Source organism: Phalacrocorax aristotelis, chromosome 1 (genome assembly GCF_949628215.1).
Source record: "Phalacrocorax aristotelis chromosome 1, bGulAri2.1, whole genome shotgun sequence".
NCBI classification, from domain to species: domain Eukaryota; kingdom Metazoa; phylum Chordata; class Aves; order Suliformes; family Phalacrocoracidae; genus Phalacrocorax; species Phalacrocorax aristotelis.
Genome location: NC_134276.1, coordinates 53205568 through 54359000, shown reverse-complemented (window position 1 = coordinate 54359000; position 1153433 = coordinate 53205568). Strand labels below are relative to the sequence as shown.

Below are 1153433 nucleotides of genomic sequence, written 5' to 3'. Positions count from 1 at the left end.
GCCACCTAGACTTAATTCAAATGGATTATAGTCACAACTGTTTAGTACATTGCACCAGCCATATTCTCATATCATCTCTTGTGTCTAGATCATAATGCACAGTAACAAGTAGCACCACATTTCGGAGAGAGACATGGTTTTGGAATAAAAATTCTCCCTGAAATCTGGGGTGTTACTTACAATGACTTTAAGATAGTTCCTTTCCTTTCAATCCTTTTATGTTCTTTTCTTAGGTTCCATCTAGCTAAATACCAAGAGCACAGATGGGGATGGAGAGTATAGATGGTTTGGAGCCCGTATCATTTAATCCTGAGTAGTCTTAAACATTGTGTTAAAATATATTGGTCAACAGTGTCAGATTGTCAACAGAATCTGAGCCATAAAGTGTTGCGGCTAGACAGAAACAATTCAATTACCATGATGATTAGACTTGCTCAATACTGACCTCCTCAATTTTGTCCCAAGAACTGATGTTTTTGTGGAGTGTTTATCAGATCACATCTGGTTCAAGGAATATTTACTATTAATCTGTGGAAACCTGGCTGGTCTAGTGGTGACGCTTCCTTCACTCAGTACAGATGCAATCAAGATATCACTGAAATTGTTCTTCAGTTTATTTTTCTGCATAAACAGCTACTATAGTTGTCATACCTGTGTTGTGTGAATGACAGAGGACATGACATAAAACAATATATCTTTTGTAATGCGGTATATTGTATCAGCAAAAGAGAAAGCTCCTGTGGGTGATGAACACAAATCTAATTCTTTCAAAAGAAAGGGAAAGATTAAGTGCTTTCCTTGGAGTAAGAGTCCAGGATTTAGAGTATACAGTAAGTAGCATGAAAGAGGCCCAGACTGGATACTTTCACCACATAAAGAGTTCTGAGTCCCTGTTTACTTAATATTCTAGCCAGCTAGAAGAGAACAGGGTAATTGGCAAGAACAGGTTGTCACTTTTATTTTGCCTTTTTTACTTCCAGTAAATACTAATTGGACTCTCATATCAATTAATAAAAGTTAATAATTTTGGAAAAGGAGGTACCTGGCTAGACATTTTATTTCATTTTTTCAAGTATTTTATGTATATAAAAAAATATTTTCAACAACAGGGAAAATGGGTCTACTTTAGCCCTCTTTATTGATTTAAAGTGGTTTAAAACATTCTAATGGAAGTTGTTCTCCCTAGTCTCCCTAGTAAATCTTGTTCTTTGGTTTCTATAGTTCCCAGTTCTTCCCATGGACTGTTTTTAGATCTAACTGTCCAGTATGAATTCAATGTATATTCAGTGTATATTCAATTAATACTGCGTGACTTCAGCAGACAGACCAGACAACATAGGCACATTTGGGAGTTCAGGAGCTGTGCATTTGATACTAGGCCTCTGCATATGAAATGTTGCAGCTGGACTGAAACAAATCCAGTCTATTCCATCTGTGTCAGAAAAAAACAAGCATAAAATTAATATTCAGTCTCTACGTGTTTGTCTGAGGTTTCAAAAAATCAGTGTATTACCTTCCCAGAAGACCAGATTGCCTGTATTAAAGCGCCTAAAAAATGTTTTCTTAATTTATCACTCACTAGTAGTAGTAGTAGTAGTAGTAGTAGTAGTAGTGTATTCATAGTATTTGCATTTAGATTTCGACCAGTGGTCTAGCTCCACCTGCTGAAATGTTTTACCTGACTGACATCTCGCCACTCAGCTTTGGACAGTTTTCCTTAACACTTTGGGGCAGCTTTTATTCTTGATTCAAGGCATAGTATTTTGGTGTCATACATATAATGTTTGTGGCCACTGACTGGATTAAAATCCTTTTTGTTCTTCATGCTTTACAAGGAGCCTGCATATCAAACAAGAGCTGTGATGAAAATTCTCAGTATATTGCTTTAGCTTCTGTGTGTTAACTCCATTATTTTCATCCATTTGTCTTATAGCCTTTAAAGAATATTTTAATTCACAAGATAGAAATAATAAATATAAAAGCAGTAATACAAAGAATACTTCTCTATGACAATATTTATTTTACTTTGAAGTGGAAGAGAGCCTAGAAATAGCTTTTCTCATTTTCCTATAAACCAGCTATACAGCAAGAAAATCAAGGACAAGTCAGTCTCTTTATACTATATTAATGACTCAGTGTTTCAATATCAAGTATGATAATTCATATACAGAAAGCTAATGTATAAAATATACTAGTCACTGACTGAAATAAGAAAAAAGTTCAACAATACAGAAGCCAAAAGGTAGTTTAGCACAGGTAAAAAAAAAAAGACGTCATCATTATTGTTTGACAGCACACAAGGACATCGTTTATATCAAAATGCTATGAAGGAATTATTTAAAAAATTTCCTCAGGTGAAGATAGCATCTGTGGAAGTGTTTCTTTCTGCTCTAGATATTTAAAATTGCAGGCAGTACTTAAAGATATTTCTGTATGTTTTGTTGAAATTGTGTAATAAATCTTGACTTACTTAGCTTCATCCAAAGCAGGTCATTTGAACAATGTGGCTAAGTAAGCATAATGTCCTAAGTGTTTTGTTGACTTTGTAAGCCTTGGACTCAATGTCAGAATATCTAAAGCAACCAGTACAGTCATAGCATTTTAGCTACAGCAATACTTCAAATAAGAAATAATTTAGTGGTGTTTGTTTTCATGGAAACTAATTACTTGTTTTTAGCTGGGACATTTATAAAAGCATCTCTATTTGATTTAAAATATAGATTTAGATGCCAGTTATTTTTCAGACTGTGCATTGATTGGTATTTCCAACAGCTCTGCTTGAAAAGACCTGTGCAGACTTTTGTCACCAGTATTTCAAAAACCTTTGTTTGAATTATATATCTGGATTTCATGCTGACTCTTAACAGAAAATATAGACAGACAGCAGTGATTTTGCATGCTACACTACTCCAATGACAAGAAAGTACAACAAAACACTTACAGAACTTTCCTTTCTTTTAAATCTTTGGGCAAAGAATTACTCCTTTTCTATGCAAATTCATACTCAAGCTCTAAGTGTACCATTGTCATGGTTTTGTCTGGGATAGAGTTAATTTTCTTCACTCTAGCTGGTATAGTGCTGTGCTTTGGACTCAGTATGAGAATAATGTTGATAACACATTGATGTTTTGGTTGTTGCTAAGTAGGTGCCAAGTGTTGCTAAGTAGTGCTTACACTAGTCAGGGACTTTGCCAGCTTCCCATGCTCTGCCAGGTGCACAAGAATACAAGAGGGGAGAGGGCACAGCCAAGGCAGCTGACAAAACTGACAAAAGGGATATTCCATATAATATGATGTCATGCCAAGTATATGAACTGGGAGGAGTTGGTCATGAGAAGTAGCTATTGCGGCTTGGGGACTGGCAGCATTGGTTGGTGGGTGGTGAACGGTTGCATCACTTGTTGTTTGGTTGGTTGTTTATTCCCCACTCCCTGGGATTCTTCTCTCTCTTTTGTTGTTTTCTTTTTCATTATATTATTTTTGTTATTATTGTTCTTGTTGTTATTATTATTAATATTACTACTACTACTACTATCACTATCATAATTACCAGTACTCTTAATCTTACTGTTTTAATTATTAACTGTTCTTATCTCAATCCACGAGTTTGCTTACTTTTGCTCTTCCAGTTCTCTCCCCCATCCCACTGAGATGGGGGGAGTGAGCATGCAGCTGTGTGGTATTTAGTTGCTGACTGGGGCTAAACCACAACAGTCATTTTTGGTGATCACCGTGAGGCAAAAAGTTTTTGAGATAATAACAGTTGCTTCTCATAGCATTGATCCATCTGTTCTCAATATTAGTTTATAGAATCATAGAATCATTAAAGTTGGAAAAGAACTCTGAGATCATCAAGTCTAACCGTCAACCCAACAATACCATGTATCTTAAACCATGACCTCAAGTGCCATGTCTACACGTCCTTTAAATACCTCCAGGGATGGTGACTCCACCACCTCTCTGGGCAGCCTCTTCCAGTGCTTAATAACCCTTTCAGTGAAGAAATTTTTTCTAATATCCAATCTAAACCTCCCCTGGCACAGCTCGAGGCCATTTCCTCTCATCCTAACACTAGTAACTAAGGAGAAGAGACCAACACCCACCTTGCTACAACCTCCTTTCAGGTAGTTGTAGAGAGCAATAAGGTCTCCCCTCAGCCTCCTCTTCTCCACACTAAACAACCCCAGCTCCCTCAGCTGCACCTCATAAGACCTGCTCTCCAGACCTGTCACCAGCTTCATTGCCCTTCTCTGGACACGCTCCAGCACCTCGATGTCCCCCTTGTAGTGAGGGGCCCAAAACTGAACACAGTACTTGAGCTGTGTCCTCATGAATGCTGAATAGAGGGGCCCGATCTACACCATGCTCTTGTTTTTGCAGCACATGCTAAAGATTGGTGTTGGGTTTTGTAGTTTGCTGTGCTCTGCAGTGATTAACAATGTTCTGCCTAGAAGATTTGTTATTAAAAAACTGGTCTTGATCTTCATTTTGTATTTGGGTTTTGCACTGAAGCCATTACTGTAGTTCAGGTATCACCTCATGGAGACAATTAGCAATTATATCTCTTCCTCTGAGAGGTATTTTATAGAGGAAATACAGAACGGCACCCCTTCACTACCTTATTCTATGATGTCTCCTCCTTCATTACAGTAACTTTTCAGTATCTTGAACATCCTTGGGTAGATAAGATATATTTATTGGTATTTCTTAGGCATAATATTTCATTTTTGTCTAAGGGTAACAAGAAATTTAAGAATATCATCCAGAGATCTGCCCCAAGGCTCGATAGCTATGCGTGGCAGGGTATGTGGGATAGTATGGGCAAATGCCTAAGACGGTGGGTACCCCCAGTGCTGTAGGACTTCATCCCTGAACAAGTGCAGAATCCTGAAAAATTAGTAAAATATTTGGAGTAAGTATGCTGTCAGCCAGGCAATCCCAGAGAGATGCAAATCACTGCAATGTGCTGGGGCCTGGCTTATGCCTGTCGAGCCCTATTTAATATTATTCAGTGCCCCCAAGGGGAAGAGAAGGCCTCTGGGTCTAAAAAGACAAAGTAGCTGCGGCTACTCCAACCCCTTCGACAAGCACTGAGGCCACTCAAACCCCCATAACAGGCACTGCAGATGAACTAGAGTGCCAACCCATGCCAGTATCAGTCACTTCTATATACAAGAAGAAATCTGGGAGGCAAAAGTCAACTCATTTAGAAAGAGATGATGGAAGAGGAGGATCATCACAAGGAGAGGAAGAGGAAGAACTCATAAATGAATTGGAAACCACCTGAACCCTGTCCTTGAATAAGCTGCAAGATATGTCACCCAGGTGAGCACATTCTCACCTAGCTACTCCAATGCCGGGATAACGGGGCCAGTAGCCTGGAATTAGAGATCAAGGAAGCCAAACAAATGGGTTCCCTTTCGGGGGAAGGGGGCATTGACAAAGTGATTGGAAAAGGGGAACAAGCCCTCACCCTCTGGAGGCAATTCCTATCAGGAGTATCTCTCTCCTATCGGAAAGGTATCTCTTCAAGGAAGATGTTATATAAAGCTCAGAAAAATGGACCACCATAGAGAAAGGTATCAATTACCTGAGGAAATTAGCTGTGCTTGAGGTTATTTATGGTGACCTGGATAATGAACAGTCACCCAAACATCCAGATGAAGCCCCATGTACATGACAACCACCATCCCTGCAGGTGTTCAAAAAATGTGTAGACATGGCAATTCAGGGCATGGTTTAGGAGGCACAGTAATGTTGGGTTGACAGTTGGACTTGATGATCCTATAGGTCTTTTCCAACCTAAATGTTTCTATGAGTCTATGATTCCATCACCCTAGTGGCAGAAGTTTGTACAGAGTACTCCATTGTCACATGTACGCTTATTGGCAGTACTAGCCTGGAAAGATTAATAGGCACCAACGGTGGGGGATGTAGCTAACAAACTCTGGGATTATGAAGCAAATGTCTCTTCCTCCCTGTGTGGATCTGATGGCCTGGCACATTCAACCCACAGGAGTATAAGGCTTTAGTGGACACTGGTGCACTGTGCACCCTCATACCATCAAAATATATAGAGGCTGGAATGACAGGGGGATCCCAAGAGCTAACTGTACTGGAGGCTGAAGCGAGTATAACCAGGAATGAGTGGAAAAGTACCCCTTTGCGACTGGCCCAGAGGCTCTGTGCATCCTTGGCATAGACTACCTCAGGAGAGGATACATCAAGGACCCAAAAGGGTACAGGTGGGCTTTTGGTGTAGCTGCCTTGGAGATGGAGGAAACTGAACAGCTGTCAACCTTGCCTGGCTTCTCGAAGGACCCTTCTGTTGGGGGGTTGCTGAAGGTCAAAGAACAACAGGTACCGATTGCCACCACAACAGTGCATCGGTGGCAATATCGCACCAACCGAGACTCCCTGATTCCCATCCATGAGCTAATTCATTGACTGGAGAGCCAAGGAGCAATTAGTAAGACTCGCTCAGCATTTAACAGTCCCATATGGCCAGTGCGGAAGTCTAATGGAGAGTGGAGGCTAACAGTAGACTATCGTGGCCTGAACGAAGTCACTCCACCGTTGAGTGCTGCTGTGCCAGACATGCTAGAACTTCAATACAAACTGGAGTCAAAGGCAGCCGAGTGGTATGCCACAATTGATATTGCTAATGCATTCTTCTCAATCCCTCTGGCAGCAGAGTGCAGGCCACAGTTTGCTTTCACTTGGAGGGGCATCCAGTGCACCTGGAATCGACTGCCCCAGGGGTGGAAACACAGCCCTACCATTTGCCATGGACTGATTCAGACTGCACTGTAACAGGGTGGAGCTCTGGAGTACTTCAATACATTGATGACATCATTGTGTGGGGCAGCACAGCAGAAGAAGTTTTTGAGAAATAGAAGAAAATAGTCCAAACCCTTCTGAACGCTGGTTTTGTCATAAAACAAAGTGAAGTTACAGGACCCGCAGAAGAGATCCAGTTCTTAGGAATCAAATGGCAAGATGGACATTGTCAGATTCCAATGGATGTGGTCAACAAAATAGCAGCCATGTCTCCACCAACTAGCAAAAAGGAAACACAAGCTTTCTTGGGCGTTGTGGGTTTTTGGAGAATGCATATTCCAAATTACAGTCTGATCGTAAGCCCTCTCTATCAAGTGACCCAGAAGAAGAATGATTTCAAATGGGGCCCTGAGCAATGACAAGCCTTTGAACAGATTAAACAGGAGACAGTTCATGCAGTAGCTCTTGGGCCAGTCTGGGCAGGACAAGATGTAAAAAATGTGCTCCACACTGCAGCCGGGGAGAATGGCCCTACCTGGAGCCTCTGGCAGAAAGCACCAGGGGAGACCCGAGGTCGATCCCTAGGGTTTTGGAGTCGGGGATACAGAGGGTCCGAAGCCCGCTATACTCCAACTGAAAAAGAGATATTGGCAGCATATGCAGGGGTTTGAGCTGCTTCAGAAGTGGTTGGTACTGAGGCACAGTTGCTCCTGGCACCCCGACTGCCAGTGCTGGGCTGGATGTTCAAAGGAAACGTCCCCTCTACACACCATGTAACTGATGCTACGTGGAGTAAATGGGGTTTCCTGCTCAAGCCCCCTGGGTGATCAGTGCAACCCAGTTGCCCAGGAATCCTGGAAGTGATTATGGACTGGCCAGAATGCAAAGGTTTTGGATTATCACCAACAGAGGAGGTGGCACTTGCTGAAGAAGACCCACCCTATAACAAAGTGTCAGAAGATGAAAAGCAGTATGCCCTGTTCACTGATGGGTCCTGTCACCTTGTGGGAAAGCACCGGAGATGGAAGGCTGCTGTATGGAGTCCTACACGACCAGTAGCAGAAACTGCTGAAGGAGAAGGTGAACACAGCCAGTTTGCAGAGGTAAAGGCCATCCAGCTGGCCTTAGACATTGCTGAACGGGAAAAGTGGCCAGTGCTCTATCTCTATACTGACTCCTGGATGGTGGCAAATGCCCTGTGGGGCTGGTTACAGCAATGGAAGCAGAGCAACCAGCAGTATAGAGGCAAACCCATCTGGGCTGCTGCATCATGACAAGATATTGCTGCCTGAGTAGAGAACCCAGTTGTAAAGGTACGTCATGTGGATGCTTACATACTCAGGAGCTGGGCCACTGAAGAACATCGAAACAACCAGCAGGTAGATCAGGCTGCCAAGATTGAAGTGGCTGAGGTGGATCTGGACTGGCAGCATAAGGGTGAACTATTTCTAGCTCAGTGGGCCTATGACACCTCAGGCCATCAAGGGAGAGATGCAACATACAGGTGAGCTTGTGATCGAGGGATGGACTTGACCACAGACACTATTGCACAGGATATCCACGAATGTGATACAGCTGAGCCCCTCAGACAAGATGGTGGCACCTCTGTGGAAACATGTTTAAGAAAGGGTGATAAACACTGAGACAAAGGAACAAGAAGGCTAAGAGCAATAAGGGTTGATGCTTGGCAGAGCTGTTAACACCCCTGGAGGGACTGTAGGACCAACACTGGAGCACAAATAATGAGTAAGAAGGAAGGATTAGGAGAAGGAAAGAGTAAGAAACAAGGAGTGGTAGATATAAACTGCTATGCCCTGATCCTAACCTCCTCTGACACCTGTTGCCTCACAAAAGGGACTGACAGTAACCCGAGGTGATAACAAGGTGAGTGGAGACCAAGAAGGTGGGCGGTGAGGTATCTGGAGTGAAGCTGTGCCTGAGAAAGTGGGAGAAAAGGTGTTTTCCCTAGGCTTTTAAAAGTTTGTCTTGTCTGTTTGACAGTACCCCAATCAGTATTTAATTATTTTAAATTCAGTTACATTCCACAACTTGAGTCTGTTTTATTGTGACAGTAATTTGTCAGTGATTTCCCTGTCTTTATTTTGCCTCCTGAGTCACTTTTGACTCACTCTTTTATATTGTCCCCTATGCTTCTCTGGGGAGAGGCGAGTGAGCGAGCAGCTGAGGGGGGTGTTTGGCTGTTGGCAGGGGTCAACTGCCCACACTCCTGTAAATTGAAAAATTCAGTAGGCTAGCCAGAGGTGCTCAGATTAGCTCAAAACTAAAGGTCATAGAACTTACTTCTACACCAGTCAATGTTTAACCATTTCCTATAATGAATGCTATACTTTTTCTCATATTATTTCTCCCTGTCCTCATTTCATCTCTGTTTTAATTCAAAGTGAAACTGTTTTCCCAAATGAAAAACATTCCAATAATATAAATCCCTATACTCATTGATTTTCTTGAGGGAGCTGAAAGCAGCAGGGTCAAAAAACATCCTCTCCATCTACAAAGAGAAAAAAAGAACGAACCCTGAAACCTGGGCAATTACATTAGGAAAAAGGTACCTTGCACTGGGAGATACTATTGAAATGAACGTCTAATTCAAAGCAAGTATTCAGAACTGTAAATCAGCAACACACATACATCCAAAACCAAAGGTCTAAAACCTGAAGAAAAGGAAGTCTTAGGATAAAGTTTTTTCCTCATAATTTTCTACTGCCTTTCTGATTTTGAGGAGTCTGTGCACCAGGAGACATCAGGTATTTAATCTGAGGCTGTGTTTTTCAGAGGAAGAAAAATGGTAGCAATTACATTAGAACTCCATGTCCTTTTGTGAATACAGCATTTGAGGGTTTAACAATATTTGATATGAAGTCTATGCCAAAGTCAGAAGTTAAAACCCAGTTTTCCAAGACTCCATCTGGAGAATTAGTCACAGGCCTTTGTCACACATTATTTTATTGTTCTCTCTGTGTGTATCATTGTAACTTCACATTTTATAGAATCCTGCTGATTATTGAAGAACACAGTGTGAAAAGTGAAAAGGCATTGGTGTGCCCCTATCATTCCTACTCATGAGACATATAAAAAGGTGAAATCCTAATACCAGTGAGGTAATACTAAGATTTTGCCATTGAATTCAGAGAGATTATGATTTCAACCATGATATAATGATATTTTAATGCATAGCCTTGTTTGTCTATTTTGTTTCATCTAAACTGAATGCTGGTGTGACCTGGAAGTTGGATGCTCTTTATGGATAGAAAATAAAAAATACTTTCCACAAAACACTGAAAAAATGTGTCTCATTCATTCTTTTTCCATCAGGAAGGAACATAGTATATTTAATCTGGGAATAATCTAGGTAGCCATATATAGTAGATTTTCATTTGTAATTGGAGAAGGGAGAATACAGGAAGACGTTATTAAATCTTCTAAACTTCATTTTAGAGGATTATCTCCTGCAGTCTGTGTCTTTTTCATAAGAATTGCTCCCCAGTCCAGCCCCTTCAAGTCCTAAGGGTTCTTTAATTTATTTTTTTTAATTTATAAAGGTTAAAGTCTGTAATCAGAGAGCAAAAACAATATTATATGAAAGGTGACCATTTAAATAATCTCAACAGCAGGCCATTAACATTAAATACATCAAGTAACTAGTCACATGCTAGATATTATTTTCCCAAATGAGTTCTTGAAGGACTGCAAATATATTTCAAATTTAAAGAACTACTCCCTGCCCTCAAGTATTAACCTTTCTAACACCAATCCAATCTCCTATATTTTAAGACACCATTTACATTTGTAGACCACATGCAAAAAAAGAAAAGAGCTAAATTAATTGAGTAAGTATTCTTTCAACTTCTTTTTGTTCAGCTGTTGTCTGTGGTAACTTAAGATGATACCAAGATCTGAATCATTGGGTCCACAGTACCTAGGAATAAAGAAAAAGTCCTTTTCACATAAGTTATAATTATTTATTTTTACTAAAGCAAGTTAAACACCATCTGCATGCTATTGCCTGCTACTTAGTGAGAGAATGGTCTGATGATTAATATACTGAAGTTGGTAATGGGCAATTTTTCTTAAAGGTCTGACTTCAAGTCAAGAATATAATTCAAGTAATTTTTTTTCAGTTAAGTTAGAGATCAAAAAACCAGAAGTGTTCATTTTTCTGTACAGAACTGTTTCTTTTTGTCTGGTTTTGACTAGAAATTCACCTTTAAAAATGGAAAAAAATCCATTGAAACTTGTATGATCACAAGGTAAGATTCTGCTTTCATAGATATTGTGGTTTAGTCCCAGCACCTCAGCCCCACACAGCCACTCACTCACTCCCCCACCAGCTGGATGAGGGAGAGAATCAGAAAGGTAAAAGTGAGAAAACCTGTGGGTTGAGATAAGAAAATATTAATAATTAAACTATAAAAATAATTATAACAACAAAAATAATAACATAATGAAAAGGAAAATAACAAGGGAGAGGAGGAGAGAGGTGTGAAACCCGGGGGTTGTGGGAAGGGGAAATAAGCAACCAAAACAAACAACAAGTGAAGCCATCGCTCACCACCTGCTGACTGATGCCACTAGTACCTGAGCCACAACTGCTCCTCTCCCCAGCCAGCTCCCGCAGTTAAAATACTGGTCATGATGTCATATGATATGGAATATCCCTTTGGCCAGGGATATTTGGCCAAGATCAGCTGTCTTGGCTGTGGCCCCTCCCCTCCCATCCTCCTGCCCACATGGCAGAGCATGGGAAGCTGGAAAGGTCCCTCACTACTATAAGGGTTGCTTAACGACACTGAGCCACTACTTAACAACAACTAAAGCATCAATGTGCCATTGGCACTTTACCAGCTGCAGTGAAGCGAATTAACTCTATCCCAGCCAAAACGAGCACAAACATCAATCAGGAAGTCTGCTTCACATCACTGACTAAAGAGACAGGTTTCCCAAGTCTTCATCTTGTATGTCAAAGAAAGTTCCATGTATTCCATGTGTTGAGGAAGTTTCTCAATGTCAAATAATTTTTATTTCCTTTTATGAATTTATACCTAAGAATCTATATGTAAGAGTCAATTTACATGTGGTGTCATTTAAAAACAGAAGCCTATTAGCTATATTTTGCTGTAAACAACATAAGGAATGGTATCAGTGTCATGAGGAATAGTAGCAACTTTGAGAATATTCCTTGAAATGTTCCTACAGATTTGTATCAAAAATATATATGCCAAAGATGGTTCACCTGTTATCCCTAATTATTCCTTAAATATTCAAATGCCTGTTTCCTTAGTGAATGTTATTCATCTATTACTTCCAGTAAATGTTATATCTCAGGCTTAAATACTTGTGAACACTCTTGAAGCAGGTTATTATTTAAAAGATGTATACCTTCTCTTAATGTTCTTATTTATAAGGTCAACTGAGTGAAGCAGGTATGGAGACAATATGCATATAAATAATATTCTTCTGTAAGGGCCCTGTGAACATTCCTCCTCATCATGGAAGTTTGGCTCCCTGGGACACCAAAAGGAAAGGGGGCAGCCTTCAGCTTCACTATCTCTGTGCTGGCCTCAAGCCCCAGCAGCCAAATCCCCAGGAAGTAAGAATACAATCAGGGCCCTGACAGCAACCACCCATCTCAACAAGGGTTGTACTCACATCTTACACAGATCTAGTGTTGGAGGCACTTGATATGAAACACCCTGGTTGAGCAGGAGTACACATGTTGTCTTCTGGTTCCCAAGCCAACTCAGAACTCACCATAGGATATTTCAGGGGCTGTGGAGCTCTTTAGTTTGGGACCACCACAAAGGAGTTCCCAGTCACCGTGGCACCAACTCGGGTGTCACCAGGCAGGCTGGGGGTTAGCTCTCAGTGACACTAGCACTGAGTTGGCTCTGAGACCAGACAACCAAATCTCCAGGACCAGAGATGCTTTCAGAGTCCTCATACTTTTCCCTGTGTTAAGCTTGAAAGATTTGGGGTTATTTTTGTATTCTGTGTCATCTGAAGATCTTAGATCAGAAATACATAATTAAGCTTAAAGCTGATGAGAGACCTACTTTTAGAGAGTAGGAAAATGGGACTCTCAGTCTGGAAGTGTGTGGTGGTGCAGCCCCCCGGGCCACTCTGGGATCCCAGCACAAGTCCTATTGTGTTGTTGTCTTAGTCATAATGACTTGGGTACCAGGCAATCTCTGTCCACACCTGGGCCATCTGCTCCCTGGCTTGTGCACCAGAATTGTGGCCAGAATGTAAAATATTGACCAAAGCCAATCATCTTGATCCTATAACGAGCAATCCAAAAGGGAGACCTTTTGAGCTCTCCGGGACTGCAGCAGGCTGTGTGACCCTGTATCTCCCCCTGGGCTGGGATGCCTCTCAGGGTAAATTTCATGAGGGTTGAAAGATTGTCTGCTGATGATTTCATAAGGACTCAAAGCCCTAATTTTGCGAAGTTTGCCAGCCATGCGTTGATGAATGTCAGCACATAAAAGTGAGTAATTTGTGAAACTCACGGAAAGGGAAATTTTATTCACAGGTTAACCTTGGTGTGTGTATGAGTGTGTGCAATTTTAATATATATTATCCCTATTCAATAAACAGTTGACCAAGTCTGAGGCTAAGATCAGACCTAGCTGCACCTAGACTTCTCTCTGCAAGAAGTTTAGAAAGCAAGGGGGTCTAGTCTGAACCTTGTGACTCAACGGGACCATCGTCCTTATCCCCTGCATCCACGATCCCTCTGATCATTCTAACAGTAGTATACCTCAATTTTTCTTTGTGCACTGCTTCTGTAATAGAGTGAACCTTACCATTCTTGAATCTTTAACTAAGTCGCTATGTTGACTGTAAAAAAATTCCATTAAATTGCTGTTTTAAATTGGCTAATGCTGTTAAGAATTATACAACCTAATACTGTAATCTATCCCCAAAATATTAATAATCTCCAGTTGATAATTAAAGCTGTGTACCAAACCATATTCCTGACAATTTGGTATAGTGGGCAGGATACACAAGGTTGTATTTGTGACAATTTGGTGTAGTCGGCCACATCCACAAGCCTGCATTTGCGACAACGGGTTAACAAGACTGGGCAGTGGTGCCTCCACAATTTACCGGCATGTACGCTTGCATGCTAAAGCCGTGGTATGTACCTTCACCTTCATGCAGGTAGCTTAACTGTAACTGGTGGGTGAGGATAAAGATAGGTGGGTAAGGTGATGACAATGATTCTTGGCATGTGGTGTTTGAAATTTTACTTCAGGAAGTATGAATTTATGTGAAAAGAAGATGAAACTGAAGGAGCTAGATGCACAGCTCCTCCTCTTTGTGGCTAGTTGTTTCTTTGGTTCCCCTCCACCCCCCTACCAAGTACTCCCTGTAGTCAAGGTACATAGACAACCATTATTTATGATGTATATAGCTGCTGCTAACAGTATACAGTCATCTCAGCAAAGACAGATATCTTACTGTGTAATAGCAAAGTTTAGCACTACATGAAATAAATTATCCTGAAAGCCTAGATGCACAATAAAACCCAGCTATGCAAGCATGTTAGGTAAGATTTTCTGTATCCCCATAACTGTAGCACAACACTTATTTAAGATTGTGATCTAAGATGTTTACAAACAAAGAAACAGGAAAGGTTGTAAAATTTATGTTTAGCAGTATCTAAGGCCTTAAAATATTTTCCAGTAATTAAAATAGAATACGGTACTTTAGATATCTATATATGTACTACTTAATTGTATTTCTTTCATTGGTAGACAAAGTTCTACCAGAGAAAACAATTCCTTATGACAGGGCATACTGGGATATTGTTGGTGTCACATAGAAAAATCTGCATATGAATTAGAACTCAGGTTTTCCTTAGTGCTTCTTCCAAATGCGTAATCACTGCATCAGAACTGCTAGATTATCGCACCCAAAGAAAGGGTTTTCAATATCCAAGACAGACCTACTAGGACTTAATTTGGTGTCAATCCATGTCATAAAAATGAGTATGCCTTTCCCTTTCCTCCTACCTGTTCCATTCCTTTCTTCTTGGTTATCATCTCTGTTCTTTGTAGTCTTGCTCATTACAACATAATTTTGAAGTATTCAGGAAACAACAGGTCAGGCATACAAATTTTAAAAGTGGTTTTAAAAGCTTTCTAAGTATTTTAAAAAATTTTACTGATTTGATATTTTGGCATCTGGAAATGCAAATGGTTGAATTTTGTGTTCTTTTTTAAATTCCAGAAAGTTATATTGAAAATCCATGAAATATTGGATACAGTGGATCTTTGGTTTTTCTTCTTCTGACTAGAAGTATAACTTCTGGGGTGTTTTTGGGGGGTGAGGGCTTGGTTTTTAAGTTGTTTCCCCATTTAAAGCTATTAAGGGGAATACATTTCCCCTTAATAAATAAACAGAATACTGAAATTCAAATTGTGCTGTATTTGGATTTTTTTCATGTAGTTCTTAATAAGGAATATACTATACTATAAACTGACAAAAATAATAGGGAAAGTATTTTTTTGTTTTATCTGGTTTTTTTTTCAGAACAGAGTTGATACGCTTTAATGTTTTATTCACATTAAAATCCATCTTTCAACAGTACATTCTGGCCTTACATTGAAAAGTATTTAAAAAAATGAAAAATATTGGCCAAAAGTAGGCTCTTGTTTATCCATTACATATTATGTTTTAAAATTATTAAATTCACATTCATGTTTAGCTTGTAAAACAGGTATTGATAAGTCTGATAAGAACAATATATTTCTGTTGTGGTTTAGCCTGAGTCAGCAACTAAGCACTATACAGCTGCTCTCTCACTCCCCACACCCCAGTGGGATGGGGGAGAGAATCAGGTGAGCAAAAGTAAGAAAACTCATGTGTGGAGATAAAGAGCAGTTTAAGAATTAAAATAAAACAGCAATAATAATAATAATAATAAAATTAAAAGGAAAATAATGAGAGGGAGAGAGGGAGGGAGAGGAAAAACCAAACAATCAACAAGCAATTCAACTACTCACCAGCCACCAAACCACAATTGCTTCTTCCCCCAACCAACTCCCCAACTCTCCCCAGTTAATATATGAGGCATGACATCATATGATATGGAATATTGCCCCCAGCCAGTCCAGATAAACAACCACAACTACAACCCCACTGACAGAGCACAGGAAGCCAGAAAAGTCCTTGACCAGTAAAAGCAGCACCTAGCAGTACTTAGCACCTAATCAGCAATAACTTAGCAACAACCAAATATCAGTGTGCCATCAACACCATTCCCACACTAAATCTAAAATGTACCACACCAGCTACAGTGAAGTAAACTGACTCTATCCCAGCCAAAACCATAACAATGTCTCACAGTATTGTAAGAACAGCAATGTATTCATATGTGTTAATTATAGACAGTTGAGATCTTTATCAGAGGAGAGGCCATCAAGGAGGACATGGTAGTAGACATCTTGTACAGACCACTTGATGAAGTGAAGAGCTAAGATGAGGATGTCTTTAGACAATTAGATAGAGTCTTATGATAACAGGCCTGTTGTACTCAAAACATTAGAAACACTAAGTAGGATTTGATTATGAGAACCAGCTGTATGAGCCGCAGTTTGAAAGCAGGTATCTCTTGCTATGATGTCCGGTTTCAGTTTTTGGTAACACCAAAGGCCTTGAAAATATGAGCACAGCCAGAAAACAGAGGACATGACAGCCATAAAAAACTCTGTGATGGTCCATTGCTCGTATCTGCATAAACGTGACCTAAGGGGATTTTGTTTATAAAAGGCAAGCAGCAGCAGCTAAGGAAGACAAGAACATTTTCAAGCAACAGAATAAGTCTCCTGCCCTGTCCTAGGAAAGTGACCCCCACCCTGAAAACATTCTGCAGTAAGTAGTCCAGGGTGGAGAGCAAGCACTAGGGACTGTTGAGAGATGGAAATATCATATGTATGTGTTTATGCACTCATACACACATGCACATTTTCAGCTGGGATTCTTTTCTTTGCTTGAATCTTCGACAAGGTCTGCTCTCAAGCAAGTCTGTTTGCTGTGTCTAGTGACAGCTTGGGAGAGGGAAGTATCAGGTTTTCTGGAAAAGGACCAAGGTAGGAATCATTTATGCAAAGTGAGTATATAAGGGTTCACATCATGGAAAAGGCTGTATCCAAGGATGTAGAGGAGGTGACCAAAGCCACTGTGAGTCTGCTGCCTTCAACTGTCCTGGAAAGGTTGTGGTAGCAGACAGAAGACAGGTGTCTGATGCATGGAAAAAAAAGCAATGCCTTTTCTGTCTTCAAGCAAGAAAAAATAGAGTCTTGGAAACTACAGACTGTTGCATTCAAAATTTTGTCATACGCAAAAAGAAAAAATACTAAACACATGTGGAAAAAGAATTAATTGTTAGACTACCTGAAAACTTTACAATATAATTGAAGTACAACACATCTATAGTATAGTTGTAACAATAAGAACATTTCTAGTCAACAATGCCTCATGAATAGGACAGTTAAAATTGTTATATGACCTCCCTCCCTCCAAAAGGTATTTGCTGCCCCTCTCTGACATTAGGAGGATTTCTTTGGGTTCTGTGACTGGCTGCTCCTGCATCCCCCAGCAGTAGGGGAGGGCTGTGCTGAGCTAGCTGTCAGTGCCATGGCAGGACTCATCAAGGAGCAGCCTGATCTTCACAGCCAGGGCCGCTCTTCCTCAGTCCTGGCTAAAGTTGGTGACACTTCTCTGTGCCTTCCTCCACCCCCACCTGCTGGCTGCCTTCTGTGGGCACCATGGGGGAGGTGGAAGGTGCCCCCCATCCCATGACACAAAGGGCTGTTGTTGCCCCCACCCTGGGTCTGTCAGGCAGTGCTCCCAAGCCAGAGGCAGCTCCCGTCGGGCAGTGACAGTCACGGAAGCGCACGGTGGAGGAACCATTTCCAGGTGGCTCCAACCAGCTCCATGTAGTTTTTATAAAGTTTTTATTTTTCACATTATAAAAAGGAACAGAAATGTTCAAGTGGTCTTTCTTTGGAAGGAAATTGTATTGGGTGAAAAATGGGTAGACAGGATAAAGGCAGATGATAATTAAAGGTATCATTTCCAGTTCCTACCAGAAAGGCCATCAGCAGGTCTTGATGCTCTGGGCTTATTTAATGACTTACAGGGCCAAATTTGGCCCTGAAAAATGCTAGCTGCAAAATGTTTTTAGAGAAATGTTTTTCCCCCTTCCATTTTATACCAAGTACATAAGTAATTTTATGAGCTAACAGTTTCTTATATCTAAGCATCTGTTGGCTGGCTTTTTGTTTGTTTTAGGTTAAGAGAAGTATAGTAACATTTCCATATACTGATACTGTCTTTACTCATGATTGTTTTAACAGTGTCATGTAAGCTGCAGTGCTCAGCAGGAGTAATTGGATTACAGAGCCAAAAGTATTCAAAAAACTTATTCATGCTCAATAGCTTGTGTCTTCTCCAGCAGCTACTACTGTGACACTCCTGAGAAGGTAGCTCTCTCAGAGAGCCCTGACTCACTCTTAGTTCTGCCTGGAATGAGAAAAGAAGTGATCTGGAGATTAAAAATTGGGAAATAAACACAGATAAAATAAACTTTGTTTTCCCAGGGAAGAGATTTAAATAAACAAAACCCACTGTCTTTAACACAGTCCACAATCAGTGCTTGCTGGAAAATGCATATGCTTTGAATAAACATAATGTATAAGGCCTATTAGGGCTTAATTCTAGGCAGGGAAAATAATTTTCTCAGAGAACAGTGTATTTTAATTAGTCCTTTTAGGATATACTTTTCTGACATAGAGATGAGGCTTTACTAAAGAACAAAGTAACAGTCTTAAGCATAAGCATTACCTTTTGACGTTTCTTCAGTCAGTAAAGGTAATGAAAGCCACAGATAGTTAGCAATTGATGTAAGATCCTGAACAGCTACCAGAACTCCACTTTAGATTTCAATTATTAGCAATAACGATAATTAAATAAAATCCTCTAGTTAACTGAATATAAAAAACCTAATTTGAATAGTTGATGAGGGGTTTTTTATATATATTTTTTTTCCCATGAGTGAGCTTCACACAAAATTAGGTTTTCTTTGGAGGTGGGAGAGTCAATATACAAATTGTGTGGTTAAAAAAAAATTGATGAGAAGAAGCAGAGGCAAATACTTCTTTTATTAGGCATAGTAATGGAATGCTTTAAGCTAGAAGGGGCAAAAATGGTGCTGGAACAGATGTTCTCATTCAGAAAAAGAGTTATTGAATCTTGGAGAAATTAAAATGCTTAAAAATAACCTATTTGGTTATTCTATATACTGAATAATATCTATTTAGTGAACTCTTTCCCTTCAACCCTTCCTTCTGCCTTCCATTCCAAATACCTACAACACAAATTTTAATTTTAATGAATAAAACATAGCTTTCAGTAAGGCCTGAATCACAGTATCAACCTAAAATTTAACACTAGTGTTGCTGAGAATCAAGCAACCTTTACCAAACCATAGACAACTTGAGGAGAGGCCTAATGCTTTAGGCACTATATCAGAAGGGGAAATTCTAAAGATAAGCAGAAAAAATAGAAGCAGTAGTGGTTTAAAAAAGAAAGAGTGACAGCATTATTCCAGGTGTCAGTCTGTGTGTCTTCTATCATCTCCACTGAATATGTTTACAGAAAGTAGGTGCTCCTCCAGATGAACAGAAGAATATTAGATAGGAAGTGCCTTGATGATTGAAATAAAAAACAGAGACATAAACAACACGTATAATAGAAGTATACTGAGTATTCATACACATTCAAGAATAGGCTGAGTCATAACCACAAAACAAAGCGTCAGCTCTTATCTCACTGGAGATTCCCACTATTAAGATAACTGTCATCTTTTGGGGATATATATTGACAGCAGAGATAAAACTTGTGGAGCTGTAGAATATAATGCTGATGAATCAGTAAATTTAACAGTTCCTTTTACATACTTTTTGAAGGCCAATATTGCACAGTGCCCTAAAATGAATGTGTTAGATATGCTGCTTGACGAATAAAAACCAGTCAGAAATACTCATCCATAAGGAAAGTGAGAAAAGCCACAGATCATGGTTATAGCTTAGAGACACTGGGAATTGTACTCATTGTATCGCTAAGTATTAAATATTTGAATAAATGAGAAATTATATCTTAAATATATCATACATTTTTACTTGACTGTCCATAAGCTGCTGTTAGTTTGTTTTTCCCTCTCAGAGAATGATTTGGCCCCTGGACATGGCTGTCTAAAACACTTTCAATATTTTTACACTTGTATTCTGAGCCTTCTTCAGGGAAATACCATGCTTGTGTAATAGTGTCCAGACTCAGAATGTGTCTTTATCTAAGGTTTATCATCAATTACAGTGACTGGAACTTGAGCAAACTTGATGGTTTCATTCTGTATAAACAGCAGAGAAGATTAATCTAATGCACTAAACTAGTTTCAAAGGATTTTTTGTTCAATATTGTGTTGCTCCTGTAAAATATCCTGACTAGTGCAGGATAGAGAAGGCACAAAAGTTCAAATATTAAGCAGTATGAAATGTATTTCATTTTATATTTATTTGAAAGTATCACAGACAATGTTTGTGTATAAGGCAATGTATTTTGTAACTTACAGGGATCTAGATAAACAAACAGCTCAACAGTTGGAATTATAACAGTCAGAATATTCTAATTTAAGCTAAAAATGACTGCCTCTGAGAGGTATACTTGTCTGACAATAGCAAAATAATGAATTTATTGTTTTTACATTTATAGTTCCATAGGTTCTTTAAAAGCCTTTTTTTGTTATTAATATAATGCTGTAGTTAGTTCATTATATGCTGCTTTCATTTGCTTAAGTTACAGAGTATATGTAAAGAGATAATTACTGCCATTCTGTATAAATCAAAATCCCCAAAATGGAAAGAATAAGTTGAAGAAATAAGGAATGTTTTTATAAATTTCATATGGGCAATACCATATAGTGTCCATAGCAAACATCATGTTCATAGCTATGTTCAAAATAATGCAAAATTATACAAGTATACATATGCAATAATATACATATTAAATTGTTGGAAAATGAGAAAAGAAAAAACAACACACAATTACTGTTAGGAAAGTTTGAAATGGCATAGCATTTGCAGAGAGAGAAAACTTGACAAAGGTAGGTGCATTTAATGGATAATGTAATAAATTACTCAAACAGGTAGCTTACGCTTATGACTGTTCCCTTGATGGAAACAAAGAAAAACAGTCACCTTTCATAAAAAGGCAGGTGTATTTTGATCCTGAGTGACCCTGAATGGAATTTAGCAATCTTGATTAGGATGAAGCTGGACATGATTTCTTAGGCCACCTCTACATAGCAGAATAAAGGTATGATTCAGAGTGAGACCAGTTTTTCTGACTTCTAGGTTTTTCAATATCAACAACAATTAAGACATTAATATTTATGGATATAATGGGAGAAAGCAAATTCTTCAGGATTCAGGATTTTTCTTCAGATTTTTATTGTATGACAGTGGCAATAACCACATCTTAGGGCACGACTGGGCCTATGTGCTATCCTTAAGTACGCAGACAATAGCAGGTTCATACTTCTTTGCATTTCTCCAGTGATCCAATTGTTTCTGGATCAATCATCCATGTGATGGGTCACAACCTTCTTGAATTGGACCCTACATATTCCTATTCTCTCTGACAGGACAATAGCCAGTCAATAAACATTACATTATCTAGACACCACCTGTTTTGTATAATAACATGCAACACATTTGTACATGTTTCTTATATTTAAGGTTCTATGGGTTATTCATACATTTAAAAGTAGGTATGCTTTTTATTTATTGCTACTTCACGGACTTTTCATTGACAAAGAAACAAGGTAGTTGGATCTTGTGTGTTCTGTAATTTATTTCCATAGGTATATTCTATACCATAACATGGAGGGTAAAAAATTTTGTTATTTCACATGAGAATTAAAAAGCAAGGTATGCAGGAGCCTGTGCATTCCTAGTTTGTTTCTTTCTAATAGTGAGAAGTCCAAGCATAGATTAAAGATAGACATCATGGGCCTTAAAAATTAACTAGATATGCCAGTCCAGTAAACATTTATAAAATCTGCTGACAAGACAAATGATGGTATAAATAAAATAAAAAAAAGATAAATTGTTTACTGGGGAGATGGAATTAATCTAATTGCACTTGCTTTCACTTTTCCTCAACTTGCTCTTCAAAATTTTAACACTAGTAAGTGGCTTAAGTAAATGGTAAATGCTTATAACTATATCGTGACATTATTATACTTGATTATTTCATATACCCCCACACAAGAAAGAATGAATAGAGATTCTAACATCTGAACATGGTTTGGTTAGAGAGGACAAGTTTTTTTTGTGTGTGAACTCATATGTGATACAGTGAACACTAAGTGTATTGGGTTAACGTGGCAAGGTTTTGGCAGCAGCAGGGGCTACAGAGGTAGCTTCTGTGAGAAGAGGCCAGAAACTGCCCCCATGTCCAACAGAGTCAGTTCCAGCTGGCTCCAAGATGGACCCACTGCTGACCAAAACTGAACCAACCAGTGATGCTTGTGGGACCTCTGTTATAACATAGTTAAGAAAGCATAAAAACTGCTGTGAAACAGCAGCTGGAAGAGAGGAGTGAGAATATGTGGGAGAAACAACTCTGCAGACAGCAAGGCCAGTGAAGAAGGAGGAGGAGGAGCTGCTCCAGGCACTGGAGCAGAGCTTCTCCTGCAGCCCCCGGAGAAGACAATGGCAGAGCAGGTTGTCCCACTGCAGCCCATAGAGGAGCACAGTAGTGCAGAGAAATAGGGAATGAAGTTGAGCCCAGGAAGAAGGGAGAGGTGGGGGGAAGGTGTTTTAAGACCTGTTCTTATTTCTTATTATCCTACTCTGATTTGATTGACAATAAATTAATTTCCCCAAGTTGAGTCTGGTTTTTCCCATTACAATAACTGTCCTTATCTTGACCCACAAGCCTTTTATCATACTTTCTTTTCCCTGTCCAGTTGAGGAAGGGGAGTGATAGAGTGGCTTGGTGGGTACATGGCATCCAACCAAGGTTAACCTACCACACTGGGTTATCTATTTAGCTTTCTCAGTAGCAAAAAATGGATATGAGGCTGCATTCTTTCAAGGAAAATTCCAGTTTAATTAACAAAAATCAATACATTAGTGCCATATACAAGCCTTTTGTACTGCTATGTTCTTTAGTCTGGGTTTTAAATGTGAAATAAGTAGAACAGAATTCCAAGTGCATTCTTTTGGAGCTTGAGAAATATTATATGCTATTGCTGAATCATGGAGATTTTATGGGATTTTACTCCAGAATCATTTTATTTGTTACAACAATAAAAATCTAATACTCACTCTAGCTATGTAAAGGTTATTCACATTTGAAAATAAAATAATTCTTCCATGTTTATCAGAGCTTTGGGAAAAAACTCAGCTTTTGTTTTAATCAGTATATTTTTGTTTAATATCTATTAATTTACTAAAGATTATTCATTCTAAATATTTATAGCAAATTTAAATTAAATTGACTTAGTATTTGACGTGAAATATGTAGATAATATCTGCATAAGACATGGAGAGAGATCCTCCAGAAGTATTTTGTTGATGGTCTTAAGGGTTAAATACTAGTATGCTAAGTGTTGCAACTGAGGCCTCAGAATAACAAATGGAAATTCTCTTCTCAGATGATTTGCATTAAAGAATTCAACCCCACAGCTAGCATGCTAATCTAAAGGGCTCCACACTAGCAAACCGAACAAGGGCTCTAGTCAGGCATAAGCAGATGCTTTTCCATAGCATCTTATTCTTCTGGGTAGCTAGCACTTTTCTAGGCAGGTCTTGGGAACAGTTGAAGAGCTAGGATCAATACTAACTCCGACAGACAGCATGAATAAGGTCATCCTACTTTTGAGGGGATAAGTTCAATCACAGAGCTATAAACTGTGGCCAAGCACCTGTCTTTAGGGACAGAGAAAGAGACTGACTAGGTTTTATTTACAGCATCGTTTTAGTCAAGATGATTCAATTTCCAGCACATGCTTTACTACTGACTCTACATAATGCTTAGCAATTAACTTGAAACCAGATTCCTGGGATAACCAGGCAGTCAAAGGAGTCTAGACCTGTTCAACTGATAGGCTGGATTTGACCAATTTAGGCAACATAAAAATTCTCTAGACTCCATTGACTATTTTGATTATATTTTCTTAGAATATAAAGAATCCTTACTATATAAGTGTTTACCTGCTCCTATTTACCTGAATTTATGAATCTGATTCAGCATGAGAATCCTACCCAAAGGCTGGTCTGTAGCTGAAGAGCAAAGGCAACTTTAAGAGCACATTTCAGTCTGTAGTATTGAGATTAGTGTTTAAGATTATTTGTCCCACTACATTTAACCCTACCTAATTTCCACTTCGATGTCCAGGTGGTCCTTCCCTCTCAATGAAGAACCTTTTCCTAATATCCAACCTGAACTTCTCTTGATACAGTTTCATTCAATTTCCTCATGTCCTACTGCTGATATCCAGAGAAAGATCTATACCTTCCCTTCTGTTGCCCCCCTTGAGGAAGCTGTAGACTGCAGTGAGGTCACTCTTCAGTCTTCTCCAAGATGAACAAGCCAAATGCCCTCAGCCGTTCCTCTTAAATCTTGCCATTGAGACCTTTCACCATCTTGGTCACCCTCCTCTGGACACACTAACAGTCTGGTGTCCTTATATCGAGGCACACAAAACTGCACACAGTACTTGGGGTGGGGTAAATTTGAACAAGAGAGTAGTACTGCATCATCTAATAATGTGTGAAAATAATTGTAGGTACATGTTTTGGTTAGAATATTAAAAAATAATTTAAAGAAAAGCAATTTAAAAATTAATGATCACCTACCACAAATATCACCATCTCTTTTGTTCAGATATACTCAAAGCTGATTTAGTCCACTTGTTTGAAGAAATAGATAGTTGATAATTTCATCTCTAGGGTGTAAGTTATTATTATTATAACTATTATAATTATTATAACTATTATTATTAATTATAGGAATTGATACACAGAAGAAAGCTAGTTTGCCTTTTAAATTGTTCAGAAGGAAAAAATCCACAAGATAAACTCAGCCAAAATGCAGTTACCTAGTTCTCAAAGTTACATATTTAAAAAAATAAGATTAAGTTTTTAAATAAATTTTGAAAAGTTGGCTGCAGGGACCAATCAATGTTTTATTCAAATATTTTGGAGTTCTGGAGTGAAGTATATGGAAAGCTATTTCTGTCCTAAATTATGTATCCAATTATTCACTTACTAATGTGTGGTTTTGCATTTTTTTAAAAAACTTTTTTTAATGGAAACTCTAATTTGTGACATAAGAGTATGATCTGAACAACAAAATAAAGACAATTTCCAGTCTCTTAAATTTTAACTGGACTTGACAGCAATATAATAATGTTGCTTTGAGGTCTGTGATAACCAATATATTTGCAAAGGTAGGAAATAATAGTTATCTCTATAAAGTTTAAATGTTTTAGCTGGAAGGAAAAAAACCTATAATAATAAAAAATTGCTTGAGGAAAATGAGAAAAAAGAGAACAGAAGGACTGCTTGAGAGACTTCTCAATTATTTCTTAATTTCAAGGCACGAAATATGAGGAGACTTCAGAAACAAAAAAGTCCAACAACTTTGTGAAAGACTTCCAGGTAATTCAATTAAAGAAAGTATTAAACTGCTGTTTGGCCACTCTATCTTCATACTTTAAAGTTATGACAAGTAGCAGCTTTATATTATATTGCAATGGCTTATTAAAGAGTTCTAAGTCATAGAGATTTTGCTACATGAAGAAGCTTTAGGAGTCAGTTTATCTAAACCAGAAAACACAATTATATTAAAATATTTAAATTTAAAATTAAACATTTAAGTATAAAAGAAAATACAACTCCTGCACATGCTGTCCTGTTTCTTTGTGCAAACATCTTAAACAATTACTTTTTGAATATTGACTGACTTCTATTTCCTGACTTCTGCCATGAAACCCTGTAATGGTCAAGGAAGAAAGTTATTAGCTGTGTCTTTATCAAGACAGTGCGTTGTCTTTTAAATGTAAGGCATCGAAGACATTGTCTCAGTTTAAAAAGTTAAAACAGTAAGTCATAATAGCTATATGAGTGAACTCATACATCCAGGAATAACTGCTTCTGGTTGCCAAGTGCTAATTCTTTCTATGTTAACATTTGTCCTCCTACTAATGACTGTTTTTTCTTTCAATATGTTTGTGTTATTATAGGTTGGATGGTTCTCAGGACACGTCTGCGTCGTATTTATTTTCAGAGTTATTTATATGCCAATCAATGCACTGTACACCATTTTACTATTTAATTATAAATAACAACAATACTATTTCAGCAAACTGGTTTGTTAGCTCCAAAAAACATATAGCTTTATTACTTGTGAAAGGTGAGGAACTGAAAGCTTTAGATACTGAGGTCAATGACTGCCTTCACTGAGAAAGGTCTAATAAGATTGAAGACTGTGGTGTAAAACCTCTGCACTGCACTGCCAGTGTGTCACAGCACTGACTGCAAGTCAAATCAGATCATCCATTTTCTATGAGTATTTAAACTTTGGCCTCTCTGTTCTGAGAACTAACAAAAGTGTTAATTAACATCAGCAGTCGTGGAAGCCTTGGTCAACTAGAAACTTGATTGAAATATCCTGCATAAGTTCTGTGGCCTATGAGTAAACCATGATGACACATGCTCACTGACTTGAACCAGATCCAAATGAGCTCTACGCTGGGAAAAGGATGTTCCAAAAATCTTAGAAGCAGCATTTTCACATTTTTTTTCTTCTCTAGTAACTTATATTCAGTCATAATTCTGACTGTTACTTTTATGCAGATAAAATATCAATAAAAGGTAACACAAATAATTGATTTTCTTAACCATTTACCCATCATTATCTGATAATTTAAAGTTACATACCAATAATAAAAGGCATATTCTAACTTATTAGCATGTGGAAAAAATAAACCTGTGTGCATCTCAATAAGTAAGACACTGATGACTTCCAGAACTGGAAGAGACTTTAACATGGAACATGACATGTTCAATAATAATTTTTCAGGAATGAATTTGGAGTCTGAAAGTTTGGCTTTCAGGAATAAGAGGAGATGAGAGCCAAACACTTTGTTTTAGGGAAGCCAATCCCTATAATATCTATAATTAAAGGAACCATAAATTAACACCTAGAAAAATTCTGAACTATTCTCATGTCCATTAAAATATCTTGCACTCACCTGTAAACTGAAGTGGAAGGAATAAATCAAATCTGTAGCCCTGAGTTAGAAAACCCTTTAAAAGATTTAGATGTTTGAACCAATGCCCAACTATTAAATTACAGAAAAACAGAGTAGAACTCACAGGTAAAAATAATAAATGTTGGCATTACCACTAAAAATGGCCTAAATTATCATGCTTAACTTTTCCCAGAGCTATCAGTTACAACTGTAACCTCATCTAAGTAGGTATCAGTGGAGAAATAGCAAATTAATCCTGCCTATTCTGATTCTTGAAAGTCAAGCGAGGTGACTTTAAGTAATGCCAGTAAAGGTTCAAATTAATCTATTATTGCACTGAAACACACTATCAGTGCTCATGCAATCAGTTACAGCTGATATGTAGCTTCTTTTTATAGTCTCTTATATGTTTGCTACCATCTCTCTGTAATACAAAGTATATCCTTACACGTCAAATATTGCTGTATGTTTTGTATATTAATCATCATTGCATGAAATATTTCTAAACTGAGAATCAAATCTGTACAGGGATATCCTACCTTTATTAGATTTTCTTTTCATCTTCTACAATGTGTGGTACATCAGTGAGATATTTAATTCAGAAATAACATGTTCTAGCATGAAGTAGTAAATCAAAATAAATCAAATAACTTTGGACAGGTTTTTATGTTGTTTGATGTCAAAATTTCAATAAGCATTCCTAGATGTGAGTTATAAAAAGAAACCCACAAAAACCACAACTCTTAGTTACCTTGGTCATTTTAACCAGCTAAACTAATCTTACTGTTATCTTCATTTGCTTTATCCTATGTTTATTTTAGACAAAGTTCCTGATGTCTCCAGTGGTGCAATGTTATAGTCTATTTAAAATGACACTAAATAAATTTTTTTAGGAACCTGGAATTCTCACATTAGAACTCATTGAGAGGATCATATAATTATGTCAACATAATGTCTGGGAGATCAAGCCATACTAATATATGAGCTTAAAATACATCAGAGTACAGAAGAATGTTCCCTCAATATTAATAAATTTATGAAACACTAATAAAAGTGGACAGTGTTAAGGGAAGATGGCTCCTGTGAACCTAAAGGCTCAAGAGATTTCTTCTCTTCCACTTATTTGCTGCTGTTCCTGTTTGCAGGTCCAGCCAGTAGCAGGGCAGGTCACATATGCCAGAGACCTAGCTACATGCACTCACAATGCACACAGAGCACTTGCATAGCTTATGTGTGAGCAATACCTACAGTCCCATTCCATTAATTCCCTCCAGCTAATCAGGATGGAAATTCATGAGTGGACATACACATATTCTCCTTTGGTTTGCAGTCACTTCCACATCTGTGGATCCCTCAAAACCTGGACTAGACTATAATAATCTATGCCTAGACCCTAGACCCTGTTTGTCCAGGCTCCAGCTTCAACCTTGAGTCTTTCCAGACTCTGGCTTCCTCCTACTCACCAGCTGGTCTAGATTGAGGTTTACTAGCAAATCACATATAGACAGAGAATGGAGAGCAAGGTCACACAGTACGTAGTTAGGAACACAGTTTAGTAACAAAACAGGACAGATTGCACTGGTCAGGCACAACGCTTGGCCATACAAGCATACTCATCTGCAGCATGTTTACATGTGACTGGCCCCTTTTACCCTCCCTCTTCTCCATTTTCACACACTCATTCCTCCCATATTCACCTTGATCCCTCCCTTTGGGTCTTCTCTTGAACATTCCATAATAAGTTTTGTACACTCCCACAATCAAATAAATTTCCCATAGTACATTTTACACAATCACACAAGTACCCACAAGTGTTCCTTCATAAGTTTGCTTTCTCCTACGAGAGCTGTGATCACTTTGTTTCGCACCCCTTCTTACCAGCTACAAAATTCTGGCTGAATGTCTCCAAGGCTGCAGTTGAGAGGTGCCTTCGATGCCCCTTCAGTCAGTGAGCTGAGAGCTCTGGACTTTGAGAGTATTAAAAAAATTCTTTCTGACTTGTTTCATTTATTAGGTGACCTGTTTGACAACCTCCGTCAGCTGATCAGTCACCTACTTACCTGCGAATACAGGTGAATTCGTTCTTCCAAGTTAGCAGACAACTTGCCTACCTAAGCTGTTTTGGAAAAGTGGAGTCTTTTTGTAACATTAGCCTTTCATTCACATCTATTGGAATTTCACACCACATAAAGGAATTGTCACAGAGGTACCTAAATGTAATCAGAAAGTAGCTTGCTATGTAGCCCTTCAGGAACACTGAGCTCTTCCTTTATATGACATATTCAGGTTCTTGTTTAAAAACACTGCTTTAAAAAGAACTTGAAGGGTAAGATTCACTTTGAAAAGGTAGATGACTATAGCTAGGTATCTAAATAAGCACATCTACAAGTATAATTACAATTAAATCTGTTCAGTCCATTCAGTAAACGGAATCCATGGAGTTCTTAGGCTCCCCATAGACACCTAGCATTTGTCAGACAAATAGCTTTCTAGACCCCATTGACTGTGCTCACCTGGGATAGCCTCACTTGCCTAAACAGAGGCATTTAGTATTCCTTCAAGAAAACTCTAAGGCACCCCACCTGGCTTCCGGGTACTGAGACAGAGAGGTTGAGATCCCTGATATGTCCTAAGGCATGTCAAATTGCCCTGTACGGAAAGCTTAGATATCCTGTGTCAGTTCAGACACCACTGGGTGTCTAACTATGGCAACTGCATTGAATCTCTCAGGGACTAAATTAAGCAGTCTGAACTGCATACCATAGTGTGGCATTATTGCTCGTCATTTATTAGGAATGAAGTACAAGATAATACCATTTAGATTTTAATTTCTGTTGCCCAAAGCACTGACATCACAGAAACCATTGCTATGACTGGGGATGAATTATGAAAACAAAGGCTGGGGGGGAAGCCCACAAACAACGAAATTTTGTAAAAGTAATACAGTCTAAAAAAAACCCCTAGTAATAAAAAAAGAGAAATTAGAAATTAGCTTTCTATTGATGTAAACAATATAAAATTGACATATATTTGCCAAATGTCTGTTCATTGTGTACGTATATACCCACTTTTTATGAGTGTGTATGAGAAATGCAGAAAACTGGTATTAGAGAAGAACATTTTTTATTTAAAAGGATTAAAGTGTCTGCTTATGTATAAAGAAATAAATAGTGGTGAAACAGTAAAAAGTATACTTTCATGTTCAACATTAAGTAAAGTAATGTTGCTCTTCCAGAACTTTTTCTAAAATAAATTGAACTTTTTGTACACTCAAATGACAGTTATGAAATGGAAGACCAGCTATTTTATTGTTTTAACTGGCAATGGTTTCTGACAGTCTTCCTAGCTACTATTTGCTACAACATCTGAGGTGAGCACTTCATGATCTGTTTATGAGTCAGTATTCTAAGAAAAAAAAACAACCATCAGGAAAGAAATACCACCCATGAGCAAAAACTAAAATAAAATATTAGGGTGAAAATACAAATTTTGTACTGGAGTTTGTATTCAACAACAACTTATTTCTGTGATTTTCCTCTTTGCTGCTGGTCTGCGCATCATTTGCATCATGGTCATAATGACTGCTTTTAACTTCATTTGTCTTTCACAGTCTGCAGTGTAGCTGCCTATATCTGGACTTGTCATTTAGATGGCACTTAACTCAGTGGCAAAAAAATGGTACTCGTCAAGAATGATTCACCAGACCTGTTTTAGTTGTTTATGCAAATATGAAATCAAAGTCATTCTAGGAGTTCCTGTTTCTGCCCTTTAACCATGAAGGCAGTTCAGCCAGTGAGTTGAAACGGTGACATCTACTTTCTAGACTTCTCAAGTCAGAGGGAATGAACTTCTTTATCAGGAAGAATTTAGCTCTGTACTGCTCTGGGGTGGGAATTTATGTCTGTTCTCTGCTGGGGAAAAAGACTCCTCTGATTTGTATTGGGGAATGGCCACGAATGAACATGTTGCACTCCGTTCCAGAGGACAGGTCTGCATCTGAGTCTGTGACAGTGGGAAGGAAAGAGAAAAGAGCATGGCTTGGGAAAAGGAAGGGCTCAGGGAAGGGACTCAGCTCCAAGCAGAGAAGATGGAAAAGATCCATTCTTCTGCTTCTAAAATTATTTACACATAAGTATAATCTGGTTGCTGAGATAATTATTTATATTTTTTATATTTTATTTTTTCAGAGATGATCAATGTCTGTGAGGATGTAGTGAGAGCCCTTTTGCAGAGTATTAAGAACATTATTATTCTTGCATAAATTGGATATAAATCCAACCTTGATCTATGCTTTCTTTTCCTTCTGCAACAGCTCTTTATCTTCTTCCTCTCATTTAATGGAAATTTTGGCGCTTCTGTATCTGCATAAATGTTTTTTTCTATGTATTTTTTTCTTCAGTTGATCAGCGTTTTGAGTTGTTTCCTACCTTTCTGTAAATATATGTGCATACACACATGCACAGAGGTGCACATGAGCATAAAAAACCACATGTGCTTTCTGCTAATTAAATATAGTAACACCCACATAATTCTGACCAAGTCTTTTGGAAAGTACTTATTTCTACTTTTTTCTGTCTACTTGGAGTGACTACAGTGATGTCATACATTTACATTTATCTGGTTGTTTTATTGACCATAAATATGTACAGAATGATAATTTTCTATTTTTGTGCTTGTTAGATTTGCAGTAATTATGTCTAATAATGGCAATCTAATTTTTTTTTCCCTAACAATCTACATTTTTAATGTTTGGGGTTCTTTACCCTTGGCTCTCAAATACATAACAACAAGAAAATTTCACTGAAACTCATCACCCATCATATTATATTTCCAAGTTTTGTACTTACTAGAAGTTTTCATGTCTACTTTTTGAAATTACTTAATTTTCATCCATATTATATGCAATTGCTTCTGGAAAGTGATAATTCAATAAGTCAGCATATCTGGTCAATTCATTTCCATTTTCACATATATCTAGTTGCTCAAATACATCTTATATACATTTTCAATAAAATGGAATTTAATGACATGCCATTGAGTTTTCAGATTTCATCATCATAATAAAATAATATCTTTAAATAATCAGAGTTTTAAATATGAAACAATATTGGTAGGAACAAAAACCAATCTTACAAAAATTATGATTTAACCTTAAAAAAAGCACCTAAAATCGTTCAGAGGAAGAAACTGCCCTCAAGTTGTTTCTTGCTTTCAGGGTTATCCATTACAGTCTACTGAAGGTGGCCTTCTATGATGGGATTACCTCTTTGGTGGATAAGGGAAGAGCAACTGACATCATCTACCTGGTCTTGTGCAAAGCATTTGACACTGTCCCGCATCACATCATTGTCTCTAAACTTGAGACACATGGATTTGACAAATGGACTACTAGGTGGGTAAGGAATTGGCTAGATGGTTGCACTCAAAGATCTGTGGTCAACAGCTCGATGTCCAAGTGGAGACCAGTGACAAATGGCATTTTTCAGGAGTTGGTATTGGGACCAATGCTGTATAACATCTTCATCAGTGACATGGACAGTGGGATTGAGTGCACCCTCAGCAAGTTTGCTAATGACACAAAGCTGTGTGGTGTGATCAACACGCTGGAGGGAAAGGATGCCATCCAGAAGGAACTCAACAGGCTTGACAGTTAGGCCCATGTGAACCTGATGAAGTTCCACAAGGCCAAGTGCAAGGTCCTGCACGTGGGTCAGGGCAATTCTAAGCACAAATACAGGCTGGGAGGAGGGTGAATTGGGACCAGTCCTGAGGAGAAGTACTTGGGGGTATTTGTTGATGAGAAGCTCAACGTGACCTGGGAATGAGTTCTTGCAGCCCAGAAAGCCAACCGATTTCTGAGTTGCATCGAAAGAAGTGTGACCAGTAGGTTGAGGGAGGTGATTCTCCCCCTCTACTCTGCTCTGGGGAGAACCCACCTGGAGTCCTGTGTCCAGCTCTGAAGCCCTCAACACAGGGAAGACATGGACCTGTTGGAGTGAGTCCGGAGGAGGGCAATGAGGATGAACAGAGGGCTGGAGCACCTGTCCTATGAAGAGAGACTGAGAGATTTGGGGTTGTTCAGCCTGGAGAAGAGAAGGCTCCGGTAAGACCTTATTTCAGCCTTCCAGTACCTGAAGGGGGCCTATGAGAAAGCTGGAGAGGGACTTTTTACAAGGGCATATAGTGACAGGACAAGGAGCAATGGCTTTAAACTGAAAGAGGGTAGATTTAGATTCGAAATAAGGAATAAAGTCTTCACCACAAGGGTGGTGAGGCACTAGAACAGGTTGCCCAGAGAGGTGTGGATGCCCCATTCCTGGCCAAGGAATCAAGGCCAAGATGGATGTGGCTTTGAACAACCAGTTCTGGTGAAAAATATCCCTGCTCATTTCAGGAGGAGTTGGAACTAGATAACCTTTAAAGGTCCCTTCCAACTGAAACCATTCTATAATTCTATGAAAAAAATGCTCTGGCTTCCTTGTAGTGTTCTGGTAAATATAAAGGCAATTTTGCTAAAGGGTTAAACCAGATATTTGGTGTTGCATTAAGCAGAATATTTTTGAAATGCAATCATTACTGGCACCAGCAGTGTTCTTTATGTGCTTTAATTAGAAAAAGCCTTTCTTGTCCTGCAAGAACAATGGAAAATAGCCAAAAGAGCAAGCTGAACAGTCTTACACGCTTTTTTTAATGAAGAACTTGAAAAAAACTGAGACCCAAATAGATTCAAATTTTCAAACCAGGCTGGTCTTTATTTTCTATCAGACATCTCACTAACTTTGACAATGTAATACACTGCTACATAGTGAAAAACATGTTCTATACTGCAGATGTCTCTGTAGGTGTATGTGAGGAGCATCCATCACATTATCTTTGAATACTGAACAGCATTTAAATTAACCAGCTAACACTTTTTGATTTTTTTTAAATCAATTACAACATTGGATGGTTATAAACTGTTAAATTAATTTAACATCTAGAATCATTACTCACAGCACCTACCTGACGAAGTAAGTATCTTCAACTATTCTTTCTGCAGATGGGTATATCTGGGCTATAAAACTACAGTGAGAAGGGCCCTCAGCTCAGCTCACGTTAACTCACCTTGGAATATTTAAATTCAGAGGGACTGCAAGCTGTAAAACCTCCTCTGTTGCTGCAGCAATTGAAGGAACAGAGGTTCTCTCAGGTGACTAGAACTCATATCGCCCAAAACCTTAAAGCTCAAGGCAAGTACTTGAACATGCCACATATTGAGTAGAATTTATTAACAAAATATAATGTTGGGTTTTTTCCAGTAACTAGTAAAATATGCATACATATTCACATTATACCAACCCTGAAGAAAATCACCACCTCTAGTCATTCAGTAGAGGTTACAATATAGAAAAATTTTCAACAGTATTTCTTTTTTCTCTTTTCAGAAGCCTGCTCCAGTGTGGGCTATCCATGGGCTGCAGCTTCCTTTAGGACATACCCACCTGATCTAGCATGGGGTTCTCCATGGGCTGAAGTGTGGATATCTGCTCCACCATGGCCCTCCATGGGCTTCAGGGGACAGCCTGCCTCACCATGGTCTTCTCCAAGGGGTGCAGAGGAATCTCTGCTCTGACATCTGGAGCACCTCCTCCCCCTCCTTCTTCTCTCACTGTGGTCTCTGCCAGGCTGTCTCTTTCACATCTTTCTTATCCATCTCTCTCACAGACACTGCACAGCATTTTTTTACCCTTTCTTAAATATGTTATCACAGAGTTTCCACCAGCATTGCTGACGGGCCTAGCTTTGGCCAGCGACGGGTCTGTTTTGGAGCTGGCTGAAATTGGCTCTGTCAGACATGGGGGCAAGTCCTGCTGTCTTCTCACAGAATCCACACTTAGAGACTCTGTCCACTACCAAAACCTTGCCATGTAAACCCAACACAATGTTATACAGTGTTTAATTTATAGTCAATATTTTATGGTCTAGAAATAAAATATACCTGCATTTTTCAGTATTCTAGTCCATGGTTCCAAATAATTTCTATATAAAATTTTAATTTCTTATTATGTGAGTGTGTGTTATAGATTATAATGATAATATTGCAAACCTAATCTCACTGTCTTTCCCAGATGCCTTATATAATTGGTCTACTGAAAGTGTGACGGATTAGATTTCTGCAGAAGTAGATAAAATTACTTCCTGGTCATATAAGCTACTGTCTACTACTATCCCTTGAATCTCCATCAGAAACTGGAACTATTCTAAAATTATTTTGCTTGCTTCAGGTTAGATTGACATCAAATGCATACAGTCTCTGTACGCCAAATGCTTCTGTACACATAACAAAACAAAAGAAAACCACCGAAAAACAGTTTCCATTATTTACCTCAGGGTCCTACAACAGAGGGAAATCATCCAAATGGTGTTACTGATGTAAAATATCAGATGTTGGAAATAAAAATTAAGCAATAAGGTATACGAAAGTTTCTCATATGCATATTGCTAATAAGAAAAGTGACTAAGGCAGAAGTGTTTTAATTACACATTGCATTTCTTTTCTAGAAGTACTAAGACTAAATCATGTGAATGGCTAAATCTCCTATAATTTGACAACTTCCTGGATCCCTTGGTAGCAAGCTTAAGTTCTTGGCTTAGGTGGTTTGGGCACACTCTGTGCTATAAAATCATGGTTTGCTTTCATTCTGTTTGTTAAACTGTTGAAAATCTACTTGAATTCTGAAGTTGTCTTGACAATTACAGTGTAAGAGCCGAGAATATTAGCTTCCGTTGAAAAAAGACTCTTATTTAAGGGAATGAATTGCTGCTAGAACATTTAAAGTACATTTTTCTTCATATTTAGAATGGAAAGGAAAAATACATTCTCTACACCTTTTATTTTCAGCACATTGTAGCCAAACAGAGCAGCAAAAAGAAATTAAGCTGCTTGACCGATTTCAGTGGATGCCTCATAGGGTGTTTGGTTGGAAAGAGAGCTACTTTTAGAAAGAAAATGTTGATGTAAGAGTCTTTCAGGATCAGGATCCTAATTTTACAAAAGCATTGCAGTCCTGAAACAAAAGTGTAAACTCATTCAGGCAACAGAGTTTCAAACACCTCTCTCCATGATATATCCTTTGCTATATTTTAGTCTCAGAACCTTAATTAAGGTAGCATGTAGTGTGTTGGTTCTTATAAATCACAATTTAACACACATAACTCTTCTGCTGTATAGGCATCTACATACTGCTACAGTGAATTCCTCTCCCAGAGCTGTTTCTTCATAATTGCAAAGGCTATAACTTTATAAAAGCTTATTACATATAGGAAAAGCTTTCCAAATATGTTTTTACAAAATTTTGCATAGTAAGCTAGATTCACTGCCTTGTTAGCATAGTTGCACAATTTACTCTGATTTTGAGCTAAAGTAATTTTTATTGTTTACAGTTTTGCTACACATATATCTAAATATTATATGAAATGTCTTATCAGATCTCCTGTTGGTTCTTTAATATATGTCTTTGGGAAAATAAAATGAGAAATGGAGAAGTGGAAAATTAATTTAAAAGAATTTAAATAAAAATCATGATACAGTGCCAAATAAGAGTTGTTCATTTAAACTGAAGAAGGCTCTGGTAGTACATGAATTGTAAATTAAAAAGACTGTTAGCCAACGAGAAAATAAATCTTTGATTAGAGGGGAGGTGGCCACCTCAAGGTTTTCAGGGTGCTATGTTTAAACTGACTTGATGTATATTCCAGTTTGTGATCCTAGTACAAAAAGTAGGAATATATGAAGGCAATTTTCTGTGTTACAGAGTTAAGACACAATCTTGACATGAAGGAATAATCAAATCCACAAAGAACTGGATAACCTGAAGTAACAAGGAACTCTGAAACCTAAGGGATCTAAGAGGAGTTTGTACTTACACAACTGAGTGAAAAGAATTGAGGGCTCCAGACAAATGACTTGAGCTAGGAAAGATTGTAAAGAACAAAATAATGTTAAATGATTACTATACTAATATAAACCATCAAAATGCAAAGCTGAAAATTATAAATGACATTTTAGAAAATATTATCTACTTCCAGTTGAATAAGGGACATACTCAAATCACTGTATGAAATACTGCAGAGGCTCCATATGGAATATTTTATGCCAGTGTTAAGAGACATTAAGTTCAAACTGACGGAAGAAGAAAAGACTCCTTTGGCCAAGCAAGGAAATACAAAACCCATCACATAATAGAAAATTGAACATAAACTTTTTAACTCAGCAGAATAAATATCAAGAGTGAAGTGGGGTGGTTTTTTTTGTTTTGTTTTCTATAGAAAGCTGAAAAGGTAAATATTAAGAGAAATTCCATAAGACTTTTTTTTATAAAGAACTCTGACCTTAAGACAGACTTTAATTTGATTATGAAAGGCTAGTGCAGCTACAACATACTTTTGTGTGAATGCAGTTTATGACTTTAACAGGTTAGATGACTCTTTCCAAGTATCTTTTCCTTGTTAACACAACAGACCTCTAGATGACCCTTTTTCTTCCCCCATCTTCTTATCTTCTTCCAGTTTATATGCAAGCATCTCACTAAGGCTACTCCAAACTGTCTTATTTAATTCTTAGTGTTTATACTCTGGAAATAGTTGAGGTTGTTCTTAAATATATCATTCTGCCTAATTAATTGTTTAAAACAGCCTTTCCTCATTACCTTTTCAGCCTTAAAATCCAAAAGCAGTGACTGGAAAGTGTTCAAAAACTGTTTCTTTCCATTTATCCTGCAAGGATTCACAACCTTCTTAAAATATTCACTGTTGCTAACTATATGATGTCCCAGCTTCAAAAGGATGGATAGGCACCATCTATGCATTCAAGTACTCCTTCAGACAGTGCACTTTGTTCTTCAGATCCTCCCTCCTCCACTTCCTCCTGCCCCTTTATTCCCTGAGCACCTGCATGAGAACTATGAGAACTTAGGTCTTGGTTAGGTTTTTGAATGAAAATCTCTATTGGCATCTGTACTGAATTGAACTCAATTCCACTTGACTGTGATATCTGCCTTTTATCCATTAGACCGTATCCCTTCGAGCAATTAAGCCCAGAGATGCCAAGTTAATGACTGAAAAATCCTACAGCCTTAAATCACTGCCAACGTATTCAACTCAAACATTGATGAATAACTAGTTCTCTCCGAAACAAAATCTGGGCCACTTGTAGTAGTGTTTCTATGTGGTAAGGTAGTATAAGATAGTCCACACTTGATTTGGCTCCTCCAGAATCATGTCAAGATACCTTATGATTCTGAACAACCTTAGATAGCCTCATGTCATATCCATCACATGCAACACATATTCTTGGCTTCATCCTATGAAATATCATAATGGTGTACTGCAGTACCTGTAGCTGTATTTCAGAAAGGCAGCCATCAGCTTTTGAACAGTTTAGCCCTGAGCAATGGGGACATGAGGCATACATCTTTGTGAACCAGAAAGTAATACTGGAGATTCAGCCTAGATGACTAAGTGCTGGCTGGCTCAAACTTCCTTTTATTGTATATAGTTCTATTTCTATGTCAAAAGGCCTCACAGAGCAATTCACATAATCTCCAAGTCTTTGCAAAGGCCATGTATCTTCTGATTCTAAATGTCTCCAGAGGCTTCTGGGCTGAGATCTCTGACTCATGTATGTGCAAATCTGTCCAGGGGAGATACTGATATAGTAGCTTCAATACCACAAAACAGGGTACATCCCATATCTCATGAAAATAGGAAGAGGTAGATGGGAATGAAAGAAAATACTGTGTTATGGAATAAATCTCATGGATGGTTCTTTTCTTCTGCATAGCTCCAAAGAAATGTCTAGATTTTTATTGATACTTCAGATTTGTGGCAGAACTTTGCAACTTTTCTGTGGATGATAGAGGAAAATGGAAATTTCCAGAAAAACAAATGACTGATGGAGGAATTAATCTTGCCTAATTCTGTCTTTTGCCTATTCTAAATCTTCTACATTACTTCTATAATCAAAATAAATAAATATGTACTCGAAGATAAATACTCCATTCAGTCTAAAAAAAGTGCTTAAGACAGGATAAAATAACTGGAAGAGGCAATTAATTTCCATTAAATATAGAGAGATTTTTGATTGCTATCTTGGACTATATGACTGATTTCTGAAATAAAACATCTGAAATGATGTAAAATGAATCCCATCAAAAGTCACTTCTCATTTATATCCCTTAGTAGTTTAGGGAGAGAGATTTACCTTCAAATGTTCACAGAATCACAGAACCACAGGTTGGAAGGGACCTCAAGGATCATCTAGTCCAACCTTTCTAGGAAGAGCACTGTCTGGACAAGAAGGCCCAGCACCCTGTCCGGCTGCATCTTAAAACTCTCCAATGTGGCCGAGTCAACCACTTCCCTGCGGAGATTATTCCAATAGTTGACTGTTCTCACTGTGAAAAATGTTCCCTCTCATGTCCAATCAGAATCTCCCCAAGAGCAACCTGTGCGTTGATTGATTCTATCCAAGACAGTCATCTAAGATGAGGAAAATCAATTGCCTCCTGGAGATTTACGTCTTTTGAGTAAATATGTACTTATACAACTTGTTTACATTAGGAGCATAACTTGTTTGCATGCTTAAGGACAAGAGGATCTAATCTGCCTTGCTTTCAGCCCACAAATGTAGGTGAGCAGAATCACCCTACATGTTTCAGCAAAAGAAAAAACAAAAATGTTTACAGCACAAACTATACATGGACTGAGAAAAGTGACTTTCCATATTATTATTGCAGCTTTTTTCCAGATTTTATTGTTCAGGTATTTCCCTTTCATAATTAAATTATTTATTTAATTACTGCTCTTAATTCAGATATTTTGGTTCTAGTTACACGAGCAAAAATGTGTAGACAAGGATTCCAAGGAAATATTGCCTAAGCAAACACAACAGTATTTATGTATTTTCTTAGAAATGTGCAACAACCGTATCCCTTTTGAACAGGAAAAATAGACTGTGACTGAAGACATTGAAATGAGTAACAGTGAAATTCATATATACATTTAAGATTCTACTCAATGTTATGAATTTCTTTCAAATAGTCAAGAGGAAATGCAACTCTCTAAAACTTCTTGTAAAGAAGGCTGCTGCAGCATACTAAAAAATCCCTTATATACCAGCAATACTTAAAATTCACAGCTTAAATTGACCTTACAAATGTAGTACCTTCTTTAAATATTAATTGATTACATATAAAGGCAAATATAGGCTTTCATTATATTTGTATTTTCACACAGAAATGAATTCTCTACTGCTCTGTATTTTGTGTGATAATTTACTGCTCGGCAGTTAAAACAAAACAAGTTTCCAAAGGAACATTCTGCTTTTTCCAACATCCATGGCAGTATATGAAACTTACACTTCATGAACTAAGCTAATTTTTCTCTTGCTATAATTTGATGTGTATATATTGACCTCAGTAGAACTGAAGAGAACTACACATCAGCATTTCCAATAAATTTGATCTGTGTTGCACCATGGAAACAGGTGTATTACATACAAGGTGGGATAGAAAGATGTCTTATGCTTCAGACTTTTCATAGCTGGTGCTGACATTTTGTACAGGTACCATTTGGACCCAATTCTGCAGTTCTTCTGCTATAACAAATGTATGTTGGTCCAACGGCTTCGTAGGTATTTCAATGTTAGCAGTATTAAAAAAACACAACAACCTATCATGTTCTTTTATAATGTAAAATGTGGCCAAAATCATTGAGGCTAAACTTGAGATTTTTTTTTAATTTACCTTTTAACAGAAAGTATCTAAGACTGAAGAATGTGAGTGTGATTAATCTTGCTAAAGCTTTGTCAAACTAGAATTCACAAAAACAGTGTTTATAAATTCATGAATGACTGAAATAGTCTGTCTTGTCAGAGCTACTATCAGGTACAGGTTTAGAATTCAAAATGATTTGTCCATTGTGAATGTCTGTAGAACATTATCAGCTCACTATATGAAGGCATTTATTTCTAAGGGATGAGCATAGCCATTGAAATAGCTCCTTTATGGTTCATTTATATCAAAATATGCCCATTTCTTATCTCAATGGGTTATGATAAGTAAAGGACATGTTCTACCTACATCCCTTCCCATGAATCTTCTCATATTTCTTGCAGTTACCATTAGAAATTTCAAAAGATCATTAATATAAAGACTTAAAATTTTTGTCTCCTAAGAAATGGTTTTGTAAAAAATATCTTTAATAGCACAGTCAGATTACAGTAACAGATCTTGGAGAAGTATATTTCTGTTATATATAAATTATAATTAGATCTACCTATTGCCACCAAATTTGCAGTCTTTACCTTGATAACATTTATCTAGTAGTATTAATATTGGTCTTGATGCTCTATAAGCATGTTTCAGAGTTAAACAGTATGTTTAGAAGCCATTCTGCTTCTTCAGCTAGGATTTACTGGTTCATTATCCATGATGATCTCAATTACAGTAACAGCACAAAAGAAAGATGATAGAAAGAGGGATCTGGAAGCTAAAACATAAATCACAGAGGGTTTTCTATAAATCAATACCCATTTACACTCTGTATGACAAGTGAATAATGGTATAGCTTATGTAGTGCAAAGGAAATGTACTTAAAGTATGTTTTTAATAAACAGATAGCTTTTTTTTTCATTAACATTATCTTCCTAATTTTCTTGTGTTTCTCAAAGAAGTAGTGTGGTGAAAAAAAGCATGGCTAACAATTGAAATGCAATGTGTCATGTCAACACAACTACAATACTTCAGTACTCAATATGCAATGAGCTATCAGCTTTAGGCATCAGTCTGTTATCTTTTGACTCAATATACAGAAGAAAGATTCAAATAAGTTTAGAGATTTGTCATTCACTATACTGTATGTCCAGTATGCTATTCATAGAGACAAAGGAGTACAGTGCAGAAAAAAAATGAATGAATGAAAAATGAAAAGACAGAAATGAATATTTGCAAACTAAGACTGCATCAAACTTGGGACTATTTATAGAGGAGTAAGTCTTCTGTGTTTGGCAGACACCAACCTGAACTTCGATTGAGAAACATGTTGTCGTGGTGTAGCCTCAGTCAGCAGCCAAGCACCACACAGCCACTCGTTCACTCCCCCTGCAGTGGGACGGGGGAGAGAATCGGAAGAGTAAAAGTGAGGCAACTCATGGTTTGAGATAAAGACAGTTTAATAGGTAAAGCAAAAGCTGCACGTGGAAGCAAAGCAAAACAAGGAATTCATTCACTGCTTCCCATGGGCAGGCAGGTGCTCAGCCATCTCCAGGAAAGCAGGGCTCCATCACGTGTAACGGTTACTTGGGAAGACAAACGCCATCACTCCAAACGTCCCCCCCTTCCTTCTTCTTCCCCCAGCTTTATATACTGAGCATGACGTCATATGGTATGGAATATCCCTTTGGTCAGTTTGGGTCAGCTGTTGTGGCTGTGTCCCCTCCCAGTTTCTTGTGCACCCGGCAGAGCATGGGGAGCTGAAAAAAGTCCTTGACCAGTGTAAGCACTACTTAGCAACAACTAAAACGTCTCCACATTATCACCGCTGTTTCCAGCAAAAATCCAAAACGTAGCCACATACTAGCTACTATGAAGAAATTCAACTCCATCCCAGCTGAAACCAGGACACATATACAACATAAAAAGAACACTAAAAGAACTTCCAAATTAAAATAATATTTTCAGGCATAAAAATTTATAAAACAGTATTTCAAATAAATCAAATGTGAAAAGAAGGAAAAAGGTTTCTTTTTAATTCTGTAACATAATCAAAATTAAGAAACCAAGAAATCATTAAATAATCACGTGCTTTAAGCCTAACTTTTAACTATGAGTGAAAATAGAGCAGTTCCATGTTACCTCTACCAAATAAATTTGTCAAGCAATAAGAAGGAGTCATTGTTCTGGTCTAGTTACCAGCATCAGCTATGGATCATAAGCTGAGAAAACACAGCAAGGCTCAGAGAGCTCTGGTGCGGATCACGGCTGTTGTCCCCTACCTTCCCTGTGTGAACAAACAATAGCCCTTTGTGTCACAGGGCAGGACAGGGACACCCTGAGACCCCAGAGGGCACTGGCCCTCAGTGCAACACCCACCGCCCTGAGGCTGAGGGAGACCATTTCCACGGGGTGAGGAACTGCAGGGACACAAGCAGGGATGCATACACCAGAGAAGAGGGGTTGGTGTTAGTCACCTTTCTTGTGTAACAAATTTATTATTTTCTGAACTAATTTGAACTGTGTTAGTATTATTGTAACTAGATTAATGATAATTATTGTATTTTGTTTAAATTGCTGAAATTTTTAAATAACTTAACAGTAAATGTTTAACACCATATCTATATTATGTTCCCTTATGCCCATAACAAGATTTTAAATGAAAGACTTCTGTACATTTTCTTTGGGGGAGTGGGGGAATTAAAATATATAACGGGTAATTATTACACACGAGTGAAGGAAAGTCGCTACACATTACCTACAACAGGAGAACTTTTCCCACTGTAAACACTGGAACTAATGAATAAAGGGTTAGAGTTGACAATCTGGGCTATGCAGATACCTTGATAAGAATAAAGGTTGGTTTAAGAAGGGGAACAAAGTTGTTGACTTCACAGTACACAGACTTTTGCTCTGGGAGCATTACCAGCATCAACGCCTAGTTTCCCAAATTCACAGCTGGCGTAGCTTGAATAAAAATAAGTTATTGACAAAGCTTGGGTAGAGACAACTGTCTATTCCTAAAGCACTGATATGTCCCATTTATAAGATCAGATCAAACTATGAGTTGAATTATTAAAAAATTTTTAGATAATTCTCTCTCTGTGTGTGCATGTAACATTCAGGTAGTTATGCTATGGGTAACGTGCGCTGCCCCACTGGGACCACAAATGAGTTATTATAGAATAGATATTACAATCTGTAGTATTCTGGCTACCGCAGTAATGGCCTGAATTAATAAAAATTTAGCAAGTGTGTATTTTGATTGCATTTGAAAGTGTATGGTAGAGAAAAGATATGAAAATATTATGTTCTTAATCTCAAAAAGCAAGAAAAAGGAAAGCTTGCTATTGTACTGTAAAAGGTAAGAGGGGAAGGAATATGTACAGTCAAAACAATATAGCTTAATTTAATATCATATCACGCTATTATTTTTTCTTTAATAGGAAATTAATTTATAAATGAAAATTTCAGCTCCTAGTTGTCAACAAGCACATGGCATTGCAACAACAGTCTTACTTGAATAAGGATTTAATTGCAAGTGCTGTGATATAGATGCAAGCCTAATTCATTCATCTTAGGCATCTCTTAGACATCTACGGCATCTCAAGTGTCACTAGGTGTGTATGTTTATGGAACTGAATGTCACCCAATGTGCCTGTGTTTTCACAAGAGCTGGAAAAAAAACCCTGATAAAAAATATTTTGTCCTTAACCTTTGTAGTAGATGAGTATTCTCTGAAGAGCCTATCCAATTCTAACCAATGCAACAATTAATTGCTAATTAGCATTAGACTATTTGAGTGTGAAACTTAAGCAGCTAAAGAAGTTGCTAGTGCTGGGTGGTGGCAGAAACACAAGGTAAAATTCCAATACGGATTATAGACATCTAAATTCAAATATTTCTAGAGTAGAATCATATAATCTTGGAACGGCTGAGGTTGGAAAAGACCTCTGGAGGTGAAATGGTCCAATCTACCTACACAAGCAGGACCACCTAAAGCAGGTTGTCCAGGGTTATGTCCACACATAACTGGGGGGACCCAAAAGTGTCAGGTGACTATGGGATGAGTGTGTGAGTGCTGTGTGTTTGCAGTGAGCACCCAGCTGGACCAGCCTGCGAATCGGGGACCTGTGAGGCTCATAAGAAGGGAGGGGATCTGGGCAGAGGTGCCAGGCAGCAGAGGAGCTGTGCTGTGCTGGGGCTGTCCAGACCTGTGTCTGATGTGAGTCCTATATGTGGGTGCTGTTGAAAGCTGTGCCTTCTCTGTGGCAGACTGTGTGACCATCTGTGTCAGTGTCCTCTGTCTGTGTGAGTGTATGTGTATGTGCCTGGGATACATCTGCAGCTTTGCTACTGGTTGAACCTGCAGACAGGAAAGCAGCAGCAGCATGCTTCAACCTGGGCCCCTGGGCACTGGGCTGGGCTGCAGTGGCTGGGCAGGAGGATTTCCCAGGCTCAGAGCTGTTGAAGGCAGTGGCCATTTATAACATCCTTTAATGAAAACCATTTTTTTTGCCTGCACATATGTGCACAGTGCCACTTGATATTTCTTGATATTCCAGCTGGCTCTACTGAAGGACTTGTATTCTGAAGATCCCTTTATCTCCATATAGAGGCTTCAAATGACCTCAGAAATCTTAGGGTACCCAAATGTCTACATAAGTCTAACAGATAAAACAGAAACTATGGGAAAGCAATATATCTTCTGGACTGGCAGCTGGAAATGAGCTGAGATGCCCTAGGAATCTGAAAAGGTATCTAGTGTCTACTAGTGCATGCCACAACTCTGTGGGTCCCCTGGGCGTCTCTCCACTTCATTCTTCTTACAGACCTTTGGAGTCATTTGCACAGCCCTGAAGTGTCTCTCCCTGTGATGTGAGTCTTTCTGTGAGTGACCCCAGACACTGCAAAGGTCAAGCTCGAACAGAAAAGAGCCAGTTCCTGACTGGCCTCTTCAGAGTCATTCAGCACATAACAACTGGCTGTCACCACCTCTGGTGCTCACAGTCTGCCTCTCTGGCAGGTTTTCATGAGTTTGCAGTTTTTTGAGTGATTGACAGGTGATTTAAACCCAAGGTAGTCTTCTGTTCTTGTAACTAAGGATCTACCATATTCTGTCGGGTTAACTAATGTCTATATGCTAACACTGTTGGCAGCCAGGCCCAAATCATACTGACTGAAACAGCCCTAAATGTCTAGCAGAAACTTAGATACCCAGTTCCCATGAATTTACATGCATTTAGTTACCTGAGTTTAGGTGCCTGTCATCAGGAGTTGAATTCAGCATCCATATAGAGCATTTGCCATGTGGGGAATAAGACCTTTAAAGTCAGAGGCCTGTCAGTACAGGTAACTCCTGCGCTCAGTTACAGGATGGGCCCCAGATCTAAGTTACGTAACAGAAGGGAACAAACCCACACATCAGCTCACGGAGGAGGGATACTTCCACACACAGTACCGGTCAGCCACATGACACACGGAGACTGCAGTTGAGGGTGGCACAAGTCATATGGCTCTGCATGGGACCAGTACAGAAGAAGCATAAAGGAAGCAATATGATCACTTCCTATAAGGTGGCAGTCAGTACAAAAGGAAGGGATGTCTTCAGTGATGAGTTATTGCTAAAATAATCCCAAGAGTTGTTATTCTTAGAAGAATTTTAGTCTAATTAACTTGTTTCTTGAATCCTGGTTTTCCTTCTATATGTTTGAGATGTGTTTTCTAATGTGCTGTCATATAGAACTATTCCAGTGTATAAATTGCATATGATTTAAAATCTCTGTTTGACACAATACTAAGTACTGTGTAACCTCTGTGCTTGCCCTTTGAACAGGGGCAAAATCTACCTCATATGTTTAAAGAATTATTAAATGCTGATGACACAATGGGAATTAATTTCACATCAGGGATCTTGGTGAAGACATTAATATCAGATGAAGAAGGACTTTTATATTGTGAAAATGACCCTTGACACTGCAGTATTATCCACACTGGTTTATTATCAGAAACAAACCAAGCTGTCTCTGGCAACAGAGCAATCAGTTATTATTTCTTTCTTATTCTGTACTGAACTATGTTCTGCAATTTATTCTTTGGTTTTCTTTTTGGTGTTTTTATTTAGTTGTTGTGTTTCAAGAGAGAATTATATTCTCCAAGCTGATGTAGGATGTGCTCTGCTTCATTCAAAGATGGATAAACTATCAAGTCAGTAGGCTTTACTTATAACTATCCATATATACTTATATATTTAAAACGTGCCCATGTGTGAGACATCTTACATAATATATCATCATAAAATAAGAATACTACATAAGACCAAAACTGCTTAGCTCTTTAATTAAATCTTAAAGCCAGATGCTTCTTTACAATTGATTTTGTGGTAGAGGAAGAGAGTTTTTTTTTTCCTTAGAGGTATACATTTGTTCTTATGCTTTTCTGTATAGACATAACTTACTTCAAATCTACCTCTGAGATAAATTTTATCACTTATTTTCCTCATTCATTCAATAGTATCTTTGTACTAGCTTCAGAAGTACTAAAATCTGTAAAAAGTAGTTTTCTGTATATTTATTTATACAAGTTAACTTAGTATGCTTGTTTTGCAGAAATTGAAATTGTAGAAGATATTCAATACAGAGCAGGAAACAATGGCAAATAAATGATATATTGGCCTACAGTTATAACTCAGAGATTAAGCTTAATCTCATGTCCATTCAGAAACAGAGAAATTAGGTATGTTTTATATGGCCTTCACACTGCACAACTGCATGTTTTCTGAATGTGGGTGTATTTTAGATTACCCAAACGCACATGCTGCTTCAGAAAGTCATATACAACTCCTAAATTTAGATTTTTCCATGTCCTGTAGGATAATTCTTCTATAATTGCATTTTATCACAGTAGGTTTATAGAAGATAAAGGATATAGCTTGAAGTCGATGTTTGGTCTTCAAAGACCAAATAGTTCAATACTCCGTGAAAGAAAAATGGCTCAGTCTTCATAGGCTGGTTAAGAATTCATCAAACCACAGGACAAATTCTATGCATTCCTACATAACATTAAAACAAATGGAAATAGTTGTTCACAAATATTCATTGGCCTTCAGTCTGAACTGAATAAAGCAGAGGATTTCAGCTCTTCATATATAACAATGAAAATAAGTTAAGAACACAACAGTGATTCCTCAATATAATGTGAATTTATGAATCTCTGGTAATATCTCTATTTACACGAGGTGAATACATGGGCCAAATGTTTATTTAGTCTTAAACTTTTTCCAGTGTTTAAAAAAAATCTTATTTTTACAGACCAAATCACATTTACTTCTCATTGACTTAAATGAAAGCTGCATGTATACCGTAGTTATATCATCAGGCATATGTAATTAACCTGCGGTTTGTGGATAACATTAATTTTATTAAGCTTAATGAGGGAACCTGAAAATTGTTCTTGCTGTCAATGAAAAAACCGACACACTTAAAACTTTACATTTTAGTTTCAGCATTAGAAGTGTGGAAAATCAGAGCAAAACAAGCATAGACAAAAGAATCTAATGCAGATCTAGTTCAAAGCAAGGCTTAGTTTATGTTCTTTTTTTTTCATCCTTTAAAACTTGAAGAGTATTATAGGATAGCTCTGGTTTTGGCCAAGTTTAAACTAATGTCTACTGATTGAAGAGCAGCCTGTCTAAAGACCTACAGCAAAGCAAACTTTCATAGCTGCTCCCGGCATTTCTGTGTGTATGTCAAATAGTTTAAATAAGAAATGGAATACATTACAGATTGCTTATGAAGAGTGATAACATCAACCAACTACTAAACACTCTTGTAAACACCAAACTTGTAAACACCAAATATGATTGCCAAAATCATTCAGCAGTTAAAATTTTTTACTAGTGCTTATAAAAGTCTGAATTTCTTCATTTCCTCAGGGAGCAAAATTTGAAGTGGTATAACATCCTAATTCTAAGTGGACCAAGGTATATTTGTGGATAATATATATAACAAAAAAGCAAAAATTGCAATGCACACACTTTTTAATCCATAATTTTAACATTGTTTTGGAAATAGTAACAACTATAAAGGAATAAAACATGGATGATATTCACTAAGTAAATAAAATCTATATACTTCTGCTAGTTGACCAAGAGGTATTAATTTCAGGTTTAGAAAACAACAATAAAGATTCAGGAGGATAGCTGGCTTTTTGCAATTAAATATAATATGCTTACTTTTAGATACTTAGATTAATATTAACAAATTCTGCTCTATACCAAAGGAATACTTAGGAAGCCACAACCTTAGAGATTTTGGTAGGAGTGTTTAGAATGTTTTATAATCTTTATAATGTTGGGGTTTTTTACAGAGTCTTCTATGCCTTTTTCTAGCACTTTTTTCTTCTTTCCTAACTAGAAATCTAGAAGTGCTGAAGCAAGATTCAGATTTAAATGTTTTAATTCATTCAGAATCATACAGAGATTTGTCTCCCTAAAAGATAAAACATTTCTATTTTCTCATGCTTTATTTAGGTAATATTTATTAATAACAGTATATATAACAGTGGTTCCTAAGTCTACAGTATTATGAAGTATTTATCTTAATTTAAATGAAAGAACCAAAAAAATTTAGATACAATGTTGAAAAAAAGGTCACTATAATTTAAAGCTAAGGAATGCCTTAAATAAAAATCTGATTCTGATTACTAATTTATTTGTTCAATTTGAACTGCCTAAGTATCCAAAGGTCAAGTCAAAGTTGTCAACCTCTTGTGTTGTTTGCTGTACAAACATACTCTAATGAATTATTCCTATCTCAAAAAGCATTTTAATGTTAAGTATTGACAAATAAATGTGAATATATCCCTGTTTCAAAAATATAAAAGTAAAGGCTGACAGTAAATATCACTTTTAGATATTAACTTGAGAAACTGATGGTATTATCAAGAACACACTGCACAGCACCTCCCTTATTAACCAAACACTCTAGGATCTATTGAGAAATCTCTTATAGCAAGGCTCATTAACTGAAATATGTGACAATAAATGTCTCTGTCATATTACCGTCATGCTGTTCTATATTACATAAAAGATTACTTCCAAATAATATCTGTGTTACAGACATACATTTAGTTTGCAATATCCATTATGAACTTTTGTTATATGCTGGAAAGTTCTCCAGAGCGCTGAAATATTATGAAAAAAAATACAATATTTCTTTTTTTCTGGCAGAAATAATTTTTTAGTTGCAAAATGTTCAGGAGCAAAATAGTCTGATCTGAAACATAAACTAAGATGTGTACCTAGAGATGAAAATACCCAGAGGTGAAAATAAACACCAGTAGGTCACTTAAAATGCAAGAACCAAAACATTACTTCAACTATGTGTTGTGTGGAGGAATATGCTTCTTGCTGCAACTAATTTGTGGGGTAAAACATCTTAGTTCACGTGGTTTAAACAAAATCAAAACTGAAATTATGAATGTAGACAACTTTCATAAGTGTAACTCTTTAGCCCTGCATATACAGTATCACCATGTCAAGGAACAGACCACATACTTTGTACTGAGTTTGCAAGGCTTCAGGACTGCGGCTTGTCATGCCTGATCTGTGTTAACTTTTCTTGACTGACCTGCTGATTTGTTTTATTTGGTTAAACTGCTACATATTTTTTTTTCCTGGTGACATGTCTCTAACTAATTTTTATTCCATATCATTGTATGGTAAAGCTGTAGTTTTGTACAGTGAGGAGAAACTGTAGTGAGAAAGTAATTTGTGCCAGAGCTTAGCTTAGAAGGAATGTCTCAAGACACAGACAAAAAGGGTGCCTGGAGGCTGGAGAGAGCAAATCAAAAGAGAAGACCCCACACTCCACAAATAACATTGGATGAACAGAAGTGCCAGGTCACCTATAGAGACTATAAAAACCTGTAAAAATAAACAGGTGGGGTCCCTCTCTGGAAGGACCCAGCTTGAGCTCTAACTCTTGTCACATGCTAAACACAGTACAAGAAGGAACATTGATTCTTTCATCAAATTATATAAAATTATATAATAAGGAAAAAAAATTAGAGATTTATCATGGGTGTTTTTGTCTCTGTGTATACATACATAATGTACCTCTGATTCTGTGATATGTGTCTTTTGGGTTAAACTTAATATTAACAAATTAAGAGAGAAACAATAATGCCCAGCAGTGTGATTAACAATTTAATATGCAATACTAGCACAGTACAGCTGTAAAACTTATATGCGGTGAGCTAATGGATGAAATAGCAGAATCTGTTGATTCAGAAGTCCTAAAACTATTCAGGCATTTATGTATAAGGCTTGCCACAGCCTTCTATGGAATTATTTTCAGAAAAACATAAAGCCCAGTAAAGGAAAATGTTGAATTATGAGAAAGTGAATGAGAAATGCATAAAAATAAAACATAAATATATTCTAACTAACTCTACAGGTACTGGTTCCACTTAAAATAAATTAAAGCAAGTCAGTTTCTTTTTTTTTTCTTTTTTTTTATATGCAAGTGTGCTGCTTTTGGCTGAGAAGGGGTTAATTCTCCTCACTGTGGGAGTTGGCTACCTTTCCAGCTTCCCGCGCTCTGCCGCGTAGCGTGGCGGGGGGGGCTGGGAGGGGCGGGGCCATGGTGGGGGCGGCTGACCCCGACTGGCCAATGGCAGGTTCATTCCATACCACGTGACACCATGACCAGTATATTGAGGGGGGCAGTTGGGGCTCGGGAGCGGCGCGGCGTCGGGTCGGCGGGCAGCGAGCGGCTGCGGCACATGCGGTTTATTTCGGCGGTTCGTTCCCCCCCCCCCGTCCCTTTCCCTCCCCCCTCCCCCGGGGCTTTGCGCCTCTCGTTGTTCTCCTTTACATTGCATTTCTGTTGTTGTTTCTTTTAATTTTCATTATTAAACTGTTCTTATCCCAACCCACGAGCGTTACCCTTCTGATTCTCTTCCCCATCTACCAGTGGGGGAGTGAGCGAGCAGCTATGTGGGGCTGAGCTGCCGGCTAAACCACGACAGCAAGACAGAACTATTTTTTTTTAAATAATAATAAATGTTTCTGTTGTTTTTAACAGAAGGAGTACTGGAACCTACTTGGCTAGATGACCTCACTGCAAATTTTCAAATGAATGTTTTAAATCATGGATATTAAAAATAATTAGTAATAAATAATACTTTTTTATCACTGAACTGACTCTGGACTATCACGGTTTGCCATGACACATACTGCATTCTACCTTCAGTGTTGCCTCTTTCCAGTGGAAACAAAGCCCCTTTTTTTAATTAGCTGTGTGTAAAATCCTTGTGAATGGCTATTGAATGTTAAGGGAATCTAGTCAGATACCATTTAAATGTGTGTTTGAATTCACATCTACTCAAGAAACCACTTCACAAGGGTGCATGCTCTACTCAGCATTATGGCATACAGCTACACGGCACAGTGCTGCATTGTTGGCTCACAGCTTCTTTAAAAATATTGTGAGTTTGCCTGTTCCAGGTTCTTAAATACAGAGCAAGAACACATGTTCAGACCTTGCTAATGGTTATCAATATACAGGTGACAGGATTAACTGAAAGTGGTGGTGCGTCCTTCTCACAATTCCATGAGCACTGTTCCTTTTCTCTACACATCTCTCTCACTCCTGTCCCTATCTAAAGAAGGTTTCCCACTTACTGGAAAATTGGATGCTCCTGCTGTCAGGCTGCTACATCTCAGCTCACTTTTATGAGGATTTCCATCCCATTTACACGTTATGCATATTCTGAGAGTGCTTAGTTGATGGTGTCCAACCATTTCACTCTGTTTTCTCAAACACTCAGATCATCTGATGAAATGTGGACAACTATATTTCAGTAGTCACAGCTAGTGAAATACAGTCTACTAGATAGCAGTTCTTCTCATTCCAAATTAGACATAACTCTAACCGTCGGGTGAATAATTCCCTGAATACATTTCTCTCCATTTGACTGCAAAGACAACATAGAGGAACCTAGTGTTGACCCTGCCTTAAGAAGAAGATGGAAGTAGATAATATCCTGAGGTTCATTCTAATTCAAATAATGGTGATTTCAAAAAATTAGATAAACCCAATCTTAAAAAACTTAGATTTGGTTTCCTGAGCAGACTTATGAATAAGGCAGAACAACTGGCTGCTGTCTTGAGAAAATTAGGAACCTCGGACTTCTGAAAGAAAAAAAGATTGTTTGGTTACTATCTGGGCTGTACCAGGCCCAGCTCTGGTATGGCCCAGCCACATAATGGTGGCTGAGAGAGAGCAGTGAGGAAGTCTGCATAAAGATGAGGAAGTCACAGGTACAGTTGGTGGTGAGACTGGTGAGATGGGATCATTAGTACATCAAGGATTCACGAGGGGAACTACCAGAAGGAAAGGTGCAAAACCCTAAAAGAACAAAACCAGGGAGGCCAGGCCGGTGACTTGATCCTGTCCAGAACTGGTTGGGGATTCCTGGTGTCAGGTTGGCCCTGGCCATCAGCATCCGTAGCACTGACAGTGCTGGGGCAGACAAATAGGGATGTTTTTCAAAGTACATATTCATTTCTTACTAAAGGTAAATTACTGATAACAACAATTAACTAGGATGATGAATAAAGCAAAATAAAGTTATCCTTTAAAAGATTATTGAAACCATTTTCTTTAGAGTTCTCTCTCTTTACTGCTTTAAGATTAAGTCATTTTGTAGCCCCAGTACTAGAAAATCTTACATTACAATGTCAGAGCTGTTCTACTGGTTTTGCCTAAATAAGAAGAGTTTAATTTAAAATAAATATATTCCCTTTCTTGGGTTCTTTTCTACAATTCAACCTCAGGTATATAAATGCCTTCAAAAATTAACTTCTTATACTAAATGTTGTATGATTTATTCACGTGTAAATATAACGTTCATTTATTTATGAATATGTTGTTGGTCTAGAAAGGTTTTTTTTTTCTTTGTATTTTTTTTTTCTTGTGCTAATGGCATAAATCACACTGCAAAATATGCAGCTCTTTTCCAAATATCCATCTATTTAGTGGGTCGTGTTGTTTTTAAGGACATTTATTAAGAATGAAACCAGAGTGTATTTTTGAGTGAACAGCTACTTTTAGATACAATTTTAAAAATAACAACAAACTGAAGTAAGTTTGGTTTTCATCTTTTCAGGGAGAATTTTTTAAAGAACCAAAACATAAAAACTGGTCTTGAAACAATGGTATTGAGCATCATGCAGTTACAAATAAATAATAATGACTGCTTTCTCAGCCACATCTGCTTAAATAAATCTTTATATTTATTCTATGTAGCATATCTGAGATAGGAAAAAAATGAATAAAATTATTTTGTGATTGCTACTGCTCCTAAGTGTTTTTAAATTATCTTTTTTTTACTTAAGATTATCACCTGATTTTTCAAAAAACTGATTATCCTTTCTTCTGTATAAATCTGTTCTCTTTTCCATAATCTTTTCTCAGTTGCTAGCTCTGCTAGGCAAAAGGCAGAGATTTATACAATTAGTGTATCTATCTTCTGCTCCAGCACTTCTGCTCCAAGTTTAGACAACCATACAAGGCCATCTGAAGACATGGATTATTCATTCTTTCTTTATGTGATAACTTCCTTTAAACTCAGATTTAGACACCTTAATGCATACTATACCTTTACCAGTGACTAAGAGTCTTACCCTACTTATTTAACCAGTAAAACATATAAATACTCCTATTGGAAGGCTTGCATTTCACATCTATTTTTGTGGACGTTCTATTTTGTATTATTGCAGTTGCTGTAGATTATTTGTTCTTTCACTAAAAATTATGCTGCAAGTTGTTTCAAGTTGTTTACACAAAATTTTACTGTGCTTTGAATTTAAAAAAATGAAAAACTGTTAATAACAATCACTTTTTTTTCTTTTTAGCAAAGCAAGAAATTGAACTGATTTGTCAGAGTGGAATGAAAGAAAGCAGTTATTCCTCACTGAAAGTTGTTTTTTGGAAAATGTTTAATGAATTGCATTGTAGTCAAGTGAAACTATCTTTAGGTTGATAAAAATGTGTTACTTTAATGTAAATTTTTAGGTTTTGTTGGTTTGTTTTTTTGTTTGTTTTCTTTAGGGAAAATCTCTGTAATCCATAAATGTGATCCATTTCCTTGTTCTATGTTTCAAGTTTTGGACTTGATAGCTTCTGAAAGCATTTTTAAATTAATTTTGCATACATGCATACACATACACACAAAGCCTGCATAGAACATGCTCACATCAGACTATGCTTACATCAGGCCTCTGGTCCAGGTACAACTGGTACTATGGTGTCTAGGTAAATGGAAGCTCACTCCAGCTGATCAAAGCATGGTCTTATGCTGGACCTTTACATGGCTGAGTTCCTCCTCCAACTCAGCCTTCAGCATGGTGCTGGACATTCATGGATGTATTTTCCATGAAGAGGCTATTGCTTTCACTACTTATCAGTTTTTGACTTAGGTATTCAGCATAAATAGACAATGGCCTTGTTGTCCATCTCACCCCAGACCAATGTCGCTTATTTTCTCGATGCCTAAAGTCAATTAACAGTCAATAGTCTACAGCGTATTATCACCTTTTGACTTTCCTGCCCCAATGTGTTAGAAAAAAAAAAAGTAAGAGTTTCTCTCTCATTTGTTTCTTTTCCAGGCATACCTAAATTATTAGACTGCAACAAATGAAGTCCAGAGCTTTTGGAAACCCTCCTCCTTAAAAATTTATAGGGTTTTGTTTGTTTGTCAGCACATACCAGGATCATTTAATGAGTTAGAGCTGGCCAGATGCAGTAAAAATCTCATTTGTTTAAGCATGCTTTTATGTAAGCTTCATCGTATGACAATTTTTTAATATAAACAAACACCAAAAAATGTTGTATGGTATTTATGACCTATTTAAAGTACCTTTACATAACAGAAGCTGTGTTCAATTTATTAATATTATCTAGTATAGTTTAATGTAATTTTTTAGTTTTGTTAAATAATAAATATCTACAAGTCTGTAGCTAACATTTGGCAAAGAATGAAATTTACTTCACCTGAATAGATTATGAAGTACATAACTTACTTGAGTTCCAGTGAACTCCCAGTGTACAGTGTTTTAGCTGGAATAAGCAGCCACAAGGAATATTTATTTGTACCCAAGGGTAAAAATTACAGTGCTCCTTTTTTATTTTTATATGATTAGGAAGCTCTGTTTTCCATTTAATCTTCAAAGCAGACTCATAAATAAGGTCATGGTTTGGGTTTCATTTCAAAACATCCTTCTTAATTAAAAAAAAAAGGTTTAAAATATTTGTTTTCAATTCAGGAGTAATTTCATGCAGTACTTTTCATTCCATTGTATTAGTTTTCAACTTTTTTGTCACTTATTTTTGTATCCAATATTCCCACATTAATTGATTTTCATCAGATCCTGCCTTACTTTGCCTTTTTTTTTATTTTTTTTCTTTCCCATGTCTTTTAGTGTTGCAAATAAATCAAAGCACAAATGCACTCCTGAAGTCAAGCAAGATACAGTTAATCTCTTGTTGCATGTTTACAATCTAATGTCCTAATATTTACCCTGTGTCTAATTTCTTTTGCCTGTTAATTTTAGCAATATTAAAAAAAAACATTTTGACATACAAGAAATTAATGAATATTAAGATTTAGGTTAGTTAATATATGTTAACACTGCAGAATGCATATATTGTTATCAGGATCCATTGTTTAATACCATTATTTATTTGAAGTTTTGATATAACTTTCATATAGATTGATTGTTTCTCTATTTTCTGTTGTGTAATTTCATACTCTTCCTCAAAATACTGTAGTAATTTGACTTCAAGGTAATTTCTGTTATAATCTCACACTTTATTTTATTTTATTATTATTTTTTTTCCTGGTTGATATATATCATGATTCTTTCAGTTACTAAGTACCCTCCATTTTGGGTTGGAATATTAAAACTTGAAAGAGCTATATGCATGCCAGTATAGAAGCTACAGTAGAAGTTTATTTATTTATTTATTATTAGTACAGCTGCCCCTGAAGGTATAGGTCCAATTAAAAAAATCCATGCCCAAACCTACTTGTTACCTATTTTTATATTCTATTGAACTGAAAATAGTATAAGCAAACTATAATCCTGGAAGCTTAAATTTTGTAATTCCTAGAACTTAATACACATTTTCCTTCAGTTAGACAAGTCCTTTAAAGCTGAACTGTGTGAGTCTATTTCCATTACTTATCTGACAGGGTATATTTAATTTTAATAACAGCAAACTCTCCTGCCATAAATGAAGAGTAACACTGAAATTGCATACAGCTTTTACTGGTAAAGCCTGCCTTAAATCAATTCTATCTTTTTCATTATGATGCATTGTTATTACTATCACTTTTAGCCTCGTTCTTCCCATTCTTCCTGTTCTTCTTATCCTTCCTTGAAAAAAGATATTCAGTCAGTTTTGGGCCAGCCTCAGCTATTCACAAATTCACCTTCTGGTTTTCTTCCACATAAGAATTAAGTGTTTTGGGACACATTTAATAATGGGCAAAACAGAAAAAGAGACACTGATGTCTATGCCAGTTTCACATATTACTCAGTCATTAGAGCACTCTTAAGTCTTACTTAAATGCTTTGTTGAACTGAATGAATTTTATGGCACATTCCCTACCTTCTGACATGAGTCACATTCAGTCTTTCCACTTGATGCTGTTCCACCTGGCATTCAGTGACCTGAATGCAGAACAGTATTACACCATGGAGATGAGGTCACTAAGACAATAACTTATTTTAAATCTCTTCATACTTGATTCAGAACAAAGACCTGTAATCAGTTCATGTAATCTTAAAGAGAAAACTGACACCAAACTCTGAAAAAATTTCATACTGTATGTCTAAATCAACAAAATTCAGAATGCAAAATGTTATTTCATGAAGAATAAAGCATAGATAGAACATATATAGAAAAGTTCATTTTTTTATCTCTACTGTAGTAAGGCTTATCCTTATTAAAGTGTTTGACACTGTCTTCCATAACATTTCTCATAGGCAACCTGGCAAAACACAGGTTAGATAAGCGCATGGTGAGATGGATTGAAAAATGGCTGAATGGCCTCAGCCCACAGGGTTGTGACTAGTGGCAGAGTCTACCTGGAGGCAAATCATCAATTTTGTACTCTGTGGTCAGTGTTAGGACTAGTGCTGCTTCAGACCTGCATTAATGACCTGCATGCTGGGACAGAGTGCATGCTCAGCAAGTTTTTGCAGATGACATAAAACTGGGAAGAGGGGCTGATACACTAGAGGTTGTGCTGCCATCAGGTGGACCACAATAGTCCGGAGAGTTGGGCTGAGAAGAATCTCCTGAAGTTCAACAAGAGGAAATGCAAAATTCTGTGCCCTGGGAGAAGTGACCTCAGGCACTGGTACATGCTGGGGGATGACTGGGGTCTGACTGGCTGGAAAGCAGTATTGCTGAGGAAAAGCTGTGATTTTATTGGACAGAAACCTGACCATGGGTCAGCAGTGCACCCTTGTGGCAAAAAAGGCCAACAGAATCCAGAGCTGCATTAGAAAAAGCATTGCCAGCATGTTAAGGGAGTTGATCCTTCCCCTCTACTCAGTACTGGTGAAGCCCCAGCTAGAGTGCTGTGCCCAGTTCTGGGTGCCTCAGTAGAAGAAAGATATAGATTTACTGGAAAATCCAGAATAAAGTCACAAAGATGGTTAAGGGATTGAAGAACTATAGAAAACACCACCCAGCCTGGACACAGACAGGACTGGCAGATTGAGAGCTCTTTCTAAATTCCACGGGTGATGGTGCCTTGCCATTCTTTGTGCAGTGATTTGTCTGGTTATTTCCAATAACAAACAATACTGTGGCATGCTAACTAGTTACGCGCCCCCTCAGGGGTTGATGTCCAAATTCTTCAAGGGACAAGTGGCATTCAGCAACATGAGGTAGAGCAACAACAGGTCTGTGATGCTCTTTACTGTGACAGTAACTAGTTACTGGAACAGGTTGCCCAGCGGAATCTCCATCCTTGGTGAAATTCAACAGCCATCTGGACATGGTCCTGGGCAGCTAAGAGGGAGGGGTTGAACCAAATGACCTGAAAGGTCCCTTCCAACCTCAACCATTCTGTGATTCTGTGGTTTTTCATATAAGGTAAGACTGAGAGAGCTGGGATTGTTCAGCCTGGAGAAGAGAATCCTCGGGGGGGGGAGTTTACCAATGTGTAAAAATGGCTGATGGAAAGGAACGGAGATGAAGAAGCCAGACTATACTCAGTAGTGCTCACTGATAGGACAAGAGGTAATGGGCACAACCTGATACACAAGAAATTCCATTTAAACATACAGAACCACTTTTATCATGGAATGGTCAAACCCAGGAACAGGTTGCCCAGAAAAGTTGTGGAGTCTCCATCACTTGAGGTGGTAACAGAATAACTTAGGTTATCAAGTCCAAACCCCTTGCTCCAAGCACGGTCAGCTAGAGCACATTGTCCTGGTCTGTGCCCAGTTGCATTTTGAATATCTCCCAGTTACCATGACCGTTCCAAGATAATTAAAAGTGGCTTCACAGTAACATCAGCCAGCTCCTTCAGCACTTATGAGTGCAGTCCATCAGACCCCATGAACTTATGTGTGTGAAGTTTGCTGAAGTGCTCCCTCACCTAGGTTTTGTCCACTGAGGATAAGTTTTCCTTGTTCCAGACTTTTCCCCTGATATTCGGGGGTCTTGGATTCCTGAAGGCTGTTTTTAATGGTAAAGACTGATGCAAAAAAGGAATTGAATACATCAGCTTTCTCTATATAATTTTTCACCAAGTCCTCTGCCCCTTTCAGCATCAGGCCCACATTTTCCCTAGTATTCTTTCTGCTCTTTATGTACTTGTGGAATCCTTTGTGGTTGCCTTTCATGTCCTTTGCCAGATTCAGCTGCAGGTCACCTTTGGCCTTCCTTAATCCTATCCCAGCATGATCAGTCAGTAACTTTAAACTCCTCCTGGCTCACCTGCCCTTGGCTCCAGCTATTGTACGCTTCCTTTTTATGTCTGAGTTCAGTTAGGAATTCCTGCCACCTTTGCTTGACATCCTACTTGTCGGCATGGACCTTTCTTGTGCTTGGAGCAGATGATCCTTGAATACCATCTTTGAACACCAAGTGTCCTGGGCCACTCTTTCTCTCCAGGGATGAATCCCATGGAATATGATCCCAAGCAGGTCTCTGAAGGTCTTGAAGTATGCTTTCTTGAAATCCCAGAATGCATTCCTGCTTTTTGCCCCATTGCCTTCTCTTAGTATCCCAAGCTCCACCATATCTTGGTCACTGCAGCCAAGGCTGCCTCCAACTTTTACATCCATGAACAGTTCTTCCTTGTTCATAAATGCCATACCCAGCAAAACACCTTTCCTTAAATACCTGTATTTGGTAATGCAGGTTGAGTTGTTTTGGTTTTTGTGGTGGTTTTTTTTGTTGGTTTTGGTTTTTTGTTTGGGTTCTTTTTTTTGTTTTATATTCTTATCAAAGACTTGTGGCGACTGGATATGGCTTACTTGTTTGTTTTATAGACTCACCCTTGAAATATAAAGAAACAAGGAGCAAAATCCATATATGAATATACTTATTTCTTCATAAGAAAACAAACTAAAAACAGACTCAAGTGAGAAATCAAGCAAGTCAGAGCCACAGGCAATGTACTGAAATGTGAGGTCTACTTTTATTATGGTAGCCAAACATATGCGTTTAATTCCTTGGTGGGTAGTAGAACACAGTGGGCTGTTAAACCTCCCCATTTTGCTATTGGTGTAGTAACTGTTTTTCCCACAGTGATTCAGTTCTGCTGTGGTATAACATAGTTATGAAATCCATTTATGTTTTCACTGAGACCTTCATGGATTTCCATTACTTTTGGTTTCTGAAAAACAGAAAAAAATAGGGAATATCAGAAATACCACTATGTGATGAAAAAAAAATTATAAAGAATACTTGAGCTATCAGTTGCTGGATTCAATGGACATATGGTAATCTGTTCTAGCAGTTCATTTATTTTTTATGCCTTCAAGGTTTTATTTAACATTTTCCTTAGCATGTCTACAACAACAAAAACAGTTCAACCAGATCAGAGGTCAATCTGTTTCATTGCCCTGTCTTTAACAGTAAGCAGTGATAAACACTATGCGAACAGAACAAACATGGATATGTAGTGTCTTAAAATACTCTTCAAATCACCACACCTTTGGAGGTCAGGAAATTCCTGACTCATGTGTCCACATTTAATAGTATAATATGACCTTGCAATTTTCTAAAGAAGTTATCTATTTGTTGTTTATATAACCCTTTAACAAGTATTCATATTCAAGGTTTTCATATTAAAAATTAAAAAGATTAATATTCAAAAGCTTTGTTGTTTGATTTTGTTCTTAATTCCAACGATGAGTATTCAGTTATTTAAAAACAAAAACAAAACAAAAAAAACCAAGCCAAAACTAAAGAAGTCTGCAAATGTCCTAAGTATTTGGGGTTTCTTCCATTTCTGAGAGAGATAAAGTGTACTTCAAATGTCTTGACAGATATTCATTACCCTCCCCTTAAATACAGCAGCAATAGATATTTAAAGTAAGGAACACTCAAAAATTCTTATTCTTAGAAGGTTTTCTAAATGTTTAATTTCCAAATCCCTGAAATTCCTCACATTATTTCTTGCCCTATCCATTTTCACATAAAAATAAATAATCAGAGTATAAAGAAAAGTGTTAAGAATTTCTTTAATCATCCCTTTAAAACACTGCTTTCAATAATTTCCTACACCTCATCACTTCTGAATTTGTGATGTATACATTTATATACAATCTTCTCTTCTAAAATGTATTTTAAAACTGAAACTAAATTTTAAGCTCAAAGTTTAAGTCTTCTTTCTTATCTATGACATTCTTTTGACTATACATGATAGTGAGATTTGACTTTTGTGCAACAGGATCACACTGGCTACTCCAGTCAGTTTATCACCCATCATATTCCTTGAGCATTTCCTCCAATCAATTATTTCCCATTTTCAAATTATCTCTTTGATTTTTCTTGCTTAAACACAGTACTTTGCCCTTGTCTTGACTGAATTTCAACTTATTGATGAATTTCTCCGTATTATCAAGATGATTTAAATTCTCAGAAATTTCAACTATTTCCAGATGAGTCACCAATAGATTTTTTATGTGCCCTTTTTATTGTATTATCTAGATAATTAATTAAATTATTTAACTGAACTGTTAGGTGTACTAGACTCCATCTGAAATGTTATGATAGTTTTCTTGTGAGGCACTGTTAACCACTCTTCAAACTACAGGGTTTTAGTAAGCTATGCAGTCATCTTACTGCTGTGCCACTTTCTAAGTTTACTTATGAGGATGGCATGGAAAACAAACCTAACTAAACAAAAAACCGACTAGGTATGTTGCCTTTCTCTTTTTCCTCTTATCCACTAAACCAGAAATTTTGTTGAAGAAAGAATTTTAAAATGTTTGGCTTGATTTGTTCTTGACAAATCTATCAGTATGAGTATTACTATAACACTAAAAAAGACCAATCTTGTATCAGGATCCTCCAGTGAAAACAGCCATGCAAGCAGAAAACAGATGGATGATCACTGCCTCATGACATTTACGTGTTAAACATAGTACAAGAGATAACAGATGCCCTCAGACAGACAAGGGATTACTCAGAAAAAATAAGGCAACATTGGTCAGTGAGAGAAGGAAAGATCTGTGCACAAGAGCAATCTAAACACCATGGCACTTTTTTTTTTTCTGATTATAGATATATCTTCATTTTATAATAAATATTCTTGCATTTATTCCAAAAATCTGCATACATTTTTTAGTCTTTTTTTCTTTCTTTAAACATACTCCCAGATCTTTGCAGTCCAAAATGCTCCTGCTAAAATAATTTATCTGTTGTTCTGCCCACCTCCCTGCCCATACTGTTTGAAACATTTCAGCAGTTTCCCATTATGTTCCAAGTCAAATTCATATCAGTTACTTGGTTAGATTACTCCACATTTCTCAACACCTTGTCTTTTCATCCCACAATTCTATTCAAAAGATGGCAGCCTTTATTGCACTTCTATGTTTCTATAACAAGTGTCACTTGACAGGATCTAGATTTCTAAATAGATCTTGAAAAAAGCCAAGAAATTAAGTACTTGCCTTCAGAAGAATGATCTAAACTGCCTCAATTTTTCGTGTATTTAGTGGAAAAGGATTGCAGCTCCTCTGTGCCTCCAGAGGATATTATTTAGACTTCTGTTTCCTGTCTGTGTGGGAATTTATATTTTCCTGAATTCCAGCTCACATAGATGGGAAGAATTTTGGATCACTGAAATTATTTTCTGGTGGTCTAATATAAATATTTTTTGTTGTTTAACGCAGGTAAGCAGCTAAGCCTTACACAGCAACTTGCTCACTCCCCTTCCTGTGGGATGGGGGAGAGAATAGGAAGGGTAAAAGCGAGAAAACTTGTGGCTTAAGATGGTTTAATAGGTAAAGCAAAAGCTGCATGAGCAAGCCAAGCAAAATAAGGAATTAATTCCCTGCTTCCTGTCGGCAGGCAGGTGTTCACCCATCTCCAGGAAAGCAGGGCTCCATCACATATAACAGTTGCTTGGGAAGACAAATGCCATCATTCCAAATGTCCTCCCTTCCTTCTTTTTCCCCTAGATGTTATTGCTGAGCATGACATCGTATGGTATGGGACATCCCTTTGGTCAGGTGGGGTCAGCTGTCCCAGCTGTGTCCCCTCCCAGCTTCTTGTGCATTCCCAGCTGAGGGGGTGGTGTGAGAAGTAGAAACGGACTTGACCCTGTGTAAGCACTGCTCAGCAATAACTAATACATGGGTGTGTTATCAACACCATTTTGGTCACACATCCAAAGCATAGCTCCATAATAACTACTATGAAGAAAATTAACTGTATCCCAGCCAAAGCCAGTACACTACTATCTCATCTCTTAAACTTCAAACCATGTGCAGAAGCTAAACTTGAGTTCTTTCATGTCTCTTTGTTCTGAATTTTCCATATAATTCTTGTATTCCCAAAGGGTAAACTGTACTTTAAAACCTTATGGATTATATATTCTCTGCCAGTATAACAGGTTCAAAGCTATGTCTCCACATCCCTGAGCAAGACATCTAATCTCTTGACTCACATAACATTGGAATCTACCTTTATATGGATTTGAATGCATCAGGAATATCTTACATGTAAGTCTAACCTAAACTTATTTTTCAACTTCTCTAGGGACTTTTTGCTATCTGTCATAATTAGTATACCTGTACAGTGTACACATCTAGTCCTACAAGCCCTTTGGAGGGGGAACTGGAGGCTTTGAAACTGTGGTTTATCTTCCTGCTCAGAAAAATATCAAGTAGCCAAGGAAGGAAAACACTTGAAGTGCCAATGCAGGTAAACTGCACTGAAAGTTCATTCTGAGAAAGACTTTTAGCATTTTGTAAATTTTACTCCCGTATCTTGCTTCAGCATAGAGATTTCTATGTTAGTTATTTATTCTGTCAGAACGAATATACTTCTTTTTTTTCTTTTCTTTTTAAGTTTGAACCTCTACATGAATTGTGGTTTTGTTGGTTTTGTTTTTGGTTTTTTTTGGTTTTTTTTCACCTTTGCTTTTAGGTGTCTTTCTTAATGAGAATAATTATTTCCCCATTTTGGACCATATGTACAGTTTCATAGAGAAGCCCATTTTCTATGTTTTGCACAGATGATGTCAAACCTTCCTAAAAGAAAGAAAACCAAAGAAAAATGCATGAATTATAATGAATTGTAAATCATTAAAATATTTTGCTAAGCTATGTCTATAATGCTAAATAAGAGATGTTCTAGGACCAAAATCTGACCCTGAGGTTGATAGCCCTGGTTGGCTTGCCCCCATTCCATTAAGAAGTACCTCTAAAGCAGATTTGTTCTGGGATTTAGTTAGAGATTTCCTGAAGACAACCAAGGACTGAGATAACAATGAAGAACTGTGGATAAGAGGGTGGCTGAGTTCCTGAACTCACCCATTGGATGTCTGTTACTAAGCAGAATGGAAATATTATTTTATGCAGTAAAAATATAAATAATTATACTATTAACCTGGGAAAAAAGTGTTTACTAATGCAGTGAAATTGTTTTTTTTTTTTTCATTTTCAAGTAAACACACCATAAGAAACTGGATACCTATGTATATTTCTCAGAAAGGAATGAAAAATATTATCTGGCAATGCAAAATGTTCCTCCTTTCTTATCAAACTGGTAAAATATATATTATGTTTATTTACTTGTAAGTATTCAGGAAAGGTGAGGACAATGTATAAATGTGTGTCTATACCACCTTGCCTGCCCACAGTGTGTCCAGTAGTGGAATATTTGTGTATAACTTAATGCCAATTTTATATTTTTGTTGGGCTTTGGTAGTTTATGAAGAGAGACAAGAGATGATAGACATGAAAAGGAAGCAAACAACAAAAAAAATCCCTTTATTTCTTTGCTTTTACAAACTCTCAGTTTACTAAGTAAAAACATGATCCAAAATTTTATTAAATTAACAACTGTCTTAAAGCTGTGCATCAGACACTTTGAAATTCTAACATTACAAAATATTCATATGAGACTTCTTTTTGCAGTTAGTTCCATATATGGGATTAAATATCAGAGGGAGATGGTGTTTCACATCACTATGATTTAGGTGTAAATGGAAGGTTACATGCTTTCATTTGCTTTCAAATAGCAGGATCCTTAGTTTCTGTATTTCAGGTTTTAGTAAGCCAAAGTCCAACCTTCTGCTCAAAGCAGTTCAGCTTTGAGATCTGACTAGGTTGCTCAGGACTTTATTCAGTTGGGTCTTTGAAATGTTCAAGGTTCATTTATATTTTCTAGTCAAGTAGGTAATTTATGGGTAATTTTTGAAAATTCTTGTCATGTACAATGATTGCTGTGACTATATTTCATTTTCTACCCCTATGCATGGCTCTGGCCTCCTTTTCAGTACAATCTTTTCACCAGGTTATCAACACTGCAAGGAAATTGAGCTGGTATTTATAGCGATATGGACATAAGATTCCTAAATCTTATTAAAACATACCAAAAAAATTGCAGGAAATATAATTTCTTCTCTGGACTTCAAAGCCCATCAAATTGACCTCTATGTATTTCTAATCCTACTGTGTGATAAATGCCATTGAACCTGTGGCTGTATTGTGGCTGTAGGGAATCTCATAAAATAACTGTTATGATGGACTGACACATCCAGAATGTATTAAGCTTGCCTAGGAAAAAAGGTACCAGACACATCTCGTATTCATTTAAATGGTTTGGAATCCACAATATTAAAGAAGGTGGGTGGATTTTTTTTTTCCCATTTAACTTAACTGATATTTAATAGAGGTACTAGGCTGTAGGGTCCCCAATTCAGCAAGAATCTTAAGCATGCCTATTCTCATTTTTAAGTGTGAAAGCATATCTATGTTAGGTACTTTTGTGGCCCCTAGGATTGCAGTATCTGAAAATGTCCCAATATAAAGCAGACCGATCTTTTCCTGTAGCATGTTTCATATGCAAATACTATTTTCTGCTTCAGGTCAGTTCAAGTATCCTTAAGTTTGGCAGGGGACTGTTAAAATATACACTATGATTAAAGATAAGTTTACACGGGAAAACAGTGCAGTGTGGTAGAGTATACGCCTTTTAAAGGGTTTTATCTTAGACTAGCTTGATAGAAATAAAAGAATGATTTGAGCCCGTTCAGTTTAGTCCTAGTTTATTTTCAACTGAAAGAAATGCAGTTTTCAGGCTCCAAGATCAGCCTGAAGTGCAAATCATAGTAGCACAGTAAATGAGAAAATGTGAGATATTTGCTTCAGAAAAAATGTTCTAATCCAAATTAAAAGAAACTGATTTAAAACTCTAAATATATTTATAAATCTTCCCCATTGGAGGAAGGAAATAGATTTCCTTAATATTCTCTCTCCTTGAACAAGATGCTGAGATGACCAATAGAACGCAATAGATGAACCCATCCAGAATCTAGTCCTCATCTTAGTTTAGACATTGTGGTGATGGTGTTAGAGTTCATCCTTTTGGTAACTTTGCAATAGATCTATTTAGAAGCATAGTAATTATTTCTTTTCAGACTACTTTTTCTGGAAGTGGGAGTTGCAATTTCACAGTCCTTTTTAGATTAGAACCTGTTTCACAAGAGGATCTTCCCTCTAGGTTCGCTCTCCATTGTTCACCTTTAAATTTTAATATTCTGTATGTAAGACTACATGTTTCCTAGGAACTCGAGAAGAACAATTGTGGAAATTCTGATGAGAATCTAAATATTGTGCTTATCTAGGAAAACAAACAATCTGAAATTTAGTCCCCTTTTATTTAACTGTTTTATGATTTGGTATATTACATATATAGAACTTGTTTAGCACAACTTGCTTAGAATTAGTAGCTAAATTTGCTGAAGCCTTAGGCTGCAGACTGTGAACTTTCACCTAGATATGTTGAACTTTTCCCTGGTTAAGTAAAAGAAGGCCCCAGAGCCAGTTCAAACTGGAAGATAAGGAGGCTACAATTGTCAGCAGGGTCTGCAGCTTTAGAGATAAGAAAAAAAATGGCCCACCTAGAGACAATGAAAGGACTCAGTAAAGAACAGGAAGACCCCAGACCCTAATATTACTACTGATCTGAACTGTTGCATGAGGCTGGGGAACTTAGATTGTAAGGGTAAAATTGACCAGGGGTTTCTTTGTTCAGTGTCCCTTTTAGGAGGCACCCAGCTTGAGCTTTAATGCTATTAATAAATAAAAAGTACTTTTATAGAGGAGTCTATCTTTCAGCATATTGATTTAGCGGAAACCTAGAGCCAAACCTAGTTATGGTGGCTGGCATGTGCAATTTCCATAACATAATGTTGGTCTAATGTAAGGAAAAAAAAAAACAAACTCCACTGACAGAACTGGAGCATCTCACCCCCTCCCTTCTTCTTCCCCATTCCAGCTGAGTTTGTTATCCTCCTAGTTTCTTCCTTCTTCTTTTCCTAATTATTTTTTCCTCTAGCTATGCACATGCATCCCTCACCCAAAACAGAGCAAGAAAGTATGAATTATTCTAAAATGCTTGGCTTCTGAACATGTGTAGATAACTAAAATGGAACCATGTAGACAGACTAGACAGACAGGTTAATCAGGAAAGCATCTTGTAAGATTTAGTCATATTGTTTGGAGATTCTGGTGTGCAGTGAGTTTGCTGGAATAGGGTGTTTAAAAAGAGTGTTAATAGAATAGAACAGAATTTCATAGAATCATTAAGGTTGGAAAAGACCTCTAGGATTGTCAAGTCCAACTGCCAACCCAACAATACCATGTCTCTTAAACCATGGCCTGAAGTGCCATGTCTACACGTCCTTTAAATACCTCCAGGGGATGGTAACTCCCACCTCTCTGGGCAGCCAGTTCCAATACCTGACCACTCTTTCAGTAAAGAAATTTTTCCTAATACCCAATCTAAACCTCAACCAATGCAGCGTGAAACCATTTCCTCTCTTTCTATCACTGGTGACCTGGGAGAAGAGACCAAAACCCACCTCGCTCACTACAACCTCCTTTCAGGTAGTTGTAGAGAGCGATAAGGTCTCCCCTCAGCCTCCTCTTCTCCACACTAAACAACCCCAGCTCCCTCAACCTCTCCTCAGAAGATCTGCTCTCCAGACCCTTCATCACCTTAATTGCCCTTCTCTGGACACACTCCAGCACCTCAATGTCCTTCTTGCAGTGAGGGGCCCAAAACTGAACACAGTATTCAAGGTGCGGCCTCACCAGTGTCAAGTACAGGGGCACGATCACCTCCCTGCTGCTGCTGGACACACTATTCCTGATACAAGCCAGGATGGTGTTGGCCTTCTTGGCCACCTGGGCACACTGCTGGCTCATGTTCAGCCAGCTGCCAACCAACACGCCGAGGTCCTTCTCCACCACTCTTCCTCAAGCCTGTAGCATTGCATGGGGTTGTTGTGACCCAAGTGCAGGACCCAGCACTCGGCCTTGTTAAACCTCATACAATAGGCCTTGACCCGTTTATCCAACCTATCCAGGTCCCTCTGCAGAGCCTTCCTACCCTCCAGCTGGTCAACACTCCTGCCCAATTTGGTGTCATCTGCAAACTTACTGAGGGTGCACTCAATCACCTCATCCAGATCATTGATAAAGATATTGAACAGGACCGGCCCCAACACTGAGCCCTGGGAAACCCCGCTCGTGACCAGCCACCAACTGGATTTATCTCTGTTCACCACAACTCTCTGGGCTCAGCCAGCCAGACAGTTTTTTATCCTGTGAAGGGTACACTTGTCCAAGACATGGGCCTCCAGCTTGTCTAGGAAGATTCTGTGGGAGACAGTGTCAAAGATTTTGCTGAAGTCCAGGTAGATAACATCCACAGCCTTTCCCTCATCTACTAGGGGGGGTCACTCTCATAGAAGGCGACCAGGTTGGTCAGGGAGGACCTGCCTTTCATGAAGCCATGCTGGCTGGGCCTGATCCCCTGGCTGTCCTGCACATGCCTGGTGAGCTCACTTAAGATGAAGCACTCCATAACCTTCCCTGGTACTGAGATCAGGCCGACAGGCCTGTAGTTCCCTGGATCCTCCTTCCAGCCTTCTTGTAGATGGGCATCACATCAGCAAGCCTCCAGTTATGTTGGACCTCCCCTGCTAACCGGGACTGCTGAGCAATGATGGACAGTGGCTAGGCGAGCTCCTCCGCCAGCTCCCTCAGTACTCTTAGGCGGATAACATAACATACTAAAAATCTGTGTTTTTCTAAAACTAAATACGGGACCTGAAATCAAAGCATTTCAAAATTATGACCATCCTAGGAATTTTATGAAATATCAGGACTCAGAACTTTATCAATTACAGGAACTCCATATTTCTGAATGCTTACTCTAATAAGCTCTGTATCCTGAGACAATGAAAAGTCTGTGGTGCTGAACATTTTATGCATAGAAATCTCATTCTTGTCAGTAAGGACCACAGGATCAAATTCCTGAAAAAAAATACTAAAATAAAAAAATAATTTTCTAGTAATGAATGTATGAATGTCTAAGTAATAAGATTTTGTGTTGTAAAGTTTGTGCAAGTATTTTTCGTACATTTACATAGTCCATCTGTTCTGAATGGGACAACTCATTTGAATGAAAGTTACTGTAGTTGCAGCCTGTAATTTATAGACTTTATAGATTCTTTGAGTTTAATGTGAAAAGGACAATCCAAACATATGGTTGAGTCTCCTATATACCACTGAGTTTTACTAACTTATGAACCTGACTACATGCAAAGTTTGCAAAAAAAACTCATTAATAATTCTTTCAGATGCATTTTAGGGAATGCTGATGAAGTTCAAATGTTCTCTAAATATTTGACAAAGTAAGGAACATTTTGAATAACTAGCTTGGAGTAGCAGACCCTATAATTACCGGGGAGGTCCTCAGCAGTGTTACTGATATTCAGGTGAATTTTCTTTCCCCATGTTATACAACAGTAATTTTTATATTTCTTTAATATCACTAATCATGTTTTGGTGATATATTGATTTTTTTATTTGTTATCTCTGAAATGATTAGCAGAAAAATTATGAGAACCTCATCAATTAGGTTTGCAAAATCCCGCAATGCATGTTGATTGCAGTTACTTCGTAAAAAATTTTCTAATAAAGTTTCAACCATCTATGAACTTTAGATTACAATAGTTCTCAGAAAGTTATTGACTTCTTGTATCCTAATATAAAAAATGTTATCCCACCATCTGAATAACAGGAACATATATTGCAATCCACATTCTGGGGTACATCAAATACAGTTTAACCAGCCAGTCAAAAGAGGTGATTATCCCAACGTATTCAACATTGATGTGGCCTCACCTTGAATATTGTGTGCCGTTCTGGGCCCCAAAATATAAGAAGGTTGTTAAGGTACTCAAATGTGTCCAGAGGAGTCCAACAAAACTGGTGAAAGGGCTCAAAGGCATGTCCTATGAGGAGCAGCTGAGGACTTTGGGCTTGACTAGTTCAGAGAAGACGAGGCTGAGGGGTGACCTCATCGCTCTCTGCAGCTTCCTGAGGAGGGGACGTGGAGAGGGAGGTGCTGATCTCTTCTCCCTGGGATCCAGTGACCAGACATGTGGGAATGGTTCAAAGCTGCACTAGGGGAGGTTTAGACTGGACATTAGGAAGCTTTTTTTTACCAAGAGGGTGGTCAAACACTGTAACAGGCTTCCTAGAGAGGTGGTTGATGCCCAAAGCCTGTTAGTGTTTAAGAGGCATTTGGACAATGGCCTTAATAACATGCTTTAACTTTTGGTCAGCCCCAAATTCGTCAGACAGTTGGACTAGGTGATTGTTGTAGGACCCATTCCAGCTGAAATAGTTAAGTTCTATTCTATTCTATTCTATTCTATTCTATTCTATTCTATTCTATTCTATTCTATTCCATTCTACTTTTGTCCTTTTTAGATTTCACCTTATTGATTTCAGACCATTTCTCTATATTACTAAGATAATTTTGAACTCAAAGACTACACTCCAGGTTGCTTACACTCCCTACTGCCTCGTGTCTTTTGGAATTTTTAAAGAGTACTCTCTAATTCCATCCAAACTACATCTGAAAATACTGAACAGAACAAGTTCCAGCATAGATCCCAGTGAATCTCTACTAGAAATGCAGTCTGATAGCGTAACTACACTTCAAGTAAAGTTGTTCAGTTGATTATACACCCACCTACTAGTTATTTAATCTACTTCAACAGGAGTTTTTATGTAAATGTCATTTGGAAGTAAAGTTCCACTACAGTCAAAGTGAATCAGTTTTATTATTTCTTTTATGATCTCTGCCAGGTTTTCTATGAAAGGACTAAATTAAATTAGTTTGACACAGTCAATTCTTGACAAATCCCTACTTGATGACTCCTGACAACTCTATTTTTATACTCTGTATATTTTTATTAAGATTAGATATTTAACTGAATATTCACAGGCTTTTTCTTATTTTCTGTTGTACTGAAGCTAAAGTAACTTGTTATTAATTAATTCCAGAGTTGTCTTTCTTTCTCACTTTTACATATATGTCCAATGCTCCTCCTTCTAAACCTGTAACATCAGCAACAGCTGAACAATCATCATTAGTGGTTCAAAGATTATTTTAGTTAGCTCTTTACATACTGGAATTTCACTAAGCCATCTTACAATCTTATTTATGTGGTTATTCTCTAAATTCTTCCTGCCTTATTCAGGTCTATGCTACTATCCTACCGTTCAGTCACAACTCAACTATTACATTCTAGAGATCAGAACACAATAGCCAATTCAATGATCTTTCCTGTATCACCTATACTTTTCTATACTTCCCTCTTAATTAAGGTACCTGTAGTACCTTAATTAAGGTACCTGTAGTACCTTAATTACTTACATTTTTCTCTTGATCTTATGTTTCTACAAGTTGTACCCAAGTTACAGCTCATCTTTGAACCTCTAAACCTTATTTCTGCGTGCTTGATTGCTATTTTAAGTTTATTTATTTCCTATAATCTTATTTATATTTTTCTATGACTAATTTTTTTTGTTCAGGATATTAAAAGGGTTTGTGATATATAAATGTTTCTTACCACACTTCCTAACTTTATTTAACACTGAGAAAATCTACTGTGTTCTCTTTTGAGTAATTCTTAGCTCTCCTTTTAATTGGGTGTAAGCCAAGGGGCAAGTTATTGATGTATAAGTTTGCAAAAAAACCAACAGTTACTAAATAGCCACTGTGCATCTCCATGGCCATGGTTGTCCTTGATAAATATGAATCAAAGCAACAAAGTGTTCAGAGAACAAAAGAATAGGAGGCTTACCATAAGGGATGATGATAACAAATAATTCAAAAACCTCAAAGGAGCTGCCATGTCACAAAATCAAATTTTTATTTATTTCATAGTATGTTTTTTATATATCTATATCCTCAGAATGATTTGTCAGGTGACCTTTTTTAATTATTGCAGAGAGATTTTCAAGTTATTCAGCTATTTTCTATTCCACTTTTAAAACCCAGCACCAAAGATACTTCATATATATAGCTTTTTTATTTATGTTCTCTGGCATACACTTCTACAGATATCCCAATTTACTGATACTTCTACAAAGCAGAGCTACAAGGCAAAGCATGTTCTAAAAGGTGTACCATTTTGTGCAGGGGAAGCTTTATTGGGTTTGAGCTAGTTCTATGTCAGCAAATGGTTAGGGGGATATGCTATCATGTTTTCTATTTTTCTGAGGGACATAGATGTATTATGATTTAGGTTATTCATCACATCTTTATCTTTTTTTTTTTTTTTAATTGGGAGATTTTTATCATCTCTTTGCAACATAGCATTCAACTCTCAAAGGCTGGGATGTGGAACACTCTTAAAAATGCTCCATTTTAGTCTAAAATTAGCAGTCAACTGAATAGGTCTCCAGACTCCACTGACTGTGGTGATTAGAACACCATTGACTGTGAAAAGGAACTTCAGCATCTTGCTCATGCCTGAAGTGTAAAAACTTGCATTTGGATGCTCTTTTTTTCAGATCTGGAGCTGAATCGGTGTCTTCTTTGTTGGTGCCTTAGAAAGTATACATATTTTTAATGATATGATTATAATAGTATTTTCTGGGACTCTAAAGCCATGAGTTAATAAGATAATGAAGTTGGCATGGCAGAGTTTCCATCTCCTACTTAATTGAATGAAGCATAATTGTCTAGTGCTGTTTGGTTTTGAAACTCACTACAGAATAGATTCCTCTAATGCCCAGTCTTTTACTTGTGTGAGCAATTTCTAGATAAAGTAGTTAGACATCTATCTTTGACCTCTTTATTTCTTTCCCTTCCTCACCTAATAAATGTGTCTTATCCTTTCTAGGTAATAAAATATTATTTCCACAAACTTGGTAGAATGCCTAGATTTTCTGCAGGTCCCACATGTTTGCTTGTGTGTTTGTATTTATGTACAAATAATAAAATGCCATTTAATAACAAATTTAATTCTCTAACAATTCTCCTCTGTTTCTAATTAGTCTTTAAGGCTATAAAAATGCTGAAGTTTTGTTCTCTTCTTTCTTTTTTCAGCATAAATACAAGACTTAATACAGTGGTAATGAATTTAGTGTTTTATCTTTCCAGTGTCTGTTTTTCAGTCCTTATCTGTAACAGGAAAGTGTAATGCATCCTATTTACTAACTTACACTCTTTGTAGCTCTGACAGGGAAGTCTAGAACAGAGAATTGTTAAACAAAAACCCTTTTCTTTTTCTCCAAAGATCAAGCTGTTACCAGCTCACCAACTATTAGTACATATGTATATGCATACTATACATTGCCTTAAAAGAAAAAGAAAGAAAGAAAGAAAGAAAGAAAGAAAGAAAGAAAGAAAGAAAGAAAGAAAGAAAGAAAGAAAGAAAGAAAGAAAGAAAGAAAGAAAGAAAGAAAGAAAGAAAGAAAGAAAGAAAGAAAGAAAGAAAGAAAGAAAGAAAGAAAGAAAGAAAGAAAGAAAGAAAGAAAGAAAGAAAGAAAGAAAGAAAGAAAGGAAGAAAGAAAGGAAGGAAGGAAGGAAGGAAGGAAGGAAGGAAGGAAGGAAGAAACCACCAAATCTCACAAATCCACCTTTTTCTCCACAAAAAATTCTTTCTGGTCTAGGCTTTAAGTGAGGTTGTTTAGTATTAAAAGTGACTGGTTAAGATGGGAGAAATGTCAGCTCTCTTCTCTTTGTAATCGCTCATTCTTATGTGTATGTAAGGTACAGACTTTGGAAGGCCAAATTTTTTTATTTCATATTTATTCATATTACTCAGGCCTAAGGTGCAAGAGGGGAAGCAGAAGACTTGAGAATGAAAAAAACCATTTTTGTGCATGTCCATCATGACTCACTCAGGCACATTTTTTTTGCATTTTTTCACTTAAGGTTTAGCATAAAACCTCCTAAGAAATTATGAACCTTGTCCTCACACCACCATGACTACACATTGTGCTGTTTGAGCATGTGATTAAGTTAAACAACACTCAGACTTTAGAGACTCCAAGCAGAGATAGGAAAAGAGGGAAAAAGGCAAGGAAACCAAAATCCTTAAAAGTCGTTTGAACCTATATATATTACAATAATGTAGGTTATTTCATACATAGCTTTTTTCCTCCTATTTTTGAAAGCAAAAAGATTAAAAAATTTTTTTTTCCTCAGGTTAAATATTATTTTGAAATGAAGCAAAAATTTTAACTGAGTGGAAAAAAATATTATCATGCGAGTTGTTCTGGCAACAGAAACACAGCACTTAATGTAAATACTAATAAGCCACTTCACACAGAGAAAGCTGTAACAACAAATGGAAAGGGCCTTAGACTTGTTAACAACCAAAAGCTTTCTTTAACTAAATGTTCTTCAGCTATAATAGTTTGATTTGGTTTCAAAAAGAGGAAAATAAGAATTCAGCCTGTTTTTGAAGAATAAACAAAAGATTAAATCCAGAATAATGACACTTTCCAGAAAAGCAAATAAACTGTAAAATAGAAAAATGTAATGTTTGTTTTAAATGTGACCCAAGTTTATCTCAAACTCCGTTGTAAAATCAAATTCCAAAATATAGATGCTTCAGTTTCTATCCATATCAGTCAGTCACATCAATTTCATAGGGATCAAACTTTGAATGTTCTGTTAAGTGAAGGAAACAAAGCAGAAAAATTTCTAATAAATGGATGAAACAAAACCTTTTTGGCATTCATGCCTTATTGTAATAATAAGTGTTGGAAAAGAAATAAATGAATAAGAGCTAGGAAAACAGAGTAGTGAGCAAATTTCATTACTTGTTATAGGTTGTGGGTTTTTTTGTCAAGGTAATCTCTTCTTGTTTAATTTCTTTCTCCTGTAGAGGAAATAACTTGCAATAATATACTACTATAATGAAAAGGTCTTTGAAATTGTTATTGTGGTTTTTATTGTTCTCTTAATGTTACTGAAATTTTGCTCTGTTTCTGAGTAACCAAAATTAAATATTTCTATTATCACATGGGTGTTTTTGAATTATGAACACAGAAAGCTAAACTGAAGGTTTTTGTAGATATTTAGATGTTAATTCTCTTCTGCATTTTGCTAGGAAACATATTTTGGAAAAAAAGATTTGCAAGATACATAGCTGAGTGTTCATACACAAATGAAGTACAAATCTGTTGTAGTTCAATAATACCTTTTAAGAAGAATAGCTACTTGAAGTGTTAGTTTTAAATGTGATTGTACAGGGGTTTTAATTTATTGTCATTTTAAGAATGAAACTGATAACAAATAAGAAAAAGTCCATCATAAAGTACGGAATTAATTTAAGACAAATTTTGATATTGACAATAAAAAATAATCATTACTTATCACACATCAGAGCTATGATACTTTATTTTTACCCCAATATGCCCAAATTAGGAGTGCAGATGCTTTCGTTCTTTTTCTAATTGTTTTCAGATTGATAAACATCTGGTACAGCTGACCTAAGATACCTATGGAAAAGGCCCTCAAGATGTGTGTTGCCCTGCTTCAACTATTGTGGGAGTCTAGCGAGACAGTGGCATTAACCTGGGCATGTCAGTCAGGGGCTGAATGTTGATGGGACAAAACTGGGTTCGAATGGCGACATTTGGGTTTATCTTTTCTGTATCCTATGAGACATGGATCAGACATTACCTCCGCTTCACATGCCAATTTATCATCCAGGATCACAGAAGCATTTCAGCCAGAGCTCAACCTACTGCTCTGTGTCTCTGTCCTGTGCGACTAGAATTAGACCCACAAGAATGGAACCACAAGCCAAATTACTTGACCTAAGTCTGTGATGAGACTTAGGTCAGGTAAGTTGCTGACCTAAGTTGGGAACAGACACTATGGGCAGTGCTTTATAATCAAGTTCATTAATGCTGTAAAGAGGCTAACTATAGACCTTAAACATAACCATCCTGCAGTACTCCTGTAAGCCTGACTGAAGTATGGGCTTCTATAAGAATGTCAGCAGCAGGTAAATTTTGGCTCAGTTACAAAGTATAACACGTACTTGCCTGAAAAAGGCAAATGGTGGAGAGGCTTGAAGAGCTCATTAAACAAAATTTGCCTGTTCTTTTTTTGTATAATATGAGTAGCAAAAAAAGTAGCTTTCAGCTGAAAATGAGATAGGTCTAGAACACTGACAAAAGAATTATCTTCATGCTGCTTAACAAGGATCTTTTTTAGAATGCTCTCTCAATCCAGCAGCATGAGGTGTGACCTTCTTCAGTAAACTCCTAAACAATTAATCGAAAATGACACTCTAGTAATATTAATTATACTTCTTTAAGTTTAAAAATATATATATAAAACTTCAGGTATGTAAAACTCTTCTAGAAATTAAGCATTCTTAATGATGAAAGAGGTTGGAAATAAAACTGTTTCCTCTGATTTAAGCATTAGTCTAAGGTTTTTGCACATTGCTTTTATTCTAGATTTATTCACAGCTGAGTAGCTTAAGTATGCTAATGAAAGATGATGCTGAAACACTTCTGTAAGTTCAGCTAGGTTTGTGGGAAGAGAACAATGCAATTATCATACACAAGCAAAAAGACAAAAACCACATTCTTACAAAATTATGCATAAAATTAAATTATATGTTTTACAATGTTTAAACCAGATTTCTTAGTAATTTAATTAACTATATATCATTATAACTTTGATTTGTTTTTTAAATGATCATTATAATAATCTGAAATTTATCTAATTTTGCCCTGGAGTATGTAAAAACAGTATCTATAAGGAATTCGAGATGTTTTAAGGTCTACTGAAAATAGCAATTTTTAAAAAAAATATATAATTATTTTCATAGTTAATCTGAAGTGCCAGCTTCCTATCTCATCCAGATTAATATGTCTATTAATTTCAGAAGAAGTGAAACTAAACCAAGGAAGGTATAGTCAAAAAAATCACAAAATTAAATATTTTTAAGTAATTAACATAGCATTAACTGTAAATTCCCCAATTTTTGCTGCTTTTGACTGTGCTTATTTTCATTTGTCCCTGTCAAATTAGACCAATTGTCTATTTTAATATTATTATGTGTAGATTTCTCTTAGGCTGTGAACTAATGTGGCCAATATAAAAGCTACTAGGAATCCTTCAGTATGTGAAACATTTTAAGTATAGTTTAGACTCATTAGTTTCTATGGAAACAGTTACTGGTTTATAAAAGGTGAAACACTATGTATTTACAGAAACATACACAGAATAATGTGAACTTAACTGACTCAGAAGGGATACTTCTGTCAGAAAGATGCTGGAACATGTTTTTATATCAGAAAAAATGTACATCACTGTCATGGTACACCAGTTGATAGGCAAAGAAGGCTGAAAGAATAATCACAGGATCACAGAATCACAGAATGGCAGGGGTTGGAAGGGACCTCTGGAGATCATCTTGTCCATCCCTCTGCTTGAGCAGGCACACCTAGACCAGGGGGCACAGGAACATGTCCAGGCGGGTTCTGAATGTCTCCAGGGAAGGAGACTCCACAGCCTCCCTGGGCAGCCTGTGCCACTGCTCTGGCACCCTCACAGCAAAGGAGTTTTTTCTCATATTGAGGTGGAACTTCCTGTGTTCCAGCTTGTGCCCACTGCCCCTTGGCCTGTCATTGGGCGCTATTGAAAAGAGTCTGGCCCCATCGTCCTGACACCCACCCTTTAGATATTTACAAGTATTGTTATGATCCCCCCTCAGCCTTCTCTTCTCTGGGCTGAACAAACCCAGGTCTCTCAGCCTTTCCTCAGAAGGGAGATGCTTCTGTCCCCTGATCATCTTGGTAGCTCTCTGCTGGACTTGCTCAAGCAGTTCCCTGTCCTTCTTGAATCAGGGAGCCCAAAACCAGACACAAATGGAAGATATGGAACAATTGAAGCTCAGAGATTTGTAGTGATGACTGTAAGGCCAACATTTCACAAAAATGAAGAGGCTGTTCATTTCCTTGTTAAACTGCAGAAAGTGGATTCTTATCTTAGTTCATAAAATGTTACACTGACTATGGCAGTCAAGTGCTTAATAGTAATAATTCTGAACAGTCAGAACAGGATTCACAAAAGAGAGATTTCTTGCCCAATGGTGTTATTTTGCTCATTCATTTGCTTATTTACCACGTCTGTCTCCCTTTAGAAATGTTCTGTTTTTGTACAGTTTAATCATTGGATCACTTATTTGGAAAGTGGAGAGCAAAAGGAAACCCCAGAAATTTTTCTGGTTTTCAGGAAAATCCCCTCAGGAGGTAGGAATTTTTGGTCGGAGCCATCAAATTGAGAAGGATTTAGAAGTAAGGAGTTATTCTCCTTGAGTAGATATTTTAAACATTAATTTACTATTCAAAAAGTGTATACTATCTTTCACTCCACTATATGTTAAGGAAAATTTCTATACCTGTGGGGAACTTCCTGCTCAATTGTTTATATGCATTCAATGATGTAAGTGTGATTGGATGTGCATGATGCATTGAGTCTCTCAGGAAATGTAGCTGAGCTGGGTATCTTTCTGCTTAAAGAAATCTGAGATTTACAGTCAAAATTTTTCCAGGTCTCCAGAGATGGTAGTGCTTTTCAACTTATGCTGCAGCAGCACCATATGCAAAGTACATTTCTGCCAAAAAAATTACAGTATTTACACACACAAATGCTCATAGGAGACTAGGGAGTTTTGATCTTCTTGAATTTCTCAGAAGTACTCATTCAAAAACTTATTTCTACTGAAAACTGAAAGACAGTTTATGTACATGAAATTGAATTTGTTCCTATAGTCACAGGTATTCTGAGAAAACCATTCACGCAACACAGAGAATAATCGGTTTATCAAACCTAAAATCTATTAAATGATAATGTAATCACATTTCAGAATTATTTTCTGGTTTATTTCTTTTATTGTAGCCATATAGTTATACTTCTTGTATTCAATAGTTATTATTTTTATTTGTTAAATGCAAATCATTGTCTTACTGTATTTTGGAATATCTTCCCTAACTCCCATTGTTTCTAATTTTTGTTTATAATTTCTTTTTCTTTTTCTGAGTCTTTTTTTTAATCTCAAACTGAACTGAATTATTTATATATTGCTTAAAGTATAATCTCTTTTTTTTGTGTTTGAAGTTGTATCCTTTCTCTATCTCAGTTCAGTTATCTTGATGTAATATGTGTAACTAAATAACAATGCTGGGCCAACATCCAGAAATATACATTGAGAAAAACAAACTATCAGCTCCTCTTGACCATATCCCATTATTTTCTAACTTGTCATGGAAGTTGCTGTGGTATAGACTATAGTTTTCCCCACTGGTTTTATGTTATCTAGTTTTATTTTTAAGTCAGACTACAAAACCTTTAGGCATTCGTTTCTCACGTAGTTTCTTATACCAGTCAAAAAATGGTATAATACTTTCACAGTTCATAGAGGTATTTGAAGACACGATTAATTAAAATTAAATTTTCATAAATGAGACATTAAAATTATATTAAAATACCATTTTGAAAACTAAATATATGGGCTGCCATTAAAGCAGATAAACACTTAGTTATTGATTCCTATTTGTATGAACATGAATCCAATATCTGTGATTCCATTCCAGCTTTAACTTTACAAAAATGCAGGCCAGGGGAAGTTCCTCTTTAACTTTACAAAAATGCAGGCCAGGGGAAGTTCCTCTTTAACTTTACAAAAATGCAGGCCAGGGGAAGTTCCTCTTAACCTGCTACCTCCCTTCTGCTACTGCTAGCATTTGTGCAGCTGCTTCATGAACTAGATCTGCAAGTACATGGCATCTGAGAACTGACATTTTAATTTAATTTTATTTTATTTGTTATTGGGTTAATTTTTAAAACAAATTCCCTAGTTGCAGAAGAAATGCTATAGCCAGAAAAATGAAGGTAAAAGAAGGGAGGACAGAAGAGCAGTTTTCAGTTATGACATGTTAAGGAGAGCAGGGAACAACAGCACTATTCTAAGTACGCATATTAGGGAAAAGTACTTGGTTTTATTAACCTTAAAAACTAGGGAGTAATTATTTTTAATTATTGCATGGATCAATCTCATCTTCATGTTCTAGCAATTAGAACATTCAGAATTAACTGAAGTATAAACCTTATTCCATGCTTTGGCTATGTGAATATTTTTCTGCAAGAATATGATACAACTCTTCAAACTAACCACATGTAGAATTAATATTCTTAGAAACAAATAGAAACAAAGGTCACAGACAACAGATTAAAATAGGCAGAAAAATTGTTCAAAGGCAGCAAGCATAGTTTTAACTTTTTAACTTTTATGTTAAAAATGACAAAAAATTACTAAGAAATTACTAAGATATTTTTCTTCCCTTTACCCTTTTTCCTATTACTCAGATAGGGAATATTCTATTCATACATTCAGAGTTTTTGTTTTGTTTTGTTGTTGTTGTTGTTGTTTTTTCTTTCCCCCAACTCACTTTTTGAGGAAAGTGTAGAGAAACTTGTTCTTTTCATAAGAACAGTGAATTTGGTTTTGTAGTATTGCAGAAATCAAAACTGAAGTAAAGTCAAAATTCCTGAAATGAACAGGTTTATGGCAGCCTCAAGCTTATGAGTCATTAGAAACCCTAATCCTGTGTGTACTCTTCTCTTTCAAATATGAATTCTCCTGGGCAAAAATAAATAGATTGACTCATCCTCACTGTTCAATGTAATTCAATATGAATATATTATTTGTCTAATATATCAAATTCCATCAGCCTTCAGGATCCATCCTCTTTTAAAGATGGCCTGCCTTATTTTTCTAAACCATAATGATGCATTCCTTCTCCTTTTTCTGTCTTTAGCTCATAACACATATTCCCCAGCCATTCCCTCAATATTTCATACTCCCTCTCTGCCTTTACACTTCATACAACATGTTCTTATACATCAGGATGCTTCTCTTTAAAGAAGGAAAAATTTATATCTTTTTCATGGAGGAAAGCTTCAGCCTCTGCAGACTGAAACTGTTTTCATCAATTGCTGATCTCCAAGAGGACTGCATTCCTATCTCTGGCTGCAGACTCAAGACAGAGGCGAAAAAATCTGAATTTTTTTTTTAAAGCACTGGATATTTGCTGAATCTAAGAAAATCTTAAAAGCTGGAATTGTGAATTTTATTCAGAAGCTATGTGACTCATCACATCTACCATCAGCTACACATCTATGCTACAAATATCTGCAGATGATCTAATAAATATATCTTTATTTTCCAATGTATGGCTCTGTGTTTTATATAAATCATATGAATGCATTTATTAATATGTAGAACATATAAAAGCATGTATAACATATATGTAAAGCAAGATGAGTTATTTTTTGTCTAAAGATCCCACAAGTTATTTTAGGGTTGTAGCTCTAATTCGTTAAATTTCTGTTTCTTATTGTTTTCATAAACTTGCAGTTTTACTTTTTTTTCTTGTTATTTAAGTGTCATTCATGTTTAAATTATTCATGAACTTGTTCTGAAAATATTTCTGTGCCTGGCCATTCAAACCAATTTTTTTTTCCTTTGTTGTCTGAAGTCTTGTAGTCGTAGTCAAGTAAATTACCCCTTTATTTCTTCTTCTGGAGAAAATATAAGTACCTGCAAAAGATGTGCATGGGTTCATGATCTGTTGTGTCAGGTGTCTGAGCTGCACGAAACAGGTAAAAAACTGCTCAGTATTAGGGGTGCCAAGACAGAGATAGATAGGTGGTTTCAGAACCATGCTCCTGTAGCAGACACCAGAGAGAATGAGGCACCTTGGACCCTGGTGACCCACAAAAGCAGGACTCTGCTTCAGCCCCACCCTCCAGCATTATAACCAAAACTAGATATGAAGCTGTAACAGCTGTAGACACCCACAAGCAAGGTCTGCAAGGACAAACTGTACCAGCAACACACTGTGGATACCATAAAAAGAAACAACAAGTGCTCATAGTGGGTGACTCTGTTAAGGGGTACTCAAGCACCCATCTGCTGCCTTGACAGGGAGTCATGAGAGGTATGCTGCCTTCTGGGAACTAAGGTCTGAGATGCTACTGAGAGCGTGCCACAACTTGTCAAGAGCACATTGTTACTCTTTCATGTGGGCATGAATGACATCACAAGCCAGAACCTCGGCAGAATCAAGAAAGACAACAAAGCCCTGGGGGGTACAAGTGAAAGGTATTGGTGCCCAAGTTATTTCTTCTTCCATTTTACCAGTTAGAGGAAAGGGTACAGCTAGAAATAAATATATAACACAAATCAGCTTCTGACTTCATAGTTGGTGCCATCATGACTGCCTGACCGACATAGTGGCCTTCTATGATGAAGTGACTACATCAGTGAACAAGGAAATAACTATGGGTGTCATCTATCTGGACTTCTGTAAGGCCTTTGACATGGTCCCCCACAGCATCCTTCTCTCTAAACTGGAGAGATATGGATTTGTTGGGTGGACTGTTCAGTGGATAAGGAACTGGCCAGATAGTCGCATGCAGAAGGTAATGGCCAAAGCTCAACATCCAGATGGAAACCGGTGACGAGTGGTGTCCCTCAGGGGTCCATACTGGGACTGCTACTGTTTAGTATCTTCATCAATGACATCACAGAGAGTGGGATCAAGTGCACCCTGAGCAAGTTTGCTGATGACACCAAGCTGAGCCGTGCAGTTGACACACCGTAAGAATGGAATGTCATCCAGAGACACTTAGGCAAGCTGGAGAGTTGGGCCTGTGAAAACCTCATGAGCCAAGGCCAACTGCAAGGTTGTGCACATGGGTCAGGGCAACTCCCAATATCAATACAGGCTGGGGGATGAAGGGATTGAGAGCAGCCCTACAGAGAGGGACTTGGAGGTACTGGTGAACAAAAGGCTGGACAAGAGCCGAAAATATGCTCTTGCAGCCCAGAAGGCCAACTGTATCCTGGGCTGCATCAAAAGCAGTACGGCCAGCAGGTCAAGGGAGGTGATTCTGCCCCTCTACTCTGCTCTGGTGAGACCCCACCTGGAGTCCTGCTTCCAGCTCTGGAGACCTCAGCACAAGAAGGACATGAAACTGTTGGAGCGGGTCCAGAGGAGGGCCACAAAAATGATCCAAGGGCTGGAACACCTCCTCTATGAAGAAAGGCTGAGAGAGTTGGAGTTGTTGAGTGTGAGGAACAGAAGGCTGCAGGGACACCTTATTGTGGCCTTCCAGTACTTAAAAGGGGACTGTAGGAAAGATGGGGGCAACCTATTTAGCAAGGCCTATTGTGACAGCATGAGGGGTAATGGATTTAAACTAAAGGAGGGTAGATTTAGACTGGATATTAGGAAAAATGTTTTTACTGTGAGGGTGGTGAAACACTGGAACAGGTTGCCCAGAGAGGTTGTGAAGGCCCCATCCCTAGAAACGTTCAAGGTGAGGTTGAATGGAGGTCTGAGCAACCTGATCTAGTTGAAGTTGTCCCTGCTCACTGCAGGGTGGTTGGACTAGATGACCTCTAAAGGTCCCTTCCAACCTAAACCATTTTATGATTCTATGATTCTATGAGGGTTTTGGCTTTTATAACAATGGGACATTCTTTAATGACTATAGCCTGTTAGGGAAAGATGAGATCCAACTGTCTAGAAGTGGCAAGGGAATCTTTGGCAGTGGGCTGGCTGCCTTTGGTGAGGTAGGTTTTAAACTGAAAGGCTTCGGGAGCAGGGTCCAAAGTGGCAATGCTCACTCTATTGCAATCAACTGGGGAATAATCCAGGCTAACCAGAGTGGAGACAAATGTTCCTTAGCTGCCTCCCAAGACGAGAACCAGAAGACCAACAACCTCAAGTGTATGTACACCAATACACGCAACCTGGGGAACAAACAGGAGGAACTGGAGCTCTGCATGCAGTCAGAAATTTATGATTTCATAGGAAGAGCTGGAACATGGTGGGACAACTCACATGACTGGAGGATCATGATGGATGGCTGTAGGCTGTTTAGTAAACACAGGCAGGAAAGGAGGAGGAGTCATGCTCTATGTTAAGGAGAACCTTGAATGTATAGAATTGAACTATGGTGATTGTGGAAGCCCCATTGAATGTGTCTGAGACAAGATCAGAGTGGTCACCTCCAAGGGGGATCTTACAGTAGGCATTTGCTACCAACCTCCACACTAAGACTATAAGGCCAATGAAGCAATATTTGGGTCACTTAAGTAAGCTTTGGGTCAATAGAGCCTGGTTCTTATTGGTGACTTCAACCACTGAGACATTTGTTGGAAGCAGCTCACATGTCATCCACCAAGTTCCTGGAATGCGTAGAGGACTGCTTCCTCATACAGAAGTTAGATGTGCCAACCAGGAAGGAGGCACTGCTGGACTTGCTACTCACAAACCAAAAAAACTTGCTTTATATAACTTGGTTAGTTATAGCCCTGGCTGCAGTGATCACAATATTGTGGAGTTTGGGATCCTGCTGAGCACACTGAAGGTTAGTGCTAACACAATGGTTTTAGAGTTTAGAAGAACAAACTTCAGCTAACGCCGAGCTCAGTCGGAGGGGTTTCCATGGAGGATCAGGAAGCTAGTGAGTGCTGGGATATTTTCAAGAATGCTCTCTTGGAAGCACAAAAACAATTCGTCCCCTTTAAAGGTAAGGGAAGCAGGGAGAGAAAGACACCCCCTTGGCTTCACTGTGAGCTTCTGAGTCTGCTCAAAACCAAACCAGAAGGATACCAGAGATGGAAAAGCAGATGAATACCAATGGAGAACCACAAGGGCATCACCAGGGTGTTCAGAGATGCAGTTAGAAAAGCAAAAGCTCAGCTCAAATTGAAATTGGCCAGAGATATCAAAAACAACTGGGAAGGGTTCTTCAGGTACGTAAGCAACAAGTAGAAACAGAAGAAAAATATTGGTCCGCTCTTAAACAGGAGAGGTTAATTAGTCACCAACAATGTTGAAAAGGCAGACGTTCTCAACAATTTCTTCATCTCTGGCTTTACCAGCACTGTTGGGCCCCAGCCCTTGGAACAAAAATCCAGGTTGATGCAAACACAGACCCACTGCCAGTGAAGGAAGAGTTGATATGTGAACTATTACAAGAGCTTGGCCCCTACAAATCAATGAGCCCTTACAATATACACCCAAAGGTGTCGAGAAGGCTGGCTGATGTTGTTGCGAGGCTGCTTTCCATAATCTTTGAGAAAACGTGGAGATCAGGGGAAGTCCCAGAAGACTGGAAGAAAGCTAACATCACCCTCATTTACAAGAAGGACCTAAAGGAGGATCCAGGAAATTATAGGCCAATCAGATTTATTTCAGTCCCTGGGAAAGTTATGGAATGAATCTTCCTGGGGGCTCTCACAAGTCAAATGAAGCATGTGATTGGGAAAAGCCAGCACAGATCCACTACAGGCAGATTGTTCTTGGCAAACCTCTTTGTCTTCCACAACAAAGTGACCTGCTCAGTTGATGCGGGGAGAGTGGTGGGCATTGTCTACCTGGATTTCCCCAAGTGTTTTGATACAGTTTCCCACAGCCTCCTTCTAGAGAAGTTGATGTGTTATGGCCTAGAAAAGTGGTCTGTGCAGTGGGTGGGAACTGGCTCACAGTGGTAAACAGTTCTTTTTCAAACTGGCAACCTGTCACAAGTGGGGTCCCCCAGGGATTGATATTGGACTCAACACTGTATACTACTTCATAAATGATCTTGATGATGACATCAAGTGTACCTTAAAGAAGTCTGCTGATGATGCCAAACCGAATGGGGAAGTGGATACTTAGGATGGGAACGCCACCCTGCAGGAAGACCTGGATGGGGTGGAGGAGTGGGCTAACAAAAGTCTTATGAAGTTCAACAAGGTCACATGTAAGGCCTTGCACCTGGGACAACATAATCAAGTAGTGCAGCCCAGGATGGGATCTACCCAGCTGGGGAGAAGCTCTGTGGAAAGGGACCTGTATGTTCTGGTGGACAGGAAGCTCAATATGAGCAAACAGTGTGCTGCTGCAGTAAAGAAATCCAACAGGGTGCTGGGTGGCATCAACAAGGGCAACACAAGCAGAGATAAAGAAGTCATTATCCCACTCTACTCAGCGCTGCTCAGGCCATACCTGGAGTACTGTGTACAGTTCTGGTCCCCGCTATACAAAAAGGATGTGGACAGGCTGGAAGGGGTCCAGAGAAGGGCCACAAAGATGATCAAAGGACTGGGAAGCCTGCCATATGAGGATAGGCTGAGAGAATTGAGTTTGTTCAGCCTTGAGAAAAGGAGGCTCAGAGGGGACCTCATCACCATGTACCGGTACTTAAGGGGTAGCTACAAAGAAGATGGAGACTCCCTTTTTACAAGGAGTCACATGGATAAAATAAGGGACAATGGATACAAGTTACTCCTGGGGAGATTCCCATTGGACACAAGTGGAACATTTTTCACAATGAGAACAATCATCCATTGCAATAATCTCCCCAGGGAAGTGGTGGATCCCCAAACATTGGACAATTTTAAGATTTGTCTGGACAGGGTGCTGGGCCATCTTGTCCAGGCTGCGCTTTTGCCAAGAAATGTTGGACCAGATGATCCTTGAGGTCCCTCCCAACCCGGTATTCTATGAAAAATTTAGGAACTATGAGTTGACTTTTCATGATCCTGAGAAAAACACGTCTTTTGTACATACAAGATTAAAAGAGTATTGAAGTTGAGAAATCAAGCACTGAATAATTAGGCATGTTTATATTAAACTTTCCCAGATATTTTAAATTATATATTACTTACTTTTTATGACAGTGCTGCTATGCTACTGCACTCTCATCACAATATTTTAGGTGTTTTGTGTGCACTTCCTTCACAAGAAAATTGACATAGAACTTTAAGAAAAGGAAGTGGTCTTGAGCTCTGAATCACACCTTCACAGTGTCAGCTACCTACTCAGTACTCTGTTTTAAGTGAGAAAGAAAGCATTCCCTCACTAAATATCCTTGTATGTATATCCTCCTTAGACAATCACCCAATATACCCAATACTTCTAGCTTCTATGCTGTAAGGTGACATCAATGTTGCTTTTACTGTTTTGAAAGAAAAGAGTAATCCAGTGATGAGATTAATTTTGGAATAGGACACCTACAGTTAGGTGAATTTGTTTAGTTGAGTCAATTTGACAGGTTTCACATTAAGAACAATGATCGAATCCTCTCTAATCATCTAACGGAGTAACTAATTCAAGGTGCTGGGTTTGCACTGACTGGGTGTTGTGGCTTGACCCTGGCTGGATGCCAGGTGCCCACCAAAGTCGCTCTGTCACTCTCTTTCCTCAGCTGGACAGGGGATAGAACAGATTGTGGTTGATATAAGGATGGGGAGAGATCATTCACCAATTACTGTCGCAGGCAAAACAGAATCAACTTGGGGAAATTAATTTATTACCAACCAAATCAGAGCAAGGTAATAAGAAAATAAAAACTAAAACCTAAAACACCTTCCCCCCCACACCTCCGTTTTTCCCAGGCTCAACTCTGCTCATGAGTTCTCTCCCTCAGCCCCCCCAGCAGTGCAGGGCAACAGTTGCAGTCAGTTCATCACATGTTTTGTCTACTGCTCCTTCCTCCTTGTGGGAAGGACTCCACACACTCTTCCCCTGCTCCAGCATGGGGTCCCTCCCATGAGAGACAGTTCTCCATGAACCTCTCCAAAATAAGTCCGTCCCATGGGCCACAGTTCTTCATTAACTGCTCCACCATTGGTCCCTTCCATGGGGTACAGTCCTTCAGGACCAGACTGCTCCAGCATGGGTTCCCCACAGGGTCACAAGTCCTGTCAACAAGCCTGCTGCAGCATGGGCTTCTCTCTCCATGGGTCTGCATGTCTTGCCAGGAGCCTGCTCCAGTGCGGGGTTCCTACATGGTCACATGCTCCTCCAGGCATCTACCTGCTCTGGTGTGGAGTCCTCCATGGGCTGTAAGTGGATATCTGCTGCACCCTTAACTTCCATGGGCTGCAGGGGAGACTCTGCTCTGATGCATGGAGCACCTCCTCCTCCTCCTTCTTCACTGACCTTGGTCTCTGCAGTTGTTTCTGTCACATGTTCTCACTCCTCTCTCTGGCTTCTTAAACATGTTATCCCAAAGGTACTACCACTGTCGCTGACTGTCTTGGCCTTGGACAGCAGTGGGTTTGTCTTGGAGCTGGCTGGCATTGGCTTTATCAGACATAGGGGAAGCTTCTAGCAGCTTCTCACAGAAGCCACCCCTATAGCTCCTCTGCTACCACAGCCTTGCCACACAAACCCAATACATTGGGTTACTAGGGTTGTCAGTGTTCCCTTGATCCTCTCTGGTCTTTGTGTTTATTCTGATTAGCCTTAGTCATATAACTAACGAAAATACATTCCTCAGAGGAATAAGGACTGTAGACACAAAAAATCTTTGAGTTTAAATACTCTAAATTTATTGTTTACACTCTAAGTTTATTGTTATTTACTACATTACAGGGAGCCCTACTCAGGATTCTGTCAGGATCACAGAATTTTTCTTCATCATTATTTAAAAATAGTTCTTGGTAAACTTTCAACTCTGTCTTTCAGAAAAGCCATGCCTTATGTGCTCACATCAGTGATGGTCCCTCTCCCCTTCCATATATGGTTAAATATATTGCTCCCTACTTTCTTTGTGGAAGGATCCAAATCATAATGAACTCAACCCAATCCCACAGTTATAGATTTTAATAATCACATCCTCGTACATGATTCCTGCTACAAGACTTGCTTGGTAAGGTTTATCACCACAGAACATGCTAATCTTGTTTCTCTGTTCTATCTTGCTGTATAAAATATGTTTCTTGTCTGCTGAGAATTCCAACTTGTGATTGAAGGCATGGCAACCACAGATCATTTAACACAGAGGCATCTCTACAGTGTCTTAGGGTGAGGTATTTCTGTAACATGAAGTAAATTCTTGTGCCACTTCATCATAACATGGCTCCCTATATGGAATATTAGGTTTTGTGACTAAAAGATAATCCAGTTAAACACAGAGACCCAGCTAGGATCAGAAGAACAATGACAGACCATGAACCCTAGGAACTAAATCAGTGACTCCTAAAACCATCAAAGGGAAATGTTTAGACCATTATGCCTGGTGTGAAGCTCACCAAAGGGTCAAGGAAAAAAAGTCTTTCTTTGAAACACCATGCAAAATAAATGGGATTACTCACTAAAGGGCTATAGGATTTATTATGAAACACAGTGAAGAAATTAATTTTGGTACTTGTCAAAGCTTAAAATGGAATGTCTCAGGTAAGGACAAAAGGCAGGGAAAAATATCGATTAAGCTGGAAAAGGGAGGAACAACCATGGGAAAACAGAGGGAAAAGGGTTAAAAAGAATGGGTTGACTGTAAGCAGGGTCTAATCAGTATACCTGTTTGACAGAGCACTATGTTTGATTGACACAATCTGTCCTGTCTTCTCATTAAGTCATATTTCTAAAATTTTTCTGTATGGCTGAGCTCTCTGCTCTGAGTGTGTGTGTGTAGCAGCTAGCAAACTTCAAATTGGGATTATTCAGTGAGTAGGGTATGAACCACAAAAGGGTCCATATGCCCAGGAGGGAACTGAGGAGTGGGGAAACTGGAGGAGACCACAATCTGGAGACCAGCTACAGGATAGACACAAACTTGTATGTGTCACCACTAGCAAACCTGACATGGTCGAAGATAGTGACTGCATAAGGGGCCTATGGTCTGGGAATAAATATTGGACAGACTTAAAGTTTGTCCTAGTGTCTGAGGCATATATGAGTGTGGGTGTGCTTGTGAATCAAGAAAATGAAGGTGATTAATCCTGGTCAATCTAAAAGTAAGCCCAACATTGGCTCCCATTGTTCATGTTTATGTGAATGTTATCTGTATTTACATGGGTGCTGGTAAAGGTGTTGTTCTCTGTGTTATTTGTAGGACTTGCCATGACTGTTGTGCATGCATGCATATACATGTTTGTTAATCAGGAACACATCCTCAGCCTTACCACCAACTGCACCTAGGATTTCAAAAAGATATGCATCCATTGTGTTGTGATGGAGTAACCTGCTGTGCCCTGAAGTCCACCCAATTTGACTCTGTTTCCTACTGCAGTGGGCTGGGAAGGAGAAATCCTCTGAGTGCCGAAGTCCTCCAGACTCAGCTACCATTAATAAAACTTGTTTCTTGCCTGCTCTGAATTCCAACTTGCCATTCAAGGAACCATAAGTGCAGAGACCATTTTACATGGAGGAATCTCCACGGCATCTCAGGGTGAGGTGGTCACATAACATGAAGCAAAATCTGGTATATCTTCTTTATAGACTTGGCTTCATACCCTGTCCTGTTGTGTTACCATCTGCCCAGTACAGTCAAGGGTTACAGATGCCAAGTCTCATTCTAGCCAGAGCTGAAAGTGCTTTTTTAGCCTAAATAAAGATTTTGTTAGTTTTGGGTGGTTTTTTTGTTTTGTTTTGTTTTTGTTTTTGTTTTTTTGTTTTTGTGAAAGATTCTTATTCAATAAAAGAGAAACTGTTACAAGAAAATTTAAGGCAAGAAACTATGAAAATATATTGTGGAAAAGAAAACCTAGGATTGTTGAACTGTTCTTTCTTGTTTCTGAATCTTTTTAGTAAACCACTAGTTATATGTAATGTAGACCAATTTTCTTAAAACATGGCTAACAAGTAAAGAATAGATTTGTGATTAAATATTGAAACAGTTTGATTAATATGAACTGCTTATTTTCCCTCAGATTGTAATTTATGAATAATGTATTTAAAAAAAATCTTAAATGAGAATGGGATCTATTTTTAAGTTAAAAAAATCAAACAAACAACAAAACCACAGCCCAAAACAAAACATTTCTAACACAGGAAAATTGTTTCTTTTTCAGCAAAGCTTTTAGTGTAGCCTAATAATACCACTTTACAGCATATCCCTTTCATTTAGATAAATTCAGTGGCATGTAGCAAAGTAAAAGTATGTTTTAAAAATGTGGGTGCTTATGAGAATACTCTAATGTTGCTAATTTTTATTCAATTTTAGATAGTTTGGAATTTGTCCTGATCAATGATTTACAATGAGTGAGAGTTAAACAATGCTGTATTACTTTCATTTTCTAGGAACAGACCTATGACAGTTATAATGGCTCAGAGGACATAATACAATTTGGTCATCATTCCGAACCTTTAGGTCAGTTAAGATGAACAAGCAAGAGAATTCGTATCCCTGTAGGAAAAGCCATAAAGCCTACCTTATTTGTTTACTTGTTTGTTTGTTTATTTATTTATCTGGATTCCAGATGCATTAGTGAATGTGCTTTTACATATAAAATCTTTTATTTTTTTCATATATTTATGCTGTCAGCCTTCATAAATATCTGTATTTATTGTTTAAATTATGCATGGTATATACTTATTTGAGGATTTCCTTGTGTACAATGCAAGTTTGTTTCTTCACTGAAGTAGAATCTCCAAGCAAATAAAGTCTGCACAAAAGTAAGGATTCCATTTAAAAGCTTTATTACAGAAGGTTTAAAATAGCTCCACTTTCAGTGACTTAAAGTTCATAGAATCACAGAATGGTTGTGGTTGGAAGGAGTCTAAAGATCATCCAGTTCCAACCCCCCTGACATGGGCAGGGACATCTTTTTCTAGATCAGACTGCTCAGAGCCCAGTACAGCCTGACTTTAAACACTTCTAATAATGGGGTGTACACAGCTTCTCTGGGCAACCTGCTACAGTGTCTCGCCATATTCACTGTAAAAAAAATTCTTCCTTATGTCCAATCTAAACCTATCCTTTCTTAGTTTAAATCTATTTCCCCTTGCCTTGTCACTACAGACCCTGGTAAAGTCTCTCTCTGCCTTTCTTATAAGCCCCCTTTAAGTATTGAAAGGCCATAGTAAGGTCTCCCAGGAGCCTTGTTTTCTCTAGGCTTAGAAAGCCCAACTCTCTCAGCCTCTTTCCATAGGAGAGGTGCTCCAGCCTCTGATCATTTCTGTGGCCTCCTCTGTACCCACTCTAACAAGTTCATCTCTTTCTTGTACTGGGGGCTCCAGAGCTGGATGCAGTACTCCAGGTGGAGTCTCAAAGAGCAGAGTGGAGGGGGAGAATACCTCCCTCAACGTGCTGGTCACTCTTCTTTTTGTGCAGTCCAGAATATGATCTGGTTTCTGGGCTGCAAGTGCACATTGCTGGTTCTTGTTCAATTTTTCATCCACAAGTAGTCCCAAGTCCGTCTCTGCAGGGTTACTCTCAATCCATTCATTCCCCAACCTGTTTTGATATTGGCGATTGCCCTGACCTAGGTACAGGACATTGCACTTGGCCTTGTTGAACCTCATGAGATTCACATGGGACCACTCCTCAAGCCTGCCAACGTCCCTCTGGATGGCATCCCCTCTCTTTAGTGAATCAACTGTACCACTCAGCTTGGTGTCATCTGCAGACTTGCTGAATGTGTACTCAATCCCCCTGTCTATGTCACTGATGAAGATATAAATAGTATTGGTCCCAGTACAGACCCTTGAAGGACACCACTCATTCCTAGTTTCCACATGGACTTGGAGCTATTTACTGTAACCCTTTGGATGCAACAATCCAGCCAATTCCTTACCCATCTAACAGTCCATCCACCAAACCCATATCTCTCCAATTTATAGGTAAGAATGTTATGGAGGACTGTATCAAGTTGTTTACAGAAGTCTAGGTAGATGGCATCTCTAGCTCTTCCCTTGTCCACAGATGCAGTCAATCCATCATAGAAGGCCCATAGATTAGTCAGGCACGACTTGCCCTTGGTGAAGCCATGTTGTCTGTCTCTAATCACCTCCTGGTCTTCCCTATGTCTTGACATATCTTCCAAAGGAGCTATTCCATGATTTTACTGGGCATGGAAGTGATGCAGCTAGTTGGTAGTTCCCACAGTCTTCCTTTTTACAAATAACACTGAAGACACTACTTCCTACTTTTCTTTCTTTTATGCAACATATTCACAGGACTATAATTCATGCCCATGAATTGGTTATGAATAATATGTTTAACGGTGAAAGATAAGAGAGAATACAGAGGCATAAAACAGCAGTTCTTTAATTTGTTATGTAATTTTGACAGGGGAAGAAATTCCATGAAGTACTATAGACCCAACCATGACCAATGTATTAATTACATCTTATTAAAGTGGACAGGGTAACAAAATATTAATCACTTTTCAGAGAATCATAGAATCGTTAAGGTTGGAAAAGACCCTTAAGATCATCGAGTCCAATCACTAACCCATCAGTGCCAAGTCCACCGCTAAACCGCATCCTCAAGCACCATGTCTACCCTTATTTTAAATGCCTCCAGGGATGGAGACTCAACCACCTCCCTGGGCAGCTTGTTCCAATGCCTGACAACCCTTTCGGTAAAGAAGTTTTTTCTAATGTCCAACCTAAACTTCCCCTGGTACAGCTTGAAGCCATTTGCTCTCATCCTATTGCTTGTTACTAGAAAGAAGAGTCTGACCCCCACCTTGCTACAACCTCCTTTCAGGTAGTTACAGAGAGAAATAAGGTCTCCCCTCAGCCTCCTCTTCTCCACACTAAACAACCACAGCTCCCTCAGACGCTCCTTATAAGACTTGTTCTCTAGACCCATCACCAGCTTCGTTGCCCTTCTCTGGACACGCTCCAGCACCTCGATGTCCTTCCTGTAGTGAGGGGCTCAAAACTGCACACAGTACTCGAGGTGCGGCCTCACCAGTGCCAAGTATTACAGCACTGTCACCTCCCTGCTCCTGCTGGCCACACTATTCCTGATACAAGCCAGGATACTGTTGGCCTTCTTGGCCACCTGAGCACACTGCTGGCTCATGTTCAGGTGGCTGTCAACCAGCACCCCCAGGTCCTTTTCCTCCAGGCAGCTCTCTAGCCACTCCTCCCCAAGCGTGTAGCGTTGCATGGGGTTGTTGTGACCCAAGTGCAGGACCCGGCACTTAGCCTTGTTGAACCTCATACCATTGACCTCAGCCCAGCGATCCAGCCTGTCCAGGTCCCTCTGTAGGGCCTTCCTGCCCTCCAGCAGATCAACACTTCCACCCAGCTTGGTGTCATCTGCAAATTTACTGTGAGTGCACTCAAGCCTCTCATCCAGATCATCAATGAAGATATTGAAGAGGACCGGCACCAACACTGAGCCCTGGGGAACACCACTCATGACCGGCCGCCAACTGGATTTGACTCCATTCACCACCACTCTCTGCGCTCGGCCATCCAGCCAGTTTTTAACCCAGTGCAGGTGCACCTGTCCAAGCAGTGAGCAGACAGCTTCTCTGGGAGAATGCTGTGGAAGACAGTGTCAAAGGCCTCACTAAAGTCCAAGCAGGCAATGTCCACAGCCTTCCCCTCATCCACTAAGCAGGTCACCTTTTCATAGAAGGAGACCAGGTTAGTGAGGCAGCACCTCCCTTTCATAAACCCACGCTGGCTGAGCCCGATCCCCTGGTTGTCCGCCACGTGCCGTATAATGGCAATCAAGATGATCTGCTCTATGACGTTTCCTGGCACCGAGGTCAGGCTGACAGGCCTGTAGTTCCCCGGATCCTCCTTCCGACCCTTCTTGTAGAGGGGCGTCACATATGCTAGCTTCCAGTCATCTGGGACCTCCCCCGTTGACCAGGACTGCTGATAAATGATGCAGGGTGGCTTGGCAAGCGTCTCTGCCAGCTCCCTCAGTATCCTTGGGTGGATCCCATCCGGTCCCATGGACTTGTGAACATCCAGGTGAAGGAGCAGGTCAGTGACTGCCACCTCTTCAATAACTGGGACTTCATTCTGCATGCTACCTCCATCTCCCAGCACAGGGGCCTGACAGGCCTGAGGATGACCAGTCTGACTATTAAAGACTGAGGCAAAGAAAGCATTAAGTACCTCAGCCTTCTCCTCATCTTTCATGGCAAGCTTACCTTCCGCATCCAACAAAGGAGGGAGATTCTCCCTGGCCCTCCTTTTGTCACCGATGTATTTATAAAAGCATTTTTTGTTATCTTTAACAGTGGTGGCCAGTTTAAATTCCAGCTGGGCCTTTGCCTTCCTAGTCTTTTCCCTGCATAACCTCACAACATCCTTGTAGTCCTCCTGAGTCACCTGCCCCTTCTTCCAAAGGTGGTAAGCTCTCTTTTTTTTCTTAAGTTCCAGCCAAATCTCCCTATTCAGCCAAGCCAGTCTTCTCTCTTGCCTGCTCGACTTACGGTACATTGGGACGGCCTGCTTCTGTGCTTTGAGACTTCCTTCTTTAGTAACATCCAGCCTTCATGGACTCCTTTGCCCTTCAGGACTGCCTCCCAAGGGACCCTTGTTAATGAGACTCCTTAACAATCCAATGTCTGCCCTTCTAAATTTTAGGGTAACGGTTTTGCACACCCTCTTCTTTACTTCTCCAAGACTTGAAAACTCTATCATGTCATGGTCACTGAGCCCAAGAAAGCCTCCGACCACCACATCACCCACCAGGCCTTCTCTGTTCGTAAATAGCAGGTCTAGTGGGGCACCTCCCCTGGTTGGCTCGCTTACCATCTGTGTCAGGAAGATTGATTATCTCCCGCACACTCCTGGAAACTCTGAGACTGCGTTCTCTCTGCTGTGTTTTATTTCCAGCAGATATCTGGTAAGCTGAAGTCTCCCACGAGAACAAGGGCTAGATATTGTGAGACTTCAGCCAACTGCTTGTCTCCTCATCCTGGTTTGGTGGTCTATAACAGACTCCCACCAGGATACCTGCCTTTATTGGCCTTCCCCTTGATTCTTACCCGTAAGAACTCAACCTTATCATTACCGTCGTTGAGTTCTAGACAGTCAAAACACTCTCTAATATACAAGGCTACCCTTCCACCTCTCCTTCCTTGCCTGTCCTTTCTAAACAGCTTGTAGCCATCCATTGCAGTGCTCCAGTTGTGTGAGTCATTCCACCATGTTTCCGTGATGACGACCACATCATAGTTTTCCTGGCGTGCAATGGCTTCCAGCTCTCCTGTTTATTGCCCATGCTGTAAATGCACTTCAGCTGAGCTATTGATCTCTTTTCCAACACAAGCATGCCACCCCTAAGCTCATCCCTAACAAGCCTGGTTTTATCTCCTTCTCCTTTCACATCTAGTTTGAAGCTCTCTCCATGAGGCCTGCCAAGTTTTTCTTTTTTTAGCTAACATTTAACCTTACCTATTATTGAAAAAGAAAACAAAAGTTTGTTAGAAGAAAAATTTTGTTAGAAGAAAAATTGCTTGGTGTGTTTTATAAGGAAAAATATTAATTTTCATTGCCCACCTCAGGTTTTTTGGTGTTTATTTTGAAATGTTAACTCCTATGGGGCATCAACAGATACACAAAACTCCTAAGGGAAGCACTGATGAAAAATATTACCGAGTTAATTTTTTCCATAAATCATCCTGCAACACAGAGGTTAACTCTACATAATTCATCATGGATAAATATTATTTCAGAGGATTGGACGTTACAGGCATGTGAAAAACATGTCATATCTGTTTTCCATTTTCACATCAGAACTCCGGTAGGTGATTGTGTGACTAATAACTGTCCTCTTCTATAACGTGATTTGATAATAATGGCAAATGCCATTTTCTTTCTTAATTTTTTTCTCCATCCTGATTTCTTAAACTCACTGAGGTTAACAGATTGCTCATGAGTTTTTAAATCTTGACCTCATGCCTGTTCAACTGAACAACTATTAGTGAAGGCACAGGTAAATGTGACAACTCTAAATCCTATCAGTTTGACTGATACCTCACATACAAAGAAATTCTAGGTTCTGAACCACATTCTGCATTCTACTACAGTAAAAGAAGGTGGGACCAGTTTCATCATCATTAGTTGCCTAGAAGCCAATCAGCTAACCAGAACTAATTGCTCATTCTGCTTTTACAGCAGTAAGACACAAACACCTCTGCCAGCTCTGAAAGTCATCTTATTCACTTAGCTTAATCAGTTGAATCACCACTGCAGGCATCTGTATCAATTCCTCTGTCAAGATAGGGAACCTAGATGATCAGCTTAGAATAGCCTCTTAAGTGTTAGATGGCTATGGCTAGGTAAAATCAATCCTACCATTAATAAATGTTAGACTTTGCTGTACCATCATGAAAAGGTAAATCTGAGCAAATAATTGATAGCACAGTTTCCACATGCAAAAAAAATCTGGACTTCATTAATTTTGTTACATATTCTTACTTGCTAAGGATGAAACCCTTGGTATGTTGAAATTAATGATAAAGATCCAGATTGTTTCCTGGAACTAGGACTATAGTTCCTAAGTATCTTGAGCAATGGCTTAATTTTCTGTATTGTCTTCAGATTACTTATTCTACATATTTATTTTAAGTTAATACACATATCTTATTATATGTCCAGTTTGATGAGGTCCAATATCATACTCTGTGATTATCCACTGAGGCAAATTGTACTCACCTCCAGGTTCTTCCAGTAACTCATATTTTTAAACTACACTACTGCTATTACCTGACCTATAAACGTGGTTTCCTCCCTTTAGAAACCAAAAGATCAGACAGTGGGATTTTTTTCACCACAGTCTGAAATCAGGAGACAGTTGTTATTTGTGCCCTATCCAAGAAATACTACCAGGTTCAGTGGTAAAGCATGTGCCTTGATACCAGAGAAACCAGAACATTCACATGGGATGATAAAATTACTGCCTATATGATTTTTTCTTTTCATTGTAAGAATTTGCACAACATAATGTACCTCCAAATCAGGCTCCATTTCAACAAGTTCAAGGTGTGAAATGAATGTTTCACACAGCTCTGCTCCTTAGCTCTGGTGTAAGAGACTGGTAAGCACAGTGTTATTCGCAGTGAGAAGAAGCTGCAAAATCAAATTGTTATTTGTATGAAAGCTGTTTCTGTAAAGAAATATCCTCATATAATGGACCCCTCTTTTCAAAAAAGCTTGATTGTTGTAATATTGTAGGACTTCTAGATTTCATTTCTTTTTTTATGCCACCTACAGCAAATTCAGAGACATATTAAAAAAGCAGAGTATAATGGAAGGGTCATTAAGAGCCAGCAAGAAAAACTGGATCACTGAGTGAATCACAAAATCCTTGAGAGATTTTTTGTTGAAGATGGTGACATTCATACTTTAACATAACTTTTGCCATCACCTTCTTGATTGATAGCAATTTACAAGAGGCCAACCTTTACCTGAAAGAGCTGTATATGGAAAATTGTATATGGAAAACGACAATTATGTCTGAGTCACAAAATTAAATGAATCATCTTAGGACTCTTTGGGTGCAAATACAGCTCAATAGCCAACTCTTTTGTAAAGGACAAAAGTGTTTTGAAATAAAGAAGGAAGTATTGGTCATGATAAAAAAGTGTATGTTTACATGACTAAAAGAATAACAAAATAGCAGAGTACCTTTCTGACAATTCTCAGAGCCTTTCATCTTCATAACTGGCTTATGCTTCAAATAAACTAAATAAACTAAATTTATAAACTAAATATAAATAAATATAAATAAACTAAAGTAAGATGTCTGCAATTTCATAATATGCATTTAGATATTTCTGAGGAACACAAAGTAAGAGTGGTTCCATTTTACAAGGCTTTTTTTCACTGATGTTGTCTTTTCCTTGGAAGTAATGTATGCTTTTGCTACCCCACTCCCCCTCCCTGGTGGCACAGCCCTGGCAGGGGCACAGCAGGTCTCTCTCAGGGGGCCAGGGCAGCCTTGGCTGGTTGAAGCTGTTTAGAGCCAGTTGGAAGCAGCTGGTTGGAACATGGTGTCATGCTCACATGTCTGCCACTCGCTTGTGGAGCGCAATCATCTGGCCAGGGGTGACACCATGACAGACCCTAGGGGTGTAGGAGGAAAGCCTTTTGTGTCAAGGGGAATGGGAGAAGTACACTTCCAAAGCCCCAAGGGGAGCCCTGGGAAGATGTGGCCACAGCTTCTGTGGGAACCCTGCTCCTCCTGGTGGGGACCACAGTGCACCAAGTTGTTGTATCCTCCCCTTCCAACAGGCACATTCACCTGGGGAAAGTCTGAAACTGCCAACCTGTGCCCCTGAAGGACATTGGAAGGGTGAACACAACACCAGAGTAAAAGAGAAAGGTGATAGGAAGGGGGCATTGCAGAACAATGTTAAATGTGTTATTAATAAGGCTTTTCTGTATTGATTTGTACATGACTGTTAATGTCCTTGTAACTGCACTAGTAGCAGCTCTTGATTGTATTTTTGATTAGAGTATGAAAACATTAATTAGACTAACAATAAATCCTGGTTCCATAAATATCATGCATTCTCTTTTGCCCATAATATTATTTGAATAAAAAAACCCCCTTGTTTCCCCGTTACTGACTGGCAATGTCTTTGGCATCTGAAGCCAAGGACCCTTTCAGAGCTTTAGAGAGATTATGACATTGTCTAGGCCTTGGACTGGATGGAGGTCAAGTGCCTAGGGCTGGTGCTGGGGCAAGTGTGGCCTTACCTGTAGGAGGTGAGCTGTGGTCCAACTGAGCACAAGGTCACCAGGAGTAGGAGCTCTGGGAGGAGGTGGACAAGCGGCATAGCCCCAAGGAGGGACAACAGGTGACTGATGAGATCTACCCAGAGATGCTGCAGAGGCAAGAGCCTGAACCATACAGTGCAGGGAAGGAAGACAGTGAGAGGCTACACTGTGAAGAAAAGTGAATGGAGACACCCAAGGTGGGTTATGCTGGAAACCTGTGGCTCCTGGAAACAGAGGAAAGGTTCCTTCTTTGTCTCCAGAGCAGCAGTTTCCAAAGGGATATAATGTCCTGGCAACAGGTTAGGCAAGACTAGTCAGAGCCATCATCAGACATACCCAAGCCTCAGTTAAGTGTGGCACACTAAGAGGTGTGCAGATGATGACTCCCACTCGCAGGGGACAGTCTTACCCATTTGACAGCCTGACTTGGTGTCTTGGGAAGTTTATTGTTTGCTGGAGACTTTGATCTGAACTATTGAACTACAAGGTTCTGGAAACAATGGTAAATTATGTAGGGATTCCTGCTGGAAGGGCAATGCAGCAGGGCACAAACAGTCCAGGGGATTTCTGGAGTGCATTGATGGCAATCTCCTGATGCAGGTGATCAAGAAACCAGCAAGGACAGAGGTTCAAACTTACAGGTAAGGAAGAACTGGTTGGGAATGTGAAAACTGGGGGCAACCTTGGCAACAGTCACCAGGAGGAAGATGGTGGAGTTCAGGATCAGCAGGATTATAACCCTGGGTTTAAGAGAGCAGACTTCAGCCTGTTCAAAGACCTGATCAGAATGATGTCCTAGAATATGGAACTTTAGAGAAGGGGGCCCAATAGAGCTTGTTCATTTTCAAGGATCAGCTTTTACAAGTTCACAAATGGTCCATGGCAATGAGCTGGAAATCAAGGAACACTGTCAGGAGGCCTGCAATAATGAACAACATGCTCCTGATAAACCTTGAATGCTCCTGATAAACTTTTGATGCTAAAAGGAAGTGTACAAGAGATGGAAGAAGTATTAGGTGACCCAGGAGAACTACAGAGACACTTTCCAAGCATTTAAGGAAAGGGCTTAGGAAACCCCATCTGGAGTTGAATCTGATGAGGGACATGAAGGGCAACATGGTGGGCTTCTACAAGCATAACAGCAGCAAAAGAAAGCTTAAGGAAAATGTCGCTCCATATTCTGGTTTTGGCTGGGATAGAGTTAATTTTCTTCAGAGTAGCTAGTATGGGGCTATGTTTTGGATTTGTGTTGAATACAGCGTTAATAATAAAGGGAAGTTTTCGATATTGCTGAGCAGTGCTTCCACACAGTCAAGGACTTTTCTGCTTCTCACACTGCCCTACCAATGAGTAGGCTGGGGGTTCACAAGAATTTGAGAGGGGACATGACTGGAACAGCTGACCCCAAATGACCAAAGGGATATTCCATACCATATGACATCAGGCTCAGCAATAAAAGCTGGGGGTAGAAGGAGGAAAGAGGGATGTTCGTAGTTATGACATTTGTCTTTCCAATTAACCATTACGTGTGATGGAGCCCTGCTTTCCTGGGGATGGGTAAACACCTGCCTGCCAACGGGAAGTAGTGAATGAATTCCTTGTTTTGCTTTACTTGTGTATGTGGCTTTTGCTTTACTTCTTAAACTGCCTTTATCTCAACTCATGAGTTTTCTTGTCTTTACCCTTCCAATTCTTTCCCCCATCCCACCAGTGTGAGTGAGTGGCTGTGTGGTGCTTAGTTGCCAGCTGGGGTTGAATCACAACAGTCTACTAGTGAATGGGAAATGGAATTTGAATGCAAAAGATTCGGAGAAGCCTGAGGTACTCAATGCCTTCTTTGCTTCAGTCTTTATTGGTAAGATCTGCTTTCAGGAATCTCAGGCCCTTGAAACAAGTGAAAAAAACATAAAGCAGTATACTTGGCCTTTGTAGGGAAGTATCAGTTTAGGGAACATTTAAATAAGCTGGGCATACACAAGTTCACTGAACCTGACAGGATACATCCATTAGTACTGAAGGAGTTGGCTGACATCACTGCAAGGCCAGTCTTGTTTATCTTTGAAAGGTCATAATGATCAGGGGTGGTTCCTGAAGACTGGAAGAAAGTAAAAATCCCTTCTGTCTTCAAGAAGGTTAAGAAGTAGGACCTGAGGTTCTTCAGGTTGGTCAGCCTCATCTTAAGCCCTGGAAACATGACAGAGCAAATAATCCTGGAAGCTGTTTCCAAACATAAAGGGTAAGACCATGATCAGGAATAGCCAGCATGGATTTATGAATACCTTTGTACTCTAGTACTAGTAGCAGTGGATGCTGCTCTGAACTTTACCATTAACTTTAATAAGGTTTTCGACTTTGTCTTGCATAAAATCCTGAGTCAAACTGAGGAAATATGGTCTAGATAAATGAACAGAGAGGTGGAGAGGAAAATGGCCGAACAGCCAGGTTCAAGAGGTTGTGATTAGTGGTACTGAGATCAGCTGAAAGCTAGTCAATATCAATGTACACCAGGGATCACTATTCGATAGGTTCTAGATTGTCATATATCTTAGAAAATTATTTGTTTGTGTATATATAGTATTATAGTAGATTATTATTATAGTAGATTTCAGGAGTTTAGAATGACTTTCAGTGAATTGCCCATCACCAAATCACAATATCTTCAAATCTTCCATTATTTTAAAGAACATTTAAAATAATATTTTCAAACTGTTTGGAATTTTTTGCTGTACAGAGTTATTAGTCTGTACAGCACATAACGTATGCATATTACATGTGCATATGTTCTTCATATTTCTTGTTTGGCTGCTCTGGAAACAATAATCACTGTTTATTAGATTTGGTTCCTATAATCAAAGAACAAAATAGTATCATACATTTGCGTGTCTCACAAATACACGGCAAGATAAAAATACTAAGAAAATAGAATGAAATTTAATTAAGCGTATATATGTATACACACTGAAATATTGGTTTTATTGTAATTGCTTATGCTGATAGCCTATATGACTTCCTCATTTATAGGAAATGAATAAATTGAAAGAACTTTAATTCTCACCAGAATTCAGTTTTTCACTTAAATAAATATTTGTGGGTTTGTTTTTCTTTTTCATTAAAATTAACTCTGCTTCACATTGTTATAAATACATAAGTATAAATTCACACAGATACTTTGGCATGAATGCAGGAGTAAATCTAAGTCTGCATATCTGATCTAAATTTGTTCAGGATTATGATGTTGGGACAGCCTTCCTTGTACAATATAAATTTCTCAGGGCCAAAGATAAAATATAAAAATAATTCAGGAATTTGACTTGTACAGGAGAAAAAAAATGAACTTTGAATGAAAACATTGATAATATTTGTATATGACTTGTATTTTTGAGGGGAAAGGGTGAATAGGGTAAAAAATACTGTTTGATTAGCTTTTCATATATTTTAATTTTTAATGCAAAAATAGCATGTAATAATATATAGGTCTGTGATTTAGTCATATGTTGAAACAATGAAAGGTGTATCATAAACCCTCAGCCAATTTTTTTTATCTCTCTGTTTCAGAGAAGGAAGTTTTTGTCTTCAAATTGCATAGCTTATTGAGTTTTAAGTCAAGAAAGAATTTCCCATTTCTGTATTGAACTAACTAATTGTTTTTTACTGGTGTGTTTACTTTCATATCCTTCCAAAAAGTCCTCCTATCCTTTATAAGTCTCCTCTTTCATTCACTGTGACCATACAGGAGTTGCACTAAATCAAAATTTTTCTGGGGAAAGCAAGAGAAAGAGACATAGGACAGATAGGCCTTATAAAGGGTCAGCTCTGGTATATTATTCTTTATCTGAATATGTATTAATAGAAGCAGTTTGTCAACTTGCTAGACAAATTACTAGTAAATACTTCATTTATATACTCACACTTTCCACTGAATACTTGATTTCAGTGCTTGTATCAGAGCTATTAAAAATATCTTCTCTAAATATTTTGGAGGAAATATTTTGACTTTTTATCCTCTCAATACCTGATCACAAACTTTAAAGAATGAAAACATAAAAAGAAAGATATGGAGTTTGTAGAGTATGTATCATGTTTTCATGGCAGCTACAGATTTTTAGAGGTATCACAGAAACAAGGAGAAAGAATGGCAATGGATGTGCCATTACTATCCAATAGCCATTTTCCTCACTGGGGATCACTAGCTGAATTGATGGAGCTGCCATAGATGCTAGGCTGCACAATAGCTCAGCTGTTATTCAATGGCTTGCAAGAAAGGCAATGAAAAGTTTCCTAGCTTTGTTAATCAACTCTGATTTGCAGCCAATATTTGCTTCAGAGAGAGGCTGTTCTTCAAGCCACATTCTCTTTTTGTTGTTGTAACTGTTTTTCCTTTATCAGCAGTTGCTGTTGAGCAGGTTTTTTTCTCCCCCTTCTTAAACATATTATCCCAAAGGCACTAGCGCTGTCACTGATGGGCTTGGCCTTGGCCAGCGGTGGGTCCATCTTGAGGCCAGCTGGCACTGGCTTATTCAGGCACAGGGGAAGCTTCTAGCACCTTCTTACAGAAGCCACCCCTGCAGACCCCAGCTACCAAAACCGTGCCACACAAAGCCAATACAACTATAACCTGTCTTTTCTTCCTCGTCAAGGCAGTTTTGATAGGGGGATTAGGCCTTTCTGACATTGTCAACAGCTCTGGTGTAGAGAGACCATCATCCACATCATCTGTTGACTGACCTTCCAAATTCAGAGCCTCATACCTGTTGTATGGAGGCATCTAGGAAGGCAAGGTAGACAGGGAGGCTGTTCACCTGCCACCCTGAGTGTGGACTTGCCTCCATTCACTCCTTTAAGTTACTGCCCTCAGCCTGTCAGGGGGAGGATACAGGATGCCCTTGACCTTGTGTTTTTTTTCTGGTGTTCCTGTTTCAGTTTCAGGGAGGGCAGTTCCATCAGTCTATTTCTCCCTGAGGCTTCTTAACCTGTCTACTTCCTCTCGAAGCTTTGCCACTAAGCTCAGCGGATCACCTGTTTGTTCACACCTCACAGAGATGTTCTCAGTACTGCTACCAGGTACTAGTGAAAGACTCCAGCACATCCTGCAGCCTGAGACTTGAATGGTTGCATGTTTTCGTGGGAGCTCTGTCTGGGTAGCCACATCAGTTCTGGTGAGTGCAGAGGACATAGCTTTCTGCTGGGTGGTTACCGCATCTAAGCTCCTTCTAGGAGGATGCTGACCACCAATTAAACTGACCTTTGCAGCTCGTAGGGCGATGACACCCTTCCTGTGCACCCTTCCATACAAACTGTTGTGCTTTACTCTGTTTGCCCACTCTGTTTGCTATGCTCCTGGTTGCTAGTTCTCTGTAAGCTGTTTTTCATAGGTGTGGGGGTGCTGTGGTCGCTCTGTCAATGCCCAGGCCCAGTCAGCATCTCTCATGGGAGCTGCTGGCTCCTGGTGGGTCTCTCTGCTGCCCTGGCATTTCCCTGCCTCAGAAAATCTCCCTGTGTGCCAAGATCTGCTGCTTTGCTGCAGATTGGGCTGGCTCCGGAACAGCTCACCTTGGCTGTTCTTGAGACTCTGAGTGTTGGTGCGTAACAAGATTTTGGAAAACAATCTAATTTTTTTTAAAAAAGGTAGCAGTTTAATACAGCTATAGTATGTGGAATTTTGTTACTTTATTTTTTAAATTAACTGAAATTTAGATAAATTTTTAAATGTGTTAATTGTTAAACTGTTCATATGAGGAAAAATATAATATATTACAAAATTTATGGACTCTCCATAAGCTTCTAATTTAAAGGCCTTCTGTAGAGAACAAATATTTTAATTTCAGTGCTCACTTGAGAGTTGTTAAAAATGCCCCACTAAATATTTTGAAGGAAATATTTTGACTTTTAGGCAACATTATTCTTAATACCCAATCAAAACCTTGAAAAAAATTTACATTGCAGGAATGAAAATAAGCAGAATGGCTGCAAAGCTATGTAACAGGCAAAACTGAGTGCTTCAGGGTGACCTCATAACTGGATACCCCAGGAAGACAGTTACTTATGTGTCAACTGTGCAGAAGAAACTGTTACTTTAGGGCAGTTGTATTTATAGTTAGGTAGCTTACAGGAGTGCTACATCCCCACTCTTGGTTCTGGTTTTTTGGTTTGGTGTGGGGTGTTTTTTTTGTTTGCTTTTTTTTCATCTTCAGATGAGTTAAAAAAGACTGGAAAGCAGAACTGCATTTACTGTAGTTACTGTATTTACTTTCTCAAAACAGCAAATACGTGTTAACATACACATTTTAATGCCTTTATGACTTATTGGTTGTACACTAAAAATATTCCTCAAAAGCATTAAATAAAACACTTATTTCTGGGGCAGGGGGATAAATAGAGTAATTACAGAAATACTGTTGAAGACTGGCTTAACTCTGCTATCACTGAAATCAGTGGACATACTACTGCACTGATATGTCTTTATTGGCATGATCAGGAAAAAATTTCCTGATCCTTTACCTTTGGGAGGACCATAATTAAAGTCTTGCTATTCCTGCTAATTTCAGAACAGCAACAAACAACATGTAACTGCTGAGTTCCAGGGAAGGAAATACAATTTTTAACATCAGTAGTGTGGGATACATTCTCAGTGTATTTGGAGAGTTGTTTGGCTTTTTTTTTTAACTCTGGGCTTAATATAGCTTGGATGCCCTCTAGACTTTTCCCATCATACAAAGTAATTTTTCAAGCTTTTTCAGTCCCCAGGGCTTGAGCTTTTAACTGTGCACTTTCTTTTATTCTTTTTCTCATGCATATAGTATAACTTTCACAGAAGTAACTGAATCAGTTTAAATCTCTTTTTTCTCTCTGTTGTACACTATGAAGCTCACACTCTAGGGGTATCAGCTAAGGTTCTGTAAGGGACTAGAAACTTGTCTCAACATTGTTGGCAGGAGAGTTTTAGCCACCACGGCAACTAGGACATTTTAACCACCACATCGATTGAGCAGGACAGTTTAACCACTGAAACCTCATCACCACGGCAACCAGGACAGTTTGACCTGACAGGAACACATATGCATCCTGTTGCCTCAGAGCACATAGCCCTAGCCCTCTGCACATGTGCCTGGGCCCAGGGTTAACTGACCACATATGGGGGGGCTCGGACCCTCGAGACCCTCTAGTGACGGTACTGGGCATGTGTCCCCATCGCCAAATGGGAGGCGTGGGTATGCAAAACCGTTCTGAGAACAAGGCTATAAAATGAGACCCACAGGAAGGAAGGGAAGAAAGAAGAAAGACCATTCCCCCACTGGATTCAAAGATACGTCGGACCGGCAGGATGCCACAGGTCCATGGTGGTAGCTATCACAACTCTCTCTCTCTCCCTTTCTCAGTCTTTTCTCTCTTTCTCTCCTTTTCTTTTACATGTTGGCCAAATAAAGTGCCTTGGCACTTGACTCCGTTTTGAGTCTTAATTCTGTTTCCAAGAATGTAAAAGAAACCTAGTCACAATAAACCATTTAAATTAATCAGAAGTTAAGCCCAGCTGACCCAACCACCCAGAGCTACCTGAGGTTGATTGGAAAGCAAGGGGGTTTAACCTTTTCCAAATTGTTCAACCCAACAGTGGATCATGACAAGTTCTTATCGTGTAGAGTTCCTAGAACTTGAGGACTACTACTCTCATCTCTGCTTTTCACTCTTCTCCCTGTAGAGACATCTAGTACTTCCACTGGGGCACTTACATGCTCAGTTACTCTCTCATGGCTGCTCAGAGAGACATACACCATTTCAGAGGAGATGATGGCTGGATGGCAGTAGTTTGTTGGGCCATGGTGCTCTATGCTAAGTTAATTCATAGCAAATGAAAGTGACATGTAAAGTGTATGGCAGGAACTCAACTCACTATATACTTGTAACTTCTTTGACAACTGAACTCAATGACTTGAGAAGCAGAAGGCACATAGGATTTTGGTCAAATTAAGATTCTGGAATTTCTCTGACTACAGAAGTAAGTCTTGAAATGGGCATGAATTTTACCTAAACTCTGTGATATCAGTCCCTAACTTTCTGAAACTCATTACTGAGGTAAGTAGTGAGCTGTGGGCAACAGTATGACTTGCTCTCCATTTTGACCTGAACTTTAACCTCTTGCTTGCCTTGGGCCATGAGAGACATTGCTCTTGTAACATATGATCTGCAGATCACTGGACTGAGAACCTTTTGTATTGTCAGAATGATGTAAAGAGCACTTCATACAAATGAGTAGGGCTGGTGATAGATATTTTTGAGAAATATTGCTTTGACACAATATCTGATATACAGTAAAAACACATGTGAAGTTATCAGTAGTAAAGAAGAATTAATATAATAATATTCCTATAAGTTAATTAAAGAAGCAGAGGAAAATATGGCAGAGGATTTTGTTAACAATACACAAGCATCTGTGATAGTAAGTTATTCTTCCAGATTGACTAATTTTCTTACATTCCTAGTTGCCCTTTCAAAAATGGGGAAATTGTCAGTATTAGAACAAGCTTGGAATAAAAAAAGATCTAGAAATATTTACAAAAAGGTCACATATTACAAACTAAAAGCTGTATATAAATAGGTGCTAGAACTTTTGTTTAAAAATATCACTAATATTTACTTCAATATGCAACCTTTTAATTTTTTATATACTAATCAGGTACTTATGTTCGTGTTTTCCCCAATGGACTCTATAAAACTTAAACGAAATCCTGAAGTTGCTAAGAAAATCTGGTGATCATTTGGTCCACCCCCACGCTCAAAGCAGAGTCAACTAGAGCAAGTTGTTCACATCCATGTGCAGTTGGGTTTTGAATAGCAACAAGGACAGACTCTACAGACTTTCTGGACAATCTGTTCCAGTGTTTGACAAACCCCATGGTGAAAAACAGTTTTTCTTTAGTTGACTAACAAGATTTTTTATACTATTTGTTTTGGGATTTAAAATTCAGTTTCCATTTTACTCCAGTGAGTCTTTCACTTTGGAGAGGGGGAGGATCTTTTTTTTTGTCTTGAATTGTTCGGAAGTAAATTAGAAAAGAGGAAGAAGTTATGCTCTCTCTTCAGGTATCCTACTTCCACCCAAGATACCTATTTTATCTAAGTTTTCTCTGAGATCCAGCTAATATTGAAAAAATATTTACCGTATTTTTAAGTGAAAGGTTTCACTGAATAGGGTTTTTCTGTGTTTGAATGTTTTCTGGAATCAGGGCCTAAAAACAAGAAAATGCCTAGGGACCTTTTTCTTGTCCTTCAGTGAAGTTTTCAATGAGAATTCTAAGTCACAGTATTAAGTCACAAGGAACAAATATCTATTTCTTGAACCAAAGGAAAGGTTTCGGTAAGAGGCAGTTCTAGTGGGTTGCCACATTTTCTAGAGATCAGGCTCTAGAGGGGAGTGCAACACCAAGTCTTTGTTTATGTATTTTACATGTGCTTATATCTACACAATGAAAGGGCCAGTCATAAAAACCCCCAACTACTAAAACCAAAAATCCCACAACAAAAAAACCTCAAAATTTGAAATTAACTCCACACCATTAGACATGCTTCTAAAACACTGATAAAAATAACAACAAATCAGTATCCTCTAGTACTGAGAATATGACCTTATTCCATCAGGCCATGTAGCACTGCACAAGAAATGGAAAGGCTTTTATTCAACTCAGGGTGCCCTTGAATACATGGAGGTTACCCAGGATCTGTTCCCTACTGGTCTGTGGTTGCCATTGGAATAATGAAACTTCTCCAGCTTAGTTGCTGGCTAATGGATCTCTCAACTTTTAGAATGTAACCTTCACAAAACATGTCAAGTTGCTAAGTAGATGTTTTTTCATCTGATACTATCAAATATGCAATAAACGGCTGCAAATTTTTTCGCCTGCCTTGTCAGAATAACATTTAAAATGTTTACATCCTAAACCTGACATCCTTATTCTCAGTAAATAAAACCTTTTTCTTAAAGGAATGTATTTGCTCTTAATTCTCCTGCAGTCTGTTAAACTGGCTTGGATTGGTTTCATCTAACTGTTAGTACTAAAATATTTGAGCTAAGAGCATGGCTGCCTTAAACTCACTACAGATAAAATGGAAAAAGATAAATAATGATAATCTGAATTGTCCTCTAAAGTTGTAATTTATCTGAAATATTCTCTAAACTGCCCATCTGCCAACATAAACTATATTCACAATATATGCTTCTCATTTATGAGGAATAAATCCAGGTCAAAAGAGTTCACTACTTTCTGTGATTATTGTAGCAAAATCTTATAGTGTTGTTTTTTTCTGAGAAAAGAAGAGAAGAGAAGAGAAGAGAGGAGTGCAGCTCAACAAGCTTTTAGTAAGTAGAATTTACCAGTAATGTGAAGGTGAATTTCAACATAAAATGTGGTGATAAAAGCAACATATTTTCAATGTTTTACCCATGGAAGAAAGCCAAAACTAGCTGCTTGAACTTTATACATAAACTTCCAATAGTAAAAATGTTAGGGGAAGAAGACAAGGTGAAATTAAATATATGTTATTCCTGTAGGTTTAATTCTCTAGAAACAGGTATTGTGTTGATTTTTCATGAAGGTGTGACTTACTAGATTACTCTTTTCATAAGTTTTAGCAAATATAGGCTAACAACTTTTTCTATGCTGGTAGGAGGGGGAAAATAGAAAAAAAATTAATAATATTTTAGTTCAAAATACATTGTTAAAGAATATGGTATGGGAGTGTTTTATTGTGCACATGTCTGCAGTAAGAAAAAAAGAATAACGATAAAGGATGGAACATGTTACATGGGCATGCTGCTATGTATTTTCATTTGAAAGCACTTAAGAGTAGTTTTGCAATGAGAGTGTTATAAATATCCATGTTGTCACAAAAGCAGCACTGGGAAGTGGTAATGAGAACACAGCATATACCTCTTTCTGTTCCTTTTCTGGTAGATTAATTCCCTGCAACAATGTATAGCAGCAGTATCTGTTTTTTCCTAAAACCAGAGGACTGCAACTAAATAAGAACCTTGTACAGCTAATTCCTTGTTTCAGGACCTTACCTAAAATACCAGTTTGTTACTATCATTTATATGCTTCAGTGTTTTCTTTTACATTTATACTGGATGGGGTTTTGCCTCATAATTTTGAAATCACATATGTTCTTCATATAAATAATCAGTGGGCACTACTCATTATTTTCTTCATAATAAATATTCTAAGGAACTGTCTAATAGTCTGTTATTTTTAGAACTATTAGGTTTTTCAAAAATTACTGTAGTATGAGATCATAATGTACCTAAAAAATGCTCCCTCTGAGCATTTACAGCAGGTTAAACTTATAGTGAGTTCTATAATTGAATGAGATCATTACACAGAGTTTACACTCAAGAAAATGTCCATGGCTACTACGTGTTCATGATTATTATATTAGCAAATGTCATCAGTACAGCTTTTTATCTGAATTATGGAAAAATACTCCAATATAAATCAGAAATTTTGTGGAACTAATATGACTAGCCTAACTGATGATCTCAGACTTACTTCCTAAGGAAATGACTTGAGTGAGTTCAAATTGAAAGCTAGTTCCATAAGTTAGTTCTAAGTGATGCTTACCTATAAGAAATGGTGTTTTTTACAGAAAAAAAAAATGGTTTTGCACTTCTTGGCAAATTTCCCCCCTAGAAGTAGAGAGAAAATAATATTTATTGGGAATTACTAAAATGTAACATTAGTTGTTACCTGCCATACAGGGAGAAATGTGTTAGTCAATAAAGGCAGGTTGCTTAATAAATGGTTTATCATTTCTCATATTCTACTTTCATAACAGCTTTGCCAATAAGATTGTCCTTCCAAGAATATTGTTTCAAACAGAATGGCTGTTAATGTGGTTCAAATCCCTTTAATGTTATAAGAACTAAATGCAAGGATGATAAAGGGAACTACCCATTGAATATATTGAATTTGAGACTGAAAATTCTCAAGAATACAGTGCATTATAACTATTCTGTCTCATTCTGAATAATTATGGAACATACCATGGTAACAGTTTTCCCCATTCTTTACATGGAAAAGAGATTTCATAAAATTTAGTATCAAAATAATTCAAAACACTGGCTAGACAGAAGACTGGAGAAAAAGAGAAAAAACAAAGTAAACAATTAAAAAAATTTTGTCATCTGGCACCTTATTTAGTGTCTAATATACAACAGATGTGCTCCTGAACCCAGAGACTAATTCAATCAACCAAAATTTTAGCTCTTGCATTGACTGATAAATCAGTAGCTTGACTTGAAAAAAGATAAATTATTCTTAGTGTAAGGTCATAATGAAAGAATATTCTTAGTACCTTCATGTTACACAAATTTAATGTTTAGAGCAGCCAAAGAAGAGTTGGAATATGTAAATCCTAGACCTTTCTTAATCAAAATATTTTGAACATGTGCCTCCCATAGCTGAGGAAAGTTCTCTAAGTACTAGACAAGGTAGTTTAGGCTATCTGTGGATGCAGGCTAACTGTGTTCCCCATTGCTTATACTGGCACACAGCTATTGTGGACTCAGGAAAACATAAGTCCATTCAGCAATGCAAAGGAAAGGTGAAAAAGCTTTACTTTAGAAAGCATTTTTCTGGGAAGTTCTTTCTGTTCCTCTGATTTCGACTGTTTTTTTTTAATCTGCCAGGGGTTTTAGGATTTTCCAGTTTAGGAATGAAGGCCGCTTGTTAACATCAAGCTTCTAATACCTTTTAAAGGGAATGATGCTGTGGCAGAAAAATTATGACATTAAGACTTAAGAAATATGAATTGGTAGTTCTAATGCAAATGGCACTGATCCCTCAAAAAATATCCAGAAAAGAAATCTTCCTGTTAAATTCTGTCGTGGGAAAAAGGGAACACATAATATATATATGTGGAGGTAATATTTATTCTTAGACCAAATAATGTTCTAACAATCTAATAACCCAAATTATCTATTTGTATAGAGAAGCTTCATTAGAAAGGCAGCTAAAATAATTTTTAAAATAAAAACCAAAACCAAGAGGACTTGTTATTTCTCCTTTTTCTTTAGCATTGTGCTCTTCCTTCCAATGTCCCACTGTGCGAACAGATCTAAGGTGAAGCACAAAGTAATCACTGAAACCATAGGTGTGCCCTGCCCCATCCCAGGACCCTGCTCAAGGCTTTGGGGTATCATTTATCCTTCCCCAGCCTGTTGCTGGCTCCTGTGGGGGCCCTGCAAGGGAAGTGGCAGGTACCCCCCACATCCTGACAAAAAGAGCTGTTGTTCCCCTCACCCCAGGTCTGTTGGGTCTTTTCCTTCAGCCAGCCAGAGGCACTCCCCAAGCCAGCAGTATCTACCACTGGGCAGCAACAGTCATAACTGCACAGGAGAGGTACAATCAGCACCAACCATGTCAAACCATCGCAAAAGCACAAGAGCAGGCCATCCCAATGTACCGTAAGTCGAGCAGGCAGGGGAGAAGACTGGCTTGGCTGAATAGGGAGCTTTGGCTGGAACTTAAGAAAAAAAAGAGAGCTTACCACCTTTGGAAGAAGGGGCAGGTGACTCAGGAGGACTACAAGGATGTTGTGAGGTTATGCAGGGAAAAGACTAGGAAGGCAAAGGCCCAGCTGGAATTTAAACTGGCCACCACTGTTAAAGATAACAAAAAATGCTTTTATAAATACATCGGTGACAAAAGGAGGGCCAGGGAGAATCTCCCTCCTTTGTTGGATGCGGAAGGTAAGCTTGCCATGAAAGATGAGGAGAAGGCTGAGGTACTTAATGCTTTCTTTGCCTCAGTCTTTAATAGTCAGACTGGTCATCCTCAGGCCTGTCAGGCCCCTGTGCTGGGAGATGGAGGTAGCATGCAGAATGAAGTCCCAGTTATTGAAGAGGTGGCAGTCACTGACCTGCTCCTTCACCTGGATGTTCACAAGTCCATGGGACCGGATGGGATCCACCCAAGGATACTGAGGGAGCTGGCAGAGACGCTTGCCAAGCCACCCTGCATCATTTATCAGCAGTCCTGGTCAACGGGGGAGGTCCCAGATGACTGGAAGCTAGCATATGTGACGCCCCTCTACAAGAAGGGTCGGAAGGAGGATCCGGGGAACTACAGGCCTGTCAGCCTGACCTCGGTGCCAGGAAACGTCATAGAGCAGATCATCTTGATTGCCATTATACGGCACGTGGCGGACAACCAGGGGATCGGGCTCAGCCAGCGTGGGTTTATGAAAGGGAGGTGCTGCCTCACTAACCTGGTCTCCTTCTATGAAAAGGTGACCTGCTTAGTGGATGAGGGGAAGGCTGTGGACATTGCCTGCTTGGACTTTAGTGAGGCCTTTGACACTGTCTTCCACAGCATTCTCCCAGAGAAGCTGTCTGCTCACTGCTTGGACAGGTGCACCTGCACTGGGTTAAAAACTGGCTGGATGGCCGAGCGCAGAGAGTGGTGGTGAATGGAGTCAAATCCAGTTGGCGGCCGGTCATGAGTGGTGTTCCCCAGGGCTCAGTGTTGGTGCCGGTCCTCTTCAATATCTTCATTGATGATCTGGATGAGAGGCTTGAGTGCACTCACAGTAAATTTGCAGATGACACCAAGCTGGGTGGAAGTGTTGATCTGCTGGAGGGCAGGAAGGCCCTACAGAGGGACCTGGACAGGCTGGATCGCTGGGCTGAGGTCAATGGTATGAGGTTCAACAAGGCTAAGTGCCGGGTCCTGCACTTGGGTCACAACAACCCCATGCAACGCTACACGCTTGGGGAGGAGTGGCTAGAGAGCTGCCTGGAGGAAAAGGACCTGGGGGTGCTGGTTGACAGTCACCTGAACATGAGCCAGCAGTGTGCTCAGGTGGCCAAGAAGGCCAACAGTATCCTGGCTTGTATCAGGAATAGTGTGGCCAGCAGGAGCAGGGAGGTGACAGTGCTGTAATACTTGGCACTGGTGAGGCCGCACCTCGAGTACTGTGTGCAGTTTTGGGCCCCTCACTACAAGAAGGACATCGAGGTGCTGGAGCGTGTCCAGAGAAGGGCAACGAAGCTGGTGATGGGTCTAGAGAACAAATCTTATGAGGAGTGGCTGAGGGAGCTGCGGTTGTTTAGTGTGGAGAAGAGGAGGCTGAGGGGAGACCTTATTTCTCTCTACAACTTCCTAAAAGGAGGTCGTAAGCGAGGTGGGTGTTGGTTTCTTCTCCCAAGTTACTTGTGGTAGAATGAGAAGAAATGGCCTCAAGTTGTGCCAGGGGAGGTTTAGATTGGATATTAGGAAAAACTTCTTTACCGAAAGGGTTGTCAGGCATCGGAACAGGCTGCCCAGGGATGTGGTAGAGTCACCTTCCTGGAGGTATTTAAAAGTCGTGTAGGTGTGGCAGTTCAGTACATGTTTTAGGAGAAATGGTATTGTTGAATTGATGGTTGGACTTGGTGATCTTATAGTTCTTTTCCAACATTAATGATTCTACAATTCTATGATTCTATGAAATCCCTAAGTATCCTTGTCTGACCTCAGAGCTGACCCTGCTCTGAGCAGGAAGTTGGACTGGAGACCTCTCAAGGTCCCTTCAAATCTGTATTTTCTTATAATTATATGATCCTAATTGCCTTTCTCTGAAATATAGTGCTTTTTAATTCTTTCTTCTGGGAAAAAAGTACATTATAAACAAGCAGAACTTAGGATCGCTACACCAAAGCACTTTTAGGCATCTTTCTGGAAATGCCTTTTGCTTTCCATTCACAGGTGAAAGATGATTGTTCTTCCTGCAATAACCCAGAATCCAACCTTATGGGGATCTTCAGCTTTTTGCTGATTTACTTGTTTTCTCTGAATGGACTTAATAAAATAATTTAATATTATGTATAATAATAGTGTTGTATCTTTGAAGTACTTCTTCTTTCATGTAATAAATATATGAGATTTTTTGCCAATATGTTTGTTAAAATTCAGCTTTTAAACTAGATCTGGTCAGTTTACTCTGGTCATCACTCAAGAATTGTTCAACTGAAAATAGCGGTCTAAATTGTAGCCATACAAGGTATCACATAATTACAAGTGTTATGGTTTTAGCTGGGATAGAGTTAATTTTCTTCACTGCAGCTGGCATAGTGCTGTGCTTTGGACTTAGTATGAAAATAATGTTGATAACACACTGATGTTTTTGTTGTTGCTGGGCAGCGCTTGTACTAGTCAAGGACTTTCCAGCTTCCCGTGCTCTGCCGGGTGCACAAGAAGCCGGGAGGGGAGGGGGCACAGCTGAGAGCGCGGATTCAAACTGGCCAAAGGGATATTGCATATCATGTAACGTCATGCCCACTATGTTACCTGGGAGGGGCTGGCCGGGGGAGGGAGGCAGCAATCACAGCTCGGCAACAGGCAGCATCGGTCGGCAGGTGGTGAGTGGTTGTATCATTTGTGTTTCTAGTTTTTTTCATTTTTCCCTTTTCCTTTTTATTATATTATCATTATTGTTATAGTAATATTATTATTATTATAATCATTACTTTAATTATTAAACTGTTCTTATCTCAACCCACAAGTTTGTTGGGGTTTTTTGTTTGTTTGTTTTTTTTTTTCTTTTTCTTTTGCTCTTCCTATTCCCTCCCGCATCCCACAGGAGTGGGGGGATTGAGCGAGCGTCTGTGTGGTGTTTAGTTGCCGACTGGGCCTGAACCATGACAACAAGACATTGAAATAATCAAGAGGAGGTTTTCTGCATTTTCACAGTCACTTTCTTTCCTGCTTCTCCTTGCTTCAGAAGAATAATAAGTAGCTCTTCATTTAGACAAACAGCAAACATTAAGCCCTAATAATCTTCCACACTTTACTGCTTTCTAGTCCACAGACTCATGGGTATATATTAACCAGTAATTTTTGTGTGTCTGGAACAATATAAATAAGGCACCCCCAGCATAACCTATAATTTCTGTGTATGACAAGTTGTTACTCAAGTGAGAGAACTAGTAGAACAAGATGCATCTCACTATTAAGTAGCAGTATAAATGTGGACAGTGGAAAATAAAATTAAACAAACATATTGCATTTCAGTTAAAAACCACAGAGAAATATTTATCTTTATGTTGGATCCTTCTTTTTTCATATATATATTTTGCTGTTTTTAATCTCATTCAGAATGTTGCAAATGCCTAGTCAAAACAAGGAAGATGAGAAATGTTGGGAAAAAAATACAGTGAGTAGGCAATTATTTGAAGACAATTGTTTTTTTTAAAGAACCCATTGTGTTTTCTGCCCTTGAAATTAGAAAACTTCTTTTAGTCTATTTGTAGCTGTAAAAGAAATAACCTTACAATGTGGCATAGAAACATAAAACTATAGACTTATCTGAAATGTTATATTCTGTGCTGGTTTTGGCTGAGAAAGAGTTAATTCTCTTCACTGTAGCACCTGTAGTAGTGAGGGACCTTTCCAGCTCCCCGCGCTCTGCCGCGTGGGCAGGAGGCCGGGAGGGGCGGGGCCACAGCCAGGGCAGCTGACCCCGACTGGCCAATGGGGCGTTCGTTCCGTACCATGTGATGCCATGACCAGTGCATTAACGGGGGCAGTTGGTGCACAGGGGGGTAGTTGTAGCTCAGGGATTGTTGGTGTAGGGTCTGTGGGTAGTGAGCAGCTGTGTCATGTGCTGTTTGTTTTTGTTGTTCATACCCCTTCCCTCTGGCCTGGATTTCGTGCCTCTCATTGTTTTCGTTTTCACTGCATTATTGTTGCTGTTGTTATTATGGTTTTATTTTAAGTATTAAATTGTTCTTACCTCAACCCATGAGCGTTACCCTTCTGATTCTCTCCCCCATCCTGCCAGTGGGGGAGGGGACAAGTGGCTGTGTGGGGCTGAGTTGCTGGCTAAATCACAAGAGTTCTACATTAAAACCTTGCTCCTTAATTATCATGACAGTGATTTAGCTTTTGACTAGTAGACTTACAAGCTTCATTGGGAGTTTGTCTTTTCTTGGAAATTAGAGCTACAGATTCCTCAATTTAAAAGGAGAGTGTAGCGTTAAAGAATTTCTGCAGCTAATTCTCAAATGCAGAATTTCCATGATCTGAAGCGGTTTTAGAGAGTGACCCTTAGGAAATTATCTAATATCTGCTTTCTTTTCACAGGCTCTTGAGGAAATTAGAACCTAAAGACTATAGATGTAACTTACCTGAGTGGTAAACCAGAATATGTGGTTATAAATGTTCATGCTCTTTACTGATTAAGACATTTGAGAAAACAAACCTGAGTACCATATCAGGTAGTATTAGTTTGTAGCTTCCATTACTGAACTGAAGCCCAGGAGACAAATGTGAGGACAAATGGTAATTTTTCATAAATTAATCTCTTCAAATGCAAATAAATAAACATAAGCCATATAAGGTACTACTGATAAAAATGCAAGTAGATGTGAAAAAAGGAAGAAAAGGCATATCTAAGTTTAAGGATTTCATACTGGATTATAACTCTGGTGTCATCAACTCAAGACCCCCAGCTACAGCAGGAAAATATGTCATAAGGTACCTAACAAAAGTTTAGACAAAACTGAACTATAAGGGAGGCAGAAAGAATTAGGTTTCTGCTGGTTTAGAAAAAAGTAAGTTTGTCACAGGACATGAAAAGAGTTATGGAAGGCTGCACAGAAAATGCAATAATAGTGTTTTCTTTAACAAGAGGAATAAGACAACAAATTAATGCCACTCTCATGGTTTCGGCTGGGATAAAGTTAATCTTCTTCATAGTAGCTCGTACGGGGCTATGTTTTGGATTTGTGCTAAAAACAGTGTTGATAATGTAGAGGTGTTTTAGTTGTTGCTAAGTAGTGCTTACAGTAGTCAAGGACTTTTCCAGCTTCCCATGTTTTGCCAGGTGCACAGAAGCCAGGTGAGGAGGGGGTACAGCCAAGACAGCTGATCCAAACTGGCCAGCGGGATATTCCATACCATATGAGCATGGTTAGAGATATCACTAGGAAACTTCCTAGCCTGAAACTGCCTTCAGACTACTACCCATTACTGCTTTTCCACATGTGTGGTGATGAAGTTGCAGTACATAATCCAAAGGTGATTAAAAGACACTTCAGGACCTTGGGATGGTTAGTGAGGGAATCTGGGGCACAGGTTATCTTTTATTCCTTCCTGCCAGTGTGGGCAGTGACGTTGAAAGGAAGAGGCACCCCAACCTATTGACACATGGCTCCATGGCTGGTGTCACCAACACAGTTTTGGGGTTTTTGACAATGGGATGTCCTACACAGCACCCGGATTGCTGGCATCAAATGGGAGCCCCCTTTCTCAAAGGGAAAAGAGGGTCTTTGCTCAGGAGCTTGCAGGGCTCATTGACAGGGCTTTAAACTAGAGGCAAAGGGGGACAGGGGACATATCAGGCTTGCCTGAGACAAGCTGTGGGATGATAAACAATGGTTAGAGGGACGGGCTGCTAGTATGAGCTCTCAACCTATTGCCCAGAGGTGTGCTGGGGACACTGCAGCAGAGTCAAAGTCTTGTGGAGATGAGCTGGGGGCTCCTGAGGTAGTAGGAGCCAACAAGGAAACTTTCGTGAAACACCTCAAGGGAAACAAGGAAACTGGAGGCGTTGTTTGGTGGGTGGTGAGTGGTTACATCACTTGTATTTATTTTTCCCTGGGTTTTGCCCCTCTCTCTTTCTCTCTCATTATTTTCATTTTCATTTTATTATTACTACTACTACTATTGTTATTACTATTACTATTTTCTTTTAATTATTAAACTGTTCTTGTCTCGACCCACAAACTTTCTTAGCTTTGCTCTTCCAATTCTCTCTCCCTTCGCACTGGGGTGGGGGGATTGAGCAAGTGTCTGTGTGGTGCTTAGCTGATGACTGGGGCTAAACCATGAAAGCCACCAATATATTTTTTTTGCTTAGACATTAGGAATAAAACTAAACATAAAATTGAGTCTGGTAAACAGTGCAATAGACTGTAATGGGAAGCTGGTACTGTTTTAATCATTTGAGTTGTTTTTTAAAAATAGCTTAAAATCTCTCATGTGTGTCACTGTTCTTACTATGGTGTCTGGGCTTGGTCTGGGTGAATTTTCATTGTCACTTCTAGCTTTACTTTGTATGATTCTGTTTACAAGTGGACAAAGTTCTACTTTCAAACTAATTACATTTTTTTGATCCTGTGCTTGTTCAGAATCTGACTAGAAATCTAATTTTCAGCACAAATATATTCATCTTTGTCTCTTATTGGTCACTCTCTAAATTTTAACAAACTATGATCTCTTAAAGTCTTCCAGTGAGTCAGAATATCCATTCTAGTGACTATTCTAATAGCCTTCTTCTTTACTTATTGCTGTTTGAGCTGTTTTGAGCACAGGTTAATGGAAATGTGTTCTCACCAATGCTTTGTACAATCACAATGATACATTCCAGTTCCCACAACAGATCTTGAATCTGACTGACACTAGCAACGTGTTTGGCTGATTCATCCTCTTACTACGAAGGGACTCATATACATTACGGTCTCTGTTCAGGGAGCATGCTGTCATATTTGGAATGGATGCAGACACCTTTCTTGTGTTTAAGTTGAAGAAAGAAACAAAAGTTCATAAACATGAATTCAGTTCCCTCTCATGACACAGTAAAATCAGGTCATTCTTTACCTCTTTTTCTTCCTCCTGATGAACTCCCAACACTTACAAGAAGTTTTTATAGTCCCTGATATGGTCTACATTTTGTCTTAAGTATCTGAAAGTTAAGTTGTCTATTTGTGTTTGTTCCTTCTGTAGTCAATAAAGAAAATGTGATAACACTAACTCAACAATAAGCATTTAGTGTGATTGTGATAAACTTATCTCTATGATGAATTTAAAGGAAACCTGAACACCTTATTTATGCAACTTTCAACACCTTTAGATATCTACAGATAAATTATGGAGGAGCCTGCAAAGCCTTCTCTTGGTAATGTGTTTTGTGTAAAAATAACTGATATGATAGAAACTAAGTGTATACAGTGTGTATGAATGGAATACTCAAAACTGCCTATTCTGAAAGGCTTGTGGACAAAAAATTAGTAATTCTATGAGGAAAATAATGACAGTTCAAAATAGCCATCAGCAGAATTAAACAGTAATGAGGGCATTACCTGGAGACTTGTTAAATAAGGATGTCATCTTATTGTGGAAAAGTTTAGACTGATCAGCAGCACCTGTCCAAGGAGGTCTATCCCCTCCAGCAGTATCCCTGGGGCACCTCAAACCCTGCCCAGGTTGAGCAGCACAGCCCACACCCAGCATCAGGCTGGAAGTGTGGAAGTTGTATGCAGGGTCCCCACCTTGGGGTGTGGGGTGTGGGGACATGTCCTGGTGTTCATCCTTGCTGGTGGATGCATTGGCAGGGTGCCAAGAACATCAGGAGGGCACAAAAAGCTGGGGCAGTGTGTCTCCTACAGGAAGATTGTACACCCAGGGGAGCTCCCACAGCTGGGGAGGAGAGTGAGCTTGTAGCTGTGAGTGCATGCATGCGTGTAAGGGGCATTAGAACTTCTGGGGATTAGTTATGGAGAAGCAGTGTCAGGGCCCTGAGAGGCACTAACAGGCCTTATCCACCCTGCCCAGCCTCCCCTTTCTCCCCCCAAACTCTGCCCATTCCCTGCCCCTGGTAGTCCCCTCAGCTTGTCCTGGTCACCATTGGGGGTGCTGGGAGAGGTCCTTCTGTCCTACCTGGGAGTTCTGCTTGGCTCTGAGCCTGTCTTCCCTTACCGAGCAGATCTGCTTTTGCTGCTCCTTGACAGGTAGGTGTAATTTGCAGATATTTACTAACATTTAATAAGTGTCTAGTATGTGTTTTATCTGTTTTATTGGTTATATTGATCCTGAAGGTGTAGTTCACAGATTTCTGTTAATTATGTCACTAGTCACTAATCAATAAACCGCTATGATCCTGATTTGATATAAACCACAAGAGGTGAGCAGTTTTTCCCTGCAACAGTAGGGGAAATAAAATTCAACCTAAGCACATGGGAAAGTCCTTGTATGCAGTAACATCATCTCACATGTTTTTGACATTATCAAGTTTTATTAGCAATGATCTTAGCAGAAAAAACCCCAAACTTACATAAGAGTAATTAATTTGTCAGTACTTCACTGGTAACACTCTTCTAACCTCCTAACTCCTTCCACCTCTGCCCCAGGGTAACCATAATCTCCCATCTTCAGCCAAATGCCATCCCATTTCGTTATTTTATTAGCTAGGTATTAACATATAAAATTACATACTGAAGTAGAAATAGACAAAATATATCATATTTCCTTTTTAAAAACAAATTATTATCCATCAAAGGAAGGTACTGCATTCATCTACCACAATATCTACCAAGGGGTAACCTTCTCCTCTCTCCTATTCCATTTTAATTGCAGCACTTCTGGATTAAAAAAGTGAGCTGGTTTTGGCTGGGATAGAGTTGGTTTTCTTCACTGTAGCTGGTATAGTGCTGATGCCACATAGACATTTTAGTTGTTAAGTAGTGGCTCAGTGTCACTAAGTAGTGCCTATACTATTTAGGGGTTTTTCCAGCTTCCCATGCTCTTCCAGGTGCACAAGAAGCTGGGAAGGGAGGGGCCACAGCCAAGACAGGTGACCCAAACTGGCCAATGGGATATTCCATATCATCCGGCATCATGACCAGTTAATAACCAGGGGGAGTTGGCTGGGTGTGGGAGGGACTGAGACTCAGGGACTGGTGGCATCAGTTGGTGGGTGGTGAGTGGTTACATCACTTGTTTGCTTTGGTTGGGTGTCCATCCCCCAACGCCCTGCCCCAGGTTTGGCCTCTCTCTTTCTGGTTATTTTCCTTTTTATTTTGTTATTATTGTTGTTTTATTTTAATTATTAAACTGTTCTTAACTCAACCCATGAATTTGCTCACTTTTACTCTTCTGATTCTCTCCCCCATCCCGCCAATGGGGAAGTAAGCGAGAGGCTGTGTGGTGCTTAGTTGCCGGCTGGGGCTAAATCACAACAAAAAGCAAAACAAAATGTTCTTCCTGTTTGTCTCAATATCCCATTTTTTTTTAATCTGTACACCGTGATCACAAGCTATAGTTTCATGTACTGATTTTTGGCTATTTTTTTTTTTAGCCAAACTCTAAGGTCATAGAATCAAATTAAAAAATCAATAACATACTTCACATCACCCTTAGAAAAGAAAATAAAAGAGAAATGAAGAAAAGAGGAAATGAAGGGGAAAGGGAAGGGAAGGAAAAGGAAATTCCATGCAATTTATTTGAATTCATGTATGGCTTGCTCTGAGAAATGTTCTCTACAACCAGCATTTCTACTTGTCAAAATTAAGCTGAATATAACTTTCCCTTTTCAGGAGAGAATGAACTTGAAGTTATATTCAGCTATCTACAAGTTAGGTTCTATTTTGAAGTGATCATTCAGTCAATAGAGACAAACACCTTCAGAAAACAATTAATTAAAAATGCTTTAGGAATTCACTTAGAGTCATATGACTTTTTGAAAGTACCTTTTCCTGTTCATTGAATATTAAAGAAGCCTATAAATTGTCTACGTAGTTATTAGAGCGCATATAGGTCAGGGAATAATCTTGAACACTGGAGCCTCTCATCCATACTACTGAAGAGGTTCCTCACTCTGTCTCTTTTTTTTTTGATTTCTTCAATTAATTTTCTCCAATATAATCGGAAAGGATGTAAACTACTTAGTACCTCTTTGCTTCAGGATGAGGAATCCTCTTTTTAAGCAGTGTTGACCTTACCTGTATGATTTATTCAAACTGGATGATAATAACAAGGGGAGTAAAAATAGATTAAAGGAACCCCACTCCCCATGATTACTGGAGAGAATAATTTGATGTTTATTCTATCCTAAATTTTCCTCCCATTCATAGTAGCAATCCTCCTCCAACCTGTGTCAGGAAAAATTAATTATTTCACAATAATGTGATTTTTTTGAAATGGCATTCTTTTCTGCTCTGGTAATCAACTAACATAAGTCAAACAAAACTTTGATTGTTCTATTAACAAAATTTCTATTTATATGTCTTTTATATAACTAGGCAGTTTTTTCAGTTGCCCACACCTAATCATCTTGGACAATTTGAGATTCCCTAGGGATTTAAAACATCCAGGTCAGCCTTGATGATTATGGCAAATAAATGCCTTTTTTTGGGAAGGCAGCTGGAGTATAAGCAGCGTCTTCTAGGGCACCTCAAATGCTATTAAACACCCATATTTAGGAAAATGTATAGCTTCTGAAAAAAAAATAACCTCACGCTCCTTTTATTATCAAGATTCCAAATACAGTTTAGAATTCTATTTCAGAAGGTGATGAATCACTTCTAACATACTTATTTCTCTCCGTTGATCTTAAAAGGAGCTTAAAGACCAGCTCATAGGTATATGGTAGGCCTTTTAGTAAGATGGAACTCATCTAGTATTTGTATTCCTCATCAGCCAGAGTCCAAAGCTGGCACCAGAACACTAAATTAAAAGCAGTAGAAAGTGATCAGATAATTCTAATACTTCCTTTATCAACACCTGCCAGAATAAGATATTAATGGGTAAATGGATACTCTGTGAATTAACATGAGATTAAAATTTACTTAGCAACATGGTAAATGAAATATCTTGAAAAGACAGGGATACATTCAGCTTTCAGTCTGGCCTCAAATTACTGAAGACTTCATTCATATTAGTGAAAACACATTTATATCTTAGACCCTTGAAAGCAGTCTTCTTCTCCCGGTATTTACTTCAGGAGCATCAGCATCAGACTATAAATCCAGAACAAAGGGTTTTCTACATCTGAATATGTTGCCTTTTAACCTGGATAGGCAGCTAAGGCCACAGAGCTTCTTGCTCATTTCCCCACAGTGGGATGGGGGAGAGAATTGGAAGGGTGAAAAATTGTGGGTTGAGATAAAGACAGTTTAATAGGTAAAGCAAAAGTTGCAAGAGCAAGTCAAGCAAAACAAGGAATTCATTCACTGCTTCCCACGGGCAGGCAGGTGTTCAGCCATCTCCAGGAAAACAGGGCTCCATCACGTGTGACAGTTATTACTTGGGAAGACAGACGCCATCACTCCAAACATCCCCCTTCCTCCTTCTTCCTCCCTCTCCCCCCAGCTTTTTATTGCTGAGCATGACATCATATGATATGGAATATCCCTTTGGTCAGTTGGGGTCAGCTCTCCCAGCTGTGTCCCCTCTTAGCTTCTTGTGCACCCCCAGCCTGCTTGCTGGTGGCGCAGTGTGAGGAGCAGGAAGTGCTTTGATCCTGTGTGAGCACTGTTCAGCAACAGGTAAAACATCAGTGTGTTATCAGTCCTTTTTTGGTCACAAATCTGAAACATAGCACCATACAAGTTACCATAAAGAAAATTAACTCTCCACCAGCCAAAACCAGTACAGAAGATTAACAATTTATACAGCTTATACAATATTAGTGTTTACAAAGAAGTATAACATGACCTTCATTACAACTATTAGACGCTACCACAAAGAGTGAAATTCACAGTCACATTTTACTTTTAGCTACTCTACAAACAGTAGGAACTTGACAGAGTTACTGATTAGATGCATGTATGAATCTGAAATTCATAGCAATGAAACAACACCATGGGCTTAAGTAATTGCACAAGTTACCCCTTCTTTCTAAAACGTATCTGGAGGCTCTGGAAGTTCCATCATTAGTACAGTCGTTAGGCTATTAATTTATTCTCTGAATCAGCCTAACTTCTAAGCAGACTAGGTATTCAACCTCAGGTACTGGTGCCCATAAATTAAGATGTCTGAGCTAGGAGAGAGTTATGAAGGAGTTTTAAGTGCAATGATCAGCAAAACTAAGAATATCCCTTCATTATGGACTTGGCTGCTTTATTACTGCTTTATGGCATACCTTTTGAGAAAGACATATTTAAGACTAATTGTGCTTTGGTTTACTGTACCCATTAGAATGCATAAGGGAATTTTATTTTGGATCAAATTAACAGTGAGAGGTTTAGCTTCTTAACCAAAATGCAAACAGAATAAAAAGTACCTGTAATAGTAACTAAGCCTAAAATAAAGTATTTGCAGTCAACACCAAAATTAATAATTTTTTAATAATCATTTGCTAGGAGCAAATTTAATTTCAATTTAAAAAATAAAAGCACTTTGAGTGTGAGTCTGGTTTAGATTTAGTCACTGATACTTTGGTGTTTATAATGAAGATGCTTGATTTAGTTGCCTGATGGTGGCATCTAGTACCTGTGTAATTGTCTAAGGGTCTACCAGATATCTGAATGGGATTGACAGACAAGGCAAATGTTTAGGTTGTTTATGTGATAATCTTATGTTTCTTCAAACAGTAGTTGACACATATACGTTATTTCACTCCAAGTTATCTATATGTAAGCTTGATGTCTAAACCCAGTAACTTAGTTTAATTCTGAGGGAGCTGGCTGATGTAATTTTGAGGCCACTCACCATAATCTTTGAACAATCATGGGAACTAGGAGAGGTGCCTGAGGACTGGAGGAAAGTAAAGGCCCCTCCTACCTTCAGACATTACAAGAATGAGGACCCAGGCAACTACAGTCCAGTCAGCCTTACTTTGTTCCCTAGGAAAGGTGATGGAGTAACTAATCCTGGAAACTATTTCCAGGCACATGAAGGACAGGAAAGTCATCAGGAGTAGTCAGCATGGATCCACCAAGGGGAAGTAACACTTGATAGCTGATAACCATCTACAATAAAATGTTTGGCTTGATAGACAAGTGGAGAGTCTTGGATATTGTCTACCCTGATTCCAGTAAGGCTTTTGACATTATCTCCCATAAGATCCTCATGAAGCTGAAGAAGTGTGAGCTGGATGAACAGCCAGTGGGGTAGACTGAAAACTTGCCCAACAGCCAGACTCAGAGGATGGTGATCAGTGGCACAAAGGCTAGCTGAAGTTCAGTAACTACCAGTGTGCCCCAGGGGCCAATACTGGCTCCAGTCCTGTGCAACATCTCCAGTCATGATCTGGATGAAGGGTCAGAGTCTGCAGATAATACAAAAAGAGGAATGGCTAATAGACTAGAGGGTTGTGCTGCCATCCAGAAGGACCTCAGCAGGCTGGAGAAATGGGCCAACAGGAACCTCATTAAGTTCAACAGGAAGAAGTGAAAAGTTCTACATGTGGGGAAAGCAGCTTTGCAGAAAATGTCGTGAGGATCCTGGTGAACAGCAAATTGAACATGCGCCAGCAATATGGCCTTGTGACAAAGGTGACTAGTGGTGTCCTGGGCTGCATTAGGATGCGCTTTGCAAACAGGTAGGGGGAGGTGGTCTTCCCTCTCTGCTTGGCACGGGTGAGGCCACATCTGGAATCCTGTGTCCAGTTCTGGGCTTCCTAGTACAAGAGAGACATGAAGCTATGCATTAGACTTCAACGAATGGCCACAAAGACAGCTAAGGGACTGGAGCATCTCTCCTATGAGGCAGTGCTGAAAGAGCTGGGACTGCTTAACCTAGAAAAGCGAAGGATCAGGGGGATCTCATCAATGTGTACAAATATCTGCAAGCAGGGTATAAAGAAGATGGAGCCAGAGGGGGATCTTTTCAGTGGTGACTAGTGACAGAACAAGAAGCAGTGAGCACAAACTGAAACTCAGGAGGTTCTGTCTGATCATTAGGAAACACTTCTTTAGTGTGAGGGTGACTGAGCAGTGGAACAGGTTTCCCAAAATGGTTGTCTAGTCTCCATTCTTGGGAGCAGGAAGGTTGGACAGAATGAACCCCAGCATTTCCTTCCAACCTCAACCATCCTGTGATTTTGTGGTTCTGTGAAGTCAGAGGTATCTATTTGGAAATAATCAGATCTTAGGTCTCATGCATACGTACGATGAAGTAAAAATTTTCTATCTGATTTTATGTCCAAAATATACAAGCTGTACTGGGAGATATAATTATGATCTTAAACATATTACTTAACAAAGGAAAGCTAAATGTAGTGATAAAGATAATATACAAACACATTCCTAAGGATAAGCAACTTTAGTATTTGTCAGGAAAGAATGGGAATACTAATATTTACATCATATATAAAACCACATATAAATATTACAGTTTATAAGATTAAATGAAAACACAGCTATATGCGGACTGTTCTTTCATAAAAAATGTATGTGTACAGACAGAAATTCACATATTTAAAAAGTTACAGGTGTGTAGTGCAATACATTAATCGTAGCTTTTTGGCGTATATATACACATATAAACCACAAAGAAATATGAACAGTTTTGTCTATGGCAAATGTACATAAATATATGCAGATCAATAATGTATACACGTATATACTATTAAGAGAAACTACTTTTCCAAATAGTAGGAAAAATAGCCAAGCTGGAGCTACACGACACGTTCCTTTCTTTTTGTAAAAGCCATGTTAACCTGGCAATTAAATTAGAGTAGAATAGTTATGTAATTAACACTGAATTCACTAAATAGTCTAAATGTTAAGCTTTCAACACGATGGGTTTGTCTCACATAGAAATGTATTTTGATTTATTATACCATAGAAGACATTAAAACTTCTGTGAAGGAAGTTTTGTCCAGGAAAAATGCTATTGAAAAGTAAATTTTGGGTCAAAATCGTAAAGCTAAAAGTAGCTAAATAAGTTCAATTTATGCAAGGCTTCCTCCTAATTACACTAACTACAAGATGCAAAATGTGTGGATTATTGTATTACATTTAACAAAACACAGCTTCAGAAGCTGTAGGCCTTCTTCCATTAGTGAGAATACATTAGTATTCTACTCTTTAGTAATTAATTAAAAGGCACATGCTGAACAAATTACTTCGTTCTTAAGGAAAGAAAACTTGGCAGGAACATCTGCTTTTTTAAGTCAGAGGAAAAAGGTGCATCGTTACATTGTCTTATTTAGTCCCAGGAAATAAAGGAGAATATAGGGTTTCTGACCTCAGAAAGTAATTTGTCTTTCAGTAATAGTAATAACATGGACTTTGGGCCATTTGAGCGTATTACAACTGTTCAAGAATTTCTTAGAGTGTGTGCATACTTGGATGTGTAGAAGAGATGGTTTTCCAGGTGACTAGCTATGTTTTCTATTCCTAGAATTCTTTTGCTGTTTCTGTTGGTTAGACTACCCTTTAGCTTGTATTCTTCATTCCTGATAGTATATTTTAAAGTTACTTGTCTCCAATGCCTCCCTTTAAAAGTTTCAAAGGATACATACAGGAAGCATACAGGAAGTTAGCCAGCAATGTCTAGGACATGAGTGGTGATAGCAAGCACATCCGAAGAGAGGATGTGAATCCTACGATGTCTTATCTTGCTCAGAAATGAGTGCTACCATGCTCCCTATAAGATGAATACTGACAATTTTCTTATGATTCTCAATTAACATAATGTGACCTTGTCCACCCCTTCAGTATGTAAAGGGGGGATTATAAGAAAGGCGGAGAGAGACTTTTCACCAGGGCCTGTAGTGACAGGACAAGGGGTAATTGTTTTAAACTGAAAGAAGGTAGATTTAAATTGGAGATAAGGAAGACTTTTTTTGGCAGTGAAGGTGGTGAGACACTGGAACAGGTTGCTCAGAGAAGTTGTGGATGCCCCATCCCTGAAAGTGTTCAAAGTCAGGTTGGACAGGGCTTTGAGCAGCCTGGTCTTGTGAAAGATGTCCCTGCCTATGAGAAGGGGGTCAGACCAGATGATCTTTAAAGGTCAAGAGGGTAACTAATTGATGTTTTTTATTAGAAAAAAATTAAATATAAATGTTTTACAATCGAATAGATGCATATTATAGATGTATATTTTATTTATATATATTATATATAAAAACATATTTTTCATGCAGGCATTTCAGCTTGTCTTATTTTCATTCTTTCTTGAAGTGTGAATTTGGTGGTAGTCTGCTCAATATTTGAATAAAAAAGGAAGCATAAAGTAAAGAAAGGAAAGAATGCCAGTTACCCTACTCTGGTTGAAACCTCTGCATAAATTATACCTATTGTGATTAATTCAATCTTGTAATTCTGCTGAGAAAGCAATTAAAGAAATTCCAGCTCCAAGCAAATTCTTAATTAAGTTCCACATGCACAGTGTTGAAAGACAATGACTTCTTTTCAGGAATATGTGTGAACTTTCTCTTCTGGCACTTTCTTGTTTTGATTTCTTTGTCATTGTAACCAACATAATTGTATCTCTAGATAAACCTAAGGAAGAAAAAACATGCAAGATACAATAAAAAGATGATAAGATGATGCTGATAAAGACAATACTGTCATTGTAGCTGTGGTATTTGACAGCAGACTACTGTTGTTCCATACTGAAATTTTTATTTTTACTTCTATTTTCCACTGTAATAACCAAATTTTAGGGGGCTATATTAATAAACCAAAGCTGCACCTTGTAGCTGCATCTATAAAATGAATAACAGAGATTAAATTTTCATTGTAAGTGGTAAAGCAGGTAAATTGTGATACAAAATTCCTTCACCTGCTTACCTTCTAGGGATTGTAGATGAACAAAGAGATGATTGAATCACTGAAGTTGAGCTTAGCTAAAGAACACTTTGTAAAAATATTAACCATTTTTCATGTCACCATAGCCTATGAGTAATCTCATTAAATATTACATGAAGGAAGGAAGCGTGTCCTGTACTACCTCTTCCAGAAGAAAGGCAGGGTTTTTTTTCAATAATTGCAACCAAATTCATTAATGGAATGCCAAACTCCACTTTTCCATAATTGTCTAAGCTATTTTCTTCTTTTACAAGTGCTTTTAATAGACAAGTCTTTCTTTTCCCTTAATTACTTTTGTTTGCTCTACATAAACAAAATTCTCAGTTTTTATCTGAGAACCCAAACAAACTTCTCTCCTAGTCCTTCATACACTGATAATTCTTTAGGGAGTTGTTTTTAAAAACTTTATAAATTCATAGAGTATCACTTCCATGACCAGGTCAAAAACACTAGAAAAAAAATTAATAATGAGTTGAAATGTTTGACATCTTCTTCCTTCTACTTCAGCTTTCTGTGTTGTTAGAGAAAACAGAACAGGAAATTCTATATACTTTTTGTCCTAAAGAGACATGCATTAGATAGACTTGATGCATTCAATTAGATTACATGCATTAGACTGAGAAATACCACCTCATAGGTGACAATATGAGGTCAGTGCATCTACTTTGAGAACTATTTCTGTGCTTGGATTTTTTAATGTCATATTTCTTCTTCAGGAATTATTTACTTTTGTGGTCATTGAAGCCAAAACTCCTGATGTCTGCTAAACTCCTGATGGTTTAGTTTAAATTTTTATTAATATATGTGGAAAAATTTCACATGTACTGTGAAAAATTATCGTTGAAATGTTTGCCTTTAGAAGTTACAAAAAGCAAAGGGATAAATAAAACACTAGTTTTTCAGTGAATGGTGATTTTGTTCTTAATATCTACTTAATGTTCCAGACCAATAAAGTTTGTTTTCAATAAAATTTTGATTATACATTCCAAAAGCCTCAATCTTAACACTGTGATGCAGTTTATGAGCCTTTGTAATGAAGTAGAAGTCAGACATCAATAAATCCAGAAGTTGTATGAAATATCTTTATTTAGGATATGAGTCATAATAGAATCTCAGCCCTAGCTTCTGGCCTCTTGGAGAGATTTTAACATTCTAGACAGTTGTAGCCAGTATTATGACTCAATAATATGTCCATACCCTGAAGCAATTTGCAGTAAAATCATGAGGGAAATACAAATATATAAATAAAAACAAATTCAACATCTGGAGAATCATCAAAAATAAGCTAATTAAAAATGAAATATTTAAGCATTGCTCTTAAAAGAAATAAAAGGGAACTTCCTTGAGAGCCTGTGGCTGAAAGTAAAAAAAAAACCAGCAAGAAAGTTAAGTTAAAAAGGCCAGTTGCTAACAGATCAAAGCAGAGTTCTTAGTTTTAATAGAAATCTAAAGCATATAAATGAATATGTGCTTTATAAAGATTGGTAAGAAAAACTGTATTGATGGAGGATTACACAGTAAAACTCAAAACATATGAGGAATTCCTAAATAATGAATTTGAATCAAGCTATAGACATATGCTATATTTGCTGAATGAACTTGAAATGCTGAAAAAAAATAAAATTATTTTATTATTATAATATTCATTATTTGATTACTTTGATGATATGTGTGTAACTGATTGGCTACCTTTTTACCATATAATTTTACTACAGCTTTGTTGTTATAGTTTACAAAGTACTCATTGCAATCAAAATTAGTTTATCTCCTTACAGATGTATGAGATTGTTTTAAATAACTTTACTTGAAAAAAAAACCAACAACTGCAGAAATCAGGCTGAGCACTAAATTTAATATGATTCTTTACCTGTGAAATACAACAGTATTTTTTTTCTTCTGCCTCTCTACAACATCCTATTTTTACTGAGTACCTTCTTGTCTTTGTGATCTAATTAAATGCCTTTGAGATGGAGTTTAAAAATGTATTTTTCAAGTTTTCAGTGTGAGGGAAGAAATAGAGGAACATCATTTTGTCTTTCTATATACTACCTGGAGCACTGATAAGTATATTTTCAAATTAATGGATAACTTGTTTATTTTAGTTTGTCATAAGACAATTATAAGGAATGATAAAAAAGTTCTTTTTTTTCTAAGACTGAATAAGGATATTTATAAGAACAAAACAGTAATAGACCTCACCTACATATTTTCTTACCTTGTGTGTTTGTTGATCTCATAAACACTGAGAATTCCCCATGTTCCTACTTCACATTTTTTAAATGTTCTGTTAAAAATGCTCTTCCCTTTCCATTATGCTCCCCTTTCTAAATTAATTTGTATATTATTTTCCAAGAACTATATTTACAAATACATGTTTTATGCTGGCATTCTTTTTTCAAGGACATAAAATCCTTAAACATGTTAGTTATCTTGCAGTCCATAGAAATACATAGAAAAAGAAAGGTATGGTTTCAATAGATGGTGTTATGATAATATACCGAACTTTGAACTTATATCAAACTTACATTTTCTGCCAGGAAAAAGAAAAAAAAAAGATGACATTTTCACTGTCAGGCAATAGTAGAAGCTTTTACATTTAAGAAACTTAAACTTCTTTACAAATGTCTCAGAAAGCTAAATGCATACATCTATATTTTGAAGTTCACATAGCTCCAGGCTGATGTTATGTAACAGTGTTTACTGGCATAAGATAGTCCTCTTAACATGGTTGGCTGCTTTTTTTCATTTCATTTGGTTTCTGTGGAGAAGATGGAGAACCATGTAAACTTCCCATGAATACCTAAAATCTGTTGCTGAAGTTAACTACTAGAGAGACTACATTTTTCTATTTTTTTACATGACAGTTCAGAAGATTGTAGAACAGTATAGTGTCTTTATGAAAAATTTACCATACACTCCAAAATGTAAAAATGTTTAGCTTAACATCTAGATAAATTGAAGAGAGTCATGACAGAAAGGATGTTTCAAAATTCAATATTTTCAGAGACAAAATCCTTATTTTTCAGTCCTTAATTAGGTTTATTTAGGGAAAACTACTCACAAGGCCAAGATTTTGTTTCAAAGAATTTTCTTTTGCCAGGTCTTTTCACATTCAACACAGAGAGCAATAGCACCCCTTAATATCACGACATATTTTAATGAGTGCAGAGACACAATTCAGTAACACAGATGCAGTGTTTCATACAAATATATCTGTCTAGAATCTTTAGGTACATAGGCAAAGTATAGAATCACAGCAACTTAAACCAATCTTTGAAAAAAAAAAAATAGATAGCTCTCCTTTTTTGAGGATATATTTCAGTTTCTGCTAGCTCCACTCCAAGAGAGGAATATCTGAATAATTCAGGGTGTGCAAAAGGAAAATTCCAGTAGAAAATGACACAAAAAAGATTACATACTGGGAAGTTCCTAAGAATTTTTAAGGATATTGTATTCCTATGTCAGGCTGTGGATAGATATAAATCAGCACTACCCTTATGTTTTTGTTCAATTATTCATATGCATATTCAAACATTTGTACTTACACTTATATGTATGTATATTGGACATCTTAAAAAAAAACCCTGAAATCTTGACGTATGCATCAGTACAGGTGATGGTGATGGGAATCCGATCCCATGATGGTTGTGTGCTTGTGCTACATGGCTGTGGCATGATTGTTTATAAGGTTAACACAAAAGAACTACTGCCTGATAATGCTCTCCTGTTCCCTAAATTGTGTGCCAGGTGAGATATTTGAAAATCTCACAGATGTGCTCACCCTGTCTGCCTATGGTATGGGATCACAAAGCAGGGAAGAGGCAGGGATGCTGTTCTGAAAAATGCAGTTCAGTCCCTTAATGGGGTTCTAGAGAGTGAGCCTCATATATAACGTATGAGGATTTTCAGGGATTGTGTCCTTTGTTCTGACATTATCTTCCATCTCAATCAATTGCTACGAACACATTAGTGGAGATTATTCTATTTACTTCTATTCAGCCTCATTTCAAACAGAGTAGGTTAAGTCTGTATTCTGTAATATTGCTTGAGATAGTAGTTTATTTAGAGCTTGAGGGAGAAAAATTGAAAAAAAGCCACATATTTTTTGTTTCATTCCAACATACCTCCTTTATATGACCCCCCAAAAAAATCTATCAAGAAAACGATCCAAAACTAAGGGGGGTTCTGGGCATGAAATCTCATTTTAAAATGCTGTGTTTCTAATGTCTCTGTAGCTCTTTGTTGCTTTGTTCCTCTATTCTGAATGCTTCTTTGTTCCACTTTATTAAAAGGTGAAAAATCACTACAAGAGCTTTGTGACTTAAGAGTTTTGTCTTATCAACAGAGAACAGAAGGAATATTTAGAACCTGCTAGTACCATTTTTTAGAAATTTGCTGTGTCACTCTCAGTAATGGTGTGTATATATATATTTCCTCTATGGTCTTGCAATAAATTTTATGATGCTTTTATTTTTAGTTCTTTTTGAAAATGTGACATAATAAATCAATATGTAATTTGAAGATGAAGAAATCTAATTGGATTTACTCATCTGCATTTTCTAGGTTAAAACCCCATAGATAATGGAGCTTTTTTAAAGGAAATTAAAATCTTGACTCACACTTTTTTGTGCTTCTGAGAGTAAATTTACTTAAGCATCTGCAGTGATACATAGAATATAAAGACGGTTGGTTTTATTTTAGGAACCAATTCTCTCTGCTCTGAGCTATGTCTTCCTGGTATACCTGAAGTTTTAATTATATTGGTAACTAAGAATGCAGACTAACAATTTTCCACACAATAAATTCACATTAAAATTGACTAGCATGATCAAGCAAAGTGTCAAAATCATCTTAATATTAATATGGAATCCTGGCATTTTGGATACCTTACTGAAGAGGAATCCCAAATTTAATAATGAACCAGATTTCCCTGAAGACAGCATTTGATCAATAGGAGCATATTGATAAGTAGATCTGGTATTTTATCTACTGATTTTTCTACAGAAGGGCTAAAGTGCAGTATAATTAATATATTTATTTTGACAGACATTCATTTTTAACAAAAGGTTCCAGGTAACTGAGTATCCAGTTACCTATGGGTTCAAGTGAAGTTATGAAAAGCATACTTCGGAGTTAAAGAGAAAATAACCTTATCAGGTTAACAGAGAATGAGTGAAGTTAAGATGTACACACATGATCCGGAAGGTGTCTAGTCAAAAGAGGAACTTTAACACAGGATGGTTTCAGTGTGTAGGGGAATGGGAAAAAGTTAGAGAAACGAAGCAACACAACAACAACAAACAAAAGGGTTAGGAAGACTAATGTAGAAACTAAACAAATTCAAATACCTAGGATATATTCTCAAGAGCTGAAGAAGATCACTAAAGTGATGTGACCAGAAAAGATCAAAAGTGAAACAAGGAAGGTATCCAAAAGCCAACAGTGCAAGAGGGAGAGGAGAGGAAAGAAAGATATTTTTTTTTTTTTAGGGGGTGTATATTGGGATGGACTGTAAATAACAAAGAAAATATAACCTTAAGACCTCCAGTCTTCAGTGTCTGTGTAACAGATATAGTCCTAAAGGTAACACAAAGATGTTAATCTCCCTTTTGCACAGTTTTCTCCCTATTTTGATGCGCTTCTGCAACTAATATGTCAATCCTAAAGTGTATGCTCCAATTAATAAGTAAGGTTAGCCACAAAATATCTAGGACACTAGGTAGTCACTGGGAAAATAATAATTTGCAGTATCAGGAGCAAAGGCCAGAATTAGTGATTCCCCCCTTTCTCCAAGAGACCTTCAGAACATTCAGGGTTCCTCATTTCTACTTTTGTTCTTCCACCATAACTTTTCATTGTTTTTTCTGCATCATGTCCAGCTGAAGTAAAAGGTCTGGACTGTGTCCCTGTGATAGATGACTTTCACTCAAAAATTCAGGAAATAAAGTACTTTAAATACATTGGATCAAGGTGTGATCCCAGAAGTAACCAATTAAAACATCCTCATCAGCTAACAAGTCTTCCACGTATACCACTGATAAAATTGTTTGCATTTAAATTCAGTATGAGCACTGTGATACAGAGTTTATTCATTCTGGCAAAAAACTCCAAATAGCACTAAATCAAATGTTTATGCAGAATGACACATTTTTTTATGTATTAACTATGTCTGTATTTTATTGTATTCTCAATCTCCTGTATTTAATTTAGGAGAACACTGACATCAAGGTCATATATTCACTTCTAAAAATCAGGCACATATTTAATGTTGTCTTAAGTGCAAACACTTGGAAATTTAGTTTACAAATTTAAACTAAAACCAGAATTAAGCTAATTAAAATGAATTATCCTATACAGGTGTATTTTTTGCTATTACAGTAGAAAAATATCTTCTCTTTTTAAACTTCTGAATATTTCGCTTTTAGCTGATTTTCCTATGAACTAAGAGCTACTAGATATCTTAGATATATTCCTGAAGAAGGAATAAATTTCTGTACTGCTCTGTTGGCAGTGTTACTTCCAAATACACTTTTCATGAGTGTTCACACTTCTAAATGACTTTTCATGAGAGTCATCCTATTGGAATTGGTTGATCTTCTTAACCAGAGTTACAAGAATTGCAAAATTTTGCAGTTAGTTTTTTGTAAAATAATTTAGTCTCTTGAAACATTATGATTTGAGTGAAACAGACTAACTACCAGCTGAAAACCTGGCTTTCTGAGAAGAGCTAACTGGGATTTCAGGTTCTGCTTTCTAGAAGGTATGTAAATTTTACGTTAATCCAATTACACTAGATTAGTAAACAGAAACATCCTTACGAGTCAGATGTTGAGTCCAAAACACGGTATATGGGGATCTATGGAATAATTTCTTGAAAAGCACTCACCTGGTCTGAGCTAAAACAATAGCATAGATTCATCCTCCATCTAGAGCAAATCCAAGATAAAATTCTCAAAATGGTTATAGTTTTTTAATTACTTTTTAAAGATTCATCAGGAATTAAAAGAAAGATGCATATTTATTTAACCAATATAGAGGGATCAGAACTTCAATATTTTTTTCAACAAAGTTTTTGTCAGCCCTATAGGAATAAATAATATTCAGCTTTAGGCACTGGAAAATGTAAACCAACAACAATTAATCCTATTAATAGTTTTATATTGAAGTGAAAAATATCTTTATTCTTCTTTATTTAAAATAGCTTCAGTACACACTTAAATGCTTAAACATTATAGCTATTGCCACAATTTGTAAAGATTTGGGAGGTTTTTTGTTTGTCTGTTTGGGACTTTTATATCTGAATGTTGAACAAACCCCAGGTCCAAGACACAAGCTTTTCATTACAGATTTATTGAGGATTTAAATGAACAACAGATCTTAAAATCAGTTACCAAATATAGTGGCAAGACACAAAGCCAAAATAATACACACATATTCATTAGTCAGCCATGAATCTTTAAAATCTGTTTTAGTTCTGTACCATAAATGTTTTCCTTAGACCCTAGATGGGTTAAAAACTTTCTTGTTGTTTATTAAGCCCTTTGATTTTTGTGTAACAGCCTTTGGGTCAAATGTTATGATCAGTCTTGAAATCACTATAGAAGATTTCTAAAAGAAGTTTTTTTCTTCTTGAAGATTATTATAATATTTGCTGTTGAATAGCGGGAAGCTGGGACAACTTTTAGATTTTAAATTAAAATAATAAAAAAGACACTTTATTTCCCCCCTAAATGAAAACAGGAAACAGGGTTTGAGAAATGGCTGACAGAAATGAGTCATTTTAAGATAAAGAAGCAAATAACAGTGATACGTACACCCACCTGAGGATAACTACACAAAATTATAACTTCTCAAGATCTTTCTGGAAAGTTATTTATGAATAATCCTAAGGGAGTTTGTTACACTTCTTGGTGGTTTGAGGGTTTTGTATTTTGTTTTGTTGGGGTTGGTTTATAAAGTACCAGTGGTGATTTACTCCAGATACAAATTAGCTTTGTCTTCCTTCTTTCATTATGGAAGCATATTACAGCTCTGTTTGCAGAGTGCAACAAAAGAACAGCAAATTAAAGATGGTATTTATAATTTGTGTAACTGTAGAGGAGGGTTTTTAATTTAAATAATATAATGTGTGTACTCATTTTGATTAATTTAATCACTTAACACAATATAATTAAAAATAAGGAAGAACTGCATGTTAGAGGAACAGCAACCTACCAACTTTCAAGGTTATAAATTAAAACTGCATTATTGAAAGGATTCCTGTCACTTTTAATCCAATAGACCTAAATCAAATGGTAAACAGTGGTATTTATCTCATATATATAAAGTATTTCTGTATACTTTCATTCATACTCTTTGCAAACATATTTTCCTTTTCTTTACAGATATGAAATATGAAAATAATAAAATTTATATGATCTTAAAATATCCATCTAAGGTGTGGATAAATGAAATACAGCAATCTAAAATAAATTAAGGATATCTTTACATGTGAGAGCTTGTCTTCATAGGTGATTTCATGAGGAATTCAAACTGGATCCAAACCTTTTTAACACCATCCTAAAAGATTAAATCACTTTCTTACCATAAAATATCATGCTAAATAGAAATACGCATTCAAAACAGTATCTATATTTTTTCTCAATGTTTTCTTTGTGCTGCTTTGCTGCTAAAAACTACTTGTAGCCAATTTGTAATTATGCTGATAAGCAACATTTAAACCTCACAGCAAACATGTAAAAACATAAAACACTAAAATACTCTAAAAATAAGCTTTTTTTCGTGTTCCAAATCACTAACTCATGCAGTGTTAAGATGTAAGGAAAATACATCAGGCATATGGCCTCAATACATTCTTTGAGAACTGGTGGAAGGCTACACTTGGAGAAATCAGGGCAGTGTATTTACACAATCAATTACTGAGTAATTTATTCTAAATTCTTCCCTCTTCTGCTTCTTAAAGCAATCTGGAGAGGGAAACAGACATTATCTGAAGAGAATATGAAACTTGTGTTTGACCAAGAAATAGCTTAATTTACAAAAACCTTTTAAACAGTAATAATAAATCTAATTAGGTCCCAGATTTTAATATTTCACTGGAAAAGAGAGAAAAAACTGGAAACAACTTTTGGAAGAGGCTTTGGGTTACTGAAGAGAACTCTAAAAGTAGGACAATACACTTTCTAAGAACAAATAAGTACTTTTATAAAGAAACACTTCAGTTTATGGTACAGACGAGATTTAATGCAGGAGATTTTTCAACACACTCTTATCTTGACAGAGTAGTGATGCAAAGCTCAGACAGAGGGTTGGATAGAGCACAAAAGGATATAAAAATAAGGCAATAACTGAGGTTATAAACAGAACATTTCAATTAATATTAATACTTCTGAGTTATTATTAATGTTATTGAGCTGTCCATATTAAAGCTGGAATTTAAAAGGATATAAATTAATAATAGATGAATCTTTCTGTTGTGGTTTAACCCCAGCTGGCAACTAAGCACCAGACAGCCATTTTCTCACACCCCCTGGTGGGGTGGGGGAGAGAATCAGAAAAGTAAATGTGAGAAAAATTATGGGTTGAGATAAAGACAGTTTAATAGATAAAGCAAAAGCTGCATGTGGAAGCAAAGCAAAACAAGGAATTCATTCACTATTTCCCATGGGCAGGCAGGTGTTCAGCCATCTCCAAGAAAGCAGGTCTCCATCATGTGTAACAGTTATTACTTAGGAAGACAAACAACATCACTCCAAACATTCCCCCTTCCTCCTCCTTTTCCCCCCAGCTTTATATGCTGAGCATGATTTCATATGGGGTGGGATATCCCTCTGGTCAGTTGGGGTCAGCTGTCCCGGCTGTGTCCCCTCCCAGCTTCTTGTGCAGCCCCAGCCTGCTCGCTGGTGGGGTGGGGTGAGCAGCAGGAAGAGTCCTTGACTGTGTGTAAGCCCTGCTCAGCAGTAACGAAAACATCCCTGTATTATCAACACTGTTCTCAGCACGAATCCAAAGCATAGCCACATATTAGCTACTCTGAAGAACCAGCCAGAACCAGGACACTTGTGTCATATTTAATACAAACAGAAGAGTCTCTGTAAGCCCTGTTTTGTGCTTTTCCTTAAATGAAAGTTCAGTAAAAATGTGTTTGATGTTTTGGTGCCTGGTATGCCTAAATATTGGTGCATGTAACTATCAGAGGTGCCTTGTGCTTTTCTTCATTTCTATTGTAAATATTAATGTATGAACTTACTCTTTTGCAATGTTTTAAAAGGAGTTTTATGACTTTTACATTATTAACAAAATAAGTTTTTTCAACCAAAACAAAATGCACAGTTAAAACCCAAACCCATTTAGGAAGGAATGTAGTAATGAAATTATTCACGTGCTACCAAAATCAACTATACTTGTTACCTATTCATAATGTCTACCAGTGAAATGCCAAAATGAATGAACTAGTTTACACCCATAATACCATTTAGAAAACTGATTAATAGCCTCAGTTTTCTTGTGTTTTTTTTTTTACATTTGTTTGTTTGAGTTTGGGGTTTTGGATGGTTTTTTGTGTTTTGTTTTGGTTTCCCCCCCCCCCCAGTTTCCAGCCTACATATAAATTTAGTTTGCTTTTGTTAGCTGAAATCAGTTGAAATAACTTTCTGCATCTGGATGTTTTTTCTACTGATATATTCACAAAGAAATCCACTCACAGATCTAATTCCATTAAGACAGAAATGTAATCATAGCTGTTCACATACTAAAAGATTAAGCAATATCCATGTCTAAATTCCTAATATTACTGATATTATAGAACAGTTTTCTGAAACTCAATTTTCACAACACAGCATATAATCTACAGAGGTTTTATTTACCATTATTTATCATGATGATGTACCTATATTTTTTCCTTAAATAGTTTCTTTAGTTTGATTACTAATGCTAGTGCCTCTTGGATTTTCTAATATTACTAACTTGATTTTTTTTATATTTTTTTTTTTATTCAGGTGTTAGTCAAAAGACTTTACTGGCATCTCATGCCATTAATTTCTTTCCCCCCCACAAGCATAATTGATTTTCTGTAGTTTGCATCACAATTTACTGTTACTAAGGAAAAATCTAATGTGCAAATATCTTCATTGTTGAAACCTTCATGTAGTTGTCTTCTTTTATTTATAAATTCTGAAATGACCTGTGACTGTACCTATTCTTCTGCATATGTATATCATCGAAATATTTTTCTTTGTAGTAGCTGATTTTGCTGGATATATGAGTCAAAATTAATCTACTGCCAGCATAATTTGGTCATGGTTAATGATATGTACTTGCATTCTGGTTTTAATTAATTGTATTAGCATAATGCCTTTTCTCAGTTCACAGCTGCTTCTTCTTACTAAATAACCTCTTTTACCAGCTATAACATTCCATACATTTTGTCTTCGACTGCAGCAAAATACAAAAAAATATTATCAGTATAACTGAAGTTGATTTAAAAGTGTTTACTAATGTAAATTACACTTTCTTTCATAGTTTAAAGATTGGAGTCAGGTTAGGTTGATTTAAAGTCTTTCTGTTTACTGTATTTGACCGATGCTAGACACTCAGTGACGACCGAGTGTATTTGACTGATGCTAGATGTAATAGACAACTTTTAAAAGTCAGGAAATACATGTCTTCAGGCAGAAAATAACCTGGGAAATGTATTGTCTCCCATGCTGTAAGAAATGCTATGCAAAGTAGAAGGCTTAAATCTCAACCCTAATGAACATCTGGTGAAACTGGCTAGAGAGGTACTGGAAAAAGTCTCTGGAGTACAAAGTGATTCATGGGTATGTATTTTGGCAGAGGTGAATTTTTAATTGGATACTGTCTAGATTTAGATTAAATTATTGCTTTAAAACCCCCCACTTTTTTAATGAACTCTCTGGAAGTTTCATAGTGAATCCTGCTGTAAATAAATAAAAAAAACCCCAAAACCCGAACCAAATCAAACAAAAAAAGACTTTCAAAGAGGCTTTTGTATACAAAGCTGTTTATTATATGTTTTAAATCTCACAACAATCTATGATCTAATGTATAAAAATAGTGGGGCAAGAGGGACAGAAGACCAGCTTGGCTGAATGGGGAACCCCTCATGGATTTCGACAGGAAAAAGAAACTGTATAATCTCTGGAAGCAAGGTCAGGCTTCACAGGAATATTAGAGAGCTATGCTTTGTTTATGCAGGGAGAAGACACAAAAGGCCAAAGCTCAGCTAGAGTTGAAGCTGGCCAGTGTTGTTTCAGGTAACAAGAAGGGCTTTTTAAAGTACGTTAATAGAGAGAGGAGGTCTAAAGAAGAGGTCCAAAGAAAACATTGGACTGATACTTGTTGAAGATGGTTATTTGACTAACAGGAATAAAGAAAAAGCAGATGCATTCAATGTGTTTTCTGCCTCAGCCTTTAATAATACTGATGGACCCTGGGCTGTCCAGTCCCCTAGTGCATGGAAGGAAGGGGGTGGATGTAGTTCTTCTGGATTTTAGTAAGGCTTTCGATACTGCCCCTTGCAGCATCTGTCTGGACAAGTTGTCCAACTGTGGGACAAGCAGGTTTACAGTATGCTGGGTGAAGAACTGGCTGAAGGGCAGGGCTCAAAGGAGTATAGTAATGGAGCTACGTATAGCTGGTGACCGGTCACCAGTGGTGTTCCTCAGGGTTCAATTCCAGGGCCAGTTTTGTTCAATGTATTTATCAACCATCTGGATGCAGGAGTTGAATGCAGCATTAGCAAGTTTGTTGATGATACCAAACTGGGAGGTGCTGTTGACTCTCTTGAGGGACAAAATGCCTTGCAAGAGGGATCTAGATAGATTGGAGCATTGTGCTATGATTAATGGGATGAAATTTAACAAGTCAAGATGCCCAATTCTGCACCTAGGATGGAGTGATGCAGGGAGCAAGTATAATCTGGGAGAGGAGTGGCTGGAGAGAAGCCCTGCAGAAAGGGATCTGGGGGTGCTGCAGGCTCAATATCAGTCAGCAGCGTGTCCTGGCAGCCAAGAGGGCAAAACACATCCTGGGGAGCATGAAACACAGCACAAACAGCTGGTCAAAAGGTGATTATCCCGCTGTATTCAGTGTTGGTGCAGCCTCACATTGAGGTGTACAGTTCTGGGCCCCACAATTTAAGAAGGACGTGAAGGTCCTTGAATGCATCCAGAGAAGGGCACCAAAGATGGTGAAAGGACTGGAAGCAATGTCCACTACAGTGTTAACTGTACAGTTATGGTTAAGCCTTACAATTTGAAATCTGAGTCAGAGGAATGTCCTTAGCACTGTTTAGCTCATTAGTATCAAAATCAATCAGAATTTCACATAGAGAGTGTCTGAGGAGAGTGTCAATAAAATCTATCTTACAAAGAAGCAGAGAGTAATGAAAGAAACAAAATACCCTAAGATGTGCTACATAACCCTTTGAAGAGCTGAAATAGAACCCATTTTTTAAATTTGTGCTTTCTGCTTCTTCTGTGTTATTAAATTTCAGCAGTGTAGAGTTAAAACATTGTTCAGGTGACAGCTTGATAGTTATGATATCTCCATTTTTAACCTTGTTATGAAAGTCATATTCATTTAAGTGAATCAGTCTTTATTTCTTTGTATTTTGCAATGCTGTGTTGACCCCTCTTTGAACTACCAAATAAAACAAGAACTGATTTCAGTTAGGTCTTTCTGTTGTTAGAGCTTTATAGTTATGATATGCCTCTAAAGTAAGTAGTCTACCTATCATCAGAGACAGCATTTCCAAGGACAAAAAAGAAGCTCTCAATGTTTTTTTTTTTTGCAATTGACATTTCTTTTCCCAACAGGTGTTTCATACAGCTCTTTTTTATTCCTGTGTGCAGCAAGCATGGCAGGTAGATCAGCTCCTGGGAGTAGAAGGGAGACAATACATTTTTAGGAGTGTTATGGACAGAAACAGAAGAAGAGCAGAAAAGAGGCTGATGCAGTCGCCAAGAGTAAGAGTAGTTGTTTATATTTGCAAAACTAGGGACAAGAGAGATACAAATAGGACTCAGTAAGGATTTGGCTTTATGCTATTCCAAGATTTTTCACTTTTGTGCCTACAAGTTATGGTGATTAGTGCCTAAGAAAGATCTAGATACACATCAATGTTTTGACAGTATTTCCCACAACATGGGATACTTACTCAACATTTTAACTAAAGATCAGACTTATTTCTACTGTGCAAAATAATCTTGTCAGATGTTGTATTTTATTTGTTTTCTTACTTCCTGTGCCATTCTCCCTTCTCTGCCCCCATATTTTATTTTATGGTATATTATATTTTCATAAAACTCCAAATAATTAGAGTTCAAACAATAATTGCACTAAATATCTTACTTATTAGAAGTGCAATATAAATCTTCTGAAGATGACAGAAATATAGAAGCCATGGAGAAGCAGGCCTCTGTTGCTTACATTAAGAAATTCACATTGCAATATGATAGGGTCTTTTTCAGGAAAGATCTGTATTTTTAGTTAACAGAGCTTTAGAAGTCTAGTACAGTTCCTTTTCTTTCCCACCTGTCGCCCATCTTTTACATGTTCAAGTCAGAAGAGTTAAATGGTGAGGAGAGGACAGAGTTGCAAAAGCAAGGCATGATTTTGAAAAGGAATGTATGATCAGTCATGATAAAAACAGCAGAGTTCAAGTATGGAGCAAAGGCCCTGAGAATTGACATGGAAAGGTCATGCTAGGCCTTGATGTTAGCATATCCTTGGTGCACAATAAAAGTCAAATTGGAGAGGATCTATGTTGGATTGAGAGGAAAGGAACTTGAGGAAATTGCTGTAATCTACGAGTTCAAGGAGTTCACCGATGAAGGGAAGAAGTGATACAAAAAAGAAGGGGGGAATGAAGGGGTGACTTTCAGAAGCCACTGGATATTACAGTGTGCTTATATTGTTAGGAAAAAGGAGAAAGGACATCAGGGCTCGAGAAGTCATGGTATTGAAGTGGGAAGAAATGGAGTCACAGGCAGGAGCAAGGGCTGAAAGATGGAAGGAGGATGTAAGTGGAGAGGTCACTTTGGATCTTGTAGATCTTTACCAGAAACTGCAGAGATAATATAGATAAAAGAGATAACAAATTCTTTTATATGCCATAACAAAAACTGTCCCACCTCCTCGTTTGGGCTTCACGCTAGCAAAGATTAAACATCAGAAAGAATGACATTTTGATTCACGTCCAGTAAATAATCAAAATCTATATAAATGTTATAGCTTGGCAAAAATAAGTGGAATCTTGGGGGGAAAAAAAGAAATTATTTTTAAGGACTTTCCTTCATTTTATACTAGCTTTTAATCGAACAAAGCAAAACTGTCCTTTCTGTAGTATTTCAGTGCCTCCATGTACATTGGGGGAGGCAATTGGAGAAAAAAGGAAAAACAAAGAAGAAAAAGGCCATAAAATCTCCATCCCAACAGAGGAAAATATTTCACAATATTACAAATGTTTTGATCCAGTTTCAGTTGTTTTGACAACTTTAGATGACATTTCTACATTTCTACATTTCTGTATAAGTTCATTTCTCCCAGGTAAATTCTAGTAAATAATATATTCCACTGATTCCTTTCACAAGGTAGTACAAATGGGGAAACCTAATGGTTATAGCCAACCCATATCCTAAATTAAGTATAGCGTAAATATTGATTCTGAAAAGTGTTAACTGTGTGAATAATGCCAAAGAATTCTAGCTAGTCAAGTACCGGTTCTTTTTCATTCAGAATAACACAACTCTTCTCATGCTAAACAGTGTGATCAAACCCTTAGAGTCTGTGAAGTACTTGAAAGCTCACAGAATTTAAAATAGCATATACCCCACAGTGACATAAATGTATATTCTGGGAATTTTGTAAGAAATTAAATTTCTTTTTAGCACAGTGAGTACATTTATAATGATAATGAATTTTATGATACCCAACAGAAAGTATTTCTGAAGTCTTTACTGCTTTCTATTCCCCTCTAGAGTGCAGTTTGTTGTGAACTCCAATATTTTTGTAAATTATTTCACAGAAATAAATACCCCAGTAGATACTAAATTGTTTCATATAAATCTGAAAGCTTTGCATTAAACTGAAAATTGGGAGAAATTAAATTCAAATCGTACAAAATCATGTTAACTCATACTTTATTAGGTGATGGCATAGATATTTGTATCCACAGTGATCAAATGTAGCATTGGAATACTTGCGTTATTTTGTTGCAGCTGTTCTGATATATAATGCTCTCAATTTACACAATAAATAAATAACTACTTTTAGTATTCTCTTGCTTAAGCAGCAATACCACTACTCATATTAACTCCCCATTTACTATGCCTATGGCACAGAATGATAAAATGTTGCATTTTACAATATTGAAGGTGACAAATCACTGCCCTGAAGAAAGCACGGTTTAAATAACATATTTCTTGAAGAATGGTGGTAATACAGAATCATATGCATGCATAAAAATAAGTGCAATAAATAAATTTTTTGGGGGATTGTGAAGTTACATATGCATTTTCTAATTTTTTTAAGTACGTAATTGTTCATGTCAGAATCTTCCTCCACACCTCTTTACATTTCAGCTTGAGGGCAGGAGTAGATGGACTTGAGAGCAGTGCTAGAATCCAAATCTAAGGGTACTAGATCTCCTTTGATTAACTGTATGTCTTAACACTTAAGAAAAGATCAAATCCTTCAAAAAGGGGGAATGTAAATAAATTCATGTCAGATCCTCAGAGAAGTCAGAAGGAATGAAGAAACAAGACAGTTCTACCCCCCATACTTGCTCTGAGTGACACAGAAAATTTTTAAGACCTAATTTTCAAAATACTGGAGCTCATTTCTTCAGCTTTAGACATTCAAAAACAGTTTCAAGCATAAACAAAGTTCAAACTGATGAAACATAAACTTTGAAAATGTGACTGTTAAATCCCCTGTAACTGAGCTTCCTTAGGTGTACTAGGTGTAACATAAACCAAACGTTGTGTTAAGAAATAGTATGCTTGTTTATCTGTTACACAGCTCAAATTAGAAAAATCCCCGTACAAGCATACAGCTTTGGAAACTTTGATGAATGAGGAATATGAAGCAACATATCAGTGCCACAACTGCAGTTTCAAAGGTTCAGGCAACTCATCTGGGAGTCCTGCAAATGCAATAAAAAGATATTTTTGGCAACCTGCTGATTCCTCTTCTAGTGGCTGACTAACAGAGGAATATTAATGAAAGACCCCATGTTTCAGGTGTTTCCTGAAGTACAAGAAACTTCACTTTCAGAAGTTAATCTTTCTTCTGAAACATTCTAAATTTTGCTGGAAGCCAGAAGGAGTGGGACCCAAGAGGTGTTTAAGGGCATAGACTTCCAAAATTCAGATTTCCTACTCCTGGTATCACCATGGCAATTTGAAAAGTAGGCCCCTACCACAAATGCTATGGGGATAAGCAAACTTATGTCAAACTTTTTGCTGCCCCAAACCAAAAATTTTCAAATATTTTCAATTAGTGGATCAATAACATTTTCCAATGAAAATGAAGTTTTTTATATAGCTAATATAAACCTATCAACACTAGGTTTGCTTCTTTATGTCTTTTACGTTCTTTTTAAGTGCTGAGCAAAAACCTCTCTCCCTGATCTGCAGATGATATGTTTAAAACCACCACTCTAAAGATGACAACACAAACCTCTTCAACATTGCCTTGTAGGCCTCATGTTGCCCCATGTTTTTCAGCCCTCCTGATCATGCTATTTATTCTCCTCTGAGACATCTGAGGTTAGACCCCACCTTTCCTGAAACATAAAGCCTAGCTGGGGCGGAATAGAATGCAAATATTCACTGTCATAAATTCAGCTTGCAATAGGATGTTGGTGGGTTTTTCTTTTTTTCTTTTCTTTTCTTCTCTTCTTGAGGTTAGCTATAACCCCACGTTCTTTTTCAAGTTACAACCACATGGCTCCTGTTCCTGTATAAAACTTCGCAGGTGTCAGTAACAGGATGCATCTTCTTTCTCATGCAGGGAAACCATTTGAAATTCCAATGAATAAAAGAAGTGACTCTATAATATTTAGTGAAGATTAAGAAAATCTGCAATGACTCTCTCCTTCAACTACAGATTCTGAAAAAGGAAATATTACCTTTTAATGATTGTAATGTAAGCAATAAACCGTCTGGAGATATAGTCTTGATCTAACCATGTAGTGTCTTGAATATCATAGGGCAGCTGTATTGTGCAAGTGATAGGCTAAAATCCTCCTTTATTCATGTGTCACAAAGGAGGTTTGCAGATTCCCTAGTGTCCAGTTTGAGTATTACTGGCCAGCTGGGCTCTATCATAACATGTCGTTCATAGTCTAATCTGTGTTTTATAGTGGAAAAGGTAGATTGTCTCTATTGCATCATTTCATTAAGTGGAGAAAACATTGAGCAAAAACTAAACTAAATGGAATCACCATGAAGAGTAGAAAGAAGACATATAAAATCAAGTGATAGAAAATCAGGGATAACAAATGAAAGGCTAGAAGCATTGGCTGGCATCCAATTATTTTATTTTGTCTGTGGGAAAAAGAAAAGATTTAGATAATGAGGGGGAAGGGTAAGGGAAAGCAAAAAGGAAAGAAGTGAAAGGGAAAGGTTTTCATTTGGATTATTAAGTGAGGAAAGAATAGTCAAACAGACCGAACAAAAATTGTATAAAGCCTATTAAATTTATATCTTTTTGATGTCTTATTTCTGTTCTAACCCCCTGGCGTTTATGTTGCTCCCTTTCTTTTAGGCAATAATGTAAAAATATTAATTCTTCTGTTTATCTTCAAGAAACCTAAAATTGTTTTTTCTGAAAGTAAATGCATAACACATCATGTTTTGTTATATCAGAGATTATAACTAATTATCATTAGACATACAGAGATGTCTTAAAATTTTCTCTTGAGTCTCTTAATGTGACTCTTCAGTCTTTAGAATGCCTATCTTTGATTCAGAGTATTTTTGTTTCAATGCTAATTCGACTGGTGGTATAGTTGGTTTACAACATTTGTTGTCCCCAGTTGATATTGCCCAGAGTTCTGGTAATTCAGTTGTTCACAGAAGGCATAATGTGAAGCAGATTACTGAAATGGTCTGGAAAAAAACACAACATTTTGAAGACTATGCTCATGATTTCCTTCTTATTGAGGTAAGAAATCTAGGCATTTTATCAAATCCTATTAATTGTGTACCCTTAACGAGTTGGCTTTGATAAGTTTACAAGATAATAAGTACGGTATACCTTCAAAACTTATTAAAAGTTTTAATTGATGTGTAAGTTTACAAATATCTCTTTCACTGGACATATCTTCTCACATGTTCTAAAGCAGCTCTTTGTTTTCATTTTAATGCATATTATGATGGACTTCGGAGAATTCTTTTATTTTTGCTGCATTTCCTTCTCAATTCCAAGAACAACAGATTGTGATATACTGTAAAAATACTACTTTCATGGTTCTAGTTAATTTGATGTTCCAGTTCAGATTCAGAAGCTGATGGGGAGGTAGACTAGATAGAAAAGACAAAAAATTATTTTGTAACATAACTTTCAGCACACACATCATTGTTCCATGTCACTTCTCATTACACCAATAAAAAATAGACTTCTAACAATGTCATCATCTTGGTCTCATCTATCAAGGCTCATTTGTCATACATTAATAACCCATATGCGTGAGAAAACAGAAGGAGCTACTGCCAGCTTTCAAACAGTTCATCTGGTACATTGTATCTCTGTTTCTTTATTATGTTTAAATTACCTTTTTCTTGACTGTCATATTAAACAAAATACACCACAAAATTAATATTCTCCTGTGTGTTGGGTAATGGGCAGAGTTCCTTGGTTTTAAACGTAGCAGGAAGCTATCAGATACTCGTAATGTTTACTGTTGACCTCCATCCAAAACATATGATTTGTAACACCGGTATCATAGAGTTATGCTCTCCCTCTACAAGGATAAGCCACACAGAAACATATAATAATGTAGTGACAGCAATTGAGAAAGTTGTGTGTAAGGATCTCCCTTTTTGTCCAATCAGGTTAAGTAAAAATATAACTTGTCTGTATTGTTTGGGACAGTTCAGGAGGAGAATTAATATTTAGTAGCTATTCCACAGATTCTCATCAGTAATTCATTTACAGGGGGGCAATTTTACAAATACATTGATTCTTTTAATGCTATATTTGGTATTGCTAGTCACTAACATAAAAGTAGGACATCTTTTTGCTTGAGTGTCTGAAAAGCATCCAAATCCATTAGCAGATCTGTCAATTAAAATAAAAAGATTGATGGATATGATTTTGATGAATTTGAAATATAAGTAGGTAACCATAAATTAACAACATGAAATATTACACCTTCAAACATGCAGAATGCTTCATTATTTTTGGACTGTCATTTGAGTTTCTGCAAAAGGTACTATATGATTCTTAGTTTCATTTCCATCTATGCTATCTAATAAATGTCTGTAACATTGTAAATGCAATCTTTGCAGAAAACTAAAATATTTATAAGGAAACAATGGGGGAAATTTTTAAATATTTTCTTCAATTTCATATATAAATGTCATTCCTAAATTTGTAAGACCGATTCTGAAACATTTTCTCTATTTTTCTTTCCCAGGGTTTATTTGGCCTATAGTTCAATGTTCTCTCTGATCTACATTGAGTTACCTAAAGTGATGGATCTTTCAACATCTCCTTACTTGTGATGTTCAACTGTGAGCTATAAGTGTAACTGGAAGGTATAAAAAGGCTGACTGTTGCATTTCACTTTCTGTCTGTTTGTTATGGTGCTGAAACTGTGTTTGTGTTCTATGTCATGATTTAGTACTACGTCAATTTATTTATATGGATTATTTTTAATTTTCTTTGCCTGAATATGTATCTTATTCCCAAGCGAATCAACTGTTTTAAATAAACATATGCTACTTCCTGAAGAAAACAGTTATAAAATATAGTCTGCAGGGATGTCTTTCAGAGTTCCTGCTACTAAGATGAGGTTTAATAACTTTGCAGACCTGTAAGAATTGTAATAGAATATGTTATATTTTCTGTAGAGACAATTTTTTTCCTTTTATGTGGTATACACTAGACCTAATATCCTGATTAGGATGTTTGAAGAAATATTGCTGCTTACAGATAAAAACAGACCCTATACTTTGTTTTGAATCTTTCTTTCAAGTAATAGTTTAACACAGCCTGTTTTGCCTGTTATCACTGTATTAAGTCCTTGCCTGGATAAATAATTATGAAATTAGTTGCTGGTCACAATGACAGATTCATAGATCTGATCACAAATTTGAAGAGGAAACTGAAATTAATATATTACTGAAAGTTCATTCCCAATCCATAGTGTAGAAATAACACTTGGGGATGTAACTATTTTTTTTTAAAAAGGCAATAAACTGGGCAATATGCTTATCTTCGGGGAGAGAAGAATAGGTACTTTGACAATTACTAAAATTACTTGAATTATTAGTAGAATATATTTATTATAAAGCTTCCTACTTTTAAGGGGAAAAAAAAGTAAAATGAAAGAATATTCCTAAAAATACCCCAGTGCCTTAACTTCTTCAAGTTAATCGTTAAGAACGAAGATGAGATTTCGTGTTTCTGCAACAGACACCTTCAAGTGCTATTTTCATAGAGAAATCTACTGAAGTAAATATAACAGAGACCAATCTCAGCTAACCTTGAAGTGTTTTGGGAGTCTTGCACTAAAAGAGCTCATAGCAGAAAGAAAATGTATTTGGCCTGAAGACTTATCTTGATCTATAAATACAATAGTCTTCTTTCTTTCGTTACACTACATAGAGTAATTAAAAGTGAATCACAGTGTCCCACAGGATCCCAAACAGGTTTTTCTGAGTACTTCCCTAGGAATAATTTGAAAATTAAAGGATCTAAGGATTTGTGTCAGGGTGCCCCATGGGTCAGCAAATCCCTGGGGTCTGGACACCAGCAACAGAAAGGGGGAGAGGAGGCCCCAAAGGCCTCATCAGCTCTGGTCCAACCCACTGCCCCAGACAGGGAGCAGGACAGGCTAGAGCTGTGGGGACAAGGGGCAGCCCATCCCAGGCATCATGATCTTCCATGGGTATAGAGATGGGCCAACCCAAGGTTGGGACATCAGCCTGGAGTTGGGGGTCAGGATCAGGCCCTGTGAGAGGAACTGGGGTCAGACACAGCCCCATGGCAGAGCCATGGTGATGGGCCCATAGGTGGGCCTGGTTCAGAGGGGCTCATGGCTGGGCAGGACTCTTCTCAGCCCTTGTGGAAAGCTGGTGACCAGCCCTGCTGTGATGTTGCTGGGGCAGGGGCTGACATGGGGTCCTGGGCCATGGGCAGGGTGACAAGAGCCCCAGGTAGGAGCATTAAGACCTATTAGTGCCCTCAAAGCCCCGACCCTTTGTTTCCTGGCAAGCTCAATCTTTTCCTCTGTTAAAGTCTTTCAGAGACACTGACTAGCTTTATTCCTGTCTCTTCTCTGAATTCAGAACTCATTGGAAATATGCATGCTTTTAACTTAGACCACTGAATTGCTCTCTGAAAATATTCACAGACACGAGACTCTGTTTAGGTGAACCAAAGAATTGAGACTTCCAGCTGAAGCTTTTTCTTTGAGGTGAAGACCTTATTTTTAAACATTTTAACAATTTCAGAAGATTTCTGAAGTAAGAACACAGTTCTGGAAAAGCCACCTAAGCCTGAGTAGATTACATTATAAACTAGATAAAGGCAGTTGGAAAGTGCAACAATTAGGAGGAAATGTAAAGTTAATTTTGAACATCACACATGGTAAGCATGATGAAGCATCTTATTGCATGGAAACGATTGTTTTTTCTCAACACCCACGGACACAGGAACAATAACTGATGGTAGTAATGATGTATAGGGCAAGACAAAATAAAGAAGGTTCTGATTTTACAATACCAAAGAAAAACCACAAGCACTTTGTCTCCCATATGACAAAAAATATGAACTGTTTAATCCCACTTAACCACAATTTTATTTTCTGTAGTTGTCAGGCAAATTAATGCATCCTGTAGTTTTTGTTATTAGCCTTCCAACTTGTGATTCTGTATCACAGTGTGCTCTGAAGGTAATAGCTATTCACTATCACAGAGGGACTTTCCTGGTTTGCCTCCTTGAAGAAAGTATCGTGGAGCAGAATAAAATTGTTCCCCCAAGTGTCTGGCTCTATTGGTGTGGCAGCAGCCCTCAGATCAAGCATTATAACACTTTCTGCTCAACTCTTGGATTGCTTGCTTTTAGTTTCTGCTTTATTCCAGACTCTCACCACTCTCGTGAGCCTTAAGCAAAGAGTGATGCTACTGAAAAGTCTTTTTGCGTTCATCCGCCAACCTCTGACTTTTGCAGCAGCACAGCATCAGAAGTGTAGGTCTTAGAAACAGGGTGATGCATGAGGAATGTAGAATGTGGACTTTGAAGTACAGGCAGGGGCAGTCTGAAGAAGCTGATGAGCTAAAAGGGGAGACAGGGAGATAGTAGTGGGGGCCAAAGCAAGACTTACTCAGAAAAACACAGGAAAAACTGTACTAGGCACAAAGCTACTTTAAAGCTACACAGAAAGAAAAGGAAAAGAACATAACTGTCTCTCAGGATTTCTCACCTGCACTAACCTTTTACTAAATTAGCTCCCTTCTGTTTCCCTCAGCTTTTGTCCTAGTTGCTTCTTCTTTTGCAGATTAGCTGTAAGTTTATTGTGCTCGACTAATGAACTGATATCCGACTATCTGTTAACTTCCTTTAATATACACCTGCAGATGTTACAATGCCTAATTTGATCAAACATATTACATGACCTGAATATATAGCACTGATCAGAAAAAAATATTTTATACCATGAATTTTGAAGATTAGTTCTGCACCTCTTTTAATATACAGCATTAAATAATAAAATAAACAAAAAATTATAATAAAAATGAAAATAGAGAAAAAGAATCCCATATTTTTTCTTTTTTAAAAAAATCATAAGTAGTAAATTTCTTTGTATCTACTTTGCTTTGAAATGTCAACTGACAAAATATCAAAATCTTAATTCTGAGATTTACCTCACTCAATTGTAATTTGAAATGAGGTATCCAGTCTCAAGATAGTCATCAAGCTTTCCTCTCCATTGAGGGAAGAGGAATGGATAGTAAAAATGACCCTCTAGAAAGGGACTATAAAAGTATAAGAACTGAATGACTTTGATTAGTTATCTCATGTTGTAGAAGACGAAATTTGGTACAATGATGCATTCACAGTGTAATGGAATTTTAAGTCCTCTTAAGTCAGAGCAGTTCAGTCAGGGATAGTCTGGTATACTATGTATAAAAACAAAAAAAAAAAAAAGAGAGAGAGAGAATGATTTAGAAGTTATATTTGAATTATATATATGAAGACATATTTAAAGTGCATCTGTAACTATCCAAATATCTTCATGGTGTAGAAATAAAATGTAAAAAATCAGGTTATTATTCCCACCTAATTAAAATGGTTATCTGCTTAATGAATACAGAGAGGGTAATAAAGATGTACAATATGTGCTAGTACCATACCTATTATTATTTATCAAGTGGAGGTGACCAATATACATTTTCTTTATCGTGCCCTCACAACAGTGACTTAATACTTCTTTTGGTTTTATTAATATGTTTCTAGAAGAACATCTCTGAGATCAGTTTGGCATTTGGAATTGTGTGCCATGCTTTCAAGAACACAAAGAACAATATGCTTAAAGTCACATCACGTTTTTTGCTAGTGTTCCATTGTGTAATACAAACCAACACGTTACTATATGGTTTATTTTTTTAAAAAAAATGAAAGTGGGTTTGAAGCTTACTTAAAACATTAATGTTATGCTGAAAATGCCCCAGAAAAACTACAGTAATGATTACATTTTAAAAAAAAAAAAAAAAGCAAACAATATAATGATCTGTTAACTAGAAAAGAAGAATAAAGCAATTAAAAATAATTGTTATTTTTATGTAAAAAATGGAAATGTTGGTTGGAGTCAACAAAGTAAACAAGGGATAGGCTGACCCACAGAACTTTTAGTGGCATGGATATCTCTTCTTTCATTGATCATTTTGTAGTCTGACAAATGTCTGTTCATCATTTTGTAGCTGAACACACTGTGTCAAAACAAGACACAAATTATATTAAAAAGAAAAACTAATCCCTATTATGTCTTCTTTTAGAAGATACTTGGCATAAATGCAGAGCCGTGTGTGCCTTTGGGAGTAGATCTAAATGCCATAAAAGCCGAAGGGCAGTTAGTTGTTCTCAGCACGGGACTTTAAGACAGGCCTTTTCAGAGTTCAGTAAAGCATGGTATTCCCTAGTTTTGTGAATGACACTGAAATTAAGCAAGAATTGAACTAGTTGCAATGCATATTTTTCAGTTCTATATATGATATATTTTTAAAAAATATAATTATATGGCATTTATATTCTATAAATAGATAATATAAATATAAATATATATGTATATAAGCATAAAATCATGTACCTGTATCTAATATATAAATAGATATAAATGGTCTGTATAAACATATGTAAAATCAAACCCAGAGAAAAGTCTCTACAGTCAGTGTTACCTCACATTTTCTTTATAAATGCAGTTGCCTATTTAAGCAATGTACCAAGCAGTTTCCTAAATCCTCTCACTCCTGATATATGGGTTGCCGAATGATCATTGCGTCCCAGCCTGAGAGGAGGAAGGAGAACAACCAAGGTTCTAATGATCCCCTCAGACTAAATTAAGGTGAAACAACACTAAATGATCAATTAAACATTTTATTTCAACCTAGAAGTAACTGGAACTTGAACAAGCAACTAGAAATTGAAAACATGGAAAAGCATTGACAGTGGGTGTTCTTATTAAGGATATTTGTATAAGAAGAAGAAAGGAAAGGAATGGAGAAGGGGGAGAGAGAGAAGAAAGAAGAGGGAGGAGGGGAAGATAGGAAGATATCACCACTCTTGGATCCGTTGCCAATGACAACAGACATGATGACCCTCCGGTGGTGGGCACCCACCAGTCTCTTTGTTGTAGTGTCCTTTATAGTCTAAGCCCCATCTTCAGTTATGCCTCCTGTGAGCTTATATGGTTCTTGTTCCAGAAGTTTTGTGACCTGCTATGCAGGTGCCATTGTGAGGGGTGGTTGTGAGGGGCCTTTCGGCCAGTCATCTGCCCTTTCCTCAAATAAACTCAGTACGACCTCAGCGAGTTGCTATGTGAGGCACAGCAGAACCTGGGACTATGCATCCTCGGACATGCCCCCGTGACACATGTCCATCAGTTTCCTGCTTACAGTTTGCTACATCCCACTTTACAACGTTTGAGACATTAACTCTTTCAGTCCCTTGCAATAACATAATAATAAATAATAATAGTAAGTTTGTATTTTCTCTTTCCACTTGCTAGTGGAAGATATTTCAGGTATGTAACTTACATGACCGTTGTAAGTTTACTGATATTATAGCTGTTTACAGTCTGAGTTGGCTATAAACTGGAGAAAAATGGCTTCTCCTTTTGCTTTTTTTCTTCTTTAGCTTTTGTTTAATTAACAATTTATCCTTAGCAGAGGCTAAAGAGTCCAATTCCCTTACTCTTCAGAAAAGATATAATAGCCGTATGTTAGATTGTTAAGTACTTAGAAAAGTGTTTTAAACCCTGTTGCAGCTGTTGCCCTTTTCAAAGATGTCCAATCTGAGCGTGGGATTTACTCCACTGAACACATTGCCATTATCTTTGAATTTGTTCTAATATTGTCTTGCAGAGTGCCCAAACCAGCAATTTCTTCCTATCTAGTGTTGATATTATGATCAGTTTAATAAGTTTCTCACAATCCATTGAATTTTAGTGTCTTCTATTGGCAGATAGAAATACAATTTGAAAATATGCATTTTTTCCCTGTTTTTATCTGTTTTCAGTTTTGAGGAATGTTTTTTTTCACATAGCCTGTATGTATAAAATTCCAGTTCCAAAGTCAAAGAAAAAAAAATACATTCCTGCCTAAATACAGGAATAAATCTGTAGTTATAAGGTACCATTTTCATATTACCCTGAAGTCCAATGGCTAGAAATATGAATATAAACAGTTTTCTATTAATAAAAACCCTAAAACTAAAAAAAGCAACAGAGAAAAGCCAAACAGTGCCCTCCCCATCAACCTGGGAGTGGGATTTATCTACAGTAATTGCAGTCATATGTAAATTCAGTATGTATTCTAAAGTAAATCCTTCAACAGCCAATGGAGGTACACAACCAGAAATACCTAATACAGACATGCTGCTAACATTTCCTTTTTGCACTGTTTATACAGGTATCTTGTAGTGTGGGGTTGAATTGCCTGAACATCGCTGTCTAGTGTCACTTGACATACATGAAGGTGTTAAAGATTTCTGCATAAGATCACTAGATATAGACAGCAGAGGCTTTTTGCGTTGGCGGCCAAAGGAAAGCAAGGGGCTGCTAGAGGCGAGATACTGTACCCCACCACAGTTAAAATGACACTGCACCAGCTGTGTATATGTCAGTGAATCCCTTGGATGGACTTGGGTGGACTTATGACCTAGTTGCCATTAGTGAAACTTGTTGGGACAAATCCCATGATTGGAGGCTGCAGGCTGTTCTGAAGGGACAGGCAAAGAAGGAGAGTTGGAGGGATTGCCCTCTACATCAGGATGTGTATATATTGTGAAGAGCTGCCTGAAGAACAGGTACATGCCGATTGAAATCTTATGGGTAAGAATCAGAGGCATCTAAGGGAACCTTGTGGTTGGTATCACGTTCAGGCCACCTGATCAAGAGAAGCCTATTGACGAAGCCTTCTTACTCCAGCTCCAGGAGTCATGGTCCTTACAGACTCTCATCCTGTTGGGGGACTTCAACCACCCTGACATATGCTGGAAAAGTAGCACAGTGAGATGTAGACAATTCAGGAGACTCCTGGAAAGCCCCACCAGAGGGGATGTGATACTGGACCTGTTGGTCACCGATGCAAGTGAGCTAACTAGTGACATCAAGAATGGAGGCAGCCTGGGCTGCAGTGATCATGCACTGGTGGAGTTCGCAGTCCTGAGGGATATGGGTCAGGCAAACACCCTGAATTCAGTCAGGACCCTGAATTTTATGAAAGCAAACATTCAGCTCCTCAAGGAGTTAGATAGCATGGCCTGGGAAATTGCCTTCAGGGACAAGGGACCAAAACAGAGCTGACAGACCTGGTTTCTACTGCCCTGAAAACCATCACGAGAAGGAATGTTGTGACCCAGATGGAGCTTCCACACAAACATGCAGCTGTCCAGGTCTCCGACTGCAGGGAGTGCTTGAGCCTTTCACTCACATTGGGGGGCAGCAGAGACAACAGCTGGTTTTGGTGTGAGCAGATGAATAATCTGCTCAGCCTGGCGGCAGAGCTGAAGAAGGAAGTGGAAAGGTTAAGGAGTATCAGGGAGTGTGAGAGGGAGATAGATTGGTGGAGCCACACTCTACCACCCCTGAGGCCAAGGCAGCATATGGAGACTTCACAAGAAGCAGAGAATCTCCTAGCCTCTTGCCACCAAGCAGAAGGAGGGGACATAAGAGACAGGGGGGAATGGAAACAGGTTCCTGCTTGGGGCAGCAGGTGAATTTCCTCCCCACCTCCCCAGTTGCCCTTACAAAACATATTAGGTGTCTGGAAATTCAGGGCCAGGCAAATGAGGATGTAGCAGAAGGTCCAGCCAGGGGGTTGCCTAGGGTGAGTGTCATGGTTTTAGGTCAGGCCATGGAGGGAGAGGTGCAATGTACAGGTGGGCTCGTGATTAAGGGGTGGACTTGACCATGGATGCTATTGCACAGGCTATCCATGAATGTGAAACGTGCGCTGCAATCAAGCAAGCGAAGCTGGTAAAGCCTCTGTGGTATGGGGGACAATGGCTGAAATATAAGTATGGAGAGGCCTGGCAAGTTGACTATATCACACTCCCACAAACCCATCAAGGCAAGCACCATGTGCTTACAATGGTAGAACCAACGACTGGCTGGCTGGAAACATACCCCGTGCCCCACGCCACTGCCCGGAACACTATCCTGGGTCTTGAGAAACAAGTCCTGTGGCGACATGGCACCCCAGAGAGAATTGAGTCAGACAACGGGACTCATTTCCGAAATAACCTCATAGACACCTGGGCCAAAGAGCACGGCATTGAGTGGGTGTATCACATCCCCTATCACGCACCAGCCTCTGGGAAAATTGAAAGATACAATGGACTATTAAAGACCACTAAGAGCAATGGGGGGGTGGAACATTCAAGCACTGGGATACACATTTAGCAAAAGCCACGTGGTTAGTCAACACGAGGGGATCTGCCAACCAAGCTGGCCTTGCCCAGTCAGAAATCCTACATACTGTGGAAGGGTATAGAGTCCCTGTAGTGCACGTAAAATATATGTTGAGGAAAACAGTCTGGGTTCTTCCTGCCTTAGGCAAAGGCAAAACCATTTGTGGGATTGCTTTTGCTCGAGGACCTGGGTGCACTTGGTGGGTGATGCGGGAGGATGGAGGAGTCCAGTGTGTACTTCAAGGGGATTTGATTTGTGATGAAAACAGCCAATGAACTGGATAATATGCTATTAATTGCTATATAATGTTGTATGCCGTCAGTACTATGGTTGCTATATGCCATATCAATGGTATCATGGTGGGAATCTCCCAAATTAATAAAAAAATGAACTTTCATTAAACCAAGCAAAGTGCAGTGGTGATAGAACAAGGGCTAACAGTGCAGCAGTGATGGAACGAGGACTGACTTCAGCATGCAACAAACCAACACCACGCACCCTACCTCGCTGAAAGAATTGTACAGTAGATGGAACCCAAAGTCATGGACTACATTAACTCAGTGGACATTTCACAGACATTTTACAGGGGTGGTCCATAGACTAGGGGAATGATATATGAAATCTGTATATTCTATTAAAGGATGAGAAGGTGGGTAGGGGTTATTGAAATTGTATTGGAAAGTATGGGACCTGAGCATGACATGAATGATATGGAATAAGGGGTGGATACTGTCTTGGTTTTAGCTGGGATAGAGTTAATTTTCTTCACTCTAGCTGGCATGGTGCTGTGCTTTGGACTTAGTATGAAAAAAAAATGTTGAGATAACACACAGATGTTTGGGGCTGTTGCTGGGCAGCGCTTGTACTAGTCAAGGACTTTTCCAGCTTCCCGTGCTCTGCTGGGTGCACAAGAAGCCGGGAGGGGAGGGGGCACCGCTGAGAGAGCGGATTCAAACTGGTCAAAGAGATATTCCATATCATGTAACGTTATCCCAGTATGTTACCTGGGAGGGGCTGGCCGGGGGAGGGAGGCAGCAGTTGCGACTTGCGTACGGGCAGCATTGGTCGGCAGGTGGTGAGCAGTTGTATCATTTGTGTTTCTGTGTTTCTTTCCCTTTTTTCCTTTTCCTTTTTATTATATTTTCATTATTGTTATTATTATAATAACAAATATTGTTATCATTATTATTTTCTTCTAATTATTAAACTTATTATCTCAACCCACAAGTTTTCTCCTTTTTTTTTTTTTCTCTTCCGATTCTCTCCCCCATCCCAGAGTTTAGTTCCTGACTGGGCCTGAACCACTACAGGTAAGTCAGTCAGCCCCACATATTATGACCACCTCTGTTAAGAAGAAAAGGAGGGTAATTTTTGTAGGCAGTTCATTTCTGAAGGAAACAGAGGGCCCAATATGCTGATCAGACTATCCCACAGGGAGGTCTGCTGCCTCCCTGGGACGCAGGTCAGAGATGTTACTAGGAAACTCCCTGGTCTAGTACAGCCATTATTATCTGCTATTGATTATGTAGGTGGGCAGTGATAAGGTTATGGAAAGAAGTCCAAAACTGATCAAAAGGGACTTCAGGGCACTGGGGAGGACTGTTGAAGGATCAGGAGCAAAGGTAGTGTTTTCCTCAATCCCACCAGTGGCAGGGAAGAATACTGAAATGAACAGGAAAACTCACCTGATTAACACGTGGCTCAGAGGCTGGTGTCATTGGTAGGATTTTGGTTTTTTTGATCATGGGGAGGTTCATATTGTGCTAAGCCTGCTGGTGACAGATATAATATCTCCAGGGTATTCAGTCCCCTGAGCTGGAAGACACAGACAGAGAGCAGAATAAACTCACCATAATGCAGGAGGAAGCAGTTTATGACCTGCTGCTCCACCTGGACACTCACAAGTCTATGGGGGCACATGGGATCCACCCAAGAGCACTGAGGAGCTGGCAGAGGAGCTCGCTAAGCCACTGTCCATCATTTATCAGCAGTCCTGGTTAACAGGGGAGGTCCCACATGACTGGAACCTTGCCGATGTGATGCTTATCTACAAGAAGGGTCGGAGGGAGGATCCGGGGAACTACAGGCCTGTCAGCCTGACCTCAGTACTGGGGAAGGTTATGGAGTGCTTCATCTTAAGTGAGCTCACCAGGCATGTGCAGGACAACCAGGGGATAAGGACCAGCCAGCATGACTTCATGAAAGGCAGGTCCTGCCTGACCAACCTGATCTCCTTCTATGACCAGGTGACCCACCTAGTAGATGAGGGAAAGGCTGTGGATGTTATCTACCTGGACTTCAGCAAAATCTTTGACACTGTCTCCCACAGCATCATCCTAGAGAAGATGGTGGCTCATGGCATGAATTGGTGTACTCTTTGCTGGGTAAAATACTGGGTGGACGGCCAAACCCAGAGAGTTGTGGTGAATGGAGTCAAATCCAGTTGGCAGCCAGTCACGAGTGGTGTTCCACAGGGCTCAGTGTTGGGGCTGGTCTTGTTTAATATCTTTATCAATGGTCTGGATGAGGGGATTGAGTGCACCCTCAGTAAGTTTGCAGACGACACCAAGCTGGGAGGGAGTGTTGATCTGCTGGAGGAGAGGAAGGCTCTGCGGAGGGACCTGGAGAGGCTGGATTGATGGGCTGAGGTCAGCTGTATGAGGTTCAACAACAGTGAGTGCCAGGTCCTGCACTTGGGTCACAACAACCCCATGCAACACTACAGGCTCAGGGAAGAGTGGCTGGAGAGCTGCCCAGCGGAGAAGGACATGGGGGTGTTGGTTGACAGCTGCCTGAACATGAGCCAGCAGTGTGCTCAGGTGGCCAAGAAGGCCAACAGCATCCTGGCTTGTATCAGGAATAGTGTGGCCAGCAGGAGTAGGGAAGTGATTGTACCCATGTACTCGGCATGCTGAGGCTGCACCTCAATTACTGTGTGCAGTTTTGGGCCCCTCACTACAAGAAGGACATTGAGTTGTAGGAGCATGTCCAGAGAAGGTCAACAAAGCTGGTGAAGGGTCTAGAGGACAAGTCTTATGATGAGCAGCTGAGGGAGCTGTGGTTGTTTAGTGTGGAGAAGAGGAGGCTGAGGGGAGACTTTTTTGCTCTCTACAGCTACCTGAAAGGAGGTTGTAGTGTCGTGGGTGTTGGTCTCTTCTCCCAAGTTACTAGTGATAAGACAAGCTGCATCAGGGGAGGTTTAGATTGAATATTAGGAAAAATTTCTTCACTGAAAGAGTGATCAAGCATTAGAACAGACTGCCCAGAGGGGTGGTAGAGTCGCCTACCTGGAGGTATTTAAACGCTTATAGACAGCAGTTCAGAACATGGTTTAGGAGACATGGTGGTATTGTGTTGATGGTTGGACTTGGTGATCTTAGAGGTCTTTTCCAACCTTAATGATTCTATGATCTCTAAGGACACTTTCCATAAAACTCAAGAAGTCTTGATACCAGAGTGTAAGGAATTAGGAAAGGAAGGCAAGAGACTGGCATGGACGAGTTGTGACCTGCTGGTCAAAATAAAGTACAAGAAGGAAATGCATAGGCATTGGAATCAGGGACGGGTGTCCTGGAAAGAGTATAGGGACACCCCGTGGTTTGCAGAGGTAGAGTCCAGAAGGCCACGGTGCACCTGGAGCTGACCTTGGCAAGGGATGCAAAGAATAATAAGAAGGGCTTCTACAGGTATGTCAGCCAGAAAAGGAAGGTCAAAGAAAACCTTCCCCCCGATTAACATGACTAGTAAACTGGTAACAACAGACAAGGAGGAGGCTGAGGTACTCAACAATTTCTTTGCTTCAGTCTTCCCACACCTCTTGAGTCAATGGACTGCAAGATGGGGACTGGGTAAGCAAACCCCTTCCCACTGAATGAGAAGATCAGGTTAGTGGTCACCTGAGGAACCTGAACATACATAAGTCTATGGGACCTGATGAGATGCACAAGAGAGTCCTGCAGGAATTGGCTGATGTAGTTGGCAAGCTACTCTCCATGATATTTGAAAAGTCATGGCAGTCAGGCAAAGTCCCTGGTGACTAGAAGAAGGGAAACATTGCACCCATTTTTTTAAAAGAGATTGAAAGGAGAACCCTGGGAACTACTGACCTGTCAGCCTCACCTCTGTGCCTGGGAAGATCATGGAACAGATCCTCCTAGAAGATATGCTAAGGCACATGGAGGATGGGGAGGTGATTTGAGGCAGCCAGCATGGCTTCACCAAAGAGCAAGTCCTGCCTGACCAACCTAGTTGCCTTTTATGATGGAATGACTACACCAGTGGGCAAGGGAGGAACTATGGATGTCATCTATCTGGACTTCTGTAAGCCCTTAGACACGTTCCCCAGAACACCCTCTCACAACTGAAGAGAGAAGGATCGAATGGATTGGCTGTTTGGTGGATGAGGAATTGGCTGGGTGTTTACATCCAGAGGGTAGTTGTCAATAGTTCAGTCTCCAGATGGAGGTCAGTGTCCCTCAGGGGTCCATATTGGGACCAGTAATGTTTAATATCTTCATCAGTGACATACACATTAGGATCAAGTGTACCCTCAGGAAATTTACAGGTGACACCAAGATTAGTGATACAGCTGATATTCCTGAGGATGGGATGCCATTTAGAGGGACCTGGACATGCTCAAGAAGTGAGCCCATGTGAACTTCATGAGGTTCAACAAGTCAAATGCAAGTTTCTGCAGTTCAGTAGGGGAAACCCCTGGTATCAATAGAGGCTGGGGGATGAAGGGATTGAGAGCCGCCCTGCAGAGAAGGACCTGGGGGTATTGGTGGATGAAAGGCTGGACATAAGCCAGCAATGTACGCTTGCAGCCTAGAAGGCCAGCCGTACCCTGGGCTGCAAGAAAAGAAGCATGGCCAGCAGGTTGAGAGAGGTGATTCTGCCCCTCTACTCTGCTCTGGTGAGACCCCACCAGCTCTGGAGTTCTCAGCACAGGAAAGACACAATAAAAATTTTCTTCCTGATATCTAGTCTAAAAGTATCCTCTTTTAGCTTAAAATCATTACCCCTTGTCCTATAACAACAAGCCTTGCTAAAAAGTTTGTCCTTGTCTTTTTTATAAGTCCCCTTTAAGTACTGAAAGGCCACAATAAGGTCTCCCCACAGCCTTCTCTTCTCCAGGCTAAACAAACCCAAGTCTCTCAGCCTTTCCTCATAAGTGAGATGCTCTGGTCCCCTGATCATCTTCATAGCTCTATAGGCTGTATTTACTCAAGCAGTTCCCTGTCCTTCTTAAACTGGGGGGCCCAAAACTGGACACAGTGCTCCAAATGTGGTGTCACTAGGGCAGAGTAGAGGGGGAGGATAACCTCTCTCGACCTGCTGGCCACAATCCTTTTAATGCAGCCCAGGATACCATTGGCCTCCTTAGCCACAAGGGCACAGTGCTGGCTCAGGGTCAGCTTGTTGTCCACCAGCACTCCCAGGTCCTTCTCAAAAGTTGAAGATGTCTCTGTCATTGCAGGGAGTGTTAGACCTCTGAAGGTCCCTTTCAGCCCAAACCATTTCATGATTTTATGACTTAATCACATTATAAGATATCTCCATATAGGTATACATGTGGTTGTGAACCTATGCTCCCACTACATCTGTAGAGATTAGATCTCATCAATACAGCAGGTGGAAACCAAAGAGCTTTTCAGGTTTTCAGGCCTGATATCTACTTTAAGATGAGGTGAATAGCTGTCTAATCAGCATTTACTGGGTTAATTAGGTGCTTGACTCAGTTGCTGAAACAGAAGTGCTGAGTGCCTTTTGACGCACTCTAAGGGGATCTTGCCTGGCTTTCATCTTCCAGTCCAAAAGGGCATAAATCTCTCTCCCACAGGACTGGCTTGTATCTGCTTTAATGGCACTAGTTACCTGTGATGAAGCAAACAGATCCAAGATCTGCATGGACTACAACGTAGTTAAGATAATACTTGACTTTACTGTAGACTCCTAAATGTAGATATATTGCTCTGGAAAGCTGTGCCACCACCACCTTCATAACAGCTAACATAAAGCAATTAAAGGTTAGAATAAAAGATCAACAGTTAAAAATGAAAAATAATAGAAATAATAAAACAAACCCCAAAGCTTAATGTTTCATACCCTTCTATTCACTTAGGGCAAATAAGAAAAACTGATTTTCCCTTGATTTATGTAAACTGTCTTTATATAAGTTAAAAAAGAAAAAAGAGAACAGGGAAATGGACATTATCTATATAAAATGCTGTGTATTAAAGCATAGGATTTATTTCTATGCCTCTACAAATATAAAACTATTCTATTTTTCCATGACTGATTCAGTCAGTTACAGATATGGATCTGAATGAAATGTTCTTTTGCAAATTTTTTAACAGAAGATAATAATTTAAAAAACAATAGGTCTAATAAATAACTCTGTAATTTTCTTAGTATTCCACAATATTCTCCTACATTTGTCATGCCTGTAAATAGAAAAGGCAGGCTAGCAATGATAATTTTAAACTACAGTTTGTTTCCAACTGTGTCTTCACAGTGACTCAGTGGTGAAGAGATCCTCCCTCTCATTTTCTCTGCCATGACAGGCCAGGAGTCCACTGTCAGATAAAATAACCATGTGAGTGATACTGACTGACAGAAAACACTGAGGCAGACTAGGAAAATTATAATTATGTTTCATGTTTAAACACTAGTAGAAAAAAGGGGGGGGGGGGGAGAAATCTAAACACCAAACCACCACATTGGATTTTTAGTCTACAGGGTCATTTCTGTTGCAGAACTGAAAAACTGCAAAACTTTAAGAGCTATAAAATGAAATCTTAAAGTTTATTAATTACTATAGAGAAAACATGATCAGAAAACAATAATTATAATAATAATAATTTAATAATAATAGTAATCCAACACAAATCTTTAGCCTAATTGCCCTGGAATTCTTTATCTTTTTTTACAGGATACTTACAACGCAGAGTCACCACAACTGCCTCTAAAGTACCTCTTCCCAGTCTTTTATTTAATAACCTGAACTGTGTAATCAAAATAATGTTTCTTAAAAGCCACAGTGCTATTTTAAATTATCTTACAACATCATTACCTAAAAAGCAAATAAGTTAGAAAATAATTACCTGTGAAAAAAATGTCTTTGGGTTTGTCTATAGTAATGCCAGCCTATATTTACTTCCTAGAGTACAATAGTCTCAAGATTTGGTCCAAAACAATCTTATTAATACCTTTATAGCATTTTAGAAAATCAAGTGTACTTCTGTTCTGATCTGGCCTTTTGCATAAACAGAAAAAATAAATTAAAAGAACAAAACAAAACTTTAATATATGAAGATTTCAGGTATAAAATACAGCACACTTTGTTAACTGTTATTTTATGTCATTGATAATTATATTTTTAATTTGTTCAAATGAAGGTTCTGTCCACTCATTCTTGAAATTTTGACTAGAATTATGATTTTTAGAAAGATCTTAGACTATGTCACATATCAGAAAAATAGTTGGGTAATAAGGATAATTGGAAGGCTGAATTGACCATTGGTTGTTTCCATCTGTGATAGACCTGATTCACAGATATGCTTCAAAGACCTTGCTGAAGAGGTCAAATGTAAATATAGTGCTTCTTTTGTATTTCTTAATTGGTATACATTTCATTTATAAATTACTACCTTCTTGAATTTACCCAGTGTTTTTCTGCTAAATAAATACTATCAAATGGTGTTTATAGGATTCCTAAAATTTTCACTTGATGACTGTTAAACAAATATCTTGTTAAAATGCATGCCAGACACAATCACCTAAGTAAAAAGATCCCCATAGATAATAGAGCAAAGCATAACGTCTAAGTGGATTGGGTACAACACAAGTATGGTGCAGGCTTGAGAACGATCTATACCATAAAAATCCCATAGTTTAATTAATAATACTAAACGACCATCGTACATAATTTTTTCTATAGAAAATATAAATTTAATTTAGTATTGCTGCTATTTCCTCTGCTTCCATCTTTTTTCAAACATTAAAAGGTATTTCTGAAAATGTATTGGGTTCGTGAAGCAAGATTTTGCTAGTGGGGGAGCTACAGGGGTAGCTGCTGTGAGAAGATGGCAGAAGCTTCCCCCATGTCCAATAGAGCCCTTGCCAGCTGGCTCCAAGGAGGACCCACCACTGACCAGTTCCAAGCCAGTCAGTGATGGTGGTAGCACCTCTGCAACAACATATTTAAGAAGGGAGAACAAAAAAAATCCTGTGAAACTGCAGCCAGAGAGAGGAGTGAGAATATGTGAGAGAAACAACTCTGCAGACACCAAGGTCAGTGAAGAAGGAGGGGGAGGAGCTGCTCCAGGCACCAGAGCAGAGACTCCCCTGCAGCCCCTGGTGAAGACCATGGTGAGGCAGGCTGTTGTGCTGCAACCCATGGAGGTTAACGGTGCAGCAGATATCCACCTGCAGCCTGTGGAGGATCCCACACCAGACCAGGTGGATGTGCCTGAAGGATGCTGTGACCTTGTGGAGAGTCCACACTGGAGCAGGCTCCTGGTTGGATCTGTGGCCCTGTGAGAAGAGCAGCCCATGCTGGAGCAGGTTTGCTGGCAGGACAGATTAAGTTTTTCCTTGCACCCTCTCTAGGTTCTGTACTTACTTTTCCAGGTTCCATTACAGGTAAATGAGAAGTTGCCTACAAAGAAGAGAACTGCCTACAAAGATACTATACATGAAGGGCACTTTTTTGTTTACAGCACACTTTTACTAATAATTTTCTAGACCTTCTGGACTATTTAATAGAACCAGAGTATTAAGCTCTTGTTAGTTATGTTCATGAGAGAGTTCACAGCCAGCCACACAGACTGCCATTACTTCAGCTCTCTTCTTTTAGTTTCAGACTTAAAGATATATAAATCAATAAAACATATTTAAACATATTTAAGAAGTAGTGCAGGACTTTGAAACACTTTTATCTTCTAATGGTAAATTAAAAAGTGCAGTGCATTCCTAAAGTTTCTCCAAGGCACTCTGAAGATGCTTCTTTGCCTTATTTAAGAAAAAAACATGAAAGCAAAGCTAATAATTAATATTTCTTTTATTTCCTAGCAAAGGTCCAGCAGTTCATCCACCAGTAAGAACATTCAGAGTTTTCCCCCCTTAAATAATTTTATACAATTTTATACATTTTATACATTTCTTCTAACATACAGAAATTTTAATCTTATTTTTAAGATGTCACAATATTTTGAGTTGTATTTCCAATACATTTGACAGATGTTCTGTTGTTTTTCTGTTGCCACATTTTTTTCACATGGGAAAACAGAAAATCATTTATGTTATTAAACTATGAACTGCATCATTGTATTCCTTAGCCAGCTGAAACAAACACAGGCTACAATGTGGATATATATAAATGAAGAAAAGCAACAGAAACAACAAGAATGGTGCATAGCTGTATTGTGATTCAGAGATGTGTCATGGGGCTAGGTTCACCGGTTCATTTAGGTTACATTTAAAGCTGACTCAAAACACTGTACCTTTAAATCTTAATAAGACGGAGTTAATCACAGCTTATTATATCATTGGTGCAAAGCAACAGAGAAATAAAAATTAATATCTGTAAATATTTTTTGTATGTGAATAGCTTTCAAAAAAATTAATACATTATTTGTATTGCATCATGTTACTGTGTTAAATAAATACAAAACAAATTTTGAAGGGCATCTAACAGTGAAAAAAGTCAATATATGACTTTTAGATGATATTGGAAACAATGAAATACATACTGGGTTATTTCCCATTTGTCAGTGCACTTTTGTTCTCGTTTCATAGTGTTTTAACTTCTACTATACTGATTAAGTGTGTTTTCGCTTCGTCTCTTGTTGAGGGAAGTTTTACAGGAGAAGCTGCAGGAAATGATCAAACTTTTTGCACAGTCCTTGGGCCAGTTTAACTCATTTGATATGTTTCTAGCACACCTCCAGACTATTAATTAATATTGCCCAAAACCACAAGGAAAATAATTTGGACTCCAACTCTCTTCCAGCTTCTGGAGAAAAGATGTTTTCTTAGGTTTTTCAGAGAACCCCAAACACAGACACAAAATGATTGGTATCTACCAAAGGTTCAGGAGTGAGTCCATTAGGAGCAGGGATTGTCATTCACCTGAGACTAGAATGAAACTCTGCATCTAAGAAGAAAAAAAAAAAACAACTTCCCCCTATGCATAATATTACATTGATCTTTTTTACATCTGAAATAAGTTAAAGTTTAGCTGAAGTCAAATATGAAATAAAAAATCCCAAACACCCCTCCCCTCTTTTCCTTGGCAGAAGAGTTCACTGATGTGCATTCGTCTAGAAGATTGAACAAATGAAAGAATGAAAGAAGGGGGGGGGGGGGGGGCGGGGAAAAGAAAAGGAAAAAATACCCACCATTAATCCAGTTACTAAAAAGCCTAAATTAAAGTGAGACTGACATTTAAAAAATTAATATAATTTCTAATTTCTGTTTGTTGCAAAAATTGCACATACTATTTTTTTATTTTCATAATGATTTTTTTTTCTTTAACATTTGTCAATGCAAAGTATATCAGGTGAGTGGGATGATAATTTATGCTCACACCACTCATGAGGTCTTCTGTTTTGTAAAGGCAATTTATGTTGAGTTTGCAATCTGATTTAAAACTTCACATGAGCCTTTATCCACCCTTAGTCAAGGCAGTTTCACTAAACTAAATAGTTATATAACTTCTTACTATTTAGTAGTGTTGTTTTCTGACAGTATTTGAATACAAAACACATTAGGATGGCACTGTTTAAGAAAATACCATTAAAGGAGCACCAACTTCTATTTCTTATAACTGGTATTGATTGTAGAGATACCACAAACTTCCTGTGCCTGTTATTGCTTTTCATGTATGCTAAATTTACATCCACGCCATACTGCTTACTACACGTTAAGTTTATCCATATGGAAGGTGAATTTTCTACTTTTCACATACTTCTTTGACTCAGTTGATATGCACAGTGATATACTAAGCCCAACAGGTTAGTGTTATGTCCACCATGCGGCAGAAATAAATCTATTTGACTCTTTCAGCTCATTTCATTTAACTCTGTTGATTTTTAGTTTCCTTTATTTTCAGTATGTAATTATCTTTTTTATATTCTAGAATCTGATGCGTTACTTGAATCCTTAATAATGTAGTACTAGTGTCTGTTTTTTAACCTTATCCTGATACTTACTATTACTTGTATTTGTGCCTCATTCTTGTGCTGGCAAAGTATATCCATAATAAACATTCTGGCTCTTTCTAGCCATTGAAGAAATTATGCCCTGTTGTTTTTGTAGGATGCATTAATAACTGTTCTTTAGTGCTTACCAAGTCTCACTAATGAAGTTATATATCTTGTAAAAAGTCATCCTTCTAAAACCTGTTCCTTGAATATCTAGGGTACTGTTCAGCTGTTCAACGAGAGAAAATTGCAATGTACCTCCAAGTCAGTAAGAAAGTTTTAGAGACGAAGTTTTGGAAAACTTCTAAAAATAAGTCTAGGAATGTGAAAACAGAAGTCAGATGGGAAGGTTGGAGGAAAATTTAAGTTTTTATTTTCTGTATGTTTGCCTCCTAGTATTGACTTTTATGTACACACAACTTGACAGTGCCTCCTTACTTCTCCTTCCTCCACAGCACCATGTGGCAGTCTCACATTCCTACCTGCATACTAAGACTTCTGAGAAGAGTCAAATCACCAGTTTCACAACAAAAGTTTAAGATGAGCAATATATTATGTACAGAGACAAAACACTGTTTACCTGTCTGAAGGTACACACCTTATGCCATTTGAGATGCTGTAAGTTATCAAAGGCATCACAATGGAGTTGGGAGATACGTCACAGAAGAGGTAAAAGAACCATGTGCCTCTAAGATGGTAGCTGGAGGTTGGGATGGGACAAACTCAAGCATCTGAGGTATCACCAGAACCATTGTTGAGGCAGTTAAAGAGAACTATGAACTTTTAAGAGATGAGAATTGAAGCACTCCAGAAGGGAAACTGACTGTCTATGTTGCAGGTACCCCTGAGCCTGGCTGTATTCTGCTGATCTTGATGTCACTTCGCTGACCTGACTTCTTCATTTTACCTTGGTCCAAACCTGCTGGTCTTTGTGGTCCTCTCTTGTGATCTTTTGGCCATGTGGTTAATGTCACCAGGCCTGATTTGCTCTTCCTGCTGTGGAATTGCACCCTTACTGTCAAGTCCACTGCCCTGCTTTCTTCCCTGTCACCCTCTGCCCTGAGCTTCCCTTCCTTGCAGAGCAGCCCATGCTCACTACTCCCTTGCACAGTGAATGTAAGAAAAAGCTCTTTGGTAAAGGATTTCCCAACCATTATCAGTATTTTTTCCACATCATCTTCTTAATCACCCATAGAATCAATAGTTTAATGATCACAGTGGAGTGCTGTCCTAGAAAAAGGAAGTCAGGTAGACAAGAAAAGTAAAATAAAGACTTTTACTAAGTAATTTGTTACTCTTTTGTGTCTAAGCTGTGATGAAGAAACGAAGTACCTTTGCATCTGTTTGTATGTACACTCTGATGAGCAAAAATACATTACAGTAAATAGTCTCAGATTTTCTTCCATAGAACATAAGTTTTTATATTTTTGAAATATATAGGAAAACGTTCCTCAGCTTTGCCTCTAACATGTATTCCTTTTCCATTAAAGAAGAGGTGGTGTGTCATGAGACCCCCACATGGAGTACTGCATCCAGCTCTGAGGTCCCAAGTACAAGAAAGTCATGGGCCTGTTAGAATGGGGTCCAGAGGAGGGCCATGAAAATTATCAGAGGTCTGGAACACGTCTCCTATGGAGAAAGGCTGAAAGAGTTGGGGTTGTTCAGTCTGGAGAAGAAAAGGCTCCAGGGAGACCTTGTTGCAGCCTTTCAATACTTAAAGAGGGCTTATAAGAAAGGCTGAGAAAGGCTTTTCAACAAGGCTTGCAATGACAGGACAAGGGGCCATGGTTTTAAACTGAAAGAAGGTAGGTTTAGGTTGAACATAATGAAAACATTTTTTATGAGGAGGGTGGTGAGATGCTGAAACAGGTTGCCCAGAGAAGTTGTGGATGTCTCATCATCAGAAGTGTTCCAGGTCAGGCTGGATGGGGCTTTGAGCAACCTGATGAGGTGAAATATATCCCTGTCCATGGCAGAGGGGTTGGAACTGGGTGATCTTTAAAGGTCCCGTCCAACACAAACCATTTTATGATCCAATGATTCCACGATTCAATTATTCTGTTTACCCTGGATTAACAAAAAAAAAAAACCAAAAAACCCCAAAACCAAAATCCAAGAAGACTGAGTAAGTGAATCCCACCTTTTATGGAAAATCTGTAAACCTTTTTCTAATGATAAATCTAATCTGTGATGCCAAAGATACGTCATGTTTTCCAAGCTGGAAGTATCTCTTTATTTAAAAACATCAATAACAAACAATGTTCTGAAATTGTAAACCTGAGTGTCTTTATCAGAAATACATTTCTCATGACAAAATTTTAACTTCTTTTAAGTCAATGGCAAAAAAAATTCAACAAAAGGGGACATTTTGATGTATTTAAACACTTAAATCATTTAGCACTAGGCTACTATCTACTGAGGCATATTTAAAATTATTTTAATTAATTGCTCATATATCATATACAGTGAGATGTAATATCTTATTTTAATAATTTTAAAATATTTAAATGAATACATTTCAGAAAAATCATGAATTAATTTGGAAGTAGAAGACAGAAATGCATGTGTTGAATAAAACATTTATTTCTACATGCTAATATGTCCTTGCACTACGTTATCACTCAGTAATGCATGCAAATACAGGATACCAAGTTTGAAGATATTAATCAGGGCATTCAGAACTCCATTTTTCTTCATAAGTGAAGTATTCATCATTTGGTTGCTTTCATTGAGTTCACACTCCTCCTCTGCAATTGTAAAAAGTTTAAAGGTCTCAGCTGATTGCTTTTCCTGTGTGGCCCTCCAGCTTGACTAAAGTCAATTATAAAGATAGAATATCATAGAAATCAGAGACTATATTGGCAATATCCACTTATCAGACAGCAAATCATTACACTGTTCTTAAATTCATAAACGTTTTGTCTTTCTACAGATATATCTTCTCATCTAAGGAAAATGAGATCAGGCTTTCACTGTACTCCAGAAGTTTTACAAATCTGCTGTTATACAGATTGCCAACAATCTATAATAAGAAATTTGAAGAGCACTGGATCATCTGTATTTTTTTTACTATATTAACTAGAGGAGGTATACTCAAAAAATTAAAGTAACCCAGGAGGGAATCAATCTTCTTTAGTATGCAAAGAACAATATTTAGTTACTCATATCAACTAGCTATTTCCTGATTAGAAATGACAGCTTGGTTACTGACATTCTCAATTAACCTGTTTGATAGAATATTTCCCTTAGGGAATAAAAAACAATTTAATCTTTCTAGATTAAAATTTTTCTGGGACAGGGAAGTCTACTTACTCTTTCATAATTGAAAGTGAATAAGAAGACACTCAACACTTGCTCTTGATTTGAACTGTTACAGAGGAGGAGTTAGAGGTGATGCCTAATACCAAGAGGAATTTAGTCTTTATTCTTGTGAAGAGAGAAACATCTTATCCCAATAGATGAGAGATACTTCCTCACTAGAACTATTTGACATACTGCTACCAAATCCTCTGCAATAAACAAGAGTTGAAGTATTAACCCTTTTGTTCCACTAGCCAGGTGCTTCTTTCTAAACTGCCTGCAGAACAGTAGCGGCTCACTTAAAAACAGTCCTTGTGAAAAAACCCAACCAACACCTCCCCCCACCCTGCTATGTTTAAAATGGAAAATTCCATTTATAACTTCTGAATATTTTTACCTACTAATTAATTTCAAGATCTATTGTCAATGTGAAAGGGATGGAAAGTTTGAATAAAACAATCTATTTAAAACTGTCATAAAATGCTTACATTTCCACTTTACTTTTTAATCTTTTAACCTGCAATTACATCTCTCTTTCACACCTCTCTTTTTTTTTTTTTTTTTTTTGGGGGGGGCTTTCTTCTCATATGCATGCTTCTTTATCACAAATGGCCATGATTATTTTTACAGGGTGATGCTGCTATCTACTTCACTAATTCTTAGTTCAATCCAATGAGAACAAAAGACTTACAAGGAACATGTACTGTTTCATCCTTGGAATGTGAATTTCTTATAACTGGGAAATAGTGGTTAATTCTCTTTTAACATTTTTTTTTTCTGGCCTTCACCTTACTCAACTTGACCTCAAAGACTTCAGCAACACTATAACTGATTTGCTTTGATATGTCATGATATGAAAATTTTTCCACAGAGTTATTGATCTAAGAAAACATGAAGGACAGTTTCAGTTAGTTTTAAGGTATCTTTAAAGGTCCAAGGTAGCCTCCAGGTATTTTGCCAAAAGCAAGACAGGTGTAAAACACATGTTGAGGACCCTGAGGTCTTCCATATCAACTACAGGACTGAACCAGCATAAGTGAAATATTACCAGAAGAAGTAACAACTATCCTTGTCATATGTCTATGTCATAATCCAGAATGGAGAGCGCTGTGGAATTTTTGAAGCAGCTAGATATGATAAATGAAAGAGTCAGAGACACAAAAATAAGGAGAACAGAAATTGCAATATACTAATACTCAGCTAACTTGGCTGATTGTTTTATTCCCTCTAAACATATCTTTGTAAATATTTTGCCATCAGTTCTTGCTGAAGACGATGTTACTAAAGTAGCTAAATCTTTCAAACACTTGTAGCATTCTTATTGAATGTGGTTACTGAAGGGCTTTAAAACTAGTTAGGTCAAGCTGAAATGTAACTTCCATGAATACTTACAGACTGAAGGGGAAATTCAAAGTGTAACTGCTCAGCAACGGTAATTTGTGACCAAGGAATGATTTGGCATGGAGGGCAGGAATGCTTAACAAGATGATAAGAGAAGATACAACACAGCATTGTCTTGTGGCAGTTATGGAATATGGGTGCTCAGAGACCCCTTTTGGTAAACAGAGCTAGTACTGGGGGATGAACCCAATGCCAGGCTGAGGTGCCTGATGTTGACCTCACATGACTGGTGCTAGTGCAAATGTATATAAGGAATTGGCTTGTGCCTTATCTTTGCAGACTCCTTGTAAAGCCACTTATGGAGGTATGTCATGGTTTAGCCGGCAGCTCAGCCCCACATAGCCGCTCGCTCACTCCCCCACCGGTAGATGGGGGAGAGAATCAGAAGGGTAACGCTCGTGGGTTGGGATAAGAACAGTTTAATAATTAAAATTAAAAGAAACAACAATAGAAATGCAATGTAAAGGAGAACAACGAGAGGCACAAAGCCCCGGGGGAGGGGGGAAGGGAGGGGGAGTGGAACGAACCGCCGAAACAAACCGCACGCGCCGCAGCCGCTCGCCGCCCGCCGACCCGACGCCGCGCCGCCTCCGCGCTGCCACTGCCCCCCCTTCATGTACTGGTCACGGTGTCACGTGGTATGGAATGAACCTGCCATTGGCCAGTCGGGGTCAGCCGCCCCCGCCATGGCCCTGCCCCTCCCAGCCCCCCCCCCCCCCCCCCACGCGGCAGAGCGCGGGAAGCTGGAAAGGTAGCCGACCCCCACAGTGAGGAGAATTAACCCCTTCTCAGCCAAAACCAACACAAGGTAGGACTCTGCCCAATGCATTGTTTGCTAAATCTTTCTATAGTTAAGCATAAATTCACCTCAGGAGGTAAAATAAAAATCCCGCAGTGACACAATTCATATCCTTACATAATGCTGTAGAGTGATAAAGTAGGTCTTGTTAGCCTTAGTACACAATTAAATGCTTATTCTTTTGTGAACTTTAGATAAAAGTTGTGGAAGATTTTCTGTGCTAATTAATTATGTACACAGGATTTTACAGACTTTCTAAAAAAGCTTGAATCACAGTTTAGTGTTGGATGTCTTCAAGAAGTCATGAGGACAGTATATTTCCACTTTTTAGCAATCAGCTCAATATCATAAAAATTGAATTACAGAATTCTTAATTATGAAGACCAAAGCTTGAGAATACAACTATAAGTAAACTGACCACTTTTATACTTCTTTTTTGTAACACCAATCATATTCTATTTCTATTCATTGTAACAGTAAATCAATGAAACTGAGTTGTACTCTATAAGAAGCAAGAAATGTAAAACTAATTTTTTTTTTTTTTTTAAGGATAAGGATAAGATTTATTTCCCATATTTGGATGTTTACAATTTACATCTGAATTTGCCTTATGATCAATACCATGAACCAGGCACTTTAAGGAACATAATTGTCTGACGTAGTGTGGGCAGGCACTTTGGGATGAGATGAATCACAGGCTACAAGTGTTATTTCTCATCATGGTCTACAAAGGGAGTCAACTGCCTAGCTCAGGTACAGACATGACATCTCAGTCTACTTGCCTGCACAGAGTCATCTAGTGCCACACTACTGCAGACATCAGAGGCACCTACAGAGTGTTGTCAGGTATGACACAGTATCGAATGGAGATCTGAACTTTTCTAATATCTCAGAGGGAGATCAAAGGACATAGTGGGCAACAGGATTGAGTCCTATATGCCCATGTATAGTCTACTGAACTGAATAGGAGTCAACTTGTAGATTAAAACAATTAAATATAGGAACTTTAAGAACTGTTAGAGAAACAGATATTTGTGGAAACAAACTAGTTTTTTCTAACTTCTTATCAAATTGATAGAAAATAAAGTTTTAAATTTCAGTCACAACTTCATCAAACACACCACTGACAAGTATGATACTATCGTACATGCAGCTCAGCATTCCATTTTTTAAGGGCTATAAACCACAATACAGGCAATTTACTCATGATTTATTGAATTTTAGTAATCAGAATTCAAGTGAATTGTATTGTTTCTATTGATCAAATTAGTGCAAATTCAAGCTTAGGATATATACGAAATATGTCTAACTCCATTTAATGTTTCTTTTGTACTGATAAATTTGACAATTTGTATTAGATAACTTCTGTCTCCTGAAGTGCTAATTTTTATTATAAATGTCTGAGAGTTCTCTTTAATTGCCTATAAGCAATTTTCAAAAGTGATACTCCTAGTTTTATATTTCAGGACTAATTTCTAATTGAAAACAATGTCTCTAAAAGACACTAAATGTGCAAAAGATGGTACAACTTAAAAAAAATCATAAACCTTTGAAATCTCTTTGTCACTAGAAGAATCAAGAACATAATTTTTATGTGCTGTGACTCACAGAATCACAGAATCCCAGGTTGGAAGGGACGTCAGGGATCATTTAACCCAACCTTTCTGGGAAGAGCAAAGTCTAGACAAGAAGGCCCAGCACCCTGTCCAGACAACTCTTAAAGGTATCCAATGTGGCTGAGTCAACCGCTTCCCTGAGGAGATTATTCTAATGGTTGACTGTCCTCACTGTGAAAAATTTCCCTTTTGTGTCCAATTGGACTCTCCCCAAGAGCAACTTGTATTTTCGTTTTATATAATCATTTGTTATTATTTTCTTCTTTATCCTTCCATCATCCTTCTTCATTAATATTATTGAAAAATACAATGTTTAAATACAAGGGTTGATCTGTTATTTGAAATTATTTCACATTAGTATTGTTAGTATCAATACGAGTAGTAACAGTAATTGTACTGGTAAGACTAGTAGTAGTAATAGTAAAAATAATAGTAATCTATTAGAACATATATAGCTATTATAACTGTAATAGATATTTTAGTCATGTCATCAAGATATGAAAAGAAAGACAAGTCAGATGTTCAAATGTGAGATAATTTCTAGGATAACAAAGGTAGTAAAATACACTAGAGCTACAAGTACCCTGAACAAAAGCTAAAAGATCACTATACCTACAGCATACAGCATAATTATGTACTGTCACTACTACATGAAATAAAATGCCTCATTACCTATAATATCTTTGCATGCAAGTATAAATCAAGGACGAAAATAGGCATAAGGTCAAACTTCTTTCAGGAGGTAAAATAGACATTTAATAAGAACTCAGATAATCAGCAGGTATAATTCAGAAAAGTTGACCTTGTTCACTAATTTACAGCAGCAGTGTATTTCACCTTTTCATTTTTCATTTAAATATCATAGTTTTGTTGCAGTAGCAGTGAAATACTTGAATAGGTGTGCAGGTTCATGTTCTGTAAAAGCAGTATTTAATCATCAGTTATTTTCTAAATAAATGATTCCGTTTACCTTTGTATTAATTGCAGCACAGTCTTACCTTGGTAGTAAGTAATAACAGTTACAATGAAACATTCCCAAATGAAATTCATAGAATTAATTAATAATTGAGGAAAAAGACAAGACATACAGAAATTTTGAACATGGAGTTTAAACACTTGGGTTTGTGGATGAAAATTCTGAAATACTCACGTGTCCCCATCCTCCTCCCAAAACAAAAGCCGGACCAGGAAAACAGAAGTACCTAAAATTTTGTAATTCCTACTGTATTGATGATAATATTAATGTTAGTAACAGCTCATAGAATTCTTATCATCCCCAAGTGTCATCAAGTGGTCTCAGTGATTCCTCAGCTGACTTTCTGTTTTTCATTAACTTTTTTCAGAGCTTTTAACTCTCAGTTCAGACAATCTTGACAAAGTGGTCTTGAGGTTCTTTTTCGGCTCTATTAATTTCTTACTTATACTTCACTGAATCACAGAATCACTATGTTTAACAGTTCTTCAAAATATTTTTGAAGTATTCTAGGCATTGGTGGATAAGAATCTGCATTCCTATGGGTTATATTTTCCTGGTGGTCCCTTATTAATTTTTTTAATTTTTTTTTTTATTTCCATAGCTCCAATCTCAAGAGCAATTGATTATTTAAAACAAAATACCCATTTTGCCCAGAAAAAAGACCACCCTTTTTCCAGTTACAAATGATTTACAAAAACCAATGATCTTGTACCACATACGTGCTCAACCAAATTATTTCCATTGCCAAAATCTAGGAAAGAATATGCAGAAAGTATGAAGAAAAACTTTTTTTTTTTTTTTTACAGTGCAGATGATGACTTCTCTCACCATTCCAGTAACTCTTCTTCCACATCTTTTTCTTTCTATATCAAGTTTAGAATAGTTCAGATAGAATGAGGTTAGGGTCATGTTTTGCCTGAGCTATATGAGTCTAAAACCACTGAGTATTTCTGACATAAAGAAGTTTTGTAGTTGCAGTACTATCAGAGACAAACCAGCTCTGAAGAATCTTTATAGATCTTCCAGTAAATTACTGAAGAAAAGCTGTTTTGAGGGTTTAGGTTTTTTCCACTGTAATAAATGCAGGTGGAGAACTGGGAGGATATGGCTCCAGAAATGTCTAGTTTACACCCTTCTGTCAAAAAATCTACTTTTTCTAAAATGACCTTTATAATCTCTTTCACAAAGGCAATTTTCTCTCAGTCCTGGGTTAGTGTCATCAGTTTTTAAATTGTTTCAGTTGCTAGAAGGGGAAAGAAAGTCATAGCTGAGTAAATTCCCTAAGCTTCTGTGATATTGTCTTTTTGGTGATAAGAACAATCAAATCAAAGAATCAAGGCATGCTCATTAAACATGGAAAAAACAGCAGAAAATGGCTATGTGGCACAAGGAGATGTTTTTGGAAAGAGTGGATGCCTCTCCACCAACTGCTTGTACATCCAAATTACAAGCGCAGTTCAGGGGTGGTTGACTAGATCAAACACTAACAGTAGATTACTTGACAAACCATAAGGAAAAAAGGTAGATTTCCATTTAATGATGATAAATTGATGCTTACATATATAGGATACCAGAGTGATCAGTTCCAATTCTTCATATCCAGTCCTTGAGCAAGGCACCTGCACAAGCACTTGTTTCTGTTACACTTTTATAGATACAGGCTAAAGGTGGCTCTGCTTATGCTATCAATTACAGGAAACTTCTGCACATTGTTGCACCATTCTGTACGTGACTAAGTTACGTATTCCTTATTAAATAACTGGAAAATATTACAACAGAAAGTTCCTAATTTTCAAGATATATAGCTTCGTCCAACAGGAAGTTTCTGTTTTTCTTCAGGATACAACTTTCTGATAATACAATTAATGACACCATTAACACAATTAAACATTCATACTTCTTTGTTATATGGTCATTACTTTTGTTATGCCCTAAAACTAGTTCCTTTCAATGGCTGTGCTCCTTTAGTGATCAATAATTGGCCATCTGTGTTTATAGCCCTAGGACCTCTGCTGTCATCCTGTGTTTTAATTATCAGGGCCCTCCACTGAAACATTCACACTACGTAAATTCTTATTCTAAGGTCATTGTTAGTTCACTCTATTCAGCAACAGATCCTTAGAACATTACGTATGAATATGCATGTAACACTTCCTCAATTATGTGTTATTAATAGCTAATTATTACAAAAATTATTGTCATTATTATACTTGTCTTTTCAGTGTACAGTTTTATATTAGAGAATATCAGATAGAGAAAATAATTCCTCCTTGGTGGTGGGAAAGGTAAAATTGTAAACTTGACAAACGCCACCCTTCTCAAGGTGCATTAGTCATGACACTGACCAAAGAAGCTACCTTAAAACAAAGTTCTGCTAATAAGTAAAACTTATATACTTTATATCCCAACGAACAAAATTATAACAGATTAGAAATACCAGATAAGTACAAGTCCCCAAAATTCCCTGTTGCTGTGTTGGACACATAGGTTTTGAAACATTTGTTACTTCTCCAGGAAATACAGAAAAGGAATACACCTTTGAGGTGTAATATTCTTTGTTCTTTCATTAAAAATAAGGTAAGAAAGGTCACTTTATACTATACACTTTTCTATTAGGATTGTGTGGTGTTCTGGTTTTGGCTGGGATAGAGTTAATTTTCTGCACAGTAGCTAGTATGGGGCTGTGTTTTGGATTTGTGCTGAAAACAGTGGTGATAATGGGGAGATGTTTTAGTTGTTGCCAAGTAGCGCTTACACTGGTCAAGGACTTTTTCAGCTCCCCGTGCTCTGCTGGGTGCACAAGAAGCTGGGAGGGGGCACAGCCATGACAGCTGACCCCAACTGAAAAATGGGATATCCCACACCATATGACGTCATGCTCAGCATATAAACCTGGGGGAAGAAGAAGGAAACAGGGGGACATTTGGAGTGATGGCATTTGTCTTCCCAAGTAACCGTTACTCATGATGGAGCCCTGCTTTCCTGGAGATGGCTGAACACCCGCCTCCCGAGAGGCAGTAGTGAATGAATTCCTTGTTTTGCTTTGCTTGCGTGTGCAGCTTTTGCTGTACTTATTAAACTGTCTCAACCCACAATTTTTCTTACTTTTACTTTTCTGATTCTCTTCCTATCCTACTGGGTGGAGGAGAGAGCATCTGTGTGGTGCTCAGTTGTTGACTGGGGCTAAACCATTACATGTGGCAAGGTTTTGGTAGTGGGGGGGGCTACAGAGCTGGCTTCTGTGAGAAGATGACAGAAGCTTCCCCATGTCTGATAGAGCCACTGCCAGCCGGCTCCAAAACAGACCCACCACTAGCAAAAGCTGAGCCAATCAGCAACAGTGATATCCCAGGAGTTATCCTCTCGGAAAACATATTTAAGAAAGGGAAGAAAAGTGCTGCTCAACATCAACCAGTAGAGAGGGGGGTGAGAATAGGAGAGAAACAACTCTGCAGACACCAAGGTCAGTGAAGAAGGAGGGGGAGGAGCTGCTCCAGGCACCAGAGCAGAGATTCCCCTGCAGCCCCTGGTGAAGACCATGGTGAGGCAGGCTGTCCCTCGGCAGCCCATGGAGGTTAACAGTGCAGCAGATATCCACCTGCAGCCTGTGGAGGACCCCACGCCAGAGCAGGTGAATGCCCTGAATGAGACTGTGACCCTGTGGAGAGTCCATGCTGGCGCAGGATCCTGGCTTGACCTGTGGCCCTGTGAGGGACCTGTGCTGGAGCAGTCTGTTCCTGAAGCACCCCATGGAAAGGACCCATGCTGGAGAAGTTCATGGAGTACTGTCTCCTGTGGGTGGGACCCCACAGTGGAGCAGGAGAAGACGTTAAGGAGGAAGAAGGGACAGAGACAATGTGTGATGAACTGACTGTAACCCCCATTCCCGTGTACTGCTTGGGAAGAGGAGGTAGAGAAAATCATGACTAACATTTAGCCCAGGAAGAAGGGAGGTGTGGAGGGAAGTTGTTTTAAGACTTGGTTTTATTTCTTATATCCTACTCTGATTTGATTGGTAATAAATTAAGCTAATTTCCCCAATGCAAATCTGTTTTGCCCATGAAGGTTGTTGGTGAATGATCTCTCCCCATCCTTATCTTGATCTATGATCCTTTTGTTACATTTTCTCTCCTCCATTCAGATGAAGAGGGAAAGTGATGGAATAGCTTTCGTGGGCACCTGGCACCCAGCCAAGGTCAACCCACCACAACTTGGATGAGTCCTGGGACAATCATCTTCTCCCAACAACATTTAGACTTTCTGACTTTTTTTTTTTATTATTATTATTTATCTACATAGCTTGTAGCTCCCTGCTCTTACAGTCATGGTCTCACATGAGTAAGCATAGGCATTTTCTTAGCATTTTATATCATTCCTAGAACATTTAAAAGGGTAAGTTTAAAGTAGTGTAATTGATTGTTATACATTATCAGCCTGATATAATTTGGCAAACTTCATGCTTATTAGCCAGGTGCTTATATAAAGAAAACTACCGTAAAATTGGCAAAATAGAAAATTCAGAATGACACAAGAAGGATGGCAGAAAATAAGAGGAAAGTATATGAGGAGAAAATAAACTTTTCCCTGTACTTTCCACATTCTAATATTTGTTGACTAATTTTTCCTTCTGACAACTTGTGAAATTTAAGATGAAGTTGACACTGTGGAGTCCAAATGGGCTTGGACATCAAGACATTTTAATCACAGATATGTACATTTTTTTAAGAATTACATGACCTACCTGTCCCACAAGGAAGATGATGGGGTCCAGCAAAAATGTTAGCTGTCATCATTGCTCTCAATTTGCTCTCTGGGAGGTTCTTGGGAGTTTGCAGCTTTCACACTGATTGACAGGTTGCTTAAGCTCAAGGTATGGCTCAGCAGGGTTAAGTAAAGTTTGCATGCTAACACTGTTGTCAGCCAGACCCAACCCACATCAACAGTGACCCATCTGGCTCCTCTTTCTCTGAATGTGAATGCAACGTCAACCTAATCGTACAGCTAAATTACTGGAGAATAATTTACATCATGTTTGAACGGAATGGATCTTATTTAAATATTCTTCAGTTCTCTTGATACTTCTCTACTAACAAATCCTCACATCAGCAGAAAAAGAAGAAATGAAATGTCATAACTAGCATCCTCTGTGAATCCTGCCTGACTGCAGAGCAGTGTGGGTCACTCGTAACTTTTAAGCAACAGTGTGATACTTATACTGCATGGTAATATTCAGAGTTAATGTTTCAGGTTAATCTTACTATTGTATTGGGTCATTTGAATGAAGATATCAGGAGAAACACTGTTCTCACCTTCTGAGAGGTACATATTTCCTCAAATGGCTAACTTCATTCCAATAGATATTTTATATCTGTATCTGTATACAGATATATATGTACACTTAGGTATTCTCTCTCTATACATAGTTATGTATGTAAACTCAACTTCATATAATTGTTATTTTATACATCCCTATATATGTACAAATATACACACACACACATATCCATAGAAACTGAAATCCGGAACTATGAGTTCTCGGTTCCATAAATATTTCTTGCTAGTGGGTTTGATCAGTACTGTGTTTTCTCTGGAACTTGAGTAACAGCTGAGAACTTTTAGTGAGTATGGGCAATAAATAGAATATACTTTGGATTGCACAGGGTATACAGGGGATTAAGCTTCTTGTCTTTCCCATAGTTGATGGGAAGGAGAGACCTAATATGCAGCAACAATTCCACTTAATTCTTTAAATATTCACAAAATGAGATGTAATCTCTTTTTTCAACTAGCCTTTGAATTCCTAGGGATCTGTTGCTCTGCATGCCTAAACATGCTAAATGTATATGTTACCTAAGGTTACGTGGGATCCGTGGGACAAATACTCCCTCAACCAAGGCTTAGAGGGTCTTGATGTGCTAAATATTTTCAGAGCACACAAAAGATATTGCTGTTACTCAGTTCAGCAAAAAACATTGTACTTACAATAAACTTATAAAAATGCTTGCTGTTATCTTGTACAAAATTACTTAGTACTTTATGATCAATGACCACAATGGGAAGGGACAGTCTTTTGTCTGCCTCCACCAATGGAGTTTCAAACATTTACTTTGCACTTTTATGACAGTAACAAGCGAAATATGAAGTGGAGATACAGAGGATGTGATTGGAAGGAAAAACTGCAATTGAAGGCTTTCTGTTATGGAAGAAAAATACAAAATTCTTAATTCCAGAAAGCTAAAAAACAAGAGCTAACTCTAGGCTGGTACTATGGAAGCAGCAGAAATGTTATTGTTGAAATCCTCGATATTGTTTGTATACTTTGTCCCATATCCCCTTACTGCAAAATGCACACAAATTTATTGGGGTGGGGATTGTATTCCAGGCATTTCTTTCCTCTGGTGTCTTTACTTCTGACTTCCAAAGTTTTTCTTTTAAATACCTAATTTCTGTGTATAAAACTCTAGTTTATTCTTGGTTCTTTGTAGGTTTAAAAATTGTACTAAAAGGTAAGGATGAAAATGGTGTCGTCTTATGAACCTAGCCTAATTTTTTCTCATGTATAAGAAAATTCATTGCAAAGTGGGCAACACACCAGGAGAAATATTAAGACAAGAATTTAAGAATTCAGAAAACCACCAATCAGACCACTGACTAGTGAAAATGGGTGCAGTGTAGCTCCATGGAAGTTGTTGGAACTATGTCAGTTCATAGCTTTGGTCCTTCTTCTCTAAACCTTTACTTTAAGCAGCCTCAATTAAGTTATTCATAAAAAAAAACCACAACACAAAAACCAAACCAAAACACCCAATACCCCCCCTCCCAACACATTGCCTTCACAACCATAGAATACTCCAATTCAGTTTTCTGATAGTAGATAATTTGATTATATTAGGGGTACTTGCAATACTGTAGATCTCTCTACATGACAGTCTTAAGGCATAGTAGAGTGGAGCAGAGTAGAATACAGTTTTAATTCGCTTATTTACTTAAACTGAATTTCTAAATCCTGCAATGAGGCTTATCAGGGCAGCTATAGGCTTATTTATTTATTTATCTTAATGTATTGTAAGCTATTTATATGTATACAAATTTACATTGATTGCATGAAGCTACATATAATAGACAGTGTATACTATTATAGTTTAACAGAACTAATTCACTCTAAGTAAAAGAAGATAAAATGAGAGTTACCTAATTTACCCAGCTTTCTGCAAATTTGTAATGAAGTAAACAATATCACATCTGTAAAAAAAAGGCACAGCCAAAACCTAAGACACATGAATGTTTCAGCAAATGTATAGGTGCAGCATAAAATGCCTATCAATACAAAGGAGGAAAGGACAAGATCCTTGTGTATCTGAAAGATACAAAAAGCCCAGCACCCTGGCAATACAAGGGAAAAGCAAAAAACAAAACAAAACAAAACAAAAACAAAACCCATACAAAACCCCAAAACAGAACAGTTGCAGAGCAGTCACTATTTTCAGTTATATACATTATATTTTCAAGACACAAAATCTTTTTCATCATATTTTCTAGCAGCCAACACTGAAAATGAACAGAAGTCCAAAACAGCACTAGTCGGGGGTCGGGGCTTGATGCTTTAATCACTGCATATGTTATGTCTGTTTGCTCCACAAAGCAGTAAAGTAGCAGCAGATAATTTTGTGCCCGGGAAAGGCACTGAACCCACCTCCAGCTGGTGTAAATGCAAACGATTGTTGAAAAGATGCTGGCTTATGCACACCGAGGATCTGGTCTTCAGTATTTTGTGATTCATGTATAGAAAAATGCACAGATATATACTCAAACAAAAGCACATCTCAGTTATACCATTTATTTTTATTCTTCCCATGATTCTGGGTGGAGGTAGGGATAAGGACAAATAAAAATGTGATCTAAAAACATAACACATCATTTATTTGAGAAATCTGGAAATTCTGTGACTTAAAATTGAAACATAAACATATTTGTCACATTCTATATGCTTTGAAGTTAGAATAACTATTTTAGAAAATTATACAGAGTCTTTCAGAAACAGCCAACTCCGTTGTCCAGGAAACTGTCATGCCTGAATAATGTACTTCTGACTGAGTTAGATTTGTAATTTTTGCAATTAATTTTGTGGTTTGTATTCACACATGTCCAAACTGTTCAGAAAAGGTTCAGAGAAACATTTTTGAAATTGCTTTTACTAGGATATTGATATTTAACCATTAGTAAGAAGCTGAATGCGAAAATATAGTGTACATTAGTAGCAACACTTTTCAAAGTCCATTTTACCCCAAGTATTTACATTTTAATCTCTTGATAGGATATATACATTATCGTCCAAATTCTACTTTGTCAAGACAACATGTTGTGTTGAATCTAAAGCAGTTGACTCAGTGCCAGGGAGACACAGAATGAAAGAAAAAACAAAGGAAAGAGGGAAGAGAAAGTGAAAATCAGTGAACACAAACTGAAATAGAAAAAGGAAGGAAGGAAGGAGGGAGGGAAGGGAGGAAGGAAAGGGAAATTAGCAACGTAGTCCAAAGTGAGTAACTTAGTATGTTCTGATGGAAGTAAGGTGCTGTATGAACTCAGAAAATTTTTCAAAAAACAATTATAACCAGTGAGAAAGCTACTTTGAGATTTCTATTTTGTCAACAGATAAAATAAAGTAGGACAATTCTGCGAAAGGCCTGTATGTTCAGTTGGAATATTTCATGACCGAATATACTCTCCCAAAGTGATTCACAGCTAAGCCAATTCATATACAGAAAACAGAAAATCTGATCCTGTCTCCTTTGAAGGCTCCCATCTCTATCTGCTTCTACTGAGAAATGTACATACAATGTATATAACAAAACAGAGACAGTTTTATATTTTAACAAGATCATTGTGTTTTCTTTCAAGAAGTGGTTATATGACCTCTTAGGCATATGTGAGAGAAAATTAAAAGCTGTTTATACATTATTGTTTACATTGCAACTACTCTAAAATGAGGTAGTCTTGTGACATGAGTGGCAATATCTTCTTATCTCACTGCATCAGTAAAGTATCTAAATCAGTGAACAGGGTAGAAAAGTTTTGTTAACACTACCCAGCCTGCATGCCATGTACTATTTAATCTGAACCTCAACAAATCAATAAAATGAGTTAAGTGTAGCTATGTATGGAATGATTCATATAGTGTGTCCTGGTTTTGGCTGGGATAGAGTTAGTTTTCTTTCTAGTAGCTGGCATAGTGCTGTGTTTTGGATTTAGTATGAGAATCGTGTTGATAACACACTGATGTGTTCATTGTTGCTAAGTAGTGCTTACACTAGTCAAGGACTTTTCCAGCCTCCCATACTCTGAAGCTGGGAGGAGAGGGGGCACAGCCAAAACAGCTGAGCCATACTGGCCGAAGGGATATTCCATATCATATGACATCATGTCCAGTACATTAACTGTGGGTAGTTGGCTGGGGGTGGGCACCAGTCATGGCCTGGGGACTGGCAGGGCATCGTTCGGCAGGTGGTGAGCAGTCGCAGCCCTTGTTTTTTTTTTTTCCCTGGGTTTTGTCTGTGTCTCTTTCTCTTGTTTGCCTTTTCATTACAATATAATTATTATTACTATTATTATTACTGTTTTATTTTAATTATAAAACTGTTCTTATCATGTGTTTTCTTACTTTTGCCCTTTTGATTCTCCCATTGGGGTTGGGGGAGTGAGTGAGTGGCTGTATGGTGTTTACTTGCTGACTGGGCTAAATCACAACACAGTGTAGCTCTTTGATTTCCTTGTGTAGATGATATGCATCACAATCTTAATCACAAACTACTAGACAAAGCTTAAGGAAGGTAATACTGGTTTTAGTGACACTTTATTTTTTGTTCGTTTTCCCCTACTTTCAAACTGGTGCACCTAGCATGAATTTTCTTAACCAGGCGATTTACAAAAAGATGAGGTAATTAAATGTATCACACTTACTTTATGATGCCTGAAGATGTCTAAGAAACTATGGCAAATATTTATCTCATTCTGTCAAAAAAAGTGCTCTTAATAAAAGCTAAAAGTATAACCTTGTAGAACACACTTTTATGCTGTCCCTAATTCCCTCTGATGGCACTCAGAAGTCCAGGCTTCAGCCATAGTGCTCAGCAAACATTTATATCTTACTAACATGATACTAGTAGTGAACTCAGGGAAGTTAATATAGGTATAAATAGAGTTTGGTTCCTGCTTCCCTTTTTAGGAAAAGACCAACATTAAAAATTAAACAATTCAACCTCCTTTGCAGTCCCCCTTGCTATATAGAAATATGACCTATTTTAAATGAAGTCAGTTAAGTTACTGTGGTTTAGCCCCAGCCAGCAGCTCAGCCCCACACAGCCACTCGCTCACTCCCCCAGCGGCAGGGTGGGGGAGAGAATCAGAAGGGTAAAAGTGAGAAAATTCATGTGTTGAGATAAGAACAGTTTAATAATTAAAAAAACCCAACAATAATAACAACAACAATGCAATGAAAAGGACACACACACAAAAAAAACCCAGGGCAGGAGGAATAAACAACACATGATGCAACCACCAATCCCTGAGCCATAACCACTCTACCCCACACCAACTCCCCCAGTTAATATACTGGGCATGATGTCATATGATATGGAATATCCCATTGGCTGGTTTGGATCAGCTGTCGTGGCTGTGGCTCCGCCCCTCCCAGCTTCTTGCCCACATGGCAGAGCGCGGGAAGCTGGAAAGGTCCCTCACTACTATAGGTGCTACTTAACAACAACTAGAACATCAGTGTGCTGTCAGCACTTTACCAGCTACCATGAAGAAAATTAACTCTATCCTAGCCAAAACCATCACAGTTATAAAAGCTATGTTAAAAGCTTTGTTTAAAGTAGAATTCATATATCTCCTGCCCATGGAATGGTAATTTTGCAATTCATCCAACTCTATGACAAGGGCTGTTTGTTATTCCGTTCAGCTAAAGGCAAGTACAAACTTAGGTAGGGGAGGAAGAACAGGTCACCTGCCTACGCTTGTTACTTAATTAGCAGTATCCAACATAGCAACACATGCTTCAGGCCACAAGAAATGCACATCTGTCCTACCATGCCAATTATGACTAAATAGGCAGAATAATTTATCTAAAACCTACATTTAATTATTATGGGCTTGTCTCCCTCTTCCCCCAGCTCCCAAGCTTTAGAGGGTTTATATTTGAACTAATTTCATCCAGTATAGTTTTGATCAACAAGCCATCAGTGTCATACAATACAATATCAAAGAAGTCATCACTTTTTTCAGCAGATTGCAAAATATGCCATTTATACTAGGTGCTTGCCATAGTTTCACAAATTGAGTTAGAACTGCCAACTCTGCAAAATGGAGACAGAACACTCATTGCAGGGGGTAACCTGTTTATGCTCAGGCACCATCAGCTGTTTAAAAAAGGCAGATGGATTTACCCTTCTTAGGAAAGAAAGTCTTCACAGAAGAAAAATCTGTTTTGCTATCTCTCTGCTTTGCTTCATGCAAGCAGTTCTTAGAAGGAGCACAGCTGCAAAATAGCACAGTAATCAAGAAGACAAGAAATACCAACACGAAGAGTTCTGTAAAACTCCAGGGATGAGGAAGCACACTTTGTAAAGCTCTGTAAAATGTAAATTAAGTTAAGCCATAGAATATATTGGATCCCGGTTCATATGTACAGAATTTATTTAAAAAACAACCAACCAAACAAACAAAATGTTGGAATGGCCCTGGTCTATTTGGGCATCACGACATGTTTTGGGAATATGAAAGGTTATAAGATTACAGTCTGAAGTGCCAGTAATAATTGAAAAAGTAATTGGAAACAAATATATTTTGGCACCTAATATTAGCATTTTAGCCAGCACTACAAGAATTAAACAAATCCCTAAAGATTAATCAGAGTATATTTCTACTAACCTAATGAATGCTAAAACGCTGCTGCTGCAGCAGCCTGAAAATAGAAGAAAATACTCAGATTTTTTCCAACTCCTCTTGTGGAACATGTTTTTGTATGCAGGAGTTATATGCAGTAGATAATTAATTTACTTTTCCTTTTTGATATGAAAGTACACCTGAAATATGCCTTATGCATCTTCAGAAAAACATTATTTCCACTGATGTCCAGACTACTTTAATTAGCCAGTATCTTATGTTTGTGTTTTTTTTTAAAAAAAAAAAACAACAAAAGACTACAGTTCTCCACTAAGACAAATAATTTTACTACCTACAGGACCCGAAAGTTGCAATTCTAAAGCTGGTATACGCTAGACTGTGAAACAGTTCAATCTACTGAGCTCTCAGCTGAGCAAGTAGTCTTTTTGAAGTTAATTGGTTTATTTAAGCTGCTAAGTACTCAACAGTAGGAATAAAATTGCACAATGTATCTCTGCTATTTCTGGCTCAGTGGTGTCTGTAACCTCTTGGACTGTTTGCATGACTTTGAACACCTTTCTTGAAAGCTGATACTTAAACACACACGCATTGCTTTTTTATCCGTTCTTTTTTCTTCTTTTTTTTCTGAAGCACTGAACTCAGAGGGTACAGCTTGAGATAAGTTCTGCAAAGGACTGTGGGAAATATGTGAGATCAGAGAAAGGTGCTAATACAGCAAGTGTAACTAAGACTGCAGTAAGAGACACTTCTTTAAACCAATCTCTGAACAGTTACTTCAAAGCAAGAACTTTGTCCTGTTGATCTGCTGCTAGTAAAAATAAATAAATAAATGAGGTAAAACTAAACTTGACTCAAGCAGCTACAAAATGAGAAGTAAAGGTCAGAACCTGAGATGGTAGCTACATAAGACATCTTTATTTAATGACAGACCTACCTAAGAAAGCAGGACTATATGGTTTCCTCAGAAAGAAGAGAAGGCTGAACATCCATTGCTTCCTGAGTGGGTGCTCTAACTATGAGAATATCACATTTAAGTGGAAAAATGGGAACCCAGCAGCTAGATTCAAGTGTCTGAACACCATTTTCAAGTGCTATCTGAAATGATCTAAGAGCTGATGAATGTGACCTTGGGTCTGTGAAAGACCTGTGCCCTTTCAGCCTGGCTGTGGGAAGCCAGACCACATACCCTGGGGAAGCACTAGGAACTTATAATTAGGCAACTAAACTGAAAAGGAATACAAAACATGTTTTGGATTACATGTAGAAAATAAATGTCAAGTGCAAACTTTAAAACACAAAGCCAGATTGCTTGCCACAGATGCATAGAACAGGGAGTATTCAAGCATAAAGTGTCCAGCCTGGTATAGTGATGACTGTCTTCATTATCAAGGGTCCTTATTCAGTTGATGGAGAGGAGTCGGGTATCTAACTTTCTCCTTGAAGTCTACATTTGCCTCCTAAGCCCGTCTGCAGTGCTCCTTCAAGACAATGAGGAAGCCAGGAACACTGGGCACAAAAGCCTGTCTGAAACTCATAGCAGTCACCTCTGTTTATGTGGCATTAAAACATAGAGTTAGCTGGAGGAGGTAACAACTGAGAAAGAAGAAAAAAAGTTACAGTATAATCCTTTGTATTTTGCAAATAGCTCAAATTTTCATGGAGGAAGTAGGTCCCAGGTCATTGTCAGCTGAAAGGTTTAATTCTGGTACTCTTATATGGAAATGTGGATGCACTACTCTGAAAAGAGATTTGTGTTAAAATTACAACAAAGCAAACCTAATTGATGTTGTTCTTAGACCTTGCAGGTTTGGGAGAGGTTAAATAAATGGGTATTGTGCCTCATGAAAATTTTTTTTTGTTCTGAAAGTCTTAAATTATGTTTCCTTATTTCTGTGGAAGAAAAGAGATTAAAAAAAGGGTGGGGTGTAAGATTTAAGAATGAGTGAAAAGATTTTTGTATAAAAAAGATTTTTAAGTGGGTGAAGTTACCTGCCTTATTTTCTGAGAACTGTATTTTCTTTGTGTTTTCATAGGAAGGAAAGGAGGTAGACGACTCCTATTCCCATAGTTTTTAAACAGAAAGAAGACGTCTTTCCTCATTACAGGACACCACATTGCATTCCTTGGAATTGGTCTCCTTTTTCTGCCATGCAGGTCTGTCAACATGGTTCTGTCATTGTCTATGAAAGGTCACAGGCTGTGTGTTAAGCTCATAACAGAAATGCTGGGACTTGTCACTTTGTCTGGACTTATCTTAGCCTGACTGGACAATTGTTTTACCTAGAAAAAGCAATTTATCTATTGACCAGGTGACTATTAGCTTGCAAGTGCTCACTCAGCTTTCCTTTGCCACATGACCTTGAGGTAGGAAAGTAAGTGTAAATTTTTTGGTTTTGTGTGTGTGTGTGAAATACACAAAACTTTCTGGTGGGACACTTGCCCAAAACTGATCCTGTTAAAGATGAAGATGCCCATCAGCAGGATTAAACAATAGCAAGGGAATTACAAAGAAGGAGTCATCCTGAAAAGAAATACAGAGGGAAAATGGAACCATGTGACACAGGGAAAGGTGGTGGAAAGACAGCATCAACTGTCCCTGTTGGCAGTGTCCCAGGGCCACCCCAACCCCTGACCAGGCTGAGCAACACAGCCCCACCGTGGGGCACCAGGAGCAGCCAGCAGCCAGTAGTGGGCTGGCAGAGCAGAGGCAGCACGCAGGGGCCCCACTTCAGGGTGCAGGGACACGTCCCAGGGCGCCTTCTCAACAGCAGCTGTGTCAGAGGGATTTTAGGAGCAGCAGAGGGGCCAGACAAAGCTGGGGCATCTGCATCTCCTGCAGGAGGGATGTGTGCCCAGGGGAGCCCCCACAGCCAGGGAATGAGTGATGGTAACTTCCATGGCTGGGGGTGTGCACAAACGATGTGCAGGGTGTGGGCATGTAATGGTATAGCTAAGTGTATGTATAGTTAGAACTTCTTGGCATTAATTGCAGGAAAGCATTTAGAATTGCTCAGGAATTTATTTACAGTTTGTGAATGTCTAGGATTGTGATTTATCTGTTTTATTGTTGGTATTGGTCCTGAATATATCGTTCACTGATTACCGGCTGCATCCTTAATAAATCAATAAACCACTTTGATCCTGAGCTGAGGAGTTTGTTTCTTGAACAATTACCTACTTTGTTTCAGCTCTTGCTTAACTTTCTAAAATTTTGTGGTATAATGCCATGTATTTTGTAACTAATATATAGTTATAACAAGAAATTATTCTGTGTAGAAGGACCTGTCTATGACCCTGGAGTGACATGCAGTATAGGTGAGTACAGGCATGGGACGGCATTGGAGAAAGGGGAAGATACCTGAAATTTTCCAAATGTCATTTGATGGTATATTGTTTGAAATATGCGTTTGCATCATTTTAACTAGATTAATAATAAATCTTTGTTAGACTCTTTAGGACTTAGTTAAACTAAAATAATAAAAATTCTTAGCTTGGCATATACTGTATACTCTTTTTACCTGTGATAGGATTTGAGTATAACAAACTGGTGGGAATACAGTGAATCCATTCGGTAACTTTGGTGCAACAACTTGGTAACAGCTCAAAGGCTAAGCAGCAACTGAAAAGAGAAAAGACTGCAACCATGATTCACAGCTTTCAAGTTAATTGTTTATTTCTCACCACAATTCAGTCTTAACTATCTATATCTTTTTTTTTTTTTACTTAACCATTAGTTTCGTTGCATTTAAAGTCTCTTTTAGCTAGCACTAGTCAAGTACTACTTGATTTTAACCCTTTACAAATATTCTCTATTTATCCTTAGTTCATCCATTGTCTGAAAACAGAAGATGACAACTACAACTTTTTAAGCAAGCCTCAGGTTAGGCAAATCTTCATATTTTATTTTGGTTTAGAAACTGTTGCTACTGTAAATTGCTGTTTAATTAATGTAAGACCAAGAGTTAAAAACGCAGGCCTTTTACAGAAATGAACATATTTTTAAGCCATTCGGATTTAAAAAAAAAAACAACAACCAAAAGCTTTGGCTATTTTAGGGTGCGTCTATATTACTAAAATAAAAGGACTCACCACTGCTTTCTGGCACTAGCAGTCCAGGTCCATACAACGTAACTCTCTTAATTGGTGAAACACTGTGATTGCACCTCCTTGTCAGCAGTAGTTATCAGACGATGCTAACTTTAAAACTGTTGTGGTTTAGCCCCAAATAGCAACAGAAACATGGAGAAAAAATCTCCAGGAACTGCTTGGAGGAATTCTAACTGGCCAAAATGAAACATGTCCAGAAACATCCTCATCATTTAACAATAGAGGTTACTGAGTTCCCATACATAGAAATATTTCCCATTTGTTTTACTAGTACATATGTATGTCTAAAAGCTTTATATGATAAATGTAATCTCCCCGTGGGGGTACTTCAGTTGCTTGTTAATGGAAAGTTAATATGAGAAGCACATTTGCAGGTATGTGCTAGAATTCACAATTAGCCACAGAAGTGGAACAGTAAATTGCATGATAATTATTTATTATTAAAGAAAAAAAAATTTAGACCATCTTCCACCAGATGTTTCTGTGGATCCTATGGGAGTTCAGTGCTTTGATGTATTGAAAAACGATCTTTGATAGGGATTTGAGTGAAAGCTATGATAGTTTGGTGACTAAATACATGTAAATGATATTAAATATTTATCCCTAAACATTTTATGTTAATCATACATTAAAGCTGTACACTACAACACCTCAGCCAGTTTAGAAGGAACTTTCTGGAAGCTTAAATAGAAAACCTTACAGGTTATTACAAACTGGTGTGTAAATTTATAAAACTTCACTGATCTATCTTATAATTCTATATAATATACTACATAGTTCAGTGTATGCATAAGCCATCTGAACCATGCTAAGGAATTGAAATAAAATTGACTACATTTTAAAGACTTGACAGATAATGACAATCCTTTTTAAATTAATGAAGAAGACTCTGAAGGTCTTCCACTGGAAAAAAATCTGATACTTGAGCACTGAAAGATTGGTTTAGAACTTCAATATGAGTACCTAGATTTGAAAAAAGAAAAACCAAACAAACAAAAAAATACAACCAAAAAACCACAGAACACCCTAAACCAAAACAACCCACAAAATTTTCTATTCAGCAGAGAAACTATCTAGAAATGGTACAGTGAGGTCATTTCCTTTTTTCTTCTCTTCTCCCCTTTGAAGAATCGTTAGTTTGCCTACTGTTAATAGGATTATCAACTTCATTTCATGTGCAATATATTTTCTTAGCTCATAAACTAAGCTTAGCCAAACATCACATGAAGTAACAGACTCAGATTTTTTCTTGACTATCAATTTGACAGTATTTCTGGGAGACATAATACTTGGTAAACAGACAATTCATTCTTAAAAGAAGTTAATCTAAATTGAACAAGTCAAACTGCATGTTAGTTTTTTAGCTTTCGTGAGTTTATACTAGAATCTGACAGACTTTTCCATATGTCTGAGACCATTCAGTATTAATTTAAGCCACCTTAGAAGAACATTTCAAAAATATATCAGAATGTACTCTCAACAAATAGCTGTTTATCTCACAAATACTACTAAATGCACGTGTCCCTACTGTTAGCATGATCTGTCTTTGCATTTCTCCCACTTCTAATACACACACCGCAGACACAAAGATAGATGATTGCGAGTACTTGTCACTGGAATAATAAACACAGAATTTCCATGGTTATCTCTGATTACAGTTTAATTTCTTTATATCAGTACCTTTATTTTCAAATGGCTTTTTCTCAGAGCAATTACATGTTTTTAAAAATAACATTAGGAGAACAGCTAATTAAAGTTCGCTGAGTTTGGTGCCAGTGCTAGGTTTAACACTATACAATACTAATTATGTATTACACAGAAATAAAACCTAAATTGTGTAAAAATGTTAGATTTCAGAACAATAATATTTGTACTTATGCAACAAACACTAATTATGTTACTCCAAAATCAACAGCTTCTTTCAAGGCAAGTGTTAAATAGTTTGCTTTCCCTATTTCTACTCCGGTGCCTGTTGAACAGTTAGTGCTGTTGCCAGAAATAGGACAAGATTAGCAGTATAGGGAGCAAAGAAAACCCTGTTTGGGGGTTGGACGCAATACTGTCAGGCACAGACAGGGATGATCAGAAGAGAAAGAAGACTGGCCACCAGCGTACTTCAGTCTCAACTTGTGTCATTGATGAGCTCTCAGACCTGGTCACATCCACCTTGAGGAGGCACCACCAAAGACTGCAGACATCAGCACTAATAATACAACATGAGCTCCATGGCCTTGTACTTACAGCTAACCTAGGAAAAAATTGTTGAAGAGCTGTGTATACAGTGCAATGATGATCACAACAGTGTTTAAATTAACCCTTAGCACAACATGTGTTGTTAATGAATGAATGCATGCAGTAAAGTTTGGCTTCAAAATTTGAAATTAATTCAATTTTTTCAATCTTGTAAACACTGCCATCCCCATAAATTTGATTCCCTAAAGAAGTAGAGATATATTTGTTCCAACAGTTCCCATAATGTCATATACTCTGAACTAAAAAGAAACTAACTACACTGATAAAATAATCATGTCTTATGATTACAAAGGTATCACGTAAGAATCAAAGGAAACGAAGAGGCAAGTGACATGTAGTATAGCAGCTTTTGAGAAGGCTAACCAGAACAATCTAAACACAAGCCATGGTACACCTTTCAGTTTGAGGCTAGTAAGTGGCCTGGAGCAGATCAGTTTCTCCATGAAAATGTAATCACAGAAGCCACTTTCCAAAACATTAAATATGCAGGAGACCAAAGCAAGTGCTAACTCAGGAAGATTTTGGTAGAGCAGATACTACAGTTTCAAAAGAACACTTCATTAAACCCAAATGTGTTGAAGTACTGTTTTGACTGAAGCTATAACCCTGGAAATAAAGCAAACTCAGGAAGTCAGTAGGGAAGCGCTTGTAGCACACCCTTGGTAGGGACAGGAGGAAGATGACAACTATATTTTTTTAAACATTTGTTGGAAAAGGTAAGCCTGGAAAAAATTTAGAAGGAAATTGGTTGTGTTTGCTTACACTGTAATCAGGAAAACATTATTGTTGCTAATAACACAATTAACATTATAGAACAATCAAATACTTGACTCGTAATTGTTTTCTTCTCCTAACAGAAGTACCCTAGCAAGGCCCCAAATATTCGATACGTACTGAGGGTTGAAGTCAGCTATGCACATTAGTTAAACATTACCACAAATGTATACTGAGGTTTTATATATATTGCAGTTTCTGGGTAGGTGATTATGGATAGATGATTAAAAGGAGATTTTATTGGTACTATACTTCATACAGTAAATCCAGTTGTAGCCTTGTACATAACAGGCTTAAGTATAGGGTTACACAGGAGTTAAAATCACAAGAACAATCATATATGGGCATAACAAATAGTTCATGCAGACCAGCATGCTGTTCTCAACAGTCATCCAGAGTTTCTTACAACAAAAAAGTAAGGAAAAAAATAAGTTTCCCTTTGGGATACCCTCCAAGCTTCTAGTCATTAAAACCTTGCTGGACGATTGTGATTAATAGACTAAAGTTATCCGTTCTGAATAGGCATACTTTATTTTTGAACTCACTCATACTTTTACAGTTACTTGCCAGTGCATTTCATAAATTAATCCTGTTATATATAAAATAGTTTAAAACCTACTATTTTATTATTTAATAGGAATGTTTTTCTGTTTTTTTTTTAACATTATGAGAAATAGTAAATAATTATTCCCTATTTGCATTTTCTACCCATCCATTAACTTAGACCACTAGTATATCCTCTGCTAGCTACTGTTTTCCAAGCTGCTGGATCCTCGACTATTTGCTTCTTTGAAAGTCATTTTGTACTTCTGATTGCCCTTGGTTTTCTTTGTATCTATTCTATATTTGTTTCGCTGTGGTAAGAACTTAAAGCAATTTCCAAGGACTGTATGCCTCATAGATCTCTATGGTAACAGCACTATATTTTCTATTTCATTACCTTCCTTTTCTAGGACATCCTCACATTATTTGCCAAGTAGACTAATACTGACTATTTAACAGATGCTTTCGGATAATTATCTACAAAGACTTCAGTATTTATTCACAGTCTGCTAAAAGCAACTATACAGGCAATAACATACAGTGCTTTTCTCTTCTCTGTGCACCTCTCATGAGACTTCAGTGAAGCATGGAATTATGAATGCAGTTCCAGTGGTCAAGAGCATCTTTGAGTGTATCAGGCTTTTTCACAGGCAACATACAATTCTATTTTAAATTCCTGAACTAAGAATGATTTGTGATTTTCCTCTGAAGATAATTGGCCAAATTATATTGTAAGTAGGGATTTCATTAATGAGCAAGGAACTCTGGCTCCTAAACAAGAAGGTAAGTATTAGCTAATTTGGAAGTACTTCTTACAAATTGTCTTACCTAATTTAGTAACTGAAGAATATCTTCATTCAATGAAAAAATATTTTCATTCAATGAAAAAAATATTTCAGAGTTTGAACTCTTTTCATCTCAGAGGAACAATAATTTTGAAAGTCCAAAGTTAAAACAAGTGAGAAAAAATAATTATTTTATACCAGTTTAGGTTTTCAATGTAATACATAGAAATTAACCTTCAGATTTTGAAAGGCTTTAAACAATAGTACTTACAGTAGCTTGGAAGGACAATAAGCCACTATCTGTTTTCTTGTCTGTATGGGTAAACAAAAGTTCAACAAAGAATAGGTTTGACAAATAAAAAAGTTAAGGACAGATGATGAAACAGCTCATAGTCACCTCTGCTGCCTCGCAGGAATTCAAAGCAAATAACAACCTTACACTTATTGCAGTGGAGATGCTATTCATCTCTGAATCTATTTAAATAAAAAAAATTCAGACCTCAGAATCAGATTTTCTTGGAAATGCAAGAATGAACAATAGAAAAAAATTGATTTTTTTTCTTAAATCAAGGCTGAATAGAATGTACAGCAAAGAGCTAGATTAAGAATGAAGTAAAGGCTTAGAAGACTAAATAGTTCTGATCTTTGATCTTGCAGAAGTAAAGATTTTATGGGCTTGGATTTGGTTTTCCTGGTCTGTATTGTGCAGTTCTGCTTTCCTAATCAGCCTTTCTTTGATATTGTTTTATAATGTAGATTCACTGCACTTCCATTCCCCCAAGAAACAGAAGTTCAGATTAAAATTTTACACCAGTTCCTTTGAAAAGAAGCTTCGATATATCATTGACAGCTACATTCTGCAAATTCTGATTGTATACTATTCTGTCATCACTCTCCACACAAAGGTGTCTGATTATATTAATAAGAAGCAGTTTCCATACAACTGCAGAGTAATTTGGATAATCTATTCACACTTAAGAATGATAGAGAGGATGGAAAAGCTATTATCCACTGTATGGGGCACAAGGTCTTCAGTTTGTTTGTATGGATACATTCTTTTTTCTTTTTCTCATTTGTCTTCAACAATAAAGTTAGTCTAAAATGTCATTAAAAATGTGAAATCAGTTTTTCATTTTTGGAGGTGCTTTAATTTAAAAATCTGCTTGCCATGAACTTCTAAATAGCAGAATAAATAACTCTAAAATGAATGAAATAAGTTGTTGATACAGAAAAGTAAGATGATTTTTTTTTGATGTTTCAGACCAGACAATGGAAAGTAAGTGAACTGCATATTGCCTAAGCCACAAGCAGATAAATTCCATTCATCTAAGTGTAGCATTCTTAAGAAATTTCCCCAACTGTAATGAAAAAATATCTTCTGTATTCTTTTACAACACTAGTTCCACAATATACTCTGATGTGCTATGGCAACATTCCAAATTAAAGGATATGCTCTAAATGTATAGTGTGTTGCTGGGTTTTTTTTTAATCTTGCTTTTAGTAGAAGACAACACACGCCTTTATAATTGTACCTTTCCCTAATATGATGTGCCCAAAACTATGGTAACGAGGGTGGTGGGAAGTCTGAGAAAACAGCTAATATGCTCATTCTCTTATTCATATAGCTACCTGAAGATTTTATTTTATTAAATTTCCAGTCTTCATTTTAATGAAAACAAGTAAAAGAATGATGTCTGAATTGTTTGGAGATTAAAGGAAATTTTCATATTATCATATATATTTCAGTTATACAAGAAAAGAGAATGAGAATGCAAAAGACAATTGCCTCCTGAAATTTGATGCCAGTAACAACTAAATGATGACAAAAATACCTTTATTGGAATTATTCTTTCTTCCTTCATTTGAAACCAACAAAAAAAAAAACAACCAACGATCTCTTGAACATAAATTACACTTCCAGTACATAAATTGGTTCACTAGAGGTAAATCATGTGTTTAAAGATAAGGCATATAATTAGTAAGTTTATTGATTTGAGTTCTGAAGCATTTTGACCACTTATTCAGCATAGCCTGTTTGATAACCATTAACATTTCTTTTTTTTTTTAATTTAAAGGAGTATCTGTGGTTGTTAAAAAAAAAAATCCAGCAAAACCAATAGATATTTGTGGCACCCTAACATTTACTCAAATTATTATTTTTGGTTCTACTGTTCTGACTCCAAAAAGTTTAGTAAAATCAGCTTGTCATCTTGACAGTTCTCAGAAAAGCTTACAATAAAATAAAAATTTAAAAGTGCCCTGCTTAAAATAAGACCAGTTGCAATTCAGTGTAGCATTTTGGGGTGCTGGAGTATAGTTACTCTAAATGCATTATGTGAACTTCAATAAAAATTCCTAGAATAAGATGCTTTGTTCAGAAAATTTATGTAACATTTGTTTCTTTTTGAACAGAATGTGTGGGATTTAAGTAATCCATTTAATATACTGAGCATTTCTAGATTCTATCTAACTTTCTTTTAAAAATTAGTAGCTTTTCCAGAATTATTCCCAAACAGTTTCCAGTCCACCCAATGTTAGCAGTGATAAAGATGTTGGACGTTAAGATCTCACTACAAATAAATATTGAAGCTGTCCTTAATCAACATATCACATTCATTACCAGCAATGAGCAAGGCATTAAAAAAATGTATTCTCAGAACAACTGTGTGACAGCCCTTAGGCTGAAAAAGAACAATAGCAGAATATATTTTTTTAATTTTCTGTAAAATCTGGATATAAACTTTAAAAATTCTTAAAACCCTGGAAGTTTTGTTTTTGAAAATACAGAAATTACGTAAAGAGTTTACTTTTATTAATAAAGCTTCATTAATACATATGTAAATAAATTTTTAAGGCATGATAATGGACTCCTGCCTTCATGCATAATAGACGCTTGGTCATTCTAATTCTGCTGGAGATGAGGCAGACCCTTGTTCTGTCACATGCAAAAGATACCCAGGCATGGTCTGGAAGGGAGTCTTGGCATGGTCCAGTGGGTCCATTGGTCTTGATGTGATTACTAATGAAACAAACAGCGCCAGTCCTCTGGTACTTGGACTAAATTGTCTATCGTGATTATTGGCTGGAATTGTTGCTGGTGTGCTTTCATCCCAAACTGACTAGCGCTTTCCCAAACAACTCCCTGACATATTTCAGGAATGAGCACAAGTCAGTAACCATTTCTGGTACACCATTTGTAGAGGATGCATTATGTGGGAGGGCAAGAGAATTTAACACTATTATGTGCTGATTCATACCAGTTAGTGTCAGTACCAGAGAATAGTTCAGGGAATTGTTTCATTTACTAGCATATAGAAAGCCAGGGGGAAAAAAGGTATCCTGCAGATTGTCCCTTAGTTTAGAAACAGCTATGGATTTTAATAATGCTATTCATTTACCTTTTCAATCACAGTTTACTTATTTCTACTATGGTTTTCTCTTTGTAGTAGCAAAACTGTTAATTTTCCTACAAAACACTGCATATGTGGACCATCTGTTTTTTTACTTATGAAAAGTTTTCTCTACCTGGCCACTTTTATTCATGCAGCTGTCTCTGTTTTTAAATCTCGTCTCAAGTTGTACAACTATTTTTTTAAATCTGTAATTAAGATATCATTATAATTAAGATTAGTTAAAATTCACTTAATCACTTCAAAGGTGTCAAGACCTAGAAAGCTAAATTATTTTCATTTATTATATGTCTGTCACTGGGGAAAAGAGCACTGCCAAGCTCAGTTTATGAGGTGGACCAAACAAGGCACAAGCTAGGTGAGGAAAAGCATTTCACTCCCACAGGCAATCATACACAAACACACATGCACAGGTAACGGAGATCTGCCCCAGTCACCACACCAGTGAGTCAGCCAAGCCCATCCTGAGGACATGTGACACTCAATCCTGCCAGTCTCTGAGTCAGGCTCTGGGCAGGACTCAGCACTGCACCTTGAGTCCTCAGCTTCTCTGTGTGTTGGAGGGTGGTGTGACAATATGGACTCTGTGACTGGGTGGGTTTATAAGCAGATGTCAGAGAGGCACCAACCAAATAACTCCATGATGATATCATGGGTTACCTCCTTGATTGCATTGTCCTGTCATCCACTGTTCACTATATTCGGTTACTCAACTCTTCATTAAGCAAGATAGTGACACCTAGGTCTTGTCAAGAAAGCAGAAAAATTTAATAAAAAGAAGCTTTACCCTTTATGGAAAAAGTCCTATCTTAATCTCCCCCAATGAGTCTTCTCTTTTTCTTCCTTCAAATAACATCAGACAACCTGAAAATAGGATGATTAAAATGAAAGTCAGTGTAGAATATCTAGTTAAAAATGAACCTATATTTGAAACACTCTTACCAAAGCTTTTAAAAATGTCATTCATAAAACAGCCAGGCTCTAAACTTCATTGCTTTTCTTTCCATTCCCTAAGCATGAAAGCTTGCTTGGCATTTCTTTTAAAAGCTATGAATCAGAATGTGGCTCAAAAGATAAAAACATCCTTTTCCAGAGGGACTTTAATTCATAGTATTTTGGTAGATTAGATTTTTCTGTATCATTTACATTTTATGTAATTAACAGTTTGATAGTTACATTAAACTAAGTAGCTACTATGTCTGGAAAAACCTTCTGTAAGGCAAGAAAAAACAAAAATATTTCTAGTATCTATTTGGATGTAAAATAAATATAATGAACTCTAGCAGTAAGGGACAGAGAAAGGAAGAGAGGCACAACTGATATGCACCATTGTCCTTTGCATGCTAATAAAACCTGTCAAAATCTTGTTTTGGACAAGAAGTAGAACACTCCTGAAGTTAAGAATTTTTTGTTAATTTAGACAAAGTGTAACAGACACATAATCAAGTTAGTAATAGTAGTCCAGTTACTGTGATACTTGGAAAGGTATGGGGAAGGAGAGAACATACGTTCCTTTAAGGATACGTGGTCAAGGATGGTTTAAATGCAAAAAGGGGATAATGAGAAAAGGAGGAAGCCATAAACAAGAACATGCAGGGCCACAAACCTGACTGACCAAAAATAAGGGAGGCACTAACAAGAACCAAACCTGCTCAGTCACACTAATTAAATTAGAAGTGAAATGGGGGGACGATTATTTCAGTAAGATTAACTGATTAACTGAAGGTTAACCTTGTCAAATGCGATACTATGGAAAAGGGGGAAGCCATAAACAAAAGATACAGACATAAAACTGACAGGCAAACATGATGGAGAGAGACACAAGAAACTAACCTCATCAGTCACAATAATCAATAGGCTATCAAGAAACTACAGGCCAATTGGGACTTTGTAACTAATAAAGAGGGTCCAGGGTATTGGAGGGAGTCAGTGAGGTTGTTCTAACTGATGAGACAATGTGCAGGGCACAGGGGTCTGCAGGAAACAAAGTAGGGGAAAGACAGAAAAGGGTATAAAAGGGGTCAGCCTCATGTACAACTTGAACGGTCAGTACACTCATCTGGCTGCTCCCTCTTCCTTATTGCCACAGTCTGTCCTGTCTTCTGTCTATTCTTAAATCTCTGTGCAATCCTACTCTCTATCCTGTGTGTGTCAGCACTGCAAGGACTCAGTGCCAGCTGCTGGTGTGACCAGTTAGTGGAGTTGGTGCCAACTGCTGGAGTTAGACCAGGAATATAGGTGTCTCCAGCCTGCGGTGCCAGCAAATGGAGCGAGCGGGGGTCTCAGCTTGAAGTAGATAAGGGCACCCCATATTTAGCGGAAGCTGATCAGGGAGGAACGAAGTGGGGAATAGGCAGAAAGGGATATGAAAGGTCATGTAAAACGGGGCTGGTCAGTACAGTTGTCTGGCTGGGGCTTTGAACAGCTTGATCTAGTGAAAGATGTCCCCGCCCATGGCAGGGGTGTTGGAACTCGATGATCTAAAAGGTTCTTTTCAACACAAACGCTTTTATGTATCTGATATTCTGTGATTAACAGATGATACTTTAAGTAATAGAGAACACTAGCATAATTGCCAATATATTAGCAAACAGCATGGAAGAAAATAGAACAACAAAACCTTGAAAATTCACCTAGTCTGTCTTTCTGGTATATCAGCACTATACCATAAGCACTACTGATACTGAGTGTGCTCCTTTTAAAAACAAAACAAAACAAAACAAAACAAAACAAAACAAAACAAAACAAAAAAACCCACCAGGAAAAAAAAAAAACCAACCAGCAAAGGAGACTTTGCAGCCTACCTGTGCAATTCATACTAGTGCTTGACTGTTCTTATCATTAGAAGGTCGTATTTAACATCTAAGTGAAATCTTCCATAGTGGTATATGCCGCTGTACTCTGTCATTCACATAGAGAATACCTTCACTGTTATGTTTTAAGTTTGAAAATTATTATTAAAAAAAAAGAGAAAAGAGGACAGTGTGAGAATAAATGTGACAGTTATCTTTTTTTCTCAGCTAAATTCTAGGGACTGCTTATCATTTTTGATTTGCTCCTCTGAACTCTATCCTGTTGAGTCACTTCATGCTAACAGTATGTCAGACAAGGCAACACACATATTTCCAATCATGGTCTTACAGGTGGTGAATAAAAGATTTATCTGTAGCTGGAAACATTATTAACTGAAAATGAAAGATGTCACCTTTCATACTGCTATACTTGTGTTCATTTGAGCCTACTAGTATTCCCATCAAATAGTCCATTAATGTTTTTTTCAGAGCTAATATTGCAAACAGTTAAGAAACTTAGAAACTTTGTACTTTTATTCACTTTAAGAAAGGAACCCTTTTTCTCTTCCTTCCTATCAAAAAATGGACTTCATGTTTTCCACTTCCCTGCCTATCACCACTTTGGCCTTTGCAGTGGAAGTGCATTTTTAATAATGGTTTTTAAAGCATTGGTTAAGATTTCTTCTACCACTGGAAAATTTGTGTCACCTGAGTTTGTGTGGGTCCCTTCAAAATAGTTGCTGATTAAATTCACAGTAGAGGTGACTTGGTAAGTACATTAAGAGATTACTGTAGATTCATTAAGCCAAGCCACGAGTCCCACATTTATTTTTTGATATATTCTTGATTAAAGCTGAAACTGAAATATTTATTTGTAGTTTACATAAATTAATGCATCTTCTGATGAAATAAGGTGTTAATCATGACGATTTGGGGCCATCAGAAAGCAGTGATTTCTTCTATTTTTCTAATTTTGTCAAAAGTGTCTTGACAAATAAAGTCTCAGAACCCTTGCATATAAGATTTCATTAATCAGGGTAATCTTATCAAACAGTTAAAAGCAAAAGTCAGTTTTTGTAAAATCTTGTGATGTACAATGGGTGTTGACTGGAAGAAAACACAACAAAACAAGAACAAAACATCCACCAATCTAAAAATCCCTAACAAATTCAACAAGGAAAAAAGATGTAGAAGTTGTAAGAAATAGAAATCATACGTGCAAAAAACAACTTTCTATATTTTATCTGTATTTCAGAAACTTTACTATCTATAAAATAATGCCATAATGGTTTCTTTTGTAATGGCTTGTAGATCTATGTTGGCTTGTAGATTGACATTCTGTCAGAATCTAAAAATTTGAGTAATTTCCTAATGAGAATTGTCTCATTGAATGGAATTAATCTGCCACAGATATAACTACTACTTAGAGTAGGCAGATAAAGTAAAGTAGATAAAAGTTAGTTCAGACCCTTGTCTGTCTCCTCTAGTAGCATATATGTTAAGTATGTAGAATGAAAGGGTCAAGGATTTCAGAATCAAAGTTATCAAAATTAGTATTTTTCAAAAAATAAAAGTACTTAGATAAGTAAGAGCTTACAAAAACCACATCCAACCACTATAACCATTTATCATACAGCCATAAGAAATAAGTATTGACAACACAGGTATTTCTAAGTTTTTCAAGATTTTCTACCACTTCTGCAACATAAATCCCGTATCATGTGGTCTATTCAGTATTGGTGAGGCTGCACCTGGAGTACTGGGTCAACTTCTGGGCTCCCCAGTACAAGAGAGATATGGACTTACTGGAACGAGTCCAGCCCAGGGACTGATTAAGCTGATTAAGGAACAGGAGCATCTGTCGTACAAGGAAAGGCTGAGATATCTGGGACTGTTCAGCCTGAAGAAGAGAAGAGACATCTTAGGGGAGGTATTATCAATGTGTATAAACACCTTCTGGGATATAAGAAGACAAGAGAGCCAGACTCTTTACAATGCTGCCCACTGACAAGACCAAAGGCAATATGCAAAAACTGAAACACATGAAATCTATCTGAACACAAGGAAACACTTCTTGACTGTGAGGGTGCTCAAACACTGGAACAAGTTGCCCAGAGAGGTTGTGGAGTCTCCATCTTTGGAGATATTAAAAACCAAGCTGGACATGGTCCTGGACAACAATCTGTAGCTGACCCTATTCAAGCAGCGGATTGGAGTAGATAATCTCAAGAGGTCCTTTCCACCCTGAATGATTCTGTGTGATTCTGTGATCTTTCTACTGGAATTAAATAACAAGGGAGGTTTTGATAAAATAACTAGCATAAATGAAGGCAGAGAGAGATAAGAGACAAGTGATATTAAAATCATACACCACTCCTTAGATTCAGGGAAAATAATCCACAAATAACTTTGTCTTATTCTTTGTATTGGACTGTTTGATACAATGAAAAAACAATATTCTAATCTTTTGACTGTCTGATAATGATAAATTGGTAACAGCTGTTCTAAAAAAAAATCCATTTCTTATAATGTTTACAGGCTACCAGTATTAGAGACACAAAAAAATTCCTACGAGAAGTCTACAGTGTAAAAAGGATCCAGAAATTCTTGGAACAAAGGCGGCTTAAGAATTTCTGACACTGTATAAAAGATGTAGGCAGCCTATACATTCACTTAGGGTGTAATTCCCTCTGTGAAAAGCCATCAGAAACCTATAAAGCATTTAACTCCCACTTACAGTCTATTTGAAGTGTTTAAATCAGACTTCAAGACTGTCTATGCATCACTCTGATGATCTTTGCCAGAACATAGGGCCTGATCAACAGGCTGATTCATATGGATGTACTCCTGTATCCAGCAAAGTGATTTAATGGGGCTCAGCATAGATCCAGAGACATCCATTACAGATGCATCAGCCTGAGAGAATCAGGGACATATTCTTCTTCTGAAAAAGTAAAATTCTCACAGACATCATTACTCCCAAAGTTCTAGACGGACTTCTAATGGAGACTATATTTTCCTGTATTCATTAAAAAGATAACAATAATAATCCATCACTTACTGATCTCAATAGGTACCATAATATATATTTGTGTAATGTGGGAAATATTTCTGATAGTCAAATGGTATTTTTTTTAGAGTTAAAATCCTCACATTTCCCAGCTGTGTTAGGTATCATATCTCATCCTTTGGAACAAAATTATATTAAAAACTCATATATTAATATCACAGAATAATCAGATAGTTACTCTTCCTAAGAATATCTGGGAAACCAAACTGGCAGAAAGCGTTCTTTTTTCTTTTCTTCCCCCTTTCCCCTCCTCCCCTCCCCCCCCCCCCCTCCCCCGCCCCGTTAAGATACAGGTTTCCTGGTTTCCTCCTGTATTTTTGTTTTGTTGCAATTAGTCTTCCTTTCTGTGTGGACTTCCTGTGAAGAAACACCCTGCACCCAAATAAAGTTCAGGGACAGCTGGTGCTGAATGTAAAAAGCAGTGCTAATACTACTTGCAGAGATACATTTCCCCTCCACCACCAGGCCCCCAAAGGTCATTGAAAGAAATGGGTTGGGGTGACTTTCTATACTTGGCAGTAGCCTGGGGATAATGTAGCCTGCTCATTTCTATGTGCAGTGGAGTGTTTAGGAAATTATTCAGCCTTCATGAAAAGGAAAAGCAGTCCCATGAGGAAGTATAAGCTTGTATACATGGTATGCCATCTGACTTCAGAGGTCTGTATTTCTGTCTATCACACATGTGCTATTTAACAGACTTCAGGTTGTGACTGGGAGAGGAGTTATTCTTCTCTTCATCACTGACTTATTGCAGCGTGAAATTCTAAAGCCAAAGTTTTTCAAATTGAATATCTACAGCTAGATTACTAGATCACAGTACAAATGACTCAAAGTTTTAATATCCAGAAAGAGGAAGCACCCAAAGTAATGACCTTCAATTTAAAAGTCACCCAAAGAATCGAAGAAACTTCTTGCCTTTTTCTGTAAACCATACCTATAAAGCACAAGTGAACACTTACCTGTGTCCAGAAAAGGTCTATGTCATTGCAAAATTTTATATTTTTACTCTTGATGGCATTTATTCAATAACTCAAACTAACATTCCTTTCTTTTTCAAGCAAAAATTATGTGCAAATGTAACATACATTTTCTGCATCTCTAAATAAGATGAAACACTTAAGGATCAATATGCAATAAATTAAAGAATCAGTATGTAATATTTTTACATCAATTTAAGGTAAACAGGTGTCCTTTAAAAAAAGAGCAGAAATTCAGCATTGTACATTGTGTGTCTGTCAGTGAGCTTGCTTTTCTCATTTCCCAAATTGTCTTCCTTCTGCAGAACTGTTTTGTGCTAACCTGTTGTGCCAGTTTCCAAGGTAGTACCTCAAAGTACACAACATTTCTTGAGTTTTAAACTATTTTTGTTGGGTTTAGTGAATCATTTTTCTAGGAAGAATTAATTAGGTGTTTTTGTTAAAGCAACTATAAAGCACCAATAAATTTTCTAGTCCTCATTCTTTCAGAAAAAAAGAAAAAAAAGGAACAACCAAAAAACACCTATTCACTTCTCTGTTCAGTTTGTCAGCATCTGGCTCAGCAAAATGGTTCTTCAGACACCAGTGACTGCATTGTGTAGGAGGTCTATTTAGTTGCCTGATAACAGGCATCTAATCTATGTGAGATGACACAGCTGGCTTCAGGTCTGCTCCACAAGGGCAGGGTCATTTATGCCTGGTGACACAATTGCTAGACCTGGTTGAATGTCTCGGGTACACTCAGGTATCTCAAATGGCAGTAGATGCATCTGTTGTGAACTAGTTAGGCAATTGATTTGGATCTTGCTCTCAGGCATGCACGCAAATCTACCTGTGTATAGTCTGGAGCTGCACCTCTAAACTGTAGCTGAATCCTGGATAAAAATTTCTTGCAAAACTAAAATGCCTAAGATCTGAGTTTATTTTTGAAATTTGCATCAATCATATGTAAAACCAGCTTAAATGGTGACAGGTCAGGATTTATCTAGATGTAGCTCAAAGTTGTTAGGAAGAAGTGTGAAAATGACATCTGGGAAAAAGTTAACATGTTTTGTAACATTAATGTTCTCTGGTTCTAAAGAAGTATGAAAATCCAATTTTATTCTTCAGTGGGAATAAGTCAAGTCCTAATTTTGTCCTAGTCCATTAGATTCTGCAGTTCGTTAGAAGTATGTTTGCCTGACATCGGAGTTAATCACTCTAAGCTCCTTTCTTAGTCACTGGAGAGAAATAGATATTTGTTCAAATATAAGCATCTAAAATAGGTCAGCTAAATCAGACCCTCTGAGTGCCTGCTCTGTCCATTGATTATACATAAGTTTAGCATGACTAGTTCAGAGACAGATTCTGCGCTGTGGACATCTATTAAGTGAGATTTATGTTTGTTTGACATTTATTAATCCTTCACTAAGAATCTGAGTTAATCTTTTCCTTTTAGTACCTCAAATGAAATGGAAACCAAATGGTGCTATTATTTATGTCCTTGAGAATTTCAAGTTCAACATGGCAATAAGTGAAAAGTTTTTTTAAAAACTGAAGGGAAATTTTTTGACATATGAATGAAATTCTGCCTCTCAATGTCAGAATGGTGTTAAATGGCATTAGTTTTGGGAGGAATAAAAAAAGTTTGCTTCCAGCAGTCCAGCAATCTATAGAAATGTGTTAAATTCATTTTGATATTATTCTGAAGATCTGTGATAAAAATTTGTTTTTGGTGAAGCCAGTATGAGTTGCAGCTCATAAGCAGCTCCAGTGGCTGCACAATCCTCAGCAGAGTTATCTAGTGCAATGCACAGAGGGGCTTCCTGAACTGGGGAAACCTCCAGGAGAGCTGAGATACCCGTCAGGAGCCCACAGCTTGCATGACAGCAGCTGGCATACTTGGGCGTAACTGGCAGCAACTGGCAGTAACTTGGCTGCAACAGCAGCCAAGCCCCCTCACACCTATAACAAAGCCCTCTAGGGAGTACCAGTGATGAGGAATGCTGCAATCAGGGTGGGGAAACAGGACGTGGTGTGTCTGCAATGCTGGGGCAGGGCAGTTTGTGTGGTAGTTCACACAGAAGGGCGCACAGGAAAAGTGCTGAAGCTCTGCTGGTTCAACCAGGGAGCAATGGTGTCTACCTGGCAGAAGGCTACATCCAGTCTAAACTCTGCACCCACCACGACTGACGCAGCTTCCCAGACAGAGTTCAGATGGGAACATGCTGCCCCCCAGGTGCCAGGCTGCAGGGTGTGCCCTACTCTTATGCTAGTACTGGACAGCAGCAGGGAGCACACCTGTGGGAGGTGCACCCAGGTAGAGGAACTCCTCAGCTTAGTGACAGAGCTCTGGGAGGTGGTGAGTAGATTGAGGAGTATCAGGAATTCTGAGAGAGACATAAACTACTGGAATCACACCCTACCTTCCCTGGGACAGTCCCAACAGGCAGACAGGGCACATGACAGAGGATTCCCTATCTTCTCTCCACCCGGCTGAATGTGGTGACTTAAGGGATAAGCGGGAACAGAGACAAGTTCCTGCCTGGTGCAGCAGGTACATCTCCTCTGTGATTATGCCACCTTCTCAGGTGCCCTTGCATAACAGGTACAAGGCTCTGCAAGTAGAACTGAACAATGACAAGGAAAATGGTTCATCCAGGTTGGAAGTGTCACCAAGATTAAGTCAGCCTACACCCTGCGTCAAAACTGCTTCCATAAAGAAAAAGGATGGGTCACTGTCATAGGAGACTCTCTCTTGAGGGGAACAGAAGGCCCTATATGTAGACCAGACCAAGTTCTCAGGGAAGTCTGCTGCCTCCCTGGGGTCTGGGTTAAAGATGTGACAAGGAAACTTCCTACCCTGGTACAACCCTCAGATTATTATCCATTATTGCTCTTTAAGTAGGCAGCAATGAAGTTGCAATAAGAAATCTGAGGGCAGTCAAGAGAGACTTCAGGGCCTTGGGATGACTGGTTAAGGGATCAGGAGCACAGGTGGTCCTCTACCCTTCCAGATGCAGGAAATGATGAGGGAAGAAACAGGAAGACCCAGTAGATCAATACCTGACTCCGACACTTGTGTCACCAGGAGAATTTTGGGATTTTTGATCATGGGTTGGTCTACACAACACCAGGCCTACTGACAACAGATGAGGTACACCTATCTCAAAGGGGGAAAAGGATCTTTGTGCAGGAGTTAGCAGGGCTCATTGAAAGGGCTTTAAACTAGATTTGAAAGGGGAAAGGAATAAAACCAGGCTTGCTAGAGAAAAGCCTGGGGGTGGCATGCTGAGATTTGAAGGCTGGTGTGCTTTGGTCTGCCATCTCAGTGGAGGTAGGGGTTGGACATCCATGCAGAAGCAAAGACACAAGGGTTATTGATGTATTAGAAACCATGGAAGTGCCTGAGAGGGGTCACATAGGAATTAGGGCTTCTCCCATAAAAAAAAAAAAAGTAGCAGGATCAATAGCCCAACTGAAGTGCATTTACACCAATGCACACAGCATAGGCAACAAACAGGAGGAGTTGTAAGCAATTGTGCAGCAGGGAAAATGTTATATAGTTGCCATCACAGAAACATGGTGAGATGACACACACAACTGGAGTGCTGTAATGGATGGTTCTAAACTTTTCAGAAGGAATAGGCAAGGAAGAAGAGGCAGTAGGGTAGCTCTGTATGTTAGGGTGCTTTTAGGGTGTCTAGAGCTTGACCATGGTGATGAAAGGGTTGAGTGTTTATGGGTAAGAATCAAGGGGAAGGTCAACAAGGCAGATATCATGGTGGGAGTCTGTTACTAGGTAAAGCATTCTATAAACAGCTGACAGAAGTCCCACAATCTCTAGCCCTTGTTCCGATGGGGGAGTTCAACTTACCGGATGTCTGCTGGAAATACAATACAGCAGAGAGGAAGCAGTCTAGGAGGTTCCTGGCATGTGTAGAAGGTAACTTTCGGACACAGCTGGTGAGTGAGCTAACTAGGGAAGGTGCCCCACTGGACCTGCTGTTTGCGAACAGAGAAGGACTTGTGGGTGATGTGATAGCTGGAGGCTGTTTTGGGCACAGCAATCATGAAATGATAGTTTTCAATTTACAGAGGAGTAAAGAGAGGGGTTAGCTGAACTGCTAACATGGACTTCTGAAAGGCAGACTTTGGCTTATTTAGGAGACTAGTTGACAGAGTCCCTCGGGAGGCAGTCCTGAAGGGCAAAGGAGTCCAGGAAGACTGGACATTCTTCAGGAAGGAAATCTTAAAGACACAGGAACAAGCTGTCCCAAAGTGCCAAAAGATGAGCTGGTAGGGTAGAAGACCAGCCTGGCTGAACAGAGACCTTTGATTGGAACTCAGGAAAAAAAAAAAAAAAAAGAGTTTATGACCTTTGGAAGAAGAGGCAGGCAACTCAGGAGGACTACAAGGATGTCATGAGGTCATGCAGAGAGAAAACTGGAAGGGCCAAAGCCCAAACAGGACTTAATCTACCCACTGCAGTAAAAGACAATTAAAAATATTTCTATAAATAGATTAACAACAAAATGAGGGCTAAGGAGAATCTCCATCCTTTACTGGATGCGTTGAGAAACAGAGGAAAAGGTTGAGGCATTTAATGGCTCAGTCTTTAATTGTAAGACGAGTTGCTCTCCAGGTACCCAGCCCCCTGAGATGAAGGATGGGGACAGGGAGCAGAATTAAGCTCCCATAATGCAAGGGGAAATGGTTAGTGACCTGCTACACCACTTAGGCACACACAAGTCTATGGGGCCGGATGGGATCCAACCAAGGGTACTGAAGTTGCTGGTGGAAGTACTCACCAAGTCATTTTCAACTATTTATCAGCTATCCTGGCTAACTGTGGAGGTCCCCGTTGACTGGAAGTTAGCAAATGTGACACCCATCTATAAGAAGGACCACAAAGAATATCTGAGGAACGACAGGCCTGTCAGCTTGACATCAGTGCCAGGGAAGGTTATGGAGCAGATAATCATGAGTGCCATCACATGGCACATACATGACAACCAGGTGATCAGGCCCAGTCAGCATGGCTTCATGAAAGGCAGGTCCTGCTTGACTAACCTGATCTCCTTCTCTGACAAGGTGACCTACTTAGTGGTTGAGGGAAAGGATGTTGTTCCCCTAGACTTTAGTAAAGCCTTTGATACAGTTTCTCACAGCATTCTCCTGGAAAAACTGGCTGCTCATGGCTTGGACAGGCATACTCTTCACTGGATAAAAAACTGGCTAGATGGCCAGGCCCAAAGAGTTGTGGTGAATGAAGCTAAATCCAGTTGGTGACTGGTCACAAGTGGTGTTCTCCAGGACTCAATATTAGCGATGGTTCTGTTTAATATCTTTATCAATGATCTGTTCGAGGGGATTGAGTGCACCCTCAGTAAATTTGCAGATTACACAAAATTGGGCAGGAGTATCAATCTGCTCAAGGGTAGGAAGGCTCTGCAGAGGGACCTGGACAGGCTGGATCAATGGGCTGTGGCCAAATGTATGAGATTCAGCAATGCTAAGTACTGGGTCCTGCACTTGGGTTACAACAACCCCATGCAATGCTACAGGACTGGGGAAGAGTGGCTGGAGAGCTGCCTGGAGGAAAAGGACCTGGGGGTATTAGTCAACAGCCAGCTGAACATGAGCCAGCAGTGTGCCCAGGTGGCCAAGAAGGCCAGTGGCATCCTGGCTTGTATCAGGAACAGTGTGGCCTGCAGGACTAAGGAAGTGATTGTCCCCTCAGCACTGGTAAGACCACATCTCAAATACTCCGTTTTGGGCCCCTTCCTACAAGAAAGACAGTGAATTGCTGGAGTGTGTCCAGAGAAGGGCAATGAAGCTGTGAAGGGTCTGGAGAAAAGTTTTATGAGGAGCAGCTGAGGATGTTGGGGTTGTTTAGCCTGGAGAAGAGGAGGCTGAAGGGAGACCTTATCACACTCTACAACTACCTGGAAGGAGGTTGCAGTGAGGTGGGTGTTGGTCTCTTCTCCCAAGTAAAAACCAACAGAACAAGAGGAAATGGCATCAAGTTGTGCCAGGTGAGGTTTAGATTGGATATTAGGAAAAAATTCTTTACTGAAAGAGGTGTCAGGCGTTGGAACAGGCTGCCCAGAGAGGTGGTGGAGTCACCATCCCTGGAGGTATTTAAAAGACTTCTAGATGTTGCACCTCAGGGAATGGTTTAGGAGGCATGGTGGTGTTGGGTTGATGGTTGGACTTTGTGGTCTTAGAGGTCTCTTCCAGTCTTAATGATTCTATAATTCTATGTGGAAAATGAATTGACCCCTCTGTGACTTTTGAATATAACTTATGATTGAACTTAAGTTACTGTTTTCATTAGAAGAAAATCGACTGGCTAAGAAACTGTCAGTAGTTCTGTATAGCTAAATAGAAAGGATGAACACATGCCTTTCAGTTTATGACATATAACTCATAGGTATCTAGCAGGTCTTTCTGTTCAGATTAGAAAACAACAGCAACACCATCCTGAATTATTTCCTCAAGTATCTTGTCCACAAGCATTGCATATGGTGAAAATGCTCTACCTGGTAAATATATGCTTTCTAATCCTGCCTCAGGTGGCTAATAAACTTATAAACAGAGACCCCATGCACTTCCAGAAAAGAATATCCCAAGGCAATGAGTATTTTTTCTGAGCCTTTTGTTTCCCAAGCATTATTAACTCAGCAGATCCTTATCTGCAGAACTGTCCTTTTCCTGTCTTTTATCCTTACCATTAGATTATGTGATTAAAAGCCAATCACTATAAACACGAAGACCCACTAAGGATTAGAGAAGTAAGGTTACAGGCAGAGGAGCCCCAGTAGCCTGGGTTTCTCAGAGAACAGGGAGGACCCTGATGTGCCTGCTCCCAGGGCCACCAGGAAGAGCAATGAACCATTCTTACTGCTATCAGGCAGCTCACACATGAATCCCAAGAGGATTCAGACAAATAAAATATCCCCTTAAAAGGGGACTGGAAGGATTATTACCTACAGAAGAATAGGATTCAGTGAAAAGGGGATTTAGGGATTGTGTAAAAATTATTATGGGTTGTTTTTAAACAGATTGTGGGAAAGTGAGAAATATTATGGGGCGTTCAGAGGAAGGTAGTGAAGGGGATGCATCAAGGTGGATCAGGGATGAAAAAGCATGGGTAAACAGAGAACAAAGAATAAATACAGTGGGTCATATGTAAATAGGTTGCTGCTCAGTACCCTTGTGTGATCACACCCTGTACCTGATCACAACAGCATGTCTGGTCTTCTTATTAAACTGTATTCCTTCCTTTTTTTTTCCCTGGGTGATGGGACTGTCTATTTTTCATGCATGTGTGTTGTGTTTTAAGATGGTAGCCAGCTAAGCACCACACAGCTGCTCCCCACACTCCCCTCTTGGTGGGATGGGAAGAGAATAAGAAGCTTAAAAGTGAGACAACTTGGGGTTGAGATAAAAAGAGTTTAATAGGTAAAGCAAAAGCTGCATGTGCAAGCCAAGCAAAACAAGGAATTCACTCGCTACTTCCCATAGGCAGGCAGGTGTTCAGCCACGTCCAGGACAACAGGGCTTTATTACACTTGATGGTTACTTGGGAAGACAGATGCCATAACTCCAAACATCCCCCATTCCTCCTTCTTCCCCCTGCTCTTATTGCTGAGCACAATGTCATGAGATATGGGATATCCCTCAAGTCAGCTGGGGTCAGCTGTGTCTCCTCCCAGCCTTTTGCCCACCTCCTGCCTACTGACTGGTGGGGTGGTGTGAGAAGCAGAAAAGAGCTTGATGTTCTGGAAGCATTGCTCAGCAATAACGAAAACTTGTGTGTGTTATCAACACTGCTTTTGTCACAAATCCAAAACACAGCACCATACAAGCTACTATGAAGAAAATTAGATCTATCCTAGCCAAAACCAGTACAATGCCATGAGTGGAAGTCTCAGTGCCTCAACAACTGGTGGAGAGGCCATAGGGCATAAGGGTCCATAGGTCTGGGTGTGAGCAACCGAAGAGATGGGTTGTATGTTTCCCTAGGGAACATCAGCCTTGTGTTTGTGCATGTATGTCATTCACTAGTGAACTTCAAGCCAGCGTAGTTAGCAAGTAGCTGACAAGAAGGACTAGAAGCCAGATAATGGGGAGACCATAGGTCTGGGAACTTGATAATGGAGTGGAGCTGTGAATCTTGGGGCCTGTACATTTCAGTGTTAGCAACTTGAGAGATCTGGGGACATGGGACCAACTACTGGGTAAACTGTCTAGAATTTATATTGTATATAAACATGTGTATGTGGATATGGATATATATTCTGTCAGCAGACTTCAACCTTGATCGGTTGAGAGGAGAAAGCTATCAGCCCATCCATGCTTGTTTGAGTGTTGTGTTTTCTGTCTCTGTTGCTCTGTGTGACAAGTCATGTGTATATGCATTGCGTGTGTGTGTATTCATGCAGGGGTGCCTATTAGTAATTTGTGCTTACTCTTGCCAGTGGCTGGACCTGGGATCATGGAACCACAGCAGCCTTATACTCATTGGGCTACTGGATTCAGCAACCTCTAACACATAATGTTGATGCTGTCAGAAACCTTCTTTATATAAAACCTTCTCCCCCACACTAACTTACTTTCGACTGCAGTGGAAAATGGAGAATATATGTCATGGTTTTATCTGGGATAGAGTTAATTTTCTTCACTCTAGCTGTCATAGTGTTGTGCTTTGGACTTAGTATGAAAATAATGTTCATAATACACAGATGTTTTGGCAGTTCCTGGGCAGTGCTTGTACTAGTCAAGGACTTTCCAGCTTCCCATGCTCTGCGGGTGCACAAGAAGCTGGGAGGGGAGGGGGCACAGCTAAGAGAGTGGATTCAAACTGGCCAAAGGGATATTCCATATCATGTAACATCATGCCCAGTATGTTACCTGGGAGGGGCTGGCTGGGGGAGGGAGGCAGCAATCGTGGCTCAGGGACCAGCAGCGTCAGTCGGCGGGTGGTGAGCGGCTGTATCGTTTGTGTTTTGGTTTTTTTCCCTTTTTCCCCTTTCCTTATATTATCAGTATTGTTATCATAATCATTATTATTTTATTCTAATTATTAAACTATTCTTATCTCAAACCACAAGTTATTTTTTGCTTTTGCTTTCCTGATTTTCTCCCCCATCGCACAGGGTTTGGGGGAGTGAGCGAGCAACTGCGTGGTGTTTAGTCGCCAACTGGGGCTGAACCACGACAATATAATAAACCATATGTCTGATTCCAGGATTTTTATTGTGTGCATCACCAAGATTTCTAAATTAAATCTACAAAAACAGATCATGAGTGGAATGTTATCTAGGTCTTTCGTCCCTAAAGTATAAGACTTGGCTAGAGAATATAATTTTATGTATCGAAGTGGCCCATTTTCTTTCCATCCCAAAATAAGATATTGTGAAAAACGTCACAACAGTTTTATCTCATGTCCATAGAATGTTGTCTCCCTCCAAAAATTCCATGAACAGTGGGGCTGTACTGCAGAGAGCTTACTGCCTCTGGCATGCCCATGCTCCCCATTGGGATCTAGTCAAGTGAACTGGATGAGGATGAATGAATGGGGCACAACGACAATCTACTCCTGGTGGGTCCATTCATAGAGAGCACAGCAGTCAAAACCATTCTTTTCCAGGCATAGCAAGAAAGAATAAATCTGTTAGAAGTTGGAGGAACATTTTCTCTACATCTTCCCTTAGGATAAACACAGTGATGTTTCCATAACAGATAGAAATGGGGAAAGGCATTTCTCATAATGATGCTTTGCTACAGGATCTTATCATATTATTATGGTTACAAAAAGCCGATGATGATTATTCACATCTCTTCAACAGGGAGGCAAACATCTCCAATGAAAAGATATCTATCATCCCCTTCTTTTCTTCTAAATGAATGTTTTAAGTATTTTCAGAAAGACTGAATGAGTTATCAGAATTCATCTACTGGTTTTCACTAAAAAGATAACATCCTTGCCATTCTAGTATTGCTCCTCTGGGGAGAAGACGAAGGCTATGTATATCTGTATACTTGATAGCATGAAAAGGACCTTTGGCATGGTGAGGACTGTTGCTTAGAAGTAAATTACTCTTTAATAACACTAATTAAACAATCAATGACACTAAGGATTCACCTCAAGAGAAAACATTAGCTAGCTCACATTCTGAAAGGGTTCTTCCAAGAGTCAGCCAGTGTTTTCTTCAGAATATTGGGAGAAACTTTCAAAAAAGGTGGAGCTTCTTTGATGTCTGAATCATGCACTGAAAGTTGAATTAGCCAATTCAGTGATGCAGCATAACTCTACTTTCTCTCCTCTGGTAGACATCTCTCCCCAGGGTTGGAATGAGGGGGTGTCTAAGTGAATCATTTCCTCATTCATCTCACATATACCAGACATGTAGTACAAATCCAGAACATTTGTTGTTCAATCCATGTTGTCATTATTCATCATAATCTAAATACGAGAGATTATAATTCAATAAAAAGATTAATTTACATGGAAAATATTAATGTTAATATTATCAAACTTATCTTTCAAGTCCTCTTGAAAGTGTTAAAGGAATATATGGAAGTAAAAGCCATTCCTACAGATCTATGTGAAACGTTTTGACAGTTTCAAGATATTTCCCCTTCTTTCTTCCCTCTATATATCACATTTCCTCTACTTCTTCTCAAGTCTTTGATGATGAAATTGAAAAGTTCTGAAAGTTTTATCTGCCCTAAAGTTTCAAGAAACAGTTCTGTTCCTTCAAATTACAGAAGTGCAGAAGAGAAAAGGGAAGAGGAAGGGGAAGGGGAAGGGGAAGGGGAAGGGGAAGGGGAAGGGGAAGGGGAAGGGGAAGGGGAAGGGGAAGGGGAAGGAGAAGGGGAAGGAGAGGGAAGGGGAGGTGAGGCGAGGTGAGGCAGGGAAAGGTGAGGCGAGGCAAGGCAAGGAAAGGAAAAGAAAAGAAAGGAAAAGAAAGGAAAAGAAAGGACAATATTGAATCTGGATTGCAGGAAAATACTTATCCTTCCCAAGTAACGCATCTCCCTAAATTAATTTAACACCTTGATGGAGCAATTTTATTCCTCCTCCCTCTGCTTCAGCAGAATGTAATCCAATGTCTAGCAATGTTGCTGCATAGCTGCACAATCTTGTTTCAAATTCCTAGGAAAAATTGTTGAGTTGTGTAAAGGATCTGTGTCAAAGTATGTAGACTACATACTTGCAAGGTAGGAAAAGTAAAAATGCAGAGAATGGTAAGATTGTTGAGGTGAAGATAACTGGAAGGTCAAGGACTCAAGATAAAGCCCAGTGACATTGAAAGGGAAAAAAACCAAAAGATTCAAAGGGTTGCAAGTCAGCAACATCCAGGATCAAACTTTTTCAAGGACCTTCTTTCCTTACATGACAGCTGCCTAGCCAGCAGAGTCACCATAGATCTCATTGGGTGGGTGAGCATAACAGTGCTGAACTTTCTAGCTCGTTACTCCCAACTACATATATAGCCAATAAGTAATTTGCTTCTTATTTTTAATTTTAATTTGTGCATAACTTATTCACACAGTTTCTTAGTAGAACTTGCCCAAAAAGGCCCAGGGTGGAAGGCTTACAAGGTTAGTAGAAGTCAAAGAATTTTCAATTTGTATCAAGAGGAAAAGGTTAAAGATGTAACAAACCTATAAGAAATGAGGAGGGATATAAAATCAATGTGTTTCTGAAATGGCTGAGCTAATGAAGTGCTTTAATAAATCAGTATTTAACAAGAAAAGATAAATTAGAAAGGTACACATAATTTCAAAGCAATAAAGACTATGCCAATATACAGTTTGTGAAGAAGCTGTTGAGGGAGTACAATACTCTTAAATAAAGCACGATACCTACCCCCTGGCCTAGATTATCTGAGCTACTTCATCTCAAAGGCTATTGAACCACTACCAATTATTTCTGAAAATCATAGAGAGAGGACGAGAAACCTCTTGGTTTCTCTAAGAAAATCATAGTTAGGGTTTTATTTTCAGTAATTTTTTGTTAATGGTTTGTAATCTCTGTTACTGACTTTTCTCAGTGGGTCAACACCATGGAAAGTAACACAACGTGTGTCAGCAATGAGTGCACTTTGTATTTCAGTGTCCGCCAACTATGGCTGCACCTGTAATATAATGTGTACCAGCTGTGAGTGCACCCATGCACTTGTATACTAACTCAAAGGGTAGAGAGTAGTGTGGGCTAGGAATGGTCAAAAGAAATTGAGATTTCAGGAAATAGCTTGAATATTTCAAAACCATGACCTTTGGCTATTTAGACATAAGCTTCATGAAGTAGAAAGGGCAAAGCAGTCTTTATTGGTTCTTGCTGTACAGAAAATATGGAAGAGCCACGCTTTCACGATAAAAGACAATGATAGCCTAGAGTTCAGACCACTGTGGTAGGATGAGAGAACTTCAGATCCAGGTGCTGGGTGAGGTAAGAAATGTGCTTCAACTGAGGAAAATCTCACCTTGGAGATAATTAGATATTTATAAATAGATATATATTGAGACAGACAACAGTACAGTTAATATATTCATATGAATATATGAATATATGAATATATGAATATATGAATATATGAATGTGAGTATTCATAGCTTAACAACTGTGGCACTCATTTGGCTGTTCTGGTTATTCTAGTATGTCTACCTTTCTACTGTTTCAATCTTTATTAGTCTTTGTGTATGCATCACAGAATTTTAAACTATGAACTCTGCAATAAATTCTGATTTAAGTCAGTGCATGGCATGGATAACCCTATAGAAATTAATTATAATTATACAACGAGTGAGGCTGTTTTCAGCACCACCTCCACCTCAGTTGTCACAGATTCTGAAGAAAGAACTGCATGCAGCTTAAGGCAGGAAACTGTAGAAAGATGGAGAAAAAGAAGATTGCATCATGATTAAAGAAATGGAATAAAGACATTGGAAAATAAATGTCTGTAGCAAAATCAGTTTTAGAAGAGGCTGGTTTTAGAGTTTCTCATATTTTTCAGGACCTAGAGTTAAAAAAGAAGGGAAGAACTAAAGTCATGGCTCCTTACAAAATGAAAAAGAGCAGTAATTGTTAAAAATGTTAAATATTCTTCAAATAAAATGAAAGATGTGTAGACAAGAAGAATCATTTCAATGATCATCTTTGGATTCTTCTCTGTAGTGGTCCTAACCAGAAGACTATTGCACATCAATGAGTTAGAGATCCATATACAGTTAACCTGAGTAGGCACAGGTATGTGCTGCAGTGTTCTTAGCTTCTGGCCAGTGGATGAACTTAGCTGGCTGCAACAGAGCAGCCTGTATCAGACTCCCACTTGACATCTGGCCATTATGCCATTTGCATGTCTCACCTTATCTGTGAAGCATGTGTGAAGCAGCAAGTCTTCATATAATAACCTTTTGCTTGACAGTAGAAATACTGAACAGAGTTGTTTACTTCTAAAAACATCCTATAAAAGCTCTAAAGACTAAAATTCTAATGAGCCTCTCTCTGGATGGGGTCTGTCCGCTATACCCTAGTTGGGGTTCATCCAGTGCTGCACAACTTGGGCTTCCAAGCATCTGAAGAGATGTAAAACTGTCTGTGTTATCTCCTTTTTCCTTTTTGTGCTATCTTCTATATACAGTATTATAATCAATACTTACAAAGTCTAGATGTCTTTCTTACTGAGATCCATAACAAACACTTGCACTAGGGCTTTACTATCCCAATTAACTATAGACCCTTATAAATACCTAGCCAACAGAAAATGATGTTTCAAGAAGAAAACTAAGATTTCAGTTGGGCTGAATTGGTCCAAGGCAATGCTGGTTATAAAAAATTGAATTTTAAGGAATATATGTCATTATAGACATAGAATATCTAGGATTTTTATTGGTGGTGGGATTCCAATATAATCTAAATTTATCTGACAACATGTCTACATGTGAGCTAAGAATGCAGTTCAGTTACAGAGAAACACATGGATAGCATAATTTTGTATGCTCTAAGATATACTTCCAGGCCTCCAGCTGCTATTTTAGATCCCTTAACTTATTTCATCTAAATACAATGATAAAATAAATACAGCTGTATGTAATCAGTAAAGCACAGGACAATCCACATGAGTATTACATATTTGTTACGGTGTTCCCTTTTAATACAGTGAGTTTGCTTAGTGCACTTCAAAAGCCTTTTTTATTTTTTTTTTCCTTTGTAATATTAGGCATCCTGGCAGTCACTGGTCATTGTTTCCAGTAACACACAGAATATACCACATCACTGCATAACGGGAATATCTAGACTTAACTATACCTTAAGATGATGTTTGCAACAGCAGTGAGAAACTAGCATATTTGAAGTCTAAGCAGACTAAATAAATTAAACAAGATCAAATCCCAGTAATCTTTTGCATTTATCACAGATGCTGAATGCTGACTATCTGCACAGCTGTGTCAACCCAGTGTTTGCTACCTGTCTTGTCCTTTTTTAGACCTTCATCTTTATTCCATTTTGTATTAAATATAAATTACTGAGAGAGTAATATTGACCTAACGGAATCAAAGATCTTTCGTTCATGGTTTAATAGAGGAAATCTCACTGGTATATAAACTGGTCCATCTTCTGTTTAAATTCTACCATCAGTTTTGTCTCCTTAGTTTTCAGAAATTTTACAATATTTAAATCCACATTCCTAATGTAAAACTAAATATTATAAATTTGACTGTAGATGAAACTTCTAATACTCTGTAAGTGTCTTTTATGGGCAAAATATTATGAAATTCCTGGTATAAACAGTATTTTGAAAAAAGTTTACATACAAAGAAAAAGAGTATGTTTCAAGTATGAGTAACAGATAGTCTGAAAGAGGTAATAGTCATTTTTCTAAAATGTAATAACAGACTGTACTCAGTATAAAATGAGATTTAAGCTAACTTTCCTGTAATTACTTTTCTCTAATTTGTTAACACAGACTTTAACCTGGTTTGGAGTTCAATGTGATCACAAGCTATGGATTTACTTCCTTCCCTAAGGTAACTTTTTACGATACTGGACACCTCAGAACATTAACCAGAATGTTAAATATCATATACACATTACTAGTATTACACCTGATATCAAAGGTTACATTACTGACATTGATTTAAATTAATTTCATCCTTGAAAGAAGGACGCTGTGATGAATTTTATATTATAAAATATGTGAAGAATATGTTAATCCAGTATTTAATTTAGAAGTTGTTGTACCAGCATTTATTTTAGATAAAAGTAGAATAAATAAGGTACAGAAGCTCTCTCTCAACTCAAAGGGAAAATACATAATTTAAAAATAACTAGGCTTAGTGAGACTAGATTATCTCATCAACTCAAAGTACAGCAAAAGATGAATGTGGTGTGTGTATTTAAATAAGCAAATAAATTATAAGTGTTAACAAAAGTTTCAAGTCAGAAGAATATTCCTTATCCATCCTTAAAAGTTTATATCTTCAAAGGGTTTAAAAATATTGACTAAAGCTTGATATTGTGGATGAATACATAGACTCTTCCACTCCGTAGTTTAAGAAATTATTGAAACACTGAGAATAAAATCCCAACCTCCCAGTCAAGCCTGTTTCAGCAAGTACTGAATTCAATTACGCTATTCTTACGCTTAAAATTAAGTATACATTTAATTGTTGTGATGGATTTCTTAGAAGCAGTAAGATTGTGTGAAGACCTTGTGAAACCTCAACCCCTGCTTCTGAATACAAGAAGTCTGCCTCCACAATGTAATTTACAAGGAAGGAAGGCCAATGGTTTTGGTATGCATTTTGGTATGCCCTAAGGCATTATTACAACATAGTTTCATGGTTCAGCCATCAAATCTTCTATCTAACATAAGCAGAAAAATATGCCAATAACCTGTTCTGGTCTTTCACAGCTAATCACAGAATCCCAGGTTGGAAGGGACCTCAGGGATCATCTAGTCCAACCTTCGTAGGGAGAGCACAGTCTAGACAAGATGGCCCAGCACACTGTCCAGATGAATCCTAAAAGTGTCCAGCGTGGCCAAGTCAACCACTTCCCTGGGGAGATTATTCCAACAGTTGACTGTCCTCACTGTGAAAAATTTCCCTCTTGTGTCCAATCGGAATCTCCCCAAGAACAACTTGTCTCCATTCCCCCTTGTCCTCTCCATGTGACTGGATCCTCCCTTGAGCCTTTCTTGTAGATAGGGATAACATTTGCCTTCGTCCAGTCCTCTGGGACATCCCCCATTCTCCACGACTTCTCGAAAATTATGGAAAGTGGCCTTGTGATGACGTCAGCCAGCTCTCTCAACACCTTCAGGTGGATGGCGTCAGGGCCCATTGATTTGTAGGAGTCAAGCTCCTGTAATAATTCATGTACTAACTCTTTCTTCACTGATGGTGGGTCGGTGTTTGGATCAACTGGCAATTTCGTTCCCAAAGCCTGGGACCCAACAATGTTGGTAAAGACAGAGGTTACGAAAGTGTTGAGGACCTCTGCCTTTTCATCAATGTTGGTGACTGACTCTCCTATTCTGTTTAACAGTAGGCCTATGTTTTCCTTTTTTTGCTTGTGGTTGACATACCTGAAGAAACCTTTCTTGTTATTTTTGACATCTACAGGCAGTTTCAATTTGAGCTGGGCTTTTGCTTTTCTAACTGCATCTCTGCACACTCTGGCAATGCCCTTGTAGCTCACGACAGATAATCCTCCACTTCTCCATCTCTGGTATGCTTCTCTTTTGGATTTGAGTAGACCCATGAGTTCATGGCTGAGCCAAGGAGGTCTCTTGCTCTGCTTACTTCCCTTTCCTTTATAGAGGATAAACTGGTTTTGTGTTTCCAATAGCGAGTTCTTGAAGGGCTCCCAGCACTCACTAGCTCCTTTGCCTTCCATGGAAGCATCCCATGGTATTCCCTCCAACTGGGCTCTGAGCGAGCTGAAGTTTGGTCTTCTAAAATCTAGAGCCCTTGTCTTAGTACTGACCTTCAGCATGCTCAGCAGGATCCTGAACTCCACAGCATTATGATCACTGCAGCCAAGGCTATCTCTAACCGAGATATTACAAAGCAGGCTTTCTCGGTTTGTGAATAGCAAGTCCAGCAGCGCCTCCTTCCTGGTTGGCACATCTAACATTTGTATGAGGAAGCAGTCCTCTACGCATTCCAGGAACTTGGTGGATGACATGCGAGCTGCTGTATTGTTCTTCCAGCGGATGAAGTGTAGCGTCCTGAATTAATGGTTCTGCTAACATATACTTCATATACTCTGGGACTGCCATTTCAGCCAGGGGTACCAGAAATGGTATTTCACTCCATTATCATAATTCGAATAGGTGCTTGCAACTGGAAATCATAAACACAGAGTTCTACAACTGTGGATCTGAAATCTGAAATGGATTTCCCATGTATTCCAGTCAGTGGCCTACCTGAAACATTAATACAGTAATATTATTATAACTTTTTTCATACGTTTGAATAACTAAGTGGTTGAAAGTTTGCTACTTTTCTCCATAACACTTCCACAATGAACTGTTAAAGTCATTAATATTGTGACTCCAGTTTTAGCACTCAGCAAAATTTCCAATTTATCACCATTTTGTTACCATTTAAACACCACTACACTGTTCATAGTGATTCTTTAAATTAAATCCAAGTATTGAAGACCTACTCTTCCCACTGTCATGGTTTCACCCCAGACAGCACTAAGCATCACAGAGCTGCTCACTTGCTCCTCCCCCCATGGGATGGGGAGATAATTGGAAGAGTAAAAGTAAGAAAACTTTTGGGTTGAGATAAAGACAGTTTAATAAGTAAAGCAAAAGCCGCACATGCAAGTGAAGAAAAAGAAGGAATTCATTCACTACTTCCCATTGGCAGGAAGGTATCCAAGCACTTCCAGGCAAAGCAGGGTTTCATCATATGTAACAGCTACTTCGGAAGACAAATGCCATAACTCCAAATGTGCCCCACTTCCTCCTTCTTCCCCCCTTGCTTTTATTGCTTAGTAAGACATCATATGGGTCAACTGACATTGATCATTTGGGGTCAGCTGTCCTGCCTGTGTCCCCTCTGAACTTCTTGGCCAGTCTCAAATTCTTGCTGCCTCACTATGGGGGAACATGAGAAACAGAAAAGGACCTGATGCTCTTCAAGCACTGTTCAGCAATAACTAAAACATTGGTGTATCATCAACACTGTTTTCATCATGTATCCAAAACACAGAACCGTACATGTTACCATGAAGAAAAGTAACTCTATCCCAGCCAGTACCCCTGATGAAGCTCTGTGATTAAAAAAAAAAACGTATTTAATATCCAAGCTAAGTGCCTTGCATTAAGTAGGTGTGTTTCAGTAAAAAGCACATGTAACAAAAGATCGCCTTTTCACTTTACATGTTTTCATCACTGTGTAAAATGGACATCAGGTTTATGACACAAGCTGACAAGTGCTCCACTATGTGTTTATTTCTCCCTTCACATATATTTTCCAGAATATATCTATTATCACCTGTATTTGTTATAGACCTTCAATAATTGATAGCTCTGTGGAGCAAGTGAGGTACGGTTAGAGAATTTGGCCTTTAACTGCTTCCTAGATCTACATACATGGCACTCTTCACAGGACATCTGAGATGGCCATCCTATTAGTCCAAATAAAAATACAAAGGTAGGTAAAGAATATTATTAATATTGTAAAAGATATATTCAGTACTGAGTAATTTCTCCTTTTTTTCTCATTTTTTAATGTGAATCCCAGGCTTAACTAAATCTATTATTATTTCTTCCATGTTTGCGCTACAGTATCTGAATTAAAATATCTATCCTGCTACAAGAAGGGCAGGTTAATAGCTTCTCATGTACTACTAAGATGACAGGTTAACAACTACTTGCATAGTCAACATGAATTCTGCATCAGGCAGTACAGCACAAAGCAGAAGTGGAATGTTTTCTGGATATTAAGCTCAATTTTTCACTGCATCAGCCTCAATTTTCTATGATCCACTGGCAAAATAGGGTCTTCCAGCAGGTAGCATAATGAACAGGTCTAGACCAATTTCACATCAAAACTGACTGTAAACCAAGATTTAAATTCTAAAGTGCAAAGCATGGATCTCCCTCTCCTTCCTTCCTTCCTTCCTCCCTTCCTCCCTTCCTCCCTTCCTTCTTTCCTTCCTCCCTCCCTCCCTCCCTCCCTTCCTTCCTTCCTTCCTTCCTTCCTGCTTTAAACATATGAAGAGTTTTTAGCACTGTGGATTCTTCTTTTTATTCAGTTCACAGACAGTTTTGGTAGTTCGTACCATTTCAAGGTTTGAACATCAAATGAAATAGAAGCAAGGAAAATGTTTTAAATTCATTAGAACAGAACTTGACCTAGCTGTACCAAAAACATGATTTTTCTTTGTTTTAAACTTTTGCTATCACATTGGGACACTATATTAAACTAAAGATACTCCTGCTAAATCTGGACAGATGGTCAATATATACATATATATTGTTAAAGTCTTAGATGGACTTGGTCTTCTGAAACAGTTACTGATAAATGCAAAAAGAAAAAAAAAAAAGCATTTTTTCCTTCCCATACTTTCGCTTATTGTATTATAGCAACATCTTTCAGAATTGTTATGCAAAATAAAATAGGTCAGGTGCTAAATACTTTCTTTTTAAAACTATTGTCAGCTGCACCATTATTTCCAGTATTAAGAAGAGGAACTGCAAATTTACTACAAGTTATTCAGAATATTTTCCATTTTCAGTAGTATATTGTTACAAAATAAGTTATGGAGATAACTGCTTCACATGAGTTATGAAGTGAACCTTTCTTTTCAAATGTCTAACTCCGCTGATGTTGTTTGTCATTAATCATTTTTGCTAAATAATTCACATCTGAAGAGGTTACTAAACCTGTAACACAGTTACGTTCTGATCAATAAAGGAAACTTCTATCACCTTCCCCTGAGTTGCACAGTATCTATTACAGCAGTAAATTAAGACCTCCATGTTTAGATATTAGTTGAAGCAAAGCAACAAATGTGTGGACACTGTAAATTGTGTAGTGCTGTCTTTCAATAATCAAGATTCTTAGACATCAGTCTCAGTATGTAGCATAGCACTTCAATCACAGTTAAAAAACATGAGAAGATGGCAGCAAATTGTTGAAATGTTTTATAGAGGATATGATTCACTGTTAGACTGAAGTGCTCTAGAACCACAGATACAAAATCCTGACACATTCCCTGTTTTTCAACAGAATCAGAAAAAAGTCTAGTGGCTTCAGAGATCATCCATGCTGTAGGAATACTATAAAATTAGTAGAAATTATTGTATAAATAATAATGCTAACAGAATTATCTATATAATACAGAAAGGGGTTTCTTTTTTCTCTCTTTTTTAATTACTGATGTATATGTAGTAAAAATCCCCAAAGTAGTACTGATGGACAAACTCTCACAGGTGGTGAAATCATATAGCTGCAAGGTCATTTAACAACCATCTATGGAAAAAGGCAAACTGTCTAATATTTTAGTATACACAGTGACAGGAAGTTTTTTTCTATTTTCCAGAGGAATTGTGTAGATGAAATGTAATAATTTAGAGTATTAGTTTAACTGTTTAACTTGTCCTTAACGACTTCTGCTTATGAAAACTATGAAGACAATCTCCAGACAATTATAGACAACAAAACAATATTTTAGATATTTTTCTATTAGGTTAATTTAATTATTGTTTTCATTTAAAACAGTTTTCATTTGAAAACACACTTTAGGTAGTGTCTGATCTCATATCTGAATTAGGCTTGTTCATTTAAAGACATTTTGGTTAACAAAGGACACATTTTAGCCAGATATACTCACTTAGTTCAATATTATCTAGCTTTTTTTTTTTTTCCCCTCCAGGATATCATTAGTATATTCATTTTCAGATTATTCTTCAGGGAAATAACATTCAACACCTTTTGCAACAGAGACAAGCTGATTTAAATAGACAAAGGTTCTTAATCTCTCAAGAATAAAGAACAAGCTACAAAAATTTAAGTATTCCCATACTGTTGTGGGGAGAGTGAATTGGCAAAATGTTAACTTGCCTCTCCAACATCCAGCATTTCTTACCCTGCCATCTTCACCCAATGTAAACTCCAATTCAAGACAGCACATGAAAATGCACTTTCATTTTTCTTGTTCAAATTTCTTTCAGTGAAAAAAAACCAAACCAAACCAAAACCAAACCTGTTGTCATCTATATATTTCATAGATGCTTTAGGTAGACTATATATAATACCTAAAAAAGCTTAACGTCTATATAACGAACCAACTCTGCCTATTTGCATTCACTGCCAACACTTTCATTATCCGGTCACTCTCTCCAGTTCTATATTTTTTTTATTTCTTAAATTAAAACATATATTTTATGTGTAACTGTTGTAATTCTCTTTTGCCAGCAGAACTTCCCACCAGAGACCAAGTAGTAAGACAGTTCACAAAATGACAGTATCACTGAAGTTGATATCTACTCCACCCCCCAACTCAAGTAGAATCAGCTACAGAATGGTACCAGGACAAGAAGCAAAGGGAAAGAAAAGGAGCACCACTAGTTCTAGCAAAAAGTCCTGCACCCTCAGCTGACACATGTGCAAGAATGAAAAGAAAAAAAAAGGAAAGAAAAAAAGAAAAACTCTGAGTGGCAGGAGATATTATGACCCAGCTCTTTGCAACCACTCCTACTCCACTCAGTTTTCAAAATTCTGATTTTATTTCTCTATCTTCTCTTCTCCATATCTAGACATGTAGACCAGTTAATTAACTCCTTCAAACCCTTCTTCACTTTAATGTAAAAAACAGAATTCTAGAAAACCTTTCATTTCTTTATTCACGTAAGAAACAAACTTATCACTTTGCCCCTAACTGTTAATCTTAAGCCTACACAGACAGTCTGATTTTTTCTGTGTTAAAAATTGGCTTATTTTGCTTTCTCAGAAGTCTTTCAGTAGTAGTGAACAATTGATAATATTTGGGTTCAAGTCAAAGTTATATTATGACCCCAGATCAAAACAAAATATGCTGTTGGAAACAATTCACTTTAAGAAAAGTATTTAAGCACTCAAAGCAAATTTAACTGGTGTTCATTCTTGCAGATAACAGTCATCTTTCATTTTAGTTATAGGCTTGCACCAAGTAGCTTTTAGGAAAGCTTAAGGACAATATTATGAGTCATTTAGAATCTGGTTCCTTCTTCTCTTTTCCTTTATTTGTGGAATCAGCCAAAGTCTTGTTCACCTGATTTATCTGTCCAACCTATCTCAGTTTTGCAGATGTATTATTAAAAAGATCTACACCTTTTCATTCCTGACTTCTCACTCCTGATAACCCAGCTATAAAAGCTGTCAAAATGAGCTGAAGCTGTGCCAAAATCTTACCGCAGAACCACTTAGGCTAACACAGGCCTATGCTTCTGCATGAGATGATGTATAGAGTTCTTCATTGCTCAGGCAAATACAGCATAAAGTGTTAAAGTCTTATTTTGATGTTAGTTTCTGATACAGTCTTTTCCTGCTGATATACATAGGATTTTTAGGGTATACTCAGGGTATTATCTTACTGAAGTTAAACTTCTCTTGATATGAAAAGCTTTGATTCAAAATCAAGACAATGTGACCTGAAACTAGGATGACTTCACTGTCTTGCCACATATACGTATTCTGATAAAGTCTATAATGCATTTCCCACATGTATGTAGAAGGTAATGGAGTTCAAATCCTAGGCCTGTAATACTCACACTCCAAAATACAGTGGGTCCCCTTAAAAAGTGAGAAAGAAGAACCACCCACCAGGATTCCATCTCCCACCATGACGAACAGTGTCTACCTGGTGAATTGTACATTTCAGGTGATGTAGTGGGTGTATTAATTATGGATGGGTAATCATCAGGTATCAAACCACTTACAGTTTATTGTGTTTTGCTATATTTCTATACAGTATGTGTGTAGTAGCAAAGATCCATAGCATCCTTACCTCTGCCTTCTGTGTTTTTGATGCCGTAAAGCAGTAACTCTTACTGTGACACTGCCTTTTGACTTAGGAGCTTTTTGAGTTACTACTTAAGGAAAAAGAGCGTATCTCTTCTCCAACACTATTCTTATGAATAGACTAATAAAATAGCCAGTAACATAATCATGCTATTTGTTCACCTCTTTTGCTTTTACCCACACAACTCTAAGTTTACTATTACTGTGAAGTAGTTTTACTATAGCAGTTACATGTTGTTGCTACAGGATGTATTTTACCCTTATTCAAGTAGTCACACAAGGATACTTAGCAAATACTTTGAACCTTTGGAGTTACGTTTAAAAAGTATGAGAAAATAAAACACACACAAAAAGTACTATACCAAGAGGGACTCTGTTTATTTTTGTATGATTTCGTCTTCAACTATAACAATTATGCCAGTTCTAAGAATACAGTTAGGAACCTTATACATAGAGGTACAGAATTATGTTTTTAAATATTTATTTTTTGATATCTGCAATAAAAAAATAGAAAAGGATAAAGCTAACTCCCTCTGAAATCTGATCAATATCTGAACAAAACATTATTTCAAATGTTAGCGAAATAACAATTATATTTCTGCTAGTGAGTTATAATTTCAATAACAGCCCCACCACAGATAAATCTGCCCTTGTTCATTCCTATAAAATGAAATCAGATCAAGCACATTTAAAAACTGCCTCAGGTTCAAAAGCGCTTTTTTAATATTATTTTGGGAAAATACAATGCAGCTTCAGAAATATTTTTGTTGTAGTATTCTCAGACAAAAATAGACCCCTGAGCTTAGCTCCAATTTTCCCCTGAAAATACATATGTTTACAATAGGTCAGTGCCTGTTTCTTTATAAAGTTAGTGATAGCAGAGCAACAGTAATTTGGTAAAATGTTCTGATCTCAAGCTACATCTGTCAGTGGCTGAGTCTTCAATTCATTGATTTTTCTTGCAAGTCACAAAATACTTCCTCTTTTCTCAGACAGAGGCTAAAGTAATCACAATGCATCTTCCTTAAAAGAAGGATATGAAGGGCCAGATTCTTAGCTATTGCAGATTGCTAAAGCTCTATTGCTTGCTGTTGAGACCTGTCAAACTGTATTGGCGGAGACTCTTAGCAATAGCTATACTTAATAATCTGCTTCACATAAAGTTTCACATAAAGTTTATCATGAAGCAGTCACCTTTCCTTTATTAGGTTTCATAGAAAGTGTGATATTAAGTCATGGTGGGTTGACCCCAACCAACATTCAAATACCCACACAGCCGTTCACTCAATCCCTTCTCCTATAGGATGAGAAGAAAATGGAAGGCAGGAGGACTCTTGGATAGAGATAAAGACAGTTTAACAGGGAAAGCAAGAGCTATGCACTCCAATAGAGCAAAGAAGGATTTTACTCCCTTCCTCCTGTCACCAGGCAGATGTTTACTCACTTCCTAGAAAGCAAAGCCTCAACGTGCATAACTATTGCTTGGGAAGATAAAAGCCATAACCACAAATGTTTCCCTTTCCTCCTCCTTTTCCTCATATTTTATTTCTGAACATGATGTTGTATGGTATGGGTTATTCCTTTGGCTGGCTGGGGTCAGGTGTCTCAGCTGTACCTCCTCCCAGCCTCTTGCCAATGCTCAACCTACTTACTAGTAGAGGGGGGATGGATGAGGACAGACAGAGTGAGAAGAAGGAAAAGCTTTGATGCTGTGCAAACACTGTACATCCATACCCAACACACTGGTGTATTATCAACAGTGTTTTAGTTGCAAATCCAAAACACAGCACCATAAGGGCTGCTATGAAAACAATTAACTCCCCCCCATCCCCAGCCCAGCATGTAAGCAAAGAAAGATCAAATATATGTTACATCAGTTCCATCAGGTGCTGAAAGCCTTCACAGTCTTCCTATTATGTCGAATCATATAAACGAGTTGCCAGATCTGAGACATTCTCTTTGTAAAAACTGTAAAAATATATGAGTTAAGGCATCTGAGTATATATGCATTCTGTATCACTACTAATCACAGATAAATACATGTATTTATGTAGTCCTTAATATAATCACTTTCTTTTCCCAGCAACTAATATATTTTAAACATTCTTAGTAAGGATATATATAAAAAATTTTCATGTTTGAATTTTACAATCAGATTTTCCTTTGCTTCATGTATTCTTATCTATTATTTAATGTTGGATTTGGCTCCTCTGAACTGATTAGAATGATATGAGGAAATTAAAACTAGTATTTGTCTTATCTAATTTTAGAAATCTAAATGCCCATTTAATACCTTATGATGAAATTCACTGCCCCTAGAATTGCCTATTTCTCTTTTCTCTCCGTTTACTGTAAGGACATATAATTGACTAGCTCAAGATTAGATTTAAACCTTTACAACTTAAAATTTCGGCATTTGAATTCTACCATTTCTCTTTGCAAACCACCTTGCTTTCCTCTTCATATGTCTTAATATGTCATAAATATAAAAATCTGTTAATTCAGATTGCATACTGGTAGATAAATAACTGTTTCTAGATGCCTTAATTATTTAACCTCCTCTAGCACCAATTTAAGATTTAGCATTTCTTCCAAATCTAGGGCCGTTTTTTTTCCAGACAAGTAACTGTAAGAATTAATAGGTACTCTAGGAAACCAACTGTAACTCATTTTTCAAGATCTGTATAGCAATCAGGACATAAAGGAGGATCATGAGAGTCTTGCACTAGATAAGAAGCTTTCCAGGATGCTGTCACATGATTGTTAGAAATCACTCTGGATATATTATTTCATTCATCTGCAAGTATATCCTGCAGTACGGCTGCATTTGCGGCAACAACTTAGATTTTACTGACACAGTTCTCAGCTTCCTTACTATCGCAAGGGAATGTTTTTCCATTGTGCCAAGTGGAGAATTACTTCTGTTACCTAGATATGTTTTTGATTTTTCCAGCAATAGCAAAAAATCACGCAGTTACCAGAACATGGCTTGTTGCTGTAGTCTGGAAAGTAATAAGAGACTTGTGTTCCCTGGTGATGATAAGGATAGGTGATAGTAACCAGGGACAAGTTGTCTGGCTTTGGTTCAGTATCCCAGATAATACATGGTACAAACTGTTGTCTCTTTTCTGTGACCTGTTTCTTAAGCATCATACGTGGAAGTCAGCAGAGGCTGCTGTACAGCTTCTTAAATAGTTGTTACACTAATGATGAAGAAGGGATGTTATGCGCAAGTGAGAGAAGGTAGTCATTTGTGTTGTTGTAGTGGTTCAGTGGGAGGAGGAATGTGGCATCTGATTATCCAAAGGCTTCCCTTCATAATATGCAAATATGAACTTCAAATGTGTGAATTGTCCTTCAGAAAAAACAAGAAAAGTGAGGTTTTCTTTATTTGCTTTGCTGAAATGAGTCCTTAATTACCATGCAATTGATAAAATGATATATCTAAAATATATACAAAAAAGCATTTTCCTGTGAAAATTAACTTAGAAGTAGTACAATGACTCAAATGGGAGAGGGAGGTTCACAGTATGTGGAAAAAGGGACTGGCCACTTGGGAGGAATATAGGAATGTTGTCAGGGTGTGCAGAGATGCAACGAGGAAGCCAAGGCCCACTTGGAATTAAATCTGGCAAGGCATGTCAAAGATAACAAGAAGAGCTTCTTTAAATACATCAACAGTAAAAGGAAGACTGGGGACACAGTGGGCCCACTGATGGACAAGGAAGGGGCCCTGGTAACACAGGATGCAGAGAAGGCGGAGTTACTGAATGCTTCCTTTGCCTCGGTCTTTACTGCTAGGCCTGGCCCTCAGGCACCTCAAGCCCCAGAGAAGAGAGGACAAATCTAGACGAAGGAAGACTTCCCATCGGTTGAGAAGGATTGGGTCAGAGATCACCTATGCAAACTGGATCCTCACAATTCCATGGGCCCCAATGGGATGCACCCGTGAGTGCTGAGGGAGCTGGCAGACGTTCTTGCTGAGCCACTCTCCATCAACTTTGAAAGGTTGTGGAGGACAGGAGAGGTGCCCGAGGACCGTAGGAAAGCAAATGCCACCCCAATCTTCAAAAAGGGCAAGAAGGAGGACCTGGATGGAGCTGAAGGCCAGTCAGCCCCACCTCCATCCAGGGAGAGCAGTGGATGTTGTCTATCTTGACTTCAGTAAGGCATTCAACACTGTCTCCCATAACATCCTCATACACAAGATAAGAAAGTATGGCTTAGATGAGTGGACAGTGAGGTAGATTTATAACTGGCTCAACAACAAAACTCAAAGGGTCATGATTAATGGACCAGGGTCTGGATGGAGGCCTGTCACTAGTGGTGTTCCCCAGGAGTCTGTGCTGGGTCCAGTCCTGTTCAATATATTCAGCAATGACCTGGATGAATGGACAGAGTGTCCCCTCAGCAAGTTTGCTGATGATACCAAGCTGGGAGGAGTGGCTGATACACCAGAAGGCTGTGCTGCCATTCCAGCGAGACCTGGACAGGCTGGAGAGCTGGGCTGAGGGGAACCTGATGAAATTCAGCAAGAGCAAGTGGAAGTTCCTGCACCTGGGGAGGAACAATCCCATGCACCAGTACAGGTTGGGGGCTGAACTACTGGAAGGCAGCTCTGTTGAGAAGGACCTGGGAGTGCTGCTGGACAGCAAGCTGACCATGAGCCAGCAATGTGCCCTTGTGGCCAAGAAGGTCAACGGTATCCTGGAGTGCATAAAAAGGAGTGTGGCCAGCAGGTTGAGGGAGGTTATCCTCCCCCTCCAGTCTTCCCTAGTGAGACTACATTTGGAGTACCTTGTCTAGTTTCGGGTCCCCCAGTTCAAGAAGGACAGGGAACTCCTTGAGCAAGTCCAGAGGAGAGCTATGAAGATGATCAGGGGACTGGAGCATCTCCCTTATGAGGAACGGCTGAGAGACTTGGGTTTGTGCAGCCTGGAGAAGAGAAGACTGAGGGGGGATTTAATCAATACCTATAAATATCTAAAGGGTGGGTGTCAGGATGATGGGACTAGGCTCTTTTCGTCAGTGCCCAATGACAGAACAAGGGGCAATGGGCACAAGTTAGAACACAGGAAGTTCCACCTCAATCCAGCTGAAACCCAGATAAAATCCAGCTAAATCCCAGCTAAAACCATGATAATGAGAAAAAAATCCCTTACTGTGATAGTGACAGCAGTGGAACCGGCTGCCCAGGGAGGTTGTGGAGTCTCCTTCCCTGGAGACATTCAAAACCCACCTGGATGCATTCTTGTGCCTCGTGCTGTAGGTGTCCCTCTTCAAGTAGAGGGGTTGGACAAGATGATCTCCAGTGGTCCCTTCCAACCCCTAATGTTCTGTGATTCTGTGATTCTGACTTAAATATTTTAAAATGGATTTGAAATGTAGGAGCTTAAGTACGATAGTGCAGTGATGTCTTATTGTTACCAAGACTCCTGAGAATCTTGGAAAATACAGCCTTTAATATTGAATTGTAAATCTATGTGTATTAAGAAGCCAGAGCTTATAATTTTATATCCATTTTGTACATGGTTCATCACCATTACCCAGCTTGGCACTACCTAATTTTATCCCCATTAGATTGTAGTTGTGCCACTACTGTCCCATTTAAAGAGTGCTAGTCACTATCATTACAGTGAATCACAGTTACCTAGGAGATAACCCAATAAAACAATCTTCCTGATGCAGCTTCTTCAGTGAAGCAAAGAACACTATAATACTACCCTACGTTTATATGGCACTTTTCATCCCAAAGCACTTCACAAATTATGTACAGAGAACATCACAAAACTGCAACAGCTTCTAAGTATTGAAGGGTATAAGGCAACAAGCATACAGGGTGCTGCCTGAGAGCAACATGGAGGAGGAAACTTAAGTGACACTTTTCCTATTATAAAATTATTTCTGTATTTCTTTCCAGTACATACACACAATAAATAACTCTATTTAGCATCTTTTCTATGGTGTATATGGAGACAAAAAGAGAACAAGAGACACGCTGATGGAAAATAACACAATAAATGAGCTAATCTTGCTTAGTGTTGGACCTGGGGCTTATAGCAGACACAAGTAGTATAAACATATAAGCCCTCAAGCTGAGAGGAATTCCCTCCCACTAAGATGCAGGCATGATGTGACAAAGCAGCCTGTAGTCGTTACAACACATTTCTCAGAAATATAGATACAAATAACTGTTTTTTAACATCCTGATTTCCTTAAATCCCTGCAATCTAAATGGCATAATCCTGCACATTTCACAGATCAGGTTTGCAGAAGTCAGATTCTTAGAGGGGAGACACATGATGAGAACAATGCTAGCTTTGCTATCTAGCCTGCCATCCCCTTTCTCCCGCTCATGATATTAAACAGACATCATACAAAACTCAGCTTCATGAAAGACAAAAAAATAACTTATTTCAATCTGAAGTTACTCAAAGTTTAAGTTTGACTGTAATGATCACAAGTATTAAAAAGTAAAATTTAAATATCTTCAACTTCTTCCTGTGTAAGGAGCACTGGTATACATCTGGGTGTGAAGGCTTTCTTTCTTTTTATTTTGGGGGTGAGGGAAGTGATAAATTTTCTCAATATTCCATGTTGTAAACGTGACCTGATCTTTATTAGTGATATGGAAGTTACTATCACTAACAGTTTTTCAAATCCTAGATTTTCTACAAAGCAATTTTTACTCTTAATAAGATATCAAGAATAACCTTAGATTAATAACAACCTTAGATATACAAATGATAATTCTTAAATTTTATCTTCTGAGTCATTAACTTTACATCTTTCCAAGTTTTTCTTTATATTTACTGGCACTGTTATTTTACTGGTTTTAGAGCACCATTCCCTTCCCAAAACAATACATACCATTTTGAGCAAACTACCCAATCCTTTCAAAAGTGTGCAGACCTGCAAAAGCCTTAGAAAAGTTGTCATTCTAGTTCAGACTAGATCTCATGAAACCCAACATCTAAACAGGAGAGAAGATTTTTGCAGCATGTGACATACCTATGTTCATTCTAATCTGATGCAGGAAAGCACTATCCCCATCTCAGATATTATTAACTGAGATGGGCTGACCATACAGCCTAATTTGCTAGAACCTTCAAACAGGGTACAAAATTCCTAATTCAGTTTTCCACTAATTCTGAACGTGAAACTAAATTCTAACTTTGGACTAACTAAATATCCATAGCACAAGCACAGAGAAAACAGAAAGCTGGAAACACATAGTGTATACATAAATGGAATAATAATTGAGAGAAGGGAGATCAGTATCATTAAAAGCCAGGGAGAGTATACTCATGATTGAAATAATTGAATCATTGATTCAAAGCATAAGTAATCATATTTGTTCTGACTCTAAATACACAAGAACTTATGACTGTTTATGTATGTAGCAGACATTTTCCTTAGATTGGGTATTTTCTGCTTAAATACTTCACCTTCTCAGTTTCCTTCTTAAATCTTCCAAAACAGTACAAAAAGTTATAAATCCAGTCAGATCCTTGACTGCTGTGGCTGGGATGCTGTAAGTAAGTAAATGTGGGACTTTGTGCAATAAAATCATGAGTGATATAATAACACACAATAAACAAGATGTTGGTGATGATGTCAAAAATATAAAAAGCAGACAGAAATCAGTTTCACTTGGATTCATCCATAATTAGAGGTCTAAATATAGTCAACTGGAAGTTACCAATGTTGTAATTTAGGAATAAAAATACAATAAAAAGTATGCACCTGGAATATTATAATATACTGGAAATTACTAAGTTGATTGAGCTAAAATTTTGAGGGTAGTGAAGATGCAACATGGTTTTATTCTAAACCAGGGAAAGACTTTCCTCCAAACTGTCCTGAGAACTTACAAAATAAGTGGAATAAAGATAATTTTATTAGACACTGAAACAAGCATCCTGGTTGCAAAGTTGTGTTTTAAACATAATGTCACTATAACCACTTTTAAGGAAATTTTCAGTTTAAATAAGGGTAATTATAAACTTGGTATGGCAGATAGGTGCTAAGTTTTATTATAAATGTTCTCATAAAGGTACAAGCATGAAATTTACCATACATGCTGGTTTAAGGACACCAGAATGAGAAATGGTTCCTTCCTGAATGTCTGAAGGTTTTCCGTGATGTGTAGTTTATAACCTTTATAAACTTTTGATTTTTTTTTCTAAATACACGCTTGTACACTCTTGTGCATTTTTCATATTCTAAAAGAACTAGCTGAAGACATCTGCTATAGAATAAAATTTAATATTGAAGTTATCTTGATAGTTTGTCCTAAAGCATACAAAACTCACTGAGGTCAACTTCATCATCATTATTCAGCCTAAAGTCTTGCCTTAAGTTTAATATGTTCAATCTAGTTTGGCCAATAGCACATTTCCTAAGATCAGCTGAAAATCATTAGATAAACTGACAGAGAACCTCATACTTAAGAAAGACCAGCTGATGTAGATCACAGACTCTTTACTGGTGCGACTTCTGATACACATTGTCAAGATGATAACAACAGGTGCAGACTCTACAGCATTTGAGAAGTAGGTAGAAATCTAAGGCTAAAACAGCCTGTGCTGTTTGATCTCTTATGTTAATGATTTTGCATTTTGTAAACAGTGTGAGTTCCAAGAAATAGGAGGTACTGCGAAGTATTTTGGCTCCCAGGGTAAGATGTCAATATGGTGCCCTTCCTAATCTCTACAAGCATGAGCCTTCTGACCTGAACCTCAGCAGGACCTGAAGCAAGTCCATCTCTCACGTACTTGTACACATCTGTGTTTTCTCATATTAGGTAGATGCTCAGAAGGGGAGCAGAGTGGATGTTTCTTTTGTACCACCTTGACTATGTCCCTTGAATTGCTACAAAGATAACAGGATCAAGTGTAGCCTAATAAAGTTTGTGGATGACAACAAATTGAGTGGGGAAGTAGACACTCCAGATGGGAGAGCTGCTCTGCAGGGAGATCTGGATAGGCTGCAGGAGTGGGCTAACAAGAACCTTATGAAGTTCAACAAGGAGATGTGTAAGGTCTTGCATCAGGGAAAACATAATCCGTGAGTGTAGTGCAGACTGGGATCCACCTGGCTGGAGAGCAGCTCTGTGGAAAGGGACCTGGGGGTCCTGGTGGACAGGAAGCTCAACATGAGAGAACAGTGTGCTGCTGTGGCCAAGGCGGCCAACAGGATGCTGGGTTGCATCAGGAAGGGCATCGCCAGCAGAGATAAAGAAGTCATTACCCCACTCTACTCAGCGCTTGTCAGGCCACACCTGGAGTACTGTGTGCAGTTCTGGTCCCCGCTCTACAAAAAAGATGTGGACAGGCTGGAAGGGGTGCAGAGAAGGGCCACCAGGATGATCAGAGGACTGGGAAGCCTGCTGTACGAGGAAATGCTGGGAGAACTGGGTTTGTTCAGCCTTGAGGAAAGGAGGCTCAGAGAGGATCTCATCCCCTTGCACCAGTACTTAAGGGGTAGTTACAAAGAAGATGGAGGCTCCCTTTTCACATGGAGTCACATGGAGAGGACAAGGGGGAATGGACACAAGCTGATCTTGGGGAGATTCAGATTGGACACCAGAAGAAAATTTTTCACAGTGAGGACAGTCACCCATTGGAATAATCTCCCCAGGGAAGTGGTTGACTCAGCCATGTTGGACACTTTTAGGATTCATCTGGACGAGGTGCTGGGCCATCTTGTCTAGACTGTGCTCTTCCTAGAAAGGTTGGACTAGATGATCCCTGAGGTCGCTTCCAACCTGGGATGCTGTGAATAGCTGTGAAAGGTATTTCCTCACAATTTTTTGTTTTATCTGTTTTGAGAGGCTACTGTTCACCACCAGCATTTATCAGTATGATAACTTGGAAGCAATGCGTTTCATCCTTCCATTTCAAGAATCTGGTGTGCACAGCCACCTTCTGCAAACTACTGTTTAAACTGTAATTTGAGCATCCTGCAATGTAATAAAAGATTCTTTATTTGAGATATACCCGTGTCATATAACTGTATAAACAAATACACATTTAGATGCTTCAACATAATTAACTAAAAAAAGATTAATCTCCTCTTTAAAAAAGGTTTCTACTGTGACATCTGATACCACAGTATTTGCATATCATTTTAATTCACTGGAAGGTTCAGCATGTAATATATGAAAATCTGGACTGTTAATGATATTTAAAAAATGAAGCAACCTCTCTCCTCTTTCTTTTAAAGATAGTACAAATATACTTATATATTCATTTTTTATAAACCATACGAGATTAATCACTTGTGCATGTGGCACAGGGAGTGCCTGTTTCTCACTGGATGTCAGGGGGAGCAAATACAGTTAATTTAGACAATTTTTAGATGATTATAGGAAGGTGAACTATAAGCCACTCTTCATTTTCACTCTGGGACCCATCTGTCAGCTTCAGCATTTCTAAGAAACAATAATACATCAGTGCTAAATGTATTTGCTTTTATTCCTTTTCCTCCCATCTGAACTTTCTTAGTAGAAATCACATCCATAATTAATCTCTGGTATTTAATAAATTTGTAGCCACAAACACCTTCTGAGAATGCAAAACCTGAATTCTGTGAGGCTCTTCCAAGGCAATATAGTATTTTAATGTATGTACTTAGTCTAATAAAAAGTTTTTGTAAATTTTCAGATTTTTCTGCAGCAGATCTAACCCCAGTCTGAAATTGTCTATTCAGTTTCAGGCCAGAGTGTGATGAGATGAAGATCAATAAGAACAATTTCTGAGAGACTACAGGCATACGGGTCAGAAAGATGGAGAGTGAATCCAGGTACTTAGCAGAAATTTGACAATATCAATGACAACCTACTCCCTGGCAGGAGAAAAAAGATGTGACGTAGCACCTTCAGAGCAGTTTTTGAAGGGGATAAGGAATTAGATGAACAATGAGGAAAGGCACTTGGAGCACAGATGACACATCAGCCAGAGCTTTCAGGTGGATCACCCTAGATTTTTTTCTTCCTAGTGAGCTCTTCAAACCCCAAGCTTAAAATAAATGACAAAGTATGGCACAGGAAAGTTGTATTTTGAATGACAAAACTTGAAATGACCAAGGAAGACAGCACAGAAACAAAACATAGAAAGTTGAAAAAGGGTTCGGAAAAAGGTCTTGGAAAGAGTTCTTGCCCTGCCTATTTTGTTTTTGCAAGCAAGTCTCTAACTTCAGTGTTGTTTTCAGTCAACTCAGTGACTAACTTGGAACTAATTGTGCAATTCTTGTCCATTGCTTCTGACACTACTTTTTGTTTCCTGGTCTTAACAGCATTCTTTTGAGCTGCAGTCTTACAGCTCCTTGCAGGGACTCTTCATTGCTACTGCCATATCCTGCAATCTTTAGATCCTTCTTTTACTCGGGAGGCTCAGTTACCCATGAGGGAAGAAGCAGTCTCCTCTCTTCCAGAAAATTCACAGTGCCTGCTCATTCTCAAAGGAGAATAACATAACACAGAGACTACACATGTAAATCATACAGTGTCTGTCAAATAGGTTCAAGTGAAGCTTTCATGAAATAGAACAAAATCTTTTTTTCCAGATTTAAAAAACAACAACAAAAGAGATGTTCTCTGTTTCATACTATGGATTTTTTTTATTTACACATAATAAATTAAACACTTCTTTGAAAGAGCTACTCTTTGATTGACACACTTCAGAGGCTAATTTGTCTTTCTGTATGTACCGGAGGCTTTTGTTATCAACTGTGTCTTTTTCTCTAGCTTCGTATAAAGCGTTTATACAAATTCTTTAAAATATTGCCAAGATCCCAACCTTAGAAGGTCATTCTCAAGTTACATAATTAGAATACAAATTAGTTTGCAAGTACCTTTCAGCATTTTGACATGGAGCTAAGAAAATAATGCTAGAGGGTGCTCTTTATTTCAGCAGTGTTTCAAGAGCAATAAAATTAGGAACAATTATAAATCAAGCAGTCTAAGTGTTGCCTAAAGCAAAAGGAGCTGGTTGAAAGCTAGTGTCGTGCTAACTACACTTAAAGAAAATGGATTGTTGATCAAATAACACTATTGACAAGGAAGACCAAGCAAACTACCTAAATGTAGAAATGAATCATGTTTATGATAACCTATCTAAAAGTTTTGTACAGTCTTATAGCAAGTTTCAGTACAGTTATGAATTCACATTCTTTTAAGGGAGAAGTTTGTTGAAAAAGCTGTAGTAGTTTGCATGGATGTAATTTTATATTTGCATGTGTGTTCACTGTCTCTATGATTATATTGGCAGAACTGCAGTTCTGCAGTTCTGACACAAATGAATGTGACTCGGTTGTCATCTTAAATTTTCTGCAGATTATCATGTAGGATCATTTGCCAGAAAACCTGCCAAGGCACAGAATGTAATTATTTTAGTGATGAGTTTGTGAATCTCAGACAAGTGAGGGGAGGAACTTTCTATGAGAGTGAAGATATTTTCGGATGACCAGGCTCATCAAGAATCTCATGAGATTAAATACCTTTTAGATAACTGTACATCACCAAAATATCTGTTTTCTGCAAGGAGTTATATGAAAAATAGACATTGAAGGTTCTCCAAAGTTGTTTATCTGTTGGAAAATATTCCAACAAATAGAGGCAATTTCTGATTTTCTTTTTTGTTTTACATTCCAATGCCATAACCATTTAATCTAAAGTGATTTTGTGACCAGAGTATAGAATTATATTAATTGGTATCTCCCATTTCTATCATGTAACAAAAGTACTTGGTATTCATGATAAACTTTCTACAAACCTTCTACATAATCCCTTACTCTTAGCTTCACGGAGTTTCATCACATATCTTGGCTATGATACAGCAGGGCCTGGTTCCCAGGAAATGCACATGGAGAAATGTTAAAATAGTTCTGAGCAGGCTTCATCCTGTTAGCAGTATTGATGCCTGTGCTTGCAGCCAATCATTCCCACTGGTGCTTTCATTCCACCTCTCTTTCCTTTAAAAACACAAACTCTCTCCTACTTTTGACATACCAGAACTGAAGGCAGAGTCATGTCTTTGATAGATAGTGCTACTGTTTAAACGTGGCTAAGAGAACAGCTAACACTGGGGCCCTGAGCCCCCTCCCTTGCTGTTGGGTAAGCAACCTGATACATAACCATCTGGCCTGTAATTCGTGTGAGGAGTTATTGGAAAAAAAGTGTGGAAAAAACCTTTCCAGGAGCTCTCCCTCTATATTTGGACCTTCATCTCAGCAGGGACTCTTGCCCTGTCTTTGCTTTTCTGTGGTCCCGCTGATCTACACCTAAAGCCTCACCCATGGAGTGGCATTCCACCCCTATCTCCATCTCCATGGCCCCGCCAGGCTATCCTGTGTGAGGGGACCCTGGTTCTCCTCACCAGGCCTGATCCTGATCTCCACCCAAAAGCCCACATCTTGGCCCGAGCCTCGGCCCATCCCCATCTGCAGGGAGGTGCCCAATGACGGAGGCTGGGGCTGCCCCAGTGCCCCCTGGCTGCCCTGCTCCTTGCTGCCAGGTCCTGCCCTGGTCGACCCCAGAGGGCCCCTAGCTACCCCAGCACCCTGACTGCTTTGTTGTTCCTTATCAAACACAGTCTGTCCTGTACTGCGTAATAAATCTCTGCAATCAAAAGGTACTTTTCTGAAAAGCACAATGCAGCTGAAATAGTAAAAATAAAAAGAATAGGAAATTGAATTTTCCAGGCAGTTTTAGAAAGGTTTGCATGAGTACAGTGACAAGTCAGGACAACCAATGTGCCCAGATGACTGTGTTTTTACTTAATGAAGGACTCTGAAAACTATTTCAGTTTGTCAGCTGAGACCCACTGATTCATCTGACAGAGTTAAGGAGTATGACTGTAACTGTTCCTAGTCAATTTAGGTTTAGAGCCAAAAAAACCAGGAAAACATCTTATTTTTCTCATTGATGAAATTATAGGTTTGGTTACTATAGAAATCACACAGACAGACTGTACATGCACAATATTTTTGTCAAACAGATGACTGAGTATCACACACTGATTTGATTGATTAACAGCACTGTCCAGTGTAAAAAAAGTATATGTTCAAATAATTTAGATCAGTTAACAGGGATAGATCAATAACTATTTATCTAAAAAGGATCATCACCTGATGAGGATTTTCAGTTGTGTTCTGGCTACCTGCAATGCTGCTAATTAAAAAAATGGACAGAAATATAAATCACTGCTGATAACATACATGTAAAAGGGGTTGATACAGGGAGGAGAAATAGCAAGACCAAATCATTCAAAAAGAGATAACTGGATCATTTTTTGAGCTATGTCCATTCAAAGAAAATGTAATTTAGTATAGGTAAAATCAAAGACATACCTCCAAGAGCAACTTCATGCCTACATAATTGAGACTGTTCTGAAAATCAGTAATGGGATGGAAGGGTCTTTGCTGATTAACACATATTTATGCCAGGGGACACACTGGTGGTTTTTTTCTAGGGTTAAGTGCAAACCAAAAAACTCATCATCATCTCACACTTTCAGTAACCTTCTGCCGTACTCCATGTGAGTCAAATTTTGGCAAGATAGATGGTCCCTCCCCCTCATTACAACTGGAAAATGAGCACTCATCATAGCACTTTGACAGGTTTTCCTGCCTTTTCCCATTCATACTTCTCTTCTTATATTATCTTCCTTTTCACATCTCTCTTTCCTGCAGCTTGAGAAACAGAAGAGTGAGATTATCCACTGCTGCAAGGTAAAGCAAAGCAATATATAGGAAAATGAGAGCAGTGTCTGCAAATACAGAAAAGGGTATTAGTAGGTCCTGTGAGGAGGTGGACTGGTCTGTAGGGAACTATGGGTATCTACATGTAACCGTGAAAGGCTAAAAGTAAATGAACTAGGCAAAGGGAGGCAGACTCTCACTCCCATCCATGATATCTAAAACATTCCTCAGACTTAGGGAAACCTCAGAACAAAATTGTTGGGATGAAAGAAAAAATAAATTTCAGCTATAGAGCTGAGAAATCTTAGGACAGCTCTGGCTAATGTTACCCTTGACTGTAAGATAGGAAACAAGTAAGCAGAAACAGTGCAGAGATTTTACCTCTGTACTATGCTCTAGGCACTCTCAAATTCTGAATGTAATTTTACTATTTTTATGTTGAAAAACTGAGGGGACGTGAGCACAGTAAAATGGTTTGTGCAATAGATGAAACATCTTAAAGCAAGAATTTCCATCTCTTAGCTTCTTAGTAGGTCACAAGGAGAAAAAAAAGATCTCTGATGGAAGGTATCTTTTCTTCCCTTGAAGGAGAGAAAATATCAAGAGTTAAATAACATTTTTTTTTCCTAGTGAGAGATATGTAAAGAAATTAGCGGTTAGAAACTGATGCAACCAATTTCAAGGCTTTATATTTGTTTGAATTAATTTTGAACTAATTTTGACCAATGGCTACTTTCTAAAAGAATCACTGAGAACACCTTTCACCATCTGTGGAAATATATATAGTACCTGACTAGACATGGTCCTGAGCATCCCAGTCCACCTGGCCCTACTTTAAGTAGGTGGGTTGGTCCCCTTTGAGAACACCTTCCAGCCTATGTAGTGTTTTTGAGATTCTGTAATTTTATCAAATGTTATGCTTTATAGTACAAACACCCTCATGATTTTTAAATTAACACCTTAACTTGACTCCTCACAACAAACAGAAACCAAACACTGTTACTTAAAAGAAAAACAGCTTAAGACAGTTCTCAACTATTGCTCCAAGGTGATGAGGGAAGCTTTACGCAAGAAAAGCTGTAATATCAGGAAGGGATTTATTTTCTAACATATGTCTCCATATAAATCTTTCCACATCACAGCTTAATATCTAGGGTCAAATCTTAACAGTGCTAAAGAGTTTTAGACCAAGTTGACCAGATAATAAAACCTTTGGTACAAAGTTATTGTGCAATAAATCATAGATTTGTAATGTTGAATCAAGGAAGCAAGCTACTATCTCTAAATCAATTTTATGTTACTTTTAAATAAATGCCATCTCAACTGGATATTTCATAGATATGTTCAAGACTAGGTTAGTGTTAAACATTTAAATTCTTTTTTTCCCCACTATAATTAACAATTAAATTGTCAATTAAAAATAAAAAGACATGACATCAATGAAAAAAATCTAGGTAATTTTGGGAAAATTATCAATAGGCTTTAACAAACACTTTTTAGTTACATTAATAACTTTTTACAATATAATAATAAGAGATTTACAAAGGTGTCTGTTCTGATGTGTACAGTAATATAAATTTAAATATTGCTTATAAAATCTTCACAAATACAAATCATATATATAGGGTAAAATTTTGAAAAACCATGTAAGCTAGACAATATTAATCAACACATGGAAGTTTCTTTTCCGCATATACTTAGGTACTACATAAGCATTTTCAGATTAGATGATTTTCTGTAAATTTCAAGGGGCAAAATTATATGTGTTGAGATGAAATTTTATCTAGAGAAAAAAGGAAGTTATGCATATTTACTGTCTTTAGTTTTCAGAAGAAAAGGTTTGGATTTCTAATTGGTGGAATTATGTGTTTATTCTTCAATTTATTTTGTATAGAAAGAAGAGTCTGAACTCTTTGATTTAGTCAAACCACCCATTTCAAAACACTCAAAAACTTTTTAAAAAAGAAACCTATTGTCTTTACATGTAGTCCTAGTTCATCCTGGAAATCTGTAACTTCTAATACAATCAGATTAATTTTGTTACTATTGCTTTACGAAAATTATACATAAAGTAAGCTTTGTTAGGTTTCACTGATAAGAATCTTGGATTTGAAGGCTTTATTTCACCAGTTAAATTTGAAATCAAGTGGGTAGAAAAAAGTAAAAAACTAAAAATTCAGGAAAGTTTTTAAGTAAAGGTAAAAATAAATAAGGGTACAGGAAGCAGTAGATTAGAGTTTGCTGTGCAGCTAACAAGTTCTACACAATTTTGATGTACAGGGATTAGGTCATAGGTCAGGGAGCTGATAATCTCTCACTGTTAAAAATATAATTCAATTCCATTAAAAATGTATTTGGTGTAGTTGGGCTTTTAAATCCCTGAAAAGAAGTGAACAAAACAGAAGGATTTTTAAAATTAATAAGAAGACCAGTTAAGTCTTTAAAGGTTAACAGCTACAGTGCATATTCTAGCTGTCTCCAGAATTTCTGGCCCCTTTTTGTATGTCTATGCAAGAATAGGACAAAGCCACATGGTCACACTTTCTGGTGAAAAAAAAGAAACTCTTAAGTTTTTTCTGTGTGGTCTTTCTTTCTCCTAATCCTTCCCAGTTAAGCAAAAGGGGGAGAATAGGAAGTGCTGCATCCTTAATTTGTTGATAAAGTTTGTTCATCAAAAATGTTTTATTTGGATTTGTTTTTGTGTTGACCCAGGTTTATGGAGGGGTTCTCTTTTTTAAATAACTTTGTCTTATAGTCAACTCTAAGTCTTCCAATTCCCACTTTATTTTTTAATTATTGAAACAACAGCATAATATGAAAAAAGACTAACCAAAATAAGCCATGCCAAACAGAAACAATAGCCTATTAGCCACTGCCAAGGACAGTTTTATTTAATTTCCCTTTGACATCTCTTAGCAAATGCATTCATAATTTAAAATATCTACAGCAGTACAAATGCTTAGCCTAAAGTAGCCAAGAGTTGCTGATGGAAAATATGGAATTAGAACTAATGTGGCTGCATGCCCAGAGTGAAGCAAGTCTGTTGCATGGTATTTTGGCTTTGTGTCAAAATACTTGGCTTGTGTGTAAGAAGAAAGGTATAGACATGTGTCAGCTGAATCTCTGTTGTCTGTTGTCTATTTCTGTTGTTGCCAATCACACCCTGAGGCACAGAATTACTGAACTATTCCCTTTTCTGAGCTAACATTTTTCTAAGTGGTCCATCTTTATTTGATCCCTTGTCTTGTCTTACGACAAGTACGTATGCAGTGTACATTCACTACTGCAGTTTATTGAATTGATAGATTATAATCTCTACTTGGTCGAAAGAAAAGTTCTGGAACATTCCTTTCCTCCCCTCCAATAATTAGCATTTCAAAATATTCCAATATTGGTCATTCTATTTACTAGCTACTCCTATTTCTCCCATGGAGAGGTTTAAATTCTCATTTACATTAGTGTGAACTCTTCCCAGCTATTCAGAGCCTTTCAGAGAAGCCAGTGCTATAAAGACAGCCAATATGGCAATATTTTATATTCTTGCATATACAGTGATACCTATGGTCAAGAAATTTAACATGTCCAACCATGAACTACTAATCTAAAGATTTTTAATGAACTACTAGTTCAGAATAATAGCTTGAGTTATGCAAGTAGGATAGAATCATAAAATAATTAAGGTTTGAAGGGACCTTTTGGAGGTTATCTAGACAAATTCTTTGCTCAAAGCAGAGCTACGTCAGAGTTAAAGAAGGTTGCTTATGGTCTTATCCATCTGTCTTGAATGTCTCCAAAGATGGAGAATCTGTAGCCTCTCTGGGAAACATGTTCTAGTGTTTGATAACTCCCATGGTGGGGGAAAGAAAAAAAAAAAACCAAACAGGTTTTCCATGTTCTAACTTGTTTCTTTTGTCTTCTATTCTTCTACTGTATAATTCTGAAAATCTGGATCTATCTTCCCTTCACCCTCTTTTTAATAAGCTATCTACAGTAACAGTCTGCCCCTGAGCCTTCTCTTCTTCAGGCTAAACAGATGCCTTTCCCTCAGCCTCCCCTCATATTTCAGTTGGTCCAGCACCCGAGTGTCTTGGTAGCCCTCCACTGGACTCTCCAGTTTGTCTGTCTTTCCTGTACTGAGAAGCCCATATCTGGACACAGCTCTCCAGGTACAGTCTCACCAGTGCTGGCTAGAGAGGAAGAATCACCTTCCTCCACCTAATGGCAAAACTTTTCCTAATGCATCCTAGGATGCTGTTGGCCTTATTTGCTGCAAGGACACATTGTTGGCTCCCATTCAGTTTGGTTTCTACCATGACCTCAGGTCTCTTTTTTAAATATATATAGCTGCATCTTCAGATTCTTCATCTACCACACATTCAAGGATAACCTCTCAGTACCTCTTTTTCCATGCAACATGGGACACAGGCTTTTGCCTTTGCAGACTTGTTGTGAAATCCTGTTATATCTCCTGTTTATTCTCCCTAATTCTGCAATAGAAATTATTTATCCTTGAACATTTAAAATAAGGATTTCAGACATTGATTCTGATGCTATATAATCTGGTGTTTCTGAAGCCCAGACTTTTCTCTAACACTTGATTCCTTTTATATTTAAATGCCTACTTAACTCAAGTTTGTGAGTAGTTTCTCTGAAGTCAGTTCTGTTGATTAATGTTAAGCATGATCTTAATTGAATTGTTGGACTGTGGCCAGAATGACTGATGTCTCATCAGTTGCAAGCTATTAATGATGCCTTGTAATCAATGCAGATGTAGTGAGAAAACAGGGTGCCTTATTCCACAGTGAAGGAACGTCTGTCTCCTAAATTTAGATATTTATAACTTAGGTTAAAATTTAGGACTAGAAAGTCTAAACTACTAATCTATGCTCTGTGATACAATAGAGAGGGGCTAAAAGCTCTGCAAAATCCATCTCCCCTTTGCAAGGAAGGTGAAGTATTCTTGGGAACTATATCTTTTTCTCATTGTTGCCATTAGAAGGAATGAAGACAACTGGCTCAGAATGCATAATAAACTTCATATAACAGAGGCAATGAGAGATGAGTATCACCCTGATAATCAAACTCATGTTGTAACACTACAGTGCTTGAATTATGGTTATTAAGTATGTAGGATAGCTATATTTTTCTCACTCATATGCCATAGAAAGCAGAATAATACAGAAGACTCTCCTTACTTGTTGACCTGTATAGAGGGGAAGACACAACCACTAAAGAACCTGGACATTTGGGGACCATGCTTCTTAAAGCAACTCTTGGAGGATTTAGGAGGTGAAAAGAATGTGTTGATCTAATTCTTAACAGCAGACAAATTCAAAGTTCAGTGTGCTAATATCCATAAAGTATTCTAATTCAGAGTCTTCGTGGAAATGATAAGGTTTACCCATCAAATTACACTGTAATAGTACTTAATTTTAAGGTCGGCATGTTACAGGCTTTGAGCAAGAGTGTATCACTAAAAAACCAAATAAGCAGAGGCAAATGCAAAAATAAACTAACAAACAAACCCTAGCTCTACTGAACAGAAAAACGTAACCTTGCAGTAGGAAAGTAAAATAATAAAAAATGTAGATAGTCCAAATAAAACCAAGAGGACAGAAAATAAAAATTTTAACGTAAATATTAAGCCATAATGAGGCAAGTCGTAAAGTAAAATGGTTTGGTATAAAATTTTCTTAGACCGCACTAGAATTAAAATCTATACAAAGAGCTGAAAAGATTCATAGTTAAAGAGGGATTAAACAGACTTCACAGAGGAGATGGGATGCATTAGACTAGAAATATTAAATTACTCTTTAACATACGTATTTGCTATTGAGGAAGGTATATAAATCACGTCCTTTAAAGCTGAAATTTCATCTTTAAGAAAGATTAGTCTCAGAAACTTTCTCAAATATGTTAATATGGGTGGTTTTGAAACAAAATTAATAAAATAAACATATTGCCTGGACCAGAGATTGTTCACACAATAGTTCTAAAAGAAATCAGATATAAAATTGCTGAATCTTTAGATGTGGTGTATATCACCCATAGCATTCTTCCACAGGAGAATGGAAGGCAGTAACACAATGTCACTATTTTAAAAAGGCATTGTCTAATCTGGGGAACTGTAGGCCAGAGGAAATGTGACAGAGAATAGAATAAAAAATAAAATACAGGACACAAGAATCAGAATACAGAGTAGTAAAGAACCCCAGACTTTAAACTGATTTCCAGATACAGTGTTTGAAATCATAACAGGGATAGAATTAATGGCTTTGTTTGTAAGTAAAGTCTGTTTGGAGAATAATAACTTTTTCAGAAGTTATTTGTGCCTCGCAGCTTTGAAGAAGCTAGCAAGCAAAGGAAGAAACATGATCCGCTCAATGTCCCTGTATTACTTCATCTAGAAACACTTCCAATTTCCTAGGATCTTATGCACAGTATCACAGAATCACATAATGGCTGAGGTTGGAAGGCATATCTAGAGGCCAATTTGTCCAACTCCCATGCTCAAACAAGGTCAGCTACAGTAGGATTCCCAGGACCATGTTCAGATGGTATGGTCACAATTGCATTTAGTACTGGAGAAAGATCATAGTACCAAGAATCTCTCTGTGCTCTCCTCCCCTGTTGCTGTCTACAGAGGTGAACTTTAGGTGATCACGCTTTCTAAATGCTGTGGTGCAGTTCAAAAATGACCTAGAACACCACTGGAAGAGGATCACAAGATATACTGTAGCCAATATGTAAGTGCAGATACAGCTACAGCATATGTAGATTTCTTAAGAAAAAAAAAAACAAAACTAGTTGTCTTGCTACCAAGATAATTAAATTAACAGTCACAGAATAGGAAAGTCTTTCAAAAAGGAAAAAGTATTTGAAAGTTAAAAATAAGGAGGAACAAACTGATGGTTCTCATAGTGGAGATAAGGTACAGTGAAGTTCTCCGAAACTAGTGTGGAGTTATTAGTATGTTTTTAAAGTATACAGAAAAGGGAATAAGTACTAAGGAAACAAGATTTACTGATACAATTAGAGCAGTGAAAACTAAAATTTTACTAAAGATTTTCAGAAGAACCTCAGAATTTTAAAAGAATGAGTGATAAGTGCAATCAGTAGTTTATATGCAAAGCAGAACTGAAGAGGAGAAGCAACCATAATCATATACATACAGTGATATGTTGTCAATTAATTATCACAGTTCAGGAAAAGGGTCTCGGAGTCACCCTACATAGTCTTCTGAAAACAGGAGAACAGACACCATAAATTCAAGCATGTTTGTACTGGGTCTGGCTGGAATGGAGTTCATTTTCTTCATAGCAGCCTAGATGGAGCTGTGTTTTAGGTTTGTGATTAAAACAGTGTTGACGAAACACCAGTGTTCTGGCTGTGGCTGAAGAGTGCTTGCAGAGCACTGAGGGTTTTTATAATTTTGTTTCTGTTTGAACTTTTTCCCAGTCTGCCAACCCAGCGAATAGACCAGGGTTGCTCAAGAAGTTGGGAAGAAACAAAGCTGGGACAGCTGACCCCAACTGACAGAAAGCATATTGCATATCATATGATGTTGTGCTCAGCAGTCAAAGCTCAGGGAAAGGAGGTGGAAAGGGGTAGTTTGTTGTTATATTGTTTGTCTTGCCAAGCAACCATTACATGTGCTGAGACCCTGCTTCCCAAGAAGTGGCTGGAGATCTACCTGCCAACAGAAAGTAGGGAATAAATTCCTCATTTTGCTTTGTTTGTAGCTTTGCTTCACATGTTAAACTGTCTTTATCTCAATCCATGGGTTTTTTCCTACTTTTGCCCTTTCATTTTTCTCCTCCTTCACACTGAGGGGAAGTGAATGAGTGATTTGGTGGGGTCTTAGATGCCAACTGGGGTCAATCCACCACAGTATTATGAATTATTATAAAGAACAAAAAAAACCAAACCATAGGTTTGCCACTCCTTAGTTCCATGCTGAACTCGCATCTTGAAAATCAAATATACTCTTGTCCTCTCACTCAATTCACAGAATATATTCTAGAACTAAAAGAAGTTACAGAAGGAAAGGTGAGTAACTTAATGTATCGTATGCCTGCCACCTGAGAATGTATTGAATAAGCACCTAGAAGGAATGGTGGATGTGAGGACGTACATTAGAAAGATGATAAAATTATGAATGGTGTATATATGAATAAATAAGGAATAGCAATGCACAGCTTCTCATGGCCTAGAAAGATTGCATTATGTTTAATTTGTCAGGCTGAAAGCAAATCAAAATTGTGGGGTTTTATTTTCTAGCCCAATTGTGATTAAATTTTTTAACACCTCAACAAAAGATGTGAATGCCAAAAACACTTATTGGTTTAAAATGTATAAGATGGTGGTTTTTTAAAAAATTATTATTTATAAATCTATAAATGGCTGTTAAATTCTATGATCTAGATGTCCACTTCATTTAGAAACCACTGTCTTCAGAAGCTAAGATGATGCATCAGATATAGACTGTTTATTACACTATTTGTCTGAATATTTGTTATTAACCACTACTGGGGACAGGACATTAAAGTAGATGTAGTAGACAGATCTTCCACCTGTGTCATCGTATCAGTTGCCAGAAATTTATATACCTCATAAACCTTATGCATTTGCATACAGTAAATGTAGTCAATAGGAAAAGCCAGACACCTCTAGACATTTACTCATCTAGGTTGTAGGCAAATGTCTACAGTTGGATTGTATGAATATTTCTCAATGATTTGCACTGGAAACACTTTCTGTTTCTGCAAAAGAAAAGCGTCCATGAAGTATTCACAAATATTCCATATATTAAGAAGACCAACATATACAATTTTCAAGGTAGATGTGATTCTTCAGAGTTATTTTAGAATTCAAAGATAAACACAACCTTTAGGTTTGTACAAAACTAAAATAATGTTTATAGGATTCTGACTGAAGACCTGTAGCATGTAACTCCACTCCTGTATTTAAAAATGTGATAAAAATGTGTCTTATTAATTTTCAAGCAATCTTGACTCAATGGCCTTTCTTAGAATCACAGAGGCTCAAAGGAAAAAAAAAAAAAAGCCATGTAATTTTCTTCCAGACCTCACACATTTCACTAATAGGTCACATCAAGGTGCTGTACTTTTTCTGCTAGTATCTCACCACATGCTCTATTAGGATGCTGCTGGTTCAGATATTTAAAAGCCTTGCTTTAACACTCTCTGCCAAGATATGCCATGAATGTCAGAGTGCTTTAAATCAAAACTGAAAACTGACTTGTTTTTCCCTTCGCTTTCCATCATTAGCTTGGCACTGCAAGCTGTGTTATTAATTATTGTACATCTCTTGTAAAGCACCTTGAGATGTCTTGCTGAGATAAGGTACTATGTCCTATAAATGGAAGTTGTTGCTGCTGTTCAGTCAGAAATTAGTCTAAAGTACAGTAGAACAAAGTCTTTCAAAAGTTTCACCAAGTATAGAAAGTTTAATTTAATGCTATAAGGCTGATTCTAGAATCTGCAGTTTATAGTTTACAGCTCACAGGAGCATTTACAACGGTGCATTATACTTTCAAAATAATTGTATTTTCATAGTGATTTACATCAGCTTTGCACATCTTTATTCAGGTACAGCCAACCACATAAAGAAAAGCACAGCGGAGATGCAGATTTAAGATTTCTGTTAGTATTCATACGATGAACTTCCTAGACATAGGACTTGCACCATATGTTACCTTGTTAGCATAGCGGGACTATTGAGGAAGGCAGATAGCTCAACCTAAGGGGATAGTTACAAAAGCAGGGTAGTTTTGTGAAGAAGGAAACTTCTTTGACACTGCTGAGCTATTTTAATACTTTTGTTAAGCATCATGGGTCTTCAAAGAGCATGAGATACATTAACAGTTTATTTTAAAATGGGATTAGCTCTAGTTTTTAAATGCTGGGATTACCTTTGGCTTTAGAGCAAGTCTCATCCCTAGCAACACTGTTTGAAAGATGTACTTGGCCTAATTTGAATGCAGTTTAGGCTTTTTTGTTAATAGTTTTCTGCACCAGGAGAGGTTTAAAGGTTACAAAAGAGTTATCAAAATTATGAAATCACAGGAAAAGAAGCAGAGAATGGAAGATCCTTAACATTAGGGTTGACTTCACTGCTGAGGTCAAGGCTTGTTCAAATCTACAGAGGTCTGACATTTCTCCTGTTAGTTCTCCTTCTGACTACGCATGCAATAAGTATCTAGCTCATGCATCATTCTTTTTACCTGTAGATCTCCAAATATTTAATACATGGAAACAGTTGTTTCTCAGACAAGAAAAGTGGTCTTTCACAAGCTCAGAAGATGACCACTGACACAGCTGGACATTGAATTCCTGTCTCCAATGAGTGAATACAGTTCTCCTCCTACTCATTCTAGTTTTATGAACACCCTTTCAGAGATTTTCTAATCAAGGCAGCACAGATAATTATCTGCAGGGGAACTCTAAGGTTAAAATGTAAGTAACTCTAAGCCATGGCCAGGTGTCTATTAAAATCAGCCATTAGTAAAAACGTTTTGTATGTCAGGTACGGAAATTGAAAAACAAAACTGGAGAAACACATCCATCACTATTTTTCTAGTTCTTCTATGTCTCTGAATCCTTGTCCTGTGTTTGGCCTGAAATGAACAGCTATTCGAGTTACCCTGCAGCTCCCTCTCTGCTCATTTCTTCCAGTGAGTCATGGTATGTTAAATGCTGCTGTACTGTGGAGACAGAAGAAGCAGACTTCTTGGTATCCACAGAAAATTTCCAGGGAGCATTGAGACATTCACAGGACAAGCATTACAAAAAGATGGACAATTTTCACAACTGTAGCCTAGATTTTGCTAGACAGCAATGGACAAGCATAAGAAAAAGTGATTACAACATCCTGACTGCTACTGAAAGATTTCCTATTTCATGTCAGATCTAGCCTTAGGACAAGCTTGATGGTTAATGAATGTTTTGTTGTTAAGTATGGGATGACGATACATGAAAAAAGAACTCATTTATGGTGATGGTGTCAGTCATGACTACATTTACCATTCCAAGCCCATGCACAATTAACTGAGTAAAAATGACAAGGCTGGTATCCTGATGAACAGGAAGGAACATTTTGCTTATTTCTTGCTATCTATTTTTCATTCCTCAGCAGTACATGGTCATAAAGTGAAGAATATCACTTCTAATGTCAAGGACACAGAGTTGAACATAATGATACAACAGAACTGAACTGGGCACTGATGAAGTCAGCAGTTTATCCTTACCTCTTGAAATTTCCAGGCTCAAAATAATCTGCACTTTATTTTACCTTTGCATCTTGTATAACGCTTGTAAAAGCATGTGTAAAACACAGGCCAAGAGCTTCACAGCAAAAGAGGTAGAAAGTGTGACATAAGCTAAAACAGTAGAGTGATAGAATTTCAATCTGATTTCAATTAAAGCACTCGTTACATATTTGTTTTCATAGTAGTCAGAACACACTGAATATTTGACTAGCTTTCCCTTCCTTTTCTCGTCACTGCATGTTATACTATTAGAATTATAGAATCCCACTTACCTATGAGGCTGATGTGAAATCTTGTAAAACCTTGTAAGCTTCCAAGCATTGTATTTGCAAAAATAATACTCATGTTGAAGATACTTAAGCAGAATAAATGTGATGACATTTCCCCAAATGAAGCTTTTATGAAAGAACTAATTCACATTTATTTACATTCATTTTCTTAAAACTACTTTCTTTCCTCTATGAAGAAATTGTAAGTGGTAGTTCAAAAGAATCTTGATATCAAAGCTAATGTTTGAACTGACTGGTAAGCCGTGTGCACTTAACAAGCCCTTGTGATATACTTTGCTGTGTAGTTATCTCATAGAATGTTTGATTTCAAAAGCAAATAATGAGCCTGTTTATTTCACAGAGCAACATATTTTGATGTCTATTTTAAAATGAACCTGAAGATTTAAATACTGGTCCAGCTACTAGCATAACTAAGTGTGTTTCTAACAAGACAGTTCAAAATAAATTATGCTATTGACTAGAAAGAAAATACAAATCTTAACATGTCTTTCTTTCTGGCCTTATCCTATTCTCATTCACATATAATTTTTATTTTATCATGAGTGTTTCATTATTGTGCAGACAGAGCTAATACTGAATAAATAAATTTTCTTGCAATTAAATCTCAATTACCTAATGTTTGAAGTGAACCTGGACTTTCTACTGATGGTGAATAAGAATATTCTTTAAATAGGATCATCTTTTGCTTTCATATCTGCAAGTCCTAAGAGGCTTAAAAATGCTACCAAGATTGTACACCTTTTTAATATAAGCATTCAGTCTTTCCCTATTCTTCCTTTTATGTTAACGCAGCAATACAAGACTGAACATGTTTGCATGTACCAATTTTAACTAGTTCAGAAGTCAATTTTTCTATAAAAAGAAAATGTGTGATAAATTCATATTTGCCTCCTTGGAGATGCCATGAAGATACGTTTACATGTTCCACAGGGCTCACCTGGAACACTCCTGCAGTACAATAGTCAATGATCAATATGTCATGTCTTGTGTTATTATTCAGATTTAAGTTCACTGCTCTTCAAAAAGTTAGGTGTCACCACATGTTCATCTGTGAATAATAATGAAAAATTCAGGCTACAATAATTATTCACAGTGAATTGTAACTAGCATAGATCATCAATGATCTGTAGCTGCAAAAATGATGGACTGATGATTTTTAAATCATATGTCAATTACTTCTTATAAGCAGTAGAACTGTAATAAAGGAAAATAAAAATATTTTATTAGAAAGCCAAAAGCTTTGAAAATGTGTTAATTTTACAAGAATTTTTCCAAAATTATCAGAATGTACAATTTTGACACTTTCTCTTAAATTACTTTGAATTCTTGCTGTTGGTTAAACGAATCTGTGATTTGTAAAATAAAAAGCTGCTAAAATACGAAATATGTATGTTGATTTAAAATATTTTTCACTGAGAAATTTACTTAGAAAGTTTTAATTTAAATTTAAAAACAAACCTAACAGATTCTGGAAATTCAAAATCATTTATAGCATTACATTTATTCTCCCTCTGTCTCTAGTTTTTAGGTGTTTCCACTTTTACCAGTTTGTCTAACTTAGTCTCATTGATTTCAACAGCATTTCTAAAGAAGTTTGAAAAGATTAAGTTGTATACTCTGTCAGATCACTGTAATTTAAATAATGGGGTCACATACATAATTTTAGATGAGATGTGATCATTGCAACATTCGTTCTCACCTTAGCTATGTCAAACAAGTGGACTCATACTGTTACCCTTTACCGAATCCCAATAACTAATTATGACTAAATCACATTTGCCAACATCTCTGACAGTAATCAACTGTCCAATTTTTCACTTTTTTCAGCTTCAGAATTCAGAAATCAATTCTCGTCATGCTTTGGAATAATAAAGAGGATATGAAAATTTAGTGTTTTCTCCCAAGAGATTAATAAATGAAGAAGGCATCTATCTCACTGATAAACTAAATAATTCTATACATTCAGTTCCTCATAAGAAGACTTACTCCTTCATGGTTGTCACATCACTTTAAGGGATCTTCTGTGAGTTTTCTTGAATCTTATAGAAAAAACTTCTAGTAACCATCAGTATAAGGTATTCAGGTGCTTATCTAAGGCACACAGACCAAAGCAATAAAATCAACATCCTACATCCATACACTACACGGTTGTACTAGTATCCCATTCAATTATTTGCATACCATGACCCCAACACTTTTTTCTTAACCTTAGCCAGCTAGGATACAGTTCCCTGTATGGTGAGCATGACCTGTGTTCCTGGCTTCTAGACAGAGTTATGTTTGGCAGCTTAAATCATGTTTTGTTTTAGTGAACTCAGCTTAAGCAGTGACCCAGATCATCCTGTATGACTGCCCTGTGTGGTTCATCGTTTCCCACTGTGTCACTCTTGTACACTCTACATATTTTGTCAGCAGTGATTTTAGATTTGCTTCTATGCCACTGATAAAAATATTGCCAGACCTATTATAGTGCACTTCAGAAATCCAATGGAAATGTCCTTACTCAACGCTTAGTTGTCACAGATGACTTCAGGGGATATATAAGCCAGGCATGACTAAGCTTTAAATGGGTCATTTTTACCATAGTACTTTTCTGTACCTATCTTATAAAGCATGGTAATATTTTTATGGTAACACAATCAAAGCTTATGACAATTCTGAAAACAAAGAGATTATGTAGGTAAACAAGTTATTGTAAAAGAGAAACAAAGAAATACTTCAATTTCTCTTCTTGGAGCATTTGACAAGACAGTGACATTCCACCAACTGGAGACTGTCAGGCATAATTCTCAATGCCACCTTTTTACTTCTTTAAGGGAGAGAAGTATTGCATTTTCCCTGAACATGAAATCTATCATTCCATATACATTAGCTGCTACAGTCAAAACCCAAATACAGAAAATATTTTTGGTTGTTTTTTTAATTTTTTGTAAAAATACACTTCATAATTCTATAATCATGTGTGCTTTGATGCTTTGATTAGTTCTTCTATGAGGTTGCATCAAAACTTTGTCTCAATAATTCTGTGAGCCTGATACTGATTTAGGTCATCCCTTTAGGTCATCTTGTTTACCATATATGCAGTATAAACAAATCAAACACGAAGCAAACCAGACATACACAACAGGATTCAGTTGTCTAAATGTAGGGGTTTAGTGTAATTTGAAACACTCTTGCATATCCTTACAGAATCATAGAATCATGGAATGGTTTGTGTTGGAAGAGACCATTAAAGGTCATCTAGTCCAACCCCCCCTGCTATGGGCAGAGACTTCTTCCACTAGGTCAGGTTGCTCAAAGCCCTGTACAACCTTACCTTGATTTCTTCCAGGGATGGGGCATCTACCACCTCTCTGGGCAACCCGTTCCAGTGTTTAACCATCCTCATCATAAAAAATTTCTTCCTTTATCTAGTCTAAATCCACACTCTTTTAGTTTAAAATCATTACCCCTTGTCCTAGCGCAACAGGCCTTGCTAAAATGTTTGTCCCCATCTTTTTTATAAGCCCCCTTTAAGTACTGAAAGGCCACAATAAGGTCTCCTCAGAGCCTTCTCTTCTCCAGGCTGAACAACCCCAGCTATGTCCGCCTTTCCTCATAGGAGAGGTGCTCCATCCCTCCGTTAATTTTTGTCGCTAGTATGGACCCCTGAGGGACACCACTCATCACTGATCTCCATCTGGACACTAAGCTATTTACCACTACCCTCCCTCTAGATGAAACCACCCAGCCAATTCCTCATCCACCAAACAGTCCATCCATCAAATCCATCGCTCTCCAATTTAGAGAGAAGGATATTGTGGGGTCTGTGTCCAAGGCCTTACAGAAGTCCAGATAGATGACATCCATAGCTCTTCCCTCGTCCACTGATGTAGTCATTCCATCATAGAAGGCAACTAGTTTGATCAGGCAAGACTTGCTCTTTGTGAAGTCATTCTGGCTGTCCCGAATCACCTCCCTGTCCTCCATGTGCCTTAGCATAGCTTCTAAGTGGATCTGTTCCATTATTTTCCCAGAGGTGAGGCTGACAGGATGGTAGTTCCCAGGGTAGTTCCCATATATACATATGTATATATGGATGCGTATACTTCCACTCTTCTATTTTAATTTGTTTTAATGTTCAAATATAAGTAAAGTATCACAGCTCTAACTTATCTTCCATACATACAGAAGGAAAGTGTTTATTTCTTCTTGCTGAAAATTTGCATGTTATTTACTCCCTCTACATTTATTGGAACAGCAGTTCTCTGCTAAGAGAATTCTTAGTTTATTATGACGTATTTGAACGTATTATTAGTACTACCATCATCTTCATTGTCATTAGGGTTTGGGTTTTTTTGCTTCATTTATCAATTGTAATTGAAAAATTGCTTAATATAAAGGACCTATGCCCAAACTCATATACATATTTATTTCTTCTAGTTAATAGTCATGTTTTCATTAAATTCAGTGCATACTGAAAAGTCCCATAAAGCCATCTGAACTACTATAATAATTTCCATGTATTTTGAACAACAGTAATTGTTATATTACAGCTTTGTTCTTTCTAAGTGCAGATGCTTTTGCTGTAATTGTAATAAATCTATAAATTACAACAGCTAGAACTGTTGTCTAGGTCAATAACCTAGGGAAAAACATCATCTTCTGAAACAAGTTGAACAAAATAATTAACATTTGCCAGCCTTTACAGCAAATTTCCATTAGCATTGCCTATTCTAAATGCTAATTTAAAAAATACCAAAACTACACTACATTGTTGCAACAAAACAGTTCTTATAAACTTAGTGTTTGCATCTTTCAGCAGTTTCCTCTCCTATCTAGTGAGAGATTGATAAATCTTAATGAAAACATGCTTGGAATCTGAAAGGTAATTTTATATTATTGAGCAAAAAAATAAAATCTTGAGAAACCATATTGTTTCTCATTATTTATTGGTTCTTTTTTTCCTTAGGAAGGACCAATATTTCCCATTACCTATGCTCTACCCTGATATCAGACTGTCCTAACTTGTACCTGAAGAATCATACTATTATCAGTATCAAGGTACTGACCCAAAATCATTACTTGTTGACAAAGTCATTTCAATGTTCAATGGAAAATTAAAATTATTATAAATATAGATGGTATCCAAACGAGAATTCACAGAATCACAGAATGGTAGGGGTTGGAAGGGACCTCGGGAAATCATCTTGTCCAACCCCCCTGCTTGAGCAGGCACACCTAGAGCAGGGGGCACAGGAACGCATCCAGGTGGTTTCTGAATGTCTCCAGGGAAGGAGACTCCACAACCTCCCTGGGCAGCCTGTGCCACTGCTCTGGCACCCTCACAGGAAAGAAGTTTTTTCTCATGTTTAGGTGGAACTTCCTGTGAAAGTCTTATTCCATTAGTTTTGATTCTGCAGAGTAACCAAGAAAAACAAGAGGCAAAAGGATTTTTGTGAGTGTGCTTTCATTAATATATTATCGCTTGTTATTGATTAGTAGATTAGTAGATTATTTTTTGCCTGTCTTCACTGGATGCTTTTGGAAGAAAATTACTGAAACAGGCATTTCACCTGTGATGAGGGTTGGGTTACTTCTGAAAGGGTCTGCAATTCTATTCTCTGTAAAAAAAAAAAATAATCACACACAAAAAAACCCCAACCAGATTACACTGCCAACACCACTCTATAGCTTCTGATCATCTTTTTTCAAACTAGAGTTACCTGAAGACCAGATTAAAAGATATGGCATATTAAGCCCACAAGTTCAGAAAGCAGGGTTGCACGTAGTGACCCTGAAAGTCTGTGTAAAACAGTAAAACATCCTTGAGGGATACAAACTTCCGTGGGCTGAAAATTTGGCAGGTGTAATTCTATGTCTGTGTAGTCTCAAAACATGATATAACCTCCACCCCTCTCTCAACATCAGCCTTCACTCTTCCTCTCAAAAATTTTGCAGACTTTTTTTTTTATTCTGCTTCCCTTTAATACAATAAAATATTTTATTTCTAATGCTTTCCACTTCAGTTATGTTTTGTTAGTTATACACTTAAAAGCCTTACGTGTATTTGCTGAAGTATTCTGAATCCGTATTTAACACTTCATTTTGAATGAATACACTTTCACATAATTCAGCTTCAGTTTTTCTGATACATGACCTCAGCCTCTGCTTTGCCTTCACTGCTCATGACAAAAAAAGTGTAGATTTTTGTAATATAATTATTAAAATGCTATATATATATGTATACAAAACTGTATATATTATTTATGTATATTCTAATTATATATTTTATCATATGTATTTATCTTGTACATCCTAATGAATTTTTCAGTCACTAGGCTGTTATGTGAAGGAAGGGAGGGGAGGGAGGGAGGGAGGGAGGGAGGAAGGGAGGAAGGAAGGAAGGAAGGAGGGAAGGAAGGAAGGAAGGAAGGAAGGAAGGAAGGAAGGAAGGAAGGAAGGAAGGAAGGAAGGAAGGAAGGAAGGAAGGGAGGGAGGGAGGGAGGAAGGGAGGGAGGGAGGAAGGAAGGAAGGAAGGAAGGAAGGAAGGAAGGGAGGGAGGAAGGAAGGAAGGAAGGAAGGGAGGAAGGAAGGAAGGAAGGAAGGGAGGAAGGAAGGAAGGAAGGGAGGGAGGAAGGAAGGGAGGGAGGGAGGAAAGGAGAAGGGAGGACGGGAGGACGGGAGGAAGAAAGGGAGGAAGGAAGGGAGGAAGGAAGGGAGGGAGGATGGAAGGAAGGAAGGAGGGAAGGAAGGAAGGAAGGAAGGAAGGAAGGAAGGAAGGAAGGAAGGAAGGAAGGAAGGAAGGAAGGAAGGGAGGGAGGGAGGGAGGGAGGGAAGGGAAGGGAAGGGAAGGGAAGGGAAGGGAAGGGAAGGGAAGGGAGGGAGGATTGTACTTATAACTTAAACAGCAAAAATAACCTTTCATTAGTTTTGTAGGGAAATTACATCTAACCTCAAAAGGATGATTTGAACAGGACAAATATTAATCATTATTTCACTAACTATTAAAGTATCAGAATTTATTGGAATGGTTAACCTTTACCCCCATTAATTAGTAACAGCTGTATGCAGCAACTACATTTTCTAGTGAAGATAACTGGGGAAAAACAAGTTTAGGATCCTGAACCATGGACCATGGGCTGAAGTTGATATTGACATATGCTAGAGCACTGGATGGAAGACAGGGTTTGGGTTTTTAGATAGGAGGTATAATAAAGAGAACTCTGAAAAGAAAGTAGGTGCTACGTATATAAGTCTGTGCAGGTGACTGCATGTTAGTTCTCTGAACAGCTTATTAGGGTATAGAAAAATTCCACCGTCAATATTACCACACTGTGGTCCTCCAGGTGTTCATCCAAAGATGTTTCTTTCCATAACACTGTATTACATCAAACCTTTCCTGTTTTATTTTCTTGAATGTCCTAATTGATTAACCACACTCAGTTCTGTATTGGATTCCAGGGCCCCAGTAGATCAAGAACTTCTTTTTTATTATTATAAAAGAACTATTAAAAAAGTTTGAAATATCTGTTATTTCTGAATGTATAGTAGCACTGTGGCCTATCAAATATGGTGTTGTCACTGCTTGTAAAGACCACCTATCACTAGACCTTGCCTTTGTGCAAAAACTTGTCTTGACTTCTGCTTGCTTTAGCTCCAAAACAGGTTTTCAAAGTCAGCCAGGTAGTACAGGGGCTGTTGATCAAGCATCAACCTTATTCTCAGTTCTTAACCCTTTTACTTGGAAGTCGTTTGGATTTGTTCTACTGAAATTTGTGATCTAATGCTTATTCATGCCAAACAAGCTATGCAATTTAGGCCAAAAATCCAGCAGACTAGAGTAAGAAAATGATTAGCATAATATAGAATTGCTGACCAATGGGAAAGAGGGAAAACTTGAGAAACAGCAGAAACTAAAAATGACAAAACCAATGACACTGAGCGGGGGCTCAGCAGCCAGCACGTCACTAGGACAACCACCTCCCAGTTACCTATGGCAGAAGAATCAAAAACCTCAGGAACCTATGGCCAAACAGAAAGGTGAGAAAGTACTTCAGGTAAGAGTAGCAGTTTTAAGATGCTATACCCTGATTAGTAATGCTAGAACAGACTTACTAATTTCTCAGCCTTTTATGTTAATTTCAGATACTGGTATATGGGATTCACTTTAGCAGAGCCAGTTTGCCTTAGTGAAGTTGGACTAGTAATAAAATCTTAAGTCCACAAATAAGTTGTGTTGGCTCTTGCTCATAATTAAATCTTACGTGTCACAAAGGGCACACACAAGTTTGGAAGGAAAAAAGTAAAACCACCCTTAAGAGATCTACATTAAGAAGAGCTATGTCTCCACTGAAACAAAAACCCTAAATTTTTATTTTTGGAAAACAGCATACCTTTTTTTTTTCATTCAGTATTCTGAGTATTTTTTTTTTTATGCTATATTGATCTTCGAACTTAGCACAGAATTAGAGAAAACCTCCAGGAAAAACCTCTAAATTTTAAAATAAATGGGAAGTTTCTCTGAATAAAAATTGATGTTTAATTTACTTTTACTCATTTTATTGTTATGGTGCTCACTTAGTAATACACTTTAGTCGCAGAAACAGAAGTAAAAGGGGGGAAAAAGAATGCCTAAAATGATGCATGTATATCTATAATGATTTAAATAGCTCATATTTCTACATTGGAACCTGAAAGAAAAAATATTCATCAGAATTGTACTCCAAACTTTTTAGCGTCTCACATAACAGTGCAAAATGAATATATTTCTATGGAAACTAAAAGTAAATCTAGTAGAAATGACAGCCTGATCTCTTACAGCAGTTATAACTTTTATAATAGCTGTTTTCATTCCTCTTTATGAGCCAAGTGCTCTAGACTAATCACTTTCTAATACGCTCCAGTGTCAACTTATATGGGGTGTGTGTAACATTTTAAAATATATTCTGTCAGTGAAGTATTTTTGTGTATTGCAGTCTAATAAAATAAAAAATTAAGTTCAAACCTTTATAGAAAACATTTCCATAGCAATCCTTTTGAAGAGCTTTAAAGCATCTAAATCACATGGCACAATATAAGTTTATTTTTGCAAAATTTGGTCAGCATTTCTAATTCTCACAAGCACCATATTTGCTCTTAAGATGCATATTTTCAATTCATCGAAATTTCCATTTGTTTTCCTACAAACATTTTAAAAATAGATTTTTTTTTGCATGGCATGTGGTACTACTCAAACTTCTGTAATACAACATTACAGTTATCTTAACTACTTTCTTTCATACTGGGAACGTTCATGTGTTTCCGTTTGGTTTTTTTGTGTTTTTTTTTGTTTGTTTGTTTGTTTTTTTCTTGCTTGTTTTAATTATGGTACTATTTATTTGTCCTCTCTCTCATAATCCAATTTGGTGCTGTGCATTGGTGTTAGCACATTACCTTCTTCTTACCTAGCAATATTCCTTAATCTGTTACATTTTCTAAAACTAATTTTCCTCTGACATGAGAAGAAGAGCAAAGTAATGGACTGGATTAGAAGATGTAAAATTCAGTTTCAGTACTGCCATTCATCTTTTGGGTGATATGAAATAAATTATTTCTCTGTGATGTTCTCTGGGTTTTTTTCCAAACTTTGGTTATCTGGAACACAAATTCTCAGTATAACTGTTTGTTTCTGTTTTCTATTTTGTAAAAAAAAAAACCAAACCAAAACAACAACCCAGAAAAACACAACCACTTTCCATGTGGTAAGGTTGCTCTGTCACCACAGTCATATGAAGTATCTTCTTTTGAATTAATCTCTCATGCTATTACTTCTTTTTTTCACTCTCATGCCACCTGAACCTCTCTTTTCTCTGTTTTCTTTCTTAACCTTTTCACAGTCCACTGTTGGGTTGAACAATTTGTCAGAGGTTAAACCCCCTTGCCTTCCAACCAACCTCAGGTAGCTCTGGGAGGTTGGGGGCACCTGGGTTTAACTTCTGATTGACTCAAATGGTTTGTTGTGACGAGGTTTCTTTTACATTCTTGGAAACAGAATTAAGACTCAAAATGGAGTCAAGCACCAAGTCACTTTATTTGGTCAACAAGTATGTAAGAGAAAAGGAAAGAAAGAGAGAAAAGAGTCAGAAAGGGAGAGGGGGAGAGAGAGAGAGTTGTGATAGCTACCACCACGAATCTGCGGCATCCCGTCAGTCCAATGTATCTTTGAATCTGGTGGGGGAACGTTCTCTTTCTTTCTTTCTTTTCTTTCTTTCTTTCTTTCTTTCTTTCTTTCTTTCTTTCTTTCTTTCTTTCTTTCTTTCTTTCTTTCTTTTCTTTCTTTTCTTTCTTTCTTTCTTTCTTTCTTTCTTTCTTTCTTTCTTTCTTTCTTTCTTTCTTTCTTTCTTTCTTTCTTTCTTTCTTTCTTTCTTTCTTTCTTTCTTTCTTTCTTTCTTTCTTTCTTTCTTTCTTTCTTTCTTTCTTTCTTTCTTTCTTTCTTTCTTTCTTTCTTTCTTTCTTTCTTTCTTTCTTTTCTTTCTTTCTTTCTTTCTTTCTTTCTTTCTTTCTTTCTTTCTTTCTTTCTTTCTTTCTTTCTTTCTTTCTTTCTTTTCTTTCTTTCTTTCTTTCTTTCTTTCTTTCTTTCTTTCTTTCTTTCTTTCTTTCTTTCTTTCTTTCTTTCTTTCTTTCTTTCTTTCTTTCTTTCTTTCCTTCCTTCTTTCCTTCCTTCCTTCCTTCCTTCCTTCCTTCCTTCCTTCCTTCCTTCCTTCCTTTCCTCTGTCCCCCTCCCCTTCAGTCTCCACTGGTTTCACCTTTTATAGCCTTGTTCTCAGAACGGTTTTGCATACCCACGCCTCCCATTCAGCGATGGGGACACATGCCCAGTACCATCACTAGAGGTTCTAGAGGGTCCGAGGCCCTCACATGTGGTCAGTCAACCCTGGGCCCAGGCGCATGCTCAGAGGACTAGGGCTATGTACTCTGAGGCAACAGGTTGCGTATGTGTTCCTGTTGAGTCAAACTGTCCTGTTTGTCATGGTGATGAGGTTTCAGTGGTTAAACTGTCCTGCTCAATCGTCATGGTGGTTAAAATGTCCTAGCTGCCGTGGTGGCTAAAACTCTCCTGCCAACAATGTTGAGACAAGTTTCTTGTCCCTTACAAACCTTCAAACTATTTTATCCATGATGTTATCTTTTCTTGCCTTTATCAGTCCCTATTTCTTTAGTTATTAATTTCTTCTGATTTGCAGCTTTCTGTTGACTGAGTTCTCACTCCAGCACCCATACCCAAATTCCTCTTTCATATTTTCAACAACAGGACTGTAAATCTTTACTGATGCATGTGCATGAAGACAAATGTTAACTAATGAGAAAGTACTAAGTAAGGTTCTATTAGCAAATATGAAACTTTGCCTGCACAAGGCGACAGCACTGTTAGATCTAATGGCATTTTCTGTAGCTTTTATGTACTAAGATCATATAAAAAGATACTGTGTTTTCTTTTATCTCTCTTAAACATTCTCAGTGTGTCTTCCCTGCACTTGAAAGGAGGAGCTCTTTATACATCAGTGTTTTTGTGACTTCACACAAAAGAACAATCTACTGGAATTTATTTGTTCAGATTTCAAGGGAATTTAAAAAAATCAGAGACATCAATAGTGTGTCTAATAATTAATACTGAGTAAACTGGTGTTAAATAATTGAAGGCAAACAAATATACTGGATATGGTCTGCCGCCCACAGCCTTTTAACATCAATCAATTAGATAACTACCTTACTCTCTCTTAATAATATGAATTTGTTAACAAAATCCGTATCACTTTTATTATGTTATTAACAGTAATTGTCCTTAGCAATTTTATGCTCCTAATTCTACTTTTTCTGACTTAAAACAATGTTGGAAACTGAAATCTTGCCTATTGGCACCAGACAAGATAATGATCAGTTATTTTAAAAAAAAAAATTCACTCCTACTTGTTTTTAAGGAAAATTGTTTAAACAGAAAACAGTTAGAGTACTGTTTTTTCTCAGTCTTAAGATGTTGACTATATTTTTGTCCTCTTGGCAGTTTTATGAAAACATGGTGACCATTCAAAATATGCTTGTTTTTCTAGAATCTATGTTTCCTTTCTATTTTCATCAACACAGTTAGGAGTTGATGTGCTTTGTACTAGCAAAAAGCAAGAAAATGAATACATGAATGGTGATTTACATTTGTAGTGAAAGCTGCTGAAATCAAAAGGCCTATAAAAAGGCCTGATTAACTTCCTTGTAGAAGCAAAATAATATTGCTTCAAGTGATTTTGCTTGCCATTTAACGAACGTGACCTTACACAAATTTCAGTGGAAATTAAATAAATTTAAACTGAATTTGCAAGGCAGAAAGGATCAGTTGTGGAAATGTCAGTATCTATACATTAATAATTCTGATTTTATTTCTGATTTGTATCTCTGGACTAAAAGCTCACAGGAAAGACCCTGCTCCACAATTGATTCATAACCAGAGTACAAGACAAAATGAGGTATACCTTATTTGCACTACTGTTCTGTTTGTTTGCCTAAAATTACTATAAATTTTATCTGCAAAGGTAATTCAGTACCTCTACACTTATTCTGGAATTAAAAGAAAAATCTGAAATTCTTCCTCTGAATTTCCTAAGCAATAAACAATAGATCTGTGCTGTACTGAGTTTTGTTCTTTTAGTCACATAAATATTTCATTATTTTCTGTACAGTATCATGGCTTCAACAGCCGTGATCTAAACTTTTGTATAAGTTGCTAATCTAACCTTGTCTAAACGTACTTTGTGTATAGTACAGTGGTAAGAAACTGTCCCAGGTGCCAGAAATACATATCTGAACTTCTGAATGCCAGAAATACAGATCTTAACCCCTTCTAGCTAAGGATAAACCCAGATAATTTATTGGCGGTTAGCCATTATATTATTTCGTAAAAACTTAATGGCCCACAAAACATGATCAGTGATGTAGGTCCAGACAAATAAGAGTGGGATCAGTATCTGAAATTCAAATAAAGAGAGATTTTTCAAGAGTACAAGTGAGGGTCAGGGAAGAAGATGTGTATCTTTTCAACATACCAGTCTTTTTGGACTGTCCCCCTGAGATGCTCAGCCCTTATTATAATGTGCAGAGGTTAAATGCCTCCATTTCATATTGCACCATGAAAGCCTTCTACCTAAAACTAAATATACTCCAGCTACAGGTTCCTGTGTTCTATACTGGATCCAGCTCTAAATGTTCATTCATCTTGTTCTTAGATAAGTCATATTGTAGCCTAAAATTAAGTGCACCTTTACCCAGAGCTCTATCACTACTCTTTATCCTTTAATGCATTAGCAGGATTTTCAAAATACAAAAATTGATTAGCTAACAGTCACAATACATATAATAAGAGAGAAATAGTTTAATACCTAGAACAGAACAATAGTTTATTGCTATATAATGGAATACGATCCATAGAATATGTTTTATTATCACAAAATCAAAAAATGTAATTTAAAATTTAGCTGACTACGTATTATTCATTCTCTTCATTATGACCCATTCTGTTGTAAAATTCTGTAAAAGTAAATTCTGTCTTGATATTGTTTTCTTTACAGACTTCTGTTTAGGCATATTGAGTAAAATAAGCCTTGATCTTTTTGTCACATTTAGTTTGAAAGATTTTTTGTGTGTGTGAACATGTAGAAGACAAATCAGTGAGCAATATCACAGGGTAATTAGCAAAGTAGCCTTCTAACTTATTTATGCTTTCTTCTGTGGTATAGGAGTATAAATTTTTCTCCATTGATTCATTCCCAGAATAATACAAAGTGCCTTGCAGTAATCTTTTTTTAAGCACTATAAATATTCAAGCCCAAAGCTTGCTGAAATCCTATACCAAATGACAGATTCTGTTCATGATCTATGCATAGAGTGTGGGCCAGGACTGTGTTTGAAATACAGAATTAAGACAGGAGTCTCTGAAAGTTTTAATTCAAGAGCAGAGTAAGAAAGGGTTGTATTTCAAAGAGAAGAATCCTTCAGACACAACATCTAGGACATATCCATAATCATATTGTCAGTATTGCCCCATGTTGCTAAAAACACTGTGTAACTTCTATTGCTAACAATCAGTGTTGGTATTTGTTGGTCTGACTCATTTCAATGTTGTTTTTAAAGCCACTTGCACAAAAAAATTTATTATGGAGTGAATCTGCTACTTCGGAAACAATTTTAAAGAGATCGTTATCAAACATTCCCTACATTTTTTGTGCAATGTATCTTCATTAAGATTATGACCTCTTTAATATCATTGCAAAGAAGTTTAATAAAATAAGAAGATAGGTTCCATATTAAACAAAACGATAATGTCATGCAATGAGGGAACACCACACAAATATGCCTAAATATAAGCAAAAGACATTTACAAACCCTAGCATTTCTTTGTTGTCCAAAATAAATGGCACTGGTAACCAAAGTAAATACTCTCCTCTTAATCTGTTTTTCAGGGGTATATGATCAAATGTTCATCTTTCATTGCACTATTTGTCGATTTGGCTCAATACTTTTGAAGTCCTGTCTTCTGTAGTTCTGTACACTGCCTACTGAGTCTTCTCTGTAGTCTTTGCTACACATACACATTATGATTAGGGATATGATACATAGATAGATTTGTAGCCTTGGTCAGGACATATATGTGGAAAAAATCCAAAACCCAAACCTAAATTTTTAGGTGTTATTTCTGCTTTTCCTTTTTCTGTGAAGGGTATCCTCATCTGAATACCTGTACTTAGTGTCCAGGCTTTATCTGGATAAAAGTAATTTTCTTCCTAGTAGCTGATAGTTCTGAGTTTTGGATTTAGTATGAGAATAATGTGGGTAACACACCGATGTTTTAGTTGTTGCTAAGTAGTGCCTACGCTACTCAAGGACTTCTCCAGCTTCCCATGCTCTGCCAGGTGCACAAGAAGCTGGGAGGGAACATGGCTGGGACAGCTGACTCCAACTGAATAAAGGGATATTCCATATCATATGATGTCATGCTCAGCATATAAAGCTGGGAGAAGAAGGATGGGGGGAGGGGGGATGTTTGGAATTATGGCGTTTGTCTTTCTAAGTCAACGTTACATGTGATGGAGCCCTGCTTTCCTGGAGATGGCTGAACACCTGCCTGCCCACGGGAAGGAGTGAATGAATTCCTTGTTTTGCTTTGCTTGCACAGACAGCTTTTCCTTTACCTATTAAACTGTTTTTTCTAAACCCATGAGTTTTCTCACTTTTACTCTTCTGATTCTCTCCCCCATCCTGCAGGAGAGGGAGTGATTAAGTGGCTGTGTGGTGCTTGGTTGTTCACTGGGGTTAAACCACGATAACTTAGAAAAAGTGCTAGCACTCTTGTTGTTTTTCATCATCGGAGACACTGTATTGCTTAGATTTTATCCATGTAATATCTCTCACTGTGGGATCCAGACACAACAGCAAGTATCAAAGACGAGAATCCATCTGCAAAGCTCTCCCAGGTTAACTACTGGAATAAATGCTTTGAGTATTTGACTTAGCTTTCACAATGTGAAAGGCAGAGAGGGTAACATTAGAACCCTCAAGGGTGGGAAGAGGGAACTAAATTAAAAAAATAAAACATAAAATTGAGCACTCATCTAAGTATGTAGTACGGAAAATTCCAGCTGGTGGCTTCTGCAGTGGGCATAAAAATTCATTATTAGAAATAATCTTTCTATCGACAGTGAATTCTCTATACTTCTGGATAATTTATTTCCTGGGTCAATCACTTGGCTTCAGTATGCCTTGCTGTCTTCTCCTAAGGTCAAAATTGGTCTTCCATGTTAAGTTCTGTTATTTTACTATGGTAACTATCTATGAAGATGATTTCTTCATGGCGAGTACGTCTGAACTGATCAGTATGAAATTAATATTACATCCCAATGAAAAGCAAGGAATATATTGTGGAAACACACAAAATGTTTGTCTACCTAATAAGGAAATTATTTCACTTCGTTGTTAAGCTTATTTTGTGATGACATTTGTTCAACAGTTTTAAGCCACATACTTAATTGCTATTATATTGAATAAATCTATGGAAGAAAGTACCACATTTTCTAAAACTAAATTTCATTCACAGATCTGAATGAAAACCTTTCCTCTAAGCAAGAAGCTGTCAGAGCTCCTAATTTACATCTTCTGTTACCATTTGTGAATGATACAATGTTAATTTTTCTGTAAGTACAGGCTTTGATTATATCTGTGGAATTTCCACGGAAACCAAAGCAGAACTGAAACAGCTGGGGGGGGAAAGAATCACCAACCCGAGTATTGTTAGGGTCCATCTAGAACCAACTACGATATAGGATAGTATCTGAGAGATATTAAATAAAAAGATTGTACTACTTCAACAACCAGTGTTGGAGTGACTACTTTTGAGTGGTCTGTCCAGTTCTGATTTAAACACTTCAAAGGAACCCTTCTGGTTATTTAAGGAGAACCATTTCAAGAATACTGAGATACCAAAAATAACTGACAACAGACAAGAAAATCATTACAGGATCAGAAAGTGTGCCTTATTGTGAGCTATTCAAAGTCTGCATACATCTAGTTTATTCTGAGCAAGATTAAATGGCTGATTAAATCACAGACAATAAGTATCTACATGAGTAACAAGAATTTGAAATTAGATGGCTATGCAGTGTAGTAGAAAATAAAGGAATGGTCATGGAAGCTATAACAACTGGAAAACCAAACAGGCTTGCTAAGAGTGACAGTAGCTAGTCATAAAGGAAATCTGCAGTGATTTTAAATCATTTTCTATCATGTAAATTTTAAAATAAAGTTGATTATTTTCCTCAGCTATGTCCTTCTATAGGAGCTACTACATATGCAGTAGGAAACTCCTGCCATTTCAGAAAGTCAGACTGAATAACTAGAAGTTTTTACTCATACAGCTGACAAGATCTCATTTTCCTTCAGCCACTGAAGAAGAAGCAGAAAGTATACATCCTTTCAGAAACACTGTGGTTATAGACAACTACATTTGTTCAGATGATGAATTGTCTAAGGTCTCTTGACTCTCTTGACTACTGGAAAAATAAATTGCCTGGAAAAATATGTCTGGTGCCATTTTATGAGCCTAAGTATTCTCCTGATCTCCATCTGCCACTCCAGAAGAACACAACTCTCCCACAGGTCCTCTGTAATGTCTGTCAGTCTTGTGCTGGTGTCACAGAAACAGTAAAGCATCAAAAATAGCCATAAATATTTAGACGGCTGAATTGGGTCCATTAACTTAAAAAAGATCTTGCAGAATGAGCTCATATGTAGACAAGAATATATAAATACCTACATTAGGACTCTATGGTCTTCATATATTGCTTTTCTTAATCATTATTGTCTTCCGGGTTTTATTTAATCCAACTCTAAAGGCAACCAGAAGTTATTATGTGAAGAAATGTATAAAGGTATAAATCTAAATTCCAAATAAGACTCAATATCATAAACATTCAAGAAATAAGTGAAATTTATGTAAATCACAACATGATACTTTGTCATAACTGGAACCTATAAATCTTTCTTCCCCATTAATGGTTTACTTGCATTAAAGACCTTTTGAATAAAATAATATTTAACTGTTTTTGACAAAGATAAATTATAGATATTTGGGACTTTTTTCCTGCAGAACTGAAGGTGAAAGAAACCCACTCATTTTCAATGTAAAGCATGGATCCTTATGGCTCAGAGTCTATGATTCTGAAAACCAACAATCAGTGTATGGTGATCTGCACATTCAAAGGAAGCTCTACCAATAAGATTTATTGTGTAGGCACAGGTGAATAATTATCAGATTTATTGTGAGTCCAGTCTTCTATGCAATGTTGAATTCATTACACTTACCTACACACTGTGCACAGGATCTCCTAACTGGTAAAGCTGTCAGTGGACCATTTAGGTTATTATTGGATCTTACATTCATCTTTCTTGATTGGAGGAAACTGGAGGAAATGTCGTGGTCTTAAAAGAGATTTTTCTTCACTTCAGTCACCATAAATATTCTAGTCTTATTTTCTTTCATGTTTAGCATCTTTCAATTTATCTTTCAATTTAAATCTCCCAACAAATACTTAGGACATAACACACATCTAAAAAAGCACAAAGCCTAAGTTTTTACAAAAACATAACCTTAAAATAGAGCACTGAACATTATGATTAGATATTGTAAAACCTGCCATTTGGGTTATACCTAAATATGAGTGTTTAATGATTTTGAGGTTCTTTCCTTAGACAAAGTATCTCAAATCGTAGAATAAATCAACATAATGTAAGCCCTTGTTATTAAATTTTTTCAGAAATCACAGACATAAAATATGATCATAAGTATTAAGGTTAAGAGCATGCACAGACAAGAGGAACAGAAAGTGTACAAAGAGTGAATGTACTCACCCCAATAAAGCCTTAAAAAATTATTTCCTACACTCAAAGGAGAAGACCTATCCCATGTATTTGGGTTTAACTTTTAAAGTGTCTCATCACTCTCCTCAAGGCAAACCACATTTTGCCTTCAGGCTTCCTATTTCAGTGCGAAGACATTTGTGTTAGTAGTGTGTTCAGAAAGACAGAATATTACTTTCTAAACAGAAGGGCAGAAGTTATATCTGCCCTAGTCACACTTAAAAGGAACAAACAAAAGCAAGGAAAACCATATTTTTATATAAAATATATTTAATTACTCTGAAAATGCATTTTTTTTTATATTAATTGCTTGTGTGCAATTGGCAGCAGGAAAGGTATAGCACAGAAAAAACCTGTGCTATACCTAAAACTCCTCATTCATGTTCTGGGGACAAGGTAAATTCGTGAAAGCAAAAAAGATGCCATTCTGACTTCTTTCTTCCATCAAAAATGTTCTTTCTCATAGGGGATGTATACTGAAATGCTTCCTATTGGGTAGGTATCTTAACAACCCTTTTGTCATGTTTGGGGGGAGTGGGGGGGGAGGAATAACTGTGAATGCTATCACTTATGCATATACTTACAGTTCTATTAAAATCCTTATTTCATCTAAAATCTGTCATGGCCCAGTTATAAACTTCATTCTTCTGTATAGCTACAGAATTGAACAGTCTTCTGTCACCACATCAATCATCTTAGTCAATTTATGTTTTCTTCATGCCCTTGCTAGTATAAAATGGTAGGATAAGCTTCCAAACAGTAACATTTTAGAGTGTTGTCAAATACTGAGCATCAAAGCAGTGATCCTGCAGGCTTGTCTATTCTCGTCCAGGCATCTGGTATGTATATGAGGAGAGAGATTGCCTGAAGCTATTTTCTGTCACTTGTTAAAATACAGTGAATGGCTGAGAGGTCAGCCAATGAAATATTGCAGAGACAACCTCAAGGCAAATCTTCACTTGTGTGATATTATTTCCACAGAACAGATTAGAATTAAACACCATCTGCTAAGGCAGAGCATGTATACGATGCTATCAAAGCCTATGAACAAAAATAGCTTAACATCATTGTACAGAATCCTATTAATATCTTGCAGGTGGAGTGATACTGGAGGAAATGGGAGTCTCATCTAAAAACAAGAAACAGTATATTACTTGGTTTTTCGGTTGTATGATGCCTTCAGAGCCTTTGCCAACACTGCTCATTCACCAGTCTGCTTTCCTTCTGTATCCAGCTTATAAAATTTCATGAAACTGTCACAGATATTCATGCATAAGGTATTGTTTTGTATTCATACTCGAGATTTTAATTCTTGATGATATATTAACTGAATAAAAAATTCATATTCTTCCAAATAAAAAATAATTTTATTCCTGCATTATTTTCTTGCTGACTTTGGCTTGTTCTTTCTAATAGATTTTAGTTTTTCCCTAGTCTTTTTTTTCTTATTTTCTCCACAGCTGCCAGCTGTAGTATTCCTGGGGTACATAGATGTCAATGGGCATGTGCTGGGTCCAGTCCTGTTTAATATATTCATCAATGACCTGGATGATGGGATAGAGTGTAACCTCAGCAAGTTGGCTGATGATACCAAGCTGGGAGGAGTGGCTGATACACCAGGAGGCTGTGCTGCCATCCAGCGAGACCTGGACAGGCTGGAGAGCTGGGCTGAGGGGAACCACATGAAATTCAACAAGAGCAAGTGCAAGGTCCTGCAAGTTCCTCCCACCTGGGGAGGAACAACCCCACGTACCAGTACAGCCTGGGGCTGAACTACTGGAAAGCAACTCTGTTGAGAAAGACCTGGGAGTGCTGCTGGACAGCAGGCTGACCCTGAGCCAGCACTGTGCCCTTGTGGCCAAGAAGGTCAACGGTATCCTGGGGTGCATAAAAAGGAGTGTGGCCAGCAGGTTGAGGGAGGTTATCCTCCCCCTGTACTCTGCCCTAGTGAGACCACATTTGGAGTACTGTGTCCAGTTTTGGGTCCCCCAGTTTAAGAAGGACAAGGAAGTGCTTGAGCAAGTCCAGCCTATAGAGCTATGAAGATGATCAGGGGACTGGAGCATCTCCCTTATGAGGAAAGGCTGAAGGACCTGGGTTTGTTCAGCCTGGAGAAGAGAAGACTGAGCGGGGATCTTATAAATACCTATAAATATCTAAAGGGTGGGTGTCAGGATGATGGGAGTAGGCTCTTTTCATTAGTGCCCAATGACAGGAGAAGGGGCAATGGGCACAAGCTGGAACACAGGAAGTTCCACCACAGTATAAGAAAAAACTTCTTTCCCGTGAGGGTGCCAGAGCAGTGGCACAGGCTGCCCAGGGAGGCTGTGGCATCTTTTTCCCTGGAGATGTTCAAAACCCACCTGGACATGTTCCTGTGCCTCCTGCTCTAGGTGTCCCTGCTGAAGCGGGGGCAGGGGTTGGACGAGATGATCTCCAGAGGTCCCTTCCAACCTCTACCATTCTGTGAGTCTCTGATTCTGTGTTTCTGTAATGGTGTGAGAATAGCTATTTTGATGTTTTTAAAAGTTTGAGGAACCATCAAGGAAGCCCTGAAGGAGCATGTTGGGTTTTTGCATTTACTAACTTCTGGTTGCTTAATGCCTTTTTTAGTTGTTTCAGATTTAGTCTTCTCCTGATATAAGGTTGAATCTAGCCCTGGTTGTTAAGTAAGTGCTGATGCTTCTTCTGTCTCAACAGTTTTCGAGCTCTGTCACTGCTGACTCTGGTTTTTGCTTTTTTTTTTTTTCTCATCATTACTTTCATTTCAGCCAGAGGGGTGAAAACATTATCTCCACATAGGCTGCCAAAAGTGCCTATTCATCAGCTGAGATGGTGCCAACTAACAAAGCAATGAGGAATCATTTCCCGTCTAGTAAAGAAAGCTTGTTATTCCTTCTTAGCTACATATGTCAGTGGGAATCCTAAGGTCACTTTTGCATCTATGTCCAGCCTTATGAATCACTGTTGCAGCCCCTGGCTCACACAAAGGGGTTTTGCCTGTTTTTTTTTTCACCTTCATGTTCCAGATCTTATGCAAGTCAGTTTAGCCTCTTTCGCATTAAGACTAAGTTCAGTACAGGCTCCTTATCTTAACTCTTACATGCTTGATAATGAAAATATTAGTCAGAATGAGTATGTGAGCAGAAACATTTAGTACAATTGCTGACATCACCCATCTGTAAAGAATCTGTGAGATTCTTTTCACCAACAGACCCTCAGTGTTCCCCTCAAAGCTCAGCTTTCTCTTGCCTATCGCTCCTGAACTATCTGTGTTGTCTGGCTATTTCTCATAGCATTATTTGTCAGATTCTTGCTCTGTTATTTGTAATGTCCAGCTATTTCTAATGTCACATCTAGCTGTTTCTCATGGTCTGTTCTGTTAGCTAAAATTTACATCAAGCTCTAGTCATATGGTTGCATACCATAATAAAGAGCATAGCTTCATATTCTATGATTGACTTTTATTTAGTAACAAACCCAACCAGCTAACCAAACAACAAAAAGCAACCAAACAGCCTAGAAAAAGCAACTGCTTTGAAGTTTAATGTTTATGCTGTTAACCTAAAATATACAGCATATATTACCTTGGAGAATAGGTGAAAAATCACTGCTTAGAACATGGGTACTTCACCTCTATTTCTACCTCCTATATTCAGTCCTATAACATCACATATGTTGAATAAGAGTCCTTTGAGAAATTATCTGTATTGTTTGCTCTCTTTCTGAAAAGATGCCTTTCTTATTATTAACAATAAAGCAGAGAAAATCCTACACTTTCACTCCAGCCCCTGTAGCTAGTGAAAAGAGGAATATTTATCACAAATAAGGAGAAGGGAGAGTTCTGACTTCATTTACTAGATTTGCTTGTTTGGGAGCTAAATCCAAATTAGCAAAGGTTTTACTGCTGCTTTGAAAAATGAGGTCACTAGAGGAATGGAGATAAAAGATTAATGATAAAATACAAATATTATAAAGTACAAGAAATGTAAGATAACAGAGAGAAAATAGACAAAATTGGGGAAAAGCAAGAGAGGTAACAGAGATGGGAATGGAGGAGAGAGAAGGAAATTATGCAGAAAAGAATAGGCAGAGAAGAACAAGATTAAGACATAAGGAATAAGGGAATTATGAAAGAGCAGAGTATCCATTTTGTAATGTCAGTATATGAATTACTCCAGAGACAAAATGAATTGTCAGAAAAATGCCCTGGTTAGAAATCTGGATTGAGACATAAGGAATATCTTCACAGAGTAGAAAGATGTCTAACAAAAAAAGGAGGAAAATTCAGAAGGGAATATAATGCAAAACTGAATAGCCTTGGAATGTAAAAGTTAAATATATACATACATATACATAATATTTAACAATATAAGCAACTAGGAATAAGCAGGAGTGATAGATTTATAGAAACTGAGGAAATTAATGAAAAGTAAAAGTAGAAAAAAGATAAACTTCACTTTAAGTACTTAAAGAAATTCTTTTAAATATTTAGAAGTATATTAAAATTGGCTGTTATGCATCCATATTTTCTTGAAAAATACTAACATTGTTTCAAACTTGTATATTATTTTAAAGTACATTATTTTATTATTTTATTATTATTTCAAACTTGTATATATTTTAAAGTACAGCTAGGCAGAAAACTACAGCAGCAAACTTTTAACTAAACTGGGGAGTCATTTTTAGAGCTGGATAGGAAATCTTTAAACACAAAACAATTTTATATTGGGGAAAAAAATACCATCAAAATAAGATGTTTAAAGCAACACTGTTTTTTTTTTTTCCTGAAATCTGATAAAAATGTTTTTGATGCTTTTTGCTACATCTGCTTTAACTAATAGCAAACATGTTTTTTAAATCCTGTCTTTGACATTTTGTCTGCTTTTATGGCATTGCTTTGAATCATTATTAACTTAATTTTAGATAAACATGCACAAAATTACAAAATTTTGTAGTTATTTTTCTTCACAAGCTAATGCAAAACATATCCAAATTCTGACATTTATGATTGTATAAAAGTTGTTTACCAAACATCTCTACTGGGTATCATCCTTCTTTCTCAAAGTAACTTTTTTCCTAGGATTTTGTAGAAGAACTGAACCTGGAGAGTGGCACAGTATATTGATTAGAGCTATCTTGTTCACATGGCTGTAGCTGGATTTCTTTATGGACAGCTGTTCTGGAAATGCTGACATCCAACAATATTATGTAGACTAACCTGTTTGGTGCAATTCTCCCATCTCAAACTGTTCTGAAGGAATGTATATAACATTAAAAATACTTAGAATAAGCCTCTAGGGTGTAATTAATAGTATCCAACTTTAAGAATTTGAAAGTGATACCTCTACGTTAAGGTATAAATATTGATTTTCTTCCTTCTTAAGGGAAATTCTTCCTAAAGTCAGCTAATCCCATCCTGCGACACTGTGCAAATAGCATAAATCAGATACTTAACTTCTGAAGGCGTCAGTTAGGTTATGTGAAATTCTGTTAGATATTCTCACTGTGTTTTTGCCTAATCCTTCTTCAGTGAGGAATTCAGCTATTTTGTGTTTTTTTTCAAACCACTTGTTTTGAAAAGTCAATTTCCTCTTTCCCCTATAGAAAAGAATGATGTATTAGAGAAATATTTGACTAATGCCAAAAAGCTCTTAAAGTGAAGTTAGCACGAGGCCAAGGTTTGCATCCTTACCTGAATCACAAAAGCCCATCTCCCTGCAGGCTTCCAATATTTTAAAAAAAGTAGGTGGATCAAGATCTGCAGAAATGTTTATTATTCTTCCTCCTAAATTGTGGCTTGCCTTACGATATGTTTTTATTCTTATTATTCAACACATGTAAGTGAAAATAATGTCTTGGAAATACAAAATGCTTCTTATTCTAAAAACACAGAGGATGTCAATTCCATTTGGTGCAAAGTTGCTAAAAGTTTCAAATGCCAGCACTATTCACAGAGCTAAGTATGATTATCCAAGTTCTTCACCACTTCTGTCAAACATGTGCCAGCAGTTCACAGGTGTTTACTAAAAGAGCAGGTGAAAATGAAACTGTGTGTGGTTTCACTATGGCTTTCACTAAAAAGTTCTTGCCAAGTGCACCTGTACATCTGTTAGACTGGTGATGCACGCTGCATAATTTTTTGTCATATGCTTCCTGTGGTTATGTCTAGACAGAGAAAAACTACATTTGTTATTTTAAAGTCTGCCCTTTTATAAATAGAATCCTAAATGTATTTGGCTGGTCAGTCACTTAGGTGGAGGCAGTTTTACAGTTTGACAGCTAAAGGCAAGTTGTCAGCAACAAATACTTTCAGGGAAATCTATTGAAAATGTTACTGTCTTGCCAAACCACTGAGACAAACTCCACGGGAGATATGAAAGGAGCTGGTTTCCTGTTGTCAGCTAAAATTCTTGAACCACAGGGGCTAGAACAATATCAAAACAATAGGATTTTGTTGTAGCTTGGTTGGTCCATATGAGTTCTGCCCGGTATGCTCTGCAGAAGACAGGATAGGTTATATGATATAGTGCACTGCATAAGAGACCCTATTGTAATGCTTAAACTATGAATGATGTGACCTGCCACATCTCAGTGACAACAGACAAATTAATGACAAGCTGACACAGTGTTTGAACTACCTGAAGTGGATAAAGAATATCTTTTCTGGGAAAACTGTTATTGATTGCTACAGAAGCTGATCTACATAGAGAAAGAAAACAAATGCTCATGGTTTTACCTTGAAGGTAGGTGATGTATGAAGTGTTTATTCACTTGTCTGAGTATCATTGGTTGCAAATTGAGCTATCTCGAAAGAGCAGAATCAGAATATATACCCATAGGGGAGTTTATTTTTGTTTGGTTGTTTTTTTTGTTTTTGTTTTTCTTTTTTTTACAGGGGTAGATATGTTTGCAATTCTAGATGTGCTTACATCTAGAATAATAGCAATGAAAGACACTGTTCTCGGATTTTATGGTTCACTGCCATATTTGGAGAAGGAAGTAGGTTTGTGTCATCTTAGTAGCCAAAGTAGAGGCCTGTTGCACTCAGGAAGCAGAACAGACTGCAATCTAATCAAAGCATAAATAATATTTACTTGCCCTGAACCCAGAAACAAGCACACCAAAGTAGCATGTCCAGCATCAGTGAACTGACATTTTCTAGCAGAGTTAAACCTCAGTATTTGAGTAACACATAATGGCAAAGAAGCAAAACAGAATTGTGGTATAATTGCTCAAAAGGAGAACTGGAAAACATGTGAAAGCAGTAAAACCTGTAAGTCAAAAACAAAGAAGTAGGAAAGATGCCTGACAAATTCTGAATCATTCTTAGTCTCCAAAATAACCTGAACTATGTTAGGAGAAGATAAGATCCCACCCTTTCTTTTGGGGAAGGAGGAAGGGACATTAAAAAAAAATTCAGTGATGACAATAATGATGGGGAAGAGAGTTTGGTCACTTCAGTTCTGTTTTTCCTTCTCAGAGAGCTCTTACATCTGGCCAGTTTGCATCTTGTGACTAAGAACATGGCAAGGTCCATAGCCATCAGCAGTAACTACACAGCATCTGCTCCATGGTACTGTGTACTCTCAACTGAGGTAGGCTATGATCATTAAAGAATGACTACTTCAAATAGATAGTGATAACAATTGGTATTGGGTGATGCCTATTGTCAACATTAGTCCAGAAATGTTGTTTTGAAGTTGGAAACTGGACTGAATTATCAGTCGTCTAAACATTCCCATCACAGTGAACTCTAGTTCCCTAACTGGTATATATCCATATTCAGTTACAACATATGTCTTGGTGTCTAACAGATAAACATTAGTATTTGACATGACTGCCCTTGCCTTCTTTTATAGTCAATGCAGAAAAATACGCATCCTTAGGAGGAATTTAGTCTGATCTATCTTAGTTACCTACCTAGCTCAGTTCTACAGATAAATTGTCCTATGGAGTGCATATCTCACTCCACTCAATTTAAAAGGCAGACTACGACAATTATGTCTCCAATTTCTTTAAACTTACCACTCTACCTGCCAATGCAAGCAGCAAATACAGTATGTGAGAGAACAAAATCTTCTGAGTTTCAGCTCACTTCTGACTGCTGTGGGGAAAGATGACCTTCCTCAGAGGTGATAGGTGACATTTAGATTTTTTTTGTATAGTTGTATAGTCAGATAGACCAACTGTTTTCCAGCAACTGGCAGAAAAAGTAGGACAGAATTTTTGCCTGGAGTGAATCTAACTTTCTCTGCCTCCTGGCTTCTGGAAGCTCACTACACCTGGCATGTGCTCTGCAAATGAACAGCCTCCCTGCTGCCAGTCCTTTCGACCTGACAATTGGGCTTGAAAACATATCATCTAGAATGCATTACTACGAGTTATAGGATGAAAGTGGTGAACCGATGACTAAGATGTACTGTTATGGGAGCAGGAAGGCAGCAAAGTAAAAAGAAGCTGGGTACGTAAGAGGACTTTCAGGAAGTTGAGTGAAAGTGCTGTTTGAGGAATTTCAGAAAGAAGCTTTTGGGAGGGTAAACTGAGGGGAGAAAAGTTATGCCAACTATGCAAGAGACTAGCAGAAACTGGGAACGTGAAGAAAAACTGCTGAAAAGACAGATTTTTGATATAGAAAAACTGAAACAAAATAATCTTCCTGAAATATTTATTTTTCTGAAATTTATTTTCTCATGTATTATTATAGTTTCTTTCCTTTGAAATGCAAATGATTTTCCAAATTTGCAGAGTCATACTTGTATTAGCTCTCCTTGAAAAGTTTAACAGTGTTCCAACTTCAGTTACAGTTTATGCTTTCATTACAAATTTTCCAAATGTTCTTTACCCTATATAGCTGACACAATGGATTAAGGAGTACTAGTACCAATAACTGCTTAATGAAATGATCTGGCATGTGTCCAAATGTTTAGTTATTCGAGCTAATGTACTTAAACAAAAGGAAAAAAAGACCCCAACCAACCAAGCAAAAAATCCCCACAAAAACCAACAAACAACAAAACAACAAAACAACAAAACAAGCACCCCCAAAAAACCCTTCCATTTTTCTGTTGCATCTGACACTGTCCATGGCTTGAGTCAAGTGTCCTGTAAGTGGACAGGCATCACATACTTCATATTCTTTCCAGTATATGTTAATATCAAGGTTGTAAAATATTTTAAAAATGAAACATGACATCTTAATGAAAACTAAAAGCTACCGCTTGCAATGCAAAATGTGTTGACAGAAAATACCCTACAATGATACAGTCTCTATTTAGCACTAAAGAGTATATGGAATTTGCTGAGCAATGCATTTTATTTTGGTAGCTATTCATTCGACAAAGAATACTCTACAAAGCCGTTTGTTGAAAAAAGTTATAAAGCTGTGAGTACTCTTTGTCTTCCCACAGATGATAGTATATTTTTCCTTTAAATGTACTGAAGTATTTAATTCAATGTAGCTAAATCAATAAGACTTCAAATACTTCTTTCCAGTCTTAAATATTTTAAGACACAATAGCTGACAAAATCTATTTAGCAAATGTGAATAATTTGATCTAACATAGTTTAGAATAACCTGCTTTCATTTGGCTTTAACAAACAATATCCCAGAGCTCTCATCCTCTTGGTGGGATTGGTTGAATGTAGGCTGGATTAGAGAGGCACAGAGGGGAGGGTGACAGTGTCTGAAACACTGGGGTTCAAATGGCTTCAGAATATATATCCCATTTATTTTTCCACTTCAATGAGGGCAAATACAAGCATTGGCCTTTCAGGGTTTTCAGTCAAAGAGTCCCACCAGGTGTATTTACACTGCCAAGTAATAAAAGGCCAAGAACAACTCAGAGGATGAGATGCCTGTTCATCCAACTCTCTAACCATTAGCTTATTCCCTGACTATGATTTGGACACACAGAAATAAATCACCTCAGGAAAGAGGTGGACAACTGGGACCAAGAGGCGAGCAGGGACTGAGAATAAAAAGGCAAGGCATGGCTAGTCTTCACCAGAGCCTAAGCAGGGTCAAGAGAAGCCAGCCTGTGAAAGCTAGTCTGTGGGTCAGCTAATGAACTCTAATCTCTTAGTCAGCAGTGTAGAAGTAGATCGTCAAATTAAACAGATTTTCTAAGTAAGAAATATCCACAGGAGTATTGATGGTAGGACTGCAACCTTATAGTGCACTGTTCAATACAGGAAAAGAATGTTATTCCAAGAAATAAAAGAAATAAAAATAGAACAGTTTTAATGGGTGACTGTTGACAGCATGACAAATCAATTAAAATTGTGCAGGATGCAATTGTCCTTACACAACTTAAATTAAAAAAAAATATTTTTTCCTAAAAATGGAGGTATAAAAGTAAGTATTTCAAGAAGGATAAAAGGGGAAAGAAATGGAAAATACAATCAAGACCAAAATGAAAATCCAGATTTGTAACAATGGCTTTCTGTATTTTTAGCAAGGAGAAATGAAAAGTGAAATGCTTGTAAACTTAGAAACAAGTCTTTCCTATGGAAGTTATTTATTTCCGGGTAAATTTTTAAATGCTCTGTAACTATTCGGCTTTAAATAGAGTTGGTGTCTAAATTAAGCTATCGGTTTTATGCATGGATAAAATTACAAAAATAATCTCACTTTTTCTTTTCTTTTTCAGCAACAGTGAAATTTTTAATTTCTGCCCAAGCTGAGCAGTGCAACCTCCCTGCTGGTGCACTGGGAGCACCCAGTGGTGGGCTGGGCAGCATGGGCGCAGCATGCAGGGACCCCACCTTAGGGTGCAGAGTCACCCACAGGGCACGTCCCCACTGCCTCCTCACCGGGGAGGTGCATTGGCATGGTGTTGAGAGCAGCAGGGTGGCGCTCAAAACTGGGGCAGCTGCATCTCTCGAAAGAGAGGAACCTCCATAGATGGGGAGGAGGTGATTGTAACCCCCATGACGAGGGGGGTGGCATTTGTCACTGTGTCAATGTGGGGGTGTTGTGGTTTAGCCGGCAAGTCAGCCCCACACAGTTGCTCACTCAGTCCCCCACCAGCAGGATGGGGGAGACAATCAGAAGGGTAACGCTCGTGGGTTGGGATAAGAACAGTTTAATAATTAAAATTAATAAAAAAAAAAACAACAACAAAAATGCAATGCAAATGAGAACAACGAGAGGTGTGAAACCCGGGGGAGGGGGGAAGGAGGGGAGAGGGGAGGGGAATAAACTGCTGAAACAAACCACACGCAACGCAGCCGCTCACCGCCCGCCGACCCGACGCCACACCGCTCCCGAGCTGCAACCGCCCCCCCTTAATGTACTGGTCATGGTGTCACATGGTATGGAATGAACATTGGCCAGTTGGGGTCAGCCGCCCCCGCCGTGGCCCTGCCCCTCCCAGCACCTCACCGATCATGTGGCAGAGCGTGGGAAGCTGGAAAGGTAGCCGACCCCCTACAGTGAGGAGAATTAACCCCTTCTCAGCCAAAACCAGCACAGGGCAGGATGTGTGTGTGTGCACCTGCATGTGTGTATGAGCATGTGGGGGCAGAGGATGAGAGTTTCTCAGAAATAGTTCTAGAAAGTTATTAGAACTTTTGAGTGTTTACTAATATTTTAAAAATATCTTTTATTGTGGTTTATCTGTTGTATTGGTTATATTGATTCTGAATATAGAATTCCTGGTTAATTACATGTCATTAATAAAACAATAAACACCATGATCCTGATTTGACTGAAATCACACAAACAGAATAGTTCTTCCATGAGAAAAATACCATATATATTTTTCTTTACAGTTAACCCCATAGAACATCCATTCTTGTGAGATTTTAAGACAGATGGAATAAAACTCCCCAAAGTTATATAAAAGGTTGATTTCATGATCCTCATGAGTTAAGACAACAGTGATTTGGTAGTATAATATTATGCTTTAAGATTTTTGTCATTTAAGGCTGACATTTCATGAGAACAGCTCCTCATGGTTTTCTTCACTGTCCATTCACACACCAACATTAACCTTTGAATAAGACATTTCATGAGCTTTCACATCTACTGGAGAAGTTAATGTGTCTTTCCTTCCAGTTCTAGGGAGTATACTTCTTCATGTTTGTAGACAGCATCACAAGTTCAACATTGTATCTATATTACAACAATGACGTTGATGATAATTTTCAGTATTACAAAAGCATTTGCATTGTGCATTGCTCTCTGTGTAATATATATCTGTGTCATAGAAATGACACAAACTGTTTCAAAGAAATTATTTTTTCTTCTGAGAGAAGGCAAAATAATTTTGTGGAATCACCCTGTCCTTATCTCAACCCACGAGCTTTCCATTATATTTTCTCTCTCTTGTCCAGTTGAGGAGGACGAGCGATAGAGCAGCTTTTGTGGGCACCTGGTGCCCAGCCAAAGTCAACCCACCACAAATGTATTTAATGTTTATCAGATTTACCACACACTACAATGTAACAGTTACTGGTGTCATTGAGAACAGCTTCTAGCGTATGGATAATAATTTATTCTTCAAACATCAGCTACTATATGTAACATATTCACTAAAATACCAATAAAGCCATGCTTATTAGTTGTACCATAACTTGGAATGCTATTATCTTAAGAGGAATGATCAGAGCCAGAGGTGAATTTAGAACTGAATTTAACTGATTTCTCAGCTTTAACATTGTTTATAGTTAAGAAACAGCTAGTATTTGAACTTTGCTCCTTCCTTTTCGCCTTATACGTTTAAGCAGAATTTAGCATGCATTCATGACCGGAGTCACCGAGCAGTACCTGAACAAAACAATAATTAATAATGATTTGTTTTAAATAATAATTTGAAAAGCATATCAGTTGTCATTGCCCTCAATGCTTCTTAAATAAAAATATTTAATTAATAATAATAAATGCCAACAAATAGAACATGTTCTAATTCTAAATCTGAACTGCAGAGTAAGTGCTTACTTTCCAGATTAGCAAATTATTTAAAAAGTTAATTGATATTAAAGGCTGATGCTGTTAATCTCAGTTGAACTACTTAGACCTAGGCAAGAATTTTTGTTACTTGGAGACACATTTAGGATACATAGATACATAGATGTGCAGATAACTAACATATATATCTATACAGATATGTGAAGATATTGGTCATCTCTAAGGGGAATTATGTGCTCAGACTGTTCTAAAATCACTTTAAATCCTATGCATTTTTAGGATGTAAATTGATGTAAAAATCTGCATCTTTTCATCTTAGACTATAGCATGAAACAGAACACTGTACTAAGAGTCCTGTGTGAGCTCCAGACAGGCTGATTTGTTCACAGAATACAGCATAACATAAAAATGATAGCCTAGGTTCTTAAAATAGAACAGCTGCGTTATCATGATGATAGCACAGCTACTAAGTGTCGCTTTCAACACAGTGGTGCAGTATCATGCTGAAATAGATGCTATAGGTATAGTACTTCATGTTCTGAAATTAGTTCACCCAGCAGTGCTTGATGCAGACACACTTTACTTCAACTAGTCCTATCCTCTTTCCCATTTTTTTCATGTTCTTCATTCTACTATCTCACAGTATTGGTAACACTGCTAATGTTGTACACTGTAGAAATAAAAATAAATAAATGTGTGATGACTTGCAAACACTGTATCAATGATTCATACAGCAGTAACATAATTTCTTTTTTGTGATATTAGAATTGTTTTTCATAGTGATGAGTCATAGAGTCAGAATAGCTATTTGTGATTTGACTCAATAAGTCAGGAATGAAGATTAGGCTAAGGTTGAAGCTTACATATGTTTTTTTTGCCATATGGTGACAAAGAAATGCAGAATAATTTATAGTTAATATAAGGATGAATAAATGTTGAAATTTTTTGCCTTTACCTTGTAGCCCTTTCCTAGATAAAAATTTAATTAAAAATTAAGAAAGCTTTGCCCATATGAGAGCTGTAGCATGAGTCATAATTGCTATAATGGCCCATTAAAATAATGAAAACTTTGGAAGCAGGACTTCTAGCTCATTAATAGCTTTTTTTCTCTCACTATGCTATAGCACAAAATCATGTTCCTGTACTGTCCTTATGTGACTTCAAGTAGAGGTTTTGCATCCAGCCCAATAGGAGAAGGAATATGGTTGCCTTTTAACTCAGTGTCACCACTTCCAACTCATTTTGATATTCAACAATGCACTCTAAAAATATTCATAGATTCATTTATTTTTTAAGTTGTAACTTGTTTCTATAGCCCAGGTCTATACTGGGTCTGGCAAAACTGCTGAAAATAGTAGGTGAGAGTTCTCTGTTACCTCTGACACTACTTATGCTTTGCTGTTTTCTGTTACTATCCTTTCCCTTACAGAAGATCATTTAGAATTTTAAGCCTGCAGTAAGGGTTTTTGTGTGTGATTTTACCTGTACAATGACAAGCCAGTACAGTTATGAAAATATTTCGCACTCTTCTATTAATATTCTACCAGTATTACATCCAAAGATAGTGTCTTGCTGCATCTTTGTTATTATGTTACTGAGACTTGAAGCTGCTCATAAATTAAATCAATATCTTGAAGATTTCATAATTTATAAATGATCAAGCAGATGAACAAACTGCCCCATCATCACAAAAGGACTGTAAAGAGATGAAGCTACCATTCCATATATTATATTATTCTTACATCAAGCAGAGTATATATATAGAAAAAAATATTTTGAAATGTGAAATATGTAGCAAAACTAAAGAGCCACTATTTCTATATGTAGAAACCGAGAAAAAGTAGTTATTAAACCAATGATTTGTTCCTTAAATGTATTTCTACTTCAGTTTGAACAAAAAGAGCTAAACTCTTCAGTTACAGAAATGAACGTAAGGGTAACAGGGCTATGGCAACTTATGCTGGCCAAAGATTTGGCTATAATAACTTTCTTTCAAGTAAGAAGATAGAAGGATTCATTTTTCCAATTAGACAGGCTGTCAAACTAACAATTTTTCAGAGGCAGAATCTAAATAATTACTTCCGTGGTTGGAATGTTCTGTGCCATGTGTCCAACATAGGCATCTTTATTCCAGCTGTTCAAGACCAATGGAAATAACAATTAATAGTAGAAATACCTGCAAATTCTTCAAACACATTTTTGTTTACACAATGTAATAAAGTCTCAGTTAAATCAATAAACTGGTTCCAGAATGTGTCAAGAGTTACACTTATGAAATACATACAACACAAGAAATAACTAAAATTGAGCAAACCAGTTAATTTACATCCCACTGGCAAGCCCCGGAACTATACAAGTTCTACAAGGAAAGTGTCTTATCGAATGCGAACTTTTTCTTAAAAACAAGGGAAAATGGAAGGCTAGTCACACTTTAAAACCTTAAACTATATTTTGACTATTTCAAACTAACACCTACAATAGTTAACGCCAATGTAAAGGTTAAAATTATTTACATTTCGTGTTAGTTATTCTTACATTACTCAGACAAAACATTCCTTTAATTCAATATATTTTGTTGAGGAAGCTTAATGAATAAAAGATAAGGATCCTAGAATTTAAACTTTCAGATCTAATGTAGTTTAGTTGGCAAAAAAAAAGTCTTTTATAACACATTTGTAGGGTTTTTTTCCCTGTGCATGGTATATTTTAATATTAGAGAGTTTCTCACAGAAACAAGAGGAAATATCTTAATACCTAGCTTAATTATATATAATTCGTAAATGTTACTTATTTAATAGTGATTTGTGCATATTCCACTGCATTTCTACATTTAGAATTTCTAACTAGATTTCATACTTCAAGAGTTACATCTGCAGCTGTTATGTAAAGAATGAATCTTTTTTCATTAAAGTAGATTTCTGCTGGATTAACCTTCCACTTTCAAAATGTACCATTTAATCAGTACTGCTATTTTCTTGTAATGGAAAAGAGCAAAGCTTATGACTGTTGGCTTTGTATAAGCATACTGTACAAACAATAAAGTTTTATGCTTACACTGCAGAATTATGTAGCCATGGAGAAAAATACTGTAGTATGGAAGAGGATACAGTTATGAAAGAGTGGTACTAATTTTTCAGTTTATGATATTTGAAATGGAGCAAAGACAAAATATTTCTCATGTATTTCACACATGGATTTTACAGAATATAAACATTAGTTTTGAAAATTATTCCATGGAAAGGATTTCTTCCTTGGAAGAAAAAGTCAGATAAATCCTCAAAAGAAGCTGAAATAAATTAGTGTGCTGATCTATATATGACAAGTATTCGATGCAGTGACTAATGGAAGCCATTTTTTACCATAAGGCTAAATGGCATAGCACACAACATTCTAGAAAGGGGAAGGAAATTGTATTTTTCAGGATATTCTAATTCCAAATATTATGTAGCAAAACTTAGAGTGAATACAAAAGCTTAAAGTAATTACTGTTATTATTGTCAATTTATAATAAAAATACTTTCATGTATTAATAGTCGACATATTCAAAGAATGAAAAATGTAGTCTGTGTTGTTTTAACAAAGTGATGGATTTTGGAATTAGAAATTTGTAGGAAGTGCAATGGGTTTGAGGCTGAGAAACTCTGGGAAACATAGGGAAGAAGCACTACTCTCTGCTGCTGTTGAGCTGAGATGGTGTGAGGATGTTCACAGTTTGCATGGACTGGAAGACGTCTACATTTGCTTTCCATTAAAACTTAGGTTGTGTTGTGCTTTGGAGGGTTGTCTGTATTGTGTAAGAGACAGTTTGCATAAAAATTTCTATCTGTTGTCAGTTAGAAGCTTAAGAAATATCAGTTCACACAGAATAGATTTATTGTTACAGTAAATCTGGAGTAAATGAAGGAAAACAATCACCTCCCCATTTTCTTTGATAAGTGATGGTTTAACTTCAATTAAATAGCAACAGATCGTGTGTTGTGTATTAAATTCATAAAAGATTATGCTAAGCCATGAGACTTACCTATTTGTGCTCAAGCCTTACTTTTATTTTGCTGCTTTTGTTTGTTTGAATTTTACATTTCCTCCCACAAAAACCGGCTATCAAACCTGCAGCTTCATCAGGTGAATATCAAGATAATCACTTGGTAGTGATAAACTGGTAGTTTAAGATTTTTCTGCTGATTTCTGTGCATTATTGATCCTTGATGTGTAGATGGTATTTAAAATATTTGAATTATTCGACATTAATTTTTATTGTGTGTTTAATGTACCTTATTCTTTAACCCTATATGCAATAAAGTTTTATATTATCATAATTTCCCTTCTCAATCTATTTTCAATCCAAATTTTTAGAATAATACATACATATTTTAATGAATTTTAACAAGATATCTTAGGGATTTTTTTTTCTCCTTTCTTTTTTTCTTTCTCTTTTTCTCCAGAGATATGGATCAAGCTATGTGTGAGTCATGTACAAAGGTTATTTATTTTAATGGTAAGATAAAATTAATGTCTTGGTGTTTGTTTGTTTTGAACCACATACTATTACCTATATAATCATATTAGTTCAGAAGTTTGAGGATCTCCGTCCTGCTTTAGAAAAGTCCTCTGGAAAGTTGTTATTCACACAGTTTTTGATCTGTAATTTGGTTGTAATTTGACATCCTCAACTACTTGCTCATTCTGATGTGCACAGCAGACTTAAACATGTTTACCTAGGAGTCAACAAGATACTTCTGGTTACATGGTAATCCATGGCAGCTACAGATTCACAGTGTGCAACTGGGTGATACACTGATGATAACTGGTATCAGTTATCATCAAACAAACTCTCCCATTCTGAATTCAGAGAATATGTCTACTTAATTACAAAACAGTGATTAAATTCTGTGTTCCACAGATTTTCTTTATATATCGACAGTGAAAATCAGGATAAAACTATCACATTTTCACTTAAAAACCCTTAAAAAGGGTTATTCCTTAAAAAATATTTATTGTAATAACAAGTAAAGATCCACAATAGACAAGAGTATAAAGAAAGCTGTTGGAAAAGAGCAAGCCAACCTAGTAAGCAAGGAGAAGTAGAAGAAGGTAACGTGATTATAAGGGACTGCATAGTTATTTTTCTTGTTGGAACTGTATGATTGCATAACAGAGACGAAAGTAGCCTTTGTGGCTTGTCCTGGCTCTTGTACACTCAGTTGTATGGAACCATTTAGAGGCATGAGTTGATTTTTCTGGCTCTGATTACGTAGAGGAGAAGATTTTCAAATGTAGGGTAAGATAGGTGAAATGCAAAAAACACAGGTAGCAAGAAAATATGGAAAGAATACTAAAAAAAGAACAAAGATGCAGTAAGGACTCAGAACTGATTAAAATAAGATACTTTTTCTGGAATCTCAGAGGTACTGTGAAGAATTTCTTGCCACCCATTGGAGGTTTCTGGCTTGAAAATAAAGCTGGAGGAAAGGAAACAATGAGGAAACAGGAGATTAATTTTCAATTCCTTCTACTTTAACTTGGCTCACACACTGGAAGTTACAGCCCACAGGTAAAGCTATTATAAAAAGTCTCAGGTGGGGGTAGCTGTATTTTTTTTTTTTTCAGTTCTGCCTTGGGGCCAGCTTCAAAATAGAGGAAACATACCAGTTTTAACTGTGTTCTTCATTAAACATTTTTAACATATTTCTAATACACTTAGTTTAGGGGAAAATAACTGAAAAATATGATCAGTAAAGTGTAAATAACTGTTAGTGAATGAAATGTAGTAGGTACAGTTCAGTAAAAAATATGTCTAACCATAACACTTTCTCTCTTTTCTTGCAGAATGTAACATGCATTGATAAGATGGCAGGAGGACAGTTGCCACAATCTTCCTTAAATTGTTGGATTTCTGAGAACATGCTTAATATTAGATTGTGTATCACATGTTAAAAACAAGATCTCTGCCCAGATTCATTGAGTCAAGTATCAATGTTAAATTTATTTCAGATGCTGCAAAATGTACATAAAACTTTAGTGATGCAAGCAAAGAAAACATGTACTTGTAACTCTTCATTACTTACAAACTAAGAGCCAGGTAATAAAATGTGAACTAATTCTTATTTTTAGGGTGTATTTTTTCAAGCAGCCATTTTCATACAGTTCACTTCAAAATTCATGAGTCTGAACAAAGAATTGCTTCCCTTGACTTTTAACAAATTCTTCACACAAGCAAGCTTTTTAGAAGTTAAATCTAATTTTGAAATACCAACTGGAAAACAGAGCAAGGACACAAAAATTATATTGCTATGGAAAGAACTTGCAATAAGAAACTTTAGTGAGAAAAAAAAATGCATTTTTTATTTCAGAACCATTCTAAAAATTTAAGCAGTTTTCAAAAATATATATTTAAAAGAATTTAATGACTTCCAAAATTAACTAGTGTAATAAGGTCCGTAGATAGGTTTAGAAGTTTTCAGAAGATTTTTAAAAGTGTAACTTTTTAAATATAGACTGGCTTGAATCAGTACAATTGAGTGAAAAATATGTATAAATATTACTAAACCAGGTATAAGTGACATGATTATTCTTATAATGATGTTAAAATATCTTTATGATCTCAGATACCATGTGATTTGAATACCCCTGCAACTTTAACGTAATTATCCTTAGAAAAATCCTGTCAAGCAGAAAATTATTATTGACTTCAATTCAGAGCTTGGGAACTGAGGTCCAGAAAGCTTAAAGTTATGCCTAGATGTGTATATATGTAGTTGACCAAACTCAGTCACTGAATACTAACATATCAATTATAGGGGCTTATAATATTTGTTTGAGTATGGGCCTTTCTACTGTGTCACAGATGCACTGTTTCTCTGCTGAGAAGCAGTATCTAACACAAGAAGAATACTAGCTTCTTAAATTGTTGTTAAATTGTAACTGTGTGATCTCTCTTCATTTATCCTGGGGCTAATTCCACTGGACAGGCACAAATAATATGTGGAAATTCACCAAAATACAATAAGGGTGATTTGATTTGAACAAGAATTGAACTCATGTTTCATCAACCCCAGATAAAGAGTGTAATCACTGATGTATTGCCTGTTGAATGGATGAACATTGTAATATTTATTGTACCTTTTGTACTGGAGTTTGTAGGATCAGATTCTCAAGTGGCAATAGAGTAATTTCATTCAACTCAATGGAATTAGGCAGACCTTCAAACCAAATAACTCACCTATTATTATTTTCTGTATTTAGCTCTTTATTTGTTATAAAAAAAAAAAATTCACCTTTGATCTCCTGGAGACTTTGCAGTACTTTGGAGAAAGTTTTATATCAACACTTAAACAGTAAAAGATGCTATATTTCAAATTTAGTTTGCAATTTCTTTATATAGTTTTTGATCTCCTAATTGTTCCCCCCCCAGGTTCTGACTATATTTGGAAATTACTAAATTTGTTTTGAAGTTAAATTTCATTTAGAGACAAAAAAACACCAAAGTTTAAAAAACCCTGAGTACCAGTTGTATTTGTAATCAGTCCAAATTAGGTTTTTCAGATTATTTTTGTCAGAAGTAAAATGAACCACACAGATAACAGTAAACTATGTCAGGTGCCCTTATTTGCCAGGCTCTCTAGCTGCCCCTAGGTGGCAGGCACCGTGTCTCTGCAGGGTCTTTCTGAAAAATATGTCCATTCCTGAATCAGATCAGTCATGTCTTCTAATGTGCTACAGCAGTTTCTCCAGCTGGTGCCTTGATCCACATCACGGTGAATATGCTGACTCTATCAATCCCATACCAGTAAGAAATAGAGTAGGAAGTGTCTCTATGCCCATTGTGGAAGCTTTGGCACTGTTCCAAGAAGGTTGCAAGATTCCTAGGGCTGTAGTCAAAGAACAGGAGGTTTATTATTAAGCCATCTCCCAAAACAGAAAACAGCTCTGGATTTTACTTTGTTCACATGACTGCTTATCCATTTTTCACTTACCAAATCAAATATATAAATGGTAGTGAGACCATCACCTTGAAAGGTTGCTTAGGTATATATATTAATATATATATTTTTTTTACATTTGTACAGAAGGATGGTGCACATAATCTTCTTTGGGCCTTCTGCTATATACTGTCACAGTATAGTGATAATACTCATCATTGTTATTTAGAAACTGTTTCTATTTATCTTCCTGATAGTATGTACTATATTATTCTTGTGTCATTCCTTCTCTCCTTTTTATTTCCTTGAGAGAAAGTGTACCGGGTTTTAAACTACTAATACTACTATTGATTTCAAATTGATATGGTTTGCTTAATCCTTTATTGTGAAGCAGTGACATCGGAATTGCATTCAAAAGTGATATCAAATCAATAGTGAAATATTTGATACAGTTACAAAAGCTTTGGAGCTATAGCCGAAGGCACCCTTTTTTATTATAAACCGGTCATTTTATGCCTCTCAACTGATTGTTATATAACCTGTTAGCAAGTAGCTCACCCAGGGGTTATCTAAAGACATTTTACTTAGACCTTAGAGTATGAAGCACTGGAGCTCCACAGAACAGAAATGACAGCATTGCCTTCTTACAGGCATTTTAAAGGATTTCTCTGTTTACTTAAGTCTGTCACAAAAATTTTCCACAATCACTTTTGTAAAAGATCTCTTTAGTTGTCATCAAAGTGTAAAGTTTCAATGGCTTTACTACAATTAATACAAACAACTATAAACATAGAATGAAACAGAACTTGTCTATCTTGGCAAGACTATGTGAAAAGGTGATTTACTATGTCAGCAAACAATGCCGAAAGAACTACTGTAAAAGCAATGTGCAAGAGAGTAAAACTTCTGCAAATAAAGTACAGAATGTAGGCACATACATGGAAAGGCTGTTTTTATCTGAACCAGAATATTTTCAAATCTGCTGTCGTGAGATGGTAAGAAGGAAAATTATATAGTCCTAGTAATAAAAGTAAGGACTGCCTTACTGTGTACTTCATCTCACAGAATATATTAAAACAAACAAACAAACAAACAAAAAAATCACAAACCCCAAAACACCCAAACATACCAAGACAAGACCCTTATTCCTGTGAATGTATTTGTTGGTTACTCAAAAATTTCAACCATGTTAAAAAACTGTGTTTGCTGTTGGGTTAATTAAGTGACCTACTGCTCGAGGGTAGGAAGTCTTTGCAGAGGGATCTAGACAGGCTGGATCGATGGGCTGAGGCCAGCTCTATGGGGTTCAACAAGGCCAAGTGCTGGGTCCTGCACTTGGGTCACAACAACCCCATGCAACGCTACAGGCTTGGGGAAGAGTGGCTGGAGAGCTGCCTGGTGGAAAAAGACCTGGGGGTGGTGGTTGACAGCCACCTGAACATGAGCCAGCAGTGTGCCCAAGTTGGTAATTTCTTCGTTCCATTTTATTATTTTATTTTATTTTATTTTATTTTATTTTATTTTATTTTATTTTATTTTATTTTATTTTATTTTATTTTATTTTATTTACCATGTTGGTAAATACTCTTCTCTATTGTGGATCTTTACTTCTTATTACAAATACTGTGTCCAGTTTTGGGCCCCTCACTACAAGAATGACATCAAGGTGCTGGAGGGTGTCCAGAGAAGGGCAACAAAACTGGTGAAGGGTCTAGAGCACAAGTCTTCTGAGGAGAGGCTGAGGGAACTGGGGTTATTTAGCCTGGAGAAGAGGAGGCTGAGGGGAGACTTCATTGTTCTCTACAACTACCTGAAAGGAGGCTGTAGCGAGGTGGGTGTTGGTCTCTTCTCCCAAGTAACAGGTGATAGGATGAGAGGAAATGACCTCAAGATTTTATTAGGAAAATTTTCTTTACTGAAAGAGTGTTCAGACACTGGAACTGGCTGCCCAGAGATGTGGTGGAGTTGCCATCCCTGGAGGTGTTCAGAAATGCGTAGACATGACACTTCAGGGCCTGAAACAGGAGGCATGATATTGTTGGGTTGGCCGTTTGATTGAATGATCTCTAGAGGTCTTTTTCAACTTGATGATTCATGATTCTATGATTCTACTGATGTACAATTTCACAAAATTTTAAGAAGTTGTTTATGGAATCTAAAATATTTCTTAAAAGAGATTGTGCTTAGAAATATCTCTAAATTTATTGCACATTAAGAATATTTTTTAAATGGGCTATGCCTGAATTAATTCCTTTCTTAGTTTTCATTGTCAACCTATGTTTAAAAATGTCTACCTACACAGAACTTAGTGGAGATATAGATTATGAGGTCTGATGCAACAAATATTTTGAGAGAGTATTTTTTGGTGTTCTTTGTTATAAAATGAGTGTGAAAGGTGGTATATAATGAAGAAAAATTATATTCTTGGCAGCTGACACATTTTACAGATCAAGAAATACAAATTTAGCTCTCTGTCTTTTCTGATTTCTGATATTATCTAAGAATTTAGCAATTACAAAATATAAGCAGAAAGCTATGACAAAGCTGAGATGCTGAGATGCTATTTGTCATTTATAGAATAGGATTAAACAAAGGATGATGTTAGAAGTTTACTTTTTAACAGAAAAAAGTGAAAGCATAAATTTTGTGAGTATGGTAGTTATAAATCACCTAATAATATGTTGATAAATTTTATACAAATGTGCTTAAATAAGCAAAAATGAACTTGTATTACTCACACTGGAATTGAGCCCCAGATTCTAGACTTCTAGAAAGAATTAGGCATTTAAGCAAGTACATACTGAAAATTTATCGTATTTGATGGAGACACAGTCAATACAGCCAATAGGGCTCAATTTGAAAGGCTAAAAATAGACCTGAGTGCCATTTAAGTCTTTGTAAGATATCCAGAGTATTTACATAGGGCTGGAAGATGTGACACAGGATCTACAGAGTACCTTCATCCTTCAAAAGTAGCAGCTAGATGCCTGGAGGATGCTGCAGGGCATCTCAAATAGCACTGCACAACTTTATGGACAACTAAGACAAGATTCACTGAGTATATTATCTTCTCATTGTCTATGAAAGCTTAATCACTTAGCAAACATGTAGACAACTGAAATTAGATGTCTATAATATGAGGCTTAATAGCAAACTTAGTGTTATAAAGCCCTGTTACATTACCCCCAGGAGTTTAGCTCACAGGTAAATCCTCATATTTTGGTGCCTAAATTTGACTTCTCTAATACGGAGTTGAATCCCACTTTTAAATCTGAATGTACCAACTCAGAGACATTTCTAAACATAGAAAATAGGTTAGATTAGTTGTATCACAGAAATCATTACTTCTGTTCATTATCTGTAAGGAAGCCTACATTACAAACTCAGATAGATATAACTAAACAGAAGACATCTACAGTTAGTTCTTATCCTTAAGGTTCATTTTAGCTGACCAGGAACAGATGGCTGGTGGAAACTGAACTGTTCTAGATCTTGCCACTGACTGGTTGCAAACCAGAAGGGTAGAGGTAGTCTTAAATTCCTGTGAGACCCTTCTCAGCGCTCCCTGAATGTTTTGAGGTCTTGGGATATTGCAAGTGGCACTAGATGTCTACATTTATGCAACTGAACTGTTCTTATAATCACAAGACATGGGTAGATCTAAATCAATGCTAAATTACATTATTTCAGGGGTAATATTTTTAGCCATGTTTGTATAGAATTATAGGTATACTTTCTACCTCTCAGTATTCTGAACCAATATAAAGCTTAATGCCAGTTCCCAGGTCTCTGTTTGTGCACCTAAACAGGTTAAGAAAGTCACTGATGCAGCAGTTACTTAGAGCATTACCACCTATATTCTAGAAAAAGGAAACACATACTACATGCTTCTTTGGATTTTGATTCATTTACATCCTGCTGTTCACCTCTGCAGTCGCTTAAATCATTAAAGCATTGGCTGCCCATCCTGCTGTGTAAGGAAGCACAATTAGCAACTAATTTGACATGTCACTGAAAAAGGGATTGTTCTGTCATCTTTCTTTCAAGGTGATACCAGTGTTGTTCCATTTTTCTTGCATTTGGTTTTTTTTTTTCTGTCTTGATACGTATTGTTTATCAGATAATTTGTTCTCTGTGAGCAACATAATTTATTTAGACTGATTTTGAATCTACATAGTTTCATTTTCTACACTAGTGTCCCATTTTTATCAGATAACACACAAAACATATCACTTTCACAGCTGGCAATGGAATCTATGATAAATTTCAGAAGCACCGAATGTGAGATGCATGTAGGATATTTTGCTCCTTGCACATTCAGAAATCATTTTTGTTGAAATCCGTATGTTAAATCTTTATGTAAATAAAGGATACTTTTCACAGAAATAATATAGATTATTTTCCTTTCTAATGTATTTAAACAGCATTTGTTGCACACCAAGGGAGGTTCACTGCCAGGTGCTTGAGGGAATACTTCTAGTCAGCTCAATAATTGATTCTCAGAGGTGTGGGCAAGGAAATCACCATAGAGAGAGTGAACAGCCAGCCAAGCTCACCATGACATTTAAAATTTCAAATAGTAACAAATTATGTTACCAGGCACCCAATGTGCGACTTGATTGTCAACAAGTACAGGATACACTAACATAACATTTACTGGAAATAAGCAAAGATGTGAGATTTGATCCAATTAGAGGTGTCACCAGTGGGGAATTCAGGGGCTTGTGTTGCTTCTCAAGTGTTGATTTCTGTGTTACAGGGTCAGCCTTTTCTCAGTTCCTTGCCTGACAACTCTTCACTAGGTTGTTTTAGAGCTTGTAATATCTTTAAATAACAATGCCTCCCATTGATTATGTAAAGCCCATTTGTGACTTGTGATGTGCTGCAAAAGTTGTTTAGAAATCTCTGTGTAAAATGGAGGAAAGACAGGAGAGGAAGAAGGAGAGGAAAGAGGAGAAACAGAAAGACGAGACAAGAGAAAAGAAGGAAGGACAATTAATGACTAAGACCTAATGATTTCAGTGGGATGATTTCAAAGCCTTCCTCTGCTCAATTCAGACTAGAAACTCAATTTGTATTGAAAGAAGCTATCATAGACCACACCCTGCTGATCATCCAGTGGTTGTGTTCCTCCAGGCATCCTGGGAGAAGACACAGTTCTTCCATTTTCTATAAATAATTTATTATCAATTGAACTAGAAAGAGAAAGATATTATGGGAAGAATGCAGTCCACTTCTTATTTTACTCTGATTTAGGCAAAAATTGTTGCCTTAAGTTTTCTATTATCCATGACTGCGTGATCTTTGATGTATATAGTATTTTTCAGTCTTGCTATGCAAAGCTCTGTAGGCACCTATTCACAGTTTCATAGACATGCTCATAAACATTATTTTTTCAGTCAGTGGATAACTAAGAACAAATTTGATTCAAAGATAGGCCAGAAGAGAAAAAATTCTGCTTTAATTCCTAGAAAAACCAATCCATTAGGTATGCTTAAGCTGTATGTTAAATAAATTATAGTATTACACTTGGTGCATGAAACTATTGGAAACTTATATGTAGTTGCTGAAGAGTTTAAGTACTCCCATATGAAACAGGACTGTTACAGTTCCTCTTCCATACACAGACATTTAAATTCATTACTTCCCTTGTTAAAGGGTATCCTAGCCAAATTACAGAACATATTTGGTGGTATTTAATTTTTCATCCTTCCTGTTGAGGCAGAGAATGCAAGTCAATACTGTCAGAAAGATTCCTACCTTTGTGGCCCACAGAAAGAACAAAATTACTTCTGCATAGAGACAATTATGGGTTGTACATTTTACTTGAGACAGTGTTTATGGGCTGGATGCTTAGTGGGCAGGGGACTTGGTAAGAGGTCATAGAAGAGGCTAATGTACTCATTGCTTTCCTTGCCTAATTCTTTACTGTAGAAAAATATATTGACTACAGAAATTCCAGGTCTCTGAGACTGGTGGGAGAGTCTGGGGCAAGTAAGACTTACTCTCAGGAGAGAAAGTTAGGGAATCTTTGAACAAACTGGATAAACCCAAGGCCATTCACAGATATATCCACAGGTGCTAAGGGAGCTGGCCTCCACACTGCAAGGCCACACTGATAACCTCTGAAAGGTCTTGAAAAGAATGGCACTTTGTGCTGTTTTTCAGTAACTCACTCCAGTCCAGTTACTTGACAACATATTCCTTCTCGACAATCTATAATAAAGTGCAAATAAAAATTCACTATATGATGTCAGATTATTTGGGAAAAACAAAACTTTGCATACCAGTTCCCTGAATAAGTCTGCTGTCCTTATAGCCCAAATTCCTTGCTACTTGCTGCCTTCTCTTCTCTTGGGATCTTCAAACTGTACCATTTCAGGGTCACTGTAGTCACAGCTGCCATTTACTATAATTATAATGAGTCATCTGTTTTTTATTTATCATCTGGAGGACAGCAGCACTTGAAGTTAGTTCATATGGGACCTGTATTCAACTACTCCTATCCCCCTTCTCACCTTCTCTACCTGTCTTTTCTAAAGATCTGATATCCATACATCACAATCCTCCAGTTGTTCATGCTACCCTGTTATATATTTACAATTCTCTGTAATTTCTTGTTGACATCTAGTTCCATGTTTCTTTCCCATACTGTACACATAAGAGCAAAGACACTTCAGATGGATGTCTGCTCCCCTCACTGTTTCAAGGGGACCAGAGACATCTCCCTCACTACCCTTTTCCACCCCCATTCTCCTACTTATCTTCAGACTTTAATCTCCTTTCTCTGATGAACTTTCCTTAAAGCTTTCCTCATTGTGTTAACAAGAGACAACTGTGTTGTCCCAGTCATCAAGTGAGCCCTATTTCTTTTTAACAGCTCTTATTCCTTGAAGTGAGTTCTTGGTTATAGAAGCCAAAGCCCTGACCATGACAACAACTGTACATCTAGGAGTTGACCTGCAGGATGCCTTTGTTTCCTTTCCCTTTAGCAGATTAAGGACATCACCACCTGGGTTTTATCCCTTTCATCTAGTCCTAAGAGTCCCAAACTTCCAGATCCCATTGTCCTGGGAATCTTTGTCCTCCCCTTGCTCAAGTACAGCTTTTGAATGTTCCTCTTTCTGTGTGACACAGAGCTTAGGCTCTGGGCTCTGCCAGATCTCTTCAAAGATCTTTTCATTTTTCCCATATTACTTCCCTAATGCTATGCAATCTGCTCACCTTCTCTCTCAACTCCTTCCTTTTGTGTCTTAGCGGCTTGACCAGAGCCCACCTGCAGGTGAAGCTACCCTACCATCACTCTGAGCTCCCACCTGAAAGAAGAGCTTCAGGTTCACCCTGATGCCCAAGTCTCAATGACTACATCCCCTTTGGAATTCCCTCTTGGGTCAGTGCCTCTGTTATTCTACATGTCGCATGAATTGGACTGGGTCCTTTTGTATCACAGTGCTGAGGTAACTGGTAGTGTCAAGCAGCATATCTGGACCTTTAGTGTTACTGCATTTACACCAACTGTAGTATGGAGTACCTAGCTCTCTTTTTTATGACCTATTTAGAGTACTTTTGGTTTGCTGGCATTCCTGACTATCAGTTTCCAATAAGAAACTGGGCACAAATCTCTCTTCAGAGAGCGTTCCTGCTTGGCAGTCATTGTCTCTTGGTTCCAGCTCCTTGGTAAGTAGACTCTTGTGATTTTCATGTAGAGAAAGGAAAAATAAAAGTTTTTGTGGTTTTTATTTTTGGTGGGGTTTTGTTTGTTTGTTTTTTTACCTCCCAGTTGCAGACATTCCTGTGGAGTACAAGTACAGGGCCCTGGTAATGAGAGGTGATGTATCTATATTAAAAGATATTTCAAAGATTAATATATGCTATGACAATGACAATGTTTTACATAAAAATTTTCTGTGTCTCATTTTTTTGTTGTTGTGTTTGATTGCTTACAGGCATGGTTTGCAACACATTTTCCACTTAAGAACCCAGATTACAATTACATGAAATATATGACACTACTCTGAAAAGGCTAATCCTACTTTCACTATTCTATTCTCTTGATATTCTACTCTAGGCTTATTTCAGTATTTCGGAATCTATGAGATTATGGAACATGATGGTGTAGCGTGTAACCCTACATGGTTAGAAGTTAATTGGTATTTAAAACCTTTAAAGCTTTTAAACCACTAACCTGTTACAAAGGGGACCTCAGAATGGGAGCTTTACAAGTGAGATACAGGAATTTTGGCCTAAGATATATATGTAGCTGAATATGCTGTAGTATGAAGCTCTGATTTTAGTAGATGGATTATTTGCCATGCTTAGGACCAGTGAATCTCTATTATTCTATAAATACTATGGGAAAATAGTACTCAGCAACATCAAAATTTAGTTTGAATTAAGCTTTGATATCAGTAAATATGCAGTGAGTGAAGGGAGTAACAGTTACCCAGCCATCAAGAGAAGCAATGCCTAACAGTCCTTGTCTGACTTTGAGTCAGAATGATTTGTAGTTTCTGTCTCAAATGGAAGATCATTCATGCCTTTGTAACTCCTGTAGCAATGTTGATTTGAATTGCTTGATGTCAGTTTTAAATTCAGCTTTATTCAGTTTATTATTGATTAAACATTTGATTAAACTCATTTGAATGTTTATGTCCCTGACTTTTATGAATCTATTTATTCAGACTGAATGAGCCATTTTCAATCCATGGAAACTAATTTCCAGTCTGTTGATTTGTTTTTATAGAAAGAAATTTTGAGTACCTATGTGCAGCTATGTAAAAATTATGACCCTTTTCTTCATGGTCACAGAATACTATTGAATGCTTACAATTATATATACTATAAGTCATATTGCAGTGCTTTTTGTTACAGCTAGTGGCTAATAATAATCCCACTGGGCAGTAATATTATACTCTAAGTACTGTAGTTATTCTGATTTTCCAGTTCACTGGCTTGATGTTTACTATCTTCTCTGTGAGTATGTATATAGAATATACTCAAAGTCCACAAAAACTGCCATGTATTTTAAACAAATGAGCTCTAAGACAAATGACCTATTTTGGTTGTGGAAAAATTATAATTTTCTATGTCAAATAGAGAAAATGGATTTTTTTTTCAATGCAAGCCACATATTTTGGATTCTTTAAACAGGCTTGCTGACCTTATTAAAAGTCCTATCTATTTTAAAGTATCTTTAAATAGATAAACTTCATTCTTCCAAGACTGCTCTGTGCAATCTATTTTATGAAATCTAATTTAAAAATGTCAAAAAAATGTAAATAAATTCAGAAAAAAGAATTCCGTAACGTGTAAACAGAACAGTGAACCAGGTGTTAGATATTGCACACTTGTAACTACCAATGCATAGCCTCAGCTGGAGGTAGGCTATATATTCCTAGGCTCAAGGGTCTTACAGATAGAAGAATCAAAATAATATATGCATACCTCAAGCTTTGCTGTCACTTTTACAGGCTGATTAGGGAATCTTTCCCAGTTTCTTCAAAACAAAGTAGCATCGCCCAAATTTGTCTAATGTGGCTGCCATCCAGTAACTATGCTCTGATCTGCACAAATGACTCAGGATCAGACTGTAGGTAGAGCCAGATGTGATTTTTCTCTATTGAACCATCTTTAAAATTATTCTGAGTTGTTAAAATTGTATTTTCAATCAGAAAGAAAATATAATCTGAAACAAACTCTGTCTCATGAAACAAAATGTTCTTTGATATACCTCAATTTTAGGATCTTTGAAGCAATTAATTTTGCTAACTTCTTTATAGGTTTTCACATGTGAAGGGATACTTGCTCTTAAGGGATGTTAGGAGTGGCTGCTTCCTCCAGTTGCTCATGCCAGGACTCCCTTTTGCCTGGTCACTGAAACCCAGCCCAGAGACCTGGAATCTCTGCCTAGGCTGAGGGACACAGCTGCCACTTTCCTGCTTGCAGGTTCAACCAGTAGTGAACTCTCCAGGTTCACCAGCATGACACACACTGATGGATCCCCAAATACCAGCACAGTCCTTCTGTCTGCTTGGCACACCTGCCCAGATCCTGGCCCCTTTTACCCATCCCAGCTGAGTGCTCGCTACAAACATGCAGGACTCACGCACTTGTCCCACAGGCATCCCACACACACCCAGTTTGGGGAAAATTCAGACACTTGCCCCCTGGCAGCTGGCACCAGGCACACACACTGTAACCCTCAGTCCCACTCCAGCGGCCAGTGCAAAGCCCCTCAATTACCCTGATCCGACCAGTAGCTGATTTATGGGACACACATAATTCCTGGCCCAGGGGCTGGGGGTTAAAGACCCCCACTTACTCCAGCTGCATACACTGAGACGCCACTGGCTCCAGCAGCTGACACCGTGGGCCGAGGGCACCCACACCCCTGGTCTGACTCCAGCAGCTGACACCAGATGTCACTCACACACTTACTGGTCTCACCAGCAGCTGGTACTAAGTCCTTGCAGCACACACACGCAAATGGTATAGAGAGTGAGATTACACACAGAGATATTTAAGAAAACTTTAATAAGATATAAGAAGACAGGACAGACTGACCCTCAGGTTTGCAAAGTGCCAGTTTCCATGCAGTTTCCTGATAGCCCATCAATTAGTGTGACTACCAGGTTTGTTTCTATTTATTGTTTGCTAATGCTAATTGGTAATGTTTTAGTCTCTGTGTGTTTGTTTTCCTCCCTTTCCTTATTTTCCCAGCCAAAAAAGTAACAATTTTCACACCCCACATACTCTTACCAATTCATGCCACTGACCACATTTGTTCTTATCACAACTTCCTGTCATGGTTTAGCTCCAGTCAGCAACTAAACACCAGTCGCTCACTCAATCCCTCCATCCCAGCGGGATGAGGGAGAGAATCAGAAAGGGCAAAAGTAAGAAAGTTCATGGGTTGAGATAAGAACAGTTTAATAATTAATGTAAAATAGTAATAGATGGTAATAGTAATATAATGAATAGGAAAACAATGAAAGAGAGAGAGAGAGAGTTAAATCTGTGGAAAAAGAAAACCAAACAGGTGATACAACCCATCACCACCCACCAAACGATGCCACTAGTCCCTGAGCTATGATATCTGTCCCGCCCCAGCCTACTCCCCACAGTTAATATACTGAGTAAGATGTCATATGGTATGGGATATCCCTTTGGCCAGTTTGGACCAGCTGTCTTGGCTGTGCTCCCTTCCCTCACAGATTCCCGTGCACCTGGGAGCATGGGAAGCTGGAAAAGCCCTTGACTAGTGTAAGCACTACCTAGCAACAACTAAAACATCGGTGTGTTATCAACATTATTCTCATACTAAGTCCAAAGCACAGCACTATACCAGCTACTAGAAAGAAAATTAACTCTATCCCAGCCAAAACCAGGAGAGTATCCACCCCTATTCTATGCGATTTATGTCACGTCCCTGTCCTACCCTTTTCAATACATTCCAAGTAATAGTCACCACTTTCCCTGTCTTCTAATATATGTGTGTGTGTGTGTATGTATATACACAGATATCACTCCCTTAGTCTATGGACCATCCCTTTAAAATGTCCACTGAATTTGTTTAGTCCATGACTTTGGTTTCCATCTGTCCTAACAGTCTTTCAGGCAGGAGAGATGGGGTGTGGCATTGGATTGTTGCATGCTGAAGTCAGTCCTTGTTCCATCACTGCTGCGCTTTTCTCATCTTAATCAAAACTCATTATTCATTAATCTGGGATATTCCCACCATGACACCATTAATATAGCATATAGCAACCATAGTAATGATGACATGAAATATTATGTAGCAATTACAGTTCATTGGCATTTTTCACCCAAAATCAAATCCCCTTGAGGTACAAGTCGTACTCCTCCATCCTCCTGCATGACTCACCAAGTGCACCCAGGTCCTTGAGCAAAAGCAGTCCCTCAAATGGGTTTGCCTTTGCCTGAGGCAGGAAGAACCCAGGCTGTTTTCCCCAGCATATTTTTTATGTGCACTGCAGGGACTCTATCCCCTTCCACAGCATGTAGGATTTCTGACTGGGCAGGGCCAGCACGATTGGCAGATCCCCTTGTGTTGACTAACCAGGTGGTTTTTGCTAGATGTGTTACTTCGTGTTTAAATGTCCCACCCCCACCATTGCTCTTAGCATAGTCTTTAATAGTCCATTGTGTCATTCCATTTTCCCAGAGGCTGGTGCGTGATAAGTGCCCTGGTTTCAGCTGGGATAGAGTTAAATTTCTTCGTAGTAGCTAGTATGGGGCTAAGTTTTGGATTTTTGCTGGAAACAGTGGTGATAATGTGGAGATGTTTTAGTTGTTGCTAAGTAGCGCTTACACTGGTCAAGAACTTTTTCAGCTCCCCATGCTCTGCCGGGTGCACAAGAAGCTGGGAGGGGACACAGCCAGGACAGCTGACCCAAACTGACCAATGGGATATCCCACACCATATGACGTCATGCTCAGCATATAAACCTGGGGGAAGAAGCAGGAGGGGGTGGACGTTTGGAGTGATGGCATTTGTCTTCCCAAGTAACCGTTACGCGTGATGGAGCCCTGCTTTCCTGGAGATGGCTGAACACCTGCCTGCTGGTGGGAAGTAGTGAATGAATTCCTTGTTTTGCTTTGCTTCCACGTGCAGCTTTTGCTTTACCTGTTAAACTGTCTCTCAACCCATGGGTTGCCTCACTTTTACTCTTCTGATTCTCTCCCCCGTCCCACTGCGGGGGGAGTGAGCGAGCAGCTGCGTGGTGCTTAGTTGCTGACTGGGGCTAAAACATGACAATAGGGGGTGTGATACACCCACTCAATACTGTGCTTTCTGGCCTATGAAGTTGTTTTGGAAATCAGTCCCATTTTCTGACTCAATTCTTCTGGGGTGCCAAGTCTCCATAAAACTTGTTTTTCAAGGGCCAGGATAGTGTTCCAGGCAGTGGCATGGGGACAGGATATGTTTCCAGCCAGCCAGTCATTGTTTCCACCATCATAAGCACGTGGTGTTTGCCTTGGCAGGTTTGTGGGACTGTGATATAGTCAATTTGCCAGGCCTCCCCATATTTATATTTCACCCATCCTCCCCCATACCACAGAGGCTTTACCTGCTTCGCTTGATTGATTGAAGCACATGTTATATTCATGGATAGCCTGTGCAATAGTGTCCATGGTCAAGTCCACCCCTTGATGAGCCACCCATCATGAGCCCACCTGTATGTTGCATCTCTCCCTTGATGGCCTGAGGTGTCATGGGTCCACCGAGCTAGAAATAATTTGCCCTTATGCTGCCAGTCCAGGTTCACCTCAGCCACTTCAACCTTAGAAGCCTGATCTACCTGCTGGTTGTTTATATGTTCTTCAGTGGCCCGACTCTTGGGGACGTGAGCATCCACATGACGTACCTTTACAACGAGGTTCTCTACTCAGGCATCAATACCTTGCCACAGTATGGCAGCCTAGATGGGTTTGCCTCTATGCTGCCAGTTATTCTGCTTCCACTGCTGCAGCCAGCCCCACAGGGCATTTGCCACCACCCAGGAGTCAGTATAGAGATAGAGCACTGGCCACTTTTCCCATTCAGCGATGTCTAAGGCCAGCTGGATGGCCTTACCTCTGCAAACTGGCTCGATTCACCTTCCCCTTCAGCAGTTTTTGCGACTTGTCATATAGGACTCCATACAGCAGCCTTCCATCTCTGATGCTAGACTCATGTCTGGGGACCTGCTCACTGGAAACTGGAGCAGCAGCTTTCCTGGAAGAACTGCCCTGAGTGACTGTTTTTCCTTGCAACTCATGTATCTGTGCCTCCAGGCCCAAGGCATAATTTCCATCACACTGCCTCATGTCCTCTCCATGCTCAGACATGTAAAACCACAGGGTGGGACCTGGTGTGTATCATTTCTCTTGAGCAATGGGATATTTACTCCTAATGGCTGAGATACTGGTGCGTAAGGTGGGGAGCAGGGCATAATCATAGAATCATAGAATCATTATTGTTGGAAAAGACCTCTAACCTCATTCAATCCAACCGTCAACACAACACCACCATGCCTCCTAAAACATGCCCTGAAGTGCCATGTCTATGCATTTTCTGAAGACCTCCAGGGATGGTGACTCCACCACCTCTCTGGGCAGCCAGTTCCAATGCCTGATCATGATTTTAGTACCAAAGTTTTTCCTAGTATCCAATCTAAGCCTCCCCTGATGCAGACTGTGGCTATTTCCTCTCATCCTATGACTTGTTACCTGGGAGAAGAGACCAACACCCACCTCGCTAGAACCTCCTTTCGGGTAGTTGTAGAGAGTGATAAGGTCTCCCTCAGCCTCCTCTTTGCCAGACTAAACTACTCCAGGTCCCTCAGATGCTCCTCATAAGGATAGTGCTCCAGACCCTTAACCAGCTTTGTGGCCTTCTCTGGGCATGTTGCAGGAATTCAATGTCTTCTAGTGAGTGGTCCATTTTTCTGACAATATATAAAATTTTCCTTGAAGATACCTTTCTTTTATGTCAGACAGGAGATGCCTGCAGAGGCTGAGGGCTTGTGTCGCTTTTCCAATGGTTTTTCCAATGCCTCCTTCCCTAGAAAGGGATCCCAATTCTTTGGTTTCCTTCCCCTTTAATTCCAGGCTACTGCCCCTTTATCCCAGCATTAGAGCAGACAGGGGGCAATGTACTCTCCTACATGACAGCCAAAATCTTTTACATATCTCACAGCTCACTCAACAATAGGGATTGGGTGGTTTCTGTCTCATTTATGTGTTCTTCCTCTTCCTCCTCTTCTCTTCATTATGGCCTTGCTCTTCCATCATCTCTTTCTAAATTATCTAACTTTATTATTGAGGAAATATATGGTACAGAATCACAGATTCACAGGTAGGGGTTGGAAGGGACCTCTAGAGATTATCTTGTCCAAACCCCCTGATTGAGCAGGCACACCTAGAGCAAGGGGCAGAGAAACACATCCAGGTGGGTTTTGAATGTCTCCAGGGAGGGAGACTCCACAACCTCACTGGGCAGCCTGTTCCACTGCTCTCTCAATTTCACAATAAAGAAGTTTTTTCTCATATTGTGGTGGAACTCCCTGTGTTCCAACTTGTGCCCATTGCCCCTTGTTAAGTGATTGGGCACTAATGAAAAGAGCCTAGTCCCATCGTCCTGACACCCACCCTTTAGATATTTATAGGTATTTATAAGATCCCCGCTCAGTCTTCTCTTCTCCAGGCTGAACAAACCCAGGTCCTTCAGCCTTTCCTCATAAGGGAGATGCTCCAGTCCCCTGATCATCTTCATAGCTCTATAGGCTGGACTTGCTCAAGCACTTCCTTGTCCTTCTTAAACTGGGGGACCCAAAACTGGACACAGTACTCCAAATGTGGTCTCACTAGGGCAGAGTACAGGGGGAGGATAACCTCCCTCAACCTGCTGGCCACACTCCTTTTTATGCAGCCCAGGATACCATTGGCCTTCTTGGCCACAAGGGCACAGTGCTGGCTCATGGTCAGCCTGCTGTCCAGCAGCACTCCCAGGTCTTTCTCAACAGAGCTGCTTTCCAGTAGTTCAACCCCAGGCTGTACTGGTACAGCCTGTACAGGTTGTTCCTCCCCAGGTGCAGGAATTTGCACTTGCTCTTGTTGAATTTCATGTGGTTCCTCTCAGCCCAGCTCTCCAGCCTGTCCAGGTCTCACTGGATGGCAGCACAGCCTTCTGGTGTATCAGCCACTCCTCCCAGCTTGGTATCATCAGCCAACTTGCTGAGGTTACACTCTATCCCATCATCCAGGTCACTGATGAATATGTTGAACAGGACTGCACCCAGCACACAGCCCCGGGGAACACCACTAGTGACAGGCCTCCATCCAGACCCTGCTCCATTGATCGCAACCCTCTGAGTTCTGTTGTTGAGCCAGTTACAAATCCACCTCACTGCCCACTCATCCAGACCACGCTACCTTAGCTTGCCTGTGAGGATGTTATATGGGACATTGTCAAATGCCTTATTGAAGTCAATAGAGACAACATCCATTGCTCTCTCTTCGTCAACCCAGCCAGTCATTCCATCATAGAAGCCTATCAGGTTGGTCAAGCATGATCTCCCCTTGGTGAATCCATGTTGACTACTTCTGATAACCTTCTTGTCCTCTGCGTGCCTGGAGATGACCTCCAGGATGAACTGCTCCATCACCTTTCTGGGGATGGAGGTGAGGCTGACTGGCCTATGGTTCTCCAGGTCCTCCTTCTTGCCCTTTTTGAAGATTGGAGAGACATTTGCTTTCCTCCAGTCCTTGGGCACCTCTCCTGTCCTCCACAACCTTTCAAAGATGATGGAGAGTGTCTCAGGAAGAACATCCACCAGCTCCCTCAGCACTCGCGGATGCATCCCATCGGGGCCATGGATTTGCGAAGGTCCAATCTGCATAGGTGATCTCTGACCCAATCCTTCTCAACCAATGGTAAGTCTTCCTTTGTCCCAATTTGTCCTCTCTTCTCTGGGGCTTGAGGTGCCTGAGGGCCAGCCTTAGCAGTAAAGACCGAGGCAAAGGAGGCATTCACTAACTCCGCCTTCTCTGTATCCTGTGTTACCAGGGCCCCTTCCTTGTTCAGCAGTGGGCCCACTGTATCCCCAGTCTTCCCTTTACTGCTGATGAGAAGCCCTTCTTGTTATCTTTGACATGCCTTGCCAGATTTAATTCCAAGTGGGCCTTGGCTTCCTCGTTGCACCTCTGCACACCCTGACAACATTCCTATATTCCTCCCAAGTGGCCAGTCCCTTTCTCCACATACTGTGAACCTCCCTGTTCCATTTGAGTTTCTCTAGAAGCTCCTTTGTCATCCATGTGGGTGTCCTGGCTCCTCTGCCTGAGACTCATGCTCCTTATGCTACTCCACAAAGTACTCTCTACACAGTAGAGTAATAATCATTTATCCAGCATAATAAGAAAACAGTAAGTTCTCCAGCATGCAGTTATACGTTTAAGACTATTTCTCACAAAGCAGTCACTCAGTATCTGACCTCAATTACTATGTTCAAGAGGAACAAAAACAGAACAGAAACTATATTCGTAAGCCAAATGGGTAAATGCAATCTGAGTTACACGGGGCTTATATTTTACAGTATAACGCTACCGGTGCCAATATCTACTATTACTTGGATAATCTGTCTCTTCTTCTCCCATGAGACATAATTATATCCTCATCTTTTCTATTAGAAGCATTTTCTTTGCCTTGCATGGCTGTGGATGAACTCTTCCATCAAGCTATCTTAATGATTAACATAATTTTAAGCTAAACTCAGAACAAATTGTTCTTAGCTTGCATGTAATTTCAAGTTTGTTGCTTCTTTTTCAACCCTAAAACCAGATTTGCATGCCAAAATCTTCTCAGTTTTTCTGAATACACATCTGGTCTAATGAAGTAATATACATTTTCCTACAAACATTGTCTCATTTTATATATTGCAGTACTTATATCCCCATCGGGGGCAGGAGGACTGATTTTCTACTATCTTGTATCTTTGAATGCAAATGTATTTCACCACTAATTTTTGATAATATGCTTTAGTCTCATGGTGTTCAATATCTTTAGTTACTGTTATATTGACCTGGATGAGTGAAAATACATTTTAGAATGCCACCAAATGAAAAATTGTGTCAGAAGGTTACAGATACAGTGTATGAATACATGACTACATCAAGTATAAAGTAACTGAAAATCAGCTTTGTTGTATCCTGGTAATTACAGCCAGAGAGTACGAACTAAGAAACCCAGCTTCTTTTCTTTCATATATGTTTTTGACTCACTACATGACTATAAGCCATTTAGACTTTCTTACACTTCTTATATTTAATAATCATGTGGAAAATAAAGGATAATGAAATAAAATAACATTCACGTACATTCCAGTATTCAAGGGACACTTCTAACATGTTTGTAAAACACTTTGAGATACTTCTTCACAAATTTTATTTATACAGGCATATATTTTTTTTTATGTATAGATATATGTGTATACAGATATGAATTGTGTTCAACTGTGAGAAATGTTGTCATAGCTTACCTGCAAGGCCTTACCTTCATTTTAGAACATAAAGTTCTATGCTGAGAGGCATTCATTTTCACCTATTTAAATAAGTCACCTACTATAATGAATTCCCTTTAAATTAGAGTTTCATTGAAGGGTGATGATTACATCTGAATAAAGCAGCAGGGCAAGTTCAGAATGTTCCTATAGAGTGGGAATAAAAGATAGAAGACAGAGAAGCTCTGTGGGGCTTTAACCTTACTGAATTAAAACTCTGCCTGAAAATGGCTTAATTTTGACCTTCAATTTTATTTTGGGTAAAATAAATCATTGTTTTCTGAATCAAGGAATTAAAAAAGAAAAGAGAGAGAAAAGGCAAGTTTGGCATTATACTCAATTCTTAGTAGCATTTAGTACAAAAGTCTTTGTCCAAGGTTTCTATCAACATTTTAAAAGGCATAATTAAATCAACAGCTGTAAGAAGAACATCATATTGTTTGTGAGCAAAGCTCAGTTTATTGAAGATGTTGTTTATTATAAGGAGTCACAAACACATCAGAGAAAAACTATTTTATGTCTTGCTTTCATCATTCCTGTTCTGAGCTTTAATTAGAAATACAAGTACATTAACTAAGTTGATCAAGCATATTTTATGGAGTTAGTTCTCCTTGCAGTAGCTTAAGAACACTTTTTCATAAGTGCTAGCCATTATTGTCTTAGAGAATTTCTGTCCATCAACCCCAGCCAGCAACTAAGCACCACACAGACACTTCTTCACACCCCCTTGGTGGAATGGGGGAGAGAATCAGAAAAGTAAAAGTGAGAAAACTTGTGGGTTGAGATAAAGACAGTTTAATTGGTAAAGCAAAAGCCACACACACAAGCAAAGCAAAAGAAGGAACATATTCACTACATATAGAATGGGATATCTCTTTGGTCAGTTGGGGTCAGCTGTCCCAGCTGTCTCCCCTCCCAAATTCCTGTGCACCCCCAGCCTGCTCACTGGTGGGGAGGTGTGAGAAGCAGAAAAGGCCTTGGCTCTGTGTAGGCACTGCTCTGCAATAGCTAAAACATCCCTGTATTATCAACACTGTTTTCAGCACAAATCTAATACATAGACTCATACTAACTACTATGAAGAAAATTAACTCTATCCCAGCCAAGACCAGCACACCTGGAAACTCTCTTCACAGATACAAAAATTTTAATTAGGTCACTTGCAATTTGCATGAGATTATTAATCACAGAGATGAAAGAATACCTTTCTCTAAAAAAGTTTTACTGTGGAAATCAATCCAATAATTCTTTTCTAATAATGTAGCATACTGTATAGCTATTGGTGAGAAGTGAGAGAATAAGTAATATGTGAATGTGGAAAGTTTTTATGCAGTTTTTATGAGCCTACCTGCTCAGCAGTTAAAGACTGAAGTTATTCTTGACATTATGGGAAATACAGTTTAAAATGCTGGGGTACCTCACTGGAATAACAGGAAATGGGCCTGGAAAAATCTCTCAAGCAATGATTTCAGCCCCCTATTATTATGAACAATAATGATACATGTCTTTATCTTTCCTAGAAAGATACATGTCCTTAACAAGCTCTCTGTTAAATTTATTGGAAGGTTGTTCCAGTACCTTTAGGGGTAGAAAACTTCTTTTCATTTCTGATAAATTCTTGTTGCTCAGAGACAAATGTGGTCCTCATATATATTATTCCAGCAAGTGACTCGGTTTCATCTGAAAAACAGTTCCTTCTATAAGTAAACAAATCTCTTTGAGTCTTTGGCCCACTCATACAAATACACACGTACACAACTGTATTATTTTTTTGTTTATTTTATTTGAAAGAGAGTACTTTTTGGTTTGTCTCCTTAGCTTCAGAAATTGAAAAATTATGTGTCTGAATCTAAGATATCCACACAGTCTCCCTTTGCAGCCAGAAGAAAAATGGGTGCATCTAGAGTGTTATTGATGTGTGTTGGGTTATGGCAAGAAGAATCTTCTGCTGGAGGTATCTATCTTTTCCCTAACTAAAAGCAAGCTTACGAATAACTAAGCTTTAGAGAGCTCACTTTTAGAAACCTCAGAGGAGGTAACCTGAAGTACCACTGGCTTTCATTAAGGACATTACAGAGCTAAGTTCACTGGGACAAAATACAGAATTTAAGAAGTAATTGCATAGATTTGCACATTTGCATCCAAGCTAAAATTTCAGTCATTACTTGGGCCTATGGTTAGCTAACCCTTAACAAACAATTAAAACAGTTGATAAGCAGGTTGGTTTTCTTAATTTTTGAATTATTCATAAGCAGTCTAGAACCCAATGTTACAAATTATACACAGGAGAAAATGAATTAGATTTTTTAATACAAAATATTAAAAATATAAGTTTATATCATTGGTATTTAGATACTAGACTTCTTCTAATGCCTCCTCTGATCTGTTATGCAAGGCGTCATAATTCCTGATTACTAAAGGCATTTTATCTAAATAATACTTTCTTATAATTGTTAAATCTGTTCAAATTCTAATATACTTCTCTAATGAATATTGTATTAGTAATTAGAAAAAAAGAGTTCATATCAGGAGATGATAGAAATAAAATAGATACTGAACACAGAGAAATGATTTATTGTGATTGATTTTGAGCTGCTGGTTTGAATGGTAGATAAAGCAAAGAAACCTTTCAATGCCTTTTAATATTGCTAGTCAGCAAATTTGCCTCTTCTTTCATGTAGCAGCACCTTAGCAGTGTGTATCTTTATAGAACTCTCCACGTAAGAATTATAATGTAGATTTTTACATTCTTTACAATATTTAAAAACTAAGTAGAAAGTAAATCAGGGCTTTATTTGTTTGTTTGTTCGTTTTGTTTTTTTGTTTTGTTGGTGTGGTTTTGGAGTTTTTTTGAAAGTTGATATGTTTTCTGCAGGTTTGCATTTTCTTGGTTTTTTCTTTAATTTTCTGAATGGGTTTGGTAGAGGAAGGTGTAGGCCACAGGATCCTTTTTTTGATGGAGGCTAGCAGACTTAAGCAGACTTAATCAATTTTCTTATAAATTGATTTCAAACTGTCCAAAAATTAGTTTATTGTCATTACTAAATCTAAGATCACCTAAAATAATAAAAATACCTAGTGAAGATGCAGTTCACATATTGCACGTTCTCAGAAGTGCAAATTCTGTGATATTGCAACTAACACTGAATATGATTCATCATCCGGCACTGTGAAGTAAACTGGGGTTTTAATCCCTTTTATGTATCAAATTCACTAAATAAAATGAGAGAACAATAAAGCGAAATTTTCGTTAATTTTTTTTCTTAAAATGTCCTTTAATATAAAAACTTTAGAATACGGTTTGAGAAAAATTAATCTTTAAGGAAAGACGTTAATTATATGCTGTATGATAAAATATACTCTTACTATGAGCTATAGGTATAAACAGATTAATTTATTCCTCTGTTGCATGTAATTTTCCTTTTTATTATCACATCTTATTTCATAATTAAGTTAATATTAGCTTTTTCTTTCTGTATTTTGTTACATCTTACTTTCCTATACCTTTTTGTCATTTTTTCATCCTTTCATATACATCCTTTCACTGAGGTAAATAGAATACTTTTTATAAAGGTAAGAGCAATTTATATTTATGAATATATTTTCAAAGTAGTAATTCTTAATTGAGCTATGTTCTAGCTATATAACAGGAAGACACTTGTTTAAAGTAATCTAAGTTAATTAGGGTCACAGTAATGTAAGTTTAAAAATGCTAGTTATCACTCACATCATTAAGAAATCTGTTATATTCTACTGCAGGTACTATTCACTCTATTTGCTTAGCAGATCTATAGTGTGTTCCTTATAACATAGTTTCATAATTTCAGTGAAGCACAGGTTATTGACACCATGACAGAGATAAGGAGCCATGCTAGTAACATAAATAAGGATGTCCAGTACTTCTGGGTTTAAAATATAAGAATTTCAAAAACTGAGATTTATGTTAAAGAGAATATGGGAGCCCAAGATGATGTTGTAAAGTTTTTGTTCTTTTTTTTTCCCAATTTTAATCTTATCTACAGAGTTATGGTGCTTACAGCAGCCTTCAACACAGGGGCAAGAATGTACAGACAAGATGAGGAGACGATGTACCTGTGAGAAATGTTTGTGCACTGAACTCAAAAGTTTCTGTTGATATCTGTTAATAAAATGAATAAGAAATAAATATTGTGGAACTGAATGTAACTTATGTTTCTTGTTACTGTTTAGGCTGTTAAAATGCAAGTTATACTATAGTCAAAAATTTGCTATCAGTTCCTAAGAAACTTTGTGTTTAAATAAAATCCTTGTTTTCCTTCATCCATAACTATAATGAACAGGTTTGCATGTCAGAGTCAGAGGAAGTATGCTGTTGTACAGAGTACAGGAATGAGATACAGAATGATTCTTCCTGGACCGGCAGAGATATTTATAAAATTCATGTTATGGAAAGATGTTCTAAATATTTTGTGGATACAGGATTTCAGATAATTAAAGGCACAAGAAAGACTATGTTTATAGAAACATATGATGTATTTTAAGTTACACAAATCTTGATTATTTCAAGTTTTTTTGATACCCTGCCCACTGTTTTCCCGCTTCCACATCCTTATGTAGTTGGGACAATTTCAAGAAATCCAGATATGGAAATTCTTAAAAATCTTTTCCAGCACATCACAAGTCACAAATGGGTTTTACACAATCAGTAGGAGACATTTTTATTCAATGGTATTATGGACCCAAAACAATCCATATAAGGGAAGGGAAGGGAAGGCAAGGGAAGGCAAGGCAAGGCAAGGCAAAAAGGAAAGGGAAAAGGGAAAAGGGAAAAGGGAAAAGGGAAAAGGGAAAAGGGAAAAGGGAAAAGGGAAAAGGGAAAGATTCTTCATCCATAAGAAAGGAACAAGATCAAGATTTGATAAACACCACAGTTCCTTACTGAGTGTGCTGGTTTTGGCTGAGAAGGGGTTAATTCTCTTCACTGTAGTGCCTGTAGCAGTGAGGGACCTTTCCAGCTCCCCGCGCTCTGCCGCGTGGGCAGGAGGCCGGGAGGGGCGGGGCCACAGCCAGGGCAGCTGACCCCGACTGGCCAATGGGGCGTTCGTTCCGTACCATGTGACGCCACGGCCAGTGCATTAACCGGGGCAGTTGGCGCGTGGGTGGGCGGTTGCAGCTCAGGGGCTGGCATTGTTGGGTTGGCGGGTGGTGAGCGGCTGTGTCACGTGCGGTTTGTTTTGGTGGTTCGTTCCCCCCCTCCCCCACCAACCCTGGGTTTCGTGCCTCTCATTGTTTTCCTTTCTATTGCATTTTTGTTGTTGTTGTTTTATTTTAATTATTAAACTGTTCTTATCCCAACCCATGAGTGTTACCCTTCTGATTCTCTCCCCCGTCCCACCAGTGGAGGAGTGAACGAGTGGCTGTGTGGGGCTGAGTTGCCAGCTAAACCACAACACTTAGACACATTTCTTTACTAGGAGGGTGGTCAAACACTGGAACAGTCTTCCTAGAGAGGGAGAAAATGCCCCATGCCTGTAAGTGTTTAAGAAGGATTTGGACACTGCCCTTGATAATATGCTTTAATTTTTGGTCAGCACTGAAGTGGTCAGGGAGTTGGACTAGATGATTGTTGTAGATTCCTTCCACATGGAACTATTCTATTCTAACTCAAGACCTTGGATTCCTTGCTGGTGACACTTCAAGTTAGATCAAATCTCACATCTTTGCTTCTTTGCAGTAGATGTTTCATTATTGTGTCCTTTACTTGGTGACCATCAATTCACATGTTGGGTGCCTGGTAACATAATGGGTCACTATTTGTCTCTGCCTCACCTACACTATAGGTATGCCAGTCTCCACTTCAGCCAACAGTTGTGCCCCTGCCTGGCCATGGGCCCCACTGGTCTGATCTCTGACCTGCAGACTGACTTCTGGGCTTCACCTCAGAATCACAGGATCACAGAGGTTGGAAAGGACCTCTTGAGGTCACCAAGCCCAATATCACTGCCCAAACAGGGTCATCTAGAGCAACTTGTGTAGAAATGTTTCTAATTGAGTTCTGATTCTCCACAGATAGAGACTTGACAACCCTTCCAGACAACCTACTCCAGTGTTTGTCCAACCTCAGAGTAAGAAACTGTTTTATTGTGTTTAGATGGAATTTCATGTTAATTTGTGCCAATTGCCTGTTGTCCTTTATCTGGGCACTACTGAGAAGAGTCTGTCTCCCTTTTCATTCCTTCCCATCAGGCTTCTATACACATCAAAAGATCTCCCAGAGCGTTCTATTTTCCAGGCTAAATGATCTCATCTCTCTCAGCCTCTTCTCATATGAAGGATGTTCCAATCCCTTAATAGTTTTGGACCTCATACTTATCTTGTCACCAAGGACCTGCCCTCTAATCAGTGGAGTGTGACTGACCCTGGTTACCTTTACCAGATGAGATTCTGACCCTGACCTGACTGACCTTATGGCTTGACCTCACATCTGTCATCTGACTATGAATTTACCTGATGATCTGGACTCTTGGTTGAACCAGGCTGCTACCCCTGGGCCTGTTTTTCTCCCCCTGCTCAGGTACTATAGGACCAGACCCTGGCTGTCAAGGCCTCTGCTGACATGTTGGTGCACTCGACTCCCCATCCATTAGGGAGCAGCTGGCCCTCTCTGCTTTCTGACACTTTGTACCACTGTTCACAATGGGTTTGTGTTCCTGCTTATTGTAGTGCATTTGCATATTCTCTCTGCCATTCACCTGAGTCTGAGTGTTCAATTATTAAAAAAGAAAAAAAAACCAAACAAACAAAAAAAGAACCAAAAACAACCCCCCAAAAAACAAAAAAAAAATCCACCTCAGAAAACCAGAAACCTGAAAGCAGTAGTCTATGGTCATTAACTAAAGAGTTCTGAGATTCCTGAAGTTGCAGGCACATATTTAGTGCACTCTGGCCAACACCTGCTAAAGCTTATGATGCTCTTGAAAGTGGGACACCTTCAACTAGCATCATGCTGCACAATTATATTTTTTTTATTAGTTTCCCAGACACTGATCTACAATGAAGATATAGTACTGACACATGGTAGCACAAAAAGTAAGGAAGAAGCCTCTTGTGAATAAAACATATTATTTAAGGAAAGAAATTGGTTTCAGGAAAGAAAGATAAATACATGCACAAAGGGATGCATTTCTGAAAACAAAATCACAGAATTTAGTCATTCCTGCTGCTATGACCATACAATCACAATATTTTAAAAAGCCAATTGAATGGCATTTGTAGAGAGAGTCTCAATGACTGAATGGTTCATCTAGCTGAGGATGCAACAGGACGTTTGTTTAAGGGGATTTCCTGTTTTTACTCCAACCTGTCTTCTCAGACCTGCCCATGTTGTGATGTTTCTGCTTCAGTTCTTCTTCTGCCTCTGCCCTGTTTAGCTATGCTCCTTCATTTGTTCCTTTTTTTCACACCCTGTCTCATCTTGTTTTCCTTGCTTTGTTCCCCTGTTAGTTGTTACTCGTCTTTTTTCTTGTCTTTTATACTGAAAATGGCAAGTGAGAACAGGATCAGGCCTTTTGTATTGTTTGTGTTTATGTTAGTGCTGGTTTTGTGTGTGATACCTCTAAAGGCATCGTTCTTCTGTTTGTGTTGATCTATTGGTGGTTGGCCACCTCTCAGTGCGTGTATGTGTGCTCAGCCTTGTCATTAGCTGGACCTACTGCCAGGGGATCACAGCAGCTTTGCTCTAGCATACCAGGAAGGAGAATGGCCCTGGGTCCTAAAGCTCACCATCCTCATCTTCCTTTTAACAAGGAGGACCATCACATAGGGGCCATCACATCAGAAGTACTTCCAGAAGCCTCAAGAACAGGAAATAATTTACTAGAAGGAGACAAGAGAGTCATGAGGAAGAGTCATGTGAGGGCAGGGGAGGGGAGGGCATGGCCCCAGAGGGCTCCAGATTACTCCAAGGTACCTCCAACCAGCCAAGGCAATCCTTGCCTTGTGAGAGAGACCACCCCTGCCCCTGCTGGAACTGTGACACCTCAGGGATCACAGTGCTGTGGGGGAGAACATCTGCAGGTGTCATAGCTTCAGAATGGAAGTAAACTAGTTTAGTTAACCAGAAAGAGACCTCTCTCCTCAATATATTGCTCAGCAGTAGCTGAAGTATCTTGTATATAGATGTACCCAGGGAAACAGCTCTACTACCGATTTGTAGTTCTCCATGCTGGTTCCTGAGGCTGTGATCAAATAACACAAATAAAGTTTTAGATCATTTTCTCTTATGCTAAGGCATGAAGCCCAAACATGGGCTTCATAAAATAATTTTTGCATTTCCCTTCCTGAATCACAGAAAGAGTTTAAGCATAGTAGAACCTATGTTTCTTCCTTGGTTTTATTTTAAAATATAGTAACACAACTCCTTCAGCTGAAAATACATGCAGTGTTCATTGGCTGCCAATATAAAAAATGAAATCAACAACTTCTACTGAATGTTCTAGCTAAGTTATAAACTTTGCACTAAATCTTCATCTCTGACTTTTATCAACATTATAAACATTTTACAATACAAATTTGTATACGTGTATACAGCATGTTATACAGCTGACCCCCAAATAAAACAATGTTCTTTCTCAAGGGAAAAAAAAAAACCTAACACAAAACAAAAAACCCTCAATTAATAAACCAATATCTTCATGTTTTCTGTGATCAGACATTAAATTCTACTAATTTCATGATGGATAGCACTAACAGATTTATTAAAACAAAGTTGTTTCGTGCTTTATATAATACCTATGTCAGCTATCTTTGAACTTTGTAACAATTAAATAAATTTGTTTGCCTCATAATATCCCAGTGATGGATTTTCACATAATATTTTCTCAAAAACTAATTAAAACATGACATTTTAAGAAAAGAGAAAATAGAACTTACCAGGAAGTGATGGACTGGTCACTGGCAGTTCAACCTCAATGATTTCATACAAGAGTGCTTGTTACACTGGCAACATCCTTGTTCTGTCACAGGTAATGTAGCAAGGACAGAAGCACTAGTGGCTTGAACCTTGAACACAGTGTTTCTCAATTCCACCACAACTTTGGCTCAAGATGTAGCAGTAATCTATGGTATTTTGTAATGATTTTCACATATGTTAAATCTCAAAAAATTATGACTAGTATACAAAATTAATTTTTCAAAAGTTTCAATATGTATAAATTAAAACTTTAATAACAAATGAAGAACATCTTGAGTAAATGAAGACAAATTCTCATTTTCCTTTCCAAATCTCAATAACTTTATTGGCTTAAGTAAGTAACTGAGCGCTGTCAGACTTAAAAATTTACACAACCTGTGTTAAATTCATTTCACTTAGGTAATTGTTTAAGTGCATTTTTAAGATCTATCATTTGCAGACTATTTTAAATGGTACACTGTCGTATATTCTGATTTTTTTTCTCTCTTCCTTTCTTGTATTATACTTACCTTCCCTTGGGACTAAATCATGCCTCTATTTTTTTTTTCCCCCAGAACCATCCAAGCTGAATTCAGATTCATAATAGAAATGATTTTTTAAATTAAAAAATAATTAGAAATTACCTGTCTTTGGAGAAAAAAAAAAGTGTGATTCATATAATTTTCATTTTACTGGAATGTATTAAGATAGCAAATGAAGTCCTCAAACCAAGATCTCACATGGACACTCAGCATTTCTTCTAGCTGTCTTTTTTTATTAGGGCTAAGTCTGGCCAATGGTTCTCAGTAGAAAGCAAATAACTACTTTTGTTATACAGAGGTGACACAAAAGCTGATATTTTAATGTGGTTTCACTTTTTCTTTTCATTTTCTAATGTACATTGCATCAAAATCTTTTTAACTATCTATTTATCTTTTTTTATCATCTTATTTTTATATCCCAAGAGTATCATCATTGCAGCACACTGTGAGGAAAAGTATTGTTATGGCAGTGTGAGGTAAATAAAGTGTCGCTAGCTCAGGTATCAGCAAACTGCAAAGGAGATTCTCAGAAAAGTTTTCTGAACATATTCTACTGATTCATCTTAGTTTTCTTGTATTTTCTTACAGATTACTGTATCATTTGAGTGTGAAATCTGCTTTCATTTAAAGGTGGATATATTTTCATTTTAATTTATACAATTATATTTAAGTATGGATTTTTGAAATATCATGGTCAACCTTAACTAAAGGTTTGGTTTTGTACAAGTTTTTACTTTCTTAAACAGGCACACCTTGTGCTTAAAATATCTTTATTAGTTCCGAAGTCGGAAATTGTTTCACTGGAGATTGAGCAAAGTTTTCCGTACTATTTCTTTCTTTACTTTCTCTACATAATATTAGGTCAGGGGGGCATTTAAGTTTTGGATTTTGAAGCCTACTTTCACTTCTTCTTCTTTTTTTTTCTTTTTTAAGAGAGAGAAAGTGCCAAAGTTTGAAAGAAAAATCTTTTCAGGACACAGTTAGAGGAAGTGAAAAAATATTTCTGAGTACGTACAGTGGAATCTGCCAAGATTTTCTGCAGCTTTAGGAAGCATTTTTCTCCTTCAGAGATAACTACACATTCTTTTATCCAGACTGACTAGGCCCAAGGGGCTTTTCTAGGACAAGCTGCACAAGGAATACTGGATATGTCTAAGTGGGGAAAAATCTTTTCCAGTATCTGAAACTGAGGAACAGAAGAAAAACATTATCAAAAGGATATATTGGAACCTTGATTTTAGGGACTGATTTTTGTGGCACCTTAATAAATGAGAACTTAAATATGGAATATTTCTATCTGTGACTCTACTATTTCAGTGAATTTCCATATACAAGATATGTACATACTTTTTTGCTAACTTGGATTTGGCAGGAACTGTTTACAGTTTCCAGTGAAACCCTGTGAATTCTTCCTAGCAAGGAGCTGATGAAGAAGTTACATACTTAAGTTACATATGTTATATAATGTGACTACATTGTCACATACAGTCATGTATATGACCTTTTTTGAGAGAAAGGCAGAAATAGAAAAGAACACTAAATAAATAAGTTTGTGTAACCCTCTGGGCTGGAGATCAGAGGTAAAAGAACTATTTGTTGCCATCTATTGCTTAACTAGACAAAGAATTGGAAAGAACAACCACACCTGTACTAAACATCTCCTCTACCAGGATATGGGCTTTGTTGGTTTTGGAAATTTGCTCAATGATATATGATCACAATTTTTCTGTCACTGAAAAAGAGCATGAACCTTCTCAGGGAATTTAATCATAGCTTAAAACTTCCTGGTACCCCGCAGTAAAAAGAATCTACTACAAAAAAGAGGAGATGGAAAATTCATTCATACCTTGTAGGAGGAGTACATTCTTGGTAGTGTAGCAGTGATACAGTCACACAGAGCAGTACAATCATATACACATTATGATCATACACAGTATTAAACACCTAGAAAAATTACTCAATTAAAATTAATCTGTGACAATGCTGGGGAGAGATGATGGTAGATCCACAACAACAAATAGCTGCAAAATTTGACTTACAAAAAAAATTGTTTCCAACTTTTATGAAGGAATTTTCTTTGCTTTATGCAGATGTGCTCCATATGTATAGACTTTGAAGGATTTTATCTAAGTTTTCTTTTTATTGTTGCCCATATCCCTGCAAATTCTGAACCCAAAATTTCTTTTGACAAAGTCTGATCAGAATGGTTACAAAAGAGAAAAGTTCTTATTTGTGTTTATTAGGTATAACAGATAAGAAAAAGCAAGGTAAATTAATAACACTCATTTTCCATTTTATTCCATCTTGTTCTGGTGTTGCTTTTATTTAAGTTTCTTTTTTTTTTTTTTTAATAATTAAAATTGTGTGTTTTCTTTATTGAGATGTTTAAAACTCATCTTAAAGGTGACCTTTATATGGACCTTTCTGAGCTCTGAATGAAAGTGAAATATATTTGCTTACTTCTAAACATAGGGAAAAGAGTAAATATGTCAATCCTATTAATGTTACTAAGCTTGTTTTGTTAATTGTGATCTAATCTTTAGCATCCTTTTGAGTCTGATCAAATTATATGAGTGAGCACAGAAAAAGGAAAACTGAATACAGTTTAGTTGACCACAGAGAGGTATGTGATGTCATTTGAGATACCCTTACGCATTCCTCCTCACCACTAGGTGCTGCTCTAGAGGGATGTGGGTTTCCCATAGTTTCTGTTTCATATCAGTCAGATGCTGGCATATGTCTTCAGTACTCCAGGGGGTCTCAGATGACTCTACAATTCTGTTTATAGAGAATTGAATTAAGCACATGATGCTTTCTTCATACTGCAATAGGTACCAGACAACACCTTGCCTCCAGTGTTCTTTGGTCTCTTTGAAATACACAGAATACTTGCAAGTCTAAATCATAAGTATACCATTGTTTCATGGTGATTTAGATTAAATATTAAAAATAAATACAACATTAAAAATTAAAATATAGTTAATATAATAAAAGTAAGATCACCTGTAATTTTCATATAAACACTCTGTCAACACAAACCACTTTCTGTAATAGATGATTTACACATGATGTTCATGCTCCTTTTGGCCAGCCATATTGAGGAAAACATACAGGATGGGAATAAATTTCAAAATGGGGAACTTATATCTTTTATTTAAGGGATTTTTAACTATAAAGACTAAATGTATTTCATGTTTTTAAAAAATGAATGCATAGGAATGTAGTATCGTTATATTTTCCAACATAACGGAAGAAAAAATTTATAGAGATATAGATAGAAGTCGTTAGTGGAGGAACATCAGAACTCTAACCTTGAACATTTAAAGCTTAGTTAAGGTCCACACACTTTGATTTACAGTGATAAGGAAACATTATTACTATTTCAGATGTTTCTGGGTAGTCATGATATCTACATGGAGGGATGTATATAAAACAGAACATACAGAAGCTTTTCGTTCCTTTGGACAAGCTGGGAATCAGTTAGACCTTTGACAGCTGAAGCCTTTCTTTATTGACTGAAATAGAAGATAAAATTATGACTATTTGGGACACTCCATTTAGGATGTTAACGAAGATATTTAGGCATAAAAGTTAGGCTGGGCACAGCAGGAGGTGCGTGGGGACGATTCTAGAGCTGCCCAACATTATCCTCTGGAGGGCTACTGTAACAATGAATGAAATACTCAGTAGGAAGGTCCAGTCAGTCACCTAATTCCAAGTCTGTCCATTGTGTCAAGCCAGTCCATTAACTGATATCACCAGACAACTGGCTGGTGAGGTCCCCAAGAATTACTGACTAAAAGCAGTGGGTGTGTACACAGGCACAACCCTGTTATCCACCTCTATCAGAACTGCAATTGAACTTGTATGTTTCTAAAATTGCAAACTCACTTCTGCTATCTCCCTATATTATTGCTTTTATATTGGCAACAAATAACCTAAAGAAACTTTCACTGGATGTCATGCAAAATTGCAAGAAGAACTAAAAGGACGTTAAGAAACAGTGTCCATGGAACTTATCATGCAAGATCAGAATTTTGTCGGCATCAACACTCTTTGATGAATGAATTCATGGAAATTCAGAGTAATTACATTTTTCTCTTTACTTGACAATGAATGATTAGAACTAACTTCTTGTGCTTGTTTGGACTGGGATAAAGTTAATTTTCTTCATAGAAGATAGTATAAGGTTATATTTTGGATTTGTGCTGAAAACAGTGTTGATAACACAGGGATGTTTCAGTTATTGCCAAGCAGTGCTTACACAGAGTCAAAGCGTTTTCTGCTTCTCACACCACCACACCAGCAAGCAGGCTGGGGATGCACAAGAAGCTGGGAGGGGACACAGCCAGGACAGCTGACTCCAACTCACCAAAGGGATATCCCACACTATATGCCATCATGCTCAGCATGTAAAGCTGGGGGATGAAGAGGAAAGGAAGGCACGTTCAGAGTGATGGCGTTTGTCTTCCCAAGTACTCTGTTACGTGTGATGGAGCCCTGCTTTCCTGGAGATGGCTGCCTGCTGATGGGAAGTAGTGGATTAATTTCTTATTTTTCTTTGCTGTGTGTGTGGCTTTTGATTTACCTATTAAACTATCTTTATCTCAACCCACAATTTTTGTTTTACCCTTCTGGTTATCTCTCTCACCCCTCAGGAGAGGGTGTGAGTGAGTGGCTGTGTGGTGCTTAGTTGCTGGTTGGGGTTAAACCACCACACTTCTAAAATGTTCCAAATCAGGTGTATATATGTCTTCAAAAACCAAACAAACTGAGTGGGAAAAAATGTGTTATGATTACCAGTTATCTATGAGAGAAATTTATGTAATGAATATAAAATTTACACTTGAGGACAAAACAAAACATACAGATGAAAAGAAAGTAAGATATATAGATATGGGAGCAAAAGACACACTAACTTTGAAAAAAAGATGAAATAAAGAAACTAGTGAAGGCGGGAAAGGAATAAGTCTAATACTGTGAATAAATCCATTATAACTATGTTAACATGTGGTTCATACCTAACAAACATTTCTATTTTGTTTTGGTTTTGATCCACATTTTTCACCTAAGTGCAACTAAGATGGTTAAATAACACAAAACATGAATAATGAGAGGGAAAAATGCCTGTAGACTCTTGTAACAGTGAGACCTGAATGAAAGGGAAATCAAATCAGCAGCTTCAAAGTGCTTATGGTTTTCTGCTGGGACGTTCTAGGCAGTTCTAGCCACAAACAGAACAAGTTGGATTCTCAGTTACAAGATGGGTAAGACATACTTGAATGTCCAGCTTTTCACCTTTTTCAGTCCTTCCCCTGCAATATGGTGAGTTACATACCATGCTGTTTATAAGGAGCTCTTGTTGGATAACATATTCTAAGATGGAAGCGGGTTTTTTGAAGAATCTATAATTCTCGAAGATCAGCAAGGGAGGTTTTTCATTCTCAGGCTTCCCTCATCTTCCCCTAGAGGATATCTATTGAAAGATGTTTTGGTCCCATTTAGCAAATACATAATAAAACAGTAGAAATATTCAGATAAAATGAATCTGGAAGAAGTGTGAACTAAGGCAAGATTTGAGATGAGCCCTCCAAAGGCTTATCTGACCTTCAAGCTGTGTTTTCAAGTATTAAGCTCATTAAAAGATAAACCAAAACTAACAAAAAGCCGCCTTTACTGTGTGTGACATATTCTAGTTTCTGTAGATGGCCCTAGGCCATCTGACCTAACATTAGCTCTGCTTAACTCAGCAAGTAATCACTATGCTGGCAGGAAGGCAGGGCTGTTGTTTAGGGAGTTCTCAACAAGCTATGGAAATGGGCTGTTGAGAAGTTCAGCAAAGTCAGAAAGAAAGTCTTGCTCCTGGTGTAGGATTATCCCATGCGAACTTTTAATCTGGAAGCTGCTAATTGTCTAGAAAACAGCTTTGCAGAAAAGAACCGGGGGTCAATATGAATAACATGGTGAATGCAAGTCAACAGAGAACCCTTGGGATGATGATGACCAGTCACATATTCAGCATCTGCATTTGTAAGGTCAGAGCTAGCAAGTTGAGGAAAGTGGTTATGCTTCTCTGTTTAATATTTGTGAGATGGCATCTGGAGTGCTGTGCCTATTTTGGGGGTCGTCCATACAAAAAATCATATGGACAAACTAGAGTGAATGCATCGGAAGGACACTAAGATGGTCAGGGACTGGAGTATATCACATAAGAAGAGGCTGGGAGAGTTTGTTTTCTCAGCCTGATGAGGAGAAGGCTAAAAGGAAGTATTAATGGCTCTCTTCAGTTCATGGGAAGGTATTAGTCTGACCATTCTTCTTAGAATAACAAGACAAAGCTGGATCCTTCTTGGAAGTACACAGTGAATGGGAAATAGCAGCAGTTACAATTTGCAGTAAGGAAGGTTCCAGTTAGATGTAAGAAAAATTCTTCAGAGGAAAAGTAATAAAAAATTGCATGGGCTCCTCTGAGATTATTTGGAGTTTCCATCTTTAGAGATCTTTGACATTTCCTAAGAGATGGCTCTAAGCCATTTGCTCTGGTGTCGGCCCCAATTTAAGAATTTAAGCCACATGACCTCTAAAGGTTCCACTCAAGCTAAAGTGTTCTATAAAGATGGGATTCTATGATTACATTTAATCTGGATATCCTTGCATTATATCTAAATAGTGTGATATGATCAACATGTTTTAATCTTTCAGGATGGGACTCCTCTCCTTCCATGGTAGACCTGTACGTTTTAGATGTTTACATCTGAAGAGCTACAGGGATGATTTGTCCTAGCCTAAGTGAACAATGCTATTGAACGGTAGATTTTGCTATTAAGTGCCTATTTATGAAAGCAGATAAATGTATATGTATCAAATAGAACACATTGCTACTGATATTTGAGTCTTCATAAATGCATGTAATTATATAGTGTTTTATTGTTACTAATTTTATCACTAATTATGTAATTAGTGGCTTTATTATTTTCCAAAAGACAGACATTATGATGTTTGCAAAGAAAGGAAAAAAAGAAAATTTACAAAATGAAATGTCTCTACCAATCTGTCTTAGGTGAAAAGGCCTTCATTTTGTGTTCATTTCAACCCTAAGCATTTAATGTATCATCTTAGAATGTTTGCCCAGTATATCTAGTGTGTTAGATACAATTGTGGCAAACCCCTGACGTTGCTGACAGAAAGTACAAGAGGATTTAGAAGTGAGGAAGAGACAAAACATAGAATACTCATAGTTAGTTGTGGAAAAGAAGCAAAAAGATCTGAGATAATTCCTTCAATCTGAGTCACTGAAACCCATCTTTTATGACTGTCATCTTCACATTTTTGTGTTAGATATGATGATAGAGAGGAAATTTGAAAAAAATAGTTTTCCTCTTGTCCCAGAAGGAATTACATGGCTAAGGTGATTCATAGTTTCATAATTTGAAGACCACCATCACCATGGTGACAAGATTTCAGTATAAATGGGTTTACTTCTCTATAGGAGCACAGTTCATCTTGTGTTTAAATACTCAGAAAATTCTTTGAGTTCTCTGTTCAGCAGATACAGGTTTTAATGACAATCACAAGAAGAAAGGAGTATTTTATTTAATAGTTGAATTTCCCTAACTATCTTCAACCCATGTATGCTTTGTCAGCCATACTGAGAAATAAGCAAACCAATGTCACACATGTTGTAATATTACAGTGACAATGTCAAGCTTTGCTTTTTTGACAGGTAGCTTTGTTTTCTATTTCCTGAGTAAGTTACACTTTCATCTCTTGACTGTTTTCCACTAGCTGGCATACCCAGACACACATGCATTGTTTTGATGGTTGCCTTCTCAATAACTTGCAAAAATTTATAGGAGTTTACTTTGTTGTATTCAGAATTTATTTCCACAGGGCTCATTTGTGATTATTTCGCTAAGAATATCTCCTTTCTCATGCATATTTTCAATTTTGACCTTCTTTCCAGACAAGTTTCTTGTGTTGAAATAAGTTTTGTTGAGTTGTGACCATTTTGTGATAGTGAAGTGATTCAGCATATTCAGTCAGAATGTCCAGTTGGGAAACAAAATATACGTGATAATGTGCATTGGAATATCAATAGAAAGGCATTTCTTATTTAAAGGATGTTTGTGTCATACAATTTCTAGACTTTTTTGTTTGTAGTAAAGTTCATTTCAGCTATATGGTGTTTCATTATTTCTCCCTCTTATTCCTTAGAAAATAATTATTTAAGAAAAAAATACCTGTTGGATCTAGTATGAAAAGATAATTTAATGTTTACCTTACCAATTAAGCTCCTAATTTTCTTCCTTTTTTTTTTTTTTGTTTATTTTGGAAACAGAGCAACGAGAGACTGAAATAAGTAAATACAGGCTCAATCCTTCTTGAAGTTGAGACTTACTTCAATTTAATACTAGTCATACAACAGATCTTAGAATAATTTGGTATGGTAGAAAAATAAGCATGTATTACTCTTGGATGGAATGCATATTACAAAAGTACTGTTTTTTCAGTATCCTACCACTGTCGAGCAGTGCCTGTGATGTGTGCTAACCTACCTGCAAAGAGAGCGTTCCTAGTTGTAGAGACACTTAAGAACAATCTTCAGCTGAATAAAGCATTTCCCAATGTAGGGAACCCTGGGACTCTCCAGAACTCTAATTCTTGTTCCAGTGACTGCCCAGTGGTTCCAGGGAGACAGGAAGAAGAACAGTCTTTTTCCAGAGGCTCCATGTGAGATCATCTGAAGGTGTTTGTGGGGAAAAAAAACAAAACAAAACAAAAAACCCAACCACCACCACCAATGAACTGTGAAAAATTCTTCTAGTCAGGCAACACACAGACATAACATTGACTGTATTGAATGTTATGGACATGCTGACAGAAGAACATCCCTTAGCTGTCTTGAAAATGTCAATAAGCATAATAAAGCAGAGGTGATCTGAAGGAATTTAGGAATAGATAAGGATCTGTGAGCCCGTAAGAACTGGATAACAAATCATCTAGCTAGCAGTCTACTGTATACTGAGATAACTTCTAGAAGGAAAAAGAAATTAACTAGGAGGAACAGTAGTAATTTAGAGATAAAAGGCAACTTTCAGCTAAAGTGGAACTGATGGAAGAAAATGAATGCAATTATTCTGTAACACAGAAATAGAAATAGCTCGGAGACAATTTCTTTTAGAGATGCAGAGATGAAGAAACCTTAAAAATGTTACCTCTTCCAAAAGATTCAGAACTGGGATCCCCTTACACTCCTTTTAAGAATATAATATCAATATAAAAAGACTTCCAGGGGAAAAACAAAACAAAACAAACAAACAAAACAACAACAAAAAAAAACACTCCACAACTGTAAAAGGCTCATGTTTAAGACACTTCTATAGAAGTAAATATCAATGAAAGAAGAAATTACGGAAGCTGAACAAATACTAAATATAACTTTTCATTATAATTATTAAAGTTGTGTTCTAGCATGTAAAGCATGATAAATAAATAAATAAAATGTAATAGAACTGCTAGAATATGCTTAATATTCATTCACTGTCAGGAACAATGCAATTTGATGAGAATTCATCAACTGAATATAGAGATTTCTCTTTTTGCTTATCTTTGTTTTATTTTAAACTGTGCCAGTTAAAATGGCTAACATCATCATAATAATAGATATAAAACTTTTCCCCTCTTTCAGCAATTAATCAGAGATTAACTGGAAATAAAACTGAAATATTGAAAGTCACTGAATCTTTCATATCATAAGCTTTTTTTTAATAACTGGGTTTGAGTTACTTTCATGATGTCTGGTAAAATATACATTTTATTATATTAAATTAAGAAAAAATATTTTTAGTTTCTTTAATTTAATTCAGCATGTCATCACTACTCTCTAGAACAATTATATCACAAATATATTTAAATGGATGGTTCATTAAGGAAATTATGATTTTGTATAAACTTTAAATAATCTTCTGATCTTCAAAGTAACCAAGCAAAAATTACATAATCTGCACGAGGTACCAATATGGCAGTATTATCTCAGCATGAGGACCTTGGAATTCTGCCCCCCCCAGCAATGTTATTGACAAAGTGCCTCTACGTTTTAAGAGATGCTTCTGGCAGCCCATTTGAGCACTGTTGAGCTCTTTTGTACTTCATATTTCCCATTACAAAGCAGTCCTCTTCATTATACTGTCTAACCAAAGATACAACCATAAGCTTTTTTTGGTGGTGATAAGAATCAAGACTTAATATTTTCCTATCTCATATCATGATAGGTGAAGCCTGGTCCTCTTAATATGTGTGAATAAGTCACAGTGAGAACAAAATGAATATCAAGAAACATATTTCAAATTATTGTGGCAGCTTCAAATGGGAAAAATATGTTTATCTGAGTGCTGTATTTACAAAGATTTACAGGGCTTTTGTTCTTAACCAATAAATTATTCTTAGAAAAGTGTCACTTTTTGAAGGAAAATAAAGTTTTATTGTAAATGTAATATTATGTTTAAATAATTTACATGGAACATTTTTATGGCAGGTTTTCTTTTTTTAAATATATGTGAGTTAGTTATCTATTTCAGTGTACCGTACTGTAGACCTTCCCCTTGAGTTACAAGGGGAAGGTGCATCCATGTACATCCATGATGTACTGCATGATGTATTCACTATTGAGTATCTCTTGTAACAACAGTATGACAGTATAAGGTTTTCATGGTCTTGGTATTATAAAAAGTTAAATGAGTTCTGATACTACTCAAAGAGCAGATTAACAATAATGGTAGCTTTGCTTTGGTTTAAACTTTAGCTTTAAAGCATATGAAATGTTAAATCAGGGTTACAATCTCTACCTAGCAGACAAATAAGATGACAATACAACTTCTACTGTTGAGCTAAAAGAGTCATGCCATAAAGAGTTCTCATATTAATTTCTAAGGGTGAAGTATTTTATAAAAATGGTAATTAAGGTTTAGCAAAATGTGTTTTGCTCTGCATTTATTTTAAAAAATGTCTGTTCAGCATGGAAAAATAGGAACATGGCAGATGTTGTGGAAAAATCAGCATCTATTGAGGGTTTCAAGTGTTCCTAAAAAAGACTCTTACTGCCTTTCTGAATAAGATCAAAAGAAGAGAATTTTTGTTAAGAAGGGGGAAAAAAAGTCATTCCAGTACAAGAAAATCAAATAGCATATGCATCTATTTTTTAAACAATCAGCTGCTGTTAGTGATGTGCATTTTGCTCTGATAGTAATAGCCTACAGATTTATTGTACTTCGGTTTTACTGTTTTTGACTATAAGAAAAAAAGAAAAATGTAAGGGAAAAAAAAAGTTGTACTAATTTTGACAAAGTATAAGAGATTGACCCTGACAATTAACATTATGTAGGACTAATAGTGAATATGAGGGGGAAAAGCAGACTAAATTTCTAGGCATTAGAGCAGGAAACTTAATCCCTCTGTGTTTACAGAATAAACAAATTTACAGATAACTGCATAAAAATACTTTCCTGAAAGATTCCTATGCCTTAAAGCATGATATTCCACAGTTCCAAGTCTGTTTACACTGATTCAAAAAATCCACTGATTTCAAACAAACCCCTAAAATAGAAGATTATTCAGGAAAAAATCTCAAATATGCAATCAAATTTCAAGTTAAAACTTAAAGGTTGAAAGTTGTTTTTCATCAGCTCAGATGCTGTCAAATGGACAACTACACAGAACAGGGTTTTTAAAATTTTTTTATATATATATACAAATACACAAAAATTTGTATTTGTAGTAAATTCAATAGTATTTACATAAATAATGATAAAACTCTAGTCTTATGGGGGTTAACAATTTATCTCTCAAAAGTCATTGATTTCTGTGAGTTTGGGGAAAAGGGATGGCGTATTCCAGGATCTTTTTGTGAAGTGCTTAATTTTTTTTCTGAACAAGACCTTCATTATTAAGTAAATGAATTATTACTCCTCCACTAGATTAGACATACATATTTGAAAAATGAAAGAACCTCTCAGTAATTTCAATGATAGTATAATTTGGAGCTTTTTGTAATGTCTTATTGCTGTACTAGATAGAGATCCACAAATTTCCATTCTGTACAACACACAATAAGACACAGAAGACCTTATGTCTAAATGGAAAGGAAAGATGATAGAAGACAATAAAAACTGTAAAAATGTGTTAGTACTCATCTGAGATCTCAGGATGATGGGACTTTAACTTCTAACTCAGTAGAATTTTCTTCCCTGCCACATTTCCTTCATGTGTATCTGACAGTCCTGTAATATTTTTCTTTTTTATGATTTACTCAAGAAAAAAAAAAGAAAAAAAAAGAAAGATATCCCATTGTCATGTGGAGTAAATTCACATTATCTAATTTTAGATGACAAACTTGTTGGCATTGGCATTTTTATCTCATCAGGTGGACTCCTTTAACAGTCTGTGGAGAGTAATAAGCACTTCTGCTGTGCAATTCACCTTGTCCTACATTAAATATATAAACCAGAAAAACTCTGGGCAAGGAATTCCTGCTTTTCCCTTGTGTAAGCCTAGAGGCTGACATATAAAAATGAGTTTTAAAGTTCAAGAATACTAGAGAGCCAGGAGGGGAACAGCATTGTGTTGTAAGCCAGTAGGGAAAAAAAAAATGTTCTTCCAAAGAAATAATTCACTGTTTCGTAAGAATCAGTGTAGTTATGTTGAAAAAATACATCCTGACACAGCTGGTAAGTGATCCTACCAGGGGAGGTGCCTCGCTTGACCTGCTGTTCACAAACAGAAGGACTGGTGAGAGATGTGGTGGTTGGAAGCCATCTTCAGCTTAGAGACCATGATATGATTGAGTTCTCAATTCTTGGTGAAGTAAGAAGAGGGTCAGCAAAACCACTACCATGGACTTCTGGAGGGCAGACTCTGGCCTGTTCGGGCCACTGATTGGGAGAGTCCCTTAAGTGGCAGTACCAAAGGGCAGAGGGGTCCAGGAAGGCTGGGCTTTCTTCAATAAAGAAGTCTTGAAGGCACAGGAACAGGCTTTTCCCTATGTGCCGCAGTATAAACCAATGGGGAAGATGACTGGCCTGGCTGAACATGGAGGTTTTGCTGGCATTCAGGGAAAAAAGGAGAGACTACCACTTTTGGAGAAGGGGCAGGAAACACAAGAAGATTACAGAGACCTCGTTAGGTCTTGCAGAAAGAAAAATAAAAGGGAAAAGTCCACCTAGAACTCAACCTGGCCACTGGTGTAAGGGGTAACAAAATATGTTTCTATAAATATATTAACAACAAACAGAGAGCCAAGGAGAATCTCCATCCTTTATTGGACGCAGAGGGGAGCATTGCCACCGAGGATGAGGAGAAGGCTGAAGTACTTAATGTCTTCTTTGCTTCAGTCTTTAACAGTCAGACTAGTTATCTCCAGGGTATTCAGTCCCCTGAGCTGGAAGACACGGACAGAGAGCAGAATAAACTCACCATAATGCAGGAGGAAGCAGTTTATGACTGCCTGAGCCACCTGGAACTCATAAGTCTATGGGGGCACATGGGATCCACCCAAGAGTGCTGAGGGAGCTGGCAGAGGAGCTCGCGAAGCCACTGTCCATATTTATCAGCAGTCCTGCTTAACAGGGGGGGTCCCACATGACTGGAGGATTGCCAGTGTGACGCTTCTTGTAGAAGAAGGGCTGGAAGGAGGATCTGGGGAACTACAGGCCTGTCAGCCTGACCTGGGTACCAGGGAAGGTTATGGAGTACTTCATCTTGAAGTGAGCTCACCAGGCATGTACAGGACAACCAGGGGATCAGGCCCAGCCATCATGGCTTCATGAAAGGCAGGTCCTGCCTGACCAAACCAATCTGCTTCTATAACCAGATGAACTGAGTAGTGGGTGAGGGAAAGGCTGTGGATGTTGCCTACCTGGACTTTACTGAAGTCTTTGACATTGTCTCCCACAGCATCATCCTAGACAAGCTGGAGGGTCATGGCTTAGCCAAGTGTACTCTTTACTGGGTGAAAACCTGGCTGGATGGTCAAAACCAGAGAGTTGTGGTGAATGGAGTCAAATCCAGTTGGTGACCAGTCACGAGTGGTGCTCCCCAGGGCTTAGTGTTGGGGCCAGACTTGTTTAATATCTTTATCAATGATCTGGATGAGGGGCTCAGTGTATTCTCAGTAAGTTTGCAGATGACATTAAGTTGGGCAGGAGTGCTGATCTACTCGAGGGTAGGAAGGCTCTGCAGAGGGGTCTGGACAGGCTGTATGGATGAGCTGAGGTCAACTGTATGAAGTTTAACAAGGCTAAGTGCTGGGTCCTGCACTTGGGTCACAACAACCCCATGCAATGCTACATACTTGGGGAAGAGTTGCTGGAGAGCTGCCTGGTGGAAAAGGACCCGGGGGCGTTGATTGACATCAGGCTGAACATGAGCCAACAGTGTGCTCGGGTGGCCAAGAAGGCCAACAGCATCCTGGTTTGTATCAGGAATCGTGTGGCCAGCAGGAGCAGGGAGGTGACAGTGCCCCTGTACTTGGCACTGGTGAGGCTGCACCTTGAATATTGTGTTCAGTTTTGGGCCCCTCACTACAAGAAAGACACTGAGTTGCTGGAGTGTGTCCAGAGAAAGGCAACAAATCTGGGTCTATAGAACAAGTCTTATGAGGAGCAGCTGAGGATTTTGGGGTTGTTTAGCCTGGAGAAGAGGCAGCTGAGGGCAGACTTCATCACTTCCTACAAACACCTGAAAGGCGGCTGTAGCGAGGTGAGTGTTGGTGTCTTCTCCCATGTTACTAGTAATACGACAAGTTGCATCAGAAGAGGTTTATATTCGATATTAGGAAAAACTTCTTTACTGAAAGATTGGTCAGGCATTGGAACAGGTTGCCCAGGGAGGTTGTGGGTCACCATCCCTGGAGATATTAAAAAAATGTGTAGACATGGCAGTTGAGGACATGGTTGAAGAGTCATGGTGGTGTTGGTTTGGTTGTTGGACTTGATGATCCTAGAGGTCTTTTTCAGCCTTAGTGGTTCTATGATTCTATAAAAAAAGTTGTTTGAAATTCCTGTGTGGACTAGACATGCCTAATTTCTTTTTACAAGGAGAAAAGCTGCAGTTTCAGAGTACAACAGTTTTAAGACTGAAAACAATCTGTTTTAGAAGACTTTGTGCAGGAAACTACATATGTAATTATGAAGACTATGTTTATTTGCTTCAGCTTAAAAACCAGAATACTAAAACCCTAGTGTAACCCCTTGTGTTGGATAGCAAGCAGTTTAACACTATTTAGCTACAGCAGACTGCATGAGACTTTGCTACCGAGCAAGACAGGTGACAGAGATCTATGATTTGGCAAGTGCTGTAGCTGTAGTGAAAAGTTAAGGAAGTGTCCTTGCAAATGACTTATTGAGAATTTAATCTTCATCTGATAGCTATTTTATATTGGAAATTACTTATGTGGTTATCATACATTAATCTTTGTATTTTCTTTCTTACTGTCAATTTATTTTTTTCCCTCAGTAAAGTTTTTTTTTTTTTCTCTTTGTCTGCAAATTGAGAGTTATAAAGTATTGAGTATCAAGACATTATATTTTCCCAGGTTTCTGAGTGGTGTCTTGAGCCAATATTTATTAGTGACCCTTGAAACTCAACCTGTCTTTTGTAGATACCAGTCCTGGCTTGGCAGAAGAATCTCACATCCAGAAAACTAGTTCTAGTGGTAGATTTTTGTATTGTATAAATCTAAAACGAGGTGAAATGAAATCCAGGGAAACAGCTGAGACAGTGATAAGGGCATGCTCCAAGCAGCTGCTCAGCAGTGTGATCACAGATCAGAGCCCTGTGGAGCACTGTGATGTATATTAATAAATAAATGTAGACGTAGTCTCAATGCCCACAAGGTCTTGACAAAAATCTGGTTCAGATAGCAATTAAAGAACATATTTGGCCGTGTATGACAAAATATTGGATTGATAGTATAGCAAATGAGGACAGCGTTCCTTATCAGTTGGTGATAGAATCATAGAATCATATGATGGTTTAGTTTGGAAAAGTGTTTTAAGATCACCAAGTCCAGCCATTAACCTAGCACTGCCAAGTCCACTGCTAAACCATGCCCTCAAGTGCCACATCTACCCTTCTTTTAAATACCTCCAGGGATGATGACTCAACAACTTCCCTAGGCAGCCTTTTCCAATGCTTGACAACCCTTTCAGTTAAGAAATTGGGTCTGGCTGACACTGAGTTAATTTTCCCCATAGCAGCCCTTATAGTGCTGTACTTTGTATTGGTAGCTAGAAAAGCCTTGATAACACACCAGTGTTTTAGCTACTGCTGAGTAGTGCTTGCACAGCATGAAGGCTCTCTCTCCAACATTTCCCCCTCCTCACCAGTATGCTGACGGTGGGCAAGATCCTGGGAGGAGACATAGCCAGGAGAGCTGACCTAAACTGACCAAAGGGATATTCCATAGCATATGACATCTGCTCAGCAATAAAAGCTATGAGAAAGAAGGACAAGGTGGGGGCATTCATTATTTATATTTGTCTTCTGCGGTAACCACTAGGCATACTGAAGCCCTGCTTCCTGGGAAGTGGCTGGACATTGCCTGCTGTAGAGAATAAAGTCTTTGTTTACCTTTTGCTTCCACACATGGCCTTTGCTTTTGCTTTTACTAAACTGACTTTATCTTGACCCATGGGGTTTCTTTTCCATTTAATTTTCTCCCCTCCTGCTCCCATCCTGCTGAGAAGGGGTGTGACAGAGCTGCTTGTTGGTGCCTGGTGTCCAGCCAACATCAACCCACCACACTAATACCCAATCTAAACCTCCCCTGGCACAACCTGAGGCCATTTCCTCTCATTTTATTACTAGTAACTTGGGAGAAGAGACCAACACACTCCACTACAAACCTCCTTTCAGGTAGTTGTAGAGAGCAACAAGGTCTCCCCTCAGCCTCCTCTTCTCCAGGCTAAACAACCCCAGTTTCCTCAGCTGCTCCCCACAGGACTTATTCTCTACATACTTGTGAGGGAATACAACATAAATATGCCTACAAGAAAAATTGAAGGAAAATTCAAAATATTGGTCATAAAACTAAAAAGATCAAACATTTTGTCTTTTTCATCCAAAAAAGTCACAGACTTTCACATAAAGAAATAGTCACAAAAGCCTCTATTTCTCCAAGATTTTCTAATCCCATTTAATATAGTAAAAGAAGTCAACAGCATCTATTTTGATACGTTTGTTGTCAAATGATGATAACACAGGAATCAGATGTTCCGCTAAAAAGTAACTTCAACAGGAGTGAACTGGATATCTTACTCCTTGGGAAGCTATCATAGACTAGTTTCTTACTAGGACACACATTAAGCCAGAAGTCAGAGCTTCTATAAAGCAAATAGGACTCTAAACTGTATATTTAGGAAAACCTTTGGTTTCTTCTGCCCAGAGGTCATGTTTTTAAGGTGTCCTATTCAGTGGTGTGAGACAAACTTTTTATCCTTCAAGAAATTATGTATTGTTAACCATTTCTTTACATTCACAGACATCCCCTCCTTTGTTTTTAAGAAGGGTAGAAACTATGACAGTTAGACACATTTATTCTAGATTTTATTTATTATAATTGGAATATCCCACGAGATGCAGGATATTGATATAAGAATTTAGATTTCTGCGAGAGAGTTTTCTGGATGCTACATGTAACTGACCCTTTTCTGCATTTTTATACAAATTTTTATATTTATGTTCACTCATGCACACACCCACATAGACAGCTAGACAGACAGAAGCATGTGCACACACATTGACATACACATATATACTTACGCGTCACATGTTCTTTTTCACTGAGAGCTGAAAGACCATACCAATCATTACTGTCTGTCTGTAGTTCTATGGCTGTATGGTACCTATGGTACTTTGGTACCTTGACAAGCCATAATGATTGGTATGTCTCTCAGCTCTCAGTAGTGTCAGGACAAGGTCATAAAATACATTTGCAATACTTTGTTAAACAAAAATTATCTTTCTGTACAAGACCAGATCTTCGAACTGTGTATACCTCTAAGTTGAATCCTAGCTTCATGTCAGGAATAGATCAGTCACATACTAGTTCCCTCCCATTTTCTCTTGTTACTTGTTTTCTATAGAGGCAAAATACAGCATGCAAGTTCATTACAAATTAGTGTATTACCCAACCAATCCTGAACATGAGCAGCTGTGTGTGGACCACTCCAAGAAGTGTACCCAAAGTACAGACACATTTAGACACAAGTGAAGTACGCTAAAATATGTGGGGCTTGAAGGGTTGTTCCAGTAAATGAACTGGCATAGGTTTTCAGTACTTAATACAGTAAGCATTTCTTTTTTTGTGTGATTTTTTTTCATAAAATTTGCAGTAAGTTGTCTATTATGAGGATTTTTTCTTTTATATATTTTGTTTTCAGTTCAAAATTCTGAATACATTTGACTGTAGGATTTGAAAACCAAGGCATGTTTTGCTTTGCAAACACAGTTTGCTGAAAAACCATGATTAAAAACACTGAGCTAAAAATATAATAATGAATACAGGATACAGAAAACATGTACAAAACCGTCGAGACTACAGGGCTGAACAACATCTAGTACCTGTGACTTCTAGGGAAAGCTTCTGGCATAGTCTCAAACATTGGTCACTAAAAGTGTTTATGAGACTGACTAATATGACACTACCAAAATGCATTATTCAAGACACCAGAGACTGATGAAATGCTATCACACTGCAGCATCTTGTCATTATTAAAGTCTGTCTTTGGAATCTTGCCTGGTCGTGTATATTTTAACAGATTTCATAAATGCTACTCTATTAAAAAATGTTCACAGAATTTTTTAAGATTATATCATTTTAGGCTATGTTGTTTTGGGTTTTTTTTGTGTTTTTTTTTTCTTCTTTTTTTTCCTAAGCACTAATCAACCTTAAGGATGAACGCAATTTTATAGAAGCAGTCTAAAAATGTTCAGCTTTCACCATCAAATATATTTACATTAAACCTTAAATTACATTTAGCCTCCATTCATGCACTAAGAAAGTTTCTTTTATTTACTGTTACAGGTCTCAATTTTTTTATCATGGTTAACAATAGCTTTGTAACAGCTCAGCGTTTATTTGTCAAAAGTACCATTTGTGTCTGTTCTAAGCTTGAAGCAGAATGATTGAAAACTATTGCTGGAGTCATGTTTAATAATTTGTTTTGTACCTTTTTCTCCCTGATTTATGTTTTATTAAGACATTCTGCATTTTCTCATGGCTGCTCAAGGACCAAATTTTGATTTCCATGTCTACTGACATTTCTGTTGCTCTTGAAATACCTTCACTTCAGTATCCCATCCAATCTTGGACTATACTCCCATGTCCAGTTTCCAGTTTTTATTAATCTGTATCCAACTTTGTTTTGACCTTCTGAATTCCAGGTACATTACCTTATATCTTCTGTTAAGCCCTCAGTACAGCATATGACACTACACTTTCCTGTGTCCTGTTTCCCTTTTTCTGTCTCAATAGCGAAAGTCAAGAAACCTGATAGGACATCTTCCTTCTATGTCCTTTTCACAGTTATGTCCTTGGTCTCCTCTCTATGCTTCCCCAAATTCATCTTAGACATTTTTTCAAACACATTTTTCTTCACTGCAGGTCCTAAAGTCATGCTTCTTGTCTCTGGTGAACCCTAGAGGCTCTGCAATTACAAACTCAGTGCTCAGTAACAACTTAGTTTATAAATATTTATACAAGTTTAAAGCAGATAGCTTAAAATTTGCTGTTTATAAACTTTAAAAACCTATTTCAGTCTTTACACGCATACTAAATCCATTCCTTTTTGACTTTCAAATTCCTAATATAAGCAGTATCAGCTGGAACCTAAAGCAATGTTTCTTGAACTAAAAGGAAGATTTTAGTCTCTTTTTTACCCAATGTTATAGGTTTGAATTTTAATTTTGCACTCTTTTGTACCTCTTTGTCTCATTTCAAATACATTTTAAGGTTTCATTCTTTTTCAGATCATAGAAAGCTGAGTTAGGATAAGAACAAGTCTATCTTTAAAACTATATCATTCTGATACCTAATAACATATAATACTAAAACTCAAAGGAAAACCCAAACCATCACCAAACAAACAAAATCTACAATGGAGAATGTTATAGACAATTTCAACTTCTGTTTCTTCACGAAGAAGTTCAAAGGACAAGGACTTCTAATAAGAAGATTTTGCAGTGCTGCCTGCAGATTGATTTCTGCTGCTGTAAAATAACAGGAAAAATGCACATGAAAATGGTAAAGGTATTCAGGAAACATCTGAAAGTGAAGTGTAGTTATTATTATATAAAATGCCTACACATCACACTGAATCACTGTAATGTAGTTACTTAAATGTGGAAATAATATCAGAGCCAAACATAATTTAAAAAACATATCTGAACAGTTTGCCACTTCTACCTCCAGCTAAAATCTCCCCTTTGTGATAACTATGTTTGCTTATGCACTTACTAAATGGAATAACCTTAAACATATTTTGCAGTCTGCTAAAAGTGCTATGGTCAATGCAATCTACTGTACAGTTTGTGTGCTTCTGTGTAGCTAGAGGCAATATCAAGCTTCTTTAGCATCTACCATTCACAAAAGAACTAAAAAGTTTGAAAAAAATCCTCTATAAAATTTGTAAATTGCTACCTTGAAAAATTTCTTATGTTTGGAAAATCATAAGATTTTTCTTAATTACACTTACATAAAAGTAATAAAATATAGCATTTCATAGAAGAAAAAGTAGAAAAGAAATAAAGGTCAAAATAAAAGTAATGTTCATTTATTGAACAATCTAGGTCAGATTTGCAATATGTCTTCTTTAAGTTTTCAGCCAAGGCTTGGTTAAGGATCTCTATTCTGGAAAATTACAGTCATGCCTGTCAAGAGAGAAAAGTATAGTTTAAAGATTTTCTAAAACCAAAATTGTAATTTTTTAATAAATATTTTTCTCTGAGCTGTTTATCAAGTGTGGGATATTCCACAGATCTTAAAATTTCTCATAATTCAAAACAACTCTTTTTGTTTCCAGTCAGTGATGTAAACGTTTCAAAATGAAAACATTCCATAATAAGGATAATACTAGTAATAATAGTAATAATATTAATAATAATAAATACCACCAGTGAAAACAATGAAGCCACTGGTGCTTTTCACCTATCAGGGACAGGTAGGACCATTAATCTCTAAGCACAATAGGGAGCCTTCCTGAAAACCTAATGATATAGCCTGGCCTTTAGTGATTATCACTTAATAGGATGAGAAATGAATTTCAGATATTAAATTCTTGAAAGGCATAAAATCTATCAAAAAGAAATTGCCTACAATGTTCTCAGCTGCAGTTATATGGCTTGGAATGCATAGTTGTGTATAAGATTTTTTAGGAAACCAGTCTGAGTCACTACAGTTGTAATTTAAAGTGATTTTGGAAGCAGTTGTAGAAAAGGATCTTAGTATTACACAAACGTTTTCAATTAAAGTATTAGACATATGGATATTTAAATAATTTTTCTTTGTGTGAATTCATGATCTGGCAGTGTATGCTTCCTAATGTCAACACAATTCTGCTGATGTCTTTAATAGACACTGTTAGCAGCTGAGAATAAACTGTTGTGTTTGGAATCCAGGTGATAGGGTAAATATCTGTTAAATTTGAAAAAAAAGTATTGGACTGACTATTTGGAAAATTATGAATTCATAAAATCTTTATCGTCCATAGTACTTAACATGTACATTACGAAAAGAACTGGCACACTGATATACACTTTATTTTTGTTCCAAATATGAATTGACTTAGTGAAATTAATAAATGTACTTCACTGAAATTGAATTAATTTGGACATATATACTGGAAATCATTTATCCCTTTAAAAGCACATTTGGAGTTGTCAGTAAGCAATCAAGACAGGCAAGCTGAAGAGTAGACCACAGCAGAATTATGGAGATATGTATCAATAAACAAAAAAAGAAAAGCTTTTCCAGGAACAAGAGTATCTCTGAGTAAGAAGAAGGAAATCAAAGGAAAGACAGTAGTTTCTCCTTTGAAGTTAACCTCTTTTTTTTTAACCCAAATTGCTAGAAGAACTTCCAAAGAATGCAGATGCATTCAGCTATTATAGGATTTCTGATATTTTGTGAAGAGTTCCTATCTACCTAACTTGTATCTTACTTTCCAGTATTCTTTATTGTATTCCTTTGCATAGTGCACTGGTTTGGGCTGGGATAGAGTTAGTTTTCTTCACAGTAGCTTGTATGGAGCTCTGATTTGGATTTATGCTGAACACAGTGTTGATAACACACCCACATTCTAGCCGTTGCTGAGCAGTGCTTACACAAAATCAAGGCTTTGCAGATGACACCAAGCTAAGCGGTACGGCTGACAGAAGGATGGGATGTCATCCAAAGAGACCTAGACAAGCTAGAGAGGTGGGCCTGTGAGAACCTCATGAGGCTCAACAAGGCCAAATGCAAGGTCCTGCATCCAGGTCAGGGTAAACCCGGATATCAATACAGGCTGGGGGATGAAGAGGTTGAAAGCAGCCCTGAGAAGAACTTGGGGGTACTGGACATGAGCCAACAATGTGTGCTTACAGCCCAAAAGGCCAACCGTATCCTGGGCTGCATCAAAAGAAACATGGCCAGAAGGTCGAGGGAGGTGATTCTGCCCCTCTGCTCTGCTCTGCTGAGACCCCACCTACAGTACTGTGTCCAGCTCTGGGGGTCTCAGCACAGGAAAGACATGGACCTGTTGGAGCAGGTCCAGAGGATGGCCACAAAAAAGATCTGCTGGATGGAGCACCTCTCCTCTGAAGCCAGACTGAGAGAGTTGGGGTTGTTCAGCCTGGAGAAAAGAAGTCTGTGGGAAGACCTTATTGCGGCCTACCAGTACTTAAAGGGAGATTGTAGGAAGGATGGGGACAATCTCTTTAGCAAGGCCTGTTGTGACAGGACAAGGGGTGATGGTTTTAAACTAAAGAAGGGTAGATTTAGACTCGATATAAGGAAAAAAAAATATTTACAAATAATGGTGTTGAAACACTGGAACAGGTTGCTCAGAGAGGTTGTGGAGGCCCCATCCCTAGAAACATTCAAGATCAGGTTGGACTGGGCTCTGAGCAACCTGATCTAGTTGAAGATGTCCCTGCTCACTGCAGGGGTGTTGGACTAGATAACCTCTAAAGGTCCCTTCCAACACAAACCCTTCTATGATTCTATGATTTTTTTTCTGCTTTTCACCCCACCCCACCAGCGAGCAGGCTGGGGGTGCGCAAGAAGTTGGGAGGGGACACAGCTGGGACACCTGAGCCCAGCCAGCCAAAGGTATATTACATACCATATGACGTCATGCTCAGCAACTGAAAGCTGTGAGGGAAGAAAGAGGAGATGTTTGGAATTATGGAGCCCTGTTTTGCTGGAGATGGCTGAACACCTGCCTGCCGATGGGAAGGAGTGAATGAATTCCTTGTTTGGTTTGCTTGAGTGTGCAGCTTTTGCTTTTTGTTAAACTGTCTTTATCTCAACCCACAAGCTGTCTTCTACTCTTCTGACGCTCTCCCCCATCCCACTTTGGGGGGAGTGAGCGAGCGGCTGTGTGAGACTTAGCTGCCTGCTGGGGTTAAACCACAATGCATAGAAAAATAAAATAGAAAAGAATGTTAGCTAGTTTTTGAGTTACCAAGTTTTATAAAGTATTTTCAATTTTTAAGTAACATAGCAACAAATATAATAGCATAAAAGAGCAGGTTGAGGAAGCAAAAAGAAGAGGAGGAAGGGGGAAAAAGCAGGAAAAAAGAAATTAGAAAAATTGCTCAATATGTTTGTAGTAGTCTAAAGTAGCTTCTGAATAACTGAGAAAAAAAAAACCCACACAATAAAAAGGGCACACTGAAGGAACACACCTATGAGAAAAAAGGTTCTTAATAGTCTTTAGGACTTGGTTATATCTGTGAGGAGGAAACACATGGGAAAAAACTGTCTCTGCCTGCCCTATCCCAGAAATCTCAGAAGAGCAGTTAATTTTTCTCTCCCCTATCCTTTACTTCCAGAATAGTTATCTGTGGTTTTGTATTGATTCAATTATATTAAGCTGCTTGTATCTGTCCCTTTTTTCTTGTGACTGACTAAGCAAGCAGTTAGCATTCTCAAAATTTTGTCTGTTTTATCCCAAAGAACAAAGAAGAAATTCTTACAATACAGCATATGTCATGAAGCATTACTAAATGTAATCAGATTAATTTAATTGTTTACAGCATATCTTTACAAGTCTGTATAGTAGGTATCATAAAGTGGAACAAGAAAATAATATTAACAAAGGCAAATAATAGCAGATGCTCAAGAATAGTGTGAATTGAAACAGTTATCCAATTAGCATTCCATCATAATGTAAATTATGTGCTTATGAAGGAATATATAAGTTATTTGATTTATGTTTAGGGTAATTTTAAAAAATATTATTCATTTGTATTGTTCATTCTTGAATAAAGTGAATGAAAACTTGACATCTATTTCTATAATAGACAGGTTGCAAATATATGTATTTTTCTCTTGCACATTCTCTAAGTAAGAAATCAGGAGACAGAAAATAGCTAGTATCTGAAAATATACACTGAAGAATTATTAACTTAAATATTTACTTAAAAATACTGAAACTAAAAGCTAAGATGCACCTGCAAATTGTCTCAGAAGACAGCAAACAGCCATAAACCGGTTTGCATCTGATATGCATTAATTTACCCACTCAGTTCATAGGAAAGTTCCACATTATCACTGGTGAGCCATACACACAGAAAGTTTGGGCTTTGAAGAAACACTGAAATTGCACACTGAGGAGAATGCAAGTTGGATGATCTGCATCTGCAACAATTATCGAGAGAAATTTCAGCTATTGAAGTTTTCTGTTTATGTCTTTGAAAATAAAATAGCTATGCGCTGTAAAAGGTAGACTTTACTCCACTTCTGTGTTTCACTTCATTCTGTGGTTGCTGAAAGGCAGGCGTGATTTCTAGAAAGATATTTTAGGATCTATATACACCAAAAATCATATTACTCTTCTATCCAGATTTGTACACTTTCTGTTTATGTAGTTTAAGTACAGTCAGGCTGTATCTACCAAAAATGGTTTAGTTTGGGAGTTCCATTTTACCACCACAGGTGAATGTCAACAGCATTTATTCATACACACTTATCCTACCATCTACCTCCCACTGCACTGTGCCTACTGAGAAACAGAACACTTCTGCAGGTGGATAGAAAGTCTTCTAGGAGCATGTCTGCTGTGAACAATAGATGGATGTAGGATTATACAGAGTGGTAATGCTAGTTCACTTGGGTACATGAACTACACAGGGTAAAATAAATAAAATCAGCATGGTCACCTACTGACACCAGGACGACAATGTGATGACCTCATCTGTCCTGACAGAACAACACTATTAGTAGCCATGGTGACTAATCCAATGTTAGTCCCACTGAGTATAAACACAGACCATTCTAAGAACCACCTCTCCAATGATAATTGACCACACATTTGATAAAAAGATATGTCATAGACTGCCCTTTAGTGAGCTATAAGTCTCTGTTTCTTTTTATGTCTCTAATTTGTAACAAAGACTGTTTTTAAGATAGTGATTTTAAAATAAAGGGTAGTGACCTTTAAATTCTGGGTTCAATAACTGCTAAATTGTCAGTAATTGCTAATTTTGCTGCCACTTAGCAAGAACAACTCTGCAAGAGATTCCATCTCATGTGGTGCTTTTCTTTTGATATGTTGCTTGTGAACTTTTTCTGTGTGAGAATTATTTACTGAAGCTAGGTCAGATACCTGTCTCAAATAAAAACAACCTGTTCTATCAAGCCAATTTCAAATCAGTAACAGTTCCAAAATTTCAACTCTAAATATTTCACACTCAATTTTGATTACAAAAAGAAAACAAATCAGTAATTTAGTAACTCAGTAATAGAGCTGGCTGATAATTGAAAAATAAAATAATGTCTGTTTATTTGAATAAAGACAAAATTTCACTAGATATATTCAAACACTATGGCTGCAATTTTTCTAAGACCAAATGCAGAAAGATTTGTTTCCTGAAATGGTTACAGAATGACAACAATTCCAAATGCTTGCAAAAATTTGCATTCATTCCAAAAGCAGTTGTATGGTCATGGATACTGTTTCTTTGTCTGTGAGAATGCTCTTACTTTCTTGAAGAAAGGAAAAAAGCATGTCTTAGGGACTTGATGACAACCTGTAAATACCAAATAGGTTTCTGTGTTGGGTTTTTGTTGTTGTTGTTGTTGTTGTTGTTTTTTTAAAAAGTAATAACCATGGTAAGTAGTGTAATGAACATTCCATATTCTGACAAATGATTGATAAAATGTTCCTCATGTAATTTTGAAAATGCTTTAAAATCTAGCATGGATAATTAGAAGATCGGTGAAAAGCAAGATTTGTTGAAAATATATTTTCACAGAATCAATTGTTGCAGTTGAAAGGGGCGTCTGGACCTCCAGCTAGTTTAACATCCCTGCACAGAACAGGGCCAACTGATATACGTTACTTATGGCCATTTCCAGTCAGATTTTGTGAGTCTTCAAGGATCGAAACCTTCAGCTTCTTTTAGTAACTTATTCCAGTGTTTGATCACCCTTACAGTAAGTGTTCTCTTATGTTTAAGCAAAATTTTCTGTATTTCGTTATGTGCTAATTGCTCTTGTCTTGTCATGGCATATCACTGATGAGGTCTGTCTTCTCACCTTATCAGGTATTTATTTAATGACACTGATAATATGTCCCCTCCCTAAACCTCTCTTCTCCAAGCTAAACCATTCCAGCTTTGTCACCACCTTGTCATATGGTAGATGCTCCAGTCTCTCAGTCATCTTTGTGGCCCAGTGTTGGATCTGCTCTAATTAGTATCTTTACTGCACTAGCAATCCCAGGTCTGGACACAGACTGCAGATATGGCCTCACCAGTGCTGAGGAGAGGGGAAGTCTCATCTTCCTCAACTTGCTGGTGAAGCTCTTTCTAATGCAGCCCAGGATGCTGTTAATCATATTTGTGGCAAAAAGCATATTACAGGCTCATGGTCAATTTACTATCCACCAGGACTCCCTGATCCTTCTATGCCAAGCTGCTTTCCAGCCAGTAAGCTTGCAGTCTGTCCTGGCGCATGGTGTTATTCCTCCCCAGGGGCAGGTCTTTGCATTTCTCTTTACTGAACTTCATGAGGCACCTGTTGTCCCATTTCCGAAGCCTGTTAAGGCTCCTCTGAATAGCAGAACAACCATCTGTTGTATAAAACCTTCTGCCTAGTTTTGCATCATCTACAGACTTGCTGGGCATGCACTCTGTCCTATCATCTTGGTCCATAATGAAAATGTCAAACATTATTGGTCCCAGTATCAACCACTAGTGACTGGCCTCCACCTGACCTTCATACTGCTGATCCTTTGACCCCATCAGTTCAGCCAGCTGTTAATCCATTTCACTTTCCTTTTATGTAGTCCATTTGCCACCAGTTTGTCTATGAGGATGTTATAGGAGAGTTTCATAAGCCTTTTTGTCAAAAGATTTCCTTTCTCAAGTGCCCACTATCTTCTGTTCTTCTCTGTCTTTAATGCAAATTAGATCTATATTTGTTTTAAACCCTTTTCTTTTGCAAGCCAGCTACATTCCCTGCCACATGGTTTATTCTCCTAAAGCTAAACAGAACAAACTAGAAAATCTATTGTTATTTGATGAGGCTAAGAATGATTAGGACAGTATGTTAGTGCCTGCTATAATATAGTAAATAAAAAACCCTTAAATTTTAAGAAGAAACTTTCACTCATCTGTGAAACACCTAAAAGAGATCAGTGATGTGTTTTGGAAAGTGAATTAAAAATACAATATTTGAATACTTGGTTTTATTTATGAGGGCCAAAACAAATATTTTATGGTTAGGAACAGTTGCTTGGTTTCTGGTTCTATACACACAGCCTTCATTGCAAAAAAAAATGTTCTACACATTTCTGTGTAAAATACTTCTTTTTCTACTTAATGACATACTGCCTGTGAAGTTCTGATATCATTTAGAGATATAGTTAGAACTTTTCTGGAGTGTAACAGGTAGAATAGAATAGAATAGAATAGAATAGAATAGAATAGAATAGAATAGAATAGAATAGAATAGAATAGAACAGAATAGAATAGAATAGAATAGAATAGAATAGAATAGAATAGAATAGAATAGAATAGAATAGAGTAGAGTAGAATAGAAAGGAAATTTCAGTTGGAAGGGACCTACAACGATCATCTAGTCCAACTGCCTGACCAATTCAGTTCTGACCAAAAGTTAAAGTGTGTTATTCAGGGCATTGTCTAAATACCTCTTAAGAACTGATAGGCTTGGGGCATCAACCACCTCTCTAGGAAGCCTGTTCCAGTGTCTGACCAACCTCTTGGTAAAGAAATGTCCTTACTGTCCAGTCTACACCTGCCCTGATGCAGCTTTGTATCATTCCTATGCGTCCTATCACCAGGTACCAGGAAGAAGAGATCAGCACCTCCCTCTCCACCTCCCCTCCTCAGGAAGCTGTAGAGAGCAGTGAGGTCATCCCTCAGCCTCCTTTTCTCAAAGCTAAAATCACCCAAAGTCCTTACCCGCTCCTCATAAGATGTTCATTATAGCATTTTCACCAGCTTTGTTGCCCACCTCTGGACACATTCAAAGGTCATCTAGTCCAACCATCCCACAATGATCAGGAACATCTTCAACTAGATCAGGTTGCTCAGAGCCCTGCCGAATCTGTCCCTTAGTGTTTCCAGGGATGGGGCATCTACCATTTCTCTGGGCAATCTGTTCCAGTGTTTCACCACCCCCATCGTAGAAAAATTCTTCCTTATGTCCAATCTAAAGCACCCTCTTTTACTCCTTTTACATTACTCCTTGTCCTATGACTACACGCCCTACTAAAAAGCCTGTCCCCATCTTTCTTATAAGCCCTCTTTAAGTACTGAAAGGCCACAATAAGGTCTCCCTGGAGCCTTCTCCAGGCTGAACAACCCCAACTCTCTCAGTCTGGCTTCAGAGGAGAGGTGTTCCATCCCATGGATCTTTTTTGTGGCCCTCCTCTGGACCTGCTCCAACAGGTCCATGTCTTTCCTGTGCTGAGACCCCCAGAGCTGGACACAGTACTGTAGGTGGGGTCTCAGCAGAGCAGAGCAGAGGGGCAGAATCACCTCCCTTGACGTGCTGCTCACAATCTTACTGATGCAGCCCAGGGAATGGTTGGCATTCTGGGCCTTGTTGAACTTCATGAGATTTACATGGGCCCACTTCTCGAGCATGTCCAGGTCCCCCTGGATGGCATCTGATCCCTCAGGTGTGTCAACCACACCACTCAGCTTGGTGTCATGTGTAAACTTGCTAAGGGTGTTGTTGATCCCACAGTTGATGTCATTGATGAAGGTGATAGAGAGTACTGGTACTAATACGGATTCCTGAGGGACACCACTTATCACTGATCTCCATCTGGACACTGAGCTATTTACCACTACCCTCTGGATGCAACCACCCAGCCAATTCCTCATCCACCAAACAGTCCATCCATCAAATCCATCTCTTTCCAATTTAGAGAGAAAGATATTGTGGGGGGCTTTGTCAAAGGCCTTACAGAAGTCCAGATAGATGACTTCCATAGCTCTTCCCTTGTCCACTGATGTAGTCACTCCATCATAGAAGGCCACTAGGTTCATCAGGCAGGACTTGCCCTTGATGAAGCCATACTGGCTGTCTCGAATCACCTCCTTGTCCCACATGTGCTCTAGCACAGCTTCTAGGAGGATCTATTCCATTATTTTCCCAGGGACAGAGGTAAGGTTGATGGGTTGGTAGTTCCCAGGGTCCTCCTTTCTACCTTTTTTTAAATACAGGCACAATGTTTCCTTTTTTCCAGTCTCCAGGGACTTCACCTGACTGACATGACTTCTCAAATACCATGGAGAGTGGCTTGGAAACTACATCAGCCAATTCCCTTAGGGCTCTGGGATGCATCTTATCAGGTCCCATAGACTTACATATGTTCAGGTTCCTCAAGTGGTCATGAATGTTATCTTCTCTTACTGTGGGAGCAACTTTGCTCCCCCAGTCCATCTTGCGGTCCATCCACTCAAGAAGTGTGGGAAGAAAGGTTGCCAGTGAAGACTGAAGCAAAGAAGTTGAGTTCCTCAGCCTTCTCCTCGTTCGTTGCTACCAGTTTACCAGTCTTGCTCATTAGTGGGGGTATGCTTTCTTTGACCTGTCTTTTCTGGCTAACATAGGTATAGAGGCCCTTCTTATTATTCTTTCAGTCTATTACCAAGTTCAGATTGAGCCATGCCTTGACCTTCCTGATCCCATCCCTACACAACCAGGCAGCCTCATTGACCAGCAGGTCTTGACTCATCCATGCCAGTCTCTTCCTTTCCTGATTTCTTACACTCGGGGATCAAGAGCTCTTGCACTTTATGGAAGCTATCTTTAAAGCTCTGCCAGCTCTCTTCTGCTCCCTTGTCCCTGAGGGTAGTTTCCCAGGGGGTCCTATTGACTAACTGCTTGAACAGATGGAGCTGAGATTCTTCTAAAGAGGACTCATCCAGGTCACTTGCTAGCTGTGGAAATCAAGACAATATTTATTGACTAGAGAAATGGAGGTATGAGACGTATGTTATGATGGAAGGGTGAATCAGAGGTGAGGAGTACCAGAGATCTAACAAAGGCCTATGACTGTTATCTGGTTGTCCTTATTCTGTTGATTATCTCCCAGAGTTCCCATCAAATACACATTCATAACTATATGGGACAAGATTTGTAACGGTGATATTGGATATTTCTTTACATTTATCTCTCAGGGTTATGGGTGGGATTAATCTGCTCTAACCTGAGTGTCTGGACATTAGATGGCTAAGCCTGAGCAGGTCACCTTAGGATTACCTTATTATTAATATAGAGAAAAAAGCACCTCCCTGAGGTGATCAATCTTATTTTGTAAAAACGTGACATAAATTAGATGAACCATTCCCTGTGACTTGTTTTTGCCTTTGACTGTAAAGACAGTCTAGCATGTTTAATCGGATTTAGCCATCTACATTTTTTACATCTGAGACCGAGTTGAATCCTATGCTTAATCGCTTGATGTGTATATACTCAGGCCTGTGAGTTAGTTGATCTGGTATTCTGCTTCACTGATTTTATGCACCTCCAAATATTCTTATACTGATTTTAATATAAACACTCAGGACAGGATTCTTCTCACCTGAAGCTGTCTGTCTTCTGCTTTCTCTAGAGGAAGATTAATATACGTGAGCTAGTCATCTTAATTCGTATTTTACAACAGACATCTAATTAGTGCAGTTAATAGAGTTTGATATCTATATGAGGTTGTTGTTTATTCCCCAGAAGTATTTACTTCCAAATCATGTAAAGGATCCCCCTCATAACTACCTCAGCTGCAGATGTCTGTCCTTGAGATTTCTAAAATTAGACAGTTGATCTGTTCTCAAAACCAAGAAATTTTCATCATGTGCAACTGTAAGAAAACTGTAAATTAGTCAGAGGAGATACTATTCTCACTTAACTTCAGCCATATAGAAGTTAGGCATCTAGTACAATCCATCCAGCAAAATTTCCTCTGTTGTGATAGAGAGAAAATAGGTATTTCCAAAGTTGGAAACAACTTCACAACTACTTTACACTTTTTATACAATGAGATTTAAGTGAGACAAATCCAAAACAGGTAAAGAGTATTTTACATATGCATATCAGTTGATTTTCTTTTTTTTTTCCTTTTTTTTTTTTCTTCCTCCCCCCAATTAACATGCAAAAACATGCTCTGAAGTTCTATCTTGTGTTCTCTGTTACCTTGGAAAATGCATTTTATCTGCAGTGACTGTTTATCTCTGTAAAATAGGAATATGGTGTTTTTCTCTTTCAGAAGCCAAACATAAAGAGTAGTTGCTATGTTTATGACGCCATAATTAGTGGAGCATGAAAGGTATTTGGCTGATAAAAGATAATTTGGCTGAAGTATATACAAAAAAAAAAAAAAAAAGGTCTTTGCACCTAGCAACAAGCATCTAGCTGATAGTCACAGAGCAGGAATATGATTATCTGGGCTTCCTCCCTAATAAATAGAAAGAGATAGCCCTCTTCAGATGTTGATATATCTAAGACTGGATTGCTTTTTAAAGTATCTTTTTATCACTTTCAACTAAGTACAGAGTGGGTTCCTGATGAATAGATCCCAAATCATGTATTTTGAGTAAGCGGCTGGAATCAAGTAGCATGAAACAAGGTCAGAAAGCAAGGTCTAAGGAATGGAGTTCGTGCTTGCAAATATGTGACTGCAAAATAGCAACTTTAAATAGCAAATATATTTATCATAGAAGTTTATGACAAGGAATGATCAAGATGTGATCTAGCAATGGAATTCTCATGCTAAAAGTCAGCTGCTTTTATTTATGAGAGACATTTCTGAAGACAGTTAATTACATTTTCACCTTTCTAGCATCAGGACTTTCGAGAAAAAATGGCATATATTAGTTTATACATATATGTGTGTGTATACATGTACATATATAATTGTGGATACATGTTCTTTTGTGGTTTTTTTTTTTTTTTTTTTAATATTCAAACAGAAAGAATATAAGCACATCCTGGAGACAAAGCTAGGTGGTGTAATTTAACCTGTCAGTAAGATACAAAATAATGATGGATATTTATTTTCCTCAAGACTGTTTTCCTTCAATCTGTTTTAATTATAGCAATATTAATTGTTGTAATTTTCTTCTTTTTGCCAACTGACTCACACAGCTTTAGTACCATGATAGAAACAGGTGAAAGACCTTATCTTCTGAATCTGCACAATAGTTGTACAAGATCAGCAAAAGGTAAAGATCTTACTCATCAAGTAAGATTCAAATATTCCTCAGCTATAACAAGCATGTGGACTCAGCAAATACACTTCACAGAAAATGTAGAGATTTAAAATGAAAGAGTGAGCATAGATTCTTTTACAAATGCCTTTGAAAGCAATGCAAAATATCACACAGTGTGAATTCAAGCAGTTTAAATAGGTTGGCATGAAATTTAGGTCCTAAAGTAATTATTTAGAAAACACTGGGGTTTTTTTTTTTAATGATTGGCTGAGAATATTTACTGTTGAATAAATGAAAATGTTCATAACAGACCCTTGATTTAGGTTGCACAGTTAAGCTAGAAATTCAGTACCACAGGCACCAGTACATACTTGGTCTGGCATAAACACTATTGCTGGAGCTCTTTCACTTTGTACAAATAATAAAAAAATTGGCTTTAGATGGGCCTGTAATGTAGCCATTCCCCTTTTGCTGTCTGTATTAATATTCTGCCCACCAGACCAAAGAGAAATATCCTCTGGATAGAGTATTGGAGCATTTCTGAAGTAAATTGGATCAGCTGCAAGAGGAGAAAAGAAGTCACTACTCTTTGCACTGTTGTAGCTTATCTAGAATCCCCCAAAGTAGATATAATGGTTTAAATTCCTTTGGAAGAGAAAGGAATTGAGATTTTCCATAATCTGTTGAGTCTTCAAACCACTGACCTAAGGGACTGGAGACAAACACTGCTATCATTTATTCTTCTTCAGTTGCCCCAGATAATTTCTTCCCCCTTTTATTTTTTATTTTTTTCTCCGGACAGATTAGCTGGTAAATATTCCTACATTTGAGCAGACTCACACAAACAGAAAATTTTAATTCAGGAACAAATACATATCATTATATACCTATAAATACTATATAATTTGAAAAAAACCCAAAGAAACAAACAAAAAAATAGTCTTCTGGGAAGGGACTGAATAATCCCCAAGTCTTCAGATTCTAACTCCAGCATACGTCTAACCTTACTATTCATGGCTAAATGTCAACATATGTGGGGTACAGGGACTGTAACTGCACTACGTTAAGTTCTCTGCAGGCCAGTCTTTTTTCTTTTTTTCTTTTTTCTTTTTTTTAAATAATAATATGCTGTTCTTATGCTCAGTTTAATAACCACTGGTCTGTCTGGTAAGTTTTCTAGTGTATCATCTATGTTGTTTTGTATGTAGCTACTTATAGATTAGCATTTGATCTTGTGGAGTGGGCCTTATCAATCTATGTGTGTATTTCTTGTAAGTGCCATAGGCTTTTTGTCAAAATAAGGTTTATTAGAATTTGATAGGGTAGAACTATAATTCATTTCATTCTCTTTAACCATGTGGTCCAAATCAGGAAGTAACTAAACTAAGTAATGTAAATTATCATTCATTTGCTTAGAATATACGAAAAAAATATTATTAGCTCAAAATAGCCATATTCCTTTTATTACTTGGAATAAAAGCATGTTAAAATTAATTTTCACTGTTAAAATAAAAATTAAAAATAGCTCTACATTGTTAAAGCTCTGATATAAAATACTTATTCATAAATTAATAATAACTACTTATGTAATAAAGTAATACAAACTTTTTATCCATCGGTGGGAAATTGCAGCATGATAACAAAATTTAGATTAATATTTCTGACTTTTTCCTCATATTATTTACAGTCAATATAGAAGCAAGATGTGAGACAATATATTTAGAACATTGAAATTCTGAAGATGGTTCAAAGTTTCTTAATGTTGAAAAAAAATTAATTCTGTATTTAGATACAACAATCATGAAGCCCTGCAAATGAGGGTGATACAAATTATTATTTCAGCTCTGTAGACTAAAAAGTCAAATTAGTTTTATTTCCTCAGTGACAATTATCTCACACAAAGAAATCTTTCCACCCAAAGTTACAATTACAGAATTATCACCACAGACATTTTGTTTCATTTTATTTTTCATGGATGTTTATAGTACATGAATAAACTAAACAAGTAAAAAGATTGGAAGAAAAAAAAAAGAGACAATACATGCAGAATGGTTTGTACATTATCCAAACAAAAGCCCAATAGGGATGGTCCAAAGGGTTTGACAAAATAATCCAAGGTAGCTGAATATAGAAAAACCTTGTTGACTTATGAACAACAGCAGCGCATAAAATTCTAAAGATCAATGCTTGTTTTTGCAATGGTTCTTAAAAAATCATGTTTAAATCTAAAAGAGGCTTCCATATTGTCTGTTTAGAGAGCTTGATGAAATAATTGTTATAAACAATTTATGTACTAATGAATATTTAGTTTAATTTTGCATGGGGGAAGGAAAACAATTTATTTCATCACTCCACTAAATTGAACGTATAGAAACTTTATGGCTATGTCCTATGAAACATTTACTTCTTCTGGTTTTAGATGGTCACACGATCAAAGGTGCATTAAGGTTCAGCCTTGGGAGAACAGTTATAAACTGTGGTCTCTACTGTTGCGTAAAAGAGGGCTGATGTTTGCTAGTTCATTATTGACATAATGGGTTTGCAAAAAAAATAAATAAAAAAAATTACTATTCCTGCCTTTCAGGGCAGCATTTCCTGTACCATAATGTGTCCATTTTTATAAATCATATGCCTGCCAAGCATTGTTCACATGAACTGACAATTAAATTTCTTCTCTACTGCCATTGAGCCTTTTTGGACTGTCACTCAGAGACCAATCTCCAAGGAATTAGCGAATTTCCTCTACAGCAATCCCTGTTCTAGGAGCAACTAAATGACAGCTGATACTATCATCTACAGAAAAGGCAGCTGAGAACTGTTTTCACTTTTTTCTCACCCCTTATTGTTCCCCTGTTGGCTTCTTGTATCTACTATACCTGCATAATCATAACAGCAGTGGAAGAGAAAACCTTATCCACCAAAAAGCAGCTTCTGACTAACCTTCTGACTTAGATAATTGCCCTCCCATTCCTTACATTGAAATTGCAACTGACATGCAACTGTCTCTCTCTTCCTAGATAATTTGGTTGGCCACTGAAAAAGTGTAAATTCATGACTCGAGCTCAACAAAAATGCTTTTTCCTCTTCTTCCCTGGTTTCAGAATGTGTTTAAGTGGGTATGGGGTTGACATAGTACTGAGAGGATTATTGTATCAAGTTATCAGGAAGATTTTCTTTATGCAGGCTTTGCACCTTTCTTCTGTACAATGTTCCTAAGTAACATATTAGTGGCAGAAACATTATTTTGTAATGCTTCAAGTCACAGTTGCTTGACCTTTGTTTTTTACATGATGATTTCAGCCTGTCCAACCTTCTTATTAAACTTTGTTCCTCACTATTTTCTGTGTGAGTGCACTCTCTACTCTGAGACCATGGGTGTAAACTGGTAGTGAACTTCAGGCTGTATATGTATATAGAAGCGTGCTGGTTTTGGCTGGGGTAGAGTTAATTTTCTTCACTGTAGCTGGTATAGTGCTGTGTTTTGAATTTGGTATGAGAATAGTGCTAATGGCACATTGATGTTTTAGTTGTTGTTAAGTAGTGGCTCAGTGTCCCTAAGTAGTGCCTATACTAGTCAAAGACTCTTTCAGCTTCCCATGCTCTGCCTGGGGCACAAGAAGCCAAGAGGGAAGGGGACACAGGCAGGACAGCTGACCTCAACTGACTAAAGGGATATTCCATACCATATGACATCATGTTCAGTAACTAAATCTGGGGAGAAGAAGAAGAAAGTGGGGGGACTTTCTGAGCGATGGCGTTTGTCTTCTCAAGTAACTGTTACACTTGATGGGACCCTGCTTTCCTGGAGATGGCTGAACACCTGCCTGCCGATGGGTAGCAGTGAATGAATTCCTTGTTTTGTTTGGCTTGCACGCACTGCTTTTGATTTTCCTTTTCATTTTATTATTATTGTTGTTATTATTATTATTATTGCTATTACTGTTTTGCTTTACCTATTAAACTGTCTTTATCTCAGCCTGTGAGTTTTCTCACTTTTACTCTTCTGATTCTCTCCCTCACCCCATTGTGGGGAGAGTGAGCAAGCAGCTGTGAGGTACTTAGTTGTTGGCTGGGCCTAAATCATGACAAGGAGCCAGCATTTGTAAAGGCTGAGGTTTCAAACTGTGGTCAGCTGCTGGATAGACTCATATTTTCTATGTGTCTGCGTGTATCTTCTGCTGGTAAACTTCAAGCTGGACTGGCCAGAGTGTAGGAAAATCCTAGCAAAGATCCAGGGTCTGAGTTAGTGAATGAGTTGGGGACCTAGGATCAAGGCATGGGTATTAGGTGAACTTAAAGCCTGTGATAATACTCAAGAGATCTGTGAATGTGGGTATGACTGTGTGTTAGGGAATAAGAGTATCTATCTATAAACAAAAACATCAGTCCTCATCGGCTGGAGGGGAGAAACAGGATTCGGTGTTTTCTATGTTCATGTGAGTGCTGCTGTCATTAAAGGCAGTGGCCTGTGCTGGTCACTGTGTCTGTATATGTGTGTGTGTGAGTGTGCATGTGGTTCTGTGCATGCACACATGTGTCTTTCCTATTTACTGGGTGGATCTACCGAAGGAAATGGTAATGGCTACATGTACCAGATTGAGATTTCCTGGGGTGTGAGAGTGCACCAAATCAGGCTCTAGCAGACTGGGAAGGAGGAATCCCCAGTGCCTTGAGGAGCGTCAGATTCAGTTTCCTTAACAGTGAGGAGCATGAGGAAATATAGTTTAAGCACTTCGGCAGTTGTATTCTGTATACGTTTGGCTTGCTGAGCTTTATTATGAAGTACTGCTGCTTATATGACACTGAGAATCAAACAGGAATCTTTACTGAGTGGCTCTGATATGCTGTTTGCATTTCCTGCATTTCTCCTACTGTGTGCTCCAGGCTGCTTCTCCTCTGAAATTCAGTGCCAGTGGTAAGAAACATACTAGAAGTACCAGTGAAATTCAAGCACAAGTCCAGGAGAAAAGAAATACAATCTGACCTGATTATAATGCTTAGATAACCAGCTGCTGAAACACAGACAGATATTGAGTATGAAATATTTTCTTCTCTCTTCAATGTGTGAGAATAATTGGTGCTTCAGAATTAAGACCAAAACAGACTGAATGCTGAATAGACAGTTGCCCTTATCATGCAGTTACATACTTCTAGGCAATTGCAGATGTTGAAGTAAGAATTACATTTTAAATAACTTGTTTAACTCAAGGTTGTAAGAAAGTACTTCTGATCACAGAGAATCTATGGTCCTGAAACCTCTTTTAAAGATAAATGCTTACAGTCTTCCTTCTAAATATGAAAAGGTATATTGTTGCAGTTTTTCTTTTGAAATTTACCCAAGTAGAAAGGAGTTAATGAAATGCCTGTCCCTCTTTTAGTATTGGATCATGAATGATATAATACATCTGAAAATAAATGTTTTAGTGCCTCCCTGGCCAAAATGATCTTCAAACTCATTATAGAATGTCAACAGCTGTTTTGGGAAAGTGTGGTAGAGCTTTTGCTATGTCTCCTATTGCAACTATAATATTATGACTACAGGGACCTATGGACCAGGGTGGAGAGGACAGCAGGTGAGACAGTGTAGTATTTCATCCCCAGGGTAAATGGCACAACTAAGATCCTATCTCCTGTGTGTGTACATGAATATATGAAGCACAAGAAAAAGAAGGAATTAAAAAGCTCTGCCCAATCATAGAATCACAACACAACTACGATGAGAGACACATGATGGGATAGCTTCAGGGATTAAAGTGCTGGCTGGCTGGCTGGCTTCAAACTCTTCAGAAAGCATAACAGAAATAGGAGACAAAGAAAAGGCTTGTACCCTACGTGAAGGAGTAGCTTGAGTGTATATTTATAATCCTAAGGGATGGGTTAGAATTTATGGGTCAGGATCAGAGATAAGTTTGATCAAACTGGGAACCACTTAAGCAGACTAGGGAGGATGGATTGTATCTACAAGAGCTGGCTAACATCTATATGAAGCTGATCTATACCATCTTTGAAAGCTTTGACAATCAGGGAGTTCCCTAATAACTTGGGGAATGCAGATGTCACACCTCTCCTCAAGAAAGAGAATGCATGGAATTAAAAGCAGGACAGGCTAACAGTCCCCGGGGACATAAAGGAAGAAATCATCCTGGAAGGCATATCCAGGCATGAGGAGGAAAAAAAGTGATAGGGAATACCCAAAATTAATTTACCAATGCATATGGCCAGCATGGTTGGCTTCAATGGTGAAATGATTGGGAACAACAGGAGGGGAACCATGTTATTTACTTCGACTCTAACAAGGCTTTCAAAGTGGTCACCCATACTACTCTTTTAGTGTAATTGGTGAGTTATTGGCTAGATGGATAGATTGAAAGGAATGTTGAATATTGGCTGGACCACTGGGCACAAATGTCAGCCGTTCAAAGTCTGACTTGCAGCTATCAATGAATGGCATTTCTTACTGAAACCATTATTGCCATTACTGACAAGGATGATGGGATGGAGCACATACTCAGTTTACAGATGAAATGTTGGAGGAAAGGACTACCATGAAGGGGGGCACCAAAAAGCTGGAGAAACAGGATGAAAGAAACCTCATCTTTTTCAATAAAGGCAAATGCAAAAAAAACCAAGGCATACACAGGCTGGATGCCTCAGCCTTGTCAGAAACGAGCCTTTCAGAAAAAAGACTTTCAACTCCAGAGACAACAAGTTAAATGTAAGTCAACTGTGTGCACTTGTGATGATGAAGAGTAATCATAGACTAGGTTGCATTTGTAAGAGTATATCTGGAAGGCTGAGGGAAGCGATTATTCTCTATTGGCATTTAGCAAACAACATCTGGAGTCTTGTGCCTGGGGAGGACAAGAAAGACTGGAGCTAATTCTGCAGAGAGCCATCAAGGGGCTGGTGCACAAATGGAGACATTAAAAGAGCTGGTTTTATACAGCCTGAAGAAGAAAATTTTTGGGGGAATCTTACTGCTGTCTTCAACTACTGAACAGGAGGTCAGAGAGAAAGCAGAGCTCAACTCTTCCCAGAGATGCAGCGTGAAAAAAAGCAATAGGCAACAGGCACAGCTTGCTGCAAGGAAAACTGATTAAATACGAAGAAAAAAAGCCTTCACAATAAGAGTAGTCAAATACTGAAACATGTTGATGAAACAGAATGCAGAATCCCCAGCCTTTGAGATATTCTAAACTCAACTGCAAAACACCTAATGTAACTTTGAAGTTAACGTTGCTTTAAGCATGAGGTGAAACTGGCTTACACTCAAAGGTCCCTTCCATCCTGAAGTATTCTCTCATTCTCTGTTTATATTAATGCTGACACATCACAGAAAGATGAATTTTAATATTAATCCAAAAAGAGCATAGAAACAGTTATGACTGTGTAGTTTAATGACTGCATATTAAAGAGAGAAACCGACTGCATTGTTTCAAGAACCCTTTGAATAGTCCTTACAACAAGCCAAGTTATGAGTATTCTAAATTAAACTCACTAAAACTTGGATTATATTTAACCTGTGACAATCTTTCTGGTCAAAACTTATGGAAACCTTTTTTTTATTGTTCCATTTGAGATACTCAGATATGATTTTATGATCTAGGGTAAGATAATTTAGTAGCTCATGTCTGATTTTGTCAAATCTTATGCAAAATAACAATAGAAGTTCTCAAAATTCTGAACATTTGGAAGCTACCACTGAAAATGAGTACTCTGAGCCCAAAATGCTCTGTTGTGAACAGAATGGTAGCAGATACATAAATCCACATCTTCCACATTCCACTTGCAAGGACTAAGGACTATGAGAAAACACTTGTTGTTGTTGTTGTTGTTGTTCCCTAGCCAATTTTCTTTCACTTTAAGTTTTAGGTGGCCTAAAACATCCAAAGATGCTTTCTGATATGTAGACTGAGAAACTCTTTCTAAGGTATCTGGAACCTTTACATACTATAACTGTGGAGAAATGGAAGGGTTAAGCTGGCTTTACGTCCTGTAAATAGGCACTTAGATCTTATTGAATTTGAATAGAAATGGTGATTAAGACCTTTTATAGCTTCTCATAGTGGCCTAAATGTACGTATATGTACAAAGGAAACTTGGGTTTTGGTCTACCTGTGTGCTGGACTCTTCTTACTGATAAAGAAGTAGCTAAATAGTTCCTTGTGAGGTGAATTTATTGGTAACTATATCTTTTCCTACAACAAAAAATGGTCATTTAAAAATAGTAATCCTCTGTTGAAAGACATTTTGACAGTCTGTGTGTTTGGTTTCATTACATCTTTAAAATGACTGAAATAACCCTCCCAAATATCCCTTCTAGTTATTCAGGATCATGAATAAACCTTTACACAAATTTACAATCTTTTAAAGGCCTGACTCTCAGCTGGAATAAATTAGAATATGTCCACTGAAATGTGTAAATTGGCACACCTCTGGCATTAGCAGAGTTATATTGATTTAAGCCAACTAAGAAACTGCCCAATATTCCACTAAAAATTCTTCAATATATTTTGTTTAAAATACTGTATTACTTTCAGGATGGATTATAAGAATATAAATGTGTTTCCCTATGGATGTAAAAATGGTTCACATTTCCTGACTCAGTAGATTTTAATAAATCAGCTATTTTCCATAAGGTTTTTTATACATAACTTCAAAATGCTAAGTATGTAATCTTTATATCTATTTACACAATAGACAACAGCCATGATTTAAAAAAAAAAAAACCACAACAATTTTATTTGATTGAAAGTAATTAGAAAAGTAATCTATTTACACTTACTTAGCTCTGTGAATATTGTTTTTCTGTAACCATGATTGGATTGTTGCTTATGCAATTTTAAAACAAATTCTAACTAGATATATTGCTTTTAATGTTTCTAACACTGAAGACACTCCTTGGCTGTCAGTGTCAGAAAGTTTAATCTCTTACACTTTCAGTTATCCTGTACTATACTGGTATTGTTTTTCTTCTCTTTTTTTTCTTTTTAAGGCAGTTTCACGCTTCGTATGTAAAAGTTTAAAAGGTCTTACTTCATGTCCATAAGATATACCAACCTCCTTTGCAATAATGCCATAAAACATACGGAGCAGTATGTAAGTATTTTGGGAGATCTATACTCACAGAAGAAGGGTGCAACGATGTTTACAGCATGGGCCAAATGTATGCACTCTTTCAGGTAGAAACTGTGTCTCTTCTACAAGCAGCAATGCAGAGGGGAAAATCAAGAAACATAATATATAGGAAATTTGATTCCTTGATCAAACTTATTCTTTAACTCACTCTTTACTTACAGAAAAAGCCAGAAAGAAGGAAACATTTCCCTATAACTCTGCTCACCTTGACTGGATTGTGTGAACTGAATGCATGAAGTATTTGTATAAAGTTGTATAATTAACAGTGATCTGAAGGAAGCACTTACTCTAAATGAAAACTCATTCAACTCATATTAAAATACCTCTGAATGTACTCCTAATACTTAAGAAACAGATATCCAGGCACCAAATCACCTTTTCAATTATATATTTGCTCAGTTTTCCCTGCAGATGATCATTAGGAAGACCAGAACTGCACTTTTCATAATTTCAAGCAATATCAGAGAACTCATATCTTGCTAAGAATACATCCAGACTAAAGACAAAAGAAGCCTTCTCAAATTACAATAGCCAAAATTATTAATCATGGCTGACGTGGGTCATAATTCTGATGACAGCATAGAGAAAGCAATTTTATTTCAACGTTTATGTCGTTTCACCTTTCTGCACTATAAGATTAATATCTTTTGAACACAGAGAAATTTTTCTTAGAACATTTTAAAAGCACTTTGGCAAACAAGAATGAAAATTGTACAAAAGCTTATTTTGCCTTATGTAGAATGTATTCTGTGAGGGTCTTCATTTATTGTGAATAACAGATCTGGAAAAACACATATGTTGCTTACTTATAAGGTATTTGGTAGCTGTGAGAAAAGTTTGAGAAACAAGTCCCTACCAAAAAAGAACTAAAATATGAATATCTGTTTACAGACACTTTTGGAAGGGATTGCAAAACTCCAATAGCCCTTTCAACAAGGTAGGACCGGTGTGTAGGACAAATATATCCTGAGGAGTACTGAGCAAAATAAATGCAGAGAAATAATTACCAGAATCTTTCATATTCACATAATTGTTAATATCTATTTTACATCTAATCTAAATGATTTCTCATTTTAATTAATTAATGGCCAGTTAGGACAAATATTTGATAATTTAAGTTTTCAGTTTCATGATTACGTGTATTGGGTCTGGCTGGGATGAAGTTAACTTTCCCCATAGCTGTCTTCATAGTACTGTGCTTTGTGTTTGTAGCCAGGGCAGTGTTGACGACACACCAAAGTTTTGGCTTCTGCTGAGCAGTGCTTGCAGAGCATCAAGGATGTCTATCCGACCCTCCCCCTTCCCAGGCCAATAGGCTGGTGGTGGACAAATTGGTGGGAGGGGACACAGCCGGGATAGCTGACCTCAACTGACCAGAGGGATATTCCATACCGTGTGACATCATGCTCAGCAATAAAAGCTAAAAGAAAGGAGGCGGGGAGCAGGCATTCATTACTGAGGTGTTTGTCTTACAAAGCAACTGCTACACATACTGAAACCCTACTTCCTAGGAAGTGGCTGGACATCACCTGCTGATGGGAAGTACATAATACATCTTTTGCTTTTCTTTGCTTCTTTTTATTATTAAATTACCTTTATCTTGATCCATGAGTATTTTCCTCTTATTTTCTTCCCCTGTCCCACCAAAGAGAGGGAGTGAGAGAGTGGCATGGGAGCCAGCCAAGGTCAACCCACCCCATTAAGGCTTTTAGCTTCCAAATATTTGTGGAGATTAATATTTTCATGTAAATTATTTCATATTTGAGTTTTCTTCTGGAGTTGAAAGGCAAGGTAAAGAAAAAGATTACCTAAATGCCTATCACTCTGTTGCATGTAGAGACAAAATGAGGCAGAAAATGGGGTATTTCAATATAAAGATGACAAAATGGATGCCAAATCTTCTGTTTTCAGTTCTAGAAGGATGATTGAGGTTTTTGTAGACTTGAAATGATATCTCCCTTGCTATAGGGAGTTTCTCTATTCACCTATTAAAATCTGTGGAAAACTTCCAAGTCAAATAAATACCTACAGCGGTAGTTTAATCTTCCTTATTCTGTGTCTAAAATAGTTTTCTGAGCTTGTGTTATTACATGTTGAATGGAAACACTGTCTGAGCTGATGGTTTTCTGCAAAAGATCCTATAATCCACTAAAGTTTCTCCGCAGCACTGCCCCACTGCATGCAAAAGTGAATCCAGCAAAGTAGATCGAAGTTAGCATTCATAGTAACATGTTACTTGACGTTTGTGAGAATTTATTTGAATAAAAAGAAATATTGCAAATGTATATTGATGGACATGTTGCGTTAATGCCTGAAGGTACAGTATCTGTAGGGATTTCCATAAATGTCATACTGCTAGTATTAATGTGGAGATTAAGAACAAATTTAAATTAAAAAAAAAAAAAATAGTACCTTCCAATTCAACATTCATTGTATTGAATAATAAATTAAAAATGACATATTTAAAATGTTCTAAGAACTGCTCTCCACACATCCCAATGAATCAAATCCCAAATAAGCTTCTTATTTTCAATGCACATGACAATGATAAAATATAACGACATGAAGTCAAACAGCAGTAGCTGAAGGTCACAAAGCTAAGATCCACAATGTTTCAAGTTACTTCTGTATTGATCCACCTGTTGTTTCAAAGATTGGAGGCCAGACTCAAATAAGGATTTAGCTACTCAAATGCACAGCTTTTTCAAGGTAAGGATTATACAGTAATGAAAGTAAATAACAATATTTTTAAAAGCCTGTGAAAAGCTAAAGTTAAAGCAGAAATTTTGTATGCAGTTTTGACTCTTTTAGGCATTCACAATATATTATATAAAAAAGCTTTAAAATCCAGAGGTTTGGACCTATGAAGATTTTAAGAGCCAAAGTCCAGCTGTGACCCTGAATACTCCTGCTTATTGAATTTAGACATGGGAGTAACTAATGCCTGTCAGCAGCCTAATATTTGTTTTGCAGTTACTGCAACATCTACTAGTATATCTCATCACGTAGCCAAAACTGCCCACGAAAGGACAGGATTAGCATACTGGAATTTTGTTCCTGTTTAAGACCAACAAGCTTGCAGAAATATATTCTTCTGCCATTTAAAGAATGCATCTACCAAACAAATACAGCAACAAACTCACATCCAGACCTGAACTACGCAGTGTTGCCATGACCACTTTATTTTAAAACACTGCCATAGGACAACAGAATTGTAGCCTCTTTTATTCAATTGACTTTTAGTAAAGCATTCATCTAGACCACGGGTAACCAGGGTTCAGTTCCTGCCATAGCCTGAGGAGATTCCCTTCTCTCTCTGCCAAAAGAGTGCCAGAATAACCAGACTATACATTTATCTAAGTAAAAGTATTCCTCACTCATTCTGAGAAAGCTGATACAGTGTGTAAATATATACAAAAATTAAAAAAAGTAAGAGCTGCCAGGCTGTTTTTTTAACAGAACTGAGGATAACTCTTTAGCCTAATAGTTGCAGTATTTACTTGGGACAAGAAATGCGTGATTTGTACTCCCTGATTCCAGGACTATTTCTCTAATTTATATAGAGGTTTCTTACTGCAAAACACAGAAGCCACAAAGATCTGAGGTTTCTTTGTTGAACTGATGAGAAAACCCTAAATAATTTAAAATATCTAAGTCCAAGATTTAAAGAATTTTCAGACATGCTACTGTCTTCAGAAATACATAGAGTTTATAAGATAGTAGGGATCAGTGTTAAAACTGATACTGGTGGGACTTTTTTTTTTTTTTTGTATTTGTCTTTTATTTATTTGTATTTTATTTATTTATTTATTTGTCTTTTGTATTTTGTATTTTGTTTTGTTCATGTCAGTTTATGCTATTTCAGAGGAACAATGATGATGTCTGGCCATGGAGTAAAGACCGTCCGTTGGGAAAAAGTGGAGAACGTAGGCCCTACCAGCCTGTTTTTATTTACTATGGGAGATTTCAGTTTTGCTCAACCTCAGCAGCACAGAGGGGAAGTGGATATTTCTACCTTCCCATCATATCTGACAGAATGGAAGTTTTTTACTGTAATGGAAGTTCAAGTGCAATTCATGGACAGTCTCTGTTTTGGGTAGGTAGACAGTATCTAAACTGGCATGTTTTTAAGTGCTTAATTCAAACTGCTTTATAGTATAATAAATACTGTAGTCACAAGTAAGCATGCTTGCCTTTTCTGCCAGTGTGTCTGAGCCTTCACTGAAAGACAGAAACACCTGCTTATTTGGGAGTTCAGGTTGCTGAATAATAGACAAACCAAATTCTGGGTCTTGATTGCCATAGCTAAGCTCAAGGTATTGGTTTTCTATGAATATGTTTGTGCATTCCTTTGTTTTGTGTTCATCTCATCAAAGCCCTCCAGCTTTTCATGGTTTTCCTCATAGCTTGTTCATTTTCGTGGCTTTCTGAGCTGCATTATCTGATTCTGAGCTATCTGCAGTTTCTCCACTTCTAGTACTGCAGGCTTGCACAGGGGATGTACAAATACATAACAAAATCTCCCTGTACTCCATCTTCACAGACTTTGCTTCATTGGACAGTTCATTTGGTGACATCTCGTTTTACATACAGGCATGCATGTCAGCTCTTATCCAAGGTATGTGCAAAGGATCCTTTCCCAATAAAAGCTGGGTGGGGGGGCATGCAGGAGTGCAGAGCACCTTGGTTTTAAAGCAGCCAGACAAGGTCGATCCACCACCCTATGATACAGTTGCAACCCAAGAGACTGTTTTTACTTTACACAACCAAAAGGTATCAAAACCCCTCACACATGTTAAAAAGGAGCAATGGCTAATTTTCTCCTGTTATAAAGTAATAATTTAAAAATGGATTATAGTGTAACTCCACAGAGGTGTTACTGTCTGCTCACTGCCTGCTCAGCAAAGGGAGGGAAAGTGCATTCAACCTTTGAACTCTTATGAGACGGGGTGGGGGGACGGGGGGAAGATGAAAAAAAATATATGGGTGGAAGAAACAGCCATCAAACTGAGTAAATGGCTGCCTAGCAGTGTGATCATTTTTTTCACCCTTGTCCTTTGTTTTCCTTCCACATACACCACATACATTTATAAGCCTGACTTGTTATGTCATGTTTGATTTAGACAGTACAGGACAGGGATCCTCTTTGTGCTGCATCTGAGTGGTATATGACATGTTTACACGTGAAAAAGATACATGCCAGTCAGAGAAGAAGAGCTTATCTCAGTAAGCAGAAGCATAAATGAACCACTCTGAAACATCTTTGTAGAAGCTGGGCTTAGGTGCTTCACCAGGCTGAAGGACAGTTGAATTTTGAAGGCAGATATTTGTATGCAGCCCATAAAGAATTGATGATAGCTTATTTGTGCAGTTTTGGCAACACTAATAAAATGCAATTTTCTATCTTGACAAAGTGAAAATAATGAAATCAAATGTTTAAAAGCTTAAATTGTATTTAACTTCTTTCTTTAGCTTTTGCAAATTCCTAAGCATTAAGATTTAAGTGGGCTAGTAATAACATAAAGTAAGATACTACAGAATAAAATAGAACTAGTACCATTTCTAAAGAAATTTTTTTTTTTTTGTGTTGCCATGATTTGCACAGTGAACTCTATCTGGAGAGGGGTAGGGGTGGGGGTGGGAGAGGAAGAAGGGGGAGAGAGAAAGCTAGAAAACTTCTATGTAGAAAAACATATCTAGGGAAAAGGGAAAATGCTTTCTTTCCAAGTATATACAGGTCCCTATACTCCCCACTTAATCTGTGCAAATTTTGAATAATCTGTAAAATATGTAATTTTTACATGTGTTTCACCTACTTTTTTGCCAGCTAAAACTGACATAATTTTTATAACATATGTTTTTAGAAAAAAAAAAAAAAGGAAAATGAAAAGGATTTATAAAGAGCTTTTTTTTTTCTCTTTCAAGGACACCTAAATGGAAGGAAAGAAGTAAATTTTTTTTTACGTTTTGCAGAGACAGGAAAAAAATAGCAAACATTTATATGTTTCCATTATTTTTATTAGCATTTCAAACTAATGCCTGTCAGATAAATGAACTCTTAGCTTTTTTGATTATAAATAAGTAATAAAGAGATTAAGTTTATGGCTGGGTTTTCAAGCAGCATATATCAGTCCTGGTACCAAAAGGATTTAAAAACACCTTAGTGCTTTATAAATCTTCAGGGTAGCATGACTGTTTTGTTCCAGTTTAACTTTATCACTAATGAGTGTATAACTATGTTCTGTTGACATATATCTGGTAATACAATTCTCACAGTTCATGCTGCTGTGCTAATCAAGTTGAGTAGCTGCAAATTAAGACAAAATTACAGTCTTGAAGTAATTTATTTTATATAACAGTAAAGCTATTCTGTTCAGCACTTCGACTTTTTGATGTTTCAAATATTTTCTTTTGTTTTCTTACCCTTTTCGCCACTGAAAGTCTTCATCACCTCACACACTTTTCTTTCCCATTCACCTTTTCCATCTGACCCTGAAAGGCACTAAAACTTTCTTAGAGGAAGAAGAAAAAAGTTTCAGAGAGCTGTAACTTTAGTTTATTTTTATTTTAATATTTTCTTTTTCAAACAAGAGAACCTGAATGCAAAATGAGAGAAGGTGTAAATACAGCCTACATGTTATTGATTCTGCTTCATTTTTAGAAAAACGAGGAGGAAAATAATTAAGGACCTTTGGCAAAATCAAGACTGTAAAAGGGATGAAAGTGCTGAGACATTCATTTTCAATTTAAGAAAGCCTTTTGTCTAGATATTTTCTAGAAATTGCATTTTCTGCTGGTAGAGAAAAGCTTTATGAAGGAAGGTTAGGAGTAAATAGTTTCCCACCATTCAAAGCTTCTGGCGTTCAACTTAGAAAGAATTTTCTCATGAGAGATAGAATATCTGGATTAAAATGAACATGAGTCTTTCACATCCCACAGAAAAACATTTGTATTTTAATTCCTAATCTCTTGAAAGACTATGTGTCCAGAGTTCAGAAAAGCCTACATCAAATCTGTTTAATAAAAGCATGTCTGTAGCCTCACTTTTAAAGATGGGCTAGAAGTACTTACCTTCAGGGAAAACTTGTAAACTCCAAAATCTCGAGGAAGCACCTGGCAGGAGGCGTAGATAAGACACCTACACTCAAGAAGAAAGTGAGATTTGAGTAACTCTAATATTGTCAGAAATTCTGATTGTCTTGTTTTAGCTGCCCAGAGGGTATTTGGGTCTGCGCCTTATGGGTCTGGGTGGGGAGCTGGAGGTCTGGCCACATAAGTGAGCCACGATCCAGGGAGCCTATTCTTTTGACAGCCATCAGTGTGCAGGGTCTGTCTCCACACTCTGTGTCAAGTGATCATTCTAGGCCACAGACAAAAGGATTTAAGGGTGAGGTCTTGGGTTCAGGAGTTTCCCATGGTCCATCACTATGACTGTTATGCAAACTACAAATTCACACTTACAGAGAGAAACTGCCCTTAGTCCATCCTTTAGGTATAATCTATAGTACCCACAGATCTTTCATTAACAAACAGATTTACCTTCGTAATGAGATGTTTGACAGAACCTTGCATGCAGGGATTTTTTAGAACATGATAGTTTCAGAAATCTTATAATTTATCTAACCTTTCTATTTTGGTGGGGAAAAAAAAAGCAGACTATTGTATCCAAGAGGCCTCTATGGGAGTGATGCTGACTGGGTAGCTGGCAGGTGAGTGGGGCAAGTTACAGGGGAGGGGGAGGTTGTTAACAGCAAAACCTTGGCATGGAGGTAATAGGTTATTTCACCGTTCTACCAATACTGTTGATGTTAACAAGAGCAGACCTGTCAACAGTGTAGCTGAACTACTGACATTTGTCATCACTTGTCAGCTTTCACATCCCTTTCCAAACAGGGTTGTATTTCCCTTGGATGTCAGGTTTCTGAGACGAACCCATTTATGATACTTAGAAGGCAAACATGGGTACAGTGAAGTGGATTTCCCTGAGTAATTACATCTGTCAGCAGTGGCAGTATTTATGATCCAGATTCATTAACAAGACACAGAAGCTACCAGGACTCTGCCTGTAACTTCTGAATGAATGACTGCTACTGTCAACCACTGAATGCCCAGAGGAAAGGCGGGGATGGTGGCTTTCAGGGATCCCAGCAAGAGTGGCAGTGTGCTGGTGGGAAATAAGGAAAAAAGTTGGTGTTTCCTTGACAAATACAAGCAGAACTGTTAACCTCAAGGAACACAGCATGACTGCATTCTGAGTGTTTGATTTCCGTACATTTCAAGGACAGAAGAAAAGCAGATATTTATAAGTACAGTCACAGTTTATTCTGTTATCTGGTTTAACTAAGATAACTTCTCAAAGATGTAACGAGCCAAAATTTTTAGGGATTATGAATATCTGTTGTAATAGCATTCAGCACTGTTTATCAAACAGCAGAAAATATTATCCCTTCTATAGTTACTATTTGCCCATCCAAGGCTCTTATGAGAGCAATCTCATAGATATCTACCAATAGATGATACAGATTGAGGTAGATGTAGATGCAAGGATAGAGACATACAGATGAAAAAATGCCAGAAAGTCATACCAAAGAGGGGAGAATGCTTGAGGGGATAAAAAGTCTTTTGCTTCCAGATCCCTTTTGTCAACTAATTAATTAGATAAGGACTACAGGAATGGAAGCTAGTTAGTAAGAATTGTGTCAATTTGTTTGGTTTTGGCTTTTTTTCAATTAAGAATTTCTCAAATGTTTGAGGTACAAGTATGGACACATAGGCATAGATTGCATTGTGGTTTAGCCGGCAGCTCAGCCCCACACAGCTGCTCGCTCACTCCTCCACCGGTGGGTTGGGGGAGACAATAAGAAGGGTAAAGCTAGTGGGTTGGGATAAAAACAGTTTAATAATTAAAGTAAAACAATAACAACAACAATAATGTAATGGAAAGGAGAACAATGAGAGAGGCTCAAAATCCAGGGGCAGGGGGAATGAACAACCAAAACAAACCACACGTGACACAGTCACCAACCCAACACTGCCAGTCCCCAAGTCACAACCACCTCCCACGCGCCAGCTGCCCCCGTTAATGCACTGGCCGTGGCGTCACATGGTACGGAACGAACGCCCCATTGGCCAGTCGGGGTCAGCTGCCCTGGCTGTGGCCCCGCCCCTCCCGGCCTCCTGCCCACGCGGCAGAGCGCGGGGAGCTGGAAAGGTCCCTCACTGCTACAGGCGCTACAGTGAAGAGAATTAACCCCTTCTCAGCCAAAACCAGCACAGTTTGTCTTTTAAAAAATGAGACCCATGGAGAAAGACATTATTCTTCAACACATTTTTCTGAGGGAAGATACTGCATTTCTTCTAGTGTATAATTAAACTGTATAACAAGAAAAATTGTTTCTGGAGGCATTGATAGAGAAACCTAAGGTTATGGCAACAGCAAGAGTTGTTAGCAAGTAAGACTATAAGAGCATATATTGTCCTTAATGTCAGGCTGTAGAGGAATTGTGATTCTACATTTCACACAACAAAAACAACACTGACTGGATCAACATAATAGTAATACATTGTCATTCACCCTCAGTGTCAAGTTCTCAGGTTTGCAGTGAAGGAGTTTCTATCAAAAGCTGTAGTAGTACCAATATAAATTCTTTAGACACTGCTTTCTATAATTTAGTAATGCATGGTCTTGGGTTCAAGCAAAATTTATATTGGATACAGTGGTGTCAGTTGATTCAGAATTGATTACAATGGAAGTCAGAATTTTAGGTTTATGAAGGAAGGGTAAATTTACAAGGTAAAAACCAGTACAAATAAGTGTGTTCTGAGATCAAAGCCATCTTCTAGTTTTTGTTTATCCAAAACAGTATTGCAATAATAATTCTATTAGCCATAAATGTTGGGATTGAAATGGATCATTTAAATTACAATTAAGTATTTTTTACAATATTTTGATTCATAGTTTACTACCAATAATTTCATGAAAGGAAATTTGCTTTAAGAGGAATAGTTTGGTGTGTACAGTGAAAAACAATTAATATGATTTGATTCTTTTTAAACAAAACATAAAAATTTAAATTAAACTTTCTAAATTGCTTTGTCCCTATACATTATTTTCTCTGTCCACATAAATTACTTCTTGCTTAATATAATTGTATTGTAAATGTCTGTTGATTCAGAATACAGCTAGCACAGTGAAAATAGGGCTCCATTTGAGTTAATGAAGATATATTTATTTATAGGTATATTTGCATGTCCTCGGTGTGAGGGCTCAAAAGCAGGCTGAAACACAGCACGCTCTGTGACCTTTGTTTCACCTGTTCACATAGGGACCTTATGATACCCATAACTCAGTCTACAGATTGCACCTAAGAAGAACAAGAACCCTAAAAAACCTTGTCCATCCTCCATCAGTAATATGATACTTCTTCAAGGCATGTGAAACACGTGTTGATGGCTTGAAGCTAAAAAGGCAATTTGTCACCATTCCCTGCTCATCCACAGTGTTTCTAAATCTGTTCTTGGTTTGCTAAAACAAATCATAAATGTTAATTTTCTGTTTCAGATGCTGTAAAATTTTTCTAACACCTGTACTTGGAGTACTGTATCCAGTTCTGGGGTCCACAGTACAAAAAAGACACAGGCATGTTAGTACAAGTCCACAGGAGGGCCACAAAATGATCAGAAAGATGGAGCACCTCTCTGAAGAAAGGCTGAGAGAGTTGGGATTGTTCAGCCTGGAGAAGAGAAGGCAGCAGGGAGCCCTTATTACAGCTTTTCCGTACTTAAAGGGGGCTTATAAGAAAGATGGTGAGAAGCTTTTTATGAAGATCTGTAGTGAAAGGACACAGGGTGTTGGTTTTAAACTGAAAGAGGGATAGTTTAGATTGAATATAAGGAATAAATTCTTTATGAGGGTTCTGAGGCACTGGAACAGGTTGCCCTAAGAAGATGTTGATGCCCCATCATTGGAAGTGTTCAAAGTTAGGTTGGATGGGACTTCGAGCAAGCTGATCTAGTGGGAGATGCCCCTGCTCATGAGTGGGAAGTTGAACTACATGATCTTTAAAGGTCCTTTCCAACCCAATCCACTCTGTGATTCTATGACAAATCTACACACAATAATTTGGAGAGTAAAGACATTACATTTGACACAGTCAGGGCTGAAGCAAACACCCATACTTTAAATGCAGATTGGAAGTAATGAGTTCTAACATTGACTTTAAGTCACTGTGAATCCATGACCACTTAAAAAGAAAATAAATGTATTCTGACTTATACTTGTTGTAATCTATTTGGTTTCTCTTTCTCACAAGTAAGGTTTACATTTTCAAATCTCCTTAGTATTATCTAAAGGTGTTAGCAGACCAGCACACAATTGTGTTTATATACTGTTTGATGAAAACATTGCCTTTATTTAAGTTTGCATTTTATGAGTTTGCTCAAGGAAATCTGATGTAGGTTAGGGAGGCAAACAGATGACACTGTTACAGATATATTTAGGTCAGCTAATGTTTATGAAAAGAGATAATCTGTGGGAGAGATATATAAATATAAATATATGATTTGGTTTAAAAGATAAGACCTAAAAATGCATTTTTTACAACAGTAATATGGAACTATTTGTATTAACATTTTGAAACCATTGTTACTCTTAAACCTTTACTACTGTTAAAGAAAATGAAAATTATAATTAACACTGAGAGCTCTAACAAGCTCATCAAGCTTTCAATTCACAATATGTGCATTTTGTTCAACATGCCTCTATCTGTTGAAAACAATCAAATAAATTAAAAGTTACATTTCCAAATATAACTTGTTTGCTTGTTTGTTTTGTTGTGTGGGTATTCTTTTTACTATATTTTAACACATTTACTAGTTGTTTAAAAGCTCTCTTTGTAGAAGTACCCAAACCAGTTTACTGGTCTATCAATCTTCTCACGCTATCACGTACCTTACTTTTTCTCATTTATTGGTTGGGAGAGAGAACATTGAGACAATTGTTCTAGCCATATTTATACCTTTGTAGTTGACTAGATTTATGTGTTTCCAACTTGAAGATAAGAATGTCTGTCAGAATCTGTTCTAATTTTTTGGAGAAGAAACACCAAACTGAATCTATGTTTGCATTACATGTTTGAGACTCTTGCCCCACCTAATTTTCACCTTAGAAATAAGTCAACAGCAGACTAAAAATATTAAATACACTGAATGTTGGCAGCTCATATCTCGCCTACCTCACATTAAACCACACAGGGGAAATAAATCTCTAGATCAAACAGTATTAACAGTCAGTAGACAGTAAACTTAAGTCCTCACTTCAAATATTCCAAGGCAAAATGAGTCAGTCAGTTAGGGTTTTTTATGGCTTTTGTTTTGTTTTTCTTAAAAACATATGCAAGTTATGACAAAATGGAAGACAGATAAAATCTTGCTTTTAAGTTCAGGCTACAAAACAGAAACAACAACAACAACAACACAGAAGATATGCCAAGTACTAACACAGGTATTATTTTGCTTTTAAAGTTATAAATCCTCATTCATTACCTGGCTTTCCTTTAATCATACAGCTTTTTTTTTTTTTTTTTATTTCGCTTGAATTTTAGCAGTATATTCTGATTTTACATTTCTTCATCTTTTTACCTGAATCAATTTTCTAGTCCTCCATCTTTTTCAGGAGAAAATAACAGCATGATGTACAGTGGAGGAACAGGTCAAATCATAAAGAGCAAGGGATCAAGGAAATGCAAAAGCTATTGGTATCTGAGATCCAACACACAGTGAAATTTTATGTAAGGAGTGAGCTTCTTTTAATTTTTTAGCAGGTATGCAGGCAAACAAATCTGGAATGTTCGGTGTTCATTTATCAGGAAGTCTTTCTCTAAATACACATCAGAACGAAGAGGTCTTTCGTATGTGCAACTAATGTAACCACTTACTGTGATGGTATTTAGTTTCTGTGTGACTGAATGCATGTAGTTACTGGGTAAGAATGTGAGCCTAAATGCATGATGTTTATAATAAACAATGATAAAGTAGAAAATGCTTGCAATTTGACGTCTCTATCCACAGATGCCAGCTTGCTAAAGGCTTCAATACATATACCCAAATAGCATTCCTCTGTACAGTTTTATACAGTTTACAATTCTGTATTGACTGTATTAACATTCATGTGCTAGACTGAATTAAAATGAAAAAGCCAGTAAAACACTTTCTGTGTTAAAGGAAGATATTTGTTGAGTTAGACTAGAAGACCCAACGATACTAAGCAGCAGTGCGCATATCAGTGTGGCTACATACGGTAACTGTTAAAATCTTTCTTCTGTTGGATCATGTCCATAGTTTTTTTCCCCACATACCGATATGAACTGCTAAGTGTGTTGTATGAAAATACAAATAAACAGAAAATGAGAGTAATTTTGCACTGAATGTTGATGTAACTATAGACACTGAAAGTTAAACAAAATAGTATAATGTAAATATGAGCATACAACAAAGTTGTGTTGAAAAGTCATAGAAAAAATATAATCTCAATATACTGTTACAGGTAATTAAACTTAGATACAGACATACAAGTGGTGCAATTGTATTCTTATTTGTTATTATTCATTAGCATGTTTTTTCTTCTGCTGAATTTTAATTTAATACCGTAAGCTTAGTGACCTGTTCATATATTCAGTTACATATGTGGTACAAAAATTACATGTCCACTGTTCATTGATAAAGTAGAATAAACTCTAGCAGTATTCAGAGACAGCACATATTTAATTTTTATAAAAGAAAGAGTTATTTTACCTGTGAAAATGATAAGGTACTTTGAAATGTTCTGATTTATTTGATCAATTTTAGGCTTGCTGACCTACACAAATCTCTGCAAGCAATGTTTAAGTATATTAGATTTTTTGACTCAAGCATTGTTTTGTATGAATACATGCAACAATATGTGACAAATAAGTCACAGTATAGTGCTGAATTCTTATTAAAGAATTATAATTTTTAATGTATTATTTATTTTACTATACAAAATGTAATATCTATTAATCTAATAATTATGATTTTTTTTGAAAACATAATGTATTGTATTCTACAAAACATCATAATATATTTCTATTACTGCATTACACTGATTTGGCCACATTGAAAAATGTATATTCAGAATATATTGTATATTAAATATTTAATATGGATTCTCAATAAAATATGTATATGTGTTTTCTTTTTCCAACATGCAGAAAATCCTTAACAATGTCATTTTATACAAGAAAAGCATGTTATTTCATACAGGCCTAAGCTTCAACTTAAATCCCCAGTTTATCGTCACAGTGAATTAACCTTTTGCCTTGCTATGTTTGATAATAAAGAGTTACTGAATGTTGAAATAGCCTATGGTCATTTTTCTCTTGAATATATTCCCATTACATGTTGTGCTGTCAAAGCAATTTAGGCCACTGTTTCTGAAAATTTTTTAAGTAAATTCCCTTTGCTACACAAGTGTTTGTGTGATGAAAGTGATCATATACTGTGTGTCTCGGTAAGAATGTTTTTTACCTTTATCACAACTTCTTAAAACAACTGACAAACTTCACACGTACACAAATCATCTTCTCTGGAAATTCCTCCTAAGAGAAATTAAAAGAAACATGTTGCATAATCAGAGTATCTTGATCTGTGAAGGATGACTGATACAGATTTCTGTTGTTATATAGATTTATTTCCATGAAAGAGTAACTTTAGTAAGTTAAATGTTATTGACACCAGATTAGTCACGTCAGCAAGAAAATATTGCAGAGGGCTGAGAAAAAAGGGTTGCAGAAGATTTAATTTCTAAAAATTTACTGTACAGACAAATAAGGAATTTCAACTTTTTGAAGATTTTATTGATAACACTGAAAACTTTTTTATTCTGAAATAGTTTGCTTCTGGAAAAAAATACAGTATGTCAGAAAAGATGTAATACATATGTTTCATACTTTTCAATTTCATTTTTGATATGCCACCTGTATTTTCTCTCTAAAAATCCACTGTAGTAATGAGAGTCCTATGATGAACTCTGCTGTTTCAACGTTAAGGGAGAAGTTGATATCAAATTACCAAAGCAAGCATTATATTACTAAGGAATCAGGAAAATGAAGATATAAAGTTCTTAATTTTCACTTCTATGAGACATCACAGCACTATTTTCAAAATTAGTTTTTTAAACAACCTGGTTTATTATGACCTAATATGACAAGTATGTGAAAAACTCCTAAGCATGGGACTTAGTCTTTAATATATAGTATATAGTATATAGTAAGTAGGTGTGCTGGGAAATATGAATAGGTAGTAATATTAATGCATATGGCATAATCAATTTAGCATATTTGCAAGTATGAATTAACTGTGTAGGCACAATAATAGCTTGTTTGTAATAGTGCCTGATTATTAGGGTTTTTCTTCCTATTTTCAGACCTTGTTTCCATTTAGTGATGTTTTTGACAGAACTGAGCTGAAGTTTTGTATAGTCTGCATCACCCTGAATTTTGGGAAACTTTTGGATAATATGATCATCTGATTCTGAGAAAATGGCTAGATATCATATGTTTTTAACTTAAATAAAAAACTGTTTTTTTCAGAAAAAGTGCTGCTTCTTAATGTTGTGCAGTTCTGCCTACATTTTGCCAATTTATAAAATCTGTAAAAACTGTATTTTGCCTGTGCAAAATCACATATATCTAGTAGACTCTCCAACCAATCTATCTTTATCTGTGCATGGTCAGACATACCAGTGCTTCTAATACTGTACATCCTGCTGCACACACAGAACCAATGGGCTCTCTTACAGCAGGTCCAAGCTGCTGAAGTGCATATGCGTTATCATAAGAGAACAAATGACCATTTGTTTTAGCCCATCTATCTATAGGAAGAACTGTATTCTGTTTGTTCTGGGCATGTTTTGTTTTAACCCCATAATTTGTGAGGAACATTTTTCACCAGACTGTTAGAAGTTAGAGTGCATGGTGAATTATGCCCATATGTCAGATAACTGATTTTCCCATTCACATCCAGATGCCAATCCTTTGAGCAGACATATTATAGAATGATTACTGGGGGTGAGATTGTTGAGGTTGAAATTACTGAAGCTAAAGTTATATCCATATTTCATAAAAGTTAAATTGCAGAGTGGAATGTGGTTGGCGTACTGGAAATTGGTTCGGTGATTGTCCCCTAGGCAACACAATCTGCACTCTTAGATGTTAGGAACACTCTCATCCTATCACTTGTTACTTGGGAGAAGAGACCAACACCTGCCTCTCTACAACCTCCTTTCAGGTAGTTGTAGAGAGGGATAAAGTCTCCCCTCAGCTGCCTCTTCTCCAGGCTAAACAACCCCAATTCCCTCAGTCTCTTGTCATGAGACCAGCTCTCCATATCCTTCAACAGCTTTGTTGCCCTTCTCTGGACAAGCTCCAGCAACTTGATGGACTTCCTGTAGGGAGGGGCCCAAAACTGAACACAGTACTCGAGGTATGGCCTCACCAGTGCTGAGTACAGGGGCACCATCACCTCCCTGCTCCTGCTGGCCACACTATTCCTGATACAAACCAGGATGCTGTTGGCCTTCTTGGCCACCCGAGCACACAGCTGGCTCATGTTCAGCCTGATGTCAAACAGCACTCCCAGGTCCTTCTCTGCCAGGCAGCTCTCCAGAAACTCTTCCCCAGACCTGTAGTGTTGCATGGGGTTGTTGTGACCCAAGTGCAGGACCCAGCACTTAGCCTTGTTGAATCTCATACGGTTGGCTCTGGCCCAATGATCCAGCCTGTCCAGGTCCCTCTGTAGGACCTTCCTGCCCTCCAGCAGATCAACACTTCCACCCAGCTTGGTGTCATCTGCAGACGTACTGAGAATACACTGAGCCCCTCATCCAGATCATCAGTGAAAATGTTGAACAGTACCGGCCCCAACACTGAGCCCTGGGGAACATCACTTGTGACTGGTCGCCAACTGGATTTGACTCCATTCACCACAACTCTCTGGGCTCGGCCATCCAGCCAGTTTTTAACCCAGTGCAGAGTGCACTTGTCCAAGCCATGAGCAGCTAGCTTCTCCAGGAGACTGCTGTGGGAGACAGTGTCAAAGGCCTTACTAAAGTCCAAGTAGACAACATCCACAGCCTTTCCCTCACCCACTACTCAGTTCATCTGGTTATAGAAGCAGATTGGTTTGGTCAGGCAGGACCTGCCTTTCATGAAGCCATGATGGCTGGGTCTGATCCCCTGGTTGTCCTGTACATGCCTGGTGAGCTCACTTCAAGATGAAGCACTCCATAACCTTCCCTGGTACCCAGGTCAGGCTGACAGGCCTGTAGTTCCCCAGACCCTCCTTCCAGCCCTTCTTGTAGATGTGCGTCACACTGGCAAGCCTCTAGTCATGTGGGACCCACCCTGTTAAACAGGACTGCTGATAAATATGGATAGTGGCTTAGCGAGCTCCTCTGCTAGCTCCCTCAGTATCCTCGGGTAGATCCTGTCTGGCCCCATAGACTTGTGAGTGTCCAGGTGACTCAGGAGGTCATAAACTGCTTCCTCCTGGATTATGGGGGCTTTGTTCCACAACCTATCCCTGCCTTCCAGGTCTGGGTGCTGAATACCCTGGAGATAACTAGTCTGACTGTTAAAGACTGAGGCAAAGAAGGCATTAACTACCTCAGCCTTCTCCTCATCCTCTGTGGCAATGTTCCCTTCTTTGTCCAATAGAGGATGGAGATTCTCCTTGGCTCTCTGTTTGTTAATATATTTATAGAAACATGTTTTGTTATCCCCTACAGCAGTGGTCTGATTGAGTTCTAGCTGGGCTTTTGCCTTTCTAATTTTCTCTCTGCAAGACCTAGCAAGATCCCTGTACTCTTCTTGTGTTGCCTGCCCCTTCTTGCAAAAGCAGTAAACACTCCTTTTTTCCCTGAGTGCCAGCAAAACCTCCATGTTCAGCCAGGCCAGTCATCTTCCCTGCCAGTTCGTCTTGTGTCATTTGGGAAAAGCCTGTTCCTGTGCCTTCAAGACTTCTTTATTGAAGAAAGCCCAGCCTTCCTGGACCCCTTTGCCCTTCAGGACTTCCTCCCACGGGACTCTCCCAATCAGTGCCCTGAACAGGCCAAAGTCTGCCCTCTGGAAGTCCATGGTAGTGGTTTTGCTGACCCCCTTCTTACTTCACCAAGAATTGAGAACTCAATCATATCATGGTCTCTAAGCCCAAGATGGCCTCCAACCACCACATCTCTCACCAGCCCTGTTTGTGAACAGCAGGTCAAGCGAGGCACGTCCCATGGTAGGCTCACTTACCAGCTGTATCAGGAAGTTATCTTCCACACACTCCAGGAACGTCTGAGACTCTTTCTTCTCTACTGTGTCATATTTCCAGCAAATGCCCAGCAAGTTGAAGTCTCCCATGAGAACAAGGGCTACTGATTGTGAGAATTCTTCCAGCTGCTTGTAGAACACTTCATTTACCTCTTCATCCTGGTTGGGTGGTCTATAACTGACTCCCAGCAGGATATCTGCCTTGTTGGCCTTCCCCCTCATCCTTACCCATAAGCACTTGACCTTATTATCAGAATCACTAAGCTGTATGCCGTTGAAACACTCTATAACATATAGAGCCACCCCACCACCTCTCCTTCCTTGCCTATCCTTTCTGAAGAGCTCATAGCCATCCATTGCAGCACACCAGTCATAAGAGTCATCCCACCATGTCTCTGGGATGGCAGCTAAGTTTTAGCTATCCCTCTGCACAATTGCTTCCAGCTCCTCCAGTTTGTTGCCCATGCTGTGTGCACTGGCATAGATGCACTTGAGCTGGGCTATCAGTTTCACCCCCAACCCTGGCATGCCACACCATGGCTCCTCTCTAGTGGGCCTGGCTATATCCCCTTCCCCTTCCCCCTTCAAACCTTAAACTTCAAAACCCTCTCCATGAGCTCAGCCAGCTCATGTGCAAGAATCCTTTTCCCCCTTTCAGTTAGGTGAACTCCATCTGCCACCAGCAGGCCCAGCCATATAAACCTCCCCATGATCAAAAAAAACAAAAATCACTGATGGCACCAGCCTCTGAGCCACGTGTTAATTAGATGAGTCTTCCTGTTCCTTTCAGTATTCTTCCCTGCCACTAATGAGATTGAGGAAAACACTACCTGTGCTCCTGATCCTTTGACCAGTCGCCCCAGTGCCCTGAAGTCCCTTTTGATTACTTTTGGGCTTCTCTCCACAACCTCATCACTGCCCACCTGCACAACCAATAGTGAGTAGTAATCAGAGGGCAGTACCAGACCAGGGAGTTTCCTAGTAACACGGACTTTCCTAGTAAATCAAAGCAAAGAATTTCTACATGAATCAATAACAAAATTATGTATGACTACAGTCACTCAAGCTCCACCTAAACATAAAATAGTATAAAAATGACCTCAAGAGAGACAGGCATTGGGGAGATATCATCATAGACTACTGGGATCAGTTCACAGGCTGAACCTCTCTTTCCCCCCATAGGGATGCCTATTGCGTAAGACTGAAAAACATGGTTATGCCAAGTGATTCCCGGGGAAATTTAGAAAGCAAGCTTGTTATTTTGTGTTCTGTGTTTTATTGCATTAAATTTGCACGTGCTTTGCAGACAGTGCGTTTATCACCGACAATCTGATAAGAACATATATTTCTGTTGCTTCAAAAACCGAACTGTTAGTGAATCTGGCTGTGAAGTATTATTGGGCAGGACTACACTAACAGTGATTGTACTGTTAGTGAATCCCTCGCCGACTAACAGTGCTGAACAGGGTATCACTCAGAATCTAAGCCCAGCGGCACCCAGCCCTCTGACATCTGTGGACCAGCTGGAATGCAAAGGGGTTTATTTTCTGCAAAATTTCTTCATCTATTAATGCAACACACATCTCATAAACTTTAGTTTCTTCCAAGGAGTTAATTATGGAGCTAATTCTGAAACAAACTCAAGTGTGCTTCTGAGTACAGGTTGTTCTAGTAATCATCTTTATCAATAATATGGTCAAGACAAAAGTTTCCTTTCCAGTGTTCCTCACATTCCTTAAATCTTGTCTCAGAAAACCTTTCACCTCAAACTCTCAAGCACTGTGTAAGGGACTGCAACGGGTACTGTAAATACCAGAACACCACCCTGCTCAACTGCAAAAAAACAAAAAAGAGTTCTTATATCACTTTAGCTACTCTGAGCTGGGAACACATGTCTACACTACACATAATTGTGTCTTCTACCTAAAGAGGCCTTGGGCCATATGTCATTTCTTAGAGTCACAGGATGGTTGAAGTCAGAGTGGATCTCTGGAGATTATCTAGCCCACCCCTTCTGCTCAAGGGAGGCTTAGATAAAGCAAGTTGCTCTGGACCATGCACGGTCAGGTTTTCAGTGTTTCCAAGGCTGGAGATTTCACAGGCTCTAAGGTACCTGTTCCAGTGCTTGACTGCTGCTGAGGATTCACCCCATCTTTCTGCTGAGCACCCACACAGCTGCCTCTGCATTTTAGCCTTTTTTAAATATGCTTTCTCCAAGGCACCACCACCTTGGCTGCTGGGCTCAGCCATGCCCTGCGGTCAGTCCGTTGGAGCCAGCTGGAATCAGCTGTGTCTGGCACAGGGCAGCCCCTGGCTTCTCTTCACAGAGGCCACCCCTGCAGCCCACCCCACTCCCAAAACCTTGAAACCTACACCAGCACAACCACCCGCATAAGAAAAAAGTATTCTCTTATGTGTAAGAATTCCCTGTATATCTACTTTGCCCATTGCCTCTCATCCTGCCTCTGGGCTCCACTTAGAAGGGTTTGGCTTTCTTTTCTTTATTTCCTCACCATCAGATATTTGTACATATTGACAAGATCCCCTCAGCCCTCAAGCCTTCAGTCTTCCAAGCTGAACAGTCCCAGTTCCGCCAGCCTCTCCTCATACGACAGATGCTCCGGTCCCTTCATCACCTTGATGGCCCTTTGCTAGGCTCTTTCTAGTATGTCCACGTCTCTCTTGTACTGGGGAATCCAGAACTGGACCCAGAACTCCAGATGTGACCTCACCAGTGCTAAGCAGAGAGGAAGCGTCACCTCCCATGACCTGCTGCTGACACTTTTCCTAATATAGTGCAGGAGGCTGTGGGTTTTCTTTGCTGCAAGGGTGCACTGCTGCTTCGTGTTCAGTTTGTGGTCCATGAGGATCCCCAAGTCCTTTTCTGCAACGCTGCATATAGCTTGTGGCTATTCAATGATAATTGTTACATACAGAAACTTTAATAATAATATCGTGAAAATTTCTGTGTGTTGTCTTGCTTAGAGATTCCAAAAATCATCACGTATATGAAAAAATCATTGCTAAGGGATGTTATAAATGGCAACTGCTTCCAACAGCTCTTGCTCAGGAACACTCCTGCCCAGTTACTGGAGCCCAGCCCCACTCCCCAGGGACACAGTTCTCTGTCCAGGCGGAGGAATACAGTTGTTGGTTTCCTGTTTGCAATTTCAACCAGCAGCAAGACTGCATGTGTGTCCAAGAGACATATGTGCATGTACGTACACACATACACAGCATGAATACGGCTGTTTACACAGACTGACAGAGGTAAGTTGCTTTCAAAAGCACTCACATACAGAATTCACATCAGACACAAGCCCAGACAGCCATGTCCCCTCCTCCTTTTGGGCTGGAGGAGGCAGGAGGTCACTAATGCAGCACCCAAAACATTCTTCAGATTCACAAGCACACACATGTTCATGGATACCCTGAGCATTGGCATGGCATGTCTGTCTGCCCAGCACCCTGCCTGGATACCAGCTCCTCCTACCCACCCCATGGGTTTCATATATCTGCTTACATCAGGACCCTTTACTGGTATCAAAGCCCAGGTTTGCCTGCAGTTTTCTGATAGCCCATTAATTAATGCGACTTGTGATGTTTGTTTCTTATCTTTGTCTCCGTCATGTTTGTCGGTCAGATTTGTGTCTGTATATTTTATTTATGGCTTCCCTCTTTTCCTTAGTACCCCATTTGATATGATCTTCAATCAGATAATTTTACTGAAATAACCATTCCTACATTCCATGTATTCTTAACAATTAGTCTGACTCACCAGCTTTGGTTCTCGTTACTGCTACTTTACCATTTTTTTGTTAGATTTATGTCTCTGTATATTTTGTTTATGGCTTCCTCTTTTTTTATTATCCCTTTCTGCATTGAAAAGGCCCAGATCATATACCCTTAAGAGAGCAGGTGTCTCTTCCACATACCCTTTCTATTACAGTCAGTCTCCATACTCTATTTTTAATGGCTGCTAGAGTCTGTTAGTGTTCACAGACAGGGTATTTTTCTCAGGGATCCTGTAATTGACATACTTAATTTTGATTGAAGTTTATGCTTTTCTATTTATCTAGGACTATTTATAAATGCTGACAAAGCTCTTTTGATGTAGGTGATAGTATATTACTGCTATTTAAATTATCCAGATTTAAGTATGTAATTCACAGATAAGACAACAAATTTTTTCTATGTAAATATAGGGTCAAAAAGTTATATAGAATTAACTTATATTGACTTTTTCAACATATACTGTGACTTCTGAGCTTGTTCAATTTACTAATCCTACTGAATGCAACTGTCAGGTGTTTCTGCCAAGTCCTATTACAACATCCCACTGATTATCTTCTCAACCAATATTTAAATGTTTATAATCCCTCTTATTTCATTTACCACTGGTCTGCAAGGAAGGCCTAAGACCTTCATTTTTAGTCATTTGTACAGAAGTATATATTTTAACTTACTTCAAGAACCTATTTCTATGTACTATAATTAATCAGATTATTTTTAACACTTTCATTTGAAATAGTGTGCATTATGACTCCATTTCAAAATTACTAAATTGTACAGTCATCTGAACTTCTCAGATTTTCTATAGTTTTTGATTGTAAAACTTTTTCTCTCCTCTTCCTAAAATTAAGTTTCAGTTTCATTACCCATGTTCCATTTTAATTTACGTAAAGCCCATCTCTCAAGTAATGGCTCTTTGTCAATTTTTTTTGATTTAGAGTCCTAACATGTAATCTTCTTCCATGCCTTATTTTTTTAAGGATAAATTCAGACTTTTCTGAGGCTGTTTTTTTTTTTTTTTCCATAATACTACAAGGTTTTTCAGTGGTTCATGCCTTTAGCCTCTTATACAATCATGGCACTGCATTCTAGGTGTTACAAGGTGAATATGAACAACCAAAGCCTTTGATCTTCCTCAATTTGTGGTCAGGAATTCACCTGAAGGTGAATTAGGAAGGTTGATTATGGCAGTATTTTATTAATAAGGGTGAAAGAGAGTATTTTAAAACATGCCAGAGGAAGGTGTTATAGTCAAAGTCTTCTTGTGGGCAAATGGAGCATACCTTATACATCATGGTAAGAGTTTATTCCTAGCCTAAATAAGGTTTTAATAATCTGAATAAATATACAGTAATATCATCATTAGTGTGCTTACCACACTGTTGTCTGCATAGTACTGTCCACTTCCCTATGGCTGAACTCTTTTCCCCAAAAGCACAGTCATCTCCTCTTTGCTGTTTTCTTATGGGAGAGCATTAGTTGGCATAGATCAAAACCTTGTCAGGAAGTGTGCTAGCAAAAAACCACTATGGATGATCATACACCCGAGCTAGTGTCTTGGTTCTGTTTAGCTTACTAGGACAGGTGTAACCATAGTGTCTCTCTTTTGCAGCCTCTACATTTCCCAATATTATATTTTATTTGTTTTCCTTTATCTCTTATCTTTTTCTGACTGCCTTATTTCTGAACCAGTTCACTCTCACGTGGTCACTTTGATTCAAGCTTGCAGATGGTTCATCATTGTCATGGTTTAACCCCGGTAACCATCTAAGCCTCACACAGCTGCTCACTCACTCCCCACCAGGTGGGACAGGGGAGAGAATCAGAATGGTAAAAGTGAGACAACTCATGCGTTGAGATAAAGACAGCTTAATAGGTAAAGCAAAAGCTATGAGAGCAAGAAAACTAACATAAGGAATTCATTCACTGTTTTCCATTGGCAGGCAGGTGTTTAGGCATTTCCAAGAAAGCAAAGCTCCATCATGAGTAACCATTTCATGCGTAACTCCAAATGTCCCCCCTTTCCCTTCCTCCTTCTTCCCCCAGATTTTATTGCGGAGCATGACATCATACAGTATGGGGTATCCCTCTGGTCAGTTGGGGTCCGCTGTCCCAGCTGTGCCCCCTTCCAACTTCTTGTGCAGCACCAGTCTGCTCATTCAAAGGCAGTCTGAGGAGCAGAAAAGGCCTTGATGCTGTGTAAGTACGTCTCAGACAATGACTAAAACATGGGTGTGTTATCAGCACTGGTTTTGTCACAAATCCAAAACATAACACCATACAAGCTACTATGAAGAAAGTTAAGTCTATCCCAGACAAGACCAGCAGAGTTATGAAAAGTGCCAGGGGATTGTGGTAAAAGTACCCCTATTGCCCTAATTTAGGGATGCAGCTTATGGTGCCTTGGTTAGAATTTAGTTCCTGGTGAAAGAGGAGGAGACACACAGGGTCTTCAAGAGAGCAATTAAAAACAACCAAATTAGTTTTTATTCTTAATTCTGCAGAAGTTAGGGAAACAGAGGCATTCAACAGTAATAATTAAAGTATTAGAGCACCTTGTTCTTTCCCTTACCAATGTTTACAGCCTTAAGTACTTTATTAGAATATAAATACAATTTTCATAATTACATTGGTGAAGGGGCAAGAGGGGTGGAACTGGGTGATCCACGTTTTTGCAAGGGAGAACAGATCAGGAAAATAGAGCTAGTGAGAAAAGGAAAACCTTCAACAAATAAAGACAGCAGAAAAACCTGTAATAATTACTTCCCCTGCACTGATGATCTTTCATCTTCCTGCCTCCTTAGAAAAATTAAGATATGACTGATAGTTCTGCTGTTATGAAAGATAATCTAGCTGACTTTTTTCTGACTGCTAGCAGGATAGAGCAGGATTTATTAGGATGTATATCAGAGCACAGAACATGACAAATTGAAAGAACCAGAAAACTGACCATAAGGAAGCTGCTTTAAGAATGCTGCAGGCAAACTATTCTGGCTTTCTGTATGGAAGAATAAAGGAGCTTAATGGGGAGGAAAATCCAGATTCTCTCTCAGCGTTACAGGTTTTTGAACAGAATTTGATCCTAAAAGCTTAACAAGGCAAGATGTTGGGACAAACACAAATAAAAGCTCTAGTATATTTAATCACAACTAGAAATGGAAGAATTCTTTAAGAGAAGAGAAATTCCTTTAAAGAGTATAACCATGGGAGTGGACTAGAGTTATTTACTGATTCAGGAAAAACACAGTAAAATGCATTTGGGAAAATGTGATTTAAAGGTTGAGATATTTCATTTTGTTGGAAACAGACTTAATGCACTCTTAAATATGGGTAAAGAAAGAGAGGAAAAAGGTATGTTTAATAATTAAAAAGGAAAATGATATTTTTTTTTAAATTTCCATTCTCGGTATAACATCTAGTTTCATAGTTTGGAGGGAAAAATATATAGTAGATTGACTGCACCAAAAATATTATATTTTTAATTTTTTAAATATTTATCTTTCATGTTAACAATTTTTTTAAAAAATATTATTTATACAATTTCACCTCCAGTTAGAATACAGTTTCAATACTATTACAGAACAGAGTTTTCTTGTGTAGACCAGCAAAATGAACCATAGAATCATAGAATGTCCTGAGTTGGAAGGGACCCACAAGGATCATCAAGTCCAGCACATGTTGCTGCATAGGACAGCCCCAAAATTCACACCATGTGCTTCCTGAAGAGCGTCAGGCTTGGCACTGAGACCACGTCCCTGGGGAGCCTGTTCCAGTGCTCCACCACCCTCTGGGCAAAGAACCTTCTCCTAATATCCAGCCTAAACCTCCAGTGGCACACCTTCCTGCCATTCCCTTGGGTCCTGTCATTGGTCACCAGAGAGAAGAGATCAGTGCCTGCCCCTCCTCCTCCCCTTGTGAGGAAGCTGCAGACCGTGATGAGGTCTCCCTTCAGTCTCCTCTTCTCTAGGCTGAACAAACCAAGTGACTTTAGCCACTCCTCATACAGTATCTCCTATAAACCCTTCACCAACTTTGTGGCCCTCCTCTGGACACTCTGTAGTAGCTTTGTATCCTTAATGTACTGTGGCACCCAAAACTGCACACAGCACTCGAGGTGAGGCCACACCAGTGCAGAGTAGAGCAGGACAATCACCTCCCTCAATCGGCTGCAATGCAGTGCTTGATGCACCCCAGGACATGGTTACCCTCTTTGCTGTGCCAAGATGGATCCCTGTGGATCCCCACTAGTGACTGGCTGCCAGCATGACGTTAACACCATTTACTATAACTATTTGAGCCCGACCCATCAGCCAATTGCTCACCCACTGCATTACGTGTTTATCCAGCTGTGTGCTGGGCATTTTGTCCAGGAGGGTACTGTGAGATACAGTATTGAAAACTTTACTGAAATCCAAAAAGATCACATCAACTGGCTTTCCTTTGTCAACTAGGTGGGTAACCTTGTCATAGAAGGAAATTAAGTTTGTTAAGCAGGACTTTTCCCCTATGAACCCATACTGGCCAGGACCAATGACTGCATTGTCTCTGAGGTGTTTTTTAATAACTGCCAGAATAATCTTCTCCATAATTTTACCAGAAGTGAGAGTGACTGGCTTGTAGTTACCGGGGTCATCCCTGTTACCCTTCTGGAAGACTGGGACAATATTTGACAGCTTACAGTCAACTGGGACCTCTCCAGATTCCCAAAAGCATTGAAAAATCATTGAGAGCGGTCTCAGTATGACATCAGCCAGCTCTTGCACCCTTGGATGAACCTCATCAGGCCCCATCAATTTATAGGGACCCAGAAGTAGCAGCAAGTCCTGCACTAGTTTGGGGTTGATTGGGAGTTTACCATTCCCACAGTCATGGTTCTTTAGCTCAGGGCTCTGGGGATCCCAGAACCCACCATTGGTGTTGAAGACCAAGGCAAAGAAAGCATTAAACGTCTCTGCCTTATATATGACCCTGTTTGTGAAGTGAGCATGCTCACCAAGCAACAGGCCAATGTTATTTCTGGCCTGCCTTTTGACATTAATGTATTTTAAAAAGCCCTTCTTACTGTCCCTCACAGTACTGGGTAGCCTCAACTCTCATTGAGCTTTGGCCCTATGTATTTCCTCCCTGCAGTGGCGAACAGCATCCCTACAGTCCTCCTATGTTGCCTGACCTTGCTTCCACTGGCCATATACTTTCTTTTTTCTCCTTATTTCTAGAAGATCCCTGCTCAGCCAAGCCAGCCTTCTGCCTCGCCTGCCTGAATTCCTGCACTGTGGGATTGCCTGCTTCTGTGCTTTTAGGAGGTGGTACTTCAAAAGTGACCAGCACTGATGGACCCCGGTGCCTTCAAAAGTTTTTTCCCAGGGTACCTTACTAAGCAGTTCCCTGAGCAACCTGAAGTCTGCTCTCCTCATATCCAGAGTCGAGATCTTGCTGGCAGTTTTCATCCTGTTACCATAGATTTTAAACTTGACTGCTTCATGGTCACTGTAGCCAAGGCAGCCCCTGATCTCCACTTCACCCTCAAGGCCCTCTCTGTTAATAAGCAAAAAATCAAGGAAGGCACCTTTCCTGGTCAGTTCCTTTAACACCTGTACCAAGAAGATGTCATCCAGATGGTTTAGGAATCTTCTGGACCTGTTTGTCCCAGATGTGTGGTATTCCCAGTTGACATCTGGAAATTTGAAATCCCCCATAAGGACAAGGGCAGATGATAGCAAAGTGATATATTTATTATGATACTTGGAAGTTTGCTTCATAACCAAAAGGTTATTTTTCTTCCATCTTCCTCTGCCAGAGATGTAAATTTTTGCCCAACCCCAAAAGCTCCTCCTCCAAACACATAAACATATTCAGAGGAATTAATTTCTAAATGGTGCTCATCGACAGCCTTTACTTCAATTTGCTACGTTCATGGAGTTAGTCCATCTTGGTTCACCTTGTCTTCCATTTCTAACTTAACATTATAGAAACCAAGGCAATGTTTTGGGGGTTTTGGTTATATTTTTTTGTTTTTGCTTTTATTTGAAAGGCTTTTGTAATTGGCCTTTAGCTGCCTTTTCTGCCATTAGTGGCTATAAGCTTTTAAAGAAAACATAGTTTTAGTCCATACATGACAGGAATTCTTACTAACTGCTTTAACATCATAGCCTAAATTTGCCTGGGGTATGTTGAAGCTAATAGAGTTGGAAATCTATGTTTCATAGCTGGAAACTCCAGCTGTCAAGAGCACATTTACATTCCTTCTTACTCCCACATTTATCATTATGGCGTGAGATTGTGTATACAAGGGCATATGTACTAGTTCTTTTTCTGAAATTATTTAATGCTGTTTTCTTTTTTTGTTTTTGGTTGTTTTTTTTTTTTTATAGGTGTTGTATTTTTTCTGTGTAGACATGATTAACGGTTTTGTAAGACCCATCGACTTTAACAGCTGTTTCTTCTTTGCTTCTGGGCAACCTCTATAGGCTAATTTCCCTTGCTCAATCTGAACTACTTCTTTTAAACTGAGCAGAAATCATAGAATCATAGAATCATTAAAGTTGGAAAAGACCCTTAAGATCATCGAGTCCAAGCACTAACCTATCACTGCCAAGTCCACCACTAAACCATATCCTCAAGCACCACATCAACCCTTCTTTTAAATACCTCCAGGGATGGAGACTCAACCACCTCCCTGGGCAGCCTGTTCCAATGCCTGACAACCCTTTCAGTGAAGAAGTTTTTCCTAATATCCAACCTAAACTTCCCCTGGCGCAGCTTGAGGCCATTTCATCTCATCCTATCGCTTGTTACTTGGGAGAAGAGACCAACACCTGCCTCTCTACAACCTCCTTTCAGGTAGTTGTAGAGAGGGATAAAGTCTCCCCTCAGCTGCCTCTTCTCCAGGCTAAACAACCCCAATTCCCTCAGTCTCTTGTCATGAGACCAGCTCTCCATATCCTTCAACAGCTTTGTTGCCCTTCTCTGGACAAGCTCCAGCAACCTGATGGACTTCCTGTAGGGAGGGGCCCAAAACTGAACACAGTACTCGAGGTATGGCCTCACCAGTGCTGAGTACAGGGGCACCATCACCTCCCTGCTCCTGCTGGCCACACTATTCCTGATACAAACCAGGATGCTGTTGGCCTTCTTGGCCACCCGAGCACACAGCTGGCTCATGTTCAGCCTGATGTCAAACAGCACTCCCAGGTCCTTCTCTGCCAGGCAGCTCTCCAGAAACTCTTCCCCAGACCTGTAGTGTTGCATGGGGTTGTTGTGACCCAAGTGCAGGACCCAGCACTTAGCCCTGTTGAATCTCATACGGTTGGCTCTGGCCCAATGATCCAGCCTGTCCAGGTCCCTCTGTAGGACCTTCCTGCCCTCCAGCAGATCAACACTTCCACCCAGCTTGGTGTCATCTGCAGACGTACTGAGAATACACTGAGCCCCTCATCCAGATCATCAGTGAAAATATTGAACAGTACCGGCCCCAACACTGAGCCCTGGGGAACACCACTTGTGACTGGTCGCCAACTGGATTTGACTCCATTCACCACAACTCTCTGGGCTCGGCCATCCAGCCAGGTTTTAACCCAGTGCAGAGTGCACTTGTCCAAGCCATGAGCAGCTAGCTTCTCCAGGAGACTGCTGTGGGAGACAGTGTCAAAGGCCTTACTAAAGTCCAGGTAGACAATATCCACAGCCTTCCCCTCATCCACTAAGCAGGTCACCTTATCATAAAAGGATACCAGGTTAGTGAGGCAGCACCTCCCTTTCATAAACCCATGCTGGCTGGGTCTGATCCCCTGGTTGTCCCACATGTGCTGCGTAACGGCATTCAAGATGATCTGCTCCATGACCTTTCCCGGCACCCAGGTCAGGCTGACAAGCCTGTAGTTCCCCAGATCCTCCTTCCGACCCTTGTTGTAGAGGGTCATCACATTTGCTAGTTTCCAGTCATCTGGGACCTCCCTGATTGATGAAGAGTAGCTTGGCGAGCTCCTCTGCCAGCTCCCTCAGTATCCTTGGGTGGATCCCATCCAGCCCCATGGACTTGTGAACATCCAGGTGAAGGAGCAGGTCAGTGACTGCCACCTCTTCAATAACCGGGACTTCATTCTGCATGCTATCTCCATCTCCCAGCACAGGGGCCTGACAGGCCTGAGGATGACCAGTCTGACTACTAAAGACTGAGGCAAAGAAAGCATTAAGTACCTCAGCCTTTGCCTCATCTTTCTGTTGCAGCAACTAGTGTTTGAATGTTAAATATGACACTGGAAATTGGTCATTCATTCATTCTTTCTATCTCATGGTATCTGATGAATCAGCAGGCCGTATATGACATTATCTTAATACAAATGATACATCCACCCACAGATTGTTTTGCCTGCATATACCTGCAAGAGGCTCTTTTCTCTTCTCTCCTATCCCTGCTAGTTTTATTGGATTTCATATGACACCTACATGACAAAAATTTCATATTTGAAAAGAATTATCTTAGTAGTACATATTTACTGACCTTATTTAACAAATTGAATCCAAAACTGGACACTTGAAAAGTGGTGTATGATTACACTGTCCTTTACGTAACATTTATTTTTTTAGTAGACCAGGAGTCAGAACTCAAAGAAAGGTCTCTGAAGTGATGGTTTTTTTTTCAGTAAGTCTCTGTTGCAGAGACATTAAAACCCTCTTAATCTACAAAGACTCGTCTAGCACATGTATTAATGTGATACCTCTGATATCTATTTTCATAGAATTTATGCAATCAATGTGATAAATGTTTGTTTAACAAAATTATAACAGTTCAGTGAGATATTGACTCATGTGATTTGGGACTATCCACACGTAATGTATTTACATATAAATCTGGGAGAACACAAGAGGTTAATGAAGTAAGTAACTGCAGGAATATCACTAGCCTTTTCAATAATGAAAGAAGAAATCTTTATAATGTCTGTGCAACTGTTCAAAAATAAATTAAGATTTTAAAATTATTTCTGTTGAAGGATTAGCTACTTCTCACACAGTATTTTTTTAAAAAAGTTTGACTTCCCCTAATTATCTGTTTATTGAGGATTATCCTCCTGTAGGTAACTAGCCTCTGTTCCTCTGTTATAAATACAAGCTTTGTCTACACTGCATTTCTAGAATAGATTTAAGACTATTGAACATACTAAACACACTTTGCTGTGGATAAAGTGCACATTCAACAGAAGGCTCTGGCACTGTCAGTGCACATCCTTCAAAACACACAGGACCTTCTTATGCCCAATCATGTTCGGCTTACAAACTTTCCATCAGGCACAGACACCATGGGCTGGCTGCAAATAATCCACAGAAATCTTCAGTCTGTGTGGCTAGAAGACGGGCAGCAGGCAGAGCAAATTTAATTTACAGCTGATCTAGAAACTGCTCTTTCAGACACGGGCACTATGACCACTCCTAGAGTTTCCAAAATTCACATTTTCCAGTTGCTATAACACACAAATGTGCAACTTCCACATCAAATTATGTCATCCCTGAACATTCAGTTTTGCTTCACTCACTCTGAACCTATGTGAATTACATGAAATATGTTTCACAGGTGAATAATATCATTTGAACAGCAAAGTCTCTGTATATTTCAGGATGCACATGTCTGAATTACTTTCCCAACTCTCTGCTTGCCAATTTTTTGAGTCAGATGAACACAAAAAGGGAATTTAAGCAGATGCATGTTCTCTTGCATACTGAGGCCAGTAGCCCAAGAAATATTGTATTACCATTGCTAGTAACAGGCCACAAATTTTGTAGCCACTCCGCAAGGCCTCAGGACAAGGACATGTCAGGTTCTTTATATAAATTTATTGTGGCCTGTCTGGATTTTTGATCCGTTTTATGTAGCTGTAACGGTAACTGTCTTATAACCTAATCTGTTTCAGTCGTAGCTTCATTTTCTACTCTTGTGTGGTGTGAAGCCTATCATCATAATAATTTTGATATGTTATGGTAAATACTGAATAACACAAGCAGATATCCTTAAAGGCTGGACTAGATGATCCCTGAGGTCTCTTCCAACCTGTGATTCTGTGATTCTGTGATCCTGTCTAGAATGAAATACGTGTTGCACTCACTAGAGAGGAGCGTAAGTGTGGCATGCCAATGTTGAGGGTGAAATCGACAGCCCAGGTCAATCACATCTATGCCAATGCATGCAGCATGGGCAACAAACAGGAGGAGCTGGAAGACGTTGTGCAGCGGGATTTATGGATAAAAATTAAGGGACGGCTAAATACGGGCAAAACTGTTGTGTTTGCTACAGGCCACCTGATCAAGAGGAGGAAGTTGATGAAGTCTTCTACAGACAGCTGGAAGTAGCCTAGCACAGTCCTCATGGGGGACTTCAATCATCCTGATATTTGCTGGAAAAGCAACACAGCGAGTCATGCACAATCCAGAAGGTTACTGCAGAGCATCGAGGACAACCTTTTGATGCAGGTAGTGGAGAAGCCAATGAGGTGAGATGTGCTGCTCGACCTTATCCTAATAAACAAGGAAGGGCTGGTTGAAGATGCGAGAGTTGGGGCTAGCCTTGGCTGCAGTGACCATGAGATGGTTGAGTTTAGGATACTGCGAGATAGAAGCAGGGCTATGAGTCGGGTTACAACCCTGGACTTCAAGAGGGCCAACTTTGGCCTCTTCAAACACCTGCTAGGAGTAATTCCATGGGCTAGGGTTCTAGAAGTATAGCAGTTCAGTCCCAGTCAGTAGCTAAACACCACGCAGCCGCTCGCTCACTCCGCCCACCCATGTGAGATGGGGGAGAGAATTGGAAGAGCAAAACCAAAAAAAACCCGACTTGTAGGTTGAGATAAGAACAGTTTAATTATTAAAATAAAATAATAATAATGATAATAATAATAATAATAAAATTAAAAGGAAAAGGGAAAAAGAAAAACAAACAAAACCGCAAACCATACAGCTGCTTACCACCCACCGACCGATGCTGCTCGTCCCAAAGCCGCGATTGCTGCCTCTCTCCCCTGGCCAGCCCCTCCCAGATAACATCCTGGGCATGACGTTACATGATATAGAACATCCCTTTGGTCATTTTGGATCTTCTCTCTTAGCTGTGCCCCCTCCCCTCCCAGCTTCTTGTGCACCCAGCAAAGCATTGGAAGCTAGAGAAGTCGTTGACTAGTACAAACACTACCCAGCAACCACTAAAACATTTGTGTGTTATCAACATTATTTTCATACTAAGTCCAAAGCACAGAAAAATGCCAGCTACAGTGAATAAAATTAACTCTATCCCAGCTAAAACCATGAAAAAAGAGCAGGGGGGTCCAAGACAGCTGGACAATATTCAAAGACCACTTCCTCCGAGCTCAGGATCGGTGCATCCCCAAGAGAAGAAGTGAGGAAGAGGAGCCAGAAGACCCACATGGATGACAAAGGAGCTTCTAGAGAAACTCAAATGGAAGAGGGAGGTTTACAGTATGTGGAAAAAGGGACTGGACACTTGGGAGGAATATAGGAAAGTTGTCAGGATATACAGAGATGCAACAAGGAAGGCCAAGGCCCACTTGGAATTAAATCTGGCAAGGCATGTCAAAGATAACAAGAAGGGCTTCTTTAAATACATCATCAGTAAAAGGAAGACTGGGGATACAGTGGGCCCGCTGCTGAACAAGGAAGGGGCCCTGGTGACGCAGGATGCAGAGAAGGCGGAGTTAGTGACCAAAGACCAAAAGACCAAAGGCCTCCTTTGCCTTGGTCTTTACTGCTAAGGCTGGCCCTCAGGCACCTCAAGCCCCAGAGAAGAGAGGACAAATTGGGACAAAGGAAGACTTCCCATCGATTGAGAAGGATTGGGTCAGAGATCACCTATGCAAATGGGATCCTCACAAATCCATGGCCCCGATGGGATGCATCCGCGAGTGCTGAGGGAGCTGGTGGATGTTGCTGCTGAGTCACTCTCCATCATCTTTGAAAGGTTGTGGAGGACAGGAGAGGTGCCCGAGGACTGGAGGAAAGCAAATCTCACTCTGATCTTCAAAAAGGGTAAGAAGGAGGAACTGGGGAACCATAGGCCAGTCAGCCTCACCTCCATCCCCAGAAAGGTGATGGAGCAGTTCATCCTGGAGGTCATCTCCAGGCATGCAGAGGACAAGAAGGTTATCAGAAGTAGTCAACATGGATTCACCAAGGGGAGATTATGCTTGACCAACCTGAGAGCCTTCTACGATGGTGTGACTGGCTGGGTCGATGAAGGGAGAGCAATGGATGTTGTCTCTATTGACTTCAGTAAGGCATTTGACAATGTCCCATATAACATCCCCACAGGCAAGCTAAGGTAGCGTGGTCTGGATGAGTGGGCAGTGAGGTGGATTTGTAACTGGCTCAACAACAGAACTCAGAGGGTTGCGATCAATGGAGCAGGGTCTGGATGGAGGCCTGTCACTAGTGGTGTTCCCCGGGGCTGTGTGCTGGGTGCAGTCCTGTTCAACATATTCATCAGTGACCTGGATGATGGGATAGAGTGTAACCTCAGCAAGTTTGCTGATGATACCAAGCTGGGAGGAGTGGCTGATACACCAGGAGGCTGTGCTGCCATCCAGTGAGACCTGGACAGGCTCGAGAGCTGGGCTGAGAGGAACCACATGAAATTCAACAAGAGCAAGTGCAAGTTCCTGCACCTGGGGGGGAACAACCTGTACAGGCTATACCAGTACAGGTCGGCGGTTGAACTACTGGAAAGCAGCGCTGTTGAGAAGGACCTGGGAGTGCTGGTGGACAGCAGGCTGACCCTGAGCCAGCACTGTGCCCTTGTGGCCAAGAAGGCCAATGGTATCCTGGGGTGCATAAAAAGGATTGTGGCCAGCAGGTTGAGGGAGGTTATCCTCCCCCTGTACTCTGCCCTAGTGAGACCACATTTGGAGTACTGTGTCCAGTTTTGGGCCCCCACAGTTTAAGAAGGACAGGGTACATCTTGAGCAAGTCCAGCCTATAGAGCTACGAAGATGATCAGGGGACTGGAGCACCTCCCGTATGAGGAAAGGCTGAGAGACTTGGGTTTGTTCAGCCTGGACAAGAAAAGCTGGTGAAGGGTCTGGAGAGCAGGGCTTATAAGGAGTGGCTGAAGGAGCAGGGGTTGCTTAGTCTGGAGAAGAAGAGGCTGACGGGAGACTACAGCTACCTGAAATGAGGTTGTAGTGAGGTGGGTGTTAGTCTCTTCTCCCAAGTCACTAGCAATAGAACAAGAGGAAATGGCTTCAAGTTGTGTCTGGGGATGGTTAGATTGGATATTAGGAAAAATTTATTTACTATAAGAGTGGTCAGGCCTTGGAAGAGGCTGCCCAGAGAGGTGGTGGAGTCGCCATCCCTGAGGTGTTGAAAAAACACGTAGACATGGCACTTCAGGGCCTGATTCAGGAGGCATGGTGGTATTGTGCTGGCTGTTGGACTTGATGATCCTAGAGGTCTTTTCCAACCTTAATGATTCTATGGTTCTATGATATGTGCGTATGTGTGTGTGTAAACATATATACATATTGGTCTGGAAATATATATTGCTGTGATGAGAGTGTTTAGATTACTAAGTTTAGTCCAGTGTAAAAACTCCTGAGAAGCAAACCAGCTCTTCATTCATTAACAACATGTTATTCGCTAATGGTTAATTTTTAATCATTATCACTATTTATCGTTGCATATAAAAAATTGTCAGTTCTTAATACTGATATTCTAAATTAGCTGTGAGTGTCTGTTGCAGCAGAGGAGATGTTGAATAACACCAAAGAAGTGAGCACTGAAGTAGGTGACCTCATTCTTTCCTGGTTTTCCATACCTGGTGTTCTTCTTCTCCTCACTCACACTCCTCTCATCACCTGCTTGTTATGCTGATTAATATTGTTTTCATTCTTGCCAGTCATCTTTCTGGTGTGTTCAGCAGGATGTCCTGCCTTGTGCTTATTTTGTTCCTTTTATCTCAGAAATTTTTGCATGGCTCACTGTTCACATGTCTTTGCATGTCCCCTAAGTGCCATTATACAAGTCCTTGACCTTTGGTGGTCATATTGCTCACATACTTCTGTAAAATGTTTATGTTATGTTTAGCTATGCTGTCACAGAGTTACAGAGTGTGCTGTTAGCTACTCCAACAAGTCTAAATGTTTGTTGCTGTTTGGATTTGAGGCAAACTAATACCAATTATATCCTAATTAATATATTTAAAACTTACAGATGTCACAGTCCTCTGTTTTTCCTGTGTAGGACCTTGGAGTAAGACTGCAGGTCAGAGAAGTACTTTTTATGTGTGAAAATAGCATGATACTAGAGATATCAGCACTATTAATAAATCACCAAAGGTTAGGTAATGCTTATTGAAGAAATACAGCCTTAAGAGCTAAGTGTTTCAGCATTTATAAAAGGCAGGCACCAACTATATGTAAAAAATACCAAAAAAAGTAAATCAAATGCATGTAAAAATTTTAATGAGACCTTTCCTTTAATAGTAATCTTTTCTCTTATGTACTTTATTTCTTTTCCTTGAACAATTTATTTCTGGATTAATAGATTCAGAGAATCATAGAATGTCCTGAGTTGGAAGGGACCCACAAGGATTATTAAGTCTAACTCCTTTCCCTGCACTGGACAGCACCAAAATTCACACCATATCTCTGAGGGCATTGTCCAAATGCTTCTTGAATACTGTCAGGCTTGGCGTCGCGACTGCCTCCCTGGGGAGCCTGTTCCAGTGCTCCACCACCCTCTGGGCAAAGAACCTTCTCCTAATATCCAGCCTAAACCTCCAGTGGCACACCTTCCTGCCATTCCCTTGGGTCCTGTCATTGGTCACCAGAGAGAAGAGATCAGTGCCTGCCCCTCCTCCTCCCCTTGTGAGGAAGCTGCAGACCGTGATGAGGTCTCCCCTCAGTCTCCTCTTCTCTAGGCTGAACAAACCAAGTGACTTTAGCCACTCCTCATATGGTTTCACATTATTATTATTACTATTATTATTATTATTGATAAAATAAATATTATTAAAATGGATTATTATTAATAGCAATTGAACAGTACATTTCTGAATTTGAATATTGAGTATCTTTCTTTGTCCCACACAAAATGCACTATCTGTGGTGCAAAAAATCCTGGTGGTGGCAACCTCAGCTGTAATTTCAATGCAATACTTTGGTGGAGAATGTACGAAATGTAAGTTATGAAAATTCAGATTCAACACCAATAGCATAATACCTTTAAGAACTCTCTTTTTTTATCTTGTCCATTTGTATTATTTTTATCAACACTTTTGTTAACTTTAATGAAAATCTTAGCCAGAAAAAATATTAGATAAAGGAAACAAAATATGACTGCCTCTAGGCAGCCAGTACAGTTTCTGTATATATTCAATATTACATCTCAGTTTAATATCATGGGTTACATTACATGATAGTCATATGACATATAAGAAATACAAAAGTTTGAGAATTTCACAGTCAATCATATTTACATAATGATTTTGTTAACGTAATTCGTGATTTTTCCACACTGAAAAATTTAACACTTGGTTTCCTTAGGCCTTTTCTTTGTATTATTGCCATATAGAGTAGATGTATATAAAGATTCTAAGTAGCCCTTCTTTTATTAATATCTATGTGCTTTAGGAAAGTATGTAGATAGCTATTTAAACGTCAGGAGGATTCATACATTAAAAAATGTCATTTTACAGCTGGTTGACAATGTAATACCGTATCTAAAATATGCAACCAAATGTACTACTGAAAATCAATAACCTTATTTTCTGATTATGTGAATAAGTATTCTACCTGTCATTAAAACTGCAGTAAAGCTGACCCAAATCCATTTCAGACAGTAATGTTTTATTACTTGTAGTTTCCATAGCTCTTAATAGCTCATATAAGTTCAGTCTGTTGTGGTATTGTGTGACAATCCAGCAGAATGAACTTGAAAAAAAAAGGACAAAAAGCATTTAGAGTCGCTCAGTTACCCAAAGTTCTCGAGTTGCATTGGTTTCTAAGCCACATACCTGCTATGGCATTGTGCCTGGAGCAGTAATTGCTGTAAAGATCCCAGACATCTTTTCTGCAATTAAAAGTTGACTGGATCCCCATTCTTCTGTTTTCAGCATCTTGTGACAGAATATTAAATAAAATACAGTGTAGTAGAACGAGTTAAACTAATCTGATGTCAGCAGGTGAAATCCACTGGATTTGTATTAATGCATAGGAATTAGGGAATTTTTCCCCAAAAATATCTTTTCTGTATTGTCGGAGTTATACATTATACTGCTGTCTTCGTCTCAGAGAGCTGCAGTATCCATGCTCAAGAGAGTATATTTACACATTTCTATTCCCATATTTCACTGCAGAACATATTTCAGACTCTTTCCAAAATTGTGCTCATGTGCCAAGTGGGTGCGTTGAGAGGTAGAAGGGTTCGCTACTTAGTAAAGAGTTCATAGGATCGTACGATCATTGAGTAGTTCAGGGATCTTAGGTCTCTAGTCTGACCTCCTGCTCAAAACAGGATCAGCTGTAAAATTAGGTGACGTAGCTCAGGTGTTTTCAAATTGGGTCTTGAAGACCCCTAGGGATTGAGACTGCACAATACCTGTGGTCAACCTGCTCTATTGTTTGATGCATCTTATATTTCCATTGAACTATTTAAATTTTTTTGTCTTTTCTGATCCTTATGTGACACACACACAAAAAATCAATAATGGTTTAATGCTGCTACTGCAGGAATGTACTCATGTTCTGAATTATTCTCTCTATGCAGTTCTACACTGAGTAGGTCCAAACAAAAGAATAATTCATTTGAAAGAGAAGGATAATCCGTCCTTGTAAATATTAATGAATAGCATAGGCTTATTTTTCACACAAAAGGCTGTGAATATTTTCTATTTGCTAGGTTGAGTACCTATCATATATAGAGACCATAATTCTTTATCTTCACTGGTGTATAATGAAACAGAATTAGTATAGTATCTTTCTTGGATATGTTTACTGTATATTTCATTTGCTGCCTTACATATTGTATTCTTGTTTGTGGAAAAACATTTCAGAAGTTGTTTTTACTGTTACTGGAACTAATTACCTACTTAACATGATAAAATTATCAAACTGCCTATGAACTCTTTAATTAAATGAGCAGTAAACAGCTGTTGAATCTCTGTTGTACATTACTGCCATGAGGAACTAAGATGAAGATGCCACATGATTTTATTCACTCAAAATATACTCATATAAGCCCTTTGGTTTATGTTAAGTAAAACAGCAATTTTAAAATATTCTGTTATGAATAGTAGCTGTGTTTTGCTCTGTTGCATTAACATTAACGATAAAACACCCAGCTGCAAAGCTCCATTAATCACCATTTTCATTCTATAGTTTTGACATTTAGGTCTACAGCAGTGCAGAACAGCTTTTAAAAGCTTGCTTGAAGTGCTTCCATAAATTCATAACTTCAGTGTCATATGCGTAGTCCTAGTTGTCTTATTATCACAGAATCACAGAATGTGTATTATCATACACATTTGCTCCTTTTAGTTTAAAAAGCATCCTCTGTGCTACTGAATTTGAAGATCTTTGCCCAACATTCCTGAACTGACTCTGTGACAGGAGTCACAGTTAATGAATTCATATGAACAGTGTTCCTACAGATACAAGAGCATCTTTTATAAATACCATAGCTCTGGGTACAGGCATGAAAAACAGCTAAGTAATCATGTTGAAGATCTATATTGGAATTTCAGATTTCAGCTGCACTGTTAGTTGCTTTCAATCTTAAAGTTAAGGCTGCCATTTCACCAAAATCTTTGCTATGTTGATACCTTAGTTGACAAATCACAGCATTGTTTGCGTTTCAAGGAACCTCTTAAGATCGTCTAGTCCAGTCCTCAAACTTATGCTCTTTCTTTTGGCATGTTTGTATGTATAGCCCTGTGAACTTAGTTTAGGATCATATACTTACTATTCTCCATCAGATAATGATTTGCTTTGTGTTAGGGGATACTAGGAGAGGTGTAGCCACCTCAAGCAGCTCCAGTCCAAGACTCCCTTTTGCCTGTTGGAGTCCAGACCTGTGCCCTAGGGACTCAGGGTGTCTGCTCAGGCTGAATGATGCAGCTGCTGCATTCCCATTTACAGCTTCAATCAGCAGCAAAGCAGAGCAAGTGTCCCAGACACATACACAGAGGACACTGACACAGATGGTCACACAGTCTGCCACAAACAAGGCACTGCCTTCAACAGCACCAACACACAGGGCTCATGTCAGACACAAGCCCAGACAGCCACATCCCCAGCTCCTCTTGGGCTGGCAGAGGCAGAAGGTCACTAATGCAGCACACACTCAACTCTTTCCAGGTTCACCAGCACACACACATTCATGGATCCCCCAAGCACTAGCATGGCCCAGCATGACCCAGTAACCCTGCTTAGGTCCTGGCACCTCTTACCCACCCCGAGGGTCCCTGACTCGTTGTCTGGTCCAGTGTGTTTTCTGTGCAAACACACAACACTCACATACTTGTCCCACAAGCACTCCACACTCATAGGTGACCCCAAATACAGCATGGACCCTCTGCCTGCCTGATACTCCAGGCTGTACCCAGGCCCCCCTACTCACCATTGAGTTCAACTTAAAGCTTGCTAGGGAATACACATTCACATCCCACACACACTTTGTTTGGGGAAGATACAGCCATTTGTCCCTAGTAGCTGACACCAGGCACACGTGCTGTGACCTGTGGTCCTGCTCCAGCTACCAGCGCTGAGCCTCTCACTCACCTCATTCACCCTAGTCCTGCCAGTAGCTAGTTTTAGGACACACTCTGTTCTTGCCCCAGCTGCTGGAAGTTAACAGCCCCCACTCACTCTAGTAGCCAATGCTGAGATCTCACAGGCTCTAGTAGCTGACTCCACTGGCCAGGGGCACCCACATCCCTGTATTGACTCCAGTAGCCAGCACCCAGCACTCTCATGTCAGTCCCCCCAGTAGTTTGCACTGAATCGTTCCAGCACACATACACACAGGGTAGAGAGCGAGATTACACAGATAAGAAAAGGTCTAATTTGCCATCTATACGCCCTCTTTGTTCATTCTTGCTCCCTTTTCCCCATGCGTGGGTTTGTGTAATCGTATAGATTCCCTCACCACTCCCTGTCTGGTGTCAGGGAGTCCCCCTTGTTTACAATATATCATTTGCAAAGTCCAGGTTCATCTTCATGGAAACGAGACCTGTAGTTTCTTGATAGCCCATCAATTAGTGTGACTGGCACAGTTTGTTTCTTTTCATTGTCTCCATAGGTTTGTTTTCGCTTTTTTTTTTTTTTTTTTTTTTGTCAGGTCTATGTCTGTGTATGTTTGGAGTTTTTAGTCTTCCTTTTTTTTATCCTCCCAGTTATGAGGTTTCCGATCAGATAAGGTTGCTGGAATAAACATTCCCACACGCTTTTATCAATTAGCGTGACTAATCAGGTTTTGTTGTCATTACTGCCTCACACTGACTAGGCAATGACCTCACCAACAGGCCACAGCACCGGCAGCAGACAAACAGAACAGAATCGTGGCAGAAATAGGTTCTAGCAAGAGTTCAAGGACTGTCAGACAACACAGGGTAGCAGGCCACATCCAACCATAAGTCCAAATCATCAAGCTAGTTTATGGTGAAAAGACAGATCCAAGGTGAGTCCCTATCAACAGGTCACTGTTAAGATCAGGCCCAGTGATCACCAGGCAGGTGATTACAGTAGCTAAAAGGCAGCCCACAGCTTTAGGTCTGGATCAACAGAATGTATAGACATAGCATGCTAGAGATCAGTACTCTTCCACCATATTTCAGCCAGAGAAGTAAAACACAGGACTGAGCTTAAATAGAGCTCCTGTGGTCATGGGTAGGATGTGTGGATGGGAAGCCCCAGGTGAGGCTAATCAGAGTCATTGTCTTATTAATGCACTCAGAGGCCTCGTAATAAGGATAGTATGGGGGAATGTGCTGTTAAAGTCAGCATCAACATTATCACTGGCTTTGTTATTTTCCATACAGCCAGTCAACACACCATAGAATACAATCAGGTTGTTCAAGCATGATACATCCTTAGTAAATTCATGCTGGCTGACAAAAATCAACTTCTTGTTCTTCATTTGTTTGGAATGGCTTCAAAGAGGACTTTTCTCTAGAATTTTCCCAGTGGCTGAAGTCAGGCTGACTGGTCCATACTTCCCTGAATCCTCCTTTATCTCTCCTTGAAGTGATATTTGACATTTTCTCTCCCCCCCATCCACCCATTACCATGACGTTCCACAGATGATAAAAAGCAACTTCCCAGTGACATGAGCTGGGTATTTTAGCAACTCTGAACATATCATATCTGCTGTCATGGACTTGTGTATGTCCAGTTAGTTTAAACAATCCATAACTTGTTTGTAATGTACCGTGGGAAGTGCTTTACTTCTTCAGACTGTGCCACTGGATATATGAACTGGATACACATACCAGATCTAAAACTTCCCAAAACTTCAGGATTGTCGTGGAGAGATTACATCAACTGAAATTATCTAAAGAAATGGAGATGAATACCCTGAACTATTGAGTTGAAATGTTTACATTGTTAATTTGTGATTAAATTAATCAAGCTTTTGCTGTGAGTATTTATTTCTCATTTATTGTAAAGGAAACCTAGGGTGTCTAGGCTATTCTGTCTCAGATGAATATCCTGGCTGCCCTGTGGATTAGCAATGCATTATGAGAATTTTGGTATTCTTTACTTAGGCCTCTAAAGTATGTGTTAAATGATATATGGCTACCTAAGGCGTTTTATAACTAGTTCCTTATTATAATATAGTCACTATAATGCAAACAGTCTTTTGTGGCTTTCTAATAATGTTCATTTTATGGGGTACTAATGAAAAGCAATAGTCTACTTGGTAGAAGCACTGAGTCAATGGACTTTGAATGTATAGAATACTGCACATCAAATAGTCTGAAAAATGATGCTGTAAGTTTGAATTGGGCAGTTGAAGATAATGCTGCTGGGTCTGTCTTCACTCTTTGTAAAACCAGGTTAATAATACTCTTTCACAGTGATGTAGTCACAGCATACGCTGCCTAAATAACAGAGTATTCCCAGGCTGTTATAATAAGAAGTAAAGGGGAACAATATGAAACACTTTTGAATTTAGAACAGCTCTAGATTAACATAAGGTAAATAAAGCCTACAGCCATACACTGAATATTGGGGAAATAAAAGAACTGCGGAGAAACTTATTTTGGGAACATTGCCCATGTCATAGGTATAATGGGAAAAGTTCATTCAAGTAAAGATGGTATCAGAATTTATATAAAAATGATAATCAAATTAAGGTTTCTGAAGCAGATTTCCGTCACTGATCTTTTCATTGTCTGACTTTGAAATCTTACTAGTGATTTAAAACAGGTGAGTGTACGCTTGTAAAGATTTATAGCTGCCACCAGTAGACAGTTTTATGGTTTCAGCTTGTTCTAGTGTTGTCACTGATGCCATAACCAATAGAATTAAACCATTTATTAAGAGCTTTGCATCTGGAGAGGATTTTAAACACTCTTATTTCCACCTACCTATTTTCCCTTCACTTAATTGCATGCCCTTCTATTAAATATATATGCAAACTGCTCTCTTCATGTTTTCTAAGCAAAGTGATTGACTCTGCATTGATTTGAAATTTGTCTAATGTTTGCTGAAGTTCTACTGGGAATTCAGTCTGTATAAAGAGGACATCTCAAGGAAATCGCATTTAATTTGAAGGAGAAAACTCTGCTAGTATGAGTGCTTGTCACGATGATGATACAAAGCTACATAAAATTCCTGAAGTATTTAACTACCATCATTCCTGATTAGAAACATACACAGATTTTTTAATTTAAGTGTCTTTAGAGTGTGCTTATTTTTGCATACCATTCAGTTACATCAATACAGAATTTGTCTTTTTTTATTTTTCCTAAAACTTTTACTTTATAAAACATGTTTCCTGAGATGCAAGAACAGATTTCTGAAACCTTAGGTCCTTATGGTTGCACAGAACTTTCCTATTACATTACTTTAGACATAGATTTATGTGTACAGTGGCAGGTTTCAGAGGGCCCATTTAGTACAGTACAAAGTTTATAGATTTTGCTTTGATATTTTGTCAAGAAGCAACACAAAATTTTTAGGCCATTTTAGTTTCAAGCTTAAAATACTAATTCAATGAACTTTTCACTCCATTTAATAATTTCTCTGTGTTTCCATACATACATATTTCTTACATGCAGTGTTACCAGTCATTGTGTGTAGAAGAGGCAATGAGAAAAATAATTTTGTTGACTGCTTTGTCATGTAGTGGGAAGCTCATACTTTATGAGCTTTATTAAACTCCAGTAGTGAGGAAAAAAAAAAAGACTGCTTTTGTTTACTGAAGCTGAAATTCCCCCAGCAGTCAGATCCAGAAGTAGGTTTGTGTACCTATTGACAACCAAATATACTCTCAGAATGTGTGATCTAAGTAGATGTTGGTAGCTTCTTTAAAAATTAAAATCCATTGTGAAAAACTAAAAATATTTATCTAAATGCAACTAAAATTGTTGTGCCATTGAGACTGTCTTGATTTAACAGACTAGGAGAAAGACACATATTAAGGTGAGGTAACTTGCCCAAGGTAGTTCAGCAAACAAATAGAAATTCTTGTCTATGAATACCAGTCCACTGTTCTGTGCACTAGGAAACAATATTCCTGATAAATATATATTCATTATTTTTCCTTCAACAATTTGTTACAAATACACAGATTATTTTTAAAATCTTCCTTTATTCTTCTTCCCTCACAATGAAAAAATAAATCTCCTTTACCACTGAAATCCATCTTATTTAATTAGCCTGGTATTCATTAATGGCTTCTCAAATGAGTAAAATTAGTAGCAATAATGGAATAGCTGAATGGCATTAAAAGGGAAATGCCTGCAAAATTAAAAACATATGTAAAAGATACAACGGAGACAGCTGTAATTAAAGACTTGTCATGACTTCCACTACTATAGCAATGCTGAACTAAGAGAATTTACCTCAAAAAGGCTTCATTTGAAGATAGGGAAGAAAAATAAAACAAACAACCTTTGAAATGTATGCTAAAAGGCTCACATTAAATAAGGAATAGATAAATTGTAAGGACAAAAGAAAGAGGGCAGAAAGTGTGAGAATGGAACTCTGTGAGGTATATTAAGAGCAGGGTGAGCTCTCATTTATGTATCAATTTTTTACTAAATGAACAATATGAGGAAAAAAAGAGATAATTTTACATAGGTAAGGGCAATTTTGTTCATAACACATCTGCCTGTCTGACTTTATATCTAAATTCTCACTTTAATTTCTGATTCTTAGTTTGCAAACATGCACAGGAATAGGTTTGCCATCTTTCGATTCACACAACCCATATGCCTCATTATCAGAATAAACACAGAAATGAAGAGGAACATAAAATCATTTGGCCTTTCCTTCTCATGTATTTTGCAACATATTCAGAGTACATTACCAGATTTTTTTTGGAACAGCACACAAATTGTCACTAGCTGATATGTATAAAAGGGTGGATTGAATGACAGTAAAATGATAACTTGGCTGCTTCTTTGAAGCATACTTATGAATAGAAATAGAAAAATATACCCCAGAGAAATGCAATAAGCTTATGAGTTGTATGCTGATACTCCACTGTAAGCAAAATTTATTTGATAGCAAATGGTTTTCTTCAAGTCTTAATCTCAAATACTGAGAGTTCAGTTAGGAGGAATAAGTTATGATCATTTTTAGAAAAAATCTGTGTGTGTTTGTGTATGTGCATGCATGTGTGTTTTCATAGGCATGTTTACATTTCGAAGTATCAAAATGTATGTTTCTCATTCAGTTCTCATGCTGCTTCAGACTACTGAGTATAAATATCTCCAACCTGAGATGGAAGGAATAAAATAAGTGCTTGTATAACTAAGAAACCAACAGAATGCTGATAGCTCCATGGAAGCCCTGATGGTTGATGATTTCATAGTGATTTGGAGAAAGTGTTGCCAGATTTGGGTAAACAGTAGACTCAAACTTATGGAAAATAGAGCATAAACACTGTAACCTGAAATTTTGAAGTATTTCCTTCAAAACAGTTGAAATAAAGAAAGCCTACATTGTTCTTTCAGTAATTGAGTAATTTCATTCTTCTAGGGAAACGGAATAGTTCACTCTTAAATTTTTTCCTTGTTACCATGCCGTGTTATGATACTGAAGCTTTTAATAAATAAACTTGTTGATTTCCAGACTGTAATGAAAAACTGTGTCTAATAGTCTTATTTACATACCTAAGAGACTTCATCATTTTGGAACCACTTTTGTTTATGCTCAGAAACCATTTAATGAGCAGTGTCAAGTTAAAAAAAAAAACCAAACCAAAACCAAACCAAAAAAAACCACCTGAAAAAAGCCCTCATATCAAAACTTCAGCAGTGACTATAACTGGCAACAGCATTGGTAATAGTAGAATTAATCACTTGATTTTCATCCTTAAGGCAGCAGTGAATAATATTAATAGTTTTTATGCAACTTTTCTCATCTGAAGATCTGAAAGTGCTTTATAGTAGAAGGTAAGTTTCACTAACTTATTCAAAAATAAAAAGAAACAAAAATAGAGGCTTTACAGTAAGCTGTAGTGTATCCTTGACCAGAATTCAAGTATGTCAACTCCCTGTTCATGCTCATCTGTCACAGGTGATTAATCTCTTGTTTCAGTCTCCAATACATTAATTAGATTAAATTTCACAGACCCACATTTCCATTGTAAACAGTAGATTCTGTATAGAGTGAGTAGGTATGTAAAAAAATGTGTGATTCAGTTGCCTAAGTTCAGGCATTGAATATTTTTTTTTGAGACACCTCGGCTTGTTTATTTGATGCATTCACGTGGAGCTGGCAGATACAGCAGAGGCCTCAGTCTACCTATGATATTCCAGAGTGGCAGTTAGAGGCCAGATGGAGTAAATTAGGGCATCTAAAATGGCCTTAGGGAACTGTGTTTAAGGAACAGACTCCTGCCACAGCTATCTAGAGTATAATGTAGGGCAACTTAATATCTCACCATGATGATAGCGGGAGCTTAGACATTTGTCTTGCATACATCTGAAGCTCATATCTACCCAAATAATACCTTTGGCCCAGTTCCACTTGAAAAATCAGCATTTATCTAGCTATCTTCTAAGAAAAATGAAATCTTTTAGTCTTTTGCTTTTACATTTTTGCAGAATATTTCCCACTAGTATTTCACTCCATCATCTGCAAAGGCACTTTAAAGTGTATAAATGTCCCAAATAATCTCATTCCCCTGAACTATGTGGTAAAAGTTGTTTGTAATTTATCTAATAACTTTAGTTGCCATAATGCTTTCTTGGTTATGCATAATTCTGAAAAAAAGAAAACCAACAACAAAAAAAACCCAAACCACCAACACCTTATCTTTAAACAAAATATTATTTTACAAAATAATCCAAACTTCTAATGAACATTTTACAATATGTCTAAAAGTAACTCTGAAAAAATATTGCAATTCATCCAGCTTTATAGGTGGGGAATCTAATGGGGAGAGGAGGAAATAATGTGTTAAAACCACACAGGACTTCTCTTCATCAATCAGAGGTTCTGTTCCAAATTTATAAGCAATTTAAGTGAACTGAACAACTAAAGGGAATCAATGTCTACCTTGCTACGTTTTCCTTTTATGAATTATCACCCCTAAGTTGGTTTTAATGCCATTCAGGATGTCACAAAGAATTAATAATGCTGATCAAAACATTTTGCTTTGGTTGTACTTTTTTCTCCATCAACTTTGACCAAGCTGGTTACCCTAAGCTACCTGTGATGGTACTGTATTCCTAACGGAGACATGAACTTTAAGTGTATAGAAGTATTGAAAAACCATAGGCAATTCCAAAATAGTGAAAACTTTCCACTTTGTATCTTTAAGGATCATAGGCCTACAGATTTGTTCTGGTGGGAAAAGGAGGTCTCCTGTCAGCTCTGAGGTGAGACCAGGAAGCTCAGGGCTTTTTTCAGTCCACTATAAAGCACTTTCAGATCTTCAGATGATAAATGTTGTGTAAAAACTATTAATATTATTCTGTGCTGCCCTAGGAATTAGGTAGTTCATTCTACTACTATCAGTGCTTCTGTTGTCTGGGACTTCCTCCAGTATACAACACCTTTGTAAGATGGTAAAAAGCAATTTCACAAGGAATTATGACAGCTCTCTCAGCATTCTTTGATGCATCCCATTGGGTGTCAAGGAATCATACAGGTCTAGTTGTCTCAAGTAACCCCTGACTCAATCCTCATCCATTGCTGGTTGTTCTTCTCTAATCCTTCAGCTAATCACAGAGACCTGGGAAACCTTGGTCAAGACTGAGTCAAAGGCGGCATTTAATACCTCAGCTTTACTGTGTCCACTGTCACTAAATTCACCCACTTCATTCTGCAATGATCCTACCTTTTCTTTGTTCAGCCTTTTAATATTAATATAGTGGTAAAAGTTTTTCTTGTTACCCTTCATATCCCTTACAAGTCTCAACTTCAGCTAAGCTTTGGTTTTCCTAACACCACCCCTAAATTTTTGTGCAATGTCTTCAAGCAGGAGTGATGTAGAGCAGGACTCAAGTCTCTCTAATTTTTAAATTACAATCAGTTACAAAAAATATTGGGAACAACTGGCCTAGACCCTCCACGCTAAGCTGAATATGTAGGACTGAACAAATTGACACCTGTTTCTATGTTACACAGATTATTAGCTTTTAATTAGTGATATTTTAGGTGGGTTTTTTTTCAGTAAACAAAGTGAAGAGACAACTTGTTTCACTTCCCCTTACATTTGTATGTAAAAAGAAAATTATTTTCTCTCTGTTTTGAATAGAAAATGAAGAAACTTTAATGGAAAGCAAAAGCAAATCGATTGCTGATGTCTCCATTATGCTACCATGATTGCATATTTAAGAAAATCACTATTGTCTCAATTTTGCAGAGTTTTGGTCACATCTGCTATATATATGAAGTCCATCAATAAATGACACACATATGTATTGGGTTTATGTGGCAAGGTTTTGGAGACAGAGGGCTGCAGGGTTGACTTCTGCCAGGAGAGGGTGGGGCTGCCTGTGCCAGACACAACTGGTTCCAGCTGGATACAGTGGACCCACCGTAGGGCATGGCTGAGCTTTTGGCCAAGATGGTGGCACCTCAGGGAAAGTATCTTTAAGAAAGGGCATGACTGCCCAGCAGTCTGTGAAGAGTGACAAAAAAATAAGTGTGAGAAACAGCCCTGCAGTCACTAAGATGAGGGGAAGAAGGAGAGGAGGTGCTCCAGGGTGGGGAAGAGGCAGAAGAGTCAGAAATGAATGAATGAAGTTGGGGAGAAGGTGGTTGGGAAACTGGTGGATTAAATTTTGTCCTAGTTTCTCACAATCCAACTCTATTTTTAATTGGACATTAATTAATTTTTTTTTCCGAAGCTGAGTCTCTTTTACCAGTGACAGTAACTGGTAAGTCAACTCCCTGTGTTTATTGCATCAAACCTTTTCATCTTATTTTCTCCCCTACCCTGTTGTGGGGGGCGGAGTGAAAGAGCAGCTGGGTGGGCATCTGGCAGCTGGCCACGGTCAACTCATCACAACATAACAGGTTAGAAAAATACAAGAGAAAAGAATTCTTTAATGTCTTATGATGCTATTGCAATACTAATTCTAGTAAGAATTTTTTTAAAAAGTTAATTTTGTTTAATATTTTGAAATGCTTATTAGAATTTTGATTTTTCATTTTAGGGTGAAGGTGGAAGGAAGAAATTTGAGTAAGAGGGATAAAGCAGATATAATGTTGCCAGATACTTCTACACAGTATTTGTGTACAGGCTTCCAGCTGTGAGGTAAAAGGAAAAATACTAGCCTTATCTGGTTTTGATGGTTTTCTTAAGTCAGAATAAAAAATCTTGTACACACGAAAGAATTTCAGAGCCCATCCTAAAACACTGCCTGTCTTTTCTTGTTTTTACTCCCTGCCCCCCCCCCCTACCCCCCCCCCCCCCCCCCCCCAATTTCAGAGTGATAGCATTTAAATCCTATTATATACTTCTTGCTTTGATTTGCATGAGTTGCTGGGCAGTGGGGGGAAGACAGGATAAGCAAATAAAACCATTACATTCACTTATCTATTGTAACTCATCCCTAGGATACAGGCATTTTTTCCAAGTTTTCCAACTCTTCCAATTTTTTCTTTCCTTTTTTATTTTCCGCTACAGTATTAACATTTAGTTTTCTCTTCACTTTCCTCAGCTTCACTGCACTGAACGTATACCTGTGAGAAAGGGTATGAGGTTCTGTATCGCTGCACATGTTCTTCTCTTGTTTATATTTCATTACTTTTCATATTGATCTGATGAAGTCACAAGGCTATGAGAACTTTTTGCCCTCAGAACCTTTTGACTGGAACTCTGTTGCATCATGAATGAAATACATCCAGTTCTGAATCTAGCTGAGCCACAAGGTAATTGTACATGCATCCCACCCCGAACTCAAACATACAGGTTAAAAAACCCAAAAAATTTCCAAATCAGATAACTGATGTAAAAAACATAGATATGTCTATGACTAACTAGTAGCTAAACAATAGAGTAAAGGAGAGGGATGCACGAAGCCAATCAAAATTAACAAAGCCTACACAGGACAGCTGTGATATTTTAGAAAGAAAACAGAAAATGTCGAAACTGACAATCTGAGGCATATAATGGGGATTTAATAAAAGATTCTGTTAGTGATTGGCATCTGAGTGTGTGCTCAGCATAAGTATAATGTCATTAGCCAGTTTACAAATATATGAGGTACATGATGTCCCACATGTAAAATTAATGAAACAGTCTATAAATGACTAAATAAAAAAAGAACTGTGGCTAACATTTATTGGACTTGTGCGACTGTGTATTTGGGATCAACTTTGGAAAGCTACTGTTAACAGTGGGCCAACATAAATGACCAGTTCAGGAATGATCAAAAGGGGATCAATCTTTTGCATTAAAGTTTGTAGTGGGAAACAGAAATTGTTCTCCTTTCATTTTCTTTGCTGCATTTAGTTTACATGACAAAGTTTTGGTAGCAGCAGAGACTGCAAGGGTGGCTTCTGTGAGAAGATGCCAGAAGCTTCCCCCATGTCTGATAGAGCCAATGCCAGCCAGCTCCAAGATGGACCCGCCACTGCCAAAACCAAGCCCACCAGCGACAGTGGTAGCACCTCTGTGATAACATAGATAACGAAGGGTAAAAACTGCTGCACAACAGCAGCCAAGAGAGAAAAGTGAGACTATGTGAGTGAAACAACCCTGCAGACACTAAGGTCAGTGAAGAAGGAAGGAGAGGAGGTGCTCCATGTGCTGCAGCAGAGGTTCCCCTGCAGCTCGTGGTGAAGACCAAGGTGAGGCAGGCTGTCCCACTGCAGCCCATGGAGGTTAACAGTGGAGCAGATATCTGCCTGCAGCCTGTAAGGACACCCCACCACAGCAGGTGGATGTGCCTGAAGGTGACTGTGATCCTGTGGAAAGCCTGAACAGGAGCAGGCTCCTGGCAGGACCTGTGGACCCACCAGGCATCCACACTAGAGCAGTCTATTCCTGAAGGACTGCACCCCATGGAAAGGACCCACGTTGGAGCAGTTCCTGAAGAACTGCATCCCATGGGAAGGATCCTTGTTGGAGAAGTTAATGGAGGACTGTCTCCAGTGGGAGGGACCTCACGCTGGAGCAGTGAAAGGGCATGAGGAGGAAGAAGCAGCAGAAACAATGTGTGGTGAACTGACCGTAACCCCCGTTATCCCTGCACAGTTCGGGGGGAAGGGGTGGAAATTTTGGGATTAAGTTGAGCCCAGGAAGAAGGGAAGGGTGGGGGGAAGGTGTTTTTATATTTGGTTTTGTTTCTCATTATCCTAGTCTGACTTTAGATTGGCAATGAATCAAATTAATTTCCCTGAGTGAAGTCTGGTTCACCCATAATGGTAATTGCTGAGAGATCTCCCTGTCCTCATCTCAACCCAAAAGCCTTTTGTCATATTTTCTCTCCCTTGTCCAGCTGAGGAGGGGGAGCGATAGAACAGCTTGGTGGGCACCTGGCAACCAGCCAAGGTCAAGCTACCACATTTACTGAGAAATTCCCACCACCACTACCACTGATAGAGCTGGTCTTTTCAAAACACTTTTTAACTGTTAAAGTTAACCAAGCTCAAAAAGACCTCCTATTTGAACCTCTGTAGCTAGTATTATTCATTTTGGCTGAAGAGGATTAGAAAGGACTCACATCTTAAGACTTAGCTTAAAGTTTATTTGTACTGTTTTTATAATCAGATTTTGTGACTTGAAATGAGAAGGCAATGGTACACAATGTCAAATTGCTACTTCTATTCTAAAAGGAGAGAGGGAGGAAGGGAGGGATATGTGCAACTAGAAGCAAGGGAGCATGCCAGAAAGCAGGGTGTGCCGCTCTTCTGTCTGTGAAGAGACAGGAGGGAGGGAACTGATACTTCTTTTTCTCCCAGACATTATCTAATAAATTAAACAACCCAACACCTCCCTCAGCAAAGGAAGTAAGCCTTGTTTTTCATATCTCTACCATATGCATGGCCATTTGGTCAGTCCCAGCCCAGTTACTGCCTAGCTTGTCTTTGCTGGCACAGGAGTTTGTACATACCACTGCCAAAACATCAGAGGTGATTGTTGCTATTGGAGGACTGGTGGTGAAACACCTCCTGCTTCCAGAACTGCACATGGAAAAGTTTATCTGTCCAGAGCCTAACTTACTAATATTCTGAGACCTTTAAATTTTATTTAAAAAAAAATTCATTCTTAAATTCTGTTAGTTTAATTTTTAGGTATCTTTCTAATTATGTCCTGGAATATTGACTGATATCTTAATGAATTTTTATAAATAGTGTAATTAATAGTTTGATTCAATCTTACCCAGAATTAAAAAAAAAAAAAAGAGAAAGGAAAAAAAGAACTGAAAAAAATATTCAAAAATTAAAAAATGAAGTTTGTCTTCTTTTTAACTCCAGAAACTGAAACTTAATTCTATTAACTAATTTATTGCAGCAAAATTAGTTGAATTAATGTATGCATGTTTGTTAGTCATATTTCTCTTGCTTCTTCTGAAGATTAAACTTTATATTTTATTTTATTTTATTTTATTTTATTTTATTTTATTTTATTTTATATCTGAAGCCATCTGATTTTCTGAAAGAAGATTGTAATCTTTTCAGTATACTGCTTTCCTTTTTTACATCTTATGTACAAATCCTGCTAAATAAAGGTGTCGAGGAGTGAGCTGATGCAGTGGATCTCTGATTGTTGTCTAAGTGTCTGAGTCAGTCTGGGATTGGTTATCCATCCCTAAAACTATAGACCTCAAGAGTATAGAGGTAAGCCAGTTCATATAATTTAGTTTTGTCCTCATTTTACATACAAATTCTGAAGAAGGATTGATCATCTAACACCAGGTGCCTCCCAGAAATCCTTCTTTGCTGTGGGCAGACTTTGCTGGTAATAGGTAACTTCTTAACACTTTAAAGAGAGAAATACCACCAGAATCTCTACTGTAACTGTTAAGGGGTGGGGGCAGAGACCCAACTTACTCTAGACAGCTACATCTAAGCTTTCGTACATACTGTTAACATTCAGTGGAGATGGATCAGGGACTCATGTCTGTTCCATTTAAGAAAATTTGCATATGTCCTTTAGTGTAAGGCTAACTGTCCTATAAATACTGTATCTTCATGTTTATTAACAACCTAGGATAACTGGATCTGTGTAGCTAGTTCACCAAACAGATCTCTGCATTGGTTCAGATAAATCCCATCATTTCTTCCGAGATATAAGTTGAAGAACAGATGTTACTGAAATGGCAGAATGGAATAGCAGTCCACTTTGTACACCATAGAGTCATGGAGATGGTCAGGGATGATACGTAAGGAAGTCTTTATTAAACAAATTAGTTGTAAATATATGTATGTATGTATGAGAATGTGGGATTCACCTCTCTTAAGTGTAAACATGGAAACATGTATGTGTTTCATTTTATTTGTTACAGAATAGGTTAACATGAGTTCTAAATGTATCATTATAAGTAATTATGGTAATTAAAACAAACGGTTTGAAATTTGGTAATAATTTATAGTCTCTTTTCACCTCTTCTTTCTTCTTCTCTTTGCCTAAAAACAGTACATCTATGCAGCCAGAAATTAGATCAAAATAAAAAGGTGCTCTTATTCTTGTTCATACATCAGAATCTTAACATATGTGTTTATATTCTCGATAAGAGAGTTATTAGTTTTCCTTATTCCATAGATGAAAAGAGAAAGAATGTTTTAAATTCTGTGGCAGTAATTTGTAACACAAGAGAAGTCATGTCTGTTTTTCAAAGGCGGCTCAGAGGAAATTAATGGACAGGAATAAAACATAGAATAAAATGGCATTATAACACTGAAGTAGCTGCACTAGATTAAAGACTGTGTTATGTTATGGTGTAGTTTGTAAAGTCTTAATTTGTTGTGTTTGGTTTTAGTTTTGGTTTTTTTTTTTTCTTCCTTTGAATCCCTTCTTGACTGGCAAAGGTCAGAAGAGTGCATGGGAGTATTAAGTATGATTCTTCAATAAAAACTATGAATATTTATTTCAGAAAATCTGGTATGCTGTGGAAAATCATAAATGATTTTCTCAAAGTTAAGAAAAAAAACAACCAAGCAAACAGACAGAAAAACCCCAAACCAAAACCCAAAAATCAACATAAAAAACCTACCAAGTAACTTAGCTGTGTTAATTTAATGAAGTGACATAGAAATTATACAAAACTATTGCTGGGACTATATTTTAGATGGAAGTTTAATTACACTTGGATGCATACTGAGATTTGGTACCTCCTGCAGATGACTGTGAAAGTCTCATACAGTTCCAGAAAACATTAGGGTTGAGCTCTCAAAAAAAAATCCAACAAAAAACAAACCACACCACAACACCACCCCTCTCCCCCCCCCCCCCCCCCCAATTCCAGAAGATTGATTCAGCTGCCTAAATAAAGGCATCTAATGCCATTTGAGATGGCTGTCCTCCAGCTGCCAATGCAGAAGGGCAGTAATGTCTCCTAGTTCCTTTGCCACATCTGCCTATACCAGGTGTATGTACTGGATATGACAGCGTGCCTCAAATGACAATATGTGTCTGTGATTAGGCAAGTCACAAATTGCATTTTTATCCATTAAGATTCTCTCCAGTTGTTTAAAGTTAAAAATTAATTTCAGATGAACTCTCAAAAAAATTACTACTTTGACCCAGAAAAGAAAACTATATTGTATCCTATCATATAATATCATATCAAGAAACAGCGTGGGGTTTTTTATGCAAAGCTTTTGGATTTTATATATTTTAACTAAAACCTTCAACCTCTAGAATTTTTATCTAGAAATATAGTGAAAAAATAGGTATTTGAGTACCAGTTTAATTTGAAAATGTAGATGATCACGTATTTTTTTAGAATCAAATTATTTACATTCAAATTAAATTATTTAAGTTCAATGTCAAAATAATTGTCTGTAATAAAGTAATACTTCAACCAGTTAAATAATAAATAATACTGGATATAGAGCCTTTACTAGACCAAAAGGTCTTTGATACATACTATTGTTTCTTTTTTTAATCAAAAGGAGTCACTGTTAATGAAATTAATCTTTATGAATGGGACATCTTTTGTAAGTTTTTGTCCATGTATTTTCATATGTTGAAGACTGAAAATGTGTCTCTATAGATTTAAAAAAAAAAAAAAAAGTGAAATGACCAAAGGATGTTTCTAAACAGTTTGTCTCTCTTCATATTGGGCTGAACGAATTTCAATTACTTTTTTTCATGTATCTAAGTATTAAAAGAGTTGTTTTCTAATGCTCTTTGATTTTTTTGACTTTTCCCAATGGTGGAAGTTTTTCTTTCTTTAAATGTGGCTAGTTTGGTTTTACATCCAATTGCATGATATCTGTAATTTTTTTTTCCTTCTACTCAATAAAGAAACAGAATTCATTGCAGTTGAACTGATGCTAGATCTTCAGAAACATGAATGTTATTATAATTATGTAATTATGCATAATTGTAATTACACACATGCACTTACAATTATACATAATTTTAATTATACATTATGTAATTGTACATAATTGTAATTATGTAACTATGCCAGAGAATCAGAGATTTTTAGAGATGAAAAGGACCTACTGTTTTGGGTTCCCACTCTCTTCTGGTACATGTGCAGGATTGTTGATTATGCTATACCAGTATTTCTTACAACCTCCTGTAATCCATTTTAAAATTACTTAGAGTTCTTAATGTCAGCTCTTTTGCCAGTGTTAAAAAGCTAATAGCTCTAATCTTTGAGTACACTTTCTCATATTCAACCTCTTCCCTATTACCTATTCCTGCCATAACCATTACTATATTGCTCCTAAATATTCAATAAAGGACGTAAAGTCAGCCTGAAATCATTATAAATGTTCACACACAAAATTAGCCATGTTTCTTACTCTACAGCTCCAACAGAGTTTAAGTTTAAAGAATTTATCTCAAGTATTTCGTTTTTTCCTCAGAGTCATATTCTGCTCTTCAAACAAGGTGGAGATTCAGTCAGCAGAAGTAAAAGGAAAAAAAAAAAAAAGTGGCCATTTTTTCAGTCAAGAGTACATTCTTCCCTCTTATCAGTGTATTTCCATTAAATTAATTCAGCTGAACAGATGTAACTGGAGTTACAACACATCCCTCAGCATTCAAAATCCTCAGGTATTTACTGATAGTGATCATTTTTGACCAAGATAGAAAAACCAAAAGCCAGATCTGTTTATCTTGCTCACGTGAATAATATCACTGAAGTCAATGGGACTAGTAGTATGAATAATGCAAATCTCCTGAGTCATGGCTGCAACCACAAACACAAATTGCTTGTGTCCTTCTCCAAGGAGTTTAATCGAGTTTAATATATTTTATATTTGGAAGGATGAGTTTTTTTAAAATTTCTCTTTCCACAGTACATCAGTTTTAGAAATGTTCATATAGTAACAGCATACTTTCCATGGCACAGTGATATGAATTTTCAGTTTCCATTTCTTAATGCCAGGTAAGTCAATACTGTTTTCATCAGGTATCTATACGGTTTATGACCAATCTTTGAGTATTTCTAATGAATTTATTGTGATCACCTTATGCAGTAAGAGAGCATCAACGTGATACAAAATAACTTTCCCGGGCTTGTAATTTCCTTCAAATGTTTTATACGATCACAATCCAACAGATGAATAAATGTGTTATGTTGCTGCAGAACTAAGAAAAAAAAGAAAAAAAAAGAAAAAAAGGAAAAATAAAAAAACTGTTAGGATCTAGATTCAACACAAGTCATATCTGGACTACTAGTAGGTAGAGATAGTTCAAAGTGGAATTAACCAGTTCTTGCCCAAACTGTTCAGGGCTACTTCCTTCTATAGCAGAGTTCTGCCACGTGGCAGTGAGTAGCAAGTATGTTAACAATGAAGAAATGTGTGCACTCACCCTAGGCCTAAATTCATTCAGTGGCCCTTTCTAATTTAGCAGTATAGGTATAGGCAAAAGAACTTTAGGAACTATAAGTATTATTTTTCAATGCTGGAAAGCTACTGGCCCAGCCCCAAAAATGGAATTTGTTGGGATTTAGGTCCTCTAAGCTCCTCACAGTGTAGATGGTGAAGAGCTGGGATTTTAGAATCCAGCTAAATTGTAGTTGGATTAGTAGTTGATTGCTTGAACTTATTTTGCTGCCATTGGATTGATACACCTGAGCTTGTGCATTCTTTGTAAGGACTCTAACAATGTATATATACCAAGTAAATCTTAATTGTTTAAATCCTTGTTATGGCCTTCTAAGTATAATATATGAGTAACTGATTCCTCTTGTATGAATTTAACTTAAAATATAGACGATTTGGTCAGAAATGTGAGGGGTGATGTATGGGGATGTTCAGACTATGGGTGAAAGGCCTATGATTCCTACATTTCAGGAGGTGATGTTAATCCATACAAACTATTTTAAGAACAGGTGGACCCCATGTGCCCAGCTGAAACCCAGATACTGATAAGAATACAAAATTTTAGAATCCAGAAGACAAAAAGGCAAACCCTCATCAAGTGTGTCAATGTGTAGCTTCATATTTTAAAATCCTGAAAGCCTAAGATGAAATATAGAAAAATTTGAAGAATCAGAAACTCAACGGTTTATATTTCCTGATTAAGATCCTATCTAGTAGAGTAAGACCAAACTGATATTGTATTCCTGACTTCATTCTGGCTTGGCTGTGAGAGATGAAAGAGGAGAAGGTGGGGTTACTAGGCAATGTAAGGTTAAGTAGCTACGGGGTATTCAGGAGCCATTTGGGTTTTCAAGAATATAATTTGTCTTTCTGGGAAGGGTATGCCTTAATTAGCTAAGAACAAAATAAACAATTATTGAAGTGACTAGAGCACTGAAAATAGTGCTGCTTTTATTAGAACATCTCTTCTCTCCTAGTATGTAGGAGGCTAGATACACTTTAAACTGAGGAAAGTTTAAAATTCAGTTTTTCTCTTCAGGGAAAATTCTGTGATCTTAATCTATGCTTCTGGGTTTTTTTGTTTTTTTTTTCTGGTTGAATTCAATGCAAAGAGAGCCAGCTAGATATAAATAAAGCCAATCTAGAAAATAGGATTATTCAAATAATTGAGGTTTAGACATTGTTTTCTCAATTATATATAACATTAAACAAGAGGCTGAAATTTAAGCAGCCAACTCAGAAAAAATTGCAAAACTACTATGCATGTCCAGTACTTTTCTAAAATTGTACCTGGGAAATGTGTATGGTTTTTTATTATTTATTTCTAGACCCTCTAAGACATAACCTGGACTAATCCTCAAGATGCCACTTTCAACTCTGAAGTGTTCTACTTCAGACAGCTTCAGGAAAGTAATCTAGGGTATGTGAACTAAGAAAATACTATAGTAGAATATCAGTGTTCAATGGAAAATTATGTCAAAAGGAATTGAAGAAGAAAGTATTATCAGAAGTTACTACCTATTTTGTGTCATCATTATGCTAGTACAAATAATAATACACTTTGTGAGAGTGAAGCACAGGTTCTGACACCTATCAAGTGATCTTAACAACTCTTTTTAATACATGGTGATACAAATGAGTTCAGATTCTGACACTTAAGTTTTTATTTTAGTGGGAAATATTGTCTCTGTTTAAAGCCATGGAAGTCTTACGACATTAATATATCATAGCATGCATAACATTATAAATTATTCTGTCAGTCGGCAACAAACGCAGCAGCGGCCATGGTAAGTCCCGCGGCCGGGCGCTGGATTGGGGCGGACAAGGGGGTTCCCGGAGCCAGGGCAGCCCGAGGAAGCGTGGAGCGGCCCGGCGGCTCTCGCGAGGGAGGCTGAGGCGGCCTGGGCATTGCCACGAGCAACCGCCGGAGATTTAAACGGCCCCAGGGAGCGCGAGCGACCAGGACGGGCAAAAAGGGCGTGGCGCGTCAGCCAGGGCCTGGCGCAGCACTTTGCGCAGGGAGGGCGAGCAGGGAGGGCGCTGCATCCCGCTTGTAGGCCCACAGCCCAGGAAGCTCTCTAGGTCTCTGCCAGGATGGTGAGCACCCGCCACAGAGCAAATACCAGTCTTATCATGGCAAAAGCCCCAGAGAGGCCTGATGTCTCCACCCAGATGGTGCTGGAGGCTTCAGTACAGATGGAGGTTGCAACATGTGCCCCAACCCCTCGCCTGGTGAGAAGGTAAGTACCTGCACAGGGTGTGCACAGATTGATGATCTGCTGCACAGGTGGCTGAGTTGCAGGAGACAGTTAGAAGGCTGAGTAATATTAATATTAGTAGAACTGAGGCAGAGAGAGATAGGTGGCCCCAGAACCACGCTCCTGTAGCAGACAGCGCTGAGAAGGAGGAGGTACCTTGGACCCTGGTGACCCACAAAAGCAGGGCTCTGGCTCCACCCCCACCTCCCAGTATCACCACCAGCAACAAATTTGTAGCTTTTGCCAGTCAGCCTCACCTCCAGCCCCAGAAAGGTGATGGAGCAGTTCATCCTGGAGGTCATCTCCAGGCATGCAGAGGACAAGAAGGTTATCAGAAGTAGTCAACATGGATTCACCAAAGGAAAATCATGCTTGACCAACCTGAGAGCCTTCTACGATGGTGTGACTGGCTGGGTCGATGAAGGGAGAGCAATGGATGTTGTCTCTATTGACTTCAGTAAGGCATTTGACAATGTCCCATATAACATCCCCACAGGCAAGCTAAGGTAGTGTGGGCTGGATGAGTGGGCAGTGAGGTGGATTTGTAACTGGCTCAACAACAGAACTCAGAGGGTCATGATCAATGGAGCAGGGTCTGGATGGAGGCCTGTCACTAGTGGTGTTCCCCAGGGGTCTGTGCTGGGTCCAGTCCTGCTCAACATATTCATCAGTGACCTGGATGATGGGATAGAGTGTAACCTCAGCAAGCTTGCTGATGAAACCAAGCTGGGAGGAGTGGCTGATACACCAGAAGGCTGTGCTGCCATCCAGTGAGACCTGGACAGGCTGGAGAGCTGGGCCGAGGGGAACCACATGAAATTCAACAAAAGCAGGTCATACACCTGGGGAGGAACAACCCCATGCACCAGTACAGGTTGGGGGCTGAACTACTGGAAAGCAACACTGTTGAGAAGGACCTGGGAGTGCTGGTGGACAGCAAGCTGACCATGAGCCAGCAATGTGCCCTTGTGGCCAAGAAGGCCAATGGTATCCTGGGGTGCATTAAAAGGAGTGTTGCCAGTGTCTGGAGTGAAGTTACCCTCCCCCTCTACTCTGCCCTAGAGAGACCAGATTTGGAGTACTATGGCCAGTTTTGGGTCCCCCAGTTTAAGAAAAACAGGGAACTGCTCAAGCAAGTCCAGCAGAGAGCTACGAAGATGATCAGGGGACCGGAGCACCTCCCGTATGAGGAAAGGCTGAGAGACTTGGGTTTGTTCAGCCTGGATTAGAGAAGACTGAGGGGCAATCTTATAAATACCTATAAATATCTAAAGGGTGGGTGTCAGGACGATGGGACTAGGCTCTTTCCAGTGGTGCCCAATGACAGGACAAGGGGCAATGGGCACAAGTTGGAACACAGGAAGTTCCAGCTAAACATGAAAAAAAACTTCTTTCCTTGAGGGTGCCAGAGCAGTGGCACAGGCTGCCCAGGGAGGTTGTGGAGTCTCCTTCCCTGGAGGCATTCAAAACCCACCTGGATGTGTTCCTGTCCCTCCTGCTGTAGGTGTGCCTGCTCAAGCAGTGGTGTTGGACAAGATGATCTCCAGAGGTCCCTTCCAACCCTTACCATTCTGTGACTCTGTAAAATATAGAGTAATAATGATTATTTTAATAATGTCTAATATAGTTTCTGTTTTTCCCAATCTGCATGGTAATTTACATTATTCAAAATAAGGGCAGGTATCGCTTGTATGTGTGCTTTTGCTGTGCACGTAGTCCACAAAAAAATAAGTTTGATCTTTGCCATAGTTCTATATGTTGAAATAAAAATTATCTTATTTTAACTTAAATATTTTTGGGACAGGCTGCCTCTTTTAGCATTTCAAGACAGGAAACTACAGGAAAAGGAATACTTTTGGGCACATACATTATGTTGAAAGTTATGTCTTCTGGTGAGTATGAGAAATGCAAAGTAATTGTGGTAATTCTTTCAAAGCCCTGACATTTGTCAACTACCTCTTATAGTCTGCACATCAGTGCCTACTACTGTCAGGAATTATTACAGGTACTATTGTTAAAAGACCACTAAACTTGAGCATTATTGTTGGCACCTTCCCTGACCTGAAAACTCATTTAAAAGAATCAAGAACATCTCCTGAAGTTAGGAAGTGTCAAAAGTAGGTGTTTGTGGAATGGGACTGTGAAAGCACTATGTTAGTAATGATGATAAAGAACAGGTCAGGAAGTAAAAAGACAAAAGGGAAATGAAACTGTAAAGTTCTTACAAAGCTTAAAATCTTTATCAGAATTAAAACAAACAAATCCCAAAACTTTTCACCTGCTAGTTTTGCAGCTGCACCGAGAATCTTGAGTCAAAAGTGCTAATTACCAGTCTCTTTAATGAGATATTAGGGCATGCATCTATATTTATCCAGTCATAGATCTCTGTTCTATTTGTCAAATATTTCAGTTGTTTATAAGTGAACTGATTTATGTTGGGTGAAGAATACAAATTGAGACACAAAAAACAACAATAATTTACATTTATAGGCAGATTCCTGCACAGATATCTTTCAATTTTGCCTGAAGCACATATAATAGATGCTAACAAATGTTAAATGTAACTAGCATCTAGTCCTGTAATCTAGTCTGCAGAAATGGGGTTTATACTTGTGCAAATAATTGTTAACTTCACCTTGTTGATTTTGTTAATTTCTTTTTTTTCTTTTTTTTTAAAATTTATTTTCTTTTTATTGAACAGTCTGATGATTATGATACTTATTTACATAATTGAACTATGTATAAATTTGCTTTTGTCAGCTTCAGAACAGGTTTTAAAATGTTCTTCATCACTGAAATGAAAATTTTCTTCAGACTTTAAAACAGACTATATCAATCTTATGTCTTGGAGCTGTTTCACAGATTAGCTAGCCAAATACAGCAAACATGTCTAGAAGCTTGTGATTAGGATATAACTTGTGAAAAGAAATTCTTGATTCTGACACTGGTCCTAAACAATTTATATACATTTTGTCAGCTTAAATGGCATTAATACAGGTTTTACTCAAAATAGATGGTTGTATGATGTTTTGTGTGGTCTTCTGGAATGCAAACATTTAGCAGGAAACTATAAAATCCTAGTAGGAAAAGTTTCCAATATTCTGGTACCTCTAACACTACTATCAGATGCTTGTAAAAGGGGGACATCACCACTTTCAGAATTAACTTTGAATTTGTATTTGTCTTCCTAAATGGTTCTTCAATGACCACATTTTTTTTGTATTCAACCCAAAGTATTGCTCAGCTATAATGGACTCCCAGCAATACTGAAGAACAAGATTAACTTATAAATTATCAAGTAAATTAATGAGCAAAATTTTACTGTATTGGACCCTCAGTACAGAAAAGGTATCAATAAACAGGAGCATATTCACTAAAGGCCAGGATGATGAGTCTCCTCTCAAGAAGAAGAAGTATTATGCTGGAACTCATGCTTACAAACCAGGCAGGACTCACTGCGGATGTGAAAGTCGAAGGAAGCCTTGGCTGAGGTGACCATGACATAGTGGAGTTCAGGATCCTGAGAGGAGGAATGAGGGCAAAAAACAAGGTTACAAGCCCAGACATCAGGAGAGTAGACTTTGGCCACTTCAGGGATCTGCTTAAAAGACATGGAAGAGGGGTCCAAGAAAGCTGGTCAATATTTAGGGATCACTGCCTTCAAGCTTATGAATAGTCCACCTCAAAGAGCTGGAAATCAGGCAAAGATGCCAGGAGGCCTGCCTGGATGAACAACAAGTTCCTGGAAAAACTCAATACAAAAAGGAAGTACACAGAAAAGTGGAAGCAGGGGCAGGTAGTCTGGGAGGGAAACAAAGACACTGAACATGCAAAGGAATGGTGAGGAAAGACAAAGCCTGGAGTTGAATCTGGCAAGGGAAACCAAGGGCAACAAGAAGGGCTTCTGTAAGTGCATTGAGTAGATAAAGGAAGACTAGGGAAAATGTGGGCCTGCTGCTGAATGAGGTAAGGGACTTGGTGACACAGGGTATGGAAGAAGGCTAAGGTCCTGAATGGCTTCTTTGCCTCAGTCTTTACTAGTAAGAATGGTCTTCAGGAATCAAAGGCCCAGGAGACTAGGGAAGGGAAGTCTGGAGGAAGGAAGATGTAACCCTGGTGGAAAAGGATCAGATCAGGGAATACTTAAGCAAACTGGTCATACATAAGTCCATGGGCCCTGATGGGGTGCACCCACAAGTGTTGAGGGAGCTGGCTGCTGTCACTGCAAGGGCACTTCTAACATCTCTGAAAAATCATGACTATTGGGAGAAGTGCCAGAGGACTCCCAACACAGCAAATCTCATCCCTGTCCTCAAAAATGGCTTAAGGACAAGAAGGTGATAAGGAGTAGTCAGCATAGTCACCAAAGGAAAGCCATGCTTAACCAATCTGATAAACTTCTATGATGAAATGATTGGCCTGGTAGATGAAAGGAGAGAGCAGTGGATACTGTCCTCCTTGATTTCAGTAAGGCATTCAACAATGTTTCTCATAGGATCATAGAATCATAGAATGGCTTGGATTGGAAGGAATCTTTAAAGATCATCTAGCCCAGCCTCCCCTGAAATGAGCAGGGACATTTTTCACTAGATAAGATTGCTCAAAGCCCCATCCAGCCTGAACTTGAATACTTCCAACAATGGGGCATCAACAATGTCTCTGGGAAACCTGTTCCAGTGTCTCACCACCATGATCATAAAAAATGTCTTTTTTATGTCCAATCTAAATCTACCATCTTTCAGTTAAAACCATTATCCTGTGTCCTATCACTACAAGCCCTTGTAAAAAACCTTGCTCCACCCTTCTTATAGGCCCCCTTTAAGTATTGGAAGGCTGCAATAAGATCTCCCCAGGGCCTTCTCTTCTCCAGGATGAACACCACCAACTCTTTCAGCCTTTCTTCACAGGAGAGGTGTTTCAGCCCTCTGATAATTTTCATGGCCTTCCTCTGGACCCACTCTAACAGGTCCATGTCTTTTGTGCTTGGAGCCCCAGAACTGGATAAAGCGCAGCACTCCAAGTGGGATCTCATGAGAACAGAATAGAGGGGGAGAATCACAGAGGTGAAGGAGGTGATCCGTCACCTCTGTTCAGTGCTAGTGAGGCCACACCTGTAGTACTGTGTCCAGTTTTTAGCTCCCCAGTACAAGAGAGAGATGGAACTACTGGATAGAGTTCAAAGAGCATGAAGCCAGGGCTATTTTCAGTGATGCCCAGTGGCAGGACCACAGGCAATGGGCACAAACCCAAACACAGGAGGTTCCATTTGAAAATCAGGAAGCTCTTTTTTACTGACGGTGACTGAGCATTGGCACAGGTTGCCCAGAGTTGTTGTGAACTTTTCCCCCTTGGAAATACGCAAAAGCTATCTGGACATGGTACTGAGTGTCCTGCTCTAGGTGGTTCTGCTTAAGCAGGGGCATTGGACCAGATGATCTCCTGAAGTGCCTTCCAACCTCAGGTATTCTATGATTCTGTGATTGACAGGGCTGGAGCACTTGCCCTGGAAGAGAAGTTGAGGGACCACCACTTGTTCAGCCTGGAGAAGAGATGGGTTTTGGGTCACCTAAGTATCTATGTGGTGGTAATAAACAAGTCGGAGAGAGGGTCCTTATGTGCATGGCAGGAATGAGCTAATGGTCATAAATTGTGACAGAAAATATTCAAATGGTATATAAGAACAGACTTTTCCACCATGAGGACAGTCAAGAAGTGGAACAAGTTTTCTATAGAGGTTGTGGATTTTCTATTCTTAGAGGTTTCAAAGACTGGAATGAACACAGTACTGGCCGACCTAGTAATATAGCTGGAAGGTTAAAGATTCAAGTTTGAATCCATTCTTTCTAAGACCCCATCTCCTATGGTAGCCTCTTAAGGAAAGAAGTTGTCTCTTTTGAGTTTTGGGGAGCTCCAGTCACACAGAGGAGCTGGCACCCTTTTATTTGAAATATTGTCTGTAATTGTGATGTCTTCCATGAACCTCATGTGTAGTACAACAACCTTTTGTAATGACTTCAGGGTTGGGTATTTCACTAATGAGTACTGCAAAAAGTCTCAAGAAATTTCAGGAAATAAAACCTGAAAAAAGATTCTACATAACCTCTACAAAATTACCTGACATGGGAATTATCTCAGTACCTAAAAGCTTTATGGAAGCCCAATGTCCGAGCAAAAAATTACCTGTGCATTTAAGTTTGTATATAACAAAATACAACTGCTTAACTTCACTGAAATCAATGGTGGATATATTTATTATCTGAATAAATTAGAGACATAGTCAATTAAACAGCTTTACTTTTTGGTCTATTTGACCTATACAATGCCAGTTTTTTTTACCCCAGTGACTAGGACTAGTCATGGCAAGAGGCAAAATGACGTAATGAGGCCAAAATTATTGTTGTAGTTTGTCCTCATTCTGTCAATGAGTAAATCAGAATGTTTTGATATTATTTTCCTTTCATCGTATTAGTAAGATAATTACTTTCAGATAAGGTAATGATATGCACACCTTGAAATAGTACTTTTGTTCTTGTTTTCATGTAACTGATGAATATTGTTTAAACCAGAAATGATGCTCCAGTTTTCAGGTGTGTATGCTTTAACAGTCATTGGATTATCTGCAGACCATGCCTTTCTAAAGCAGGGCCTAAGTATTAAATAACTGAGTAACACAGTGAGTTTTATATATGTATGGCCACACAGAAAGTTGAAATCCTTAAGGAGAAAACACCAAGTAAAAGAAATGTGAAAGAGTGGAGGGAGAGCAGGACAGGATGAAATATTTAACCTGATTTTAAAATGAATGCTTTTTAAAAAATTACAAGGGATGGGGAGGGGGGGTGGGGTGAAATGACTCTGAATAGGGATATAAGAAAGGTTAAAATGTTACTTTAATAATAAACAAAAGGCAATGGCCCATGTCAGTCTGATAGCTTCTGGGTTTTGGCTGCAGATATAAGATGTGCTGACAACACTTCAAAGAGTCTTTTTTCTCATACTGAGAAATAGCTGTGAGGAAAATATAAGAGGACAAGCAAAAGTTTTACTGAAAAAGAAATAAATGGGTACAATAATTTTAAGCATGTTTTACATTTTCTTTTGTTTAAAATGATAAAAATGTGTGCATGTGATGTTGAAGTGATAGTTCCATGGACAATATTAATTGGTGTGCATACCACCTGCTTGTTAAAATATCTTAGGGCTTCAGGTACCGTTGCAGGAACTACTGTTTTCTCATACACAGACTATTGTTTTGTGATGTCTTCAGTTTGTAAGCAATGAACACGGCAAAAAAAAAAAAAAAAAATCAATAAGCTTGAGGGACTGAATTTTTAATCATGTGATTAATATTAAACGTCAATTGCACTAAAATAATTTTTCCATATTCTCCTGAAAATTCATACTTTTTTGACACATACATCTGATCTGCAACCCACCATTACAAATTGAGAGATTAGGAATTATCCTTAACTTTAACTGAATAAGAAATACAATGTGTATCTCTTCTACAACAAAGAGAAATCAGTGCAAAAATTCTGCCAAGATGAGCAGGCATCAGTGTCCCAGGAAATTCACAGATGAGGTTACAGAAACACTTCAAAAAAAGTATGTGATGATCATAACAGTAATGAAGTAGAAAATAATGTTTTGGAATCATATTTGGAAAAGTAGTTTAAAACAGGGCAATTAACATCAGGTTTTGTTTTGACATTTTTCTCTACAGCCACTCTGTTTAGAAAGAATATTGGAACAGATCTTTCTGACTGTTGTATTGGAGATGCTAAGTCCTTGTTCTCTAAAGAATGTTCTGTGAAAATAACAATAGGAATATTAAAACATGTAGGGTTTTTTAGGTTTCAAAAGTGACAGACTAAGTATCAGGTACATTAAAAAAGCATTGTCTTTTTTTTTAACTACAGATTTAATGCAGGTCCTGTTCATTATCCTGATCATTACCTGATCATTCATCTAATGCTGAACCAATAAAACCCTATTAAAATAAAACATTTCTTAAATTCTTTGTAAATGATACTTTTTATTTCTTAAGCATTTCATATGATTTCTTTCTTCCTCAAACTTTCGGTTGAGATATGTGTCAAACTAAGCAATAACTCAGCTCAAAATAATTTTTCTTGACAGGGTGGTCTCTTGCTCTTGCAGAATGTTAAAGCTGACACAAGGAATATGATGTAAAAAAAAAAAGTAGAAGACACTGTTTTCCACCTTTCTTTTTACAGATTTCCTCTACCTCTGACTGGGGGCTTTTCCTTGTCCAAGCTCTTTTTTGTCTAAATTTGTTTAGCAATTAGCTAGAAGAGACATACTGTAGTTGTCTTAAATTTTAGTGAAGGCAAAAGGAAAAGATACAGAAACTGAAGCTGATCAGGACAGAGAGAAACATCCCATCCCTTCCATATCACTTAGGAATTCTAATTATCAGAGCAAACACTGGGCTGTAAGAAGTGTGTGGTTCTTAGGTCTTCAGGGCTTTTAATTTTATCTTGGAATTTTTTTGATTTCTGATTTGGGTATTTTTGTATGTGACTTTTGCTGCCTGTTTCCATTTCAGGGAAGAGAGAAGAAAAAAAAAATACCCCTCTTTTTTTCTTAAATAAAAACATGTGAAAGCCAGCCTTGCTAATTGTCCAGTAATACTTTACTTCAGATTGTTGTTTCTTGTAAGGATTCTCAAGCTTTCTGTCTTTCCTTTTGAAAAGATTCTAATATTTTCTGATGATCCTTCTTTTGATTTCTCAACATAGAGATGAAACATTTTAAATATTTTTTTAATGCTGATATTGCCACAGACAATAATAGAAACATTGTTATGTGTTATCTAAGCACAAATCTTAAATTCAAACAAAAGCCATTTTCCACCTCTTTATCATTATATTTATCATTTGTTGGAAAATATAATTTAGTCATGATCTATCCAGTAATCTCTTTCCAGCTGTATATTAACTTTAGATCCTATGCTATCCTACGCTCTTTTAGGATTATGAGATTACTTGGAACAGATTACATTTCCTAACGTGATGAAATTGGTTTCTTTACATTTATGGCATTCATGCAGAAGGAAGTTTAAGTACATAACTTTAAGAACTTGATTAGTCCCTTTAAATTTAATAGGAGTACTTTCAGATTTACCTTACTGAATGAGAGTCATAGGGTATATAAATGCTGTGTCTATGCTATTTAAAGTAAAGAAGGCAAATGCCACAATGCTGGCATTTTACTGGCCTTACTGTTAAATTTTAGCACAATACCATCATGGGTTAACCTGGGTCAAACACCACTTTCCCAAAAAATGCCTGGGCATAGTCCAGGGCTTGACATGGGCAGGAACCATTAGCATTAAACAGTTTGACAAGAACCACCCTGGTTTGAGGGTCAATAAAGCATAGCTCTGTGACCTGTACTGTGTCATTCACACTCAAGAGGTGGAGAATGTATTTAGTAGTATACATATGGCCACAGTCATATGGAAGAATTAAAAGTTTAATGTTTAATTTTAAATGCCACACTGTGTATCAAAACAATATTGTTTCAAGTTAAAAGCTATATTTATTTTTATTTCAGTAAATCAAACACAGCAGTTATTACTCATAACTTTACAATCAGCTATTTTTTTAAAGGAAAATAAATATAATTTCATTGAAGAAAGAGTATGAATTATATGTCATTAATATTAATTTTCTATTTTAAAATTTTCATTTTGATGCTGCCTATCATTAATGATAGATGCATTGTAATGTTTTTGTAAAAGCTTTATAAGTTTTATGCTACAAGGTGTATCTTGAATTCTGGATATGTTTATGGGGTTCCACCAATAAAGAGGATAAGCGTCTTGCTTTGCAAAGGTTTATTTTGTATCCACAAAAATTTACTTTGGGGCAAATTCTTCCATAAAATGATTTATTCTGACAATGAGTTCTATTTATATAATATAATAGAATTCTTTTAGAAGTCATGTTCAAAAACAAGAGGAAATGAGGGATGTGATATAACATTTCCAGTTAATTACAAGAGGATTTAAGTGCCTTTTTGTGTAAGATAACAATTTCAATTAAAGAAAGCAATTTTGAAAAATGTTTTTTTCTACCTGCTTCCTGAAAAATATTTAGCTCTATATTTGCATTATCTCAGTAGCCTAGATTTAAATATCTTTTTTCCTGCCAAGTTCCTACCTCTTCTGTTAGCTATCTATCACAAAGCTAGCTCAGCTAGACAGGAAAGAGAATCAAGCCCAATGAACTCTCAAACCAATCACCTGAAACTCAGATCTAGTCTGATGACCACGTCTAGGGGGTTCATATATGGTCCTTGACAGAGGAAATGATTAATCAGTAAGGGTTCAAGAAGTAATCACTTCTCTTCTAGTGATTTTTAGGAATTCTGTCAAGCAAAATAAAGTCTGACTGAGCAGAGACTATGGTATGATATATAATTTATCAGACTGTCTGGATTAATAATTTAGGATATATTTGCTAAATATTAAGATAAACCTTGGGAGGGTTTTACAGTGCATGATAAAAACTTGCAAAACATAAATTCTGTATGTGTAATGGATGAAGTCTCTTACCCATAGTGGGGCATCCAATACAGCTTGAAATGCTCTACATTGGCAAAGATATTTCCATCAGGTTTCAGGTATGGCACAGAACCAATGGTAGATCCAAGCCCTTTGGAAGGGAAGATGAAGGCTAAGAGGTAATTCTCAGGATATTTAAGATAATGTGAGTCATCTATGCTTTGGGAAATGAAATAAGACTTAAAAATAGGATTTTATTACAGAGTAAAGCATTGAAAACAGATGTGTAAATGTGAGCTAGGTTTGTTAATCTCCCACCAGTCACTGATATTTAATCAGAATGATCAGTGGAATTACACAGCTCTCCCTAAAATGAAAACATGTATCCAGTCTACTAATGAGCTTTCTAGACTGTTGACTGTACTGAAACTATATGTCTTGGTTATAATAAGAGGTTAAATGACTAGCTTACATTCAGACACCATTGTTGTAGGTATCCTGTATGTATATACTATATTCCTTGTAGATTATAGATTTTTTAATCTGTGACCTGAATCCCACCATTTGTGTCACTTGAACAGAGAAGGGACAATGACAAATCACAAGTTGTAACTTTGCCACATTGTGGAAGGAAGCGGGACACCAGATGTACTTACTGTTGTTAGGTATTATCATTTCTAAGTTCATGCACCTTTCATGGAGGATCTATTTTTGCTTTGTTCTTTTGAGTGGCTAAGCTATAATTGATTTCTTCTCCTTAGAAATTGTCATATATTCTTATAAAAAATACTACACTGAGACAAGAGTATATGATTATTCTTAATTGTTAAACCGTAATCTGTGAAACCGATGTGTGAGTATGCAATTTTGTTAATGGTTGTATATATTAAATATCACTATAGCCATCCTTTTGCCTGTTTAAACTGAAAAAGATAAAACTATTTGGTTTAACAATTCCAACATACCTTCAGTTTGAAAAGACATATATATGGGTTTTCATCTGAAGATGTTAACTCTTTCAATGAAACCTACAGGTTCTCAAGTAGACAATTACTTCTGTACTTAGAAGTATAACTAACCACAAAGAAATCCTTTTAAAATACTGAAAGGAATATTATAAATCAAGTGTTAATTTTGAAGCCTTGTTGGAATAAATAAAACACATATTTTCAAAACATGCATGGTCAATACCAGATTTGCAGTTAATACTTGAAATATGTTTTTTATAGAATCGCTGGAAAAATAATCTGTGGACTAAAACAAGGGAAGGGAACTGGAATTTATTTAATGAGGTATATTAACTTGAAAATGACCAGCTGTCATTATTAAATAAAGAACATGTGATATCATGAGTGCACTAAGAGTTGGTCAATGATTAGGAAATAAAAAAGATTGCAAAAGTGGAAAGATGGTCGCATTATGAAGGATCAGTACAAAGAAAGAGATCAAGTAAGTGATGATAAAGCTAGAAAGAATAAGATTCAAAATTATGTATATTAGTAAAACAGGGTTGACAAGGAAAGGTTTTATACATAGGTAAACATATAAGAAGAGTACAAACACATTAAAGAAGAGGAAAGGAAAAAAAGTATGTGGAAATGTCTTCAATAGTTTGTTACATCTTTTTGCTTCAGTCATCACCAAAAAAAGAAAAGGTTACTTTTTATCATATACTGCATACAAATGATTTTGACAAGGAGATAAGAATATAGGCCAGAGGAAAGAAAGAACAAACAACAAAAGTTTTCTGTTATCTCCAGTACAGCAAAGCATAAGGAAATGGACCCTAAAGCAATGGAACTAGTCAAAAGGACATTTGAAGTAATGCTTGTTACTTCATAGAATTTATAGAAAAAGAATATGCATGCCCTAAGGACTAAAGAAAAGGAGGACCTGAGGAATTAAATATCTGTCAGCCTAATTTTTATCTGGAAAATGACTTGACAATACGTCACTAATGATCAATATTTAAATATGTAGCATTAGAAAAAGCAGAGCTTTGTCAAAAAATATGGAATTAATCCAGCTTCATTTCTTATCAGCCTAACTATTCTAATGCGTAGGGGGAACTATGTATGTGATATAGCTTTTCATTTTTTATATCTGTTACTGTCACACATGCCATCTCGTAACTAAACTCTAAGAAACATAGTTTAAATATAATCACAATATGATAATGCATAAGTGGTTGGGGGGAAAAGTACACATTCTAAGTATGTATCACTGATCCCAGTTGAAGTGGGAAGGCATTTTGGTTAGGTATTGCAAAGGTCTTTCTTCACTGTAGGGACTGATATTTCACATTTCATTTCAGTCTATACTTCCAGCAACCTGTGTATTTCAGGCATTTTTATCACACATACCAAAAGGAAAAGTGGCTTAATTAATGTGATGGAAAAATATAGATAAACCTCTGCTGCCTCTGAAATTTATGAAATTTCACATTCACATCTGGGCAGATTTTCCATGTTGAGCACTTTGTAAACAGTCTTTTTTGCAGGATGTTCCTTCAAATAATATGAAGAAAGATACTTCGCATTTCATTGTAGCTGTCATCTGCTACTTATTAAATAAAACAAATAAATTTCATAGTATTTCTGAGTTAGCAGTGATTTAAAGATCCAAGTTTTAGAAAAAATGTAAAACAGAAAAAAGGTCTTTCCTAATTAAAAAAAAATAGCAATATACATTAAAATATTCAGAAAAGGCAAACAACTGAATGCTGATTCTGAATATCACATTTAAGCAACAATTTTATATGCACATACATTTTTCTTTCACCTTTTCTCTGTGAAAGATTTTAACCAAAAATGCGTTTGAACATTTTAAAGATGAAAACTGCTAGAACAGCTCTGATGCATTCATTTGCTATAACAATAATGCCTGGCATTCAGTCTCAAACACTGCTATATTAGGTAAGACTGGGATATAACTAAACATAGTTTACTTTCAGGAATGCCGTACAAATAATGTCAGACAACCCTTTAAGGACAGTATTGTGCTTGTTTCTTCAGAAGTCTTCTTGGGATTTATCTATCAGCTTGTTTTCCAATAAATCTAAGTAGTATACAGTACACTTTTTCATATGTATTTTTGAAGAAAGGGAAGGGAAGACTAACTATTGCAACAGTGGACTAGAGCCATATTATGCACAAACGTATTTCTGAAATGTAGTCTGCCATCAAGAATCTTTACCTGAATTACCTTAAAATTACAGAATCTATGCTCTAGAAAAGGTTAATTTCAATTAATAAGCTGGAATTAAAGGCAAGGGATTTGTAAAGTATATTATTGCTTTACAAAACACAGCCACTTTGCCTGAAAGTACTATTCAGATTTTAACAACTGGTTCTCAAGGTTAGAGTACCAGATTACATACTCTGCACAGTTTAATGTGGGCTACAGAAGCACACTTAAGACATAGATGTTGGTGTATTTAAGTATTTACAATACAGTTACAATGCATTCAAAAAGATACAGGTATCACAGGTCATTTAAAAAAATGATCCTATTGCAACTGGCAAACATAAACTGACAAATATAAATTCTAGTACTTACAACTTTCTCTGGTGTCTGCTCACTCTTCAAAAGCTTTGTTATTTCAAGTAGACACTACCCCAGTTCCAGGAGGTATATGAGGGTGATGCTTGGTGTTTCCTCCTACCTTTTACTGGGTGGAGTGTAGTGTTGATGGTAGGGGTTCTTCCTCCTCACTCTTTGATTTGCTTGACTCTTTTCTTAAAAACATTTGCTAACACAGTTGACTTACTTCCTCTTTGTTCTCTCATCTATAAACTCCATGTTGCACCCAAGTTTTACTCTACATAGTGTGTATTACAGATGCTTGAGATTTGTTTTCTATTTTAACCCTGAAATGAATTTCACCCAGCTGACAAGGTTGTGTTCCTTTAGTGATCAGTAAATATTCACTACTGATTTGTGCTTATAGCCTGGGACCTCAGCTACTGTCCCATGCTTGCACTTTCAAGGTCATTGCTGTGAGCTTGTGCTTGCTTTTTTGGTAGTCTCTGATACAATCCCTGATTTCTCCAGTAGTCTTTAAGCTGTGTTTTTCTTAGCACAACCCAGTCACTAATATGTACATCTCTAAGGTCACTGAAAAGTCCACTGTACAAAATATATGATTCTTTAGAAGACACACATGAACTTAAATGTACAGACAGCGCTCTGTTAAACACTTGCAACTAATTTTTTACTAATTACTGCAAAACCACTGGGTCACTATAAAAATTTATCAATTTTCATCACAATAGATTTTTCAACACTTCAGATCTTGTTATTATTGTAAAATCTGCTTGTCTAACTTTTTTTCATATGAAAAATAAAATAGCATAAGGTTGGACTAGATGATCTCTGAGGTCCCTTCCAACCTGCGATTCTGTGATTCTGTGATTTGTTTCTCCATTAGTACACAGGAAAAGTTAAATGTCAGGATACTTTTTCTCTTCCTCTTCTGTGTTTTTTCTTTCTCAGGTTCACTACCATTTACCCATACAATTAATCACAAGCTATTTATATTTGCTCTAAAGCTCTAAATGATTGGACCTTGCATAATTTATTTCAGTGTGTATACCTTGCATCACACTGAAATTAAACATGGGGTTTTTGTTGTTTTGGGGCTTTTTTTTTTTTTTTTTTTTTTTTTGACATCTGAAGTTGTACTTGTAAGTATTTTTTGATAGTCCATGTCTTCCAGTGAGCATCAGCACTACTGAAGAAGAAAACACTTTCCTAAGTTTCTTGAGACATGAGCTTTTCTGATATTGAAAATGGGACAATTTGTCCCCATTGTCTTTCCTGAAAGAGTAAAGGTGGAAAAGGGAAGTAGACATATTTTTAGAGTGCTTCACATTACTAAATTAGCTTCTGTTATGGCCAGATTATTCAACCACACTATGGTTCATAGCCAGAAGAAAATTCCAGAAGAGAGAGGAAAAATAAAACCCTAATTTACTTCCATTTCCAGCTGTGACTTGCTTTAAACTTTATCTGTGATTGAAAAAAACCTTCTGATAGACCAGATGTGTTTTTCTTCTTTCCTGTTGAAAAGAATAACAGACAGAACAGCAGTGGGTTGTTTGCTTGAATTTCCTGGAAGAAGTCTCTGTGATTATACTTAAAGGTACACTTTCAGATCTTGGGCTGGAAGGGGAGGACCTAACCGAAAAAGTAAACTGGTTTTAACTTCCTACATTAAATTTCTAATTTTGGCTTTGTAACATGAAAGATTAGCTTCCCACTGGTAACTAGTTCTTTGCATTCTTAATTTAAGTGTTAATCCATCTCTATTGTCAATGAAGGTAAGTAAACACTTTTGAAGGCCTTGTAAGGGTGTTAAAGAGAATCCACTAAATATGTTAAATGCCTCTGCTTGATTTAATGCATGACAGGCAACTGACAGAAAAATAAGAAACCAGAAGGATGATTGAAACAAGTCCTTCACATGTGGCTTCTTTCTACATGGAGTTTAAAACACTAAACTGCTTTTTGAAGGGAAAGAGATCTAGCAAAGGAGATAAAAAATAGATTTATTCGGACACCTAAGATCTCCCTAGGGAAGAAAAAAAAAACCTCTTCATAATCCCATCTACCAGCAGACAGCCCAGGAACAGGAACTACTTTTTTGAAACTGTGTCACTGTGAAGTCAAGAACATATCTGAGTTCAGAAGAAGACACTACTGAAAGAAGCCTAAGTTCTCTAGTGGGTTCAACACGTAACTAAGAATACGTATACCTGAGGTGCCTTCCCTATTCTCAAAATTTTTTCAGTTTATACTTTACATTCTTTGAAGCAAATAGGAATTAAAGCTGTCCTGTCATCTAAATGTTCTAATGACAAAATTCTACAAATTAAGAGCAATAGAATTTAGGCACCTAAATCCCAATTAACAAAATTCAATATTCCTGTACATTCTCCCCCTGATAGTCTACCAGAAATTCTAAACCCTTATATGGATTTTTGCTTGCCCACCTCTGTCTATCTCGTGCATATGTAAGTCAATATACTAGAGTGTGATGATAATTTCAGTTAGCCATCGCTGAAAGACCACAGGCCATGGAATTCAATCCAGCATTCCCGTTATCCAGACTTCCCATCCTAAAGGTGTGATTAGGCATTTGTTTTAAACCCATCTAAATCGGACTAGAACAGGATGCCATGCAGTTACTGGTTCATAGCCTCAGTGAAATCATATTGTATCCTGAAATTGCTATCAATAGATGACTGCAAAATAGTGCCCTCCCATGCAGCTAAAAACCCTCAAGATTCTTTTGTAGATCTTTTACCTATTGAAAATGGTATTAATTAGGTTGTATAAAGGGTGGTACTGAGAAGGAACTCCTTACTAACTTCTAAAGAACACAGAAAAACCGTAGATAGAGAAACAGTAGTTAGAAACTGTCTTCTTCCAGTACAGGAAAGGTTTAGTGGAGGCTTAGGTGATTTGCTGTGCCTCAGGTGATGAGCTCTGGTTGAAGAATACTTCACTGGCAATACTGCCATATGTAAATCAATCTATTTCTGCAGAAGAGTTAACTATATAGGCAAAACCAATGGTTCTTTTTTCTTTATAGTCACTAAAGTGCTATCTCATAAGTAAATCATAATGGAATAAGGGAGGAAAGTTAGTCTTTCTTACAGCAACAATGCTTGAACAACAATAACTTAATGCAGGATGTTTACCTGGAACTGCTTCTACAGGAAAGGCAATGAAGTTTTTGAATAATTGGATGGTTTTTGAATAATTAGATGTATTCTTGGTTAGCCAACAGCATTCTTTGCCTTTTAATTAAGTCCTTTGTCTGATAAATATGCTACCAGGCAGTATGTTTGAGAGTAAACTCTTATGTTAATATTGACACTATTTTGTATGCTTCAGCACATCTCATGAACCACTGTTAAACCTCTGAGTTTCTAGGTTTCCATGAAGACAATATCATGTAAACTTTAGCACATATTTATGACTGGAATAGAAATACTACGATGTAGATGTTCCTGAGGCTTACATTAAATATGTAAATGAATTGTTTCCTTAATTTTGCATGCCTGAAAATTTAAGAAAAGTCAGATTAATTCCAAACCTAAGGGAAGCTAATGACAATGACAAATCAGTAGTTGGCTTTTATGTTACTTCTGTGTTACATCACTTCCTTTTAAATTACTGTAAAATAGAAATATCATCAAACATTAAAGGTATCCTTTGTCACAGGTATCTATCACCTGATTCAACTACATATTAAGCTGATTTGATTTCAAACAACTTATATTTGATTGCCCTCAAGATACAATACAAATTGAAGATCCATGACCAAATAATGTCAATATATTTTGTTTATGAATATTTTTCTTACAGTAATAATAAAACCCTAGACACATACTGTCTCTAAGACATGTTTTATATTGAAAGAACATAATTTCTTATGTTGTCATTCTTATGAAAGAACTTATGATATAAAAAAGACCATTAAAATGTAAGCAATAAAAGTATATATTGTTTTATCTGAATTGCATTAAAAACAAAAAAGATAAAATTATTGTAAACATAAAAATATTGTACATTTTGTAACTTGTTAACCAAGCATTTTAAAAAAAAAAGTACCATGGAATAAAGGATGTGTCGTCGTTCAGCCCCAGTCAGCAACTAAACACCACGGCAGCCGCTTGCTCACTCCCCCCACCCCTGTGGGATGGGAGAGAGAATAGGAAAAGCAAAAGCCAAAAAAAAAACCTGTGGGTTGAGATAAGAACAGTTTAATCATGAAAATAACATAATAATTATAATAATAACAATAATGATAATATAATAAAAAGGACAAGGGAAAAAAAGAAAATAAACCAAAACCACAAACAATACAACCACTCACCACCCACCGACCAATGCTGCTGGTCCCTGAGCTGCAACTGCTGCCTCCCTCCCCCGGCCAGCCCCTCCCAGGTAACATACTGGGATAACGTTACATGATATGGAATATCTCTTTGACCAGTTTGAATCCGCTCTCTCAGCGGTGCCCCCTCCCCTCCCGGCTTCTTGTGCACCCAGCAGAGCACGGGAAGCTGGAAAAGTCCTTGACTAGTAAAAGCGCTGCCCAGCAACAAGTAAAACATCTGTGTGTTATCAACATTGTTTTCATGCTAAGTCCAAAGCCCAGCACTATGCCAGCTGCAGTGAAGAAAATTAACTCTATCCCAGCTAAAACCATGACAGGATGCTTCTTTTGAAATATAAGCTTTATGAGTTTCAAGATCATAAATGCCTATCTCCCTGTAGCCTCTATCTCTTCTTTTCACTCAGTTGAAAAGAATTATAGAGCTAAAACCAAAGTGAATTCACTTCCACCCAGTGTAAACAGGAGTTCTACCATGTAAGCCTGCTTCTCCATCTTCTTTTTTCCTTGTTTTTTTTTTTTCCTTCTTTTTTTTTTCCTGGTCAGTCTGAAAAATGCCTAGAAAAATAAACTGTGGAAATATTACACTGCCTAAGCCAGCAAAAAGTCCTTTCGAACAGATGGCAGTATTGTCTGAACATTTCATTCAACAAAGAATCCTTTGTTGTTATATGTTACATTTAGGAAAGTGCATGAAATTAGTAAGTTGTCATGCTAGAATTAGTACAGCTCTCCAGTTGAAGCCATCAGGTGCTACAACAATAAATTGGCAAATAATTATAAATTCATAGTAAGTTTGTAGTACATTGCCACTAACATTTGACAGAACTTATTTGCATATCTAGTTTTCAAACCTTGAAAGCATACAGTAATGTCTATGAGGAATCATTCTTCTTGAGACAACAGAATTTTTAGGATAAGACAGGTAACAAGGAATTATCTGTGTAATAATATTATCTACAAATTTAATAGATTTTGTCTCTATTAAAATTGTGTGATTCAGCTCCACTTGCAAGGTTTTATACTATAGGGCATTTGCAGCTCTAGACAGGACAACAGCAGTCATAAATCTTGAATGATTCCAGCTTTCGAGGTGTTCCAAAGAGTTTTGTGGCAGAATTAGTCAGTTTCCAGAATAGTGGTGTTATGAGAGCTATGCACAAACCTCTGCTCCCAAAGGACCCAGGTTACTTAAAACCACCACACACAGACATCCAGAAGAGATGGTGCATCATTTTGCAAAATTAATAATAGAGGTTCATCATTTCTGTGAGCATTATTTGTACTAGGCAATCAGTCTATTAGTAGTGTAGTGCTAGAAATACATGACAACTCAAATTTTGTTAACAAATTTTCATCTATTTCCATAGAAACAGTTCTCTGTTCCCCTTTCTGTGCTTATAGCTATGAAAAACAAAACTGAAACAAAATGACTGTTAACTGTAGAGAATAAATGGAATAGTCCAGGCATTGCCAGTTTCTCCATGCAGGGTATGAATTAGTAAGCATGATTTCAAGCAAGATCAGTGTGCTTCTGAAGGTTTAAAAAACAGCAGCATCCTCACCCCCTGTCACCAGTTCCAGCAGAGTCAGGGCAGGTGTCTCAGGGAGCTGGGGCACCCTTGGCTGGCTGGTGCTGGTTCTTCCTTCCTGCTGTCCTGCCCTGTGGGGACCCGCAGAAGGCAGAGAGTGGGGGCAGGGAATGCACACCCAGACCTCCAAGCAGGACCCCCAGGCTAAGGAGAAAGTAAGGACTAATATCAGCATCATGCTTTTCCAAGCAAAGAGGACAAGAAGTCCATCACACCCCTTACACCCCTCCAGGCAGGAGGACCTGTGTTACTGAAATTTACTGCACTACTCTACACCAGGAATTAATACTTCTGTAATTGGACTAATAATTTGGACTATTATACTGTTAAAACATGAATTGGACTGACAGTAGATTCTCTGCTCCACCTATACAGTGTGCTTCATTTTTGCCTGTAGCAAGATTTTCAGTGTAACAAACCAAATGATATCAATGATTTGGGAATAGAAGACTAGGGCACTAGCAAGAGATTATATTTCACTACAGCAGCTGGTTTTCTTCTCCCTAAATATCTCCAGAGTTAATCATCCACAGGCCAGTGAAGTTGAGAATGATTTGTGTTAGGGATGTTAGGACTGTTGCTGGCTTCTCCAGTTGCTCCAGCCCAGGACCCTTCCTGCTCCAGTAGCTGGAGCCCAGTCCCATGCCCCAGAACTGTGTGCAAGCTACAGACATAGCTTCTGTTTTCCCATAGCTGACACCATGGGCCAGGGGTGCCCACCCCCCCAGTCTGACTCCAGTAGCCGACACCAAATTTCACTCACACACACTCAGGTCTCACCAGCAGCTGGCAGTGAGTCACAGAATCACAGAATGGTAGGGGTTGGAAGGGACCTCTGGAGATCATCTTGTCCAACGTCACTGCTTGAGCAAGTACACACATACATCTGATAAGAGAGTAAGATTATGATGTGAAATAGTTAAGAAAATATTTAATAACAAGATATAAGAACTCAGGACAAACTGCAGTGACCAGGCGCAGGGCCCAGCCAGACAAGCATACTGATCATTCCTGCTTTACACACAGCCCCTTTTATGCCCTCTTCTCTGTTCCCCCTACTCCCCCTTCCCCTGCACACTGCCTCTTCAGTTGGCACAGTCCCACCAACCTCCTCCAACATCCCAAACCCTAAGGTCTGCATCCTCAACCGTTGCAAAGTCCCAGTTTGCCTGCAGTTTCTTGGTGGCCTGTCAATTAGTGTGGCTGACCACGTTTATTTCTGATTGTTGTCTTTGTTGATTCTAATCGATCAGGTTTTATGTCTCTGTGTGTTTGTCTCTTGCTCTGTCCTTATCCTCCCAGATGGAAAAATAGCCATTTTCACACCCCACATACTCTTACCAATGTATGCCACTGACCAGACTTGTTCTTATCATGATCTCCTCTATCATTTGCTGGTCCGGTGTGTCTCTGTGTTTTCTGTTTTGTGACTTCTTTGACTGGGTATCCTTAAAGGATCTGATACTCACCTTCCACATATCTTTACAATTTAAAGCTATCTTATATTGAAGCCAAAAAAAAATTAAGAAGAAATTTAGGCTATTTTAGAATAATAATGAAAAATAATGCAAGCACAATGCTTCAGCAATGAATAAAAAAAAGTCTTATTTACATTTGAATTTGCAATAAGTGTGTTTTGATCTTCAAGCCTTACCTAAATGTGTGGTGTAAAAAATTAGGCCTTGGTATTGTCTTGGGTTTGTGGTGTGGGGAGAAAGGGTGAAGTAGGACTGTCCAAATAGAAAGGAGCAGAATGGAACAATTATGAATTCTGACTAGAAGAATTTCCTGGGTAACACTTCTGAAGCTGATTCACGCTCAATGTTCTGCAGCTTCATCATTTTCTATGAGAAAATAAGATTGCAGGAAATAAGACTCAGCCTACCATATGTTCATGTTTGCCAAGATATTTCTTTTTCTTTCTACAAATAAATTTTGTTCAAGTGGAGCTTGAGGACTTCTGACATGTTCAGAATTTGTAGTTTTGACAAGGCCACAGGGCAACCAGAAATGTCAAATTGTTATAGTACACAGAACACTGGCACAATATACATGAAATATATCTAATATATTGGATATAAATCAGATCTGCTGCTGATGCCAACAATCTGTAGAAGTTGAATAAATCTATCATGGCCTGAATATGCCAAACACACTATATACATCCCAACAGAGCAGTATGTACAAAGTGGGGGGCGATGGGGTTTTTTTGATGAATCCAGCACAAATAAAAAAAAGAGTGACACAGAAAACAAACATAGGTAGGTATATGAGACTGATGACTATATTTGCCTTTGTATTCAGTATTTTGTCTGCTTGGTGATATTAGGCTTCTAACAGGTGAGACAGCCTCAGTGCCTGAGACAAGAAAATTGCAAAACATTTAAACTTTTTTCTTTTTCATAAATAAAAGGAAGATAAACATTTATTCTGTTTTGGTTTTTTTTCCCCCTGATGTTATTAATTTTGTTTATGATTACTTATATAGTCATAAACTATAATTTCTAGGAAATTTTCTTTAGAAGAGAAAGCTTTGTTCCTAGAAGATTTGTTTGGAGGAGTCTCAAGAATTTACTGCTTTTAGAAACAAATCTTCAATAGATTATGATGATGTTCTTGTTTAAAACCTAAGGAAACAATAAAGGTTCTACTTGCATGCATACGCTGGGCAGTGTAGTCTATCTCAACCTTCTAAATTTACATAAATGACTATCCAGATGCCCAATAACTGAATAATTTTTTTTATAATCTATTTCAGAAACTGCAAAAATCTTAAGTAGAAAAATGCAAAAAGTAAAGCATGTTTCTAGAACATACTTTGCACTTCCTAGCATCTACTGGCTAGTCTATTTATCATGAACATTAACCTTAAACTGTTTAACAGCAGGTACTAGAAGACTGCTCTCTCTAACTCTACTATTATAAGAAAAGATGGATGTTTCTTGGAAATTATCTGAATCAAAGCAAAGCCAAAATAAACTGGCAGAATAATAAATGTGTTTTAAAAGTCCAGCCTCAGAGAAAAACAGGATATTCCAGAGAAAGACAGCCTGATGTTAATTATTGTCACCAAGTGGTTTCCTCTAATATGACAAGACTTGTACAATTTACTGACAAGAAGACCAAGCTAGGTGGGGTGCACAGCTAAATGCTACATTGACTGTTTCACCTTAAACAAAATAGTTTTAAAATAAAATAAATACTTTATCCTTACTCTGTAAATGTAAAATATTGACATTTTTCTTAATTACAAAGAAAAGCTACAATTACCCACTTTAACAGTGAAAAGGCTATTTTTATTTCTAGACCAATTTGTATCAGGCTAGATATATCGGCTATGCAAAAAAAAAAAAAAAAGAATCTATGTTTGAGTTCAGTTTTGAAAAAGGTATAATGAGAGTTAAAAAAAGATTCACCATTCTTTTTTGGCTAATTAGTAGTAAAATTTGTTGTGTCTGGATAGTTTCTACAAAATTATCAGACAGCTAGTTTGCACATCCGTAACTTTGTCTACAACAGGGATGGAATAGATTCATTTCAATAGAATCAGACATTTTACGGAAAACTGTATTTGATTGCTAAATTGATTGTTTAACAAAGCTTAATTCTCCAACAAAGCTGTTAATTCTTCCTGGGGTGACATTGCTTCTTTCAAATTTCTACTCCTCTCAGACTCAAATGAAAAGTCCCTGTTACCACCCTGCCTGGCTCCTGCCCTCAAGACCTCTTTGTTATTAAACATATCTTTTGTATCTTCAGCTTTCTGTTCAGGAAGGATATAAAGCTTTCATAGCTTGCTTGTATTTAAAGTTATGATTTTCAAATCTAGTAAGAGGATTTTTTCCTAAGCATGATAGTTTGTTTCTCAATGTAGAGCTTTTTACTCTCACAACACTTACTTTTATATTGTAAGAATAAGTGAAAGGCAGTTGGCATGTTACAGAACACTTCCATCAATTTCATCTTGATCTCCATTTAAAAGCACATTCTTCAATAAAAAAAAATAATATGTTCCATAAAGAATACTGCCTAAATATAGATTTGGATGGGAATCTCCACACTTAACATCACTTCTCCAAAATACAGGTATCTAGACATTAAGGCTCTCTATATATACAGGTATAGAGATGCACAAGAGAATTAACATTTCTGAGCCTCCTTGGGAAAGCTCTGTCTTTCTTCATGGGAAGGAGTGCAGAAGACTTGCTTTGTCAAGATGCCCAAGTATGACTAAGTTTCAGATGATTAAAACTAAATAAAGTTTCGGCCCCTCATTTTTGTCAGCTGGAAATATTTTTCATGCTTTAAAGGATAGAATTTTGTCCTTTGCTTTTGTAAATTTAATTTTGTAGATCACACAGTGGCCTACCCACTGATGGATTAAATGAGTAGCTTCAAATTAATGATAGCTTCCAATAATTTTTTATGAAGTATCCATAGTAATTAGAGAAAAATAACGGTAATTCTGTTTTATATTTTACTGAGCTATAACTAATGGATACTATGTCATGGTTTTAGCTGGGATAGAGTTAATTTTCTTCACTCTAGCTGGCACGGTGCTGTGCTTTGAACTTAGCATGAAAACAATGTTGAGATAACACACAGATGTTTGGGGCAGTTGCTGGGCAGCGCTTGTACTAGTCAAGGACTTTTCCAGCTTCCCGTGCTCTGCCGGGTGCACAAGAAGCCGGGAGGGGAGGGGGCACAGCTGAGAGCGCGGATTCAAACTGACCAAAGGGATATTCCAGACCATGTAACGTCATGCCCAGTGTGTTACCTGGGAGGAGATGCTGGGGCAGGGAGGCAGCAATCGCGGCTCGGGGACGGGCAGCGTCGGTCGGCGGGTGGTGAGCGGCTGTATCATTTGTGTTTCTGTGGTTTTTTTCTTTTTTTTCCCTCCCTTTTCCATTTTCTTATAGTAACCTTATTGTCATTATTATCATAACCGTTATTACAATTATTATTTTATTGTAATTATTAAACTGTTCTTACCTCAACCCACAAGTTCTTTTGATCTTCCGATTCTCTTCCACATCCCACAGGGGTGGGGGGGGGAGTGAGCAAGCGGCTGCGTGGTGTTTAGTTGCCAACTGAGGCTGAACCACTACATACTATTAAAAAACAGCTGGAGCCATCTCCTTTTGAAAGCCTATTTAAGGGAAAGAAAATGGAAAAGGCAGTGTGCTATTTTATGGAATTGTTTGAAGAGGGTTACATTTGTTCCCAGGAGCGTCTTAACAGATCCAGGAGATTTAAGATAGGTATTTCCATAATATACTATAAAGCCCTCTTTTTGTCGATTTTGAGCATAGAACTGAATGTATGGAAACCTGTTCAATAGCACGTCAGAAGGTTGTCTTGACTCTGCAGAACCATCTGGATACTTGATGAAGTATTTGGTTTCTCACTAACAGACCATCACTACATACTTTTCCCCCAGAAATTAATATGATAAATACAATTTGTACAATAGGAAAGCACTGGAGATTCACAGAAGGTGTGTGACTGTGGAAAACTAGAAACCTAGGCTGTGAAGTTTGAATGCACCTCTAGCTGCAATGTATGAACAATTGTATTTATGAGGGATTTGGGAGACTTTGGAACTAATTTGGGGTTTATCAGTGTTGCTCTTCAGTTGTCCACATGCCAAGGAAAAGTGTCAGAAAAAAAATTCAGGACTGGAAATGTATCCAAGTATGATAGATATTTTCTTTCCCATCTCACTACACATTCATGATTTTTTTGAAACAGACAGATGACTGTACACATTCATAATATCATAATATAATCATGTCATATGCTTCACCCCCTGAAAGGCTGTTCAAAGAAAATTCTCTCAGTCTGTAGTGGGGTTTTGGATGTTATTCCCTCTCTGAGGCTGAATTTTCTCTTTTCTCCATGTTTTATGCTGTTCAAAGGTCACTTGGACAACATTTATGGTGTGCAGTTTAGCTCTATTTACTTTTCATGCACAAAATAAATTATACAGTCATTTATTTGTGTAACATTATAAAGCATATGTTCAGTTGTCTTGCAGTAAATTAATTATGAGCACTTACTTCTTTATCTTTCCTTTAATCTTTAATGCAATTAGATATCACATTATCACATACCTCTGTACTTTGTTGTGTCTCCAAATAAAATAATATCCAAGGGAGTCTTGGCAAAACATGCTTTTAATCTTTTCTAATTCCTGTTTCCCTGTTCTTGGATATAGCTAGCTAACTGTTGATACTAGGCATGAAAAAAATCTGCAAGCATGTTGCAAAATAGCTTCCATGCTATGTTTTAGTAAAACTGATATCCATTAATCAATTTGTTTCAATGCTAAGGACAGAATCTCAAATGTCTCAAAGACATTTCAGAGGAGGAAGAGATTAGAAGGGGGGTTTTAGCTGGCAGTTAGCAGTGTAGGTAGACTGTGGGTAAAACCAATGTTAAAACCATTGAATGTTTAATTGTCCATATTGAAAAAAAAGAGAAGAAAGAAGAGGAAGAGAAGGAAGAGGTAGAGGTAGGGCAAAGGAAGAAAGGATAGAGAGGAAGGGAGGGAGGCAGAAAAGGAAGGAAGGGAGGACAGGAGGGATCACAAGATCATTACTTGTCTTAATTGTTCAGTTGTTGCTCAGAAAACACTAATTCCATCTCTTTTCATCCCTAACTTTACGGCAGAATATTAGAAAATGTTGCTGTTTTTTGTCAACACAAGACTGAAAAACATCTTTACATTTGCTTGGTGTCTCTGCAAGAAGATTGCAAGTCTTAGCCAAAATTCTTCTAATGCTCTACTTTTTCTCATTTAGTGATTCCCTTTTAGGCCCAAAATCACTCTGTTAATGTGATAGGATGTATTATAAAATGTTCATCTCCACAAACATTAAGAAGCACAGAGGAAAAATGGCGAGCAGGGAAACCCTAGAAACCTAATCAGAGAAACAAGAACCCTGATTCTGCTCCTCTGGAATGGTGCGCCTTGTGGGCCAAGATTGACACCCATCGCCATGAATAAACGGAAGAGGTCCTCCAGATCACCTTACAATCTAAAAAGGGTTATGCCTAGTGGGTATGGGACACATTATGAGATGCAGGGGAAGTGCATATTGGGATTGTACAGAACATATGGGATGTTTAGAGGAAGAATCAAAGGAAGGGAAAAGAAGTCATCGAGGTTGTTTGGGAAGGATCAATCATGGAAAAATTGGTGGATAAAGGGTTACAAGGGTACGGCTGTGTGTAAACTAGCTGCTGGTCAGTACACTTGCCTGACTATGGTCTGCACTTGATGAACAGTTTGTAGTATTGAACTCCACTTCTAACTATTTTCCTGTGCGAGGTATTTTTTTTGTATATTCTGTATAACTCTGTGTGTCTGGAGGTTTATATGCCAGCAGATGGACTAGGATCATGGATCAGAGGGGACCATGTGTCTCTGGTACCAGTAACTGGAGCAAGGGAGGGTATATACATTCATTTGTGATCACTAACAAATACCAAGCCAGACTAGCCAGTAAGTTGGATAACAGCCTTGGGAGTCCTAAGTGCAGGACAGACCAGGTAATGGAGAGATGAGAGAGTCTGCAAGTTGGCTACTGGAAGAACTGTGAGGTCCCAGTCTACTGAAGACCCAGCTAGTAGAGAGACTATTGGGTCAACTTAGAAACTCGTCTGCATGTGTGTGTGCACTCATCAGGCAACTGGAGACAAGAATATCCAGGGGCCTGCTACTGGGTAGGCAGTGATTAGAGGGAGTTACTGGAGGGATCCTGTCTCTGTGTGTGTGCATACGCATGCAAGTTGAACTTTTTCCTAGGAACTGGAGTGTGGCTGCAGGCCTCAGCGACTCACATGCCAAGATGCCAGCTACTGGGGAGACAAAGGATACAGGGACAGACTAGATGTCTAAGCCCAGTTATCAAAAGGATCCACTAATAGACCTTCATCCTGAAGTGCCATAGAGAAGAATGGAACAAAGCTATTGGTGCTGTTTGTGTTTGCAGGAGTGCTGTTTCCTGATACTGTTAATCTGTGTGTCTGGTTGTATTTATAAGTAGATGTGTTTTGTATAGATGTGTTTGTGTGTGCCTACTGAGGATACATGCTTAGCCTCTTTCCTGGTGGGACTTGGGAACAGAAGGGTGAAAAAGCCTTGCCTCTACCCCGCTACCAGATTCAGCAATGCCTGACTAGTCTAGTCTCTGTTTCATCCTAAATGTCTGCTTAATTACATCGTGATTATATTTTTAAAATTCCCATAACTGCTTCATATTCTATGCCTTACAGAAGTGCAAAAGAATTAGAAAAGATTAAAACAAAGTTGTATTTTCAATCACTTAAAAACACAACAAACTTATTTCTGATTTTCTTTATATTGAAAAAAACCCCACACCTTCTTTTATAGATTATCCTTAAGGGCAACTTTGCATAGAATTCTATATAATAATTGTAGAAACAGTACTAAAACAGAAATCTGTACAAAGCTCCAAAGAAGATGAAGAGATTTTGTCTTTTCTAGCAGGATGTATACTTTCAAATATGCTTCACCAAAGCGAAAATAAACTAGGATAGGGGTGTTGAGTGTATAAAGGGTCACAAACTAAAATGAGGACAAGAGTTTAAAAATATGGAAAACAAAAAATAATAAATAATTAACACAGAATAAACAGAAGTACTTGAAATTATTTGCTATGCAAATTTATCTTGCAGATTGCAAACATTTCTTATTAGGTGTGTGTTAAACAGTTCAGTGAAGGCGTTGAGAATTTGAACTGATTCTTAGCTACCTGAACCAAATGCAGAAATTTTTAGATGTCTCTTAAATAGAAAATATTAATAATTTCTTAAGGCTTAATGCAGGCTGGAGAAATGGGCTGACAGGAACCTGATGAAATTTAAAAAGGAGAAATCCAATGTCCTGCATCTGGGGAGGAAAAACTCCATGTACCAATACATGCTGGGGGCCATCCATCCAGAAAACAACTCAGCAGAAAAGGACCTCTGGGTCCTGGTGGACATCAAATTGAACCTAAGCCACCAATATGCTCTTGCTCTGAAGAGGTCTAATGGTAACCTGGACTGTATTAGGAGTATTGCCAGCAGGTTGAGGGAGGTGATCCCTCCCCTCTACTCAGCACAAGTGAGGACACAACCTGGAGTACTGTGTCCAGTTCTGGGATCACCAGTACAAGAAAGACATGGACATACTTGAGAGAGACAGTGAAGGTCCGCAAGGGTGGTGAAGGGTCAGCAGCATCTCCCATATCAGGAAAGGCTGACATATCTGGGACTGTTTAGCCTTGAGAAGAGAAAATTTGTGGACATTTTGTCCAGAGTATTGCTCAACGTACTTGTGCTAGTTTTGGCTGGGACAGAGTTAATTCTCTTCACTGTAGCTGGTAAAGTGCCGATGGCACATGGATGCTTTAGTTGCTGTTAAGTAGCGGCTCAGTGTCGCTAAGTAGCGCCTGTAGCAGTGAGGGACCTTTCCAGCTCCCCGCGCTCTGCCGCGTGGGCAGGAGGCCGGGAGGGGCGGGGCCACAGCCAGGGCAGCTGACCCCGACTGGCCAATGGGGCGTTCGTTCCGTACCATGTGACGCCACGGCCAGTGCATTAACCGGGGCAGTTGGCGCGTGGGAGGTGGTTGCAGCACAGGGGCTGGTGGTGTCAGGTTGGTGGGCGGTGAGCAGCTGCGTCACGTGCAGTTTGTTTTGGTTGTTCATTCCCCCTTCCCCCCACTCCGGGTTTTGCCTCTCTCTCTTTATTTTCCTTTTCAATGCATTATTGTTGTTGGTTTTGTTATTAATGTTTTGTTTTAATGATTAAACTTTTCCTGTCTCAACCCATGAGCTTTCTCACTCTTACCCTTCTGATTCTCTCCCCCATTCCACCGGTGGGGGAGTGAGTGAGTGACTATGTGGGGCTGAGCTGCCGGCTAAACCACAACAGTACTGATACATTCAGATTAGTCTAGGCACAGCAGGAGCTGCCTGAGGCTATCTGCAGGACAGTCCAAAATTCCTGTTGAAAGAGTTCCTACACCAATCAGTCAAAACTGTTATTGTGGAGGTCTGGAGTTCAGTCAATTACCTTGTCTCACATCTGTTCACTGTATCAAACAAGTCCATTAGCTCATCTATGCAGTTTACTGTCTGGGGAGATCCTGAATCACTTAGAGAATTAATGATTTAAGAGTGCTGGAAACAAACACAGGCACAGTCCTGACACCCAACCACACCACTATTATAACCATAGGACAAACCTGAGTTTCAGTACCATAACTTAAATTTCATAGCTGTTGCTTCACTATTGCCCTTGGAGGAATTATTAAGTCAAATTTCCTTCTTTTCTTGCACAGATTGTCAGAGTCTGGTGCAGACTAATTTTATTCTTTTTATTAAAACTTAATTTTGTATCAAAACTTAAAACTTGCAAGAATCAAGGATTCTAATATCCTGTAAAGACTGTGTTGCCAAATAGAATAGCCTGAATACTTTTGATGATTTACAGGGTTTTTTTTTTCTTTTCTTGAAAGAACTTGCAGATCTTTACAGAAATTGTTGGTTGAACATTGCATACTGTCCCCAGTACAACTTTTATTCATGAAAACAATATTGCCTGAATTAGTAAAACTCCACACAAGTAAACACTATTCAGATAAGAAAGGCTATTGTGATCAAAATTATTTTCCACAAGCATATATGTACCTGTGTAAGTTGATATTTTTTTCAATTGTATGCTGTGTTTAAGTGAACAGAGTTATATGAGACTCCCAGGGGATATTAAAGGGGTTAAAATACGCCATCAAGATCCCCACCTTTTATAGCAGCTTGAAAATTTAAGGTTTTTGTGATCTCAAAAGACTTTGTTTCTTCTTGTAATACTGAATCATGCATTGCTATTATTAACATTCCCCAGCTGTAATTACAGTTTGTTACTTTTTCTTTTGAAACACTTAATGTCACACATAATGCCATTTTGAAGAGGAAAAGGCAGCATGTTAGCATGAGCTGAAGGCAAAACAGATTATGTGTGGAATAAATTAGGTGATAGAAAAACGAATAAAACTCCAGTATACAGACATATTCTAGGAACCTGACACTACATCCTATGATCCTATCTTATTTCCATAGTAATAACGTCACTTAAGGTCATGACTGTCTGCAAAAGTAGGACCTATAAATTTAAGCCCAGTTTGGTTTCTGAAAAATGATGCAGATTTTTCTAATGTTACTTTGCTTTCATTGCTCTCCTGACTTCATAAGAAGACTCCTTGAATCATAGAATCATAGAATGGTTTGGGCTGGAAGGGACCTTTAGAGGTCATCTAGTCCAACACCCCTGCAGTGAGCAGGGATGTCTTCAACTAGATCAGGTTGCTCAGAGCCCAGTCCAACCTGATCTTGAATGTTTCCAGGGGTGAGGCCTCCACAACCTCTCTGGGCAACCTGTTCCAGTGTTTCACCACCATCATTGTAAACAATTTTTTCCTTATATCCAGTCTAAGTCTACCCTCCTTTAGTTTAAAACCATTACCCCTTGTCCTGTCACAACAGGCCTTGCTAAAGAGATTGTCCCCATCTTTCCTACAATCCCCCTTTAAGTACTGAAAGGCTGCAAAAAGGTCTCCCCACAGCCTTCTCTTCTCTGAACTGAACAACCCCAACTCTCTCAGCCTGTCTTCAGAGGAGAGGTGCTCCACCCCGTGGATCTTTTTTGTGGCCGTCCTCTGGACCTGCTCCAACAGGTCCATGTATTTCCTGTGCTGAGGGCTCCAGAGCTGGACACAGTACTGCAGGTGGGGTCTCACCAGAGTGGAGCAGAGGGAAAGAATCACCTTCCTTGACCTGCTGGCCACATTTCTTTTGATGTAGCCCAGGATATGGTTGGCCTTCTGGGCTGCAAGTGCACATTGTTGGCTAGTGTCCAGCTTTTCATCCACCAATACCCCCAAATCCTTCTCCACAGGGCTGCTTTCAACCTCTTCATCCCCCAGCCTGTACTGATATCACGGATTGTCCTGACCCAGGTGTAAGACCTTGCACTTTGTGTTGTTAAACCTCATGAGGTTCACATTGACTCACCTCTCCAGCTCGTCTAGGTCTCTGTGAAGCTACAGATCTCTCAACCTGAGGTGTGTGGATCACTGAATTAGTTTCTTTTTGTCTGCTTGCATTCCCAATCTATACATCTTGTGGTTTTTTAATTGCATATCAGCATGATTTAATACCAGGTAGAGGCTCATCCAGAATATTAGATGTCTGAGTGTTTGGAGCAGTATCATGAAAAGCATAAGCTGTAGTTTTGAACTCTTTAGGTTTCCTGTTTTATAAGTATATGTTATGACCAGTCAGGTGCTTTGTATGCAACCTAAGTATGATGTTATTGCAGACAATATTATGGACTTAGCTGTAGTTTGACCATAATGGATTTTTCTGATAGATTTTTATTGAGTGGCTCTTTGCCTAAATGTGGATAATAGCAAAGTTTGGGTTGACGTTCCTCTATCTTTACAGTCTCCTGGATATTTCAGGAATACAGATTGGAGTACAAAGGAAAATAAAAAAGCAAACGAAAACAAACAAACAAAAAAAAACCCCAACCCAATCCACCAACCAAAACCAAACAAAAAGCCAAACAATCCACTAAGGAAGGTTTTAACTAGGCTGAAGCAATTTATAAGGTTGCTAAAGGACAGGCCATCTGGGTTGTTGTCTGTGACTTATACAGGAGACAGGCACTTACCTCCCTATTTGGATCTAGATCTTGTTCAGTATAATAATGATTAATACTGCTTCTAGGTCCAGTTAAATCTGACCCATTATATTTTAGATATTGAAAATGTGCTGAAGTAAGATTAGTCAACCCTATCCATTTCACAAAGGTAACAAATTCAGTTCACCATAACTTTAGGTGTCTTTAATAAAGATACCTGTATGCGAGATACGTGTATTTAAATTCCCTTTACATTTAATGGCGATGCATGTAGTGAATTTAGTTAACAGACCCTAGAAAACTATCCAGTTCACCCATGTGGGTGCTTACATTATGATTAAACAGATTATTTTTGAGGTTGTTGACAGTACTGACTATATCTCAACATTGATATATTGACTGCATTGATCATGAAGCTACCTAGCTCATATATACATGCAAGTTAGTTGTATGAATCTGGAACTAAATGCTGTTGCTAAGTTCACTTTGTTGAATAACGCATTGCCTGTACTGGATTCCATTGTAGTTTTCTCTGTTAAAACTCGTGGCCCTTGGAGCATGGAACAAGGCTCACATTAATTTTGTTAGCTATTCCTAAGCACTTCATCAAGACATCTCACTTGGTGTTCTGTTTGCAAGCTCCTCTGGAGCGACAAAGTTAGCCCCCAAAGCAATTTCAATTTCAAGCATGATGATTGTCTTCTTGAGATCCCCACATATTCACACTGACTTCCTGAAGGTGACTAGAGTCCTAACCAGATTTTTCAGTGTATAGCCTAAATCTAGATAGATTAAAATCAAGGCAGTAACAGTGTAAGTACATTTTTGCCTTCGAATTTACTTGTCTTCTAATTTAGTGTGGTATTCTATGTGTTACTAGGGTTAATAGACTTGCTCTGATATTACTTAAGTAGACAAAACTTTGAGTTGAATGTTTTTAGCACAAGTTTACCATTGTTTTCTGCAATTAATCTTCTGGTGCAACACAAGGTATTTATTTTATTATACTTTACAAAGCAGTTGTAGATAAACTTTAAGCATGTATTAATAGATTGCAATTCTACTTTAGTTTGCTGTAGATAATTGGTTTTGTCTTGGGTGTTAATTTAGGAAAAAAAAAAAAAAGAAGAATGTAAGTTGCAGATTTGGTTTCACAACAAACTTGAAAATATTTTCATGAAGAAAATCACTGAAGCAAACATAACAATTAACTACTCTGATTCCCAGCTAGCGCTCAGACTGGCATCTACTAGAGTAGATGTGAAATTACTTTACACACTGGCAGAGACTCCATGCAAACTACAGCTGTACAGAACATCATGGGCACATCCTCATGTTGAGGAAGACAGGTTTTTTTACCACGAAACACAGAAAAGTAATTTCAGGGCAAAGTAAAAGAGATCTAAATAGCTGAAATATTAAAAACAAAGAATGAAATATTGTCTTCATTAACTCATTGTTAATTTAATAGTTAATTTTCATTAAACTAGGGTTTATAAATTAGCATATGCATGTTAAGTTCAGAAAGCATGCATAGAGTTTCTCACGTCCCTTCCTTACTTTTTTAGTACAAAAAGTTAATTCATAGCAAATTCTGAAAGGCTGATATGAGAACCAGGATTGCACATACATTCTTTCTGTTTGCTTGCTACTATTGCAAGTAAAAAAGTCATTGTATGCTGAAAGAAATGGAGAAATCTAGAATGGAAAAACACTTCTTTCTGCCCAGGACTATTCTCCAAACAAGAGTTATCATGGTTTTTATTAGTAACTATTCCCAATAACGTCAAGAACAGTAACTTAGAACATCTTGTTAAATATCTGTGCTGTTTATAAACCTAACTTAAAATACATAGTAAGTACAACTTATTATTGTGATTATAAATACCATTTTATTCTGCTTTTGTTAAATCTCTAGCTATTCAGATCAATCTGCATTTCTTAATATACTGTAGCTTTAAGAATTCTGTCAATATTTTTTTCTCTGAAATTATGTTCCATGACTGGAAACAAAAAGATTTTTTATCCAAGGCATTTCTACTGTCATGTTTTAAGCCCTCTGTATCATTTTGTCCCACTTTTTCCATCTGTAGCATTAGGATAATAATTCTAATATTTCCTTTTCTATTGACGTAATACAAGAAGAATGACATGGGGGAGAAAAAGGGTTGGACAGCTGAACTAATTAAAGTGCTTCAAATGTTGGCTAAGGGAAGTACCACAAGTACATGCATCACCATCTGCTTGCTTATTGATCCTACTAGTAGCATCATTATTGTGTTTTCAAAATCATTTGTTAACAAAAGTAGTATTTATTTCTATACTTATTTGCACACATATTTTCCCCTACTATGATACCTTTAACAAAACATGTTGTTTGTTATCTCAGATAGTATTTCAGCAAATCTGATGTATTGTTATCTCAGAAGAAAAATATCTAAGTATCTCCCACTCCTCCAGGTTTCATGTTCAATATTACTAAAGGCTATTCTATATTTGAAGTATCTATGGAGCTTTTCCTTGTCTCCCAGTCTGTTATTTTAGTCTACTGTATTTTCCTGGTTGGCCTTTTTTTAACTAGTGCTTGCTTGGTTGGCAGCTTTGCCCTTGAGTAAAGGTTTGATGAGCTAGTGAATGGGCATGATGCCATCCAAACAGATGTGATGATAGAAAATAATCATCCAACAGGCCCTCTGTATGTATCAAATATGTTGGTAAAGGGCAAGTTTCTAATCTGGAAATGTTCAAATAGCTGTTTGCACTATGTAGTATTTGGATGAAGGATCTACCATTGCTGATCTAGTTCTGAATTCTACTTAGACACTTTGCTTTCAGGGAAAATAAGAAAAAGCTTTTTAAGTCCCACAGACAAGTATTTTATACTGCTGAAAACAAAAAACAATTTAATAATAGAGCAAAGGGATTCCCTTTCTTTCTGTATCGGTAAGAAATTTCATGCAGTGTGCCAAATACAATTTCTAAACCTTAGTTTCCAGTAATAGTGAGTTACATAACAGTTTTAAGCATTGACTTTCATCTCATTTAAGTTTAGGCATCAAAAAAATTCGTCTTTTTTATTTACATTAGTTATACAGAACCTTCTTATATTCAAAGGGAAAATAACTGTCTCCAGATAGCCACTCAACCTAACTATAGTACTTGTCTAATATGAAAAAGAAGTCTTTAAATTCTAGAGTATCTTCTAATTTCTGTTCATTGTTGCTATAGCTTTGACAAGGACAAAGGAGGCAAAGCTTAGGGCCACTAGCATTTTCATTTAATAAATAAATACATAAATAAGATTGATGGGAATAACTATATAAGATAAAATATGATTTAATGTGAAATACCAATCAGTTGTAAATAAACTCATTAAAGATATGAGTACTATTTTCAACAAAGAATGCAATTAAATTTTACAGTACAAAGAAAAACAAGATAATTGATCTACTTCCAATATGAAATAGTTTAATTCTGGAGTGGTAACATTCCTCTCAATTTTTATATAAAGTTATTTTCTTATTTTTGTAGGTAAGTAACTCTATTAATCTATATTTATTTATCCATCCCTATATGTAGCCTAACAAGGAGGGGGGCGGGCGGGTCAAAAAGAGACTAAACAAGAGCATGTTGCTCATGGCCATGTCCAGTCTATTTTTTAATAACTTCAGGAACAGAAACTCTATAACCTCTCTAAGCAACCTGTTCCAGTGTATGACCACTTTCATAGTAAAAATAGTGGGCTATTTCATGCTTAAATGGGATTCCTGTACTTTAGTTTGTGCCATTGTCTGTTGTCCTATTTCTAGGCACCACTGAGAAGAATCAGGATACTTCCCCCCATTAAGTATTTAGACATATTGATAAGATCCCCCTAAGCCTTTTCCAGGCCTGAAGAACCACAGCTGTTTCAGCCTCTTACAACAAATGCTTCAATTCCTTCATTATCTCTGTGGCCCTTCTCTAGACTCAGTCCAGTCTATGTCTCCTTTTTACTGAGGAGCCCAGAACTGAGCACAAGACTCTAAATATGGTCTACCCAATGCTAACAGAGATTACCTTTCTTGACCTGCTGGAGATTCTCTTCCTAATGTAACCTGGGTTGCTGTTGGTCTTCCTTGCCACAAAAGAACATTGCTAGCTGGCGTTCAACATGTTTTCCACCAGGACCCCAGCAAAGTTGCTTTCTAGGCAATAAGCTCCAAGCCTGCCCTGGAACATAGGGTTACTCCTCCTCAAGGGCAGGATGATCACGATCCTTCTTGAGGATGCATTCTATCCCATCATCCAGATCATTAGTGGATGTGTTGAACACCATTGGCCCTGTTATTGACCCCTGGGGTACATCTCTAGTTTCTGGACTCCAGTGGGGTTTTCATGTTACTGATCAAAATTATTTCAGACTGGCAGTTTTAAATCCACTTCCCACTCATTTAGCATTGCATCAGTTTGAAAATGAGGACATTATGGGAGGTACTGCTGAAAGCTTTGTTTTCTCAAGCTTTTCTATCTTAGATAGAGATAACTAATATTCTTTGTGTAGGCACTTCAGAGAGGCACCAAGTCATGCTGATTTCCCAGAAAAAGTGTGAGAGCTTTCCTCATAATTCTGTCCTCTCATCATATCCTTATTTGTGTACATATGCTCAAAGTAGTCCCCCTTCAGTCCTGGTTCTGGATATTTTTTATTATTTTTGAGATCTTGTTTGTTCACATCATGCTTCACACTTTGCTTGCCAACATGGTCCACTGCTTCCTCATTTGACTGTGAGTCATCATCTCCCTCCCTTTATGTGCCTTGCTCAAAGCTTTCATCACCAAGTTGACCAGGATGACAAAAATGCTTTTTCCCCCACTTCTAGACACACAGCTGACCTGAATGATAAGGATGGACTTACCATCCAGCCATAGACATATAAATTTAGACTCCCAAATTTACAAATCTACATGTAAGGTTGTTGTTAAATCTCTTAGGAAGTATTTACTTTTGAATAGGCTCTGTAGTGTTCCGGGTTCAGCTGTAACTGAGTATATCCATTATCACCATTAATTATGAGATTTGAGAGATCTGGGTATCATGTAGAACCCTATATTCAGTGAACTCTTTAGGTGTTCCGTAAACACACAGTGCCTTCTGGAGTGTCTTAAATTACGCTTCTTGACCTCCAGTTACAAGCCCAGAAGTGTGTTTGTACATTCTGTGTCAAATCTGCTCTGATTTCTCAGATATCCTAGGGACTTAGTAGATAGTAGGAACCTGCCTTAAGGTAGCTGGTTTGAACCGTTTGAGACCTAAATCCCTGTCTAAATGTTTTCAAAGGCCCTAAGAACTAAAGTAGAGCATAGAAATATTATAATCCTTGTACTGAGAAAGGAATTGGGACAAACAAGGCCTCCTTTATTTTGTTTTACACAGATATTTCTCAGGCAGGCAGAAGCACAGTTCCAAGGCAGACACAGTTCTAAAATTTCTTTCTCAACTAGCTGAGGATCTTGAAGGTACATGCATTCTTTAGCAGGAAAAAATACCATTCTAGGTATAAGATCTTGTCATAGGCATTTGGTTGCAGCAGAGCATGAAAGGAATAGAGAATATAAACCCATAAGACAGTGGGCTTTATAAGTCCCACAGCACAGAGAACAATATTTTTCCATTTTCTAATAGAGGATCTTACAAATCTGTAAAATATTGTCAAGCAGTATCATAACAGAAACACATACATAAATTTTACTTTTGCTTTCTCAGTGAAAATATATTAATATAACTTATTTTTCACTCTATAGTTTAGTGCTTCCCTACCATTTTAACACCTTAAACCTCTTTACAGACCTATTTTGGTATGTGCCGTTGTCATTAGCTAGTAAATCAGTAGGACAGCAGTGATTATTCCTACTATTGATGTAATCTTAAGACGTGCAGACATTTACTGCTCTCAGTTTGCATTTTGCCTGAAAATGTAATAATTTAAAAAAACGTTTACACTGATTCACAAATACTTGTGTCTGGTACAAGGTAAGATAAACTAATGAAAGAAATGAACACTAATGGTGCCATCATTTCATTTCAGGTGGGGAGAAAAAAACAGATAATTGTGGCTAGTTGCATTCTTTGTGTCCCAATAAAGGTTATACAGAATTATATAATTTTCCAATTGATTTTTCACACAAAGTAAATCTTTTTGTAGTGCTTACTCACTGAGTGAATGGTAATGTGTGGATTCTGTTGACATTTGTCAGTAAAAATTTTTTTTCTGCTTTTTCTGCTGCATAAATAAAATATAAATGAACAAAGGTTTAGATGAAAAATTTTAGAACAGAATGTTTTCAATTATTTCTTTGTGAAATGTTCTATTCCATTAAGCTAAAATGCAGAACCTTTTTACTTTTTCTTTTTTCTCACCAACCCCCCCCGTCCCCCCCCAATAAATATGGGTTGGACACACAGACTGGATTTCACTAAAAAGAAAGGAGTGAGCAACCTTACCTGAAAATATCAATACATTTCAATATAATTCTGTCTTAAAACCAAAAGCTCCAATATGAAACGTAAATCAAGTTTGAAACCTTGAATATTGCCGTGAAGCTAAACCATCATTATTAAGCTAGCTACTATAAGCAGCAATGCCTTCATGAAAAACATTTCTTGTAAAACCTATGTACAGTAATATTTATGAAAAGAACCCAGTTAAAAGACAATTGTTGTTCAGTGGGATATAAATATTTTTTCTGTCCATTTGGCCAATGAGTTAGGAATCCAGTGAAATTTTTGTCGAAAAAGAATTGTATCATTTCTGAAAAAATACAAATGGCTTAATCATAATATTTTATTTGTCCTTATTTATTAGCCCTAATTTTATTGCAATTGCTGCTGTTAGTAGGAGAGATGCTGTTGGGTGATTTAGCTGGGTGATGTCTCACTGGCCCATAGACCAGGCATTGGTTATGCCTGAGAAGAGAACAAATGCCGAGGCAGCTGCTTGTGCCGGGAAATATCTGATTGAGGTTTCAATGGCTTGTGGGTGGGGAGATTTTGAGATTAGAGGGATAATGGTGAGAGTATTAATCTCAAGACCTGTTCAGGCAGTTATTCAATGGTTGTTTGAAATTGTGATGGTTGTACCTATGAGCAGGCTTAGGGTGGAGATTAATTTTGCATGAGGGTTCATTAGTAGAGGAATGGTTAAACCATCATTTCCAGGGTATGGGCCCAACAGCTTTGTTAGCTGACTCTACTAGGAAATAATACAAAGGAAGTAAGAAGAGTTTTGATCTCTTTTGTGTAGGTTCAATTCCTACTTTTCTAAAGCTTTTTAAGGAAATGAGAGGGTTGGTATACCTCTATGTTCACTTTATCATAGTGACCCTTTATGTTCAGGCACATTTCCTTAAGTAAGGAGGTAGGCCTGCATAGCAGATTGGCATGCTAATGTGTCAAAGACATAAGGCTAGCGATAGTGGGAGAAAGCTTTTTCGAAGGAGGTGTATGAGTTGGTCATAGCAGAATCGGGGGTAAGAGGCATGGACCCATAGGAAGACTGAGGAAAGGAGTAGGACTTTCATGGTCAAAGCTATTGAGAATATCTCGGGGGGTGGGGAGATGTTGTTGAGTGAGCTTGGGTTCAAGAACAGGATAGCAGTTAGTGTATTTATTAATATGATATTTATGTATTCTGCTAAGAAGAACAGGACAAGGAACACACCACGTATTCTATGTTAAGGCCAGATACTAGCTCTGATTCCCCTTCTGTGAAGTCAAATGGGGCTCGATTTTTTTTCAGCAAGTGTCGAGATGAATCATATTATTGCAAGAGGTCAGGAGAAGAAGGCAAGGTATAGACTTTTAAATTTACATGCTTAACTCACAGTTCTCTTAATCTTTAACTGCTTAAGTACTGATAGTGCTTAATTAATTTCCTGTTTCAAAACTTTTGTCTTCTCGACAGACCTTCCAGAGCCCTTCCGCATTGCACAAAAAGACACACCAAAGACATTCAGTTATTATATTTCTGATTATAGATTTTAGTACCTGACAAGAAGCTAATCCTCTTTCAGCAAGAGATTCCATGGCTGCTTAGACAGGTTTAGTATAGACAGGTATATCTGCTATTCCTCTTGTGTTAAAACATGAAATCTATATACCCTGCATCTCACAGAGAGGTGCTAAAATTGCTTTTTTTTTGCATTTTAATCCTACAGGGTGATTTGTTGCAATAGTAAACCATTCTGGCCAGGTTCACTGCAGGGTGCCTCCTGTGCAGCTCTGATACGATTAAAGTGGTGAAATGAAACATAGCTCTGGTCTGAACTGAATACAGCTATTGGAAAAGGAAAGGCAGAGGGGAAGATATTACAAGTAGTACCAGCCTCTCCTTTCCCTCCTCATTGGCACCTCAGATTCCTTAGCTCTGAGCTTGAGTGAATTCTTGTAATAGATATGGGAGGACTGATGCAGCACTTCACAAATTTTCTTTTCTCTGTGAAGACACCAGGAGCTGCCCTTATGTCCTACAGATCCAGTTCCAAGACAGACCCACTACTGGTCAAAGCAGAACCAATCAGCAGCACTGATGGTGCTTCTGTGATAACATGTTTAAGAAAGGGTAAAACCTGCTGCACAACTGCTCTGTGAGAGGAGTGAGAAAATGAGAGAGAAATAGCACTGCAGATACCAAGGTCAGAGAAGGAGGAAGAGGAGGAGGAGCTCCAGGCACCAGAGAGATTCCCCTGCAGCCCACGGTGAAGACCATGTTCAGCATGTTGTCCCCCTACAGCCCATGGAGGTCCATGTTGGAGCAGATATCCAACTGCAGCCCATGGAGAGTCCTGTGCCAGAGCAGGTGGGTATGCCCTGAAGAAAGCTGCAGCACGTGGAAAGCCCATGCTGGAGTGGGTTTGTGGCATGAACTGTGGCCTGTGGAGAAAAGCCCAAGATGGAGCAGGTTTTCTGCAAAGAACTGTGGCCTGTGGGGACCACCCTGGAGCAGTACTTGAAGAATTGCAGCCCGTAGGAAGGACCCACATTGAAGTAGTCTATGAAGGGCTGTATGACATGGTACAGACCCCACACCGGAGCAGAACGGAGTGAGGAGGAAGGAGCAGCAGAGACAAAGCATTATGAACTGGCTGCAACCCCCATTCCCCATACCCCTCCACCTCTCAAAGGGGGAAGCGGAAGAAGAGTTATGAGTGGAGTTGAACCAGCGAAGAAGAAGGGGTGGGAATAACGTATTTTTGGTTTTGTTTTATTTCTCATTATCCTACTCTGTTATTAATTAGGAATCCATTAAATTAATTTCCCCCAAGTCAGGACTGTTTTGCCTGTTATGGTAATTGGTAAGTGATCTCCCTTTCCTTATTTTGATCCATGAGCTTTTTCATCATATTTTCTCCCCTTGTCCTGCTGAGGAGGGGGAGTGACAGAGCAGCTTGGTGGACACCTGATGACTAGCCAAGGTGAACCCACCACACTTCTAAAAAATGGACATTTCTAAAAAAAAAAAATAATATTTTGTCAGCAGAGATAAAAGGGGAAGTTGTGTTACAATCATGACAGGATGAAGTAGGATGAATGAAGGTGTACATCAGAACTGAAGAGTATGTTCTTAAGGATGGGATTAATATGAATGCTACAACAGTCAGAGTTAATAATACACCAGAGAGGCCCAGAGGGAAAAAAACAAAAACTAACCAAACAAAAAAACCCCACAACTGACTCATTTTAAAGGATTTGGGATTTTTTTAAGTTTTGGTCTATTTAAAAAGTGCTGACATCTCTAGAAGAGGGAAAAGGTGAGAAAAGAAAAGGGAAATGTGAGTCATACCTTCTTCAGTGATGTAAAACATGTTATGCTGACCTGGAATAGCCAGTCTATTTTTACACACACAAAGAATTACCTAGCGATCCTTAGACAGTGTTCAGAGATAGGGGCTGTGCCAGAACTGTAGGGGAGCAACAGCCCTCATGTCTCACAATTAGCAGCTTTTGTCCAGCTCTGGCAACCAGCATAGAGAGGAGACACTCCAACTCTCTGATGATAGACTTAGGATTCATCTGATTCTGCTAAAATACTGCAGCTGTGATACTAACTGTCCAAAGGACAATAGTTAGAAAGAAGAGAGCAAAATAAAAACAACTTATATGGTCTGCTTTTCTTGTGAAGTCTGTGCAAGACCACTACCTCTTCAGGCCTTTTTTGGATAGTGTCCGGAAGAGAGAGGGACTTACAAAGGAAGCTACGCTGAATACGTAACAGTTGTACTGGAGTATTAATCTATTAAATAATAACTTTTTCATTGTAGGAAGCGCAAAACTTCTGTTTCTTTTAGATCTGGAGGAACCGCCTTAGTGTTCTTGAGGGCTAAACTCTTTTGAAACCTGTTGTTTCCTGCTTTACCTTCATGGCATGAGTTCCTGTGTCAAATTTGTTTGAGTTTATTAATTGCAGAAATCATTAAAATTATAATGAGTGTACCTTCAAACAAGCTTGCATTAACCATGAAGTAATAGAATATGTTATATCTAAACAACTTAAAATGTAAAAAGTGAAACAAAATTTTGTTCTTGCAGTTTTGCTGTTGTTGTGATTGAATGGAAAGTTTCTTTGTGTAGGAAATACTGAAAGTTTAAAAGAATTTGCTTCCTTCTCTTTAGGAAACTTGGTTAATTCAGATTTGGGTTGTTCTTACTAATGTTAAATTTCAAAAAATATAGGTAAGATATCAAGAGAAAAAAAGGAAGAGGGGAAAAAAGGCTTCTAGTGCCAGCATATCAGCATATGGGAATTTATAGGTCCTTGTCTCCACATCTCAAAAAATCCTAATGGAGACCTAATGGAGCATGCCCTAACTTGCACACACTAGGAACTGGTGAACACTTGAAGGTGTCCTCACGGTGGATTGTAGACACTACTCATTCATGGATCATGACTTGAAAGCTGAATTGTTCCTGAATCTTATAGTATAAACCTAATTAATTGCTTTCTTATTTATGCCTTTCCTTTTGGTAACTGGAAGGACCTCTTCCTCTTGAATACTTCAGCACACATCTAACTTTTAGGATTGGTTCAGCTCTTTTTAATTCAGTATTTTATCTTGATTTCAAATAATTTCTTCAAGGCTTTAATGAATCTGTCTTGTCAGTCTCTGTAAAGACTTGTTGAACACATCTACGAAGTCAAAAACATTTGTACATCTAAGGTTCCCCCTTTGGCTGTCTCGCTGACTTCTATACTATCTATTTTCCTATTTTGGCTCTTAGTACAAAAGCTTATTCTACTTTAATCACTAAAGTGATCACATTTTATAACACCTTTCTCTTTATTCTCTGTTGGCCTGTAATCATCCATTCAGATTCTCATCTGCTATTATTGCTGTCACTAATTCTCTAAGGACATTTTGGGCAATAAAATTATCTGCTTGGAAATTGCACTCATTCTTAAGTTGTTGGTCATTCTATATTCTCTTACTTGAAATATAACCTAAAGACTATTTGAGTCCTGTGGAGTTACTGTAGTGAGTTATGTAATAGGTGATATTTTCCAGAATCTGTGTTTTCACAAGAACCTGATCTATATTATGCTTCACTCCTATGGAAAATCACTGACCAGTACCTCTATATTCACCTCTCTAGCATCCTTGTAAATGCCAGTAGAATTAATATGTTAATATTCAATACTTTCACTTGTTCTTCTCTTCCTTCTTGTAGATCGGTTTTCTCATTTGCTCATGTCGCTCTTTTCTGGAAATGATGCAAAACATATTCTGGATGTAGTATTTCTTGTATTTCTCATATTTTCTTGCATGATTTGCAAAATCTCATATTTTTTAGACACCTTTATTTCCCCTTCCTGGATTCATATTTATTAAGCTTTTTACTGATATTTTTACTTTTTCTTACAAGAATTCTGAGATTTGCTTTCCTTCATTTACCTGAGGGATGTTTCTCCTGTGAGAAAGTTCTCCGGGCTTATTTCAGCTACTGTGATTGCACACTGTACAGGTTTTCAAAATCTTTTTTCCATCACTTATTCATTTCATATCCTTAGTAATTTGTCAACACTTGTATCTCACTGCCAACATCTTCAATTCAGATCTTCCAGTCATCTGTCTTATCTCATCACACAAGGGTTGTGTCACTTTTTTGCTCCCATATTCTTCTTCTGCTTTACATTCTTTGCTTATTGTTTGCTCCTGTATTCAGTTTCTGGTTTGGATCTATGGTCAATTTATTGTATTCTGCTTTCAGACTTACCTCTTCCATTTTATTCTTGTTCAATGTCTTCTAACTGTTCATCATTTTATGCTTCATCTATTATCTTCTTCTATTCATCTCTAGCTTAGAATAATGTTTCTATGACTACTTTTCTAATATTTCAGTTCTTCAGTTTCTCATGTTCTCTCTCCATATATATTTATTTCTATAAGTAGTTTCATACGAAAAAAATAAGCTTTTTGTTTTGCTTTTTTTTTCACTCAAATGGGACAACTTAATCCAGGTGAAGTGCAATTTTGTCTCTTCACAAAAATATTTATAATTTTCTTCACCTGGGATAAGCCAGGGTAATTTCTCTAAATTATAGTTAACTTCCACTTAGTTTATGAATAGACTCATCAGACTTGGTATCTTTCACAATAACAGTGAAATAGAGATTGCCTAGTGATACCAGAAAGCAGCATTGCAGAAATGGAGATGGGGGTCCTTATGAAGACCAAGTCAAATGTGACTCAGCAGGGCACCCTTGTGGTGGTGAAGGCCAGCTCTGTAGTAGGCTACATTAGTGAGATCACAGGCCCAAGGAAGTAATTATTCTTCACTATTCACTACTTAAAAGATTGCATCTGCAGTAGTGCCTGGTATTGATACAGTCTGGAGCACCCAGATATGAGAAAAAAATTGTCAAACTGAAGAAGTTTAGCAAATGGCCACAAAGATGGCTGGGGACTTGGATGGGGAGATCAAGAACTCTGGCTTTAGCCATCCTGAAGAAGACACCTGGATCCCACCCCCTTCCCACAGAAGGGGCAATTGCTTGTCTTTAGCTACCTAAGGAGTAGTAAAAGAGAAAAAAGTATTGAATTTTTCGCAAACGTGCACAGTGAAAGGGACATAGGCAACAGGCACAAGTTGCAGTAAGAACAATTCCAAATAGGTGTAGAGTCACATATAAAACAAAATTACAGTTGTCGGAAAGTGGAACACACTGCCCAAAGAGGCTGTGGAATCTACACCCCTCGAAAGATGGGCACAGCCCTAAATAATCTAATATAATCTGACACGACTTTGGCCAAGGAATAATACCTCCAGGCATCCCTCCCAACCTAAATTGTTCCATATTTATGCAATGTATGGTTCTGGAATGCAATTATTACTTAATTTTTTTAATGTAGGATCACAGCCTCAACTTTCTCTAATGTCTTTTTAAAGACAGAATAAATAGCACTAATCAGAATATGATCAATACTAAACGCAGACAAGGAAGTTGAGCAAATAACCCCAATCTGCTTTCCTTCAAGTTTTAGGAGACTGTTATATACTCTGTGGCTGTTACACAGCACCACAGGTTTTTTTTTATGTTAAGGAACTATATCAATAACTGATCAGTTGTAGTCTATATGTGAGGATGAATAGATGAAAGAAGTTAATGTTATTGTATTGAAATTTATGAATTCTCAATTTTGGGATGGTGGGTAGAGGTTGGAGAAAATCGGGATGTGACCTATACAGTTTTGGATATAAATCTCTGACAAATCTACACTCATTAAAGAGCCCTCCCAAAAATATAGCCTACAAGCACAGCAGAAAGGCTTTTGAATCTAAATTGTTTTCATAGAACAAGCACACAAACCATGCACAGGTATGACATACTGTAGCCTGGAAAACCATGTATAACCACCATTCTCCATCTTTTTCTGTTCTACATTATACTGAAGGATACTGATAATCTTGAAGTTGCATAATAAATTATTCACAGGTTTATGGCCTTCCTTAGAAAGATATATAATTTCACATTGATGTTTTCATAGCTTTCTCTTAGGAAACATAGGATAAATTTCAGTTTTCCTTGAAGTCAGCAGCAAAACTTTCTATGAATGTCTAAAGAGTTAGGATTTCTCCCACCAATGCTAGTTAACCTTCATAGTCAATAACAGCATATGTTCTCTTGACAGATGGCATTTGTTCTGTGAGATGAAATCATATAAATGTGGACATGTCAGAGTTTGTTTAACTAAAAAAAAAAATCCCCAAGCAAAACCAAAGGTATTCTAGATGATGAGAATTTTCCCTTAATGCTTAGATGGTGCTCCCTCTTCATTAATGTTAGACACCATCACAACATAGCTGTGTATATTAAAAGGTTTTCATCAGGAAAAATGTGAAAGATATAATCAATTATTTTATTTAATAGAAAGTGGATGATATTTCAAAGCCATTAGCTGGAAAGGTTCTTCAAGTTTCTCAGAGTTGCTTAAAATTTCATTTATTCAGATCACGTGGTATACCATTTAGTTAAAAACCCCATACCTGACTGAAACAGAAAAAAAGCCTACACAATAGAGTGTGCTAAAAAAGGCAATATTCACTATTGCCAGGAATTTATAAGATATGCTTAACACTTCATTAAAACATGGGGCTATATAGGAGTCTGTCCAGAACCTGATGAGAAATACTGAATTAATCTTATTTTGTTTCCACTACCAAGTCTAAGAAAATGCCAGGTTCATAACAACTATTGGGTATGAAATGAAACTTGAACCAGGCAAAGCCTTTCCTTGATGCAACCTTTCAGATTATGCTGCAGAGTTAATGCCAGCTCTCTCAGCAGCCATGGATGCAGCCCTTTGGTCTTGTTGCTTTTTATGGGTCAAGATTGCTCAGGTAACACCTGACTTCATCCTCATCCATTGCTAATCATTCTTCTAAGACACAAATTATGCATAAAGGTCTGCAAGGCCTTGTTGATCACTGAGACAAAGAAGATACTGAATACCTCAACCTTATATGTGCCTACTGTCAGTAAATCACCCTCTTCTCTATTCAGCATTAGGTATATTCTTTGTTCTGCTTCAATCAGATATTCCTCCTACATAAATTAGTTTCAGGGGCCACTTCTGTGTTTTGTTAGCCACATCATATCATATTAAAAAACTTCTATATCAACTAAGTATAAAGAAATCAGCATATAAAAATAGTTACATTAATTTTTGCTGTCTTTTTTGACCTCTGATCTTCCAATGATCTATTTGTCCTCCCAGTTAATATTTCATGGCCATAGACAATAGCATTATATATTTGGCCTGGGTTTTGTTTTGTTGTGGTCTGGTTTATATTATTATCATATTTTTCTTCCACTTGTTGTTGCTGTTGTTTTTATTATTGCTGTTGCTGTTGTTATTTCAGTGATACAGTTAGAGTGCTACTAGAGTGAGACATCAAAAAAAGTCAGCAGATAATATCCCAAAGGTCTCAATGTTTTAGCGTGAAATCAGTCTGAAACACATAAATATGTGAAATGGCATTTTCTTAGACTGCCTACGAAACAATATTTATCATTGTGGTGACAATGTTATTTTTTGGCACAAATTAACAAGTGTCTGAGGGCGTTGCCCAAGTGCTGCTTGAATATCATCAGGCTTGGCACCGTGACTGTCTCCCTGGGGAGCCTGTTCCAGTGCTCCACCACCCTCTGGGTTAAGAACCTTTTCCTAACATCCAACCTAAACCTCCCCTGGCACATCTTCCTGCCATTCCCTTGGGTCCTGTCATTGGTCACCAGGGAGAAGAGATCAGCGCCTGCCCCTCCTCCTCCCCTTGTGAGGAAGCTGTAGACAGCGATGAGGTCTCCCCTCAGTCTCCTCTCATCCAGGCTGAACAAACCAGTGACTTTAGCTGCCCTTCTATGGCTGCTCCTCCAAACACTTCACCAACTTCATGTCTCTCCTTCGGACACTCTGTAGTAGCTTTATATCCTTAATCCTGAAAAAAATTTATATCCTTAATCCTGAATCCTTAAAATTGAAAACTTCTGTGCATTAATTATAAAAGGAATAACTGTGGAAGTAAGGTGTAGCACAAAACACTTAAGAATGGAGAACAAAAAGAACAGCCTTTTTGCATTTTACAGCAATTTTACTTGGTTATCTTGATGTCATTACTCCCTAAAGGTCTGTTAGACACTGTTTTTAGTTAATATACGAAAAAAATATTTGTCAAGTTCCTACTGGCCTCTCCTAAAATGTCAGATCTCAGATTTTTTAATGTTTTGTACTTACGGAAGCAGAAAGGTTGATTTTACACATGTGAATTTTCCTGTGGAAATACGGCAATTAATTTACAGCAGACTGAATGACCCATTACAGGAGCCTCTGTGTTAGATTACAAGCATTTCTATGTGTAAACAGGGAGATAACAATAACTTTGCAGTAAGACAGCCAAAGATTTTATTTCCTTTCTCCCCTCTTGTCTTTCTTACATGCAATCCCATTATTTTTCTTATATAAACCTTAGCAGCTAGATGATCATTGATTTTGTCAAGTGTTAAGTCAGCTTATTTAAAGGATGTCACACATGCCTTGTGTTAAGTAGGTTTCAGGCTTCTGACAAATTGTATGCATCCAAAAATAAGTGTCTGATAGACATACGTGGAAGTTTACTTGACAATTGTTATGGATGAGGCTGAAAAGAATTAAGGATTGCCTTGCATATAGGATGTAAGCTCAAATGGCAAAGGGACAAATGTGCTCAACCTACATGCATTTTTGCAAACATTCTGCAAAGAATGCTTAGCTCACTCATTTTGTCAAGGAATTTCCCTTATCATATATATTTTCCCCTCTTTTACAAACATATACTTCTGCTGTGATCAATTGTTTGAGAGCAGAAATACATGGGCTGTGTATGAAAGGCTACAGTTAAATTATGGCTAATAAATTCCACCATAAATGCTCATACTATAGGTGTTAATCTATTGCACTAAATATAGACAATGTAGTCTGGATTTTACAATGTTCCCAAAGAGAATACAACTGTACATAACACATTACAGGTGTTGGAGCTCAGTATTTGCATACAGTTTACCTTTTGTATTGAGTTAAGGGCAGGGTGAGCTGTGTTTTTGCAATGCAGTGTTTGAAACATCTGATGATGTCCGAAACATTTCCTCAGAGGCTGATGTTTTCCATCTCTTTCAACTGACCCAAATGGTGTGACAGATTTAGAGATTTTTCAGTGGCTTTATGAAACATAGGAATTACAGAAGGTTAAAATATTCTTAGGAGTGTATTAAAAACCCCTCAGTTGTTGGGGAATGACAGAGGAGGAGGAAAGCAGAAAAAAGAAGAGGGAAAAAGAAAGAAAATAATTGGCTCCCTGATAAAGTTACATTCAGGATGTGATCATAAAGAAGTAATTCTTTCTCAGTGCGTCATCACCTATAACAGGAATGACTAATGAAGAGTAGATCCCAGGAACAATTTAATTGGCAAGTGAAGCAAATTTGGGGTGTTGCATATATATGATAGGGAAAGGGAAAGGATGTTCATGGAGGAGAGGAAAATGCTTGAAATGATGTTTGTAGATCATAGCATTCCTGCAAGACAAGCTGAAGATAGACAAGAAAAGAGATGAAAAGCAGAGTGTGGTGGAACTATACCAGAAGTTATAAGGCTGATGAGGAAGGTCACCCAAAGCCACCGCAGATTATGCAGTTAAAATTAGTAAGTTAAAAGGAAGTAATGCCTATGAAAAAGGAATTAGGTTACAAAGGCCAGGGGGAAACAGTATTTTAGGTTTTCCCTATTTAATAATTGTAAGCTAAGGATAAATAACCAGAGGTGAGCTATTGACTTCAACAAAAGAGAAAAAATAAACCAAATAAGAACTACCATTCTGTCTTTTCCTCAGAAAGATGATGAGGAATGTACAAGAAATAAACAGATCTCATTCCAGTTGGCAGCTAGGACATTAGCTATATCAGGATATAAGCCATATCAGGACTGCAGGTTAAATCATATAATGTACACCTGTCTTGTTTCACAGTAATAATCAAAACGTCCCTTTCTGATTCTGCGGCTTGTGTAGGAAAAGTGTGAACAAGGAGTGTTAGAATATTTGTGTATCATATAGGGAATGACTTTGGGTAGATTTTTAGTTTTTCTGTGATAGGAATTCGCAGATTTTTCTTCAAGTAACTCTTCTCTGGCTTTCTGAGTGGAGTAAAGGCTTAAGTCTGTAAACACTTATGCAAATGACACTTTAAATTGGACTTTTTCCTATGGGAGTGTGATTAGAATTGCTTGTGAATCTTATCAAATTTATAAGAAAAATCTCCCAGTCCTTGGCATAGAAGCCCAGTCTGGGAACTTCTAATTCTTTTCTGTAAAGAAGCTCCTTGAAGCCTTAGGCAGTCAGCCCTGATTTGTTCTAATTTTCATCCACAATCAGTTCAGATATCTGGTGTTTTCGAAACCAGAAATTTATCAAGACTGCATGAAACTACTCCTCAAAACTCAGGACATTTCAGGCAAGCACAATCACTGTTTTTCTTGTTGTTTGAATTTTTTAAGGGTAAGTTTCCTGGCTGTGATGAATTGGAAAATTTCCTTGGATGCCAATTTGATTATTCTGATTTACAGCAGATTAATATAAACTTATTAAGCCTTCTTGTGTAATGATTAAGATTAAAAAATTATTTTTTGTTTGTTTCTTTTTTAGTACTAGTACACAGTAATGTAAAAGAATTTACAAAACCCACAATTTTTTCCAGTTTTTACATCTCTCAAATTATGGTTCAATCTGTTGATTAACCTCTGGCTTTGTAAGGAGAGAAAATTCTGCTCTATCAAACCTTTTCACATCTGTGTATAAATTTGGTCTCGTATTTCATCTACCTACGCATCTATTTCTCTATGACAGATTCCAAAATTTTTATGGTTGTTTCCAAATAAACTTTCTTTCCCACAGTTCATGATTATGTTCTATCTTTCTTTGACAATAATGAAGACAATCCCTTTGTCATCAATTCAGCACTTATGTAGCTATAGGATTAGTGAAATTTTAACCATATTTGTACATGGCTGAGAAATTGAAATCAATAAAGAGAAATCAAGTCAGATGGCCAATCTGAGCTTCATGGACGGTAAATGCAGAGAGTTTTTGGGAATCAATGAAAGTAATTCCAATAAGATGTCTAATGCCATTGGATGGAGAAAAAAAAAAACACACCAGAAAAACTACCAAAAAACCCCTGAACAGTTCTGTCCTAAATTATATAGAAGAAAAATATATGAAACTATTGCATCCTACCATAGTTCGTTGTGCTTGTTTCTAAAGAGTGGGTGGGCAGACATTACAAATAAACTTCTGTTAAAGCTTGTGAATAATACTGCATCAGTACTGTATAAAAGGATGCATCAGGATCACTAGTTCTCTTATGAACCTGGAATAAGCGTGCATGTCTTCGGTATAGGACCATTCTGCTTAAGCTAATTATGTTGCCAAAGACTGTTACAAGAGAAAAAACAACACCCTGCATACTTGTATATCTTGTCTAGATTCTGCCTAAATAAAGAGTTTATTGTACTCCTTCAGACTAAAATCTAAGTCATTCTTAAATTTTGATTCTAGGATTTTTTTTCTTTTATGGATAGTTGTGAAAAACAGTGATATGCATTTGATTCTTCTTGTTAATATTTAGCCTACATCTGCATATCATTCTCTAATGCTATGCCAAAGCTCATATTCAATGCACAGAATGGCCTATAACAAAGACATAGGAAATGTACTTCTATAAGGAGGCAGGGGAAAAATGACTACTTTAAATTTATGATTTACATGACTAATGTTGAAGAAAGATTCTCAGTGTATGCTGGCTAAAGAACTTTAGATTATTGCTGCAGTATTCCAAGCCAGGAAATCCAGAAAAGGTAAAGGAAAGGAAGTACGTGTACATTATAGTGACAGAAAATATTATGAATTCTGACATTCTCCACAACCATTTCCTTTCTAAAAGTGTCAGAAAAACAAGGAAAGTAGGCGGTCTTGCCAGAAATTATGTGAAGGAAATTCTAAGCTGTGTATTTTGAAGTCTGTGTTCAGTTGCTTAAAATTAATAATGTATGTTGGTGTAATCATATATAGGAACCTTTTTTTAATTTTTCCCCCTAAAAATGTTCACGTTTATTTAAAGTAGGACCATATCACCTCGGTAAGGCTCTTAACCTGTGTGCCTGCTTAAAGAATTCAACTGTCAACCAAACTTAGTTACCTTAATAAATTTGAAGAGCATCTCCTTGCAAATTGACTCTCTCTCCACTTTATTATTTATTGAAATTAACTGCAAAGACAAATCCTTTAACTGAGGAAATCTCTGTATTACATGCAGTTTGGGGGGATTTTTCTAGAGAAATATCCTTACGGGAATTTTCTCATAGTTTTCCCTAGATTTTCCCCATTGACTACCTTTAGAAACTGAGCCAGGTAAACCTTTGCCTTTAACCAGTATGGCTGTTTGCATCTGCTTTAGCAAGTCTGTTTCAACAAGCACAGTATTTTACTGCATTTAATTAATTTAATTTAGGTATGTACAATACTACTTCCAGTAACTACAGTATCCAGAAACAGCTGGAAGGACATTAATTGCTTATCTAAAAATGCAAATAAGGGGAAAGTGAAGCATGAAATTACTTTCTGTACACTATATACTATATTTGTCATTGATATGTTGCTTTAAGTTTGACAATATTATTTATTTAGGTATGTGATAATTAGCCTTGACTCTTGTTTAATGTATTTTAGCAAACTTTACTTGGAGGTAAATCCATGCATATATCACATGTATTAATTAGGATATCTCATTTATTGTGGCTGACAGAAACCACCTTCTTCTACCCACCTCATTTTAGATGATCCAACCCTCTCTTTCTTGTCTTATTTGCTTTCCAATCTGTTTTAGGAAGCCTGAGTTCCCACAGCTCTTTTCTGCTTTAGATTTTGGACAAATGCATACACATCTCAGTGGGGCACAGCATAAGTGGTTTTTTCCCCAATCTTCCATTTTTCCCCCCCATACTTTTTCAGACACAGTAACTATGGATACATTATTACCTCCAGAATAAATTGAGTGATTTATATATCTGCAGACCTCCATATTTGTCAGAATCTCAAAATCCCAAGACCTATAAATTGGATATATAAAAGTCCTAGAATACTTCATCATGGTATTGTGGGCTTAGGCAAATGTCTTGCAAATCATATGTCCAATAAATTAAAAGCTAGTTTTCCTTAAAATGTTCCCTTAAAAAGTGTCTTTATATTTTGAAGTTAATGCATTCATTTTTACTCTAACCAAGATGTTCAGATAACCACCGCATGTTTAGCAATGTACCTGTGAAAATTTCATCGTATGAAACAAAACCCTCAAACAACTAGGAAAAATATTGTTTGCATATTTGTTTATACAATACATCACTCTACACCTTGAACTAAAATGAGGTCTGAGACAGAAATAAGGTTAGTTATACTATACCATCATCTCAGCAACTAGAAGTTTGACCCGCAGGGTGTGAGAAAGATGCTTAAATATAGAAATCCAGAGCCATTTTAAATGCCCTGGTTCTCATTCTTGAATTCTTTCTTCTTCTCTGGGTCTCCTGTAAGTCCTATCCTCCTGTGCCAGAGTTATATGCAAATATATATATGTTTCATATAATGGCTGTAGATACCTATATTTAGGCAACGGAATTGTTTTCCTGTCTTCACAGAACCTCTAACTGCACTTCCAGGGAATTCCAGTGTCTCTGCAAAACAAACAGCCTTTATTTTTCTTTCTTTTAAACCTTTGTCAAAAAGAGAACAAGAAAGGATAAGAAGAGAAAAGTCTTTCAAGTTCATTTGATATCAGGTTTGTTTATGTATGTCTACCTCACATTCTAATAACTAATATTGTGTGTTTTCCTATAAATACAGTAAAGTGTCATAAGCTTAGTTGAATCCTGTGATCTATAGTCAGTTTTGTTCCCTGTGGAATCAGTAGGAATACATTTCTTATTTATTCTCTGTCTTTTCTACTTTGATATCTTTCTATAGTGTATATTCATACATTAAGGGATTTTCAAAATATTGATAAAATGTCAAAGAACTTTAAGATTAATCAATTTATTGTTTTCATTGAAATTAAGGTTGGTCTTGCATCTAGAATGCATTGTGTGTGCTGCTAATATGACTTCTTTGTCACTAAATTTCTTGTGGTGTTTTTAGTATTTTGACAAGATGACTTAATTTGTAAGAAAATGGATATTCAGAAACTTTCATAATGTCTTTCTGAAAAATCTGGATGGAGGGGACAAAAACAACACCTCACAACAGAAGCCATATTCAAGCCTGTTTCTATTTTGCCTAACCTATAACTTCTCAAGGAAAATATTCTTGAAAGGCAACAGAGAAGAAATCAGTGAAATGACTCATAGCAGAGGATATAAGAAAAGGCTTTATACAGGGCTTAAACAAGTTCCAAAAGTTACGGTTGATTCATCGTCTTGATCGTCAAACAGAATTGGTAGCTAGAAATGTGATGAAAGTCATTACTGGGCTTTGATCAATTTAACAGTTCTAAGAGAAAATGTGTAAAGTGTCTGCAGTCAATCAGTAGCAAAATGAAAGGGAGCTGCACAAATGTATATGTGAGGAATCATCAGAGATACTTTTGCATCAGCACAACGTCCATGAGCAGCCAGCAGTACTTAGAGGGCTGAATAGTCCTTGTTGAGGACAAGCAGTTCTGAAAAGTACAGTTCACGTCTGCCTCAGCTCTCTCTTACAATATAGATGAATCTGTTCTGATGTGATGACGATTGGAAAGAATCTTTATGTTATTTTTAAAATGATCATTCCTGATTAATGCCAAATTTGTCTTTACCAAAAATGCTTTATGGAAAGTTGAGTTTTGTTTTGGGTTTCTCTCTTCTGCAAGAAACCTTGCAAAATAATCTTTTCAGCAAACTGATGGAAAATCTGTCTTCATTCAAGAGCTAGTTTTGCTTCAGTGCTCTGTTTCTCTACCAAAACCCGTGTGCAAATGGCTATTGCATGATAGTCTTGAGGCTTCTAATGTCGCAATTGCACATGTACATTATTAGCTGCAGCAATGAAAATTTATGACCTTTTGGTAAGTTAGTTCATATCTTTACAGATTTGAAAAAATAGTAATAAGCTCTTCTTCACTTTTCTTAATGACCTTTTTAACTATTAGATGCCAGACACATTCATTGAGTTATCACAGCAGGAAATTATTCAGAATTTTTATCCTGGACTAGACAGTATCATGGTTTAACCCTAACCAGCAACTAAGCACCACGCAGCCGCTTGCTCATTCCCCTCACTCCAGTGGGATGGGGGAGAGAATTGGAAGGGCAAAAGTAAGAAAACTCGTGGGTTGAGATAGGAACAGCTTAATAATTAAAATAAAATATAATAATAATAATAACAACAATTATGATAATGTAATGAAAAAGAAAACAACGAGAGAGAGGAGCGAAACCCAGGGAAAAAAACAAGTGCTGCAACCACTCACCACCTGCTGACAGAAGCCCACCAGTCCCCAAGTTGCAAATGCTGCCCCTCGCCAGCTAAACCCCCTTCATATTATGAGCATGATGTCATATGGTACAGAATATCCCTTTGGCCAGTTTGGATCAGCTGTCTTGGCTGTGCCCCTTCCCCACCCCGCTTCTCATACAGCTGGCGGAGCATGGGAAGCTGCAAAGTCCTTGACTAGTGTAAGCACTACTTAGCAACATCTAAAACATCAGTGTGTTATCAACATTATTCCCATACTAAATCCAAAACACAGCACTATGCCAGCTACTAGAAAGAAAATTAACCCTATCCCAGCTGAAACCAGGAATGACAGTAATTCAGAAAAGTCAAAAGAGCTCTTTGCAGTCACAGAAGGTATTTTCAAAATGGATGCGGTCATGCCTTTCTTTTCCAGAACCAAGCAGGAAGATGAAATAGAGCACTGTGGGCTTTGGGGGAAATAAGCAAGCCTGATGTTTTATTATCTTGCTTGGTTTTAATACACGTCTATACGAAATCTGAGTCAAATATTTATTCTGAACTGGTTTTTAAATTCTCACTTTATATAGGAATAGCAGATAGTATGTGATAAAGTTCAAGACCTGCTTTTAAGCAGGTTTGATGTTTGAATATTTCATTTATCTTTCAGGACATGGGTAATGTTTTAATACAAAAGTAGTTTCAAGAATAAAAAAGGAAAGAGGAATAAAAAGAAAAATACCTATGTACCTATGTGAATGTATAGAAGAATGTTGATAAACTTTGTATTGGTATATGGCTTTCATTTAGACAATTATTTTACAAAACACCCAAATAAAAGATGGCTTTCTGTTTGTCCCTTTAATTTTGTTGGATAAGGATTTAATTACTTTACACTCTAATTTCCTTTAATTTAGTGTCACATAGTGGATTTTCTGTATGTCAAACATGAATCATGATCCATATTATTGAATTTGGTTACTAGTCATATACTTTTCCCTCTGAAGTATGAGAGGTCCTTATATTCTGAGACTTCTCCAACAAAAATATTTATATATTTTATTTTTAAAATAATAATAGAAATACATTTATTATTTTTATAATATTTGTGTGTGTTTAAAGTTAATTACATTTCATTTTTAATTTACATATCTTAGCCAGGCTGCATAAGAAAACACGTGTCCAGCTGGTCAAGGAAGGTGGCTCTCCCCTTCTAATCCACTCTGGTGAGACCCCATCTGCAGTACTACATCCAGCTCTGTGGTCCTCAGCACAAGAAAGGCACAGGCCTATTGGAGCAGGTCCAGAGGAAGCCACAAAAATGATCCCAGGACTGGAACACCTCTTCTATAAAGAAAGGCTGGGAGAGTTAGGGTTATTCAGCCTGGAGAAGAGAAGGCTCTGGGAACACTTTATTTCAGGTTTTCAATGCTTAAAGGGTTTTTCAATACTGTAAGAAAGACAGAGACATTTACAGGGCCTGTAGTGACAGGACAAGGGACAATGGTTTTAAAGTGAAAGAGGGTAGGTTCAGATTGGATATGATTAAGATATTTTTTACAATGAGGGTGGTGAGACTGTAGAAGGGGTTTCCCAAGAAGGTGTGGATGCTCCATCTTTGTAATTGTTCAAGGTCAGTTTGGATGGGTTTTTGAGCAACCTAACCTAGTGAAAGATATCTCTGCAAGGAGGTTGGACTAAACGATCTCTAAAGGTCCCTTCCAACTGAAATAATTCTATGATTCTATGACCTCTTTTGTTTATATAATATTATGGACATTTTGTCAAGATTGGTAAGGTGAAATCCATCCACCTTAAATGTGAACATCTGTAGGTGAAGTTGTCATGTCAGGTCACTTTATAATCAGGGAAGGAAATAGATACCATTCTGGCTATGATTAATAGATTCAGTTTTGATATTTGTATGAATTCATTCAAATTCCACTTATGATTTTTTTTAAGGTATCTAAATAAGAAAGGAAAAACTAATATGAGAACTACTACTAACAAATACTCAATAAAACCTTACCAACAAAATCAGTTTGGACCAAATATACGGTTTCAAGTAAGCATGATGTCATGGCTAAGTGACGAAGTACAGTTCAAGTAACAGAGGTGTTTTAAACTCTGTTATGGAGTGCCACAGAATCCCAGAATCACACAATGGTTGAGGTTGGAGGGGAGCTCTGGAGGTCATTTTGTCAAATCATCTGCTGAAGCAGGGTCACCTAGGGTCTGTTGCACAGAATCATGTTCAAACAGCTTTAGAGTACCTCCAAGGGTAGTGTTTCTACAACCTTTCTGGGCAATCTGTAGCAGTCCTCAGTCACCCTCATAATACAGAATTTTTTCTGTATGTTCAAATGGAACCAGTGAGAGGTTATGGATTATTACCTTGTAATGATATTAACTTTGAGTATATGCTGAACAGTGATTGCCTATTAAAAACATTAATGCCTTTTAAAGTGTTTCATTGTAATCAGCAAATACATTGTCAATAATTTGTGAAAGATTAAATACCATGTATTCTTAAAAGCTGAAGTGTCACCTTAGGAAAACACTTAATAAAATTTCAGATGTTATCTACAGTTATTACTTTTTAGAAATTGCATGGGGTTTGGTGAAGAAATTGATTAAAATTTAAACACAATATAAAAAAATCATAAAGGTTTACTTTTTAAAGGTTATGCACTGAAAATTCATTGGCTTGAATATTTTGAAAAACTCATACATTCACTGAAAATACTTTTAATATTTTTAATTCTATTACATAATAGTATTTATTTTTCAATAAACTAATATACCTTTTTGCTGGTGGTTTTTATCCTGAGTTAAAATATGTAAGGATGTATTTAAAGCATGATGTATGGCTGAAGTTAAACACATACTTCAGGGATTTGCTGGGCTTTCACCTTAATCCATAAACAGATTTCTGAAAAAGAATATTTAAGGACCAGCTAGTTAGAAGTGTTAATTTCGTTGTGTATTATTGTTGAGTAAACTCTTTTTCATACTATTTTTACTATTATCTTTGTTTAATAAATACCATATATTAATGTTATTAAAATTCAAAGCCCTCTTTTGCAGAATTTTTCCAAAACACAACAGACAAATCTTTTTAGATAAAAGTATGTATTAATCTGTAACAAGCTGAAAAAGTATCCTAATGTCAAATGAGAGTTAATTACTTTTAAGCCTACTAGACTTTTCAAATGACTGTGTATTACATAAAATATAAAAAGGTAACAAGAATGGGGAGAGAAGAGTTGTGAAAGTCTTCAGAATTACCTTTATGATTTGGTAATGTTTTAGTATCAAACCTACTCGAAATTTGAAGAGAACTTTGAAGAGATGAGTCTACTTCAAGGAATTTAAGAAACAATGAGCCTAAGAAGTCCATTCACATGGCATCTTCTTGGCTTGGTACTAAAATTATTGGTGACTTCTTTTTACTTTCAAATGTTCTTATATGTTAACTGTATTCTCTGATTCCCAAATAAAGCAAACAAAATGCAATTTGGTTAGTTTAGATTAATGATGAACTAAAGGAAAAAAATACAGTATCATATTTGCATTACATTACTGTCAGCTGGAAACTCAACATATAATTCAGTACTTCCCATTTTCTTGTTGGGGGCAGGTGAGGGAGGAGTATAAAACCCCAGTGCTCCTGTTTAACTTTAACTTTTGGTCTCAAGTCCTGTTCGGCACCAGCTTAATGATTTCTGTACAAGGTAAATTTTGAGAGAGAAGCAAAAAGAACAGTATTAGGTAGACAGGATGAAATATTACACTGCATCAGTGTTGTCTCAAAAATAAGGAAGAAAATAAAGAAATGTAATTTGCTTAGGCCCAAACTGTTTTAATTTCTCATCTGGGGACTGCAATTACTGATTTACTTCAATTTAGAAGTTGTAATGGAATTCTGTAATGGTTTCAACCTGATAGAGGGCTGCTGCCAACCTACTTGATGGCTGACTACCAGTCAACTGTCAAGAACCCTGTGACTTCCTTTTATGAAGGGCTAAGGTGCAAAAACACCTAGGGCTGTCTCCAGACATTATCGATGAGAGTCATCTGACTAAATGAAGTCTGTAATCTGGACTTCTACTTCTGAGTTAGTCATCCTAGATTTCCTTTGCAGCTAGTGAAAAGAAGCAGGCATTTGTATTGAATAAAACTAATCCAAGAAAACATGCACATGTGCAGAAGGTAGTTCCAGTGTCTACTGGTCTTGTGAACAGAGCACAAACATATTTTTTTTGTTTATAGGGAAAAGAAAAACACCTAAGAGCCCAACACCCTGGGATAATGAAAGAAAATTTGCTTCTTTTGCAGTAACAAAGCTAGAGGTTTACTTAAAATGTCCATGAAGATATGATATTGTAGCAAACGATTTTTCAAGATGTCTGTTTTCCATCATCACCTTTTACCTTTACAGTGATCGATTTCTTTCTTTGCTACACCACTTGCTGGAGGTATAGTTCAGGAAATTTTACTGAGTGTTATGTATAGTTGATAAAAGTCATGGAGGGCATGGGTATGATTACTTTATAGCAGCCTGCATAACAAAACTAATGGAAGATTTAATAAGTTAATTCCCTCTGCCTCTACTGCTTTAGTACCTGTATTTTCTACAGTGTTTATCGAATCCTTAATCATGTTAGGTAGATGAAACAGATTTAGCTAACATTTAGTTTAGAAACAGGAACAGTAAAATAATATGTGCAAAAATGTAAAAGATTTTAAAACATACATAATTTGGGATCACAATGCTTCTTTGAAAAGCATTGATTTTTTCACTTCGAAATACAGTAACTGATGGGATGGAAAGGTGATATGTTAAAGTGAACCAAAATCATGTGTGACACCTTCCACATCAAGCTATTTTTCTTGACTGTAAGTTTGATAAAATAGAAAGCATATACACCAGACTTGAAAAAAGTAATTCTTTCTACTCCTTTATCATCATGCACCCACTTTTCCTTCCTTCTATAAACATTTTTAACCCTCAGACTTTGTACATTTAATGATTTTGGCAGGGGTAGGTTAAATATGTTAGTGTTCTGCCCTGGAAGACAAAGGATCTGTTGGAGGTATTATTGGCAACAGTGATTTTTCTTGACAATTCTAGGGTTTAAAACAAAGGCTGAAAATGTTTATTTTAAATCTAATACACAAAATCCCAAAATCAATCTGTCTTGTTACAATGAAGGCTTCTGAAATTCTGTTTTCTATTTAGGAGGGGTTTTCATTCCTTTTATTTTCATGTATCTGTCTATCTACTACATCACTAGTCACACAGTTTCCTGCTGTGGTTAATAAACCCACAACACCTAAAAAAGCTTGTGTTTCCTTTTAGCTAGTTGGTGGACACATGACTGCTATTTTCTTGATCAAATCCATTGGGATCTGACGACGACCATCTTGCCATTTGATTCCTAAGAACTGGATCTCTTCTGCGGGACCCTCCACCTTATTTTGTTTTATGGCAAAGCCGGTTTTCAGAAGGATTTGGACTATTTTCTCTCCTTTCTCAAAAACTTCTTCCACTGTGTTGCCCCACACGATAACGTCATCAATGTATTGAAGGTGTTTTGGAGCTTCTCCCTGTTACAGTGCAGTCTGAATCAGTCCATGGCAAATGGTAGGACTGTGTTTCCACCCTGGGGCAGTCGATTCCAGGTGCACTGGATGTCCCTCCATGTGAAAGCAAACTGTGGCCTGCACTCTGCTGCCAGAGGGATTGAGAAGAATGCATTAGCAATATCAATTGTGGCATACCACTTGGCTGCCTTTGACTCCAGTTCGTATTGAAGTTCTAACACGTCTGGCACAGCAGTGCTTAGTGGTAGAGTGACTCCATTCAGGCCACGATAGTCTGCTGTAAGCCTCCACTCTCCATTAGCCTTCCGCACTGGCCATATGGGACTATTGAGAGGTGAGCAGATCTTGCAGATCTCTCCTTGGCTCTCCAGTCGACGAATAAGCGCATGGATGGGGATCAGAGAGTCTTGGTTGGTGTGATATTGCTGCCGGTACACTGTTGTGCACCTGTTGTTTCTGTTGGCACCTGTTGTTCTTTGACCCTCAGCAACCCCGCAACAGAAGGGTCCTTTGAGAGACCGGGCAAGGTAGACAGCTTTTTAATTCCATCCGCCTCCAAGGCAGCTACACCAAAAGCCCACTTGTACCCTTTTGGGTCCTTGAAATATCCTCTCCTGAGGCAGTCTATGCCAAGGATGCACGGAGCCTCGGGGCCAGTCACAATGGGGTGCTTCTGCCACTCATTCCTGGTTAGGCTCACTTCGGCCTCCAATACAGTTAGCTCTTGGGATCCCCCTGTCACTCCAGCAATGCTGATGGGTTCTGCCCCTATGTAGTTTGATGGCATTAAGGTGCACTGTGCGCTGGTGTCCACCAAAGCTTTATACTCCTGTGGGTTGGATGTGCCAGGCCATTGGATCCACACAGTCCAGCAAGCCCAGTTATCTGTTTTCTCAACCTGGCTGGAGGCAGGGCCCCTCTAGTCTTGATCATGGCATTAGCAGCTCACTTCCTGTAAATGTGAATCAAGAGTCTCTTTATTAAGCTCAGAAATAAAATCAGCACTTTTACTCCTCAGTCTGGCGACTTGCTCACTGGAAATTAGAGCAGCAGCTTTAATGAAAGAACCACACTGAGTGATTGCTCTTCCCTGCAGCTCGCATTCTTGTGCCTCTAGGTTTGAGGCAGGTTTTCCGTCCCACCTCCTCTGTGGTCGCGCAGTTAGAACCATAGGGTGGCCCATGCTATATATCCTCTCCTTCGAGCAAAAGGATGCTTATTCCTAATGGTTGAGATGCTAGTCCGTAGAGGTGGAGAGTAGGACATATCTTCTTTGATTTGCTGGACCTCATGTTAAAGTTTCTCCACAGCAGGGATGAAGGAAGTGGAGACATGTGCTTTGTAGTCTTGGAGATTAGAAATCACATCTCCCACTGTTAGTACCTCATCGTCTTTCCGGGACACTATTGCTAATGAGCGTACATGGAACTCTTAATCCCAGGGTCGTGTGTTTGAACCCCACGTTTGGTGCCAAAAGTGGCTTGTGGTTTAGCCCCATCTGGCAACTCAGCCCCACACAGCCACTTGCTCACTCCCCCACCAGTGGGATGCAGGAGAGAATCAGAAGGGTAAGACTGAGGAAGCTCATGGGTTGAGATAAGAACAGTTTAATAATTAAATTAAAGCTATAATAATAACTACAATAGTAATGTTATGAAAGTGAAAATTATGAGAGAGGGGTGAAACCCGGGGTAGGGGGAAGGGGAATAAACAACCAAAACAAAGCCACTCACCATCTGCAACCCAACGCCGCCAGTCCCTGAGCCACAACCACCTCCCATGCATGCCAACTGCCCTGGTTAATGTACTGGTCATGGCGTCACATAGTATGGAATGAACATCCCATTTCCTTGGCTGTGGCCCCACCCCTCCCGGCCTCTGGCCCACGTGGCAGAGCTTGGGAACCTGGAAAGGCCCCCCAATACTACAGGTTCTACTTAGGGACACTGAGCCGCTACTTAACAACAACTAAAACATCCATGTGTCTTCGGCACTTTACCAGCCACAGTGAAGAAAATTAACACTATCCCAGCCAAAACCAGCACAGCTGTGTACATAAAATCTTTTAGATATAAACTGCTGAACAGGTCTTGGACTAGGGTTGGATCCAGCTGCCTGTAGACTCCTCTCTGAGGAGTTTAGAAAGCAAGGGGGTCCTTTCTGAACCTTGTGACTCAACTGGAGGATCTCCTTGACGGTTCGTCTGACCCTGTCCTCTGTGCAGTAAATAATCAAGTGAACCTTGCCATCAAATCTTGTTGAACAACTGTTGCATTTACTAACAAATTTTGTTAACTCCTTGTAATATATTAATAAAATATATACTTCTCTCTCTTATGAGTGAAGTGTTCTCTCACTCTCTCTTCTGTGACATATAGTCAATGTCTATCTTGGAAGAAATTGAGAGAATTTCTTGTAAAAAGGAGTTGAATGTGATTTGCTTGAATAAAAAACATGTATGCAAACTGGATAATAATCCAAAAGTGGGTTTACGTAGCTTTTTTTTTTTTGAGCAACACACTGTATTAGTAGCACTCTGTGCCACATGTCTGATGCCTACAAGAAACCAAAGCCTTATCTTAACTGACCTATAAAAATAATTGATTTGAGAAACAAGTGCTGCCTCTGTTTTTACTGAGAATATTTGCAGTTTTCACAGTCAGACCCTAGTTCCTCCTGGTCTAAACAGTTTCCCTTTTATGAATTAACTTTTCTTTCTGAAATGCATTTGTTACAGAAATAAAAAGTGGTGTCATCTCTGAGTAGCTTCTATAATTGCTTGATAATGCATGGATAAAAATATCCATGAAACAGTAGTTTAGTTACCCTTCTTTAAAGGAAGACAGATATTAACACAGTATTTTATTATAAGAATTCATTTTCCTAATGATAAGCATATAGAAATCTTATTCAGATTAGGACAGCATCATTACAGATGAGAGGGACAGCTGTGATGTAAAAATATCCTTTTTATATAACAAGTGTTTAAAATAACAGAAATCTGCACTTCAAAGTCAGGAAGACAAAATAGGGAGTAAAATTAACATCAAATGAAGTCTGTATACTAAAAATACTTTTTATTTAAATATTTTTGTATTGCTATTTCTATGCCTTAAAAAGGCATAAAGATTATCAGGATTTTAACTAATGTTAAAACATGTCTGAAGTGTAGTTTATTCTTTACTAAAATTTTCTAACCCAGAATTTAAGAAACAAGGAGGAAGAATTGATTAAAGCACACAGTGTGTAAGTTCTGTTTAGCTACAGAATATCTTTAAATCCAGAAATTTATATTATTTATAGATTAAGATATTTTTATTCCATTTTTATTAAAATGTTCTATAACTTTATAAATCTTTGATTTGTGTGTAATGCTGTATATATTAAGATATAGTATGTATAGGATGATGTGCTTGTGTGTATTATGACATTTGTTTATGATATACAGATGTACTTATGGGCATAATTTTTTTGTTGTTGAGGGATCATTGCATGAGTAGGAAAACAACCAGACTGCAAACCAAAAACCTTAGAATGAAAGACAGAATTATACACACTAAGTGAGATACCACAAAATTCAAAGTATATTTTATTTGCAGCGCTCTTGGTTAGATGATCAGATGATTTTTGATTGCAATCAAATGCACCCAGCCAGGACTTGGAGTGTACATGATTTTTAACTGATTGGTACATCTTAGCTTAATAGCTTGCAGATTGAACATCCACAGAACACAATGTAAGTGAAGTTGGAATATCAACCTTTTGACTCACACTTAATGTTAATGGCAAAATTTTGGCTTAATGGAAAAACATTTAAATTGCAGGAAAATTAATGAGCTAATATTAGTGTTCAGAACCAAATAGCCTGATTAATGGTTTCTGTAGTTTGTATATCATACCTCCACAATATTCCAAGTAAATATTTGAAAATGTAAATCATGTCTGAGTTATGTGCCAGCTCCACATAAATTCAATGTATTATAGTATACTGCAATTTTTTATGTTCAAATTATCCAACACATTACAGCATTACAGAACTCTGTGTTAAGCATTTGCTGAAATATTTTTGTTCATAATTCCCATTTACAGTGCATTAAATGAAAGTAAAAATTTAGTAGAAATTTAGGCATTTTCTTGTCACGTTTCTGTCTTACAGACAAGTTCTTATTTCAGAGTTATCACTGTCAAACCAAATATTATTACTTAAACAGTTTGTTAGGGGAAATAAAAAAAAAGACATTAGGTCATTCATTTGAATACAGTCCATGTCTGTTGATTGTAAAAGTTATCGTTCTTTGATATCTTTTCCAAACCTCTGTGGAATGAACTCAAAGTCCTTGACAAGTCATAATGGGCATTACAGTAAAACCAGTAGTTCATATTGCCAAAGTTAGTTTCTTTATTGACCGGAAAGATTTGGGCAGCTAGTAAACTTGTTTGTGGGATGAAGCTGTGGAAATTAGTGGTTTGCACCAGTTTACATACAGAACAAATACTTAAATATTTCTGATGTTACATGCCTACAACTGAATCTCTGCATTGACGATTCAAATGGCAAATTTCAATGCTAGTTTGATTTTCCTCCTCCATGTCTGTACAGAAACTCATACAACAGGCTACAATATACATAGTGAATGTCAGTGTTTCCATTAAAATATAAATATCACATGCTGATATGAATTAATGTGCTTTGAGGTTTTTTTGGAGAGGGTGTAGGAGAAGATTTCAAATGACAGAAAGTTTAATAAATAACAACCTCAGTTGTTTCTTAGATGTTCTTGTTTATGATTCAATGCAAATGTTTCAATGAGGTTGAGAATCCAAAGTCAAGATTTGAAGCTGCTTAGTTGCAGTGGTTCAAGATTAATATGTCAAAAGTGTCTTCAGGTTAAAGAGACAAAAAAATCCTGATTGCAGTGGAAACCAGGAAATCTAGTTTGAAATAACACTGGACATACCAGTTTAGGTAAGAAAAATTACCACCTCCAATTCAAAATGGACTTTCTAACTCTTACTGTTATGAGATCCTATACAACATATTTTTTATAAGTATGTAGCTCCTTCTTTTTTTTCAAAAGTTAACAGAAAAGATGTCTCAGTTACTGAAAAAAAATCACAAAAAAATGGATGTTTTCTTTAATTCAATTTTATTTGTAAAGTTCCCTTATCTTATATAAACATTGGCAATTAATTAAAAGTCTAGGACTGTACTGGTTTTGGCTGGGTTAGAGTTAACTGCCTTCACAGCACCTGATAAGAGGCTGTGTTTTGGATTTATGCTGAAAATAGTGTTGATAATACAGAGAAGTTTTCACTGTTGCTGAGCAGTGCTTACACAGGGTCAATACTTTTTCTGCTTCTCACGCCACCCACCAGCGAGCAGGCTGGGGGTGCACAAGAAGCTGGGAGGGGACACAGCTGGGACAGCTGACCCCAACTGACCAAAGGGATATTCCACACCAACTGGAAATGGCTAAGCACCTGCCTGCTGATGGGCAGTAGTGAATGAAACCCTTATTTTGCTTTGCTTGTGTGTGTTTGTTTTATCTATTAAACTGTCTTTATTTCAACCCACGAGGTTTCTCACTTTCACTTTTCTGATTCTCTTCCCCATCCCCACATAAGGGAGTGAGTGGTTGTGTGAGGCTTAGCTACCTTCCAGGGTTAAACCACAACCAGGGGGTAGTAATTTTTTTAAAAAAATATCTTCCTTCCTTATTTGAAGGACAAGCTACTGAAGGCATGGTTAGAAAACCCTAACAAGAGGGAAAACTAATTTCTTAGTTTCAGGCTTCTAAAAAGCTTAAGTAAAGACAACATATGCAAATGTTGACCTTGAAACAGGAAGCATAATGTGGATTATGTGAGCCCCTCATATTGTGACGGCCAAATTAGTGATGTGCAGACATTAGACAGTATTGCACTATTGATGAACATTTTCAACCAGGGATCCTATAAAAACAAGGATCTATAAAGGCTGGAAATTTCATCAGTTTGACTACCACACTTAGTCTTTCTAGGGGTTTTAAAGAATAATGTTAATTATGAATTTAGTAATAAATTTGCAGATTCCTTAGTTTTAAACTCAAGTTTCATAAAGTTTTAGCAGCATGCCTTCAGACTGTAATAGAAATAAAAAATCTGAAACCAAGGATTAAGGGTAGGAATTAACATCTTCTGCCTTATCATGTTGTATCAACACTATATTGTTGGAAATACTGAAAGATTTTCTTAAGCAAGAAAGAAATTAAATAAAATTCAAGAACCTCAGCTTGGGTTTGAAAAGGGTATCCTTTTGCTTTATGTTAGTAAGATTTTCCTAGTGATAGTCAGCCAAAAACCCTCTGTAACAAAGAAGTTTCAACATATTTGTACACACTTAGGCGTACAGACTTTGCCTGAGATATTCCAGCAAATCAGGACTACTATCAAGCTGTCATTCTAGAAGCACATGGGTCTCCCGTAAGTCCTTTGTTGTACCTGCTTCTACTGTATGGGTAGACTTTAAGCTCTAAGTCTTATCAAATGTTACTGGACACCCATGTGTAGATTTGGGTCATATTTCCATTAAACTCACTGGGAGCTTAGATGGCCTATTTCACATGTAAACATCTATAGTCAGATAAATAAACTAAGGTGTCTAAAAGCTGGAGCTGCTTCTCAGATGGAAATCCTGGCTTAATCTAACAGAGATGTAGAGGCACTGGAGAAGTCAGAAATGAACTTTCAAAAACAGATTTTCAATCACACTCTTGATATTTTCTTAGTTTTAGATATTTGCTTCCATTACCTCAAACTGGTAATCTATTGCTCTGAAATTTAGCAAATGATGAAACTGATTCTGGCTAATCTGACACAGAAGGCAGCATATTTTTCACACACATAATTTACCACGAGGGAAGGTATTTAGATTAATCTGAGATTTAGTAGCACAGGAATAAGCAGAGAAAAATTTGATTGACCTTCAAAACAGAAAAATACTCTATGGGACACGGCTATTTGTGGAGAGCACATCTGAACCTGAGGAACCACAGTCTGTCATGCACTAAATAACTTTATGATATTATATGTGTTCTGTTTACATAGACACTGCCTTCATACTAATTAAGATGTCTCTATGAATTAACACCGATAGCATATTTTTTAACAGAAAAAGATCTCTAGAACACACTGAAATCTTATAAGGTGTTACTTTATGCTTTTTCCCCCTCTTCTCTAGCAAGTCTGACACTACTATAATGGACATGTGAAGAAACTAAGTGGGTTGATATGAGTGATGCAGTATGATCAAATATGGAAAGAGTAACCAGTTGTGAGTTTATTATATACTTTATATCTGTACTTTAATAATACTAACTTATTCACTAATTTTCAACACAGAAACAAAGTTTATTTTAGAATTATTGAATTAGTTTGTTAAAAATGGTGAGGAAGTAATTAGCTGATTAGCTTCTCTTGAGAAACATTTAAATCACTTCTAAGTAGATCATGATGTAAGTTTCCTAATAAAAAATATTTAATTATAAACTGTCAGGCAAATGCAGGAGGCCTCTGTGTGTAACACACAGTCTTTGAAGACTCTTTAGACTTTATGGCTTTAGTGTACATAGCATCTGTATTCTGATAGGTAAAGCTTCCACTTATGATTAAAGGTATGCAGCCAAATAACATTTTTGTCCTTCCAATTAATTCAGTTTGGCTTCATACATTTCAGTTGATTCCAGGTGCAATTCATTTTAAAATTGCCTGTAAAAATAAATGTCTATGAAATCAGAAAAAGTTTTTTGGTGGCTGATAAGAAATAAAACAGAATGCAAGTGATAAATTTTTATCTAGAAGAAATAAACAAAAAAAATCCTCAACTACTGGTAAAACCTAGAGCTGGAATCAAATATGCTAGGTTATTTCTGCCACCTGAGACCTTTTTGCACAATGCCTTAAACAAAACCTATCTTAAATGTGGTGAGATCAGGAAGTCAGAGGTGTTAAGCTGAAGCATTTGTTATGGTAGTCATATGAGGATCTTCACAGCAACTTACTCAAAAAGTATAATTTCCCTTTTTTTCACAGATGAGAAACCAGTTCCTTGCTTCTTCCTCCTTTGGGATGTTGGAAGAGAAATGCAGTGGCACTGACTGAGACACAGCAAGGGGCTATTTGCAAGGAATTTGATGGCACATTTACTTTTGGATATGCTCTTATTGAAAATAACCCCACTGAAAAATACTGAAGTACTTAATAGTCAAAAAAACCCTCTTCCATAGGTTTTGCTATCAAATATAACTTGTTGTCCTATGATCTCTCTTAACAGTATTCTTTTTGATTTTTTTATTGGAGGAATTTGGGTACCGATTACATATTTGACAGGTTTAATAAAGGAATGTTAAGCTATATTTGAAACCCAGCAACTAATAAATTATTTTCATTTTGGTTAACAGAGACAAGAGAAAAACCATAACTATTAAAATTACATGGTTATTTTTCCCTTAGTTTAATATCCATACAAATAATAAGAGAAAACCCACGTACTTTAGTAGTTTCTGGTTCAGCTTTGTCATATATTTCCTTTATGTCTCCATCAGCCATGACTCACTTCACTGATAATGTGTGATTCTCCTGTGAATTCCATCTTGCATAAAGTTGCACATATTGACCGTGGGTGTTTAAAGAATACTCATACTCTTTTCAGTTTTCAGCTGTTACCCAGATGGTGTTCCTGAAGTTTTTACATGCCACAGCTTGTTTACTGAGGAGGCACTGAATTTTTCCACTAAAATCTTTTGAAGAAGAGTGATAGATATATTTTCTTAATTTCAGTCCCCTTCAAAAGTGCGTCCTACTTCCTCAGTCTCAATGACCAGCTGTTTTAAAAGTTATTAGACTGTGTAAATGCTATTGAGGACAAAATATTTATCACACATAGTTGTATATCTGATATCATAAGGACTACACTAAATATGCCTAGAGGAGATCAAGATATTAATATAGTGCTATTTATTTAAAGTAAATTTATTTATTGTAGTTCAGTCTGGTTTTGTACCAATTCCATTATTTTCAAAGCTATCACTACACAGTCTACATATATCAGCAAGTGCATCATAATGAAACAGTATGTCTTTACCAGTATTTTTTATTTTATTAATATTACTTGGCTCGCAGAATGTACCTCAGTTTTAACAAACATGTTCTCTCTCTCTATTTTGGGTTTTCTTTTGTTGTTTGCTTGCTTGCTTGTTTAACATTTACTCATTCTCTCCAGGCTTGAAAATGCTTGGAAATACTAAGAATGTCTTTGGATGCATCCACACATCCATAATGCATGAATATGCCATTAAGTCCATCCCTAAGCTGCAGCAAAGGTCTCGAGTACATTGCAGGTCAGTGGTCTTTTCCACACGTACAGTCTCTTCATACATGGTAAATGAAGAGTGCTCAGAATCCCTTGGACTTAGCACATGTGAAAAGATATTCCTTTGGCTCAGGAAAAAAAACCCAAGCAACCCAAAACAAACATAGAAACAAACAAACAAACAAATAAAAAAACCCCAACAAAATCCCCACACACCCTCCCCCCCATAACCCAAAACACCTTTACAAAATCAGATAATTTATTTTCTTTATAACTTTTTTTAATCTTCCCATAAATTTAAATCAGAATTGGAAATGCAAAACTTAAGGGAAACAAATAGAAATAGTCAAACTACTTTTTTCTTTAGGTCTTTGTGAAATGACAGCTGATCACTTTTCAAGGTGTTCTAACAAAGCAAAAAAGATAGTTTCTGTTCCTGGGGAGAGCAAGGAAACAACTTTAAGAACAAACAGATGTAAAGATAAAATAAGCTCATCTGTGGAAAAAAAATAGGCAGCAAGAAACAACAGGACAATTTTTTAAAATAGCTGGAGGCAAAATTTAATGTAGATGTAACTGCATGAAAGTGATTAGAAATCCATAGCATGCAATGAAATAAGAAGAATTTGGTAGTGAGCTACAAGGCCTTTTAAGAAAAAAAAAGAAAGAAAATAAAAATAAGAAATGGCCAGTGTTTTTGTAAAGTGTCTTTAAGATAAAACAGTATAACCTTCCCAATATCACGTTAAGTGTCTTGTCTTGTCCTTGCATGCAAAATGACTACTCCACTGCCAAAATATTTCTGATATAATTGTAAAATTAGAAACAGATTGCTGACATTAGTTCTCCGTGATGGGAATCCTAGCCACAGCAATTGCAAGGAGTTTCTTTTTAAAAGTTAATTGAAAACACAGCTTGGTGCCATTTGCAGTTTAAACACAGAAACTCAGTGCATTAAAATATAGAATTAATATGTTCACAAATTCAAACTCTTCAAATTGTCAAAGAAAGGACAAGTGTAGTATGTCTCTAAATAGATAAATACATAAACAAAAACGATCAACCCCTTGAAGGAACAAAATAAAAATATATTATCATTTTATATTCCATTTAAATTGTTGTAAGTAATCTTTTCACCTGTATGTTAAAACCTGCTTTTATGAAAGATATCAATTCTGTGGTATCCCATGTCTTGGGAGACACCTTTAAATATCTGTCATAAAAAAAGTGTGAATGAGGCCCACAAGATTCCCCAGTTTTATGGTATTCCAATGTCGCTTTTGTGTGGTTGGCTTGTTCTTACCACACCTATTATCAGGAGCTTGTTGGGACAGTTTTATATTATTCCGCAAACTATATAGCTTTCGAGAGACTGGCACTATTGTAGCCCATTTTGCAAAGTCTTACCCACACAGAAAACCAGCCTTAGATATTGAAATGTTAGTTAACACTTGTTTCTTAATTCGGTTAAGCTAACTTGCATAAATTCCAGTGAAATGGGAGTTCTGGTATCTGACCGCTTTCTTGTCAAGAAGGGAACCATAGGGAGCCTACTGTAACTAATAAGTTTTATTTTGGATTTAAGTTTGTTGGTTTTGGTGGTGTGAAATTAGCTATAAATCATTAAGGGCTTTTTTCTGAAAATTAATCGGTTGCCATTTTTTGTAAGTAAGAATCTTTGTCCCCTTGCAAGTGAACTGCTAACAAATAAAATAAAAGAAAAAAATAGATATATCTTGATTCCACCAGCTTTATGATTTGAAAGGTTATTACCAATAATAAAATTCAACAAAATGGACAATGGCGCATCAACATCCTTAAAAACTGAAATGCTTTTAATGCATTAAATTAGACCCACTAATGCATTTAACTCTTTAGCCCAGCTCCACTGAACTGAATGTATTGCTAGCTTACAAAGGAGGTCTCTATGAAAATATGTTATAAAAATAAATTCTTGTACTCTTCCATCCACTAATGTGTCTAAGTCATGTAATTTTCATAGCCTTATTTACAGGTTGAAGTTAAAATTTACATTCAAACATTCAGTATAGTGATATGATTTTTTTTAATGCAGTAGAGGTAGTAGAAAGACAGTGTCTCGCACTGTAATACCATACTTATTTTTTTTGTTTAAAAATACAAAAGGCTATTTATATTCCTTAAGCTTTCCAGAGGGTCAGTTAATGTTCAGTATCATTACGCTCATGAATTCTATTGTCATCTGTTTCACTACTAAATGAGAAATGTTTGAAAAACATAAGAAGAAAAAATAATTAAAAAGAGGAAGCCCTAGTTTTCTAACTAGCGAATTGGGAAGAGAATCACACAACCCTAGAACAGTTTGGGTTGGAAGGGACCTTCTAGTCCAACCCCCCTGCAATGAGCAGGGACATCTTCAACTACATCAGGTTGCTCAGAGCCCCGTCCAACCTGACTGTACTGGTTTCAATGGGGGTAGAGTTAATTTTCTTCATAGTAGCTAGCATGAGGCTATGTTTTTGATCTGTGCTGGAAACAGTGTTTGATAACACAGGGATGCTTTAGTTATAGCAGAGCAGTGCTTACACAGAGTCAAGGACTTTTCTGCTTCTCACTTCCCCACCAGCGAGCAGGCTGGGGGGGCACAGGAAGTTGCAAGGGGACATGCCTGGAACAGCTGACCCCAACTGACCAAAGGGATATTCCAGACCATGTGACGTCATGCTCAGCATATAAAGCTGGGGAAGAAGAAGGAAGAGGGGTGATGTTCAGAGTTATGGCATTTGTCTTCCCAAGTCACTGCTTTGTGTAATGGAGCCCTGCTTTCCTGGGGATGGCTGAACACCTGCCTGCCCATGAGAAGTAGTGAATTAATTCCTTGTTTTGCTTTGCTTGTGCACACAGAATTTGCTTTATGTATTAAACTGTCTTTATCTCAAACCACAAGGTTTCTCAGTTTTACCCTTCTGATTCTTCCTCCAGGGACAGAGTGAGGGAGTGGCTGTGTGGTGCTTAGTTGCCAGTTGGGGTTGATCCACAGCATTGACCTTGTATGTTTCCAGGGATGGTATACCTACCACCTCTCAGGGCAACTTGTTCCAGTGTTTCACCACCCTCATTGTAAACAATTTCTTCCTTATGTCTAATCTGAATCTACCCTTTTTTACTTTAAAACCATTACCCCTTGCCCTGTTGTAACAGGCCCTACTAAAAAGCCTCTTTCCATCTTTCTTATAAGCCCCTTTTAAGAATTGAAAGGCCACAATAAGATTTCCCAAGAGCTTTCTATTCTCCAGGCTGAACAACCCCAACACTTTCAGCCTTTCTTCATAGGAGAGCTATTCCATCCATCTGATAACTTTTGTGGCCCTCCTCTGGACCCACTCCAACAGTTCCACGTCTTACCTGTACTGAGGACTCCAGAGCTAGATGCAGTAGTCCAAGTGGGGTCTCACCAGAGTGGAGTAGAGGGGGAGAATCACTTTCCTTGACCTGCTTGCCACACTTCCTTTGATGCAGTCCAGGATAGGACTGACTTTCTCGGTAGGAAGCACATGTTATTGGGTAGTGTCCAGCTTTTCACCCACCAATACCCCCAAATCCTTATCTGCTGGGATACTCTCAATCCCTTCATCCCCCAGCCTGTATTGATACTGGTGGTTGTCTCAACCCAGGTGCAGGACCTTGACTTGACCTCGTGACGTTCACATAGGCCCGCTTCTCAAGCTTGTCCAGGTCCCTCTGGATGTCATCATGTCCCTTAGGCGTGTCAGCTGCACCACTTAGCTTGGTGTCATCTACATCTACTTGAAGCCACTATGTCAATGATGAAGATATTAAACAATACTGGTCCCAATACGGACCCCTGAGGGACACGACATGATACTGATCTCCATCCAGATATTGAGCCATTGACCACTACCCTCTGGATATGACCATCCAAACTATTCCTTATCCACCCAACAGTCCATCCATCAAATCCACCTCTCTTCAATTTAGAGAGAAGGATGTTGTGGAGGACCATGTCAAAAACCTTACAGAACTCCAGATAGATGATGTCTGTATCTCTTCCCTTGTCCACTGATGTAGTTACTCCATCACAGAGGGCCACTAGTTTGGTCAGGCAGGACTTGCCCTTGGTGAAGCCATACTGGCTGTCTTGAATCACCTCCCTGTCCTCTATGTGCCTTAGCATAGCTTCTAAGAGGATCTGTTCCATGATCTTCCCCTGCACAGAGATGAGGTTGACAGGTCAGTAGTTCCCAGAGTCGTCCTTTCAATCCTTTTTAAAGATGGTCACAATGTTTCCCTTTTTCCAGTCTGCAGGGACTTCATCTGACTGCCATGACTTTTCAAATATCATGGAGAGTGGCTTGACAACTACATCAGCCAATTCCCTTAAGACTCTGGGATGCATCTCATCAGGTCCCATAGACTTATGTATGCTCAGGTTCCTTAGGTAGTCATGAACCTGATCTTCTCTTACAGTGGGAAGGAATTTGCTCCCCCAGTCCCCATCTTGCAGTCCATCCACTCAAGAGGTGTGGGAAGGGATGTTGCCAGTGAAGACTGAGGTAAATATATTGTTGAGTACTTCAGCCTTCTCCTCATCTGTTATTACCAGTTTGCCAGTCTTGCTTATCAATGGGGGTAGGCTTTCTTTGACTTCCTTTTCTGGCTACATACATATAGGAGCCCTTATTATTATTCTTTGTGTCTATTGCCAAATTCCACTCCAGCCATGCCTTGGCCTTCCTGACCCCATCCCTGCACAACTGGGCAGTGTGCCTATACTCTCCCAGGACACCTGTGTGAGAGAAAAAAAAAAAGAAAAAAGAAAGAAACAACTTATTTTCCTGGATAAGAATCTATTCATAGATTCACTTGTCTGAACTGATAAAAAGAATATTGAAGCAAAGGGAAAGATAGCTGGGAAAACATAAAATCAAGTGCCAGATATCGAGAACTGTTGCCAGTAATCTGCGTTTTGTGCAAATGTTAATCTTAATTTGTTTTTATGGTGATTTGCCACCAAAAAAATTATTTATCATTTTGGACAATGTTTCTCCACTGACATTACCAAATGACTTCTGAGTGACAGCTGCGCTAGGAGACAGAAAGACCAAATTTGTTTGTTCAATACAAATTTTTTTGTTCAATGTATAATAGTTACATTCAGCATACCTTCCACTAAGCATGGAATTTGACCTTCCTTTAAAAAAGCTCTTACTGATGTGTCTGTTGTTAATATTATATACAACATCATATAGAGAAATATTAATCTTCCCAGTATTAAAATTAAAATACAGTAATTTGTACAAAGAAAACCTGTAATGTGTGTACATGTGCCCTGAATTAATAAGCATATGTGAAGTAAAGTTTAAGTATAAATCAGTCATGGCAAGGGTTTTATGGTTTTCATTATGTGCCCAGAGTAAGGTAAACAAAATCCTTTGCTGAATCAAGGGCTTCAGTGAACATTCTTTAAATATGATACCAACTGAGCAGAGTAAATTAGTTGAATGCATGGGATATGAGTGGAACTGGAGCATATTTTTGGTCCACCTAATATAAGTCACTCATACAATGCATTGCTCAATCATATTCAAATACATGGAAGTAAAAAGGGTTCCTGTAATTCCTGTGAAGATTTTCAAGATTATTCAAAGACCACTGAACTCATTAAGAATCTCTGTACTGTCTTTAACATGTTTTGGATTTGTTTCCACACTAGCAGCGCATCATTGTCCTTCTTGGATGATGCATGGATGTCAATTTCTTATATGATAATTGGGGTGAGAGAGGAAGGAGAAGTTAATGTTGGTGGGGGTAAATTAAGTAAAGCTTGCTGCTATGACCAGTATTCAAACAAGGAAAATATATAAAAGCACATCGAGTGCAGACCAAGTGAAAAGAGCTTGTATATTTGAATATTTTGATCCTGTTCTTTAAGGGTTCAAAATGGTACATTTTCCAGGCTGTAAGAATTGCAGGTGCTGTCATATGTCGGTATGTATAGCTTGATGAGAGGGTACTTACTCTTCTTAAAGGTAATGGCAAATCTATAACAGGAGAGGATGACTGTGTTTGTTCGTTACTAACTATGGCTGGAAGAAACTCCCAGATACAGCTTTCAGGAGTATTTTTGTTTGGTTGCTTGCTTGCTTGTGTGATCATTTTATTGATAATGTACTTTATTCTTTCATGAGTGATTAGCAATTTAACTTCCCAGGTAATGCAGAAGAAACAACAGAAATCAGTCGATCCTGCACGAGGTAGCAAATAAGAAATTTGGTCTTAGGACCAGTTGACATTAGCATCAAAAGAATAGCATGAGAATTATAGTAGTTTCAATGGAAAGAACACCTGGAAAATATAATGAAGGGAAAAATCCACCCTTCTATTTTGTTTTGGTAACTTCTGTGACTTTGTCACAGAATATGTCTGCCTGCCCACTCCAGTGAAGGACGCTGGATGTGGAATATTCTGCAGATGGATCAACAGCAGAGACTCCCGTTTCCCACGGTAGCCCAGCAATCCTGGCAACTACCAACAGCAGCAAATAATGCTCTCCACCCTCCATGGGCCTTACTGGCCCTCTAGGGTTTAAGTGTTATTCCCAAAGAATTTCTATCTGCTTTCTTCTTTAATATACTCCTACTTTCTCTGGGTAGCTGATCTTATTTCCATGTACATCCAACTCCATATTCTCTTTTTGTAGTTTCTGGTATAAACATAATGCCATGTTAAATTATGATATATTTTGAATTATCCTTACTATCACAGCTTTATAACAGGAAAGTCACTACATATTTAAGACTGTTTAATATAATACATAATTTATTGAGAAAAAAAATCTAGAATACAGATATTTCTTATAACTACCATAGATTATGAGATCACATAAAACGATGTGGGCCAGTAATAGCTTAAATGGAAGAAATTTAAATCTGGTAATTATTAGATTTTTCTTCAGAGAAATTTCAGAGAAAAACAAAAAAGTAAATTATTTTGCAAGGCCTATTAATGCCTAGTGAATAAACAATTTCCTGGTCAAATAATCCTCACAGAATTTAGATGTAAAAAGATCTGGTTTCTTACAACTGAGCCTATTCAGTGACAATATATTTTTTGTACATGTTAGATCTGTCTGAACCCAAATGAAGAAGAACCCACCATGTTATCTCACACAATATCAGGACTGCTGATCCCAGTCATCCTAGGATTGCAGCGTTCGGAGTTGCACTCTTCACAGGGCACCGAAACTGTCCGCTAGAAATCTGGTCTCTTTTATGCTTCTTCACTGGGCATTATACGTACTAAATACCTTACAGGAGGTATTTTAAGATCAATTCTCAGACAGACTTTTTTCTTCTGGCTCATGTAGATATAAACATCCACATGTAGACACCCAAATTTTGACCTTTTAATCTGAATCCCACCCACCTAGTCTTTATTTCCTTCAGATTAAGATAATGTTCAAGTGTGACAGATGGTTCATTACTATTCATTACAGTTCCATATAGTGTTGCAAAAATCCATGGAGATTTTATTTAGACATCCTACAATACTGTTATGGTAGCCCCAGATAACAGATGAGAAGCTGAACAAGCACTCACAATCTTGGTAAAATAAATGCATATAAGCAGAGATCTACATGATAAAATAGAGCATGGATATTTTTTAGAGAATTTCTGTCCATATGGGCAAAACTCGTTGCAATCAGATAATTCTGATATCTGAGGCACTTCAAAGTTTTACTTCATTTAGTAACTTTCCTGTGTAGTCTGTGAGTAGCTGTAATAGGGTGCATGCTTTCAAGAAAGATATATATATAAATAAAACCAGAAAGTCCTCCTGAGAGTTAGCTATATGTGTTCCTCTGAGACCAGTGACACAATATAGACAATAGGAAAGACATAGGGATTAAGCAAAATTCTGAAGACCTCTTTAGATTCTCCATCATATTAATCCCTGGACTGTAGTAGAGGTTACCTAAGAATATATCCTGATCTTCCTTTATTAATTACTTTCCTTTTGTTCCTGCTCTTTCAGGATATTCTACCAATAATCCCTAGCTGTGGCTATTAGCAGTGGGTAGAAATTGCTGTTTGATTTATATAGAGCAGACTTTCCAATCATTATGTGTAGCACTACTTCTCCAATTCAGACCGTATAGTGTGCTGCATCATCATAAGTAATGACTGTAACTGCTTATAGTGGATCTCAAGGATGCAAATCCATCAAGATGTGACTTTTCGAAAAAAGGTGGGAAAGAGGACAAATTTGGTGAATCTTTCCATTGTGGGAGCACAAACAAACAAATATTGAGAAAGCTATGAGCTCTGAAGAGCAATCAGTGATTAGAAAGAGAGCAAAGGAGAATCTCCATCCTCCATTGGATTTAGAGGGGAACATGGCCACAGAGGATAAGGAGAAGGCTGAGGTACTTAATGCCTTCCTTGCCTCAGTTTTTAAGAGTCAGACCAGTTATCCCCAGGGTATTCAGCACCCAGGGCTGGAAGGCAGGGAGGGGTTGCAGAACAAACCCGCATAATCCAGGAGGAAGCAGCTCATGACCTGCTGCTCCACCTGGGCACTCACAAGTCTATGGGGCCAGATGGGATCCACCCGAGTTTACTGAGGGAGCTGGCAGAAGAGGTTTCCAGGCCACTCTCCACCATTTATCAGCAGTTCTGTTTAACAGTGTAGGTGCCACATGACTGGAAGCTTGCCAATGTGACGCCCGTCTACAGGGAGTGGTGGAAGGAGGAGCCAGGGAACTACAGGCCAGTCAGCTTGCCTTAGTACCAGAAAACATTATGGAGTGCTTCATCTTGAGTGAGCTCACCAGGCATGTGCAGGACAACCAGGCGATCAGGCCCAGCCAGCATGGCTTCATGAAAGGCAGGTCCAGCCTGACCAACCTCATCTCCCTCTATGACCACTTGACTCACCTCGTTGATGAGGGAAAGGCTGTGGATGTTGTCTGCCTGGACTTTAGTAAAGCCTTTAAGACTATCATCTCCCACAGCATCCTCCTAGAGAATCTGGGGGCCCATGGCGTAGACAGGTGTACTCTTTACTGGGTAAAAAACTGGCTGGATGGCCAAAACCAGAGGGTTGTGGTGAATGGAGGTAAATCCACTTGGCAGCCGGTCACAAGCATTTTTCCCCAGGGCTCTGTACTGAGGCCAGTCTTCTTTAATATCTTTATCAATGATCTAAATGAGAGGATTGAGTGCAGCCTCAGTAAGTTTGCAGATGACACCAAGCTGGGTGGGAGTGTCGATCTGCTCAAGGTTAGAAAGGTTCTGCAGAGGGCTCTGGACAGGCTGAATCAACGGGACAATGTCGATCTTATGAGGTTTGACAAGGTTAAGTGCCGGGTCCTGCAACTGGGTCACAACAACCCCATGCAATGCTACAGGTCTGGGGAAGAGTTGCTGGAAATCTGCCTGGCAGAGAAGGACCTGGGGGTGCTGGTTGACAGCTGGCTGAACATGAGCCAGCAGTGTGCTCAGGAGGCCAAGAAGGCCAATGGCATCCTGGCTTGTATCAGGAATAGTGTGGCCAGCAGGAGCAGGGCAGTGATTGTGCCCCTGTACTTGGTGCTGGTGAGGTTGTGTCATGAGTAATGGGATCAAGTTTGGGCCCCTCTAGTACAAGAAGGATATTGAGTTGCGGGATCATGTCCAGAGAAGGTCAACAAAGCTGGTGAAGGGTTTGGAGAACAAATCTTATGAGCAGTGGCTGTGGGAACCGGGGTCCTTTAGTCTGGAGAAGAGGAGTCTGAGGGGAAACCTTATCACTCTCTACAACTCCCTGAAAGGAGTTTGTAGTGAAGTGGGTGTTGGTCTCTTCTCCCAAGTCACTAGTGATAGGACAAGAGAAAATGGCCTCAAGTTGTGTCATGGGAGCTTTAGATTGGATATTAGGAAAAATTTCTTTACTGAAAGAGTGATCAGGTATTGGAACTGGCTACTCAGAGAGGTGGTGGAGTCACCATCCCTGGAGGTATTCAAAAAACTATTAGATGTGGCATTTTGGGACATGATTTAGGAGACATGGTGGTGTTGGGTTGATGGTTGGACTTTATAATCTTAGAGGTCTTTTCCAAACCTAATGATTCTATGATTCTATGATTCAATTCCATGATTAAACTGGTGCTAATACGCAAAAAAAAAACCACCACAACAACAACAAAAAATTTAGTCTTTAACACTCATTTTGTCAAAATTGTAGAAATACAAATCCTTTGATTGAGCGATAAAGGACACCTTAATGTCAAAATTAAACACAATAAACCATGTTTAGTAAGCTTCATTTTGATTAGGACATAAAGCATCAGGAAAGCATCACTCTGCACCGCAGGTGCCTCTTCATTAATAACTAATGAAAGGCAAACACAAAAGGACCAGGGATTGATCCACTATGATTCCACACATTCAGAACCGGATGACAACTTTACCAGCAATGATGCCCCTGTCAGTCGTTGGCCTGAGGCATGTGCCTCACATGCACAGATAGCAAAGCACTAAATGACTGAACATCCACTTTGCAAAAGGGGCATGTCCAAAGATGGCCTAGTACATAGCTTCAGCCCTGGTACTACATGTCAGGAAACTATTAAATGCACCAGTGACACGCTTGAGCGCATAACAAATACAAAGTGAGGGAAATTAGAACCAGAAAGATTTCCTGCGTGCTACAGCATGGTATAGGTGAACTCTGTGAGGAACTGGGGAGTGCCAGTTGTGTAGGGTAAGCTGTGGTTTACATATCAGCAAATACCATGGACTGCATATGGAAAAGAATACTGCCATCTAAGGGGTTGGTAGAGAAGGAGGAAATTACCAGGTGTTAGCCAAAACCACTCCCTGTTAGCAATTCTTCTATGACAATTTCCAATTTGTTTTGAAATATGAACTTAAATTACTCTTGCTAATATTTTGCTACTCAGGCTCCATGTTTTCCTTTGGTTTGCTTTGTTTAGTTGGCTGGGTTTTTTCATCCAACTGAATCCTTTTTCCAGCCTTAAAACTACATCTGTTTAATAGGACTTTTCATTTAAACAATTTTGTGTCTGTACTATGGAGATCTATTCACCAGTTCAGCTGGAGAAATGTTAAAATTGTCATCAGAATCTATTTTCTTGAGGAGCCTCCTGGGAGCACTAAGACTGACAATAGACCTCACAAAAACAGCAATATATTATCACTTTATTTATTCCTTCTGTTTCATTCTTGCTAGGAACCATTCATCTGAGCTGTCCCCTGGGCAGAGCATCTTGAAGGACCTCTCATGTCAACTAGAAAGTAAAGAATGTCAAAATAAGACACTTCTACAAGTTTTGTTAATAGCATAATTCCAACATTTTTGTTTTCTGTGTTCTATCCATTTTAATTTTGTATGGCTTTGTTTCCCAAAGTCTCTAATCAATTAGGTTTAAATACATTAATACATACCATCACGTTGGTTTGTACTGGGATTTAGTCAGAGTTTCTATTTGAATTTTTTAATTCAAAACGAAGATAAAACCTGTGATTTTTACGGAGGTATGTTATGTCCTCTGTTGCATACATGGCTGACCTCATGCCATCCATTTATTGTAATCAAGGACACACATTTAGATGGAAATTGAGATCAAATTCCCAGTGATGACACTAAAGCAGTTCAAGATAGAAAACATCATACAGTAACTTCTTTTCAGCACTAAAAAAAGAAATGAATGCTAGTCCCTTCACCTATAATGGTTTCTCATTATAAGAATACATCATTGTTCTTAAGCAGTTAACATTCATCCCAGCATTTTACCTTAACAGAAATTCATTTGCTCTGTTAGTGAAGCACTTAATTTTTCTGTCTGTTTCTAAAATGAAAGACATTTTTATGGTTTCTAGAACAAAACAAGGACATATATGAAGTGTTGCTTTTCTTCCTTTTGCCTGTAGTCTCTGTAAAATGATCCTTTTTGATCATCCAAAAATGTTCTTCAGTCTTCTAAATAACATTGGACATCAGTTTTCTCTGAAAGCTTTTAAAGCTGTTTGTATTCAACACAAGTGTTTCTCACTACACTTCTTTCTCTCCACAAGCTTCATAAATGCAAGGCTGTATTTATTTATTGCTTGAGATTATTTTCCCCAGGACTTTTCAGTATAAACTAAACACATTTAATGAATTTCTGTTTTGCTTTGAGCTTAACTCGTTCACCATTGCATAATTCAGAGCCGTACTTCTGCATTATCAGTAACATGCCATTTGTATGAGACCGTATTTCTCATATATGATACTCATCTCACTAAAGGAGATTAAGCAACTCGTAACTTTGTCAAAAGTAGCCAAGTCCCCCCCCATTTGTTTTTAATATTTTGTTTGACTAAATCATTCATTGTTACTTCTACTATAACTTCTTAAGAAAGGTCTTCATCCTTTTCAATTAATTTGGAGACAACCCTAACTATACAATATTTCTATTTAGAGATTTTTTTACTTCAATTAGTAAATATATAAGTGATATAACCATGAGACATATAAAACTGTTTTAACAACCATGATCAGTTTGCAAACTGTATTGGTAAAATGGTCTCAAAAAGTTTAAACTGGCTTCATATTTAAAACTACCAGCAACTTGAAAATGTTTATCATGTACCTCTGTTTCAAGCCATTTATACAATCCATTAGTTCAAGGGGGCATTTGGCTTTATGAACATAGTTCAGGCTTAACTTTATTAGAAATAAATGTGTTTGAAGTCTTCAGTTAATGCCTTCTGAGATCACTCAATTTCATTTCACTTCTTTCAAAATATTATAAATGTATGCAATGTTTTTACATTACTAGATAGTGTAATTGGTTTTCCTTCATGAGATATTCAATATTTCACAGTTAATTAGTGCTACCACCATACATGCTGTTTCACTTGTTTTATTTTCTAATTTTCACAGGAGGGTACATCATATTTTCATGTAACTAGTCTGAACAGCTTCCAGAGAGGCCCCTGTCTATGTATTGTACTTCTTATAGTCTTTCAAATGCTAATACAATCAAATCCATCCCCACTGGGATGGGGAAGGGGTAAAGGTCAATCAAAAAAGGTTGTTTGGATTAAACAGATGTGCCTTATGAGAATCTATTAAATGTGCAAAAAATATAGCAGAAAAATCAAAACAGTTTATTTTGATCAGGTCACGAACTGTCTTTGAACATACTGAGATGTTTTGTTATGCTATTGTTTAGCCATTTAGTAAAGACTGTGGGTTTTGTTTTTTCATGCAAGATTAAAATTTGGGTTGGGGGAGCAGAATCAATTAATTTATGTCTACTGGAAAGAATTGACCTTGTACCTTGCCTTTTTCAAAATGAAGGGTAATTCTTATTTTTTTTCTGAAATGAAGTTTAAGAATCTCCCTGTAATTATTTGAAGAAATATTTTTTTAAAATTAAAAGTATAAGGATTTTTAGAATGAAAAGTGTATATGTATATGTGTATGTATATGTGTATGTATATGTATATTTAAAAAACTTCACTAGAAATCCTTAGAAGTTTTTTCATTACTTTATTTGGTGGGGGGGATCCACCTCGAAATCCCATTTAATTTAAGAGAGATTCTTTAGGTGTGTCTTTAAATATTAGGTTACTCAGTACAGACCCTTGATTATACATTTATCTTTTTTCACAATTTTCCTTTATGTACTAAAAAAATCACTCTTTTGAGTTGCATATTGTTATTTTATAATAGTTCATATAAGCACAAACTTTAAAATTCTTGATCATAACTTGCATCTTGCACTGAATTTTTTTTTTCTCCCACTCAAGATTTATTTCTTCTTAGTTAGAATTTTGAGAGTTTTTCTAAGGCCTTAAAAATTCTTTCTGTTGTATTTTATTTGAAAAAGGAGGCTGCATCTTGTCAGGTGTTTAAACTGTAGACTCCATGCCTCAAGAAGGAATCTGCAAGCTGTATTGATACAGATCCTTGTACAATTTCTATTAGAAAATTTATTTTTCTACTCACCTATTACGTAAAATACAAAGAATAATTAGAAATTCAGTTTAGAACAAATTTTGTTAATTCTGGTTAAGGTTACTCTTGTAAAAAAATACAGGAAATGTTTAGAAATAAGGAAAGTAGATGGTCTTAGCCATTACCTAGGTTCATAATCTGTTTCATTCTTGCTTGGAAAATTGTGTACATTGCAAGATACATTAGCTTTATGCCGTAAAATATGTAACATAAAATAGTTTGAATTTGTGGAACCTGAACTTTCATTAATATAATGTTTTGCATTTACTTTCCATTTTCTTTCAATGAGTTGATTGATACATGAATCTTCATTAATTTTATCCTTCTCCTAGATCCCCTAAACATGCAAACTGATCCTGCTTGCCAGACAAGCTTATTAAATGCCTCTGGCTTTCTGGAACTGGAAGACATTTGAACAGAAAATGAAAACACTGGCATGTAGCTGGCATTGTTCTTTCTGGTTTAGCTGGCTTTTGTACAACATTCACATTAGCTCTGTGCCCAGAACCTCAAAATGAATAATATTAGAAATGCATGAGGTATGGAGGAAGTTCAATGGAAAAGTGCCAAATGAATATTGGCCTTTCATGTCCTTCTCTGGTGAGCACATGTGCAAGCTGGATTCAGGATAGAAAACAGATAGATGAATGCTAAATATTCTCAATACACAATGAACTATAGTGTCTTTAATTTCTTTAGGGCAGATCCAACATATCCATTCAGCTCAATAATTTTTTTAACATCTTGGTCTGCATAAGATATCATTTACTGTAATAGGCAGTAATTTCCAACAGTGATAAGAAACATAAAGAGTAACTGTCAGACATAAACACAAAACCAGTCAGAAATGAAATCTCCAAGACAGATGTGATTTGTATATGATTTCATTTGCCATATCTCAAACATGGACTGTTATACATTATTATATTCAGAGTTATAAACAAACAAAGGTTTTTATTTGGTTAACATGGTCACACTCATAGTAAGAACTAATCTTTGACCATTGATTTCTGATGGAAAGTTCAGATACTGTGCAAGAGTTTTTGTGCAGCTTGTAGTAGTTAATATGTTTCTTTAAAGGCAGTTGACTCCTACCCTTTCTAAATTAAGGCTTAGAAATTTATACTTTGGCTCATTCAGTCTCTGAAAAGGATGCAGGTATACATCAATATATTGCTTGAAATGCGTACGCTTTCCTTTTCTTCTGGTGATGCATGTTGTCCCCATGCAGCCTGTGAGGACCCCTGTGAAACAGGTAGCCACTGCATCCTGTGGAGAGGAGCACATCAGGGCAGACATCCACACTGCAGCCTGTGGGGGACTCCACACCAGAGCAGGTGGATATGCCATTCCACTGCAGCCCATGGAGGACTCACACTGGAGCAGTCTTTCCCTGAAGGACTGTATCCAATGGCAGGGACCTTATGCCAGAGCAGGGGAATAGTGTGATGGGTAAGGTAGATATGAAGCATTATGAACTGATCACAAACCTCATTCCCCACCCCCACCCTGCACTGCTTGGTGATGAAGAGCTAGAGGAACCGAGAATGAAGGAGTGAAGTTGAGCCTGGGAAGAACGTGGCAGTGAGGAGAAGATGGTTTAGTTTTTGTCTTACTATCCTACTCTCTTCTTAATTGGCAATTTGTTAATTTAATTTTCCCCAAGTCAAGTCTGGTTTTGCCATGACAGCAATTATTGAGAGATGCCCCTGTCTTTATCTCGACTTGTGAGCTTTTCCATTCTTACTTTCTCCTTCTGTTCTGTTGAGCAAGGGGTGTGGAGGAGCAGCTGGGTGGGTGTCTGGCAGCCAGCCAAGGTCAATCCACCACAAATATATTCCTGACACTCAGTAAATTATAGCCCCAATGTCAAATGGATCTTCTGTGCAGTAGTAATAATACTGAAAAATCAGAGTAATAACATGGAACATGTATCAGGAATAGCACTTTACAATTGTATTAACATTTTAACAATATTCAATCTAGGCTTCTTGTTGCTTAGCAGAGAAATAACAATTTTATGTGGGCAAGAAAAATAACTTGAGGTCCTGAGTTTCGTTTAAAATATGTAGAGAAATATGACAGTAAAAATATCATTGATCAAATTCTCAATGACTATGTGTATAAAATTTGTCAGTGATTGTTCATGTCCTAAAGGATATTAACAGTAGTGTATACTTTTCAACAAGCTCTTTAAAATATCTCAGGAAGAGTAAATTAACATAAATTGCACTTTTAAGAGGTTGTAGAAGTAGATGATTTGAATGGATGCAGAACAGAGGATAATTTTACCTTCTATCTTCTTGTACTTTTTTCAGCTTCTTGGCAACTAAGATTAACCAATGTAAAGCTATTGTAAGTAGCTATAAGGAGAATCTCCCTCTTCCCTTCCCGCCCTCTCCCTGTCCTCTCTCTCTCCTTCAGCTTATCATCTAAGTTACACTTCTCTCCTCATGTTTTTTGAATTTGTCTTGATTTATAGATATCTATTTTTGGTCTAATACCACCAACATTTTCCTGAATTTTTAAAGTGACATATATTTAAATGGATTTTTGGCCACATGATTCTCCATCTGTTTCAAAACTCATCTAAAAATACTTTTCTCTTGTCTCCTTCTTAGTGTTTGCCTCCTTTTACACTATGTCATTATAGCTATAAATGAAGTATGTTTTGCATACCCCAAAGAAATCCTAACACAAACTTGCTTTGGGATTTATCTTATCTAACATTATTATTAGATTTTGAATTTCTGCTTTAACTCCACACACACCCCCACTATTATTGTAAAAATTACAGTCACTTTTTCATCTACTTTTGTTTTCAACTGTTCTGTATTGGATTTTGGTTGTTTTAAAAAATTATTTTCAATTCTGCTACAGTTATTCCTAATGTACAGATGAGACAACAGAATTTTTCATATTCAAGAACTTACACAAAATCAAAACTTACCTAGTGCATATACTTTTCTGTTTTATTTAATTTTAAAATGGTTTAGTAACAAAATCTAGCATTGTTTTCTGGGCCTTAATGGGTCAAAAGTCCCTTCGACTGGAGTAAGCATTTTGTCAGATTATTTAGAGTTAGCTGCAGCTTTTAACAGATTGATGTTGGAAGTGCTGAGTCAGGGCCATTCTGCCTTATGGATTTCTGTATTTTTAATATGTATTTAAAGTAGGTTTTGATGCAAGGGTATTCATCGTCAGGTAAGTAGTCAGAAGAAATCTGCAAATGTCTTTAGGACTGTAGAGATGTATTTCCTGAATCCCCAACTGGAGGTTCAACTTTGATGAGCTCTGCAGAGTTTATGAGGTCTGCAGATCCTCCTGGATAGGACAGCTACAATGTTTGCTGGAGGTAGTCATGTGCAGAGAGGAAAGTCAAGACTTCTTATACAGTCATTCAGATAATAGAACATCAGTCCAGCCAGAATAAATGAGGAAATTACAATTCATAAAACAGAGTCTCATTTGCACAGGGATTAGATTCTAAATGAGACTAGGCAACAATGCCCAAAGGCCAGGCTAGAAACTGCATGAGCAAAAACAGGTGTCCATTTGTGTAGACAATCTGCATGAGCAATTACTGTTACTGTAGAATCAAACCTGTAAACCACAATTCATACATTTATTTTTGTCACAGTTGTGAACCCAACTCCAGCACTGAATTGTGCATGCATTTTCATATTCTTTATTGACTGTTTGATATTTTGAAAATCACCCTCCCCGATTTTCTCATCAAGTAGAACAGTTATCATAATTAATCTGATTTTTTATGCTGTCATACTGTTATCCCAGCAATACAGTTTAGCATAATCTTACTGTAATAATAAAAGAAATACTTGAATCACTGTGATGCTTAACAAGCATTCACAAATAATATTTTTTTCAATTGTTTGGTTACTACAGTGCTGTGTTTCCTTACCTGTGAAAAATAGAGCTGCCACAAGAATTTTGTAAATTTGATATTCATTCAAACTCACATTTATATGCAAAAGCATTACACATGGAAATAACCCCCAGATGGAAGACCTGTCACTCCTTCATGTACTTTTCTTGCTGGAAGCAGAAAACCACTTTTTTGGGTAGTTGGAAGAAAGTTATGGCAAGGGAATTACATCATCATATGAAGAATAAAAACATAAATAGAGGTAACCATCAAGGACAACACAGATCTTTCAATTTCAGTCACTGAAGCTACTATATATGTACCTCAAGTATTGTTACAAAAAAAATGGGCTTGGTTTAGTTGCCTTGGCTGAGAGTAAAGTTTACCATCACGTATTTTATTTTATGTCCAATGCCAACTTATGCCCTCTGTGTGTTATGCAGCAGCTGTTTACATGCAAACTGGTTAATTAAGAAATTGCTTTGTTTTACATTGCTCCAGAAGCCTGCTACATTTTTTCATGAAACTCTGGTGTTCATGAATATTTTCATTGTTTATTCAAGGCCATTTTGTTAAAACTGAATTTTCACCTTTCCACAATGATTCCCTATTATGGGTTTTAATGTAGTCAAAAGCAATAGAGGAAAGGGAGGGAAGAGGAAGGCAGGGGAGAGGGGGAGAGAGGGAGGGAGGGAGGAAGAAAGGAAGGGGAAGAAGGGAGGGAGTATTCTGGAAAACATTTGTATGAAAAATTGTTTATCTGAAAACATGAGGTATAAATAGAACTGCATGAACAGTATGTTTAGTAAATGGGGATGATAAAAAGTGTCAGCATCATAAAATGTACAATGCAAGTACATGTAAAGAATTGTGGAGGACAGAAGTTACAAAAAGAAAAAGAAAAAGAAAAAGAAAAACGGAAGGTGTGAATAGCAGAATGGCAAAACACGAAAATAAAAAAATTCATTCAGCTCCCAGATGGCCAGGAAATGCTACAATTTTATACAAGGATAACATAAAACTTTCAAAGCATGTTAGACCATACATTCAGCCTTGATTCAAAATATGGAGCTTAATTTTTCCTGAACAGTAATGATGCTCTGGTAAGTTTGATTTTACATGTTTGGAAAGGGCAGGAGGGCTCTGTTAAGGAGTTGGATGAGCTATTGTTCCAGAGAACATTGCAACATGTAGCTGATAACTGTAAGAACACTACAATGAGTGTGAGAAAATCTTGTTGCCTTAGATATGCCAACATATTATTTGTGAAAATTAGTGTTTTTCTCCCACTAACAACAAAACAGTTTAGTTATTGTTGTGAGACAGAATGATACAGACTGAGAATGAACTGGTGTTAATGTGCTTTTTCCTCATAAACACAGGACTTGATCTTCACTATGATAGAGATCAGCCCCTGCTGTTCATCTTAGTTATACTCTCAACTCCAGGGAAAGTGCACTGAATTTAAGAATTTATATGGCATTTTTAATTCATTTCAGTCAGAAATTGAGTTCTGTGGTAAAAATCACTTTCAGAAAACATGTTTCTGTACTATATAAAGGTACAGTGATTTCTCTAGAGAAAAATCACTCATAATTAACAAGATTAAGGGACTATGGGAGGCACAGTATATTAAAGATACAAAGCTACTAAGAGTGTCCAGAGGAGGACCACAAAGTTGCTGAAGGGTTTAAAGGAGAAACCAAACAAGGAGCAGCTAAAGTCACTTGGTTTGTTCAGCATGGAGGAGGAGACTGAGGGGAGACCTCATCGCAGTCTACAGCTTCCTCACAAGGGGAGGAGGAGGGGCAGGTGCTGATCTCTTCTCTTTGGTGACCAACAATAGGACCCAGGGGAAGGGTAGGAAGATGTGCCAGGGGAGGTTTAGGTTGGATATTAGAAAATTCTTCACCCAGAGGGTGGTGGAGCACTGGAACAGGCTCCCTAGGGAGGCAGTCATGGCACCAAGCCTGACGATATTCAAGAAGCATTTGGACAATGCCCTCAGAGATATGGTGTGAATTTGGGGTTGTCCTGTGCAGGGACAGGAGTTGGACTTGATGATCCTTGTGAGTCCTTTCCAACTCAGGACATTGTATAATTCTATGATTTGAAAATAGTGAATTATTCACAGATACCAGTTAATTGCTTCTAATGTTAATCTGTCAGTTCTACTGAAGAAGTAACACTGTCTCTCATGTACATATATGAAACTTGGTAAATACATTATCTAGCTGCAATTCCTTGATAAGCTATGAGAGAAGGGAAGGGAAACTGAATGAATTTTTTGCTATTCCCTGATAGAGAGTCAAATATGCTTCATTTGTAACTTCCTCAACATTGTTATTAAGCAATTGTAGGTCATGTAATTCTTGCCTTTAGTCTCAGCTGAACATAGAAGAATAATTCTTGGAGAAGACTTCTGGAAATTAAAACATGGATTTTCAGATAGGAAATCTCCAACTTTGTTGATCAAGATAATACATTCTGCAAAAGAAAAGAAATGGATTTTACTTATAAAGAAAGAGAAGAATATCTTCATATAACCACTTATAAACATAATGACAAGAGATTTGGACTAGCGTTATAAAGTAAAATGACAAAAACCTAAAAGTTAGTAGTATTAGTAAAATGAGCAGTTCTGGAAAATAGAACAGGTGATTAAAAATATAGTAGGATATAGATGAGACAAATAGCATAGACTTAGGTGAACATCAATATACAAATGAAGAGACTCCAGGAATTATTTGCAGAAAATCAGTTAGTCCATAATCAGAATTACTACCTAATTTGTATCACAGAGTCTTATTGGACACAAATAGAAAAACTTACTTAGGAGGAAATCAGAGTGAAAAAAATACCTTCTTACACTTCAAATCTAACATGTCTGACTCAAGTTTGAAGAGAATTTTGGGGTAAAAATAAAATGTCAAAAAATGAGGAATAAATCTGCAAAGGGTGGCCAATTTTTGACTCTTCAGACAAAAGGAGAAAGTAAATGAGTCTTTTATCTTAATCAACTATCCAACAAACAGAATTTGCTAATAACAGGATTTTTAAGTACCAAAGTATTCATTGGAAGCCTCCTCATAGACACACAAAGATAATACAGTTTAATTCACTGTCTGTCTGATTTGAACTGTGGTGGGTAGTAATACTATTTAAGAAGAATAAATGAATGTAGCAATACACACAGCTATTCTAGCTTTTCCTTTGTTGTGGTTTAGTTGGCAACTCAGCCCCACACAGCCACTTGCTCACTCCCCACCAGTGGTATGAGGGAGAGAATCAGAAGGGTAACGCTCATGGGTTGAGATAAGAACAGTTTAATAATTAAAATGAAACAACAACAACAAAAATTCAATGGAAAGGAAAACAATGAGAGGCACAAAACATGGGGCTGGGGGGAAGGAGGGGAGAAGGGGGAATGAACCACCATGACCTACCGCACGCAACGCAGCCGCCCAACACCACCAGTCCCCGAGCTGCACCTGCCCCCCCACCCCCTGCAACTGCCCCGGTTAATGCACTGGCCGTGGCGTCACATGGTACGGAACGAACGCCCCATTGGCCAGTCGGGGTCAGCTGCCCTGGCTGTGGCCCCGCCCCTCCCGGCCTCCTGCCCACGCGGCAGAGCGCGGGGAGCTGGAAAGGTCCCTCACTGCTACAGGCGCTACAGTGAAGAGAATTAACCCTTTCTCAGCAAAAATGAGCACACCTTTTAAAAGAGATTTAAGTGAAAACAATCAAATAGATAACAATTTAGAAGGATGTTACTATGAAATTACATAATTAAGTACTGTGAGACAAGAAAGATGTAAAGGAAGAAACAGAATTTAAACAAAATTATTTTTCAGCAAACTTGCAAAACTGCTCAAAATAGTCTGAGAAATATAATCAGAGAATAAAGAACGCTAGGAGAGCTGACCAGTTACTGATAGAGTCTATATTAACTGCTCTGGATAAAATTATACAGATATTAATAAAATACAGAAAATATACAAAGAAAATATTATTAACGGATTATCTGAAAATCAAAATGGAAACATGTAAAAAGTTGGAAAGGAAAGAAAACAGAATATAAGTAAAGCAAAAAGAATAGCCAAAGTGGTAAAATCAGTAAGATTATTGTACATTTTAATTAACAGGAATTTAAAAAGTAGTAAGAAAAGAATCTATCAATCTATAGTATAAATAAAAGAAAACAAGGTAAAGGAACAGTAAGAAAAATTATTAAGCAGAAGCCGACAATGCACAACAGTTAGAGTGGTGCATCATTACCTTCTTTACCTTGTCTTCACTAAATACAGACTAACTGTGATTAGGGCTTTAATAATACTAAACATGAAACAAGGATGCTGCCTAGATTAGGAAAGGAACAGATTTTTTGAAGCATATATGTACATTATAAAGGTATTTTGTTTATCAGATTGACCTGATGAAACTGACCCTTTAGTTTCTAAGAGAAGCTAGTCAAAGTAGTCTCTAAATGATTAGCAATTACCTTCCTTAGCTTTTAGAGAATAAAGGAGATCTTGGAGGACTAGACAAGATAAATAGAAGCTTAGCAGAGAGGGGAAAAAAGAGTACAAAGGGGAACTGTAAAATGTTTATTATTCTCTGCAATGATTCGGAAGTGTACTCTGCAGTCTCTGAATTTTTTTTGAATAAATTACTAAAAGGTCTTTAATAAATCCTTAGTGGATATAATAAATACAAAACTATAGCTAATGTGGTGACCAAGAGAAAGTCATATCCAAAACAATCTAATTGTCTTCTCTGACAAAGAAATTTTTTTAGTGGATGAAGGGAAAGTACAAAAATAATAACTTAATTAAATTTTACATTGCTAGTATGTTGTTTTTCACATCACATTCTAAGGAAATGTAGTATAAATAGAAATATCCACATGCGTATATGAAGAAATGGTTTCAGAAGAAGAGTTATAACTATTCACTGTCAACTGAAAAGGCTGTATAACCTTTCAGAAATTTTCCTGGATTCAGTCAGTATTTACACCAGCAACAAATGGTATTTCCTTGAAGTGAGAAGTGTAGATGACATGAAGCTATGAGAATCACTAAGCTTTAGAAGACAAGATTGGAATTCAAAATTATCTTGATTGCCTGTGGAGATGGCAGGATAACAACAAGACAAAAAATTGTACAGACGTTAAAGTCTCTGCTTACTAAAAGAACATAAAAGTAAAAAGGAACAGAAAGGGAACATGATAGCAGACTCCCAGTGTATCACATATTGTTATAGATGATTAATTGTTCTCCATGCGTTCTCGGAAAACAGTTCGAAAAGTCAGCTGAATTTGAAATAAAGAAAACAGAAACTAGAGATTACTCAATTCTGGCAGTACAGTTGACTGGAAAGGACTGCTGATAGGCAGTGCGGAATTTTTCTGATACTATTTTTAAACATAAGACAGTATCTGGTACTGTCATCCAAGCATTCATGGCCTTGTCACAGTGCAAGGGTTTAACTAAAACATCCTTCCAGACCTACAGTTCTATAACTTTGTGTTCTTATGGGCTGCTTTCTATGGGAATATAAAGTGATGGTTAAGGCATCAAACAAAAAAGTAAAACATCCACAACCATACCCGCCTTTCTGTCCCATGAAAAAAATCATTACTCAAGAAAGATGAACTCCAAAAGACAATTTAATGACATTTGCTGAAAAAGAGAAGATATTGATGAAGAGATCAAACTGGAAATCTTAGAAATGGTTAGTTCCTGCATGTTGTTTGATTACCTTTGAAAAGGATTTTGTTTTTAAATCATATTAAACTGAAAAGTTTCCAAATTAAGAGGGAAAGCAGTAAGCTGGACTAGACTCACCCAAGTGTTTCATAGACTATGTAATACTTTTGGTTCTATTCTTAGAGTTATGCACTGCATATGATAGTATTTACCTATTTTGCTGCTTTATTATTACTATTATTAGTTATTATTATTTTCTCCCTTTAACAGAATATTTTTTACCAAATTGATTAATGTTTTTTTAAGTGAGGCAAATTGTTTAGCTAAGCATCAGAATATTTAGTTTTATTTTTTAAATGTCTACATAGAAAATCAAGATAATGTCTTAAATTTTAATCTAGAATTTACTGATGGCAGTCATCAGGCACTGGCAGAAGGCTTACAGAAATTGCTATAATATCTGCTATTTAAATACTAGCTCAAATTGTGCAGAACTGTAAATAAAACATAAGTAGTTCACAAGAGGCCGTAAGACCCTCTTGTGCTGGTAGAATTGCTGCATCTTCTTATTGCCAGACAACAGAAGTGTTATGTGCTGATCTAGAGGGACATAATTTTCCTACTCCTGGAAATGTTTTGAGATTTACCGAATACTTTTATGTAGTGTTGGCCAGAAAGTTTGGATAAATGCATCACTGGTGGATTTTCTTACTGACCAATATGTTTGTAATGAGGGAACATTCAAAGTTATCAAGGAGAGAAAAAAAAAAAGGAGACCTAATTCCAATGCAGTTAATCCCCATCTTCCTCAGTTTTACCCAGAGTTTACAATACCCATGCTTGTTGTGGAATAACCTACTTATTTTCTAACTAATAATTCAATATTTATACAAAATAGAGGAGCTGAGGCAGAAGAGACTGTAAGTCAGATATTCCAAAATATCCAAGTGTGTGCTTAACAAAGCAAGAGATTTAAATCAGACAGAAAAGGGGCAAAGGACATCTGAACACCCTAATCACATTGCTGTTAGCGGCTCTGGAGCAAGCAGGTGCGCAGTCAGCCCAACCTTCCTTCCAGTATTTCTTTAACTGAAGCTTCATCCACACTGGCATATTCCCGCAACAACCTCAATATTTAGTAACTGGAGATTTTATGGTTTTGACAAAATCAATATATACTTCTATGCTAGTATTTCCTATCATGCCGTGCACAATTCAATATCCACTTACTTTGCAATGCCATAGAAGCTTAATTTCCTCTGTGTTTCACAGTTGCTTTTTTTTTTTTTTCCCAAAGCTGATGCCCCTTCCATTAAGGTTGACTTACCAAGGTTATTTGTATCATCAGTAATTTTCCAACAGGTCAGAATGACCATGCTGAGGTATATTGTTCCTCCCAGGTGGTCAAATGCTGTAGCTTTGCTTTCATCACTGCTTTGAAAAGCAAAGGACTCATTTAGATATTTACTATTGAGGAACAGCAAACATCAGATGCTCCACAAATCCCTCTTCCCATCTATATGCATAGAGATGGCATCCAGAGCCAGAAGCTGAGCTACTGCAGCATTAGTCAACAGAGCTTGGCAGACACTCTGTTCTTACTTCCTTTCAGCTATAAAGACTCTCTGCAAGGTTTGACTATATCTGTCCATACCATGATCCACCATGTCTCCACTGTGGCAATTCTGTTCATATGAAAAATTAGCCTGATCAGCAAAGAGAATTGAATTTAATTATTGGAATTAAATATCCTTCCCTCTTTTCCTGATGTGAAAGTATGTATCTTTGGAAAAACATATATTTCTAATACTTTTATGACTTCACAGAAATTAATGTAAAACTGATTATTATATTCCAGATGAACAATTAACAACACTGAAATTTTCTCTTTCATTTTTTTTCTGGGTTTTGGGTAGAAAGAGATCATTAGAAAAACACGATAGCAAGACAGACATTTAGCCTTCTCTCAGCATGCTAGCTCAACTGCAAGATACATTAAAAAAAATTTATAATCTATTCTACTTCTCTTTCTAAAAGTATACTTATTTCAGTTATTAAAATTGAAAAGAAGCAGTAAATTTACAAGATCGTAAAAACTTCTTGGCCAAAATATCTCTCTTAATTTTACATTCCAAACTTTCATAACATAAGAAATTGGAAAAATTGGGCTGCAGGCTGGGACTTTATATCAAAGTATATTTTTATATATATTTATTATAAGTTGCAACATTATGCAAGCACCCAAAAATATCAATCATTCGTTCAGACAAAACAGCCTGTGATGATAATGCCAGAAACTTTAGGTTTCTAGGGTGGACTACACCTTTTTTTTTTTCTGTCACAAAAGGAATAGAGATATAGTCTCAATTTCTATTGAGAATGAATCTGTGTTGCTACATAAGAGAGGTGCTCCATGAAGCAACCTCTTGCCATGAGACTGTGTGGCCCATACTGCAACAGGTGGGTGTTGCTCAGGGTGAGCTACGTCTGCAGCAGATTGCATGCAGCTTAGAAACCTGTTCTGAATGCTTCCAGGGTCCCATGTGGTGCACTGTAGGCCTTGAACATAAATATTATTACACACTTTCATTTCAGAATACCTGAAATAACATGAAAAATGTATTGCAGCCTTTCAGAGAGGTATTTTTATAGCATAAAAGTGTTGTAGGCGTTGTATACAATAGGTTATTCTAAAAGATCTAGTTTTATCAACACTTGCTTATTTCTTTTTGATTCAGTCTGGAGCTTATCCACCTATGCATAAACTGGAGCATTCCTAATGATGCTTTTAAGCTTTGTATCTAACTGCATGCTGACACTGAATCCTTATTTTGAGACTGAGGTCAGGCATGCAGGAGCTGAATCCTTTCCTGACATAGAAGCACCAGTTTCACAGGAAGAAAGCCCAAGAAGATAATGACATGAGTCATGTAATGATCTGCTCCAGTCCTCAGTCTGCACAATAAGACTATGTCTGTTTCTTACTGTTAAGTAAAGGAAGGCAGGAGCAAATGTCTGGCCCTCAGACCAAGCAGGACTATCTGGCTGACATCAACAGCTGCTTAGTAATACTGCCATCCATTGCAGATTTGTTCTGGAAAGAGGCAACTGGGCTGGTACAAAGCCCAGCCAGGAAAAGAGCTAGCACTGCAGTAATCCAGGGGTAAATAGTTCAATCAGGTTCCTTAATAACATTCTTTTATTAATTAATATAATAAACCTGTTTCTGAAGGAACAGCCCAAGTTAAACAGCAATGTGAGTCATAGATAAGCTCTGACACTGCCATCAATGGGCCATCCGTCTTCTGTAGGACATCCGTATTCTTATACAACAGTTACAGGTATGTAAACTTGACAATAACTATATATTCATATGAATATTCAGTTTTCATCAGTAAATTTATAATGTGGGCTGTAACATCCTGACAGCTTAATCCTTCAATCTTAATCACCGCAGTAGCAATTTATTTGAGTAGTCTCTACTTATTGATACTGAGGGACTCACTCAGTTAATTTATAAACTGGAAAATTCAAAACATGACAGAATTAATTATAATCTTGGATTCTAAAGACAAAAGGATATTGAGAAGAGGTATTTTACTTAAAAATAAGTAACAAACTTCAATGCTGTTTGGTGTTTTATAGAACTGTTTCTATGTAAGAGGCAAAAATATATTTCATGGGAATGCTACACCATCAAAGAGCAAGACAAGGACATGATAAAGCTCTCATTTTCACACTGAGAAGTGAAAGACATTTGTGATCATGAATGACATCTATTACAGAAAGTGTGATTTTGCATTCCAAATTGAACCAGTCTACTATTCCATGCTAATTAACTTAAAATTTCATGGCAGCAAAAAGTGTTTCATTGTATGTTAATTGCAGGACCTAAATTTATGCATGCTGACATAAAATAAAAAAATCCTATTTGGCTTGGCAATGAATATGTATACCATTTAAAAGATTTAGTACTTGGCAAATCTTTGTGTGTGTTTAGTAGAACCAGACAAGTTTGAAAATCTGAAAATGTAAGTATGATAAAATGCCATAAAAATAAGATTCTACATTCTTTGATTCAAAAGAAGAGTGAGCATAACTTACACATATCCATCAGCATAGACATGTGTTTTGTCTCTTAATAGATTCTTTTGGATGACTGCATGCCTACAACTAGGACAGAGCAGGTACTATTTTCATAAATTTGTTGTACAATACAGGAAAATCTGAGGAAGAATTATCTATGAATCTCTTTTGCCATGAAAATTGTCATGAAAATGTCCTCCCTAATGGCTACATAAGGAGAGTACCTTAGAGTCGCAAACATTTAACAAATTAAAAGCAAAGGGTTTTTCTAATCTTTTTCTCTTTCTCCTCCCTCCCACCTTTCATCACTAAATATCTGGGACAAATAACAGAACAAGAAGCTTTCAAAAACAGCCAAATCAAAACCTGAATGTCCATTTCTCAGAAGAGAAACTTTATGGAAAATGAAAGAAGGAAAAAATAGTCATATTATTGCTGATTTTGTGAGAAAAGAAAAGAAAAAAAAAACACCCAAAAAACCCCAAAAAATGAACAAACACCAAGATAATAACTTTTTTTTTTGAGATTTCCTGTGGAAAATATGCTTACTACAATATGTATATCCTTACTACAATAGATGCTGTGTTAGAAGACAATATTAAGAATTTGCTCCTGTTTTTATGAAATTCCTTTTCTTCCAGATCAATCTTCTTGATAACAATAAACATTTTAAATGGATGTTTAGAACTCACTCATTGACATACATGAGTTGTTTAAGGTTTGTTTATTTAAAATAAATCAATACATAAAATTATGTGCATGATTCCTCCTAATTAACTTTGAAGAAACTGTTGTCAAAACATTTCTATCAATGATGTGTTATAGATTAGAGCAGTAGCTAAATCAAGGTACTGGACTTTCTAACACAAAAGAACAATATTGTGCATAATAGCAGGATGCAGTCTGGGAAAACTCCATATTCATCTCATTCACAGATATCTTTGTTCATGTTTAATAATAAATTACAAATTTTAACTTACTTTGATTCTACATGTGAAGGAAGACCAAGGAGGCCAAAGTTTTGAGGTGGATCTGAACAGACACCTTCTAGTCAGTCTAGTTCCCAGTTGCTGTTCCTAGAGAGATACACAAGCCTGGAAAAGCACCTGCAAGATAGTTAAAATACCTGAGGACATTGCAAGTGACTCTAGACATCCAGTTTCCAGCAGCTGAATCAAACCCCAGAAGTAGAGCAGAGGTGCAAAAGCTCCTATCTTGTACCTGCCAGACTCCTTTGGACTTTCAAATATCATAGAGCATCTCAAGTGGAACTAGAGATGGAAATGGAAATGCACTGTATCAAGTGGGCCATTGAATCAAGCTCAAGTTATGTTTTTGAATCTCGAGTTGAATATCACCATTAATGACTGAACTCCTTCAAACAGTTTTTTTACACCTACTACAAAATACAAATCTAAAAAATAGCACTAATCTAAAAAGTCTATTTAATTCAAATAAACAGTGAATTCCATGAGCAAAACCACTTGAAAAGAAAAGTGATGTATAAGGTAGCAGAATCTGAACTTACCAACATGAAAAGATTGGTTTCAGGGGGTGGATAACCAGCTTCCATCAAGTTGGTATATTTATAGGGCTATCATATGACAAGATGTCAAAACATGAGAGGAATTCCTGGAAACGAACAAGATTACAGTGTGAAAGAAGTTTAAGTGGACTTTTAAACAGTATAAAGAGCAAACACAAGACTTTGCCTTTCTTACTGTAAACAAAAATTATTGAAAATAAAGCTGCCTACTGATCTTTGTCTTAATGTGCAACTGAGCATTATACTTAAAGTAAAATACTATTGAAGAGGAAATGCCCAGTAAGACTTCAAATGACCTCCTGTTTACAGAAATAGCTAGTGGGACATGTGGTGGTTGGGGGCTGTCTTGGGCTTAGCGACCACAATATCATAGAGTGCTTCATTCTTGGCAAATTAAGGAGTGGGGTCAGCAAAACCATTACCATGGACTTCCGGAGGACAGACTTTGTCCTGTTCAGGGCACTGGTTGAGAGAATCTCCTGGGAGTAAGTCCTGAACGGCAAAGGAGTCCAAAAAGGCTGGGCATTCTTGAAGAAAGTCATCTTGAAGGCATAGGAGCAGGCTAACTCCATGTGCCACAAGATGAAACGGTAGGGAAGATGACTGGCCAGGCTGCAAAGGCAGCTTTTACCTGCACTCAGAAAAAAAAGGAGAGTTTACCACTTTTGCAAGAAGGGGCAGGCAACACAAGAAGAGTACAAGGATCTCATTAGGTCTTGCAGAGAGAAAATTAGAAAAGCAAAAGCCCACCTAGAACTCAATCAGGCAACTGTTGAAAAGGGATTTAAAAAAATGTTTTTGCAAATAAATTAACAACAAAAAGAGAGCAAAGGAGAATCTCCATCCTCCATTGGACTTAGAGGGGAACATGGCCACAGAGGATGAGGAGAAGGCTGAGGTACTTAATGCCTTCCTTGCCTCAGTCTTTAAGAGTCAGACAGGTTATCCCCAGGGTATTCAGCACCCGGAGCTGTATCAGGAATACCGTGGCCAGCAGGAGCAGGGCAGTGATCATGCCCCTGTACTTGGTACTGGTGAGGCCGCAACTGAAATACTGTGATCAGGTTTAGGCCCCTCTAGTACAAGAAGGATATTGAGTTGCGGGATCATGTCCAGAGAAGGTCAACAAAGCTGGTGAAGGGTTTGGAGAACAAATCTTATGAGCAGTGGCTGTGGGAACCGGGGTCCTTTAGTCTGGAGAAGAGGAGTCTGAGGGGAAACCTTATCGCTCTCTACAACCCCCTGAAAGGAGTTTGTAGTGAAGTTGGTCTCTTCTCCCAAGTCACTAGTGATAGGACAAGAGAAAATGGCCTCAAGTTGTGTCATGGGAGCTTTAGATTGGATATTAGGAAAAATTTCTTTACTGAAAGAGTGGTCAGGCATTGGAACTGGCTACCCAGAAAGAGGTGGTGGAGTCACCATCCCTGGAGGTATTAAAAAAACTATTAGATGTGGCGTTTTGGGACATGATTTAGGAGACATAGTGGTGTTTTGGTGGTTGGACCTGATGATCCTAGAAGTCTTTTCCAGCCTTAATGATTCTATGATTATGTGATTCAAAGTTGAATCATGAGAAGCAGAGCAGCCTTTTAGTAATACAGTTGCACGGTATAAGAGTTGCATTTTCAATTCAGGGTCTACCTGAATGAAATCAGAAATTCTTACATATGGTAGATGATAAGGTGTGCTGCAAGATGCACAAATGTGTCTGACTTCTCAGATCTGGAAAGAAAGAATTCTGATTACAGATGAGACACTTATCTCCTTTGTGCATTTACAGTGGCTCATGCACCTCTATTCACACATCTACTATGACAATCTTTGCCTATATAGAAAAAACATTATTTTCCTCACTCATTCTGGTTCAAATGGCTCTGCTGTGTCAACTTCTTCTCTACCTTCTTTTTCTCTGATGTATAGTATTTTGGAATATGTCACTTTGTGACATTGGATTGATAAAAACTGGCTCCAGTTAGCAACTATTTATTCCCAGATTGCCCAGAGAGGTGGTAGATGTCCCATGCCTGGAAACATTCAAGGTGAGGCTGGACAGGGCTCCAAGCAACCTGACCTAGTTGAATGACCCTGATCATTGTGGGGGGATAGGACTAGATGACCTTTAAAGGCCCTTCCAACCCAAACTGTTCTATGATTCTATGACACTTAAAGGTACATGTTCTTCTCTTTGACTAAAGTCAGAAATTCTTACCCAGTCCTAAAAAGTGTCTCTAAAGAAAGTTAAAGCTTACACATCATTGTGAGAGGTTGCTGTTCCTATTTAAAGATCTAAAGTATTTTATCAAAATTCCATATTCAGAGTAGATCTTTTCACATGTAATTGGATTTTCCAGTTTGCAAAATTTTGTTGAAGATGCAGATTTCAACATTTGCAACAAATTTTCGGATAAGAACAATGCAAGATAAAGCATTCAAGAAACACAGGAAATAGATCTTCTCTGTTCTTCAACAGTCTCAGATTTTTTTTTATGTTATGAAGTTTATTGTCTTTATACTCAACATAACATTATGTGATTATATAAATCCTTTTTTATTTGAGAATGCTTAAGCTTGGTAATGATAATGTAAATTTCACAATTATCTATCTTAGGAAATGTAAATATTAATTCTAAGTTAATTCATAGTATAATTGACAGATATCTCATTAAAATAATCTAAATATTAGGTTATAATAAACAAGTTGTGGTGAACATTCTAACATTGAATGAGTTCTGTACAAAAAGCAACACAATTATTTCATGCTTAATATATATTGGTCACTGCTATAGTAGAAATATATGCTATCAGTCAGGGCTTAAATGAATTTTTGCTTTAAAATATATAAGAAGTTATTATTTCATTTAAAAAAAACCAAGTAATTCTGCTACAGAGAATATATATTAAGCAACTTTTACATTATTATCACTTGAATTATGCTATGAAACTGCAATGAGCCTTTCTGGTCATAATGTGTTAGATATTTCCTTTTCAAATCCTTAAATCACATCCTCAACACCATCGAAAAAATCTGTTTCTTTATCTTCTTTTAGTAATTGAAAAAAAAATTGTTCAGAGGGTAAAAGAGATGAAAAATAGTGTTTCATGACTTCCTATCCTTGTAAAAAATCTCTGTAAGGAAACTGTTGTGAATTTTGTTATTTTTGTTGTTGTTGTTCTAAATCAGTTACAATAATTCCACCACTCTAGAACGTGTATTATTTCCATCAACATGCTGATGTGTTCCCAAGTGCTCATTTATGCACCTTAGTGAGAGTAAACATCTCTAAAAGAACCAGTTCTGACCATGTTTTCATTAACTTTCTGTCCTTAGGATACAGAACTACTTGATTAATTTTTACTAGTACCCACTAGGCAATTTTACAGAGATCCACTGCTTTTTATTCAAGTGTACTATATAATTTCATGAAGATGATTTCAAAAGAATGTAGTGCCCTAGCTGTGCTGAGCTAGTTATTTGTGAAACAAGGATCTGCAGATGCTGGAACCGCAGCTGGGTTTTGATTACGTAGGAGGACACTGAAAAAAAACAAGGTCTAAAGAGAAATACAAGTATGGACACCTTTGGGACTCCAGGAAAAAAAGATAATGCTTGTGATCTGGATAAAGACCAGAAAACACATTTTGTGTAGTTCCCCTCTACCAAACACATGTGAAGGTGGAAGATTGTCTTCTTCAGTCTATGCAATACACCCTACAACAGCATTAAATCCAATGCCTTGTTTAATATATCTAGATTTGTATTCCACATATGCTGGAAGGACTACTTTATGCGCACCTTCAGAAGAGATAAAATGTGCATAGTTGAACTATCGATCCTGGCTCTGAACAGGCAATGCTTCCTCTTGTTTTCCTAAAACACTCCTACATTCTTCCTGCCCTTTAAATCTAAGGCATTGTCACAATTTAATAAGTGTAACTATACAAAGATTTTGGACCAGATATCTATCCAACTTTCTTCGGAAGAACCTTTTAGGTTAATGATTGCTGACACTGAAATTGCTAAATCTATTACCAATCTAAGCCTTTCAGTACAAGAAATGTTGATGAATCAATCTCATCTTGTGAGGAGTGCAGAAGGTGATACTGTTCATGAAATATCCTTCAGACATCCTTGATCAGAGTATTTTTGCTTAGATTTATCTGACTTGCAAAGAATCAATCATGTTCAACACAGCTAAGGTTATTTAGTTGTGGTATTTTTGTTTTTTGTGTGGGTGTGTTTTGGTTTTTTTTAATGGATTTCCAAATTATTTCTGTTCAATGAACTATTTAATATTGATTGTTTACAGCTAAATATCTGCAGGGGTTACCAGTTAAGTTTTCATACCTCATAATATTCAGTTATCTAAGTCACTGATAAACTAACGGTTCTGCTTACCTGTTCTGATACTTTATTTGAACATTTTGTTTTCTTCCCTCTGACTAAGTAATAGTCAGTTTTAATTCTGTTTCTGTTCACAGCACTGAAGTGTGGTCAAAACAAGCTTTTCTGCTCAAAGTAATTTGTAATATGACTTACATACATGCGACTAACTGCCTAGACACTGATTGCAGCAAAAAATGCCACAGAAAAAATCACCTGCAAGGTTGAGTTTAAAAGCATATCTCTACATATTTATTTTTTCCCCTAAAATAAAAATCTTTTTTTTGATTGATACAAGTACTACTTTTTTTTTTGTCATGCTATCAAGTGACTTTTCTTTTCAATAACTAAAATTTTAAAATATTAATAAATATGCAGAGATTCACAGAATCTAGAGAAAGGGGTGAGGAACAGCATACTTCTCAAGATGTCTCATAATAGATCTTTCTTTTCATATCTCATTAACAGTACCTTTGCACCTATAATTAGTAGTCTGAAAACACTGCTTATGCTATTTATAGTATTTAAGATTTAAATATTTTCAATTAGGGCTTAAACATTTTTTTGCTTTCCTGGTAACTGTTCCTCTCACTCGATATCTACATCTTTTCCGTTCATTTAAAGTTAAGGGGTTATCAAGGCTTACTGAGAGTGACAGTGTCATCTAAGAAGAAAGGAAGAGAAAAGATTCCATCAAAGTAGGTACATAAAGAAGTACTTCTGACAAGACCCAGACAGAAACTGACAGCAGCTGGATTATGCAATCAATTTATGTAACTATGTAAAGAGATCTTCAAGAGTAGGTGAAGGTGGGTTTGAATTTTTTGGATTCTATGTTATCTGTAGATACGATATCACTGCTAGGCACAGGCAAAGCTTTTATGCTGCAACATGTAAAACTGAAGATATGTCTGCAAAATACAAACTGATTCGCAGGAAAATGAATTTGTTCTTTGCTATCCAGTACGCATTAAAAAGTAAGAGCAGTCAGTGAATATGCTGGCTGATATTTTCATGGATAACAGATGTGCACTGCATGGACCCTTCAGGTTAAAAATCAATGAGGGGAAAATGCTTTCTCTCCAGGTTTTCTTTTGTTATTGCTGTCCATCCAAAGTGACAATAGTAAACCCATTAAAACAGTGTCCTGGCAGCAGTTTGACATTTTGAAAGATAAAAAACTACCATGTTAGATGTCTAGGAAGGCCCTAGCCTGCAATAATACTAAAAAGGAAAGTAATAAAGTAAGAAGCAAACATATGGCATGCAGTTGCATTTCTTGCTATTGATTCTGAAACTGCTGAAGTGGATCTTCTTTATCAGCAGCTATATAATCAGCAAGTCAAAGCAATGTATCTCTGTCCAAAAATACAGTAAAACTACTGTGTCAATTTAATCAAAAGGTATCAGCTAGAGAAACCTGGAGAATTACATGACATTATTACATACTGATGGGTGTAAGATTGTCGAGTCTGATAACTGACAAGCTGGTAAACTGCAAACTGCTAAGAAATTCCTGGAAACACACTGATCTTGCATTATTAGACCAACAGATTTTCACCCACACTCATACAAGGAAGCAGAGATTTGACTTACTGAAAATGAAGACAAAAATAGCTATTAGTAAATATCTGGTCAATATGTGGTAAATATATGGTCAAATAAGCAATAAGTAATTAAGTAATAGACACAGTGATTGAGGTTTTATCCTGTAAAATGTGAAATGTTCTTAACGTTCACTAATTTTGTATTTGCCGCACTATGGCATACAGTAACAGGAACCTAGGCCCTATTAACAGGCAATTTTAAAACGTATCAGAGATTCTGGGCTCATGGACAAAACTAACACTAAACAATTGATCTGTCTTATGTGTAACCAATATCAGAGGAAAGATGTTAGGTATATTCTTCTATATGTTGTTTCACTGATGAGAACCCTACACTGAAGGATTGTTGCAGGTATCCAGTTACTAGTACACTTTGAGTCAACTGTGGTCCTGGCAGACATAGAACATAACAGCGTCTGGGCTTTAACTTTCATTTCCAAATCTGTCAACATGTCAGGATATTACAGATCAGCTGTACTGTGCTAGCAGCTCATCAGTGTGTCTAAATCCCTGGAAATTACAGTTAAAAAGACTTTTCTGGACACACATGAATGTGATGGAAAAAAGTGTCATCTGTTGCAGCTTCTTAACATGTAGAGGAAACACTTCTATTGCTATACTCTTTAAAAAATAACGATTTGTACACTCTCTCAGAAGTGAGCCAGTTCTACCAACTGCACAACAGGTGGTGTTGCTATGTCTTTGTCTCTTACTTCTTGCTTTTGAAGTGATCACCATCATAATCAATGGCACTTCAGTATATTCACATGAAAAATTTAAGACAATCTGTAAATCTATAAAGCCTTTTTATTATAGATCTTTCATTCTCATAAATTGTACACAAAACCAGATGCATTTTTAGTTGTCCTCTTTCCTTCTCTGAGATCCAAGGTGGTTTGGCTTCCAAGACAAAGAAATATCTTAACAGATCATAACAGAGGCAAATTAGTCCAAAGCAAGACTAAGATTAGGAAAAAAAAATTATTTAACAGCATACTTTATGCCAATATGCCAATTATTCAGTGTTGACAACAATCCAAATCGTAACCCATCAGCATTCCGCTAGGAAAGGTAGCTCCCTGATCAAGAATCATAGAGGAGGAAGACTGATGTCCTCCTGCATATGAAATAATGTTCACGTGGCTGCACTGTGCAGCATATGGCTATACAGTATTCAGATGAGGTCCTAAGGAAGAAAAGTCACCCGCACTTCATTGCCTTTTCATACAGAATCACAGAGAGAAGACTAAGCCATCTATAATACCATAACTAATTATATTTTTAAAATGAGGCATTAGTCCAGTCCCTAAAAAACATCCTAGTGTGAGGGATGCTTTGATATTGCATTATTTTATGCATAGAAGAAATAGAAGTTAGTGTACAGGTCAAGAATGCTTTTGTTTACTCCTTTTTCAAGCAAATTAGTTATAGAAGGCTTTTTTCGTCTGCTGGTACTATTCACATTGGCTTTTGGTCTGACATTTCAGGAGTACTGTTTTAAATGACAATAATTTCTTAGATGTATTGAATACAAAAACATGTTTAAGAAATATTTTTGTGATTTTTAGAACTAATTAGAATTCAGATTTGAAAGATCAAATCTGCAGAAAAAAAAGAGAAACAGATCTTTCATTTCACCTCATTAAAAGTCCATTTTAATCTGTTAGAAAAACAACACAACTCTCAAAGTTGGTTTATTTGAAGGATTCAAGGGAACTGCTTGCTTCGTCTGCTGCATGCAAAATCATATAAAGGACTAGATCATTAGTTGGTGTTAGATATTGCTGAACTTTACAGACTTCAATATATTAATTCATTAATTTGTTTTATGGCTGTAAAATCCATTTGTATATATAATACCTAGACTGACTTTCCATAAAACTTATTGGGATTTTACAGGGGAACTTAATTCATCTTTACAGGCTACACCTGCAGGAGCAGGTAAATCAGATTGGTAGAAGCAGACATAGAGTGAAATATTTTGTCCTGAGAAGTCTACACTAAATACCTTTCATATTTTATTTATGTATGTGTGCATGTATTTATTTATACCAGAAGTAACTTTTTATTATTCCACGGACTCAATGCTCATTTGTGGCTAGACATGCTCCTGGGTATCTTCCAGTTTAAGTACATCCAGAAGAAAACCAGCTCATAAGTACAGTGATGGGTTGGTTTCCATGATGCAAACCAAGCACAGTAAATGGTATGATAAAGAGATTTCCTTCAAAACCACACTCTTGATCCTTACCAAAAATGCTACTGTAGACAGCTGCAGCTGCTTATTATCTTCAACGCAACTCCAACCTGATGTGAAATTTGTCATTAGAGAATAATTGGGTCAATAAGAAGATACTTCTTGACATAAAGAAAAAAAAACAGAGATGAAATGGTGGTGTCCATGCCTGTTTAAATCTCATTGCCCTTGTTTAATACTTGTTTGTGCTTCTTCCATTCCCACAGTCTTTTAAGAGTGGGTGCTCCTGTTGTGTATTACATTTAGAGTTCATCTGAACTTTGATGCTTTGTTGAGATGTGTATTCTGGAGTTAAACAGAGCCTAGTTGCTTTTCTCTTCAAACAACATTTGGAGTGCTTGGATCTGACTTCGGATAAAAATTTCTAGCACTTCAGTAGTTCTTGTATATTCAGATGTTCTCTTTACTGCTTATGCTTACTTCTTGTTTTTTTTTAATTTTTTTTCCTCCCTAGAAGTACTTGTCATAGACCAGTTTAAGTCTAGCTTGCTATAAATTGGTGTCTCTGTATAACAGTCATATGTGCATGTATTTTCTTACACATGTACACAAACACACATAAAACAGTGACCCTATAGACACAACATAATTTGTGCCTAATATATATGTATATAATAATTCAGACTTCGTATATGGCAACATGAAAATATCTGTCACACTCCAATGTAAGAATTATGAAGGAACCTCTATCTTCAGTGCACTCTTTTTTTAATGTCGTGGTGATCTTATGTTCAGAATGATGTCATTACCTTGAAGCTGTAGATGTTGCCATCTTTGTAAGAAAAATCCTATTTAGAATCCCATGTTTGAGACTATGAACTTAGGCAAAAGTCTCAGCTTTACTGTGACATTTCTTTCCAGCTTCAAGCCTGTACATCAACCTAACTGTTACATCTTTTCATAGTCATGAGCTATATGAGTCAACGAAAGTTCTGGGTCAGTACGGTGACGGTATGAGGAGATTTTCATTTATAATGTATTCTAAGTATCAATAATGATAGGCTATAGTTTTACTTATGCCCTTCATAATTGCAAACTTGGACACCGACAACTCTTTTAAAGTCACAAAACTCTCAAAGATATAAGGAGATCCAAGCTGTACAGTGCCTGCCCTTGACAGAAATTCTGTATCTTCTGAGTCACAGCACTATTTGCAAAGAATTTTGCACTGAATATGCTGGCATAATGATTGCAGCAGCAGATTATAAATAGCTGTATTTATACATAGCTCTAAACTAAAAGAGCAGCAGCTTGCTTGAGACATTTATAGTAAGAATATTTTTCCCCTATCTTTAATTTATTCCTTTCTCCATTATGCTTCAGAGAATGCTGGGCTTGAAGCTTTAAAACTTATGACTCCTCAACATGAAAATAGACAGTTCTTAATCACATTTTAGGTGTTGTGGTTTTCAGAGAGAGGAGCGGCAGCTGTATGCTTGTCCTGTTCCTTAGCAACAGAGCAAAAGGAGCTCAGGAGACTCCACTGGTGGGAGCCTGAGCTGCTCACGTGTTGCTCTCAATATCTCTCTCCACCTGTCACAGCCTACGGGATGACCAAAATCAAAACCAGCTTTCCAAGGAAATGTTCTGTATATATGATTTAATACTACTCCATACCAAATGTGTGATCACTGAACGCTAGATTTTCTTGGTTAAACACTCAATTGTCAGGAGGGGGAAGAAAAAAATGTGGCAAACACGTATGTTAAGCTCTCAGCTATGCCAGTTAAATTTTCTTATAAGTTTTGCAGTGTTTCTTTAAAATACTTGCTCTCAGTGAAGATATTGAGCAAAATCTCCCTAGTTTCAAGGACAGAAAATCCTCATTATTTCCATTTTCCATACAGCCCAGTTTGTGGAGCCATAATAAATTCAGCTTTCCTTTGAAAATGCAAATAACTTGTCTAACCTTCATGGTACTTCATAGCCATTTGAAAGGACATCTTAATGTAATGTAATAATTTAAACAGAAGTAAAAAACCTGATAAGCAAGTAAATAAATACCCCAAACAAACCCTTTCCCAAGGTTTTAAGACACTTTAGATTAGACTAATCCCATCTAACTTTGGGGACACAGCTGTAGCATTTTAGGAGGGCATTGTCCTATTCTCCATCTTCAGTAAATGGAAAAGATAATTCTGATTTCCTATTCCATCACCTCCACCCCTGCAGCAGTGTGGCCCCCATGGCAGCAGTGGCCTGCCAGGGGCTGGGGCTAGGTCTTCCTCTTTAAAATGTTAATTGAACTGACTGAGGTTTTGTTCCATATACATGGTGCATGCTCCCTTTTGGTCATAACAGGATTTTAAGTGTGACAGTAGGCTGAGTCATCCTCTCAGATGACCTTTCAATTCTTTTCTCCCATTAGAGGGAAAATTAACACAATTAATTTTTCACATGAGGTTCCACTACTCCTTTCCCAAGTATCTGAGATCAATTTAGGACCTATCTTGTGAATTTTTGAATATGGAAGTGCCAAAACTCTTTTGTTGGTTCCAGGTGCAGGATCAAATGAGACACCCCCACCCCCCAAAAAAAAACCCAAAACCAACAAAACACAAAATTCACCATTGTTGGATAATAGAAAGCAATAAATCTGTCATCTGTCTCCTGCCTCATCCTTTCAAGATGCCAAGATAAGTGGAGAACTATAGCCTGTTTGAATCCTCCTCTTTCTAATCAACAGGTGCTGGAGGTCCTATGTACCATCCCAGCTATCCCTTCTTCTCCACTGTCATTGATGGTCTCAACCAGAGCAGAGATATAGGCAGAGATTGAATTTGGATCAAATGTGTGTGCATGGTATCGGTGAGTGTGTGAAAGAACAAGCTTGGAGAGAAAAAGTCCCATCCCATGGAGGAAAGTGTAAGGAATAGTGGGTCCTAGAAAAAAATGGGCACGGAGAGGATGTCCTATATCACTTACTAAGCTGGAAGATAGTGATCACATGTTATCTGAAAAGACAGTCCAGTTGGTTTTAGAATAACAGAGTCTTGAGCTCTTGTCAAACCACAAACAAAATCATCTTCCCAGCATGATCACCATCATCATACATTACATTCTTCCACCTCCTGATTTACTAAGCCAACAGTCTAAAACTGAATGGTCATGGTCACAATTAAATATTCCTGTCTGTATCTTAGAGGTGAACAATTTCATTTCTTTTTACACAATTCAGAAGGTTGATGCTAGCCTGAAATAATGTATAGACGGCCTACTGTTATTCCTTGCATGTATGCTTACACTGTGAAATTAGAGGCAATATAGATAATTTACTTTTTTTTAATACAAGCAAAATGTTAATGGTGACAACACAAAAAGGAGTGATGAGGTCTGAGGTGAGGACAAAGGATTCTAAGCCCACTCAATGAACGACATATTCTGTGGCTTTTGTCCAGAAAATTCATTTTCATAGCTCTTTTAATCTTTTATTTAAGTCTCATTGTACAAATATTAACAGGTTACTCAAAGCTGTTATGTGTTTTATTTTAGTTCACTATCATTTTAATCATCAAAAATTACATGCTGTTTTTCCTCCTCCCCATCTCCAGTTCTGTTATGCTTTTTGCAACTTGATATATCATTAAGTAAATTTCCTCAGGCCTCTTGCTCTTCATTTCTGCTGACATAAGAGTAAATATATTTTGAGCAAGTCTAAAATTTGTACCAAGAACTTCTTTTCTGTCTTCTAGCACTTAACGTTAAATTCTTACAGAATTTTGGCTAGTTTCAGGCTTTCAATTCCTTCATTTACAAAACTGAAATAATAACTATTCCTTTACTCCACAGAAAAATGTTTGCTTCAAAGCTTCAGTCTTGTAATAATCATTAAAATGAATGAAGGAACACAAAGCAGGTTTATGTTTGCTCACTTTTTACGACAAACAATAAAATAGGGACTAGAATAGAACAGAACAGGATACTTATTGCAAAATCAGAGTTTATGAGTGTTTGGAAATAAGTTCAGGGAACTAAGTCATTTAAACATTAAGATATTCATAAAGGCCTGGAATTATATTACTTAAATGTAAACATAACATTTTTTGCAAAAAAATCATATGCCAAGGCTATTCAGTCTGCTGACCCATGTGTGTCCTGGCTGCAGAATGTGATTTTCAAAGGTGGTCCTCTGTCAGAATAAATCATCACATACTATGTTTTCAAGGAGACATTCTTTAATTCTCCATCATACTTAGGCTTTCAAACTAGGATTTGTTTTACAGATTCATGATGTTGAGTTCCATGTGTTTCTTTATTTCACTCTCATTAGGACATGGAATGCCCTTTTGAAATCTTGAAAATATCTACTTTTATCACAACTGTTGTTACTGAATTGCTGTCTAAAATGAAAGAAATTTTGGCTTCTCTATAAGTGAACAGTTGCATTGGATTTTTTTTCTTTTTACTTTTTATCAGAGATTAATTAAAACAGAAATCATTCTGCAGTATGATAGATCAGATAAAATAACCATAGATAGGTGGCATTAATATAGAACTGAAGAAAGCCTTTTTATAAAGGAATTAACTTTCTATAGAATGCTTTAAGTACAGAGACTAGAAAGCAGAAAATATTTTCCCTACTATTGCCTTACGATAGTCTGATATGTGAGTTATAACCTACCTTAATCTGTAGTAGCAATAAGAAGAGTTAGCAATTCAGGGGGATTTCCTTATGCAGATTGGCTGTCCACCCAGAGGCAAAAGGAAGAAATAAAAGAAATAATGCTTTGCATAGAGTTTTATGACTTTAGTGCTTTCATTAAACTACAATATAAGTAAGCAGGTTTTACCTAAGTACATTAATTCTGCAGTTTTAGTTGTGTATTATTCATTTCTTGTTTTAATCTGTTGCCTAATGATTGTATGAAGCCTTAAAGAGCTGGCACATTTCACCATAAAGGTGTTTGCTTTGAAGTCACATGTAAAATGACTCCTTTGTTTCATTGCCTCCACATGAGACTACTGTGGGATTAATTAATCTGTTTATAAATCATTCTCATACCCTTAGATGAATTGCACAATAAAAATGCCAAGTGGTAGTGTTAAATAGCAGAACTTAACAAAAAAAATATTATATTTTATTCAAACGAGATTAGATTATAATATTTATGTAACTTATTTACTAGGAATAGAATAGGAAAAGTTTATATTGTGGTTTCACGTTAATTTCTCCATAAAATGTACTTTTAAAAGAAATTTATTTTCTATGGCTTCTGCAGAGATTTTAAGGTTTTAGAGTACAAAATTTCACTATGCCACACAGTTTGATGCTGCAGTTAGCAAAACATTCTGCTGATACCAGGTACTACTTCAAAACTAGTAAAATTGTTTCAAGCTTAATCATGTAATGAGCTGAATGTAAAATGTACAGTGTTTAATATGGAAGTAACACTAGCAGCTCCAGACAATTAGTTTTGTTTACAAAAGTGGGGTTTTCTCATGGATTTAATAGAAAAAAATAGCATGCTAATTAGGAGTCTAGAAAAATTCTTGGTTATGAACTTCCAAGCTTATAGGATATTCCTACCTGATTAAAAAAAAGAAAAAAGATAAATTAAAAAAAAAGAGAGAAAAAAGAAATAAGAATAAGTTGTCTGCAATCATTAATTGCTACAATCCTGCATGGCACTGAGCCTCATTAACTGACACTAGTGAGAAATAAGCCTGCTTAGTTCCTCACAGAAATTCTCAAAATTGTGATACAATTTCAAGTAGTTAAACAGAAAAAGCAGTGAAAGTCTGTCTTTTATGACATGAAGCTTGCTCAATGAGAAGTGCAAAGATTTTTGTGGTCATCCCATTTGCTTCCGTATGTTGTCTCTTGAAGATTCTTATGAATCTTTGACAGACTTTCAATTTTCTCAGGTGGGCTTCCCTTCACAAAGTTATTTTGCTTTGCAAATACCATGACTCCACCTCAGTACAATGCCTTATAAGCAGCTTTCCTGAACATCATACCATATTTTGTATAGCTCGTTTATGACCATATCTGCTGATGTCCATCTGGTTGTGTTCTGGACAATGATTTCTTAAACACCTGGACCGTCTCCTTGACTCCATGTCTAAAAGGGGACTCATCATCTGTGTGACTTTTGTAATTTGAATTGCAGGGGCTCTCTGGTGAGTGCAGGGTCAATATCTGACTTCTTGAAAGATATAATTCTGCTAAGATTTTCTAGTTTATAAATAAGATTTCCTTGTCAGATCAGAACGCTTCCCAGCTGTAGAAATATTTTCTCTGCTGCCTGTTATCTACTGCATTTTCTTATTCTTTCCTGATGTCTAAGAGGGAGAAAACCTGCTGCAAAATACTTAATAACATGCTGAAGGACATCCATGTTTTGTATAAACTGACAGAGTTATCTGTTTTATCTGTTCTCTGATATATTAGCCCAATTTACTTGGTGAAATAATTTTAAAAGACAATTTACCTTCAAATTGTCTATTTACTATAATTCACATTAATTAATTTCTACTAAGAGTATTCTTACTAATATTAAGATTGGGTATTTTCCGGAATGTGGACTGTGTCGCTCAATGCTTAGAGAGTAGTAGGAGAAAATATCTTCAGCCTACAGTTGCTTAAGATTAAATGTTTTAGTTCCGCATTCCAAAACACAACCATTTCTAAGTGTCGCTTTTGACAAATGGTCCTACAGATTTCCCACGCCCAAACGCTTAACACACAGAGGCAGCTACTGTGCAACTTCCAAAATGCAATCTTGGAAGAATACTGTGAAATAAAGTCAAAACTGGATTTGAGTGCGAAAATGCCTCCATTTGATAAAGAGATCAAGATGGTACGTGATGTAAAATCTGTACAGAGGCCATGCATCATATCATGCCTCTTCTGACCCATTCTTTCTGAAGTCTTACATTTAAACAATTCTCTGTGAATGAGTAAATCAGCATTCCAGCAGGATTTTAATATTGTGTCCTCTTGGGAATCTCTGTTTTGGAAACTGCCCTGTCTTTTTAAATTTATTGTTCAATTTCCATTCACAATTTGGCTTAGAAAAGATAGAACACATTGCTAATGAAAAATACTGTGTAATTGACATAGGCAACTAAAACTATTCTGTCACAGAAATAAAGAGAAAAAGCTAAAGATTTGCATTAAATATGTTTGTTGTTTCAAATTAAGATTTTGAAAATCATCACAAATCTGAAAAGTTTGTTTTCTTTTCTTCCTTTCCATTCTCTTTCATTTTTTTCTTTTCAATCTTTTTCTTTCCGTTGTTCTTCTTTTATTTGCCTTTTTTTTTTTTAAATCTTTGATAAAAAGAGTTACCAGTGTATAAGGGTTGAGGGGGACCATGAGGCTAAGACATTGATGGGTTATGGTCTGGATGAGCTTATGCTGGGATAGAAACAGCTTCAGGTTGCCTTCCAGAGTAAGAAAAACATTAATAAGTCTTTCTGGGACTGTATCTGATCCCTATCAGCATAGTCCCCATTTTTTTACCACCAAGAGATCGATGAGGTGAAAAATCAGTTTCTACATCCCTCTTCTACTGCGTTCACTGGATTCACTGGAAAGTAAAAAAGACAACAGGAAAAGCTTGAAAAACTGAAGTGTAGTGGAGTGAGTGTTGATACAGTCCATCCAACGTAGCCATAACTGGATATTGTCAATCAGTCAGGATGATTATATTCTGATGTTGGGTGAAAAAGCTTTGAGAAAGGATAAGCTAACATTGAAGAGTTCTGCTTTTGGCTGTTATGTAGAAGCAAATATAGCAAGATAGAACATCAAATGGAAAACTACAAATGGAGAACTACAGTTACCATAAGCACCTGAAATTATACAATTTAACAAAAGCTTCGAATAAGCAATTTATTCCCCAGAGAACTGAAACTGACAGTAGATATCAAACAAATATGTTAAGGACTCTGCTTATTTGCTCCTAGTATAGTAAAAAGAATTAAGAAAAATCCAATTACCCCATACATTTTGTATCTGAAGGACAAAATAGCACGAAGTGACAAGAAACTTACCATAGGCTTTCTTATACTATGAGATTCTATCCTTATACATACATGCGATTTACTGCCTGCTAATGCTGCAACAGCACAGGTTTGACTGAAGAGTTATGAGTTAGAGTTCATGTCAATGTGTTCTAATTTAATTATTTATATGGAATAATAATACAAGTCACATGCAATAAGAAATATAAATGCTGTAAAAGAATATATTTGTTTCTTTTCTGCAGCCTAAAATGCGAGGTTCTTCTTTCAGTAGTTTACCTATTAGTATTTATCTAGTAGGTGTCTTCCTTGCAATACTCCAAAAACCAGTACACTAGGCATATTCAAAGATGATTCTCATGAAACTAGAAAACTGGCATAATGGTGTTTGAACATCCACAATCCCCAAGGAAATAAGGAACTCCTGCATAAAATGTGAGAAGTTGAAAATTTCAGATGCATAATTTTTAAAGGTCTTTTTAAAAAATAGTCTTTATTTTGGACTATCTCTGAGGAGTTGGTTACTTGGAATGTTTTGCTTCATTGTCCTAAACAAGTAAGTAAGGGATACCTGATTTTTTCACCCCACTTAACAGATGTATCTGTACATACCTGAGTGCTTAGACACTAAGACTGTAGAGCAATATGCTGCAAAATGGAGTACTTGTGAAATACCTTATAGTGTGAAATACCTTATAGTGTGAAATACTTCTCAGTGCATGTGTGTGTGTGTAGGTGGTGTCCTGTATACAACATAGACATTTGAGAGACACTTTTAGCATGTCAAATATTCTCTTGACTATGTGTCAGACATAGAAAACGGTTTCCAAAGTAAGACATAACCACTGCCTCCAAGAAAAGTAGAAATACTTACCTGAAGGTCTTTTTTAACATCTGACAGGAACAAATCACATCAGAAAATATCTGAAAAATATCATCACAGCTTTTCTATTCTCACTGTCTACTGAAACTCAAAGACTAAAATGCATTTCTGACTTTTAAGGATAGATTTTGAAGGTTACATTTACAATTAATTGGAACTCTCTACAGTTCAGCTTCAGTAGACATATCTTTGTCAAAGCAAAATCTCAAAGGTTGTGTGCCGCATGCAATAGCATGACAACATGGCAACTCCCTCTAACTCTTATCTGGTACTAACCTAAACAATTGTATTTGTTTCCAACAGTATCAAATAATGATATTCTTTTATTTCCCCTCTTCTTTGTTCATGAGGTAAACAATACAGAAACCTGGTATGATATGGAAATAATTCTGTACAATACAGTGTGTAGAGAAAAGAGACCTTAAAAAAAAAAAAAAAGAAAAATTGTCACAGAAATATTGTCACAGAAGCATCATGACCTTACTTAGTCAAGAGTTGAGTAACTGAGTGTCATGATCCATGGCTGTCAGGTCAGAGTAATCACACCAAAAACCTGCCAAAACACGAGTTATGACATGAGTTTATTACAGGCAGCACCCTGTTACGAAATAGACACTGAAACAAAACGTATGTGTATGTAAGAAAGGGACTGCCTGGTATGATGTAAATCCAGGTAAACCGGTTGGGTCAGCTGGACCTGCCAGCCAGTCACAACAGACCACATGACTGCGAGAGAGGAGTGACCTGTGGGTTGAATGGCACCTGTGGCTGCCTGCAGGGGTACAGGACTTCCACCAGAAGCTGGGGTGGGGCACCTGCCACTTTTTCTCTTGAGTAAAAGTTGTGGCTGTACTACTTGTGTGTCTACATGTGCCTGTGTGTGTGCAGAGCTTTTCCTGATAGCCTGTGTTTTCTTTCTGCCACTTCATAAACTGCCCTCAAGAGTGTCACTTCATCTGGTTTTTCTTCCCCGCTGCAATCAGTGACAACACTATGGGAAAGACCCCACTATTAAAATTTTATGAGCAGAATCACTGGGTCAGTCATAATCCTTTACAAAAAAAGTAGGCGTAGATGTTTGGGAAGTTGCCTAAAGTATTGTGGAAACATTCTTTTGTGTGCAAAAAAATCATCTCTTATAAAAGAAAGAAGGAGAAAATGCTCTGATTTAGAAATATTATCCATGGAAACTTTTAGCAAATATATCTGCTAATTTCAATGTTAGGGCCATTTATTGGAAAACATTTTACACACTATTTCAAAATATTAAGTGACTAATGTTTTGCTTTACCTTTGACACCACCACCCCCTCCCAAGAACCCTTTTTGGGGTTTTGTTTCTTTAAGTCAATAGAGAAGAAAGGGTACTGTCAAGGGAGTGATCCTTCTTATCCTAAGGTAGAGATCTTTATCTGGCCACATTATTCAAACTGAAAAGTGTCTATTGCCATCTGTTGTATACGAGGGGGAATCTTTAGTAGCTTGTTCAGTAGAGGTTTATACCTGTAGACATATAGAGAATGTTCCCTTTGCCTATACACAGATATTTGGCATAATTTCATGGTCCTTGGTATAACCTCTGACTGTCGCTTCAGAGAAGCACTGGTCTTCTCCATGTTCTGTCGCATATCATCTGTATCTGAGTGGATGTCATATCTACAACATCCACTAGACGACTATGTATAGGCACTTGAAATATACCTGTAAGATGCAAAATTCACTCCTAGGATTGGACTTAATTTGTTACTATAGCTGTCTACAGTGTAGCTGTATTCATGTGGACTGAGATGCTAAGAACTCATCATACTCAGTAAAACTCTGCTGAATATAATCTAGAGAGTTATTTAGTTCACAAAAGACTCCATTTGCTGCACTGATTATCTCTCTTGACTAAAATGTGACCTTAGGTGACTTTGATGTCCACTGTTGTGGACACCTGTATTTAGCACCTAAATTTAAGATGACCTGAATCTTAATTTTAAAGCTTGATGACATAAATCCATTCTTCTCACTTAATTTCTCCCAAATTCACTCATTGGGGTATCTCAGGGAGGGGCTGAGTTTACCCATAACTTTCATTGTGTTCTGTTTTTGATGGGAGACATTCCAAGCATAACTGTAGTTCCTGGGAACTTCTGCATAACTGCTGCCCCCTTCCATTTCAGTTTTGTGTTCAGATTCAGATCTTAGAGATACAGAGCTTCCTGAAAGTGTTTACTTTCTTGAACTATAGAAGAAAACAACAACTATATTTGTGATTTAAGCATCATTTTGGTGTCTAAACTTAAGTGGGGAGAATTTGATCTTCAATTTTCAAAACAACATAAGCCTTCTTGAACTGCTGAATGATTACTTGTGTTGTGTTTAGCGAAGGTGTGTTGCATCAGGCAATCATAATGTCATGTAACGTTTTTATTGGAGTTTAAGTGAATTCTACATTTCTTCATCTAATCATCTGATGTCTGTATTTATAACTTGAATCTGAGTGGTACCATTAACCTTTAATTAGTTTATTAATTTAGTTAATCTACTCATCTAATCCAGACAGTATACTGAAAATCATCCTGATTACAGGTGGACAACCAGCATACAACTGTATGGGCCATCTATTCTGCATGGTTCTTCCCCCAGCCCCCACAACTGTAATCTCACAGTGGTACCATGTCTCATTATCTTCAATCACATCTGTTGACACATTCTGAAAATAAAAAATACTTCAACACTGGAGGAAAGGGAGGTTTAGATTATGGATATTACAGCAGGTGCTGGGGAGCCCACTGAGAGAAAACAGTGTCAAACCTATACAACATGAACACACAGCTTGCTGTTGCTTTGAGTACAGGCAATTTTATGGCAAAGTAAGGACACAGGGGAACACATTCAAGAACAAATAAGTAAAAGGGAAATAAAACACAAAGTAACACAGGCAACCCAAAAAATAGGAAAATGGCCAAATGTACGTTTTTACCATCTGGCCAAGAGCAAGGTGCCTGATGCCTTTACACATGGGATATTGGCAAAATGAAGAATGCACATGGTGTTTCATGCAGTAAGTAGAAAATGTTGTTCCATTGTTCAGGGTTTTAACATCACAGTAAAAAGAAAAAGATAAATGATTCTTATTGCTACCTGCAGTCAGTCAGATAGAGGCTGACTGGTTTAGTCGGGAAATTTTCTGAGTTTCTGGAAATGCAAAAATATGTTGGTGCTATTTGTTTTGTTTCTTTATAGACACCAGTCTGATGAAAAATACATTGCAAACATAAAAAACCCTGCACCACTTTTAGTACATGACAACCTAAATTATGTGAACAGTTGTTTGCAATTAAAGGGACAACTCAACTGATTAGGTCAAGTGTTTTATATACATATAAATATAATTTATTTTGTATGCCAGTAGAATTTAAATGTTAAATATACATAAAATATAAAATATGACATAGCTATAATACTGTAGCAAATTATGATCATTTTATGCTTGTCCAAAAGTAATGTTTTAAAGGAAAGTAACAGCAGAAAAAAAAAATTGTTTAGATTGAAGAATTAGGCTTTGATCAACAGAATTGGATGAAAATTTTAAATCTCTGACAGATTTCTTTTGTGCCTTTGGAAAAAACATTCACTTCTAGGGCATCTGTTTTTAAGATCCTTGTCTTGCCAGTGTCCACAAAAACAAGCCCCCTGCCCAGTGCAGAAACACAGACTAGGTGGAATTCAGGTAATTTTAACTTTAAATCTGTACAATTTGGATTACTGCATGTAGCATTTTACAATGAGATGGATAGACTTAATTGACTATATTGATGACATCCCCCTTCACCATGTCTTAATTCAGTTATATGGAATAACAAGTGACACTTGAGAAGTCCAGATATCATACCTGGCCTTGAGCTGATGTTCCAGAAAGATACAGACATTTATAGGCCATGTCTTATATCTGCCAGCTCTGTGAATATGATTTACATAATTAGTAATCTCAAATTCCTCTTTCTGGTTTTAGTAGAACTGGTACAGTACCTACCAAATTGGTACAAAAATTTTGTGGATAGTTGCTGTGATCTGTTAGATCTTGTTTTGCTTAGACACAAATATTTCTGTGTTTGCAGAACTTTATGTGTGAAGCTTATGTATGCTATGTGACTGAGGTTATATGTGGCAGCTGAGTAGAGTTTTTAGAGTGTAAATTTGGATTATTCATGTGCTGAGACCATTACACTTAACTCCTTTGTAGTTCTATAAAAACATTTTGTTTTATAAACCCATATTATACATATATTAGGAAAGGATGCAGGTCATAAAAATGTGAGAAAGTTCTGTTGTAAACATAAAATGTGTGAGGGGATGCTGTAGAATCACAGAATCATTAAGGCTGGAAAAGACCTCTAAGATCATTTGTTAAATTGTCAACCCAACACCACCATGTCTCCTAAACCATGTCCTCAAGTACTACATCTACACGTCCTTTAAACACCTTCAGGGATGGTGACTCCACCACCTCTCTGCACAGCCTGTTCCAATGCCTGGCCACTCTTTCAGTAAATAATTTTTTCCTAATATCCAATCTAAATCTCCCCTGACACAGCTCGAGGCCATTTCCTCTCATCCTATCACTAATTACTTGGGAGAAGAGACCAACACCCACCTTGCTACAACCTCCTTTCAGGTAGTTGTAGAGTTGTATCTGAGCTATCAGGTGAAAGAGGTCAATTGGTTGTGCTGCATCTAGGAAGGTGAATAGGAAATTGGTGGGATACTACCAGCGCTTCTAAAAATGCAAGAGCTCAGGCCTTGAAGCACAGAAAAAAACAGGAATATCAAAAGCAAGGCTTCGAGAGAGGAAGGACAGTCATTCACAGAACCAGGCACCCAGGAAGCTCATACCCCATGGTAACAACATAGCAGCCGTGCTCACAGCTGGAAAACTCAGATCAAAAGCACTCATCAGCTCCTGTTCAGCATGTTGAAACCAGCAGGAAGAAGAAGCAGGGAGTGTTAGGAGTGGGGGCTCCCCTCTGTAAGTGACTGAGGCACCCATCTGCCAGCCTGACCCTGAGTCTCAGGAACTTTGCTAATTGCCTGGAGATGAGGTCCAAGATGTCATGGAGATACTACCTAGACTCATCAAGCTCACAGAATTCTTCCTCTTACTACTTTTCTACATGGGCACAAATGATATGATGAAATGGGACCTGGAAAAAAGTCAAGCAGGACTACAGAGACCTGTGTGCTAAAATAAAAGGTTGAGGTACTCAGGTTATTTTCTGCTTTACCATGCTAGTCAGATGGAAGAGTGTAGAGAGAAACAGATGTATCAGGCAGTTCAATCCTTGGCTGCATGGCTGTTGTCACCAGCCAAGTTTCAGCTGGAATGACCATGGGACACCATATGAAGACTGTGGGCTACTGGGAAGAGATTAATCAAAAAGTGTCAAAAGACATCTTTGCCGAAAGGCTGTCTAAATTAGTAAAGTGGCTTTTAAACTAGGCTTCCCAGGGAATTACGGCCAAAGCAAGGATCCAGGTGAAAATGTAAAACTGCATGATGAATGTGTTGGAGAAATGGGCTGAAAGGAACCCCATGCAGTGCAACAAGGGAAAGTGTAAAATCCTGCACCTGGGGAAGAACAATCCCATGCACCATTATATATCAGGAGTTACCCATCTGGAAAGCAGCTTGGCAGAAAAGAAGCTGGGCGTCCTGGTGGACACCAAGTTGGACATGAGTCAGCAATGTGACCTTGTGGCAAAGAAGGGTAACGGTAGCCTGGACTGCATTATGAGAAGTGTTGCCTATATGTCCAGGGTGGTAATCCTTCCCCTCTACTCAGCATTGGTGAGGCTGCACCTGAAGTACTGTGTCCATTCAGAGCTCCCCAGTACAATTGGTGGGATATCTTATATGACTGGAGGATGGCAGTGGATGGTTACGAGCTATTCAGGAACAACAAAAAAGGTAGAAGAGCAGTAGGGTTTGCGCTCTATAGAAGAGTAGCTAAGAGTTCTTGGAGGCTAGCTATAGAGAAAAGAACAGGTCTGTAGAATGCTTTTGGGTTAAAATTAGAGGTATCACTTTGTGAGATCCTATAGTATGTGTCTACTACAGACCCCCTGATCAGGGAAATTTGGTGGATGTCTCAAAGAAGCCTCAGGTCTGCAGGCCCTAGTTCTCATGGGAGACTTCAGCTGTCCTGATACTTGCTGGGAAATCAATACAACAGTGTACAGGCAAATCTAGCATATTTCTGGAGTGTGTCAGGGAAAACTTCATAACGCTATTACTGGGCATGCCAGCTGTTAGGACTGATGCTCCTCTGGATCTACTGCTTACAGATAAGGAAGTCTTGGCAGAAGTGACCCTGGATGGCAGCCTAGGCTGTAGCAATCATAGATCATAAGATCATAGAATTTAATATCCTAAGGCATGTGAGAAAGACAAATAGCAAAATAAAACCCATGACCTTCAGAAGAGAAGATTTAACTTACTCAGGGAACTGTTGGGAGGGGTCTCATGGGAATCTGTCCTGGAGGGCAAAGAAACATAGGAGTGCTGGAGATAAAGAAAAAGGATCTTCTCAAAGCACAAAAGTGGTCCATCCCCCTAAGCAAGAAACCAGATCAACAAGAAACCAACCTGGTTAAAGAGTGAGCTCAAATACAAGAAATTAAGCATATCAGAGATAGTAAAGGGGACAGACTCCAAAAGCAGAATTCAAAAATATTCTCACGTCCATACTGTTAGGTTATGGAATGAAAGTCTTATCTTGGCAAATACAACGGGACATAGAGGAAAAATGACAGAGGGATGAACTCCAATAACCTGATCAGAGAAAATGAAGAAAACTGCCATGGCTCCTTCCAGGGCTGTCACAGGCTGATCAGTCCCATGGGTCAGGGATGACACCTTCAACATGAGTGGGAGAGGGTCTGTAGATCACTGTACAGACTGAAATGGGTTACGGACTCTAGAGGTACAAGACTCATTATGGGATCATAGAATCGTAGAATCTTTCAAGTTGGAAGGGACCCATAAGGATCATCAAGTCCAACTCCCTGCTCCCTGTAGGATTATCTAAAATTAAACTATATGATTAAGAGCATTGTCCAGACACAGGATGTAGGGGAAGAACATCTTGAGCATGTATAAGTCTTATTTTGTACATTTTGGGTTTTTTTTTGAAGAAACCAAAAGTGGGGAAAGGGGGAGGTAAAGGTGCCTTGGGGATGAACAAACATGGGAAAATAGAGGGACAGGGGAATTAAGGAGCCAGTCACATGTAAACAGACTGCTGGTGGGTATGGTTGTCAGGTCATGCTCTGTACCTGATCCCCGTAATCTGTCCAGCTCCATTTATGAATATTTTCCTGAGCAGAAGGTATGTCTGTTCCATCTGCATAAGTATATATGGGTGTCTATGTTCCAGTAGCTTTAGTGGGGCTCATAGGTCACAGGTCATGTGTGTCTGGGCTGCCAGCAACAGGAGACACCTGTGCATGCTGTGTGTAGGCACTAGCTGACATCAAGATGGACTAGCTGGAGGGTAAGGTAAGTGGCTTGGGAGACAAGTATTGAGCCATGAGTCTGTCCTACATACTGGCGAGAGATCAGAGCTGTTTGAACACTTGACTACTGGGTGAACCAGGGCAGTTCAAGCCAAGTGTTGGAGAGACTGTGAGGTCTTGCTGATCAGCTACTGGTAAGTCATAAATCTGGATCAGCTACCACCCCTTGCATATTTTCCCTCCACTCATTATGAGGTAACTGGGACCAAGGGATAAATACTCTGCACATGTACAGAAAGCTTAAAAAGGAAAATCCAGGAAACTACAGTCAATCTCACTTCAGTGGCTGGAAGAGGTCTTCACAGCAGCTATTACCAAGCACATGAAGGAGTCTGGGAAAACTAAGTAAGGATTTACCAATGCAAAATTTTGCTTTACCAACCTGCTTGCTTTGTATGAGGAAATAACTTGCTAGGCAGATGAAGGGAAGGATAAAGGCTTTGACATGGTCTCCCAACAACATCTTTGTTGTAAGATGGATTGGATAAATGGACCATAAGTTTTATGAAAAACTGTTTAAACAGACAAGTTCAGAGGATGGTGGTTAATGCAAGTAATCTAGAGTGAGTGGAGTTCCTCCAGAGTTGATCCTGGCTTCAAGACCCTTCAGTTTCATTATAAATTATCTGCATGACAGCACTGAATGCACAGTCATCTCATTTGCAAGTAAAACCAACCTGAGGAGAGCGGTAGATAGGGTAGAAAGAAAAAATGGAAGACTGGGTCAACAAAAACTCTATGAGGTTCAGCAAAAGGAGATGCAAAGTCCTGCATCTGGGAGAGACTAATCCCCAGCAGCAGCACATGCTGAGGTAGACCTGATTGGGTGCAGCAATGCTAAAAAGTGTAGCAGTGAAGGAACTCATGTCTTGGGTTGCGTCAGTACTTCAAGTCATGTGACTATTCTACTCTGCTTGGTGCTTGTTGTGCCACACTATGAATACTATGTCCACATTTGTTCTCTCTTGAACACTATGTCAGGTTTTGTTCCTCCTAGCTCATGACAAGCATGGAAAAATATGACAGTGTTCCAAGGAGAGTTACTCAAGTGTATTTAACATAAAAAAATTTGAAGGAACTGGATTTGTTCAATAAAGAAAGGAGAAAGCTCATGGGAGATCTAATCATAGTCTTCCAGGACCTAAACTATAGTTAAGGACAAGATGGAGCTACACTTTTCATAAGGTGCACAGTGACAGGACAAGAGCAACAGACAAGAAGTCGTTTCAGGGGAAATGCCTGAAGTAGCTAAATATGTAGTCACTTATATATAGTCACATATATGTATATTCCTTAAGTGACTGAATCTATATATTTAAAAAAAAAAAACAAAACAAAACAAAACAAAGCAAAACAAACAAACAAACAAAACCCCCCAAAAAACCTGCATAACAAAACTTGACAATAATTAAATGTTGGGATAGAATGCCTGGAGAAGTGGTGAAATCTCCCTTACTGGAAGTATTTAAGACTTGGCTTGATAGAGTCATGGATAACCTCATCAAAGTCACTGTTTTGAACAGAAGGCTAGGTCAGTTGATCTGCAGAGGTCCCTTTCAAACCTGACTTTTGTGTAATTCTGTGATTTCTATGCTTCTGTTGAAGCAACAACTTAAATGATGGGTAGTGAGATAAGCCATCCAACTCTTCCTTCTCACATCTCTAAATCTGGCATTAACAGTCCCCCACAAACATTCTGCATCATGCACTGTCAATCTAACACTGAGATGTTTCCTTTTCCTCCTCATTCTATAAAACATCAACCCCTGAAATTGTTAAATTTTAAGACAAAGTTCTTTTTTACCCTATAAAAGGTCTCAAGTCCTTCCTCTTTGCAGAATTTTATCAAACACATATTACATTTCATATTGTAGATGACCTTCTTTGTGATTATCATTATACATCACCAGCAGGGGTGAAATCTAGGGCATCTACTGTTGAATGTGTGATTATTTTTACTTAAAATGTCTTTACTTAAATTGTAGCAGCATCTTCAAATTATTGTCATTAGAAGCTTGAATCCTCTATAGGCCAGTTTCTAGCTAAAGATGTTTTGTTACGCTCACTGAGCAACACCTCATGCTTGAAATTTACTAAAATATGCATTGCTTATTTTATTTTATTTTTCTCTAAAATAGTTGTTCTGGGCTGGAGTATACAGCGTTAACTACTGATTTTAGGGGTTTTTTTTAAGGTGGGTTTTTTTTTTGGTTTTCTTTTTTTTTGAGGGAGAGGGTTCACATTCCAATAAACACATTTCAGATTTCAGGTAAATTGATTTTATACTATACTTGTGGGCAGCAATATGTTTCATCCTTATCTACAACATTAGTTTCATAGCAATTAATGTAACTCAGAGGGCAAACAGTATAAGAATAGTAAAAACAGATTACAAAGAAGAGCAAAACTAAAGTTATAAATGAAATAAACAGTACTATGAGGTACTATAAAGGTTTTATTATCACTTATGGGTATGATAATATTACTATGGGAACAGCTTTTGCATTTGATGTGGTTCAGCTGTAAAATTGCTGACTGAAAAATGAAAAGAACAACAACAAAAAAGAAATTATGATTATTTTTTCCATAAAAAAGTAAAAATTCATTTCCATTTTATATCATCCAACGGATAATATGAAAAAGAATGTGGATAAACTGAGAAAGAATGATAAATTCTGTCTATGTCATGTGGGATTCATTGTCAAAGAAAGCAAGTCATATGCTTTATGTGGACTTCATTTCAATACTGAAAAGATTATAGATCATCCAACAGGTGTATTTTTAACAAGGATCAATTAACCATTGCACCTAAGCACCACACAGCCGTTTCCTCGCTCCCCTCCCTGGTGGGATGGATGAGAGAATCAGAAGAGTAAAAGTGAGAAAACTCATAGGTTGAGACAAAGACAGTTTAATACATAAAGCAAATTCTGTGTGCACAAGCAAAACAAAACAAGGTATTCATTCACTACTTCCCATGGGCAGGCAGGAGTTCAGCCATCTCTAGGAGAACAGGGCTCCATTACACAAAGCAGTGACTTGGGAAGACAAACACCATAACTCTGAACATCACCCCCCTCCCTTCTTCTTCCCCAGCTTTATATGCTGAGCATGACGTCACACGGTCTGAAATATCCCTTTGGTCAGTTGGGGTCAGCTGTTCCAGGCATGTCCCCTCACAACTTCTTGTGCCCCCCCAGCCTGCTCGCTGGTGGGGAGGTGAGAAGCAGAAAAGTCCTTGACTCTGTGTAAGCACTGCTCTGCTATAACTAAAGCATCCCTGTGTTATCAACACCATTTCCAGTACAGATCCAAAACATAGCCCCATGCTAGCTACTCTGAAGAAAATGAACCCTAACCCAGCCAAAACGAGCACAACCATATAAAAGGAAGTCTGCAGAATCTGCACTTAAAGATAGAAAATATGTGTCTTTCTCTGGAAATAGCTTGCTTTCTCTCAGCTTAAATGAAGGTCAGGCCAAAGTTTTGAATGTTACCTTGCAGCAGCATACATATCAGGATATTATTTGCTTATGTTCTAATAACTAAGATTTTCCCTAACCCAACTCCTGGATGTTTTGTCTATGTAAAGACCCAGTTGTATTTACAATACTGTACATTATATCTGAGAATCCTTGAAGATGGAATGTGAGTTATGTACCACCCAAGCTGTACTTAATGTGCCTCACAGTAACAGCTCTTTCCACTCTTATCCCCCTTTCTCTCTAGTCTGTGCAGTGACAGGAACCAAATATCTCTGCCTACCATGGATGGACTTGTCACTGATTCTGATAAGATTTGGCAGACTGGCTGCAGTAGCTGCTAGAAGAAAAGGCTATCTATTCAACAGTAGATGTCTATTGCATCTGCATGACATCACAGCAGCAGAAACTTGGTGTTTTGATCCAGGTAAGGTGAGTAAGTTTGTTGCTTGAACAGCTTTTCTGAAAGAAAGACAAGGTGGAAAATTCTGACGGCCACCAGAAAGGCAGCACTGCATTGATCTAAATTGGATTGATGAGATTTTGTTTGAGAAACTGTGGATTTGCCTGTGTAAATGTAGATACAAAACTATGAAAAATCTCAGACCCACTTCTTTCACTTCCACTGCCCGAGTTCTGACTTATGTCACCAAATTTCACATTTTCACAGATTTACTTTAGTAGTTATTGTTCTTCATCCCTTCCTTTTATGAACAAAATGAACAGTGGAAGCACATAAATGTATATGTGAAGACAGAACATCAGAATCTCCATACTATTGTAATGAAATTTATGCAATGCTGACATCCAGGTGAATCTTCCTTTTAATTTAACTGAAAAGCTTGATCTAATGTTTACTTCCAGTATGTTGTGATAGACCGCAAAAATGAAGAAGTTGTTCAACAGAGGCAAACTGACAAAACACTTCAGCAAAATAAGAACTTTAATTTCTTAATACTGTCCCCAGAACCTCCCAGCTAGATGGAGAACTCAATTTTTTAAAAATGTACAATACTGTTAGAATCTGTCCATTTTTCCAACTGTCCAACAGTGTCAAGCAATTAAATTGTACTTTATTACTTATAGAATGGTTTCTTAGTAATTCTTAAGCAACTCCCTACTTGAAAATTACTATTTTTGAGGCTGACTACTGCCAGTGCCATCTGCTGTGGCTAGATCAGAGGATGAAATGCGCTAATGTCAGTGTCTCTTTTGTCATTTCTCAAGAGACCAAGATTCTCTCTCACTCAGACTTCACAGCTCAGATCCCTCTAGATTTTATCTGGTATCTGAACCTTTCATGTTGGTAGCATAGTTTTCCACATCACTGGACTGACATACAGCCTCTAATGAACTGACTATGATTCCGAGCTTGGTTAAACAATGGAAAACACCCAAACTTTTAGTAAGTAATTGCTGCTGCAGAGCAACATACTGTACTTAGTGTCAGAAAGAGAGGGACAATTTTCTGACTGATTTGAAAAGCTGAGAGAAAATCTGAAGGCCTGCCACAGCTGCACATTTTCTTCTTTAAATGTTCATGTACAGTTTAACATCTACATGATTCTTCAGTGCCTCAGTGAGTAAATTGTTTAATCCTCTTCCTTTTTAAGAAGAATAACACTTGAAATGTTTGTGAAAGAAAATAATTCCTCATGCAGTTTATGTGAGACTTCTTATCTTAGCAAACTGAATACTTTCTCCAAATATTTTCTTCTTTCGTACAATAAAATTGCTATCTGTATGATTGTCCCTTTGTGGAAAATTGAATTTCACATTTGCTACTGTAGGAATCTCACTGATAAGGTAGTGGCTGTGCTTAAAAACTTTCTGTGCTGTGTTTATGTAATACAGCTGCATTTTCATGGTGTTTACAGAAATTAAGGATTCCAAACCCAAATTAGTAGAAAATCAGCTTTTCCTGTCAAAAATACTGGACTGGGGCATATTTCACAGTCTCCAAAATCTTATCACTCTCTGACCTCACAGAGGATGCTAAGGAGTTTGTCAGGTATAGGCAATTGTGAAGTAGAAATGGAATATTTCCTCAAGGAATATCTAGGAGGAGACGCTATTAGTTGAAACACAGATTTTGACAAGGTTGTATACACCAAAATAGAGAATGTCAATCTTTTGTCGCAAATACCCTTTAAAAATGAATGATATATTTCACAGGATTACAGCTACAGGATTACATTAAATACTATAATCCATGCCAAACCCAAAATAATGTTTTAAATTTAATTTGTTCCCTGAGATTCATTCAGTACCACATCTTTCTTATCTTTTTCTTTCAAGCAATAAATGATGTTTCTGTTTTTCTTTATCAAGTTTTTTTCAGCCCCTTCATAAACCTTGTACAGCAATGCTGTACAGTAGGTATACAACATCTGCTGATATCAGTCCCCATTGGTGTCTTTATAATAACCAAATATTTGCTACAGTGTGTCACTGGTATGTCCCTTATGGTGGCTTTCAAACGGATGTGTCATGGCAGGGTTGCATAAAGACATGGATTTTATATAGACATTATATCACCTGGATGCTACCCTGTATTTGAAGCATCTCCATGGACCCAATTAAGTCAACTTTATGATGTGTAATGGAAAAGTCTAAAGCAGAAATGTTTGATACATAGCTAGTGTGAGTATTGGTATATCTTGACTACAGAAGTAATCCTATTAAATGCAACAGTTTTATCATGTCTGTCAATGTATAGGGCTGATGCTCCTAATAAGAAGCTACTAGAAAAGTATTCCTTATGCTTTGTCATAGTGAAAAAGAAACATCTGTATCTTCTTATCCAGGATACTTGAGACAAATAATAATGAGAGAAGCTGCAGTTTGAATAGAATGGTAATATTCTAATTATAAATAATCATAAAACAAGAAGCTACATAATGAACTTTCACTAGCTCTAATATCACTTGTCACTTTTTTTCTTTACATTTTTTCCCCCAGTGCAAGAATATGCTTTAATTCATATAAAACCACAACACTGTAGGCATTCTGAGAGGAATGAAGTGCATCTCCTTGCCTTTACAAACCATACTTAGACTATGTATTTGAAGTTCTCTAATGAAAGTAGATAATAACATTAATAAAAAAAGAGAGAATTACAGACATTTTCAGTAAATTATTCAGAGACCAAGACTAATAAAAGTGCTCTAAATTTCTCCCTTGAAAAGCTTGTTTTTCTCCATTGAATAGGTAAGAAAGCAAGGAGTGCCCTCTAGAAGGTACCCGGTGCCAGTGCTGCTGACTAGAGTTAGGCATTGTGACTGTGGCCCAAACATTCATTTTAAAAATCACACTCTTCCTCATGGGATAAAGAAGATTCTAATGGAAAACATAATTATACATTCCATAAAAGCATTCTGATTGGAATAGGGCTAAGTACATCATGGTTATACACACCAAGCATTTAAAGCTATTGCAACCTGACAAACCAAAAGAGATGCTGCGGCAACTTCAATGTAAATATATTTAAAAGCAGGGAGGAGGGAAGAGGCAGGGCTGATCTTCTGCAGAACATAAGGAAAGCTAGGAATAAAAATATGTGGAAAAAAAAAAAAAAGACAGTAGGCAATATAGAGAGGAACCTGTTGAAAGAACTGGCTGTGCTACCAAAATATTAACAAACTAAATTTAAAAAAAAAATTATAATAATACTGTCAAATAAAATGTTGGTTTTGTTTTGAAGTAAAGAAAATGACAAATTAGTGTTACATAGATGTGTAGATAGCCCATGTAGATTTAGTCCTGAACCTTCATTCATTTAAAGTATGTGACTGAAAATAAACAATGCAAAAGAGCTGTAGTCTGCTGTTACAAAAAGGAAGTATCTTTTGATGTTGCTTTTCCTGAATGTTTTAGTCTAACGGTTTCTGTAGAAATAATGCATGTGCAAGTCATCTAATCATTTTAGTGTTCATGACAGAAATTTGTCATATAAATAGCATCTTCAGTGAATACTTTCTTTTAAACAAGGTAGCTATTACAATGTAACTATTTAGTACTCCAAAAATGGAATGTGCACATTTCTAGGGTTTCATAGCTGGGACAAACATTTTATGTTTATTGGTTTAGGAAATCCCAAATCAACTGCAGATGCATTTCTCAGTTTTCTCATTTTGAAGTGAACTCTCATGTTAGTCTCAATTGCTGTAGTTAGGAAGCAGCAGTGGAGTCTGAAGAAATGGTGCGAATATTCAGAAGGCAGTTAATGGTTCATGTCAATGGGTTTCACAGTTATCATATTGTTTGATGATCTACTGAATGACTTCCAAGTATAAAACATGAAGGACCAATAATAAATTTTCTAGTTTTTAAGCTACTGGTTTTTGATAAAAAAAATAAGTATGACCTATCAGACAAATAGTTTAATACATGCCAAATATTTTCATCCTTTCATTTGCCCTACCAAAAGAGGAAATAGACAAACAGTTTAGAATTAGTGACATATGCTGTCAATAAGTAGTAGCTTATCATTCAAATCCTTCTCTCTGTTAGGCCAATGCAGCCCTCTTTCTTACTTTGAATGGCAGTAAAATGGTGAAGGTGAAGACATAGAAGGAAAGAAGGTGAATGGTGAAGCGGTGAAGGAATGGAAGGTCTACTCAGTGACATCTACCATGATATAATGTCCTAGCTACTGCAGGGTACTGTTTGGAACTAGTAAATATGGTCACCCCTTCCAGAGATTTTATAAAAATCATATAATGAAATCATAGTTTTGCTGACTTCCTGTAAATCTGTTGATGTTATAGAAAGCCCAGGTAAATAAATTCCAGAGGTAGGATTAATCTGATTAAAAGTAGATATCTTTAATATATATGTATGTCACTCTATGCTCTCTTTGTTGCCAATGGAAAGGTCATGTCTGCAATTTTTCTCAGCATAAAATAGGTATTTGTCTAACAATAAATTGGAAAAGTTGCAAAAAAAATTATTTTCCTGCATTGACTACAGAAGAAGCTTAGATATAAAATCACTGTAGATGTCTAAAGTGGGATGGCATCCCACATAACTACACATATGAATCCAGATCTGATTCTGTATTACTCTATGTATGTGTACATCTTAATTTTGTTATGCCCCAATTGCTGACAAAATTTCATAGTTCAAGCTGCCTACCTGGATTGTATTAGAAATCTCCTTTTAAATTTCCTACTAAAGTCTTCTACATCAGCCATTAATTAAAATTCTTCATGTCTTCCTTTCTTGCTTTTTTCAAACCCAAATATTAAAACTATTTTTTTTTTCAGGAGAAAGGAGAAATTTCAGACAGATTTTGTCTTTCAGTTATGATGATGTGCAGAGTTAAATACGATAATGAATCCAGACTTTTATTATTTTGACCTCAGAACCTAGAAGTTGCTATGGGCACCTGCATTGCTGTAATTAAAAGTTATCTCCACTGACGACAGGGACAGAGAAAGGCATACAGATAAAAGAGACGTGGCACACAATTTTCATTTTGGACTTAGTAGGGTATTGCTTAAAGTCTTTTAAACTTTCTTTGCTACAAAAGAGTTAAAAAAATAAAACATGTAAAAAAACGAAACTCATGGTGGCTTTCTTCTAGAAATAAATCACAAGTTGAATAGACTTCGCTGTCACCATACACACTTAACACTGTTTATTTTCTGGAATGTTTGTTAAAGACAGGAAGTCATTAACCACATTAATATTCAGTGCTGCTTTATCGCAGGGCAGATGTTTATATGCATGCTTCATTGCATTGTGACCAATGTGACAAATACAATTGCCTTTCATGATGTGGAAGTGCTTGCTATGCAGAAATCTAAACACATAGCGTTTCCCAAAATTTGACAAGAACAGTCTGCTTCATGGGTGGTAACATTTGTTAACTTAATTTCCTTACGTTCTATCACTGTTCCATTTTCTACACACAGCTACAACTGTTTCACTAAGTTCAGCCAAGGATCTTACTATTTTCTGTTGAAAATTAACTCACTTAAAAAGTTAATGTCTAGGTCTTAAAATTATTCTTACAACTTTGCTTACCGAAAAGTGAAAAAGTTTTATTAGATCAGGTCATTATTTTTCTTAGTAAGTGTAGAGAAGTAACTACAATTAATCGCACTGTAAAGCAGACTTACAAAACATGTCAGACAAATGCGTATAGACTAAAAGTGTCTTTTTAACACTTTGACTAGAAAGTATTCAAGAACAACTATATATGAAGTAGTTGTGTAGATGTGTGTAGATGTGGATGTATAATTGCCTGCTTTTAAGTCTTATCGTATTGCTAGACATGTGGAAGAAGCAAGCAAGAAAAAAAAAAAAAAGAAATATAAATGGGATATATAGAAACCCTACTCTCCTCCCCTCTTTCTGAGATGGAGAATGAGCTCAAAGACACTAATGAAATTAGTGTTATGCTCTGAAAACATAAAGAAGACATAATTAAAGATTTATATCCTCACAGGCAAGATTTACCTTTACTGTAAAATCTTCAGCCTAAAACAATCAAAATGGAAACTCCCTTGCAAGGCAAGAGTTAGGTACTAATCTGCCAAATCAACACAGTTTGAACTGCACTTCAAGTCAACAGTGCCACTTATTTTCCTGCAGAATCTCAAAACCACAAAGCCATCTCTGCAGAGAACCATATTTCATTTTAGTGCAGCTGACAAGGTGTATCCAGTCAAGATACTCTCTTACAAGTAACATGGGAAATTGATGATGTGAATACAAAAGGAGTAACATGATGATTTGCACATAGAATCATAGAATTGTTTAGGTTGGAAAAGACCTTTATGTTTGTCAAGTCCAACCATTAACCTAGGACTGCCAAGTCCCAATGCTCAGCTAAGTCCACAGGTTCAGCTAAGATATAAAAATACCTACTACATGAACAATGCCTCCATTTCACTTATACATGAGCCTTGGTGCATTTCTGAATTAGAGTGGAGTACAAATATGCATTTTGTAAGGCTGATCAATAAATTTCTTCAGTAAAAAGGCTCTTGAATTTTTGTACAATATTTCCCTCTGGTAAAAATGCAACCACTGAAGATGGTAACCAGAGCAAGGACTTACATCATGAGGTTGAATATTAAGTAAAGAAATGGATTTCAATTCCATAAATGAAATCAAGTTCAAGTATATACAGAGGTATCAGAGATAGGAAATGCTTTTGTGTTTTTTTTTTTTTTATAATGTGAATGATACTAAGGAAATACAGATACTTTAAGAAATGCTCAACCTTCTGAGCTTGTTCTGAGAAAACTGGAAGTTACTAGCTGCTGACCCCTGTAGGAAATCTGATCGTTACTTATAATCAGTTTTCAATTTCTATATTATTGAATCCAAATATGTAATGCCTGTTATGAAAGAAAATTTATAAAAGAGGGTTTGAAAGTTCTTTGTGTATCATCTTCATTTGCAGTGCAAAACAAATCAGTTGATGGGATATATTCTCAAAAGACATTTTGATCTTTTATGTAACATAGCCTCCTGATATTTCACATAAAATGCCTGTAAATGTGATAAACCTGGTAAAAAAAATAAAAATTTTAATGCTGAGCCTGAACCAATGTGGATAGAATTTTTAACTGATATAATGAAAGAAGACAGTCAAATCAATGGTATGAAAAGGTAGCTTCAAAGTCCTAGACATCTCATGTTGAAATGTTTTAAACACAAAATTGGAAGAGGATGGTACAGATCCCTGAGGTAGGACAGGAAATCATTGCAGATACTTTTATGAAAGTGTTGACACTTTTCCAGACCATGTATTTGACAAGCTTGATTTTACAGCAGAGAAGATAATCAACAAATAAATGGGGTTATGGGGTTATAAAAGCAGTTCAGGGAAAGAACAATAAATCTTTGGTCTAGAGGAGGGATGGCAAAGATGAAAAAAGCAGGCAGTTTCATTAGAGATAGATTTCAAAGTTAACATTGACAGTAATATGCAAATGAGCCGCAGCTTAATAATATAAAATGTTGGACTCTCCTACTTAGTCATGTAGAAATCCCTTCCCCAGTATTCTGCATGAGTACTCAATCATTATTTCTTAGAGAACATACTGACAGAAAATAACATGAGAATTCTTCACCACTCACCTCCCCATCAGAATCCACACAATGTGTTTCACCAGTTTATAGATGTCTAGTTATATATTTGTCCACTTTTTCGTACTATGAATGTTGATTTAGATTAAGAATTGTAAAAACAATATGGTCAGTGTTAGGAACTTTCATCCCAAATCACTTGCAATTTGGTGGCCTGAATCCTTTTAAAAATCCAAACTGTAGTATTATGATGTGTATAAAATAACACAGTTTTTTATAGTGGGCAATTCTCATCTGAATCTTTTCACACTTTGTAACTCCACTGCTTTCACTAGAAATATTAATCTAGTGTGATTTGGAGAAAAACATTTCCTGCATCAGAACATTATGTCATATTGAGTAAGTCTACTTGTATCAGTAATAGAGAAAATGCAAAATATCAGAATCACAGATTAAAATTAAAGAAGATTTTAATTCTAAGTGAGTGGCAGTAAAAGATCTGAAAAAAAAAATAAAGGAGTGTAAGGACTTTCGAAAGAGTCAAGTATTGTGTTGCATATTTGGCGCGATACTAAGGGGTGTGTCTGCAACTGGTCATAGATGGATTCCACTATCAGGTGGCAAAGTTTTCATTACACTTCTTTTACTAACCACTATCTCCTGATACCTTTGCAAAAAGCATAAGGTGGTGACTTTGACATAAATGATCCTTACAGTGGTGTCCAACATTGTAATAGGGCATCATCAGTAGGTAGATATTTCTGGTTTTGATAAGTGTTACACTCATGAGGAGTAATTCTGTGTGCAGATGTGCCATCTTTGTTGCTGTTGTGAGGTAACAGAAAGGAGAGGTATAAATTATTAGTTAAGAAACTTGCCTGTTAACAGCTAAACAAGATCCCGGTTGAAAATTGTTAGGAAGAGCATTCATCATTCTCTAACTTTCTCTGGGGACTTGATTTACGTATCATAGCTTATTTGTAGTTCAAGAAATGATCTATTCTGAGGAAACTTTAAGGAAAGACTTTGTAATTCTGAGGAATTTGCTAAATATTGTTTTTTCTTATGATGTGTCAAAATCAGTAATATGGGATTATGCCATATGGTGATGTTGCATTACTTAAAGAATGATTGACATGTCTGAATTCGAAACTCAACCTTTCCTTAAGGTTACTTACATTTTGCTTAAAAACCTGTTTACACAACTGGGTTTCAAACACTGTATTAATATAAAGCTTCTCAAGGAATCTTTAGATGTGGCTTCTGATTTATTCTTTTTGTCTGTAAAGTTGAAAGAACTTTTTCTCATGAGGAGTCCTGGTCTTCAACACAGTAAATGACCTATTGCTGTAATATATGGCATGGGTAAAAATTTATTTAAAATATGAGTTTGGAAATTAGGTCTTAAGCACATATTACTCATGAATAGTTAAAAAGACTAAAAATGTTTAAAATAATAAATCTGTTAGTATAACATATTATCCTGTGTGTTCACAATATTGACATCTACGTCACAGGGCTTCTGCATAAATCAGTGCATGGCTCAGAAATTAAGTCTTACTTGCAGTGACATAAACATAACAAAGCTGGACTTGTGGGAGTTGGCAAGTTGAATTAACTAGCTTTAGTCCTGTTTAGATATGTCTGATACATTCAGACCATATTTTTTAAACTCGGGCTAGAAAGGTCTCTTTTATCACATGGCTCTTGACTCTGTCCTTATCAGTGCAGACAGTTCTGAAAAAGAAGAAAACCAGAGCCAATATCTACACAGTCTCCATTATGACATTTTAATGACTAACACTTTTTTAGAATCAGTGAAGTCGGTGATGTAATAGAAAGTATGCTATTATGATGCAGTTTACAACAATGGAGAAACAGCTGAGAAACCTTTGGAAAAAAGAGTAGTGGGTAAACAAGAATATGATAGCCAAGTTAGTAATGTTTTTTTCCTTGTCTAATGTCAATACAGTTGCTCTGTTTTCTAGGCTTATTCGGCACTCCACAGATATCATCAGGTTACGCTGCACGATGGCAGGTGACATATTCCAAGAGAAGAATAATGCATTAAAATTGTAAGTATATTTGCTATAAATAACATTGCCAGTATGATCAGAAGCCTTTCTGTCACTAACAGCTTCAACAAATTTAGAAAATTTTGGCTCTGTGATGTGATTAAGGATTCAGGAATGAGTTCCTGTCAGTATTTTGTGCTTTGCAGTTCACACCTGTACTAGGGTAGCAGGCAAAGGGCTTGGCTGATGAAAAGATCCTGGCCTGAAGTGAAGCATATTAACAGGACATGGGAAATTGCAGAACAGGACATGAGTAATTGCTGAACATGGCATGAGAAATTCCTGGATGTGACAGATAACAAGCAGAACAAACTTACACGTAGCTCCAGGAATGATTTCTGCATCTCACAATTGGTTACGGGCAAGGTATGTGAGAGAGAAATGAACCTCACAAATAATTTGAGGGGAGCACAGGGGAGCACTGGAGGAGCAAAGCCTTGCAAGGCTGGCAGCGCCTAGGTAAACTATCAGTAAAACCTGTAAGGCTGAGATTCCCTGGGCAGCCATATTAGAAACGGCAAATTTGGGTGTGGCTGGAGCAAAACTGGTACGAATGAGGAAGCAGTCACTAGGGACATCCTGTTTATTGGGGAGGTTATTAAGGCAGAGAAAGGAGGGGTATGAGGGTGGCAAAAATGGTCAGCAGTAAATGGGAAAAAGGGTAATAAAGTATAAAAGTTATGTAACCAGGGTTGAATGGGGGTAGCTACCAGGTAGCTCTGTGTTTGGTCAACATACTTGGAGCAGAACTTTAAATCACACCAGTTGTTCTGACCATACCATGAGTCAAATCGCCCTCTATGGTCAGAAGGACTGGGGTGGAGGTGCAGGTTGCTTGCATTCTCTGGTGAGGGAACTTTCAACAGACAGAGTAAGCATCCTGGTATTGTTACACTGACACTGGTGTCTGTTCCTGGTCTGGTGGCATAAGCGTGAGGTACAGAGGTTGAGAGGTACTAGATGGAGGTAAAACAGAGGTAACCAGTGAGAGATTTTTATGATCAGTATCACTGGTTGCAGCTGGGGATTTTTTCTCTTTGCAGCTATGGATTCATTATGATATTTTCTAGCACTCAGTTTCCATATCATAGGAGCTGTTGGAAGGAAAACAATATCATTAAATGGTATGAGAAAGAACTAACTGAAACCAGAAAGAAGAAAATTAAGAGATGCTTATTTTACTGGGTTTTCAGAAATCTAGCTAATCGTATAGGAGGGTCTTGGGAGTACATGGAATTTGAAGGTTTTATTGAATCACCACATAGCTGGAGTCAGTCAAGAGCAGAAGTTTATTTTCTGCACAGCTTATTACAGGTCAAGGTGTTAACATCCATTGGATATAGTCTAGCTTTACAGCTGTACAAAAAATAAATTTTGAAACTGTATATGAAGAAATACAATTTTAAGGTCAATAAATCAGAACTGTTTTAAAGGAAAGTCAGGAAGTTCAGTTAAAGTTATAGCAGATTATTTAAATCACATAATTAATTCCTTCACTACTTTTCTCATCATGATGTATCTCATCGTTTTCCCATATTAAATGTTACCTAAGTCTTGAAATGTTTCAATTTCTATTGAGTTTTACTGTATGTAATGTAATCCTTTGCTATCTATATTTTTGTAGTATCTGCAACTTCTACTTTAGATCAGACAGTGGAAGGCAGTCATGTCAGCCACACAAGCTTATCCTTACGGCCTTCTGATCATTACAAGCATAAGTTATGTTGTTGTTTATGCTAGCAATATTTTGTCACAGTAGGTATGTATAATTGTCCTGGACATTAGTAGTTGGTGATCATGCCCCACATCAATACCATGTGTAATTCAGGGGGTTTATTTCAGAGTCATTTTAGTCTGGTGCTCTGGCCTGAATTTTCCCACTGTGAATGTTGTTCAGTGTTGTTCAGTTCCTTTTCTACTGGGCACTGGACTCAACCCGGTGAATACCTACAGTGGAGCTTCTAGTTTATTTTCCTCCACATAGAGTCTAGTTGACACACATAAAATGTGCTCTGTGAGCTGGACTGATAAGCTATAACTGAGGATAGCAGAAGGATTCATGTCAGACCACACTACTGCCCCAAACTAAAATGATACAGAGCCACAGATCACCAGATAAATGATACAACATTCCAACATGATTTTTCTGGGCATATATGATCCCTCAATAAAATGTCGAAAGTATAATCATAGATGCAAAAAGTATATGTTGCCTCAACACAGAGGTAATGTATAAAATTCTTCTTGCAAAGTTTTTCAATAATTAGAGAAAAGACATTAATTTTAAGTTAGGAAATTACCTGATAATACTGGACAAAAGAAATGGACAATACCCTCCTCCCACAGACATCCAGTTATACCACTTAAAAGCAGCAAGAAACGGGAATGTTTTGATTACAACATTTAATATCAATCATGATACTGACAAGCAGCTAGTGTTTCTTCTCTGTTGCTGTCATTCTCTTTGAATGGTGTTTGCTGACATTTCAGTAACAAGACCTATTAGGTAAATTTGTTGTATTATATGCTAATTTATTAATTGCTCTATAAATGCCACTTAGTACGTATTTATTTCATGAACACACTAAGCTTATAAAATACGGGTTAAATCTTGTGACACTAGTTCAAGTCTGCAGTAATCCCATTTATTAAAATGATATTAAAAATAGATAATATCTGAAAGCTGACAAAAACTCCTTTTCCTCTTCCTGGATTAAAAACATGAAGAACACTTGGTGAGTGCTTCTAGGCTTATGACTGATAGTTCCTCCATGCCATTTTACAAGTGACCTAACAAAGAGATTAGAGTCATGCTTCTTCTATAGTCTTTCTAGTCTTACGATCTTAGATGCTTGACTCTATAATTGAAGGATTTCAAAAGAGAATGTGAAAAGTGTTTCCTAATGTAGCACCTCAGTTGTTCTGTAGTGATGCAATTCAAGGGTACTTTGTGGAAATATATATGGATTAATGTGGTCTTCGGTTGAAAATATCTCTGAACAAATTCCAACTAAATTTTTAATGAAAGCTTTGTATTTACATCAATGAAAGCCATTTCTGGTTTTTTTTCAGGACATTATAGGGCATTATTTCTCTAACCTGATTGCTGTTGGTTTTAAAAATTACCTCAGCATAGTAAGGTTTACCTGAAATTAAGCCTGATACAGAGCAAGTTGATCATGTTAGTTTAGTTGGTGTTTGTTTCTTAAGGTACAATATTTTTAGCAAATTTTCCCTAAGCATTTCTTAATTTTAATAATAAAACATTAAAAAAAAACATAAATAAATACAATCTCATAGTCTTTAGAGATCATGTGCAAATTCAGGAAGTTACTGCTAATCAAAAGCTTTTTTCCCATACTATAGAATTTGTGCTTTTGTCCTCTGTGGGTTTGTGTATCTGAGGACCCATTTAAAATTAGCCCAGAGTCATATAGTTTTCTTCATTTCAATAAAAAAAGCTGGTTTTACACAACTACTGCAACAAATAGTCATCCATTCTACAGTCATCTGCTATATTGTCCTGATTATCAGAAAGACACTTGGAAGAAAAGCAATGAATATCACAGTAAAACCAGTAGCTGTGTACAAGAAAAACGGATGAGGAAGGAAAGAAACAAACAGAAGTTTTTTCTCAAGATGCGAATGGGAGTATGACAGGCCACTGTGCAAGCGGACAGGAAAAGCATGCAAAGGAGAATGGCATCAACCTTTCAGCTAGAACTGCTAAAAAGATGTCTTGGAGTGATACAGCATGAGTGCAGCACTTTAACTGTTTATTTGTAATGCCTAAAACAAAACAGAAAGCTAAATAAACTGTTTCTTCCTCACAACTGATCTTCAAACCATGCCTCTTGGCCAGACTCTGTTCAAAACAAGATTACTATCTTGGGTGTATCAGAAATCTGGTTTTGCAAGAGAGTCTTCGTAATAAGTCTGTGGTTAACTAAAAGCCTCATTTTTAAAGAACAGGCTCAAACACCTCTTTTTCTATTCTGATTTATCATTAAAACCAGCCTTTACAGGTAACCTTAGTAACTGTGATTCCTGGCCTTTTTTTCAAAGACTTTAGGTCTGTTTTTTCCTGGGTGTCTGTAAAAATTTTTGGCTGTTCACGCTAAAGCATTTTTCATCAGGCTTTCACATGAGGGAAGTTTCATTTTGGAAGACACATGTTATTTCTGTTTCCTTAAGCTGAGAAATAGATTGACTCAACAGCCACCCATTCTACATTACTGGAGAGCCCTCAACGTAGAGGTAAACAGCTTAAAAAAAAAAAAATAATAATAAATAATAAAGACATATTCTGGCCTTGATATCCATTTCTAATAGCTAGTAACCTTATACGCTCAGGTTATAGAAGGTGTTCTGGACTTGTTTAATACCTGTAGAGATCTTTTATTTTGGAACACACATATTTAAAAACAAAAAAGCAAAACTAACTAATTCCTTTCAAACTTTTAAATGCAGTTTTTCCCCCACCAAATCTTCTTTATGATAAATTACTATCAAGCCTATCAACCTCTGGCAAACTTTTAATTGGTTTTCATAATTCAGTATCTAGGAAATGTTAACACAGGATGATGTTAACACAGATAATGAAGTGACTGCATATCATGACTATAATTGTAATGTAGAAAAATTAGTAACTTCTGAATCCTAATCTGTTTTAGACATCAGCTAATATTTAAGCAGTTTTCCTAAACCACAGTTCTGGAGATAAGTCAGCAGCATGCTTGGGAAACCTCAGAGTGCTAGATGAATTTGAAAATGAAGATTCCTACATGACTTGGATGCTTCAGCTTGGGAAAAAGCTCTATAGAAAACTGGAATTTGATGACAAATTATGCTAACCTGCATTTTATGCACCTAAGTTCTCCAAATAACTTAACACCTAATCTAAGAAATATCCAAGAGGGATTTATTCACTAACTGATGGTATCAAAAGGAACAAATTATTCAGCTGAAGCAAATGTTGGTTTTTGTAAAATTGATTACCATGTGTCAGGTAAAGGTATATCTGTATATGACAAACATGTGTCATGTATAATTTATCATTCAGTTTATACTGAATAAAAATAATTATTTTCTAATGAAAGCAAAGTTTCAAGAAATACAGGTTGCTACACATTTCAGGTAATATAGACAGGAATTCCTGCAAGGATTTTTGAAATAGTATCTGAGAAGCTGCCAGGCATTTAAAGGGACCACACTTCCAATGTTTAACAAGAATTTAAAAAAAAAATCATATTAATTTACATTTGATGTCAACTATATTTCATGTTTGAAACAGAGGACTTCTTTTTTTGTCATTGGTTCCAGTGAAATACATCTCTCCATTGATTTCTATCTCTAAAATACAGGCTTTTATTTTCAAATATTTGGCAGAGAGGTTTAGTTGTCATAAATATGCATGAAAGAACACTACTATGATCATGATTTTACTCAAAGATTATATTAATGTTGGATGAGCAAGGTAGGTTAGGTGTGGCAGCAATGACTTTTATATAAGAATGAGCTTTATTTCTGAAATAAGGGCTTTAATCTTTGTCCCCCTGGTAAGCACTCCGTGGTTATACTTTAGCCTTAGGACTAGCATTTAAAATTTTAAGTCAAAGTTAACCTAAGATCACCTACAAAGTGAGACTGATAAATGCCATGAGTATCACCTGACATGACTTGTTATGTCCCCAACATCTTTGATTAACGAGCTTACTGAAGTGTAGTATATCCAATATAGCTGTCAAATATGCCACCATATACATCATTTTACACCCAGAAAAAAGGGTTGTATAGCATGGGGTAACCAAATGAAGTATTAGAATAAAGGTAATAACTACATAACAACAAAGCTTTATGGAGAAAACATGTCCTATAATGGCCACTGTTCGGACATCATGCCTGCATAACTGAAAATGGCTTGTACTAGTTGCAAGCTAACACTATATCAAATTCTGTTATAAATAAGAAGTTATTAATTTTCCACATATGAGTCTTTCAGTTATGATGGCAAACTATAACTGAGGTCACTGCATTAAAAATAGGCTTACCTGCTGGAAAATAATACCTTTAAAGATGTACCTCAATAGCCTTTTGAATCTGTGCTCTTTGGAACCCCTTGCGGAGTGCATATATTGCTTCATGACCAATATATATCAGTCCATAGTGCCTTTCAAATACTGAACATTCTGCTTTTCAGTCCATAACACCTTTCAAACACTGAGCATGCTGCCTTTTGTAGGCTGATTCTCTTCTGCAATGTTTGTATGAGAGCTTCTAAATGTTTGGATGCAGTCAGGTTCCTAAAATGTTGAAAGTTTAGAAATACAAAGGGCTAAATAATAGAACTCATCCTTATGTTGATTTGTGCTTTTCTCAAAATCAGTCTTATTAAATGCAGTTAAATATTTTTGTTAACGGTTCAGGATACCGATAGGAAGGAGAAACGGTGTTCAGACTACCGAACATGCACCAGAACACGTGACATCCCTGTAGACTCTGCACAAAATGAAAGAAGCCTGGTGAACCATGCATTGCTTTCCACTTGAAAAACTAACCCCTCTATCGACTAATGTGTTCAGGGTACCATCTATTGCTAGTTGGGGTAGCTTTACTGCAAACTTGAAATGGAAGCTGAAAATCTTGCCTTCCAGTGTGAGGGAAAAATATAGTATTCCTTGCTTTCTGCTACAGTCCATACTTCGAATATGGCTCACAGGTGAAACTTAAATATAAGGACTAGCAGGGTGGATCATGAAGAAATAAAAGATACATACATCACTTTTCCATATATAAAGGGAGCAATTTTCCAGACATGGCTTAAAGGACAACCAATATAAGGCTGAAGGTTATATAATGTCTAGACAGAATTTTTGGATGTAACGTGGCCATCTATATGAAAAGGCTTGAGACTGCAGGTTTCTGACTATTTTTATTGTCTCCAGAGAGATTCAGGACTTCACATTTTCTGGAAATAAGTAGAATTAAAATAAATAGAATAATGTCACTGTAATACTTGAGGCAAATGCTTCAAACAAAGGGCTTTCAAAACCATCTCCCCTGGTGAAAAGAGAGTGCGATAAATCCAGCATTACATATTTTCAGTTCAGTCTCAAACCATGCCAGACACCAGCTTGAATGATCAGACTACTAACGTTTTTGAATTAGATTGAAATATAGTTTGCTTTTGACTGTGTTGATTTAATTTCACTTTTTTTTTTTTAATCTGTCACAGGCAACTTTATGAACTCTTGAAAAATACAGCAGAGACCCAACCTTAACAACCTTAACAAGCAATGTGCTTTTACATATAAATACTTTCTTACTGATTGTACGGGTAGTTTTGCATTTTGTGTAAAATAGCCTACTAAATTAGATATATTAAATAGAAGTGAGACAAATTACAAATCTATTTTAAATTATGATGAGCCCAGCTTGTTTGGAAATGGGAAGTGGGAATGCTCTACCTTTTCCCTCTAAGTTGGGATGATGAAAAATATTGAAGACATCTTTAGATGTAAACAGTTTTAGAACAGAAATTTATTAAAAGACATAACATATTACATAGAAAAAACTCAGAAGTTCTATATCAGACAGATTATACTGGAAAAGTTTGAAAATATATTTCTCCCTTACATTTTCTTTCTGTATTTTTTCTTGGTATAACTCTAGTTTTGTTTCCTATTCCAGTAACTTGTATGCTCTGCATAGTCTACTCTAAATCCCTAGGAAAGAATTTTTCTCTCTGCCCTTTCTTAGGCTTGGCTATGAATCTGCTTCCTGCTGCAATTATGTTCCCTTGTCATCTCGACTCTCCCAGTTTTTCCCTACAGTGTAAGAATCTTCTTTTTTGGTCATAGCAAAGTCAAGCAGATAAACTTACAAAAAAATAATTATATGTCGGATAAAATCTAGTACTACATGAACTAAAGGAGAAGGGTGGGTTTGTCAATCCTATTTTCTTTTCAGCCACACTCTCAAATACAAGACTGAATTTTCACAAGTGCCAAAAAAGTGGTGAACAGTATGAATAGGTATTTTTTTAAGCTGTCAAAAATCATAACAAGTCCCACAATGCTGTTTTAGAAAGTGGCTTTTCAACCTGTATTCTATAAAGGTAAAAGGAGTGAGGAAGTTCTCTTTAATACACAGCAAGAATTCAACCATGGTTTTAACATGTGATTTGGCAGGATTTTTAACATCTCATTGCCTCCATATTCTGAGTCATCTCCCTTGAGTCTCCCTACCACCAGCATGAAAAGTACTCTCTATGCTGAAAATGAACACATAATTAGTGATAAAAAGCATTTATTTAAAAGAAAAAATGATGAAATAAGGTGAAATTTAGTTACACTATGTAATGAGTTCCCTTTGAAAGAGAATGAGAAAATGGTCCCTCCCACACCTATCTTTCTCACGTTTGGTGAGCTTTGCAAATAATGTGCAGAAAGCTGCTTTTGCTTATATATAAATTTGTACAACTATGTTCAGTTGTAGTGATTTCTTTTGTTAACAAAAATAGTTCATAGCTTTCCCTTGAGGTACAAATTCTTTTTCCCCCAGAACTCAATTTATTAACTCATCTGTTGAGCTATGTCCAGGGTCTTCTCTTATAATTTTCTTGTATTATTCATGCATAAGCATAAGCTGGATTTTAATGTTTATACACTATATGAAGAACATGTGTCTCAGTCTGCCAAAGCTGAACTGCAGAACACAATATGAAGCAAGGATCAGTGATGAAGGACAAAGAACATGCTGATGCAGGAAATTAATTATTATGGAATTAATTCCTTTGGTGCAAAATCTGTGTGGATACTTGATTATGATACTCATACACAAATATTTCTTCTGAAATCTCTCGAGCAAATTCTGAAGAGAGGGGTATTGCAAGAGCCAGGATTTGCCTAAATTTTATTTGAGTCAGAATTTTGGTGTCTGAGTTAGGACGGTTAACCAGGCTGTCTCTTACCCAACACTATCTAACCTTAAGGCATTAAAAATCATATCTTCCTGCCAAGGCTTAAAGTTCCTTAAACATTTAATGCTAAGTGTCTGATCATATTCAGAAGTATCTAGTCTAGGAGGATGGAGAGGAAGTGGTAACACATGTGTTCCTCCTAAACTGCAAGATATACTTAGGTAGACAGATACTCTGTTAAGTTCTCAGAGGGGCCAAATCAGGCTCATCTGAAAAATTAGATCACTATTGTTGTTAAATCCCGGTTCTCTTTAGCCCATTGTTTAAAGACAAGGATATTATTACTTTTTTATGGAAGTAGAATATTTTTCTGTCGTTCAGTGCGAAACCAATGCTAAAAAGTTGAAGAGTTTTCCTTGCAAAATGGATTATTTTTCTTTCCCTGGGTCAGTCCTAAATCAGCATCTGACTGTAGAGGAACATAATTATTTTTAACATGAACAAAATAGTTAATTACTTAGTAAGCCCTCTGTGAAAATATAAATGCGGGAATGAAATGAGGAAATTGAGTCTTGAAGACCCTCCCTTTGAACATTTCTCCTTTACATTAGTGAATCAGTAGAGACATCCCATTCATAGTTCTTTTTTTTCTTTTACAAAAATATTCATAATTATTTTTAACTGCTTTGGAATTTGTCTTCAGGCTGAAATGCGGCCACAATAAATTGGCTTGAATGAAAACTGAACTCCAGGTTGTAAAATATTTTAAAACTGTTCAGAAGTTTCTGTGCAAACTTATCAAGTTATCTGTGATGTATTATCAATAAAATAGACTTTTAAAGCACTAGCCAACCTAAGCATTTTTTTCTGAGTTAGCAACAGAAAAACATTTATGCTTTTTGCAGATATTATGATGACAGCACTACAATAAGACACGATTGAAGCTGTGTTTTAAAAAGAAAATGTAAGTGGACTAGAACTGGTTCTTCTAGAGCAAAATGTCTTATAACAGAATTAGATGTTTCTTCCATACTTGAAAGACTAGACTAGCAAAGAAGTATTGTGGCTTCGATTTGTGGCTGAACATATTTATCTTTACCTGAATTGCAATGGAATTCTGAGGGTTATTGGTAAAGAAAACAGTTTATACTGGTTTGATATAGTTTGTCCTTTTTCTGTTAACTCCAAGAATACATGGATGTAGAACACGGGTACAGTAAGGAGAGCAGTTTTCTAATATTCTCATATATTTTGAAATATATACCAGATTTTTTTTACTTCTTACAGTATTCACTGTTTGATAACATTTATTACTCTCAATTTAAATGAGATTTTATTTCCTGCACATCAGTTAGAATAAAAGGAAATTGTTAGGAAAACAAGAATTAGTAAGAGGATGTGAAAAGATCTTGTGGAAACATTTGAGTTATATATTCCCATAACTGGTGAAATGCTACTGAGATGTCTTTTTTATTTGTTTTGTTTTATTGTTGTGCCAATGTGAAAGGAAAGATTGATATTAAGCAAAGCATTGTTTGTGGGAATGGAAAAATCTGCCTCTGGAGTTTTTGAGGGAACTAAGAACACTTTGGAGAATAGGCCTAAATGAAAACCTTTTAGTTCTGTTTAATGTCTAAGGTTTGCCAAAAACAAACAAACAAAAACAAAACAGTGGAAACAGCGAAAAACAGGGCTTTAGGTGATGTACAATTAGGTGCATCACAGAGGCTGTCTCCTCTCAAGGATTAACAGTTATGAATCAAATCCTTGGGTGAAAATACAGATTTATGAAAAAAATATTTTTGCAGTAGTGGATTTGGAATTTACTCCTGCTCCTCCCACCCCCAGTATTTATAAAACGTAGCAGTGAGTTAAAGGCACAATGTGCTGAACAGCACATTAAAACTATTGATTAAGTTTAGCACAGCCTCTAAATATCTTAATGTGGTGAAACTTTTCAATAGTATTACTGCTGCCTGATTTGTCATACTGACAGTCACAAGTAATCACAAGTTTCTTTCTTTCTGAAATGATACTCTTGTGGCAGAGAGTGCCAATAGCTTAGTGTATTTTGTCAAGGTCAGTGGAAAAAGTAACTGCCATAGTGTTAGTGTGGATTTATTTCTGAAATACCTTTTGGCACTGGTGGTTGCTCGGAGGGATTCATGCCCGCCTGTACTTCATTTCAGCTGCTAATACCGATTTGGCAGTTCTTGACCTGTGGGTAATATGTGGTCCATCATCTTCTTGCTTTTCTTAGCCTATTTCTACTCTTTTTTCCTCCTTTTTTTTTTTTTTTTCCCAGCATAGCTTTCCATCACATATCTTGTTTCAATGGAAACGGAGTACTGCTGTAAGTGTGGCAGATATCTCTTCATGTATTTTACACCTATTCTGTTTTAAATCCTTCTAGCCTGTCAACAAGATAAACTTTAATGTTTTGTTAACATGACTTTGTTGAAAAATGCTGATAAGACAAAATTAAAATTTTGCAGTTTGATGTTAGTTTTCAAACTCTTTGCATGTAAAGAATTAAAACAAAAAATAAATGGAGGAATAAAATATTTAAATAATTTTTTCAGATCAAAGAATGGGTTTGATTTAGAACTTTAATTTCAGAAAATTATAGGGAAGCTGAAACATTGGAAATGCCCTTTCTCAAATTTGGCTTATAGATACTCACTCAGCTCTTACAGAAATGCGTATCTGAAGGTAATATGCTTATGCTCCTGGCAGTACTAAACTCACAGAAGGCAGCAGGAGCCTGAAGTTACGGTAGCAGATAGGTTTTGTCTCACTGGCTTTGTATATTTGCACTTAAGCCATGCATACCTACATTTGAGAGACACACTTTAAGTCAAGGTCAAATGAAAAATTGACAATGTAGGGTTTGAAACTTCTAATTTATTTTAAATATACCCTTTGATTATTGTCATTGTTGGCCACTGCCATACTGACTAGTCCTCTATTAACTACAGAGCTTAAATGCTGAAGAGCCTAGGCACACAGATCGCATATATTCTCCTACAATGTAACTCTTGGTGCCTAAATTACAAAATGATTTGAGTTGGAAGGGACCTTTAAAGATCATCTAGTCCAAACCCTCTGCCATGAGCAAAGACATTTTTCACTAGATAAGGTTGCTCAAAGCCCTGTCCAACCTGACTTTGAACACTTCCAGTGATGGGCCATCCACAGCTTCTCTGGGAAACTGTTCCAGTGTCTCACCACCCTCATAATAAGAAATGTTGTTCTTACGTCCAGTCTAAATCTACCCTCTCTCAGTTAAAACCATTACCCTGTGTCGTATCACTACAGGCCTTGGTAAAAAATCTGTCCCCATCTTTCTTATAAGCCCCCTTTAAGTATTGGAAGGGCATGATAAGGTATCCCCACAGCCTTCTCTTCTCCAGGCTGAACTACCTCAACTCTCTCAACCTGTCCTCATAGGAGAGGTGTTCCATCACTCTGATCTTTTTTTATCACCCTCCTCTGGACACACTCTAACAGGTCCATGTCTTTCTTGTGCTGGGGGCCCCAAAGGTGGATGCAGTACTGCCCACAGGGTCTCACAAGAGCAGAGTAGAGGGGGAGGATAACGTCCCTCAATCTGCTGGACTCATTCCCTTTAATGCAGCCCAGGATACCATTGTCCTCATTGGCCACAAGGGTGCATTGCTGGTTCATGGTCAAGTTGCTGTCCACAAGCTCTCCCAGGTCCTTCTCAATGGAGCTGCTTTCCAGCAAGTCAGACAGTACTGGTGCATAGTGTTGTTCCTCCCCAGGTGCAGGACCTTCCCCTTGGCCCAACTCTTCAGCCTGTCCAGGTCTCACTGAATAGCACAACCGTCTGGTGTATCAGCCACTCCCCACACCTTGGTTTCATCAGCAAACTTGCTGAGGTTACATGCTATCCTATCATCCAGGTCATTGATGAATATGTTGAACAGGACTGCACCCAGCACACAGCCCCGGGGAACACCACTAGTAACAGGCCTCCATCCAAACCCTGCTCCATTGATCACGACCCTCTGAGTTCTGTTGTTGAGCCAGTTACAAATCCACCTCACTGTCCACTCATCCAGCCCACGCTACCTTAGCTTGCCTGTGGGGATGTTATGGGAGGCAGTGTCAAATGCCTTACTGAAGTCAAGAGAGACAACATCCACTGCTCTCCCTTCGTTGACCCAGCCAGTCACACCATCTTAGAAGGCTCTCAGGTTGGTCAAGCATGATCTTCCCTTGGTGAATCCATGTTGACTGCTTCTGATAACCTTCTTGTCCTCCGCATGCCTGGAGATCATCGCCAAAATGAACTGTTCCATCACATTTCCAGGGACGGAGGTGAGGCTGACTGGTCTATGGTTCCCCAGGTCCTCCTTCTTGCCCTTTTTTGAAGATTGGAGTGACATTTGCTTTCCTTCAGTTCTCAGGCATCTCTCCTGTCCTCTGTGACCTTTCAAAGATGATGGAGAGTAGATTAGCAACAGCATCACCAGCTCCCTCACAACTTGCGTGTGTATCCCATCATGACCCATAGTTTTGTGGGATCCAGTTTGCCCAGGTGATCTCTAACCCAATCCTTCTCAGCCAAGGGGAAGTCATCCTTTTCCAGATTCTCTCTCTCTCCTCTGGGGGCTGAGGTGCCTGAGGGCCAGCCTTAGCAGTAAAGACTGAAGCAAAGAAGCCATTCACTAACTCTGCCTTCTCTGCACCCTGCATTACCAGGGCCCCTTCCTTGTTCAGCAGCGGGTGCACTGTATCCCCAGTCTTCGTTTTACTGCTGATGAGAAGCCCCTTTGACATGCCTTGCTAGATTTAACTCCAAGTGGACCTTGGCCTTCCTCGTTACATCTCTGCATACTGTGACAACATTCCTATATTCTTCCCAAGTGGCCAGTCCCTTTTTCCACATATCGTAAACCTCCCTTCTTCCATTTGAGTTTGTCTAGAAGCTCTTTGGTCATCCATGCGGTCTCCTGCCTCCTCTGCCTGACTTCTTCCTCCTGGGGATGCACCAATCTTGAGCTTGGAGGAAGTCATCCTTGAATATTGAGCATCTCTCTTAGATCCCCCTACCTTCTAGAGCCTTAGCCCATGGGGTTCCTCCTAGAAGGTCTTTGAAGAGGCCCAAGCTAGCTCTCCTGAAGTCCAAGGTTTTAATCCTGCTTGTTGCCATGCTTCTACCACACAGGATGCTGAACTCCACTGTCTTGTCTTTTGATGCAGCCCAGGATATGATTCATGTCCGATTTTTCATCCACCAGCATCCCAAGTCCTTCTCCACACAGCTGCTTTCAGTCAGTTCATTCCCCAGGGTGTTTTGATACTAGGGATTGCCCCATTCCATGTGGAGGACCTTGCACTTGACCTTGTTAAACCTCATGAGGTTCATACAGGCCTATTTCTCAAACTTGTCAAGGTCCTTCCAGATGCCACACCTTCTCTTTAGTGGGGCAGCTGTACCAGTCAGCTTGATGTCATCTGAAAACTTGCACTCAATCCCACTGTCTATATTATTCATAAAGATACCAGGGTACGAACACCTGAGGGACACCACTTGCTACTTATCTTCATTTGGACATTGAGCTGTAGACTGCAAGCCTTCTGATGCAGCCAACCAGCCTTTTGCTTACTCATCAAAAAGCCCATCCAGCAAAGCCATATCTCTCCAATTTAGCAGAAAGAATGTTGTGTGGGACTGTATCAAAGGACTTACAGAAGTCCAGGTAGATGATATCCGTAGCCCTTCCCTTATCCACTGATGCAGTCACTCCATCACAGAAAGCCACTAGATTAATCAGGGAAATCTAGAACTCAGACTTATGCCTAAAGTAAGGATAGTTTGAATTCCAGACAGTGACTGAATGTTCATGGCAGGTATAAGACAGGGATGAGCACTTGATAACAGTCTGATACAGACCCAAAAGTGAGATAACCTCTGTATTTCTATTTTCGTTCTTGGATACTATTCTGGCAAAGGTACATGTAAGAGGAATTAACACTACCTGTATAAAAGTTCAGTGATGATGAGATGGAAAGAGTAAAAAAAAAAAGTTTTTTCTTCCTCCTCCTTTCAGTCGTTCTTGCACCCCACCCTTATTTTTCTTCTGGAAAAACTTAATGTTGTAATTTAATGACCATCTATACTTGAAATATAACTTTTCTTTGGGAAATGTCTTTATTTCTTCTTGGAAAAAATGTACTAGGGTTATTTATGTATTATCTCAGGTATTTTACTATCTGAATAACAATAAATAAGATCACAGACTATTCTTTGTCCCCTCTAATTCCCAGGATGTCTGGCCAATAACAGGAATTCAGAAGAGAGCAGAGGCCTTTTCATATAACTTCAAGAATCTGTTATTTCGCTCTGCTCAGCAAAGGAATAGTTGGAGAACAGGTATCCAGCTGAGGAATTACAGTTGTTTTATTTTGTTTTGTTTTAAAAGAAGCTTATATTATATGCCAAGAGAAAAACGTTTCAAATCAGATTATATAACATAGATTTTCTACATAGTGACTCACTTTGTTTTTATTTTGGTTTTATGAGTTTGACAAAAATATAAAAATATATTTTGCTTTTCTAGAAACACAGATAGAAGAACTTAATTTCCAAAATAAAACTGTTATATTTTTCTTTTGCCTGTGCATAGAGGTATTTGATTTTAGAACATATAAAGACACAATATCTGTGTAAATGTGAAAAAGAATGTAGGAGTTATACACCTACACTACTTCCAGACAGTGTCAATGGACAAGAAAACCTGCTTTATTTCCTTCTCCTCTGATAAAATATTACATGAACTGAGAAGGAATTGAATTATAAGTAATGAAAACCCATTTCATATAAGCAATATAATTTTATCCCAGCCAGTGATGTTGTGATATATATGTTTTTTTTTTTTAAAAAAAAGTAACTAAGCATTGAGAAACTTTACTCCCCATGTACTTATCTTTTATACTTATATACTTATTTAACAGTTCTGTGAACCAGTTATTGGTCTTTTAGTGGACAATTATAAGTTAAATGAGTTAAATGTTACTGCGTTTGCATGAATAAATCTCTAATAATGATTAATGAAGCTTTAATCAAGTACAAGTTGAGACTCAAATAGGCAACAACAGAAATTGAATGACTTGAATGTTCCTTAAATTCATAAACAATTTCTCAGAAAATCCAATTTAGAAACATACTTCTAATTTTTCTCCCCAATAAACAGAACAACTATTAAAGATACTTGTAAAAAGCTTCATGGACAAGGAATGTAACTTAAGTAATATTGATATCATAATTTTCCTCATGAGGTTCTATGTGACCCATAGAAGTACTCTTTTGAAATTGCCCCTAACTTTAATGCGATATTGGGTCTAAGTTCAGGCACTTGCACTTAAACCAAGTGAGTGGGATGATCCTCCAGAATAATTTGAAAGTATCTGTCTCTCTACACTATTTGGGATATTGAGGAAATTACTTTGGAAAGATTTAATCACTTTGGATTGAAAGCTTCTCACAAGTTAGTGAAAACTCAGGTAGAGCGTATTCCCACCAATCCCCCCAAAGCTTTAGACTTGGTAACTAAAGCATTATGCTGAATTTAGAAATATAGCTTGCTTTGCCTTAAAAGCAGGAACCAACAAACTCATTCTCTCTCAGCAGGATCAGAAGCAGGACCAGAGATATATTTTATATTGCAATTGAACTGTAATAATGTCTAAGCAAATTTCAAAAACCCATGTGAAATCATTTGGACCAGCAGAAACAATTTCATGTTTTTAAAATTGAAATTTAGTAAACTACAGTATTAATTTAAATTTCTTTCTTAGATGTCCATGAAAATCATAAAAGATTATATTTTCACTGTTGTTGAGAAATATTGGTAATTTTTTAAATTATTATTCTGTTTAGATTTCAATTCCTCATGTACAATATTCAAGTACCTTTTATATTTGAATTAAACTGTGTATTGGGAGCTATTAGCTTTTATTCCAGCAATATCTGTGTAGCAAGGTATATTTCTAAAAGAGACAGGCTTTTGTTTCTGTTTGTATGTGTATTTATTATAACAAGCACTTGGGAGAGTTCCATGTAGTTAAGGTTGCAGAACTCTGTCAAATACAACTACATATTTTCACACGGTAAATATCCTCTAAAATGCTCCCTCTGAATAGAATATTCCATGCCTGTAAATTGCATAGCTACTTAAAGAAATATTTAGAGAATTTAAAAGCTCTTTTGGCATGCTTAAGTGTAAAACAGGAAAGCAATAGCATGTAAAAGTTCAGAAGAACTCTATAGCTGTGAGTTGTATAGTTAAACTGATTTTTTTAAAAAATTACACAGGAAGTTTTGTTAAAATGAGGCAGAAGACATCACTTTCTTATTTCTTCTGTCATAACTCGTAACTACTATCTTACATCTTTTCCAGGGCTTTCTTTCTACCTACCATCTGTTGTGTGCAGCTTTTTCTTTCTGTGATCAAAACTACGAACCTCCATTTGAAAGACTTTTCCTGATGAATGTTCTGTGACAAATTGTGATCCCAATGTTATTAATTCGTGTTTACCAATAAAATACCTTTTCACTGACAAAATTCTAACATACATTTTTGTGTTTTCTCACAATTCACTGTTGAGAATGTGAAATTACACTAAGATCTTTACTAAGTTCCATGTTGAGTCTTCCATAGTGCATCTATACTATGGCAGACACTGTAAAGAAAGAATATCTAACTTTTATGAGGTTATCTTGTATTCATGATTGCTTTTTTTTTAATAAAAGCTCAAGATGGTACTATTTTGTTAAGATGATGTTGCATATATTAAGAACTCTTCAAATATCTTCTGGATGTTCCGTACACTCAGCACCAATGTATTCCTACTTAGTGGTTTAAATTTTTTTGGAACGTGTGTGATAGGTTAGCCTTGGCTAACAGCCAAATCCCCACCCAGCTGCTTGCTCACTCCCCTTTCTTAGTGGGGTGGGGGAGGAAAATAGGATGAGAAAGTTCATGGGTCAAGAGAAAGACAGAGAGATTGCTTATCATTTTATGTTGCAGAAAAAACAAACTACATAAAGAAAATTAATTTAATCTATTGCCAATTAAAATAGATTCAGGTAGTGAGAAACAAAGACAAACACTGAAATGAAACATTTGCTCTTTCCCCACATTAAATCACTCCTTCACTCTGAAGACCTCTACCTCTCCCTGAGCACCACAGGGAGTGGAATAGGATTATATTCTTTGCATAGTGGTTTGTCTCTGCTGCTCCTTCTCACTTTTCCTCTGCTCTAGCATAGGTTCTCTACAGGCTGCAGTTGTTTCAGAAAATATCTACCTGTTAGGGTGTGGGTTCTCTGCTGGCTGTAGTGTGTAAGTCTGCTCTGGCACAATGGAGCCCCTCCTCTTTGGTGTTCCCTTTACTGTTTCTCACTCTTTTCTGTTGCCTCCTCCTCTACCTGTCTGGCATTTTCTGCCTTTCCTTAAATACATTTTAACAGAATTGCCACACCCTTGGCGAATTGACTCACCCGTGTCCCGCAGTGGATTGGTTGCAGAGCTTGCTGGAACCAGCTGTGTCCAGAACAGGTCAGCCCTTCTCCTCTTCCCACAGAAACCACCGCTTCAGCACCTTAACACCACTACCAAGACCTTGCTGCCAACAGCTAATACAATGTGTCATATCTGCCTTTGACTTTTCTGACTTACTTTTCACTTTTTCCTATTTGTCAGATATGTGTCCTAAAACTCATCTAAAGTTTGCAGTAATTTATCTTGTTCTTCTTTTAAATGTAATCCACTTTATATTAAGTAAAAATGAATAAACAAGCAAACAAACAAACAAAAAGAACAAAAAAGATAAATTTATTATTTTCAAGTTCTGTGGAAAAAAGTGGGAAAATATGGATTATTGCACTCATCTATTGTACCCTCATTTTTCACAGAATTGCTAGTGTTGCATAAATTAAATACTTGGACAAAAAACCAAAACAAAACCAAATCCAACAACAAAACCCCAAACCCAACTCAAACAACAAATCACAAACAAAAAAAGGGAAACAAAGGAAAAAATATGGACATAATCAATTTATATACATTTATGCTACTAATTAAAGGTGTCCCAGACTGTTCTGGTCAGTATGCTGAAGAGAGCACCAGGGCCAGCACACCCAGAATGTCCCATTTCTGTGTTACTAAATACTCAAAGCCTCAGAAAACAGTGATCATATGTGTAGTATTGCTAAAGCTGTCTGGCCATTGTTAATTCCTGCATCATGTTCAGGAATCATATAAGTATCAGCTGGCACAAGGCGAAATGTGTTAGAGTCATTATAATGGTTTTGCAGTACAGCAGTTAATTTCCAGTACTGAGAGGCTGTTCAATGTCAAATTTATAGTCCTTCCACAGTTGTGTAATATGTTGTTTATATAGTTCTTTTACAGAATAAATATTACAAGGAAAAAAATGTATTTTTCTTGTGTTTTTAAATGGTTTTAAATGTTCTTTGTAAGTATTTATTTTTCAAACTCGTGTTCCTATGTTTTTCTGTTCTATGGCCTCACAAAATTTTTTGGTTCAGCTATGGAATGATGCAGCTTTAATAAAAATGGAGACCGTTTTTTTCCTATACAGTGGGAAGAGCTAGTTTCTTCTGTTAGCTGGAGCCAAACTGTATTTGGACCTGTAACATTAGAGTATTGACAGAAGTGGTGATGTTTCTTCCTTAGTAGACACAACATGAAATTCATTTCATGTGCTTTTTGACACACAATTTAAATGGGTAAGAAGCATACAATATTTTTCAGAATGTAAGTGAAAAGCAATTACTTTTTATTAAATTTAAAATAATTTAAATTCAGCATTTCATAGACGTTGCTAAAAGACTTTTTCATCTTATATGGCATTAGTCTACTTTGTAAAGCAGTAAGTAAAGCAGTGTGTTAATATTCTTGTGATTGTTCTTTTTTGTTTTCTTGTCTAATAAAAGGATGTTATGAAATATATTGCTCTAAAAATAACTACCACTTTATCTGTTTTCTTTATCATCTTTTGGAATCAAAATGGCACTTTAGTTTTGGAAATCACTGGGGTGAATCATAAATACCTGTTTCTAATGCAGATAAAAACTCATTATATGATTGGCATCTTACTGTTCTAGGAAATAGTGAGGGCAGTAATTTAAAAATGAAGACAATGAAGATGATATCTGTGAAGTAAAAACAGTGTTAGTTGATTTAGAATACACTGTTATTAGTAATATTAATTTAGAATGATCAACTTAAAAGGTTTTTAGAGTAATAATAATTACATTGCACTTACAGAACAAAATTTTGTTACAAATTAACATAATACTAATTATGAAGTAATGCCTGGCACTTAATTTCTGAGAATACAGAGAAAAGTTTGAGTCTTTTTTCTTTCTTTGGGGTTTCTTTGGGCATTTGTGTGTGTGTTCAAAACATTCCAAGTTCCTTGGATAAATGCTGAAACTAGAGATACAAAACTCCCAAGTCTTCCTATACAGACACAAATCAACACATTTAATGTACTAATCAGGTTGATTTTTCTGTTATATGGTATTACAAAAAAGCAAATGCTCTGTCCTCATCCTGTGCAAAAACCATGGAAACCTTATTTTTGGTGTATTTGAAATAATGTGAAAAATCCTGAACATTATCAGTGAAATGACGTGAAATGAGTTAGTCACTCATGAAACAAAATGCATCTGATGACCACTCCAAGAAGCAGTGCAGATAAAAATAAGTTCCCCTGTTTGGCTGAGACTTCCAGATGTGTCCTGCAAAGTTTTGCACTCTCTGACATCCCCCTCTGTCCCAGCTGTACATATTTATACACATGAATCCTGTCATGCTGTCATGCTGCAAAGGTCTTTTCATCAAGTATTATGAATAGTGTGCCCACACAATACAGAGGGAATTATGTGCAAAAACCTTTTGGGTAAGTAATAACAACTCCAAGTGTGGATGCGATCAGCATGCACTAGGAAGAATTAAATATAAAAACTGTTCATGCGAGATCCCTACCCTATACGATCTGGGCTAAAGAACATGAGTACCTCTTTCAAGTGATCACTATAACAGTATAAACATAGTAATTGTCTGTAATATGTAATATTAGATGAATGCGTTAGTGTAGGGATTCTATTTTTCATACTGTGCCAGGTATTTATGGCTCATGTATGCTACACTGACTTCCAGTTTACTCTGAAATATTGTGCTTCAGAAAAAGGAGGGTCAGATTCTTAGAAAGTGCAATATACGTCAGAAAGGTGAAGGACAAGGAACCAGCACAACCGCTTATAACTGCAGGTCACAGTGCAAATCTTCTAGTCCATCTTCACTGATTCACCTGCACTGTAAGATATAATTAACAGTTCAATTAATTTTGTGCATTCCTTACTATGATCTTAAATGAGTGTTGGATCTGGCACATGATAGTTTGCAAGTGTCATTTACTTACATGGTCTTTTCTGAATACTTTTGAAATGGAATTATTTTGTACTTTTTATTCTATATTGCTATGGTCACAGCTCTGTCAACTGTGTTTTTTAGTAGTTAAATAAAATACTAATTCCATTTTCATGTTTATGTTTTTCCTGAAAATTGAAATTAAACTTTTAGCTTTCATAATTATTAATTTTATAAACCACTTCATACAGCATCAATAATTAAACATAGTGGAGCAATATCTTGCACAGAAATAAAGTGATTAGTCTGAACATGTTTTCAATTTGATTTAGCTACTATGATTTACATATTCTGGATTAAGTTTTCAGTTGTGTTTCATGTATTGATAAGATTGAATGTGTCAGAACCCCATTTTATCTGTATGACCAGCACTCTTAGGTTTCAGGATAATTTCTTAAAGATTTAATATTCTCTTTTTAGTATGTAAAATAATTCCAAAACATTCTGCTGAATTTTAACCCTTAATAACTCCTCCATATTCCATTATACCTAACAGTTATTGTATAAGTAAGAAACTAAGTAAAATTTATAAGAGAAATTTTAAAAATTGCTAAAGGAGAAGTGGTTGGTTGGTTGGGTTTTGTTTGCTTGCTTTGTAATTGCCTTGCTGATCTTGTTTTTGTTTTTATATTTTAAATGTCTTCTTTAAATCATAATTGTCGACAAAGAAGTATTAAGTATATTATGTCTTATCTACTGTTTGACAAATAATCCTGTAAATAACTTAGTAGGTCAAGCACAAATATTTGTCATCACATACTTAAATCTAAATAATATACTTAACATGTAAAGTCAAATGGTTAGATGTAAGTAAATATGTTAGTACTACCAGTAAATATGGTTAAATACTACTATATTTAATATATTAAAAATAGTTATGTTTAGAGTCAAGATTTTCAAAAGGATTCTATGATGATCTAATACACACTCAAGACCACTTGTTTTGATGTAAGCTATGTAAGTTCATCTGAACATACAAACTCACACTTCTAAGAGTGAAACTGAAACTATGCAGGTCTGATCATCACAGTGTGACTACAAACTAGCACAAGTCTAGTGCATTGGACAAGTTTCAGATTCGTGATCTAAATCCCATATGGATATTTGAATGGTAAAGTTTTACATTTAAATTTTTACAGCTACATTGAGTCATGCTCCTTCCTGATGGTTAGGAATCTGCTGATAATCACTAAAAAGGCCCAAAAGATGTTATATATGTTATACTCCTATTGGTGGAACTGTAGGACTTCATGACCTTGTCTTTGCTCTAGCATGCCCTCTCTACAAAGTCAATTTTAAAAGTGTTACTAAATTTAATGTACATCTAGAAAAAGCAGTAGAAAATTACTGGGATTTTTAATACCTTAAAAATGATCTATTTTGGATTTTGGGTCATTGCTAAGACTAAGTACAGCCAGATAAGAACATTAAAGACTACCTTTTTATTACTTGTCTATTTAACATTTTGGTGTATTTGCAGGGTGTAAATGTGAGGGTAGTTAGGCTTTTTTAGATTGGTAAAAGTCTTTTGTATTTCTTCTGAAACTACAGTTGGTATTTATCTCACCTAATTTAAATGCTGAAAAGTTAAACATCTATATCTTAATTAGTCATCCTACATTTCTTTTAAATTCAATGGAGAGAAACAGGCACCCCCACAGCATAACTTCTGTGTCCCAATTTAGACACCTTTCTCAGAATAAGATGAATCTCACTGCAAAGCTATTTCTTTGACAAAATGTTTTGTTCAGACTGAGGAATAAGAACTTCTAGATAGCTATGTTAGAGCCAAATCTCCTGATTAAATTATTGTTTTGTCTCATGTGGGTGACAATGCATAACACTGTATCCTAAACTCAACAAATAGATTTTGTCCTAAGGGAATAACAGCTAGTTCTGAAGTTGGTGTGGAATGAAAAGAAAAGTAAATCCAACTGTCTTCCTCTCTACTGGTCTATGCAGTTGTGAGCATGGTTTGGGGAAAAATAAGAAGCCTCCCTCCCCCCAACTCATTGTTTTGCATCCAGTTTCAAATATTGATTAGCACACTTACAAAAAAGGATGAATGACTAAGTTAATAAAGATGATATCTATTTTTTACGTGCCAAAAGAGATCAGCAATAGGAGTAGAGATCAAATTATGAGACATAGTGCTTAATTACTGGACATAGTGCGATGTTTGTCTTTTTACAAATAAATAGTTTAGTAGTTATTTCTTAAGTGTCCTGATTTCACTCACTGTTAAAAGCTAGCAGCCAAGCTCCTCTTCTACATAAACATGGACATAAATGTATGAGGAAGATAAAGGATAATCAACTAAGATGAGAAGAAAATATTTTTCACTTCATCAAAAATCCATCACAAACACAAAGGCTGCAACACATACTGTAGTCAGTGTTTGTTAGATGTACAAGAGTTCCTTAGCTTACATAAAAGCATAAAAATACACGTGCCCACACATGTGTCCATGCACACACAAAGTATGTCTTCTCACTTGTTTGCTCTAATACTAATATACAAGAAGACAGGAGAGAGATGGTGAAGAAAATTAGTTCCATTTGCAACAAACAATTTTTGAAATTTACCCTTTTCCCACAAAAAAAAGAAAAGAAGAACAAACTAGTAAATCTTTTTCATGGAAAGCTAAGGAAGCGCCCTCAAGAACAGACAACAATTAAGAGTCAACAATACAAAAGCCTTAGGCTTTTCTGGATACCAAGACTCATCTGTACTATTAAACACAGTGAGTGAGCTCAAGCAAAAGACTTCGGGTTGCCTACAGTATTGTTGTCTCACTTCCTCACTCTGTTTTCAACAACACAGGATCTAAGTTGTCTAAGTTATTTTGGTTTAGAATAAATGTCTGCAGTTGGTATGTGTATCTACAGCTCTTCATTTAAAATCTCCACTACCTAATGTCACACCTTTAATGGGACCAGTGTAAAACCACCCTTTCCCAAAATGCAAGCACATATTATTACCCAAAACTATTTTCCTAGTTGAAACAGGATATGTTAAGGTTTAATTTTAACAGAGGAAGGGAATACAAAACTGCATCTGTGGTGAGTTTAAATTAAAGGAATCAATAAAAAATCACAGAAAAAAAAAAATCTCAGGAAAGAGTAGGAAATAATTTTCCTGAACAAAATAATGTGATCAGACCGAGAGCATTTTTGGCTGAAATACTGAGTGAAAAGGTTTGAGTATCTGAGAAATAAAGAGCTTTCCTGTTGTTATCCACAAGTATCAGAGAAGAATTCTGAACTCTTCATCAACTTTGTGAAAACAGTTGTAGTACTCCAATTATTGTCAATGGCTCTGGTTAAAAGACAATGATGGAAATCACTTTGATGCCTCAGATGTCACCAATAAAATATATACAGTTCACAGTAGATACTAAAATTCTTATATAACTCAGACATGCTGAAATGCTCAGTTTAACAAAGGGTTGGCTGAATGTTATATTAACTTCACTTAGAATACATTTAGATCTATCTGAATAGATTTAAAATATAATCCTTCATTCAGCCCATAGTAGAGTAGTATAGCAGAAAAATGACATGGAAACTAACTGAAGATCCAAGCATGGATAGAGAGACTAGTTGTACCTGATCCATATGAATAAGACTAAAAGTTGAAGGCCCTCCCAGTCACTGCTAATGATGACCCAACAGCATTTGAAGAACTACTGTGGTAGGTCATAGGTAAAAGTGAAAGAATTTGCCAGTACAAAACAAACCTTACTAGGCTTTAGCTTATTTCAAGTCTATCTAGCAAATCTAATTTAAATGGGAGGCAGTTACCTTAAATTACAGCAGAAAACATAACTGCACTGTTTCTTCTGGGTAAAGTTTTCTACCACATGAATTAGCAGGAGGCATAGATATAGGTACCTTCAATATATTGTCACCTATAGATAGATATTCCTTGCCAGTCTTCTGATTGCCCCTTCAGCTTCATTAACCAAGTAAGCATAAAGCAGAATGACAAGAAAATTCAAAACCGAAGATCACTTCCTGAAGTATTCACTGTGAACTCAAACCCTTAAAAAAAAGCCCAAACCTTTTAGTTTACAAGGAACACCCCAGAGATTACCCAGAAAATGAACTGAAAAAAACCTTATATTGTGAACTATACATTTTTATATGCTAGGAAACTTAATGAGATTTGGCTCATTGGGTGGTCAAGTTGGCAAGATACTGATAGCTATTTGTCTACTTGTAATCAATTTTGAGTATTAGTGTTTGCGAAGGGGAGAACAAGATAAATTTTACTAAATTCATTCACATATTATTCCTTTATTATAAGCAACAATCCTTTCTTCCTAAAGAGACTGTGTAATTAAAGCATTTTGAATATGAGTAAAGCTCATCAGTGAGCTGAAATGTTAACACGTATCCTGAAAGACTTAAAATTTATTTTATATTTACTTGGTAAGTATCCAATTATTTTGTATAATCAAATAAATTCATCAGGATTCAATACTATGTCCATATACTGATACAGGAAATCGGTTGCCACTAAGTGAAAGTATTTGTCATCAGTTAAATAATTATTTAAATTGTGAATTAAACTTTACTCTGATCTACTGATTATAGTGGATTAAATTTGTTTAGAGGAAAACATTGTGCCTGATATGACAGCCTGACAGAGGCAAGGCTACCATAGCTTCATGCCCCCAGGTCCAACCTGTAACTAGGCTGATCATGTATTCCTGGCAGGCATACGCTTGCGGAGCACAAGTATACAACACACCCATACACATATACTTGTCGAGCCACAGAGATCACAGACAAACACACAGAGCAGTCACACAAACACAGGCAGTACCAATGGCCTCCCCTGCTCCCTTCTCTGGCTGAGCAAAACAGATACTTGCTAATGAAGATACATAAGTAAGTATGTACAAGGTGAATACCTCCAGCAGCTGGGCTCGGACACTGAATTTGCCTAGTAGCTGCCCCTCGATCCCAGTGTCCCCAGTTGCTGGGACCTGGATATACCAGCCTCCAAGGCCACAACCCCACTCCAGTTACTCATACACTACATCTCGCTCATGCTTAAACACACACACTCACACACAGCCCCATACACTGAAAGCTGGCTGGGACTCTTTAGGTCTCCAGTGGCCAACACCCCTGTGCTCCCACTGTTAGAGATACACGTACTAGTGGATCTTGTCTCTAGAGACCCCCAGGCACCATGTTCCCTATGGCAGCTGGTTGGGACTCCCCTGATGCCTCCAGTAGCCAGCTCCTCCCATGCTCTAGCTGTCAGAGAAACCCACATGCCCCAATCTCCCAGGCCATTGCCAATTCCTGGCACCATGGACAGACATGTGCCTATGACCCTGGCCATAGTGGCTGACATTTGTTTTCACTCACCCCAGTCCCTCCAGCCCACTGACCCCATCCAGCAGCTGACACCCAGACCCTCATACCTGGTGCTACACCACAGATACATGGGTCCCTGTGACCCCAGGTCCCACTCCAGTTGTTGGCACTTAAGCTCACTCATTCCGGTCTGTCCAATTCCTGGCACCACAGGCACACAGGCCCTCTGACCCCTGGTCTGATCCCAGTGGCTGGCACTCAGATCCCTGTACATACACATGCACACAAAATAGAGGGTCCCTCACCCAAGAATGAGTTAGGAAAGAGTTAAAGAAGAAGACAGGGCAGACAAGCATACAAACCAGCAAAATATTTACACACAATCAACCCTTTTTATCCTCATACTCCTCTACTTTCCATACTTGTTCCTCCCCAGATTACCTAAATTCATTTATTTCCCTGTCTTTGGTTCCTCCCCTAAATACCCATAATAGGTCTTGTGCAATCCCAAAATGCTCTTCCTCTGCATACCATAATGTGTCCCATACTCCTTGGCAGAAATCACCCTCAGTTCAAAAGTTGTCCTGGAGAGCTGCTTCCCTTCAGTCATCTTAGATGGTTTCAGGCTTGTGCACTGGGGCTGAGGCTTTCCTGGGACAGACATGGGAGGGGCCTGAACCAGGTGCTCTTTCCTCTGAGTCCTTAATTTGGGTGCATGCCTGCCATTGGACCCTCCTGTGCTCCTCTGAGCTTGTGGAGGTGGGCCTTTGAAGGGCTGATGGACACTGTGATGGTCTGAGAGAAGATGGGCAGGGTGTTATTTGTACTCCTCCCCAAGGCCATCACCACCATTTATTCTCTTTGCTCCTTTGTAAGTGTGCAGATGATCTTTTATCACATAACCTGACTTAATTCTGCTCTAATCAGTGCAATCATGAGGATCATGAGTGTCATATCTACTAGTCTGTCCTGAATATCTCCAGTTGTATATGGCACCTAGAAAGACAATAGAGATCTATATTAAGGGTCTTTATCTCATGTGGTGGGGTTTAGATATTGAAAGTGTCTACATGTGAATTAGATATCAATGACATCTCTAGTCAATGGATCACTTGAGTACATCAATATAGTCAATGGATCATTTTGGCGTTTTAGACATACTGTCAACTCAAAGGCTTTCAATAATCAGTTGAGTGTAATGATTTCATTTCCGTTTACTATGATGGCATATCTTGTTGCAGGGGCTTTTTAGGTGGTGGGTATTTCAACACAGAAAAAAAGCGGATCTGTGTGTTTGAGTTTCTGTATGTCTGTGAGTGCACGCACGTGTGGAATGGAGGTTTAAGAGAACAATATCATACAAAAAATATAGTTATATTATATACATGCATTAATCATGGGCTTTATAGTCATGGTAGGGAAGGACTCCATTATCCCCAATGTAATAGTCGCCTTTGTCTATCTGAAAGGTAAATCGAAATACAACATCTGAATCTAGATGTCGACAGCCTGAAGCTGAATACCATGCTTGGTCTGATGAAGCTGCTTGAGCTTTTTAAGTTATTTATACAATGCATTCTTTGTAAAGTTGATTTTTGCCACCCTGAAATACATGGGATGAACAGAACCCCTTTCTTTTCCCTGTATACACAGTGAGCTTAAAAAACTTACTGAGTCAAGATTTAGATGGCTAAAATTAGGACATATAATTTCCTTGGTATTATATCTGATACATACAAACCAAGATATTAAGAGAATGCTGGGCTGGATAAGGCACATCAGGTCATAGCTTCACTTTTAATCTTTCCTTGTACAAAAACTTTTTTTTTTTTTCTCTGATGTTCTTTCTGAAAATCAGCCAACTTGCTGTTAAAGACGAGTTCATCAGATTATTAATATAGATAAGCAGATATTTATAATGTTATAATTTATAGAGAGTTTTTTGCATTGCTGTTTGCCTATAGCACACTAAATTCTACAGTTGCAGAATTGTAGATATTTCATAGGCTGCCTAATGGACTTTTTTTCAAATACTTCATTATTTCTTATTCTTTCCCGGCCTTATTTTGGAAATTGAAAAATATGATCTTGTCCCTTCACTTCAAGTTCACTCTTTTGGTGAAAACCTGTTGTTAATGCAATAAAATGTACCTGTAACTTTAAATGTGTTTAAGGAAATTATAAACCAGAAAACAAGAGGGGTCAGCTTACCTAATTTGAGTTTTTTCACTGCTATATGATAGCAACTGTGAAAAAATTTTTAGAAAGTTCCACTTCCATTCTGAAGTGTAATTGTTTCATTTGGAATTTTACACTGACAAAAATAGTCCTTTTCCTTTAAAGGCAATTCTTTTTCTTTAAAATCAAGACCTTACATTCATATTAAATAGTCCTAATGAAATATTAATAGACAAAGTACATAACATTTAGTTTAATGTACAAATGTATTATGCAACTAAAACCAGTGTCATAAAAAATGGTTCTACTTCCATTTGTAGTACAGTGAGATGTGTTAAATTGCTAAAAAAAAGAAGCTTTCCATTCAAGCAGGTAGAATAAAACACTTCCAAAAGCCTCATTGAAACTAACAAACCACAAAAAAAAAGTAATTTGCTAGATCCAAACAGAAACTAGCCTTTGGAGAAGGACAATAAGTAAAGCTGTATACATAGTGTTGGCTTTAATCTACCCTGCAGTCTGTTGCCTCCAGAAGCAAAAAGACATAAGGGCAGACTGAATATACAGAGCATATGCTGCTCCTGGCAAACTTATGTCTGTGCTAATAAAAGGGGTTAAACATCGTGATATTCTGGAAAAGACTGTGTATACATGCTTCGTTTCTGTTTTAACAAAACAAATTCAAGCACATTATTTTACTAAAATGACACCATTAAAGCTGAAAACAGTTCCCTTCACTACACATACAAAAAGACAGAGAAACATCACACACTCGGGTTGAATGCCCCGTCTTATGCCCTGGGGGAAGATGAACATGATTACATCTGTGAACATGTAAATGTATTTACTATACCTCCACATATGCACCATTAAAAGAGCGGTTATATTTGGATTAGAAATATTGTAACCCAGCCTTCTTTGAGGTGAGCAAGAAAGTGATTGTGACAGAGTAGGCTTTACAGATCAGTGGAAGAATCTTAAATATCACCCAAGTAGGAAAGATTTTGTAATCATACATGTGTGATAAAAATGCAGAACCCTTTGTATCAACTAAAGGGAATTGTGAAATAGATTATTCTGGAATAAATTATGATAATTTGAGATATGAGAATCTAGAGATAACAACAAAATCTTACATTATTAAGAGCAAAAAATTGTAGCAACCTGATGTTGGGGACAAAGCCTCCAACAAGCTTGATGGTCAGCAGGAAAAACAAGAGTAAAATAAAACACTAGAAAATAAAAGAAAATGGGGAAAAAAAATGAAAGCTGAGGGCACCTGTTGTCTTCAGGGCTCAAACAAAGTAAAATAAAATGCCTGGCAGTAGAGAAAATAACATCTCATCTGTGGAAGTCTTTTATTGACCTAATGGTAGTATCAATTTTTATATATGGGTGTAAAATGAATTTTATCTAGCTGGAACCACAGGAATGTACAGGGTTTTACATAGAAACCATGAGCTACAGTTGTTGCATTAAAAATATAGGATTCAGAAAGCAAATTCAACATTATTTATTTCTGGGGGAAATAAAACCCTTCACATCACATTTCCAAGGGTGATTCTGAAGAAAGCAGGCATCTGGAAGCAGAAGTCATGCAAAGTTATTGATAGGTATTCCAGGTCATGAAGCATGGGGCCTGCAAATCATTGGAAATGAAAGGACCTACATAGTGATTTCTTTATCAGCATTAATACTTTAATGTCAAGAGTCAGAAGTTCTGAAAAGGCAAGAACAAAGTAACATCCTGGCCAGTTAGTCCCATTGTCAAATAACAAAAAAGCTATCAACTCAGTTGTCTCAGACTCCCGCAATTATTAAATGTATTAAGTATTTAACTGTAGTGAGGATATTTCTGCATGTGTCCCAAAAGCGATGACAACCATGTTGATTAAAGGCTATAAGAGATACCGAGGCCTTAATAACTGTAGGAAGCCAGTTCTACATTTATATTCATTACTCAAATTATTTCCCTATAGAAGAGAGGATGATGGCCACATTATAACCAGTAGTAATTAAGTTATGTATTTGTGGTTATAAAGAACTTGTGAATTGCTTTCTGTTTCAAATCTTCCTTCACTGATGAAATAACAAAGAAATTGTAACAGGATAGCATGAGTTCATCTGGAATCCATATTAATTTGATAACAAATTCCAAAATGAAAAGATTTTTCAAATGGATAGCTAGTATCAACATAAATTATTGATTCTATTAGTTTTATTAGTAATGCAGGCATAAAATGATGATTGGATAACAGTCTTTATTATGGGTGACTCCTGGATTTTATATCCTAGAAAGATTATTTTTAAGATTATTTTCTTTTCCTTGAAGGATGGGTAGCTCTATAACACTTTTCTGGAAGTAACATTACATAGTACTGAATCAAGTTTTACCTCACTTTTTATATGTGATAGAAAATACAGATGAGATTGTGAAAAGGCAGTACAAGCTACTTGCTTCCAAATACCAGGCTGGAACATGAAAAGGAACAGTCTGGCCAAAGTTCATTTTTCAATGGCACATAAAATTCTCCTCTTTCAGTTCATTCACACTTAATCTGTTGGTTAAATCTTTCAGAGCTAATTAAATATTAATTACAATAAAAAGAAACCTTTGGTTCCCATTAAACTCACTGAGTCTTAGTCAACACAAGTATATGCAATAAAATAATGTTCTTAATTTTAGTATACTATAAAGAACAATAACTAGGACAATCCTCCCAGTTCAGTTTTATTTTTTTCCTTTTTTTCCCTTTGAACAACTGACCTTAAGCAGCCTTTTGTAATTATGACAATAAAATTCACTAAAAATTATTTTCAAGATAATTTGTGACAACATACCAGAGATACCATCATAAAATAACTGTTAGCACCGAACCTTTTACTTCACTGTTGTAGGTCCAGTGAATAACATCTTTTGTTTTATAACCCTAAACTAACTCATCTAATGTTATCCATAAAATAATTGTACTTCTTTTAGGAGCATTTTCAGTCAGATTGCAGTTGTTTCCACCTCTGTGCTTTTCCTCCTATGCACCACTGATAACCCCTCAATATTATGTAAAAGCCACACAAGCCAAGAGAGGGTCAGAGACAAACAAAAAAGGCCATGTCCTCAACCAAATCCTCATTTATTTCATACATTCCAAAATGTCAGAAGCAAGTCAGATGACTATAGTGAAATCTGCAAGGGACAAACCTTTTCAGCCTTTATGAATCCAGTTCATGTTTACTAATATTACTAGAAATCTTAAGGTTTTGCAATGATTCACTCATAAAATTGTCTTGTTATTTTCTTTGAAAAGAACCTTTGCACATCATTTGTTCTAATAACCTCTTCAAAGCAAGGTCAATACAAAAGTTACAGTAGGTTGCTCAATGCATTGTGCAGTCAAATACTCCAGACACAGCCTCATAAGTGTTGAGTAGAGAAGAATTACTACTTCCCTCAGTCCACTGGATACATTCCTGTTGAGCTTTCTAAGTAATTAAACTTTATTTCCAGGTAGAATGCTAACTGATGATCACCTTGTATACTGGGACCTCCAGGTCCTATTTTTGCATAGTTGCTATCCAACCCATCAGTTCCCAGATAGTTCATATGTGAGGTTTTAAATGCATATGCAGGACTTCGTATTTTGTCCTTGTTGAAGTAGAGCAGGTTCCTGCAGGTCCTGCACTCCAGTTTGCTGAGATCCCTCTGAATGGTAGCCCTATATTCCAGAGTATCAGCACCACCCACCCCACCACAGTGTAGTGTCACCCACAAACTTGCTAAGGATGCAGTTCATCCCATTGATGAGCTTCCTGATGAGGACATTAAACAATTTTTGCCCCATTATTAACTTCCAAGAGTTCTGGTAAATATTTTCCAGTTAGACTAATACCTTTTCACACCAACTGTGTGGTGGGCCATCCATTCAGTCTACATCCCCTCAGTTTCCTGTAAAAGAATGCATCTACAGCCTTAATGAGCTTGAAATTAATTACATCCAGTGCTCTTCCTTCATCCATGAAGCCAGAGACCAGGGAGGTGTCAGAATAGACCTCGCCAATAAAGACTCAAGCAAAGACATTGCCTGTTTTGGCAAAAGACAGCCTTTTTTTGTTCCCTTAGGTCACCCACTCCATACAACAGTGGGTTAACAACTCTGCTTTCTTTTTGTTGTCAGTGTACGTAGAAGATGTTTTTCTTGCTTATCACATTCTTTATGAATTTCAACTGCTCTTCTAATTCCATCTTTGCATTTCCAGAAATGTTTATTTACTCTTCTTTGATAGTTTCCAACTCCCATTCACTTCCTTTATACATTCAAGCTTGGTCCGTCTTTGGTTAGCTCGCCTCCTGCAGTCACTGCCTGTTTTGTACATCAGCACCAACAGCTCTTGTGCAATATGGTGGCTGACCTTGAACATCAAAGAGCTCTACTGAGCAACCTTGGCCTTCAAAATAGCCATCTACAGGATTCTGCCTAACATGTCCCTGAACAAGCTAAAATTTACTGTACTGAAGGTCAGGGTTTATTCTGCTACTTCTTTTCCTCACTTTCCTAAAGATCTTAGATCCTACTTTCTTGGCATCACTGCAGTCAAAAACTGCACTGAACAGTTTTCCTATATTGGTGAGTAGCAGGCCAAGCCGACTACTACTTCTTGCTACCTTATGCCAGCACTTACTCCAGAAAATTGTCATAAGTGCTTTATAGAGATCTCCTGGACTATTTGCATCCCAACATGTTGCCCTTTTAGCTGGCATCAAAGTGGTTAGAGTCCCCAGTGGAAACCATCATTTGCAACTGGGGGACTTATTCCAGTTTTTTAAACAAGACTTCTCTGCTTCCTCTTCTGATTGGGCTGTCTGTATCTGTATCCCCTCTGATTCCAACTCACAAGGTCTCAGTCAGCTCCATTTCATAAAAGAGTTCTTATATGTGAGCTGCTCCCTTGGGTAGAGTACAACTTTCCTTGTCTTCCATAAAGAGTTTAGAAGGAATTTATAGCCATTCATCACCTCTTTACAGAAGGGCAAGCATTTGTCACACCATGTTGCTGTAACTCCTATGGCATCATAATTCTGTAACTGAACACAGACTTAAGGTGACCAAAAGTTCCACACTATTTCTCCACTTTGCCTTTTCCCTTTCTTCCACAGTCTTCAGCTGATCCAACACCGATCTCTTTCGATTGCTGTTTGTTCGTCTTCCCACTTGGCTGTCTCCTGCTGAGAGCTGGTCTGTGATCTCAGGGTCTGGTTTTTTTTTATAGATTGTGCATGTTTACATGCAGACCCTTCAAATGGTCCCTCAATTATCCCACCTCCTCAAGGGGAGTGAGAGGGCTGCCCCCATTGTCCCCTGGGTGCTTCCCCATTATGTACAAGGTTTGGTCTCTACTCCTCATAAAAATTAGCTTCTGGAGCCTAGGCCTGAAGAAATCAGACTAAAAGGTACAGAGAGAAGACCATGCACTGCAGCTGTTCTTTCCATCCTTAGCACAGAAGGAAAAAGCACTCATGGTAAACAAACGGAATATACAAGATGTGTAGTATTAGTAGAGCCGAGGCAGAGATAGATAGGTAGTTTCAGAATCATGTTCCTGCAGCAGACACCACTGAGAACAAGGCACTTGGACCCTGGTGACTCGCAAAAGCATGGCTCCACTTCAGCCCCCACCCTCCAGCATTGGTACCAGAAAAAGATTTGAAGCTTTAGTGGCTGCAGACACTTACGACCAAGGTCTGCAAAGTGCAACTGTACCAGCAGCACAGAGTGGATACCATAAAAAGAAGACATGAGTGCTCATAGTGGGTGACTCTCTGTTAAAAGGCTCTGAGGCACTCATCTGCTGACCTGACAGGGAGTAACGAGAGGTTTGCTGTCTTCAGGGACCTACGGTCTGAGACATCACTGAGAGGGTGCCACAACTTCTCAAAAGCACTGATTACTATCTGCTTTTACTCTTCCATGTGGGCAAAAATGACGCTGCAAGCCAGAGTCTGGGCAGAACTAAGGAAGACTATAAAGTCCTGGGGGAGCAAGTGAAAAATATTGGTGCCCAAGTTATCTTCTCCTCCATACTACCTGTTGGAGAAAAACAGGCAACTAGAAATAGGCGAATAATGCATATCAGCTCCTGGATACGTGGCTGGTGTCGACGTGAGGGTTTTGACTTTTATGACAATGTGGCATTCTTCAGCAACCTGCTTCATAACCTGCTAGGGAGGGATGGACTCAACCTGTCTGGAAGGGGCAAGGGAATCTTTGGTAGCAGGCTGGCCAACTTGGTGAGGAGGGCTTTAAACTGAGGGACTTGGGGGGTGGGGGCCAAAGTGGCAATGCTAATGCCATCACATCCAACAGGGCAATAAGACAGGCCAACCAAAGCAGTGAGAAAGGTGCCTTAGTTGCCACATGAGATGACAACCAGAGACCAACGATGTCAAGAGTGTGCATGGCTATAGCGAGTCCTCATGTACCCCTCCAGGGAAACCTGTGTGCTCAAGCACCTTTCTGAAATGCCTGTACACCAAGGCACGCAGCATGGGGAATAAACAGGAGGAACTAGAGGTCTGTGTGCAGTCACAGGGCCATGATCTCATTGCAATCACAGAGACATGGTGGGACAGCTCGCATGATTGGAATGCTGTCATGGATGGCTACAGGCTTTCCAGGAAAGACAGGCCAGCAAGGCGAGGTGGGGGAGTTGCTCTTTATGTGAAGGAGCGAGTGGATTGTATTGAGCTTTGCCTAGGAGTGGAAGGAGAACAAGTTGAGAGCTTATGCATAAAAATAAGGGACAGGCAAATATGGGTGTTTGCTACAAGACACCTGATGAAGAAGGGGAAGTTGATGAGGCCTTCTACAGACAGCTGGAAGTAGCCTCTCAATCGCAGGCCCTGGTCCTCATGGGGGACTTCAACCACCCTGATATTTGCTGGAAAAGCAACACGGCGAGCCATGGATGATCCAGAAGGTTCCTGCAGAGCACTGAGGAAAACTTTTTGATGCAGGTGGTGGAAGAGCCAACAAGGCGAGATGTGCTGCTCGACCTTATCCTAACAAACAAGAAAGGGCTGGTTGAGGATGTGAGAGTTGGCTGACAGTTGGTAGCCTTGGCTCCAACACTCTGAAGATGGTAGAGTCAGGATACTGCATGGCAGAATCATGGCAACAAGTCAGATTACAACCTTGGCATTCAAAAGGGCCAATTTTGGCCTCTTCAAAGACCCAATAGGAGGAATCCCATGGGCTAGGGCTCTGGAAGGCAGGGGATTCCAAGAAAGCTGCTCAATATTCAAGGATGACTTCCTCCAAGCTCAAGATTGGTGCATCCCCAGGAGGAAGAAGTCAGGCAGAGGAGGCAGGAGACCACATGGATGACCAAAGAGCTTCTAGACAAACTCAAATGGAAGAAGGGAGGTTTACGATATGTGGAAAAAGGGACTGGCCACTTGGGAGGAATATAGGAATGTTGTCAGGGTATGCAGAGATGTAACGAGGAAGGCCAAAGCCCACTTGGAGTTAAATCTAGCAAGGCATGTCAAAGATAACAAGAGGGGCTTCTCATCAGCAGTAAAACGAAGACTGGGGATACAGTGCACCCGCTGCTGAACAAGGAAGGGGCCCTGGTAATGCAGGGTGCAGAGAAGGCAGAGTTAGTGAATGGCTTCTTTGCTTCAGTCTTTACTGCTAAGGCTGGCCCTCAGGCACCTCAGCCCCCAGAGGAGAGAGAGATACTCTGGAGAAAGGATGACTTCCCCTTGGTTGAGGAAGATTGGGTCAGAGATCCCCCATGCAAATTGGATCCTTGCAAATCCATGGGCTGTGAAAAGATGCACGTGCAAGTTGTGAGGGAGCTGGTGGATATTCTTCCTGAGCCACTCTCCATCATCTTTGAAAGGTCACAGAGGACAGGAGAGATGCCCGAGAACTGAAGGAAAACAAATGTCACTCCAGTCCCAGGGGTCTGTGCTGGGTCCAGTCCTGTTCAACATATTCATTAATGACTTGGATGATGGAATAGAGTGTAACCTCAGCAAGTTTGCTGATGATACCAAGCTGGGAGGAGTGGCTGATACACCAGGAGGCTGTGCTGCCATTCCAGTGAGACCTGGACAGGCTGGAGAGCTGGGCCAAGGGTAACTGCATGAAATTCAGCAAAGGCAAGTGCAAGGTCCTGCACCTGGGGAGGAACAACCCCATGTACCAGTACAGGATGGGGGCTGAACTACTGGGAAGAAGCTCTGTTGAGAGGGACCTGGGAGTGCTGATAGACAGCAAGGTGACCCTGAGCCAGCACTGTGCCCTTGTGGCGAAGGCAGCCAACGATATCCTGGGGTGCATAAAAAGAAGTGTGGCCAGCAGGTGGAGGGAGGTTATCCTCCCCCTCTACTCTTACCTAGTGAGACCACATTTGGAGTACTGTGTCCAGTTCTGGGCCCCCCAGTTTAAGAAGGACAGGGAACTGCTTGAGCAAGTCCAGCAGAGAGCTACCAACCTTGACTTGTTCAGCCTGGAGAAGACAAGGCTGAAGGGGCATCTTGTCAATGGTTATAGATATCTGAATGGTGGGTGTCAAGAGGATGGGACTGAACTCTTTTCAGTGGTGCCCAACGACAGGACAAGGGGCAGTGGGCACAAGTTGGAACACAGGACCTTCCACCTCAATATGAGAAAAAACTTCCTTCCTGTGCGGGTTCCAGAGCAGTGGCACAGGCTGCCCAGGGAGGTTGTGGAGTCTCCTCCCCTGGAGACATTCAAAACCCGCCTGGACGCATTCCTGTGCCCCCTGCTCTGGGTGTCCCTGCTCAAGCAGGGGGGTTGGACAAGATGATCTCTAGAGGTTCCTTCCAACCCCTGCCGTTCTGTGATTCGTTCTGTGAAGATTTCTTCAGGGTGTTTTTTGTTGGTTGGGTTTTTTTTTGTGCACTGTTCACCTGTAATGATATAATGCATCAACATTTGCTGATATAATTCCCCGATTGTAAAACATATAGGATTTCTTGATAGGAGAAGAAAATATATCTAATTCTCATTGATTTGTTATCAGAATTAATCTACAAGTCTTGGCCTATACTTAAAGATCTACTTCTTTCCTTAGAATTTTATTTTTTTTCCCCGTGTTTTCTTCTCGCATCTTTCAGATGCACAGAAGTACCTTCTTCAGAGGTGACAGTTCCAAAGTTTAATTAGGAGCACCCAAGGGAGTTTTAATTCCATCCTTGCCTGAAGATCATCTAATTGCCCTCCATCCTTTTAGGAGAGCAGAGTATGAAGACTTCTCCTGCCAACTGCAATAAATAAGCAATCCTTCCTTGTAACTATATGAACTATCCTTTAAATTTAGATACTTATGAATTTAAGTTTAGAGTGCTGTAACCCTAACCTACCTAAACAATTTGTAAATAAGGAAAGACACATTCATAGGAATAATATGTCCCAAATTCTGAATGTCCAGGGAGATTATGCTTTTAACTTAAGGTGCTTAAAGTTAGGTAAAATTAAGCTAGAAGTTAATATTATACAGTAAAAAAAAATGTAAATAATTTTTTATAATAGCAGACTTTAACAAAAACTATAAAAGACAGCTAAAAGCATCTGTACATCATGAGGAAAAAACCTTACAGAAATAGTTAAAAAGCAGACTCACCTTATTATATGAAAAAATCTCAGGAAGTTTTCTAAGCAGAATGAAGACCAGTTCTACTGTTGTGTAATGGGGTGTTACAGCGGAAGTAAATTGCATTATATTTTAAGACATCATAAGGTGTCTTCAGTAAGGGTAAATGATACCACTAAAGTGCTAATATTTACAGAACAGTATAAAGAAATCAGAATCTCAAAGAGAAGTGTAACATCAGAGTTACTTGCAGTGAGTAATTTCGCTATCATTAGCTGGCTATTTCTTCAGTTCAGTATTATATTATTCCAGTTTTATACCAGCAGGGCCAAAATAAATTACTAGTTTAAATCTAGAGTAGCAGTAAGTTTTGAATCAAGGTTAGAATTCATATATTTATGTAGGTATTCTCATTTCTATGCAAGTGTTCCTGATCTGTTTCAAGTTTATTGGAGTACAAAGAATACAAACTATACGCTATGCTGAGTTTCTGATAGATTACATTTTTCAGTCATATGCTGTATTAGAAAACATACATATTTATTACACTTTATCCACTATTCATTTTATTTCAACCCATAGTATTAATTTTATTAATTATATTTTTTATATTCAGTTATAGTCTCCAGTGTAACAAGTTTTAATTAAAAAAATAAACCAGTTACAGTACTCAGGTGAATTTATAATGTTTTAATTTTATATTGCTAAAATAAAATATTGGTGTATCTTTTTGATATTTTGATGCCAAGAAAAAAATAATTCATTTATTAATTCTTATAAATTGTAAGACTAGCTCATTGACTTATTAACAAATGTTCCTAATGAAGTTATCACAAAACTTTTGAGTCACTGGGATTCTGTTTGGCTTTGTGAGTTAAGAAAAAAAAATCAGAGGAATAGATAGTATTTGTCTATGCTGTTTGCAAGGAATAGACCACATCTATATAGATCACAGCATATTTGGTTGTCATTATTTTCATATAGGACACCACAGCCTTCTGCAGAAAAACATTTTGCTCATTTAGCTTTCAGTGAAAACATTGTCCCAGACTTTTTCTCTCCCAGTCAGCAATTATCAAATAAGCAAATTGGTTGAAGAATGACTAATGATAAAACTTAAAAATATGTAAACTTTCTGAGCCTTGGAGCACTTTTTACATTAAATAAACCTCACAATAACACCATTGCTTAGTTTATTTCAGTTATCATTTTTGCAGTTAAGGCTAGCAGCAGAATCTAACTTTAAATCGTATAAGTAGCCAAAAATAAATCCTACCTTGATAACCAAGCAGACTTCTGATCATATAATTTGCTACAAGGAAACATCTGAAATCTTACTTTATTTGCTACAGTTTCATTATCACTAAAACGGTCCAAAGAACAACTATTTTTCAAGGTTAAAATAAAACTAAAGATTTAACCTAAATCTTTTGCTTTTCCTTAGTGCTGGAATGCAACTTTAACCTTCTTGGAATTTCATGAAGGCCAGAAGAAAGACTATAATCCTACTGCAGCGCAGGGGGTAGATTCGTGTGACAGTCAAAATGCTTGACTGATTGGGGTCTTTCTGGTTCACAGCAGCTACTTACTGCAAGGTTTCCCTTGCCTTACCCCATCTCTATCTAATAGTGCCTCTATTTGTGAAATTCTTAACAAGAAGAGCAGCAAAAATATGGTATATCCATGCAAAACATCCGCTGTCAAAAAGTAGAAAGGTTTTTGGTCATGGTAATTTAATTTATTTATTGATTGATTTTACTGCCTTTATTATTTATCGCATAGACTTCTGTTTAGCATAAGAGTATGTGGAAGGAGAAAAGAACTCCCTTGCAGCTATCTGATCGAGGACCTTGTTAAATGGGATGATAAGAGGAGGAAGCCAAACACAGAGAGGCACAAACCTGACCAGCAAACAGAGACAATAATGGGAAACAAATACATTCAGTTACACCAATTGATAAAGGTGGAGTGTGAGAACATTCAGTTTGGTAAGATCACTTGACCGAGGGCCTTCGTCAAAATGGGACCACAGGGGAAAAGGGGAAGGCAGTAAAAGAAACATACAAGACATGGACCTGCCAGACAAGCAACAAGGGAGATAATGAGAAGAAATAAACTTATCAGTCATAGTAGGTGATGGATTCTCAAGAAACTGCAGGAATACTTCAGAGAACCAACCTGGACTTTACAACTGATAAGGATGCAAACCTGAAGATCAAGGATGTTGGAAGGGATCACTGGGACTGTGCCAACGGATGAGACAATGTGCAGGGGAAAGGGGGGCAGGGACGGAGAGAGGGAGGGGTAGGCAGAAAGAAGTAAAAAAAGGGGTCAGTCATGAGTAAAACAGGACTGGTGACCACGCTTGCCTGGCTGAGCCCAGCACCTGATCACCGCAGTCTATTCTGTCTTCTTATATAATTTTATTAAATCTTTTCTTAACTCTCTCTCTCTGTGTAATCTTACTCTCTGTCCTGTGTGTATTCTTGCGGCAAAGAGAGAAACTGGGGCTGTGGGCACCCCTGACCTGTGGTGTTAGGTACTGGACCCTGTAGGGTCTCAAAGTCAGCTACTGGAGCCAGCTACTGGGATAGGTCCCCAAAACCAGCTACTGCGGGGACCAGGGTGAGTGAGCGGCTCACTTCCAACAGCTGGAGCAGGACTGAAGATCACAGCCCATGTGCCTGGTTCCAGCTACTGCAGGTGAGCGTCTGTATCTTCCCCAAATTGTGTGTGTGGGGGGGGTGTGCATGTCTATCCGCTAGCAAACCTCAAGCTGGGTCACCTGTCAAGTAAGAGACCACAGCTCTGGGATAGGGTAGCAGGTGGAGGGTCTGTGCTTGTATCTGGGGGGACCCACAAGTGTGAGATGCCTATGGGATGAGTGTGTACGTGTGTATGTATGTGTGTGTGTCCCCATGTGTGTATCTTTAGGATATGTGATCAGCAAACAGGTCAGTGGCATCTGTGTCCTTCAGCCTGGGCAGAGACCCTGATTTCCCAGGCACTGAGCTGGACTCCAGCTCCTGGGCTGGAGCTGCTGTAGGACACCCCTTAACACTACATGTCTGAATCATGATTAAAGATGGAGGGCAAGATCTGCAGGTCATAAGTGTAAACATGGACTGCAGCTTTAAAAAACAGAAACCTGATACAGACTTGTACTGGAGATTTCTGGTTTCCCTGAAGTACTCTTACTACAAATTTTACCCTTAATACAGCCTTTTTCAAACATACTATCTAATGCTAAAATTGTGTATAAGAAGGCATATCAAGAGTTTTCAAGGATCTGTAAGTAGTGTTTACCCTTGCACTACTTCTTTATATGCAATAATGATCTTTTCCAAACAAAAGAAATGTTGCCATCATGCCTAAAGTGCTACAGCTGTCTTATTCTTGTAATGAACTACTTTAAATGAAGAGACCCATTTGTATGAATAGAGAAATGTGTTTCAAGTGGCTCAGTAATTTGTAGGTTTTCATTCTGGAATTAAATATTTCCTTCCTGTTGTACATAATTTGTGTCCCTTGAGAACCCTTGTTTTCTCCTGGTAGATCATACTCCTGAGATTATTAAATCCCTTGAAATATAGTAACGATTCATAATAATAATAATTCATAACATCAATTTGAAGAAATACCAAAGAGTAGTATGATAGAACAGGAAAGAATAGTAACAATTATTGTGTTGTCACTGAATGTAAAACCTGACATTTCAGTGATGACCATTCTAATTCTGAGAGCTTCCATGATATTGTTACAAGCACTAAATAAAGTATTAAGTAAATTTTTATATATCTGAGAGAAAACATATTTTAAACGTAAGAACAAGGATATAACAGGGACATGTGCATTTTGCTTTTTTTTAAGTTTTGTTTTAATTTTGCTAATGGTGTATGCTGCTTTTGATCAAAGGTTGAAATCAGATTTCTTCAAGTATCTTGACTGTGTAGTGCCTATACCATGTCAAAAACAAGCAAAAAAAATAGGCAAGCCACCTCCCTGCTCAAAGCCTTCACATTCTGAGAAAGACAAATGCCCAAATAATTTTGCCTTTGGAAGAAACTGAATACAAAGAGATGCCAAGGAAAAGGACAGCTTACAGTGGTCCTGAGAACTGAAGCATGTGATTAAGGTAGCAAATCCACCTCTTATCCACAGTGTTTCAAGAAAAGCAAACAAACAAACAAATGTGTGTCTAAAATGCTATATAAGCACAAAGCAGTAGCCGTAATTTTTGGTTTGGTATGGCAAGAATGAGTAGTGTGTTATCTTAAAATCTACTACACCCTTACCAGATGCAGGTGAATTTCTGGCTGCAGAGCCCAAGGCACTCAGTGCGCAGACAGAGCTACATTTAGTAATTATTCAAGCTTTAGAGATCATGCTGGTAACAATGTATAATGTAGCTCCCCTTGCAGAAATACCTGGGGTTTGTGCTATGTGAACCATTGTAACAGGTAGTACAGAGTTTAGCAATGAACTGATAAACAGTATCAGAGTACAAATTGACTTCTCAATAACATCAGAATCCATCTATGGAAACAAAACAAAACAAAACAAAACAAACCCAACCAACCAACCAAAAAAACCCACCACAAACCAAACAAAAATAAACCCCAACAACAACCAAAAAACAAACCACCTGAAAAAATGCATTCACTCATTTTCTTTGGCAGTCTAAGGAACAGCATTTGGACTTTCAGTTGTTTATTGTTGACTCTACATCTCTGTTCACTTAATCTGTTAAAATTTAAACATCATCAAAAAGTAGTATATAATATTCTTATGCTTCTGTAAAGAAGACAGGGAAGTCAGAAGAGGAAAGCAACAAAAAGATTAAAATGGAGAACTTCCAATGCCTTTTGATTGATATACAATATTGAAATATTAAAATATTTGACCAAAATATTTTCTTTAATCTTACTTTCAGGTTACAATTCTAAAATCTCTGTAATAAAAATCTTTATTTTTCATGAGAGATCATAGAATCACAGAATCATTAAGATTGGAAAAGAACTCTAAGATCCTCAAGTCCAATCATCAACCCAACACCACCATGTCTCCTAAACCATGTCCTGAAGTGCCACGTCTACACGTCCTTTAAACACCTCCAGGGATGGTGACTCCACCACCTCTCTGGGCAGACTCTTCCAATGTCTGACCACTCTTTCAGTGAAGAAGTTTTTCCCAATATCCAGTCTAAACCTCCCCTGATGCAGCTTGAGGCCATTTCCTCTCATCCTATCACTAGTAACTTGGGAAAAGAGACCAATACCACCTGGCTGCAACCTCCCTTCAGATAGTTCCAGAGATAAGGTCTTCCTTCAGCCTCTTCTTCTCCACATCAAACAACCCCAGTTCCCTCAACCTCTCCTCAGAAGGCTTGCTCACTGGACGCTCACCAGCTTTGTTGACCTTCTCTGGACATGCTTCAGCAACTTCCTTCTTGTACTGAGGGGCCCAAAACTGAACACAGTACTCGAGGTATGGCCTCACCAGTGCCGAGTACAGGGGCACAATCACCTCCTTCTCCTGCTGGCCACACTATTCCTGATGCAAGCCAGGATGCCATTGGCCCTCTTGGCCACCTGGGCACAATGCTGGCTCATGTTCAGGCGGTTGTCAACACCCCCAGGTCCTTCTCCACTGGGCAGCTTTCCAGCCACTCCTCCCCAAGCCTGTAGCATTGCATGGGGTTGTTGTGACCCAAGTGCAGGACCCAGCACTCGGCCTTGTTAAACCTCATACAATAGGCCTTGACCCGTTTATCCAACCTATCCAGGTCCCTCTGCAGAGCCTTCCTACCCTCCAGCTGGTCAACACTCCTGCCCAATTTGGTGTCATCTGCAAACTTACTGAGGGTGCACTCAATCCTCTCATTCAGATCATTGATAAAAATACTAAACAAGACTGGCTCCAACACTGAGCCCTGGGAAACCTGCTTGTGACTGGCCGCCAACTGGATTTGACTCCATTCACCACAGCTCACTAGGTTCGGCCATCCAGCCAATCTTTTACCCAGCAGAGTACACCCGTCCAAGCCATGAGCCACCAGCTTCTCTAGGATGATGCTATGAGAAATTATGTCAAAAGCTTTGCTAAAGTCCAGGTGGACAACCACCACAGCCTTTCCCTCATCCACCAGGTGGGTCCCCTTGTCATAGAAGGAGATCAGGTTGGTCAGGCAGGACCTGCCTTTCATGAAGCCATGCTGGCTGGGCCTGATCCCCTGGTTGTCCTGCACTTGCCTGGTGAGCTCTCTCAAGATGAACTGCTCCGTAAACATGAAAGTAATAATAATGGTAATGATAATGGTAATAACAACAGCAAGAACAATAATAATAATAAACCTATAGAAAACATGAGAGTGCTATCTGAAAAGAGATGAAGTTCATTTTCTTCCTTATTGCTAATCTACAGATATTTGACCCCCTAAAAAAACCAACCTAGTGGTCACTGATTTGTGTGCCTGTTGGAAGCCTCAGGATAATGACCAGGGCAGACTGAGCATGGAGGGTGAACTACCTTTCATATCCTGGCTGCAGTCACTCCAATTTAATATTAAGATAATTTAGCAGGGCAAACTGGGGAAAACTAGCACTCTTAGGTGATATATGTCATGTGAATAAAAGCCTTCAGTCTCTAGATTCCCCAAAACATCATAGAAATGAAGGGAAAGAAAAACTAATTGACTTTGATTTCATGTGTATAGATATGTAAGCCTAATGTAATAGATTGGTAACAGTGGACTCTTCCTCTTTCTTCTATTATTTTTTATTGCATTGGAAGGAAATAGCTTCTACATAATGCAATATATATATATTTTTTATATTTCTGTCTTTACACACACACACACACAAAATAAATGGAAATGGCTGACTTAATTTTTCTAGATGTTATGGAAAATAGTTATTTTGTCAGAAAATAATTTACATTCCATTAAGAGTGTTCTATTGAAGTTTAGCTGCAATTATTTCAGTGTTATTAGAATTAAAAATAACTATGTTCATGTTTGTAAACTGCCTACAATGATCTTTTTCATTGAATTAGTCTGATGGTACCTTTGATAACTTGGGTAAGCTTGATGAGTTGATCACTCAATATCTTTCCAATGCTGTACCAAGTTTTCTAAGAAGTCTATAGCAATAATATATTTTACATTCTTTTCAGTACATTTATTAGCTCTTTGTGTTGCCTTTATCTGCTAAAAATCTTTAGGGACCTATTAATGAAACGTGTAGCTTTAGAGAGTAGTGTGAAAAGCGTTAAGATGGAGCACAGATACTGCATAATTAAATTGTTATTCTACTGCTGTATGAGATGAGATTTAGTTTTCTGCAATTTATAAAATCGTTCCGAAGTTGATAACACTGGGTAAAGAAAGAAAGAAGGAAAATTTTAATAACTATGGCTCAAATACTAAAGGGTGTCAATAGCAATATGCATACATAAGAACTGTAATATATACTTAGATTTACAAAGATGCATGCTTCCTTCTGTGGATGAAATTTATAAACTATATTATAAACTATGTTATAACTATACAGTGTTCTTGACCTCTCTCAATTAGACCAACTTGGAATATGTTCAGTAATTGGTGATGTAATCCATCTCTCAAAATAATAGCAAACATCTTCTCAATATTTAGTTTTATTTTTTTTACATTTTTTTCACATGTACACACTGTAGGAAAGCCTTTTTATCTTGTAAATAGATTGTTGGTTGCCTGTTTTCAAAATAGTTATTTTTCTTCAAACCATTTAGTGTAACTCAAAATATTACATTAAGATATGTACTTGTGTGCAGCTCAGAAGTAGTAACATGTCCCCCAGTGTAGAATAAAGATTCTGTCCAGTTTACACATCTGTGTTTTGAGCTATTCCAAAAAATATTTATTCTCTTATGCTGCTCTATATAGTAATGGTGAAATATTTTTTACTGTGCAAAGACTTTTTTGATTAGAGCCTCTCCCTTTTGGCAGTTTTTGCAAACTAGCTGTGTTTCCTGAAAATACGGATATCCAAAGGTAAGATATTCATAAGACAAAAAATTACTTCTTTTATTTGGCATTTGCAAACTTCTTTTCACAATTTTCAGGTTTATTTTTTCTTCAGCTTCTTTTTATTAGTCTGATGATTGCTAAACCAGTTCACTGGGAAATCACCTAGTTTTACCTTTACCTATTTTATCTTGAAGCACTGTCTCATCTGCTTTTGTCTTGCAGCCTGGCAAATCAAATTTGCTTGTTTTGTCTGGGTGTTTTGCTTGTTTGGGGTTGGTTTTTTGTGGGTTTTTTTTTGGTTTTTTTTTTAAATTTTGTTTTATTTCAAACCCTTAAGAAGGGTTGTTTCTTATTTTAAGCTGATCTTTTCTACAGCCTGATTTTAGCAAAGTGAGCACATGCTCTCCAGAATTTCAGGTTTGACTCAGTTTCCTCAGATTCTGCCAAAAATTATTCTCTCTTTCAAGTTCCTGACATTTTAAAGTGAACATTTTTCAGATTTTCTATTCTTACTATCATCTTCAAAATTCAGACATCATCAGAAAGGGTCATAAATGATTTGTCCTTCTTCACTTTGCTTTATCTTTTAAGTAAGTGTCCTGGATTCAGCTGGGATAGAGTTAAATTTCTTCATAGTAGCTAGCATGGGACTGTGTTTTGGATTTGAGCTGGAAACAGTGGTGATAATGGGGAGATGTTTTAGTTGTTGCTAAGTAGTGCTTACACTGGTCAAGGACTTTTTCAGCTCCCCGTGCTCTGCCGGGTGCACAAGAAGTTGAGAGGGGACACAGCCAGGACAGCTGACCCAAACTCACCAAAGGGATATTCCATACCATATGATGTCATGCTCAGCATATACAGCTGGGGGAAAAAGAAGGAAGGGGGGGACGTTTGGAGTGATGGCGTTTATCTTCCCAAGTAACTGTTACGTGTGAGGGAGCCCTGCTTTCCTGGAGATGGCTGAGCACCTGCCTGCCCATGGGAAGCAGTGAATGAATTCCTTGTTTTGCTTTGCTTCTGCGCACAGCTTTTGCTTTACCTATTAAACTGTCTTTATCTCAAACCACGTGTTGCCTCACTTTTACTCTTCCAATTCTCTCCCCCATCCCACCAGGGGGGAGTGAGTGAGCGAGCGGCTGCGTGGTGCTTGGTTGCTGACTGGGGCTAACCATGACAATAAGTCTCATCTATAAATACAGATAATTTTTAAAACTGCTTTTTTGCTAATTGTTCTTTTTAGCACTTCTGCTTACTGTTACAGAAAGACAAAAATTTATTCTGGAAATTGCAGTGACATTTCCAGAAGCCTGTGGGCATTGTTTTATCTCCTTGTTTTCACTCACTACCCTTTATTATCTATTCTTGTGTTTCTGGATGTTGTCTTCAGTTTCTTCCTACCCTCCTAATAGCATGAGACATTTATATGATATTTTTTCAGAATCTGTGCTCAAAGACTACCACTGACCTAAAAAGACCAGTGGTAGACAATGTCTATGTAGTGTTTCTGTAAGACAAGAGGCAAAGGCTGCCTAAGTAGTACTTCTGTGTGAAAAATCCTAGGCCCTAATTCAAGGATAGCCATTTTAGCATCAACTTAGTGACTAAAATTGTTGCATTAGATAGGCAGTTTCATATTTGAGCTTTTCTCAGCCTCAGGGCATATTAAGATACTCCATTAAAATGCACTGACAATATATATGATGGGGTATGGGTGGTTCTTCTTTGTAGAGGTTTTCGCTTTCACCTGGGTCAGACATAACATCTGTGTCTAGAAAAAATCAGCCTCATCCAGCAGACCCTATTCACCACACTCTGACAGTATCTTTCATGTTCTCTGAGAATTTTAACAGATCACTTTTTCCCTGCCTTGCCTCATATGAGTAACTTGATATAGAGTTGGACCCTGACCAGAGAAATCTGATGACTGGCCAGTCATTGGTGGCCCAGGACTCAGAGTGGTAATGAATATGGATCTTAGGGGTATCTTACTTGAGAAACTAAAACTCATTGGTTTCTAAATATGTATGAATCATAAACATAAAGACCTAATATTTTGGCCAATTATGGCATATTTCACAGAGCCTAGAGAACACATACCTCTGAAATAATGCCACCATCTTAAAGACACTTCAAATTAGAAGGATGTCAGATTTTTACTAAGGTTGCCAGTTTGGGACATAGACAAGGCAGGGACAATTAATGCTTTCTTTGCCTCGGTCTTCAACAGCAATGTTGGGCTTAGGGACCCCCAGAGCCCTGGGCTAAAGAACCATGACTGTGGCAATGATAAACTCCTAATAAACCCTGAACTGGTGCAGCACTTGCTTCTTCAGCTAGATCCCTATAAGCCAATGGAGACTGATGGTATTCATCCAAGGGTACTTAAAGAGATGGCTGATGTCATAGCGAGACCTCTCTCAATGATTTTTCAATGCTTTTGGGAATCTGGAGAGGTCCCAGCTAACTGGAAGCTGGGAAATGTTGTCCCAGTCTTCATGAAGGGCAAAAGGAATGACCTCAGTAACTATAAGCATGTCAGTCTCTACTTCTGTGCCTGGTAAAATTATGGAGAGGATTATTCTAAGAGTTATTAAAAAACACCTGAAAGACAATGCAGACATTGATCCCATCCAGCACAGGTTCACAAGGGAAAAGTCCTGCCTAATAAATTTTATTTCCTTCTCTGACAAGGTGTCATAGTTTTAGCTGGGATAGAGTTAATTTTCTTCACTGCAGCTGACATAGTGCTGTGCTTTGGAATTAGTATGGAAACGATTTGATAATACACTGATGTTTTAGTTGTTGTTAGATAGTGCTTGTACTAGTCAAGGACTCTTCTAGCGTCCCATGATCTGCCTGGTGCATGAGAACCCGGGAGGGGAGGGGGCACAGCTGAGAGAGTGGATTCAAACTGGCCAAAAGGCTATTCCATATCATGTAACGTCTTGCCCAGTATGTTACCTGGGAGGGGCTGGCCAGGGGAGAGAGGCAGCAATTGCACCTCAGGGACCAGCAGCATTGGTCGGCGGGTGGTGAGCGGTTGTATTGTTTGTGTTCCTGATTTTTTCCCTTTTTCCCCTTTTCCATTTTATTATATTATCATTATTGTAATTATTATAATAATCATTATATTAATCTTTATCATAATAATTATTAATGTATTTTAATTATTAAACTGTTCTTATCTCAACCCACAAGTATTTTTTTTGCTTTTGCTCTTCCGATTCTCTCCCCCATCCCACAGGGGTGGGGGGAGTGAGTGAGCGAGCGGCAGCCGTGGTGTTTAGGTGCCGACTGGGGCTGAACCACGACAGTCCTTTTTGGCGCCCAACGTGGAGCTCAAAGGGTTTGAGATAATAACAGTTGCTGATCACAACATTGATTCATCTGTTCACAATATTAGTTTGTCCAATCTCACCATGCTGATTTTGAAGTACACGTTAAAAATTGCTGTTGATTTCTGTAGTTTTCTGTGCTCTACAGTGATTAGAGATGTTTTGCCTAGGAGATTTGTTATTAAAACACTTGCCTTGAGCTTTATTGGTTATTTAGGTCTTGCATGGAAGCTGTTACTGTACTTCAGCTACCACCTCATGGAGACAATTAGCAGTTATACTCGTCCTCTGAGAGGTTTTTTATGGAAGAAATACAGAATTTCTCCATCTTATATAATGCCTCCTCCTTCGTTACAACTTTTCAGTACCATGGACATCCTTGGGTAGATAAGATATATTTGGTAGTATTGCTTTGGCAGATGGTTTCAGTTCTGTCAAACAAATTTGTAAAAACTAATAAGGAACCAGAGGCATATAACCACAGAATAGTTTCTTCTGCCTTTTGCATTTGATCTTGCCTGGTCTGCCACATTTTGTTTACTTCATCTTCGAAATCTCTAAATAGCTGTTCCTGTGTGTAGCAGGTGAGCAGTAGCGAGCAACAGTGGTAACTCACGCAATAATCAGCTGCTGTGTAGTTAAGATGTTCACGCAGCTGATACTGAGTGACTGCCCCCTTCAAAGTTAATTAATGGCTGAAAACTCAAGTTCTCATTTATTCGACCTTGCAAGGTAGTCATGGATATTAGTAACGTACTACAGGCCTTGCCATCTTCAAAGTATCATGGTGGTGGGAACCTGGGAAGTATGATGACTGGGGTTAGACTAGCCAGCCACAGTAGAAAATTAGGAGAGTTAACTTGCATCTTGGTTTAAGCAGAAGAAGAAAGTGGAGCAGAACTGTAAAGAGATAGCAGAAAAACAGTTGTGTATTCTAGTGAGGAACATATGAAGATAAGAGTTTGATAAGAGGATTATGGGTTTGAAAGTCTTAGGAACAGATGAGAAAAAGGTAGTATTTAGTAAATGTGAGATAACAGATTTAGAAAAAGTTATATTTTTGTGGAGATGGACAGAAAAAGTATGTGGCTTGCTGTTCCTAGATCACAATCTTTAGTAACGTATGTAATTGTGTTTGTCATTATCAGGAGAGTATGTCATCATAACACACCATGCTTCAAAAAATTCTTGAAGAAACAAGTATCCTAAAACCTGAGTATATTATACAAGAACACCAACTAACTTGTCATACTGTAGGTGTTTCCTAAATTCTTTGGGAAGCATGTATGTATAATTTGCCTTAAGATTAAAATAACCCACATGATTGAATTCTGCAATTGTGTACCTTGAGGTAAGAATACAACAGATTATTTTAGTACCTTTTTTTTCCCAAGGGCCTTGAATAAAAAGGAAACATTTGCTGTTTCTACTTTGGAGGCCAGAACACTTACCATTACAAAGGACTACAGTATATGAAGGGAATGTCGTCTAGTAGTTGTACTTTTATGAGGAAATCCATCCATTTCTAATAATTACTTTCTCTGTCAGGGTATGCTATACCAAATGTTCTACATATATAAACATGGCTTTGCTTGTGACAGAAAGTGAAGTTACTCCTAAAGTTTCTAAAAGAATTTATGGCTCAAGAAAATCTTCACCTTCCTGCTCCCATGTTCCGTTAACAACTAATCCTCCTTTTCACTGAGAGTTGCTCATTATCCAGCATTTTTAAAAGTCATACTACTCTTTTCAAAGTATCCAAAATACATTCTGAGACTCCTAGCTGTAGTCTTTTTACTGGTAAAATTTTAATGATAATTGTTGTAATTGTATATATTTTCATAAACACAGTAATGACTTTATGTACTATCTTGTCCTGACCATGTCGAGAAGATTTGCACTGCAAAATGGTTCATATTGACTAGTTTTATCAGCTTCTTCTTTTTTTTTTTTTTTTTTTACACTAAGGAAAATGAAGATTTTCTAACCAAAACTCAAGCCATATGAAATGGAAACATGAAAAACTACTTAACACTGCAGGTTGCTTTGGTATGCTTACACATTGAAGCACTATCTCAGAATAGTATTACTATTCATTTAGGAATTTGATTCTTTGAAAGGAAGATATTTGGGTTTTTTTTAAATTCTTTTGTTTGATTCCCTTTTTTTTATCAAGAATGCTTGTAACCTAACTTCTCTGCTTCATACAGAGATAGTATAAATTGTAGTTGTATCCTTCGTAGTCTGATATTATCAGGTCATTGTTTGCTTTTAATTAAATGAAGATTCTAAGATTCAAAGATAATATCTTTGCTAGGAGAAAATTAAAATATGGGTAAAGTTCTTGGTATTGTTATTGATTTTAACACAACAACAAAAAAAAAGGCAAATAGATAATAAAAAGGAAAAAAAAAGAAGATTAAATAAGTTTTATTTCCAGAAACATTGTATCTAAAAATTCGAAGTTTTCTTCACCTTGCTACAGTCAAAACTGCATTTCACAGCATCTACTTGACCTTTGAAACCTAAATTATCTTAGATTATAACTCATTCATTTGTTTTGGCCACAATATTGGCAAACTTAATAAATGAGATAGTGTGATAATTGCTGCTGGAGCTGGGATTTGTATTTGACTCCTCAGACATTGATCATTGCTTTAGAGAACAATTAATGGACCCTGCCTCTAGAATACATTTTATTAAAGGAAAGTTCTAGGCTGGGCCAGGTTCACTGAAATATCCAAAGAAACTTACAGTGTTTCTTAAGCAAGAGGAACTTTAGCTTTTCAGGTCCTCAATCTTCAGGATCTTGACGCTGTCAAACCTGATCACATTTTATTGTTAGGGTTAAAATTGTCATCAGAAGGGTTTTTTTAGGTTTCTTTTCTGTTTTGGAGTGAGGCGAAAAAGAGGGAATTTCTCATTCCATTTTCCCCATTTGTTATCACAGTTTCAAAATTTATGACTTACTGGATAATTTTTTTAAGAGTTTACTTTTTCTAATCAGAAGGTATGTCTAGCATTAAAACATCCTCCTAGCATCAAAAAACTGCAAGTGTTTTAGTAACTTCAAGGACACAAGCAGATGTCCCTTGACTGAAGTGATGTAATTGGAAAAGTAGCTCACTTTGGCAGAAACAAGGTACACGTTGTTATCGAGACACTGGTAGCACAATCATGTTTCTGTTCTTTTCCATACTACTACCTGCATAGGAATGTTATTAGTAGGTAAAGATAATACTTTACTTTCTATAGGTTATCAGAGGTATGAGAAATGAGAATACTGGCATGATTATATGAATAATATATGGTTAAGATAAGCTTAAAGGCAATAAATGGTAGGTTTTATGACTATCAAGGAAAAGATGATTATGACAGAAAACATGATAAAAAGTTGTGTTGCAGCAAAGGTAAAACTAGAACTTCCATAAAGAAGTAAGATTCAGACTTTGCATGCTGATGAAAGCCGAAGCACTCTGTTTAGAAAATAAATAGTCCAATGCTAAGAAGAAATTAATTTCTGACTTTTCTGTGACTGAGAAAAACAGCATGAGGAAAAGGTAATTAGCACTGATAACATTTTATGTAAAAGTGGGCCCATGTGAACCTCATTACTTTCAACAAAGCCAAGTGCAAGGTCCTGTACCTGGGTCATGGAAATGACCAGTATCAAAACAGACTAAGAGATGAATGGATTGAGAGCAGCACTACAGAGATGGACTTGGGGACACTTGTTATGGTTTAACCCTGGCTGGCAACAAGCACAACCCAGCCACTCACTCACTCTCCACACTGTGTAGGACAGGGAGAGAATCAGAAGAGTAAAAGTGAGAAAACTCATGGATTGATATTAAAACAGTTTAATAGGTAAAGCAAATGCTGTGCACACAACAAAGCAAAACAAGGAATTCATTCACTCCTTCCCATGGGCAGGCAGGTGTTCAGCCATCTTCAGGAAAACAGGGCTCCATCACATGTAATGGTTACTTGGGAAGACAAACACCATCACTCCGAATGTCCCCCTTTCCTTCTTCTTGCCTCAGCTGTATATGCTGAGCATGACACTATATGGTATGGAATATCCCTTTGGTCTGTTGGGGTCAGTTGTCCCAGCTGTGTCCCCTTCGAATTTCTTGTGCACCCTCAGCCGACTCAATGGTGGGGTGGTGTGAGAAGCAGAAAAATCCTTGACTTCGCATAAGCACTGCTCAGAAATAACTAAAACACTAAAACATCCCTGTATTATCAAGTCTATTTTCAGCACAAATCCAAAACATAGCCCAATACTGGATAGTATGAAGAAAAATAACTCTATCCCAGCCAAAACCAGCACAATACTAGTGGACGAAAAATTAACATGAGCAGGTAATGTGCACTCCCAGCCCAGAAAGCCAATCATATCCTGGGCTGCACAAAAAAAGGTGTGGCCAGCATGTTGAGGGAGGTGATTCTGCTCCTTCTACACCACTCTTGTGGGACCCCATCTGGAGTACTGCACCCAGCTCTGGGGTCACCAGCACTGGTACACATTGAGGGCTGACCTACAGGAAAATGGCTCTGTTGAGAAGGTCCTGGGAGCGCTGGTGGACAGCAAGGTGACCCTGAGCCAACAATGTGCCCTTGTGGCCAAGAAGGCCAACAATATTCTGGGATGCATTAAAAGGAGTGTGGCCAGCAGGTGGAGGGAGGTTATCCTGCCCCTCTACTCTGCCCTAATGACACCACATTTGGAGTACTGTGTCCAGTTCTGGGCCCCCCAGTTTAAGGACAGGGAACTGCTTGAGCAAGTCCAGCAGAGAGCTACCAAGATGATCAGGGGACAGAAGCATCTCCCTTATGAGGAAAGGCTGAGAGACCTTGACTTGTTCAGCCTGGAGAAGACAAGGCTGAAGGGGCATCTTGTCAATGGTTATAGATATCTGAATGGTGGGTGTCAAGAGGATGGGACTGAACTCTTTTCAGTGGTGCCCAACGACAGGACAAGGGGCAGTGGGCACAAGTTGGAACACAGGACCTTCCACCTCAATATGAGAAAAAACTTCTTTCCTGTGAGGGTGCCAGAGCAGTGGCACAGGCTGCCCAGGGAGGCTGTGGAGTCTCCTTCCCTGGAGACATTCAAAACCCGCCTGGACGCATTCCTGTGCCCCCTGCTCTGGGTGTCCCTGCTCAAGCAGGGGGGTTGGACAAGATGATCTCTAGAGGTTCCTTCCAACCCCTGCCGATCTGTGATTCTGTGAAGAAAGACCTGGACCTATTTGAGTGAGTCCAGAGGAGGGCCATGGAAATTATCAGAGGTATGGAACACCTCTCCTATGAAGAAAGGTTGAGAAAGTTTGTGTTGTTCAGCCTGGAGAAGAGAAGGCTCTGGGGAGACATTCTTGCAGCATTTCAGTACTTAAAGGGGGCTTATAAGAAAGAGAAAGACTTTTTACCAAGACCTGTAGCAATAGGACAAAATGCAATGGTTTTAAATTAAAGGAGGGTTGATTTAGATTAGATATAAGGAAGAAATTGTTTATCATTAGGGTGGTGAGACCCTGGAACTGGTTGCTCAGAGATGTTGTGGGTGACCCATCATTGGAAGTTTCCAAGGTCACATTGGATGAGGCTCTGAGCAACCTGATCTAGGCTAAGAAGTCCCTGCCCATGGCAAGGAGGCTGGAACTAGATGATCCTTAAAGGTCCCTTCCAACGCAAACTCTTCTATGCTTCTGTAATAATTTAATACACAATAATACCAGTTAATTTAATTAAAAATTGATTTAAGATGTAAACTTGTGAGTACAGAATATCTTACAAAAGGTTCTGCCCAACTGAGCAGAATCTAACTAACCACTGTATCGATGTTAATGTATTTTGCTTTTAGGCACATGAGAGTGTACATGATCTTATTTCTTCACTGTGTTCCATATTTTCTCCTGCTTTTAATAGCATAGATTATTAATTATTTCTTTAGTATTGATACAATAGATTCTGTTTACATTGAAGATCCACCACCCTTGTAATTAAAATTATAACTATAATCTCTGTTTAGAACTGGATAGTAAACAATTTTTGCTTGTCATGAAACTAAGTTAGGAGTAAGATTTATAGGTCCAACAAACTGAAATAGAGTCTATTATGGGTCAATGCCTTCATGTCTCGAGGTACAGTTGTTATTCTTGCCAAATTCTTTTGGCAGAATATTTTGTTTTGGTAAAATCAGCACTATTAAATAATATTTGTTTTCTTTAATCAGTATCACTCTTCACAGTACATATAAATGCAGTTACACAGTGAAATTATTGTATCTACTATTAATTTCTCCTTTCCTTCATGCTTTTATGCTATTCTGTTTCAAATACAAAACCACACTGTTTTTGTCTTTCACTCCTTCAATCTGCGTATGTTTACCTCTTGTTATTCATTTTTTCCAACTAAATTGCAAAGTTCTCACTTTCAGAAGGAGGCTTTTATTTTATTACCAGAGAATGGGCATATGAAAATTAAGAAACTAGCATGTGACTTTTCTCATATAACTTTATCTACTGCTAAAATAAATGTCTAAGGTAGGTAGGTTCTGTTGCCTCTTAGATATAGTTATTTTACTCTTATTCTTGACTATATGAGGAGACTTGACCATTAGCTTAGACCAGACAACTAGCTTTTAAGCAGTAGAAGTTAGTAAAGGATATTCCCAACACTAATGTAGAATATTGTTTTGGCTCACTAGGTAATGTAAATTATGTATGTATCTATTTCCTGAAATAATATCAGTTACTTTATTGTATTAACAAGCTACTTAGTGAAAGGATAGATTTTTTTAAATTGATAGCATAGACATCCTGCTTGCTAATTAGAAGGGGTAATGCAATCCCTTGATGATATTTAACTGACTATGCATATATAGATCGCATATTAATGCACCTGACAGTGCTATTTAGTATTAGTACTAAAAGAAAAAAAAAAAAAAACAAACATATTATTTCAAGACACATGAAATACCAGAGCTTGTACCTGACTCTCAGGTCTTACCTTTACTGAAAAGGATTGGCTACTTCCCTGACCTTGTGTTTGGTATTTTTGTCTATGTAGGTGTTCAGTAGTAATCAAAGTATAGAGTACATAAGCTTGGGCTCAAATCTATTTTTGGAGCACTTGCTTTGATATTAGAAAAGGGCATACAAATTCTCTGAAGATTAATTGGGCTTGAGGAATTTTTTTTCTTGAAAATGAGCTGTAAAATATTTTCTAGACTATAAGCATCTTTTTTAACTATAAATGTAAATAAAGCCCTGCTATGACTGTCAGTGGTACATTCAAAACAGTTGTTCTGTCTGTGCTGCTGTTGGTTTTAATTTCCTTCTCTTTCTTCTAATGCTTATTTCTGTTTAGAGCATGATTCCACTCTAAGAAGTGAAAATGCAGAAATGACACCTTATTTAACAGATTCATTCCTTGTGGTTGTTCAGAGTATTTTAGACAATAAAAGCTAATTCTTTGTTTTTTAAACCTGTCACTCTACAAAACAACTACAAAAAAAATATTTTATTTTCCATGTATCTCATCAACAGGCAGGGAAATCAGGATCGTCTTAAACAAAATATGGTCTGACATCCCTTATATCCGGTAATTTTATTATAGGGACTGGAGAATGCAACCAACCTCTTACAATCTGGGTTACAGGTTTAAGGGATTGTGGATGGTTTCTTTATGGAAATATAAAGCAACTAAATGCAAACAATTTCTTTTTTCTGCAAAGTCTTTGCTCAAAGTAACACTATATTTGAATTATAATTTCCAGACCCTGATCTTCTATAATTTACAGCATGAGTTTGAGTATTTACAAACATAAAGGCATAAAATATTATTAAAATACACACAAGAACTAGAAGAAATATTCTAAGAAATTGTCAGCATTTACATTAATACAGAAGTGAATGTTGAGTACTTACATGTTTTTTAAGCAAAATTCAAATATTCCTTCACAATAAAGAACACTCAGTGTAAAACTGTTATAAGAATCTTTTTTGCTGAAAACATCAATGACACTGCATATTTTTGTCCTCTCATATTGATAAGAAATTTTTTGATAAGTCTTCTCAAAGGAAATTACGTCCAGTTTTCTTCCATAGAAAGTTTTGGATTGATCTAATGCCCTATATATTGTTTCCATCATTGTAAATGCAGGCCTAGAGGAAGAGAAACTGTATATATGTATATATATAAAGTTTCACAGCTATGCGTATATATCTTTACATACACATATATGTGAAAATCCAGAACTCCTTGAATTCAGGGAGAAAATTACCATCAAATTCACCTGTGATGGATGATCATGTGTAATATGATGGATAATATAATATGATTTTCATATGGAAAATGTCATGAGATAAACCTAATCATTTATGCCACTATGGGCTATTTAGACATTCAGTAAATCGATGTTGTATTTCGTGTTGAGAGTCAAAGGAATAAGATATGAGAGAAGTCATTTCAACCAGCTCCTTCAGGAGCTATGCTCAGGTAATATGTTAGGGCACTTCACACATCCTGACACTGTTATCCTTGTGGATTAGATGTCAGTACATGCCCATAGTCATGGATATATATATACACACATCTGTGTGTCACTAAAGTCAGAAAGCAACATATAACAGGGTGCTGAGGACATTGTGCCATATGAGAACCTGGTAACTCACTTTTCACCAGCAGCACTGTTTTATTATTAAGGTTCATACAGCTTGAATAATAATAGCACACTGGCCCAATTCAATACCTAATCATCCTTTTCATGTTCATTTCTTTCCATAGTAGCATAGTCTTCAAGTTTTCAGAGAAATGTCAGTCCCCATTCCAAGCCTTAAAAAAATAAGCAAACAAATGCTCTCCAAAACTCCATAAAAAGGTAGTACTGGTATTAACTTGCTCATTTTTTGTTGCAACTTTCTTCCAAGGTTTTTAGTTGCGTATAACTCTAATATTGGGATACTTTTCAGGCAAGTAACAAAAATGTTGCCATTTGTCTTTTTTGTACTACTGATTTTCATACTATTAAAGAAAACAAACAAACAAAAAAAGTTCACGTTATCCTTATCTGAGAAGACACTGAATACATTTCAGCTTAATAACTGCAAATTCTTCTTATGCTCATAAGCTCAGCTTTTCTTCTGGAATTTTGATTAAGATGATAAACCTAGTGATATTAGCCTACAGCTTTCTTTTAACATCTCAGAGCCCCTGGAATCAGTAGTGAAGCTCTCAGTTACTTTAGTGGTATTTCAATAGAGTTTTCAGTTTTAAGCTTTTGCCGTTTATTTTCCCATCACACAAAGATCTTTTGCAATGTTATAAAAATTCTGTCTTTTGACCTGTTTTAACCTGATCATACAAAACCATCCGCAGCCTGGACCTATGTGTGTCTACAGGTGAAGTGTAATCTCGACTGGAGTTCCAGAAGCTTACAACCAGTTGATAGTGATTAAAGATCTGGTAATTAAGGGAAAAAAATAGGGTGATAAATCTTTGAAATTTCTTGAAATGTTTTCTATTTTCTTTTTATTAACAAGATATCACAGTATTACTGTGTTTTTAAGTTGATTCTAGCACATCACTTCCTAAATATTTCACTGATCCTGCAGATTTCAGAATGTAATAGTATTTTCAGCTAGCAAATTAGTATCGATCTTCTTTTAATTTTCAAATCAAAACTGGGTTTGCTTCCAGAATTATCAGTTAATCTTTCATTTCTGGCAAAATAACCTGAAAAATACTGTCCTAAAATTTAAAGCTTATAGATAGATCACAGTATGAGACATCCTTATAACCAGGCAGGACTTCTATCATATGCAAAGGTCAGAGTTGGACCAGTTCTACTTAATGCATAAATCCAATTTGCACCTACAGTTTTTTGCTTACTGTATTGGTCCTCCTAACTTTTCCTAGTGGAAAGAGGTTAGTGGAACCTGGTTAGGATGTTTGAGGGTCCCTTGAGGTACTTCCCACCTACTCTCAAGCCTAAAGTTAGGCAGAGAAGATCTGCTAAAACATTGCATTACAGGCTGCAGCTATTATTTAATCCTGATGATATAAACAGTTAACAAAGGTCACTTAAAAATAGCTATTTTTAAAGTGGCAAGGACATGCGAAGAATAAGTGGGTTTTTTGTAAGTGTTCAGTGGTCATTTACTTTGAAGGGTTAAAGGCAGAGACCTTGAAGAGATTTCATTTCACCTGACTTAGATGTCCCTGATGCAGACATCTGCTTCTTAGCTGGTCGCCCTACCCGTTGTGTAAAGTTGAAGGAAAAAACATAGTCAATCACACTGAAAGTATGATTCATCTGATTCACTTTGTGTCTGTTTCTACTTCCTGATAAAATTAATTATACTATAAAACTACTTTCCCCTCCTCCTAGGGGTTGAGCTGTCAGTGATCCAAGGCCTAGTTTTGATAGAAAAGTCTGCTGTATAGAGCCATGCAAGAAAGAAATATAAAATTGCAGAGAGAAGGTTGCTGGTATGGGGACAGTCTGCAGCTCAATGAGTCAAGAAAAAAGAAACAAAACAATGCAACCCCCCCAAAAAAATTGCCAAAACCCCAATGTAAAGATGAAGCCTGAAGATGGCAGTTGAGCAACACTGACAATCAGGCTGATGCACGAGCAACAAAGGCTGAACCATCCACCAGTGGCTGACAGCTGCCCAGCCAGCCAAAGAGTCTTTGGACCCAGCATCCAATATGATTTAACCTTGTAGTTTATTAATTCTAACCAAATAATGGTTTTGTCTTTTAAAAATGTGTCTTTGGGTGTCCCTTCAAATACATAAAAATTGCTCAAGCACGCTGACCCAGAAAGTAATGAGACACCAAGGCAGTTACTATAGACTCCTATCCACCTTGTCCAGGGAAATTTCTGGAAAGAAAACAAAAAAAAACCCACCCCAAAAGTGCAAACTAGAAAATAGTAATGAATGATTAGTCAATTTCTGTGCAGGGAGGATACAAGTGTGGTCTTCTTTAAGTATGACAAAATATTTCAATTCAGTTTTAAAAAAAATAAAATTACATTCCTTTAACACTGGTGATATGCAGGACAGCTCATACAAATGTGGTGACAGATGATGGAAAGTGAAACATCCAATGAGGAGGTTAACCTCATTGGTCTCAACTGCTTATGTCAGAGAGACCAGGTATATCTTCATTACTGAATTTGAGATAACTGCTACATGAACTCATGGGATCAGTATGCCCAGTTATGCAACAAAATCAAACATGGCTTATTTTTATACACAAACAAAAAAAATGTAACAGTTGTATTATATAAAGATAAAAAACATGAAAGAAAATGTGAGTGCAATGGTTAATTTGGAAAGAAAAGCTACTTAATGACATCGAAGACAGTGAATTAAATAGAAAACAGATAAAAAGACAGGATATATCAAAGTAACAGTTTAACCTCATATGTTTCTTTGGTAAGAAAACTTCTAAGTTTTTTTTTCTTTAGACAAAGGCAATGCTTTATCTAAACTACTTTATCTGGACTTCAGTAGAACAGTTGATATATTGCCAGGGGATGTGTTATTAATTAAGATGAAGGACATGGAAATTAATGTAAGAATAGCTGGACCAACCAGTCTTTACTAAAAGGAAACAACTAGTAAAAAAGGATGTTACTAATAGTGTTTCACAAGGTTTGTTTGTGGATTTGATTTTGCTTAATATTTTGCTCATATTTTATTTAGCAACCCGTGCACAAAAGAATCGGATATGTGCTGATGACACAAAACTGTGATGCACCAATATAAAGGAAATATGAATAGGGTCAATTAGAGGACAGCAATAATACAACTAGGTTACAAGCAATATAATGCAGGACAAAATCAGAATCTTGGGAATTAAAAATAAAAAATTCTGTAGCAAGGCGGGAGCTCCTCAGCCAGAAATAAGGAAGAAGGAGGAAAATCTAGATATTAGTAGATCACAGAATGGTACAGTCTTTGGGCCTATAGTTTTCTTACAGAGACAAGAAAACATATTTTTGTTCCCTTAGAAATATTGTCTTCAGGTGTGATCATATCTCTTCAGGGAAGATACCTTCAAAACTGGAAAGTACAGAGGAATTCACTTCTGATGAGTTAAGGAACTAAACTGGTTTACATTTAAAGATTAAAATAATTTGACCTAGCAAATTAAATACTGTAGATATATATGTTTATATAGTGTAAATAGACAACTCTCTTTATTCCCTGTATTATATTTCTCTATTAGAGGAATGCAAAAGCTGGTGAGAAGAAAGAGGTGTTCAAGCTTAAAAACAATAATGGTAAACTAAGAAATAATTTAAAATCTAGCAAAGAATGTAATCAGGAAATTAGGAAAAGATTTGTATTAAAGATATTGTCTTCTCGCATGCTATTTGAAAACAGTTTTTTGGTTGAATTATATGCAATGTTGCTTTGAAACAATAATGGACTGGATTGTTCTTTGACCTTAGAATCTTCTGATCTTATATAGTCGGGCAGCAAGCACCAGACACACAGGCTGTGACCCCATGGTCCCACTCCAGCCACTGATGTTGAGCCCCTCACTCGGTTCGCATATCCCTGTCCCTGCAGTAGCTGGTTTTCATAGAATCATAGAATCATTAACGTTGGAAAAGACCTCTAAGATCATCAAGTCCAACAGTCAACTCAACAACAAGCACCATGCCTCCTATACCATGTTCCAGAGTGCTACATCTACATGTTTCTTGAACACCTCCATGGATGGTGACTCCACCACCTCTCTGGGCAGCCAGTTCCAATGCGTGACCACCTTTCAGTGAAGAAATTTTTCCTAATATCTAATTTAAACCTCCCCTGATGCAACTTGAGGCCATTTCCTCTTCTCCTATTGTCATGGTTTTAGTTGGGATAGAGTTAATTTTCTTCACTGCAGCTGGCATAGTGCTGTGCTTTGGAAGTAGTATGAAAATAATGTTGATAACACTCCGAAGTTTTAGTTGTGCACAAGAAGCCGGGAGGGGAGGGGGCACAGCTGAGAGAGGGGATTCAAACTGGCCAAAGGGATATTCCATATCATGTAACGTCATGCCCAGTATGTTACCTGGGAGGGGCTGGCCGGGGGAGGGAGGCAGCAATTGCACCTCAGGGACCAGCAGCATTGGTCAGCGGGTGGTGAGTGGTTGTATTGTTTGTGTTTCTGATTTTTTCCCTTTTTCCCTTTTCTTTTTTATTATATTATCAGTATTTTTATTATCATAATCATTATTATTTTATTAATTTATTTTAATGATTAAACTGTTCTTATCTCAACCCACAAGTTTTTTTTTTTCTTTTGTTCTTCCAATTCTCTCCCCTATCCCACAGGGGTGGGGGGAGTGAGCGAGTGGCAGCCATGGTGTTTAGGTGCCAACCTGGGCTGAACCATGACACCTATCACTAGTTACTTGGGAGAAGAGACCAACACCATCTTGCTACATCCTCCCTTCAGATAGTTCTAGAGAGCAATAAAGTCTTCCCTCAGACTCCTCCAGGCTAAACAACCCCAGTTCCCTCAACTTCTCCTCGTAAGACTTGTTCTCCAGACGCTTCACCAGCTTTGTTGACCTTCTCTGGACAAGCCCCAGCACCTCAATGTCCTTCTTGTACTGAGGGGCCCAAAACTGAACACAGTACTCGAGGTGCGGCCTCACCAGTGCTGAGTACAAGGGCACCACCACCTCCCTGCTCCCGCTGGTCACACTATTCCTGATACAAGCCAGGATGCTGTTGGCTGTTGGGGACACATACACTTCCTTCCCCAGTGGCTGGAGGATTGAACCCCCACTTCTTCCAGTAGTTGGTGCTGAGACCTTATGGGCTCCAGTAGCTGATATCATAGGTCAGGGCACCTGCACCCCTGGTCTGATGTCAGTAGCTGGACCCAAATTTCACTCACACACACAGAGGTCTCACCAGCAGCTGGCACTGATTTCTTGCAGCAGACACACACACAAAGGATAGAGAGTGAGTTTATGGTGAGAGAGAGGTAAGAAAAGATTAAATAAGAAGATACAAGAAGACAGGACAGACTGTGGTGATCAGGCACAGGGCTCAGCCAGACCAGCATGCTTACACACAACCAGCCCCTTTTATACCCCTTTCTGCCTCCCCACCTTTCTGTTCCTGTCTGCTCTCCCTTCCCCTGAGCATTGCTTCTTCAGTTGACACAGTCCAAACGAACCCCTCCCACATGCAGGACTCCCAGATTTTCATCCTCATGCATTGCAAAGCCCCATTTGCCTGCAGTTTCTTGGTAGCCCATCAATTAGTGTGACTGACCAGGTTTGTTTCTGGTTATTGTTTGTTAATGCTAATGGGTCAGGTGTTATGTCTCTGAGTGTTTGTCTCCCTTTCCTTATCCTCCCAACTAAAAAGACAGATATTTTCACATCTCAGTTTGTGCCACTGACCAGGTTTGTCCTTGTCACAACCTCCCTTGTTATGTGTTGGTCAGGTCTTAATGGCTCCCTTGACCAGATACCCTTAAAGGAGCAGACACTCTCTTTCCATATACCCTTATTTATGCGTAAATCAGATTTAGCACTCCTACGACTGGATTAATCTTAATTAATTAAAGCTATAATGACTACAGTGTAAATAACTACATGTCGTGGTTTAGCCCCAGTCAGCAGCCAAGCACCATGCAGCCACTTGCTCACTCCCCCCTGGTGGGATGGGGGAGAGAATTGGAAGAGTAAAAGTGAGGCAACTCATGGATTGAGTCAAAGACAGTTTAATAGGTAAAGCTGCACGTGGCAGCAAAGCAAAACAAGTAATTCATTCACTACTTCCCATGGGCAGGCAGGTGCTCAGCCATCTCCACGAAAGCAGGGCTCCCTCGCACGTAACAGTTACTTGGGAAGATAAACGCCATTACTCCAAATGTCCCCCCTTCCTTCTTCTTCCCCAGCTTTATGCGCTGAGCATGACGTCGTATGTTATGGAATATCCCATTGGTCAGTTGGGACCAGCTGACCTGGCTGTGCCCCCTCCCAGTTTCTTGTGCACCCGGCAGAGCATGGGGAGCTGAAAAAATGTCCTTGACTAGTGTATGCGCTACTTAGCAACAACTAAAACATCTCCCCATTATCACCACTGTTTCCAGCACAAATCCAAAACACAGCCCCATACTGTCTAGCTACTATGAAGAAATTTAACTCTATCCCAGCTGAATCCAGGACACTACAATTGAGCAATTCTCATCTTTGTAGTTTATGTGGAGAAATCAGTATTACACCCATTGCAATTCTTTGTCCCATTTACCAACATCTACTTCAAACTGAGCTGAGTTGTACTCATATGTACATACACCTCCAATACAGTTACGCTTCAGCTGTCTAAATTTAGGTGGGATGCATCAACCTCTCATGCAAGATCAACAATACTGTTTTTGATATGATGAAAAGTGTGCCTGTTATAAATTAACTTACCAGTTTTTATATTTGTTAAAACATGAGGACAAAACCTTGAGTCAGTACATTTTAAGCAGGGTTTGTGCTGTTTTCCCATAGTTACCTTAAAGTCAATATATAAGCACCATTTTGAAATAAACTCAATATTGCATGCTTAAATTAATTAATAAAATCATGATTGTGTGTTTATGCTTAATCTGGGTCGCAGCAGTACTGCTACACTAGCAGGTAGATGCTAGATAATTTACTGGTCCATGTTACTGATTGTAGAACTGCCATACAGGCAGAAATTGAAGATTTCACGTATCAGTTCTAATTGCTGTAATGCGTCTTCTCCTCAAAATCGAGTCTTTACAGCGGCATTGGTACATCATCCTTATTACACTTCTGTGTTAGTTCTTCTCATCTGCAAATTGTGAAATCCAAGGCTAAGAATACACTGCATAAGGTTTGCAAGCATTTCCAATAGAATTATTAAATTAAAATTATTTTAGTAATCCAACTTATAATGTGGCTGCACAAAACCTTGAATCAAAACAAATGAAGGGGTCATGATGCCACGCTTAGTATATAAAATAGGGGAAAGGTGGCCTCAGGGCCATTGCCTGCGGCCTGGCTGGACATCAATTGGTGAGTGGTAAGAAATTGCATCATGCACCACTTGCTATAAAATAATAATAATAATAATAATCATCATCATCATCATCATCAGTGGAGCAGAGTCTGGATGGAGGCCTGTCACTAGTGGTGTTCCCCAAGGGTCTGTGCTGGGTCCAGTCCTGTTCAACATATTCATCAATGACTTGGATGATGGAATAGAGTGTAACCTCAGCAAGTTTGCTGATGATACCAAGCTGGGAGGAGTGGCTGATACACCAGGAGGCTGTGCTGCCATCCAGCGAGACCTGGACAGGCTGGAGAGCTGGGCCAAAGGGGAACCTCATGAAATTCAGCAAAGGCAAGTGCAAGGTCCTGCACCTGGGAAGGAACAACCCCATGCACCAGTACAGGATGGGGGCTGAACTACTGGGAAGAAGCTCTGTTGAGAGGGACCTGGGAGTGCTGATAGACAGCAAGGTGACCCTGAGCCAGCACTGTGCCCTTGTGGCGAAGGCAGCCAACGATATCCTGGGGTGCATAAAAAGAAGTGTGGCCAGCAGGTGGAGGGAGGTTATCCTCCCCCTCTACTCCTCCCTAGTGAGACCACATTTGGAGTACTGTGTCCAGTTCTGGGCCCCCCAGTTTAAGAAGGACAGGGAACTGCTTGAGCAAGTCCAGCAGAGAGCTACCAAGATGATCAGGGGACTGGAGCATCTCCCTTATGAGGAAAGGCTGAGAGACCTTGACTTGTTCAGCCTGGAGAAGAGAAGACTGAGGGGGGATCTTGTCAATGGTTATAGATATCTGAATGGTGGGTGTCAAGAGGATGGGACTGAACTTTTTTCAGTGGTGCCCAATGACAGGCCAAGGGCCAATGGGCATAAATTGGAACACAGGAAGTTCCACTAAACATGAGAAAAAACTTATTTACTGTGGAATCAACCTCACTGAAATGAGTTAAAATACCTGTGTAATAAAGGATATACTGTAATTTTACAGCGGCTCCCAAGGAAGGCTAAGCTTAACTACACAGGTTTCAAAATTAGACCAAATGTTGTATTTTGACTCAGTTGTTCTGGATGGTTTACTATGTGACAGAGAAGCTAAAAGCTCTGCTCATTCTCTTGGGCTTTCCCCCTTGCATTTCCTACCTACTTGAAAACAGCTGAAAGAAATGGTTTTATGTACTTCTGCAGTGTGGTCCACTACAGCTCATGGTGTTATTCAGTAATGAAAACCATAATATAAATGACTTAATGTTCTACAGTCCTTTGCCAAATTAACTGAAAGGAACAGTTAGAAAACTGGTGGGCTGAGGAATGGTTGATTTGCTTTTGGTTTCCAGAAATCCAGTTTATGGTAAGAATTAATTGCTTGAAGTTTGCTAGTTATGATGTTCAAACAGCCTTGAATGTGCCAACAGAAAAATAAATGAATACATTAGTTACACTGTTCAGCTTGATTGCTTTATACTTATGTAATGGTATGGCTATGTACTTACATAATTATTTTGTTACCCAAGTTTCCTCAGAAATACATAGAATTTCACTCAATCTTCCAAAGGTGGGCATCATTCTAATATGAAAATTCACCAAAACTCTGTGTAGCTTCACTCCATATGTACCCATATTTTTGTGAAGGAAACTTAAGCAACAATCAGAAAATTCAGAGATGTCACCACCATGACCACACTAGTCAAGGCTTATTTTCTTTAATCCTTGTTGCTTTCACAGGCTGAACATTTTTGCATCTGAGTCTTCCAAGAAGCCTTAGAGGAAAGGCATTCTATGAGCATTCTTAATGCATGTAGTAATAATTGAACTCACTATAAAGCAGAATAGCTATGATTTAATCTATTAAATTATACAGGCAAAGCAAAGCTGTACTATCTTGAATCTTTTATATAATAGTGTAGTGGTTAAAGCAATCAACCAGAAAATGAACTATTTTTAGCTCTACTTTGTTCTTCATTCTGAATTGTTTTATGCCTGCTTTTGGTATTGTTTGCACATTTTATTTGATGGCTTTTTAATTAAAAAAGTGGAAATGGTATCCCAGTAAAAAGCCATGTTCTAGGATTCCTTTTCTCTTTCCTGTGCATGCAGGGGTTACTTAGGTCTGAGTTTCAGGGTCAGTGCCTTTCTTGATTGATTTCTCTCTTGTTGGCCCCATGAGTCATTCTTTTCTTTTGGCACACTGATCAAGGTGCGAAAGGAAGGGCAAGAAATGACAATCTTGTAATTTTTTGTTAGGGCTCTCTGCTTGGAAAGTCTTTTTGTGTCAGGAAAAACCAATGTCTCCTTCACTCCTTATTAAATTTTCAAAATACAAAGTCAATCACAAGCATACTTTAAGCCCATGTAATGTGTTCTCAGTAAGCACTGAACTGAAGAAAGACAAGTAGCCCCAGAAATGAAAAGTAAGGAATCTATATCAAGCCTCTTACTTTCAGTATGTAGTTCAGCTAATATTTACACTTCTTACCTTGAGGCTAGTGGCATTTGAAGTGTAATTTGAAGTGTTAGAAAAACAGTATATCTGCCCTACACCTAAATTATAAATGAGCAAACAACTTCAGATGTCAAGTTCTCAAGCAGTATTCCCATTTCAATACTAACCTCAATTCTGGGTCATGCTACATTTTTATACAGTGACAGTGAATTCTTCAGAATTTAATAGAAGCTCTTTTTCTCTTGTTTTGCACAATGAGACTATTAAGACAATATTTTGTATTACTCTTCCAGCTGTACTTAATAAGACATTTGTTCCTGGTTTTAGTGTGTAAAGGACGAAGTATGCTTCTTAGTATTTATTTGTAGTGCATTTTTTATGCATTATCAGGACTACTTAGAAGGGAGGTTAAGGAGGTTAAAGTGAGGAATAGGCACATGGCAACAGAAATTAGTCCTGTGACGAGCAAGGAGTTCAGTATAGGTTTGCATTGAATTGAAACTATGCAAGTAATGAAGGGCAAGAATGAGACATTTGGCTTGCCTTTTTTTTTTTTTACCAATACTCATCACATGTTATTCACCAGCTGTTTCATGTGCTGATACACTAATCTAAGAGAAGAAATAAAATTTTATATTTGACATTTCACTAGTTATTTAATTCTAACAGATGAAGTTTGTTTAAATTAAATCCACTGCAACATGATGTATTCAGCATTTTTAAAATCTGGAATGTCCTTACAACTGAAAAAATTTGTCATAGAAAAATTAAAATCATTTTTTAAACAAGCTTATGTCCTTTTATGTCCACAATTCGTTCACCACTATGAGCTCTGTTTGCAGTACAAAATCACTAGAATATTTTTTCTGCATCAACATTAGTAATTTGGGGAGGGGGACAATTTCCTCTGAATCAGTTTTAACATAGATTTTTTGTGGGTTTTTTTGGGGGGGTTGGTTGATTAGTTGGGTTTATTTGTTTTTGTAATTAAATTCATGACACTGGAAAAATGGTGGTGTTCATCACACTTAAATACAGGTTTATATTTACAGGTTAACTAACTACTTGGGTCTGCCATTGGGCTTTATGACAGGAAGTAGGATGTAATCCATATGACTTAACTGAAAAAAAAAATAGTTTCAGTAAAGAATTACCTGTGTTTCTGTGATTTAAAGACACTGTTCCAGATGCAGGTGTCAGCATTGTAGATACCCATGTTTATTCAAATCAGTCTTGCATAGTACATTTCCTGAATTTTGAAGAATGACTGTGACTAAAAGCTGAAGATGTTTTTTCATTACAAAGTGAGAAGTGATTCTAGATTTTACCTCAGCTACCTGATTTACCTGGAGTATCAAACTAAAAGGCAAACCCTTTACTCATTTTTTTATCTTCATAATTCTAATATACTGATCATCTCTCATAATCTCTGAAGTTACACTTTTCTGTTTCAAAGTAGGCAACACTGGTGTTAAATTTCTACAACAGGCAACTCTGTGATTACAGCACTGATCACAGACAATAAGCTGAGGAAAGGACATAAAGTATCATAGGCACACTGAACCTAAACCTCTATACTTCGTTTAACATAGATGTTAGCAAATAAGCTCACTCTGACATGGTCATTTTTTGTTAGGTTCAGTCTGATGGAGGATATCACAGAATCATAGAATACCAGGTTGGAAGGGACCTCAAGGATCATCTGGTCCAACCTTTCTTGGCAAAAGCATGGCCTAGGCAAGATGGCCCAGCACCCTGTCCAGCTCAATCTTAAAAGTGCTCAATGTTGGACATTCTACCACTTCCCTGAGGAGATTATCCCAATGGTGGATTTTTCTCACTGTGAAAAATTTTCCCCTTGTGTCCAACCAGAATCTCCCCAGGAGTAACTTCTACCCATTACCCTATATCTTTTCTATGTGACTTCTTGTTAAAAGGGAGTCTCTGTCTTCTTTGTAGCCACCCTTTAAATACTGGAACATCATGATAAGGTCTCCCCTAAGCCTTCTTTCTTCAAAGCTGAACAAACCCTGTTCTCTCTGTCTTTCCTCACATGGCAGGCTTCCCAGTCCTTTGACTATCTTTGAGGCCCTTCTCTGGACCCTGTCCAGACTGTCCAGATCTTTTTTGCATAGCAGGGACCAAACCAAAACACAGTATTCCAGGTGTAGCCTGAGAAGCGCTGAGTAGAGTGGGGTAATGGCTTCTTTATCTCTGATGATGATGATGTTGTTCATGCAACCCAGCATCCTGTTGGCTTTCTTTGCCACAGCAGCACACTCATATTGAGTTTGGTGTCTGCCACGACCCTCAGGTCCCTCTCTACAGAGGATAGATCCAGCCCATGCTGCACTCCTGGATTATGTTTTCCCAGGTGCAAGACCTTATACTTGTCCTTGCTGACATTTGTAAGATTCTTGTTAGCCCACTCTTTCAGCCCATCTGGGTCTTCCTGCAGGGTGGTTCTCCTTTCTGAAGTGTCCGCTTCTCCTTCAGTTTGGTATAATCATTAAACCTCATCAGGGTACACTTGATCCTATCATCCAGATGACTTATGAAGATATTAAACAGCATTGAGCCCAGTATCGATCCCTGGGGGACCCCACTTGTGACAGGTTACCAGTTTGAAAAGGAGCTTTTTGGCACTACTGTCTGGTTGTAGCCTGTAAGCCAGTACCCCGCCCACTGACAGACCACTTGCCTAGGCCATAACACATCAGCTTCTCTAGGAGGAGGCTGTGGAAAACCATATCGAAAGCCTTGGATAAATTGAAGTAGGCAGTGCCCACCATTCGCTCCTCATCAACCAAGCAAGTTACTTTGTCATAGAAGGTGACCAAGTATGTCAAGTATATGAACTAGTTCAGTAATAAAAATTGAATAATCCAAATTTGTAATCATATGTCTCTAATAATAAAAGGAGGGGGTGGGTGTAGTTTCTTTGGTTGGTTTGAGGTAAGGTTTTTTGTGTTTTTTCTTTGCTGAAGCTAGCTGAACATTGTACGGAGTAATATTTATGCTATTTGTCTGTCTGTCTATCTATCTATCTATCTATCTATCTATCTATCTATCTATCTATCTATCTTTTTAATGTCTATGACCATGAAATTTCATGCAATCTCTGGTTTGACGTGTAGAGTCCTGGCCATAACTTTATAATTAGATGATACTGTGTCTAGTACTGAACCCTCTCCTTCATATATCTTCTCTTTTCATAAACACTTTTACTTTTTTTTTTTTCCACAGAAATGCAGTACCAGAGAAGAACTAGAACATGGTCCAAGAGGTTTTTGACTTGAAGGACCAGACATCCAAATTGTCCTGTAACACACATCAGCAGGTAAAGATATAGACTATGGGTTCATCTACATTGTCATTTTGAATCGTTTCCTATTTCCCTTCTATTTCTTATTCAGATGGCATATTTTCTAGGTTGCTTACAGGAGCCACTCTAGGGAAAACCAGGTAGGTCTCTTCAATGGTACTTCTATAAACACGCTGATTTGTGAGGCAGTCCTCTTAATATCTTTGGCACAAGACAAGTACATTTCAACTCTTTCAGAGCCTTCAGGCATATTATCTATTAATCTTTCAGTTGCAGTACTGTTCCCCAATCACACAGAGACCTGGCAAGGTTGTTTGATGCAGAAGTATTTAGATAACTCTCAGCACTGTTTCTTGAAATTAAAAATCAATGGAGTACTAGAAAGATGTAAAGAATTACTTCAGAAAGGCTAAGATTGGTGTGAAGGGAGAATGAATGGGAATGTCTGGGGATGGAAGCATCAGCAGGAACATGCAGCAGGGAAAGGGCTCTCTGTGCCTGCATTAATGACATCCAGGTTAGCAAGTCATCAGCACCCCAGCTCATGTATATGCAGATTCATAAAACAGACAGATTCGGAGACAAGGACAGTGCTGGCTTACAGATGTGCACCAGGATAGATACACTGCCATCTCCAAAAGGGTAAAAAAGGCATATCTGAAATCTGTGTGTGGTCACTAATCCAGGAGACATAAGAGAGACTTGATAATTGTCTTTTCCTGTCTTCCACATCATTGCAAAGGATGCATCCTAACATCTAGACATGAGCACTGAGGTGGCCAACTGCTGGCCAGACAGCCTGAACACTCTTAGCCTGTTTCCTGACCTGGGATCAGGCCTGCCCTGACTGAGCAGACCTCTTGGGCATCACATACATTGTAGTATTTGTTTGGTAAGAGAGAGTGGGAGTGAGTGAAGCAAGTTTTGATTCAGTTTTTCTTTTAAATAAACTCTTTTTCCCTCCTATAATGTCTTGCATGTCTATTCACTGCACTGTGGATACAGTGTACAGTATTCCCTACAAGTGTGTGTAATGAGTATACACAAAATTACAGAGAGCATGTTAAAGGTATTTGTAGTGTGAATAAGGCCATGTGGGCATGCAGAGAATTAAGCATATAGTGTAGTACTGAACTACACTTCACTCCATACACTCTGCAGCATGGATCGGGCCAGTCTGCATCAGTAACTTGTGTAAATGCAAACCACTTCGCACCAGGTGCCCAGGAACACAATATTACTCCCTGGCTGTTTTCCAAGACCTTTAAAAAGTGCTTTTTTAAGGGTACAGTGATAATAATAAACAGGCTAATATTGTTATGAGATAAGTATATATAACACAGGGACTCAAGTGGTAGCTTACTGGCCCATTTCATAAAAGAAAGGCTTTGGGTTATATATATGTAAATTAATATAGAGCATTTTTAAGGTAGAGAGCCTGTTCTTGTCACTTCTAATCTGCAATAAAAATTCATCATGTGAGAAATATGCATGAGGATTTCAATGGGCATGCATCCAGTGCATTATCATAGCACAGGCATTGGGAAACCTCTTTCTTAAGTAAGGAAGGACTATCTGAAAATAGCTGACATATGAAATATCTCCATACTGGAATTTGCACACAGTAGACCTTTCAGAAAAACGAAAATGGAGATGAATGAAGGCTGATCTCCTATCTGATCAACTTCTAGTCTGCCACATCTATAGTCAGCTTTCTTTGGCACTGTAGGCACCTTCATGCTCCATGCTGCTTCTGAATTGCTCAAAAAAAAAAAAAAAAATCAGTACCAAAAGAGAAAATTGGAGGACGTCTATATGAAATATTCTTTCCAACTTTACAGCAACTGTGGTTTCCTTGTTTACAAACTTACCTTAGAAAAATAGCTCAAAGGCTGCTTTCTCACCATTCCAATCAGAATTTTTTAACCTACTAATTTTTGCTGACCAAAAAACCTCTCCCAGTAGACTTTATTACTGTTCATTCTAGAAATCTAGAATGGGTTTTGGTGTTTGTTTTTTTCTTTTTTTGTGTCTAATTTAGGAGAGTGGAACAAAGTTTTCACATTTCTTTATTGTTGGTGTCAACTTAGGCAACATTTCTACTAAGAAACCTGGAAATGCTAAAGGTCTGAATACATAACACTGCTGAAACCCAAAGATATCTCAAGAGCAAGACATGAGCGTGCTCTGTTTTTTGCAGAAATGAACTGTAGTTGCATATCCCAGATGAGAGATGTGGTGCACTAAAGCGGGCATCCTATTTGGATAATAAGGAGATCAGGATCCCAAGGGTTCTGTGCTATACAGTGGCATGTAAACACAGCCTTACAATGCAGCTTTAACAGTTTTCCTTGAAGATACAGGCCTTTAATAAAACACAAGTCATGCTGATACCAGTAAGATTATATGAGAAGGATTGTGCTCCAAATTGTAGACATCAATACTGAGTGGCTTTTTTATGAGTTGCATTTACAGGTATTGGTCATTGTTTCCTACACATCTATATATCTCATTACAATTGTTGGAAGCTTAATTTCTATATTCCCACATTCCATAATGAAAAAAAAAGTAGATACAGTTCTTTCAATGGTAAATCTATACCCATCTTACAACATAGGGACAATTATACCTCATTCAGTGTCTTTTTAACAGTTCCATTTATTGTCCATCAAATGTTAATAATAAAAATCTAATTAAATGAAAGGGAAAAGGAGAAGATCCTCTGAAGAAGGTATAGAAGGAATATATGGGAGCTTAAAAGATCATTATCAATACACTGCTTTAATGGGTAAAAAAAGAAAAAAAACCCAGAACACAACATTTCTCAGAAATATGTCTTTTCATGAAATATCACACTAACAGAGACATTATCAGACACACTGAAATCAATGCAGAAAGAACATGAGTAAACATAATTTGAATGAAGAAGAACCATAGGTACAACAAAAAAAAAGCACATTAAATGCCACATTAACAATTCTGCTTGTCAGAACACTGGTTCTGAAGACAAAGTTTCACAATTAAGGGTAATTTCAGACCATCACAGTCATTCTCACCCCATCTCCATCATGCCTTTTCTTCTTACACCTATTATCAGTCTGATGTGTCTGAAAATTAATCTCCCCCCCAAACAAAAACGAAATTCAATCAGGGTGCTAGTGCCAATGTAGGGAAGGCAGTACAACCACTGGATGCAGTAGTAGTAGATCATGAGTGCTGCTTCTAATGCAGTGTAGTCTTAGATTAACTTAATCTAACCTTGCAAGAACAAAGCTGAGATTAGTCCAATTATTTTTTAACTAAGCATTCCTATCAAATATCCAATAAAAATTTTTTGTCCCAGATGAACATCCCAAGTTTATGAATTAAGGAGAATTATAACTAGCAGAAAATTGGAAATGTTTTCTGGTGGAAATTCTGGGAATTTGAAAATTGGCTGAAGTAGAAGCAAGTCAAAAATGTTAGTCACTGATGGAGCAAAAGGAGGAAAATGTACTAGAATATTATGTTTTCATATCACTTAGCCACTTTTTTATAAGATCAAAACTTTTTTTTGCATTGTATTGTTTGAAAAATTTTTATCTTACATCATATAAAATATGTATTTTCGGACAGTGAAGAAACGGAAACATTTTGATCTTGGTGAAGCAAAATATTTTTATAATCTTGCACTGAAATTCTCTGTTAAATCGTACATCCCATAAAAACCTTTGACAACGCAGTTAGAATCTCTCATGAAAAATTCTTCCAGTGAAAAATATTGGACTAGCTCTAAAAGGAATAGCACATAATGCATACAGAAAATTCGTTTCAGAATAGATTTTTTAAAGCACAATTCAAGTGATACATAAGCAATTAGAACACTTTTAATGCCTAATGACACTATGTATTATGCCATTGAGAAGTTGTATTGATATAATCCTTGCAGTTTGAATTTGTCTTTTAAGTAAACTGTTTAATTTCCCAGCATATAAAAAAATGTAAATCAGACTAGGAAGCTATATTTACTGCTAGTAAACATGCAAGTCTTAACGATACTCTCATATTTAGACACCTGAAAAAATCAACCAGTGAGGCTGGCAAAAAATAAGATCTCTTTTGCCAAATTTCTTTAATCATTAATTGAATTTTTCTTCATTCAGTATTTAACCAGGTAAAATGCAAATTTCCTAGGTAGTTAAGGAAAGAAAAAGGAAAAGAGGAAAAAAAAAAGAAAAAAAATAAAAGGAAAAAAAGGAAAAAAGGAAAAGGAAATCCATAATAAAGGCCAAAAATTTAGCTTTTTTATCTTTTGGGCTGTCCACTGGGACAGCTCTTGACAAGTTGTGTGACACCAACAAGCCCTGTCTGTGGGAACAGCTAAAAGGAGGGAGAGCGGCAACATGGAGTGCTGTGCCCACTCCCACACTTCTACCCTCAGCTCAGGCTGCTGTGCTGCTTTTCTCTCTCTCCATGGATGAGGGCAGTATTGATGAACAGTCTGAAAGTTTATGATGTTCTTATGCCTTTCTATAGCAGCCTCATATTTTGTTATCATTGTTTTCATTTATTTTGCATTGGGTGTGGAGAAAGATTTTGCAAACTTGTAAAATACACCATTGTAAGATTCCTTTTCAGTTCTCTCTCTAGAGAAAGAAGCTTTTTAAAGACAGAAATTGTTGAAATACAGTACTTCTCTGTTAGGTATCCTTTCTTTCACAGTAAGTTGCATGAAAAGGAAGTTATGAATAAATGTCATTAATAGATATCTATGTCAGTCCTGTATGAGGTTTACCTGCCTTGTACAGAACAGCTCAGGTTGATCTGATTTGTCTCCCTGAATTGTCTGAAATGTCAGAATTGTTTTAGGAAGAAATATTTACCTGTGAAGGAGACAGAGACAAAACTAAAAAGTGACTTAGCTAATGAAATTAATATTACCTTATTTTAAAAATTACAGGTAGCATAGAGTGCAATCATGTGTGACACTGAGGACTTCAAACTCACTGCAGTGAAAAGAATCAAGTTCAGGTTTTCACATTAGTCTTCCTTAGTTCAGAGAATAAAATTAAATGAAAAACTTAGAATTTGTTCTCACTAAGTCATTTTAAAGCTACTTTAGCAAACACTGTGGGATTATCAGAATCCACACAGACTAAGTATGGGGAAAGAAAAAACACATGTGAATTGGAGAGTTAATTGATTTTGCCTATAAATGACTTAAAAGTTTGAGCTTTCATTTTAGACTTGGATCATATGGCAAGCTGGATGGAAAATTCCATAAGCTTACTCAAATAAGGTGAACAATGTCCTCAAAGTTTAATATCACTACTGTCTCTCCTTATTATGTCTAAATAAATTTCAGTCTTCTGCGACCTTATAATCAGAATGCATGAACTTTAAACCAGTAATGTGTTAATCACAACAAAACAGTGATTCTGTTATTCATTTCTCTTAGTGTTACTTTGTTCATAAGTCATATAAACACGTTACCTCTGTGTATATTGAGTTGGGATGACAATTACTGTCATCTAGCTGAAGCTAGAAATACAGTAGTCTTCTGTCATTGTGTGAAGATGGTATCTCAAAGTATAGAGTGAGTAAAGTTACCCTTAGTGCCAAAGTTAATGTATCAAAATCAGGTACTTGCTTGGCTGAGTTCTGTCAAACATCCTTGAGCTACTATAACCCTTTGAGACTCCAGATGGAATGAAATGGAAAATAATTTAATTAAATGTGCTGGGAATGTAATTTGGGACATTATGTATTTATTAAACAAATCTGGTTTTGAACAACTCTATTATACTGGGAAATTATCATTACTAGTAAACAGAATATGTGTCGGCACAGCTTAACAGGTCAGGTACAAAGGCAATACATAAATATTTAACACAAACACAAATTAGAGATCTGGTAATAACTCTGAATGTTTTTAAACAAAGTATATCAATTGGACTTTCACAGTATATGAAAGTATATTTCAGTAACATATTATAGTTTCATGACATTGTAGTTGCTTGAATGAAGTGTAGCTATGATTAATTTCAAACACACATTAGTCCCTGGTTATTATCAGGTTAGTCTGCTAATGTACAATCTGTCATGAAAGCTTTGGAGTGGAAACCCTGTAGATGCTGAAGTTCCTGCTTAAAATTCCTTAAATCATATAGAGATTAAAAATTATGTTTCAGTGTCTGTACTGAGAAAAGATTGGTTTTTTCTGTTCACTTTTGTTTTGACAAAATCAAAATGGAAAGAAAAAAATCTGTTATTTTCACCTGGATATTTGGATATGAGAGAACAAATAGGTATCTTCCATGTCTTGCAGGCCTGAGTTTGCGTTTATATATTCAGGCTTTTCACTGTTGTTACCTCATAGAGCTGACTCATAGTTAATACCACATTTATTAGCACCATAACAGAGAAGCATACAGAGAAACAGATTATCTGTGTTATACCCTGTATGCCCTTCACTTCATGACTTATTCCTCAGCTCGGTCCATGACTTATTCAACTGAACTTTTCTCTGACAGTTCTGAGGTTTAACTAGTAAAGGGATTTTTTAATTTTTCCTAGAAAGGGAATTCTTTCCTGCCCAGGCACTGCTGCCTGCTTTGGGCTCCCTGAATAGGTTTGTGTGAATAATTGATTTTTTTCAGTTACTGGTCAGCTTGGAAAATAATAATACAAAAATTAAGAAAATAATAGTACAAAAATGTATATATAAACTATCCTTCTTTTCTCCTCTCCATACTCCTCCTGAATTTACACTGCATTAAAAAACAAACAAACAAACAAAAAAAACCCACAAGCTGTTGTGCTATTTACAATGAAGTGCTTGTAGAAACCTTTTTCATAGTTCTCCAATTAGGTTACTTGACCAATATCAAATCACGTGAGTTTCACTTGAATCAGATATCTGATCCCAGCTTTCTCTCTTCCCAGTATTAAAAAATGCTGTAGTTCAGTATTTTTAAATTACAGTATTGCAATTAAGTCATGTTTGTTCTCCCCTTCTAAAGATGTTTTGCAAAATTAAAAAAAAAAAGCCCCCAAACCCAAAAATTAATCAGAAGAGAAGGAAAAAGAGCATATATAGCAATTAGATTTCAGTTCATTAAAAAAATATTTGGTTTCTAAACAGGTACATCCATGTGGTTTGATATTTTTTCCAGTAAAATTTTATGTAATGTTGATTCCTGTGGTATGATACTCGAAAAGGAGGTGGTTTATCCTACTTCAAGAATTTTTGTAGCTAAGACATAAACAGAAATTCAAGCTTAGTTCTGTGATAAGCAAAATAAATGACTTAAACAGTAGACTATCAGAAAAAAATAAAAATATACTTCCAATTTCTAGTTTTCCATTTTGTAGGTGACACTGATTTTCTTTGTGCTTTAAAAAAAACCATCCTGCCACTTCCATCCTTGTCAGTTTTCCCTGACCATATGAATGCTTCCTTGGTCATTTTCTAGTTTTCGTTCACATTGGAGATAAAAGATTCAAAAAAAGTATTTATTAACATTTTCAGAGGAGAGGGATAAACAAAATAAAAGCCAGCTCATTATGCAATGTGTGAGATGTACTTTGAGTAGTGTCAAGTGGCTATAGGCTTTTGTAGAGAAAACTTGAAAAGACTGAGATATATCTCAATCATAATCACATTTGCTCCTCACGGCTCAATTAAATGGATATTCAAACAGATTTGGCCAGTCAATGGTAGCCAATCTCCTACAGGATCCTGCCCTCAGAATCGAAGTATCTTATTTTGCTAGACAGCTTTGGGGAGAGCAGATACAAATATATTCTTTAGGTAGAATATTTGCTCTGAACAATCTCACTTGGACAAAAAACCCCAGGCTATTTAATTTCACATTTCACTATATGTTTTTACCCTTTTGGACTGGGTGAAAATTACTTAAAATATCAAGTCCTTCCTTTTAATCTATAATAGAAGATGGATTGTGCATAGATTTTTTAATTTCTTAGTTTGAATTTTCTTTTTTTTTTTTTTCATTATGTGTGTTTTTATATTATGTTGTTGACTTTGATCACTACTCTTATAAGCAGTGTGCCACTGAACCGTTACTTGCATTGTTCCAGGAATGATTGTGCTTAGTATTAGCAAATATTTCCACTGACAGCAGCAACTACTAGAAAGTAAAAAGATGTTTACCTGAAAAAAACCAGTTACGAGTCATGTAGACAAATCTGGAATCTGTGGCCATTCCAGACACTTTGAGCTATACTCATTTTGTGAATAAGAGCTGTGCAGTACCTATCGGTGTTTTGAGACACAGATGCCAGCCTTCTACTAGCAATGTCCTTACAGAGCTGATAAGACAAACAATTGTGAAAACACTTATAAAACCCTTACAAAACAAATTGAGTAGACTACACCCTTCAGAGATACAGAAATAAAACACAGCCGAGAGGAATCCAGGAATGGGGACTCTATACAGTTATTTAAGTAGACTACTTGTGAAGTGTTAAAAAAAAACAACAACACACAGACACTTTAGAAAAAGCAAAAAGACCAGTGCCAGTTATCTGGGGCAGAGCTTAACTGAAGCAGAGTCTGTTGTGACGAATTTGGATTTGTCCATGAAGACTCAGCCTACAACCAGCAGAAAGTCAGGAGACAATTCTCTGTGAAGTCAGTGAAATATTTTAAGAAGGGAACTTCAAAATCTATTGGTAAAAACAGAAAGCGTAGCTCAGGATATAACCCAATTTGAAAGCAATGATTGATTCTTGCCCTGAGACACCTTATTCTAGAACTATGTGCAGTATTTGAAGAAATGTTTGCTATTGAAATTACAAGATGTCCATCTGCAAAGTATTTTAAGATGTCAGACGACAGATGTTTCCCAAGTGGGTTCACATGGAAATTTCTAGACAGCAATGTCATAAAAAACCTTTAGAGATAGTGTTTCTGAAGAAAAGAGAAACAGCACTTAGAAAACTAGGAATATTCATGTTTTAAGATCACATGGAACAGCTTGATTCTACAAACTCTTCATTGATACATATACTGCAGCATTTGCTACAGATGGGAACAGCACTACTGGGCTGAAAATTTGAATTATTCAGTCTTTTGAATGACAAACTCATGTTGAAATGAAAAGATTATATTGAGACAATTAAAACCAGGTCAATAATCCCTAAATGAAAAACTTTACTGAACACAGACCTTTGCCTGTTGAATTGATTTCTGATGTCATAACCAAAATACTAGAGCTACTCCTGTAAGAGGACTTAATCCAAAACCTCTTAACAGAGTGACAGACAGCAAGAATCAAGTCTTGGATGTGGAGGTGTACCTATGTGTTTTTTACTGGGTGACAGAGCTACAGTTATGTTGGCTAAAGATAAAACCAACCTATACCATCCTACCAATCTTACAACACCTTGTGTAGAATTGCTTAGCTAAACTCTTTCAAGTTGGACCAGTGGCTCATTAAGGGTAAAAGAAACTCATGTGCTTCACCTGGAATGTAGCTAATGAAAACCTGGGCAATGTTGACATGCTGTGTAATTGTTTTCCCCAAACTTTTCATAGGGCAATAAGGCAAGAGATGTGAATGTGGAAGACAGTTAAAGAGCTAGAAGCCTTTTTGACAAAGTATTCTTATAAGACAGAGAATAAAAGGTTTCCTAGCATATTTTTCACGTATAACGATCATCCAGTGGATCATGATCAAGCATATGACATTATTTAATTTTTTTTAAATGCAAAGGATATGTCCATAAATTAGAATATTTTCTAGAATCCTCTGAAAATCATATATCAGTGAAACAAAGGCTAAATTATATACTGGAAGAATGCTGAAAATTGGCACCTTCCGTTAGGTTACAAACTGTAATTAAAAAAATGCTAAAAGGAGACATGAAAATACACCAGAACACAGACCAAAACTGGTCTATTTGATTCCTTTCTGTAAGATCCAGTAGAGGTAGTTTGGCACATGGTGACAGATCTCTTCACTGTGGTTCTCACTGAAGTCCTGGTCAGGAGGCTATCAAAGTGACCAAAAACAGAAGAGGAGGTGGTACATTAAGACAATCTTTCCCTTAAATGTGACAGGTCTCTCATAAATGTACTAATATTAGAATATTTGTCATATTTTCATGTGTCTTTTGACTGCAGCATTTTCCTCCAGTAATCTGTGTACACATGAAAGAGAACAATTAAAACTGTAACACCAAGGAGAGGATGGCAACTTTTTATTGTATCCAAACTTTTGCTTCAGTCTTACTATTGCATTCTTTTAGAATTATATTCCAGAAGTATGAATGAATGATAGTATTTTGAAATTTTGACTATAAAGTTATATTCACCTGTTTATATCCACATGGCAAAATCTTCCTTCCTACACAGCACTAAGGGCTATGTCAAAATCTCTAAAACAATATTTTTTAGTAGGAAGGAAAAATGTGCTTCTTTAACATACTCAAGTAAAACAAGGGACAGTGTTCTTGGAAATTATTTAACATGCTTAGTACTAGATGATTTGCATTTCATCTCTCTGACTTACATGTTTAAACCTTCCATTGGTTTTACTGTACGGGATTGATGCACTCCACCAGAATTAGCTTATCACTGCAAGCCACACTCTGTTGTGAGGCCTGCCTCAAAGAAAACCAGAACCTTTGATATTTCAGTGCAAATTCCATAATGTGTATTAAAGAATGGAAAACAAACTGCACTACACTATAATTGGTGTTTAACTCTATCTTAGCTGATAATCCATGTATGCTTACTTGTGAAATCTTGAAATACAGAAAAAAAAGGGGTGGATACTTAAATGAGGAAAATAAAGTATCATAAAATACAAAGTATATATGGTGGGTTTTTTTCAGACCTATGACAGCATTTAAGGGAACTTCCATTTCTTTGGGGAAAAAATGCTTTACTTCACAATGACTAAAAAATTCTGATGTGCTCCCTATATCATCTTTACAAATAGCTGTTGGTGTGAAAAAATATTATGAGTTAATTTTTTAATATACTTTTATGTATTTCGTAGTATACAACATGAAAAAGAATAAAACAAATGCAGACTGAAATGTTCATGCCGTAAATCAGTTTAACAGCTTGGGTTGAATTAAAATTTGTGGTTCAGTTATTAACTTGTATATCATATCCAGACTATACACTTTCTTTCATCAGAATTAAATCAGAAGTAAATCTCTTATTACCTCAAGTTACTTTTCATGATTGAACATGTCCAAGATGTTAATGCATTTAACATCTGTTCCTTATTTGAATGCCTCCTTAGTATTCTAAATCTTAAACTAGTAGACAGAGAAATGATTGATTGTATTTAGGATTTTGATCTGCAAACTATTTGGCTCATACAAAGCTTTTTAGAATCTAAACTGGACTAGTCTTGTAAGAAATTGCAGTACTGAATCTAGACTATACTGAAGTAATTAAGAAAACAAACCTGTAGATTCTGGATACTCTGGATATGGGAAACTTCCAGCTCTTCTGGACAGCTCATCTTTTTCCTGCACTTGGTATTCATTTTCTCAGCCTTCCCTGTCTGAAATGCATTTTTGTATTTCCATATAAATTAAAAACCCCAGAGATCTCAAAAACACAAGAAAAAACAAACTCAATTTTCAAAATATTAGGGGAAGGTGGGGTGAGTGTATGAAGCCAATGATGCCATGGAAACATTTTCTTGCATTTTTTCCGGATTTTCAACATTCATCATGGATCTTCCCATAGACGTATCACTGCAACAGTGGACATCTAAAGATAAGTTTGAATATATTTAAAGCTCTGTCCTTCAGTGTTGGTTTTTTTTTTTTCTTCAAAGCATCATGCTAGGCATACTGGTTTCCACAGCAACCAATAACATTTCCCACCTCCTTCTTTTCCTCTACCCTCTTGGCTGGCAGCGCTCCCTGTAGGACTGACATCTCTTTGTGTAAGAATAAACAAGTATAATTTTGTGTAATACTATCCAAATAATCATGCTGCAGTATCTGGATAAAATATATTTTTTAACTGCCAAATGATGGGTTTAATTCCAGGTTCTATGGTCCTTGGGATTTCATAAGGTTTGTTGGGGTTTTTTTTAAAGATTATTTAGGGAAAAGTATGTAACCCAATCAAGAAATCAAGCTAGGCACCAGGAAATGTAATTTCTGCTTGTCACAAATGAGCCTGAAACATCTTAAAAGGTTAATGGACAAGCTCTCAAAACCCCCCAATTTCTTTATGAATGGTAGATACTTTTCATTCCTGAATCCATCATAAACTCATCCTGATTTCTCTGACTATTCTTGTTACAGATCAGTATTCCCAGAATAGCTTTAATCAGTTATTTTCAGCCTAAGGGTTGTCAGCAAATTGCTTGTTATGACTGTTTCTCATTCATTATTCAGCCAGTGTAACTGGTCATATGAACAACATGATCCCACTGCTGTCACTGCTGATGTCCAGAATTTATTCAACGCTAACACCCATAACTATTTTTTCATAAAATAAGTAAAACTTCTGCGATTTGTGAAGAGTTTATTTAATATACTAGGGGTTATCTCATATATTATAATATTTTAATGTGAACGGTTTTATGTAGTGGACAGAATGTGTTTTGTAAGTTAATAGATTAAAATTAATATAAATAATATAAGAAAGTTGAGTATGAGTAGTTAGTTGCCTTTTGCTGTAAAAAACCCTGCTAAACCCATTCTTGTAACTCTATTTACACCAATAAATTTTTCCCAGTTAAAACTTGTGGGCTAGTAAAATCAAGCTGATGAGCATTTACATTCTATCATTAAAAAAAGCCATATATTAACCCTTCCAAGAAAAGATACCTAAAATTTTATTAAATATATTCTGGATTACTTAAGAGGTTTGTTTGCATAGATACCTGTTCAAAGGGTATTCATAACAAGCAATATTTAAGTATACTGTCAATATCAAGCATTCAGCAATAATGAATTGGTCAGCAATTCTTTAAATTGAAAAAATGTTAAAAAAAAACCCCAAACGTGTACAGCCATTAGTTTTATTTTTCTTCTTCCAAACTTTTGGATAAAGGCTGGTCTCTTATTGGGGTTTTTCTCTGCAACTATAAAACCAGAAATATAGGAAAGATGGACAGGAAGGGTTTCTTGCACAAAAATATATTTCCAGAAAAAGATGTAAGTAAAAAAATAATATTTATTATGTAATTACTTATTAAATGAGTTCCAAGAGATTGCAACACTGACTGAAATGCAGTATTCTTCATTGCTTTATGTTTTCCTGTTACCTCTCACAGCTTAATTAATCCTCTAACTGTTTTGTTGTATAAAACCTCCTGGTACTCTACAGTCAGGGAGACCTGACATTTGTACACCTTGTTTACAAAAAAATTGATTTTGTCTTTACTTCTCTGTAGGTCTGTTATTAATACATGTTTCCACAAATTTCTGCATTAACAGATATTCAGATTTCTAAGTTTTATGTTGGAAAACTAAAAAAAGGTTTTTATTATGTCCTTTTTTATTTGTAACAGTAAACTTTTGACTAGTGCAAGTAAAGGTATCTTTGTCAGACACAGAATCATTTAATTAACTGGTTCCTAACTCACTGCATGTGTGGTGTGTCGTGTTCTGTTAAAGATGATATGGTGGATCCTTTATAAATGTAATTTGGTTTTGCTGTCCTGACTGCTCCACATGGCAACAACTGGGACCCCCTTCAGATTCCTCATCCCTTGGAGAAGTGAGAGCATTCAGGCTGGGGAAGCTTCTCAATGGAGGGAGAAGGAAGATGAGAGACACAGCTAGACTGCAAATTTGCAGTATCTTGTGGAAAGCAGAGTGTCTGCATGCAGCAGGGAGCAAATCTAAACCTGAGCCAAGTCTCAGAGACCATGAAAAGAAAGCTTCTTTCTTAGCAACAAAGATGGGACTACATTGAGTTTTTCAACCTAGGAAGACACTAAAGACTTCTGGATTAGAAAGCAAGATGAGGGAAGCGGGCCACAATACCCGGGGGATAGTTAGTGTCTGACATATTATTTTATTTTTGTCTCACACAGAAAATCTAAGTTGCTCTGTTTAAAGAAGAGGTTTCCCTAGTTTATTATTCTGTGCTCTAAAAGCTAGAATGGAAGCTTTTTGGTGTTTTGTGGGGTGTTTGCTTTAAGGTAAAGGGGAAGGAAGTTCTGCTTAAGTGCATTGTAATTCCATTACAACTTCCCACAGTATAAAACAGACACCAGCATAGACCTGTCAGTTCCTGTGCTTGCCTAGATCCTAAGTTATCTGGAAAGGGAACAGGGAACCCACTCCTTCACCACTAGACATAATTGGTTGTAAGCAATTATAAGCAACACTCCTGAACACCGAGTGTTTGTCAGTATAGTCACCTTTCAAGCTCTGGTTGTACAGCTGTGGATTCATCAAGGTTTTTCCAATCTTTATAATTTCTTAATGAATATTTTAGGCTTATTTTAGTTTAAGCCTCTTCAAAGCAATATTGCTTTTCAAATTAATCTACCGCTTTAATCCAAAAAAGTTTTATTCGGAGGGAAAAGATGCTTTATGGTACCAGTAACTACTGTCTCTTGCACATGCTTAATATGAGGGTTAGCTTTTGGCAACACACAAGGACTGTATACAGGTAGAGCAATCTGACATTCATATTCATTATGAAGCTAGAATAACTGTCCATTTTTTCAGAATGAACTGTGCACCAGCTATTAGTCTTGAATGAGCTGAACTACCTCTAGCTTACACTTTAGCATTAGGGAAAAGAGGTAATTCCTTTTTTTTGCTGTAACAGCACCTTCTACGAGCCAGTTGGCAGCTTGGGCCTAGGTCTGTAACAGAAGTACCTTTATTCAATTTGTTCAAGGGAATTAATACTTACATAGTCACATGTCAATGTATTTGAAAAATTAGAGGCACAGGCATCAGCTGTAAGTTCTGCCTTTTAATTTAAACTTTGGCCTGTTAGTCATATTATGTAACTCAATAAAATGCATAGAAAAATGTATATGCTTGCAAGACATTAATAACCAAATCATTGTCTTTTCCCAATATAAGCAGGGGTAATTTTATAATACCACACTATAATTTCTTTCCCTACAATAATTATCTGATTGTTTACAGATCTATGTTTCCTTGGGTTTTGAACAAGCAAGAAAGGAAAGAAAAACAGAATCAAATGAGTCCATGTAAACAGTAAAATAGCGGCATGTGTAAGGAGAAGAGCTAAGGCTAAAATGTTCATAACAACCTTAATACACAGCAATGTATTTTAAGACCCTTTTTCAGATGACTAAAATTTTTGACAGTAACATCTAACAATACTGCAAAATGTTGAATACTGTTAAATTTAATAGGCTACTCTCAAATTATTGAAATAGTTTTTAATTACCTTAGTAATTTGGAAGATATCTATGTTTCAAGCTTTTCAACTCAATATCTGTGCAGCATTCCCTCAAAATTCAAATTTGATGTTTTGTTTCTCATATTAATGAGATTAAACCAACTGGATTATTTTGTTTCTCTTCCAGATTGTTGCTGACTGCTTTCATGTCACTTCACTTACAGCCAAAAAACAAAAGGCAAGTGAATCAACAGTTATTCCACTTGATGGACCAGCCAGCAGGGCTTGGTTTTAGGCAAACAGATGGTATCTTGCCTCTAGAGATAGACTGTTCCACCTGTACAAATAAGCCTCCATTAGTCTTGAACCAGACTACTCCCCAGAATACTTGTTGCTGAGGAAAATATTGTATTGACTATCTTACAGGGACTGGATCAACAATATGGTAATGAAAATATTAATAGTATTATTTTCAGTGTCCTTGCATTTAAAATAACTTTTTTGTCTTCAGTCCAGTTCTAATCCCGGTGATGACTTCTAGGGCCTTATATTTGTAGTTCAAATACTTCAATGCAGTGGCACAGAGGGCAGCACTGTTCTGACTGAGGACTGAAACATGTATTAAAAAACAAGATTCTTTCAAAGTTTACCTTAGAAGTGCTTGCATGTTTTGTTCCTTCTGTAGAAAAATTAAGCTGGTATGCTGTGCCCATTTTTTTTTCCCCCAAGATCAAAAGGACAGGGAGAAACTGGAGGGGTCCAGCAGGAAGTACACCAAGATGGTCAGAAGCCTAGAGAAACATCCTACAAAAAGGGGTTGAGGGACTCAAGTTTGTTCATACTGGTGACAAAGAAGTTAAGGGGTGGCATAGCAATGACCTACAGCTAACTGAAGAGTAGTTACCAAAGTGACAGAGCCAAACTCTTCTCATTAATATAGATGATACAACAGGATGGAATGGACAGAAGTTATGACTTTGAAGGTTCAGATTAGATATCAATAAAAGCATTTTTCCTAGGCAGTGCAGCACCAAAACAGGCAGTCCAGAGAGGCTGTGTAATTTCCATTTGTGGAAGTTTTCAAGACTCATCTAGAAAATTCATAGCTGCCCTGATCTGATGCTCACAGTAATCCCACAGTTACTGGGAGACTGTACTACACGACTTTCAGAGATTCATTCCAACCAGTATTTCTATGACTCTGATAAGATCTACGGTAATAATGGTGTTCCCGAAGCCAATAATCCTCTTCAGGTAAATAACTTCTTTTACATATTTTTAAAACTATCAACGCTGTTCACTGCCATTGTGCATGAGGTAACTAGTGAAAGCCATTGCCTTTGCTGTCAGATGATTCCTATATTTTAAATACAGGTTTATTTTAGGCATATATACTTCTTTTGCCAAGTTCTTTCCACTATAAAATCACTACTTGTTATTAAAAAATAAATGTTAATTAGAATCCTTATTTACCTTTGCTGTAAAAGCTGGTGTCATTCCAAGGAAGTATGTAATTTAGAAGCTTTTATTTTATTTAATTTTAATTCTACATTAAATGGTAATTAAACATTATTTTGGATAATATTGATATTTGATAAATTCAAATTTTAATGTCACATTTTTTAAAAAATAAAAGCATTAGAGGCATTCGACACCTTTGGGGATCTGGTCATAATCTGTAATTCTCTGTCTTTGAATAAATTAGATCTGAAGTTTCTTTGATTAATTACACCTTTTACCTTTGTACTATAATGTAATAAGAAATATTGATCTAGTGTAATAATAAATACTCTTTGGTCTAGAAAATACAAAGATAATTTATTTTCATTTCGTTTAGAATGTTAAGATTGTTCTCCACCTGAAAAATGTGGAAATAGCAATCTATTCTGAGATCTAGACTGGTTAAGGTAAATACTAAAATAAACACCACTTTCAATTATTTAAATTAGATAGTCTTTCTAGATAGCCAGTAAAATTTGTTATCCATGCTAAAAAAATAAACCAAGAATACTTCACATTGGCATGATAGCCAGCTGGATATAATTATTATGGGTGCAGCTGAAATCTTGCCCTTTTTATTCCTTGGCCTGCCTCTGTTATTTAGAAGACTGAAATTAAATGTGAGGAATTCTACCTTCTACATTTAAGTCCTTTCTTACAATAACATTTGCTCATCTCCACAGGAACTATTATGTCACTGCTATATTCCTTTTCTAACAGGCAATGACTAGAACTGAACCCAGGATGGGCATATATTCACTAACACACTGATATTAAATTATGGTTTGTATTATTTCTTTTACTCTGTTATCTCAATTTGTTTGTGTCTAGCCTTGTTTATGCAAACTATCCTGTTCTTACTTGTTAATATTTCTAATTCTCTGTCTGCTTATAAATATGTTTTTTTTTTTCTCATATTAAGTTTCCTTTAAAGAATTTGCACTTACCTTGATTTTTTTCCTAACACATGCTTTCTTCTGATCAAAGAAATTTTTGCTCGCTTGCTTCTTTGTTTTACTTGCAAGGAAAAAGTCTCATCAGGTTCGAGAAACTATAATTCAGCAATTACTTCATACTATGTGGTGAATAAAGTATCTGAAAGCAATGAATATTTCACTCTGACCTAGAATGTATTATAACAACAAACAAACAAAAAAAAGACCCAAATATGAATGAGCTTTATAAATAATTTTCTTTTAGTCTGAGGATCACAATTAGAACCCATCTGTAATTACAAATTGCAGAGTTTATTGTAATATCCTGAATCATTTTAGTTACCCTTCATCCATTTGATTCTCTTTAGATGAAGAGTTTAAAAAAAACCTAAATATGGGAAGTGTTCATATATATGCAGTTTGCATATGAGAGTTTGTATTTAATCTGTATATGTTTGTATATATTTGTATATGAGACTATTCCATGTTGTAGTTGTAGAATATATTAGCTAATCTGGTGCACTGCTAGGAAGTTGCAATGTACCGTAATTCCATTGGATACCTGGACAGTAAAAGAGATTGGTGGATACATTAGAAGCAAATATGTCACTTGAACCAAATTACTGGAAATCCACTGCTTAATCCTCATCTCCCTGTCGTTCCCCAGAAATATCTCAGTGTTATTTCAGCACATATCATACTGTTTCTAGAGAGGAAGAATATATAATGATGCAGAGTTGTATATATTGTGTACTTCCCAATGCATAGATGGATATCGACAGAAAGCCAACCTTCACATAAATTTATAAGTTAATAATAAAATATTTTTTAAAAATCAATTTTGTAACAAACTGATAACACAAAGGAGGAAACTGACAATGGAATGAAAAGTATATCTTATGCAAAGGACAACAATCTCTTCGAGAAAATATGCTAGCCTTTCAAAAGAAAGGTAAATAAATGTGGCAGTGTTAAATATCATTAGTGAGCACCCTCTAAAAGGAAATGGATGCATAGCTTTAAAGGGAAGAAATTGTAAAATCTGTTTCACCTGTACACCTATATTTCTTTGATACAGTAAAGCTGGTGTAAGTCTGAAATAATGTGTAGCTGGATCATGCTTTTAATAAGAACCTGTGTGCTCACAGATGCATGAAAGACTTAAAGAGCTCAATCTATTTAACTTACTAAAGAAAATGTTAGGAAGTTATTTAATTGAAAGAATTTTAGTATCTTCAAGGGGAAATGATTTTTGATACTAAAAGGCTTCTTAATCCAGCAGACAAAAGTGTAACTAAATCCAATGGCTGGAAGAGGGTTAGAAACAAAATCAAACTGAAGCTAAGGTACATCTTTTTAAACATTTTGGATAATTAACTAGTATAGCAATTAAATGAAAATGTGGAGAGTTAGTATTAAATATTTTAAATCCAGATCAGAAATCCTTCTCAGATCTACATACAGCTATTTCAGAACCTGGTTTTCCTTTTAGAAAAATGCTCCCGGCATACTTAGATAATATGTCTATCACTGTGTCCTGGTTTCAGCTGGGATAGAGTTAAATTTCTTCATAGTAGCTAGTATGGGGCTGTGTTTTGGATTTTTGCTGGAAACAGTGGTGATAATGTGGAGATGTTTTAGTTGTTGCTAAGTAGCGCTTACACTGGTCAAGGACTTTTTCATCTCCCCATGGTCTGCCGGGTACACAAGAAGCTGGGAGGGGACACAGCCAGGACAGCTGACCCAAACCCACCAAAGGGGTATTCCATACCATATGATGTCGTGCTCAGTATATAAATCTGGGGGAAGAAGGAGGAAGGGGGGATGTTTGGAGTAATGGCATTTGTCTTCCCAAGTAACCGTTACGTGTGATGGAGCCCTGCTTTCCTGGAGATGGCTGAGCACCTGCCTGCCCATGAGAAGCAGTGAATGAATTCCTTGTTTTGCTTTGCTTCCATGTGCAGCTTTTGCTTTACCTATTAAACTGTCTTTATCTCAAACCATGAGCTGCCTCACTTTTACTCTTCCGATTCTCTCCCCCATCCCACCATGGGGGAGGGAGCGAGTGGCTGCGTGGTGCTTGGCTGCTGACTGGTGCTAAACCACCACTCACTGTTAAGATGTACATAACACCATCATAACCAAGGAGAGCTATGTAGAAAAGGCTGTGGCTATAGTCTTTTGACATTTGATTATTTTCTCCCACAATTATCTGCATTTTACTTTCTTTTTGAGAACAGATGATATGCGCTCAACACGCGCAGGAACAACACACAGAGGAATATTCTGTTCCTGTAAAGAATTCCTGTTGTATTCAAAGGATTACATCTGCACTCCAATTAAGGATGTAATTCAATGCCTCATAGTTTGAATAGGATACCAGAGCTGCCCAACAGCGTCAATTCATTTCAGTTGCTTTCTTGTATGTCTGCCAAAGATCAATAGTCCAGGCCTTGAACATTTTTCCAGTCTATACAGGATCATCAGATGCCATCATTCCTTTGTTTTAGAATATGGTTCCCTGCACAGAGGCTACTCCTCCTTCCTCCAGCTGTACATCTTTTCTAGGGTCCATTTGAGTTCAAAGTGCATACTACACGGGGAACAGATTGTGTTGTTCTTGCCGACTGCATCTATGCTGTTAAATAATGCAGAACCATGGATCAGTCTTAGGGATCAATACAGGCCAAACGGCACAAATGGGATTGCACCCATATACATTAAGGTTAGCTATTTCTACAGCAAAATTTGCTTGGACTGAGCTCATTGGAATGGTCTAAACGAGAACAAGTAAGTAAATGAACAGTTAACACCACAAATGATCTAGAGGTGATCTGTGCTCAAGTTCACAACCTTGCCCCATATTTTAACAGTCTCAAGGCCTTTGCCTCACAACCTTCTTCCTGTATAAGCTGAGGATCCACTTGCAGTGTCACACTCTTGACCAGGATGAGATAATCATACAGAGAATTCTGGAGCTCTGGTAGAGAAAGATCTGAGACTAACAACTGTCCAGCCAGGAAAACACATTCTTAAATGTAGGTGGGGTTGTTGGTGGAAGGAGTGTATGTATGTTCACAAAGGAGAACAGCAACATCAAGAACTGAAAAATGGGCCAGCAAGGCTCATAGGCTTGCCAAGAGAAACCCAAGAGCATCACCTGAATGCAAGATAATGGAGTGAATATTTGTCTGAGGACTTACTCCATGGAATAATTTTGCATAATAGCAGAGTAGCTTCATACCTGATCAGCACTTCATAACTTGCAAAATAATTTTATACTCTGGTAATTAACTCTCTGCTGTGGAACCATGGCATTGCTGCACAAAGTTCTATGCTCAGCGCTGATGAAGAAAGCAGGACTACAGTGCATTAACACGGTGGAATTATAAATAACTGGGATGTTCATTATCCACCTAATTCAGAGTATCTTCCCTTCGATGTGAAATCCAAGTGCTGAGCACCAAGGAGGTTGTTGGCAACTGTTCAACAAGCTTTTTACCATGCATTGGTACCTGGTTAAGGATCTATAAACTAACCAGAAAAAGATTTAGGTTACATACAAAAAATGCTATCACTGCAATAGGCTAGTGTCGTGGGGTAAAACAGGCATCTTCAAGTCTACATGACTAATAAGGCAAGACCTATCATGCCTTTATGTATCAGGGTACAAGATAATTGTGAATTGCCTGCATCAACAGGTACATCTCCCTGTCTCACATTCATGCTGGCAGATCATGTCAAATGTATCCTCAATTTATGCAACATTAGTTATATATGCATTGGCAACTGTTCTTCCCAGGGCTAGTGTCCAGTGTCTATCATAACATAATACTCCTGTACTCTAATACTGTACTATAATACTATAAGAAAAAAACATCATACATTAATGTTCTTCTGTTCTCCTCTTACCACCTGAGATGGAGGCTTGGGAAGCATTTGATGACAGTTGCAAACATCCTAAGAAATCACCATCCACCAACTTCAGGGCCTTTAGAGCCTAATAATAACCAATATATGGTTGGACCTTAACTCTGGTGTTAAATGTGTCAGTTTTAAGAAGTAAGCACAGTCTTCAGGCCAAGCGTTGAGGAAGACTTTATGAACAGATATAGGACTAGACCTCCTTTAAAGGTTTTTTCCACCTCCAGGGTGGTAATGGTGCACTTAACCCTTGTTTTCTTATCTTCCCTTCCCCATCATCCATGCCTTGCTTCCACAAAATGTTTCTAGTTTGTGTGTATTAGGTGATTTCCCACCCTGCCCCCCACCTCCCACCCCCCAATTTCTAATTTTTTTAAATAATGTGTGGGCTGTTACAACCGACAAAAGTGGTGGTTTTGTAAAAAGTGTTATAACCCACAAAAGTGGTGGTTTTGTAAAAAGATACTGAGCTGCTGCATTGCACACCCTTGAGTTTTACATGAGGAAGTAGCGGGACATTCAACTTTGCAAAGCCTACAAAGTTTTGGAAGGTATGATGAGAAAGAAGGGCGCCAAAGGCTTTTGGGGAGATTGGCTTGAATTATGCTATGGTCACGTGCAGGTTTTCTTTCAGTACAAACTAGCTAATTCATTCCAATTATCAGCTTTGGATTGAATGAACATTTATGGGATTTGTGTAATTAGAGAGGCCAGCACCCCTCAATGAACTGGGAAGCTGAGTTATTTGATCCTGTATACATAGATAACTAATGTGCTGCTATTGTACAAATATCAAGTTGCTGTTACCTTAGCTTTCAGGAGAGTTTACCTGGAAAGAAATATTACTTTCTCATATGATACTGAAAAGTTTAACAATATATTCATACTTGGAAAAAAAGAAATGAAATCAAACTATGTAGCAAGGAAAGACATAGGACTACTGGAGAGAGTTCAGCGGAGAGCTACGAAGATCATCAGGGGACTGGAGCATCTCCCTTATGAGGAAAGGATGAGAGACCTGGGTTTGTTCAGCCTGGACAAGAGAAGACTGAGGGGGGATCTTATCACTACCTATAAATATCCAAAGGGTGGGTGTCAAGAGGATGGCGCCAGACTCTTTTCAGTGATGCCCAGTGACAGGAGAAGGGGCAATGGGCACAAGTTGGAACACAGGAAGTTCCACCTCAATGTGAAGGAAAACTCCTTTCCTGTGAGGGTGCCAGAGCAGTGGAACAGGCTGCCCAGGGAGGCTGTGGAGTTTCCTTCCCTAGAAACATTCAAAACCTGCCTGGACATGTTCCTGTGCCCCCTGCTCTGGGTATGCCTGCTCAAACAGAGGTGTTGGACAAGATGATCTCCAGAGGTCCCTTCCAACAGCTACCATTCTGTGTAATTTTCTTTTATTTTCCCTTGTGCAAATATCCATTGGAAAGGAAAGTTTTTCACATGATCTTCCTCCAACACAAGCAAAATTCTTTAAGAATTTAATCCATACAAAACATATTAGTGAAACATCACTCCATGGAATGTGTATCATGGAGAAATAGGGATTAAATTTATTCAGTAATTACCAAATAGTGTTTGTAGAAAACAACTTGTTTATTTCTATTCCTCTGTCACTTATTTTATCCCTAGATAGATTTAATGACAATCATATATTTAAAAATAGACAGTGATTTGTTCCACTCAGGACACTTCTTTTTCCCTCATGTGTGTTTGTCACTCCTTGCTTCAAAACCAGTTTTATTATCCACCTACTTATGGTAGACAAAACTTGTCTCTGCTGTTCTCATGTGATGTCATAGATTTCAAGGAAGTTTAGTGTCTTTTTTAAGTAAATGTGAAAGACTGAACTAGGTCTAACTCTGGCAGGTGAAAGGTCCTCAGTGTTCAGGGAAGAAGGGAGCAGAAAAAGAATGTTCATATTTCTCATCATTTAGAGTGTGAGGTAGACAAGAAGAATTAGTTCAAAGACATAGAACAGAGCTTTCTAAAGAAAGGCATAGAAGCATCTTTTGTTTTCTAGTGAGTTTCTGTATTGTTTTTCTGTTTTCTGACTTAGCATCCCAGGTTTCATGGTCTATGTTGCTTGAGTCACTAATAAGAGTAAAGATTTGGAATCTACTTTGCACAGGCACTAAGTAATCACAGGTCCCTATGAAATCAAGTTACATTTGAAAATAGAACTCTGACTTTCACACGAATAGTGTTTAAATTTTTTACTCCCGTGCTTTGTTATTTATTAAAGTATCCTATGTTTTAATCATGTCTTACATATTATTAGAAGAAAGATACTTATACATAAATAATATCGGCTTGCCAGCTTAGAATAGCACCCACAGATTTCTCAACTATTGGCAACAGCACATGCTAAATATATTATTTGGTTTAGGTATGACTGGGCAGGAGAAAGGAAAGAATAAAACCAGTTATACTACCTGCCATTTTGTTTTACATCTTGCATTTCCTCTATTAAAGGCCTCCGTTATTAATGTGGAAAAAAAGAAGCTTTTCTTTTTCCCAGTTTGATAAGTATCTATGATCTCTTTTAGGCAATTCAGTCAGTCTCTTAAAGATAGGTGGAGTTAGTTCAGTCCTAGCCCCGGTTACTTACAATTTGTGAAACAGAAAAGTAAGAAATACGGCATTAATAAGAATGTTAATTGCAAAGACCAGAAAGAATGTTAATTGCAAAGACTGACTTCTTACAAGATCTGTTTTGGAGGCTGTGCCCAAAAGCCTGTGTATAAATCTACATTTATGTAACTAAATATGGTTTGACTTTCAGAATGCTGAATCACTCAAGAAAGATGTTGACATAATTGAAAGCCAGGGAAACTTGCACTGTCTGAAAATATACCCACATTTTTTTATATGTATAATTTGACCCCATTTAGGTATTTAAATCAGAAATTATCTAACTCTTCTTTATGAGTTTCCCTACCTCTACTTCCTGTTTCTTAACCCAATCTTTGCATCATCATCTTACCTCCTATATACTGGACAACCAGTGCCTCAAGAAACAACTTGAGATAAAAAGAAATCAAAAGAAAGAGCCAAATCTAGCAATTGTTTCCTAGGTGCATAATGAAAACTAGAACAGTTGTTCCTGAAATCTTAAAACTCTAGGGAAGCTGAGATCCAGACTCACCCATATTTCACAAAAAAATTGAGCAGGAATATTTTTATAAATGTTTACTGCAGTACCTCTCAGTTGGGCAATCTCCATGTTAAATGAAAGGATTACACTATATGTTAGCTGAACCCTGAGGCTACTAGAAGTCTGTTTTGCAAATTATGGCTAAGAAAATATTAACCACATTACCACATTAGCAAGAAGAAAATAACAATAGTAATGCCTTAATGGACAGAACAGCTGTTTTGCTGGTGCTGATTTTCCATTTGCTATTGAGAACTCACCAAGTCTAAAAAAATATACTTTTTAACTATTAATTGCTCAGTGTTCTAACAAATACTGTTATAAGATAAAGGAAGACACATTTTAAATTACTTTTTTTTACCTAGATGTAAGTCTAAGCTTACTTTAATTATTGACTTGAATCCAGTTTTGCTGGATTCAGAATTCTCTGATACTAGGTTTTGGAATGGGCTTTGTTTCAAATTCCAGTTACATGCATTCTTCTTATGCATACAGAATTTATATTTGCAATGATGACAGGCATCCCGTTTCTTCTCTGAGTAATCTCTTTGATACAGTTGGCCACTGTATTTGGTTTATGTTGCAAGGTTTTGGTAGCAACTGGGGCTACAGGGGTAACTTCTGTAAGAAGATGCTAGAAGCTTCCCCCATGTCCTGTAGAGCCAGTGCCAGCTGGCTCCAATATGGACCCACTGCTGGCCAAAGCTGAGCCCATCAGAGATGGTGGTAGCACCACTGGAAAGAAAAGAAGTGCTAAAATCAGAGGAGGCATTACGTACCTCAAAGAAAATTAAAAAAATGGGGGGGGGGGGGGGGGGGGGCGGGATGAGGACAAAGGACTTGTGTAGGCTTGGAAAAAGAGCTGAATTTCCCTCTGCATTGTTCGGTGTCCTAGTTCCTGGCCAGCAGCTTGGTGACTTCTTTTCTAACAGGGACTACATATCCTATTTAGTTTTGCATAGCTGTACATGTATCCAAAGAAGTTTGATCGCTGGAGGATGCAAATGCCCACTGCATGTACTGGCAAGCTGAGCAACAATGTTGAACTCTATTTTTTTCTCTCCCACATTATAATTTATCAAGTATTCACCTCTTATACTTTCTCTTTCTGCTGTTTCCTTTTTCTTTTAGTGATATAAACACAAATCATGATCCGAACACTTTGATTTTACAAGATATTGCTATCACTGTTTATAATAACAATTTGTATGTTCTCTTTCAATAGTTATTTTTCATCAAACACTGTAGAATAGTCTGTAACTTACTGAAAAAAATTAAAGGTGAAAAAATATTTTTAATGGTGGTGGTGGTTTGGTTTTTTTCTTTAAAACAAATACCAAATTATTACATTGAAACAGGTCACTTGAACCATTTGTATCTCCCTTTTACAAAATTTCATCATGATTACTAATGCAATTATCCATTAACATATAATGCTAATTTTAGATCAAAACAAATAAATTTCAGTTATTAAAACTACTCATTTTAAAAATGAGAAGCATTATTCTCTTGGTTTTGCATTTGTTGGAAGTTGTAGCTCAAACTTCCATTCTTAGTGGGCTGAATTTCTCTCTTAAGACTACATATCCAGGAGGCAATTGTTTGGTTTACTTTATGACATAAATTTTTTGGTGTATCATGGGAAAGGCATTTGGAACCTTGCATAGGAGATCTATCCTAAGAGGAGTGGGAACTAAAAATCCCATGACGCAATATAACAACATAAGGAGACACAACTTGATATCAGTCAAAAAGCCTCATTTAGAAAATAATTTGAGGTTGTTTCAGAAGTGAAAAAGAAAACATAAATGGTTTAGGTATTCAAACAGGCATACATAGAAGAAGTTTCATACTATACACACACTTTGTTGCTGAGATGATTCATTAATGGTGATAAAACTGGATACTGGAAAGAAAAAAATGCTATTTTTGATTCATACACTAGAGCAGGTAATTTTAAAAATTCATGGTGATATGCTCTATTTTCATTTAATTACTCATTGACATATTTATGTATTTTTTCCGCTCAGGAGTTAGAGTATCTCTATGTAAAGATACTGTATTGAAAATATAAGTAAAGGCCTTCTACACATCTAATAGTTAATAAAGGGTTTTGCATACTGGTTCTTGATCTACCAAGGTTATATTTAATCCTTCCCAAATGTTTCTTTAGATTAACTAAATTATAGTCTTCCCTTGATCAAACAAGAAACACCATTTTAGTCTTGTTTTCTTATTTCCAAAAGAAAGGAAGTTTTGCCTTTATCTGTCCCATTCCATTTTTGAGGGTCAAGACAGAAAGTTAATAACTTTGTCTTGCCCATTTGCTCTGACAGCTGGTGGTCAATTAGTATTCCCTTATCCCATAATTGGAATTGCTGATTACAAACCACTGTTGCTAAGACTCAAATATTGTGGTTCATTTGCAACTTCACTGCCAGGTGAGATTAAGGGAAATGTCCCCCTGGTTAAGGCACCAGGAGCTGTGCCAAACCATAATCAGCCTTTTGCATACATCAGAGACCTACAAACACTGCAGAATGATTGTATAAGCAGCAGCTGCAAGTTAAAGCTGCATCAGATTCTTCAAACATATGCACTTTGCCAGATATCCAGCCACTCTTGCAAATGCCAGTACCTCATTACTTGGCAAGTTTTCTAAGACATACAGATAACACAAAGTAGAGGAATACCAAATTGTCCGCACAATATGTAAAAGATCTTTTTTAACCACATACAGATAATAATTCTGACTCTGCTATTGATGAGATTGTAATTGCTGTTCCCTCTGCATTCAGGCTTCAGAATACCTAATACTGAATCCTGGTAAACAATGAGTTTGCAGCAAATGCAATTTCTGAAGTAGCTTTTCCATGGAAGTAGTTAGCAAAATGTTATCATGTTACCCTTTTACCAAAACAAGTGTAACTCATACTGAACATTATCTGTGAAGTAAAGTTTGTCAGGGATAAGGGAAAAAATTGGGATAGGCAGCTTATTAAAAAATATCATGAGTAGTGAGGTTTAAGATGGGGAACATGGTCACTTTGCAGATAATTAATATTTTGATACATCTATCGCCTTTTTTTTTTCCTCTCAATATATCTCAATTTTTAATTCCTCACTCCTGTCCAAGAAACCCTGTTTAAAAATCAATCTTTCCGAATACTGCCTTTTTACTTTTTTGGTGTGATTATTTCAGCTAGAAATATTACTGGATTCTAGGAATTAACGTGGGACTCAGGAGGCTGTGGGTCTCTGGTTTACAAATATAAAATCCTGATCTGAGGATGATTCTTTGAACCTTTTTCCCTTTGTCTCACTTTCTTTAAATCATAACCTCCTTAGGACTAAGAATCTCTCATTATGTTTTTGCTACCATGTCTCAGCACTTTGAAGAGCAATGAATGAGAGCTACCATCTATTAACGTAGTTCAGACAATAATTGGAAGTTGTAGTTTCAGCTTTCAGCTCACTCTTCCAGGGGACAGTACCTAGAAATGTGCTTAAATGTTTTTAGGCTTTCAGTGTTTTCTTCAATTTCCAGAAGAGCTTGTTGAAATCCTTGTCTTTATTAGCTGTTAGTCTGAAGCGAGCCTGATCACTGAAAGCAATCAATGTGTTTAATGTTCTGCTATGTGCAATAGAAACAAGATTACTGTTCGCTTCAGAGTGGTCCTTGCTTCATTCTGAAATGTGCCAGTAACAGCCTAAAAATCTTCTTAATAGACTGTGTTACAATATATACTTCTGTCCTCATGCTTGAAATCTTTGCCAGTCTCCTATCCTCTTACATTTACATGTAGAGCTGACATGTTGAAATGTGCATTTCTTAAGGTCCAGTGTGTCTGTGATTTAAAGTGACACAAATCGGCTTTAATTGAATGACGTTTTCCAGCAATCTGTCATGGACTCTGACTGATTATACATCAAATGCTGCAGCTTGCCTGTCCAAACTATAAGGGCATCAGTGGAGGAACTGAGTGTCAGAGTTGCTTACTTCTCTTCTTCTGCTTGTCTTCAGAATTTTTAATAAAGAGAGTAACATTACATCTACTGAGGAGATTAGCTTGCTTCATTAGGAAGAAGGATGTGAATAGTCATGGAGTGGGCTGTGTTGAGATTAAACTCTCAACTATCCCAAAGTGTATATGAAGAGGTGCTTGGAAGTCAGTACCTGGAACAGTGCCTGGAGAAATAAAATGCAATGTGTGTAAAGTTTTGAGTGTTGGTGACCGTGATGGGAAGAACAGACTCATTTGAAAGAGAATGCCTGAGATGATACATAAAAATTTATAGGTCAGATGAGCCCATTGCCTGCTTACAAAAGTCTTTGGTAAAATGACTGAGCAGCCTTATACTGTTTTTCAGCAATCGAGGCGGGTCTTGGCTATACTGAAGAGATCTACTGGATATGTAAATCAGCAAAAATGCCTATTTATATCTTAAGATTATCACTATTTCCATTTGTAGTTAAAAAATGAGGGACATATAAGAAGTTTATATTCAATAAAAACATCTGATACTGTTCTAACAATGATATTTTCACTGTGCTTTCATCCAATTTATTGCTTTCTCACAAAGACATAAAAAATAACAAAAAATTATACTATTTTTCTGGGCTGTACATAATTAAATGATTGATTTTTGTCTGTGTGTTTTGATAATTTAAGTCCAGATATTTTTACTACTTTTAATATTCTACTTTGTGTTTATATATATATTAATATCTTATTTAGAAGCAACAATAAAAGGACAAAAAGAGATTACTATGTCTTATCCAGTCCCTGAAGTGTATCCTTGTAGACAAAGGAAAAAAGGCCCTTCTGCAGAAAAACACACCTCATAATACAGAAATCCAGAACAGACTATATAAATTGCATCCCAAGAGCCTTTGTTTGTACCTACAGATTTTTAAAAATACCTTGTGAAGTAACTTAGACATAAATATGTACATCGATTCTGTCTGGCATTAGTTTAAACTAATCATCACAAACTGCTTGAGCTTTTGCATATTCTTTGACACCACTGCAGCATGCTCTAAGACTATCAGTGACTGTGAAACTGTTTACAGTTCTATTTTTTTTCTCTTTGGCTATTTTGTTTTTTCTGGAAGTGCTACAGGCATAATAGGACTTGAATTTTTATTCCATTTTAGTAGTACATGATGAGCTGTTGGTTTTTTTTTAAATGGTGTTTCAATTGCATATTCCTGTTTAAATTAAAAACTATATAAAATAGTTATAAGTTCTGATACTTTTAGAATTTTCAATTCATAGATAAAAATGCAACAACTTAAGATACTATTGCCTGTTTAGCCACACAGAACTTAAACTAAACTTCTGGTAATTCATCTGGGCTTCTTGTTTATCATGCCAATATTACCCTTGACCTGGAAGGATCACACACTCTAGGGATTTGTGGTAATTACATTTCAGTCTAAGATCATCTCCATAGAGCAAAGACTGCCAATTGAATCATATTGTGCTGAGCTGCATAAAAACTATGCCGAATTATGTGTGGATACTTTAAAAGCAAGTTGCTCATAAAAAGGTAAACAGCAGAATATATTGTACTGCAAAATAAAGTTAGTAATAGGAAAGGTAACTGTTTTTTCTTGGGTAAATTTTTTCTAAGGTTACTGCTCCCACTAAAACTTAAAGAAAAAGCTGTCATGGAGAGAAATAGTCAATATTAAGAAAAAGAAATAAATAAAGTTCTGCTGAGTTTTTTTCAAATGAGGTTTTTTAAGCCTGTTACCTAATATTGGCTTAAAATTGTACTTAAGTTGTAGTTAAGCATTCTGAACTGATTCGTAAGTTTCTAGAAAAATAAAGCACCCTTTTCACATCTTGGCTTTGGTAGGTACTTTTATTGTTACCTTCTTCAGCTCCTTGCAAAATCCTATATCACTTTACTGAAGCAATTCCCTTAAGGTGATATATGTCATGTTTTTGCAGTTACCATTAATTTAAAAGAAATTTAGTATAATTTAAAACAAATTGAATGTGACTCCACAAGCCACAAAGAATTTAATTCCTAATTGCTTACCTATAAAAAATTGTATCAGGTAACTGTACACAAAAACTATCATATTTTTATTTTTTTATTTACTGTTTTAAAATATTTTCTTATTCTTTGATAAAAATAGTTGTTTTAAACTACTCTAAAGTTCTCAGATACTGAGACAAAACTTCAAAGGAAGATTCCTCACATATATTTTCAGTTAAATTATCTTTTATAAAGGCCTCTAAACCAAGTGTTAAAGTGCAGCTTATACCCAGACCAGTCACCTGGACTATGCCACCATTTCCATAGTGCACACTTGGCCTACATCTTTAGAAGCTTTAAAGCATGTTTAGGACAGATTATTTTTGTAGGATTTTTCCCCTTATGACATTTTAGTACAAAATTCCTGAAGTAATGTCTGTGTCAGAGCCAATCAGAGTAGTAGTTTTTGCATGACAGCAAGGTTATATGTTGTATGTAATTGGATGCAACAGGAGAGTATGTGGGATAGTTTGAGACCTGACAGGATAGCATGCTGAGACTTTTCATTAATTCAGTTCTGTGGTAGTTAATGTATTGCAGTGAACAGTGATCTCCAAACTTATCTGATCATGCACCCCTATTGGTAAAAAAATTTTGAGTATGCACTCTCAATATATGTATGTTTATTTATTTATAATTTACATCATCTGCTACTGTAGTTCTAATACTTTCTTCCTGTATCCCAGTGGATCATCTCGCACACTCCCATGGGTTGCTCTCACCCTACTTTGGAGACCACTGGTCTACAGAACTTACACATCTAGCTGGGGTTGTCAAATCGATGACAGAGCCATTCGTCCAGAAATGTAGCAATGCAATGCTGAATTTCATAGTGACAATTTTGATGGATGGGAGAAAAGGTAGGGGGAAGGAAAGAACCTGTGAAACAGTGTGGATAGGCAGAAAAATGGCTATTTGTTCAATTTATATTAAAGTGGTAACACCATAAATATTATGAATAATCACAATTTCCAAATGTATCAAACTTTCCAGTTTCACAGGACAGGATATTTAATGGTTATCTCCCACAGTGGGATCTATTTTAAAATGTTTATGGAAGGAAAAAGCAGAAGTAAGAATTTGCAAGAAGGTATAGGCTAAGAATTAGCAGTCTGCTTAACACTGAAGTAAGTGTTGGGCTTCTTGATCCCCATAAAACATGGATGTAAGCAATGATGGTAAGATAATTTAGGCATGTAGGGAATGCACTGGCAAAATATTAGATATATAAGGAGCTGGTAAGGGATTTTTAGAATCATGCTTTAGATTAGCTTAAATAAATTACCAAAATTATCTTTTAGTCCTAATTTAGGAGCCTAAGTCTTCCTGCAGAATTAGACACACATCTCTTTAATCAGAAGGCCAAAAAGCATGGTGAAGAATATGAGGAAAGACTGAAAGATATTGAGACAGCTCCTTTAGGACAAGTCTCACTCACACAGAAGATTCTATGTTGAGAAAGCAAATATCAAAAAGGGGCAAGGAGAAAGCCAGAGGAATGTAGCAAAACAGAAGGAAGAAAGGCTTCAGAAAAGTAAAGCTAATGCTTTTTTTTCTTAATTCCAGCATGCATTCAATGTGTAAATGCATTATTCTCTTTTAGAGAAAGAGAAAGTAAGTTATCTATTTCATTTTGTTCCAGACTCAGAAAGACACTCTCTTACATTTTCCCTCAGATTTCTCTCCCTTGGTCAGGAGTCACTTGGGAGCTGTGAGTATGGTATTCTAAAGTTCAGTAGTTACCTGCTGAGCAGAGCAACTCTACTACAGTATTCACAGTTACTTTTTTTAAAAAAATCCCTCATATTCAGAGACTTCCATCAGTCTCTGATGTTACTTGGTATTATCTCTCTGAAATATTCATTGCTCAGACCAGAGTTGTTAGAGTGGTCTGACTACTCGTACTTGGAAAAATAGAAGTACAACCTTTTTTTTTTTTTTTTTTTTTTTTTTTTAACTAAAAGGACAAATGTAAGTATTTTGAGGCAGTAACTGTTCAACATGAGGGTACTAGCTTTGCTTCACAGTTGTGCAACTGTACTTTTCACATGTAAGAGTAATTACAGCTCTTACTCTGTTGTATGTAGGTCTGATAGGGAAATGACGAGAAAGATAAAATTGTTCATGCTCACTCATTCTGCCAACCTATCTGATTTTTACTTTTTATTGTTATTGAGTGGAGGAAGAGGTGTTGCCGAGGTAGCTTACCTCCTGCTGTAGCTCAGTGCTAGTTTTAAATGTTGCTATTGAGGTCATCTTTTGAAAGGGAATTATGAAAGAGGACTGTATACATAAAGAAATATTCCACTCCCCATCTGAGTGAGTGCTTCAGAATTTGCAACCTTAAATACACTGACTGAATTATAAAAGGAAGAGGTGTACACACAGCTGTTTCCCCAAAGAAACAAATAAAAGAGCAATATTCAAAATCTCATAAAAGTAAAAGACAATTTTGTAATGAATGCAGCAATTTTCTGGAACTTTAGTGTGAATTTCAGAAGTGGTTTCTACTATGATTCATTTTTTGCTATGCTTGCAACTGAAAGGTGTGGTATACACCCAAGGGAGATTTCAGACTTGGTAATCCTTAGGCAATCTGCAGAACAGCTCATCTGACCTTGCTCTCCTTACAGTCTTAGCAGTTTCCATTACAGAGTCCTCTGCCAGTACTGCTGTGCTGAGATCTCATTTATTTTCTGTGGAGAACCACTTTGTGTTTCTGATTTTTTGTTCCAATATGCCAAACAGAAATAGCTGGCCTGGTCTGTGGTCTGCTGGCCAGTTTCCCCTGGGCTGGAGGGCATGGAGATTGTAATATTGCAAGGGGTGTGCCTGAAATATCACACTTGGTAGAGTCCCACCAGAAGAGACTCTTAGCTCTGAGGCTCAGTAACACCCCACTTTCATGCCACCAGGTCTGGGAGCAGACCACACACAGGGCCAACCAGACCTGCAGCGTCTCTTAATGTCTTTTAGGAAGCTGGTGAGGTGTGAGAGAGTGCTAAGGAAAACAGAATCAACAAGGCACCCACACTTTCATTCATACACTGTCATGATGTGGAGCATGCTGAAAGTGTAGCCATGAGGAAGGCCTGTGGTATGCAACAATGACATATAGTGAGGTTAGGAAATACTCTGTACTTTTTAGAGCAACCTAGTAGACAGTACTTTGTTTTGCGTTTTTCTACTTTTCTTAGTCTGAAAAGGTCTGCAGAAATAGTCTACACTCTTCAGTTAAATGGAGAATTTATAAATAAAAATGAAAGGAATCTTTTCTTTTTAAAAAAAGCAAAAAAACCACTTTTTTTTTTTTTTTAAATTCATTGCAAATTCATAAAATGTCTGCCAAGATCTGGTAATAATACAGAGGCAGATCCTGATTTCACTTGACTCTTAGGAGTTATTCAGCTATTCATATGGTGGCATTTTGAATTAGATAAACTATCAGATTAAATTTCACTATTCAAAAAGAAAAATAATGTATTATTGCCAAAAATGCTTCACAATGTGGACTCTGCCTCTTTCTTTGTCATTTCCATTCCTGATATTAAACTGTAAGGCAAGTACCAACCCCATAAGAATTACTTTCCAATGATTTAGTAAATATACTCTCTAAGGAGCTATCAACAACTTCAAAGATTAATTCCTAGGTAAATTTTCAAGATAAGATGGAAATGCTGAAGGAATTAAATTATTACATTACATGGCATGGTACTTAGGTGCTCATGTCCAAAAAAAATTCATGGGAAATGTACAAAAGTAAAACAAAGAAATGCAGTTTACACATCATTTAATTGTTACTTTTTATAGTTATATAGTGTGTATAACATACATGATACTTATCTGCTTTAATTTTATTAAGCTAAAAATAAATGTGAAAAAAATTTTTTTTTCTTCTTTTTCTTCTCACTTGTTTTATATTGATATTATGGTTTGACTTTTGCATTACAAAATTAATTGAACTGGGATTATTACATCCTGTATATTTTCAGAATACTTTGAACAAAGATGCCAGCCTAGCTGAGGCTTGCTATGTTGTGAATAAAGACACATAGCTAAACTCACTGGATGTTTCAGCTGTATTAAACCACTTTGATGGCACAAAGCAAATGCAAATGTAGCTGTGGTAGCTAGCTAAATCAGATTTATGGACATTCTCAGTGCTAGAGAAGCCAAAAGTGAATAAAACATTCACTAAACTGCACTCAAATACATAATGCTAGACAGTGTACAAAAAGATGGAAAAAGTATAAATTGAAAAGAGGAGGAGGAATATAGGTTAAAAACAAATGTAGTAACATTTCTAAAAAAACACGACAACCCTATATACATAATATTTCATTTGATCCTATCTTAGTTTGATGGTGGAAGTGGTAATATTGCTTTACATGTTAACCCCAGAAGATTTTTAGAATACATTTCTTTGTCAACATTTTGTAGATTTTCTCAGTATTTCCTCTTTGTGTGAATTATACAGCTGAAAAGTAAACCTAAATCACAGGAATTCCACCATTCAGTTTTTATGTTAATCTAAGATGATACATACAAATACTTGATGTAAAGTCTTTATTTACAATTATCATGATAGATGGAAACTTAGGGAACAATAATGCCTGCTTGCCAGAAATACACAAAACAACTGACATTACAGCTCACTGAATATGAAGATTATTATCAGCTTGGTGTGTGTGTGTATTAAAGCCCATGTCTGTTCTATTTTAAATTACTATTTCACTACTACAAACTTAGTTATTATATTAAGAAACTGATCTATAGGGGTTCAGCACGGATATTTCTTGTAACCATTTATACAGAGACTCAAACAATGTTTTAGTGTTGTCCCACTTGCTCCCATTTCACTTCAAAAGACTTCTTTGCCTTAAAATAGTATTGACCTTATTTCTTTTCATTTTATCCCCTGATATGTGCTTTGCACTTAACTGAATTTCTTTTCCTATGTATACTTTCTTTTTTTCCTCATTTTTTCTTAAGGGTAGTAATCAAAAATTTCCAGCCTGCATCTGTCCTTAGCCAATTAGAATTTTCATTTGCATATTATGTTTCCAAAGAACGCATGACAATATAGATGCAATGGTTTTCAGGCATAAGCTTGGATGGCCACAAGGAAAGAAATCGTTAGAGAATTTTGCCTATCATATTAAATTAATGCTACAAAAATCTCTATATGTCATTTTTAAGATTATTTTTTAGAAAAGCTTTAAAAAGATATTTGCTATATTGTAGAAACAAAATTATATAAATTCCCTTAGTGGTATAGAAAATAGTATGACAGGGGAAAAAAACCAAAACATACATCATGTTTTAAAGAACCGTGTAAGTAAACTAAGTAATTTTAATTTATATGATCTTGCAGTGTATTTGTTCTGTTACCTTTTGGGCTTGCTCCATTATCTTTTGAGCTAACATACCAGAATTGTTTATTTTGTCTGTGGAAAAAGTTGCTATTTCCAGTCATGCTGAGATGGTGTATATCAGACCTCCTCAGGCTAGCACAAATCAAGAATGTTATGCGACATTTATAAGGAAGAAAAAAAAGTAAAAAGCTCTTCATGGATTTCATAGCCTAAATCATAACTTTTTAAAGCTTGGGAAAAAATAATACTTCGCATATCAACCTCTCTGGCCATTGTTATCCTCATTCTTCCTCCCCACTTTTAGTTTACTATTTATTAATCCTATCTTTTTTTTAATCCTGTTGTAAAAGTTTTGGGGACTGAACTATGGCTGACTCTTACAAGGACAATGTAAGTTATGCTCTGCTGGACAGACCAGTCAGGCCAATCTGCCCCCATTAGGGGTGATCAGAGACATATTTAGGGAGAGCACATGAACCTGGTCCCTTTCTGTGATCCACTTCCATCATTCCTTCTCTGACTTCATGATTATTGTATTAGCGATTCTAACGTGTCTCTTTGCTCATTCCTTTTGGTATCCATTTGTTCTTTACTTATTTGTTCACCCATGAATTTGACCCTGCTGACACTGGCTGCCTCCACTAATTCCTATGACAGCAAGTTGCAGAAGTTCACTACCTGCTGTGTAAAGAGACACTTTCTTTTTTCTCATATAAACTGGTTTCACTGAAGTTATCCTAGTTTCAATGTTATGGTATTTGGTGAAAACCAACTCTTGTTCAATTTACCTATCACCCTAATGATTTTGTAGACCTCAGTTATGCTCTCTATCAACTGTTCCCTCTTCAAATCAGAACCCCAGACTTAGCCCCATGGCTAACAAAAAGATCAAATGATTGAACAGCTGTGTTAGGAGGAGAGACTATATCACTCTCTCATATCACTGTTCTGTGATTCTGTGATCTGCCTTTTTAAGACAGTTCAGAATCACAGAATGGCTGAGGTTGAAAGGGACCTCTAGAAGTCATCTGGTTCACACACACCCCTGCTGTAGTTATGAGTTATGTGAAAGAACACCTAGTACATCCCAAACAAATTCCAGCATGAAGGTGATACTTAGTCTCTCAGCCTATGTGGGATAATAGTGCCACTGTGTATATACAGTGCAGAACCTGAGATGCTAAATCTCAGGATGACAGCAAGGCAACAACACTGAATTTTTGTACAGGTTTGCCTGGGATCTCCATTCCATTCACTTAGGCACCAGTCCTTTTTTCCATCTGCCATTAAGTCATCTTTTAATAGAGAACCTGACTGTAGCTTCTGCATGCTGCCATGGTTTCTTTTGCATATATAGGTAAGCAACGTGTTCACATATGTATGTAGTATATATGTAGTGTGTATATGTATTTATACGCACACACCACTGATGTATGCATGTATGTACTTGTAACTAAGTACCCATTTAATATAATTCTCTTTTTCTGTTTCAGAGTCAGCGCATGAACTCTGATTTGCTTTTTGGGATGTCCAATGGTCCTGTGCCTTAAACAAGACTCTCTAGCAACCACAATAGTTTCTTTAGAAGATGACAGAAGACCATGATCATTTGACAGTACAGAAGAAATGCCTGAAAAGCACAAAGTGCAGATGACAGGTACAGAACCATCCAAAATGTTTACTGTGAATCCACTGTTAGTCGATTTGTAACTCTGAATTTCAGAGGACAGCTTCTAGTTAAAAACATAAAAGAGTTAAATACTTGTTCCACAGCAACTCTGGCACCTGACACCATTAGTGGACCTGTGGTAAGAAACAGGATATATCTGACATATCTTTTACAATTGATATCACTCTTGGAATTTGTAACATGGCTCAGGACTGTGGGACATCATACAATAGCACATCATTGGCACAATGACCTCAGAGATAGGTAACAAAGATGTACAAAAGTGGAACAAGATCCAGCAGCAGTTCAAAGATCTTGACCTACAGACAAGAAAAGGGCTCACTCTAGTGGTACAAGCCAGCAAAACAACAAAAATACTCTACATGGATGTCAACACCTCTCGGCCTTGAGGTTGGAAAGAAAGGGAGGTTTGAGGCCAAGGAAAGAGTGTAAAGAAATTGGGAAAAAAAAAAAAAAGAAAGGATATTAAAAGATGAAAGCTGTATGATTGGTGCTGTTTCAGGGTACGTGTTAGCTCTGCACTCGATCACCACAGCCTAATTTGTCAGGATCCTGATTTATCAGGAAAGCCTGTTGTTCCAACCATACCACACAACCATATGGCCTGCTTTGACAGTCAGGAAGACCAGCAATGGCGTAGTGCCAGCTCCTTTCTCTGGCCAACAGGAGAACACCTGGATGGACAGCTCAAACATCCTGGTATCATCACATCAGTGCCTTTTTCAGGTCTGAGAGCAACATCTTCCAATAACTCCCTAACACGTCATACAGCTTATACACAAATGTATTCCCTATCCACAGTAATGTGATGCAGTATGTGGACCCATCACTTGTAAGACAGAACAGCTGAACTGGATACTCTATTATTTGGTATCACAGTGCAACTTCCCTAACAGCATTTGGTCTCTGGTTTTTGTTTTTTTTTAATTGCCTCTTCATTACCGCTGGTACAGTGACATTCATTATTATCTAAACTAATTTGCTTTCATTAAAACACTTTCAAAATACCTGTAATTATTATATTTTTTTTTAAGATAAAAAAGGGTTGATTTTCTCACACTGGCCTTCACCGACACCTTCAAAACAAACAAACAAAAAACCAAAGCCCCCAAACGTTCCCATAACAACTTGAAATGATTGCAGTTTCTTACAGAAATATTACATTAGCCTAGCTTTCACAGTCCCACACAATTAACAGTCGCCATATTAAAGGAAACATCCTTTCTTTCTTTCACCATATTTTCTGCTTTATATTCTATAAACAAATGCAATGTCATAACAAAAAAGGAAAACAGGAGTCGAGGAAACTTGATGTAGTACTCTTCCTTTCTGTTTGTTTTATATTTTTTTCTTTTCTTTTTCCCAGTACTCCCACTTTTTTATTGCATCTGGTTTTATCTACTGTATCTACTTACAAGATTTTCAAGGAAACAACAGAACAGTAGTATTAGGTTTTGCCATTTAACCATAAAAGACTCTGGAGTTGATACATATGAAATGATTACTCCATTATGACAGAGGTTGAAATCTCAGTTCCACTATAATCAATAGCAAAATGGCTATTAAATTCAATGGGACAAAGAATACACTTGCTGCATTAAAGAAAGATTCATCAAAAGTGCCAAATATTCCTTATTTCACATAGTTGCCATAATAAGCAAAGCCTCACTTGGGTTTACTTTCATTTTTGAAGGTGGTATTTTCAGAAGTGTTTACTATTACTGCCATAGAATTCAATTCGAGCAGAGTTTGGTCAAAGGTGAGCACTTCTGAACATTGCATCGAGATGATAGAATAAATCTAGGGTGTTTTTTGGTTTGTTTGTTGTTTTTTTTTTCTACCACTCTCTTATCTCTGTGCAGCTATCAAAATCTTTTTATAGCTGTAGGCATTATAGTGGTACATTAGAAATCCCAGAACTAGCCCCAGTCGACCTGAAATATCTATGCTGTGCTGTACAGACAGACTAGTTCAGATTCTCATTCCAGTCTAGTCCCTTCTGCCCACTGCAAAGTAGATCAGCCACAGGCCACTTCAGCAGAGTTATAATGCTTCCTGTTTCAGAGCCAGTCTTCCTGAGGATCTCTGCGCTCTATTCTTCTACAGGGTAACATGATACCCAAAGTGTATTGACAGGAATTTCATACCTCAGTGTCACTCTGAAAGCTAACTGAAGCTCAGGTAATTTGTTAAGCATATTTTCGCAGTTAATTGGATGATTTAAAGCCTAGTTGAAGGCTGAATAGGAAAATAATGAATAGCATTAACAGAAATCAGCAAAAGTTCCTTTGGTGATAAGCACAGACAAGCAGCAGAAAATAATAATAATTTTTAAAAATAGTTTATTAGCTGTTCCATAAACAAATATTTTGGTACTGAAATCTGCTATACTGAAAAAAATGTGACTTTATTTTCAGGAAACACCTGATTGGAATGAGTGAAAAAGGGAGCCACATTCTTCTGAGTGGCACCGGGTGACAGGACAAGAGGCAATGGCCAGAAAATGAAACACAGTAAATTTGACTTAAATATATGGTTATTTTATTTAATTTATTTTTTTTTTTTTAGTAAGGGTGGTCAAATGCTGGAACAGGTTGTTTATATTAGTGTTTCCATCCTTGGAGATATACAAAAAATGACTGGACATGTCCCTGAACAGCCAGCTGACTGTGTTTTGTTCAGGGGGGTTAGACTACGCGATCTCAAGAACCTTCTAACCTCAGTCCTCCTGTGATTCTGTTGTTTTAAACTGAAAGCTAGATAAATTACCGTGGCTGTATTACAAATCCCTCAGATATGTACATGTGACACAGGGATATCTCTACCATTAAATTTAACTTTGACAGAAGAACTCTGCATTAGAATTCAATATTTACAAAGATAATGGCACCATTAGACTTTTTGCATATACAATTTTAGATACAGAAAGTCACTAAAACTGTTTGTCACAGCTGCAGAATTCCAGAGGAAGGAAGAGAGAAAACAGGAGAAAAACATGTGAAAGGTAAATCCCTGCAAACATACCAGCATAAAAGTATCTTATACTTGAGTGTTCATATGAAGTATCTTCTGATTATACCTATATGCCCTGAGGTGGACTAAGAGTGCAAACCAAGGAGTATGTACTTCCAAGGTAAAACTTTCAGTTTGTGAGAAGAAGACACATATATAGTCTTTTGACTTTATAATGGAGAAAGGCAGTGAAAGAAACAGTTGATCAGAAAAAATCCAAATGACCTGACCTTCACAAAGGGCCCAAAATTTAAAAATTAAATTGATTAAACATTTATTTATTTGGCTGGTTGGGGTTTTTTTGTTTGGTTTTTTTTTTTTTTTTTTTTCACTAAAGATTCAAGCACATTGGAAACTTCAGGACTGAGTTCAAAAGAAAGTAAGCTGAGAAACATAAACACTCATGATAGAGTCTGGAGCAGGGGGTCAATGATGACTACCCTGACACTGCAGCAGAGGTTCACACTGACTATTCAGCAGAAGTATCAGTTAGATTACTTTTGCTCTTTTCATGTGGACAAAGGGACCAGAATGAAATAAAATAAACACCACTGAAAAAGTGTTTGGGTTTGATGGGGTTGGGTGTGTTTGGGGTTTTTTCTTTTTCTCTTATCATCTTCAGGTTCTGGATAGGAAGAGAACTTAGCAGTTTAAAACAGGTTATTGTTTTGGAGGTTGTTTTTTCTTCCTATAACCAGTAGTTTCATAGTTCGTGTCTTTTCTTCAACACTGTATAGAAAATAGGAAAGAGTTTAGGTTGAAAACTTGTCAAAGATCAAAGCCCGTTTTACACATGAGGCAAAGCTTTTGAATTCAGGTGTCAATTACCTCATTAATGTGTTCAGGTGCCTGCTGTTAAAAGTTCAAAGGCAAGGTTGCCCTCAGCAATTAAAGTTTAGTATGCTGAAAAGAGGTGCAGTGGTGGTTAATCTCTGCCACTGGGACATGACACCTATTTAATTCATATTTCATTCATAACTGTTGCATTAATAGGTGAAGAAATTTGGCAGAAAATAAACCCCCTTGCAATCCAGCTGGTCCTCAGATGTCAGAGGGTCTGGGTGCTGCTGGGCTTAGATTTTGAGTGATACCCTGTTCAGCACTGTAGTCCATGAGGGATTCATTAACAGTACAATCACTATTAGTCTAGTTGTGCCCAATAACTCTTCAAGGGTAGATTCACTAATAGTGCGGTTTCCTGAAGTAATAGAAATACAGGGTTTTATCAGATTGCCAGTGATAAATGAACTGTCTGCAAAGCACATGCAAGTATAAAGTGCTGAAACACAAAACACAAAATAACAAGCTTGTTCTCTAAATTTTCTGGGGAATCACTCTGTATAACCAAGTGTTTAAGTCTTGTGCAATAAGCATCCCTATGGGGGAAAGAGAGGTTCAGCCCGTCGACTGATCCCAGTAGTCTGTGATGGTACCTTCCCTAATGTCCTTCTCTCTTGGGTCATTTTTATACTATTTTATGTTTAGATGGAGTTTGAGTGACTCTAGTCATATATACTTTCATTATTGATTGGTGTAGAAATTCTTTGCGTTGTTTTAAACATATAGACTTAGAGAAAATTAGCGCGCGCGCTTAGTGAGGGGTGGTTGTACCTTGGAGTCAGGTAACTTTTTGGAGGTGTGAATTTTAGTATTATAATGAGATTATAACAAGCAAAGTTCACCCACAGGGCATGATGTTAAGACGCTGGCCAGGGCATGGCTCCATGGTTCCATCCAGCCCCCAGATCTGCAGTGATTTATGGACAAGTTTGGCCATGATGCCTTCGCTTCACTCCCTCCACCAGTTATCTCCCTTAGATTAGTACACCGAGCTCCTCCAGTGTTCCTAACATCTAAGAGTGCAGGTGTGTTGCCTAGGGGACAATCACTGAACCAATTTCCAGCATGCCAACTGCATTTTACTCTGGAAGTTAACTTTTATGAAATGTGGATATAACTTCAGACTTAATAATTTCAACCTCAACAGTCTCACCCCCACTAATCATTCCCCAATATCTTTACCTCTTTTGCCATGGTAGTAGAAGATTTTACTTTGTATAACACTTACTCACTTACTTTCTTTACATGCTGACTTTCACCATTGTAATTTGGAAAATATTCTTTTTTTTTTCTTCGCTTCTCATCATATGCGGGACCATAAGGTAAACTGAAATACAGATTTATAGGATGTAAGTTATTCTGCTGCAACTGCCTGCATGCCTAGATTTAGCCTAGAGTATAAGATGTAGTTTGGTTTTCTTGGAGGTCTAAACATCTTTCTAATTATTAATTTTGCTTTATTAGTATGAGGTATTTTTATAAGCCCTTTCCACTAAACAAGGCCTTATTCCATTACTTTCCAAAATGATAATTCAGCTCCATCAGTTTGATAAGAACGGCTTTCAAAAATCAGAGGCATTTCTGCACTTATAATCAGTCTGCAGAAGTTGTATTTATTTACCAGCATAATTAGAGTAATAAAGTAATTTCTTCTCCCTTTGTCCTTAAGTAGGTATTCAGTTTTATCAATATCAGTTTATAAGTAGACTTAATTGCTATGTAGGAAGAGAAATTATTGCAGTAATCTGTTGTTTATTGGCCAGTTAACCCATTCACAATTATCTGTATTTAGTTCCTTGTGAAATAAAATACTAAAAGAGATGGGAAGTGAATAGAAGCCCCTAAATTCAAATGCCCAATTAAGTTAAACATTCATGTTTTAATGTTTTTTATTAAAAGAAATCAGTACATATGATGTTTCCTTGCTCTATTCTTTGCTCTCTTTTCCTTCTGAAACAAAATAAAAATCCCTCAATAGTCAAGTAATAATGGTTACTTCTCCCCCAAAGTTTAGGTTTTTATAGGTAAATGTTGCTAAACTAAAACTTTGGCAAGAGCTTATTAAACTGGATTATATCCCTTAAATTTTCCTCCTCCCTGCCTAACACAGTTAAATATCTTTTATAAAAATAAACCAAAAGGTTTTGTTTGATTTTCCATGCCTTTGTTAGAGGTTTCCAGTAGTTGTTCAGTACTTTAAAATATGTAATAGTCTTTAGTTATAAACTATGAAAGGTGAAATAATTTTCTAGATGAAATTCCTATATTAAAATTAAACAATCAGTTACATCCAGTTTTGATTCTTTACACTGCATGGTGACTATTATTGTTAGCAGAAGTTCTATATGTAGAATGTTATATGGACAGATTAATATGAAGGGCGTTTTTGTACCATTGACTAATATTCATTACATGTATTACATATACTAACATAATTCAGTATTACGAAGTTTGTGTTGACCAAGCCTAGGAACCTTTTAAAAAGTAATTTGATTAAATATCTAATCAATATTTAACCAATAATTAAACATTTGAGTGTATGTGGTCCTTGAAGGGGTGGATTTTCCTTTTCACTGAGTGTCATTGATCTTGGAGTTGTAGCCTGAAGGTCATAGAAGAAAAACTGAGTCAAAATATTTAATATCTTCTGGAATTTGCATTTGAATAATAAATCACTTTTGGTTTCTTTTTCACTATTTTTTATGTAACTAGTTTTGAGCAATGAAAAAAGAGAAAATCAAGTGTCTGTAACAACATTCCAAATGAAGAGCTGTGGAAAGAAGGCTTAAATCTTTCCTTGCAGTGTCTGACACAGTGCAGTGAAGAGAGAGCTAAATATTCAGATAAAGCTCTGACAATATTTTTTGGAGATCTGTCTCAGCTAAGTAGCTAAAGATATTATTCAGTTTTAATAACAGCATTCAATGACTTAAATGGTCAAACAGTTTTGTTCTCCAAAAGTCATGTTGTGATTTATGAATATCATCTTTCCTTTGGGCTGTTTCCCCAAATTTTGTCTTCATAGAAAACAATAAATAAAGGTTGATAAACACAATTCCTAATAAATTAAGATATTGTATTTGCTGTCTCTTAGCAACAGTAGCAAATTACAAACATAATCTGTGAAAAATCAGTCTCTCGAGATCAAAATTTTAGATTTATAGAAAAAAACATTGAAGTTGGCAAAACTTAATGAAAATTAACCCAGAAATTCATTAAGAAGGGCATTAAGTGAGACTGACATGTAATCATTGATAATGACTTTTGTATCTTGTCACAGGCCAGTTATAACAATTGAGATAAAAATTAGAAAGAAAAAGAATTAGGCATATAGAAGATGAAAGAATTAGGAATAATTAATAATAGGATCAAATATTGGATTTATGCACATTATCTAATTCTATTGGACTACACATGATGAATTTGGCATTTAACTATCAGTAGTTCTTATGGCATAGGCCTACCTTTGCCTATGAATAATTTTTAAGGAATTTCTTTTACACAAACACAAGTGAAACTTCAGATTATGGGGGAGTGATGGAATGAAAAGGCAAATGTGTTGACGCTTATGGGAAGGTCTACTTGTGACCTGCTTGTTTCTGTAGCTTGTTTCAGTAGGTAGCTGAGCTGTGGAAATGTAGGGAGCTGTGGGTGGGTTTCTAAGGTTACAGTTAATCAACATTTTACTGCTTTACTTGCAATGAGTTATGGTATTAATAGCATTGTGCCTCACTAGGTGTTTTGCAGCTACAGCCAAGTAATTTGTTCATGTTCAGCATTTTCTCTGAGTTTAAAATTCAGTTTTGCTCAGTCTTGTGTGTGGTGTCTTTTTTTTTTTTTACTTCTTTTCTTAAAGTAAAAGAAAAACTCAACCATTTAAAACAAAATCTGCACTATTTTGAATATTGAATTTGCAGTACTTTGAGTATTTTGAATTGAATGTGGCACCAAAAGGTGCCACAGTTACAGTACTTCACTAAATATCCATTTGAAAACAGATGTATACTGAACACTGAGTAATGTGACCATCTGAAAAAGGAAACACAAGCAGGTGATGCCAACAATTATGTTGCCTAGAAATTTGGTTTTCAGAATCATATGCAATAAAATTATATTAAATTATTTCAATAGCGGTTAACATAAATTCATTATAGAATTAATAGGTTGGTCTTTTATCTTTCACATTTAAAAAAGAGATAAGTTTGTTGTGATGCCCCAAGTATTCATTGATGCATAATTCAAAACTGAGAGCAAGACTTATTTGTTTCTTATTTTGTAATTCTGATTAATATATATCCAGATTAAAGGAGAGAGTTTGAGATCACCTACAACTATATAGACAGTGTGAGTGATAGTTGCCTAGCGTGCTCTAGCTTTTCAGCCTTTTAATTTTTTTTTTCTATAAAAATATATGAAAAGTTCTTGTATAAAATTGTTCAGTGGAAAGAAAAGCTTCTGGATCTGCTTTTGTCTATTCATAAAACGCTAACAAAGCAGGCAAATATAAATATTTAATTATGTTTTAAGGCAATTTTTCTTTTTAGAGGCTAAGAAGTAATTAATTCCTAGTCACTAAAGTGCCATAAGTACCAACATTTTTCAAAAGATATTTTAGAAGTTCTTTTGCTGAGAAATATGCTGAACTATCTAAATATTTTTTTCTTACTTTAAATACAGGAAATATTCCTGTTGAAGTTTGCTATCTCTATGCCAATCAGTAATGATAAGTGCCCATAAAAGTAAAATAAAGATGTTAAAGTAGACAATTTATTGAAAGTCACTTTATTTTTTAACAGTACTGAAAATCTTCCAATGAAAAATCATGTTAGTCCCTCAAAAGTGAAGTTCAAATAATAATTTAAGAACGCATTCAAGAGTATGCATGTTCAATTAATTACTTCTGAGGGCATTTTTTTAGATATATCTCAAAATTTGGTGGCAAATAGTATTATTCAAGATACACTTGGGTACTCTGGTAGGCTTTCACCTAGTTCTCCAAAAGATGTTTAGCCTCCTGTACATCTATGAGGGTGTTCCAGTTTCAAAATTTTTTTTTCAAATGGCACCAGACAACAACAATTTTAGCTTCTAAGATAAAAATCTTCTAGTTATCAGATTTTGCTTTGGATAACCACATTAAGGCAAGTAGGATCTTAAGGTAGAACACCTTTGTTCTGTTAAATGTAAAGAGAACTTAGACTGATTAGATCAAATATAAACATCTAACAGTAGGCATCCAAAATTAATTTAAATGAATCATGCTTAAGTAAACCAAACTACAGTTGCCATCAATTTTATTTCACTTGCTATAGCTACATAATAGGCACATAAAATTACAGCATAATTTTGGTTGGAAGGACAGGTCATCTGGTTTGGACAGCTCATGGACCATTTATTTCAGGTTGCACAGGGACACTCCACAACCTCTCTGGATAATCTGTTCAGTGTTTGACTACCTTCATTCTTCTTAATATGTAATTTGAATTTACCATGCTGCAGCTTGTCTCTGTTGCTTTTCATCCTATCACTGTGCACCCCCAAGAAGATTCTGCCTCTGGTGTGTTAAAACTTCACTTTAGGTAGTTGTAGACAACAATATGATATCCCACCACCCATCCCTTAGTTTTCTGGTTTTGGCAGTCAGTTTTCAGCCTTTTCATTTGTGGTACGTGCTTCAGCCTCCCAGCCACCTTGGTAGTCTTCCACTGGACTCAATTCAGTATGGCATTTTCTTTGTTGTGCTAGGGAACTCCATACTAGACACAGTAGTACAGGCACCGTTTCACAAGTGCCAAAGAGAAAGGAGGATCATTTCCCTCAACCTGTTGGGAGGTGGTCTTGGTGATACAGCCAGGATGCTGCTGGCCTGCTTTGCACACTGCTGTCTCACATTCAACTTGACCACCAGGATCCTCCGTACCATTTTCTGCAAAACTGCCTTCAACCCAGTCAGTTCCCAGCCTGTACTGCTATGCTCTAACTGCTGCTGTTATTTCAGTCCAGGTGCAGGGTTTTACATTTGCTTTTGTTGAATAGAATGGATTTTGTCAGCCATTTTCTACAGCCTTGTGAGGATCCTTGTGAGGAATAGCAGCCTTGTCTTCTAGAGTACCAGTTGGTCTCCTCAATTTGGTATCATCTGTGAATTTGCTGGGAGTAGTCTGTCCCATTATCTAGATATATAATAAACCAGTATTGACCTCAACGCATGCCACCACTAATCAGCTGTGAGCTAGACATAGTAATGTTGTTTACAACCCTTTGAGCTCAGTGACACTGCTACTTTTCCTCTCACCTTATAGTCTACCTATCCAGGATATATCTCACCGATTTTGCTAGAAGTATATTAGGTGTCAATAGACTTGCTAAAGTCAAAGTAAATAGTAAACATTGCTCTTCCACTGCGCATAAAGCCAGTATTCCATCATAGAATGCAATCACATATGATTGTATTATATTGTATTATAACATATATTGATACGTTCTATATTTGCATAAGTGTGTGATGTTGCCTTGGAATCCCTTTAGAAGCACATAAAGGGCAAGAAGTCAAAGAAGAGCCAGGAAGGGTTTAATAATACCAAATAACGTTTTAGTAAGTTCAATTTTTTTCTGTGAAGAAATTATTATGTGGATGGTGGAACAGTGGTAGATGTGATATATTTCTACATTTTGAAGGCTTTTGACATAATATCCTTCTGGGCTTAAAGGACAGAAATCAATAGCTTCATGTCCATTTGTCGCTAGGAATTAATGGAGTCGGTCGGGGCTGATAGTAGGGCATATGTTGTTCAACACCTTTATCAACAACCATGGTGATGAGACAAAATGTACGGTGAGAAAATCTGTAGGCAAACTTAATTTGGAGGTAGTATCTAGCATACATAACAGATCTTTGACCTAGAAACACCATGATAAACTTAAGGACTGGACCAATGGAAAACTCTTGAAGTTCCCCAAGGGAAAAAACTGTTTTCTGCATCCTGGGTAGATCAACCCCAGACACCAATGCATGCTGAACAACTAGCTGAATGGCAGCTCTGCTCAAAAGGACTTGGGAGTAGCAATGAATGGATAAGAACTGACTTCACAAATAAATCATATCGTGATTCACTAAGAGAACTGTACCTACCTGCCAAACCAAGGGAAACTATAATTTTTCTCCACTCAGTGCTAGCAAAGCCACAACTGGGACATTGTACCACTTTGACTTGCCTCTCCTAGTTCCAGAGGAATATGGATAAAATGGAGGGAGTCAGAAAAATGACACATATCCTAGAAAGTGTGTAAGATGGAGCTGGGCTTTTCTGGTATGACAAAGAGAAGGCTAAGAGGTCATTTAAAAGGTGTATGCAAGTACCTGAAGGACAGTTAAAAAGACACTGCAGTTCATCTTTTCTTATAGTGTTAGGATATACAAGGGGCACTGGCCATGAGTCTGATCAAGTTCAAATTGTTAGGAAAAAAAATTTTCACTAAGAGGTTGCAAAGGTACTAGAATATGTTACCTGAATTGGTTGTGGCATCCTCATTCTTGCATATTTTCAAGACTTTCAAGACCTGACACTAAAGGGAAATTATGTCTTCAGTCTCAGGAGCAGCTGATGTAACTGGGATTGTTTAGTCTGGAGAAGAGGAAGCTGAGGGGAGACCTTATCGCTCTCTACCACTACCTGAAAGGAGGTTGTAGCAAGGTGAGAATCAGTCTCTTTTCCCAAGTAGCAAGTGATAGAATGAGAGGAAACAACCTCAGGTTGCACTAGGGGAGATTTAGATTGGACATTAGAAAAAAATTCTTCACTGAAAGGGTTATGAAGCATTGGACCAGGCTGCCCAGGGATGTGGTTGATTCACCCTCCCTGGAGGTATTTAAAAGATGTGTAGATACGGTGCTTGGGGACATGGTTATATGGTGGACTTGGCAGTGTTATGTTTATGGTTGGACTCAGTGATCTTAAAGGTCTCCTCCAACCTAAACGATTTCATGGATCTTTTCTTAATTTAGGGAGAGGATGGTTTCCTGCCAAAAGGAATACATAGGTTGTAGCTTTTTATCCCATGATCATGAACGAGATATTGGATGATATTTAGAAATAATAGAGGAAGCAGAGACTATGGCCTAAATTTTTCCTCCTTGCTAAATAATCTAATTACACAGTACTAATCACACCCCTTTTCTTCATATTCATTTTAACAAATGTATCTTGAAGTATATTAATCACAGTGAAAAAGCTTTACTATTAAGACTGATTTCAATTTGCACAATTACTAATCTGGTAGTCAGAACACTGTGCGAGGATATTTGAGTTCAGATTCTCCCAGGCTGATGTAGGAACTGAACACTTCCTGAAAATATTATGAGTTGTAAAAGAAAAAAGCCAAAAAAACCAAAGAAGAGTTCTGTGAAAAGATGCAGATGAATTAAATTATCTATTATCCCAAGTGCATTGGAAAGTTCTAGTAATAATATTACAAAAAGCCTGAGCCTTTCAGCATCATTGCACATCCTCTGAAAATACCAGGTCCTTTGGTGATTTACACAGGCGTTCTCATAATTTGCTTAGGTATATCTAACACTGATGTGTTTGGCATTGCCAAAACTGTGGCAAATGTCCAGTAATAAATGTTGCATCTTAAAAAATAACGTAGTGCTCACTGGGCTGAGGCGCCCATCAGATTAAGAGCTTCTGAGGTGATCCCAGGCTTGCAATCTGGAGTTTGGATGCTTAGATTCGATTTCAGTCCCACATTAAGCAAATAAAACATACATAGGTTTAACTATATATGCACTATGGAACAGAGGCCATTAATGGTTCCACTAAAAATTGAGGGAAAGCAGCAAAATTGAAAGTTGATAAATATATTCACACCATATGTTTTAGCAATCTAATTTTACACACTTGTGTCAGCAGCCTAAACTCTGTTCAGTTGCTTGAAAACACTTCTGGAGGAGTTTTACGTAGGCTGTTTCTTATGATTATATGTGCTCTAACTTCAGTACTTAAATGCAGAATCATTTTTTGCTATATAAAGGAGATAAATGACACAGACAGGAATAGATCAAGGTTTTCAGGCTGATTCTAGTTCCCTAGTCACTGGGCTTTATTGTCACTTGAGGATTTTTTATCTACTGCAAGACCACATTTTTTTCTTGCATTTCTGTGAGAACAAGAGGACCTTTGTTTAATAAAACAGTTCTGTACATGGTGGCAGCTGTTTACTGAAAAGGAAGTAACTAGAAACACATAATATCTGGTGTTTCTTGCATTTCTTGTGTCCTCCTTCTCCTCACCCACCCTGACCCACTGAAGCCCCCAGCAGTGGATATGGCCTGGCAGGAACAGAGCAGGAGAAGAGGCAGAGCAGGTCTCTCTCAAGGACAAGAACAGCTTTTGGAGGTTGGAACTGGTTCCCTCTGCTGCCCACCCCACTCCCACGTGACTGTCCTCCTCCTGGTGGGACCTGCTGCTCACCTGGGGGAAATAGCCTGAAAGACCCCAGGGGTGGAGGGACACAACAGCCATTTTTGGGGGCCCCAGGCCAAGGGAGACCCACTCACCATGGGCATCCCACTCCTCCTGGCAGCCTTAGGAGTCAGGGTGACAGGGGGATAAGTGCAAAACCAAGGAGAGAAAATAGATACTAGGAAGTTTGCTTTTATAACAAGTCAACTTTATTATTAATTAGGTGTTTCTGTCCTAAATAGGCAATTCTGACTTGCAGTAAATTCTCAGCTCTGTATATGTAATGTGGCCCTTTTAACCACAACAGGATTTCGAGTGTAACACTTGCTTCTGTTATGGATGGACTTCCAGTGTCCACCAGCTAGGAGGTGGGCTCAGTTCTATGCAGATAAATTTAGGTGCCTGTGTACAGGCTGCGTGCCTAAGCTCCCATTATCAGCAAAGCAGTTAAGGACAATAAGTCAGTTTCCTAAACAAAATTCTCTAAGTCATCTGAGACATCCACATGCACTTGGCAGACACAATACAGGACTACCTGTATTTCTGAAGTGGCAGTTCAGGGGTGTTAAATGCCATACAATGCCTATTGAAAACTCTACCCTGCCTAAGAAAATTATCTCACCGTCATCAATAGACTCAGTGGAATTTGGAGGGTGATCTGCTCACATTAAGGTATACACCTGTATTGATTAGTTGAATACCATTCCCTATGTACAGCAAAAAATATTATGCTACCTATATATGTAGGTTGCCTAAGATTATACTAGAGTTGAATTAGATTTTTAAATGAAAATACAGGTTCTTTTCTTTTCAAATATACTGCATGTCAGCTGGCAATGGGGAAAACTTTGTGTAACATTGGTATGCAAATGTGGTAAACCTTAAAAGTAAAAAAAAAAAAAAAAGCAAGCCATTCATTGTCACAGGAAGTAATGAATGCTAAAAGCCAACAAAAGACAAAACATGAGGAAACCCACACCAGAGACAAAGAGAGAAAGATTTAAATAGATTATTCAAAATGATCCAGGACCTAAAGACTACACATTACAAGGCAGAGTGAAATATCAAAATATCTATGCTACAAGTCTGTCTGGCCAATGGTTGTAAGACCCATGACAGAGCTGATCAATGCCTTTTTGCCTTTTGTCTTTACAGAATCAAAGTACTTAATGATGCTTTTCTCCATCCAAGGTTTGTTCCCTAAATAGAACTAGAAACCTGCAACATCATACAGAAAATTACCCGATGGTTAGGATACTTTACAACATGTCCTTTCCTTCATGGATTTTTGGTGGTTATTAAGGGTAGTCTTGCATTGCAGCATCTTGTAGCTGTGGCATCTAAATTAACTGATTTCTACTGACTCACATATTTCCATTAAGCTGTAAGAATGTAAGTGAATTCAAGACTTGCACAAGTTCATCTGATTTGACTGAAATCAGCTGAAGCATTTATAAATCTATTTTGCACAGAGGACAGAAACAAGGTGAAGCCTTATATTAGTTTGGTTTCAGTAAATTTTCCCTTTTCGCTTTTAAACACACACAAAAAAAATGATTCTGTGAAGGAAGTCTAAATAAAAACTTGTTTCAGCAAAAAGATCAGTGCTGTGTTCCATGGGATCAAGGACTTGAGGAGTTGAAAAGGCTAAAAGAAAATTTATTTCTCAGTAGTATTGTTTTTCTTCAGAATTCTTTCTTTCTTAGAACCAGAACTAGAGAGAGAAAATTGCCTTTCACCTTGTCCTTAGAAATTATTAATACTGACTAATTTAAAAACAAACTCACCATAAATTTGCCCAAAATGTTGTACACCAAATTAGAGAGCATGTTTTAGAGTCATAGAGGAATGTGAGATGTCTAATTTAAAAAAAAAAAAAAAAAAAGTCAATTTTCTAAAGTACTCTTTACTATCTTAAGATTTTCAGAACTTCTCTTCCCTAGAACTACTAGAAGTTTATCATTGGAAAGAAGTTGTGCCTGCACCCAGCTGCACAGCAAAAGTCTTGCATGCACACATCGATAATAGGATCAGTACAATTCAGATGACATCATGCCAGTGACTACAAATATGCGAATAAAAATACTTCTATATAAAAAGAATAAAAAAGAGCCTGTGTATGTACTATTTGAGGGTTTATTCATCAGGTTCTTTCATACTGATTACAATTATGTTTTTTAGTTCAAGAATATTTTTCTATGGAAATGCTGATTGTTGTTATCTCTGTAGATAAATGGACAAACAGAAATAGAACTACTACAGATACAGATGGAAATAGCTTTTATGTTTTTATTGCCTTACATGAGATGATCAGTATATTCATGAAGCTGCACATCAGTAAAATATTAAATATGAAATATAAATACTCTACTGAGTTTGGCACTGTATACAGCGTATAAGTGTTTAGAAATTAGAAATGGAGTCAGTTATCTAAATCCAGTGTAATTGATTTAGCTCTATTAATTCAGCTGTGTTTATTTGTTACACCAGAGGAACATCTAAAACTGTGTAACCCTCACGGCTGCACAACAATCTTGGATCAGGGGAGTTTTGCAGGACTGAGGTAAAACAATGAAAGAGAGAATGAGAGCAGGGTAAGTCTACCTTCTGTTTTCTATTTGAGTGCAGTATCAATTGGGCATTGAGGACAATATAAGGTTGTAATGCAAAAAGATGGGTTAAGTTTAATATAAGGAAGTACTCCATTGCCTACAGGTGTCTACGTGCCTCAGCACATCCTGTGTGTCTTCCTCCTGCCTCCCAGAATGCGATGACTTTCCTGTGGTCCTGTAAAATATCTCCAAGTCCCATACAAATGCTTTGGATATCATAAACATCAGAAATGGCTCTAGGTGAATCCGTCAGCTGCTAATGATGAGATTTAGGCAAAATGAAATTATTATGTTTACACAACTGATTCTGCCTGCCTTTAAGATCATGACAGGATTTCTTTGCCTGAACAGAAGTGCCTAGAGTTTTTCTGAGCTGTCCCACCTGGCTTCCAACTCTCTCTCCAAAACAAGACAAGCTTGCTGTCATTCTGAACAATATCTGCCAGCCTGTCCAGATGTTTGGATATCCTAAGACATAGCAGATGGCACTAAATGACTGCATGTAGGCGACCAAATTGAATCTCTGTTCAGTACAATCAGTGGTTGGGACCTCAGTGTCATCTGAGACATCGTATCTCCATTACCTCCAAGAGGCTGCTAAATCTCACACAGGAATTCAAGGAGGCCCACATCTTTTCAAAGCAGCATCTGAATATCAGAAAGGAATACCCTAAAGACTCCTGGAAGGCATTAAACACCTGTGTTTAGGTGAATGAATCAGTCACTGAGTGTAGAGAGCTATTCAGAGAGACACATATGTTTTATTACCTGAAAGCTCTGCATACTCCATTGACTGTGTTGAGTAGAAACTTGATGCCATTGTCCATAGATAGTATATTGGGAGTAAATGGCAAGGTTTAGGTGGAGCTGGGCTGCAGGGATGGTCTCTGTAAGAAGAGGCCAGGGGATGGCCAAATACAGCCAGTTCCAGTTGGCTGCAGCAGACCCACTGCAGGTCAGAGCTGAGCCCATCAGCCAAACTGGCGGACCCCTGGTGAAAATGTATTAAAGAAAATGCAAAATACTGCACAGGCAGTGAGGATTGAGGAATAAAAAAATACTGTGAGAAACAACCCTGTGAACACTGGTGTCAGAAAAGGAGGGAAAGGAGGTGCTCCAAACTCCAGAGAAGATCCCTTCAGCCCATGGAGAGGACCACACCAGAGCGGATAACCACACTGCAGCCTGTGGAGGATACCACACTGGAGCAGGTGTATATTTTCTGAAGGAACTGTCACCTGTCAAGAGCCCATGCTGGAGCAGGTTCTCCTGATGGGGACTGCAACCCATGGAGATGGGCAGATATTTCACTGCAGCCTGTGGAAATTATCACACCTCAGTAGATATCCACACTGTGGCCCATAGAGAACCCATGCTGGAGCAAGTTTATCCTGGAGGACTACAGGCCATGTAGAGGAGTCACAACGGAGATGGGGAAAAGCGGGAAAAGGAAGGAGCATCAGAGAGGAACAGTTATGTGCTGACTGTAACAGCCAGTTACCCACCCTCCCTGTCCCACTCAGAGCAAGGATGTAGGGAAGTAGGGATAAAGGAGTGAAGCTGAGCCTGGAAAAAATGAGTGGCTTGGCGGGGAAGGTGTTTTAGTTTTTGTCTTTGTTTCTCAACATCTAAATATATTTTAATTGGCAATAAGTTCAATTAATTTTCCCCAAGTTGAGTCTGTTTTGCCTGTGACAATAATTTTTAAGTGATCTTCCTGTCTTTATATCAAACAATGTGTTTTTTCATCTTTATTTCTCCCCTTGTCCTATTGAGGAGGAGTGAGATTGCAGCTGGGTGGGGTTCTGGCAGTCTGCCAAGGTCAACCCACCACCCATAGGAATCTGGAATTATTTTTATCTAATTCTCTTGGATATTAGAGTATCTCAGTTTGCAATTGCAACAGATAAATCCTTCAATCTCCTTTGATTGTATTGGTGACATTGATATGCAGTTCACCTATAGAGATGTACACTTTGACACCTAAATTTAGTATGCAAATGAATGTCACCCCATGCAGCTGACAATGGAGAGATATAATTGCATGTGACCCTCCTTGAAAACAGATTCAGTCAATATATAAAGCAAACGGATGACCATAATGAGAATTTACACCAAACTTCTGAACAAGCCTAGGACTGCTGTCTTTCAGCTGCTCTGCAGATGTAGCTTCTGTAACGGTATAGCAAAAAGATAGATCAATGGGCATCAATATATATTTTAATAAATAAGAACATTTGTTTTGAAGATTAAGTTTGAATTTGTTAGAACAGCATCAATGGAATTAGGAACAACTCCAATCCCAGTATGAGTCTGTAGTCATAACAGACACACTTTCTTCAGGAACTTTTTGCAAGCTGTCAAAATTTAGCTAACGAAAGCTAGCCAAGAGAATGAATATTACACTTTGAAGATGTCAAATAAAATCTTTAGAAAAGAATACTTGTTTTGTAACACATCATGAAGTGATTAGACTCTCCAAATGACTCTTGCTGTATAAAATGCTGCTAAAGAATTCCAGTTAGATCAAAAGATAAAATGCAAATGTGGCTATCATGATTACAGTGATCAGAGAAAACAGACATTTTTAGCTGTACAAGAAAAAAAAGTGTAAGTTCTTGTTCTCATTCCATTTACCCAAAAGAGGAAGAAAGGAGTGGCAATATTAAAACTTCTTATTTTTTAATGAAAAGCAATGTAGAGGTAACTGTGCTGTGACACGCTGAAGCCCTAGTGAGCCATGAAGAAGTGTTCTTTTAGAACACCAACTCTGCTTCTGACTTGCAGAGCAGGCTCAGACAGAAAAATAACTGTCTGCTTATAATGTCTCAGGAGGAATTTTATTAACTTCCCTCTTCTAGTTAAATTTTGGCATATCATTTCATAAAACTGGAATACTAATTAGCTGATACATTGTTTTCTCATTTTGTCTCCTGCCTCTAGCCAGTACCAGCTATATACAAATCCCAGATTAGACAATTACAGAGTAATTTACTCATAGGGAAAATTTCTTTATAGTCCCACCAGTTAGGAAATGATTTATGCTTTCAAGTATTTTTTGTATATCTATCCATTTCAGTTGTATATGTGAAACATATCTGTGATTTCTCTTGCATAAGGCTTTTTTTTTTTCTGATTTGGGGATGTGAATAGGTGAAAAGCTTAATTTATGTTTAAAATTAAAAACAAATTAATAAATACCAGTGTCTCACATTGTCTAGTAAAAGATCCGTATGGATTTATGAACAGTGGATAGTCAGCCTGGAAAGTAATTAATCTGCTCAGATTCATTTTGACTGGGATGTTGGATCATTGTTCATCACCAGATTAATATGAGCCTACAGCGAGTTTCCTGTAGCAAAAATATGGGATATGTCATTTTCCTAATAATAATAAAAAAAAGAGCAGTGAAATGGTATACAGCATTGATTAAGTCATTATTTGAGTATCATATATCTGTATTTTAAGAAAGCTGTGAAAAATTAAACGCAGTTGAGAGGGCCTAAAAATAGGAGCATTATCTACTTATCAAAAGAAGCTTCAGAAATAGAGATATAATGGGCACTATATATAGAATAATTAGAAAATCTATTTATAGAAGGTAGGATAGACCTCTGAACAAGGAGGTTTCTGTTGAAAGTGGAAGGATCTTTTTTAATTAGCGGGGAAAACATTATAAAATATAATGGCCTCCAGCTGAAGTAGAGCAGATCTGGTACTAGAAATAAAATGTAAACCTTTCATAGTGAAAGCAATAAGTACTGGAATAGATATCCTAAAGGTATGGGAATTTTTCCATGACTTATAATCTTTAAAACAATATTGGATGTCTTTCTAATAAGTTTTGTTTTAACAACAAATTACTAGCTAGGTATATAAAGGTATCAAATTAGGATAACTATACCATTTCCTCCCTGTTGCTTTGAAAATTCTTCTTTCGTCCCCTTTTTGAAAGAGCTTATTCTAATATCCATTGAAATCACAGAGTCTTGCCACAGATTTCAGTCTGTTTATGACTCCCCTGTCTTCTCTCCAGTACAAGTCTTCCTTCTACTTTTCTTAATGCAATCAAAAAAATTTTGTGCAAAAACAATTCTATGGCAAGATTCAAAAACATATTTTGCAGGATCCAACAATTATTAGAAATTACTTCAGATCCAGTCTACTAGTTCTTTACTGTCTAGTTCTCACTATTTTTTCTTTAGTAAGATTCCAAGCAACTGTGTGTGGTCTGGAGAATTCTTACTGGTTTGTTTCACTGATTTATTTTCTTCTGGAAAAAAAATGTTTTGTACTTCAGAGGTGAAATTTAACTTCTTTCTGTCCACACTATTTTCTGGATTAACTATGCTGACTTCGAAGGTCCTTTGGATATGAAGCAGTGAAGTACATGGTGCACTACAACAAAGATCTTTACCTAAGAACCTGCATCAGGTTGTAGAAACAAGAAAAACAGCTACATGTGAAAGCAGTTGTGAGTCTTATGCTCAGCAGAGATAGTAGAAGCCCCAAGCCTGATATCTTCATCCCCAATTAGGAAGTAATGCTGTCTCTATGTCATGCACTAAGGTTACTTTTTACATTCTTCCTTATGGTTAGGAAGTCATAGAAATAATATCCTGTTAAAAGATATGAAGCAGTAATTCAAAGACTACATTTCTGAAAAATGTAACTGAGTCTTTTATGTCTCACTTTTTCAAGCTTTTTACTGCTATCACCAAAGCAAGGAATTTATTTACTTAAAATCTGAGATTATAATAGATTCGAGGCCCTGGATTCTAAGGCTGGCTACAATATTTCCACATATAACATTAAAATTCTTATAACTTAATCTTTCTCTGAGAGATAATTGCAGTATAGTCACTCCAAGAAATACTTATCTGCATTTATTGAAACTGTCAGGCACATTTTTAGATCAATTACCATTCTGCCCATTGCATTACTTTTCTAAAATAATGCAATTAAATTGTGTCTGGAGTGGTGGGCCAAGAACCAGTTACAGGCTCCCTCATGATGGGAAGTATCCTGCTTACATCCCAAACCCATGCTAGAGCAAAAGCCAGATGAACACCAGCCTCTAGTTATGCAAACACACAACATGGTACCTATGAAAGGGAAATCCTGTCAGCACAAAAAGGACTGCTGTAATGTAAGCCAGGAACACATTGCAAACACTTTCACTACATTTGGATACAGCTTTTAACAGCAATAGCATGCAGCCTCTTGATTGTGCTCACATAGTATCAACATAATTTTTAGTACTGAATTTACTAGAATCAGATTTGAATTCAGAAGATGTGACTACATTGCTGGATAGAAAACAAAGGCCCCGAGGTCAAGTGGTGAAGCCTGGTTGGCATCTGTACTGCTCTTTGTGTTGGAATGGCCAAGCTGGAGACGCCCAGTTCAGCAGAGTGGGGAGTAAGGCTCCAGAGCTTCTTGGTGTTCTTTCGTTTAGTAGTATGGATGTAGTGAGAGTACCTGTTTTTCAGGGTTTGAACTACCATTAAAATTCAGAATACAGATAAAGTGGAAGTTTGTTCAAAGACAGACTTTCTGTCAAGAGTGGAAGATGGCAGTGTAGTATAGCTGTACTCTAGAATCAATGTTACTTCTGCAACTGACTGTATATCCTGAGGCAAACCAATTAACTTCTCTAGGTACCAGTGAACCACCCATGAAGAGGGTTAGTAGTTACTTTCCAGACATTTCTAGGAATTTTTTTTAATGAACATAAGGATGACACTGTATGAATGAGAAGTCTTGTTATTACTCCTTACAAAATACTAGCATGGATCTTGTTTAGAAACCTAATTGTGATTGAGAGTTGGTACTACAGTATAAATTGTATCTTTTTATTATTCTATAAAAATGAGAAAACATTATCTTATTACAGCTGAATGGCCTCAGAATGGTTTTATTAAATAAATTCTACCCCACAATTAAGCTACACAGAAACATGAGCCTGATGCAATATCAATCATAAAGGAATAAGTTTTTAGGATGGCTTTAACTTGTCGTCTTCTGTGAATATCTGGCTTCAGTCATAGCATGTCCAGGTTAACTGTGTATTTCAGCTACATTAAACTGCAAAGTGGTTGTCCTCTTCAGAACTGCAGATAATTTTTTGAAAACTGCTGCTTGCTACATTGAATACAATTCTCCCTTTTGGAGATAATATGCAAAAATTATGAAAGTTTAAGAAATTCATAGGCAAAATCAAGGAAACTTATTTTTTTTATCTTTAATAAAACTAATCCTGCTTGCATTATAACATATAGGGGCAGGGGATGGGATTCAATGTATTGAACTCAGACACTGAACTTATTTTAAAAATTTAGGTTCCTTTTTCCCCCAGCTGAAGAAGTTTCAGATATGATCAAAGGGTAGAAGGTAGTTGCCTTTGAAAAATTTCAGGAGAAGCTTCATTTTGCCCTAAATCTAAGCAAATAGCTATAGTCTTACTGGATTTTTTTTTTTAAAGCATCTGTTTCCATCCATTGACTATGCTGCATCCACATAAACCTGTTACACTGCAAAGAGCTCTATGAGAACAAATTTCATCTTCTGCTAGCAGCTTGTGCAAAACACATTTCTGTTTGAGTTCCCTTCAGAGTTTTGCCTGTGTGTGCTGTGTGGAGACCAGGAGGGAGAGAAGATGTATTGCAGGGTTCTCCAGTGCATGCTCTCACAATGACAAGAACTAAACCTGGTCAGTTACACTAATTGATAAGGGTGTGCAAAGTGTGAGAATGTTTATTTCAGATGATCTGATTGAGTATCTTGTCAAATTGGAGTGATAAGGAAAGGGGGGAGGCAAAAACCAAAACAAAGTCTGTCCTATCCTGTTAAATCTGTTCTTAACTATGTCTCTGTGTAATCTCCCTCTCTGTTCAATGTGTGTGTGCTGCAAGGACTCAGTGCCAGCTACCGGTGTGACTAGAGTTAGCGGATTTGGTGCCAGCTGCTGGAGTCGCACCAGGGATGGAGGTGTCCCCACCCTGTGGTGCCAGCAACTGGAGTGAGTGGGTGCCTCACTGGCAGCTACTGCAGTGAGTGGGGTCTCAGCCCCAGACACTGGGGTGACAACAGTGTGTACACCAAAAATCAGCTACTGGGGGGACCAAGGATGACTGAGGCAAGCGAGGGGCTCAGCACTGGTGGTTGGACCACGTGTCACAGCCCATGTGCCTGGTGCCTGCTGCTGGGGGTGTCTGTATCTCCCCCAAACTGAGTGTGCATGTGGTGGGGGGCAGCATGTTTGCTGCAAAATTCAAGCTGGATGAGTGGCAAGTAGGATGCCTGGGGTCAGGCAGGGTTATAAGGTGGGCAGAAGGGTTGTGCCAAAGCTCATGGGATCCATGAATGCACATGGGCTTGTGAACCTGGAGAGTGTCATGTGTGTTTTGCACTAGTCACCTTCTGCCTCTGCCAGCCCAGCAGGAGGAGGGGACGTGGCTGTTTGGGCTTGTGTCTGATATGAGTCCTGTACATGGGTGCTGTTGAAGGGGGTGCCTTGTCTGGGGCAGGCTGTGTGACTGGCCTTGTCAGTGTCCTCTGTGTGTGTGTGTGTCTGTCTCTGGGATACATGTTCAGTTTTGCTACTGGTTGAATCTGGAAATGGGAAAACAGCAGTTACTCCAGCAACCTGGGTGTCTGGGCTGGGCTCCAGCAACCAGGTAGGAGGAGTCCACAGGCCCTGGAGCTGCTGGAGGTGGATGCTGCTTGTAACACCTCTTAAACATCCATTGTAGTATATTGCATTTTAAAGAGACTTTAATAAATCTGAAAAAAGTTTTTAGATTATGCCGAGGAACTAACCTTACAAAATTTGCCAGGCTAATAAGATATAACTGTTGAAATACAAAATCAGAATGTGATCCTAATGTGTGCAATCAGCCACACTTGAAGTGTTTCTACACAAATGCGTGCAGCGTGAGGAACAAGCAAGAGGGGCTGGAAGACTTGGCCCAGTCCCAGAGATATGACATCACTGGCATAAGTGAAACGTGGTGGGATGAGTCCTGTGACTAGTGTGCCATGGTGGATGGTTACAAGCCCTTTAGGAGAGACAGGCAGGGCAGGCAAGGCAGGGGGTTGGCACTGTATGTAGCGGAGGGGCTGGAATGCATGGAGCTTGCACGTGGCAATGGCACAGCTGAGAGCCTCTGGGTAAGGATTAAGGGACAGGCAAATAAAGCAGCTGTTGTCATGGAAGTCTGCTATGGGTCACCTGCCAGGAGGATGAGTTATTCTTTAAGGAACTAAGGGATGCCTCTAAGTCATCTGCCTTTGTCCTTATGGGGGATTTCAACTTGGCAGATGTCAACAGGGGATACCACATTGCTGGGACAAACAGGTCCAGAAGGTTCCTAAACCATCTGCATGACAAATTCTTGGTAACAGTACTAAGGGAACTGACCAGGAAAGGTGCCTGCTTTGATTTGTTGCTTATTGACAGAGAGGCTTTCATCTGCGAAGTGGAGATTGGTGCCCACCTTGGCCACAGTGACCATGAAGCAGTCAAGTTTAAAATCTATGGTGACAGGAGGAAAGCTGCCAGGATGAAAGCTGCCAGCAAGACCTCAACTCTGGATATGAGGAGAGCAGACTTCAGGTTGCTCAGGTAACTGCTTAGTAAGTTTTCCTGGGAAAAAGCTTTTGAAGGTGCTGGGGTCCACCAGTGCTGGTCACTTTTTAAGTACCACCTCCTAAAAGCACAGGAGCAGGCAACTCCAAAATGTGGGAAGTCAAACTGGTGAGGCAAAAGGCTGGCTTACTGACCAGGGATATTCTTCTAGAAATAAGGAGAAAAAAGAAAGTATATGGCCAGTGGAAGCAAGGTCAGGCAACATAGGAGGACTGTAGGGATGCTGCTCGCCACTGCAGGGAGGAAATGCTTACGGTCAAAGCTCAGTGAGATTTGAGGCTACCCAGTACTGTGAGGGACAATAAGAAGGGCTTTTTAAAATATATTAATGGCAAAAGGCAGGCCAGAAATAACATTGGCCTGTTGCTTGATGAGAATGGTCGCCTCACAAGCAGGGACATAGATAAGGCAGAGATGTTTAATGCTTTCTTTACCTAGGTCTTCAACACCAATGGTGGGCTCTGGGGATCCCAGACCATTCCCTAGGCTAGAGAACCAAGACTGTGGGAATGATAAACTCCCAATCAACCCTGAACTGATGCAGGACTTGCTGCTCCAGCTGGATCCCTCTAAGTCAACGAAGCCTGATGGGATTCATCTGAGAGTACTTAAAGAGATGGCTGATGTCATAGCAAGACCCCTCTCAATGATTTTTCAATGCTCTTGGGAAACTGGAGAGGTCTCAGTTGACTGGAAGCTGGCAAACATTATTGTCACATTCTTCCAGAAGGGCAACAGGGATGACTCCAGTAACAACAGGCCCATCAGTCTCTAATTCTGTGCCTGGTAAAATTTTGGAGAAGGTTATTCTCAGAGTTATTAAAAAACACCTCAAAGAAAATGCAGTCATTGGTCCTTGCCAGCACAGGTTCGCAAGGGAAAAGTCGTGCCTAATAATTTTTTTTTTCCTTCTATGACAAGATCACCCAACTAGTTGACCAAGGGAAGCCAGTTGATGTGACCTTTTTCGATTTCAGGAAAGCTTTTGATACTCTCTCTCACAGTATCCTCCTGGACAGAATGTCCAGCATACAGCTGGAGGAACATGTAATGTGATGGGTGAGCAATTGGCTGATGGGTCAGGCTCAAAGGGTCATAGTAAATGGGGTTACATCATGCTGGGTATGTGAGCTGCAAGGAAAAACAATCTCTCAGGATGGTTCCTCCAAGAAAGCTGCTGCTCCAGTTTCCAGTAAGCAATTCCCCAGACAAAGGAGTGAGCAACTGACTGATGGGTCAGGCACAAATGGTTATAGTAAATGGGGTTACATTGAGCTGGCAGCCAGTCAATACTGGGGTTCCACAGGGATCCATCTTGGGGCTGGTACTCTTTAATCTCTTTGTAAATTACTTGGGTGAAGGACTTGAAGGATTAATAATTAAATCTGCAGACAACACAAAACTGGGAGGAGCTGTTGACACTCTTGAGGGTAGACAGGACCTGCAGAGAGATCTAGAACAAATTAGAGAGCTGGGCAATCATTAACTCTATGAAGTTTAACAAGGGCAAGTGCCAGATTTTACACCTGGGGCACGGCAACCCTGGATGTACATACAGACTAGAGAATGAGACGCTGGAGAGCAGCTCTGCAGAGAGGGATCTGGGGATTCTGGTCGATGGCAAGCTGAACATGAGCCAACAGCATGCCCTGGCAGCCAAGAGGGCCAACCGTGTCCTGGGATGCACCAAGCACTGCATTGCATCTGGTTGAGGGAGGTGATTGTCCTGCTCTACCCTACATTGCACTGCATAATGAAGTTTATGGAGATCAGACATAACTTTGTCATTATTGGTTTGAAATCTAAAATAATCCAGGAGAGGAAGAAAGATATGGAGAGATTGGAGTGTAATTCATCGGCCTAAACATAGGAACATAATGCAGTTTCAGATACTTTAAGGTATCCCAGCTCACTTTCATCTGTCACTCCAGAAAAGCACTAATCTTCTGCAAACTTCACATAATTTTATCAACTTTATGCTGATGTCTTGGGAATCCCGAATGGACTCAGATGGGAAAATGAAGATATAATGTTTAGGAAACTATATTTCATCATCAAAGTCTAAATCTGTAGAGAACACCAAATAGAGTTGTTCAGATTGCAGTACCAGATGAAAACTGTCCAGACAGAAAGAGAAGACAGTATTTTCCAAGCATCAGCAGACTGTAAGCAGCATGGGCAAAGAGGAGGCTAACAGCAATGCTTGCTTAATGGATTTATTAATATCAGTAGTTGATAACATTGCAGCAGAAAATTAATGGAACAGTAGCTTTAAACAAACAAACAAAATGTTATTTAGATTTTTGTTAAATTTGCAATCAGCTTTACAAGTCAGTGCAATGCCAAAATAAATTATATGAAAACTGAATTAAAGTGTTTAAAATTTGTAGAAATGTAGGAAAAATCCATGAAACAGGAGTTTTGGAGTTGACCTGATATCAGCCAAGAAAATGAAATTGTATGATTTAACTAGCATCCAACTGGAAATTTGCATCACTATTAGAGGAAGAAGTTAAAAGTATCCACTACTGAGTTAGCAGTTTTGAAAACAATAAATCTGGAGAGGCAATGAGGTAAATATGTTTAGAAAAGATAAAGCATGCCTCTCAGGAAAATAAGAAGAAGCTCTCAAGAAAGTAGAAAACAGAAATAGCAGAATATTAACAGTATTATGGCAGACTTGCAAACTTGCATTAAGAAACATTCCTTTAAAGCTGTGTTGGTATAAGAATCAGAGAGATGTATCTCCAAAGTAATTAACCCTGATTATTAGTTAAAAAGGAACAGAAGCCCTGGAAGACTCTGGTGAAGTCCAGATGAACAGAAGAAAATACTCCTCATTATCAGTTACAGGAATAATTTTGGGAAGGTGACTTGTGAAGTATACTTCTGCAATTTATAAGAAACTTGAGACTTGCCGGAGAAGTAAAACAGACTATATATTTCTTCACATGTTCAACAAGTCTTCTGGGAAGACATTGTTTCCCCCCTGTTGTGTTGTCTACAACATTCAGTCTGGTTCATACTGTTATGTTATTGAAGCTGCTGTAGTCTCAGTAGAAAATATTTTGATCATGAAGGGGAGAAAAGGTTTAAAGAACTAAAACTTTTAAAGAGAAGTAAACAAGAATGTAATTTATTTTACAGATGAAAGATAACTTGGGAGAACATTTAGCAGAATGGAACGAATAGGTAGAGAAACTCAAGTAGCTGGGACATTAGGCTGCATGTACTCAGAACTAAAGGTTTGCTCTCTGCTACATCAAAAGAGATGCCTTCCTCAACTCCTTCTCCCTAAAGATCTGTGGGATTTTGGTGAGGTAGCATGGGTGTGAGTACATGAAAATGATTTATTTTTTCCCAGACCTGGTACTTATACATCAGCAAGTTAAAAGCAATTTGCTATGTTATTCATCAAGTCATGTTATGTTAAGTTAGTACTCAAGCACTCCATGAGAAAAGATTTGTCAGACTCTTTGCCTGAGTGATCAGCTTTCTAAGCTAGCAAAAGTCATCACTTTTTTGAGGACAGTCTTTATTCACTAAAAGCGGTTTGATTTTTTATAAATCAGAGAAAGAGACTGTTTGCAGACATTTTTGTTTTAAAATTTGTATTAGCATTTCTACTTCCTAAAACATAAATCCAGCATAATGTATTATAGTCAGCAATTTCAGCTATCTACAGGAAAAAAACATGTCTTCATCTGCTTTATATTAAATATTATATGCCTAAAGCTCTTTTGAATTTCAGCTTCTCAATATGGCACCTCTGTTTTAAATCAGCATATGTCTTTTCCTAATTAAATGTATGCCTGACATTCCTGTAGAAGCATAGTTTCAAAATCCTTCTAGACCCATGATTTTTTTGTCTTTTTCACATCACTAATGTTTACAGGTGTGGTCATACGAAGTTAAATCCTTCATTACTAGTTCTTTGCATATAAAATGGAATTACATTAAAAAAATTCAAAGAAGACAATCTGTTTCTTCTCTTAAGAAGGTTATAATGCACTTAAATAATACGTTAATCTAGTAATTTGTATTCCCATACAAATGTTAAAGTGGCACAAATATAGCTTACTGACACTGCTCCTGATATTAAAATAGGCTCAGACTTCATAAAACTTATCTTACATAGAAAGTATGACTGAATTAGAATCTGACTGTCGTTTTGTTAACTATGCTTAGTCAGACTCACAGAATATGCTTTTATCTTTTTTGTTGTTGTTGTTGTTTTAAAATTTCACAAGTGGGTTTCCTCAGCATAACTCAGAGGTTCTTTCCTATGTTCTCTATGGAATTAAGGAATTGTAATTTTGTCTTTCAGATGTCATTCAGAATCATGTAAATGTACTACAGTTAGTTCAAAATTCTGCTGCTTTGCAAAACATAGCAGCACAAACATTTTAAAAGTAATTTTAGAGTTCTCATATTTAACATAATAATCTGCTGTAATACAGGCTAGTCATTCTCACTTTTGTCCCTGGGAAAATCATGCAGCAGGCCTTTGAGGAAGCCATTTTTCAGTACATGAATGGGAAGAAGGTGACTGGGAATAGCCAGCATGGATTTACCATCCTGCACAACAAGCCGGATTGCCTTTTATGATGAAGTGACTAGATCTGTGCATGAGGGGAGAGCAGCAGAATTTTTCTAACTTAACTTTAGCAAGGCTTTTGGCATGGTCTCCCACACCATCCTTTCATACTGTCTCGAGGGTCCAGATGGGTAAAAATTTGGCTTAGTCATCAGCTTCAAACGGTAGAGGTTACTGCAGGCTGGCTACAAATGGAGTTACTTGATGGTCTATACTGGCACATATCCATATAGTTCCTGTTTATCAATGGGCTGGATGAGATGACAGAGAACAACATCATTAGATTTGTGGATGCTAACACTCTGGAAGTGCAGCTGATCCAATGGAGAGCAAGACTGCCATCCAGAGGGACCTAGACATGTTAGAGGAATGGGCCGTTAAGAACCTTGTGAAATTCAACAAGGACAAAGACAAATGGACAAAAGTTCTGCACTGTTGAGGTTGGGAACTTAATGGCTGGGACTCAGCTCTGCAGAAAAGTACTTAGTGGCCCCTGAGGACAGCAGGTTCAAGGAAGGTCAGTAGTGTGGCCTGGCAGCAATGAAGGTTAGCAGCATTTGATGTTGTATCAATAGAAGCACAGTCAGTTGATCAGTGATTATCCCTGTCTTTTGGGCACTCCTTAGACCACATCTGCATCCAGTTGTGGGGTTTGCAATACATGAAAGACATTGATAAACTGGGTAGCTCCAGAAGAGGCCATCAGGGTGGTCAGGGCTGGAGGACTTGCCCTGTGAGGAGAGGCTGAAAGACTGGGGTGTGTTCAGCCTGGGCAAGAGATGGCTTTGGGGGCAACCAAAATCCACATTCTACATATGGATATATTTTGCACTAATGGGCTTTCATCTTGATGACACAGAAAGGTAAACAGAATAAGGCTGTTGGTGCTGTTTGCGTGTCTGCATGTAAGTGGTTTAGACAATAAAGCAGTTTCAGTCTGCATGTGAGCTGTACTGTGCTGATAAGATGACAATCAACTCAAATCAGTGTAGGAGAAGAATTTGTGCTAACCAGTGCACAGTGTAAATCCTGCTCTTAACATGTTGGAAATGAGAAAGGTTTTGTGTCAGATCCAGTTATTTTAAAAAGATATGCATTTAAAATACATTAATAAAAGCAAGAGCATACCTGATTTACCACATCACTTGTCATTGATTAAAGCTGCATCAGGCCAAGATTTCCATGTATTTTACCTTATCCTTAACAATTTTTCCTGATGACTGTAAATTTGCAAGCTGTGAGGTAAACAAGTCTGACATGAATCCATCTATGACACTTCAATAAAGACAAGATCACAAAACAATTTATGTCCTCATCAGTTCAGTTGAAAAACATGTTCTAAACAAAAATCTGTTTAGAAATGTAGTCAATGGTCATGGCAGAAAAACATGAGAGTCTTTAAAAAAGTGTTGGTTTTTTTTTTCTTTAATGAGATTTTGAAGAAGCACATAAAAATCAGAAGAGCAAATTATTTAAATTTATACATTGGATTGTTTTATTGACTCTTGATCCCAGTGTTGTAAATTGTGATTTATATAGCTTCTTGGAGACAATGTCAAGTACCTGTCTCATGTGTTAAGGGGGTAGGTTGACCTCATATGCACATCAAATACTAGTACAGTTTCTGTTCTGAGAGAGATCTGATAGAAAGCTGATTAAAACTAAAGAGAAAAATAGTTAATTTTGTAATTAAGCAACAAATAAACAAACAAAACCAAATGTACAGCCAAAAGTATTAAAAGGATTGGTGGATAAATCTTTCTGAAACAATACTGTAATTTCATTAATATCAAAACACTGGGAAAGTTCCAGAAAATAAGAATAAATCTCACATTATAATATTTTTCAAAGATAATTGAGATTACCTAGTAAATTTTAATGCTGTTATTCAGTGTTATCAATATTATATTGGGTGGTATGTGGCATGATGGATAATTAAAACATAATACCAATCAATATTAGTCTTCAAAAAATAGAACTTGTTAGACTTACATGTTATACTTTTGATGAGACTACTAGTCAGTTGGAGTTAAAAATACCAATACAAGAGAGATCTCAGAAAGTTTTTTGATTAGTTACTACTTGATATTTTCCTTAAAAATAAAACTTGAAACAGAATCGAAATTATTTACACTAAATAGATCATAAATTTAATTCAAATGGGTAATAATCATCAAAGGATATATTTCTAAAGATACTAATCAAAGATCAATTCTTAGTCTAAATATTTTGTATAACATTATTTAATGAATGACAAAAAGAGCATTTAAGCATTAGTGTTAAAGTTTAAAAACAATATAAAATTATAATTATTGCATTCACTGGGAAAGAAAAGGGTCTTTTAGGGTGAAGCGAAAATATTGGTCATTTTATTTTTGGGTTTTCTGTAAATACAATTGCCTATGTTCTTGGCACCATGTGATAAATGAAAGATGTCATCAAAGTTTCATAGTAAAACTGACATATTTAAATGAAATAATAAAATACTACAGATTAAGACGATCCTCTAAGAAGTTCTATACACTTTGAACATTTTTAAGGGTCTGTAAATATTCCATTTATTTAGGGAAGCCTGCTGGGCCTGGATTCATCTTCCCAAAATGTAAGAATATAATTAAGGATAATAAGTTAGATAAAATGAATTCAGGCCAGAAGCCAACTTTTCATCTTCTAGGAGTTGCATATAAAATTCTGTTATATAGAGGTACAGTACAGGAAATTCATTAATCATTTCAATGTCTTACCCAACATGAGATTCTCTGTTGTTTCAATTTGTTTTCCAAATTTGAGCTGATTGTATCCACCCAGATTTCTGTCTCTAGTAATATGCTGAGTAATATTTTATGTTTATTTTTATGGAAAATATATGTTCTTATGTTCTGATAAGAAATTCAGAACATCCAGAGTCAAAAGATTTTTGTTCAAAGGACTTCTGTGATGTTCCTGGCACTTATCCAGCACTCAATAAGAGAGTAAATGTAAGTGAGCAATCCTGGTGACATAAGTGATTCAAACAATACTTGTAAAATGATAGAAAAATTTTAGAGACTGGCAAAGACCCAAAGAAAATCTAGAACACAGTTCTACTAAATTTTAATTCAAGTTAATTCTGATATTTAATTTAATGGGACACACTCTATTTGAAGACTCACTGTTAAAATATATATACTGGCATCTTTATTTTTCTTTAGAGAATTCTGATGTAATAATACTTGACAATACCAAGAAATCATGACATGGACATATAAAATGTCAAAAGTACACTAAAACATGGATATCTATAATATTGAATCCTTTTAAGAGATTATATGACAATAAAAATGCTACAAACAGCAGCTTTGCAGAACAAAGAATGTGATTTTAAGATGCCAGAACCACTTTTCTTTCTGTGGTTTTGATTTTACTTATAGATTCCTCTACTCTTCTTATATAACACCAGTAATAATAATTATTTATCTGTGCAGATATCACAGCAACCCAGGCACAATAGTCAGCCCCTCACATATATTTTCCTATGTTCAACTTCAGCTCAACAGTTATAGAACTTAACGCATAAAAAGAGGTACAATTTTAGGTCTGTCTTTCTGATACAGCAAGAACATTATTTAGAATATATTCTTAACTTTTTTTACTACTTAGCTTTGTGATAGATATTTTTTTTAAAAGGTAGAAATTTTTAAGGTTCTTTGAGAGACTAATCACTGTACCACTGACTTTTTTTGTCATCCTCCACTAGATTTTCAATCTAAGTTCTTGTGAAATTAGTTTAATCTTTGCTTATGCCTTGTGTAGAGTATCTCTACAGCTCACAAGAAAGTCACAAACAGTTCCTGTGCTGAAGTTATGTCCTGTGCCTGCCGGAGGGATTGTAATGACCAGTGCTAATGAAGGGATGGAAAGAGAGATGTCAGGCAAGCTAAATTGCCAAATGAATTGCACATTTTATTTGCCCATAGCTATCTTCTGAGCACAAAAGAATATAGATTATTATTCAGATTGAGGTTCCCATTTTGTATATATTTAAATTGCCAGAATCACAAGTACAAGAAGAAAAAAACACCACACAAACAGAAAAAGGAACAACAAAAAACAAAACAAAACAAATAACAGGTGTGTTGAAGCCTAACATTTTTATTAGCTCTGAGGTCCACTTACATCACTGTTCTGTAATAGAAGAGTGGCAACCCTAGGGTTTTCTTTTATCTCCAATTTATGAAATGCTACCAGGAAGTTTTTGTCTCCTTGATGGTCTAAGGAGTGTGGTATTTGCCTTGTGACTCTTCATTACATAAAAATGTACCATGCAAAACACTTAAGAGGGGTGGTAAATCCTGGCTTTTTCACTTCCTCTGTGACATTACAATTTTATTTAACTGACCATTTAAATTTTTGTCTTTGAAACTGTTTTCAAAGGCTAAATTAATTTGCTTAAACTCAGATGTTTAGTGCCATTTAAGATGCTCTTGAATATACTGCTTGGTTTCCAGTGGGTGGTTCAGAATGGCAGAAGTCCTGTGGTTTATCTGCCAGCTTAGGTAGTCAATCTCAGGTACCCAAGATCATCTCGAATGGTGCTAAAGGCATTTGTTTATGCAACTAAGTCCAATCACTAAAGTCACCTCTGAGAAGTCTTAACTAGAATCACAGAATCACAGAATGAATCAGTTAGAGTTACCTTTCTTCTTTTGGTTTACTTGGTGGAAAGAAGAGGCAGTTTTGGAGCATCATTCATTTAATCCTAAAATAGACAGCTAAAGTCGAATAAACTGTGCCCTTTAAAAGTCTGTTTCCCTCCATTGGCTATAAAGAAGCCTGAATAACTGTGGCATATTGACAACATGGATTTCTTGAACTTGTAGAGAAGAATCTCTCATCAGAGGTTTTACTGAATCCAGCTTTTAGGCTTTTGCTTATTTGCATTATATTTCACAAGTACTTCCAATTTTAATTCATAAAGAGCAATAAGGAACCCTATTTGTAAACCTAGATTAAAACCTGAGGTTGAATTGTTAAACTCATATTTACAGTAATAATAGTATAGTTGATCCCTTTTTTTTCTGATGACTGTGCAGAAGCACAACCTGCAGCTTCTGGAAGCTGAACATATATGACTTTTCATGGTCTGTCAGCACTCTAGCACAGTAACCTAACACACACTGACAGTAATAGAATCACAGAACTGTTTAGGTTGGAAAAGATGTGTAAGATCATCTAGTCCAAATGTTAACCTAACACTGCCAAGTCCACCATATAACCATGTCCCCAAGCACCGTATCTACACATCTTTTAAATACCTCCAGGGAGGGTGAATCAACCACATCCCTGGGCAGCCTGGTCCAATGCTTCATAACCCTTTCAGTGAAGAATTTTTTTCTAATGTCCAATCTAAATCTCCCCTAGTGCAACTTGAGGTTGTTTCCTCTCATCCTATCACTTGCTACTTGGGAAAAGAGACTGATTCTCACCTTGCTACAACCTCCTTTCAGGTAGTGGTAGAGAGCGATAAGGTCTCCCCTCAGCTTCCTCTTCTCCAGACTAAACAATCCCAGTTATATCAGTTGCTCCTCATATGACTTGTGATCTAGATCCTTCACCAGCTTCATTGCCCTTCTCTGGACAATATCTTTCTTTTAGTGAGGGGCTTAAAACTGAACACAGTATTCGAGGGGTGGCCTCACCAGTGCTGAGTACAGGGGGACAATCACTTTCCTACTACTGCTGGCCACAATATTCCTGATACAAGGCAGAATGCTGTTGGCCACCTGGACACACTGCTGGCTCATGTTCAGCTGGCTGTAAACTAGTACCCCCAGGTCCTTTTCTGCTGGGCAGCTTTCCATTCACTCTTCCCCAAGCCAGCAGAGTTGCATGGGGTTGTCGTGACCCAAATGCAGGACCCAGCTCTTGGCCTTGTTAAACCTCATACAATTGTCCTCAGTCCATCGATCCAGCCTGTCCAGGTTCCTCTGCAGAGCCTTCCTACCCTCAAGCAGATCAACACTCCCTCCCAACCTGGTGTCATCTTCAAACTTACTGAGGGTGCACTTGAACCCCTCATCCAGATCATTGATAAAGATATTAAATAGAACCATCTCCGATACTGAGCCCTGGTCACCACTTGTGACCAGCCACCAATTGGAGTTAACCTTATTCACCACAACTCTTTAGTCTCGGCCAGCCAGCCAGTATTTTACCCAGCAAAGAGTATACCTGTCCAGGCCATGAACAGCCAGTTTCTCCAGGAGAATGCTGTGCAAGACAGTCTCAAAGGCTTTACTGAAGTCCAGACAGACAACATCCACAGCCTTTCCCTCATCCACTAAGCAGGTCCCCTTGTCATAGAATGAGATCCGGTTGGTCAGGCAGGACCTGCCTTTCATAAACCCATGCTGACTGAGCCTGATCACCTGGTTGTCCTGTACGTGACACATGATGGCACTCAAGATGACCCACTCCATAACCTTCTCCAACACCAAGGTCAGGTTGATGAGCCTGTATTTCCCTGGATCCTCCTTCTGGCCCTTCTTATAGATAAGCATCACATTTGCTAACTTCCAGTCAACTGGGACCTCCCTCATTAGTCAGGGCTGGTGATATATGATGGAAAGTGTCTTGGTGAGCACTTCCACCAATTCCTTCAGTACCCTTGGATGGATCCCATCCAGCCCCATAGACCTGTGTGTGTCTAAGTCATGTAGCAGGTCACTAACCATTTCCCCTTGGATTATGGGGACTTCGTTCTGCTCCCCACCCCCATCTTCCAGCTCAGGGGGCTGGGTACCCAAAGAACAACTGGTTTTACTATTAAAGACTGAGGCAAAGAAAGCATTAATTACCTCAGACTTTTCCTCATCCTTTGTCATTCTGTTTCGCCCACATCCAATAAAGGGTGGAGGTTGTCCTTGGCCCTCCTTTTGTTGCTCATGTATTTACAGACAATTTTTTTGTTGTCTTTGATGGCAGTAGCTAGATTTATTTCTAGTTGGGCTTTGTCCTTTCTAATTTTCTCCCTGCATAACCTCATGACATCCATCTGGCCAGTCCAAGTCAGATGCATGACTTAGACATTTTGGATTTCATATAGTGCTTCTAACTTAGACTCTTCAACAAGGTGACTAAAATTAGGTGGCAGGAATCCACGAACAATTTGTTTCAAAATTCTGTTCAGAATGATCTAATTCTGCAGTTAATAGGAAATAAAACCCTGAAAATGAAACTTACACTTTAGTAGGGCAAATCAGCATGGCGTTTTCTCTGCTTTCTTTTTGCCTCAGTCTTCATTTTTATCCACAATCTGAGAAACCAGTGTGCTGGTTTTGGCTGAGAAAGGGTTAATTCTCCTCACTGTGGGGGTCGGCTACCTTTCCAGCTTCCCGCGCTCTGCCGCGTGGGGGGGGGGGGGCTGGGAGGGGCAGGGCCATGGTGGGGGCGGCTGACCCCGACTGGCCAATGCCAGGTTCATTCCATACCATGTGACACCATGACCAGTATATTGAGGGGGGGCAGTGGCAGCGCGGCGTCGGGTCGGCGGGCGGCTGCGGTGCGTGCGGTTCATTTCGGCAGTTCGTTCCCCCTCTCCTCTCCCCTCCCCTCCCTTCCCCCCTCCCCCGGGGCTTTGCGCCTCTCGTTGTTCTCCTTTACATTGCATTTCTACTGTTGTTTCTTTTAATTTTAATTATTAAACTGTTCTTATCCCAACCCATGAGCGTTACACTTCTGATTCTCTCCCCCATCTACTGGTGGGGGAGTGAGCGAGCGACTGTGTGGGGCTGAGCTGCCGGCTAAACCACGACAACCAGTTATTGAGGTCTCATAAGTATGTTAAATTCTGTACATCAGACACACCACCCAAACTACAAATATGTAAATCTCATCTCAGATACATAGTTTGCATTTCCTATATATGAAAAGTGTGTTCAGAATATGCTTTCACCATATTCCTTTAATGTCAAAATTGCAAATGTTTAAGACAATGAATAAGAAATTAAAGTTAGTTACTGGTCACAGTATTTTGCTAAGGTTTCATGCATGCCCAGAGATCCCAGGCTTTAGAACTATCTTTCATTTTAGTCTAGAATTCCAGATTATTTTACTTTGAAAATACTTTATCTTCAAATACCACTTATTTAATAGGGTATATGAAGAAGCATCAGTGGCCCCAACACAAATCCCTGTAGTGTTCTGCCAAAAACTCTCTTATGTCTCAGAAAGATTGGATTAGATTTAGCCTTTTCAACATGGTAATTTATTTTGATTCTTTCATATGTATGCTTAACTATTTGTAAAGGAAAGTCTTCTTGGTTTCTGCTGTAATTAATTCTGCTAAAACCTTACAGGATTTTGTAACATTGATTGTTCTTTTTTCACAGTTACAATTTTTGTATTCTTTCCTTCCTTTACAGATAAAATTAAGTGCACTCTTCTCATTAAATAAAAATTACTTGACATTCCTATTTGCATTATTGTATCAAATTGATAAATAGTTTCAGTGTTTTTGATGTTACATCCCCAGTGTATCCAAGGATAATGCTTTAAGTGTTTCTTCTATCTTTTTTTGAGTCAATTCATGACTTAAGTTAAACCATACTAGGTTTGTTTACTTTCATTTCATGAATGTACCAGAAATGCTGTCTGAATTTGATCAACCTAACTTCTTTCCTGAAAGCCTCAATTATGAAAATAATGTACAAATTATGCTTTATTGATTATGTGGTCATTACAGTCCTTAAAAGACCATCTTTTGTACTTTACAGGACTGATGTATAACAGGTCTTTATATAGCATTACAGCAGAGAACCTGGTTGGCTAATTTTCTCCTGTGAAAAATACTTCTCCTGTTTTTAATCTACATAGGGAAAACAGCAGTTTAGACCTTTACAAAAATGTCTTTCAAGGCATCTCTTTTCAAAACACAGAAATTACTAACCCCATTATTCAATTCTCCAGCCCAGACTGAACACTTGGAGGGATTAAACAATTACCTCTTCTTTATACAAGTGGTAGAAAGTGTTTTAGAGTGGTAGCTGAGGTCATATAACTTCAAATCAAATAGCTACTGGATTGAATGATTCACATTTAACTGCTCTGCAAAATCACTTGCTGTGATATTTAAGGTACAGAAAAACACATGAGTAATTATTCAGAAAGATTAAGTGCTTTTGTATGTTAAGTAAACAAATCTGTTTGCTTCAGTGTTTGAATAATATTAATTTAAAACATTAAAAGAAACCTCTCTCTCGGGTATTTGGGTAACTCATGAAGTAAATCAGTTGAAAACAAACAAAAAAATAATGGTCTGAATGCACAGTATGTCCTTACCACCATGAGCTGCTTTGCTGAAGAAATGTAGCTGTAGTTGATAAGACATACTCCTAGCCAGTTTTCTCTGAGCTTTGTAGTGCTGTTATGAAGTAATGAGGAACAGCAAGTTGGACTCGAACTTTAAAATAAGGTTAAAAGCTGATGATACCCTTTTAACTCTTTAAAATATGACTACATAACATTTCGGTCAGGTTGACGTTTTGGTGTTTGCAGGTGGAATTTGTTTTAATAAAAGTGAAAGGAGAAAGGTTGCATCTGCGTCAAAATACAAATCTAGTGAGAAGGCAGAGCAGCTTTTTGTTGTTGTTATTTAATATATTAAAGGGCATGGCAATTATCCCACTATTAAAAAAATATCCTGAAGGCTTATGAGTAATAGCTATTGCAAACTACCTCATTATATAGTTCTTCCATAAATCAATCAAATTATTCCATAAAAATAGATTTTATATATTTCTATTCCTAATAAAATAAGAGGAATCACAGTTCCCTAATGTACATATATTAATTTGTTCTTATGCTAAACCTGCTCTCGAATAGCTCCTTTACCTCCTGCTTGGTGTTTATCCCTTTTCCCCACAGTGCTGGGCTGAAGCTAGGTCAGAGGCAGATCCAGAGAGGAGCAGCTTCCTGTCTTTTCTTCCAAGCTTGTGTTGGGTTAATGTGGCAAGTTTTCAGTAGCAGGGAGGGTGCAGGGATGACTTCTCTGAGAAGGCACCAGGAGCTGCCCCAATATCAGCCAGAGCCAGTTCCAGCCAGCTCCAAGACAGACCCAACACTATCCCAGGCGGAGCCCATCAGTGATGTTGATGGCACCTCTGTGATAACATATTTCAGAAAGGGTAAATATGCCATGCAGCAGCATATTGGGTTTGTGTGGCAAGAGTTTGGTAGCTGGGGGAGCTACAGGGGTGGCTTCTGTGAGAAGCTGCTAGAAGCTTCCCCCATGTTCAACAGAGTCAATGCCAGACAGCTCCAAAACAGACTGGCCACTGGTGAGGACAAAGCCAATGAGCAACAGTGGAAGCACCTTTGTGATAACATATTTAAGAAGGGGTGGAGGGGAGAAAACCACTGTGCAATTGCAGCCAGGAGAGAGGAGTGAGAATATGTGAGAGAAACAACTCTGCAGACACCAAGGTCAGTGAAGAAGGCAGGGGAGGAGGTGCTCCAGGCATTGGAGCAGAGATTTCCCTGCAGTCTGTTATGAAGACCATGGTGAAGCAAGCTATTCCCCCTGCAGCCCATGGAGGCTAACAGTGGAGCTGATATCCACCTGCAGCCCATGGAGGGCCCCATGCTGGAGCAGGTGGATGTGCATAAATGGAAGCTGTGACCCAATGGGAAGCTTGTGCTGGAGCAGGCTCCTAGCAGGACCTGTGAACCCATGAGGAGAGGAGCCCATGCTGGAGCAGATTTTCTGGCAGGTCCTCTGACCCCGTGGAAGGGACCCATGCTGGAGTAGTTTGTGAAGAACTGCAGCCCGTGGGACAGACCCATGTTGGAGAATTTCATGGAAGACTGTCTGCCATGGGAGGGACTCCACATTGGAGCAGGGGAGGAGTATGAGAAGTCTTCCCACTGAGGAGGAAAGAGCAGCAGAAACAACATGTGATGAACTGACCGCAACTCCCATTCCCGGTGCCCCTGTGCTGCTCTGCAGGGAGAAGGTAGAGAAAATTGGGAATGAAGTTAGGCCAGGGAAGAAGGGAGGGGTGGGGGGAAGGTGTTTTAAGATTTGGCTTTATTTCTTATTACCCTGCTCTGATTTGATTGTTAATAAATTAAGCTAATTTCCCCAAGTCAAGGCTGTTTTGCCTGTGATGGTAACTGCTGAGTGATCTCTCCCTGTCCCTATCCTGACCCATGAGCCTTTAATTATATTTTCTCTCCCCTGTCCAGTTGAGAAGGGGGAGTGATAGAGTAGCTTTGGTGGGCACCTGGTGTCCAGCCAGCGTCAACCTACCACAAACAGCTGTGAGAAAGGAGTGAGAAAATGGGAAAGAAACAACTATGCAGACACCAAGGTCAGCGAGGGAGGAGGAGGAGATGCTGCAGGTGCCAGAGCAGAGATTCCCCTGAAGCCTGTGGAGAGGACCATGGTGACACAGATATTCTCACTGCAGCCCATTAAGAACCCCAAGCCAGTGCAGGTTGATATGCCCTGAAGGAAGATGCAGCCTGTGGAGAGCCCACACAGGAGAACAATATTTTTTTTTGGCAATAAACTAAATTAGTTTCCCTAAGTCAAGTCTGATTTGCCTGTGATGGCATTGGTGAGTGATCTCCCTGTTCTTATCTTGACCCACGAGTTTTCCAGCGTATTTTCTCCCTGTGTCCTACAGAGGAGAGGGAGCAGTAGAGCAGCTTGGTAGGCACCTGACAGCCAGCCAAGATGAACCCACCACAGAGGTCCTTACAAAGGACCCATTTAATATCTACTTTTCTCTATTGACTACCAAAACCCTCAAATTACTAACTTTAATTAGGTGACTAACTTGATGATGACTGAAATTAGGTGAGTCAAAGAACAACTGTAATGATTTTGAATTTTGCATCATCATTACAATGGTGATATCTTATGTAGAAATACTTCTGTCTAATAATCTAAAAATTAAAAAATCTACACACAAAAAAAAGTGGTATTTACAAAGAAAAAAACAGAATGATGGCATTTTGGAGAAGCCACTATGGACAAAGTGTGCTTCTGTCATAGCACACTTGAGGATGGTGGAAATGTCCAGAATGTTCCACAGTAGTACTGACAAACTTGCTGAAGGACATCTGTCAACATTGTTTCAGAATTTTGTGCAGGAAGTTGTGCGTTATAGGAAATCCTAAAGCGTTATGTAAGCTTTTGCTTAGAATTTTAATCATTATGTTCTCTACATTAGCAGGAAATACTCTATATTTTTCAGAATAAAGAATAAAGATTTGTAAAAAAAATAAATACATTCTTTATAAAGGACTGATCAAAACAAAATACAGTATTAGATCATAATTCTATTGACTTTAGAGTTCAAAGAGATGCTTTTAGATCAGTTTGCAAAATAAGAGGTTGTATATGTAACAAATATGTCACTTTGTTTCTTTGCTATTCAGATTTGTTACATTTCATATGCCTAAAATTAAATTAAACCTAGTGTAATCTATTGCAAAGTCACAAATGCTTAATAGGACTTTACCTGAGTTGTCTGGGAAACACCAGAGCTGCTGTAGCCCTCACTTTTTGTGGAATAGAAAATAATGTAGTACTTCGTTGTGGGGTTTTGTTCTATTCTTGACTTCAAAACTGTTTCTTTTATTAGTTTTTCATTATTATTTTAGAACTGATGATTTAAAAGATTCTCCATATTCTCTCTTTCATAAAATTTTAAGGATAAATCAAAAGTGGAGAAAAAGAGGTAAACCAATCTAAAACTATTACACAATGTAATTGTTACTTCTGGAAGTATGAGATGCTTTTTCATCACTTCACTTTTGGGGTCTTATTGTAAAAACAAAACCAAAACAATATGTTGATGCATTTTTGTGCTTTGTCTGAGAACAACACGAGATGAAAAATTAGCTAATTTTACAGTGGTCATAAAGTGAGAGAAAATGTTTCTTCTCTGGTTCTGTGCTGCATATTGCATTCTGTGATTGCTAATGGGATGCCTTGGAGCAAGTAAGTGGGAAGCAAATAGAGAACAGCTGAGGCACCCAGAACTGTGTCACTTATTACAAAAATGACTGAGGGAGCCTCAAGTCGTACAGCAGTGTGTTCCAAACATATTAAAAGGTCAGTCTCTGATTCAGCAAGGCACATCATAGGCATATTTATACATAAGGGCTAAGACCTTCAGCTGGATGCATGTTTAGTTGTGATGCACTGAACTATAGTTTTTCTTGCTTAAAGCAGACTGGTAGATTGATGAAGATCAAGAAAAAGTAACATTTTAATATTATTATAATTTTATATAATATGTGTTTTGGCAAAACCAAAAGGCTCCAGCCATTACTGGATCTCTATTAAGCTCTCTTCTGGCAAGAAGGAGCTTTAACTCCACATTGAACAAAGATACATATCTGTTGGGGTGTCTTCTCATCCAGGAAAGCTGAAGATATTCTGTCGTTAAGCTAAGCTTGCAGGAAGGCTCTCTGGTGTCACTGGATCATCCAAAAAAAGGATCTACAAGTAATGAATACTAGTCCAAGATGACTCCGAATTAGATTTATTAAATGATTAATCAGTAGAAGATGATTAATCAAAAATGAGATTAATATTCTGTCCAGTTCCTCAAAATGCTTTTTCTGTAGGGTATAATTAGTGTCTTACTTTACCTGAACTCAAGTCTGATGTTTTGCGTCTATGTACATACCTCCCTTAAAGCAGCATGGAAGAAAGCACTAAATAAATCATCAGACAGGCTGATCAAGAATTTAAAATCAGTTCCTGTAGCCCTTGGGAATGCATGGGACAGTGGAAAACATTAATTTTTAACTCTTCCACTATGTATCAACAGCAGATTTTTACTGAACTCTATCCTGTGTCTTTTTGTTGTGTTCCAGTCATACACAAGATGAAATTTGTGCTTTTTTTTTTCAGCAGTTATCAAGTTTGGGATTCATTATATTTAACTTAAAACATCTGAAGCTACCCATTCTGTTATTATCATTCTCTTAGCTCCCTCTACGGTGGGTAGATAAGGGACATTTGGTGGAGGTATTTTGTGTCTCCACTGTCTGAAGGAGACTGGCCTAAGGTAAGAGCCCTTGCTTTTAGATTGCTAGTGTCAAGCTAATAAAGCTTGTCCCTGCTGAACCCATAGGTGCTACCAACTTTAATTCTGGTGATTTATTAGTGGCATTTTTTCCTGTGATCATAGAACATCAGTATTACCTCAGTGTGCTAAATTGTATGTTGTATGTGATGTTTGAGAAATGAAACCATAAACTGAAAACCTTATAGCCATTTTAAGATTCCATGGAGAGAGCAAGATTGTTAATGTTGATGTCTTTTGCAGGTTCTAGCCAAGAAAATTCCTACAGTTGTTTACTTTTGGTGTCTTAATTTTTTTGTTTGTTTGTTTAAGTTTTCAGTGTCATAAAAGAAAAAAAAAAGGAAGCCCTTTACTTTAGCACCTAATTTATTCTAGCATACCACAATAAAGATTTAAAAATAATACCATGCTGCAAGGTCTTTTTTGTGTTCTGCAAGTCACTTTGGAATCCTCCTGGGTGAAAGCATTATCATATTGTACACTACATTACATTACATTGAATTGAATATATTTTCACCATTCCTGTATTACTGGAGAGAGAAAATTACAAAGTTGCAGAAGAGGGATTGTCAGATAAAAAAAAAAGTTATCAGTAGTCCCAACAGAAAAACAATGCACATTCATCTCAAATAAAGTCTCTTCTAACAAAGGAAAACTCATGGGATTTTGTTTCCAGCACAAATAAATCAATATTCCTACTATAGTACTACTGATTCTACAACAACTTATAACATCTGAAAATCTGATCTAACAAATTTATTACTGACCTAGCTAGACACATATTTAAGTGGCAGTGCTCGGATTCTGCAATTAGAAGAAGAGATCCTACAATGCAAATTAGTACCATCATTTTATGCTGACAGCGTTTTATCTATTAGTATTGTTAACAAAACTAATAGCCTGTATACTTACAAATTAGCTAAAATATTTTTGCCTTTTTTTTTAACTTATCTGCTGTTATTTTCACAGAATATTGTATAAAATTAGTTCCATTATACACCTGTTTAGTTTTAACCATTCACTACTTCTATTATTTGTCTGTTTTCTTTAGCAAAATGGAAAGAAGTTTGAAATGATCATATTAAAGCAGTGAAAGTGATGAGAGGCCTCTAAGCCAGATAAGGTTGAACGACACAGAGAAACTAAAGAATTATTCCAAGGATCAGAGCTGCAGAGGATTAAACTTTCATCACTGCAAGACAGGAAGTGTTAGATATATTTGAGAGGGGACTAAAAGGAGTAATGATATGTGAGCAGAAAGTTAGCAATCTCATACTTTTGCAGCTGAAGCTAAGGTGAGTTTTGCCACCTTCTTCAAGACATGTGAAAAGCAGAATTTTACATTCATGCAGCACAACTGTGTATTGTATTTCGAAAGAGAGGAAGAAAAATATTTTTTAAGATTTGGACTTGGAAGGGAAATCCAGTGAGACTAATTAAGTAACCCAAAAATAAATAACTTGGACTTCAAAAGTCTTATGAGGTTAAAAATAATTTTAGCAGGATGATTCTGAAAAAATGTTAGGTGAGTGTATCAAATATACTTGTTCTGTTCCTGCTCTCCTCAGTCATCCATTTATGGCCATTGTTCTGTGCAGAATACTGAGATTATGGCCCCTCTGTATGAACCAGTATGGCTATTCATATGTACCTGAGGGATTGCCCATGTGAAAAAAAGCTTGTATTCTGTAAACACTAATGGGAAAATGCAGATCAGCAGTATCCAGAGTTTATAGATAAATTCTGCACCTGCATGTGGGAAGAGGAGCAAGCCTTCTTTCCAAATTTTCACACCAGAAAAGGAATTTTCTACAGCAATGGATTTACTGCTTCTATTAAATCTTATGCTGAGCTTAAAGTGTTCCAAAGCACGCATCATGTTCTGCATAAACTGATGGAGGTTCTCTTGGTGTTGAACCTACTGACCAGGAGCTCACGATGATGACATAGAAATGAGAATGTTAAAAGTTTGAAGAAGGAATTTTACACTTTAAACACTGCCACAAAATACGGTTACATAGGAGATATTGTACTCTGTGATAGGTGCATTTGGTCGCATGTTTCTGGTGCATCCGAATACAGCACCATATTAAAACTGGGAAAGAGGCCAGTCACTAAAACATCCTTGCTACTCTCTACTAAAAGTAAATATGTAAAAGTAAATATGTATTTCATTTGAATCTCCTTCAGTTCCAATATCTTAATGGTTAAAAATACAAGTTAACTACAAATAGTTTTTCACATCTGAATTTTAACAAAACTTTGCTGATTTTTTAAAAATTATCTTTTTTAATTATTGTAATGATAATTTAGCAGATAGTTTGATGCTTTTACAATTTTAATAATTCATACATACAGTGTGTTTTCAGTAACTATTCAGTACTTTAGAATCCATATGTTTTTTAAAAAGCCTGAACTGGAATGAAACATCTGGAAACTTCAGTGGTTACCCTGATGTTAGGATAAATCATGCAATGAACAAATAGTGGCTGATTCAGCAAATAATATGTGCAATCTTAATTCCATACCTGGGTGTATGACAATTTCCTTTCCTGTGATACTATGCAACTTGTCTATATTAACAGCATCATATAGAATTAAAAACATAAGCATTGAAGACTTTGAAAATTAAATTATAAAATTAAAATCCATAACAGTCAAATTGGGTTGGTGCTTCAATGTCTAATGTATATTAAGAAGATAAATCCATAAATGCACCTAAAGAATTCAGATACATCATCTTCTAAAAAGTAAAAAAAAAAATTAATATTTTTCTAGAGAAAATATTTTCTTTTTATATATGCAAAATTCTATTTTTTATAACCTGTTTAATAAAAATGACTGAGGTTACTAATTTTGTGCAGTTAGATCATAACCTTGTATTTATGTAGCTGAGGTAACAAGGTGTTAATAAAATGACCTAAATACAAGAAAACATTATTTTCAAAAAAGTTACTCTGCATAATGTATTGCTCTAAATTAATGTATTACCAAAAATACATTAATGTCCTTCACCTTCACCACATTTAGACTGTCCAATGGAACATAAATTATTAATTTATTGAAGACACCATTTAAAACTGTTCAATAAATGTTTCTAGTTTCCAACCCTATAGATAAATTACCTCCTTTAACAAAAAAAAAAAAAAAAAAAAGAGAAACAAAAAAAAAACATCGAGAAGAAAAAATTCTAGACACAGCTATAGCTCCTATTGCTCACTCATGGAAATACCCTTTGACCTAAGAGCACAGTTTAGATCCCATTATTTAAAACTAAATAGTATATTACCTAATAGCTTGAAAATGCTGCTGTTTCTGTTTCAGATCTCCCCTGCACGTGGTAAGTAGGATGGATATATTTTTCTTAAATGTCAAGATTATTTCCTACACTCTTCAGATTTTCACACTTTGCATAGCATTACATTGCCATATCTACTGCATCAGTTATATGCACATTTTTCAAGATAAAAAGCATCACTGAACTAAAGTTAAACAGAAAAAAACCTGACTTACTTCACAGGTACAAAGATTCATGCAAGTTATTTTTGTGTGTAAATGAAAAGCAAAACTCTAAACATTTATAATACTGATTAACCTTTGCCAAAAAAAATCTTCCCATTTCCAGAATTAATTAGTATGAAATGGACTATTTTTATTAATGATTTATTTAGCACACAGTCAATTCTGTGACTCTAAGCCCAATTGGATGTACCTTTGCCTGTTGGCTTAGCATGGAGCTCAGTGCAAGCTAGCTGCGCAGCTTTTACCTGACCTTTCAAATGGATATTGCCTTCCATATCAAACTGCAGTTTGTTATGTTTATACTCTAGCCTATTAAAGCCAGTACAAACCATATATAAGGGTCATTAAAGTGGTTCCACCAATTGCAGAAATGTTATTTATGTATCTAACAAATATTTTTGTGCCTTAAAATTTGCAGAGAAAATATCTACATCTCCTTTGGAGGGTGGTCTGTTGATGAGAGTTATCCTGACAAAAAAATGCAGAATTAAATAAAAACACTGAGATTAAATTTGCCAAGCTGACACATAAATAAATTTTATTCACAAGAGAATAATCCATTTATTTACCTATTTATTTATTTATTGTATTGTCTATGCTAAATTCCAGTTGTTCTTTCCTAAAATTTTCTCTTTATGGCTGTGAATCAAAGGGTTAATGTGTATTTATCACACAAATACAGGCTAAATAAAATGTCAGGTACTTTTCCAACCGATCCGACAGTGCTCTAACATCCTCTTTTTTCAAAACTTACAGAAACAAACAAGTCTGCAATGATTAGGGAGAGAAGTACTTCCTAAAAGCTCCTCTTCATTTAAGGAAATTAATTTTACACATAGTCCCAAAGTCTTACTTAATTCCTCAAACAAGACATTGTATTGGACAGCTGTGTAAATTGGATCTGGGTAACTAAAGATTACTGAGTTTTCTTAGTGTTGTCTTTAAGCTATACTTTCTTTCCCTTTGTGCTGTCATTTGTCAGTGTAAAAAGGTAAATAAGGGATATAGGGGTTTTGTTGGTTGGTTTGTTTTCCATGGAGAAGCCCGAACAATACCTTTAGGATTAGAATTATACCATTACATAAATTACATTTAGATTTCAGGTTCTGAAACCTGTGATTGTTGGCAGTGCTCATATTGTGTTCTCTTTTAAAGCCCCATAGAAATAAAAAGTTTTAGGAACTGTATGATAAAAATGATTGGTCATCTCAGGTTTTTTTATTGTCTTATCTGTCCTCCATATCTTCATTTATGCTTCCAGCTATTTGGGGCAGGAATTGCTTTATACAGCTCCTGACACAATGGTGTTGTGGTCTATGCTTAGAGATGCAAGTGAGACGATGATGCAGTTCTGTTGTGCTGATAACCAGTTGGCAGGTACTGAGGAAAGAATTTCCTATGCTTTTCCTCATGTTTCTGAATTTATGATGTAAGGATAATCTATTTCTAGGTATGACTGAACTATACAGAGACACATTGACAGTCTACGCGTCTTATGAATATGCAAGACATCATATCTTATGGATCCAATTTGCCAGATATGGTGATATGCTCACAGGACACTTTCTCCCAGAAGTAGAGGATGAAATAGATCCTTAAATCACTTTCTTCTTATGTAGGTCTCTCTTTTATACTTTTTCCCCAAGGAAGGATGATACTCATTTTATTTTTTTTTTCCCCAGTTGAATTAAATGCCTTCCCAGATGTGTTAGATATTGTCTTCCAGAGCTATAAAATAAATCTTTGTATAACTTATTCATTCATATTTCTATTGACTTTGTCCTACTTACCTAAAACATATATGCTAGATGTGTTTACATGTTATTTTTTTACTAGTATATTCATTCTATAGGAGATTTCTGGATGAAATATTTGTAAATACACACATGATTTGAAAGTACATTCAGTTTTGAGTTTGCAAGTGTTACTCACTTTTCCACATATAGCCTATGGAAAATCCACTTGTAAAGACAAAATGTATTGTTACTAAAACAGAAAACCATATTTTTTCTTTGATTCTCTGAGTTTTCTGTATCACAGATTCAAATTTCTTGTTGTTTAAAGAGTCTAACCTCTAGTTTGTGATGGAAAGAAGGTTATTAACCCTACCTAATAAGGGAAATCTGAGTTTGATTAAAAAAAAAGAAACTTGTAAAAATAATAACTAATCTACAATACTACCTGGATAGCATTTGACTAACATGTATAATATATGGGAGTCCTTCAAAGTTAAGTTAATTTAAAAACATGAAGACTTAAAAAACAACAGGAGGAGGAAAATAAAAAGCTTGCTCGTCAGCATGTTGATTTAAGATTTGGGAGAGTAAACTCAATCAGGTTGTTAGGGAATGAAGAACAGTTAAGCATATTATAACTTTAAACATCAAGATCTGTAATGCGCACTTGAAACACTTAACAATGGCAGTACTCCATGAAACAGGAAAGATTTTTGTAAATTTAGGTTGTCATTTAATAAAAATTAGGAAATTAAAAAATGAAAATCACACAATAGATTATGTTAATAGTTATGTGGCTTTAGAGCTGTTTCTGAATCTGGGGAAAATAGTCCTTAAAAGCACAAGCCTTCTATTCAGAACAACTAAATTAACTATTTGGTTTTAAATAATTTCAGTGTAAATCATCATCTTTCTGGAGATAAATATCACCAGTACATGTACTTGTCCCTGGGTAGGGACATTGTGGTAGTTTACCCGGAAAATGTTTAAAGTGGAACATTTTCTTGAAATTATTGAAACACTGAGTTGTATTACAAAATAAAAGGAATTTTAGGGAAGAATGTGAAAAACATGGGGTTTAGACGTTACTATTATAATAATAGAAGTTACTAGAAGCAACTATTAGAAAGCTATTAGAATAATAGTAGTTGTTCTAATAACAGAAGTTACTATTTTGTTCCTCATTTCACTACGGCATTATGAACCAAGCAATACAGTCTAATTCTTCTCTCCTAGAGAACTGTGGCTTTGTGCCATTGTAATAGTTCAAAGTAGCTATTCCTGATTTATACAGCTATCAATAAATGATTAATCAAGTCATGCCAAAAAGTCATGTATAAAATACCTGAAAATAAGATAATTTGAAATAAACCTAAACACTTCTGGAAACACAACACTATTTTTAAGAAAAGACAGTGCTCCATACAAAACTAAGCAGGTATACTAAATATTGTGCCAGAAAAGAAAGATCTTATCCATTGAGAACCTTTTTTCTGCTTTAGCAGCCTTATGGCAGCATAGCTATTGTATCTGGTGATTGGTATCACATACACCACAGACAGAAGTAGCATGATAGTTACGGATGTATTCCTCTTGTTCACGGTCATGATGTTAGTCATTGAAGGAAAAAAAGATTTCTCATTCTCCTCCTTGACCAGATTTAAAAATTTATGATGGATCCCAAGTGCTGTCAGCTTGGGAAATATAATGTTAACAAGCTTTATTTTACTTTATTTTTTTGCTAGGTGTTAAATTATTTTTCTTTGGAAATGGTATTTAGATGCAGAGGTGCTATCTTTCACAATGCCTTAGATCCTAATTCCCATGGGAAGGATCATCAAGTGTTTTCTAGTCTTTTATCAAAGAGCATCAAAGCCATACTGGAAGCTGTTGACATTTGATATCAACCTGCATTTAACATAAGTGAAACTTCAAATATTTTAATAAAATTAGAAGAATGTTTACTCAGTTTTCTAGTATCTGTATTTCTTGTGTGAGAAAGCTCTTTTCCTGAGAATTATACTTTCAAGATGACCCTTTTTCCAATGGCCATACTTTTCACTGAAACTTTTCCTATTTGCCATAAGTATTTCTTGCATAAAAAGATTTGTTTCTTGGTAATCACACTTGTAAGAAAAAAGAAGTCTAAAAACTTCAGTGAAACATCAGTACCAGCAGATAACCTGACAGAAATGACATTCAGCTTCCAGTTTTAGTTAGATAATTCTGTATTTTAAAGATTTGATGTGCTAGTGAGGCAAACATTATTTGATTCACCTTGCATCTTTGATGTGCGTTCATCCTCAGAGAGGTAGATTGGACAATGACTGAGATAAATTCCCTAGAAAGTTATAGAATCAAGTAACTTTCTAGCTTCCAGATTTTATCTTCCAGATGATACAAAGAAATAAGCCTTACAGTTCAGACATTTATGTGAGTTGCTTGAAATTAGTTTGTGTGATTAAACTATATGTGAGCAATGAATATGTAAAAGAACCCAAACTGAACCTGAAAAATCAAACAAACAAACAAAAAACCCCAGAAGAAAAAGAAGAAAAACCACCAATTTTTAACTAGTTTTCAGATGGAAAAAATGTCTAAGAATTATATGGATGGCAGGATTCTGAGACAACTGAAGGAAACAGAACTTGGTCTAAAATGTAATGCTGTAATACCAGGAAATATTATATAAAAATTATCTGAGTCTTAAATGATGAACCCTACAGTCTTCAGTAGGCAAGTCTCCGTTGCACTGAAAAAGATTACATAAGAACTGATCATAAAATCGTAAGAATTAGAGGTCAATAAGTTGTAACTAAATTGATCTTTCCCAGTCATGGCAAGATAATTCTGTATTCCTCTTCTCCAGAATAATCTCTCCAATGTATCACCTACTCTACTTAGAAAATAATTCAGATTTTTCTGATTCCAGTCATAACAATTCTGCTGTCAAACACAAACCAGCTAGAACATAAACCATATCCACATCAGATTGTTAGATGAAAGTCCCTCGCTCAATGTACCACACACACACTAATGTACATGCACCCTATCTACTCCTACAGACTATTCTAGTATTTCAGAACCTTTTGAATCAGAATATGTTTTTTAATTATAAGGTTCTGTTTCCTCTTTTCATCACATTTTTTTCTACCTAAAATTGATATTATAACTTAAGAGATTCTTCTACTCCCATAATGTTTTACTTTTTAAGACTTCCTGACACAATTTCTTGCTACTTTCACTTCTCTGAATCTGCTATATTTACCTTCTTTGTTACTGAAAGTCAAATCTACCAGTTCAGCCTCTCATTTTTGCTATTCAATTTATCGGTATTTTTAGGATAATATAATTCTCAAATTATTATTCAATTTATGTGTGTGATTTCAACATTAGGTAATTAAGTGCTATGGAAAGTAAATCGATGCCACTCGTTAAAGTGGGTTTTTTAGATAAAACTATCAATAGTAATGCAAATGGCTTAGCAGGATGCATAGGGGACCATGTTTAATGTCAAAATTCTGAAATTTTATTTAAGAACCTATTGTAAATTAGTCATGCCATACCAAAGTTAAAATATTTCCCTATGTTCCCACAGAAGTGTCTCAAGCAAGACCATAAACATTCTAAATCATATTGGATGAAAGAGTGTAATTGTCTGTCAGGTGATGGCATTTCAGCCAGTACCTAGGCACATTGGCATAAAGTGTATATCAACAGAATTATCAAAAGAAAACTCAAAAGTTAATTGAAAAGTTTTCTGACCATTATACACATTTTAAAGTAATTCCATATATTTGAGATATCCATACATATGTCACCGTTCAGAAAGATAGAATTCTAATATAGTTTAAAATAAAAAAGTCGGTTTGTGGTCCTTTTGGGTTTTGCTGCGGTTTTTTAAAGCAGTATTTAAAAGTATGAAATAGCAGAAATAACACACCTTTATTTTTTTGTTTGTGTGACTATGGGTATATGTATGTGAGTGCATTTGTGTACATGTGTGGAAGAAAGATGGGAGAGATTCTATCATGAGGGGGCTTTTTCTTCTCCAATCCCATAATAACTGACAGCTACTTATTTGAACAGATGCAAGGGACTACTGGTCTTCAAAACTTTAATACATCTCACACACCAGGGAAGGCATTTTACTGTATATATGGCAGTGTTGTTGATTCTCTGAGATACTATTTTGTTGAGAATAGAACGCTTTTAATGTATGGAATCAAGGACAAGAATAGGTCTGTTTTCCAGATTTTAGTATGCATGCTTCTTAGCAAAAAAAATCCCCAACATACTGGCCACCAAGTGACAGATAGATTGTGACTTCCAGAAGTGTTTTTCTGGCTTAAAAATGAAAACTGGAAAAGTAAAACTGTCTCCTATTTATTTTCTGAAGCTGCTTTGTTACTGAATAAAAACTACTTCAAACTTTTTGTGTGTATTAGAGTGATTAAAAGTTGTTACACTCCTAACATTTCTCAGAAAGTTGTCTTTATTAATATTCAGTTTCTATGTGTTGTTCTGAGATTTGAAGAAAAGCAATAACAACTGAAAGAGGAACCTAACCATTCTTTTCCAAAACAAAATTTAAGACCTCTTAATGCCTTTAATTTAAGGATAAAGATTTATATTTCATTAAGAAAATAATTTTATTTGCAAAATGGAGCTACTAAGGACAGTCTATTCTGCTTAATATAACTTTATTAAGCACTTATAACTTAAAAGACTTATATGCTTTATTATGACTAATGTAATTTTAAAATAAGAAGGGAGAGAACTCATGCATTAAAGTTAGACTGTCTCCACATTGAATAGTAAATAATGTCATGAAGGCTTCAAATAAAGTGAGTTTTGATCTATGACTCTGATCAGTTCACACTGATCAGAACAAAGAATTTACCCTGAAATTAATATAAACATAAAGTACATTCGTCACTTAGAAATATTATAAAAAATTATAATTTGTAATCACAAAAATGCATACAGCTTACTGTACCTAACTATAAATCTTTCAGAATATAATAAGAATTCACCCACCACTTTTGCTTCAGACCAATGTGATTTGTATTTATGTATTGCCTACGGTACCACTACTTAGAACAGTTTGGGAAAGCCTGACTCAACATAAGTCTGATAATTTTAATGAGATCAGATTTTCTTTTTATTTTGCAATGATGGACCTGTAAAGCGATGTGAGTAAGAAAGTTTTAGGACAGCTAGGCAAAAAGCAAACTGCTATATACATCTAATGGAGGAAATACATTTTTGTTGGTACAATTTTATAACCACTATTCAAAACAATAGAGCATTCATACTTCTACGCAATGCAGCAGGTCTGACTAACATAGAAAAATAGAAATTTCAAGAAGTACATATGATATCATGTCAATCAACTGTAAAGTATAGAGATGAGAAGAAAATTGCTTTCTTCATTAGAACTAATTGGGTAGTAAAGTCTATAAATATTAGCAACTTTATAGAGGAAACAAAATGAAAACTGAAAAATAAAACATGTCCAATTTAGTGCTAATTAAAAGTTTGGAGAGGTGGTACACTTAGAAATAACTTGTAATGTAGCTACAATTCTTGTTAGAGATGGAAAGCTTAATAATTATCAAAAGTGTCACAGCAAGGTAGAATATGCAATGAAGACTTGATGTTCTAGTAATGTCAGAAAATACATGGAGAATTATTTTTCAGCATATTGTTAACGCTTTTTAATAATGATCAGAATTGTAATATCGGGTTTTCCAAGTGCCCTGAACTTTACATGAGTTGGATCAATTTTCCTGCATAATCTGCTGTACGTGCTTGCTGTATGTGTAATATTAAAAGGCGGATACAAAAATCTGGGAGTAATTTTGCATGTAAAACTTCTGTTTGCCGATGTAAACTTTGACATCTGCATTTGTACGTAAATGGTATATGAGCATAACATTTTCATGGGGATTTTTTTCCAATTTATCATTCATATACCTAATATTACTTTCTTTTGGTTTTGCTTGGCAGATACCAACAAATGTGTGAAATCAATAGAAATGCTGTGTAATAATGACAAGAGAACAAAGCTGTTGAAGCAGTTATCTAGAACAATGGAAGATCCTTAATTAGCAACTATCAGGACATTGCTTTGCTGGACATGATATATCATGTCTTTAAATACAGGTAATCCCCAAATTATTTTGCCATTCAATATTACCATATCTTAATAGAATGCATTTAAATAAAATAAAATAAAATTTAAAAAAAAGTGCTCTTCATAAAAGACAGTCCTGATCCTAATATAATGAAAAGCTCAGAAAACCCTTAACATTCATTTCTCAGTATGATATAGCTCTGCACCTTCAAATTTGGGATATAAACAGTATTTGAAAAATTTGAATATGACTAAGAATACTTGTATTCACTCTACATGATGTCTAGATTAATGCAGATACTGTTTTCTAAAGAATCTGCAAAAATTAAAATATTATGATGAAGAAGCAGCTCTGGTGTTTAAATATAGACAACTGCTTCAACATAGTAAGTCCGTGAGAAAATACTGGTCCGAATCATATTATTATATGGGTGTCAGTGTGGGTTTTTTGGGGTTTTGTTTATTATTCTCAATTATGTGTACTGCACTGAAAAAGAGCCATTCAATATCTGAACTCCATTATGCTATGAATTTTTGTGTCTGCTAGATGTGACCTTTGTGTCAGTTGCTTTTAAACCATGTTGTATGTTAAACAAGTGACCATAGCCCAAATTAGATTTCCCAGATCTAGAATATAAATCTAATTTAAAGGTATTCTTTATTATTCTGAAGTGCTTCACCTCAAGAAGCAGACTAGTGCACTCTGGACACAACCTTTGCACATCCTTTCACTTAGTCCTAGCTAAATCAGGAGTAACTGACAGACGGAAATGTCAGCCGAGTTCATCAGCATAAGACATGTGGAGAAATCAAGGCCACAAATTATATATTAGTCCTCACAGGAAATCATTATACAAATAATTTGTCAATTATACAACCTGGGCATTACAGCTATGAAAATTTTTTTAGCATGAAAATTTTAGACCATTGTTTTGTTACAATCTTGTAAAAAAACACAGTGTGGAACTCTATACATGTGGGTTTTGTGTTTATGTGTACATATATATATATATAGAAATTAAAGCATACTCCCAGCTAATCGCACATATAGTTTGATTTAAGCAAAACAAGCCTACTAAAATTAAAGGAGTTATGTGTATGCAACTAAGGACTGACATTTGGTCTAATAAGAAAAGTCAATGTTATTGCTACCTCATTTTCCCTCTTTGTCATCCCCATCCCCTACTACATCCTTGAAAATCAGAGGCCACTGTGTCTAAACTTAATAATCATATAATTTACAGTTGTACTAATTTGCAGGTATTTCTAGTGTCATTTCCATAGACATACAATTATAAATGCATCTTCTTCCAAACAATATTCAGCCATTTCAGTAGTTTTCAGCTTGTCTGCTTGTTATTTCTCTTTAGTCCTGCCCGCAGTTGTTTTTTTTTATTTTAAGCATGAGAGTTGTTCTTTGGTGTTCTGAGGCCCATTTCCAGATAATCTTTAACTGAAGGGCAAGAGAGGGTAACAAAAGGCAGAATCCTCATGATTCAGTGCATGCCACGATGAAAGTTACCTGACACAGCAGACCTCCTTTGAGAGGGAGGAGGACAGACAGCAGAGAGAAGAAGATAGAAGGAAATGCCAACTCGGGCTTCTAAAACCCTGAAAGAAAAGAACACCCTGCTGCTGGCTTTAATAGTTCATAACAACAGCTGTCTTCCCCTTGTGAATATTTTCTATGAAGTAGCATTTCCTCATATGACATTCTTCAGTTCCATCTACCTCACGTATTGCTTCATGCCTCACTGCACCACAGGAGGCATCATATTGCAAAAAACTCTTCTCTTGTGAAGTGCCTAAGCACAACAAGGATAGCACTTCTTAGTCAGAATGAAAAGAGTCTTCATTACGTATCCCAGCTTTTTTTCTTTCCCAGAAATATACCAGCAACAATGAAAAATATCTGACACCATTTAGTAAACTAACATTGTAACAAAATTCAGTGAAACTGTCGGACACATTATGGTGACACTTTACTGCATAATTTAAGCCTAATGTGCTTTAAAGTACATGAGACTTATATATATATACCAGCATACATAGATATCATGTACATCTATTATGCTGTATAAAAGAAAATGAAAAGTATACATAACAAATGTGTCTATAGTTATAAAGTTATGTATATAATAAATGATGATTTATAATGTTTCTAATGCTTAATGTTTAATACTGCAAATATAAATATTAGAAATCTAAAGTAAGTCTTTGGATTATTCTGTTAAGTATCTCACTGCATTTCTGAGGTATTAATGTTATTTGATGTTTGCTTTCTTTCCTATTTATTGAAGGAGAAAGTACAAAGTTAAGAGGTTTTTTTCATTGCTATAGGAAGCTGTCAGACAAAAATACATGAACCAGTTTTACGAGGTCAAAAGCTCCAGTGAATACTCAGTAGATTTTTTGCCAATTGATCAAACAGTCAAAAAATTGAAGACTCAGTCTTGCAAAAGCTTAGATATGTGAACGATTTTACTCCCATAAGTGGCTCTTGGTGTTATTAAATTTCTGAAAGTAAAATTGCTCATATGTTTCAGAGCATGCAAGTCTAAATATCAGCAATTTGTTAACTATTAGAAGAGTTATTTTTGCTGTAGGACTGCACTTTAAATATACAATCTTTTTTACAATAAGACATTAAAAACTATTCTGTGAAAGAACATTGCTTGACCTCATGTTTTTTTGAGTATGGCTGTTTAAAAATCTATTAAAACAAAGCTTAAAGGATTATTTAGTTATTAATTAATTAAAGTATTTTGAAACTTAAGCAACATAATGCACTGGTAAAACCTGTTGTTGTAGTTTGCAATTATGAGATGACTGTGTATGAAAATGTGTATTTTATGCTCTTAATTACTATGGTATGCTAACTAAACTTAAGAGTATAAAGCAATACATTCTGTAAGATAGTGGAATGCAACTGTTTCTAACAGTTTGGATCAACCATTTGTTTACTGACAGGTTTTCTTGGGTTTTTTGGGGGCCAAGATTGGTGATACACATTCAAATATTGAGTAATATTCACTTTTGAAAAATTTTATAGTTCAATATAAAGCTAGGTAAGTTAAATGTTTGGTTTAGGCAAAGTCATGCTTTGCTTGTCAGGAAGATTTTTATTTAACAAATTCTAAAATACATTTGAAAAAAATAGTGCTGCTCAGGAAAAAGCTGTGGTTTTTTTTTATATTAAGCATGTCCAAAAAAAACCACCAAAGGTGCTCTTTTCACCTGACTTGCTGATACAAAGTTCATGTTTCCTATAATGGTTACATATATGCGAATGAAAACATGTTTAATGGAAATTAATGAAAAAAGTATTGTAGTACCCAGTAAAGTCTTACAAAATATTTATTAGTGAAGAAATACAATACAAAAGATTTTAAAGGTCGGATCCTACAATGCTTTGCTGAGCAAGATGGAAATTGGCAAAGAATGCAGAATTTGACAATTGCTAATTCACTTCTAACATAAGATGGATATATGATCTTAGTATTGCATTAGTCATTTAGGCCCAGATCCTCAAAGGCATAAGACTTCATCTAAAATCTTTTTGAGTAACTGTAATTTAGCCCTTTATTTATTATACAGTTGTGTATGAATTAAATAACTTGAAGTCTAAAGAAGAGATCGAAAACTTCTTTGCTAAGCAAAAGTGCACTGATTTCTCTGGGTGTTTTGCCTGATTAAGGACTGCAAAAACATGCCTCATGGAAGATCTAATAGGAAACACATTAAGTGACCATGAGATCACACACTAATCCTATCCTAAGGATAAAATCTAATCCTATTTTTGACTGAAGTGTTAAGTTCTTCCTGGCCTGTAATCAGCACACGCATAGTTACTTTGTTCTTACTTTTTTGTGTGTGTGTAAAAGAGTTCAATAGCAACCTTAATACATCTTTCTTTAAACTATAGCCTATGAAATGTGTTTATGACATAAAGAGTTGATTAAAACTGTGTGTATGACATAAAGACTTAATTAAAAGTATTAAGAATATAATACTTTTACTGAAAAAACATATGAAAGAAAATTAAAAGAATTGGCTGTTAACTTCTGTGGCTCTTTTCCATATCTGTCTATAGCTTTTGGGGAAAATTATGTCAACTTATTTTTACTTATGTCAAATTCTTTTTGGGGAAGATGTGAGTTTTCTAGCCAGAAATGTAGGTAAGAAAACACGGTATTTATTCATCCAGCAATAGATTTCGTATATTCCCAGGCTCTTATTGTTATAAAAGGCTGTAAAATATTGTGTTTCTAGTAGGGGGAGATATTTAAGTTCTAACTGAATTAAATTTTAACTTAATCAATTAATTCTGAATTAAGTTCTAGCAGAGTACCTTCCTCTAACACATTCAAAGCAACCTGAAAGCCTCATCTACATAACAGATGCATACTATGCTCTGGTTTCTCCAAAACCCTCTTTTATGAACTATCTTCTTAACCTTCTGCTCTGGGATGGCCAACAGAATTTAGTCACACTGTAAATATTTTATCCAGCATGAAAAGGAGAACATTTTTAAAAATTGGGATTACATATGTTTTTTAGGATTTTAATAGAGTAAATATAGTATTTCAATGCACTATACATAGTATTTTCATCTTAGACATGTCAAAAATACAAAGCTGCATCTTCTGTGATTTTGCCACAGGATTTAATAAACATTTATTTAATATGACAAGAAGAAATTAATAAAACTAGTGTTGAATTTATCTAGATCTGTAATCTCAAACTTTTTGAGTGTACAACATGTATACACCGCATGATTCAAAGACTTTAATTGACAGGTAGTCTGTTAGATAAGTTGTTGTGTTGCTTAGTTACTCTTGGAGCTCTTTATTTTTCAGTCCCATCTTAAAGCATCTAACTGGAGTCAAACAAACCAGTCCAACATGGTGTTGTGAAACTGCCTGTTTCATTTGTTAGATTTTAATAATTTTAAAACTGTTGAATAATTTATTTAATCATTCACTGATATGAATGGTTGAAAAAAAATACTGAATGAAAAAAAAAATCAGGCCTTTTAATAGTATTACAAATATCTGTATTAGTTCCCACTTTTTTTGTAGCAATGCATGCCACATTTTATAGCGGACAAATTTTATATGAAAGACCCTATATTAAAAATAAACAAAAATATCAGATGTCATGGCATAAAGCTTGCTTTCAACTGGCATCTCAGGTATACAAACATCAAAACCTGTCCTTGACATATCACAGCAATCAGCTTACTATGTAAAATGAAAGAGTATGGAAATATATGTCAAATACTAATTGTATTACCAAGCTTTCCTCAGGTAGCAATTAAAAATAATCAGCAAAAATGTATGATAAATATAGAAGATTTCCCATATTTCCATGCGATATTTTCCTGAAATTACTTTATACTGTTGCACAAAAATGCAAAATATGCAAAAGCTCCAAAATATGTGTATACAACATATGAATAATGAAAGGCATATCAGCCATTAGAACTACTGGAACTAATGTTCAGATCTTCTGAAACAAATTTAAAAATAGTGCTTGGATAAAGTCTCAAACAGAAAATTTAACCAAAAGCTGAGATATTAACACTAATCTTTGGACCTTGTATCCCTTTAAAATTATATTTTATTTTTAAAATTTGCAATCTGCATATGATAATATTCACTTTCTGTCTTAAAACACTTGGGAGTATTGCTGTTTAAGTTGAACAGTTACCCATTTCAGTGGTAAAAGTAATGTCTGAATGCAGCTTTTATTAGCTTCATAAGTGCCCAGTGCTGCTCCCATCGGCAGTGATCCCATTGACTTCAATCAGGGCAGGAACAGGCCCTAATTTTGTAAGGCACTTTAGGATCCTTCGGGAAGAAAGGTATTAGAAGAATACAAGCCATAATTATCAATTAGTTGTCCACAAAGCACTCTCACAAATATCTCCCATAGTCACAGAACATCATATCTTACTTTCAAATTTCAGTTTGCTGTAGCAATTTTAATGCTGCTGCTGAATGATTATTTGTCCAGGCACTATGATATTTTGTGACACCATAATTTCCAACTTTGACGTGAAGTATTTTGATTCCTGTGTAATGGCAAAAGAAAAAAAAATCTAAGATGACCAAAAGTATTTTTCTAAGGTTATATAAAATAAAGTAGACCAAAAGATCTGCCTCTAATTGGACTCATGTTGCCCTCACTATAACTAAAACTTCCTTTATATGTAACACTCTCATTGAAGTGTTAAAAGGCTGTGTATATCTAAAAAGGATGCTTACAAGTTTAAGATTTTGTAATATTCTAAGTATTCAATACTCTATGTTCTGCATGTTTTCACTTTTGCTTCTCTACATTTGGACAATGAGAAAACAATCCTCTTTTTCACTTCTTGCAACAACAATCTGTGTTTTCAGATTCTCTGCCCTGCAAATAACTACTTTTTCTCAGTATTAATAAATAGTTTTGACAACATTTATCTTTTAGATATTTGAAACAAAGAGATAAATATAAATTGACCATATTCCCAAACCATGATTTCACTAAAAAGGGCTCCTATTTCATCATTCCGGCAATTTAGCGAGTTGTAATGCAGCTAAGAGGTGAAAGGCCTCTTAGCCATTGTTCACTCACCTCCTAAAAACCCAGTGAGTCCCAAAAATAAACAAGACCTTGATTTTTCAGCATTCAATGACAACAACAAAACCAATCATAACAACAATTCTTATTGAAGCCTTTGGAGGACAGCTTTTTAACATCTTTATATTTCATTCAAATACTGTATTTCCTGTTTGAATAAAAATCTAACTTTTGTAGAAGACAAGAAGAAATTAAGACATTCAGAACCAATAACTACTTAGCTTTCATATATGGATTTACAGTTCAAATCTCTGAATAAATAAAAATTTTCATTAACCCTCCCAGTGTCTTTCTGCCATTAGGCTTAAACATTATTATGAGTAACCTTTTCACACCAGTAACATTCAATTAAAAACAAAATACAGGAAAACAAAAAGTAAGCATTTCAGAAATTGAGCTAGCATTAGATTTCAAGGTCCTCAGTCCTTTCAGAACATATCAAAATGGTCTCTGATGCACACACCTAATTGCATAATATCTACAGGAGTAAAAATTAGTTCCCTTTTTAGAGGAAGAAGAGACTTTGGTAACAGTAATCATTATCCTAATGTGTTCAGAAATACCTACTTTGTCAAGCAAACCAGAACTCAAACTAAGGACTGACTTAAGCCTGTATGTGTCAGACATGTATTTGAATTCCTTTGCTCCAAAAGTGAAAGTGTTTTACACAAAAATTCTGACTGAACCTGATGAGACTACTCACATCAGTCAACTTATTCACACGTGGAAGTACTCAGAGAATAAAAATCTGGCTTTGAACTTTTGTCTTCATTTCGTGTTAAATTATCTTTCCTTTAGGGTTGTGAAGTAATACCGAGCTTTAAAGATTAAATGATCTCTTGTGAGGCCTTACATCAACACACAAAGCAGGAGGTAAGGGTAACTAAGTATAAGACAAACATAAAAGAAAAATAGATTCACTGTGTAACTGTAAATTGAAATTACATAGTATAGATTAGCCCAATGTTGGGAAATGTGGTATTTCACCACAGGTTATTACATAGAAGAGTAAATACTTCTCACATATTCAAATGAGGTAAAAATTAATGCATATTTTAAGATTTTAAAAAATTAGTCCAATTCATTTGGACAATTGATTCTAAGATAAATATTATGAAGACAAAATGATGAGAAGATGCTTTTTTTTCTTCATAATTAAACCTCTGATCCTAACCGAATCTAACAAAAACTTCTTAGCAAACCCAGAATTCTTACGAAATATTTAAGTACAGATAACATTCAGTATATAAAATATACTGAAAATTATGGAACACATTCAGTATATAAATTTATGTGTGGATGAAAAATTATTAACCATTATAAATACATTCAATGATGTTTCTAAAAATTGGTGAATTTAGAATAATTATTTTAACTACTTTTCATATTTATATAAACTTTTCTCAAAAGAGTAGCAACTTCTTATTCTTAATGAAAAAAAATTGTCAAAGAAGAGTTGATGTACAAGTTAGTACAATATGCATTAACAGATTTCTACCATTTACTATTTAAAAAAATTTAAGTAATATATTGCACAATAAACCTAATAGATTATACTGTTCAACCTGATACTATGGTACGTTGCCACTTACTTGTTGGTAGCTATTACCTGCCATGCCAAAAAAGTAAAAAGAAACATTTCAGACCCAATAAGAAATAGCTGATAAGGAGTTCATTTTACCACTTAAGTTACTCTGCTGAAAAGCTTCATTATATAAGCATTGGCTACTTATAGGACAGTTCCTTTTTTTGAGACTAGGTGTATTTAAAAAAAATCAACTACAAAAAAAACCCACCTTTATTCTGCACTGACTGGTGCCCCAGACATACATACATATAAGTATCTTTTTATGCATGTATGTGTTCATGTTACAGATTTACACTAATGATGCTATAGATAGAACTAAAAAAAAATAATAATTTCTACTTAAAACATAGTTTCCTTCCACATTGATAAGGGTTTTGCTTAAGGTCTTATTCCAGCTATCAGAGCTACAAAAACAAACACTTATGCCTCTTCACTGCCTCACAGTGTAAGAATGGAGAGAGAAGGAGGGGAGGAATGTAGACCATATGACTCTCCTTAGAAAATCAATAGCTATCTAACAGTATAATATTTTTCTTTAAGAGAAAATATACACACTTAAGAATATTTTAGAGCCCTCTGAAGACAATTGTGCTCCGTACTTGAAATAAAATAAAAATCAGACTTCAAAACAAAGGCAAGAAGTGATTCAGTAATGTGTAGGAAAAAAATAATAAGACAAGGAAACAGAAAGTTAAAATAGAAAATGTATAACTGTTAACTCCATTTAAAAAAGTTAGAATGTTTTTTAAACATTAATGTTGTAAACTTAATGAACCCTTCAATACATAGTATTTTTAAATCATTTCCACAACCGGTATTAACTACATTGCGTGCTATCTTTGGATGGAAATAAACTAAAAATATTCACCCTTAAAAGACCAAGCATATTTTAATCACTGAGGAAAGAAAATAACCTTTAGAAACACCCAAAGTTATAACTGGTAGAGAGGTTATAACCAGCTGAGATTTGAAACACCTTTGCAGCAGGTATTTTCCCTATGCAAGGTAAGCTAATAAACAGTCTCTAACAGGACAAGAGAAAAACATAAGATAAACCGTAGAGACATTCCATACCTTCAAAAAACAAAATCAATGGGAGAATATTCCTTTACTTCAAAAACATCAAACATACTGATTAGCTATTTTTCCTTTGATGCCCTTTTCATCATAACTAAAGGAAGATATTTATACTTGGGAATAAATGATTCAGCAGAATATTAATTCTTTGAAAATATATGGTTCAAGTTCTTTGATCCTAATGTAGGCATTTCTTATAAATTTGAAGAGAAAAATGTACATATTCTTGAATTTTGAGCTTAATGTGAAACATACTGTAACCTATACATTTGGGTTTGCTATAAATAATCAGATAAAATCTAATTGAATGTGCAGTACTGTATGTAACTATACTTAAACTCACGTAACCGCATCATTATATCACTTATAAATAGCTCTATGAATGACTTAAAAAAACTATGTGAAAACTTTTTAAAATTTTAGAGAAATGTAATAATATATTTCATTCAACTTAATAAACTTCCCATCTGAAAATGCATTTAAAATATTTAATTTTATAAATTTTGGAATAGTATTTACAATGATAAAACTGTATCATAGCCGAAGAGTATCAATACTTTGAACAACCCTGCTTTAATTTTAGCAGAACACAACTGCCATTGGGACTACCAGCTTTATTATAGCTGTGACTAAAAAACGGAATACTTCACCTAAGTGCAGCATTTCGAAAAAGAACAAATCTTTGTCATGCAATAATTACTGCATAATTAAATACAGTTATGGATTTATTTTAAAACTAAGTTCAGATATCTGGTAGAGCTTTGTAAGAACTGTTTCAATTTTCATAAATATATTTGGTATGTGTTTATTTACCCATTTGACTGGACAAACTAGTTGCTATTGTAATGAAGTTCCAGCAAAGTTAGGTTCAGGCCACCCATATGTGATACTACTTCAAATGCAAAAGGTAGAGTTTTAAGATGTAGGAATATTAATACCCCCCAATCTATATTCAGACAGTTGCAAACTGGATTTGGGCCTGAACTTTTGTTCCCAGCAACCCAAACCAATATTTATCTTCCTGTATTAGATAAGTTGAAGTCTGGTAGGACTGGAGTAACTTTTTGGCTACTCTGTGGATACAGCATTTATATGCTTCATATGTTATATGAAGTAATTTTGCTTCATTCCAGGCCTAAAAGCTTTCAAAACACACATGGAAATATTCTTACATCACAGTAAAGACAATGTTAATTAAAGAAATATAGATAAACAAAAAGTGTATGCATACATATATACATATATATATGCATACTTGTATATATATAAGTATACATAGACTTCCATATATGCACACATACATATATATATATTTCTTTTTTTAAAAACACAGATGATCAAAAAATACAGATGGTTAAAATAATAATCTACTTGGTAGTTAAACTCTGTTTTCAGAAATTAGAAAACTCTACTAGATTGTGACTTTTCAAATTTTGTTTTAAGAATCTAACTTAGTCATTCCTTTCATTTAAAAGTATTTTTGAATAAAGTTCATATGATGTCTCTAACAACAGCAATCTCACACTTTGTCCCCTTTTCCAAATAGGAATATGAACTTTTTTGTCACAGTATTGGTACAAAATTACCAGAAGGTGTTGATAATCTAATGTTCACAACATCAGGTATATTGTTAAAATCATGAGAAGAAAATGTTTTATTACAGGAAACATTGAACTAGACAATTATTATTTCAACTTTTTATCTTATCCCAGTCTAGACATATTTTTGGAAGGTCACCTAGAACCATGTCACGATATACAATAGTAATCATGTGTCCAAACAGAAAAAAAAATCATTTACATTTGACATGGTCTATAGTTTTCTGCAAAATTTAAAAATACTCTAAATATGAGGATGCAAAATTGCAGTAAAAGTAATTGCATCTTCCATGGCAAAAACACCACAAAGGGAACAATTTTTATTGATAGTTATTTCATCTAATTCAAGGTTTCAGGACCAAGCCCACAGAATTAAATAAAAGTATGTTCTCAATTCATATGATGGTCCATCATTCTCAAGAACCACTTTTGTATGTGTGGATGAAGACTGAACCTCCCATATAATCAGGACAGTATTGTTCTTAGATAAATTTTACAGCGCTATACTACATTAATGTTCAGTTAATTTGTCAGCAGATTGGAAACAGATGTAATTCATTTTGGAGGTACATAGCAGAACTATAAATTTTTAAAATACTGTATTCAAATTTTTCCCTTTGCAAAACAAAACTGCTAAGAGAATGGCTTATTTCAGTGACAAAAAGCCAAACTCATAAGAGCAAGGTAAATTTCTTGTAACTTCCTTAAGTCAATGGAATCTAGTTTTGTACTTACACAACTAGAAGCAAAGTGTGGCCCATTAGATGTGAGTTAAATAGTTAATTTGATAACCATTTAATTACAAACTTCATTACACTTTATTTCTTTGTATATTCAATTAACTAAATGCCTCTTGTTCCTAGGACCTAAATGTGCCTCTTTTGGTTTCCTAACTCTGTTCTGTTCAGTTTTAAGAATAAACAGTTATTCTAAAGCATAACCATGCTTAGTATTTCTGGCGTATTATCATACTGGTAGGTACTCTCAAATGTAGCTGAAAAATGAACAGAAGAAAGCAGTATAGGTCGTAAAGTCTTGTGATATTTGTATCAGGATAGTATTTATACATAGATGGATAAACACAAATCTGTAAGACAGTATTGCTGGACTGCAGGGAGATCTATGTGCTCTCATTTCATCAGAGAACATTGCAAAGCTCCTTAGAAGGGTTGGGAAATGATGTAAATGAACAGTCAGTACGGCTGCCTCATTCAGAGTGCTGCTATCCTGCCCATTCCTCTCAGAGAACCACCTCACTCATGTACTCCTCTATCCTCTTGTCACTTTTTGGCTTGAGGTTCTACATTTTCCAGAGTAAATGGATGCTGCAGAAAGGAGGTACAATTCCCTACAACCATATAATCAATACAGATGCGAAGCCCGTTTGAAGGCTGACAGCTATGGAATTGTGTCTGCCATTCACTCTCTCTTCTCTCCCCATTTTTCTTGTTTAATGCCAGCAGTGCCAATAGTGTTCTCAGTTCTGCATAAGACAAACAAAGATTTTTGGCCCCCTTCTCTAGAGGCTGGTTTGGAGATACTGCACTTCAGTATTCCAGTCTTTAACCAAATGAAAGGCTATTCAGGCTCCCTGGAGACACTGAGCAATATAAAGAACCTGCCCTCTAAAAATGAAGGAGCTCTTGTTTACCCTGCCCTTCAGGATGCAGTGCCTTAATGGACTGACCCCCTGAGAGGGTACAATATGCATTAAGCAGACAAGTTTCTGTAAGAAACACACAACATGCTGGTCAGACATTTTAGCTCCAGCTAAATAGAAGTCTAGAGAACCTACAGAACCAGGATGGTACCTTCATATATTGCAAACAACCATGATTATCTATTCCTGCCTTTTCAGATATATTTTCTGAATTGTGTTTTCCATGAGTCAGAGGGTCTTTTTTTAAGGTGTTGTACCATTACTTTTGTTATAGTACTTTAAGTGTTAAAATATTATGCAATATGAGAAAAGGTACCTAAAAGGAATATTCCTAAGAATTAGCTATGTGCTTTGTAAAATATTAAAACATAGGAAAACATTCAGAAATTAAATATTGCAGCATATGGAATCAACTAGACATGTTTTTACAACCTTAACCAACCATTAAAATAATGAAAGGTAAATCTAAAAAGAAGTGTGAGAATTTGGGCCCTAGAAGTGTAAAAGTGGAAGCTGCACTTATGTCAGACTTCTAATTGGTGACGGGACTGACATAGCATCTGGTGTTTCAAGTAGTGTGCAAGAATGTCTAGAAATTACAAGGTATATCTTCTGGGATTAACCGGTTGATATTCAGCTCCTTTTACCACAGATAGGAGTAAAGTATGTACTATAGAAAGGGAGGAGAGGAGAGGGGAGGAGAGGAGAGGAGAGGAGAGGAGAGGAGAGGAGAGGAGAGGAGAGGAGAGGAGAGGAGAGGAGAGGGAAAAGGAGAGGAGAGGAGAGGAAAGAGGAGAGGAAAGGAGAGGGAAAAGGAGACGCGAGGCAAGGCGAGGCAAGGCGAGGGCGAGGCGAGGCAAGGCAAGGCAAGGCAAGGCAAGGCAAGGAAAAAGGAAAGGAAAGGAAAGGAAAGGAAAGGAAAGGAAAGGAAAGGAAAGGAAAGGAAAGGAAAGGAAAGGAAAGGAAAGGAAAGGAAAGGAAAGGAAAGGAAAGGAAAGGAAAGGAAAGGAAAGGAAAGGAAAGGAAAGGAAAGGAAAGGAAAGGAAAGGAAAGGAAAGGAAAGGAAAGGAAAGGAAAGGAAAGGAAAGGAAAGGAAAGGAAAGGAAAGGAAAGAAGAAAGGAAAGGAAGAATGAAGAATGAAGAATGCAGAATGAAGAATGAAGAATGAACAAAGGAAAGGGAGATAGAGAGAAAGAAAGAGAGAAAAACATATCTCACCCCTAAACTCACCATTAGTGTTTAGGACATCAAACTGGCAAAATATATAAAAAAAAAAAACAAAAGAAAGTACAAAGAATATTTATTTTACTTCATAAGAATAAATGTTCTATCACAATCCATGTTTTGATTCTAGTAGTTACATTGAGAAAGTAGGACTCTCTTCCACCTTTTTTCCTCTTTTACCACAGAATTTCATGCATCTTTGAAATAAAATGTGAGGCTGTATGAGTGATTGGGAAAGCTCAATTTTACTTGTCGAAAGACTAGAAAAAATAAAAACCAAACCAAACCACTGTAATAACCAATCTAAACCAGCCTGATAACCAACCTAAAAGATGCTAAAATAACATTAAGAATTCTTAAAAGGGGGGGGGGGGGGGCTGGAGGAGGGGGAGGCTCTTCTTCCACTTTTACCCCTTTGGTCAGCACTAACTCAGCAGATCATCATACAGAAGGTTTCATTGATCTTGCTAACAAAACAAAGGTCATATTCTTATATAAATGTTTTTTATTTAAACAAATTATCCTGTGTTTTCAAATCAGAAGCATATCTCCCTTTGTCAAGTCACATTCATATCTATTTTTTGTTACTATAATTTTCCACAGATAATATTGAGCCATTGAGCGGGAAATCCTACTTCCATTAAAGTCTTCCTTCACAAATAGCCCTTATCAGGTGTGTTTCAGGATAATTATGAACTAAAGAATATTAGTTTGCACTCTGCATCCTTTTTTAAGGATTTATCTTTAAGAATACACTTTCTGAAGGTAACCGATTACATTTTTTTTTTCTCCAGTAATGGAACTGATAATATATTTTTTCTTCTGAAGGTGAGAAATTGAAGAGATTTAAATTGATTGTTCTGATTTTAGTGTAGACCCATAGAAAAATTCTTCATTACCAGTTATTAAGTGTGTGTAGAAAACATGGAAGCAGCAGTACTACCAGCCTCAGAAATGGCAGCATCAGAATGTAAGCATAAACAGACTGCCGAGGCATTTCTATCAGCTATTTCTTATGAATCCAAGCAATTCCTGCTCATTTACTCATTTGTGGATGCTGCCTCTTTGTGGCAGAATGCCATGTGAAATGTACCTTTCACATTAAGGACCTAATCCTATATTTGTATTGACACCCATGCAAATTCCTGTTTATGAGTTTAGAATCACAGAGAAAAAAAATATATACACATGAACGGACACATACTGTTCGCAGGACCTTCTCATTCAATCCTTGCTGCGTTAGCCTTTCTCTTAGTGAATGACGAAGCCAGTGAGGCTGAAAATTTTTTCACTTATACCCATTTAACAACAGTGTACCTACTGAGTTTAAGTAGAAGGAATACCAGGCCACTGGTTTTAGCAATAGTTATAAAGGAGATAATTCAAAATTAGGGCTCCAGAACTGAACGTCAGGCAGCAATACTCATATTTCTCACTAGTGTCAATGGGAAGTCTGCAGGAGATCGAGAGCAGTGCACAGAATAGCCATGTGTTTTGTCTCTTGTGACAAAAGAACACTCCTCATATCTGCATTTCAAGCTGAAATAACACTCCACTTATTAAACTGTCCAAACTAAATACAGTCATGCTTTTTTTTTTGCTCAGTGTGGGTGGCATAGAGGGAAGAACACATGCCGACAAAATATTTATCTTGAATTCCAAAGGACCAGTTATATAGCTTTGTTTCTGTAGAAAGTGACAGATTGTACATGGATAGGAAAAGCAGAACAGAACAGAGACCGTTTGCAATAAAAGATGTAGTAGTGAGCAACTCTGCAAACAATACCAAACATGATAACCTAACGAAGAAAGACAAAACCGCCTGTGAAATATCACTTACCCTGTTCCATATATTAAAGAACACTTCAGCAAGGAGACAAAATGTAAATATAAAACTATCCTATCCAATATGTTGGTGAAACACATATCCATGTGTCGCTCTCTGATCCATGTTATATATGCTAGTAATTACCGTATGTTGCATTTTGAAAATAGACAACACATTATGTTTTGCCTAAAAAATGTTAGATCTTTCTGATGAGCCATAATTGCTAGTAAAGAGAATCCAGTGTAAAAACAGATTATTTGGGCAAGAAATTTCAAACTTCAGATACTCATTACTTCTTGTTCTCACATTTGAAATATTTATAAAGTGTTTATTCAGAAACTATTAAAAAATCACATGTGCTGGGATACATATGAGACATCAGTTGTCCCACCTTACAGTGATACTATATTTATGAATATCCTTGCCATTGCCTGCTGCCCAAAGGGGTAAAGACATTGTATATAGATGTGTACAGTCCATCATTTGGTCTTTCAAGATGCCAGTAAACATGTGGATCTGTACAAGTGCAATTGTACTTGACTAAACAATCAGAAACTGGCTACAACAGTTGTAAAATCATTATATTTTGGTTAACTAATGAAAAATTTAAAAAAAAAAATAAAAAAAAGGAAACTGACAAATCAAAAATTAAACATTTTTTTTCCTGATAAAATGAATGCCTTCTACATGTCCCTCACTAGTTTGCCCAACCAGATGCCTGAGCAGGAGGTTGCTAAAAGGTACATTTTTAAATAGAAGAACATGATTTTTTTTCTATTGTGATCAGGTTATATGTCTTAGATTGTCTGTTAAGATTTGGTCTTAATTGGCATTATCTATAGTGATTTAAAAGGTCCTCCTGATACTACATCAGCTTTGGGTAAAAAGCTCTCAATGTAGTGCAACACTTTAAAGCAATCCACAGATTTTGGACCCCATCCTGAAAAAAAGAAAAACCACTTAAACATCCCAGTAGTGTTACTTGCAAGAGTAGTTCTGCATCCTGTATCCTAATCTTTTGGACATTTGTCAAACTTTGCTCAGTGAGTGAGTCTAAGGGACTACACACATTGGTAAAGTTGTTCATGTGCTTAAGTGCCTGCAGGATGAAGGCCTAAGCTGGGAGTTCTTTCACAAGTAAAGATACTCAAGTGAGTAAGAATTTGCAGGATTAGGCCCTAAAATAGTGAAGGAAAGAGAAATGCTAATGTGCATATAAAAATAGGTGCTACAATAAAATATTTTTTTATATTTCATCAATAAGTTATTTTCACTAACCAGTTATGGATCATATATCTCTGCACTCTTTAATGATTTGTCCACATCTACAGTGATCCTTTTAAAGATCATAATATATTTTTAATTCAAAAGTCCAGAAAGCATACAAACACATCCTTAAAAAAAGGAAACCTTGTATTAAAGTCGGGGTGTGCTAATCTCTCCATAAAAGCCATTTAGACTCACCCATGGCTAAAAGGGGAAAATGTGCGCTGTATTCTTCAACCAGAAAGAAAAAAAAAATCTATACAAAAAAAAAGTGACCATGACTTTTGTACTTGTGACCTGAATATGACCTGATAAGACCCTCCTGCCACCTTCCCCAAGCACATATGGACATACACACGATGCCAGCGTTGTGCCCAATTTACACAATAGGTGGTTTCCTATTTCCAAATACAGTAAAAGAAGAAAAAATAAAAAAAAGAAAAAAACACCTGAAATAAAAGAAAATAAACAGCACACCCTTTCAGAATCATTCCCCGAAGCTGAAAAATCCTGTGCCAAGGCACTTCACCCTACAATAAAATGAATTAAAGGGGGAAAAAAGGAGGAGGGGGAGGTGGGGGGAGGTCAGCATTTACGTTTCTTTGTTTTGCGTGTGGTTGTTAAATACAAATACTCTAGAGAAGGAGCTGCTGTGGTTGGCGGGGGGGGGCGGGGGGGGCTGTTTCTCAGAACTGGCTGAATGTGGTCTGTTTTTCCAGCACTTCGAGGTAGTCCGGCTCTGCGTTTAGTTTTGCTTTTAGCTCCAGGTACTCGTTCCTGTTGGGCTCTACATAGACAGTACTCGGGGGGCTGTAGAGCACCGTCTCCCGGAGCCTGCCGTCCCCCGGCCCCGGGTGCAAGTACTGGTGGCCACGCCTAAGGTCATAGTTTGGGGAGTAGGTGTAGGCGGCGGGGAGCTTGGGGTAGTCGGGGAGGGTGGAGCCGGGTGTGCCCAGCGTGGAGGAGGAGGAGTGTTTGTCGGGCTCCAAAATGCCCCTGTAAAACCGATCGGCGTCTTGCACCGGGGAAAGCAGCTCCTCCCGCGGCTCGATGGTGCTCACGCTGTACGCGGGGCTGCGCACGGGCGCGTCCTCCCCGCCGGGTGCCGGCGGCGGCGGGGGCGGCGGGGGCGGCGGCGCGCCCCCCCCGGGTTGCAAGGGGTGGCTGCCGTAGGTGACCTTGAGCTCGTGGAGGTCTTTGTAATCCTCGCCCGCGTTGCCCTCCCGGGAGCGGTAGATGGGGTTTTTGCACATGTGGCCCAGGGGGTGCGGGATGTACTCGTAGACGTGGCCGGCGGGGGTTTTCACTTTGGGCAGCGCCGCGCCCGCCCCGCCGCCGCCCCCGCCGCCGCCGCGGTGGGACGGATGCTGCTGGAGGTGGGGGTGGTGGTGGTGGTGGTGGTGGCTGCCGCTGTAGACGCTGTACTGCATGTTGAAGGAGCTCACGTCGGAGTTGTTTGCGCTGGCGTGGTCACCCTGGCCCTTCTTGCGCCGCTTCATCACCAGGACGAAGAGCCCCGCCGCCACGAAGACGGACATGATGAAGACCAGCAGCAGGCTGAGGATCAGCACCGAGAGCGGCACCGAGGAGCCGCCGCCGCCGCTGCCGCCGCCCGCGGGCGCAGAGCCGCCTGCCGCCGCCGTGCCGTTGAGGCGGACGGTGGAGGAGGAGGGGGTGGTCCTGGCCGGCAGCTGGCCCGGGGACGGCGTGGGCGTGGAGACGACGATGTCCGAGTAGTCGGGGCACAGCAGCTCCGCCCGGACCGCCCGCATGTCGCTCTGGGCAAACTTCTTAGGGGACTCGCAGATAACCTGGTCCACCAGGACACCGGTGTTGAGCTGCTCCAGCCACAGCTTCATGCCCACCACGTCGCAGGTGCAGTCCCAAGGGTTCTCGTGCAGGTCGATCTGCAGCAGGGACTTCAGCTGGTCCAGCACCCCGCTCACTGGCAGGTAGGAGAAGTGGTTGCTCCGCAGGCTCAGCCTGTAGAGAGGGAGACCAGAAAAAATGCTCCCTGGCAAAGACTTCAGCAGATTGTTGTTCAAAAACAACAGCTGAAGGTTGGGGACAGGTTCAAAGGTGCCTGCCTCTATCTCACGGATGACGTTGTACTGCAGGAAGAGGTACTGCAGGCTTTGCAGCCCATAGAACAGCTCTGGGCTCAGCCGCTCGATCCGGTTCCCATTCAGGTACAGCCTTCGCAAATTAGTTAAATCCCCAAAAGCCCGGTCCTGAATGACCGAGATCCGATTATTGCCCAGGTGCAGCAAATCCAGCCCAGTAGCATCCACAAAATCTGCCCTGCGTACCAGAGCAATGTAGTTTTCCGTCAGATACATCTTCTTGGGATTATAGGGTTTGGGCTGCAGTTCAGAAATGCTCTCAATCTTCCTCTCCTGACAATTGACATTGAGGCCCAGGTCAGAAATCTGCAAGTTGCAAGTGCAGGCAGTGGGGCACTCCAAAGGCACCGGGGATTTGGTCTGGTAGGCAATGCTGGGGCCGTAGTTGCTGTATCCCAGGTCTTTTGAGGGCAGGCGGGAAGTGGGACGCACCCTCGTCTTGTTGGGTTGGCGGGTGCCTTTAGGGGGTTTCAAGGGAGATTTGTAAACAGCTGAAGAAGAAGTGGCCACGGAGTTGACTGAAGCTGGGGTAGTATGGAAATACCCTGTGGTGCTCAATGGCGTCTGCGGTCTCATTTCATAATCCGAGATGAGCCTCCTGGGGCAAAGCTCCTGCTTGGAGACTTCATCCAAGTCTCGACCATGTAAGCGGAAAGGGGTCTCACAAACCACATCTCCCACCAGAGCAGAGTAGGAGATACTGTCCAGCCAATCCTTTAGAGCAATCAACTCACAGGAGCAATTCCAGGGGTTTTCCTCCAGCTGCAACTCCACCACTTTATCCATGTGCTGTAAAAGGCCCACATAGGGCAACAGCTTCAGCCGGTTACCCCTCAGGTCCAGGTGAGTTAAGGGCACAAAACGGAAAAGGTTGATGGGCAAACTGGAGAGGAGGTTATCATTGAGAATAAGCACCTGCAGCAAATGCAGTTTGCTGAAGGCATTGGGTTCAATGATGCTAATATAATTATAATCGACCTGTAGGTATTCCAAACTCTCTAGCCCAAGGAAAGTGTCATCTCGTAAAAGTTCCAGCTTGTTGTTGTTCAAGTGAAGCCTCCTTAAGCCTTTCAGACCATGAAAGGCCCCTGTTTCAATGTCTTGTATGTCATTGCTCCCCAAATGCAAAATGGAAGCCCCTGTGTAATTGACAAACTGGTTCGGGTACAGCCTGTTCAAAAGGTTCCCAGACAACAAGAGGTGGTAGACAGGGAACCTTGGTGGACTAATCTCAAAAAGGCTGATGATCCCTCTGTTTTCACAACTCACTGTTAAGATGCTGTCCTTCTCCTCACAAGGACATGCATTATCACAGATTTCCCCATAATATTCGATGCTTTCTGCCCACGAAAGGACCAGTGATGTTAAAGCAAACGCGATCATCTGCAGCATCCAGATATGCATTTTTTTGTTGAGGTCCTGTTCCAAAGTTACTGTAGAGCAGCAAGCGTACATTTTATTTCCTGTAAGGGTAAGGAGAAGAAAATAAAGCAGCATAATAGCATAGCCCCATAACATTTGAAATGGACGCAAAGTTTATATATATCTTCAGAGGGGTAGAGAATGGGTTGTTAATTTAAAAAAAAAAAAAAAACAAACACAAAAAAACCCCAACAACCAAAACCAAACCCAACTCCTGTCACTTTTAATTTCCATACTTTCAATAACTGGATGATATGCATTGATTAAAAGGTTGATGGGCAACTCCTAGTGAGTCAAATGCCTGCGGTGCTTAAAAAGGTGAGGTCACAGTAGGAATTGTTCTAGTTCTGTTCCTGTGGGGTGCATTTCAATGCTTCCTTGGATTTCTTTTTTACGACCAGCCCCATAAATATACATAAAATGGCTGTCAGTTCAGTTTCACGGTTCTAATTTAAGAGAAAAGAAGCACCATTTTACGAGGTTTCCCACCTCCCCTGTTACCCAGCTCCCCCTTCCCTTCAGAACCTCCCCAGTGAACAGCGCACCAAGGTCTTCCCCTCCTTCTACCTTGATTTTTAACCGGCAGTGGGAATGCCATGGTAGGAATCCAAAGAAAAATGCTCAGTGCTGAAAACGGCAGCTTAGTGCAACAGAGAGAATACTGACAGATTCTCCACATCACCCATTTTTAAAAACTGTTTTATGGTGCTTTTTTTTTTTTTTTCCTATCTATACATTTATAAAGCACACATCCACCCACACAGGCATGCACACACACACACACGCACACACACACATGCATCCCCTAGATGACTTTTGTGGTGGAATTCTTTAGTAACGAGATTAAATGCATCAACCTCCTACTTCAGTGCACTTAACAGCCCTCTTCAGTGAAAGAAATTTTGTATCCTTACACAAGTAAATAATTTTAATTGATTTTATCACTCCCATGAGTTATATACATTGTAACAGAGCTGACTATCAAGCAGAAGCCTTCAGTTCTTACACACACACACACACACATACACACACACACTCTTAAAGGAAATGTTTTAACCACTCACCCAAAATTTGAGAAAAATGTAAAACATGCGGATCATCTTCGGAGTCTCAGTCATATCTGACATATCGCTTATTCCCAATGTTCTGCAAAACTAGCCTGGTAGAAGTGGAGAGATCTAAATAGGTCTCATGGAAATATCTCATCGCCAACACTCCAAGCATCAGTTACTGATTATAAGCAGCGATGGCTGTCAGTACTCTTCATCCTTTAGGGGAGAAGACACCCAGGCTGATTAAAAGCCAAGGGGGGGGGGTGGAAGGGAAACCCTACCATTGACCTACATCAGTAATTTAATACCCAAATTTCACCTAGCTGGAAACAAATCCCATTTCCATTCCTTCTTGCATTCTTTCTGACTCCTTGTGGCTTTCTTCTACTTCTACTAGTCTAAAAACAATATGAATAGGGAAAATAAATGCATTGTGTGTGTCAGTAATCATAATAAATCATCCAGGCTTAAATGCTTGGATCTTGGAGCAGGCTTGCATTTTCTATCGTCCACCTCAGAGCTCCAATCCTCATGCCACAACTCTGGTTTGGAGGAACGCATCCTAAAAACTGGGAAGTCTCAGTACTGCAAGACATATCCTGTGGCATCAGGTTCAAGGCTGAAAATCTAGCACTTGCAGCAAAGGCAGTCATGCAGCAAGAAATCGGAAGTCTCGGCGAATCTCTCCCTAATTCTGACCAGACGTCAACTGGATCAGAATTACTCAAAGCAAAAGGCTTCACTGCATAAAGGCAGCAGAAATCCTACTCAAAAGCATGTATCTAGCATATTCTTTCTCGGCTCGATCGGATCCATTCATCCATTAACTGACAGTTCTTCAGAGAAAAAAAAAAAAAAAAAAAGCCATTGAAAACCTGCCCGGTCAGTGTTAAACTTCCAAGCATTTTACAACTTTAATTCAATTATGGTTGGCAAAGGAGGCAAATACAATATTCCCTCCCTCCTCCTTTTTCCCTTTCCCTAAAAAAAAAAAAAAAAAAAAAAAAAAAAAGGGGAGGGGGATGGGAGGTAAAGAAAATAAAGTTGTAGCTGGCTATATGCAAGGTTGCAATCCCGCCCTGGAAACCCCTCCGTGATGACTGCGTGCTGCTGTTCGGCAGCTCCCTACAGAGGTTCATATGGGGGGGGAGGGGGGCGAAAGGGGGGAGGGGAGAAGAGGAAAGGGCTTGCATCGGGATTTTTCTTGTGTGTGTGGTTTTTTCCCCGAAGAGTTCAACCCTTAGATTACCGCACTGCATATCCGGCTCGAAGCAGCTTTCAGTACCGCCGACAGCAGCAAGCAAGCAAGCAGCCCCAGCCGGACACTGACACCCCACCGAGCAGCACCCAGAGTTGGGAGAAACGGCTTTCCGGGGGGGACGGGGGAGGGGTTGGGGGTGGAAAGCAACAGCAAGGGAAGACCCGGCGGGGAAGGGGCGGGGGTGGGGTGGGAAGGAAGGGAGGAAGAAAAGAAAGAGAGCTTGAGAAAAAGTCAACCCCGGTACTTACTTCGCCCGAGATCTCCAGGGCCCGAGCATGGTGGCAGCCCATGAAGATGCGTACCCGCTGCGCGGGCGCTGCGCGGAGCCGCCGGGGTGGCGGCGGCGGCGGCGGAGGCGGCGGCGGAGGCGAGTATCGCGGCCGCCGGGGAGGCTCGGTGCGGAACGCACACAAACACCCCCCGCACGCAGGCGGCGCCGCGACACCCGCGCTCGCACAGGGGCGCACACGCACACACACGCGCACACGCGCGCACACACATACACATACACACACACACACACACACACACACACACACACACACACACACACACACACAGAGGCACACGCACGCACACGCGCGGGCGCGCGTGCCCGGGCAGCCGCGGGGGCGCGCGCCCTCACGGCGGGGGCGGCGGCGGCCGGCGGAGAGCCGCGCTCTCCCCGCCGCCGCTGAGCGCGGCGGGGGGTGGGGGGTGGGGTTGGGGGGTGGGAGGGGAGCGAGGGCGGGGCGGCGGCGGCTGGGGGAGTGTGAGTGGGGCGGGGGGTGCGGGGAGGAGAGAGGCGGCGGCGGGCGGCCAGGCAGGCGGGAGGGAGGGGGCGGCGGCCCGGGGGGGGTGGGTGGGGGTGTCCCCCGCTGACGGCGCGGCGGGCAGGCGGCCCCGCTCGGCGCCGCGCACCCCGCACGCACGGTCACGCACCGCACAGGCGCGGGCACACAGACGCCGACAGCAGCGCCGCGCCCCCGGCCCCGCCACGCCCCCGCCCCACGCCCCCCGCGGCCGTACTCACACTTTCACCGCCACGGGCCAACTTTCTCCGCGCTGCGCCGCCGTCTCCCCCACCCAACACCCGCCGCTTCCCCCGCTCTGCCCCACGCCCCCGGGCCGGGGTCCCGAGTCCCGGGGCCCGGCGCCCGGCGGTGGGCAGCGGCGCGGCGGTGCTGGTGCTCCCGTCCTCTCCCCGCAGCGCCGCTGGCTGCGGCCGGGCGGGCAGCGCGGAGCTGCGCGGAGCAGGGCGGGCGGCGGGGGCCGACGGCCCGGCTGGCGCGGTCGGGTCACTCCGCGGGAGCCGCCGCTGCATCCGCGGAGATCGTGGGGAAGCGGGTGGTCGCAGTGAAAGGAAACGGCGGGCTCCGCTACACGCACCCTCCGAAACCGGAGACGCGGGGTGTGTGTCAGGGCCGTTTATTTCCTCTTTACCCCGCTGCCCACCCCCGCCGCGGGGCGCGGAGGGGGCCGGATGGAGCAGCAACAACTACGCGACCCTTTGGGCAGCCCCCATCCCCTCCCGGCCCGCTCCCGGCGGCAGCGGGGGAAGCCGCGGGGCCGGCGGCGCTCCCGAGCGCGGCGCGGCGCGGTGCGGCGCCTCCCGCCGCCGCCGCCAGGTGTCAGGGCAGGGCGGCGGATGGACCCGGTGGCCCCCGATAGCGGCGCGCGGGCCCGGAGGGCGGGAGGCGCCGGGGGGGGACCGGCTCGGCGGGGGGCGTCGGTGGGCGCGGCGGGGGAGAAAGGAAGCAGGCGACGGTGTGGTGACTGCCTTCTCTTTGTTGCCGGGTGGGAGAACTGCCGTTATTGCGTCTGCACAGGGAACGTGGAGGGTTTTTTCTGTGCCAAGCCGGCTGTGGCAGTGGTGGTGTTTTCTACGTTTAGCTTTAGGTTTCGATTTTCTGAGAAATTACGCTGATCTTCAACAGAAAAGAAAAGGTAACTTCTCTGCAAAGATGTGCACATGTTCCCATTTGTGTATTCATCACTGTTATGTGCTCCGTACATTTTAGTATGTAAATCGAATAGGTGTTATGCGTACAGAAACACATAAAGTACATCCCATGTGCATAGCACCGCAGCTGGAATCCAGCTTTAACTCAAATGTAATGCTAGGCATAGTTGTGCCTTCATGGGTTTTCTTGTGTGGGTCTAAACACTGGGGAGGGAAGAATAGTCTGCATATGATATGTGAATTCATCACATCCATACCTTCAGCAGACCTATATCAACTTGTATCTTAACATCCCAACATGCTAAAACCAGCAATGATCATAAAGAAACACCTTTTTTTGAATGCTCAGCCTTCCTCAAAAGGTGTCTTCTTGTCTTTGCAACTGCAAAAGGAGCGTGACTCAAATCCTCTCTCCCTAGGCCTGAAATATGCAAGATCTGGTGTTTGGATGGAAGACAACTTTCTTATATAAACCAGGTAATAACCCTGACCTTGGAGAAGATTTTTGGAAAGCTTCTCAGTGGGACAAAGTACTTCCTTCTGTTATTAATCTCTGACATTAATGTTTTGATTCAAAACCAACTGAGTCAGTGGAAGGTTTTCGGTGGGTTTAAACTCAAATTATCAAGTTGTACCAAGCAACTCAGTACACTGAGTTCCAAGATGCTACTTTTAGTCAGGAAAATAATACGAAGCCACACTAGGCACTTCCCCCCACCCACCCCCACCCATCCCACTCTTTAAAGCTTTTCTAATATTCCACATGAACTATATGATGATAGTGGAAGTAAAAAAAAAAATCACAGATAGCAAATCGGGATGTTGTACAGGAGTTTCTTATGACCTCACTATCTTTGAAAAATATTTTTGTTCTGAATGAATAATTCTGTATTTTGAATATATGGGATTTTATGCTTGCATTTTTAAGGCCTGTCATATTTATAGCATCTGCCTGTGTTCCTATGCCGTTTGTCTCTCTGACACACAAAATTAGACACACATAAACACTTTTTTATTCATAAGAGAGAAAGATATTTTAAATAACCTTGGCAGTTAGGCTGAGCTTAACTCTTTCAATGAAACTGTTTTGGAAAAGTTTACATTTCATAAACCTGAAATCCTGTTAAAAACTATTATGTAAAAGTCAGTATTGTACATAAGTTTCAGTTTAATTATTCTGGTCCAGTGCTCATGAGATATTAAAAGGTATAATGAATAGAAAATCCTATTTAATAAAATCTTAACTCCAAGTAGTTAGACTGCTAGATTATTTTAGTAGCACACACAAGGTTTAAGTAGTTATTAGCGTAGAACTGTCATGCTGCTGTTCCATTCATTCTCATTATGATTAACATTATATTTTTAGTAGATAGCTTAAAGTTCTGTGGAGTTTTGCAGAATATTTATTTCAGTATGCGTGACTAGCATGAGAGGGCACAGCTCTGTATTCCTTACTGAAATCAGTAAGGAATTAAGACTCCATTTGAATGGAGTCTACATAGTCTGAAACTATTCCTTACAGTGGAAAGTCACATCTGAATATTTGAACTAGAACTGTCATTATAAAGTTGAGCACATGAACATAAAAAAATAAGTGCTGCTAAATTTATGAGAAATAAAGACGTGTTTATCACTACAGTGTGTTGCCTTTTGCTAATTTACCTTCATCTGCCTTTCATTAAACCTGGAGATCCTAAAATCCTTTAAACTGGAAAACTCGGGAGGAAAATTGAAAGTAACTCATATAATCCCTTATTTGGAATACAAATAGTGGTTGGTCTTGATGATCTTAAGGGTCTTTTCCAACCTTAACCATTCTATTATTCTATGAAATAGAAGGACATGAATGAGGATGGAACAACAGAAAAGATAGATAAACAAAAGGATATGATGAGTACATGGATTATATCTACAACAACTTGTAACTGTAAGGGTCGACCCGCTTTCTTCAGTCAATACAAGTAGCAGGAACAGTTGATATAGCATGTGGAACCAGACATTATGGAAAACAGGAACATGGAGGTACCAAAGTCATACGTAAAATATACTGGAATGGAAGGATACAGGCTATTCAGGAAAGACAAAAAATGTGGTGAAAGAATTTCATGTTAATGCACTAAACACTGTTAAGAAGTAAAGACTCTTAAGCAATAGTGCATTAAGGAAGTTAAATTTGTGGGTGAAGATGAGATAGTGTCTGTTTGAATGAAAAGTATTGAGCAAAGGGTAGGAAAAAAGCTTCATGCGGATGCAATCTATTATGAATCTGCTGGTACAGATTTGACCCAGATAATAATGTCTACAAATACAGGAAAAAAAGTAAAAATTCATCTTGCCTGATTATGGAAATTTGCATGACTTCTCATGGACAAATATCAGAAAAAGGTTCAACCAATTACGTTGGGGATTGTATGAATTTGAACATGACAGAGGATAGCTCCTTCTGTGGAACAAACACTGAGCAAGCAAGAGGCAAGGATAACTTAGACTTAATTTTAGTGAATTATAAGATCTGCAGGAAAAAACGATGACAGGAAATAATCTTAAATCTGGTGGTTTTGAGCTTTTCCACTTCATATGAAGTTGCAAGACAGAAAAATGTGGAGGATCTGCAACTGCAGTCTAGAGTCTCAGAAAGGCAAACTGAGAAACAAAAAAGTTTAGCTAGATCGTCTTGAGCAAGAACCACCAGAAATAGAATTCAAATAAGGCATGATATTACTTTATGTGAAAAAAAGCAAACATTATTGAATGTTTACACTGGGGGAGAGGGGGAGAAAAAAAAAAACTAAACAAAAAAAAATCCCAAACCAAAGCAGTGGGGACGAAAAAGAATTCCCAGAAGGTAAAAACCTTAAGCAAGTTATTAAGGGTAAGCACAAAACTTATAAAGACTAGAAAAGAGATCTTGATTAGCAAGGGGAATTCTACAGCAATAATTAGAAGGTATAAAACCAAACTGAGAATGGTCAGAAAACTTGTTAAACCAAAACTTGCACAGAAAACTGAAACATAGTAAGAACAATTCTTAAGTCATGTAAGTAAAATGAGAACTTAATAAGTGGGATAGATGTTAAAGGATGGGGTGGATATTAAGAATTAAGTAGGCCTGGACTAAATAGTCACTGGAAAAGTTGCTTCTGTTTCTGGAAAGGCAGTATATGTAAATTTTTATTTATAATGAAAGTAGGAATCACATCATCAATGTACCTGGTACTGTGTGGCACAAGCATTTGGTCTAGAAAATTTCTGTCCCAGAGTGCTGAAAGGATCAACACGTGAAATGCAAGTCCAGAAGTAAGCAAGTCCAAAATTTCCAAGAAGCTTAGAAAAGGGGACAGTACATAATGTGTAGAGGGGAGTCACCTGGATAGATGGAAGTCATTAGTGGAGTTTTTTGGTGACCAGGTTTGAGCCCAGCCCTTAGCACTGATTTCAGGGTATAAGGTAAGTGGGTCTGGACAGAGTTCGCAGACCATACGAAACTAGTGGTCTTGCTCAGAACCACATAATCAGACAAGAAGACTCGTATATGCACACATATATGTACATAAATACACATATATATACTTATATATATTTCTATATACATACATATGTCTCTAGAAGTGTCTGTGTTGATATATATATGTAAATATATATACACTATACATTTACAAATTTGATGTTACTGTCAATATTTTAACATGTCAATATTTATAAATTAAATTAATACATATCCATATATTATTTTCTTTTGGCCTGGACTGATAGGAATGGCGTGAAATTGAATGATGCAATCTTCAAAGTCATGAATGAAAACTTTTGCTGTAAACTGGAGAGATCCAATTTTATACAAAATTCTAAAAATCTGAAGGTAGTGGTTGATCAGAAAGTGAATGAATGTTGCCATTATAAAAGGTGTACTGATATAAAGGGAAAAGAGAAATGTGGTTCTATGGTGTATTAGGCAGGATTGTCCTGATAGGTGGGAAGGCATTAATACTATTGTGAATGATGTGTTTTTTCATGGGTCCCTGTTGTGTTATGCGTGGTTCTAGTCATACATTCAAAGAAGATCTTAAAATGAAATTTAAAGATCAGAAAGAAATTAGGGTAATTAGGGCATGGAAAATGTGTCTACAGAAGAGAGATTAAGAAAGAAAAAGGCATACATAGCAACACAGATATCAAAAGGGCATGTGATTCCTTACAAATGCATTTTTAGTTAAATACTAGAAAAGACAGAAAATGTTTCAACGAAAGAGTGATGTTGTCATGCCATCAAATACTTATGTTTTGATTATATTTTAACATGGCCTAGAAACGTGAAGAAATTTACTGACCATCTGAGACATGAGATACTGTAAAGGTCTTCCAAATAGGTAATCAGGCCAAGAAACCAAAGTTGTTTTAAGATAGAACTTGAAAAGCTTACAGAAAATATTGTGTAATTGAATGGGATAGTTCCTGTTGGGAATGTGACATTTGTACCAAGCTGGGAAGGAAAGCGCTTTTGAAGAAGATGGAATAGGGTTGTTCTACATTTATGCTGTATCTATTCTCTGCCTCAGGGCTTACTGCAGGCTCTCAGGTCAGGAAGGATGTTTTCTCCTCTTATTGTATAATTTAGATTCTGAGTTCTGTTAATTTCTTTCTTTCTTTTGTTCTCCTTTGTAAAGTGGGACATGTTTTAATTCCTAGAATATCCTGCAAACAATTTCTAACATTTCTTATTATTGCACGGGCCTCAGTAGACCCTTGGCAGTGCCCTTGTTCCCCTTCTTCCCCCCTTTTTTATTCTTCCCAAAGGAACATTAGAGGTCTGGCTTTTGGTCTTTACTGCAAAATTAAAGGTGTTGAGTCAGGGTTGGAAAGCAGGTAGTACCATCTACCAGCATCAGTAAAAATTCTCTAGACCTCTATTTTTTTATTATTTTTTTTTAAACTACGTCTAGTATGTGGTAATCCACACCTATGAGGATGTAGAAATTTAGATAGTCCCTTCCAGCTCTATATTCCTGTGCTTCCTATTCCTACTTCTCGTGAAAGTCGTACTCAACTCAGTTCCATTCTCCCCAAAAATGCTACCTAAATTTTTAGCATTTTCAACAGGACATGGCATGGCTTAAGTGACATATAGGAAAAAATCTCTCTAAAATTTCCTAAACTGTCTGGCATTATACATCAGGTCTGAGTTTTCATCTCTCTTATCTCCTTTCTATACTTAGGATTACCAAATTATTAAAATTATATTACATCAAATATGTCTAATATTAGGTATCTAAATCTATCCATAATAACTGAAATAAAAGGATTCTGATTTCATGTGGATCTCAACACGTCCTCTGGGGTAGCTTCTTTCTTTTTCTGGTGGAAATTGTAGGATAGGAATTATAAAGAGGTTTATTCATATTCTTACACACGGAGGTAACCCTAAGGTACGAATCTATTAGGTTATTCTTTTTTACTTTCTGCTTTAATTTTCTTACACTAGGCGAAACAGATTTAACAGGAGAAACTCAGAGAACTACCAAGTGTTTTCTGTCTTAATGGTTAAAACATTCAATAGAAGGAGCTGGGTTAAAATTTTTACTCCAGATTAGTTAATAGAAATTTTAATATGGTGAGTATACTATCCCTCAAACCCAGAGAGTGACCTATCTTGCTCCTGTTCGCATTGGGGGACTGAAGCATCCCATGAGAATATCTATTAAACAGTTCCTCACAAGAAAAACAAGCAGGGAAATCAGAAATTGAAAACCAGTGATTTTGTAGAAATCAGACTTCCAAGTGACTCAGTAATAACAGCATTAATGTGATTTCTAATGCCCATGAAAAAATTGCTGGCTAGTTAAATTTATTGGCAATGAAATATGGAGCAACGAATGTAGATCCTTGAGGCACATGAAGGTATCCTGCAAGAACACTGGCAGTCTCAGTGGTTTCTGAATACTGGATCTAGACACAGCAAATGATTGGTAGGAGCATAAATATATTTTTGTAAACTTAGCTCTGTGTGACTATAAGTGGATACCAGAGTTTAGCTTTATGTTTTACCATTTGAATAATTTTGCCTGAGAATAATCTGTTGTTTTACTTTTTTTGGGAAGTGCTATTTAAGACAAACTATCTGCATGCACAGTAATTTATAAAAATAATAAAAAAAATTAAACCCTTAATGTGATTTCTAAAAAACAAATCCAGTCTTATGGATTTCTACATCATATGTTTAAACACATAATTACAAACTATAAACATAATACATATTTATATACATTTCAGATATTTATATACATGCATTCACTTAATAACATTGAATAGGCTGATGCTTAATGAGTCAGTTTGGTCTTTGTTTCAGATAAATATGAAGAATATTTACACAGAGATAATTAAAAATCAATCTATTATTTAACCATTCTGCCTAATAGGCACTGTAACTATGTTATGTTGCATTAAAAAGAAGTAAGGGATGTTTCATTTTGTGGTTTCTTTTTTTTTGTTTTTTAGTAGACTCACTCCAGTAAGAGCACAGAAGCTTTACAATGAACTGAAGTTGCATGGTCTGGCTGTTCAGCATGATCTGGATTTCATGCCACTGGTGACTCCTCCACGTCTTCTGACTTGGGAGTTTTCATCAGTCGCTGCCACAAGGTGGCCCTATATGCACCTATGTGCAGGAAACACTTAAGGAAAATATTAAAAGGAGAAGAGAAATTGAGCGAGAGTAGTAGAAAACATGATAGCAGGCTTTCTTTGTGATCTTTAGAGTTGAGTTCTGTTTGAACTACCTTGCACATTACTGAAGAAGGCATATTAATAGATTCATGATTGTGCAGTTAGATTTCAAAACAAACTTTAAAAAGCTGGATTTTAATATGGACTTAGTGTGGTCTTTTTGAGATTAAGTAGTAATATATAAAATGGGGAAAAAAATCTGCTAGAAACCCTGTCACTTTAAGTTTCCTATTTGGTAAATTTATAATAATTTTTAAATTATTTGTACAGTTTGCTATAAGAATGGATTTTCAGATAACAAACTCTTTTAAATAATTATATATGCCTATGAGTGATGAAGAAACGTGTATTGTGATTAGCTTCTCTAGAACATCCTGATAAATGGGATGTTTCAAGAATTAAAGGCCTTTGATGAATTGTACAGCCCTCTAACCCTTACAATTAATGTTTATATAGAACACTAGTCATGTAAAATAATCTGGTTTATGCTATAATACTTTTCATAATCAAGTTATTCTTAACTGTTATGCAAACATTCTTCTAGTGGGCTAGTTGTTTAATTAACATCAGCAGCCATTATGGCATGAGACCTTTTTTAAAAAATTTATTTATTTTATATAGTAATACAACTACTATTATTCTTACTATAATACTATAAAGGAAAGGAAAAATGCAAAGAAGTGTGAAGATACATTCTTTCAGTTATAATAAGCAAGATACTTGAACAGACACCTCAGAGGATTAAATAATTATTTCCTGTAACATCAAAAGGCAACATGTACAACACTGAGAACTGGATTGCACTGATATTGTCTGGAAACCAGGAGTTCTTGAGCAGTCACTTCTCCTTTTCAAAATAAAGTCCTCCCTTAAAAAACAAACAAGCAAACAAGCTTTCATCCTTCTCAATACTATTCAAAACATGACTACAGAAAAACTTCTTTCAGAACCTGCAGTCAGTAATCCTGAAACTGCAATTCTGAGTTCCCTTGTTTGAACTCGTAGGGAACAATAATTTTCTTTCAGAGATGTCAGCACTGTTAAACATTTTACTGCTGAACATTGTATCACACATAGTCAAAAAATTGAGTGAATTCTTTTTTATTTTAAAGTTATTAATGAACAATATAATTTTGTTGGAATATCATTACTGATTTTAAGAAAGTCATGGTCTTGGTTTAAAATCTGAGTCCACAGTCTTTTAACCCAAAGATGAGACAGTTACAAGTCCACTGCACTGAAAACTCATGAATTGATAAATGTATTCATGAACCATAGCTTGTTATTCTTAGTGAGCCTTGTCTACTTCATGTTACTAGTTCTTCTTTGGAAGTAAACAGACTGAAAGTCAAAGTGTCTTTCCAAGCCACTCTCCATTATCTTTGAAAGATCATGGAGGACAGGAGAGGTGCCCGAGGATTGGAGGACAGCACATGTCACTCGAATCTTCAACAAGGGCAAGAAGGAGGATCTGGGGAACTATATGCCTGTCAACCTCACCTCCATCCCCAGAAAGGTGACGTAGCAGTTCATCCTGGAGGTCATCTCCAGGCACATAGAGGACAAGAAAGTTATCAGAAGTAGTCAACATGGATTCACCAAGGGAAGATCATGCTTGACCAACCTGATAGGCTTCTACAATGGTGTGACTGGCTGGGTTGATGAAGGGAGAGCAGTGGACATCGTGTATCTCGACTTCAGTAAGGCATTCAACACTCTCTCCTATAACATCCTCACAGGCAAGCTAAGGAAGTGTGGGTTGGATGAGTGGATGGTGAGGTGGACTGAGAACTGGCTCAACAACAGAGCTCAGAGGGTTGTGATCAATGGAGCAGAGCCTGGATGGAGGCCTGTCACTAGTGGTGTTCCCCAGGGCTCTGTGCTGGGTCCAGTCCTGTTCAACATGTTCATCAATGACCTGGAAAAAGGGATAGAGTGTCCCCTCAGCAAGTTTGCTGATGATACCAAACTGGGAGGAGTGGCTGATACACCAGGAGACTGTGCTGCCATCCAACAAGACCTGGACAGGCTGGAGAGCTGGTCTGAGGGGAACCTCGTGAAATTCAACAGAAGCAAGTGCAAAGGCCTGCGCCTGGGGAGGAACAACCCCATGCACCAGTAGAGGCTGGGGGCTGACCTACTGGAAAGCGGCTCTGTTGAGAAGGACCTGGGAGTGCTGGTGGACAACAAGCTGACCCTGAGCCAGCACTGTGCCCTTGTGGCCAAGAAGGCCAATGGTATCCTGGGCTGCATTAAAAGGATTGTGGCCAGCAAGTCGAAGGGAGGTTACCCTCCCCCTCTACTCTGCTCTACTGAGGCCACATCTGGACAACTGTGTCCAGTTTTGGGCCCCCCAGTTTCAAGAAGGACAGGGAACTCCTTGAGCAAGTCTAGCAGAGATCTGAGATGATCAGGGGACTGGAGAGGTTGTGGAGTCTCCTTCCCTGGAGACATTTAAAACCCACCTGGATGCCTTCCTGTGGCCCCTGCTGTAGGTGTCCCTGCTCAAGCAGGGTGGTCGGACAAGATAATCTCCAGAGGTCCCTTCCAACCCCTACCATTCTGTGATTCTTTGACTCTGTGAAAGCAACTTGTATCAAGAGTGATATGATAATCTGGTATTGGGTTTGGATTGTCACTTGTCTATTTTAAATTAAATTACATTTAAATATATCTGGTTAGTTGACAAGACTGAGTGTTGGCAGATCAAGAAAGCTATGTGACATTTATTACAAAACTCAAAATCCATCTTTAAAGATATATGGTGTGGTTCAATATTCTTTGAACCACAGTCTATAATCAGGCTAGCTTGAGCATTGATCATCTTTATTGATTACAATTTTTATGGTAATGCATAAAAAGAGAAATACTATGTAAGGACTGGCCTTTTCTTTCTTTATTTTCTTAACTTACTAATTGCCATAACTGATAATCTGTTCAAAATTTCTATCCAATAGTCAATAGAAGGAAGGGGACTGGTGTTTTACCATTCAAAATGAAGAAATAGAACATGATTTGTGATGAAGGAGTTTTAACCATTATTCTAGTCCAATGTGAAACACAAATAAGAATCTGCTTGTGTTTTAGTATCGGTAAAGTAGCTGAATAATACCAGTGTTTACCAGTGAAGTTATTAGTTTAAATATAATGCATCAAATAAAAAGGAAAAAAGTAATGATAACTATTTGATACACCTTAGTTAAGAATATTAAAATTCCCTGCAAACATTGTTTAAATTTTATTCTATCACTAGTTATAATACACCAAGCACCCTTTCACACCCTCTATTAAAGAGAAATATAGTTTTACAGTCTTCAGATGAAAAATTGCTGATGAGGAGTTTCTTTCTACATAGAAGTGGTATCAGATTTACGATTTAATGTAGTTTCCATTCTAGATTTCTACACAGGTCCCTGTGGAGCATCCTACAAAGCTGAAATAGAAAGCCACGTGGAATTTTACTATGTTTATTGCTACTGTGGTGATACCTAGTAGTTGCAAATATCATCTTGATTCTCTATTACAGATATCTAATTAGATAGCATCAGTACCTATTGACATATTATAACCTATGACTTAGAGAAAAGTCAGCTGGAGTGAGAGTGTCAGTCCTTTTGAAATCCAGTGGTAACTGCATAGTGTGAAGTTACTTAACTATACTTGGCTACCTGGAAATTTGCAGCCAAAGCAGAAAAAGCAGATAAAGTAAAGGTGAGAGGAAATATTATCCTCAGTCTTCGTTTCAGGAACTGAAGCAAAATGAGATCAGTTAACTGAAACATTGATTATGGAATGTGGAATACCATATTGAATTGATTCAATTCATTTCTCAGAGCTCCCTCTCCAATATCTCATCCTGAAAAAGAATCTAACTCCTGATATAGTAAAATGTTGGAAATGTTTAATGTCTTTTTATGTCTTGCTTGAATCCATTTTTTAAATGCAAATGTAGTGCTGAAATGGATGGCAACAAAGAAGTTTAATAAATAACAGTATCAGGACGTAAATCATGAAGTCTGTCTTGCCTAAGGTAAACTTTAGCATTTTGAAGCCTGTGTAGGTTCTGCAAGCTTCAACCTTTGTTAGGAAGCTGTCTTCCCTTACAAAATTTTACCGAATTCTGAAATGCATTTATGCAATGCTAAATTCAATTAATTCCTTCCACTTGAACAATTTCCCAATTACTGTAGAAAAGACAAGAAATATTTTACTTAGCTTTATAAAATAAAACATACTTTTTAACAGCAGACAGGTACAGTGTTTTGAAATAGTCTTACTAGGCAACCATGCATGGTGTCTAAATCAGGGCCAATTAATCTTAAATACTGTCCTATAAATCATGAGGTGCAATGGACATCTCCAAAGGATGATTCTACTTACGTGACCTAAAGTCTGCTCTAAATACATGTATCTTTTTACTGGTTGTGGGGACATAACACATTTAGCTTAGTGTCTGAGCTGATACCTAAAATCAAGTGGACTCAATACATACTTGGTGAATGGTCAGTCAATGTATTAAACCCAGAGATGCCTAAATATAAATCTAAGAAGATTAACATATATTTATACTTTATGTCATCTGTAGTCTTATTAACCTGGGTGGGACATTTTGGGAAATATAGTACTAGTAATCGTGAGGCAGATACAGTATCAAAATTCAGACTTGCATTGACAAAGTACTTTTAAAAACTTAATATTACAGAAAATATCTTAAGTTCTCTTTCACAAAATAGTTCGCATGATCGTTATGAAGTGCACATGAAAATTTCTGTACAGCTAAATTAATTTTATGTAGTTATATCTTGTAGTAATATGTATTTTCCATTCATTTTTCTCTTAAACTGATGTGGATGAACATATGGATTTTGGAATATTGCTGTTAGCACTAATGATGTGATAGCAGACTTGTGTAGCCAGAAATGGGGATTTTTGTTTCCTTTTTTTACCTGTTATACATGCATTAAAATGTCATGTGAATGCCATAATAAGAAATCAGCTTTCTTGCTTTGTGCTTATGGTTTCTTATTATAGCAATTACTATTGAGTCAACAAATTATGTTTAATAGAAAGAGTTTTCTGTTAATTTATATTTTATTTTCTTTCATTACATATTCCATTGTTCTTAATAATATTTTAAACCTGCATTTGTTTGCATACAGTTAATACAGTTCAATGGTTAACCTTCACATCCAAGATAAAATGGAATAATTGTCTTTGTTATGCTAAAAGGAAAGTATATATATAAAACAAATTTTTTTTAAAAAGCACAAAAGTGCTGTCATCAGTCTTGCCAGTTAGATTTGCAGGTTTGGCTGGATATCCAGAAAAATGACTGCCATGTGATTTATCAGTAATGATTGCTGTCTACCACATAATTTAATTTGATACACTGACAACCAAAATGCTACTATAAAACATAAATGGTTAATTTTCTATTTCTGCTTTTGACAAAAACTTGTTTAACTGACTTGCGTGTCCCATCTGTATCTTCACTCCAGATTCTTAGCTGGAGGAATCTAGTACTGTCGTGAAAAACCTTCTGACCCTTGTAGATATCACAAGTATATAATCCCTGGTCATTCATCATATGCTGCTGCTTACAGCATACTCTTTCAAATAAAGAGTGTATTTTTAAATATCATATCTCTTACTTATGTAGAGTAAGAAGTAATAAATATTTTAATCTTGAAAAAAAACTTTGTATCAAGGATTCATGTTGCATTATCATATAGTTGTTGAATAGTGAATTAATAATATCTTATGTTTATTTAGTACATAGTATTTTGATGTGCCTCCATCTGGTTTTTGTTTCTCTGTCTAATCTTTATTAAAATGCAGTTATTATTTAAAAAAATTACTAATACTTTCAGATCTTGAGGCATAATGATATTGCTACAATTTATTTTTCTTTTTTATTTTATTTTTTAAAAATCAAAATATATTTGTATTTTATTGCAGAGTTTCCTAACTTAGATAAATCTTAGAATCATAGAATCGTTAAGGTTGGAAAAGACCCTTAAGAACATTGAGTCCAACCACTAACCTATCACTGCCAAGTCCACCACTAAACCAGATCCTCAAGCACCACGTTTACCCTTCTTTTAAATACCTCCAGGGATGGAGACTCAACCACTTCCTTGGGCAGCCTGTTCCGATCTTTGACAACCCTTTTGGTGAGGAAGTTTTTCCTAATATCCAACCTAAACTTCCCCTGGTGCCGCTTGAGGTCATTTCCTCTCATCCTATCGCTTGTTACAAGGCGACCCCCACCTCACTACAACCTCCTTTCAGGTAGTTGCAGAGAGCGATAAGGTCTCCCCTCAGCCTCCTCTTCTCCATGCTAAACAACCCCAGCTCCCTCTGCCGCTCCTCATAATATTTGTTCTCTAGACCCTTCACCAGCTTCGTTGCCCTTCTCTGGACACCCTCCAGCACCTCGATGTCCTTCTTGTAGTGAGGGGCCCAAAACTGAACACAGGACTCGAGGTGCGGCCTCACCAGTGCCAAGTACAGGGGCACAATCACTGTCCTGCTCCTGCTGGACACACGGTTGCTGATACAACCGTATGCTGATACAACCAGGATGCTGTTGGCCTTCTTGGCCGCCTGAGCACACTGCCGGCTCATGTTCAGCCTCCTGTCAGTCAAGACCTCCAAGCCCTTCTCCACCAGGCAGCTCTCCAGCCACTCCACCCCAGGCCTGTAGCGTTGCATGGGGCTGTTGTGACCCAAGTGCAAGGCCCAGCACTTAGCCCTGTTGAATCTCATACCATCAGCCCTGACCCAATGATCCAGCCTGTCCAGGTCCCTCTGTAGGGCTTTCCTGCCCTCCAGCAGATCAGCACTTCCACCCAGCTTGGTGTCATCTGCAGACGTACTGAGGGTGCACTCAATCCCCTCATCCAGATCATCAGTGAAGATATTGAACAGGACCGGCCCCAACACTGAGCCCTGGGGAACACCACTCATCAGACCGGCCACCAACTGGATTTGACTCCATTCACCACCACTCTCTGGGCTCGACCATCCAGCCAGTTTTTAACACAGCGCAGAGTGCACCTGTCCAAGCCATGAGCAGGCAGCTTCTCCAGGAGAATGCTGTGGGAGACAGTGTCAAAGGCCTTACTAAAGTCCAAGTAGACAACATCCACAGCCTTCCCCTCATCCACTAAGCAGGTCACCTTATCATAGAAAGAGACCAGGTTACTGAGGCAGGACCTCCCTTTCATAAACCCATGCTGGCTGAGCCCGATGCCCTGATTGTCCCACACATACTGTGTAATGGCATTCAAGATGATCTGCTCCATGACCTTTCCCAGCACCGAGGTCAGGCTGACAGGCCTGTAGTTCCCCAGATCTTCCTTCCGACCCTTCTTGTAGAGGGTCACATTTGCTAGCTTGTTTCATTCTGGGCCAAAATCTGACATTATGGGTAGCATTTTACTCTACTGATACTATAAGTCCAGTAAAATTGAAGCCCCATAACAAAATCTGTGAGCAGAGAGACTTCACTTTTCTATTTTGGTACTTCTCATTTGAAAGTTCATATTTCTACTCTATCAAAGTAATTGTAATAGCTGACATTCACTCCATTTCCCAAATCCTGTCCATTATAATATGTCCTGCATATGTGCAGGTTAAGATTTAAACCCAAACTACCTATAGGTTTCTCACTCACAAGTCTGTTCCCCTTCCTGAGTTCTAGCATGCAGAACTTAATGTCAGTGGACAGTAAAACCAGTAATACAGCTCTGTTAAACTGTTACAATATAAGTAAATTTTTATTTTCCCAAATTATTTTATCATTATTTATTATATAATCTTCTTTTTCTTTTTGCAAGTAGGAATAAAATTTGCACACCTGAAAGATACTCATAAGAAATAGCTCTGGAATTGTCATACAGTTTTGCTTCATCATTTGCACTCTTACAAAAGTTACTTATTGCCTTGAATAGTCTTTCACTACAGATAGGATTCTTTGAATAATTTTCATGAATGAAACTCTTCATTAAAGCTGTTGATTTACAGACTGCCAAAGCTTTAAATAGTGCTTAGACATGTGACATGTACATTAGGTAAATTAGCACCTGAAAAAAGGCAACACATGGTGTTTATTATTATAATTGTTGGTTTTTTTTAACATAAGTTTCAGTAAAAGTGTTTGATAACAACAAAGTTAAAACTTCAATGAACTAAGAAACACATCAGACAATAACCTGAGTTAAACTTGTGGATAAGTTCAGGGACTTGCATACTAAAAGGGGGCTGAGATGGACTTCAGATAAATCGGAATATAGTTCAAAATAGTTCTGCTTGGAAGAGCCCTTCTGTAACACCTAACCCTGAAGAGGCAAGAAATCACTCCTACGGGAATCTAGCTGTTCTTACTGGAAAAATTCAAGCACAGCAAATAGGTACTGAAGACCGTTTTAATGGAGGCTTATTTGCACTAGGCTGTGTCTCTACTTAATGATAAACAGGTGTTAAAAGCCTCCTTAAGAACTGAATCATCCTCTCAAGATAGTTATTTCTTTCAGTTGACTATGTCCCTTTGTCCCTCTGGGAAACTAGGGGTCTAAGATAATTTAAAGGCTTGTTTAAATGCTGAAAGGTAGATGTGAGAAACCCCAGTTCAAGAATCTATTTTTAGCTATGCCAGAACTCACTAAAAATGAGTAAGCATCCATGTTGCTAACCTCAGTTTTGGAAAATAAGAGAAGCAAATTACATGAATGATCTACACAACTATGTTATGTTCTTTAAAGGTTAGTAATGAGAAATCTAGATTTGAGTTTGTGTCTGTGGGAAGGCTTTAATCATAAAACAGATTAATTAACAAATCTGAGGGACAAAAATTATGAGTCAGATTGATAAGAGAATTTTTTATTATTAACCTGTATCAAAATGTTCCATGATGTGTTATAGTTTAGTACAAGCTTGTTCAAGAGTTACATTCCCCCTTCACATCACCCAAAAGAAAAACAGTGCACATGACAAATTCACCATTGTTTGCTGAGATGTTATAGGCCTTTAAAAACTCATGTCTTCAAATCTCTTCATTGCTCTGACTTACTAACTTTTCTGCAGTTCATATGGTTTTGGCGCATGGAGAATCAGAGGTCATTACTTGTCAGTTACTTAACAAAGCTCTTTAGCATGAGTGACATGCCAGACTTGCATGTATTATCTACATCCAAATACCTATCACTGAAAGATCTTGTAAGAGGTCTTTCCTTGTCATGTATATGCTCCAACAAGAAAGTAATAGCCATTATAATGCTTATACCAATTCAGAGAGTGAGGAATATCTCCTTGCTCCAGCCTTAACATTATGACTCATCACAGCTACCTTGTCCTGACCTTAACCATCAGCAGCTTAACCAGGTAATGGCACTTACACTGATACTGATGTTGGAAATACCTAATGTTAAGTTAGCTCTACATTTTTATCATGTATAAAATTGATTTTTGAAAAGCAGTTAGAAACAACTTCTGTTAACTAAACTAACTGGTTTAGTTTTAACTAAACTAACTAACAACTAAAGCACTGGCTTTAGTACTGGCCCACAGCATTTTCAGTGTAAATGCTATAGATAATATCAAGGAGCTTTTCCTGGAGAATTCTGGGGCTTTTTTTCATACCCTACAATATTCTGAAAACTGCTAATGGGGATTTTACTTTGTTTCTTCTTGTTACTCTGTTGTTGCTAGTCTGGTGATTGTGGCATTGGTCTGGTTTCTTTATAAAACATCTAATGTGGCTTGATTCTGCCACAAATCCTATATTTGTTTTATTATATAAAATATATTTTCTATGCTTAAGTTAATATCTTGGGTTTTTTTAATTTACTTTTTTCTTTCCAACTCTATGTTTCTGAACACCAGTGTAATCTGATACCAAATTGTTGGTTTTACAGATCATTAAATGCGGAGTATTTGGCTCAGTTGTCCCAAATTTTTTGTTCAAAGAATATTCCAGGAAGAGTATACCACTCACAGCATGCTATTTTAGTGTAAAATGTGGTGAGACTACTCCTTTCATACAGAAGTTCAGTGATAGGAAATTTTGACCAAGGAACTTGATAACATGAGTTTAATGGTCTCTTCAAATTGACAGGTTTCAAAATCACTTCTTCCAGGTCAGAGGAAGCTCTGAGCATAGCAGGCTAGGCTTTTATATTTTATGAAGCTATTTATGGATTTAAACCTTTGATACTTTTATTTTGTTTCATTTGGCTTTTTTACACATCCTTTTTCCATTTATAGTAATTAGTTAATAGTCTTCCAAATTATCTGAGCAGCCTTTGCCTGACATTCCACTCCAGGAATGCCTTTTTAGTCACTTACTGTAGTATTCAATTTGGTCATATAGTAGTTTGGTATAACTCTTTCAAATTCTAAATGGACAAAAGCTGGGTTTCTTCTTCAGTGATTTAAATTAATATAAAAAGAGCTGTACAAAGCTGCAATGCTCAGCATGGCTGTTATCAATGTTGGCTAGATCCTCTGCACACTGACAGCACTATTTTAGAAGTTACAGTTTCCTTTGGTGTCTCTTTCACCGAAGATGTGAAATGCCTCAAAAACCGAAGGTCAGTGCTTGTGGTTACATTTTCAAGTTTAAAAATGTATTTGTAAACAGCAGATTTTATATAGATCTGGAAAAAAGAACTTTGCGATCAAGGGAAAATTCCTCTTCAGTTCTATCAGAATAGAATGCGCAGATATTATTTTCTTTCCTTCCACCCCTCATTCCTATCTTACTTTTTCAGTGGAGAATAAATGGTCATAATTACCAGACTCTGAATATTCTCCTGTAAATAGAAATCAATTCCAGAAACTCTAAAGATTAATGTGAGATGAATTTTGAGATCCGGATGAAGTCTACTGTGCGGCATTATATGTTTCCAGCTGATCACTTGTTTTGCAAGATACTCTCCATTAAAATGCTAGGATACGTAAATGCACCAGACTATAATTGCCAAAACTTTTAGCTGAATACGACTTCAGAATTCAGTTTAACAGCATGGAATTTGCTACTCCTCTGTGAAATAACTTTGTGATGAGGATAATTTAGTTCTTTAAAATCAGCTAGTTAATACATTCTGAAAAATTCTGAATACATTCTGGAATTCCTACTACATGCTGAAAAATACTGAAAAAGACTCTTTTATAAATTAATTGTATTAAAGCAGGATTATTTTAATTCTTAAATGCATTTTTTTTCTGGGGTACACCCTCCTATTCTCTTTCAAAATTTTCTGTTTTGCAGATATGAGAAAGTAACAACACAAGGACAAATACATGCATTTACCTTTGTTTCATATAGATTATGGTCACATCATATTTCAAAGGCAGTATTGAATCTGCTTTTCCCAAAGATTTTTAAGGTCAGTATGACCCTGAATAAGGTTCTTCTCCACTGAAAACTGATACAGCTGCGTGATAAGGGAGGAAAACGCAGCATCAGTTCAAGAGAAACATGCAGTGGCTCTGCAGATGGCAGAATGCATATGAAGGTCCTAGAGGTGTAACTCTCCTAAATGCATATATATGTGTGTGTTCCTGTGTGTATGTATAGGATAGTGTATAAGTATGTATCTCCTATGTATAACTCTACTATATTATATCTACAAGTATAACTCTGTCCTTTTTTGGGGGTGTGCCTTGCATCATTCCTCATTCATCTGCCTTCTTTAACATATCACAGAATTACAGAGAAAAGTGATTAAATAGTTCCCCAAGACACAGTGTCTGCATTTGCTCCTTGCCTACATGCAGGGTATGTGAATATAGTCGTTATTTTTCTACACCCTCCACTACTAATTTGACCCCATAACAGTAAAGCAGAAGCTGCCCTTTTAGATGAGGTTTTCACACATGCATCACACAGGGGTGCTTAGTATGTTTGGATATTTCAATAGTTCTATAAGTTACATACAATATAAAATTGAATATATCTGTAGTAACTGCAGGTGGAACATCACATGTCATTCTGTGACAATAAATCTAAATAAGGTGGAAGCATTTGAAAAGGAGCTAAGAGCCACAGTTATACATCTAGCAGCTTTCTGAAAACATGTTTGAAATCAGTGTCTAAATACCTTGGAGAGTCTGGGTGTGCAGATTGTCTAAATGATATCTGAGGTGGCAGCATCGTAATAATTGCTAAGAATCCTCTAAGTGTGTCATTCCCAAGATAGGGAAAAATAAATCAGAAAAGGAACATTCAGTATAAAGGGCAGCTTTTTATATACGTTCCATACCAAGAAAACAGTTGAAATCTCACTGATTTTAATTGAGATTGAGTAAATAATAGTTGAAAAGATACTGTTGAAACAAATTCTATTTGAGTTGAGTTGATCATGATACTAAAAAAGTAGTTTTTTATTTCTAACATCTTTAAACATTTTGAGTTTATTTTACGAACAGGGCGCTTGAGTACTTGAAACCTAAGTTACCATTTCTGTTAACTCAACAGCACTCTGTTGCAATGTGGTTTTCACCCTGCCTTTCTATGGTACTCCTTTTACCTACTGACATTCCTCAGTTTTAAGTATACAGGAAGTCCAAAACACAATGTGCAGTCCCTATATGGGGAAAGAAAGAGAGAGCATGGGCAGATTTTAAGCACATTTAGATATGCCTAGTCTGCCATGCCATCTCCTAGCATGCATTTAGAGCATTTTTCAGCCACACAAGAATGGCTGTTTTGGAGGTTTTCCAGAAGTTCAGCTTTGAGTCAAAGGGAGAAGTCTACATTTACAAAGAACCATTCACAGCTGTCAGAAGTTAGCTGTCTGTGGAACTCAAAGTACAGCTGCAGTTTTTCCAGAATACTGACAACTTCTGTGGCAACCAGAGTCTGTTCGCTACTACTGGGATTTCCAAAGCTCTATCAGAGAAAAAGTATCAGTGCCCTATGCCTGTAATTTCCATTTTTGTGTTTTTATTACTCTTTTATTGGTTTTTATTCCAATGACATACTGCTTTTTTTTCTGAAGTTAAGAAATTATAAGATATCAAGTTTTGGAATAAAATGCTTATTATCTTCAGGGTTTTTTATAAAGCTTCTAGAATGAACAGAAAGCAGTAAACACTGGTTTTTAGTTTCTCCGAGACATATAAAATTGGGCTTGTAGCATTTATGCTGCAATATTTTAACTAAATAGGAGTGATGGGATTGTATCCTCCCATTACTACAGTCAGAAGTATAATCATATCCTCTTTTTACTTCAGTAAGGATGCTATCTACAACTCCATTTCTCCTGCAGACACTCTGACTGTTCCTCATTTTTTTGTTCACATTGAATATACAGAATCACAAACTTATAGTGATGTAATGCAGTATAAAGATATCATTTTCATTTGTGAAACTCCTCTGCAACTGCATTTCTCAGAAACACAGCAGTAACCTGAGCTAAAATGTTTGTGTTACGACATATTTCCTGAATTCTTTTTCTAATCCCCTTCTCTCATTGTCTCCTTGAAAAGTTTGCATAATTATAGCAACAAGATGAAAAACAATTGGGAACAGAAGCCATACTTTCTTATTTCTTCTGAGAAGTGCACATTATACATTAGAATACTGTAAAGCTGTATATAGTAAAAAGTAACTTTTTTTTTAAAACTATATCCCAGAATGTCATTTTAAAGAATACGTCAGATGTGAAAGGACAGGGAAAAAAAAAGTACAATGAAGCCAGAGAGATCCAATCATAGATTTGACATTAGTTGAGAATTAAAATCAGGATAGCTTTTATAACCTGTACTTTACATCTAAAGCAGTTTCAAAATTGTCTTTTAATTAAGTCTTTTTGTTTGTTTTCTTCTTTTTTTTTTCTCCTTATGAGTAAATCTGGTAGTTTTCAGGCTGCCATTTTATGTGTGAAAATTTTAGGTGTCAGTGCAGAGGGGGCTTACAAGCTTGGCCAAGGAACCTTGGCCCAACTCTCTTTTTTTTTTTTTTTCCTTTGTGTTACTTGGAAATAGCTGAAAGTGTTTGCCACTTCATACAAGGAATCACTGTTAAGAAGAAGGAGGGGAGGAAAGAGGGGGATGACATTTTAAGAATCATGACTTCTCTTTGTTTTATTTCTCCTGACCCTGATCTACCTTACTTGTGTGTTTCTTATCGCTTCCAACTTTATTACCTTCTTGAGGCTGACCGTGTAGCTTAGAAATGTGGAAGACCCCTGAGGAGTTACAGCAAAAATTCCTCTGCAATCAGGACTGGGTGTATCAGGCTGTCAAGCTGCTGTCCTGTGTGTAGCACAGTAACTGACTGCTGCTCAGTGGGAGCCTTTTTAGACGTCCAGTTTCTCTGAGTACACTGATTTTATCTTTAAAATGTCCCCAGTTTCTGTACTAATTTCCATTAAAAAAATTAATAGGTTGTATTCATGTAAAAGGAAAAGACCTGCAAATACATGTTCTCAGTACTTCTGATGTTCTTAAAAGAATTTTCCCAGTCTTTTTTTCTTCTGCAGTAATAAGTGGATGCCACAGGCCAGTGATTTTGGATGTATCTGTGATATCTGTATCACAGATACAGACATATTTGTACAAATGAGTCTGTGCCTTTTCAGGCACAGGATTTCCTCAGGAAGACAAACTATTGGATTGGAATATGTTGCCATATTCTGAGTAGTGCTGTTTTGCTATATTAAACTGTGCATCAGTATGCCACTCAGTGAAAATTACTTTCCATCTGTGTTGTCATTACTTGTTAGTTTTACATAGTAAGATTTTTTGGTTGGTTGGTTTTTATGCTTTTGCTGTGGCTTTTCCTTTCTCTTCTTTTTTGAAGCCAGATCGAAATCACAATATTTTAATCATTCATCTTCATCAAGTCACTCTAAACATTATAATATATATATAAATGGGTGAGATGACCTCCATGATGTTTAAAGAAATATTCAAAAAACATTGTTGAAAAAGGCTCTGAAAATTAGTAGCCAAAGAGAGATTTAAAAAATAAATTTGATATTTTATTTCAGAAGATACCTTAGTAAGTATATTTTCTTCCCATTCGTGAAAGAAGGAGAGAAAAGCCATGTCAACAGATGTGTTCATTACTCTACCCTGTGGAGCCCAGATAAAACTTTATAAAAAATAGTGCATTATTATTGTATTGCCATCATGTTGCCACAGGTTTCTAAGTAGCCTTGAGGCTTTCAGTTTCTAAACCATTGGGAGCTCTTTATTACATGAAATTTGACATGCCCATTTTGGGTAGGAAAGTACTCAGATGAAGTCACCTTTCATCATCTCAGGACTTGCAAGTTGTCAAAAGACTAGGCTTCCAAGGGTGATATGAAAGAGCAGATATTTGTCATTGTTTGATTCTGTATTCTACTAAGGCCACTCTTTATAGAATAAAAAGTGAAATGCTCAGGAAAAAATATCTTGACACATTATTGCAGTTTCTTTGTGAAACCTATCCTTGTACCCTGTTTGCTAGCACAATAATAAACTGTCACTCAATTGTACTGAAAAGCAGAAAAGTTGATGATGGAAACACTTTCTAATAATGCCTGATTAGTACAGGGAACTCATTGTAACTTGGTAGCCCTTGAGCAATATGTTCATCAAGACTCAAGGGTTAAGTGTTATAAGGATAATGCAAAAATTCAGAGTTGAACTCTTAAAATAGCCCAGAGTTTTAGAATGGAGATGATCAGTGGGATGGGGAAGAGAACTAGAAGGCCAAAAGCAAGAAAAACGCATGGGTTAAAGTGTTTTTGTACTCTGATGAACATTAGTAAACCACAGGTTCGGGATGGTAGTGGGACTTAAGAATTAAGCCAACTTAAGAATTCCTAAGATTTAGAATTATGGCTCAAGGTACACAAACATTCACCTAATAAGGCAAGGGCTCTCAACCTTGAGGAGTTACCTTGGGTGGCATCCTGAACCAAGGGGAGAGTCCCTGACTGCAGACCTGCTGCTCTGAGGAGAACTGACTCAATTCGCCCTCTGGTGGGACCCTAGTTGAATCTGACCTGTGGTCATATGCAGCCATGTTAGTTCCTGTTGGCTGAGGGCTCCGTCTACTGGTGACTGTACGTGGACACAGTCACAGCAAGGCAGTAAGGGCATGAAAAGTAAAGGGCTGAAAATTAAGGGTGCAAAAAGAATCAGTGGCTGCTATGTTTCAACAGTCGGAAAGCCCTGGTCTTTATCAGGGTGGGTGCACCTGCCACAATTCATCAAAATATATACTCAGAAAGTTTTAGCATTATTGCAATGCATTCTTTTGGAGATTGGAAGATGTCTTGGTGACTTCCAGTAATTGAAAGACTATATTTTAGCAAGTGTTCCCTAAACAGATGAATAAATATGTATGGATCTATTAATATATATATATACCCACACACATATGACCACAAATGTATCACAGAACCACAACATGGCTGAGATTGGAAGGAACCTCTGGAGGTCATCTTGTCCATGTACCCTGCTCAAGCAGGGTCAGTTAGAGCAGGCAGCCCAAGACCATGTCCAGACAGCTTTTGAATGTCTCCAGGGATGGTGATTCAACAACATTTCTGATCAACATACATGTGTCTATAGTATGTGCCTATAGTATTTTTTTTCACAAAGCTGAATCAAGTAAAAACCAAGAACTCTGGCAAACAACTAAAGAAAATATTATAATTTGCTTTATAAGGGTACAGTGCGTGATCATCTCAACTGGATATGGTTAATATACATATATTTTGTCTTCCTTTTTTTTATCTCAGTAGGAGGATGTTCCATTAAATGCTATTTAAATAATTTTGAGAGAGAAAAAAGAATATAAAAATGAGACCATTTTTGCTCATGTAGTGTTTCAATGTCCTTATGTATTGACAAAATTTTGTCTTTTCAGGGATGCATGAAATATTTTTTGTTATTTTGATTAATCTTTTTCTTAACCAGTCACAAGGACATGTCTATATCCCTTTCTCTTTCTAAAAAAAAGTATTAAGACTGATTTGCACCTTCTCCTTTGTAAGAATGCGAGGACTACAATTTACTATTTAATTTACAATTATATTAATAATTTTTTATAGGTTTATTTGTTATTGTGCTATGGAACCATGTTATGATCTTGAAAAGTGTATATCTATCTAACCTATCCATCTAACTTTCAGGTTACCTGTTGTGATGTGACTAAACATTAAAATCAATAAATGGGATGTTTTCATTGTGAAATTTATGCTGATTTAAGAGGTTAATTTTGTTTTTATCAAAGTTCCTTGCTCTTAAGAAATATTTCATTAGGGATTATTTCTCTGGTTCCAATTCTGATTTTCATATGGCATTTGGAAAGACTTGATTGAGTTACTGATGTTGTTCAAATCATAGAATCATAAACTCATAAAGTAGGTTAAGTCAAAAGGGACCCTTGGAGGTCATCTCTTCCGACTCCCCACTCAAAGCAGGGCCAACTTCTAAATATCAGGTCTTATCAGCCTTTTTCTAAATGCTGCTCTTGAAACAATCATCAAAGGAGTAACTGAAAGTTTATTTATATCTATGAAGGAATTTCTGTTGACTTAACTTGACTTTCAATTAGCCCAGAGTTATTGATATGAAATGCTTTTTGAGTTCCTTTGAAAATCAGCTTGTACTAGTTTTGAGTGATTGAATATTGGATATACGTGTGGTTAGTTGACCTTGGCTGGAGACCAGGTGCCTACCAAGCCACTCTATCACTCCCCCTCCTCATCTGGACAGGGGGAGAGAAAATATAACAGAAGTCTCATGGGTTGAGATAAGGACAGGGAGATTAATCAGCAATTCCCATCATGGGCAAAATAGACTTGACATGGAGAAATAAATTTATTACCAGTCAAATCAGAGTAGGGTAATGAGAAATAAAAACAAATCCTAAAACACCTCTCCCCTACTTTTCCCTTCTTCTCTGAGCTTAACTTTACTCCTGAATTCTCTACCTCCTTTCCCTTAGCGGTGCACAGGGACAGGGAATGGGCACTGCAGTCAGTTCATCACACATTTTCTCTGCTGCTCCTTCTTCCTTACTGTCTTCCCCTACTCCAGCATGGGGTCCCTCCCACAGGAGGTAGTTCTCTACTAACTTCTCCAACCAGCATGGGTCCTTACCATGGGGTGCAGTCCTTCAGGAGCAGACTGCTCCAGTGTAGGTCCCCCATGGGGCCACAGGTCCTGTGAAAATCTGCTCCACTGGGGGCTCTCTGTTGGGGTCTCATCCTCCTTCAGGGCATCCACCTGCTCCAGTGTGGGGTCCTCCATGGGCTGCAGGTGATCTGCTCCACCTTGGACATCCATGGGATGCAGGGTGACAGCCTGCCTCATCATAGTCTCCACCGTGGGCTGCAGAGCACCTCCTCCCCCTCTTTCTTCACTGACCTTGCTGTTTGCAGAGTTGTTTGTGTCCTATATTCTCACTTCTCTCTTCCAGCTGCTGTTCTGCAGCAGTTTATATCACTTTCTTAAACACGTTATCACAGAGGTGTTACTGCTGTTGCTGATAGGTTTGGCTTTGGCCAGTGGCAGGGCTGTCTTGGAGCTGTCTGGCTTTGGCTCTATAGGACACAGGGGAAGCTTCTGTCATCTTCTTACGAAATCCTTCCTTCCCCCACCCCCCCCCCCAACCTTTCCATGCAAACCCAATACGATACATACAAAAAAGTTGTTATGAAATGAAAAGGGGCTACAGGACAAGTATAATTTTCAGCCTGTAACACACCACTTCTGCAAGAACTAGTTCTACCTGCTCTGGAGATACCTGTGGCAAGAACTCTAATAAAGTTTAATGAAATAGGCTTTTATTTCCAGCAGCTCCCTTTCTGCACTTTGACAAAGATGTCCTTTATTTTAAGCGTTGTTTAAGCAACAGGAAATTGCCTTTCCTGTCTCATGAAGTTCCCGCAATAATTCTCCAAACTTGCCAGCTGAGCTAGGTGTGTGAATTCACTTACTGTTGATAGAAAAGAACAGACAGTTCTTAAATATAGTTCATCTCATCCTAAAATACATCATAAGGTGATCACACCCTATTCCCTAATGGAGAGAAACTGTTCCTGTCTTTATAAACTACAAAGGGAACCAAGGTGGACCATATCACAAAGCCTAAACATACACTGAAGACAACTAAATTTTAGTGAGATAATTCCTATCGAAAGAATAAATTCCCAATTTTCTTATCTTTTGCTAAATATTGTCAGGATTCTGATCAAGAACACTGCTGCTTCATAACACTTCCATGTTCTTTGGATTCTCCATGTTGTAGAATTGGTATTGACCCTTATTCCTCAGTCTTTTTCTTTTTTTGACAATAGCTTTATTTCATCACACTTTAGCCATATACTTTCAATCCTTAAAAAATCCAGTTGAAGGATGATATAAAGTTACTCCTGTTTCTTTGTTCTTCCGTGAGTTCCCCAAAAGGGAGATAAAAATTTGCATGTGCTATTTCTTCCTATTCTATGTAATATTTAAAATGAAGTTCAACTTGATGTCATTTGTTTAAAATGTAAAGCCTTTTTTTCTGTCATGAAAATATAAACAAATATTCTTTGTTCATTAACATGAAAAGCTTAAGGAAATATCTTACCTTTTTGGTTCTAATCTTTGTTCAACTACTTTATGTATTCTTTTGAAAAGAATATCTATCTGGTTTGGTGATGTCTCTTTATTTTAACACAGAAGTTATGTCTTTCAAAGAAGAAAAATAAAAACACAAAATATTTACATCCCTAGTTCTCCACAACTCTATCTTTCCCAGTAACTATTATTTGACAAAGAAAACTTTCAACCTAATACAAGATCATTCTAAAATAGCTTCTTCACAATATGTCTTTTGGCCTACTGACTTATAAAATTATTTCGATTTGTGAGAGTAAAACATGATCTCAGCCTTAATGAATGGAATCCCATTCTTTCAGGAATTACAACTGGTAAAATGAACCAGTACATTGAATAACCTGTTTAGACTAAGACAATATACATTGCCAGTATTGTTAGAAACTGCTATAAAATTATATAATAGAAATTAGTAGAAAATATTTTAAAAATAATTAAATAACAAAATTAAAACACAGAACAGTTTTTGTTTCATTCTTCAGCTTTAGTAGTTCTTTATTTGGTCCTATTGCTTTGAATGTCTTTTGTGCAGCAAGGTAAAATACCTACTTTATTTATCAGCCTTTGGACCTCTACTTAAAGTATGTCTTCAGATTTATTTTAACATATGTATAGAAAGTTTTGTGTATGGTTAGCCAATATTCTTTGCATTGGTGTGTCTTACCTTGACATGATATTGCACGGTTTGTTTATTTTAGGAATATCATGCAGTATCTGGGTGGTCCTTTCACTGAATTCTGAAATCCTTGTATAATGTCATTCTGATCTGCTTTCCTAAACATTTAGCAAGGGGGTAGTGGTTTTATTATTCTTAAACAGTCTTACTAAGGAAAGTCCCACAACAAATTTAGCACTTTTAACATCTACTGAATGGAACTCATGCTAGTGACAATGTCAAAGCATTTCTACTTTTGAAGGACTGTTTAAATAAAAACCAAACAGAAACCTGATACTCTTAAAAGGCATATCTGTGTGGAAAGCATTGTAGGAATATTTATTCTCATTTGTATTCATATATAATTTCAATCAGAGGATTGGCATAAGTGATACTAGCAGAAGTACTTTGAACAGAAATTGTTATGGCTATCATCAAGCAGGTCATCCAAACAAATTAGCTCAACCATACAGTTATTTCACTAAAAGTATTTGAATTATCTGAGGCCAAATCTTTATAGACATAAGAAAACCCCTAGACACAGTTGCCAAAAGATCTTAAGCATTGGAAGGGTGCTGTGGGTTAACACCAATAGACAGCTAAGGCAGCTCATTCACTGCCCCACAATTTGATGGGGAGAGAAATGGAAGGGTAGAAGTGATACTAGTCCAGTGATATTAATTCTTTCTTTAGAAATTGTGAAATGAAAAATTCCGACACACTGATTTTTCAGCTGCATTAATAGCATAACATGGATTTTGGGGGTGGGTTTTTTTTCGTATACAACAGGAGGGACAGACCATGAAGTGTATAGTGTGAGCAAAATTCCTTCACCGTTGGATGTCTTTGACAAGGGGAATAAAGTAGTTGAGGTTGTAATGTGTTTTAAATAACAATGATTATTACTATGGATGGGAAAAAAAAAGACCCCCAAAAATTGGTACAGCAGTTGTGGCCCAAAACTACAAGACTAAACATCTCCATGAATAAAAATAAATTTTGTGATAGCATTTTGTGATAAAAAAAAATACATCAATAAATTTGTGTAGTGCCAAAGATAACGTTTTTATATAATCTTATTTTGAGAATAGCTATGAAAAAAAATAAGAAGAATGCACAGGAGAAGACTATTAAAAAGATTGCTGTTTAAAAAAGAGGCAATTCCTGAGAATAAGGAAGATCAAATCCCTGAAATAGAATTTGAAATATTTTAGAATTCTAATTAATCTATGTAGATCCATAGGGTCAAGATTCTTGATTAATGGTAGACTCAAGAAATTTTAGGACCATAGAAGAAAATAATCTTTGCTAAGTAAGGTAACAGCCCCTCATTGTTGCCATGGCAAACACTGGAAGTCATCGTTATATCCTTCTGTACTCTCACCAGCCAGCTAGAGTACTCATTTCAGGACTTGCATCTGAGGGTTTTCTTTGCCTGAGACTGCTGCCTGGTACGTTGAGATAGTGCCACTGCAAGAGATACGGGTGATAAAGGCTAAAACCAGGAGGGAATGATTTCCTATCCCCAGCCATCAGGCTGAACAACTGTTTAGCTACAAGTGGTTTAGCTGAGAAAAACAAGTCAGATTTGTCTGTAGCTTAATGCTATACTGGGACAAGAGAGTTTCAGATTCTTGTCCCTGCATTCGTTGTTTTTGTCTTTCATTTAAGTCACAGGAAAACTACATAAAGAGAATTTTATGCAGTGACCATAACTCTGTGCTGTGCCTTTTACAGGGATAAGGCAAGAGGTTAGCTAGTCTGATTTTAACCTAAATGTTCAAGGAACTTTTTTTATTCTACAAAGAAAATCAATTTAAATCAACAGGTATATCCATGTATAAAAAAATATCAATACAGACTAGACAAAATTCTGATAACGTTGTTCAGTTTGTATATAAAGCACTTTCGTGGAAATTTTTTTTCCCCTGATTCTACAGTGTGAATAGTGCTGCTTGGTAAACAGAATTTTTAGTTATGAATGAAATGTAGGCTGAATCTGAAGAAAAATATAATTGAAAAATGATGATATCTTTTCTAGATTAGTTTAAGAATAAATTGGAAATTTCTTTATGATTCTGTACTTTAGGTAATTATTTACATCAGAGGAAATCAATGCTAATTGAGTAAATATGCTTGACATTATTTGGCAACCATGCATTCTGCTTTCATACTGATAGAGTTCTAAAGCTTTGATCCAGCATCATTAGTGCTTCTTGTAGACTGAGGTCTACCTTGGTAGGTTGAAATCACATAGATATGAAACTGTTTTTAAGCCACTGAAATGGCTGTGTTTTAAACTATCTAACCTTTATACTCATTATACCTTTCATATATACAGTAATGTCTGTTACATTCTTTATAAATTTAATAGTTTCAAGGAAAATATTAGCCTGTGATTTTTATTTCGATCTGTGCTGTCTAAAGAATTTTAATTTTCCTTGAATTGAGCTCAGGGATTCACAGTAATGTCTAATTTCTCTGCATTTTTTTTTTCCTGAGTGGTAAGACTAAAATTGTGCATGCAGTACCTTAAAACAATTTATCTTTAACTTTAATAGTTAAAGTGTAAAGCACATAAGATCAAGGTGGTAAGTGACTGTACCCTTTTCTTCTTGATTTTCTTCTTTAGAAATAATATTGGAAAAGAAGTCAATATGGCAATTATACCATTAATTTGTTGATCATAACTAAGTTCCAAATTAGAAAAAGTAATGAATACAACATAGACAGGTTTTCTTAATATGGGCATTCATTTTCTATGCTGTAACTGGCTCAAATAGCAAAGGCTTTAAATTATACATTTAATACCTGGAATCTATTCAAATGCACAAAATACTCATGTGTTTAGGGGTTTGCATGATTCACATTAGTTTCATTGACATATGGGACTCTTCAGTGTGAAGATGTGAGCTGGTTTATGTTATATACTTTTGAAGAATCATTAACTTTTTACTGCTATACAGCAGTCCAAATGTATTATACAATCTAATCCTTTATTTGTGTATGTAGATGCTGAGGGTTATGTGAATTAAATGACACCATCCCGAAGAAAGTAGCAGGATGATTTTTTTCTCAGAAAAACTCCGGTGTGCAATTTTACGTAGACAAACCTACGCTTCTGCAATGAAGAGCCTTGTCAAGTTGTTGTGGTTTAGCGGCAGCTCAGCCCCACACAGCCGCTCGCTCACTCCCCCACCGGTAGATGGGGGAGAGAATCAGAAGGGTAACGCTCGTGGGTTGGGATAAGAACAGTTTAATAATTAAAATTAAAAGAAACAACAGTAGAAATGCAATGTAAAGGAGAACAACGAGAGGCGCAAAGCCCCGGGGGAGGGGGAAAGGGAGGGGAGAGGGGGAACGAACCGCCGAAACAAACCGCACGCGCCGCAGCCGCTCGCCGCCCGCCGACCCGACGCCGCGCCGCCCCCGCGCTGCCACTGCCCCCCCCCAATATATTGGTCACGGTGTCACGTGGTATGGAATGAACCTGCCATTGGCCAGTCGGGGTCAGCCGCCCCCACCATGGCCCTGCCCCTCCCAGCCCCCCCCCCCCCACCACGCGGCAGAGTGCGGGAAGCCGGAAAGGTAGCCGACCCCCACAGTGAGGAGAATTAACCCCTTCTCAGCCAAAACCAGCACACAAGTCTTTGGGATCAAAAATGTATAAAGACTTTGGCTTTCCATTGAAGGGTCCTGGGAAAGAGGCTTCTCTGGCCTTCTCCATTTGCCTTCTTAGATAGTCCACCCTGTAGTGAAATTGTCAAGATGTAGGATAAAATAAATTATTTATGACAGGAAATTGTGATTTAAATTTTTTTTTTCCCAGTTTAAGAATGTAACCCACAGGATTTATAGGTCCTATTGAAATAAATAATTGAAATGATGCAATAAAAGACTAGAGAACCTCCTAGATGTGGCACTCCTTGACCACCCATAACTCCCCCTAATTTTCAGTGAGCTTTACAATATGTAAAGAATACAAATCAGAGGTAACAGGCAGTTGATCAATACCATCAACATTTATATAATCTAGACAACATACACCAAAGGACACAGAAATCTGAATTTGGAGAATAATTCCTAATATTTTGTTAAACAAGACTTTCACGAAAGATAAAGAACTTAATATGTAGACATTTAATCTGAGGAAATATTATGTTCACAGATTAGCCTGAAATTAATCCTGAACAATTCACTGAGGATAATTAAAATTTGCAACACATTGCATAAATTAAGTAGTGCAGCCGATATTCCTTGATTTCCTAACTCAAGCAACCAGTTGGCAACAGCTGAATTATGGTCTAAAAATCCTATTTACTGGGTTTGTATGCAGTTCTACAAATGCTTCCAATCAGTCTTTATTTACCCAAGATCAACATTTACAGTCCATTTTTTGTGGGCTATATTGCTAGTGAAGTTACTTTGATGAAATATTCAAAGCAAGTGAAACAAAAATATTGCAAACACAGTTAGAATTAATTTATTTATTTTGTAAATTCACAATTTCAACAGTTCTGATTGTAGTTCTTTTTATTGGGTGTGTTTTATTTTATATAATAGATATAAAACTATGCAGCTGTCTTTAGGAAACATAATAGACCTCCTCTGAAATAAAATAAAATCTTAGTGTAATTATAAATAAGTATTCTCGCAAAACTTTTGTTTTAATGGAGGCTATCAGACATTTTCACATGCCAGATTAGGATGCCAGCTAGTTTATCTATTTTTTAATTACATCCTACATTTTGGCCTAGTGCCTAATCTGAGCTTTTTATGCTCTGTCTTCAGAATTAGCACATGCCAAACACCAATTGCTCCATAGTCACCTATGTCTACCTATTACTTCCTCTTAGATTTTGGAAATGAGTCTACATTTCAATGCCATCTTTGAAACCAAGATATATCCACATCTTTATGCTTACTCTTGTAGTATTTTGTAGTATTTTGACATGTTTAATATTAATATTAAATATACCTGTTATTCACATTGTGTATCTTTAGAAATTTTAGAATGAAAAATTATGTGAGAGATTGATAGGGGAGAAGGGGAGAAGGAAGAAGAGAAATGTTAGCCTTCACATTATCCCTCACATCCAGCTTTCCTGCTGCAGCGCTTATGTTATTCATGCTCTCAGAGCAGCAACTCAGCTGCTAACTCATTCCTTGATTTTATGAGTGCAGTTCAATTACTTAAATATTTGAAAGACTCTAGGGTATCTGAGACAACTACTTGGAACCTGCGCATATGAGACCTGATTTGTAGCAGACCCTTGCCTTTCTGGACAGGAAGGACTATCTCTCAAGTGCAGATGTCTGTTGTAAGGCAAATGAAACACAGTTCATGTACAACACGTTTCATGTGGTATCTGAAAGTCAGCAACAAGAAAGAAATGGAGAGGAAATTCTTCTCCTTGGTAAAAAACATCCTGGGTTGTTGGCCTGCTGCTGTTTCAGAGTTTTCACAGAAAGGGAGAGATAGCCTAACAGGTGAAGTGATATGAGGTAAGGGAGTCTCAGCTGTCCTCTCACTCCCTATTCACATCAGAGATGGTTTTTCCTTGACTTGTTAGTTAAAGCATAAACAACCTTGTTTGAGTACTGAAACAGAGAATGTAATATATGACTTCAGACAAATTGCTGTTTTCTGTTGTACCAGCTACTGAAAGTGCATGAACGTGGTCACCATGAAACCATTTTGAGGTAGTGAGAGTATTTACCAGTCACAAGACATTGCTCATTTATCTATATGTTATACCTCTCCTTCCCACTGAAGAATGCTGTAATAGGGTTTTGAGGAAAGAAAATTTTCATGTAAGATCCTTTTACAAATCCCTCATTAGCCAGGCTATTGGACTGTCCTTATCGAAGAGCTCAGAGGCCCTCTTTTTCCACTAGGCAAATCTCAGAGGATTTTTACAGAAATTAGTCTGCGTGAAGACTTTCCAAGTTGGCTTTGAACAGTTTTTTCTCAATCTTTTGGCTACGTTGCAGCTGTGCTATCAGAAGCTGCCTAACTGACCCTGACCAGATAATTTTATGTTATATTTTCTGTAGAATTCCAATGGGACCAGTCTATAAGAAAATCCTAAATAAATGTTACATCACCACAGTGCCTACAGACAGTAGTACAAGAACTAGCACAAAGACTGGAACCCAAGAAAGAGCAGAACAGATTGTGACATAGGGAAAAAGATCAATAGATATATTACAGGACTTACATTGTTAAATATTGTAACTTATTACACAATCTAAAATCAACAATATAAAGCTTCTGCCTCAAGCAATTGCTAGAAGAAAAGATTAAAAGAAAGACAATAAGAGAATATTAATGCAAATCCTGGAACGATATTATCTACTAAGAATCAGGCTATGGATATTCATTTTGATACATACTGTAATTATAATTTAGTGACTTAGTGAGTTTGTAAATGTAATTTCATTATTGTAAATATAATTTTGTAATATGATTTAGTTTATTGTAAATATAATTTAGTAATTTAGATATATTTAGTAATTTATCCAGCATAAAAAGTGCAATGATACTGGATTATAATGTCAGGAATTAAAAGAAACAGGAAAGAAGAACCTACTGTTGATTAATGAATCCCAAATATTCAACTGTGAAAAAGTGGAGATTGGTAAAACAGTACATCTGTTGGACCTCGGTGATCTTCAGAGCTGCCAAAAAAAATCAACATTTTAACACAGCTATGTATAAATTTGTATTTGTGTTTAAAATGCCTCTCTCGTGGTGTTTTTGTCTATTTGCTATGATAAAATCCAGATCCACAAAATACCCAGCCATATGAAAATTTAGCAGAGTTATAAAAAAAAAAAAGGATTTTAAATGAACTAATGTTCTGAGAAGTGCAAGCAAACAAACAAACAAGGAAAGAGAATGATTCTAAGGAAGAGCAAAGATCTAAAGTTTGGAAGGGATTCATGTTTCCTAAAAACAATGTAATCTCCTATCATCAGGCTTCCTTTAAGAGAGATTAATGCAGTGACATTACTCAGTGCAAGGGACAGGGTAGGTAAAATTAAATAAAAATTACTGTTCTTTCTTCCCTTCACCTACTGAACTTAACAAAGGCAATAATATTTAATTTACAAAGTTCAGTCAAGCGCAGCTTTGCTATTGGTATTTATAGTGTCTCTCCATGACTCCTGTGTCTGTACAAATGTCACTGATTCCTCAGGGTTGCAGAGTGGTTACTCTACATGCACTGCATGTTATTGAAATCCATGCTGGGTAGGAAACAACAGCTTGAAAATCCACAATTTACAATTTCACTTTCATAACAGCTAAGCCTTCAGTAATGTCAGTTTAAGAAGGTGCTATGTCTTGAAACAGAAGTCTCTCAGAATTGTTAGACACACCATATCTCAGTGATTAAAAAAGCACTGAAAGCCCATCATACTCTTAAAACAGGAGAGCCACAGAAGTACCGATGGCATCATAAGCCAACATCTTAACAGGCCTAAACTGGCATAGCTCCATTTTGCATCTGCACTAGTCACTGTAAATGCTGTCTACATGCTGATGACTTTTAGCAGAGATTTATCAATATCTTAATTGTAAGTTGACCAGTTTGCCACCTATACTCTTTCTAACTTAAAGTCATCATAAGTTGAACTTTTTGATGTCAATTAGTTTAAAAAGCTTAGACACATACCTTTCAACAATGTCTGATGTTTGTAAAAAGGCAACCTGAATGTACAGACTATGAACCAGAATTTTAAAGGTAACTATCTAACCTACTCTCTCTTAATGCCACTAAGAGATTGGCATCTGCTTATTTTTAAATAACTATTCTGTGCATTTATCTATAAAAGAGTGCATAAAATACAGTTATGTGGGAATATTACCTCTGAAAATGAGGGTAGGCTTGAACTCCAATAATGTGTTTGATTGTGAGAAATATTGGGTTTTGTCTTACCAAATATATTTTCCCTTTTGTTCATATTGACTCACCTTAAAACACACCAAAAAAAATTATACGATGAAGCCCAGATGTTCTAATAAATATTTTAAAAAGTAAAATAATTGTATTTTGCAGTAATTTGATCACAGAATTGTTAGATTTTTTTATTTTTAAAATATAACATGTAAAAATACCATATTCAGACATTTAAATGTTAAAGCCATGCAAGATAGGGCAATAAATATGCATGATGTTTCCAGTACACTAGGCAGCAGTATAAGCAATTGTTATGATATATTGTGTAGTTCTGAAGTCAAAGATAGCCTCTGCATGTATATAATAAGAATTTAATTAAGCTTTATAATCAAGACTTGTTTTTGATGAAGATTGTAATATGAATTGAACAACATGATATTTTGCAAAGAATATGTGTAATTTTCTTTGAATCTAATTATTTCCTTTATTAGGGGAATATTAGCCACAAGTTCATTGGCAGCCAGACTTCTGTGATATTATTTGAATTTCTTGAATTCATTAGCATCAATTAATACATGCCACATTAGTAACAGCTTTAAATAAAGGATACGGCTGTTGTGGCTGACAACTGCCTACATAAAGCACCTAACAGGAGGTCAGGTAAGTATGCTTTTACTAGTGCAAAGGCACTGAGCTACTCTATATTCTTGGTCAGTTGTACTACTCTGTAAGAATGAGATTATTTTCAGCTTTGGGTTTTAGAAGGAGTTCAGCAGTCCATGCTTCATTTTCACTCAGTACAAAAAGATACGCTTTTCTACTGAGAGGTTCCTAAGATTACTCAGGAAGTTAAGTGACAAGAATTTGCCTTTCCACTGATTATAAAGGAAACACATATGTGTCACTGTTGTATTTTCAGAAAGTAGAAGAATTAAAGTAAAAGTAAATGAATGCACCATCTGGTTATTTCTGTTTGGAATAACATTTCAGTTTCAAAGGAAAAGAATCTTATTAATCTTATCTTCATCTTAAAAACTTTAAAAAACGTAAAGAAAAATGTTTGTGGCATACTTACACTACTACTTTTTCAGGGAGTCAGAGAAAGTTTAAATGCTAGTCCCTTAATCATCTGTAATGTTTCTTTTCTCAGTCCCTGCCTCTGAGGCTTTTCCAAGCATTTCTTTGAAAAGTCCAAGTTTGTTTTAATATGGTTACAAAAATAGTTTGGTTCAAGGTCTGCACTGAAAGCATAGTTATTAATATGTTTACACCAACTTTAGTTTCCTCTACCCTCTGCAGTTCTCTCCACTCTTCCAGCAGGCTTTGCACCCTCTTAAGTTCCCACATGCTGTTATGCTACATCTCAGGGTATACAATGTAGATACTCAGTTTTGTCGTCAAAGAATCATTCTGCTGAGCTGTTACACCATTGCACACTACTTCAGGCACTTTGAACTATGTAAAAAAGAGAGAGAAACAAATAGTTATATTTGAGGTATGGAGGTCACCAGAAGGGCCCCAGAGGAGATCAAGAACCAAGAAATTTGCTTGGCTGTGATTCAAAAGGAAATTAAAATAATTGTTTTCAAAATTGTACACTATTTAGTGATTAAACTTGTAAACAGCTGACTTTTCTTTGGTTTCTCAAAAAACTTCAGTTACTGTTTTGATAATAAAACAGAAAGGGGAGCAGAATATGTCATTGTTTTAAACTCTTCAAGCAGTTAGTGAAGTAATGAAGGTAAGATTAGAGTAGTACACCCTGGATTCCAAAATGTTAGAGATACAGGGACATCCCCCTTTTAACGTGCACACCATTTAAGCCTATTTTAATCTTAAACAAAGCCTAGAAGCCTTAACTTGTAGCTTTTCGCTCCTGTGTGTATAATAGGTGAAAATATGTAGTATATTTATATATTGTGTGTGTGTGAACACTGTGTATGTATGCTCTTTCTAGATGGAATATAATTGGCAATAGTGAGGTAGAAACCTTAACACATTTGACAGCAGTTCCCTCCTACATCCTCACATTCACACTTAAAAACAGGGCTGGGAATAGCTCTGATAGTACATTGCAACTACATTACCTTGCAATTTCAAGACAGAGCTGGCTGCTATAAGCTAGAGTTAGTTCTGCCTGTACCCATTGTCTTCTTGACATCCTGCTCATTTTTATTTTGTAACAGGAAATGAAGAAAAAAGTGGATGCAGTCTGGAGGCAGTAATTTCTCTACACCAGCTCTAGTAGCTATTGTAGCTGTACAGAGGACTTGTCAGAAACTTTTTTGAAGAGTGTGTTTAAATGCTTGCCTTGGAATTTATGACAGAATCGTACGTCAGTTTCTGTAGGATCCTCCTGAGTACCTGATGACCTGCGGAAAGGAATGGAAAAAATTTGCTAAAAGAATATATGCTAAGACCTCAATTAAATTTTTCTCCTTGCTCAGCCTTCCTATGTGAAGTTTTGAGATCCAGCCATCACACAAAAACACCTCTTTAGACCATTACTCCAAATACAATTCATTCTATCTAATTGTTTCTGTGTGTAAACTTGCACTTACAGAATAGACTTGCCTGCCCAGTGGGATCTTGACTTCTGTTGAGAATTCTTTTGATCTAACATATCACATTGTTGTGCAGGTGTTCATAATGTCTGCATGGGGATGCTGCCTAAAAAACCCTTTCCTTTAGAAGAATTCAAGAACCAGTTCAGATGTGATATAACACCGCTCCTTTTCCTTGTTACAAGAGTAGGGAACGGAAGAAGTGCAGTAGTACTACCCTCAAAACAGATTGAATAAGAGTTGGGCATCACCTGAAGGCAAAACTTGTGCTCTGAAGATTTGAGAACAGCTATAATGTGACAGATAATGATTATGTTGGAAAAGTGAATTTCTGCTAGGTCTGAAAACTGACCTGAAGAGTTTGAGATGGTATTGTTGGGTTGACGGTTGGCCTCGATGATCCTAGAAGTCTTTTCTTACCTTAATGATTCTATGATTTTAAATGCCCAGAGGCTAGTAGGAATGGTTACATGAACATTTACAATTAATAGTATTTGAGAGGAAAAAGTGGACTATCATGAGTCACAGAATCATACAATCACAGAACAGTTGAAGTTGGAAGAGACCTCTGGAGGACATTTGGTCCAACCCCACAAGCGGGGCTACCTACAGCCTATTGCCCATGACCATGACTATACAGCTTTTGGATATCTCCAAGTGGGGAGACTCCACAACATCCCTGGACAACCTGCACTACTGGTTAGTCACCCTCAAAGTGAAAAATGGTTTCCTGATGTTCAGAGGGAACCTCCTATGTTTCAGTTTGTTCCCATTTCTCTGGTCCTGTCACTGGGCACCACTGAAAAGATACTGGCTCCACCTTTGCGACCGGTACTGTTTAATATCTTCATCAATGACAAAAACAGTGGGATCAAGTGCACCATCAGCAAATTTGCAGATGATACCAAGCTTTTTGCAGTTGACACACCTGAGGGATTGGATGCCATCCAGAGGGACCTGGACAAGCTCAAGAACTGGGCCCATGTGAACCTCATGAAATTTAACAAGGCCAAGTACAAGGTCCTGCACCTGGGTCACTGCAGCCCCCGTTACCAATACAGGCTGGGGGATGAAGGCCCTGTGGAGAAGGACTTGGGTGTACTGGCAAATGAAAACCCGGACATAGAATCATAGAATCATTAAGGTTGGAAGAGACCTCCAGGATCAAGCCCAACCGCCAACCCAACACCACCACATCTCCTAACACATGCCTTGAAGTGCCATGTCTACATGTGTTTTGAACACCTCCAGGGATGGTGACTCCACCACAACTCTGGGCAGACTGTTCCAATGCCTGACCATGCTTTCAGTAAATAAATTCTTCCTAATATCCAATCTAAACCAAACCTGATGCAGCTTGAAGCCGTTTCCTCTCATCCTATCACCAGTATCTTGGGAGAAGAGACCAACACCCACCTCTCCACAACCTCCTTTCAGGTAGTTGTGGAGAGCAATAAGGTTTCCCCTCAGCCTCCTCTTCTCCACGCTAAACAACCCCAGTTCCCTCAGCCGCTCTTCATATGACTTGTGCTCTAGATCTTTCACCAGCTTCATTGCCCTTCTCTGGACACGGTCCAGCACCTCAATGTCCCTCTTGTAGTGAGGGGCCCAAAACTGCACACAGTACTCGAGGTGTGGCCTCACCAGCACCAAGTACAGGGGCATGATCACTTCCCTACTCCTACTGGCCACGCTATTTCTGATACAAGCCAGGATGCCTTTGGTTTCTTGGACACTGGGCACACTGCTGGCCCATGTTCAGCCTCCTGTCTGTCAAGACCTCCAAGTCCTCCTCCGCTAGGCATATTTCCAGTGACTCTTCCCCAAGCCTGTAGTGTTGCATGGGGTTGTTGTGACCCAAGTGCAGGACCCAGCACTTGGCCTTGTTGAATCTCATACCGTTGGCCCCAGCCCAATGATCCAGCCTGTCCAGGTTCCTCTGCAGAGCCTTCCTACCCTCAAGCAGATCAACACTCCCTCCCAACCTGGTGTCATCTTCAAACTTACTGAGGGTGCACTTGAACCCCTCATCCAGATCACTGATGAAGATATTAAACAAGACTGGGCCCAAAACTGAGCCCTGGGGAACACCACTCGTGGACCGCCAACTGAATTTGGCTGCATTCACCACAACTCTCTGGGCTTGGCCATTTGGACAGGATTTTACCCAGCAAAGAGTACGCCTGTCAAGCCATGAGCCGCCAGCTTCTCTAGGAGGATGCTGTGGGAGACAGTGTCAAAGGCTTTGCTAAAGTCCAGGTAGACAACATCCACAGCCTTTCCCTCATTCACTAGGCTGGTCACCCTGTCATAGAAGGAGACCAGGTTAGTGAGGCAGGACCTGCCTTTCATGAAGCCATGCTGGCTGGTCCTGATCCCCTGGTTGTCCTGCACATGCCTAGTGAGCGCACCAAGATGAACAACTCCATAATCTCCCCCGGTACGGAGGTCAGGCTGACAAGCCTGTATTTCCCTGGATCCTCCTTCTGGCCCTTTTTGTCTGGGACCTCCCATGTTAACCCAGGACTGCTGATAAATGATGGAGAGTGGTTTGATGAACTCCTCTGTCAGGTCCCTCAGTACTCTCAGGTGTATCCCATCTGGCCCCATAGATTTGTGAGTGTTCAGGTAGTGCAGGAGGTCATAAACTACTTCCTCCTGGATTTTGAGGGGTTTATTCCACTCCCCATCCCTGCCTTCCAGCTCGCGGAGCTGAATACCTTGGGATAACTGGCCTGACTGTTAAAGTCTGAGGTTAAGAAGGCATTAAGTTCCTCAGCCTTCTCCTCATCCTCAGTGGCAATGTTCCCCTCTGCATCCAATAGAGGATAGAGATTCTCTTTGGTTCTCACTTTATTGTTAATGTATTTGTAAAAACATTTTTGTTATCCCTTACAACAGTGGCTAGATTGAGTTCTAGCTGGGTTTTGCCTTTCTAATTTTCTCTCTGCAAGACCTAACGAGATCTCTGTACTCTTCTTGTGTTGCCTGCCCCTTCTTCCAAAAGTAGCAAACTCTCCTTTTTTTTCCTGAGCGCCAGCAAAAACTCCTTGTTCAGCCAGGCCGGCCATCTTCCCTGCCAGTTTGTCCTATGGTACATGGGGACAGCCTGCTCCTGCATCTTTAAGGCTTCCTTCTTGAAGAATGCCCAGCCCTCCTGGACACCTTTGTCCTTCAGGACTTCCTCTCAGGGGACTCTCTCAACCAGTGCCTTGAGCGGGCCAAAGTCTGCCCTCCAGAAGTCCATGGTAGTGGTTCTGCTGACCCCTCTTCTTACTTTACCAGGAATCAAGAACTCTGTCACATCATGGTCGCTAAGCCCAAGATGGCCTCCAACCACCACCTCACCCACCAGTCCTTCTCTGTTTGTAAAGAGAAGGTCAAGCAAGGCACCTTCCCTGGTAGGCTCACTTACCAGCTGTGTCAGGAAGTTACCTTCCACACACTCCAGGACCCTCCTGGACTGTTTGTTCTCTGCTGTTTTGTATTTCCAGCAGATATCTGATAAGTTGAAGTTGCCCATGAGAACAAGGGCTACAAATAGTGAGACTTCCATCAGCCGCTTGTAGAACACTTCATCTATATGTTGGCACACGAACCGACAATGCACACTTGCAGCCCAGAAGGCCAACCTCATCCTGGACTGCATCAAAATCAGCATGGCCAGCAGGTCGAGGGAGGTGATTCTGTCCCTCTGCTCTGCTCTGGTGAGACCCCACCTGCAGTACTGCATCCAGCTCTGGAGTCCTCAGCACAGGAAAGACATGGACCTGTTGGAGTGGATCCAGAGGAGGGCCACAAAAATTAACAGATGGATGGAATAGCTCTCCCCTGAAGAAAGGCTGAGTGAGTTGGGGTTGTTCAGCCTAGAGAAGAGAGGCTCCAGGGACATGTTACTGTGGTCTTTCAATACTTAAAGGGGGTTTATAAGAAAGATGGGGACAGACATTTTAGCATGGCAAAAACAGGACAAGGCATAATGGTTTTGAAGTAAAAAAGGGTAGATTTAGACTTGATATAAGGAAGAAATTGTTTGTAATGAGGGTGGTGAAACAGTGGAACAGGTTGCCCAGAGAGGTGGTGGATGCCTCATCCCTGGAAATATTCAAGGTCAGGTTGGACAGGGCTCCAAGCAACCTGACCTAGTTGAAGATGTCCCTGCTCACTCCAGGGGGGTTATACTAAATAATCTTTAAAAGACCTTTCTAACTGAAACCATTCTATGATTCTAGGATTCTATGGAGCCTGGCTCCATCTTATTTGCATCCTTCCTTCAGGTATTTATATACGTTGATGAAATCCCCTGAGTCTTCTCTAGGCTGAACAGTCTCAGCTCCCTCAGACTTTCTTCACAGAAAGGGTGCTCCATTTCCTTCATCGTCTTTGTGGACCTTCATTGGACTCTCTCCAGTATGTCCATCTCTCTTGTTTTGAGGAGGCCAGGCCTGGACACAGTACTTGAGGTGTGGCCTCACTAATATGCAGCTGCTTAATAGACCCAAGGTAACTTCACTCAGGAAACAGTTTCATGTTTATAACAGCATTTTAGAGGCTGGATAAGTGTCAAAAGGAAAAAAAAAACAACAAACAAAAAAAAACCAAACCAGGAAAATGAAAAGAAGGCTTAGATTGATACAGCTCTGCTAGTGGTATGTAAGATGTCTGGAAAAATCCCTTGTAGTAGGTGCAGTGTCTCTAATGTTAAACAACTGAAGAGTGGTATCTGCTGAGAAGAATATTATGAATTAATAGGTGGAGAGGAGAGAAAAGCACAAAGGAATAGTCTGGGCATGGGAACTTAGAAGAAACATGCCTAAGCATCCCCATGCTCCTCGGCTGTTAAAGGTTGAGTGCCACTTCCCTAAATGAAACTCAACAATTATCTCCTTTGAATGGCCTCACTTATCACCAATTTCAGTTAGTACAAAAAGTCTGTAACCTCATCAAAATGTGATACTGTTATTAATGGGCAAATACAGTACTCCAGATGATTAATTTTTCAAATACTCGCTACTCTTCACAAAGGCAAACCAGCAATATGACATTCACAGATGCAGTCCAGCTGATTAGCTTATTGGCCTAGTAGTTAGAAGTGAGATTAAATTATAATTTTCAAAGTATTGCACTTGCTACTAAGTGGTGGGTCTAGTAAAATACCTTGAGTTCTTGAATACTGCACTGATTTGTGGATTCTACCTGAGAATCCACGAGGAAAGAGAGAAAAAACTGCAAATTATTTCTTCTCTTTCTCTTCTACATTTTAAAACATTAACTCATCACACATATGTAAAACTCATAAAAAACCTGATTTTGCATATCATTATGTTTTCAGTGTCTGTGAGTACTGCTAATGATATTTTGACAAGTGGCAGCTATTAATTTCTAATACATATTTGTACACATTATGCTCAATATTTAAGTAATTTTGCAAAGAACTGTAATGGGGAAACAAGTAAATTATTAAAGCTAAATTCAGAAGTTCTCACGTAGGCAAATTTTCATCACAATCAGCAGGAGATTTGCCTAATCACCCACCCCCAAATGGTAAGAGCATGTAACCTTATTTCTCTTTCATTTCCAAACATTACTTGTGCAACTAATATTCCCATTGAATTCAGAAAACATTTTATTTCTGCTTAAAAAAAAAAAATCTAACCGACAAATCAGACAGGATGTCCTCGAAAGTCTAGAGCAGCTGAGCAAAATGATGCAAAGCTGTCATTTCCTACGCTTCTACCATTCACATTTCAAGTGATCTGTGAAGTATTGTCAGTATGCTGAGGCAACTGTTCTAAGCAAATGACACTGATTCAGCTTCAAGGATGACATGAAAACATCCAGATGGCATGCATCCTTTACATATAAGCATCAGATAAATTATAACTTAAATATTCAGAAAGGTGGGTACAGTAACTATTATATCCGTAAATAGGAAAAAATAGATTGGTAATGGGTTTTCAAAATAGCAGTATATATATGCCTTGTTTGTCTGAGAGACAGTTATGTGTACCGTAGGCTATAATTAAGATTTTAAATCTAATGAGAGTCAGCTGAAATAATTATTGCCCCTTTCTGAATCTAATATTATTGAAATGAAATAAGAAGGATTTGGGACATTTTTTTGGATCAGCTGTCATACATATCTCCTGAAGAAAGACCCTGTGTAATGAATGAACTGAAAGCAATTTTGAAAGAAATTCTCTGAGGAGGATTTTTCTTATCATCCACAGTTCATGTTAGTAAAAGAGGAGTATTATCTTATGCTACCAACCCATCCAGTAATTACATTCAAAGGACATTGAAGATTTGTCATTCTGTACAAAAGTCAAAACTCAGAAGTTCATTCACTTGCAAAGCCTGTCATTTTGGGGAAGGCAGAGGAAAAAACCTCAAAAAAATTGCTCATAAAGAAACTGATGCTTAAGAATAATATCCTATATGGTAAGGAAATAAAACCTTGATGGTAGCAATTAATGAAGTATTAGTCATAAACTAAAGGTCTTGAGGTGTGTGAACTGCAAAGATGTAAAAAAGCTAATTAAGATGTTTCAATCTGTATTGAATATCAATACACCACTAGAAGAAAGACTCATATTTTAAAGCTAATGTTTGTTTATTGCATACTGTAACCAGTGACGGTTTAACGCATGCAAGATCATTCAGACTTAAAGGGAACACTTAAAATTATTCTTCTGTAAATTAATTTTTATGTAATTGCCATTAAAATGATTAAGAGGTCTTTGTTTCCAAAGACTACTCAGTAATTAAAGATTAGTTTAAATGTAGGAATCATGATTTATTACAGTAGACAGACAGAAGAACTTTTATAGTTAAACTTTCCACCAATCTTGTAAAATAGAAAATTTCCTACTTCTGACAAACATTTGACTAAAGAGGTTACTGGAGCTACTTCTAAATACATAGATGATGTTCAGATAAATTATTTATTTCCTCAAACATTCAACAGCTGCAACAATATTTATTATGCATAACATTAGGAAGACATTTCAAGAAAATTTACTCATTTTGGATAAGTGAAGTAATAGCAGAAAACTTGATGGGATCTTTTGTGTCAATATGGAGGGTAATCTAAAGGGATGTTCTGTCATAAGAGTTCTTACCCTTCCTGTTTCAGTATACAAAAAATACTGTGAAGAAAAACTCTTGGGAGCAGTATTCAAAGCATTCAAAACTTGAGCACCCCCCACAAATATACATATATATTAGATTTGGTAGCAAGCATTGTAGCTGCTCAGTTGTTAATCACCAAGGATGATCAGTTACTTGATATTGAAAAAATCCAAATGTTCAAGCAATGCATGGGAACATGTTGAAATTATGATCTTGTTTCCTTCTGCAACACAGGGAGAGAATCCATCATTGATAAAGTATGGACAGCTGTACAAATCTACAATTTACGTTCCTTGCTTCAGCCTGATTTTAGGCAACTAAAACAGGTGCTGAATACCTCTTCTTTGAATATAATCCTTTTCTTCTTAATTTCCATCACAATATTTTTTTTTAATCCTGCCAAAGAACATAGATTGCAAAAGTGTAGCATCAAGGGCAAATATGGCATTCCTTGGCTTGCCTTCACCTTGGAGTAACATTGGCTCATTCAGGTGAGTTGTTTAAATTAATTCATAGTTTTTACTTTTTCTTAGTAGCACCACCAGAATTTTTCTGCTCCAGAGATTCAAAACTCCATTACATTAAGTGGCCAGATCAAGCTGTTTTACCAGTGTCATAGTTTAACCTCAGCCAGCAGCCAAGCACCACACCGCCACTTGCTCACCCTCCCCCCACCCCCGGTGGGATGGAGAAGAGAATCGGAAGAGCAAAAGTAAGAAACATCATGTGTCTAGATAAGAGCAGTTTAATAATTGAAATAAAATATAATAATAATATTAGCAGTGAAAAGGAAAACCACAAAAAAGAGAGAGAGGAACGAAACCCAGGAGAACCCAGTCATGCAACCACTCACCACCCACCGACCAATGCCCATTTCTGAGCAACACACACTGTCCCCCCGCCAACATCCCCTGGTTTATATACTGAGTATGATATCATATGGAATGGAATATCCCTTTGGCCAGTTTGGGTCAGATGTCATGGCTGCCATGCTCCCCCCCCAGCTACTTGTGCACCTGGCAGAACACAGGAAGTTGAAAAGACCTTGATTTAGTATAAGCACTACTCAGCAACAACTAAAATGTCAGTGTGATATCAATGTTATTCTCATCCTAAATCCAAAACACAGCACTATACCAGCTACTAGGAAGAAAATTAACTCTATCCCAGCCGAAACCTGGACAACTAAGAGAAACACATTTTCTTATCTACAATTACAATCCATGGATTTACCTATCATAGCACTGTAATTAAGTATTATAAATGCATGAGCATTCTTCAACTGAAGAATGAAGGAATCTTGTGGGGGGAAGGAAGCCTTTTTTTTCTCAGGCAAAGTAAAGCATGGTAGTATTCCATAAAAATAGTATCTTCTCTTTAGAAGAATTAATGCACACTGGGTTTCACTGTAGTAGGAAAAAGCTATATCATAGTAACAAATAAAAAAGAAAAGAAATCCAAATAGTCATAAAGTGTATTAAATATCTGGAAACATTGAGCAATAAAAATTTATTCTCTGTAAAGACAATGTTAATGAGTTTTACTGACTATTTTTGTATACTGAAATTGCAATGGTACCATGTAAGCTCTGTAGTAGAATTATAATACAATACAATATAATACAATACATGCAATTACCGTTTGAAATAAATCATGCTAAACTGACAGTAAAAAGAAACATAGTGATGCTAGCTGCAGTATCTCATTTGCAAATTATTATGCACTAACTGCTCTCAGTAGCACTGCCTGAGTTCCCAGTCTTTCAGTGTTCCAATTTTATGCCCTTTTACAGGATTTAACACCTCAGCCATCATAAAGGGCTGAAATATGATACATATGATAAATAAAAAACTATAGCTTAAATCAGTATTAAAATCTATTTAATTGTGTTTCATTTACTGAAAAGGATAATGCTTAAAATTATATGAAACTCTTCTTAAAAATATTTCTAGACCAATGTGACAGAATAAATAGTACTTCTAAGACAGTGGGGGTTTTTTGTTATTATGATGACTCTCATAAATCCACCCTGCCCTTTACACTCAAGATTGAGTTTTGAAGGAGATCTTGCAATTGCCCCAGCATTTGTCTTTTCCACCCAGAAGCCCTCATTGCCTTACCCTCACAGTCAGCAAGGATTTCTTGTTAAATTAACTAGCTTCCTAACTTAGTTGCTGTCATGGTTTTACCTGAGATAGAGTTAATTTTCTTCACTGTAGCTGGTATAGTGCTGTGCTGTGCTAAAGCTTCTGAATCTGTTAAATTCAGCTGGAATTGTTTTTTATTATATTATGTTTTAAAATCATATTTTGAGAGTTCTTTTTGAAAGATATAAAGCAAAGTTACTTTGCTTTATCTATACTTTGCTGATTCTATAGTAAGCGAAGAAGTTTTATATTTAAAATTCGAAAGTAGACTACAGAGCATCGGCAGTAATTCTAAATATATTGTATATATTAATATTTTCTAATTTGATTACAAGATTTAAATTAATAATTGACTTTATTAAGAGACTATATTGCAAAGTCTGTATATTAATACCACAATCTCAGCATGACAATCTCTACTGAAGTAAGGAGAGGAGGGGTAAATGGAAGAAAATTAGATTTAAAAAAAATAAAAGGTGAGAACTCTGGGGTTTTTCCTTTGTCTTTACTTTTCCTTATTTCTGCAGACAGGCCTGAGTTGTTCATTCAGCTTCAAAAAAATTAATCTTCCCTTCCATCTCCCGTATTTATGATAATGATATGGAATTTATTTAGTCCCATTTTAACTTGCGTATCTCAGAATTAAGGAAGGATTCAACATTTGTGAAGTTTGAACATCATTTGGCTGTGACAACAGTCATAGCTTTGAATAGCTGTGTTTTCCTTATTTCCCTCAAAATCACAAAAGGAGAGTGATAACTTCCCTACTTGTATTACAGAAGCTTTGATCAGTGTCCAACAACTGCTTTTTACCGTATCTTTAAAAACTGCTTTGATACAAGGGAGGAAGAGATTCTGTGCAATACATTTCAGTTTCATGAAACACACAAGATTTAACACAAAGAATTCCAGGGCATTTATTAACTAAAGCACAGTGCAAAGCTTTTCCAGAGCTATTTTCTCTTGAAGGAAGGAGAAATTTCTTGAACATTCTTACTGTCCATACCCCAAAAGTCCGGCTTGAGAGGACAGTGAGCAAAACATACTGTGTTCGATAATAACTTTGAAATTATAATATTTTCAGGTCAGATTTGCCTTGAACTCTCTAACTTTCACCAACAGAAAACCTACAGTGAAATATTTATAGAATAAAATAAAGATGTTATAATCCAGTCAGCAGTCTGAACAGGGGGATTTGCACTTTTATGCCAGCAGTGGACACCTCTGAGTTTCATTAACTTCTTGTAAGCTTCTGTGTAGAATTAATGCATTAAGGCTTCACCTTCAAAAGCCTAAACTGTTCTGGCTAGGCTGTTTCTTTTCTTGTACCATATTGCCTGAGCTGTGATAACCAGAAATTCCTGACCTAGAGCTTCCTCCATATAATCAGCTGTCAGGCTGTTTGATTTAGGACTACTTGATTCAGGATTTTTTTTTTTCCGTTTCTTGGTGTGCTACAGCTTATATCTGTTAATCTCATGATCTCATTACAAAACCCATCTTTTCTCCTGTGCAGCTTCAGAGAGGCTGGGTGAAACACATTAACATGATTGCTGTTTTCTTGTGAGCATACATTTAGAGAGGCAGGTTAATCCACTCTGTGGCAAATGAGTATAGGTAATCTCATTTATGTCAGGGGTATAAGGGATTAGAATCCTTTGTATTGTATTATTTTAATTAAAAAGAAATAATCAGCCATACATCATGTTAGATGAAGTCTAACAAATCTGTTAGGAAGTGGCAAACTATTGTTATGGAAAGGACAAAAAGAAATGTAGTGACTTCAATATTATATTCTACACGCATATTGGCATGGTCTAAATATTGGTGAATTTGTTTATGCATATTTATTTATCAAATAATAATAATTTAAAAACTTTAAATAAATAACTTTTGTATGGTAACTAGAGGTGTATTTCTTATTTTTCATTCTTCAAGATCAATATGTAGTGAAAAACCAAACATATGTCTTTACATTATTTGAATATTGAAAGACAAATAACAAGCTTCATTAAAATTACAGCTTCCCATCTCACCTATAAGGGATTGCTAGCAATTTTCATTGCATTTATTTGGATTAAAATAATTTTTAAAAATAATAAAGTTTCTGGTGAATGTAATCTCTTATCACAAATATAGAATGGGTGCCTGTAACCTCACCTGAAAAAAATGATAAAGGGGAAGGGAATAAAATTTCAGTTGGAAGGGACCTACAATGATCATCTAATCCAACTGACTGACCAATTCAGGGCCGACCAAAAGTTAAGGTTTAGCATATTATTAAAGGCATTGTCCAAATGCCTCTGAAACACTGACAGGCTTGGGGCACTGACCCCCTCTCTAGGAAGCCAGCATTTGACTACCTTCTCGGTAAAGAAATGCTTCCTAATGTCCAGTCTGAACCTCCCCTGATGCATCTTTGAAACATTCCTTCCATACATCCTATCACTGGATCCCAGGGACAAAAGATCAGCACCTCTCTCTTCACTTCCCCTCCTCAGGAAGCTGTAGAGAGTGATGAGGTCGCCCCTCAGCCTCCTTTTCTCCAAACTAGAGAAGCCAAAAGTCCTGAGCCGCTCCTCACAGGACATGCCTTCCAGCCCTTTCACCAGCTTTGTTGCCTTCCTCTGCACATATTCAAGTACCTTAAATGCATCCAGAGGTGTACTATTTAAGTGGTTTACTATTTAAGTACTATTTCAGTGGTTTGATGGATATGTTTAAAATTGTTAATTAAAAACTTCTTTCTTGCCACTAGCATCTAAGCACATTTAGCAAGTCAGATAAACTGAAACAAATGTTTGTGTTATTCTGCCCCATTTTAGGGCAAAAAACAGGTTCTGGACTACATCCTTTTTGGATCCTTTTTGTCCTTAGCTGGACAGGTTCAATCAGAACAAGAAATTATGTTCACTTAAAACAATGTTAGTGCAATAATTTCTTCCTGATCCAGTGCAGAATTTAATGCTCTTTTATTCCCCTAAAATCAATACTAATGCAAAGTTGTTTGCAGGCTTGTAAGTTCTAAAACCCATGCTTATTGCTTTCCATGGAGCTTGCTTTCCTCTCTATAGATAACATAATTATAAGTAATTTCAAAAACTGAGATGACAAAACTATTAATTTCCCCAGGCCCTTCAGTTTTTTTCTGAGCCTTCCATTATATGTTAGCTTTTTAAAAAATGAACAAGATACGGTGGCAGATCTATGCTAGACTCTCTTTCTTTTGAAAACAAGGCCACTAATTATGTACTTAAATGAGAACAAAAACTTATTACCTTTCTACCTTTTTACTCAGATATCAAGATAAGAATTGATGTTGCTATAGAACTCATAAGAGATGCAGAGATCTGTCATTCCATTTCTCTGTCCTTGTGAAATTTTGTATTAAAACCCCCAACACTTATTTGGGACCCTTTATTTAAAGCCTAACAGAAAGAGTGTAATATATATAGCTATAATGCTGCAATTAAGAATACAAATGGTTTCCTAAATTCTGTTGATATCACTGCTGTGCTTGTCCTCATTTATAATTGGTTTTAAGGTTCAGATAGGAAATACTTTTCTTTGATGTTTTCACAAGTTGGAAAAAAATATATGCTTTTTTTTGTGCATATCTAAACAGAAGGTAAACAATTTTAATAGCCTGTGGGATTGCTAATTAGAGCTAATTGTGGCTTAATTGAGCTATCTTGACAGTAAGTACCTTACAGAACTTGCTTTCTTCACAGTGAGGATTTGTTTGCATGAGTAACTTGTATGCACTGAACCTCAGTGACAGAGAGTTGTTTGGCTGTGATCCTCTGGATCTGTTAATTTATATTTCATAACTTCTTATCCACTTATAAAACAACGGTGAAAACTCAGGCTTAGCACATGTGCGTTGAAACACGAACTTTCTTATTCTGTTGGTGTCTACAAAATCGGAAAATAGCACAAAGTCTCTAGAGAATCAAGATCTGAATATCAGGGATAAATCATTCTGTGTACAAACACATAAAAAAGTCAAAAGGGAGTTACAAAATCCCAAAATTCTGAGGGTAATGTAGGCGTTCTGCGCAAAGGATTAAGATGAAATTATGGACTTTTCCAGATCAATAGAAAACCTTGCTTATTCAGCAGAAACAGGGTTTTTCTGCAAAATTTTTTTTATGTTTTTAGGAAAAAACCCTGTCGAGTGCTGAATGCTTTCTGTAAGACATGCATATTGTCGTATAGCATGCTGAATTTTTTGAACATTTTTTTGAACATTTGTATTACTTTATCTTGACATGTCAGCTGTTGCAACTGAATGTAGCCCACCCAGCAGTACCACTCAGACAAATGACACCTGACTACATCTGCCCAGCTTGAACTGACTAGGCTGATTCACTACAATCTGGGTAACAAAGACAATGGGGGTTTTTTGTAACACACTTGGGCAGCAAGTGACAGAAACTGGAGAAAGTCAAAGAGATTTGCCAAGAATTATGAGAATAGCAAAGCGATTGGTGTTGTACGCTGATAGGAATTGATAAATAGTTAAAACAATAACCCTCATGGGGAAGAGTGACACAATGCACAGTATTCAATGCAGAAGTTGTGCAGAAGTTGAAACCCAAGTAGAGGGATGTTTATCATGTAGGGGCTGAGCTTTGGTCATGGATTAGTTGGAGTGAATGTCTTGTTCCACTGAGTCATTGGCTTTGAACTGGTTTAAGCTGGACAGATGGGACTGGAGATGTGATTTATTAGGTGGGTATAACAGGTGGATAACAACCACTGTCCTGCAAATGTAATAGTGATTGCTATATACCTGCTACGCTCATCCTACCAAGCAAATAAATTAGAATGTATGTACCTGAATGGTGTGGTCTAGCAGCTTTAACAGCTTCCTTACCCAGTCTTCCCATGACAAATTCTCATAAACTGTATTAAAACCTGACCTGAGTCATTCAGTAACAGGCTGTTCAAATAGAAAGTGTACAGATCTTGAGAAATTACTAAAAATGTGTTACTAACTTGTAACTCTACTGACTCTCCCCAACAAAAGGATACAGGATTGGATACAGTATTTCTAGAAAACGTTTGGAAACTATATGTGTCAGGAAAACATAAAAGAAAATCTAAAACTTTAAAAAAATTAATAGAAAGCATAAGAATCTCAAGAATGAAAGTACATTACCTGTGAGGTGTCTTAAAATAGGCTCAAGTCTTGATCCTGAGCTCTTCAAAGTCAGTGGAGAATCACATTTCCAGGCAACTAAATAAATAAGTAAATAAGTAAGTAGTGGTCAAACTCTGTTTTTGGAAAGTAGATAAGTATACAAAAACATGTGAAAACATTATGAGGAATAGCATGTTCTTCTGCCAATTTTCCACTAGTTGGAAGCAGGGGTTTCACGATAATGAAAAAAATGTGAACTTTGTAAGAATTTTTAAAATAAAAGTTTTGTAGTTTTAGTAATCTTCATCAAAATGTGAATTTTAGATAAATTATACTCACATTTTATGTGGCTTTGGTTTTATTCTGTTTTTATTCTCTTCTTACTAAAGCCATATTTTTAAGACAGAAATCAAATTATATAAAAAATTACAGGCAGACATGGAAAATTTAGAATCCTGTTTCTTTAACAGACAATTATTGCTTGGTAGTATTGTGTATAGTATTTAGGAAAACTTGATATCTCTAATCCTTTAACTGACAGAAGACATGATACTTAAAAATATTTATAAGTGCATTCACTGGGAATATATATATGGCTTTAAAAAATTTAGATGTAGTTCATGTGTAGAATTTGGTGTTGACAAAGAATAAGCTAGCTCCTTAAAAAAACTGGGATTACTAAAATGGCCTTTTTGAGGAAAAGTGTGGTGGGTCTGACAACTGTATGCTAATATCATACAAATAAATTATATACTACAGAGCCTTTGACTCCTTTTGGTCAATAAAAGACATTTAGAATTTAGAAAATTTCTCCTGCAGGCAAGAAACCATCAGTTTGACTTCATCTCTGTGTGAGGTCAGTTTTATATCCTGAGACTCCTAGAAAATGCTTACAAGCCTACATAACTTCCTATGACATATTTCCCCACCACTGCCCTGTCCCAATGTATGGGTCCATTCTAGAAATGCATAACAGCTCAGACATCACAGTTCAGTGTTTGCATTTAGGAATAAGTAAGTCTGTTAATTATTTCTGTTGCTCCATAGATTAAGTCAATAAAAATACATGTAGTTAGCATAGTTATACTTGGTGTGACTGCAGAAAAGGAGCTAGAACATGTATCCCCCAAAATGTCCCCAAAAAAGGGTACCCTGGGCCAAACCCAACTTAAAAATAAGCATCTGGACAAAAAAAAGAAGACCCAAACAAACCAACAAACAAACAAAAAAAGCCCAGCACACATCAGAAAACAACCACACTTTAAAAATTGCAGTTATAGCTACATTACACTTGAAAATATCTTTCTTTATAATTTTTATAGCTCATTATGCAGAGGGATTAAGAAGCAAAATTATTTTCAGTTTATAATACAGATGATTATTGTGTACTAAGTTACAGATTTTAAGAACGAGAGTGCACAGAATAGATATAACTGATTAACTATAATTTATTAGATTAATACGTATTTAATCTGCTTTTTTATTATTATTATTCTGTCATTACGTAGTACCTGTATGATATTTTCTGTGTAATTCAGAAAGAACTCTGAGTTTGTAGGGTCTGAAAAGTGTGCTCTTAAGGTTAGTAGGATCCAGCTAGGTCCAGATTCCTGGAGAACTGGTAAAACTGTGTATTGGACTGAGTATTTGACACAAAGTACTTCCTTCCATGCAGTTAACATCAATGATATCACAATAGCAGTGTAGTCTATTTGCTCATATTGACTTCAACAAGTTCAACAACTTCTCTGTTCTTGTGTATCTTTAGTATCAGAGACACAAAGGACAAATATGAGCCTTTAAATAAAAATAAAAACTACTGGATGAATTGATTGACTTCAGAATGCATAAATATATGTAATGATATATTTATAAAGAAAAATCCATGGTCAAAATGAAGAATGAAGCTTTTTTTTCTTGTGATCATTGGGTAGTTAAACTGTCTGTATTATTTCAACAATAACAATTCATGAATCTGCTTGGACTTAATTTCTGCGGAAGAGGGGTGTACATGAGGGGTTCTCCAAAGAGCTCAGACAATAAGAGCACTGGCAACCCATGCAGGGATTACAGATGGCAAAAATATGGATCAGCATTTTTATAAGCTGCCCACATTAAAACCAAGAAAAAAAGGATTCCAGTCCTGTACATAGTGAAGTACCAAAATCCAAATACCTTTTCTGTGTGGACTTCGGGTAAGAATACAAAGAGTAGTCAGAGAGAAGTTCTATATGTCAGGAAAAAGCAGACAAGAAAAAGTTTCCCTGGACAATTGGATCATTTTCTTAATTTTTTTTTTTACTGAAATTCTTCATGCCTTTTGCATCTGTGGATTTTAAGTCTTAGCCATTGTTGATGGAATTAACTTAATCTTTACACCACCTGCTTTGCTTGTCTCCTCCCATTCTTTGGTCCTATCAAACGCCTTCATTCATTTTATTTCTTCCTAAATAACCTCTCTGTTAAAACCACGTGTAGCAATAAATTTTGTGTTCATTTTTCTAGACACTACTGGAACAAAAACCTGGGGTCACCATGGGGTTGGGGCTTTTAATTTGGGTTTTCCTGGGAGGTGCGCATCTTTATGTAACATAATGTAGAGGACGTATTGCAGAAAGACGACCTTTGAAGTAGTTTTGATATAAATTACAAAAATATTACACTGTCTCAATATGGGCTCATACAGAAATCTCTGAAACTGTAACAGAGTGAATTCTGTAGGGCTTGTAGAAACAAAAAGGCTGTGAGCTGTGGTATTCTTGTCTAATGGACAAGAATAATCGTACAATGGTATGATTTTATGACAATTCACTCTTACATGACAGGTCAAATGTAGAACATGTTTCCAGATTTCAGGCAACTGTCAGTTTGAAAAACAGCTAAAGAAGAGCTTATTCACACTGTTCTATATCTGATGGTGCTGCACAGTTCTGTTCCTTCACCTGATGACTGAAAAAGCTAACTTGTGTAAGTCATTATTAGTAAATTTTACAAATATGCTATCCCTTCTGAAATGTCATATATAAGAAATATTGTTTTCATGTTCTAGGAGGAGAGAAAATCTGTAGAAATTTTTGCCATAGTCCTTCTGCTATGGTATTTTCACCAGAAAAATTAGCTAAAAAATTATACAAGCTAGTATCAGTTCTAACAAATTACTACTGTGTAGCAGAGAAACTACAAACTATGTTGTTTTGATGCCTTGAGGGGAGAACAAAAATAAAACTAAAGAATACAGCTGGACAAGCCTGGAGCCTTAAGAAATTTTAAGATTTGCTACATGATCCTAGTACGCTTAGAGGCATCACTAACTATACTATATCCCCATGCCAAAATTAAAAAACTGGTCTTGTATTTCCAAAATCTTTAAGAGTGATCACCATGACAATGGTAAGGTGAAGAAGCTTATTATCATGGCATGTACCTGAAATGAGTGACCAATTAAAAAGGTGAAGTCTTAAGACCACTTGTGGGCTTCTATGCATGCAGTAACATATCCTGAATCATAAAGTAATGTAGGTTGGAAGTCAACATTGGAGATCATCTGCTCTAAATCCTCAGTCAAAGCAGAGCCAATTTAAAGATTATTCAAAAGGACTGAGATTCCACAAAGTCTCTGGACAACCCATTACAGTGTTTGACCCCTCTTATGGTGAAAAAAAGTCTGCCTATATGTAAGGACAATTTTCAGTGTTCCAACTCATCTCTCATCTCTCACTGTGCACATATGAGAAAAGTTTGCCCTTCCCTTCCCTTCCCTTCCCTTCCCTTCCCTTCCCTTCCCTTCCCTTCCCTTCCCTTCCCTTCCCTTCCCTTCCCTTCCCTTCCCTTCCCTTCCCTTCCCTTCCCTTCCCTTCCCTTCCCTTCCCTTCCCTTCCCTTCCCTCCCCTCCCCTCCCCTCCCCTCCCCTCCCCTCCCCTCGCCCTGCCCTGCCCTGCCCTCGTCTCCTTTCCCATCCCCTCCCTTCTCTTTCCTCTTCCTATTCAGGTAATTGATGACAGCTAAAACACTTGTGTTTTGTCTTCCTAAGACTGACAAAGCTCAGTTATCTCAACCCCTTCTCATATGTCCTGCTGAACTCAGAGGAATACAGCATATGTGAATTAAGGGCTGATGACAAGAGCAAGACAACTTTTCCAAATCATAACCTTACATTGTGAGTTGAATTGTTGGGCTGTAATATTATACACAATTTGCTACAGGACTGGCAAGGATTTTGACATGACAGTCAGGATTTTGCAAGTGTTCAGTCATCTCAAGCTCTGCCGCACCTACAGCAAACTATTTATAACTCAGAAGAAGTCCTAGCAAACTGTCAGAATTTCAGAAGTGTCAGAAAAACTAGCTGAATTACAAAATAGCATCTACAAGGGGAAAAGAATGTGAATCAAAGACCTTGAATGATACTGAATTGTAAGACAGACAGAGAATTATGCCTGAATACACAAGCTGACTGAAGTTAAATTTCAGGCTCCAGGGTAAATCCGAAATTAGAATTCCTAAGATTTCTGAACATCCTGGGAGAATGACAAACATATTACATGGACAAGCATGTGAAATATACACTGTCTCTTTTCACCATAGGATTTTGTCAAAATTAATTTCTTCTCTTATGGTTTTCGACAATCAGTTCCAAGATCTGATCCACAACATCCTAAACACTTAGTTGATTAACGAATGGATATGCACACCAATAGACGCAAAGGCTGTTGGTGATGTGCACATCCGTGTCAACATCTGAAGGTTTAACAAAATGTTGGGACGCTGAATCGCTATCAAAACTTGGTCAGTGTCATAATGCTAAAAAAAGGTTTCACAGGTACCCCTCTCAGGGTTTATCTGCTCCCATCACATTGCACACACTGATGTACACACAGATACATATAGTATAGATCCATCCAGTAACTGCCCTTCACAGAATCACAGAATCAAAGGATCACAGACTGGTAGGGGTTGGAAGGGACCTCTAGAGATCATGTTGTCCAAACCCCCTGCTTGAGCAGGCACACCTAGAGCAGGGTGGACAGAACCGCATCCTGGTGAGTTTTGATTGTCCCCAGGGAAGGAGGCTCCACAACATCCCTGGGCAGCCTGTGCCACTGCTCTGGCATCCTCACAGTAAGGGAGTTTTTTCTCATATTGAGGTGCAACTTCCTGTGTTCCAACTTGTGCCCATTGACCCTTGTCCTGTCATTGGGCACCATTGAAAAGAGTCCAGTCCCATCCCCCTGACACCCATCCTTCAGATATTTATAGGTATTGATGAGATCCCCCCTCAGCCTTCTCCTCTCCAGGCTGAACAAACCCAGGTCTCAGCTTTTCCTTGGTAGCTCTCTGCTGGACTTGCTCAAGGAGTTCCCTGTCCTTCTTAAACTGGGGGGCCCAGAACTGGACACGGTACTCCAAATGTGGTCTCACTAGGGCAGAGTAGAGGGGGAGGGTAACCTCCCTTCGACTTGCTGGTCACAATCCTTTTAATGCAGCCCAGGATACCATTGGCCTTCTTGGCCACAAGGGCACAGTGCTGGCTCATGGTCAGCCTGCTGTCCACCAGCACTCCCAGGTCCTTCTCAACAGAGCCGCTTTCCAGTAGGTCAGCCCCCACCCTCTGTACTGGTGCGTGGGGTTGTTCCTCCCCAGGTGCAGGACTTTGCACTTGCTTCTGTTGAATTTCACGAGGTTCCCCTCAGACCAGCTCTCCAGCCTGTCCAGGTCTTGTTGGATGGCAGCACAGTCTCCTGGTGTATCAGCCACTCCTCCCAGTTTGCTATCATCAGCAAACTTGCTGAGGGGACGCTCTATCCCTTTTTCCAGGTCATTGATGAACATGTTGAACAGGACTGGACCCAGCACAGAGCCCTGGGGAACACCACTAGTGACAGGCCTCCATCCAGGCTCTGCTCCATTGATCACAACCCTCTGAGCTCTGTTGTTGAGCCAGTTCTCAGTCCACCTCACCATCCACTCATCCAACCCACACTTCCTTAGCTTGCCTGTGAGGATGTTATAGGAGAGAGTGTTGAATGCCTTACTGAAGTCGAGATACACGATGTCCACTGCTCTCCCTTCATCAACCCAGCCAGTCACACCATTGTAGAAGCCTATCAGGTTGGTCAAGCATGATCTTCCCTTGGTGAATCCATGTTGACTACTTCTGATAACTTTCTTGTCCTCTATGTGCCTGGAGATGACCTCCAGGATGAACTGCTATGTCACCTTTCTGGGGATGGAGGTGAGGTTGACAGGCATATAGTTCCCCAGATCCTCCTTCTTGCCCTTGTTGAAGATTGGAGTGACATGTGCTGTCCTCCAATCCTCGGGCACCTCTCCTGTCCTCCATGATCTTTCTAAGATGATGGAGAGTGGCTTGGCAAGAACATCCGCCAGCTCCTTCAGCACTTGCAGGTGCATCCCATCACGGCCCATGGATTTGTGAGGATCCAGTTTGCATAGGTGATGTCTGATCCAATCCTCCTCAACCATGGGGAAATCCTCCTTTCTCCGGGTTTTCTCTCTTTCCTGTGGGGTATGAGGTGCCTGAGGGCCAGTCTTAGCAGTAAAGACCAAGGCAAAGAAGGTCTTCAGTAACTCCGCCTTCTCTGCATCCTTAAACACTGTCTACCAAGTAGCTGCCCTTTGTGTCCTCTTATCTCCAGTTGCCTTATACAGAAACAGTCATGTACAAATGGATTTCCAGTAACCCAGAGACACCGTGGTCTGTCCCTGGCCTGCCTTGGACATTCTGGTTGACCCAGTAGTCAACCTGCAGACCCTCTGGTCTCTTCAGTACTCAGACCTAGCTTCCAGACCTCCTATCTTACTTGCATTGAATCAATAGAGCTGTACAGATCCATGGGGAGCATGAAGGGAGCAGGGATGAAACAGACTGCTCCAGAGTGGGTCCCACATGAACCACAGTTCCTGCCAGGAGCTTGCTCTGGCATAGGCTCTCCATAGGCTGCTGCTTCCCTCAGGGCACATCCAGATGCTGCAGTGTGCAGTCCTCCATGGACTGCAGGGTGGATATCTGCTCCACTGTGGGCCTCCATGGGCTGCAGGGGGACAATCTACTCCACCTTGGTCATCTTCATGGGCTGCAGGTGAATCTCTGCTCTGGTGTCTGGAGCACCTCCTCCCCCTCCTTCCTCACTGACCCTCTCTGCAGGGTGTTTTGCATCTTTTCACTCCTCTCTCAAAGCTGCTGCACAGCAGTTTTTTACCCTTTCTTTAATATGTTATCACAGAAGCACCACCAGCAATACTGATTAGTGCAGCTTTGGCCAGCAGTGGGTCTGTCTTGGAGCTGTCTGGAATTGGCTCTGTCTGACTTGGGGGCAGCTCCTTCTCTTCTCACAGAGGCCATCGCCGCAGCCCGCCCGCTACCAGAACCTTGCCACATAAACCCAATACACCTACACTGCCAGGTAAACATAAAACCATCTACCAAAAATGACAAAATCTTATTTACTTGCCTACAGATTTCACTATAAACAGTATTATCAATAAGAAAAAAATCATTTTCATGAGATAGCATGTTTCCATTAAGATCACACAGGCAGACAATAAATGTGAGTAAAGATTTATGAAGTTCTTTGTTTGCAAAAGATTATGGTATAGTCCATGCCAGTTTGTCTCACTCTCCATAGTGCAAATATCCTTGAGTCAATGATAAATATAGTAGAGCCACAGGTAATGTTATTGGTCCACATTAATAGTTTCAAATGGTTTCCACTTTTTTAATAAACTTGTAATGAACAGCCACAATTTCACATCAATTCTAGAAAATATTTTGTGGGTGAAATTGTATAACCTTCCTACTTATGCAGTCTGAGAAAAATGAAATGCACCTTGGCAATAATAAAACCTTATGGTAGACCTCACAGAGAAAGAAAACTTCCCAGTTCAAAGACATATGATCATGAACAAATTAAAGAGATTGAGTAGATTTTCTACTCAGACACTGTAATACAATGTCTGTGTGTAGATGATCTGGGAATCAAACAAGATTACAGCAGTAAAATAATGTCAATTTCACGTTCAGTCTTTGTGTCAACTGTTCTTGTGGCACCTCTACTGACATCAGCAATTCATGACTAAGATAGACTTACAAAGAAGTATATGCTGGTAAATAAGAGTCCTATATTCAAAGACAGCCAAAGAGGTAATACAACTTAAATGATGATAGACTTATTTCAACAGTCTGGACTCTATTGTTTCAACACAGGCAACCAAAACCAAACTTCTTTTTTTCTGTTCTGATGCTCAAATAATATGCAATACAGTGCTTTATCTGTACACAAGCTTTACATTTTCAGAAGTTTAAATACTTATGTATATTTACATATACAAAACAGAATCTGAATGTGACCATTAAGCTTGGCAGGCACAGAGCTTTAAAGACAAAAGGGTTCTGATCATGAAAGTTTGGATATAGTTTTCAGGGTTGAATACTGAGGAAGACCAGGGTAAGTAGTGCCTATAAAAGCAAGATTACAGATTACTAACACAAATATATGCAGTAAATACCCATAAAATATATTAAATTGCTTTGTCATCCATAGTACTTCATATTAATATGTCGTATTTTTTGATAGTGCTTCTCTGACCACATAAATCCGTTCTTTACACTCTCACTTATCTTGCATATATTTCTCTCTAGATAGGTAGATATATTGAGGTACTATACACTTCAAAACATTCTAAAATTGTATTTAGAAAAGAGCATTATGACAATAATGCATGGAAGGAGAGCTGAAACACTAAGCTGCTACTTTTGAACTGTTTACAGAGGACAGTATATAATATAAAACAGTCATAATGGGGGCATTTACATGTTCAATAAATATATTTGAATTTGTATAGTGAAACGCATATGTAGTGTATATAATACAATACCAATTTTATTGCTATATAAGGAATACCATTAATTTTTTTATGGAAAGAGTTGTTACGGTTTTTAAAGTAAAACTGAAAGCCAACTTCACCAAGCTATTTGTAGAAAAAATGTTCTGTCCAGTGGGTTCTGTGTCAAAAAGCAGAAGCAATCTCAATTGAATTTTCTGTTGCTTTTATTCCTGTTGCCTTGACATCCTCTATTAGCTGTTTGTGGTATTATATATGTGTCTATGATAGATGATGGGGCACTCTTTAACTTAAAAAAAAAAAAAAAAGAAAGAAAAAGTAGAGAAGAGCCCATTTTCTTTTATTTCCAATAAAGAGAAAGATGGTAAAGGAGTCACAGCTCTCCTCTTACTTCATGTCACTAGAACAATTAAGGACAGCTCTTTAAGGAAAAGAAGAAGGGAGGAAAGAATAAAAAGGAAGGAGGAAAGGGGGAGGGAGGGACAGAACAAGGAAAAGGGGAGCAAGAAATATTATAACTGATCACAGCAGAATTTTCCATTACTAATTAATAAATGGGATTAAATCAAATGAAAGTAACTTTGTTTTATGGAAGAAGATAAAAGGTAATTACCAAGACTACTAATAAGCTTTTTTGTACATAACTCCTTACTCACTATGCTAACAAAAATGGCTATTTTTTTAAAGGTACAATAAATATTCTAATGCATTACAGAAATAAATACTGATAAACTGAAGGTTCCAAGATGATCAAATAGGGTCTAAGGATACCAGTCAGAATAACTAGTTAAATGTTAAAGGAAAAATGTTTTTTGTTTTAACTGTCATGAACTAAAACTTGTTAAAAGAGGTCAGGACTGTATAGCTATATCTATATCACATCTTACTGGTTTCATGAGGACTATTTGGTTAGCTCTTTGCTATTGACAGAAAAAGTGGCAAAACCTGGTCCACAGGTACTAGAGAATTTCAGTATAAAGTTTTTTTCAAAGATCTCTGTATTCCTTGGAAATATGAATGGCACCTCCACAACTTAATCATACATTTCCTCTGTAAGTCCCTTTGTTGGGATTTCACCAAGAAAATCCCAATGAACTTTGCTGAAAGATGAGCAGCATGGTTATACAACTTCCCTTCTTTCTCAGGACCTGAACTTTTATTAAAAAAGTAAAATTAAGATCTATGTGACTTACCTATGGTACCCTATATCAGTCCAAATATTCAGCATGTTGTCACATCTAAACAAATCATGCCAATTTTGGTGATTCACTAATGATGGATCTTCTGAAATCTTTCTTGCAACTCACACTACAGTGACTAGTATTTATGTGAGCAAAATATTAGACTATTAAGTCAAGACAGAACCCCAAATGACTGTAAAAAATAAATTAAATAAAAAAAGAAAGAAAAGTACTTGATCCGAATACTGTTGTGATTTTTTAAAATAATCTTATCTGATTTTCTGAAGGACAAGTAGCATGCCTAAAATTCTCAAGTTTACAGAATATCTTTTTTATATATTTATAAGGTGTTTTGATTTTGAAGGAATGACAGCAATGTAACTTGGGGTAAGTATTAAGTACTACTTCATGTATTTTTTCACCTATGAATATTTGCTTACTCCCTATATTGGCTGTTCCAAATCATCATTACTTGCAGTCAGATAGATGAAAACATTAGAATAGACACTGGACCCTAGTCATAAAAATGTACTAGTGTCAGCTGTAAAATATAACCTTGGGTATTTAAACAAATTAAAATTGACTGTGGGGAATTAATTCAGTTGCCTAAATATTGGTATCTAATACAGTTTAGGATAACCTAGGCTATCTTGGTTACCACCTGCAAGTTCAGAAAGGTACAGGTCCACCATAGGTCTTGTGTGATACCTATCATATAAGCTAGGGCATGACAAATAAAATTGGGCACCTGTGTTTACGCAAACAAACCCTAGATTTTGAAAAGTTCACACTTCGTTAGACACTTGGAATGGTATTTAACCTCTCAGTTTATGTTAGTTCACTAGTCTAAACTAGACTTCTTCTACATGCTGTTCAGCAGACAGAAGTACTTCCAGACAATCATTGAGAGAGGTGCATCCCTGAGAGAGGTGCATCCCTAAGAGAGGTGCAATGAATTGCTCTATAGAGATACCAGAATCTCTCCTTTGATTATACAGGTAACCCAAACAGCTAGCTTAGAACATGTGAATGATTCAATTCACTCCTAATTTTAGATGTCTTCATACACATTCAGCTTTTTAGTACTCACTTTGTTACTGGATTTCCAGTCATCAGGGCTTCATTCAGTTTTCCAAATTTACACACCTACTGTGTAAAGAGGGGTCTCGGGTGTGCTGTGGCATTTATTTCAGTCATTTGCAAAAACTTTTATTAGCCAGAACATTTCACATGGAACAAGGTTACTCCCTGTGGACAATGAATTGAGTCTAGTGAGAATCTTTGGAGTCTACAAAGCTAATCAGATACTGTAAATCTGTAATTTATTTGCCTAAATCTACTCCCTTCTTAGAAGTTCTACAATGTCTGAGGCATCGCCATGGGACAGATAAGACATAGGACAGATAGGAGACATACATCCTTCTGAAGTGGCAGCAGGAGGCCACACAAAATATGATAGGGTATCTCAAATTGCACTAGACATTTATTCCATCAATTCCATCCTATACAACTGACTTTTGGCTGACTAAAGTTAGCCGAGAATATTTTCATTGTTACAGTTACGTGTGCAGCGTATGGATAGAATTGTCTTGGACAGAATAACTGTAATACACAACCTAAGCAAAAGTCTGAGTCTCCAATAATAAATTGAATTTGTTCAGGACAGACCTTTGGCTCTGAGACCATGGACTGGTCTGCACAAAAACTACTAAAATGTCTCCAGAACAAGGTATGAGTATGAAGACTGTCTATTTAGAATGGTCCTTATCTTATGATAAGTTTCATAGAATCATAGAATATCTCAAGTTAGAAGAGACCCATAAAGGTAATCATGTCCAACTGTCCGCTCTTTGCAGGACTACCTAAAACTAAACCATATGACTAAGAGTGTTGTCCAGATGCTCCTTGAACTCTGCAGGCTTTGTACCATGACCACTCCTCTGGGGAGTTTGTTCCAGTGATAGACCACCCTCTCAGTGAAGAACCTTTCCCTAGTGTCCAATCTGAATTTCCCCTGACACAGTTTCATTCCATTTCCTTGTGTCCTATCATTGGTCACCAGAGAGGAGATCAGCACCTTCCCCTCTACTGTTCTCCCTGAGGAATCTGTGGCCTGTGATGAGGTCACCCCTCAGCCTTCTCCAAGACAAACAAGCCAAGTGACCTCAGCCAATCCTCTTAAGTCTTGCCCTCAAGGCCTTTCACCATCTTGGTTAACTTCCTCTGGACACCCTCCAATATTTTGTGATGTCCTTCTTATATTGAAACACCCAAAACTGCACACAGTACTCCAGATGGGACTCCCCCAGTGTGGTGTAGAGTGGGACAATCACCTCCCTCAACCAGCTAGCTATGTTGCGCTTGGTGCTCCCCAGGGCACTGTTGGCCCTTTCGGCTGTCAGGGCACATTGTTGACTCATATTCAACTTGACATCAACCCAAACTCCCAGGTCTCTCTCCGCAGGGCTGCTGCCCAGCCCCTTGTCCCCCAGTTTATATGTATAACCAGGATTATCCCAACTTTGAATCCATGACCAAGAAATTTTGGGGAAAATTCTAGTTTCCCTTGGTCTAAACCATTACTGGACCACTTGAACAGGTCTGCAATATTATCTATATAATGGAGTCTTCTACTGGAAATGTCCCCTAATAGAATTCAGTTTGTTAATATAGATGATATCTGTTTCTTATTGTCCAACACACCTCTTGAAAAAGAAAACAACAAAAGCAAATGCTTCTTGGTACATACCTGTAGCTACCTTTTCTCCCAGACTCCAGATTTATGCCTTTTGTAGATGGCAATACTGCCTTGACAGCACCATTAAAACTGTCGGTTCTTGACAGTAGAAAATAATTTAGATACAATTCTCTGATTGATGTTTTTTATTGGGAAGGATTTGGGATGTTGTTTATCCTTTTTATTATTCAGAAACCTGATGCATTTAAAAGATTTGTTTAACACCTCAACTTTTGAAAAAGATTACTCTAAAAAATCATACTTTGCTAATCAGAATTAAATTGTCAAACATATTTTTAAAAAACTGCTAATATAACAAAATAACAAAAGTAAAATCTACTTTTGCAACTCCAACCAGTCAACTACTTTATATTCCAAGTAATCATCTTCCATTACCAAATATGTCATATTAAACTACAATTAATTGTTCATGTTCCTGCATGTTTATATCCATGTTTATATACTGGGTGTAGGTGTCAAGGTGTTGGCTGTGGAGGGGGTTGCAGGGGTGGCATTTTTGAGGTGAGGCTGGGTTTGCCCTGTGCTGGACACAGCCACTTCCAGCTGGTTCCAACAGACCCTTTGCAGGACACAGCTGAGCCCCTCAGCCAAGACTGTGGTGCCTTGGGGAAAATGTATTTAAGAAAGGGCAGAGGAGTAGATGCTGCGGGCAGAGCAGGTAAAGTAAGAAACAGCAGAGGGCTTGCCTCTGTGACAACATACTTAAGAAAGGGTAAAAAATGCTGCGCAGCAGCTGTGTGAGAGAGTAGTAAGAAAAATGTGAGAGAAAGAACTATGCAGACACCAAGGTCAGAGAAGAAGGAAAGGGAGAAGGTGATCCAGGTCCCAGAGCAGGTAGCCACACTTCAGCTTACATGGTGGAGCAGGTATTTCTCTACAGCCCCTGGAGATGACCACACCAGAGCAGATATCCAGACTGCAGCCCATGGAGGACCCCAAGCTGGAGAAGATGGATATTTCTGAGGGACTTAAGCCCATGGAGACCCACACTGCAGCATGGGGAAAGTGTGTGTGGGGTAGCAGCAGCAGAGAGAAACTTGCTGACCACAACTGCCATTCCCCCATCCCCCTGCACCACTCAGCAGGGTGGGGAGGAGGTTGATGAGCTGGGAATGAAGAAGGGAAGTTGAGCCTGGAAAGGTGGGCAGGGAGTGGGAAACTGTTTTAATTTTTTGTCTTTGTTTCTCACAACCCAAATCTATTTTAACTGGAAATAAATCGTATTATTTTTCCCCATGTTAACTTTTTTTTGACCATGATGGTAACTAGTAAACAATCTCTGTGTCTTTATCTCAACCCACAAGCTTTTTCATCCTATTTTCTCCCCCTGTACTGCTGAGGAGGACTAGTAAAAGATCTTCTGGTGGGAGTTCGGCCCCTAGCTGTTGTTAACCCTCCACAAAGACAAACTTGTCGTGTGTCCTGTGAAAACATTAAAAAAAAAAAAAAGTTCCAAGTATCTCATTTCAGTGTTTCATGCTAATGCAGAAAAGAACAGATTTACTGGCTGCCATCAGTTCTTCTCGGGACTTACTTTTGTTGGTTGTTTTTTTTTTTTGCAAGTTACCTCACCTATAATCAGTCTATTGAAAAAAAAGCAACAACCTGGACCAGAGGGATATGTTTCTATGAAAGGAAAATAGATCAGTCCGTACTACATAAGAAAATACAAAACACTGACATATGTAATAAAGCCAAAGATAAATAAAACACGAATGCTAATATTTTAGGTTCATCAAAGTAAAGAACTGAGCATGAAATAACTCAACTATAGGTATATGGACAGAAATTTACAGCTTCTAGAGGATGCAAATCCTAAAGCATGCATAAATGTCATTCAAGTTTAAGAATTTCTAGAGAGTCCAGAATTTCTTACTTAAGACCAATGTTACTCTATTTAGTAATCCCATTTACTTCAGTGAGATGTCAAGATTCAACTCAATGTGAGAAAGCATATCAAGTTATTATTGATATCAGGAAGTTCTACTAAGAGAATTAAGTCCAGTCTTAAAGGCCTCTTTCATTACAGAGTTGATTATATGATTTATGTCACTGCTTTCAGTTATTATATTCTTATAAACAAGCATCCACATTTATAAGTGTGAAATTTATTCATATAGATATATTGAAGTCTCTGTCTTTAAATGTCTGCAGTAGGAATCAACTTGTTTAGCTTTAGATAGTTATCAGCTAACCACTCCAGGCTTCTTTTTATACTCAACGGAGAGAAATAATCACTTTTAAAGAATAATTTACAGTATCTATTTTAGACATCTATTTTATGAGACATGAAATGTTTGTGGCTCTCCATTGTTCTCTGTTGACTATAAGTGAGTCTATGCTGATAATTCAGATGTAGAGCTGTACTTTATATTTTCCTATAGTCAGCTATATTTCAGCTGATGAATCCCATCCCAGTAATCATTTTAGGGTAAGTTTTCCTTTGTAATGCATTGATGATATAAACAAACATTGGAAGGTCCAAAAATAGTACAATATTTTTCATTAAATATCTGGTTCATTTCTGAATTACATTCGTCTCATGAAAAAGAGAAGTTACTTTTACAGGAATTGAGTTAATCTTGCCAAGTGAAATGTAGATTATGAAAACATTCAGTTCTGAATACATATCTACAATTGAATCAGTTTATATAAATACTGTCAATCATATCACCTATTATCTAAACTATTTTTTTTATAATATTACCTTCATTGACAATAAGAAAAAAAAATGTGAATCAATACAATTCACAATGTATTGTGAAAAGTAATATATTAAATAATGCCATTTACAGAGTTGTGCAAATAATGAAAAGGGCACTGACTTCGAAGTGTTTTGAGTATATACAAATAAATTCAGATTGTTTAACACTTACAATCTACCAGTATCCAAATCACATGAAAAACAATGACCTAGGACTCAGATAAACCAAGGAAAATGGTACCAAGTCGGAGGGAGGGAGGTGGGCACCCCAAAAAAACACCACCGAAACCCCCTCAGAACCCCAACCAACCAACTAACCAACTAAACCAACCAAAAAAACCCTAGACATTTTAGTATCCCTAAAAGAATTGCAAGACACTTCAGTGAATGGTAGATATAGAGCTTAAAGCCTTTTCCAAATCAGAATTACTTTCCTGAGATTGGAATGCATTATGTTATGAAGTCATACAGCATGGCATTTCCTACAGTTTGAGAGGATTATTTATTAGAAATGTTCATGCTGAATTCATGGATTAAGGAAATTTTCTTTCTTGACACTAAATGCAAACTTAATTTGGTCTAATGATGGTCAAAGGCAGCTTCCTGGTGTTATCCTTTCTCTGACTGAAATGTCTTCATGATGTTTATAACTTAGATGCCCTCGGATATGGCTACCTGTACTGCATTGCAATAAAAATTACTAGAAGTTACATTGTTTTGAAGAACAAAATATATCAGGAAAAGGAATTCTGTGAGATTGCTGCATAAGAATTTTTACTTGTGTGAATGACCACCTTAGTGGAAAACTATCTTTGTAAGACAATTCATCATTGCAGAGTCTTCCTGGCAAGCTCACTACTTCATGAGAAAGATATGAAAGAAAGAATTGTCAAAATACAAATCTTAGAAACATACATTAAAAAATCAGTAAATCAATAAGATCTTTCTTAGTAGTATATTACAATGTGCTTCTTGCAGTGTTAGCTTTTAGATGAAGTATCTAAATTAATTTCCTGTGTTGTAAAAATAGCCTTACTACTTTGCGCATAACTTTTTATTAAGTGTGCTGAAGTATTGGGGGAAAGATTGTTAACTGTTGTGTTCTACAGGGTGTACATGATAAATGATTCTACAAAAAAAAAAAAAAAAAAAGACCATAAAATTAATTTTAAAGAATGCATTTCAGATTTAAAATTTGCCATTGTTTTCTGGAAGAGTTATAATTTAACAAATAAATTGTATTTTAAATCTACTTCAGGAAAAGAACAATCTCATTTGTAGTGGAGTTCAGAAAAGCTGCTAGTTAGTACATACTATTTGGTTCACAGAGAGGAAAAGCAACTCCTGAAATAATTTTCTGAAAGATGATTTGGTAGCCTTACATGTCAAACTGTTTCATTAATCTAACCTAAGTTCCTATATAACATAGGCCAAAAAGTTTTCATCATTGATTCCTGTAATAAAGAAAGTGCTTTTCCTGGGTAGATTGACATTCTTTGTCATCATAACTAACTGGTCACACTACAAATATGACAAGTGTCATTAGCAGTTTGTGAGTAGTTTGATTTAATGCTGAACTATCTATGATGGAAGACATCTATTCCTCCTATACCTCAAAAATTTAATTATAATCATTAAAATGGAAAGAAATGTACACACGTATTTTTTCTGTTTTTTTTCTGTTCCTGAATATTACAGGAAATATTCTTCATTCTTTCAGCTGGTATCAGCAGGAAATCTAAGCACATTAATGAGTCATTAATGGCATTGCAATAATTTGTAAAAGGTGCACCATTAAAATCAATAATTGAAATTATTTATGGACCTCTGGATAGGAATGTATGGGCAATTTTAATAATACTGTCATATTTGATACACCAAATATGTAAAATATCTGGCACTGTTTGTCTAAGAAAGGTATTAAAAGACAGAGAGAGGAGCAAAGTGTTTGCTATGTATCTATCTCAGACATTTTCAAAACTTCAGAGCTCTTCTTTTCAAAGTGAAGATACATGAACTTATATTTAGATCCATGGTTATGTCTACACAGTTAAACAAACTTAAGCATTCATCCCCTAATCACCCACATTGATTGAACATTAATTTGCTTCCTGATTTCTTGGCTAATGACCCCTTCCCAAAATAACTCTTTGAAGACAAAGCCTGAATACCTTTGTTGGGAGTCCATGGGCTGTCCTCAAAAGGGGAGGAAAATGAACCACCTTCATCCACCTCTGTCCTCCAACACTGCTTAGGCTTTGCTTATGTAGCCTTTGAAACTCTCCTTCATGATCACGTCACATCCCATGGCATGGAGAAACATGCACACTGAATTTTCAACTAAATTTATGATGACTGGTGGTCTTCCACAGAACCCTCACCTTTTCTTGTGCATAACTTGAGCTGAAAATCACACTCAAACAAATACCAATATGTAATGTGCCAGTAGGGTACCACTTGGCACTATGAGGAGACTAGAATCAATTGCTATGTGGTTTGGAATGAGCCAACCTCTTCTAACAAAAGCTAGCCCTTGAGCAGAGAGGAACCAAGCCAGATGGCATCACTTTGCATTGGAATCATGTAGCCTGGTAGATACATCATTGCCATTGCTAGTTACAGGCCAGAGGCTTTGCACCAACTGGGCTGAGGCTCGTCAGGCTGTGTCTAAACTCCTCTTGGCCTGAGTGGAGCTTTGTTTTAGCTTGTTTAGCTGTAACAGCAATTTTCTAATGACCAAATAGTTATTATCTCATTTGTTTCACTTCGCTTAGCTTTGTGTAATTGTGTGGCATAACCACAATTTTTATACAGATAGTAACAACAAGTTGGTAATCTGTGTGGATAGAAATATTCACTGTTAACATAAAAATGTAGCTAAGATGCAAATAGTTCTGGTATAATAAATAGAAAGGGCCTTGAAGGTGGAGTCCCAGGATGCAGGGTAGAGGAGTACTGCTAGGGCGCATTAAAATAAAGGGCACAGGATTATACTGCAGACCCCAGAACTATAAACAACCTGCCAAACAAAAAGCAAAACCCCAAACATAAGTCATATGTAGAACAATACAGCAAATTCAGGACCAGAGGATCCTGAGAGGCAGTGGGAAGATGAGCATAACACCAGAGGAAACGGTAGATGAAAGAAAGTCTGTCTACAATACTTTAAACTTCATTATTATGAAAATTTTTCTGAAATGTAATAATTTTTTTCTTTTTTTTTTCCCCTCTGTAGTAATTAAACCTGGACAAATAATTTACTGATTAGACTGCTAAGATTTCAGTTCAACTAAACCTAAATTCTTCATTTGATATGTAAGATATATTTCCTTTCATCCAAAACAAGATTTTGAGTAGTCACTCGATGGACATCTTCAACTTATTTGTATGTACATTGCCATAATTGCTTTGAGTATTCAAAAGTGAGACACCCCCCCTTCATTCATTATTTAAAAAAACAAACAATAAAACCCAAAAACAAACAACAAAGCAAAACCCACAATGTATATATGTGAAGCTTTTTTTAAGAAAACTTCAAAATCTCATATTATTTTAAGTTCCTTGAAGAGGTAATGCCCTATTACATAATCCCTATCAGCTTTGTGTTACTAATAATCCATAAATAGAACCATTGAAAATAATTTTATGAAATACTTTTTTCCCAGAATACAGATTTGCTAAATTAAATGTTTTTCATAAAAAATACAAAGGTTTTTATAATAATTTGATATATGAGCATTTCAATAATATTGATTCCGACCACAGCAGCCTTTGATTCCAATATTTTTTTGGGGAAAAAATAAACAGTCATAACATACTTATTCAGATTTAACTTGTTATGGTTAGTCAGAAATCTGTGAGGATAATGTGTTCATAGATTCAATGAAAATTACTTAACAGTATGATTCAGTGCAGGAAAGTAGCTTAACTGTTCTGATTCACTCCCTTTCTGTTTCTCTAGTTCAGTAAAATGCAACATTTTAGTAATTTCATTATATATTCTTAACCTATAATAGAAATACATGTAAATCTATGGAAGAGATTTTTTTTTAAAAGGCACATATGCACTTTATCACAGTAAAAATTATTGGGTATGATTTATCTTTGAAGTTTTAGGGGGTTTGAACATATAAGAAATTTATTTACTTTTATGACTTAACTGATACAAAATGCAATAACACCTGAATAGCTGACCTTCTTGTCTTGTGTCAAATATCCTGACTGTAAAGATACAGGTACAATATTATTTTACAATGGGAACTTCCCAGCATAACCTCCCTGATTTACTGTGAATAATTCTTACTTGCTTTATGCTCAGTAACAGGTGCCTTAATGAGTGGTGCCCTCCACAGATTCCCTGGCTATAAAATCAAGGTATAAAAATTCAAGGTAGCAGACAGAATACATTTTTGTGGACTGTTTTCAAGTACCAAAATAGTAGGACCTGTTTTATCCATATAATTTGAATAATCCAGCTCAAGGGAATGAGAAGGCATTTGTTACCTATGCTAGCCTTTTTTAAGAACACAACCTGCTGCAAATAAAAATCGCAATCAGAATTGCAGCACAAAACAATATTGTTTTCAGAAAAGTGTGATGGCTTTTTTTCTTTGTCTGAATCATGAAGAAGGGAAGGATTTGGGTTTGGAAACACTAGTCAAAGTCTTTGTTATTTACAAGCGAATATTTGGCAATAAACCGTTAAACAAACCTAGCAATAACAGATAGATTAATATTGTGGAGTGGCCAACCTTTTGGAAGACACTTATTACCTCCTCTAGAGTCTGTTAAACAACAGTGTGGTAGGTCATGAGCTGACACTAGATATATTACTATAGAAAATGCTAGCAGCATTTCTGAATAGCAGAAAAGTCTATCATGAAATAATTTACTGAATATTTTTCAAACTTTTCACCCATGGAAACTCAAGGTTACTCAGATCTGATGAAGGTTGTATAACTAGAGAGCTAGCAGCTGAGCCTTTCCTCTTCATCTGCAAAGTGCTTTCCAGGACCATTTCAAATCAGCAAAGGCTCCAGCATGGTCTGTTACGGCCAGCTGTTAGTTTGGAAGATATTCTTTTGCACTAATAAAAATTATAATTATTTTCTAAATAAAGATTAGGTGGAAAAAATATAATATGGATTTACCAGGAAATAGAGAAATTAAAATATACACAAAATGAATCCCATAGGTTTAACTCCAAAGGCATATAAGACACGGCAAATATTTAAGTTGGCAGGTGTGGCTCATATTTTATGGTTCATGTTGTGTGATGTTTTGACTCTGTCTAAAATTCCTGAGCTTTGAAACTGATTCAGCCATGCATTTTGTTATTGACTTATAGCCATGAAAAGTATTTCTGTTTTTTTTTAAGGGCAGGCCACATTTTTAAAGTAAAATTATACATATATTAGCATCAAATAATTGTTCAAATATTATGGAATTTTCAGATTTTTTTTTCTGAAATATTTAATATATTTCGTACTCCCGATGAGAAAGAGAAAAAAAGTCTATTTCTTGCATTTATTTAGATTCATAGCACCCTGAGAGGAAAGATGCATGTTTCGCTCTTCATTATCGAACAACTATTATAGTGGGACAATTTTCACAAATTTTCACTGTCAACTTGACCTCTGTTGTCAGAAAGAGCGAACGCTATGGAGTGTGACTTGTTACATCTATCATTGATATTGAGAGCTGAATTTGACACTGCACTCTATTTCAGTTTCTTCTGTATAAAATAAGACTAAAAACACTTACTAGCTTCAAATATATGCATTAAAAATAAGTCAGCAGAGTTTCTTGCGTGATCAGATATTGCACCTTATAGCCCTGATGACCAGTCCTTCATTATGAACCCTTTCCTACTGATTAACTAGTTTCCTGTGACAAGACTTAGCCTTTTATGTTCTAGTTATCCCTTAATTCTAATGAGCTTTTATGTACCACATTATCAGAAAAAAAAAGGCATGAATTACATCAGTTAGGATGACAATTCATCTATTGTTTATTAATTTTTCAATAACCTCTAACAGGTTAAAAAAGCATAATTTTCACTTGTATGAACATGTGATACTGAGTCAGATATTTTAATAATCTCACTTTAATTACACTCTAAATTAATTTTGTACTAGGACTCAGATGAACCACCTTGGTCTGTAGTTCCCCATACATCCTGTGTCTCACAACTTTGGAAACAATTGTTTCTTCTGAGGAACTGAAGTAAAAAGCAGAAAGCCAACCAAAGAACCTGCACAATGGGTAAATTCACTCTGGTTTTCTGTAACAATGGTAACAAAATAAAAAACAAAAAGAATGCCAGGCACATTGCCTGTCATAGAATCATAGAATTGTTTGGGTTAGAAGGGACCTTTAAAGATCATCCAGTTCCAACCCCTGTCCCTGAAATGGGCAGGAATACCTTCCAGTAGATCAGGTTACTCAAAGCCTCATCCAACCTGACTTTGAACACTTTCAGGGAGGGGGCATCCACAACTTCTATGGGCAACCTGTTCCAGTGTCTCACCACCCTTGCTATAAAGAATTTCTTCCTAAGATCTAATCTAAATCTACCCTTTTTCAATTTAAAACCATTACTCCTCATCCTATCACTATAGTCCCTGATCAGGACTCTATCCCCATCTTTCATATAGGCCCCCTTTAATTACTGGAAGGCTTCTATAAGCCTTCTCTTCTCCAGGCTGAAAAAACCCAACTCTCTCAGCCTTTCTTCACAGGAGAGGTGCTCCAGTCCTCGGATCACTTTTGTGGCCCTCCTCTGGACCTGCTCCTACAGTTCCATGTCCCTCTTGTGCTGAGGGTTCCAGAGCTGGATGCAGTACTCCAGGTGGGGTCTCACTCCACATGTTGGCTCATGTCCAGCTCTTCATTCACCAGTACCCCCAAGTCCTTCTCTGCAGGGCTGCTCTCAATCCCTTTCTCCCCCAGCCTGTATTTATATCGGAGGTTGCCCCAGCCCAGGTGCAGGACCTTTCACTTGGCCTTGTTGAACCTCATGAGGTTCTCACAGGCCCACCTCTCCAACTTGTCTAGCTCTCTTTGGATGACATCCTGTCCTCCTGGCATGTCAACTATACTGCTCAGCTTGATGTCATCTGCCAACTTGCTGAGGGTGCATGTGATCCCACTGTCTATGTCATTGATGAAGACACAAAATAGTACCAGTCCCAGTACAGACCCCTGAGGGACACCACTCATTACTGGTCTCTGTCTGGACATTGAGCCACCGACCACTACCCTCTGCACATGACCATCCAGACACTTCCTTATCCACCAAACAGTCCACCCATCAAATCCATATCTCTCTAGTTTAGAGAGAAGGATGCTGTGGGGAGCTGTGTCAAAGGCCTTACAGAATTCCAGATAGATGACATAGCTCTTCCCTTGTCCACTGATGTAGCCACTCCATCATAGAAAGCCACTAGGCTGGTCAGGCAGGACTTGCCCTTGGTGAAGCCATGCTGGTTGTCTCAAATCACCTCCCTCTCCTCCATGTGCCTTAGCACAGCTTCTGGGAGGATCTGTTCCATGATTTTCCCAGACACAGAGGTGAGGCTGACATAACAGTAGTTCCCAGCCTCCTCCCTTCTACCCTTTTTAAAGACAGGCACAATGCTTCCCATCATCCAGTCTCTGGTGACTTCACCTGACTGACATGACTTCTCAAATACCATGGAGAGTGGCTTGGAAACCTCATCAGCCAATTCCCTCAGTACTTTGTGATGCATCTCATCAGGTCCCATAGACTTGTGTACATCCAGGTTCCACAGGTGGTCACAAACCTGATCTTCCCTTACAGCGGGAGGGACTTTATCCCCCTGGTCTCCATCCTATGATCCATTGACTTGGGAGGGGTGAGGGGAGAGGTTACCAGTAAAGACTGAGGCAAAAAGGTTGTTGAGTACCTCAGCCTTCTCCTCATCTGTTGATATTAGGCCACCATTCTTGTTCATCAGGGTGGGTATGCTTTCTTTGACTTTCCTTTTCTGGTTCATGTACCCGTAGAAGCCTTTCTTGTTATTCTTTGCATCCCTTGCCAAATCCAACTCCAGCTGTGCCTTGGCCCTTCTGACCCCATCCCTACACAATCAGGCAGCGTCCCTATACTCTTACCAGGACACCTGTCCCTGCTTCCACTGCAGTTCCCTCTTGCTCTTTAGTTTGACCACCATGTCTCGACTCAGCCATGCTGGTCTCTTCACTTGCTTGCCTGATTTCTTACACCTGGAACAGAGAGCCCTTGCACTGTATGGACGTGTCCTTAAATATCTGCCAGCTCTCTTCTGTTCCTTTACCCCTGAGGACAATTTCCCAGGGGGTCCTATTGATTAACTCCTTGAAAAGGTGGAATTCAGCTTTCCTAAAATTTAGGGTCTTGACTATACTCCTAGCTTTTCCCATATCCCTCAGGAGTGTGAACTCCACCAATGCATGATTGCTGCAGCCCAGGCTGCCTCCAATCTTGACATCACCGATGACCTCACTTACATTGGTGACCAACAGGTCTAGTATTGCATCCCCTTGGGCAGGGCTGTCTATTACCTGGCTCAAGAAGTTATCCTCAACACATTCTAGGAATCTCCTGGATTGCCTACAGCTCACTGTGCTGCTTTTCCAGCAGATGTCAGGGTGGCTGAAGTCTCCCAGTAGGACGAGAGCCTGCGAGCACGAAGCCTCCTGGAGATGGAGGAAGAAGGCTTTGTCAGTAGGTCCCCCTTGATCAGGTGGCCTGTAGCAGACACCAACCACAAGGTTCCTTTTGTTGTGTCTGTTTCTGTTTCTTACCCCTAAACTTTTGACCTGCTCGTGGTTTTCCTTCAAAGACTGCTTTTCACACTGTATCCATTTCTTGATGTAGAGAGCAAAGCCTCCATCCTTCCTTCCTCACCCGTCCCTTCTGAACAGCCTGTAGCCATTGATAGCCACATTCCAGTCATGGGTTTCTTCCCACCAAGTCTCAGTAATGGCAACTATCTCGTAGCTTTCTAGCAGCATGGTAGTTTCCAACTCCTCCTGCTTGTTTCCCATGCTGCATGTGTTAGTATAAAGGCATTTTATCCAGGCTGTGGGCTGTGTTTCCTTCTTATCAGAGCACCCCTTGATACCCTTTAAGTGTTTAATGGGAGTTTCCTTGTTTGCCTCTCCTTGAAATTTTACCTTTTAGGTGTTTAGGGTCCTGACTCTGTTTTTTTTACCCATCCTGTACCCCTTGAGATTGAGAATTCCACCAGGGAATTATCACTGCAGATCAGGCTACCTCCAATCTTGACCTCTCCAATAAGTTCTTCTGCATTAGTGAACAATAGGTCCAGCAGTGCCTCTCCTCTGGTTGGACTTTCCATCACCTGTACTAAGAAGTTGTCCTCAATGTACTCCAGTAGTTTCCTGGACTTGCAGTTCACTCTACTGCTTTTCCAGCAGATGTCTGGCTGGTTGAAGTCCCCTACCAGGATCAGGGCTTGCAAGCATGATGCTTCCTGCAGTTGAAGAAAGAACTCTTCACCAATCTTGTCTTCTTGATCAGGTGGCCTGTAGTAGACACCTACCACAAAGTTTCCTTTGTTGGCTTGGTCTCTAATTTTCACCTGTAAGCTCTCAACCTGCGCATTGCTGTACTTCAAAGATAGCTCCATGCAATCAGTTGCATTTTTTGACATAAAGGGCAACTCTCCCACCTCTCCTTCCTTGCCTGTCCTTTCTGAATAATTTAGAGCAGTCAATCACAGCACTTCAATTTCATGGTTCACCCCATCAAGTTTCTGCGATAGCAATCAGGTTGTGGTTTTCCATCTGGGCAGCGGCTACCAGCTCCTCGTGTTTGGTTCCCATGCTGCGTGCATTGGTACAGAGGCACTTCAGCTCAGCTATCAGACACATCCTCATCTTAGAGGAGCTCACCCTAATTCCATTGAGGCAATTCACAGGTGTTTTCCTGTTGCTTCCTAATCACCAAGTGGAACTGCCTGTCCACAGTACTCAGTGATTGTCCTCTCCAGAGCAGCACTGGCCATCTCCATACTCCACACTTGAGCCTGAATCTCCTATGGGCCTCATGTGATGCTCCATGTACACAATTACTATCTTCTGTTTTTTGTTTTTAGTGTGCCTCAAGTAATGTGGACATTATGCTGTCCCCCCAGGAGACTGATGTTTTTATAACATGGAATCGGAGGTATATGTTGCATACTCAGGTGTGTGATAGGACAACATGATGCATGTCTGATTGTGTAAAATTTTCTAGGACACTGGAAGGAAACAACTTTCTGGGAGTACTCCCTCCTGAGATTTATCCCCAGAAGCATACAAGCTTTGCCTTGGAGACAGCTAAATAGAGACATCCAAAACATATCCAGACAGTCAGCTAACAATTAGTGTAGCTAAGCAGAAACTGAGTATATGAGCTGATTCTCTGATGCTTTTATTTAACAGTATGGACAAAAAGTGCAATATTATGCTAGTCAAGGGAGGAAATTTTGCCACAGTTGTAGTCTGAGCTACTGAAACACAATCTTACTATCAATGAGGGTCTCCTAAATACCCTGTCATAAAGTTTTGCATTCTGTTGGTCTTAAGCTTAACTTGCAAGATTTTTTCCTATAAAATCTTTAAATCTGTCTAACAGGTCCACCCTTGTTAAATTTAATAAACATTTACATACTTGTATACACACACACATATATAAAAGAGATTTTGTAATTTAGAAATATTTGTATTTGATACAATTAAAAGGAAAACTCAGGATAGGATTTCTTTGAACACACTCTAGGTTTGTGATACAGTGTTTCAGATGCCAGCACTAAGCCCCTCTGTCACATCACTCAGTCTGGTCTTCCCAGTAGCTGTTTTTGGGGACATACCCCATACCCACCCAAGTGGCTGGGGTTTAAAGACCCCCACCTGCTCCAGCTGCTGATGCTGAGACCCCACTGGCTCCAGTACCTGTCACCATGGGCCAGGAGCACCCCCACTCCTGGTCTGACTCCAGTAGTTGGCACCAAATTTCACTCACACACACAGAGGTCTCACCAGCAGCTGGTACTGAGTCCTTGCAGCACACACACACAGAATAGAGTGAGGTTACAGAGAGAGAGTTAGGAAAATATTTGATAAGAAGATATAAGAAGACAGGACAGACTGCAGTGATCAGACACAAGGCTCAGCCAGGCAAGTGTACTGTCCTAGACCTGTTTACACACGTGACCAGCCCCTTTTATAGCCCTGCTGTAACTGCTGACTCCCCACGAAAAGGTGTTTTATGTTCTTCTTTTCCTCTCCAAGTTCTTGATCCTGTCATCTTTGGCAACACGCTACTCTTTTATCAGGGGTTGTGAACTACTTCCATTTTTCAGCTGCACCTCAACCCCACTAACAGCAGTGGCACAAGAAACAGGGTTCTAATGAGTATCCCAAACCTTACTAAAGCTGTCATCTCAGTTTTATATGGCATAAAAGACAAATCATCATTTTGCTTGTAGAGTTCATAAAGGCTGTACTAGTTTGAGAGGTAACAGAAGGCTTTGCTTGTTCTGTTTAATTATGTTTATAGGTATTAGGTTTTAGAAGAAAAAAAGAAAACTTATTTTCATTACTTCTTTTGAGATGCTGGACTTACAAACTTTAAAATACGTATTTCTTTTTCCATTTCTCTCTCCGAAACTGATAAAAATAAGCTACATTTATAAACTAGTCCGTGATATTAGGGAATATTTCTTTGCTTACCTAAGAAATTATATGGTAATTTAACCTTTTGTCTACTGTTTTCAAAGTTATTCACTAAATGAAATTAGCTATCAAATTGTTATTTCCTGATATTTAATATGTCCTTGGTTACTTATGATTTTTTTTCTGGTCAAGAGCTCCTGCCTATGAGCTATATCTATATAAACACTCAGAATTATTATACAGTCAAAATATTACAGGAATTTCCTGAAAACAGCTCCAGCTAAGGTGTAGGCCCACCAACTCCTTCATATTTAAAAGGTCACACATTCAACAGAGAAAACTCAAATAAAATCAGGGTTTGTTCACCACTCAAGTTTATAAAAGACATAAATGTTTTGAGGCCTTTAGCAAGTAACTTCAGCTCTAAGACAAAAATATATTAGGGCAGGTCTGGTATAGTAACTTTCATAAAAGCTCTTGACTCTTGCTTGCCTAAGAAATTGTTTAAAACATCTAAACACATATGTACTGCTTAGAAGTCCTGTGTTAAGGACCTTAAGATAGTTTAAAGCTGCAAACTCAATTATAAAACCATATTTTGTTTCATATTTTTTGTCTATTCTGCTCGTTTGTGTTTTAACTACAGAAGCCTAACACAGTCACCAGCCAGTGATGAACATAGTAACTAATTCCTTACAGTTCAGTATTATCAATTTTTAGTTTAGCTTCAGCCCAACGTTTTAAATCTCTGGGCTAGGAGAGCATTGCAACATGAGGCGTTTATTAAAAAGAAAGGTTACACCTCCTAAAATTATTTATGAAGGCAAAAATTGTTTCAGAGACTCAGCCTATGTTTAATATTTGGGATTTGGATTCCAACAAGCTTGCTCCCTGGAGAAATGCCATTCAGGATTTAATTTGCTTTAAGGACTAAAGGCGTAGGGCCAAACTATGTACTGAGGGCCAATTCATGCACATCCAGCCCCCCTAAATATCCATTCAATTGCATTTACTCTCCCACTTCCTGGAATAGTTTAATCTTTTTTGTAAGTGAAGTGATGAAAGAGGTGCTGTGGCACAAAGAAGCACAAACAAGGGCCAGGATGAACAAGTTTTGGATACAGGGATAGGAAGAAAACCACATTTAAACAACATCATCCAGGCAGTTGCCAAGAAGAGCTAAAACAGATTCAGTCAATGTCAAGAATAACAGAGTTCAGAATGCATTTATAATTTAAATTTATATACACAGTCTTTAGCATGCAATCATTAGACCATTGATAAGAATGCGTACTAAAGGGCACTGAATAATCTCAGCATCTTTTTAAGAATAAACAGAAGTGTCCCAAATATCTCAGCCTTTCAGGACATAAGACTGCCTTACTACAACGTAAGTAAAATGAAAATGGAAATAATCCAAAATAAATTCCTTTCAAGATGTTACTTGGCTCACCTTTCCTACCTCCTTGTAGATTAAAGGGAGAATTCTAAATCTAGGCAAACAGTAGGTATTGAGATAGATGGATACCTAGGGCTGGGAAGCAAACAACGCCTGTGTAAAAGATACAGAAAACAAACATCCTAACTCTACATTGTTTGACACCCCCACCCCAGAAATAGGACCTGCTGTTATGCAATGAGAAATTCTAATATGTACAAGCTGGAACGCCTTGTTTTTATTAATAAGGTTCAAGTTGTTTTCTTTACATCCCACGTAGCAGAGGAGCTCTTAGTCTGGGATATTTCCCTAGTATCTGTTTACATGAAAGCTTAGTTATATGTAAAGTACACAGACAGTCATTGACTCCAGTGGCCATATTCACAAATGTACAAGTATTCAGTGCTCACTAGTGTGTCTTCCTTCCCTCTGGAGATCAGTTACAAATATCGCTCTCAAACTGGCCTGCCCAAATAAATTAATCCTATTCCAACATGTTTCTATCTTCCAGCTTTCTATAATTTTATTATGTCTCCTTTTGTTGGGAAAGGTAGAATTAGTTAATTTTTCAAGCTTTCCTAATTAAGAGCATAATATTTTGAACACTTTTTTTGCCATTATTCAGCTAACAGGCACAAACAGTTATTAGAAAACGGCCCTTGTGGACATTTCTACAATGACTACTGGGTACCTAAGTTGTATGTAGGAGACTTAACTCCTGCTAAAATCAGGAACAGTTTAAGGAAAAGGTGTCTTCCACATTTCAAGATAAAAAATTCCGGAAAACATTTAGGTACTTAACTCCTAAACTGTAATATATTTCTCAGGTCTACTCTGGCAAACAATTTATTTCCTCTAGAGAAGAACGTTGTTGCTGTGTAAATGACAGCTAGGCAAACCAACTTCAAGATATAAGTGCACGTTAATAGGGTTTAGGAAGGAAAAATGCTAATTTTCAACTCACCATCATGTGTCCATAATGGATACATAATGGAGGTAACTTATTATTTCCATGTGGGTATGAATCTGTTCACTTAAGAATGACCTTCTTTTACTACTTTTGGAGAGAAAACTGATGACTCCAGAGAAATAATTCATACTCTACATATATACATAAATGGGTAGACAAAATCTAATGAAATGCAGGATGGGAGAAGGCAGAATAGTAGAGATAACTGGTTGGGGATCACAATGTCCAGAAGGCTAGGAATTGTAGGAAAGGTTGAGACTGAAAGAAATGTGAGATATATAGGAATTGTGGAAGATGGGGTGAAGGAAAAAATATAAGACTGGATCCAAGGTTTTTTTTCCATACTCAATTTCAGGTTTCCTGTCATGAAATTCGGGTGTTTTCACCTGTTTAAAACCATGAAATGGTCTCTCATTTAACATTGTCCTTAGCAGTACCCATGTATTTTACTGTCACTTACTGAAAATGTTAATAAGTAATATTTAAGCTATGTAGACTCCGTATCTGATTACTGAACTTCTTAAATTCTTCATAAATGACATGTAAAGAGACTTTTATTTTAATTCTTGCATCAGAACAGGGCTTTTTCTTTGTGCAACTATGAAAATTCTTTCTTACTGGCACAATTGTACAAAGGTAATGCATTAAATCACAGGTTTTAGCTTTGCTAAATTTGTAGCTGTATTCATCCTTTAGGAAATTGAAAATTTGATCTCTATGGTGTCCTACCACATCTATCAACATAATCAACGATGTGCTTCTTTAATGATATGTTGATATTGGAAAAATGAGAACTACGACCTTTGTGCTAATTAGTTATATGAAGAATCCAGTGAGATGCAAAGTGTTAGACTTAATGGTACCTCAGATTACACATTATAATCAAAGCTGTGAAGGTAATACATAATGCTAATTAAGCACAGAAATGAATTCAAACAGATATATTGTAACATACTTGTAGGCTTAAGTGCATTTCTCTTTAGAGGCTTCTAATCTACGTCCTAATTATCTAATTAGTAACAAGTATTTCTAATTTTTAATCTTTTAATGAGAAATCTTGCCAGGCTGAATCCTGTTTTCTTTTTTAGCAGAAAAAATGTATGAAATGTAATTGCTACTTGAGCAGCGATGTATCTATATCAACTTATATGATGAAATGTCAAGACAATATGTTAAAGCTTCTACTTGGCAGTAAAATGCAATGAATATATAACCTTTCTGTGAGGTCTAGCACATGTTCAGGTAGTAGCAACATCCTTCTGGACATATTTTGATGCCATGCATATGTTAACTAAAAATGTTCATGCCCCTGTCTATTCTCATTCATTCAGAACATTAAGGTTTGAGAAGATAAAACAACTTTAGTTCATGAATTTTGTACTTCCTACTCCAGTGAATCATGGACTCTGAGTCATCTGTGGTAATGATAAGAGAATGACACATTAATCTGGAGCCATTTATAAAACTTTTATCGATGTACATAGTATCCCATTCTTTTAAATAAATGGAACTGCTAATGTTCTGTTCAGTCAGAAAGGGTCTTGCGAGGTAAAAGAGAAAAACAGGTAGGCAAGCTTATGAAAAAAAGTATCGTTGTACATGTCGTTTTCCTGTACATTTTACTACAGGAGAAATACAGCAGACAATTTTCAATAGAAGATAGAACAGTCTAGGAAAAAAGTCTCTTTTGGTTTCCTGGGAACCTCAGGATAAAATACTGCTACTCAACTAAGTGGAAGGCTGACACAAATTTATTCTCCACTGTACATCTCCACACACGTAACCTGAGAATCGTAAACATTTTAGAAGTATACTAATGGCTTTTAAGTTTACCAAACTGTGCTGGAGACAGCTTCTTTTTTTAAAATAAAATTCCTGCAAAACGCAGCCCAATCTTACCCCTTCTCCTAGACTCCATTATTTCTGCACAGCCTTCTTGAGCTTGGTAACTGCATCGTATATGGAGGGTTCACTGATTTCTTCCCTGCACATCAGCTATCCTATGAGTGATTTCAGTATGACTGCTCATGCATCTGAAGGATCAGATTTCTTTTCAGTAATAAAGTATTGATCTTTCTATCAACATTCAGCTCAAAATGATCTTCTGAAAAAGTTTATACTTCTTTGAACATTTTCCTCATCTTCCTTCGGTTACCCAGGAAAACAAATAGAAATCTCTATTTCCACACAGAAGTCAATGAAACACTGGACAGAGGGCTTTGTTCAAAGGACGGATGGTGAAAAAGTTTTTGTAAGGCACTTTCACCAGATTATTTCTCATAATCTTTATAGGACTTTTTATGTTACCGCTGTTACATCAAAATCTGCTGGAAAAAAAAGGAACACACCACATATACAAAGTCAAGAATTCATTGTTAACACAATTAATATTTTAGAAGTCTAATGTTCCCAATTACCTAATTAGTACAGAAAGGTCTTATTAACAATACATTACAAACTGTTATACAATAAATACCTTACCAGTATCTGACCCCTTTCTCTGTTGGTGTGCTTGTCTCTCTGGTATCCCCATGGGTCCCAAGGTGAATGCTTCCATCTTCCATAGGCAAAATGGGGGTGGGTGAGGGGGAGCCATTAGCACTGTGTGTTCCTCATCACCAAAAATACATTGGTCACAGCAGGGTGGGTTGTCAGGGTGTAGCGTGGACTGGATGCTCCCCAGGGGAGAGAAGTTGTGGCAGGGCAGGGCAGGGCAGGGCCTGGCAGCCAGGGCCTGTCCCACAGCCCAGCCAGGGAGCCAGGCAGTCAGGGGGCACCGGGGCAGCCCCAGCCCTGGGCATCAGGCAAGCACCAGGCCACCTGGAGTCTGTTGTGCCATAAGCCCACTCTGGCCAACAGCAGCTCCCGGCGGGCGGTGCATGGGGATGGGGAACTGGCTCCAATGGGCTCCAATGGGCTCCAACCGGCCCAGCCAGCTGCAACCATCCAAGACCACCCTGGCCCCCTGAGAGAGACCTGCCCTGTCCCTGCCAGGGTCACAAAGCTGCGGGACCAGCTTCAGTCATTGACCATGAATGCCTGCACCAGGCTGAGGTGCCCTAATGGAGCCAAGGGCACGTAACGCAGACATAAATACTACAGTGAAGGCAGGGGCACTTGGTAAAGTATAACCTACTCTGATCCAGATAAATTTGCTTTAGAATGAAAGTTGCAATGAAAAAAAATGCCAATTTTGCCTATTTTTGTAGTCTGAAGCTTTTTGTAACTTGTTCCCGTTTTCTACCTGTAATAAAAAAGGAAGAAATTAAAAAAAAAAAAAAGGTTCAACCTTTGTTGAATTTTTTGTTGAAAACAAAAAAAAGTGGTTCAACTTAAATGTATTTTATAGGTTATCTAGCAGATAAATTCACAGTTATAATTAGTATGCTAATTATAAAACTCTAGGTGGCCTTACTTTAGAACCGAAAGGAAGTATTTAATATTTTTACTATTATTTTGTCACACTTAAATATTGTTTAAATCATTCATAAACTTCAAAATCTTTGGTTTATTCCTTTGATAGATTTGACTCATTCTGCCTTTCATCCTAATTAATTTCTAAGAAAATTGTGTTGTCATCCATATATTGATGAAGAGGTAGGAGCAGAATTCCCTCACTGGGATCTCATTTCCCCTGGATTTCAAAGATTTTTATTATTTTATCTTTCACAAATAAAGTTGCAAGTAAATCACCAAGGCAATCATCCTAATCAGACTGCAGTGTTTCACAGTGTGTATTGCTCTTGCTTCTTGATCAACACAAGGGTGCTGGACTCTAGTGTTTTGTTTTGTTTTGCTTTTTAAGATCCCTTTCTAATGAGTGCATTATAGAGAACAGATAATGACACCTGTAAGGTAGATTAGAAGGAAAACATATTTTTAAATGCATTTAATAAATGACTCACAAAAATGCTAAATCACAGATGTCAAATTACTCTGAATGTACAATGTCAGACACTTTCTGGCAAAATTTTCCACACAGTGGGTGCTCCATATTCCATGGCATACTGAGTAGCACTGGTGAAAACAAATTAAATCCATGGCCAGTTTCCTTCTTTTTCCCCCCAAAAGCCCACCAGAAGATCTGAAGGTAGTCAAATCCAAACCAAATATTTTTAACCAAATATTCTCAACCAGGAAAATGTAGCTCCAGTGAGTTGCTTGTGGGAATAAGGCTTATTATTGCTTTAAATATTATTGACAAAGTGTTTCACATTAATGCTTTAAAATGGGAATCCTTTGCAACTGAGTCTTTAAAATGGCATATTCAGATTCTCAGGTGATGTAAAAAAATTTGATGGGATTATGCCGGTTCAGAGCACCAGAGAAATTGGCCAGAATATATTATCACCCTATACAAATAGGGAGCCTTGTCTTACCTTTTTTTCTTTGATTTGGGGTCCTTGACACTTTTAGCCACAGTGATGTACAATCAGAGACAGTGATACAGTGCACATTATTCCCCAGCAGGATTGTGGCACTTCATTAATAATGCCAGCCAACAGTTTTCTCAGGGTCAGTCACCCTCCAGTTCTCTAATCTCCAAGACCAAACTACCGTAAAAACATATGAAAACCCCATCTGGCTAGTTCATGAAAACTCAGAAGCTTATCATTTGTCAAAAAGTGATCTTTCTTGCTCAGGCTCTCCGTCTCTCTCTTTTATTAAATACAACTGTTCATCCTCATCTCTAAGTGCTGCCAATCTATCCACCTTTTTGACAGAAGAGAGTCTTCTGAAATTCCGAAGTTTTCAGAGTCTTAACTTCTATGGCTATTTTTTATATTTCAGCTATTTAGAGCTTGGTGCTATATTTTATAATGTAGATCCAAAACTCCTAGCTCCTAGTAATTTTCTGGGAAAGAAATGGGAAGGTAAAATAGTAATTCACTTACAGTCTACCCCCATAAGGAAAGGAAAGAAAAATAAGATAGTTTGCTAGTTCATAAAACAAGTTTCAATTTTTTTCCTGAAAGAGGTTGCTAATAAGAAACCCAGTACATAAACACTGCAGTACTGTATAAAAAAGAGTAGGTTTACATTAATTTTATGTTTAAGTAAACCCTAGGACTGCTTTTCTAAAATATTTGTGGAAAATCTAAAGGTACCCAAGCCAAAAATAATCTATCAAAAGCACAAAACTAGATTTGCTTTTTCTGTTGGTTTGATGATTTACATTTTCCAAAGAAGAATAAAGTTACTTAAAACAAAACACAGGACAGTAAGCCTTCCTAGGACAGTAAGTAATCTTAGCCTTTATTGAGATTCTGTGACATAAGTCTACTTCTAATTGTCATGTATGTTTTTGGAGAGTGAGAGAGAATTTAGAATCATAGATTCATAGAATCATAGAATCATTTGGGTTAGAAGGGACACTCAAAGGTCAACCAGTCCAACCCCCCTGAAGCGAGCAGGGACATCTTCAACTAGATCAGGTTTCTTGGAGCCCTGTCTAACCTGACCTTGAATATTTCCAGGGATGAGGCATCCACCACATCTCTGGGCAACCTGTTCCACTGTTTCACCACCCTCATTACAAACAATTTCTTCCTTATATCAAGTCTAAATCTATCCACTTTTACTTCAAAACCATTATGCCTTGTCCTGTTGTAACAGGCTAAAAAGTCTGTCACTATCTTTCTTATAAGCCCTGTTTAAGTATTGAAAGGCCACAGTAAGGTCTCCCTGTGGCCTCTCTTCTCTAGGCTGAACAACCCCAACTCGCTCAGCCTTTCTTCAGGGGAGAGCTATTCCATCCCTCTGTTAATTTTTGTGGCCCTCCTCTGGATCCACTCCAACAGGTCCATGTCTTTCTTGTTCTGAGGACTCTAGAGCTAGATGCAGTACTGCAGGTGGGTTTTCACCAGAGCAGAGCAGAGGGACAGAATCACCTCCCTCAACCTACTGCCCGTACTTTTGATGCAGCTCAAGATATGATTAGCTCTCTCTGGATGCAAGTGCACACTGACAGCTCGTGTCCAGCTTTTTATCCACCAGTACCCCCAAGTCCTTCTCCGCAGGGCTGCTCTCAACCCCTTCCTCCCCCAGCCTGTATTGAAACCGGGGGTTGCCCCGACCCAGATGTAGGACCTTTCACTTGGCCTTGTTGAACCTCATGATGTTCACATGGGCTCACTTCTTGAGCTTGTCCAGGTCCCTCTGGATGGCATCCCATCCCCCAGGCATGTTGATGATACTACTCAGCTTGATGTCATCAGCAAACTTGATGAGGGTACACCTGATTCCACTATGAATTGCCCATGTCACTGAAGATATTAAATGGTACTGGTCCCAGTACAAACCCCTGAGGAACACCACTCATTACTTATCTCCATCCGGACATTGAGCTATTGACCACTACCCTCTGGATGTGACCACCCATGCAATGGGTGGCTTCCAACTCCTCTTGTTGTCCATGCTGCATGCATTGGTGTAAAGGCACTTCAGCTGGGCTGTCAGCTGTGTCACTTTCTTAGAGGTATTTCACTCGTGTTTCCCTGTTGGCTCCTATTACCTCAGGATTCCCTGGCTCATCTCTGTAAGACTTCAGGTGTGCTGCAGCGTAGCCAGCACATCTCAGAGCAATAGGCTGAGGGCCCTTGCTAGCACCATGTTCCTCTTACCTTGGTGTGTCATCCCACAGCTTGTCACAGGCAAGCCTGCTATTATCCCCCTCCTCCTTCAATTCTAGTTTAAAGCTCTGTCAATAAGCCCCGCTAGACTGTGAGCAAAGATCCTTTTCCCTCCTTGAGAAAGGTGAATCCCATCTGACGCCAGCAAGCCTGGTACCATGAAGGCCATCCCATTATTGAAAAACCCAAAATTGTGGTGGTGACACCAGCCATAGAGCCATATATTGACAGACTGCACCCCTCTGTTTCTTCCAGTGTTGCTGTCTGCAACTGGAAGGAGAAATAAAAAAAATAACCTGTGCTCTAGATTCCCTCACCAACCATCCCAAGGCCCTGAAGTCTTCCTTGACTGCCTTTAGACTATGTGCTGTGGCTTCATTGCCACCCACATGGAAGAGCAATAATAGTTAATAGTCCAAGCACCATACCAGGTTAGGAAGTTTCCTAGTGACGCCCTCAACCCTGGTACCAGGGAGGCAGCAGACTTACCTGAGAGGAGGGTGTGTCCAGCATATTGGACCCTTTGTTTCCCTCAGAAGGGAGTCGCCTAAAACTATAACTTGTCTTTTCTTCCTCATGGAGGTGGTCATGATACAAAGTCCTCCTTCTCGTCCTTTTTGAAGATTGGAGTGACATTCGTTTTCCTCCAGCTCTCAGGCACCTTTCCTGTCCTCCATGACCTTTCAAAGATGATGGAGAGTGGCTCAGCAAGAACATCCACCAGCTCCTTCAGCACTCATGGGTGCATCCCATCGGGGCCCATGGATTTGTGAGGATCCAGTTTGCATAGGTGATCTCTGACCCAATCCTTCTCAACCGATGGGAAGTTTTCCTTTGTCCTGATTTGTCCTCTCTTCTCTGGGGGCTGAGATGCCTGAGGGCCAGGCATAGCAGTAAAGGCCAAAGCAAAGAAGGCATTCAGTAACTCCACCTTCTCTGCATCCTGCGTTACCAGGGCCCCTTCCTTGTCCATCAGGGGGCCCACTGTATCCCCAGTCTTCCTTTTACTGCTGATGTATTTAAAGAAGCCCTTCTTGTTATCTTTGATGTCCCTCGGCAGATTTAATTCCAAGTGGACCTTGGCCTTCCTTGTTGCATCTCTGCACACCCTGACAACATTCCTATATTCCTCCCAAGTGTCCAGTCCCTTTTTCCATGTACTGTGAACCCCCCTCTTCCATTTGAGTTTCTCTAGAAGCTCTTTTGTCATCCATGTGGGTCTCCTGGCTCCTTTGCCTGACTTCTTTCTCCTGGGGATGCACCGATCTTGAGCTTGGAGGAAGTGGTCCTTGAATACTATGTATATTAGTTGTTCTTTTTTTAAATCATTCTTAAATGACTTGGAGAAGGGAACAAATCTTGTAATTTTTCCAGTTGGACAAATCTGAAACTGATGGTACAGACTTGCAGAAGAATTGGAAAATACAACACTCATGGAACAGAAGATGATATTCAGTGTTAATACGTGCAGGGTAATATGCCTGAGGAAAAAATGAGTGAAAGTTAGCTCTTATTTCTCATGAAAGTGACCCTGAAGCTCCTGTTGACATTTCTCTGAAAATTTTAACTCAGTGTTCAGGGGTAAATTATATATAAACTTTAAAAAAAAGAAGAAAAAGGAAAAAAAGAAAACAAACTAGAAAGATTATTTATTCCTGTTTAATATATAGTTTGCAAACAGTGTTATGTGCAGTTCTTTTGACCTGTATCTTAATCCAAAAAAGACTTCAACAGAAACAGAAGAGATTTCTATATCCAGTAGTTCTTCCTTTGGGGCATGGGGATGTTAGCTGTACTAAGCACTTCAGCTTATGAACATAAGATAGGTTAGGGAGACTTTGCTAGAGACAATTAAAATCATGACTGAATAGAGGACAGGAATAGTGATTATTCGCTATTTCTCATTATCCTAATATTAGGTAATACCTAATAAAATTATCAAACAACTGTTTAAGTGGTTTATGCAAGAGCTTTGAAGTACTTTTGCATACAATTATCTAAGATTGTGTGAAATAGGTATATAGTATATACGAAGGCCTGGGTACACATTTAGCTTGGCAAAATTTAGCCATAGGCTGGTTTTGAAATAATATCCCAAAGAGGATTTATACAGTATGTGCCCTATTTCCTACACCATTTAATAAAACGTCTGCCGTTGAGCAGCGTCACAAGAATTAAGGTTGGTTTGTTGAATGCTTGACATAGTCCCACTTAACAGATGCAATATAGAAAATACAATAAATTGGACCTGAAGACTTATGGAAATTATTAATTTACTGTGCATTTCTGACAGAGCTTGGCAGATGTATTGACATTAAGCATGCTGTTTTTTTTCCTGTGTGATGTTACTTACAACACACTTGCTTTGCTACCGGTTCCAGTTGGAACCCAGGTTCCTAGCCAGTTTACAGTTTTTAGAATCAAGCTGTGTAATAAAACCTAACTATTTTCGGAGAAAGAAGTATACTCATGAAAATTTGCCACAGCTCCCCTCCCACCAAAAAAGAGAAATTCCATCAAAAAAAAAGAAAAAATCTCTTAGTGTTTAAGAATTAAATGTCATACTTTGTGAAAAAGGTTGTAGGTGACAGCAGCACCTAGTGTGACCAAACTGCTACTAGAATAGCATAGATGTTAAAGGTGAACTATGAATCAGATTTATTGGGAAAACATTTTTAATAGATGGTCCCTTGAGCAAAACATATTGTTTTATAAAATGGTCATGAGGAAGTCATCTCAGGAAAGAAAAGAAGATAAAATTCTAGTGCTTAAAGCCAAAGAACTAGAAAAAAAAAAAACCAAAACAAAACAACAACCAAAACCGTATTAAAGGAAATTGATAGAGGAGAGGCCAAAGAGGGGAGGATTTTGACTTTATTGCAAATGAAACAACCAAAAATTCTTGTACTGCTTCGTAACTAGACCATTCACTGTAATACTCCTAGAAAGTAACAAGATATTATCCTTTTTTTCTTTAAAGGGGTAAGAAGGATGATTCCTGAAGAAGATACAGTTTTGACACTACAGACACCATTTTGCAAATGCAGTGTAGTTTAATTATATTGTGAATGGTAAGGTTCGTAAGTATAAAGCTGATACGAAACATTAAAGCAGTAACTGTGTTATAATGGCCAGAACAAAATAGGTAATGGCAGTTAATAAATTAGAGTCAGGGACCATGACTTTGCATCAGGTTTTCTCCTTTGCCTAAGCTCACAAATGCTTGGTTTCACAGACAAAGTACTGCTTCCATTAAAATTGATGTGGTTCTTTCCAATCACATCAACAGACTCTGAACAAAGCATCAGGTCTGAAAGTTTTAAGTATATCACTTAAATAGTGGAATATGTTTGTTGTTTCTGTGACATAGTTTTACATCTAACCTTTAAGTGTTTCTTTATAGGAGACTATGCTGTTATAAATAAAATAGAGGGATATAAGTAGATATAAATGCATTACAGGTATAAATAAAAGTGAGGGATAATCCAGTTAGAGGTCAATAAGGTTGCTGTATTATCATGTCAAAAGAGTATGTATTTTTTCACAGCTAATATATTTATCCCAGTTTTTTATGTATAACCTTGCTAGAATTGTTGTATCTAGAAATTGACCTTCTAACAGAGAAAGTTCACTGTAAACATATACATAGCCTGCAATTTTATGTATTGAAACAAAAATGGCTTTCTAGGCAATCTTTTTTCTGCTAGATTAATATTAACTCTTGATTTTTTTTCCCATATACTTTTTTCCTCTCCTACATCTAAAGGATCAAATTAAGCTTAAACTTGCATATTTTTTTAAATTTATTTAGGAAATTTCTTCATGTAGGGGAATTTTTGACTGAAAAAACAAAGGAGGAAGAAAAATAGTAGAGTGTGCAGATGTGGGGGAAGCAGGGGGGAAGAAAGCAGGTTTTTGAGCCAAATAAAATGTGTAAGTTTCAGAGAGAGCTATAGTGTATGCCATGTGTCTGTTAAGAAAGCAGTAGGGATTCAGAGAATCAGAGAAAGAAGAGAAGGATACTGTAGCTCAGTCAGGTTCAGTGAGCTATATAATCTACTTAAGAGTTTGATTAGAAATTCTATTATGTCTGGACACGGGGCAGGCTGCCTTGTGGCTATGAAGGAAAGCAATGCGTTCTTAAACTTTCATGTGGCAGCACTCCCATTGTTGCCTCTTTTTACCTAATGACATGGAGGCAACTGTGATAAGTCTCAATGGGCAAAGCATGGATTGGCTTAAGTGAACTTCCTATCTATAAAGCCCCGATATTCTCCTCATCTGCTAGATTTCTATAGCAACAACTGAAGGGCAGCAGCACGTTGAGAAAAAAGTAGTAAAACACTTTCCAGCAGTATAATTTGTTCTTATCTTAACTCTACTTCTTTTTCAAAGATTACTCTTGCTTTATTGGGGGATGTCAAACTGTGTTTGCTTCAGTGAGGAGGAAATGTTTAAGAGCAAGCCAGTCATGCCTGCAGTCCTGGCATGACATACGCTCCAGTACACTATAGATATACATGCATATCTATATCCAATGCACAATTTTTAAAAATTCATTCATACTCCCTACACGTGTCTTGTATCTTACTACTTATTTATTTCCATACCCTCAAATATCATTTGAGGTAATTTCAAAGTATGAAATTAAAGGATTTTTCTCAAATTTTCTTCTGGCTTTCCTCTTAGAATTACTTGGGATTATGTGTTATAAAAATATATTAGTAAAATGTGATTTTAATGTAACCTCTGTAAACAAGTTATAAGTGAGAAAACAATTTTAAGGATCCTGTAAAATGTGAAACTTAATTTCAGTAATGCATATATTAATGAGTTTCATTATATTATCTCAACATAGTAATCTGTACATAGACTCGGACTGTTTTTTAAATATGCATGCTATCACTGAAAATTTATTTTTGCTCATTTCACACTGGAAGACTAGAGACTACTGGATGTTGCAAATCGCATAAGTGCTTATTTGCCATTAACACTGAAGATGATAAGCATGCTATGCTTTAAACTTACTTCACATTTACTCTGTAAATAATGTGAAGAGGAGTCCAAGGTCATGCTAGCACTGCATATGCAATAACAATACCTATTACCATGCATTCATATCATCATCATTATAATGACTAATGCTGAAACATTTTACCACAAACACGAAGATGATATAATTATTTGAGTGTCATTCCAACAATTGTTACTTTTCCTATAGCTTATTACAACGCATTCATTTTCTTCTCTATAAAGTATATTTTATCCCAAGAGCATGCAAGGTGATTGTATCAGTTATACCATAATGTGGTCATGTTAATATCTGATTTGAACAGAATTTTACATAAATTCTGTTACATTACATAAATAATACATAAAACAAAAACAGAATTTTACATGTAACCATATCAGAAAGGTGTAGTGAATTAACGGTGAATACTTGAAATGATTTCCTGAATCTGACACAACTTTAAATGGATCTTCACGGTTTTTAACATAAATTGATATGAGTTTCTATGAAATTGCTTATGAAAAACAGGAATAGCACATATTTTATCTCTAAATGACAACCTATTCTCATCAGTTTTTAATAAATCCGAAACAAGTTTTCCTTGATTTTACTTACGGACAGAACTTCAAAAATCAACAAAAAACCTCCAGATGGAAGAGAGCTTTTAACTTATTTTACTATATTTTATTATGGATGTTTTTCATCCATTATATCCACTAAAGACTTATTTCACTGTTGGGGACTTTTCATTTTCCTTTCCCTCCAAATACCTGTAGAAATTGCTAGTTGCTGGCTAGTATTGCCAGCTGCTGGACTTGATACACACCATGAATTTTAGACTGGTAGTCCCAAATAAATTTGGTCAACACCACAATAATCAAAAAGGAAAATACTGTCACACTTCAGTATGGAAAACTGAATTACTTTAATTAATTATCATAAGTCTTAATGAGGATACGGTCTAGTAACTCTGAACTCTGCTTTACATTTCAGAGATGGTAAAGAAGGCTCCTAAATACATACAGCATACTTTTACTTTTTCAGTGTATCTGTATTCTGCTGCATGAATTGATAGGAATAAGACAAAATTTACTTCAGCCAGTATATAATATTTCCTTTCATTTCAGCAGACCTTCATACCTGTGGGAAGTACCCACCAGAGAAGACAGAAGAGATATGATCAAAATACATCCTAAGCCCTCAGGTCTTTCAGTGTTTGGGAAACAACATAAACTCCTGTCTTGTCACGCTAAAAAATGTCAACATAAAATCCCAGATGAGCCCTGGGCCTCAGAAAAAATATGATCTACTAGTTTTTATGGGACACACCTCAATATTCATGTTAGGAGAAGGAAAACTATTTGTAGCATCATGGACACTTAAACATATACAGAAAAATGGCAGAAGGAGATAAAACAGAAATAATACAATTCCGAGTAATTAAAGGATCATTATAGGAAGAAAGGAAGAACAATTCAACTAAAAAACTATGAAGCATAGCAGTGCCCTTTCCCTTGCTGAATATTTTACCAGGGATTCTTAAAAAAGGACACAGTTATATGTGTGTCAGGGACAGGAATGGTAAGCTGGAGAAATCTCTGCAGTAGAAAATGTTTCCGTTCTGTTCTGTTACATTCTGAAGATGTGGGGTCATAACTGATGCTGAGATAATGTACCTCTTCATGTTGTCTTGTAAGTAGATCAGCAAAGGTGGTATCTTCAGCAAAAGATGAAGTGAGGCAGTATCTGCAAAAATGAAACATGACTTCTGGAATAACCATTCAGTATATCTTATGCATATCTTATGTGGAGAATTTGATAATGCTTTTAATCATCAACTTGTATTTTAATATAAAATATATTACTTTAAAACATATTTTATTAGAAAGATACTTCTAACAATCATCAAAAACAGTTCCAAAGGACTTAAGGAACTATTGATGTACTTCCACAGTTATCATAGCAGCATATTTTTTTTCTTTACTGTAGTTGGTCACTAAGGACTTGATTTCATATGTTCTACTCTCCTCGTGAGATTGAACAGGTTAGATTCCATCATGGGAGTAGGATTCATATTGCAAGAATTTATCTGTCAAATATAAACTAATGAATCTATTATATTTGGACTATTTCTAGGACAAATATTAGTACAAGCACTTTAAGTGTAAATAGCCTGGATAAATAAAAAAGCATAGACATTCAGCTTTTAGATGGGTATATTTAGGTTTCCTGACTTCTGCACCTGAAACCTGATGAGTTTTAGTCTAACTTAACTGAGCTTAGTATCTGACTGTGTCAAAATATCTGTCATATCCAAGAAGTCAGAGGAGACACTCAAGTGGCACTCTTCAGTCAGCAGCTATTGAACTAGTACTGATTATAAGAAAATGATAATTAAAATGTTAATGATAAGTTTAAAGGGACAAAAAGAGGTTAATCATGTTACAGCAGAAATTGACGTGCTGTAAGTCCCTAAATAGCAACATCATTATAATATCTTTTGTCAACAAAGTGACATAGAAAGCAGAGTCACATAAAACACAGAATTAACAATTCTTGTATTGAAGAAAATGGGAGTCATAAAACATTTTGGACTAATATATTTGGACTAATATAAAATATGAAATACAGTGCAACTGAAGCAACTGGAGGTTGAAACAGAAATTGTTTCCTATTTTTTCTTCTCCAGATAACCAGAATTTGTGCAAGTGGATTCCTTGTCCTCTTTGGTTTTTTTGGAAGACTACATGAAACAGGATAATAGTGTTCCTTAACTCATAGAAAAGCAGAGAAACAATAATGAAAATGTTCAACTGTGTATTGTGAGGTCATCATAGCAACATAAATCCCCAAACCAGCATGATATCTGATGATATGTATCTGGTGTGCCTTCCCTCATTGGGGTGAGAAATTGTGAAGGGTAGCTGCAGTGGGGCTGAGCATTATCTCAAAGCTGCAGTCATTCAAAGGAAAGTAATACAGAGAAATTTAAAATTGTAAAGAAAAGTGTTTGTTGCATTAATGGTAGAAGTCTAAGGAGTGGCTAGGGAGAGACCCTACTGTTGAGTCACGAGGTTCAGGCAGGACACCCTTGCTTTCTAAACTCCTCCTCTGAGAGGTGGCTAGGTGCGGCTAAGCTCAGTCTTAGTCTCAGATTTGGTCAACAGTTTATTTTCTAAGGGTTGTAGGAGAAACCACTCATCAGGGTATTCGTTGTTAGTAACCAATTTGGCAGATGTCCAGGCCGGCCATGTTCAATGAGAACGATCATGGCTAGATTAATGAATAATGCAATTTATTAAACCAACAGTTACACAGATTCTTTGGATTACCAGTGATAAGATTGCTGGTTACAAGACACACATAAATACTAAATATATTAGTACACTGCTAGGCTACAAGTACGCTAAACAAATATGCAGTGACTCTAATATGAAGCAAAGCAACTCTAATACATTAGAGATTTAAAGTGACTCTACAGAGGTTTCCAATCTTACCCAAAGGAGTCCCAGTGGGGGGGGAAGGAGGCTCAGCCCGGTGACTGGTCCCAGAAGTCAGAGTGGTACGTGATGGTATCTTCCCCAACACCCTCTTTCTCTTCACAGATTTTATACTATTTTTTACCTTTCAGGTGGAGCTTGAGTGACTCTAGTCATACATACCTTTGTTATGATTGGTGTAAAATTTCCTCACTTTACTTTAAAAAGTGTAGACTAGAAGAAATTCAAAGTGCTAGCCCAGTGAGGGGTGGTTGCACCTTAGAGGTGGGTAACTTTTGGGATGGAGTTTTGGTATTATAAGTATATTATAATGAGCCAAGTTCACCAAAAGGACAGCATTTTGTCAAAAGTATGTCGGACTGTTGGCCCAGGGTGGCAAATATGCAGTGTACCAGCTCCGTGGTACCTCGAGTTCCCATTTATTGCAGATCCTGGCCGTGATGCCTCCACACCGCTCCACCCTCCGGACAGCTCCTCTTAGAGTTAGTAGGCCAAGTTCTCCTGGCATTGCTGACATTTACGGTTAATATGGAACTTCTGTGGAATGGACTACTTACATATCAGCTGCACTTCACCCTGACAGCTTCTTCAATGCTGTACCTTTTCTAAAAACATAAGTTTAATTTCTAAGTCACCTCCGGCGATTATTCCAAAGGGTTAATGATCATTACAGAAGAAATGGTATACATAGGAAAATGAGAGAGGGGTGTGCGTGTGTATATTTGAGGAAGTCAGAATGAAGATGAGGAAGAAACATCCATTAACTTATGAGACACTGGAAATTTTCACCCTATGGAGAGGTTAGATTATGTTACTTAAAGGATCTTGAATTTCAAGGATCCTGAACTGCTTATGCAGGGGACAGTTGCTCTGGAGCTTATTCCAGATATCTTGGGAGGTCAATGAAACAATGTAAAAGATTATTAAAAAGGAAGTTAATATTCTACCTGCTCAGGTTTCAAGGGTAGAGCAAAATTTTGTCCATCTTTGGCTATGATAAACTGCAACAGGACAATGGGAACTTCAACTGGATCTAGAAGACATTAAAACAGAGTGAGTTTCATATAAGGGGAGTTGTTGCAGTCAGTTCTGAGGAATCAACCAAATCTGACAGCGTCATATAAAAGTCTGCATGTAGCAAACTGGATGATGTTTCTTTCACATGATGAAAAAAACTGACTTGTAACATGTTCCAGTGTAAAGAGATATGGAAACAGGCACAGTGAGAGAACATAAGTGATAGACCCAAAGGAATTCAAAGCCTGCTGGAAATATCTTGGGAAACAATGCTAATCCTTTTGTAATAAAGAAGGAATAATTAAAGTGGGTTGGTAATAGCAAGATACCTATTGGAATCAGTAGTTATAGTCATCCAAATTCCTTCCTACCATGTGTTCTTTCAATGCACAAGAGACTGCAGATTAGGCTGGTGATTAAATCTGAGTTCAGAGAGATTATGGTCCCTTACATTTTCCCAGAGGGCAGCAAGCAGAAGCTTCTGTGTAAATTTTGGAGAATAAAAAGACTGACCACTTTTTGGCGGCTAGTCAGTCTCCACCAGAATGCTCAATGTATGATAGATGACCTTGCAGGACAGGCAGTAGGACCTGGTCATTCAGCATAAGCAAAAGGAGAAAGGTCTGGCTGTGCTCTCTAAAAGACCTTGCCTTGTGGTGCCCAGGTGATGGGAGAGGAGGGAAAAAAATTAGCCTTTTATTCCTAAGGTTTCTTCTGCATAATGCTTTGAATTGAAGAAGAGTGCAGGGAAGTGAGTGCGGAACCTTTTACCTCTGAGAAAGAAATCAATGAGCAATTTCATAAATGTTTCCATGTGATGTCTGCCCCCTGGGGTTTTCAGAGAACAGCTTTTCGGAAAAAAGAATATAGATCTCACTGATCTTGAAAACCATCCTGTAAATCTCTTATTTTCAAGAAACTCAGATAAAAATGTCAAGGCAATGCCAGTTTTACAGTTTAATACTTCTGAGTTTGTGTCTGGAATAGGGAAAAGAAGTCTATACAGTATTGTTCAAATTAGTTAGGTCAGTTCTTCAAAATAGCAACACTGTTTTAGAGATCAGTAAATCAAAATTTTTAATGTTGCTTTTCAGTTTTAAGTATCTCAGTTTAGAACCATGAATACATTAACCTGGGTTTCTTGGTGAAGCATTCTTTGGCAAGTGTTTTGGTCTAGCTGGCATCCTTCCTTTCCTTACATGGTCTGTTCTCCAATATACTCCACAGAAGTATATTTTTCTCCTGCTACGAAATAAATAAAAGGAAAGATAGGTGTATTGACTAGGCACATCCCTGCTATCCCTTCCCTCATCAGTTGGCACAGTCCCATCAACCCTCCTCCGACATTCTGGACCCTCAGGTTTGCATCTTTACCAATTGCAAAGTCAGGGTTTGCCTGCAGTTTTGTGATTCACAAGATCATGTCACACACTTCAGTTAGTGTGACTGACAAATGTTTGCTTTTTGTCTTTGTCTCCCTTATGTTCGTCAAGTCTATGCCTCCAAATATTTCATGTTTAAGGTTTTCTCCTTTTCCTTGGTGTCCTATTTGACAAGGTTGTCAATCAGGTGATCTTACTGAAATATTCCCACATTCAACATACCCTTATCAATTAGTTTGATTGGCTAGATTTGGTTCTCATTACTTCCTCCCTTATCATTTGTCACTCAGGTTTGTGTCTCCGTGCTTTCTTGTGTATGACTTTCCTCCTTTCTCATTATCCCTTTTGCACTGAAAGCATCCTTGGCCAGATACCCTTAAAGGAGTAGAAATTCTATCCTTCCACATACCCTTCCACATACCTTTCGCCACATTTCTTCCATCTTCCTTCTGTCAGGTCCCTTGTGGTCCAAACCTATGTCTTCTACATACTGCTTAGTATTCTATATATTTGCTAATCCCAGTCAGCAATCTGCAGTTTTATGAAACAGACCAGTGACCTAGAATCTCTTTTCCCATATCTGCTGATGAAATCCTTGACTTCTTTCTGCTTCCCATTTATTCCCTTTTCACAGTCAGGTCTCAGTTGCCTGGTCTAAATAGTGTAAGCTCCATCCACACCTCTTCAATAATCTCCATACCAGGACTCTCCATTCACCCTGTGTCCTGGCCTTTTTCTTGTGTCCTTATCTTCACTCTATTTCCTTTGCTAGTCTTTAGACCAGAATGAAAATTAAAAATAAATAAAATAAGATGAAAAATGAAACAAGCAAATGGAAAGCAAAAGAGAAAGGTCAGACCTTCTAAGGTGGCTTCCAAGTCTCTGAGTTACAGACAACTTCTATAAAGGTAGAAGCTGCTGTCATTTCTAGATCACATTTGCCTAACAATTGATTATTACTTATTCTTTCACTGGCTACTGTTGTAACTATAAATGTACAAAAACATGAGATGGCATGCTTGGTCTGATCTTTTAAAACAGATTTTCTCACAGTTATATTTGATCTTACACTCAAAACATTAATTGAATAAATGATTTCATTCATTCTTGTCTAAGTAAAGCAGAACAAAACAGTACAAAAATTTAGGAACGGGGTATATATCAAACGAGAGAAATTGAAAGAGCTCGATTCACAGCTGTGTTGCAGCCAGTGCTGATTCAAGAGATCCATGAACACTTGCATCACATCAATATAAAAATGATGAATCAAGCCTATTTGTAGTTATTTATAGTCAAGATATTTGTTGACTTTTCAATCACAAAGGTTAGTTTGATTTTTATGATTGTGAAGTGTCATCTCTTATTCTTTTTTATAATTGGATTTTATACGTTTAAATACACATTTAATTTGGAATTTTCTAATTAACAAAAAATAATTTAAAGTGAGGAATATTACAGATTATATTACATATACATGCAAATACAGAAATATGCAATGCAAGATAACATGTTACATATAATGATCAAATATGAACAACTTTTGCAATATTTCGTCTTCCTTTCTTTTAATGTATTTTGGAGGATAACAAATTAGAACTCCATTCCAAAAACCATCATCATTGAACTATGAATTACTTTGTTGATTACAAATAATGACAAATGCTAAATTCAGTTAATTATGTCTGCAAATGATGTGAACTTTTCAACATAGTATTTTTCTACTTGTTTTCCATCTCATTTTAAAAATAAATTATTGCAAAAACCAGTAATATATATATATCTTTTTCTTTTAGGTATTTATATAATAAACCATGGAATCATTCAGGTTGGAAAGGGCTTCAGGAGATCACTTAATCCAATCTCCTGCACAGCACTGAGTTCAGAGTAGGTTGTTCAGGGCTTTGTCAAGTTCAGTCTTGAAACCTCAAACTTCTAACTTCAATGATGCATAACCTTCACTCCAAATCGAGCATAATAGCCATGTATTCCCACCACTTCCCACAATTAGGAACAAAAGAAGACACAGTCAACCAATTTACTGTTACCTTTTATTGACTTTTAAAAGACTCAGCCCCACTCAGCTAGGGGCACACTTAGAAATACTTAATACTCTAATCTGAAATGAAGGTAGGTTCCTAGTTTACAGTGATTTCACTGCATGCGTCTATATTAGTAAAAGAAGGAAGTTGAATGAATGAGCTCCTGTACTGCATCCCTGATAATTAACCTTGATTACTTTTTGGACTTCTTCCTGGCTCAGTTTTAGATTGCTCCCAAATAACTCGTTCCTTGAGTAGTTTGATATAGAAAGGGCTGTCCCTTAGCAGCATGGAAATAAGTCTGACAGTGCCACTAGGCCTCAGGGACTAATCACTGGTAATATTTTTTTCTTTTTTTTTTTTTTTCCTAAGTTTAGGAATAGACATTAACTTTACACACAAACACATATTTCTGCAGAATCAAGTATCTGTTGGAGCTATATGTGCCTTATCTGCAAAACTATATTTTTGGGGATCTGCAAAACTATATTTTTGGGGAACTCAAATCAGATGATGGGTATGAAATCAGGCATACAGTTGTGATATAGCTACTGCAAGTGCATATAATTATGGAGCCAATATATCTCATACAGAAATAAAGGAAAACATTTCATAAATTTGCCTATAATGTTAGTGTGAAATATTAAAAAATATATTTCTTTCTTATTTTTCCACTCCAGAATTTCATACCATTGAACTAGACAAATAAATACTGGAAGCATCAGTTCAATTGCTATATACATTATTCAATGCAACAGCATTTTTTAATTAAATTGGAATTAAAATTAAATTGGAATTACGATCTGAATAAACTGTAATGCAGGAAGTTATAAGTAGTACTGTCTTTGTGCTACATTTGTGCTGCATTTCATTTAAAATTCACATAGAAATGTAATTAAGTAGGTATTAGTTACTTAGTTTAGTTTTATGTTAATTATACTTTATTGGAAACTCAAGAAGAAACAGGAAGATCACAATTAAGCCAGCATTTTTTTTTGCAGGTCTAATGACAACTCCCTAGAGTTAGAGTTTTTTTAAAAACAATAATTTTTCATACTTGTATCTTTTGTAATGAAAACCAAAGAGGTAGTTAATGTACACAAGGATGTGCTTGAGATCTTTGTTGATGGTTTGTAATACCTTCATGTCTCGTTACCTGAATATTATTTGGAGAGTAAATTGCTCCTTAGTGAGAAATCAAAATGCAATATAAACGAATATGAAGATGGTTGTTGGCATATCTTCAGCTTTATGGAAGATGGTTTCTGTCATCATTCCCTATTAGGAGTGCTTCACTTTTGGCTGTTAGCGTTATCAAGCAAGCATTTTTCAATATAACTTTAGTAATGCATAAAATCTCCCAGTTTAAGTATGGCACAAGATAATCTGACTATTCCTAATAATAACAATAATAATAATAACAACAAAAAACCAACAACAATAAAGCTGAGTGTTTTTTATTTACAGAAGTGCATATATTGAAATTGTGATTCTCATTTATCATCAGCACAAAATGAAGATATAATTTTTTGAAAAGTGTTTACATGCATGTTTAAAATAGTTTTGTTAAACAAAACTGTCTAACTTAAAATGTATGGTTAGTGTTTGAGGGTGAAGATGGTAGAGTGATTATAGGGTGATAAGGTATTCCTTTTATGGCACAGTCAGCTACAAAGAATTTGTGTGGAACATCACATCTAGAAATTTAAGTGGTACAGCTATGAGGAAACAACTTGTTCTACTTAATAGCGATTCAGTATAACTAGAAAAAGTCCATAACTGCTCAGGAGTACCTCAAATGGTTTTGTTCACATATTAAGATGATGATTAACCAGACTTTAAAAATAATTTTGATATAGCTTCTTTCAATGAATACTGAATGTTAAAAAATTATTTAAATTTTACGTACTGCAATTATTATTTACATTCCTGAAAAAAAAAGTCAAATATGCAGGAATACTTGAATAAACACGCACAAACGAAATAACTGACCATTCTTTGAAGGTCCCACTTACCAAATATATTGGGTAATTTCACACACTTTCGATTTCAAACTTAAAAACTAAATGTTTATCCACTAAATTGTCATCTAAATGCACTAAACTATATCAGATGTGTGAAAAGTCCTGTGTATTGTGTACAAACATGTGCAAAAGGTTTGAAATTGTGCACAAGATTTCTGAATATGTTTTATAATCACAGGGCAGTGGAATAGACAGTTGCAGTAAGTGTGCAACGTGTTCAACACAAGCGTTTGGGCATCTTTCAAAATGATGACTTGGATACCTGAAACCTATTTTGTAAGTGACATTGACTGCAGGGAGAAATTTTAAAACACATATGATGCAGTATTTCCCTTATCATTCTTTTGTGGAGGGAATAAGGTTTTATCTCTTAAAAAAAACCCCAAACAAACAAAAAAACCAAACAGCAAAACCCAAACAAACCAAACCAGGATCACCACTCAACATAAAGAATCATAGAATAATTAAGGTTGGAAAAGACCTCTAAGATCATCAAGTCCCACCACCAACCCAACACCACCATGCCTCCTAAACCATGTCCTCAAGTGCCACATCTACTCGTCCTTTAAACACCTCCAGGGATGGTGACTCCACCACCTCTCTGGGCAGCCTGTTCCAATGCCTGGCCACTCTTTCCATAAAGAAATTTTTCCTAATATCCAATCTAAACCTCCCATGATGCAGCCTGAAGACATTTCCTCTTGTTCTGTTGCTAGTAACTTGGGAGAAGAGACCAACACCCACCTCACTACAGCTTCCTTTCATGTAGTTGTAGGGAGCAATATATGCCCCCCTCAGCCCCCTCTTCTCCAGGCTACATAACCCCAGTTCCCTCAACCTCTCCTCATAAGACTTGCTCTCCAGACCCTTCACCAGTTTTGTTACCCTTCTCTGGACATGGTCCAGCAACTCAGTGTCTTTGTTGTAGTGAGGGGCCCAAGACTGAACACAATATTTGAGGTCCAACCTCACCAGTGCCAAGTACAGGGGCATGATCACTTCCCTACTCCTGCTGGCCACACTATTCCTGTTACAAGCCAGGATGCTTTTGGCTTCTTGGCCACCTGGGGACATAAAACTACCTTGTTAAAAGAAATTTTAAAATGTAATTGATTTTTATTCTAATATCCCTAAAATTCTATATAAAAATGCAAATATGACATAAATTATGGGGGTGGGGGGAAATAAACAGCCCCTAGGGAGAGCTAGTGACCAGGTCCATGGTGGCCAAGATGGGCAAACAGGGTGTGGCGTGTCAGCCATGGCATGGTGCAGCAGTTTGTGCCAGCAGTATGTGCAGGGGGGCCCTGCCTCTTCAAACAGAGGCTGCAAACCACTTGGAAGGAGTCGAAAACAGCAGGACCCATGGTATCCACCTGGCAAATGTTGTGCCCTCAGCATCCCTCGCAGCCCTTCTAGCTGCAAGAACTGATGTAGTCACCCAAACAGCACTTTCAAGGGAATATGTAGCCATCCAGGTCCCTGGTTGCAGAGGGTGTGCCGGGGTTGCAGATCAGTATCTGACGATGGTAGTGAGCTCAACTCTGTGAGATGTGCCCAAGGAGCTGCTCAGCCTCCTGAAAGAGCTTCAGGAGGAGGTGTCCAGGCTGAGGAGTATCAGGGAGTCAGAGAAGGAGATTGACTGGTGGAATAGTACTCTACTATCCCTGAGACAGATGCACCAGTCAACCATGGCACAAGAGAAAAAGCACTAGTTCATCCTGGAGGTCATCTCCAGGCACATAGAGGAAAAGAAGGTTATCAGAAGTAGTCAACATGGATTCACCAAGGGAAGATCATGCTTGACCAACCTGATAGCCCTCTATGATGGCATGACTGGCTGGGTTGATGAAGGGAGAGCAGTGGACATCGTGTATCTCAACTTCAGTAAGGCACTCAACACTGTCTCCTATAACATCCTCACAGGCAAGCTAAGGAAGTGTGGGTTGGATGAGTGGACAATGAGGTAGACTGAGAACTGGCTCAACAACAGAGCTCAGAGGGTTGCAATCAATGGAGCGGAGCCTGGGTGGAGGCCTGTCACTGGTGGTGTTCCCCAGGGGTGTGTGCTGGGTGCAGTCCTGTTCAGTATATTCATCAATGACCTGGATGATGGGACAGAGTGTAACCTCAGCAAGCTTGCTGGTGATACCGAGCTGGGAGGAGTGGCTGATGCACCAGAAGGCTGTGCTGCCATCCAACGAGACCTGGACAGGCTGGAGAGCTGGTCTGAGGGGAACCTGATGAAATTCAACAAGAGCAAGTGCAAGGTCCTGTACCTGGGCAGGAAAAACACCATGCACCGGTACAGGTTGGGGGCTGAACTACTGGAAAATAGCACTGCTGAGAAGGACCTGGGAGTGCTGGTGGACAGCAAGCTGACCCTGAGCCAGCACTGTGCCCTTGTGGCCAAGAAGGCCAATGGTATCCTGGGGTGCCTTTAAAGGAGCGTGGCCAGCAGATCAAGAGAGGTTACCCTCCCCCTGTACTCTGCCCTAGTGAGACCACATTTGGAGTACTGTGTCCAGTTTTGGGTCCCCCAGTTTAAGAAGGACAGGGAACTGCATGCCCAAGTCCAGCGGAGAGCTACCAAGATGATCAGGGGACAGAAGCATCTCCCTTATGAGGAAAGGCTGAGAGACCTGAGTTTGTTCCGCCTGGAGAAGACTGAGGGGGGATCTCATCAATACCTATAAATATGCGAAGGGTGTGTGTCAGAAGATGGGGCTAGACTCTTTTCAGTGGTACCCAAGGACAGGCCAAGGGCCAATGGGCATAAATTGGAACACAGGAAGTTCCACTTAAACATGAGAAAAAATATTACTGCGAGGGTGCCAGAGCAGTGGAACAGGCTGCCCACAGAAGTTGTGTCAAATCTCTTTTGGGATGGAGGGGTTATCTAGGCAGCCTTCTCCTAGCATCACAAGCATTCATGTAAAGAAAATATATAATAGTAGTTTTCATAGGTGACTCCCTTCTGTGGGAAATGGAGGGTCTGATATACCAACCAGACCCTACCCACAGAAAATCTACTGCCTCCCTGGGGCCATGGTAAGAGATATCCCTAGAAAACTCCCTAGTCTGGTAAGGTGCTCGGACTATTGCCCACTATTTGTTCGTCATGACAGCAGAGAAGAGGTATAAAGAGAAGTCCAAAGGCAATCAAAAGGGATTTCAGAAACTTGTGGTAATTGGATGAAGAATCAGGTGCTCAGGCAGTATTGCCTTAGATCGTTTCAGTAGCAGGGAAGAATACTAAATGGAACAGGCAGGCCAGCTGGTCAATGCGTGGCTCCTAAGCTGGTGTCATCAGCAGAACTTTGCACTTTTCCACCATGGGATGGTCTGTTCATCACCAGGTCTACTGGCATCCGATGGGATGCACCTTTCCCAGAAGGGGAAAAGGATTTTTGCTCAGGAGCTAGCATGGCTGACTGATAGAGCTTTAAACTAGATTGGAAGGGGAAGAGGGACAATACCAGTATGAGCAACGGGATGGAACACCAAAGTCCAAGGAGCTGTGTGCTAGTGACATTCTTCAGACTGCTCCACGTGGTGATGGGCACAATGAAGTGCACTTGAAGTGTTTCTATACAAATGCGCACAGAATGAGGAGCAAATAAGAGCAGCTGGAAGGCTTGGCCCAGTCCCAGAGATATGACATCACTGGCATAAGTGAAACCTGGTAGGGTGAGTCCTGTGACTAGTGTGCCATGATGGATGGTTACAATATCTTTAGGAGAAATAGGCAGGGGGGCTGCACTGTATGTAGCAGAGGAGCTGGAATGCATGGAGCTTGCACTTGGCAATGGCACAGCTGAGAGCCTCTGGGTAAGGATTAAGGGACAGGCAAATAAAGCAGCTGTTGTCATGGAAGTCTACTATGGGTCACCCAGCCAGGAAGATGACACTGATAAGTTATTCTTTAAGGAACTAAGGGATGCCTCTAAGTCATCTGCCTTTGTCCTTACGGGGGATTTCAACTTGGCAGATGTCAACAGGGGATACCACATTGCTGGGACGAACAGGTCCAGAAGGTTCCTAAACCATCTGCATGACAAATTCTTGGTAACAGTACTAAGGGAACTGACCAGGAAAGATGCCTGCTTTGACTTGTTACTTATTGACAGAGAGGCTCTCATGTGCGAAGTGGAGACTGGTGCCCATCTTGGCCACAGTGACCATGAAGCAGTCAAGTTTAAAATCTATGGTGACAGGAGGAAAACTGCTAGCAAGACCTCAACTCTGGACATGAGGAGAGCAGACTTCAGGTTGCTCAGGGAACTGCTTAGTAAGGTTCCCTGGGAAAAAGCTTTTGAAGGTGCCTGGGTCCATCAATGTTGGTCACTTTTTAAGTACCACCTCCTAAAAGCACAGAAGCAGGCAATCCCACAGTGTAGGAAGTCAAGCAGGTGAGGCAGAATGCTGGCGTGGCTGACCAGGGATATTCTTCTAGAAATAAGGAGAAAAAAGAAAGTATATGGCCAGTGGAAGCAAGGTCAGGCAACATAGGAGGACTGTAGGGATGTTGTTCGCCACTGCAGGGAGGAAATACGTACGGCCAAAGCTCAATGAGATTTGAGGCTACCCAGTACTGTGAGGGACAGTAAGAAGGGCTTTTTAAGATATGTTAATGGCAAAAGGCAGGCCAGAAATAACATTGGCCTGTTGCTTGATGAGAATGGTCACCTCACAGGCAGTGACATAGACAAGGCAGAGATGTATAATGCTTTCTTTGCCTTGGTCTTCAACACCGATGATGGGCTCTGGGGGTGCCAGAGCACTCTCTGTGGGAATGATAAACTCCCAATCAACCCCGAACTAGTGCAGGACTTGCTGCTACTTCTGGATCCCTATAAATCGATAGGGCCTGATGGGATTCATCTGAGAGTACTTAAAGAGATGGCTGATGTCATAGAAGACCTCTTTCAAGGATTTTTCAATGGTTTTTGGAATCTGGAGAGGTCCCAGTTGACTGGAAGCTGTCAAATATTGTCCCAGTCTTCCAGAAGGGCAACAGGGATGACCCCTGTAACTACAGGCCAGTCACTCTCACTTCTGTGCCTGGCAAAATTATGGAGAAAAGTATTCTGGGAGTTATTAAAAAACACCTCAAAGACAACACAGTCATTGGTCCTTGCCAGCATGGGCTCATGAGGGGAAGGACCTGCCTAAGAAACTTGATTTCCTCTGTGACAAGGTTACCCACCTAGTTGACTGAGGGAAGCCAGTCAACATGATCTTTTTGGATTTCAAGTAAAGGTTTCAATACCGTCTCTCACAGTATCCTCCTCGACAAAATGCCCAGCACACAGCTGATAAACGCATAATGCAGTGGGTGAGCAGTTGGCTGATGGGTCGGGCTCCAAGGGTTATACTAAATGAGGTTACACTGAGCTGGCAGCCAGTCACTAGTGGGGTTCCTCAGATATCCATAAATGACTTGGGTCAGGCCTGGAATGAACACTAAATAAATTTTCTGACAACACAAAACTGGGAGGAGCTGTTGACACTCTTGAGGGCAGACAGGACCTGCAGAGGGAGCTGGACAAATTAGAGAGCTGTGCAATCACCAATCGTATGAAGTTTAACAAGGGCAAGTGCCAGATTTTACACCTGGGGCACGGCAGCCCTGGATGTACATACAGAGTGGGGAACTAGAGGCTGGAGAGCAGCTCTGCAGAGAGGGACCTGGGGGTTCTGGTCTTCAGCAAGTTGAACATGAGCCAACAGCGTGCCCTGGCAGCCAAGAGGGCCAACCATGTCCTGGGGTGCATCAAGCACTGCATTGCAGCTGGTCAAGGGAGGGGATTTTCCCGCTCTACGCTGCGCTGGTGCAACCTCACCTTGAGTACTGTGTGCAGTTTTGGGCACCACAGTATATTAAGGATATAAAGCTACTAGAGAGTGTCCAGAGAAGGGCCACGAAGTTGGTGAAGGGTTTAGATGGGAAGCCATATCAGGAGCAGCTAAAGTCACTTGGTTTGATCAGCCTGGAGAAGAGGAGACTGAGGGAAGACCTCATCGCAGTCTACAGCTTCCTCACAAGGGGAGGAGGAGGGGCAGGCGCTGATATCTTCTCCCTGGTGACCAATGACAGGACCCGAGGGAATGGCAGGAAGATGTGCCAGGGGAGGTTTATGTTAGATATTAGAAGGTTCTTCCCCCAGAGAGTGGCTGGACACTGGAACAGGCTCCCCGGGGAGGTAGTCGTGGTGCCAAGCCTGATGCTATCCAAGAAGAACTTGGACAATGCCCTCAAACACATGGTGTGAATTTGGGGCTGTCCAGTGCAGGGAAAGGAGTTGGACTCAATGATCCTTGTGGGTCCCTTCCAACTCAGGACATTCTATGACTCAATGATTTAATTTGTGAATTTCACCAGGATACTTACCTGAGACCAAAATAATATATTACATGAAACACTATTCTTAAATTTGAAGTGATATATTACAAAAGCAGCATTTCAGTCTTTTCAAACTTCCATCTAATCCCTGAACATTAAATAACCACATTTATATGTATGCATATAGATATTTTTATATATGAATGTTCTTATATATTTTTATTTGTATACATATATACATAGAGAGATATTAATGGGAATCTGCCATCTTTCAGCAATGTTAAAATGCACTGAATTTCTAGAAAAACTGGCCAATGACTTCAGCAGTTATTGTATCAGGATAAAGATTTAACCTTTTTCTTCGAGTAGAAGAAACAAACTGCTGAACTGATGGACTTCTCTGAAGAACAGCTGTTTACTGTACACAAGAGGTATGTTAACCTTTCTGATGCAGTTGCTTAACCTTCTGAAGCTCCTGGTGTAGCAGACAGCTCCTTAGAAAGCCGGGACTATGGATTTATGGCAATGAATACCACAGCCTCTAAAAAAAAACCAAACCAAAACTGTTTCCCTTTTAGCTGATCAGTTAAATGATCTTCAAGACAATGTAGGGTATGCAAGAAACAAAATCTAATACAAACATACAAAACCAGCAGCATATGCTAGACAGTACTAAAATAATATTACAGAGATGCCACCGGAGCATCTATTATCAAACATAAAGAAAACTGAATGCAGGAGAATAACTACTGGAAGTGCATGATTTATGCTTTTAAAGCCTCTGATATTACTAAGCCAGAATAACACTGCTAACACCTTCATTTTTAATGAGGATGCAGCTCAGAAATTTTCCTATTCTTGTTCATAAATAAGGAATATTTTAAATGTGTAACAGGCAGTTTTGCTCTTAGGTATCTGTAGGAGAACATTACTCTAGGGAGTTATATATGGGATGGATGTACTTATCCACAAGGAAAGGATAATCCTCTTAGCTTCTAACACAACTGTCAGAAACAGTTTCTTCTCATATACAGCAAAATCCTTTAATGACAAGTATCTCAGAAACCTGAGGTTTCAAGCTCAAGTGCCTGATTCAACACTAAATTTATTCAGTCAAAACCTCCCCCTTTCCTTCTGTTGGTAACCCAACTTTTATACTAAAGGACAACAGCTGTTTTCCTGAAGACTGAGAGGAAATAAGACTTTTCTTTCAAAGCAGCTGTAAATAACATTTCATGAAACCACTAGTAATATAATTCTTACAACTGCTTTTATAATAATTGCCATTTCTTAATGAATGGCAGAACACTTTTATAAATAAAAATGCTGAATACCTTTGAGAAGTGTCAGAAAAATTACTCTTCTGGAATATATTTGCTTGGAAAATATGCCAACTTTCAAATCTATTTTCAGCAGTTATAACTGAATTACTATAAAGTGATCCAGACTCAGCTCTTCGCTTACTTCTGTCCATTAGCTTGGTTTGACTAACAGTAAGGAAGTTATTCCTGATTTATACCAGAGTAAGAAAATAATCTTTCTATTTCATATCATTTATGTTCATATCCCAACAAAATAAATAAATCATACTATACTTTAAGAGAATTAATTACTTTTGCTGACATAGACTTGAGTGCCCTTTAGTACAAAAGTCAGCTTTTATGAATTTTTAGGATTAAAATGAGAACCAAATTGAGAACACAAGTAGGATACAAGACATACCGATTAAAGGCTGATTATGGCAGCTCTGATTCCTTCAGATGGCTTTTTGTAACTGCCTTGGCTCTGGTCTCATTCTAGAAAAGATGATTTCACCAAGCAGTCTTAGTAGCCTTAATAAAATAGAATTCTTTCTGGAGTACTATCACGGCAAATAATATCAGTGGGACTACTAGCAGGGTAATGTATCAGCCTGTAAGGGTCAGGTGGCAGAATCTTTTCCATGAGACTCTTGATTTTTCTCCATTGAACATCGGATCATTTTTGAGTGCAGTCACATTTATTCCAAGCGTGGCTGGTTGTCTTTTGCAGGCCCTGCACAGAGAAGTTAGTTGAGTTTATTCTTTCTTTTTTAAAAAAAGAAACTGCAAAATACCAGCAAACACAGTTTAACTATTATGGTCTGGAGCAAGGATTTTTAAAATTAAAAATAGGGAAATAACCTATAAGGTGATTTCAAATGATCATGGAGCAGTGATCTGACAGCCACAGCCAACAGAAATTCTGCATTTCCTTTACGATGAGGGTGCTTCTGAATGTTGCTAATACATGTTGCAAAAGTGATTGCCTGAAGACAAGTTGAATAAACAGTATCCCAATGGAAAGACTGTATTTATAGTGTGCTTGGACATTTAGGACAGGGAAAATCTAATAAATTATGTCAGATTTTCTTTTTTAGTGGAGTTACATGGTTAAATATTAAAAAAGAACAGAAAACAGCACAAGAAAAAAAACAAATATTCTTTTAATACTTTACTTGCAAGAATACTATATGTTTTGTTAATGTAAGAGAACAAACATAAATGGGAGACTATTGTGCAAAGATGAATGGAGTTTAGAAAACTATTATTAGAATTCAGAGGCATATTGTTTAAAGGAGTGACCTAATAAATGCTTAATGAAAGAAAAAAGTTTTAAGTTTTTAAAAACCTTCCTAAAGCAATAGTGATAGCCAATGTACAAACCCCTAAATTCATAGAATTTAGTAGAACGGTGTTCTACTGCTGCTAAAATTCAGGTTTACAGTACATAAAACTGATAAGCATGATAAGCTTTTCAAATAAAAGTATTTGGTTATGTAGTTTATCAAGAATGTAATATTGCACACATAAAACACTGTAAAAGATGCTTGAAATGCTGAGTATCTTTTAAAGATAGATCGTTAGGCTACATATCTAATAATGTCTCCTCTACAGATTTTGCCCTTTTCATGCTGTTCCACATAATTATATAAAAAGCACAAACATATGTACCTGCATATGCTTAAGCAAATGTTGATATATACATTTTCTTCTGTGTTTTCTTCAAAGCAAATTCCTCAGGATTTATGACATATGTATCACTTGTGCTGTGTATTGCTTGGAGTGTTCATAGTTTTGGAAGTAATGGCTTTGTCGTTTCCAATTACTTCACAATTTTGCCAGGAAACAGTAGTACAAACACTTCAAAAATCAGCTGTATTTTGGCTATTGATTTTTACTGTAAAAAAATAATCAATCAGTCATTAATCTATAGCTAAAATACAGGTGTTTGATTATTTGTTCCTAGTAAAAATTACACCTATTGTTTGTATCAAAAAGAGTATAAGTATTGTCCTCCAGTTTCACAAGAAGTGCATTCGGTATGCCTAAGACTGTGTGCTGAGCCTACACAACTCTGTCTGATCTGGTTATCACTCTGTTGTCTGACAGCTCTGTTTTCATGGGATACGTAACTATTCATAACAAAATCTTCTTATAAAGTTTCACAGGCAGCTACTAAGAATATTCACTACTTGTTATATTCCGTTTCTTTTTCCTTCTGGGATCTTCCACCTTAATAAGACGGCACTCTGCTGATCTATGGAGACACAATTCCAACTAAAATCTTTCTACTTTTCCCTACCTTATGCTTTGACCTTGGATAAAAGGTAATTGCTTCGATTTATAACAGAGAGGTTCCTTCAATAATGTTTATTTGGGTATTTATGTTTTTTCCTATTGATTAAGATAAAAAAATTATTACAACATTTCAGATATCTCTGAGCCTTGTAGAGTGATATGTTCTACCCCTTTAAGGTTTTCAGAAGAAATCAGCCATTTGGAAATTATTCTCTTATTTCATTACCTCCAAAAAACAAAGCATTGATTTTGTGTATATTTTAATATTATAGCATTAGCTTTCACAGAATTGCTTTTGAAAGAGTAGAACAGGATGAATAAGGTGGCAGGAAATTACCTGTTATGTGATACTTCCTGCAAGATACTTCCTGTGTTGTACTTTCAGAGAGCTAGGTTTAATATTATAGAGATAAATAAACAAATTATGTCAATATTAGCATATACATATGTGTTTGCTTGCTGCATATTGTATGTTTGGGTCTGCATAATTTACATAGGCACACCTATATATGTCTCTATCTAAGCACTTATATGTAAACACATGTGAGCATTAGCATATATCCCACCTTAATGTGAGCAAGTAAGGAACTTTGTGGGAGTATAGCTTTCTATATTGTCAGAGAAGAGAGAATCTCTACAAGACAGATATTGCATGTATTTTCCCTCTACTAACTTTATAGGGAACTTAGGGCAACTCTACTCCCTGTTTTAAGTTTCTTATTTTGATACTTAAATAGTATCACTGTAGATATGGAAGATGGGTCAAGGCTAAAAAAAAAAAGTAAAAGAGAAGTTTTGGTCACATCAGCTTTTCTGTGAGAGCTGATTTCTATGCAGTAAGAAAATGTTTCACTTCTTTACTTCTTCTTCCAATCCTTTTCTTTTCTATATCCTTTGACTGAAGCCTTAATCAGAGAAGGCTCAACAATTCAGGAATTTCAGTTTTATACTACTGCAAAGTCCAGAAAATTTAGAAAAGGCTTTTGATGGGAATCATTCATGAATCATTTTGACATTCTAACGATTCCCAGATAGAGGTGTCAGCATTGTTGCGTGTTTTTGGACAGGCAATCAATATTGTATTATTAATAATGGCAAACAGAACAGTTGACAGCAATAGGAAAAGCTTAACGGTTGTTACAGTAATCTTACTAATGTGCAAATCTATAATACATATATGTGAATATATATATATCTCTATATATGTACGTGACTGAGAACAACACGAGCGCTCTATTACCTAGATTAGCCCAGGATAATGCAAACAAATATAAACTAGGTCTTTCTTCCCTACTGTGACCACCCATGTCCAGGAAATATTTACCCCTTGGAAAAGGAGGTGGAAGTTTCTCCATGAACTAGCAACTGAGGAAGTTTTCTATCTTATAATAACATTTAACATTATACATGACTTCCCAAGAGCTGTGACACTAATAAGCTGCTTAGGGAGTATGTTGAATCAGTGTACCTTTTGACAGTCTTAGCTGCAACCGCTTACACTTCACTTTTAAGTCTGTTTTGGCTTCTGGAAGATTCCTTAAGAAAAAGAAGAGATGAAGGTTGATCAAAGGTAAGCATTCAAGGAAAGCTTATCAAAAGCAGTTAGCCTGTGTGAGCCTGTCCCCATGTAATGAACATTAGGCTGAGCTTGAACACTTCTGAAAATATTATGTCTAGTGCCCTTGGGAAGTATAATGTTTTCCTGGTAGTCACTGAAATTATATGCCCAAGGGAAAATACAGGCCACTGGCATGACATGATTAATATTCAAGCTTGGGTGGTGGAATGTAGATCATGTTCTAATAAAAGGGAATCGCTTATGGGAATGAGGATATAAATACAGATAGTGTGGTAAACTGCCCACCTTATCAATATTGTGGTTTTGACAAATACAGAAAGTAAAATATTGATTTACAATTTAATTTAAATGTCTGCTTTAAAAAATTGTCACTGCCAGCCAAGGCATCACGGCAGAAATAAAATCCTGTTCTGAACAATATGAAAGCAGCAGAGAAAGGAGAGAAATCAATGACAGAGAGTGAGTACTTTCAAATTAATTCAGAGGGATAACATAAAAAGGAGACATTTATGTACGCAAATAGACAAATTGTACTACAAGGTGAGTACCAAAATCATGGTAACATAACAGATCATCTTTGGACTTTGAATCTGAATCTTAATCCATATGACATTCTGATATAATTACAGATTGTGACAGAGGCTTGTAAATGTTAATGACCTCTTGAGAGGAACAAGAAGAAACAAAATAGAGACAAAAAAAAGAGGTAATTCTATTTAAATCAGGATCATTAAACTGACATAAAATAAAAATATAATAAATAACATCCGTATTTGTTGATATATTACTATAAATAAGATAAATATTAATACTAATATATATCGGGAATTAAATTCACACTTCTGACTCTGTTTTTAAATGAAAGTAAGGGTTTTTTTTCTGCAAAGCTGCCAGGTAAGCAGTATCCTCTGAATTTATACACAGTGACATCATTATTCTCAGGAGAATAGGTTTGACCCAACCAAAGCAATGGCTATTATACATGTATATGAACTTTAAGGTAATTTAGGCCCATTAAGGATTAGGTAATTACTGCTTTGCAGTAATTTTTTCACATGACTAGAGACTTAAGATATAGATTCACTGGAGGATTTATGGCATCATTACCCAAAATGCTTCTAAAAGTGTATTTCAGCAGTCGCAGTTTCTAGTGCAGTCCTCATGCCTATGGGTGAGACTGGCAGAAAAGATGCCAATGTGTATAAAGATCTAGTTCCTATGGACTTGCATTAAATAATCAATAGATAAAATACAAAATCAATAATGAGGCAGAGGTGAAAACGTCATTGAATTCTCTCCAAGAATTGTACTAGCTATTAGATCAAAATGTCATAACTAATCCTGTTCACTCTTTCTTTCTTTCTTGAATTAAAGCTTAATTCTTTCAGAGTGAGGAACAGCCACGTAAGCATATGTCCACAAAAAAAAATAACCTGCCAAAAACCTGATAGAGCATGGGTTGGACTCCTGCTCTCACAGGAAAAAGAAATGTCCAACACCTTAAACATATATTGAAAAAAAAATGAAGATTGTATTCTGAGTGCTGAATGAGAATGGACTAAAAGAACAAAACAATTATGTGATATAAATTCTGACCAAACAGATATCATTGCTTCCTATATAAGGATGAATAAATCCTGGATTATATGTTTCTAGTATAATTACTTCTGTTGTGGAGTGTCTTGTTGAACAGATTAGGGACGTTTCTATTCATGGTACTGATTACAGAGAATCCCTTTACCACATATCTAATAATTTCATAGAATCATAGAATGAAATACAGAATAGTTGGCGTTAGAAGGTACTTCTGGAGATCACCTCATCCAGCCCCCCTGCTTGAGGAGGGACATCTATAGCAGGGACTGCCTCCAGGTGAGTTTTGAACATTTCCAGGGAAAGAGACTCCACACCCTCCCTGGGCAGCTTGTGCCACTGCTCTGGCACCCTCACAGGAAAGACATTTTCTCTTATATTCAGGTGGAACTTCCTATGTTCCACCTTGTGCCCATTGCTCCTTCTCCTGTCTTTGGGCACCAATGAAAAGAGTCCAGTCCCATCTCCTGACACACACCCTTTGCATATTTATAGGGATTGATGAGTCTTCTCCAGGCTGAACAAACTCAGGTCTCTCAGCCTTTCCTCATAAGGGAGATGCTTCTGTCCCCTGATCATCTTGGTAGCTCTCCGCTGGACTTGGGCATGCAGTTCCCTGTCCTTCTTAAACTGGGGGACCCAAAACTGGACACAGTACTCCAAATGTGGTCTCACTAGGGCAGAGTACAGGGGGAGGGTAACCTCTCTTGATCTGCTGGCCACGCTCCTTTAAAGGCACCTCAGGATACCATTGGCCTTCTTGGCCACAAGGGCACAGTGCTGGCTCAGGGTCAGCTTGCTGTCCACCAGCACTCCCAGGTCCTTCTCAGCAGTGCTATTTTCCAGTAGTTCAGCCCCCAACCTGTACCGGTGCATGGTGTTTTTCCTGCCCAGGTACAGGACCTTGCACTTGCTCTTGTTGAATTTCATCAGGTTCCCCTCAGACCAGCTCTCCAGCCTGTCCAGGTCTCGCTGGATGGCAGCACAACCTTCTGGTGTATTAGCCACTCCTCCCAGTTTGGTATCGTCACCAAACTTGATGAGGGTACACTCTCTCCCTTCGTCCACAACTTCTCTGAGAAGGCTCTTCCAATGTCTCACTATTGTAGACAGTTTCTTCCTTATATCTAAAACAAATCTACCCATTACTCTGTGTCCTGTCATAACAGGACCTTGTAAAAAGTCTTTCTCCATCTTTCTTATAAACCCCCTTTAAGTACTGAAAGGCTACAGTAAATTCTTTCCGAAGCCTTCTCTTCTCTGGGCTGAGCAACCCCAACTTTCTCAGCCATTTTTCATAGGAGAGCTGTTCCAGCCCTCTGATCATTTTTGTGACTGTCCTCTGGGCCCGCTCAAACAAGTCCATGTCTTTATTGCACTGGGGACTCTTGAGCTAGATGCAGTACTCCAGGTGGGTTCTCACCAGAGCAGAGTAGAGAGGGAGGATCACATCCCTTGACCTGTTGGCCATGCTTCTTTTAGAATCATAGAATCATAGAATCGTTAAGGTTGGAAAAGATGCTTAAGATCATCGAGTCCAACTGCTTACCTATTACTGCCAAGTCCACCACTAAACCATATCCTCAAGCACCACATCTACCCTTCTTTTAAATACCTCCAGTGATGGAGACTCAACCACTTCCCTGGGCAGCCTGTTCCAATCTTTGACAACCCTTTTGGTGAGGAAGTTTTTTCTAATGTCCAACCTAAACTTCCCCTGGTGCAGCTTGAGACCATTTCCTGTCGTCTTATCACTAGTGACCTGGGAGAAGAGACCAACACCCACCTCACTACAACCTCCTTTCAGGTAGTTGTAGAGAGCAGTAAGGTCTCCCCTCAGCCTCCTCTTCTCCAGGCTAAACAACCCCAGCTCCCTCAGCTGCACCTCATAAGACTTGTTCTCCAGACCCTTCACCAGCTTCGTTGCCCTTCTCTGGACATGGTCCAGCACCTCAATGTCCCTCTTGTACTGAGGGGCCCAAAACTGCACACAGTACTCGAGGTGTGGCCTCACCAGTGCCAAGTACACGGGCACAATCAGTGCCCTGCTCCTGCTGGCCACACTATTCCTGATGCAAGCCAGGATGCCATTGGCCTTCTTGGCCACCTGGGCACACTGCTGGCTCATGTTCAGCCGGCTGTCAACCAACATCCCCAGGTCCTTCTCCACCAGGCAGCTTTCCAGCCACTGCTCCCCAAGCCTGTAACATTGCATGGAGTTGTTGTGTCCCAAGTGCAGGACCCAGCACTTAGCTTTGTTGAACCTCATACCATTGGCCCAGCCCATGAGCGCAGGATACAGCCCAGGATACAACTGATTTTCTGGGCTGCAAGAGCACATTGGTACGCATTATATACAGAATGTGATTGTAAGTCTTTTGGATTCTGCAATAGGAGTTAGGTATTGCAGAAGTTATTACTTTGGTACTGAATGTTGAAATATTTAGGAGAAATATGTCTATATATCTAGATAGTGGGTCTACTTGAGTGGTGTAGTGGATGAGAAATATATTTAAAAGTTAAATGTATGAGGATCAGCACACTGAATTGCTCAGATTGAACAAAAGGAAACGCTGAGATTAGGAATTGCCTGAAAAAGTCTCTTTGCTCTCAAGATTAAAGTTATATCTCCTGTAGCAAGATATTTTTTCTACAGGAGAAGAATACTGAAGAATTCTTATTCTTCAGTAGGAACTGATCAGTAAATCATTTATGTGGTCTCTGCATCTACGAAGTGTTGCGTGGCTGGTTGCTTGTTTTTCCTTTGGAACAGATTTGGTTGACCTCGTGGACTTAGTATCACTAACATGCATGTTGTTCAAAGGTATACGGAAGATCAAGCATTCCTGCATTAGGTATTGTTGGGCATTTCATGAACACCTGGGACAGAATTTCCCATTAATTTTTCTCTATGGAAATGTGTGGGGTTTTGTCACGGTTTAGCCCCAGTCAGCAAGCAAGTACCACACAGCCTCTCGCTCACTCGCCCCTGTTGGGACAGGGGAGAGAATCGGAAGAGTAAAAGCGAGGTAACTCATGGGTTGAGATAAAGACAGTTTAATAAGTAAAGCAAAAGCTGTGTGCACAAACAAAGCAAAACAAGGAATTCATTCACTACTTCCCATGGGCAGGCAGGCGCTCAGCCATCTCCAGGAAAGCAGGGCTCCATCACGCGTAACAGTTACTTGGGAAGACAAACGCCATCACTCCAAACGTCTCCCCCTTCCTATTTCTTCCCCCAGCTTTATATACTGAGCATGATGTCATATGGTATGGAATATCCCTTTGGTCAGTTGGGGTCAGCTGTTCTGGCTGTGTCCCCTCCCAGGTTGTTGTGCACCTGGCAGAGCGCAGGGAGCTGAAAAAGTCCTTGACCAGTGTAAGTGCTACTTAGCAACAACTAAAACATCTCCCCATTATCACCACTGTTTCCAGCACAAATCCAAAACGTAGCCCCATACTAGCTACTATGAAGAAATTTAACTCTATCCCAGCTGAAACCTGGACAGCATCCACCCCTTATTCCATACCATTTACATCATGCTCAGGTTCCACACTATCCAATACAACCTCATTAACTTCCACCCCCCGTTTCCCATCCTTTGATAAAATACATGGATAGCATTTAGTCCACGGCTTTGCTCTCCATCTGTTCTTGTGGTCACTCAGGACAGGAGAGGTGGTGTGTTGCGTGGAGTTACTGGGCACCAAAACCAGCTCAGGACACGTCACTGCTGCGCTCACACTGCTTCTTGAAAGGCTTGTCCTCCATTGGTTCGGGTGGTTCCTGCTGTAGTAATTCCTATAACATGCAACTCAAATCACAGGTTACAACAATTTAAAGGTATATCCATTACAATCTCCACCCCTTGCCCCTTTGCGCCAGGTTATGGGTTTTAACATTGCAATGAACTCCTCCCCTTGCTCCAAGCCTGGCTAGCAACAGGGGTTTCTGCTATAGTAATTTCCATAATATGTAACTCAAATCCTGGGTTAGAACAATTTAAAGGTATTTCCATTACAGTCTCCACCCCGGTCCATTTGGATCAGACCACCAGGTTTAACATTGTAATGACCTCCTCCCCTTGCCCCTGCTCTGGTTTGGACTTATCCACAGACTGTAGTCCTTTAGCGTTGTACCTGCTCCAAGTGGAGCCTTACCCAGGAGCCACAGTCTCCCCAGGGGCACACCTGCTGCAGCATAGACTTATCCAGAGCCACAGTCGCTTTGAGGTGTGCCTGTTCCAGCGCGGCCTTCTGCATGGGCCTCAGTGCTTTCAGAGCTATACCTGCTCCAGCATGGCCTTACCCGCAGCTGCAGTCCCTCCAGAAGTAAACCTGCTCCAACACAACATTGCCCATGGCTGTAGTCCCTCCAAAGCCTGCTCCAACATAGCTTTTCCCATGGCCGCAGTCCCTCCAGAAGTAAGCCTGCTCCAACATGGCTTTGCCCCATGGCTTCAGTCCCTCCAGAAGTAAGCCTGCTCCGTTGTGGGCTTATCCATGGCCTCGCACTTTGAGGTGCTCTGGCATGACCTCATGCACAGCCACTGATGCTTCAAGGTGTACCTGCTGCAGCACCAACTTATCTACAGCCACAGACACTTCGAGGTGTACCTTCTCCAAGATGGAGATATCCTTGGGCCACAATTGCCTCGGAGGTATACCTGCTGTGGCATAGACATAAACAAGGCCACCGATGCTTCAAGATATACCTGCTCTGGCACGGGCTTATACACAGCCACAGATGCTTTGGGGTGTCCTGCTCCCACATGGACTCATCCTCCGGTCACAGTCCCTTTGACTTGAGTTCACACTAGAGTTCCAACCTGTCCAGTACAGCAGCACAGAAACAGCAGCAGGGCCCTGGCCATCTGCCAGCCCAGGCGCATCGCCATGGTTGTTATCAGAGTGTTCCCAGGCCCGGCAGCGTAAGATGAGAAGCAGTACAGCAGTACAGCAAGCAATGAAAGCAAAAAGTGCCACTAATGAGCACTAGATTTTAAGGCATACAGTAAGTCAGGCAAGCCCCATAGCAAGCACAGAAGCCTGCCAATTAATAGCTAAACAGCAATAACCGCTATAAATTCCATCTAGCACATTCCAGTCAAATCTGTCGTTGTCTCAAACCTTTCGTGCCCCACGTTGGGTGCAAAAAATGGACTGTCGTTGTTTAGCCCCCATCAGCAGCCAAGCACCACGCAGCCGCTCGCTCACTCCCCCCGGTGGGACGGGTGAGAGAATTGGAAGAGTAAAAGTGAGGCAACTCATGGTTGAGATAAAGACAGTTTAACAGGTAAAGCAAAAGCTGCACACGGAAGCAAAGCAAAACAGGGAAAAAAATAAAGATGAAAATAATAGTTCACCTTCATCAAACCTCATTGAAACTGCTTCAGAAACCCATCCAATGAGTGACATGGGATGATCAGGAGAATTTAATCAAAAATATATTTCTGTCCCAAACTACAGTTTAAAGTAGATGTAGCCTAAGGCAACTTACCTTGGACTCAAACTTTATACAACAAAGGCAAGTGTTTTTGAGAAATTATTTTCGGAACTTCAGTTCAAAGCTGTTATGAACTAATGATGTTATGGGTCTTGAATTCATTATTACTTTTGTGAGCCTGTCCCTAAGAAATGGCTTTTTAAAAAAAATTATTTTATTAATCTATTTAAGCATTACAAGGTTCAAGTAGCAAAGGTGCCAAATTCAAGGCATGATTTCTGCATCCACTGATAAACCCATTCTTGGCTTTCATGTGACAAGATCAAGCTCAAAAATTTGCTATGTCTAATAACAGAAAAAAAGGTATCCGGGTACTAACCATGGTTATTTAAAGTTTTCTAGATCCAGAAATTATTAATTAAGTCAATTTCAGTGTTTAGAATCTTTGCTGTGTTATAATAGTGTACAGTTGCAGGAAAAATACCTTAAGTTGCAAACAGATTTTTGACAAAAATAGATATTAAATCAAATGTTGGACAATTTATGTTTATACATTTATCGACTTACAACTATGTAGGACATCATACATTAGTATAAAATTGACCGATACCTACGTAATGGAAGATGTGAGGTCTTGTTTCATCAGAGTTTTGTTTTTTTTGTTGTTAATAAATACATTTAAAATTTTGAAGATTATGAAATAGAAGAATTTTAATTTTCCATGCAGAAGATTTTTGACAGGAATGCTATAGATTATTTCATCTACCTCTCTAAAATATTCCATAGTAACTAAGGCTGTGGGGATGCAATATTTAAATGTTCTTTCTTCAGTGCAAAATTGTAAATGGAGAAAAATGGTAATATTTTGTCTTGCCCCTGAGAAAGTGTTTATCTCAATAAATAATGATTTGATACTATACATATGCCAAGTACTCGTCTAATCTGAATTCACTTTCAGTTTCTAATTAGACATCTGCTGAAGTCCGTAACAGGAAATCTAATAGAGTTGTGTTGTAATTTGTCAAAGTGATTAATGATTCATAGTGTTAAAGGGTCCATAAATGGAGCTCTTATGAGAATCGTTATACAAGTTGAAATTAAGCTCTTTTGCTTTTATGAAGAATGTTTCAAACTTATGTTATTACCAGCAGTTACAACAGCAAAACACCCCAAGAAAGGAAAAATAAATGATAAAGCTATTTTTTGCCATCATTCCCTAACTGGACTACTTATGCTTGAAGTAACTGCCAAAACTAATAAAAAAATATTTTGTCTCTTTTTTCTCGCTTTTATTCTCTTTCTTTTCTGTGTTTTTCTCTCTAGCTTTTTGACACTCCAATATTTTAATGAAAATTTGTAGAGAAATCTTAACTGTACATTTTCCAAATTGATGGGAAAATTTATGAAATAACATTCATTATTTCTGGCACTATTTAATGAATTACCAAAAAAATTCTCTTGCATTGAATTTATTCATTCTGACAATTGCAAAAGTGGGATTCATATTATTTCCTAGAGACTTTTACAGTTCTTCAAAAAGTCAGCAGAAAGTCAATATGGCAATTAAGTATCACAGCTGAGTTAAGCAAGTTTTTATTGCCCTCAATTTTTAATGTATTTTTCAGTGTTTGTTAAATCTGTGTCTTATTTTTCTTCAGATTTGATATTACAAAAAAACATTCTGGACAATAAGGACAGAACATTTCTTTTGCCAAAATAAATAAGCAAATAAATAAATAAATCTTATATGTCAGAGAAGTTACCGTGGGGGTTGTGAGCCCTGTGACTAAACAAAAATTCATTGAATAAAAAAGATTATGGCAATCTGTTTCCTCACTTTGCAGAGGAAGTCACTCGTGTTTTGTCATGTGAAATTCCCTTCACACCTCTTAGAAGGCAGATGGCATACAAGATTGTATCCTGCTGTTCTAGAAAATATGTTTTTCCAACAGTATGTAGCTTGTGTGTGACAATACCTTCTCTTACTCACCAAGTAGATGGATAGTACAAATTAGAGAAACTATGCCCATAGTTCTTGTGTACCTTCAAAGCAATTTTAAGAGGTAGTGACCTTTAGAACTTGGAATCACAGAATGGTTTGGGTTGGAAAGGACCTTAAAGATCCAACCCCCCTGCCATGGGCAGAGACATCTTCCACTAGACCAGGTTGCTCAAAGCCCCGTCCAACCTAGCCTTGAACATTGCCAGGGATGGGGCTTCCACAGCTCCTCTGGGAAACATGTTCCTGTGCCTCACCAACCTCATAGTGAAGAATTTCTTCCCTATATCTAGTCTAAATCCACGCTCTTTCAGTTTAAAACCATTACACCTTGTTGTACCATTACATGTTCTTATAAAAAGTCTTTCTCCAGATTTCTCATAGACCCCCTTCAGGTACTAGAAGGGTGCTGTAAGGTCTCCCTGGAGCCTTCTTTTCTTCAGGCTGAACAACCTCAACTCTGTCAGCCTGTCGTCACAGGAGAGGTGCTCCAGCCCTTGGATCATATTTGCAGCCCTCCCCTGCAATCGCTTTAACAAGACCATGACCTTCTTATCTTGGAGGCCCCAGAACTGAACACAGTACTCGAGGTGGGCTTTCATGAGAGTGGAGTAGAGAGGAAGAATCACCTCCCTCAGTCACACTTCTTTTGATGCAGACCAGGATACAGTTGTCTTTCTGGGCTGCAAGCACACATTGCCAGGTCATGTTGACTTGCAGTGTTGTGTATTTTTTGGTAATGGGAATTGTTCCTTATTAGAAAAAGAACAGAACAATTGTTTCCAATTGTGAAAGTACATGGTGAATCAGAGAGAACACAATGTACAAGGTCAAAATTCCATCTGGTTTGTTGGAGAAAGCTCAGTGGTGTTCAGCATGAGATCAACAAGTTCCATTTCATGTTGATTGTGTTTTGGAAGGTGTCATATTTAGAATAGTTTATGAAAAGGTATGGTTCTTTAAAGCTTTGTATATGCTTTCCAACATGCTTGACTTAAAATAAATGAGAAAGCATGACATTTGGAGGCTACAGATAAATTTTTAATGGAAAAAAAAGTAATCCAATGCTAAAAGAAAAAAATCTTGTACTTTATTGACATCAAGGAACATCTGAAACCCCCTGTCTGCCTGCAAAATCAAAATTAATTATTTGGAAGTAGTATATGAAAATTGTAATACTTCAACAGATATTAATAAATATAATTATGTATAATAATATACTAAACATAATGCTACGTAATGTCTTAAAAGGCACTTCAGAGAAGAATATATTTGAGCACTTATTCAAATACATGGAAATTTGATTTTGGAAACAGACATAGGAAAACATCCTACTTGGTAGAATATATCAAACTGTGTTAACAAAAAATTCCCAAATTTAATTCTTATTTTAAAATATTTAAACTCAGTATCTAATACTATTGTAAGCACCTGTTGTCTCTCACCGAATTACATGATTAACATGAAACCACTGTTGAGACATTTTCAGGGGCTGACCTACCTCTGACCTATGTCAGAGCTGTTGTCCAGTATGTAAGAGGGGTTGACCTACTTCTGAAAGTTAAATGATGGAGCTGAATGTAGTTGCCAAAATATAGCTATCTAGTGTCACCTGAAGATGTGTAAAAGTAGATGCATTCCTGGCCTTTGTCTGCTACTCCAGAAAAGTAGATGTGTCTCGTAAATCATGTATCGCATCTGGCAGTGACATGTGGATGTCTAGGATGCCTTAGAATGTTTTAAGTAACCCTAGACACCTCTGTTTAAGCAACTGATTTGTGTCCATGATGTCAGATGTTTGCTGTAGGATTTGACCAATCCAATGTCCAGGAGGTCACAGTGAGTATGGCTCTTGCAACTAGTGGTAGCTACTCATGGAATGTAAATTTTTCTTTTTAGAAGGCTTTATAAACACATACTTAGTGTTGCAGACACCTAGTTCAGGTCCCTGCATTGCATGCCTTTCACAGAAAAGAGATTTCACACCAACTTAATTCCTTAAATGAAGGAATTTTAGGACTTAATTAAGGAGTTAAGGAAACTTAACTCCTAAACCCCTTTTGCCCCATGTGTTCCTCCAGAAATTTTAGCATATAATGACCCATACTTGAAGCCCTTTATTGGAAGATCAGTAAGCTTACCATGTCTTAGGAATCCATTCTTTTAGCAAGAGTATCTGTGGCAGCCTTGTGGCAATTTTGGACTCCTACTGGATAGTAGGAAATAATTTGGTTTGAGGTAGTCCACTAGAGGTGTAATGGATCTGGATCTGTTCTGAGAGGACATTTATTTGATCAGCACTGAATGTAGCATCTTCCATGGGTTTTGTTTCTTGGAAGAGACTCAATCTTTTTTAATGTAAGACTCTGCAAAATTACTGGCACAGAAGCAACTGAAGTTATTATGACCTGAATTTCAGTTTGCTCTCTGCCATGGGAGGAGGCTGACACTGGGAGCAAAATAGGAGATTCTCTTTCTGTCAGAATCCTCAAGACATCAGCATTCAGAATCTCGAGGATGAGAGTGTCTATATGTACTCTGAACTATATTTCTCTTACATATACACTTAAGTGGATGAGTATCACACATTTTTTTCAGAGACCCTAGACTTTTGCAAGGTTAAATTTAAGTGCTAATTTCAGCCCTCCTGTTGAACAGGATGAACTCTAAAATTAAGATGATGGCAACAGTCACCATGTTTCACTGTTAACAGGAACAGTTTGCTTGATGAGGTCAACCTGTTGTTCTATCCAAATCAATTTCAGCAAAGCAGGATTATTCAGGTCCTAAACATCAGGTCTTAGCCTGCCACCATTGTGATTAACAGCTCCAGAGAGGGAGCTAAGTGCATAAGTGTTAGCAGTCATTTAGTTCAAGGTGTGCAATACCAGAGCATGACACACCACGCCTGGGTCTGCGTGGTCGGAGAATGCAGTCTCTGAATGACAAGAACCATCTCTAGATATTTAAAACCTCCCTTTTTACACTTTTCCTCCAGATAAATGAAGCAGAAATACTAACAAAGCCCTTTCTGAGTTCTGCTAACAGAAATCAATCCCTTCCATACACACACAATAAAGAAAGTAGACTCGATCCCTTATCCATATATATAGAAATTAGACATTTGGCTTTGTTTCTGCAGTTCCATTAACCTTTGTGAGTGTATTTTGCTTCACCAATTAATTAAAGGATATAGTGGTTTGACCCTGGCTGGCAGCTCAGCTCTACACAACCACTCACTAACTCCCCCTGCTTCCAGCAGGATGGGGGGAGAGAATAGGAAGAGTAAAAGATCACAAAACTTGTGGGTCAAGATAAAAGTAGTTTAATAAGTGAAGGAAAGAGGAAGAGGAAAGGGGAAAACACAACAAAACAAGTGATGCAAAGTCAGTTACCCCTTCCCACAGTAGGCTGATGCCCAGCTACTCCCTAAGCAATGACTATCCACCCAAAACCCCCCTCCCTTCTGGTTTTTATAGCTGAAGATTACTCTGTATGGCATGGAATATCCCTTTGGTCATTTTGGGTGAGTTGTCCTGGTTATGTTCCTTCCCTACTTCTTGTGCACCCACAGCCTACTCACTGGCAGGGCAGCATGAGAAGCAGAGAAGTCCTTGACTCTGTGTAAGCACTGTTCAATAATAGCTAAAGCATGGGTGTGTTATCAACACTATTTTGATCACATATCCGAAACATTGCATTGTAACAGACTGCTAGGAAGAAAATGATGATCCACTGAAACGAACTGCACGCGCGGCAGCCACTCGCCGCCCGCCGACCCGACGCCACGCCGCCCCCGAGCCACAACCGCCCCAGCTCCATGTACTGGTCACGGTGTCACGTGGTATGGAATGAGCCTGCCATTGGCCAGTCGGGGTCAGCCGCCCCCACCATGGCCCCGCCCCTCCCAGCCCCCCCCCGCCACACGGCAGAGCACGGGAAACTGGAAAGGTAGCCGACCCCCACAGTGAGGAGAATTAAGCCCTTCTCAGCCAAAACCAGCACAGCCTTCATATGACCCATTCAGAGAATTTTTGAAGTTAAATAAGCATTTTTTTTGCCACAGGTTTCTGGCTGTGATCCAAGAACATAAAAGTGAACCACCTTCTTTTCTCAGAGTTCTAGTCATGTCTCTGTGCCTTTCAGTCATTATCACATTTTTATAGATGTTAACAACAGACCAGCAAACTAACCAGCTAGCTGAATAAAAAGTAGGATGCTCTGCAGCCTGCAGGAATAGTGTTTCTACAGAGTGCATACGGACACATTCACAGATACAATGTGTGAGGTGTGTTTATGGGGGTGTTGCATGAAAGAAGGGATGTGTCCTGTGATGCTTTATACTGTTGGAAGTGAAATAGTTTGGAAGAGTGGGTGAGAAGTGTGAAACTAGCTCTTTCACTGTCCAGCAGGGAGTAAATGATTTTCATAATTGCTTTTTGATTTTCTCCTGAAAGTAGCTTTCTGTTTCACTAAAAAATGAACATACAAGAATAAACTAGGACAAGACCAGTGCAAAGGGCCTAGGGACCAGAGCTCTAGGGTGAAACACAGAGTGACCAGATTGACAACATAAACATGCCTAAAATCTGTTGTCAGCCATTTCATTACTGTGTTGTAATGAATAAAGTCCATTGAAAAGAATGCATGCGTGACTGCAGTAGTAGCTTTTGTGTCTCTTCTTTTACTATCTGATGGCTGAACAAACCAGAAAGCAAAGACATAATTACAAAGAAAAAAAAAACATTGCACAGATGTCATGGCAACAACCAAAGGAAACTAGAGAATAGGCACTTCAGGGCAATTTCCACTTACACAGATGAGCAAACAAGGGAATAGGGATGAAGGAAAACCAATACACGAATATACATGAAAGACAACCTACTTGCTACCTGTTTAGGAGATGGATAATTCTTGTTAGTTCATTTTCTTGTAAAACATTTACTTTATGCACAAACATTTTCAAGCTAAGTGTAACTGTTACCAAGGTCCTGCTGGCCCCCATCAAACCTCCCCTGACTGTGAGGAGGAAAAAGGCTGTTGTGGAGACCCCCACGTACTGCACCATTGTTGAATGGTCCACGTAGCAGTACCTGCCAAGTGTACGAGTGTAACCGGGGAGGGTGTGTACGCATGGGACACACAAAACTGTCTGAGAGGGTTTGTGCCTGAAACAATCGTGTTAGAGAAGAAGACGACCATCCGCAGGATTAGACATCATTGAGGAAATGACAGACACTTCTGAAGAGGTCAGTCTTAAAAAAGTATGAAGGAAACATGGATATTTGTGACATAGGGAAAGATGGTGGAGAGGAAGCAGCAGCTGTCACAGGAGGTCTGTCCCTGCCAGCAGTGTCCACAGAGCACCCCAACCCTTGTCAGGCCAGGCAGCACAGCCCTGACATGGGGTGCTGGGAGCAGCCTGCACCCAGCTGGCAGTGTGGGGACAGCATGGAGGAACCCCCTCTCAGGGCACTGGGACACCTCCCAGCATGCCTTCTCACCATCAGGTGCATCAGGAGTGGCAGAGGGGCATGCAAAAATGGGATATGGTTGATGGCCACCCCTGCATCCAGGGGCTGTATGTGTGTACGTGTGTGTGTGCTGGGGCTAGACCTCCATAGAATTAGCTCTACAAGGGCGTTTATAGATTTGTGGGTGTTTATTAGCATCTCCTAATTTATCTATAACTGTGATTTATCTGTTGTATTAAGGATGTTGATTCTGAATATATAGTTCATAGATTGCCAGTTAGTTACATGCCATTAATAAATCAATAAACTGCTTCAATCCTGATTTAAATTAAATCACAAGTTGAGCAGTTTTTCCTTGTGACAGCATAGTAAAAATAATTATCCACCGTCTCAAAAGGACATGCATTTTTAAATGCCCTTTGATAAAAAAAGAGCAACTTGCTGCTGCTGCTTGCAAACTGCGTCAATTAAATGTGTGGCAGCACACTTTGCTTTTAAAGCCTCTGAATGAAGCTTTGTAGCTTTATTGTCTTCAAATACTTAACTCAGAATTCACAAAAGCACTTAAAGTAATTTAATTTTTATGAGGTTTCCTTGCAGTTTTTGGAGTTTGGTGAGGTTCTAGAAATTATAAGTTCTCAGAATCAATCTCTACCCAGTTTAACACTGCTTAAAATAAAAAACCATCTTTGGTCTTAGCTTCCTAGCTTTCCACCCTTCATCCCAGAATATGGAACTACAGTGGAAGGTATGCATCTGCCTTCCATCTGTTCCCTTGTTCTCCCTGCCCTCTCCCAGGCAAATCACTGTAGATGGATGTGAAATACTCCTTTTGGAAATACTTTGTATAGAGCAATATGTGCATTATAGAAAACTACATGTATGTAAAATACAGCTGCAGGCTCAAAGGTTGTTTTCCACATTGACCTCTGTGAGCTCTGCAAAACTTCTGACTGACACCAGAAAAATAATTGTTCACTGGAAAATAAAGTTTTAAAAAAAGGCAATCGAAGTGGAGACGACATTCAGAAGAACAGGATTTGGGATGACTGTATGTGGCTCCTGAAGTTCTGGGGCTGTTAAAAAATACACTTTCCCCTATACACAATCTTTATATTGTTCAGTGACTTTTAGGCATATCACACTTACTATCCTAATGTAACATTTCCACTGTATTCACTTGCTATGTAACACTTTCAATAACATGGGGAAGAAAATAACAAGGTCTCATTTCAAGAGACAAAAGTATCTCTACATTGAGGCTCCAGATATGCCTCTCAGAATCCATTCTTATTTTTCTGACCCTGAAATGAACACCCCATACCACCACTGTTTGTAGATGGAATTAATATCAAATATTTTTTAAAACAGTGGAAAAAATGTGTGCTATCTCTCACTGAGCCAGTTTGATGTTTGCAAAATCTTTCATCTTTAAGAGGTAGGTTACCACATCCATCTTTTTCAGTTGTCCTCTGGAGGTGCCAGTCATTTTATTTGGATGGAAATGGAGCTTTGGCTAATAAACTCCTGCCTTGGTTGCCTCTCTTAAGTAGCTGAAGGGATGGAATATAAGGATTTGAGTAATACAAATTTCTAAATCTGTAATCTAGACACTGGGAAAATGGATAGCTAAATTAATTTTTTGCTTTCATGTTTTAATTCCACCTTAAGTACTTTTACTTAATGCTTTCATTACAAATTATTTACATATTTAAACAACAGATCATCAAAAACTTGTCATTAGAATTTGTTTTCAAATGCGCAACATTTTCCCTCTTCCTAGTATTTACTATAACCTACATACTTCTTACCACTTAGCATGGCTGTATGTAGCTTTAAATCCTGACATTTGTCAATGTGTCACTGAAGTGGTAGGAAAATGAAATAAGTCACATTATACTTTTATGTCATTATCTTTGAAAGAAAGTCAGACAATTAGGGGGAAGATTTCTAAGTCAACTGGACTGTCAGCTTGCTATTTTTCTAAGAATGTCATTCATGAGGCTAGCAATAATAATGATAAATAGCTAATATTTCCCCATATGGAGGCTAAGTGGAAAATGCACATCAGAGGATTAGCAATGACTTTTACACCATTAAAGATATATCAGTTTGTTCATTTCCACAGTACCTGATTTATGCCACATGCAAAATGATAATGACCCTCCTCAAACCCTTCACTAATATACTGTCCTGGTCTGGTTCATATTTTGATATTCCTCCTGGTCCAGAATGATAAGACATTTATTTTCTACTGCCATTTAGTTACTCTGACCCTGTTTTGGTTTTTTAATTTGGTTTGTTTGTTTCTTTGTTTGAGTGTTTTTATTACCTCTATGAATGTCATCCATGACACGGTTTCAAATATTAAAGACTGGAGCAACAAAGACCATGCATTACACAGATAAATACAAATTAAATCCAACTTGGTACCGAGTCAGAGAATTACAACATGTTCCATACACCCTGACTTCATCATATGCAAAACTTTGTCATTCACAGTCATTCATTTGCACAGCTTCCCCTGAACTGCTGAGCCATGTGCTGATTACTAGTAACATCCCTCAGAGATCAATATTGGGGCTGCGGCTGTTTAATGGCTTTATTAGAGAACTGGATCGTGGGACAGAATGGAACCTCAGGCAGTTTTCAAATTATATCATTCTGGGAAGACCACTCAGTATTCTCGAGGGGTAGGACTACTATTGAGAGGGAACTGGACAGGTTGTAGAAATGGTCTGACAGGAGCCTTGTGAAGTTTTCCAAGGACAAAGGCAAACACCTAAACCAAGGTCAGAGTAGCCCCCTACAACAGTGCTGGCGGGAAGCTAGAAATGAGCTTTGAGGAACAGATCCTGGAGTCTTGCCTGACAGAAGGTTGAACATAAGCCAGCAATGTGCCCTTATAACAAAGTTGGCCGATGGCATTCTGGGTTGTAAGAGAAACACGGTAGCAGGTCAAGGGGGGTGATAACCCCTGACATCTATAGCAAATATATCTAGACTGCTGCAGCCAGTTTTGGTCTTCTCAATGCAAGAAGGCAAGGACTTATTGGAGTGAGTCCAGTGGAGGGCCACTGAGATGATCCAAGAGCTGGAGCACATGAAATCCAAGGAGAGGCTGAGAGAACTGAGTTTGTTCAGCCTGCAGAAAAGAAGGCTCCAGGGAGACCTTTTTGTTTTCTGAAACTAATTAGTGTTTGGGGGAGGTATAGAGGAAAAGTGATCCAGACTCTTCCAGAGATACACAGTGGAAGGACAAGAGGCAAATGACCACCTGGAACATGGGAGATTTTTACTCTAAAGAAACAGATTTTCTGCATTTAGATAATGAAATGCTGGTGCAGGTTTCCCAGAGAGACTGTGGAGGATCCATCCTTGTACATATTCAAAACTCAACTGTCCAGGGCCCTGAGCAATCTCAGTGGCTGATGCTGCTTTGAGCAAGAGGTTGGCCTAAGGACCTAAAGAGGTCCCTTCCAACCTAGATTATCCTATGATTCTGTGATTAGCATTAATGTAAACTCTGCTTACCTGAATGTATGCCATACCCTACTCACACGCAGCTTCCACAGTGCTCATAAAAGGCAGTATATAGCTTATAAGATTATGCAGTTAGAAAACAAATAAAGATATAAGCAGCAATGCAACAGGAGTTTGGTTCCATTTTCAGACTGAAACTGAAGATCTCCTTTTCACTCTCAGGTTCATGATCACACACTTGAGATACGCCATTTCCATGGGAAACTCTATGGCCAGGATTCTGTGCCCACTTTACTAGTATCTTCTCTACACAAAGAGAAAGTGAAGGTGAACTGGTTAGTCCTTACAGAAATTCAACAAGTCTTTTGTTTTTCCTGTTGTTTTTTTTTTTTTTTAAACATAGTATTTCAAAACACTCTCCTGAGCTCTCCAAGGGTATATAATCTCCATTTCAAAAATAAGTCAGTTAATAGTCTGACTGGTACTGAAATAAGTATTTAAGTTTGGAGTGAAGAAATCTAACAAAAAAGGAGAAAAATCAGGGTGGTCTGGAATTTTTAGCATCTTCTGTAAAAATCTTTTTTTCAAGTGCATACCATATTTCACTTGGGGTGTGCATTTGTGATATTTAAGGACCTTTTTCCTTAATAAATAAAATAATTCTATGTGTTTAAAATCTGTTTCTCAACTCCTCTGAATCTTAATTAGACTTATTCACCAGATATAAAAGGCAAAATGAATTTTAGCCAGGACTTGTTGTTGAAATTTTGCCTTTATTTTGTTTGGTTGGGTTTTTTTTTGATTTTTCCGGTTCTTTCAGAAATAAGCCAGTATCATATTGAAGAAAAAATTTCAAGGCCCTAGGATTTAATAAGCAACTTTCTTCATTGTCTAAAAATACAAAGCTCCTTATAGTCTTCAGCCAAGGGCAATTCATTGTTTAATGGTTCAGATTTTTGTTCCTCAAGTATTTTGAAGCCTTTATGATTTTTTAAAGGAATATTGTTGGTATTTTATTTCCCATTTTCTCTGGGAAGCTCCTAAATGACTCTGAAAATGACTTACATAAACCACTACCTCTACTGTGTATGCTTAAAAGAGATAAGCATGTTGGGTTTGTAGCTCAAGATATTATAGATACACTTGTCTGACTTCATAAAGTCAGTACGTACAGTATTCATTCTCACAGATATTATGTGGTAGCACACATACTTTGAGTGGGTCTTAATTTCATTATAAAGTAGTGCAAAAATAATAAAGACTGGCCATACAGGTTCATAAGAAGGATCTGCCTCTGCTGTACTTGACTCCAGTATGGGCAGCAGTGAGAGGGTAGCCATTCCCTCCCAATTCTTTTGGGTTTCCCAGCAGAAACCACTCACTGCCAAACAAGCAGGGTCTCTTGTTCCTTGCAGCTCTGTCTTCTCCTGGTAAGTGCCTGTGAAAGGGGCAGGTCCGGCAGTGCTCGACTGTGTCAGATCCCCCAGTCTGCTGAAACCTGCATTGTCACTGCTGATGTTTTTGCCAAAACTACTACCTGAGCTCTCCAGACTGTAACTCTTCACTTTCTCATACCATAGAAACCAAGGACTACACCTAATGCCACTCTAGATTGCAAAAGAGGTGGCTCCTGCAGGGTCCAGACTCTCCATTACACCTCATCACCTGCCCCACAAAGGAGACTACCTGCAGACTAGGATGCATGGCAATCAGTATCTCCTCACTGTCCCTTCTCCACCCTCCACAACCTAAGTGCTGACAGTGAGACGGGTGGTGGGGCCATAGCTAGGCGACCTCCTACTGTTAGCCTTTGTCTCATTCTTTCTCATTCCAGTGATACCAAGGATTCTGATGTCCCCCTTCCTCCAACCCATGGCTGTTCTGCAAGACCCAACCCTCTGCCACCTTTGTATTCACACTTCATCTGAGACCACACTAACTTGTCAGCTTCTCTGGACCACGAGCAAGTCGGCTGCCTGCATCACTAGGAGGAGAAAGCTTGACAGAGTGGATCCTGAGCACTGTGGGGACAATTTCTGACAAAACAGATTTCAGTGGGGTGTGTCTTCAGATACAGAGCAAATAAGACCCTTTTTATTCAGTTGTAAATACATATAGGTTTTTCACATCAGATGTATTCAGCCTTTTTCATAAATGTGTAGTCTTTTTCATAATTATGTTGTGTTTTACATAATGTTTTCATTAATGTGTTTCATTAATGAAGAGCACCTCCTTTTCTTCAATATAAAAACCTAATTTAATCAGATTTATTTGACACTACCCCAATTCTTGTATTAGAAGGAATAGTATTCATCAATCCCTATTCATCCTTTCAAAGCACTAATTATTTTTTCAATACCAATCTAATGTATATTTTCTAGATTTCAGAGTTACAGCTTACTTAGTCGTACATCACAAGGCCAATGTTTCATATCTCCTTTCATATAAATACCTAACAATTTTTATGTAAAATTTTTCAGAATGAAAATGATCAGTTCAGGTCCTATAACTTTATGTGTAAAAGGTGGATTTTTCCCCTATTTACATAATTTTACACTTGCCTGTAGTGAATTTAATTTTCTTTGTCACAAGATCTTTCTTCAGTTCCCCACAGTGGTTTACTTCTACTGTCCTGAAAAACTTATCTCTCACTTTTCTAAGTTGTATAGGAATATGTTGAAAGCCACACATCTTACCACAGATTATCATGGAACTCTACTGGTCACTTCCCCACATAATAAGAAATTTTTGTTTATTTCTATAATCTACTTCCTATCTTTTAATTGTCTGTGCAATAACTTTCTTTCTTATACCAAAACATCTTAGTTTCCTCTAAAGTCTTTGATAAGGGACATTGTTAAAAGCCTTTTGGAAATCCAAGTACACTGTAGAGAACATATCACTTTACCAAGTGCCTAAGCAGTTATGCTTTGTAGTAGATAAAGACAGCATGGAATCATCTGGTGTACAACATTTTGTTATAATCATTTCAGTCTGGGTTGACTAATCTTTGGTTTACTTTTTTCTTTTTTTCCTCTGGGATTTCTCTTTGTAGTATCTCCTTCTAGGACAAATGCATGTTTTTAAGACATATAGACTGCAGTTCTCAGGTGTTGGGTGCATGTGGCAAGGTTCTGGTAGCTGGGAAGCTGCAAGTGTGGTCTTTGTGAGAAGAGGCCAGAGGTTGCCCTGTGTCAGACACTTGGGGAGGAGAAAGCCCATGCACCAGTACATTCTGGGAGCCATAATTTTTCCAAACCAGCTGGAAAGCAGCTTGTCAGAAAAGGACCTGGAGGTCCTGGTGGATACCAAGTTGAGCATGAGCCAAGAATGCCGCAAAGAAGGTGTCATGGTTTTAGCTGGGATAGAGTTAATTTTCTTCACTTTAGCTGGTATAGTGCTGGACTTTGGACTTAGTATGAAAATTATGTTGATAACACACTGATGTTTTTGTTGTTGCTGGGTAGCGCTTGTGCTAGTCAAGGACTTTCCAGCTTCCCGTGCTCTGCCGGTGCACAAGGAGCCGGGAGGGGAGGGGGCACAGCTGAGAGAGCGGATTCAAACTGGCCAAAGGGATATTCCATATCATGTAGTGTGATGCCCAGTATGTTACCTGGGAGGAGCTGGCCAGGGGAGGGAGGCAGCAATCGCGGCTCGGCAACAGGCAGCATTGGTCGGCGGGTGGTGAGCGGCTGTTTGGTTTGTGGTTTGGTTTCTTTTTCTCTCTTTTCCTTTTTATTATATTATCATCATTATTATTAATATTATGATCATCATTATTGTTATTAGCATTACTATTTTATTTTAATTATTAAACTGTTCTTATCTCAACTCACAAGTTTTCTTGCTTTTGCTCTTCCGATTCTCTCACCCCACAGGGGTGGGGGCAGTGAGTGAGCGGCTACGTGATGTTTGGTTGCCGACTGGGGCTGGACCACAACAGAAGGCTAGTGGTGTCCTGGGCTGCATTAGGGGGACTGTTGCCAGCATGTTGAGAGAGGAAATTCACCCCCTCTACTCAGCACTAGTGAGGTCACACTTAGAGAACTGTGTTCAGTTCTAGACTCCCCAGCAGAAGGGAGACATGGACATATTGGAGAGAGTCCAAAAGAGGGTCACCAAGGTGACTAAGGGTCTGGAGCATCTCTCCTGTGAGGAAAGGTTGAGATATCTGGGACTGTTTGGCTTAGAGAAGTGAAGACTCAAGGAGGTCTCATCAATGTATATAAACACCTGAAGGGAAGGCACAAAGAAGATGGAGCCAGGCTCTTCCAGTGATTGGTCCAGAGGCAGTGGGCACAAACTGAACACAGGAGGTTCCATCTGAATGTAAGGAAACACTTTTTTATTGTGAGAGTGGCCAAGCACTGGCACAGGTAGCCCAGAGAGATTGTAGAGTCTCCCTCCTTGGAGATATTCAAAAGCCATATAGAAATGATCCTGGGCAGCCTGCTCTGTGGGCCCTAAGATTTGTATGTGTGGGTACTTTTAAGGAGGAGGGATTGGACCATGTGAGCTCCAGAAGTCCCTTCCAACCTCAATCATTTTGATTCTGTAATTAATGCTGCTTTCAAGAGACATCTAAACATAAGACAAGACAGAAGCAACTACTTTTGACAGACAAAACTTAATTCTGAAATTTTATGGTCTTTGAGGTCATGATCTGAAACTGTAGACCTTTTACTGTGGTCTTTCACCATTATTTTCTTATGTTAAGTAAAGCGGACCCATTTTATCTTGCTTTCCATGTTATATCATCTGAAAATTTTGTAGACATTTGAATTTACAGTACAGATTCATCCTATTGGTTAAGCTAATCATTTAAGTAATAAAAGCCATAGGCTGCAGCTTTTGTGTGGAACAAAAGCAGAGAGAGGTGAGTAACATACTGTACAGATTGCTAAATCTAGCTCCAGGTTCTGGAAGACAATGTTATTGAATAATTGTACATTATTTGCAAGAATCTCCAACATTATCCGTCAGCTTCTAGCCCCCAACTTGCAGTTGGACTGGTAATCTTTGTAGCTTCTTTACAACTAATTATTTTATTGTTTTCTATTCTATTCTATTCTATTCTATTCTATTCTATTCTATTCTATTCTATTCTATTCTATTCTACTTTTCTTCCCTCTCTATCGCCAGGTTTTGTCTTAATTTCTGTGTTTTAGTAATTCTGCAATTCAGTAAACCCTGATGGTTCAGAATTGCCCTTCCAGGTCTTCATGACCATGCCAAGTTGCTTTTCCTTGTCCCTTAGTGCTCTTAACTACAGGCAAATCAATCTGCTTTCCCCTTCTTGTTTCTTGCATATGAGTGATGAGACCACTGAGAAGAGCTAACCATACCCTTACCTGGAAAAAATGTCCCTTTTAACAGTACTTCAAGTCTATAATCTAAGTATTGCTCCACAAAATGGCTGTAAAAATATTTTGCCATGAGAAAAGGAAAACAATTCTTAAAATTCTTTGAGCTGAATACTGTCAAATGAAACCTACTAGAAAAGAATCTGTATGAGGCAGATGATTAAATGTAAATTTTCAAAGACTTGGCAAATCAAAAAAGATTGTTCTCTCTTTTGAAGTGTTGAAGGAGTCTGGGAAAACTCAGTTATACATAGCTATATTAGAACTGTCTTATGTTGTGTATAATACAGCTATAAGTATATAGAATTTTTACAAGAAGGAAAATTGTGGCATTGCTTTTTCTTCTTTCAAGATATTATTGCTGTTAGTTATAAATATTGCTGTACCAAGGGTTCTATGGCTGACTGGGGCCAAACGCTGAATAAAACTTAACTGGACTATAAAAATATTCAGTAATAGAATTATTTATTTAATACAACCACATTATCTTACTGTTGTATTTTCTGCCACTACACAGCTTGTTTCCATATAAGATGAAAAACAATACTCTGTGCCCAGGATATTATCTAATGTTAAAAGAAAATAATTAAGAATATAATTTGTCCAGTGGAATTAACTCCTTTTCTATTTTGTAGGAATAAGTGAGGCATTACAAGTGAGGAATTATTAAAATTTTGGAATAAAAAAACACTGTGGAGTTCTGTTTTCAATGTTGTTTTTAATTGGTTTAATTTTGTTTTCAAAATAGTCAAATAAATTAATATAGTAAGTGAAGTATTCATTCCTTAATATCTAAAAGCAGCTGTCTTCATGTTTTCTATCACATGCTTCACTCCCCAAAGGGAGAAGACTGTTCTCTACTTGCTCGTTGTTTTTTATTGCAAAGACTCCAGGAAAACAGCATTTTTTCTGATCTCAACTAAATGCACCCAGACTTCCTCCCCTCCTTTTCTCCTTTCCTCCTCTTCTTGGCTGTGGCCTTTCACTATCAGTCCTGGAATTCCTCCACCTGGAAGCACAAAGTCACTAATTAATTATTCTTGCAACAGTGAATATGAATAATATATTTCTGGTAAATATATTTAGTTATTGGTGCCAGAAAGATAAGGAAGTTAGATTTATTTTTCTTTACATTAGAAATGCCATGCCCTAAGTCTGGTTGTTTTTTTCTGTGTGTTTGTTTTTATCTGGGAGAAATTTCTCTCATCTTTGAGGTCATGACTGAAAAAGCTGAGAATACAATTAACAGCTTAATCAAGTTGTTCATCATCATAGTCAAAAGATTTGGAAGCAAATAGCATCAGAGCACTTAACACAAAGCTGGAAAAGAAAAAGACAGGGATGGTTATTTGGTTTTGTTTTTTTTTTTATATAAACACTTTTAAAAGGCTGTTAGAGCCATAAAGCTGACTCAAACTCTTACAAATAAAATATCTATAGACAGAACAGGACAGAGGCAAAACAGTGTATCAAGTCAGAATGAGTATAAATGATATGTAAAATCCATTTAGCCTTTTTGAAAAAAAATTAGTAAGTTCAAAATGTTACATACCCGAGACATTAACAGTTTCAAAATAAAATTCATACTACTAATTCTTAAATCAATCTATTACCACTATATAATATTAATGTTGCAATTGCTGTAGGTCTTTTACACTACATAAGTTGGTGCCTACCTTTTTAATACATAGCTTACTTTGTAGAACAGAGAGGAGAAATTGCCATATTCTTCCTTTTATGTTTTGGTGACTCAAAGTCTTAAAAAAAAAAAAAAAAAAGAAAACACTATCTCAGGGTCAAACTGTAAAAAGCTGGTATTGATAATGAGATGTTCCTTAGAGATAATCAGTACCATTAATGACTTTTAAGTCCATTAAAACAAATCTCTGGAGCTGCTTGGCTCTTCATCAAATTAATGCTATGATGATAGCTGTATCAACACTTCTCAATTGAACATGCACATTATCACATATTTAATAAGACTATGGAAGCCATTTGAGTTTATTTTATTTTCCTTTATGCTATTAAGTCCACATTTGCCCTGTTCATATTACTTTTTCTTCATACTATTTCGTTACTTCTTTATACTAGGATATTTAATAAAGTAGTCATTAATTTTATATTCCTTTGGATTCACTGTGACAAAACTAATTACCATAACATCAAAACCTCCAAAGGAGACATTCTTAACAATCAAAATCCTCGGAAAGCTCAACAATTTTCTTCTAATATATGGTTCCCATTCTCATTCACATTCTAATCAAAGTTGGAGAGTAGTAGGTTGTTCATTTACAAAATCCTACCTGGACAGAGACAGGAGCTGACAAATTGAGTATTAAACATTTTTCTACCAGGTTTCATTCTGGTTCAGACTATACTGTTCTCTCATGATCTTGGGATTCTTCAGGATCCTCCACCTAAAATTACTCCATCCCACAAGCGCTGTAGCTGAAAACAATACTCACCAAAAACCTAAATTCCTCTTAACTGCTTCATCAAGGCATACGTATTACAAGTTCATACAATAGTGAGAGCAAAGTACCTGTAGACAGTGATTTGGTGAATATAAGGATTTCTTGCTGAGGGTGCCCACCTGTCCTGATTGACCACAGAGGGAACTTTGGTCAACAATATTCAAAGCTTAGTCAATTTAGTTTAGTGCCTGGAATTAGGTGGGATAAACATGAAATTACGCGTTTATTATTTTATTTTCTAAAAAAAATTTGCCTTTGTTTCAAATTGAATTTTTCCCCAACTACCTTAAATGAATGGCAGCAATGATAATTATCTACTGTTTTAACCAAAGAAGCCTCAAAGAACTTGTCTGGTCCCATCCTGCTGGGGGACTGGTCTGAACTCTGGTCTGAAACAGGGTCCTGGGCCCATGGGCATTTTCAGCTGTAAAGAACCACTAAGAAAAGTAAGAAATAAAATGCAGTTATTGATTTGCATTTAAAAGACTTTTTATTAGGGCTTGTAGTGATAAGAAAAAGGGTAATGATCTAAAAGTGAAAGAGGGTAGATTTATACTCAATATAAGGAAGAAATTTTTTACAGTGAGGGTGGTGAAACAGTGGAACAGGTTGTCCAGAGAGGTGGTAGATGACCCATTGCTGGAAACATTCAAGGTCAGGTTAGACAGGGCTCTGAGGAACCTGGTCTAGCTGAAGATGTTACTGCTTATTGCAGAGGGGTTGGACTAAATGACCTTTAAATCTCTTTAACTATTAAACCTTTAAAGAGTTCTATGATTCTGCAATTCTGTGATCTTCAATGCAAAAGCACAATACTTTGAACAGAGTTTAAAAGTTAATGATCTAAGATATGCAGTAGTTATTTCTTTTTTATTATTACTAGACATAAGAAGAAGTGAACAAAGCAATAGAAGGAAAAAACCCAAATACAAAAAGCCAACACACACACACACAAAAAAAGACTAAATTTCTCCATATTCCTATATAAGATATCAATGGCAGAGGACAGAGTGGATTTCTGTCCTCTACAGGAATAATCAGCTTCCACAGTCAGAAGACCAAATTGTTTTGCTCCTGCTCTTTTTAACTTCTGGTATATACAACTACTCTACTGACAATAACCGATTTAAAACATAGTTGATCTTTTCTATAAACCTGATTACACACATTTAGTGATTGAATTACTGGTATGGGATAGACACTATTTTAAAAATAATATAACTATATATATAAATATAACTAAAGCCTGTATTGTAACAGCATTTGTACAAAGGAGCTGAAAGTAATGCTATTGAGAAGATCAAATGTGGACAATTTTTAGCTTTTGATTTTGCAATCATAACATATTTTTAATATAAATTTAGACTGTAATTATTAAATACTTATTTTGAATTATGCAAGCATTCATTACACTAATAAAATATATTAATGTTCACTCTTGTATGTTTTACTAATCTACTGAAGGGGAAAATAACCACAATTTGTAATTATTATTATTATTAGAGTGTTATTAATACAAGGAAATGTTTTGCTTTGAGTTTTAGATACATTGCAAAGTTTGAACTTTAATCTTTGTATATCAGTAGAGTAAGAAACTTCAAAAAATACCCATCTGAAATCGATCAGGTGAAGTTCTTCCAGGGTTGCTGTCTTTCACTTTGCAAATCGAAACACTATACTGTTAATTCAGTGTAAAATTTTAAAGTGTTAGGGGTGGTTGTGTGGTGTTGCAAATTATTTCTTATATTTTACTAATTTTTACTTCTTTTGTTTTGTTTGTAATTTTTATACTATGAGAAGAGCAAGAGTTTCTGCATCTCTCTTGTTGCTCACTGAAGCAGGGATGGGGCCAAGCCAAGACCAGGCTGGGATGTCAGCTCATGGTGGGGTGTCAGATTCAGACTGGATGAGAGGAAACAAGGTCAGACACAAACCCAGGACAGCAGGGCCATGGAGATGGGGATGAGATGGGGCCAGGCTGGGATGCCAGCTTGTGGGTCAGACCCTGCTCTGGTCAGACACATCCATGGCTGGGTAGGGCAGGGCTGTGGTGGAGCTGGAGATCAGCACTGCTGCAGTGTCACTGGTGTGGGAACTGGCAGCCCTGGGCTGGTCTGAAACAGGGTCCTGGGCCCATAGGCATTTTTCAGCTGTAAAGAACCACTAAGAAAAGTAAGAAATGAAAATGCAGTTATTGATTTGCATTTAACAGAACCTTTCTTTGTAACCTTGGTGTCTTAGCATGGGATGTGAGCCTCTTAGCCAAGCCACCTTCCCCTGTAATTGATATTGATCCCCCCACACTGGGCTAGTCCCTGAACTTGTAACCCTCCTGTTTTTATTTTCTAATAGAACAAGCGGGTACACCCAGGGCAGGTTCTCCTGGGTAAAGATTTTCTTTAGTTTTGTTTCTCCCTAGGCTTACAACCAGTTTGTTTCTTGACTTGTTTGGTTTGATCTATTTCTGTTTATTGATTCTTCACAAGTGCACGCTTTCTAGAATTGGGCCAGAAGGACATTCATGCTGAGGCAGGAGAATAAGGTGCTTCCTCTTTGTCCTTGTTAATGTTTTTCAATTTACATAACCACTTTATTCCTCAATTTGCATGTTTTTTTCCTGGCAGGCTTTTACTGCTAATTGTTTTCTTGTAACATCCATAGATTTCAGTAATCATATATCATTTCTATGCAGAAATCACTAGATTAATAACTTGTATTTCAGACTGTATAGGGTCCTTGACCATGAGTTAATAGCATAGATAACAGCTTTGAAATTCACTTCTAGTAAACAGTTCTCAGGGTTATGTCAATATATAGTCCAACGCACAAAATAAAATATCTGTAAAATACAAAATTTTTTTAAAAAAGGTAGATGCCTGCTTCTACTGAATAAATGCAACGTGTTATCATTGATTAAAATGGAAGCGTCTAATAACAAAAACCTCCAAGATTCGGAGAATTTCTTTACAAGGAAGTTCCCTGAATTAGATAAATAAAGAATAACGAGTATAATATGGAAAATGGTGACGGGGAGGTGGGGGAGGAGGCAAAGAGAACTTATCTTCATTTAAGCCATGGACAAAAATTGTAAAAAACCTGTGATTTTCCCAATAAAACTCTGAAGTTCAGAGTTCATCCATGCAGTTTCACTATTTGGATTAGTAGTTATCAGGAAAATGAATTATTATTAAAAATGCTTATTTATTTCCACTGGTTATCAGGGAGGTGGCGGTGTGTGATATGTGAATCTTGAGGTAGACATCCTTTTATTAAGATCAATTTTTTATCTTAGATTAAACCCTAATTGAGGAGGTAAAATTAGCATGAATACTGCCAGGACAGTTTGATGGAGACTGAGCAGGAGAAGGGCACGTACTGAGAGCTATGTCACAATTGCAAACACCACTGGCATCTGAAGGTCCAAATATGATAAAATGACATATATGTTTTATGTTCTATATGAGATGTTGTCTTCCTTTTCTTGTATATCATAACATAAATATATAAAAGAATTTGCAAGCAGCTTTAATTTTTCAGAACATTTTTGACATCTATAACTTGTTTAACTCATTCCCTTAGCAGGAAACATTTTCTATTATTTTTACTCAATTTAAGATTTCATATTTAATAGCAACTGTGATACTCACTTTCCTGTAAAGTATATCTCACTCTGCATCTAATTGTTCTTTTTTCGATGTGGGAAAAATATTCCACATTTACTTTGGACATTAAAATTGATGATTCACTCAGCAGACACACCATACAATGTAAAATAAGTACATAAACGCCTTTTTGAATGTAAAACAATTCAAAACCAATGAACCAACCAAAAAAAAAACCAACAAACATATAAAATCTAGCCTGTCGTTATGTGAGAAAAACTGGAAAATTACAAAGTTTTAGAGCAATGAAACGTAAGTGAAGGAAAGAATTTTTCTGAAAACAAAGTAGAAACTGCTAGGAAAGAACTTTCTGCTTACTGATTGTGATGGTTTTGGCTGGGACACAGTTAATTTTCTTCAGAGTAGCTAGTATGGGGTTATGTTTTGGATCTGTGCTGAAAACAGTGTTGATAGCACAGGGATGTTTCTGTTATTGTGAAGCAGTGCTTACACACCGTCAAGGCCTTTTCTGCTTCTCACCCCACCCCACCAGCACGTAGGCTGGGGGTGCACAAGAAGCTGGGAGGGGTCACAGCGGGGACAGCTGACCCCAACTGACCAAAGGGATATTCCATACCATATGACATCATTCTCAGGAATAAAAAGCTGGGGGAAGAAGAAGGGAGGGGAGGATGTTCAGAGTGTTGGTGTTTGTCTTCCCAAGTAACTGTTACATATAATGGAGCTGTGCTTTCCTGGAGATGGCCGAACACCTGCCTGCCCATGGAGAGCAATGAATGAATTCCTTCTTTTGCTTTGCTTGCATGCGCAGCTTTTTCTTTACTTATTAAACTGTTTCTCATTTTCACTCTTCTGATTGTCCCCCCTATATCACTGGGGGGAGTGACTGAGCAGATGTGAGGTGCTTAGTTGCCAGTTGGGCTTAAACTATACCAGTCCCTTCTGGTGCCCGAAGTGGATCTTGAAGGGTTCAAGATAATGACAGATTTTACTGAAATCTGCTAGATAGAATTTATAGATGTTATTGCTGTTTAGCTATTAATTGGCAGGCTCCTGTGCTTGCCATAGGGCTTGATTACCTTACTGAATATTAGAGTCTAGTGCTCATTAGTGGCTGCATTTTGCTCTTGCTGCTTGTTGCACTGGTGTACTGCTGATCGCCTTACTCTTTTGTGCCTGGGAACATTTTGATAACAGCAGTGGCCAGCTGCCTGGGCTGGCAGATGGCCAAGGCATCATTGCTGTTGCTGTGCTCTTATATTGGACAGGATGGGAATCCAGTGTGAACTCAGGTTGAAGGGACTGTGGCCTGTGGATGAGTCCGTGCAGGACAAGGACACCTGAAAGCATCTGCAGCTGTGAATAAGACCACATCAGAGCAGGTACATCTCAAAGCCTCTGTGGTTGTGGTTATGTCTGTGCCACAGCAGGTATACCTATGAAGGGATTGTGGCCCATGGCTAAGTCCATGCTGGAGAAGGCTCACCCCGAATCATCTGTGGTTCTGGTTAAGTCCATGCTGCAGCAGGTACACCTTGAAGAATCAGTGGTTGTACATGAGGTCATGCTGGAACACCTCAGAGTGTGTGGCCATGGATAAGCCCGTGTCAGAGCAGATACTCCCCTGGAGGGACTGCAGCCATGGGTAAGGCCATATTGGCACAGGTTTACTTCTGCAGAGACTGTGGGTCATTTATAAGGCCCACTTGGAGCAGGTGGACCCCTAAGGAACTGCAGTCTGTGAATAAGTTCAGGCCAGAGCCGGGGCAAGGGGAGGAGTTCATTGCAATTTTAAATCCTGTAACCTGACTCAGAGGGACCAGGGGTGGAGATTGTAATGGAGATACCTTTAAATTGTTGTAACCTATGATTTGGTTTTCATATTATAGGAATTACTATAATAGGAATCACCTGAGCCAGTGGAGGACGAGCCTTTCAAGAAACCATGTGAGGGCAACAGTGATGCAGCCTGAGCTGGCTTTGGTGCCCAGTAACTCCATACAGCCCACCACCTCTCCTGTCCTGAGTGATCACCAGAACAGACTGAGCCAAAACTCATGAACTAAATGAACTCAGTGGACATTTTGTGGACATTTTTATTGGCCTTTTATGGACATTTTACAGGGGTGATCCATAGACTAAGGGAATGATATCTGTGTATTATATCAAAGAATGTGTAGGGGGGTGGTGGTTAATGAGGGTGTATTGGATAGTGTGAGACCTGATAATGACATAAATGTTACGGAATAAGGGGTGGAGAATGTGCTGGTTTTGGCTGGGATAGAGTTAATTTTCTTCAGACTAGCTAGTATGGGGCCATGTTTTGGATTTGTGCTGAAAACTAACTAGTCTAAAGAAAATTAACTCTATCCCAGCCAAAACCAGCACACTAATAGGGCAAAATTCATACAGACTTTATAAACAGAAGATTACTTCTACACTAGCAAATTAAACACGACAACAAACAGTAGGACTCGAATGCTCTTAAAAAGGTCTGAAAATATCTTTGACCAGGGCCAAATAACAGCTTCATAGACAACAGCAGAGCATGATTCAAAGAATACCACAGACCAGAAACCATATCTAGTAGACAACATTGCCAAGTCACCATATTAGTGAAAGGCAGGGAAGGAGAATTTAGTTTTACAGACAAGACCTGTGAGATATTAGCTGTCTGGAGTGCCAGAGGATCAGCCTATTTTATTTAAGAATACAGACCAGTCACAGGGACCCATTAATTGAATTTCTGTTCTTCATAAGGTTCTCATGCAAAACATTCAGGATTTAATTCACACTTGTGAACCCCTTCGGGGTGAGAAATCTCGCACTAGTGGTGCTCCTAGGAGTGGAAGCTTCAAAATGCAGAAAACACTGTGCTCTGAGACTGTGCCAGAAGGAGCAGTCAAGAGCTTACCAAAATGGAAAGCAAGGGACTAACTCAGGGAAGGATGTTTACACAATCAGCTGATCCACCCAACTGATAAAGAGACAGGTGATCCCTTTGTCTAAAGCAATGGTCTTATGGCCACACTTTGGCCCCCTTTGTAGTGAGATAAGCTAATCTTTATAACAGCTATGATCACTCCCCATACTACACCCTGTTCTTCATAAGTGCATCACCCATGCTCATCTCTTCTGAGCCTTCTTCCACTGTAGGGTTTTTTCATCAGTCACATATGTATATATCTGCGTGTGTGAATAGCTTTATTACCTTCCTGGGAATGATGTTGACACCGCTGTTTTGCAGCCAAGATATTTAGGCTTGATAGGCATACGAAGAACTTTTGTCTTAGTACTCATACTTTAGAGTTTCCCATTCATACAAATTTTACACATACACATAAAGTAAACATAATTTTGACTGGATTTTAAGAATATGAATATCAAAGTCATAGAATTAATCGGTGCTATAGAAGAATGTGAATACTATAGTGTAAGACTAACATAATGAATTGGGAATTACTGTTATTCAGAGAAAAAAATGTTGAGTTTCTTTTAACTGGCTATAGGAAGTTTCTCATCCATTTATCTGGCAGACAGATCAATCTAAAATAAGACCTATAATGTTTTAATTATGTCAGATGTTAAAGTCTATGAACTGTATAAATTAATAGGATTGTAAGATATTCTGGTCTTCATCACCCTTTGCACAAACCTTTCATTCCCTCTCTCTAGAATATATGAAGTGACAAAAAAAGATGCCTAAAATTTAATTAGATTCTTAATATGGGTTCCTGATTTAGGTACTTTATGTTATGCACCACAAATACCTTACTGAGTTTTACGTCATTTGAAACATGTTGTCTTTAGGTTCTTAACACAAAAACAAATACATCTTTTCTTGTGTTTCTTGTAGATTTTTTTTCTGCAGTTTTCTACATTTGCCTCCATAAAAGTTATCTCATTTAGTGCTGTAAGCCAAAGAGTTTTTCCGTTGTACTCCTGATAAGATATTAAATGGAAAAGTAATGCCCTCTCATAGAATCAAGGAAGTTACACATTTTACTGCACTGTTGTAGTTATCTCTGAGTTATCAGTTCATTTGACTAAGACACAAAGAGATCAGTCCTCTGGACAGTGATGATAAATCTTGCTGGATAGTAGCAGAGGAAGGAAATTAAATAAGAAGGTGTCGTGGTTTAGCCAGCAGCTCAGCCCCACACAGCCGCTCACTCACTCCCCCGCTGGCGGGATGGGGGAGAGAATCAGAAGGGTAACGCTTGTGGGTTGAGATAAGAACAGGTTAATAATTAAAATGAAACAGTAACAGCGGCAACAATAATGCAATGGAAAGGAAAACAATGAGAGAGGCAAAACCCAGAGGCGGGGCAAAGGGGGAATGTACAACCAAAACACACAGCATGTGACACAGCCGCCTGCTGACTCAACACCACCAGTCCCCAAGCCACAACCAGCAACCACCACCACCACCAGCCGCCATCACCAGCTGCCACCAGCAGCCACCACCAGCCGCTGCCACCACCAGCCACTGCCACCATCAGCCACCTCCGCCACCACCCCCCAGCGGCCACAGTTAATGCACTGGTCATGACATCACACGGTATGGAATGAACATCCCATTGGCCAGTTGGGGTCAGCTGCCCTGGCTGTGGCCTCGCCCCTCCTGGTCTCTTGCCCACGTGGCAGAGTATGGGAATCTGGAAAGGACCCTCACTACTACAGGTGCTACAGTGAAAAGAATTAACTCTTTCTCAGCCAAAACCAGCACAGAGGGTATGATGTGTTGACCTTGGCTGGCCACCAGGTGCCCACCAAGCCACTCTATCACTCCTCCTCCTTAACAGGACAGGGGGAGAAAATATGATTAAAAAGATCATGGGTCAAGATAAGGACAGGGAGATCACTCACCGATTACCGTCACAGGCAAACCAGACCTGACTTGGGGAAATTAATTCAATTTATTGCTAATTAATTACAGAGTAGGCTAGGGAGAAATAAAAACAAAACTAAAACCACTTTTCCCCTCTCCCCCTTCTTTGCAAGCTCAACTCCTGATTCTTCTACCTCCTCCCTTCTTAGCAGTGCAGGGAACAGGGAACGGGGGTTTCAGTCAGTCCATAACGCTTTGTCTCTGCTGCTCCTTCCAACTCACGCTGTTCCCCTGCTCCAGCATGGAGTGACTCCTGTGCAATACAGTCCTTCACAAACTGCTCCAGTGTGGGTCCTCCCCACAGGCTGTAGTTCTTCAAGACCTGCTCCAGCATGGGTGCTCTCCATGGGTACAGTCCTTCAGTAATGGACTGCTCCAGCGTGGGTCCGCCATGGGTCACAGTCCTTGCTAGAAAATCTGCTCCTGCATGGGCTCCTCTCCATAGGCCACAGTTCCTGCCAGGAGTCTGCTCTTGTGTGGGCTTTTCCCAGGCTGCAGTCTCCTTCAGGGAATATCCACCTGCTCCAGTGTGCGGTCCTCCACAGGCTGCAGTGTGAATATCTTTACCAGTATGGTCCTCCATGGTCTGCAGGGGGAAAACTTGTTTTACCACAGTCTTCACGACAAGCTGCAATGGAATCTCTGCTCCAGCACCTGAAGCACCTCCTTCCCCTCTTTCTTCACTGAATCTGGTGTCTTCGTATATATTCTCTCACATATTCTCACTCCTTTCTCACAGCTGCTGTGCAGTGGTTTCTTGCCCTTTCTGAAATGTTACCACAGAGACGCTACCAACATCACTGATGGGCTCAGGTTTGGCCAGCAGTGGGTCCATCTTGGAGCCACCAGAACTGGTTCTGTCCGACATGGGGGCAGCTCCTGGTGTCTTCTCACAGAAGCCACCGCTGCAGTCCCCCCTGCTAACAAAACCTTGCCATGTGTGCTGGTTTTGGCTGAGAAAGGGTTAATTCTCTTCACTGTAGTCCCTGTGGTGGTTGGGTACCTTTCCAGCTTCCCACACTGTGCTGCATCAGCAGGAAGCTGGGAGGGGCGGGGCCATGGCGGGGGCAGCTGACCCCGACTGGCCAATGGCAGGCTCATTCCATACCACGTGACTCCATGACCAGTACATGAAGGGGAGGCAGTTGGGGCTCGGGAGCGGCGCGGCGTCGGGTCGGCGGGCGGTGAGTGGCTGCGGTGCGTGCGGTTTGTTTCAGCGGTTCATTCCCCTTCCCCCCTCACTTCCCCGCTACCCCACTCCCCCCCCCCGGGGTTTCACGCCTCTCATTGTTTGCCTTTCCATTGAATTTTTGTTGTTTTTTTTTAATTTTATTTTAATTATTAAACTGTTCTTATCTCAACCCATGAGCTTTACCCTTCTGATTCTCTACCCCATCTACTGGTGGGAGAGTGAACAAACGACTGTGTGGGGCTGAGTCGCTGGCTGAACCACAACACCGTGTAAACCCAATCCAGAGGGTAAGTTGAAGTCAAAGGTATAGGAACAGTAGTAGTAACATAAAGAATTAATTATCACTATCGTAAATAATTTTTAAAATTTAATTACTTCATTAACAGTACAACAGTAGAGTCTTTTGCTCTTTTGGTTTTGGGGTTTTTTTTTGTGATTTTGGGGTGGGTTTTTTGTGTGTTTGTTTTTATTTTTATATATAGGATTTTCTTTCTGTGAATGCAGTATTTTGTGTGATAATATCAATGGCTAATTCTGTACCTGTCTCTGCTTACACATTTCAAATATTTATATTTGTTTTTAAAGGGCCAAACAAATATTGACCATTAAGAAAGTTAAGACATCTTTGAGCTGCTCAAAAACTACATGAGGGGAAGACATGTCTACTAAGTCAAAATTCCGTGAGCTTAACTTCAAATTGTACCAGATATCAACCTACACCAGTTAAAACATGTCTTGACTGAGGTTGTGTGATGTTGTTCATTTCTTATATCTATAGGAACGTTTAAAAGTGCTGTTAAAATTCCAGACTGTACAGAATACCTTGAAATGAACACTTTTTCATATAAAGTAGTAAAATGTTATGGTAAAGTTTAATTTTAGTAGAAATAAAAGTTTATCATATTACAGTGCCTGTATTCATTCACCGCATTTTCAAATGAAGAGTTGTTTAAAATAGTTAGGATATTTTAGTGCTAAATTATATATTTTCTTGGTATTTTTGAGAACAAATGAAGGGCTAATGAAAGTGTAAAATTTTTTCACATCAGCTAAAATATAGCTATAAATTTCCTAAAATACCGTTAGGACTAACATACCAGTGATTCCCGATGCAAAGGGGCTTTTTGTACAACTAGAGATTAAAAACCTACAAAAATGTGTATATGCTTTGAATTCTATTGGGATTTATCAGCTCAACTGCTTAAAAACATATCTTGTCTAAATTATGCACTTTCTGTTTATAGATGTAAAATATCTTATTGGATAACAAATACACTTTAAAATAATAGGTGAGCTTTTAGTTACTTGAAAAAGTTACCATGTTTTTGAAGGCTGTCAGGCACAGACAGCTCAGGATAGATACCTAAGGGTAGTTGGGTTGTACTATAGGTATGTTCCAAAATTAGTTTTGAAAAAATTATTTTGACCGTTCATGAACTTAGAATTTCTGAGCAGAAATCAGAGAATATCTGTTGGTTTTTCTGCTGCTTTTGTGCAGCTGGTCATACAGTCAATTCCACAGTCTGGTGCAACAAACCTCCCTCACTGCTATTGCTTTGTGAGAAGAATCTAGTTTTATGTGTGAACCTGATGCAGTATTATTTATGTTAGTGTACCACAAAGCATATTGTAATTTTTGACTCATTATTGGAAAATTCTGAGCATTCAGACTCATTAAAGTTTTACTAATAATAGTAAATTAAATAAATTATTTCATTTTGTGTTTATTGCTATAAGTGCATATGTAGATGATGGCTTTATGATTATCATCATTGAAATAATTCCAGTGCAACATGCTTGGGGAAATTACTAGACGACTTCATTGACACAGAAGTTACATGTGTTTTGGTCATTCACCAATTTTTGGGTTTTGCTGCAATAAACATATCTTCCATCCTCACTTTACATTTCTGCTCTGGGTGACACAGGAGGACTTTCTGCAGCTGCACTAGTGAGCTAGCCAATAATGTCATCTCTCTTCTGTCTTCGATGTCTGTGTTTCACCTTCTGTGTCAGGACAACCTAGCCCTGCTACAGATAGGTAGTCAAACTGGTACATAATGCCATTCTTCCCAAAGTCCAGGGACTGAAGAAAGATTTTTCATTAATCACAGAATTTTTATGAAGACGACATTTAAATAGGTTACGAGTGTCCTTTGTGCTTCAACTGGGTGACTTCAGTAACAGCCAATCACTGAATAATTTATCATATATTTTGGCCTATATTCAAATACTCTTTCTAACTGTAGCATAGTGCTAAAAGCCAGAAGTGTTTCACTAAATCTTCCAACTATTCATGGAATTAAATATTATTCAGTTTGGATAAAGAGATACATCTTTTATACATAGTCTCCATCCATTCATTTATATAATGAAAATGTGTTTCACATGCATGTTTCAGTGGTTGTTTTCTTGCTTTAGTTATTAAGATAAACCTTGACTATAGTTAAGAATTGGGTACATTAAACCTTTGTTCTATATAATTTATCTTCTATTTTACTAATTATAAAAATTTGAGAGTTGCTTCTTTTTTCTTTGTTTTTGGGTTGATTTTGTTGGGTTTTTCCCCCTCCTTTTATTCCAAAGCCTACTCCACCGTATTTGGTATAGGGGTCAAGGTGTTGGTAGCATGGGGGTTGAAGGGGTGGCCTTTGAAAAAGGAGGACAGGCGCTGCCCTGTGCCAGACACAGACAGTTCCAGATGGCTCCAAAATGGACCTACTGCAGGGCATACCTGAGCCCCTCAGGCACCTCTGGGGAAGCATGTTTAAGAAAGGCCGGAAAGTAACAGACAGGCAGAAGGTAGGGTGGGGGGGTGGGGGGTGGGAAGTGAAAACAGCAGAGGGAACACCAAGTTCAGAGGAGAAGGAAGGGGTGCTCCATGATGCCAGAGCAGGTATTCCCCATGAAGCCCATGGAGGAGACTAGGTTGGAGCAGATATCCACACTGCAGTCTATAAAGGACCATATTCAGGAGCAGCTGAGTATTTGCAAGGGACTAGAAACATGTCTCAACATTGTTGGCAGGCAAATTTAACTACCGAACCCTGATCACCACGGCAACTGAGCAGGACAGTTTAATCACCAAGGCAGCCCACTGAGTTCTACCTGACAGGAATGTGTGTGTCCTGTTGTCTCGGAGTATATGTCCTCTGCGCATGTGTCTGGGCCCAGTGTCAACCGTCAACATATGGCGGGGCTCAGACCCTCTAGAACTTTCAAGCACCCTCTAGTGATGGTACTGGGCATGTGCCCCACCGCTGAGTGGGAGGCGTGGGCATGCAAAACAGTCATTAACTATGCAAGAGGAAAACACTATAAAAAGGGGAAACCAGCGGAGACAATAAGGAGCATTCTGGAACATTCACCCTCCACCAGATTCGAAGATACATTGGACGGATGGATGGACAGCCCGCATGGACAGCATGGACGGATGGACCGACTGCACAGATGGACCACACGACGACTGACCACCACAGATCCATGGTGGTAGCTATCACAACACTCTCTCTCTCTCTTTCCCTTTCTCACTTTTTCTCTCTTTCTCTGCTTTTCTCTTGCATATTTATTGTTGGTCAAATAAAGTGACTTGGCACTTGACTCCATTTTGAGTCTTAATTCTGTTTCTGAGAATGTAAAAGGAACCTAGTCATGATAAAACATTGGAGTTAATCAGAAGTTAAGCCCAGCTGCTCTCAACCTCCCAGAATTATCTGAGGTCGGTTGGAAAGCAAGTGGGTTTAACCTCTGCCAAATTGTTCAACCCAACAGTGGATTGTGACAGTATTCCTGAAAGAAACACGGCCCGTGAAGAACAGACACTGGAGCAGAGGAAAGATCTTAGAAGAAAGGAGCAACAGAGAGAAAATTCTATGTACTGGCCATATCCACTTCCCACCCAGCCTCCCTGCACTATTCGGGAGGGAGGTAAGGGAGTATGGAGAGAAGTAGCAAGTTAAGCCTGGGAAAGAGTGGAGGAAAAGTGTTGTTTTAATGTTAGTCTTTCTGTTTCCCACTACCTGGATCTATTTTAATTGGTAATAACTAATTTTCCCCATGTTGAGTCTTTTTTGCCTATGACAGCAATTGAGAAGCAATCTCCCTGTTCTCTCAATCCACAAGATTTTTCACCCAATTTTCTCTTCCTCCCCTATTGAGAAAGGGTAGAGAGTGTGTGTCTAGATGGGAGTTTGACTGTTAGCCAAGCCGATCCCACCACATTCACAGACTGTGACATTAAAAAGACAGTTAATCAGTGATTGAGAATGTAATGTGTGAATTGGAATGCTCATAAAATCGGTCATTTTAAAAAATAAATAAATTTGAAAAATATATATATTTCCCTAAGCTTTTCCACCATAGATAGCCATAGTGTTCTATCATGTTCATAGAATCATAGAATCATTAAGGTTGGAAAAAGCCTCTAGGATCAAGCCCAACTGTCAACCCGACACCACCACATCTCCTAAACCATGCCTTGAAGTACCACGTCTACACATCTTTTAAATACATCCAGGGGTGTTCACACCACTACCTCTCTGTGCAGCCTCTTCCAATGCCTGACCACTCATTCAGTGAAGAAATATTGCCTAATACTCAATCAAATCCTCCCCTGATGCAGCTTGAGGTCATTTCCTCTCATCTTATCTCTAGTGACCTGGGAGAAGAAACCAACACCCACCTCACTGCAACCTCCTTTCAGGTAGTTATAGAGAGCGATAAGGTCTCCCCTCAGCCTCCTCTTCTCCAGGCTAAACAACCCCAGCTCCCTCAGCCGCTCCTCAGAAGACTTGTGTTCTAGACCTTTCACCAACTTTGTTGCCCTTCTCTGGAAATGCTCCAGCACCTCAATGTCCTTCTTGTACTGAGGGGCCCAAAACTGAACACAGTACTTGAGGTGTGGCCTCACCAGTGCTGAGTATAGGGGCATGATCACTTCCCTGTTCCTGCTGGCCACACTATTCCTGATACAAGCCAGGATGGTGTTGGCCTTCTTGGCCACCTGGGCACACTGCTGGCTCATGTTCAGCCGGCTGTCAACCAACACCCCCAGATCCTTTTCCTCCAGGCAGCTTTCCAGCCACTCCTCCCCGAGCCTGTAGGGTTGCATGGGTTGTTGTTACTAATGCGCAGTACCCAGCACTTTGTCTTGTTAAACATCCTACAATTAGCCCATCCATCCAACCTGTCCAGGTCCCTCTGCAGAGCCTTCCTACCCTTGACCAGATTGACACTCCCACCCAACCTGGTGTCACCTGTAAATTTACTGGAAGTGCACTTGACCCCCTCATCCAGATCATTGATAAAGACATTAAACAAGATTGGACCCAAAACTGAGCCCTGTGGACCACCACTTTTAACTGGCTGCTAACTGGATTTGGGTGCACTCACCACAACTCTCTGGGCTCAGCCATCCAGCCAGTTTTTACCCAGCAGTAAGAGGTGAAGCTGTACCTGATCATAGATTAAGAATGCTTGCATATTCTTACCAAAGTATTAGTTTTGAGTAATAAAATTTACTGTGACCGCTACACTCATTCATGTTTTTCGTAGAAGGAAGATTGTTTTCTATTAGTAAAGAAAGTCTGTTTTGCTTAAGTATTTTTCTTTTTCCTTAGGGGATGGATGTCAGAGAGTAAAAGGAGATATTAATTTTCTATGGTCAGCATCCACAAAACATTTAGTCTATTGTTATCAATAGCAGTAGTATTCCAGATGTTCAGTATTTTTTATTACTGGGTTCAGGGGAAAGTACACTTGAAAACAACACATTAGCAAATAAGGAATGCTTGTTGCAGATTGGTTTTTGAGTTAATATTTCTTACTGTATCTCCTAATGGTAATCTATAGAGTAAGCCAACAAGTCAACGTATGTGCCTGCTTGCCGCTCTCTCTCTCTTTTACTCAGTCCTTTCCTCCCTCCCTCCCTCCCTCCCTCCCTTCCCTCCTTCCCTCCCTCCTTCCTTCCTTCCTTCCTTCCTTCCTTCCTTCCTTCCTTCCTTCCTTCCTTCCTTCCTTCCTTCCTTCCTTCCTTCCTTCCTTCCTTCCTTCCTTCCTTCCTTCCTTCCTTCCTTCCTTCCTTCCTTCCTTCCTTCCTTCCTTCCCTCCTTCCTTCCTTCCTTCCTTCCTTCCTTCCTTCCTTCCTTCCTTCCTTCCTTCCTTCCTTCCTTCCTTCCCTCCTTCCTTCCTTCCTTCCTTCCTTCCTTCCTTCCTTCCTTCCTTCCTTCCTTCCTTCATGTAATTAAAGATGAACCTACCTTAGTTTATTCAGAATGCATACAACTTATAAGAAAGCCAAAGGTAGCTTTGAGTTAATTCAGAATATTGGAAGGCTGTCTAACTGTAAAGAGAGTTAATTTATATTTCATATTTTAATTTACATTATAATTTGGAACAGAATCAGACTGATAAATATTGCTAACTCGTCCAAAATTTAGTTTTCATTTACTGAACAGTTTTACTAAATCCCAGCTGGTGTTTATCTTATCTGTAGTCAATAAAGTACTTCTGTCAGTGTGATCCCAAAGCTGAGCTAACCTAAGTTGTCTCTGTAGTTATAGCGGGATGGAAAGAAAGAGGGAGAGAACAAACCTGCAGGGTTCCCAAGGTAATTATCTTTCCATCCTGAAATGCAACCTAGAATACCATGCTAAACATTTAGATCCTAATGATAGGTGAGAGTATAATAAAAGGCAGACAATTTAATAGACATATTTTCTTTGGAGCCTCAAACTGTTCTGAATACAGAATTCAGATCTTTTTAATGCTACCCATATTCTATGGCAATCTGAAGAAATTTCTGGAAAAAAAAATACTGCATGCTAAAGTATATTGTCCAGGATGGAATAAGAGAACATAACACAAGATAAAATCGTCACTTTTATAAAAGTAACATTTAAGCTGAGTATAAAGAATAATTACATGGCCAAGAAAATTATTTGTAGGAGAAGCAATCACCTAAGGTAAAAGCCTCAATACCTAGTTATATTCAAATTGTATCAAAAATGTAATGTTAAATGGAAGAATTTCTACTAAGTCGTTACTAAATCATAAATACCTGAAAGCTACAATCACTATAAAATAAGTATAAATTATTTTTATCATAATAGTGGTTGTTATTTTTATTATAAACCCCCAAAATAATGGTTATTAACATTTCAAAAGGCATAAGAATGAGAGACAACACACAAGGAAACTGGCAACCTTATGTATACATTATATTTTTAAAAAATAGTATAAGTTATATGAGATGGAAGGAAACATAGGAATTTTTAGGGCGTCTTTCAGAGTACATATTTTTACCATTTTTTGTCATATAATTCTGTGTTAAAGATATGAAAAGTATTAATAAGTAGGAGTAAGGCATGGATTTGCTTTCTGAAAAAATAATTGTTTTTAACAGTTCTTGAGATTTTTATAAATAATGTAACTGTACTCAAGTGTAATGCAAATAGATTGAAACATTCTGTATACTACAGTTATCACGCATTAAAATAATGTTACAATGCCAGTTAATATATTAATTACCATTCAGTAATACATATTCTAATATAATTAAAACCAAATCTCTGCCTTCGTAACTGCCCTCCAGGTAACTGTGGGCCATTGTTAGATCATACCTTAGCCTCCTCTGTGCAAGACTGAAGAACACTAGCTCTCTCAATCTGTTTGTATTTATGCCCTCTAGGTTCCATGCCAACTTGGTAGCCTTCTTCAGTTTTTCCATATTCCTTTTGATCAACCCAAAACTGGACAGTATTCCACATGCAACCTCACCAGGGCTGAGCAGAGAGGAATAACAATCTTGTCCATTCTGCTGATCATACTTCCCCTAACATAGCATAGCAGGGCAAGATTTTCTTTATTTGTGGTAAAAGCACACTGTTAGCCCATATTCAGCCTAGTGTCCACTGTGTGTCCCTGTCCTTTCCAGCAGGACTGCTTTTTAGCCAGCTGCTTCCCAGATTCCTCTGTTGGTATGTGGCCCTATTACCTCTCAGGTGCAAATCTTTGCATTTCTGCTTGTTGAACTTCATGAGGTTTCTATTAGCCCAATATTCAAATTTATCACAGCCTCTCTGGGATGAGGATCTACTATATGTATTATCAGGCCTATTGCTTCCCTCGGATTTCTTATTGTTCTCACATTTGCTGAGGGTGCATTCTGCCTCTTCACATTGATGAAGACGTGGTAGTCTGCTATCTACTGCCTGCCCATGGACAGCTAAATCATTGATTATTAGTATTTGATAATCTAGACCCAAGGTCTTAATCTAAAATTCCTAATGTTAGCGTGGATTCAGGACCACACTCATTGTATAGAGAAATCATAAATTCCTGATCCAAAATAAATTTCTTGACATTTTTAGCACAATGTCCAATAAATGTCTCTAACCTACAGCCAATACCTGTTCTTTCTTTATCATCAGGAGTCATCAGGAAGGGTGTTTATAATAGACATCAAAACAGACTGAATAAGACCTACCAGAAGTACTGAGGAAGGACTGCAGAACTGAAAGAAAGTGTGACCTACAAACTCTTGTTGACCAGAAATCTGTGAGGTAATCAGAAGATGAGGCTGTGGATCATGTGGACAAGATCACAGATTTTAAGATTCGGTCTGATCTTATGTTCCTTATTATCATTATCTTTCATCATTGCCACAGTGTTTATGCTGTTTCATTAACCTTTTTGATTTTTGACCAGTTGTAGGCTTTGGAAAGAGTAGCTACTGCTTCTTATATCCATGACAACAAAAAACAGTGCAATAAATATTGTTTATTTTCCCCAGGCCTGCCTGTAAAATGAAATTCATCCTCTTATAGTTCCCTGTTCATCTATCCTTTTAAAGTCATGAAGCTACAAGAGATGAGAATAGTTGCAGAGCATCTGGGTATTAACTTCTCTCATAGATTCCACACAGTAATGTCTCCTTGGAATTTAAGATTCATTTTCTTCACAGCACTTTGAAATATCTCTTTAGAAACTGCTGAAAAATAGGTCAATTCATCTGAAAGACAGAAGCAAGGAACAGAGGGTTCTTTGGAAACTTAATCCTCAGTACATAGTGAAAACTACAATAAACTCTTTGGAGAAATAGGTTCATTGACATATTGACGTATGTACTGGACACTGGCCAGGAAGATATTAATAAGCAAACAAAACTTTAATTACTTCTTGATTAAAACTTTCTCCTTAAACTCACAGTAGGTGTACTGGGTTAGTCTGGGATGGGGTAAACTTTATTCATAGCAATCAGTGTGCTCTTGTGTTTTGGATTTTTAACAAAAATAGTATTGACAGTACACCAATGTTTTAGCTGTTGTTGAAGGCTGCTTACACATCATCAGGGACTTTCTGTTTTTCACTCTGCCCCACTAGCAAGTAGGCTGGGGGTGCACAAGAGGTTGGGAACACAGGCAGGACAGTTGACCCCAAATGACCAAAGGGATATTCCATGTGATGTGCTCAGCAGTCAGAGCTCAGGAGCAAGGGGGTATGCTTGTGATTATGACATTTTTGTTCCTACATTAACTGTTACTCATGCAGAAGCCCTGCATTCCAGGGAGTGGCTGGACATCTGCCTGCTGATAGGAAGTAGTGAATGCCTTCTTTGACTTGCTTGTGTGTGCAATTTTGTTTCACTTATTAAACTGGTTTAATCTTGACCCATGAGTTTTCAGCTTTAGCCTTTCCAAGTCTCTATGTCATCCCACTGATGGGGGAGTCAGTGAACAACTGGTCTGGCCAGGGTCAACTCACTACAGTAGGAACAAGAAGATGTTTTCTTTAAAATGTGTTATATTTAAATTAATTTAAGTAAGCATATTATAATAATGCAACAAAAAATCAGATAATATAGAGTAGGATAGATGAAATACCTAGTTCTATAAATTTTTATTTGATGTAGAATCCAGTGGAAACATTGCTGAAGAAGCTTCCTAATAATTCTTAAAAATAGGCTTTAATATAACCAATATACAATATAAGTACTTTAGGGTATATATTTCAGGATTGAAATTAAGGAGTATATCAATTGATACCTGATTTTAACAGGTATTTCAATTCACTTTTTATTATTTTTTTGTTTTACTGAAAGTTGGCTGTTTTCTTCTTCATAATTTCAGTTTATTCATTACAATTCCTTAACTGATGTGCATGCTTCCTGTCTGTATCTTTTTTCATATAATTTAGCATATTCTCATTTTGTTTCTTTCTTCTATCAATTTTTTTCCTATCCCTATTATTCTTTAAAATATAAATGTTTCCCACCATTAGATTTTCTCTTCTGTGTCATTACATTTGGATTTAAATCTTAACCACTGCTAGTTAGCAAAAACAAGAGTCCAAAATAGGCATCGAATCATCAGTGCAGTGAAAATTAAATCAACATAGGATCAAAAAGCAAAATATGTAATCACTTTAGGCAATGTGACAAGAACAAATTAGTCCTAATGATTTTATTAAATATTGTTTATAGATTCATATGATAGCAATAGTAAGGAAAGATATAATACAGAGCAACATGTGCAACTACAGTATCTACATACTCGATTATGAAATGGATTACATGATGGATTATGACACATCATGGGGATGGCCAAATGCCTTTATTTAAGCAGGAAGCATGATTAGTTGTAGAGAGCCATTGTGTGTCCCGTTCTTCCTACACATAGTGGAGTCAGGGTCGAAGGACTGACATACTAATGTCCCTATGCTGAAATAAGGAACTGTTGCCTCAGACAAGCAACAAACACTTGCCAAATACTTTAAAAAGTCATCAACAGTATCCTGCTGTCCCTCCAACTGATATTTATTGATTTATTTTGGAAATTATCCATTTTGGTTAGAATGGTTGGAATTATTTACATTAAGATGTAACAGGGACAAATTCTTAACCTTTTCTCAATGAACTCCAGAACCATTAGTTTCTATTTCCAATAAAGCTGACATTCTCATAAACTGAGTCCACTATTTGGTCTACCTACTGGTTTCACCCAATGCTTGTCGAGAGATAGCTAAATCACAAATTAACGAGATCTATTAATATCCATTAATCATCCAGTGTGCCCAAAGGTACTGCTAAATATCTGAATTTTCCCTGTTATGCTCCTTCCTCTGCCCCACCTCCCCCCTTGTGCCTGACTGTTGATGACTTTCTAAACCATTTGGAAGAATGAGACATTGTCCTGGTTTCAGCTGGGATAGAGTCAAATTTCTTTGTAGTAGCTAGTACGAGACTATGTTTTGGATTTGTGCTGGAAACAGCGGTGATAATGTGGAGATGTTTTAGTTGTTGCTAAGTAGCGCTTACACTGGTCAAGGACTTTTTCAGCTCCCCGTGCTCTGCTGGGTGCACAGGAAGCTGGGAGGGGGCACAGCCGGGACAGCTGACCCCAACTGACCAATGGGATATTCCATACCATATGACATCATGCTCAGCCTAAAAAGCTGGGAGAAGAAGGAGGAAGGGGGGGACATTAGGACTGATGGCATTTGTCTTCCCAAGTAACTGTTACGCGTGATGGAGCCCTGCTTTCGTGGAGATGGCTGAGCACCTGCCTGCCCATGGGAAGGAGTGAATGAATTCCTTGTTTTGCTTTGCTTCCACGCGCAGCTTTTGCTTTACCTGTTAAACCATCTTTATCTCAACCCATGAGTTGCCTCACTTTTACTCTTCCAATTCTCTCCCCCGTCCCAACAGGGGGGAGTGAGTGAGACATATAGGACTTGGCTTCAGTTGGCCATGTTGATTTACATGATTTGGAATTATCTGGCAAGTCTATCCCAGACCCATTTTTTGTATCAGATTACTGCTTCTCATCTCTGAGAATTTTGCTTTTATACATGTGTAAATGTGACTGTGCATGTGTGTGCCCATGTAAAAACATACATACATATATAAATATGACCATATTTCTGCTTCTGTATTGATACAGAAATGTCTAGGTAGCCACAATATCATTCAAGATAGCATTTATCTGTTTTATCTTTCTGTATCCTCAGATTTCCATGTCTGAGAGAATTACTTGAGGCTTCTTAATTGACAAGAGAGAGGAAATAACACTTTAGAGAAGTTATTCACATATTATATAATAATAATAATAATAATAATATATACATATTTTGGAGTGTGATTATTCTCTCTCTAAGCCTGCCTGCTTTCTCTGTTGACTAAAAAGGGTGTTTTAATCTGATACATATGTCTACATTCCATGAACTGAATTTGACCCTGGAACGAGAATCCTATGTGCAGGCAGGATGTACCTTTTAATTGGCTTGGTTTCTCTCTAACCCTGTCCCCTGACCTGAAGATGAAATATTTTGCACTTAGGTGCCCTGGAAAGGACAACACAAGAATATCAGTTCTAACTTTTTTAATATAAGATGTAGGTGCTCTGCAGGATACAGCCAGTTTTAAGTCATTTCTTGTAGTTAGATATGACAGCTCCACTAGATGCTGTCTAGAATAATCCTTTTTTATTCCTCAGGAGCATTGCAGCATATTTTGATCTTCCTCCAACATTTAAGAATATGGCTAAAAAGATGATGCGTAACTATCATAGCAGGAGAGAAGAAGAGTTAGCAGACAGTTCTGCTGTGACAAAGATGAGGAATTAAATAGTACTATAAAACTCAGCTGCAGGACAGATTCACCTCAAGATTAAGACAGCTTGAATTAGAGTTCTGTTGTAGGAGTCTACAAATGAGCAAGATATCCGAGCTTCCATTGTAGTCAATATACACAGTGTATTTGCCGAGATGTAGGTGGTTTTTAGTATAATTTCGGACTCCTTATGTCGTCCTGCCTGGCCTCCAGCTGCCTTTCTAGAAAGGCAGGTTTCCCATATATCATCTTTCTTACTTGCCTGTGCCCTGCAGTTTCTTGAATATTTTGTAGCATCTCAAATGGTGCCAGATGGACGTGTTTAAGCAACCGAACTGAGGCCTAAGTCTCTACTTAAGTGTGTTAAAACACGCTCTAAGCTCCTTTGAATTAACATAAACTTAAGGGCTCTTTCTGTCTTTGGATCTGAGCTGTTTTGTTGTTCTATATGAAGCAGTTAAAAATCAGTGCAATTATTAACATTGGTATTTCTTCTGATTTTAACTGTATCAGTGAATGTTCTAGAAAAACATGTTTTCCTAATGGCCATTTTCAGTATACATGGAAAAGCCAAGAGTTCCCTTTGTGTTTTCCTATTGTCCTTAAAGCCACTTATCTTAAATTTGGAAAAAAGACATAACTGTGCCATATATACAAAGCAGGAGGGAAGCACCTGCCCTGACATTGCTCCAAAGGCACAAGGATGATATCTCTCTGGAGGAAAATTTGCAAATGGGCAAGTTCCCTTTAGAATTGAGAGAATACTAAACCAGTTTAGGTGTTTTCCTTCATGGCATGGCTGAAAAATTGTCAAATATGTAGAATATAGAACAAAAAAATAAATAACCTTATAAGGTACAAATTTCACTAAGAGCAGTTATAAATATTTTCAACAAAAAATTGGAAATAAAAACAAAGTAGTTGATCTCATAAGATTAATAATTTACTTCAAAACTTATAATCAGAGAAATGGAACTGTGGTTTATGAATATTCCCTTCTGCTGGCAAATCAACAGGCCGCTTCTACTATAAATCACATTAATATTAATTTAATATTAGTGCAGGTTCAATATGAAAAGGCTCAAATAAGTGTTTTGCATGTCATCAGGTATCTTTGCAACAAACAGGCTTACAAGGCTTGTTAACTAATTTCAATGTAGAGACTATCAGGGCAATGACAAATGAAGCAGTTTGTTACAGTGAAGGACATTGTTAAACTGAATAAAATTATTACTTTAAAAGTTAGTGGAAATATTTCAAATCAGAGGATCATAGAATGGCCTGAGTTGGAAGGGACCCACAAGGATCATTGAGTCCAACTCCTTTCCCTGCACTGGACAGCCCCAAATTCACACCATGTGTCTGAGGGCATTGTCCAAGTTCTTCTTGGATAGCATCAGGCTTGACACCACGACTACCTCCCCGGGGAGCCTGTTCCAGCGTCCAGCCACTCTCTGGGGGAACAACCTTCTAATATCTAACATAAACCTCCCCTGGCACATCTTGCTGCCATTTCCCTGGGTCCTATCATTGGTCACCAGAGAGAAGAGACCAGTGCCTGCCTCTCCTCCTCCCTTTGTGAGGAAGCTGCAGGCCATGATGAGGTCTCTCCTCAGTCTCCTCTTCTCTAGGCTGAACAAACAAAGTGACTTTAGCGCCTCGTTGTATGGTTTCTCCACTAAAAACTTCACCAACTTTGTGGCCCTTCTCTGGACACTCTCTAGTAGCTTTATATCCTTAATATACTGTGGTGCCCAAAACTGCACACAGTACTCAAGGTGAGGTTGCACCAGCGCAGCGTAGAGCGGGAAAATCCCCTCCCTTGACTGGCTAACAGTGCAGTGCTTGATGCACCCCAGGACATGGCTGGACCTCTTGGCTGCCAGGGCACGCTGTTGGCTCATGTTCAACTTGCTGACGACCAGAAGCCCCAGGCCCTCTCTGCAGAGCTGCTCTCCAGGCTCTTGTTCCCCACTCTGTATGTACATCCAGGGCTGCCGTGCCCCAGGTGTAAAATCTGGCACTTGCCCTTGTTAAACTTCATACAATTGGTGATTGCACAGCTCTCTAATTTGTCCAGCTCCCTCTGCAGGTCCTGTCTGCCCTCAAGAGTGTCAACAGCTCCTCCCAGTTTTGTGTCATCAGCAAACTTAATAAGTATTACTTCAAGTCTGCATCCAAGTCATTAACAAAGTGAGTAAAGAGTACCGGTCCCAGGATGGATCCCTGCAGAACCCCACCAGTGACTGGCCACCAGCCTGATGTAACCCCATTTACTATAACCCATCAGTCAACTGCTCACCCACTGCATTATGTGTTTATCAGCTGTGTGCTGGGCATTTTGTCGAGGAGGATACTGTGAGAGACGGTATTGAAACCTTTACTTGAAATCCAAAAAGATCATGTTGACTGGCTTCCCTCAGTCAACTAGGTGGGTAACCTTGTCACAGAGGAAATCAAGTTTCTTAGGCAGGTCCTTCCCCTCATGAGCCCATGCTGGCAAGGACCAATGACTGTGTTGTCTTTGAGGTGTTTTTTAATAACTCCCAGAATACTTTTCTCCATAATTTTGCCAGGCACAGAAGTGAGAGTGACTGGCCTGTAGTTACAGGGGTCATCCCTGTTGCCCTTCTGGAAGACTGGGACAATATTTGACAGCTTCCAGTCAACTGGGACCTCTCCAGATTCCAAAAACCATTGAAAAATCCTTGAAAGAGGTCTTCTATGACATCAGCCATCTCTTTAAGTACTCTCAGATGAATCCCATCAGGCCCTATCGATTTATAGGGATCCAGAAGTAGCAGCAAGTCCTGCACTAGTTCGGGGTTGATTGGGAGTTTATCATTCCCACAGAGAGTGCTCTGGCACCCCCAGAGCCCATCATCGGTGTTGAAGACCAAGGCAAAGAAAGCATTATACATCTCTGCCTTGTCTATGTCACTGCCTGTGAGGTGACCATTCTCATCAAGCAACAGGCCAATGTTATTTCTGGCCTGCCTTTTGCCATTAACATATCTTAAAAAGCCCTTCTTACTGTCCCTCACAGTACTGGGTAGCCTCAAATCTCATTGAGCTTTGGCCGTACGTATTTCCTCCCTGCAGTGGCAAACAGCATCCCTACAGTCCTCCCATGTTGCCTGGCCTTGCTTCCACTGGCCATATACTTTCTTTTTTTCTCCTTATTTCTAGAAGAATATCCCTGGTCAGCCACGCCGGCATTCTGCCTCACCTGCTTGACTTCCTACACTGTGGGATTGCCTGCTTCTGTGCTTTTAGGAGGTGGTACTTAAAAAGTGACCAACATTGATGGACCCAGGCACCTTCAAAAGCTTTTTCCCAGGGAACCTTACTAAGCAGTTCCCTGAGCAACCTGAAGTCTGCTCTCCTCATGTCCGGAGTTGAGGTCTTGCTAGCAGTTTTCCTCCTGTCACCATAGATTTTAAACTTGACTGCTTCATGGTCACTGTGGCCAAGGCAGCCACCAATTTCCACTTCACGAACACATTTACAAACATGCCTAATTAGAAACAATGGAAAATACATTGATATAATATTTATCTTGGAGTTGCATTTTAGAATGAATGTACATTTGTTCTGATTTTGGCTGGGATAGATTTAATTTTCTTCAGAGTAGTTGGTATGAGGCTGTGTTTTGGATCTGTGCTGAAAACAGTGTTGATAACACAGGGATGTTTCAGTTATTGCTGAGCAGGGTTTACACAGAGGCAAGGACTTTTCTGCTTCTCACCCCACGCCACCAGCGCGTAGGCTGGGGGTGCACAAGAAGCTGGGAGGGGTCACAGCGGGGACAGCTGACCCCAGCTGACCAAAGGGATATTCCATACCATATGACATCATTCTCAGGAATAAAAAGCTGGGGGAAGAAGAAGGGAGGGGAGGATGTTCAGAGTGTTGGTGTTTGTCTTCCCAAGTAACTGTTATGTGTAATGGAGTCATGCTTTCCTGGAGATGGCTGAACACCTGCCTGTTGATGTGAAGCAGTGAATGAATTCCTTCTTCTGATTTGTCTACATGCATGGCTTTTGCTTTACTTATTAAACTGTCTTTGTCTGAACCCACATGTTTTCTTTTTTTTTTTCTCTTCTGATAGTCTTCTTTGCAGTCATAAAGAATATTATGCACACATAAGAATATATGAGCTTCTCACATAGTTAGCTAGTATGTGTCTTTCTGGAGGTACTATGTCCAGGTTTAATCACAAATTAGATTAAGGACAATCTAGGAGAGAGCAATAAATATTTTACAAAATATGAAGTACGAAGAATTATGTTTGCCTTTCTTAATTCATACGTAAGAAAAATTAATGAGGTGCTATGCATAACAGTGAAAATTTTCATTACTCTCCAAGTCCAGAGACAGCACTCTCAGGCTCTCTTGATGCAGCAATACTGGTCTCATGCATTTTAATTAACACCTTTTCCAGTGGCATTTGCCTGTGCTGAAACAGCCACACATTTGTGTTTCTGATATGTTTACCTTGAGTATTTCAATAATTGAAGTGTTATATTGTAACCATTGCTATCCCACATCCACATCTTCTTTCAATAAGCCCATAACAGATTCTTCTGCAACATGTTCTTAGTAGAATAAAAATTGTAATTCTTACTCCACAACACTAAGTATTATGAAGTTTGGATATTCTACAGAGAGGTTTAGAGATAGGTCAAGCTTTGCAGCATCTCTGAAGTGCTTTGTATAACTGAGTGTCTATAAGACTTGGTGGGAGGCAAGAGCATTTAATAGGAAATAAGTAAAAATAAAATTACTCAGATATAATTTTTAATCTGCATCAGTAATATAAACATGCTGCAAAACAAATTTAAGTTTTTATTTACTATACAAAATAATTCAGAATCATGAAGACATGGTCATTCATGAATGAGTAGTGAGGCATTCATCTCAGTTCAGATCACCTAAAAAAGTCACTAAAGCTAGGATCGTTACTGTCTTATATTCCTTCTACAGTCAATGGAGCTCCAGGATACAGGTGTGGGATATCTCAGCAAGGTATTTACTGTGAGGTGGACCCATTTTGTTAAAGGAGCTTTTGCGGTCAGTAATAAGTTTCACCTCTCACGTGACTGGTAAAATAGTATAAATGGAAGTCAGGGATTCCCAATTATTACCTTGTTGTGAATATTATTTTATACTGTAAATAACTCCTGCAATTAAAAACAATATTAATTTATATAGGCTGATATTACTATTGCAGTATGTCTCCCTCTTGGATGTCTAAGGAAGAATTTGGGGTTTAAAGACACAAGAAGTGAACCCAGCTGAGCTTACTTGGCAATAAGCTTTTAAGTCCTCATGTAACAGTGCTTTAATTTAAAGCTTTGAAGCATCTTCCTCTAAGACCAAATATGAAGCACAAACATTTATAAGTAAAACAATTCAAGGTGTACAAGTTTGGTTTTCCTTTCCTTGACTGAGATAATGGGGGAGAAAAAAAGTCCTCATAAAATGAAATGGGTTCACTGACAACTTTTTCTGACAAATATTTTGTATGATAGCAATATGGAATACATTTCAAGTGGTGAGGTTAAAACATCATCAGCAACAAAAGCCTTCAGTTAGTAATTTGTGAGGTTATTAGTGTTTCCTTGCTTAAATTAATGAAATATCAAACATTCATATACTTACTATTTCTATGTCTTTTTTGTTTATTTAAAGTTATAATGAGAAAAATTAAAGAGTAAAAAGAACACAGCCACTCAGCTCTACAAAGGGAACTCCTGCAGACCTCGTTATGTTTGCAGTATTACACTATCTGCACTGAACACGATCAAAGACACACATGAATGCTAGCCTGCTTTTATTATACTCATAAAGAGCAATCCAGGCTCATAAAAAGTGTAGCTGGCAACTTTGTAAAAACATAACAGATTGTTTGTAGTGGTTCCTTCATAGCTGTATAACAAAACAGTGCTTTCCAAAAAATAGCTAGCAGCTATTTATGTTACAGCTGCCTTATTTGTCACTGTGCAATGGGTATTCTCACTGTATTCTAGTCCATAAAGAGGGGAACTCTTCTCTCATACCAACTGCTCAAATTCAAATGAAGAAAAAAAAAAAATATTTAATGTATTCTAAACATCAAGGATTAGAACTGTCTGAATAATACAGAAGTCACCTTTAGATGGATGCATTGAAATTCCACTTGGACATTTTTGTACATTTTATTGTTCATCTTCTGAATAATTCTACATAAACATGCCATTCTCCAAATATCTAGGGAATTAATATTCTCATTAAAATATTAGTTTTTTCATGTGGACAGATGCATTCTTTACTGATTTGTTATTCATCACTCATTTGCTTATTTTTTCCATTTTAAGAGTTTTGGTTATGCAATCACAAAAAAAGATTATGTGTCGCCTAGGTGAGCAGTCCTTCACTGGAATGAAAAATGGCAATAGGGAATAACCACAGAAGTCTAAGAACATTCACAGACTGCACTTTATTTCATTTTTCCATGGGAACCATTCAAAGCTAAATAATACACTTGTAGGAACCTGTATTGGTTCACAAATAATCTGTTATCTTAAAAATGGCTTACTTTGTCAAATAACTTATTCACAAAAATAGCTTGACAGTTTCTTGCTTTATTACACCTTCACCCATGAAAAAGCTCTGAAGGTTGACTGTCAAGATTTACTCTATTTTTACTACATAAAATCTTATGTATTTCAATAGCTTTCATTGGGAGGAAAATAAAATGCAAACCCAAACATTCATCTAGTAATTTTAATTTCGCTGTGACCTGGAATGAATTCTGACAGAATAATTTACAGTCAGATTCTGTTAAGGTTAAAGCTGGGTCGCCATGTTCTATTATCATTTGCAAAAGTATTCTTTTTCTAGCATGGAATTCTTCTTCCCCATCACCATTAAGAAGCAAAATAAGAAACAGATGATGCAAATGGCAGAGGTAAATTTCCAATATAAATGTAATGCCCTCATTTAGGCATTAATACTGCATGAAAAATGAACAAACAAACAACAAAGTTCCCTTTTGAGGGCTTTCTGTACCTTGCTATACTGGGAAATTTTGGAAATAACTCCTGGCTATGTCAAAGAATTTGATTTCCAAGGGATTGAATAAGTTAATGGAATTTCTGCACAGGTGGTGGTATGTATTACGTATGGTTGTTGATGAGATAAATCATCTTGCCTGATTATCTTTTATTCAGAGATTGAAAAGGCCTGAAGAAATTTTTAGTACACACAACCCAAGTACACATGGACATTTCAAGAGTTCTCCTTCTTCAACAATTCTCCACTAAAGTGCTACCTTCAAAACTCTCAAGTGGCAAATCATCATTTGCTTTAGCTTTCCAATGGATTTATGGAGAAGTTCTTTGTAAAGCTAAAAAAAAAAATATTCAAAGCTTGCACTTGTTCAGAAAGGTTACTTTCTGCTCCTGAAATGTAAGTGGAGTATAACAGTACTGGTTGCTGACATTATTTAGGTCTCACCTAAACACTTCTGAACACTTCAGTAGAGACACAGCATTTGCTGTCTGTTTTAGCTGTATTGCATCACTAAAACACACAAAATGAATTAACCAAATTCTTTTTTTGACAAAGCAACCTTTAGCCCAAGAGATGTGCCAGTAATTGCTGTCCTTTAATTCAGCCAGTTCTAATGCCTTCACAGTTTGTTCTTCTAGGACATGTTTCCCAGGCTTCATGGCACTACACTGGGAGTCCATCTTAAAACCTTTGGTAAAGTCAAGCTATATATTAAAATCATAGAATCGTAGAATCATTAATGCTGGAAAAGACCTTTAAGATTATTGAGTCAAACCGCAAACCTAACACTGGCAAGTCCACCACTAAACCATATTCTCAGGCACATCTACATGTCTTTTAAATGCATCCAGGGATTGTGACAGAACCATTTTCCTGGGCAGCCTCTTCCATGCCTGACCACTCATTCAGTGAAGAAATTTTGCCTAATACTCAATCTAAACCTCTCCTGATGCAGCTTGAAGTCATTTCCCCTCGTTCTATCACTAGTGACCTGGGAGAAGAAACCAACACTCACCTCACTGCAACCTCCTTTCAGGTAGTTGTAGAGAGCGATAAGGTCTCCCTCAGCCTCTTCTTCTCCACAATAAACAACCCCAGCTCCCTCAGCCGCTCCTCAGAAGACTTGTTCTCTAGACCCTTCACCAACTTTGTTGCCCTTCTCTGGACACACTCCTGCACCTCAATGTCCTTCTTGTAGTGGGGGGCCCAAAACTGCACACAGAATTCGAGGTGTGGCCTCACCAGTGCCGAGTACAGGGGCACCATCACCTCCCTGCTCCTGCTGGCCGCACTATTCCTGGTGGTTGCCAACCAACACCTGCAGGTCCTTTTCCTCCAGGCAGCTCTCCAGCCACTCTTCCCCAGGCCTGTAGCATTGCATGGGGTTGTTGTGTCCCAAGTGCAGGACCCAGCACTTAGCCTTGTTGACTCTCATATATTTGGCCTCATCCTGTTGATCCAGCCTGTCCACATCCCACTATAGATCTTTTCTACTGTGAAGTAAATCTAAATTCCCACACAACCTGGTGTCACCTGCAAACTTACTGAAGGTGCACTTGATCCCCTTATACAAATAATTGATAAAAGTATTGAACAGAACTGGCACAAATATTGAGCCCTGGGGAACACCACTTGTGACCAGTAACTGGCTTTAACTATTGTGCTTATTGCTCTCAGCTCATCCACAGAGGCAGTCAGTCCATCATCAAAGGCATTAGGCTTGGTCAAGCAGGATTCTGCCTTGGTAAGTTCCTGCTGATTACTCCTGATGACCTTCTTTCCACATTTGAAAGCATATTCCAAGGGGACATGCTCAATGTTCTTTCCCGGTACTAAGGAGAGCTTGCATACCTTATAGCACCCTGGGTCCTCCTTCTTTCTGTTTTGAAAGATGTGCTTTATATGTCTTTTTCTCAGCTTCCAAGGGTCTCGCCAGGAACTTTCATAAAAGGTGAAGGAAGGGAAGGGGATACAGGTGTAAAACACTGATGGAGACCAGATGGGATACCTACACAACAGATATGTAGTCAGAAGAGAAAAAAAAAAGAATTATGTCTATGAGAATTGTTACAAGGATTAAATATCAGTTTTATATGAAAACAAATATGTTTGTTCTACAAGATTTGCAAAGTGAAAAAGGAGAAACTTGCCACTATGATCCAGAGTCCCCATACTATAGATACACTATAGGTGTCTCTATTACTATAAAACTCACCATCAACAATTGTCCATAAGTTATTGTAAATTCCAAGAATAACTTTGCAACGGGGTAGAAGAAGGAATACCAACAAATGAATTTTTGAATAACAGCTGAGAAAGATCTATCTGAATAAATTTCCTCCTTTCTATGAAGGTCTTAAAAGAGGAGAAGTTGAAGAGTAAGTTTCATTGGATAAGCAAAACAGTTTATAATCTCTGAGTAGATGGCAGCAGTCAGCTGGTATTGCAAAATAAAAAATATCATCCTGTTTCAGAAATATTGTTTTCTTTTGGGCTTGATTTTTTATTCTTCAGACTGACTGAATGATCCAAAACCTATTTTAACAAAGAATCAGACTTCCCATTTCCTTCAGTGTGTTTTGAATCATGTCTTCAGTGAAAAAAATTCATTGTCCAAATAAATTAATATCTGAAATTTATAATTTTCTGGATCCGATGCATTATATATTATTGAAATGGGGTATTTAAGTGTACTTATTGGAGTTGCAATATACATTAAGTGACTCTATATTGGATTTTCATATGAAGATCTCAAGTAATGTTGGATTCAGGTTATTAACTTGGAAAAAACGCACATGAAGGGAATGTTTTAATAATACATGTTGCAATTTGTCATTCCTAAAATAGGTTAGAAGTCATGTCTGTTTCATTCCTCCTGATATGCTTACAAATGCATGAACAATCTAAGGGTTGCTTGGAAAAATGATTTTCCGATGAAGTACAGCACAGGATTTAAGATTTTGATGTTTTTATTTTGTGATCTAATTTATAGCCACAGAAATACTGAAATAATGTTAGGTGATAAAAATCTATTTTCATGATGTTTAGGGAGTGCCACAGAAAAAGAAATCACATGGCAATTTTTTAAATTAAATTTTTTAAAATAGAATAGACTCACCCAGAAGGCCCCAAAAATCACAATTTTTATTTACACTTTGGTTCATTCAGATTTTCCACATAAAGCAGTTAAAAACAAGCAAAAAACCAAGCAGCCACATTCCCCTAATATGGCTGTAACTGTGACATTTTAAAAATCCTGGGTTTTTTCTGGTCTATGTATATTTCAGAACGAGACAAACTAGTGATTCCACTGATTACAACAGGCGCACAGCGAACTAGCTGCATTGCACCATAGATGTCCACATTCAGTCAGATCGACCTTATTGAAAGGTTCTGACAAAGACAGATATTGTAAAAGGAAGGAAGAACCATTGAGAAACACTTAGTGATTCTGAAGGCATGTGCAGACTATCCTAAATAAAAATAATAATAATGATTTTACAAAAACCAGCAACCCAGAGAGTACTGTGTCATGGATGAATTCAGGATGTGAGATCAACCTGAATAGAAACTTGGTGAGATAAAATCTAGAAATTGTTTCTTAAGTGGGACTAGTATAGTGGGTGGAAAATTATTTCTATTCTAAGGCTCCCTTTCTATGATACACATACCCAGCACACTCACACACACTCACAGTTTGGGCCCTAGGACCTCTAGTTCAACCTAAACCCGCCTGTAGACCCAGACACAGACTTCTGACCAGTCACTGTATTCAAGTCCTGGCTGGAAGCATAACTTCCATGCATAGTAGTTCTTCCTTGGGTTCAGCTTTCTTCACAGTGCTGGGACACCCGTGTGTTTTCCCATCAAGGAACTATAATCTTCACTACTTATTGTTTTCTAACTTAGTTGGCCTTGTTGGTCATGCCCCCCAGGCCAACCTGTTTGACTTTCTTCACATCTAAAGCCACTTAGCTGTTGCAATCTGAGCTACTGTCACTTTATAATTTCCCAATCCAAATATGTAATACAGATGTAAAATTTTCAACAGTTCACCTGTGCTTCTTTTTTTCTTTCCCACACATGGCCAAATTGTTAAAAGAGGTCAGATGTAGTCCAGAGCTTTTGGCAAGCTTTCCCCATAAAAATTATCTGCCCTCCTTCATTTTCCTGGTGCCTACTGGAATCATCTACAGAGTTAAAGCTGTGCAGGTGCACTCAAGGTTTCATTTATCTGGGCAATGATTTTGGGTAGGTTTCAACATGTGACACTGTGCAGAGATTATGCAATATGGGTGGAAGTATGAAAATTTTAAAAATATTGCTAGTTTTCCTATATATTATTGTTTTATTTGCTAGTTAAGTTAATTTAAACCTTATTATAGCAACCTGCTATCCTTCAGGAATGGATTGCTTCAGTGTGGGTCCCCTGCTCCAGCACCTGGAGCATGTCCTCACCCTCCTTCTTCATTAACTTTGGTGGCTGGACTGTTTCTCTGACATTTTCTTACTCTTCTCTCTCAGCTGGTCCTCAGCAATATTTTGCCTTTGTTAAATATGTTATCACAGAGACACCAACAGCATCACTGACTGGCTCAGCTTTGACCAGAGGCATGTCCATCTGGAACTGGCTTTGTCTGACATGGGTATAGCTCCTCACAGAAGCCACTTCTGCAGCCTCCCTCCCCAGTACCAAAACCTTGCTACGTAAATGCAATGCAGGCATTTGCTATATTCTCTTACAAATAAAAATTACATATGCAGACTGATAGCTTATGGTTACTCATGAATACAGCTGATATTAACAACCACAGAACTGTTATTAAGTAAACATATCAAGTCACACCATAATTACAACCTGGGCAAAACCTGGCCACTCATGAAGACACAAAAACATATTGAAAGTCTCTGAAAACAACATGATTTGTGGATTTGGTTGTCTTGTTTTTTTATTTTTTTTGTCTGGTCGGTTTTTTAATTGTCAAAGCTCAACTGCATCTAAACCTTCACTACCTAAACTAGTGGAAGAATAGTGACTGGAACTCATAAACGTACGAACAAACAACAACCTTTAGAGTGCAAAGTGACCTTTTGGTTGAAACAAGGTGTCTGAATCTAAAGTCATGAAGCGAGGCAACTCTTGTTGTAAAGTTCATATTTCCCAGGTCCTAGAACCGCACAGAAGTCACCACCCAGCATTATACAGAATGAAATACATCACATCCCAGAATAAGATTCAGTTGACTAAACCTGAGCATCTAGTATTTGCTGAGATGCCCTAAAGTATGCCATCTGGCCTTTGGTTAATTTGCAGAAGCACATGTCTTTCTTATTGGTCAAGTGTCCCAATTGTGAAGCTCATGTGGAAGTCCTGAATGCCTTAAGGCATCTCATATAGCATTGCATTCCTTTGTCTGGGTAAATGAGAATAAAGTTCCAGAAGACTGGCACTTAAAAGTTAGATTTTCAGCTGCCAAAATATTTCACTAAATCTGTATTAGTGCGTGTAAATATATTAAAAATGACAGAAGATACAACATCAGTGTAAACAAGCTGTTTTAAAAATCATTTTTTATATGTTTTATATGTTTTATAAAACAGAAAAAAATAGTAAGCTGATTTAAGTGTTTGTTATTCTTCAGTAGTGCTTTATTTTGAAAAATATATAACTCCTGTGGTAATTTTTGTGGTTTCTTTTATGTTCTTTTCCAGAGCATCATAAAATTCAGGAAAAAAACCCTCATCTATCATGCAGTCTTATCACTCCAGATAAAACTGCTTTTTCATTGAGGTGGTTTTTTATGGTTTCATTTTTTACACAGGTTCCCACATATCCACTCTCCGTTGTCTCTGGTTCATAAGGTTTATACAGTCCACTGCTCTGTGAAGATTGTGTTGTTGAGGGTAAAGTAAAAGTTTCAAATTCAAGTCAAAACTCCTTTAAAAGTAAACCATCTCTGCTTAGCGCTGGTGAGACCACATCCAGAGTACTGTTTGCTGTTCTGGGCTCCCCAGAGAGACACACACATCCTGTGAGTCCATCGACAGTTCATGGACTTGAGGAAAGACTGAGGGAGCTGTGACTGTTCAGCCTGTGCAGCCTGGTGAACAGAAGGCTCTGGGCAGGATCTCATCAATGTATTTAAATACCTGAAGGGATAGTGCACCGAAAACAGAACCAGGCTCTTTTCAGTGGTGCCCAGTGAGAGAACTAGAGGCAGTGGGCACAAACGGAAACACAGGAGGTTCCATCTGAACATCAGGAAACACTTTTTTACTGTGAGGGTGACTGAGCATTGGTACAGGTTGCCGAGAGAAGTTGTGGAGTCTCCATCCTTGCAGATATTAATAACCTGAATGGACACAGTGTTAGTGAAAATTAGTGGAAAGAAAGTGAACATCAGGTAAACTTACAGATATTGTAACCTCAAAAGACACTAAGTAAGCTATAGTATTAGGACAAAACTAAACTGGACTTTTATCAAACATAATGTCACTGGTGAAGAAGTTACAAAATGCTATCTAGAGTGAATTGTTTTCTCAGCGTCAGTTGCGAATGTTCTATGATGGTATAACATAAGAAGAAACATCATTTGAGAGCTTATTAAGAAAGTTCACAAGCTAGTGCTAGTGCCAGAAGACGCCCATAAAATCTCAGCGATTTTTCTAATGGCAGCTGTATATCACTCCTGACACAGTTTTAAGTGGGTTTGTAGATCTACATGACCAGAAGGAAACTACTTCATCTAGTAGTGCAATATATTTTTAATTTAGTCTGAAAAAGTGTCTCCAAAGGTGATTTAGACAGATTGTAAAACAAATTTTGTAAGAAGTTCATTATAATGAAATGAAAATTATAATAGAGTTTTAAACTGACAACGTATTAAAATTAATGCAATAATGTGATGACAGTGATTAAGATGGCAGGTAGATTTATAGGACAGTTTACACATGGAGTGAAGTTTTCTAAAGAGTAAGCATTAAAGTGAAAAAACTGAGAAAAGTACATTGTGGATAAAAAAATCTGCACAGCAGTAACACTTCTAGTCTTCAAAGAAATTTAAGGTGAGGTATACAAAGGTAGTACACTTTTTCTAACATTTATGTTAATTGAAAAAGAAAAGTAAGTAGTAAAACTACTTAAAAAGCACTTGGAATTTTAATGAATGACTCTGCAGCTGTGCTTGGACAAAGCTTGTACCTTGAAATGGGAATTCAGCAATGATTACAAAGCTACCCCCACTATCTTTTTTTTTTTTTTTTTTTTTGGTAAGAATTAATTACTTGGAGACAAATTACAGTTCAGCAGAATTTTTAAAAGCTCTTTGATGGCCTAATCCTAATTCACAAAAGTCAATGTGAACAGTGATAGGTTAAGACTGAGTGTTTTGAAATGGTTAATTACTTAATGAGTTGTCAGAAAACACAAAATGAGACAGTGAAACAAAACATCCATATGCCTCTTTTTTTTCTTATATGATTGAAGTAAAGCAGGGCAGCTGAGAGTTGCAATACAGTCACTGTCAAGATCTATATTAAAAATTGAACGGTATTCATGTTTGAGTTAACATAATTAGACCTTATTGTTGATTTCAATATTCTGTTCATTTTCCAATGTGCAAGACAGTAGCAGCTGTGAAAAAAAGATCCAAAGAACTTCCAAAGCTAGACACAGTTTCTGCCATTATAGAAACAGGGCAAAATTTTATCTGTGACATTATCAAATTTCAGGAAGAAAATATTCCTTTGGTTTTCTAGTTTTATATTGAGGAGAAATTTCCATGGTTGTCAGTCATCTGTTTAAGAGAATGAGTCATAATCAGTACTCCATCCAATTATTATTGGAAGTATAAATGATAGATTTAATTATATAATTTTAGTAAATAAGATGATTCCTTCCAGCTTGTACTGATAATAGTAATATTGAAATAATGCCTAGATATCTCAGTATGAGAATCGTGCTCTGTGTTTAGTACAATGCACATGTGTGAAAGAAAAAGAGAGAGTTTTTTGGCTCTCTCATGCAAAATTTTATATGTCTGTTTTTGAAATAACATTACCCATTTAATTGTATTCTTAAGCAATTTTCCATTTGTTTATGTGTACAGATTTCTGATTTTTTTAAAAAGTAGTACTAAATCATAGTTAATACACACTTGTGCAAACTTAGAAGCAGTAAGAATGTACAAAGAAATATTTAAGGCAGATTTTGGTTTCATAATACCAAAAATTTCAGTGTTTCTGTCTGACAGCATAATCCTCTATTTCCCAAATATGAGTGGAAATAAAACCAGGAATAAATGATAATAAAGCATCGAAAGTAAGAAGAAGAGAAATGAAAGTCTCTGAATTATTTTGAAATGTTCACAGAAACTTTATCTATAACTTCCAAATACTATGTTGATGAAATACAGTTACTAAACCCCCAATAAATATAGGTAAATAAAAATTTGTGTTAACTTCTCTTGAAAAACCAATCATTAGTACTTTGCAAAAGGAATTTTGCTGAAATGCAGACAAGGGTGGAAAGAAAATGAATCCAAAGCAAATTGATTTTCTGTAGTTAAAGAGCCACATACACTGGGAAAATGCCAGCAGCTGCTTTGATGCAGGGGATGTTATATCTCTCTAATTCTCAAAGTGACAAAATTCCAGTGATCCTTATAATCCTTAAATTATACTGCAGATATTTTTGGCTAAGTTTCTAGTTTTGAAGGAGTAGATTATTATGGGTGGTGAAAAAATTTTTGTGTTGGCTGGTCAGTTAGATGCTTAAGATCAGAAAATAGAGAGCAGATATTTTGAAACACTATTCCAATAAATAATAATAATAAAAAAAACCCCAAACAAACCAATCAAATCAAAACCAGACAAAAAATATCCCCTGACAAAATCTCAGCAGGAGTTCACGTGAGAGAAATACTGCAGTGTTTACCTTCAGACTGAACAGGATAAGCACTAAAAGAAAGATGTTTCCAAACTAGTTGATGTGAGTTGATTTGATTAATAATTAAATAAATTGTACCAGAAAAAAACCTCATTCTATTATTCCTCCACAAGGTAAAAGCTCCTGATTAATACAGATATTTTTCAAAGACAAGACAGTCTGAACTGTGGATATTCAACTTTACAGTCTTCAAATATATACTCAGAGCCCAACTGCAGCCTCTCAGGGCTGCAGCTGCCAAATTGCATGAAAAAATAGTTGTATCTAAAAACAAATATCAAGAACATTACTGAAAAATATAAATGTGCATTCAGATATTTTGATATCAATTTTAAGAAAATTGCTTTCATATTGGGAGGGAGAATTGGGAGGGAGAATTGGGAGGATAGGAAAGTCATTTATTTGAAAGGTATTTTAAAATGACAAAAATAGGGAAGTGTTCTTTATTTCTCTACTGTATTCTCTACAGTAGAAAAGTTACTCTGACAAAAAATAGTTGTAGTGAATAGATATAATAAGATAGAATATATAGATCTAATTATTAGAAGTTATTAATATTAACTGTGGTAGTTATGGTGAAGAACTTTGCTGAGTTACTTATTTACTTGATTTGAAAATGACAGAGAATAAAAACAGCCTGGAATTTCTAGAGCAGAGTCTTGCTCTTTGAAAGATTGGTTACATTAATACTCTTGAGTGCTATGTGTTGCAAGGCTCTCCTAAGATGAGGAATCAGACACTTCTGAGTGCTATTGCAGAGATCACTGGAAGTTATCTCAGAGAGTTATTTTGGCTATCTGCTCTTTCTGGAAGTCATGAACGATCTGGTGTAGCAAGGGCACTGGAGCTCAGCAAAAAGGCAGTGGAAGAGCTCCTAAGAGTTAGCATTCCAGCAACAACTAACTACAGCAAGTGTTCTAGCCTGGACGTCACTCTCCAACCCACTTCATTCTGTGTAGATGGATTTCCAAGTAGGAGTGATGTACAGAAGATGGAATCCACAAACAAAATGGAAAATGTTCTGAGAACAATATCAATGATTTATATATCTTCTGGTTTATTTCTGATCATTTACCTGTTTTGCTTTTGTTGTTGTTTTTGCTTTGACCTATTTTATTTCCATTGTTAATATGGCACTGATAATCACTGGTGAAATCACCACTGACTCTTAAAGAGTAATGTAATCTAATTTTATGAAGTATCTGTCACCACAGGGAACCAAGAAAATAGTATGTATCTTTTTCTTTTAAAGTGGGCACATAGAAATAATTTGGAAAGAAAGAAGTTTAGTTATCTGTAAGTAATTACCAGAATTATTTGCCTTGCCTTGCCTTGCCTTGCCCATTTCCTTGCCCCCCTTTTTTTTAAGGAGAGTTTATCCTCCTTCTCTAGAAAGATGTACTCTTTTAACTATTCCACAGTCTATGGATGAACAGTATTTATCATGTATTTACTCAAGATGAATAGAGGCTTGGAAAAGAACAAAACAAAAGTGGAGCTGGCTGTTGTCTACATATGCACTCCTTCTCTTGTACGTTATTTATGTAATGTGTATATACACACACACTACATTTATATACATGCATATACACTACATATGTATATATAAAGTGTGTGTAGTATATCTACTACATAACGTGTACATGCAGTATATGTATTTATTATATGTATGATACATAATGTGTATATATACTATAGTATAGGAATAATAAAAGTTTTTTTGGCCTTAATATTTAAATTGTCTGCTTTTTATAAGCATTGATCTGATTTTGCATTACTTAGGTGAATTTATTCTAATTCAGTGATATTCAGTGAAGTTACATGAATTTTAAATCAGCATGAAATTAGAAAGTTCTCTTTATAATGAAAGATTTTAATAAAAACAGATTCTGTGTGAATTCATCTCCCTCTTCATTCTTTCAGTTCCACACCTGCTGTTCGCATTACCTCTGACTCCTTTTCTTCTTTCATCACTGTTTGTTTCAAGTAACTTATTTTTTATCATTTTACAGTGCTGTATAATACATTTTCCATTGCTTCATCAGCTTCCTTTAAATCAGTAATTTCATTCAAATTCTTTCTCATCTCAGTAGAAGCACACAAGTCTATGAATCTGCCTAACAGAATCCCTCTTGAATGGCATCTTTTCACCCCATCGCACTTTCACTTTTGTGGTGGGCTGACCTCAGCCACCAACTAAGTGCCCAAGCCTCTTGCTTACTCCCTGTTCCCAGAGCAACGGGGGAAAGAACTGTAAAAGCAAGAGCAAGAAAAAATTGTGGATTGAGATAAAAGCAGTTTAACAAATGAAGTAAGGAGAGGGAAAAAAAAAACCAAGTGATGCAGATGCAATCACTTACCATCTCCCACCAGCAGACCGATGTCCAGCCAGTCTCTGAGCAATGGGTATCTTGGAAAGACTACTCCTCATTGTTATTGCTAGGAGTGATGTTACATGGTATGGGATATCCCTTTGGTCATTTGGGGTCAGATGTCCTGGCTGTATCTCCTCCCAAACTCTTGTTTACCCCCAGCTTTCTCACTGAGGGGGCAGACTGAGAAACAGAGAAGGCCTTAATGCTGTGCAAGCACTACTCATCAACAGTTAAAACATTGGTGTGTTAGGACCACTGTGTTTAGCCACAAGTGGGAACCACAGAAAAATATGGGCTGCATTAAGAAAGTTAATCCCATCCCAGACAGACACAGTACAATGTTTTACCTCTAAACTTGGTGAAAGGATTGTATCTTATAATTGCTATAAGTTCCCTTACGACATGCCTCCTTGGTAATTTCCAGAATGAATTCTGTTCTGTTAAAACTTGATCCCACTAAAAGAATGGTCTCCCTTAGTATCTTTTATGTATTTTGTTCCACTACTTTTGATGGTATTCTTTATGCTCCACATTTTTTCCCCTTGGTTGTATTTCATTATTGCTTCTCCTCTCAGTTTTGATTCCTCCCACAGAGAAAGCTGGGGCTGTTGAAAGATACTGTTCTCCCCTTTGAAAACTACTATAGCATGGAGTTCTACCTCTTATGAAGAAACAATGTCTTTCTCTATTGTATACTCTCCTTCTTATATGCCATAGCAACCATTACAATGTCATGCAGTTTGTACTAGATGTCAAGAAGCAAGACCGATGAACTTAGTTTTGTAATTGCATTGAGCAGTTTAGATTTTGTGCAAGAATGCTAGCAGAGAGAATCCAGGAGTCCTTTTTTCCAGACAAATGGCTCCACTAAATAGTGCCTCATATGTGTGCATGTGCATCTTTCATCTTATCCTATGACTTTGGCATTTTTGAAGCTGTATCACTGAGCAGCAAAAAAAGTGCCTGAAAAAGTTTCCCCATCCTTTATCTGGACAAGGCTATACCCTGATGAATTATGAAATTATCAGAGAAATTGGGAATTATTGATTTTAACCCATGAGGAGGAAACTGAAATAAACTGATATACCTCTTGGATGAGTGTTTCAATCCCTGGACATTATTGTGCATTATTAAAAATGTGCAATGCATGAAGTTATACAGGTCCTCCCCCCACTTGAATAATGGCAGCCTAAAAGAGGGCTGTAAGAGTGCTAGTCCTCTGCTTAAATGTGAATTTAATCTAAAGCCATCTGGCTCAAAACTGTGCTTAAATTCAGAACAGATAGTATAAGGTGTAGTTATGTTAATTTCAAGACTTTTCAGTACTTAGCAGTAGAGCTATCAGAAATATACTATCTGGGAACATTATCATGTTCTAATCTTGAATGAACAAAGCTTCAACAAATTAATGTATTATTCCATTGAACTGAGGAGAGGCACTGTACTATGAAAGACTTTCAAATTTGTAATGCAAATTAGACAAAGGCAAACCAGGCTTAAACATACCTCTGAAACAGATGACAAGTTATGCTTTCCCAAATATGCAATGTATTTCAGTATATTCTCACTGTTTTCATTATGAGAAACAAAAATCCTGCAGTCATGGGTGAGAGCTGAGAGCTTGTAGCATCTTCTGTCCTCTTTTCAGAAACTGTAGACTTTTCTTTTGTCTTGTTTGGTTTTGTTTTGCTTTGTTTTGTTTTGTTTAGCAGTTTTTACCACAAAAGTGAAGCTCGTCCTTTCAATAGCAAGAGCCCTTTTACCTCCACCCCTCCAAAATCTTAATACAGTTTCTCTCTAAGCCTGGATTCCAGGCACTGATGGACTATACAAGTGATCTGCTTCTGCCCTCCACACTTTTTAGTAGAAATTATTTCCTTTGTCAAGAAAAGCATGAGACAAAGTTTGCTTAATATCTTTATGCCTAAATGCTGATGATCCTAATGATTGATCTGTAAATAAACAGACCTGTAATACACTATTTTTGCTGTTAGTAACAGGCCATAAGATTTTTAGGGAATTTGCAAGGTCTCAGGACTAAGGCTTTTCAGGCTTCCTTAGTTTTAGCTTTTCTTGACATGCTCAGAGCTTCATTTACTTGGTTTAGCTGTGACAGCAATTTCCCTAACTGACCAGGAGTTTAAGGCTAATTTTTACAGGATGTGGCATAGAAAGGAACGGACACAAGATGATAAGAGGTGAGGCAAGTGCTTGGCCTTGGAGATGTTACAGCTATAAACAACTAACCCATGGTTAGTTAAAGATAAGCAGACTGGGACCTGTACAAGACTGGTTTTAGGGGTAAAAAAGAGAACAAATAAATACTGACATATACATAAGGCACCATGTACAATAAACGCAAATATAATGAGAAGCTCACACCTTTGACACTGTCTCCCACAGCATTCTCCTGGAGAAACTGGCTGTTCATGGCTTGAACAAGTGCACTCTGCGCTGGGTTAAAAACTGGCTGGACGGCCGAGCCCAGAGAGTGGTGGTAAATGAAGTCAAATCCAGCTGGTGGCCAGTCATGAGTGGTGTTCCCCAGCTCTCAGTGTTGGGGCCGGTCCTGTTCAATATGTTCCTTGATGATCTGGATGAGGGGATTGAGTGCACCCTCAGTAAGTCTGCAGATGACACCGAGCTGGGTGGAAGTGTTGATCTGCTGGAGGGCAGGAAGGCCCTACAGAGGGACCTGGACAGGCTGGATCAATGTGCCGACGTCAATTGTATGAGGTTCAACAAGGCAAGTGCCAGGTCCTGCACTTGGGTCACAACAACCCCATGCAATGCTACAGGCTTGCAGAAGAGTGGCTGAAGAGTTGCCTGGAGGAAAAGGACCTGGTGGTGTTGGTTGACAGCTGCCTGAACATGAGCCAGCAGTGTGCTCAGGTGGCCAAGGAGGCCAATAGCATCCTGGCTTGTATCAGGAATAGGCCCCTGTACTCGGCGCTGGTGAGGCCACACCTCGAGTACTATGTCCAGTTTTGGGCCCCCCACTACAAGAAGGACATTGAGGTGCAGGAGCGTTTCCAGAGAAGGGCAACAAAGTTGGTGAAAGGTCTAGAACACAAGTCTTCTGAGGAGCGGCTGAGGGAGTTGGGGTTGTTTATTGTGGAGAAGAGGAGGCTGAAGGGAGACCTTATCGCTCTCTACAACTACCTGAAAGGAGGTTGTAGCAAGGCGGGGGTCAGTCTTTTCTCTCTAGTAACAAGTGATAGGATGAGAGGAAGAAATGTCCTCAAGCTGCGCCAGAGGAAGTTTAGGTTGGATATTAGGAAAAACTTCTTCACTGAAAGGGTTGTCATGCATTGGAAGAGGCTGCCCAGGGAAGCGGTGGAGTCTCCATCCCTGAAGGTATTTAAAAGACATGTAGATGTGGTGCCTGAGAATATGGTTTAGTGGTGGACTTGGCAGTAATAAGTTAGCAGTTGGACTTGATGATCTTAAGGGTCTTTTGCAACCTTAATGATTCTATGATTCTATGATTCAATGAATGAAAGGTGTAAAACTGTGTAAACAAACGTATGAAAATGACCCTAGTGGATCTTAGAGTGACAATAAATAAACCGTCAACGTGAACAGCACATTCCAGAAGACTCCAGTTGCTGACAACTTGATGTAGGACCTACCACACCACCAAAATAAAAACATCAGCCTTGAGGCACTCTGGGGACAATGGAAGGATAAGCATAACACAAGCAAAAGGGTAGGAAAAAAGTCTGCATATAACCATTTTAATTATTATGCTTCCTTTTCTGTAAAAATTAGATCTAGATTTATAGTGATTCATTATTTAGATTATCAAGATTTGTTTTATACTGACAATGAATTTTTTTCTCTCCCTCCGTATACATGTAAGGCTTGCTTCCTATTTTCCCATAAACATTATTTTGAGCATAATACTTATGCCTTTTACAAGATTCCTTAAGAAAACATTTAAATACTAAACTTCTTATTCCAAACTATTTGTTCATTTGTTTTACTTGGGGTTTTTTTCCAGCTTCTTACTCCCAACAGCCACACTTTCTACCACCTTCTCTTTACAGTCATTTCCCATAGAAATACCTTTTTCTTAGGACTGGTTTCTGAAAGACCCTTAAAGGCCATTGAAAGAGAGAGCATAGATGTCCTTCTCTCCAGGTCTCCTCTTCTGAGTAAAAGAAAATATTTTTCTTCAAAATTCCCAGTTTAGAACATATCCACAATTCCCTGGCATCTATACATTGTTCCATTATTTTCTTTTGAAACTGGAGTCCATTTTAAAAAACCATAACAAACTTTATTGGTAATGCAAGTTAACATGAAGTAAAGCTCCCAATTGTAGTTTATTTGGGTATTGCTAGTGACAGATTCCAGCTGTGGCTGCACAAATGAGTACCAACCATGAAGCAATGGAAAGAGCACACAGTTCTACATCAGGCAGTACATGTGGCTACAGGAGACAGGTTCTGTATCCTTTTTCTTTGCTCTTGTAACATAATATTCCTTCAAAACAATTCAAATTACAGTGTCATTTTCCTCCATCCACCATCCTTTTGTCTTTATTACCTAGGATGTCTGTTCTTATGCAGTCCTACCTCCCTAACACTTGGTGACCTATTCCACTCTTTTGCATACTTCTGCAACACTGATTCCACAGTCTGGATTTAAAAGAAATATCTGCAGTGGTAGCTTTACAGAAACCTTTCTCTTTGTGTTTAGAAATAGATGGAAGTCAGTGCTATATTTTGCCTATCCACAGGCTTGGCACATACAAGACTTGGAAACGGTTCCTGGATCTCCTTGCAGGCAAGTAAAGTGCTGAAGGATCCAAAAGCTAGCCCCCATCTTTGCCTGTGGGCAGGAACTGATGAAAGCCTGAAGGCAGTATTTGATTCTGACTGCATATTTTGGATCACAGGAGCTCTCGTCTTGTGTTGCCTTCCCTGAGCTGACAGCAGAGTCAACTCTTGACTCTGCTACGATCGCTCTGAGGTTGTCATAGTACCACTGGTATTACACTTCTGAAATGTAGGAAACCTCTGTATAAAAACTGTGGTGATAGTAATTTGCCATTGTGGATCAGATCTAGAACAGTCAGGCTACATATAAACTCAGCATAAACTGAGAGTAGGAGGTAGATATCTAAATACACATGCATATGTTCTGTCTTTCGAAATAAAGGTAAAAATACAAGGTTGTGCTCATTTTTCAATTTGGGTAGCATATGACAATAAAAACAGTGGTAAGACTGATAATTTCTGAAAACAGGATGAATAATTAGAATAGGGAGGAAAATATTTCTTAGGTTAAAGTTTTGGAGAAGATACCTTGTATCAGTTTTACAGCTTATGACACTTACAAGTCCTTTGTGAAAAATCAGTGCACAGGACTTCCAGCTGTGACCCACCAAGATGTAAATTATCTACATTATATTTTCATGACTATATATTTATGTGGAATAAGGTAATTGAACAGATTTATCACTTTCCCAAATCATGAGGAAAATAAAGACTAGTACGATTAGTTAGATTTTATTTTATAATTCATGGGTTCATGCAATTTCAAGATCAGTCATGAAATAAAGGAGCCTATTAGCTTGCAGTGAATTTCGCTTTGCTAGAGGGGATATTTCAATAGCCTCACTCTTACTTTAAAATATTTATTAATCATATGAACTCTGATTAAAGCAGTAGAATAATGAATTACATGAAAACAAACAACTGTAAAAAAAAGTTCTAAAAGCTATAGTAAAACCCATAGCAATTTCTTTAAAGATGACTGCCAAACAATCATGCACACATATGAGTGGTTAAACAACAATAATCACAAATGGAAACTCCAAAAAAAACCCAATTTAAATTCCTAAAGTGTGATTTAGCGCCTACATTCAGAAGTATAATCCACCAAAACCAAATAAAATCCGATTAAGGGTCCAGGAGGCTGATATCTGTCCAAAAAGCTATAGTGGTTCATATTCTGCAATATTAATTCTGAGCATCACTGTCTTTAAAGAACTGAATATCAAAATATACCTTCTGCTTAAGGTTACTTGGGATCCAGACACTAAGCTTGTCTAAGTTATTTAACAGAGGTTACATCAGCTTTAAACACAAAGCATAGGCCAATAATTTAAAAGCTTGTTCTGAAAAAGTGTTTTACAGGCTCACTCGTGCCTACAAAAACATGAAACTGTTTTTCCCCATAAAGTGTCTTAAATGCCAGGAAACATCTGTTGCTTCTTTATTTTAAATTGGGACAATATAAAACATATACCTAGGCAAGAAAAAGCCTGATTGTAACCTAGCTGAAAAGGAATTCCCTTAAAAGTTGTGATCCATTACTATAATCCCAGTTTGCCCAGTTTCTACTTTCTATTTCTGGTTTTATCCAACTTGACATTAAATAAATAAACGGTCCTGGAAGAAAAGAACTGAATAGAAGATCCCCTGATGCTTACAAAAACACCGATAGTCTTAGCTGCTCCATATGTGCTGTACCCCTGCCCCTGCTCGCTGCTGCTGTACCATGGGGCAGCCAGTGGTGCCCAGCCCTGGTGCCAACAAAATGTCTCAGGATGGAGAAGGAAGGGATTGCCTAACCCTAAATGTTGCATTCTTTGCAGCAGCGGTGACTCCCTGGGAAACTCCCCTTCCCTGCTTCTCCTGAGGAAGCCTGAAATGGTCTCTTAGACCCAAAGGGACTTTGGAAGGGAAATACAACTCCAAAGGAGACGGGTAGGTATTAGAAGAGCCACAATTAAAACTCAGTCTTTAGGTTATTCTGAAAACAAAACAAAACAAAACAAAACAAACAAAAGCATAATTTGGAATGTAGGAGTGTAAAAAAATTAGACTAACAATACATTTTTAGCTGCATATTTATATTATGCTCCCTTTGGCTCATAATACCATTTCAGGTATAAGAGTGATCTCTTTCTGACCTACACATTTTGCAGACCTAAATATACACTGGTCAAGCTGCTGTAGGAAAACGGCAAACTCATCCAGGATACCCACAGGCTTACAGCTGTGATATTTTGCTGGTGCATAAGATATAGAGATGCAAAACTCCTCAGTGAGGCAGACATAAAGCCCAGGGCTCACCACCAGGTTTTGGGCAACTGTTGAAATTATCATGCAAGTAGGTTGCCCCTTCTGTGTTTAAATACCAAAAATTGCTGAATGGAAGTGAGAGAATTTACACCTTGAATCCCAGTTTCACAAAGTTGTTCAGCTTTAGCTGCCAATGAGGACTCAAAGCCATGCAAAATACAGTATTTCAGGTGTACTTAAACACTGTTTTTGTGCCCCCCAACCTAGATGCCTTTAAAGTACAGGATATGCCAATGCTTTACTCAACACTTTAGGGATTTCATTTATGGAGATGTCTACCTGAGCTCATTTTTTTGCAGAGCTGAGAAGACTGTGCTGATGTTCCATAGTTTACTTAGATGTCCAGAAGTCAACAAGATTAATTTGCAAAGATTTGGAATGTATAACGCACAGAGTGCTAAGAAAAGAAATAGCAGAAACTTGAAACTCATTAGAGCTTTCTTACATATAGTAATGGACATGGCTACAGTAATGCTATGGTAACTATCTGGGTGACTAGCAACATTCGGTATAGTCTAGTCAATACCAAACTAATGTTATAATTTGGTTACCTGACAGCAGCCAATTATATAAAATGATCTTGAAGTGACTACATAGCATGGGTAAAAGATTGCATTTTGGAGACATTCTGATCTATCAATTTATCTTTTTTCACTGGCTAAAATGAGTGATTGCTTGTGACAGTATTAACACAGCTACCCATCACAGGTCTGAAAGCCTTGATTTTAATTTATATTTGTTTCATCCCTAATATTTATTTTTCTAGGGATAGTTGAAATAAAAGGTATTTTATCTCTTCATATTCTTGGTTGCTATTCTACTCACAAATCTGTACCTCTCCCCAGAATTAAGAGCAGCGAATCAAGAAAACAAAACTAGTGAAATGGCTGAGATCTCAACATCCAAGATTAAACTGACTTCAAAGGAAAGTAATTATCTAAAATGTTGAAGTGAAAGCAAACAAAACAAATAAAACCCCTGCAAACCTTAACCTCAGGAGTGAATCCAGAAATAACATGAACTACACTTCAGAATTCAGGGTCAAGAATTAAATTATGGAGCTTGGTTAAAAAATTATTAGACAATCTGTGGTTATAAATCGATATCACATAAGTAGAAAGTTTCCAAAACCATAGAAGTACATTTAAAACTTAGAATTACTAATGTATTTTGCACCTAATTTCTTGTTAGTTTTTTGTTCTTTTGTATGTTTTGTTTGTTTAGTACAAAATATTTAGAAAAAAAAGTATAGACAAAAAAGGAAAGAAATACAAAGTTCCCCTCTTCGGTAAACACTTTAACATAAAAGTATTCCTAAATAAGAGTCAAAAATAACTAAAGTAACAGCATAAGTGGAAATACACAGATTAAATGATTTTTCAAGAGAAACCAGAATTCATATTAATGCAATCATGTTAAGAATAACACTGACAAATCATTCTCAGCCCCTGTTCGTTCACAGCTGAAATGCGCAGATATTCAGTTACTTCATTAACCTCCATAATTTAGTCTTAAACACGTCTTTCACAGGGGCAAAGGTTTGAGTCTGCAGCAGACATGCAAGTAGGAATAGGCTGCAATGGTGACCTGTGGGTGAAGCATCATGGGCTGCAGTGTTCCTGTTGAAATGGGGTCCAGCCTGTCTTTAGGCAAAGGAAGACAACGGTGGAAAATATTAATTGTGCACCAAAACTTAACTATGCTATATCCAATTTGATCCAAGCAGAGAAACAACTGGGGCTCTTGCTCAAATGTATCTAACAAAGACATTGGCAGCTGTTAAAAGCTGGAGAGAAATGCCCTGGGAGGCATTCCATGAAGTACCTAAAGGCACTGGGATCTGTGGGTTACCCACATCAGGGCAGAGATGCCCCTGTGGGACTGCAACCCATGGGCTACTCAGACCAGGCAGGGGCACTTCGGAATGGAGCAGGAGGAATCATTAAAAGCAGAGACACATACCACCTCAACCTTCTATGCTATATATCACCTGGCTGGATGATTTGGACAGACTGAGTGTAAACTATAGTGAAAAGAAGTAACATTGAGACGGGAGAGAACAGATGTTTATGTATGTGCATGCAGTGATAGGTTAGTGGTTGGACTCGATGATCTTAAGGGTCTTTTCCAACCTTAACAATTCTATGATTCTATGATTCTATGTGTGAAAGTATATGTGTGAAGCATACGTTGGTGCTCTCTTTTTTCCCTAAAGAACTTAATCAGTGATCAACAGTTTCTATTGGATGGCAATAAATTAAGTTAGGTAAAACTCCCCTATCCTAGGATTTTTTTTGCCTGTGACAGCAATGCATATAAAATACATCATCACTTTGGTATGGAAATTGCATAACATGACTCTAATGTACACCTACAACCTATTGGCTATCTTCGCTTTATTAGCTTAAATTAAATATAGAAATATCTTTAAACTTGATTCAGAGATACAAGCACAGAAATATTCAGAATAAATATACACCCTTTATTTCATTGTTTAAGGTAATCATTTGAATACATGCCTTTTAGTAAACTAATAAACAGATAAGAAACCTTCAATGTAGAACTTAAACACATGTCCATACAATTGGTTACTTAATTACTGGTCCTGGACAGGGAACGGTATTTGATTAAACTTTCTAATAAAACTGTTTCATAAAAAGAACAACATTATTTTAAACTTTGCTGTAATATAAGTCACTAAAAATATTTTAAAATTTAGTGTGCCACTTTATAAGCAGAGACACTCATAAATTGTCAGTACATGTATATTCTCATTACATTGATCAGAACCAATGAATCGATCATTAACACATTACTAGACCGAACTCTGTAATAAATTTTTATATTATTTATATAGCCTATAATGTTTTATATCATAGACATTATATATATTTATAATAAATATAAAGCTATGATATGTATATATGTATATATTTATATATTGTTATATATTTACATAAATTAAACTATTATTTTATATATATTTATATGAAAAATGTGTTTATAATTTAAATACATAAATAAATATATTTCAGTTCAATGCTCTAACACCCAGCCAAACTGATTTTTAAAAAATGGAAGTATAAAATGATAAATTTATTAAGTTTGACTCTTATGCTTGTATCTAAATATTTACATGACTGTACTCTGAGATTAATTTTACATCAGTCATGTTTAGTCATAGTACTTGTGTCGCGGTTTAGCCCCAGTCAGCAACCAAGCACCACACAGACATTCGCTCACTCCCCTCTGGTGGGATGGGGGAGAGAATCGGAAGAGTAAAAGTGAGGCAACTCATGGGTTGAGATAAAGACAGTTTAACAGGTAAAGGAAAAGCTGCGCGTGGAAGCACAGCAAAACAAGGAATTCATTCACTCCTTCCCATGGGCAGGCAGGTGCTCAACCATCTCCAGGAAAGCAGGGCTCCATCACGCGTAACAGTTACTTGGGAAGAGAAATGGCATCACTCCAAACATTCCTCCCTTCCTTCTTCACCCAGCTTTATACTCCGAGCGTGACATCATATCATATGGAATATCCCTTGGGTCAGTTGGGGTCAGCTGTCCCGGCTGTGTCCCCTCCCAGCTTCTTGTGCACCCGGCAGAGCACGGGGAGCTGAAAAAGTCCTTGACCAGTGTAACTGCTACTTGGCAACAACTAAAACATCTCCACATTATCATCACCGCTGTTTCCAGCACAAATCCAAAACACAGCCCCATACTAGCTACTACAAAGAAATTTGTCTCTATCCCAGTTGAAACCAGGACGACTTGGCATTTTAGAACACCAGCAGAGTGTCTTAATACTTTACTTTTAAAGATTAATTTTTTCAAGGAAAAATTGGCTTCTTTGAAATATTGGGCATTCTTAATAAAAATATTTTGCAAAAAATGTGTTATCATCATGAGAAATAGAAAAAATATCAGATGAGACTTTCAGGTTTTGAAATTAAATGTTTCTTTTAAGAAGAAAAAGAAACCGTGGGGTGTTTGGGGTTTTTTGTTAATTTATTTATAGGGTTTATTTTTACAATTATTTCTCTCAGGAGAATAAATTTTCTCATCATCTGGAGCAATGAAAGCATTTGGCCATTTAAATAATGACCTTACCCCTTTTAGATATTAATTTCCAGTTCTCTTCATCACTGTGTAATGAAATTTCCTTTTGACTCTTTGAGGGCCTATATATTTTCCTATCCACTGGGACATATAATTATACATTTTTAGCACTATGCAGCCTAACTTTGTGTACAAAACATCAAAGACAGCACACTATTTTTAGTGTGACTTTTATCTGGAATAAATAGAGCCTTCAGTGTGACATCAGAATGAAGAATATCGGACATATTTTGATAATATAAACATGGGGGTGTTCTTGTATTGTTTTTATGTGATCAGCTTCTGGGTTTATTTTTATTATGAGCGTCACTTGAGCTGCACATGATAACATTTTGTCCTGCCTTGATAAGAGAATAACAACAAAACTGTATCCTAAAGTACAGGCAGAGCAAGATGAGGCCATCTTTACTATTCTTCCTGCAGGGTGAAATTTTCTTTCTGCTGCTAGACCTTGTTCTTAACTGGTGATGAAGTAGAGGGGAAGAATCCTGCAGGAGTGTACTGGTATCAAGGAAAAATTCTGTTGTTATGCAAGATATCCTACCCTTTGTTGCTGTATATCTCTCTTGTAAATTAAACTTCTAGTAAGTGTTTTAACCCTTGCTAAAGACAGGCAGGAACCTCTCTCAACTGAGATCCTTCCCATGTGCTGTTAAGAGCTGAATGTTACTAAAGAAACTATCTTATTAAGCCCATGCAAAAAAATCCAAAGCTGTTCTCAGTGAACTTTAAACAACATTAAAAAGAAAAGGCTCTGACCATATATGTCTGCGGCTTTAGCAGTACTCTCTTGATTTCTGTATTTATTCTGCTTCTGTTATGAACTGAGCTTGCAGCTGGCACTGAAAAGCAAAGAACAGAAAAGAGTAAGAAGAATGTATTTATTCTTCTGATGAGTAGATGCTGTTTAAACTAAAAGTACATTAACAAATTTCAGCACAATCCAGGAGATCCACAAATGAACTGACAGATGAGGCCAGAGCTGAACTGGTGCTCATTTTCTTCCTTTTCACATCACCTCACATTTTCAGGATTTATATAAGTTTCCACCTTTCCTTGATAGGTTATGAAGGTAAGCATTATTCAATGAATCTTAAAAAATCTTCACCAAAAACCATACTTTGTACTTTATAGGATTCTTAGCATACTGCATAACACAGTTTTGTTAAAGATTTTTAGTCCTTGTATTCAATGAAAGATAGGCAATAGCTATCTATATGCCTTAAAAATCTGTCCCGTTGTCCTTGTAAGATGTTACAGTTTTATCAGAAAACAAAGGTATGTGTGTAAATATGTATGTATAACAAAATTCTCCTTGATGGCAGTGAGTTAGATTGTGATTCGACAGTATCATACAACCTGAAGATATTTTAGCCACTTTTCAGTCTGTCACTGATCTAATCATCTACTATTACAGAACTTCTCTTTTATTTGGAAAGGGTAGACATTGAAACTTCATATTTTGTCTGATGTTAAGGACAATTTTCCTTCCTTTCAGAAAAATGAGCTGTCTGTTTATTTAGCCCACTTAGTGCTTTGCATCTGCATCCCAACTTTTATCCTTGTCAATCAAGGCTTTGTGTTTTGTCATGTGTGAATATATAACTGTTAAGAGTATATGTGTTTGGAAATACATGTGCATAATGGTATATAAATGTATTTTATTAAATTTGTGGATATGAACCCTTGAGTAACAAAAGGAAAACAATTCAAGTCTAAACTCTTCTCCCTTTTTAGCAGAAGGAAAATTATTTCCTAAGTATAAAATTCAGGATTTCCTTCTACACACAGTAGATCATGAATAATCAGATCACTGATAAATAATTAACTTGATAGACAGGAAAGATATAAATTTTCATATCTATTCTAGTAACTACTCTAAGAACGACTATGTTAGGCTTTCCCAGATGAGGTTTAAAGCACTTATTTAAAGCACTTATTTCAGGCAGAGAAACAATATTGGAGAATTCAGAAAAATATAGCTCTTATAACAGTGACTCCTAGGCAAGCATGGCTTCTGTGTGTAAGATTCCTGTAAGTAGGTCTTATTCATGTTATGTTCAAATACCAGAAGGTTGCCTTTGCTTGTGTCTAACTATAAACACAATTATGAATAGGTGCCTGTAACTTACTTCAGTCTTTTATGGCCTATATTAAATTTAAATAAAACAGGAAAATACCCACTTCCTTCTCTGCCCCCCAGTCACTTGACGATTTTCCCTGAATTTGGGATCCAGTAGGCTACAATTTTGTGTGGATAGAAAATTAGTTCATGAAACTCATAACAAAGCTTTCCTTTCTCCTTCTTTTCTACCTAGCTTCCCTACTGATGAAGATATTATCTTCACAGAAAACACTTTACCTCTGCGTCAATGCAAGAGATTAAATATGATTTGCTATCTAATTGGTAATGCATGTCAATTGAGATCCTGTAGATATCTGTCGTGAGATTAGTACTATTCAACTTTTTAATTATTTACTTAGCTATTTGATAGAAACAGCACTTAGGAAAACTGTGTATGACCCGGAAACTGAGGAGGTTAAAAATACTTGAAAAGATGACATCAGAATTTTATCAAAGTCTTGGATGACTAGCCCCAAATCAATAGGATTACATTCAATAAAGTACTTGAGAGGAGAAATCCAATACATACCTACAAAATGAGGGGAAAATGGCTAAGCATCAGTGTTGCAGAGAAAAATATGGAGGTTGTGAAAAACTGAAAACTAGTTTTGAACAGAAAAGGTAAATCTCATTCTGAGACAGACTAATAAGACTGTTGCATGTCAGGCAAAAATAGTAATAGTAAATAATGATAGTAAAAGAAAAATAGTTTTCAACTATCTGATGTTGGTGAGACTGCAGCTGTAATAAAGTGTGTTTTATAAGAATGTAAAAATACATTCTTAAATTAATAAAACAGTCCTTTCCTCTCCTTTCGTCCCCAATTTCCCTAATCGTAAATATGTTCAGGAAGGAAGATACCCTATTATGTTGGCTTTCAGGCACCAGATCTTAAGGAAGATATTAAAGGTCTGGAGGAAAGGAACAAAATTAATTGAGTAGAGGCTGAAGAAAACAGACTTACCTATAAGATTAAAAAAAGATCTAGAAAGACTCAAACAATGCAGAAAATGTTACAGGTAGACTGGTGACACAATTGTTCTCTTCAGTAATTTGGGTTATTAAGACATTATAGGGTGGGGGAAAAAAAGTAAAATATTTTCTAAATACGAGGATCATGAAGAACTAAAAGTTTTTGAGAACTCCCTCTCTGGATATTTTTAAGAGAGGGTTAAACAACCAAGTATACTTATCCTTCCTCAACAAACAATGGACTAGATGTTTTCTGAAAGAATCATCAAGACCCATACATTTATGGCTGTGTAATTATGATGGATCATATAATCTGTAAATTTGCACATTATTTGTATATTATGCTTATGCAAATATGCCAGAATTATATTAAATTATCTGTTTAATGTGTAACTGTCCTATTGTAATTTGTAATGATAGAAAAGACACAGGTAAATCTCATCTGATTTCAGAAGGGGCCTTTCACTGCCATTTAAGGAACTTTTATTTATTTATTATTTACAGGTAAAGAAATAATAAATTCTAATACAGGGACCAAATTTTGCTGTAAATTAATATTGGCCTAGGATACTTCAGTTGTAAGGCTGAATTTCTGAAAAGCACCTACAGCTTTTAGCATTGCAAGTTCCAGTGAAAATTAGTATGTATTTGTGGTTTAACCCTAGACAGCAACCAAGCACCACACAGACATTCGCTCACTCCCCTCTGGTGGGATGTGGGAGAAAATTGGAAGAGTAAAAGTGAGGCAACTCATGGTTTGAGATAAAGACAGTTTAACAGGTAAAGCAAAAGCTGCGTGTGGAAGCAAAGCAAAACAAGGAATTCATTCACTCCTTCCCATGGGCAGGCAGGTGCTCAGCCATCTCCAGGAAAGAAGGGCTCCATCACACGTAATGGTTACTTGGGAAGACAAACCCCATTACTCCAAGCATCCCCCCCTTTCTTCTTCTTCTCCCAGCTTTTTAGGCTGAGCATGATGTCATATGGTGTGGAATATCCCATTGGTCAGTTGGGGTCAGCTGTCCCGCTGTGTCCCCTCCCAGCTTCTTGTGCACCTGCCAGACCATAGAGAGCTGAAAAAGTCCTTGACTAGTGTAAGCATTACTTATTAACAACTAAAACATCCCTGTGTTATCACCACTGTTTCCAGCACAAATCCAAAACATAAGCCCATACTAGCTACTAAGAAGAAAATTAACCCTATTCCAGCCAAAACCAGGACAACTTGTCATGTTATCCAAGATAAGATTTATGTGAAATAACTGTACATCTTTACTTAGTATACAAAGAGTTCTACTGAATGGATGCTTATAGGCTCTTCATGAGAGATAGCCGGGACAGGCTAGGTGAAGGTAGTTGCTGCACATAAAGAAGGGGTTGGACTGTACAGCACTTGCAGTTAGGGATGACATGGTTGAGATCCTCTGGGTAAGGATTAGGGGAAAAGCTGATAAAGCAAATGTTGTAGAGGTATACTGTAGATCACCCATCCAGGATGATGACATTATAATATAAGGAATTAAGGGAAATCTTTTGATCAGTTGCCCTTCTCTGTCAATTTCCTAGTGTTAACTGGAATTATCATACAGCAGACGCAAACAGGTCCAGGAAATTCCTGAAGCATATTGAAGATAATTTTTTGATACAGGTACTAAGAGAGCTGATTAGGAAAGGGGTAACACCTGGCTGGCAGCCAGTGACTAGTGATGTTCCCCAGGGGTCAATTTTAGGGCCAGTTCTCTTCAACATTTTTACCAATGAGTTGGACACAGGAGTTGAGTGCACACAAAGTAAGTTTGCTGACAATACTAAGCTAGAAGGAGCTGTTGATTCCCTCAGGGCTAGAGAAGCCTTACAGAGAGATCTTGATAGATCAGAGAGCTGGGCAATCTCCAATTGTATGAAATATAGCAAGAACAAATATTGGATTCTGCACCTGAAACAGTGTAATCCTGGATGGACATATAGATTGGGGGACAAGAGGCTGTAGTGCAGACCTACAGAAAAGGATCTGGGGGGCTTGGTTGATGATGGTAAGCTCAATAATATGCCCTGGAGTCAACAATATGCTCTAGAGGCCAAAAGGGCCAACTGTATCTTGGGGGGCATTAAGCACAACATAGCTAACTGGTCAAAAATACTGTCCAACAGTACTCAATATTGGTGTAGCCTGACCTCTAGTACTATGTGCAGTTTTGGGCTCCTGAATGTAAGAAGGACATAAAAATATTAGAATGTGCCCAAAGGAGGACAGCAAAGGTGATGAAATTACTAGAAGGCGTGACTTATGAGGAGTGGCTGAGGATACTAGGTTTGTTCAGCTTAGAGAAGAGGAGACTGACTGGTTACATCATTGCTGTCTACACCTCCTCATAAGGGGGCGTGGAGATGGAGGTGTTGATGGCTTCTTTCTGGTGTCCAGTGAGAGGATGTGAGGGAATGGTTTATAGCTGTATCACTGGAAGTTCAAATTAGATATTAGGATAAAGTTCTTTGAGAGGGTGGTCAAGCACTGGAACAAGTTCCCCAGGAAAGTGGTCATGGTTCCAATACTGTCACTGTTCAAAAAGCATTTGGGCAATGCTCTTAGCTACGTGATTTAACTTGGGTTGCCCTGTGTGGAGTCAGGAGTTGGACTTAGTGATCCTCGTGGGTGCCTTCCAACTCAAGATATTCTATAATTCTCTGATTCTAAATTAGGTATCCCAGAATACTTTTAGAGTGAATAAAAGGAGATGAGCTCTTCTAGGGCATGACTCATCTCATTCTAAATTAGATTTGTACATATGGTCATCCAAATTGTTCCTTAGAATGGCCTGTACTTCCCCATTTATTATGATAGTATTTTAGAGTTCCAGACAGCTCCATTAGAGATGTCTGAAGTTATGTTGGTTGAACTCTATCCTTAGTTACTTTAGTCCTTCAGCATCACTAAAAAATCTTCTAAAAGGAAAACAAAACAAGGAAATGCAATGCATCTGAAGTCCTAACCTCCTTTATTAAAGTCAAGGACTTTGTAGTTTTCCTTCAGAAACAAGATTTGAAATTAAGCTATGCTACCACAATACTTCTTTTCTTATAAAAAGAAAAATCAACTCAAATCATCCATTCATTGCACTTAAAAGTTATTTTAGAAGATTCCTTCATAAAGTATAATTGTTTACATGAAAAATCTCATTTTGTTTGTAGTTCACAATAGATGAGATAAAGGGAATATTCTAATTTTAGGCTGTTAGTAGTACAATGAATTTCATAAACGTGTTTTCAGGAAATTGTCTAAAAAACAGAGTAGACTAGAAAGAGGATAAAAGAAACAAAGAAAAAAATCCACCCTCTATTCTTCTTCAATCCTCTTTTTTTTGTTTTCTTCCTTTGTATTCCAATTTATTTTATTTCTTCATATGGAGTACATTACACTGACATATTCTGCAGCTGCCTCCTGCATGATGTGACAATGTCCCTTGTTGATCTGAATGTAACTACACAGGCACAGATGCCCTGAGCATATCCTTAGTGTCTTCTCCTTATTTAAAGAAATCTCCCTAATCATCTTTATCACTGGCTAGGTATATTTTATAATTTTAAATGTACATCAAATATTCATGAGCAAAATCACATTTCATAAAAACAAACAGAGCTAATGTAATGTGAAGACTGAATGAAATCTAATGAAGCAGAAAAAAACCCTACAGCATTTCATTTGCCTCCCAGCTCTGAAAACTTTTCTTGGTACTTTAATAGGAAACAGTTTCCATCAATTGCAGCAAAAAAATCAGCATATCATTAAGTTGTACATGCAAGACAAGCAAAATAGAGCCTAGCAAAAATATAGTCCCTCTGCTGAATAGAGCAGGGAATCTGGTGACAAAGGGCATGGGAAATACTAAAGTGTATAATGCTTTAATGAAGAAAATATTAACTTGGTCCTTACAGGTAAGACTAGCCTTTAGGAGACCCAGGCCCCTGAGACCCAAAGGAAAAACTGAAGCAAGGAGGACTCAAACTCAGTAGAGGATGGTTAGGTTAGGGAATATTTAAACAAATTGATTACACGCAAGTCCATGGGACCTGATAGGATGCACCCACAAGTGCCAAGCAAGCTGCTCGATGTCATTACTAGAGCACTCTTGACTGTCTTTGAAAGGTCATGGCAATTCGGGAAGATTCCTAAAGGATGGAAGAAAGCAAATATCACTCCTTTCTTCAAGAAAGGAAGAAAGGCAAGAAGGAAGATCCAGGGAATGACAGAAAGCCAGCCTCACTTTGATCCTTGGGAATGTAATGGAGTTAATAGTCCTGAAAACCATTTCCAGACACATGAAGGACAAGAAGGTGATGGAGACCTGTCATTATGGATTTATTAAGGGCAAGTCATGCTTAACCAACCTGTTGGCTCCTATGATAACATGACAGGCTCAGTCTGTGAGGAGAGAGGAATAGATGTTCTTTATTTCAGATTCAATAAGGCTGATCATCCATAACGTCCTTGTAGATAAAGTGATGAGGCACAAGACATAAATGAACAATGAGGCAGACTGAAAACTGACTGAACTGCAGGCTCACATGGTGGTCAGAAGCAGCACCAAATCCACCTGAGGTCAGTCACTAAGTGGTCTACCCCAGGCATCGATACTGTACCCAGTGCTGTTGAACATCTTGGTTAATGAGCTGGATGATACAACACAATGCACTCTCAGACAACATGAACTGGCAGGACTGGTTGATACACCAGATAGGTGTGCTGCCATTTAAAGGAACTGTGGCAGCTTGGAGAAATCAACCAATAGGAATCTCATGAAGTTCAACAAGTGCAAATGCAAAGTCCTGTCCCTAGAGAAGAATAACCCTGAGCACCATGACAGGTTGAGGACCTACCATCTAGAAAGTAGCCTGGCAGAGGAGGACCTAGGGGTCCTGGTAGGCAGTAAGTGGAACATAAGCCAGCAATACAGCAAAGTAGTCTCAGCCAGACAAATGTACTGATCTGGCCCTTTTTAACATGTGACCAGCCCCTTCTACACCCCTTTCTGTCTAACCCCCTCTCTCTCTTCCTCCCTGCTCCCCCTTCCCCTGCACATTGCCTCATCAGTTGGCACAGTCCCAGCAACCCTCTCCAACATCCTGGACCCTCAAGTTTGCATCCATATCAGCTATAAAGCCCCAGTTTTCCTGCAGTTTCTTGGCAGCATATCTGTTAGTGTCATTGTTGACAGTATCATTGTTGAGGATTGTGTCTTGTCTTTGTCTCCATCATGTTTGTCTGTCACATTTGTGCCTCTGTGGTTTTTTTTTATAGCTTCGTCCTTTTCCTTAGTATACCACTTGGCAAGGTCCACCATCAGGTAATCTTACTGAAATAAACATTCCCACATTCCACCTACCCTTAACAATTAGTGTGACTGACCAGTTTTAGTTATCCTGTTGCTTCCTCCCTTATTGTTTGCAGGTCAGGCTTGTATTCCTGTGTGTTCTTGCTTATGACAGCCTCCTTTTCTTAATATCCACTTGTGGTCCTTGACCAGATTAAGGGAACAGATACTCTCTCCTTCCATATACCCTTACAGTCTGGATGCATGTTTCCTGACTTTATTTTAGGGTGAGGTACAGGTCCATTTCAGTACAAAACATATTCTGAACACATTCTCTGTTTGTGCCTAAATTCCCATAGGAAAGATGACTCCCACAAATTGCAAGGGACTGTGGTGTTTATGAGCCAGGTCCCTACTCTTGGTGATTGAGTGACAAAGACTAAACACACCTCCCCATCAGTCTATACTTAGGATATAGAGCCTTCATACTAGTGGAATTTTCCTTGTACCCTCCACTAGCCTGAGCAAAAGTCAGGAGGGATATTATGCAAAATTTCTTCAGTTTTTCTCTACAGAATGATTGATTTCTGGAAGAGAGTCAGACCAGGATGTAAATAATATAAAGTTATTTTTTACACAATGTCATCTTGTTACCAGATTGAACATATTTGGGTTTAAAGAATGTAATTATTGTCAGCTAAGAGCTACTTTTCATACAGTAATGATATGTTAAAATATGAAAGAATAGAAACAAGTGGTTAGCTCTCCTAGCAAAAGAAAGTTAAAAGAAAAGCTCTGAGATAGTCTTCTTGGAAGCTGTGCTTTTCAGTGTACTGAAAGTTGGCTGGATATGAAAAATAATTTAGAAAAGTCAAATCTGAGCTGCCCGTGAAAAGCTATAGAATATTCTCATGAAAAACTAAGTGGATTGGTCTCTGCAAAACTGGAGCAGTTCTGCAGTATAGTCAACTATGATATAAGCTAATTGTCAACACTCCTTTTATACTTCCTAGAAAGTACACCTCTAGGATTGACTCATTTCACCTTAATACAGATATTTAAAATAAGTTGGTGCTTATACCTGGTAGTAATTTCCCTCAGCATAGGTGTATACTGCCTGGCGGTGAGATGCCCATGGTATTGCATGTGGTTTCCAACTCCAGCAGATCTGCCCCAGGTACTGTGTCATATCTGTCAGCAGACTGTGGATGCTTCAAATAACCTGGGTGTCTCAGATGGCACTAGATACTTATGCTGAGAAAACAGAACCATCATGAATGTCCCTATTGACTAGAAAGCCATATATATATATCAGACATAGATGTTCGTCTCATGTATAACTGAAGTTCAACATGTTGAATTTTAACATGATTCATTGGGCAATAAAATCATAGACTCATTTTGGGTTGGAATTGACCTCTGGAGGTCATCTAGTCCAACCTTCTGCTCAAAGCAAGACCACCTTTGAAGCCAGATTCACAACTGATAAGATTCCAGTATTGATAAATACATAAGTATGCATGGTAAAACTGAATGGAAGACCCTCTCTAATATCCTAATTACGTATTTCAATTATAGGCTTTAAAATTAACTGTTATTTTCAAGAGAGATAACATAAGATTCCTTTTGGATAATCATCTAGAACTGTAAGTGTAGTTCTCTGCTGTGATCAAAACACACTCAGAACACAAAGAATTCTTAGGAAAAGAATGAAGAACAAAACAAACTCTGTAATGTCATTGAATAAATTAGAAATGTAGGAGGAATGTTTCTTAAGAGAAGAGAGAAATTAAGCTAATATTTTTCCCCTTTGCAAAGAGATGACATAAGTAATATGATAGAAAATTCTATAATCATTAAAATATTAATTATATTGACAGTATTTTAAGCATTTCCAGATTACACCTGATTGTTGCATACCAGAATATATGTATGTATTTATTTAATATTCTAATATAATACTTAGTATAAAAAGAAACAGAAGAAACTACATTAAAAGGCAGTGTTCAGCCCTGCATATATTATTCATGAGGAACTTCTGAGAGGTCTATATACTGTTAAGCACTGTGAGGGATATCACTGTAAAACTACAGTAAATAAAACAAATAGCTTAATTTGCTATTGATAGTTATTGCTATTGATAGCTATTGTTATCAATGATTTTATCCACAGATTAGACTAAGAAAACATATTAGACTAAAGAAAACATATAATCTTCACAGTTTTCTACATAATTCAAGGAAAAGCAAATCCAGCACCTGTTATAACACTAGTCCTTCCTCTAAGTTAATGTGAACATCCTCATCCAGAGAATGCAGAACTAGAGTAAAAAAAGTGATACCATGATTGCATATACTCTTGTAGGATATATCCAGCGTGCTTTTATAGCTTAGTTATATCTGGTAGTCTATTAGTTCAGCTTACCAAAATTAAAAAGAACACAACAATATTCATTTTTATTGAAGTACTTTGCAGTATTTTAATCAAATTCCAGAATTTTTATTAGTGCTATTTAACAGGAGACTCTTGTAAAACACAGCTATTAACCAACTAAATCAGAATTGAAATAAAAGCAGAGTAACATGATCTCCTCAAAATATGTAATTAAATGGAGCAAACAAAGGGAGTTAACAGAGCTGCAGCAGTTGTTATTGTAGTTAGTGCAGTAAGGGCACAAAGGGACCCAGAATCTCTATTCAAAACTGTGCACTGATGGAACTATCACCATCTCCAACACCATCAGGGGTAGCTATTCCTACTACAGCACAGACCTCCATCCAGACACTTCTGTGGTAGGGTACTGCCATCCTAGTCTCTGGCAGCGCCTCCTGCTTTGGAAGTGCCCCAGCAGTGCCTAGTGCATCTCTTCAGGGCCTAAGCAGTGGCCTCCCCTGTGGAAGATATGCTCTGGTTGAGATGCTGAGTCACCAGCTGAAAGGACTGTGGGATGAGGTGAGCAAGCTGTGTGCCATCAGGGAAGATGAACAGCAGATTCATGGGGTCTTCAAAGACCAGAGAGAACCAACAGCCCCAGCCCTTGCTCCAAGAACAGAGAGATAGTACCAAGCTGGGAGGAGTGGTTGATACACCAGAAGGCTGTGCTGCCACTGAACGAGAACTGGGCAGGCTGGAGAGCTGGACCAAGGGCAACCTGATGAAATTCAACAAAAGCAAGTGTAAGATCCTGCACCTGAGCAGGAACAACCCCATGCACCAGTACAGGTTGGGGCTGAACTACTGGGAAGCAGCTCTGTTGAGAAGGACACGGGAGTGCTGGTGGACAGCAAGCTGACCCTGAGCCAGCACTGTGCCCTTGTGGCCAAGAAGGCCAATGGTATCCTGGGGTGCATTAAAAGGAGTGTGGCCAGCAGGTTGAGGGAGGTTATCCTCCCCCTCTCCTCTGCCCTAGTGACACCACATTTGGAGTACCGTGTCCAGTTTTGGGCCCCCCAGTTTAAGAAGGACAGGGAACTGCATGCCCAAGTCCAGCGGAGAGCTACCAAGATGGTCAGGGGACTGGAGGGGCTGTGGAGTCTCCTTCCCTGGAGACACTTAAAACCAACCTTGATGCAGTCCTGTGCCCCCTGCTCTAGGTGTTCCTGCTCATGCAGGGAGTTGGACAAGATGATCTCTAGAGGTCCTTTCCAACCTCTACTATTCTGCGATCCTGCATGGGAAACAAAAAGGAGAACCTAAAGGTCTGTCCACAGCTGCAGAGCTATGACCTCACTCAGATTAAAGAGAGGTGGTGGAATAGGTTGCATGACTGGAGCCTTAGTGGCTGAGTGCAGGTTTTTCAGGAAAGAGATGAAGAAAGTGAGGGGGAGGGGTTGCACTCATTGCAAACGGGTGAGTGGTGTGCACACACTTTGCCGTGGAAGTGGGAATTCCTTGTGAGATTGTAGGTAAGGATTAGAGAAGAGACCAGTACGGGTGATGTTGAAGTAGGCATCTGCTACAGCTAGCCAGTACATGAAGTCTTCTTTAGACAGCTGGAAGAAACCTTAAAATCAAAGGCCCCATTTTTTTTGGTAGACTTCACCACCTATACATCTGCCAGTAGGGAAATGAGGTTGGATGCAAGCAATGATACAGGCAATTGCTGACTGATGGGTAGAAAATTGTCTGAACTCACAGACTCAAGAAGTGATGGTAAGCAGTGCCAAGTCCAACTGGTGACTAACTACTAGTGGTATCATTTAGGGATCAGTTCTGGGATCAGTATTTTTTTAAAGCCTTTATTACTTATCTGGATGATGTAGTAGACTGCACACACAGTAAGTCTGCATGCAATATTAAATGAGTGGAGCAGTCAATATGATGCAGAGTAAAGTTGCAATTCAGACAACCCTGTACAGGCTGGAGAAACTGGCTAGTGGGAACCTCAAGAAGTTCAGCAAATGCAAATGTCAAGTCCAGCACCCAAGGCAGAACAACCTCCTGCAAAGCGCAGGCTTGGGGACAACTGGCTAGAAAGTAGCTTTGCAGAAAAGTATCTGGTGGACAAGCTGAACATCAACTAGCTATGTGCCCTTGTGGCAAAGGCCAGCAGCATAGCACCCTGGGCTGCTTTAAGAAGACTGTTCCAGCAGGTCAAGGGAGGGTCATCTTTCCCCTCTATTCAATACAGGTGGGACTGCAGTTGGAGTGCTGTGTCCGGTCCTGGACAAGTGTGAAATGGATGCAGTAGACTGAGTCCAGCAGAGAGTCAATGAGATGATTAAGCAGCCAGAGCACGTGCCACTTAAGAAGCTGAGAGAGTTGGGTTTGATCAGAAATTTCAGGGGAAACTGTCTTGCTGCCTACAAATACCCACTGGATAAGTATAAAGAAGATGCAGCCAGATTTTTCTGAGGGTTGCACTATGAGAGGACAAGAGGAAACAGACACAAATTGCAATGTCTCAATATAAGAAAAGATTTTTCATTACAAGGGGCACCAAACATGAAGAGGTTGCTGAGAGTGTTTGGAGAATCCCCACCCTTGGGGACATTTGAAACTTAGCTGGACAAGGCAACATACTCAAACTGGATATGCTTTGAACTGAAGGTTGTACTAGGTGGTCTCTAGGGTCATCTTCCAACCTACATTGTTCTGTGATTCCATGATTCTTTGAAAAATCTTTTGTTGCATAGCCCCAGTACTGAATGTATTTGTAGTCTACTCTTCTTTACCATTTGCTTTAGTTCAATCTCACTACTGTAGTGAACTGAAACTCATCTTTTTTTCTTTCCTCCCTTTCTTTCATACATTTTTCTTTTGAAATGTGACAGAATGTGACAAAATCCTCATATCCTTTTCATCTACTTCTTAAGAATCTGACTACCTCCAAAGTACTTCCCAAGAAACTGTCTGACACAATTTACAGAGCAGAAGTCTTCCCCAGTTAATGTATCTTACATTATTATAGCAGAAAATAGAATCTGAAGATTTTGTTTCTGTGAAGCAGAATAAAGTCATGCTTATATAACAGGCAACAGTTAGAATGGCTTCTTTCTGATCAATTCTCTGCAAAAACTTAAACCTTCTTTAATCTCTGCCTTGTTGTACAGTAACCTGCTATTTATTAGGAAGTAGTACAAATCTTTGAACAAATTTTATTTCAAGTTTTGCTTTCTTATATAAAAAGTACTTATTCTAAAATAAAATTATTTCTTAAATCATAGGCACTTCTGAATTTTAACAGTAGCTATCTTATTTAAGCTTTCTCAATATAACTGACATACTATGTCAAGAGCTTTGCTCTTGGTAGCTACTTAATAGATATCAAAGTAAAGGGATACATTAAAGTGTTAATCCAAATGCTGTGCTGTTATATTCAAAAGATGTGACCTGATGTGTTTCATATAGACAAATTTACAAAAGGCGGTATTTGGTATCACTGCTGTTTAATAATTGCAGGGAAGAGATTATTCAGCTTTTTTTTTTCTAATTATTTGAAGTAATCAAAGTTTAAAACTTTTAATTTCAATATAGTCTGAGTACATGATCGTTTATTCACTGCCACTTTAGAGCAGATTTACTGATGCTTATGACTGCAAAGACTTTGATGTAGAGGCATGCACTTTTGGTAATCTTTAAGCAAATTATTATAGTCCTGCTAGTCATTGGCTACAATTTAAAAATTCCTTTGTGCATTAATAAAAGAGCTTTGAAGACCACAGGCAACCTGAAGACTGCACTTTAAGAACTGGAGAACTATGCAATTGTATTTAAAAAAAAAAAAAAGGGTGAGGCAAAAAAAGCGCAATCTTTTTAAAGCATTTAGAATTCTGTTAAAATCACTCTTCAGACATTCCCAGAATGCTCCCCCACATCATAAGTATTAAATCAGTTCAAAGAGAGTGAAGCCAGGTTTGAAGACCCCATCCTGTTCCCAATCACTGAAGCTCTTCTGTTGTGTTTTAAGCTGTTAAATATTCAACAGAACAAGAAGTGGAAGATGAGTCTCTTGCTGGGTAAGTGCCACCAACCTCACGCAGAAGTCTTCTGGCATTCCCTTTTACCCAGTTAAGGTTTAATTAGTGCACAGATGAAAAGTTTTTAACAAATAAATAAAAAGAAAAATAATATCTCCAACCTTTCATGTCAATGTAAGCACTTACTCGACTAGTGAAGCATCTGTATGCGTCATGAAGCAGACTAATTTTTTAAGTATTTTCTGGCAGCTACTTGCACAATCAAAACTTTGGTATTTGTTCTTCTAATAGCATACTGGGTAAAAAATGACACTCATCTGTTTGTTTCTTTTGCAACACAGAGTTGGTTTACATATATACATAGAATTATTAAGGCTGGAAAAGATCTCTCAGATCATCAAGTCCAACAGTCAACCCAACACCACCATGCCTCCTAAATCATGTCCCCAAAAAAATATATATATAAAGCATAACAGAGGTCTTGGCTGGGAATCCTAAACAAAATCCCAAGCACACTAAAAATTTTAGTGATGGTTTCCTCAAGCCACAACATTTCCCAGGTATTTTTATGAGGAAGCTTAGGTTTCTCATATAATTTGATACATTGTGGCTTTGCTTTTTGGGTTTGGGTTTGGTTGTGGGGCTTTTTTGGCTGTTGGTTTATTGCTTGTTTTGTAGAAACTATTTATAGTCGCCAAATCTGCTCTTGTATTGCATAAACTCCCTCAATGCCTGACTTGAAATTCTTCAGTCACTGAGTCAGCAAGGTGCCTACCACCCAAATCTGAATAAGAGATATAAGCATTACAACAGTTAGAACTACAACACCTATGAGTTACACACCCCACTTTATGAGTAAATGTCACAATACACAGTTGGGCAGATAAATTGTAATTGATCGAAGGAGGGATAAATACACATATGGAATTTCTCAGCATCTAACACATTAAGTACCTACACTGAGCAAAACAAAATAATGAAGAAATGGGTATCTGCAGAATTCTTCCTTTCACCTGTGTTTTGATGCTTTATCTCAGGGGTAAAATTTGGTTATGTTTAAAGAGAATTAAAAACCATATTTAGGCATGTAGGTCACAAGAACATTAGTGTGACTCTATTAGAAGACTCCTTAACATGGCAGCTATAATTCTTCTGCAATAAGTAGTTCAATCCTCTCGGAATAAGCAGAGGCTAGATACCAATATATTATTGTTCTATATTGTTATTCTATACTATTAATACATACTAATTGTAAGCAACACTTTTATCTTGAACTGCCAATTGTATCATCACAGTGGCTATAGTTTTCCAAAATCTCACATTTCTGTTTTGTCCAAGATGCTCAGACAGACTTTGTGGAATTTCTTTTTATCATTTTTGTTAACTCCAGCATCTTTGTTGTATGAAAGCAATTTTGGGAAAGTTTTAGCCTTAGTCTTTCTCTGGGTAGTCCTCATAGGCTTCTGAAGCACTCACATGTCTTTTTAAAGTGGATATAATCTTTGAAATTGCATAATCATAGATACATAAAAATCATACTTTAGGATACAGAGGTAGTTGGAATTAGAACATACCAAATGTGTGTCTATTCAGAACACCTACATAATCCTCTGTCAACCCCAGAACTAAAAATGTGTTTACCTTTAAAATTTCTCAGTCAAAGATTTCTTCTAGTCTCCTTATAACATTTAAAGAATCATTTATCTGCATATCTTAATCTGGCAGGAATCCTCTGACTGCAGATTTCTCCAAGAGTCTTTTCAAGGTCAGTCACATCAAGAAAGTATTTTCTGAGTACAGCTATTGTGAAAAAAAAAAAAACAAACCCAACAACAACAACAAAAAAACCCCAAACCAACCAAAAACCCTCAACCCACAGAGTTCAAGCCACTCTCACTTAAGAATATGATTGAGAATTTGTAAACTTTATCTGGTATCACAGCTTGCTGGCAAGGACAGTCTCCTAAGAAACAGGGTACATGAATTTGAGACTTTCTGCACTTTGAAAAAAGTTCCAATAATAAATTATTTTCTTAGAAAAAGCACAAACTCTCTGTGAAGATTAATATCTGCCCAAAGACACGTATCACAATGCCAGTGGTAAGGTATCTTTTGCTTTCTTTTTTCTTAATGGTGTTTCTGTAGCAGTAGAGAAAATTCTCTCAAAATCCAAATAAAAATAATTTCAGATTTCTTTATTTAGATGTGATTAAAACACACTCTTCCTGAAAATATAGAAGAAAAACGTAAAATACTAGAATCAAAGTATGCTTCTCTTATTCTTGTTGGGTTTACTATGTTTCAGGTTTTCTTTATTTTCTCACTCAGATTTGTCAGAGATGAATGGTTAAGAAATAGGTACAACATGTTCTTTGCTTTGTTCAGAAATATCAATAACTTTACAAGTGATTTGTTAATGACCTCTGGCACATTCTCTTTAGTAAGACTTGCTCTACATGGTTTCTGAATATAGACATGTCAAGGTAAGTTAAAGTGTACCATGACTTATTCCCCACAGACAGGCAAAAGTTTGGAGAGTCTTACCCAACGTAAATTTTCTTCTGCTGAAAAAGTGGATGACTTAAAACTTTTCAGGTTTTCCCAGGGGTTCTTAGTAGTGTTTTGAGGCACTATTTTGGGAAGGAAGTAATTTTCCCCAAATAATCCAGATCTTATATCCAGAACATTTCCACGTTCAAGGTCATATTTAATTTCTTTATAAAACTTAGTGTTCCTCACTGCCCCAGTGAATGGGACTCAGAAAAGGCAGTAAGTAGTAAAGGCCAAGACTGTGATTTGATCTAAATGAGAAAGTAAACAAGCATTAAGCAGCCTCCCATTATATTGTATGAGCTACTGATATATCTGATTGGGTTGTGGTAAACAAAGCAGCACCTGGTGCACATATGACACTAGTGCACTTCATCATCCCATGGCTCAGCTGTGCCTAAGGGTAGAAAGAGTAACAAGGTCTTCAACTCTGGGTCTCATACACCTTTGGAGGCAACCATGTTAAGCAGACATAAGCTAGAACAGTTCCACGGGCTGCTCAAATTTATGCTGGAAGCCACATTAGCTAAAAAAAGAATAAAATAAAGGCATGTGTTTTAAAGCCTTACCCCAAAGAGTAGGTTTCCTATACTATGGATCCTGAGTCATATGCATTGGTCATTTGAAGTAAATGTGTGGGCCAAGGAATCTGTCCTGTGTCAAGTCACACAGCAAAGGTGAGCTAATAGTAAATGGCTTCAGTCAGCAAGCTTTTGTCTCTGATTTGTCCCTGTTTCCCGCTCTCCTTGATACACATTAGCACAGTATGCTTAATGTGATAGTGCAGTACCTCTATAGACCAGAAAAAACTCTGATTGTTGAAAATGGGATGCATCTGTGTGACTGATCAATAAGCTTCTACAATGGAAGAAAGCACAGAGGAGACGGGTACAGGTGATGTGCTTATGAAGCTCAGGGAAGGATACAGGGAGTGACCACAGGTATTGTAGAGAAAGCTGAACTTACCAGAAAACAAAGGGGATCAGAGGGTGGCTTTTGTGTTCGATATATCATAAGAGCAAAGCAGAGGGGGAAAATCACCTCCCTTGGCTTGCGGCCACACTTCTTTTTACACAGCTCAGGGCACTATTGATTTTCTGGGCTACAATGGCATATTGCTGGCTTGTGTCCAAAATGCCCACTGGAAATCCAGATTTGTGTTTTCCTTGAGTAGTAGAAGAAAGTAGAAAAAAGTGTGTTACAGTTCTAAGTGTAATGGCCTTCTCTTAAAGCAATATTTTGGATGTGATAGGTTTCTGCTGGGTCATTTAGTCAATGACTCTGCATTACAGGAGGAAACATTTTATTATTTCTAAACCAGGGCTCACACAGCGGTGTAAACTGGCTTTGAATCGTTCATTGAGGCTGATTGTATACCTGCCATTGGCAATCTTTTCCAGCATTCATCTACTATCACTGAAGGATTTCCTGTCCCACCATAGTATTCCCTTGTCAATGTTGATTTTCCAGGCTGAAGTTTCAGACAACTTGTTTTCAAATCAATCTCTCATAAAAATGAAATATTGTTTATCTAGTATTTGTTTGACATTCAGTAATAAAAAAGGTGCATTAACGTCCTTTTTTTCCTAATAGCTGGGGTTTTTTGGTTGTTTGTATTTTTTTCTAAATGACAAACCATTTGTTGTCTTAAAAAGAAGAGGCCAATTATCAAACTCTGCCTTAGTAATCACCTAATTCAAGTTAATGGAGCTACTCCCAAATAGGTCACTCAGGGGAGAAATTCAGACAACCAATAAAAGCTTTCAACAAAAGAACATTGTTTTTTCCAGGAGCCAGAACTAAACCCAGCACCATGATGGTGCTTTATGAAAATTAAAAATGTTACATTAGAAATATTACCTACTCTAGTATTTCTTCCCAAAACACTATTTTTAGCATTAAAGTATTCCCTTCTGCTTCCTCTCCCACTCCCCATCATCTCAGTTCCTTTTTAATAACAGCCTTGTTCATGTAATTTAAGAAAAAAAATGTTGCCTTATAGCTAAAACATTCTAAAATTTGAAGTACTTTGTCTACATGAGATGTTGTTAGCATCTATAAAGCATATTTATCTTCTGTGTCTTAAAGTAAAGCTCTTTTCATCACTAGTACAAAGGTTCTCTTCTGAGTAATTGGCTCCAGTCACAGTGCTTCATCATTACCCAAATTTTATGCCTATGTTATTTTCTCTTCCATCAATCCCTAAAAGTCAAAACTCAAATGGTTCCTACCTCTACTGCCTTTAGACAAGATAACCTCATTTAATCATGTGTCCCTAGGAGGAGAGAGTTTTCTAGAAATACTGAATAGAAAGACAAATAAACAGGGAAAAAAATAAGCAAAAAGGTATAAATCTTCCCAGGTAGAAACCATAGAATCTTACTACTCAGGCAGAACAGTTGGCAATATCCTACTTTTCCATCTCTTCCCACAGTACTTTTTCTTTATGATCGCAGGATATGTTATCACATTAATGAAACACAGCTGATGTGCAAACATCCATGCAGCAGGTACTCTGGCATTCCTAAATTTTTCTAAATTAAATATGTCTGAAAGTAAAGGAGATACTTGCTTCATGTTTCAAAAATAAGAAAGATTTGCAGGAAATAAGTATTTGGAAACTGACAGCTACATATTATTTACACCCCATGAATCTAAGCAGATTTTCTGCGATTATCACTGTTAGCTAGAACATGTCATTTTCTTTTCTATTGTGATGACTCTTTGCGTCTTAAGGGAAAAAGCAAATTGCCTTTTTTATAGTTTCATGTCAGTCTGAACTATTACAGATATCAGTAGAATGACGAATGTATAACTATAAAAATATTATAAGTCATGTATGTTATAGAGACTGTTTATAAAATCACATGAGACACTGAAGGTGTAGACAGAAACACTCAGAGTAAATCAACATTACACAGAATATATGTGAATAAAGTAACTCGGTTCAGTTGCCATATTTGAGATATGAATCTCCTATGCCTTTGTTTCTAGTTTCTCTAACATTTCCTTCAGAAATCATCCTATGTGTAAAATTAGTGAAAGCAATGGACAGGAACAGAAATTATAATTTGGAAAAAAAAAAGATAACCCCTTATCTTAATCTATGAAATGTCATTTTTATGGGGAAAAGGCAAAAGGAGTGTTTTTTTTCCTAGTTTCTATTTTTTCTATTCTCTATTTCTCATAACACTTCTCAATTTGAAATTTCAAATACAATATTTTTTTCAAAAAATTTTGTTTTCATCTATTTTTAGAATTAAAGTAGAAACTGAAACCTTTTTCTTTTGAATTTGTCACTGTATTTTTTCAATGTAGATTGGCAAACTCCTTAGTTTAACTGTTCAAAATGTAAGCTGTTAAAACACATCTATAAATTAATTTTTATGTTTTGCAGAAAATACAGATAGAATTCCTGCTAAAAGTTTAATCTGGCAAGGATTGTAGAAATTTTAACAAGATAGAATATTATGGGGAAATTATGAAGACTGTATATTCTAGAGTTATGAAATATAGCAGGAACCTTTAGCTCTTCCTAAAAATGCTTGAATCTGTAGTGATCTTTCCTAACCTGTTTGACCTTACCTGATGGAAAGGCATACAAAATGTATTTATGAAACAGGATGGAGACAAGCACCATGTGTTTTATAAGCCATTTATAAATAGTAGTGGCATGCTTTTCCTGGTTTCAGCTGAGGTAGAGTTAATCTTCTTTCTAGTAGCTGGTATAGTGCTGTGTTTTGGGTTTAGTATGAAAATAATGTTGATAACACACCGATGTTTTAGTTGTTGCTGGGTAGTGATTACACTAGTCAAGGACTTTTCCAGCTTCCCGTGCTCCCAGGTGCACAAGAAGCTGGGAGGAGGCACAGCCAAGACAGCTGATCCAAACTGGCCAAAGGGATACTCCATACCATGTGATGTCATGTTCAGTATATAAACCAGGGGGAGTTGTCCAGGGGGAAGTGATAGCTGCTCAGGGATGGGATTGGTGTTGGTCAGCAGTTGCATCACTTGTTTTTTCCTGCATTCTCTCATTCCCTCCCCCCACCTCACCCCATTGTTTTCCTTTTTATTACCATTTATTACTGTTGTTATTATTATTAAACTGTTCTTATCTCAACCCACAAGTTTTCTTACTTTTCCCCTTCTGATTATCCCCCCCATCCCACTGGGGTGGGGCAGGGGTGAGCAAGCAGCTGTGCGATGTTTAGCTGCATGGCAGGTTAAATCACAACAAATGGTCTTGATAAACTTCCGTATTATGAGCTTGGGAATAATACATAGTATAATGAGAAACCAACAGTGCAGAGAAGGTTCTGCCTTCTCTGTGCTGACCATTCATGACTAAATTATTATGCAAAGCACATAACAGATGATGAAACAAAAAAAACCCCAAAAAACAAAAACAGAAAACCTATCAGAATGAGATATTTGTATGTGACTCTCTGTAATAAATGAGTCACAGACCCTGAATATTTGACTGGGTATCAACTAAATGTATTAAAATAAAAGGAATGGCCCTCTCTGCAGAGTAAATACCATTCAGAACATCTCAATTTGGCATTGAAGGAAAAAAAATATTTAAAATGTTCTTTTCTACACAGGCAATACTTTATACATTAAAGATGCACACAGCAATAAATCTGGTCTCCATAACTATATCCATACTTATTTAAAGATGTAACAACTCAAAATTGTTCATGATTATATTTGAGTTTATTCTGAAGAAAATTAGCAACAATTATAGTAAAGTGCTTGGACAATTATGACATATAAAGATTCTACTTCATGTGATCAGTATGTTATTAAATAGACAAACAGGTACCCAACTTAATATTGCCTGACTGAAATCAGAAAGTTGATTCTGGGTGGGAAAGAAAGGTATGTGGGAGAATGGAATTGATGAGGTCAGATTTGTGTCTCCCTCTTCCTCAAACCTTTGATTTTCTGAAGAATTTTAGGTACCTGTATAAAGTCACCTTGCCTACTTAAACTAGGATTTGTCATCTTCCATTGAACATATAGGAAATAAGAATTAACTGATTGTTTAACCAGTGAACCATTATATTAAAAGGGGATACCAGTATATTGTGCTTGTAAATAAGTAAGTGATATATATCCATCTGCTAAGGCTTATTGGTATGCGTTTGTAAGTAAAGTTTGTCACATACAGAATATTTCTGCTAAATACAAAACTATATATGGAAGACGAGTTCCCAGAGGGGTAGACAGTGTAGAAATTACCTGGACTTAGTAGGGCTTTAGGTGACAAAATCTAAATTATGAGGGACTGAGATGAGCTGGGCTTCCTTCAGCCATGTGGCCAAAGGTCTAACATATATAAATTTTCAAGGTTATGACTCTTGGACACTAAGTTGCTTTTGGCTTTTATTGAGACTTAAGAACAATCTGAGCTTTTTCCTGCATCTCCCCTTTTTGGCAGTCCTCTCTTTAATATCCTCTTCCTTTTCTTCTTACCTTTGATATCTAGTATAACCCCTGAAGCTGTATCAGAACTTACTAGCTTTCTGTTTACAGGAAAGTGAATAGATTGATGATGTAAAGTATTTCAGAAAGAGATAAAAGCTGGTATAAGACTATGAAATATCAGACTGCTGACAATGAAGAGTCACTATGCAGTATGATTTTTAAAGTATCTTAAACATATAGGTTGCCTGAAGGAGTTGCACATCATTTAATCCTCAGTATCACTCATATCACCCTAAAATGTTCTGTGAACCACAGGGAAGGTTATAGTAACAAGCAACTTAAGGAGAAGTAAATCACATTCCTTTCCTTGGTATCATCACCATGATTATTCTGTTTCTTCAAGTTCTTATAAAATGTTATCTACATTAAACAACAAGGTGTCTACTTATTCTAATGGTTTGTGGATCACACTGCTCCAGTTGCTATGGTAGGTGAAAAACTAAGAAAACTGCAAAATTTACATCCAGAGGTGGATTAGTTTATTTTTTTATTTCTTTTGTCACTTGTTTCCCTATTAAAGTGTCATAAAGTTATAATTGTTTATTGCTTGGCATAACTGCTTCCAAAATAAATACTGATTCTGTAAGTATTTGAACAGCAAATGCTCTTTGCTATTCTGCTTTCCATGTCAGGACTCAGAATGTACTTCCACCTTATGGCTTTTTCAGAGCAATACTGCAAAGTCAACATTTGGAACAAAATAGAAGGGCTCAGATATGTATTTAGGTATGTAAAGTTCTTTCACTGTAAGTATTTTTATAGACAAATAGTCACATCTGACTTCAGCTGAGTTGGTAAAATGCATGAAGATTGGCCAAGTGTCATTCTCTGAGGTGTATGAACAGTTACATTACTAGTCTGAAGGACACTGACCTGAGTGTCATGGCACAAATATTGTTTCAATCAAGGAAAGTCATGCCAAATTAAAGATAGTTGTTTCATTAACTTGTAAGCTAAGAACTTGTCCAATGAAAGAGAAGATTAATGTGTTTGCCTTGAGGAAAGTATTCTCTGAATATTAATTTGCCTATTTCCTTTCTTCTTTCCTTAAAAAGTCTGTAGGGACACCTTGTGGATTTGAATCTGTTTTATCTGCATCGTTTGTTACTAGAATGAATTACAATGTAGTCTTTCCAGTGGACTCATGGAGAAAGAATCTACGTTCTTACAAAAACAGGAAATAAAGACTACACCGTTGGTTTTCTGTCATATGCTTTTGTAAACCAATGTTACACGCTAAAAGCTGAAAAGTTAGGAAAAACAGAAGTTGGAATCTACATGTAGAATTTGGTTTGAGAGAGGGAAAGTTGTTGTTTTAGGCTAACAATAAGCCAAACACAACTGTGAAATGAGTTGACTAAGTCATCAGTTTTACACTCTGTGATGAATGAGATGAATTTGACCTGTAGTTTAGGGTTGTTGGGAACAGCAGCATATTAAGAGACTGAGAAGTTTAAGAGAGTCTTAATTTCACCACGGATAACTAGCCTTCAGAAAACATTTCTGTTTTTAGTTCTAGTCATTCATGTGTTTGATTGATAGGTTTCAAATATTGATCTCTAATGTTTCTTTCTATGCCCAACTGGAGGCAGAAAACATGAGAAGAAAACTCCCTTGGGATAGGTAAATCACACAAAATATATGACAGAAATTACAGTGGTTAGGTAAGAATCTGGAATCCATCTCCAGATTCACTATTTCTAAGGAATGATATGACACAGAGGTTAAATAATAATAATACTACATTTCTGTATATATACTTTATCTGAATACATACACACACTCTAAAACTCAGAGCTAATAGAATGCTGAAATGGCAAAAATAGCAGCCCAGAACTCATCAGTATAGATTTCATGCACCTGTGGTGGCTGGTACACTTGCTTTTAAATTAAAACCTCCTCTAAATAATATGTAAGTAATGTTTGGTTTTTTTTTCCTTTTTACTTAGTTCTTCCCAATGGATATCCAGAGACATAGCTATGAACGAATATTTTCAACTACTTTTTATTATTTTATGCTTGGTGAAACTAATAAATTTTAAAACAGTTGCCTAGTGAAAACAAAGCACTTTGTTAGAAACAGGTTAATTGCACTGACTGACAGCTCATCTTCCAAAGATGAGACTGGAAAATAAAACTTAAAGCATTGTTGAATATTGAAACACCAAATTCAGAGCCCCTGCTATATATGGTATTTTATTGTTGTCTTCTCCACAGTTATTTCCTTCTGTGTTCCAAAAACTTCAGGACAGAAATCTGTTTTTCTTAGAGTGTTTGTCTCCTCCCCCTTTCTCTCCTCTCTCTCTCCCTGTCCCCCATCTTTTCCCCCTGACTTCCAGTTAAAAGCCCTCCTTTCTCACAGATGACACCTACCACTTCTTTCAAAGAAGGTCTAATTTATGCATATTACACTACACTAATAAATTATTCTCAATTTGCATTTAGAATAAAATAAAGAATGGCATATCCAAATCTTGGCAAATTCTTCCCAGTTATAACTTTTGGTCCAGTAAGAAATACTATCTTTATCCACAGCCTTGTCTGGCTTCTATTGTTAGACCAAAATAGTTTTAGTAGAATATCAGAGAAATTTCTGTCAGGTCTAGTAGGGTTTTCAATTGTAAATACAGGTAAGAAGATATGCCTTTATTTTAATATGTGAAATGATCTTATTAGAGCATTGTCTCACCAAGTCTCAGAGAAGTGTGCTGAAGTATAATGGTGAAATTACAATTTATGGAAATTGGTTTATACAGGTATTCATAATAAACAGAAAACATTTCTGATTCTTGCCATTTTCAAAGAAGAAATCTTGCTATCTGTAAAGATAAGTTTTCCCTCAGACCCTTCTGGACACTTTGATGAAAAGTTGCATAGAGATTTTCATATCACTAATTTTTGCAAGTGTCAATATACATCCAACTGTTAAAGATAAATCATGGCAAACTGAAGTTTGATTTAGGCTACTGACAAAATCCATTTATTATATCAAAAGGTTAAACACAGATGTTTTCTCAGTACTATTTCTGATTAACCATGAATTCTTCAAGCTTAATTACACTTATTTTGTGATCAAGATGATAGATGACATAAATTAACAAACTTTCAACTTTGATATAGGGTCATTAGTTAACATTTGCAAAGCAGTTTTTCAAAGTCAAGGATCACATATGTAACACACAAAAAAACTTGTAAATTTCACTGGTAGTTTTTCTGGCTGAACCATTCACAAATTCCTTACAAACATTCCCTTTCATCTACTTGTTTACTTGCTCCTAAAATCCCAAACCTGCATGTAGCAATATTGCTGTATTGAAGGTAAGGATGTTGTAAGAGAAAACAGTTGTCAGGTGACATCAGGGTAGAAACCTATATGCAAACAGGCACTCTGAAAGCTTGATAAGCAAGCTTATGAAAAGACATATATTTGTTTTCTTGATTGTTACTATCAATATTGTCAAGAAAAAGGGAGAAAAATAAATGCAAGCCTTTGCTTAGATGAAGAAATACACAGTTCCTGGGAGACAGTAAGAACTGTGCTTTCTTCAGCATGGGCTTGTGTATGTACTCACTTACAAAATGGACCAGAGTTGACAGATCCAATTTCCAAACCCATACAGAAATCCCATATAATCTCCAACCATATCCATCGACTCTTAAACTTATGTCATTCACATGGCAGATTAAGTCAACTGTGGGGTTCTTGAAAAGCCCTACACTCTGCTACATAAGCAGACCAGTTGTTTAAGGCACAGCAGTTGTGAAGTGGGATATCAATATCCATGATCCAGCCATGTGCAATTCAATCAGAGAATATGAAGTTTAGAACATTTTTGGCTCCTGCTTTTCAGAACTGTTTATTAGTTAGTATACTGGATTTTGTAGAAACATTTCTCAAGCACTTAAAGCTTCTTAAGCACTGAAAAATGAACCTATGTACATACTTCTACATTTATTCAGTCCATTCAGAAGCCCAGGCATAGGTAAATCAAGTGATGCTATGATGAGGTAATTTTTTTTTTTTTTTTTTTGTTAATCCACTGTACTTTCTGAATCACCTCTACAAGTATTACTTCACAGAGTAAACATTCTCAAAACAGAGAGAAATAGAAACCACAGATGCTAAATTTCTTTCTGCTGTTTCCTTTATAAAGTTCTAGAAAGAAGTGTACATTCTCCAAATAAATGTGGCTGTTATTTCACTTACTATGTAGTATTGAGAGGCATTTGACTGTTTATGAATCAAACAGATGCTGAAGGAAATGTATGTTTTTCTCAGTATTCTCTATCTAAGAATCTAAATAATGATATTTTACAAATTAAGGGGAATCCAAAAATTAAAAGATTTAAAGTCTCTAGAGAAGAATTTGTTTCAAAAAAGGAAGACAAATTATCCAATTCAATCCTTAATCTTTAAGAAACACTTATTGGAGTGGAAGGTGCAGGAGAAAGAACATCTGAGACTCCAGATGTGATCTGGATCTTATAGTTCTTCGAACACTATCCAAATGAAAACAAGCTAAAACCTTAAAAAGATATTCTTTTAATAATTGTCTAGCTTCTAGCTTTAAGCAAGTCTGTTTATTGGGTTTGCACTGATCCCATGAGCTCATTCATTGTCCTCAGTAATTAAAACAAACTGTCTCTTTTATGTAGATTTCTTAAAAGTTACATCAATGGAGCAGTTTAGTTTGAAGTCTTGGTACCTCCTGCTGTTATATAAAATTATTCTGGAGCATTAAAGCTAAAAACACCTTCCAATCATTCAAGCACAATAAATGCAGAGGCATTTTTGCATTGCTTTATTTATTCTGGATGCTGGCCAAATTCACTTGTAATTCTCAAAAAAACACAGCTGCCAATGAAAAGTAAATTGAAGTGACAACATATCACTCTAAATCACAATCACAGCACAAGGTGTTACAATTTGTAAACCCAAGGTTGGTCTATCATTTAATTTAATAACTACTATCTTTTTTTTTTAGAATGAGGAGAGATTTGATCAAGGAAAAGCAAACTATGGTCCAAGCATAGTTTTGAAGAGATAAAACAAAAATTATTTACACTTCACATTTTTATGCATACTTTCAAAACTCTCTTAGAATTTCTGCATTATTCTGTAAGAGAAAAAGAGATAAGGGAAAGAGTTACTGCTACTCCTAGGTTATAGTGGCTCTCAGGCTGAATATCTGTGTGTGAGCACAACAGAAGAAAATAGTAAAGGCAGTAAAAAAGCATAACTACAAGTGGTATTTTCACTAAAATTGTAACTTCTAAATAATATTAAATCATAACGCTGTGTATTGTTACTGCAATTATGGGTTAATATAACTATAACTCTCTTGTTTATTTTATCCCACTTAAAGTTACATTTTGCTATTTGTTGGCATCAACCAGGTAGAGAAATGCAGTTTTGTATGCATATATGTTGTATGTTATATTTCTAGGAATTATGTCAAAGATATTTTTAGTAGGGGTTTTTTTTGGTTTTTTTGTTTGTTTGTTTGTTTGTTTTTTGTAATAGTATTTGGGTGTTTGCAATTCCACTCTAGAAAATTATGAATTCTGAAAAAGAAAAAAAAAAAACAAAACCAAATTTAGGGGGAAAAACCTGAACATCATTAATTTCTTATTTATAATGGTCAAATTTAATTACATAGATTTTTAAACAATAAAAAACTATACTCGTATTGAATGAAATATCAATCCATAAAAAGCTAATGATACTTTTACCTCAAAAGATTTTAGATGGATAATCAAATCAGTGTAAAAAAATTTGAAATCCCCTTTATTATAAACACAAAGTGAGAAAATTGAGAATTTACTAAGTCTTTTTGGATCATGTAATTCCAATGGAATGTGTTTGTTTGTTTGTTTGTTTGTTTGTCTATAGCAGATGATTCTGTATAAAAATGCCAGTGGGAGCTCCCACTGGGTGGCAACAGTCACCTAAGTGTAGGAGATTATGGGGAGAGAAAGGGCTCCAGCCACCTGGGCTTGCTGAGCTGCACCAGATGACTTTACTTCAGTTAGTCCCTGAAGTAAGAAATTCTTAAAGTTGCCTTGTTTATCAGGCAGCTTTCTCCTCCCCTGGTGAAAAATCTTCTCTATGGAGCAAAGACCACCCCAAAACTTACTGGTTTAGAGAAGAAGTGAAAAAGAAGAATGTTTCTGTAGCCCAGCAGCACTCTCAAGAGTATATATTTGCACAAATTACTGATTAGTATGCTTGCATGGGTTATGCTCCCTGCCCCCACTAGCGCTCATGTATTTTACATAACTAATTAAGCAAATTAAAAAAGCAGCCCTAGCAACAAGGATCAGAATCCTATTCCACCACTCGTGAGTATCCTACATAGTAGGCTAGAGAGTCACTTTCTCATTGCCTCCCTGTAATTATTATTGAATCCTTTTCTGTGCACTGGCAGTAGAGAGTGAAAAGCAGCTGAAGTCCAGAATAGTTGATGATTATTTCTTGGCAATTCAGGCATTTGAGTGCCCTCCAGCTGAAGGTGATAAATAAACTCCCTTTCTGAGCAGTTGTGTGCCTCCTGGACCTTACAAAGATTATGTAGCTCCCTTTACATGGTCAGTAATGCCATGTCCGGGCAAATTAAATCTGAAGGCTCTCTACAGTTTATACACTGTCTATTCATTAAACTTTATCCAGCAAGAGTCAGAATGTGAATTTTTGTCCTCAGCAACAGCAACGCAATTCCTGTATAAATGCAACAAATTCTGCAGATTATTCTAGGTATACCATAATGTTAGATTTAATTAAAACAAACAAAAACTGATAATGTCAAAATGTATCTATGTGGCCATGCATGGTAAGGAAGTGATAGATAGTCTTTCAAAAAGATATGTAATTTTAAATATTTTTTTTTTATTTTTCCAATTAACTATGTAATTGGTTAAACACAAATATTGTGAAAATGCATATCATTTATTTGATTGACAATAATGACTCTTCTGGAATCAACCTAGTCAAATGAATCGATACATACACTGAATACATACATAATTTGGAAACTATTTAAGCAACTGGTGAAATTAAATAGCTGCATATATGTAAATCAACTGCACAAAGGAGACAGTTAAAACTGCAGTAATCATCCTACTAAGCAAACATACTGCTTTCCATAGTATGTTTCTATGGTTTTGTGCCTAGAATGCTTTTTAAATCTTATTCGTCTTTTTCCTGTTTGGATTAGTAACTCAGCTATCAAAAACTGAAGAGGCTAAGAAAGTTTGTGGCAGGGGAACCAAGACTTCAGGTTGTCATAACAATGCTAGCAACATATGTTAACTGATCTGTCTTTTCTCTATTCCCACAAAGTCAACATATCTAAGGTGGGGTTCAGATGAAATAAGAATTAAACAGTACACAGAAAATATACTCATGACATCTCAGTCTAATTATGTATGCAATGCTACTGAAAGACTATGTTCTGACTAGATTTGAAAGAAGAGAATCACAGAATGATAGGGGTTGGAAGTGACCTCTGGAGATCATCTTGTCCAACACCACTGCTTGAGCAAGTATGCCTACAGCAGGGGGCACAGGAATGCGTCCAGGTGGGTTTTGAATGTCTCCAGGGAATAAAACTCCACAACCTTTCTGGGCAGCCTGTTCCACTGCTCTAGCACCCTCACAGGAAAGGAGTTTTTTCTTATATTCAGGTGCAACTTCCTGTGTTCCAACTTGTGCCCATTGACCCTTGGCCTGTCGTTGGGCACCATTGAAAAAAGTTCAGTCCCATCATCCTGACACACACCCTTCGCATATTTATAGGTATTGATGAGATCCCCCCTCAGCCTGTTCCTCTCCAGGCTGAACAAACCTAGGTCTCTCAGCCTTTCCTCATAAGGGAGATGCTCCAGTCCCCTGATCATCTTCATAGCTCTCCGCTCAACTTGGGCATGCAGTTCCATGTCTTTCTTAAACTGGGGGGCCCAAAACTGGACACAGTACTCCAAATGTGGTGTCATTAGGGCAGAGTAGAGGGGGAGGATAACCTCCCTCAACCTGCTGGCCACACTCCTTTTAATGCAGCCCAGGATACTGTTGGCCTTCTTGGCCACAAGGGCATGGTACTGGCTCATGGTCAGCTTGCTGTCCACCAGCACTCCCGTGTCCTTCTCAACAGAGCCGCTTCCCAGTAGTTCAGCCACCAACCTCTACTGTTGCATGGTGTTGTCCCTCCCCAGGTGCAGGACCTTGCACTTGCTTTTGTTGAATTTCATCAGGTTCCCCTCGGCCCAGCTTTCCAGCCTGTCTAGGTCTGGCTGGATGGCAGCACAGCCTTCAGGTGTATCAGCCACTCCTCCCAGCTTGGTATCGTCAGCAAACTTGCTGAGGTTACACTCTGTCCCTTTGTCCAGGTCATTGTTGGATATATAGAACAGGACTGGACCCATCTGAGTTGTGTTGTTGAGACAGTTCTCAGTCCACCTCACTGTCCTCTCACGTAACCCACACTTCCTAAGCTTACCTATGAGGGTGCTAAGGAGACAGTGTTGAATGCCTTACTGAGGTCAAGATAGACAATATCCACTGCTGTCCCTTCACTGCCCCAGCCAGTCACACCATCATAGAAGGCTATAGGGTTGGTCAAGCATGATCTTCCCTTGGTAAATCCATGTTAACTGCTTCTGATAACCTTCTTTTCCTTCTTGTTCTCTGCATGCCTGGAGATGACCTCCAGGATGAACGGTTCCATCACCTTCCAGGGATGGTGGTGAGGCTGACTGGCCTACAGTTCCCTGGGTTCTTGGGTCCTCCTTCTTGCCCTTTTTGAAGACTGGAGTGACATTGGCTACCCTCTAGTCCTCGGGCACCTCTCCTATCCTCCATGACCTTTCAAAGATGATGGAGAGTGGCTCAGCAAGAACAACCACTAGCTCCTTCAGCGCTCAAGGGTGCATCCCATTGTTGCCCATGGATTTGCAAGGATCAAGTTTGCCTCGGTGGTCTCTGACCTAATCCTCCTCAAACAAGAGGAATTCAATTTTTCTGCAGATTTTCTCTTTTCTGTGGGGGCTGAGGTGCCTGAGGGACAGTTTCAGCAGTAAAGACTGAAGCAAAGGAGGCATTCACTAACTCCGCCTTCTCAGAATCCTGTGTCACCAGGGCCTCTTTCTTACTCAGCAGGGGGCCCACTGTGTCCCCAGTCTTCCTTTTACTGTGATGTATTTGAAGAAGCCCTTCTTGTTATCCTTGACCTCCCTTGCCAGATTCAGTTCACATTGGGCCTTGGCCTTCCTCGTCGCATCTCTGCATACCCTGACAACATTCCTATATTCCTCCCAAGTGACCAGTCCCTTTTTCCACATACTGTGAACCTCCCCTTTCCATCTGAGTTTCTCTAGAAGCTCTTTTGTCATCCATGTGGGTCTCCTGGCTCTTCTGCCTGACTTCTTCCTCCTGGGGATGTACCAATCTTCAGCTTGGAGGAAGTGGTCCTTGAATACTGACCAGTTCTCTTGGAACCTCCTGCCTTCTAGAGCCCTAGCACATGGGATTCCTCCAAGCCAGTCTTCGAAGAGGCCAAAGTTGGCCCTCTTGAAGTCCAAGGTTGTAATCCTACTTGTTGTCCTGCTTCTACCATGCAGGATCCTGAACTCTGCCATCTTGTGGTCACTGCAGTCAAGGCTACCCACAACTCTCACATCCTCAACCAGCCCTTCCTTGTTCTTTAGTATATGGTCAAGCAGCACATCTTTCCTTGTTGCCTCCTCCAGCACGACCATCAAAATGTTATCCTTGATGCTCTGCAGGAACCTTCTGGATTGTGCACAGCTCGTTGTGTTGTTTTTCCAGGAAATATCAGGGTGGTTGAAGTCTCCCATGAGGACCAGGGCCTGTGATTATGAGGCTGCTTCCAGCTGTCTGTATAAGGCTTCATCAACTACCTCTTCCTGATCAGGTGGCCTGTAGCAAACACCCACAACAGTGTCACCCATCTTTGATTGCCCCTTAATTTTTACCCACAAGCGTTCAACTTCTCCTTCCACTCCTAGGCAGAGCTCGGTACCTCCCACTTGATGCCTCACATAAAGAGCAACTCCCCCACCTCGGTTTGCTGGTCTGTCTCTCCTGAAAAGTCTGTAGCCACCCATGACCACATTCCAGTCATGTGAGCTATCCCACCATGTCTCTGTGATTGCAATGAGATCATGGCCCTGTGACAGCACACAGACCTCTGGTTCCTTCTGTTTATTCCCCACGCTCCATGCGTTGGTGTACAGGCATTTCAGAAAGGTGCATGAGCATATAGGTTTCCCTGAGGGGGGTGCATGAGGACCCCTGAGTTTTTTGGTCTCCTGGTTGTCATATCCTGAGGCAGCTAAGGCACCTTTCTCACTGCTTTGGTTGGCCTGTCTTATTGCCCTGTTCGATGTGATGGCATTAGCATTGTCACTTTGGCCCCCACCCCCCAAGTCCCTCAGTTTAAAGCCCTCCTCACCAAGTTGGCCAGCCTGCTGCCAAAGATTCCCTTACCCCTTCCAGACAGGTGGAGTCCATCCCTCCCTAGCAGGCTATGGTTGTTGAAGAATCTCCCATTGTCATAAAAGTCAAAACCCTCCTGTCGGCACCAGCCACGTAGCCAGGAGTTGATTTGCACTATTCACTTATTTCTAGTTGCCCTTTTTTCTCCAAGAGGTAAGATGGAGAAGAAGATGACTTGGGCACCAATATTTTTCACTTGCTCCCCCAGGGCTTTATAGTCTTCTTTAGTTCTGCCCAGACTCTGGCTTGCAGCGTCATTTGTGCCCACATGGAAGAGTAAAAGCAGATAGTAATCAGTGCTTTTGACAAGTTGTGGCACCCTCTCAGTGATGTCTTGGATCTTAGCTCCCAGAAGACAGCAAACCTCTCATGAGGCCCTGCTAGGTCGGCAGATGGGTGCCTCAGTGCCTTTTAACAGAGTCACCCACTAGGAGCATTCATCTCTTTATAGTATCTCTGTTGTTGGTACAGTTGCACATTGCAGACCTTGTTCGTGAGTGTCTGCAGCCACTAAAGCTTCAAATCTGTTGTTGGTAGTGATGCTGGAGAGTGGGGACTGAAACAGAGCTCTGCTTTTGTGGGTCATCAGGGTCCAAGGTGCCTCATTCTCAGTGGTGTTCACTACAGGAACATGGTTCTGAAACCACCTATCTCTCTCTGCCTTGGCTCCACTAATACTGTGAAGGCCATATGGGTCAGTTCAACAAGGATATCTTGTGTTTGTGACACAATATGACACAAAAGAAGGAACTGATTATAATTCATTTTATTGTATTTATTGTAAAAGTCATGCCTGACATTTAGCATGGTTAATTTGGGCTTATTTTCTTTTACTTATCAAAACAAGTATTGGATCCAAGAGAAAAATCATTCGGGTATATTTTATTTGAAGTTTGCCTCAGTCTTTAACAGTCAGACCAGTTATCCCTAGGGTATTCAGCTCCCTGAGCTGGAAGGCAGGGTTGGAGAGCAAAGTAAACTCATAATACAGGAAGAAGCAGTTTACGACCTGCTGCTCCACATGCACACTTACAAGTCTATGGGACCGCATGGGATCCACCCAAGAGTACTGTGGAAGCTGGCGAAGGAGCTTGGCAAGCCACTCTCCATCATTTATCAGCAGTCCTGGTTAACAGTGGAGGTCCCTGATGACTGGAATCTTGCCCATGTGACACCCATCTACAAGAAGGGCTGGAAGGAGGATCTGGGGAACTACAGGTCAGTCAGCCTGACCTCAGCACCAGGGAAGATTATGGAGTGATACATCATGAGTGAGCTCACCAGGCAAGTGGAGGACAACCAGGGGATCAGGCCCAGACAGCATGGCTTCATGAAAGGCAGGTTCTGCCTGACCAAACTGATCTCCTTCTATGACAGGGTAACCCACCTGGTGGACGAGGGAAAGGCTGTGGATATTGTCTACCTGGGCCTTAGTAAAGCCTTTGACACTGTCGCCCACCACATTCTCCTAGAGAAGATGGTGGCTCATGGCTTAGACAGGTGTAGTCTTTACTGGGTAAAAAACTGACTGCATGGCCGAGCCCAGAGGGTTGTGGTGAATGAAGCTAAATCCAATTGGCAGCCAGTCACAAGTGGTGGTCCCGAGGGCTCAGTGTTGGGGCCAGTCTTGTTTAGTATCTTTATCAACGATCTGGATGAGAGGATCAAGTGCACCCTCAGTAATTTTGCAGGTGACACCAAACTGGGCTGCAGTATCAATCTGCTTGAGGGTAGGAAGGCTCTGCAGAGGAATCTAGACAGGATGAATCAATGGGCCAAGGCCAGGTGTCGGGTCCTGAACCTGGGTCACAACAACCCCATGCAACGCTACAGGCTTGGGGAAGAGTGGCTGGAAAGCTGCCTGGCGGAAAAAGATCTGTGGGTGCTCATTGACAGCTGCCTGAACATGAGCCAACAGTGTGCCCAGGTGGCCATGAAGTCCAACAGCATCCTGGCTTGTATCAGGAATAGTGTGGCCAGCAGGAGCAGGGCACTGATTGTGCCCGTGTACTTGGCACTGGTGAGGCCACACCTCGAGTACTGTGTGCAGTTTTGGACCCCTCAGTAAAAGAGAGACATTGAGGTGCTGGAGCATGTCCAGAGAAGGGCAATGAAGCTGGTGAAAGGTGTGGGGAACAAGCCTTATGAGAGGTGGCTGAGGGAGCTGGGGTTGTTTAGTGTGGAGAAGAGGAGGCTGAGGGAGACCTTACCGCTCTCTACAATTACCTGAAAGGAGGTTGTAGTGAGGTGGGTGTTGGTCTCTTCGCCCAAGATACTAGTGCTGGGATGAGAGGAAATGGTTTCAAGCTGCATCAGGTTTGGTTTAGATTGGATATTAGGAAAAAATTCTTTACTGAAAGAGTGGTTAAGCATTGGAACAGGCTTCCCAGAGAGATGGTGGAGGCCCCATCCATGGAGGTGTTCAAAAAGCATGTAGACATGGCGCTTCAGTTCATGGTTTAGGAGACATGGTGCTGTTGGGCTGACAGTTGAACTTGATGATTTTAGAGGTCTTTTCCAACCTTAATGATTCTAATTTGCCAGTCGTGGATTTTCAGAGCTTCTAACAATTAAGTAGAAAAAATACCAACACAAGTGCCATGAGATGCAGTCTCTATCCTTTCGTAAGTGATCAAGAAATCCCAGCAGTGGAAGACTCACAGAAGACAGGCAAGGATGATGTGTTCATGAAGGGCAGAAAAGAATGTAGGAAATGACCACAACTGCCTTAAAGGAAGCTGAACTTCTCTCAAAATCAAGGGGAGCAGTAGGTAGACTTTGTCATAGATAAATGGCTGCATCAGCTGAATGGGTCACCTAGTAATGTAAATGGTCTTAATGAAAAAGTCAATAGAACCTATTATCTTCCTGAGCCAGCCAGATCAGCATGGGGGAATTTTTTATGTGGCTCAACCTAATATAGACTTTAAAAATTAAACAACAAACAGAATGAAATCTGAAGAGAGCAAAGGGCATGAGCTGGCTTCATCCAATGTAGTCCTTCCTAGTGACTGGGGATGTCCAATGTTGGGACAGTAAGCACGTAGAGAGTACTAATGGGAATCATGTTTTGTATTGCAATCCAACTGTATGTTGCAGTTGTTATATTGTGCTTGTGTTCTGAGTTCAGTACACTGCTGTATTGCTTTTCTAAATAAAAATCTCATATAATGTCAATTTTCTTTAAATAAGTAAATTTAGTATTAAAACACTGAATCTTCCTTGTGTGCAAAATCTAAAAGAACCAGAGAATATTGGAACCCAGTAGTTCATATTTGTAAAATATACCTATTATTATGAAATTACCACATTTAAAAAGTAATAATTTTATTAAAGCCAGAATTGATTGTATTGGTGGAAATGTAAGAACTATAGCAAAAATAGTGATAGCATACTGTTCAAGAGATTAAAGTTAAATAAGTATGTTTACATAAATGAAATATTTACTTAAGGCTAAATTTAAATCTTGAGTTTAAAAGTCTTGTCTGAACCCAGAACTGCTAATTTACTTCTCCAGGTCTTGTTTGAACAAAGTAGTTATCACATCTCTGAACTGAAAGCAGAAAGAGCATTTTCAAGATGGGTTTTAAATACAGAATTGTCAGTGTTGAGGTTAGGTGCATTTCAAGATGACTTTTGGTTCCTCTACATGGAAATTCTTGCATTCTGAAATGAGTTTACTCCTCCTATAATCAACACAGAGAAGTTGTAATTCTAAAGAAAATGTTATCCAGCTTAAGGCCACCAGATAAAATAGGCCAATTGATTCAAGTTTCATATAATCTTTAACAAATACTGACATGTCTAACTACTCAGAATGTAAGGGTTCTTCGATTTCAGGACAGTGCCTAGGATTTTTGAGAGCTATGTTTTGTACAGTCCTCATTTACCTCACCTTCACTTGTTCCTTGATTTTAAGCAGCCTGCTGATTCAGAGCTTTTATGGCAAGAGAATATCCTTAGGATCGAGTTTGATGTCCTGTGAAACCTAAGCATAGAATTTCACCATAAGCCTACTTCTATAATGTGGAGGTTAAGTATAATCTATTTTCATAATAGTGATCAATAACAGATGATGCAGAACAACTTACTTTCCTAGACAATTTGATCCAAAATTTCTTTATATTCACTATTATTAAAGATATATTCAATAATTTATATGTAATATATAGTACATACATATCCATATGTATGTATACACACATACATATATATGTCAATAAATATAGACATATTTCCAGCAGAACACATCAGCAGTTTTTACTTTTGCAGCTACAAAAAACAGTGCAACAATTTCATTTAATTTCATGTTTGTGAGCAATAAGACTTCATAAATATGGAGGGAAGGCGATAATCAGCATATCGAATAATAATTGCTATATGAAATATCCTTCTGTCTGACACCTTTGACTAGGTGACTAAGCAAATTAGAGAGCATGAAGATTTTTCTTTTCACATTAACGGAGTGTTTACTTTCCTTCTAAAAAAGATTAGGACAGATAGCATGTACACAATATATTTTTTTTCCCATTAGATAACCAAGTTTGGAATACAACCAAAACATTTCGCAGGTAAATTTTTTTCTGTAAGTGACTTTCTATGATTAAATTGTACTTTTTTTTCCCTTTCAATGATGACAAGTTCTGATATTTGTCTCATTTTTTTTTTTAAATTCAATTTTCCTTTTTATTTCCCACTTTTTAAAAATTGAAAAGAATATACATGTTCAAAATAAAACAATTTTGTCAGAATAAAACAATTCATTATGCTATGAAAACATTTGGTTTTTCAGTTTACTGAAAGATATGTTAGCTTTTGTTTCAGTTAACATTTTGTATTTATTCTTACAATTGAAAATTCATTTTAAAATAAGTTATTTTCTAATATTTACTTAGTATATCATATATTCTTCTTTGGTTTTACATCTATTTAGATGGAATTTAGTGGAACAGTGGGGCTGGTTTTTATCTCTGGACCTGGCCTCAGACATGATTATTCTTTACTTGCTTTGCAGACAGGAAGGCTGAAAATAAGAGGCTCCAGAGAGCTCCTTGAACTCTTCTTTACATTTCCACTTTTCTTCAGTAAGCAAAGCCTGTATAAAGTATTGTAAAATCATATGCTAAGTTAGAAATTTTATCTGAGGAACTTTAGGATAGTTTTATGCTTTTCAAGTCAAAGCATGCATACAATTCTGCAAAATAATATCTCTACAGTTTAAATTTTTGATATATTTGTGTTTACCTGACTAATTTTGAAAAGCATTTTTTTTGCCTCTACCTTTAATATGCTTGCTTGCACAGATATGAATGTTTAAAAGGAAAAAGAATTGTAATTGTACCTCATATATCTCAGGTTGTAAGCAGCTGTTTTCATTTGGATGCATACTTATAGTGCTGAATTTTAAGCAATTAACTTAAGCACACGGGTGTGTGATTTTAGTCTTCCTCTGTAAGTAGTGAAGATAGTTGTGGACTTTTCCAAAGGAGGATTCATATTAAAAGCATAACTAAATTATTCAGGGTGCACTATCAAACTAGTCATACTTCCTTAATAATTCACATCCCATACTGATTAATAAGCTCCTTTAACACTTCAAATTTTTGATGTGGGTCTAGAAAATTGTGACTTGTGCTCAGGGGAAACAAAACACGTAAATCCATACATCTTTCATGGAAGGCAAGTTCTAAGACAGAAAGCCCTGTTTGTAGATGCAATATTATTTTCTAAAGATCCCTGAGGGTGGTTGTTGGAAGATGTCTTTTGTGAAGTCTATCCACCAAATTATTCAGATTATTTTCTTCACATACATTCTCTCATTTGTGAGAGGAAAAACATAGTAGGGTATAGATACTGGACACACTTTTAAAATCTCTTCTACTTCCTGTTCGGAAAATTTAGTAATGTAATACATGCACAGGCACACAGAATAATGTATTCTATTCCCTTCAGTCCTCTTTAAGATAGCATTCATCTTAAAAATAGTGATATTACTAGATGTCTATGCATACTTTTTTTCTCATTTTTGCCCCTATTTAACAATGTGTTATTATTATATTATACCTTTCGGTGACATCTGTTAATTTCATTTGGCTGTGCAATGTGATTACATTTACCCAATTTCTTAATGATTACATTGTGAATAATTAATACCTTTATATTCAGTTTCATTGCCAGGAAAACATTTATCCAAATTACAAAAAAAACCTTTTCATGTAATCAGCTGAACACATAACTGGTTCCTCTTTTCAAATTAATCTTTACTGTTAATTTTAAAAGTTAATTCTGGAAGATTCTGTTATTCCAGCAGTGCCTTTGTTAAGCTTGCTTGTGCCAAGAATTGTCCAAATAAGAACACAGTCTTTGCCCCAAGTAATTTTCATGCAGTAGAAAAAAAGAAGAAAAGAAGATAGCAACTAAAATTATTTGATTTGCTGGGTAAAGCCGTGTGCAGAATTGCATACTCACCGATTGCACTTGTTAGTATAACGTTTCTTTGTATTTTTTGTCTACTGAATATTCTTGTTACACATGAATATATTTTTATTATATATTCTACAACCGATGATCATGTCTTGAAGAATTTATTTTTTAAACATACTGAGTGAGATTTTCAGTCGTTACTAATGGTGTTATATCTCCCCTTCACCTCTCGTATTTATAAGCTTCCCTCCAGGAGAAAGGGACTGCTTTCAACAGTCACGGACAGTTGTTTCCTGAGAAGCAAATCCATATAAAAGATTGAAGTTGATCCCAAGATGCCAGGCACCAGTGATGAATCTATATTTCTTAGGATCATTAGTCTGCTTTAGCTGCTAGTATTGATAGCTTTGGTAGAGCTGCCTCAGTGGATAGAATAATAGAAATACAAATTCTGCTCATTTTCACTTGTTGGAATATGGAGCACAATTTAATCAGTTAAAATGCAAGATCTCATTTTGCTTTCTAGACTGTGAAAGCCCTGGAAATTTATACAGACACTGGCAATTTGGCAGGCCACTACCATAATGGGATGAATTGTGCATATAGGTTGAGAGAAAAAAATCACGATCCGATGCGTTCCATAATTGCAAAGTGGTACTGTGGAAACAATGTAAATTAGTGAACCTATAGTCTCTGAATCTGTATCTAGAATAGATAGTTTTAATTGTTATTCAATATCTATCTCAGCATTACTGAGCTAATATCTAAACAGGGACAACAAGTAATGGAGAATCTATAAAATTCTATTTGCTTATTTTCAGCAAAACTACCAAAAATCCTGGAGTACTTTTTGCAGTCAGCTGCACTATTGTCATTAATGTGATACCTGAAGACTGTTTCCATTGCCCCAATTCCTACAAAAATATCTTCTTCTTGGGTCAATCTTGTTTCTGATTAAAAAGAAGGATTCAGAAATACGTCAGCGAGATAATAACCACATCTGCAATACAAATTAAGATATATTATTATTTCAGGGAGCGTTGTTAAAAGACAGAGAGAAATTAAATAAAAAGGAACAAATGGAGATAAAAGAGAGGACTTTGAAGGTCTGGGATTAAGAATGTTAGATACTGAATGAGTGGTGTTTTGCCATAGCCATAGTGGTATAAAAAAGTTAACTGGGGCAAGGACTGTAGCAAAGGTAATAGGTTTTACTACAATTTCTCTAGTATTGAACTGTGGCCACATAACTATTGAATGAGGGTCTATCTGTAGTCAGCAGAGAAAGAGAACAGCAACAGAATGGAGGGAGAAGAAATAAAGAAATAAAAGATTTTAGGATCCAGGATCAAGGAGTGTTAGAGCTGAGATCACTCACCAACTGCCCAAACTAGAACATTAGATAGACAACTTTCCCTTTTCTAAAATTATTTAATGTTACATAACTGGAATAAAATTATAGTAGTAATGAGTATCCTGCACAGATGCAAAAGGAAATAATGAGTTGAATAAAGCTGCACTGTCAACACAACAGGGACTAGAACCTGCTCCTGGAGTCTCTGCTTTGCTTTGCTAAAACATTTAAAGTAGAGAAAGACATGGGCGTATCCCCCATTTAGTAGGTAGTAAAGCTGGATTATCCCCAAGTGGGGAGCAGATTTATTTAAACAAAGAGATGTGCAACAAATTGTTTCCTCTCCTGTGTTGACACAATTCAGACTGTTAAGCTTCCAGTCTTCCCTGAGACAATATGACCTCTGGAACTAGCTTCCATTTGATTCTTCCTAAGTGGAAAAATATAGTGTTAAGTCTCCAAACACATGGGGGAATGCTGAATGATAAACTCCCACTGAAGGCCCTAGGCCACTAAGAAAAGTTTCAGATAAATTGCTTATCTCAGCTGTACTTCCAAGCCTGTAGAGATTCACCCATTTCTAATTTACCATGAGAGTTGTGGGAAAATAATCCTTGCTGCTGGCAAAACTCATGAAAGTCTTGTTTTGCAGGGAAAAGAAGGCTTTTTTTTTTTTTGGGGGGGGGGGAGGAGGGGGACCTAGAAAAAATTAATGAGGAATATCCAAAATTAGAAGGTCATTGAATTAATTCTAAGAGCTAGAGTTTCATGGGATGAAAGCACTTTTGCTATTATGTATGGAACACATCTGTTTTATTTTGTTATTGTCTTAATGTTTTTGTATGTGTACATGATGCTATGATACATATATGTCTTCTATTTAAATATAAACCTATTAAGATTTTCACTAGATTTAATAGCTGATGATATGATTTTTTTTTGTCTTCTGCTCTGAAATAAAAATGTACAGTGAAATGCAACTCATCCCAACCTGGTGTAGTTAACTTTCATTAACTTTGAGTTTGTGAGGCAAACTTTCAAGTTTTTCTTATGTTACATAAGTAAAATAGAGAGTCATTTACACTTTCCTGACTTTTTGTTTTCTTCTTTATAAATTATTGTTACAGAATGATAATCCCCCTATATTTTTATAAGTGGTAGAGAAGGAAAATGGAAATGTTCCTACTTGAAATCTCTAAAATAACATATTGCATTCAATATGCAACCCTGCCAGAACAGTATTCAGGCTTCAAAATAATAATAATAAAAAGCTTCCATATTAGACAAGTTTGGTATTCAGACTGTTAAGGAATGTTAGGAGCGACTGCCTTCTCTAGGAGCTCTAGCCGAAGACTCCCTCCTGCCTGGCTGCTGGAGCCCAGATTGGTACCTGAGGACCTGGGCTCTCTGCCTAGGCTGAGAGATGCAGCTGCTGCTTTCCTGTTTGTAGGGGGAGAGAAAGTGAAAGTACACAGGGAAAAAAAAATAGTTAAGAAAAAAGGATCTATATGAGAAAAAAATAGTATAGACAGCAGTGATCGGGTGCTGGACTGAGTCAGGCAAGTGTATTGACTGGCCCTGCTTATGTGCAGCTGGCCCCTTTTATCCCCTTTTCTGTCTTCGCACACTTGTTCCTCCCTGACCTCAACTGATTCTCTCTTTTCCCCATCTTTGGCCCTTGCCCTAAACATCCAATAGTAAGTTCCATACATCCCCACAGACCATCCCCTCAGGTAACCCCTAATACTCTTGCTATTCTTGTTTCTCCGTGCTAGTTACAATGTTCAAGGTGATGACCTTCAAGGCTATGGCTGAGTTGTTCCTTTATGGCCCATCCATAAGTGGCTGAAGAGTTCTGATCTTCATTATTGTTTCTGTTATCACTTCTTGTTAGGTTTGTATATCTGTGTGTTTAATTATCATTTTCTTTGTTACTTATTTTCTTAAACTGAATAATCATCAACCAAGTGACTTAAATAAGCACATGCCATCACTTTCCACATGCCCTTGCACAGAATGTAAGCACATGTTTTGTAAACTAATAAAATATTATCAAATTCTTGATCAAATATACTGTCCAGCTTTTCCATCTCCAAGTCCATGAGTAGGTCACTTGGTTAAAAATTTCTGTGATTAAAGGAGTTTCCCTTATTTTCCTTATTTCTTTTCATTTTTTAAAGGCTTTTAAAGAAGGTTAATAAAAAACAGAGCTTTTGTTTCATGTGATTTTTCTTCTTTTACCTTCTAATTTTATTTTCTGTCAAAGATAATTTGTTATTATTGTTACAAATATCATCCATTTATATATATGAAATGCCCAGTCTCTATAACACTTCAATTCTTGAAATTAAGACAGATTGGTGTTTTAATGGTAGCAGTTACAAGGACCTATTGCTGTTCTTCCATGTACAACTTTCAATCTACTCTCCAGTAAAACTAGAAAGCTATGATCTCCAGGGAAATTGTTAACCCTGTCAAATTGAACACAACACTTGGAAATGGTAAACCTGAACAGCATATTTGATCAAGTATTTGATCTTATATTATTACTTTACAAGACAATGCTTACATCTGTGCACACATGTAGACATGTAAAGGTCTTTCTTCCCCCCACCCCACACCCCCCCCCAACCCACACCCCTGTTTTTGTTTTGGTGTTTGGTTTGGTTTGGTTGTTTTGGGGGTTGCTACTTTTGGTAGCATAAATTGATTTGAATCATTGGCAACATTAGTTTCTTCTTTCCAATATCATGTGCTGCTTTGCTTGACTGATACATTACCTGCCCTCAGATTAACTAATTTTAATGATACTCTTTTACATGTTTGTTGAAATACTTTAGGCCTCTGCAGTCTAATGTTATCCTATTATGATGGCGTGATCCTCCTTCCTGGTTAGCTTGAGAAACTGCTGAGTAGTCTCTGTTACTACTGATGAGAGAGGCCATGACATAATGTTCTCAAAAGCATTATAAAATCTATTGGTGTTTAAGATACTTACATTAGCCTTCTCCTCCTTTTTAAATACATATGCTTTAAAAAATTCTTTCAGGATAGCTGAAGCATTTAGGAAATTTTAATCTCTGGATCTTTTTTCATACTTATAAATGTCTTCTCTTATAGTTTGAAATTAAGTAATTTTGGAGTGTAAAATATAATAGCCAAAGCAGTAAAAATATCCCAAGTGGATACATGGAAAACAAGAACTCCCTGTGGAGCTACTTAGGAATATAGAAATGTTCAAAGCAGCCAGCTGTTGGTTTTAATTTTTTAAACATAAATTCTTGATTTGTTAAAAATTTGCCATATATACTGATCTCAACACATTTCTGTGACAACAAATAATTTCAAAATTAATGTTTTTAAATTATTTAAATATTAGTATTATTAGTCACTATTTTCTGAGATTTTCAATTCCATTTTTGGGCAGAGAGTTTTCAGAATGTAAAAATCAGCTTTTAGGGGACAAAATCCATTTTCTAGTCATTTCTGCCAAGTTAGTTTGCAAATGACACCATGGCAAGATTAAGTGTAGGCTACAGAGGCCGTTTCTTTACATTTAAGGATGGTAGTTGATGAGAATAGCGTAAGCATGGCAAAGTGAGAGAAACAATGAGGCACCTTCCAGGTTTTGGAGCAGTGACGTGCTAGATGAGAGGTGGCAGCAGATTGCTCAGCTGTCATAGGCATTCTCCTCAGGGAGTCAATGTTCGATCTGACCCCAACAACAGGCAATTCCATTCCTTACTGCTTGCCCACCTTCTCTGGATTTCTGCTTGCCTCAGCAGTTACTCCTTGGCGTACAGAGGACCATGAATTTAGTAGACTGTCCAGCAGCCAAAATTGGACAGGAGACAGAGAAGAGGGATATAGACTAGAAGATGAGCATAACTTCTATCACCTACCTTTCTTCCCACTATCAGTTCTATACTGTCTTGACAGGGCTGGGAATATGTTCTGGGCATTAGCAGAAGCTGAAAGAGAAGGGCAAGCAGAGACCAGAGCTGGGCACACAGGCAGCAAGACCATTACAGCAAGAAGCTGTGAGGTATGCTCAGTTCTGAAAGTCTTTGGCTGTTTGGGGAGGATGGTGCCTCTGTGAGCTACTTGCTAACACAGCTGAAGTTAATTGTATCAACCTAAGAACGAGGACAATAGTTTTGCAGTGATGCCTTCAGCAAAGATGCAGATCAACATGTTTGCATAAATATTGCTTAAGTTTCATCTTTATGCCCAGCAGATGCTGCTATCCTTACTCTGGTCATGGCTTCTAGCGAGTTATAACAGCTAAGCAAAACAATACAACAGGCTGGAAGCAATAGCAGCAAAATTATGAAAAAGACTTGCTTTTCTATGTCTGGATTCCACTCTAATTAGCCAAATGAAAGCTTTCCTTTTAGACCAAGATAAAAAAAATAAAAAGGCTTGTACTCTTTATTTGCATATGTATTCTGTCAATTAAAGCAGTATTTTCATTTCTGTACTATACTTTGGATTACTAAAACCTACCACATCTCTGCAAGTGCTGTGAGGATGGGATGCTTTAATCTGTGCCAAGTTAGATAGATGTAAACTTTGTGGTAGCCTTTCTCATGTATATATAAAAGGTGTTGGTGGCAGAAAGATTACTACCCCATATACTACCAGCTTTTGTCAGTGAATCAGAAGTATCTAATGTGATACTTCTGAGGGTAAGGTACAGTTTATTCTGATTTCAGAGCCACAAAGCACACTCAGTGTGACAACCACCCCTCCCCCCCTTTCTCTCTACCACAAGCATTTTTTGTGAAGTAGTTCTTGTTTTCTTCCTAACAGCTCCTTTCTCCTTTATATTTGTTTGTGTCAGTCTCATGCCCCATGATGGGGCAGAAAGTACCCTTGGCCAGTATGCTGATGACAGAAAATTGGGAGGAGTGGCTGATATGCCAGAGGATGGCGCTGTCATCAAGATGTACATCAACAGGCTGGAAAAATGAGCTGAATGGAACCTAATGAAGTTCAATAAGGGGAAGTGCAGTCCTAGACCTGGGGAGAAACAACCCCATGCACCAGTATGTGCTGGGGGTCTACTGGCTGGAAGGTAATTTAGCAGAAAAGGACCTGGTAGTCCTGGTGGACACCAAGTTGAACAAGAGCCAACAATGTGACATTGCCGCAAAGAAGGCTAATGGCATCCAGGGCTGCATAAGGAGGAGTGTTGCCAGTAGACTGAGAGAGGTGATCCTTCTGCTCTACTCAACACTGCCAAGGCCGCACGTGGAGTCCTTTGTCCAGTTCTGGGCTCCCCAGTAGAAGAGAGACATGGACATATTGGAGAGAGTCCAAAGAGGGCCTCTGAGGTGAATGAGGGTCTGGAATGTCTCTCCTGTGGGGAAAGACTGAGGGATATGGGACTGTTTAGCCTAGAGAAGGCTCAGGGGGGATTTTATCAATGTATATATATACCTGAAAGGAGGGTGTAAAGAGGATAGAGACAGGCTTTTTTTCAGTGGTGCTGAATGACAGGACCAGAGGCAAAGGGCACAAACTGAAACACAGGATCCATCTGAACTTCAGAAAACAGCTTTTTGCAAGCTTTTCTGAGAAATCAGAGACCAATAATACAAGTTCTTAACCTTTGTTTAAATCAAAAGACAAATTCCAGTTGACTTAATCAGATTACAAGTTTCACTCTACCTGTCATGTTTTATCTTGAGATACTTCAGTGGTAATGTTAGTAAAACATAGGGTAACCTTTGAGTTGAATTATACAATTCAGAATTATTTTTATTTTTCAATTAAAAAATCAGAAAATTATACAAATCTGGAAATACTTTTTTACTGTGAGGGTGACCAAGCACTGGCACAAGTTACCCAGAGAGGTTGTGCAGCCTCCCTCCCTGAACATACGCAAAAGCTGTCTGGACATGGTCCTGGGCAACCAGTAGTAGGTGGTCATGACTGATCGGGGGGTTGGACAGATGATCTCCATGAGGTCCCTTCCAACTTCATCCATTCAGTGATTCTCTGAACTAGGACTTGCTAGTTGAGCAGAGGACTTCTGATAACTCAGCAAAAAAATATTTTCCAGTTTATTTTGAGGTAATATTAAAAACAGCTGGCATTCAGGCTAGATTGTGAAGGTTGTCTAGAAAGGACTGGCTGAATGACAAAAGAATTTCATGCTTGGTCTTGAAATGAAGAAAATTAGCAATTCCTCATTTAGAAAATACTGAAAATATGAAAAATTAGTAGAAGTCTGTAAGCAAAGTGCTTGTTGCTATAATCACAATTTTATTAATTTCATATCATTTTTATGTCATAAGAAGTATAATTCTTTTGGTATGAAGATACAGGTATTCTAGTTACAGCATTTAAATGTTACAGAAGCACAAACCTAAAAGATCTCTGGTTTCTTAGAGATATGAGAATTTAAGGAAACAAATAACATTTGAGGGGAGGCAGGCAAGTACTGTGCAGCTGGTGGACAATATCGATCAGAACAATAAAGAAAAATTTTCAGTGAGTATATTGATCTTCTGTACAAGCATATCACAGCATAGCCATACATAACATCTCTAAAGACTTTTCCTATTGCAAGTCAGTCTAATGTATTATTATGTCTGTGACCTATGGGATGCATAGCAACATGTTACAAGGATTTTATTTACTCTCATCTCTGTAGGATGAAGATTACTTTTTAAATTGTAAGCATTAAAATTTTCTGTTTTCTAGAAGCAGAGTTTTTTAAGTTACGAAAAATAAATTCAAAGTGTTACCCTATCTTTCATAGATGCTAGAAGTGAGAGCTCCTTTTGAAAAACAAATACAATTTTTATACTATACTTCATATTCACAGATTCACAGAATCACAGTACTTAAGTGGTTTATTCTGTCTGTACAGAGGCTGGAATAGACTACTAAACCATATTTTTTTTCTGTATTATCAAGTTTGTGCTTGTAATGAGAGAAAGTTTTGGCTGGCGTTTTAAAGTTTACTTACAAAAAAGACTATTCGCAGAATGTACTATTAATACATATTATTTGGATGTGAAATGTTGTTTCAAATATTCCTAGTTACAGTGAATCTCTTAAAAGGTGATGCCTGATCTGGTTTGTGAAACAGTACAGCTACATTTATGCAGTTGTTCCTTCCCCTTAGAAGATGGTGTTATAGAAACTCAGCTCCAGTGCCTGACTCTATTACAGATTTAATCTATAATCCAGGTTTACTGCCGATGGAAGAGTTAGTTGACTAATACATTTCCATAAAAGGCAAAATCAGAAGAAAACAACAAACCAAACATACATTCTTTTCTTAATCTTCAGGTATTACTTGTTTCATTCCAATGGTTTTTTCAGATCGAGGGAAGTACAGGCATCTACACAGTCATTTCAGCTTCATTAAAAGGTGAGTTTTGGAGCAGGTCTGTACATTGTCCTCAGCACTCACTTTGGATGAAACTTACTGAGAAGATACACCCCAGGTGTTTGGCTCATGCCTGAAAAGCTATGGATGTTCATTTCAAAGTAAAGTTGTTCTGAAATTGTTGTTGTGTGGACATCACATTCTCAGTACCAGCTGTTTCACTGTGCAAGCCCAGTCCTATTTATCTGCATTACTTGCTAACATAGACATATTCACTGAGTCCAATTCAGTCTGGGCACACAGAGAAACTACATGTGCAACACAGATGGCAAATGAATATGAACAAATTACAGCACACTGTAAGCATGTCAGACTTATTATGGATATCTACAGCATGTTCAACAGGGCTGATCTGCCCATGCATAACGGATGCTTCTATGGATATTGAACAACTGTCCAAATGGACAGAGCCATTCTTCCAGCTGGGATGGGTGGACTTCTAGTTAAGTAGTCAAAGTTTTTAGTTTTTGGCAAGAGACTGCTATCAGAGAAACTGAGGTGTATAAATAAAGTCTGCCAAGTGTTCTTGGAAGTTTACGATGGACCCTTAAACAAAGGTGTTGTAGTTTAGCCCCAGACAGCAGCTCAGCCCCACACAGCCGCTCGCTTACTCCTCTACCAGCGGGATGGGCGAGAGAATCAGAAAGGTGAAAGTAAGAAAGCTCATGGGTTAAGATAAGAACAGTTTAATAATTAAAATGAAACAATAGTAATAATACCAATAATAATAAGGCAATGAAAGGGAAAATAACAAGAGAGAGAGGTGAAACCTGGGGCAGGGGGAAGGGGGAATGAACAACCAAAACAAACTGCACATGACGCAGCCGCTCACCACCTGCCGACCCGATGCTACCAGTCCCCAAGCAGCAACAACCCCTGAGCCAACTCCCCCAGTTAATATACTGGTCATGATGGCATATGATATGGAATATCCCATTGACCAGTTTGGGTCAGGTGTCTTGGCTGTGGCCCCGCCCCTCCTGGCCTCTTGGCCACGTGGCAGAGCATGGGAGGCTGGGAACGTCCCTCACTGCTACAGACACTACTTAGCGACACTGAGTTGTTACTTAACAACAACTAAAGCATCAATGTGCCATCGGCACTTTACCAGCTACAATGAAGAAAATTAACCCTATCCCAGCCAAAACCAGCACAACTGTACACCAAAAAGCCTGTCTCTATTTCTTTGAGGTATTTACTTTTTCCTGGACGTGACAATATGAAGCAAATCTTGCAATGGTATTAATTATATCACCTTCCTAGCAGACTCTGGATTCCCTAAATAATAATAAATAGTTATAAAGCTTGAAATAATTAAAATCAAACATTAATATAATATTTAACTGTGAATATTAGCAGCAGCCATGTATCAATACATGGCTAAAAGAATCATGTCTAACAGAGAGAGTTTTCACACTGAACTTTATTGCTGAAAACTTTTACATACAATTATACCTGACTCATTCACTGCCCTATATAGATATGTCTGGGATTATTTGTGAAAAAGAAAATCTAGTTTCATCACTGCTAATTTAACTTCCCAGAAATATAAACAGCTTTCAGGTAAGTAGAAGAGTATAACTTGACAATGACAGAGCTGAAGAGTGTACTTTCCATTTACAGTGTAAAGTGGCAGTCAGTGTTGAGCATTTACCCTCCTCCTTTTTGTGCAAACTTGCTCTTGAGTTACATCAAGGGATGCTGCTCTTCTGGCTCCCACAGACTTTTCCATTTGATCACATCTGATATGTTCCCCCACCCCCCAGGCTGCTAAGACTACTCTGCTGATATTTATGTGAGCAGGAATACAAGATAATAACTGCCAAAGGTGGTCCCTGTTGCTGATGGTTTTGGTCCTTTCTCATCCTGACAAGATTTATTTTGGTTGCACTTGATCAACTGACTATTCCAATTACATACAGATTTGAAAAAATGATAGTGGACATTTCTTCTAAACTATAGGAAGAATTCATATAAAATAATATTTAGGAAAGGTAAATATTTATAGGATATGAATTTTCACACAAAAGAAAATAAAGGCACTTCTGTCCATATGGATTTAATACATCTTTAAACAGAGTAATAGCTAAACCCAGAATTTTTTGGAAAATGCTTGAAAAGAAAAACGGCATTGTTTTTCTGTGTTACTATAGTCAATGCTAATAACTGACTTAGGTAAAAGCTCTTTAGGTTATTCTGGAAGTCATAGGAGTAAGAAATCAGGTAAAGATTCTGCACTTATGTTAAGAAGTTCTTGGCTCATTAAAGAAGTAATTTTACAGAGACACATTTTCTGTATATATCACAAAGATAGTTCTTCGTCCTTCAAACTGTATGTTCCATTGTGAGTGGATTTTTAACTGTTATAGGTCAGATATAACAGTGCAGGACTGACAGGGCAGTGAATGTGGTACTATATGTTAGTAGCTTGAACTGAAATCCAATGTGGGAGGTCAGTCTACGGCATAATTAGATAACATTCTCACTCTCTAACTTGCCTTGACTTTCTTAGGTAATTTGGTAAACTAGGAAATGTGTGTTCCTTTATGACTTTTATTCAAATAAAACAATATTTTAGAGCACAATCTCATTAGGGCAAAGTCTTTTCCTTAAAGGAGAACATGACTTTCTACATGAAAGGAAGGCATGGGAGTTTTAGCTCTAGAGAGGTGAACTATGGGCCTGAAGACCACCAAGCTATTGTTGGCTGGATTTTGTTTAGTCTTTTGTTGGGTCCCCTCCCCCCAGCCCTGCCCCACCGTAGTACGGACATAGTCAAAGGGTTCATAAAGGTCACACAGTAGAGCTTTACAGTGATATTATGACAGATATTAAGACAGATCATAAGAGGGTGATGAAAACCATACAAAAGACCAAAGAAACTAAGATTGTCCCAATTAAAGGGAGAGGGAAAGTAATAGAAGGGAATGAGCTATCATTCTGAGATCTATGTATAACTAACAGTCCATCTCTAATTCCTACTCATCTCAGACCTTTAGAGTCAGCTACTTGCGAATAATTATGTAATGGGACTTGTTGCAGCTGGGATTTCAGAAGGCATTTCAGGCAAAAAAAAAACCTGTTGTGAACTATGGAATGTGTAAAAAAAAAAACCAACCCAAAACAAACAAACTGTATGTCTTTACTGAGTGATTCTTTCCCCAGTAATTATGCACTCAGGTTTCAATTGTGGGATTTTTTAAATTATGATTTTTTATTTTTTCACCCCCTCCAAGTACTAAAATTTATGTAAAAAGGGGAAAGGATTGGTTTGTTACACTTACTTTCTCCTTTTCTCTCCACTACAAGAAAGTAAAGGCACAATTGCTGTATATATTTTCTTACATTTGACCGCTTACAAACCTGTTGAAAGAAACAGTCATTTTGTATATAGCCCTGTAAAATGACTATACTTTCTGTAATTTCATTTTTCTCTGAGGAATAATTAACAATAAGAAAAAAAATTTTATTCAACCGTTTATAAATTAAATAGCTAAGACTTTTAACTAGAGATTGCTTAGCAGCTGAATACTTCTAAAAATATTTAATATTTGCTGTGAAAAGTGAAGGTGAATTTTAAAATATATAGGGTTTTTTTTATTAAAAGAAAAATCTTTCAAGTTCACTTTACCCAGGCTTATCAAAATGAAAGTTATCTGTTATTATAAATACATTATAATATTATGCTATAGGGATTATGTCTGATTTACTGTTATCTGAAGTCAGTATGAGTCTTTCAGGTTGCCCCAACAATGGCCTTAAAGGCAAAACAAAACAACAAACCTTGTACATTTTACCTCTTTATCATAACGCTAACGTTCCCATCGCAACAGAATCCTTCTGGGCAGCCTTCCCCATTAAAACCAGCCAAACCCCAAAAAAACCCCACACCACTTTTTGACTTTGACATTGAGAACCCAGGCTTGGTAACACTTTGAGTTGTCATGATCTCTCACCTCTACCATTTTATCACTTCAAATCAATAAACTTAGCAGAGGAGTGACAGACAACCTCAACTTGTAGAAATTACTCAATTAAAGCAAATACTTGGGAACTCACACATAGGTTAGCAGTTTAATAGTTAGAATTTTTTTATTTCCTTTTCTTTAGTTTTTAAAGTGTATTTTCTCTAAAGGGAAGCAAGTTTACTATGTCTTTATCCCCTACAAATATCTTGGGATGTATAATCCATTCTCTACTTCTTAATTTTTGCTAAAGTTTAAAACTGATTAATTCATCATAGTTGTTAAGCAGGTGCCAACAAACGTTACAGCTACAGTATAACTTGCACAAATGTCACTTCTCATTAACACCCTTTTGATTCCACTATCATGGAATGTCACGAATACTTTATATATGACTCTTTAAACATAATTTCCCCCCCCCCTTTTTTTTTTTCCTTTCTTACACATCTCCATTTGCTAGAGAAAAAAATTATTATTCATTTGGTCTACTTTACCACCATGTTACTATGTTTTTGATAACTGTTTTCATAAGTAACATTTCTATGATGTTATTCCTGTCATCATTCAGTTCATAATCTTTCCCTCAGAATTTCTTAAATAATTCTTAAGTAAAAGTCTTAATTGTTCTATGAATGTTTTACCCTGTATTCAGCTTGATTTAAAAATAGTGCAGACTAGAGAAGTAATGATCGGTTATGGAGTGAAAGCAGGGGACAGACATTTTGCAAAATCTCACTGTGCATTGAGCTAGAGTGCTTCTCCCACAGTCTAGTCTAGTTTGGTATTTAACTAGGACTTGAATGAATCTGAGGGGTCAACACCAGATGTGAGAGGCTGGGCCTCCTGAAAATGCTAACATTGAAGATAAGTACAAGGCAGGTACATTACAGCAAAAATGGCAAGGATTTTTAGGTAATTTGATATTTTGATGAGTAATACATTATTATTCTTGCATGTCAGTTATGCACTGTTTTAGAAACTTTGCTGAACTTCATCCCATGTCTTTGATTCCAACAGTCAGACATCCCACAAATGGACCTTTCTACTTTACCAAAAGCATAATGTACTACTTGGCATACAAATATGAATCCTATGAAGATAAGATATCCATGTGAGAATGAGGTAACATGTCCTATTACTGCAAGAGGCTGGAAACTAAAACCACCTCCCAGCTTTTCATTACACCAAGACCTTATATAGTGAAGTAATTTCAGGATGTAGGAACAAAGATAATCTGTAAAGGTAAATATCCTGAGTCTTAAATCTGCTATTTTTAGTAGCAACAGCTATTATCAATCTAAATGAGCAATCTAAAGCTACTAAATTAATCGGGTACTAAATGGGTTATTTAACAGCTATTTTCAGAGCGTTGGAGCACTGTCACCACTCAGTAATGATTGTTTGCCTGAAAACTATGGAGTAAAAGCAAAAATAGTACTTGTGAGCTGACATCTTAAGTACCTAATGTTAATTGTAGTTTAAAAATAATACCATTATCAGCAGCTCACAAAAGCTAAGTAATAGTTGCTTTTAATAATGCGTGGGTATTTAGAATTGCCTCTGTAGTTATATAGCAAATACCATTTCTGCCTTTGTAATTCCCTCTAAAATTAAACAAGCATTTGTCTTGTCTTCTTAGAATTGCTGAATAACTGGGAAAGAAAAGCATTAAGCATACTGACTATGTCATGTTTTCAACTGTCCAAATTTTCATATGTGATCTAATGGTATACTGAATTATGAAGCAAAGCAAAGATGTATATTTAACAAGTTTCTTTCATTTATTTCACCAAATTATAGTACATGATTAACAAATGGCACATACTAGGGTAGCAGAATTCATCTGGTTTCCTGTACTTTTATAATTACACCGAGTATAAGACACTCTGCACTTAATAAATAGAAAAAGCAAATACTTTTAGATGAAAATCTGTTGACGCTGCTTTTTAAAAGGGATCAGATTAATTGTATCCTTGAAATAACTAATTTTTTTCATATTATGTAAACCAGAATCTATTTGTAATTGAAGCAATCCCCCTCCCAAAAAATTACTTTAAATTATAAAGGACATGTATTTTCTACCCAAAGATGTCATTTATCATGTTGTTTATCATACTTTTGAGCAATGCCATGGCGGTATGTTGTTGACAAAGGTATTTGAGTAAAGTGAACTAGAAAGCTAAGATTTATTTCAATATGGTTTTGTGGGTTTTTTTCACTTTAGAGTTACAGATTTTCTAACCCAGGCAATTAGGTTCCCTTAGGGAAGACACGTTATCCCATTCTAAACTAAATAGTCAGGATGAATAGAATGAAATAAACTATGTAAATAACTCTACACCTCTTATAGAGGGAGCCTAAGCAAGTAGCTGACACTAGATACTTGTGTTTCAAGGCAGCTAAAATTAGGTAAGATGACTCTGCTCTTGCCAGGGCTAATTAAATCAGCACTATTCCGTGTATGAAGATGAAAGACTAGATAATATGGAAATTATATCATAATCCTTTACATTTTGGGGGACTTAAGTGGATTCTTCTGTCATTTTATACATCTAGTACATATATGTGTGTATAATATATGCATATATATCTGCATAAATTTTATATTATATAAAGTTTATATATACAATATACACACACACACATACACTTCTTTATATATGCGTATATATGCTTTATATATGTGTATACACACACACATATATGTTAAGAAAATACATATATTTACATATATTAAAAATCCCCAGGTAATAGTTATACAGTTCTCAACCAACAACTGGATTTTTTTGGGACACAGTTAATTTCTGATTTGAATAGACTTTTCTCCAGTTTCAGCAAGCAAGATAACTAATGAACTATGTTCTTGGAATAATTAAAGAATAAAAACATGCTACAGAAATGTGTATGATATTTTCTACCTCAGCTGTACACAAAACCAGGATTGTTTTTTGGATTTCACCAGAATATTCTCAACACAGGAACCCAGAAACTATAAAATGTTATTCTATAATGGAGGATAGATTTTACTGAAGTGTAAATTTCCTTAGGATAGCTTTCCCTGGAGACATTCCCCAAGTGTGTCTACAGTCTCTTTAAACTCTCTCCTTTACATTTCTATAACTCTCACAAAAGCGTAAGAAACATAAGTTGTAAAATTCTAATCTAGCACTGGTATGTTTAATGAACTGGTTTGTTTAATGAGATGGGATGGTTCAAGATTATTAGTTTCAGTTGTTAAATCAAATACAATTGATATAGACATATACTTTATCTCATAATGTTAGTTTCTATTTCTTTTTATCGTAGGGACTTTAACATTTGAATGGGTAGTAAAATTCTGCAAAACCGTGGCATTTTGTAGAAGTAATAAATTATTTATAAATTTAGTTGGGAAAAAATTGTGTGGTTTTCATATGAAAACCAGGAACATATGGCATTAAATAGTTAAATCCAGGAGAATTTTGTGTCTTTTGGGTAAAGCACCTTGTTGATGCCTAACATGTAGCACAAAATAATCCATTATAACCTTAATGGAGGAGGGGGGGAGATCTGCAAAATTCTGGGACCCAGGTTCCAGATCTTGTGAGAACTAAAATGCTATGTAGCAAAAATTAAAGGTTAATAAATGGAGAAAACCCTTACTTAACTGTCCTAGGTAAGAACTGTATTGATCAAGCTACCAAAGTTTTGAGGCAAAAACACATCTAGACATCTTCAGCTGTGCTACTGAACAAAATCTGTAGATCCCCTGGATTTACTGAGCTGCCTGTATATCTCACATCCAACTCTTTAGATGTAAAAGTACTTTCTGAATGGGTTGTGATTTCTTATACTCTAGACTGGCAGGTGTTCAGTTCTCCAGACATACATGAGTGTGCTCTCTTTTCACTATCCTGTTAAACTGGTACTCAGCCAGGTCATTTAGTGTTCATCAAAATTTAGGAATTGAAAAATAATTCTACATATGCTGGTACAGACATAATTATTGAGACTCCAGGAAACAGATGTCCTAGAACTTACGTCCCATGAAAACTCATAAGCATTGGGTAGTCTGTGCAGTCATATGATGTGTGTGCTTCACTGACCTCAGTAAAAATCATGAAGGATTCCTAGCACCATATAATATTTATATGAAAAGGAGAGGGAACTGTAGGTTCTGAGTTAAACCTTTTACCCCCAGGTTTAACCAACAGCTTCCCAATTCAGAAACGAGCAGGCTACACAGCATCTTACATGGGACTTTTGCCTATGTCTCCACTTAAAGCAGGACCACTGTGAAGGCAAGAGGCAAGGTTCACAGGTTTGGAAAAAGAGTAGGCAAGAGATAAAATTGAAAAGTAGCTTTAAGGAAGTTCCTAGTTGCAGCAGTTGAAAAGAATAAATATTTAAACAAGGGAGTATAAGTCTAAGTACACTTTTACAGTTTGGTACCCAGGCCAGTGATAAAATCAAATCAGGAGCCTAAATTCCCTGCAGAATACATGATAGATAGTGACACTCCTGGACTGGAGTGTACAAGAGACAGAATATCATCTAAATCAACCAAAAGATTGTGCTAGAGCCTGAAACATCATATTTTGTGTAAGTTCAGAAATATGCTTCAAGAATGTACAGAAACATATCTGAGGAAATAAGATTCATAACCTAAAATTACTCTTCTGCTCAGGTGACATGGCTGAGAATACAGTTCTCAGCAATGGAAAATTTCTATATTTATTCAGCAATGTTTAATTGTATTTAGAATCCTAAATACCTTCAGGTGGAGAAGCCTGAATGTTTCACTGATTGCTTCTCTAAGTCCATGCAGAAGAGAGGCCTTCAGTCATCCTTCAGTCTGAAGTGCATGTAGGACTATGGTTTTGACACTTCACATATAGATTAGCTAAAAAAAGAAATATAAAGAAAGCAAAGCAAAACTTTTGCATTGCCTTGCCTTAAAACTGGACAACTTTTCATATAACTACAGAGCAATAATCAGAAAAGTAATTTTGTGTTATTACAGAGTGCTCTCCATAGAATCGAAAACTCAGATGTTGCTTGCAAAGATAGCTAATTTTGGTTTTGAAAGAAATTGACCCGTGAATTTTGGTCTTCGGTTATCCTGCTGACAACAATGTCTATAGAACAGGACAGTTCTTTCTTAATTTTTTTTCCTCAATAAATTATTTAAAAAAAAAAAATAATGAAGAATAACAAATTTAATTTCTTCTGTAATAGTACTACCTTCTTCCCAAATTCCAGATATGTAGCTCCTGATTATACATAAGCTATAAAGACTGACTAACCACATATTCAAAACTATATCACAATTGCACCAAAAGTACTGAAGAATTTTGATTTTCATTGACGTGATAAACCCCAATGTAATCATTAGGCCCCTGAAATGCCAGAAATTTCAACACCCTCAAATAAAAGATTAATTATAGTAACGAGTAAACCAATCTAAGTCATGATCAGCGTGGTGTAACTCTTCTAACCCTTCTGGGTGTAGAATGGGGGAAATAAAGCTTCAGAATTGCAGTTAGCACAAAAGAAACAAAGCGAAACAGCTGTTTTATACACACAGCAAAGCACAGCACAGCATAATTTCTGTTTAGTGCAGCAAGTTATTCATAGCCCTAAGCATCTTCTAAATGTCAAAACATAGCTTAACTTTTAAAATTTAACAAAGCAATATTTCAGTGATATCACTGAATCATGGAAGTGTTATGAATCTTTTATAAAAGATAATAAAAAAAACCCATTACTCAGTCATTTCAAACCTTTTAAATTAAGGATGCAAGGAAATGGATTAACGCTATCTTCTGTTTGTTAAATGAAGATTCAGATGCCAGCCACACTGATATTTATTGGTGAAAGAATGGTTGAGAACGATGGAATGAACTTCCATAGCAACTAAGCACTTACCTGTTCCACTCCAAGTGTTGTTAGGTTTATCTACTCTGTGAACACACACGATAATAAATTCCTCATAAACAATTCCAGCCCATTGATTTGTCTTCTCGATAATACAAAAATCATGTAACTCATATGAGACCTCACTTAAACTACTGAAAAACATCTGAAAACCTACAGTTAAAAGATTTAAATAAAAACTTTGATAACATGAAACAGTCCTGGCACAACTCAGGCTCCTGTTCCACTGACTGACTTCAAGAAAAGGCTGGCATTGTGATGAATTTTGAAGTTTAATAAATACAAGATTTAAATTAATAAAGTTGGGGAAATAAAAATTAAATTCATTGTATATACTGAAGAAAATACATGATAACATGTTTTCTGATCTCAGTATGAAATCTAAGGAAAGGAGCAAAAACTCCTTTACCCAGGATATTACGCTACTCAAAATACAACCAACTTTAATCTATGCTACTCTGAACTTATGATCAATGCCATTGTACAGATGCATGGTGACTGCATTATAAAGATTCACAATCAAAGGTCTTAATGAATGTAGGAAAATATACCTGAAAAAAGCTTTTTCTGTTAACCAGAGGAGAGTTACACAACATTTTCTATTTCAGACTGATCATAACTTCAGTCATCACAAACTGGAGTTGTTTCTGTTTATCAGCAAAACATTCTAATGACAAAACCTTAACTTTGAAATCCATTCTTACTTCTGTTTGAAAACAGTTATTGAATTTCAGGATTTAGTGTAATTTTATATAAGCTTTTGATTACACCGTTGTTTCCCTTCACTTATGAAATGCCTACAGTTGAGATTTGTTGGGGGTAATGTGTAAGTTTCACCAGATAGTTTGTTGAGCTATCCCTTAAACAGTGCCAAGTTTAGTAGCTGTTTTATCTCTACTACCACCACCACAACCACCAATAATACAAATAAATCACAAGTAACACTTGCATTAATTTGTGTAGAGAAGACATACTCTGAGCTCACTAGCATCACTTCAAACTAACTGCGCTATTCTTTCACTTTCAATCTATTTTAAAATATAGTGGGCTAAATCTTTAACTTTGAGTAGCTTTGGTTACTTTTTTTTCCAGATTTATATGTTTATACACATCTAGTATCAGCACAGGAATTGTTTTGAAATATTTATCAAGGCAGTCTGAATTACAGAGCAAAAGCTCCTGGAAACCATTTCAAAGCACAGGAGGAATGACAAAATTATTAGGAATACCCAGGAGAAATCTACTGTGTGTAAATCTGAACCGACAGCTTGATTTACTTCTATGATGAGATGACTAACCTCGTGGATGAGGGGAGAGTAGTGGACAAGTGCAAGCAAGGCCTTTGACAGAATTTCCTGTAAGACCTTTATAGCCAAATTGGGAAGAGAGCGAGTAGATTAGTGTTCAGGAAGATGGGAGGAACACTGACTGGACCCATCAGGGTCAAACAGTTGTGACCAATGGTATGAAGTCTGACTGGCGGCTGGTTACTAGTAGCTGATTACAGTCCTTCAGGGATCATTACTGTGGCAAGAATTGTTTAACTCTTTATTATTAACCTGGACAATGGGACAGAAGGCACCCTCAGCAAGGTCATGAATGACACCAAACTGGGGCAGGTGTTGATACATTTGAGGACAGGGCTGCTTTTCAGAAGGATCTTAACAGGACAGGACAACACCCACTCTGGGTGACATGTCCTGGCTGGCATTGAGGTACCTACTCACAGCTGTTCCACCTTGGCTTCAAACATCTACGTGGAGTCAGAGAACCCTGTAGAGAGTTCCCCCTCAAGGGGTAATTGTTTCATCATTGTTTTGTAACTTTTATGAATGTTAGTATAAGCTACCAAAAGCCTTGCAATTTACCTAAGCCAATCTCTTTGCCTTTCCCTGTATTAACTATAAATAGGATTTGTTACCTGAGTTACTATCACCTCCTAGCTTTCACCTCAAATGTATTGCAAGGATAGAAGTTTAACAGCAAATCTGTGCTCCTTTTTTTCTTTCCCTCACATATCTGAATAATCTAGTCAGTCAGAGTGACATAGATATAGTTTGGGCCTCATTTACGAAATTGGGAAGTTGACAACAGTTAAATAACAGAATTAATCTATTTCTCCTCTATTCTACAACATGCATCAAATTATTTTTTGTCAGTTAGAGAGGGACATGTGTGACCCACACATCACTTATCTGAACAGTGTTTTTGAGTCGTTTTCGTGTTGGGATACTGATTCTCTTTAAATTAATACCATAAACACTACCTTCTGAAGTTCATCAAGGGATAGAGTGCTGTGCTGGATCTTGGATCAACATATTAAAAAATTATCTCAAAAATTTTAGTCCAGGAAAACAACAAAGACAAGATATTGTATCAGATATTAAATACTTGTGAAACAGAAATAAAAAAAATAATAATTTGAAAGAAGGACAAAAAGAATCTGGTATGTTGTGTACTATACATGTAATAGGCTCAGAGACATAACATATGTATTTTTTCTGCAGATCAGTTTCTGAAGTGGAGTTGCATTGGAATTATCCATTCTGATTTATATATTATGCCTCCAGGAAGATACCAGCAAGATAGTGAAGAAACAAACACAAAAGCTACGTAAAAGGCTGGAGAAACCTTAGGGACCAAACTAAACAAGAGCTTATTCTCAGACTTCATGAATTCAGGAGGACTCTTTTGTCCTGAGGGAAACAGATTGAGCTTTCATGTGCATGTTAGTTAGCTCTGTTAAAGATACCTGCATTTACAGCAGCCTGTCAGCAAGAAAACTATGATGTAAAAGACTTAATTCTGCTAACATAAATCCTTATTATATATAAAAAATGTGGAGTTCAGAAAATATTTGTAAATACCAGTGAAGAGAAGAGTAAATGTTGTAGTCTGCCAGTAAGACAACTCTTGAAGTACTGTCAAAACAGAAAAAGATTGGGCTATTACCCATGCAAACCCTCATAACTTGAACTGATAGAAACTTAGTAAAATAAAGTAATATGTCATGGAATTTAAGATAAAATAATGATGATTTCTGCAGAATGGCTATCATTTGAGAAAAAAGATCTAGAAATATAGCTGTTCTTAGGCACAGAATTAAGAGTATGATACAGCTCCTGGTATAAGAAGCAAAAGAAGTGTTGAAGTATATCAGAGATACATTACAATAGATTTAGGGAAGTGTTAATGCCACTGATGGGACTTCAAACAGAATATTATGTTCAGTTCTTGAGTCTAGTGTTCAAGAAAAAAATGAATATAAAATGCATTTGTGCAGACTGAAAGAATATTTCTTGTGCAAGGAAAATGCTCTGCAAGAAACTGAACACTGATAAGTTCTCAACAGGCAGTCTAAACAGCAAAGTAAGACTAGGGATAAAGAAGCACCATCTATAAGCTGGTAAATAAATAAATTTAGAATAAGTATTTATGCATCAGACCAGTGAGACTCTGTAACAGCCTTTTCTGTAAGGACATGGCGCAAAAAATACCAACTTTTCTTAAGCTCTGATTTTGATCAGTTTATGAAAGAGTGGTATATAATTGTCTGATACAGCCCATCAATCAGTTCGGAGTCCATAAATAATGTAATAAATGAACCTTGTATGAAAATGGTACTAACCTTTATAATTAATTACGAGTTCTCAAGATTTTTCAAATCATTGAGGCCATAACTCTACTGTCTTTATTCACAGTGAGAAGTACTTCATTAACTAGTAGTCTTAACTGACCTCAGTAAGCCTCTGCTTGTAAAGAAATTGATAAAATCTGTACCTGTAATATTCAGATAATAATCATATTCCAAGGATTAATAAATTAAATACACAAATGTTCTTTAATTTAAAAAAAAAAAAAGCCATTTTACAATTCAGATACTTTGGGAAAAAACCAATATCTGTATATGTTAATTTAAGGCCATTTAAAAATACAATTATCTTTTTCTACATCCATTAGAATGCACCTGCCTTTCCTTAAGAAAAACTCTCCAAACTCTTATCAGTAAAAGAGATAATGAGATCTATATTTACAGTGAGCAGAAGCTCACAAAGCATAAATTGATTACCAGTTCCAATGAAGACAGCACCTCTCTTTCTTTGCTGGGTTCCTGCTGGACAGTTCATCTGTGAATTTTTTTGGCTTCATCTGTAAAGGCTTCCTCTTCAGCCTGGAGAAGAGCAGGCTCAGGGTGTTCTTAGCAATGTGTATAAATGCCTGATGGGAGGGAAAAAAGATGAGGAAGGCAGACACTTCTCAGTAGTGTGCTGTGACAAGAGGCAATGGGCACGAGTTAAGACACATGAAATTCATCTGAACACAGGAAAACTTTCTTACTATGAGGGTGGTGAAACACAAGAACAGGTTGCCCAGAAATCCAGTGGAGTCTCAGTCCTTGGAGATACTCAATAACCAACCGGACACAATCATGAGCAACCTTCTGTAGAGGACTTTGCTTGAGCAGGGGGGTTGGACTAGGTGATCTCAAGAAGCCCCTTCCAACCTCAACTATCCTGTGATTCTGTGAACCTAATGTTTAAAGTGACTATAAGTTAAACATCCTTTGTTGGGGAAAAGGGGAGAATGGTAAAAGCTGACTAAAAATTTTAATGTATAAAAGTATTTGAAATATAACAGAAACATCCTTGGGATCTATCAGTCAGATAGACATCCACATTTTAGGATATTCCTCTTGTACTAAACCCTATCCTTAAATTTTGAGCAAGCTGGATCCTTCCCTAGCTATTATATAACCTTGGATCAAATTTTTAGAAATGGTTAACAAGTTAACCTTGTTGCAAAGGGAGGATAGTAAATTGGTCTTTTCAGCTACTCTCTTTGTTCTTAGGGTTTTTTTAATAATTTCATTTAAAAATAAGAAAATAAAATACCCACTTTAGTTTTCTGTACTTTTTTTTCTAATATACCTGATTCATGGAATAGAAGAGATTCCTTATCTCTAGCATGTGTATTTAACTATTGACTAGGAAAATACTTCTAGACTTATTTGGAGCCTCCTGTCTTTCAAATGTCCTTCCTTCATTTTTGGACACATATCTGTTTTCCAGCCATCTTTAAATTCCTTTAACTCCTTTAACTGTTGCAGAACCATTTAAGGAAAAACATAGACATGACTATTATGAAGCAAACCACTTACAAATTATTCTGCTGCATTCAGCCACACATATGCATTCAAATATATAAATATATATTTCCATACAAAGACAAAAGTTTGAAGGCTATGTCTGGCTGATGAAACCTCAAATTAGCAATGGAAGCTGAGTCATTATAATTTTTTTAAGGAGCGCTGTCAGATGTAACACCCAGAGGTATTTTAACTTTCTTCTTATTTGTTGTATTTGTTCAGTAATCTTCATTTGAGAGTCACTATCACACTCAAAATTCTGTCATGGGCAAAAAGGAAGACATCACAAGCATAAAGGTAAGAATTACTGTTAGTGTGATAAAAATCTTAGCAATCCAATCCAAATACACTATACAGTCATTATTAGTCCAGTTATAACAGATCTAAACTTTCATAGTCCAAACTATAGAGTCATTACAATAGAGTCCCACTGATTCTAAACATTCTGTTATAGAACTTCTAATCATTACTGTTATAGAAAGATCTCCTGGTGTCCATCCTTTTTCTCTGGAGTTACTTTCACCCTTCCCATGCTTGTCTGACCTCTATGTCTCCCTTCCTCAGGGAGAAGGGTGTTTGTATCAGGGTCACCACTGCCTGAAGTCTTTCACTGGGAGGAACATGATGTTTATGGTGAGAGTTTCTTCCTCCTTGGTCTTTGGGTCCACCTGGGTTTGGTTTTATGTTTTCTTCCCTGCCTCCCCCACCAGCTCCTTCTGGGTCCTGCACAGGGGAGGTGCCCCGTGACACGAAGGGCTGGTGTTGCCGCCACCCTGTTGGAGTGGCAGCCATGCGAGCCTGAGGAACCAGGTGCAACTGCCTCCAACCATGAGATGCTGCTCCAGCCCCCTGAGAGAGACCTGTCCTGTCCCTGCCAGCACAATACCTGTATATATTGACTGCTGTATAGTCTCACTTGCGTAAGATATAATCGCCATTCACACATTTTAGGCACCTTAGATAAGGAGAGATGACAGTCACCACCACCATCGCCTTGTGCTCTCTCCCCCTCATAGAATTTCCCTCCTGCCTTATTCATGTTAATCCTTCTGATTTCTTTTTTCTTCGTCTAGTTACTTTAGCCATTTGATTTTTTTAATGTGTTCTCCTTCGATATTGCATTGGTCACCATCCTTTTGTTTTTAGTCTTTCCCTGTAAGGAAAAAATGATACAAAAAGCTCAGCTGGTTAACAGTTTTAGTGGGGCCTGCCATGGTTGCGGGACTATGGTGTGTAGGCCTAGGGAATGAGTGAATGACATATCCTCCAGAGCAGGAGGCTAACCTCATCCTGATTCATCATTATTTAATTTTTCAGCATAGGTGTTGTGTGGAATTTCTACTCTGCATAGGCGTTTTAAGCCTCCACATCGTTGTGCATAATATTCATGCTAAATAAGAGTAAATCTTATTTATACAGTCTGTGTCCTTCTTATCTGTTCCTTCTTTCTGATCTGCTATTGTTCATTGAGTCCATTTTTGAAGTATTCCCATGTTTCCACTGAAGGACTTAACATATTTATAACTACCATAAAGTATTAAATAATAAGGATTTTTTTTTTTATTATAAGGCATTAAACTGCAAGAAATTATCTTCACATACAGGCAGAAGTGTTAACAGTGGAGTATATTACCGCTTATGTCTATGTCAGAGAGATTGCTATAAAAATTCTCTGAAGTTTTAATGTCTGTTTGTTATCATAAAACCTTTCTCTAATTCCCAAATGAAAGAAAGAAATAGCAACGTTCTTACAGTGTCTTGAAAACAGCAAAATGAAGTCATACATAATTATACTTCTAATCTAGGGAATGAGAGTGATTTTGAGTGTTTCTTACACATTTTAATTTGAGAACTTCAACAACAAATCAAAGACATTTCTTAGTGAAGAATCTCCATCCTGTTGAGAAAGGGAATATGAAATGCTTCTTTGTAATGAATGCACATTCTGTAAAGACTGAATTAATGTATTATTTGTATGGAAAGATTTCAGATACTAAGAATTATATGGGACTAAAGCATTAATAGTGTGTTATGCAGTAAACACAGACTTGCTTTGATAATAATAGTTCAAACCACTTCTAGCACTATATTTAGTGAAATACAGTATGATCTTGATATAACAAATAATGGTGCACTTTTGAATTTAACAGCAATATCAAAAGTAAAGGAAGAGTTGACTGTGTGGATCATTATTCCACCAAACCTTTATGTTGTTTGCTGTAGATTTCTTTATAACACTTTATAACTCCAAGGTTTAAAATAGGCTTATATTGCAGGAATTTTAATTTGTTTAGGAAAATAATTTAATTTCAAAAGTAAGAACTACTGTTTTAATTCTAAGAGCTATGTACAAAGTTCAGGAAGGCTCAGACAGTTTAAAAGAAATGAGAAAAATACAAAAGCTTTCAGTTTAATTTCCATTATTAACCTGTCTCAGTAGATCTAATTTTTTAACATTTTCCACTAGTAATCATAATTCACACACATATTAATTCTGAAGACTTTCATCGGTTACCTGAAATATTAATCAGACACTACCAGTCCCATTAAGATTTTCGTTACTTGTCTTACTTTGAGTTACATGATTTTTTTAAATTCCCTAATGCTATATTCCCTATTTATAAAGTCTTCAGTTTTATTTACTGGCAGAAAATATCAAGGTTGATGCCTGGACCCTTGAATTAGGAAGTTTATATGCATAGTTTATTCAAGTTTTGAAATTTGCAAATTGTCAGCAACCTTGTAGCATGGTCTTTTTGAGTGAAAGTTTAATCCTGTAACAAATGAATGGGTTGAGAATTTGAAGAGGAGATTTATTAGTGCATTTTTACTCCCTTCACACAGGAATTAATCACTAGTCTGAGCTCTGAGAGAACAGGTCAGATTTTTAAGATTTCTTCCTGTCATTTTATGATTTTTCCAGTCCATAGTTACTATGGCAGCAACTGAAGTCCTCTGCACACTGTGCTAGTTCTGTGTGGACACAGCAGTGAGATCTTAGGCCACTCTAAGGTTTACATGTGATCATTTTTTTTTTCATGTCAAACACTTTTTCCTGTAGAAAATAAATATCTTGAGTGAAATATGGAAGATTCCTAGTGATGCTAACAGCTATACATGGGTTACAATGTTGCCAACTTCCATTAATTTTCTCAAGACATTCTCACTCTTTTCTCACTTAAAAAAACTTAATATTCTGAGGTAATAGTAAACACCTCTCTATATAATGTAATACATTAAAATATTTTAGCAGTGGTTAATCATTAAGATAGTCAGTCCTCATGTTTATATCTATATTTGCAAATAAACAGGACAGATAAAGTTTAATGGCACTTAAAGAATTTATGTGCTTCTGCCATAAGGACAATTCTGAATAAAAACATTAGAAATTATAATTTTGAATTGACGCACATAAAAACCTCAAATTTCAGTTTAACTATCTAAATCTTCTTTTGAAACTGTTCCTTGGTAAGTAATTTATGTAAAATTATTTCACCCTGGAAAAGGATAGTAATATTTGGATTCCAAATTTTCTATTGTAATAATAATAATAATAATAATAATAATAATAATTAGCAGTAGTAGTAGTAGTAGTAGTAGTAGTAGTAGTAGTATTGCTTAATTCCTAGAAATAAAAGTTGTGGGTTTTTTTAAGTTAGTCATAAATTCAGACCTACATACAAATAAGAAATAGTTTTCTTCAATCTTGGATCTGTACAAATACTTGACACTTCCCTTGCAAATACTAAAAGTAAAGCAAAAATGGATATATATTTCCAAATTTAGGGTACATTAAGAGAATATTTCACGTCTGGGTGGGTCCTGGTGGACACCAAGTTGAACATGAGCCAACAACATTACCCAGCAGCAAAAAAGGATAATGGTATCTAGGGCTGTAAAAGGACAAGTGTTGCCAGAAGACTGAGAGAGGTGATCCTTCCCCTCTGTTCAGTACCACTGAGGCCACACCTGTAGTCCTGTGCCCAGTTCTGGGCTCTTCAGTACAAGGGAGACATGGACATGTTGGAGAGAGTCTGGTGAAGGGCCCCAGATATGCCTAATGGTCTAAAGCAACTTACAGAATCACAACATCACAGAATGGTAGAGGTTGGAAGGACCTCTAGAGATCATCTTGTCAAACCCCCTTGCTTAAGCAGGGACACCTAGAACACAGCACACAGGACCACATACAGCCGGGTTTTGAATGTCCTGAGGGAAGGAGACTCCACAGCCTCCCTGGGCAGCCTGTGCCACTGCTCTGGCACCCTCACAGGAAAGGAGTTTTTTCTCATATTGAGGTGGAACTTCCTGTGTTCCAACTTGTGCCCATTGCCCCTTGTCCTGTCATTGGGCACCACTGAAAAGAGTCCAGTCCCATCCTCTTGACACACACCCTTCGCATATTTATAGGTATTGATGAGATTCCCCCTCAGTATTCTCTTCTCCAGGCTGAACAAACCTAGGTCTCTCAGCCTTTCCTCATAAGGGAGATGCTCCAGTCCCCTGATGAACTTGGTAGCTCTCCGCTGGACTTGGGCATGCAGTTCCCTGTCCTTCTTAAACTGGGGGGCCCAAAACTGGACACAGTACTCCAAATGTGGTGTCACTAGGGCAGAGTAGAGGGGGAGGATAACCTCCCTCAACCTGCTGGCCACACTCCAATTAATGCAGCCCAGGATACTGTTGGCCTTCTTGGCCACAAGGGCACGGTGCTGGCTCATGGTCAGCTTGCTGTCCACCAGCACTCTCAGGTCCTTCTCAACAGAGCCGCTTCCCAGTAGTTCAGCCACCAACCTCGACTGTTGCATGGGGTTGTTCCTCCCCAGGTGCAGGACCTTGCACTTGCTTTTGTTGAATTTCATCAGGTTCCCCTCCTCCCAGCTCTCCAGCCTGTCTAGGTCTTGCTGGATGGCAGCACAGCCTTCTGGTGTATCAGCCACTCCTCCCAGCTTCGTATTGTCAGCAAACTTGCTGAGGTTACACTCTATCCCTTCGTCCCAGTCACTGATGAATACATTGAACAGGACTGGACCCAGCACGGACCCCTGGGGAACACCACTAGTTACTGGCCTCCAACCAGACTCTGCGCCATTGATCATGATCATCTGAGTTCTGTTGTTCAGCCAGTTCTCAACCCACCTCACCATCCACTCATCCACTCATCCAACCAACACTTCCGTAACTTACCTATGAGGATGTTATGGGAGACAGTGTCGAATGCTTTACTGAAGTCAAGAGAGACAACATCCACTGCTGTCCCTTCACTGACCCAGCCAGCCACACCATCACAGAAGGCTGTCAGGATGGTCAAGCATGATCTTCCCTTGGTGAATCCATGTTGACTGCTTCTGATAACCTTCTTTTCCTTCTTGTCCTCTGCATGCCTGGAGATGACCTCCAGGATGAACTGCTCCATCACCTTCCTGGGGATGGAGGTGAGGCTGACTAGCCTGTAGTTTCCCAGGTCCTCCTTCTTGCCCTTTTTGAAGACTGGAGTGACACTGACTACCCCCTAGTCCTCGGGCACCTCTCCTGTCCTCCATGACCTTTCAAAGATGATGGAGAGTGGCTTGGCAAGGACATCCGCCAGGTCCTTCAGCACTTGTCGTTGCATCCTGTCAGGGCCATGTACTTGTGAGGCTAGGTTTTGATAGGTGTTTTTCTGACCCAATCCTCCTTAACCAAGGAGAGGTCCATTTTTCTCCAGATTTTCTCTGTTACCTCTGGCAGCTGGGATGCCTGAGGGCATAGGAGGGAAAAAAGAGAGAGCTGGGAATGTTTAAGCTAGAGAAGAGAAGGCTTATGGGGATATTTTAATGTATATAAATACGTGAAGGGAAGGTTCAAAAATTATGGAGACAGGCTGTTTTCGGTGGTTCCCAGTGATAGTCCAGAGGCAAAGGGCAGAAGCTGAAACACAGGAGGCTCCCTCTGATCATCAGGAAACACTTTGTCACTATGAATGTGACTGAACACTGGCACAGGTTACCCAGAGAAGTTGTGGAGTCTCCCCCTTGAAGATATTCAAAAGCCATCCGGACATAGTCCTGGGCAACCAGCTGTATATACCTCTCCTAGCAGGGGGGTTGGACCAGATGACCTCCAGAGGTTCCTTCCAACTTCCACCACTCTTGTGATTCTGTGATTCTTTGATGATATGAACTAAGGCAGGTTCTTTCCATAAGGGGAAGGTATTTTTTGAGATAGCCAAGTTTGAAACTGGACATATATGTCTAAAGTAAATATAAAATATTTGGGTTTTTAAATTATTTCCTGGAAATGAGCAAGCAGATGAGGGTATAGGATGATTTCATCCCAGAAAAATATATGAGTGCACACCATTCCCCATCACAGTCTACTTTGCACCGAAAAGAACAACTCAAATATGGACGAGAGAATCTCTATAGACTCCAGCAGATTTCTTATTTACCAAGCTAACTGGGAAGCTTGCATATTGGTCTCCCTGTGGAGTAAACATGTCTCATAATTTAGGAAAAATCCATAGAATTAGAAGGAACTGCTTCTCATAACAACAAAAAATTCCAAGGAGCTGCCTGGTCCTACTGGAATCAGTCAACAGCCCATTTTTGTTTTTCTTTAAATATTTTGAATTTCAGAGAAATTATCCTGAGTTGCAAAAACCTGTCAGAAAGACAATAGATCCTGAATCTCTTTCTCTCATAGTCCTCTCAGAAATTCAGCAAGAGCAATGACACTGCAAGTATTTCAAATTCACTTTTCCCCAAGAAAAGAGAGGAGCTTGTTTTGTAAATTTTAAAGAGGATAGTATGACATACTATCATATACATTCCCTTTCAAGTAGTAAAAAATTATGTCATTGACTGTAGCAGAAGTAAAAGCGATTCATTTTAACTTGGACTACCTGATGCTAACTCTTTACTGCAACATTATTACCACCTGCTCAGGTTTCAGAGATTTTGCTTATGTCACGGAACTAAGCACAACCTCACCCCCATCCCCTCCTCCACCCCTCTCAGACTCTTATGCAACAGCTTTTGCTATAGGAAGAAAGTTAATTTTAATGCTATCTCTGCTGGAGTCCTCTCCCTGCTGCTGTGACATTGCTTTAATTTAACATACTCTTTAAATCAGTGGAACACTGGGTTATATGAGGGAAATCTGATAACACAAATTGTGTTCATCCTGTTCAGGAGAGCAGTTCTTTCATCTGAGTTAACCAGGCTTAATTCAACACATCTCTTATAAAGTCCCCTACTGTCTGAACATGCATAAGGTCCTGGTGGAGGCATTTCAACATGACATGGCTAGTATTTCACAATAGACTTTTTCACCCTCTAACATTAAAACACATCAGCATTGTCTGATCATTAAAATATAATTTATTGAAAAGTGCCAGTATTTAAACCAACTATAGCTTAATCTTAATGGGATCCAAATGGTGCTGTTGACCTACAGTAATCTCAGATGTGTGCTTGTTTTCAAGAAGTCTACAGTACTTTTTCCAACACCACAGTATGAGGCTTTTCAAAGGCAGACATAAATATATCCTTTTTAAAAACCTGCAACTCAAAAGTGTAGAACACTAGTCTTTCTTGGTTTTTCTGAAATATGTTAAAGTAAAAGCTAGATTTTCAGAAAGCTAAACTTCTATTTACAAACCTAAATGAAGAAGCCAATATAACTCATTTTGCCATAACATTCTTAGAAAAATTTAGTGGGTATTGAAAATCTGGTCTCTGGATGGAATGCTTTAAACAGAAATAAGAATGATTAAATGTGTGTCTGGGGAAATATAGAGGAATGTACTGATTTGTACCTAGGCTTTAAACTAAGCATAATTTGTCTATAGTATTTCAAGGGACCAGCTTCTTTTCTGAAATGTTAGATTCAGTGATTATATTTCCACTCAGAAAAAGAAAATATATTCAGAAAAGAATAATTTATAATAAATGATACTAAATTGCTAATGAAAAACAGGCAGTCAAGAGCAACATGAAAGGTTCAGTTACACTATCTTAGACTCCAACTATGCTAAGTCCATCTTGTATGATAAAGACTGTAAGCAGATCTAAGCAAATACTTTTACTCTCAACATTCAATTTTCTCTACCTTCAGAGCAATCCCTAACTCAACCAGTTTTCATGCTATTTACTAAGTTATTAATATCATTATTTTGCTTTGCATGACTGCAAAAATCATCAAATGTCAAAGAAGAACCTAGTTATTTTTCAAGGTTCATGATGGTATTCTCCCCCATGGTTTTGCAGCTGTTACTTACAATAAACTATACTCAAATAAAGAAAAAATCCTCTTTTTAAGTTCAAATATCACTGGTTTTTTAAAATACTACCTTCAAAAGAAGTAGTACTTCAGATAATAGGTAAAAAAGTTGTTTTATTCTTGTAATGCAAAGAACAGCATCTCTTCTGAGGTTTTTATAAGTTTAATTGATGTCTGAATAGCTATTCTCTCAAAGGGTTTTTTCTTATACTTCTTGAATAGCCTTTTGCATAGTGGTTCTCCAGATTTCTGAAGGAGAAATTCAACTGGTAACTGCTCAGCAGTAAAAATTTGTGACCAACAAATGATCTGACGTGGAGAACAAGAAGGTTCAGCAGCAGAAGGGATTAAACGGGCTGGCAGCAGAACAGAACAGACAGAACAGACAAAATGTCTCCCTGTAAACGAGTGAAGTTTCCCCTGGTGATGGGGTAAGGAGCAGTCACAGCATAGTCTTGTAGCAATCCTGGGATGAGAGTGCTCAGGCTACATTTGGGCAGCAGAGCTGGGAGGGGAAATGGACTCAAGGCCAGGCTGAAGTGCCTGTGCCAAAGTTTACAGGTTTGGGCTAGTGCAAGTGTGTATATAAGGAATCAGCTTATAACATGTCTTTGCAGACCTCGTAGAACCACTTACAGAGGTAGAACTGTTCAAGGCATTGTTCGTTAGTTTATTTTTTAATATTTTAGCATTAATATGTGTTTAATTCACATCAAGAGATACCTTAAAATTTCCCCAACACCTCCAACTAGCTTCTCATTTTGGTGAGATGATAGACAAAAATATGTATGGACTTCTCCAGGTACCTTTTTGTCTATGATGCTCACAGTGCTTTTCTAAAGTTTCTGGCCTTGCCTCCGTAAACATATTTGTCTGATATATTTTTTTAACCTTTTCTTCTGGGGCTGATAGGAGGATAGGTAAAGTGCAACTCTTTTATTACATTAGTTTTATGACTCCTCCCAAACACATGCTGTTTTAAATCATGTGCTTTACCTGAGAAATTAAAGATCCCATCATTCAGTGGCTAATTAGAAGACAAAGTATAGATCCAAATTCCCTCACCTTGACACAAGGACACATTTTTTAAATTGATTTTGGGGGTCAGTATTCAAGGTGGAGAACCTGAAGCCTATGATGAAGCAGTTTACTCATAGGTCTTCATTAAGTAGTAAGTAGTATAGAACAAGTTATGTTTGTAATTCCTTACAAAGTGTTTAATTTCATTGCAGACTATATTCTTTTTTCTGTTCACTATCCTCTGACTATAATCTGCAAGAAAAGCTGACATGAATGATGTGGTGGGTTAATCTCGGTTGGGTGCCTGCTGCCTACCAAGCTGCTCTATCCCTCCCTGTCCTTGGCAGGACAGGGGAGAGAAAATATAACAAAAGGCTTGTGGGATGAGATAAGGACAGGGAAGTCTCTCACCAGTTACCAAAAAAAACCAGACTTGACTGGTCTGTTCAGGAATAGGAGGTTGTTCCCTGCAATAGACCTCCAAATGTACAGGTCTTATAGCTCAATATTCCCTTCTTGGTTTGATTCTAGAGGGGAGTACAAATGAAAATTGCCTCAGACATAGAAGTAGCAGTGAGGAGTAGTCATTATAAACCTGACAGTAGCAAAAATAGCTGAGGTAAGATGCATATGCAAATTAATTTCACAAAATCATATGTATGTACTGATACATATTTTGTAGTTATGCCATGCTTTCTGTTCTCAAGTCTGTTGGCTGAAAAAAATAAATAAAAAAAAAATTGAAAACAAAGAAAAAGGGAGCAACCTTTTTTTTTCTTTAAATCAAACACTAGGTTTCCAGGATATTGTGGACAAACTGTCCAAACTCTAATTTGGATTTCCTTCTTTGGCTTCTCTTTTATAAACAGCAATTCATTAGTGACTTCACAATATGCAGAAGGAGCTGCATTTTTAAAAGTCATGGTTCACCCATGATGCTGGTATTTTCTTTCAGAACTCTCAGATGTGTATCTTCTTGTCCCAGTGATTCACTCTACTTGAATTTTTCATACTTCTAAGTTTTGTCTTACTGCACTTCAGGTTCCTTTGTTGCTCTGCTCTCACTGTCTTTAAAAAGTGTCTGTAAAAGGAACTTAGAACTAAAGTGAGCAGAAGGATGTAGGAATAAAAGCTAGATGCCACATGTCTGGAAACAGAGAACTGTATATTGTCTGAAACTTCCTATACAGCATATTTGAATGGCTAGACTTCTCATGGCAGGACGTATAGTAGTCCAAGCAGGGAAATGTCTGGCACTTATTCACAGGCAGATGTTGACAGCCAGGCTGTACACAGCTGGTGTATCTGAACTTTCTGTAGGAGTTGAAACACTATGTCCATAGCCAGTCCATAGCTGTGGACAAAAGGTAAACAATGTACATATGGAGCCCAAAATTGATTGTTAGTGTGTTTAATGTTTCCACACTTAAATAGTGCAAATGTTCTAATTCAGAAATTAATTCAGAACACAAAGGGCTGTTCTACCCACCCCGGGTCTGGTTGCCCTGAGCTGGTGCACAGCACTCCCCAAGTCAGTGACAGATCCTGCTGGGCAGAGGCAGTCACATGAGTATGAGGAGGGGGGGTTCCAATTCATAGCAGGGAGCTACAGTGAAATGTAGTTCAGGGCTTGTTCACTTTTTCCTCACACAACAATCTGGGTTAATAAATATCTAATTTAACACCATATTTTTGGTGCTGAGGTGCCCTTTGAAGTTCTTTTGATATCCCCCAAGACTTGAATTTATAGGGCATAAGTGGCTTCAAAATGATTAATGCTTTACAGCCTGTTCCAAAGGTGCTCAAAAAACATGTAGCTGCCAAACTTACAGAAGTGTCCAGAAGGTTTAGAAGGAACAGCACCTACTTTCTGAATAGGTGTGGACGTTACATGTGCCTTCAGAGGTACATAGGACCTGCCTGCTCAGACTTGAGTTTTTTCCACATCCAGATTGTTACAAACCAAAGAGAAAGAAATGGGTAAAGATAGGGAATTCAAAGAATGACCTGACACGCAATGCTTTTTTGTGTGTTTTGTTTTCTGAAACTTGGCATTTTGACAAATGTAGACAAAAGGTAACAGAGTAAGATTTACAATTTGGAGAAACAATCCAGAAATCCACCTAACTAATGTTTTAGGGGAACAAGCTTCCTATTTGTATGAGGTCTTAACAATCAAACTTAAGGTTTTATCTTCAACTAGTTTTTTGTTAATCCTTAGCTAACACATGTCTCTATAACTCTTTAGAGTTATCAGTATATTGACAGCAGTATTGTTGTTCCAGTAACTTCTATAATTCTAAAAATAAAAAGTTTTGACCTTAATTACCAGGGCATTTTTGGTTAGATGGTCTTGGTATCATCTAATTTGATTTCTCATTTCAAATGTGAACTGAACATGAGTAGTAGCTTGATTTATTTACACCCTTCACTGAAATGATTTCATTTGTTTTATTTAAAATACCTTTTTAAAAACCCTTCTTTAACTTCAGAAATTATAGGTGTACATATATATTTTTTAGTTTATCATTCCAGAGATGAGGAAAATTAATGCATAATTTGGAAGATTATTTTAAAATCTGAATAAAAATAACTGCTAAATTCATTCAACAATAGCTTTTTTAAAAAAGAAAGAAAATTAAAGACTATGACCTTTGTTTGTTTGTTTGTTTGTTTGGGGTTTTTAGGTCATCACCATCTATCAGATGCTGATATCTGAGAACACAACTGGAGAAGATAATCTTAGGCTCCATATTTTGCATAATAATCTAATTATAGAAATCCTAAGTACTACTTACTGCAATACGTTTTTAGCCACATTTTATAATGTCCAAGAAAATTTTGAAGTCTAGTAGGCTGTTCCTGGGAGAAAAAAACTTTTCTGATGAGCTAAACAGTGTGACTTTCACCCTAGCAGCTGGGTACCTTGATAACTTTGTCCTTTCTTTTAGAACAGAAGACACCTGAATAGATTTGCATACAATCCGTTGTCTCACAAATCCATGGGCCCTGATGAGATGCACCTGCGAGTGCTGAGGGACCTGCTGGATGTTCTTGCCAAGCCACTCTCCATTATCTTTGAAAGGTCATGGAGGACAGGAGAGGTGCCCGAGGACTAGGGGGTAGTCAGTGTCACTCCAGTCTTCAAAAAGGGCAAGAAGGAGGACCTGGGAAACTACAAGCTAGTCAGCCTCACCTCCATCCCCAGGAAGGTGATGGAGCAGTTCATCCTGGAGGTCATCTCCAGGCATGCAGAGGACAAGAAGGAAAAGAAGGTTATCAGAAGCAGTCAACATGGATTCACCAAGGGAAGATCATGCTTGACCATCCTGACAGCCTTCTATGATTGTGTGACTGGCTGGGTTGATGAAGGGAGAGCAGTGGATGTTGTCTATCTTGACCGCAGTAACGCATTCAACACTGGCTCCCATAACATCCTCATAGGTAAGCTTAGGAAGTGTGGGTTAGGTGAGTGGATGGTGAGGTGGGTTGAGAACTGGCTGAACAACAGAACTCAGATGATCATGATCAATGGCGCAGAGTCTGGTTGGAGGCCAGTAACTAGTGGTGTTCCCCAGGGGTCCGTGCTGGGTCCAGTCCTGTTCAATGTATTCATCAGTGACTGGGACGAAGGGATAGAGTGTAACCTCAGCAAGTTTGCTGACAATACGAAGCTGGGAGGAGTGGCTGATACACCTGAAGGCTGTGCTGCCATCCAGCAAGACCTAGACAGGCTGGAGAGCTGGTCTGAGGGAAACCTGATGAAATTCAACAAAAGCAAGTGCAAGGTCCTGCACCTGGGGAGGAACAACCCCATGCAACAGTCGAGGTTGGTGGCTGAACTACTGGGAAGCGGCTCTGTTGAGAAGGACCTGAGAGTGCTGGTGGACAGCAAGCTGACCATGAGCCAGCACCGTGCCCTTGTGGCCAAGAAGGCCAACAGTATCCTGGGCTGCATTAATTGGAGTGTGGCCAGCAGGTTGAGGGAGGTTATCCTCCCCCTCTACTCTGCCCTAGTGACACCACATTTGGAGTACTGTGTCCAGTTTTGGGCCCCCCAGTTTAAGAAGGACAGGGAACTGCGTGACCAAGTCCAGCAGAGAGCTACCAAGTTCATCAGGTGACTGGAGCATCTCCCTTATGAGGAAAGGCTGAGAGACCTAGGTTTGTTCAGCCTGGAGAAGAGAAGACTGAGGGGGAATCTCATCAATACCTATAAATATGCGAAGGGTGGTGGTCAGGACAATGGGACTCACTTTTCAATAGTGCCCAATGACAGGACAAGGGGCAGTGGGCACAAGTTGGAAAACAGGAAGTTGCACCCCAATATGAGAAAAAACTCCTTTCCTGTGAGGGTGCCAGAGCAGTGGCACAGGCTGCCCAGGGAGGCTGTGGAGTCTCCCTCCCTGGGGACATTCAAAACCTGGCTGTATGTGGTCCTGTGTGCTGTGTTCTAGGTGTCCCTGCTTAAGCAGTGGTGTTGGACAAGATGATCTCCAGAGGTCCCTTCCGACCCCTACAATTCTGTGATTCTGTGATTCTGTCTCTGTTTCACATCCAGAATTAGATTTTGTCTTCTACTGAAAGTTCATATACTGAGAAGGAAAGAGAGATTCATGGGTAAAAACAAAGTAAGAGGCATAATAAAATGTGGAGAATACTATGCTCTTATCTTTTTCTTTAAGCCCTTCATTTTGTGTTCCTCCTCTCTATAGATTTCTGTCCTTTCCCCAGCTGTAAAAAAGATATAGGTGTCTTTGTGCTATAAGGTCTTTAATATGTTGCTTCATAAGAAAAAAAAAAAATAGAAAAAGAAAAGGCAGGTGTTGAGGTATTTGTATCTCACTAGACCTTTTCGTCAACTGAACATTCACCAATGTGAGGCAAGTATAGTACTGAATATGCCTCAAAAGACAACTTTAGTGTTGCAGTACAATGAAGGTAGGACAAAGTGGCACTGGGTATTTTGGTATTATTTTCTTCGCTTCCCTAATTAATATATGACCCACCAAAGTTCTCTGCTGTAAAATAATACTTTTCCAGACTTGTTACTACTCTAATAAGAATTGAAAATTTGAACATGGCTGAAATAATAACCACCATACAATAATTTTAACTAATAAGGACTTACGTACAGAATGTGAACGAATAAATTTAGAAAAGCCATAGGGTACTTAGCCTATCCAATATACCATTACACATTCACATATTGCTGATGGATAAGGTGTTCTTCCATATTTTTTTAATGAATGTGTTACAAAACTGAAGAAATAATTTGAAGAGACTTTGTTGGACAAGAATGCAGGAGGTTTCAAATAGAACACATCCGGAATAGATCCAGCTGTATAGTGATGTTTAGAGTTAATAAGTAACCCGATAGCGAAAGGAAATTTTGTTAAGTAAGGGCAAACAAGTTTGAAAGAGTGATATTTAAGGTATGTCTATTAGATACAGTAAGACTATCAAGTAAATAAAAAAACACATATAAGAAAGTGGTGCTAGAAATTATTACCAACATGAAAATACATGAGATGATAGTTTCTTCCAGAGCTACATGATTTTTTTTTCATAATAAGGAGTAATTAAAAGTATTAGTATTCTAAAAATTCAAAACCATAAGATACCTTATATTTTTTTCTACTGCAGCTTGACTTCAGACAAAAAACATTGACACTATTTACCTGATATGTTAATGTTAGCATAGATTTTCAAATTAAATAGCTTTTTCATTTCATGGAAAATAACATTTCTATAGCTTCTTGGCTCTAAAGTTCATCAGTTACATATGTAGAAACCAGATGTTCTTGTATTACTTTGCACAGCTGAGCAATACCTATATCACTTAATGCAAATAAAGAGGCATCTGTGACTACTTAATCATGAAGTTTCTAGTTATTGTCTGTTGGTACAATACTGCAGGCTTTTCTGAGAAACCAGAGACTATCTGGAAAATTTTCACTTTTTTTGAAGTTGGTGGAGAAACTCCAGTTCATTTAATCTGATTATAAATGTCATTCTACCTGTCGTATTTTATCTTGAGATACTTCAGTGACAATGTTAGTAAATCATGAGGGAATCTTTGACTTGAATGATACAATTCAGGACTTTTTTTTGTTTTCAGGAAAAAAGTCTGAGAATTACATAAATCAGGAAACACTTTTTTACTGTGAGGTTGACCAAGAACTGGCACAGGATGCCCAAAGAGGTTGTGTAGTGTCCATCTTCAGAGATATTAAAAAACTGTCTAGACATGGTCCTGGGCAACAGGCTCTAGGCAGTCCTGCTTGAGCAGGGAGGGGGTTGGACCAGATGATCTCCAGAGGTTCCTTTCAACTTCATCCATTTTGTGATTCTGTGATAATTCATGGATGGCTTCACATTTACTTAAGAAATTAAATTATATTTTATACAGAATCCAATTATTGCTAACGTGTTTAAATTCCCCTATCATTCATGTCCATACACTCTATTTTCTAAGATATCTGTTGCCTAACTAAGATCACCTGAGGGTTACAAAAAAGTGTATCCTGGGGAGTCTGATCCAAAAGTATGTCTCTGTGCCTATTTAGCATATACAAGCAGCACTGAATTCAGTTCAAAGTCCAAAAAGGTAGTGAAATGTAATTAAAATTTGACCACTAAGTGAATTATTATTTCTCTTTTTAGAGTGTTTTCTCAGAACTGTGTTATAAATCTGGTAATGTCCCAGTGATCATAAAACTATAACTAATAGACAATAATAACAGGTAGTTAGTTATAAAACCATCGCATATATATCTTCCAGTAGACCATTATGTTTGTAAATTTTTCAGTGACCCTAGTCCAAGAACATATGCATGACTAATTTGAGCTAATGTAAAACTAGTTATGTTATCAGGAAGCTATATCTTGAAGGTTAGTGAACATATGCTTTTTGTAGCCAGACTCCCAAGAGTCTAAGCACACTATTGAAGCAAAGACCCTTAAAAATGTAGGCATAGAATGATACCAGAAACTCTGCAGATATATAACACAGACAACTACTAGTCACTAAAGAAATCCAACGAAATCCAAAGAAATCCAAAGAAATATGGACCTGAGAGCTGGGGAGGACTAGTTCTAGGGCAAAACTTGAACATTTACAGAATTATGTACCAAACCTATTGCAACCATCCATAATTGATTGTATAGACAGAAATGAACTTAAATTGTATAAAAGACAGCAGTGAACTAACTAGCTGCACAGACACCTGCTTCATAATTGAATATACTGAGTGAGATTATTCTCATACCTCACAATGCCCAATAGGTACCTAAGTTTGGTCTTGTAACCCACTCCTAAAACTTGGCTGTAATTTAGATGGAACAGCAAGAACACTCATTCCAGAGCTAATTATATGGTTCAGTGTTCTCTTCAGTTTGAGGTCACTGAGACTGCCTTCTAACGCAGTCACAGGGCCCAACAAAGCAGATTAAAGGCAAGAAGGTGTCCAGCTTGTTATCATACTTTCTGTTGAAGTTAGACTACTGATTTTGCACAGAATTGTACCTTTAAGTATCTGTTGGCTTCTTCCATCTCTTATAATGTCTCTTGTGCCTCCTGGGATGTTAACAGCTTCTTTCCTTTCAAGAAAAATGAAATTAGACACATAAAGTTTTCCATTTCTGGATTCAGATCTGTAGTAATAAGTAGCACTGGAAAAGACTAAGTCATGAAGATTCTTAGGTTGGATTTGTACATTGCAAAAGGTAATTTAAAAGGCTTTGGAAATGATCTGTTGTATTAATAGAAAGAATGAAATATACTAAATGTAGAAGGAATGCTTTGGGGAAAAACATTCTAAAACAATTCAAAAAATGCCTTATTTTACCAATTGACAATCTAAAGAATAAATATTTAAACAAGTAGCATCATAGAATCATTTATGCTGGAAAAAACCTTTAAGATCATTGAGTCCAACTGCAAACTTAACACTGCTGAGTCCACCACTAAACCATGTCCTCAGGCACCACATCTGCACGTCTTTTAAGTACATCCAAGGACGGTGACTCAACCATTTCCCTGGGCAGCCTGTTCCAATGCTTATTAACCCTTTTGGTACAGAGATTTTTCCTAATATCCAATCTAAACCTCCCTTGATGCAACTTGAAGCTGTTTCCTATCATCTTATTGCTTGTTACGTGGGAAAAGAGACCAACACCCACCTCGCTACAACCTCCTGTCAGGTAGTTGTAGAGGGAGATAAGGTCCCCCCTCAGCCTCCTTTTCTCCAGGCTAAACAATCAATAATGTTTTGGAAAACCGTTGTTTGTTTATTTTTGTATTGGTCTGCTTGCAATGAAGTCAGTATAAGTGGATCAAAGATCTAAAAGAACAGTTTTGTTTTGCAAGGCTGTGATGCAGTGAATTGAATACTGTGGGTTTTGCTTTTCCTTTTAATGCATTTGTCACTGTCTTTACCATTCTCTAATGCCTGTCTGAATCCTAAATGTTCCACTGCATATGTAAAATGTGTTTATGCTATTTTGGAAGGAAAATGACGTTTCTGTTCCTCAGATTACAGAAATATTTTGTTTAATATGTATGAAGGTTCTAATTGTGAACATTTATCAAATTTATTTTTAATAAAAATTAAGAACAATTTTTTTGCTTTCCTAAAAATGGATTGGCAATCAAGATTCAGCAAAATGTATGACTGAAACCTTTATGGGAGATGGTTTTAATCGGTTTTAATATGAGTACTAGAAAACGAGCCTTTTAATGAATGTTGAGTCTGCCATTTTAAAATCTGGCATTGTGTTACGAGAACTGAACTGAAAAATTCCTATGTAGTAGTTATGTTACTTACAATTGAATCTGAAGAAAAAGGTAATGTAAAACAGAATTCAAGTAAAGGGGAAAGAAACAAAGCACTAAGAGAGAGACAGAAAATAGGCGGGTCAGGCCTCACTGATTAAGAAACCTGGGTCACAGATTTGAGTGTAGGAGCATGAATTCCCCTTTTATTCTAGAGGATTATATTTGAGAGAGGAAATCACCTTTTATCTGGGTACTATAATATTTGTCAAGAAATTAGAAAGTGTACAAGGTCTGAAAGTGTTCAGAACTAATTTGGGATTAATTAGTTTAAGACTTACTGTTTTGTACGGGTAGTGGTAATAATTGATACTGAGTAAGAACTAACCATTGCCAAAGTATATTGTTAGTGACTGTTGGTCTGATCGGTGTTGTTTTGAAGGTTGAAACAGATCTTATTTGAAGTTTTTTTAAACAATTTCATCAGAGTTATCTCTTATTCCCTAGCTGATTTATACATATATAAATATTTATTCAGTTGTAACAGGGGTTTTCTCATTTGCTAAACCTATTGATAGTCACTCATTGTCCCAACAAATAGATAGAAAACATGATGCAAGCAATGTCAAATCTCAATAATAGGGTAATTTCTCAATACAATGTCCTTACTAATACATCTTCTGAACTGTAAAGAAGGTGCTTTAACCATGCTGTTGTGGTTTTGGTTTTGTTTGGTTTGGTTTTGTTTTGTTTTGTTTTGTTTTGTTTTCTTCTGTAGTCTGTTTTATTAATGTTACCCTACACCATTATCTCTATACATTTTACACTTCTTCTGACAGGACTCCAGTTGAACAGAGCTTTGAGGTTGTTTGACCTACACTTTTAATTCTTTGTATACTTTTATAACAAATTTATCAGAGGGAGTCACAAAATAGTACAGAGTCAAAACATAGATTTGAGTAAAATACAAACAGAAATATTTTGCTTTTAAATGTAAAAATCTCAAAGTGACTAGGTAAAATGTATGGAAAGAAAAGGTTTTATAAATTACCCTTCATTTATCCAAGGTGTCCTACTAAGTTAGAACTTTCTTCCACTTTTTGTTTTATTCAGTTCAATGATTGTATCATTATCATAGTCAACTTTTATCGCTAGGAAACAAATTTTTTAGCCATCTTTGAGTCTGGGCTGTACATGTTCCCTTGGCCCTCCTAGTAACACCTCCTTCAGTTTCAGCTGCCTACTTCTGTCTGTGATCCTTTTTCCTGCCACATCTTGCAGTTACTGGAAAATGCTCTACTTAAGGATACCCAAGGGTTCTCCAGGAAATCAGCAATCTCTTGTTCTTTAGGTACTCATTCCTAATACTCCCTGTCCTTTTAAAGGAAAACAGCACAGGAAAAGAGACAAAGGAAAAAAAGAAAGAAAGAAAACGCATCAAACCAAACCAGACAGTCCATCACAATTCTATTCCAGCCATTTTTACTATTATTTCTCCCTGAAAACAGAAATGTACACTTCCATGCTTTGTGCTCTTCTCTGACTTTCTCTGTTTTGTCTTCTTTCACACTATGCTTAACTAGCTTAAGTTATTCTATTTTTCTTCTTTGCATTAGCATGCAAGTATTTTAGCTGTATCTTACTTAATATGCCTAATTCTCTGGCTGTGTAAAGCACAGTCCTTTCACTGTCTGTATTGCTGATCCGAATAATTTTTCAGTTAATATTAGTACTTTCTCCTAGTACTTCTTCTGCCAACTTTGTGACATTCTTTTTTGCATTGATATATTTTCAAATTTTTTAAAAATGTTAGTTATTAAAGAACATTTAAAGAATTGCACTTCATCCCAGTTAACAAGCTGTCTCATTTCATATGTTTGGTTTGTAATGCCTCTAACATTATATCAATATATTATATTATAATATTATATATATATAAAATATAATATTATATCAATACAGTGTCACCAGAAAGCTTATTGTTTTGTTACATTGATATTACACAGAGTTAAAAGTGTGTTCCTGGAGCTCATGCCATTCAGCTGAAGGCTGAGTGACCTTTCACCATGGTATTCACCCCTCTAATTGTAACTGACAGAACAATTTCCTGGTTTCCATTATGTCACAGAAGACTAGGTATGGGCAATTTGTTACTTTAAAAATGATTGGAACACCTTTAATTGTAATTGGCAGGACAACCTTAGTAAAATTTATCCCAGTGAAAGAGTTTGGGCAGATATGCTTGTTACAATAGTGAGAAGCACTCACCATTTATGCACACGCACACACAGAAAAATTAAAAAATGATTTCCTAAAATCTCAAAGATCATAAAGTATCTGGGTATTCCTGTATCTTCAGGTCTAAAACTTGGTGAATCAAGATTCTTTCAATTACATGCTTTTTGTACTAATATATGGCAATGGAGAGACACAGACTTCCTCTTCTAGTTGTGAAGTCTAATTTCAATGATATATTCTGATAAATGTAAACATTCTTTTAATGCAATAAATATAATATTTAATAAGCTTTTGAAGTAATTTTTATATAACCTGTTCCAAATTGTGACTGAATGAACAAGTCTGTTATTTAAAAAAAAAATTATTTAAGAACTTCTTTCTGGAAATACAGTTGTGCCCTCTATGAACATTTTCCAGAATTCTGGTGCCATGATTGCACTCTTGCCAAATGTAAGATGTAATTAACAGTTGGAAGACTAAGTGGGTTCAATACCCAAACACTTTTTATTTTATTTTAAGGAGTGGCATGCTTTCCCTCTTACAGGGGAGGTAAGGCGGCCTGGGAGAAAATATCAGACTGGTCCTCACAGAACTCCCAGATGTGTGTTGCATGGCCCTGTGTCAGGGACATGGGGTCCCCTCTGTTGCATGCTAGTCACTTCTGAAGTCTGTCTGGGATTGCTTCTGTATGGGAGATTATCTAGGGTCTCTCTTAGGGTCTCAAGCAATGTGAGACACTGTCAGGTATAGGATTGGGTAAAAATCAGCTCATCAAGACTCCCGTGGTGCTGAACAACTGACCGCTGTTGTCGCAGTGACTTACAGCCTGCCCCCCTCAGAGGTTCTCTGGACAGATCATTTACCTTTATATTATGCCCCTACTCTTGTCTATTCCTTTGTAACTAAAATTTAAGAAGCCCAAACTCATGCCAGCTGCCACAGGGTTTAACTTACTAATATTGAAAAAAAACCCAATCAGTCAGAGTTTTTACTTCTTTGAGCATTTCCCTGTAAGACGCCAATGAGATTAAACCTTCCTAAAAGCAATTTCTTCCCTACTATATCTTTTGCATTCTTTTGAATGCAATTTGTGACTTTCCCGATAAAAGTCTTAAGTCTTCATACTACAGTCATTACGTGCCATCTTGTTTCTATTATGTTGACCTGCCATCTTTGCTTCACATCTTGTAAAAATTCATGTGTTACCTTAATGAACTGAGTACTGCATCTTATAAAAAATATACAAATAATTGTAAATATCACAACTTGAAATTAAATACAAGATTTTGTCTTTGTGTGGCACTTTTAAGAACAAAAACAAACAGAAAAAAAACCAAAAAACCCCACCAAAAAAACTTCAGTAAAAACTATGGATCATTGACCCTGTGGTCATTCCTTGCCCTGATGTTATTTCAAATGATTGTTAGTCAACTCTAGATTGTGTTTCTGGTGTAAGTTCCTCAGAGGACATTAATCAGGATGTATTAGATAGTGTAGGACCTGAGTATGACAAAAAATGGTATAGAATAAAGGGTGGAGATTGTACTGAGTCTGGCTGGGATGGAGTTAACTTTCTTCATATTTCTCCATAACAGCTTGCATAGTGCTGTGTTTTGGATTCATGGCTAAAACAGTGTTGGTAACACACCAATGATTTGGTTATTACTGAACAGTGCTTGCAGTGTGTCAAGGTTTTCTCTTTTTCCCACTCCGACCCCTCAGAGAGCAGGCTGGGGGTAGGCAAGAAGCTGGGAGGGGACAGAGCTGGGATGGTTGACCCCAACTGACCAAAGGGATATTCCTTACTATATGACATCATGATCAGAAACAAAAGAAAAAAGTTTTGCTGTTTTTCAAGGTGGCCATTGCTCAGAGGCTGCATGAGTGTTGATCTTCTTGTGGGAGATGGTGAATGATCACCTTTGTGTCACTCTTGTTTTGTTTTGGTGTTTTGGGGTTTTTTTTCCTTCACATATTAAACTGTCTTTGCCTCAACCCATGAGTTTTCTTGCTTTTGCGCCTTTTCTCCCCCAGGCCCTGCTGGGGAAAAGTGGAGTGAACAAGTGACTATGTTAGTGCTTGGCTGCTGGCCACGGTCATTCAAACACAGTAGTATTATGAAGCATTTTGAAAAATATAAAAAAATTTTAAACGTCTGTGGGAAATGCTCCAAGTATTTCAGCTTCTGCTTCATGAATCATCTTACCAGAGAAGTTTACTGTATAGAACTACAGTTCTGATAATTCATAAATTGGATGGTTTTGAAACATCAGTGATCCTCAGTTATTAATGAATTTTAAAATGTTGAACGCTATAATTTCTAGTGGGAATAGAATAGTAATTTGAATGTTGACCTTGATATGTTTTTGTCATTATATCCTTAGTTCTGCTGAGGTAGAGGAGAAATAGAAGTAATCCTGAATTAGCCTTCTGTAACTTATCTTTACTATATAAATGTCACTGAAAGAAACTTTTGTTATAAGCCTTGTCCCTCCTTTTGTCACCAATTAAAGACAAGAACAATCCATTAAAATGAAACAAGTTGCAGTTAAAGTGATTACAATAATTTTTATAGTTTTACCTTATGCATTATGCAGTGTTGCAATGACACATTCTGCATTAGGCAAAGCATTGCCAGTAGGTCAAGGGAGGTGATCTTTCCCCTCTATTCAGCACTGGTGAGGCTACACCTGGAGGACTGTGCCCATGTCTCGGCTCCTCAGTACAAGAGAGACATCTGCATATTGGAGAGGGTCTGGAGAAGAGCTACAAAGATGGGTAAGGGCCAGGAGTATCTCCCATATGAAGGAAGTATGAGAGATCTGAAATTCTTTAGCCTGGAGAAGAAAAGGATCATGGGGAATCTCATCAGTGTGTACAATTACCTGAAGGGAGGGTGGAAAGACAATGTATCGATGCTTTCAGTGGTGCCCAGTGACAGAACAAGATGCAATGAGCACAAACTGAAACACAGGAGGCTCCCTCTCAACATCAGGAAACACTTGTTTTACTGAGGGTGAGGGATCATAGGAACAGATTGTCCAGAGACGTTGTGGAGTCTCCCCCTTGGAGATATTCAAAAGCCATCTGGCCATGGTTTTAGACAGCCTGGTCTAGGTGTCCCTGCTTGAGCAGGGGGAGTTGGACCATATGACTTCCAGAGGTCTCTTCCAACCTCAACTGTTCTGTGATTCTGTGAGAGATATTAAAGTCACATAATATAAATTATACTGGTGACAATAATAATAAGTTGACAGGAATAATAGTTCTAGGTTCAACGCCCTCCTACTTGAAATACTAGGCCATAAAATGTAATACATATTTTCAAACTCAATATTTAATGCTATGACTACATGACATTATTTTCACATGATTTGCATGTAATTAATGCATAGGATGAATAGTGCTCCTGGAATGTATCACAGTTGCATACTGAGTTATTCCCTTGTCTGTAATATTGCTTTTTAGTTTCTCTCAGATTTTTGTGGTGAAAATGAAGCAAAAAAAGTATTAGGAAAAGAAAGATGTCCTTCATTTTAAGAAGACTGAATTAGACCCTGAAGAAATTAATATAATCACATTTTGTTAAACAGAGCTCTTTTCTGAGACTGGTGAATCAAAATTTTAATAAATACTTACTTATTACATATTCCTTACATTGTGAGTATCCAATAGAAGACACCAAGAGTCAAATTTACAGACATGGTGATGGCTCACAATTGTCACTAAATTTAATTAGTGATATACTTTGAACATGTGAATTTCTGTGTGAAAATTCTACATGATCAGAAAAAGGTCAGGTGTTCTCTGGTTCAAATTTGGCACTGAGATTAGTGGACATCTGATAGTTTTTTCTTTACTCTCTCTGAGCTTATCCATACAGATGAAAACTGTAGTGCTACTTAGTTTCACAAGTATGTTGAGATCAATTTAGCATTCAGATGCTATGGTCAGAACACCAGTAACATTCTCTAGGAGATTGATTATTAGGAGATTAATTAATGAATTAATTGGAGGTCCAAAAGTTTACTTTCAATGAAAAAATTTGGATCACATGTAAAGAATAATCTTTGGGGCCATCTGAAAAGAATAAAGGGAAATACAGTTAAATTTTCATTCACTGAATATAGCTTGAGTGTGGGTAAAAACTAGTGTGGAGTCATGTAATTAAAAAACTAATTACTGGATTTTACTTAGATTTTTAAAGTTGTTCTGTAAGACTCTTGTATTAAAATAGGAGGACTGGATAACATACATAATCAACATACATATTTGAATTGGATATTTTATCAGCTAGACAGAAATGCCTGCAGTGCTTCTTGAGGCTTTCAGTGTTTTATTTTTGTGTGGGTTTGCTTTTTTTTTTTTTTTTTTTGAGTGATCTAGTTCTTGTACAGGACAATGTATAGCTTTTATTTACAGGATGGAATAGGGAAGTCATAACTGGGGGATTCTAAAATTTCATATTTTTTAATAGTGCATTCTGCAACTCAAAGGCAGCAGTTTGGTTTTTATGACATCCTATATAGTCTTGAATGTTTTACAGTGAAATACTTACAGGAAAGAAGAAAAGATCTTTGTGGCAGTTGTAATACTCTATATGTCTTACCAGGAAGTAGATTACCTTTCTCTGAAGTCTACATTATACTTCTTTCATTATCTCAGTAGCCTGTGGATATTAACTACCAGAATGAATTTAAACAAGAATTTTTCTATTTGATCCATAAGGGATAATTTTTTTCTATAACTAATCCAATGGATATTCATCATAAACAAACTGAAAGGCACTGTCTTAATATAAGTAATGATATTTGGAATATTTGCTTTGACACATAAAGTGATTCTTCATTCTTCAAGTGTTCTACTGCCTTAAGTGTTCCAAAAAGAAATCACTGTTCTAAGTGAAAAACTGAACCAATAAAAAAAACCAAGGTACAGTCCATTTCTTTGCAGATTTTGAAAATATGTTTTCCAACAAAAACTTAGTTCAAATAATAGAAATAAAGGCTTATTTGAATCCTACTGATGTGTCCCTATTGCTCCATGCCTTCAAAGTGCCTGGAGGAAGTCCAGTATAATGTCAGGATCTGCCATTAAATGAATATTGTAAGTCAGTCATGAGGAAATGAAATTGGTGGATGCACTAGGAAGCATGTAACCAGCACCTCTTAATTGTAATGATATTTCACCATTTACTCTCCCAACCCTTACAAGTGATTTGAGACATTCTAATTTTCTGCCTTGAAGCAGTTTCATTTTAGTGAATAAATTCCATGAGGTTCCCTAATGTGAGGCTCAAATTGAATATTAATTAACAAGCTGATCTGACAGATGACAAAATTTCAACTTTTCTGAAGTGTCATATAATATGTGATACTTTGCTTTGAATTCTAGATGTTGAAAAATCCCTTAAAACTCAATTACAGCTCAGCTTTTGAGTCACTCACCCTTTTGCTCTGTCACTATAGTCACATGTTTAATGGTATGTACTTACTCACTGGAAAAGAATATTAAAATGCTGTTTTAGTCATAGTCCTTTTTCTCTCTCCTGCTCTTCACTATTTGTGACTATCTGTAAATGTTAACATAAATACTAAGCAACAGCTACATAATGTGTTTCTTTCCAATGATAACAAAATACTATTTATATATTTTACAAAGAAGTATACACTAATTACTGAAGTTCATTTACCACTAGAACAGTGTAGTGCAAGTAACAGCTTCCAACAAGTGTTATATTTAATACAAAGTAAAAATAGATGAGGATATAGTACTACGCATAACAGATTTTTTTTTTCTGTATATTAAGATTAATCTATACAAGATCCTGGTTTGTTCCTTGGAGATTTAGATGATCACCTCCTTTTGCACTTTTCTTATTTCTGTTCTTGTAACTCATCTGTTACTCTCTCAGCACCTAAATGCCATGCAAAGAAATATTTTCTTATATCTTGCCAGGGACTTCATCATATCCAGCAAAGACAGTCAACCCTTACTTTACATTCCTTTTCACTTCTTGCACTGGTCTTCAGACTTTTTTTTTTCATTCTAATTTGTGTAACACTAAATTAGTTCAAGACAAGTAATGCATTTTTTGTTAGGAGTTCAGATGTTTATTAGTTTTCTTCCCTAAAAATATTATCTGACTGAAGTATCTTGGGGACACCATTAGCATCTAAATAACAGTGCCTTCTGCTGATTCTTTAAGATATTTCCTATTTATGATATGCTGTATAAGCTTTTAGAAATCTTAATCTTCAACTGCAGTCATATTTGAGCTGTATAGAGAAGAATTGTTGAAATGTAAGTATATAGTGAAAGGCAATTGCTGAAAGCAACGAAATAAACCAAGCAATTTAGCATAGTAAGGAAAAGTTACAGTAGATCAAATTTCTTCCCCTGGAGAGATGGTCTTTGCTTTGTAGAAGCAGCTTAAAATTGTGCTGATTTTAATTGTGACAAATACCATTTTGAGTTTATGTATGTTGTAATATCTGCTACTGTCATTAGCAATGTTCCTAGCCTTTAATTAAAAAAAAAAAACAACAAACAAACAACAAACATGCCCTAAAATTTTATTTACTTTGTAATTTTTTTTATTTTGTTGTTCAATATTGTAAATGTCTTTTGCATCTGAGTTAGTATTTTGTCCTCACTAGTGTCCTCAGTTTCTCCAAATTAAGGATATACTATAATTTCTATTAGCTTGTCATATTGAGTAATAAGAAAGAATGTATTCAAGTCCATGTGAAATTATCTGCATACAAGTAACTTAAATTAATTTTGACTCTTTGCCACTCTGGAGAGTGAAGGCCTTTAAAATGAACTGCTTAGAGATTTTAAATATGGCTTACAGAATCCAGAACTACTGTCTTCAGTTGTCCTCTGCTGTTTGCCAGAGATCTGAAGTTAAACCCAGCCCTAAACCACCATTTTCAACCATCTCAACCAGTCAGAGGGATAATTCCTGTGCTTGCTCTTATCTTGGTCAAGCATGCTGCTCTACAAAGTTTTTCTCTGAACAACAGTTATTTTATTCTCTCTGATTCATGGTTGGTACACACATTGCATTTCCAAATCTAATTTCACTGGTAATTTACACCAAAGTCTGGGAATTGTATTACTGCCGGGGCTGCCCTGGTATCCACTATGGACAGAACCATGTGCATGAAATTATCTGGTTAATGACAAAGTCCAGCTTTCAGATAAACATCATAAACAGTTAAAAAAGCACCTCTTCTGTGTTAAAGTTTTCTGTGGTCTAATGACATTAGATATATGGTTAGTTATGCTGTGTACTTTAACAAGCATCTTCCCTTTTAAATAATAATTTTGTTTTTTGATGCAGAACAGAGACTCCATGGCAACAAGACAGTGTGAAGCAAAAAATGTATAGGCAGAAAACACAGGTGGTCTGGATTCAGAAGGTCTCAAAATTAATAGGTAGAAGCACACCATGTGTGAAGCAGGGCCTGAAGAATTTTATTTCATTTAAAACAACATGCAAATAGTCCTCCAAATACCAGAGGGTCAGTTCACATTCAACAAAACCTGTAAAGTCTCACAATTTGACTATAAAGGATTTATTACTGAATTATTAAGTACACACAAAAAGTGTGTACTTTCTAAAGTTTCTACTTGAATGTAAAGCACTATCTGAAAAGACAGTGTTGAAATCCCAGCCTCACTGAAATCAGAGATGCCTTTATTCATAGTTGTTCTATAAGATGAGGATCAGCACGATTTGCCATTCTCTAAATACACCAGAAGCCCCAAACTTGTTGCTAATTTTTCTCTTGCATGTATCTCCTTCTTCCTCATCTTTATTCTCTTCTTTTAATTTGTGTCTCTTATTTTCTGGTCATTAAGTCTGTCTTAACCAGCCAAGAATGTCTCTTCTGCGGTATTAGTGTGAGCACATGATGGGGGAGTCACCTCACAGCAATCTTTTGCACGGTCTGATCCTTGTACAAGTTATCAGTGTCTCCAAAATCTGACTTTGAGAAGGAATCATCAGTCTATATTCTGTACCAGGCTTCTTCCATTATCAAATAACAGTTTGTGTCAAAACTTGAAAGAAACTTTTCCTTTCTCAGTTTTCTGGGAAATAATAAAAGAAACAATTTCTAGGAAACAATCAGGGGAACAACACACTATATATGTATGTGTGCGTGTGTGTGTATATATATAACATATATGCATGTTGCTAAATATTTTTTTTCCAGAATGGTGAATAGTTAATAAGACCTTTAATAATTATTGATTGTCAAATTAAATTTTATCCTTATTGGGGTGGGTTGCCAAAAGCCAACAGCCAAGTACCTACACAGATGCTTGCTCACAGCCCACTGCCCAGCAGGACAGGGGAGAGGATAGGAAGACCACAAATGAGAAAACTGAGGCAAAGACAGTTAATGGATGAAGGAAAGAACAAAAAAAGAAACTGACACACAGGCAATCACTCACCACCTCCCACGAGCAGATTGATGCCCAGCCAGTGTCTGATCAATGGCCACCTCGGGACACAACTCAGTGCTACCTTCCCCTCTCCAATTCTTCTTCCTCTGATTTAGGTTTTATTGCTGAGCATGACATCATACATTATGGAATATCCCTTTGGACAATTCAGGTCAGCTGTCACAGCTCTATACTCTCCCAGCTTCTTGCCCTCACCCAGCCTACTCTCTGAGAAAAAGAAGAAAACTTGACACTAGGCAAGAATTCCTCAACAACAGCCAAAACGTTGGTGTGTTGTCAACACTGTTTTAGCCACAAGTCCAAAAACATGGTACCATGCAGTCTGCCATGAAGAAAGTTAACTCCATCCAGCCAGACTCAGTAGACTTATAACTACTTGTTATTGAAAGCAAAAAGCAAATGGTCTAAAGAATGTTATTGTAGTGAAAGTGTTAATTCAGATTTTAGTCTACAACATATCTTTATAATCAAACTCAAGATAATTTTTATTAAGTGTGTTCTTCAAAGTAATAAAATAGTCCAGAAAAATGCTTCAGAACTGCAACCAGCTAGGATCACTTCTGTGCTTTGAGGTAAACTTGTGGCAGGGTATATTTACATCACTTTCAAAAAAGTTAATTGAATCCAACAGTGTTTAATATTAAATATTATTTGAAATGTTTTTATTTTTATGCTTAGAAGACTGTAAACTAAAGGTCATTGCTGTGGAAAGCCTTTCCTATTGCATATGAAATGTGCAAAAATAGCTGAAGTGGAATTGATAACATTTAGCTTTTCCATGCTACATAAAGTAAAACTAACAGAGATTTAATACTACTTTTCATGTATGAATGGAAGAAAAAATGCATCTAGAAAAAATAAAACATCTACAAATTAAATACTTAATACTTCAAATTAAATATTTTTATTAAAAACAAAAAAAAAAGAACAAAAAAACAAATCCCAAACCTTCAAAATGGGATAGGTATCAGAGTAGTTAGCTATGAGATCAGAACAGGTTTCTCAGAGTTTTATGCAGCTGGGTCTTGACAATTTTCAAGGATGAAGACTGCAAGGGTTCTCTAGACAACCTGTTCCACTGCTTGATTTTCCTCATAGTGAAAACATTTTGGTTGAACTGAGTTTCATAATCTTTACCTCTTTTTCTCTCTTTTTATCTCAGAAAAATACGTAAAATGACCATTAAATTTGTAAATACTGAATTTTTAAGCAATGAAAGTAGTTTCTCATAGGGTATTACTGTTACTAACGCCACTCCGTGATCTTCCTTCATCTAAGTTTCATCACCACAATTCATAAGAAAGTAAGAGACCTTTAAAGAAACTGCAATGAGATTATAGGAACTGAAATGGGATGTAGGTGTTATCAATTAAGATTAATAAGATTTTGTGGGTTGACATTAGCTCTGTATTAAAATAATTTTTAATTCAAATGTCTGAAAAACTGGATGTCAGCTTGAGATTTTTCTAAGGTCCTGTTGCACTCGATGGAGATATACCAAATTAATGAGGTAGTTGCCTGAATATATACATGTAGTACCATTTTTGGTAATATGAGATATCCTGTCTGGTCTCTCTGTCAGTTCAGAAAGGCATCTTGTGTTTGGATTCAGTTGGCAAAGGCCACAGTGACTGTGTAATTATTACCAAGTCACAGAAATGTTATGAGGAGATGATAAAGTATATTAAGGGTCATCATGTCAGACTAGCAAACCTCATTTTTCCAAAGCTAATACTCAGATAAAATGCTTAAATTTAAAAGTTTACACAGAATCACAGAATGGTAGGTGTTGGAAGGGACCTCTGGAGATCATCTTGTCCAACACCCCTGCTTGAGCAGGGACACCTAGAACACAGCACACAGGACCGCCTCCAGCCAGGTTTTGAATGTCCCCAGGGAAGGAGACTCCACAGCCTCCCTGGGCAGCCTGTGCCACTGCTCTGGCACCCTCACAGGAAAGGAGTTTTTTCTCATATTGGGGTGCAACTTCCTGTTTTCCAACTTGTGCCCACTGCCCCTTGTCCTGTCATTGGGCACCACTGAAAAGAGTCCAGTCCCATCCTCTTGACACACACCCTTCGCATATTTATAGGTATTGATGAGATTCCCCCTCAGTCTTCTCTTCTCCAGGCTGAACAAACCTAGGTCTCTCAGCCTTTCCTCATAAGGGAGATGCTCCGGTCACCTGATGAACTTGGTAGCTCTCTGCTGGACTTGGGCATGCAGTTCCCTGTCCTTCTTAAACTGGGGGGCCCAAAACTGGACACAGTACTCCAAATGTGGTGTCACTAGGGCAGAGTAGAGGGGGAGGATAACCTCCCTCAACCTGCTGGCCACACTCCAATTAATGCAGCCCAGGATACCGTTGGCCTTCTTGGCCACAAGGGCATGGGGCTGGCTCATGGTCAGCTTGCTGTCCACCAGCACTCTCAGGTCCTTCTCAGCAGAGCCGCTTCCCAGTAGTTCAGCCCCCAGCCTGTACTGTTGCATGGGGTTGTTCCTCCCCAGGTGCAGGACCTTGCACTTGCTTTTGTTGAATTTCATCAGGTTTCCCTCAGACCAGCTCTCCAGCCTGTCTAGGTCTCGCTGGATGGCAGCACAGCCTTCTGGTGTATCAGCCACTCCTCCCAGCTTGGTATCGTCAGCAAACTTGCTGAGGTTACACTCTGTCCCTTTGTCCAGGTCATTGTTGAATATATAGAACAGGACTGGACCCTGGGTAACGCTACTAGTGACAGGCCTCCAACCAGACTCTGTGCCATTGATCATGATCATCTGAGTTCTTTTGTTCAGCCAGTTCTCAACCCACCTCACCATCTACTCATCCACTCATCCAACCAACACTTCCGTAACTTGCCTGTAAGGATGTTATGGGAGACAGTGTCAAATGCGTTACTGAAGTCAAGATAGACAACATCCACTGCTGTCCCTTCACTGACCCAGCCAGCCACACCATCACAGAAGGCTATCAGGATGGTCAAGCATGATCTTCCCTTGGTGAATCCATGTTGACTGCTTCTGATAACCTTCTTTTCCTTCTTGTCCTCTGCATGCCTGGAGATGACCTCCAGGATGAACTGCTCCATCACCTTCCCGGGGATGGAGGTAAGGCTGCCTGGCCTATAGCTGACTTGCCCTTTTTGAAGACTGGAGTGACACTTGCTTTTCTCCTGTCCTCCATGACCTTTCAAAGATGATGGAGACTGCTTGGCACAGTCCATTTCATTTAAATGCTTCATTTATCTTATTCTTTTGAATCTGCATCTTTGAAACACCTCTGTATTTATAAACTTCATATATTTAGGATGTTAATTTTATTTATTATTGTTGCTATCAGATAGTTCTGAGTACTGAGTCCTCCCATATATGCCTTAATTTCCCTGTCCAGGGTTGCCTGAAAATAAACAGTTATTTTGAAACACATAAGCAGCTCTCCATTGACTGCACTGACTATGAGGTCAATTCGCTGGTCAAACGTAAGTGTCTGGTGTAATTTGAAACACTCTAGGTTGTCTGAGAAATATACTGAGGCTTGCAGTTATGACAGAGGGCCTAATGATGCACAGGCTTATCTGAATCAGCAGCTGAAGGACGGATGGGTAGGTATAGGAAGTGTGAAATCGCATTGTACACCTATACTTAGGGAACTGAGTTGCCCCAGATTTCTACCAGCCATAATGGTGACTTTGACGCCTTAGAGAATTGTACAGTTTAAATCCCATTTTAATGATCGACCTGACATCCAGTGTCCACTCTACAAAGGCACAAGCATCCCATATATCTCTGTCATGCCTGCAACCTCAGATAGAGATCTCAGTAGACCAGGCCTCTCAAGGGATTTATGTTTTGACAGTTTGTTTACACGTACAAAGAATCACATAGATAGTGTGCACAGTTTGGAAATCAACCCCATCCCTAGTCTAGGTGATGTGAATCCCCTTATATAACATATTGAGCATGTCAAACATATAGGTAGTAACATGCTAATGGATCTGCCTTCTTTGCCTCCTGTAGCAGCTGTTTCACAAAACATATGGTACATAAGAAGCACAACGTATTTCTCGGAGATGAACAGATGGGAAGTGGGAACTGTGGGTGAATGAGGTTCAGTTCTGCACAATATCATACTGGATATTCCCACATTCTTTAATTTTGTTTTGATCTATGAGGTTGGAAAGCTCAGAAAGCAAGACTGAGAATCTGCATCTTTTATACAGTGTAAAATAAACATAATAAATATTGCACAACTGAGATGTAGTTAGAAAAGAGAATATGTCAGTATATTATTTGTGTCTCAAAGTGTACTACAGCTATATTTGATATGTTAATTTAGATCATTTAAATCTAAGTGTTTTATTAAAAAATATACAGGTCTGTATGTAATATTTTCAATACAGTAAGTTTCATAGGTGCAAATTAAAGCTATTATTGTTAATTAAGGTTTAACTAAGGTTAATTAAGGTTTAGTGTGGGTTTTTGGTTCTTTTTTTCTGCTGAGGCCAAGCAAATGGGAGACATGGATTCCAAACAGGGAATATGTATATGTTTTATAAAGTCCCTGGATTTTCCATATTTTATAAATAAAATACATTGGAAGTTGAACCAAGTCTGCTCCCTGATTATTCTTTTCATTCTGAGATACAAAGTAACTTTAGGAGAATTCCATCTAACCTAAAATTACACCCCCAGAGCTCAGATATCTTGGACTGCATTATTCACCCTGGGGTAATTTAACAACAACTGTAGACAATTCTTGTTTATTTATCTGACCTGTTCTAGAAAGCTGTTTTTTTATGTGTGAATAATTTTAGTCTCTTGATGTTCTTACTGACTATAAAATAATTATGACTTTTTAAAAAAATATTAATATGTTTGAAATGCACTGCATTTATGCAACTTGAAATAGTCTAAATGTTAGTATCTAAATTCCCATTAAGATCAAAATAAATCTGCTCATTGCAGTCAAAGAGGTCTAGAAGGCAATCTAGATCATTTTGAGGTAGAAAGAATGATAGGGCTAGATTCAGTTACCCACAAATAGTTATGAAATGCGATTTGAGACCTGTGGTTAGTAAATCCGACATTGCATGTACAGTAGTTTCATAGCCTTCTGGAGAAGTAGGAAAAGGCTTGGTGAGGTATCCCAGATACTACAGGGTGAAGCCTACTCAAAATCACAGCTCAGTCTTGGTGAAATCTTGACTTTATTTACCCAGCTCTAAATCAGATTATTATGATAGTTGTTGGGAAAATAAGAAAAAAGCAGGTAATTGGTATGAGGTAGGCTTTCCTGAAAACTCTGGACATCACTTGATCTGCTTTAATGGTTTAAGTATTCCCAGGAAAGAAATAAAAAACCATAGATGAACTGTTAATAACTTTGCATCCATATAACACTTTAGTGACCCAGGTAACAGCTGCTGATTTGCTTCAGCTGTGTAGAGGCTGGCCTGGAGTGACATGATCAATGAGACCATTAGCAGTTTATGCTGGTCATCTAAGTTAGAAAGCAATGAACAATTCCATGAACTATGAACCATTCGAAATAATTGAAAGGGAAATTCTAATTTTAACTGCTTAGCAGTGGTAATTTGTGACCAAGGAATGATGTGGTGTGGAGGGCAAGAATGCTCAGCCACAAGAAAGGGTTAAACCGGCTGGAAGCAGGAATGCCAGAGACAGAATGACATCTCAGAGGTTTCCCTTGCTGATGAGATAAGAAACAGCCTCAGCATTCTCTTGTAGCCATCTTGGAATGGGAGCACTCACTGGCTACCTTTGGGCAGCAAAGCTGGGCTAGGGGATGGACACAAGGTGGGCCTGAGGTGCCCCATGTCATTGCTTTCAGGATTGGTGCTGGTGCAAGAGTATATTAGGAACTTTCTTGTGAGCCATCTTTGCAAACTCCATGTAGAACCACTTACCGTGGTAGGATTTTGCCCAATGCATTATTCAATAATTTTTCTTTTATATATAAACACAACCATATATTTAATTGACCTTGAGGGGTACCATAAAATTTCCCTAACACAATAGTCCTGTGGGGTGGAGGGGATATCTCCAGGGCTAGGCTGAGCAATTCTGTTCTGAAGGATGAGTCCAAACTGGAACTGCTACTTGTAAAGCCAGAACACAAGCCACCACTCATATTCTGACCAGCTGGAGTGAGAGTCCTGTTCCCCCAAGCCAGCGGCAATGGTTTACCTGGACTGGCATTGGGTGGCCAGCATATGTTCTGTACAGTGTGTGTATATGTCTACGTTTCTTTCATAGATTTGAAATTGCTTTCCACCCTCTGTACACATTCCACTTAGGAAATAAATCTTCCATGTTATGTCACCAAGTTATGTACTTGTGGCTACCTCTCCCTAAATTACCATGACACTCAGGGTGTCTTTAATGGCCCTTGATACCTTTCTTGTGGGCAACTAAACTAAGCCTTTTGGTTGATAAGTTGACTTGCTCCGACTGTAATAATTAAATATAAGATTAAATTCCTTACACACAAGTTTCTTATATTAGCTGAAATATCCTGTGGTGTATTACCTGGTATAGAGTTGTTAGTCCAGAAGAAGATATCTCTGAAGTCCAGTGTAATATCTTATAGCCACATGCAGATTATTTAAATCACTGTGGGGTGGCAGGAGGCATTTCCTTTTGGTTAACTGGAACTCTGCTTCTTCATCTGCTGCAAGAGGAGTTTAGAGAAAACTTATTTGCATATACAGAGATTGTTGACACCTACATTTATCTGCCTGAATCTCAGATTTAGTCTCATCCTTAATGTTTAATTGCTTTTATTCTTGTTATTCCTTTCTTCTTTTTATTTTCTTTTTTTTCTCCTATTACTCTTAAGGATTTTTTCCCTACCTTTTTGGAGCTAGTTTTCCAGAAGGAGAATAATACAAGTGTTGTGCACTTAAACCTTTGTAACGAACTAGCCTCTAGACTCCAAATTATTATTATTATTTTAAAATTCATTTATATGATAAAGAATATTTTAATGATGGTGTGTATACATTAAAATATTATTTATATTCACAGCATACACATTCTCAGTGTTGTATCAGAGTTACTTCATTCTGGCAGTAAGAGATGCAGAATGTTTCAGTGATGTTCTAATGGAAAAACATTTTCTTTTCTTCATCTCTTTTAGCTTCCACTGGCGTTTCTTTGCCTTGGGTGCAACCTGTCAAAAGAAATTGCTCAACACACTTATTAATAGCAGTAACAGTATGCCTAATGTGATTCAATTAGCACAATCTAGCAGACTCACCCTGTGACTGCTTCAGGAATCTTGTCATTGAATTTTAGCTCATAACCTTAAAGACTCTGTGAAAGTTATTTAAAAGGTCTAATTAGATTTTTTTTGTTTGTTTAGAATATTTAAATACATTCATTATTGGTCTATCTTTTGTTTTTCTTTACCTCAAAAATGTTGAAAACAGAAGCCAAAACACAAAACAAAAGGAAGCAACTGATTCCCAGAAAAAGATAGTAATGAATAAAAATTTTTTTCAGATTTAAATCTTGCTTGATGATATTATCTTTTACACACACTCTTGAAAGTTGTTTGCACTGAAAGGGGTAAAGAATAAACAGCAGGAACAGAAAACAAATATAAATAATGAGGATCTCAGTAAAGATTTTGGCAATGTATTTCTTGCCAGGTACCACTTAGAGACAAACACATGTGATCTCAGATGATATTTGAAAGCGGATTATGGAGTAAGAAAGAGGTTTTATCTATAGGAATGGTTAATGACAAAGTATTAATAAAGCAGTAATGAAGTCTGAAAAGGACAAGGCAGGTAAACAAAATGGGTATGTGCATGGCTTAGAAATAAAGAAGGCGGCAAAGCTTTATAGCATGATTTCCTATGCAGGCAAGATCCTCATTGAAATTAACTGAAAAAAAATATTCACTTCACTAAATAGCACACAAGTTGAAAATAGGTAAGCGGCAAAAAAACTGTTTATGCTTGTCCATGATGTGATAGTCTTTTTATCAGACCTAGCTAGAAAACACCACTAGAAAACATCACTAGAAAAGACTGTGTGGTCCAGGAGAAAACTCTGCTGCTTGAATATGACATTTAAATGCCAACTATCCACATCTCCCTACTTAATACAAGTTGGTAGAGTGAAACAATGGAAAAAAGTAGTAAAAGAAGGAACTGTGCCAGGAGTGAAATATGAGCTGTTGAGACATAATTTGCCCTGGAATCTGCCACTACCTTTATCTTGTGAAGATGCGTGGCCCCACTAAATTTAAGCATAGACTGGACAAGTAGAGTCTTTTTATCAAAGGTTCAAACTCAAATTATTTTACCACAGCTGATCAATACTGGGACAGAAGATGATAAAGCTGTTAAATGGATTAAGGTGTCTATCAGTACTCAACTTATTTGCAACTACCAAAATTTCTTGACTTGTACTGTAGTTTTCTATCTGTCCAGCCTGAAGTAAAAAAAACACTTCAATTGTCACCCTTTTACATTTTTCCCGAGCCCCTCCCCCCAGAACAGTCTGTTCCAGCACATCAAAACAAATGTCTAATTATTATCAAAGGCCTTGATAGCTACATGTCTCACTACCTACATGCTTTTATATTTTATATATATTATTTCAGGAAACTCATCATATTTATCAGCAGTGTCTGCTTCAGTAGTTCATTCACCTGCTGCTTCTTCTCTTATACATGGACAGCTTTTTGTTATTAATGAATAACTTCCCTAAGTGTCTGTAAACTTCCTTTCAACGAAACCTATGGGTTAGGATTGATGAGATGTCAAACTTATGTCAGTAAAAGCAAATGATAAAATACAAATCTTTTGAGATTTCACTTTTTAACAGCATAAATGGAGAAAATCAAGGACCCTATTGGTAAGGAGTAAAAAAAAAAAAAACAAACACAAAACAAAACAAATGACAATTTGGTATCATAGATGTCATTTCTCTAAAGAATTAATATCCAGAAGTGTGGGAAAATGAAAATATATCTAAAATTTAACTTGTAAAAATAGAGAACAAAGTAAGTAACTTATCACCATCATTATCCTGGTGATTTGGTCCAGAAATTCAAAGAGCCATTTCAAAGGTCCCAGAATTCTCTTAAAAATGATCTTCTGAAAACATCTTCTCTCTTGTGATACCTTGAGTGCTAAAGAAAATGAAAGTATTAATATTATAGTAATAGCCTTAAAATAATACATTGTCGTGGTTTAGCCCCAGTCAGCAACCAAGCACCACGCAGCTGCTTGCTCAATCTCCCCTGGTGGGACGGGGGAGAGAATCGGAAGAGTAAAAGTGAGGTGACTCATGATTTGAGATAAAGACAGTTTAACAGGTAAAGCAAAAGCTGCACGTGGAAGCAAAGCAAAACAAGGAATTAATTCACTCCTTCCCATGGGCAGGCAGGTGCTCAGCCATCTCCAGGAAAGCAGGGCTCCATCACGCGTAACGGTTACTTGGGAAGACAAACACCATCACTCCAAATGTCCCCCCTTCCTTCTTCTTCCCCAGCTTATATGCTGAGCATGACGTCATATGGTATGGAATATCCCATTGGTCAGTTTGGGTCAGCTGTCCCAGCTGTGTCCCCTCCCAGCTTCTTGTGCACCTGGCAGAGCATGGGGAGCTGAAAAAGTCCTTGACCAGTGTAAGCGCGACTTAGAAACAGCCAAAACATCTCCACATTATCACCACTGTTGCCAGCAAAAATCCAAAACGTAGCCACATACTAGCTACTATGAAGAAATTTAACTCTACCCCAGCTGAAACCAGGACATACATGCTTTCAGTATGCTTATCAGAAGAGAAAAATGGTTTCTAAGTGTTAAAAGTGGAGCAAACCTATAGTTCATTGATTAAGAATTCATCCTATCCTCCACAGATTTAAGTATTGGTGAGACTGTTTCCCTTACATCCTAAGTGTTTCAAAAAATTCCATGGCTGCTTCCTTTTATGCTTCTGCCTGTGTTCTACAGCCTTCACAAGATTCTCTTCAAAGGGCAGAAAACTGAACGCTGCTCCTGAGGAGCAGTCGCTAAACTCATAATCACACGCTACTCCTGTGTTAGCATTACAAATCCATGGTACTTCTGAGCATTACCAACTTGTTCAATTTTTCATCCCATTACACTACATTTTCTCAAAAACTTAATCTTTTTTCTAAATCTATTTGCTTTATCAACATTCTACTCAATGTGGAGAATACTGAATTGAATTCCAAAGTAGAATGGGAATTGCTTATGTTGACTGAGAGGGCAAAAGCAGTCATTGTCTATTGTTGGAAGAAGTCCATGACAGAAATCAAAATAAGAAAAGGTCAAGTATGTTTGGAATTTAGAATCAACATTTAGAAATCTGTTTTAAGGCTGTATTATCCAGTAATAAAATATTTAATTGGGTTTCAGAAGTCATGGATTTCAGTCAAAGTTCTATCAGTTGCTTGTTTGGGTGACCAGGCAACCAGGGTGATTAAACAAACTCTATTTAAATAACATTAATATCTACAAATAAAAGCACAAAATAAGAGTTAGGTAATATTTTTTTAACTGACATTTTAATATAACTAATATATTTTCATTACAACTGGAAGAAATAATAAACTTTGCACAGTGATTGCCTCATAAATATCTAGGATTCCATTTTCCACTTATAAAGATGGAAATAAATTCATAAGGCATTTAGGGTTTCATTCACTGACAATAATTTTTCTCTAATTCTGTGGATCTTCTAAAATGTTTGATTTTTTTTTCTCAGTGGTTGCTATGATCATTTCATTCTTTCTGCAACATTTCTGATTTCATAGGGAATCACTTTCAGTAAGTAAGTCTTGAAATAGTAAGTAAAACTTCTTTTCACCATATTTCAAAAGATTTAAAAGAAAAGGATTTAAAAGAAAAGTATGCTGTTCTGAGTAGAAATTTCACACAAACCCAAAAGACCTCAAGGTGTCAGAATGAATATTACTGGAGAAACTTCTACTCACTCAGTGGTGAGTGAATATTACAGACAGGTTTGCGTTAAATATTAGAAAATGTGTAAGCAAATGATTAATGACAAGAGAGGAAGAGCACATCAAATGTAATAAAATGCAAATGTATTAAAAGCAAAGATAGGAAAATATTTGGCAGGAGCTCTTATAATATTTCTTCAGCTAATATAGAACTGTAAGAATATCTAATCTATCTTTTGCATTAGATATGACACAGATTTCTGCCTAAATGTTTATATTTGCAGAAATTATTAAAACATGCTTAATGATAGCTAATGAAGATAATACAATTAGTTGTGAAAATCCCAGCATCCTCAAATGGTATGAAATTATTATGTTAGGAAAAAGAACACCTGAAAAATAATCCTTACTATTTTGGGATTTTCTAATTATATTCTGAACGAAAATTTGTAAATATACGCATACTATATAAATAGGTAGTGGAGTTAGTAAATGCTACAATTAACAGCATCAGCAGTAAAATCCTAGCATTTGCAGAGACCTAAACAATGTTTTAGCGAAGACGTAATTACTTCATTCATGAACATTTGTTACAATAGATTGAGGTTTTATTCTGAGTAATACCATCATTTCCAATATGGCATTGATCCAGCTGGTACTGTTTTCCTTTCAATGGTGCCCTAATGTTGCTTACATAAATACATTTTCAAAAAAGATAACTGGGTTGCTATTGTTAATAACATTACTGAGGGATGTCTTGAGTGGGAACAAACTTAACATTTACAGAAATTGTAGAACGTGGATATTTACTGTACATATATGTACATAAAAACAACATAAACCAAAACAAATCCACCAGCTGTAGGACTGTGTTCAACAGACTTTACTCTTGGCTAGTTCAGGCCACAGATTTCAATGAAGTGGAACCTGAAATTAGACTGCCAAAGTGTTTCTTAAGCTTATGAACAAATACTGTAATTTACAGAAGTTCCATACACTTTTCAGCTCAGATGACTCCCCCGCCCCAGCCCCTCCAAAAAAAGTGCTAAGAGTTTTTCAAAAATAACTCATTTTACTTAGGATATTCAAATGGATTGTTGACCATAAATATTGTCTACAGGAATGCTTAGAGTTAATACTAGTCCTTAAGTCTATTGGTTTAAATTGATTTTGCACTTCTTCCATTCCAAATTCTTCCCCTTTAACAAGTTCCTTTCTACTAAGTTGCTGACACAATATTCAATACATCAGCATTAGAAATAAAAAGTTGGCCAGGTTTATCAAATAAATTCTGATGATTAGGTTACTCATACAGTTGGAAATTCAGCTGATAAGTTTTCAGATTAAATATGTTAGCTTCTGAACTATTTTAGTGTTATCTCTATAACAAAAATGCTAATTTGATTGCTTCTCCATGTAAGAATTCCTCTGTGTCATGATACATCTTGAAAACAAACCTAAACCCTGAAACTTACTATATTCAGCCTTCAAGTAGATTTTACTTATTGATACAAATGGCTCACGAAAGAGATTTATTGCTTAACAGTGCACCAAATCATGATCACTGAACTGATCAAAACCAATTTTTAGAACTTTAATGAACAAGTTGTTTTGGTGTTTTTTTCATTTCACCATTATCTGTGTTCATTCTACCAGCCTTCATCAGCTGGTGTAACTCTTCTGGTAATATAGTTTGGGTTAAGCTCTCACATACACTGAAATTCCCTTCACACAACATATGTCCAAATATGCATAAAATGTACCTTAAACACCTTACAAAATTTAACCCCAAGAAGTATCATTATTATTTCTGAGATTTTTCTTACCACCAGCTGACAGAAGTTTCAAGAAAATCTAAATCCAAGGTCATACAAGCAACTCTGAAATCCCAAACTATTTTTGTTAAAGAAACTAAAGTCAGGGCTGCATAAATATATGGTAACTTATGTGGTAAGAAGAGCAAACAGTGGGGTAGATGATAGTATAAAAAGTAACCACAAGGTAGGTGCAAGAAGGAGTAAAACAAAAAAAAAAAGAGTTTTTTCGTACTTGCTGTCAGTCATCTGAAGTTAAAGTCACACCATAGTGACAGTCACTTATTTGTCCCTGTTATTATTCTCATTCATGTCAGCTCCAATGTCATTCACAAGTGACTGCAGGCAGATAGTTGGATTCTTTTAAATTCCTCCTCCTGGCATCAAACAATTTTGAAAATACAGTGAAGGATTCCCTCTTTTCCCATTGTCTCTGCTGCTGAAACTCTCACCTGCACAGGACATGTCAGTGAAGGTCGTAGGTGACTTAGACTGCATCCTAGCTCTTAACAGCAGTGTATGCCAGAGGTATAGTGACGTGGTGCAGCCAAGGTACTACAGGGCTTACAAAGACATTTAGTACAAGAAAAAAAATGAATGAATGGAAGAAAGGAAGATGGAAACATTGTGAGAAAATTATATTTATAGAAGAAAGACAGGTACTAAATTAAAAAAAGGAAACAAATAGAAAAAGAAAAACAACAAAACCAGAAAAAGCAAGTTAGACTGGCTTAGGAGAGGGAATGAAGGGTTGCTAGAACAAGGGAAAATAGAATTTTGACTGTCACACAGTAAAGAGACAAAGGATTCTTCTATTTCTACCCCAGCCTGGTTCTATTACTGGCTGCAAAGCAATCTTTGTCAAAAATCACATTGATTATTTTTCTGCAAGGACAGTCTCTGGACTGGGCACAAGCATAATGTTGTTATTTTCCTCCCTACCATTTGACCACATAACTGTCACTCTTATAGCCTGTTTCTGGCATCAGGGTAATCCCCTGGGAGTGCTGCAATGCACCAACTGTGCTCTGAGCGAGATAGTATGGTTGGAAGACATGCTGTGTCTGTGCTTAAGCCTGCACTTCACAGAATCACAGAATGGTTGCGGTTGGAAAGGACTTCTGCAGGTCATCTTATCCACCCCTGCCCCTCTGTGCCCAGACACAGTCGGCTAAAGCAGGTTGCCCAGGACCTTGTCCAGTTGGGTACTGAGTATCTCCAAGGATGGAGACTCTACCACTTCTCTGGGTGACCTGTTCCAGTGTTTGACCACCCCCACAGTAAGAAAACATTTTCTTGTGTTTAGATGGAATTTCATTTTTTTTCATTTGTGTCCATTGACTCTTGTCCTGTCACTGGGCACTACAAAGAACAGTCTGACTCCCTTGTTTTCACTGCCTCCTATCGAGTATTTATATACATTAATAAGATCCCTCTGAGCCTTCTCTTCTCTAGGCTGAAGAACCCCAGCTCTCAGCCCCTGAGAAAGATGCTCCAGATGTTCTGGATGAGTCACCTGAATATCATTCATATTCATGAACCTTAATATAATTTGCTGTTGGAGGATAGTTAGGACTGTCCAACCTCTTTTTTTATTTTCTTTTTTATTATTATTATTTTGGGTTTTGTTGTTTGGTGGTTGTTTTTTGTTTGTTTGTTTCTGTTTTATAAACAGGCTTATTCAGAGACTGTTCATTTCCCATGCTCAAAATCCCAAAAGTAGCACTTGAGACTCTCTAAAGAACTTTGCAACTGCCGTTCCTTGAGAGAATAAACTCCTGAAGTTTATCTTGTTACTGAAAGCAACCATAGCATTAAATGAAGTAAATAGTGAAAAGAAATTGTAACTTCTGTCATTCTTACTATGTAAGATTGCAGTTCCCAGCATCAAATGGTTAGAGGTAACCATGTCGGCTTTTAATAACAAATATTCAGTTAAAAAAATGAGATAAATAACTAAGCATTTAAATTGAAAATGCAAGATACAGCTTTTCTTTTATCACATTTTGAATAGTTCCTTTATGTTATTAAATTCAGAGGTACTGCCTTTTCAAAAGATCTGGAATCAGATATTTGAATACTCAATATACTCATCTGAGGCCGTATTTTTCAGTAAAAGTCTGTAACTAGTGAGGAATTTGAATTTAACAAGACCTAGTACTTAGAGCACTTAGAGTGCTGTCTTGAGCACATTCATAAATCTGTCTAAGCATTTTACCTTACTGGCTGAATGATATAATCTGTGTGCAGCAGTGACATTTAAACATATACGCATTTCTATCCTTATCTGACACTACAAAATTAATATTCTTACATTTATACAACAGAACACTATTTTTTTCTAATGCTAAATTTAAGTACTCAGTAGAATTTTTCTGCATTTAAGTTTAGTAATGTTGTAGCTTAGCCCCAGCCTGCAACTAAGCACCACAGAGCCACTCGATTACCCTCCCTGCCCTTGTGGGATGTGGGAGAGAATCAGAAGAGTAGAAGTGGATACGTGTGGGTAGAGATAAGAAGAGTTTAAGAATTGAAATAAAATAAAATGTAATAATATTAATAATAATAATAATAATAATAATAAAGGAAAATAACAAAAAAAGATAAAAATAAACCCCAAGAGAGACAAGTGATGCAAATTAAAAAACAATTGCTCACCACCAACGAACTGATCCCTAGAGTGACCCTGAGCAGCTGCCACGCTGTGGCCAACTTCCTCAAGTTTATATGCTGAACGTGACATAATATGGTATGGAATACCCTTTTGGCCAGTTTGGGTCAGCTGTCCTGGCTGACCCACTCCAAGTTTCTTGTGTACCTCCAGCCTTCTCGTTAGCAGGCCAGTATGAGAAGCTGAAGAGTCCTTGACTGCTTAGCAACAACTAAAACGTTAGTGTGTTATCAACATTATTCTCATCCTAAATCCAAAACATAGCACTATACCAGCTACTAGAAAGAAAATTAACTCTGTCCCAGCTGAAACCAGGACAAGTCACATGTACAAAAATTAAACAAAATATAAGATGTAAAATGTAAAAACAGTATAAAAGTCATTAGGAGTGGAGCAAAGAAGGACAAATGTAATGGTAAAAGGAGTGCATATTTCTGTGTACAAAGCACCTCAAAAATTATATAGTCTGAGCTCATTCAAATACCTTTTCAAAGCACTGCAGTGAAAATATTTTTTTAAGAGCAAGATGTTACACCAAATTGAGAACTGGCATGGAAAAGCAGTTATTACTTTAGCACAGACAGTATTTGGAAATGTACACTGCTGTGCTTCATTGCACGAGGGAAAAGATGTATGGGATCAGTGCTGATGTCCTTTGGCTGTAATGAATGTATGATTTATTAGAGAATCATACCTATGAGACAGTGAGAGACAGAAATATTACATGTGTCACATGTATCATGTTGTAGCTGCACTTCATCTACCTCATTCCACTCCATAGTTTATAACTGAAAACTTAACTAATGAATAATGTTGTGAAGGGTTGCAGAAAAAATAAAACTAAAACCGCCAAGCTTTTGCTACCAAACTACTGTAAAAATAAGGATATAAATCACAGAATATAAAATTCATGTAGTGAATGATGGTCCAAATGAGTGAATGTCCATTTAGTTGTATTCTGTGGCATCATATTAATTAAAAAATGAACAAACAAAACAAACCTAGAAGAAGTCTAAAACCTGAGATAACTAAAGGTATGTATGTATTGTTTTCTGATACTGAAATGTAATTAGAGCTTTTAGTTCACAGAAAAGAGAAATTACATAAATAATTGTATATCAGATTGGCACTTTAAAATGTTTTCAACTATCTTTTTATCAAAAATTAATATGCATTTTTGGGGGGTTCACAAACTGCAATTTATACTTTTCAAATCTCTCAGTAGAATAATTACAAGGGTAATTTATAATCAGCTATATCATTCTTCTACCAAATGAGCTATTCAAGCTCAGCACCTGTATGAAACATTCTCATTCATCTTGCTTAAGTTTTTTAATGCTTCTGAATGCTAAAAATAACAGTATAACAAGTGTTTTTAGACCAACTTTATCACAGGTTGGAACATCCGGCCACAAAGCTACCTACCAAAATTTGCTAGTGCAAATTTGAGAACCTATATTGTGAAGTCTGGCAAAGCTAAATATCAAGGAGAAAGTTTACAAAAAGCAATTTTCCACTTCAGATTATAGAATATATTCTGTCTTGTTGGACTACCAATTTTTGCTCCTTTTTGTGATTGTGAGTAAAAAGATACAGCTGCAAGTATATACAGTTTTCTAAAACAAGTTAAAAAATCAAAATATGTGAATCAATACTGTGATCAAGTAATATGAAATTTTTCATTATGAGAAAAATCTCAGAGAATGGGCTGACTTTACGGATAATCTACAGTATAAATGGCAGTATACACTTTCAAGATCCTTTTTAAATTGGTGGGGAGAATTAGGAATTTCAGTAGCATGATTTATGTAGGTATTTTTCCAAGAGTAAATGTCAATTTAGAAAGGTAAATTTTCTTTGGTGGAATTTTGCCATGTTTTGTCAATCTACACTTCTTTTGAAATTATCATTTCTTCCTGATGATATTTCCAAACTCAGTCAGATGTTCAAGAGTAGTTCAGCTTTGCTTTTCCTTTATTCATTTTGTCCCCTGTGAATTTCACTCCGACATCATCATTGATAAAATAATTTAATACTGTCTTCCTTCTATTTCACCTCCTCAACTGGAGCAGAATTACATTCTGTTGTATTTTTATTTTTAACAGTTCTTTTTTCTCTTTCTCCTTTCTATTCAAGTTCAAACTTTGCTTATCTGGTTAGAAACCAATAACCACTACAAAAAATACTTAACTGTTCATGGTCAGTGATCTAGCAACTGCGCTTGTGCTCTTTTACTTAGTAGTAAAAGTACAGTATCTCCGCCCCCCCCCCCCCCCCCTTCTTTCATGTTAAGAGACCGTATTTGTGGTATTCTGGCACATGTATATCTGCTATTCCTGTCTTCCTCATGTTGTCTTGCCTATTGTTATTCAGAATTCAGCAATGTGTTTTACATTTTGTCTTGGTTATATTTGAGTATTATTTCAATGGTTTTCATCATCACTTTTCTACTGCAACTTCTGTTATCAGAAAACAGAACAAAACAAAATACCTATTTTAATATCCAAATATTTTTCAGATGTTCATATTGAACATCTGCAGAAACTTCTGCATATCTACATACTGACAAAACATAGTGTGGATTTACTAAAGAACATGATTATTTGTTTTAATATAATTAGAATTTACTTTTGAATTAATATTTGGCTCCTGATGTGCTATAGCTATAGAGAGGCAGTATTTAAGTAATTATCTCAGTTCAAGTTGTTTCTGGGTATCACCTTCGTATGTGAAGGTTAATTTATGTCCCCTTCTTCTCCCTCACCCTCAACATTTTTTTTTGTATTAGAAAGAGTATTTTAAAAGCTTATAATAGTAGCGAGAAAATTACTTTAAGTCATATATGCTAAAGAAATATGAATTCAGAATGCTACTTTTTCAGCACCTCTTTCACCATTCAGATATGACGTCAAATCATCCTATAGGTGTATTACTTTGCCAGGTTCTCTAACTCAAAAACTACTTTGGATTTTGTTGGCATGACACAGTGTTACCCAAAGGGCTTTCTACAAGACTTTTTTTTATTTACACTAACCATTTTTTAATGTGTTTGTCAGCTAATCCTTCAAGCATGAAAACAAAAAAGGCACTGAGTTAGTACTAATTCAGTTAGCATATTAGAAGAAATTAATGTATTAAACATATAACATATTCTTTAAACCAAGAGATGATCTAACCTTTGTATTTTTAAGATATGTATTTCAGTTGCCAGATCCAGTTCTAAGATTAGTCAGTATTTCCCCTCCTTTGGTCTCTGTTACCCTCAAGAAGTATTTTGCATTTAAATATCCAATTTAAATTTAGACATCAATTATTATAAGTTTATAGAATTCTATTTTTGCTGTTAAGATGAGGAAGGAAAAACCAATTTCACATCACAATACTGAGGGAGATAACACAGAATTTTAAGTACCAATTAGACCTTAAATTTAGAAAAAGAAGTATTCTACGTTGATAGATTTTCTCATTTGAGTTCAGTTACTCCTGAATTGTGTCATCTTAAATTATATCAGCCTCAATTTGTAATGACAGCTGCCAATTTTATTTCTTTGCATAATCTGTATTGCATAATCAAAAATAGAGGCTCAATTTATAATTTTTTTTTTCCCCTAAAAGTTAATATTAAACTTCAGCTGTACAGTGTATATTTGAATTCCACTTATCAAATGAGTCCATTTTTATTTAGGTAGCTCGGCTGTGCTGACACAGAGTACACTTTTTTCAGATATATTTTGAAATTACAAAAATCCAAAAAAATATTTTCTTCTTTTATATAATTCACTTTTTTTGGAGTTGAACTTCTTATGTGTATTTTAAATTTATTCAATTGACTATGAGATATCAGTGTATAACTGAAAAGAAAAACAGACAAATAAAACCAAAGCCAAACCAAACAAAAACAAAAAATATATAAAACAAGCTAAGTTCTTAAAATACTATTACAGTACAGGGGGAGAGAATAAAAAAAAAACAAAAAAGAAAACACCAACCAAAAACTTAATACTCATGAGCTGCGATAAAGAAAATTTAATATGACATAAATGAAATGGAAAATAATAATAATGATATAAGAATATACAAAACAAGTGATGCACAATGTAATTGCTAATTGCTCGCCACCCACTGACTGATACCCAGACAGTTCCTGAGCATTGGACCCCCAGCCAAATTTTCCCCTAGTTCATATATTGAGCATGATGTCATATGGTGTAGAACACCCCTTTGGTCCATTGGGTTCAGCTGTCCCAGCTGTGTCCCCTCACAACTTCCTGCGTACCTCCAGCCTACTCACTGGTGGGGTGGTGTGAGAAGCAAGAAAAGGCCTTGGCACTGTGTAACCAGTCAAGCAGTATTGAAACATCCCTGTATTATCAACATTATTCTCATCTTACATACAAAACACAGCACTATACCAGCTACTAGAAAGAAAATTATCCCAGCTGAAACTAGGACGACAATGAAGATAACTGTAGACAACAAGGGAGTTAGGGACCTAAATTTAGAAGACACCCACCCTCTAGCATGGACTCAATATGAATCTCAGAACAAAATCTTGAACGACCAGACATCTGTAGAAAGCAATGAATACCATGAAATTCTGTTACTCTCGTTGTGTTCCCCTACAGGATCTGACCTCCCGGAGCTTCTAAAGGTGGTCACAAGTCATCTTCAGTTTGTAGAAGTAACATACCCTATAACTTAGTCTACAATTAGTGAGTAATTGTTCTTCTTAGTTCCCATGATAACATTTTTTCCACAAATATATGCCCAGTACTATATGACTTGAAGAAAAAAACAGTCCTCAAAACATCATCATCATCATCATCATCATCATCATCATCTCTCTAGAAGATTCTGCACATATATATTTCTTATGGAAGGAATGAACTCCAGCCCAAGTAAATAGATCTATCCTGTGCATACAAACAGTGCAAATACTCACAAATGGAAATCAGTCATGTCCAACCATTTTAGTGACCCAACAGAAAAATTAAGATTCTCAAAACCTCTATTTCTGAAACTTCCTAAGAGAAAAATCAGCTATGTCCCATAACTTCATTTTAGAAAAGTTCTGCATTGTCTTACAACGCATTGTCAGAATAGGCATTGATTAAAATAAGCTAATATAAGACAGTTTATTAAAATTGTTATAAAACATGTCCAACTGTTTGATATGAGAGTGGAAGTCTATAGCAAGGACCATTTCTCAGAGGTTTATCATCTTATCTATTACTAAAATTCAGTAATACTAGTATAGTTGGTATCGTAATACTGGTATAGTTGTAATGCTCGTACTTTGCCAAGTGTAGTGTATATAGCCATAACTGCAAAAAGTTGCGAATATGAAAGATGAAAATAGTGAATGAGTTTTATAGATGTGTGCAGTTGTCTAAAAAATAAGGTCAACTGAAGAAGAAATAATACAATTCCCTGTACTTACAGAGGAAGACTTAGCTGTCTAAACAAAGGTTTGAAACCAAAGGCTATAAGGTACTTTTGTAGAAAAATATTTCAATATTAAGACTGAAAGCAAAGTCCATAAGTGCACTAAGACTGCACCATTTGAGAAGGCAACTTCGTTGGCCTTTATAAATAGGAGCATTGTCTCTAATTAATATGAAGTGAGATTCATAGCACCAAATGCAAAGAATTTACACCGTAGACGTCTGTATCTAAGTAGTCATCTAGGATCCCTGTATACTTAGTTCAGATAAATAGTCATTTTCAAGGTGTGATTCATTTGAGTTATTTTAGATATCAGTTATGGATAAAGATTTAAACTTTCCTTAAAAGGTGCACATTTCTACCCATCTGGATGAATGATTTAAGTATAGCTGATCCTGTCTTTAAGTCAGAGGAAGTAGCCTCATGTTCTGTTGTCCCAAATTCAGCTGTGTATGGACAAATGACTTAAATTTTTTGCAGCCCTGAGTCTGTTTCAGGTCTGTCTCACATCTGCCTTACTGGATTCCTGATCTTTTTCCGTTGCATAGACTGGTTTCCAGAGTGGACATCCTGAGAATATGTCTGGTCAGCTAGTCTTGAGTCAACTCTCAAAAAGGAGTCAAGATGAGTCCTTTTTAGTTTTACCCAGACTCCTGGGCCAAAGTTTACACCCAGACTTTCTGTGGTGGATTATATAGGAAATTCATGACACAATTAAATATTCATATTCCAGAGTAACAATGACTCCATATCCATCTAGCACATTCAGGTAGTTAGAGAACTGATATTCAATATTTCTTTGAAAATTTACTTCCAGAACTCAACTGTTTTATAAAAAGTGAAGTAGCGTCAACAAGATAGATATTATGTGTCTTAAAATGTCATGTCATCTCATGGTTAAATCCCTCAGGGTTTGTGTACTCTTACTTTAATTAGGTTCTTACTAGTCTTGAAATTATTATTATAGATTGATAAAATTTCAGTAACTGATTCTCATCAGCTCCTCGATCACCCGTGCTGCTAGGAAGCTGTCATCAATGCACTCCAGAAACCTGCTGGGTTGCTCGTGCCCTGGCTATGTTGCCCTTCCAGAAGATATGGTGGTCATTCAAGGCCTTCATGAGGAATAGAAACATTGAAAGACAATAGAATAATTTGGGTTGGAATGGACATGTAAAGGTCTTCTAGCCCAACTCCCCTGCAATTAGCAGGGATGTCTTCAACTGGATCAGGTTGCTCAGAGCCCTGTCCAATCCGACCTTGAATGTTTCCAGGGATGTAGAATCTACCACCTCTCTGGGCAACCTGATCCAGTATTTCACCATCCCCATTGTGAAAAATTTCTTCCTTGTATCTAGTTTAAATGTACCCTCTTTTACTTTAAAAGCATTACCTCTTGTCCTATCACTACAGGCCCTAAAACATTTGTAAACCTGATGCTTATTTCAGTTGCCTGAAGAAGACCTCAGCCATTTCTTCTTCCTGATCATGTGGTCTGAGGCAGACACCCACCACAACATCATTCATGTTGATCTTTGCACTAATCATGACTCATGACATTTGAACTGGCTCTTCATTTGTCTTCAGGCAGAACTCCATGCATTCCCACTCTTCTCCCATGTAAAAGACAGCTCCCTCTCTTCACTATTCCAGGCTGTACTTCCGAAAAAGTCTGTATCTGTCCACTGCAGCACTCAGTTGTGTGAGTGATCCCATTGTGTCTCTGTGATCCCAGTGAAATCATAACTCTGCAACTGCATGCAGACCTCTAATCCTCCTCCTTGCCCAATCTGCATGTGTTAGTGTGTTGGCACTTCAGAGAGGTACCATATCATGCTCATTTCCCAGAGAAGGTATGAGAGCTTCCTCTGTTATGCTGTCCTAAAGACACTTCCTTATTTGGGCACATACACTTGAGGTAAGTCCCCTTCAGCCTTCTTTTGTTGAATAGGAGATCTCTCTTGTCCATGTCACCCCGTACCCTTTAGGTGCCCACTTGCTCCACTACTTTCTCCGTTGATTTTGTGTCATCATCCTCCACCTGCCTTGCTCCTAGTTTAAAGTTTTCTCCTTCCCAGCCTGCTGGTAGTGCTTTTCTTTCAATGAACAGGTGGATCCTGTCTCTTCTGAGCAGTCCTCAGTCCTCAAAAACTTTCCTGTGATTGAAAGAAACAAATCTCTTTTCTTGACACCAGCTGTGAAAACAGTTGTTGACCCTGAGGATATGTCTACTCCTCCTCAAACCATTCACCTGCAGTATCAGGCTCAAAGGGAAAACTGCCTTTGATTCTTGCCCTTGGAGCCATATAGCTTGATTTGCTCCTGGTCTCCCTTGTTATTTTTATTGATGCCCACATGGAAGAATAGCAGGTTGCAACAGTCCAAAGGCCAGAGGAGTTTCAGCAGCCTTTCCACAGTGTCCTGCATTTGAGTCCCTGGCAACAGCAAACTTCCTAGGCAGCAGGTTCGGTCAACAGGTACAGGCCTCCGTCTCCTGCAGCAGGGAATCTCCAACTACGGTCATTCACCATTTCCTTCTAGTGCTGCTGTATAGCTCAAGCTCAGCTGGCTTGAATGCTTTGTTGGTTATAACTCCCAGTCCTTCCTGAGCAACCAGGGCACTGGATCTCATCTGTAGATGTAAATCTGCAGTTGATGCTTAGTGTATTTTAGAATGGGAAAAGAGACAGGGTTTTTTTCATAAATTGAATTGAAAGGATTGGCCTAAATTTAAAATCTCTCACCTATTCAGATTTAGGAAACAGAGTATCACATGTGGTTGCAGCCTATGGCTTACATCTTTGGTCCACTAATTTCCCTTTGGCCAATTTATACTCACCATGTTTTGTCCTTGAGCATCTCATTCATAGATGCACATCTTTTTCAGCATGTAGATAAGTAATAGAGAAATTTGACATCAAGCTAAATAACCACTAAATAACAGGATATTTAGACATTTCAGTGTCAAACCTTAGAACTTCATGCTTTCATTTTTATGGTTTAATACGTAGTATTAATCAGACATGCTATTAAATTAATTTACAATCGTCAGTGATATCATTTTCCATCAACTATACCTTCGTACTTAGCATAAATTGTAGGGTATAAGTAGCAGGCGGCTACAGAGATGACCTGTGTAGGAGGAGACTGTGAACTGCCAAATGACAGTTACATCCAGTTCCAGGCAGCTCTGAAACTGTTGCACTAAATCTTCAGACCATCAGAGAAGCATACTACACCCCTACTCTGACATATCTGAGAAATAAATTGAAAACTGCTAGGAGCTGGAGACATACTGCACACTTCTGGAGGTGCTGCTGGAGAGATGCTCAAGAAGGAGATATCTGAAACCAAAAGGGTCACATACATCCATAAAGGGACTAAGTCTGTGAATGACCACGTTTGGGCAAGGACATTCCTGAGGCATGGTGGTCATGGGCAACCCATATCAGGGCAGGGACACCCCTGAGGGACTGCAACAGAGGAAAACTTGCAGATATAGAGATCAGCAGAAAGAAGCAACTGGCAGAAATCATTATGCACACAACCCCAGCCTTCCATGCCAGTCAACACCTCACTGAAGGAACTGGGACGTAGTGAGTGTAACCCAGGGTGAAAATAAGAGAAGCTGAGACTCAGAAGGGAGAGGATATGTGTTTGGCTAAATCTGAGTCTGAAGAAAAGGAAGTAAAAGGGTTTTATGCAATTATTTAATTGTTTATGTTCTCTTTTTTCTCAGTATCCAAGTCAGTGATCAGAAGTTGTGTGAATCAGCAATAAATTAAGTAATAATTGCCCGAGTCAATAACATTTTGCCTACAACAATATTACACTCAAATTAAGATTTCACAGAACTCTTTCAGGGAACACCTCAGTGATTTTTGGAATATTGCAATGAAATAGTGATCTGTAACCTTTTCCATAACAATGTGTATTCTTCTTGTGCTCAGAGAAATGGGAGTCAGATTAATTCCGAGCCTTTCAAATCAAGAAAGCTCAAATAAACATAACACCCCTTTCACCTTAAGCAGCTGCCCTTAAAAAAATTGTAAAAAGTAATTCAATAGAGTAAGAGATATCGAGGTGTTTATAATATTGTTCAGAATCAAATATTGATAACTAAAGTTGAAGTTCTGTGTTCTGAAGTTCATCTGTGTTACACAACTCAAATTATCCTACTAGCTTTATAAGAATAGTAACTTTTTCTGTATTGATTTGAGACAAGCTGCAAGACAAAAATATTTTGTTTCCCATTAGCTAATTGCTAGCTATTAAAAGACCTTTTGGAAGTATATAGGAAAAGTAAAAGTCTTTTTGCCTTTTTTTTCTTTCTTTTTCTCTTTTATTCACCTATTGAAGATTAAAACAGATGAAGCATCGACTTGCTCAAAAATAAATGTCATGGTACTTATCAGAATAAAAAATTTCTAAATTCAATCCCAAGTACCCTCTCAGCTTACCTGTTTCTCAGATAACTCATTTTTCTCATTGTTTTACATGTCATGAAGTGCATGGAAAAAAAGGGGGGCTCAGAAAATCTGTGTCTTCCATGTGACTGTGTAATTCCTGTTTGTTGCTTTATTTTCACTCATACATTTTGAGAATTTGTCATGATATAAAAAAGATTTGTATCTTCTATGCATATGTATCAATTACATAAGTTGTAGCAGTAAAATATTAAGACAGTCACCTTCTAAATATGTGGGAATACAAAAAAGCTAATTGCTCATACTATTGCAAATAACTCCCCAAAAATGTTTCAAATATATGTGATCCTTAGGGAAACAAGAGTGATGGTAATAACATAATCAAACTATGTAGCAACCTGTCATTTTTTAAGGAATAGTATGTCTGATAAGTAGACCCAAAATCAAACACTGTATAGTCTGGATTTGGGTGGAAAAAACATCTGAGACTTATGCCTGAACAGTGTCATGTCCCAGCCTGAGAGGAGGAGGGAGAGCAACCAAGGTTCTAATGATCCCCTCAGACTAAATTAAGGTGAGACAACACCAAACCATCTATGAAACATTTTATTTCAATGCAGAAGTAACTTCAACTTGAAAAGGCAACTCTGACTTGAAAACATGGAAAAGCATTAATGATGCAGGTTCTTATTAAGAATATTTGTAAAAGAAGAAGAAAAGAAAGGATAAGGGGGAGGGAGAGGGAAAGTGGGGTGGGGGGTGTGAAGACAGGGAGATATCACCACCCTTAGATCCAGCACTGATGACAACAGACATGACAATCCTCCGGTGGTGGGCACCCACCAGTCCCTTTGCTGTAGTGTCTTTTATAGTCTAAGCCCCACCTTTGGTTATGCCTCCTGTGAGCTTATATTGTTCTTGTTCCAGAAGTTTCAGGATCTTCTGCACAGGTGCCATTGTGAGAGGTGGTTGTGATGGATCTTTTGGGCAGTCATAAGCCCTTTCCTCAAACAAACTTTTTATGATCTCAGCAAGTTGCTATGTGAGGCACAGCAGAACCTGGGACTTCACATCCTTCAATGTGCCCCCCATGCCCTGTGTCCATCAGTTTCCCTGCCTGCAGTTTGCTACATCCCTCTTTACAGCATTTGAGACATTAACTCTTTCAGTCCCTCACAAAGAGTCTGATCCCTGTACTCCACTTTTATTTATACAAGTTGTCACATCAGTATGCTTCAGTGAACTGAAACTGAATTACTATGTTATGATAAATATTGTCACAATCCATAATGACACCTGCAGTTATTTGTAAGGAAGTTTTGACTCATAGGGATTTTCTGAAAATTTCAGTTGAAATATATTTTTCAAAAGAAGTAAAAATGTGATATATGTCAAATTAAAATACAATACCATTCAATAAAATATGTGTGGGTGGTTTTGGTTTGGGTTGTTTTTTCCATTATGCAGTGAACCATTGTTAGTATCTTCATTAGGACTTAATTCAGGTGTGTTACATTCACCATTCTCTCTTAAGTCAAACTACATCTCTTCATGGAATATTATCATATACTGTGAAAACTCAGTGTGCTGGGTTTGGCTGAGAAGGGGTTAATTCTCCTCACTGTGGGGGTCGGCTACCTTTCCAGCTTCCCGCGCTCTGCCGCGTTGGGGGGGGGGGCTGGGAGGGGCGGGGCCATGGTGGGGGCGGCTGACCCCGACTGGGCAATGGCAGGTTCATTCCATACCACGTGACACCGTGACCAGTACATGAAGGGGGGGCAGCTGCGGCTCGGGGGCAGCGCGGCGTCGGGTCCACGGGCGGCGAGCGGCTGCGGCGCGTGCGGTTTGTTTCGGCGGTTCGTTCCCTTCCCCCCTCCCCCGGGGCTTTGCGCCTCTCGTTGTTCTCCTTTACATTGAATTTCTGTTGTTGCTTCTTTTAATTTTAATTATTAAACTGTTCTTATCCCAACCCACGAGCGTTACCCTTCTGATTCTCTCCCCCATCTGCCGGTGGGGGAGTGAGCGAGCGGCTGTGTGGGGCTGAGCTGCCAGCTAAACCATGACACTCAGAAAGCATGTGGAATATCTGCACATAAATGAGACAACAGAACCTTTTCACTCCTCAAGGAAATATAGTTAAACTCATGAAAGTACTTACAGATTTATCATATTCCAGTTTTGTTCAGAAGGTCATAGAGTATGCATACCAGCTGTTCTCAGACTGATGGTTAAAAAAAGGACATTCAGGAAGGCAGAGGAAGCCAAGTGGTCATGAAATACAACTTATGGTAGAGGAATGAAAGAAACCCTCAAAAATTCTTTCAATGCTAACATGTGCTCTACTTCCTTTCTAGTAGTCATCTAAAGCATGCAATATTTATTTTCAGCCAGCTGCAAGAAAGTATGCATGGGTTAAAAAACAATGGCTGTAACTGAGTTTTCATGGGAGAAAAATTAGATTGGTAAGGTCTTTTTCTTTTCTCTCTGCTAAGGTACTGTGAATCGCTAGAGGAAAAAAAATACAAGCATGAACAGAGAACTCGGTATTTTAGCATCACTTGAATTTTCATAATGTAATTAATATTTCTTCAATCTCTGTTTTATTTTTGGATGCAATAGCTTCTTATGCTTCAACTTCATTCACTCTCTCTCCAGAATAAATTCTTATAAGAAATTACAGTCCAGAGCATGGCAATTTTATTTAATTTTTTAAATTGGAGATATTTTCAGGAGATTGTATGCATTAGAGTAATGAAAGAAAAAGTAATTATTTCGAAAAATGTATATTACATGCATATAAGGCTCAATAGGGAACATAATCAGAATGTTAGGATTACAAGGTCAACTGGTTAGTTTATTAGTAAAAGCAAATATCAGCATTTACTTTACACATAATTTAATTCAAGAAAAAATCCATAATGCTTATCTCATATCAGAGATCTACCACAAATGTTGATAATAGAATCACAGAATCTCAAAGGTTGGAAAAGACCTCTAGTATCACCAGTTCCAGCCATCAACCCAACACTACCATGTCTCCTAAACCATGTCCTGAAGTGCCACATCTACACATCTTTTAAATACCTCCACGGATGGAAACTCCACCACCTCTCTGGGCAGCCTGTTCCAATGCCTGACCACTCATTCAGTAAAGAAATTTTTTCCTAATATCCAATCAAAACCTCCCCTGATGCAGCTTGAAGCCACTTCCCCTCATTCTATCACTACTGACCTGGGAGAAGAGACCAAAACTCACCTCGCTACAACCTCCTTTCAGGTAGTTGTAGAGAGTGAGAATGTCTCCCCTCAGCTACCTCTTCTCCAGGCTAAACAACCCCAGCTCCCTCAGCCACCACTCATAAGACCTGCTCTCCAGACCCTTTCACCAGCTTCATTGCCCTTCGCTGGACACACTCCAGCAACTCAATGTCCTTCTTGTAGTGAGGGGCCCAAAACTTTAACCCAATATTCAAGGTGTGGCCTCACCAGTGCCAAGTACAGGGACACAATCACTTCCCTACTTCTGCCGGCCACACTATTCCTGATGCCGTTGGTCTTCTTGACCACCTGGGCACACTGCTGGCTCATGTTCAGCCGGCTGCCAACAAACACCCACAGGTCCTTCTCCGCCAGGCAGCTCTCCAGCCACTCCTCCCCCAGACCTGTAGCATTGCATGGGGTTGTTGTGACCCAGGTTCAGGACCCAACACCTGGCCTTCTTAAACCTCATACAACTGTCCTTGGCCCATTGATCCAGGCTGTCCAGGTCCCTCTGCAGAGCATTTCTACCTTTGAGCAGATCAACACTCCCACCCAACTTGGTGTCGCCTGCAAACTTACTGAGGGGGCACTCAATCCCCTCATCCAAATCATTGAGAATGATATAAAAGAAGACTGGCCCCAAAACAGAGCCCTGCAGAAAACCCCGCTTGTGACCCACCGCCAATTGAATTTGGCTCTATTCACCACAACTCTCTGGGCTTGGCTGTCCAGTCAGCTTCTTACCCAGCAAAGAATACGCCTGTGTAAGCCATGAGCCGCCAGCTTCTCTAGGAGGATGCTGTGGGAGACAGTGTCAAAAGCTTTACTCAGACTTTCCTTCATCCACTAGGTGGGTCACCTTGTTATAGAAGGACATTAGCTTAGTTAAGCAGGATCTGCCTTTCATGAAGCCATGCTGACTGGGCCTGATCCCCTGCTTGTCCTGCACATGCCTGGTGAGCTGACTCAAGATGATCTGCTCCATAACCTTCCCTGGCACCAAGGTCAGACTGACAGGCCTATTGTTCCCTGGATCCTCTTTCTGGGCCTTCCTGTAAATGGGCATCACATTTGCCAACCTCCAGTAAACTGGGACTTCCCAGGTTAGCCAGGACTGCTGATAAATCATGGAATGTTTCTTGGTGAGCACTTCTACCACCTCCCTCAGTACCCTTGGGTGGATCCCATCCAGCCCCATAGACATGTGAGAGTCCAGGTGGAGCAGCAGGTTGTAAACTGCTTCCTCCTAGATTACGGGGCTCAAGGATGATCGTATATAACCTCACTTTCATGTCTATGTATTGAACCTGACACGCATGCAAATCCATGTGTGGTAAAGGATCTTCTTGCCATTTTGTATGTGGTGTGAGCAGTGCCTTATTTACTTCAGGGAGAAATAATTCTGTTAGCTCAAGTGGACTATGTGGATGACTTTCTAAACAGGACTGGGGAGGAGAAGTAGAGACTCACAAAATACCTAAGTGTCTGCCTGAGTGCTATAATGAAATAGTTGGGATAGCTAATCCTTTCACCAGCACACATGGAATTTGTCTATAAACTATTAGGTCTTTCAGTGACTCTCTTCATTAATTTTAAGTATTTTTTCCTTTTTTAATTTTTTTTTTTAATCTCTGAACACACTATCCTCTAGTCTGCAAGCAAATAATTTACATTTGTGAGATATGCATTGACATTAATTATTTGCCTCTGATATTTCCAAAATCCTTGGTTCACTGAAACTATATAATGCAAGGAACATTAAAATATCTAAATTAACCTTACCTAAACAGAAAACATTGTATTCTTATACATTAATACCTTAAAACATATTCAAGGAGATCAAGGTATTTTAACAGAGATCCCCACAGTACAGGAGCAAGGGGATAGCAGAAGGATAGCTAGTCCCTGGAAGCCAAAATTACATGAAGCTTAACATTTATAAAGTAGATGTAGCACCTCTTATTCTCAACATTCCTAGATCATTCTCTGATACCTTCCATGGGAATAACCCTCCTTCCCACAGAAATCAGCTAAGCATCATCTAACCAGAGACATTTTTAAACACTCTGTACTATAAAAATATAGCTTTCTTGGTTAACTAATGTATTTTTGTGTAGGAAAGAATATTTGTATCATTAATACACACTACACCAGTTACATCTTTAGTGAATGATTAAACAGTTCAAGAATGCGATTATAATCTATGCATTACTGTTAATTGCCCAGCTGACTAGAAAGTATAAAGAGCTAAAGCATCTAATAATCAAGACCGAATAAGGTGTGAAGATTTTTTTGTATCACAATCAGATATTTGTAGCCAGGTTTACTTTAACTGCGGTAGAATTCTCATTCTAAGTATTTTTCAACAAAAGCCCATATAGTATTAAACCTAACACAGAACATTTTTAGTTACTATGTCCCTTATAGCTATCTCACTAGCAGTGATAATTCTAACACCCTTAGAGCAAGGGTCTTTACCTGTCATAAACAGGTGAAGGAATTCTAGACAGAGAGGGGATGAACTACAAGGAACTATGTCCTCCCAGAACTTACAAAGGCAAGTGAGCATCTGGTTTTTTCAGTGACATGCAGTATTTTTTATTTCTAGAAAGCTTTCTTTGTCACCCTGCAACAAACTTAACTCTGCTTATATAAATAAAAGAACCGTAAAGCTGAAATTGCTTTTAACATTTTCACATTCAAAATCCTCAGTAGATTTCCAAACATCAACAAGGTCTGAAACATAATCATCTTAAAAGTGACATTGTTTAAACAATAACAAGCACTTCTGGGAGGAAAAAGAGAGAAATAAAATCTACACATAATTCTAAATTTTTTTAATGACTACTATCCTCAACGTAAACCTAGTAAACTGTTCTGATAATGTGCTTTGTCCTTTCTTCTTTTTTGACAAAATTTTTTAAGTGTGAATGTGACTGTAAAATTTAAATAAGCAGGGGTTCTTTCCTCAGCCACAACTACAACAGTTCTTTTGCTTCCATTAGCTGACTGATATATTTACCAGCTTTTAAGGTTATAATTTTATGTATATATTTATGCAAGTTAAATATGAAATACTTTCCATTCAGTCATCCATGGACACCAGATTTAACAAATTATCTTTTTCTCTCCATTGTCAACTCTTTTTTTTTTTTTTTCAGAAATTGTATTGCCAGGCTGCAGAAGTTTCATGTGTGTTCTAATATGGCAGAAGGAAATAACAAATGAAGAAGAAAGCATATAGTGTACAATTAGGAGGCCAGTAGGTTGCCCAGTCCTTGTTTTACTTAGTTTTGTTTTTCTGGAGTGAAAATTCAAGGGAAACATCAAAATCAGTAACTGTGCCAGAATTCTTTAGTCTCTGTCTTTTTTTGGACAAATGTATAATCTCCAATGTCTCTCTTCCATCAAACACTATCAAAGGGTCAGTGCTCCTTTACCTCTAACAAATTAAACTTGTTGTCAGTAGTGGATATGTCTCCAGATTATTTGGAGACTACTCTTTCATAAATCTACTTCTTATCTTTGCCTTGTTATAATAACATATAACATATATCATACAAATATTCAGAGCCTTTGGAGAACAGGTACTTTTAAGTGTTACAAGCTCACCAGCTTTGGGTCTACAGAGAGGTTTTGAATCTCCAGTCTGATGCTCTAGCAAGTGCTGAACACATACTGCTGTGCTAATATTCCTCATGAGAGGTTGCTACTACTGCCACTATCACTAGCAGATGAACTGGAGGATGAAAGGAAGAGGGAAAACAGAAGGAAGCAGAGTGGTGGCAGGCGGTGCTGCTTCCCAGTTTTCCATCAGTTTTCATTGGCAGTAAGAACCACCTCCCAGATGTTATAGGGACTCTGGCACTTGCTGTTTAGGCAGCTGTCCTCTATTTTCTCAGGATAGGAAAGAAATTAGGCTGTACTGAAAGGTCTGCTGAAAAACTGAAGACATCACTAATGCCATTTATAACTCCATTTGCCAGGAAATACTATATTTCTAAGTCTGAAAAAAACAGCAGGAGGCAGAAACAGCTTGTGTCACCTGAACTACTTTAGAAATGAAAATCCACTGCAACAGAGTAATGGATCAGCCCCAAATCACAGAAGTTAGTGATAGAAATGGTGACAGACCTCAACTCTTACATGGTCTAATGCTTGTACTTTGACAGCCTGCCTTTTTTTTCTTCCATGGCCTGTGAAGCGTCTACTATGACTTCATTATGAAACTGTATGTATAAACAAAAATCACAAAGTAGTGACAGTACATTTTCTGACTGAAAGAAAAAATAAATACCCACAAAAACTCTACTCCATCTTTAGAATCATTCTTGGTATGGTCACATTCCTTAAGAACTTTCTAAACTGTTTAAAATCTTTGAAAGTAATAGGAGTTTATATTAAAAATTTGAAAATGAGATAATTTTAGTAGAATGGATAATGGGGTGACAGATATTGTCTTGTACAGGAACAAATTATGCAGGATCACAAAAGTAATGAAAAACCTAGTAAAATTGGTCTGAAGAGCCAAATGAGATTTCAAGGAAACACTGTATTCCTGCAACAAACTGTGTAGCAGAGCATTGCAAGCTATACTGCCAAACTCAGTATAAAATGTTAGTCTAAATTTTAACAAACATAAAGGTAGCAGTATTGCAACAATTTGAAAGTGTTCTTATATATACCTAAAAGTCTGATAACATTTAGACTTTGTTTCTGTATCCTAAAGTTGTTAAATATATGTCAGTAAAAAAAAAAAAAATAATAGGTGTTCATTACCTAAAGACTGCACCTTTTAATTTAACTATGTTCCACTAAGTGGAATTCACTACATGTATATATATGAAATATACATTGGCAGAATGAAAAATAATTTCAATGCTAAAGATTTAGGAACATTTATTTACATTTTATTAATGATGTAGCAATAGAAAAATAGATGTGTGAGTTTTAAGAGATCACAAACAATTTTGCCAGTAGAAATGTTTCAAAATAAAGATAGTGATTAGTTGAAAATAACATTTGGAGACATTTTGAATCTATCAAAATATAGTTTTGAATCAGTAAAAATTTTCTCAACAGAATTATTGTTATATAGCAAGCAGCCATAAAATTGAAAGAACCTTTGCATCCAGCACAAAACATCAAATACTGATGCTGACAACAACAGCAGAAAAGGCAAATGGAAGTGTTTTTGTCTCAGACATGAACAGCAGCTGCCATAACACAGAAACGAAAGTAAGTCTACACAGTCTACAAGGAGATCTGTCAATTGGCAAGATCTGGAAATGCCAACTTGACTGAAAAATCAAGTGATGAAATTTTTCCAATTTTCTGAGCCCATCACACTCTGACTTTACTCCTACTTATGTGTTTAGTACATAACGTATCTTTCAAAAATTATCCTGAAATCTATTCTTATCAGAAGCAGACTATAATTTATGATATTTTTAAACATTCTTCCTAAAAACAGTTCTAATTTGAAAGCTAGTGTAAACAAAGAAGGCTTCAGAATAAGAATAAAGAATGTCTCATAAGCTTTCTTGTAACCAAGAATATTAAAAGAAAATACAATCAGATGTAGGGATTTGCTGAACTCTAGAAAACTTAAGACTTTATTTATTTCTTAGTAGCAATACTTTTTCAACAACTCATCCCATTTGTTTTAAAATTCTCTGCTCCATGACTGCATCTGAAACACTAACTTCCTTTGAAATCTTCAAGGGATTGACCTGAAAAGAAATATAAGTGACACACCTATGTCGTGGTTTTAAGTAAAAATTAATAGAACCACAGAAAATGCACTCAATTCCTGCCTTAAATTTTGATGCAATTATGTTGGTTTGGCATTCGGTGTTCTGATTCCTGACGCTGAACTTGCAAACCATTGTGCACATTTTATCATTACTGGAACCTGAAGAGAATTTTCAAACTGGCCTCTGTATCTCATTATACGTCCTATGATCTTGCCTCAAGAAAGCATGTTCTAAGGAAAGCAAAAAAAATGAGCATCCAAATCAAAGAAAAGGTTTTGAACACATGACGGTCAAATAAGAAATGTGCAAAAGAATCCGTGTTTCAAAAGTTTTATTGAAGGTAAAGATCTGTGTCACACTGCAGCAAAGGTAGAGATTAAAATTAATCAAATTTCTTCCACTCTAAAATAGTTTAGTTTAGTTTCCTTTCTTTTTGTTGTTTTGCTTTACTTTAAAAAAAATCCATAAACCAAGAAATAAAACTATCACTAAACATTTTTTTAAAAGTGTTTTTTTGGTTTTTTTTTTTAAATTTTAGTTGCAACTTCCTTAAAAACATAGAAGGAGAATGAATTAAGATGCATGATGACAACCTCATAGCAATTGACATTGGAAAATTTCAGCTTTTAAGAAATATGTGTCAAGTTGTAATGTTATGAACAATAATTTGTTCATGACAGGCAAAAGTTGATCCTGCAGAATAAAATAAGAAGAGTGTTATCAATAAAATAAAACAATGCCATCTCTTTATTTGGTATATCAAGTTGAGGGAATAGCAATTAATTCACACTGATGTGGTAATTTTTACTTTTTATTTAAAAAAAAAATTCCAGTTTTCCTGTATGTTACATCTTGCAGCTTAATGCATTTGCTATGGGTAGGAATGAGAGCAGAAAAAACCCAAAATAAATAAGGCTTTTGCATACATCTTTCATGTCATTTCACAGGAATTACTCAATGTATCAGTAGTAATATCATTCAAAGTGACACTAAGGTTAAAGAATCATACTAAGGAGGAATAGGTGGTGTTGTTATCACATACACTTCCTTAAAATTCAAAACATTCATCAATAAATCAGTGTTAACTAAGACAGATTTGACTGTTTCTTTCCCGGATATCGCTTATTAACTTGTGTTGAATGTTTGAATTCCTTAGGCAAAGAGACAAATGAAGTAGGTTCTAATTCCCTCAAGAAACACCCAGGTTGCATGGCAAAATTCTCAGGAATTCTAAAAGAAATGTCATAGTCTTCTGCAATCTAAGAAAATTCCTTGAAGTCCTTCACAATATTTAAAAAACAGAAGAGCTATTTCTAAAAACTTGTTTTGTAATGCTCTATCTCAGCTACAAGGAAAAATTTTAAAAAAATACTAATAAACTTAGAACTCAAGCAAAATAATATTCACTGACAAGTTTCTTAATTAGATTGAGTTCAGCAGATCTAGCCTAAAGCTGAATTCAATGAAATATGTTACTAAGGAAGTGTCAGGCTAAATTGCTTGAAAATGACTGAGAATGTACAAGAACTACTGCCACATAAGATTCCTGCCAAAGTATCTTACAGACTTGTGGTAGTAATAGTTAGATTTTGAATGTAGAAATACTTTGAGAGAACTTTATTTACAAGTGACAAAAAGGATTGTTCAATCCCTAGGGAGCAAGAAAAGGTGACATAGCAGGCGGACTAAGTGCAGACACAGACAGAAAGTTCAGAGCACAATAAGGGCAGAGAATTCAAGAGCAAGTATGGGCGATGGCTATAATTGTTGTATCAGGGTCAGAGGACAAGACTACTTGAGATATTAACATCCTATTAGTACCCTAAATGTCAGAGGTAGTCATTGATGTGGCTGTGCATTGCTGTTGCTCTCGTTAATAGTGTTTGCCATCTGTCAGCTGCTATGCCACGTGAGATTCAGAAGTTATCATAATGCTCCTAGTTTGTTTCTCATCAGTCTGAATATTTTCTGGTGTATCAAGTCACTCTATGCAATCTTTCACATGCTGCTGAAATGTTCTCCTTCCTCCTTTTCAATTTTTTTCACCTGAAATTTTATTACTGGGTTTGTCTTAAGAATAATTTTACTTGACCATACAGCTTATACTATGGAATTATTGGGTAAATCGACAACGAGTTATGTGTAGAAATTTATTCGGTTTATGACATAGGTGACTTTTATCCTATTAGAACAAAAGACATCAAAGTACATAAACAAGAAGCTCAAATTCAATGAGATATAACAGACTGAGGCAGGATGAATGAAAATGTCTTGGCAGTTAAGATTTCATGAGTATACTTATAACTCCTAGGCCAGTCACTTCCTTTACCAGCTGCCTGGCCTTGAATCGTGACACAGAGCATCTAGTATAAAATGTTACATACTAACTTGTGCTTAAGAATGTTTTTTCAACCCAGGCTAATCCCTGCAATGAAAAACAATGTCTTTCCATGAAAATAGGACAAATTTCCAAAGTTACTAAGTTGTCTTCACTGGAACATGTGATCTTTTAGTTTCTGGAAATTTTATTTGGCTGAGCAGATATAGGTATACACAGGGAATTTTTTTGAGTTAGTTGTCTAGACTTCTTTTAAAAACAGTGGAAAAAAATAGTCATGTTTAGTTCATGAATCCTCTCATCTCAAGGTAAACTTACAAAATAGATCAGATGAAAGTGCCTGGTTTTCCCACTGATTATTAAGGAAGATTAGTTCTATCTGCAGATGTCTCAAGTTAGGCGAGATGAATCTTATTTAGTTTCCTACAGAGGGCTGAGTCATGCTTTCATGTTTTTATGATGCCATTACAAAAAGCTGCCTGTTATTCTGCCCACTATTTGCTGCAGTGGTATTGCAGCTACCGCCTAGATGTTTAACTCTTGTATATCAGAGTCATCACCTGACATGTAGGTGTTCATTTTTGAAGATCCTTTTCTTGCAAATTCTGACCAAGAATCAATTTGAGTACGTCTCCTTCAATCCAGGATAATCCTGAATGCACTGGAATGTGCCTCTCAGAGAGTTTTATTGGTAGTTGGATAATTAATAGAATATTCATTTAGCTAACAGAGGTGAAATAATTATACCTGACAAAAATTAAAGTGAATAAAAAACTAAACCAAAAAAGCGTCGTGGGTTATCCCAGGGATTAAGGAATTCCTCCAAGAATTTGAAAGCAATGGCTTAAATTTAATCTCAACAATTTGTATTTCATCACAGAGATATGTCACTGAGAACAGTTCCAAGAGAATGGGACCTCAGAATCCAATACTGTACATGGCAGGACAGATGGCATAGTAAAGGCATCTAAATCCTTTGTTTAAGTCAGAAAAAAATCTGAACAGTGTCTTCCTAATTTGAAAATAAATTGAGTATCCCATCATCAGTGTTATTGGCTTCCCTGAGTGTAGGTTAAAAATTTTGTCTTTGCCAAAAATTACATCTCTTTAAAAGTTCATGTACAATTTTCTGCAAGGCTGGGATTTCCAATAGTACCCAGTTTCCAATATAAGGTCACTAATTGGAAAATTTTACAATTATTTCTAGGAATAGAAAAATATGTTTTGAAAAGGATAGATCAGCTATAGTAAATTTTTATGTGGATTAATGCATGGAACAAGGAACATTAATATGTTTTCTTTCATCCTTTATGAACTTCACCTTTTTTCATTGTAAGTTGTCTGGCTGGTTCACATAGAGATTATAACTGGTCATCATATTTTCTAATTTTTTATTTCATCCAGTGTTCACATATTTATATATAACACCTAACTACTGAAAAAGAAAACAAAATGAAGCAAAGCTAACTGCAACATTAACATTATTTAAAATTCCTGTGTTGCATTCAACATTGTTCTGAATATTTAATTTCTTCTAGCTGTTCTATTACAGCCAGCTCAAACAAATGATCTGGCACCAAATGATGGTGTTAGTGTAATCAGGCACTTAGCAACACTGACATCAGATGCTGGCATCCTTTGTTTAGAAACAGCATTTGATCCAGAACGAACTAGCTGTACTTGCAGATTTAGTGCAGTAATGCAAAAAATTATGGGTCTTAGATTACACCTGGAAATCGGATGTCCTCCAAGAAAAGCTAAAAACTAAACATCTCATACATTGTGTAGGACGATTTTGGTACCACTGATGAGAAAGCAGTTGTCTTGCATATCATAACTTCTAACTACTACTGGAAAATATTTGATGTTCCAGTGTAGGGACTTTTTTGGTTGGTTGGTTGGTTGGTTGGTTTGTTGGGGTTTTTGTTGTTGATGTTGTTATTGTTTTCCCCAACTGTATCCCTTGTACTATTAAAGGTAAAAAGGAATTAGGAATTAATTTACCATCATTCTAAAGTAATTGTCTGGAACTTACCACAGGATAAAGATGGTATACAGTAACATAGCACTCGAAATTTTTCTTCATGTTGACCTGTTAAGAATATATATTCAGAAAAGGTAGAACTCAAATTACTTGCCTTGAGTTTAGAAGTAAGAAATGTTAGATGGAACCACAATACTCATTATGAACAGAACTTTTTAAGTTTTTGTTTTGTATTTGTTCTTTTATTTATGTTTTCCATACAGCAGTACAAACACACGTGCACGTAGGGAACAAACTAACGTTGTATGAACAAACATAGATATGACATTTTCTGCTTTTTCAGTGTCTGTTTTTAAAATGAAATAAATTTTGATACATTATTTCTTCAGGTAACTTTTCAATATACTATTTTGTTTGTAAAATACTTTTCAACAGTTTTAAGAATCCACAACTTCAGTAATTCCTCAACCACAACAACAACAAATTGGTGCCCAGTGAACTACTTACATCAGCAGCAGGTAGGAATAGAGATATCCTAGAAAGTGTGGTTGTCACTGGATATAAATAATGGAAGTAGCTCCTGTTCCATTGTTCTTTCTTCCTTAGATATCTTGTTCTGTCACAGGTCATGCTGTGTGCTCCTTTGCTTCCCACTCAGTATGTGTTAACTGCTGGGTCAGTTAGACATAGGTCTAGTTTTCAGAAGATTGCATATTACTTGCCTCAGCATATTCTTACTCTTAGAGAGACTGTAAACTAGTATTATTAGAGCATGCTACAAAAATTCTCTTGAATGATTCAAGAAACAGCAGGAAGATGGCAATTTTCAACAGTTTATGCCTCATCAAAAGCTGAGTACAATCTCTTGCAACAAATGATAGGGACTTTATGCAAGTTTTGCCTTTGCTGAGTGTAAAGGATTTGCTACAAAAGGACCCAACAGGTTTTCAAGCAGTTTCAGACAATATCATGAAAATATTTTATAATCTCTGTGTTGTCCAAAATATGTTATGACAATATAAGTTCATGTGTTAGTACCAGTTGTACCTATTCAGAAAAATTACTTATCAAAAAAGTGTTAATTTTCCGTGTAAGAGTATTTCCATCAGCACAACCCTGTGGGATGGCACCTGTCAGGTTGGACACAGCCCTCCCTGCTCCCAACCCACGGCAGTCACCAGCATGTGCTTTTCAGGTAACTACTTTTGGATAGGATTCTTCCCAACATTAATCTGGAGCTGAATCTCCTAATTTGTGCGTGAAGTGAGGTGATGGAGACTCCAGAGAGCAGGCAGTGTGGGTCTGTGTTAAACACCTTATATTACTATATTGACAAGACAATTGCACTTAAATGGACTATATTGACAGGACAATTGCACTTAAATGGACCTTCTGCTCCTCTGGCTGAGAACTTAAATATTTTGGGAAGTGAACTATGTGCTGTTTTAAAGACAGAGAGCAGTAAATGCGTACCCTTGGTAGGATGGCTCAAATAATTTTATTACATTTGTTTATTTTCAATTTTCAGGATTTTGCAATGATTTTCATTTTTGGGGATTTTTCCAATTCCCAGTTCCTCAAGTTATGTGAGTATCTAAGAACATAAATATTGTATTATTCAAGTGGCACTTCACATTTATTTTTTTTTTTTAAAAAAGAACCCTAAACTATTCAACACCAGAAACATATGATAAAATACCTAAAGTGAAATTAAAATCTTGTGGCTATAGTCCTCCCCAAGCAAGTTTGTTTCTGTTTATCAATATGACTCTATGCCGCTCATATACTTGTTATATTTATATTATCTTCAACTTGGACCAGGCTGTAGAAAAAAGTCCATGTCCCAAAACAAATTATGTGAAGATAAGGTGGATGGCTAGAAATAGAAATGTAAATGAAATTTTATTTATATTTCTATGTATAATTATATATAATTAACTTTCTGGACAACTGTTTTATCTGTGAAATTATTCTAGAAATAACAGGAAAATTGAGCAAAGGTAGTTTTGCTGAATACAGCAGTTTAGCTGTAGTTCATAGACTGCATCAGAATTTTTCAAAATTCTACAGAGCTATATGAGAAGTTATATGTAAGGCAGAAGTAGTAGTATTCCTGTGGAATGAATGTGCACTATAACATGGCAGTAAAGCTTGCACTTCCTTTTCCACTACATTGTACTTAATGCTAACACACCTTGAAGGGGCTTACACTATTGTAAAACAGAAATCAGACACCCCATAGAAAAAATTCTGGGACTAGCTTCAATTATTCTTAAAATAAATGTGTGCTTATAATTGTTAAATTCTATACTGAAAAGCAGTTAAAAATATCTCTAACTAATTTTAGGGCAGGAAGATGTAGACAGATTTTAAATACATAAGAGAGAGCCTCTCCTGCAGTTCTTAGATGCCAAGAGCTTATATTGGCATGGAGTAATAGTTCATTGTAGTCCATTTCAAAGGCACCTGTGTTAGCTTTGAATGAGGTAATTTGAGTAAAGAAAGTAGCATAGTTATAGCAGGATGATAGTCCATCCAGGATAAGAAAACCCTAATTTAAATTAATTCTGTAGCCTTATGTAATAAAAGGAACATATTTCCTATGTGTATAATGAAAATTTTTAGACAAAATAAAAAACAACAATATAGACTTGAGATATGTTTTATTTAGAGAGGCATTTTAAAGAAACACAGTTTTGCCCAGCATATCCCTTTTTTCCAAAAAAGTACTATTCAGCTTCTCTCCAATAAAAGTTTCTGTTATTTTATACTTCAAAGTTGTTGGGGTTTTTTTCTGGTTTTCTTTTTTGTTTTGTTTTGTTTTGTTTTTTAATTTAAAATGGTAATTATGAAAAGCTCCCAGGAGAATATTAGCTTTTCAGTTTGCTTATTAAAATTTACCTGCGTGTGAGAGAGTCTTCCTCATTTTGTCTGTTTGTGTTTCAAGTATGTTAAACATCAGTGTATGAAATTATCTTTTAAGTCTTCAATCAAATCAGATCAAGATAAAGTGCAAGAAGAGGTAATTAGAACTTCTGAAATAGACAACAGAGGCTTGACCATTTAGAAAGAGAAAATCACTCCCATTCCCCCCAAGAAAACTCAATGAAATGTTGATATCTCTTCAATTATCTGTTTAGAGTTCAGTGAAACCATAAACACATATCTATTAAGTGCCAGTGATGGGCTGACCTTGGCTTGCCACCAGGTGTCCTCCAAGCCACTCTCTCACTCCCCCTTCTCAACAGGCTATGGGGAGAAAATAAGATGGAAATGCTCATGGGTTGAGTTCAAAATAGCAAGATCACTCACCAATTACTGTCATGGGCAAAACGGACTTGACTTGGGGAATTAATTTTATTTATTGCTAATTGATAACAGAGTAAGATAGTGAGAAATAAAAACAAATCTAAAAGCACCTTCTTCATAGGCTCAGTTTCACTCTCAACTATTCTACCTTCTTGCCACCCCTACTGGCACAGGGGGATGTGGAATATGGGTTACAGTCAGTTCATAACACTTTGTGTCTGCTGCTCCTTCCTCCTCACACTCTTCCCTTGCTTCAGTGTGGGGTCCCATTCCATGGGACACAGTCCTTCATAACCTTCTCCAATGTGGGTCCTTCCCACAGGCTGAAGTTCTTCAAGAACAGGTCCAGTGTTGGTCCTTCCCACTGGGTACAATCCTTCAGGAACAGACTGCTCCAGCATGTGTCTCCCACAGTGTCACAGGTCCTGCCAGAAAAACAGTTCCTGTATGGGTTCCTCTGTGTGGACCACAGTTCATCCCAGGAGCCTGCCCCAGTGTGGGCTCTCCATGGCTGCAGCTTCCTTTAAGGCATATCCACCTGCTCCAGCATGGGGTGCTCCATGGGCTACAGGGGGACATCCTGTGTCACAATGGTTTGCAGGGGAATCCATGCTCCAGATTCTGGAGCACCTCTTCCCCCTTTCCCTGAATGAGCTTGGTGTCTGCAGGGCTGTTTCTCTCACATTATCTCATTCGTCTCTCCCAGATGTCCCACAGCATCTTTTACCCTTTCTGAAATATGTTACCACAGAAGTCACACCAACGTCACTGATGGGCTCAGCTTTGGGCAGCAGCAAGTCTGTTTTAGAGCTGGCTGAAACTGACTCTACCAAACATGGCGGTAGCTTCTGGTGTCTTCTCTGCAGCCCTATGCTAGCAAAACCTTGCCATGTGAACCCAATACAATACCTTAAGGGAGTGTAAGATGACTGTAAGATGTCTATGAGTACACTGTAGAGAGAAGTTAGTGGAGATTTGTGCCTCCTATGTGTTTTGGGCAACTTACTTTCATTATCAAATTATTTTTGTTCAATTATTTTTATAATTTACTTGTTGGTGAATGAATTATAACCAAAATCAGATCACTGTAATTCTTACATGCTATAATTAAAAACTTACAGCACAATGTGGAAGAAACATAAGTGTTGTTCAAACCCTAAGAGCCTCCCTTTGCCATACCCAGGTTAATCATCTTGCAGTAATTTAGCAATAACAGTCAGGTAGCTAACTTTAAGACTTTGTTTAAAGCCATTTATAGTCACATCATGACATTTAACAAACGGTAGGGTTATTTTATCTCATAAATACATGAGATCTGCAATGTAACTAGTAATTTAGCTTTATTACAATCAAATGTATGTTGCATATGTTAATGGCACTTGGAGTTAGCAGGTTTTTTGTTTTACCTTTTGGGATAACACTTGGTGGAGGAGGAGAAAAGCAGCACAGGTAATCCAGTTATTACTTGAGGAATTTATACTGTACTGTGACTAAGCTTCAGCATCACTCACTGACTTCTACTAGCAGATCAAGGCTGAATCTCTTTATTGCCCTTGAAATTAAACAAATCATCAGTGTTAGACTGTGGTTTACTTGGAAATTGCATCACTTCTATTCCTTGCTATGTGATATTGCTTTAGCTACAAGAATTATAAGTAGCTTTAAAAATTATGAATCACATATTAGCTAGTGTAAAATTGCGTAGCAGCCTCAACAAATAAAGGATCTGGTTATTTGTTTCCTAAATCTATTTGTTGTAAACAGTGAATCTGTAAAGATTAGGTTCTGTTAAAGTGGAACTAATATTTTTAATATGGACATGGAGAACTCAGATAGGCCTTAATTACAAGTACATAATTACTTGTGAATCAACACTGAATATTAATTAACAGATTTTCTATAAATATTTCAGCACATTTCCATGGTTATTTTATTCACTCTGCTTATTAGTTTACAATGTGTGCCAGATTTTTACATCTTTTTCTTATGTAGACAAAGTGTTGTCGGTACTATCCATGCACTGATACATAGAAACATATAAAAGGTTAAGTTGCTGTAGTATACATAAATGTTCAGGCTGAGTCTACCACTTTTGTCATAGTTAAAGAGTGAACAAGTGATCTAAAGAACTAAATCACAAGATACATTATCACTTTACTTTCAGAATTAGGATGCCAAACTGACAGATATTACAAATCTGCAACAGTATACCTGAAAAAGACCCCAGGTTCATCTCATCAGACTTCAGACATCTAAATAAGACACCTGAAGCTGTGTTCAAGGAAGGCATTCATGACCTAAGGAAGAAGGTCATAATAGTACACTCTAAGATTAGCCTGGAGAGAATAGTTCATATAGAGATCACCTTAGTTCACATAGAGTTACTAGTCAGAAATAAGAGGCTCCAGACTAATACTTGAAAGGCACAAAATTAGGTTCCTGCCATGAATCATGTTTGGGATAAAACCATGTCTCTTCATTGACTAAAGGGATTATTTTGCGTGACACCTAAATTCTTAAGAATAACGTTAGCTTTTTGTGAATATTCCATCAGTTGCCTTAAGTTCGTACTAAAGTCAAGTACAGGCACAGAAATCTCGGGTCCATTTCAACATTAGCAGTTTTAGGATAAGATGAGTGGTCTTCTAAAATTACACATCCTTGTCCGTCACCATCTTTCTTAAATTAAGTACCTTACTTTTAGATAAATAAAACTGGGCATAGCAAATTCATTCCTAGCCACTAAAGATCCAAAGATCTGCCTGCGAAAAGTTCAGAAAGTTAGCTATCTGAAATCTGGGCCACCTAAGCAAAGTTCAGGCACAAACTGAAGTCACACTCCTTAAACCTAAGGAATCCAATATGAAGTCTAAACTAGGTTATTATTACACTATTATATCTAAGATAACATAATAAAATAATCACATAATATTTAATATATTTTAGTTTTCTAAAAAATAATACAATTCAGCAGTTCCACAGTATATTTTTTTCTATACAAAATGTTTTATTTCCATAAGCAAATATCTTGTATTTTTTTTTCAATGAGGAAAATTTTAAATTTTGTTATATATATCATGCATAGCTTATATGCTTCATTTTCAGATGGGATTGGGATAGGCTAGGTTAAGACAATGACACCCTTATTTGTATCTGTACTTCTGTTTCCATATAATTATCTAGAAATTAGACAACATAACACAGAGATTTTTTTTTTTATTTCTGGTTCCACAGTTGATCATAATTATGTGTGAAATTATTTATAGGTGCAGTTAATCTGACTTGGATACCTAAGTACCTGGCTTACAGGTGCATTCAGTTGTATAAATGACTAAATTATATGGACTACGCTTATAAATAATAGTTGGCATAAAACTGTCTGCTTTTATTTGCACCTGCAAAATCTGTGGTTTCAAAAAAGGCCCTGGCTTGCCTAGTCTCACGATAATGTCCATAATGGATATTTTTCTCCCATATAATGCTACTATGCACTAAAATAAAGATTGAATTTGACCTAGTAAAAATTTTCTAATGACAAGACAGACAATACAATAAGGCATATTTATTTGAATAAGCAGATCCTTTCCAATATTTTTTCCATCTGAAGAATGTCTTCTTAGAACCTATCTAGAAATACATAATACAGTATAAAATCCAACATTAAAAATCTCTCTTGAACTCAGAAATATCAAAGTTTTTTGACATTTTACAATTTTGACATTATTTCTAGAAATATTTACTATTATGCTGTTACTTTAGGTAACTGTAATCATAGCCAAAGCTCTAGTGAGAGTTATGCCTTCCAGTTTGTCTGTGCATTGCTGGGCAAATTATGATGTAATAATAGTAATAACAACAATAATAGTACTAATGAACATCTACCTCTTTCGCTGAGCACCACCCAGTCTGCATGATGACTGTAGCATTGCCCTACAGAAAATTGTACTTGCTAATTTATCAGTAATGTAAGACATATTTGAATTCGTAAGTTACTTCTATTGCTTTTTATTATTATTTATCATGGTTGTTATTAAACATGGCACAATACTAAAACACTAAAAGCTTTTTTCTTTTCATTAAAGAAAATGTTTTCTCTGATAATAGCAGTTTTACATAAGAACAGCAACAGAGTAGTTGAGGTTGAAAAGCACCTTGGAGATCATCTACTCCAACTCCACTGTTCAAAACAGGCCCAACTACAGTACGTTGCCCAGGTCTGTGTTCAATCATCTTCTGACTGTCTCCAGGGATGGAGACTCCACAGCCTCTATGGGCAACCTGTGCCAGTGTTTGGCCGGCTTCACAGTTAAAAAAAAAACCAAAAAACCAAAACCAAACAAAACCCAGTTTTTTGGTATATTGAAGTGGAATTTCCTGTATTTCAATGTGTGGCCATTATCTCTTATCCTGCCACTGGACACCACTGAAAAGATTCTGGCTCTGTCTTCTTCATTCCCTTCCATCAGGTATTTGCACACATGGATAAGATATCCCCCCTATTTGCTTGAAGGAGGCTAACAGCTGATGGATGATTAGTGGAAACTTTTTACTTGTTATTGTTCAAAGAATGCATGTAGTACTAAGTGTGCAATTTGCTGTGTGAGAAAAGCACTAACAAGAGAAGGTATGGACAGAAGTCTTTATAACACTTAGAAGTTTGCTCTTTACCCTGTTCTTTAAAGATATGTTTTGGAATTTTCATGGTGAAAATTATCTTTGTACTTTTAGAATGGTAGTAGAGAATAAGTTTCACTTCTCATATTCAAATTCAGGTTTCATGTTTCAGGGGAAAAAAAACGAACCAAACCAACAAACAAACAAAAAAACCCACAAACCAAAAAGAAACAAACTAAAACCCACTACAGGTGAAAGATTTAAATCAGCTTATTGTATGTAATGCTGGGGGGGGGGGAAAAGAAAAAAAGAAAAACTAAACAGATGCATTGTGGAGATTAATTTGCTTGTTAACACTTTTCCCTTCCTTCTTCTCAGCCCAGTTGCACACTTCCCAAGCCTAAGTATTGGATCTCTCTGTGACAGTTTCATCGGAACACAAAACCATTTTTTGATTCCATACTTTCTTTCAATAAAAGAACTTGGGAGGAAAACTCTAATATTGACGGATTTGACACAGGATGAAGCCAAATTAAGTGTGTTCCACAGCCATTGTGAATTATTACTATGTTATTAATTTTATTTTTTCAGAAAGACCCATGAAAAGTGGATATGCAATGCTTTTTATGCTTCCATTTTTATGTAGGTTTTGTTTTTTTACCTTTAAATGAAACATTCTGTAATCACTTTATGACTGACAAATGTTCTCATCCTGCTATAAAGTTCTTATGGAATTAGTACAGAGAAACATTTCAGTAAAGCATTTTATTTTATTTTATTTAAAGGCACCAAAATTACTTTAAAGATTACTTTTTACACGTTTTGCCAAGTGCATTGCAGTATGTTTCATGTATATGGTACTAAAAACTTACATAATACAAAGCTATCATTGTTATGATTCATCATGAAGAATCTCAGGGCAAATTTTGAATTTGTAGTCAAGAGCCATGCCCTTCATCCAATGTGCTATGCTGTCTCTATTGTATCAATAATTCTGTACTATGACAGGATTCTCACAAGCATAGAATAAGGAAGAGCTTTGCTCTGGGCTGTTTACAGCAATTTTTCTGTACTTCAACTTTTGTTGTTAGCCTAACCTGTAGAAGAGAAATGCGTAAGCCTTCTTTTAATATTTTTTTTAAACTACCATCTTATAGGTGTCATTGTAATTATGTTCTTAGTTGTTCTTTTGGGCATGGTTCATTCACTGAAAGATGTTAAACGAAACATGGTATATACTCATAAGCATAGATTACTTTTTTTTTTTTAAACAGCTTGGGAGAACAGTACTTAAGAAGTATTTAAACTACTGAATTCCCTTAGTGTTACAGAGTGTTAAAGGTGAAGTGTGCTTTGGGCTTATTTTTTTCCAGGAAATAATCAAATGTTTATTGTGAACATTTTTAACCTGAGGGCTTTTGATCTGTTAAAGGTCTTTGATGATTATGAAAGAATTTGTCACCACTGAGTTCGCAGTAGCTCCCTAACTGTGTATCTGCAGTTTCTGATAAAGTTATTGGACTGTCTTTGTAACACTTCTGTTCTTACACTGTGGTTGATTTCTTTTGGTCAGTGTCCTGATAATAGCTGCTGGTATTTTTAAATATCAAAACCTGAGGTAAAATGCTACTCAGCTCATTAATTTCAAAAGAACTTGCTTACAACTAAAATAAATTCAGTTTAAAGGGTGTCCCATTCATGGAAAAACTTAAGCTTGTTGCTTATTCATGAGATGCATTATGCTGATGCTTATTCATGAGAGCACTTCACTGCCAACAGCATAAAATAAATGAATTATGCCTTCTTCTACTAGGGCATTGTTGCTTCCGTTATATAGCTATTGTAAGATGCCCTGATGAAGAAGTCATGCTGTCCTGATTTTTCAAGTATAACATCTGAATTTCTAAGCTGACCACCAACAGCTGTACTTTCTGCATGGATGGTTAGCACAGGAGGATATAAAACCGCTGGGAAATACAATCTGCTGTCAGAAAGTACAAGGTATCATGGGGCATGTTTAATGTGAACCACGCTAATTTTACATATACATTAACGTAATCCACCTAAAAAAGTTGTTACTAATGTTTTAATGATTAGAATGAATTATGCTAGCTGAAAGGGCATCTCTGCTCCTACCATCTGTATCTTAACTGAGTGTGCTACTATTTTAACTTCTGTTACTAAGCCAGTACTTTCTTAAGGTTTCTGTCCCTAGCCAATAGCCATAAACTGGATTATCCACTGTCAATGTTATATGGCATTTACCCAACCACATGCTTATATAATCCTTACCAAATTACTTGTATATTAGAAAGTACAACAGGCTAACAGTATGATAATTAAATCCTAGAGCTTTGCAAGTTGGTGGGGACATTTTGTAGTGTTTGGGGTTTTTTTCCTATCTACCATTTAACTGTTTTTCATGTCTCTTCTTACCCTCAGAAAATAGAGATAAGAGTTATTATTTAGTGTCTGGCATAAAGGTTAATTTTTAAGAAAAGCATGCATTACCTGAATCAAAGGTCAAAGTCTTGGGAGAGTCCTCCTGAGACACCAAGCCCCTCTCCTGTCATTACATAATCATTACGTAATATTTTTATCTAATTTCTCTAATATAGTTGCCCAGTTAAAAGAACCTCTCAGTTTACTGCAGCTACATTTCTTCCTTAAAAGGCTGGTTCAGACTTTTTTCTGACATCATTCTTGGTCAGAACTGCAACTAACAAATAACTGTTTTTCTTAATCTATGCTTTCTGGGTAACTACCTTTTGTTGACTGTGAATAAGCTTATAAATTAACAGGCAAGACAAAGAATATCATACTGCCCAATATATTTTTTTTTCTTTCTATCAACATTTTCTGTGGTTCTTGCCTTGGGAAGGGAGCAGCTCCATCTGCTCACCAGTCACAAGTTCTACTTCTCTGCCTAAATAAGAGTTAAAAAAATTATATATATGTTTACTTATTTTAGCTTCTTCCATTGCTTCTAACTCTAAGTATTACACTTTTATAAAAACCTGCATTTTAATAAAAATAAAATATGGTTAATATTTACAAGATAGGAAGGATTTTTTCAGTAGAGGGTGGGGAGGTAAAGTTCACAAAAATCAAACAGTTTTCAAGTATTAAGAGTCTTAAAACAAGCAACAGCAACCACAAAGCACTATGTAGAATTCCAGAAGCCCAAAGAATATTAACTTTTCTCATTTCTGCTTTCTTTTGTGACATTTGAGTGTCTGACTAAAATAAAATATGAACTCTCTTTTAAACTCTGCGTTTGAACTCTTACGGTTTCAAATGCCATTTGCTAGATCTAGATGTATGCAGGATCTATAAAACTCAGGTCCCGTTAAAAATTCTCATACAAATAAATTGAATTGCCCTTAATGAACAGTGTTTTGTTAGCAATTAAGGAATGATCCAAAAAGCTTTGGATGAGTATCCAAAAAATATAGGAGATAATTTAACATGTCTTGTTAATTCGATGTATATTTTATGTACTACTGAGTCTATTATTCATCAGCATCATGCAGATGACATTCTCAGACATAAGAGTCATTTTAATTAAGTACACCAGCCACAAAAATGCGCACAATGTATCTTACTAGTGTATATTCACATTTGACACATATGTGCAGTTTATCAAAAAATCACTTTGCCTACTTTTTAGCTGAAGTGAAAATGTAGCAAAAAAGAAAATTTTTAAAGTAATATTTTTTGCATAGTAATAGAATATAATTTTAAAGATAGTGCTATCAGCCCTATCTATATCCTTTAGAAAAAGAGTAAAATTAAAAAGACAAGAATGTAATAAAACATATAATGATAAATTTCAGTTACAAAGAAGGTGAAATGCATTGAAAGTATTACAGTATACATCTATTAGGACTATTAGAAAAATCAAAGAAGTTTCTTATTCAGGAATCTAATAGAAAGCTCATAGTGAGATTATTTTTGTCTAACAGGAGCACTAGAAGTGATAAAGTTTTGTTGGGTATTCAAGTACAATTCAAGGGAAAATTATTGGATGGCCTGAAAGCAAGAATTCTGCTTCATGAGAAAATATTAAGATGCATAGTGTATATCTTTTCTTGGCATGAAACAATAATCTTTCTTGTGGAAAATTGAACATATTGATCTACTTCTGAAGGGGAAATACCTTTTCTGACAATATTCTTACTCTGGATTAACAGGAAGTAAGGTTCTGGTCTTTTGGTCCTCACAGAGCATCTCCTCATTTTATGTGAGTGCTATAAAAATCCGTACCTAAAACACATGTACCTTATTAATAACACGTATTCTGGATAACTCACGACCCCACCCCTAGTTGCTTCAAAGGATCTTGTCCTGTAAAGTTCCCTTCTGAATTCTCCGAATATAATCTTGGCTATACCAAATGTTCTTACTGAGGCATAACTCCAGCTTTGAGTCTCTGATTCTTCACAATGGGGATTTGGGTTTGTTTTCCTTTTCTCCTCAAAGCCCACTGGGATGGGAGTGAATAATGTTTTCATATCCTCTTTTTATGTGAAGGAAAGAAATTACTGTTACACACCCTTCATGGTTCATGGTATGATGCAGAAGCTGTTCTTTGTGTGATAGTTTGGACAGTGCTAGGGAGACTAGTCTCAGAGTTTAAGTTCCTTAAGCAGTGTAACTATCCATCAGATTTTGTTCAGGCTGTGACTAGGAAATCCACTGGGATCTAAAAAATATTTACACAATAACAAAGACACAGCAATCATGTAAAAAAATTTGCCAAAGCTTAGAAAACATTGTTCCAGAGGACACCATGATGATATATTATACAACTATCTAAATATAAATCAGCACTGAATGCACATCATTTCTGTTTTATTTGCTTTCCAAGTTTGTGATGCAAAGAAAGCTCAAGTTTAAATGACAGTTAAGATTTTTAATGTTGGTATAAAGGAAAGATACTATTCAAGAATATTTTAATAAGCATATCCTCTTACTACATTTTGAAAACCCAGGATAATTAACACCTTTTTAAACAAAATTAAAACAAACAAAAAGTATCAAGTATGGATTACATTACTATAAATAATTTTAACTAGTTGCCAGATTTACTAGGGTCTTTAAATTATATTAAGACTATTGGGTTTGATGGTGGCTGTTTAAATCATATAATTTTAATAAATACAGTTCTTGAGCCATTTTGCTTCCTAATTATGAATCTCTAAATGTCCTTCTAACTGACAGCTGCGGGGAAGGAGGGAGTTTAAACCACATTGATCTACATGTCACTGGTAATTATGTTAAATTCAAAGGAAGACAAGAGGACTGATCATCTTTCTGAATAGCATACAGATGGATCACAGAAGATGTAACCTCTAAATTTTTCTTAAGGTATGAGCAGGCTTGGACTTGAGCCTGTTTAACTTCAGTACTTATCATGTTCCTGTGATCAGAATGTACAAAAAAGGATGATGATAAAATCCTTAGTAATACATTCATTAATCTAGAGGTTATCTCTTTCTCTTACAATCCCCTCAAGCACTGCTTCTGTCTGAATTTTAAACATTATGATCTTGGAGTCTGACCTAAGTCACACATTTTAAATTCAGTATATCCTGAATAATTCATAGTATTGATGTGCATTGGTGTTTAAAATAAAACAGATAATGCTTAGGGTCATGGACCCCCTCTTCCTAAATACATTGGGATTTCATAAATGTTAGTTGAGGACTCTGATACCTGGACAGAAAAGCAGCCAATTCTAATTCCTGAGCTGCTCAGACTTTTAGCCTGAATCAAACTTCAGTGAACATTGCCTTGGTGTTGTGGATGTGCTTGATCATTTACCTTCTAAGCTTGCATGTCAGCTTCAGAAAAATTTATTCATTATTCTGGCCATCTAAAATAACTATAAGAAAAATAATGATGAAGCATTAGAAATTCCATTTTAATCTGCACATGAAATATGGGAATGCTAATATGTGAAAACCAAATTGTAGACATTTTTCCCAGTTGTTGTGGTTTAACCCCAGCCAGAAACTAAGCACCACAAAGCTGCTTGCTCACTCTCCCTCCTGCTGGATGGGGCAGAGAATCAGAAGAGTAAAAGTGGGAAAACTTGTGGGTTGAGATAAAGACAGTTTAATAAGTAAAGCAAAAGTTTGCATGCACAAGCAAAACAAAACTAGGAATTTATTCATTCCTTCCCATGGGCAGGCAGGTGCTCAGCCACCTCCAGGAAAGCAGGGCTCCATCAAACATAATGGTTACTTGGGAAGACAAACATCATCACTCCAAATGCTTCCTCCTTCCTTCTTCTTCCACCAGCTTTATATGCTGAGCATGATGTCATATGGTGTGGAATATCCCGTTGGTCAGTTGGGGTCAGCTGTCCCAGCTGTGCCCCCTCCCAGCTTCTTGTGCACCTGGCAGCCCACTCGCTGGAGGGGTGGTGTGAGAGGCAGAAAAGGCCTTGACTCTGTGTAAGCACTGCTCAGCAGTAAAAAAACATCCCTGTGTTATCAACACCGATTCCAGCACAAATCCAAAACATAGCCCCAGACTAGCTACTATGAAGAAAATTAACTCTATGCCAGCCAAACCCAGTACACCAGTGCATGAAGCCCAAAGCTGTATCAGTGGCATCAGGTTGATGTTGACTAACAAAAAATTTTGCTGGTAGTTATATAGCACATCTATTTTTGAAGCAGTCAGTAAAACGATGTCTTTATCAGACAAGACCATCACTCTAAGTGAAGTCATACTACTCAAAAATTGAGACAGAGCATATGTGTAAAGTAATATAAAATAATTTCAAAGGTGTTTCTGGTAAGATTATGTGTAAGGAAAGAGCATCTGCTCCCTTAAGGTTTTCTGATCAAGGGCCTTGTCAAAATGGGATAATAAGGAAAAGGAGGAAGCAAAACATACAGAGGGAAAAAGCTGATAACAGAGACTATACTAAGAAATAAACTTGGTTAGGTACATCCCTTGATAAAAGTGTGTGGAGTGTAAGCATGATGTTAGCAAGATCAGCTGATTGATGGCCATGTAAAAATGGCATGAGATGGAGAAGTGGGAGGCAATAAACAAAGCATACAAAGACACAAATTTAACAGCCAGCAACAGACAACGAAACCCTGTCAGTTACATTAATTGATGGGCTACCAGCAAACTGCAGGAATCGCTTCAGGGAGGGTCAGCATTGGATTTTGCAGCCAATAAGGACACCAGCCTGGGGGTCCAGGATGTTGATTTAATTGGAGTATGCAAATTGATGTGGCAGTGTGCAGGGGAAAGGGGGAACAGGGAGGAACAAAGAGGAGGAAGTGCCAAAGATAAAGAGGTATAGAACGGACTAGCTGTGTGTAAACGGGGCCAGTCAATACACTTGTCTGATCTCTGCAATCTATCCTGTCTTCTTATATCATCTTATTAATTCTTTTCTTCACTATCTCTGCATAATCTCACTCTCTATCCATGTGTGTCTGCTCTGTGTGTGTGTGTGTGCTGTGAGCCTCAGTGCCAGCTGCTGGTGAGACCTGTTTATGTGTGAGTGAAATTCGGTGCAAGCTACTGGAGTCAGACCAGAAGCGTGGGTGCCCCTGACTTATCATGTCAGCTGCTGGAGCCAGTGGGATCTCAGCATCAGCAACTGGAATAAGTGGGGGTCTTTAACACCCAGCCACTGGGGTGGGAATGGTGTGTATCCCAAAACCAGCTACTGGGAGAGACCAGGGTGAGTGAGGCAAGTGAGGGGATTAGTACTGGCAGCTGGAGTGGGATCGCAGGTCACAGCCTGTGTGCCTGGTGTTGGCTGCTGGTGAGTGTGAGGCCGTATCTTCCCCAAACCACGTGTGCATGGTGTATGTGTGTGTATTCACTGCTGAACTTCAAGCTGGACCAGCTGGTGCATTGGGGGAGCATCAAGGTGGATAAAAGGGGTCAGGATCTGGGCAAGGGTGCTGGGTGGGCAGAGGGGCTGTGCAGGTGCTTTGGGGATCCATGAATGTGCATGTGCGCGTGCTTGTGAATGTGCAGAGTGCCATGTGTGTGCTGCACTAGTGACCTTCTGCCTCTGTCAGCCCAAGAGGAGGCAGGGATGTGGCTGTCTGGGCTTGGGTCTGGAGTGAGCACTGCCTGTGGCTGTCACAGAAGGCAGCGCTTTGTCTGTGGCAGTCTGCATGACAAGCCATGCCAGTCCACATGACCAGCCATGCGAGTCCTCTGTATGTGTGGTTTTGTTCATCTTTTTTTTTTTTTTACAGTATGACTTTATTTTAATATATGAAAAAGAAAAACAAAAACACCTGAGCTTGAATGTAGTATAGTAAGTGATGTCTTAAGACAATTATTTTTATTTATTTGGCATATATTCATGTATATTCATATTTATTCATAAATACATTTATTTTGCACCATATATTTTTAATGTCAGTTGAAGAGGTAAAAACAATACCTACATTGCTAATTTTAGCACCTTCTGTTTTGTTAAATGAATTCAGGAAAAGAACAATCTTAAACTTGGTCCAATATCTATAATGGAGGTAAGCAGCATAGAGAAGACTTACAGCCAGGTAGCTTAAAGCTCAGTTTTGCAATGGCTAAATCATGCTGCTTCTCTATTCAAGCCAATTTTCCTACACCTTTTACAAATAGCACAAGGCTCCTAATACAGTTGATTTTCAGCATGAACTAGAAACATATTTTCATTTTTTCATGTTATGCTCGTACAGGGACTGGAAGTAAATATTGGTGATCTTAAAGCCGCTTGACTCTTTTCTATCATTCCTAGGCAATTGTGTCCTACCCTCTTTTTTCATTTATTCAGTTTCTCTTCCCTCACCCCTGCAAAAAAGACTAAGAACTACAGAGCTGTCAAAAATTAATGCACATTGCCATAACCATTTTGTACCAGCTTGTCATTATTATGTACTTTATTTAATGTTAACTGTTCTCATATGAGAAAACACTTTTTGACTTCACCAGGAAATGAGAAAATGTATCTGTTTACAGTAATACCATGTCAGCTGTGGTATTTTTTCCAGTACATACTGTACTTTAGAAACACATGTGGATTATATCTTGAAGTATAAGAAGTAATTGTTCCTTTACCTTTCTTTTTGCTGTTGTTGTTTGAGAAGATGGGAAAATGACTATAGATGAAAATAAAGTGGTATTCAGGAGGGCAAAATTCAAGAGAAGGCTGATCACCCTTTTTTACTCCAGAAATTACAATTCCATTTAAATAATAATAATTTTAAAAGAGTAAAACAGCAAATTTGCACAAACAGAAGAAAAGAATGAAAATATTACATTTGATCAACCATGCATAAAGCATAAACTATCCTGAAACATTAAAGGTGAGGAAGCAAAAAACTCTTCTGGCAACAAAATTATTCCACAATTTGCTATGGCAAATTTCTGTCCTTCTCCCTCTTAAAAATTCAGTAACGTCTGCTATCAGGAGACAGGTATGAGTGTGAACAGGCTTTACTTCGACCCAATATGGCTATTCCTCTGTTTCCTAATGGAAGAATGATTGTCCCATCAGCCTTCTTAAAAATTAAATAATTGTAAAAGTAGAAGATTATAAGGCACAAGACCTAAAAACATTTTATACAGTACAAACAGCCTAAACAAAGAAACATAAAATTATTGATGACTGAGTTAAACATTAGAACAAAACTGACATACTTCACTCTTCAGATAATATGAAATGGATTTTTTTTTACACATTTTTTTTTCTGCTAGACATTCTGCTGCAGAACAGAGTATTTAAAAAACAGTTCTTCCATGATAATAGTATAGTGTGAGGGGAGGGGGAAGGAAAAGAAAAACCAAACCATTTTTAATTTCTTTATCTAAGTCAAGGAAAAAAAAAAAAAAAAGGTGGATATCTGTATGTAGAACAAGTAAAGATACCATACTGGGAAATCAGCCCTAGCATTCTGAAAATGCTCTGAGTCTCTCACTATTTTTATTTTCTTAATTTTTCAAAATACTGCCACCTGAATCTCAGGGTGAATAAACAAGTTATATCAATACCCAATCAGCATTACATGAGATAGAATTACATAACTCACATTTCTGAAATTAATTCCTCTTCATTAAGACTGAATCTTACCTGTGATTTCCTGTTTACTCCTTCAGGCCTATCTTTTTTTCTGTCCTCAGATTCATGCTTCCTGTCGTATTCTCTGAAGTCATGCTCCCCACGTGCTGGGGTTCAGCATGTTCTGTGCATCATTCCAGAGTTTACATTTTTTTTGCTCCACCATAATTCGTTAAATCTTATAAGGCTTGAGAGGTACCAAATTTCTAGCGACTGGGGTTTTTTTGCATTATACACTAAAAGTAAGGACTGACCTAAACAACATATTATGTTTTGTAATATGTCTCAGAAAACATAAGCTCTGTATTACTAGCTCATGAAAACTTAAAGATGACAGCAAATTTTCTTTGTATGTTTTAAAAAGATCTCCCAGATGACTGCAACTGACAGATCAATGTAGCTAATATTTTAATGTTCAGTATTGCTAATCTCCTTATTTTTATTCATTTGATGGTATTTTGTTGAAATTAAACCTCTATATTATTTTTAAACAAGACAGAGCACGTAAACCCCTTCACATTTTGCTGCTTCCTCATTTTTCCCTTCTCCTCTAAGTTAATAATACCCCCCCATATATTTATACGTAAAGGAACTGAAAGAATTCTTTTTTGAAAAATGTTTAATTGTAAACTGTTAGTGTATTATTAATTTTATGTCTGAGCATACACAGGCATCATTAAAAATTTTAACCACTAAAACAGCAACAACAAAAACAAAACCAAAACCAAACCTCAGGAAAGCATGAAAAACCACGAGTGGAATAACATAGCTCTTTGCAACTGCACATGTAGTCGTTACAGATAGGAAGTTGACATTGTTTCTAGGAAAATTGCAGAAAAATATTTTAGGTTAATTCTGTGCTCTACCATGCACTTATTAATATTCTGTGTGCTCACAGCCTTTTAACAGGGTGTTTTGGGTTTTTGTTGGCTTGTTTGTTCATCTGAACATGTGAAGACATAAAATAAACTACAAAAACCTTAAAAATAAAATAATTTAAAGTTTTAAAGAGATTGCAGTGGAGCAGAAACATCCCTTGACATTCACCAGGGATAAAGAAAGAAAAATAAAATTTAAAAAAGAGTAGTTTATCCCCTACCTGTGGGTATTTCAATTATGAGAGCTGAAGCCAACTGCTATTTTGTATCAGATCTGCATAAACAATGCTAATATTGAGATAGAATCATTTCATATTCCTTCAATATCTCTCTACAGTCTCAGTCAAAAAAATGATGTGGATTATGGACCATCAATGTTAAGACTGTCTATTATTGCTTTCACTCTGCACTGATAAAAAGATATTGTATGTTAACTTCTTCGTTTTCTTCATTGCCAACAGGACCTGGAGGTATGGGTATAATGCAGTATATGTTGAAGCCATGTGTATGTCATGCTTTTCTTTTCTTTTTCCTTTTTTTTTTTTTTTTTTTTTTTTTAGCAATACTGCACTTACCACAGATTTTAAGTGGATTTCCTAGAGAAACAGAAATTCCAGTCAGTCAATTTTACATAATTTGGCAGAGAAGCAGAGATGTTAAGATCAGTGATTTTCTTCTTCCATGAGCACTGTAGGCCCGCTAAAGTAACGATCACCTAACTGAGCAGAGACTACATAATGAGCTCCATGTACTTGACACCAAAAATCCCCAAAGAAGATATGATATCTTTATATCTCACTGGACAGACATGAATCCAACCACCAAAGAAAATGTTCTGTGAAACCAGGCTTCATTTGTTTTACTGCTCATGGTGCTAGTTATTGAGTGTTATCTCATCCTTGGTATTAAAATAATTATTTTAAATTTTGAGATGGAGTAAGAGAATCCAGCTGCATTTATACAACTAGACATTCAAGCAACAGCTCCAAGCTCCAGAGGCAATGCATATAGACTTACTTTTGTTAGCTGATTTTTGGATGCCTAGTAAAACTCTTTGTAGAGTTGGTTTCGGTCATTTGTTATGATCTTTGATATTATGTTGGCAGTTACCAAGTAACATATGGAGTCCTGGGGACTCTCCAGTGATCTAGATAACAAAAGAGAAAAACTGGCAAGCTTCAGATTGACATCTGGGAGGGGAGACATCATTTTGTGCATTATGCTACAGGAGTCTACTATAAACCCAACAATTATAGGATGAAAATTCTTGTCTAGATTAAGGTCGGGTACTTTTTTAAGCAGAAAGCAAGATCCTGAGAAGCCCAGCTAATTAAGAGTGTTGCTATTTGGAAAAGACAAAAAAAGAATGTAGAATGCTGCACATGATTTTGGGTTTTGTGTTTTTTTTTTTCTTTTTTCTTTTTTTTTCTTAATTGTATAATAAAGCAATAAACCTTGTAATGCATTAACCTGCTAGATTAAAATGTGTATAAAGTGGGTGCTTAATCATAAAGCACTCTGTTATAACATTAATAGGGTCAGGATGTGTTAATTCCAAACACTGTGAGATATTTGCAAAGCTGAGTTCTGGCAACATTGTAGCCTTTCTGATGCTATTAGTGAAAAGGTGATGAAAATGCAATGTTGAGATGCATTATAGAATATGTGAGTCAGTTCACTAAGAGAAAATTCATAAACTAGATGGAATGTAAGAAAAAAATGGCAGATGTTTTCTAACATCTGCCATTCATCTTATTCCTGAAGAAGACAATGAAAAGGTATTAGAGATAACTTTTTCACTAAACTTCGCCTGTTCATGCATTTCCTTAAAGCTTTTATTTTATTTCTAATCTTCTAAAGAATGTGGTTACAAAGGGAAGAAATACAGATTTTCCTCAGAATTACTCTGTTCCCAGAGAGAGAGAGAGATGGGAAGAAAACTTTGATCAGAAGGCTCCAAAGGCATATGTAAAAAAGCAGTTGCCTTTTATTCTCCACTGTGACAAAACTACTTCCTAGGAAGGTCAAGGAATTTAGCAGGTTTCGCGCATCTGCTATATGACTACTCATAAACCAGAGCTCAGTGATAAAAGCCATAAACATGAGAATTGGAAGATTCAGGTAAATCAGAGGCACCTCACCTGAACCCTAATGAATACCTCATATCTGTACAGGAGGTGGGTCTCCAGCTATATGGTATTCTGAATCCAGAAAGCACATGACATTTTTTTAAATACTGAGGTAAAAGTAACTATGGAGGTAGAACTGAAAGTCTGAACTGTATTGGTCTATTAATGATGGGAGTATGAGAAACCTGGAGCATAGCATTGTTTTAATAGTCTACTCAGTCCCTAAGGATCCTGCATGACACACCTGTGCTTCTATTATTTCACTGTGCTCTGTGCAACATCATCAGATACAGGTATACAAACTCTAGTCAGAATAAGCATTCAGAAAAGTAAATCTGAACATTTAAAAACAACAACAACAAAAAAAAAACCTGAGGTGGAAATTGTGAAATCCATTCTCCCTATCCTATTTTATCCCATTTCTACTCTCCAAATGGTATTTTTCTGAAATTTATAAAATTTATTTGAAGAGCCAGTAAGGTATATAGGCAAAATGTTCTTTTTTTTTTTTTTTTTCTTCAAATACTGACTGCTTTTAACTCTCCAAAGCCAAGAATTGTTTATGATAACATAGTAGACAGACCATTTTCCTAGAGTATGAAAACAGTGTTGTAAAGAAATAAGCATAGTCCTCCACACTTTCTTCCCTCCCATTTGAATCTGCAGGGGATAGAGTATTTTGGATCACTGAAGATAAGTTATGCAGCTTATTTAAAATAAAATAAGAAAGAATGAGAGAAAGAGAGAAAGAGAGAAAGAAAGACAGAAAGAAAAAGAAAGAGAAAAAAAGAGAGAGAGAAAGAAAGAGAGAAAGAAAGAAAGAGAGAATAAGAGAAAAAAGAGAGAAAGAAAGAAAAAAGAAAGAAAGAGAGAAAGAAAGAAAGAGAAAAAGAGAGAAAGAGAGAAAGAGAGAAAGAAAGAGAGAAAGAAAGAGAGAAAGAAAGAAAGAAAGGACAATGCCACATAATGGAGAAGGAAAAAGGAAAGAACTCCAAACAAATGGGAAAGCAAACCATGTAAAAAAATCTTCTAGTTCAGAAACAATATGCAAACAGGAAAGAGATATAAATACAAATACAAATTAAATCTTGCTATAAAATTTAATAATTTTTTTATTGCTGCACTTCTCTGAGGACCAGTTAAATAATGTCTTTTGATTTTCCATTGATTTCTTTTGTATTCTGCAATGTATGATTCAAGCTGTAAAGGTAAAATGCTCTGTTCATGGAAAATAAAAGGTGTTATTCACTGAAGGAGGACCTAAGAATGTGGGCTTATTTACGTTATTTTTTTGATTTTTCTTTTTTTCCCTAAAGGATAAGTTATGCAAAATGCATTCTTCTAAGTATGAACACCAATAAATAAAATCAATCACACATGTTTTCAGTGCTCTGTCAGAGGAGAATTTTGGTAACTTTGGGATATATTTAATCTCTGAAAAAAGAGCTGGACGCTACCTATTCAACTATATCAATAGCATTAAAAAATCTGTATTGAAATATTGCCATTTCCCATTGACCTGCTACATTCAGTCACACAAGAGCTCCCCCAGAGGAATCCCTTTTCCTTCTGTGGTGCCACAAAGAACAGCAACACAGCAATAGGTTTGGGAGGGGGCAGGGTACCTGCTGACCTGTGACTTGGCTAAGGAATGAAAAATGCTTCAAAAACTCGTCTCAGCTAGGAACAGTAAGAGATTGTCACGCAGAAGTTTCAGCATGCAAATGCAGTGCCATAGCTACAAGTGTTTCTCAATTAGGGCAGTAAGGGCCCTGTTGCTGTGAGCCTGAAGGGAGGGCTGCTGGCCCACAGAGGAGCTGTGCGGCTCTGTGCGTGCTCTCCCATGCCCACAGCAACAGTGGGAAGCAGAGAGAGGGCTGACAACCTTGAGAACAGACAACCTTGGGAACAGCTTGTTTGCAGAAATTCCCTTAAAGAATAATACAGTAAATCCTCCTTTCTAATTTCAAGGTTTCCTGTTTTTTTTATTGCAAACGGGGCCAACAGGCTGGGAAGTTACTGTTTAACCAACGAAGCAGACTTGCAGGAATTTGCTGTGTTGTACAAATACGTGTAAGTGTTTAACTACTTATTATCTGGAATTAATAAATAACAATATTGATGCGAGTTTATGTTTTCTGGGATTGCTGTGTCCTAATGCCTTTTCAGAGTGAGTAAACATCCTAAACAGTGAACTGACATCCTCTCTCTGTCTTTATTATCGTGACTGCTGAAAATAGGGAGCAAAAATCTTGGCATATCATGCCATTTATACTAACATAGGCAAGATGTAATGGATCTAACTGACAGCAATATTTGCACATTTTATTTTTAGTTTGCTGACAATTGCCAGCAACAGCCCCAACATTAGTTGCCTATTTATGACAAGCTCCATCAGATTGTTGTGGCTGTTGCAGAGAACACAAACCCTTGACAATAATACCACAGTTTTAATTAATTCAGTTTAATTTCCTGTATAAGGTCATTCTAATATGTGTGGCTAAACCATTGACAGCTTTCATATCTTTTGAATACCCTGTTAAATAACAATAAGAAAGTAATAATCTGGGGCAGTTTACAAAACTGTTAAGGTCAATGATAAGACTTCCATTGACTTCAAAAACATCTGAAGAAGGTTTGTATTATACCAATGATGCACATTCTTATTTTTTTTTTAGGCTTTGATATTATAGTCTATCATATCTAATTTAATCTGGGTAAGTGAATAAAAATAATGTTTATGTTCCTTTACTGTGCCTTATTAAAGCCACATTAAGGACATTGCCTACATCAGTTGTAGCTGTTGATGATGAAGGGTCAAATATAGCAAAGGCTGAATTTCACTCTCAGAGTTTTGTTTAAAAAAAAAGGCTAAGCTTGCATAAATTATCTCCCTTCACAATGCAGCTTGCACTGAAAAAAGTTCAGTGCCAGGGGTTGGGACATCAGCAGGAAGATCCACTCAGCTTTCAGAGGGGCATTAGGATCCTCAAGGCTTTTCTTCTCGATTATTTTTGCCTTGGATATTCCACCAGTTGCCTCTTATCACTCTTAGAAAACTCAGTCTAACACTCCCTCAATTTTGCAGAATAAGAATGCTGTTTGATTTTGCAGTGCATGCTTTTCTCCAAACCATTTTTCTCTCTATAGCACTATTGCCAGACGACCAGTCAAATCTGTGATTATAAATTTCTTCAGCCTTTTTCTCCTTTTTTTTTTTTTTTTATTTTGGCCATTTTAACCAGTATTGTAGTCACACTAATCCATGCAAAATTTAACTAAAATAATTTTTTCTTTTCCATTCAGGACTTCATAGTGTTCAGTCATTTGTTCTGGATAATTTTGTTTTGTTTTGTTTTGTTTCGTCTTTTGTGCTTTTTTGGTTTTATTATTTTCTTTTACTCCCATTCTCTCCTCTGCCTCGTCCCCACCTCCTGATTTGTGCACTACTAATCATATGCTTTGTGTGTTCCCAAAAACTCAGTATGACTTATGGAATGCACCCCCCTGTCTTTTATGCTCTCTTTCCATGAACATCATCTACTGTAAGCTGAACTATTCCCAGGAAAACTACAGATATCTAGCCCTCATCTAAAAAATGTCAGCTGGAAAGGAAAGCTGATTACTATGGTAGTAAAATTGGAATTACTTAACAACAGTGTCTCTAAATGTTAAGAATAACATAAATCTTTTTTATTTTTCCCAATATCTATGGCAGGAAATTTGTCTTTCTACTTATATGTAAATTTCCTGGTAAACTTATGTTAAATAGAATATTCTATTTACTGTAAACACTGTAAAATACAGTCAAGGGTGATGTAGTATCCAAGGATAGGGGTGCAGAAATCAGGGTTTATACAGTGACTAATATATTTACTTCTATGAAATGAGCAAAACCCAAAATATTGATACTTAATGAGAGGTAATTTTTTTTTTGAAGGAATGCAATCTTATGCCATATTTACATGTCATGTTAAAGAGAAACAAGGAGAAATGGGTTGCAATTTATTTAGATTTTTGTTGCATACAGGAACTATAACCAAGGACATAGTCAAAATAAATCTATGAATGTAATAATCTCACAACCAATTTTCCACTGGTTTCTGAAAAGGTCAGTAGCACACATGCTAAATCATGAAGTACAAATCAGATGAGAAAGGGGTGGACCTGTACACTAAAAATACCGTGGCAATAATAATTCTTTTGTATAAGTGCTCAGAAATATACACTTGTAAAATCTGTGGCAACATGTGACCCTGAACAAACTACCACTTTCTATGTGCTGTTTGGGCAAGGTAATCTTTTACTGAATCAGAATTATGGATCTAAACCTTGTTAATTGTCCTAAAAACAGGTACACAATGCAAACATTATGGTACTTTTATGGTTATCAATTTTGTTATGCTTAATGAAAATTCCTAAACAAATTCTAATCTTGAAGAAGCATAGTGTTTTCTAGAAAAAAGACCTTCAGTGCTAGATAGATGTTGCTTAAATGTGTAATTTTTGCTGCATGCAGTATAACTAAATGAGTAATTTTGTAAGAAGCTTTCTTAAAAGTAGAAATAAACATTCTGGTTTGCCTAGCTTGTGCCTAAATTTTGTCTGTCTGCTGTACCAGATATCTTAAACAACAGTAGAATTCTTTCCACAGAGTTTTAATTTCTCTGTTTTTATCACAAGTATCTTACATAGGAAGTCAAATTACATGAAGTTGCACCAATTGATGTAAAGAGGTCCACTTCTTTTCCTAGCACACATTAAAAAAAAGTAAAATCTGAAGCTAAGCAATTAGTTGAGACTAGCCATCTTTAAATGGTTAAGCTTTGGGAAAAGGAACTCATTTTCACATACGCTTAGTACTAGGATCTCTTTCGTAACATGGTAAGTGCCTAAAACCAAATCTGTTGCTGTAGTTTACTTGGATCTTTGTACGTGATAAAGGCATTCTGGGGAAAAAAATAAACCTTTTTGTTCTTTTCCTATAAGAAAAAATAATAATTATATCTAAGTAGGATGAACTATAAACATTTTAACACGGATGTTTATACTTAAGTAGCATAAAGGCCATTCTCATCTTAAGCTTACTTTCTGGGACACTGTATCCATTTCCACTGTGCTAAACTGGCCTAAAAAATTAAGAACTGATCCATGACTTACATTGTCAGGGAGCACTTCAAGCTAAGAAATCAGTTCTGTTCTAAATTACCTCTATGTTCAACAGAAAGGGGGAGATACCTTTGTAAGCCTCCAAAAGAAAAAAGCTTTTGACAAATTTAGGTATGAATGTAGATGAATTGTAGCCTCCCCATGACTTTTTTTTTTCTAAATGTCCATTGAATAAATAGTGAAGATCAAGAAAACTTTTAAAAGCAATATAAATTCAAAAAATAACTACTGTTTTCATGCAGGCTAGGTGTTTAAATTAGATTTGATCTCACTTCTCTTTTCTATTTCATAAACTTACTTTTTATTCTTTTTACATTGCATTATACATGGCAACATATTTAAATATTTTCACACTATCTAACCAGATCCTGGGGAAACAAATATTATCACAGCTGTGGACTGCAGATATGACTTTTTGTAGATAAGAAGTTATTTCACTCACTATTTAGCTGAAAAAAAATCTCAGTTGCACTGTAAATTAAAATTTGAAGCCTTAGTTTATTTATTCAGTTTAGCAGTTACTTAAAAATAATGATAAAACTTCTACAGCATATTACTACTATTTCTAAGCCCTGGGTCAGGCTAAGATTGTTGAAGAAAATCAATCCTTTGAAAGCTACAAATTAATTATCAGGAAAAAATAGAACTTTTTTTATCCCCTTGTTTCTGATGTATACTTATGACTGCCATTTTAAAATGTTGGCAACTTAGAAAAGATGTAGAATACACAGTTCTGTTACAACATCAGTTAACCATGAAGTGGGAACCAAAGGGACAAACAGAATATTAGAAATTGTTATGGAATGGACAGTGAACAAAGCAAAAAACATTATTATACAACCAAATAAATCTGTATGTCACCTCTGTCTGGACTATGTATGATTTTGGCCACTTCAATAATAAAAGGAGAAAATAATTAAAAAATTTTTTAAAAATGTAGCAACAAGCAACAGTTTGATCATCATTCTTCAACTGAAGGGGATTTTGCAGTTTAGATAACAGATGGCTGAGTTATACATGATAAATGCTTATAAAATCAGTAACTTTATACAGAAAGTGAACCAGAATTCAGTGTATATCACACAGTGCAAGAACTTGAGGGTATTACATGGTTGAAGCTTAAAACAAACGTGAATTATTTTCATGTGTAGCACCTGCATAATTTGCTTTTGGTACTTTTTGCCAGAGATGTCATAGATATGAACAGTGTGAATCTTTGAATAGGGAAGACAAATATATGAAAGGCAGGTCAGTCAGGAGTTTTCTATGACCATGTAAATGATAACAGGCGTTCTAACAAATCAGATGATTCAGGATGTTTCTGAACCACTTACTCAAAAAAAAAAAAAAAAAAAAAGAATTTGCCTTGATTTACTCCTCCCTAAAGACACTATAAGACCTCAACAAGATTTGCTCTGAATTGGTTCTTAGGCTTAAACTAAGACCATATATGAATACTGCTGAATATTTTCTTATATGCAATAGCGACCACTATGTCTCTGAACTAGTACGTGAATGCTACATTTTACAGAGAAGCATAAGAAATCACCAATGTTCAACCTGGTACCATTTGTACTTGTCTGAAGATAAATGCCTGTGGTGGTGTGCCCTCCTGCCTCGTGTAACCAATAACCACTGGCGTGGGTTGTGATGGCCTGCATCCAGCTTGTGTTGGACTTTGGGGATAAATGGCAACAACAGTAGCAGGTTGCATGACAGGATCTCCCCTTGAGTAGGGATGTCTCCCAAGATTACTACTCAAGGTTGAGAGATTCCTTGCCACAACAGATCCTCGGTAAGTGACTAACAGTGAAATCTTAGCTAAGTGATATAAAGGACTGACTAGGATTGGATCCATCCACACCAGGGCTCCTCTCTGAGAAGGAGTTTAGAAAGCAAGAGGGTCCTTTTTGAACTGCATGACTCAATGGAAGGGTCTCCCTAACAGTTATGTCTGACCCTGTCCTCTATGCAGTAAACAATCAAGTGTACCTTGTTACTGTCGCATTTACTACTGAACTTTTTTAACTCACTGTTTCATATTAATAAAGTTGGTTTTTTCTTCTTTCTTACGAGTGAAGTGCACTCTCACTCCATCTGTGACAATGCTACACATCATTGTCCTGGTTTTGGCTGGGATAATGTTAATTTTTTTCCTAGTAGCTGGTATAGTGCTGTGTTTTGCATTTAGGATGAGAATAACGTTGATAACACACTGAAGTTTTAGTTGTTGCTGAGTAGTGACTACGCTACTCAAGGACTTTTCAGCTTCTCATGCCCTGCCAGCAAGAAGCTGGGAGGGGACACAGCTGGGACAGCTGACCCAAACTGGCCAACAGGATATTCCATAACATATGACATCATGGTCATCATATAAACTGGGGGGAGTTGGCCACAGGGTGGACCACTGCTCAGGAAGTGGCTGGACATTGGTTGGCAGGTGTTGAGCAATTGTGTTGTGCATCACTTATTCTGTATTTATTATTATTATCCTCAATATAAATAAGAATATCATTATAGTTATTATTATTATTTTCCCATCCTTTTCTGTCCTGTTAAACTGTCTTTATCTCAACTTATTTTTTTAATTTTTTAATTTTTTTTCAGATTCTCTCTCCCATCCCACTGGAGGGGACTGAGTGAGTTGCTGTGTGGTATTTAGCTGCCTTCCAGGATAAACCACAACAATCATCCTTTCCTATAAGAAGTACAGCAATTCAAACTATAAAAGCTTTCTTGGGGGGCTCTTTATCTTGCCATGTTTATTACTGGGCAGTAAACGATAAATGCCTCCTACCTCCTCCACCATGTAGTGCTGCAGGGTTGTACCCAACAGTTTGGAATGCCAAGAGGAGGTTCATTTCGTATTTTATAGAAACTCTTCTACATGTGATTCTTTCTATATGCTAGACAACAGTTCTCATGTATGTTAAATCTTAGGAGCAACATGCCAACAAATGGCTACTCCTATTACTAAGTTTTTAATTGTACTATATTTTATCCTTTGAATACTTGTTTTAGATATTTATGAAAGTTATTACTATTTAGTTTCTTTTTCTGCTTCTTTTCAGTGTTTCCTAAACTCCTAAAAGAATTACTTATTCAGGATTGTAATTATAACAAGATGTCTCATTTATTGCTTCTCTTATACATAAAAGAATGTGAAAAAGACTGCTTTCACTTTGATTTTGTAAATGTGATAGTTTGTGACACAGTGTGCCACAGTGTGAGCTAGCATGTTCTCTGTTCTCAGAAGTTTCAATGAACAATATATATCCTCCATGTCACCTTATTTTTCTATTTTTTTTTTAATAGTTTTGAGCAGTTTCACTAGTTTTGAATAGGCAGTGATGTGGCTGAACATTCAAGCAGAATGTTTCAATCCTTATTCTGTGTGACAGAGTTGAGATATTTGCATCTCACCACCCTTCTAAATTGTTGTTTTAGGACAATGTTTTCTCAGATATAATTCTGGAGGTGTAAGCTAATATATAGAATTATAAAGATCGTTACATTCTTAGACAAAAGCTTTCATTGTTATGCACCTTGTCTTTTAATGTAAAGTTACGTTTTCTGGACTTGTTTTAATGGAGAGGTTCATCACTCCACATTGCTAGGAATTCTGGCAGATGACAAAAACACTAGGCAAAACAAAGTACACACAAATGTTGCTCACTCTTACTGCTTTTTATGTCTGTCTTCTCTCTATTCTTTCTTCTCATGAATGCCACATAATTTTGCTGTTAATCCATCCAGTTGCAATAACTCTTTCCTTTCCAGAGATACACTTGAATTTCAGTCACCAGCCTCCCTCAGTACTCCTGACCTTTCTCTGCTATGTGCACACAATAGAAAAAGAGGCACTTTTAGATGAAAAGTCTCTCCAAATGTAATGTTAATTTTCCTATAGTTACATGCCATTTTTAAGAGGCTTCCCTAAAGCATTTACTAAGTATGTTACAAAACTGCAATGGAAGAACAAATTTGTGAATTCTTTTACTCTTTTTATTATTTTTGTCCCCTAGACCCTTCTAGTTTATGTTATTTCCACAAATCATGTATATCATTACTAATTATCCTTTTATTGCTACTATTTATTTATTTATTTTAGCTTGTTTCAATATTATCTTCCTTAATTAAAATACTGTGACTTGGCTGGTTGACAGCTGCCCACCAAACCACTCTATCACTCCCCCTCCTCAGCTGGAAAGGGGGAGAGAAAATATGATGAAATCCTTGTGGGTCAAGATAAGGACAGGGATATCACTCAGCAATTACCATCACAGGTAAGACAGACTTGACTTGGGGAAAATTAACTTTATTTATTGCCAATTAACACCAGAGTAGGATATTAAGAAATAAGAACAAATCTTAAAATACCTTCCTTCCCACCCGTCCCTTCTTCCCAGGCTCAATTTCACTTCCAAATTCTCTACCTCTTCCCTCCCCCTCAGTAGCACAGGTTGTGTTCAGTTCATCACACACTCTCTGCTGCTCCTTCCTCCTCGCTGTCTTCCACTGCTCCAGCATGGTGTCTCACCCATGGGAAACTGTCCTCCATGAACTCTTCCAATGTGGGTCCTTCCCATGGGCTGCAGTTCTTCACAAACTCTTCCAGCATGGGTCATTTCTACAAGGTGCAGTCCTTCAGGAACAGACTGCTCCAGCATGGATACCCCACAAGGTCACAGGTCCTGACAGGAGACCTGCTCCAATGGGAGCTTCCCACTGGATCACAGCCTCCTTTGGGCACATCATCTTGCTCTGGCGTGGGGTCCTCCACAGGCTGCAGGACAGATATCTGTTCCACTGTGGACCTCCATGGGGTCCATGCAAGGGGACAACCTACTTCACCATGGTCTTCACTCTCTCAGGTGCCCAGAGCACATCCTCCCATTCCTTCTTTGCTGACCTTGGTGTCCACAGGGCTGTTTCTCTCACATATTTTCACTCCCCCCCCTTCCAGCTGCTGTTGTGCGGCAGTTTTTTCCACCACTTCTTAAATATATTATCACAGAGGCAGTACCACTGTTGCTGATTGGCTCAGCTTTGGCCAGTGGCAGGTCCATCTTGGAGCCAGCTGGAACTGGTTCTGTCAGACATGGGGGAAGCTTCTGGCATCTTCTCAGAGATGTCACCCTGCAGATCTCCACTACCAAAACCTTGCCATGCAAACCCAATACAAATTGATGCAAAATAAGATGTTTTCAGCAAAATGCATGCATTTAATAATGGAATTATGAAACTGTAAGATGTTTTGGGTTGAAAGGCACCTTTAAAGTTCATCTAGTCCAATCCCCCTGCTGTGTGCAGGGTCATCTTTCACTCCATCAGATTGCTCAAAGTCCCATCCAACCTGACCTTGAACACTTCCAATGAAGGGGCACCCACACCTTCTCTGGGCAACCTGTTTCAGCATCTCAGCACCCACATTGTAAAAAATGTCTTCCTTATATCCAGTCTAAACCTACCCTCTTTCACTTTAAAACAACAAGTTAGCTCTTGTCCTGTCACTACAGGACTTCGTAAAATCTTTCTCCCTCCATCTTTCTTCTAAGTCCCTTTTACATATTGAAAGGTCACAATAAGTTCTTCCCAGAGCCTTCTCTTCTCCAGTCTGAACAACCCCAACACTCTCAGACTGCCTTCACAGGAGAGGTGTTCCAGCCCTCTGATCATTTTCATGGTCCTCCTCTGGACGTACTTTAACAGGTCCATGGCCTTTCATGTGCTGGGGACCCAGGACTGGATGCAGTACACCAGGTGCCGTCTCACAAGAGTGGAATAGAAGACCTTCCTCAACCTGCTGGCCACACTTCTTTTGATTCAGCCCAAGATATGGTTGGCTTTCTGGGCTGCAAGAACACTTTGCCAGCTCATGTCCAGTTTTTCATCCACCAGTACCCCCAATTCCTTCTCTGCAGGGCTGGTCTCAATCCCTTCATCCCCCAGCCTGTATTGATGCCAAGGGTTGCCCCAACCCAGGTGCAAGACCTTGCACTTGACCCTGTTGAACCTCATGATATTCATGTGGACCCACTTCTTGAGTGTGTCCAGATCCTTCTGGATGGCATCCCTTCCCTCTAGTGTATCAGCTGCACCACTAAGCTTGGTGTTGGTTGCAGTCTTGCTGAGGGTGCACTCAGTCCCCCTGTCTATGTCATTAATAAAGATCTTGAACAGTATTGGTCCCAATACTGACTGCTGAGGTATGCAACTCATTGCTGGTTTCCACTTGCACATTGAACTGTTGACTGTCACTCTTCTGATGTAGCCATCTAGACAGTTCATTATCCACTGAATAGTCCATCCACCAAATCCATCTCTCCAATTTAAGGATAAGGATGACAGGAGGGTTAGTATACAATGCCGTATTCTGTTTGCTGGGTCACTTATATGTTCTCCACTCATTTTAGCAGTAGAATACTAGGTAATATTTTAGGTTAAAAACCAAACAAATAAACTACTATTATTTATAATACTACTCTTGCAACCTCTGATACAGATTATGGCACCAACTGGGAATTTATTATGTTGCAAATTCCAGTGAACTCAATGCCTCTGTGAGCCCAGAAGAACAAATAACAAAAAGACAGATAAAAAACAGATGAGATATAGCAGTATTTTGACACGTCCATCTAAACCTAACATTGAAGCTTTTTCACAGACAGACAATTTTTCAGGATATATTAGTTCATATGAAGTCCATTGTATATGTAAGAAACAGTTGTGATTCAGGTAAATATAGATATATGAGGGAATTGTGAGAAACTCTAGTATACAAGTTACCCTTCTTCAAAACTGTCCTTGAGCAAATTAACTTGTGCATCTCATTTCTAGTAGAATTTACACCACCATCACCAAGAAATGATTAAATAAGATTTCCTGAGATACTAGATGACAAACCACACACTTACCTGTGAAGTCACGCAGAAAATTCCCATTCATCATAAAGCAAAGATCTAAATACAGGCTGACAACACCATGTTATGAGAAATATGGCTTGAGATCCAGACACTGAGGCTAGGATTGACCTTACCCCAGCTTCGATCAATTTAAAGTGAAGCATCTAGTCTAAGCTAGTTTACTAGATTCCCTTCATATTCAGTGAAGTTGAATTGCTTGGCGAAACTTATGACTTCAAATGCATTCAGTTTCCCGCTAGAGTCACCTCTCTTTCCAATAGCTACTGGTAGAGTTCAGAATCCTACATTTTTTGTGTTGTGTTTTTATTTTAGTTGTTTGAAAGCAAATTCTGTCTCAGAAATATTACACCTACATGCTTAGGTCAGACAGCCCAGTGGTGAAAAGATCCAGGTAGTATAGCTGTAGAATACTTGTGCTACACATCCAGCATAGCTGTTTTACAAGCTTAGTCAAAGCTGAATGATTTAAAATGGTGACTTCAATTTTTGCTAACCTATGATATTGTAGCTGTAGGTATTTTTTTCTAAGGTCCAGCAAAATAAGTCAAGTTTGACATGCTTGGACTTCATAATAAAACCATAAAGAAGACATGAGAGTTGCCAGTCTGCTCAAAGAAAGTTTTTCATTCTTGTTTGTGACATCAGCTTTGTAGTAATAAGGTGATACTCTACTACATAACATTTGTCACAGCCATAGTTTATTTGTGGCTTCTCATGTACTAATAAATTATCATGCTGCATGAACGTATAGTGCAGCATGAAGGGCTAAGGCCAGAACAAAACAGGAAGATGAAGCAGAGAAGCCAGTCATTCATGACCTGAACACAGTGATCTGGGTCAAAATGATACAAAGATTACAGGCAGTTAAAAAAAGATAAAAATAAAAGTAGCATCTGCTGAATCATGAACTCTTAATTAAAAAAAGAAAAAGAGGAATATAATAAGGCTCAGAAAGAATAAACACCTACTCTAGACTTACACGTTTTCACTTTCGGGAAACTAGCGATTTGACTGTTTGCTCTGTCTTTCGCTCTGTCCTGTTGGAGTGAGGAGCACAGTGGTGAGATAGCCCATGGCACAGCTTTAGGTGACAGACACAATTTGAGCAGCACTAGGGACCTCCTCTGATTTTTGATGAGTGGCTAAATATTTGGATGTGTTCATTTCCTTTGCTCTTGATCCTTTACAAACATTTGTACCTGGTTTTCATTGATCACACCTTCCCCACTACCTTCTCTTCATTTTTCTTTCCACAATGATAATATTATAGCTAACTAAAGTTTTCACTACCCACAGAATTTCTTTGACATGTTTTCTGCTATGATATTCACTTTGCTGCATATTTTAATGCTAAGCAAATTGAGCAAAATGTAGCTGAAGTCCAGAGGTCCCTTCCGACCTAAACCATACCGTAGTTATATTAAACAATCATACAGCCTCTAAGCCTACCTTCTTTGCAGAGAATATGTGATTTGTCAGACCATAATAATTCTGAGAATAATTGCATTGAAGACTATAGCATTCACTGTACATCCTCTTATACAAAAATGTGAACCACTGAAGACCGTGAAAAAGGATTCTTTACAGTCACAGAGTAGTTCACCAGTTTAGTCTATGACAGGGATGCAAAAATCGTAAGACAATTGCATTAATGATCCACTCTGAATGGTGTACTGGTTTTGGACACAAAGCACAACCAGAAACTTTCATTACGGATTACTTTGTTTTATTTTTGGTGAAAGGAAAACGAAAAACAAAGCAAAGGAAATCAAGTCTCCTGGGGACAGCACACTGCATGTCTTTTCAACAGCATGGTGCTTTTGAATTGAGCATGAGATAGCTGGGTGTTTTTCAGAAAAGGTGAGATGCAAATAAAATAGAAATGAAACAATAACTGCATATACAACATTCACGAATGAAAGAAAAATTGTTTAGACTGAAGGGATCAGAAACAACTGATATTTTTGGTCTTATTCTAGGCATTGTTTACTTGCAGTTGATTCTTTGTTTCTTTCTACTTCCCTTTGTGTTTCTTTTCTTTGTTCGCAAAGAGGTAGTGCTATGTCACAGATTTATGTGCGATATCATGTGAGAATTTACTATGTGCATGAGGAAGAGCGAATTGATGAAGGAGGTTTCTTAACAACTTATTATTAGTAGTATTAGTATTAGTATTATTAAAATACCTTCTAATAGAATAAAATCCAGTGATTGCTACAACATTGTAACTATTTTTCCCCTGGTTTATTGTTAGTCCCAGTGCTAATCTGTGGTGAAAATCTCTGTTGTAGTAAGCTAGGCTTCTTTATGTTATCTTTTAAAAATCTAGGCTTTATATAAACAAACAAACAAACAAACAAAACTAGGTGTTATTTTATTTTATTTTATTTTATTTTATTTTATTTTATTTTCATTTCATTTCATTTAATTTAATTTCATTTCATTTTATTTCATTTCATTTCATTTCATTTTTCTGATTTTACAGTATCTGTGAAGATACCTAAAGATTAACCTATAGTTTTGAGCAATACTGTCTTTGTTCCTGCTGTAATAGAACTAAAACGAAGCAATTATTCCTATGAAATAACTTTTGATTTCTTCAGTCTTAAGAGAAACAGTGGTATTACTGAGGACAATTCCAGAAATGGTCACTGAGAGAGTGAGTGAGTGAGTGAGTGAAAGGAATGAAGCTACTGTGTTATGGGTACCCCTTTTATGGATAGCCATAGAGTGCTAGAAGATGACATTTGCTAAAGGGAAGGCTTATAATACTTATAATCCATGTAGAAAAAGTCAATGTATTTAAAAATATTTCTCAGTACTTAAAAGCTAGCTTGTAAACTGATTATCTGATCAATCAAACCACTAGACAAAATGGAAGTAGTACACAGTACTTAGATTGGAAAGGCAGATACTTAGCTTCAGATAGAAAGTTTGCTGGTGTGAGTTGTGTAATAAGCCATGTGAAAAGAGAAACTAACAGAAAGCAGAAAACCAACAGTGTGTATATCAGTAGAAGATGTAAGAAATTAATGAAGAAACACACTCATGAAAGAAACTGAAATAAAGGAACAAGATATCATGTAGTCACAGGAAATACTTTTTTAGAAAATGAATTTTGCTATCAGTATAAAATAGAATGCAACTGTAAACTGGTGAGGCCACCTTAACTTACATCACGTGATATTTTGGCAGTTAAAAGCCTAGCTACGGTTCCAGTTAATAACCCAGTGTGTCTTCTTTCTAGATGTACTTAATCTTGTAGACTGCTTCTTTGCTTTACTGCTTTTCTAGACCAAACTCCAAGCAGCATTTAAGTGTTGAAGTTCTGGAAGAATAAGTATGTCATACCGTTTAAGCTTCTCTGCAGTGTAAGGACACCATAGGTGACATTGGCAGAACATACAATAAGTCTTGCATAAACATTTGCCTCATAGACTAAATTAATTTAGCTCCTAATCAAGTATGTTGATTTATTAATGAAGTCATCTCTGGAAAAAAAGAAAAAAAAAAAACAACAAAAAAACAAAAGAAACATAAAAACCCAACCTACCACAACAACAAAAAACATGAAAGAATGCTAGATTGAAGGGACATGATGGGATTAAGCAAAAGTGTTTGTAAGAAGATATGAAAATGAAGACAGATGGTCCCCAACACCAAACAGAAGCATTAAAAAACATTCAATAGCCTGAATAAAGCATTAATCAAACAAGTAAAGTGAGAAAGCAATAAACTAAATTTTGACCAAAGGGCAGTATTTAATGATACAAGAGAGTCACGTCTTCTGGGGCAGCCTAGAACCCTATATAAATCAGCATCAAATGTATGCAGGTCTTAGTATAAATACTTTAAAAATAAACACCTTTCCTGCTACAGTGCTCTAGAAATCACAGAATCACAGAATCACAGGTTGGAAAGGACCTCAGAGATCCTTTAGTCCAATCTTCCTAGAAAGATCTATGTAATGGATGTAATGACTGTAATGGATGTAAGTGGAAGTGTGTGCCTTCATGCAAGTCTCCATTAGAACCAAAATGGTTTTGAGTAAGTACATAGGTTACAGGTACAGACCTGCTTGAAGAAAGAGGGCTTAGTTTCAGTCTTTGATCACAGACCCACTCTCAGCTATGTTGAATGAATGCCACAACCACATGCTTTGGAAAGACTAACACTTAACATATTCAACACAGTGAAATCAAGTGGACTTCCCTACTGCTTTTAACAAAGGCTTTTGAATTCATAGCAGTGCTAAAATGCCTTTTTTAAAATACCTCTACAAAGATTAGGAAACAATCTGCTTAGCAAGTCACCACCAGTTTTCACCATTTGAGTGACAGTCTAATGTACACTTATACACGCTTGAAATTAAAGTGTAATTTCAATAAGAGATAAACAATACAAAAAGCCTTTGTTTGTCACCAATCATTTATTAAGTCCTCCAAAATGGATAATCAGGTGATCAGTTGCCAGAAAAATCAATAACAGTGTCAAAACCATCAATTTTCCAATCAGGAAATTCCCTTTAACTCTTCTATTTGTTTGTCTGCTTGCTCTTCCCTGATTACCTGAAAGGCCTGCTCCAGGATAAATCACAGAGTTTGTTTTTTATTTCGCCCAGTGTGTGATGAATCCCAACGAGCTTTTGAAGAGATTTGAAATGTTTGTTTACAATTTTCCCTAAAGGCAGGTATTCTTTGCCTTATTAGTTCTTTTAGATCTAACTCTTCAGCTTAACCAATAGGTTAACCATAGTCTTGGATAGAGGCAAGATATCATTTGCACCTTCCACATACAACACATACAAGAACAGACTTTTTCTTGCAAAATACCCACAGCAAACACATCCTGCCTAATCGTGTGGACTTTTTGTTTTGTTTTGATCTGTTCTGCTTTGTTTGAGATTTTGCGGCTGGAGTGGAAAATATCCCTATCTCATATTCAATATGTATTAATAGCACTTGTGTCCTTTGTTCCTTTTTCTCTTCAAACCTTCTGTATCTTTTGAGATTCAGTTTTTTCTTAAGGTGTGATTTATATGACCTGATGCTGAGATCTAAGCTTCTTTATAGATAATAAGGAGAAATAAGGACTTAAAAGGTGGGATTCATCTGTCGTCTTTTCACCGTATCCTTTTAAAAATTTGATGTAAATGTCTGCGTATGTTCACAGAAATTCCATTCCATCTAGCTGAGAGTTAATAGCTATGACATCCAAAAGTTCTGAAGGGTTAGGGAACTGTCCAGCATATTCATGTGCTCCCACTTTGTTTATCTTCTTGCTGCTTCTGCCAGTCATCTTTCTTCTGTATTCATCAAAATATTCCATGTATTTTCAGCCCCTTGCACTTACCTTTTGTTCATCATCTTGCAAATTCTGTTACTTGGGTCACTGTTGATGTGTTTTCCAATTCTGTAGGCAGCTACACTAACCTTTGCCCCTTTGGTGTTCAAATTTCTCACATATTTGTATAAAACTTTTATATGGGGCTGTGCCACAGTGTTACAAGATACCTATGTACTGGTTTTGATTACATTATTGTAGTAGATTATATTGGGTTCAAAGCAAATTCATTCTATCCTGATTATTGTAATTATAATTTATAGGTATCACAGGCCTCTGTTTTTGCTACATATTATCTATTTTCCTTCATTCTCTCAGTATTTTAAACTCCACAGTCTCATGGTCACTGCAGTCAGGATTGCCCTTGACCGTCACATCTTCAACAGTTCATGATTCATGACTAAAAACTGGAGCAATGTATAAAGTCTCACACCTGACTTATTGATCATGTGCATCAAGAAATTTTCTGCAAAACTCTCTAGAAATCTCTTGTATAGTTTGTGCTCAGCCCTGTTACCCTTTGAGCAGATAATGAAGTGACCTGTAATTGTGAGGGTTTTTTTTCCAGTTGTCTAAAGAAAGCTTCATCTAACTTCCTCTTCTTTATCAGGCTTTCTATAACAGATTCCCACCTCATTATCACTCAACCTGGTCTCTCTTCTTATCCTTACCCGTGATGAATGGCTCAAGCAGCTCATTCCCATTTCCAAAGCTGCCTGCACTCCAGCCAATGCAAAGGCATTGAGTGCAATCCCTCATCCTCACGTTCTTCACCTATTTTTCCTGAAAAGTCTGCACTTGGCCTCTAAGCGTCCAGTCATGTAACTTATTTCACCACCTCTCTGTAACCCCAGCGAGGTCACAGCTGTGCAGCTGTGGACAGGCCTTTAGGTTCTCCTGTTTGTTTCCCATGTTGTATGTGTTTGTTTTCAGGCATTTGAGATGGACTCCAGCTGTGCTGTTTTCACAGGGAAAGTGCAAGAACCCCTCCCATCTTACAGTGCCGCAGAGAGTTCCTCACTGCCTCTCCATATCTTTGCTTCTTTTCAAAAGCATGACAATCCTTCCCTGATATACCTACTTTAGCATTTCATCCCATTTGTCAGATGGATCCTTTCCCTTGTAGGCAGTTCTTTTTCCTCAAAGAGGTGATCATAATAGCCAAAGTCACGTCTAGGTTACTAGCCAACGGACCTAGTGTTGATATGCTGGTGTTTCCTCTTCTGCCTCAGCCTCTGCCCCGTATTGGAGGAACTGAGACCTCCATCTGGAGTAACTCTCCCAACTACTTCCTGCTCCCAGAGGTCTGTAACAACTTTTTACGTGTGCAGGCTTGCCCCTGGCAGTATCATTGTTGCCCACATGGATGAGCAGCAAGGGGAGTAGTTGGAGGGCTGGACAAGCCTTGTAAGTCTCTCTCTGAGATGCAAGAGGCATCTAAGTGGCAAGCAGCAAGACTTCCAAAACAACAGTTTATGTCCACAGGTGGGTGACTCCATTCTCCACAAGAAGGTGTCTCCAGTGACTGTCACTCTCCTTTTCTTCCTTGGTTCAGGCTGTGGTGTCTCTGATGCCTGCCTAACTGGATGTCATCTTCTTCACCCATTCCAAGGGCAGTTACCTGTTCAGAAACTGCAGAACGAGAAGGAACTTTGGCTGTGTTGCCAGAAGTCATAAATTTTTAGCTCCCTCCATTGTGGGCACCTCCATCTACTGGCTCTGTCTGGTCTTTGAAGACCCCCATGAATCTCCTGTTCATCTTCCCTGATGGCGCACAGCTTGCTCACCTCCTCTCACAGCCCTTTCAGCTGGTGAATCAGCATCTCAAGCAGAGCACATCTCACACAGGGGAGGCTACAGCTTAGTCCCTGAAAAGACACACCAGGCACTGCTGGGGCACTCCCAAAGCAGGAGGAGCTGCCAGAGACTGCCCACAGGAAGAGTGTCTGATTCTGGCATGGTGGTGACAGTTACTGCAGCTAATGTTGCACATCACTGTTAAAGATGCTGAAGACAGTAGACCCATAGATGCAAAGATATGGTGGCTTCATGTCTGCAGGTTCAGCCATCTGCAAGAGTGCATACGATTTTCTGATAGAAGCATACACGCACATATATATCTGGATATACATCATGGCGTGCAGAGTAACACAGGCAGAGAACATTGCCTTTACCAGCCCTTGCACTTTACACAGCACTCATACAGACATGAACAGCATAGACTTGATATCCCAAAGAAAATGGAATTTTCTGCTAAGTAATAACAAGGAGCCATGTGAGCTTTGCAAAACAGAGAAGGGAGCTGAGAGATAGGGAAGAATTTGTTTATGACTATATCCTTGAAGAAGAACTAAGAGACTGGTAAAAGGGAACATCTCATCTCAGAAGACAAAGCTGGGTGGTAAAGTATATAGTCGAGGAGGACAAATAATTAAGATGTTTATGCATGTTGATAAGAACTAAAACTAAGTGTCCTTTAGGTGAACTATCCTCATTATAGTACAATAAATCATGCCCATAGGCCAGAATACTCCCTACTCAAATAAGCCCCTTACTCTCTGAGCATGCTTGACAAATTTAAAGGGAGCTGTACTATTAAGATGAAGTGAGAAAGAAACTAACCAGTGATCAGCTGGAGGGCATGAATATTAGCTGTTACTGACACATTTAACTGTATAGATACCTTGTAGTTTCTTGGTGCAGTGTACTAGCTTTGTGGAGTTACCACCTAGCACACATCTTTATGCAAAAATTAATTGAATAGTGTGTAGTTTGGCATTTTACACACCAGGCGAATGAACCTGCGTTTTGGGAAAAAAGGCTGACTGACTCTTTTTTCTGCCAACTGATCAGGTGATTTAAGCTGAGGTCTGTTAGTGGAATATATATACTTGTTTGTATACACATGCATACACACTCACACCTCACAATAGTTGGCCTCAGAAAATCAGTTTATCAACCAGACACACACAAGTCTATGGGCCGGATGGGATCCACCCAAGGGTACTGAGGGAGGTGGTGGAAATGTTCACCAAGATACATTCCATGATTTATCAGCAGTCCTGGCTAACCTGGGAAGTCCCAGTTTACTGGAGGTTGGCAAATGTGATGCCCATTTACAGGAAGGCCCAGAAGGAGGATCCAGGGAACAATAGGCCTGTCAGTCTGACCTTGGTGCCAGGGAAGGTTATGGAGCAGATCATCTTGAGAGAGCTCACCACTCATGTGCAGGACAAGCAGGGGATCAGGCCCAGCCAGCATGGCTTCATGAAAGGCAGATCCTGCTTAACTAAGCTGATCTATGACAGGGTGACCCACCCAGTGGATAAGGGAAAGGCTGTGGATGTTGTTTACCTGGACTTTAGTAAAGCCTTAGACACAGTTTCCCACACCGTTCTTCTGAACAAACTGGTAACTCATGGCTTGGATAGGTATACTCTTCACTGGATAAAAAGGTGGCTGAATTGCTGATCTCAAAGGTTTGTGGTGAACAGTTAAATCCAGCTAGTGGCTGGTCACAAGTGGTTTTCCCAGGGCTCAGTATTGGGGATTTTCCTGTCTAATATCTTTCTCAATGATTTGGATGGGAGGATTGAGTACACCCCAGTAAGTTTAAGCAGCACCAGATTGGGTGGGAGTGCTGATCTGCTTGACAATAGAAAGGATCCACAGCAGGAACTGGACAGGCTGCATGGATGGGCCAATGGTATGAGGTTTAACAAGGCCAAGTGCTGGGTCCTGCACTTCAGTCACAACAACTCCATGCAACACTACAGGCGTGAAGGAATATCTGGAAAGCTGCATGACAGAGAAGGACCTGGGGGTGTTGGTCGACAGCCAGTTGAACATGAGCCAGAAGTGTGCTCAGGTGTCCAAGAAGGCCAACAGCATCCTGCCTTGTATCAGGAATAGTGTGGCCAGCAGGAGCAGGGAGGTGATCATGCCCCTGTACTCGGCACTGGTGAGGCCGCACCTCGAGTACTCTGTTCAGTTTTGGACCCCTCAGTACAAGAAGGATATTGAGTTGCTGGAGCATGTCCAAAGAAGGGCAATGAAGCTGGTGAAGGGTCTGGAGAGCAGGTCTTCTGAGGAGAGGTTGAGGAAACAGGGTTTGTTTAGTCTAGAGAAGAGGCAGCTGGGGGAGACCATATCACTCTCTAAAACTACCTGACAGGAGGTTGTAGTGAGGTGGTTGTTGGTCTCTTTTCCCAAGTAACAAGTGGTAAGATGAGAGGAAATTACCTCAAAATGCACCATGGAAGGTTTAGATTCAATATTAGGAAAAACTTGCTCACTGAAAGAGTTACTAAGCATTGGAACAAGCTGCCCAGGGAAGTGGTTGAGTCACCATCCATGGAAGTATTTAAAAGACATATAGATGAGGTACTTGGTGACATGGTTTAGTGGCAGACTTGGCAGTGTTAGGTTAATGGATGGACTCTATGATCTTAGAGGTCTTTTCCAACCTAACTGATTCTATAATTCTAGCTGGCATCAGTTCCCCCTGGTCTTCCCAGGAACTGGTAGTTGGACCAACAATCCTGGAGGCTCACATCCCCACTCCATTTCCTTAGAACTCTTACCCTAATTGCCTGCTTTTCTATCTTGAAGTTCACTCATGTTCACATATAGTCAGAACAGAGGATTCATCCACACAGGAGGTAGGTAGAAACAGGACCTAATGAGAATAAGGCTCAGTCAAGCAGGTGTGCAGACCAACAAGTCATTAGCACACTACAGGCCCATTTTATCTCTTTTCACAGAATTGCAGAATCATGGAATGATAGGGGATGGAAGGGACCTCTGGAGATCATCTTGTCCAATACCACTGCTTGAGCAGAGACACCTACACCAGGGGACACAGGAACGCATTCAGGCAGTTGTTCAGCCAGTTCTCAACCCACCTCACTGTCCTCTCATCTAACCCACACTTCCTTAGCTTGCCTGTGAGGATGTTATGGGAGCCAGTGTTGAATGCCTTACTGAGGTCAAGATAGACAACATCCACTGCTCTCCCTTCATCAACCCAGCCAGTCACGCCATCATAGAAGGCTATCAGGTTGGTGAAGCATGATCTTCCCTTGGTGAATCCATGTTGACTGCTTCTGATAACCTTCTTGTCCTCTAGTTGCCTGGAGATGACCTCCAGGATGAACTGTTCCATCACTTTTCGGGGGATGGAGGTGAGGCTGACTGGCCTATAGTTTCCCAGGTCCTCCTTCTTGCCCTTTTTAAAGATTGGAGTTATATTTGCTTTCCTCCAGTCCACTTTTCCTCTGTTTTCCAATACTTTTTCCCCTCTGATTCACCTTAATCCCTCCTTTTTCCTGTCAGCTCCTTCCTCTAAACATATCCTTTAACAAGTCACTCACATTCCACCAATCTGCTTAAAAACTTCCCATAAGACATTATGCACAGTTCAAAAATGCTCCTTCACCTGCATTCCATAACCAGTCCTATAGCCCTGTAGGAAATAACCCCTTTGATCTGCAAAGTGATTCGGGGAAAGCTTGTCTTGTTGACCCCTCCCAGAGCATCTCACTGGTTACAACCATCTCAGCATACTCCTCAATGGCCCTGGGAGCAGCCAGTTCAGTGAGCTTACTTTTCACTTATGAGCTGACTGGCATTCCTCTGTTGCCTCCACACAGCCCATTGCAGAGCCTTGAGGAGGGATTCTGGCCCCTCTGTGTTCCCCAGCTGCATTGACTGCCAGGAGAAGTTCTGTATTTATTTTAATGGCCTCAGTTTGCCATGGAAATGTATGGTCTAGTATGGATATATATCATAGTATATTATAGACATTATTGCCAAAGTGTTCGTGATAGAGAATAACATCCCAGGGAAAATATTCTTGATACATAGATGTCCCAGTGGAAAAAAAGGACAGTTTTCTTTAAACTGTGTGTTTTTCTGAAGGATTTGCTTATAAGTCATGGTTCACAGACTATTTATTGAAATGATCATTGCAATTGCAGTCAAAAAACCCATTTAAAATAAAAGTTGCTTAATGCATATAGAAGATCCTTCTATTTCTAATTCCTCTTCCTGAGTGAAAATTAGCATAATTCTAGCACAAAACCAACAAAAAATATTTTGCTGAAACCGATATGACGTGCAGTGCGTATATAATTATGATTTTCAGCTTTAGAAAACAGTTTAATATAGTGTGCAAATATCTATTACTTTCACAGACATGGAAATACTCTTTCTGCAGTAAATGAAAAGGAAGATTTTCATGCTCCATCAATAAGCTTAATAAACTGGCCATACTGGAAATATTGGAGAGTATTTTTTTCCTTAGGGATATTCACAAGAATCTGCTGCTTGAACAGCAACAACAATATGTGGAAGAAGATGTGTTGGTCTACAGCTTTTTTTATAAGGATCTGAAAATTGTTTAGTTGGAAGTCCAGCTAAATCAGATTGCCAAGAACAAATTTGGTCAGTGAGAGTAAGATAGTCATTCAGTTTGTCTCATAAAACACAGTCATAATTTGTTTTCAGCTTTTGACAGACATAATTCTGAAGATTCAATTGTCTACCTGCAATGTCAACAATTGTTTTGAAAATGTTATCAACTGAATTTAAGTTTTATGCCATGGATCACAGAATTTGGATATCAGTTTTGAGTCAAAACTTGAAACGGGCTTTTGTTCCTTGAAGTTGCTGCTGAAGCCCTGAAGGTACAGAAGAAAGAGGCGAAGACTGATTTTATGTAGATGGAGAGCAAAGGAGGGGTTTTCCCTTAACTTTCAAGGGTACATAAAGGCACCAAACAAAAAGAGGGACAGATTACTTAGACTGGTAAACTCCAAAAAAGACAAATGTTTCTACAGTGTTTGATTTTTCCAATGTTTATGATTGCAAGAATGATTGCAGGTATTTAGGTTATTATGAACATCATATAACTTCTTTTAAAACGTGTAAGACAATGAAGTGATGACTTGGACAATCTTTATCCACAAAGAAGAATTTTTTTTTTATTTGAATGTATAAAAATTTGAAACATATTATGACATACATACACACGAGTGGTTTCTTACCCTACAAAATATGCCAAACAACGAAGAATAAAATACGATATACTGTAGTGCTTCGGATGTGTTCCATTCAACTTGGGTTTTTTCCTTTTCATTAAAGTTTACCTGTTATATATCTGCTGGTTTCAGTTCTTCAAAATCTACTGTACAATATTTATTTTAAAAATTCAAAATCCAGCATATGAAATTTTGTATTTTCCTGTATATGTAGAAGAAAAGAAATAATATCTTATGATGAACATACATGTAATAGGAAATGTATGTAGGAACCCATTAGTCTAGTAGGTGTAGCCAAGGTGATATTTTTAAGTTAACAGTAATTGACACTAAACAGAGATGTATAGTCCTATGGAATAGACAAACCTGAAAAAGTTAAGAATCTTTGTCTGCTGCCAGAAGCAAGATGTAAGGACGTAACCATGTTGAAGGAAGTCTTCATCCTAAAAAAATTGAGAAAAGTCAGAATAATGGAGCAAATTGTGACTCACAAAACTTACAGTCATATATTCTTCTCATCTGTATAACAAAGTAAAATTACACAAGAAAGAAAACATCCCATAGATCTGCAGGAGAGCAACTTCTTTTTTCTGTATAGACTTTTGGTGCTTGTGGTGGCTTGACCTTGGGTGGCTGCCAGACTCCCCCTCCTCAACAGGACAGCGGTAGAGAACAAGATAGAAAAGCTCATGGGTCAGGATAAAGACAGAGTGTTCATTTGCCGATTACCATCACAGGCAAAACAGCCTCAAATTGGGGAAGATTCATTTAATGTATTGCCAAATAAAAGATGAGTTGGACGGTGAGAAAGACAGACAGATAAAAATTAAAACAACTCCCCCCACCCACCTTTTTTGCAGGCTCAACTTCACTTCTTCATGCCCAACTCCTCTACCTCCTTCCCCCAGGAGGCATGAGGAATGGGGGGTTGTGGTTGGTTCATAACAGCTCCTCTTTGTTGCTCCTTCCTCCTCACACTGTTACCATGCTCCACTGTGTGTCCTCTCCATGGCCTGCAGTCCTTCAGGATAAACTTGCTTGAGCATGGGTCCTCCATGGGCCACAGTGTAAATATCTGCTCCATTGTGGTCTTCTCCATGGGCTGCAGGGGAATCTCTTCTCTGGCACCTGGAACACCTCCTTCCTGTCCTTCTTCACTGAGCTTGGTGTCTGCAGGATTGTTTCTCACACTTTTTTTCTCCTCACTCCTCACACACTGCTGCACAACATTTTTCCCTTTTTTAAATATGTTTTCCCCTGAGGTACCACCAGCTTGGCTGAGGGGCTTAGCTGTGTCCTGTGGTGGGTCTGTTGGAGCCAGCTGGAACCATCTGTGACCAGTGCAGGTCAGTCCCTGGCCTCTCCTCACAAAAGCCACCCCTGAAGCTCCCCCACTGCCAAAACCTTGACACATACACCCAATACTGTCCTATAGGAGAGAAAGTAGTGAGCGTGTGTAGGACACTGTGTGATTTCTCCAAAACACAGACCTATTATTGGATATTCTCTGTGCTTGCAGACTTTCTCAGGGAAGGAAGAAAAGGACAGGTGACACTTTAGAAATAAAGACAACAAAATTTTTTGAGGAATGTTTCTGTTTAGATGATCATATGCATGGAAAGGCTACTCCCAGGAGTCAAAGTTGGGGCAGTATACACAGTAGTATCTTGACTTTATATGATGGATTCTCTCTGGCTATACTTTTCCTGTCTTGTGTCTGTTATTAGCAAGTGTTTAAAAGCCTTGTAGCAGGGTTAATACTATATTTTTTCATATACGAAAGATACAACTTATTGTTAAAATAAATTGGATCTCTAGAATTGAACACTAGCTTCACTTGAACAGTCACCATTATATATGATTTCTGTGATCAGCCAAACTATTGTAAATTATCATTACTGATAAAATTATGGAAGCTTATGAAAATTAATATTTTAATCTTTCAGCATTTCACTTGAACACTATTTGTTTAGATCAATGTGATTTTGTACTCTACATTTTCACTTCGAGCTTCATGAACCTGAAATTTGTACTTAAGTCGAATTATTATATGTAAGTACTCTAACACACTTAGTCATGGAACCATGGAGATTCATTTTTGGTATGATGCTTACTGCAACTCTGTGATAAATGAATAGGAGGCTTTCATTTTTCAAGATTTTCTTTCTTTAGCCTGAATTTGCCAGCCTGCTAAATCAACTAATTCTAAGCAAACAAATAGATTCTGTAACAGAAACAGTTGTCTCAAAATCCTTTTAAACTGAAAAGAAACCAAAAATTCCTGGAAAGAATTGTTTCTTTAGCTACAATTAGAAATCACATGGAATAATTTTCCATTAAGATACCAGGTTAAAGCAAGTTACAGGATGTTCTTCTTTTTGTTAAACTTGTTTCTGTTTATGTGTACACACAGACTGACTGCGGACATTTTATAAAAAATGCTACTCAATGATGTATTGTTAGTAACTAGAAAATCTGATTTTTTAAAAGTGATAGCTAAAGAAATTATTAAATCCTGCTCCTCTGTGGACTCTGCACAGGCCACAGTTCCTGCCAGGAGCCTGCTCCTGCATCAGGTCTCCATGGTCTGCAGCTTCCTTCAGAGCATATCCACCTGCTCCAGCGTGAGGTCCTCTATGGACTGCAGGGTTGATATCTGCTCCAATGTGGTCCTTCATGGGGTGCAGGGGGACAACCTGAGTCACCACCACCCTCCTTCTTCTACTTTGACCTTAGTGTCTACAGGGCTATTCCTCTCACATTTTCTCACTTCTCTCTCAAAATTGCCATACGGTGGTTTTTACCCTTTCTGAAATATGTTATTACAGAGGTGCTACCAATGTTATTGTTTGGCTCAGGTTTGACTACTGATGGGTCTGTCTTAAAGCCAGCTGAAACTAGCTCTGACTGACACGAGGGCAGCTCCTAGTGTCTTCTCACAGAAGCCACCCATGCAGCCCCCTTCCCCTCCACTGCTACCAAAACCTTAGCACATAAACTCAATGCACCCTGTGGGTTAAAACTTTTATGACTCTCCTTCACTTTCCTTTTCCTTAGTCTCTAATCCCTTTGCTAGCAGCATTAACCCTGGTTACCTACATGAAATCTTAATATGTTATTTAAAACAGAGGACACCTTCAGTTCCTTTTTTTCATGGACAAGCCTGGCACATTGTAACCAGCAGGAATTTTTAATATTTTTTTTTCCAGCTGAAAGGCACTGGTCTTTTTCTTTTCTTTTTTTTTTTTTTTTTCAGGAAAAATGAGCTAATAATTTCTTGGTATATGATTCAAAGTTTCTGAATATTGAATTAAAGGTATACAAAAAAGATATTTTTAAACATTTTCTAATATTTCTTAAGTGGGCATTTACCTAAAGCATAATTTTAGTGTCCAAATCTCAGGCAAGATAATCTAGTCTTCCTCAAGAAAAGCCTAAATTTTTCTATAGAGGATGCCTCTACTAAGATTCAATCCTAGTCTTGTGAAAAAAATGGACTGAAAAATCCTCCATATAAGACTTAGCCATAGCTCCATAAGGAAAATATAGAAAACCTGAAACTAGGAATATAATATTAACCCTAACTCCTAGTCAGTTTCACACAATAAGTGCCTCATGGGGCAGAAGAAAGGAAAAGAGAGTAGTGACAGTCACCTGACACACTCTTTTCTTCCCCTGCCCTCCTGTTACATAATTAGCTGTTAGCTTGACCAGCTGCTCAGTGGGCATAAATATGGAGTTTAGTCTTCTTCGGCCTAAAATATACTCTGTCTTTCTGTTGCTGGGTATGGTGTAACCAGAAGTACAAGTCATGGATGCCAGGGTAAAAGAGAACTTGACTCATATTTTGCAGGAGGAAGAGGTAGGATCTCATTTCCCTCGAAGATGTAAGCATAGTAAGTTTACCTTTCACAGTCTATAGGACTAAAACTGGCAGATGAGATCAAGATCCTAAGTCTGTTCTTCCCTGTCTCCCAACTTAATAAGAATGGCTTTAATATGACTGAAGCCACAGTCCTGTTTGCCTGTTCACTGTCACCGTTGCATAACTACCTGTATAAAGAAGAGGGGAAGGGATGCGGGGCAAGCTATTGCAATGTAACCCAGAAACACCCTGAAAACTGAAGAAATCCTGTGCTGTCCCTCAAACTGAAGAGGGCTTGCATTCCCATTGAATAACGATACCAGTTATTTGTTATGAAAAATATTGGCACCAAACCTATGTTTTCAGCCTTCTTAAGACACTAAGCACCTTTTAGGAGTTATTCACTACAGCCTGCACTGCAGAAAACCTAAGTGATAGGCAGTTCTGTAGCCAAAATAGATACCTCCAAGAGTGAATGCATGCCTGTTGTAATGTTCCTAGGATATTTTCATGCTAAAAGGAGGACTTAAATAGTCTGGTCCCCTACAGGTTAGTCAGCATTAGAAAATAAGCAGATTGGAATACTTGTGGGGAATCAGAACAATTTGGTATTTAAGGCCTTGGATTGGCAGGATTTTCAAGGATTATATTCTTTTCCCCTTTCATGTGAAAACCTTTCTACCTTGCAGGCATATTCTTATATTACACCTGTGTTTCCAGCCAAAATCTCTAAAATTTGTTGATGACTAATAACCTATTGGGTTTATGCCTACAGAATTATCCAGCTGACATAGTGCATCCTTTTATAAAGTTGCCTTATAAGAATTATTTTGAAGCAAAATGATATATGGGAATATTAAAACTGCAATAAACTTCTGTTGTTTTGACTTTTGAGAACTTGAAGTTTATAAAAATACATATATGACTCAAAATAGTAGTTTAAAGATGAAGTATCATGTAAACTATAATTTAAATACATTGAATTTCACAGAAACGTTAGCATTTATTTAATAAAGAGAAAATAATCTGTATGCTGTCTATTTTGTAGTAGGTATTGATTTCAGTTTCAGTGAATCAGAACAGAATCAATGAAAAAATATATTAATATTTTCATTTATATAGAAGTTTTTGATGTTAGATAAGGTAGAATATTAAAGCAAATGAGAACATAATTTTTTAAAATGCACTCTTAATGGAGAAAGAAATATATATTGGCAATAATGATTCAGTCTTATGCAATTTCTCCTTTGTGCAATCATAGCTGATGTTACCAAAAAAAACTATTTCATATGTTTGATTGCAGCCATCAGAGTGGTCACATTGAATGGAATTATCTAATCAAATATAGACCAAATATACCCGTAAATCAAATAAATGAAAATGTGGATTTCTACATCTGAGTTAGTCTGCTTAAATTCTCTTTATAGCAAATGGAAACAAAGACAAACTTACAGATTGCCAGTCATCTCCCCCTACCATATATTATATAAGTAAGTAAAACAAATTGTGCCTCATTTCTCTTTATTAGCTACAAAGACAGCCTAGAATGGCTAGCTCAAATGTAGATAGCTCTATGTTGACTCCTAAGGGTTGATTCAGTTGCTAAAGATAGACATCTAATGCCATTTAAGATGCCGTAGGATGCTGAAAACATCTGCACAAAGCTGGCAGATATGACAAAAGACTTATGGGAGACCTGTCAAACTCTAGTTTAGTAGCTGGAGGTAAGGAGAGATAAACTAGTGCATCTCAAGTGGTAATAAATGCAAATGTTTAGGAAATTGAATCAAGTTCCCAAAATCAGGCAAGCTGAATCCCAACCCTTCTGTCACCAAAAAAAAAAAAAAAAAAAGAGATAGTAAGACTGTAGATAGTTTTATAAATTAAATATCTAGATAAAAGGACTTTGATTGCAAGTCTTTTTGCCTGTCTAAAAGCCAGGAGTGGGTTTTTATTAAAGACTGAGTTATCTACCTCAAGGTAGATACCTTGAGGTATCTACCTCAAGGTGTGCACATGTCAGCCAGAGTCTAAACATATACTGTACTCGATGGAAATGTACTTCAGTAGAGCTCATCCTGAAGTAGGCTTAAGATTTCATTCAGCTGCCCCACATAGGTATCTGGTACCTTCCAAGACAAATGGCTTACTCAAAATAACCCATACACAGCCAGTGGCTTAAACGCAGGCATCCAGGAAGCGTGTGTGCTCTTCTCGACAGGCAACTGAAAGCCTGGCAAGATGCCCTGGAACTAGTCAAATGACAATAGACTCCTGTGTGTGACCAAACGAAGCCCACAATGACAAGTTAGTCTTCATTTATGAAAAAGAAGAAGAAGGAAGGGGGAAAGAAAGAATAAGAGAAGCAAAAGGGAAAGGAACAAGAGAAAAAAAAAAAGTTGTACAGTACAATACAGTTATTGGTTTAAATGACTATATGTTTCAAGATCTAATTTGTAATGTTTCTTTGAACATTTTCTGCTTTCAACTCAATAACTCTTCTCCTGAAATGACACTTCTGGAAAGAAGAAAAAAAAAAAAAAAAACAACAAACTAAACAAAACCCACAAAACCCCCAGAAAACAAACCAACAAAAATCTTTTTTCTACTTATTTTTCTGAGAAGGATTTGCTCTTCAAGACAGTTGTCATTTTCTGGTTTTTTTTGGTTTTTTTTTAATAGTCTTTCTTCCAAAAATATTTGCATGCTTTCTAAAACTATGAATTTCTTCTCTTAATCTGGGATCTTAATTATTTTATGAGGATGGGCTTTGTCTGCTTCATTTATATTATATTAGAAAGATGAATGCACTTCACACTTCATGGTATATGTTCACAGTTACCAGCGTTTCTTCATGGAATGATTTGTGATTCAAAACATATTCAAAATTCATAGAGAAGTTGAAAATAATTTAGAAAGGGACTGTGTCACTGAGGAAGCACAAGTAAGAAATATAAGTAATAAAGATGCATGTCTATTTCTCCAATTATAGTTTGCTATGTCCCTAGTAAGAACAGAAGGGTTTCTATCTTGTATCTTCTCCAGAGAATTTTTTTCATCTAGACCAAAGTCACAGAAAAAAACCTTTTAGTATAAATATATGGCTTTCGTTCATGTTTAAGAGAGAACCTCAACTCTCTCATTATATCTCAGTTGCTCTGAAAGCTGAATAGTGAGGCAGGGCATAGGTTTTTGCCCCTTTCAAAGTAATAAGGGAGAACATTTTTTGTTATTATTTTAACCTTTGTACGTGGTGCAAAATGTGCACATCAAATGTAAATAATATGCTTATTTCACTTTTTAATCACAAAGTAGAAGAGTGACATAATAAGGCGAAAGCATCCAAGGGTAAGTTTCTAAACTCACTGAAAACTCCACAATTCATAATGTTTCAATAAAAATCTATGACTGGGAAATACTTAGACATTTTCCTCTTTTTGCCCCTTTCAGGATTTCATTTTTTAAAATAAATTATAATGATTTATAATTACCTGTGCATGTATTATAAGCACAAATATTACAGATATATATTTTCAGAATGTGCTTGAACAAGAAAAGATTAAGTAAAACTCCTACTTCCTCAAATTACAACTGATAATTCCTTGCAGATTTCCTTTGTCTGAGATCCTTGGTGATTTCATAAATAATCCCCACAACGTGAGTCCCTTTGTGTAAGATTTGCTCTGTCTCAGGTGTACAGACTGTCCTACATTTCTACAAGGAGATCACCCACAGGATGTAGGATTAATGTAAGCTAGTGAAAAGAAAACAATATGATAAAGAATAAAATATCAACAAATAATATATATCCCTTATTCCCCAGGGTAAGCTATTTATTTCCGTTGAGGGAGTTTCCCAACACCTATGGAGAACTGAAGTAACTTTTTTTGCTAGAAATTTAAATGCAGAATAGACTTATACAGAAAGCTAAAATTGCTTTATTTTGAAATGCTAGGTTTTATAATTATTAATGCCCTTAACAGTTGAAACTTTACTAATCTTCTTTGATTAGAATTTCCATTTCAAATGTATATATAAACACTGTAATAATAGTTTCACAGGGAAAACAGTATCCTCACTGAGATGACTTGATTTTGTTTGTCATTGTCAGACAACAAGTTTCAAATTACTGGACTGCAGTTCTATGTATATTTTTATCGATAATATATATTATGGCTGAAATGAAAATGTCAATGGAAATTAATATGGGCATCTGTTTTCTGGCAGGTTTGAAATAACAATTTTTTTTTTGTGAAACATTATTTTGATTACTATAAAAATCACAATGCTTAACCAGTTTTGGGGTTTGTAAGTAGCATGGATCAAATAATTAGTGCTTCTTTTTCAATTTCTTTTTGATGTTCCTTTTACTGTCAAATAGTTTAACAAAGCTCTATTGTCACATATTCTTTATAATTTCCCAGGTTATATGTCCTTGAGTGTCTAATCTGTTTCTTTTCTCAAAGGACTATAAATTGCTGCAGCTAAACATTTCATAATGAGGCAAGTAGAAAATGAGGTGACATTATCTGAACAAGACTGTGTTAAGATGATCATTATCTAGCAAGTGAATAGGGAGACAGAGCAGATATTTGGGCTATGCTAGTTGTTAACATTGTTAAATTAAATTAATTTTGAGGATTGTAAAATATTTCCTTTAAAAAACAATATTTTTTCCTTCTGAGGCTTCACATAAGGGTTTCAGTTAGCTTTTTCTTATGACGCCTGCAAAGATAGATATCTACAAGCATTCTGGCATCAGTCCCTGGAATATTGTTAACATCCAAGAAAAAGTGTTTTTGTTTTGCAACTCATTTAACAATTAATACAGATTTATAGTAATAGGTATGCTTTACCTAGAGAGTTATTTCATAGTTAACGCAAAAGATTTGGTTGTTTGCAATTCTTTTTGGCTCAGACAAAAAAAAAAATGATCTATATAGGAATCTGTTATCTTAATGAACTTTAGAGTGATTTAGGTTTAGATATGGTATTCATCAAAACTAAATTTATGCTTTTTTGAGTGTGCCATACATCCCACCATTAAGAATTACTGATTTGTAGTTTCTGATGTGAATTCTTACCCTGGTGAGGAAGTACTACACGGAATACTTATTGCTTCAGTGCTTTCTCTATATTAAAAATATTTTCATAAACACCAATAACTGATACAAATGAAGATGTTCTTTTCCCTGTCATAGATTCAACAGGTTGGCCTTAACTTGAAAGTGTTGGGAATAGATGTCTGCTCCACCTCATTTATAATGTTTTTTAAAGTAAAATAACACAGTCAAAATGTCCTTTGCGGGTAGGGGTCTGGTGGGATGAGATCAAGAAAGAGTAGAAAAAAAGGGAGGGTTTGTGGAGAAATCCCACCTCTTCCACCAATTCTAGAAAGCTTAGAGAAAAGGTGGTTAATTAACAAAAACTGAAAGAATGTATAAATGCAATTTTTCTGAGCACTATTTTAAAAATTAATAAATCAACAAGGTTTAAAGTAAAGCTCTTTACAAAAGGGTAGAAAAAAAGAATATATTAGCATTACTGAATGTCTCTGATGGCTGTGAACTTTTAAGAATATTTCACTGACTGTGTTTAAAAAAAGATTCTATTTAGCATATTGGCATAAAAAAATGTAATGCCTTCTGAAGAGAAAACCTAGAGACTTTATAAACGACTTCTTTTACAAAAAGAGTGTAATTTGGCAGATTATTTTTTTTGAATTGCTAAATACCAAGTTAAATAGTTAAATGAATAAAAGAGAACTAAATTATTGAATATTCTATGAAATTTGATAAACTTTGCCTTATTTCCCAAATGACATGTGTACAGCTGTGCAAGGTTAAGGAATCTATAATTTCCCTTTGCAAAAACGCCAGTGTAAACCTTGAAACTAAAGCATTCACAAGTAGTGGTTCAATACTTTAATCATTTAAGTGCCTTTAGTTCCAATTCTTTAAGAGAATGGTTTAGTGGAAATCCACACTTGAAATATGAAATGAATCATGTGTAAAACCCCGTGTTAACACATATGCTTCTAATTAGCTATTATGAGGTAAAACACTGAAATCCCATGGATTTATGCAGTGTGAACAAAACAAAAAGAAAAGGAAGTTTCTGAAAACTTGAGTTATCTCATCCTTCCTCCATAAAAAATGATGTGCCAAATCAAAGTATGGCAATGTACTAGTGAATATAATACTAAGAAACCCCCAGAAGAAAAGAAACTTTAAGCCTATTTCACAATGTGTGAGGAATGAGGAAGTGTCTTCAGATAGGAGTTAAGAGCTTTTTATGTCTATGTGGTTTTATGTCCTGGGCCAAAGGTATTTTTTTCAAAGGAGGGAGGCACAGATAACGCATCTTCATTGTCCTAAAGTGAATTAAAATATTCAAAATAATCCAGAGATCTCCCTTTACACATCCTTAAATATATAAACTGCTATTTTGGATTCAACAAGCAGGTGTAGATAATTCTTATTCAACCCGAGCAACCAGAGGTGTCCCAAAGCTATCTGAAAGGAACTGTATCAGAAATCTCATAAAGTTCACATCTTTCCTACAAAATATTTTATTTTTATGGAGTATGCCAACTATATAAATGAAGGAAACTGAAAGTTTGAAAGTTCTTTTGGGAGTTGAACAAGGTCTTAATTAACTAGTTTATGTCTAAATTTAAGGGGCCCAATCTTCCAGTTTTGCTGAAGAAATTGCCTAAGCTCATAAGCACTTTCTCATTTTGCTAACTTTTATAGGACATAAGGCACTCCTTTCAGGATGTTTTTAAAAATAGTTTCCTAAAATATAGATTCAAATAGGCCTCTAGGTTAAGCAGATGTCTCACCCAGTTTAAAATGAAAAGACTGAAGCTGAGATCATAGCTAGAAAGATGCTGTGTAGTTGTATGATTTTGAAAATATTTGTGCTTTCATATATCCTGCCATTATTCCTGGTTTAAGAATCAAATGTTGATGGTGTTAAGAAAACTGAAGTAAAAAATGTGATAGATAGGAAATTATGAAAAGGAAAAAAATAAAAAGGAGAAAAACACCTCTCACAAAGATATAAATATGTTCATTTACATGTTTATATAGGACTCAGTTTTACAGCTGGCCATGATGTTACAATACACTGTTGAATAAATATTTTTAAAGAAAAGAAAAATATCTCCTGTTCACAATGGAAATTTTCACAAAATTTACAATAGTAAATTGTTTTTCTTTTATTTCTCATAAGTTTCAGTCTTTGTTGAAGCAAATTTATTTATTCTGGAAGACTTATGCACTAGGAGCAACATATCTCATTTAATTTTGCATAATTTTATCTGCATCAGATGTGATGGAATATGGTTTCCTCAGTGTGCATTGTTCTGATACCAGCAGATGGAAAGCATTATATTTTAGTTAACTTCTAAGCTTTAAAACCACACCTTCATTTCCATAGTAATTATATCACTTCTTCTAAAGTTGCTGTTCAGACAGTTTGATTGCAGGAGAGGATGTTATCTTGTCCCCTACCAGAGCTTATCAGAAAATTAAGTAAAAATAGGAAAAGCCTAACAGTTATGTTTTTAAGGTGTAATATCACATTTGTTTTCCTATAAATCATTACAGTAAACAAAATAAATGAACAAGAACATCAGTGCTTTCTTAAATAGGACAATTCCCTACTTCAGTTCCAATTTTTCTATAGTTGTGAATATTTGGAAGACTTCTGGTAATATACTTCCATATCTCAATATAAATTCAATGTAAAATACCACCTGTTCTTTTAGATAAACCTTCTGTTTTCCTCTTTGAATGCAGCCACATATGGCAAATTAGATTAACACGGTAAGTAATAAATTCTGTGATAAAATATAAGATCAAACTGTGGAACTTCACAATGGGTTAGTAATGTACTTATTTTTGTTTATTTCTGCATGAGAGAAGGGAGGACCGCACATTAAAATTGTTTTTGTTAGAAGCATTTCAATGTCCTGTTTTGGGCATGTTTGTTTAAGCAATAAGGCTCAACCCTGTTTTCATATCAACAGCCACAGTATTAAAAGATTAAAAAAAAAAAAAACCAACTAAAAAATTCCCCAAAACTTAATCTTTCTGGAAAATAATTGCTTCAAAGACAGGAAAAATATAGTAAAAAAAAAAAAAAGAAAACCAAACAACAACAAGAACAAAACACAAAATCAAAACAAACAAACAAAAACAGTGTCTAAGGTCATATAAAGGAAAAAGAAGTGATGGCCCTAATGATCTCAGGAGATACTTTGTGGACTGCAGAACGTTTCCTTCTTTAAAATGTTCAGAATAATTTCGCCTGTGCAGAAATAGTTTTTTGTCCTTGTTTTTAAAGCTGTGGCTCTTTGTGTGCAAACACTTGTGGAGGACCACTCCATTTCTGTAAGAAAGGAGATCTGCTCCTTCCTTACCTGTTGCCTGGCAACCGGGAGCTAAATCCCGACTTCTCCATCCCAGGCAAACCCCTTCGACTGCCCTATGGGGAAATGTCTGTTTATGAGGGCAATTTCACTATTTTTCACCCTCAGCTTCAAGAGTGTATGGGATTCAACTAAGATGTTCTCCCAGGATAATAAGAAGCTACAGGTGGTCTTACTGAAATGCTACTTCTTCCCCGCTGTGAAGCAAAATGGCTGAAAAGGAAGGTGAAATAATGCAGCTTTTGGTGTCTTGATTTTTAATCTTGCCTGCTTACACAGACATTCTGTTCAGGTTAGTTATTTCAGATACTTTCATATCAAACAAAGAACTAACTATAATTTCAACAATTTATAAACTTTAATGTGAAAATTTCCAGAAGCATAACTGCTACCAGCTCCTACGACCACAGGAGTTGTCTACATGTTTATCAGGATTTTCTTCCTTCATTCATAACTCTATACTGCTATTGAGAGAAGAAGTAGAACTTTTATGTCAAGATGCCCTTTCCATCTATAAACATTCTGAGTTTGTGAAAAAAATGAACAGTTTCTACCATCAAAAAAAGGGAGTTGGAAGTAGATTTATGAAGACCCTTAGCATAAGTTAACAGTGCAGCAGGTGATTCCTGCACACTGTACTTCTGACTGAAACAGTCCTGGGCCTACATCTTACAGCCAGTGATGTTTCCTAATAATACACAGATCTCTTCAAAGTAGATACTTTATAAAAAGTCAAAGGAGAGGTGATGGTGAAGGTGAAGGTGAAGGGCAGAGAAAGGAAAGGGAAAGGGAAAGGGAAAGGGAAAGGGAAAGAGAAAGGGAAAGGGAAAGGGAAAGGGAAAGGGAAAGGGAAAGGGAAAGAGAAAGGGAAAGGGAAAGGGAAAGGGAAAGGGAAGGGAGGGGAAGGAGAGGAGAGGAGAAGAGAGGAGAGGAGAGGAGAGGAGAGGAGAGGGCAGGGCAAGGCAAGGCAAGGCAAGGCAAGGCAAGGCAAGGCAAGGCAAGGCAAGACAAGGCAAGGCAAGGCAAGGAAAGGCAAGGAAAGGCAAGGAAAGGAAAGGAAAGGAAAGAAAAGGAAAGGAAAGGAAAGGAAAGGAAAGGAAAGGAAAGGAAAGGAAAGGAAAGGAAAGGAAAGGAAAGGAAAGGAAAGGAAAGGAAAGGAAAGGAAAGGAAAGGAAAGGAAAGGAAAGGAAAGGAAAGGAAAGGAAAGGAAAGGAAAGGAAAGGAAAGGAAAGGAAAGGAAAGGAAAGGAAAGGAAAGGAAAGGAAAGGAAAGGAAAGGAAAGGAAAGGAAAGGAAAGGAAAGGAAAGGAAAGGAAAGGAAAGGAGTCTGCAAATCTATTTTTGAAATTTCATCCATGAAATTTAGATTTTTTTACATTATTCTGTTTCTTGCTTCTGGTATTGTGCCATTTCTTGTTTAAAAGTTTCCACTCATTTACAGTAGCATTGAAGTCCCTGGCCATTGCCTCTAAAAAATCCATCTAAAGATCTACAGAGCAATGAAGTTGAATCACAAGCTGATATTGGAGTTTCTAACCTTAATTGCAATAATTAGGGATTTTCTAAAACAATTCCTTCAAGGACATTGTCAACTGGAAGTTAGTGGTTAATCATATTTGTGATTTATTGTTAATTAGTTTTTTAATAGAAGGACCTTTCACATGGATTTTGTAGGTAATATGGATAAAATCATCAGTGCTCCTTTCTTTATCTGTTTTTTATGTTTCTATCACCATCAAGTAATTTGACAAATAAACCTTCTGTAGAAAATCACATTATGCATATTAATTGTATGGGATCCTGTAATCTTTGTTTAGTCATTCTGTATTGGACTAAAAAATTATATTTATTTATAGACAGAGTATGCACAGTAAAGTATTTTCTTTTTAAAACTGTAAAGATTTTAATTATTTCTAATAACATTAATAGCCGTTTAGTCTACTTATTGTTTAGTAACAAATGGAAAAATGAAGCATATAAGATATGTATTTAAAATTATTAAGAAATGTTACAATATTCTTGAAGGAACAGCACAATAATGACTAATATTAGTTCTAGAAAATAACAAGAATAATCCTGAGAAATATGTACATTGATTCTACAATACTTGAAAGTTTCAGGCTTGTTCTCCTCCTTATTTCTTATAAACTGCTATGAAGATTCAATATGGCATGTCATCTATTTATATGGTACTATGTTCCAATACAAAACTTTAAAATCTAACCTCCTGGCTGATCTAACTAGAAACAAGACATTTTCAGTAGGAACACATCTAATAATTAAATCAGTAAGCCTGTAGACTCTTACCTGCCTGCTGTAATAGTCTGCTTGGTTGTGCATTCTTAACAGTTTTCTCACATTCAAAATCATATTTCATGCCACACTTCAGACCAAGCAAGCTTGTAGGACAGTTGCTGGAAACCTACTTCAATATAAACATAACTATTTTGTTCTTATTACAGCGATACAAATCTACCTTCTGCTTAGCCACCTGTAGAAAATTGCACCTAGAGTTATGCAGAATGTTTGCACTGAACCTTGAACATGTGCTCTGAGACCCAGTTTGAAATTCAAAGTGTTTCTATCTGAGAAATCTTGTAAATAGTCAGTACTTGAAACCTTAATGGTGTTTGGTGAAACAACAACAGCAACAGACATCCAGTGGTGCACCTCTGAGGACAAGAAACTGAGAACATACCCTGTCTTTGTGTCAATTAGGTTGCTTTTGCAAAAGCTATTACCTTTTTTGCACAAAGAGAGGTTTTTTACTTCTATTTTTCCTTTTTTTAATCTCTTTTTTTTCCTTATTGCATTTTACCCTACGGATCTGTAAATGGAAGTGCTCATAGAGACTTGGAGTCTCAATCAAGAGCCCAATACCTACTCTTATAACAGAAACAAAATCAAAACAGAAAGTCCGAGAAAGTGGCCAGGAGCAAGGGATGTGTGTCAGCTTCACCATCACATGCTCGTTCTTGGTTAGACATAGCTTTCCACTTGGTAGGGTGGAGCGATAGTCTCACTGAACTTTTTTTTTTGCTTTCATTTTTCACATTTTTAGCTTAAGCAGGTTTGCTTATGATGATAAAATAGCATGATTTGAAAGAAGAGGGCCAGTGACAGATTGTCACAGCAATAGCATGACCTAGAAATAGAAGCTGCTTACCTTTGCTCCTTTCAAGTATTGGGCAAGTGATAGCTGAGTGGTTTCCTCATATAAAATTATGAATGGATGTCTCTCTGAGGAGATACAGTGGCTGAGTGGCTTCTCTATTCCTTTAGTACAGGGTAAGAGGACATCAAAGTTCATTGGATTAAAAATTCTTAGTTCTGTTTCCAGTACTTAATCCATAGGTTTATGTTTGAGCTAGGTATATTAATACTTGTTATCCTTTCAAGATCATATTATTGAGTTATAATGCTTAGTTGCTTGCATAATATTGTATATTTCACCCAGAGATAGGTAAAGTTACCTCTGAAAGACAGCTGCTAAGTCTTGACTCCTGAGACTTCTCTGTTTTGGCAGAATATGAATGTATGTTTTCCCATACGCTGTAGACAGCAAGGACTCAGAGTGTGAAAAGTGATGCTTAGGTCAGTAAACATTGGTCCTACAGAAACACAGCCATTTCACCTGGATGTTCAGGGTTGGTTTGTAAGGCAAATTCAGACTTTCACAGCAAGCAGGTGACATTTTGCATTCAGGTGTCATCCTGAAATCAACAAACTGAAATTGCCATCATGCCATTGTCATGCCATCACAGAAAATAATTCCAGGCTTGTAAAGGGGAAGCTGACTGAATAAACATTGTATGATGAGATTAGGGCATTTGCTGAATCTTGTCTCAAGGTGATTATAGAATAAGTTGAAATGATACAGCAGCAGTTATGTTGGGGACTTCTGGGAGCTGACCACCACAGTTTGAAAAGATAAGATGATGTGTGAATCAAGAGGAATCAACACTGTATCTTTAGGAAATGGGTTGTTCATGACTACAAATAGAAACAACCCCAATTCAAGTTAAATAGGGTGTACCATCTCTTGACAGCAAGGATATTTTTTTTCATACTGATCAGAGTAGTTTGGTCCTTTCTGTCTAATTGAAATTTCTTGCTCATTTTTTTGCCAGTCGATATATTTTCTCTTAAGTATTTTGTTATTAAAGAAATGCAATGTAGCAGGATGAGGCTTTTTTCCCCTCCCTTTTTCTCTACCTCTGAGTAAGAAACCTTTTGTTTCTTCCATAGTGCTGCGTCTTTTGTATCTTTTATTTCTTTCCATGATAGCCGACTGGACATCTGGGGCAGCCCTCTTGTTTGTGCTGACTACATAAGTGATTGTATTGTTCACACAAAAAGGATGCAAGGTACCCTTCTAAGGTAAGGAACAGATGGCAAAATTAGCATGCAGAATAACAACTATCACCAAAAAGCTAGCACCTTAAAGAAGTCATTGAGCTTCACTTAATAACTATTGGTTAAACTAGATCAAGAGCATCCTGGTCTGCATTAGGCAGGGTGTTTCCAGCAGGCCAAGGGAGGTGATCCTTTCCCTCTACTCAGCACTGGCCATGCCACAGCTGGACTGCTGAGTCCAGATCTGGGCTCCTCAGCACAAGCAAGCAGACAAGCATGTAGGCAAGCAAAGGAAGGAGCTAAGAAAGCAACCAATGACAAAAAAAATTATCTCAAAAAGTAGTGACTAACAATTGTTTTGAATGTCATAAATTGAAGGCAATAAACTGTTGTGCCTACAGTACAAGATTACTAACAGCAGACACATTGATAAGTGTAATTCAAAAGAACATTGAAAAAAACAGCCCTATGACAGTAAAGGCATCCTGTAGACTTTGATTTACCCATTTCTTTTAGAGAAACCAAAACAGAAAAAACCCTAAATTACTCCACTACCAAAAAAGTGTGATTATTTCCTTTATAGCCACAAAAGCCTACATACTTTTGTCTAACAATTCAAAATAATGAATTTCTATGTAAAAAACACAGTCACAGTACAGTATAATAAAATGAAATACTTAACAGTTATTCAAATATTTTAGTTATTTAAAAATTAAAGCCTACTATTTTGACTGAAACTGTTGACCTTGTAACATTATTCATTCAAATAACTCCATGGAATTTTGCAGGTGTAATATCCCTACCCTCCTACCCCCCAAAAAAAACTAAAATATTCCTAATTATAAAGTAGTGCACAGCAGTCTAAAAGGACATTTCAGTGCTTTTTTATTTTTAGCTAGAACAGTGGGATAGATTGGAAGATTACAGTTCAGCTCTTTTTCATTGACTGGAAAAGTGTAGAACCATAGCACAGAAATAGTTCTATTTGATGTGACTCCATTTGAAACTTCCCTGAAAATTGTCATGGAAGAATTTATAGCAGGATAGATGCAAGAACAGAACTACACCACCCATTGATACATCATGCCCTTCTTTACTGAGGATCATTGTCTATTCCTCTCCAGACCTGTTTACACCCCCACTGCAGACCCAAAAGAACAGGGCATTTGTTCTGTGCAAGACATGTCCAAGTCCAGTAGGCTTCATAGGGAATTCTGTATTTTATTCCTATCAAAGTCAGGGGTTTAATACTGATTTTAGAAAAGATAGTCCGTGGAGAAACGCTTTGAAAATTCCAACCTTAATAGTGGTACAAAAGATCTTGAGATATGTACACAGTATACATGCTTAAATTCCTCATACTATGTGTATCTAAAATCTGTACAGCTGTAATTACTTTGCACTCGGACCTCTGTGTTGCAAGATTTTGTGAGTATACACACATACTTTGTTCTACTAGAATTTGTAATTTCATTTGCTTTTTACTCATACCGTTATGCTTTGAAAAAATACTACATTACCAAATGTCAATGTCAAATAGAAATGCTCTATTCTGTGCTGTTTTCATCTCTGTAATGTTTTGGGTGAAAATATAGCATTCTACATAGTGTACGTAATTTAAGCATAGTAGCATTTACCTAATGCTTCTTGTAGTTCTCTGCAAATACAAAATTAAATGTTGTAGGTGGGAACAGCTAACACTTATCTTGGGAAATGAAAAATAGTTTTTCTGCATACATATATCCACAAAGTGTAAATTATGTCCCAGAGGCAAGAGTTGCTACAATACTGTCTAAGCCACATTAAAGACCTTAATGTTGACATTTCATTTTGTTAAATATCCAGACTTCACATTCTGTGCTGGTAATGATACAGCTCTCTCTTGGTAAATGAGGCAAAGAAGCTGCTTCATGAGCTCCCACGTCAAAAGTGAAGAAATACAATCTTTTCTGCAGCTTGGAGAACAGGTAATCTTAAATGACATTGACTGTTAAGAAAGCAGTTTGGGATTTTAACTGTAACACTTGGGTTGAATCAGTTGGCACTCGTAAAGCAAAGTGTTAAGGAGTTTAACAAAAAACAACCAAACAAACCCCAAAGTATTTGCTTTTAACTTGCATAATTGAAAACAGAAAACCCACTATAATATTCTTATGTTCTTCAGAAAGAGAATACACAAAAACTTAGATGTCTGTAGAAAAACAAAACAAAACAAGTCCCCTTTTGATGACCTCTAGAGTTCATTTCAGCCAACCTCCCTGCTCAAGCAAGTCCACCTAAAGCCAAGTGCCCAGGACCATGTCTAGATGGCTTTTGAATATCTCCAGTGAGAAAGACTCCACAGCCTCTCTGGGAAACCTGTGTTAGTATACTTGGTCACCCTCACAGTGAAAAAGTGCTTCCTGATTTCAGAGGGAGCCTCCTGTGTTTCAATTTGTGCCATTGCCTCTGGTCCTGTCACGGGCACCACTGAAAAGAGCCTGCCTCTGTGCTCTTTGCATCCTCCCTTCAGGTATGTATGTACATTGATAAGATCCTCCCTGAACCTTCTCTTCTCCAGGATAAACAGTCCCAGATGTCTCAGCTTCTCCTCACAGGAGAGATGCTCCAGACCCTTAGTCACCTTAGTGGCAATGGGGTTTTTTGTTTTTTGGTTTTTTTTTTAGTTGCTCTAGTGTATCAATGTCTCTTTCATACTGGGTGGCCCAAAAATGGACACAGTACTACAGGCTTGCCTCACCTGTGCTGACTGGAGGGGAAGGATCACCTCTGTCTATGTGCTGGCAACACTCCTCCTAATGCAGCCCACAATACCACTAGCCCTCTTTGCCGCAAGGCCACATTACTGGCTCAGGTTCAACTTGATGTCCATCAGGACCTCCAGGACCTCTTCTGAAAAGCTGTTTTCCAACCAGTCAAACATCAACATATATTAGCGTATGGTCTTATTCCTCCCTGGGACCAGGACATTCCCTTTGTTGAACTGCATTAGCTTCCTGTCACAAAGTTCCTGTCTCTCACTCCCGGTTTTCTTCACAACAGCGCTCTGCAAAGGAGTTCACAGTGTGCTCAGCCAGATGAACTCCCCAGTGGAGGAGGCACTCAGGGTCCCATCAGAAACTATGCACATGCTCTGTGGAATATGCACATGTACATCAAGCAATTGTGATAAATTTATGCTTGTCAGTATGCTTTCCACCTTAAGTTTTTCTCTCTCAAAAAAACCACACAACAAAAAAACCCAGAAATATTCACCACTGAAGAAATTCATATGTTCTTCAAGGAAATATGTGAGGGCATTTTGAAAATAGAGTAACTGATAACATTATCATGATTATACTAGAGTTAGATACATAAATGATTCACTAATTCCTCTCCTGTACTAGAGATGTTAGGCTATATATTAATATTGACTACATTTACAAATAATGAACAAACCATTTCACAAAAACATACATTCTAATGTTATTTAAATAGTTCGGTTATTTGGTTTCTGCTTTAATAAAATTTCTCTGCTTAAAATGTACTTCTAAGTTCTTTATATTAATATATTTTCTGGATTAAAAGTTTCCTTAAGCATGGTTAGACCAGAATAGACTAGACTAGAACAGAAGAGAATAGTTTCTGTTGGAAGGGTCCTACAATGATATATCTTGTATCAGGAATAGTGTGGCCAACAGGACCTGGGGGGTGATCGTACCCCGTACTCGGCACTGGCAAGGCAGCACCTTGAATACTGTGTTCAGTTTTGGGCCCCTCCCTACAAAAGGACATTGCATTGCTTGAGCGTGTCCAAAGAAGGGCAATGAAGCTGGTAAAGGGTCTAGAGGACAAGTTTTACAAGGAGCAGCTGAGGCAACTGAGGTTGTTCATTCTGGAGAAGAGAAGGCTGAGGGGAGACCTTATTGCTCTCTACAACTACCTGAAAGGAGGTTGTAGCGAGGTGGGTGTTGGTCTCTTCTTCCAAGTTACTTGCAATAGGATGAGATGAAATGTCCTTAAGTTGTGTAAGGGGAGGTTTAGACTGGATATTAGGAAAAAAATTTCTTTACAGAACGAGTGGTCAGGCATTGGAACAGGCTGCCCAGAGAGGTGGTGGAGTCACCATCTCTGGAGACATTAAAAAAATCTGTAGATGCAGCAGTTCAGGGCATGGTTTAGGAGGCATGGTGGTGTTGGCTTGATGGTTGGACTTGATGATCTCAGAGGTCTTTTCCAACCTTAATGATTCTATGAAGAATCTAGTCCAACTGCCTGACAAATTGGAGGCTGACTAAAAGTAAAAGCATGTTATTAAGGGCATTATCCAAATGTCTCTTAAACACTGACAGGCTTGGGACATCGACCACCTCTCTAGGAAGCTTGTTCCAGGGTTTTGTCACCCTCTTGGTAAAGAAAGGCTTCCTAATGTCCTAATGTCCCATCTAAACCTCCCTGTGTGCAGCTTTGAACCATTCTTCCTATGCATTCTGTCACTGAATACCAGGGAGAAGAGATCAACACCTCCCTCTCCACTTCCCCTCCTCAGAAAACTGCAGAGAGCAATGAGGACACCTATGGCTAGCAGTGTGATGGATGCTATGGAGTAGGGATCCCCAGGCTCTTCTGTCTTTGCCACCTGGTACACACACTACAGCTAATCTATACTTGGCTTGGTAGGGAGCCAGGAGCTGCCACTGCCGCTGTTGGTTTAAAACACTGCACTAAGGCCTAGCAAATTTGTCATCCTTCTTGACTGTATTGACTACTTCCTGTGTTGGAAACACCCACAGAAGTGTTTCAGATATCTTTAATAATTTTAGGGCTGCTCAGTCTGACATGCACTGGACACATTTGTCCTAAGGAGTTTGTGTTCAGAGTACAGAAACAAAAAATAAACGTGAGGTAACAACTGGCTAACTGGTTCTGTCTGATGAATGTTTAGCTGTCCAGGTTTTGGTTGGAACAGAGCTCATTTTCTTCCTAGTAGCTGGTATAGTGGTCTGGTTTGGATTTAGCATGAGAATAATGTGATAACACACTGATGTTTTAGCTGTTGCTAAGCAGCGTTTATACTAAGCCAAGGGCTTTTCAGCTTCCCATACTCTGAAAGTGAGGAGGTGCACAAGAATCTAGAAGGGGTCATAGCCGGGACAGGTGACCCAAACTGGCCAAAGGGATATTCCATACCATACGACATCATGCTGAACAAAAAAACCGTGGGGGCAGTTGGCTAGGGGGTGCAGTGATCGCTGCTCAGGGACTGGCTGAGCATCAGTCAGCAGGTAGTGAGCAGCTGCATCACTTGGATTTCCTGGCTTCTGTTCCTCTCTCTTCTTTGTTGTTTTACTTTTCATTACAATAACAATAATAATAAAATTTCAATTATTAAGCTGTTCTTATCTCAACCCGTGAGTTTTCTAACTTCTGCTCTGTCGATTCTCTCCCCCATCCCACCAGCGGAAGAGTGTGAGCAAGCGGCTGTGTGGTGCTTGGTTGCTGACTGGGGTTAAACCACGATGATAGCCAACATAAATATGGACAAAAAGTATATGCAGTAAGGTGTTATGTTTTGTGTTCTGTCACAACCTTTTTAGTTTGTCTCTTTTAAGAAATATTATATATTTTACATACACTTGTTTGTCTCTGGAGAAAGAGCCCGCTGGGAGAACTATAGTCACATTATGTATGGTATTCCCAAAATCAGCAAAAATTCTCTCTTCTTACATCATGGACAACTGAGGGAGGTGTTAGATAACAAAGCACTTTTAATTTAATAACAGTAATATTAAAGTAATGCAAACCATAAACATCTGTAATTTCTACATTTGAAACAATATAGAAAATTATATTAAATGAGTCCTTGCATCAGTGATAATTTAAGAATATTATAAATGGGAAAAATATTCCTGTTATATCTGGATTTATTGGAAAAAACAAGCAAACAAACAAACAAAATGTTGTTCCTAACTTGGATTTGCTAACACAAATATATAATACAGGTTAAAGTAGAAGTGAACAGAAATATAATTTGATTTTTCGTGCAAGCTGGAAATTTAAAGTAATCATAATTAGAACAAAGTTTCCTTTCTTTTTTAAAAATCAGCTCTTTAAATTCAAACTCGAAATATACTAGCTTTCTTAAAGTTAAGTAAATGGAAACTTTAAAATAACTGAATTTTCTGGGATAAATGCTTCTATAATTCTTTGGAATTTTGAAACATATGTTTTTTGTCTCTGAAAAAGGGATTAAAATACCCATTATTGACATCTAGATTGATTTTTAGATGTGTCCTAGAAAGACAGTCTTTGGAAAGTTGCTCTTTTCTCACAGATTTTTCCTGACAGAATAAATGTTGCTCCATATAGTCCATTTCTTAGAAACACTGAATGGCTGAGTTGGGAATATATCTCTGGAGTTTGTCTGGTCCAACTTTCCTGCTCAAAGCAGGGTCAACTAGAGTAGGTTGCACAGGGCCAAGTAATCAGATTTTTAGTATCTCCAGGTGTGGATACTCCACAGCCCCTCTGGGAAACCTGTGTAAATGCTTGACAACCCTCATAGGGAAAGAGTTTTTCTGTAATATAAGGAAGTTCAGATTTCCCATGTTCCAACTTGTGTACCTCACCTCTTGTCCTCTCACTGTGCATCTTCCAGAAGAGTCAGGCTCTGTATTCCCTGTAACTGCCATTTCTATTTGGTAGTCATAGACAGCAGTAACATCTCCCTTGATCTATTTCTTCTTGTGGCTCAAAACCCCACATGTTCTTTCAGACTATCCTCAAATTTCCTGTTCTCCAGAACCCTGACAGTCTTTGTGACCATTTAGTAATGGGTTGTTCTATAATGCCCATATCTTTCTTGTATTGGGGACCACATCACTGGACCCAGCACCCCAGAGTGACCCCAGCAGGGCTGAGTAGAGTGGAAGGATCACCTCTCTTGACATGCTGGTAAAACCCTTCCTAATGCAGACCAGGAAATTGTCTGCCCTCTTTACCTCAAGGGCATGTTGATGGCTCATGTGCAGCTTGTTCACAAGTGCCCTTGGGATCTTCACCAAGATTCTTTCCAGCTGATTGGCACCCAAACAGTCCTAGCATATGGGATTATTCCTCCCTAAGGGCTAGGACTATGCATTTCCCTTTGCTGATCTTCATGAGCTTCCTGTTTGCCCATTTCTCCACAAGAGAAAGGAAAAATTTTGGAAATGATAATTTCTTCACTATGGTAGCTTCCTATGTGAAAGTAACACATCAGAGCTCTTTGCAACTAGTGCGCTTTGGAAAAGAGTTTAAAAAAAAAAAAAAAAGAAAAGAAGCACCATATGATTATAGGCTATGCTGTTAATAAGGCAGTCAAAAGGGGTTATGCTATAGCTTATAAAAGTAATTTTTATTCTTCTCTAGCCAGTTTCAGGACTTCAGCTCACCATGTTAAGCAGGTAGGATATCTATTCACTCATATGTATAAAACTAATTCCTTTTCAGTGTCTACACAAAGCCTAGACTTTAACATGCTCACTTTTTAATCTGGAGATGCAATACTGCATTTTGAATTTACAAAGATCATCCTTTAATCTTACATCAGCCTTATGTTTTCATGAAGTGCAAATGTAAATTATTTTTATAGGTGAAAACCTGAGATGGAAGATTGTGAGAATGAAGTCCTGTGCTTTCAAATTCAGCTCAAATTCTTTTTTATTTCTCATATACGTGGCAAACTAAACACTTACAACTGCAGGATTAAATATAAATATAAATATATCTCTAATAATGGAAACACTGCTTCTGCTGATCTGTTAGCACGAAAAACAAAAAGCTACTAAAACCATGCTGAAGTAAAATGCAGAGCTTTAAATGTGGAGTTTTGTAATTTATTTGAATCAAATGCACAGATGCTATGCTTGGCATTTAAATTGTAAGCAAAGGGGAGAGCAAGCTTGTAGGGAAAGTTTCCAGACCGAAAAAAATAAATAATAACTTTATAAAGATATTATGGCTAAGCAAGAAATTTACAATAGTTGGGGAAACCTCCATACCCTGGAATTGGAGTATATGGAGTATTGCAAGTCCACATAAAAACTGAAAATCCCTAAAGTAGTTGTCAAGCTGACTTGCACCTCACAAGTCAAGTTACAATAAATGAATCTTTATTTATAAATATGTAGAGATTAAAAAAAAAACAAAAACAAAACCAAAAAACAAACCACCAGGGCATCCATGCAGTGTGGTGAGAGGGAGATTATAGATAACCTAGACCTAAAAAGTAAACACATATTGCAATTAATAGATATGACACCAAATTTTAAGAAAACTCAGCTTGTACACATAGATAACTTTGGTTTCAGAATTCTAAAAAAAACCCTGACACTCTTTATTGCAGATATGTTGATGAGAATCACTATTTCTGTTGGTTTTCTTATGACTATTATACAGTGCAACCTGTTTTACTAGAAATGGAGAAGTTACCTAGGCATATGCAAGTCTATTACTCCAGTCTTAACAGTAAACAGTTTTAGACTAAAATTAAGAGGGAGAAAAATACAGAATATTCAAACTGACAATGAATAAAGAACAAAATAAACTCCATCATGATGATTCCAAAGGTAGGCTGTGGAGACAAACCAAATCCAAATATTGGTCCCAGATAAGATTTTTACATTCTTTTAGCATAGGAAATGTAAATTCTGAGAGTACAAACTTCAGTAGATATTGTGTCATTGGTAGAAATGTTATCTAAAATGCTGGAAGTGCTGATTAGTATAAGAAGCGGATGAAATTAAGTGGGGGAATAAATGGAGGAAGATGCCTGAAGTTTTTCTTAAGGAACAGTTTTGGGCTTGATTGAATTTTTTCTTTAACGGTCTTGGCAGAAGAATAGGAAGTACTGATGAAATTTGCTGAAGATGGGTTTGCTGAAGAGGTTTGATCAATATATAAGAGGATTGAATGTTATAGGAAGAACTGGATGGTCTTGAGGGTGGGAGGAATAGAAATGAATGGAAATTTCACAACACAGAAAAGAAGGTCATGCAAAGAGGAAAAAGAAACACTTCTGTTACAAGCTCAGTATTTTTCTTTAAGAAATTACTAATAAGTGTATTAGCTGATCTTCTCTGAGATGTGGGGATACTTCCCAGTTTCTGAAAGCTTCTGTATCCCATAGGCTACATTGCAATCATAAGTCAAGACATTATTTACATAATTGCAGCTGAGAAAGATAAAAGTACACATCTGCGCCATACCGAACAAGGTTAATTCCTGTAACACTACATGACTATTAATGACATCGTGTAGGTTACAAATGCAGTCTCCATAATACTATGTATAATTCTGATTACATTTTTTATAAAAGTGAACTTGAATAGTTGTAGGTCCAGAAAAGAAATACTCTTACGATTGGAAGAATGGAAGAAGTTTGAGTGGAGATGAAGTCATCTTAACGTGATTAATTTAGCAGTTTAAAGCTTGATAGAGAATATAATGTGTGCCTTTAAATATGCATAGGATAAGCTCCAGTTACAAAGAATTCCTTTTTAGGGTAATAGACCTTGTTGATACATGGATGTATCAGTATATACTGGTTTGGCATACATTCATACTGGAAATTAAAAGAAAGTTTCTAAACAATGGAGGTGAAAATAACCCACTACTAAATGTAGAAAGGACAAAATATATTATATTAAAATGCAGAGTGCATTTTTGCCAGAAGTGATTTCTTCCCTTAACTGACATGCAAATGCATTTAAGGAGGTAAGAGATTCCTTCTGATCCCCTACCTTCTTGCCTAGAAAAGAGAAAATATGACTGCCATGGAAGAGAAGTAAGATGAAGAAAACCAGTTCTAGATGATTTGGAGCTGCTTTTACTAAAACTGTTCTGCCTCTGCAGTCTCCTTTTTTACTACATACATGTACAGCAAATATTCAAAGTTAGTAAGTGTCTGAAATGGTGTCCTGTACTCATTTGCAGGGCAGGATGGAAAAAACAATATATTTAATTATGTAATTTTATTTCTCAGAAGTTATAAAAAAGAGGAAGTTAATTTAGTTTGCACTGAACAGTTAATTAAACTGATTGTCAAGTCTGTAAATCTTAACTCTGCAACCCTAATAATGGCTTTGTTTTGTTTTATTTTGTTTTAAAATGTTTTGCGTATATGGAATATGCATATATTCATATACTGAATTGTATATGTATTTGTATCATGAACATTTTTGGCAGTTCAGTAGAATTTATTATTAAAAATGTTATATGAGTATCAGACAGACAGATGCACACAGGAAATAAGACACCTGCGCACCTGGAGTTGAAGAGCATCTAAAGCAGGATAGATACCACCCCCTCAATTTCCATATCAGTTAAACATTGGAAGCAAGAACAAAACCATAGATTAGAAAACAGCACAACACATAACACCGTTTTGCAATGTCATGGTTGCAAGTAGAAAAAAGCCTGAAATTTCCCTGTAGTTTTGCTGGTTTTATATGTTCTGCAAGTTGTGCTTTATCCAAAGGAACATATTCATTTTTAAGATTGCTTTCTACATAAAATGGTGTACTGTATCATAAGTTAGGACATGATTAGGGAAAATGAGCATATAACACAGAAATAATTATGAAGAAAAAAATATTAAATGACCCTTTTTTAAGTACAAATGAATCTCAAGCAAAGAGAGAACATTGCAATATTCACACAACTAACACTCGTTATGTTCAATAAATGATGAAACAGCTAAGGCTGAGAAACACTTGCCGAGTAATTACACTCTTTTTTTACACACAATAGGGTTGGAAATAATCAGTCTAAAAAAATCCAATAACTCAGTACTGCATGAAGTGTGGCTCCCTGATACTATTTGCTGTCTTCATAAAATGCAGCTTTTCATAACTGAACTTCTGAAACCCACTTAAGGTTTTTAAGTGTACATTTGCACTGTTTGGAATATTGTGTTTTAAGGCCCCAAACAGTTTTGACAACTGCAGTTCAATATAGGGATTTCTTCATTACATATAAGTGTTATATACCAGTGACTAAAGTAAAAAGTCAAGAAGAATATTTCAATGACTTTTTACCCCTAATTATGAAAAATATTGAAAAATTAAATGAAACAAAAATTATTCTGTTAAAGATGGAATTGTTCTCCTCATTTCTACTGATTATATTAATTAATTTAACCAGGCTATATGGTTAAGCAAGCACGAATCAACAAATAAGCAAGCAAATTCATTTAAAGTACACTTTTATAAAAAATCTAAATTATAAACTTTACATAGCTAAGTAGCTATTCCAATTCCCATGTCCAGCAACATTTCATTCCAAAACTCAATATGTCATAAATTAAAAATTAGATATAATTTTAATGTTTCAAAGTGTGAATAAGGCTTCATACCTCTTCATTAAAAGATTCACAGCTTTCAGTAAAGCACATACAATTTGCTCTTAACAGTGTTTAAATGATAAAGATTCTATTTCCTAAAATACTTGTGCCCTGAAAATATGCACACATGGACAAAACAGAAGACGCTCCTCAGTTAAGGTCAATTCTCTAATTCAGATATTTGCTTTATACTAACATACATAATTTTTATCTCCAGAATGCTCCTCATTCTGTGCTCATTAAAGATCTTGGCTGGAAATATGAATTAGATTGGACACTTACTGGATCAGCTTGTTACGGCTGAGCATTGGTATTCCCAATTAAAGACTCCTGCTGCTAGACTGGAGGTGATTGGAAGAAA

General features: G+C 37.7%; 1 protein-coding gene across 2 annotated transcripts; it reads right to left on the bottom strand.

Annotated features, from left to right (window-relative positions):
• Positions 1–745226: 745226 nt before the first annotated feature.
• Positions 745227–754894, bottom strand: SLITRK5 (SLIT and NTRK like family member 5). Of its 2 annotated transcripts, XM_075089539.1 has the most exons (3): positions 754493–754532; positions 752996–753199; positions 745227–751972 (listed from the first exon to the last, which is right to left on the bottom strand). In XM_075089539.1, the coding sequence occupies exon 3, from the start codon at positions 751962–751964 to the stop codon at positions 749073–749075; it is 2892 nt and encodes a 963-aa protein (XP_074945640.1). In that variant the 5' UTR covers positions 751965–751972; positions 752996–753199; positions 754493–754532; the 3' UTR covers positions 745227–749072. The 2 variants fall into 2 exon arrangements, with proteins under 2 accessions (XP_074945640.1, XP_074945632.1); XM_075089531.1 differs by lacking the exon at positions 752996–753199 and having other exon boundaries at positions 754493–754894.
• Between the last annotated feature and the right edge of the window lie 398539 nt (positions 754895–1153433).

What these genes read in the sequence shown, in the direction of transcription:
- SLITRK5 (XM_075089531.1), bottom strand. Translation starts at nt 754,751, where the DNA reads ATGTGTATGTGTGTGCGCGCGTGTGCGCGTGTGTGTGCGTGTGCGCCC. An exon ending in CCCTGGAGATCTCGGGCGAA is followed by an intron (nt 751,973 to 754,492) that starts GTAAGTACCGGG and finishes TTACCCTTACAG; the next exon opens with GAAATAAAATGTACGCTTGC.